At 34.4% G+C, this 1,153,433-nt stretch overlaps 2 protein-coding genes and 3 non-coding genes across 5 annotated transcripts; 4 read left to right on the top strand and 1 right to left on the bottom strand.

Moving 5' to 3' along the window:
* Positions 1-103,373: 103,373 nt before the first annotated feature.
* Positions 103,374-103,531, top strand: LOC126008122 (U1 spliceosomal RNA). The gene has a single exon (XR_007495514.1). It is a non-coding gene; the product is annotated as a U1 spliceosomal RNA (small nuclear RNA).
* An 88,147-nt stretch (positions 103,532-191,678) lies between these two features.
* ARHGAP18 (Rho GTPase activating protein 18) lies at positions 191,679-376,163 on the top strand. The gene is made up of 15 exons (XM_049771105.1): positions 191,679-191,843; positions 277,899-278,092; positions 282,008-282,243; positions 287,287-287,350; positions 298,647-298,825; positions 321,019-321,178; positions 325,008-325,099; positions 332,805-332,882; positions 347,305-347,464; positions 349,446-349,528; positions 355,334-355,540; positions 356,606-356,746; positions 370,456-370,580; positions 374,395-374,456; positions 375,800-376,163. Exons 1-15 carry the CDS (start codon positions 191,737-191,739, stop codon positions 375,889-375,891), a joined length of 1,980 nt encoding a protein of 659 aa, XP_049627062.1. The 5' UTR covers positions 191,679-191,736; the 3' UTR covers positions 375,892-376,163.
* Positions 376,164-442,095: 65,932 nt separating this feature from the next.
* Positions 442,096-442,211, top strand: LOC126008232 (U5 spliceosomal RNA). The gene has a single exon (XR_007495573.1). It is a non-coding gene; the product is annotated as a U5 spliceosomal RNA (small nuclear RNA).
* Positions 442,212-468,994: 26,783 nt separating this feature from the next.
* LAMA2 (laminin subunit alpha 2) lies at positions 468,995-1,129,679 on the bottom strand. The gene is made up of 65 exons (XM_049771159.1): positions 1,129,555-1,129,679; positions 984,661-984,831; positions 975,622-975,734; positions 934,985-935,227; positions 883,151-883,330; positions 879,084-879,173; positions 876,819-876,936; positions 871,087-871,265; positions 865,177-865,276; positions 863,471-863,631; positions 845,042-845,182; positions 842,967-843,140; positions 788,974-789,075; positions 787,213-787,424; positions 776,620-776,740; positions 770,575-770,688; positions 764,557-764,684; positions 757,191-757,277; positions 748,632-748,843; positions 745,514-745,620; positions 734,388-734,568; positions 730,399-730,535; positions 712,420-712,656; positions 710,210-710,353; positions 709,348-709,527; positions 709,055-709,243; positions 708,840-708,973; positions 704,215-704,332; positions 695,324-695,458; positions 684,922-685,046; positions 670,187-670,273; positions 666,011-666,204; positions 647,985-648,127; positions 637,525-637,623; positions 619,449-619,560; positions 613,391-613,553; positions 611,180-611,390; positions 602,506-602,622; positions 601,654-601,817; positions 600,133-600,271; positions 573,343-573,445; positions 560,778-560,894; positions 558,570-558,752; positions 556,733-556,738; positions 553,465-553,619; positions 545,479-545,622; positions 543,929-544,062; positions 541,135-541,294; positions 537,514-537,638; positions 534,146-534,308; positions 533,329-533,473; positions 521,153-521,291; positions 519,154-519,165; positions 515,582-515,702; positions 512,308-512,475; positions 506,197-506,345; positions 496,828-497,004; positions 496,431-496,599; positions 482,217-482,329; positions 481,714-481,903; positions 478,989-479,144; positions 476,894-477,047; positions 474,209-474,339; positions 471,479-471,701; positions 468,995-469,362 (listed from the first exon to the last, which is right to left on the bottom strand). Exons 1-65 carry the CDS (start codon positions 1,129,655-1,129,657, stop codon positions 469,205-469,207), a joined length of 9,360 nt encoding a protein of 3,119 aa, XP_049627116.1. The 5' UTR covers positions 1,129,658-1,129,679; the 3' UTR covers positions 468,995-469,204.
* On the top strand, positions 628,066-628,195 carry LOC126007740 (small nucleolar RNA SNORA22). Its single transcript, XR_007495229.1, has one exon. It is a non-coding gene; the product is annotated as a small nucleolar RNA SNORA22 (small nucleolar RNA).
* Positions 1,129,680-1,153,433: the final 23,754 nt, after the last annotated feature.

Here is a 1,153,433-nt window from a genome sequence, read left to right as displayed (position 1 = left end):
TGAAGGGCATCTTGGTTGTTTCCAGAGTGTGGCTATTGTAAATAGTGCTGCAATAAATACAGGTGTGAAGAAGGAAATTTTGTATTGAGTGTTTGAGTGCCTAGGGTACAACCCTAGAAGTGGTATAGCTGGATCAAATGGGAGTTCAATTTCCAGTTTTATTTTTTGAGGAATATCCATATTGTTTTCCAGAAGAGCTGGACTAGATGGCATTCCCACCAGCAGTGAATGAGAGTTTCTTTCTTTCCACATTCCTGCCAGCACTGATTGTTCATGTTCTTTATGATGTCTGTCAGTCTCTATGGTATGAGATGTTACCTCATTGTAGTTTTGATTTGCATCTCCCTGATGATCAGTTAAAAAATGTGGAGAATTTTTTCATGTGCCTTTTGGCCATTTGTATTTCTTCTTTGAGAAAGTGTCTGTTCATTTTTTTCTCCCCATTTTTGATGGGGTTATATGTTTTTCTCTTGTTCAGTTCGGTCTATATCTTGTATATCTTAGATATTAGCCCCTTATCTGATAGGTATTAGGTAAGTAGCTTCTCCCATTCTGTGGGTGGCTTTTATAACCTAGGCACTATGTCCTTTGAGGTGTAGAAGCTTATCAGTTAAATATAGTCCCATAATATTATGTATTTGTGCTTCAACTTGTTTGGAGAGTGCTGTTTCTTCCTTGAAGACACCTTTAGTTTCAATGTCCTGGAGTGTTTAACCTACGTGTTCTATATACCTTATGGTTTCAGGTCTGATATCAAGGTTTTTAAATCATTTGCATTTGATCCTTGTGCAAAGTGTTTGATAGAGATCTGAGTTTGTTTATTTGCAAATGGCTGACCAGTTATCCCAACATTACTTGTTGAAAGGGCTTTCTTTGCTCCATTTTGCATTTATTGCCCCTTTATTAAAGATTAATTGATTGTATAACTGGGGAGCATTCTCTGAATACCCTATAGTATTTCCACCCAATTGTGCATTACTATTTGTTATTTCCAAATTTCCAGTCTCGACCTATATGTTCTTTTCAAGTTACGAACCAGGGGGACTGACTTTCAAATCTTTCAAATGGTATTTACGCAGCTTATTTTGCTTATGTTTTAGCATACACTGGGTGAGATGTGCCCTACAGTCGACCTCCATTTATCCTTGATTCCCCATAAAATTTGATTTTATCCCTAGCTTATTAATTAGACAGTGATTTTACTTCATTAAAGAACAAATACAAAGTCAATGTCTCCAATATCTTTGTTATGTTCATGTTATAAATTTAAAATTTAGGGGCCAGGGAGATAGTATGGAGGTAGGGTATTTGCCTTGCATGCAGAAGGATGATGGTTGGAAGCCTGGCGTCCCAGATGGTCCCTCAAGCCTGCCAGGAGTGATTTCTGAGCGTAAAGCCAGGAGTAACCTCTGAGCACTGCCGTGTATGACCCAAAATCCAAAATAAACAAACAAACAAACAAAAATTAAATTTTAAGTTCCATAGATTAAATACACCAAAGATAATAAAATCTAGCTTCTAACACCCCATGAAAGTTTCTCACTGTATATCTTATTCGTCTTTACCTCTTCTTTACAACTGAATAATAAATTCCTAGAAAATGTATATCTTTGGGTCCGGAACAATAGCATAGCAGTAGGGCGTTTGCCTTGCAAGCGGCCCACCTGAGACAGAACCAGGTTCTGTTCCAGACATCCCATTTGGTCCCCTGAGCCTGCCAGCGAGACTTCTGAGCACAGAACCAGGAGTAACCCCTGAGCATCACTGGGTGTGGTCCCAAAACAAAACAAAAACAAAAAGAAAGAAATGGGTATCTTTGTACAACTATAAGTTATTACATGATTAATGTTATCAAAAGGATTGTATACGTGGGCCAGAGAGATAGTAAAAGGTTAGTAAAAGCTCAGCAGCTTGCCTCACAAGCAATTTAGCTGTGTTTAATCCCTGGGATGTCATATAGCCTCGAGCCTTCCTGGAGTGATCCCTGAATACAGAGCACTACTGGGTATTATCCCCAAATAAGGAAACAAACAAACAAAAACAAGTCACCACAGGGTAATCAGCCCTGAACACCACAGTTTATTACCTAAAACAAATAAATGAACAAAAGAGGATTGGACATGAATCCAAGATGAATAGAATTTTGGTTTTTTGATCCACTAGAAAAAAGCATGGAAAATTTTTACCCTGAGACCTTTTTGAAAAGCTGAAAAATGTTTACCACAATAAATAAAACAAAAATGAAATGATTTTACAATATAAGTTTTTCTCAAAAATCATTTAATGATGTGTTCAATGCTCATAAAGCAACTAAAGCTCATTTTGCATTGTGAAGGTAACTAAATTTGCATAAATCTGAGCCTGTCTTATGAAAAGGACGATAGCATAGTTTTATCTATCCCCCCAGCCCCATTCCTTAAAAAGTTGGTGCTTCTCTGCAGAATTTGCTAGATGCTGTATAAACAGTGTTCTATTTCTTCATTAAGTTACAATTTAGACCATTTTATTTTTTTTATTGTAATGATAATAAAAACAAAAGAATTTGGCAGAGATTTTTGTCCACCAAAGCACCATTAATTATTTTTCATGTTTTTTTGTTTGGGTAAAATCTCAAATGTATGTTGCCAAGAGGCCTTTTCTCCAGGACGTCCAAATCCATGTAAATTTCAGAGAAAATTTAATCCGTATGTTTCTGATTTATTCACTCCTAACTCATCATTTTGTTGTTTTCAAAAACAATTTTCTGTCCAAGAAAGCCTGGGGGCATTTAAAAAAATAATCTGTTTTTAGTCAAAAAAGTCTCTCCCCTCCTCACTTTGGAACAAGGAAGTTGTGCATTTTCAAGTATTAAGCATTGAACTTGAACTTTGCCTACCCCCATTTTATCTCTAACTTATTCTAAGAGGTAAGTTCCAATCAGAGTATAGACAATGTGGAATGACTGCACATTTTTGCCAGCAATTGCTTGGCTAGAACCAAGGCTGATGCAATCATCCTGCGTTGGCTGAACAAAGCCAAGTTCCCCCCTTAATCACCCTCAGCAACTCTAGTCTCAGGCGAACTTCCCTATGCTGAGTCATCTTCTAACAATGCTGTGCTCCTGGACCTAAAACTACCATTTTGCAAAAGATAGATGCTAAGGCATGTCTGATCCCTTTTGGAACCATCATGTTTGAAAGGGTGACTTTCTTTTAAGGATGTACTCTACATCAACCACAATGTTGTTTGTGTACTTTTTTAAGGCGCTTTTTAGGGGTCATTAAATTACATCATGGAGAACTTTAGGTTTCATACAGAAACCCCAAAATATGCCAGATGCGGGAACACATTAACAAGTAAATAACAAATACATGTTTATGCATTGGTTTCTAGTTAAAGCAATCTGGTTGGCATGTTCTCAAGGGACTTATTTGAATTTTAAATGGAACAGCGTCTCATTTAGATTTCTGCAAATATGCAGGGCATAGAAGCAATTTATATGTACACGAAACTCTTCACTGAAGCACCTGGGTACTTGACAATAATTAAAATACAAAGTAGACTTATTAACTTTTCCTTTTAACTTTTTTACCTTTTGGCTTCTTTGTGGAGAAGAAGAGGGAATTTCTAGCACAGATAATCAAGTTACATTAGAGGTCCTTTTTCTTCCTAACAGCTAATACCCCCAGAATTTTGTTTGCTTCTGCATTGCTGCTGTAGCTTCTTACAATAGCAATGCTCTGATTTTCCTTCTTATACACTTACTTGTCGATTTTCGGAACGATATGGTCAACTTTCAGTCCCTTTTATTACAACTGCCAGATACTAAACATTTATTTTTTAAAGCGAGCAATATAATTAAGAAAATAAATGATGGGGACCATAAAAATGATGAAAGGTGCAGTAAATCTGAGAGATCCATGTGTAGTTTCAACAATGATCTGAGTATGGATAGTTCCCATATTTATATTGTTGGCCCAGATCTACAGTACCTCTGCCATCATCATTAATTATTTTTGAGGCTATCATTTAAATCAGTGGTTCTCAAAAAAAATAGTACCCAGAATTTTAAACACTGGGCCCATCCATGCCCACTTAACCAGAAACTCTGAAAGATATTTGTAGGTCAGAAGCTACAGGTGATTCTTTTACTTACCGAGCCTTAAACTGGCATTGAAACTCAGTATGTTGAGACCAACAATTCACTTTTTATTTCATATTTTCTAAATTTCACTACATGTAGTCATTAAGTTCTTGTTTAGTTTTACATTTTTTTGCACTTTTTCCCTTTCAGTTATTCATCTATTCATCATTAGTACTCAGGCATAAGGTTCTTAATCATTTCTTATCTTTTAGTAACAAGGGTGTTTTAGGAATCTATATATTGCCGTAGCCTTATTCCTCACTCTAACAAAGTAGATCTTATTGGCTTATTCCCACTTCCTATTTTGTGTTTCTGGAATGGCTTTCCTCACTTACCAATCTAAATTCTCTTTGTACTGAAAATTCAATTGATTCTTTAAATTATTCTTTTAATAACCTTTTGTTCAATTTTTATTTTTTATGCTCTGATCATTAGGTTAAACTTGCCCCATTACTTGACTGTTTTGCTCTCTGGTATTATTGTAGGTTAATATAATATATATAATTTTCAACTCTTTTGATATCCTGCTATCATTTTTTTTCACTATGTACTACCTAATCTAGTAAACAGAAGCATGGTTACAAAGTGAGATATTGAACATACAAGTCCACATTTGCAATTATGTTAGTCCCATTATATGATCAATTTAGGGAGAATGAAAATCATTTTCTTACACTAATTTGAATATTTGTAACTACTCATTCACACTAACTTTTTTATTGTATGCTATTGTTATTTTATTGGTACTGTCCCTTACTCTGACTTTTCAAGTCACAAACTATTACTATTATTTCAAATACGAGTTTAAAAGAAAATCCACTGTTTTTAAACAAGAAAAGAAATAAGCAACTTTGATTAGTTTCCTAAAATAAAATAGAACATTTTTGTACATTTTTTTGATTTAGTGATAGTCTATCGTACACTTTATTTTACTTCCAAAATAGTAGTGTTGTGCCAGAGCTAGAAGGCTATGAAAAGGAGAAATGACTTAGGGAGAATCAGTAAAACAAAAAGGTATATAGTGCCTGCTTTTCAAAGCAAAGCCAAAACAAGAGGAGCAGAAAGCATTAATGTGTACTGGTTTCATTAAATTCTGGTAGTGGGAACAAAGAGATTTTACTACTTAGTTTTTATTTATTTTTTTACTACTATTTACTTTTTATAAAGATTTTATTTGATTAAAGCAGCACCTTTATCTTCATCTTACCATTTTACACTACATTTATTATTAAATATCACCTATGAAAAATATTTATTTATAAACTAGATTTTTAAAAGGCTTTAAAAACTTTTTAAATTTTTGTAAAAGTAAGTTTTACTTGAACTAATTTATGTCAAAAAATTTACGAAAATTAACATAAAATTATTTGCAGTTTTTACTTATCTACTTTGGAAGTTGCTATTTGTATAATTTAGCCTCAAATGTCTTTAACTCGTGAAGTTCTAGATCACTTACATGTGAGAAGTAATAAATGCATCTTATTTTCTGTCTAAGATGCAATATTTTCTAAACTCAGAAACATTCTTGTTTTACTTATTTTGGATTATTGATGGTATACCTGCATAATTTGCCTTTCTGAGATTTTGAAATCTCATAGTATTATTTTGAATACAGCACTATATTTTATTTATTTCTCAATATGCGACTTTAATATCTTGAAATTTCTTTATGTCTCTACACTCAAGGAAACAGCTGAGTTAGATTTTAACAAAGAACTTTAGATCCAAGATATAGTTACTGAAATTGTCAAGGGCACAACTGGAAACCCCCAAATGTGAAGTTTTCCATATTTTATTCCTTATCTTTCATAAGAAAGTGCTAAATGCAAATATATGTACATATGTAAGCATTTATATAGAGAGCTATATATGTAGTATGAACATACATATGTATTTCATCAATTGAATGGCTAAAATTTATATTCTACTCTCACAACAAAACACAGTAGTAGTTCAAAGAAAAGATAGTTATAGACACACACATAATCTTTTCCTAATGTGTTCTCTTGGTGACCTAATTTTTATAGCATCATTGTAGAAAAGTTGTAATTTTCAGTATTTTATACAGTGTAGTGGTTGCAATGAAATAAGCCTTGGCTTCTAATGTATTGTGCCAAATTTGTGAATGGATAGATTTTGGGTGATAATTTTGGAACTGAGTAATATCATTGGAATCTCATTCCAATAAAACACTGGGAATATATTGGAGGTTGAGAAAATAAAAAGATCTTTTGCTCTTCAATATACACAATGATTACCAGAAATCAATCCCTACTTTGTTAAAGAAAAAAAGTTTGATTCTGCTGTTAGAAACTGAGAGGCAAGAAATTTCAACTGTTAATCTACATTTACTGAGGGTCCCTTCATGTGCTCAAATCTGAATAGACAGGGGGAACTGTTACCAAGTTACTATTAGAAAAATTTTCGTTGTAAGAACTCACATTATAACAGACATGGGGTGACCAGGTACTAAAATAACTATGAAGGCATACTAATAAAAATATTTAAAGCATTATTAATATGCATTATAAAAATCAAATTTAGTAATGGTGAAGATTAGGCTTTTAATAAGCAGATGTTGTTTTCTCATGATGCATACTTGAAATATATAGTAATGGACTGTACTTCAACAAAAATTACTTTTCAAAACTGTATAGTAAAAGTATATTCAGAAGAACAAAAAAACCCTAAAAGCTAGCTCTAAGATTGCTAAAAAATATTCAAAAAAGCCATGTTATACTGTATGGATAAGGGGAGGTTGATTTTGCAGAATGTTCTCTAAACATTACATATTTTCTTTTTGTTATTATTGTTGTTGTTGTCTTTTTGGGCCACACTCGGTGTCGCTCAGGGGTTACTCCTGGTTATTAGCTCAGAAATCGCCCCTGGCTCGGGGAACCATATGGGACACCAGGGATCGAACCAAGGTCCGTCCTAGATCAGCTTCATGCTAGGCAAACACCCTACTGCTGTGCTATCGCTCTGGCCCCAAGTACATGTTTTCCAAAGAAGACACTGTAATAGGGAAATAACTCAAGGACTCATATATATTGCCATTTATAAGAGGATGGCAATCATCAGATGAGGGAAAGAGGCACAGAAAATGAAGGATTTCTTTTGGATCAATCCAGTACAATCCTGGCAGTTTTTGAAAACATTTCACTGTCAGATAAAATATATCATCTTAAACCATGAGAATTTTTCTGCTATCCCCCGAAAGCTACAGTTTTTAGATTGCTTTGCCATGATGCGAAAAATCCCCAATAATTCCTTTTTCCAGCAATCTGTGGCCCTTGTGAATGAATGAAAACAGAGATGACGGGTCATGCTTCAACATGAATGGCAGCGGTGGCCTTTTGAGACAATCTCAAACCCTGACTGAAAAACTCATGTTTCTGATTTAGATATAAGATAGTAATTACTCATACAGCCTAGGAAAATTTCTGGTCTCTCGCTACTTGTAGTTTTGACAATCAACTCATCGTTCAAACATGACTATAACTATAAATGGTATGAAAACTCAGTTGTGTAATAAGGATGCGGGGTTTGGCAGTCAGCAGTTTACACAAGCCTTACAAATGGCTTCTGTCTCGTTTGTGTGTGTGTGTGTGTGTGTGTGTGTGTGTGTGTGTGTGTGTGTGTGTGTGTGTGTAATCCAATCATCCTGTACTATTTCATCTCACACTTAGGTTTCAGGTGTAATTGAAATGCACAAGGTGACAATTTTTTTTTCTTCTTCTTGCAGACAATCTAAATAGGAGTCCCTGTTTACACCCTGTCTTTGATAGAGACTGTGCGCTTTGTCTTCCAGCTCAAAGTTGCTCTAAACAAGATGAAGAGAAGTTGCCTTCTTGCATTGCCTTTCAACTACCTAGCGCTGGTGTAAGCAAATTTTTCCAATAAAGGCCTTTTGCAGTAGCTCCTTGCTTTACTTTTGGCTAGGTACCATGCACAAAATGTTCTGCATCTGTGTAAGTAATGCCAGTAATATTCAGGAGTCCAGGCTCCAGAAAAAATGTTAAGGCATTTGAAGAATGGTGGTTTAGGATTTACCGTTTCACTCATAGGCAAGCTTTCTAATGTTAACACCTGCACTTCTGGTATTGTTTTCTGAAATGAAATGACAGTTTGTCCTCAGCTTTATTTTTCCAGAATGTATCTATAGCTTCTATTTTCCCAGCTTCCTAAGGATGTACAAGATTTTAAAGGCCAAGTATGGAAACATTTTAAGCCATAAGTTTGTTCTCCCACCCCAATCCCTTGAAGCTAGTGGTAATAGTTGTATTTAGTTTAGTATAAAAATACGGCTTTAAAAAGAAATCAGAACTCGTGAAGGAAGAAATTTTCAAAAGCCTCAAAAGCAGTTGTGTAAATTTATACAGACTTCAGGCCGAAAAGAGCCTTAAGGGAAAGGCAATGTGAAAATTCATGATTTTACTTTAAAATTCAATTGTGATTAAATTATGCAATATTTATTTCATAAAATATTGGTATATTTTTAAAAAAGATCATTGTTGCGCACGTTTCTTCAAGCTTTTTTTGCTAACACTGCTACCACTGAAACATTAAGTATTAAATGCTACACATGGCAGCAGCTGAGAAAAAATTTCTAGGTCATTTAAGACATTATTTCAAGAAGATTTTATTTTAATTTCTTTAAAGAGGATTTTAATCTGTTTATAATTTATGCATAGTTCTGGGATTGAGCTAGCAATAATAACTTTGCTGTAGCAATAACATTTAAAAGATAATGTCCTTTTCCATAAGTAGCTTACAGAAAGAATAGGAATGCTATATTTAGTCTGGACTCACTCACATACACAAACACACAAGATCCTTTGGGTAAAAGTATTCAGGTAATTGTTGGTCTTCTTCACTTTTTTATGTGGGGGAGGGTCCACATAAAAAAAAATAACCTGTCCTATCTCTTCAGCCCCTGTTCTTCACATTTGAAATTCCAGAACTTTTTGTCATAGCCTTAGAAAATTAGTCAAGCAGAGCGCATACTTAAAAGATGAGAATTGTTGAAAATTAAAAATTTATTCTTTTTAATTGTTAATAAAACCTCATTCTTTTTAATGAGTTAACTTGTCTTTAGTCCTTATTTATTGTCAATATCATCAGCATATGACTTACATATAATATACTCATAACTAGCAAAAGTGACCTTCTCCTGAAAAATTCCAAATTTCAACAAACAGTAATACAATGTGCCAGGCATTGGGCTAATTAAATCACCCCATCTCTACACTATAAGTGAGAGAAAAGCTGACTCAAGGAAAAGAGTCATAGCCAAAGGCCATTTAATTAATTTGCTGTCTGGGGAACTAGCGAAGGATCTGGGAAAAAAGCCCAGGTATGAGGACTGCTAAATTGTTGAAAATACAATGTATTGTTGTTCAGAACTCAGAACACAAATTTCACAGCTATGTTGAACTAATCTAAAATTATAATTGCAAAAATAAATGCCCTGTGTGAAAACATCAGAAGCACAATACATCCAATTATTTCCTCGTAGTTTTTTTTTTTTTTTTACTTAAACTGGAGAATTTCATTCATATAGAAACTTCTATAGGGAAACACAGTACACTAGATCCTGTGACCTCATAATTGAGAGAGCCATATCTCAGAAATTATCCAGGAATTAGCAAAAGAACCAAGGAGCAGACTTCACATGCAAAAGGAGAGGACAAGTTTTTAACTGTTGAGAACATTTAGTACTTAACACTAAAATACAAAACCCCAGTGGGATTTTATCTATAGAAGGAAATATAGAAAGCAACTGGTTAATATATACTTGCTAAAGAGGAGCACGAAAGGAAACCCCAGAGCATATGTTATCCCAGAATCTACATTTTTTAAATTAATTAAGTTCTTCTCACTAAAATAATGCTTTATTTTTCACCTATCGTTTCATGTATTATTGTTCAAAATACAGATTTTGAACACCTGCCAGGAACTAAGCAATATTGCTGTGGCTGGAAAATTAAGCATGATTAAATTAGTGTCTCTGTCTTTGAGATTTAGATATATGGGCTACTCCAAAAATAAGTGTACTAGAACATAATGTGACAAAACTGTAAGACCTGTAGTGATGCCAGGGATGCTAACTGAAATAAAGAGGGATTGGATCTATTCTAGAGTGGGGCAGAAAAGAAATATGATACATACAGATATTTGATCTTTCTAGAAGAGTAACTTTGTTCTAGACCAGGGGTCTCAAACTCGCAGCTCTCGGGCCGTCTGTAAAACATTTGTGGCCCGCGGCTGGCCTTCAAATATCGCAGTATTTGCGATTACTCGCTTACCGAATAATCACAAGAAAAATCGCATTAGTAAGAAAAAAACGCATTAAACATTTGCATACCTGGGCAGTTCCGTTCGGGGTATGCAAATGTTTAATGCAATTTTTTGCAAATTTTTTTCTTACTAATGCCATTTTTTATTGTGAATATTTGGTAAGCAAATAATCGCGAATACTTTGCACCTAGCTCAGACGTCATTTCTGCTACTTCTGCCCGCTGTTCCTTGCATTAGCGGAGGCCTAAGGGAGAGAAGGGAGAGAAGAGAGAAGTTTATTACAGAATTAGATTTTGTCATACCTTCATCATGACTTCATCAAAGTCTGCAGTCAAGAGAAAGATTGATGATGAGGACAGACAATTTCAGGAAAAGCGGTATTTCTTTGTTGAGCACGGGGCATCCCCACATGTCTTATTTGCTCAGAGAAAGTTGCAGTGCACAAGGAATACAACTTAAAACACCATTATTCAACTAAACATGCTGAGGAATGTGAAAAATATCAAGGAAATGAGAGAGCCAAGCGAGTTGCCAGTCTTAAAGCATGTCTAATGAGGCAATAAGATTTTTTCAAGAAAGCAACCAAAGAGAATGTTGCATCAGTCGAAGCTAGTTACATGGTTAGTGAGATGATTGCTAAGGCAGGGAAACCATTCACAGAAGGAGAGTTTGTTAAAAAATGCATGTTACAGGCTACAAGTATTATCTGTCCAGGAAAAAAAAGGTCAGTTTAGCAAAATCAGCCTTTCTGCCAACACTGTGGCAGAGCACATTTCTGTCAATTAATGTCAAGTGACATTTATCATCAACTGTGTGAGAAAGTCAAATGTTTTGATGCATACTCAGTTGCTCTTGATGAGGGCACAGATAACAGACACTGTGCAGCTCACAATTTATGTCTGTGGTGTTGATTGCAATTTTGAATTGACAGAGGAGCTACTCACAATAATTCTAGTGCATGGCCAGACCACCGCTAATGAGATATTTTAGCATCTGTGTGATGCCATTGAGAATGCAGGTTTGCCATGAGAGAGGTTTGTTGGAATAATAATCGATGGAGTGCCATCAGTGACAGGGAGGAAAAATGGACTGGTAGCACTTGTTCAAAAACAACTTGAAGAGGAGGGTGTAGAAAGGCCATTGCTCTTCACTGCATTATCCATCAGCAGGCCCTTTGCAGTAAATGTCTGCCATGTGACAATGTGATGTCTGTTGTTGTGAAATGCATCAACCAAATCAGATCCAGGGGCTTAAAGCACAGGAGGTTCCGTGCTTTTGTAGAGGAAATGGAGTCAGAATATAGAGATGTGCTCTATTTCATCGAGGTACATTGGCTCAGCAGGTGAATTGTCCTGAAAAGATTTTTTGAGTTGAGAGAAGTGAAAGCCTTCATGGACAAGGATAGGAATGCTGTTTCTGAGTTGAGTGATCACAAATGGCTCATAGACTTAGCTTTTCTTGTTGACATCACACATAAGCTGAATGTACTAAACAAGATGTTACAAGGACCGGGGCAGCTTATCAGTGCTACCTATGACAACGTGAGAGCATTCTCCACAAAACTTGCGTTATGGAAATCCCAGCTCTCTCAGACAAACCTTTGCCATTTCCCAGCATGCAAGGAATTTGCGGATGCAGGCAAACCATTCAGTGGTGAGAAATATGTTGATGTTATCTTTAAGCTAGAGAAGGAATTTGATCACAGATTTGCAGACTTCAAAAGGCACAGAACCACTTTCCAAATGTTTGTGGACCCCTTTTCCTTTGATGTGCAAGATGCCCCTCCTGTACTTCAAATGGAGCTCATTGACCTGCAACACAACTCTAATCTCAAAGCCAAATTCAGGGAGATTCGTGGAAAAGCAGATATGCATGGGCAATTTTTGAGAGAATTGCCCCCCAGCTTCCCTGAATTTTCCTGAATGTTCAAGCGTACCATGTGCCTTTTTGGGAGCACATATTTGTGTGAAAAGTTATTCTCCACATTGAACTTCAATAAGTCAAAGTACAGGTCTAGACTTAATGATGATCATCTTCAAGTCATACTGAGGGTCTCAACTGTTTCCTCTCTAACGCCAAATGTGATTCAGATTTGTGAGAAGTGCTGTCAAGTCTCTGGCAGCAAGGAATAGGCAAAAGATACCATGTTCAGAAGGACTGTTCATGATCTTCACTCAATGTTCTATTCATGTTCAGAAGAAATAATTAAAATTGTTAATAATGACGTTTGAGGACTTTTTTGTGTGAAATCCCTTATGCAGCCCTGCCTCACCTCGACTTTGCCTCCTGTGGCCCCCAGGTAAATTGAGTTTGAGACCCCTGTTCTAGACAGAGGAATCAGAAACATTTTATTTTGTAAAATCACATAACAGCTTCTAATTTGTATAGAACAGGAAGGTTATCACAAAAGAATTAGGCTCAGGTTTCATAGGGGAATTTTTCAAAATTTTCAAAGATTCTATACTTACAATGTAACTGAAATTATTTCTAAGTGTACAAAAGAAAGAAAAACTGCATGAGAGTTCTAGAAGAAATATTTAAATATTATAAATTTAAATAAATTAAATAAATTAAAATTAAACATAAATTTAAATATTATAAGGACAGCAGTAACAATAAACTGCATATTATTCTCTCTTAAGAATATGAAAGCAGGGCCCGGAGAGATAGCACAGCGGTGTTTGCCTTGCAAGCAGCCGATCCAGGACCAAAGGTGGTTGGTTCGAATCCCGGTGTCCCATATGGTCCCCCGTGCCTGCCAGGAGCTATTTCTGAGCAGACAGCCAGGAGTAACCCCTGAGCACTGCCGGGTGTGACCCAAAAACCAAAAAAAAAAAAAAAAAAAAGAATATGAAAGCAGAAACTTAGCATACTAGCAAACAGAAACCAAGAGTTCATCAGAAAAATAAAACTTTATGAGTAAATGATATTCCAAAAATGTAAGGATGGTTCAATATTAAGTGTCTATTAATAACATTTACCATTTTTATAAAATTTCAGTAATTATCACAAAAATACAAAAATGGCCTTTGACACAGATTCAACAGCACTGAAGACATAAGTGCTGATGTCACTGTATTTTAATGTGCCTGCCAAGGTGGCAGGCAGAAAAATAGGTGAGGATTTTTTAAGGGAGTGAGGTATAATGGAGTACAGAAGCACTGGTGATAGGAATTGATACTGGCATTGAGATTGGTGTGAAATATATACTTAATGCTCTTATTATCAATACTTTTGTAAACCATGGTTCTTTAAATGTTTTAAAAATGGCCTTTGAGGCCGGAGAGATAGCATGGAGGTAAGGGGTTTGCCTTGCATGCAGAAGAATGGTGGTTCAAATCCCGGCATCCCATATGGTTCCCCGAACCAGCTAGGAGCGATTTCTGAGTGTAGAACCTGAGCACTGCCAGGTGTGACCCAAACACCCCCCCCCAAAAAATGGCCTTTGACAATTGAAGAGCGTTTCTGATTAAAAACACCACTGAGTGCAATTAGATGTAACAAAAATAGTCAATGCACTACTATCAAAATTAAATTTCATTTTAAAATAAAACAGAAAAATAAATTCAACAGGAATTCTGTTGAATGCGATGAAAAATTAAAATAATTTTAAGAGAATTAAAACTGAATTTACATAAAGTTGGTAAATCTTGGTTTATAAGAACACAGTAAACATGATAAAACTGTTATTTATTAATATATTCATAATTCATTTTATTAGGATCATAATTCCAAAAAAATAAGAGGTATTTTATGGAATCACTTAAGTACATATTGAATTTTCCATGAAAGAAATAAGAGTAGTTCTACAAATCCTAAACGAGGGATAACTATATTAAACCTTACTATCAAGTTTCTGTAATTAAAAAAAATGTGAAGTTGACATATAAATACAGATTTATAAAAGAAAATAAAACCCCACTAATGGAAAAGTTGTATATTTAAATATGGTAATAAAAACATGATTTCATTGGGGAGCCAAATTGTTGCAGGAATCATGAAAGCATCAAAAAATGACCAGGATATGTCCTAGAGAGGCTTAGAACTGGGTTTTAAAGTAGTCTTGAATGTAGTAAATTTTCATTTCATTCCTGTCATCACATATGGTCTACTAAGCACCACCAGGAGCAAACCCTGAGCACAGAACCAGGAGTGACCCTCGAGCATTGTCAGGTGTGGCCCCCAAACAAACAAAAACTATAGAAACTTTGGTTCAAATTTAGATGAATCAAAAATTTTAAAAAGTAATGAAATGAAATTCTGCATTTTCTTTTTTCTTTTTTAGTTATCACTATCAGGAGGGAAATCTCTTTCCATTACATATAAAATAAACAGAGAACACCTGGGGTCGGAGAGATAGCATGGAGGTAAGGCGTTTGCCTTTCATGCAGGAGGTCATCGGTTCGAATCCCGACGTCCCATATGATCCCCCGTGCCTGCTAGGAGCAATTTCTGAGCCTGGAGCCAGGAATAACCCCTGAGCACTGCCGGGTGTGACCCAAAAAACCACAGAGAGAGAGAGAGAGAGAGAGAGAGAGAGAGAGAGAGAGAGAGAGAGAGAGAGAGAGAGAGAGAGAGAGAGAGAGAGAGAGAGAGAGAGAGAGAGAGAGAGAGAGAGAGAACACCTATGGAGCAAATTAAAATTTGGAATGAAACTTAAAATTATAGATCTACAGGTAATATATATAGAGCTTTCAGCATGTATCATAATTATAGATATAAAAGATAGATTAATGTTTTCTTTCATTCTTCTAATGAGGTGAAGGTGATTATCTTGCCCTTACATGGTACCTACATGTTTAAGATGAACTTATATTTCAAGATTAGAAATTTTTTATATGTAGAACTTATAGAAAACTTCAGAAGTTAAGGTCTGTGAAAAACATTTTAAAATACATGTCTGAACATATCTATTTATTTGCAGTCCATCATTTGCATTAGCAATTCAATGAACAAGATGATTTAACCCAAAGGGTTAAAATATCTACCACTTTTACTGAAAATAGTTCTCAGTAACTTGCTTACAATCATGTAAACAGTAATTGCTATAGACTAGGCCTTTCTCTTCCACAAACAACTTATAAAATGCAAGATAAATGAGCAAAAACGTCAATATTGTCACCACATAAAGACCAACACCACTGGCCTGGAGAGATAGCTCTAGCCTGGTGAGATAGCACAAAAGACTGGAGTGTATGATAAATCCAGGAGGTCTTGCCTTTATCCCTGGCACTGAGCATCAAGCAGGGAGCAGCCCCTGAAAAGAGTTGGGTGTGGTCCCCAACCAAAAATATTAAGTCAGCTAAAGATAACTAAGGCTTTTAAAAATTCCTTTTCAGAAATGCATTTTTCACTTCAGTCACACTACGTTTTTTTTTTAAAAAATAGAACCTAATTGATAAATACTAATTGACTATTAATAAACATATATTAAATTTCTTCTATTTATATTAGGATATTGATAAGTGAATAGACATTCACAACTCTTTATTCCCTAAGGAAAATATCATTTAATAAAACTCCCCAAAAAATATAAAATACCTTAAATAAAAATATCTCTGGTAACTTGATAGAACAATAGTTTTTATTGTTTTTAGTTTGCATTTCTTTAACATTAGTAAAACAAAAGATTATGATTGCATATTTCAGTTGAGAATTTGCCTCATGTTTATCTTGTTTTAGTGGAGGCATGCATTTTTCCCAGTTGTCTATCTAAGTTCTGCTTAATAATCATATCTGAGGAGAAAAATACACAAGGCAGGCTATTCATCACCCAAGTCCTTGGTAAGTCTTTGCACCAGATTATCTTAGAGTCTTAAAAAATTATTCCAGGGCCGAGCATAGTAAAATGGGTAAGGTGCTTACCTTTCACACAGATGACAGAGATCTGGTCTCTAGTATCACTTATGATCCCAAGCCCAGCCAGGAGTAATCACTGAGTACAGTGCCTGTAGTAAATAAACCCTGGGTGTCATATGGTGCAGGCCCCAAAGTGTACAGTAATATAAGGTATTTCTTAAGAGTTGAATACACACAGAACACTCAGGATGACACAAGTATGAAAAGTGTTGACCAACGTAAGTCTTCTTAACAGCCTGTATCTTTATGAAGCCCAATTATCTTTCTTTTGTGAAGTAGTTTTCCTTTTCTAAAGAAAACCATAAAGTTTATTTTCTGACTTGGAGCTAATAAACATGACATAAAATTGCAATTCTTCTAGTGACCAGTTTTGTGAAGAATAATTTTACTAAAAACATTCCCTTCATAAATAAAATAGTGATTATAACCCTAGCTCTGGGGCTTATTTTGAAGAAAACTAATTTATGCAACTATATTTTAAATAGTCATCTAACTGTTAGGTGTATTTGCTTATTATAATTGCTTATTGTGCAATAATTTTGTCTGCCTTACTTCTTTTGTAATTCCAGGAAATCTGAAACAGCTTTAGGCGTCATCACAGCACTTGATATTATCCACTGATCGATTACAATCTCATTGTACAGCGAAGATTGCTTTTATCTGGGGTGGTATATGGTGTGGCCTGTACTCTAGCCAGTCATCACAGATATTCCTTAAATAACTAGAGAGCAGGTTGAACGTTAGTCATGATTCTATCAATCTTAAAACCATAATGTGTTGTTCTATTCGAATTCATTGAGTATCTATTTTGGACCAGGAATCAGGTACTATAAATATATTGGTGAACATAACATTACACCCCTCTCTTTCCTAGTCCAGTCAGATACTATAAATAAATTGGTGAGCATAGCATAGCATCCCTTTCTTCTAGATATAATGAGAAGCATCATAGAACAATTCAATCCTGGATCTTTGAAAAAAATACCATGAAATAATTTGTGAAGGGAGTGAAGGCAGATGGTAGGAAGGACTGGGGTCAAAGCAATAGAGAAAATAGCAGAGCTGGCAAAGAACTGAGGCTCAAAACAATTTGTGACTTCCAGAAAGGCAGATGATCCATTTACTCAAGGCTAAATATTTCAAAGCTGCCATTACAGTCTGTGGAACTATATGAGGTGTCTTCTTTTGTTATTATATCATATAACATATATTATATATATATATATATATATATATACACATATACCTATGTATGTGTGTATATACTATGGGAGATATCTCCCGCCTTGCTATTTTATATATATAGTATGGGGTGTTTTTCTCCTAGCTACTAGGTAGAGTTAGCCCCTTTCTGACCTCCCTTAGAGAATTCAATAGAAAACTAAAAAGACCTTGTTGTGAAGATCAAATGTGCCAATTTGCAAAGTTTTGGCTAAATAAAAGTTTGTTGAAGCCACGCAACTTGAACTAGCTAGCCCTGCCCCCACTTAGAGGGGGAAATAAGGGAGGCATCAAGACCAAACTGATGCAAGACTACTAAGCAGTAGGTTAGATACAGAGGGGACCACATATTCTAGACGCCCTGGGGGTGAGGGAAGAGGAAATCGGAGGTAGGACAAAAACGGAGGAGTAGGGAGGACAATTTAGGGATGGGAATCCCCCCTGATTTTATGTAAATATATACCTAAAATATTATTGTCAACAATATGTAAGCCAATATGACCAAAATAAAAATTATATTATTAAAAAAAAAAGTTTGTTGAAGGCAATTATAAAAGTTAAATAGGAAGAAAATTTTCAGAGTGCTTTAAACAATACAGATTTTAAACAGTGCCCCTTACTTCAATCTGCAAGAATACAGATATTCATTAAATTTCCTTAAAAATTAAATATATAAAATTTTACATATGAATATATAAATTAAATTAAAATTTTTGCCATTTGAACACATTAAAACATTTTACAAAATCATAACAAAAATTTAAGTGATTATAATCAGTAGCATAATGAACTTTGCTTATTCATTAAGTGGCTCCATAATTTTTGGTTAAGTTCATGTTGTTTTATAAACATCTCCACCCTCTTTCACTTTTTTTGGTTTGGGGCCACACACACTACTGGGTTGGTCCTGGTCAGCTGCTTACAAGGCAAATGCCCTATAGCTGTGCTATCACTTTGGCCCATCTTTCACTTTTTAAAATATATATATTATTAATTAATATCTTATTTAAACACCTTGAATCCAATTTACAATTTAATTTCTTTTTTATTGTAATAGATTTAGTTTTTTATTTTTAATATCTTTATTTAAACACCTTGTTTACAAACATGATTGTGGTTGGTTTCAGTCATGTAAAGAACACCCACCTTCACCAGTGCAACATTCCCATAACCAATGTCCCTAATCTCCCTTCTCCCCACCTTAATCCGCCCCCATGCCCTAGGTAAGCTTTCTATTTCCTTCATTCATTCACATTGTTATATAGTTCTCAATGTAGTTATTTATCTAACTGCACTCACTACTCGATGTGGTGAGCTTCATGTAGTGGGCTGGAACATCTAGCCCTCTTCTCTTTTGTCTCTGAAAATTATTGCAAGAATAATTATAATAATTAATATTTATTATTATATAACAATAATATATGGGGCCGGAGAGATAGCATGGAAATAAGGCATTTACCTTGCATGCAGAAGGTCGGTGGTTCGAATCCCGGCATCCCATATGGTCCCCTGTGCCTGCCAGGGCGATTTCTGAGCATGGAGCTAGGAGTGACCCCTAAACACTGCCAGTTGTGACTCCCCCCACAAAATAAAAACAAACAAAAAATAATAATATATATTATATTATATTATACATGTACTGTTATAATATATAATAATTATTGCAAGAATAATTTTGTTGATTTGCTCAACAGTGATATGCTAGATCATTTTGTTTCAACCTTTGGAGGTTACAGGAGTCCAAGAATTTGTTCATTTCTTCTAGGTTCTCTTGTTTCCTGGCATAGTTTCAAAGTAATCTCTAATTATCCTTTGGATTTTTGTTGTGTCTGTAGTAATCTTCCCCTTTTCATTACTAATTTTGATTATTAAGTTTTTTTTTCTTTGTGAGTCTTTCTAGTGGTTTATTGGTTTTGTTTATTTTATCAAAGAAACAACTCTTGCTTTCTCTGATCTTTCAGATTGTTTTTTGCATTTAAAGTTAGTTAATTCAGTTCTGAGCTTTGTTATTTCCTCTGTCTGCCTATTTTTCGTTTATTTTGTGGATCTTTTTCTAATTTTAAGTTATGTCATTATTTATGTAGGTTCTTTCAGATGTTAATTTTTTCTCTATGTTGTTTGTAATTCACTTCTAATTTCAGTACATGATAATATGAGAAGGTAGTTGATATGATTTGTATCCTTTTGATTTTATGGAGGCATGTTTTATGGTCAATCTTGTAGAATGTCTCATGTACATTGGAGAAGAATGTGTATTCAGCTTTTTGGTGATGAAGAGCCCTATATATATATATCTACCAAGCCACTCTCTTGCCTTACTTCCTTCAGAGCCAGTGTATCCTTCTTAAATTTTAGCCTGGTTGACCTATTTAGGAGTGAAAGGATGGTAGTGAAATTTTTCATTATTATTGATATCATTCTTCAAATCTGTCAGCAATTGTTTTAAATATTTTTCTGGCATCTCATTGGCTGTATATATGTTTAGGAGTGTGATTTCTTTCTGTTGTACATATCTCTTAATTATTAAGAAAATCCATTTCTATCACATAACCTTTTATAAGCTTAAAGTCTGTGTTGTCTGATATTAGTATGGACCTTTTCAAGGGAGTCGTTTGCTTGTTCTCCAACTTTTAACTTAGAGTTTGTGTTAGCTCTGACTGTTCAGATATTTCTTATATGCAGCTTCAACATTTTGATCGATTTTTGTTGATCTATATACTTTAATTGGTGTATTTAAACCATTGATATTGAGATGAGAGAGATGATTTTCATGGGATTGAGTGTCATCTTATACAAGTTTGGTGTGTTTATTTGGTGTGCCTTGGCTTAGAATAAACACTTCAGCTCTTTTGTTTTTTTTAATTTTTATTTTGATCATAGTGGCTTACATATATTTCACATTAGTATTTTAGGTACATATTAACATTGAATCAGGGGAATACCCACCACCAAATTTGTCCTCCCCCCTTCCCCATTCCCTTTCTGAAACCCATATTCTCCACCATCACCCCACAGGCTGCTAGAGTAGGTGGTCCCCTCTTTGTCTAGCTTACTATCAGTGATCATACATCTGTTTGGTCCTGGTGCCCTCCCTTGTTTCTCCCTCTATTTGAAAGGCTAACCTAGATAAATCGAGTTATGTGGTTTTGTTTGAGGGAAAGAAAGGCAATAGAATGGGGTAAAGATTAAGCAAAATAAAATAAATAAAAAAAATAATTAAAAAAAATGCTGAAAATGGGCGGAGTCCTAGTGGCTATCAGCCTCAGTTTGAGAGAAGACATGAAAAAGAGAATTGAAACACCATAACAATACAAAAATAAATGTCAAATTAAATATCCAATGAGCCCTACAGCAATAAAGAGAAGCACCACACAATAGTCTCGGTTTTGAATTCAAATCATGCCAGAGTGCAAAAAGAAAGAGAAAGATAAGATAAAATATTATAAAATAAAAAAGGAGACATCAGCTTCAATATCTATACCAGAATAAAGATGTCAAAAAAAAAAAAAAAAAAAACAGTCAGGGCCCGGAGAGATAGCACAGCGGTGCTTGCCTTGCAATGCAGCTGATCCAGGACCAAAGGTGGTTGGTTCGAATCCTGGTGTCCCATATGGTCCCCCGTGCCTGCCAGGAGTTATTTCTGAGCAGACAGCCAGGAGTAACCCCTGAGCACCGCCAGATGTGGCCCAAAAAACAAAACAAAAAAAAAGAAAAAAAAGATAAAAGAAAAAAAAAAGTCAATAAATAAATATATATGTGGAAAAATTATTATTTTGTGCTTTTTTTTTGTCCTTTTTTTTCTTTTCCCCCCTGCATAGGCACAGTAATTATTGGGGATATTCTAGAGGAAATTCCCTTGGCCTAGGAGATACAGGGTTTCTCCATCCCTGAAGTATACTGTCATGGGATTAACTATAGACTCCTTGCATGATCATTTACTCTCCTCTCGGTGCTTTTGTGGTGTGTGGAAGACTTCTGCTTCGTCATGGATGGTAAAATCAGTCCTCTGTATCTAGAGATCTTGGTGACTGTCCAGCTCAAGGAATAGAGCTTATGATGAAGGCTTTCTTTGTGGTTCTAGCAGTTCTGCTTCTTCAGTGTCTTTTTAATTTCTCTTCTTTTAAAGTTGCTTTTGAGTCTGTAAAGTTTTTTTTTCTTTGTATTTTTTTGGCCCCATCCAGTGACGCTCAGGGGTTACTCCTGGCTATGTGCTCAGAAATCACTCCTGGCTTGGGATAGGGGACAAACCACGGTCTGTTCTGTGCTCATGCAAAGCAAAGGCCCTATCACTTGCGCCACTGCTCCGGCCCCGAGTCTATAAAGTTTCTGAGCTGTTTTTATCCATAAATCTGTGTTTCTTTCCTTCAAATCTGAATGAACTCTGGCTGGGTGAAGTATCCTTGGCAAAGCATTCATTTCATTGAGTTTTGTCACTATATCACACATTTGTCTTTGGGCCTTGAGAGTTGCTTGTGATAAATCTTCTGTAAATTTTAAGGATGCCTCTTTAAATATAAGTTCCCTTTTTGATCATAATGCTTTCAGTATTTTATTCCTATCTGCATTTTCATCATTGTGATTGTTATGTGCCTTGGAGTGCTTTTATTTGGATCTCTTTTAGCTGGTAGTATTTGGGCATCCAGTATGCAGCTGCAGTACTCTTTAGTTCTGGTAATTTTTTAATTATGATATATTTGACTATTGATTCTTCATTGGGTGTTATTCCTGGGTCTCCAGGGACCTCAATGATTCTTATGTTGTTTCTATTAAGTTTATAACAGAATTCTATTGCTGCCTGTTTACTTTCTTTGAGGATTTTTTCCAACATCTTCTGTTGTATGCAGTTGTTATGCAGCTGATCTTCTAGATCACTGATTATGTCCTCAGCCACTGTTACTCTGCTGGTGAAGCTTTCCAGTGAGGTTTTTTATTCACCTACTGTGTCCTGATATTTCTGTTTGAAGTTGTCTTATATCTACTCTCATATCCTTTTGAGTCTTCTGGGCAGTCTGTGTCATCATTTCTCTAAGTTTGTTGAACATTCGTAACATATCCTTTATAAATCCTGATCAGAAGTGTTATATAGGTGGCAGGTGTTGTTTGAGTCTTCAGAACTAGCTTCTTCGGTCACAGGGTGTGGTGGAGTTCTGAGTGATTTTCCATTTGTGAACTTTGATGTATAGTACTCTTATTAAGTGTTGTGGTACAGCTCCTTGACTGGAAGAAACGCGCAGCCGTAGAGTGAAACACAGTGGCTACACTCTTGCTGATCTCACACTCTGCTGAACTCAATCTGGTGATTCACCCCCCCCCCCCAAACTCTGCTCATAATGCACAGGCCGCTTGGTCTGGTTCATAAATCCTTACCCATAGGTTAATTCAAACTCTGGCTACTGGCAGCTACATTCTTGCTGGTCTCACACTCTGCTGAGCTCAAGCTGGGAATTTTTTTTTCTTTCACTTTTTTAAAGTTACAACTCTGACCCACATAATATTTCATATTATTTTACCTGCAATTATTTCTATTTGTTATCTTTAAAATTAAGGATACCCAATTAACCATAATATTTTATCACTTCTTTAATTATTAACAATATTTATTTTGTGGGGAGGGTTGGGTCAGCCACCTAACAATGCTTAGGAGATACTCTTAGTTTTGCACTCAAGAATTACTCCTGGTGGTGCTTGGGGGAGTACGGCAGAATTGAACTTGTGTTAACTTTGAACTTGCATGCAAAGCAAGCATCCAAACCACTGTACTATCTCTCTAGCACCTTAAAATAATTCTTAGTATTAAATAAGAAGTCAAAATGAACAAATGTGCCAAAAATGTTATAATATTTTAAGTTTATTTAATTCAGGATTCAATTTTATTGTCGGTTTCTTGGGCCACACCCAGTGACGCTCAGGGGTTACTCCTGGCTATGTGCTCAGAAATCACTCCTGGCTTGGGGGAACTTATGGGAAGCTGGGGTCAGTTGCATGCAGGCAAATGCCTGACGGCTGTGCTATCGCTTTGGCCCCAGGATTCAATTTTTTAAGAGAAGTAAAAATAGTTAAATTTCAAGTCCATTACAAATTCTGATTTTATGTTGGCTATTCCTAAAATGAAATTAGAATATTAATATAATGGAATTATATTATTAGTCATTTGGAGAGCATTATTGTTTTTTGTTTTGTTTTGTTTTATTTTGGCCACACCCGTTTGATGCTGAGGGGTTACTCCTGACTAAGCACTCAGAAATTGCTCCTGGCTTGGGGGGACCATATGGGATGCTGGGGATCAAACTGCGGTCCTTCCTTGGCTAGCACTTGCAAGGAAGACACCTTACCTCTAGCTCCACCTCACCAGCCCGAAAATAATGAGAACTTTGAATTCTTCTTCTTCTTTTTTGTTTGTTTTTTGGGCCAGACCCATTTCATTCTCAGGGATTACTCCTGGCTAAGTGCTCAGAAATTGCCCCTGGCTTGGGGGGATCATATGGAATGCTGGGGGATCGAACTACAGTCCTTCCTTGGCTAGCACTTGCAAGGCAGACACCTTACCTCTAGTGCCACCTCTCCGGCCTTTGGATAGCATTATTATGTGATTTACTTTAGCAATTCAAAACATTTTTCCTACTGACTTGACTCTGCTACTAAATAAGATATAACCTTGAACCATTCATTCAACCTATCCATGATTCAGTATCCATAACTTTTATAAAGTGTTAAACTGGAGTTAATTATTGAGCATGCTTTCATTTTCAAGCATAATATGGAGAAGGCAGGATAGCAAAAGGCAAAGTAAAACTCTAACTTCCAATAGATAAAGATTGTAGTTTTACAACAAATAAGCCACATGAGCTAGGATAAGTTTAACATCTATTTTCTTCAGTTTCCAAATCTATTTTGAATAACTCTGATCTGTTTGAGTAACTCATTTTTCATGTAACATAATTTTAAGTTTTGGAGAATATAGATAAATGAGAAAATGTGAGTCACAATGCTTGACTTAGTACTTCCTGCAAAAATAGTAAATATACTATAGACTATGTAGGGTTGGGAGATGAGGCTATAAGGAAAGGCATATTAGAGCTATACAATCTAATAAAGGTAGCCACTAGACAAGTGGCTGTGAAACTTCTGCCTATTCTGAACTGAAATGTGTTGTAAGTAAAATGTTCTGAGTTTTCTAAAATGCAGTATGAACATGTCATCCTTTCATCTGTGCAAAAGCCAAGATCGCTAACTACAGAAGACTGACTGGACGACTGTGACAACCATGGCTGGGCACAACCTATCCTGGGACCAATAATAAAGACCCTAGTCTAGGCTTTGGCCCATGACCTGTATACAACAACTAAAATCTCTAATACCAGAGGTCTGACTGAGACAACTGCAACTGAGCAGAACTTCTGGAAACATAATGAAAGACTCTATCCTAGGCTTTATCCTAGGATAGGTGCAAAAACAAGACCACCAACTACAGAAGACTGATTAAAACAATGATGGAACAGAACTTCTAGAACTGTAAAGAAAGACTCCATCCTAGGCTCCATCCTATGACCTGTGAAAATACAAAGATCTCTAATTACAGAGGCCTGATTTTATCATTCACAACTTAGCAGAAAGTTTCCAGACGCCACAAAAAGACCTAAGGGAGAGTAAAAGAGCATGTATGGAGTCTGTAGTTCTTCCCCCGACAGTATACTTCAAGGGCGGAGAAACCCTGTATTTCTTAGGCCAAGGGAATTTCTTTTGTAATCTCCCCCAATATTTACTGTGCCTATGCATAAAAGAAAGCACAAATTAATTTTTTGTTATTGTTGTTGTAGCTTTTTGTTTTTTGTTTTTGTATTTTGTTTTGTTTTTATCTCGGGACCATGGTTATTGCTTGGTAGTTGTCTTTATTGCTGTGGTGCTTTTCGGGGTTTATTTTTGTTTGATTTTTTTTGTATTGCTGTTATGTTTTACTTCCATTTTCCCTTTCTTCTATTAAATTTATATTTATTGCTTCTAGAAGGACTCCTCCCTTTTTTTGCTTGTTTGATTTTTGCCCACCCTTTATTTTCTTTTCTTCTAACAGAACCACATAACTTATTCTGCCTCACAAATTGAGGGAGAAATAATGGATAATACAAAGACCAAACAGTTGTATGAACATTGAGTAGAAATAAAAAATGATCATACTTAAACACCAAATCCAAAACCAATGACAACAGAATTGATACCCAATCTACAATAAGCTAGACACAGAGGGGACCACTTATACTAGCAGCCTGGAGGGGCAAAAGAAAGGGATATGAGATGCATGCTGGGAACAGGGGTAGAGGGAAGACAACATTGGCAGTGGGAATGCCCCTGATTCAATGTCAATATTACCTAAAATATTACTGTGAAAGATTTGTAATCCACTGTGGTCAAAATAAAAATTATTTTTCAAAATGCAGTATGAATAAACAATATCAATTATTTCATTAATAATCTTTAAGGCTAAGGTGATAGAGCAATGTAAGGACCATGCCTTTTATATGTAAAACCCTGGTCAATTACTAGCACTATAAAACATACACAAATAATAACAAATTTTAATATTTACTGCAGATTTAAATTATAAGTTCAATATTATATGTTAAATTTTCTAAAATTTATTTTCACTATTTCATTTTAATTAAATAGCTACTATAACATTTATAATTATGTGTGTTATACTATATTTCTATCAATTTTAGGACAGGCCATAAAATATAATTCCTATTATTTTGATTTGATTTTGCTTCTTCTTCCAGCTTTACAGAAAATATAATTGACTAGTTTTCTCCTTTTCCCCCTTTAACTCATTTCAATTTGCCTTTTTATTTACCTTAATTATTGCCCTAAATTCATTGATTATTATAGATTTTATGCATACAAGTTGCATAAACTTAAAGTATACAATTTGTTGATTTAACAGTTTATATAATTCAACAAACTTACTAATGCTGCATTAGTTAACATCTTTGTCATTTCACATAAGTATTTCTCTTAATATTTTTTCTACCTTGCAGTCCCTCACTAATCTACAGTGAGTGTTCTCAAACTATTCAGTACCCCACTGTTTATAGGAAGAAATTTATCATTCCTTTGTAATGCATAAACTTTCCTGCATGGGCTCAGTGATATACCCGACTGTAGGGTAACTACCTTACTTGTTTAAGGTCTGGGTTTGATCATCTTTACATATGCATACAAGTATGCACACACGTATCATGCCATCATAATGTGACCCCAATTCTTAAGCAGTTTTATTCAGTTCTTCCACCAACCTTAATCAAGGCATGCTTTTCGTAGTTATCATTTCATTTGCATTAAACAAATCCTAGCTCCATTTCAGACTCTTCATTAGTAGAATCGTTGAAAGTTACAGTGCATGCTTATGAGCCTAGCTTTATAATTCACCGTCAAACTCTAAAATATAATTCACGGTCAAACTGAAATAGTTATTTAACTTTTAGATGCTCAATGTTATTTCTAAAATAGTGGCAATAATCACTAGTAGCAACTATAACTAATAATATTAATAATAATCTCAGATTTTATGAGATTTTGATTAGATGATGCCCATATGGAGCCATAGATATAATAAACCCACAATAAATGCTATAGTTAAACATTATCATCTAGAGATATATTTCTTGTTTACCTCCTACCTCATAAGTCTCCCCCATAATCCTTTTTAATCTCCCTTGGATTTTTACAATATTCTGTACCCTTCTCAATTATGACCCTTTTATTTGAATCATAGTTATCTGTTTACTCATTCTTCTTTCCTCTAGATCAATGGTTCTCAAAATTTCTCTTAGATTTAGTATAACCAGAATTACCTACAAACTTGATAGAACTTGATAGACTTTCCCAGGATCTAGACCTATTGATACAGAAACACTGGATTTAGTCTCAGAATTTTTTTCAGATATGTTCAAACTAATCTGAGATGTTTATTGGAGAAACACTTCCAGAAGTGATCCTTATGACTGAGACTACATTCAATTACTCTTTCAGTCTCACTCAACTTGATGACAATTTGAAAGATGAAAAAATGGCCAAATAAATCTTGATGGTAGTGTAGGGTCATTGCAGGATATCCAGGAAGGGCATGCCATAATTTGACTCTGCAGGCTGAAAAGACTTTCAGAGTTGAGAAAAAGTTATAGGAAGTAAGTTAATTTTCTTGTAATACAAGGATTATTTTTTAAAATCTATATGTATAATTGAGGTAAAATTGATTATTAAAGCATACAAAATAATTTTACACACTTTCAAACATTTTTGGAAAATAGTATTAAAATATCATTGTATTATACTTAATTTTAACATCGCATAATTTTGTTGGGAAATATAAGTATAGCCATTGTAAAATGTATTCATAAATATTGTTGTGTATGTAAACATTTTATGGGATTATTATGTTACTGATCCTACCCTGATCGGTGATTGTGCCCTACCTTAGGGTGTGACCTGGCATTCTGCCCCCACCCTAGGGTGGTACCTGATTCTGCTTCCACCATTGGGTGGTATCTGATCCCACCATTCGGTGGTACCTGATTCTGGGGGATAAAAAAAAGGGCCTGTGGAAGGCGAGGGGCTTTTTGGCTGGAACTGATGCTGAGACATTGGACTTCAGTCTTCAATTAATATATTATCCCACAAATTATTATTTGAGGGGAATTTAAAGCTATACCTGGCAGTACTCAGAACTATTCCTGGTTCAAGCTTGGGTCAGCTGTGTGCAGGGCAAGCCCCTTAGTCTAGTAAAATATCTCTTGTTCTATTATTTCATTTTTAAGACAAATTTTAAGAGATGGGGAAATGACACAAAGGAATGGAGCACATAGACTAGCATGCAGCAGCCTGTAATTTGATTCCTAGCACTACATGGCCTCCAGAGAACTGCTCAGTAACTCCTGCACTCTGACCAAGCATTTCTCTAGGCTGAGTGTCAAAACCATCTGGTTTGAACTCATTAGCTGAGTTTCTATTGGAGTGACTGTAGAACTGTTAGAAAGATGTCTTCCTCAAAAGAGCAATTCCATATTTTAGGGTTTTTTATTTTATTTTATTTAAAGATAATGCATCATATAGTTGACAATAATACATTGGTTTCCAGATAAATGGAAACGTTATTTTTTTCTTTTTAAAAAATTTTGTTATTTAAACAACTTTATTACATACATGATTGTGTTTGGGTTTCAGTCATGTAAAGAACACCACCCATCACCAGTGCAACATTCCCATCACCAATGTCTCAAATCTCCCTCCTCCCCACAGAAACTTTATTTTTTAAAAATAGAAAGAACAAATAAAAAAATAAAAAGGAAGATAACAAATATAGTTTTAATTAATAAAAAGAATAAAGAAAAAGTACAGTGGCAAGCACATTTGTGAAAATTATCGTATCTCCAAGGTCATCATTAATACAATGGCAGAAGGCTTAGTAAGCTCTTGTTGTTAGCTGTCCACTCTGTTAAATTGGTGTGTTCCTATAGGAATGATAGCATCAAACAAATGAAGTTGTCCAGAAATTCAGAGCACTATTACTGATAATGGAGATTTTAGAGGTATTACTCAACTCCTGGAAGAAAGAAGATACTGGGGGTGGGTGGTACTCACACTCACTCCAAAAAACCCTGATGTTTGGTCATATTGGTGTCCTGAAGTTTCGTCAGATTGGGTGTCTCCTAAAGCAAGTGTAGTGATCAGATGAGGCAGGGCCATCCAGAAATGATTGTTCTCGGTGATAGAGGCAGCAGACATGGCTAGGGGTTTATCAATCTTGATTATTTTTTCAAAGAACCAAATTTGCTTTTATGGATCTTTCCCATTGTTTTTTGGGTTTCCACTTTATTAATTTCTGCTCTAAGCTTTGTTATTTCCTTCTGCTTACTTATTATGAGTTCATTTTGTTGATCATTTTCTAATTTATAAGCTGTGTTATTAAGCTATTTACATGGGACCCACTTTTTTTTTTTTTTTTTTTTTTTAGTTTTTGGGCCACATCCGGCTGTGCTCAGGGGTTACTCCTGCTCAGAAATAGCTCCTGGCAGGCACGGGTACCATATGGGACACTGGGATTCAAACCAACCACCTTAGGTCCTGGAGAGGCTGTTTGCAAGGCAAACACCGCTGTGCTATCTCTCTGAGCCCGGGACCCACTTTCTAATGTGTTCTTTGAACTTTAATTTTGAGCCTGTGTTTGTTCTGACTATTCAGATGAGTTTCTTTTAGGCATCAGAATATTGGATTCAGGTTTTGATCCATTTTGCCACTCTATGTCTCTTAACTGGTGCATTTAGCCCATTATATATTATAGTCTGTTGTCTGGACCATTACCCCCATTATTATGGTTCTGAGTGCCTCTTCCCCTTCAGTTATTGAGCAAAGAAAAATTAAGAGTTAAGCTAAAGTTTGTGGGGCTTGCACTAGCACCTAAGGCAGAGCAGAGCTGTTGACTTCCTCCTTCTTACTTGCCTTAACCAATGCTCCCCACTACAAAGTTAGTCTGGGCAAATTCTCTTGAAAGCCCTGCTAATATTTGGGCCAGACCTCTCTGGTTAACATCACTCCCATAACTCTGCCAGAGACCTCCAAACTTAGCCTCAGAGTCCAGCTCACTCTGTGCTGCCAGGTGGCTTCCTTGACACATTCCTATACCCTATAGAGAAAATCCCTCTGCCTGCATTTTGGGGAACTCCATTCTGTACAAGCATAAAATGAGAATGCTCTCGGGGCAACTTCCCTATTCCAGAACCACTTCTTTTAACACTTACACCTTAGTAAGGGGTGATCTTGTGGAGCATAACCAGAAACCCAAACAAACCACATAAGTCAAAGTTTAAGAAAGGGATCCTCAGAGTGACAGTTTGACCCACAACTTCCCCCATCCACAGTCTGGGTAAGAGGGTGCTCATTCTTTCTGGTCGTCCTGCAGTCACTGCATAGTCATGACCACAAACAGCAGAAACACAAGGATTATCTGCCTTCTACCCTGGTCCTGTGACCTGAGTCAGCTGGATCTATAGGGAGTCCTTATTCAGACTGTGCTTCTATCATGAAGAGAGAGGAGGTTTCTGCTTCTTCAATCCTGCAACTTAAATAGCTGTTGGGGTGGAGAGAACAGCATAAGGCCCTAACATTTAGTTGCCTTTCCTGCACTGGGTCAAACAGAGATGAAGAAATGCATCCCACACCTGGTGCTATTTTTTTTTTTACCTTTAACATTACCAAGGGAAGGCATAGTTTTGCTCCTTTCCTTATAACTCCTATCCTCTTTAAATGTCATTGCTAATAATTCTTGCTACTTTCCCCAGTCTGGAAAATATAGCATAGTATAATTTCCAATTGATGTCAATGACCTTAGCTCATTTATTCCTGTTGCCCTTCTTTGCCCTTATACCCCTGGAAGTTTTCCTGATGACCTTCCTGTTCCATATTTTCCCTAAAGATTTCACCACCTTAGAAGTTATTAAAAGGGAGTGTGGGGGCCAGCACGATAGCTTAACAGTAGGGCCTTTGCCTTGCATGTGACAGATCCAGGACGGACCTGGTTTGATCATGTGGCATTCCATATGATCACCTTAGCCAGGAGCGATTTCTGAGTGCATTGCCAGGAGTAACCCCTGAGTGTCAAAGGGTGTGGCCCAAAAAAACAAAAATGAAGTGGGGGGGTGTGGATGAAAGCCCATCTTCTGTTACTTCTTTAGGTTTGCAAAGGACTGTGGTCTCTACCTAAGAAGAGGTGAAATCTCATGCTACCTTAATTCATATGAGCAATTAACTGGTTCAGTACTGCAGCTTCAACACCTAAAGGGTGTCCCAGTGTATATTTTTGGGACCTAGGTAGCCTTGTTGGCAACTGAATTATTATCAGTTCTCTCCTAGAAAAGCCCCCAAATGCTTAGATATGGAGTAGAATGATGAGACCATACAAATAAATAAATTTTAAGACTTTAATCCATCTACCAACAAGGCCCCCACACTGGCCAGCCAGGGTCATCTTCCAAAGCTCGCTTTATGCATTTTGGTAATTCAGTTCAAGTATTGAAAAGTCTATTTTCTGTTTATATTTTTCAAATGTTCTTTATTCTCATATTTTTACCATTATGACTTTGGATATTTAGAATTATTTTGTTAAGTGAAAATAGAAACATTGACACTCAGGAAGTTTTTTTAGTGGTAGGTCTGAGTGGATGGGTTTACATAATAAACTATTTCCTGTGCAGATGTATAATATGCTTTCCTCTTCAGTCATGGATATTTTCTTGTGCGCTGTAATGAGTTTCATTTTTGTCTGTCTCCAATCAAAACAAAGCTCATCAACACTACTACTATTTAGTAGTTACTCATGGTCTATGTTTGTCAAATTCATTACCATCAACTCTGTGACAAAACTCAGGCTTTTTGTGCTTATGCATGTATTCTCTGCGGGTGTTTTGTAGAAATTTGTATGTGTCACCATCTTCTACACTGTATGCTACATGGTTCTGATCATGAACTACATGTTGCTCAATTAAGTGGGTTACTTTTCTTCAAACAACTCAATGAGAAGATTGAATATGAAAGGAGTATCTATTTACTAGTTTGTATATCTTTATAAAAGAGGAGGCAGTTTACAAAAATCATCCATTTTTTTAGTTTTATCTAAAAAAAATCACTTGTCATCTTTGAAAAGCAAAAATGTATTCCAATGTGAATGAATGTGAGTACAATGCAGAATTGTTCCTCTTACCACTCCAGAGGATGGTAATGGAAAGAGTGAAGTTATTATGTCCTGGCCTATTATTGAATCAAAACAGGTTTGAACTAGAAAGTAATTTAGAGATAATCCATATCCAATTTAAATATTACTTTCTGGCATAGGTTCTTACTAGTTTTCTGGCTCATATTAACAAAGTCTTAGAGGGTCTTACATCTCAATTATTTTAATTTGTCAGACCCCCAACAATAGAGTTATCAAGAGAAAAAGTAATATATTTTTAATGATGTAATGGGATGTCGATGTTGATGGGACAATATTTTTATAGAGTTGCTTTGCCTTACCACTTACTAATTTTGTACCTATAATTTAGGTTACCAACACTTTGCCTTTAAATATATTATGTATATTGACAAATAATTTCCAGAAGCTTAATATTTATACAATTTAATTTTATTGTGCCAGCAAAAGATTAGTCCCTTCCAATTTCAATATGCACATCAATATCAAAAATAATTATACAGATTTTGGCAATTGAAAGAATGTTATTCAGCATGCTTGCAGGCAAAACCCACTGAGGAAGCATCTGGTGCTCATATGGCCTTGCTTTTGAATGGGACTGAAGATGGAGGCCATGCCTGGAGTAATAAAGCACAGAGAATCATTAGGGTTCTCTGAGCATGGAATTTCAAGTGTTTGTAGTTCATATCAGCCAGAGGCAAAGAATTTGATGTAGTAGAACCCTGAAGCTCTAAAAAGTTGGTGACTGAGCAGCTACAAAGTTTGGACACAGTAAAAATGTGTGCTTTATAAACCTAGATTTTAAAATGGGAAGAATCTGTCATCTCTCACATATCAAACTAATGCCCAGAGAGATTATGTGCCTTGTCCAAGTTTATAATTAAGGACAGAGATAGAGGTCATGGGCACCTTACTGATAATATTGTGCATTAACAATGTATGTATGTCAAAACTATAAATGCTAACAATTCTGTAACTAGGTAACCTAACAACTATAATTATAATCTTAAAAATGAAATTATAAAAAATCATTGCGAATATAACTAAGTTATTGCTGTTCCAAGTCCATGTTTTACATCATTACATATGATATTTCATTGTCATATTCTCCCACTATATATGATGGAAGAGTCTTCCAAGATTACAGCTAAAATTTTATACACAAATAAAGCCACTTAGTGACATTGTTGATTTTCTTGGACAACAAAGGTAATAAAGATAAAAAGAGATTATTTGACTAAAATGTAAGCAGTTTTTTAATATACCATAAAGTGGGTAAATGTAATGACTTATCCTATTGTATGAGAAGTGATGTGCTAACGCTTCATGAACTCTTTTGAATCTTTTGCTCCAAAATGAACTTTCTCTATTTATGTTTTCAAGGTAAGAAGTTGTATTTCTTGGCATCATTTGGCTCAGCTCAAATCATAAAAATTATTAAATACAATATTTTAAATCTTTACCAATCAGTGACCTTAATACCTCCAAATGAAAATAAATCTTTTTCTATAAAAACTTTTTTTTATTTTTCTTTCTTTCTTTCTTTTTTTTACTTGGCCATATCTGGTGATGCTCAGGAATCGCTCTGAGTGGGCTTTAGGAACATACAGGATGCTGAAATAAAAAAAAATAAAAACCAACCAGGTCTTCTACATGCAAGGCAAGTCTTTTACCTACTGTAATATCTCTCCAACCTATTTTTAAAAAGCCTTACAAGAAAAACCAGGTCTTCATCTTAGCCATCTGCCTAAATTATTTCAAAAACTAGTGATGGGGCCGAAGTAGCGGTGCAAGCAGTAAGGTGTCTGCCTTGCCTGCGCTAGTCTAGGAGGGACCGAGATTCGATCCCTCAGTGTCCCATGTAGTTCCCCAAGTCAGGAGCGATTTCTGAGCACATAGCCAGGAGTAACTCCTGAGCATCACCGGGTGTGACCCAAACTCAAAAAAAAAATTAGTAAGGAGAAAAAAAGAAAAAAAATTAGTAAGAAAAGTGTCATAGACATTTTAAGTGATTCTTCCTAGGAGATGGACTATTAACATGGAATTCTATGTCTTAAGTGGAAGGTAATTATAATTCTTAAATGAGTGATATTTGGTGGTGTTATAGATCAATTTTCTTCAATACTTTTCAATAAAAAGAATTTCTTTATACATGTAGAAAATGATCATGAGATATGAGCTGAAAATAAATAGCATAAAGGTTACATAAAGTGTAATATTCAATTGTAAAATGAAGTTATATATATATATATATATATATATATATATATATATATCCATTTGAGAAATCTGAAAAAATATGCAACGAAAGGTTGTTTCCCAGCTGAGGCAACAAATTACTTTGATTTTTCTTCATTTACACTCCCACTGTTTTTTCTTCCCCAAATAATACAAACTGTTGCAAAGGAAAAATAAAAAGAACATAAAAAACATTAATTTTTGGGCTGGAGCAATAGCATAGTGGTATTTGCCTTGCACATAACTGAGCTAGGACGGACCATGGTTTGATACCCTACTGTCCCGTATGGTCACCCAAGCCAGGAGTGATTTCTGGGTGCATAGCCAAGAGTAATCCCTGAGCATCACTGGGTGTGGCCCAAAATAAATAAAAGAAACTTTAATTTGTTAAACATATATTATTTATTATAAATAAATAATAAGTTAATAGTCCATTATAAGTCTTATGTATATTACCTATACATACTGGATACATATTATACATACATTTTTTCAATATATTCACAGATATTTTGCTCCATAATTTAAAAAATATGATATATAAGTTTTGGGGTTTCTTTGGTTTTTGTTTTGCTTTTGTTTTTGGGTCACACCCGTAAGTGCTCAGGGGTTACTCATGGCTTTGCTCTAAGGAATTGCTCCTGGCAGGCACAGGGGACCATGTGGGATGCTAGGATTCGAACCACCATCCGTCTTGGATCAGCTGCGTGCAAGGTAAATGCCCTACTGCTATGCTATCTCTCTGGCCTCATATAAATTATTTTTATTAGAAAATAATACAGGTAGGGGCCAGAGCTATAGTACTTGCCTTGTATGCAGCCAACTCTAGTTCAATATCTGACACCTCATATAGTTCACAGAAATAAATCCAAAATCTAGGTAATAATAATAATCATAACAATAATAATTATAGTAATAATAATACAGAAAGATAATGAAAGCTTAAAAATATCTATATGTTGATGGAAAAAAAATAAAAATTAGTCTCAAACTTATTTTCTAAATTTAGCTATCCTGGGGCTACAGAGATAGCATAGTGGTAGTGCATTTGCCTTGCATGCAGCCGATCCAGGAAGGATGGTGGTTTGAATCCTGACATCCCATATAGTTCTCCATACCTGCCAGGAGTGGTTTCTGAGAGCAGAGCCAGGAGTAACCCCTGAGTGCTGTCGGGTGTGACCCAAAAACTAAACTAAACTAAAATATAAATAAATTTAGCTATCCTAACATTACATTAATTACATTAATTCTCCTTTTGTCTTTATAATAAATTGATGCATTTTTGACATTATTATTCTTTAGAAAATCAATGAAATTTATCTGAAACAATATGCAAATATGAAAATGACTAAACAAACCAAATTTCAAATATGAGTTATATAGGAAGCTTGGTTAACTGGAATTCTGAATTTATATTTAAAGCTTTTACTTTTTATTTTTATTTTGTTTTTGGTTTTTGGTTCACACCGGCAGCACTCAGGGGTTACTCCTGGCTCGATGCTCAGAAATCACTCCTGGAAGGCTCAGGGGACCATATGGGATGCCGGGATTTAAATCACGAACCTTCAGCATGAAAGGCAAACACCTTACCTTCATGCTATCTCTCCGGCCCCTATTTAAAGCTTTTAAACAACCTCCTCAAATAATAATTTAAATCAATTTTAATAAACAAATTATATGAAATGGTAAGAAACTGTCAATCTAATATGATATATGGGATCTAATATTCTATTAATTTTCTTATTGAAAGTAAGGCAACTCATTTTCTACCAACATTATTCACATATAGTAAGTCATAAGGAAGAGTTATTATGGCTTTTTTATGTTTGGAGCAGGGAGAGATACACACAGCTCAACTGTTATTTAATTCTTGTTGTTGGTTCACTATTAAGGATAGCACAGAGCTCTCCTTCCTGGGAGCCGGGAGTCTAGCAGGAGGAGGTTTGACAGGCCCCCGCCATGCGGGAGGCCTGCTTGACCAGGCCTAGTGGGGGTATGGGACTTGGGTAACCCCAGCACCCCTCTACCACCTTGCTCCATATCTCCAGGGCTTCCCCGGGCCACATGCCTGGGCAAGCCGGTGAGTTGGGTCCCTTGGTGGAGCTTGAAGGTACCCTAGGCCTTCCCCCATTATCCATGCAGCTCCTTAGGAGGGTCTGGGTGGGGCTCTGAACTTCTGGTCTCCCAGCTTCTTGAAGGATCTCTCCTTCCTGGGAGCCGGGAGTCTAGCAGGAGGAGGTTTGGCTGGCACTGGTATCTCTGTCCAGTCTATATTTTCAACCCGAGCGCACAAGAAACATTAATAGTACTCTCACAAGAAACATTAATAGTACTCTCACAAGAAACATTAATAGTACTCTCACAAGAAACATTAATAGTACTCACTATCATTGAATTATGTTTTTATGTATGCAGAATGTCCATTTTGTACTCTGCCCTTTTGCATACCCCTTCATAAGTTCATATTTCTCTTTAACTTCTTTAACTCCTATCATCATTACTCCTTTTTTACCCTTTCTAACTTAAGTACTGTTGAGTCCTAAGTCACAGACCAAAGTGGTGCCCTGGAGTTAACACCCACCCAACTATTTTAAAAGGCATAAAAAGGACACATATCTTTTCAACATTTTATGGGTGTTTTCTTTGACGGCTATAACTTTTGCTGAATACTTTCTTATACAGTGATGATCCCCCCCCCCCATGTTTTTTATCTTCTCTTTGTGAACTGCTCAATATGGAATTTGGTGTGAAAGAATCCCTCAGTTTAATACTTATGTTTGAACCAAGTCATGGGTCTTGTTGGAAATGTTCTTATGCCCCCATATATCTGATAGCACCACGTGGCTTTATATCTTGTTTGCGTAGGCACACTAACATGGGAAAATACTATACATACCAATAAGTTCTTATCTAATAGAAATGGGAACACACAAATCTTGTAGTGCAACGAGACCTTACACCCTGAACATTGACATAAAGACCTGGCACAGGCCTCAGAAGAATGGGCATTCTCCATTTACCCCTTGATCTACAGAAGACATTTACAAAACATCCAAGGTTGTATATAACATCACCCGGAGGCATTCCTGTACCAGGGAAGACCCTACAGCTGCTCTGACATCGATCTACTCAAAAGAGACACCCCTTAACACTGAGAAGACAACAAGAACAATGACCTGCTTACTGGACAGGGCTTGCTGTATTGCCCCTTAATGGTGAGTTTTGTCTATAACATCACCTGGAAGCAATCCTCTACCACGGAAGACCCTACCACTGCTTAGACATCGTCCTGCTCAAAGGAGACTTCCCTTAACACTGAGAAGACTTAACAACAACAACCTGCTTACAGGACAGGGCTTCCTGCATTGCTCTTTCATGGTGAGGTGAAACGAGAAGGCACTCCACATCATGACTTCAATGTAGGACATGCAGATTCCAGAATCTTTAATACAGAAACATGATACCAACAACAGAGACTGTGTGATAAGTGTGTTGGTGCTACGGACAATGTCTTGGATCGAACGATAACTTGCCTGAGGCCTAGAGCTGGTCTTATGCCAGGAAACTTCAGGGGTAGGATCTCTTTGTATTTAGGCCAAGGTTATTCCTTTCCATGCCTCTCATATTTTGGTGGGCCTATGCAAACAACAATTGCCACTCTAACACCGTTTTTACTGTGCTCCTTTGACTCTAATCCTTAAAACGCATCCACTTAAAATTTGAGGTTAACTTAAGCTAATATGTATGTACATGGAAATGTAAAAAATACTATGTCTCTAATGTTTAAGGAGTTATGTAAGTTTGATGGCTTTAGATTGCCTTGTGTGCTGTTAAGAAATATTATAATGTGCTACAATCTGGGAACTTGAGGGACAAAGTAATTGCACATGGATTCTGTTTTATTTATCTTAACTTTCTTTGGCTGAAAGTTCAAAGTTAAGATATCATCAAGGGGAATTCTCCTGAGAATTATGTTATGGGTGATTGTCCTTCCACTGTAACTTTACCTTATCCTCTTTCTTTGCATCTTTTGTTCTCATAATTCAAAATTAAAAAATTATAAAAAAAAAAAGGATAGCACAGAGACACAATTTTACTGGAGAAGGCTGTGATTTTAAACAGCAGAGGTGAGTAAAGAAACCCAGGATATCTGGCAGTTGACATTACCCCTTCCTATCACTAAACATTAATATTTATACAAAGATATTAATAAAGCCTCACTCTACTAAGACTTTACTTTTAAGGGATATGACTTTCTTGATCATGTGCTTAGGATCCGGTTGCTTGCCTATTTGACTAATTTTGTACTTCAGTATATCAGGTGTAGCAACATTATTGGAAAGTAACTCCAGTCAAAAAATGTTTTTATTACTTATATCTTTGCTTTGGATGTCAGGAGACAGTTACACTTAGCTTTAAGTTTAAAATCTTAGGGTTCAGAGCGATAGATAGCACAACGGTAGGATGTTTGCCTTGCATGCAGATGACCCAGGACTGAAATGGGTTTGATTCCCAGAGTCCCATATGGTCCCCTGAGCCAGGAGCAATTTCTGAGTACCTAGTTAGGAGTAACCCATTAGCGTCACAAAATGTGGCACAAAAAACAAAAATAAATAAATAAATAAATAAGAAAGAAAGTTATCCTATACATTTTCAGCTTAATAAAATATTACCACATTCTCCAGTTTATCTACAAGTAAATAGGCTGATTCTGAAGTTAAAATTCTACACCAGGTCTTTTCATTCTTAACCTAATAGTAACACTAGGTTATTCATATTCTCACTTTAAATTTTTATATGACTTTCTTTAAATCATGCTTTTTTCCCAGATAATAATTAACACATAATCTTTCCTTATCAGTAGATGTAAGTATATTTTATTCAAAACTAAAAATCAGTCCTTCTTAGTGGTTGCAAATTAACTTATAAAACCTGTATATACTGGTGAAAGAAGTGTGTGTGTGTTTTTAAAGGAGGCTCTGGTAGGATAAGGAATGAAAACAGGAAGCAAGATGTGGTATTAGGATGATTCAGCAGAAAAGTCAACTCACAGCTCTGACTTAAAAAGCTATGACAGGGACTGAAGTGATAGCTCAGTGGTAGGGCATTTTCCCTTGCACGTGACTGGCCCAGGACGAACCTGGGTTCAATCCCGGCATCTCATATGGCCCCCACAAAGCCAGGAGCAATTTCTGAGTGCATAACCAGGAACCAAAAAAAAAAAAAAGAAAAGAAAAAGCTATGACAAATTGAACAAACTGTATACCCATAGCATAGAACAAGAGGAAATATAAAATTCACATTCAACTTTTGAAACCTGTTGACAAATAGGATGGAAGAAACATGAGATCCTTAAAAAGATGCACCTGGGATGGGCAAGTGTCTTGCTTATTTAATAAGTATCTGTCTATCCCATTAGGCAATCACTGTTCTGCTATTTAGCGAATTATTTCCACAAAATAAGACACTGTAATTATTTAATTTACTGCCTTGAAAAATATGAAGTTTGTCTGTGACATTTACTGATTCCTGAATCATATGAACATATCAATCATTAATTGTGTTTTTAAGGAAAGTTGTGTCATTTTTTTTATAGAAAATAATTTCATTAAAGAGACTTTGGTGGTATATCACTCAACAAAGGATGTTCACTTTATGGATTTATTTTTGAAAAAAAAAGATTCAATTTTTGAAGTATAGCTATGAATTTATGCTACGTCAGTAGCTAGTTGTCCTTCATGTTGCTGTCACTACAACTAGTGAGCAAAATAATACCAGCAAGCAAAAATACTAAGTATGATGTTTGACCTATGTTGTTTTGTAAAAAAAAAGTTTTGTGTGAATATTGCTCTAAGATATCTATATAATAAAATCTAATCACTAGAGCTCCTCAGCCCTTGTCCCTCCTCTAATCAAGTTCTTCTACCTGTTCATTGGAGAGATTTTGATTAGCTATACCTTCCACTTCAAAAGTGCCTCAACATGTAGGTATTTCCTATTCTTCTTTCATATTCAATTTGTCATCAATTAATTGAAGATTAGAGATAGTTTACTTTAAATACCTTCCCTGAGAGAGAAATTGACTGAAGACTGGTGACTGAATTTTAGGAATTTCAGGTTTGAAATTCCCTGCATTTCAATATTGTACTCCCCAGTAATAGCTGTTTTAGCAAAAAATATATTGGGTTCTTCTAATTCCTAAATATCATATGTGAAGAAATTTTGGTTAGAATGTTTCCATTAGAATGGAAAATTATCAGAGAAATGATCAAACATATAATTATCAATTAATGAGTTTTATCCATCAGTTCAAATCTAGTACTTCCATTGCAACTTTTTTGTTTATTTTCCATTTTAATTAGTATCATCATAGGATCATGAGTGGTACAAATTACAAACTCAAAGTTATTATTTATTATCAATCTAAATCACTCCATCTTAGTATGAGTTTAAATTGATGAAAGAATCAGTTTCAACTTAAGAAAACACAACTTCCAAGTTAATTGTTATATCTCAGCACCATTGTCATTATATAAAGATGGTGTATTGGTCTGATTGCAATTTCTATCTTAGTATCTCTGAGTGCCACTGACTTCCTCAACTCAAACTTCCAGTTTTCCTTTGTGATTTTCATTTGCCTGGAAGACAGCAATGAACTGTTTCTATTAGGGGCCAGAGAAATAGCACAGCAGTAGGGCATTTGCCTTGCACATGGTGGATCCAGGACGGATCTGGTTTGATCCCCGTTGTCCCATATGGTCCCCTAGTGTGCATAGACAGTGGTAACTCATAAGCATCACCAGTATGGCCCCAAAACAAAATGAAACAAAACAAAACAAAACAAAAGGTCTTTGGATAATAGGATGACTATCTTTAAGCATAAGATAGGCAAAAGATTCTACACTCTGAAAAGTTACATGCTGATAACATTACACGTGGTATACAAAAATGTTTAACAAATTTTGACAAAGAGAATTTTTATTTAGAATGTATTAGTTCAGAGCTCTGGAGAGAGTGGATAAATGAAGATTCTGAATGGTGTTAATACCACCTCTACTTCTCACTTCAAATAGACTTTGTGAACTGATCTGGGAACTTGAAATTAATGCATGTCATATTCTTTATTTTTTTGTGTGTGTGGTTTTTGGGTCACACCCGGCAGTGCTCAGGGGTTTTTCCTGGCTCTGTGCTCAGAAATTGCTCCTGGCATGCACGGGGGACCATATGGGATGCCGGGATTCGAACCGATGACCTTCTGCATGAAAGGTAAATGCCTTACCTCCATGCTATCTCTCCGGCCCCGCATGTCATATTCTTAACAAGAGGCGATTGGACTGTGACTTAGCTATAACTTTGGGGTTTTATTACTTTTTAAATGTAAATAAAATTTCTTAATTATGTGTTTATAATTTTATCAAAGAAATTTTCCCTATGAGTAAAAATGTGTTGTTATTGTTATTTTAAGGTACCTGGTACAGTTTAGGACATTCTCCTGACCCTGTGCTCAGGAATTATTACTGGCAGTGCTCAGGGAATGTTATGAGGTACCAGATATGTTACTTACATTATATACATATAATTTGTGCATAATGTGGGGATTCAGGAATATTTTGGGAGCTAGAGAAAGATGCTTAAATTGCATGCAGCTGGCCATGATTTGAACCCTGGCACTATGTCCTATCTTGGATCTCATTAATTTTTTTCCCCTCAGCTATTGTCACTCTGCTGCTGATGTATTCTATTGATTTTTAAATTTCAACTATCATACTCCAGTTCTGTGACTCTGATTGTAATTTTTCTCATTTGAGCTTTCATATTTTCATGTACATCTACTATTCTTTGAGATCATTAAACATTCACATTCAAACATCTCTAAAATTATTGTGTGAAAGGTTATAGAGATTGTAGATGCTGATAGAGTCTTTTGGACTTTATTACCTTCACTCCCTCCTTAAGCTTGGCATGTTTTTATACAGATTTCCCATATGTCTGCTATTCCATATTCTAAATTTTCATAGTTATGTCCTTTAAGATCTCTCTTAGTGACTGCTTTATGATCTTGAGGAAACAAAAGAATACAAGAAAGTACATGATCATGAAGTGAAAATTTCATCTCAGAGACAAGAGACTGTTAGTGTCTTACATTGACTGAGTTTGTACAGACCCAGAGTTAATAGGTGTAACATGACAAATGTAAAAAAAAATTGTTATTATATATGTGCTTCTGAAATTATTGTGTCTTCATTTACTATTAGTGTGGAATAGAAGTCATGTTTGTAAATGTCACATAGCTGAAAGAAGCCAAAATTAAGCCTCTACTCAATCTTCTTTGTTCTCCCTGTATTATCCTCTTGTGAATGCATAGTATTTCAGTCTCAAAAGTTCTGTGATGGAGTTAGAATTTCCTGTCTGTCCTTGCCATTAACTAGTACATTGTGTGGGCAGGAGTTAGGGAAATGTAAATGTCAAAAATGGGTATGCAAGACAGTGTTAGTCAGTGCCTCTGACTAAGACCCCAAATAATTATTTGAGGTGGAAAAAATGTGAAAGCATTAGAGATCTTATTTTCTAACTTTTAAATGAGTCCAAATGACTATAGAAGAACGTAGAACAATATTCCTTATTCTGGGGCATTAAACAGAAGCCCTGGAGCAGTGACTTGGGGACAATGTTATAAAATCAGGACTGGTTTTATGTTTAAAGCCTCTGGAAAGAAAATTATGCTCATGATCCAGAGCTGCTGCCAGGCCTGCTCATCGACCAGTGCCATAGGTTTATCTGACTTGAAAGAAGAAAACCAGCAGCAAAAAGTCATGAATAAACAGTTCTGGCAGCTGATTGCACTGGGGTACCTTGGAAGTGGTGTGGGGCAAGTCTCTCACCCTGCAGAAGCCTCAGCAGCTATCCATACAGGCACACCAAACAAATGCCACCACCCAAAGACATTTCCAAAACCAACACTTTTGCGCCAATCACTGCAGAGACACATGATCATCACCAATCCCAGATTCTGTGACTGATATCTCTGAGGATTCCTTGGAGCAAGAGAAAGCTGCCTCCACACTACATTGCTCACCCCCAAGCCCTCTACCCCTGTCCCTCTGTATTCCAGAAGTACTTATGATCTACCACTGCTGCCTTATGAGCTCATTAACCCAGCTCTACAGTCCTGAACTGTGTGGCCACATCACATCTGGCTACCTCCAATTTTAATATTGGCATGCCAGTAGGAATAGACCAAATAAGATTTGACATTCTCAAATTAGCTACATAAGTTCAGGAAACAAAACCAACAACAAAATGCTCAAGTAGTAATGACGTTCAGACAATGCCATAATGACAATGACGTAAAAATTTTTACAAATTTATGGGACCAGAGAGATAGCACAATGGTAGAGCATATGCCTTGCATGCAACCGACCTGTGACAGACCGGGGTTTGATCCTCAGCTTTCCATATTGGCCCTAATGCCTGCCATGAGCGTTTTCTGAGCACAGAATCAGGAGTAACCCTTGAGTGCAACCAGGTGCGACCAAAAAAATAAAAAAATTTCACAAAATTTTTTAATCAAGTTATTTTTTGAGAATCCCATTATCATTTATTTGTAACAAGCAATAGTAAGTAAAATATTTGTATTTGCCAAGGGACAAGTTGGAAAAGTTTGGGAAGTTGAGAAACTGGAGACATGGTGGGGAATGTAATATTGGTGATAAAATTGGTACTGGAATGTTGAATGCCAGAAATAGCTGTATTATGAGCAACTCTGTAAACCATGACATTTAAAATAAAGAAATTTTTAATAAAGCATTTTCATTGGTTTATCTCTAGCGGCAGTGAAGAATATCCTATCATTGTGTACTTTCACCTGTATATTGGTGTCCTCAATGTGAAGTAGAAGTAGAAATCTTGGTTGTGTATTCCATTGATAGTGAAGGGTATGTTAGGGTTTATTGGGTATTGTGAATCTGTTCTCTGGAGCTTCAGGGTAGGGTCCTGACATCCCTCTTGGGTTGCCCCTGCCTGGTGCTTACTCCTTTGTGGCTCTCATCTGATAATGGAGGGTAGGAGATGCTCCTTGTAAGCTACAGCCAGGACTTCCTTGAGGCAGCTGAACTTACTTCTAAATCCTTTTTTGTTTTCTTTTCTTTTTTTAATCTTTATTTAAACACCTTGATTACAAATATGATTGTAGTTAGATTTCACTTTAAATTCTTTTAAGAAGACTGGAAAAATAATACAACAGGTAAGATGCTTACCTTGGGTGTCATTGACCGAGTTTGATTTCCTACACCATGTATGTTGCACTGAGAGCCCTGACAAGAATTTCTGTGTAGCTCCCAAATCAAAAATATCAAAAATAAAATAATCCAGAATTATAGGTAGGACCAATGAAATGAGAGCTTACCAGTATTTCTCCATTTATACAAACAGCAGAGATAGTTATAATTCTGGTATCTTTATTTTATTTACTATATTTAAATATTTATTTAAATACTTAGAAATATTTCTCAGGTTAGTGAGTAGATTTCTTTTATAATCCAAGGAAAAATACATTTTTAAATAACAAAAACAAATGGCAAGTCTGAGAACTAAAAGAAAAATTGAGAGTTGTGAATTCTTTGACATGTTCTTTGCTTTCATCATCTTTGAAATTTTGAGTTTTAAGAACTCCTTGCTATTAATTTGACAGACTCCTGCACTTTTCCCTGAAGGAAGTTTTGAATTTTAACAATTTATCAGTGCAGAATATATGCCTACTCTCCCTGAGCTGAACCTATAAACTACTTTGGTTCAAATGTTGTGTCAGTTTCAGAAATATTATTTTAGTCATGACAATTGTTCTTGTTCATACTTTCACTGATGAATTATTCATTATTGGTAGTTAACCAAACTTTCCTTTTATTACTTGCAGGAAATAGCTTATTTTTAATGATATGTGGAAGGCAGACTTTAGCATGCTGTTTATCTAAAGACAACTTTGCCTAACCAGATCTGCATAAGGTTTAATAGAATAATTAAATTAATTTGCTTCACTTACTATATTATTATATACATTGTCAAAGCTAAATTTTATTTTATTTTATTTGTTTATGCTTACTGTCAAGATTGCATTTATTTAGGATACTTGATAAGTGCAAGAAAAAAGGGGAATAGAAAGCAGAATTCTATTAAAATTTATGACTAAAATATTGCAAACTTTTAAAGAACAGTAGTCTCCAAAGTTTATTCCATTGAGCTTTAATTCTTAAGATTGCTAATGTGCCTTGCAATAAAAAAAATTGTACGATTTACATGGGTACCTTTGAGGAAATCTTGTAATAAATACAACATTTATTTCAGAGCTAATCAGAATCTTTAACATACCTTTTAAAAGAAGGCAAATTTAAGCACTATTTTACTTTACAAAACATTTCTCAGGGGCTGGAGTAGTGGTGCAGTGATAAGGCATTTGCATTGAATGTGGCTGACCTACGACAGGCCAGGGTTCAATTCTCCAGCGTCCCATATGGTCCCCCAAGCCGGGAGCAGCTTCTGAACGCATAGCCAGGAGTAACCCCTGAGCATCACCAGGTGCGGCTCAAAAATCAAACAAACAACCAAAACTTTCTCATACATATTTTTCAGGTACATACTTCAAAATGCTAATGTACATTGTGAACAGTATAGCATAAAAGTGAACAGATTCAGCATGACTCAATTTCCAGAAAAAAATTAGATTCTAATATTGTATAATGGTATTTTTAATGTCAGTATTCTTTAATAACTAAATTAATTTTAATATCTATTTTCTGTCAAAGATCTTCTAACTATAGTTCACTTAAAAATTTAAGATGTCTTTAATTTGCCTCAGGAACTTGTTAGAATGCAGATTTTAATTTAAGATGTCTGTGTTGGACCCTATCATTCTCTATGTCTAAAACTCATAGAAAATATCTATCTTCAGCTCCATAGACTACACTTTGAGAAACAAGAATTTCAATGGTTGAAAGAAATATTTTTTAATTCATAGAGGTATTTGGTTTCATTCCTATGCTTTTTTTTTGGTTTGTTTTTATTCTTTTTTTATTTCTATGCTCTAATAGTATAATTATTGAAGAAATGCTGAATGAATTACATCAAAGTATCGTGAATTAAATTTACATGATTCTTTAAAATTTTATAATATAGTTAAAATATATCAGGCATAGAGTAAATGCATATTATGATTATACAAATACATAAGCATAGGGAAAAGAAAGGAAAGTGATATTTTCTATATATATTTTCTCTATATATATTTTTTATATATTTGTATGTACAAATACATAAGCATAGGGAAAAGAAAGGAAAGTGATATATTCTATATATATTTTCTATATATATATTTCTCTCTATATATTTCTCTATTCTAGTCACCCATCAACTCATCGCATACATACACACCCACATGCTAACATTACTGATAAAGAAATAGAAACCAAAAACATCATCTCTGATTTTTTCATTATAATTTGTCTTTTAATATATATATATATATATATATATATATATATATATATATATTAAGACTTGCAATAAATACTAATCAATTTTTTGTCCCACTACAAACTACAGCTGTTCATCAGTTATTGGTGAGATAATTTAATATTCAGATGCACACACAAATGTAAAATTATAAGATGTGCCTGCTCTTTCTCATATTTATTTCTATTTTTTTAATTTTAATTTAATTTAATTTTTATTTTTTTGGTTTTAGGGTCACACCTGGCAGCGCTCAGGGGTTACTCCTGGCTTTATGCTCAGAGATCGCTCCTGACAGGCTCGGGGACCATATGGGATGCCAGGATTTGAACCACTATCCTTCTGCATGCAAGGCAAATGCCCTACCTCCATGCTATCTTTCCAGCCCCTCGTATTTATTTCTTATATTTATTTTGTATTTTGTCCATTACATTATTCTGTGAATTTACTCCAAAATATTTGTTTATTTAAGTATCAAAATCAATAACTGATCTAAATCATCAAGGGACTATAATTTCTGAATACTAAAGACTTTCATGAAGTCTTTTTATGAATAAAGGTAATAGGAAGCAGAAGAGTATATCAGAGGTTAAGATTTTTTTGAATATGGCTGAACATGGCCTTGCATAGTTCCACAGAGATGACATATGGCATCAGAGATAACTCTTGAATAAAGAGCCAGAAATAGTCCCAGAAAATTGCAGGGCGAATATTATATTCAATGGGAAAAAATTAAAAGCTTTCTTATAAGATCAGCACAAGACAATGTTGCCCACTCTCATCACTTCTATTCAATATAGTACTGTAAATAATTACCATAGAATTTAGGCAAAATAAAGCTATCAAGGACATCCAAATATAAAAGGAAGAAATCAAGCACTCACTATATGCAGATGACATGGACAATATTTTAATAATTTTAAACACTATAAAAAAAGCTTCTAAAAACAATAAATTTGCATAGTAAAAGGGACAGGAAACAAATGAATATGCTTGAATCACAGCTTTCCTATATACAAATAACAAAAGAGAATAAAGAGGTAGTTAAAAAGTAATCCTGTTCATAATTGTACCTCAGAAATCAAGTTTCTTGGAATCAACTTATCTAAGGAGATGAAAACCTATACCAAGAAAACTATATAACACTACTTTAAGAAATAAAAGAGGTCACAGGGAATGAGCACATCCCTATTTAAGTATTAATAGAATTAACATAAATAAATGACAATATTTCCAAGAGCATTATACAGATTTATGCAATCTCTATAGGAATACTAGTGACATTTTTCAAAGCAATAGATCAAACACTCCTAATTTTATATGGAAAAATAAAATTTCAGGAGTAGCCAATGAACTTGTTAGGAAAATGAAAAAGGGAGACATCATCTTCCTAAACTTCAAACTATTATACTACAAAACAATAGTTATTAAAACAGCATGGTAGTAGAATAAAGACAGACCCTCAGCTAAAAATAAATTGAATTCCTGAGACAGACCCTCAGGTATATGATTAAATAATATTGTGAAAGGACCGAAAATACAAATTGGAGCAAGAACGGCATTTTTAAAAAGTGATGTTAAAAAGCTGGAGAGATATGCAAAAGAATGCACTTTTAAATTTAAGGCACAAGAGTAAAAATATAAAAGATTAACTAGCCAGAATCTTGTAGAAACACAAGTGCCTGAGAATAGATGAGTAGATAAAGTAACTGGTACATCTATGCAATGTAATAATGCATAGCTATTAGGAAAAATGAAGTCATAAATTTCACTGATGGATGGATATGGAGAAAATATGCTGAGGGAAACGAGTCAGAGGGAGAGGATAGACATAGAATATCGTAATCATTTGGGGAATAAATAAGAAAGGTAATATGGGCGAACGGCGCTAGCCCCCTCCTGCCTGGTTTTCTCCACCTGCTTCAGGTAGGGAAGCCCCGCCCACCCACACCAACCGCGCCTAACACAACATATAGGTCTAGCCAGCTCAGACCTAACACCCAAATTTCTTAAATAATTAAGAGCCCATAAAATTGGAAGCAAAATACCAAACAAACAAGAAATACCTATATCAAACAAGGCAGGTGGCAAAAGCACGTTCCAATTGAAAGGCCCTGCAAACCAGGCAACACCAAGAATTGCAAAGAAATAATGGTAAACCAAGGAAGACACTAACATCTGGAGATATGGAAGAAAACACAAACACGTTTCCAAGTCCACCAAAATAAACAGACCCAAGAGATGAAGATCTGAAAACAGCCATGAAAAAAGAAATGTAAATCATGGTAAGTAAAATGAAAGAAGCACTAGCCAGCGAGTACAAGAAAACCATGGATGAAAAAAATCAACCAACTAAGAGAAGAACTGCTACAGAATATGAGAAATTCCGGGGCCGGGCGGTGGCGCTAGAGGTAAGGTGCCTTGCCTTACCTGCGCTAGCCTTGGACGGACGGCGGTTTGATCCCCCGGCATCCCATATGGTCCCCCAAGCCAGGAGCGACTTCTGAGCACTTAGCCAGGAGTAACCCCTGAGCGTCACCGGGTGTGGCCCAAAAACCAAAATAAAAAAAAAGTATATGAGAAATTCCATACAAATGGAATTTAAGGAAATAATAAATAATGTAAAAAGGTATACGAGCAGAATCTAACAGCTGGAAAAGCATATAGAACAACTCGAAGAAAAACTGCAATCAAAAATCGTCCAGGAAACCAACAAAAAAATAAAAGGCAACGCACTGGAAGAGAAAGTCCATTACTTAATAAACAAAGGCAAAAGAAATAATCTAAGAATTGTAGGTATACCAGAAGGGGAGGAAACAGGGAAAGGGGAAGAACAAGTGGTCAGGGAAATAATAGCAGAAAATTTTCCAACCCTCTGGAAAGAGACCTCGATGCAACTCCAGGAAGTAAAAAGAGTCCCTAATAAAATAGACCCTAATAAGCCAACACCAAGACATATAGTAATCCAAATGGCAAAAAAACAAAGAGAAAGATGAACTCTTAAAAGCCATAAGGGATAAAAAACCCTCAAATACAAAGGAAGGGGCATAAGAATCAAACCAGATCTCCCATTTGAAACAATTCAAGCAAGAAGACAGTGGAATGACATATTTAAATGACTGAATGAAAGAAATTTCCAACCTAGGGTCCAATACCCAGCAAAACTCTCATTCATATGGGAAGGAAGACTAAAAATATTCTCAAATAAAAATGATCTAGCTATATTTGCCCAAACAAAACCAATTTTAAATGACCTACTCAGAGACGAATTACACAATCCAAATCCCTGGTTGTAACAACAGCAACCCTACACAACACAACTACACAACAGCCCTCTCTGTCAATAATCTCCCTAAATGTTAATGGTCTAAACTCTCCCATTAAAAGACATATACTAGAAAACTGGATTAGAAAACATAAACCGGACTTCTGCTGCTTGCAAGAAACACATCTACTAATGCAGGACAGGCACAGACTTAGAATAAAAGGACAGAAATAAATTATTCAGGCCAATGGGAAACAAAAAAGAGCAGGGACAGCCATCCTAATAACAGACCAAATTGCATTCAACCTCAAGAAAGTGTTCAGAGACAAGGAAGGTCACTACATACTGATCAGGGGAACAATAGATCAAGAAGTACTAACCCTGGTAAATATTTATGCACCTAATGTAGAGTCAGCAAAATATGTGAGGCAATTACTCACAAACCTGAAGAAACACATGAAGGGAAATGTGATAGTAGTAGGGGATCTCAATACTCCACTATCACCACTGGATAGATCCCGCAGGCAGAAAAATAGCAAAGTCATAAGAGCCCTAAATGAAAAATTAGAAGATCTAGGGCTAGTAGACTTATATAGGGCCCTCCACCCCCAAAAAGCAGAATGCACATTCTTCTCAAGCCCACATGGAACCTTTTCCAGAATAGACCATACCTTAGAACATAAATCTAACTTATATAAAACCACAAGTGTAAGGATCATCAGAAGCACCCTATCAGATCACTATGCAACAGAGGTCAAAATTGATTGTAAGAAGAAACAATGAAGAAAATCAAACACCTGGAGATTAAACAACATGCTACTCTACAACAGTTGGATCAAAGAGCAACTCAAGGAAGAAACAAAAAGATTCCTTGAGACAAACGATAATGAAGAGACAACTTGTCAAAACTTGTAGGACACAGCAAAAGCAGTAATTAGGGGGGAACTCATAGCAATACAGGCTTATGTCAGAAAAGAGGAAAATAACAAAATCAACAATTTAAAGGATCACCTTAAGGAACTGGAACAATTGTAGCAAAGAAATCCAACACAACCAGAAGTCAAGAAATAATAAAAACCAGAGCAGAATTAAATAGCATAGAAACTAAGAAAACAATACAAAAAAATCAATGAGTCCAGGAGTTGTTTTTTGAAAAACTAAACAAGATAGACAAACCACTGGCAAGACTCACCAAAAAAAAAAATAGGGAAATCACCCAAATTAATAGGATCACAAATGAAAGGGGAGAGATTACAACAGAACCCCAAGAAATATGACATATCATGAGGTCATATTATGAACAACTATATTCAGTTAGGCTAGAGAACCCAGCAGAAATCAACAGATTCTTGGAAAAATACCAGCTACCAAGACTGGAATCTGAAGATCTAGAAAATCTAAACAGGCCAATCACTTCAGAGGAAATCGAAGATGTAGTTAAGAAACTCCCTAAGAACAAAAGTCCAGGTGAATTCTATCAAACATTCTGAGAAAACTTACTACCATTGATCCACAGGCTCTTCCAAACCATAGAAAAGACAGGAACCCTCCCCAACTCCTTTTATGAGGCTAATATCACACTCATTCCCAAAGACAGCAAGGACAGTACCAAGAAAGAAAACTATGGACCAATCTTCCTAATGAACATAGATGCAAAAATTCTTAACAAAATTTTAGCAAACCGAATCCAGCACTACATCAGAAAGGTTATACACCATGACCAAGTGGGTTTCATCCCAGGGATGCAAGGTTAGTTCAACATACAGAAATCAATCAACATTATACACCACATCAACAACCAGAAAAACAAAAACCATATGCTCATATCAAGCGATGCAGAGAAGGCGTTTGACAAAATTCAACACCCATTCATGTTGAAAACACTCAGCAAAATAGGGTTAGAAGGAACGTTTCTCAAGATAATTACAGCTATCTATGAAAAGTCCACAGCCAACATTATCCTTAATGGCAAAAAACTGAAAGCATTTCCACTAAGGTCAGGAACTAGGCAAGGCTGTCCACTCTCTCCACTCTTATTCAATATAATCTTAGAAGTCCTAGCAATAGCAATCCGACAAGAGAAGGGAATCAAAGGAATCCAAATTAGGAAAGAGGAACTCAAATTATCCCTCTTTACAGATGATATGATGATATATATAGAAAACCCTAAAGAGTCCAAAGTAAAACTTCTAAAAATAATTAACCAATACAGCAAAGTGGCTGGCTATAAAGTGAATACACAAAAGACAGTAGCATGTCTCTACACAAATACTAAAGTAGAGTAGAGAGAGATTAAGAATTCAATTCCATTTAAAATAGTAACAAAAACATTAAATACATAGGGATCAACCTTACAAGGGAAGTGAAGGACTTATACCAGGGAAACTTCAAAACACTTCAGAAAGAAATTGAAGAGGACCTAAGGAAATGGAAGAATATTTCATGCTCATGGGTAGGTAGAATCAATATAGTGAAAATGACCATCCTACCCAAACTCGTATATAGATTTAATGCAATCCCCATTCAAATTCAGACATCATTCTTTAAAGACTTAGAACAATCAATCATAAAATTTATCTGGAACCACAAAAGACCCAGGATAGCCAAACACATACTAAAAAACAAGAAGATGGGTGGCATCTCGCTACCTAACCTGAAGCTATACTATAAAGCCATAGTGATCAAAACAGCATGGTACTGGTACAAAGACAGAGCCTCAGACCAGTGGGTTAGAACAGAATTTTCAGACATAAGCCCCCAGACATATAGTCAACTAATATTTGACAAAAGAGTCATGCACTTGAAATGGGACAAAGAAAGTCTTTTCAACAAATGGTATTGGTACAACTGGAAAACCACCTGTAAGAAATTGAAAATTAACCCATACCTCACCCCATATACAAAAGTCAACTCAAAATGGATCAAAGACCTCGAAATCAGACCCAAAACCATAAAGTTTATTGAGAAAAAATAGGCGGGACACTCGAAGACCTATATATCAAAAAAGTCTTTGATAGATTGCCAATGGCAAGAACTTTAGCATCAAACATAAACAAATGGGACTACACCAAACAAAAAAGCTTCTGCATAGCAAAAGAAAGCACACTCAACACAAGAAAACAGTTAATTGAATGGGAAAAAATCTTTGCACTCAACATATCTGATAAAGGGCTGATATCCAGAATATACAAAGCACTCAGAAAGACAAGCTCCACAAAACAAAATAGAGCCATAGAAAAATGGGGAGATGAAATGAAAAGACACTTCACCGAAGATCAAAAGATGGCCAACGAACACATGAAAACCTGTTCACCTTCACTCATCATTAGAGAAAGCCAAATCAAGACAACAATGAGGTACCACCTTACATCAGTGAGGATGGCTCACATCAAAAGTAATAGAAACAATCTCTGTTGGCAGGGTTGTGGTATGAAAGGTACTCTCATCCACTGCTGGTGAGAATGCCCCCTAGTCCAACCCCTATGGAGAATAGTCTGGAGACTGTTCAAGGAACTCAGAATCAAGCTACCATTTGACTCAGCAATTGCTCTCCTGGGTATCTTTTCCCAAGCCGGAAGGACATTCATTGCAAAATATGTGTGCACCCCACTATTTATCACAGTACTCAGTATAATAGCCAAGTCTTGGAACCAACCTCGATGCCCAACAACAGATGAGTGGATCATTAAGATGTGGTATCTATACACAATGGAATACTACATGGTAGTAAGAAATGATTCAATCACAGACTTTGCAGCAACATGGAAGGACCTAGAACATATTATGTTAAACAAAGTAAGTCAGAAGATGAAAGATAAACACAGAATGATAGCACTATTTTGAAGCACCTAGAAACTACACCATATATACAACTAATATTTAAAGATCAAATAACAGGATTTAACAGGGTAGATACTCCAAACACTGTAATACCACACATATACTGGGAAGAAGTGCCCAAAACACATGAAAGAGGAACATCATAAACTCTCAACCACACATTAAACCATAAAGAAACCAGCAACTGCAGAAACAGCAACGTAGAGTGAACAGGTATGAAATCAGCCTGTTACTGCAAAGGCTCATAATAATTTCTTAGGGATCTTATACAAGGTTACAGGTAAAGAATACTATGGGAAATCACTGACTACAACCAAAGTATTTCAAAATAATAGGTGTTAATGCCTTAAGCTTAACATATTTAAAGTAACCTCTCAGCTTTTCTGCCCACAAGCGTTCTTGGATACAAAGGATGGACAACCTAAGATGGCATCTCAGAGCTAAGCCACACGAGATACCATACCCAGGTTGCGTTACAAAATTGTCTGGACAAAACTTTTTAACACACCTTTATCTCTAGGGCATACCTTCTTTTAGGACCTGAAGCCTGCGACCAGCTAGACCACCGAAGCAGCAACGGTGACCTGCAGGCTAATACTGCGGGGCCTACTTATCGAACATATTCAAGCAAAATGACATGTCCCCGCTCTTTTCACCTCTCTTCTTACTACTCCCTCTTTCTTTTCTTTTTTTCCCTATTTAATCTTATTTTCCCCTTTCTTCCTTCCTGCCCCTTCCAAATACTCTCCCCTATTCCCCTTCCAGGAATATGACTACCCCTTCACCCTCAATCCCATCCAGATTTTCCAATTTATTAAAACTCTTCACCCTCAGTTCTTAATCTATTAGGCATCAAGACTGACCTCCTACCCCAACGAACCAGTACCCAGTACCTGAGCGAAGGGACATCCACTCAAATCCACACCTCGTCCCCAGCAGGAAAAGACAACCAACAACCCTACTGACTCATTCTGTGTGGCTCTCCCTACCAATTTACCCTAACGTGGACTGTTGCTGGATACCGGACTTAGCCCTAAAAAAACTCCCAATGCAAGAACTTTACACAAGACCCCCCCCTCAAATCTTTTACCAATCTCAGGAAGGGCAGGGTGTGTGATGAAAAGGTGCCTGGGAACCCATACCCCACAAGAAAATCTCAAAAGGCAATGGGGAAACCTATACTTCCATCATAAGTATAAGACCTTTATAACACTACCTCTTTATTTTTATTTCATTTTACTTAAAATCATTTTTCACTATACATATGTGAGCAAATATATATTTTTTATTTCTATTTTTATGTTTTTTGGGTGTGTGACTTGTTTCTCTGTTCTTTTTACCCCCAAATGCACCGGCAATATAATAAAGCACCATTTCTTCCTGCAAAGGCACACTAAAGAAGGGGAAATCTCATGTATATAAACAAGCTCTTATCTATTAGGGATAAGAATTCATACTTATTTACAATACAGGGGAATCTCCCACCTTGAAAATATGTCATGTGGATCCATCTTAGACACCAGAACATTATACATCGACCATCCAGACTTGAATCCTGAACCCCAGACATAGAATCGACACAGTTCTTCACAACAGCTACAGGAACCAAAGCCCATCTGGGACATCCTGAATACTGCTCGATCTCCAACATGTGCCAGTTCTAATATGATATCCTGACAACGAGGAAATTGGGAACAAATGGACATAAGAACAGGTAATCCTACCTTATCAACTAATGATATAACAAAATCAGAAGACTTACCACACTATGGGCTTTGCAAAAGCCAATAACGTGATCTACAGATGACCGGCTGATAGAACCATGACCTGGCAGTATGTATTCTGGGACCAACAAAAAAGCCCTAGTCTAGGGTTTGGTCTATATCCTGCATAACAATCATGACCTCTAATTCCAGAGTCCTGATTGAGGCAATTGCAACTTAACGGGTCTTCTGGAAACATAATGAAAGATGATATCACAGGCTCCATCCAAGTTTCAGCGCAAGGGCCAAGACCACTAACTACAGAAGACATTAAATGACACAGATGTCATTAAAATGACATCGAGGAAACAGAACTTCTAAAATCACAAAGAAATTCTTCATCATAATTTCCACTCCTTGACCTGTGCACAGACTGAGACCTCTAGATTTAGAGGTCTATTTTTATCACCCAGATTGGAGCAGAAGTCAAAAACACCAAGGGGAGAGTAAATGAATGTGAAAGGAGTCTATAGATAATCCCATGACAATATATTTCAAGGGTAGAGAAACACTGTATCTCTTAGGCCAAGGGGATTTCTGTTTTGGATGATCCCAATGTTTACTGTGCCTATGGGGGATGGAAGAGACAAAAAACACTAAATAATCTTTTTTTTATTTTATTTTTTATTTTTTATCTAGTTTTTGTTGATTTCTTTGTTTTGGGGTAGATATTGAAGTAGTTGTCCATTTTTTAATTACATATTTACTTTTTCTTTCCTCTTTTCTCTTCTTCCTCTTTGCACTTTGTCATATTTCCTATCTCAAGACCATGGCAACTATGTGGTGCATATTTTTATTGCTGAAGTGCTCACTGGATATCTTATTTGATTCCTCTTTTTGAACTGTTGTGGTGTTTCATATTCTTCTTTTCCCCTTCGTCCCTCAAACCAAGGATAAGAGCCTCTAGAATGACTCTGCTCATAGTTGGCGTAGTCAATTTTTACCCCATTATATTAACTTTCTGTTCCTCAAACAAAACCACATAACTTGAACTTTCTAGTCCCGCCTCCCTATTAGAGGGGGCAGTAATGGAGGCACCAAGACCAAACAGTTATAAGACCATTAAGTAATAAACTAGACACAGAAGGGACCACGCATTCTAAAAGCCCCTGGGGGGGGGGGAGAGTGGAGGATATGGAAGGCAGAATGCGAGCGGTTATGGGAGGACAATTCAGTGGTGGGAATTCCCCTGATTCAATGTAAATATGTACCTGGAATATTACTGTGAACGATATGTAAGGCACTATAATTAAAATAAAAAATATATTTAAGAAAGGTAATATGGTAGGGTAATATGGTATGTAATAGTACATATTATTATGGTAATATGTATAGTAATAATATTCAGACAATAGAGATAAGGCTCAGGAGGACTAGTTGAAGCTTATCACAAAAATAGTAGGAGTGTAGTTAGGGCTGATAAGGAACCATGATAGTTGGAAATGATCATTCTGGACTAGAATTGGATACTAAAAAGAGATAAAGTGATAGGCATGGTATACCTCAGTAACAATATTGCAAACCACAGTGTCTAAAAGCGGGGGAGAACAGAGAGAGGTAAAAAAGAAAAGAGCAAGAGAGAGTAAAAAAAAAGAGAATAAAAATGCCTCAGAGGCGGGTAGGGGAAGGGCAGGAGGAAAGCTGGGACATTGTTGGCAAAAAATTGTGCACTGGGGATGGGTGTTGTATATTGTATGATTGAAACTTAATTACAAACAACTGTGTAACAGTGTAAAAACTTTGGTGTTTGAATACAGTTATTAATAAAAAGAAAAACAACTCAATGCTAAGAATAAAAAAGAATGGATTAAAACATTGATATTGCACCTGAAACCATAAGGTACACAGAGCAAAATGTAGGCAGAATTCTCCATAACATTGATGCAAAAGGCATTTTAAGGATGGAAACCACCGATCAATCAAGCAAGTGGAAGCAAGAATAAGCAAATAGAACTACGTTAAAGAAGCTTCTACATCTCAAATTAAATAATGACCAGTATACGAAGATTACCCATGGTATGGGAGAAATTATTCACCCAATCTTAAGAGGGGTCAATATATAAGATATGAAAGAAACGGGTTGTGTTTAACAAGAAAATAAAAACCTAACTTGGTCAAAAAAGGAGCAAAAAGATGAACAGAAAATTCTTTATAAAAGATATACCATTGGGCTGGAGCAACAGCACAGTAGTAGGGCATTTGCCTTGCACACGGCCAACCCAGGATGGACCCCAGTCCGATTCCTGGCATCCCATATGGTCCCCTGAGTCTGCCAGGAGCAATTTTTGACCACAAATCACGAGGAACCCCTGAGCACCACAGGGTGTGATCCAAAATCAAAACACACACATACATATATATGTATGTATATATAACAGAAAACACTTGAAAAATTTCTCTATATCATTAATCAACAAAAAATGCAAAACAAAACAACAAAGAGCTATCATTTGATACCAAAGACACATCAAAAAGGAACAAGAACAACCAATGCTGGTGTGGATACAGGGATAAAGGGACTCTTGCTCACTGCTGGTGGAAAATGTCGACTGATGCAGTATCTTTAGAAAACAATATGAATATTCTCATAAAAACTAGAAACTGAGCACCCATATGACCCAACATACTCCTTTTGGGAATAAAACCTAAAGGCCCAAGAACATAATGCAAAAAGGGAATCTGCACTCCTATGTTCATTACATCACTATATACAATAGTCAAATCTGGAAACAAATCAAGTGCCTGAGAACAGACAAATGAATAAACAATGGTATAGACTCACAGTGGAATACTATTTGGATGTTGGAAAAAAATAAAGTAATTAAATTGCTTATGCATGGATAGATTTAAAAAGTAGTATGCTAAGTGAAATTTGTCAGAAGGAGACAGATAAACATAGAATGATCATATGCATGCCGGAGCAATAGCACAGCAGATAGGGGATTTACCTTGTACAAGGCAAACACAGGTTTGATCCCAGGCATCCCATGTGGTTACCCGAGTCTGCCAGAATTAAATTCTGAATGCAAAGCCACTAATTACAGAAAACCAATTACAACAGCAGAGATCGGACAGAACTCTTAGAACCGTAATGAAAAACTCTCTCCTAGCCTTCATCCTGTCCTATGACCTACACAAATAACAAGATATCCAGCTACAAAGGTGGGATATAATCACCCACATCTGAGTGGAAAGTTTCCTGGCACCATTAAAAGACCTTGGGGGTGTGCAAATGAGTGAGTGTGGAGCCAGTAGTTGTTCCCATGGCCGTATGTTTAAAATGCGAAGAAACCCTGTATCTCTTAGCTCAGTGGTGGGCAACCTTTTTTTTCAAAAGCCAAATCTCGCCAAAACCACGAATGAAATTTATTTTGAGAGCCACATTTTTAAAACTGAAAATACATAGGATGGTACACTATTTTTAGTTTTAATACGTTTTTATTGAGAATATTCTGCATGCAAGTATCCACATAAGTTGGAAGGATACAAATAACACAACTAATAAAACAAAAACTTTAGAACAATATTATTTATCAATAACGTTAAATTCCATAAAATTTGCCTTACAATGTAGAGAAAATTAGATCCTGACAATGACTGACAAAGTCACAAACACTAATGTGAACATTGGCCTTGCATTTCCTTGAATAGTTTGAGTAAGTCAGGTTTGTATGTTGTTGTTTTTAATTTTAGGCACGATTCCAGGTTCTTGTTGATGAGACGATTTCTCAATTTACTCTTGATAAGATTCATGCTTGAAAATGATTGTTCGCATAAATATGTACACCCAAACAAGGAAAGAACAGCAAATGCTAGCTTTTTTAGTTGATTATATGAGTCAGGAATATTATTCCAGGTGTTAAAAATCAACATATCTTTCTTCTCCAGGTCTTTCAAAGCAGACCACTTGTGCTGTGAACTAAGTTCAGATTTGTGCTTCTCCAATCTTTCTAAATTAGCATAAAGAGGTTCAAATTTCGAGCTCTACAGTTCTTTGTTTTGTAAATCCAGAAATTGCATTTCAAAGTTGTCAATGTCTATATTAAAGGGAGAAAAAATTAATTCTATTACAGTGGCATCCAGAAGATTTTTAACAAAGGCCAACATCGCTTTGCTGTTCTGAAATCCTGAAACCTCTTGAGAAAAGCTTCCCTCATATTTAAAAGTGCTATTTTAAAATAGGTTATGTCAATATCAGAATTATTTTCTTGGTGATGTTTCAACAGGCTTGGAAAGTGAATCAAAGTTTCTCTGTCAAAATCTCGAGCAAAAATAGGTAATTTTTTTTCAAATGAAACAACTTCTTCTAACATCAAAAAACTTGTGTTTTCTTTCCCCTGTAGTTTATGATTAAGCTGATTTAGATGTGAAGTAACGTCCACCTTGAAATACAGTTTCTGAATCCACTGATTGTTAATTCTGGATAGTGAACACCCTTCTCAAGGAAAAATGCTCTGATTTCTGATAATAAGGAAGCATTTATGTTCTGAAACACGAAAGACTCGGTCTGTTCCACTTTAAATGCACAGTTTTTGTCTTCTGTTTTTCGTTGTTTTGTCTTTGTAGCCATGTCAAACAGAGCATCTATAAAAATGTTTCATTTTAAAATAAAGCCACCAACACCAAACCGGCATCCTTAATCACATAAAAGAAGTAATATTGGATGACACTCTGTTAGTTCATATTAATCCCCTCTCCATTCCCCCCCACCAACCCTTCCTTTTTCTGTGACAGAAATTGAGTACCCAGAGGCAGGCCAAGCCATTGCTACATCTACCGGATGACATGCTGCTGATTTAGAAGGCACAGTCTTCTTCTGAGGGCAGCAGACAGAGAGAGGATGCTGCCTCAATGCTGCACACCACACAGAAAGTCACGGGCACCCCCATACCACATGACCCGACTGGAGCTGTGTGGAGCCAGGGCTGCACACAGAGCGCTCACTGACAGCGGCTAGGATCAGAGTCCTGACTCCTGGAATGGCCACCCTGCAACCAGAAGAGCTTCATTAAAAAGTGTAAAGAGCCGCATATGGTTTGTTTGCCTTTATTTTTTCCTTTTTTCTTTCTTCCTTCTTCCCCAGATGGTACCAAGGCCAGACAGTTGAATGTTCATTTGGTGGAAATAAAAACTGATCAGATATAAATACTAAATCTAAAGTCAATGACAACAGAAACTATACCCAATCTACAACAAGCTGTACAAGGGGGGGAACAGTTGCACTAGCATTATGGGGGTAAAGGAGAGAGATGTGGGATGCATGCTGGGAAAAGGAGTGGAGGAAAGACAACACTGGTGGTGGGAATTCCCCTTACTTATTGTCACTATTTGCCTCAAATATTATTATGAGAGAATTGTAATTCACTTCGATCACAATAAAAATTAAAAAATAAAAAACTTCTTGATAGGGGCCGGAGCAGTGGTGCAAGCAGTAGGGCATTTGCCTTGCACGTGCTAACCTAGGATGGACTATGGTTTACTCCCCCCCCCCCCAGCATCCCATATGGTCCCCAGAGCTAGGAGTGATTTCTGAGAGTGTAGCAAGAAGTAACCCCTGAGCATCACCAGGTGTGGCCCAACAACCAAAACAAAACAAATTCTTGCTATAAACACACACACACACACACACACACACACACACACACACACACACACAGCAAGAGAGAGAGAGAAGAAAAATTTCTACCCCTGAGGCAGGCAGAGGGCAAAAGGGCAACTGAGCTTACAGTGAGAAATGTGTACTGGTGAAGGGTGTTGTACATTGTATGACTGAAACTCAATCATGAACAGCTTCATAATTGTGATGAAAACTGTGTTATAAACTTTGTAACCACAGTGTTTTTAGTAATAAAAAAAGACCTCTTTACGAAAACACCAAATAATGGTTTCTTAGATGTAGCACAGAATTCAATACTGATTGATGAGAAATGAAACTACAGAACAAACAGTGAATATATTGGCAACAAAACTTTCCATAAAGAAAATAACACTCATGGAATAAAATTACAGAAACAATAAAATGATCCAAATAAATTAGATAATTAAAAATACTTTGGTTGATTAAATATTTTAATATGAAGATAATTAAGTTCCAGTAGGAAATTAGAATAACAACTTTCCAGATTCAGAAGACCTTAATATCTTGTAATACTATAGTACAGCTAAATTAATGTGTTCATTTCCAATTTTAGGAATATGTCTGCTCAAGTTATTACTATTAAGCTAAACCTCTTAATTTTTCCCCTGATCATAATGGCTCTCTTTTTGACTCATTAATTACCATTATTTATTTAATGATATCACTTAACATAAAACTTTAAAACGTATTAGGTACATTTTTATTTGTAAATAATGTACATTAAACCACTACTCACTGAAGCACTCAATGCAATAGGTAAGAGTTGAAATCAACCTAAATGTCCAATAACATATGAGTGTATCATGAAGTTGTGACATGTATATACAATGGAATACTATATTGCTGTTAGGAATGATTCAGTTGTGTAATTAGCTGCAACATGGATGGAACTGGAAAATATGATGCCAAATGAAATAAGCCAGAAGAAAAATGATAAATACAGGATATCACCTATATATGGTATTTAGAAAAACCTCATTAAGAAATGCTGTGGTCTAAAATGGGGTTATCAAAAACACACTAGTCCCCACAGTATAGTGAGGAGAAGGAAATAAATTGAATAGAGAAGGAGAAAGACACATATGAAATGACAGAGGAGAGGGGACAAGGGGTCTCAGCTGCATTGGTGGTGTTAAGAAAGGACAAAACTAAATATCCTTGTATCTAATGAAAATAATTATTTATAAAAAAGAATAAATAGTATTTTATTATTATTGAAACATAATCCCAAAATTGAGGATTAATTTTTATGTAAATATCTAAATTCTATCTAGAGTTTTATTTAAAATGTATCCATGCTTCTCACCTTGCTTGCCTAAGTAATTTAATTGAGGGTTTTAAAACTGTTTGATGTCATGCAAAAATATATAAGTATATATATTATACATATATACCTACATAAGTATAAATATATGTGATGAGAGAATTTTTTTATTTTATTGAAAGCATTTTGATTTACAGAGTAATTCATAGTTGGCATAAAGTGACAGCGAATCAGGGTCATTTCACCACCCTGTCGACTTCTCTCTTCCACCAATGTTCCCAGCATGCATCCTATACGAACACCCTTAGATCTCTGCCTGACAGTGTAACAGGTCCATTTTAATTTTAGATTGTTATAGTGAGAGAATATATCTTTGATAAGTAGCCTAATACAAAATGAAGTAACTTGCTAACATTGGTATCTCATTACTTTAAAAAACCAAGTTGTAGGACTGGAGTGAAAGCACAGTGGGTAGGACATTTGCCTTGCATGTGGCCAACCTGAGTTCAATCAATGATATCCCATATGGTTCCCTGAACCTTCCGGGGTAATATCTGAACACAGAGCCAAGAGTAACCACTGAGAAACACTGGGTGTGGCCTAAAAAGCAAAAATTAAAAACAATATAAAAAAATCCAAAAACTTGAGTTGTTAGTTAAAGTTGGTTTTAAAATCATTCATAGATGTGGTTGTGCCCAAAGCTGTCACAGAAGAAATATGATTGTGTAATAAGAAAATACAATTATTCTATCTAGTTTAATTTTTTGTTAAGTAGAATTATTGTTATTAATAGAAATTTGGAAAGAAAATGTGGCAGGGAGATAGCAACAGAAATAGGGCAGCGGTACAGAAGAGCCTGAAGATGCCTAGAGCAACACATGCCTCAGCAACCAGAGCATAAAATTCCTAAAACCCCTGAGCCCAGCAAATGGCCAAGACACCTGGAGAAGGAGCAAAGGCAGATCACTAGATAGAATAATAAGCATTGAAGGAGATTGGGTTTTTTTTTTGGGGGGGTGGGGTGGGGGCGAAGGAAACAACAATGGCAGCTGATAAGCCTAGAGAATAGAGGATGAGCTGGAAGAAGCAATTGTGGCCTTGGTGTTCCCAGAGACAAAATGAGTATTGCCCTGAATTGGTCTTTCAGCAAAACAGGGAATTGTGGAACTTGGCATGAACCCATCAGTGTGGCAGAGCTAAGTCATGGACATTAGCACAGAGGGAAGAAGCAGGAGCCAGGCTGCAACAGGAGGGCACCAATTAAGCCATAACAGTAGCTGTGCTACTAGACTGCTAACACTGAGGTGTGGCCAGCAGCCAGAGCTGCCATTGCTAAGAGACTGTCTGGGAATGCCGCCCTTACTCTAAAGGCCAGGCTCTGAGAAGCAGGAAACTAAGTTGTCAGGTGGCCCAGACCCATCTGGTCAACGGACACAGGCATTAGCATTGAGGGAGCTAGCTAAACTTAAGCCCGACAGGAGGGCCCCACAGCAGCATGGCTGTGAAATGGACAACGAGGGCAGTGAGGCTGCAGTGAGGCCAATTTGCTTCATGGACTCACATTGCTCCTAGGGAAGGAACCCTCCCACAACACACAAAAACCTACCACACTCTGCAAAGGTCACAATGGGAAGATAATGCAGAACCTACTACACATAGTGAGTGAAGATGGGAGTTCTGAGGAGTTAACCTACGTCAGCCACCTACATACAGTAATCTCTTTGATAAAGACTTTAGAGAGGAAATGTGGAGGATGCTCAATGAACTTAAAGAAACCATGGAATGAATCAAACAAACAGAAAATAAGACTCAGAGGATATGAAAGTAGAAATGAGAAAACTTCAAACTGAAATAACAGCCCTGAAAAACTTGGTTGGTGAAATGAAAAACTCACTGGCAAGCCTCACAAACAGCCTAAAAGCTGCTGAAGACTGAATCAGTGAGATGGAAGATGAGCTTCATAACACTTAAAAACAACAGAAGAAATTGGAAAAGAGCTTTAAATAAAAGACCAGAATATAGAAACAATCCTCAAAATAAGTGAAAAGACTTTTGGGACAAATTCAACAGGAAAAACTTAAGAATCATTGGGGTCCTAGAGAGGCAGGAATAAACACCAATGAAGAAACAATAATCAAAGGCATCATTACTGAGAAGTTCCCAGAACTGAAGTGTTTACATCCACATCCTGAATGCCCTAAGAGTACCAGCTGAAAGAGACCCAAATACAAACATAAGAAGGCACATCATAGTCACAATGATGAAAAACTCTGATAGGGATAGAATACTAAAATTTGCAAGATCACAAGAAGATATTACAGAAGCATCCTTAAGATTTACAGCAGATTTTTCACAAGCAACCCTCCAGGTCCCAGAGGCAGTGGTGGGTTATAGTGAAAAAAAAATACATGAAATGAATGCTGCTCCAAGAATAGTTTATACAATTAGATTTTATACTAGTTCATACAACTAGATTTTATACTAGTTTATACAAACTAGATTTGAAGGAGAATATACTACTTATGAATAAATAAAAGCTCAGAAAATTTACATATTCAAAGTCAATCTAAAAGACCAACTGAGTTGTCTACTTTAAGACAGACAGGCCTCAAAAACACACCAAATTTTTACAAAATTATGGCACAAAACCCCAGGACAATAATAACTCTCAACATTAGAGTGACAAAATGGATCAGAAAAATGAATCCAGTTTGCTGCCTGCAAGAAACACATATGAATACATAGAGAAAAACAGAGTCAAATTCAAAGATTGGAAGATAATCCTTCAAGAAAACAATGCCCTTAAGAATGCTGGAATGGCCATACTAATATCAGATAACATAGAAATTAGGTTGATAAAGGCTATTAGAAACAGAGAGGGTCAATTCTTAATATTCAAGGAATATGTACATCAAGAAGAGATCATACTTACAAATATATATGTACCTAATGAGGGGCTAGTAAAATAATTAAAACAACTGCTAATAAACCTGAAGAAAAACATCAATAACAACACAATAATTGTGAGATACTTGATCACCACTCTGTTACCTCTTGATAGATCAACCAGGTTAAAACTTAACAAGGATATACTGGCTTTGAAGGAAGAAATGGAAGAGAGTAGCTCTTAGACATATATAAGGTGTTCTATCCCCCAAAAGCTGACTATACATTCTTCTCCAAAGCACATGGGGCATTCACCAAGTCACACCACATACTGAGCCATTAAAAATACCTCCATAAAATCAAGAGTAGAGAAATTGTATCACCTATCTTCTTAGAACATGATACACTGAAAATAAAAGTGAATTACAAACAGAATTGGAGAAATAATTGTAAAACTTGAAAAATAAACAGCTCACTACTGAACAACCAGTGGATTAGAGACTAAAGCAGGAAATCAAAAGATTTCTGGAAACAAATGAGAATGAAGATACAAATTATTAAAATTGTGGTACAGAGTAAAAGCAGTATTAGCAGGAAAATGTATAGCTGTACATATATCAGGAAGGAAGAAAGGACCTACATAAATAACAACAAAATTGGAAAATGATCAGCTAAGGAACCAAAGATAGGCAGGACAAAAGAAAAAAATAAAACAGAACAGAAATGACTGAACTAAATATCCAGAAAATTATCAAAAATACCAATGTAAGCAAAAGTTGATTCTTTGGAAAAATAAACACTATTAATAATTCACTAAAAAGGCTCATACAAAGTAAGAGAAAAGACTTAAACAGAATCAGAAATGAAAATGGAGATATTACTACAGATACTACAAAAATACAAAGAAAATCTGCAATAACTTTTAAAATGTTTCATCACAAAACAAGTGAACTTGGAAGAAATGAATACAGTTTGGGGCTCCCACAACATCCCAAGACTGATCCAGGATGATCTGGAATACCAGAATAGACATATCAAGAAATTGAAATGATATTTAAAAGGCTTCTGAAAAAACAAAAGCCCAGGCCTAGATGGATTTAAACCTTTATTTTATTTATTTATTTTGGTTTTTGGGCAACACCCGGCTTTGCTCAGGGGTTACTCCTGGCTGTCTGCTCAGAAATAGCTCCTGGCAGGCACGGGGGACCATATGGGACACCGGGATTCGAACCAACCACCTTAGGTCCTGGATCGGCTGCTTGCAAGGCAAACACCGCTGTGCTATCTCTCTGGGCCTGGATTTAAACCTTTAAAGAAGACCTACTGCTAATCCTTTTCTGGCTCTTCCAGGAAATTAAAGAAACAGCAACACTCCCAAATAGTTTCTAAGAAACTAACAACAACTTGTTATGAAAAATAAGCACCAACAAAAACAAAAGGGAAATTTCAAGCCAATATCTTTGATAAACATAGATGCATAGATCCTCACCAAAATACTAGCAAATAGAATTCAACAACTCGTTAAAAAGCTTGTACACCATAACTAAGGATTCATTCTAGCGAAGTTTAACATAGCAAGTCAATTAATATAATGCACCACATCACAAAAGAAAAATAAAATATCTTGTGATCTAATCAATACATGCAGACAAAGCATTTGACAACATCCAGTACCTGTTCACTATAAAAACTCTTAACAAGATAGTAATTAAAAGAATTTTTTTAATAGAGTCAAAACCATTTACACAAGCCCAGGGTAAACATTAAAATCACTGAGAACAACTTTCCTCTAAGATCTGGCATAAGACAGCATTGCTGCTTCTCTCCACTTGGATTTAATATATTATTAGAAGTACTTGCCATAGCAATTAAGGAAGGAAAATCTATCAAGGACATACAGATAGGAAAGGAAGAAATCAAGTGTTTGCTGTTTGCAGATGAGATAATAAAGTATCTCGAAAATTCTAAAGACTGCAAAAAGCTTCATCAAATAATAGACTTGTAATAGTAAAGTGGCAGGCTACAAGATTAATATGCAAAAATCCACAACTTTTCTATACATAAGTAAGAAAAATGAAGAAAGAGACATTAAAAGAACAATCCCATTCACAATTGTGCCTCAGAGTCAAGTACATTAGAATTAATTTAACTAAAAAGGTGAAAAGCCCAAAGAAAATAATAAAACACTGCTTTATGAAATGTAAGAGAACACAAATAAGTCAAGTCAAATACCCTGCTTGTGGATTGAAAGTGAAGTGGAAGCCTCATGCCCCAAATGAAGGGCATTTGAAAGACACAGTTCTGAAGCAAGTGCAGATGCAGGAAATAATCTACACTAGGTCAAGGTAATAAAACATATTGTGGAACACCCACATGCAAGTCTTGTACTCCTAAGAAGCAGACAGCTCAGAGGTAGAAAACTGAAACCGCAAGTGGCTTTTTTTCCCCCGAGACCTGGGGTCTTTATTAGCAAGCACCAGACCACACCCTGGGGTGGTTAATAGGTGGTCTAAGGCACCAATTCAAAGAATGCTTTTATCCAAACGTGTTTCCAACCAAGGAGTAATAAGATAATTTCTGCATAGAATGGAAGCCAGTTAATCCAACATCACCCCCTTTTTGAATTAATAGAAAAATGCAGAAATATAAGTTTAAACAAGTAATTTGCATCCCAAAGTTCTAAAAAGGCAGATGCATCTAACTAAAAGATAAAATGAGTGGCAATATTTTGCATAGGTGCAGCTTAAATTGGAAAAATAAAAATATAAAACTTTTGACCTAAAAACAGGGTATCCCTACCTATGAAGCATTATGCCATAAGACCAACTACAGGCTCCAGGCATATAATTTGTCTAACCCCCATTTTTTTCTCATAGTCCCATAAAAAATTCTCTATCACAGGCTGTTGCTGTCAGGCTTCAGTAATTAGAGATATTGATGTTAGCATATATCCTATGTTGAAATCAGGATGTCTTGAGGCATTTTCTAGTTTAGTCTCACCATTAAGTGGTGAACCACTGATTTCCAAGACATAGTCAGGGTGGAGTGTGAACACTCCACAGTAAACCGTGCCTGATAGAAAGATGAGACCCCAATGAAAAAGGCAAAATCTCTGAGCTGGTGGGCTGGAAGGGAGTTGGGCGATACAATAAAACATCTGAGCTGGTGAAATGAGAAAAGGTTGGGTGAGGGATGTAATATATTACTCTCTATTGCTTATGCAAATCGTGCCTCCAGAGGATCATGAAAAGAGCTATGTGTGCTTAAAAACAAACAAACAAACAAACAGAAAACAACCCAAAACATACAAACAAAAAAACAAACAAACAAAAAACCCAGCCTGTTGATTTTCCGGTCCAATACACTTCAAAAGCCTAGTGCTCTGGTGAACAGAATCTGGAGGCACTACTGAGTGTGGACCAAAAAACCAAAACCAAAACCAAACAAACAGAAAGAAATTTGAAGATATGTAAGGGGAAAGAGAGAGGAATGTTCAAGGCTTCTTCAGAATAGAAAAAACCTCCTATAGAAAATTTTAACAGCCCAAAATGATATAAAAATTGATATTTTATATTTTCATGCAAGATCATAAATTTCAACTTTTCCAATAATTATTCATTACAACCTACTTACTTTGGACTATATTTTATTAAATGTTCATGATAAATCAATACAAGAGGATTAAATCATCTTTGAAAACAAAGTTAACTCCCATCTAACTTTCTTCTTGAAGAAAAGGTCTACTTGAAGAAGGATCACTCTCCCCCATAGTAGCATAATCAAACAGAAAGAAACAAAAATACATTTCCAATAGTTTTCTTAAATGTTATCTGCACAAATAAATTGTTAATTTGCCAGTATTTTCAAATCTGGAATACAATTTAGTTATTTAAACTGGGCTCATAGCTTTAATATTATGTGTACCTTTTACATATTAACACTCAGATATTGTCACAGTACAACTATTCAAATAACAAAAGTAAGAAATTTTAAGGAAAAATTAATAAAATATATAATTTCATAATCTAGCTAGGAATAGTGTTCATGTATATATACATTTTTCAACATATTGAATTACATAACAGTTAAATTCTTTTATTAAAAACACTTAGTATTGGGGCCGGAGAGATAGCATGGAGGTAAGGCGTTTGCCTTTCATGCAGAAGGTCATCGGTTCAAATCCCGGCGTCCCATATGGTCCCCCGTGCCTGCCAGGAGCAATTTCTGAGCGTGAAGCCAGGAGTAACCCCTGAGCACTGCCGGGTGTGACCCAAAAACCACACACAAAAAAAAAAAAACACTTAGTATTAAATATACTGAACATTCCATTAATATATTTGTTTGTTTTTGAGTAATACATGGTGGTGCTCAGGGATTGTTCCTGGCTCTCCACTCAGGGATCACTCCTGATAGCGTTTGGTGTACAGGACATTAAAATCAGGTTGGATACATGCAAAGCAATCACCTTATTACTGTACTCTATATGCAGCCTCTACTAAAATATTTTAATGTTGATAATGGTTAATGTTAATAATTAATATGTTGTTAATGGTTATGTTTTCTAAAACAAATAAATTATAACATATTAGCCATTTCCTTATTACTGGCACTTAAGTTCTTTATAATTTTTCTCTTCCTTTTTTTCTTCCTCCTCCTTTTTCAAAAGAAAACTTTAATTTAGATGACTGGATTTGTTTTGGGATTACAGGTTCACATTTATAATAGGTATGTTAGCATACCACATTCACCATCAAATATACAATATCTTTCTCCCTTTAATTCCAAACCACCTTCTTTTTGGTTAACTTCATCTGGAGTAGTTTTTAACTACAAATACAGTACAAATACCACTGTTCACAGCATAATAATTAACCAAGCATGCATCCATTCTTTTAAGCAGACAGACATATTGGTAGGCCCGGAGGATATAATTAAAGATACTAGAAATATTCAAATGCACTATAGAAAAAGTTTCATATCTGGAATTGAACATATATCTCACTAGTTATTTGGAGTAGATATCTGGACATAAAGTACAAATAAAATTATGCCATTGGGGTTAAACGCATGGCTTTGTTCACTAATGAATAAACTCTAGTCTAGTTCAATACTGGTAGGAATGTTGACTTGTCTAATCTTTCTGTAAAACAATGTAAACAATCTATTGAACCTCCATTTGACTTACAGAAACTCTATTTCTTTGGAATATACCCCAAGGTCCCAAGAACAAAATGGCCAAAAGATATTTACATCCCCATGTTTCTTTCTTTCTTTTTTTTTTTTAATGCATAATTTTTTTTTATTTAAACACCTTGATTACATACATGATTGTGTTTGGGTTTCAGTCATAAAAGGAACACCACCCATCACCAGTGCAACATTCCCATCACCCAAGTCCCAAATCTCCCTCCTCCCCACCCAACCCCCGCCTGTACCCTAAACAGGCTCTACATTTCCCTCATACATTCTCAATATTAGGACAGTTCAAAATGTAGTTGTTTTTCTAACTAAACTCATCACTCTTTGTGGTGAGCTTCCTGAGGTGAGCTGGAACTTCCAGCTCTTTTCTCTTTTGTGTCTGAAAATTATTATTACCAGGGTGTCTTTCATTTTTCTTAAAACCCATAGATGAGTGAGACCATTCTGCGTTTTTCTCTCTCTCTCTGACTTATTTCACTCAGCATAATAGATTCCATGTACATCCATGTATAGGAAAATTTCATGACTTCATCTCTCCTGACAGCTGCATAATATTCCATTGTGTATATGTACCACAGTTTCTTTAGCCATTCGTCTGTTGAAGGGCATCTTGGTTGTTTCCAGAGTCTTGCTATGGTAAATAGAGCTGCAATGAATATAGGTGTAAGGAAGGGGTTTTTGTATTGTATTTTTGTGTTCCTAGGGTATATTCCTAGGAGTGGTATAGCTGGATCGTATGGGAGCTCGATTTCCAGTTTTTGGAGGAATCTCCATATCGCTTTCCATAAAGGTTGAACTAGACGGCATTCCCACCAGCAGTGGATAAGAGTTCCTTTCTCTCCACATCCCCGCCAACACTGTTTATTCTCATTCTTTGTGATGTGTGCCATTCTCTGGGGTGTGAGGTGGTATCTCATCGTTGTTTTGATTTGCATCTCCCTGATGATTAGTGATGTGGAACATTTTTTCATGTGTCTTTTGGCCATGTGTATTTCTTCTTTGTCAAAGTGTCTGTTCATTTCTTCTCCCCATTTTTTGATGGGGTTAGATGTTTTTTTCTTGTAAAGTTCTGTCAGTGCCTTGTATATTTTGGAGATTAGCCCCTTATCTGATGGGTATTGGGTGAATAGTTTCTCCCACTCAGTGGGTGGCTCTTGTATCCTGGGCACTATTTCCTTTGAGGTGCAGAAGCTTCTCAGCTTAATATATTCCCATCTGTTAATCTCTGCTTTCACTTGCTTGGAGAGTGCAGTTTCCTCCTTGAAGATGCCTGTAATGTCCTGTAGTGTTTTGCCTATGTGCTGTTCTATATATCTTATGGTTTTGGGGCTGATATCGAGGTCTTTAATCCATTTGGATTTTACCTTTGTACATGATGTTAGCTGGGGGTCTGAGTTTAATTTTTTGCAAGTGGCTATCCACTTGTGCCAACACCACTTGTTGAAGAGGCTTTCCCTGCTCCATTTAGGATTTCCTGCTCCTTTATCAAAAATTAGATGGTTGTATCTCTGGGGAACATTTTCTGAGTATTCAAGCCTATTCCACTGATCTGAGGACCTATCCTTATTCCAATACCATGCTGTTTTGATAACTGTTGCTTTGTAGTACAGTTTAAAGTTGGGGAAAGTAATTCCTCCCATATTCTTTTTCCCAATGATTGCTTTAGCTATTCGAGGGTGTTTATTGTTCCAAATGAATTTCAAAAGTGTCTGATCCACTTCTTTGAAGAATGTCATGGGTATCTTTAGAGGGATGGCATTAAATCTGTATAATGCCTTGGGGAGTATTGACATTTTGATGATGTTAATCCTGCCAATCCATGAGCAGGGTATGTGTTTCCATTTCCGTGTGTCCTCTCTTATTTCTTGGAGCAGAGTTTTATAGTTTTCTTTGTATAGGTCCTTCACATATTTAGTCAAGTTGATTCCAAGATATTTGAGTTTGTGTGGTACTATTGTGAATGGGGTTGTTTTCTTAATGTCCATTTCATCCTTATTACTATTGGTATATAGAAAGGCCATTGATTTTTGTGTGTTAATTTTGTAGCCTGCCACCTTGCTATATGAGTCTATTGTTTCTAGAAGCTTTTTGATAGAGTCTTTAGGGTTTTCTAAGTAGAGTATCATGTCTTCTGCAAACAGCGAGAGCTTGACTTCTTCCTTTCCTATCTGGATTCCCTTGATATCCTTTTCTTGCCTAATCGCTATAGCAAGTACTTCCAATGCTATGTTGAATAGGAGTGGTGAGAGAGGACAGCCTTGTCTTGTACCAGAATTTAGAGGGAAGGCTTTCAGTTTTTCTCCATTGAGGATAATATTTGCCACTGGCTTGTGGTAGATGACCTTCACTATATTGAGAAAGGTTCCCTCCATTCCCATCTTGCTGAGAGTTTTGATCAAGAATGGGTGTTGGACCTTATCAAATGCTTTCTCTGCATCTATTGATATGATCATGTGGTTTTTATTTTTCTTGTTATTGATGTTGTGTATTATGTTGATAGATTTACGGATGTTAAACCAGCCTTGCATTCCTGGGATGAAACCTACTTGATCGTAGTGGATGATCTTCTTAACGAGGCATTGAATCCTATTTGCCAGGATTTTGTTGAGGATCTTTGCATCTGCATTCATCAGTGATATTGGTCTGTAATTTTCTTTTTTGGTAGCGTCTCTGTCTGGTTTAGGTATCAAGGTGATGTTGGCTTCATAAAAGCTATTTGGAAGTGTTTCTGTTTGTTCAATTTCATGAAAGAGTCTTGCCAAGATTGGCAGTAGTTCCTCTTGGAAAGTTTGATAGAATTCATTAGTGAATCCATCTGGACCTGGGCTTTTGTTTTTCGGCAGACATTTGGTTACTGTTTTAATTTCATCAATGGTGATGGGGGTGTTTAGATATGCTACATCCTCTTCCTTCAACCGTGGAAGATTATAAGAGTCCAAGAATTTATCCATTTCTTCCAGGTTCTCATTTTTAGTGGCGTAGAGTTTTTCAAAGTAGTTTCTGATTACCCTTTGAATCTCTGTCATATCAGTAGTGATCTCTCCTTTTTCATTCCTGATACGAGTTATCAAGTTTCTCTCTCTCTCTTTCTTTGTTAGGTTTGCCAGTGGTCTATCAATCTTGTTTATTTTTTCAAAGAACCAACTTCTGCTTTCGTTGATCTTTTGGATTGTTTTTTGAGTTTCCACTTCGTTGATTTCTGCTCTCAGCTTTGTTATTTCCTTCTGTCTTCCTATTCTTGGGTCCTTTTGTTGAGCATTTTCTAGTTCTATTAGCTGTGTCATTAAGCTACTCAGGTAAGCTCCTTCTTCCTTCCTGATGTGTGCTTGCAAAGCTATAAATTTTCCTCTCAGTACTGCTTTTGCTGTGTCCCATAGGTTCTGAGAGTTTGTGTCTTTATTGTCATTTGTTTCCAGGAACCTTTTGATTTCCTCCTTGATTTCATCTCGGACCCACTGGTTATTGAGCATGAGGCTGTTTAACTTCCAGGTGTTAAAGTGTTTCTTCTGAGTCCCTTTGGAGTTCACAAATAATTTCAGAGCCTTGTGGTCAGCGAAGGTAGTCTGCAAAATTTCTATCCTCTTGATCTTATGGAGGTATGTTTTATGTGCCAGCATGTAGTCTATCCTGGAGAATGTCCCATGTACATTGGAGAAGAATGTGTATCCAGGTTTCTGGGGATGGAGTGTCCTATATATATCCACTAGGCCTCTTTCTTCCATTTCTCTCCTCAGGTCTAGTATATTCTTGTTGGGTTTCAGTCTGGTTGACCTGTCCAGTGTTGACAAAGCCGTGTTAAGGTCCCCCACAATTATTGTGTTGTTGTTGATATTATTTTTCAGATTTGTCAACAGTTGTATTAAATATTTTGCTGGCCCCTCATTCGGTGCATATATGTTTAGAAGAGTGAATTCTTCCTGCTCTACGTACCCCTTGATTAATATAAAATGTCCGTCTTTGTCCCTTACAACCTTCCTGAGTATAAAGTTTGCATTATCTGATATTAGTATGGCCACTCCAGCTTTTTTATGGGTGTTGTTTGCTTGGATAACTTTTCTCCAGCCTTTTATTTTGAGTCTATGTTTGTTCTGACTATTCAGGTGCGTTTCTTGTAGGCAGCAGAAGGTTGGATTGAGTTTTTTGATCCATTTAGCCACTCTGTGTCTCTTAACTGGTGCATTTAGTCCATTGACGTTGAGAGAAAGAATTGTCCTGGGATTTAATGCCATCTTTATTTCAAAATTTGGTGTGTCTTTTGGGTAGTCTTTTCTTAGATTAAGTCTTTCAGTTTTTCTCTTAAGACTGGTTTTGTGTCTGTGAAGTTTCTGAGCTGTTTTTTGTCTGTGAAACCATGTATTCTTCCATCAAACCGGAAAGTGAGTTTTGCTGGGTATAGTATTCTGGGTGAAGCATTCATTTCATTCAGTCTTGTCACAATATCCCACCACTGCTTTCTGGCATTGAGCGTTTCTGGTGACAGGTCTGCTGTAAATCTCAGGGAAGCTTGCTTGAACATGATTTCCCCTTTTGATCTTGCTGTTTTCAGAATTCTGTCTCTATCTGTGGGATTTGTCATTGTGACTAGGATGTGTCTTGGGGTGGTTTTTCTGGGGTCTCTTTTGGTTGGTACTCTTCGGGCATGCAGGATTTGATCACATATATTCTTTAGCTCTGGAAGTTTCTCTTTAATGATGTTCTTGACCATTGATTCTTCCTGGAAATTTTCTTCCTGGGTCTCTGGGACTCCAATGATTCTTAAGTTGTTTCTGTTGATCTTATCATAGACTTCTATTTTCGTCTGTTCCCATTCTTTGACTAATTTTTCCATTGTCTGCTCATTTGCTTTAAGTTTTTTGTCCAATCTCTCCTGCTGTATGGAATTGTTATGTATCTCATCTTCCACAGCACCAAGTCTATTCTCAGCTTCTGATACCCTGTCCCAGAGCTTATCCATTTTGTCATTCACTTCGTTTACTGACTTTTTCAGTCCTGTTAGTTGACATGTTATTTCAGTTTGGAGTTTTGTCATTTCTGCCTTCATATTTTCTTGGTTCTTATTAGTGTTCTGTTCAACTCGATCCATGGTTTCTTGGAGTCTGTTGAGCACCTTCCATATTGCTAGTCTAAAGTCCTTATCTGAGAGGTTGATTAGTTGTTCAGTCATTATCTGGTCCTCAGAATTGTCATCTTCATTCTCTATCTCTGATGCTGGCCTGCGTTGTTTCCCCATTGTCACACTTGTATTGTGGGTTTTTCTACGTGTTGTGGTGGTATTCATTGTCTATGTGATGTAGGCAGCACACTCCTCTGGCTCCTCCCTTTCTGGATGGGCTGACTTGCCTCTAAGGGAGGGGAGTCCTCCGTGGATGAAGCCTCACACCGGGTCAAATCTTAGGCCCGAGCATGCAACAGAGAAGACAGTCCAGAGAGAAATATTTGTTTCTGTGATATAGTGCCGTTCTTAGTGTGATTTTTCCTTCTTGTTGCAATGGAGTTCTTTCCTTAGAAAGAGTGCACGGCCGCGTAGCGAAGCAGAGCGGCCGTGCTCCGCTGGAGGCTCTTTTTGCCCCACTCGCAAGAGTTTCACGCAAGAGGACAGTAGACAGACATAGACAGGTCACACTCACAGTCTTTCACAGCTGAGCCCCACTGGGCCGGTGTACTTTTGTGGATTTTCCCCGCCTGGTGTCACACACAGGGAGCCAGCTTTTGCAAAGGTTAGCCGGTTTTTATGCTCTGAAGTCCCTCCCTGAAAATGGCGTCTGGGCGAGCGAGGTTTCTGGAGGCTCTTTTTGCCCCACTCGCAAGAGTTTCACGCAAGAGGACAGTAGACAGACATAGACAGGTCACACTCACAGTCTTTCACAGCTGAGCCCCACTGGGCCGGTGTACTTTTGTGGATTTTCCCCGCCTGGTGTCACACACAGGGAGCCAGCTTTTGCAAAGGTTAGCCGGTTTTTATGCTCTGAAGTCCCTCCCTGAAAATGGCGTCTGGGCGAGCGAGGTTTCTGGAGGCTCTTTTTGCCCCACTCGCAAGAGTTTCACGCAAGAGGACAGTAGACAGACATAGACAGGTCACACTCACAGTCTTTCACAGCTGAGCCCCACTGGGCCGGTGTACTTATGTGGATTTTCCCCGCCTGGTGTCACACACAGGGAGCCAGCTTTTGCAAAGGTTAGCCGGTTTTTATGCTCTGAAGTCCCTCCCTGAAAATGGCGTCTGGGCGAGCGAGGTTTCTGGAGGCTCTTTTTGCCCCACTCGCAAGAGTTTCACGCAAGAGGACAGTAGACAGACATAGACAGGTCACACTCACAGTCTTTCACAGCTGAGCCCCACTGGGCCGGTGTACTTTTGTGGATTTTCCCCGCCTGGTGTCACACACAGGGAGCCAGCTTTTGCAAAGGTTAGCCGGTTTTTATGCTCTGAAGTCCCTCCCTGAAAATGGCGTCTGGGCGAGCGAGGTTTCTGGAGGCTCTTTTTGCCCCACTCGCAAGAGTTTCACGCAAGAGGACAGTAGACAGACATAGACAGGTCACACTCACAGTCTTTCACAGCTGAGCCCCACTGGGCCGGTGTACTTTTGTGGATTTTCCCCGCCTGGTGTCACACACAGGGAGCCAGCTTTTGCAAAGGTTAGCCGGTTTTTATGCTCTGAAGTCCCTCCCTGAAAATGGCGTCTGGGCGAGCGAGGTTTCTGGAGGCTCTTTTTGCCCCACTCGCAAGAGTTTCACGCAAGAGGACAGTAGACAGACATAGACAGGTCACACTCACAGTCTTTCACAGCTGAGCCCCACTGGGCCGGTGTACTTTTGTGGATTTTCCCCGCCTGGTGTCACACACAGGGAGCCAGCTTTTGCAAAGGTTAGCCGGTTTTTATGCTCTGAAGTCCCTCCCTGAAAATGGCGTCTGGGCGAGCGAGGTTTCTGGAGGCTCTTTTTGCCCCACTCGCAAGAGTTTCACGCAAGAGGACAGTAGACAGACATAGACAGGTCACACTCACAGTCTTTCACAGCTGAGCCCCACTGGGCCGGTGTACTTTTGTGGATTTTCCCCGCCTGGTGTCACACACAGGGAGCCAGCTTTTGCAAAGGTTAGCCGGTTTTTATGCTCTGAAGTCCCTCCCTGAAAATGGCGTCTGGGCGAGCGAGGTTTCTGGAGGCTCTTTTTGCCCCACTCGCAAGAGTTTCACGCAAGAGGACAGTAGACAGACATAGACAGGTCACACTCACAGTCTTTCACAGCTGAGCCCCACTGGGCCGGTGTACTTTCGCGGATTTTCCCCGCCTGGTGTCACACACAGGGAGCCAGCTTTTGCAAAGGTTAGCCGGTTTTTATGCTCTCATCCCCATGTTTCTTACAGCACTATTTACAATAGTCAAAAATCTAGAAACAACCCAAGTATCTAAGAATATATGACTGGATAAAGAAACTATGATATATATGGTAAATAATAGTATTACCTGGACATAGAAAAAGAAAAAAGCATGTAATTTGCTGCTACATGGTGGGAATCGGAGAGTATCATGCTGACTGAAGTTTGTCAGAGAAAAAGACACACAGATAATCTTTTTTATATTCTGGATATAAAGAAACATAATGGTAGAATGTAAAATAAATCTACATGTCATATTCCAACTCTGTGTGGATGGGTCTGCAGCAGGGCAGCCACAAAGAACTAAGTTAGTCATAGGGAGAAAATTATGGAGTGAATTGTTTCTTGCCTTGTGATTTCTCTGGTTCGACCAAATGAAAAAACCTCTTTATTGACCAGTTAAAATTCAACTAGGAGAGAGGTTCAAGTGAGAGACAAAAGTTTCTATCCTGTGGACTTTTACAAGACAAAGAGGTTAGCGAAATGAAAGAGGAATTTGAGGAATGTCTTTGTTTTGGGAAAAAGCAAAGCGTAAACAGTAGAATAACAAATATTAAAACACTATGGAAACAAGGCACGTGAGAACTGGTATTCTGTAAAATATATGTCTCCTGAGGGTCTGGGGCAAAGGTAGGCAATCTGCGGCTCCCCATGCGGCCCCTTTGAAGCTTTGCTGAGATTCCTACAGCAGGGCCCATGGCAGAAGGGCCGGAAGCAGTATCACTTAAATATTTTAATTGGCTATTAATTTGCACAAATATATGTTTTACATTGTTAAGTGGAAAAGTTCTTTTTTTCTTCAGATGGACAGCTAACGGCATGATCCTGTAACATTAAGATAAAAAACAATGTATGGGTAAGTCATTTGCCTTGCCCATTCAAGGACCAATGGTAGTTCGAATCCCATATCCCATATGGTCTCCTGAGCCTGCCAGGTGCAATTTCTGAGCACAGAGCTAAGAGAAACCTCTGAGCGCTGCTGGTGTGACCTCAAAACAAAACAAAACAAAAGAGAAAAGAAGCAATGTATGCAGTGCTATATGGTTTTGCGGCCCCCAGGTTTACCCCCCCACCCCCCACCCCCGCTTTGGAAACGAATCCAAGTGGCTATTTATGTCTTAAAGGTTGCCAACCCCGGGGGAGGGTGGGGTGGGGGGCGAAGGAGAGGATTAAAGAAGAGGCAATGAATATGGTAGAACAGTGTAGCTGGGAGTAGGAGGTGGTATTGAAATGTGGTAAAGTGTTATGTATGAAACCCTACCAGCAGAAGTACTGTGAACCACAATTCAAAAACATACACTTTAAAATGTGTTCCTCATTAAGGTAGACTGCTGGGTGGGAGGCAAATGGGATGTGGGCAGTATTGGAGGAGCGGAGTGGAAACCGGTGAAGGGATGGATGTTGAAACATTGTATGCCCAAAAACTCTACCATGAAAGACTTCGTAACTTCATGATTACTAAATTTAAAAAAATCAATTACTCACAGAGTGAGGCACTAGAATGACCCTAGCACTAGTGAAGGGACCCAGGCACCAGGGGGCCTGAGCATCACTACCTCCTCTGGCCTTCATAATGAGCGACTGGCTGTCCCTGGATCTCCTGAGCACCGCCTGATAATTTCAAAAATAGAAAACAAAATAAAGCAAGTTAATTCATTTATAAAGTCAAACAGTGATGAATCAATGGATGTTAAATATAGAATTCACTGTGCCTTCGTATCACCAGAAAATGCCCCTCACTGTGATCTACTCAGAGCCTGTGCTAGATTGTCGCTGACTTGGGAAACCATTGCCCACAAAGATGGAAATAATACAAATCCCACTTTCTCAAAGGAAAGATATTAACGCAGGTGAAATGTCAATTGTATTTTCCTGTTATCACTAAATTGATGAGCTTTATAACAAGCTTCAATATCTTCATCTTTCTTATATCTGTGCTATCTAGTTCATTATGACGCTATTTATTCCTCTTTCAAAACGGAACTAAATGGTAATTTCCATGAAACTGCTTCAAGTATCTCTCTTTTTCAACTGAATTGAAATTAATTATTCATTCTGCACCACACTTTGATCTTACCTGTATTATAATGATTAACATATGACTAATGATGTGCTGTTTGTAAAGCATTTCCAAGTCCATCAACATAATTGATTTCACAACTCTAGGGAAGGAAACATTATTAACTGTTCCATTTCATGCTATAGAGTTAAAAACAGCTAGCAAACCTTCAGCTTTTAGTCTTAAGGGCCCATTGTTATATAATAGATTTAAAACTGAATGCAAATAAGGCCTTGGGATGTGATTCAAGGGTTCAATTCACTTCAACACCCACCTATTTGGCAACTGTAATCTAGATGGTAATGTACTGGTCCCTGACATCACCACCAAATACAATGTGTCTCCACCCATTACAATTATGTGTTTGTGTGTGTGTGAGTATGTGTGTGTGTGTATGTGTGTGTGTAAATGCATGTGCACTGTAAATAAAATGTGTGACCACTGTTGACACAGCTGAGTCTTCAAATACTGAAATCAAAATGTGTCTGGGGTTGGAGAGAGAGTACAGCAGTAGGGCGTTTGCCTTGCATGTGGCAGACTGAGGAGGGACCCAAGTTTGATTCCAGGCAACCTATATGGTCCCCAGAGCAAGCCAGAAACAATTTCTGAGGGCAAAGCCAAGAGTAACCCCTGAGTGCCACAGGCTGTGGCCTAAATAAAAACAAACAACAACAAAATTGTGTGAGCCCTGCTGACCACCTCTATTAAGTGTGAAAACCCTATTACACAGAAGCAAAGGGATACAAAGAAGAAAAATAAATAAATTTAGATAAATTATCAGTTTAATAATAATCCCCAAATCAGCATGATTCCCAGAGAAAAACAAGTCTAGTTTAATTCACAATGAGGGTAGCAAAAGTTCACTCAGGCAAGAATAGAATAAGAAATGACTATGATTTTAATACTGTATTTTAATGGTACTTGCTGATTGTTTATCACCCTAGGGCCAAAGCTATGCAAATATCCCAGTCTTTGCTTTTAAAGTACTTGCTAACTGTTCTTAATATAGTTGTTAATGGAAACTATGACTCTAGAGTCTGGAATGGAGGAGCAGAATTGTGCTCAATAGATGTTAGCTTATCCTCTTGTTTGTGGCTGTTGAGGTTAGCTTGCTACCTGGACATGCCGCAAATATGATTTTTATCATGATTCTTATTAAAGCAAGTAAAATATTTTCACTTAATCCTGATAGAGAATAAAAAAAAATTGATACCAAATATCTATCATTTGCAAAAATTAAAACATTTTAAACTAGTAAAAATGCAAATAAAAGAAATCTAACAATATACTTAAAGTAAAATAGCATAACCAAGTAGAATTATGTCAGGAAATCAAGGGTATTTTAAAAATAGAAATTTCATTTGTATGTTAACAAGTTTTACAAAAATATTATTTTTGCAAACTATATAATTATTTCCATTGATAATGTGGGAAGAGGTCCTCAAGATATGTAAATTAACACCCTGTCCTGACAAAAAAAAATACTGAATAAAATTGGAATTGTAAGATATGACTTAGCCATAGAAAATATGTCTTATTTATATGCAATCATGAATATATTCCTGGTTCTGCAAAAATAATAATAGTAATTATTAAATATTTTCTTAGTATGAGAAATTAATATTCTTTAGTCCAAAAATGTGCATCTAAATGGAAAGTGCAAAAGAAGAAAAATCAAAAGAAGTTTGTTTCAGTTTCTATCGCTATAAGCATTGTACAATATGTCTTATTTATATGCAATCATGAATATATTCCTGGTTCTGCAAAAATAATAATAGTAATTATTAAATATTTTCTTAGTATGAAAAATTAATATTCTTTAGTGCAAAAATGTGCATCTAAATGGAAAGTGCAAAAGAAGAAAAATCAAAAGAAGTTTGTTCCAGTTTCTATCGCTATAAGCATTGTACAATAAACAAAAGAAATCAGGAATATTACAAACTGGAAACTTAAAGTAAAATAATTTTTGTTTGTAAATATTATGATCTTTAACACGGAAAAATTCTAAAAATAATTGGTAAAACTCAACCAAACAATTCAGTAATAGAGTAAACCACACATCATTACATAAAACAATAGCAGTTATTATAAAAATGATGGAGAAGATGATGGTAGAGAAAAATCTCTTCTATTAACAATAAAGTAAATGAAAGAAAGTTCCTATACTTGGATTGTAAGGTTTAACATTTAATATATCAAACCTTGAGCCAGATATAAGCATAGCAGGTAGGTTGTTTTCTTGCTACAGCCAATTCAGGTTTGATCCCAGGCATCTCCTATCATCCTCAAGCACCACCAAAAATGATTCCTGAGCTTAGAGTAAGGAGTAAGACTTGAGCATCCCCAGTTATGGCTCTAAACCAAACTAATATAATCGGATCTTCAAACATTTTATAAAATTAATTTGATCCCAGTAATAATTATCTACAAATACCACATAATAAATAAGCATAAAGGATAGTGAAATATAAATATTATTTAAAATGCTATAGGGAAACAATTCCAGAAAATATTAAAACACATTATGAGGAGTAATTCCTGAGAGTAGAGCTGGGAGTAGCCCCTGAGCAACACTGAGTGTGGCATTAAAAACAAACAAAATAAAAATGAAACAAAACAAATAAAAAAACACACACTAAAAAGTCCCTCTAATTAAAATAGAATAATACTGGATTTCAATAGATTTATATAGCAAAATAGCAGACTACAAAAATTAACATGCAAATGTCCATGACCTTCTTATATAAAAATAATGATAGAAAAAAATAGACATTAAAAATATTCCATATATACTTCTGTTCTCCCAGCTTCTTGAAGGATCTCTCCTTCCTGGGAGCCGGGAGTCAAGCAGGAGGAGGTTTGGCAGGCCCACGCCATGCCGGAGGCCTGCTTGGCCAGGCCTAGGGGGGGTGCGGGATTTGGGTAACCCCAGCACCCCTCTGCCGCCTTGCTCCAGATCTCCAGGGCTTCCCCGGGCCACACCCCTGGGCAAGCTGGTGAGTTGGGTCCCTTGGTGGAGCTTGAAGGACCCTAGGCCTTCCCCCACTATCCATGCGGCTCCTTAGGGAGGGTCTGGGTGGGGCTCTGAACTTCTGTTCTCCCAGCTTCTTGAAGGATCTCTTCTTCCTGGGAGCCGGGAGTCAAGCAGGAGGAGGTTTGGCAGGCCCACGCCATGCCAGAGGCCTGCTTGGCCAGGCCTAAGGGGGGTGCGGGATTTGGGTAACCCCAGCACCCCTCTGCCGCCTTGCTCCAGATCTCCAGGGCTTCCCCGGGCCACACCCCTGGGCAAGCCGGTGAGTTGGGTCCCTTGGTGGAGCTTGAAGGACCCTAGGCCTTCCCCCACTATCCATGTGGCTCCTTAGGGAGGGTCTGGTTGGGGCTCTGAACTTCTGTTCTCCCAGCTTCTTGAAGGATCTCTCCTTCCTGGGAGCCGGGAGTCAAGCAGGAGGAGGTTTGGCAGGCCCACGCCATGCCGGAGGCCTGCTTGGCCAGGCCTAAGGGGGGTGCGGGATTTGGGTAACCCCAGCACCCCTCTGCCGCCTTGCTCCAGATCTCCAGGGCTTCCCCGGGCCACACCCCTGGGCAAGCCGGTGAGTTGGGTCCCTTGGTGGAGCTTGAAGGACCCTAGGCCTTCCCCCACTATCCATGTGGCTCCTTAGGGAGGGTCTGGTTGGGGCTCTGAACTTCTGTTCTCCCAGCTTCTTGAAGGATCTCTCCTTCCTGGGAGCCGGGAGTCAAGCAGGAGGAGGTTTGGCAGGCCCACGCCATGCCGGAGGCCTGCTTGGCCAGGCCTAAGGGGGGTGCGGGATTTGGGTAACCCCAGCACCCCTCTGCCGCCTTGCTCCAGATCTCCAGGGCTTCCCTGGGCCACACCCCTGGGCAAGCCGGTGAGTTGGGTCCCTTGGTGGAGCTTGAAGGACCCTAGGCCTTCCCCCACTATCCATGTGGCTCCTTAGGGAGGGTCTGGTTGGGGCTCTGAACTTCTGTTCTCCCAGCTTCTTGAAGGATCTCTCCTTCCTGGGAGCCGGGAGTCAAGCAGGAGGAGGTTTGGCAGGCCCACGCCATGCCGGAGGCCTGCTTGGCCAGGCCTAGAGGGGGTGCGGGATTTGGGTAACCCCAGCACCCCTCTGCCGCCTTGCTCCAGATCTCCAGGGCTTCCCTGGGCCACACCCCTGGGCAAGCCGGTGAGTTGGGTCCCTTGGTGGAGCTTGAAGGACCCTAGGCCTTCCCCCACTATCCATGTGGCTCCATAGGGAGGGTCTGGGTGGGGCTCTGAACTTCTGTTCTCCCAGCTTCTTGAAGGATCTCTCCTTCCTGGGAGCCGGGAGTCAAGCAGGAGGAGGTTTGGCAGGCCCACGCCATGCCGGAGGCCTGCTTGGCCAGGCCTAAGGGGGGTGCAGGATTTGGGTAACCCCAGCACCCCTCTGCCGCCTTGCTCCAGATCTCCAGGGCTTCCCTGGGCCACACCCCTGGGCAAGCCGGTGAGTTGGGTCCCTTGGTGGAGCTTGAAGGACCCTAGGCCTTCCCCCACTATCCATGTGGCTCCATAGGGAGGGTCTGGGTGGGGCTCTGAACTTCTGTTCTCCCAGCTTCTTGAAGGATCTCTCCTTCCTGGGAGCCGGGAGTCAAGCAGGAGGAGGTTTGGCAGGCCCACACCATGCCGGAGGCCTGCTTGGCCAGGCCTAGGGGGGGTGCGGGATTTCGGTAACCCCAGCACCCCTCTGCCGCCTTGCTCCAGATCTCCAGGGCTTCCCCGGGCCACACCCCTGGGCAAGCTGGTGAGTTGGGTCCCTTGGTGGAGCTTGAAGGACCCTAGGCCTTCCCCCACTATCCATGCGGCTCCTTAGGGAGGGTCTGGGTGGGGCTCTGAACTTCTGTTCTCCCAGCTTCTTGAAGGATCTCTTCTTCCTGGGAGCCGGGAGTCAAGCAGGAGGAGGTTTGGCAGGCCCACGCCATGCCGGAGGCCTGCTTGGCCAGGCCTAGAGGGGGTGCGGGATTTGGGTAACCCCAGCACCCCTCTGCTGCCTTGCTCCAGATATCCAGGGCTTCCCCGGGCCACACCCCTGGGCAAGCCGGTGAGTTGGGTCCCTTGGTGGAGCTTGAAGGACCCTAGGCCTTCCCCCACTATCCATGTGGCTCCTTAGGGAGGGTCTGGGTGGGGCTCTGAACTTCTGTTCTCCCAGCTTCTTGAAGGATCTCTCCTTCCTGGGAGCCGGGAGTCTAGCAGGAGGAGGTTTGGCTGGCACTGGTAATCTCTGTCCAGTCTACATTTTCAAAATCGCGCGGGTGCTATCGCCCCCGCGCGCACAAGAAACATTAATAGTACTCTCACAAGAAACATTAATAGTACTCACTATCATTGAAATATGTTTTTATGTATGCAGAATGTCCATTTTGTACTCTGCCCTTTTGCATACCCCTTCATAAGTTCATATTTCTCTTTAACTTCTTTAACTCCTATCATCATTACTCCTTTTTTACCCTTTCTAACTTAAGTACTCTTGAGTCCTAATTCACAGACCAAGGTGGTGCCCTAGAATTAACACCCACACAACTATTTTAAAAGGCATAAAAAGGACACATATCTTTTCAACATTTTATGGGTGTTTTCTTTGACGGCTATAACTTTTGCTAAATACTTATTTATACAGTGATGATCCCCCCCCATTTTTTTTATCTTCTCTTTGTGAACTGCTCAATATGGAATTTGGTGTGAAAGAATCCCTCAGTTTAATACTTATGTTTGAACCAAGTCATGGGTCTTGTTGGAAATGTTCTTATGCCCCCATATATCTGATAGCACCACGTGGCTTTATATCTTGTTTGCGTAGGCACACTGACATGGGAAAATACTATACATACCAATAAGTTCTTATCTAATAGAAATGGGAACACACAAATCTTGTAGTACAATGAGACCTTACACCCTGAACATTGACATAAAGACCTGGCACAGGCCTCAGAAGAATGGGCATTCTCCATTTACCCCTTGATCTACAGAAGACATTTACAAAACATCCAAGGTTGTATATAACATCACCCGGAGGCATTCCTGTACCAGGGACGACCCTACAGCTGCTCTGACATCGATCTACTCAAAAGAGACATCCCTTAACACTGAGAAGACAACAAGAACAATGACCTGTTTACTGGACAGGGCTTGCTGTATTGCCCCTTTATGGTGAGGTTTGTCTATAACATCACCTGGAAGCAATCCTCTACCACGGAAGACCCTACCACTGCTCAGACATCGTCCTGCTCAAAAGAGACTTCCTTTAACACTGAGAAGACTTAACAACAACAACAACAACCTGCTTATAGGACAGGGCTTCCTGCATTCCCCTTTCATGGTGAGGTGAAACGAGAAGGCACTCCTCATCATGACTTCAATGTAGGACATGCAGATTCCAGAATCTTTAATACAGAAACATGATACCAACAACAGAGACTGTGTGATAAGTGTGTTGGCGCTACGGACAATGTCTTGGAGCGAACGATAACTTTCCTGAGGCCTAGAGCTGGTCTTATGCCAGGAAACTTCAGGGGTAGGATCTCTTTGTATTTAGGCCAAGGCCATTCCTTTCCATGCGTCTCATATTTTGGTGGGCCTATGCAAACAACAATTGCCACTCTAACACCGTTTTTACTGTGCTCCTTTGACTCTAATCCTTAAAACACACCCACTTAAAATTTGAGATTAACTTAAGCTAATATGCATGTACATGTAAATGTAAAAAACACTATGCCTCTAATGTTTAAGGAGTTACGTAAGTTTGATGGCTTTAGATTGCCTTGTGTGCTGTTAAGAAATATTATAATGTGCTACAACCTGGGGACTTGAGGGAAAAAGTAATTGCACATGGATTCTGTTTTATTTATCTTAACTTTCTTTGGTGAAAATTCAAAGTTAAGATATCAGCAAGGGGACTTCTTCTGATAATTATGTTATGGGTGATTGTCCTTCCACTGTAACTTTACCTTATCCTCTTTCTTTGCATCTTTTGTTCTCATAATTCATAATAAAAAATTATAAAAAAAATATTCCATATATAATTGAATCCATTGACCATATGCAAGGTAAAGCATTCTGGAATTATTTCCCTTTAGCATTTTTGATTGCTATCTGTTATGCTTATTTATTATGTGATATTTGTCGATAAATTGTATGAGAAGAAATCAGAGTCATAAACACATATATTCACCTAAAATAATTAAAACAACTAATAGACCTGAAGAAAGACATCAATAACAATACAATAGTTATAGGAGACTTGATCACTGCTCTGTCACCTCTTGATGATCAACCATATTAAAACTTAACAAGGATATAGTGGCTTTGAAGGAAGAAATGGAAAAGAGTGTCTTAGTAGATATATATAGGGGTTTCCATCCCCCAAAAGCTGACTATACATTCTCCTCAAATGCACATGCACATGAGACATTCTCCAAGATAGACCACATGCTGGGTCATAAAACATATCTCCATAAAATCGAGTAGAGAAATTGTATCAACTATCTTCTCAGAACATGATACACTGAAAATAGAAATGATTACAAACAAAAATGGAGAAATAACTGTAAGAATTGGGAATAAAAAAGCTCACTACTGAACAAGTTGGTTAGCAACTATTTGAAGAAATTAAAAGATTCCTGGAAATAAATGAGTATGAAACTAGCATTATTAGAATTGTGGGATAGAGTAAAAGTGTTAGTAAGAAGAAATTTATAGCTGTGCAAGCATTCATCAGGAAAAAGGACCTACACAACTAACTTAATGGCTTAATAAATAGAAAATAATCAGCTAAAGGAACCAAAGTTGGGCAGAAAAAAGGAAAAATAAAAAATTAGAACAGAAATTAATGAACTGGATAACCAGAAAATAAAAAGTTGGTCCCTTAAAGAATAAACAATATTGATAAACCATTAAAAAGAGTCATAAAAAGTAAAAAAACTTAATAACAGAACATAAAAGAAAATAGGGATATTACTACAGATACTACAGAAATATAAAGGGTAATCAGTAATTACTTTGAGAATGTTTACACCATAAAACAAGCAAACTTGGAAGAAATGAGTAAATTTTTTGATTCCTACAGCCTCCTCAGGCTGACACAGGATGATCTGGAATACCTAAACAGATTTATTACTATCAAGGAAATTGAAATGGTAAGCAAAAGGCTTCTGGAAAACAAAAGCCCAGGTCCAGATTGATTCTACTAGTGAATAATTTTAAATCTTTAAAGAGGACCTACTGCCACTCTTTTCAGGCTCTTCCAGGAAATTAAGAAACAGAAACACTCCCAAACTGTGTCGAAGATAACAACACCTTGATATGAAAAGTAGACACTACAAGAAAAAAAAAAGGAAATTTTAGGCTGATATCTTTGATGAACATAGATGCATAGATCCTCAAAAAAAATAAAAAAAAAAACAGTAGCAAATAGAATTCAACAATTTATTAAGAAGCTTATACACCATGACCAAGTAGAATTCATTCCAGCAATGCAAGTATGGTTTTACATAGCCAGTCAGTCAATCTAATGGACCACTTCAACAAAAGAAAAATCAATCATCTTATGATCATATCTATATATGCAGAGAAAGCATTTGATAAGCTCCAACACCTGTTCGTGATAAAATCTCTTAACAAGATGGGAATTGAAGGCATTTTCAATATAGTTAAAACCATTTGCCACAGCCATGGGTAAATATTTTACTCATTGGGAAAAACTCAAAGCCTTTTCTCTAAGAATGGGCACATGAAAACATTACCACCTTTCATACCTTCTATTCAATATAGTACTGGAAGTACTTTCCACAGCAATTAGGGAAGAAAAGACTATCAAGGACAACCAGAATAAAAAAAAAATAAGAAGTCAAGTTCTCGCTGTTTGCAGATGACATGATACTGTATCTAGAAAATCCTAAAGACTCTACAAAAAACTTTTTCAAATAAAAGATTTGTATAGTAAAGTGGCAGGCTACAAAATTAACATGCAAAAATCCATGATTATTCTATATACAAATAATAAAAGAAGAAAGATATATTAAGAGAACAAACCCATTCACAATTGTGCCTCAGAAAATCAAATACATTGGAATCAATTTAACTAAAAAGGTGAAAGATCTAAACAAATAAAATGACAAAACTCCTTAGCACTGCTGGAAGTCATCCTAAGCACAGAACCTGGAATAAGCCCTGACATGTCAAGTATCACCCCCAAAACAATAATAATAAAAACAAAAGAGTCTCTAATGGCAATTATCATTTTAAGGGATTGTTGGTATTTTATATCTGATTTTTTTTTTTTTTTGGTTTTGGGGTCACACCCGGTGACGCTCAGGGGTTACTCCTGGCTATGCGCTCAGAATTCGCTCCTGGCTTGGGGGACCATATGAGACTCCAGGGGACCAAACCGCGGTCCGTTCTAGGCTAGCGCTGGCAAGGCAGACATCTTACCTCTAGCGCCACCACGCCCGCCCCTTTATATCTGATTTTTAACTTGGATTTGCATAAGCAAGGTCACAATCATAAAGATATGATTTTGTCTGTACTTTTTTTTTAAACTTTTTTTGTTTGTTTTTTTTGGGCCACACCCATTTGATTCTCAGGGGTTACTCCTGGCTATGTGCTCAAAAATTGCCCCTGGCTTGGTGGGACCATGTGGGACGCTGGGGGATCCAACCGTTCTTTGACTAGCTCTTGCAAGGTAGTCACCTTACCTCTAGCGCCACCTCACCAGCCCCTTGTCTGTACTTTTATATTAAGTAATTATATAAGGCAAGCCAAAATACTTTGTACAAACTTCCCCCATGTAAATGTTAAGCTAGAAATTTAGAAAGTTCTCTAAGCAGTATATCATTCCAGTTGCTTATTGAATTTTTCTAATTTAATAGCTACTAAAACAAAGCATTGGCATCTTTATGAGTTATCAAAAGATCCAAACTCATTGACTCCTAGCATTAGATAACAAAAAGGTAAGAATAAATGCACAGCAATAGTTCTCAGCTAAATTTTGATTTCTTAGGACCTAGGAAGGAAGTACCACAAGGTGTGGGTTGCCTGTTGTCTTATACTGATTCTTTCAATGTATGAACATTCTCTTGCATTTGGAAGATGCTTTGATAGCTCCATTCTACTACCAATTCATTCAATTTTTTAACTTCTTGTATTAACTTAAATAATCATGATTTACAAAGTTACTGATAATTGAGTTTAGTTCAACATTAATCTGATCACCATTGTCAACTCTATCTGTGCTCCCATACTCTGTCATTCCCCCCACCTCTCCCTCCCTATCCCTGTATAGTGCCCTCACCATGATAGGCACTTTACAAAGTTTGGTAGTTACAGCTTAGATAGCATGTTTTCAGTGTTGAGTATTGCTTTGGATATATAGGTATACCACTCGCTCATATCTGAATATATATCACCTTTATAACTGAAGCCCCGACTGTCCTATTATTTCCCTTTCTTATTTTCTTCTTTTCCTGCCTTGATTTCTTTCTTTCTCTGTCCTTCTCTATTGGTGACTTTGTTCTAAGATGTTAAATTCTAGTAACCTTTAAATGTTTGTCTCAGGATCCCCGAATTTTGTGACTTCTAGCTTTCAACATTTCTTTAGCACAGATTTTACCTTCGGCAATATAAGTCTTTCCTTCTCAGGGACTGGAGATATTGGTCAGAGGTAGTGCTTTGCATACCTGAGGCCTTGAGTCCAGTCCTAAAGAACTTCAAAATAAATATATGCATGCACACACATACAAGCACACACACAAATACACTACCTCTACCACCACCAAACAAAAGTTCATTTCTTATTAAAAATATTAGAGAAAAAGTCTCAGGCAAAAATACATTTTTTTCAAACCTCAAGGTTAGAACAACAGAGTACGGTAAGGGAACAGTAGCAGGGATCTGGAATCCAAATTTTTTTAATCTATGAAATAAAAAAAGAACAACACCTTGAGATGGTAAAAAACAGAAATCAAAAAACAAACAAACACACACACACACACACACACAAAAAAAAACACAATAAGACACACATAAAACTATTACCTCCCAAAAATTAAGGACCAGAGGCCAGAGAGATAGCACAGAGATAGGGCACTTGCCTGATATTCGGCCGATCCAGGACAGAGGGTGGTTTGAATCCTGGCATCCCCTATGGTCGTTGCCAGGAGCTATTTTTGAGCACAGAGCCAGGAGTAACCCCTAAGTGCTGCTGGGTGTGACCCAAAACCAAAAGCAAACAAAAAAATTAAGGACCAGAAAAAGCAATCACCCCCAAATTTGAAAGTTAGAGCACAAAAATACTTACACAAACAGAAGACATGATACCAGAAGACATTGAATAAGAAGGAATCTTGGAAAAACCAAAAAGCAAAGTACAATAGAAATTAAAGAACTAATTCCATTGGCCAGCTTCACCGCATATCTAAATCTAATTGAAGAATAATTCAGGAGAAAAAATTCCTGTACTACTCACAAGAAACTTAGCAATGAGACTTAAAAACAGTGTACTAAGAAAAAAAAGGAAAGAAAAAGAAGTAAATATCTTAGTGTGAGAAGTAATATTGAAAAATTAAAATCAGGAGATGACCTCCAATTTTTATGCTGCCAAACAAATTAAGAAGGAGAAAGAAGGGACCGGCGAGGTGGCACTAGAGGTAAGGTGTCTGCCTTGCAAGCACTAGCCAAGGAAGGACCGCAGTTCGATCCCCCGGCGTCCCATATGGTCCCCCCAAGCCAGGGGCGATTTCTGAGCGCTTAGCCAGGAGTAACTCCTGAGCATCAAACGGGTGTGGTCCGAAAAAAGAGAGAGAGAGAGAGAGAGAGAGAGAGAGAGAGAGAGAGAGAGAGAGAGAGAGAGAGAGAGAGAGAGAAATAGGAAAAGAAGGAGAAAGAAAATATCTATTATCACTGGTTCCCATTCGATTTCTTTGGCAGGCAGAAGAGAAAGAGAGAAAAAGAAATTGTGTGAATTAAAATAAAGCAAATTGTGTATGTGTCTTAGTATGTTTGGGTATGTACTAAAATAAAATACCAGTGGGTAAAACAGATGAGTCAAGTAAGGGCTGCAGTGCATGTTTTCTGAGAACCCACAGTCACCTCAAGGACCATGGGGAGTGACTTCTAATCACCAAACTGAGAGTGACCCCTTAACAACATTAGGTGATCCAAACCCTAAAATAAGTTAAGTAAATAAATAAAATGGGGAGAAGAAATATGGCCAGTGCCTTAAAGAAAAAAAAAAACACTTTTTCAGAATTTAATATGTTTTACTGCTCTAGAAAGTATACAGGGAATGTACTGAATAACAGCCCCCCCACCCCCCGCCACCTTCACCCCACAGGGTCGCATACAGGCTGTTATATAGACAGGCAAGTCTCAACAGGAAATAAGAATACATTAAAATAAACATTAAAGGCCAGAAATTATGATTCAGTGGGAGAGTCCCACCTTATGCTTTTGATCCCATGAATCACTCCCAGATCACTATAAGTGATCCCTGGCATAATAAGTGTTTGATCTTCAGAGCATTGCAACAAGTGTGCAAACTTTGGACCTCAGATAATAACAAGAAATGGTAGGAGAGTGAAGTAATCAAAGTCAAAGTATTTGTCTCTGACAGACAGTCTTTGTTTCTGCCTCAGTACAAAGGCCTAAAAGACAGACTGGACAAGAAAATGCATATTCTGAACTTCATGTCATTATATCTGATGCAAGCTTCATTTTATGTGTAAGAATATACAACTTATAAGTGAACAGTTCATTAAAAGTTTTTGGTTAGGAAGAAATTTGGCCTGATGGACATCAGTCTCTTGAGACAGTCAAGTCTTAGATGTACTTGAAATAGAATTGCAGAGCTTTTTTTTTTATTATTATTTTATAGATTTTCTTTACCACTAAAATTTAAAAAATAAAAGGCCTCTGGGCCTGTGTAAGGAACTCGTTTTACTTTCATCGATTCAGGTTTGATCCCTAGTATCGAATATAGTTCCTCAAGCATTTCTAGGAATGATCACTGAATATAGAGCCAAGAATAAGGCCTGAAAACAGCTCTATGCTAAAACAAATACAAACAAGTAATATCTCCTCAAATTCAGCTCTTCTTTTCTCTATCAAATGAGAGAGACAGAGATTAGAATTTTAACATGATAAAACCCCAATTTTTTATGTTGTCATCAAAGGCAACAAATATTATCCACCCCTTTCATAGGTCTCCTGGCCTGTTTACCAACTTGTTGGAATGCAAAAAGAATTGTCACATGTTTTGTTGGTTCTTCAGAGCCTGATCAAATAAATAAGCACTATATAGATTGATAAGGGAAATAAAAGGATTTATAAAAGACATGTCAACTTTCTATATCATGAGAAGAATTAAAAAATCAGAGTAATTCATTCATGTAAATTTAGGCCTATTTTTTAATTAATTAAAGCAGAAGAAGAATATGTGGATATGGCTCAGCAGTAAATCACACAAACACATCACTTGTGTTTGGCCCAGGGTTCAAGTTCTTACATAAAGAGAAGGAGGAAGAAGAGAAATAAGAAGAGGAGGAGGAAAGAGAATGGAATGATTTACTAGAAAGTTTATCAGAGAAGGCACCAAAAATGAAAGCTGTGGAAAGTTTAATTCTTCTTTTCCACTGAAAAAATAAGGGTTATTCAAAATTGTGTGGTATAATCAAAGCAGGGTCTCAAACAGTACAATAGAATTGAGCTCAGATACCTTTAGGTATGTAGACATTGAATCTATGCCAAATGAGCTGAGTACACAGTAGAACAAGGAAAGTTTCTTCATCAAATAATATTGGGAAAAATGAATCTCCACATGCAAAAATAATTAAATCGATCCCCTATGTCATTCCACAAACAAAAGTTAATTCAAAATTATTAAAAATATCATGTCAAATATCCAGAGATAATTCATATTTTAAACTTTTTACTTTGTAGGTGTCCAACTATGGTTTCATTTCTGGCACCACAAATGATTCTCAAGCACTGCTAGGAGTGACCTTTGAATAGCTATCTAAAAGTATCCTGAGCATCACTTGCTGTGGTCCAAATACCATCCCCAAATTTCCAAATTCACAGAATACACTGAGGAAAACATAGACATATTTCACCATGATATTGATCTGAAAGGTGTTTCTAATGACTTTATCCCATTAGAAAAGTAAACAAAAGAAAAAATAGTGCTATATCAAGCTAAAGAGTTTCTGCACTGCAAAAAATTTATGGCTAAAATAAAAATACACTTTTCCGAATGGAAGAAAATATACTTATCACACATGTGAAAAAGAACTAATATAAGGCACATGTGAAGTACATATAAAACTCAACAACAGAAAATAAACATCCCCAACAAAATATTGGAAGGAAAAATGAATAGAAACTTCCTCAATGAAGCTGTATCTATGGTTTCCACGGCATCAAAAAGTGTTATCACTATTAGGGAAATAAAAAGCAAAGTGACAATGAATTACCACCACACATACTAAGAATGGCCTTTATCAAATGGCCCAGAAACATTCTGGTGAATTGAGGAGAAAGGGAACCATCGTTCAAAATTTCATCTGATTCAGTTTCAATTGAAAAATTAAATTGCCCTAAATATTGAAAATAAAATTTCATATGATCTAGCAGCTCTGTTTCTTGGCATTTACCTCAAGAACAGAAGAACATTTGTAATGATAAATTCATACGTATGTTCACTGGATACAAAAAATTTATTTAAATGCAAGCTCAGTATTATATCCAAATATAAAAATAATACTAAAGCAAATTTGTCCAAAGTTTTGGGAAGGGTAATTTGGAAAAATATGTCAAAGTAAAACACATTCAAATTTAAATTTAGAAAGTACTGTTAGAAATTTTTCTTGCAGACATAATTATGAAAATAAAAGAAATGTATATGTGGTCAGTGCTATGAACTAAAGTATATTGATATAACCGAATAATACATAGGAATGACATTTCTAAAAGTAGATCAAAGTATATAGTCAGAAAAATATATCTTCACGATTAATTGTTGCAATTTTATTAAAAATGAGAAGCCAGGCATAAAACTGGATAGTTTCAGAAAGAATTGTATGTATGCTACCCCTTGTGCTCATTTTGAGTCAAGACACCTGAGAAAACATTAATTCACAAGATTAAGAAAAAACAACTATTTGAAGCTTTTCCTCTGGCATTTCCTATTATTGGTATGCATTACATGATTCTATAAGGAAAGGTCAGTAGTAACAATGTTCATAAGCACATGTCATATAGTTCTCAGAATTTAGTGCAATTTAATTTTATTCTCACATCTGAGATAACCATTGCTATATTATTAGACGAAAGAAGAATTGATACTTTTGAGGTTAACCTAATTGTTCAAAATCACAGAGCTATAAATAAAGATTAAATTGAGATCTACTAAGCCTAATTTCCAAACTAGTGGTCCTAATAGTGTCTTTGTTACTTTTAACCTTTTCTTCATACTATAATAAAGACTCAAATAAATAATACCATTGTATTTCACAGAGGAGAAAAAAATTCCTAAATGTCAAATTTGAAAGCAGTCTTGTCTCTAACGTGTTGTAAATCCAAACAGAAATTTACTTTATCAGAGTTCCCTAATTTTTGTAATTTAGAATGTTTAAAATGTAAAAAATAATTAGAAATTCTTAATGAGAAGCAGTAATCAAAATGATAACATGAATAGACACTTATATGAAAGACAATAAAAAGAAATAAAGAGGAAGGAAATGTAAATAGAGAGATTTAAAGAGGAATGAGAAAAAAATTATGAGGCTGAGTTAAAAACTCAGTATATATAGCTTTAAGAAAATGATTTATAAAAAGTAGAGTAGGCTATCAATTTTGACATTTTAAATTCTTTTCTACTACATGTTTAAAGAAATTCTCTATTTCTACTACAGATATAATGAGGCTGGGATTTTTGTGAATGAGAAAAAATATTGCTGTCATACCTACAAAGCTTTATTGCAATTGCTTCCACACACCATCACAACTATATATATATATATATATATATATATATATATATATATATATATATATATATATATATATAGTTTGTTTGTTTGTTTGTTTGTTTGTTTGTGGGGAATCACACTTGGCGACACTCAGGAGTTACTCCTGGCTCTGGACTTGGAAGTTGTTTCTGGCAGGCTCTGGGGACCATATATGTTGCCGGGATTCAAACAGGTGTCGGCCCTGTGTTGGCCGTGTGCAAGGCAAACATCTTACCACTGTGATATTGCTCTAGCCCCACAACTATATATATTTACAAAGAGACCAATAATAAAAATAAATAAGAAACTAATTACCATTCCAGGTTTTCACATAAACTAAAAACATTTTGTCCAGACCTCTTCCAGATAAAATTTAACTGATCCTGTTTTTGAAGACTCCTGATACGAACCACTCTTTTGTCATCAAGAGATCACCATACTTCATATATTCCATCAGATTTCTTTCACTGCCACTCTTGGAGTAATTTGTTTTTATTTTTCTTTTCAAATGACCCAAGTGGTTTTAAGAGTAGGTATGCAGTTTTCCAGAGTTTGGGAAGCAAATGAAGGAGCTCACAGGTGGTTGTATTGGGTCCTCACTGAATAATTGTTGACCTATCTCCAGTCATGCTAACAACTCATTAGCCTGTGCAAGAAATATAAATGGAGCTTCTAACAACATGTCATTGAACATTTAAACAGTAAATCAAGCATCAAATAGTTAAAATGTTTATGTTTCCCATCAAAACTTAACAATTTTAAAAGTTTATTATATAAAACATGTATTTTATGTAACTGAGGGATTTCAAGATGAACAATTTTGTTATTATTGTACAAGTTTGAGTGATTTCTTGATTGGGCTGATTTGAGTAATAATGGGATATACTCCATAATGTGTAAATTGTTACATTTTTATGTAACAGGGGCTTCAAAATAAAATGATTATTCCATTGAATTTATTTCTCTTGCCTTAATTTCAGGAAAAATACTAATTATGTTGTCATAATCAGATTTTTTCCTATAATTTGTGATATCCTAATAGTAGTGCCAAATCTAAGCACTATATTTATTTTTAATTGATTTAAATTTGAATTACTCAGCTGAATAATAACAAATTTAACTGTTAATAAAAGTTGTAATGCATATTTAAAAATAAGATAAAATGTTAGTTTAAAAATTATAAAAGAGGGATCGGAGAGATAGCATGGAGGTAAGCATTTGCCTTTCATGCAGAAAGATGTTGGTTCAAATCCCGGCATCCATATGGTCCCCCGTGCCTGCTAGGGGTGATTTCTGAGCATAGAGCCAGGAGTAACCCCTGAGCGCTGCAGGGCGTGACCCAAAAAAGAAATTCTAAAAGAACATCTAGCTTGGCATATTTTTATTATATAAATTTATAGGAAGGGATTTTACAAATAATTTTAAATTTTCACTTACATAAAATTTCTGATATTTTATTTGATTGTTCAAGTTGTAAATCTAATAAAATAATTTAGTTCATTTTTATGTTTTTTCTTTTTGATTTTGGGGCCATACCTTGTAATGCTGTGGGGTAACTCGCTGCTCTGCACTCAGAAATTACTCCTAGTGGTCCTTGGGGGACTATATGAGATGTTAGAGATGGAACTTGTGTCAGGCACATGCAAGTGTGCCTTGCCCAGTGTACTCTCTCTATTGCCCTTCTTTATGGTTTTGTTCAGTAATGTGATCTTTAACAAAAATTTGTAACATCTTCTTTGCAGATTTTATGTGGGTAGTTTTCTAATATAAACCTCACTTTTATAGTTTTGGTATTTAAAAACTTAAATGGTCTACCTTTTAGGACTGTTTCTTTCCTTATGCTTTTTAGCTTTTCTCCTGTGGTGCTGCTCTATTATGTGTTCTATTTCTCATATAATCTCAGCATGAGTCCAATATCAAAAAACCTAAAGAATTAAGCAGTAAAATATAATTATGTTCAAAGTCATTCAATAGGGCTGTATTTTTATGGATAAAGAAAGTTAAAAAGTTTTGCAAGGTTCTCCCCAGTGGTGTTGGGGGCTACCCAGTGGTGATACGGAAGCCATTAAGTACTAAGTGTTGAATTTGGTCACCAATGTATGCCTGGTTTCAGCTCTTTGAGTGATGTTCTAAATCTTAAATTTTTTTGTATATTTTTTAAAATGTGATGCTCTAAAAACATTCTTATTAGCACATAATTAAAGTGCAAGATCAACATATACTATTAATATAAAGCAATATAAAATTTTTGAAAGAAATCTAAATTAATTGATCCTGGCAAGATATCAGTAATTTTATGTTCGTAGGAATATGATTAAAATCTTTACAAATAGAAGTATTTAAAATAGATGCTCTAATAAAACATTCTACTAATTTTTATTGCCTCTTCAACTGTCAGTTCTTTCTCTTTTGCTTTTTTGAATGCTAGGCCACACCTAGTATTACTTGAGGGCTATTTATGACTTAGTTCTTGGGTACTTGGTGTGTAGGGGACCATGTGGTACCAGAGGTCAAACCAGGGCTCCTGCATACAAAGCATACACTATAGTCTTTTATATTGTGCACCCAGTCCCGTATCTGTCATTATTATATATTTTTGATGACTGATATTTGTCTGTATGTTACTTTATCTTTCTGTGTATCTAGTGAGATTTGAAGGAATGCTGAACATTATGAAATTTATATATCTAACTGTTGGATTTTGTTTTATTTTCTTCTGTTCTTTTGTTGTTGTTGCAGTTCCCTGAGATGGGCGGGGGGTAGACATAAACCTACTTGACTATGGAGCTCACCATGGGTTGCACATTTTGTTGCACTGCTCACACAGAGTTACTTGCCAAGGGACTGAGCACTTTAGATATAGAGCTTGCACACATTTGATCAGATGTTCCAGAAACTACAGTATTTTGCTGACAGGGCTCCCAAATTGTAGTTTTATAAAGATCTAACTCATCACATGTGGGCAGCAGCAACATCAGGGATAGAAACTCAAAAACTTTTTTTTTTGGCCAGCAGTGCTCAGGGTTTACTCCTGGCTCTTCACTCAGAAATCGCTCCTGGAAAACTCAGAGGACCCTATGGGATGTCAGAAATCGAACCCAGGTCCATTCTAGGTTGGCCATGTGCAAAGCAAACGCCCTACCGCTGCTGTGCTATCACTCTGATCACATCAAAGCCTTTTAATAGCAAAAAGTCTCCTTTTGCCACCGATTCATTTATAAAAAATAAAATAAATAAATTTATTTTGAATTGATTTATCTTTGAATTTTTCTTCTAGATTTTTAAAGTTGAGCCTAAAATAGAATTTTTTTATGAATTAATATTGCTCTATGTCTAAGGTATATTCCTCTAGTCTCATGTTTTCAATAAAATTTTCTCACTTTGACTTATGAATACTTAAATTCTGATTGAATGAGAGTTCTGGAAATCATTTGTATTATAGATTCCAGTAATTGTTCTTTCCTTGAAAGATAACTCCTTTGACTCTGGGACTTTTACTCTATGTAGAAGTTTAGTATTCCAAAAAAAAAAAGACTCAAAAATTATTAATATCTTTATGAAGATTTTTAGTGAGTACTCCATAAATTGTAAAACATTGTCTTTGATATTTAGCCTTTGTTTACTGAATTCAGCATGATTTCCAGACTTCATTCAGTTTTTCTATCAATACCACAGAGATGAATTATGGATGATTATAGGTTTAACATCCAAATTTCACTTCATATTTCATAGTCCTATGCTGAATAGTTTCTCCTTTCATATTCAGCTCTTTATATATTAATGACAGGAAGTAGCTTTATTCCCTCAGGGAAGAAGTAGAGTCTCACGTATTTTTTAGATTATTGTATTTCTTTGTATTCATGGTGTAAAAGTATATGTGAAAAACTGGAGTTTTGTTTGGCATATCAACCATTTAATATCTTTTACCAACTACCAATAAAGGTAATATATCTCCTTGGGGAGCAGATGGCAATGTGAATATCACAGGGAAAGTCTGTTAGATAATTTGGTCTGTGATTATTTAAGGTGAATGCTTCAAACATAACTGCTTTTCTGTACATTGGTTGGTCTGTGGACAAATGAAGAGGAAGAACAAATAGTGAAAATGCAAGAAATATATAGAGACCTGAGCAATAGCACAGTGGTAAATTGTTTGCAACACAGAGTGGACCCTGGTTCAAAGCCCGGCATCTCATATGGTCCCCCGAGAATGCTAGGAGCGACTTCTGAGTGCAGAGCCAGGAGTAACCCCTGAGCACCACTGGGTGTGACCAAAAGGAAAAAGAAAAAAAAAAAAGAAAATGTATAATCAGTTGTAGAATTTTTTGGTCAAGTAATATAAATACATTCTTAAGATCTTATTACATATTGCCCTTTGCTCTTTGGAAATGGCACTTGTGTATATTGCCACCAACCATAAATACATTTACTCATTTTCTTTTATTCTTGCCAAGATTGAATGAAATAATTTTTTTAAGAGTTGATGAATATTGAATAACCAGAAACACTACACCTTTAAGTTTTTATGCCAATTTCTTGCAGGAATCACAACATTTTAGTAACATGTTTTATTGAGAAGAATTCAGGTTATTTGCCCATTTATCCCAATAGAGCTATTTCTGTATTAACTACTTTCTTTAAAAGAAAATAAGTGCACAACTTCTAGAATTTTACACAGTTTATTGATATTGGTCTTTCAGTATTTGGAGGGGATTCTAATAAAACTTAGAGTATGTTTGGATCTCTCCTGGTGAATCTCCAAGGAGATTCTACAAGGACAGTGGTTCATTGCGAGGGTCAGAGGATGTGGTGCTGCTTACATTCTGTAGTTGAAGGGAAGCCACACTACGTGGGGAAAAGTTGCCAGGAATTGAATCACTGTCAGCTGTATGCTGGGCATGAAACTTACTTAGTTTTTGCCTATCTCCCTATCTCAGACATTTTAATCTTTTACTATAAGCCATTTGTTGGTTATATTGCATGCATATATGTATTTGTTTTGTTTTGTTTTGAGGCCACACCCGGTGACACTCGGGTGTTACTCTTGACTATGCACTCAGAAATAGCTCCTGGCTTGGGGGACCATATGGGATGCCAGGGGATCAAATCGCGGTCCATCCTAGATTAGATACTTGCAAGGCAAATGCCCTCCTGCTTGCACAACCACTTGGGCCCCTATATTGCATATATTTTTTTCTGACCTGAAGGTATTAAAATAACTATTAAATTGTTATAAAAATATTTTGAAGAATTTATAGATATTAGTAAATAAACTTTAATATAAAATTAGTTTCTGAAAATATGGTGGTAAGTGTAAATTTTAAATATTTTATGCAACTACAATTGATAAATAACAAAATTATTTTACCTATGCAACCATATTTATAATAAAATGAATGAAATTTTCAGAGGTCAGAATATGAAAATGAAGTATAAAGGTGATGATTAATGCTTGTATTCTCCTTGAAGGACATGTATGCCTAGAAAGCTAAATATCAATATATGATGAAATATGGACTATAAGGAACTTAAAGATAAGAAATTATAAATAATATATATATATTCAGGGATAGGTACTTAATTTTATCTAAAATATACTTAAATGACATGGAAAATTGTAAAGTTCTAGTTGAAAAAATACTTATTTGTTGTGGACTTTTTTTGGTTTGTTTTGGGTTGGTTTTTGTTTTGGGGGCCACACCCGGTGATGCTCAGGGGTTACTCCTGGCACTATGCTCAGAAATCGCTCCTGGCTTGAGGTACCATATGGGATGCTTGGGGATCAAATCCAGGTTTGTCCCAGGCTAGAGCAGGTAAGGCAGAGGCCTTACCGCTTGCACCACTGCTCTGGCCCCATTGTTGTAAACTTATAATCATGAATCTGACCAAGTCAGAGTTTTGTATTGCTATCATCTATGTAATGTTGTAACCATACACCAAAAATTAATATAAATTTTGGTTCTAGACTAGATTTAATTCAGGATTATCTAAAATATGATCATATAGAATGACTGTACATGAAGTCCCAGAAAGATAAGCCCCAAATCTAAGATTATAAAACACATATGGAAACTCTCCTACTTTACTTATCTTCAATGGTAAGTCATATGATTGGTCTAGACTATTACAAATTTTAGGCACATTTAAAAAGAAAAGCATGGGGCTGGAGCATAGCACAGCAAGGAAGGCCTTTACCTTGTATGCCACTGACCCTAGTTCAACCTCAGGCATCCCAGATGGTTCCCTGAGACCGGCAAGAGAACTCCCTGGGCACCACTGGGTGTGGCCCAAAAACCAAAAAAAAAAAATAAAATAAAAAGAAAGTCATGTATATATAAAGTAATATATAATATTTTTAAAAAGGAAACTGGAAAGATAACTCAAGTGTTAAGCACCTGTTTTATATGTCTTTGTCCTGATTTCAAATCCCTGATCAATAAATGGCCCCACTACTAGCTGCAATGATTCTGATGGCCCCACAGCATTTCTGGGTACTTAACAAACTTTATTTCCTGTTAAGCATCATTTGGAGAGACTGCCAGGTCTTTGAATATCAATAGGGAGACACAAAAAATAAGTATATTAAATGTCAGATAGAATTAAGATAAAAGATTAGAGATTTAATAATTTTACTGAGATTATCCTGAATAAAAAATAACAAAAAGAATAATGTAAAGAGAAGTGAACATACAAAAAGGATAAGAAAAAATTTTAACATAGCTATAACTGTAGCTTTATGAGAAAATATTGTAGGGACAAGAGAAGAAGCAAATTTTCTACAATATACATTAATCTCCATAATTTAATGAAGATATGTATCTAATTTTCAGAGATCAAAACAAAAGTACACCTGAGATAAACTATTTAAAACACCACCCCCAATTAAGCTTTATTGGGCCTGGATAGATAGTATGGAAGTTAGGGTGTTTACCTTGCATGAGACCTGCCTGGGTTTGATCACCAGCATCTCATATAGTACCCTAAGCCTGCCAGGAGTGATTCTGGAGTGCAGAGCTTAGAGTAACCACTAAGCATCACTGTGGATCACCCCCTAACACCCCAAATAATTAATTAAATGATACTTAGATGGCAAGGGAGACACCATGATTACAAAGGTGGTTTTCCCAGAGCAAGGCTAAGCCACTGCACTCTGGATGCGCTGACCCCTGCAATTTCCCCAAATGTGGGAAGCTTATAATTTGTGGTAGTGTAGGACTGTGTCTGTGCTCTTCCCTAAAAAAGAAATTAAGTAATGAAACACAAAAATAAATTTACTTGGGCTGGAGCAGTGGCACAAGTGGATGGACCACAGTTTGATCTTCGGCGTCCCATATGGTCCCCCAAGCCAGGAGCCATTTCTGAGCACCTAACCAGGAGTAACCTCTCAGCTGATGGGTGTGGCCCAAGTAAATAAATAAATAAATAAATAAATAAATAAATAAATAAATAAATAAATAAAATTTACTAAAAGCACTACTAGCAGCAAGAAAACCATGGAATAGCAAAATTCTCAGAAGAAAATATCTGAAAAGATAAATAAACCCAGAGAAACCATAATTCAAATGTATGGTCAAACTAAAGAGCTATTAGTGTCATTGAAGCTTGTAGAAGTGTATTGCTAATAAATATTGGTTAAATAAATTACTAAAGGAAATACTTAGGGAAAATAGTAATTGTAGAAAAAAAATAAAAGATTCACAACAGTTTTATATATTGTCAAGCCTTTTAAAAATGACTGAATATATAAATATATAATGAAGATACTTGCAATAATCAATTTGCAACTAAAATAAAAAATGAGGCTCTGGGGACATAACTCTATGATAGAGCCTTGAATATGTAAATCTCCCTTTCCTCAGTTTCTCTAGCAAAAGAAAATTGTTCAACTACAAGCTTTTAGTAAGATAATCACATTTTCTTTTTCTTTAATTTCTCCTTTGACCTATTGTTGCTCTTAATGTGTTTCATGACACTGACCCGTTTTTTTTACATTCATCCAAACATCTAGTTCATAATATTTTATATCAACACCCAATTAAATCTAGTTATTTTACTTTAAGATTTCTATATTACTTTCTAAATGTATAGCATAATTTAAATATAAATGCATAATTAAATTTATAAATATATGTGTATATTTCAGTCCATAGTACTATTCATATGTATATATATTTATCTATATGAACTGAAGTTGCATTCTGAAATCTCAATGTTTAATTCTTAATGTCTGATATCATGGTGTTTGAAGTTCAGGTCTTTTGAGAAGTGATCAAGTTTATACAGATGGAGTTAAGTGGGTGGATTCTTTGCTTTGTAGATTCTTTGTTTACTCTTTATTCTTTTATTTAATTTATTTTTGGTGTTTGGGCCACACCTAGAAATGTGTTGTGCTTATTCCTAGTTCTGAGCTCCTCTAACTACCACTCTTGGTGATACTCAGGGAACCATATGGATTGATGGGGAATGAAATTGTTGATTGTGTGCAAAAGAAGTGTCTTACTCCCTAAACTATCTCTTCAGCCCCACTTTCTCTCTTCATTGAATTAGAGCAAAACTAGAATTTGGTCAAGGCTAACTTCAAGTCAGTGTTAACTTTTAAGGTTAACCTTGGATTCGAGATCCATTCTACAAAGACCACAGGAGACAAACAGCACAGCAATAAGGCATGGGGTTACAGGGGTCGCCCCTGTAACGCAAGGAACCCTTACTGAGCTCTCAGGCTCCTTTAATAAAGTTACAGAGGCTTCAAACCATCACAGTTAACCTTCAAGTTGACTGGCTGTTTTCTAGGTTGTTTTCTTTTATGGCTAGATATCTAGAGTGGTTTATTGTGATTTGTGAGGCCCTGGTGTCTTCGTCAGCTGAAGTAGTAAAGGAGGGGCTCAGGGGACCACTAGGTACCCCTGACCTTGTCTGCCTGCAGGCTACTAGGTGTTCTTAGCTTATCTAGCTAGTAGTAAAGGAGAGGCTTGGACACCCACTGGACACCTGTGATCTTGTCTACCTGAAGGCCCCTAGGTGTTGCTAGTTTATCTCTTTCAGGTACATGACTTCAAAGCTCCTGAAACTGGCTGTTCTGACCTAATCTTTGATCCTTCGTACTAGAGCCTGTCATGGCTGTACTTAGGTTCACAGCAAAGCTAGGTTACAGTTGATTCTAAATGAAACTTGAGATCCTAACACCAGCTGACCTATTTGGTACCTAATTGTTGACTGAGTCTCCTGTTAGTTATTAGTCAAATACTTTGTTATAAAAGTCCAAAATAATACTCACATTCTATAATTTTTATTTCTCTGCAGAATCCTAAAAAAACACAGATGCCTTCCAGTTTTTTTCTATGATCTGAAAGAATTTATGTAACATTGAAGTTCTTTGTATTTCAAAAATTTGAAAGAACCATCGTTTGTTTATTTACATTCTCTTTGATTATATCCTAGGTTTCTTATACTGTTGTTTACTATTTGTTTATATCTATTCTGGGATCAACTATTTTAAAATTGTGAAAGTTATTTATTTCAGTCAGGGTTTTAAATTGTTGGCATAGTTTTGTGAAGTAGTCTCATAGCATTTCATTATTTTTATTCCACAGTGATGACTCCTATTGTTACTATATTTATCAATGTATGTAAAAGAGTGAGACTTTAAAACAATTTCAAATTGTTTTAGGCATAGAGATATGGTTAAAGTGGTAGAGCACATGCCTCCCCCTTATAAGATCTTGAATTTGACCCTTGGTACCACAAAAAATGTCAACTGCTTCTTCATTTCTGTTCTTTTACAGAAATGTTTGTGTAGGAATATGTATAGTGAGTGCTCAAAGCAGTGCTCAGAATATCTGGGCGCTATTCCTGAAGATATTTAACTTTGGTATGCAGATCATACCGTTCAGAATTCAGGCTCTGAGATTTATTGATGTTTGGGTCTAATGGTACGGGGTTACCAGAGTTATATCCAACAGTCTTGGAGAAAGGGAAGTCCTGAGTTCTATCATGTGGTGCTCTCTAATAGACATTGATGCTATAAACTTAGATCCATCTCCTTGGTCCCTGTGTTCTTGTTCTATTTTTGTGTGTGTGTATGTGTTTACCTTTAAGTCAGCCATACAGCTTACTTCTCACACTTTCTTCAGGGATCCCTAAAGACAGGCTCTGAGGATCATATGAGGTGAGGGGATCAAACAGCAAACCTAGGTGGGCAAGAACCCCTACCTACTATATTATATCTTTGACCCTGCTCTGTTGCTATGCTTAACATCATTGTTTTACCTATTTAACCAAGCATTAATAATAACATTAGTTTATGAAGTTAATTTATTCTCACACCAAATCCCTGCTGTCTTGGGTATGCTGGTTGCAGTTACATAATTTTTCTTCAAATTAAATATTGTAGTTTTGTTGCCACTACGCTATATAAAATGTTTTGGGTTTTGTTTTGTTTTTACTTTTGGGTCAAAATAAAAAAACATCCATTTAGAGATTATTTTTCCAATCCTATCTAGCAAAAAACTGTGACCACATAAGTATGTTTGAACCAATAGAACAATATAAAAGTTCAACCTCGATACCATTTCCTTCAGAGATAATTACTTATGTTCTATTTTCTTCCTTTCCTTTTTTATTGCTCTGGAACAAAGAGGTGCTGCTAAAGCCAGCAAAACACAGAATGTCTTTGTTCTAATGTTAAAGGTGACTCTTTTGGAAAAGTAAAGATGTCTTTATTTTGACACTGAATTGGATAAAGACACTAACCATAGATGATGATTTGCAAAATGTCCCCTTTTGGATGGACTAATAAGTGAAAGCTGCTTTTTTTTTTTTTTTACTTGAAGTCAAATTTCAGATTAAAACTTTTTTCTGCTGTCTATTATATGTACAAGGGTAACACTTTATGGAATGAGTAAGCAATAAAAAAGAAGAAACCAGTCCTTGAAAGAACATATGGAACAAAATCGACCCATGTCTATTACATTAAATAATTATATTTTTTGAACTATAGTATTTTTGGTTTTCATTGTTGTAGCAGCCAAGCTTATCTCAAACTACGACCCGCGGGCCACATATTGTATTTATTCCCATTTTGTTTCTTTACTTCTAAATAAGATATATGCAGTGTGCATAGAAATTTGTTCATAATTTTTGTTTTTACTATAATCTGGCCCTCCAACAGTCTGAAGGACAGTGAACTGGCCCCCTGTTTAAAACGTTTGAGGACCCCTGCTTTAGAACTTGGATATTTTGCTTTTAGATTTTTCATTGTAGATTAGGTAATATTGTTACAATATTAGCTTTTATCAAATTATTACATTTTCTCCAACACCAAATCCTAATACTACCACTGTCCTTATCTTACTTCTAGTTGTCTCACTTTGCTTCCTGTCCTGTATCTCAGCCTGGTGATCTCTTTTTTAATGTAAGACCAAGCATATTCTTCCTCATTTGATATCTTCTATTAGCTTGCTTTGCTTCTTTTAGACCTACCACAAATCAGTGAAATAATTTTATATTTTACTCCCCAGTCTGAACTATTTTATATAGCATGATGACCTCAATTTCCATTCCAATTTTAGCAATCTGCAAGATTTCATCTTTTCTTATAACTGCATAGTATTCCATTGTACATATACAAAGATATATATATATATTTGTTGTTATATATTTTAATATATATTAAAATTGTATTTTAATTTGGGTAATTTGGGTATTGTAATTTGTTTTTTAAAGGAAAGAAAATTATTTAATAATAATAAAATTAAAATCATCTAAGGAATTTTCTCATTGTATTAGGTGGGTATTGTAATTTATAATTTGGGTTTGTTTCTGTATGTTGTAATGTTGTATTTAGTTTTGTAATATACAGGTGTGCATATATCTTTTCAAATATATATACATATATAAGCAGGCTCAGAGAACCATATAGGATGCCAGGGATCAAACTCAGATTGGCTGCATGCAAGGCAAATGCCCTATCCGTTGTGCTATCACTCTGGCCCCTCAAATACATATTTTTTATATTCTTGGCTTAGATTACAAAAAGTAAAGATTACAGAGTCATATTAAAACTCTATCCTTAGATTTTGTTTGTTTGTTTGTTGGGGGGGGCACATGCAGCAGTGCTCAGGACATATCCTGACTGCTTTCAGAGACCAATCCCAGAAGGCTTGAGGGTCCATATGTGGTACTGGAAATCTAACCTGGATTTGGCCACAAGCAAGGCAAATAAATACCTTACCTAAAGTACTATCTCTTTGATCCTTATCTTTAGTTTTTTTTTATTTAGAAGTTTCCATGCTGTTTTCCACAGAGGTTGAAGAGGATGACATTCTTACCAATAGTGAAAGAGGGTGCTTTTTACATTGTATTTCATCATCACTGGTTTTGCCCATCTTCTCTATCTATGCACTGGTGTGAAATTTTTTATCTTAAATTTGATTTGCATTTCTATGATAATAAGTGATGTTGAACGTTTTGATTATCTCTTTTCCACATTTTGAAAGAGGGAGGAGTTGAATCATACTGGCAGTGCTCAGTGGTCACTTCTGATGGTTTTCAGAGGACCATTTTTCAGTCTGAGGATAGAACCTGAGTTGGCTGCATACACAGTAGACACATTATCTCCTATGATATCTCTTTTCTCTTTCCATTTTTTCATAGAGTTATTGGATTTTTTAAAGTTGATGAGGCCTGTGAGTGCTTTATAAATTTTTACTATTAGGCCTTTATCTGCTATATGTTACAAAATAATTTCTCCCATTTTCCCATTTGTAACTTAGTCTGAGTTTCTTTTGTGACACAAAACTTTTTTGATTTGATGCAGTCTCAATTGTTTTATTTCTGTTATGTTTACCAAGGAATCATATTATTTAAGGCATGTCTAAGATCCACATTTTGGATAGGTATGCCTATGTTTTCTTCAGCTTTATGAATTTTGGTAAAATTTCAAGGTTTTTAATTTACTTTGAATTAATATTTATGGTATAATATAGAGATCTAGTTTTATTTTCTGATATATTTTTAGATCCAGTTTCCCTAACACCACCATTTGTCAAATTGACTTCCTTTTTCCATTTTGTGCACTTAGCTGCTTTACTGAAGATTAACAGCTCATAATTTTTAGGTTTTATGTCACACTGGATTCTAAATTTATGGCTAATTTGTTTGGAATAAAGGTGTTTCTTTGGATGTGTTTTGTGTGTGTGTGTGTGTGTGTGTGTTTGTTTTGTTTTGGGGCCATATCTGGTAGTGCTCAGGGCTTATTTTATTCTAATTTTGTGCTCAGAGTTCACTCCAGGAAGTACTCAGAAAACCTAGTATTGTGCCGGGAATCAAACCAGTGTTGGGTACATGCAAGGCAAGTGCTTTATCCCCTATACTACCTATCCAATCCTGACTCTGCTTGTTGGAAAACACAAAATATAAGAAATGTGTGTGTGAAACTGCAAAAGGCAGAAATATTAAGCTTGAAAATCCATTTAGAGAATGTATATTTAAATGTATTACTTTTGGGGTATTTTGTAGTAGAAAATATAAGATAAAAACAGTCTGGCTATAGGACAATATCTGATATGGTTAAAGCAAATAGCCCAGGAAGGCCAGAAAGTCAGTACATAACAGAATAGAAATATAGAGCTACAAACACAAAGGAGCAAAGAAATACTTCAAAATTGCAGTGCTAAGATTTTCTTAGTAATTTCAGCATCTTCAATAACAAAAGAAAAATATTATAGAGGAATCTGCTTTCAAAAAAATAATTTGTGGTTTCTCAATGTAGCTTAGAAACCCAGAACCATATTTTCTCTGCTCATTGGAAATATTCAGGGCACTAAAAGCAGACGTATCTGACTGCTGGGTGATCAAATCATGCTAGGCATATGTTCTATCCAGTCTCTCTGACAAGAGACTGTCTAAAGACAAAGTAGAAGACCCAATTCAACCTTAAACAGATAATAGACTCATTGGCACATATTTCAAGAAGTCCAGAGAAAAAGAAAGTAAAAGTAATGAGATTAATTCAATGCTAGTCACCATAAAATCAGATTTCTTGCATTTCACAAGTTTACACTTCACTCTGTATGCATACTTGCTTTATAAAAGGCTGTGTTTTTCAAGATTAAAAAATGTTCCCCAGTAGTATAAAGGCTGCATGTTTCTTTGTTAAAATTGAAGGTATTTGTACATTTCCATGATTTTATTTATAAGGATAAATTTCTTGAAATCTATTGCTAACTTTCCTGTTTTATTTTCATGAGTTAAAACTGGGTCATATCGCCATTCTTTAACCAATGAATGACAAGGACAAGATATAATCATTAGATTAAACAGCAGTCAAAGAAAAACCAACTGCTCTTTAAGCCAAAGAGCTATTTTGGGAATTAATGGATAAGTCATCATAATTAAGGATCTATTAGGAGAAAGGTGGGAAGATTGCCCATTACTGTAATGGCAAAGTATTTTAAGAAAGTACTTTTAGGGGTGGTATAGAAAAAAGACTGAAGAATAAAGAGTTTAAAACAAAGTGGCTACTTGAAGAGCAATATAATGAATAGGGCCATGGGTAAGAATAATTTTTGCCTTGCATGAAGCAGACTTGGGTTTGATCCTCAACATCCTTGCTCCCCGAGCTTGAGTGCAGAGCCAGAAGTAACTCCTGATTACCTCTAGGTGTGGCCCCCAAAACAAAGCAAAACAACAAAAGAAAGAATAATCTAAGAAGTAAAAATAGGACGAATGAATTAAAAGGATATAAATATTAACCTTTTAAAGTGACAGGAAATGAAAATGATAGAAAAAATACAAGATTAGGAAATTCAAGAAAAGAGATTTATAGAGATTTCTATACAGAAAAGATTTTTAGAGAAGTTCAAACATTGATAGCCTAGGCTTTGGCATCAAGTTGACTTGAAACTTCCAAATAGTATATAAATTTATCAAGATAGTAACCACAAATTAACCACTGATAAACTTTGGCACCAAACAGCATAGAATTCACTCCCCATTACACCTAGTCACTAACTATATTATGTGTTTTCAAAACCTTGTTTTCACGAGTGGCAAATGATAATATTCTCAGTCCTTATCCATTACCAATTATTTTTGTGTGCTTGTTTGCTTTTAATGCCAGCAAACACATTATTATGTATTGTAACTTCAAAATAAAAAAATCATGATAAATGTTTCTAAATGATGTTTTTAGTGATAATTAAATATGATGTTTATAAAGTATCCAGCTATGCTTAGAGGAGAATTCAGAGCCAAAAACACCCAATAACTATGATTTTGTCATCAAAACTGAAGAATTCTTGGCTTCGATGATTAGACATTCTAGGTAACCTTTGAGCAAAAGATTCACAGCAATAATGACTAGCATGTACATACACAAATGTGGAAGATAGATGAGAGATGGTGAGAAATCTTTGCTAGTAAATAAAATGCTCAGGGCAGGGGCAAATGTGTCTCTTTTTCAGTATTGTATCAATTTCTATTTGAAACAGAGAAAATGGGATTATATATCATAAAATAATTTCACTCTGGTTATCTATATTAACCAGACCTGTGCAAATAGGTCAGCACCTGCCTTTCTAATATGAAATTCTTTTATTTGGTTTTATTAAAAGGTAAATTTTTCCTTCCGGAACCATTTCCTTTCAGATTCTAACTAGTCACCACAGTGAAAGAATTCCCTTGGGTGTGCTTGAATCTAATCCAAAAACTAGAGAAAATTAGTGTTGTGCAGATATGAATTATATAGAACAATTAAATGGATACGAAAGGCCACAATGTGTCTATTCTTAAGAAAATCACAGCTAGTAAGTAATTGGGCTTGATTTAGCTTAAAAGACACCTTAAAAAGTGGAGAGGGGAACAGAGAGGATCTAGGAAGAGCTCTGGACTCTGAAGTAATCAGGTAGCACCTGAGTCCTGCAAAATACTATAGCACCAATAAAAGCACACTAGTCCTAAGTGCCCTTAAATGTCAGAGGATGGAGGGGCTGGAGAGTCAAAACAGAGGGCAGGACTCTTGTCTTAGATATACCCTATCTGGGTTTAATTCCTAACAACTCATATAGCCCATGAGTATTGCCAGGAATAATTCCTGAGTGCAAAGCCAAGAGTAACCCCTGACCATTGTTGGTGTGATCCAAAGATAAAAGGGAAAAAATAATGTCAGATAATGGAAGCAGAGGAGGAAATAAAGATACCAACTTAAAACTGAGAAATTTTCTTGCCCAAGTGATTGGATTAATAGGCCAAGATTAAAGATGTAACTAACACCTGATTTGTAGCTGTTCCCTATTTTCTTTATGACTTTATAGGCTGGTTGGTTTTCAGCAAACAAGCAAGAGTTCATTTCAAAAGGGAAAACTTTTGGATTTTGCTTTCACAGACTTGGCAGAAATGAGTGGGTAGAATTATTTGAAAAACTAAACATTTTGGGTGCTTTGCATATAGCTGACTGGGTTTAACCCCAAATCCCATATAGTCCCTGAGCATTGCCAGGAGTGATTCATTTTTTTTTTGTGGGGAGCACACCCAGCAGTGCTCACCAATTACTTACTCCTGGCTCTGTACTCAGAAGTTACTCCTGGAGGCTTGGGGGACCATATGGGATGACAGGGAATTGAACCAAGATCTGCTGCATGCAAGACAAATGCCCTACCCATTGTGCTATTGCTCTGGTCCCTCCAGGAGTGAATCTTGAGTGCAGAGCAGCCAGAAGTAAGCACAAAGCACTTCCTAGTGTGTTACACACACACACACACACACACACACACACGCGCGCGCGCGAAGAAAAAGAGTCAATGTCTCTAGATTCAATAGTAGCAGAGAATACATACTCAGAATTTGGTTCATCTTGGTAAAAAATATCTTGGAGGGTTGGAAAGAAAGAAAAACTATTCACATAAATAGATAACATAGAAAACAGTTATATGTTTTTAATTTGGGGCCACACCCAACAGTGCTCAGGACTGACCCCTGGCAGTGCTCAGGGGACTACTTTTGGTGTCAGAAATTCCAACGAGGTTTGAACTCAACTAGGGCTAAACTCATTCAAGACAAGCACCTTAACTTCAGTGCTATCTCTCCAACCCAACAAGTTATATTTTCTAAGCCCAATTGTTGTGCATTTGAACCCTTGTATGACTAAAACTTACAGTAAATTCCTATGTTAAAATGCTTGGTCTGTCCCCAAAGTTCTAAGAGTCAGATTTTAGGGTCATATCAAATTCTAGAACTTCAGTCTTCTGTAAATGGCATTCACAGATGTCAGACCTTGAATTATTCTCATGCAGAAGGAACACTTCCTTTTCCAAACCTTCCCAAAGATTTGGGGTGACAATCATGCATAAACAACATTTCCAGCTGTCACCAAATTTGCCACCTGAAAACTTTGATTTCAAACTGTCATGATATAGACTTAAGATTTGTTTCAAAAACTGCAAATGACCTCCCCAAACTTTTGTGTTACCTAAGAAAATCATCTCTGGACAGACTTTGCTTATGTGAAGACAATGATATGATTTCTTAGACTTTCAAATCTAAGCAATCCGTATTAGATCTGGTGACAGCAGTATGCAAGGATTAACACTCTTTCACCGTGGACATCAAATGCTGGAGATCATAGGTAATTTAATTATGCAAGTTAAAGGACTAAGCACTACTGGTAAGATCCTAAACATCTCTACCAACCTATCAATCAAAACTATTTGCAATGTGTCCTTTTTCCCCTCCTTTCCTTTTCCTTTTCCCATCTTCCCCCTCCCCTGCAGGGGCTGGGAAGTTTATCTCTGTTCCAGAAATGCCCTTCTCGACTTCTCACCCTCTGTTCACTGATGAATCTCGCTTTCCCAAGTCAGGAAGAGAAGCCACCAGATGAAGGCCCTGGTGAGGGCCTCAGGGCAGCCGAGCATGCTCAGTAGCTGGGGTGGCTGTCAGCTCGCAGCAGGTTTGGGTTTGCACCATACAGATTAGCATTCGGCTCTGACTCTGGAGGCGGTCTGCCCTAGAAGATTCCCTAATTCCTGAAAAGCTGATCCCCTGCTCAGTACACGCGGTTTTAAGATCCTCAGCTGCAGCCGCTCCCCAGAAATCCACTAACTCGAGACGCTCCACTCATTCTCCTTGGTTTGGGGGCTGGTAGCAGCTGCTGGATGAGTGAGCAGAAACGACAGGCTTGTGGTTTAAGCGTGGAGGGTGTGGAAGAGCGAGCGACTTGGGTTCCGAGCTGAACCAGAGAGAGAAGGTGCATTGAGGAACCAAGTGGCCTGGGAAGGAGCAAATTAACGCGTCTTCTTTACTTCTTGTTACCATGGCATTCTCTGCTCTTGACCTGGTAGTACCGAAGCTGGTACAGTGCTTTCACCTCCGGTAAGGAGAGCACCTTTGCATGCATTTCTCTTTTCAATACTTTTATTAGCTCTAAAATCCACAGCCAGAAAGATCCTCAAACTATCCCTCGGGGTCTCACGTTGCAACTTTATTTCTGTAACGAAGAATGGGGCGGGTGCTTTTTGGAGTACTTAAAAAACAGTACTTCAGGTTCAAGTTGAAGAGAAAATACTGGTCTATAATCCTTGTTTTTCCTGACCCTGTTCTTATATGTTTAGTGAGGTTTATATTTCTAAAGATGGCTTAGGGTTATTATTTTTTTCTTTTAAAGATTCTTAAGATGGTAGGGAATCGTACTTCATGATATATAGGCAAATGAATACCATAAATTCTAGTCTTTTTCAGAAAATGATCGCTGTTACAGAAAAGAAATAATAATATTAAAATTAAAAAAAATTAACATCAACCTTCATTAGTCTTGAAACTGACCAGAGGAAATAGTAATACTATGGCTTGTGGTTATTTGTAAAAAGTTTCAATTCCCAGGGTAAAAGTTTAAAATTATATTTTAAGGGGCCAGAGAGATAGCATGGAGGTAAGGCGTTTGCCTTACATGCAGAAGGATGGTGGTTCGAATCCCAGCATCCCATATGGTCCCCTGAGCCTGCCAGGAGTGATATTTGAGGGTAGAGCCAGGAGTTATCTCTGAGCGCTGCCAGGTGTGAGCCCCAAAAATTAAAAACCAAAAAAAATTCATATTTTAAGGTGTTGAGTATGATAACTTCTTCACAAAAATATTAAAGTTCAAAAGAGGAAACCATTTCATATAGCTTAGTGGTTGCAGATTTATGTTTTTTGTGGAAACTTCCTCAGCTAACATCTTTAAATGGCTGTTTAAAGAAAAAAATGAGAGGAGGCTTTTGAACTATAAAACAAGAACATTCAAAAAAGTATTTAACTTTGTGCTGACAATGAAAAACTATCTAAAATGAAGTATAAAAGAGATACAGGTCCAGATTACTAGTAATTTGGTTGAAGATTGAAACAATTATTTTTCCAGTAAGGCAATAATGGATCTACTACCAGTATAGTGAACATATCTAATACCAGTATAGTGAACATTAGCCATTGGAATTAAATTGGGCAGAAACACTGTATTATTCTTATTTTGATATTAAATGTTTAATTTTTTAATATAAAGATAAACATCAAGTAATTAAAAATAGTAATTTTTCCTAAGACAGCATATGACTTTTTCTTATAAAAATAAACAATGAATACAAATCTTATAATGAGGGGTGAAAAAGAGAGATACTTGATATGGGAGTAAATATTTGAATGAAAAAGTTGCAATTTCTGCACAAATTATTATTTTTAAAGCCTACTTTAAGATATAATTTAGTGTTGTGATGCATTTCCTTGTGAGTTTATTTAACTAAGAACACATGAACTACAACTTTTAATAAAAAGAAAAAAAGTGTGAGAGAGATAACCATTTCTATTTCTAGATTATTCTATAGGGACTAGAACCCAAATGTATTCAGTCACCAAGCTTTATAGAAAGGATTAGTTTCTTAAATTTTCTTTACTAGCCTGGAAACCTGGAGATAAATATTTCTTTCCCCCCTCAGCTTTGCATCAGAAACACCCCAGTTTAAGAGTTCCCAGGTAACCTGTTGCAAGACAAAAGCTGCTCAGGGAACTCTTAATAGCTTGGTCTCTGACTTAAGCAGCTGAATATCCAGATTTCCAACTGCAAAGTTCTTTTGTACAATTAACATAAGAATTATCCTTTCCAGAATATTTCCAATAACCCAGGATTTCTGTGAAGAAAACTGTCTCCCAAGATTTTTCTTGTCTCTGCTTGTTCTTAGTCTCTTGGCTGTGCATTGGTGTTTCTGGGAGGTGATGAAATAACAATGATCACTTCTGTTTAGTTAGGCATAAAAACTTTCATGGCTAGAACCAGAATCAGTAGTCACCTGAAATGGAATTTTTACTGATCAAGTAAGATGTAAAATGTTTTTGTTTCTATCCATATTTGTATATTTCAATGTAGGTAGAGAGTTTTATTCTCTCATTTCCACCTGAGAGAATTATGAGTTGATGAGAGAAAATTATTCCAGTGCATATCATGTTATTCTGGTTTTTTTTTATTTTGAGGTGTATGTGTGTGTGTGTGTGTTGGTATCAACCCAAAGTATGTTAACTTGTCTCTTCAACATCAATTGAAAATAATTGAATTTTATAAACCCCCGTAGAATGAGTTGGCCTATGTAACAAATACATGAAAATAATGAATTTTATATTTTCCTTTTGCAATCAAATAGTGTCAAAATTTTAATCTTACCAAAAATGTTTTTTATCCTTTTACTCATTAAGAACTTATGAATGTTTTTATCCTATACTTAAAAAAATTTTATTTAAAGAAAATGCATTACATAGTTGACATAGCTGATCATAATACATTTGTTTCAAGATGCTGGAAAGCAAAGTTATTAAAAATATAAAGAACATAGAAAACCTAAAAAAATAAAATGGAAGAGAAGAATAAAGAAATAAAATAAAGTTCAATAGCAATTATATTTGTGAAAATTATTGTATCCCCAATAAAGTCATTAATACCATAGCAGAAGTTAGGTAACTGATACTATTTTTGATATAAATTCAAACAAGGTTTAAGATTGGGATATAGATTATTTGCAGTTTATTCTCTAAAGTAGTTTCAAAAGTCACATGAACAGGAACAAATTATAAATAATAATAAAATATTATCATTCAATCATTCAATCAGATTTTTCTATAGCAGTCAAAATATAGCATCAACTGTTATTTGTGCATTACGGAGATTACTATCTTGGCTGCTGATTGCCATTAATCTAACAACTGAATTTTCCTTTAAGGCAACCCTTAGTTTTGGTTTTAGAAATTTAAATAAGCAATAATTGCAGCAATTCAGAACTAGGAATAAACATTAACTGTAGTTTAGGAAAGAAGCCAGAATTGTCAAACTAGCTTTACTGTTGATAAAGACATATCCAAAATTCCAGGGTTTTTGTGTCTTCTTCAAGGATATACTTAGCTTTCAGCTCAGTCAGTAATTTTGAGGTTGTGTTTGTTAGAATTGAATTTGAGAGTACAGAGATGCACATAGGTTGGAGGATAAGCCGCCCAGAATTGTTTCTCTGAAAAATTGTTTTCTGCTTAGCCATGGGATGACAGTAGGTCAAGGTTGACTTCTCCAAATTGCAATCACAGTTGTAATCTGGGGCAGAGCAGCAGGTAGGGAGCTTGGCTTGCCTGTAGTTGACCCAAGTTCCTTTTGCTCTCCAGAACCCCAGATGATTCCCAGAGTCCTGAGAAGAGTGATCCCTGAACTCAGATCAAGGAGTAAGTCCTGAACACCACTGGGGTGACACAAAAACAAACAAATAAAAAATAGATATATTTTTTTTATACAAGATGAATGTGATTCTTGTTTAAAAGGAGACCTATCTTCTAGCTTGTGGTGGGAGAAAGTGGTTTGCATGGAGAAGCAAGTAATAAAGGCTATATAGAGAAGAAAGAAACAATAGTGTGTGACTTAAGAAATATAAAACTCACCTGAAAAGATAATATTAGATCTGGGATGAGAATCAAAGTCAGTCCAGATCATGTTCATGGTATCTTTGTAGTAACATAGAAAGTCGTATGAAAGAAAGGAGAACGATTTTGGGTTGTGGGAAGGATAAGCTGGAATTGCTGTAGAGGATGGAGGAAATTAAGTGGTAAATCTAAGATTGGAGAAGCCCAGGAGTCTCATATAGAGACTGAACTTTTCAAGTGCTAAGAATCCACTGGAGAATTTGATATTTTGACAAAGCACTTTGGCTGCTAGAGATTATACTGTAAGACTTTGAGGGCAAACTGGGAGATATGGGAAAATGCTGTTATTTAGAGATGATATTAACTGACAATTTAAGCTCCTGATGTAGCAGTGAAAAGGGAAACCAGCAATATTCTTTTGAATATTGTTTATATTAAAGAAGTTAATGTATTTTTTGTTGTCAAACACCTAGGAAAGAGAGACTGGAGAGATAATACAGGGTGTGAGGCATTTGTCTCGCATGCAGCTGACCCAGGTTCAATCCCGGCATCCCATAGTCTCCGAAACACCTCCAGGAGTAAGGTTTCTGAGTGCAAACCCAGAAGTAAACCCTGAGCACTGTAGCGTGTGACCAAAACCAAAACAATCTCATATTCTCTCCCCCCCCAAAAAATAGAAAAAATGCAGATAGGTCCTCAAAGATACTAAAACTTTCACTGCCCAAGATAAAACATTATAATACTTTGAATGTTGTTTCAATAAAAAATTTGCACCCCTCAGATGAAATATTTCACAATCTTACCACTTAATGTTCTGTATATGTTTGTTTGTTTGGGGGCCACCAGACAGCACTCAGATTACTCCTGGTTCTGTACCCAGAAATAACTACTGGCACTCTCTAGGAACAATATGATATTCTGGGGATCAAACTTAGGTTGGCTGGTGCAAGCAAAATCTCTTTTCTCTGTGTTATATGCTTTGATATCTTAATTTTGTAGGTCAAAGTTGCAGTAACTATTTACAAAACTCTTGAATAGAAAATATTAATTTTAGAAAACTGGCTTACTGAATAGACTAAGAAGACACCTCTCTAGGCTTCAATAGAATAAAATGTTTTCTTTCAGTCTGGATGAAAAAAAAAATAGTGCCACAGTTACTTCCGTTTTTTGTTTCTTTTAGTAAATTTTTCCAGCCTTAGATATTAAGATTTTAAATGACCTGTTATATATGTGTATATATATATATATTTTGTTTGTTTGTTTTCAATATACCCTACCTATAACCCAAATATGTAATACTTCAATTCCTGGGGGTTAGAAAATCTGCATTTGACCTTCTAATCATTTGTGTTAAATTATTTTTCACTATTCTTGTTTTCACATAAAGAATTAGACATTTACCTTTTTGGGGAATCTTTTTATTTGAGGTGCTGTGCAGTAAGTAGTTCCCAAACCTAAAGAATGCAAAAACAATATTAGTTTAAATTGGTAGATAAAATCAATTTTTGGTTTTGTTTTGTTTTTTATATTTTTTCTTTTGGGCTACACTCCACAGTGCTCAGGGGTTACTCCTGACTGCACTCAGAAATCACTCCTGTCAGGCTTAGGCTCAGGAGACCATTTGGAATACCAGGTATTGAACAAGGTCTGCCCCATGCAAGCCAAACATTCTATGCTATTTGATCCAGGCCCCAAATGGATCAAACCTTTATCTTTGTTGTTTTGTTTTGTGTTGTGTTGAGATCACACCCAGCAAGGATTCATCAGGAATGAATCCTGGCAGACCTCAGAGACCATATAAGGTACCAGGATCAATCATGTGCAAATACAGCCCTACCCCACTGTACTGCACTCTCTCTGGCCCAAAATTTTAAAATAATTGTTGTCATAAAGCTTCACCTTTCCAGTAGCACTTATCAATTCGTGACTAACTTGGCTTCCTTCGGGAAGTAGATATCTGAAATATCAAAGGAAGAATCTTGCAGTTTTCTCCTTATGGAATGTGCCCATTTTACTTTGTATCTGGTCTCAAAATTCATTTTATTAATTTTATGGCTGTGCCATTTCCTAATTATTAAAAATATCAGAATCTTAATTTGCATTTTATAACTTCCAGAGTGATTTCACATCTACTCTATTAAATGAACATTTGAGGCAGCCTTTTTTTCTTCTCCAAACAACCAAAATATAACATGTCAACAAGAAAATGAAATTTATCTTAGTATTTCAGATTGCTTCTGCTGCATTTTCTGTCTCAAGTAAGTCTTTTCTTTTCTAAAATCTTACAATTCAAAAAGGCGAGAACTTTCCTTCATTCTCTATTTCTCAATCTTATAGTAAATAGTATGTATTTAAGTCCTGAAAGGCCTCTCAAATCTCTTCTATTACACCTGTTATTCTATTGTTACCACCAACTTGCGTCTCTTACTAGGTCTGTTAACTCTTTACCTAATACACCATGACTTGTCCTTTATGCTTCATCCTGATACTTCATTTCTTCTTTTAGTTCCTGGGTTTTGTTGTTATTATTTGATTTTTAACTCTTGAGCTTAACAAGTTCCAATTTATATAGTGCATTTGGCTAGACTCTGACCTACTCAGAGAAGATACAACTAATTTTTACTTTATTTTTATATTAATTATTTTGTTCTTTTTTTTTCATTTTTTCATTCATTCTTTTGGTACTTTTCATTACTTCGCTATATGAGTTAACTATTTTGACCATCTTTTGGTTTCACTTTTTGGGAAGGAGGCAAACCAGAAATTACACCTGACTTTGTGTTCCATTCACTCCTGGTACGACTCAAGGGACCATATGAGATGCTGGAAATTAAAGCCAGGTTAGCCAGTGTCTAACTGTTGTACTATATATATCCATTACCCTCTTTAGGTTTCTTGAATGTGTGTTCCTGAGCATTTTCACCTGAAATCTCCACTTAAAATATCTTTTAATATTTTTAAAATAAACATATTCATTCCTGTAGGTCCAGACATTATCTGTTTCTTAGTTTTTTATTCAATGCTTGTTAGTCACTCTTGTTAAAACTCCAGAAAAATATTTTGAGGCATTAAAAACAAACCTCAGGAGGGTGGAAAGATAGCACAGTGGTAGGGCATTTGCCTTGCAAACAGCCAATTCAAGACAGACAGTGGTTCAAATGCTGGCATCCCATATTGGTCCCCTGTGCCTGTCAGGAGCGATTTCTGAGCACAGAGCCAGGAGTAACCCATGAGCAGTGTGACTCAAAAACAAAAACAAAACAAACAAAGAAATAAACAAAAACCCCTCAGAGGCTGGAGAGGTAGTTCAGTGGGTAGGGCATTTTCTCTTCTTGTGGATGACCTTGATTTGATCCTCAACATCCCATATGGTCTGAAGCAACACTAGGAGTAATTCCTGGGTGCAGTGACAAGAATAACCCCTGAACACAATGTGTATGGCCCCCATAACAAACCAAAAAAGCAATAATTAAAGTAATGCAGTTTATTGATTTTATTTGATTACATAATATCTGTGCCCTTATTTCAGGAGGTTGAGGTGAAAGGTACACCCCACCAATGCTTAAGTCTTACTCCTGGCTCTGTGTTGCTTATGGATCAATCCTGGTGGTGCTTGACTGGAATTCAATTCAGGGTTAGCTGGTCTAAGACAAATTCCTTAACCCATGTACTATTTCTTTAGTTCCTAATTATGTGCCTTCTATGTGCCAATAGTACATTAGTTCCTGAAGAAACAGGGGTAAGTAAAAATGCATATGTGACCTTCATGAATATAGAGTCCAAAGGCAATAATCTATAAGAGATATTACATAGGGTAAAGTAGAATGCTATTTGAGATCTTTTTTTTTGCAGCCCCCCCTCCAAAATCATTTTTACTTTATTTCTTATAGCATGTGTTGCTTCTTTAGACTAGCATCTTTCTTTAGTCCTGAGGTGTTACTTAACCAACTATTACATTTAATCCTAAAGCTGTGATCCAAGAACTGTGAACTAATGGACCAGATAGTGTATCTTCTTGCAATTATCATGTCTTCAACAATAAAATATCAGTTGTTTGTTAGCACATTTACATTCTAGGGTCCCTAATAGTCCTATTAAACCTCTCTCTTTTTTAAATCCTATATAGGAAATACTGTCTTTTTTGTTTCTTCTTGTTGTTGTTCTTGTTCTTCTTGTTCTTGTTCTTTTTCTGCTACCTCCAATTTTTCTTCCTCCTTTCTCTTTCTTTCTTTCTTTCTTTCTTTCTTTCTTTCTTTCTTTCTTTCTTTCTTTCTTTCTTTCTTTCTTTCTTTCTTTCTTTCTTTCTTTCTTTCTTTCTTTCTTTCTTTCTTTCTTTCTTTCAATACTTCCTCCTTCCTCCTCCTCTTTTTCCTCTTTCCTCTTCTCCTCCTCCTTTTTTCTCCTCTCTTCTCTCCTTCTTTCTATCTTTCTCTTTCTCTTTCCACTATAAGGCTAACTTCCAGCATTATTTAGGGGACCATGCCATGCTGAGGATGGAACCCAAGGTTCCAACATGCAAGATGTGCTCCAGCCCTTGATATCATAAAACTATAACCCATCTACCACGTAGGTCTAATACACATTTTGCAAATAAAGTTTCAATGGAAACTAGCCATATCTATTCACTAATGTAAATACCAAAATTGAGTGGCTATGACAAAAGTTATATGGGCTAAAACACTGTTTAGACTGTAAAAGCTGATCATTGCTCTAGGCAATGGAAAGAGCAAGCTGAAGACTGAGATCAGGGTGACAAAATATGATTGCCTAGGGACAAATTTAAAGTTGCAGCTGTTAGGGCATTTTATAGAGAAATATTTCTGTGATTTCTTTCTTTCTTTTTCTTTCTGTCTTTCTTTCTTTTTTCTTTTTCTCTCTTTCTTCTTTGCTTTATTTCTTTTTCTCTTTTTTTGATTGGTGTGTTGAAAATAGAAACTGTAAAAGAAAATTTCGTAAAAGATGTGGCCACTTTGTTTTAGTAATGTAAGATCAGTGCTTTGACTTATTCATTATTGTATTAGACTTGGAGCAGAATCATAAATAGGGGAACTTTATCATAGAGTAGAATCCTAAGGCGGGAAGAGTGATATTCCCCATCATTGTGGCCTATATGTCAGGGTAGTGACACAAAATCACTATTTCACAACAAGAAAGGTACTGCTTATGTAAATGGCTTGTATATTATACTTTGAGTACTATATTAACAATTATACTAAACCATTGTTACATACTAGGCTCAGCTGGAGTTACAAACAATATATTTTAAAGGATGGGGAGATAGGTCAAAAAACTGAAATGTATGCTTTGCATGCCACTGTTCCAGGTTCAGTCCTCAGTCTGACATGTTCCTTTAAACACTGCCAGGAGTGACAGAACCCTGAATGCACAATTAGGAATCACCTCTAACTTCTACTATCTATAAGCTAAAAGTAAAAACAACAATAATATACTTAAAAAGTTGAATATCCTTTGGTCTTCTCAAGACATACCTACTCAGAATGCTTAGGAGTTGTCTGCGTTTTTAGAAGATTGATTCTTCATAATATTTGCTTTAACTCTTCTGGTAGAACTATCATAAACTATCATATTCTGGTTGTTTTCATAGGGTCTAAGAGGTAATTCATCAGAAAGTATGCTTGCCTTTCAAGAATCTGAGTCCAGTTTAATACTTGGCACTGCATGTGGTTCTCTGAGCACTACTATGAGTGATCCCTGAGCACAAAACTAGGAGTAATCCCTGAAAACTGCTGGTGAGTCCCCTTCCCTAAAGAAAAAAGATGTATTGGGGCTGGAGTAGCGGTGCAAGCGGTAGGGCATCTGCCTTGCATGTGCTAATCTAGGACAGACCGTGGTTCGATCTCCCCATGTCCCATATGGTCCCTGAAGCCAGGAGAGATTTCTGAGTGCATAGTCAGGAGTAACCCCTGAGCATCACCGGGTGTGGTCCAAAAACCAAAAAATAACCAAAACACACACACACACACGCCCCCCAAAAAAAGAAATAAAAGAGAAAAGATGTATTGACAGTAAAAACAACAATTAAATATAAATTTTACTGCATTCTCTGTTTTATGTAAAACTACAAACTCTTTTTTTTTTTTTTTTTTTTTTTTTGGTTTTTGGGTCACACCCGGTGGTGCTCAGGGGTTACTCCTGGCTGTCTGCTCAGAAATAGCTCCTGGCAGGCACGGGGGAACATATGGGACACCGGGATTCTAACCAATCACCTTTGGTCCTGGATCAGCTGCTTGCAAGGCAAACGCTGCTGTGCTATCTCTCCGGGTCCCAAACTCTTAATGTTCATTGCATACATAACATATATTCATCAATGATGCAAATAAAATTGTAGTCCAAAGATACACTATGTTCAATTCAGTAATATTCTTTATTCTTAGCGAGTTTGACAAGCATTTTGAATTTGAGGTTTTGATCTATATAATTCATCCTAATTCTATGCCTAAAACATCCTTTTCTTCTTGAAAGTGGGTAAGGTTTTACTTTTCAGATAGGAACAGCTTGCCACCCCTTCTGAGGTTTTACCATAGCAAATTTAAATATATACATGCCTTCCAGAAATGATTAAAAATAATATAAAACATATTTTTACTATGGCTTTTCAACCTCTATCTGCAGTGAGAAAACATCTCTTAAGATTTGGATGAGTATTTTTTTAAATACTAAAAAGCTCCATTGTTCTGTGTGTGTATTTATGTTGAGATCTGGTTTGCTGGCTTTCACAATTTTAGCGTACAGTATGGCTATGTTCATTCTAATTTTGTTGATTGCTACTTGTACATTCTGAAGCTAAGTATTATGTCAGAATACAAATAAGGCAAAACAACTATGGAATAGTAAATGTAGAGAAACCAACTCTTTGGCACAGGGGCAATCAGGCATTATACTGTTGAACACAGTGTATATGAAGGGCAAGCATTTAGTCATGCTTCTAGTTTTCACATTTCTATTTTACTCATTGATTGATAGGAATAAATACCCAGATTTAGGTTTATAGATTCCCAAATTTATGCAACGATCTAGCTATCAACTTCTTAAACTACATAATTCTATTTTATGGAATCATGGTGATTGCTAACATGAAATGGCAGCATGTGAGTTTGACAAATAGCTTAACAAAAATAATGTTCTAAAGTATAGAAGAGATCATTTATTACATGCACATGGACTCATTCAAGGCTCAAGCTGGCTATCAAGTGAAAAATGTTCTTATGTTTTTTGCATTTCATTAGAGATTAGGAAAGATATTTAGCAGCTATTCTGAGTTAAATAGAAATGAAGACATAAAAGCCATGGCGATCATATTCTTAGTGCTTATGCCTTAGTCAGCTCCACAAAGAAGTATCTTTATGTTTTTTCATTAAAAACTTTATTTTGGGAGAATACACTCAGCTGTGTTCAGAGACTATTTCTGGCTCTGAGCTCAGGAGTGATCCTTGGAGTAATCAGAAAACTGTATATGGTGCAAAAGATTTGAACCAGGTTGAACAAATGCAAGACAAGAGCCTTAATCATTTTGCTATACCTTTAGCACAGTACTTTTATTCCAAGACTTTGGGTCTAGTGCACAACTGGTGGTGGCCATGCTCTTATAACAATGTTCAGGGAACCATGCCAAGCCATGGATCAACCTCAGGATTTCTGTAATCAAATAATTTACTCCAGTCTGTTGAGTCATCTCCACAACCTCTGAGGGTTAATAAGGTTCTAAAATTTAGTGGCACCCAGGAAAACCCCAAAGTAATGGAAATAATATTTTATTACATTCTGATTGTTTTCTTTTAAGCACACTCACTATAAGTAGCATTAAAGTATTTGAGTAGAATTATTGACTGATATAAAGACTCAATGATATATATAGATAAATAGAGATAAAGACTTAGATTAGTTCATCACTTTTTGCCCATTTAGACTTTGTTTCTCAGAAAGGTATATAGAATTCAGAGCAATAAAACAGTGGGAAGGACATTTGTTTTGCAATCAGCTGACCCAGTTTCAATCTCTGGCATCCCATATAGTCTCCTGAGCTAGTCAGGTGTTATCCCTGATGACAGGACCAGGAGTAAATTCTGAGCAACTGGGTATATCCCAAAAACAAAAACAAACAAAAAAATAGGAAAATAAAATTAAAAAAAGACCAGTAAGTATGTCCAGAAGTTTTTCTGTTAAGCAAAACAAAGTACTGCTTATTGATTTTTTTATTGCTTTTATGCATGCTGTTTAGACTAGTGGGAACCCAAACTAACTATGATTTTCATAAGTCCTAAACCTGATTCAATGCTCTACTGTAATTTTGAAATTATTAATATTTTTAACCAAGGCCCCACATTTATGTTTTGCCTTGGATATCATACTATTTATTCAGTCTTGTTCACAAGATCTTCAACTTATTTCCCTAAAGATTTCAGTGTTACATTTGATGCAAAATAAATGAATGTTGAATGGAGTGCTTTTCTTGTTCTGAGGTCAAAATGAAATTAGTGCTTTTGTTTTACTCAGAGGACTGGAGCAGGTCACTTAACACCAATCCAAAACTGTCTGCCCTTGTCTATCAAGAATGTTCTGATTATGATGACAAAGCTGTTAACTGAGTCAGGAGGAAATTGGCCATAGTGGTTGGAGAAGTGGAAATTACAAACAGCGAGGGGTAAGAAATCAAAGTTACCCAGACGTTGAAAGCAATTTTCTAACCACTGCCATGATTTCATTTGTCACCAAGTAACTAATTTGCATCAGGTACTAATTCCTAACACTATGATTCAGTGGAAGAAAAAGATAGATTTATTCTTGATGTCATAAAACTTGATTTTTGATGGGAAATATATATTTAATGAACATGCCAGAGCTAGAGTGATGTGAGCAGAATGCAAATAGCTTTGGGTGAAGGATTATGGACCTTATGGTTAGAGATATGGGGTATTCTCATTTTTTACTAAATGTAGATATTATACTAATATATTAATTGATCTAAGATCTATTACTGGAGTAGGTAGGTGGATCAAATGGTCAACTGCTGGCATAAGGGGCGGAGCAATAGAACAACGAGTAGGGCATTTGCCTTGCATTCAACTGACCTAAGTTACATCCCCGACATTCCATATGGTCCCTTGAGCCTGTCAGGAGTGATTTCTGAGTGGAGTCAAAGTAATCCCTTGTCAAACATAAGGTCAAACATAAACCAACCTTGAGTGGATGAGGCTCTCATTTTAATTCCCAATACAATGTGTCTCTCCTAGTACTACGCGTTCCCCAGAGCAATTTAGTTTGTGAGACCCAGTAAGAACAAAGAGATCAGTTTCCTTACTCACTATCAGATTCACATTCTGACCAGGTCACAGAATAGGCTGGAGTATATCAAACAGTTAATAATACCATTATGTACATCTAATACTGTATGAAGTATGTTAATTGATATTAAAAACTGATAATATTAATGTTTTTATGCTTTTTATTAATATTTTTAAAATAGCAGCTGACTTGAGGGCAATAAAGCAAGTAATATTTATTCCGTTAATATGTAGGTTGATTTCAGTCAGAGTTTAGATTTCCCTCTTGTTCTATGTGTATAGAAATAAAGAAATCAGGAGTGACTGATGAGTAATTAGAGCACTTTTTATATTATGGGGACTATTGCTCCCCCAATGGGGCTTTGGGAATCTGGGTCTACTCCCAGTTATACTCTGGCAGATAGTGTGGGCATGATGGTTTGGTCATCCTGCATGTGCTTGTAGGCAATCATTCCAGGCCACACCCTATATTGCTGGCTTGGGATACTAGCTTGAAGTGACAAAGGTGATAACTAAAACTTTGTGCATGTAGGTCATGTGCTCTCTCACTTGAGCTATCTCCCTGGCAAAGAGATTTCTTTTTTGTTTATTTGTTTGTATGTTTTGGGATCATACCTGGCATTGCTCAAGACTTCTGGTTCTGCAGTCAGGGATCACTCTTAGGCTTAGGGGACCATATGAGTGCCAGGGATCAAACCCAAGATTACTATTTGCAAGGCAGGCATCCTACCTGCTATATTATCTCTAGTCCCCCAACATTTTAATATGAAACTTTTATTATAGGTAAAGAATATTTAGAATTAAACAAGTGATTTTGATGATATAATCTAGTTTTCTTATAGATTTTATTAATGTAGGTTGTATTTGCAAAGTTAGATTCTGTGGAATTTTATTTTGTCTAGGGCTATAGAAGTTTTTAGATTCATTAAAATGACCAAATACTGAATTAGTATGTTATATATATATATGTACAAGAATAGCTTTTTAGGTCTTTTGAATTTTGAATTGAATAACAAGTTTAACATTTTATTTTTATTTTAATTGGTTTTATTTGAGGAATATACTCAGCTATGATTAGTGCTCTGGTGGCCAGAAATCAAATCCAAGGCCTTACAAATCCAAGGAAAGTGCTCATCCACTGAGATACATCCCCAGCCTGACAAATTAACCTCTGATTTTATTACTAATATGGATAATTTATAATATTAACAATATGCCATTAAATAATTTTTAAGTTAAAATAAATTATTTGGTTTACCAAACATATTAATGAAGTAAAAGCAACTTGCTTAAAATGTTATTTTTTTTTCACTATTTGGGGGCCATCTGGTCCATTTAATCACTCTAAGAAACATACTTTAATTAATTTATTTTATAATAGTTTTGCTTTTAAGTACAGTTGTCCTTTGAATAATGCTTTTTTGAACTGAGTAGGTATATTGATATGTGGATTATTTTTCTTTCTTTCTTCATTAATTTTCTTCTTTGGGCCACACTAAGTGGTGCTCATGGCTCACTCCTGTCTCTGTGCTCAGAATTCACTACTGGAGGAACTAGGGGGACCTTACGGGTTCCTGAAAATCAAACTTCAGCCAGCCATATAGGCAAACACCCTATTCTCTACACTGTATTTTTGTTCCCTATGTGATTTTTTTTCACAAAGTATATATTTCTATAAATAAGACACCATTTCAGCCATTTTTAAATGGAGAGGGCATTTAACATCATGATTATAAACTCCTGAGTTGGGGCCCTGGTTTGTTGTTTATTTAGTTTTTATACACACTAGCACTAAGTAAATTGCTTAATCTGCATAATAATCTCACTTTCCTTAAAATTATAGTCTTAGTAATTATATGACAACAAATAAGTACACAGCACAATCTGAGACCTAGGAAAAGCAGTCAAGAAATACTATTGCTTAAAGTAAAATAAAGCCTCCTAACAAATAGGTATTTTCAAGTCAATATGTACCTGGCAGGTCCATATTTAACATTGCATATGGCCCTCCAAGTACCACCAGGAATGATTCCTGAACATTTAACTAGGAATAAGCCCTGAGCACCATTGTGTGTGGTTCAACCCTTACTCCAAATAACGAATAAGCAAAAAAAAAAAAATATGTATTTGAAATCGGAACTATAGAAGTTTTTCTAGATTATTTCTGTTAAGGAAATCAACCTCCACTAAATAGTTGTCTTTTTCTTGAAAAATGTATTCAGTTATGAAATAGTTCTCTAGTATTGTAATTAGTACATGTGCCAAGTAAAGGAACTTTTATTTTAAATCAGGCTAATATTACAATAACAGAAATTACATAGTGCTTGCTGTATGCATGGCATTTAACAATATGTTTCTTACACATGTGTGTGCACAAACATCTTTAACACATGTACCTGCACACATAGCATGCTTCTCATATATGTGTGTATGCACATACACAACATAGAAGTGATCTTGGCTTCATGATGCCAATGTTTTGGATGTTACCAAAAAGATGTCAAAGGAAGTCTAACATCTTTCTTATTTGACTGACGGGTAGCAAAGTGAGGGTTGGAGCCACACCTGACAAGTCTGTAACCACTACTCTCACCTGTTAATTCCACTGTTCTGCATACATCACAGGAAGAACATTTTTCTAGAAAGAATATGCCAGTTTTTTTGCAAAACTGTGCCTGATTTGTGCCAATGGGTGCTGAGGCTCTAACCAACTATTAGCTTCAAGAACTCTTTTATAGGGACACTTGTACAGTATTAAAAATGGCTGCCATTATTGGACTATTTCTATGGATCATAAACTTTCCTAGGGACTTTGCACATTCCCTTTCACCCATCCCCTGCCCATAATAGCAGTCTTCTGAAATTGATGTGATGATGCCCTATTTTTACAGATGCTGGAGCTGAATCTTAGTGGAGTATGTAATGCTTCTCAAATCCCAGTTATTTATCTCTCCTCAAAGTCAATTTAATACTTATGTTTCTGGAAAAAATATTCTATATATTTCAGTTCTGTGTCACTGAAACTGCTAATAAGTGATACTGATTTTGAAATTAAGATAGGACAATATGAAAAATTTCCCCTCACTATTTAAGAATAAAAATTAAATCCAAAGCCTATTGTAATTGTCAGTATTTTTTCTTCAGAAAGCATTGAGTCTGCTTTATATGAAAAATTGGGGCAGTACTTTGGAATAGATGATCTCTTTTTAGACTTAAGGCTTTCATCTTCCCTGCCAGGATTAGACTTGAGTTAAATTTTCTCTAAGCACCACTAGGTGGAGCTTGAGAACAAAAGACATGGGAAACATTTCCAGGCTGGATTCAACCCTTATTTCGATTTGTAATAATAGAATTTATCATATGAAGTGAATAGTTGGTTTTTCAGGATACCGTTAACTTACATAAAGAACACCTGGCATGGTATTTTATGAAGATAAATGTCTGCTTTATTTCCAATTTAGAAAAATAATACTTGATACATCTAAGCAGAAAGCCGTTTTTTTTTGTTTGTTTGTTTTGTTTTCAGAGAATACTAACTGAACAGATTTCTAGGTGCCATTTCTATCAAGTGACTTTGTTTCTAACTGTCACAACAATTAGAATAAACTGTAATACTGAAAATAAAATATAGTCAAAGAATACTTTGATGAGTAAAAAAAAAACTGCTATGCTATCTTTGAACATTGTTATACCTTATCAGAATATAGACTTGTGATATAATTTTTTTTTTTTGGTTTTTGGGTCACACCCGGTGGTGCTCAGGGGTTACTCCTGGCTTTCTGCTCAGAAATAGCTCCTGGCAGGCACGGGGGACCATATGGGACACCGGGATTCGAACCAGCCACCTTTTGTCCTGGATCGGCTGCTTGCAAGGCAAACGCCACTGTACTATCTCTCCGGGCCCCTTGTGATATAATTTAAGGCACAAAGAAATAACCCAGGAGGTACACTTTTGTTCTCTAGTGGATTTGTTATAACACATAAATTTCCAGATTTGGGACTCTATTAATTTTATTTACATGTATCATCAGCAATCACACATATTTTTTCTAGTTCTCTTTTGATTATATATGCTTTACTTAGGATTTGCAGAGTATGATGAGTAAAGCACAAAGAAGAAACCAAATGAAAGAATTACAAGGATGAAGGCAATGAAGTATTCAAGAGCAGATGCTATATTGCAAGCCAGGACTATATATTTTTCACCTCATTTTCTAAATGTCTCTAAAGAAATAAAAAAAATAATGGTGCATAGGAACATCTGGTTAAGTCCTATAATTTCAAATAAAAACTTTGAAAGGGATCTATATACCAGCCTATGCTAATTTTTTAAAATAGCTTTTCAGAGAGAGGGCAAAAAAACATAAAAGGAATAGCTCCTAAGTATCTTTGTTCATCACAACTACAAGCAAGGCACTTGGAGTAAAGATAGGTTAATTGCTTTGAAACAAGTTTGAGTTGATTTATTGGGCATGTGCCATATACCCAACATTTGCTACTTATGTATATTATCTCATTAATAATACCAGTGAGATAATATAAATCTCAAAATTTTTATTAAAGGGTTTACTTATGGGGATTCTCTTAATATAATATATGCATGAAAAAATAGAGTTTTCTTTGAGTCATATCAGTGTAATATAGAGTTGGGATAAGTATAGTGTTTGACCAGGGCAGAGAAACTATAAAACTTGTTATTTTTAACTCATGTGCACTAGTAATATTATATGACATTGTACCTTTTTGCATAGGCACACTACAATGGGAAAATCTTATGTATAGAAAGAAGTTCTTACCTTAGAGGGATTATAACCAATAAATTTTATAGTGCAGGGGTGCTTTCCACCTTGAAAATTAGTCATGGGGACATGTCTTATGTCTCAATTGATCAGACTTCAACCATCCAACCCCAAACCCCGGATCCCAACCATAGAACTGGAAGTTTCCTGAACCAGCACCAGGAATCAAATTCCCCACCTGGGGAAGGCTCTAATACTGCTCTGGCACCATCTTGCTTCAGGGTAGGTTCATATGATACCCTAATAATGAGGAAACAACAACTTGTTCTAAGGGCAGGTTGCCCTACTTCACCACCTAAAAGTGAGAGGAAATAAGAAGACACGTTGACCCAGGATCTTGCAAAAACCAAGATCTCTAATTACAGAAGAATGACTACAACAACTATGACTGAGCAGAAATTTTTCTGGGACCAATAAGACTTTACCCTAGACTTCATCCTATGATCTGTGCAAAATCCAAGCTCTCTAATTACAGAAGACTGTCTTTGATAACCACAACTGAGCAGAACTTCTACTGGGACTATAAAGAAAGACCTTGCAGTTGAACACCCAACATGCCTGGAGCTTGTGGTCAGTCTTATGACAGTATGCTTCATGGGTGAAGCATACTAGGACCAAGGGAATTTCCTTTTTAATTTCCTCAACCTTTACTGCTCCTCTGCAAGCAAACAAACATAAAACAAAACAATTTTCCTCTTCTTTTTTTCCTTTTTTTTGGGGGGGTGGGGGTCACACCTGGCAGTGCTCAGGGGTTACTCCTGGTTCTATACTCAGAAATTGCTCCTGACAGGCTCAGGGGACCATATGAGATGTCAGGATTCGAACCACCATCCTTCTGCATGCAGGGCAAATGCTCTACCTCTATGCTCTCTCTCTGGCCCCATATTTTTCTTTCTTTTAATTTCATTTATATTTTCTAGATAGGGGCCTCTGCCTTTTTTTCATAGATTTTTAGAACTTGAATGATTTTGTTCTGCCTCATATTTCTATGTCTTCCTACAAATTGAGAAAAGAAAAAAAAAAAAAGCGGATGGGACCCAGGGGCCAAGTGGTCTCATGAGCACTGAGTAAAAAAAAAGTCAGATCTAAATACCCAAGCCAAAATCAATGAAAATAGAATCAAGAGACCAAACCATGGCAAGCTAAACAATAAATGGACCTGTTACATTAGTAGTCCAGGGCGTTAAAGGTAGAGGTATGGATTGAATGCTGAGAACTATGGTGAAGGGAGATCAACATTGGTGGTGGGAATGGCTCTAATTCATTGTCAATATATGCCTGTAATACAACTGTGAAAGACTTGTAGTTCACAGTGGTCTCAATAAAAAAAAGTGTTTGAAGGCCAGATCTATGCCGTATTATGAATTAATTAAAATTTTATTAGGTATCCTCTCATTTTTCCCCATTTTTCAGATTCACCTTTACTTTGGTGGTCCACTCTTTTCTAGAGAAATTTGGTTACTACAAGTAGTATTCCATTTTTTTTTTTATGTTATTCTCCTTCCTTCCTGTGGCTATTTTTGCAATGATGAAATCACATACACTGGGTCTAGTGTACTGGATAGTGTGTGTTTTGTTGTGGTTCTGAAAAATCTAAACAGCCTACATGATTGTAACTGGGTTTGTGAAGCAATGCTGGGGCTAAACCTTGTAGCTTCATCCAATTCAAACATGCTAGGCCTGTACTTTCTGTTGCTGTTGTCACGGGCCCACAGAATTTTTTGTTGTTTTTTTTTTCTTTTTGTAAATAACATAATAAATCAGCTAGGTCTTAATGTAAAAGCCAGATCAAGTAGACTTTTGAGTTTTAGGGTCTGCTTTCTTGGATTTGTGTGCAGTTCACTTCATTTAATTCCAAAAGTTTATTTAAATTCACATGGAAATGAATAACTTTATCGTAAATATCTTAATTCTCAGAAAGTCAAAAGAGCAGCATACATTGTATTGAAAAGTTCAGAAAGGAAAATGTTTTGCATTGACCCTCAAAACAGCCAGAAGACTTTTCCACCTTCCCACCTTCCCAGCTGATCTCATATCTAAGTACCCATCTTTTTTTTTTTTTTTTGTAACTTAGCTGAATGGTTAAAGATGACTAAGTAATGTTATTTTGACACAAGCTTAAATGAGGATTTGGAGAACAGGAGGTGGTTCATTGTGAACTAAGTCAGCTTCTTGACTAGGTAAAAAAGACAATCATGCCTTTAACCCTTGATGGTTTCAGATATCTCATCCATAAAGGGAGGCCTGAGTGAGGAGAGTCTTGTTGTACTTTAACATTTGTCCAAGTTGTAGCCTTCCAGGATCTTTTATGCTCCACACCTGAAAAGAGTAACCAAAAGTAGGGCATGCAATTTTAATCAAAGCCAAAAATTATTTCAGGGCAGTGTTGTTATAATTAATATTCAAGAGTTCTTAGAGCTACTTAGATGAAAGCTCAAAAGGAAAGATGATCATTGCTTCAAAAATTCAATGAGTAATTAATTTCAGATGACTAATGATCTTCCCCTGCACGCCTCTCTCTCCAGGAGCACAGGACTAGGACAGCAATAAAACTTGACTCGCATTCTTTCTGGCATGCCTAAGAGCCAGAGGAAATTTCAGTTGTGATTTAGCATGCGTAGTTTCAGATCCTTGTTAATTATTGTGAAATTGAATCTGCTTAATATCTAACAGTACTTCTAACCACATTTGTAATTCTAAGCAAACTTTTACACACTTGTCAACAGTGTCTAGTAACCACATGCTTCAATCCTCACAGATGTTGGTAGTACTCCATCTCGTCTATTCATTCAGTTCTGCATTTTTTTTTATAGCACCTGTAGGGTCTCAATTGTATGTGGAATCTAAGACTAAACAACATCCTAGAAACAAAAAAGATTGCTAGATGCCAGGGTGGGGATGGAGGTTGAAAGTAATTAGCAGGCACAAATTTCCAGGTAGAAGTTCTGTGAATGTCAGAGACTGTATGCTTTTAACAGTTAATAGTATTGTAGTGTATATATTTAAATGTTGCTCAGAGAGTATATCTTGAAAGTTCTAATCTCAAAAATAAAAATGTATGTGTAGGGAGGGACATTAATTACACTTACTATGGTACTTACTGTATGCACACATACACATTAAGTTGTATATCTCAAACTAATATAATATGTCATGATTGCTCCTCTGTATTATGGTTCAGTTATCTCCATTACCTCATTTTAGGAGTTTTGATTGTGTTTTCCTTTACTTTATCTACTCTTGTCAAGACCAAGATGTTCTGTGGATTAGTGGTTATGCTGGATCATGATAAATAAATTCACACTAATTTCAAGTAAAACCTTAAACTGGGTGGGCCTGAATAATAGGACATATGGTAGAGTGCTTCCCTTGCTGACCTGGATTTGAGCACCTGCACCACATTTGGTCCCCTGAACCCAAACGAGATAATGTTGCACTGGTGAAGAGGAGTGTTCTTTTGTACGACTGAATCCCAACTACAAACATGTTTGTAATCATGGTGCTTAAAGATATTATTTAAAAAAGAAAAGAAAAGAAAAAGCAAAAAAAAAGAAAGAAAAGAAAGAAAAGAAAAAAGAAACCTGAGCACTGCCAGGTGTAATACTTTCAACAAAGAAAACAAACTTTAAAATGGGTGGGGGAAGCAAAAAACATAATATAGAGATTAAAATGATTGTCTTGGATGTGTTTACAGCTGGCTGTGATTTGATCCTCGTCACCACTGAACACTGCTAGTGTGACCCACCATGCACTCCAACATCCTCCCCCCAAAAGAAGGAAGGAAGGAAGGAAGGGAGAAAGGGAGGGAAAGAGGGAGAAAAGGAGGAAGAAAAAGGAAGCAAGAAATCTTAAGATAGGAAAACTTTGGGTTGGATCAGTGGGCTGCAAAGTCAGTAATTGGTAGATGTTAAGGGATTTTAGACCTTTTTGTTCATATTTCTGCTCTTATCACTTATAAGGAAATGAAATCGTTTAGCACTTAGCAAAAAAAAAATCACTTGCCCATAGTCACATGAGAGGTTAGTGTTAAGAGTCAGGACTGGAATCCAGAGCTTGTGATTCCAAGTTCAAATATGTCCCTCCAAACTTCATTGATTTTTATAGTAACTGGATATAGAGGTTCTAGAAGGAGGTGCAGATTATCAGTGAACTCTGTCTTGAATTAATTGATTTCTTTGAGTTTGATTCTTTGATACTGTGAGACTTCAAGGGCTGGTTCTGTACATTAGAGTGTATAGCATCTGAATAATCTAATTATTACTTTGAAGAGAAAAGCTGTGTGGTATTATGCATATTTTCTTCCCAGTGAGAAATAGTTACATTTCTGATGGGCTTAGAATACAAACTCTCGACATTAATGCTAAATATAGTAATATTTTCTTGCGCTACATTGGTGTGTGTGTGTGTGTGTGTGTGTGTGTTCATATGCGTGTCAGTGAAAGTAAAGGCAAATAAATTATTGAGCGGATGAGAAGAGCCATGAAGCGCAGCGGGACAGATCAGTGTCTGTTAAGTCTCTTGCATAAGCAAAAGGCAACAGCTCTGTAAAAGCTCTCTAACTTCTGCGGCCAGAGTTTGAATGAGACAGGGAGTGTGTGGTGAACTCTAGTAGAGCAGACAGGGTAACTGCCCTCTGTAAAAAAAACTTTTTGTCTATAATTTTGCTTGTTTGGGGGCCATACCCTGAAATGCTCAGGGATTACTCCTGCCTCTGCACTCAGGAGTTACTTTTAGTGGTGCTCTGAAGACCGGATCGAACCTGGGGATCAAACCAGAGTCAATTCACTGCTAGGCTAACATCCTACCTACTTTACTAGCACTCCGGCCCCTAGGGTGAATAGCCCTTTTTATGGCATGAGTGGAATCTATTTTCACAGTGGAGTTAGAAAATTGGTGTCAGTCTATAGTAACTCAAAGAGCATGCATTTTGTTTGTGAGGTAGGGTGGGCAGGCAGGAGGGTTCTCATGCAGTGTTCCAGAGGCTGGGGCTACTTGTTGTGATACTCAACGATGGAGTGTTTTCTGAACCACCCAAAGGACTAAATCCGGAAGTACTGTGCTGCGCTGCTTCTGCCCAGCAGAGCTTGGGGTTTAACATGAAGTGGGCCTGTGGGGTGGGGGGTAAGATGATGATCCACTCAAGTCCTATATTTGCTAGGCATGTGCTCCAGTCCCCTGAGTCCCCCCTATGACCCCCATACTCTAATTTTTGTTTGTTTGTTTGTTTGCAGACTACACCTAGCAGTGCTCAGGACTTACTCCTGGCTTTGTCCTCAGGCTTCACTTCTGACAGGGCTCCAGATATCAAATGTGGTGTTAGGGATTGAATCAAGAATGACTATGTTCAAGGCACTGCATGCAAGCCTTACCTGCTATATAATCTCTCTGGTCTTAGATTACTACTCTAATACTCTATTACTCTCTGCTACTACTCTGATACTCTTAAATCCTGCAGAAAAGCAGATAATTTAAAACTGTAGCAAAATCAAAGGAATCCCTACAAGACTAACTTAATCTTATGGAATTGAATTGTAGCCTCATTTTTTTTTATTATTCATTGAACTGCAACCAAAAATGCAAGGATTTGCTTTTCTTTTTCTTTCTTACACATGTTGTCCCTGCTCTTCCCTGAAATGCAGTGGTTTCCAACTGTGTCTGAATTCCAGTTTTACCACTTAATATCTGTGTAAAATAAAGGCAAGTTAGGTAACTTCTGTGAGACTGAATCTTCTCTATATAGAAGTTAACTGTGAGTAAAGGATTTGATATGCTCCATATATGCAGATTCCCACTGCTGTTTTACAACATCTAATTAATAATTGAATTGTTAGAGTGAGACAGGTGGGTTGTTTTCTGTTTGTTTTAAAGCAGTACTGTGGAAAGGATTAAAATTTATTGGTAAAGGGAAACCATTCTAGAAAAAGTATTCAGTAATACAAAAATGTCTATTTTGTAAGATTTCCAAGAGCTTGCTTTGACAGAGTAATGAGTTAGAATACTTTTCTCTGATCCCGGATCTTATGAATTTGTATAACAATAATCATTATTTTTATAATTTGTTCCTCATTATAATTGATTTGAAACAAAATTAAAAGTGAAATATTTTAAAATCAATTAGAATGTCCTTAAAATAATTTTTCCATTATAGTACCGGGGAGTCTATTACTGGAACTTGAGGTCTTCTATCCTTGCAATTAGCACCTTTTAGGCTGTTGTTCCTGATCTATTTATTGGAAAGGCAAAAGACAATACATTTTTCTTTATAATTTGTGACAGGAATTGTTAAATTAAATACTAACCCAGCAGTGAATACTGAAAATCTGACATAAGGTGAGCTCACTTGGAATTCTGTCTGTAGGCTATAGGTATATGAAAGGCAATTATGTTTTTAATTTATTAAAACAGTGCAGTTACAGATGGAGGAAAAAAAGTGCGGCATTAAGTATAACATTGCCAACTAAGGCAAACCGGTGTCTAAAAAGGAAAAAAGAGAGAGAAAGACAGACAGAGAGAGAGAAAGAGAGAGACAGAGAGAGAGTCAGAGAGAGAGAAAAAAGAGAGAGACAGAGAGAGAGAGAGAGAAAGAGAGAGAGAGAGAGAGAGAGAGAGAGAGAGAGAGAGAGAGAGAGAGAGAGAGAGAGAGAGAGAGAGAGAGAGAACACAAAATGCCTGACCCAAAGGCAGGCAGTGGGGAGAGTAGGAGAGAAACCGGGAACACTGATGGTCATGGGTGAAATGTGGTATATATTATAAGACTGACTTAAGCATGAACAATTTTGTAGTCGTGGTGTTTAAATAAAAGGAAAAAAGTAGAAAAAAAGAAAAAGGCTCTGGATTCCCAGAAGAATGAAGATTTACATTATAAAGACTGAGTAGCAGAGGTAGATCAGTAAGCATAGCCTTTTATTATTTTTAGAGAAGATCAACAAAAATCAAAAGTAATTTTCATGCAATAGACTGCCCATTGATTATTTTTGTCCCCCTGAAATTACTCTCATAACTTTTTCTTTTAAATATTAAGAAATTACAAATTGTAAACAGCTTCATTTTTCTTGTGAATGTGTAAAATAATGCTAATTATAAAATATGCAACTCTAACTAAATGTATGAAAGTCTTGTAAATAAATGCAAAAGTTAACAAACAGTAATATTTTAAAAGACTTTCTAAGTCTCTTTATAATATTATTTATTGTATAATTTTTATACACAGTTCCTTTTATCTCTTGCTTCATAGCTACGTTCAAAACAAATTAATGCACAAACAAAAATCATTTTATAAAATATAAGAATCCTGTAATAGTAATGCTAAAAATACTTCCAATATGAGTTTAGATTTCTAGATTTGCATACATTTCACTCTTGCATTTTATAGTTGTCTTGCTCTTATATAATTCCACAGAATTTTTTTTTTTGGCAGTGTGTCATCATATCGGATTACTAAGGCATTCAACTGGTTTTTATAGAAGCAAATATTTTAGCTCATATTTTATTAGTTTAAAATACATACTTAAATTACTTTAAAAAATAAGTGCATATAGACTAAATAGCTTAAACATTTACACTATAAGTCAAAGAGTGGCAAACAAACTCTGCTCATAAATTTCAAACATGCTGCTCCTACCTGTGGATTATACATAAATTTGGGAACCCATTTACTTCCCAAAGTACTTGGTTTTTCTATCAAGACAGCACGTATTTGGTTTTTCCATAAACACAGCACCTATACATTCTTATATGTGTCTTGCTGTGATATATACAAAACTCTTTAAATTTATGATAATATAAAGAAAATAGATTTAGGGGCCAGAGCAATAATATAGAGAAAAGGCATTTGTCTTGCTGTGGCCAACCTAGGTTAGATCCCTAGCATCCCAGATGGTCCGCAATCCCCATTAGGCAGTATATCTAAGCCAGACTAGAAGTAATCCTTGAGCCCTACTGGATATGGCAAAAAAGAAAAAAGAAAAAAATAGGTAGTATTCACTTTATTTCAAATAATAATGATGCTCTGAAACTGGCTTCCAGTTTCCCTTTCTGTTTTAATGATACTTTATTTGATGTGTCATATATTATGTATATATCTACATTTCTTGCAAAATTTATATTTTCCTAACAATGTATGGTATTTGCTATTGTCTATTTTGAAACAATTCTTATTATCCAGCCTAAATGCTTGCAAGTAGTAAAAATATGCAAATATTTCTCTTCTCCCATCTCCCTCAATAGTTTGGAACATTGTTGAAGAAAACCATTATACCGATTACTTTATGGTCTATACTATTTTAAAATTACTATGAACATGGCAAGTCCAAGTTAAGAGGGTGTGTTTGGTCATTTTTAAGGATGGACTTTTGGCATAACAGGAATCAAGTTTGGGGGAAGTTGGCTAAGTTATGAGGGCTTGATAGGGGCAAGGTGCCAACTCTAAGAGATCAGAATGAGATGCCTTGAGGTAGAAAGTGAAATTTTTGTGGGTCACACCTAGTTATGTTCAGGGATATTCCTGGTTCAATACTTCAGAAATCTTTGGTTATGCTAAGGAGACTATAAATGAGCCTCTGTGACCTTCACAAATAAGGCAAGTTGCCTTTTATTCTATACTGTCTCTACCGCTCTAAACTCTGAGTTTACTCTGACACCAAGCCCTATAAAAAATAAACTACAAAATTGTACTTTAGTTTCAATTAAATTAATATGACATAAAATACTAAACATACTGCCTCCTTTTATGTAATAAAAATAAATACTGCTTTTTATTTGTATCTTTTACATTTTTTAAAATAAAATCTGAAAGTGTGAATAGAAAAATTTTGTGCCTTTCCCAAATTTTTTTTTATAATTTTGATTGAGACCAATGTGAATTACAAGTCTTTCAAAGTTATATTTAAGGTACATAGTGACAGTGAATCAGGGCAATTCCCACCACCAGCGTTGATCTTCTTCCACCCCTGTTCCCAGCATGCATCCCATAACCTCCAACCTTAGCCCATTGGACTGCTAGTGTAACACATCCCATTTGTGTATTGCTTGTTGTAGTTTGGGTCTCTTGATTCTATTGTCGTTGATTTTGGGTTGGGTAGTTAGGTCTGATCATTTTATAATTTCCTGTTAGTACTCATGAAACTGCTTTTTTCCCTGGTACCATTGATTTTTTTATTTGTAGGAAGACATAGAAATATGAAGCAGAACAAGATGATTCATGTTCCATGGTTCTGTTAAAAATTAAATAAAAAAAAAAAGAAAATAAAGCAGCAGGAGTCCCTGTCTAGAATCTATAAATATAATTTAAAAGAAGAAAAAACAAAAAGGAGAGAAAAGAAAAGAAAAAGGAGGGGGTAGTGTGGCAAGACTTTGTTGTTATTTTTTTCTTCTTTCTTTGTTTCTTTGTTTCTTTCGCTTTCTCCTTTCTTTCCTCCTTTCTTTCTTTCTTTCTTTCTTTCTTTCTTTCTTTCTTTCTTTCTTTCTTTCTTTCTTTCTTTCTTTCTTTCTTTCTTTCTTTCTTTCTTTCTTTCTTTCTTTCTTTCTTTCTTTCTTTCTTTCTTTCTTCCTTCCTTCCTTCCTTCCTTCCTTTCTTCCTTCCTTTCTTCCTTTGTTTATTTTTCTTCCTTCCTTTCTTCCTTTCTTCCTTGCTTCCTTGCTTGCTTGCTTGCTTGCTTGCTTCCTTGCTTGCTTGCTTCCTTCCTTCCTTCCTTCCTTCCTTCCTTCCTTCCTTCCTTCCTTCCTTCCTTCCTTCCTTCGTTTTGTTTTGTTTTGTTTTGATTTGGCCCACACCAGGCTATGCTCATGGATTACTCCTGGCTCTATGCTCAAAATTCGTTCCTGGTTCAAGGGACCATATTGGATGTAGGGGATGAAAACTGCATCATCCTGGGTCAGCTGCATTCAAGGCAAACACCCTATCAAAGTGCTACCACTCCGGCTGAAGTTTTTTTTTTTTTTTCTTTCTTTTCCCATAGGCACAATAAGTATTGGGGAAATTAGAAAGGAAATTCCCTTGTCTAAAAGATACAGAAATGTGCTCAGAAATCGCTCCTAGCTTGGGGGACCATACGGAACACCAGGGATCAAACTGTGGTCCATCTTGGATCAGCTGTGTGCAAGACAAACATTCTATGGCTACACCATCACTTAGGCCCCATAGATTGCATGATTTCTAAATCGAGTCCCCATGACATATGTTTAGGGTGGAAGGCGCTCTGTATGTTTTGTGGGTTCTTATACATAGTAGATAAGAACTTGTTTCTATATATAAAATTTCCCCATTTTAGTGTGCCTCTGCAAAATGGAATGATGCCATATTATATTGTTGGTGTATTTAGGGCTAAAAATGACAAGCTATACAGTCACTGTTCCCTGGTTTTGACCTGAGTTATATCCCAAGCAAGACTTTTCATCTTGAATTTCATACTGAGCAGAACCAAAACAAGCAAAAATAATTAAAAAAAAAAAGGATGCAGGCAGCTACCTTTACATTTGGAAATATACACACTAAGATGTATACCTATTAAGGAATTAAACATACAAAGAAAATATAGATATCCCCAGTAGGTCTTTTGATATAGTCTTGGTGGAAGGTGAGATCCAAGGCACAATTTTGTCCCATACTGTGGTCCCCCAGAGATTTTTTGTATAATGCTTTTAACTTGCTATGCTGCAACTAGCTTTAGAAAAGTGTCTTTTCAGGTTTGAAATTAAAACATTGCAATTATTTAGTAATTTTTTATCACTGATTATTTTAATTATATTACAGGTTATCTTTAAATTTTTATTTAAAAATTGTGATTTACAAATTTATTTGTATTTGATTTTTAGACATACATTGTTTCATATTATATGTTCCCTTATAAGAAAAACCGATAATATTTTATAAACCAATTTTAAAGCATTTTATTTTAAGAATAATGGAAAATAGAGTGTTTCCTTTCTTTATACCCATAAGTTATGTTTCTAGTGATAGATCTAGTTCAATGCAGTAGATTTTTTTCTCTTATAAATTCTGAGATTATGATTCAGATGCTAAAATAAACATGCAGATTTACTATAAGTCGCTGCACATTAATCCAAAAATACACCAGAAGTATTGTCCTATTTGAGAAAATTTATGAGTAGTAAATGCCTGGAGGAATCTATTACTACAAGCATTTTTCAAGGATCAAAGTATACTAGAAACCTTTTACTGGGACATCTTTTAGAAGAGGCTTATGAACCATGTGAAAATCTCTTTTATAAACAGTTCTCAGGTGGTATTTAGAATGTACTTTGTGATGAAAATAGTTAACTCACTTTATATTTACATGTGACCTATAAGTTGTCTTTAACAACTAAAATGATACTAATACAATGTCATTTGCAGTATTACTTTTTTCTCTCCACTTTAAAAAGATTTGATTATAATCTTTTCAGTAAATTTTAAAATTATTTTCATATCTTAGAACATTACAATAATGTTGAACTTGAAATTACTACAGCCCCTTACCAAAGTGCCCTAATAGTGCCATAGTCTTTTCCACTTTTCTATATTTTAAGACCTTTGTGTTTTCATTTCATAATAAAACATTTTTTGCTTTAAGAACTTTTCCCTTTCTTTTAATTTTCTTTTCTTTTTTTAATTCTGTCTTGTTTTGGGTTTCAACTTAGCTCATTTAAAAATTATTGATCTCTCAAAGAAATTAGTATAAAATTTGTAAGTAGTATAGTATTTTACTGTTTTTCCTTACCTCTTTTTAACTGACAGGAAAAAATTAATGTCAGTTAATTTTGTTCTCCCAAACTATTTTTAAATTGTGGTAAGAGAAGGAAAATATAAAGTGGGGAAAGATAAATAAATTTTTTAAATTTTGGGGCAAATTATACATAAAAAATAAAATTTACCACTTTAATAACTTACAATGACCAAATTCAGTATGCTAGCAAATGTATTTTTGCTTTTTTACTAGGTAAAAAGTAGATGTGGAGTCATTCAAAACAATGCTTTCAGGGAGAATTTCAACACTGTATATTAGTTGATGATAGTCATTTATTTTTATTTAAAAATTTATAAATTTATAAAATTAAATTAAAAAATGTTAAAAATTTAAAATCATACTGTAATTTTCTTTCCTCTTAACCAATATTTGTTAAGAATATCCTTTCTGCCAGGATGTTTTAGTAAAATATAGAAAGAAAGGGTCAGAGAAGTAGTTCAGGGGGTATTGTTTGACTTGGATTGGCTAAATCTAGTTCAGTCCCTGGCACTGTATACGGTCACCAAGCCCCAGTGTGAGTGATTCCTGAGTTCAGCTGAGCAGCTGAGGATGGTCCAACCAAAGAAAACCAAGAAAATTAAAAAATTTTACATCCCATGTAGGTACATCATAATTTAATGGAAGATCTAAGTTAGGTTGGCCTAAAATTCCCTAGCAGAGAAGTTTGGGCGGAACCATTTTTACTATAAAGAATGCTTAAGAATTCACCAGCTAGGGGACTGGGTGATAGCACAGCAGTAAGGCGTTTGCTGTGCACATTGCTGACCCAGGACAAACCTAGGTTCTATCTCCAGCATCCCATATCATTCCCTGAGCCTGCCAGGAGGGATTTCTGAGTGCAGATCCAGGAGTTACCTCTGAATTCCACTGGGTGTGGGGCCCCTCCCCACAAAAATTTACCAGCTAGGAGCTCACAGAAAACTGAATGTTCCTGCTGAGGAGAGAGGAGAGAGGCTGTGCCAAATGTGACATTGTAAGCAACCAGGGTGAATCAGAGATTGGTTATAAATTTGCCATTAGTGTATACTAATATGTCTAGAAAATATGGGGAGCTGAACTTTGAGATACGAAGGACAGTTTTGAGTGGCTGCTAAATGTATGTACTCATGGTTTTATGGTAGTCACACGAAGTGTTTGTTTTTTTTTTTTTACTTGAATCAAGAAAACTCAGGAAGAGAGCAGCTTGCACAGATAAATAAGTTTAGTACAAACAAGGATTTGTGAGTTGTTTTTTTAATTGTAGAGTTTAGGAGATAATTACTTCTTCAATGTGAATTTCAATTTTCCTTGGGAGAGAAGTGTCATGACCTGTTTCTTAATACACTAACTTCCCTTATCCCTCCTTGGGAAATGTTGCTGCTAGTTTTCGAATCTATTAGAATATTTCTCTTTAAATTTGAATCAGTTCACACTACATATTCTCCATAAGGTTATGGTTGTTTTATGTATTGATAATTTCTAAAATCTTGTGATAAAATTAAGACTTATGAAGTCAATACAAATCAGACTCAATATATTTTAATATTGTTAAAATATATTTCACAAATTTTGCTTGAATCCACATTCCCTTAATCATTGCAAAAGGTTGTGAATGATTACTTGTAATAGATAGCTTAATAGAATGAATGCACAGTTTGCTTGCAGAAAGTCTAACTAACGGCACCACGTGGTCCCTAAAGCTTCATGGGGAGTAACCCCTGAGCATGTTGCAAGAATAGGTTTCAAAGGGTGTATGGGTCTCCCCTTACTATCAAAAATGTTATGACTAAAATATACCCAACTTGAGATTCTTGCTTTGTCATCATTTTTGATTTTTGGAAGTGTGAGATGAATTGATAAGACTACTACTTCAGGGGCTGGAGAGATAGCATTGAAGTAAGGTGTTTGCCTTTCATGCAGGAGGACATCGGTTCGAATCCCGGTGTCCCATATGATCCATGCCTGCCAGGAGCAATTTCTGAGCCTGGAGCCAGGAATAACCCCTGAGCACTGCTGGGTGTGACCCAAAAACCACAAAAAAGAAAGAAAGAAAGAAAGAAGAAAGAAAGAAAGAAAGAAAGAAAGAAAGAAAGAAAGAAAGAAAGAAGAAAGAAAGAAAGAAAGAAAGAAAGAAGAAGAAAGAAAGAAAAGAGAAAGAAAGAAAGAAAGAAAGAAAGAAAGAAAGAAAGAAAGAAAGAAAGAAAGAAAGAAAGAAAGAAAGAAAGAAAGAAAGAAAGAAAGAAAGAAAGAAAGAAAGAAAGAAAGAAAGAAAGAAAGAAAGAAAAAGGAATACTACTTCAACATTAAAAGGTCCTGAAATTTATAGTTTATAAACTCCTTGTTAACTTAGACATAGTTCAGTAGTAGAACTAGTTATTTAGTCAGTTTAAAAAGAAAATATTCTTGGGAGCCGGAGAGATAGCATGGAGGTAAGGCGTTTGCCTTTCATGCAAAAGGATGGTGGTTTGAATTCCAGCATCCCATATGGTCCCCTGTGCCTGCCAGGGGTGATTTCTGAGCATAGAGCCAGTAGTAACCGCTGAGCAGTGCCAGGTGTGACCCAAAAACCAAAAAAAATTATATTGTTTAAGGCAGATATATAGGCAATTATTTTTCTTTATGCTTATTTGGAAGGCTTACAATGTATGACATGCACACTTGTTGCTTGAATATTAATAAAAATATTGAATTTTCATTGAAATTAGAAGTTCACAAAGTCTGTTTATGCATGTTTGCCATCCATAGTCTATTATGAGTTCTAGAGTTTACTCTGCTCAGCCATGTGGCTGACCCCAGTTTGAATCCTAACAAATATAAAATCCCTTGAGAACCTCTAAGAGTCACTCCTGAGCAGAGCTTCAATAATAGTCCCTGAATATTATTGGGTATGCTCCGAAAACCAAACATACTGACTGGAAACATTGTACAGCTGGTAGAGTGCTTTACTTACATCTACTGACACAGGTTAAATCCTCAACAAACTGAGCTCTTTCTGGAGTGAATCCTGTGCCCAGAGATAGGAGGTAACTCAGTTGCTGTCAGATGTGCCCCCTACCAAAACATAAACAAAAAATAAATTCTTTCAAAATAACGAACCAACCTTCTTGGAGGTGAGAAAACATCCTCCACACTATCAATATGGGACCCAGATCACTTACCTCTGCCACTGTCCTTCTCCCAAGTCCCTAAGCCAGAAGATCACCGGATCTGACATCTGTCTGCCCTCTGATCCCAGGTGCATCATACTGTGGGTGGAACCTGTTGTCCTGGAGTTGAAATCATATGCTCTAGCTTAACAACATAGGACCTAGGCTAGCTGTGCTGCTGCTCTCCTTCAAGTCCCTAAGCCTGAAAGTCACCAGTTCTGATGTCTCTCCTAAAATCATTCAGAAATTCTAGCATCCATTTGAATATCCTAATGCATGTCTCCTATTTCCAGACAGGTGGCTGTAGCACTAAATTTCTCTAAGTATACAGCCTAAAAACTCAGTTGAACTAACAGAATAATAGTTTTTTTAGCATATTCAAATAACCTTGAATGATTAGGAAAGAAACCTGAAATGTACATGTATTATTAGTCACTATTTGGTAGAAACAATTCAACAGATTACTTCTCAAGTAATGGGTATCTGAAAATACACTATTAAAATATAATAATGCAAAAAAAATAAAAAAGAAAGAAACTAAAGAGCTCAACTACAGTTGCAAATAGGAAGAGAAACCTAGGCAAATATTTAAGCCATTAAAACACTTCGATGATTGGTAAATATTTATAATTAATATTCAATGCATTGGAAACAAATCAAGGAGCACTAACCAGTGAAACTAAGAAATCAATAGATGAAAAATTTAACCAACTCAAAGAAGACCGCTTTCTAAAGATGAGAGAAATCATACTAATAGAATTGAAGAAGCTAAAGAATATACTAGCAAGCCATAATAGCATAATCACACAGCAGAAAACTGGATAGAAATCTTGAAGACAAATTATAAATATTGATAATGAAGTTGAAAAAAGAGAGACAAAAGGATGGAAGAAAATGTAAGATACTTAATGAACATAAACAAAAGGAATAATCTCTTTTATATGAATCTCTTATATGAATACCAGAAGGTGAACAAAAAGGAAAGGTGAAAAACAAATAATGGGAGAGATAATAACAAAGATTCCCCATTTACTGGAAAGATGCAACTGTACAAATTCAAGAGGCCAAAAGACTACCAAATAGACTCAAAGAGAACAACACCAAGACATACAGTAATCAAAATGGCAAAACAAAACAAAATAGAGGTAGACAGGCAGGCAGACAAACAGATTTTTAAAGCTATAAGGGAGAAGAAAATTTTAAATATAAAGGCAGTAACATAAGAATCACACCAGATCTCCCATAAGAAATTCTCCTATTAAAAGGCAAAGAGTGGAACACAGCGGGTAGGGTTTTTGCCTTGCAAACCTAAGACCAACTCAGTTTCAATTTTTGGCATCCCACATGGTCCCAGAGACTGCCAGGAGCAACTTCTGAGCACAGAGCCAACAGTAACCCCTGAGTGCTGCAAGGTGTGTTCCCAGAACAAAATAAAACAAAATGAAACAAACAAGAGACACAGTGTGTTGGATCAGGAACTGATTAGCTGCTTACATGAAACACATATAAAATCTCAGGATAGACACAGCTCAGAGTAAAAGGTAAAAAGTGCAAATTATACAAGCCACTGGAAAACAAACAAAAAATAGCTGGGACTTGATATACTTATATCAGAACAAAATTGTATTCAACCTCAAGAAAATAATTAGAGACATGGATTAATACTATTTATTGATCAGGAAAACATACACCAAGAAATATTAACTCTAATCAACATGTACTCACCAAATCTTGGGTCAGTCAAGTTTGTAAGGTTTTTACTCAGAAACCCAGAGAAGCACATGGCAGAAGTATGATAGTAGTGGGCGATTTTTTTTTTTTTTTTTTTGGTTTTTGGGCCACACCCGGTGATGCTCAGGGGTTACTCCTGGCTATGCGCTCAGAAGTCGCTCCTGGCTTGGGGGACCATATGGGACACCGGGGGATCGAACCACGGTCCGTCCTAGGCTAGCGCTGGCAAGGCAGGCACCTTACCTCTTGCGCCACCGCCCGGCCCCAGTAGTGGGCGATTTTAACATATCATTCTTATCACTTAATAGAGCCACTAGGCAAAATATCATTAAGGATAAGAGCCCTAAATAAGAAACTAGAAAATCTGGAACTAATGGATTTATACAGGGTCTTCCATCCTCAAAAGATTGAATACACATTCTTCTTTAGTGCACATGGAACAGTCTTTATGATAGATCACATTTCAGGACATAATTCTAACTTAAAAAAATTCACATACATAAGAATCATACCAAACATTTTATTAGACCACAATGCCACAGTAATAGAATTGATTATAAAAAGATGTGAGAAACTCTAACACTAGAAGACTGGACAACATAATGATTAATAACAGCTGGATAAAAGAAGAAATCAATAAAGAAATAAAAAAAGTTTCCTTGAGACGAATGATAATGAGGAAATGAATGACCAAAATTTGTGGTACACAGCAAAACAGTAATTAAGGGAAACTCATAGCAATATAATCCTGCATGAGGAAAGAAGAGACGATAAAATCACCAACCTAAAGAAACACCATAAAAATTTGGAAAACTAACAATAAAGAAAATCAAAAACTAGTAGAAGAAAAAGAAATAATAAAACCCAGAGAAGAAATCAACAATATAGAAGCTAAAAAAAAAAAATACAGGGGCTGGAGAGAGCACAATGGTAGGGTGTTTGCCTTGCATGCGGCCAAAACTGGACAGATGGTGGTTCAAATCCCAGCATCCCATATGGTCCCCCAAGCCAGCCAGGAGACATTTATGAGTGCAAAGTCAGGAGTACCCCTGAGCACCTCCTGGTATGACCCCACCTCCCCCCCATAAAAAGAAAAAAGACAAGTTTTCTGATCTATCCTAGAGACTGTTCATGTGCACTAAAGAAGAATGTGTATTCAGCCTTTTGAGGATAGAAGGACCTGTATAAATCCATTAGTTCCAGATTTTCTAGATTCTTATTTAGGGCTCTTATCCTTAATGATATTTTGCCTAGTGGCTCTATCAAGTGATAGATATCAAGTGATCAACCGTAGTTTGATTCAGGCATCCCGTATGGTCCCCCGAGCCAGGAGCAATTTCTGAGTGTATAGCCAGAGTAATCCCTGAGTGCCACTGGGTAGGTGGCCCAAAAACAGAAACGAAAACAAAAAGAAAGCAATACAAAAAATATCAATGAAATCAGGAGCTGTTTTTTCAAAAGAGTAAGCAAGATAGATAAACCATTGGTAAGAATCACAAGGAAAAAAGAAAGTGCTCAAATAAATCAGATCAGAAATGAAAGGAGGAGAATTTACAACAGAACCCCCAGAAATCCAAGACATATGAGATCTAATTATGAACAACTGTACCCTGTTAAGCTGTGAAAGAAATAGACAGATTTCTGAAAACACATAATCTGCCAACATTAAGTGAGGAGGAAGTAGATAGCCTAAACGGGCCAATTAAAAGCAAAGAAATTAAAACTAATTAAAAATGTCCCTAAGAATAAAAGTCCAGTGTTTATGGGTGAATTTTATCAAACATTCAGAGAATTACTGTTATTGATACTTAAACTTTTCCAAAATATCAGAGATAAGCATCCTCCCTAATACCCTTTATGAAACTAACATTATGCACATACCCAATGCTGACAGAGGTCCTTCCAAGAGAGAAAAGTATAAATCAATCTCACTGATACACATTGGTACAAAAATCCTGAACACAATCTTAGCAAAGGGAATCCACCAACAAAGTAAATCTCATGATCATGTGAGTTTCATAATGAGGATGCAAGGATGGTTCAATATATGTAAATCTATCAACATCATACAACATATCAATTAAGGGAAAGAGGTAAAATCATATGATCATATCAATTGATACAGAGAAAGCATTTGACAAGATGCAATATAGGAATGGAAGGAACTTTCCTCTACATAGTAACTATAATGAGTTATGTATAAAAAATCCTATAGCAAATATTTTTAAATGGTAAAAATCTAAAAAAATTTTCACTAAAGTCAGGCACAATGTAAAGATATCCATTATTTCCCTCATCATAGTAAAAATCCTAGCAATAGCAATCAGACCAGAGAAGAAAATCAAAGAGATCCAAATTTGAAAAGATAAAATCAAACTATCCATTTGTAAATGACATAAAGATAAACATTGAAGACCCTAAAGATTCTACCAAAAGAAAAGCTTTTAGAAACAATAAATCAATACTGCAAAATGGCTGGCTCCAAAGTCAATACATTGGTTACATTCCTTTATACAAATAATGAATCAGAGGAGAAAGGGATCAAAAAGTTTATCTCATGTAAAACAGTATAAAAGACTATCAACTAAATATCCCCGACAGAGTCAACAGCAATGAAATCATGACCCAAATTTTCACGACCAAAATAAAAAGGTGCCTGTAATGATGGCAGGCTGGAGCAGGGGAGGGGAGGGGAGTAGTATGATATGGACTCTGCAGCATTATTTTAATAGAGGGAGATTAACACTTGTGAGAACGGTGCTGAAGCATTGTATGTCTAAAACTTAACTATGAATAAATTTGTAAAGCCAACTCTACTTTTCAAAATCCAAGACCACATTTTATAAAACCTCAATAAATATATATTTGAATAGTATAATTAAAAAACCTAAATCAATCATATATAAATTGAATAACTGTAGAATTTTTAGCAAATTAAAAACACTCACTAAAATTGACTACCACACTAAGGACAATGCTCAACAAATTTCATAGTATTAAAATCCTATAGTGTTCTCCATCCATAGTAAAATAAATAGACATGAACAACAACAATAATAAAACCACTAAAAATGATTCTTTATGATTAGAAGCACTTTTTATTACTTGATTTAAACACCATAATTTGCAAAGGTGTTCATAATAAATTCTTTCTGTCATTCAATGTTCCTATACAAATCTCACCACCAGTAGGATTCCTACACCATTCATTGTTCCCAGTTTTCTCCCACCACTGCCTCAAAGATTGCCCCCTTTTAGTCACTAAGTAATTTATCTTATATTGCTTGTTGCAACTAAATGGCTAATGGAATTAGTAAAAAAATAATTCAGTAAAAGAAAATTTGTAAAACTTGTTATAAAACAGAGTCATTGAGTCATTGAGTCATTGTTGCTAGCTGAGTATTCTGTAATTGGTGCTTTTGTTTACTGAAATTGGTTGGCATCTATGCTCTTTTCCATTTAATTCAATGCGTGGCTACATTTGTGGCTGTGCATTTCAAGAATCCCAAGAATCTGTAGAAATGGGCCCAAAATTGACATGAGAGTAACCGTGATGTGTGTGTGACTGCTGGGGCTAAACCACCCCTATTCCAAGACTTCAGAGTTTTCAGCCTCCATATAGAATTACCTGGAGACATGTCTGTTAGGTCTCTGCACAGATTATTATGAAGCATGAGGTTGGCCCCTTGGCATGGCTATAGCTATAGGATCTAGATGTGGCTGCCAGAGCTTTGGTAGGATAGGGACTTAGCCTCCCCCATTTCCTAAAGCACCCCAGAATTTTCAACTGAAAGATTGGTGTTACGGTGAAATTTTATTCTTATGAAACTAGTGAATCTCTGGAGCTGGGCTGATGAACTGACATGGTGGTGTAGTTAGTGTGGCTTCTAGAAAATTAAAGTAGATCTTGGATTTAGTCCAAAAGAAGATAATATTTTATGCTGAATGATAATAGAAATACTTTATGTTCATTCATATTACTAAGGTCCAATTAAACCATTGGCCTATTTAGTGAGAAAGGTGTGGCTTTATATGTGCATAGTAGCATAAAAATCAGTATATTAATGAATTAAGAAAACAGTAAATGAAACTAGAAAAAAGATTAGCAAATTTTCCCTTAGAAAAGAAGAAAAAAACAGAATAGCAAATTAATAATGTGACAAATGAAATACAATAAAGAGCAGTTACATTACCTAAAGTATATTATTTTAAAAGATAAGTAAATAACTTATTAAAATTTAGAAAAGGAGATGGGCTAGGTGATAGTACAGCAGGCAGGATATTTACTTTGCACACAGCCAGCATTGGGTCAATCCCTGGCATCCCAGATTGTCCCTGGAATTCTCCAGGAGTGACCCTAAGTAAGGCTTGAGGAGTAAACTCTGAGTACTGCTAGGAGTCGCTCTTTACCAAAAATAGGAAAAGAAAGAAAGAAGGAACCAATAACAAATTAAAAAGCATCATATAGCAATAACTCCCCCCTTTCCTTTTTTTTTTTTTTTGTGTGGTTTTTGGGTCACACCCGGCAGTGCTCAGGGGTTATTCCTGGCTCCAGGCTCAGAAATTGTTCCTGGCAGGCACAGGGGACCATATGGGACGCCGGGATTCGAACCGATGACCTCCTGCATGAAAGGCAAACACCTTACCTCCATGCTATCTCTCCGGCCCCGCCCCCCCTTTCCTTTTTATGTGATTATTAGGCTTATAAGTCTTTGGTTGTGGCACTTGCTAGGGGGTCACATTTAGTTGTGGTGTCCACAAACACCTAACTGTAGTAAGTAAAAGTTATATTCTGTTGCAATGGTATGGATTCAAACAACAGAGGCACTGGAACCATGCTTGATGAAAGTAAGAGGCACAGATCGAACTCAATTATGAGGCAGGCATCTTTTGCCACTAATCCATACTCTCGGCATAAAGTTCTATGGCATAGCTCTTTTTTTCTTTTCATTCTTTTGTTTTTATTTCCCTTGGGGAAAGAGATCCTGGTGGTGCTGAGGGCTTATTTTTTGCTCTTTGCCCGGGAGTCATACTAGAATGCTTGGAAGATTCTATCTGATGATAGGGACTGAAGTAAGGTTGGCTAAGTGCAAGACAAGCTCCTTTATCCTTTATACTATCTTCAGGGTCTGAATAGAATTCTTATAGACACTTTAAAGACAACAGAATAGCATGAACAACTTTATACAAATGTAATTGAAAATTTAATTGAAATAAATTATGAGTAAATATAAATCTAACAAAGCTGACACAAATAAAATATAATTATCCTCTATTATCTTTTTTGGAGGTTGTGTTGGGTCATACCCAGTGATGCTCAGGAGTTACTCCTGGCTATGAGCTCAGAAATTGCCCTTGGCTTGGGAGACCATAAAGGATACTGGGGAATCGAACCAAGGTCCATCCTAGGTTAGTGCACGCTAGGCAGATGCCCTACCAATTGTGCCACTGCTCCAACCCAATACTATAATATCTTAAGAAAGATAAATATGTAAGTAAAGCCATTATACAGGATTGGAGAGAAAGTATAGATAGCTCTTGCCTTGCTGAGGCTGGCCAAAGTTTAATTCTTGGCTTCCCATTTGGTCCTTCAAACCTTCCATGAGTAAAGGAGTCAGGAGTTAGGAATAAATCCTAATTATAGCTAGGTGTGACCCAAAAGTCAAACAAAAAATTCTAAATTTTATATAAAGAATATCATTGGCATGCCCAGCTTTAATTTATAAATTTTCTACTTTAGAAATGTATGAGTATTTATCAAATTCCAAGGCAGTGGAAAAAGAGAAAACACTCAGCATTTTTTTTTAAATAAAATCAAAATAGCCTTGGCATCAAGCTCTGAAAAAGCTATTATAAGAAAATGGAATGATAATCAATTCTTTGCTTTTCTTTGTAGAATAGCCACTTAAGGGTGTGCAACAGTTTTCTATTGCAGCTGTAACAAATTACAACAAATTTAGTGACTTGAAACTGCAAATTTACCTTCCTGTTCTGTAAGAAATCAATGTGTTACTTGGGCTACTTTCCTTTCTCAAAACTCTAGAGGACAGTCATTGCCTCTTTCTAGAATCTATTCTCTAGCATTCTAATTTTATGATCCTTTTTCTTTATCTCAGAACTAACAACAGTAGACAATTTCATATCACCAGGAATTATTCTGGGGGCAGAAGAGAGAGTACAGAGTGTAAGATACTACTCACCAAACTACAGTTCCTGGCACCACATGCAGTTTCCTGATTCTCACCAGGAGAGATCTCTGAGCTCAGAGACCAGAGAAAGCTCTGAGAAACTTCATGTTTGCCTCCTCATTCTCAAACAACAATAGAGGATCTTTCTGTCTTTTCTTGTGTCTCCTTCTTTCTCTTTTATGTACCTTTAGTTTCAGTGGGTACACCAAGATATTCAAGGATACTCTCTCTGTCTTAAGATCAATCGATTAGTAACTATACTTTCCTTTGCAGATAAATTTTCTTTGCTTTGTAATAACATTTATAGGTTAAAAATTAGTATACACTAAAAGGAACTATAGATGTTAGATACAAAAGATGGGATCGTTTATCTTAAGGGTAAGGTCCAAACTAATCTTCATGACTTAGAGTCTGAATGTTATTTTGATAGATAATAGTATTTCTTAAAGAACTGTCTGCTTTATTGCATCTCATAAATCTCTTCTTCACTTTTTTTTAAATTTTATTTTGAGCAACACCAGGTGTTGTTCAGGGTTACTCTTGGATCTGTGCTCAGAGGGTCATATAGAATGCTGAAGATCTATCCTGGGTCTGCCCCATGCAAGGCAAGTGCCCCATTATACATTATTATTGCTCTGGCACCCTCTTCTTCACTCTTATAATAGGATTATTTTTGTTTATTTTTTCACTTTTTGCTTTAATTACTTATTTTCTACTTAAGAGTTTAACCAATCAGTATTTATTTTCATTGAAAGACTTATTTATTATTAAGTTTTTTAAATTTAATCACCGTGTTTAAAACTAATTTTATACAGTGGTTTAATTCATAGTATGTACATCAGCCTTCACCCACGCAATCTTCCCACTACCAATGTCTCCTCATTTCCCTCCCATACCCCAATCTCCTGCCTATCTCTCAGACTGGCATTCTGACTCTCTTCTTCACTATTGTTTTTTTTGTTGTTGTTGTTCTTTTTTTTGTTTGTTTGTTTTTGGGTCACACCCGGCAGTGCTCAGGGATTACTCCTGGCTGTCTGCTCAGAAATAGCTCCTGGCAGGCACGGGGGACCATATGGGACACCGGGATTCGAACCAACCACCTTTGGTTCTGGATCGGCTGCTTGCAAGGCAAACGCTGCTGTGCTATCTCTCCGGGCCCACTATTGTTGTTATGGTAGTTGTCACTGTGGTTAGTTCTCTAGCTGTACTCATTTCTCTTTGTGGCAAGCTTCATGTCATTAGCTGGTTCTCCTGGCATTCAGCTCTATTTTCTTTGAATATTATAGTGAAAGTTCAAAGTATCTTATTTGTCTTATATCCCGCAGATGAATGAGAATATTCTAGGTCTATCCCCTACTTCTGGCAAATATCACTCAGCATAAACACATTCATGTACATTATGTATAGGTAAATTTTATAACTTCAGTTTTTCTTTTTTTTTTTTTTTTGGACATTGTAAAATATATTTTTATTTTAGAAATCTGTCAACTTTGACTTTAAAATTAATATAAAAGTATTAAGCATTATATTAAAATATACTTATCAGCAACATACAGTCTCATACAGTCTCATTTTGTCAGGAAATAATTGATCCCTTTCCATTTTGGAATAATATATCAAGTTCGTTGCAGACAATATTCTGGCTTTTATTAGTTAAAATTGTTCATAATTGAGTTCCATCATACAATGTACCAATTTACACCACCCTTCATTCACTATTGCAGGTTCCCTGCAATATTGTTCCCAGATTTCCTCATCCCACCTCTAGGCAGACATTTTTCTTCTCTCTTTGTGATTCTCTCTCTTTCTCACTTACTCTATTTTTATTTCCTTCTACACATTATGATTTGCAGTTAATAAAGGGGTACCATGTAAGACACTTTATCCTTTCCCAACACTACTTGTTGTCCAGAGTGACCATTTCCAAAAAGACATTATTTTGGTTTTCCCTTCTCTACCCTAACTGTACTCTCTGGCTATTGGTAGCAAGCTTCCTATCATGGACTTATCCTCCTGGCCCTCATCAAATTGTTAACTCAAATAAAAACATAACCAAAGAGAGACTTTAATGGGGCCGGGAAGGTGGCGCTGGAGATAAGGTGTCTGCCTTGTAAGCGCTACCAAGGAACGGACCGCGGTTCGATCCCCCGGCGTCCCATATGGTCCCCCCAAGCCAGGGGCGATTTCTGAGCACATAGCCAGGAGTAACCCCTGAGCGTCAAACGGGTGTGGCCCAAAAACCAAAAAAAAAAAATAGCTAACATATATTAAAAACATAATATATTTCAGACTCTTCCCAAAATCATATCCTATACAAATTTTTATTTATTACAATTCTTGAGGTTAGCTTACTGTCATCTTACCAATAAGGAAATAAAAAACACTTTAAAAGTGGCCCCTTCATACATGATGTTAGCTGGGGGTCTAAGTTCAATTTTTTGCAAGTTGATAGCCAGTTGTGCCAACACCACTTGTTGAAGATGCTTTCTTTGCTCCATTTAGGATTTCTTACTCCGTTATCAAAAATTAGGTGATTGCATGTATGGGGAATATTCTCTGAGTATTCAAGTCTATTCCACTGATCTGAGGGCCTGTCTTTATTCCAATAACATGCTGTTCTGATAACTATTGCTGTGTAGTACAGTGTAAAGTTGGGGAAAGTAATTCCTCCCATATACTTTTTCCCAATAATTGCTTTACTTATTCTAGGGTGTTTATTGTTCCAAATGAATTTCAAAACTGCCTGATAAACTTCTTTGAAGAATGTCATGTGTATCTATAGAGGGAGTGCATTAAATCTGTACAATGCCTTGGGGAGTATTGCCATTTTAATGATGTTAATCCTGCCAATCCATGAACAGGATATGTGCTTCCATTTCCGCGTGTTTTTCTAACAGCTGCATAGTATTTCATTATATAAATGTACCACAGTTTCTTTAGCCACTCACTTGTTGTTGAGCACATGGGTTGTTGCCAGATTCTGGCTATTATAAGTAGTGCTGCAGTGAATATTGTGTGAGGAAAGCATTTTTATATTGTGCATTTTTGTTCCTAGGGTGTATCTCTAGGAGTTGTATAGCTGGATGATATGAGATCAATTAACTCAATTTCAAATTATATATTTGAGGAATATCCATGTTTTTTTCCATAAAGCCTGGACTAGATGGCATTCCCACCAGGAGTGAATAGTATTTTATTTTTCCCTGCATTCCATAGCACTGGTTGGTCTTATTCATTGTTATATGTGCCAGTCTCTAGTGTGAGATGATACCTCATTGTTTTGATTGGCATCTCCCTGATGATTAGTGATGTGGAGCATTTTTCATGTATGATTTGGCCATCTGTATTTCTTTTTTGAGGAAATGTTTGCTCATTTTTTTTCTCCCCATGTTTTGACAGGGTAAAATTATTTTTCTCTCTTCAAGTTTTGTTAGTATATCTTGGATATTAGTCCCTTATCAGATAGGTTTTGGTGAATAGTTTCTCCCATTCATGAGTGGCCTTTGTATCCTACTCACTTTTTTTGGAGGTGCAAAAGTTACTCAATACAATATAGTCCCATTTGTTTATCTCTGCTTCCACTTGTTTGGAGAATAATTTTTCTTCCTTGAAGATGCCTTTAGTCTAAATGTCATGGAATGTTTTGTCTACATTTTTTATATACCTTATGATTTCAGATCTTATATCAAGACCTTAAATCCATTTTTATTTTATCTTTGTGCATGGTGTTAGATGGAGGTCTGAGTTCGCTTTTTTTGCATGTGGCTGACCAGTTGTCCCAATACAACTGGTTGAAGAGGCTTTCCTTGCCCCACTTTGTGTTTTATTTCCATTTATCAAAGATTAATTGATTGCATGTCTGGGGAACAGTCTACAAATACTTATGTCTATTTCATTAATCCAAGTGTGTGTCTTTATTCCAATACCATGATGTTTTCATGACAATTGCTTTGTAGACAATTTAAAGTTGGGGGAAAATGATGATTCCTATATATTTTTGGGGGTAAGGGTTGCTTTAGCTATTCGTGGGTGTTTATTGTTCCAAATAAATTTGAGGAGTGTTTGATCTACTTCTTTGAAGAATGTTATGTGTAGCCTTAAAGGAATTGCATTAAATTTGTACTTTGGGGAGTATTGCCATTTAAATGATGTTAACCCTCACAATCCATGAACAGAGTATGGAGTCTTTAGGGTTTTCTAAGTATTGTATCATGTCATCTGAAAACAATGAAAGTTTGACTTCTTCGTTTCCTATGTGGATGCCCTTAATATCTTTTTCTTGACTAATTTCTATGGCGAGTACTTCCAGTACTATGTTGAATAGGAATGGAGAGAGAAGGCAGACTTGTCTTGTATCATATATTAGATAAAAGGCTTTTAGTTTATCTACATTGAGAATAATATTTGTCATTGATTGTGGTATATGATCTTGATTATATTAGGGAAAGTTTCTTCCATTCCCATCTTGTTGAGAGTTTTTAACATGAATGGATGTTGGACCTTATCAAATGCTTTCTCTCTATTTGTTGATATGATCATATGGTTTTATTTTTTTCTTTTCTTGGTATGGTATATTATGTTAATTGATTTATGCATATTAAACCATTCTTGCATCTCTAGAATGAAACTTACTTGGTCTTGGTGTATGACATTTTTGGTCAGGCATTGGATCCTATTTGCAAGGATTTTTTTTGAGGATCTTTGCATCTGCGTTCATCAGGGATTTTGGGATATAGTTTTCTTTTTCTGCAGCATCCAGCATCTCTGGTTTTGGGTGTATTTCTTTTTCTTCAGTTTCCTGAAAGAGCCAGAAAAAAATAGCCAGTAATTTATCTTGAAAGGTTTGAAAAAAATTGTTAGTGAATACATCTAGGACTGGGTTTTTATTTTAGGGAAGACTTTTGATTACCATTTTAATTTCCTCAATAATGATGGGTCTGTTTAGATATGCTAGATCATTCTAATTTAACTGTGAAATATTATCAGTCCAAGTATTTATCCATTTCTTCCAGGTTCTCATGTTTTGAGGCATAATGTTTCTCAAAGTAGTCTCTGATTACCCATTGAATCTCTGTAGTATCTGTAGTAATTTCCCCCTTTTCAATATAATCTGGTTTATTAACCTTTTCTCCCTTATGAGTTTTACTAGCGGTTTATCAATCTTGTTTATTTTTTTTAAAGAACCACCTTTTGATTTCATTGATCTTTCAGATTGTTGGTTTTTTTGGGGGGGGGGATTTGTACTTTATTGATTTCTGCTCAAAGCATTGTTATTTCCTTCTGCCTACATTTTGGTTCATTTTGTTGATAATTTTCTAATCTTATAGGCTGTGTCATTAAGCTATTTAGGCATTTAAGCCCCTTCTTCCTTCCTGATGTGTGTTTGAAAAATTATTAATTTTCTTCTTAGTATTGCTTTTGCTTTGTCCCACAAATTCTGATAATTGTGTCTTCATTTTTATTTGTTTCCAGGTATCTTTTAATTTCCTCTCTGATTTAATCTCTGACCCAATGGTTGTTCAGTTGTGAGCTGTTTAATATCAGGTGTTAAAGTTTTTCTTCTCTGTCCCTTTGTTGTTGACTTCTAATTTCAATGCACAGTGATATGAGAAGATAGTCTGTACAATTTCTATCCTTTGATTTAATGGAGATATGTTTTATGGGCCAGCATGTTGTCTATCCTGGAAAATGAACCATGTGCATTGGAGAAAAATGTGTATCCAGTTTTCTGGGGATGGAATTCCTATGTATAACTACTAGGCCACTTTCTTCCATTTCTCCTTTCAGAGCTAGTATATTTTTGTTGGGTTTCAGCCTGGTGACTTATCAAGGGGTGGCTTATCAAAGGGTTACTTATCAAGGGGTATCAGGGTAGTGTTGAGGTCTCCCACTATTATTGTGTTGATATTGATGTCTTCTTTCAGATTTGTCATCAATTGTATTATATTTTTTTCTGGTCCCTCAATGAGTACATATATGTTTCAGAGTGAGATTTCTTCCTGTTGTACATATCCCTTGACTTTTATGAAATGCCAATCTTTGTACTTTATAACTTTTCTAAGTCTAAAGTTTGTGTCATCTAATGACATGGCCATTCCAGCTTTATTTAAAGAGTTGTTTATGGGGCCGGGCGGTGGCGCTAAAGGTAAGGTGCCTGCCTTGCCAGCGCTGCCTTGGACGGACCGCGGTTCGATCCCCCGGTGTCCCATATGGTCCCCCAAGCCAGGAGCAACTTCTGAGCGCATAGCCAGGAGTAACCCCTGAGCGTTACCGGGTGTGGCCCCCCAAAAAAAAGAAAAAAAAAGAGTTGTTTATTTGGATGTTTTTCCTCCAACTTTTGATTTTGAGTCTATATTTGTTCTTACTATTCAGATGAGTTTCTTGTAGGCAGCAGAATATTGGATTCAGATTTTTGATCCATTTTGCCACTCTATATTTCTTAATTAGTACATTTAGTTTATTTACATTGAGAGAGATAATTGTCATGGGATTTAATGTCATCTTTTTGTAGGACTTGGTGTGTCTCTTGGTCTGTCTTGTTTTAAAGTAGACCTTTAGTTTTCCTTTTAAGGCTAGTTTTGAGTTTGTAAAGTTTCTGAGCTGTTCTTTACCCATGAAGCTATGTGTACTTCCTTCAAAGCTGAAAATGAGTTTGTTTGGGTGCAGTATTTTAGATAAAGCATTCATTTCACTGAGTTTTGTCACTATATCCCACCACTGCCTTCTGCCTTGAGGGTTTCTTGTGACAGGTCTGCTGTAAATCTTTTTTTTTTTTTTTTTGGTTTTTGGGCCACACCCGTTTGACGCTCAGGGGTTACTCCTGGCTAAGTGCTCAGAAATTGCCCCTGGCTTGGGGGGACCATATGGGACACCGGAGGATCAAACCGCGGTCCGTTCCTTGGCTAGCGCTTACAAGGCAGACACCTTATCTCTAGCGCCACCTTCCCGGCCCCCTGCTGTAAATCTTAAGGATGCTCCTTTGAATGTAATTTCTCTTTTTTGTTCTTGCTGTTTTCAGTATTCTATCTCTATCTGTGGGATTCATCATTGTGACTAGGATGTGTCTTGGGGTATTTTTCTTCAGGTCTCTTTTAGCTGGTATGCTTCAGGCATGCAGGATTCGGTTGTATGCAATATTTAGCTCTAAGGGTTTCTTTACAATGATGTCTTTGACTGTAGATTCTTCCTGGGTATTTTATTCCTGTGTCTCTAGTACTCCAATGATTCTTATGTTGTTTCTTTTGAGCTTATCAAAGACTTCTATTTTTGTCTGTTCACATTCTTTGAGGAATTATTCCATTGTCTGATTATTTGTTTTAAGGCTCTTTTACAATATCTTCTGTTTTATGGAGTTGTTATGCATCTCATCTTCCAGCTCATTGATTTGGTTTTCAGCTGCTGTTATGCTGTTGTAGACATTCCAGTGAGTTTTTCATTTTGCCTACCACATTGTTCAGTCCTGTTATTTTAGTTTGGAGTTTTCTCATTTTTATTTTCATATCTTCTTGGTTCCTATTGGTGGTTCATTCAGCTCAACCCATGCTTTCTTTGAGTTCTATTAATATTCTTCATATTTCTTTTCTTAATTGAGAGGTTTCTTTTATCTGAGAGGTTATATAAGTGGTTGTCACTTTAGGGACCATCAGAGCTGCCATCTTCATTCTCTACACATGGTGTTGGCCTGCATTGTTTCCCTATTGTCATGCTTGTATCATGTTTTTTTCTACATGTTGTGCTGTGGTTCATTGGCTAGAAGATGTGCACAGCAGCAAAGCTAAGTGGAGCAGCTGTGCTCCTGTGCCTCAGCCTTTCATGGACAAAGACAACTCACCTCTGCTGACATACCCTCAGATGTTCTCTGTTGTCATGCCCTTAGGAGCTGTTTTGAGTGGGGTGGTTTATGACTGCCTTACAGAGCAGAGGCTGTTCAAAATGTCTCCTGTGTGCCATTGTGCACAGCAGGAATCAACACCTTTTCCATTCTTTTAAGGTTGGTTTTGAGTCTGTAAAGTTCCTCAGCTATTATCTATCTGTGGGGCTGTGTATCTTTCCTTTAACTGAATGTAAGTCTGCCTGGGTGAAGTATGATTGGCAAAGCAGTCATTGAGTTTTGTCACTATAACCCACCACTGCCTTCAGGCCTTGCCGGTTGCTTGTGACAAATCTGCTATAAGCCTTAAGAATGCTCCCTTGTACATAATTTCCGTTTTTGATTTTGCTACCTTCAATATTTTATTCCTGTTTGTGGAATTCATCATTAAGACTAGGGTGTGCATAGGGTTCCTCCCCCGCCCCCCTTTGAATCTCTTTTAGCCAGTACTCTTTGGGCATGTGGTATCTTTAGCTCTGAGAAGGTTTGTTTGTTTGTTTCAATAATGTACTTGATTGTTGATTTTTTTTGTTTGTTTTTGGTTTTTGGGTCACACCCGGTGGTGCTCAGGGGTTACTACTGGCTGTCTGCTCAGAAATAGCTCCTGGCAGGCACCGGAGACCATATGGGACACCGGGATTCGAACCAACCACCATAGGTTCTGGATTGGCTGCTTACAAGGCAAACACCACTGTGCTATCTCTCCAGGCCCGACTGTTGATTTTTCAAGGAGATTTTCTTCCTGGTCTCTGGGACTTCACTGATTATTATGTTGTGTCTATTGAGTTTATAGCAGACTTCTATTTTATCTATTCACACTTTTCGAGTATTTTTTACATCATCTGATCATTTGTCTTAATGCTCTTTTCCAGCCTCTTCTATTGTATGGAGTTATTATGCATCTCATCTTCCAGCTCATTGTTTATGTCTTTAGCAGATGTTACTCTTTTGGTGAGGCTTTCCAGTAAGATTTTCGTTTTTTCTACCAAGTTTTTCAGTTTTGTTATATCAGTTTGAAATTTTCTTATTTCTACGTTCATGTTCTCTTGATTCGTATTTGTGGTTCATTTGATACATTCCATGGAGTTTTTGAGTTCCTCAAGCATCCCTCAAATTTCCTTTCTAAAGTATTTCTCAGAGTGGCTATGTAGGTGGCCAGTACTTGTTGGGCCTTTAGATTCATCACCTTCATTCTCTAAGCATGGAAGTGTTCTGCAATACTTTCCCAGTGTCCTTTGCAGTGTGTATTTTTCTACATGTTGTGTTGGTGTAGTTTAATTAGGGGTTAAGTGCAGCTATGGAGTGAAAAAAAGTTTCCTTAACCAAGGAAGAGCTTGCATGTGACTTTCAGCTTAGCATTGTTTTTTGGGGAGGGCACTCGCCCCTCTGTTTCTCAGGGCTTCTAGCAGCGTTGGCCTGTACTGGGGTTCCTGCTGCTTTTGTGTCTCTGAGGTAGGCAATGCCTGTGTTCCCTTGCCAAGCCTAGGAATAATTTCTAAATATTTCTTGGTGCTTGCTCCAACATCTAATTAATAAAAAATAAAAAATGCAAATAGGACAGAAATATGAGAATAAAAGCAAGTTAAGAGTCAAAGTCAAGTTACATCATTTATATTGAAGTGATAAAGTCATTTTTAGAGTAAAATATATATGCAGTATGGCCTTTCTATTAATATTTTAATATTTTACCACAACCTTAGTTTAATAGAAAAATATATAATCTAAAGACCAGGTTTGCCCTTCACGTGACTAACCGGGGTCTGATCGTAGACATCTCCTAAGCCTGCCAGAAGCAATTTCTGAGTGCAGAGCCAGGAATAACCCCTGAGCACTACTGGTGTACTCCCAGAAAAAAAGAAAAATATCTAAAATTTTTATATTTTAGAACATATTACTACAATAGATTCTACCAAAGTAAATTTTTGGTTTATTATACATATTCCTTAATATCTCATTAGCACTATAAAATGTTATCTAAACTCTCAAGTAATTAAATTAATGATAAAATTGGGTTAAAATATTAGTTCTTTTAAGGACAACAACTTGAATATAGATAGGAAGAAGTAAAGAATGTTCATAGAGTATACATTTCAAATTTTATGTTATAAAAGTTTATGGTCTAATTTTGAATCTATGTTATCATAATTAGGGACTATACTAATACAATAAATAAAATACAATAAATACAATATAATAAAATAATGTAAATAAAATACTAATACAATAAATAAAATACAATAAATACAATATAATAGAATAATATAAATAAAATACTAATACAATAAATAAAATGTAAATATAATATAGTATAAATGTCCTTATGACCTATATTTTAAATCATGTGTACTCTTATTCAATGAATCTGTCCATTTGATTTTACTTTGGAGCAATGTAAGAAAGATTCTAAGTAATTCCATTCATTATAGTTTTCCAATCTAGAGCAGTGCAGAATTCATTCTGTGCTCAGTACATATTTATATATTTGGGTTTATAGAATTGGAGTATATAAAACTTTAGGGATCATCCTCACTCTTGTTTTCGTGATGATGAAACAGTAATGCATTGAGATGATGGCATTTTACTGAAAAGGCATTTGGGGAGGCAGGTGTGTTTCACATTAGTGGTATCAGAACTGCATCTTCCACCTGAATATTTGGGCTCTTGTCTTTTGTTTTCACTATAGCAGACTTATAATTAGTTGTTAGATTTCAGTGTTAGATGTTACATCTAAATATGCATCTATATCTACAGATTTTAGACTTCAGTGAAAGGCAAAGTCACAGAGAGATTTTACCTTCCCCTTCTCAATTTTGGTTTTGGGTGAATATTTCTAATCCTTAGTTTCTTTGTAAAGTGTAATAATAATAAAACTACCTCGAATAGTGATTATAAGGGCTCAATTAAATAACATATGGGACCTACTGGATTAATCCAGTCACCATCTCTAGATTTTCATTTTTCTTGAAATAGGATACTAAAATTTTTGGTATTGTTTTATTTTGTTGTTAAGCTCAGACAGAATGATATACCTGTCCTGAAGTTATTGATAAATATTATGAATTTATTTAGGACAAAAGAGGTTATCAAAACTTGTAATTTTTTCTAAGGATGTACATGTATTGATCAGTATTTCTTTTTCTTATATATTTATTTAATTCTCCTATAGTTCTCATAGACTTAAAACATATCCTCTTATAAAAAGATTTAAGAAAAAAATACAACTACATTTTGAACTGTCCTAATAATGAGAATGTATGAGGGAAATGGAGAGCCTGTTTAGAGTACAGGTCGGGCGGGGAGGAGGGAGACTTGGGACATTGGTGATGGGAATGTTGCACTGGGGATGGGTGGTGTTCTTTACATGACTGAAACCCAAACAATCATGTATGTAATCAAGGTGTTTAAAGAAAAAAAAAAAAGAAAAAAATACATAAAGTTTTACAACATTAATGGTCCAAGACATTGAATAAAGAGAAGCAAAGAACATTTTCTTTTAGGTTTACTCAATGATGACCCTTAACCATGACCCTTAAACTTTATCATATATTTTTAATTCTGGGAAGGTTAATTTCCTGACCTGCCTATCTCATTACATATACAACAATACACATTCTTTTATAGGAGCTAATACTAATTATAACTAATACTACTACTACTACTACTAATAACAATTATAACTATATTGCCAACTTAACAACTTCATATAAATATAAAAAATGATGGCAATTTTTAATTTCTAATCATAATGGCAATTCCTCCTAAAACTTCCAAGTTTACTCTAACGATTTTGCATATTATTACTTCCAAAAGGATGTGCAAGGTGGGTTGCAATTTTCATCTTTCTAATGGACTCTGGATATATTGATCTCCAAATTAGCCTTCTTAATGAATGACCTACTAATTTCATAAGCTATGTTTAAAAACAAAATTCACATGCATCCTCAAAGTGAAGGTGCTTTCTGAGAAGTCTGGTTAATCTCAGCAGCTCACTTACAGAATTGTTGTTGTATGCCAGGGTCTTCTGGGCAACTGTATTTCCAAGAGAAAGTGAAGGATTTCAGAGGCAGATGGATTAGGTATGGACATAGCTCCCAATTTTCAAGAAAACTCACTTGAGAATAAAACAACAGCACACTTATCCAGGTTCTATTCTCCACTGTACAATATTGAATTACCATTGGTAGATTATCTCCATGTTTGTTCCTTATTTTTATTTTCAGCAGCAACAAATAGATGATAGTTGCTGAAAACTCAGCAAATTGCCTTTCTTGGTTATTTAACTGTGCAACATTTGACAAGTCATGTGGTCTCTATGTTTATGTTCTTGTTTGATATTAGGATAATTATGCACTTTTTATCGTTCACAAGCATTGATTTTAAAATATTTGTGCTTTGTGTGTGTGTGTGTGTGTAGGTGAGGCCTTTGGTTTGATGCTAGCACTGCAAATTAACAAACAAATGAACAAATAAATACACAGATTATAGAAGTAATCTTAATTATTATTAAGATTCATAATGATGTCTATTTTTAAGTAATAACTTAATTATTATTAAATTGCCTAAATTTAAACACTGATTCCTTCAGGTATGATGATTGAGATTTTAGGCAAATTCTTTGTCTTTGCATTGATGGAGAGATTAATCTTACCTGTTATCTCATTCTATTGTATGAAGATTAAGGTAGTTAATGTATAAAGTGCTGGAAAGTATGTCTGGGAACACAGTTATCACTCAAACATTGTCCATTGTTATTTTCAAAGGCAGTGCCTCCTAGGTGCAAAATCAAATGATAGCTTAAAAAGGAGTTGAATTTGGAAGCTTTCTTATCAGGGTCTGGCTCACAAGACTGGGAACTCTCTGAGACATGGATTCAGTGCATTTAACCTATGTTAAATGAACCCACAACATTATGGTTAAGGATAGGGTATGAAGATAAGTGCTTATAGATTGCTAAACAAAAGTACTCAGTCTTCTAATTACCTGAGAAAACACTGAGAGTTTGAAATTATTTTAATTTATTAAATTTTGTTATTTCTTTCTCCCACATACTTTTTATTGTATTCTCACTCCTTAACTAATAATTGTTAACTCTTATTGTTGAAGTTATTTATTTGAGTTGCTAGTACTCCTTCTGTGAAATATTATGTAGGCATTTTGACTCTATAGGTCTGCTTCTAAGACTCCACATTATCAGTTATTTGGTCCTGAAAATTTAAACAAAATATGTTAGAGAATAATCATAGAACAATGTAAAAAAGTTTTTTAGGCACTAAATAAAAGCTGATGTATGAGAACTGGGTGTTATTTTGTTGCCACTTTCTAATTGTGGAGTTTAAAATCAGTTATTAGTTTTCTCTTCTTTTAAATGATAGAATTGATATGTAAGTCAGTCATGAGTTTGGATTAATTTATGTAAGAATCTATCTGAAATATGTAGCATGGCCCATTTCCTTTCCAAGATAACTTGATGTTTCCCAAACTTGCTTTGGTAATAACGGAGAATTCATTTCTTGACATTGATTCAATTTCCAAGTTCTTTTTGCGCTTGAAGGGAGAGTTTGTCTTTTAGCCAGCAGGTGGCAACCAAATTAAAGCTAACAGTCCACAGTCTGATGGCTGAGGAAAATATATTACCTTTTTCATTTTAAAACTTTGATGGAAATGACATGTGGATGAGAAACATTTGTCATTTAAGTGGAGTCATCCTTGGCTATGGCATTTTTAACACTGGACCCTAGACTCAGAAAATTAATTTTTCTTTTTTTTTTTTTTTTTTTTTTTTGGTTTTTGGGCCACACCCGTTTTGACGCTCAGGGGTTACTCCTGGCTATGTGCTCAGAAATCGCCCCTGGCTTGGGGGGACCATATGGGACACCGGGGGATCGAACCGCGGTCCTTCCTTGGCTAGCGCTTGCAAGGCAGACACCTTACCTCCAGCGCCACCTACCCGGCCCCAGAAAATTAATTTTTCTAAGGCTGCTTTTGATTTTATTATCTGAGTATCATAGTAATACACCTTCTAGAGACTTGTCAGAAGAATCAGAGATTTATGCAACAATGAATTTAAAATAATAAATTTATTCATTTGATTTGTCAGTTTAAAAAGACTAAAGAGTAAAGTCATAAAAAGATATAAAATACTATTTCACCTATTTTTCTTTATTCCGATTTTATCTGAAAACAACATTTGTTTTTGCCTACAGTGAATTTGTATTTGATTTTCTAAAACATGACACATATTTTGGTTGAAGATATTTAAAAAGATAAGCAGGCCAGGGAGAGAATTTTCAGCTTACTTGTATGCAGCAGACACATATTAAATTCCAGACAGACTATATGGTCCCCTGAGTCCTGCCAGGATTGATCCTTGAGCTTAAAGCCAGGTGTAAGCACTACATACTACAAAATATAGTCCAAAAATTAAATCAAACATATATATGTGTATATATCTATATCTGTATCTATCTACCTACCTACTTAACTCTCTATCTGGGAACCCTTTGAAAGCACTGTAAGTTTTAATTATTTCAATCTATCAGTGTGAATTATAGCATTATCATCAAGTTTTATAAAGATTAAAGTAGATGAATTAAAGTTTTATTCATAATAAAGAAATATAATAGTTTATATTATCACTAAAATGTGAGAAGGGGATAGGAACTCATCTGACCTAATTACTCTTTTAGTTGTTAAATATGGAAAGTAAAGCACAGAAAAGTTAACTTGCATTGGGGCCAGAGAGAGAGCATGGAGGTAAGGTGTTTGCCTTGCATGCAGAAGGACGGTGGTTCAAATTCGGGCATTCCATATGGTCCCTAGAGCCTGCCAGGAGCGATTTCTGAGATTAGAGCCAGGAGTAACCCCTGAGTGCTGCTGGGTGTAACCAAAAAAAATTAACTTGCACACAGCCATAGAGGTAATGCATATGAACGTAACTTGATAAGTAGTGTCAAATGAGATCTTTGAAAGCCACTGGTATTTTAAACATTGATACATCTTAGATTAATCATTGGTCTGACAACAGGTACATATTATATAGCATGACTATTGAGGACAAACTGATTTTTTTTGTAGGGAGCCTTGGCAAAGTAGTGGTTATTGCCGATGCTATGGTGATTGCATTTATTTATTTATTTATCTTTTTATTCATTCATTTTGTAGGGCTGGAGATAAAACTAGGGCCTTATTCATGAGCATCATATGCTGTAGCTCTGAGTCATTTCCCTGGGCAAGTGATGAGTGTATTTAGAAGAGACTTCATTATCAATCTACTGTCATATAGTACATGAGGCTGCTCTGCTGGGAAATACAAGCAACTCCAAACTTTTCCAAAGCAAATCCATGCTTTATGCCACCACTTACGCATACAAAAACCATTCTTAGTAGCTATGGAACTTGGTATCTGTTCAGCATCCTCTAATGGTCAGAAGTAGCTATAATCACTACCAGCACTGCCCATGTTCCTAGTGACAGACTCAGTTAATCTTCCAACTTTAAGCTGATGCTACCTGGCAGCTTTCTTAAAGAGATTTGCAGGTTGTTTTTTTTTGTTTGTTTGTTTTGTTTTTATTAAATAAGGCCTTTCAGGGACAAGAAGGCCAAACTAACAAACACTTTCCCACTATTTACCTCACTACTTACTTCAGCTGGATATCCACTGTCTCTTCAGTTCAGATTTTTGTCTAAATGTTTTCTCTGACTTTATTAATTTGTGATTGTCACCATCATATCTGTATGAAATGCTAATGATAAAGTATGCTCCATTACATAGTTTGGGAAATTCAAGCAGTGATCCAATTGTAGACCTTTCATACTAGAGCTGAAGAGACTACATGTAATTCCAAGGGCAGAATACCCTTCAATTCCCAAATAAGAAGATTTATGAGAAATTTGTAGGCCATAAGCTCTTGTGTTACCACAATAACATCACCTTTCTTCTTTATGTCAGGACTTATACCTGGCAGAGACAACATATTGGTTATCTGGATTTCTCATTGGAAATATTCTAAACCAATCTGATACATAAATATTGGTGCTTCAAAGCTAGAAGCAAGGAGCTTAACATATTTCACTATGAACTTGAGCTTATTCAACAATAAGATCATTCTTTTCTGTCATGTCTTTTCCAGTTTCATAGTTATATCTGTTATATTTATTAAAATAATAGGTTTTAAATTCACCAACTTTTTTTAGAACTATTCATATGAAAAAATCACACTGGGATTTTAGGGGAGGAATTAAAATCTGGAACCCATTGGGATGTCTCAGATCTAAGTGGAAGGCCGATTTTCATGCCGTATTAGAGGTCCTCAACTCATACTAGGGGCTACTGCCTTGGAGTAATAACCTTCAGGAAAGAATCCCGAAGACAAGACTGTTTCTAGGCTAGATATGAGGCAAGGATACACAGAGGATGCTCTTGGCTCTGGAATAATTTTAAGTAGCTAAGTTAATCATGTGTCTAATGCACAAGATTTATAAGTAAAGGTCTCTTAAAAGTAGAAACTTGTAATTTATAATTAGGCTTAATTGCAGTTGTTGATTAGTGCCGCTACTGAGAGTTTAATGCTGTGCTGTAGAGGATAATGGACTTTGTGTTCTCTCTGTAATTTTTTATCATGTATTCTGAAGCTAGTGTGATGTGGTTCTGGTATCCTTTGGGAAATAAATACAAATATTTTTCTATGCAATTGCAAAATTCATGGTAAAGTTACTTTCCCTTCACTAGTGGTACAGGATTATAACAATAACTGATTCATAAGGATAGTCTTTCTCTTACGTAGGGCTCTACCAGGAGTGATCCCTTAGCTTAATGCCATGTGTAAGTCCTATATAATGCAAGATGTAGCCCCCAAATCAAATAAAACATATATATTTTAGTGGCTATGCTTAGACATTATTTTGAGTAGAGAGCTGGTTAGAACTATCTGCTTTTGAGAACCTTATAATCTGTAGAGTACTCTTATTAGGGTTGTGAGAAGAGTGTTGAATATAAGAAAAACAATTTAGTATAAGAAAATATGTTGTAGCAGGGTACCAGATACATTTAATGTGAACACACCTGAGAAATGATCGCTGTATGGCTTCAGTAGTTTAATCTTCTTAGAATATATTTAAAAGTGACCTAAGTTGGGGCTGGAGTTATAGCACAATGGTAGGGCATTTGACTTGCAGGAAGCCAATCTAGGACGAACCTTAGTCCTTGGTTAAATCCCGCCATTCCATATGGTCCCCCAAGCCAGGAGCAATTTCTGAGCACATAGCCAGGAGTAACCCCTGAACGTCACCGGCTGTAGCCCAAAAAGCAAAAAAAAAAAAAAAAAGTGATCTAGGTTAACAACTAACTAGTCCGTTCTGCAAGAATTAGAGTTTTCCCCTTATGAAATGCTAGCCTACGTATGTGTCAAAATGTTTTAATACTGGTATCCCTCTTATGGTAAGATAGGATGCTAAAATAAGCAAGTTAGAATATGTTGCATAGCTGATTTTGATCAAAGAAGAATTAGCTACCGGGAACCAATTTTTGTCTCATTGTCAGAGCCCAATTTTTGTCTTGTTAATTTGCTAAAATTTTTATAAACCCAAAATTTATTATATGAGATTCCAATGATTATAACTTTAACACAACAATATGAGAATTTTAATAGCTTAATTTTTTATTCGGGGGGTGTATAAAATGTGGGATTGTTTGAGCCAAACCTGTTGAAGTTAAGGGGCTACTTCTGATTCTGTTCTTGGGATAGGCATTTCTCCTGGTACAATTTAGCAGATATTGTGGTGCTAGGTGTTGAGCCAGTATTGGTAGCTAGCATTGCTAATGTCTTAGTCCTGGTGCTGTCTCTTTGGCGCTTACATATTTTTCTAAAAAGGAGAAGATTCATTCATAAAAGATACTATGATTGAAGTAAGGATCTATGATATTAATTAAAAAACCTAATACCTCTTAGGGCTCTATTAGCTATACAACTCTCCTAAGTCATGTGCCTCAAGCTCTCATTAATGATTCATGTATATATTAACCACCACAAATGTGGTTGAGATTGGACTATATGTGATATATATGTGATATATATGATAACATAATATTCCTCTTGAATTATTACATGGTGAATCTACCCTACATAATAGATTGCATTGTTAATTTTTCTTTGTTTGGAGTCCATGTCTGGCTGTGCTCAGGGCTTACTCCTGGCTCTGTGCTCAGGGATAATTTCTAGTGACACAGTTAGTGGGGCTCCATAGATAATGCTGGAGATTGAGCAAGTGTCTACACACCTGTACTATCTGGCCTTGCATTATTTATTTAAAATTGTTAGATCTCAGTCAAATTGAGCCATTTCTTCTTGTATCTATTGTTAACTGTTTAATATTTCTGGCTTTTAGTTTTTATGTTTATTAAACAGACACAAAAAATCTAGCAGAAATTAAATAGTATAGAGTAGTATAAAAGTGTATTTCATTTTCACATCAGGAAGTATTTGAACTTTAAATTTATTATTTAAAATCAAGCATTTTGCAAGTCATTTGATTTTCATTCATCAATATATTGTCCAATAATATATCACCTGGCATGGAGAAAGTATTTACTTGATAATGTGATGAGTAACCAAGGATCACATTTTCATAGAACATTAAACAAATAAGCTGGCGATATTTATACCAGGAATTACTTTGGTAGGAAAAAATGTCTTAATCCTTATATTAATCCAAGAATGAAGATTTAATAGAAAATTTCACAACAAATTTTATTGTTTTATGAATAAAAATCAACTATAAATGGAACAGGTAAATGACTTGTTGTTGAGAAATAAATGACTATGTTTTTATTTAAAATTGTCAAGCCATAATAAGTTCACTAGCTAGTTTAAAACTAAAAATCTTAAATATATTAGGCTGTGTCCTTTCCAAATGAACTCAGAAACTTTAATGGCTTCTGAAATATCCCCGTGCAGTCCTGAGAAATTCAGCAGGACTCACTTCTTGAAAATATTGAAGTGTCAGCTAGCGAACAGACAATTCCATTTTTCTAAGCACCTTCAAACTAAGTCAGAGACATAGTATATGTGAGATAAAAGGCAACTTCTGAAAGAATTCAGATCTGAGCATCTTTTAATTAAACCCTGCCCAGTTGCAAGGGTTTCTCTACAATTCCAGAAGAATATGCACCTTATTTTTTAATTTTTAACTTCTTTTAATATTTGGGTCACATTAGATAGTGCTCCAGGTTTTCTTCTGACTCTGTATTCAGGGATCACTCCTGGTAGGGCTTGGAAGACTATATGTTGTGCCAAGGAACAAATTCAGGACACTTGCATTCAAGGTAAGTACATTGTCTGCTGTACTGTTTCTCCAGCCCCACTATAAACTGAATAAACAACAGCTAAGAAACTTCATAGACTCAAATCCATCTTTATAAGAACTAAAGAGGCTATTTTCAGACAAGACAAATATCACAAAATACTTCTACAGAAAAAAAATACTTCTACAGAAAGATGATACAAAACTTTATGACAATAATATCTTTCAACATCAGTGGTCTATATTGCACAAATTAAAAGGTAATGAGTGGCAGGATAGATTAGAAAATTAAGACCAACATTCTGCTGCCTGCAAGAATCACACTTGAGTAAAGAAAACACAGACTCGAGGTCAAAGGTTGGAAGACAGTTCTTCAAGAAAACAACTCCCTCAAAAAAAGGCTGGTGTGAACATACTAATATCAGACAACATGGACTACAGGCTTAAAAAGGTTATGAGACAAAAGATAATTTTTCAGTGATTAAGGAATCTGTAAATCATGAAGAACTCACACTCTTAAACTTAAGGAGGGATCATCAAAATACTTAAAACAACTGTGAGAGGCTGAAGAGATAGCATGGAGGTAGGGTGTTTGCCTTGCTTATGGAAGGACGGTGGTTCGAATGCCAGCATCCCATATGGTCTCCTGAGCCTGCTGGGAGCGATTTCTGAGTGTAGAGCTAGAGCCAGAAGTAACCCCTGAGTGTTGCCAGTGTGCCCCCCCCAAATAAAAATATAACAACAGTTAATACACTTGAAGAAAGACACTGATAGCAACACAATTGTAGTTGGAGACTTAAACATCACTTTATCATCTCTTGATAGAGATCAATTAGAACTAAATCTCAGCAAATAATATTTGTTTAAAGGAATAAATATGAGAAGGGTTTAATGGACATATATAGGGTTTTAATTTCCCAAAAACCAAATAGACATTCTCCTTCAAGTGGGACTTTCTCCAAGATAGGCCACAAAATGTACTGCCACAAAGTCAAAAGGCTAGAAATTATGCCAATTATCTTCTCCACCATGTTACAGTGAAAATAAAAGTTAATTCCAAACAAAAATAGAAATAACTCAAATACCTGGAAAGTAAACAACTTACTAATGAAGTTCTGTGTGTCAGTGAAGAAATAAAAAGATATCTGACAACAAACAAGAATGAGGACACAAATGACCAGGTCGTATGGGACATAGCAAAAGTGGTATTAAGGAAAATAACTTTGCAAGCATTTATCATGAAGAAAGACTCCACACAAATAACTTGTCTGCACAGGTTATGAAATTAGAAAACTACTTAAAAAGGAAGTGTAAAGGAGGTAGGAGGAAAAAACTAATAAAACTTACTTAAAATAAGTGAATTTAATTTTAAAAAATTCCAAAAATTTAGTAGAACTTAGATCTGGTTCTCTGAAAAAATAAAGAAGTTAAATAAATCACTAGCAAGACTTAAAGAAACATAGAGAGATAATCCTATTATAATGAATCAGAAATAAAAAATGAGATATCACAACAAATACCACAGAAATTTAAAGGATTACCAGAGATTAAAAACAAATCTGCATGCCACTAAAGAAGAGAACCTATAAGAAATAGTTATGTTTATTAGCCTTCTATTACCTCCTATGTCTGAATCAAGGCTCACACTCATTAATTTGTAGGATATGAAGAAACTAAGAAAATAATTAATGCCCAAAGATAATGGAAATGAAGGACAAGAGAAGTGATCCTTAGTAGAGCGCTTCCCACCCTAGGACTAGGGAACAGGGAAGAGACCACCAATAAAAATGGTTGAGGGAAGTTGTCACTCTGAATGAAAACTGGGTGCTGAGAAGAGATAAACTGATATACATACATGATACTCTTTCAGTGAAAGTTTATATAGCATACCATAGTGCCTAAAAAACTAGAATTCTTACATATTTGACATATTTAAGAAACCTTTAAGAACTAAATTGACTTTTTGAAATTTAAAAAATATTTCACTACATTGTTCTATTTATGCATTCCATTGAGTCTAATATATATACCTGCTTAAATATTCTAAAATTGGGGTGCAATTTATAATTGATGATATCATAATATTATTTACAATAACTTCTAGCAATAATTTACAAAACAACGGCGAATTTTAAAGGGAATATGTTTCTTAGATTGCACACACGAACATACCTTAATGGTTTATATGCTAGATTGGCTGTGGATCAAATCATAAAGCATATGCCTTGTTTGTATGGAGCCTTGTCTTCAACCCTATAAATACTGTCTGTAGTGATCTTATTTGCCTTGTGTACCCACAGGGATGGACTAGAGAAAAAAAATAAATCATTTACTACTTTTTGACACAGAGTAGAATAATAGGAAAGCATAGCTTTTATGTCAAAGGAGTTGTATTGTGAATCCTGGTTCTGTGATATATATATTTTTTAATTCATCTGGGTATAGAGCTTGCCTTGACATTAATCTTTGCATTGTAGTGTTCTCATGTGTATGATGAAAAAAGAAATGTAAAGGGCTTTCCACTTAGAAATGTTCAATAAACAAATTCAGCAAATATCGTGTGTGTGTGTGTGTGTGTGTGTGTGTGCATGTGTGTGTGTTTGTGTGTATTTTCCTTTGACCTCCTATATCAGCTTATTTGTATCTTAGAAGTATTCTGTCAGGTACAGACATGTTATTTCCATTTTACAGGTTCAGAAATGGAGGCTTTGCAGAATGTGTGAGCGAAGAGAACTTCTTAGGAATTTTGGAGCTTTCAGTATTTTCCAGTGAGGCTCCTCATCTGTACTCACTGCCATTTTCCTTAAGCAACCTGAGTAAAACACACACACACACACACACACACACACACAGACACACACACACACACACACACACACACACACACAATAACTTAATAACACCATCAAACTATATCCGCTTCAGAAAGGATTTTACCTCTTGCCTTCATCCTGTAAACAAGGATGGGTCTCTATTTAAAGAAGAGGAAAGGGAAGAGGGAAAAGGATATTATATCACCTGTCCTTGCATTTTTGAGAACAGATGTTTTCCCCATTGTATTATTCATAGGAAATTGATTCAAGAGGGTATAAACCAATTGTTCAAAGATACTATGATCTCTATCAACTCATACTATTCTTTTGTTTAGATAAAAAATTATAAATCCAGACTGAAATATAAAGTTGGTATTAACATCTGAGTGTTACTTGCAAAACCAAAAGCAAGTTATTGGTGCTGCATTAGTAATGTTAGACCATAGTGCATATTAGACCTTCAGGCCTTACAGAGCCAGGTAGAAACATTTGTTGTAGATACTGCCAATTTACTTCATGTGTTCTCATATTTTCTTGAAAACTTCAATCACAAGATTTTTTGGTTCTAGTTTCATCATTTTTCTTTTTTTTTTTGGGGGGGGGAGGGTTTCGGGCCACACCCGTTTGGTGCTCAGGGGTTACTCCTGGCTAAGCGCTCAGAAATTGCCCCTGGCTTAGGGGGGGGGGGGCGAAACCATATGGCACAGGGGGGGGGGAGGGGGAATCGAACCGCTGTCGCGATCTTTCCTTGGCTAGCGCTTGCAAGGCAGGTACCTTACCTCTAGCACCACCTCGCCGGCCCCTAGTTTCATCATTTTTCCTATGTAGTAATCCCAGTTTTAATTAGATTGCAGATGGATCACACAATGAGAAGATAGTCCTATTTTAGCAATAAAACATCACACTTAAATGAACAGGTCATGATGCCTTTTATTTGAAGTTGCTTTAAGGTTTCTGAGTAAGGCTAGCTTGCTTCCTAACTGGGCCAACTGGGCAGCACAATTCAATGATCCTTCCTAAAGCTTTAGCAATTCTGCATTTAAAACTGGGGATTAAGAAAGAGAACATCTTTTAAAGGGTTTTGCAAGGCCTGAAACCCGATAGGTGCTCAATAAATTTATCTTTCTTATTCCTCTTTTCTCTTTCTGTTTAATCCTTGACTCTTGTTTAAAAATTTATTGTTTGGATAGGGCTTACTCCTGGCTGTGTAGCTGAGTCTTAGAGTACCATATGGGGTGCTGTGGATTGAACCTGGGTTGGGCTTGAGCAAGACAAATGCCCTGCTACAATCTTGCTCTGGGCCAAAACAGCTTCCTTTTTAATCCTCATCTACATTAGAAAACCTGGATGTCATTTTAGAACACTCTTTCCTGGGGCCAGAGCAATAGCACAGCAGGAGGGCATTTGCCCCCACCCAAAAGAATACTCTCTTTTTCTCTTCTTTTTTTTTAATGTTTGGGAGACTGCTGGAATTGCTCATAGGTTGTTCCTGTCTCTGTGCTCATGAGTGGTTTCTGGCAGTGCTCAGAGGACTACATATAGTGCCTGTCTGGGACTTGATCCAAGGTCAAGACCACTGCAGCTGCATATAAGGTAAATACCTTATATTCTGTATTATCTCTCTGCCCCCTTGGAACCCTTCCCATTCCCACTTTAATTCCATTATAAAGAGTGTTTTGGGGCCATTCTTTTTATAGCCAACACTGAAGGAATAAAGTCTAAAATGAAGTCTAGTCTTTCTTTACAACTTCTGACTGGAGCAAGAATGGTGGATTACATTTCAATGCACCAACTCACTTTCTCAGAAAGATGATGTCTTCCTTTTTACCCATAGAGCTTAGATTGAAGTTCAATGTACAATCCATGCCCATCAAGAAGGATGATGAAGTGTAGCTTGTACAAGAATGCTGCAAAGGTCAGTATATTGTCAAAGTAGCCCACGTTTTCAGGAAGAAATATGTCATCTCCACTGTTTGAGTTAAGCAGGAGATAGAGAATTTGCCCCAGCACAGTTATGTTCTCTAGTCTATAAAAGGACAAAAACTGTAAAAGGAGCCTTGAATGCTTAGCTAAATGTCACCAAGTAGAAAAGGAAAAAGAAGAAACAACTGAGCAGATAGATACAGGAATAAAGCAATCTTATATATACTTTAATTAAAAACTTCAGAATGAAAACATCTATTGCTAGAATATCTTTTATATGGAACTGCTAAGGAGCTCAGATTTGTCTACAATATGAAGAATAAGCTACTTTTTCTCCTATTCTTGTTTTTTCAGTTCTCTACTAGTTAATTTTTTTTTTTTTATTTTTGGGTCACACCCGGTAGTGCTCAGGGATTACTCCTGGCTCTATGCTCAAAAATCACTCCTGACAGGCTTAGGGGACCATATGGGATGCCAGGATTTGAACCATTGACCTACTGCATGCAAGGCAAATGCCTTTCTTCCATGCCATCTTTCCGGCCCCACTAGTTATTTTTTTTAGACCAACTGATAAGTTACAATATTACTCAATAGTTTTGGTTTTTCCACATAATTTGTGGAGTTTAGATAAACACTTATAAGGCATTAGAATCTCTTAAAAATAATTTTTTTAATTTTAGTTTAGATAATAGAGCTACAGTAGTCCCCAAGATTACAGCATTGATTACAAAGTTACTGTGAACATCCACCGTGGAAGTGTTCATGACCTCTTTCACACCCACCTTCATGTAACCTCCAGTAAAACACTGCTTTTCTCATACCTCCCACTGATATTTGTTAGTTAAGTTATGATTTCGGGGTATACTGTTAGCAAAATCATGAGACTCTCCACCTATGCCCCCCTTTTACTTCTAATCAATCCCTTTACTATTCATTGCCCCTCCCCCACTGGCCCTTACGCTTGTATTCTAATATCTAAAGATTATTATTGATTGCTATTAATTACACCCTTGATTTATTCCTTTTTGTACTACAGATTAGTGAGATCATTCTCTATCTTTTTTTAAAATTCTGCCATATTTTGTTTCACATAATGCTTTCCAATTCCATCCAAATTACTATAAACTGTTTAATTTTTTTTAGGGACTGCATAGTATTCTATTATATACTTATGCCATAACTTATTTATTCATGATTGGGCATTTGAATTGCTTCCATATCCTGGTTTTTGAACTGAGGGCAGTAATTAACATATGTGTGGATATATCTTTTTGAATTAATGTTTTTGTGTTTGGGGGATAGATATCTGAACATTAGATAAATGGAAACTCACTTTTATATTTTTAAGAAATTTCCATTTATTTGTCATAGACGATGGACCAGGTGAAATAAAGATTGCCAAGTAATTAAAAGAAGATATTCACACAATGCCTCAGATAAATAATTGACGTCTAAAATCTATAAAATATGTTTACATGCTTAGTACAAGAAACTCAGAAAAATGGGCTATGCTTATTATTATTGTATAGAGTCCTCTTTTAAAATTTTAAAAGACCATGTACTGACTTACTTTCCCCTCACATTTGGGGGGTGTTTATTTTTTGTACTTCACTATATAATAACTTTGTTATAAATATGCATGTAATTGCCCTTCTAACTGAAAGAAACTCTTGTGGGTTGCAATTCCTCTTATCCCTCAGGATTACTTATTCAAAGTGAACCAGGGATCATGTATTGGTTTCCTCCACCCCATGAGATACTAAAGTTGGGATTATGATCTATTGGAAAATTACTGTTCTCATTGTATTTCTACTGTATTTCTGGGGCACTCAGGAACTATTTGTTTTAATCTCTATTCTTTAGCATGGCCCCTGGCGATGCTCAGGGGACCATATGTGGTATCATTTATTTGAACCAGGGTTGGGTAAAGCAAGAGCCTTAATTCCTTTACCATCTCTCTGATATGGAGAATTAGTTGTTTTAGGGTAGACCTACTTTCTTCCTCAGATAATTCCTGCAGGCCTTGTTGGCGCTTAGCATCAGCTATTAGAACATTTGAGGAATTCCTTTTAAGGATATTTTTGTGCCTATAGTTTATATTAAGGCAATGAACCCTTTGAAAACACTTTTAAAAATGTTTGATGGCAAGACTGTCATGTTTTTTTTCTTTTTATATTCCTCTAATGTGTGCTTCCTTATAATAAACTGAATGCACTCTGAAAATCAGTCTCACTTAAATAGAATCTAGTCCTTGTGGCTCCTATCTTTTTCACTTTGTTTTCTCTAAATGATAGATTCATTTGTATATCACAGCTTGGTTTGATGATCTCAGCAAGGTAAAATCAGGATTACTTTGGGTGGGGCCGGTGAGGTGGCGCTAGAGGTAAGGTGTCTGCTTTGCAAGCGCTAGCCAAGGAAGGACAGCGATTCGATCCCCTGGCGTCCCATATGGTCCCCCCTAAGCCAGGGGCAATTTCTGAGCACTTAGCCAGGAGTAACCCCTGAGCATCAAATGGGTGTGGCTAGAAAAAAAAAGAGAGAGAGAATTACTTTGGGAAGGGACAGCTTGCCAGTAAGGAGAATTTTAATATATGTCTCATATTCATGACCCTAAAAGTAACTCTACTGCTTTAATTTGACTTCTCATAACTAATGGTGTTATCTATTTCTCAGAACATCACAGAGTGTAATTTAGAATATAAATTAGAAGTTATGCTCACCTTGTCGAAAAAAAGTTAAGAACAGTGTCTGTTTAAGAGGAAGAGGTAATGTGATATAATATGTTTGGAATTCTGAAGCATAATCTACCTTTGTTTGTCATATCAGGGGACTCTACTTCCTGCTTTCTTCTCTTTCATGCCAATTTGGGACAAAAGCTTTTTTTTTTTTTAAATGACTAGACCTAGTCTATAGTGTTGTGAACATTGTGGGTATTTGATGTATATGTAAATGTATTGAGACATGCTTGGAAGAATGATGACTGAAAGCTATTTTATTGCTTTTATTGTTACATATTAATTCTTACCTGCTGAAATGTGACATACCTATCTAATATTGAACATATAATTTCATCATTGGGAATGGAAAACTATATTTCTTACATACTTTTAAAGAAAAATACAGCTTTGAAATACAGTTAGTAGGAAAACAGGTTGATAGGAAATGATATATTTTTTACTCTATGGAGTGAAATTCAATTTGTTTCACTATTTGAATTGGAGAGAACTTTATGGGTTTTTTTTTTCAGAAGATGTATAGGAGAGAACAGTTAAACACATTATTTATGAGTTGTTTGTCAGAGCTAGACATTAGTTTTCACAGTAGACATGCTGATAAAACGAGAGACCTAGTTGAAGAAATATCTGAAGTTGAGCAGTTCATATTTGCAAGAGTGTATTGTGGTACTAGGATATGACACATTCCTAAAATCGTAGAGACACTAGTCTTATAACCATCTGTTTGATCAGTTGTTGCCTACATTTTTTAAAAAAATTTTCTTTTTTTCGAAGTAGCTGCTTCAATGAAACAAAGTACTTGGGCCATAGATAGAAAACTTTGGACAATCTTAATCCTTTAATTTGAGTCCATTTTAAATTTTTTAAAAATCCCACTATTCTTAGGATTAGAAATCTTCTTTAAGCCTTATCAGAAAATGGGGAGAAGAAATGGACAGACACTTTGACAAAGAAGAAATACAAATGGCCAAAAGACACATGAAAATATGCTCCACATCACTAGTCATCAGGGAGATGCAAATAAAAACAACTATGAGGTACCACCTCACACCACAGAGATTGGCACACATCACAAAGAATGAGAACAAGCAGTGCTGGCGGGGATGTGGAGAGAAAGGAACTCTTATCCACTGCTGGTGGAAATGCTGTCTAGTTCAACCTTTATGGAAAGCGATATGGAGATTCCTCCAAAAACTGGAAATCGAGCTCCCATACGATCCAGCTATACCACTCCTAGGAATATACCCTAGGAACACAAAAATACAATACAAAAATCCTTTCCTTACACCTATATTCATTGCAGCACTATTTACCATAGCAAGACTCTGGAAACAACCAAGTTACCCTTCAATAGACGAATGGCTAAAGAAACTGTGGTACATATACACAATGGAATATTATGCAGCTGTCAGGAGAGATGAAGTTATGAAATTTTCTTATACATGGATGTACATGGAATCTATTATGCTGAGTGAAATAAGTCAGAGAGAGAAAGATGCAGAATGGTTTCACTCATCTATGGGTTTTAAGAAAAATGAAAGACATTCTTGCAATAATAATTTTCAGACACAAAAGAGAGGAGGGCTGGAAATTACAGCTCACCTCATGAAGCTCACCCCAAATAGGGATGAGTTTAATTAGAGAAATAAGTACATAGTGAACTATCCTAACAATGAGAATGTATGAGAGAAATAGAAAGCCTGTCTAGAGTACAGGCGGGGGTAGGGTGGGGAGGAGGGAGATTTGGAACATTGGTGATGGGAATGTTGCACTGGTGATGGGTGGTGTCCTTTACATGACTGAAACCTAAACACAATCATGTATGTAATCAAGGTGTTTAAATAATATATGTATATTAAAAAAGAATATGCCACCCCGTCAAATCAATTATTAACACTAACTTTTTAGAATGCATCTACCTCAAAAACTCCCACTACTCTGTGTGTTTGTGTGTGTGCGTGCACATGTGTGTGCTCGCACTGTGGTTTTGGGGATAATACCTGGAAGAGCTTTGGTGGTTGTTGGAGGTGGCAATTCCTGGCTCTGGACTCAGAAATAACCTCTGCTCTTGCCAACTATATATGGTACCAGAGGTTCAACCACTGTGGTAAAAAACAAAGAAAGCTCCAGAATCTCTGTACTAATCTCTTCATTTATCACTTTTTCTGACCTTGTATTTCTAATTGCATGTGTTTGTAACACAGTCTTCCTTGTGTTTAGTCTTCAAAAGTAAACATAAGCAAAAAGTAGAGTAAATGATCTCTCTTTTCTTGGCACATCACTTATTTTTCTCTAGAGATGACAGAGATTTTTCCATGAAGAGAAATACAGTGATATTTCAGAGATCTTCCTCTTGTAGGGCCCTTTCAGAAGTTCTATTTCTAACAAATTTTGTGAGCCTCGAAGTCTAGAAACCTAAATACACTTTTGACTAATATGTTTTTTTTTTTTCAAATGTTTCTTTATACTCATAAGCAGAATTTCTTTGTGTCATTTGGGCAGAAAGTACTTTAGATATGATGATGACATATCAGACAATTGTGCAGACAATGCTATGCATCCCCAAGAACTCAACTTAAAAAATAAAGTTTTGGGGCTGGAGTGTAGCAAAGTGTTGGATCCCAGGCAGCCTCTATGGTCCTATTAACTGCCAGGAGTAATTCCTGAGCTCAGAGCCTGGAGTAATACCTGACCATAGAAGGATGTGACCACCCCCCAAACAAAAAAATTTTAAGAAGTTCTGATATCCCAGCAGAGGTACAATATGACCATGCCTGTAGGAATCACATTTATTTTAGTATCCCGTTTGGTTAAACAATTTAATTTTTTGTAGATTATTTAACTTCATTAATAATTTATGTGGGCATTTTGTAAATAAAAAAAATAGACAATTTAAGTTAGCTGTAACCTTTGAACTCAGGATTAATGGTCATGCAAAGCCAGGTTTACGTGACCTGTTTCTGCCAGTGACTAGCTGAGACACAGCATGTTCTTCTTAATAGAAGTAAAAATACTCCTTTTTTTTTTTGTTTGTTTGATTTTTGTTTTTTGTTTTTGGGTCACACCTGGCAGTGCTCTGGGGTTACTTCTAGTTCTGTGCTCAAAAATTACTCTTGGCAGGCACGGGAGACCATCTGGGATGCCAGGATTTGAACCACCCATTGGTCCTGGGTCAGCTGCTTGCAAGGCAAATGTCCTACCGCTGTGCTATCTCTCTGGCCCCTCTTTTTTTTTTAAGTAGAAATAATTCTAACAGCTATTTTTCAGGGGTGTGGGGTGATGAAAAATAATGGACCCTGTCTAGTAAAGAGAAAACACATACGCAACATTAATTATTATTAGTTTTTATTACTTAGTGGTGACAAACACACTTCATAAACATTTATTCGTTATTTTTGTTTTTGGACCATACACAGCTGTGCTCAAAAATTTTTACTCTAGGGGCTGAAGAGATAGCACAGAGGCGTTTGCCTTGCAAGCAGCAGACCCAGGACCTAAGGTGATTGGTTTGAATCCCTACCTCCTGTATGGTTGTCGGGAGCTATTTCTGAGCAGATAGCCAGGAGTAACCCCTTAGCACTGCCGGGTGTGGCCCAAAAACCAAAAGAAAATTTTTTTTTTTTTTACTCAGGGATTACTCTTGTTCAGGGGGCCAATTGGGGTGTCAGGGATTCAAACCCAATTCAACCACATGCAAGGCAAGTACACTACCCATTGTATTATCTCACTGACCTAAGAATGGTCTTTAATTGATGTTTGTCAAAAGCCTAAATTAATCTATGGTTGCAGCAGTTATAAATTATCCCAAACACGGTTAGTGTTTTCTGATTACAAAACAGTTAAGGCAATAACTTACAGAATTTTTTAGTGCTGTCTAGAGAGAGCAAAAAGGATTTTTCCTGGTTGTAACAGATACAGAATTAGTTCAGTGAATGTACTTTCCAGGAAGTAACTTTAAATTCTGCATAAAAAATATTTTCAGTTACAGTTCCCCAGTATAGAATTGGCTTGCTTGCAAACTCCAAAGATTACCATAGAATGGCCTGAAAAAAATATTTAGTAGGGGATGTTAGGAGCCTTTTCCCTTTTAATCAATGTTATCTTTTAAATTCAAGGTTATATGGCCTATGGAAAACTAACTTTCCAGTTGAAGGCTTATGCAAATTCCAATTATATTTTATTATAAATTGAGGGAGTTATTCTCAAGAATATTTATTGAGACATATTATTAAGTTGTTCATAATAGAGTTGTTTCAGGCCTACAATGTTCCACCAGCAATCCCACTACCAATGTTCCCTTCCTTCCACCAATATTCCAAGGTTCCCAGCCACCCCCCAAGTTTGCCCCATTTGCAGACATATAAAAAATGTATTTCATATAATTTGGTTCTATAAAACTCAAAGAAATGGCAAGTAGAAATATTAGGAAATAAATCAATAAAGATCAGTTTCTGATAACATGCTATATGTTTTTAACCATTCTTAATCTAGTAGAGGACAATCATATAAACCATTAATGAGTGCCATACTCAATGCCACATGGTAGAAAGTTTCTCTTTTCCTGTAAAGGGACTTTTATAATATTTCTTGAAGAACTGGTTTTAAGACTATAAATTTCTTAAACGGTTGCTTGTCCAAGAATCTGTATAATCCCTTCAAATATGAACGATAATCTATCTGAACTGAGTATTCTTAGTGAGGTATGCATTTCGTTGGTTTTTGTACTATGTCTTTCTTTATTTTTCTGGCTCAAAGAGTTTCATTTGCTATATCTTATGTATATATGTATACATATATATGAGTTTTATGTGCCATATATGTATGTATATAAATGTGTGTGAGCTTTCCTTTGTATGTAAGTTCTTTTCTCACCTTGTTGCTTTTAACATTTTCTGTTTGGATTTTGTCATTTTAAATATAATGTATTTGAAGTTTTCCAAATTGGTGTTATTTTCATTGTGACCCTCCAGGTCTCTTGGATTTCAGTAAATATAATTTTCAACTCTGGGAAGTTCTTATAGATTATTTCTTAAATTATCATTTTTTAAAATCACATTGCCTTTCTATTCTTTAGGGACTCCAATTGTTTTTTTTTGTTTTGTTTTGTTTTGTTTTTTGGTTTTTGGGCCACACCCATTGATGCTCAGGGATTACTCCTGGCTATGGGCTCAGAAATCGCTCCTGGCTGGGGTACCATATGGGACACCAGGGGATCAAACCATGGTCCGTCCTAGGCTAGCGCTGGCAAGGCAGACACTTTACCCCTTGCGCCACTGCACTGGCCCCTCCAATGATTCTTACATTGTTTTTCTTGAGCTCATTCCAATAGTCCTTTGGGGTGCTGTTTATTTCTTTTCAGAAAACTACCACTTTCTGCTCTTTCCTAGTAGTATTCTTTTCATTTTGAAGCTCTGCAATCTTTTGTTCAGCTTCTGTTAGTACTGTTCAGTGTCTATTGATTATTTTATATCAACTGTCATATTCTTCATTTCTGTAATTTCTGACTAATAGTATTTTTTATTTCGACTTTCATACTTTCTTGTGATTTGATGACTCTAGTATCCTTTTTTTAAACTAAATGACATCATGGTGTCATTAAGGACAGTGAGGATTTGTTGGTGCTTTTAATATTTTCAGTGATGTGGGCTTCTATATGCATCCTCTACTTTTAAGTGTTCTTAAAATCTGCTCAGAAATAGCTCCTGGCAGGCACGGGGGACCATATGGGACACCGGGATTCGAACCAACCACCTTTGATCCTGGATCAGCTGCTAGCAAGGCAAATGCCACTGTGCTATCTCTCCGGGCCCAAGTAAAGGTTTTAAGTGTTCTTGCTGTGGTGGAGGTGAGTCTTTGTTTAACTCTGCAAGAAGAGGGATTAAACTATTAATTGTTCTCTGTCTTCTATGCCCATCCTCAAGAATGACAAGAAGAATAACTGTGAGCAGTATGTAATTTTTTAAGTAGATCATGGCTATGTGCTTCAGGAATTGTTTTGTGGTCCATTAATATGGCACAGGTTGGGTGTGAAGTCTGTTGGGACATATCTGGTAGGGAGAGGCTATGCCTCTCTGCCAGAGTAGGCCCAGTGATGTCAGCAAGCTTTACCTGCGATAGTGGAACAACCAGAAGATGATCCTGTAAATTGAGTTAATTTCTCCAGTTGAAAGGTTAGTTTTGACATGTCCTTAGAGACATGGCATTATCTTTCTATCATCTTGTACTGTTTGAGTGTTTGCATTCTTCTTACATTCCCCCTTTTTTTTAAAAATATGTTTTGGCAGTGCTTGGGAGCTTCTTTCAACTTAGTCAGGGAGTGGTTCAATCTTGGAATAGCTCAGAAAATCATAAAGTGCTGTTGTCCAAGGGATGGAACCTGATCTTCCTCCTGCATGCAAAGTATGCACTCAGACTGTTGAGCTATCTCACCAGTCCATTAGTTCACTCCTTTTAAAGTGACATAATGAGATTGAGAAAAAAGTTGATAGATATGTTTATTCCACTGTAATTCTGGTACCCTGCAAGTATAATTTCATAGTATTAAATAGGTTCCTAAATCAAAATATGAGAAACTGGTTCATAAGCTCTGTGATACTACTGAACTGAACACAATAATGTTTTTTCATCATTTTTGAATATGGTTGTCAAATTGTCTGAGGCTGCTGCACTATTTCTACCCTATTTTTAACAACCTGTTTAGGTGCATAAATTACAGTTTCCTTTTGTTTCCTCTGTCATCTAGTATAGTATCTTAAAGGACCATATGATAGGGATTAAGCCTGGGTCTCATGTATGCTAAGCATATATACATTGTGGTCTATTGGGCTACTTCTCCTGCTCCAAAGATTTATTTTTTTCCCCAAGGAATTATTTTATTTCTGTTTTGGGATCATACCATTCAGTATTCAGAGCTTTATCCTGGCTTTGTGTTCAAGGACTCAGAGATCACTGTGTTTTGTTTGTTTGTTTGTTTGTTTTGCTTGTTTGTTTATTTCTTTGGGCCACATTCAGCAGTGTTCAGGGGTTACTCCTGGCTCTGAGCTCAGAAATTGCTCCTGGCAGGCTCGGGGACCAGATGGGATGCTGGAATTCTAACCTGGGTCTGCTCCTGGTCAACCACATGCAAGGCAAAGTCCCTACTCCTCTGCTATCACCCCAGCCTCAGGGATCATTGTTGTTTTTGGAAGACCATATGAAGATATACATATTGAGTCATTGGCCACATGCAAGTCATTGGCCTTACCTCATGTACAATCAGGAGAAATATTTTCAGGAAGAAATATAAATACTTTAATTGTATGAATAATTTATTAAGCTCATTGTAAATGATAAACTATAGTGAAGTTTTTGCAGTAAAGTGTAGTAAAATGAAGTTGAAAACGAATTTATAGTAATTATATCTATACTGATAATGAAGATAGACAATGAAAATTAAATTCAGAATATTTAGCACATAAATTAGAGTACTAAGGATAAAGGTTTTATATTCTACATAACTTGTACTTGTTTCTTTTACAAGATTATAAACAGCATGCTAGTTAAAAAGACTAAAATTCAACCTAGAATTCTGTTTAAATCCAGTTTATAGAGCAAGGAACAATTGTGTTATTGCAGACAAATTACTTTACCTGCCTTTGAACTTCTTTTATACTTGCAAAATGCAGACTATAATGAGACCCCTATGGTATGGTGTGTGTGTGTGTGTGTGTGTGTGTGTGTGTGTGTGTGTGTGTTTGTATTTCTGTCTGAGAGAAAGAGGGATTTGAACTCCAATGAATAACATAATAAATGTTAAATGCTTGTTACAGAAAGAGTCAGAGAATGAGGAACATGAAAATACAGGGCCCTTGGGCTCTCAAAACAATGTGATCTGGCCCTGGTACGTGATAGGGCAGACATCTACTTACTGGTTGCTGCTCACAGCCTATCTGCCTTTATTAGAATGGCCCCCGAATGACGTTATAAATATACAAATGATCCTTGGAAGTACTAAGATTTCCTAACTCTGGCCTACCATTTATCAAGTAGTCAGCAAACTAGTGTTTATTTTCTATTTGTTTAAAAATCTTAACTGTAACTTTTTTTTTTTTTTTTTTTTTTGGTTTTTGGTTTTTGGGTCACACACGGTGGCGCTCAGGGGTTACTTCTGGCTTTGCCTCAGAAATCGCTCCTCGAAGGCATGGAGTTCCAGATGGGATGCGGGGATTCAAACCACTGTCTGTCCTGAATTGGCTGCGTGCTAAGCAAACACTCTACTGTTGTGCTATCTCTCTGGCCCCTTAATTGTAACTTTTAAAAAAGAATTGGTAGATGTTTTTCTCTTGATGTAGAAGGGACCTTGATAAAAGCAATAGATAAAGTAGGCATTGTATTTTAAGTTGAAGAAGACATATTGGTAGGGGGATGGCTCAAGGGTCCCTGGGGCCACTTCTGGGCAACATTTAGTGGCTATTGGGGCCTGAAGGTTTAGAGTTGTAGAGGCAGTTGTAGGGAGAGTATCACTGGAGAAGGCACTTGGGGGCCACCATGTCTTATATAGGTATGCTGGGTGCCATGTGGTGCTGGGATTATTGCATGCAACACTTCATGCTACAGCCCATTGAGCTATCTTTCCAACTTGTTCACTCCCTACTACCTTCTGAATCAATGTTATGAGAGCCTTTTTTCTTCTTTTATATATATATATATATATATATGTAATTTTTATTTAAACACTGTATTACAAGGTTGTTCTTAATACAGGTATTTTTTCACAGATAAAGTTGTTCATGACTGACTTACAGTTACACAATGTACAACAACCTTTCCAGCACCTATGTCCCCAGTTTCCTCTTCCTCTTCTTCCTTCTCCTCCTCCTCTTCCACTTTCTTCTCCTCTTCCTCCTCCCCCTCGTGCTCCTCTTCCTCCTATCTTCCTCCTCCTTCTCTTCTTCTCCCCTCCTCCTCCCTTCTGCCCTAGGTGCATTAGCTTTTGCTAAAATTAATTTTAACCCTGAGCCTGAAGGGGTTAAAATGGCCATTCTCATGTTACATGAAGTAGCAGAAATTATCTGCTGGAAACAGGGTTTGGGAAGAAGGGGGAATGACTGTAGCAATTTGCTTTTCCTTTTTGTTTCTACAACCAAGACATTTGTATCTTGATGAGAGTCCACAACCTGAACAATAATCAGTGCAGAATAATTTTTATTTGGAGCCCACAAGCTCCCTCTTCTCTCTTTTCTCTTAATTAAAGTTAATTTATTTAAAGTGCATGTATCACAGTTGACATGTTTGAGTATCATACATTTGTTTTTAGGTAAATTAGAGCTAAACTTTTTTAGAGCTAATTTTTTAAGAAAAAATAAAAAAGAAAGAAAAATGGAAGAGGAAAAAAAGAATAGAGTGAGTAGCAAATTCGTGAAAATTATTGTATCTTCCATGAGGTCATTAACTCAGTATTAGAAAGTGTAGTAAATGCTTAATACTGCTATTACATTTGTTTCTGAACTTTCGCTGGCTTCAGATACACCTTGGAATCTAAATGGGTCTATTCCTCCTGGGATGACAATGCTAAACTTTTCTGTTTTTTTTTTTGTTTGTTTGTTTCATTTGTTTTGTTTTGCTTGGCCATGAATTCGCAGCACACTTAGGGATACTGTGTCTTTTGTGTGGCCTGTTTTCAGTTACAATTCTCCAGAAAACAAACAACCAAACAAAAACAAAATAAAAACAAGAAGTCAGCAGGAGGGTGCCTGCACTCACTCCAATAGAATTTCGGGTGATCCTCTTTCTCTAGCTTTTATTTCAAGCTGCTCAGTGAGGAATTGCGGGCTCGAAACAAGACTGAGTCACAGCTCTGCTCATTGGCCGGCGCGGCAGCCTTTGGGGAGGCCCCACCCCTCTAGGAATTACGGGCCTCGGGGGGCGGAGCTGCGTCATGCTAATGAGCCGAGTTGCCAGGCGAGCCAGGAACTTCATTCCCTTCTCTGTGTCGGGATCCCAGAAAGTATGCCCCTTCTGTCACCATGAACTGGCTTTCCAGTTCCCCGGGAGTCGTGCTGACTGCCTACCACCCCAGCAGCAAGGACCAGGCCGTAGGGGGGATCCCTGGCAAAGGGGAAGACACTTCCAGGTAAGCCCTGAACGTTCTAAAGCCTAGAACAAAACACAACCTCTTACCTGTTTCAGACAAAAAAAAAAAAAAAAAAAAAAAAAAAAGTGACAGGGAAGTTGGTGTGGGGAAGAAAGGGAAAAAACAACTAGACCTTGGAGGTAGCAGACTGCAAGGGATCTTAACCTCCTGCAGTTAGTTGCAAAAGCCTTTGGTTTGTCCTGGGGGTTTGTAGGTACTTTGTCCTATTGGGTTCGAGCCTGAAATAATCTATTGCTTTAATGCAATCTAGGGAGGAACTGGGTCTGCGACTAGTAGACTTGTTGCTTAGCAGGTGCATTTGCAAATGCTGAAAGATTAAATGACTGTGGAGGAACATTTCCTATGAGCTGGGTTTCTTGAATGGACTTGGGCTGGGCACAGCCGCTGGAGCTGCTTCTGGAAAACTGCCAGCAAGCTTGGGGGGAGCCGTTCCTATACAATCTGCTGTTGGAAGGTGTTTCTATCTTCTGTTGAAAGCACCCTCTTGGCAAAATGCCCCTTTGAAAGGCTGGCCTGGGGAGGTTTGTTTATTTATTTTTTTGTTGAGATGTGCATGTATGTTTTATTTATTTCGGCAGGGCTGGGGGCCCGGAATGAGAGAAGCACTTCGGAAAAGTTTATTCATTTATTTATTTGGGGAGTGATTGTGTCATTTCACTTTGCTGTCCAGGGAAATATGTCCAGGCTAATATTTAAATTGCTTTATAGGCAGAGAGGGTCAATGTTCTATATAGACCACTAAGGCGCAAAGAATACTTTTCTATCTGTGTACTTTGTTCTGTTTCTCTGAGGAGAACTTTTTCCTTCCGTTTATGACCTTCTTGCTAGCTGAGCATTTTTATCTCCAATCTTAGGTGTAAATTGTAAATAGGGTTCTTGAAGCTCAGAGAAAGGCTAATGCTAACTTAATAGAGTAAGGACTCACTAAGTTATCAGTAAGTTTATTTTCTCTTTGATGTTGACTGTGATAATAAAACCTTCTTTGTTCTTTTGTGACTTATGCTTATGCTTTAAGCAGAAATAATCACTTCTTTCATTTGTTTTAAAATATCCAGATGGGGGAGGGGAATTAAAAACCCATCAAAGAAATGGCTGTATTCTCTGCTTGATGCCCAGGCCAACTGCAGGGCCCCCTCTTAGAACAACCCCTTTGAATTCATTTCTTCCCAGATATAAAGCAGAGTTACTTCTTATACTTCACATGTTATCTTTATTATTTCCCTCTTGTATGCCACCCTGACTATTTTCTGTGTATTATAAGGCTTGTTCACCCATTTTTTTTCTGTTGAACACTAATATATTGGTCACGTCTGAGCAGACATTAGCACTATCTCCACACCATCTGTGAAACTCAGATGGCGCTGGAGTCTAAATCTCCAGAATCCATCCAACTTCACATACTGCCTTGTGTCTCTGGTGTGGCCTGATCATCACAGCTGAATCTTAGATCTTGATTGTGAGGCTGGAAAGAGTCAGTAAATTCAAACTACTACTATACTACACGTTTTTTTTTTCACCTTCAGGACTCAACCCTGATTATTAGTTAAGTTGTGGCCACTCTAACCTTTCAGGCCTTTGCCTGGGGCTAAGTATCTGGTTCTGGAGACCAGTTTTGGGACTTCTTGTGGGTGGCTAATACTTAAATGGATTGAGTGAATGAGGAGGAATGATCATTCTCATACTATGTTCAAGGGGAATCAAGAGGTACTAAGGCTGCTGGGAAGGAAACTGGCAACACACTGAGTATTGTGAAGTTTCATCTGTTGTCAAGTGTCTCCTTGCTACTAATGGTCAAATATCAACTTGTGATAAATTCCCAGCACTGGATTCAAATCCTCAAATCGGCCTACTTATTTTGGTTGGAGAAGACTACAGTTCTGGTTCTTGGATTGACAGAGAGGAAAGACAGGAAGGACAGAAGAGAGGAACAGTATATATACTTTTTTACTCTTAAGCAAAAAAATAATTGATCCTATAAACTTAGTCCTACTTGAACACCGTTTTTTGTTTGTTTGTTTTTTTGCCTAGAAGTGTTGAGATATTGTAATTGGGGTGGAAAGAAGATGTATGGAAGCTGGGGTGAGTGTGGGTTTAGCCTAGAAAGGATGTGAGACCATAAATCTGGATGAGTGGGTTTGGGCTGGTTTGGTCAACTAATAAGCTGATACATCAAGTATTGAGAAGCTGTTCAGAAGCTTAAGGTTACTGAATAAGAAGAAAGAGATAATATTCAGTGGGCAGGGTATTTGCCTTGCACTCAGCTTACCCAGGTTTGATCTCTAGTATCCTATATATCCAGATCTCTGCCAGAAGTAAGCCTCAAGCATAATCTGGTGTGGCCAACCACCCCTCAACAAACAAACAAACAAAAAACCTACAAAGACAAAACACACAATAAAAGAGGTTACTGGATGATGTCTATTTAAATAAAAACTCTTGAAAAGTCAAAAATCAAATTCTTTGACAAATTTCTTCCTTCCTTCTCAAATTAAATATCTAAAAAAAGCAAAGTTAGGCTTTATGTTCCCTACTATATTAAAGTTGTTGAGGCCTTAGGGATAGTTAATTGGTTAAATTCTGGTTCAATTAATACTAGCACCACATGGTTCCCTTGGCACCCCTGGGAGCTACTTCCTCTCTCAATTCTGACTCCTCCTATATGGTTCCACAAAGCAAAACAATAACAAAAAAGATCACTCAAGGGATGTCAGAGGTCTGACTCCCTAGTACAAAACTGAATACGCACAATTTTGCTTTTTCTAAATAGCATAATACATTGATGAACTGTTTAATTAACTGTTTAGTTTAATAAGTTAAAATTATAGGTGGCATCTGAAAGGTATAATGGATTTTAGGGATTAGGATAGTCAAATAGAATGTTTACTTAGCTTCGCCTTACTGAGTTACCTTTTTAATAATTAGTTTGGTATTTGGGGAGGCTGACAAAATAGAAATTTAATATTTTTGTTAATAATCTGTAAATCTAAAATGTTCTCCATCCCATCCTCCCTCTTTATCAGAACACATTCATTGGATTCTTGATTGAGGAATTCCTCCTCCCAGTTAGAACTTCACAAATATTTACAGTATCTTGTTTTTAATATTTTGGTCACATTTCCTCTATAAAATATTAAAATGTGAAAATAAGTGCTAATATTAGTTGTTCTGACCTACTTGTACATAGCCAAATGTTTTCAAAGAAAAGCATGTTTTGTGAGTTCTAAATTTGTAAGACTTTATTTGCTTGTCAATTTTTAAGCAGGTTTCTTAATATTTACTTTTGCAAAGAATACAGAGCATTGTCTGTTCTTAGTGTTGTTTCTTGAATTTCCCACCAATTTCTGAGGATTTTTGCTTCCTCCATTTCAGTTTTTACCAATATATTAAGCATACTGATATCTAAAGATCATTAGCAGAGCTATACTAAACAGTGGTGTTGGAGGAGGACAATGATATGATATGAAGGATTAAACTCAGGGTTGGAGCAGTCAGGCATGTAGCTCTAACTGGGATATCTAACTGACCACTTGTCAGACTTGTTTATTTAGTTTTAAATTTGGGGCAACATTCATCTATTCTAAGGGGACACTCCCTACTCAATGCTTAGGGGCTGCTCTTAGGAGTGCTCAGAGGACTACGTAGTGGAGTTAGGCCCATTAAACTATCTGACCTTTTCCCTCTAGTTGCCATGGATAATTTTTAAGTATTCTGTGGCTAAATACATGTCATTTATTATGTAAAGTCGTATTTTGTTGACTTTATTTGCCATTGACAATCAGAATCAACAGGCACTATATCATGGTGGCATAAACTTTGAAACTCTGGGGCTAATCTGCTTGGGTTAAATTTTGATTCTCCCACTCGATTTCGGTTTGACATTGAAGGAGTTATTTAAATCTCTGCTATAGTTGATTTCAAGCCCCCTTCCCTAAGATAATTAAGAGAATGTATCGGGCCTGGAGAGATAGCACAGTGGCGTTTGCCTTGCAAGCAGCCGATCCAGGACCAAAGGTGGTTGGTTCGAATCCCGGTGTCCCATATGGTCCCCTGTGCCTGCCAGGAGCTATTTCTGAGCAGACAGCCAGGAGTAGCCCCTGAGAACCGCCGGATGTGGCCCCAAAACAAACAAACAAACAAACAAAAGAGAATGTATCATGTGAGTTTTCTTAGAAAACAACATTTTAAACTGTGTGTCAGATAACACATTGTTCTCTTCAAAAGTACTTTAATAAGTTTTGATCCTGTGTTAAGCACATGGGTGTATTCCATTGGCTCAACTAAAAATGACATCACTGTAAAAAGGAACCATAATGTAGAAGTGAAGACTTTGAAATTTGGAAGACCTTGTTTTTTTGAGCACAGTGACATTTACAATTTGAACGAGTGACTGTCACTGTAGCAAGCACTGATAGAGCACCTTAATGTTTTTTATGGCAAGAAGGAGTATGGACTGTCCTCTTGTGGCAGCTGATCTGTTATTGTCTTTTTGTTTCTCATCACTCCTTGAAGAATTCTTCTTTTCGAGTGTGTCAATGATTGAGGACCGCTACCTTTTTATGCTTAGTTGACTTCTTTCAGATGTTTCAAGTTCTACCTATTTCAAGGTTCTGTATACTTATGTAGTAAACATAGACATTTGGTCACCCAGTCATCCCACATGTAATTAACTGAGCTCTTACTGTGTATCAGGAAGTGAGTTGAGTAAGAGCTGGGGCTATGGAAATCAAAACAGGCAGGGACCTATGAGGTGGATGAAGCCATGGAATAGAAGAGGAGAGCTGAACAGGTAGCCATTGTAGATCTATAGAAACATGACTTAGGGGAAGAGTTTCTAGGCAGTGAAGGGTAGGAGATATAAGTACTGAAGTAAGTCTAGAGTAAACTCTAACTTAGACTTAACATATAGATGGAGCAGCATGATGAGTGAATGGGAGTGAGTGAGAGTGAGGATAAGAAAATGGTTTGATTGATAACATCTGAGAGCAGTGTAGAACACTTGAGGAATTTAATATTTGTTTCAACTGAAATGGAAAGTCAAAGAGTAATGAAGGTTTTGGCTAAGGGAGAAAGGGAGTGTAAGTGAGTTTTTTTCAAGCTCCCTCTGTCTGTTTTGCTGACCATAGAAGTAGGGCTGATTCTCAGGAGGTTGAGGTAATAGTGGCTTTGGCCAAGGTTTCAGTTCTTTAGGAGAAGGTCAGTGGTGAAATACATTAAATATAGATTAGAGCCTTTAAGATTTCTTACTTTTTATTACATATGCACTGATGAGAGTTATAGAGTTATAGACTATCACATGATTTGACCTATGTACATTCATTTATAAAGATGAGAAAAACTTCTAGAGTAAGAAGGGAATGGATTGAAATTATCTACTCATTTTTTTTATTGGTTGTTTTGACTTTTGGGTCATACCTAGTGGTACTCCAGGGCTTCTCCTGGAGGTACTGAAGACCAAACTGGATATGTTCCAGTTCATTGAATGTTGAATATGGTTCCTGAACACTATCTATCTATCTATCTATCTATCTATCTATCTATCTATCTATCTATCTATCTATCTATCTATCTATCTATCTATCTATCTATCTATCATCTATCTGTCTCTCTGTCTGATTGTCTGCCTATATTTGTTTTGGACACACTGGGCAGTGCTCAGAGGATACTCCTGGCTCTGCATTCAGGAATTACTCCTAGCCAGCTTGAGGAGACCATATGCAATGATGAAGATTAAATCTGGGTGGGCCACATGTGAGTCAAATGCTCTACCTGCTGTACTATTTCATCAGCCCTAGAACCAAATTTTTAAGAAAAGCATTAAATGGATATAAACAATTTACTTGATTTGATCATAATAGCTTTTACAGGAATCTATAGCATATTAAAATATATGCTATTTTGTGAACAGTGTTTTCCATTGGAATTTGTGTGTTATCTAGAATTATATATGTTTTTATGTGAATTATAAGTGAATAGACATTTAGTTTTTTCCTAACTAGAGCTTTTAAAGCATTCTCATTTTAATTTTGTAGGAGTCAGTAACAAGCTGTACTCTTTTTATTGTTTGTTTTGTTTTTGGGCCATATCCCGAAGTGCTCAGAGGTTCCTTCTGCATGTCAGAAGTCACACACACCTGGCAGGTCTGGGTGACCATATGTGATGCTGGGGATTAAACCCGGGTCAGCCATGTGCAAGGCAAATGCCCAACTCGCGGTGCTATTGCTCTGGCTCCAACAAGCTGTCTATTAACCTGCCTATTTAGATAATTATTTTCTATATTATTGTAGTCTTTTATTAATGTCATAAGAATAATTATTAAATAACTAAATTTCTTTTCTGTATAGTTAAGTCCTATCCATACTTTTAACTTATTAATAGACACACCCAGAATTCCAGCTGGGCAGGTGTTACCTTTACTTGAAGTAATGTGATATTTGCCTTTTTATTGCTCTTATCTATGAGGCCTGTGATTTTTGTGAGTCTATTTAAGGTTATTTCCCCAGAACTTATGTTTAGTGCCTTTCAAGTATCTATCTTAATAAACCTGCTCCCTACCCCCACATTTGTATGAAATTTACCTAGTTTCCTCCAGCACATTTAGGTTTGCACTGCCCACTTTCTCTTTCTTATTAAGTGTTACTTGTGTTAATTTTCTTTTTTATTGTTGTTTTGTTTTTTGTGTTTGTGTTGTTTTTTTACTTGTTCGTTTTTACATTTTAAGAGTATTGCTGAAAAACCAGTTCACAAAACTGAATGCATTTAATGATGCATATGATTGTTACTGAATTTATAATAAGTGGGCCCTCATAATTTTTAACAAGTTCTCTCCCAATAAATTATTTTTCTCTTATGCTTTATTTTTTATTTTTGCTGTTAATATCAGTATTGTTGATACATAGGAAAAAGACTCAATATCCAAGAGACCAAGGCTGCCCTTGTTTGATATAGAAATTCCTTGTGCTAGTTGTTAGTGGATCTGGGAAGTCTTACTGCTTCTAGCTACCTTATCTTTCCAGAAATGAAAACTCTTTGAGATACCTCTCCTCTTGCCACTTCAGTGATGCCCCCAAGAGAGGTGACAACATAACTTGAGGCCTCCAATCTGTTGCTAGGTGGTGGGTGATATTGGACTGGGGGTCAGGGGACTGGCAGTGGAAGATGTTGACAGCATGGTCCCCTGGTTGATATGGGCAAAAGCAGTATGATGCTAAATCTTTCCTTACTTCTCCTTTGAATGACTTCTGTCCTATTTTGAACGATTCATTTCAAAAACATGCTCTGATATAGAATAATTCATTATAAAAGTTTTAGTCAGTGTTTTTATGTAATGGCTTCCTTTTTCTTTTGCCATGAACACAAACATAAATAAAAAGGCTTATTGTTTGAGAAGAATGGGGATGAGTAAAAGTACTGGGGAGCGGTTTTAGGACAGAGGGAATAGAAGAATTGTGAAGACACATTCTTTGAACTATATTACTGTGAATGGCCAAGTTTAGCTATATTTGCAAGAAAAAAAAACTGTGGAGACTGTTTTTTCTTGTTTTGGCTACACCCTGACAGTACTTGAGCTCTCTCTTTTGGGGGTGTAGGATTTAGGAGTTGGTGTAGGGGGATCTGGAGATAGAACATGGGTCAGCCATACAAGGCATTCATCTTCCCCTCTGGACTACCTCTTCAGCTCAACTATGGAGACTTTTGTGGTCATTTACTTATGATAAAGTCTTTTCCATAGCTAAATCCACTAGGAATCTGACTATGTTGAAAGAGAATCTGAAACATTATCTCATTTACACATGCTTTTTGGTATTTTCCTTTTGGCTGCAAAGAACATGCATATTTCCTTAGGGAAAATGAAGCTTATTGAATAATGAGGTCAGGGGGAAAGGAATCATTGCACTCTTTTTTTATCTTAACCATAGGCCTCATGGTTTTTGTGGTCTCTGAGACCTGTCGCCTTTTCTCATAATCTCATCATTCTGAGCTTTCAATGCCTCTTCATGGGTTCCCCAGCATTGCTCACTCTATGTTATTGTCTCATAAACTGACTCATCTCTTTGCATCTTTCAGATTTTCAAATGGAATTAGATTTACTTCATTAATCATTTTTAGCTGATACAGGCAGGTGATTTGAACATTTGGAACATTTGTAGAGAATCTGTTCTTGAGAAGGAAGAGTGCTTGTGGAAAGTGACATTATCACTAAGATTTGTGACTTTTGTCCATTTCTTTGTTTTCTCATCTGTAAAGTGCATAATAATGTTTTGTTTTACAAGTTTAATTATAATGGCCAATGATATTGCTTTTAAGAGTTTTCAAAAATTAGACTGACTGGAATTTTTATAAGTACTTTTCAAATGAGGATCTTATAATTTTCCTAGACAGTTGACTTAGCTAGAATTGACAGGCTGCATTTTTGATTTGGCTGCATATTATTTCTATGCCATACTTAATAGTGCTTAATGGTTACCCCTGGCAGTGCTCAGGGGATTATATGTAGTGCAGGAGATTGCACAGAGTTTGATTGTATGCGAGAGCAAGCACCTTAACCCCTGTGTATCTCTTTAGTCCTAATATGATGCACTTTTGATTCAATTTATATTTTACATTTGTGCTATGTGTTAAAATTCTTAAGATTCTTTAAGAATCTTGCTTTTAAAAAAAATCTTTATAAATGGGTTTCCTTACTAAAGTACCTGACAGGCAGGTAAACGTTTAAATGAATGAAACTACGAGAGGGATAAGGGTGTATGTGGTTGTACAAATGGACTTTGACGCTCGATTGTCTGGGTCAGAGTCCTGTTTAATAACTGTGTGACCTTAGACTAGTGATTAAATCACTGAGGCTCTCAAATTTTTCTTTTCCTTATTATGAAAATTGATTTTTGTTATGTTTAATTTCTATAACACACATAGAAGGGTAGTATAAAGTTCAATAATTTTCTATGAAGGTTTTAGACAGTCATATTTAGACAGTCATATTTTATACAGATATATCTTATCTGTTGATAAATACATTTGGAAATGATAGTAAAAAGCACTTTTAAAATTAATTTGTAAATGGTTCAGGAAAAGATGCTTGCTTGAATGCATGTCCAGTATATTTTTTTTCTTAAATTAACATTTTTGGAATAAGTTATCAAAATAACTTTCATGATTACTTTAATACATTTGAAGAACATTGAAAATGTGTGTTTCAATTTTTGTTTTTTGGCCACACTGGTTATTTCCAGGATTTACTTCTGGCTTTATGGTCAGAGATCACTTCTGGGGACCATATGAATTTCCAGGGATTGAACCAGGTCAGTTGTGTGCGAAACTAGTACCTTACCTACTGTACTGTATGTGGCCTCTAAAAATGTTTCTTATAGACTTTTTAGCTATTAGTTAATTGTTAATCTTAGGAAAATCTTTTGCATATTTTTTGTAGTTTAATTTAGACTGTTGTCAAATTATATCATTTGTTACTTTTAAAAAGATGTAGATTCATGTGTAGGACAAAAAATTTGATTGTGTTTATGAAAAGAGTTGAAACTGCTCTAAGTTATTTGACTTTTCTCAGGAAAAAGTTATAGTGTATCAATATAGCTAGAGCAAAATATTTGAAAAATATGTTTTTTACACTTTTTTTTACTTATCTCCTGGGCACTTTAATTGTGAAGTTGAAGTGTGTCAAGCAAGACAACTGTCTTTCCTGTTCATTTTATCCACTCCTCCCCATTCCCAGTTCCCTCATTTCTAGCAATAGATTTAGAAATACATTTTTCATACTCAAATGAAATCTCTCATTTAAACTGAGTTTTTCTATTTGTTGTTCTTTGCCATCCCTCGTGAATATAGATATAAAAGTGCACTTTTGATACTGCTTTCATTTGATCAGACTAAAGTACAGGTGCTTTCCAGGGTAAAATGGGAGTTTATACACTTTAGTGAGTGTGTTTATGTCTCTTAAAAGTTGTGTGTTTTATGATCAATCATTTACTTTTCCAATTTATTGTTTATTTTTGAAGATTTAGGAAGGCAAACTCAGAATATGACCCTCATTAAACATTATAGTTGTATAATATACTTAATTTAATAAGGTAATTCTGGCTCTGTGCTCAGAGATCATTTCTGATGATCCGTCAGGAACTGTAAGCTGTGCTGGGATCCCAATGAATTTAGCCACATACAAAGCAAATTCCTTAACCTCTGCCCTGTCTCTCTGGCCCAGCAACATGCTGCTTTAAAATTTGTCCTATAAGTAGGTATCACTTATGATTTTACTTCTCTATAGCTTATAGATAATTGAATGAAGAAATGTAAGGTATTAATTAAGGGGTTAACTCAGCCACTCTTGATTCCATAATATAGAAAGGAGGACAGAGGACAGAAATCAAATAATGTAGCCAGATGAAATAGGTGAGAAGTAATAGGGACAGGGATCAAGGGCCTCAGGTACATTAGTTGTGTAAGGGAATGTTGTAGTTATAAATTCAAACCACAGAGTTAATAATACTAAGCACATGAAATCCAAATCACAGGAATGAACTTAATATGTGCCTCTAAAGGAGTAGATTGGGGGATAATGTGAGGGGTGGGAGATAACATGATAACACTGATGAAGGGAAGTTCACACTGGTAATGAGACTGGTGCTGGAAGATAAATGCCTAAAATTCAGCTATGAATAATTTTGTAAGTAACAGTGTCTTAATAAAAAAATAAAGATTAAAAAATCAAAAGAAGGGCCAGAGGGATAGTATGGAGGTAGCAAGTTTGCCTTGCATGTAGAAGGACAGTGGTTTGAATCCCAGCATCCCATAGGGTCCCCCGACCCTGCCAGGAGTAATTTCTGAGTATAGAGCCAAGAGTAATCCCTGAGTGCTGCTGGGTGTGACCGAAAAACCAAAAACCAAAACAACAACAACAATAGCAAAAAAAAACCCAAAAAAACCCAAAACCCAAACCAAAATAATCAGAAGTAGGATATGCATATAATCTCTTTGGAATATAGAAAATACAAAACAAGGGAATTGACAGTATCAAACAATTACAAATTCTTGTTCTTGGATCACAAACTTAGATTACCAAGAAGTGGACTAATGGGTGAGGGAAATGAATAGACAGGAAAGTGATGATGGAGGGACAGTGTTGGAAGATCTTGGGTAATTTTATAGTAGTGAGGTGCAGTAACTTTATAAATTCTTACCATATAATTCACCCATATAATTATGTTACCAAGATATTTTTTTAAATATAAAATAACCCAAAACCCAAACTGGATCTGTATAAGACTGGGATGTAGCTTAATGAAAGGGCTCTTCTCTTGCATGTATGAGGTCTTGGGTTTGATCCTAAGTATAGTAAAATATTTTTTGTTTATTTTGTTTTTTGAGTTTTCATCCAGATTGATGATGTTCAGGGCTTACTTCTGCTCTGTGTTGAGAGATCACTCTTAGTAGTACCATATATAGTGCTGGGCAAAGCACATGAGTTGACCTCATGCATGCAAGGCAAGCACCCTACACTCCATACTATTGCTCCTGCAAAATATTTTTTTAAATTAAATAATTTTGGCCAGAGAAATAACTAAAGAATCTGGTTCACATTTTGCATACAGAAGGCCCAAGTTCAAATCCTGGTATCATAAGGTCTCCTGAGCAACACCATTTACAATTCCTGAATATATAACCCAGCGTAGCCTCTAAACACTGGTCACTGTGGGCCAAATACAAATTAAGCAAACAGAAAAACCAAAAATTGAAACTAAAATGTAACTGTATAACAAAATACTTGTGTTCACTCTAACAAAAATGATTTGGTGTTGCCCATCAATCAATTGTCACATGTTTATTGGGTGATTTAGCTACAGAGATCTTCAGTTTATCTCCAAATTGTAAAATATGTCAGAATTATCTATGTTTTAAGAAAAATAGGAATAAAATATTGCTTATGAATAAGAAAAATAAAAACTCCCTAATTGACATAAATATAGAATATCTTCAATTATTAGAAAACCTTAATGTATATTTTAATTAAGTAACTTAATAACTACTAAAAACTATTCATATAATTTAAAATAATGATTAAAGCATTTGCTGGGGACAGAACTTTAAAATAAAATATATATAACAATTCTTGAACTACTTTGCATTATAAGTAGATTCTAAAATAACCTTTTTTGAGACTTTGTATTTTTTAAGCAGTTTTTAAAAATTCTTAAAATTTTTTAAAATACTTTGTTGAATAGTTAAGATTTGGTTTGAATAAGAAAAGGTAAGTTGACTACTGAAAGTCAAAAGAAACTTTGGCTATTTATAGGTGGTCTAGAAACATGTAACTAGATCAAGTTATTCTATAATTAATGTTTTTTACTAGAGTTACTGAGTATGTGTCTGTTCATTTCCCTTTGATCCAAATAATGCAGTCAAAGCTGTGATCCATAGCTTTAGGTCAAGGTAGAAGAAAAATGGTCTAACACCTTTTTATTAAAGTGTTACTGATAGTTATTTTTTAATTATTAGAAACATGAATCAAGATGCACTAGTATTTCCAAGCTAGGTAGTTTTCAGCCATCCTATTTTATAGAGTAACCAAATAATGTTGGCATACTGGATGTTTTCTAATAGATGAAATTAATCCTTTGTTTTCCTGTTTTGAGAAAAATTTATATATGTAAGACTCTCTAGAGGCCTGACAGTTTATATAATAAATAGATCAAGTGGACCATTAGAGTGTATAGGACTCAGAAAAAAATATATAGTGTTGCAGAGAATTTCTAAAATACAGAGAGAATCAAAATAAGTTCTGTTTTCATGTTGACTTTGACCCGGGAACCCTTTATGACCCTTATCTGAAGTCACCCAACTTGGTGACTCAAAAATTACAAATCCTCTAAGGATTCTGGAGGGTCATAATCAAGTATATTTGGAGGGTCCATTATAAGATGGGCTGTGACTGACGTCTTTGGAGACTTCTTCACTTTCATATTTGATATCTGAGCTGTGTGTCATCTTCTCCTGACCACCACATGACTAGTTTGGTCTTCCTATCAACATGGCTGCATCAGAGGAGTCAAACTCCCTATATTCCAGCTAAGAGTTTAGTTCTAAGAAGTGTAGGTGGAAGCTCCTAGATTTCTTAGGCCTCACCTCTGAAGTTAATTCACTAAGGCATATTCTATTGACTAATTGATCAGAGGAACTTCACATTCAATAGCATGGAAAAATGGGCTTCATCTCTCAGAAAGGAAATAGCTGGTACATGAAAAGGCCATGTTTGGGATCAAGCTATTCTATGATCACTCCATCTTTGTGTCCATTCCAATCTACCTTTCCTGATTGTATTTTCTACTGACCATATATGTGAATCTCTGTTTCCTGAAATTTGCCTTTAGAATTCCCTATTATATAGTTTTAGTTTATGTGCATTTATTCCTCTTTTGTGCATTTTTGGGTGAGTTTTCTTCTAGAATTTCCCCTTCTCACCTCTCTCATTGCCTCCAAGGACATCACACATTTTAAGCAAGTGCTCTACTATAAACTCCATCCTCTACCTATTCTTTAAAATTATTTCCTTTAAATGAAGATACTAAATTTCCTTTATTCTAAGAACTAGGTAGGCTCAGTACCTTATTTATAAGAGGAATCAATTATATTTGAATATTTGATATCTTATAAGGTTTGTATTTTAATTATCTTTATTATAGTCTTTTTTCCTTACTAGTTCCAAAATATCTTCTTGACTCTTAAAAATGTTTTTCCAAAAAGAATCTAAATTTAAATTTTATTTCAGGCATGAATAGATTTTAATTTGAGGAGAATAAAGTACTGAGAAATGAGATACTCCTTGTAAAGGACATGTTTTATCTGATAGCTGCCAAAGGCTCTTGTTTGTTTGCATTCAGTGATATTTACTCTAAGGGACTATTGGACACAGATGTAGTATTTGGGAGCACTTAATTTTGAGATCACACACACATATATGTGTGTATATATATGTATATATATATATGAAAAACATCCCAGAGGCTATGTAAAAATTAACTGCCAATATTTGAGTTACTTGATTTTTTTTATTCCCAAGGCATTAGTTATATTAGCAGTTGCCCAATAATGATCAAGTCTTAACATATCTAAATAGCATTACTGTAGAATTTCCTTGCCTGTTTTGCAGCTTTGCTTTACTGTATCTATTACTAAACTGTCTTAGTTTCTTGCTACATTTCCTACAAAGCAAAGAGGAAGATAATTGACTAAGATACCCTCTGAACTCTGGGAGGAAAGCCTTAGTTACTTTAAATAATGCAATACGTTTTAAAAACTAGTGTCAAGATTATAGCATACTTGCTTTTATTTTTTAAAAATTTGAAGTTTTAAAATTTATATTTTGAGTTTAGAATCATAGCCATGGAGCTTAGGGCTTGTTTCTGGTTCAGTGCTCAGGAATAATTCTTGGTAGTGTTCAGGGACCATTTGGGGTGCCAGGGATTGAATCTGATTCAGCTATTGTGAGGAAAGTACCCGGCCTACTATATATCTCTCTGGCCCCAGAATATACTTGTCTTTTAAATTTATTTTTTGTTTTTGTATTATGAGCTGCAACTGGTGTTGTTCCAGGCTTACATTTATCTCTGTGCTCAGGGGATCACCCATGGTAGTACTGAAGAAATAGAAATATATATGGGTCAAAGATTCAAACCAGCTGCATGCAAGACAAGTGCCTTACACTACTGACTATATTTTTAGCCCACAAAACATGCTTCAGGGATATAGGTTGATGAATGAGTACATGTTTTACATGCATGGGTTCATTTTTCAGAATTCCCTAAACTAAACAACACAAAAGAGACCTCTCCAACACTATATTTAAAAATTTTTTATTTTATCTTCAGTTTAGAGCAGCCACTATTTTTGTGAGTGCCTGTTGCACAGTTTGAATTATTTGAATGTTTGAATTTGAATATCATATAAATTATCATCGCAATTTGAATATCATCATATAAATGATGCAAATTTTTCATTTTTCAAATCCCTTAATTCCAAAGAATACAGTCATTTAGAGAACTTCTTTGACAATTTTTGAAGTCTTTTAGGCAATTTTGAAAATGTTTGCCAATTTTCTTGTCCTTTCTATCTAGTGAAAATCACTTCATCCCCATTTTTCATGTAAAAGAAAGTGATACATCCACTTTGAGCTTAGTTTGAAGCCTGAAAATTTAAAGCAAAGACTAGCCTTGGTGTTCTTAAAAATAAAAGGCCTAAAGGGGCTGAAGTGATAGCGCAGCAGTAGGGCACTTGCCTTGCACGTGACTGACCCAGGACAGACCTCAGTTAGATCCCAGGCGTCTCATATAGTCCCCCAAGCCAGGAGTGATTCCTGAGTGCAGAGCCAGGTGTAACACCTGAGTATCACAGGGTGTTGTCCCAAACCCCAAAATAAATAATGAAAGGCCTATTCTAATAGATCCTTTCATATCTTAGTGGAGACCAATAGATGATTAATCTACTTTGGATTTTTTTTTTATAAGTCAATGAATTAGAACTGTTTTCTAAATTATATGTGGATTCCTATTACCAGGTATTCCTTTAAGAAGTGTTTGAAGTCTAATATTTTGGGGTAAACAAACTTACTGGTACTGTAGAGTTTCTTTTAGTGTAAAATAGGCTGCCATGTATTATAAAGTTTTAAAAGATTGTAACAAGGAATATATTTCAACTTATTTGACTAAGTAACTCCTTTTAAAAATAGTTATTCAGGGGCAGGAGTGATAGCATAGTGAGTAGGGCATTTACCTTGCAGGCAGATGACCCAGGTTCTATTCCTGGCATCCCATAACTTCCCCTGAGCCTGCCAGGAGTGATTTCTGAGCACAAAGCAAGAGTAACCACTAAGTGCTGCCAGGTGTGGCCCCCAAACCAAAAAATAGTATTCTGGAAAGCATTATTTGTGAGATTCCTATATCTCTGTCTCTTTGTAAGTGAAAAATTGTTAACATGTTATGTTCTGGCTGGCGATGTGTCTCAGTGGTAGGGAATGTGTTTGCTTTGCACTTTTAAGGTTCTGGACTCATTTTTTAGCATTGCAAAAAGCCATCGATCTTTTGGAAAAAGTAAATGTAACTTGAGCCTTTTATTTATTTATTTATTTATTTATTTACTTCTTTTTGTAGACTTGGTCAACATCATGATAGTAGTTATTTTGGATTATTTTTTTGTAGAAGAAGGAAGGGGAAAAGGAGGAGAGTAATTGGAGGAGGAAGAAGAAAATAGGAGGAATCATTGCTATTTTGTGGACTAGAATCCAGGCCCTGATACATGTAAAGCATGTGTAGCATCATTAGGCCTAATCCTATTCCCTCGTTTTAAATAGCCCTGCTGCTACTGCTCACTAAAATTTAGCTAATAAGTCTTACTATATAGAACCTTCCCTTAATGGATGTAATAATGTTTCTTTGAATTTTACTTATACATTTTTTGAGGTATTTGGGACTTTTCCTGTAGTATTCTATGGACAATCTTGGCTTTGTGCTCAGGTATGGCTACCAGCAATGTTGTGTCTGGACCATGCTGTGCCAGGGATCAAATTAGGTCCAGTCATGTGCAAGGCAAATGTCTTAACTCTGTATCATTTCTTTAATTCCTGTTTCTTGCTTTTTTAGTACACAAGTTTCATAGGACATGAGGAACTTAATGCAATTATTTGTAACTTATGCTTTTATGATATTTTAAAGACAAATGTAGGGGAATACTTTTTTATCTTAAGCATTTTCCATCCAACATGATGGTTTAGTATTTATATCTTAGAACTTTGCTTTGTGACTTTCAGAAAATGGGTTAAGGTTGTTTTTGACCAATATTTCTCAACCTTTATTTATTTAGTTTTTTGTTTTTGGGTCACACCCGGCAGCACTCAGGGGTTACTCCTGGCTCTTTGCTCAGAAATTGCTCCTGGCAGGCTCGGGGGACCATATCGGATGCCAGGATTTGAACCACCATCCTTCTGCATGCAAGGCAAACTACCTCCATACTATCTCTCCAGCTCCTTCTCAACCTTTTTTTAACAATGGTTGTCTTCAACCTTGTTTACCTTCCTTGGCCTCTCTGTCTTATCAGTTGACACCCAAGTCTTATGCCATGGTTCCCAATTTATGTAACTTTTACCTGTGATTCCCTTAGAATATCCAGAGATCCCACCACTTGAGGAACGGTGCATTTTTCTCATCTGGTAAATGTGTGGTATATTACTTTTCCAATTGCTGTTATGCAGAACCCTGGAATTCAGAAAGAATTACTGCCCTTAAATCAAAATTATCTTAATTCTACTAATCTTCATAACAGACAAACACGTAAGAGGTACTAGCCCCATCTTATGCTGGAAGGGATAAAAATTAGAGAGGAAGTGACTTTCCTGAGTACATAGTGCAGGGTTGAGATTGGGACCTGAGCTGTTGGTCAGCTGTTAGTTCTCCACTTTGGCTGTCATTCATGGAAATTACTGTCTGACATTTGTAAGTTGGCTGAAGTTTCAAGAAGTGTACACAAAGCTAGTAAAATTACAACAGGGAGTTTGACTTGTCAGGTAACTTATGTTTGTATTTATAATAATAAAATTCTTCTTTTTTTTTTTTTTTGCTATTGAGAGAAGGTTATGGCAATCTGGATTCCAATCAATTTATAGGTAGTAAAACAAGCACCCTGAGAAATCACCTTAACTGCTCTCAGGTACCACATACCAATTCTTGCAATGAAGTTGTAAATAGTTTTCTTAAATTCTGCCATTTAGCAAGAAATTTTGTGTGGCCTTGAGGTATCTCCTGGCATTTTGTGGTTAGCTATTCATGTAACTGGGTCAAGTTGTATCACCAAAGAAAAGTCAAATATTCATTGAGTTCTCTCCATGTTTGTATTCTTTAAAGTGAAATTTGTTTAAGCTTTATAAAGTAAAAATTATCTTTTTCTCTTAGACAGTGAAAGCTAATGTACAGGGAGTAACTGGTCGCAGATCAACACAGTGCAATATAGATCAGTTGCCTTTAGAATTCTGGTTTTTAATTCTTCTGAAAAATGGTGTCAGTGCTGTTACTACTACTATGCTTCTTCCTCAGCACATGTGTGCCTGGAGGAGAATATAACTGGGGCTTTTCTTAGAAAGGATGCCTTCTTCTGTGGCATATTTTCATCTGGATCTTTGATTGTGGTCCGCCTGCAAGAGCTAATGAGGAAGTTAAGTTTCCTGTAGATAAAGAAGAAAAAGGGACCTATCTTCTCTTTCCATTGCTTTTCAGTTTGTTTCTTTGTGCTTTTGGATCATACCTTGCTGTGTTCAGTACCACACCACGTCTGGGATCAAATCAGTCACTCTTCCATTTGAACCATTGCCTCAATCCACTTTGGTTTGCATTTATAAACTGGAGTCACTCTTCAAATGCATTGCAAATTTTCCAAAATTAGCATGACACACATACGGGATTTTTTTTTCCCCAAACAATCCCTCTGTCTCCTTCTACATCAACATGACTTGAGGTGATTGTATTTTTACCTAAAGGTTGAATATGGATCAGTTTTTTTATGTTTATAGATAATAAAATATGACCTAAAATAGGCTCAAATCTTTTCTATTTCTTGAGAAATTTGTTCTGAAATATGAATATGCAGGGTTTTCTAGTTGTGAAAGTTGAGGAATTCTTGTGGTGACTGAGGTAGAATTATTTAAAATATGTCAGGAGGAACCTGCAGGTAGGTCAACCCTTCACTGACCACAGACCCCAAAATCTCAAAATAAAATGATCTGTTGGACATTTCAAAGTGCCTTTGACGAAATTACTGAAGCTATTTAAGAAGGTGGTGAGGAAGAACTGGGTGGGTGGATAGCACATACTGTAACCATCTCTTAGTCTTAATTTTGTAGCAAATATATTTTCTGTGCTTATAGCTATTTTTTAATTTTTATTGATATCAATGTGAATTACAAGTCTTTCGCAGTTATATTTAAGATACATAGTGACATTGAATTAGGGCAATTCCCACCACCAGTGTCAATCTCCCTCTGCCACTGTTCCCAGCATGCCTCCATACCTCCACCATTAGCTCCCTAAACTGTTAGTGTAACAGATCCCTTTTGTATATAGATTATTGTTGCTTGGGTCTCTATTGTCACTATTGAATTGGGAATTAAGATCTGATCATGTTTTATTTCCACTCAATGCTCATGAAACCACTTTGCCCCTGGTACCATCCACATTTTCCCCCTCAATTTATAGGAATACATAAAATATGCAGTCAAACTAATTGATTCATGTTCTATGATTCTGTTAAGAATTTTAAAAAAAAGTGGGCAGGAAGCTTCTGTCTAAAAGCTATAAAGGCAAATTTAAAAGAAGAAAAAAAAAGAGAAAAATAAGGGGGTGCTTATGTGGAAAGTTGTTCTTTATTTGCATAGGCACAGTAAGAATTGGGGGAAATTAGAAAGGAAAAACCCTTGGCCTAAGAGATACAGGTGTCTCCATCGTTGAAGCATAATTTTATGGAACCAACTATAGGCTCTGGACATGTTTATTGTCAAACCCCAAGGTCTTTCTTTATGGTGCCAGGAAGCATTCTGCTCAGTTGTGGTTGTCAAAATCAGTCCTCTGTAATTAGAGATCTTGGTTTTTGCACAGATCCTAGGATGAAGTCTAGAATAGAGTCTTTCGTTATGGTCCCAGGAAAAGTTATGCTCTGTGGCAGTTGTAGTTGTTCTACTGTAATTAGTTATCTTGGATTTTGCACAGATCCTAGAATGCAGTATCTACTGATTTCATCTCATTTGTAGGTGATCAGGCAGGGCAAACTGCCCTTAGATCAAGTTTTTGCTGTATCCTCATCATCAGGGTGTTTTATGAACCTACCCTGGCAGAAGTTGGTGCCAGAGTGGTATTAGAGACTCCCTAGGGGGAGTTTTCTTTCTGGTGCTGCTGCAAGGAATTGTGCCAGTTCTAAGGTTGGGAGCTGGGGTTCAGGGTTGGACAGTCAATGTTTAATCACATGAGGTCTAAGTGAAGTCCCCATGACAAATGTTCAGGGTGGAAAGCTTATTATATTGTTGGTACATTTGGGGGTGAAAATGACAAACTAAACAATTTCTGTGTCCTGGTTTTGACCTGAGCTTTTATCCCAAGCAAGACTTTTCTTCTAGAATTTCTTACTAAATAGAACAAAACAAGCAAAAGAAAAAGATAAAAGGGATGAAGAGGTCACACTAAGAGTTATTAACTATTAAAGAAATAAACATACAAAGAAAATACAGATATTAAGTCTTTTAAGATTGTCATAGGAAGATAAGATCCAGGGCACATTTTTTTTTTGTCCCAGGGCACATTTTTTGTCCCACACTGTGATCTTAATTGAGTCTGAGAAATGGTTTGCATTAGTAAGGCAGTAAGGGATCAGGTAATTTCCTCAAGCTGGGAGTCCCTATGGAGCTGAATTCAGTAGCAAGCAACAGTCCACATTGAGGGGGTGGGTGTGAGAAAAAGGCTGCATAGAATGAGTCAGCAGGAGTAGTGGCTACAGCTTCTTGCCAGGGCAAGAGATGTGGGGATGAAAGGGTGTCCTTTCAGTTTGGGAGCTGAGTGGCATCTTATTGGGCCAGGGGACGGCCTTGGACCCTAAAGAATTAAGAACTGAGGGTAAAGAGGGATGAATAGGGAGAGATAATGTATTAGTAGGTGAGATGGGTAGAAGGAGTTTTGAATGTGGGTGGAGGAGGGATAATATGCTATATACAATATAGGCATAACATGTTTACAATACAGATTAGGCACACATAGAGGAGTCTACTGCACACACACTCATGATCACTTATAGACAAAAGAAATGAAATCTATTCATAGTTTGTAGTTGGAGGCCTGACCCTTATGATGTGGGTCTGAGCACTTGAAAAATAAATAAATTTAAGAAAGAATTAAAAAAATAAAAGCAGGCCAATACTTCAGAGGGAAAAGGTTTTTTCAATTTTTAGGCACTTCTTCAATGGTGGGGTGAAATTTGCTAAATGAAGCTTTTGGGGTTAGATCAGGGGTCTAAAATTCAATTTACCTGGGGGCCGCAGGAGGCAAAGTTGGAGTCAAGCAGGGCTGCATAGGGATTTCACAAAAAAGAGTCCTCAAACATCATATTAACAGTTTTAATTATTTCTTCTGAACATGAATAGAACATTGAATGAAGATCATCAACAGTTCTTCTGAATATGGCATCTTTTGCCTATTCCTTGCTGCCAGAGACTTGACAGCACTTCTCCTCACAAATCTGAACCACATTTGGCTTTAGAGAAGAAGCAGTTGAGACCCTCAGTATGGCTTGAAGATGATCATCATTAAGTCTAGACCTGTACTTTGACTTATTGAAGTTCAATGTGGAGAATAACTTTTCACACAGATATGTGCTCCCAAAAACGCACATTGTACACTTGAACATTTGGGAAAATTCAGGGAAGCTGGGGGGCAATTCTCTCAAAATTGCCCATGCATGTCTGCTTTTCCACTAATCTCCCTGAACTTGGCTTTGAGATCAGAGTTGCATTGCAGGTCAATGAGCTCCATTTGAAGCACAGGAGGGGCATCTTGCACATCAAAGGAAAGGGGTCCACAAAAATTTGGAAAGTGACTCTGTGCTTTTTGAAGTTTTCAAATCTGTGATCAAATTTCTTCTCTAGCTTAAAAATAGCATCAACTTATTTCTCACCACTGAATGGTATGCCTGCATCCACAAGCTCCTTGCATTGCTGGGAAATGGTAAAGGTTTGTCTGAGAGAGCTGGGATTTCCATAACACAAGTTTTGTGGAGAATGCTCTCACGTTGTCATAGGCAGCACTGATAAGCTGCCCTAGGCCTTGTAACATCTTGTTTAGTACATTCAGCTTATGTGTGATGTCAACAAGAAAAGCTAATTCCAGGAGCCATTTGTGATTACTCACCTCAGAAACAGCATTCCCATCCTTCTCCATGAAGGCTTTCACTTCTCTCAACTCAAAAAATCTTTTCAGGACATTTCCCCTTCTAAGACAAAGTACCTCAATGAAATAGAGCACATCTCTATATTCTGACTCCATTTCCTCTAAAAAAGTACAGAACCTCCTGTGCTTTCAGCCCCTGGATCTGATTTGGTTGATGCATTTCACAACAACAGACATCACATTGTCACACGGCAGGCATTTACTTGCAAAGGGCCTGCTGATGGATAATGCAGTAAAGAGCAATGGCCTTCTCTATACCATCCTCTTCAAGTTGTTTTTGAACAAGTGCCACCAGTCCATTATTTCTCCCTGTCATCAATGGCACTCCATCGGTTATTATTCCAACAAATCTCCTCCATGGCAAACCTGCATTCTCAATGGCATCACACAGATCCCGAAATATCTCATTAGTGGTGGTCTGGCCATGCATTGGAATTATTATGAACAGCTCCTCTGTCAATTCAAAATTGCAGTCAACACCACAGACATAAATTGTGAGCTGTGCAGTGTCTGTTATATCTGTGCCCTCGTCAAGAGCAACTGAGTATGCATCAAAATATTTGGCTTTCTCGTGTAGTTGATGATAAATATCACTTGACATGTCAGAAATGCGCTCTACCACAGTTTTGGCAGAAAGGCTGATTTTGCTAAACTGACCTTTCTTTTCTGGACAGATAATACGTGCAGCCTGTAACATGCATTTTTTAAAGAAGTTCTCCTTCTGTGAATGGTTTCCCTGCCTTAGCAATCATCTCACTAACCATGTAACTAGCTTCAACTGATGCAACATTCTCTTTGGTTGCTTTCTTGAAGAAATCTTATTGCCTCATTAGACATGCTTTAAGACTGGCAACCCACTTGGCTCTATCATTTCCTTGATATTTTGCACATTCCTCAGCATGTTTAGTTGAATAATGGTATTTCAAGTTGTATTCTTTGTGCACTGAAACTTTCTTTGAGCAAATAAGACATGTGGGGATGCCTCTGTGCTCAACAAAGAAATGCTGCATCTCCCACTTTTCCTGAAATTGTCTGTGCTCATCATCAATCTTTCTCTTCACTGCAGGCTTTGATGAAGTCATGATGAAGATATGATAAAATCTAATTCTGTAATAAATTTCACTCCCTTCTCTCCCTTAGGCCCCCGATAATGCAAGGGACAGAGAGCAGGAGCAGCGGAAATGATGTCTGTGCTAGGCGCAAAGTATTCGTGATTATTTGCTTAGTGAATATTCACAATAAAAAATTGCATTAGTAAGAAAAAAATCGCATTAAACATTTGCATTCCCCGAACAAAGCTGCTCAGGGTATGCGTATGTTTAATGCGATTTTTTCTTACTAATGTGATTTTTTATAAATACTGCAATATTTGAAGGCCGGCCGTGGGCCACAAATTGTTGTATGGAGGCACAAAACGGCCCACGGGCCTCTGGGTTATATTGCACATGGAGCATTTTAGGATAAATATAATTTTCAAGTCTAGAGTACTAAGCAATAAGGTAATGTGCACTATAAAAGGAGTCTACCCTATGTAGCATCATCCTCTGTGTCTTGTGCATTGAGATTCCTTTACTGAAAGGAAACTAATAGCATGGGCATTATGATATAATAGCATCATAGCTGAAATTGAAAAAGAAGAAAAGGGATAGAGAGATAGCACAAATGTTTGCCTTGCAAGCAGCCAGTCCAGGACAGATGGTGGTTTCAATCCTGGCATCCCATATGGTTCCCCATGCCTGCCAGGAGCTATTTTTGAGCACAGAGCCAGAAGTAACCCCTGAGCACCCCTGGGTGTGACCCATAAACCACACAAGAAAATTGAAGAAGAAACAAGGAGAGAAGGAAAAACAAAAAAGAAGTAAGAACAACAAAAGTATAATAATTTGCAAAAACATACTCAATGATTGGGCCTGTAACAAAAGTCTATGGTGTTCAAATGCCTATTTTAGTGGTCTCTATGGTTATAAGATTCAGGTCTCAGTAGTAAACATAATCAAAAGGAAATAGGTAACCTAGAGTATTTTGTTAAGATATTGTCAAAATGAGCCCTGTAATTTAAGTCTAATATGATAGAGCATTGAATTATGAAATTATGGTATCCAACCTATATCTCTAAGAACCTCTGTGGAAAAAGAAGTTGAAGAGTTATTTTTATAAATAATAAAATTAAGATACGGTATTTAAAAAAAAAAGACACAAATATATACTGATAATGAGCATTGAGGTGAAAGTCCCTGGCATCCAGTCTCATCTGTACCTGATTCTGTGGATTAAAACAGAACATTAATATAGGCCTTTGTAGTGAGCGGTTGATTGAACACCTGTTCAATCTAAACAGATATTTCTAGTGTTGCAGATTACTTTGTTGTATAGAAGAAAGTAAAGGCTTTGTGTTTCTCCTCTTTCGCTTGATTTGTTCCCTTTTCCTTGATACTCTGGCACCTTCGTTGTTCCAAGTATCTACTATTTTGACCATTGTGCTTCTTTGTGGAGTTATTCTTAATGGGACATTTCAGTGATATCATTCTGTACTTCTTCTGGCTTACTTCATTAACATAATATTTTCTAGTTCCATCCATGTTGCTGCAAATTGCATGATTGCATGATTTTTTACTGCTATTTAGTATTCCATTGTGCATATGTACCACATCCTTATGATTCACTCATCTGCTGTTGGACATCTAGGTTGATAAAAAGTCTTGACTATTGTACTGAGTACTGCTAAGAATAGTGGTGTGCATATGTACATACATACTTGTCTTTCTTTCCTGGGGGTAGATACCCAAGAGTGGGATTCTTGCTAGGTCATATTGGAGCTTAATTTTGAGTTAACTGCTTTCCATACTATTTTCCATAGTCCTGTTTGGACCAGACAGCATTTTCACCAGCAGTGGATGAGTGTTCCTTTCTTACCACATCCCCACTAACAGAGATTAGTCCCATTATTTTTGATATTACACCATCTCACTGGTGTAAAATGCTATCACATTGTTGTCTTAATTTGGATATCCCTAATGATAAGTTATGATGAACAATGTTTTCATGTGTCTCTTAGCCAGCTGTTGGTCTTATTCAGAGAAATGTCTATTCATTTCTTATCCCCATTTTTCAATGTTTTTTTTTTTTTTTAGGTTTTGTGGAGGTAACCTTTGTGAGTGCTTTGTATATCCAATATACCAAACCTTTATCTGATGTGTTGAGTGTAAAAATTTTTTCCCATTCCATTAGCTGTCTTCTAATTTTAGCCTTCTAATTTTGCCATGCAAAATCTTTTAGTTTGATGTAGTCCATTTATTTAGTTTAGATGCCATAACTCTTGCCATTGGCATTTTATCATCAAATACGTTTTTTGAGATATAAGTTTTGGTGTGTTCTGCCTATTTTTTCCTTAATGAATTCTATAGCTTTGGTTTGATATCAAGGTCTGTAGACCATTTTGAGTTGACTTTTGTGTAAGGTGTGAGGCATGGATCAATTTTTAATTTTTCACAGTTGTTTATCAAGTTGATCCAATACCATTTGTTGAAGAGACTGTCTCTGTTCTATTTTAAGTTCTTGGTACCTTTGTCAAATATTAGTTGACTGTATATTTGGGGGTGTGTCTTTGGATATTCTATTCTGACCCACTGGTCTGAGACTCTGTCTTTGTTCTAGTACCATGTTGTTTTGATCACTATGCTTTATTGTAAAGCTTCATGTTAGATAAAGAAATGCCACCTAGTTTCTTGTTTTTAAATATGGATTTGGCTAACCCATGTCTTTTGTGGTTCCACATGATCTTTATAATTGATCTAAGTTGTTAAGAAATAATGTCTGAATTTGGACAGGGATTGCACTGAATCTATATAGTAGTTAAGGTAAGATGGTCATTTTGATTATGTTGATTCTTTCTACCCATGAGCATCGGCTGTTCTTCAAATTCCTTAGGTCCTCTTTAATTTCTTTCTGACATGTTTTGAAGTTCTCATGGTATAGATCTTTCACGCCTTTTGTTATGTTGATTCCTACATACTTGATATTTTTATATACTATTTTAAAATGTATGGACTCATTTATTTTTCTCCTCTTCTTCATTATTTGTATAAAGGAGTGCTACTGTCTTTTGTGTATTGACTTTGAAGCTGGCCACTTTACTGTATTGGTTTATTGTTTCTAGGAGCTTTTCTGTAGATTTGTTGGGATTTTCTATGTATATTATATCATCTGCAAATAGAGATAGTTTGACTTCCTCTTTCCTTATTTGAATTCCTTTGATTTCCTTCTCTTGTCTGTTTGCTATTGCTAGAACTTCTAACACAATGTTGAATAAGAGTGGAGACAGTGAAGAGCTTTGCCTAGTGCCTGATCTGAGTTGAAATGCTCTCAGTTTTTCTCCATTAAGAAAAATGTGGCTGCAGTCTTCTTATAGATAGCTGTAACTATCTTGAGGAAGATTCCTTCTAACCCTATTTTGCTGAGTGTTTTTTTATCATGAGTGGATGTTGAATTTTGTTAAATGCCTTCTCTGCATTGATTGATATAATCATGTGTTTTTATCTTTCTTTTTGTTGATGTGGTATATGATGTTGATTAATTTGTGTATGTTGAACCATCTTTGCATGCGTGGGATCAAACCCACTTGGTAATGATGTATAAACTTTTTGATGTGTTGTTGGTTTTGGTTTGCTGAGATTTTGTTGAGTATTTTTGCATGCATGTTTATCAGTGAGATTGGTCTGTAGTTTTCTTCCTTGGTGGTATCTTTGTTCATTTTAGCCTCATAAAAGGAATTAGGGAGGATTTCTGTCTTTTGGATATATTGGAAGAGTCTGAGGATCAATGGTAGTAATGATTCTCTGAATATTTGATAGAATTTACGTGTAAAACCATCTGGTCCTGGACTTTTATTCTTTATTCTTGGGGAGTTTCTTAATTACTGTTTCAATTTACTTAAATGTGATTGGCCTGTTTAGGCTTTCTAGTTCCTCCTTATTAGATTTGGCAGATGATATTTTTTTCAGATTTTGTCCGTTTCTCCTGAATTTTCTAACTTAACTGAGTACAGTTGTTCATAGTAAGCCCTCATGATATCTGGGATTTCTTGAGGTTCTGTTGTAATTTCTCTCCTTTTATTTGTGCTTTGATTTATTTGGGTGTTTTTCCTTGTGAGTCTTGCCAGTGATTTGTCTATCTTGTTTATTCTTTCAAGAAACCAGCTCCTGGTTCCATTAATTCTTTGTATTGTTTTCTTTGTTTCTATATTGATTATTTCTGCTCTGGTTTTTATTATTTCTTTTCTTTTACCTGTGTTTGGATTCCTTGCTGCTGGTTTTCCAGATATGTAAGGTGTCCTTTAAGCTATTTTCTAAGAGATCAACTCACTGCAACTCTTAGTGGCATTTCCTCATTTTGAGCAAAATTGAAACTTGTCAGAAGGCTGAAGCTTAGGGATTGCCAATTTTAGTCTTAAACTTAGATCTGTTTCAAAATACTTGCTTTCCAAGTGACCGTGTCTCTGTATGGCAAATTCTTCTAAATGCCCACTGCCACAAATTACACACATCTTAGCAGAAATAGAATCTGTTTCCATTTGGAGCATCCTTGCTCTCCCAGGAGGCCATCCCTAGGCTTCTCTTCAGGAGTTTGTAGAGTGTTGTCTGCCAGCTTTCCTGTTTGTCTCCATTTTGTGCTTTTTGTTTTTGTTTTTGGACACCCATTTGATGCTCAGGGGTTACTCCTGGCTAAGTGCTCAGAAATTGCCCCTGGCTTGGAGGGACCATATGGGATGCCGGGGGATAGAACTGCGGTTCTTCCTTGGCTAGCGCTTGCAAGGCAGACACCTTACCACTAGTGCCACCTCGCCAGCCCAATTTTGTGCTTTTGTAATTTCCATGGTATACTTTCTTTTAAATTAAATAACATCTGAAATATGGATTCTCTTCCCCTTTGGTATTGTGCTTCCCCTTTGATGAATGCTCAATTTTTTTGTTTCTGTTTTTTTTTTTTTTTTTGCCAGCCACAGCAATGCTCAGGGGTTACTTCTGGCTCTGCAGTCAGTAATTACTCCTGGTGGGGCTTGAGATGCTGTGGATCAAGTCCAGATTGACTGTATGCTAGGCAAGATTCCTACCTGTTACAATATCATTCTGGCTCACAGTTCTTTTTTCTTTCTTGTGATGCTCACCAGCAGTCACCTCATTAGTTTGGGGCTCTTGTACACTGATTCTGGTATACTGAATACCACACTTTATTGCAAAACCAGAAATACAGAGATTCCTGGATTTGTGGGTGACATATGGCATGTAGGAAGATGCTGGAGATTGAATATGCACCTGCTTGGTCTCATGTTAGCAAGGAAGATGCTTTACCTTGAAACTTTCCCTAGACTCCACCTTGACATTCTCCCCTTACTCAGTACCTTAACTTTTTTTCATTTTTGGGGGGGTCACACCCAGCAGCACTCAGGGGTTACTCCTGGCTCTGTGCTCAGAAATCTCTCCTGGCAGGCTCAGGGGACCATATGGGATGTCGGAATTTGAACCACCATCCTTCTGCAGGCAAGGTAAACACCCTACCTCTGTGCTAACTCTCGGGCCCCTTCTTACTCAGTACCTAATGAAATGATGTGATCAGCTAAAATTTTCAAGTATGCAAATGCAGTGTGTAGACAACAGAGGCTGGAGGAAGATAGGAGTCTTCTGCTGCTGGGGGGTCTGGCCCAGGGAAAGTATCAGGAAAGGGGCCTGTTATGGCAAGCTTTACTCCCTGGACAGCCTGTGTCCTGAGGGGAAAGAAGAAAACACACATTTTGTGGAGTAAAACTAATGAGAAGTTCTGGTGGCTCAGTGCTTCTATGGACAGTGGACCCCAAAGTCTCAGTATAGGGGCAGATGGCAGCTCTGGGCTTCTAAGTCATGGACAGAAAAATGAGAGGCCTGAAAAAGGAGATAAAATTAAGGGTCATTTGCGTCTGCCATCCTTCAGAGGGGCTGTCCATAAAGTACTGATGTAGAGTAAAGCCAATCCATATGTCCTTCGTGGAATCTCCCCAGGGTATCAAAAGCCCTGGAAGCGATGGCTGTATCAGCCAAGGACGCTAGGAGGTCACTGGGGCTGGTTTGGAGTGCAGGTAGCGGATAGCAGGCAGAGTCTGTAACTGACAGATTTGGGGGGCTTGTAAACAAGCTTAAATTCTTAAAATTATTGTGAGTGGAGTTATCAGCTAGAGATTATTGTTTACTACCATTGTGGGGTAGTACATTTAAAATTTTTGTTTGCTTTCTGGGCTGGAGTGATGGCACAATGGTATGGTGGTTTGCCTTGCACGCAGCTGACCTAGGACTAAGGTTTGATTCCCCGGCTTCCCATATGATCCCCCAAGCCAGGAGTAACCCCTGAGCATCACCGGGTGTGGCCCAAAAAGCACAAGTAAATAGGGGTTACTCCTGGCTATGTGCTTAGAAATCGCTTCTGGCTTGGGGGACCATAAGGGACACGGGGTGGGAGTTGGGGGTTTGAACTACCTTACCCCTTGCACCACCGCTCCAGCCCAGATTTTTGTTTATTTTTGATCCTAAGCACTGTATCCTTTTTTCCTTTAAGTTTTTCATTTTTAGGCCATACTGGTGATGCTTATTCTTGGTCTCTGCTCAGGAATCACTCCTGGCCCTGCTGAGGAGACCAAATAAACTGTTAGGGATTAAACTTAGATTAACTGTATGCTTGGCAAGTGGCCTAGTCCTGTATTATTACTCTGATCCTTATTGTTGTGCAATTTATATTCCCTCACATATGTTTTCTTCCCAAGGAAATGACTGTTTATGTGTATCTTTTTACTTATTTATTTATTTTGTTTTTTGGGCCACACCCAGTGACACTCAGAGGTTACTCCTGGCTGGGTGCTCAGAAATCGCCCCTGGCTTGGGGGAACCATATGGAACTCCAGGGGATCGAACCCCAGTCTATCCTAGGTCAGCCACGTGCAAGGCAAACTCCCTACTACTGTGCCATGGCTTGGGCCCTTAAGTATATCTTTAAAAAAAAAAAAACTCAATAATAAGGTAAATTAAAAGAATTAGTTTTATAAAAGTTAAAGCTAAAACTTTTAACACAAAAGTTAAAGTTTTAAAGCTGGGAGGTAAATGTTCTTGCAATTTCTAGTTAAAATCCTAATCTAAGCATCTTGAAGCAAGTGTTGGAAGTAGGGATTTTATTAAGAAAAATTAGTCTACTCAGCAAAATGCTAAAGTGCAAAAGAGTCATTGTAGATTGAGGACCAGGGAAATAGCTTGAAGGGTTAGTGCACATTCTTTGCAGGCAGGAGGGCCAGACTGGATCTCATGTATTGCTAGAAGAAAGAAGGTTCTCGGCAAGGCTCTGGGAGTAGCTCCTGAGCAGCAAGCAAATGTGGACTTAAAAAGTAGAAAACTATTCATTGTAGACTGAGATGTTTTTCCATAGAGTTGACTTGAAGAATATTCAGATTACTTTATTATTCCCCCCCAGTCCATGTCTCTTAAAAGTGGGGTTCTATTTCCTTCTCAGGCCCCATGCTGATAAAAGCTGAGGTCAAAGTTTGTGCAGTTCATTATCAAGGACTAGGGCAGAGAAAGTGTTAATGGGGTGAGCTGCAGCTGATTTTTTTTTTTTTGTGATTTTCTTTGTTCCTTATTTTTGCTCATCTCATTTTTAATAGTGAACTGAGTTAATGATTGAATGGGCTATTAAATTGAAAAATTCATCAAAGAACAGCAAAATTTATCTCAAGTTCTAAGTGATTGAGTTGTAAAGCAATTGCTGCACTGTGTTTTTGCTTATCACTAGTATCTTTTCTCAATCATTCTACAAATTATCTTGAATAAGTGATGATAACTCATTGAAGTGAGTGTGCAATTTTAGTGATCTTAAGAAAACATTGAGATATTGTAAAAACACTGAAGATTTATTTCATCCATGAAATGTCCATGAATCTCCTAAGTTGTGACATGTTCTTATGCTTGTGAAATCATAATATGAATGTATTTCTCTTGGAAAGGAATATTAAATGCCATAAATCTGCATAATGATATATTATTGATATGCATCTTTTTCTGTACATGTATATTTTTAAAGAGAACATTTATAGTTACTATTTTATTTTTGTGTTACATCTTGGCTAGAAAGTAAATAAGGACAGGAATGGAGAGATAGTACAGGGGTTAGGAAACATGCCTTGCATATGGATGAACCTGGTTGAGTTCCCTGCATACCATGGTCCCTGAGCACTTCTGTGATTATACTGATAATCTTACTACTCACACTGCAGGATCAGACTAACAGTATATACTTGGACTTTTTCACTGAATCAATCTGCCTAGTTGGTCGAGAATTGCTGGGACTTGCCCTAAACCTCCTAAGCACCACTTGGAAGACTCCACTCCTTCTATTTTCCACAAAGTAAATAGAATATCATTAGTTAAGAGTAAACCTTTACATATTCTAAAACATACTTGTGAGTAATGTAAATACCTGCTATTTATCGAAATTTTCATCGTGCTTTATTATATTTGTAACATTAATCATTTTGCATTTGAAGATTTTTCTTTTAGGTCACACCCAGCAGTGCTCAGGGGTTACTCCTGGCTCTATGTTCAAAAATTGCTCCTGGCAGGCTTGGAGGACCATATGGGATGCCAGGATTTGAAACATCGTCCTTCTGCATGCAAGGCAAATGCCTTACCTCCATGCTATCTCTCCGGCCCCATGTATTTGAAGATTTTACATATTACATCTATTGAAGATGAATTTAGACTAGGTTGAAAATCTACTGCTTTAGCTTTGGCCACATAAGATAAAACCTGTTTTCTGTATTAATATTTCTATATTAAATATACCTGATATACATGATAGACATGTATACATGATAGACATGTAGTTAGTGCAGCAGTGAATTTTTCCATTTACATGGAATGTACCTCTCAGAACTACAGATACATATATAACTATATTAGTAATTTATAAACAAGTAACTTGTTTAATTTTTAGTTCTTGTTCCCATACTAGTCATTTTACATGCATATGAACATATGTGCTTACATGGACACGGAATTGTCAATATTGAAATGAATAAAATGTTAAAAATTGGACTCTTTAGCCAAAGCAATTGCTATATTTCCTTATTATTATATAATTTTAATGTAAATAAATGTGCTATTATTTGGAACAGAAAGTAACTGTTTTTGTTAAAATGAAATAACAAGCTGGGCTAAAGGATTCAACCTCACAGGGACAGTACAGACGTTTACTTTGCATGCTGTACACTTAATGATGGCTGATACTGTACTGCAGGGTTTTGAGCACTGCCAGGTATGGTCCAAACTTCATTGTGTACCCACCCTTCAAACAAAAAGAAAAGAAAGTACAGCCTTTATAGTTTTTGAATTCAGAATGACAACTTGAAGTCCAGGATGCCTGGACACACACACACACACACACACACACACACACACACACACGTATGTATACATAAATATATTTAATAGGGAATGCTGTTGTAGCAGATTTCTGTAACAAACAATTAGTAAAAGCTATGTTTTTAAGTGATGATTTAGGAAAATAGAATTATATCTATAAGTATACATTTCTTACACACTTCTGAAACTATGCCTAAATGATATTTCAGTGCTAAAAATGTTGAAGTGGATAATCATTCTTGAATCTCTCATCTTGAGATAGTCTGGTGATTGTCCAGAGCAGAAACATCATCTGTCCATTTCTTTATCATGAAGGAAGCAGCCATCTCCTTTTGAAAGAGCTATTACTCTTAACTGCTGGTTTGAACAGGTTCCTCCTTGTTATCGTTCACATTAGAGTTTTGCAAGCTTTTTCCCAGCTCATCATGTGCCTACAGCAGTTCAGGCTGAAGGAGTGAGCATTAGTGGTAGTAATTGTTTATTCCTCTGGAAATGTGTGACCAGATCCCTTGTTTCTATTTGTTCAGTACATTCTAGACAAGAGAATGAATGGTTACATACATTCCAGATGGTAAATAATTCCTTAGGCTCTACTTCAACTTAATCTGTGACTTTGAAACTCATAAGGAGATAGATTAACATATAAATTTTTTTTAACATTAGATACTAGTTAGGTGTGGTGTCTCTAATGAACTATGGAATTTTCAAGGCTGGAAACATTGTCACTGAAAGCAGTTACATTTGTTTTCACTTCCCAGTATAACAGTTGTCAATGATGAGATAGCTTTCAAAACAAGACAAAACAAAACTATGCCATGGTAACACTTTGCAGTTTGGACTGGTACTTTGTATTCTGTCTTGTGCTAGGTACACTTTCGAATTTTATCTAAGGATGATGAATTGTGGTACATTCCTGTAATCTAGGGCAGAATGTCACAACTGCTATAATAATGGTTTAAAACAAAAGTCACAAGCCCTGTTATAGGTATCTACAGAGATGGGGCATGTTGCTTTCACTTATGAATCAGAAAAAGTTTCAAGTTTTATCTTGTTGGAGTGGTTGGGTGGAATATCCCTTTGGGGACTGAAGGTAAATGAATTCTGAGCAGAGAGAATTTCAATTGTGAGTAAACTCTAAAAGGGATTTGATTTGACCAGAGAACACGATGTTTGAGAGAGAAAAGATGGTGAGAAGGACAGCTATATGCTTCAAATTTAATCTTGAATATTTGGAATTTCTACCAGTGTTCGGTGTGACCTGTTTCATTTTCAGAATACCTTTCTAACTATGACAATTGGGTATGCTTAACTGAAACCAATATCACGGAGTGAGCTCAGATTGGAGCCAAAATATGCCGTTAGGGCTAGAAAGAGAGTATAGTACGCAGGGTACTTACTTGCCTTGGATGAGGCAACATAATTTCATGAGCATCACTAGGAGTGAATCCTGAATACAGAGTCAGGAGTAACCCTTGATCATCACCAGGTGTGGCCTCAAAACTAAAAAGAAAAATGGATATGAATAAATTATGTAGGCCGGAGCTATAGCACAGTGGGTAGGGTGTTTGCCTTGCACAAGGCCAACCCAGGTTTAATTCCCAACATCCCATATATCCCTGAGCCTGCCAGGAGTAACTTTTGAGCACAAGACAAGAGTATCTCCTGAGGGCTGCCAGGTGTGGCACAAAAACCAAAAAAAAAAAAAAACCCAAAAAAACCAAAAAAACAAAGCTGTTATTTCTTGGAACTATCCTATATATTGTAAGCAGGTTATTAAATCTGCCTTTGTCCCAGTGTTTGTATGAGGGTTAAATGAGGTGAACCATAAAAACTATACAGGCTCATACACATGCAAATAACTGCAACAAAAGTCCTGATGAAAGTTCCCTGCTGAACTTTGCCTTCTGAGACTTTTTTCTATTGCCCTACTGAGAGTATAACTTTCAATAAGCTTTTGAAAAAAGATAGGATAAAATGATGAGAAGATAAGGAAATGGTCAATATAGTAAAGAAGTGTGAAGAAAGAACAGGCTTTGGTATGAAGTATAAATTCCTGACTGTCTATCTTCTGTGCTAAAATCTTTCTAGATTTTGTCTGTCTCCTTCCCATTCTCAGAAGAACTAATGAAAAAATGCCTACTTTTGTGGGATTCAAACATGGGTTCAAGAATCCTGATAGTTGCTTTTAATTACAAAACTCAGATTAGCAAACAGTGGAGGAAGGCAATGTGGGGGCTGGGCTGGGGGAGGACAGGGTAGACCAGAAGAAAATTAAGAGATTGGTAGAGGATCTTGGACACTTTGTGGTGGTGATGTATGGTATGGATAACTGTGCATCACAACTATAAACCTTAATAGTACCATAAATATGTTACTTTCACTATAGTAATTAAAAAAAATCAAAGAATCCTAGTGAATCCTTGTGGTACATATGTTAAGAGGTATGGCTTTTTTGAGTCAGATAGACAAAACAATATAACTATAATAGGGCTGACGTTTCAGCTATAAGCTCTGTCAATAAGTGTCCCCACTTTATCATGTTTTCTTGATTTGTAGCTTCAATCATTTGCAGTGATTCTGAAACCCATGAATTCAAGTCCTAAGCGTGGCTCCTAGAAGTTGAGTAGAATATTTCCTCTAACCATTTTTCCTCTTCAAATGAGAAAAGTTGCTATTAAATAATGTCTTTTTATGGAAATAAGTTAGTGAAAGTTGACACTTAACTCCTGATTTCTAAAAGAAATGTTATTTGGACAAAACAGGACATCTGTATAAATACTTCTCTGGTTACAAATCCAAGGGCTCTGGATATGCTTGGCCCATATTTCTCTGGAATTTCTAAATTGTTGCCTTTCAGTGTCCCAGAAAAGAGGTTGAATTTGAGAGAAGCTACAGGAGCCAAAGTGAATTCTGGACACGTTCCCTACACTTGTCATCTTACCGAAAAGGGAAACTTTTGGTTGACATATGATTGTGAGGAGGAAGGATAAAATCTACTTTCATGGAATGGATTTGGGGTCTGTGTTGGTCTTTCCAGACCAGATCTCCCTGTTTATCTTGTGGAAATGCTCAGAGAACCTCGTGGGAAAGGTTGAGAATCCACAAACTCAGAAGGAGATGAACAGTCTGGCCTGCAAAAGCAAATGACAGTATGACTAAGCAAGACTGTTGTGGGGGTTTGCCCTAAAGGGACTTAGCTTTCAGTTTGTGCTGACAGAAGGCACAAATGGGCACCAGGCTAGGAAATTATTTTTTTATCCAAGCTGGCAATATTTAGGGCTAGGTTATGAAAGGCATTTTTGCACTATGGATGATTCCTTATTACAGCCTATTGTAAAATGCACATTGATTTGATTTCTCTTTCTGCAGCCTTTTATAATGAGTCAACTTACTTTTGATTTTGAAAGTCATTGACAACATACTGGATTGTTGTTGAGTAAAGAAGTTTCCCTGTGTAAGGAAAACTTACAGGACTTGAGCAAGGAAGAACTGTCCATGTGTGTGTGTGTGTGTGTGTGTGTGTGTGTGTGTGTGTGGTGGGGGTTCCTGGAGGGAGGGCGGGTGTCCTTGTTGGCTGCTCACTCTTGGGACACTAATTTTTGCAGAACTTTAGTATCAACTACATTAATCAGCATTAGGTCAGAGGGAGATTTAAGAGGAAGTAGGAAAGAAAAAGCAGTTCTGTATTTTGAATAAGTAAAATTATTAAATAATATTCAGCATGTCTAGGCCCAATTTTTGGCTGTATTGACCCATAGTTTTTGAGAAATCTGGGATTGTGCATCATATCATTTTTGATGAAAAAATATATAATGGTCAACCTTTACTCTGGGCCCTTATTTGCTTCCTACTGTCTTATATGCCTTTTAGTGTTTTCCACATAAATATGAATTGATCTTGTATATTTTATAATGCAATGGTATAAGCACATTCATGGTCTTTTTTACAATTGAGGAAACCAAAGCTTAAAAATTCTTTTTTGTTGTCATGCTAGGAAAATATTTGAGTTTGATCTAAACCTTAGTAACCTGTTTTCTAGAGTTTGTTCTTTCTCTCTCTCTTTCATTTACTTTGATTTCTGCTATTAATAACTATTTCATTGACTTAATTCACTGTTTATACTGATCATGGCTAGTTGAGTTAAGAATAAAAGCAAGACAATAGGACTAGCGTGATAGTACTTTGGGTAGGGTGCTTTCTTTGTATTCGGCCAAGACAGATTTGATTCCTGCCATTTAGTATGATGCCCTGAGCACCATCAGAATTAATTCCTGCATGCTGAGCTAGGAGTAACCACTGAACATAACCAGGTATTATTAAAAAAAAAAAAAAAAGAACAGTAAGACAATAGAAACTAGGGCCATGAAAACTGTTCTATGATAGGAAGCTATCCACAGGGGATAGTGCAGTTAGGGCAGAGAAGGAACCGCTGTGACAATGATAGAAATAATCCCTCTGGACAATAACTGAGTGCTGAAAGGAGTTAAAGTGATATGTATGATACTATGTTAATGACAATATTGCAAACCACAATGCCTAAAAAAGTAAAAACGAGCGAGAAAAAAGTATCTACCAGAGAGGCAGGCTGGAAGCTGGGCACAGGAGGGAAATGGGACATTGGTGGTGAGAAATGTGCACTAGTGAAGGGATAGTTATTAGAATATTGTATGACAAAAACTTAATGATGAAGAGCTTTGTATCTGTATATCTCATGGTGGTTCAGTAAATAATAAAATACGATGTTAGTTTTTCCATTAAAAAAATAGTGACCATTTTTCGTTTTCAGCTTTCTTGTATCTTGGATCTACCCAATTTACTTTGGAAGACCCTTTTCTAGTTCTTGATGCCAGGAAGTGTTTAGCTTGATACTAAAAAAAAATAATCTTGTAAATTCTAGAAAATACAAGTCTTTCTAGAAAGACTTAAAAGATAGATGTCAGCAAAAATTTTCTTATTATGAATATTTTCAAGTTATCATTGGACATTTTAGTTAGGTGGTTTAATTTTGGGCTCAAATTTCTAAGTATATTTAATTTTTAAGTACGTTTAGTCTATTTCTTTTTGATATATCATAGAATCACTAGAGGACAGACCACTGTGATTCACCTTAACTTCTAGCATAGGTTAATGGTGGCCTGGAAATTTTACAGTGTACTGAAAGCTCCAAGATACTAAATGTTTTTGGTGTTATCCATGAAACTTAAGAAGCATCATGGATCTGGCTGGAGTGAAAACAGACCTAGCGTTGCATATGGTCAAACTGGGTTTAATCTCCTGCATCACAGCCCCTGAGCATTGCCTGGAGTAATCCCTGAGTGTAGAGCCAGTAGTAATCCCTGAGAACTGCTAGATATGACCTCCCCACCAAGAAGCCCCCAAGCCCCAAAGTACAAACAGAGAATTTTAATGTATTTATTTATGAAGTAGCAAAAAATCCCAACAAGATGGCATTCTCTTTTAAGAACATTTGGAGAAGTATATTGAAATGGAAATAAGATCATAAAGGTATATTGTCATGCCAGAGTTAGCATTGTTTGACCTTGATTTTTCCTCCATTTTCTTTTCTTCTGTTTTTATTCCTGAACTTTTACAAACCAGTTTGTTTTTTAACATGACTTTATTCTCCCAGTAAAATTGTAGCTCAAGTATAGAATACTGAATGCCTTGCCCATGCATTTTTTTTTTCTGGAGAAACCACAGATATGTGACTATTTATAATGCTAGCTATCTCATGCATCATTTCCTCTTCTGTCTTCCTTTGTGCCACTGTAAGTCCTGCTGCTGGCCTGTCTGATGTTGTCTCATGACATCTGAATCATCGCTGGCACCTATCTCCTCAGGCTTGTGCAGGAAACCCAAGATTGGGCTTTGTTCTTTTTTTCCCCTGAAATTTGTCCACTCTGTATTTCATTTTTTAATGGCCACTACCCAGATGTGCACTCAGCAGTCTATTGCTGGCACGGGCTGTCTCTTGGCCTCTAGAGTCTTTTTGCTTTTCAATCTTCACTTAGAAAAGTAATTTTCTCACAAGTCTTTTCTCAGCAAAAGAAAGCCTTTTCTTAGCAAAATTCTGCCATGATCGCTCTTCTACATTACTTCCTAGTTATCTCTATTACCTCATTTTAGGAGTTTTGATTGTGTCTTTCTTTACCTCATCTGCTCTAGGCTAGACCAAGATACTCTGGAGGCTTTTTGTTGCTAAATTGTTAGAGACAAATTAGGCTGGCCCTCGTGAAAATTGTGAAATACGGGAAGAATTTCCTTTTGCCAACTTCTAATCTACAATATATTTTGGGCGCATCAGGGTTTTCTCTCTTGTCATCTTTCATTAAATATTCTTGTTTCAGAATTCATACTTCAAATCAAATCTGAGAGAATTTATTGTTGATATATTGGTGATTTACATTTGAGTGTGCTAACATTTATTTTGTGATCAAATGTCTTTAATGAGGTGAAACTAGTGGAAGCAGATTTTTTTTTTAAGGATTGGAGTACATGCCTGACATGCGTAGGATTCCAAGCTTGTTTTGTCTTTGTTTCTTGTTTTTATACCACATCTGATTGTGTTCAAGTCTTACTCATGGCTCTGTGTTCAGGGATCACCTCGGGATACTAAATTGATCATGTGCTAGGAATGTATGTTACACTCTGTACTATCTCTCCAGCCCCACAGAGCCCCAAGTTTGATTTCCAGTACCATATGATCTCACTAACACTCTGGGGTTCCTCTTCTATGCTTCCATGGCAAACAAACATTTCCAAAATGATGAAAGCTGTGTTGATCCTTACCATGTAAAATAAAAAATATTCTTGAGTTTGTGATTCTGGGAATTGCTATTTTATTATTATTATTATTATTATTATTATTATTATTATCATTATTATTATTATTATTATTTATTTTGTTAGTGAAACAATGTAGTTTTTATTGAAAGAAATTTAGAGTAATGGGGAAAAGGAAAGAGAGATATGTTTTAGGAACACGAGATTCTCCAGAATGAAAAAAGCTTAGAAATAACTATTTTAAACCAGAGTAGTATTAAAATAAAAGGAGGGCTAGGAATGTGATCCACAGTATATGTTTTGCATATAGGAGGCCCAGGATCAATTCCTGTACCCCATGGTTCCCTAAATACTGTTGTAAATGATCCTTGATCACTAGGGGCCTGGAAATAACCTCTGAGCACTACTGGGTGTGGTTATAAAATCAAATTAAAGAACAAAGGAAGAAGCAGACAGGAGAGAAACATAATTTGATATAATTTATAAAACTATTGATAAAAATGAGTCAAATTTGTTTTACTTTGTTTTAAAATGCATCATGCATGTAATTTATAAAACATTCACTTCTGTTTTATTTTGTGAGCAAGTTATTTTTTCTTTCCAGTGATGTTCAGTTTTTGTTGTTTATATTTTGAATATATGCATTGAACACATTATCATTTTTAAAAATTCAAATTTTTTTTTAAATTTTGGGCTACACCCAGCATTGCACAGAGGCTGTCCCTAATTCTGTGCTCAGTGACAGTTGACAGTCTTTTGGGATCTATGCATAATGCTATGTACGGATCCAACAAAGGTTGACTTAGGCAAGTTTAGTGCCTTAACTCTTGTATTGTCTGTTTCTTGGATTGCCTGTCTCTGTCCATAGTCATGTTTTATCTATCCTTGAATTTCAACATCTAATCAATGCTAAGCTATGTAGAGTCCATGAATGATTGCTGACTAAATTATAGTATATATATATATAATATATATATAATTGTATATTTTTAGGGTTTTTTATTTTTACCAAAATAACATGTAATAATTTAACTTTTTAACACCTGTATCAGAAACTCATATTTATACAACTACCTACAGATAAAGGCACCTAGTTCATGTGTAGATTTTATTTGTAACCTATGTTGGTGGCAGCTATGGCTGATTCCTCTTATACTGCTGTTTGGCTCTTAGACTTGAGCTTTTACTTTGGGGATTGGGCCAGAAAAGGAACATAGCCTTAGGCCACATGGAAATGAGGCAAGCATCTGCAGCTTTCATATCAACTTTCTAGCTTTGCAAAGTGTAATTACGAATGGATTGTTTTATATTCCAAAGCTAGAGTTAGCTACCTCTTCTTTGCCCCTGGCATGCCTTCCTGTTTAGAGCAAAATTGTGTTTACCTTGGGTTAACTGGAGGTGTGATGTTAGGTGCAACGTTTTTTTCCCCTCCCAGATATTATGAGGATTGATTTAATGATGGCTTTCATACACTTCTTTAAAGGAAGTGACACTTCCCTTAAAATTTTCTGATTGTGTAATTACATTATGTGCTGTTGGCATATTTTTGTATCTGTGTTATAAATTTAATATATTGAAATGAATACTCAATGAGGTAGAGAGAGAATGGAAGAGAGAGAAAGATAGAGAGTGAGGCAATGATCACTGTACAGGAGAGGTATTGCATGATGATAAAGTCAATGAGAAACAATAGATTTATTATGTGCTACCTAGAACATCTGCTACATGAAGGCAAGCCAATAAATGAGGAAATGGAAGCAATCCTTTGCCTGTGAATTTGCTCATCATGCTCTTGGAAAACAAGAAGTTGAAAATCAATGTTTTATGTCTGTGGATTGTCCCTCAATGCTTGAATGATAGCTTGTTGATTTTATTATTCATTTTTCACTTTTTTGTTATTTTATTTTAAACCAAATGCAAATATGAAATAGATTGTTTTATTTCATTTATAGTAGCAGAAATATTAATGACTCTAATAAAATAGGGATACATTTATAATGGTATATACAAGGAATATAAAATATATGCCATTATAATAGTATAATGGTTCATACAAAACATTATTTTTTATTGTGTTGCTTGAGAAGCTAATGATTTAATTAATATACCAGTTCAAATTTGGAAGAAAGTAGATAGAGTGGTCAACAAGCAAGAACACATAAAGTTGATAGGGTAAACAACTCTACATTTGAAGACCTGCTCAGAGTACTGTTTCAGTCGGAGCTGAACACATTCTGGTTTGGTCAGTTTGACTTGTTTCTGCTGTGGGTGTTTTTGTTTTGTTTTGTTTTATTCTCAGGATTCCTATGTAGGTGCCACAGCCCAATAATGGCTCTTTAAGACTTATGGTCAGATTCTCCAGAATATGTGATTGTCATTTCATTTGGAAAAAGAGTCTTTGAAACTGTGATAAAGAGGCTGTTTATCTCAGATTATATAGTTGGGACCCAGTGCAACCACAGTTAACCTTATGAAAGACAGAGAGATTCACACATGTAGAGAAGGCATATTTTAAAATTGAGTCAACAAATTGAATCCCTAAAAGTTGTGGAGAAAGCAAAGGTTCTATTGACACTTGGGTTGCAATGAGACTTTGCAGCTTTCAATAATATGAGAGAACAAATTATCATTATTTGGAACCACAGAATTATAAGTCATTTCCAGCCACATAAATTAATATAGCAGTGAAGGCATTAAAATGACATGGCAAGTAACTTTGTCAGAAGAAGTATACCATCAAATTGCACTTTTAGAAAGAATTTCCTTTTGTTTTCTTGGGTATATAATGTATTTTAAAAACAAGTCTGGTATAGTTTATTTTAATTCTGATAATCAGATTCTTTCCAAAAGCAGCACTCTAATTGTACCACGTGTGCTTTTCTTTATTCCCAGCATGACTCTAAAGTTGGGATCATATTTTGCCTGCTTCTAATTGTATCCACATGGCTTGGCACATAGTAGGCGCTTGCTAAATATTTTGCAAATACATACATGATTAAATATGAATATTTTTTCTATTAGACAACAATATCCGTTCTTAGCTATCTTTTTTTCACTATTATAAATGCTCTTGCCAAAAAAAAATATCAGGTTGATGAGATATAAATAATGAATAGTAACTACAGTTTCCCTTTGGAATAATAACTGTCCAGATAACAGATGGTATTAGAATAGACTATAATATTAATTAGGATATTTTATTCAGTCTTTAGGATGAAAAGGCAAAATAGGACAACTCAAAATGTACATTTAAGATTTATTTTAAAATATACTTAAAAGTATATTTTTAGGATCTATGTAGATTAAAAACACAAATGTATTATCCCGTATTTACAGCATTTTACAGACGCAAATGATGATTAGCATAATGTTGGTGAGTCATTGATCTTTCGAAGATGGGATGGCTTTTAAAATTTAAGTGCAAATTTGGACTGGAGCGATAGCACAGTGGTGGGGCTTTTGCCTTACATGTGGCTGACCTAAGTTCGATCCCACATCCCATATGATCCCTCAGCCAGGAGTGATTTCTGACCTCATAGCAGTAGTGAATAACCCCTGAGCATCACTGGGTGTGGCCCAAAAACAGAAAACAAAACAAAATAAAACAACAACAACAACAACAACAACTTAAATGCATTGAAAGTGTCAAGTATTGGGGCCGGCGAGGTGGCGCTAGAGGTAAGGTGCTAGCCAAGGAAGGACCTCGGTTCGATCCCCTGGCATCCCATATGGTCCCCCCAAGCCAGGGGCAATTTTTGAGCGCTTAGCCAGGAGTAACCCCTGAGCATCAAACGGATGTGGCCCAAAAGAATAAAAAAGAAAAAGAAAAAGAAAATGTCAAGTATTAAAACAAAAAAAAAGTTTGTAGTAAAACTATTTTAAAATGCCAAAATAAAGTTTATTGCTAAGTTCTGAAACATTTCCTCTCATTTGAAATTAGTTTTCTAATTGTAAATATCTGCATTTTGTATTTAGGGAAATGTACTGTCTGAAAGGCTTAACTGAGGGCTAGAGCAATAGTATAGGCCTAGGGACTAAGGTGTTTGTTTTCTTTGCATATAGTTGACCTAAATTCAATTCCTGGCATCCAATCTGCTTCCCTAATTTCCGCCAGAAGTAATTCCTAAGTGCAGAGCCAGGAAAAAACTTTGAGAAAATATAAGAGAAAATCAAATGAAGAGAATGATTCTTTTTTGTTTCACAAACTTTTATCATTAAAATTCAAGCACATTGGAATGTTTAAAAATGGACAATGGCTAACCATAGCTCTTACATCTCAATTCACAGTTTAATATTAAAATGTTTAAACTTCTAAAGAATCAGGTACACTCCAGACTAATTAAACCCCAGTTCCCATAGCGTCAGAGTTATCTGTATTTTTTATTTTACTTAAATTTATATATCTTGGGTAACTCTAATGTGCCAATAAATATGAGAATCACTGCATTCACTGTATTTCACATTAAAGATAATAATGGTCTGATATACAATACAGATGAAACTTTACACAGTCTTTCACCATATGCCTTTTATAACTTATTTTGCTCCTTAACTTTTCTGTTGCTAAACTTCTACAAGGACAGTGATTTCTGTCTGCTTATTGCTGTATCCCTAGTGTCTAAAAGAGAGAGTGGCGCAGGTAAGAATCAATGCATATTTGTAGGTTGCCAGCTTAATCAGTGGTTCCTGCTTTTTACCAGCATCTGTTGGGCATAATATATATGTCCAAGTGAAGTCTTTACCTATATAGTTATTATTGAGCACAAACGCTGAATTTAGAAAAACATTAATTTTTATGAATTTAGGAAAATATTAATGAAACTATTGAATGATGCATTTAGATTCAAATATGTGTGCAGTGATATAGGGTGAAATTTTATTCTGTTTGTGGATGCCTGATACCTGTGGTTCAGTGAGGCACAGCTTCAAATAGTCACAGTTTGAAGGCTGCTCTAGCTTAGGTAAGGTAGTATTATCTTTTAGGGAGGAGATGGAGTTACACCTGTCTTTTCTTAGGAATTTCTTCTACCTCTGTGTTTATGGATCTCTTCATATTGTACCAAAATATTGAACTATGATTAGTCAAGGACAAAGCAAATGCCTTACCCCTATACTATTCATTCAGCTTTAAGTTAGTATTCTTCTATTTATGTAATCATCTTACTTGCAATAATCTTATTCCCATGCTAGGCTGGTTTTTGTGGAGAAAGTTATGCTGTGCAGGGGATTAAACTCGGTCCTACTTTGAACTCTGTCCCGTCCATCCTACTTTGATTCTTTACCTTTCACTTGTGGTTCCTTGCTTTCTTTCCCCTTTCATACATCAAAATTCTCACAGAGTGTGTGTGTGTGTGTGTGTGTGTGTGTGTGTGTGTGTGTGTGTGTGTGCATGTGCATGTATGTGTTGAAAGATCTTTATACCAGTTGAGTCACATCCTTGGTCTAACTTAGAGTTTTTGTGACAGTATCATTTCTGTGTGAGAAGCTTACATTTTGATTGGTGGTTGAAGTAATGACACCTGGCAGCAAAGTTATCTTTGAGATAAAGAAAATGTGATGATAGGAAGAAGTATCTTGTGAATAGTATAAAAGACAAGGAGATAGGAAATGTGTGCATGCAGGGAAAAAGCTAAGGAGCTTTCAATAGTCTGTTAGTATTGGAAGAAATATTTCCATCACTGTTAGATTGTGTTTGCACCAAATTCTCCAATCATCAACATTCGATTATAGAGAAGTTCCAGAAATTTAATAAATAGCTAATAGAAACATGGCTATACCTTAATTTTGTGCCATTGGGACTGGATATATATATATATATATATATATATATATATATATATGTCATTAGAAGACTATATCTATATGTCTATATGAGGCTCTGAGTTTACTATCTGACACACAAAACAAACAAAAACCCCAGTGTCGTTTCTTGAACCACAATTTTAAATTGTGCTTTTCAAGAGTTCACTAAAGTGGCTAAAAGTTGCTATGCAGAATTATCAATAAGTTAAATATGATATTTATGAATACCAAATTGAGGTAGTAAGGAAGAAAGCAGTCAATAAATATAAGCTATCTATTGACCTTTGTCACTAGTACACTAGTATACTTATAATCTCTTATAATTTACAGTTTTAGCTATAACTTTAAACATCTAGCATTGCCAATATAAAAATGCAAGGTATATTTTCTTACATATTTTCCTTTTTTTTTTTTTTGTTTTTTGTTTTTTGGGCCACACCTGGTGATGATCCTGGCTATGCACTCAGAAATCGCCCCTGGCTTGGGGACCATTTGGGACACCTGGCAATCGAATTGAGGTCCATCCTAGGTTATCACATGCAAAGCAAATGCCCTACCACCTGTGCCACTGCTCCTGCCCCTCCTTTTTCTAAAAAGAAAGAAAATAAGTAAGCAGTTTTCCATAGATTTTTTTTTAGGTGAAGTACTCTTTCTTAGGTCATTTTTGTGGATTAAATAATTATTTATAATATAACTACATATGACAATATAATATAATCAATAATATACATTTATATTTGGGGGGCATACCTGGCAGATTTCAGGAATCCCTTCTACTATATTCAGGATGCCAGGAATTGAACCCAAATCAACCACTTGCAAGGCAAGTGACCTACATGCTGTACTATTTCTTTGTTCCCTCAGGAATAATATTTAAGAATTGTTGATTTTTGTGTTTAAGGAACCATAAATGCCATTTGTTCTCTTTCTTTTTGCATAAGAGACAAAGTTTGGGAGAGAAATTAACCCATGGCTATTGGTGATGAAACCGTAAATGACTAATAAATGTTTAACAGTTGTTCAAATCAATTCACCTTTATCTGATGGTGGAAGGCATACAACTTGGTAATCTTTGTGTGACTATTATTAGGCACCTGCTACACACATAATTATTTTTGTATTTTTCAGGTATTTTATTTCTTGATTTATTTAATTAAAATTTTGTGGGGTTATTTTTTGGGGGGACCATATTAGTGATACGTAGAGTGTGTTTTTCAGGGGTTGCTCCTGGTGATACTTGAAGGACTACACAGTGTCAGGAATCAAACTCGGGCCTCTCACATACAATGTATGTGCAATAACAATCTACGCCACTCCCTGGCCATTTTTTGAGTATATTTAAGTATGTTATTAGATCAATAGGAAAACCTTAAGTCTTACTTAATACATCACCAGTGGCATAGTTCTAGTGGCGATGTTTTACTTGTACCTTCTCTGCAGTTTCTGAGGGGCCTACTTTATGGGTAATCAGAAAGCAGAAGAAATAGTCCTTCCCATTTTTATTTTGTAGAGATTGTTTACTTGTAGACAGACTTGTCACTCTTCCATTTTTATACCTGTGTCCAAAGTGAGGAAGATTGGCCTCATCTGCTTTCCCCATTCTCTCTCAATTTCTCCCCCATTCAATGGCCTCTTTTGGATTCCAGGACAGAATTTGACTCTCAACATATTATATCTTATGTCTAATTCTGATGACATTATTGAGTTATTAATTTGGTCGAGGAGGGAATTTATTTTACACTTTCCACAGCTACCCTTTAAGTGACTTCTGGACACTTACTGCTCAGTTCTTACAAGGAACTCAGGACAAACATGAACAGAATGTCCTGGAAACAGGCAGTGTCAGGTGGTTATTGACTCATTTTGAACTCCGGTGTGGACCTGAGCACTATTTGATTGACAACCCAGGGAAGTTGTCATAGGAACATCAGGAGGAGAATTGATTTCATGTGTCATCCAAGAAACAATGGATGAGAGAAAACAATTACATGTCTGTTTTGTTTTTCTTCTGAAATACTTTCTCACTGTGTCTTAGGGCTGTGTCTTTAATCATAGATATTTGTATTTGAAGTAGGGCAGTTGATTTAAGAAACACCACTGGGAGAAATGCAGGGTTTTAAAATTTAGTTTGTGGTAAATGCCTGTATGGATTTTTCCAATTACAATACCAAGATAAGTTGTGTGCTCTTAATGCTTGAACAGCCATTTCATGATGGATGTGGAAAATGAGTTCCAAGGTTATATAGCTGGTTAGTGTTAATACTGATTTAACTTTTATAAGTTACACATTGCCTCTTAATTGGAGGCAGGTGAGTGAAGAGGTGAGCCGCATGAATGAGCTGAAGATATGTCACCTGGTATCATATATCCTACACTCCTATTGCTAATATTAACTTTGGACAAATTAATTAACCGCTGTGTCATCCTGTTTCTCAGCTGACAAATCAATATAATCAGGTTATGAGGAACAAATGTGCAGACACTGAAAGTTCAGTAAAGGAAGCCACTGGGTGCATTATGGTAGTTATTCTGCTTCCTTTTGGCTATTTGGTTTCTATCAATTTTGTCAACTGTTTTCAAATGAAAAGTATAAGTAGCACTTTAAAAACCATGAATTATTATAGGCTCTGTCAGCTACATTCATTTAAAAATGAGCTGTTGTTATAAACCAAAGTAATTTATACTATAGATTTTTTATTAACTTTATTTAATCACCATGATTACAAACATGTTTAGGTTTTAGTTGGTTTTTAGTTATAAAAAAGAACAGCTCCCCGGGGTCGGAGAGATTGCACAGTGGTAAGGAGTTTGCCTTAGACATAAAAGGATGGTGGTTCAAATCCCGGCATCCCATATGGTCCCCTGAGCCTGCCAGGTGCGATTTCTGAGCATAGAGCCAGGAGTAACCCCTGGGCGCTGCCGAGTGTGACCCAGAAACAAACTAACAAACAAACAAAAAGAACAGCCCCCTTCACCAGTGCAACATTCCCACCACCAATGCCCTCCCCCATCTGCCTCTGCCCCCTCCCCCTGCCAGTATTTGAGACAGACATTCTATTTCTTCCACTAACTACCATTATCACGATAGTTTCAGTGTAGTTATTTCTCTAACTGAATTCAGCACTCTTTGTGGTAGTTTTTAAGAAATGCCTTTACCAATGAGTCAACTGTCTCTCAGAGGCTAACTGACTCTGTAATAACTCTGCAATTTTGAATGTGTCTTATTTGAATGTGTCTTATATATGTACCTGTATAGAGCACATGAATATTTTCTTCATGTTCTATATTGTTTATGTATCATCATTATCTTCTAATACTATGAAGTTTAAAAATGTAAATAGTCATTATTATGTTTACATTACCTACTCCCTTGAGTTACAAGGAAGTACACTGGATAAATGACATTCAAGATTGCATAGTTAATAACAGAGCCAGTCTGGCAATCTATGGCCTCATAGACTTTAAGTAATAAAAAGATGTTATAGATCTTCATGTGTTATTATTTGCCCTTCTAACATCATGTACAAGTTTGTTTCAATATAGTGTGGTTTTAATAATGAAAGTTTTACTGAATATTTATTATATTGATAAAAATATTTAATTGTTACTTTTTTAGACAGTTTATAACATACTTCAGTAAGGTTTATTTTCTAAATGTTAGGGAGATGATAAGCTTGAGGCAGAGTGGGGAAGAAGCTAAAAACAGATCCGCAACTAACACCTTTTTAAAGAGAGGAGTATGTATGTGTGTATGTATAACTTTGTGGAAATAGATTAAGAAAATGAAATTTGAGAGAGTTTCTTTGAAAACCTTCATCTATTTTGTCACTCATTTGAGTGGTTTGTGGGGAGAATATATGCTTTCCTTTTCATGTTTTAATTGTGCTTTAAAGTAGAGCATAGAATGACTTCAAAGGACAGACACTCTTCAAAGGACAGTGACATCGGTCTTTCAACTTTGGTGAAATACGTTTAGTACATTTAAGACCTAGGTCTTAAATGAGTTGATATACTACAAGTTGATTTTAGATTTTTAGATATTATGTGAAAAAGAAACCGTTGAAAATAATGGAAATAATTTAATTTGATTTTTTAATATGCTTACCATTGAAAAGGTGAGGGCTAAGAAATTGTAAGAAGACACACACACACACACACACACACACACACATATATCACAAGCTCTATGAGTTTATAAATTATTGCTGACTATTTAAGGGATCGCAATGCACACTTTAGAATTACAAAAGTTGGTTTCAGATTAAGTATGATTTTTTTATTTTATATGCATAGTTAGAACAACTTCTAAACAAATAGTTAGAAACGGAATTCTGTAAAACCTGAAAATCAGCTTAATTTGAAATATATTTATTTGGCTGTTCTGTTTAAGAGTCTTCTTTTTCGGCTTGAAAATATTATGTTGGAAAATAAGCTGAAGATGGCTTTTTATTCTGTTTCACAGATAGGTTTGACATAAAAAACCTCGGGATAAGCAAAAAGTCTAGGTATTTACATTAAAATTATATGACAAATGCAAACCTGTAGTAAATGAAAAATTTCAATTTTTAGGCATGGAAAGTATAATGCACACTAGAATCATCTAACACATATTTGAAAGCATATACATATGCTTATATATTATATATATGAAAGCATATTATATACATATATGTACACATATATGAAATAACATATTTTACATATAACATAAAAATTTATATAATGTATTATGTAATGATAATATATATATAATTTGGGTCCACACCTGGTAATTTCTTGCTCTGTGCTTAGAGATCACTCCTAATATTCTTAGGGCACTACTATACGAGGTGCTGAACTCAAGTGAACCGCATGTGAGGTAAATACCTGACCCAGTTTGAGCCTATTTTTTCAAAATAATGTAGTTTTCAGTTTTTGAAAGGTTTGCAGATATCAAGCTGCCCACTTTCATATTTGAGAGAAACAGGAGAAGGAGGGAAAAACCCAATTGCAACTTTGTCTCCAAATAACCAATTGCTTGGTCAGAGTCTTGGTTTCTCTTAGTCCTAGTTCTTTCATCTATTAAAAACAATCACTTGATGAAGTCATGTAAAGATATTTTTAATCAAAAAAGTCACTATTAATAATTTGAGAATTCAGATATCAATATGGATCAAGATCTTAAAAGCTTTACTGTAGATACGAACAGAAACCGGATTTTGAAGGAGATATAAAACTTCAGTTTTCAAAAAAAGTAATTACACTTCCTGGATGTATTACATGTAATTGGGTATGTGGTATTATAATTGGATATATGATTGCTTACTGGAATGGGCAGTCTTATAACTTATGAAATGATTATTACAAAAGCAAAATTCTTTATAAGTGTATTGAATCAGGGATTAGTTTACCTAGGTATATTTATTAAAAGGAAGTTTCAAGTAGGCAGAAAAACTAAATTGAATAGTATAGTAGCTGACAGCTATCAATTATTAAAGATCTGCTGAAAAATAAGTTTAAACTTTATATACTTCTCTGTAGCAAGAAGTAATAACAAAGATGAGAGTGAGGCATTGAATGTAGGTTTAGTTTACACATGACTGGCGTGTTGAATGAATGAGATGCAGAATAGAAGAACTGACAGTCCATTGGGTACTGGAAGGTTTTTGATAGTTGAAAGTTGGTGGTGGAAGAAAGAGAATGCTACATTATAGATCTTTGTGATCTGAGTTAATTAGGCTCAGGTTGTGACCATTTAAATAACATTTTATGAGTAGTGAAGGCAACTCAGAACTACATAATTAGGGAAGAATGATGTAGGATGTAGGGTCAGAGTCACACCAATGTTTAAATTCTAAGGATAATGATTGCATGGATATAGATAGAGGTGAAAAATCTGAGCCTGCAGTAGGAGAGAGAGGGGAGGGGAGAGGAGGTTTGTGTGTGTGTGAGAGTGTGTGTGTGTGTGTGTGTGTGTGAGAGAGAGAGAGAGAGAGAGAGAGAGAGAGAGAGAGAGAGAGAGAGGAGAGAGAGGAGAGAGAGGAGAGAGAGGAGAGAGAGGAGAGAGAGGAGAGAGGAGAGAGAGGAGAAAGAGGAAGAGAGGAGAGAGAGAGGAGAGAGGAGAGAGGAGAGAGGAGAGAGAGAGGAGAGAGGAGAGAGAGGAGAGAGGAGAGAGAGAGGAGAGAGAGAGAGGAGAGAGAGAGAGAAAGGGAGAGAGAGGGAGAGGGTGATGGTGAGGGAGAGAGAGGAGGGGAGAGGGGAGAGGGGAGAGAGATTATAAAACTTGCTTCTGAAACCAGCTGTGTAATCATTGGTTACCAGCTGTGTGTGTAATCACTTTAGTTCTCAGGGCCTCTGTGTTCTCAAAGGTGAACCAAGGGTTAAGAGATGAAATATCTCAGTGCTTCTCAGTAGGGGCAGTATTGCCCTCTAAAGAAATTTTGAAAATGAATGTAGTGAAATGAATGTAGTGAAATGAATGTAGTGAAAATAAATGTAGCAAAATCCAGTTGTGTTTTATGGCCAACATTTTTAAATATTTCCTTGGATTCTTCCTAGATTATCACTGATGCTGCTGACAATTCAAAGGATATTATGTAAAAATGTCTCATATTTGCTTATCTTAAGTCAAAAACTTTTAATGTCATGTCCCACATGTACTTTTGTTTCTTTATCTTTGCATCTGATGAGATTGTTTTCTGATCTTGTACTTGTTTTTCAAAGTAAACTTACTCCATAAGTAGGTAGAAACAGTTGACCATGTTAGTCTCTATTATTTGAGCATAGTTTGGAATTGGTTCATTTACTGAAACACATAATAGTTTACATTAGTTTTCTTTTTTTGTATTTGATAAAAGGTGTATCGGTACACAAACATAACTTATTCAAATGGTGTCTTGATCAGTAATCTAATTTTCACTTGATAAAATGAAAAATGATAAAATATTTATTAAATGAAAGGCAAATTTGTTAAGGTTGACTGTCACTTAACTCTAGGATATCCAAGAAATCTATCTGTAGACATTTCTAAAATACTATGATTCAGTGAATATAATTCACACATGGAGGTTTTCTGTATGGGGAAGTGTTAAATCCTGGCACCTTCATTTGGGAATTCAATTGAAGCTGAGAGTATTAGGTTGAGACTTAGTTAGCAGTCAACCACTTCTTGTGAACCCAAGAAAGTTTAAAGAATTGGGGCAATATTTAGAGAGAGAAGGGAAGAATGGGCAAGGCAGAGTTTCTGCTGCTATAGACAGATAAGATGAAGAGGTGAAGGTATGTTGATTTGACAGTAGATAGAAGAATGGGCAGAATATTCAAAATAAGATTTTTTTTCACTTTTCTCTTTCTTTTTATTTTTAGCTTTATCTAAATTACTTTTTGGGGGTGCCGGAGAGATAGCATGGATGTAAGGCATTTACCTTTCATGCAGAAGGTCAGTGGCTCAAAACCTGGCATCCCATATGGTCCCCCGAGCCTGCCAGGAGCGATTTCTGAGCATAGAGCCAGGAGTAACCCCTGAGCGCTGCCGGGTGTGACCCAAAAACCAAAAAAAAAAAAAAAAAAAAAAGAATATTTTATCTAAATTAAAAACAAATTTTTTTTAAATGTGAAGTAGATTTTGTAAAGGTTTCTCAAGTGCTGTAGCTATCAATGAAGGTACTGTCAATTTATTTTATTTTGCAGTTATGACATAGTACCATCATCTGCCAGGGGTATGAAGGTAATCTACCTGAATGCAGTAAAAACATTGATTAGAATTTTGTTGTTGACTATATGTTTTAATTTTTTGTTAAGCCACTATAATTTACAAAACTGTTGCTAATAGAGTTCAAGGCTTAACATGTTCCAAGGTCACATATACAACTAATGCCCATCTTTTTATTTTATAAGCAAGCTGTTGCTGTTTATACTTAAGAGTGTAGAATTCCTGTATATTCTACTTATGAGATTGCATAATACAGTAATACTTAAAAACAGTGACAGCTGACACCTGCCATTAAAGAAGATCTGAATATCATAATGACTCATTCTTTAAAATGTGTCAGCTTTTTATGTTTTTTTGCTTTTATTTTATTTTATTTTTGATTTTGGGTCATACCCGGCAGCACTCAGGGGTTACTCTTGGCTCTACACTCAAATCGCTCATGGCAGGCTCAGGGGACCATATGGGATGCCGGGATTCAAACCACCCTCCTTTTGGATGCAAGGAAAATGCCCTACCTCCATACTATCTCTCCAGCCCTATTGCTTTTATTTTTCTATAAAGTTGGTTTTAGACCAGAGAAATTTTGAATTTGATACCTGTCAATACTCATTGCCATTACAATTGAAAATTTGAGGGAATATGTTGGAAAGTTGAATTTACAAGGAATTTTAATGAAAATTATTTGTGTTTCTAGTATAGTATACTGGCTTTATATAAGCATAGATGCATCAAACAAATTAGATATGATGAGAGGATAGGTATGTAAGTTTATGTGAACTTGGAAAAATTGTTAATGTAACTTTATTTTTTAAATGTAGTAGAGATAGGGCATCCTGTTATGTAAGATAATGAATACATTTACATAACATTTGCAATATTTGTTTGCTCTAAAAAATACAGTTGATATTAAAAACACAAATTTAAAAACTTCCCCAAATTACCTATAAAAGTCAGTGCCTGAAATGGTTACTTTAATATTTTGCTGCATATTATTTTATTCATTTTTAATAACTCTTTAAAAATTGAATGTGAGACACAGTGACTGGAGCACTAAGGACAGGAAGACCCAAAAGAGATCTTAATGTCCAGTATGTACTAGAGCCACTGTGTGATTGCTTCATTTTTCTCCACTTAAGGCAATCAGTCCTTATGCTTTGTGATCCTTGTTTATTAAATATCTTCTCTCCAGTATTTTCCCTTTACTTAAATGATTTCCAATCCTCATAACAGCCATGAAAGGTTGATATAATTATGCAGTTTTATGAATAAGGGAAGAGGCAAGGGATGCATAGTACAGTTAGAGTTTGCCCTAGGTTCTACCTGTACCACATGGCAGGTTGTTGGATTTCATAGTCTGACTCCTGCACCAGACTTATGACAGGAATACTGTGATAATTGGGGATCACATCACTTACCGTAGTGGTCATAAGGGAAATCAGGGAGTCTGAGAAGCGAATCAGGTGGGAACTAAGATGAAGCTCTGGGACCTGAGTTTCTGGGTCTTGGAGGGCTCAGCAAGCTGTGCTGTTGGATGGATTCCAGTCTGAAAGGAAGGTACTGGAGGAAGGGCCTTAGACCAGATGTGGAGAAAACTGGGGCAGAGCTCACAGGGTCTGGAATAGCAAACTGAAATGCCTAAGATTTGATAAACAGGCAACTCTTGTTCTGATTGCTCTTCTTATTTACAAAGAGATTTTAAAGAGAAATTGGGAGATAAATAAAACAAATGAACTAATAAAACACGACCAATATACCTCTTAGACTGAGAAAAACTATGTTGGTTACTAGGGGAAAAGGGTGTGATGGGAGGAATGGATAGAAGTAGTCTATTTGGTTGGGAAATAGGCCCTAAAAATTTGGTGGTTGGTATGATGAGGTCTGTAAACTCCCACAACATAAACTATGTGCTGCATTAATGAAATTTACTTAGTACTGTAAACCAATGATAAGTCAACAACATTTTATTTGAAGAGAAAGAATATTAAGAATAGATCTCTAGAATCTACAGATAGAGCTATCTAGTATATTTAGATAAAGATATGGGTTAGGGACTTAAATTACTGAGAGAGCTATATTTGAACTTCTTATGTGCTCCACTGTGCAACATTAACCTTCAATAAAATAGGTTGTATTAAATAAATGATGGCTGAAAACAGTAGTTGACATAATGCCCTGGTCTGGAAAATGCAATTTCCTTTATCTCTAGAAATGGGTTATTTAGAGGAGAGAAAATGAATATATAAGCACGATCAAATATGCCTGTTAAATGATAATTTCCGAAGTGCAGAAGGAAATGAGTAGAAAACTCAAATACCTGTGTTATCTCTTAAGGAAGATTTGATTTCCCAAGTGACATTTGAAGTACAGATAAGAGTGATGTCTTAGTTTCTTTCCTTGGTTTCTGTGTTTACTGTTTTTGGTTTGTGTGGGAAGGATGTTATTAGAGTCACACTTGAAAGTGCTCAGGGGCAACTCCTGACTCTATGCTCATGCCAGAGATTAAACCTGGGTCAATCTCATGTAAGTAAAAGCAAAAACTCTCTGCTATCTCTTGTATCTCATTTTTTTTAGTGGATAAACATGTCCTTTCTTCACAGCTGATGTTTACTTGTCTTGTTTTTCTATTATTTCATTGTTTTCCCACCTCTCTTCTTTCTCGTTTTTTAATTATTTTGATCATCCTATTTATTTTCTTCTTTTTAAATATATAAATTTCTTTCTGCCAGTCCCTATCATTTTTGTTTGTTTATTTTTTTGGGGGGGGCACACCCTGTGACACTCAGGGGTTACTTCTGGTTATGCACTCAGAAATTGCTCCTGGCTATGCGTTCAGAAATCACTCCTGGCTTGGGGAACCTTATGGGATGCCAGGGTATTGAACCATGGTCAGTCCTAGGTCAGCCACGTGCAAGACAAATGCCTTACCACTCTGGCCCCTCCCTGTCCTTTTTTGACCAAAACCCAGGAAAAAAGTGTAAGTCTCTTGCCCTTGACCAGGAACCCTGCTGAAACCATTGAAGTATTGAAGTACTTGTCATTTTCTCTTTTCTCTTCACATATGTATTATATTCTGTTTCACAATCCTTATCTAATGATCAGAGCCAACACTGTGCAAACATCTCTATTTCAATAAATATTTCCCAAATGAGTTTATTATTCCCTGGAATAAGAAAAATCTTTTCATGGGAACTCATCCTTTCTAGATATCTCTGGATATAATATATCTTTCTTTTCTATAGACTTGGTTGATTTTTGACTAACTATTGTAATTAAAAATGATTTTACATATGCAAGTATTATGTGCAGGCAAACAGAACCTCTTTCTCCTGGCCCACTTATGGTTTAGTTTAGATCTATATATTCTCTCAAAGTATTATGAGATATCAGAGTTCTAGAAATGTCATTACAATTAAAAAAATACTGAGCAATTGTTCCCACAAGATGTGGCTATTATTTCATAGGAAAAATTTGTCCTTTTTACTTGGTAAAATTTGGATAGCAAGAAATTTTCTACTTTTAGACAATGTTTTATTTTTAATACAAAAGTAAAGGATTTTAAATGATGACTAAAATGTCTTGATAACATGAGTATTATAACTTGTAAATTCTTCAATATTATGGAAATTATGAAGTGTATTGTCAGCTATTACTTTCCCCAATATGTATATGGATTCTTTTTTAACAAAAGAATATTTGTTAGTAACTTTACTATTTTGCCCACCATATAAAACTATACTACACTCTAGATTTAAAGAAGGGATTAAGCATTGACAAAACACAAAATTGGCTTCTAACTGGTAGAGGAGGAAAGGATGTTGCTTTTTGTCAACAAAGAGTTACAGCCTCATTTTGTGCATTGAAATATACATATTCGAAATTATTAGTGAGCCAGGCAGTGTAATTTATCCATATATACATTTGTTTTTTAATATCTTTCCTGTGTAATCCCCAAAGTATCTGTGTCTATTGTGTATGGGTATGTATAATAAAGATATAAATCAGTTTAAAATGATGTGTCTTGAGGGGCCGGCGAGGTGGTGCTAGAGGTAAGGTGTCTACCTTGCAAGCACTAGCCAAGGAAAGGACCACGGTTTGATCCCCCGGCATCCCATATGGTCCCCCCCAAGCCAGGGGCAATTTCTGAGCACATAGCGAGGAATAACCCCTGAGCATCAAATGGGTGTGTCCCGAAAAACCAAAAAAAAAAAAAAGATGTGTCTTGAAAGAGAATTAACTTGAGATGGCAGGGAGCAGGCATTGAAATCAGATTGGAAGATTTCCCAGAACCAAATCTCCAGAAAGGGGCTACACTGCATGAAAAGAGATGGAGAAGTTCTTGGTGAGAAAAGTATACAAGCAAATTAGTAGATACTTCAGTGTTTGGAGATACAACAGTAGTGTGGTTGGATACCTGATATTCTTTTAGCCCCTCAGCATCAAAGCACTTATTCTGGCTTGAAGAATTTCTTACACACTGAGCTAGCTGCAAGGTTCTCAGAGACAAAATAGGGCAAATCTTGTGTTTTGGTGGAGTATACTTTCTCATCTGTGGCTGCACCATATCTTCTGGTCACTCCATGGCATGTTTGCAGACATCCTACTTTGCTGCTTGGTATTTTGGAACCTATCCAACAAACTACTAATAAAATTCATCTATGCCTAACATTTTGTGTAATCAAGCCAAATTCAAGTGTGAGGCACCAGTGGCACACTGGAATCACTGTGCTAATCAGAAAGATCCCTGCAACTTGGCAATTAAAATAGAATCTTATAGAAGTGTAAACTTCTAATTGGGCATTTTCTTTAATATCCACAATATTTTATGAAAATAAAGCATTCAACTCTTTCCCCTGTCTCCCCATTCTGAATAAAGGAAACTATTTAATCCCCACTCACACATGAAAAAAAATGGAGATTCAGAGGGTCTAAATATTTTATGCAAAATCATATAGATACTAAACAGATAGCCTGAGATCTGACTATTAATTTTTTAATATAGGCTGTGATTTTATGCTGTGCCTACACATCTTCGTAGGAGAGAATATTATAAATATTAATCACCTGTGTATATTTTTAGAGTATTTTATTAAGAAAGAACCCCTCTCCAAATATGGTAGAGAAAGAACTGGGTTCTCTTAATGGTCAAAAAAGCATTTAGCAGGCATAGACTCATTGACTAGACCATGAAATACAAGGACAAGTTCTATCACCCTGGTCCTGCTTTAGCATGTTGGCTGCTGATACCAAAACAGGAAGCATACTTGAAGGTAGCAATGGGTCATCAAATAATGTTTTTGTTTGATGCTACTTTATTATCACATTGATGGGGAAAAACATCATTTCCCTCTGGGATCACTATGTGGAGTTTGTACTTATTCCCCATTTCTATGTGGATTTTTCCCTGTACTCCATTTTTTTTTCACTTTCTGAAGATGTGCATGTTCGGATCTCTATCATCTCAATGTTATCTCAGACTGAGTGTGTGCATCTGTTTTTGTATGTTTGTGCATACATATATAAATGTGTGTGAGAGAAAAAGAGAGAAAGAAAAACTGGGAAAGATTCTACCCCTAAACTAAAGTAAATGGATTAGAAAATGAATTCATAAATACAAAAGATTGTTTAATATTAGAAGTGTTAGGGGAATCTTTATTTTAAAAGCTGGTGACGTTTTGTCTTGTTTAGATCAATTAACCAATGGTTAATTTAGTTTTCTTATGTATTTTTTATTTATTGTGGAAGTTTCCAAGAGCTTATATTTCACTTTATGTGTGGGTTTATTGTACACATATTTAGAAGAGAAGATTAGAGAGGGGTGCAGTTTTATCATGATGGCTCTGTCATGAGTTCTCTTGATTACATCATTAAACTTTCATAAATACTTGATATTTTGCCTAGAAAAATATTTACCCAAATATCTGCCTGACTCAGTCTTGTCTCCTCATACATCTCTCCCACTTAATTTAGTTTTCTGCTTTGTTTGACTCATCAAACAGGTCTTCTCTTCTTGTATCTGATAATATAATAATCTAAAAATTTAATAATCCTCACCCCCATTCCCTGAGCCCCCTTAGTTCATTTTTTTTATATTTTCATTACTTCACAGTTTATAAATATTTTTTAAAATTTTATCTGTGTCATGAAATGTAAGCATCAGAAAATAAAATCTAAAGAATCCCCACCTTTTATTTTATTTTTGTTTCTTTTGGGGGGGGTCACACCCAATGATGCTCTCCTGGCTATGGGCTCAGAAATCGCTCCTGGCTTGGGGGACCATAAGGGATGCTGGGGGATTGAACCACTGTCCAACCTAGGTTAGGTGCATACAAGGCAAACCCCTTACCACTGCGCCACCGCTCCAGTCCCAGAATTCTCACCTTTTAGATGTAGATGTCAGTAAAGTATTTTAGTGAATAGATTTCTCATATTCCCACCTTGTTATTCCCATAATAACTCTTTGGGGGAAATGCCTATATTTGTAAATGATTGTAGTAAGAGACAAAGTTTTTATTTTTCAGTCTGAACTGTCATGGTATGCATTCACCATGTCACATATTCAAGGCAATTGCTATATCACTGAACTATACTTTGTCCCATAAAGGATATTTTAAATGGGGAAACATCTTAAATACTGGTCCATCTTACCTGTTTTACAAATAAGGAAATTAGCAGGATCTGTCGAGGTTAAGTGACTTGATTAGAGGAATTCAATTTATTGATGGAATGATGAACAAATCAAAGCACTCTACTTAACACTAAATAAAGTCCTAACCTTTAAAAGCAACACTGCCTTTACTGTTTAATTAACTGCAACCTATTTTAAATCTGAATTTAGATATTAGCCATTTATAATGAGCCTGATATGGTGGGTCTTATTATTTTAATGCCGTGATATTAATGCAGTAAAGGAGAGACCACAAACCAGACATTCCTAGTGACCCAGAGATAACCCTCAGTTGACCCTGATGGAAACTAGCAAAGAGGAAATGCAAGTTTCTCTCACTTCATGAAAGTTCTGGTTATATAACTTCACTTTTAATGAAAGGGCGACTTTAGTACCTGTTTTTGGTAACCAAAAGATATCTGAATACTTCCCTTTTATGACAAATATGAAATGCAGCAATACTAATTAGTACCCATAGTGATAGCACACACCCAAAGTAGAATGCATAGCAGCACAGTTCTTTTTGTAGAAAGAACTTAATACAGATGTGTATTTATGGTAATTTTTCCTACTTGTACTATTAGTGTTGATTTAATAGATGACTTATTTATTATGATTATTTTGGGGTTGTTGGGACATTCAAACATTTTTTTTGGGGGGGTTATACCCAGCAGTGCTCAGGGGTTACTCCTGGCTCTCTGCTCAGAAATCGCTCCTGGCAGGCTCCAGGGACCATATGGGATGTTGGGATTCAAATAACTGTCCTTCTGCAAGCAAGGCAAACACCCTACGTCCATGCTATCTCCGGCCCCAAGGGACATTCAAACATTTTTGATAGAACAATAGTGATGCCTCTTCTCTTCAAGGCATTTCAGCATATAAAGGGTTTCAGAGAAACTACTATAACCTCAGGTAATAGATGGAAGCTGTCTTTGACCTGTTCAAATGGGCTAGGCCCTCCTAGCCTGTAGGCTCCCAATTCAATACTGCTGAAGTCTTTCTTACTAACAGCACTTTTTTTTTCCAGGGGAGTAACAGTTGGGATACCTTAAACTGTATATAAAGTAGGATAGTTCTGGCTAATTATTCTTTAGAATAGCCAAAAGATATGTGGGTTGGGCTGTCAAAGTTCACAGAAGGAAAATAATTACCAATGAAAGAGCATTTATCACCTTTTCCTTTATTACCCTGGTGATAAAATTGAAGAATAATGTGTTTTCTCTGTCATAATACCATCTGTCCTAATGGAAGGTTTTTGGTTATGTTATTTACTAACTGGGAATCAGGAAACATTCTTAGAGATTTGGTATCAACTATTAGCTACTTATGCCACATGTCACTGGGCAAATCATCCACTTTTTTTTTTCCTTTGCTTTGTTTACATTTGAATAATTAAGCCCAGACTTGATGGAACCTAGGAAACCAAGAATACAGAATATTTAAGCAGAATTTCTAAGCCTTGCTTCTTTAAAAAAAAAAAAGAGAAAGAAAGGAAGGAAGGAATGAAGGAAGGAAGGAATGAAGGAAGGAGGGAGGGAGGTAGGGAAGGAGGGAGGAAGGAAGGAATCTGTGTTGTCTGAGAAAGACAAGGACTGGATCATTTGTATTTTTGTATTTATTGCTTATCTCATTGAGTATACAGGTTATTAGGTGGGTTTACTGTTTCTCTAGTGAGTTAGCTGGAAAGTTCAGTTGGATTGAGAATAAACTGACTCAATTATCTCCAGGGTCATTCTGATTCTAAAGTTTGTCATAACTTGAAGTACCCTTTCTGAGGAGAGATTTCAAAGGTCTTTATCTTGTTGAAGTGAACAGCAGAAATTCTGGGGCTTATGCTTTTGTTGAATCTTGGTTTTCATGGTTTTGCTGATTTGTTTTTCTAAACTTCAGTTTCCTTATTTTGAAACGAGGTTGATAATGTTGACTACCTCAAAGTCTTGTTTATGCAGATCATTATTTTTGACAAATTACCAGGTCATATTTTCATTCTTTCTAAAATAGAAAGTCTGGTATGCATAATGCAATTTTAATTGAATTACACTTACATGTGAAACATACAGCATGAGAGTTTCCTGCTTCCTAGCATAAGAGATTTGGAAGCTGCTGACTTACCATTAGGAACAAAGATATATGAAAATTAAATGTTAGCAGGTTTGGCATGTCTCTTATTGTGTGGTTGGTACAAATTGATTAAAGCACAAAAGTTAAAAAATGTATCAGAGAAATGAATATAAGCTTAGGAATTCTAATGTTCACTAACGAGCTGACAAGGGTATGTGGTCAGGTAAATGAGCCCATGAACTCGTTTGCTGAGAAATATAAAGCAGGTTTGTACAGAGGATTTGATATCTTTTGAAGGAGACCCTCAGAAGCAGCTTGGCTGTGAAGAGAAGAGTTTGTTACATGAAGATGCATGATTAGCTTTCATGTGCTAATGAGCAGGGCATCTGTCCTGGAAGAACAGAAACATAACTCCACACCCATATTGGAGCATAATTTAAAGCAAAAGGAGAGTCATAGATGACTTACATTCATTTCAAAAGGAGATTCTGGGTATGTATCAAGTATTTGTTTGAGTAGCCTTGATAGACTCTTCAATATGGGCAGTACTTGTTTCTGAAAGAGCAGCATGTCCTTTGCTACACTTTCATCTTTGACCATATTTGTATTCATGTACACTATCTTCCGCATAAAAGCACAGCTTGATAGTCCAGCTCTTACTTCTATGACCAGCGGTAAGACCAAATAAAAAAAATCAAAGCTATTATATAGAATGATAAATATGCACAAAGTTTTTTTTAATCATTTGGCATCTAGCCAGAAGCATTTAGTGGGTTTTATGCTCGCTTACATACATCTGGGACAGGGCTGTTGGTTACAAGGTGGTGGCATTCTGGCTATACACATGGCAACACTGGACAGAGACACATTGTCACCTGGGAAACAGAGAACACAAAAGATTGTCTGGTGTCCTTGGAACGATGTCTAAATAGCAGCTGGAATCTGGAAAAAGAAATCTTTAGAAACACCATTCCAATGGGTGAGCTGCTGATACAAAGTGGTTGGGGTGGATTAGCAATGTTGAGTGAGATATTCTTTATCATATAGCATAGGTGAGGAGTGTTTGTAGGCAAAAGATGAACCTCAGTTTATTTCAAGTTAGCAGTTTAAATGGTAGACGTTCACAGATATAAATCTCTTTTTTGAGAATTTTTTTACTTGAGCCTTTCCCATTTATAGCTTAGAAGTCTGTGGTGCAGAAGGGAGAGGATCTGCTGAGGTAGAGCCTGGGGTAGTGCAACTAGACTCTTACAGACTCTGCCAATCTGATGTGATCTCCAGTTTTGCATTTTATTCTGTCACATATTGGATTCAGTTTTTATTTTGTTGGTTGGTTTTAGGCTGGATCTAGTGATGCATGGGGAATATTCCTGCGCTTGTGCTCAAGGCTTACTGTTGGCTGAGCCCTGTGCATCGTAAGTGATGGCTAGTATTGAACTGGAGTCAACTGCCTGCAAGTGCCCTCCTACCCATTATACTCTTTCTCTTTCTCTTTCTCTCTCATTCACTCACTCCCCTCAAATTATTTTTCTAAGTAAATAAATGTGTCATTTAAAATCTTAAATATCAAAAGAACTTAATGTAAGTTTACCTTAATCATGAATAGGTATTCTTTAGTTTTAAATTGGGATTATCATTGTGAATCTTTTTTTAAATTTTTGTTTCTCTATCTTTTGTATCCTTTTGTTTGTTTGTGGTTTAGGATTTAATTTAGTATTCTTAATGAGAGAGTCACTGCTTCCTTTTATGATGATACTTTTAATTCCTATCATGCCACCACCTCCTCTCTGTGCAGATGTTTTTAGCCTATTTAAATGTTTATATTTTTCGTTTTTGGTAAAGATCTTTTTGATTTCAGCAACTCATGTATATGCTGAAGATTCCTAAAATTGTTCTCCCTCTGGTCAGTAATTCTTTTTAATAAAGTGCATAAATCTGATTTGTATTTGCAAACATTTCCAGTTCTATTATTTTCCAGAATGTAGACATCACCTGGGAATCCTAATAAACAACAGATTGGAGGAATTAATCAGGTCTAGGGTGGGTCAGAAACTTTGCTTACTTGACAGTTTCGATGCCAGATGTCAGTACTGCTACTCCAGGAAATATAAATTTTATCTGAAGCATAAAGATAGATAAATGTATGAGACAGGTGTGCACTCTAGGGTGAACTGTAGGTGTGAACTGTGTGAACTTATCTCTAATGTATTTCTTAATTCAGTATGTCCAAAATAATGAGCCCATCATATTTTTGTTGTTGTTGTTGTTAAACTGCTTTGTGCTTTTTGATTTGACTTTTCTTTATCTTTTTGGGTTTTTGGGCTGCACTTGGCTGTGCTCAGGGATTACTCCTTGCCATGTCTTTAGGAGTCACATCTAGTGGGGTTCAGAAAATTATTTGTAATTTGTAATTTGTAATTTTTTGATTCTAAATGAGATAATCCTGTTTGAATGTGACCTCTCTCTTTTGTTACAATTCTGTGAATTTAGCTCTGTATCATCTCAGGAATTTTTTAGTACCATAGTTTCCAAGTTCTGGACTATTTCACTCTTTTGCTTCCTTCCTTCCTTCCTTCCTTCCTTCCTTCCTTCCTTCCTTCCTTCCTTCCTTCCTTCCTTCCTTCCTTCCTTCCTTCCTTCCTTCCTTCCTTCCTTCCTTCCTTCCTTCCTTCCATTTTCTTTTCCTTTCTTTTTCTTTTTTCCTCTTTCTTTGTTTTTGGACCACACCTAGTGTCACTCAGAAATAGCTTCTGGCAGGCTCAGGGGACCATATATGATGCCAGGGATTGAACCCAAGTTGTCTGTGTGCAAGGCAAAACTTTACTTATTGTGCTATTTCTCCAGCCCCCCGTTTTAAGTTTTTATTGTTAAAGTTTGGATGCCATAATATAATTGTTGCTGACTTTGGGTTTTGATATTTAGTTCTGTCCTTTTTAAAACCATAAATGCACTTGAGACCACTTGTCTCGTGGCCCCCATGATTTCAAATTTATGTTTCTCATCTTCCACCAATTTTCTTTCCTTCTTCTTGACTCTGGGGACAAGAGTCTTATAGACAATTCCTATTTAAAGAATTGCATTTCTTCAAGCTGTTATTCTAAATACTACATATAAGTGATATTCTGTATTTATCCTTCTCCTTCTATCTTACTTTATTTAATATAATATCTTCCAGTTCCATTCACATTGCAGCAAATTGCATCATTACTTACAGCTATGTAGTATTCCATTTTATATAGGTACTACATCTTCATGATCCACTCATCTGTTTTGTTGTTTGACATCTAGGTTGATTCTGATTTTGTATTGTATTGAGTGCTGCAATGAATAGTGGGGTGCATATATCCTTTTGGATTAAAGTTTTTCTGTCCTAGGGATGGATACCCAAAAGTGGGATTGCTGGGTTATATGACAGACCAATTCTTAGTTTATTTAAAACCCCTCCATACTGTTTTTAATAGGGGCGGGACCAGGCAGCATCTCCACCAGAAGTGGATGAGAGTTCTTTTCTCATCACATCCTTGCCAACAGAGATTGTTCCAATATTTTTAATATGTTTTATCCTTGCTGGTGTAACATATCTCATTGTTATCTTGATTTGGATTTCCCTGATGATAAGTAATGATGAACATTTTCTCCTCTGCCTGTTGGCAATCTGTTGTTCTTCCTCAGAGAAGTATCTGTTCACTGATGGAATGCCCTTTTTTGTTTTAAACTTTTATTGAGACCAATGTGAATTACAAGTCTTTTACAATTATATTTAAGGTACATAGTGTGAGTGAATTAGGGCAATTCTCACCACCAGTGATGACCTCCCTCCACTACTGTTCTCAGCATGCATCCCATACCTCCATCCTTAGCCCCTGGACTGCTAGTATAGCAGTTCCTTTTTGTGCATAGCTTGTTGTAGTTTGGGTCTCTTGATTCTATTGTCATGAGCTTTGAGTTGGGTATTTAAGACTGATTTTATTTTCACTCAATGCTATTGAGATTACTTTGCTCCTGATACCATTCACTTTTGTTTTCTTAGTTTGTAGGTAGACATAGAAATATGAGGTAGAACAAGATGATTCATGTTCTATGGTTCTGATTAAATTAAAAAAAAAAGAAAATGGAGAAAAAAAAACAGTGGGCAGGACTCCCTGTCTAGAAGCTATAAATATGAATTTAAAAAAGAAGAAGAAGGGGGCTGGTATGGCGAGGTTTCTTTATTTTACTATTTTTGTATAGGCACAGTAAGTATTGGGAAAATTAGAAATGACAGCCCCTTGGCCCAAGAGATACAGGATATTTCCTCCATTGAAGCATACTGTCATGAGCCCAACTATGAGCTCTGGATCTGTTCATTGTTGAACCCCCAAGTCTTTCTTTGTGTTTACAGGAAATATTCTGCTCAATTGTGGTTGTCAAAGTCAGTTCTCTGTAATTGGAGATCTTGGTTTTTGCACAGAATCTAGCACGAAATCTAGGATAGAGTCTTTATGGTTCCAGAATTTCTGCTCAGTCATGCTTGTTGTAGTCATCTTATTTAGTGATCTTGGTTTTTGCACTGATCAAAGGATGGAGTGTCTTCTGATATCATCTCACTCTTAGGTGATTGAGGTAGGGCAACCTGCCCTTAGATCAAGTTGTTGCTGTTTCCTCATTGACAGGATGTCGAAAGACCCTACTATAATACCAAAGAGGTATTAGGGACTCTCCCAGGGGAGTTTACTTCCTGGTGCTGCTGCTTAGAGCTGTGCCAGTTCTAAGGTTGGGATTTGGGATTTGGGGTGGATGGTCGATATTAGATCACATGAGGTCCAACTTGAATCCGATGGGATGCCTTATGAGTCATGTCTTACTTAGCAGAGTCCTACACAATCTTCAAGCTTCAGTTTCTATCACTGTTCTTTGAGATCACCTTTGGGCTTGTGACTTCCTTAATTTGTGCATCCAAGGCAATCACAGCTTTCAGTTTGCTTTGGCATTCATTGTTTAGATGTGTGTCTGCTACTTGCTTAATTCTAGTCCTCCTATGCTTTGAATAGATCTGTATTCTATACTTTAGCAAAATACTAAGTCAAGCAGTATTGAACTGGTATTTGTTGAGTTGGTTAAAAAAAACTACTCTCTTGACATACAAGTATTAACCCTTTTGCATATCAGAAAGCTGGAGGAAATACATTGATTGCTTCTACTGAGCTCTAAACAAGGAAAACGCCTACTACTTCATTCAGTCTACAGCTGTGTTTTCAATATAGTAGCCACCTGTGTGACCTGTACACTTACATTGTGACTAGTCTAAGTTGAGTGAGGATGCTAATGTGAGTTAAAAGATATTCAAGAACATAGCAGTAAAGCAAGTAAAATATACATTTAATAGTTTCATATTATTTTAGACCCATATAGTGAAACTGTGTTTAATATTTTGGATACTTTGGATTAAGTAAAAACATACTGATATAGTTATTTTGTTCTGTTTTATTTACCTTTAAAAGCAACTACTCACAAATTTTAAATTTGAGACTCTTTTATTTCAAACGAGTAACAGTGTCATAAAATAGCAACTAGTGTCATATTTAAAATAACTCAGCAAGGTTTCTGCCACCCCAATTGTCGTTCTAAAATTCTGTCATGATTGTAGTGATCAATTAATTGGAGTATTCATTAGAATTCAACCTATGCGAAGCTAGGGTCATCAAATTCAGTTAAAGTTGTATTATCTTTGAAATGATAAGTTTGTTTAAACTACAAGTATGTCTCAGAACTTCATCTCATGTCATTTGTATGTTGCTATCAACTATAAATAGAAAGGTCAAATGTTTATTATTTATCATGTTCTAGTGAACATTAAATACATTCACAATGAGAGATTTTAGTATAAAGCCTGTATTGTATGTTCTTAATAGAATTCATTTTACTTTTGTAAATTTAAAATCATATCTATTTTATCACTCAAATAGTCTGCTTAATTTAAGTGATTAATATTTAAATAAAATAAACATTAAAATTAATATTCAAATTTTAACTTAAGATATGTTTTTTTATAATTTCAAATAGAATCCCATTTCAGTTTTCTTTTAGTGTGTGTATGTGTGTGTGTGTGTGTGTGTGTGTGTGTGGTAAGAGGGTCAGTTGTCCCCTAAGCAGTGCATAGAGTTAATTAGGGCATCACTCCAGCTGGGCAGGAGGCCTTAATACAGGGCCTTCTCCTTCCCTTCAGTACTAGTGACCAACATGGCTACCTTTGCAGTCTGGGAGCTGCCATGAATAGAACGAGGGCTTTACTTATTTATACCCTGACCCCTGCACTAACTTGCTCTTGCCTCCATGTATTCTATAATGGATCTCCAGATAAAAACATTGTTGCTATGTTTGAGCAATTAAAAAAGGTATCCAGAGAGGCCAGTGACTATCACAATAGCCTTGAGAAAAATGAAACAAATATGTATAGAATTTACAGGTTAAATTTGTACTTTATAGTTGTAAAAATCAGTATAAACAAATTGAGTTCATTTTTTTTAATTTTATTGACACAAATGTGAATTACAAGTGTTTCACCGTTATATTTATGGTACATAATGACAATGAATTAGGGCAATTCCCACTACCAGTGTCAATCTCCCTCCACCCCTGTTCCCAGCATGCTTCCCTTACCTCTACCCTTAACCCACTGGACTGCTAGTGTATCAGGTCCCTTTTGTTTATAGCTTGTTCAGTTTGGGTCTCTTGATTCTATAGTCATTGACTTTGGTTTGGCTATTTATGTCTTGAGTTCATTTTTTATCATTTGAAGAGACTTAGGGTTCTATACTTCCTTTTGAAGGATAAATACACATATCTGACATTCTTACAAGATGAATAGGAGAGCTAGAAATAGGTTAGATTTTCTGTTTGCTGATAGAATAGTCTTTTTGAAACTTCCCTGTGATAATAACTAAGAAATATCCTGTTTAGAACAGTGCTATATCCTAGGAACAATGCCAGCAACAGATGTGAGAACTTCTTGGCAATAAAGGGACAGTGCATAAACTTTGATTCACGTAGACACAAATAAGTTTTGAACAGTAACCTAAAATTAGGGTTACATGAATGCTTATGGAGCCAATAAGTGCCATTCACTCTTTTCTCTTTTGCGCTCACTCTATCACTTATTGCAATCCACTGATTAGTGTTTAAAATGGCACAATGAATTATGCAAAAGCTGTTTCTTCAGGAGGGGCTCTCTTGCCGCCTAATGCTATGCAGATGGAAAGATCCTTTTTTAATCATTGTTCTCACAATACTTGGTAGCTTTTGAAGGAATAAGCACTCAGAAGTAGAAGTGAATCGCCTTCTACAGTAAATGAATTCCTTCTGTAGAGAGGAATTGAAATTTATTTATGATACAGATGTTTGCCCTGTGTTTGAATACTTATCTAAAATTCTTCTTAGACACAAAATGTCTCTCTAAATACTTGGGTTTTTAGATAGCTTGGCTGGAGAAATCCCTTATGTCCAGGTGGGTGTAATGTGTATTATTAAGTTTCTTTAGAAATGGTGACAAGTATTTTAAATGCCAGTTTAGTTCAATTATGAAAATATGCAAATAACTTTTCTCTCTGTGATCCTTAGTTATTACTGAAGAAGCTGAATTAGTTAGCATTCCCTAACTTTTATTAGCATAATATTAATGCAAATGATCACCAAAGGCTTTTAAAAAAGAAAGCAGAACCATGGAAAGCAATTAATAACAGTTGCCTTCTTCAATGAGGAAGAAAAAAAATTACCGATTAGCCTCTTTACTTTTGGTATCTATGCCAAGAACCACCCACATGGACCTAAAGAGGTACTTGTTCCTAAAATCAACATCAGCTTGAAGGTTTCACTTGTACAGCAAGAGTCAATCTGAAAAAGGAAGGCCCAAAGGGAAAATTTTAGAATGAAGATGATATGCTATTACCTATTGGTAGGCTTTCATAACTTAAATACTCAAATATTAAGAATTTCCACTTTAGGATTTACTACTGAGATACTGCTTTGTTAAATGTAGGAGGGACAAATAGAATAATGATAGTCATTGGCCCATTCACCAGACTGACTGAGATCTATTCCCATCAAAGTGGTAAATAAAAAAAAGAGAATGAGAGAGAGAGGGGGAGAGAGAGAGGGAGAGAGAGAGAGAGAAAGAGAGAGAGTGATTAATTCTTTATTTGCTCTGAGGAAATGGGCCTAAATTGGAAGGAAGTGAAGTTGAATCAAATAACAGGAAGAAGAAATTGTTGGCTCTAGATAGGACTTTATATAATGAGAATGGGGTATTGTAAGAAACTGGATTGCTTTTTCTACTTCCGCTTACTGTGCTATGATTTTTTTTGGCATTTTCTCCCCTGTGTCTGCATCTGTTTAACTGGAAGTGAGCACTATAGCACCTGGAGTCTGTGCCAGTTACAGAATATGCATCTGGAGCAAACATGTATTGTTATTTTCAAGCCTGTTTTTCTCCTCTATGAAAATATAGTCTCCTGGAGTTTAGAGGAGACATGAACATGTAATTTACAATAGTCAGTATTGGCTATTTATGTATATGAATCACAACTTAGTTATGTGGTTTATATTAAGGAACAGAACACAAACTGTAGCATCATTCCACAAAGACATTCAAATATTAGCTTCATACCACTCTGCTGTTTTTCTAATATTTTTATTATGTATAAATAGAAAACGTTTTTCATCATATGGATTAATTTCTTTGTTAAAACATAACTACACTGATCTTACGAAATACTGACTTTTGACCAATACTTTAGTGAAGGCTAAATCAATACATGTTGGCACTGCTGATTGGTGACACTTTCTTTTCAATTTTTATAATAATATCTTTATTTAAGTGCCATAATTACATGTTTTTGTAGTTGTATTTCATTTATAGAAAAGAACACCTTTCACCATAGGTGAGGAGGGAGATGAGGACTATTGGTGGTGGGAATAGTGACACTTTCAATTCAGAAAGCTATTAAACTAAAGAGTTAACATTTCTGTATTCAATCTTTTTTTCTTTTTAATGAAACTACATATTTTTTCTTTTTAATGAAACTATATATTTTTTCTGAAGCAATGAGCTTCAGCAAATGTCAGGTATCCTTTATGATGTGGGAGGTTTCATAGTTGGTTTTCAAAATACTATGTTAAAAAATAGAAGAAAGGAACGATAAAGATAAAAGAACAGAAACAGAAAATGGTTCTAAGTCTTGGATCTTTAAAGTATGGTATATCAGACAACCTATAAGACCTAGCCTGGTAAGATAATAAAGGGAATCCAACAAAGCTGCCATCATCTATCCTGGCTACCATGCCTTTGGTGCCTACCTCACAAATACTGCCTTCTGCTTGGGGGGCATTATATTCACTTAATTCGTTTGTCTGCTCTATTTATAATTTACTCAGATCTTCTTTGGTGTCAAGAGAATCTGCTCTCTATTGCATAGCCACTTACAATATTTTCTGCAACATTATCTTCTTAAGACAAGTCTTTCTTCTTTATTTCCTGGCTAAACAGATCATAGAATTCTGGCTAAAGATGGTATTCACAATCTTGTAGGTTTAAAATATGGGGCTCAGAAAGGTGATCCAGTAGCTAATTTTTTTTGAAAAAATAAATTATCTTTTATTGTTGTTGGTGTTTGGGCCACGCTCAGCAGCACTCAGGGGTTTCTCCTGGCTCGGGAATCACTCCTGGCAGGCTCAGGGGACCGTATTGGATATTGGAGATCGAACCTGGGTCATCCCAGGTCAGCCACATGGAAGGCAAATACCCTACCTTCCGTGCTATCACTCCAAGCCTCAAAATTCATCATTTTGACAGAAATAAGAATCCAAATAGAGTGATGGGGAAACAAGAGAAAAAGAGGCCTAGAAATGGAAAACCAGGGAGAAATGGGCAGGGGAGTGGTTTTTTACAAACAGCTATACTCAGGGCTTATTCTTGACTATATACTCAAGGACCTCTCCAGGTGATTCTTGGAAGATCATATTCCATGCGGTAGCTATATGTAAGACAAGTGATTTGACCCCTGTATTATCTCTCTGTGTCTTAGTATCAGCTTTATATAGGCTGTCAGTGGTCCTGGACTAAGTTGGGAGGGAACTTATAAGGACAATAACCCTTATTCCTTAGCCTGGACTGTTTTTTTCAAACATGGAAGCACATTTTTTTAACTAAGGTATCACACTGCTTTTAAAAAATAGAATTTTATTCCTTAAGTAACAAGTAATTTGTAGGTTAGCATATATTGATGATAAATTTGACTCTCAGGAATGGGATGAAAGGGTCTTAAACTAATTTAAACCAAATTAAATGAAGTTAGGGTCTTTAAAATCCAGTATAGTGGCTGGTTCGATAGCACAGTAGTAGGGTGTTTGCCTTGCGCGAAGCTGATCCAGGACTGACCTCAGTTTGATCCCTAATGTCTTATATGGTCCCCTGAGCCAAGAGCGATTTCTGAGCCACAGAGCCAGGAGTGATTTCTGAGCACAGAGCCAGGAGTGATTTCTGAGCACAGAGCCAGGAGTGATTTCTGAGCATAGAGCCAGGAGTAACCCCTGAGCCTCACAGGGTGTGGCCCAAAAAGCAAAGCAAGCAAACAAACAAACAAAATAAGTAAATGAAATCAGTATTTTATTATTTAGCCCCTTTAACATTTGATATGCCTATGGATCGTATTTACCAGAGCTCAGAGCAAAAATAGTTGCTGAATAATATTATAATGCTATTTAAAAAAAAACCTAGACTGCCTTCCTTCCTTCCTTCCTTCCTTCCTTCCTTCCTTCCTTCCTTCCTTCCTTCCTTCCTTCCTTCCTTCCTTCCTTCCTTCCTTCCTTCCTTCCTTCCTTCCTTCCTTCCTTTCTTCCTTCCTTCCTTCCTTCCTTCCTTCCTTCCTTTCTTCCTTCCTTCTTTACATTTTTCCCTTTCTTTCTCTTTATTTTCTTCTCTTATTCATTGCTCTCCCTCTACCCTTGCTCCTTTCTCATTGGCTCTATGTGCATCATTTCTGTCCCTACCAAAATCTGTGATTTTTACTAAAAATATTTATTTTTGCTTTGTTATTTCAGATATTAACATTTCTCATTCCTAAATCAGTGCTTATAATAGGAAGTTGTCTTTCATTTCTTAGGTTCTTCCAATATTTCAAAAATGTATCAATATTTCAAAAGTTACTTAAAATCATACTTGTCTTTTGTTGACTTGAACTTTAAAGCATATTTGAAAAGGATTTTCACAATTTCATTTTCAAAGAAAAAATTATTCTGTGCTATTCACATGCTCTGTTTCATAACTAACTGCTGAAGGCATTTAATAGAAAATATTATGTATAAATTGTTTCTAAACTTAGCTAAATTATTTGATTAGCTGGAAACTATTTTCCAGCCTTTTCTTTTTAGGTATTTGTTTCCTGTTTTTAATTGTGCTAATGTTACTATTCACTGACTTTACTTTGAAGTAATGTTTTAATATCCTTTTCATTTTTATCATAAACACAGATATCCAGTTACTTTTAACATTTTCTTCCAGTGTGTATATATGGCTTCCTTTTGACTAATGAAAGATTAACTTTATATACCTATTGCTCCACTGAGATCTGATGTAATCTTTGTTTCTTATTCTGAAAGATAATCACAGAGAATGAATATTAGTTTGAAAATAATGCCAACATTTATTCCACATTATGCTTTTGCAGTCACCTTTAATTATTATCAAAATACTTTAATCCAATTTTGCTTTGTATTTATATTTTTACCAGCAGAGAAAATTGATGTTAATATGTATGTAGTCATAGAATGATAAAGGGGTTCATCCACAGGAAATAAATAAAACCAATATTTTTATTCAAAATCGTATATCATTTTGTTAGTATCTATGTCATGACAGGGACTATGTATCGTTAGCAAACATTTTTTAATGCATTAAATGGAATGGAATGGATAAGTTTGTAATTTTTTTGCTTTGTTATCTATTACTCCATATCTACATCTTAGTCAACATTTGCCATATTTCCTGATTCCAGATATTTCTTTTTTTGGGGGGAGCACACCTGGTAACAATCAGGGTTTATTCCTGGCTATGCACTCAGAAATCGCTTCTGACTTGGGGGATTGAACCACGTTCCATCCTAGGTTAGCATATACAAGGCAAATACCCTACCACTTGTGCCACCACTCCTGCCCCTGATTCCAAATCTTGAAGTATATTATTAAATTTTATGTGGAACTTTTCTGTTGGTAAAAATGTTATTTTAGTAAACTGTAATTATGATATTTTTTACTAATAAAGTCAAACTGAAGTGCTTTTGATGATGAATTTAAGCATATTAAGAATGGGAATAAAAATAAAATAAAATAAATTTAAAAATATTAGGGAATGTAAGAAGATGTTTAATTTTGTCAGAAAGTAAAATGAAGCAGTTTGAAATTGAAAAGGTGAATATTTTAAAAACAATAAAATTTCGGAAGATAGTCCAGAGCAATAGTACATTGCTTGGTTAAGGCATCTACCTTACACATAGCCAATCTGGTTTGGTTTTCAGCACCACACATGATCACCTCTTTGATCACAGTGGCATAAATAATCCCTAAGTACCACCACCAAGTGTGGCCCAAATACCATTCCCCATCATCATCATCAAAAATAAAATAGGAAGAAAGATTAAAAAATGAGTATTGATGATTTCCTTTGTACCTCTGTGGTGAAACAAGAACCCAGCATAAAGTGGTTGTAATAAGAAAACTCTGGGAATGGTCATCCTTCATAATAAACTAAGGACTGTATATTAGGTAAAGCCAGGGTCATTTTGTGAAAAAAGATTAGGGAGAGAAAGAGGCTATGGAGGCAATTTTAAATTCCTGTCCTTAATTTGTATCAGTGATTATTTGAATTTAGAGAGACATGGAACTGAGTAGGTAAATGTAGCAAAGAGGAAGTGGAATTTTTATAGAGTAAGAATGTGCACCACAATAGAGCCTGAAGCAAATTTGAACCAATGCTAAAGCAGAGATTATACCACAAAACCCTATGCTAGAAATGGTCTTCACCACTAATCTATGAGGAACTGGAAAATTCTGTCTGAATCTAATGTTAGCATCACTTATTACTCAATTCACAATTAAGAGTAGAGTAGCTTATTTATACAAACATCTCTATAAGGTACCGAGCATATAGTAAGCATTCAACAGGTAGTCAAGGTTTATTTTAAAGATTGCGTTAAAAGAATTGAAGTTGGGAAGATGTATTTAGTAAACTATAAACCAGTGATTGTTTGTGACTTACTAATAGTATTTATAGTTTACGATGAGATTGGCCATTCCTTTGATATGTTTCTATTTACTCCTAAATATGCCTATTTTCTGTTGAAGCATGTAAAAGTTACAGAGACATAGAAAAGTACATAGTAATTAATTCTTAGGGTTTTCTTAATAACTAATTTACTATCTACTTTATACATCCTATCTTATTAATTTGTTGCTTTGTGTAATTAAATTATACATACCCCATAAAATGATGAGAAAATTATTATTTCAGAGGTACAAATAGTCATAATATCTGAATTCAGAAGCATCTTTTATGGCAAATAATTTGTTGAACACAGGGGTGTGGAGCAAGAAGAAACCCAAGATACCTGCTCAGAAAAAAGTACAGTTTAATGATAAAGACACAGCTATGAGCATCAGAGTTTAAAGTTTGACAATGAGGTGAGAAGCTGAAGAAGAAAGGAAATGACTTTCTTTATTCCAACCCCTTATAAAGAAAGATACCAAGATATGAAATTAAATAGTGACAACTAAACCATGCTACTGAATAAGCTGTGCTCAGAATGAAAAGTGGCTATGACATTAACTTTCTGGCAAGCTTTATCATTGGCCAGAACAAGGAAAGGAAAGAGTTTGGATATGTGCTGTTGTACGTACAGGGTACAATGTGAGAAGTTCAGAAACAATGATCTTATTTTGATTAAGAACCAGAGACCCCTTCCTTACACCTATATTCACTGCAGCACTATTTACCATAGCAAGACTCTGGAAACAACCAAGATACCCTTCAACAGACGAATGGCTAAAGAAACTGTGGTACATATACACAATGGAATATTATACAGCTGTCAGGAGAGATGAAGTCATGAAATTTTCCTATATATGGATGCACATGTAATCTATTATGCTGAGTGAAATAAGTCAGAGAGAGAGAGTGAGTCAGAAGAGAGAGAGAAATGCAGAATGGTCTCACTCATTTATGGGTTTTAAGAAAAATAAAAGACATTCTTGCAATGATAATTTTCAGACACAAAAGAGAGAAGAGCTGGAAGTTACAGCTCACCTCATGAAGCTCACCACAAAGAGTGATGAGTTTAGTTAGAGAAATAACTACATTTTGAACTATCCTAATAATGAGAACGTATGAGGGTTATAGAAAGCCTGTCTAGAGTACAGGCAGGGGTTAGGTTGGGAGGAGGGAGATTTGGGACATTGGTGATGGGAATGTTGCACTGGTGATGGGTGGTGTTCTTTACATGACTGAAACCCAAACACAATCATGTATGTAATCAAGGTGTTTAAATAAAATCTATAAAAAAATGAACAAGAGACCTCAAATAGGAAAGATATATAGTAATATATATCTAGTAATAGCTCATATTTCCCTCTTATGCTCCCTGGTCTGTATCTTAAAAGGGATTTATTCCATTTAAGTTTGCTACTTCTTGATTCTTCCACATTTCTTTTCTGTGATTACCTTTCTATAAGATCTGGAGTCGGTCCTTACCTATACCCCTGTTCTTTAAATAGTGTTCACATGTATCTTGTTTTTGTCTTAATTTTTTAATGTAAGAAAATAAGATCATGTGTTATTAAAAGACATCTCTTCTCAGTTTTGCTTTGGCAATATTATGTGAAAGATGATAATTAGGGGCCGGAGAGATAGCATGGAGGTAGAGCGTTTGCTTTCCATGCAGAAGGATGGTGGTTCTAATCCCGGCATCCCTTATGGTCCCCCAAGCCTGCGGGGGGCGATTTCTGAGCATAGAACCAGGAGCAACCCCTGAGCAAAGCCGGGCATGACCCCCCCCCCCCAAAAAAAGAAAGATGATAATTAGTATGCTTGCATGCTGTTTTGTTATCAAATTATAAAGACACTTTGCAGGATTACAAAGGCTAGAAGATGCTGAAAGACTTGTTGTTTTATTTTATTTAAAGAAAGCTAAAGAAAATTGGAATAAACATTATTTTTTACTTTCTAAATAAAGAAATAATATATGTACAGAAGTAAAGTTTAAGTTTTCTTGAAGTATATATAATTTTTACTTTATACATGGAATACATTATTCCTGCTCCTAACTCTATATAGTTTCAAAACCATAAAAATTGGGTTAAATAAAAGTGATTGGGAATCATTTCTTTCCTTGGATTCTGAAGGGTGCCTGGGTTGGGAAGAGGCCCAAGGGGTATTGCTTTCTAATCAAATTCTTACTGCCTTCAGACATTGTCAGTGTTCTTTCCTTCTGGATGTCAGAGTCACTTATAATAATTACTGCTTTCAGCTAAACAATAGTAGGCATTCACTTCCAAGGGGTAAAAATGAGTTGGGTCATTCATAGACTGCAGCTCTTCATAGTCATTCAAATTCTGTGTAGTCTGATGGACAGGGCCATTACAGAATATTAATAGCTTCACCATCTCTGATGGCAGTGATTGCCTCTGTATTATCCAGGCAGAAATAAAAGAAAAATCTACACATCAGAACACTTTAAAAAAAAAAAAAGAAAGAAAGAAAACCAATGTAATAGAATGGGAAAAGCAGAATGATTTTTTAAAACATTATTTTTTAAAAAAATATATAAGCTTTCATTTAATGAATACAATTAAAACAACAGAAAAATGGATATATATTTATGTAGCAGCATGATACAAACCATAAATTAGAAAATGCACTGAATTTCTGATGCATTTTCTAAAAGTATTTTATTGAATCTGTTACAATTTTAAGTAGCATGGTTTGATTGCCAAACGTTTTTTCTCCAGATAAATATTGTGTTAATTTAAATGTGCTAATCATATGGAATATACACCTGAAAGATGGGCACAACTGATGTGGAAAGAAAATATTCTAGACTAGTACACTATAATGACCATTGAGGAAGAAATGGGGATGGTAGTTTGGATTCTGCTCTAACTTTACTGGGTGATTATAGAAGATTTAACCTTGGGCCTTATTGGTTCATTTAGATAATTGTAGGATCATTTTAAATATTTTGGTTCAATAACATATTCATGATTTCTGCTATAATAAATAAATTATTTTAGGTAGAATTGAACAATTTTATATGCAGTATTTAAAAATAGAATTAAAATAAAATAAACTTTATTCTTCAGTCTTCCATTTGCCAATGTGGTCACTTCTTTTTATGTTATGCTCTGAAAAATATAAGTAATGAAACAAAATGTAGCTCCTTTAAAAAAGATTTCTGAAGTGTTAGGCACATAGAAATAATATAATCATCTGGGTTCTTCAGAAGCTGAAGAACTCATCAAATAGGCCTGAGATAATTGATAAAAAAAATAAACAAGGCTGGGGAAATAGTACAGTGGGTAAGGTGCTTTCTTTGCATTGGTTGATGTAGGTTAGATCCCAATTCATAGTCCTCTGACTATATTCAGAAATTACTCTGTCAGGAAGGACGGTGAATATATAACTATAATTAAGCCCTAAACATTACTGGCTGTGGACTAAACACAATATTCAACATAAAAATCCAAAAACAACAGTAGAAGTGAACAGGAATGTATTAATGACTTGTGTAAGTTAGAAGGACACTTTTTGTTTGTTTTTTGGTTCACACCCAGCAGCGCTCAGGGGTTGGTTGCTCCTGGCTCTACGCTCAGAAATCGCTCCTGACAGGCTTGGGGGACCATATGGGATGCCGGGATTTGAACCACCGACCTTCTGCATGCCAGGCAAAAATACACTACCTCCATGCTATCTCTCCAACCCCTAGAAGGGCTCTTAATGCATAACATTATGTGGTTTTATCTGCCTAAATCTTTAATGCAAAGGGCATTGGAAAGAGTATAATGTTAGTTAGGAAACTTAACCAAAAATGGCACAGGAAAACAAAAGCGTGCAGGTTTAAGCTCTGCTTTTTCCATAGATATCCCCAATCCATGTTTTTTGGGAGTCACACTTAGAGGAGATAGTAAAAAATAAGTTCCATTCAAAAACAATATCTGTTCCCTTCTTTCAGGGTCCGTCCCATTAAATTAGCTAACGATATATTTTAAAGTGATAAATTTCTCACTTTCCTAGGTAATCAGATAAAATATGACTAGCTAGGGAAATAATACAGCATGTAGGGTTTTTGCCTTGCATTTTATTGGCTCAGATTTGACCCCCAGCATGCTATATGGTCCCCTGAGCACAGCCAGGAACGATTCCAGTGCTAGGACCAGCAGTAAGCTCTGGAAACTACCAGGTGGGATCACTAACACAAAATTAAAATCTACAAAGAATTACTGTTGTTTCTAGTTAGCCTTGAAGTAGTGTTAGAAAAAGATATGGATTACAGAGGAGTATGAATGATTATTTTCAAATATACTTGTCAAAAGTAGAACCCGAGAGGGGCCAGAGCAATAGCTCAGTCATGGGGCATTTGCCTTGTACAGGGCAGACCCAGCACGGATCTGGGTTCGATTCCTGGTGTCCCATATTGTCCCTCGAGCCAGGAGTGATTTCTAAGCGCATAGCCAGAAGTAAGCCCTGAGCATCACCGGATGTGGCCCATAAACCAAGACAAAAAAAAAAAGTAGAACCTTAGAGACACACAAGTACTTCCTAGATCAGATAGATAAAAGCAAATGATGCAAGGCGTTGGCAAAGCAGGGGTTTGTAAATGGCACTTTTATTCTTTGTCATTATAGCATAAATTAAATATAGATGTATAATTGGAATAGGTCCCAGTTTTGATGAAAGGCTATAAAACTAAACTTAAATAAACAATGAAGTAGGTCAAGAGTCACTAGGAATCAGGTCTTTTTCTCTCAATAAGGCTTTCTGGAACTTTGCCCAGCGAGTCAAAAGTGCTTTTTCAGATCCATTAGGTGGTGTTTTGAAAAATCCTAGAACAGTGTTTTTCAAAGTATGGTCTGAGAATACCTACCTGGAGGTCTCAAGATCCTTTTAGGGGCCTACAAAAGCAAAACTTATTTTCATAATAACACTAAGACAGTATTGACCCTCTTCACTCTCCTTCCCTGAGGAGAATACAAGTAGAGTTTTCCCAGAGACTATTTGAAATGCCATATTGCATAAAATGGAATGCAAGAGAAGATGTGAGAATCCAGATGTTTTCTATTAAATTAGGCATTAAAGCTAGTTGCAAAAGTGTAAAAGAATAGTACTTATCTCACTGTATAATGTTTTGTGTGGAATATAATATTTCACTGTTTATGTTAAGATGTTTATTATCAAGTGAATTAGCATTTACAGGTTTCAGTTTTATACAATAATTATATATTTACATATAGATTTGTAGCTTATATATACACTATAACATGTAAACAAAATATAATTGGAAAATTTTGAACTTTTTAAAGTTAATTAAGGAGATTTATTATCAAAAGTTATATTTTTAATTTTTAAATTTTATTTTATTGAAACCATTGTGACCTAAAAAGTACTTCATAGTTGAGTGCAGAAATACAGTGAATCGGGGCTATTCCCACCACCAATTTCAACCTCCCTTCACCAATAGTCGCAGAGTGGATCCTAAACCACCATTCTTTGTTCCCAGGCCTGCCAGCATAAGAGGCTCATTTAAGTTTAGATGGTTAAAGTTTAGGTCTCTTGATTCTATTGTTGATTTTTGACTTGGATATCTGTTCTTTTTTTCCCTCCACTAATGCACCTGAGACCAGTTGGCCTCTGGCCCCATCCTTTCTTTTTTTCTTTCTTCTTAATTTTATATAAAACTGTAGAAATATGAGGTAAAGCAGAAGTAATCTGTGATCGAAAGTTCTATGAAAAAAAGGTGGGAGCCCCTATTTTAAAGAAAAAAAGGAAAACATAATAAAAATACATAAAAGGGAGTGGCAGTTTTTAATTTTTTTGCATAATGCTGGAAAAATTGGGAAAATAGAAAGGAAAACCTTTGGCCTAAAAACAGGGAGACCCTACCCATAAAGAATCCTGTCATAAGACCAACTATAGGTTCTGTGTATACTAAGTTATTTAATCTCAAAGTCTGTCTTCATGTGCCCAGTAATAGTTCTTCTCAATCACTGTTGCCACAGTCAAATTTCTGTAATTACAGATCTTGGTTTTTGCACAAATCCTATGTGTAAGTCAGGGTGTCATGAAGCATCTTATTCTTCATCTCCCCATTATGTGGTGATGCAGAGAAATCTGGCCTGAAAGCATGTTGTTGCTGTTTCCAAGTCATCAGGTATCATATGAACCTACTCTGGAGCCAAAAGTTTATGTTTTTGTTTTGTTTTGTTTTGTTTTGTTTTGGGGTCACTCCCAGCAGTGATCAGGGATTACTTCTGGCTCTATGCTCAGAAATTGCTACTGACAGACTCGGGGAATTATATGGGATGCCAGGATTCGAACCACCGTCCTTCTGCATGTAAGGCAAACCTTATTTTCATGCTCTCTCTGGCCCCCTAAAGTTTATGTTTTAAAAAAGGATGATTTACAACGTTTTTAATAGTTAAATTTTAGGCATATATTATTCTAATATTAAACTATCACCAGTGTCAATTTTCTTCCAGCAGTGTTTTCATGCTCCTTTCCCCACCTCCATTGGACAACTTTACAGGCACACCTCACAATTTGGTAGTTTAGATCTCATATATTTAGTATTGTTGAGTTTGTGATTTGAATACATAATTTGAATACATACACTCTCCCACATCACCAGTATACCTGAGGCCTCTGACCCCTGTTTTTCTATTATTTCCTCCCCTTCTCTGTCCTCTGTTCTATACTCTGGGGTCAAGGATGATCTAGGGACCTACCCTTTTACTATGTTACATTCCTCATTCAGTTCTTCTATATACTACAAAGTGAGATCATCCTGTGTTTGTCCTCCTTACTTCATTCGACATATTTCAGTTTCAACCAGGTTGCAACATATTGCATGATTTCATCATTCCTTGCAATTGCATTGTATTCCAGTCTGTATATGTGTGACATGTTCATAATCCATTCATCTGTCCTTGTATATCTAGGTTGATCTCATATCATAGCTGCTGTAACAAATGTTGCAATGAATGATGGGGTGCATATGTCTTTTTGAATGAATCCTTTTTGGAATTTGGGTAAATGCCAAAAAGTGGAATTAACTTAGAACATTCCATTCTGTTTTTCACAGGGTTTGAATCAGTCAACATTTCCACCAGTATATTCCCACCAACACAGATTTTTCCCACTCTTTTTGATATGTGCTGTTTTCACTAAGGAGTGTCTTAGAGGATAATTTCTTTTTTTTTCTTTAACACTCCTTTTTAAAATTTTCCAATTAGTGAAGGACAATGGTATCTCTATTAAACCATAGGAGGAGCAGTTGTGAGCAGTTGATAGTAATATAGATGTTAGTGATGCTACTAACTTGAATTTCCTCTTCATTTTTCTCTATGGTGATCTAGTAGAGTTTTTTATTTGATAACTGACCACAAACCAGTCATGGCTGTTGGTATTCTTTCCATTTTTTAGAGGTTAGGTAATGATTTTCCAAAACCAGAGAAAATGTTCAGGAGAGCTATAAACATTGAGTACTTTCGACTCAGCCATACATGTGTCTGTGTGATTATACTAGTATCATCAATATGGGGAAGAATCACTAGTGGGTAACTTGTAACTTGAAGACCACTGCATTGTGCAGACACAATACTTGTTAGGAACATATCATTTTAGAACTCTTTGAAAAATAACAGATATTGCTCATATCCAAATATTAATAAGTTTGAAATTCACTGACCATGTTTTTAAAAAAATTAAATGGGATAAAGGATACTTGGGAGGAGTTGCTTAGTGGCAGTTCAGACATGGACAGTGTAGTGTCTCAATGAGTTTCGGTAGAGAGTTCAGATGTTTAGTGGACCAAACCATGTAGATTTATGTAAGTACTCTATGATGTTAATGCAATGATGAAATCACCTTAGGAACATATCCCTTTGGTTAAAAAGGAATAATTGTATAATGCAACAAAGCCCACTTTCTATCAGTGGAGTGTGAAGGTAAGCAGCAAGATGAAAAGGAAAGACCATTTTATGAAGGCTTAGAAGAGTCTATATAGTGAAGGTTTGATGGGAAAGAGAATGACCATGAAAATAAAGTTTAGTTAGAACATGGTAGTGCCCAGGTTGAGACGTAGATTTTACAAATAGATAGAAAGTAACTTATGTTAAGAGAGCCATTTCTGGGACCGGAGAGATAGCATGGAGGTAGTGCATTTGCCTTGCATGCAGAAGGATGGTGGTTCAAATCCCGGCATCCCATATTGTCCCCCAAGCCTGCCAGGAGCGATTTCTGAGCACAGAGCCAGGAGTAACTCTGGGTGTGACCCAAAAACAAAAACAAAAAAAAGAACCATGTCTAACTTTGTGTAGTTGTTGTGCACCATGAGAAATGTAGTAATATGGGTTTTGTTTTTTATGAAGGATCATTCTAAAATTAGTACATAGGATCCAAGAAGGAAAGAACTCAAAACAGACTTTTATTTTTATTAATTTATTTTTATTAGAACAGCATTTCTTAATAAACTAGGTGGTAACATTAGTAGTTGTTTATGGTAGAAACTGTGTTTCATTTATATACCATGTAGATATTTGCTCTTTTGGAAATATAAAATATGTATGCACTGCATTTTATTATGCCTAGCAGATGTTGCTTTATATTAAGCCCAATTTGCTGAATTGGCATGTCATTGTATAATATACTCCTATAAACAAGAGGGGAAAGTAGTTAATTGGTCTTCTCCTAGGATACTTTTAAGAAAGTTCAGGCTTTCATGAAATAAAAGTATATTCAAAGCTAACTTGAGTGAAGAAATTTCATTTATATTTTTATAGAAAGTATAATTTTATACTATATAATATATAATATGCATTATAAACATAAAATATAAACAGATATTTATATATACATAAGTATATATTATACAAATTGTATTATGTATGTATATGAGTGTTATAAATTATAATTTACAATTTGATCTAGGAGATTAGTATATAATTAAATAGTTGCCTCTTTTCATCTCCCTATCTGCTAATATTTAAAAAGGAATATGTTTTTTGTAACATTTACTAGTAATCAAAAATTAAGTTGAAAAATATTTTTTCTATGCTATTATCTTCATGTTATCCCAATAAACCTATTCAGCATTTGGATGTTATTAAAGTGAAAGTATTAAGTTATTTTGTCAACACTTTACTATTATATTTTTGCTTTATAATAATTTTCAAATTGGGGGTTTATACGCAAGGCATAGTTATGTAACACTGGTGTGACTCAATCAATGCCTTTGCATTTATTCTGCACATGCTATTTTAATGGAAATTTACTGGAAATATCTTGCCAGAATAAACACATTCCTTTAAGAGTGAAAGACTTAATGTACTTTTAGTCCAACTGCACTTTTTTCCTATGAGCAGATAAGCCAAATTATTTGGCATTACTTATTATACATCACACATTCCAGAGTGTTTATTGTGGTTTCTATGGGGCTAAAGATTGTAGTATATAAGACTGAGGCAGACAACCTTATAATAAAGGATAAAACAAAAATAAAAGAGACTATATATTATACATAAAATAAATACGAATTGAAATCTGGGTGACATGATATTTATTAACTTTAGCTACCCTGGTAAAGCAGAACTAAGGTATGTGTCCCACAGTTGACCTGCTAATTGCAGAAATAAATCTATATATTTTTTCTCACTTCATTTTTCTTATGTATATTTTAAGACTGAGAATAATGGAAGTACTAAGAGAGAACACTGACTGTATGGGAGGCACTGGGAAGAGAGCAGAATCCCTGGATGATTATATAGGTTTAAATAGAATAGAATATAGATTATATAAATGTAAAATAGAATAGCATATAAATAGATTATATAAATGTATAAATAGATTAGAATATAAATAGATTATATAGGTATAAATAGAATACCTGTATAGAATCAAGGATGTGTTCCTTGATTTATGAGATGGGAAAGGCAAACAGTGGACAATAGAGTTTTAGGAAAGTAGTCTCACATTTAGATGTCTAGACTTTCTTGTCTCTAGTTCTAACACCCAACTTAACTCTAGTAGCTAGTACTCAGAATTGCTAGTGGGGGAGAGATTAGCTAGATCATTTCTCTGGATAACTGACTTTGATTTAAAAAATGCAGTCAAGGCAGAAAGAACCACCTTTCAAAGAATAAAATATCAATTGTTCTTTGACTTTTTCTAAGATTCAAAATGGAATTAAATTGCTGCCTACATTTCATTTCTATTGGTTACCCTTCACTCTTACAGTGTATTACTACTATTTAAATAATCAAATAAAAAGCCAAGTCAAATGTGAAATTGTTCACAAATACTATCAAATACTGAAGAGTTTCGCTGAATTTTTAAATACTTTGTAATATATGAAGTAAAATGAGTATTATGAAATATTTCCTGGAGATAACATTATTTCTTAGGAGATAAAGGAATAAATTTGATATTAGAAAGACAAAAAATACTAGCTTACTGAATTATTATATCATCTAAATTGTATTTTTAAAATATTGGGCATAAAGGGGAAGCACCATAACTAAAATTTTTGAGTAAGTAAATGTTCTCTCTATCTCAATATAAACAATAATATAATATAAATTTATTGTATCTGTTCTAGTTTGGTTCTTATAAAGTCCTTTAATTAAATTTTAGTAATAGGTAAGATATGAATTATAATGAAAAACTATAGTTAATGTCACAAATTACCTTTAATAAATCTATCATTTCTTTGTAGATATGTGACTATCAAGAGGTTTTCTTTAGTATTTTGAATTGTCCACAAATAAATTTTTATTATTTTAAAATGCATATAAGTGATGAATATTTATAGGTAAAGATTTTAAGTCATCTTCAATGATAATGTAAGAGTGAATTTAGTACCTTGTCTTTCTATTTGTATTTTGATTTTAAAAGTTAAACTGATTTCAACAGTAACATATTTTATTGCAGATATTTATTCAAAATTTATGGCAGATATTGCATGTTTGCATAAAAGCATTGGCTGAATTTGCTTTATAAATATAAGTCAGAAATATGAGCTCTCATATAAAATTTAATCTCAATTTAGTAAGCTCATAGTCTGTGTTCAAGATAATCTATTGTTTCCTCAGAAATTTGTAATTTAAAGTAATCAAATAAGTTAAGTGAAATGAACATGATTCTTTTTCTTCATTGTTCTCTTCTGTGAAGAATAAAGCCGTTCATTCTATAAGCCTATTATATAATTAATATCTCAAAAATCAAAAAAAGTATCTCATTGTCCTAAGGAGAACTAGGAATTTCCAATTTTTTAACCTCATTGTTTATTTTAGAAATTAGTCTTCTTAATCATGTATTAAAGTGAGCATTGTCTTTTGAATTTGTAGATGTAGATATGGCCAGCATTCTGTGAACCAAGAACTTACCAAAATTACGGGAAGATCTCCATGTGATCGATCAGCTTCTCTGGAATCCTTGAATGACATCTGTATGGACGACTATTGGACTGAAGTAGAAAACATCAAGCAATCTAATGAAAACAGACAAGATCAAGAACTGGTAGTTGTCAAAGAGCCTGATGGTAATAACTAAATAAACCTTTTTAAATGGATTTAAAAATTACTATTTATTATAGTTTAGATAACATAAGTCTTTAAGCTTGTTGTCAGACCAAGTTACTGTATATAAAATGATGAGAGGTGAATTTATAAAAAGGAAAAAGAAAATAAGAAACACAGGATAGTCAAAAAAGTTTAGTTACCTTTCAATTGGCCATTTTCTTCTTTGCGCAGATTGATGGATGCAGCTGCCAAACTTCAGTGACATGATTAAGTTTACTTAGTCTTCATATGGCTAAAATCTTGTTGGCTAAGCTAATTTAGGTACTTGGGGTTAAACTTGATTTTTGAAATCATTTTACTTCTATTTAAATTCCTTCTATGGTATCCTAGCAACATGGTTATTTGGCCTCTACAGATATAGATGAAGATAGAAAGTTCACTGTTTTGCAGTGATACTATTTTTCTATTGATTAACCTGGCTTTATGTACTAATTGACTAGACTATTCTATGCTATCTTTTATTTTCTGCTATAGTTTTGTCCTTTGTAAAGGCACTTTATATTTATTTATTGGGGCAGGAGGTTATGGGCTGTACCTGACAGTGCTACTCCTGGTAGTGCTTTGGGGATCATTTAGGGTGTGAGTAATTTAGGGTGTCAGAAATGGTATCAGCCATGTGCAAGGCAAGTGCAATAAACTCTGCACTATCTCTCTGGCCCCTGTAGTATTTTTAACAGCAGCCCTTAAAATAGTTGTGTGTACTTAATTTAGTTTCTAGTAAAGTCCTTTGTAGAAAAAAAAAGATATCAATAAACTTGTCCTTATGGAGGATTTTCAGACCTATTCTAGTGCTGGTTATTTTTCTAAGTAGCATATTTGATTGAATAGAATGATGAAGGTATAGTCAGATTACTTATGCATGAACAGTGAAACCTGGAATTAACATTTTTGCTTCTGAATTTATTCTTATATGTGGACAATAATTTCTCTCAAGACCTAAATAATGTATTTCCTACATATATTCTATTTACATTTATCCTTGTATTTCTTCTAGCAAACATAGTATCTACTACTGCACTTATATTATTGTATAAATATGGAAAAACGGGGCCAGAGCGATGGTGCAGTGGTAGGGTGTTTGCCTTGCACGTGACTGACCCAGTACAGACCACGGTTTGATCACCCGGCGTCCCATATGGTCCCCCAAGCCAGGAACAAGTTCTGAGCTCATAGCCAGGAATAACCCCTGAGTGTCACCAGGTGTGGCCCCTCCAAAGAAATAATATATGGAAAAACTCTGCTTTTCTCCTTTAGAAATTCAGAATTTTCCAATTTCTTAAATTTAAACACTTAATTCTTTTTTCTCAGTTTTGATTTGTTATGCGTTTTCTTTCTGTCTTAGTATTTATTTATGCCTTTATGTATAAGTTGGTAGAAATGCCCCAAACTGAGAAGTATAGTTGCAGTCTGATAGTTCCTTAAGTAGTAATCAAATGCTCAAGGATTATTTCCTAAGATTTAGGATTTAATTTTTTATTTTTGTTCTTTATTTTCTGCTTACTTTGGGCCACAAATCTCTCTATGCTCAGAGCTTTCTCTTGGCAGAACTCGGGGTACTGCATGTGGTGCTGAGGATCCCACCAAACCTGGATCAAATGCCTAAATCCATGTATCTTTCCAGCCCAGGATTGAGTTTTTAAAGCAGTCAAGTCTATATAAATAATATTTTATTTAGCTATATTATTATTTAAAATAACTTTAAAAATAAACCTTGTTGGGCCGGAGCAGTGGCACAAGAGTAAGGCATTTGCCTTGCACGTTAGCCTAGGATGAACTGCAGTTCGATCCCCCTGCATCCCATATGGTTCCCCCAAGCCAGGAGCGATTTCTGAGCACATAGCTAGGAGTAACCCCTGAATGTCACTGGGTATGGCCCCAAAACAAACAAACAAACAAACAAACAAAAAACAAACCTTGGTTTATTTAATAATAACACTTGTTTGGTTTAGGTTCTCTTGCATTTTTACTTTCTTATTCTTTCTCAAATATGTTACTTAATAAAGCCAAATTATTTGTATTAATTGCAGTACCTACTTTTTAAGAAATATTTTTTGGATTTTGGAACACATCCAAGAAGCTCAGGCATTATTCCTGGATCTACACTCAGGAATCACTCTTCGAAGTGCTTGAGGGATCTAACCTGGATCAGTAGCATGCAAGCCTAGTACCTTACCTGCTGTCCTCTTGCTCCAGCCTCTTCTCTTTTTGTCTCAGTGTTTTAATATGGAAGCAGTGTATCTATAGTCTTCTAAATAAGGAGAAAATAGTCTATAAACATGAACTTTCATAATAAGTACATATGTTGATGATGATTTTATAATTCTCTAAGATGGAAAAGAATGCTCAGATTTGTATACATAATGTGACTATTAAGAATTTATAATGTTTCTACATTCCCTTTTCTTTGAATGTAAATTGTTTTCTTTTACCTTTAAATGGGAAAATTGACAATATTATAATATTGTTTACTTTCCTTATTGAGTCAATAATTGGGTTTTTATTCTGGTAATTTAGTTTTACACATCGACCTTGTAGCTCCACTGCAATAACTTTTGTAATAATAATTGAATATGTTAGTAAACTGTTTATGGTGCCTGACATGAAAAATGCCAGAATTACATTATATTTCTTGAAAGCAAAGTTATAAAATCTTGATTTCTGCACTCAAGAATTTTTTTTTTTGACCACCATCAGGCGGTACTCACAGGTTACTCTTGGCTCAGCACTCAGAAATCGCCTGTGGGATGCTGGGAATTGACCCGGGTACATCCTGGGTTGGCCATGTGCAAGGCAAACATCCTGTGCTATTCCTCTGGCCTCCCTACACTGAGGTATTTTATACAGAGTAGAAGGATAAATAAGCAAGCCTTTCATTTCAGTCACCCATAAGGTGATACAAGCTATAACTGTGCTTTGCAAAGATTTTTCCATATAGTATTCTTATGTTTAAATATGTTGCTACTAGGACAGCATCTGTTCTTTAGTATATGGATGAGTAAGAGTTGGCTTAAGGCTAAGCAACTTGTTCCAAATGACCTGGTTCTCTGAGTGCAAAAAGGTATATGGACACAAGATTGTTGCATCACACAACATACTCTCTTATTTTCCTTTTTAAATTTAGTACTTGGAATGAAGTTATCCTCATTTTCTTATTTTCCTATATTTCACCTTTGCATTTTTCTTTGATTATGCCCTATCTACTTTACTATTTATTGCTTTGTGATTTTTTTAATCATTGCGATTCTTTATTAGTTAATGCAATTCTCTAATTTTTAGTTAATGCAATTTTTTGGAAGTTCATTTTTGTAATTTGTAAAAAAAAAAAGGAAACAAATCTGTTGACTAAAGGAATTAAAAAATTAATTTGATCTTGATTGGTTCCTGATGTCCAGATGTTCTTTACTTCTTTTCTGCACCTCATGTTAGCTTCAGTGAACAGAGATAAGTAGGCTTCCCCTCAGTTAGTGTTGGATACTGCAGTAGTATTGAACTCATGCCAAAAAACAGGACTTTAATGACTACCCCAGCATTGACTTCCTTCTGTAACTTGATGGAAGTAAGTTATCTTTTCATTGCTTGCTCATCTCTGGAAAGGGAACAGTATTATCTTTCCCTAGTTAATCTTCAGGGGAATTTTGAGGTTAATTACATGTGAAGCCATTTAAAATTTTTAATTGAGTATGTATGAAATAGATCTAAAATTTGATATCTTTGTGGCTGGAGTTTATGGCAGTTGTCCAAGTTTCTGATAATGATTCTCTGCACTGTGATTTGGTTGCAAAACAAGATATTCTTTAAGAATTTTTAAATAGCTTAAAAATGTGAAAGTTCTCCAAGTTAGTGACTTATGGACTATTTTTTCCTTATGGTCTTAGAAGGAGAACTGGAAGAAGAGTGGCTCAAAGAAGCTGGTTTGTACAATCTGTTTGGCGAGTCTGCTGGAGACCCTCAAGAAAGTATGGTGTTTTTATCTACTCTGACCCGGACCCAGGCAGCAGCTGTTCAGAAGCGGGTAGAAACTGTCTCTCAGACCTTGAGGAAAAAAAACAAACAGTACCAGATCCCTGATGTCAGAGACATATTTGCTCAACAGAGAGACTCAAAAGAAAATGTAAGGTGTAGTTTTTATTATTATTATTATTATTATTATTATTATTATTATTATTATTATTATTATTATTATGTTTAAGTAAAGGGATAATTGGCTAGAGTTAACCGAACTCAGTCATTGTAATTTAAATCATTCAAAAAAAATTTAATGAGCACTGACTGTGTCAGGTACTAAAGTCCCATGCTGGCCAAGGTCAGGAGGGATTTGATCCTTGTCTCTAGAAATTATACTGATGGGGCAGAAAATTAAAGGCTCAGTATGGTAATTCTTACATTAAGTGTCTTTATAATATTAGAAGTGATTTTGCCCTTCCAGTGACATAAACATTTTTTTGTATAGAAAAGTATATGGGAGGGGTTTTCTCCCACCTATGAACACTTAAAGATGTAGTTGTTTTTCCCTCTACTCATCAGGAGATCACTAAAAGTGGAATCCGAGGAAGCTAATTGCAACTGAATTACAAAGCGGCAGTTATGAGCCTGAAATAATTTCTCTGTTGTGTTTAGTTCATAGCATGGTACCTAGAAAATAAAAAATCGGAGCAAATATTTGTCAAGATAATTAATGTATTAATGGGAGCAGTTGGAATTTTGGTAGTGACTAAGAGCCTGGTGAAAGGATATCAAGGAAGGCATGACACAAGTAGGAGACCTTTGTGACCTCAAAACAGTGCTATTCAAAATAGCTGGATGAAGCTCTTTATTGTCAACAAGGACATAAAGGTCTTTCACAGAATATTAATACCATCTTTTGTCCTTCAGGAAAATTTTGCTACAGGAAAAAAAAATAGTGTTCTGAGGGTCAAAGTTGACAGTCTGACCTGTCCTTAGATGACACTTCGATTTAATGGCCTAGAAGACCCAGAGAGCACACAAAATAAACTTGAACTATAATTCAGTGATCATGACAACATTAATGATTCCTTCAACCCCTACTGAGCACTTAAAATTCTAACTACTTTCTATGCTTTATCTTGTTCAACCCTCATATCTCTCATGTGAGAAAAATATCATTTTCATTGTGGGCCAAAGTTTACAGTCTTTAGGTAGTTTGCTCAGTGTCCTAGAAGAGTAAACTCAAATTTGTTCAAGTTTATGCTTTTAACCACTCTGCACCCTCCTATAGTTGGATTTCCACACATCATTCTGATATGTAACTGAAAGGTTCTTTATGCTACAAAGAAAGAATAATAATGCTTTTTTAAGGGTCATTAAAGGAGGCTAGGGAATGAAAGAAATTTTTGCTTAATTAATCATTTGACTTTGTGGATGTGAGGTTTTTCCAACAAATACTTTTTTGTGTTTGTTTGTTTTGATTTTTTGGCTACACCCAGTGGTGCTCAGAGATTACTCCTGAATCTGAGCTCAGAAATCACTCCTGGTTTGGGGAACCATATGGGGTGCCTGGGAGCGAACCCAGGTTTGTCATGCACAGCTGCATGCAAGGCAAATGCTCTACTGCTGTGCTGCCACTCTGGCCCCACCAACAAATCCTTTGTAGTTGCAGATTTCCATGGTTAATTGTGGGTAAAATCTATTTTATTTTTGAGAGTGAACTGCTCTAGACAGATTTCTTGCCATTGTTAAAAGTTTTCTAACCACCTAGTGGTTATTTGGGATATTCATGGGAGTTGAATAACTGGACTAAGTTTCCAGCTGTATAGAAATCAATGTAAGGAAATACAGTAATATGACATTTCCTTTTCAATTAGAAAAACCTTTCTTAGGGAACTAAGAAAAAGTAAAAAGAAAGAGGAAGTAGAGCTGAGCCTTAACAAAATATTCACTGAGGAATTATTGCCAACCTTGGAAAGTATGCTGCTACTTGGTTGTAGAAAAAAACTTTTTTTAAGCAAATTTCTGGTATTGCATATATTACCTGTTTCTTATTCAAGGTAACTGGTGAATTTCATTATATGATGGAGTCATTAAGAGAGAAATATCACAAATAAAAATGGTTAGCCACAGATATATAGTACATGGGTTAAAGCACTTATTTTGCATTCAGTGGATGGACCATGGTTCATTCCCTGGTACCACATATGGTCCTTCATGCATCACCAGCAGTCACTTCTGTACACTATGTTAGCAATAACCCCCAGGTCTTTGTGTGATCCCAAAACTCAATAAAATAAAACAACAACATAAAACAATAAAATTGGTTTATTTACACTATGTGACTTTAACTGAAACACTATTACACATTAGAATTATACCCAGTTTTCACTTATATTCATTACAGTAATATATGTAAATAGTCAAAATCTGAAAACAATAATAAGTGACTGAATGAAAAAACCTTGGCATATGAACAATGGAATGCCACTCAGCTATAAAAAAAAAGATGAAATCATTCAGTTTGCTGCTACTTGCATGGATCTGGCAAATATCATGCTGTGTGAAGTTAGAAAGAGGGCAGCCAAAATATTTTTCATATGTGAGATATGAAGAAATGTAATAGAGGAATAACAAATGCCCAAAGGCAATAGAAACTAAAATCTGTCTTCAGTAGAAGATTGCTACAGGGAGGGGTGGGGAGAATAGGGGGTAGACTGGGATAGTATTGGAGGGAAATAAACACTCTGCCAGAGAGATTGACAATTTATCCATGGAATCCTATCATTGACAGTTTGTAAACCATGTGTCTAATAGTCCAGAAAAAAGTGCCATTAAAAATATATACCCATGCCTGCAATCAAACATCAGCCAGTCATTTTCACTTGCAGCTCTTCTGTTTTCAAATAAGTACAAATAAGTACATATGTACAAATAAGTACATACCTCCATTTTAAGGCCTTCATCATCAAGTCCTTGCTGACACAAGGAAGTATAGTATAGAAATTAACACCATCTGCACTGTCATTTTCAATTGCCAAGGAAAATGGTTTAACAACATGCTCCAAATGTGTTTCTATGTAAGATTAAACTCATTCACTGTGTTCAATCGAAGACTAGCCTTCTGTGGGCTGTGGCAGAGATTAAAAGGATGATGTTGCTTGGGAGGATGTGATGTATTACCTTTACTCCTACTTTTTAATTTATTTTTATTTATTTTTTATACTTTTTTATAGGTTGAATGGCCTCTATGTCTATGCCCCAGGGTTTTTCAAGTTGTTCATGGCCAACTTGTTTAGGTTATATATGAGGGTACAACAGGGTCCACTTTTATTTACGTAAATTTGAAATGCCATAAAAATTAAAAATACCAAGGGGAGAGTCAATGAACATGAAAGGAGTCTATAGATAATCCCATGACAATATATTCCAAGGGTAGAGATAAACCCTGTATCTCTTAGGCCAAGGGGATTCCCATTTCGGATGACCCAAATATTTACTGTGCCTATGCGGAGGGGAGGGGGGGTTTGGAGGGAAGAGCCAAAAACACTTTTTTATTTATTATTATTTTTTTAATCTAGTTTTTGTTGATTTTTTTGTTTTGGGGTAGATATTGAAGTAGTTGTCAACTTTTTAATTTATATATTTACTTTTTCTTTCTTCTTTTTTCTTCTTCCTCTTTGTGCCATATTTTCTATCTCAAGAGCATGGCAACTATGTGGTGCATATTTTTATGGCTGCAGTGCTCACTGGATATCTTATTTGATTCCACTTTTTGAACTGTTGTGGTGTTTCATCTTCTTCTTTTCCCCTTCGTCCCTCAAACCAAGGATGAGAGCCTTTAGAATGACTCTGCTCATAATCGGTGTAGTCGATTTTTACCTCATTATATTACTTTTCTCTTCCTCAAACAAAACCATATAACTTGAACTTTCTAGTCCCGCCTTCTAATTAGAGGGGGCAGTAATGGAGGCACCAAGGCCAAACAATTATAAGACCACTAAGTAATAAACTAGACACAAAAGGGACCATGCATTCTAGCAGCCCCTGGGGGGGATAGTGGAGGATATGGTAGGCAGAATGGGAGCGGATGTGGGAGGACAATTCGGTGGTGGGAATTCCCCTGATTCAATGTAAATATGTACCTGGGATATTACTGTGAACTATATGCAAGCCACTATAATTAAAATAAAATTTATATTAAAATTATTTTAACAATAATTTGGTCAAATAGCCTTTTGTGGTTGCTTAATCTAGACTCCTTTCTGCTCTCTGAATTCCTTCATTGAAAGGAGAAAGTGCTACCTGACCACATTCACTGCTAAGTGAGCTGGCCATTCTTTTACTGTGTTTATAATCTATTTCTTCAACTATTACTTCCCCAGCCCCTGATAGAAGAGCCTTTCCTTAACTGTACCCCTCTTACCTAGAAATTTAGGTTTAATCCATTTTACATTTATTGCCAGCTACTTTTCTATTTACTTAATTTTGGTTATTTCCTAAATGAAACTCCTCCTTTTTGGGGGGTTAACAGCATGAGATAGTAATTCATATGCCATCTAATTCAGCTATTTAATTCCATACTTCAGTGGTTTTTAGTAGATTCACAGATTCATAATCATCACCACAATCAATTTTAGCACATGTTCATCACCCCAATGGAAGCCTGCACCCATTACTAGTCAGTCTTGTTTTCTTCCCAGTCATCATTCTACATTTTTGTTTGTGATTTGCATGGACATTTCACAGAAAAAAATGCATAGAAGTGGCCTTTGTGGCTGGTTCCCTTTTTATTAGTAAAATGTCTAAAAGGTTTACTCATTTTGTGGCATATACCAAACCATTTTTTATTGCCATGAATATTCTATTGCATGACTAGAACATTTTATTTTTTTCCATTAATCATCTGATTATGTGAGTAGCTTTTAATAAGTTTCTCTTTATTCCTCCAAGTAAATAGCAATTCTTCAAGGCTGGAATACTGAGGTACATTTTTATATTCACTACAACTTGATATTGTGTTTTACAAGCAGTAGGTCATTAAATATTTGCTGAATGATTTTTTTCAAGATTACAACACATTTTTCTATAATTGTTGTTATTCTGAGTATGTTTTTTGTGCTATAAAGGTTAGTACTGGAATTATTTACAAAACTGTGTCTATAGTTATGCATTTGAGATGACTAAATATCTTGCTTTCTATCTTTAGGCTTCAGATGGCACTGAATTGCAGTCAGTCAGAACAAATGAAAATAAATACAAAGGAAAAGATGGTATGTTGGACCTGTTCTCTTGTATTTTCTCTTTTATTAGTATAGCAAACAGATGCAACCTTTCAAACTATTCACCTTCAAACTAACTGGGCACATTTTATTAAAATGCTAAAATGGGGCTGAGGATATAGTATAGGATTTAAGGCACTTGTCCTTAGCAGGGAGCCAGAAATAGCTCCTGAACACTACCAAATTGTAGCCCAAAATTATAGAATAAAATAAAAGTTTAAAAATAATATAAAAGAGGGGCTAGAGATATAATACAATGGCGTAAGACACTTGCACACAACCAACCCAGGTTCAATCTCTGGCATTTTATGTAATCCCTCAAAGATTGCCATGAGTAATTCCTAAGCACAGAACCAGTAATAACCCCTGAACACAGCTTGTTGTGACCTCCAAAGGAAAATATTTATACATCTGTATATATATATATATATATATATTTGAAGAAAATAAAGGGAAAAGAAAGTGTCCAAGTGGAAAATTAGAAAAGGCTAATCTTATTTCTTTGTATATACTTTTTAACATTTTTATTTCTATTTTTTGTGTCATAAGTATTAGTTTTACCTACATGTTTAGGTCTTATGTTGGAATATTTACCCATGTAATACAAATAAGAAGTCTTTGTAGCTGTTACTTGTTATTAATCTATTTTCCAGATGAGAGAATTGAGGTTCATATGTACGAATTTACTTTTGCACGACTGCATGTCTACTAAGAAGTGCCAGTGAATGTGGAACCCCATTCACAAATAAGAAATTACTCAAAAATAGATTGCTTTTCAGAAGATTTAGAAACAATTTTATGGGGTTGAAGCTATAGGTCAGCTGTTAGGACATTTGTTTTCCATGCAGTCAACCTGGATTTCAGCTCGTTTCCCATATATTCCCTGGAATTCTTCCAGGAATAGTCCCCAAACATAGGGCCAGCAGTAAGCTTTCAGTATTGAGAAGTGTGGCTCAAAGAGGCAAAAAAAAAAAAAAAGTTTAGAACAGTTGTTTTTTTTTATTTATTTTTTGTTTGTTTGTTTGGTTTTTGGGTCACACCTGGTGATGGTACTTAGGAGTTACTCCTGGCTCTGCACTCAGAAATCGCTCCTGGCAGGCACAGGGGACCATATGGGATGCCGAGATTCAAACCACCATCCGTCCTAGGTTAGCTGTGTGCAAGGCAAATGCCCTACCTCTGTGCTATCTCTCAGGCCCCAGTTTAGAACTGTTTTAAAGTACAAGTAAGATTTTTGTTTGACAATTTGATTGTCAAACTTTTGTATGTTTTTCTTATATCATGTTTTATCATTCTTTTATCATTGTTTTCCTTTTCTGTTATTTCAAAAAAATGGATTCAAAATTCAAGATGTAAATGAAAATAAACATTAAAACTTCAATATTATTTATTAAAAATAAGTCATATCTATTTAATCTGTTTACCTAAGGAAAGGTTATTGTATATTTGAGTTAAAAAATTGTAATCTCAGGGGCAGAGAGATAGTTTAAAGGGGTGGAACACATTTTTTGCTCCAGGTGGTAGCCCTTTAGTTTGATCCCAGGCACCACATGGTCCCCTAAGCATTGCTAGGGTTGACCTCTGTGAACTGTGCTTAGAGAAACAAGGATTGTTTGCCAGACTTTTTCACTTCAAATATAAACTTGGTCCAAGGAGATAAAGTAGAGCAGTAGAGCACATACCTAGCATACGTGACTATCTTAGTTCAATGTTCAGTACCCCTGAGCAACATTACCAGGAAAAGTTCTGATTAAAAAAAAAAAGAATAAAATAACCTGTGATACTATTTAACAAACTATAAAAAAAGATGGCCTGTGGCTACTAGATTCATGCTCAGAAACTTGTGCTTTTCTCTTGTTTATGTTCTTAGTCAATACCTGGAGTATTCATCCTTTATGTGGATGTATTTTCATTGAGAGTATTAGAGAAGGAAGTTTATATAAACTGTGTGGGGAAATGTTTTCAATTGTTAAAAAAAACAAGGGGCCGGAGAGATAGCATGGAGGTAAGGCGTTTGCCTTTCATGCAGGAGGTCATCGGTTCGAATCCCGGTGCCCCATATGGTCCCCCGTGCCTGCCAGGAGCTATTTCTGAGCAGAGAGCCAGGAGTAACCCCTGAGCACCGCCGGGTGTGGCCCAAAAAAAAAACAAAAAACAGGACTTAGTTCAGGACATCATGGGAATATGAAATATCTAATAATGCTACTTTTTCCTCTGTAATTCACAACTTCTTCCTCTACCTACTATATGTGTGTTTATCCCTATATATACAACAGAAATTTATATTTGCTTGTATATGTACATATATATTTATATATACATGTATGTACAGATCTATGTTTTCTTAAATATTTCCTTTTTAATATTCTGTGGAGATTTTTTAAGTGGCATGTTTTACCATAAGAGTGAATGACTGGGTGCTTTCCAAATCTATGCTCTAGCAAAAGTTGAAGTGGCATGCAAGCTGGAATGATCAGTCCTGTTTTGCTAGAAAGTTGGGTCATCAAGAGAGACAGATGAACCTTTTGTGCCAATGTCAATATGTTTTGGGCTTTGGGAAAAATTGACTAGCAATTGCTAAATGAATACTGAGGAAAACATTGTCCCTTTTTGATGTTTTTCTCCTTTGCCAGAAATGGTGATATAGGCTATATAAACAGAAGTTCTAGAAGATCCATTTGTTATATGAGTACTTTCCAGTGTGGCTTGCAGCAGGCAAGTAAAAGGTGACAATCTTAATGCCTGCTTTACATCTGCTTTTGCTGGAATGCTATGATGTGGGCATAGAGCCTCCAGAGTAGTAAGAATGCCATCCAAGTTACTGAGTATTGCTACTGCACCTGTTCTCAGTAATGCCATGCTCTTCCAGTAGCCAGTGAATTAACCAGTGTTACGCAAACATTGGAAGGTACAAAATGAAATGCATGACAATATTAGACTTCATAAATGGAGCTTCTATTTTGCACAAAATACAAACGCGTGGGTAATATAGCCCATTGTATATGTTTTATTTATACTTGGAATTTCAAAAATCCTTATTCTTAATAAAAAAGCTATCAAGTTTTTTTATTTTTTTAATTTTTTTATTTTTACATATTGTTGACAATATTATTTTAGGTGCATATTTACATAAAATCAAGGGGTATTCCCATCTCCAGATTGTCTTCCCTATACCTCCATTTTTGTCCTCCCTCCCATTTCCTCTTCCCTCACCCCCAGGGCGGCTAGATATCAAGTTTTAATGTGGAAAAGTTTGTTCCATTTCCAATAAATCAGTTAAGTATAAGTCATAGGTTTTGTTAAATTATATAACTGTATAAATGACCACATATCTTAAAAATGAATATTATTAATAATGCCTAATATCTTAATACTGATCATATAATGTCGGTGTCTATTTTCTTACTTTCTTTTGTATTTTATTGAGCAGGGGCAATTTCTTAAATGGCACTGATGATCCCTATGATATTTTAAATAATTCAGAAATAGAAGGAGTTTTATAAATTATTTGTGCCCCAATACTATTTTTCACTTTAAGAAAAGGAGCTATTAAACAATCTATATTACTTATGCTATCAAAATTTAATAAATAAAAGATTTATTTAGCATCTTCTGTTGACCATTTTTCTCTCTGAGAATAGATATTTATTTATGTATTTTTAAACTATAGACTTTTATTTTCTTTTAATTTGAGCACCATAATTACAAACAAGCTTGTAGTTGAGCCTCAAAGAAAGAACACCCCCTTTACCAGTGCAAATTCTCACCACCAGTGCCCCCTTATTCCCTCTTTCCCCACCCTCTGCCTATATCTGATATTGAGAATAGATATTTAATTCATTATTTTCATTATAATTTTTCTTATAGCAATAGCCCTCATTACTCCTGAAAGCTGTTTATCTTTTAATCAGCCTTAGCTTTACTTCCATTTGAATTTTATGTTCTAATATAATTAATTTAATTTTTGGTCATATTTTAAAGTAACTTCTTATAAAAATATGTTCTAACTTGATTATAATTTATTCAGTTTTAAACTTAGCACAGGGCATTTGCTGGTGTTTTTTGTAACTTTGACATGGAATGTTAAGGAAAAAAAGGAAATAGTATTATAATTCTTGGAGTAGGATAATTTACTCTATGGTGCTTTGCTTCTGTGAGGTCCAGGTTTCAATACTCACTCCATTCCCCATTTTGCCACCAAAGTGATCACCAACTATCATTTCTGGAAAGGTTCTTTTTTAAAAATTTGTCAATTTTTATTTTTGGAAGACGAATCTCTCAAGAGGTATTTCAGGCTTGGTAGTACTTTGGGATAGATACCTGGTTCAGTGGTATCTGATCAAATTCAGGGCCTTGCACATATATTCATGCCAAATTTGTGACTTTTCAGAAAGATGGATTTTAATGAAAGAAAACAGTTAAACTTTAATTCCTTTCAGAATGGTTTCCTAGATAAACAGCACACCTGGGAAAAGCTAAAACTGTTTTCACATCTAAGTTAATAATTTAAAATTTGCAAAAGGTTGAGTTATCCTAATTCAAAAATCCACAAAAGAAGGAATAAAGTAAAATAAAAGGGAGAAATAAAATAAATTAAAAGAAGGAAATAAAATAAAATAAAGATGTTTTCAATTTTAGCATTGACCTTGGCATGCTTTAACTTATTCTCTGAACTGTGTGGTACTAGGTGGACCAGAAGTATAACCTCTGGGCCCACTGTAAACGGAAATGTAGCACTTCTCATTCAAATATTAGTTCAGCATTAACAAAACATTTATTTAATCCATCATGGAACCTGTGATTGCTACCTAAACCCACAAAGCCCATCAGTTTATTGAATGAGTGACTCAGGCTTGGTTTATATTTGCTTTTTGTTACAATTAAAGTTGTGTTTCTTTAGATATTGTATATTTGGGGCCAGATTAATATTACATCTAAAGGGACATTTGTTTTGTCTATAATGCACCCAAGTCTCATCCCCAGCATCTCATAGGATTTCCCAAGCACTTGCAGGTGTGGCCCAGAAAATTTAAAACAACAGAAGTTAACTACATGACCGAAAGCACTTTTCTGAAGTCAACAGATGTTTTAATAGTATTTATATATTGATTGAGATTTTAAAGTTTCATCAGCTCCTATCACTTTGTCAAGTTAGAAGCATGTCAATGTGTTGTGCAATTTAATTTGCAATTTAGTGAATCTGATGACTAGAGTGAGAAAATAACAGGTATTCCTGTCCTTGATGCTAAGGTATGAGTTTGTTTAAAATCAATAGTGTACAAAATAAATTAGAAATATTTTCTTTAAGGCTTAATGCTTGTGTTTTTAGCAGAGTCTTTCAGAAACATTATCTTCTGGAGAATTAACAATAACAAATGTAAATCTATTAAACCCCAGAAATGTGGAATGGATTTTTATATTAATATTGAGAGTTAACTAGGTTGAAAGTTGTAGGAGCTTTTTTGTCTTTATAATTAGGTACAACTCCTGTTATTTCCTGTACCAGATGCCTCCTCTAGACTGGACTTCACGCCAATAAGTTTTTGGCATTAATCCTTAATTTAGAAATTTTACTATAGCAGTAGGTAACATTTCAGAAGGGAAATACAGAACATGTAAAAAAGCTAATTTAGGATTTGTGGCTCTGTGAGGAGATTGTGTGGTACATAGCAAGACTTTTTTTTTAATTTTAGCACAATTAAAAGAGTTATTCAGAGGTGAGTTTTAGACAAAAATTGTTTAAGCACTGATCTCACCATCAATATAAAAATTTTCCTCCACCAATTTTCCCATCCCAGATTTCCTTTCCTCTCTCTCTCCCCATCAGCCTGCCATCTTGTCAGTTTCCTTCATTTTTTTTCTGTTAAAGTTTGGATTTAATGATATCAGAACTGTTGACTTTGGTTTTGTTTTGGATATTTTCCTCTATGACTCCTTAACACCACTGATGCACCTGATTCCTGTTGACCCACTGACCCACTGACCCCTGCTCTTAGTGATCCCTCCCTCTCCTCTCTCATTTCCCTCCAATCTATTTCTTTCCTATTCCCCAAGGCTAAGGATGATTTCAACATACTAGCTTTAAATCATTGCATTCCCACATCTGGTTATTCTAAATAGTACATATGTGATGTCATCCTGTGTGTATTCTTCTGGCTTATTTCATTTTTTTTTTAGTTTCTTCAATTTACCAAAGTAAAGATGCTCATAGTAAGTTCTCATGATGCCTGGGTTTTCTGGAGGTTCTATGGTAATTTCTTTCCTTTTGTTTCTAATCCAATTTATTTGAGAACTTTCTTTTTTTTTCCTCTTGTGAATCTAGCCATGGTTTTTTTTTTTTCTTGTTTATTTTTTTCAAAGACAGTTCTTGGTTTCATTGATTATTTATTTTTATTACTTTCTTGTTTTCTATATCATTGATTTCCACTCTAGTTTTTATTTACGTTCTTCTGTTTCTCATTCTGTATTTATTTTTTGTTTGTTGTCCAGAGAGGTAAACTCAGCATTTAGATTATTGATTTTATTTTATTTTATTATTATTTTTTTTTTTTTTTGGCTCACACCCGGCAGCTCTCAGGAGTTACTCCTAGCTCTATGCTCAGAAATCGCTCCTGGCAGGCTCGGGGGACCATATGGGTTGCTGGTATTCAAACCACTGTTCTTCTGCATGAAAGACAAACACCTTACCTCCATGCTATATCTCCAGCCCCTGATTTCATCATTTTTACTTTCCTTATTGAGGCCTATCTTGCCTCGTAAATTTTGCTTTTGCTGTGTTCAATAGATTTTCATACCTTCTTTCTTCCTTATCAGTAGTCAACATTGTTTTATTTCTTCTTTCTATAAAAATATCTTTATTTAAACACCATGATTGCAAGTATGATTGTAGTTGGATATATATATATATATATATATATAACCATATATATTTATATATATTAAAAATACTTCCCTTCACCAGTACAACTTACCTTCCACCAATGCCCTCCATATCCCTCCTCTCCCATCCCTTGCCTGTATTCACAATGTGAATTCTATTTCTCTCATTCACTACCATTGTCATGGTAGTTGTCAGTGTAGTTATTTTTCTAACTGAACTCACCACTCTTTGTGGTAAGCTTCATATCATGGACTAGACCTTCCAGCCCTCATGATTCACCTGTTTAGCAACATTTAGTTTAGTTATCAGATTTCCTCCACATCTTTTTATGGTTGCTTTCTATCTTGAAGCTTTTGTGATCTAATATGATATGCTATGATCTAATATGATATCTAATATGGTATGCTTCTAATACTTATGAATTTTAAATGTAAGTTTAATTTATGTCCTAAAATGTTATCTATCCTGGATAATGTTCTATTAGCAATAAATAAGATTGTGTATTCTGCTTTTTGAAAATGGAAAGTCTTTTTAGTTCTTCATGTAGGGCTCTTGTTTCTTTATTGATATTCTGTCCAGTTGAATTATCAGTGGTGACAGTGACATATTGATGTCTACCACTCCTATTATTTTTACATGCAAATATATCTCTAGGTTTGTTAGAAGAAACCTTACAAACATTAGTGACCCAACATTTGTGTGTATATGTTGATTAGAGTTAATATTTCTTGATCTATTGCTCTCTTGATCAAAAAATAGTTTTCATCCTGTCTCTAATTTCCTTCTTTCATGCAATTTAATCTGATAAAATATGATTATTTCAGCTTTTACTTATTTGTTTTCCATTGGCTTGCATGATTGTTTTCTGCCTATTTAATCTGAACCTGTGATTGTCCTGTTTTTATTTATTTAATTATTTATTTTTGTTCGGAGGGCCACACCAAGAGGCACTTGTGTTACTCCTGGCTCTGCACTCAGAACTTAATTCCTAGCAGGCTTGGGGAACCATATAGGATGCAGAAGATCAAATCTGGGTTGACCACATGTAAGACAAATACTCTAGCTGCTGTGCTATCTCTCTGGCCCCTGTCCTGTTTTTAGATGTGTTTCCTGTAAGCAACAAATGGAATAATTTTGTTTTCTGATCCATCCTGCTACTCTGTGCCTTTTGATGGAGACTGTAGTCCATTGACATTTGGTATATTATTGATATAAAGAACTATGTTGTCATTTTCTTGCTTAAGGTGGTTGCTTCTACAATTGGCTATTTGTTTATATAGATGGCCTTATAGTAATATATTAAAATTTTGGTCATCACATATGCCATCAGTTCTTATTTATCAGAATGTTTTCATACCTGCCCACCTAAATGAGAGTTTTTCAAGGCTGTGGATTCTAGGTTTGGAAAGTTTATTTTATTCAATAATTTGAATAAGTCATTCCAGTTTTTTTTATGTACACTATTTCACATGGGAGTACTGTTGTAATTCTTATGGGACTTTCTTTAAATTTAAAATTTTTCTTTTCCCATTGCTTTAAAATTTTGGTCTCTGTCTCTTTGGTTCTTATCATTTTGATTACTATGTTTCTTGATACTTTGCTGCTTGAGTTTATATTATTTGATACATTTTTCTTCTCTAGAATTGTAGCTGCCTTCCTCCAGAAAATGAGAGGGGGGGGTCCTCAGCTATTATCTCTTCCATCACTCATTCTTCCCCTTTCCTTTTTCTTCACATTCTAGTATGCCTATAATTTGAAGATTATTATACTTGTCTTTGTTCATTAATAACCTAAATTTTCCTCCCATCTTCTGCTTTTCTTTTATTTTTATGCTTCATTTGGAAATTTGTCTTCAAGTTTGTGTATACATTTTTTCCCTTATGAGATTCTGTTGGTGAGTTGCTAGTATATTCTTTAGTTCCTTAAATTCTATTTGTAGGAATCTCCATATCGCTTTCCACAAAGGTTGGACTAGACAGCATTCCTACCACCAGTGAAAAAGAATTCCTTTCTCTCCACATCCCCACCAGCACTTATTGTTCTCATTCTTTGTGATGTGTGGCAATCTCTGTGGTGTGAGATGGTACCTTATAGTTGTTTTGATTTGCATCTCCTTGATGATTAGTAATGAGGAGCATTTTTTCATGTGTCTTTTGGCCATTTGTATTTCTTTTTTATCAAAGTGTCCATTTCTTCCCATTTTTTTTGATGGGATTAGATGTTTCTTCTCATAAAGTTCTGTCAGTGCCCTGCATATATTGGATATTAGCCTCTTATCTGATGGGTATTCAGTGAATAGTTTCTCCCACTCGGTGGGTGGCTCTTGTATTCTGGGCACTATTTTCTTTGAGGTGCAGAAGCTTCTCAGCTTAATGTATTCCCTTCTGTTTATCTCTGCTTCCACTTGTTTGGAAAGTGCAGTTTCCTCCTTGAAGATGCCTGTAGTCTCAATGTCATGGAGTGTTTTACCTACGTGTTATTCTATATACCTTATGGTATCAGGTCTGATATCAAGGTCTTCAATCCATTTGGATTTTACCTTAGTGCATGATGTTAACTGGGGGTCTATGTTCGCTTTTTTGCAAGTGGCTAACCAGTTCTGCCAATACCACTTGTTGAAGAAGTGATATGGAGATTGCTCCAAAAACTGGAAATTGAGCTCCCATTCAATCCAGCTATACCACTCCTAGGGATATACCCTAGAACACAAGAATACAATACAAAAATTCCTTCTTCACACCTATATTTACTGCAGCACTATTCACAATAGCCAGTCTCTGGAAACAACCAAGATGCCCTTCAACAGATGAATGACTAAAGAAACTGTGGTACATATACACAATGGAAGATTATGCAGCCATTAGGAGAAATGAAGTCATGAAATTTTCCTATACATGGATGTACATGGAATCTATCATGCTGAGTGAAATAAGTCAGAGGGAGAAAAATAGATGCAGAATAGTCTCACTCATCTATGGGTTTTGAGAAAAATGAAAGATATTTTTGCAAAAATTCTCAGAGCCAAAGAGAGGAGGGCTGGAACTTCCAGATCACTTCATGAAGCTCACTACAAAGCGTGGTGAGTGCAGTTAGAGAAATAACTACACTGAGAACTATCATAACCACGTGAATGAATGAGGAAACTGGAAAGGCTGACAGGAGTACATGTAGGGGTGGGGTGGGGTAGAGGGAGATTTGGGACATTGGTGGTGGGAATGTTGAACTAGTGATGGGGTGCTCTTTACATGACTGAATCCTAATCACAATCATGTTGTAATCAAGGTGTTTAAATAAAGATATTATTAAAAAATAAATAAAAGTTCTATTTGTAAGGAATATTGCATCCTCTCAAGTTATTTGATCTGGTTAAATTTCTCATCCAGTGATTTATTGCAGTCACTGGAAAGTGCGTGCTTAATTCCTATTACCATTAAAGTGACTGTTGATTTTTAGTCCTCATGAACCAGGTTCAATCACTTTGACGGGCTTGGAAACTTGCCTGGGTTTCTGCCCCATCTGTGACTGCAGCTCAGTTCCTTAGTTTTTCCATTGTTCTTCAAATTTTGTAAATGTTAATGGTAGAGATTTACATTTCCAATTACTTGTTTATACAAGAGGGTTACTAATAACACATATGCTGTTCAGATTATTTTCCTTACTATGAAGAATCATTTACGTATGACCAGGGAATAATAATCAACTAGTTATTCTGTTGAGTAAAATGAGTTTAAAGCTGATTACTGTCTGAGAAATAAGAGCCAACTACCTCCAATATAAGTAATGTATTTAGTAATATTTTTGTGTGAATGCTAGCTCGTGTGAAAAAGCATAGATTTAAGTTTAGAGAATAGACAGTCATAAATTGGGCCCAATCCTTAACCTAAGGCCAGATCTGACATGCAGGACAGAAGGGTGAGATTCACCAGGCTTGTGAGTGTATTTCTACTTAAGGATTCAGAGTAGGAAGTGGTAGGGTTAGGCTTCAAAGGGCACCCACTTAGATTTATATAGCTAGTTCTAAGAGAAATTACAACTATCCTCCTTCTCTTTTTGTTTTTAATCCCCAGTGTAAAATAACTTAACAGTTTGGTTTAATTCATTACTGTGGGGATTTTGCTAAATTTGGTAATGCATTGGAATTAAATCAAATCTAAGAATTACAGTTTCAGAAAAAGGAAGCAAAATTGAGCTATGGATTTCTACCCTTTTTTTTCTTCCTTCTGCAACCCACCAGTTGGGAACCCTACCTGCTTCCCACTTAGGAGGTTTCCTTTAGTATCCACTACTATTGAATAACCATAATCATTGCTTACTTTTTACAGGTCATTTCATAAAGATATGTGTATAATTGACCCATTAAAGTAAAAACAAATACAGTGTATGAATTATTATTTTCATTTTTTCCAGACCAAGCATCTAGCCTAGTGTTAGGTGAAAAGGAGCTGATTTCACCAGTGTCTGAGGAGGCACTCACCCCTGAAGCAGATATCAACCTAAATGTGTCATTTGCAGAACAAGCAGCCACTCAGAAAGAAAATTTCAAGGATAAGTCCCAGAAAAGCAATGGCAACAATGCCCAGTTATCTGTGAGTAGAACACTGTTCAGATATTACATGATATGAATGTGATTTTATTAGCTTTTAATTTTTTAAAGTTCAAATCTGTAGAGAAATTAAAGATTAATATAGCAAACACCCATACAATATTTGTGTATCTTATAACCTCTGTTTTTTCTTTAATCTGTGTGTATGTTATATTATAAGATATACTTTTTGTTGACAAAGGCATACATTGTAAAATTTAGTATATTTAATAACCTGAATGCTGAAGTTATATATTGAATAATTTTGATATATGGCAATATTAAATTTTCCAATTTTTTCCAGGATGGCACATTTCTTACTTCTTTCTTCAGTTCTTATCTGGAATTCAGACAAAGATTCATATAGTGGATTTGATTTTTTTTTTAATTTAGTGTCTTCCATCTGGATCTGGTCCCCTACTTTACCTTTTAATATTTGTGAGAAGTCTAATTCAAATTCGTCTGATCTTCATGACCAATTTCAAGATAAACATTTCTAGCTGGACTGCTGCATAACTGCATTAACAGGAGAGCAGTAATTGTTAAATTCATCCTTTATGGTGATGTGTAGTGGATTTATTTTTCAGGAAATATTAACTCAATCTTTTCTTATCATCCTATGTGCAGTTAACTACTAACTTTTGTTCTGGGAGATTAATTAAATATTCTGTCAATAACTAGGTGATTTCATCATGCATTTGGAATTCTCATCTTAAGAATAATTAAACAGAATATAAAGAATGACAATTTTATAATTATGGTATTCCTTTTACATTGACAAACTTCTGTAAATTTTACCCCCTCCCAATTTTGAAAACATTGCTATTGTCTGAGGCAACTTTCTTTATGCATTCACTATTTTAATATGCATTTTATTTATTTATTTTTGGTTTTGGGGCCACACCTGGCAGCTCTCAGGAGTTACTCCTGGCTCTACACTCAGAAATTGTTCTGGCTGGAATTCAAAACCAGGTCCTTTCCAGATCAGCACATGCAAGGCAAATGCCCTACCACTGTGCTATCTCTCCAGCCCCACATTCAATGTTTTCTTTTTTGTTTATTTGCTTATTTATTTGGGGGTCATACCTGGTGGCGCACAGGGGTTATTCCTGGCGCTGTGCTCAGAAATCGCTCCTGGCAGCCTCAGAGGATCACGTGGGATGTCGAGGATCAAACTTGGTCCATCCCGAATCGGTCACATGCAAGGCAAATGCCCTGCTGCTGTACTTTTGTTCCGGCCCCTGTTTTATTTCTTATTGTACATGCCTTCATCTTTTTACTTCATTGCTACAAAAGAAGCACCTTGTACTTTTCAAAATTGAGACTTGAAAGAATTTCTTTAAAAATGCCTTTGTCAAAGTGATGATAGAGTAGGTAGAACACTTACCTTGTATGTGACCAAACCTGGGTTTGATCCATGGCACCCTATATGGTCCCACAATCCCATTGTGAGTCACCTCTGGGTGCAGAACAAGGAGTAAGCCCCGAGAACCCTGGGTGTGGCCCCAAAACCCAAACCAAATCAAGCCCCAATCCCAAACTATAAAAACAAGAATCACGGTTCATTTCTCTTGATTATATTTTGAAGCAAGTGCAGAGAACTGAGTGTTTTAATAGCTACTTGTATTTAAACACTATTTTCTCACTTTTATGTATGCATTAGTTAAAAGAATAATTTGGGACCTCTACCAGCACTGACACTCAATGACCAACTCTAGTATTCACTACTTTATAGCTAGTTCTAAGTTATTCACACCCCCAGAGTGTTCTCTTGTCTAATTTTGTAATGTATTTGAGAATTGTCTTTTGTCAGCTCTTAATTATTTCAGAATTTATTTCAAGAAGAGGAGAATTAAAATCACATATGCATATTACTATTATACCTAAAAATATTAACAAATCTTAATCGCAAATAATCTATTAGTGTTTAAGTATTAAATTCCATTACCAATTTTATACTTTTAAAAAATGTTTTAAGTTGAATCAAAGCTAATACATTGGTCTCCTTTTCACCTCTTTTCTTGCTCTCTCTCTCTACATTTCCTTCTTCTGTCTCCCACCTCCTTTTTATTTCCTTTTTAAAAATTTTTTTTTACTTTTTAAATAGGGGCTCCTACCTTTTTCATAAAACCTTGGGGCATGGATTACTTTATTTTACCTCACATTTCTGCATTTTTCTATAAAATTAAGAAGAAAAGAATAAAGAAAGAATGGGGACCAGAAGCCAAGTGGTTTCAGGTACATTGGTGAAGGAAAAAAAGGATAAAACTAAATATCTAAGCCAAAGTCAACAATAGGAGAATCAAGAGTCCTAAACTTTAGCAATTTAAAATTAAATGGACCTGTTATAGTGGCAGGCTAGGGGACAAAGTGTGGTGGAATAGGTTTCACTCTGGGAACATTGGTGGGAGGAGGTCGACACTGGTGGTGGGGATTCACTGTATATCTGAAATTCAATGATCAAAGACTTTGTAGATCACAATGTTTTCAACAAAATAAAATTAAAAACAAATAAATACATCTATTAAGAAAAACACTTCTAAATAATGATCTCTTTACCATTCTTAAACTATATTAGTTTCCTAGATCTTTTACTTATGAACGATTCATATTTTTAGAGAAGATACCATCTATTCTTTTTTTTTTCGTTTTGGACCAAATATGGTGGTCCTCAAGGCTTATTATTCCACAACTCTGTGCTTAGGGACCACTCCTGGCAATGTACAGAGGGAGCATGTTCAGTCATAGGCATTATACCAGGTTTAGCAGTTTGCAAGACAAGTACCTTAATAACCTGTACTATCTCTCTGACACAAAATTTTTATTACTAATTTACTTATTATTTTAAAAAATGGTAAAACATAGTCAACATAGTTGACTATAATAAATTTTTCCAGAAAAGTGAAAACAAATTATTTTGAAAAGAACAAAAAGAAAAAAATAGGAAAAAAAGGCAAGATAGCAAATTAAGAAAAAAGTACAGTGACAAGAAAATTTGTGAAAATTACTGTAGATCCAATGAGTTTATTAAGACGTTGGCAAAAGGTAGAGCAAATTCTTGTTATCTAGCAGCATTCACTTATTTCATTTTTCTGAAGATTAAGTGACCTCAGCTACACATTGGCATATAAATGTGTGTAATCCTCTGGGATGATAGCATCAAACAAATAAATTTGTTGCATGGTCTAGGAATTCAAATCACTATAATTGATACTGAGACTTTTGTGGGGCATATTCTCAGCTATGAGCTCTCCCAGAAAGAGGAGAATGGGGGGGGGGCGTGCCCACACTTGCAAAAAAAAGCCAAGATGATATCAGCCCACACACTGGCACACCTGAAGAATGGTCATATTTATGTCTGCAGAGAATTGTAAAGGAGTGGTGAAGCTGAGCCATTAGGCAAAGCAATTATGTGTCATGAATGTGGCAGATGTGGCTTTAGCAAGACTAGGGTTTGGCCTTCCCTCTCTACCTGGGATTACCAGCCTCGAATGAGTTGCCTGTGTACCGATGATATTTCACTGTTTGATTTATATCTCTTTTAACAAAACAGTGAGTCTAGGGAACTGGCCCACTACAAAGATGATAACTGTGTTTGTGGGCATGGTTATGAATATAACTAATTTTAAATTAATTAATTTTATTTTATTATTTTTATATTATAATTTTTATTTTATTTTTTATATATTATATTTAAACACCTTGATTATATACATGATTGTGTTTGGGTTTCAGTCATGTAAAGAACACCACCCATCACCAGTGCAACTTTCCCATCACCAATGTCCCAAGTTTCCCTCCTCCCCACCCGACCCCCGCCTGTACTCTAGACAGGCTTTCCATTTCCCTCATACATTCTCATTATTAGGACAGTTCAAAATGTAGTTATTTCTCTAACTAAACTCATCACTCTTTGTGGTGAGCTTCCTGAGGTGAGCTGTAACTTCCAGCTCTTCTCTCTTTTGTGTCTGAAAATTATTATTGCAAGAATGTCTTTCATTTTTCTTAAAGCCCATAGATGAGTGAGACCATTCTGCGTTTTTTTCTTTCTCTGACTTATTTCATACAGCATAATAGATTCCGTGTACATCTGTGTATAGGAAAATTTTATGACTTCATCTCTCCTGACAGCTGTATAATATTCGATTGTGTATACGTACCGCAGTTTCTTTAGCCATTCGTCTGTTGAAGGGCATCTTGGTTGTTTCCAGAGTCTTGCTATGGTAAATAGTGCTGCAATGAATATAGGTATAAGGAAGGGGTTTTTGTATTGTATTTTTGTGTTCCTAGGGTATATTTCTAGGAGTGGTATAGCTGGATCATATGGGAGCTCGATTTCCAGTTTTTGGAGGAATCTCCATATCGCTTTCCATAAAGGTTGAACTAGACAGCATTCCCACCAGCAGTGGATAAGACTTCCTTTCTCTCCACATCCCCACCATCACTGTTTATTCTCATTCTTTGTGATGTGTGCCATTCTCTGTGGTGTGAGGTGGTATCTCATCATTGTTTTGATTTGCATCTCCCTGATGATTAATGATGTGGAGCATTTTTTCATGTGTCTTTTGGCCATTTGTATTTCTTCTTTGTCAAAGTGTCTGTTCATTTCTTCTCCCTATTTTTTGATGGGATTAGATGTTTTTTTTTCTTGTAAAGTTCTTTCAGTGCCTTGTATATTTTGGAGATTAGCCCCTTATCTGATGGGTATTGGGTGAATAGTTTCTCCCACTCAGTGAGTGGCTCTTGTATCCTGGGTGGTATTTCCTTTGAGATGCAGAAGCTTCTCAGCTTTATATATTCCCATCTGTTAATATCTCCTTTCACTTGCTTGGAGAGTGCAGTTTCCTTCTTAAAGATGCCTGTAGTCTCAATGTCCTGGAGTGTTTTGCATATGTGATGTTCTATATATCTTATGGTTTCAGATCTGATATCGAGGTCTTTCATCCATTTGGATTTTACCTTCATACATGATGTTAACTGGGGTCTAAGTTCAATTTTTTACAAGTGGATAGCCAGTTGTGCCAATACCACTTGTTGAAGAGGCTTTTTTTGCTCCATTTAGGATTTCTTGCTCCTTTATCAAAAATAGGTGATTTGATGTCTGGGAAACATTATCTGAGTATTCAAGCCTATTCCACTGATCTGAGGTCCTGTCTTAATTCCAATACCATGCTGTTTTGATAACTATTGCTTTGTAGTACAGTTTAAAGTTGGGGAAAGTAATTCCTCCCATATTCTTTTTCCCAATAATTGCTTTAGCTATTCAAGGGTGTTTATTGTTACAAATGAATTTCAAAAGTGCCTGATCCATTTCTTTGAAGAATGTCATGGGTATCTTTAGAGGGATCACATAAATCTGTATAATGCTTTGGGGAGTATTGCCATTTTAATGATGTTAATCCTGCCAGTCCATGAGCAGGGTATGTGTTTCCATTTCTGCGTGTCCTCTCTTATTTCTTGGAGCAGAGTTTTATAGTTTTCTTTGTATAGGTCCTTCACATTTTTAGTCAAGTTGAGTCCAAGATATTTGAGTTTGTGTGGCACTCTTGTGAATAGGGTTGTTTTCTTAATTTCCATTTCTTCCTTATTACTATTGGTGTATAGAAAGACCATTGATTTTTGTGTGTTAATTTTGTAGCCTGCCACTTTGCTATATGAGTCTATTGTTTCTAGAAGCTTTTTGGTAGAGTCTTTAGGGTATACTAAGTAGAGTATCATGTCATCTGCAAACAGCAAGAGCTTGACTTCTTCCTTTCCTATCTGGATTCTCTTGATATCTATTTCTTGCCTAATCCCTATAGCAAGTACTTCCAGTGCTATGTTGAACAGGAGTGATGAGAGAGGACAGCCTTGTCTTGTGCCAGAATTTAGAGGGAAGGCTTTTAGTTTTTCTCCATTGAGGATAATATTTGCCACTGGCTTGTGGTAGATGGCCTTAACTATATTGAGAAAGGTTCCTTCTATTCCCATCTTGCTGAGAGTTTTGATCAAGAATGGGTGTTGGACCTTATCAAATGCTTTCTCTGCTTCTATGGATATGATTATGTGATTTTTCTTTTTCTTGTTGTTGATGTTGTGTATTATGTTGATAGATTTACGAATATTAAACCATACTTGCATTCTTGGGATGAAACCTACTTGATCGTAGTGAACAATCTTCTTAATGAGGCATTGAATCTTATTTGCCAGGATTTTGTTGAGGATCTTTGCATGTGCATTCATCAGCGATATTGGTCTGTAATTTTCTTTTTTTTGTAGCATCTCTGTCTGGTTTAGGTATCAAAGTGATATTGGCTTCATAAAAGCTATTTGGAAGTGTTTCTATTTTTTTTATTTCATGAAAGAGTCTTGCCAGGATTGGTAGTAGTTCCTCTTGAAAGGTATGAAAGAATTCATTAGTGAATCCATCCTGGCCTGGGCTTTTGTTTTTGGGCAGACATTTGATTACCGTTTTAATTTCAATCATAGTGATGGGGTGTTTAGCTATGCTACATCCTCTTCCTTCAACCGTGGAAGATTATAAGAGTCTAAGAATTTATCCATTTCTTCCAGGTTCTCATTTTTAGTGGCATAGAGTTTCTCAATGTAGTTTCTGATTACCATTTGAATCTCTGCCATATCAGCAGTGATCACTCCTTTTTCATTCCTAATATGAGGTATCAAGTTTCTTTCTCTTTCTCTTTCTTTGTCAGTTTTGCCAGTGGTCTATCAATCTTGTTTATTTTTTCAAAGAACCAACTTCTGCTTTCGTTGATCTTTCGGGTTGTTTTTTGGGTTTCCACTTTATTGATTTCTGTTCTCAGCTTTGTTATTTCCTTCTGTCTCCCTATTTTTGGGTCCCTTTGTTGAGCACTTTCTAGTTCTATGAGCTGCGTCATTAAGCTACTCAGGTAAGCCCCTTCTTCCTTCCTGATGTGTGCTTGCAAAGCTATAAATTTTCCTCTCAGTACTGCTTTTGCTGTGTCCCATAATTACTGATATTTTGTGTCTTTATTATCATTTGTTTCCAGGAACCTTTTGATTTCCTCCTTGATTTTATCTCGGACCTACTGATTATTTAGTATGATGCTGTTTAACTTCCAAGTGTTAAAGTTTTTCTTCTGAGTCCCTTTGGAGTTCACAAATAATTTCAGAGCCTTGTGGTCAGCGAAGGTAGTCTGCAAAATTTCTATCCTCTTGATATTATGGAGGTATATTTTATGTGCCAGCATGTAGTCTGTCCTGGAGAATGTCCAAGGTACATTGGAGAAGATTGTGTATCCAGGTTTCTGGGGATGGAGTGTCCTATATATATCCACTAGGCCTCTTTCTTCCATTTCTCTTTTCAGGTCTAGTATATTGTTTTTGGGTTTCAGTCTGGTTGACCTATCCAGTGTTGACAAAGCCGTGTTGAGGTCCCCCACAATTATTGTGTTGTTATTGATATGATTTTTCAGATTTGTCAACAGTTGTATTAAATATTTTGCTGGCCCCTCATTTGGTGCATATATGTTTAGGAGACTGATTTCTTCTTGCTCTACATACCCCTTGATTAGAATAAAATGTCCATCTTTGTCCCTTCCTACCTTCCTGAGTATAAAGTTTGCATTATCTGATATTAGTATGGCCACTCCAGCTTTTTTATGGGTGTTGTTTGCTTGGATAATTTTTCTCCAGCCTTTTATTTTGAGTCTATGTTTGTTCTGACTATTCAGGTGTGTTTCTTGTAGGCAGCAGAAGGTTGGATTGAGTTTTTTGATCCATTTAGCCACTCTGTGTCTCTTAACTGGTGTATTTAGTCCATTGACATTGAGAGCAAGAATTGTCCTGGGATTTAATGCCATCTTTATATTAAAATTTGGTGTGTCTTTTGTTTAGTCTTTTCTTAAATTAGGTCTTTATGTTTTTCTCTTAAGACTGGTTTTGAGTCTATAAAGTTTCTGAGCTGTTTTTTTTCTGTGAAACCATGTATTCTTCTGTCAAACTGGAAAGTAAGTTTTGCTGGGTACAGTATTCTGGATGAAGCATTTATTAATTCAGTTTTGTCACAATATTCCACCACTACTTTCTGGCCTTGAGTGTTTCTGGTGACAGGTCTGTTGTAAATCTTAAGGATGCTTCCTTGAATGTAATTTCCGTTTTGATCTTGCTGTTTTCAGAATTCTGTCCCTATCTGCGGGATTCGTCATTGTGACTAGGATGTGTCTTGGGGTATTTTTTCTGGGGTCTCTTTTGGTTGGTACTCTTCGAGCATGCAGGATTTGATCACATATATTCTTTAGCTGTGGAAGTTTCTCTTTAATGATGTTCTTGACCGTTGATTCTTCCTGGAAATTTTCTTCCTGGGTCTCTAGGACTCCAATGATTCTTAAGTTGTTTCTGTTGAGCTTATCTTAGACTTCTATTTTCATCTGTTCCCATTCTTTCACTAATTTTTCCATTGTCTGCTCATTTGCTTTAAGTTTTTTTCCAATCTCTCCCACTGTATGGAATTGTTATTTATCTCCTCTTCCACAGCACTAATTCTATTCTCAGCTTTTGTTAGCCTGTCCCAGAGTTTATCGATTTTGTCATTCACTTCGTTTACTGAGTTTTCAGTTATTTTCATGTTATTTTAGTTTGGAGTTTTGTGATTTCTGTCTTCATAATTTCTTCGTTCTTGTTAGTGTTTTGTTCAACTTGATCCATGGTTTCTTTGAGTTCTTTGAGCATCTTCCTTATTGCTTGTCTAAAGTCCTTATCTGAGAGGTTGATGAGTTGGTTGGTCATTATCTGGTCATCAGAATTGTCTTCTTCATTCTCTATTTCTGATGCTGGCCTGTGTTATTTCCCCATTGTCACACTTGTATTGTGGGTTTTTCTACGTGTTGTGGTGGTATTCATTGGCTAAGTGATGTACACAGCCACACTCCTCTGGCTCCACCCTTTCTCCACCCTTTCTGGGTGGGTCGTCTTGCCTCAATGGAGGGGAGTCCTCGGTGGATGAAGCCTCTTACAGTATCAAATCTTAGGCCTGAGCACGCAGCAGAGAAGATAGTCCAGAGAGAAATGCTGGGCTTCAGTGATCCAGCACAGTTCTTAGTGTGATCTTTTCTTCTTGTTGTGATGGTGTTCTTTCCTTAGAAAGAGCGCAATGCCACGTAGCGAAGCGGAGTTTTCTGTAGCCTCATTTCGGCCCACTCCCAAGATTTTCACGTGATAGGACAGGAGAGAGACACACACAGGCAGCACTCACAATTTTTCACAGTTGGGCCCCACTGGGCAGGTATAGTTTTATAGATTTTTCCCAGCCTGATGTCACAAACAGGGGACCTGGCTTCTGCAAAGTACTGATTATAGCCAGTTTTCACATTATGAAGCAGTTCCTGATAATTCCCACTCTAGAATGAGCTTCTGGGAGAGCGAGTTTTCTGGAGCCTCTTTTCGGCCCACTCCCAAGAGTTTTTGCAACAGGACAGGAGACAGACACACATAGGCAGCACTCACAATTTTTCACAGTTGGGCCCCACTGGGCAGGCGTAGTTTCATCAAAGTATCTTATTTTCTGTGTGTTGCTCATTGCTTAAAGACTTTTCAGAGACCAGATATACATCTACATCTTCTTCCATGCTGAGAAAAGTGGTTCTCAGAAAATACCATGTACAATAATTGGAATGTTACATAATAAAGTGTCACAATTTAGACACAGCATTATCATAATAACAAATCTACATTACCATCAAAGTACAATTCCTATAAAGTGCTGCAAAGTTGTTTTTTTTTCTCTATTGTTTGTGTTCTTGGGATATGTCCTAAAAGAAATATAAAAATACCATTATTTTGTTTTTATTTCTTAGGATAGTTATTATCCTATGGGTAAGCTACCAATTGCATACCTGACTATATTAATTTGTTTTATTTCATTTTCAAGAGGATTTTTTTTCTTTAAAACAAATTTTATTTTGTTTTGAATTATCTGAGAGGCAAATCTAAGATCAAGCTGTATTAATCATATTTTTGGTTTTAAACCTTTTAACCTGATTTTTCCTCCTCTGGGTAAACTTGAAAAATATTGTTTATTCTTCTGTTTATTATTTATTCTTTTTAAATAACTGATAGCCTACTCTATCCACTTTTCTCCATTTTTTCAACTTTATGGTATATTCTGTTGTACAAAGAAATATTTTATTTTTCTTTTCTGTAGATACATTGTGGTGATGTATCATAATTTATTTACCAAGACTCTAATAGTAGAGATTTTATTTGTAGGTTTAATCAACTATTTTCTTAAGAGTCTGCCTTTAGGGCCAGAGAAATAGTACATCAGGTGTTGCTTTGTCCTTGGAAAAGGGCTGACCTGGGTTTGATCCCTGGAATGCCAGAGAAAGCACAGCCAGGTGTGGCTCCAAACAAACAAACAAACAAACAAAAAACAAGACTCTGCCTATAATCATTTTTATACCTAGTGGAGAAAGTGAAGAGTTTGCCTCATTTGTTCCGAAAGGTGATTCATGTGTTTAGAATAAGGTACCTATTATGGCAGATGGAAAGGATTTAAAGTGGAGGATGATAGAGACTAATCCATTAAAATTAGCATGTCACATTCAAAAGTACAATAAATATAAATTAATGTTCAATTGAGAGACTAAAATACAAAACTTTTTCTCTCATTTTATTCTGTGTTTAACAGTCTAAAATATTCTTTCTTCTTATTTAATTACCTTCATGTAGTGCTCTAGCTTAAAATGATTTTTCTAAATAACCCTTAAATCAAGGAGCCTTAATACATCCATTGGGATATAACTATATGGTTAATTTATTTTATGGTTTTGAAGGTATGTTCAAAAATATAAAATAATCTTTTTCTGGGGGGCCACACCTGTTTGACGCTCAGGGGTACTCTTACCTATGCGCTTAGAAATCACTCCTGGTTTGGGGGAACCGTGGGGATGCTGCAGGATCAAACTGTGGTCAGTCTTAGGCTAGCACTTGCAAGGCAGATGTGCCACCGCTTCAGCCCCTAAATTCATCTTTTAAGCTATCAAATTATATGCTGTAGCAATTATTGTAAAAATTGTCATGATTTTATTTATTCGGTGTTAATCTATACAACCATTAGTTTTGCTTTATGTCTGCTAGAAGAAAATGGTATGATGTAAACTTTCTATACTATTTATTTATTTTTGTTTTTTGGGTCACACATGGCAGCACTCAGGGGTCACTCCTGGCTCTATGCTCAGAAATTGCTCCTCTGAGTCAGGTGTCTAAGCAAGTCAAACTTTAGATTCCATTCCTACTTCATGCTTCCCTGCTTCTGTAAATAAATAATAGGTTTTTATGTAACACATTATTCTCCACTGACCTCATTTTATATTTACTTCTTTTTTTCTTATAACACTGAATAACCTTTGTTTATGCTTTATGTTTTCTCACAGTGGAATCAAATTTCTCCTCTTAAATTTGGAGATCAAATTTTATAATCTTGAATGCACTTCATTCAGTCTGAAAATTCGGCTACTACTTACTATGTTATTGTGCAACTATGGTATCTTTGATGTATGCTCCATAATTATTTTATTCATAAATTTCTATGGCATAGATACCATGATACTTACTTTTCACATAAGTGACTAGATTAGAAGCATAGCATGGATTGTGGGGTTTTTGAATGTAGAATTTTTTTTTCTGTAAGACCATTATGATTACACAGACACAGGTATGAATTTATGTGTCTTTTGAGGTACTGACAACTTCTAGAGCACATATTGAGGATGTTGTATAAATAAAATCCTCATTTTCTGAGTCTGTCACACACAGAAGAAATTTAACAGCTATTTCATTTTCCCTTGGAGACTGAAAACATTAAAGATTCATTCCAGACTTTTTAAGATCATAGCTTTGAAATGATAACTCTTGCAGAGCTTCTTAGATCTTAGGTCTTTTGAACTGTTTGTGAATTATCTTTAATATGAGTAGATTCATGTTTTATAACATTTTTGGTCGTCTAACAACACAGTGTTGTGCATACTGAAATACAAAAACTGGACAGTGAAGCCCAGAGTAGGAGCTTTTTAGAAAATAGAACATATAGGAGGTGGAAAGAAAGTAGAAGAAATGGTGTGTGGAACTGGCTGAGGTGACTGAACTAAGACAGGCCTAAACTTGTACATCATACAAAAGGTTGTGTCATTGTTCTCAATATTTTTGTTTGTGGATCATACCCAATGAATGCCCTTACTCTGCACACAGAAATTTTTCCTTGTAGGCTACGGGAACCATACAATATGCTAGGGATTGAAACAATGTAAGACAGGTGCAAGGCAAGTGCCTTATCTTCTGTATTATAGCTCTGGCCCCTCAATTTTTTTGTGGTTTTTGGGGTCACACCCAGCAGTGCTCAGGGGATACTCCTGGCTCCTTGCTCAGAAATTGCTCCTGGCAAGCACAGGGGACCATAGGATGCTGGGATTCGAATTGATGACCTTCTGCTTGAAAGGCAAATGCCTTAGCTCCATGCTATCTCTCCAGCCCCCCCCCCTCAATTATTTTAAAGGTTAAATTTTATGATTGATCTCCTTTAACAACTAAGAAAGTTAGAAGTCCATGAGTTTAAAAGTTTTCTAAAATTTTATTTATATAATAATTTATCTTCTGTAATTAACAATGAATGAGATATAATTGTATTATATCTTACACATTAAAAAACCTTAGGTAAAAAGCAAATTTTCTAGCAGGAAATAAAAAATGTAATCTGTGAAAATTGGGCAGATAGGAAAAGATTCTCTTACATTTGAAACTACAGTGATTTGAGGAGTGTAAAAAAAATGAAGCATATCATTACTGTTGCAATGCCTAAAGGGTCTCTGATATTGTAAGGCATGTAAATGAGAGGAACAGGCTGGGAGAGTCCTCTAATTACTGCATGGTATCATGTGAACACCAATGACCTATCTTTTTGAAAAAAAATTACTTCTTCCTTTCAAGCACATTTTTCAAATAGTAAAGGACTTTTCTTTTGCTGAAATTGCACTGCCTCCTCTTAGCCAAGTTACTGAACCATCCAGTCTATTAACTAAACAAAAAACGACAGGAAGCTTTATAAATATTTAAAGCTGCTGCAATGAATTAAACATTGGGATAAAGAACTCATCCCTTTCATTAAGCACAATGTTAAATAAATAAATAAATAAAACTCCTGACATAATATTGCTGGATAAATCCAATGTTTGATCTAGTAAAACCTCAGGTTTTTCTAAACATTTACCTTGGGTAATGCTTTAAATAATTAGATTACATGTGTTTGACTTACCAAACAAAAGCAACTGATTTTAATGAAACAATTTAGTGATAATATATATGTGTGTATATATTATATCTGTCTATATATGTAGTTGATGAATAGGCTGCTTCTGCTTTTCAGAAAACAAAGAAGCATGATGGAATTAGGTATGAGAGAAATGGAAAGAGTCTTATTGAATTTGAAAAGTTATGCTTAGGGAAATCACAGGAAATGGAAAAGTAATTGTAGCTGTACTTCTGGACTCAGATCTATGGTTTCCTCTTTTGTGTCTTGGTTTATCAAAGGTAACAGGCCTCTGGTATATTAGAGTTCCAAGGATGATTAAGTCATGGCTTCTCTTCTTGAGTAGCCCAAGAACTCCCTTCACAATCATTGACCTTGATTCCTCCCAACCTGCTGTAATAGTCATGGATAGTGGAGCAGAACAGAACTGGATGCTGCACCTAGGATTTGAAGATCCGAAGTTTTATCCTTACTGTGTCATTTGCTATGAACATATTGAAGCCTCTTTTCGGAGCCTCAATTTCCTCATCTAAAATATATTGTACTAACTCTAGTGAGATAATTTACAGAGTAGAATAAAAAACTATTAACTAGGTATTTTCTATATCATTCTATATTCTCATATTGTGGTAATATTTAGGAGTAAAGGCAAAACGATAAAATCCCCTGACTTTATTGAAAGATGAGTGCAAAATAGAGTAATAATATTACTTAACACTTTTTGATTATTTACCCTATTTCATTTATTCCTCACCTAAAACTGCTGTACCCATCTTATAGATGATATGGTAGAGATACAGAAGTGATATAATTTGCCAAAGGTCACATAATGAGTTATGTGTTTAATTTGTCGCCAGCAGTCTGGCTCACTCTACATTCTCAGCTCTCCTTATCTACCCCCAATCTAACCCCTATTTTACTACACCATTAACACATATTGGGAATTCACTTTAGCTACATATTAAATTATATTTATTGCTGTATATTTAACATTCTGACAGGGAAAAATCTATTATAGACTTACAGACTTCTTTTGTCCTATAATAAATACTCAGAATTATAGCAGAATATAGAAATAGATTATACAGGAAGTTCTTATAGAAGGCTTTCTCTTGTTTATTTATTGATTTTTTTTTTTTTTTGGTTTTTGGGTCACACCCGTTTGACGCTCAGGAGTTACTCCTCGCTATGCGCTCAGAAATCGCCCCTGGCTTGGGGGGACCAATTGGGACGCCGGGGATCGAACTGAGGTCCGTCCTATGCTAGCGCTTGCAAGGCAGACACCTTACCTCTAGCACTACCTTCCCGGCCCCAGAAGGCTTTCTCTTGTTAATGAATGAACTTGCCTAAAAGAATTACCAGCTCAGGTTTTAGGAATTACTGTTGGATAACTATTCTCAACTTATTTAGACTCTTAAAAGTCATTGAGGCTCTTTGCATTTGTGTTCATCATATTGGTCTGTAGTTTTCTTTTTTCGCAGCATCTCTGTCTGGTTTTGGTATCAGGGTGATGTTAGTTTCATAAAAACTATTTGGAAATGTTTATGTTTCTTCAATTTCCTGAGAGAGCCTGAAAAGAAAGATTGGTAGTAGTACTTGAAATGTTTAAAAAAAATTTTAGTGAATCCATCTGGGCCTGCGCTTTTGTTTTGGAGAAGAAGATGTTTGATTACCATTTTAATTTCCTCAGTAGTGATAGATCTGTTTAGATATATTAGATCATCCTGATTCAACCGTGGAATATTGTAAGAGTCCAAGAATTTGTCCATTTCTTCCAGATTCTCATGTTTTGTGGTATAGAGTTTCTCAAAGTAGTCTCTGATCACCCATTGAATCTCTGTAGTATCTGTAGTAATCTCCCCATTATTATTTCTAATCCAGTTTATTAAGTTTCTCTCTTTCTTTGTAATGTTTTGCTGATGGTTTATCAATCATGTTTATATTTACAAAAAACAACTGTTGCTTTCATTGACTTTCAGTTTTTTTTTTATTTTCACTATATTGATTTCTGCTCTAAGCTTTGTTTTTTCCTTCTGAATACCTATTTTTGGATTCTTTTGTTGATCATTTTTTAATTTTATAAGCTGTGTCATAATGCTATTTATGTAGACCCCTTCTTCCTTCCTTATGTGTGCTTGCAAATCTTGCAAATTTTTTTTATCAGTACTGCTTTAGTTGTGTCCCACAAATTTAGATAATTTGTGTCTTCATTTGCATTTGTTTCCAGGATCTATTTATATTTCCTCTCTGATTTCAATTCTGGTCCACTGGTTATTCAGTCATGAGCTGTTTAATTTCCAGATGTTAAAGTTTTTCTTTTATGTCCCTTTGTAGCTCACTTATAATTTCAGTGAATTGTGATCTGAGAAGGCAGTCTATACAATTTTTATCCTCTTTAATTTATGGAGGTATATTCTATGGGCCACCATGTGGTCTATCCTACAGAATGACCCTACAATCCTAGCAAATAGGCTCCAATGTATCATCAAAAAGATCATACACCATGACCAAGTAAGTTTTATTCCAGGAATGCAAGGATAATTTAACATATGTAAATCAATAAACATAATACATCATATCAAAAAGAAAAATAAAAACCATATGATCATATCAATAGATGCAGAGCAGGAATTCAACTGGGTTGAATTCATGACAAAAACTGAACAAGATGCAAATAGAAAAAAGATTTTCTCAATATAGAAAAGGCCATATACCACAAGCTAATAGCAAATATTATTTTCACTGGAGATAAACTAAAAGCTTATCCTTTAAAATCATGTACAAGACAAGGCTGTCCCCTCTTACCACTCCCACTATAGTATTGGAAGTAATCGCCATAGCTATTTGGCAATAAAAATATATCAAGGGCATCCAGATAGGAAAGGAAGATATCAAGCTCTCCCTATTTGCAGATGATATGATACTATATTTAGAAAACCCTAAAGACTCTATGGAAAATCTTCTAGAAACAATAGATTCATATAGCAAAGTGGCAGGCTATAAAATTAACATGCAAAAATCAATGGCCTTCTTATACACAAATAATGATAGAGAAGAAATGGACATTTTAAAATAATGCCATTCAAATTAGTGCCACAAACTTGTATACCTTGGAATCAATTTCACTAAAGAATTGAAGGACCTATACAAAGAAAACTATAAAACCCTGCTTGAGGAAATAAAAGAGGACACAAGAAAATGGAGATACATATGCTGCTCATGAATTAGTAGGATTAACATAATTTAAATTGTAATACTCCCCAAATCTTTGTACATATTTAATCCAATCCCTCTAAGGATACCCATGACATTCTTCAAAGAAGTGCATCAAACACTTCTGAAATTCATTTTGAACAATGAACACCCAAAAATAGCTAAAGCAACCCTTAGGAAAAAGAATGTGGAAGGTATCACCTTCTCCAACTTTAAATTGTATTTCAAAACAATAGTCATTAAACCAGCATGGTACTGGAATAAAGACAGACCCTCAGATCAGTGGAATACACTTGAGTATATAGAGAATGTTCCCCAAACATACAATCAATTACTCTTTGATATAGGATCACGAAACGCAAAATGGAGAAAGGAAAGCCTATTAGAAAAGAGGTGTTGAGACAATTGCTCAGCAACATGCAAAAAAGTGAACTTGGATCTCTATCTAACACCATGCACAATGGTCAAATCCAAATAGATTAAAGAGGTTCATTTCAGATTTGTAACTATACCTTATCTAGAAGAACATGTAGGTAAACATTCCCTGACATTGAGACTGAAATCTTCAAGGAGAAAACATCACTGTTCAAACAACGGGAAGCAGAGATAAACAAATGGGACTATATTAAGCTGAGAAGCTTCTGCACCTCAAAGGAAATAATGTCTAGAATACAAAGGCCACCCACAGAATGGGAGAAACTGTTCACCCAATATCCATCAAATAAGAGGCTAATAATATCTAAGATATACATGGTACTGACAGAACAAGAAAAAAAAAACATCTAACCTCAACAAAAAATGGGAGAAGAAATGAACAGTCATTTTCTCAAAGAAGAAACACAAATGAGCAAAAAAGCATATGAAAAATGCTCCACATCACTAATCATCAGGGAGGTGCAAATCAGAACAGCAATGAGTTATCATCCCACACCACAGATGCTGGCACACATCACAAAGAACAAGAACAATCAGTGTTGGCAGGGATATGGGAAGAAAGGAACTCTTATTCACTGCCTTTTGGAATGCCTTTTAGTCCAGCCTTTATGGAAAATATGGAGATTCCTCAAAAAACTGAAATTGAACTTCCATATGATCTAGCTATATCACTCCTAAAGATATACCCTAGGAACAGAAAAACACAATACAAAAATACCTTCTGCATATCTATATTCATTGCAGTGCTGTTTACAATAGCCAGAATTGAAAACAACCCAGATGACCAACAACATAAAAGTTGCTAAAGAAACTGTGGTACATATATACAATGAAATACTATGCCAGTTGTCAGCAAAAATGAAGTGATGAAATTTTCATATACATGATGGACATGGAAACTATTATGCTGAGTGATATAAATCAGAGGGAGAGAGATAGACGCAGAATAGTCTTACTCATCTATGGGATTTAAGAAAAATAAAAGACATTATTATAACGCCCAGAGACAATTGAGATGAGGGCTGGAAGGACTGGCCACAATATGAAGCTTACCACAAAGTGTGGTGTGTGCAGTTAGAGAAATAACTACCCTAACAATTATCATGACAATAGTAATGAGTGCAAGAAATAGAATGTCTGTCTCAAATACAGGCAAGGAGTGGGGGAGGAGGAAGATGGGGGACATTGGTGATGGGATTGTTACACTGATGAAAGGGTTTTTTTTTTTTTAAATAACAGACACCTAACTACAATAATGTTTGTAATTATGGTGCTTAAATAAAGATATTATTAACAAATGAAAAAATATCATCGAGGACTCAAAAAGCTATTATTTTATCAGAAAATTAAGAATACTCGTGAAGGGTTGAAAAGTTTAACCTCCATGATTTCTACTATATTAATGAAACCTTAGCTGTGTAATCATCTACCAAACATTTGCCATTTTTCTCCTTTTATTTAAATACAATTATTGCAAAGTTGTTCACGATTGAGTTGTCTTACATTGTTTACCACCCTTCTTCCATGCACATTTCCCCAGTATTTCTCCCCAACCAACCTTCCCATGCCTGCCTCAGGGGCAGTCATTTTACTATTTTAATTCTCTCTCTCTCTTTTTATTTTAGACACTGTGGTTTGTACTACTGTTAATAAAGGGTTACCATGTATATCACTTTAAAATCCAGTTATTGTCTAAAGTGGTCAGTTCCAACTTTCATTGTAATAATGGTTCCTTCTCTACACCAATTGCACTGCTCTACTACTTTTGGCAAGTTTCCTACCATGGACTAGTTCTCCTGGTCTTCATTTCTCGTCTCTGGATTTTTTTTTTCCATACTACCTTTTGTTTTTCTTATATCCCATAAATGGTGAGTTATTTTGTTTTTTTAGCGCCACCACACTGGCCCCACAAATAGTGAGTTATTCCATTTCTGTTCCCCTTTCCCTTGCTCATTTCACACAGCATAATCATCTCTATATTCATCCATGTACAAGAACTTTTATGACTTCATTTTTTTCTAACAACTGCATAGTATTCCGTTGTGTAGACTTACCACAGTTTATCCACTCATCTGTTCTTGGGCAATTGGGTTGTTTCTCATTTTTCTTCAAATTATATAAATATTTCGCCTTTAGTAATCTCTTTCTTTTCTTTCCTTTTTGTTTTTGTTTTTGGGCTACTTCTAGTGATGCTCAGGGGTTACTCCTGGCTCTGTGCTCAGAAATTGCTCCTGGCAGGCTCTAGGGACACATGGGATGCCAGGGATCAAACCTAAATCCATCTCAGTCATTCACATGCAAAGCAAACATCTTACCACTAAACTATTACTCTGGTCATGAAATTTCTTATTTATTTTATTTTATTTAAACACCTTGATTACATACATGATTGTGTTTGGGTTTCAGTCATGTAAAGAACACCACCCATCACCAGTGCAACATTCCTATCACCAAAGTCCCAAATCTCCCTCCTCCCCAACCAACCCCCGCCTGTACTCTAGACAGGCTTTCCATTTCCCTCATACATTCTCATTATTAGGACAGTTCAAAATGTAGTTATTTCTCTAACTAAACTCATCACTCTTTGTGGTGAGCTTCCTGTGGTGAGCTGGAACTTCCAGCTCTTCTCTCTTTTGTGTCTGAAAATTATTATTAGAATGTCTTTCATTTTTCTTAAAACCCATAGATGAGTGAGACTATTCTGCGTTTTTCTCTCTTTCTCTGACTTATTTCACTCAGCATAATAGATTCCGTGAACATCCATGTATAGGAAAATTTCATGACTTCATCTCTCCTGACAGCTGCATAATATTCCATTGTGTATATGTACCACAGTTTCTTTAGCCATTGTCTGTTGAAGGGCATCTTGGTTGTTTCCAGAGTCTTGCTATGGTAAATTGTGCTGCGATGAATATAGGTGCAAGGAAGAGCTTTTTGTATTGTATTTTTGTGTTCCTAGAGTATATTCCTAAGAGTGGTATAGCTGGATCGTATGGGAGCTCGATTTCCAGTTTTTGGAGGAATCTCCATATCACTTTCCATAAAGGTTGAACTAGACGGCATTCCCACCAGCAGTGGATAAGAGTTCCTTTCTCTCCACATCCCCGCCAGCACTGTTTATTCTCATTCTTTGTGATGTGTGCCATTCTCTGTGGTGTGAGGTGGTACCTCATAATTGTTTTTGGTATTGGGTGAATAGTTTCTCCCACTCAGTGGGTGGTTCTGTATCCTGGGCACTATTTCCTTTGAGGTGCAGAAGCTTCTCAGCTTAATATATTCCCATCTGTTAATCTCTGCTTTCACTTGCTTGGACAGTGCAGTTTCCTCCTTGAATATGCCTGTAGTCTCAATGTCCTGGAGTGTTTTGCCTATGTGTTGTTCTATATATCTTATGGATTTGGGAGGTCTTTAATATCGAGGTCTTTAATCCATTTGGATTTTACCTTCGTACATAATGTTAGCTGGGGGTCTAAGTGAAATTTCTTATTTTTTAAAATATTCATTGCATTTCTAAGATTTGCATTTTCAGGAAGGTTGCTATGATTAAACCAAGAAAGGTGCTGCATGAAGATATCTACAGAAATTATGAGATCATAAAATATTTTGAATAAATCATGACTGTTATAATGTGCCTTTGAAATATAAAGAATTTTGGGATGTTGAATCCAATGAATTTTTTACTGACCTGTATTCTTGAACTATAAATTATGTTTGGATTTAAGAACAGTTTTTCTCAATAACATACTAAAGCAGCAGGTGAAGAAACTTCTGTGTTATCTTGAGGTATTCATTATATTTAAGTATTTTAATTTAATTCATTTGGGTACAATGAATTGAGTATTCATTGGGTATTAAGTATATTTATTTAAAATTGAGAAAAAATTAAATGATTTATTTATAATAGTATAGTGATTATGAATTAATTTTATGACAAATAGCCATATTATCTACAAAAAATTAAATGTGGCATGGTTTTATTTTTTTAATAACTTCAGAAAAGTCAACAAGGGGCCAGAGCCATTGTATGGAGCAGTAAGGCCTATCTGCCTTGCCGCCACTAGCCTAGGACGGACCTCGGTTTGTTCTCCCGGCTTCCCATATGGTCCCCAAGCCGGGAATGATTTCTGAGCACATATCCAGGAGTAACCACTGAGCGTTACTGGATGTGGGCCCCCCCCCCAAAAAAAAGGAAAAAAATATGTCGGCTAGATACTTTAACTATACCTTAAGCCTATTCAGTAGTTGTATGTTTTGTGCTTTTGACTTTATAATCAAGAGAATACAAGTGAAATGATCTTATAAATTATTAAAAATGGTTTAGTATTGATTATTAAAGTAGTTTCGACAGGACTCAATTGGTGTCCCCTCTGGTTCCTTCAACAGTGATTTCAGTAATACATACATTAAAAAAGTAGAGGGAATATAGATACATTCTTGAGTATCTTTTGCCTTTAAGTGTGGAAGTGAAGTCTATATAAAATTTTGTACATATGATTTGTTGGTTGTCCTTTGAATTGTGCCTTTTCTTTATATGTTTCTTTTCTTTATACCACTCCCCCCACTTTATTTCCCTTGTCTAGTCTTTCCCTTTCTTTTATTTTACAGAAAAATGGACCAGCAATTGATGAATCCATAAAAATCTAATTAGAAGTTAGATGACTATCAGCCATCAGACTCTAAAATCCATGCTCCACACTCCCATATACTTTGCCATTGCCCAGTGCTACTATCTTCTATACATTATTTGGGTTCACATGACTAGTGAAAACATACTATATTTTTAGGGATATAGCTATAGATCAGTGACAGTATATATTTCTCATGTATTAGGCTCTGATTGATATTCAGATTCATATCGTTCTAGAATATAGCTAACAATTCTGAGGCACTCAAATATAGTTACTCTATTTACTCTTCTTTCATCCCTGACGCCCTTCCCTCATCTGACTTGTGCTTGATTTTTAATCCTCCTTGGTTTTTGGAAGTCTGTTAAAGTTCTTTCTTTTATAGGAGTTTGCTTGTTTGCCTTATCTTCTTAGACACTGGCCTTAAGAATCTGATTAACAGAGTCTGGTCCCACCGTTTGACTTTAAATATTGACTCCTGATATCCCTATAGTATGAGGATCATTAATGCTATAGTATTGTTTTTTGTTCTAACGGAAGAAGTTCTATTGTACCTTTTTTCTCCTGAGCTTTGCTTATTTTTATAGTTAAACTTTTTCAACTTTCATTGTCAAAGAAACGAATTACTGTACACATTTACTATTTACATTATTTCTATTTTAGAACTTGATAAAAGACAAAACTGGAACCACCAAGATTGGTGACCTCGCTCCCCAGGATATGAAGAAAGTTTGCCCTATAGTTCTGGTTGAACTGACTGCTCTCTGTGATGTCTTGGGTATTGAAATGAAGCAACAAAAAGCTGTGAAAATCAAAACTAAAGGTAAACTTTAGATTAAAAGCAGTTGGAATTACTTTTGTAACAAGGATGTTCTTTTGTTTCTATTTTTGAGAGTTTCTTCTTACTGTTTAACCAAAAACTAAAGTACAATTGAAGTTTAGAATCTAAAACATTGCTTTCTGGGCTAGAGAGAAAACACAATAGGCTGGGTGCATGCATTGCTTGTAGGAGAACCTGAGTTTGATCCCTAAAACTGCCAGAAATAGCTAATGAGCCCAGAGCCAGAAATAGCATCTCAACACTGCAAACTGTGCCCCTCAAATAAAATACTGCTTTAAAAAATTTAGAATTTGATAAAAATACACTTTATTGGACTAATAAAATGTCATAATAAATTATTTAACTATGATAATATTAAATTATGAATCAAGAAGTTTTAACTGAAATATTGCTTTTCTTAAAAACTCTTAACTTTTTAAAAATTGTATTTGGTATGTATTTTTATTTGCACAATCAGATCTTTAAAAATGACTTTATCAGTAGTGAATACTCATGCATATTCATTTTATGGGGAATACAGAGGGCATTGATATTTATCCTTATTCATTCATATTATTCTTTATTTTATATAAATGTAATATATATTTTATTAAGAAAATTATATTATGGCACACAATTGCACTTAATTATGCTCATCATAGATGGTCATAGTTTTTATTTTGTAAGCAGCTTGCTTTATTTATTATATAAATATAATTTAAACCTTTTTAAAATATACTAGAGAATAGACATTTCTTAAGTTTTATCTTTCCAAGATTTGATCAGTCCGGAAATTCAGATTACTTTCTGTTGAAGTTCTTTACTCTTTTGGCGTCTGTGTTCCCTTTTCTATTTATTTTTAACATTGAAGTTATCTGTTAAAGAGAAAATAAGAATGTGGATTATGAAGTTGCTATGGTAACATTAGCAAAGACAAACATCCACCTGATTTGAAGAGCAATTTCTCTGCAAGACTGAAGTATATGTTCCCTTCAGGCCCTTCCTTCCATGCAGGGCCCCTTGAGCCCTCATTCTGTGCTCAGTTTCTCTGCATTTTTATCTTTAAACTTGGGATGGTAAATTCTTGAATTAAATAGTATTTCTGGTTTTCCTCAAATTCTCTATGGATAATAAAGTTTCAGATCATATTTTAGAAACTTATAAGAAAGATTTTTCTAAATAAAGTTGAAATATTGTTTAATCTGTGACAATACACAAGACTTTAAAAGTGGGTAATGAATATGTTTTTATAATAATTTTTCCAATATGAAATTTTTTCAATGTGAAAGACATATTAAGGAATTTTTATTGATTATAACTGTTTTTGGCATGTGATGGTGTTTATGCCACACCCAACATTGCATAGGACTAATGCCATCTTTGTCCTTAGGACATAGGGGTCAAACTCAGGCCTCTCATATTCAAAGCATGAGCTCAGCATATTGAGCTATCTCTCTGTCTATATGCATATCACTATCAATAGTCTTTCTTTTATATATTTTGTATCTTACATAAGGTTCTTATAAACTAGATGCTTGGCATTTTTCATTATTTGGTCTTAATGCTCAAACTATGATTTTTATAAATTGTAACATTCTATTGAATGATCTCTGTTTGGTCTCATAATTTCTGATATCTTGTCATACACTATAAGACATTTTTTATGACAACAAATAAGTTACATCTACTTTGCTGGTATATGTCACATTTTATTGTTAACTATTCACTTAGTTATGAGTTATGGGCTTGACTGCTTGGTAGAAGTTATGTTTAAACCAGAATTAAGGCATTTGCTTTTGATTTAGAAAAATTATAAATAAATATCCCATCATTTCTTCTGAAGTTATTTATTCCCACATAAACAAAACTACACATTTGTATTTAGAAATGCAAAGTATCTACTTTGATTTGTTTGTGTTGGGCCACACCCAAAGGCACTCAGGGTTAACTCCTGGCTCTTCACTCAGAAATCACTCCTGGCAGGCTTGAGGGACCATATGGGATGCCGGAGATCAAATTTAGGTTGGTTGTGTGGAAGGCAAACATGCTACCAGCTGTGCTATCACTCCAGCCCTAGCCAAGTATCTACTTTTTTTAAATATTAGTATCTTCATTTAAACATCTTGATGACAAATATGATTGTAGTTGGGTTTCAGTCATGTAAAGAACACCCTTCTTCACCCGTGCAACATTCCCACCACCAATGTCCCAATCTCCCTCCTCCTACCCCACCCCCACCTGTATTCTAGACAGGCTTTCCACTTCCCTCATTCACCAAGTATCTACTTTTAAAAGAAAAATAAAAGAGAGTGAGAGTTAGTGAAGCAGAGACAGGCAGGGGGTGGGAGGTGGAAATGAAATGGTATACATTGATGGTGGGAAAGTTGCGCTGATGAAGGGCAGTGCACATTCTATGACTGAAACCTAACTGAACATTTCTGTAACTATGGTGCTTAAATACAGAAATTATTATTAACAAAGAAAATTATTTGTAGAAAAGATACTGATATTGGATAACTTCTCAGAAAGTATTTTACCATATGTAGAATATCAAGTATAACAAAAATTGTTTGCCTTTTTACCAAAACTTTTAATTTTATTATAGTTTATTTTGATGACTATTGCAGTCATTTGTCTTTCCTTTTTTTTGATTGTTATGTATGGAGGACCAGGAGTTTCCTACTGCATGTGTATACCTAAATGTCTAGACAATGTCATAACATTGCATTGAATCGTTTGATAAAAGCTGGGGATGAGGGGTGGAGGGATAGTTGGATTTCCTGAGGGGGGAAAGGGTAAGGTGTATGGAAGGGGTAGGGAGGGAGAAAAGAGAAAAATACATTAGAAAGAAAGAGAGAAGAGAAAGGATAGAAAGTAAAGAACAGAATAGAAAAGAAAAAAGTAAAAAGAAAGTGGTGAGAAGAGAGGAGAGAATAGCAAGGGAATGCTAGTTTGCTTGAATGTGTTCAGTGAATAGAGCATCTAGTTTGAGTCTGTATGTCGCTGTTACTGCTTCGATGGTCTGATTGGTCACGTGCTTGAAACCCTAAAAGCTATGCCATGTTTCTTATTTCAAGACCATGGTGTGTTTTTGGTTTGTTTGTTTGTTTTTGTTTGTCTTTTTTTGTTTTGTTTTTCGTCTATTTTTAGTGGTGCTTATCGATATAGCTGGAGTCCTCACTGGATAATTGACACTTTTTTTTGGTACTGGTGGAGTGTTTCACCTTCTTTTTCTCCTTCATCTCCCAAATCGATGATGAGAGCCTCTAGAAGGATTCCACCCATTTTTGGAGTATTAGACTCTTACCCCAGTTTATATATCTTCTCTTTTTCCAGCAAAACCACGCAACTTGAACTAGCTAGTCCTGCCTACAGTTAGAGGGGGAGATAAGGGAGGCATCAAGACCAAACAGGTGCAAGACTACTAAGTAGTGGGTTGGATACAGAGGGGACCACATATTCTAGCCGCCCTGGGGGTGAGGGAAGAGGAAATGGGAGGTAGGACAAAAATGGAGGTGTAGGGAGGACAATTTGGTGATGGGAATCCCCCTGATTTTATGTAAATATGTACCTAAAATGTTATTGTCAACAATATGTAAGACACTATGATCAAAATAAAAATAATATTAAAAAAAAAAAAAGCTGGGGATGTACCTCAGTGCTGCAGTGGATGCTTTGCTTAACTTAGCCCTAATTTCAATACATAACATTTAAAAGGAGAGAAAAAAGTTGGTTTTTTTTTTTTATTGGATGACTTTATTAGGATGCTCATGAGTTAACTAACATTTCATTGTTGATTAAAGTGAAGAAACTTTTTATTTTATTGTTTCAGATTCTGGCCTCTTTGGTGTTCCCTTGACAGTATTGTTAGAACAAGATCAGAAAAAAGTACCAGGAACTCGAATACCCTTAATATTTCAAAAAGTGAGTAGGTTTGAATGGGTCAAAACATAGAGAATATACTTGGACTATTAGTCCTTTTTTTTAATTCATGCTATTTTAATATAGTTTTCCAACTGGGGTAATCTTTTATTTTGTACTTTGATTTTGTATTCAGAAAACAAATTTGTTTCAAGAGCTCATAATTTTAATTTCATGGTGATGCTTTCTGTGTATTATGTAGCTGTGATTACCTGGCATCATTTTTCTGTCTTATATTATCTGGCTTTGTATAATTGAGATTTCAGTTCTATAATACATAGGAGTGAGAACTGCTTATAAATGTCTAGAGAATTGAATCCTCATGAATATTTCATGTCTGTATGTATTTCCCAAGCTTTTTTATATTTACAGTGAGGATGTCCAATTTAATTTAACAGTGCCTACTTCGAAAGGAGGCAGGGAAACGATAAAGTAGAATTAGCAACTGATTGCTAAACTATCGAGTCACTTTTGTAGTCAACACTCAATTATTCATAAAGGGATTAGCTATAGCAATAAAAAAATTTAGTCTAACCTCTGATCCTCATTGCTTAGAAATGGAATATATTTGCTAAAGAAACAGAATACCTAGGGATGAATCAGCTCATATAGTTTATAGACTACCCACGTTGTCTTGACTGAAGATTATTGGTTCCTGGTTTTTGAAAATTCTGAAAGAAGATAATAAGATCATGTTCTTTTTCTATGTGGTATGAGATGATACTTTATTATTGTTTTCGTTTGCATCTCCCTGATGATAAGTGATGTGAAACATTTTCCCATGTGCCTTTTGGCTATCTGTATTTCTTCTTTTAGAAAATTCTAAAATTCTTCTGTTCATTTCTTCTCCTCAAATTTTAATGGGGTTAGAATTTTTTCTTTTAAAGTGCTGCCAGTACCTTTTATATCTTAGAAATTAACTCTTTATCAGATTGGTATTGAGTGAATAATTTCTCCCATTAGTGTGTAGTACTTGTATCCTATTCACTGTTTCCTTTGAAGTGCAGAAGATTCTCAGTTTAATGAAATCTCATTTGTTTGTCTCTATTTCCAAATGCATGGACAGTGATTTTTTTCTCCTTAAAGATGCCTTTAGTTTTAATGTCATGGAGTATGCTGCTTACATTTTCCTTTATGTAACTTATGGTTTCAGGTATGATATCAAGATTCTTAATCCATTTTGATTTGACCTTTAAGTTCATTTTTTTGCATGTAGTTGACATTATGTCAACACTACTCATTGAATAGGCTTTCCTTGCTTCGCCTAATATTTCTTGTCTCTTTATCAAATATTAATTAGCTATATACCAAGGGGTCATTCACAGAAAACTCAATTTTATCCCATTGATCAGAGGGTCTCTGTTTGTTCCAATACCATGCTGTTTTAGTGACTATTGCTTTATAGTACAATTTAAAGTTAAGTAAAGTCATGCCTCCCATATTCTTTTTTCCAAGGATTGCTTTAGCTATTTGTGGGCACTTATTCAAAATTAATTTCAGGAGTGTTTGATCCACTTCTAACTAAATAGGTGAAATACCACAAAACTACCTCAAGAAATAAAGAGAACACAAGGAAATGAAAACTTATACCCTGTTAATGGATTGGGAGGACTAACATCAAAACTGCATACTTTTCCAAAGCATTGTATAGATTTAATGTAATCCCTCTTGGATATCCATGGTATATTTTAAAGAAGTGGATCAAACACTCCCTGGATTCATTTGCAACAATAAATGCTCTTTACCGTTGATAAATCTTTTTAACAACAAATGACCTTTTTCCTGTTGGTTGAAGCTTAATTACTTTCAAAAGTGTTCAAAATTTTTTAATTAGTGAACTAAAAACTGAATTAAGTATTCTCTCCAGATTAATAAAAAATAAATGAAAATGATTTGTATGAAATTTTTTAAAAATAATACTTTATTTAAACAACATGGTGACAAACATGATTGTAGTTGGTGTCAGTCATAAAAAGAACACCCCCTTCACAATGCAACATTCCCACCACCAATGCCCCTATCTGTCTCCTCCCCCACCCCCTGCCTGTATTTGAGAAAGGCATTTTACTTCATTACATTGTCATGGTTGTTGTTAGTGTAATTTCTCTAACTGCACTCACCACTCTTTGTGGTGAGCTTCATATCCTGACCTGGTCCTTCCGGCACTCATATCTGGGCATTATTACAATAATTACTATTATTTTTCTTAAAACCCAGAGATAAATGGGACTATTCTGTGTGACTCTTTCTCCCTCTGGCTTATTTCACTCAGCAAAACAGTTTTCATGTCCATCCATGTATAGGAAATTTTCATGACATCATCTCTCCTCACGGCTATGTAATATTCTATTATGTATATGCATCACAGTTTCTTTAGCTATTCATCTGTTGAAGGGCATGTTGGTTGTTTCCAGAGTCTGGCTATTGTAAACAGTGCTGCAAATAATTATAGGTGTGAGGAATGCATTTTAGTATTGCGTTTTTGTGTTCCTATAGTATATCGCTAGGGGTATAGCTGGATCATATGGGAACTAAATTTCCAGTGTTTTGAAGAATCTCCATATTGTTTTCCATAAAGATTGGACTAGATGGCATTCTCACCAGCAGTGAATGAGAATCCCTTTCTCCCCACATCCCCACCAGCACTTATTATTCTTGTTCTTTGCTATGTGTACCAATCTCTTTGGCATGACATGATATCTCATTGTTGTTTTGATTTGCATCTCCCTGATGATTAGTGATGCAGCACAGTTTTCATTGTCTTTTGGCCATTTGTAATTCTTTTTTGCCAGGGTTCAAATCGTGGTCTGGTCCATCTAAGGTTAGTGCCTTACTGCTCTGTGCCTTTACTCTGGCTCCATTTGTAATTCTTCTTTGAAAACTTCTCTTTTTATTTTTTCTTCCCATTTTTTGTTGGGTTAGATTTTTTTTTCTTATTAAGTTCTGTCAGTACCTTGTATATCTTAAATATTAGCCCCTTGTCTGATGGGTCTTAGGTGAATAATTCCTCCATTCTGTGGGTGGCTTTTGTATCCTAGACACTATTTTCTTTGAGGTGCAGAAGTTTCTCAGCTTAATATAGTACCATCTGTTTATCCCTGCTTCCACTTGTTTGGAGAGAGCTATTTCCTCCTAGAAGATGCCTTTAGTCTCAATGTCATGAATGATTTACCTATATGTTGTTCTATTTACTTTATGTTTTCAGGTCTGATATCAAGGTCTTTAATCCATTTGGATTTGACCTGTGTATGTGGTGTTAGATGGAGGTTGTTGTTCACTTTTTCGCAAGCCTGGTTGACCTATCAAGTGGTGAATGGCAGTAATGTGGTTGCCCACTATTATTGTGTTCCTATTGATAACTTCTTTCAGATTTATCAACAACTGTATTAAATAACTTGCTGATCCCTCATTGGGTGCATACATATTTATAAGTGTGATTTTTTTTCCTTTTGTACATATCCTTTGATTAGTACAAAATGTCCATCTCTGTTCTGTATAAATTTTCTGAGTCTAACATTTGTGTCATCTGATATTAATATAGCACTCCAGCTTTTTTAAGGTAGTTGTTTGCTTGGATGATTTTCTACATCTTTTGATTTTGAGTTTCTGTTTGTTCTGACTATTTAGGTATGTTTCTTTTAGGCAGAAGAATGTTGGATTCAGATTTTTGATCCATTTTACCTCTCTGTGTCTTTTAACTGGTGCATTTTAGTCCATTTACATTGAGAGAGAAAATTGTCATGGGATTCAGTGTCATCTTTGTGTAGAAGTTTGTTGTGTTTGTTGTTTGTCTCGTCTTAAAGTAGACTTTTCAGTTTTTTTAGGCTAGTTTTGCATCTGTAAACTTTCTGACCTGTTGTTTATCCATGAAGCTATGTATATTCTCTTCGAACTTGAAAGTAAGTCTGGCTGTGTGCAGTATTCTAGGTAAAGCATTCATTTCATTCAGTTTTGCCACTATATCCCACCACTGCCATCTGACCTTGAGGGTTTCTTTTGACAGGTCTGCTTTAAATTTTAAGGATGCTCCTTTGAATGTAATTTCTCCCTTATACCTTGCTGCCTTCAGCATTCTATACCTATTTGTGAGATTTGTCACTGTGACTCGGATGTGTCTTGGTATGCTTCTCCTTGGGTCTCTTTTAGCTGATAATCTTCAAGCATGCAGCATTTGGTTGCATGTACTCTTTAGCTCTGGGAGTTTCTCTGTAATGATGCCCTTGTTGATTCTTCCTGGGGATTTTCTTCCTTCATTTCTGGGTCTTTAATGATTCTTATGTTGTTTCTGATGAATTTACCAAAGACTTCTATTTTTATCTTTTCATCTATTTTCATACTCATTATTTTTGTATTTTTCCATTGTCTGATCATTTGCTTTACAGTTTTTTCCATACTCTTCTGCTGTATGGAGTTGTTTTGCATCTCATATTCTAGCTCACTGATTTTGTCCTCAGTTGCTGTTACTCTGTTGGAGAGGCTTTCCATTGAGGTTTTCATTTCATCTACTGAGTTTTTCAGTCCTGTTATTTCAATATGGAGTTTTCTATTTTCTCTCTTTGTAGTCTGTTCAGCTTAATTTATGCTTCCTTTGAGTTCTCTGAGTTCTTTGAGTTCTCTCCATGTTTCTTCTCTAAACTCCTTATCTGAAAGACTAAATATGTGATTGGGACTTTCAGGTCATCAAAGCTGCCATCTTCATTCTCTATGCATGGTATTGGCCTGCATTGTTTCCCCTTGTCATGCTTGTAGTGTGGTGTTTTTCTACTCATTATGGTGGGGTTCATTTGCTAGATGTACATGGCTTCTTCGTAGCCCAGGTCCTCTGCCTCCACCCTTTGTGGGTGGAATAGCTTACCTTTGAAGAACCATCCCCAGGGAATGATGGAAGGGGAAGATCAGGGACCAGGACTCAGGAGAATTGAGAAGGTAGTCCAGAATGGCTGCTTCCTGTTCTTCAGGTCCCACAGCAGCAACCAGCTCCATCTTTGTGGGTGGGACAGCTCTCCTCTGAAGAAGGGAATGATAGGCAGGGAGAATCAAGGACCAGGACACAGGAGAGTTTAAAAATAGTCCAGAATGTGATTCGTACAAGGTTTGTTATTAATCTTTAAGGGATTTTACCTTTCTCTATTTTTGAGACATATCTAATGAGGCATTTGGCAAAATTTATTTGATAAATGTGAATTATATTTACCATATTTTTTCTTAGAAGATAAATGGAATTCCTTCCAGGAGTATATATGATTCACTTTGTTTGAAAATATTATCAGAAAAAATAGGAAAAATAAAAAAATGTATTTTTAGTCTATGAAAAATTTCTGCCAAATTATCAAATTTAACTTTCATTGTCAAGCTAATCAAATCTAATATAATTCATGTAAAAGCAAATCCTTCTTCGTTTTTATTTATTTTTAACTCTTAACAATAAGATTTAGTTTGAGAAATGCTAAGGAAATTGTATAGTTCAGAATGATCTTTAAAATTAATTATAAATATTATTGAAATATATAAGTATTGTTTTTCTTTTCCACTTTATTTTGAAATTAAAAGGATAGGTTATTTTTATTTTAGTACATTGTAAAGAACTACCTAAAATATTATTTTAGTTTTAAAATAGAAAATAAATGGCATTACTTTAAAAATACTATCTAATAAATCTCAAGTATATGTTCATATTTAAATGTAGAGAACAGTAAAAGGTATTCAAATTTTTAAAATTATTCTTAGGAATATATTTGGTTACAGTTGATAGCTCTGTTGTGGTCCGGAGTCAAAGGATGAGACTACACAACTGAAACAAATTAAAACAAAGCTTTATTCTTTCAGCAAGCTACAAAGTGACCGATCAGATCCACTTCCTGCAGGAGTTGACCCTTGAAGGGGTCACAAGTCGGATTATTTCGGGCTGAAGCAGAAAGTCTTGAATTTTAGTTGATTGGCTGTTGTCTAGGGTATTTCATCATGTCCTTGTATGGATATATGTTCAGGGTAGTATATTATGGTTTATAGAGCATTGGAGTCTGCACCATTATTGTTGGGATAACACTATCCTTTAAATGTAAATTTAGCCTACTTTGCCTTAAATTAAAACATAACTTTGGTATGACAAAATGGAGTTCCTTCTGCTACAGGCTTCACAGTTCCTGTGCCTTTAAGGTAAGAGGCAAACAAATGCTGCTGAAAGCTATTTTGTTCCAGCAGCTAGCATATAATTTTATTTTTGTTGATAGGATAATTAAAACATTTATAAGATGAAATAAAATTGAAATTGCTTATGCATTGATGATATTTTACTTGATAAGATTTGCATTAAATATTGAATAATTCATACCCATCTATTAAAATAATTTGTGAATGTTTTCTGGACATTTTTTAGTGTAATTTATAAAATATTATTCTCAGGAAATATTAGAGTTGAAGTTTAAAAAATACATATGCTTTACTTGGAATAATCAAGGATGCTTCGCTTCAGCTAATAATAAATCGTTGGGAGAATTATGAAATTCCTCTATGCTTTATTCTTACCTCTTTCAGCATTAATATATTATTGGGCTGTAATCCAGGGACAGAAGAGTTGATGTCATTATAGAAAAATTGGCATTTCCTCTAGTTTCTATGTACTGCAAAATAAATGTATCTGATTTCAGAACATCTGGACAAAGGTCAAAGACCACATTTATGATGTCATGATTTAGTCCTAACAGGTGCTTTCATAAACAAAGCAAAAACATCAAGTATAGTTCACAGAACCTTTATTAAACATCAATAAGTTTAATATATTTTTATTGAAAATTTTACTTCTTTTGATATGCTAACATCTTTTTTCTGCTTAGGATGTGCAGAAAGTATCCTAGTAGGTTTGAAAATGGGTGGAGTAGGTCTGTGTTTTATAAAGTAGGCACAAAGGGAGAGTGGGTGGTAAAAAAGAGAACCCATATGATTTTAGAAATGACTTATAATCAGACTGAGAACAAGGAAATTGATTTCCTTAAAATAGCAGTGGTTCTCTAAAGCCTTTGTGTCCTGCCCAGAGAAAGCATATTCCACTTGGACAATCACTGCCAAGAACTATCCACTCTTTTATCTTCTTCTTCATCCCAGCAGTTTATCATTATAATTTATCCATGTTCCTTATTCAGGGTTTCTGCATTTTTGAAAGAAAATCTTTGTAATTTTTGTGTTTTTGAAGATAGATTGTAACATCTCTATGAGAAATGATGTAGAAACCTTATATAAGAGTTTTTTAATTTAAGCTTAAAGCTTAAAAATGGGAATTTGCAACTTTCTCTTGCCATTTCATAAATAATTTTTCTTTGTACAAGCTAAAAGATATGTATATGTATAAATACTAAATTTTCATATGATTTATTTGATTGAAGAATGTGCTTTTGTGGAAACAGGAGAAATCTATGGTCTTTGGTGCTTTTCAGTAAGGAACATCTTCATTTTCTGAAGTACCAAGGCTGTTGTGTGAAATTACATATTTTTGTCTCAGAGAAGAATGAGACTCAAAATCAACGTTTTCTACATCATAACTAAAATTTTGGACCAGGTTGGTTTGAAGGGCAGTTATAACATCACAAAGTTTTTTAAAATAGAGTTTGCATGTCACAAATTTTTTCCATTTATTTATATGTGAAACATGTGAAATTTGGAACTGTACCTGTCATGAATACTAACTTCAGAGTATTCTTTTGTTTATGCACAGCTGATTTCTCGGATTGAAGAAGGGGGTTTGGAAACTGAAGGCCTCTTAAGAATACCTGGAGCTGCCTTTAGGATCAAGGTAATTTCTGGATTCTTTTAATATGAACTTAATTTTGCAATTTACAAATTCACTTGTTCCTTCATACTTCTTGTTGATATAAAAGCTGATGAGATATAAAGAAATGAAAGATCAATATTTTGATTTTCATTTACTTTTTTTTACAATCTTTTCCAGTTTTGTGTGGGTTTGAATGTTTTTCAAAATCACCATATTTTGTGAAATTATGATACATAAAAAGGCAAATGATTTAGCCTCTCCAATGTGTAAGCATAAAATGGAAACCAAAGTATATAGGCAAAAGGCAAGCACAGTTCTCTGCTTATGTGTGACAAAAAATGAACACCATGAGTAAATGAATACCATGAATAAAAATATTAATAGGAGTTGTATTAAATTTTGTTAGACACCATGAAGAATAGCAATTGGGTTTTTTCTTTAAAGCAAGATGATAAATTTTATCAGGTAAACAGAGGAGACTAGATATTAGTTATGCCATACATCTTTAGTTTCTGGTTTTCTAATTTTTATCATAACACTGAATTACCAAATTGTTCTTAATACAGTCATTTCAGAATTAAATGTCCAATCTCAGCATCACTGTGATCTTCCCTTCACATTGTCCCAGATTCCCAACCACCATCATAGCCTGTCTCCATGCAGTCAAAAATTTACTTTATAATGAAATGTAGATCAACAAGAGTTAATTTTTTCTATAATTATCTTTATTTAAACACCGTGATTACAAACATGATTATAGTTGTATGATTACAGTCATGTAAAGAACACCCCCCTTCACCAGTGCAACATTCCCACCACCAATTTCCCAGATCTCCCTCCTCCCCACCCCACTACACCTGTACTCGAGACAGGCTTTCTACTTCCCTCATTCATTCACATTGTTATGATAGTTTTCAGTGTAGTCATCTCTCCAACTGCACTCATCACTCTATGTGATGAGATTCATGTCATGAGCTGCACCTACCAGACCTCATCTCTCTTGTCTCTGATATACTGTTAAAAATGTCTTTCATTTTTCTTAAAGCCCATAGATGAGTGGAACCATTCTGCGTCTTTCTCTCTCCCTCTGACTTACTTCACTCAGCATAATAGATTCCATGTACATCCATGTATAGGAAAATTTCATGACTTCATCTCTCCTGATGGCTGCATAGTATTCTATTGTGTATATGTACCACAGTTTCTTTAGCCACTCATCTGTTGAAGGGCATCTTGGTTGTTTCCAGAGTCTGGCTATTGTAAATAGCGCTGCAATGAATATAGGAGTAAGGAAGGGATTTTTGTATTGTATTTTTGTGTTCCTCGGGTATATTCCTAGGAGTGGTATAGCTGGATTGTATGGAAGCTCAATTTCCAGTTTGTGAAGGAATCTCCATATCGCTTTCCATAAAGGAACAAGAGTTAATTTTAAATTATTGTTACATCTCTCCATTTTATTACTGAAATCATCAATGGACTTAATAAACTGGTTGGTAGGTAGTGTTACTGTTTAGGCTGACTGAGCTTGTAATTCTCTTCTTTCTTTCTTTCTTTCTTTCTTTCTTTCTTTCTTTCTTTCTTTCTTTTTCTCTCTCTCTCTTTCTTTTTTCTTCTTTCTTTCCTTCTTTTTCTTTCATTGTTTCTTTCTTCTTCTTTCTTTCTTTTTCTTTCTTCCTTTCTTTGTTGTTTGTTTCTTTCTTTTTCTCTTTCTACTTTCTTTTCTTTCTTCTTTTTCTTTCTTTCTTTCTTTCTTTCTTTTCTTTCTTTCTTTTCTTTTCTTTCTTTTCTTTCTTTCTTTCTTTCTTTCTCTTTCTTTTCTTTCTTTCTTTCTTTCTTTCTTTCTTTCTTCTTTCTTTCTTTCTTTCTTTTCTTTCTTTCTTTCTTTCTTTCTTTCTTCTTTCTTTCTTTTTTTCTTTCTTTCTTTCTTTCTTTCTTTCTTTCTTTCTTTTTTCTTTCTTCTTTTTCTTTTCTTTCTTTCTTTCTTCCTCTCTCCTTCCTTCCTTCCTTCCTTCCTTCCTTCCTTCCTTCCTTCCTTCCTTCCTTCCTTCCTTCCTTCCTTCCTTCCTTCCTGCCTGCCTGCCTGCCTGCCTGCCTGCCTGCCTTCCTTCCTTCCTTCCTTCCTTCCTTCCTTCCTTCCTTCCTTCCTTCCTTCCTTCCTTCCTTCCTTCCTTCCTTCCTTCCTTCCTTCCTTCCTTTCTTCCATGGTGTTCAACTATTGTAGTTCATGCAGTAAGGGGATCCTGCCTGTCTTTAATTTTCTGAGAATGCCACAGAGCTATCAGCCCAAACTGGTCTACCTGGGAATTATCGGCAGCCTTATTTTTTTTCCAGCATGGTGAATGAACAGCACTGTTTTTCTTCTGGGAAGATGGTTGTGGGTGGAGAATTCTGGGTTGTTTAATGGTAGAGTAGGTGTGGGTAGTGGGGGAGTTTGACCTAATCCCATTCTGAAATTAAAGTCTCAAAATTTTCAATCCTGTAATTAGATCTCACTTGAGATGATTAGATGCTCAAACAATTGTATTTCATATGCAGAACAGGGCCATTTCTGTCTGAGGGTATAAGATGTGACATTGATTGCTGTGCTTCATGAAGAAAGGGCAATCTTATCCCCTATTTTTATGAGAATGTCAAAGAGGTATCACTCCAAATGGGCTACCAGGGAAATATTGGCAGCCACTGTACATACATGTTTAGTTTTTATAAATGCAACGTCAACTCTCTCTTCAACTTTTTTTTATTATATTGAAACCATTGTGGTTTACGAAGTCCTTCATAGTTGGATTTCAGATAGATAGTGAATTAGGGCCATTAACACCATCAGTGTCAATCTCCCTCCAGCAGTGTTTCCAGAGTGGATCCTATATCACCCTCTTTGCCCCAGCCTGCCAGTATAACAGGCCCATTTAAAGTTTAATTTGTTATAGTTTGGATCTTCAGATTCTATCATTGTTAACTTCGGCTTGGATACGTAGTTCTACCCTTTGTTTTTTTATTATCTTCACCAATTCACCTGAGACCACTTGACCCCTGACTCCCATCCTTTCATTTTTGTTTTTTTCTTCTTAATTTTATAGAAATAGGCAGAAATATGAGTGAACAAAAGTAATCCATGTCCCAAAGTTCTATGAAAAATATGGGAGTCACTATCTAAAAGATAAAAAACAAGGAGATGGCAGGGGCATTTTGTTTGTTTGTTTGTTTGTTTGCATTTTCAGGGTAATAGGTGGGGAAAATATAAAGGAAAAACCTTTGGCCTAAAAACTGAGTGACACTACCCATGAAGCTTTCTTCTATAAGACAGGTTCTATGCATACTAAGTTCTCTACCCCAAAAGTCTTTCTTCATGGTCTCAGGAAAAGTTCTCAACAACAGTTGTTGCAGTCAAGATTCTGAAATTAGAGATCTTGGTTTTGCACAGATTCTGTGCAAAAGATAGAAGTTTAATTCCTGATGCTGTTGCAGAATAGCAGAATACCATTATCAATTACAAAGATGAGACAAATGTTCAGAGTGAAAGACCACCCTGCAATATAAAATTCATGAGTTCCTATTCATATTAGATAAGAACTTTCTACACATAAGATATTCCTTATTTTATTGTGCCTATGCAAAAAAATGATACTCTGGTGATTATGGGGGGCAAAAATAGCAAGCTAAATAATACCTATAACCTGGTTCTAACATGAACTCAGAACCCAAGAGAAACTTATTTTCTAGAATTTCCTACTAAACAAATCCATAAAAGGGATGAGGCTTACTACAAAGACTGGTGAGTGCAGTTAGAGAAATAACTATATCAACAACTATCATGACAGTGGTGTGAGTGAGAGAAATATAATGCCTGATTCAAAGACAGGGGAGGAGGGAGTTGGGGGCATTGGTTGTGGGATGGTTTTACTGGTGAAGGGGTGAAAAAGTGTGTGTACATTTTTATGACTGAAACCTAACTGTAAACATGTTTGTAACCATGGTGCTTAAATAAAGATACTAATAATATATATCCACTTTAATAATCTGGGGAGAGAAAATTCAGAGTATAGCTTCAGCCTACAATATGGTCTTATGGAATCTCACAAATGGCTCCTAACAGTCATGGATCAGGAAATATCCTCAAACTGAGGGTCTCTCAATAACCAAATCTGATAACAAAGACCAGTCTATAGCTAAGGAAGGTGGGAGAAAAGGAGCAGCCAAGAGCACATAAGTAGCAGAGATGGTGGCAGCTTCTTCCTGGGCCGAAGCAATGTTGGAGGATGTTCTTTTGCTTTGGGATTCCATGTCCAACTGGTTTGCTTTCAGGAAAGGATATGGAAGCTCAAGACCCATTAGATGATGCTTTATGGTGTAGATTCCTTTTACAGTACTCATTAACTGGATTTCTTGGGTTATTGTGTGTGTGTGTGTGTGTGTGTGTGTGTGTGTGTGTGTGTGTGTGTGTGTTTTATCCATTTGAATGAATGTTTTTCTATCCTGGGGATAGATACGTGAAAGAGGGATTCTGGATTGTATGGTAGCTCAATTTTCAGTTTACTGAAAAAGCTCCATACTGTTATCCATATGGGTTGGACTGAGCAGCATTCCCACCAACAGTGGATGATAGTTTCTTTTTCATTAAATCTTGCTCACAGAGACTGTTCCCTGTATTTTTGATATATGCCATCATCACTGGTATAAGATGATATCTCATTATTGTCTTGATTTGGATATTCCTAATAAGTGATGATGAGAAATTTTTTTCACATGTTTGTTGGCCATCTGTTGGTCTTCCTCAGAGAAGTGTCTGTTCATTTCCTCTCCCATTATTGAAGTTTTTGGGTTTAATGGAGTTAACCTTTGTGTTTACTTTGTATATTCTAGATATCAAACATTTATCTCATGTGTTGAATGCAAAAAATTTCTCTGATTTCACTAGCTGTCTTCTCATTTTAGCCCATATTTCTTTTGCCATACATAAACTTTTTAGTTTGATATTGTAGTCCCATTTATTCAGATTTGATGCTATGTCTCTTGCATTGGCATTCTAATCATTGACTATTTCTTTGAGGTCTAACTCTTGGAGTGTTCTGCTATTTTTTGTTTTAGATTTTATCCAAATCATGTTTATTTAACCAGAATTTGAATAGATAATAAAAATTTAATTAAACAGATTGTTATTTTATTTTCTTTTGTGACATTAATCTCAAGCAAATATAAAATTATTTTATTAAAAAATACAGAGTGACATAATCTGCTGTTTTCATGTGTGATCTTAACTTTGGAAACTGTTAGTTAATTCAGAAATGTTCCTTATCTTTATATTTTTTATATCTTTATTTGAGCACCATGATTACAAGTATGTTTGTAGTTGGGTTTCAGTTATACTGCCTATGTATTCCTCAATGAATTTTATGGGTTTGAGTCACCTCCAGGTCTTTAATCCAATTTAAATTGACTTAGTGTAAGGTGTGAGATATGGTTCAATCATTATTTTTTACATGTGATTATCCAATTATTCCAGCACCATTTCTTGAAGAAACTGTCTTTATTCTATTTCACATTATTAGCTCCTTTGTCAAAGATTAATTGACCATATATTTGGGTTTTATTGTCATTGAATATTCTATTCTGAACCATTGGTCTGAAAACCTGTATTCCAGTACCATGCTGTTTTGATCACTGTGGCTTTGTAGTAGAGCTTCAAATTATGTAATGAATTGCCCCTCAGTTTCTTGTTTTTCAGTATGGATTTGGCTAGCCTAGTTCTTTTATGATTCCACAGAAAGTTTATAATTGATTATTCTAACTCCTGGAAGAATGTTGTCTAAATTTGAATAGGGATTGTATTGAATTTATATTATAGTTTAGGTAAGATGGTCATTTAAATGATATTTATTTTTCCAACCCAGGAGCATGGAATTTTCTTCCACTTCCTTAGGTCTTCTTTAATTTTTTCTTGTGTTTTGAATGTTTTATGGTATAGGTCTCTGACCTTTCTTGTTAGTTTGATTCCTAAGTACTTGATAGTTTTAGACACCAAAATGGTATAGACTCTTTGATCTCTTTCCCTCTGAGTCATTATTTGTATAAAGAAATGCAACTTTCTTTTGTGTCTTGATTTTGTCTCACTTTATTGGGGAATACCTATGACAAAATCACCAGTCAGTCAGTCATAGACTGACTGGATGTGAGTTTGAGATATGTTCTTATGATAATTACCTTTCTGTACAGAGAAAAATTCCCTTACAATCAGGTTATATAACTTTCCATGTCAGCAAGTATATAATTTCTTGGTTCACTTTTCATAACACTCACTAGCAGAATGTGGTGGCAAACTTGCAAGAGTGATAATCACATATGACTTTTTTGCGAGAATATTGAATATACTGTGTGGTTTACTTTGTTACAGATGGCTAAAAATACTATTCAACTAAATGTAAATTCAAAGGTCAATTGAGTAGACTTAACTATTTTAACTCCTAAATTTAGACTGTTGCCACATAGTAAAATTTGAAGCAGCTAGTTCTTTATAATAATAGGCAGAAAATGTTGTCTTTTTTCCTTCCTTTCATACCAGATTATTTTGTGTTATCCTACTCTCTTCCTGTTTCTCTCACTTTTTTCCTTTTTCCATCTTTCTCTTTCCCTCTCTAACATATCTGTATATCATCCCCTTATCCCTTTTACCCCCACTCTACTCTTCTTCCTTTCTTCACTCATCATGCTCTCTTGCCTCTCTTCACTTCTTCAATTTTTGTTCACCTTTATTAATTTTACCAGTTATAAAAAATAATTAGAACAGAGGATGAAGTTATTTAGAGGGGAAAATACAATAAATTTACCTTTCCTGAAATACAAAAGAGAATTTTTGGAAAGAAAAGCTTCAGGTAATAGAAAGTGGTGACATAAATTTGATGGATTTCTAACATATTAAGATTTATGCCACAGTGATAAATCACATGTAAAATGGTCATTATGAAAGTAAATTGATTTATTATTGATAATTTGTCTAGCAAATTTTTGAGTCCTTGAGGTAAATGAATTAGGTATTTCTAATTCTACTTTGGCTCAAACTGTTTTCTGCAGCTGGCAGGAGGATGGCTGTGTTACTTACTCCCTCTGCTTCTTAGACAGCTATATTGATGTATTTTCATGCTTCATTTGCTATAAGATTTGGTTTTCTATTTCCCAAGCTGACTCATCAGAGGTAGTCATTGCTTTAAATTCAGAGATGGGTCGAGTCATTTTGTTATATAATATACTAGGTAATTTAGAATTGATTTTTAGTGATTTATTGAATGAAATTCATTGTATCTAAGCTGTCTCACCCCACAAAAAGAAAATTCATTTAACTAAGATTTTGATTAAGCTTGTATTTTAATTTAAATTTTAAACATTTTTATTATGATATCTGGAATAAGTGTACTTTTCATGCATATGCCATTTCAATACCACACCATGAAACTGCTTCCCTCTACCAATCTTTTAGTGGCCCCTCCTAACCTTTCTTTTAAGTTTTATAGACAAATTTTGAAGTTCTCATGACTTTGAGCAGTTGTAGTTCCCTTACAATGTTTCTTTTTTATTTTATATGTGAGATATTTTTTAAAAATTTATTATTGGGGCCGGGCGGTGGCGCTGGAGGTAAGGTGCCTGCCTTGCCTGCGCTAGCCTAGGACGAACTGCGGTTCGATCCCCCGGCGTCCCATATGGTCCCCCAAGCCAGGAGTGACTTCTGAGCGCATAGCTAGGAGTAACCCCTGAGCGTCACCGGGTGTGGCCCAAAAACCAAAAAAAAAAAAAAAATTTATTATGGGTGTAGTGATACCTATAGATGTATGAAATTGAGATACCAATATATGTATAGATAAAAGAACAGAACACCTGAAAATTTATAGAATTTTAAATTAGTGATTATTTGGATAAAATACTTTCCCAAAAATTATATAATTTTTTGGGTTTTTTTGTTTGTTTGTTTTTGGGCCACACAAAAAACACTCAGGCAACCCCTGGTGCTCAGTAACTTAGGGGTCCATATGGGATGCTGGAGATCAAACTGGGGTCCATCCTGTGTCAGCTACATGCAGGGCAAATGCCCTACTGCTGTGCTACCACTCATTCCCAGATTTTTTGCTGATATATATTTAAAATTAATATCGTGACTATATATTTAAAAAATTACCTGAAATTGATAATTCCTACAAGTATTAAATTTGTTAATAGTGAAAAAAGTTTTAAAAAATTTAATTACTTTAGATTTTTCATTGTTGTTATTTTTTTGGGTCATACCTGGCAGTGCTCAGGGGTTACTCTTAGCTCTATACTCATAAAATGCTCCTGGCAGGCTCCGGGGACCGTATGGGATGCCAGGATTTGAACCACTATCCTGCATACAAGGCAAATGTCCTATCTCTCAGCACCCCTCACTTTAGATTTTTAAATTAATAAATAAAAACCATGATTACAGAAATGTTTGTAGTTGGGATAAGTAATAGAATGTACACCACTCTTCATTAGTGCAACTTTCCCGCCCCTTGTGTCCCCCATTTACCTCCCCCAGGCCCACTCCATGCTTTTCTCTGGAATAGGCATTCTGCTTCTGTCTCTCACTATTATTTTAATGGTAGTTATTAGTACAATTAGTGTTTTAACTGTACTTAACGCTCTTTGTAGCAAGCTTCATATTATATCATATCATGGGCTAGTCCTTCTGACCCTCATCTTTATTTTCTCTGGATATTATTACCATAGTGTTTTTTATTTTTTATATGCCACATATGAGTGAGATTATTCAATTAATTGTATATATGGGGGTCATTCTCTGATTACTCCAGTCTATTCTATTGATCTAAGGATCAGTCTTTATTCTATTTACCATGGTGTTTTAAATATTATTGCTTGTAGTAAAACTTTAAGTTGGGGAAAGTGATGCCTCCCATCTTCCTTTTGCTAAGGATTTTTTTAGCTATTTGTGGGCATTTATTGTTCCAAATGATTCTCAGGTGTGTTTGATCCACTTTTTTGAAAAAATGTCATGGTTATCTTTTGAGGGATTGCATTAAATATGTATAATTCTTTGGAGAATATTACCATTTTAATTATGTTAATACTCCCAATCCATGAACATGGTATATGTCTCCATTTACTTTTGTCCTATTTTATTTTTTTGGAAAAGCATTTTGTAGATTTCTTTGCATATGTCTTTCATCTTTTTACTTAAGTTGACTCCAAGGTATTTGAGTTTCTGAGACAAAATTGTGAAGGGGATTTTTTAAATGTCTGTTTGTTTCCTATCATTATTTGAATATAAGAAAGACATGGAATTTTGCATGTAAATTTTGTAGCTTGGCACTTTATTATACAAATATTTTGTTTCTAGAAGCATTTTGCGATAGTCTTTAGGATTTTTAAAATATTGTATCATGTCATCTGCAAACATTGAGAGCTCGATTTCTTTCTTTCCTATCTAGATGCTCTTGATATCTTTTTCTTTCTTTATTGCTTTGGCAAGCACTATATTGAATAGGACTTGCAAGAGGTGTGAACCTAGTTTTGTGCCAGATTTTAGAGAAAAAGCTCTCAGTTTTCCCCATTGAGTATATTTTTTGCCATGGCCTTGTGGTAAATTGCCTTAACTATATTGAGAAGAGTTCCTACCATTCCCATCTTGTTGAGAGTTTTTATCTCATGAATGGGTGTTGGAACTTCTCAAATGCTTTCTCTGCATATATTGATGTTTTTATATTTTCTTTTGTTTAATTGGTGTATTAATTTATTTGCATCTATTGACCCACCCTTGCATCTCTGGAATGAATACTACTTGTTTATAATGTATAACCTTCTTGATAAAGCACTGGATTCTATTTGCTAGAATTTTGTTGAGAAACTTTACATCTGTATTCATTAAGGATATTCACTTGAAATTCACTTTTTTGGAGTCAATTCTGTCTGTATTTGGAGTGTTTCTGTTATTTCAATTTCCTGGAAGAACCTGAAAAGGATTAGCAGAAAATCCTCTTGAAAGGTTTGAAATAATTTATTAGTGGATCTATCTTGTACCAGGACATTTGTTTATGGGAAGACTTCTGATGATCAATTTTTAACATCAGGTTTCAGAATAATTCAATAACATTCTTTCTTGGGATGTCCTTTATTTTAGTACATTCTAAAATGTTTTTAGTTTACTTTCTTGCATTTTTAGTAAGATTACCAATGCCTTTAATTTGAGTAGATTCTGAGATTCTTTTAGATTGCTTATTCAGAAGTCAAAATAAGATTACTAGCCACACAGGTCTGTATACACAACAAAATTTTCCTCCAATTTTGTCTAGTCACTTTTAAAGGGAGAGAGGGAAAATAAATTTCTTTTAGACATTTATTTACAGAGTTTTGCATAACACAGTTATTTCTAGCATTCAATATTCCAACATTAATCCCACCACCAGAGTAACATTCCCTCTATCCATGTCATTAGTTTCTCATCCTCTTCTAAGTCCCCCACTCCAAGTTGGTAGGTACAAATAATTTACTTAATATTGCTTGGTATAATTAAATGGTAGTAGGATTTTCAGTTAAAAGTTCATCAAAAGAAGAATTTTGAAAATCTCCATTTTTCTCAACGGGATCATTTTATCATTGTCTGAAGGTCTGCTAAGCGACATTTTGCTAGTTGAGCATTCTACTGTTGGGTTTGTTTGTTGAGTTTTTGTGGCTTTTATGATAAATTCACCTTAAACTTGGTATACTCATACTAAGAAAACAATATTTCAATTATGGCATGTTGCATGACTGCATAAGTATCTCTATAGTCCAAAATTTTAAGGATCTCTGGATCTGGGCTGATGAGCTTATATGGCGACAGTGATGTTCATGAGGCCCTCAGAAGGTATTTATTTTCTAGTTATTTATGCTAGTTGGAATAACTAATGCCAGAAAAGTTTGGATTGTGGGCATGGTTATTTGAACTTCTGGAAGTATAGAAGCTTATAAGAAGTTAACATGACCTGGCTTCAAACATCTTTAAAGATGTCACCCATAAAACTGAAATACTTGGACTTTTTTGGTGGGTATGAGTCTCTGCAGAGATTAGTGGAAAAGCAGTGAAGCTGGACATTGGTGTGACAGCGATTGTAGAGTGGGTATATTTATGCATCCCTAAGGAATTAAGAAAATTTTAAGGGTAAGAATATATTTTAACCTAAGAAAGAGAAATTATTTGGGTTTTTGTTTGTTTGGTTTTTTTTTTAGTTGTTGTTGTTGTTGTTTTGTTTGGTCACACCCAGCAGTGCCTCAGGGATACACCTGGCTCTACACTCAGAAATTCCTCCTGGCAGGTTCGGGGGACCATATAGGACACTGGGATTTGAACCATTGTCGTTCTGCATGCAAGGCAAACCTCCTACCTCCATGCTATCTCTCCAGCCCCAGGGAAATTATCTTTGTGTTAAAAAATATTAAGGCATGGCTATTTGGATATTATTAGAGGGCCTGAGTGATAGTATAGTGCAGGGGTGAGAACAAGTTTGACACAAAGAGCCAAAATTTTAAACTGTGAGAGTCAGAGAGCCACACTACTCAGTGACCTGCCAAGACAGACAAATAGTCACACAAAAGCATATAATTTTAACAATAATATATTAAACACATTGCATTTTGCCATTTTGAGTGAGGGCAAAAATCCTGCACTGATGGTGAGGGTGTGCTGCGTCCTCCACACTAAGAACTAACGGCAAGATGTGACCCAACATGTGCCACACTGGTCCTTGCTCGCTGGCCCATGCAGTTGTTTCCGAGAGATGGGAGCCGGGATGCCGCAGCCTGGGGGCGGGACTGCGCGAGGATATCTCTCCTCAGAGGTCCCTCCTCAGAAGCAGCAGAACAAAAGCCAAACTTGCCAAAGAGCCACAGTAGACAAAACAATGAGAAGAGGCAAAGAGCCACATTCATTTTGGCCGGGAGCCACATGCGGCTCGAGAGCTGCGTGTTCGCCAACCCTGGTAGCCAACCCTGGTATAGTGGGTAAGGCATTTGATTTGCACTTGGTCATCCAGAATCAGCCATCAGTGTCCCATATGGTACTCTGACCCTACCAGTAGTGATTCCTGAGTACAGACCTGGTAATAACTCCTGAGCAATACCAGATTGTGGCCCGAAAATAAAATATTGTAAGTATTTCTTAACTACATTAAAAGTAAAATATTAAAAAATCAGGAGCCGGAGAGCTAGCATGGAGGTAAGGCATTTGCCTTTCATGCAGAAGGTCATTGGCTCGATTCCTGTCATCCCATATCGTCCCCCCTGAGCCTGCCAGGAGCGATTTCTGAGCATGCAGCCAGGAGTAACCCCTGAGCGCTGCCAGGTGTGGCCCCAAAACAAAACAAAATAAATAAAAATCCATGAATATATAAAAAATCATCTGATCAGATATAGAGCACTGGATATAAATGAAACAATGCTTCATTATTGAAACCATGTAAAATCCCTTAGTATAATAGGAGTGAACATATCTTTATTAGTCTAGCAGAGTCAACTATAGTGCCAAGTTTTAGGATGTTTACATTGTCTTTTAAAGAAGCTCTTTTAATGCTTCTTGCAAAACTGTTTTTAAAGTTTTATGAAGTTACCAAGCTATTACCTGCTCATTAAGCTATGTGTCTTTTACTCAAATCTGAAAGGTGATCTAGCAAGATAAAGTATTCTTGGTGTTCATTTCGTTGAGTTTTTGTTCTATTTATTCAATTTCATCTGGCTCATAGACTCATTTTATAGATCTTCTGTGAATTTTAGGGAATATCCAGTGTAATTTTCTTTTTGTACTCTTTTTTTTTTTTTGGTTTTTGGGTCACACCTGGCAGTACTCAGGGGCCACTCCTAGCTCTATGCTCAGAAATTGCTCCCTGGCAGGTTCAGGGGACCATATGGGATGCCGGGATTCAAACCACCATCCTTCTGCATGCAAGGCAAATGCCTTACCTCCATGCTATCTCTCTGGCCCTCTCTTTTTGTACTTTGCTATTTTCAATATTTAATCTATCTTTTAGGGCTTTTGTTATTCTGAGTTTTATGTGTCTAAGAGTTTTTCTTGAGTCTGTGTTTTCACTAAGAATCTTTAGTCTTTTGTGTCTGGTTGCCTGTATTTAAAAAAAAAACTTGGAAAAAATTTACCTATGATTTCATTTTTTGAGGTGCCACACCTAGTGGCACTTAGGGATTATTCCTGTCTCTGGGCTCAGAAATTGGTCCTGCAGGATCAATTTGGGATGCTATGGATTAAATCTTGGTAGTTCCAGTTCAGCTGCATGCAAGGCAAACATCCTACTGCTGTGCTGTTACTCCAGCCCCTATCTATGATTTCTTTAACTATTTAATTTCCCTTCCTTTTATTCATAAGCTCTTATGATTATATTGTTTCTTTGACATCATCCAATAATTCTGATGTGTCGATCACTTATTTCAAAACAGTTTTTTCCATCTATTGTCTTCTAGAGGTTTCTTCTAACTCACCTAGGAGCTCCTTAATCTTTTCCTCAATTACTGCTATTCTGCTGCTGAAACCTTCTACTGAATTTTTCATATTACCCACCATATTCTTCATTTCTGCCACTTCAGGTTGTATTATTCTCATTTTCATTCATCTTTTTTTGTGATTTGCTCTTTATGCAATTGTTTCTTTGAATTCATTTAATGTTCTCCACATGGTGTTACTAAAGTCATTCTCTGAGAATTTTTAGAGCCTATTAATACTGTTAGAATCTTTGGTTATTATTTCTGCTTATTAAGCTTGATGGGCTTCTTCCTATCTTCCCCTTTGGATTTGCTGCTCTACTGCTATCCTGAGGTATAAATCTTAGTAGTTAGTTAATGCCTCCCCAATTTCCAGAATTGCTGAAGAATCATGCTCTTAGATCCTCTTTTCTTTACCTATTTGTCTTCAGCCAGTTACATGAATATAAATGTAAGCTGTAAGATTTTATGAGAAGAGCTGTGGCATGTGTGCATATGTGGCTGCAATTTTCAAGAAATGTAGAGATTAGCTAACTGATATGGCAGAAACCTTGTATATAGGCTGCTTGCACATAACTGGAAAAGGGGGGAGTATTGTTCCTATTCCAAAATATCATGTAGATGTAGGCCAAGATGTTATTCTTACCCGAGAGTTGGGGCAGCAAGCAGAAATTCAGGAGATGTGTAGCTAGGCCTGTTGGTATTTAACTAGGATTTTAAAAAATAATTCTTAATGTTTATTGGTACCCAGAAAAAATAAGTATTATTTAAAAATTTTTTGATGTGGTGAAATTTAGGCACAATTTTCCATTGGAAAAGTACACTTGGAGTAGTAGGTTATTCGTACTTTCAGGTGTCTCCTCTGAAGAAGAATCTCTGGCAAAATAGGAATTGTATCACTTTCTCAACAGGAAAAATATGCACTTTTCTGTTAGCTTTCTTTTTTTTTTTTGTCTTTCAGAATTTCTGCCAAGAACTGGAAGCAAAGTTTTATGAAGGGACTTTTAATTGGGAAAGTGTCAAGCAGCATGATGCAGCCAGCTTGCTGAAGCACTTCATTCGGGAGCTTCCTCAGCCACTACTTAGTGTTGAATATCTCAAAGCCTTCCAGAATGTCCAGAGTAAGTGTCATCCAGTCTTATGCTGGTGCCATCCAAATTAATATTCTTAATGACATTTTGCACCACAAACCTGATAACCAGCTATATTTAAAGGAACATCTTGATTTACTAATGTCAGTGGGCACTCAAGTGCCACACATTGTTTTTTTGTTTTTCTTTTATGTTCATAAATATGTCTCTGAGAGATAAATAATAGATTGTTCTCTCTAAAGAGAGATAATTAGATAGTCCTTAAATAATACAATATATTTTACTGTAGCAACCAGGGAACTTCACATATCTTTTATACTAACAATGAGTCACATATCTGATAAATTTTTCTTGCCAAGTGTTAAAAGCAACACTTACTAGAGAAGCTGTGGATTAACAGTTATCATGGAAACACAAAAAGATGTGGCAGAATCTGTGATTATGTCTTTAAAAATCTGAAACATGGAAGAAATCATTTGGCTGCCTTAATGGTGGAAGGCAACAAACTTATGCCTTGCCATTTTGTGGTCTTGGGTTGACTCCAAATGAATGCCTTGAATAGCTCTCAATTCTTGTCTAGTGAACACAGAGATCTAAAGAGGTTTTATATTGTCAAAATATTCATATTTATTTGGAGAATCTATTGAAGAAGGACAACTTCATTCTACTGTCCTGTCTTTAATTTCTAAATTTGGACACTGTTGAAAGTAAAACAGGGGCACAGTGAATGATAATGATAAATCATAAGATAATCCAAGACAGTTCTAAGGTTCTCTTACAGCATGTATTTTTGATATGCTTTTCTTGGGTCATTTTAAGTCATTACAGATTTTTAGGATTCATCCTCTACCCCTTTGATTTTTATTCTTGGCTCTAGGGGTAGATGGGACAGAAAAAAAAAAAGAAAAATCATTTGATACTGTTCCTGAGAGTTGTGTTTGGCTAAAATCATCAATATTATTTTAGTTTTGTTTTAAAGAATCTTAACTATATCAGCTTATGATTTACCAATCATCTAGAATGCTTTACTTACTGATTATTGTTTTTATTCCAAATAAGAAAATATGCTTCTTTAGAAAACTGTACTTTGATACCAACAGAAGAAATTTTGTAGCCAGGGCATAGTGCAAGAAAAAAAAAGGGAGAGGGCATTAAAAGTCAGATTTGATAGTCAGAACTGATGTATAAATAATTCTTGTTTATAAATAAACATAGGTTTGCTCTCTAAAAAAATAACAATACTCTAGGATCTAGCAGCATTAGCAACAGAATGTTCAGAATATAACTGCATTATAGAATTTCTAGGGTAGAGTGGAATCGTCACATTTTAATTTTGATTGTGTTTTAATGATTAAGTTCTGCTATTTTATTTATATTCCTTGGATATTGATTAACAGGGTGGATATTACTAAATACTGATGATTAGTGCTTAAATGGGAGAAAGGTTTCTGTCAATGAGTATGTGATAATAAGCTGCTACTTTGAGTTTTTATTACTGAGTTTTGAGTTTTCATTATATTTCACAAATATTTATTGCATACCTATTTTGTTCCTAGTTCTGTATTACATGTTTCTTTTGAGGCTGATAGACCCATACCCTGAGTTTGTTCACTCACCGTTAAAGGAAATGAACTTCATTGTCACAGATGCACCCTATCACCAAAACACTGGGGGTTCAATTTCTGTATCACTTTATAGGGGGAGTAATTATGACACGAAAGTTAAAATTATTTCCAAAGCACTGTTGTGTGTCTGCAAACATAAGGCCATGCGTCATATGATCACAGTTGGAAATGAACATTCTGAGAGAGAGGAAGTTCTAAAGCAGCAGCTGCTTCTCCGTCTTCCACACAAACACACTCGCAATAAGACACGCTGCTCAATCCTTGTGTGTTACATTTCTCTAAAATGCTTATGCCAAAATAACTTTTTCCTTAAATAACTGAAATAAGAAAGGAAGGTAAATTGTTCACTGAAAAATGGGTCTCAGAACTATTTAATCTATCCACAGAGCTTCCAACCAGGACACAACAACTGCAGGCCTTGAACCTTCTTGTCATTCTCCTGCCTGATGCAAACAGAGACACACTGAAGGTCAGCTTGATTCATTTACATTAAATAGCCCTTAAACTAAACAATATTTTATTATTTGTGGCAAAATATTGTGTGCTTATCATAGAAATGTTAGTAGACAACTTTGTAAAGAAAGTAATGTTTTTTAAGAGGGACAGATGGTAAAAATAAAAGATCTTTAATATTTAATATCTAATTATTAAGTTAGTAATGATATTAATAGGTGTCTTGTTTTCTTATTTGTTAAAGATATGTTTATTTAGGAGATAAGGAGAGAGAAAGAGAATTTTACACCCATAGTGGAAAGAGCCAGGTTCACAAATGAAGCAGATCTGTAATGCATTCTCAAGATGGAGAATATGCACCATAAAACAAAGAAAGTATATATCAGGCAGAGATGCAGTCACTTCCTAGAATGAGTAAATTCATCTTATTTTTACTAAAATATTTTTCTACCAAAAGCAGGTATCTGGATCTTATTGGTAATGGAAACAAGGATGATTTTTTCTTCTTTATTTCCCTATTTTTATACAATTTCCAAATTTTATTTAATGGACTCATTTACTACAGTTAAAAATGAATGTTGGGGCAGAGATATAATATAGCAGTTAAGGAATTTTCCTTGCATGCAGCCAACCTGAGTTCAATCCCTGGCATCACAATCCCTAAGCATTGTCAGGAATGAGTGCAAGTGATGGATAACCCTGGGTGTGTCCCCTCCCCCCAAAAATAAATGTTTTAAAAAAACCTAAACCTCATCAGACATATCCTACTGTTTTTCAAAGTTAAGATCATTTGTAGTTTAAGGCAGTAGTGTCTAAAATAAATCATAATGATTTCAAAATATTTGCTTAGTCAAGACACAAACCAGCTCAAAAATTTGTTATTTCTCTAAGGTATTTCTTATCTTGAGTTTTTGATTTATGTCATAATTTTAAAGTAATTTGGTATAATGATTGATTTAATGCCATTTATTTTAAGTGTAAAGGCTTTTATATTAATAAGTGAGATGTTACACATTGATATATTTTCTTTAACTAGAAACTTGTTGAATAGTTGAATTATTGTAAAGATTGAATAATAAACTTTTACAAAATAAAGAGGAAACTTAAAAAATTTAACTTAAAAACTTATATTAAGTCTTACATTTTAAATACAAGATAAAGGAGGAAGCTTTGCCCCATTCATCATCATCTACACTTTTTTCTATTTAAAATAAAGCATATTAAGAAAATGAAATACCTATTGGTAAATATTGAGCAAGTATTTTTGAGCCTCATTAGTTTGCTTGAACTGAAACTGGGTAATAGTTCTTTCATATCCATGGAATGAATCTTAGGACTCAACATTGCTAGGTGAGACAGGCATGAGCTTACAGAAATATAAACATTACATTCCTTCAAAAGAACTTACTAAGGTTATTCTGATCACTTATGTTCGGGGCGGGGAATAAAATACTTTTTGCTTCACAGTCAAATAATTAAAAGTGAAGCAGCAAATTGTCTTGTTTTGATGAGCTTTTGACATACAGGCCAACTCTAGCATCAATTCAGTTTAAACTTATATGACCAGGGCAATATGGCCTTAAAAGACAGCAAAGTGGAGACTACAGTTCAGAGTGTCCTCTATTTGCCAACAGTGCATTGGACAAAGTATTTTACAACTATCTAAAAATAGGAAGTACCATATTTTTTTACTTGATTAAAGAAACCTGTCTATAAGGTCACCGAGGTCACAAAGTTATCGATAGTCACATTTTAATTACAAATATGCGTGCATTAAAATAAAATCAGATGTTTGTTTGTTTGTTTTTGAACCACACCTGGTGACACTCAGGGATTACTCCTGGCTATGCGCTCAGAAATTGCTCCTGGCTTGGGGGACCATATGGGATACCAAAAATCAATCCCAGATCTGTCCTGAGTCAGCCATGTGCAAGGCAAATGCCCTACCACTGTGCTATCAATCTGATCCCAAAACCAGATGTTTGAAAGAGTAAATATTTGTTGCAATTACTTCTGGGTAAGGCTGATCTATCACTTACTCATTGTTGACTTGATCCTCTGAGTTCCAGAGACACTAAGAATTTTTTTTAAACTGTTTTATTTTAGAATAGTTAGGAGACCATAAGGTAAGGTGGAAAACATTATTTTATGTTTAAAAGTTGATTCAATGTCACTATGTACCTAAATATTACTGTGAAAGATTTGTAATCCACTTTGGTCAAAATAAAAATTATTAATAAAAAAACATTTTAGTAAATATCAAATAACTATAATAAAATATGGGGGAAAAAGCTGGAAAGTACAAACATGTAACTTAAGTTTCTATAAGTTTTTAGGCAGTTAGATTTCACTTTAATTAAGGTTTTAGACAAGAATTTATATATGAAAGATGAAAGTCATAAAATTTAGACCTATAAAAGAGAAGATAAAACCTATCACGGGGAATTTCAGGAACATAAACACATAACATTCCCTATATTTTTTCTGGTGTTAGTGTACTGCTGCCAGTTGCTAATTGGAGGAACAAGTTCTGACTATGACTTGTATGTTGTAGATTTTTTTTATATAGTTCATGGATGGCTTAGAGATACCATGCTAAATAGCACATTTTGACCAAAATCTATAATTGGTAGGTGTCAGTACCAAGATATATAAATGTATGGGGGGCAGGGGTGAAGACTCTAAGTCTAAAAGGTATTTTTTTTTGTTTTGTTTTTGTTTTTGTTTTTGTTTTTGGGCCTCACCACTTGACGCTCAGGGCTTACTCCTGGCTATTGCCTCAGAAATCGCCCCTGGCTTGGGGGGAACCATATGGGACGCCGGGGGATCGAACTGAGGTCCATCCTATGCTAGCGCTTGCAAGGCAGACACCTTACCTCTAGCGCCACCTTCCCGGCCCCCTAAATGGTATTTTTTAACTGTCCTAATATTATATATATAGGACAACTATCACACCTACTTTTGACATGGTAACAGATCAATGTTGATATTGGTTCTTGTTTATATTTTTTTTGTAATTTAGGACATTCATTTTTCATTAGACCTAGAAGGCTAAAATACCTATCTTCAAATCTTCCAAAAGAGTACACTTTAAATATCTGAGATGTCCAATGTTTAGATTTTGGAAAGTAAGCCTTTAGGTTCCATGCAGGCTGGTTGGTAACCGACCGAATTCAAACTGAGTTTTCATAGAGTTATGTGTTAATACTCACTGGTGATATTTAACTCACTGGTATAGGTTTTATATTTAAAAAGTAATTGGAAGATACTATGTTAAATGAATTTAAGTCAGAAGAAGGATGATAAATACTGAATGCTATCACTTATATGTGGTATTTAGAGTAATTGCATAAAGAAATGCATTGGTTTAAATGAGAGTTGTCTCGAATACTCTTGGCTACAGAAAATAGATAAGAGAAGGAAAGAAACTGAGTGGCGGAAGAAACATAAATATGAAATGATGGGGATAGGGACCAAGTGGTGATCCCAGAAGGGACAGAACTAAATATCTAATATTCCTTCTTTAAGAAGGGATAGAACTAGGGGCCTACACTAAAGCGCAGCATAGGGCGTTCACCTGTACGTGGCTGATCGAGGTCGTGGAAGATCCCAGGCATCCCATTTGGTCCCCCACGTCAGGAGCCATTTCTGAACGATTAGCCAGGAGTAAACCCTGGGCTTCCCTGGATGTGGCCCAAAAATCAAAGTGGGGGGGGACAGAACTAAATATTTAAGCCAAAGTCAACAACAATGAAATCATGAGACACAAACTCTAGCAATCGAAACTTAAAATGGGCCTATTATGCTGGCAGGCTGGGGTACAGAGGTCGTGGTATGGGAAGGGATGTATTCTAAAAACATTGGTAGAAATAGATCAACACTGATGTTGGGATTAGCTTTGAAACATTGTATGTCTGAAACACAACTATGAAAAACTTTGTAAATCACAATGATTTTAAAAAATATTAAAAAAAATAAAAATTTCCTTGAAAAAAGAAAATAATTTATGTTCAGCTGAAGAGAAAAATACATCTAAAGATTTTTGTAACAGTGGCTAACATTTTACAAATTTAGTATTTACAAATGCCAATATTGCTAGTATTTTGATAACCATATTTTGAATAACATTATGTTATAGTCGCATTACATTTGAAGTGACTTCTTACCTAATCTCTGTAATTTATATGTTTAAGTAGATATAAATTATAATTCTTGTCTTTAAAAAGATAAATAAAATTTTAAATTTATTTAGCTTTATTTTGTTATCTTTCTTAATTTTGGTCTAAGAAAATAATAAATATCTAAATAAAATTAAATATTTTTCACAGCTTATCAATGATTTGTTCTCCTTTGAGGAAACATTTTTCTTTTTTAGAATTTTAGGGTTAAATTACAGTTTAACTTTTTGGCACTGTGTTGAAAATTAATCTCTTCTCTTATTATTGAAAATAAATCTCTTCCTTAGATTCCTAACCTATGTCTTTGGTTTGTTTCTAATTGTTACAGTCTATCTAGCAGCTAAACTGTGTTCAAAATCTATCTGATAGTACTTTGAAGAATTCCTTCTCTTTTTTTCACTCACCACCTTGAAGTCTTCTGAGAATTTATGTCTTTTTCTTTTTCTACTGTAGTATAGTTTATTTGATGTTTTCAGGTAGGAATTTTAGACAAAACATGAAATAATGATTTTTCAATTAAAAAGCTAAAGTAGGGGGCCCGGAGAGATAGCACAGTGGTGCTTGCCCTTGCAAGCAGCCGATCCAGAACCTAAGGTGGTTGGTTCGAATCCCGATGTCCCATATTGTCCCCCGTGCCTGCCAGGAGCTATTTCTGAGCAGACAGCCAGGAGTAGCCCCTGAGCACCACCAGGTGTGACCCAAAACCAAAAAAAAAAAAAAAAAAAAAAAAGCTAAAGTAGGAAATACCTATGATGAAATGTTTTCCCTATCCTTTCCTAGCCACATGGCCTCTGTCATTCAGAGAGACTGTTTTCTCACCTGTAAAATGGGCATAATTATTATCACCAGTGAAGATTAAATGGGATTTCTCTGATAATTTGGAAAAATAATCTTATGTAAAGTAACATTGGTAACTTGTACTGTTATTATTTTTTTAGACTTAAGAAAGATGACAAAATAAAATTTAAAGACAAGCTTTCCAAGGGAAAGATGATCTGAACTTCTGTGGCTTTTGTGTGTGTAGAGGAAGATCAGAGGATACATGAGCTGGTGGCATTAGGGATAGGAAATGGGTAGCCTCCGTTTAGCATAATCTAGCCTGTGCTGATAAAAAGTTCCTTTTTATTCATTCACTTGTTTTAATTAAAATATTTGGTCTCTATTCTCCATTCCTCTCATCACAATCCCCATTCATTTCAGATTTCATGTCAGTCAGCTATTGAATTCTTCAACAAATGAAACTGAGGATGAATGAACCTTTAAAAAGGACTTAAAAAATCTTAGAGATAAATTTTATACAGTGCTTCTTGAAGCAAGTACATATTTGTGTGATATTTTAAGCTTCTTTTCAGCATTCCATGGTTCCAGTGGCTAGAGTAAAATTACTACACCATTCCTTCTCCCCCACTACGTCCTTCAGATGTGAGTCCTTTCAGTCTCATTCTCAAGAATCAGGGTTCTTTATAAAAACAAATTACCACCTGAGGGTGTTAACACAGTGGAGAAGCTTGACAATATATTTTGGCTGTGACTGTGTAGAGAAATCTGGTTATATATAATTTATTTTAAAGTTCTATATACTATAGTGCTTTAATCACCTAGTGTTTTATACATTAGTAACCTTAGAATCCTTTTTGTTTCAGGCTCTGCTTGAATTTCTTCAAAGAGTAATAGACAAGAGAGAGAAAAATAAGATGACAGTAACGAATGTGGCAATGGTCATGGCCCCCAATCTCTTCATGAGTCACACATTAGGATTAAAATCCACTGAACAGCAAGAATTTGGAATGGCAGCTGGGACAGCTAATGTCATGCACTTATTGATCAAACATCAACAAATTCTGTGGACAGTAAGTATATATACTTAAATGTTGTTAATAAGCGTTGATATCTAAGATCTGAAGTCTTTTTTTATTATTATATTCTCTTTAAAAAATAAGAATTGGTAGAAGTGATTTCAAATGATTAAAAATTAATGTTTGTTTGTATAACTCCAGTTTTTAAAATTCCTGTAGTGTTTCAGAGTTTCAGGTGCGTGATTTTTGAAGGAGGTGAGGATGTGGAGGTCGGACTATGGCTCAGTGCCAGAGCACCTTTTAAGTGTAAATCCCTAAATCTACTTCCTTCCGCCCCACCCCACCCCCAAAACACAAGCGAACAAAAAATATTTTGCCAACAGGATTTCTAAGAAAAAAAATTTTCTAGAGATAATTGCTAGGTTTTAGTTAGGTATTGTTTAGATGATTTTTTTCCCCTCATTTGATAATGGAGAGCTGAGTGGCTCATGTGTACTGAAGGCACTTACGATTAGTTGAGACTAGGCCAAAAACCACTATAGGGAATAAAAGTCACTATACTGATCCCTGATGTTATACTCGACAGTTTTTTATCTTTGTATATGTGACATGGGATGACATTGTGTTCTTGTACTTCACCTTATGTTATGCGATTTTTTTTAACTTGCTAATTTTTTTTATAATTTTTATTTTGATCATAGTGGCTTACATATTGTTGACAATAATATTTTAGGTAAATATTTACATAAAATCAGGGGGGATTCCTATCACCAAATTGTCCTCCCTACACCTCCGTTTTTGTCCTATCTCCCATAACTTCTTCCCTCACCCCCAGGGCTGCTAGAATATGTGGTCCTCTGTACCTATGTTATGCGATTTTTAACTTTCTTTTGGAGTGGTACATAGGTTTATCTACTTAACTGCACTTTACATCTAGAAAAACAAGATAAAACACTGCATTGGCTTACAGATGTATTGAATAATACCTACAAAATGGTTGAATCATCCTTTAGTCAAAGTATTTGTTTTTCATATTTAATTTGGAAATCATTCTTTAAGAAAAAATATATAATATGGTGCTTTATTTTTTCTCTCCAAACTTATTTTCACTCTTTGTAGATCCCCAAATTTATTCTTAACCAAGTGAGAAAACTAAACACAGAACACCAGAAAAAAGAGAAAAAAGCCAGGAAGAAATTGCTGAAGAAAATGGCTCACGATCGAGAAAAATATGAAAAGCAAGAGAAGAATACAAATGATGTAAGAAAAATGTGAAGATGTGTATTTATACAGATTTCTGAATAGTTTTTAATAGGAATGTAGTCAAGAAATTTAAGGGAATTTTTGAAACTACCATTTATAGATCTATAGTTCCTGGTATCACTAGTATAGTTCCTAGTATCACTAGGATAACTGTATTTTCTACTATTCTGAGAATCAGTGTTGATAATTTCTCAGGTATTCATGACTCAGCAAATGAGCTGTTAAGGGGGAACAAAGAAAGGGAACAAGATACTATTATGTCTCTACGCACCCTTAATACACATACATGTGCATGCACACAAACGCGCGCACACCACACACACACACACACACACACACACACACACACACACACACTTCAAATGCCCACTGAATGTTTGATGTATTTTGAGTTTTCTTATTTTTCCTTCAATTTTCTCATCTGTCAATGGGAGAAAAAGAACAAATAGACAAATAGGTCATTGTTTCTATTATGCTGAAGAATTTTCCTAGACTTCAATAAATACTTGAAGGTTTTTAATTTACAATTAGAAAAAAATTGCAAAGAATTATATTGCAAAGAAGAAACTCAAAATATTTTAATTAAAAAATCAATATCTAAAAATTGCTCTAAAAATCTCTTAAGAACTGAAATTCAAATAATGGAATATTCATGAAAATACAATTTTGAAGTAAGTTACAGTTGAAGACTGAGAAAAAGGGGTTTCTATTGTTCTATTCTCCCTGAATATCCCTGCAAGACATTCTATGCACACCCACCACTACCACCACCAGAACCACTATTGAGGATATTCAGTTACATGCTGACATCTTGTGGAATAATGTGGAAATGTAATGATTGGTCGATTTTTTTTATTTTATTTTATTTTTTTTTTGCGTTGGCCTACTTAGGGAACCAGTAAGTATCCATTATATATTGTTACTCACTGTATTTATATAACATATTGATTTGTAACTCTTATACTTAAAACATTTTCTTATCATTCATTTTTCAATAGTTTTGAAATAGCTCTAAAATATAAAACTTAACAAGGGATAATTGTGAATGGTGGTTTTATTTTTTTTTAGAAAAGTCTTGGAATCTTAATAGGTTAAAAAAGATTTTTTTGTGATGTCTTTTTAAATTTTATAGAAAAGGCATGCTTCAAAATTTTTGTTGATATATGAATATTTCCTTTCTCAAATTTTTCATAAGACTTACAGAGTATTAGTCTGTGTACAGACAATATCTTAGGAAGCTGAATTGTTGCCTTGATTTAAAAATGTTTAGTTTTGACAAACCTAAAAAGTATTCTTGCAGCTGAAACCCAAGTAATTTTTGGTCATTTACAGAAAAAAGCTGTTTCAGTTGAGATGCCAATAGTTTGTTTTAGTTTGATGGTCTGATTTAAAAATTATTTTTGTACTTGCTAGTTAGAAGTTATATTCTCATTTTAAAGCCTGAAATTTAAACCTGGATTTAAACCATTTTTCTCATGTATTAGCTGTGATTTTAATTTCTCAGGGTTGAATCTTTTGAAAAATCCAGCAGTTCATTTAACTAATAAAAAATTACTTGACAAGAACTACCTTGGTGGCAACAACCTATCCCCCACCCCTGCCTCGTTTTTTTTTGTTTTTTGTTTTTTGTTTTTTTTTATATTAAAAGAGAGATGGAGCTGGTGTTCAACTTTGAGAACTAGAAGAGGGACTAGAGAGAGAGGATCCTAGTGCTAAGGTGTTTGAGAGAAACCTGACCCGTGGGAGAGAAATTTATTTTGGGCATTGAAAAAGATTCAATAGGTTGAAGAGTTGAGATCTGTAAACTCACTGGTGGTTTTTTTTGTTTTTGTTTTTGTTTTTTTTGTTTTGTTTTCGGTCCACACCCGGCCGTGCTCAGGGTTTACTCCTGGCTGTCTGCTCAGAAATAGCTCCTGGCAGGCACGGGGGACCATATGGGACACTGGGATTCGAACTGACCACCTTTGGTCCTGGATCGGCTACTTGCAAGGCAAACGCCGCTGTGCTATCTTTCCGGGCCCCTCACTGGTGTTTTTTATGTAAGAAACTGAAAAACCAAATTAGCCTACAGAGAAAGCTTGCTTGTAGAGTAGTAGCCAATAGGTGATTTCTGGCTCAGAGTGGAGGTCCATTTGACCTATATATATATTTTTAACAATGCCATTTCAATCATTTGCCAACATTATTTTTCAAGTATCTATCATTGTTTGAAGGAAAATAAATATATACGCAAGCAAACTACAAAGCAACCAAGTACAAGATAATATCAAATATTGTGGCTATGTGGTGAGTCACTCATTAGTTTTCTCATTGCACTTCTACTGGTTGTTAGAATTTAACAGTGAAAAGACTTAATAAAATGTGGACTTCTATCTTGTCTAAATGGATATGGGAGCTTTCCTGTGACTCCGGGAAATTTCCTTGGGGTTACAGTTACCTGCATCTGAGTAGTAGCTGCTATCTTTGCCTGAGAACTTGTTATCTTTCTGTGAGCCATGCCCCCACTCTGTCTTGTTGGTTCTTATACACATCCTAATTATCTTGCATATGTAGCTCAAAATTAAAGCACATAGAACTTCCTAGGATGTCATATTCACTTATTTTAATGTCTTAGGTAGGTGTGTCTTTATTATGTGTGAGGCACTAATGTAGTCACTTTAAATATTTTACTGAACAAAAGTGATAATGAATGCTTTTGACTATATCACTTAGATTCTATAAATAAAAGAGATTAGAGCAGATTTTATAGTATCTTTTTATGTGATACATACTCTAAAATAATAATTTAAAAAAAAAGCAGAAGAATGTGCCTGGGGAATCTCTTGCTCTATTCAATTGATAGTCCAGAAATTCTACATTTTTTTTGAAACCCTGTGGTTTATAATGCTTTAATAATTATTTTTCATGCACATAATCCCAATACTGCACCCATCACCAGTATAGCCCTCTCTCTCCTAAGGTTTTCAAGTACGCTTCATCTGTCATTCTTCCCCACTCAATTGTATGGAGTGATTCTCCCATTCATTGCCTTTCTACCTTTGTGCTAGCTTTCTATGTATCTATACGTCCCACATATGAGAAAGGTTATTCTTTTTCTGTCCTTTTTCTTCTGTCTGATAATATCCTCTCATCTTATCGTGCAGCTACAAATTGCATAATTTTTTTCCTTTTTAGAACTTCATAAGATTTTAGTTTATCTATCTATCTATCTATCTATCTATCTATCTATCTATTTCCTTTTCATTTATTTATTTTTTGGTTTTTGGGTCACAACCCGGTGATGCTCAGGTGTTACTCCTGGCTATGTGCTCACATATCACTCCTGGTTTGAGGGACCATATGGGATGCTGGGGGATCAAACCGCAGTCCATCCTAGATTAGCTCATGCAAGGCAAACACCCTTCTGCTGCACCACCGCTCTGGCCCCCACAATTTCTTGATACATTCCTCTGTATTAGATGTTTGGATTTTTCCCCATATTTTCCTTATTCATTGTAAGTGTGGTGATGAACATAGATGTGCATATATTTTTTCAAATTGTTTTTTGAATTTTGTGGATAAATGCCAAGAAGTGAAATCACTGGATTATATAACAATTCTATTCCTATTTTTTTTTATTATTCTCGATTTCACTTTCCATGAAGGCTGAATCACTCACTGACTATAGAAAATCACAGTGACTATTGGAAATTAAACTATTAAGTTAAATTTTTTATTTCAGAGAAACTATGAAGAGGGCACTAAAATGAAGTTTACAAAGAACTTTACAAAACCTAGTAGACTTAATTGTTAGGAATTTGCATTTCTCCTGAGTGAGATGGGAGGTTATCAGGGAGGTTTTAGAAATGATCCATAAATCTGTTGTATCTTAAAAATTATTGTGTTGAGAATAGAATCTAAGGGAGCAGGAATAGAACAATAGGAAAGTCATGTTGCAATTCTGTCTTAATACAAGTTAGAGAGCATTGTAATAGTAGTACTGGAGGTGAAAAACTCAAATTCTAATCTCATTTGAGACTACAGCCATATGTATTTATTAGTGGAAATAATTTGACTTGTAAGAGAAGGAGAGAAGGGAATAATAACAAGTTTCTCGTCTGAGAAATCAAAAAAAATAGAATTGAAACTAGGTAGGTTAGACAACGATTTTAATCTGAGCCAGTTGAGTGTGAAGTTATCTATTAAGTATCTACATGAGAATGTTTCGAGACAGTTGAGGACAATTGGCCATGTGAGACGCATGAAGAGACAGGAACAAAAGAAGAAATCATTGGGCTCATGCCAGATAATTGATACAGGGATTTAGGCTTGCCTGGCATGCAGTAGACTTGGTCCCCTGAACACCTCCAGGAGTTGAACATAGCATCAGAAATCAGCTTTGAGCCTTATCAGATGTGGACCCCATTTTTCCCAAAAGGAGCCAGGCCTCTTTTCTTAGTAGGGTCTAGCTGAAAGATGGGCCCTCAAAAGTCACATAGTTACATTTTCACTTTAGATCAGTTGCTATAATGGCAGATAAAGCAAAGATTATAGGCTTGATTGGAGATTATACAGTGAATAGAAAAATTGGTAGAATATCTCTGAGGAGCAGTTGGCATATAACAAAAATCCCCAAAACTATCTTACTTCTTAGATTCAGAAATTCCTTCAAAGGAAATAATAAGATGAATATGTAAATTAGGCATACCTAAATTCATTACCATTTTCTTTATATGACTCAAATTAGAAGTGTCCCTCAATGATAGAGGTGATCAGTAAAATATATTAAGGCAAGTTAATATAATGAAATACCATGCCAATGTATAAGTATATATTGGAATCAAAAGATCTGATATGTTAAAGAAGAATTACAATCAGGCTGTAATCTGTGGCTGTATGCATGAGACAATAATTCTAAATGTCTATCAGAGGCTGGACATGATGCTAACAATTTAATTAACTTCATCCTATTTAATATTGGTTGTCTTTTAGTTGGATTATATTATTGTCTCATTTGTCACAGATCAGAAAAGTAAGGATCACCCTTCTTAAACCACTTAAGATTATCTTCATAGGAAGCGGCGCTAGAATTTGAAACCAAGTCTATATGATTTTAAATCTAAGTGTCTTTACCTTTATCCTCTATTTCCTCATAGACCACAGGAAACTGAGAAGAATATATACCCAAATTATGGCTTATGTTTAATAATATAAGGAATATGTATTGGGCCGTTATAAAAAGATAGTTTTTAAAACAAGCCCTGGTTGGAACCAAGGCCTCACAAAGAGAATAGAAAGCCCATATAGCTCACAAAATATGAAAACTGATTAAATTGTGGGAGTGTGGAAGAGGCAGGAACCTAGAATGGCTTGTGATTTTATCAAAGCCAACCTTATCATTGTGAAGCATCAAACAAAAGGAACAAAGCTTTGACAAAGTAGGCACTTTTGACAGAGTTGACATCTCTGTGTGACACTTGTCTGCTTACACCTTAAAATCACTTCAGCCAAGACTGAAGGCAAACATTTGAGTTCACCATGGAGATTACAGATAAAATTTAACTATAGTCTAGCCCAACTAAGCATCAATTCACTAACCAAAACCTTATGGATCATTCTTGAATTATTTATTTTTTAACTTAAACTATTTCTATTTAGAAACCTAAATGATTCCTTTATATATCCATATATATGTATATACATACACATCTGTATATATATACTTAACACGTGTGCATATATACACACATTTTTCTTCTGGTGATTTCTTCATTTGGATTATGACATGAAACTCCTTAATAACTCATTATTTCTGGCTTCTTGAATAAGAATTATTGTCTTCTTCTGTTACACAGAGTAGATCTATGAGGTAAGAACTTGAAAAGCCAAGACACCAGCATTCATAATGTAGGTCTTTGGAAGAGGAGCTTGTAAAAGAAAGTTAGAAATAATAAGAGAAACTTTAGTATTACTTGTTTTAGATGTCTGGGGAAAAATTAAAGTGAAAAAGTTTATCTAGTTGCGATAAGTACTACAAAAAAAGTCAAATAAAGAACTATTACTGGGTAAATATCCAGTGAATATTTTTTTTTTGGGCCACACCCAGCGGTGCTCAGGGGTTACTCCTGGCTGTCTGCTCAGAAATAGCTCCTGGCAGGCACGGGGGACCATAATGGACACCGGGATTCGAACCAACCACCTTTGGTCCTGGTTCAGCTGCTTGCAAGGCAAACACAGCTGTGCTATCTCTCCGGGCCCGAATATTTCATTTGTAAGATGGGTAGTTGCTTTCTACAAAGAAGTTTCAGAAAATGTGATGGAGGAATCCATATAGCTAGGGATTGAAGAGTAAAGATACAATGTTTTAGATCATAAAAATTCATTAATGTAACATTTTTTAAAACACTGTGAATGTTCTTAGTGTTAACTGTATAATCAGGCATTCGTGTTATTAAGACATGGTTGACTTGGCAAATTAATAACTTGAACTGGTTTGTAAGGGACATACTTTATTTAATAAGACAAAAATTTAATAATTACAACATATTAACTTGTGTACAGATCTGACTGTCTAAATTCTAATGGGACTCTGCTATTAATTTTATAGTAGAAAAAACATTTAATGGAAAAACATAATTGTAGACCATTAAAATTATGACTTTCTAATAGTCTGAAATTTTAATTTTTATTGATCACATATATACATGACATTACAGCAGAAGTAAATGGCCTAAGTACATAATCCTTGCTTTAGAATTAATGAGATAACAATCATGAATCATCTCATTGGGCTATTACTCTTTAAATTGAGATGTTCAGACTGGATTAACATTAAAAATGAAGTATGTAATAGTATATTAAAATAAATAAGATAAATGAAAACTAAAGATGACAGACTTTCTGAACCCAAAATAAGACTGAGCAGGTATGTTTATTGTAGTTATTCTTTCTCTGCATCATGTGGCATATAAATATATATATATTCTTATATTTTAATATTATAAAACTCATTTTTAGTAGGATTTTTCTTACATAAAATACAGAAAATAATATATGAACTCATATAAACCTTCAGCAATCTACATGTCTCCACACCATTTTTCCTTTTAACATTTTCAAGAAATTGTACTCCTCATTTTACCCATACTATCTAAGATTACATCTCTAGATCTAATAAAATCTTGATAGCTTTGATGAACATCTGGTTATGATTTACTGAGTCATGAAGGTCTTGAAATGCAGTGTTGACTAAGAATTATGTGTTATTTCTTCTGTCACCCACCTCATGCTTCTAAGGGGGAAGTAGTTCACTGTGAGTGTTGGCCCAGATTGGGGCTCTGTTAGATTCTGTGGAATAAAACAAGATGCTGATTACAACTACATCCTGGAGTAGAGAGAAAAAAAATTATATTCATTTGCTTAAATTTGGTGTTTACTTGGGATGATCTAGTGTCACACAGATTATAGATAGTCATATGATTTACTGAAAATCTATATTGATCCTTTACCAGTTTATGACATTGACCTATCATACAAAAAGTCTGATGCTTCCACCAGATGTGTGATTTGGCAGCTAAAAAGTGTACTTACTTAGGTTGTTTGTGATAAGCATTTAGTCACCACTTTATTTAGATGACATCTCTACTTTCATTTAATTTAATTTAACTCTGACTCAGAGTTATTGCAGGTATTATTTAAAGCCTCTGCTTTAGGTTGGAAATAGTGTCTGGATTTATTTAGGGAGCCCACATGGAAAATCAAATTAGAATAACAAATAAAAAATCTACTTTTTAAAATCTGATTTTTCTAATACCATAAAATATTGTATTTGGAAGTGATCAGGAGTTCAGTCGTTGTAATTAAATGCTTATTAACCTTGGGAGTAATTTAGGATCTTTTTTAAAAAAAATTCTGAAATTCTGAGTTTGTGGGAATTAAGCTTTTTGAATAATAAAAATCCTATTATGACCCAATTTTGCTCAGAACAAATGGCGCAAGATATTAGAGATTAGGTGATGAGCAAACCATTTTAGTTTAAAATACCTTGCTAAAACATCCTTATCTTATTTATTTTATAAAATTTGTGTTATATCTTGCTATTTCTGAGGGAGAAAGGTGTATTTCCAATTTGCTTTTGGGAAAAAATATATAGGATTTACTATAGTTACATAAAATGATTTTAACTTCAAATAGTACTTTAATAAAAAAAGTGATTACTGTCTTTTCAAATGTCTGGAATTACATTTCTAAACTCTAGAGTACATGAAAATATGAGCAAAGTTTATCTATAGTCTGAAAAATATTAAAATTTTTGATTAACAAATGTAAGAAATAGTCAGATTTTAATAAAGACTTTAGTTTAATATATAAAGCATGAGAACAATTAAGATAAATTTTCTCTGATAGCAATTTTTGCATGGATAAAAACTAACATTTTAAGTTGTTAAATCCTCTGTAGCTAAATTTTAATGATGTATTAAATAAAGAATGTTCTTCTCCAATATCGTATAAATTCAACTCACAGTGTAAAAAAAAAGACAAAAATATAGAGAATGATAAGGCTATAAGAATTCTAGTAGCCTTTTGAACTTCATCATAGTCAGCATGACTATGCTGTATAATTTCAAAGGCAAACAATTTGCAGTGATCAGCATTACTGTTAGTTTTAGTATATGGTACAGTATAGTCCTTTGGCTTACAAAATGTTCTGCACCATTTAATCCAGGGATATCTTCCCAGAAATAGTTTTAAAATTCCTCATTTTTAATTGTTCCTTCTCATTTCATCTCCAATATTAAAGGGCTTTGTGGATTCAAAGTGGGTCAGATCATCTATCTTTGTAGTGTTAGAATTTGGATAAAATTTTTCAATTTAGAAATAAGTATTTTGAGAATTATTCCTATTACCCTGACAAACACACAGAGTTATAGAACAGTTTTCTTAGTTACCAAGAAATGTGGTAAGAAAATCTAGAAAGATGCTATAACTGATCAAATAATAAACATTTCCCACGTACATTAATATATTTTTGTTCTTTTTTGCTATGATTAGGGATCAAATAGGTCTCATGTAGCAAGGCAAATGCTTTATACTGAGTCATACTTATTAGTCACCTGATATTCTATTTCTCTGTAAATTAAGAGGAGGAGTCTTAGAAAGTGTTTAATACTCATCAGTATTACAGAATTATACCCCCTGTTACTTTCAATAAGCTAACAAAAGTCATAATGTTGAATAAGCATTCAGTTGCCTCAAAATCTACTACATAGTTTCTTTGCTTCTCAATTTTATCTGAAGCAATCAGCTTTAATCCCTAATATCATACATATCTGAGAACTGCATTTTATCAACTGGTATGGACATACTCTCTAAAGTTTGTATGATCCCTGAATTCATTTATAATGCTTAGACTTATGATCATATTAGAGACCTTTGTATTTTTATAATGTGATTTTTTTAATAAAGGGGGACACAGTCCTTGGTGCTGGAGGGAGATCCCAGGAACACATGAACAATCTATCAAACATGGGTCTGATGATTGTTGCGAGTGGCCCTGTTTGGTGTTCATGTCTAGTGAGAGCAGCAAAGATGGGGAATTGACTGTGTCTTTAAATAGGGCGTCTTATGCTCCCTGCAGGAGCAAATGCCTGAGTTATCTTCTATAATATCTTTAATTCCCTTCTCATATTCCATTTTCCTCCCTACCTGTTCTCACCAGTACAAGGAATACCAGATGGTAGATAGAGACATTTTACTGCTCTTAGACCATTTTCATCCAATTTTTCTTAATTCTTACGGAAATGCATCTCCCTTTCTATCAAGAAAAGTGGCATCCTTAATTATATTCTATGTAAATATTACTTTAGCAAAAAATGTTTTTGAATGTTTTTTTTAAGCAGACACTGAAGAGTGTCTATTTGAATGTCTATCACTCAGATACATGACATGCACCTACAATATAGGTGTACACATTATATATTAGTTATTTTGGGGGTTGTGGGACCACACCTCACAATGTGGATTTCCTCCTAGCTCTGCACTCAGTAATCACATTTGGGGGATTCAGGGGAATCAGTTTTATCTGGGGATAAAACTGAGGTTGACTATGTTCAAGGCAAGTCTTTCTCATTGTACTCTAGTCCCACAAAGAATATTTAGTGGAAAGTTCAGTGGAGAGAGAAAATTTATTTGAATTTCTTTCTTTTTTTTAACTTTTTTTTCTGATGGAAGTTTCCATAAAGTTTCAATTGTATATGGCATGGAGAATATTTCAGAGGGGGGAGAAAAACATAAATGAATATAAGGAAAAACTTTTTATTAAGTTAATTTTGAAGGACCTTTTTCCAATCATTTATGTGCCACAAAGCCTAATGGGGGAAAGGCATCTTGTTTGTCTCCATAAACTTGAACTCTATATAATATATTAGTTTTATGGATAATTTTGCTTTAGCAACACAGTCACTGTGAAGTCTTAGGTAAATACTTAATCATATCCTCTTAATCCACTTTAAATGTCAGCAAAGATTTGCCTGTCCTTTTAATATTCTAGGACTGGACAAAGCATTAGTAAGGAAACAATTTACTTTACTAATACTTTAGCCAAAGAAAATTCATAGGTGGGATATTTGGTACCATAAATAGCACAAGAATTCCAAGCTTCTACAAAAGCATAAAGTATTTGGCTATCTGAGAAACCTACTCTGTCCTTAAAAATTATGCTTGCTATAATAAGAAAGATACGAACAATATCCAAATACCTCTGTTTTCTAGAAAGGATAGAGGAAGAATTATGGTCTTAAAGACAGAAATATTCTATTTCAGAATTTTTAATATAGTGGCTTACATATCATTGACGATAATATTTAGGTACATATTAACATAAAAACAGGGGAGTTCCCATTACCGAATTGTCCTCCCTCCACCTCCGTTCCAGTTCTACCTCCCATATCCTCCTCCCTCACCCTCAGGGCTGCTAGAATAAGTGGTCCCCTTTGTGCCTAACTTACTACTTAGAGGTCCTACACCTGTTTGGTCTTGGTACCTCCCTTATTTCCGGCTCTAATTGGGAGGTGGGACTAGATAGTTCAAGTTATGTGGTTTTTTTTTGAAGAAGAGAAAGGTACTAAACTGTGGAAAAATTTAAATACGCTGAAAATGGGCGGAGTTCTTCTGGAGACTCTCATCCTAGGTTTGAGAGAAGAAGGGAAAAAGGAGGGTGAAACACCACAACAGTACAAAAAGAAGTGTCAAGTAAAATATCCAGTGAGCACTCCAACAATAAAGATAAGCACCACATAAAGGCCAGGGTCTTGAGATAAAAAACATGGCAGAGCACATAAAGGAAGAAAAGAAAAGAAGAAAAAAAAAAACAAATATAAATGGAGACAACAACTTCAATAACCACACCAGAACAAATAAATCGACAAAAACTAGATAAATAACTAAAAAAGAAAATTGTTTTGTGCTTTTTTGCTTTCTTTTTCTTTTTTCTTCCCTCCCACACAGGCATATTTCAGCATTTTTTTTATTAGAGTTTTCATTAAGCATGTATGTGGTCAAACCACCTTCCATGAGTAGAGAGTTTCTGATTGTAACCATAAATATATAAATTAGAGGTGAAACCTGAATTAGAAATGCATGCAGAATAATAATGCCATGAGAAAAATTATTGATTTAATCACTACTTTGAAATTAAAAAAGGGACAACACTTGCACACAAAACTCCTCATATATTTTATTTTCTAAATAATTACAAAAGAATTATTTTCTAAATAGTTACAAAGGAAAATAGAATCTATCACAGATTGAGAGTAAAAGGTAAATTAGTCTTGTATCCAAGGAGTAATGTCGAAGTCTGAATAGACTAGGACTCCTGTCAATCTAAATGTTCTAACTATCAGAAGTTGATCATCTAAAGGGCCAAGAATGGAGACTACATGGTTTGATGGAGGAGAGGATTCTGGGTGAGGATTAGGATTGAAACATCCTTTGGGATCAGTTTGAAGAGAATATCCCTAGGACAAAGAAGTCAGTTGGACAAGAACAAAATTGGTCACCCAACAAGGAGGTTACATTGGGGTATTTTGCTTATCTTTGTTGTTGAAGTGTGTGGCTCTGTAATCTGTAACAGTGGAGAGCCAGGAGACAAAATTAGCTTTTATTTATTTATTTTTAATCTGAGCCACACCCAGCAGTATTGAGGGGTTCAGGGTGTCACATGTGATTCTGGGAATAGAACCCAGGTCAGCTGCATGCAAGGCAAATGCCTTGCTTTTGTACCATCTCTTTGACCTATCTCAAGTAGGTATTTTGAGGTTGGTGTCCCTGTAAGTGTAGTAGATTTCATAGACTTTGAAGGAACAGAGTTTTGGTCTTACACCAACACTGCTCCATCCTCAGTTTTACGTGGTGTCACTTCTTTATTAGTCCTATACTCATGTTTTTGAGAATCACTTTTTAAATAGTTGAGATCCATTTAATTTTTTATGCTGTATCATATGTTTATGTTTAATTATATGGCTCTAGCTTGATTTTTGCTGTGCTTTGAAAGGTAAACATACACATCCTGTGCCAGGGATATACAGTTCAAGGGTCAAGTGCATGCAATGAAAGTGTGAGTACTTGGGTTTCATAACTATAAACCCTGAAAATGGTCAAGAAATATAGTAGGACCTTCACATTAAAAACTGATACCTTAAGCACAAAAATAGCAATGTTTATTGGTACTGTACTAATAGTAATGCTGGTAGGACACTTTTTTGCATGCAGCCAATGCACCTCAATATCTTGTATCCCATATAGTTCTTCTAGCATCTCAATAATTAATTTCTGAATGCAGAATCAATATAACACCTGAGCATCACTGGTATGTGGTCCAAAAAACAATTTTTAAAATTTGTAATATTTACTGTGTAAGTAGACCTAGCAGAATGCTTGTACTCAATAGATTATAATAAAATCTATTATAATGTATTTATAATGTTTAAAGTTTACTAATCTTAAAATAATCTGTGCATGCTTTTTTGCTGTGGTTTAAAGCCATATGGCTATAAAAATAGAAAATTAATATTTGTTTTAGCAAAACCATTTAGAAATTGTGACTAACATATCAAATACTGTAACTAACATGTTGACATAATGATCAAAATCTTGAATTGATTTTTTTTTGAATTGCACTGGGATTACTATTCACATACAAAGGACTGAAACTGCTCATCTTAAATTTAGGCATATGATCCTAGTGTAAGCTCACAGATTTAGCACAAGTACATTAGGAACTCATTTTTTCTTGTTTGAATATCCTTAGCAAATAATATATTTTGTGGAATGTTATGAATTGAAGATTTTTAATGCATACATTGAAATAGCACATAAAGTAACTTCTTTCTGATTAAATTTCATAAATTGCTGCATGAAGACGCACCCTCTAGTAGATAATACTCAGAAATCAGCACTTAATATGGCAGTAATGGTTATTGCTGTCATTCTTTACATCTTTAAAAATAATTAAGCATTACTGCACAGGCATTATAAAGTTCCCCTATCACCATTAAGAGGATATTTGAGGTTTGATGTAATTTAGCAAATTGCATTATACAGTAGTTAAGGTTTTTATGTAGTGAAGTAAAATGCATAGTAGTTAAGCACACTTACCATATAATGCATTGTACAGAGTTACATGTTCCAGCTGCCGCCAGCTTTGTTCCAGTGTCATTATTGCTTTGCAGGCTGATGTTCCTCAGGGAGTAATTCGAGTGCAAGCTCCCCATCTTTCGAAAGTTTCCATGGCAATACAGCTAACTGAAGAACTAAAAGCCAGTGATGTACTTGCCAGATTTCTCAGCCAAGAAAGGTAGAGGCTTGTTTTGTTTTAATTATTTCATGGTATAACTCACTCTTTTTTCCTCCCCTCCTTATAATTTATTTTTTAAACTCCAAATCGTATAAAGTGCTTAACAATTTTCTTTTTCCTGGAGAAAATAGCAGGCCTAACAATCAGATTGGTGAGTAAATTGAGCTCATTTGACGTAGCTGGGATTCAGATTGGGCCTGGGTCAAGCAAGAGGCCTGACCCGCCTAATGTATCTGCAATGGACTCCAATAGACTCTCCAGAACTTGTTGATTGAGGATAATTGTTGTGTGGGAGCCATTTGGAAAATCACTAGATAGAATACACTGGGAATAAAACATAAAAGATTCAACTTCTTAAATAAAATACAATGAGTCAAAACACATGTTAGTTTTTTTTAAGGTAAGAAAAATTGAGAAGTTCATATGTTCCTCAAATTCTTGACATGAGCCCAAAGCACACTGTCCTTAGAGATGTCCAGTTCTTTATTAAGTGCTGCTAGTGTGGAAGAATAATTTTGAATTTTTTGAATTTTTACTTGGCATTCACTCTTTAATCATATTGGAATCCATGCTTTTGTATTGTCTTGAATTTTAGAGATTCAAACAGAGTGTTAGGTTTTCAATTTCCTCTTTTGAATTCTCATTTGTACCAATGTCATATTTTATAATGTGCTCCCTCTCATTTCTACTCATTGACATAAAGTAATTCAGATCTTTAAAAGGATAGGGAAATCAAGCTAAAAAGACAGTGCATGGGTTAAAGTGCTTTCCTTGCATTGACTAACTCATGCTCAGTCTTCAGCACTACTTATGTCCCCCTAAGCACCATCAGGAGTAATTCCTGAGCAGAGCTGGGAATAGCCTCAAAATCAAAGATAAACACTGAGAAAGAGAAAGAGAGAGAGAGAAAGAGAGAGAGAGAGAGAGAGAGACAGAGACAGAGACAGAGACAGAGACAGACAGAGACAGACAGAGACAGAGAGACAGAGACAGAGAGAGACAGAGACAGAGAGAGATCACAGGCAGTGTTACCTCAGGTTCTAAGTTCTGTTTCTTCTATAAACATTTGTCTTCTTATTCTGATGTTGTTTTCAGGAGCTTTGGTCTAATTTTTTGCCAATACCTCTCTTAATTTTAATACACTAGCATAAGTCTGCCTCTGCTCTGTTTAAGAACTCCTGTTAGGTGTTGGAAGATATTTAAGATATATTTTCTAGCATCTTCTCTTGGGGTTTATAAATTGGGAGAGGAGAAGAGTCTGTGCACAAAACAGATGGTGATGAAATAGAAGAGAGGCTTATTGATAATATCTGGGTTTTATTCAGTAAGCCAACATAAACTTGCCTCTCAACAACGTTTTGAAGTGCATTCCATCACTTCTGTTTTACTAATCAGGAAACTGACTTTTCAGGGCAACCATTTCTAAATCCTGGGTTTCTGTCATTGGAGATATGACCTGCACACTCCTCACACTGACTTGAGGGTCTCAGGAAAATCACAGATATGGAGGCCATTAGTGCAGATTCTGGGAACAGATGGCATTTAGGAAGGATTAAGTTTGGGAGCAGTTAGAGTTTCTCAGGCTTATGTCCTGGGAACTGTAGTCATTTCTCAGATGCCTGCTTCAAAAAATGTGTCTCTACTTCAGCAAAAATAATACACTTTTCTCTGCTCCTTGCTGTGCTTTAGAGCTATCATGTCTTGCCATTCCTCCTTCTAGGAATGACCTAACATCCTTCCCTGGAATTACCTGAAGATTTGACCAGACTTCAGATATAAGTTGCTCTTTCACCAGACAGAGTTATTTGAAACAATATTTACTTTTCAAGACCCATTTGCTCAGTATCTTCTGTATTTTTGGTCCTATACTTGCAGATATTAAAAATATGGACTGGGACATTGTATAAGTTGTTCATCTGTGATATAAGTATTTAGAGTAAGTATGACAGTATTGGGCATACGTTTAGAAAAAGCATCAGTTTTGACAAATGCCCTGAAGATATTTGAGTTTTCTTTTTGGGCTGCTTCTATTAAACAAGTATGTTTAGAGTGGTATACTTTCCTTCTCTTCTCTTCTCTTCTCTTCTCCCAATCTTTAATCCCTTGCCTTGTGTCTGGGGATGCTACAAAGAGATTAATCTGGGAACATATGTAGCTTTTCTTGTTTTATGGTATCCTAGTATTTCAAGATTCACATTTTTAAAAGTAGACTTTAGTAGAATTTATGTGATATCTTATAATGATTAGAAAAATGGCTATGATGCACATGGAATTATCTATTTGAGTTGTCTATTAGGTAATATTCTCAAGAAATGTTTATACACATCTTATCAACCCCATTTCTTTACCTCAATTTAATTTTCTTACTTTTCTGTGCTAGTTAGAAACCTTATTTTCTCCTTGACTTTCCCTATTGAACGCAATAAGGATATGAAAGACATAAAATAAAGGCACAAAACATTGAACATTCCATCTTCAGTCTTTGGTAATGACTTGCCTATTTTTAACTTATGAATCTATTAATTAGCACTATGTGAAATCTCGTATATATAAGGTCATCCAATAATGTTGCTATAAAGTAGAACAAGAACATAGATACTAGAAAAACAATCTGAGATCAGTATCAGAATAGATTATTTTTCTCCCAATTTCCCAAATTTTAAACTTGATTTTCATAGGATAAGTGACTTTTTTTAACTAATGATTTTTTACTAATGATTTATGTATTATTTACTCCATTACATATGTTTCTGCATACTAGTTTATGCATAAAATAATGATTATTTCATTTTAATAATAAAAATACCAGTTTGGAAACAAAGTGAACTGATTCTTGTTAGACTGTTAACTCAGTAGGTGGGTCTGAGAATATATATAGCCCTGAGTATCTGATTAAGGCCAGAGAACCAAATGAGTCATTAAATGGTTGAAAAGCTGTTCCTGTATTCTATTTTTAAAAATTATTTGATTATAAGCAAAGCCTAATTTTCCCAGTTCTAAACAATATGTTTTCCAGGTCTTTTCCATTAATCAGAAACCTTTCTGTGTGCATCTGAATTCACTATTGAGCATTCTTAGACCAAATTCTTGGCCTTGTTCTAGAGATTTTAAATGGAAATTGCTAGAATTCCAGAAATTTTAGTAGAGCTGCCAAATCCTTCACTTGTGGAATTTTGAAAAATCATTGACGTTTACCTTAATTTCATTGTTTGAAACTAATATGGGAATATTTTATTCTTTGAAGAATGTAAATGTGTAGACATTCACCTTCTAAAGTCCTCATTACAAGTGTTTACCTCTACTTTGAGCATCTGTATGCCCCATTATGTGAAAGTTTTCCACAAGAAGGGGTCTGTTCTTAATTTGTACTTTCAGCTTGTCTACTATGAGGCCTTATCTGTGCAGAATAGCAAGATAAGAATTTTATTGAATCAATTCAATGTATAAAGGCAGGCGGAAATACTTTCTCTATGAATTTCTATGATGCTTTTAGCCTTTAGGCAAAGGAATTAATACCTTTTTTTTTGGAAATTGAAATATAGTGTTACTTTTCTTTCTGCTTTTAAAACTTTATACTAATTGATCATTTTGCCTTAAGATATGTAGTTCCATTTGTTTCTTTTAATTTACAGGTATGGCATTTTAATTAGTTCCTGAGAATGTTTAGCAGATGGAAAAATATAAATGTATAGATAATTAAGTATGTTTAAGTTATGCATTTTTCATACAAGTCAGAATTCTCCAAGCACATTAAAGAAATTTACTTAAAAGCTGTTTGGTGATACAACTAATCAGTTTGTTTTATCTTTAATAGTGGAATTGCCCAGACACTCAAGAAAGGGGAAGTTTGTTTGTTTGAAATTGGAGGAAATATTGGTAAGTTATGTTTTTCTTTTTTTCTATTTTTATTTTATTTATTTTTATTTATTTTATTTTATTTTTTATTTTAATAAAAACTAAAATACTTGGAGACTATAGCAGTAATAGGGAGTAGGGTACTTGCCTTACATGCAACCAAACCAGGTTCCATCACTGGCATCCTATATGATCTGATCCCCTGTGCTCACCAGGAGTAATTCCTGAAGATAGTGACAGGAGTAACCTCTGAGCATTGCTGGAGATAGCCCCGAAACAAAACAAAAGATAAAATAAAATAAAATGGAACATACTATACTTAGTTGATATGCAGCCTGGTATTGTTTAGTGGTCTGATCTTCTTCTCAAGGTATTATTTGAACTTCTCCTATATAAATGTCCACCTTTGTTAAATTTCAAAAAATATTGTTCTTCCAAATAAGAATGAATAACTCCTAGAATTTATTTTTTATTTTTTATTTTTTTGCTTTTTGGGTCACACCTGGCAGTGTGCATGGGCTACTCCTGGCTCTACACTCAGAAATCGGCCTTGGCAGGCAAGGGGGACCATATGGGATGCCGGGATTTGAACCACAATCCTTCTGCATGCAAGGCAAATACCTTATCTCCATGCTATCTATTCGATCCCAACTCCTAGAATTTTTAACGAAATTATTCAAAGTGTCTTTCTTTTATAAATATTTTGGTAATATCTTAATAAAGGAAATAGCTATAGACCAGAGATTATTTATAACTAAGCTATATATAATCTACTAGACCAATATCAGATAATTTTAGTGAAAGGTTATTTTTTCCATATAGATTTCCTATTATTTAGTACTGTACATGTGCATACATATAGACACACATTAGTAACTTTAGAACTAGAAATAGTATAAGCAGATTACTTTTAAAAGCCTTATATTTTACTTGTTCATTTGTGATTATCAAAGGGCTATAATGACCTCTGTATTAACATTTAAAACAAAGAAATTGATTTTTAGGGATTGTTGGCAAAATTTATTAACACAAGGAATATATAGAATGTCAAGAATCAAACCTGGGTTGGCTATGCACAAGGCAAACACCCTGCCCACTGTTGCACCTTGTAATAAAGGTTAATAAGTTTTTAAAGAGCCATTTAAAAGTCCATAACAAAAAGTATTTTTAGTTTCTTTTATTAATCTGATACCTGTTTATTAAAGATAAGTACATTACTGTCTAATATTTGGTAAAGTCTTATAATTTTATGGATATGGGAACGAATGTGTACTATTTTAGGTCTAAGACAGGTCGTTAGACTTAAGTTTAATATAGCATCCCAGTCCTCCCATTATTTTAACTGACACAATATTTCTTTATAGGGGAACGCTGCCTGCATAATGACACTTATATGAAGGACTTGTATCAGCTCAACCCAAATGCTGAGTGGGTTATAAAGTCAAAGCCATCATAGAAGACATATTCTACAAATAACTAGAAGGACTATCTTAATATTTTCGGGGTCAAGAATTTAAATAAAAGGAACATCAGGACCTTTATTATTCAAACATTCCAGACTGTTGAGTAGAGATATTCTCAGGCTTTAAAATGTTGCAAGTTTGTGCTGCTGCCAGAATTGTCTTAATATTAATTATCAATATCATTATAAGAAAACAAACATCTCTGTGAAAAGAGGCAAGGGGCTTAATTAACTTCTAGGCTATTTTTTTATACTCTGAAGTAAGCCCAAATGTGGCAACTTTTTTTTTTATGTGAAAATACACTCTCTCTTTTTGTCCCAAAATCATTGTTTGGTAATATATATTTTCTCACCTTTCTCTTCTTCTTGCATCTGCCTTTACCTGATTAGGTTTTCTTTGAAACATAAAAAAAAAAAATCACACTAATAAATAATAAGTATGGCAGAATTGTGAAGTCAACGTATCTAAAAACAGACAAAATTCAACATTTTTCTTATCACTATCAAATATTTGTATCCATCTTTTTTGGATCATTTGCTCAAACAACAATTTCCTTTTTCTACTGTATCACATGTTTTCAGTTCATCTGATGTTTGTGCACAGAACTATAGCCATAGAAAACAGGCCTGTCAGAAACTGCCAATTAGAACTGAGACTGAATAATTGCACACAAAGAATAAATAAAATATATCCACGTGGAATAACTGGATTATGGAGAATAAGAGAGCAAAGCCAAATCACTTTACATATGCTAGACTCCTCAGATAAAATGTTACATCATACCTGTCATGTTAGTGATATCAAGATGCATTCTAAAATAATATAATAGTGATTAGAATGTACTCTATATAAAGGGGGTTATTTTTTTTTATTTGTACTCATAAAGAAGACTGCACGAAGAGTTATTCTTCTGGGTATGACGCAGTCATATAAACAAGCTTTTGTTTGTATACTTATTTTAAACAACCAGAGTCAATTTATTAAAGAGCCATGGAAAGTGCTATTCCCAGGGATTTAATGCATACACCATATTGTGACAAGATGCGCCTCTGTACTGAAATAAGAGGAATGAAGTGAGAGAGAAATGTTCAATATTTTATGAGTTTAGAGTGTAGTAAATAAAAGGTGATGTAAATGAAATGTTGCACACACTGTGTTTATGATACTTTTAGTAGTACTTTAGGAAAAATTACACATTTTCAGACATTCTTGATGTCACTCTAATTAGGAGCATTCTCACTAAAATGCTGTTAGAGAGAACATTCATAAATTTCAGCATATAATTACACGAGCAGCCTGTGAATATAATCACTTAAAAACTGTGGTGATTTGTGCCATTTCTATTTTATTTTAAAAATTTTATAATTAAATACACTTTTTTTTCTAAATCATTTTCTCTTGGAATTTTTACTTTTAGTCTTGTGTTCATGAGTGAGTTAAAGAGCCATATGGTTTGAGGGAAAAAAAAGTGGATGGGACTAGGGGCCAAGTGGTCTCATAAGCATTGAGTGGAATTTAAAAATGATCAGACTTAAATACTCAAACCAAAGTTAATGACAATAGTATCAAGAGACCCAAATTAAAATAAACTGTACACAAAAGGGACCTCTTACACTAGCAGTCGAGGGGGCTATGGGTGGAGGTAGGGGATGCATGCTAGGAATAGTGGCGGAGGGAGGTCAAAACAGGTGGTGGAAATCTCTCTAAATCACTGTCAGTATGTACCTTAAATATAACTGTGAAAGACTTGTAATTCAAAAAAAAAAGCAATTTTGTTTTGCTGCCAGTTATTTTGTCTCCTTCATTGCTCCTATTCATCCTGGGTCATAAATTGAGAGAATGTGAGGGAGATACAAACCTTCCTCTTCCTTCATTTCTCTGATATAAATTTTTGTTCCTCATTCTGGATGAACATATAATTTCCTGTATTGACAATAAATGCTCATTTGATAATTAGAAATATATTTATCACTTTAATGAAAAAAATCAACTCTGGAAAAGTAGACTGGGTTATAACTCAGTGGCGGGGCACTGGCTTTATATTTGTGAAGGCCCAGGTTTGAGCTCACAACGAAGCAAAGAACAAAATGGGACAAAATATATTATGTACTTAGAATAGTTTTGGGGTGTCCAACTTCAAGAAAAATATAAACTTTATGTGCCCATTTATTAACATAGAACAATATTGCAACTGGGAAATATGTGTATCTACACTCATAAAAGGGAGGAGATTAATAATATAAACAACTCTAAGTATCCTGGAATTAACTCATATACTTTCTCTAGTTATTTTTTTCTTGTGAACTTTAAATATTGATATACATTAGTTTTTTGTTCATTTATGTGGGAGGAAAGTTAGAAAATGTATACATGTATTTGTTTTTAGTCTCAATTATCTTTACTCTTAGGAAAATAATTGATAGGGCTGCGGATGAGACTGGAAGTACTGAGACTGGATAAGCCCCTGAGAATAGCAGGGTTTGGCCCCAAATTATTTTTTAAAAAAGAAAACAAAATCTTTTTTGTTGTTTTTGGGTCACATCCAGTGCCACTCAGTGGTTCCTCCTAGATCTATGCTCAGAAATCTCTCCTGGAAGGCTCGGGGATCATATGGGATGCCGGGATTCAAGCCACCGTCCTTTTGCATGCAAGGCAAATACCCTGCCTCCATGCTATATCCCCAACCCAGAAAACAAAAAAATTAAGGTGAAAATTACAAGAAAAAGATTATATTTGTTGTTACTTTTAAAAACTCTAAATTGTACTTTAGGTAACATGATTACAATAGTCTCAACATTTGTGGTTTTGATATACAAAATTTCTGTTTCCAAGAAGATGTTAAGGACAGCAAGTAGGCATATGAAAAAGTGCACATCATCCCTTGCTGTCATTTAAATGCCTCTCAAAATGACAATGTGATATTAACTTAGGAGTGAAAATGGCATATATGACAAAGACTGAAAGCAACTGTAATGGTAGGGATGTGGTGAAGAGTTGATATTTGTAGGAGACAGGTTGTCCTGTTAATATTGCAAAGAAGCTTATTCTTTTTCGAGAAATAGTCCTTTACTATTATCATGCCTTCTTTATAATTCTGAAGAATTCAGTACAGATTTTTTATTGGGGATCTTTAGAAAAAACAATGCGTCTTACTAACTTTGTGGGCTTTTGCGTTTTGGTCATTTAAACAATTGAACTTTCTACCACATTATCCTGATTTCTTACCTATTTACCAGTAGGTGGCAGTATTGGTCTGGGATTCCTTTGCATCATTAAAAGGTGCAGCTTTGTAAACTCGCGCATTCAAAGCAGTTGAAAGTGAAATGATGCACTGGTGAAGGGGGTGTTCCTTTTTATAACTGAAACCAACTACAAACATATTTGTAACAATGGTGCTTAAATAAATACATTATTTTTAAAAAGTGAACTGAACTTTATAGTTAAGTAGTGAAGACAGTGCCAGGCATCTGCAAGACAGGTAAGATTGCCCTGGTCTTTTTGATCACAGACTCTGAATATTGTACATCATAATTTAAGAATGCTATGTTAGTCTATTTTCTGCTTTTGTACTCAACATTTGAGTGTGGAGGAAAATAGGGTATTTTCTGAGACAAAAATGAGGCATTTGGTAAAATTTGTTTCAAATAGAAAGGTCATGACAAGAGGAAAAACAATGTGCCTAAATCTAATAAAGAAAATTGTGTGTGTGTGTGTGTGTGTGTGTGTGTGTGTGCTTCCAGTATATATTCAACAAAAACTTAATGTCACCTACATGTACTAGGCATGGTATACTCAAGATGTATTTTAAAAATTAACAAGAATCTCTGCTTTTATGCAGTTTACATTCTAGTGAGGGAAACCAGAAGTTAATTCAATAAAATAATAGATAAAATTATATCACATATTTAAAGATATAAGTACAATCAAATTGGGGGTAAGATGGTAAAGTAAATGAGATATAGAGTGGGAAAATATACTTATTGCTGGAAATAAGCTTTAATAGGAGAGCTCCGTTCAAATTTCAAAACTGAAAAAGTACTTGAAAAAACTTATCTTTTAGCTTTCTGGGAGAAACTTCTAGAGAGAGAAAATAAGTAAAAGAAGGACCCGAAGCAGGAACTGCCTGGGTTCCCATGGGTAGGCCAGAATACCTGCATGACTGGAGTTGAGTAAGGATTGGAGCCAGCCATAGAGCCATAGATAAGGCCTATGAGGTAATTTAATACCAGGGTAGAGAGAAGGGGTTTGGTCATAGATGACTTTGTGGTAGGCTGACTGTTTATTCTAACCAGAACATATTTTAGAGTGAACTACACTGTGGTAAGGGCATAGCTGTGGGTGACAAAAAAAGTTGTAAGATTCTGCATTTATGTGTGATATATGTATATAGAGTTTATACCCAGCCTTTGAATATTCTAGTCATGGGTGCTCTTAGTGCAATGGGGGTTTTAATTTGATGGACTCATTAAAGCCCTGGCTGAAGAAAATCACTGAGGCATCTTCCAGGCTGTTTCCCACCAAGGATTCCAAATAGCAGGTCTTTCATATTCATTTTAGCACATGTGTCTGCACGGGGTGGGGGGGTTTGAAGTTGCAGCCTCACGTTGCTGCGTAAATGCTATAAGCCTCTGGATCATCTTATAGGTCCCTTTATAATTATTCTTGAAGGTATGAGGGAAGAATGCATTTAGAATCAAGAATAACTGGGCATGAGTGATAGTACAGTGGGTGGAGTGTTTACCTGCATGCAACCAACTCAGTTTCAATTTCTGGCATTCCATATAGCCCCCCAAGTCCTGATAGGAGTGATTCCTTGATCACAGCTATATATGTCTTCCCACCTCAAAAATATCCTTTTTGTACATTCAAGAAGAAGGCTCTAATAATAGAAATAGGAAAAATAATGGTAAATCAGACAGACTTTCAGTAGTACATTGAGTAGGGTCCATATAATTTCTACAAATATATTGAAATTGAGGTGCTCATTCATTGTCCATGGGAAGTGCAAAGTAGTAAGTTTTATAAAAAGAAGATATAACTGAAAGTCAATCTTAACTTTGTAACTGTGTGATTAAATAAAAATTATTTAAAAAGAAAGAAAAAAAAGATTTGGAGAGAGATCTGGATGGAAGTTATTAAGCTTTGCTAGATATGGGAGGGCAAAGAGGCATGCCCAGTGATGCTCAGGGGCTACTCCTGGCTTGATGCTTTGGCATAGCTTCTGGCAATGCTGGGAAAGCACATGGTGCCAGGGATCTACCCCAACCCTCTCCTATGCAAAACAAGCATGCCAGTCCTTTGAGCTATCTCCCTAGCCTCCATCATGAGACTTTGAACTTTCAACTTTAATTATTAACTTACCGAAGAAATGAGTACTGATGTAACAGAAGAAATCTCCAAAAACTTTTCTTGGAGCTGCCAAATCTTAGAAGTTTGGGGGAAAAAGAAATAGGAAAGATACTGAACAGGAGTGACTTTTCAGATAACCAATATGATAAGATATGTCAAAAGTCATATGTTATATATTGCTTCCAGCTTAAGTGAGCTCAAGGATAAGATTTGGTTCTCTAGTTTAATCTACATTAGGTTTATTATTCATTTTGATAGAGTGATGGAATGAAAAATGGATTGTAAACTGGGCAATGAGATGATAGGAGAAGAATCAAAGAATATGAGTTTGGACAGTTCTTCTGAGGATACTATTGCCCAAGAGAACAGATAAACATTACAAGCAGGAGAGATTTTTTGTTTTGAACACAAAACAAATAATTTTGGAATTGAAGTCACTGATATTTACAGATGTGACATAGCTACTAGAACCAAATTCAACTAATGTGATCATTGGTAAGTAGTTTACTAGTGACTCTTTTTTACTTTTCATAAAGAGATTAAATGGAATCTTAATTTCTTAGGATGAATCCTTATGAGGGAGGGGCTTAGCCATAGCTTTGCCTTATAGTATTAATAAGCAGGTGTTCTTAGGAAAATTAACATTGTCAGATGTATGCTACCTCTCTCATTATATTTATTGATTTCAATGCCATATTACTCTTTACCTCCATATCAATGGGAAAAACTTTCCCATGGTGTCTGTGCTACTGAGAAAAATTAGAGAAGCATCATATTTTCACATGTCAGATGCACTCAGTGTTTTAAAAACTAGTAGTAAGAAACTGAGTAAGAAACTAGTTGTAAGAAATGCTACTCCTGCTTTTCAGATCAGAGGCACAAGAAGAAAAACTCACTTATATTTTTTTTCTGATCTTAGAGCCTTGATCCCTCAATGGATTGCCCTGTTCACCTGATGTTAGCTGTTCTGATGAGTTCATATTTCACTGTTTTCTTACAATGGATTCACGGTTTCTGAAATTCTGTGTTTAACACATAGAACAATAGACTTTCCCCTCCTATTCCAATAGGGTTCACTTCTTAGGATCTGAATTTAGTATCTAGTTGCTTCTTCATTTGGGACTAAAATATTGCATGAGGTAACTTGGCTCTGGTGGAAACGATTTTATAGGAAACATACGAACCCTCTTGCCCTTCCTGTAATCATTGGTTAAGCTCCTTAATATTTGTATGTATTATTTTCACATATAGCTGCAAACTGTCCAAGAGAAGGGGGTTGGCTCCAAGAAAAAGCCACTATGGTATTTCCAATGAAAGCTAATATACAGTGGTTCTGTCACAAGCAAGCTTTTTTTTATCTGGAAATTTCAAGTCTTGGTAGCTCAAAGGAGCTCAGATAAGCTTCAGAGTAAGCGGTTCCACTCTACACTCTTTATGCCTCTTTTGATGTTCACTCCTCCTTTTACCTTAGCAGCTCAGTTCTGTCTCGTGTTGCATCTCCAATAACCTTTACAAAATAACAGCTTTCATGTAATCTCAGCTTTAAGTCACCTTTCCCTGTAGCCAAGGCCAAAGTGAACAAGGAATTTCCCCTGGAGGGAAGTTCATAAGAAAGATACAGAAAGTAGTACAATTCTGAGAAGTCCATCATTTTAAACTTTCTCTCACCTGAGAGGTAGTTTTATGACAAATATAAAAAAAAGATAGTAATTATACAATTAATGTATGCAATTAAAACTCACATGATTGTGGGGGAATATTTCAGTTTTGTTTGTTTGTTTGTTTGTTTTTATATTACCCAGTTGTAGCTAGAAAGAATACTAGTGAAAATATAAAAAATTAACTATTGAGATACTAGACTTTATTTTTGTACAAGAATCTTGAAATATATAGAAGAATATGCTTCAGTAATTTTCATCTTTGTCTTCATATTTAAGATGGAGAAGGAATTAATTTTGTTAATATTACATTATTATGGAATTATTACACATTATTATTGTTAAATTATATCATTCTACATAATTAGATAATGTCTTCAAGTATATTAAATATACTAAATTCATTAGCATATTTATTATGGTAAATATTTGAAAAATTAAAACAAATAACATTCTCCATTTCTTTCTCTCCCTCCTTTATTTTCAAACACTTTTGTTCTTGTTTACTGAATATGACTTTGTTGTGATACATAAATTGATTAAATGATGCATTTGTGCAGGAAATGAAGATAGTATTGGTACTAATAATGCAGTGTATTTTAAGCAAGTGTACTCTTATGGGGGAGGTAAAATGGGAATAGCTAGTTGCAGATGTATATATATACATATATACATATATGTATATGTATTTATACATATATACATATATGTATATGCATATATACATATACATGTATATATACATGTAAATGTATATATATATAGTGAGAAAAATAAAGGATATTGGCTAGTGTGTAGTGGTTCCAAAAAAGCATTGGTATTTAAGTTTGAAAGTTAGGTAGAATACCAGGCTATACTAAGTCTAAAAGGATGAGATTCATAGTTAAGTTTATGGAAATGAAAAGAAAAAGGATAAGAAAAGGACTTAGAAATGCCTTGCAAGTGGAGCACCCTAATTTGAACCCCAGCGCTATTATGGTTACTCAAGCATCACCAGGAATAATCTCTGAGCACAGAGCACAAAGTAAGCTGTAAGCACAGCTGAGTATGGCCCAAACTGCTCACAACACCCTACCTCCCAAGAAAGAAAAAGTGGTATTAGTTTCACAGATTTGGAGGTCACAAAATCCTGTTGATTCTATTAGATGGAAGAAGATATCAAAGACTTCTCAGTAGATAATCTACAGCTGATGGGTTTTTATTCATAAGAGTTGAAAGTAAATGATTTGAGAGAATCTAATTTTTATACCAGATTTATTTACCCAGGTGCTTTGGCAATTTATTTTTCCATTTTTGAGAAATATTCCAGAAAACTTTTACTAACCCAAAGAATTTTTAAATTAATTTACTTTATTTAAAGAATATGTTTCACATAGTTGACATAGTTCATCAGAATGCATTTGTTTCCAGATAAGTGGGAGCAAAACTATTTTTAAAAAGAAAACAAAGAAAATAGAGGAAGTGATAAAAAAAATGAGAAAAGGAAGTACAGCAATAAGCAAATTTGTGAAAATTATTGTATCTCTAATAGGGTCAATAAGATTTTACAATTATGTTAAACTCTTGCTGAGCATATTGCCAGTTAGCTTTCTTTAGAAAAGTACTAATTTATGCTTTCATCAAAAAAGTGATGAGAGGGAATCTGATAACTTTCATTTCTTCTTACCATTACTTAATTTAACCCTTCAGGGGTAAAATAATATTATTTTGTTTAATTAGCTTTTTTGTGTAATCATGAAGTTACTCATGTTTAGCTTTATAAAAAATTTTTTTAATATAATTTTTATTTTGATCATAGTGGCTTACATATTGTTGACAATAATATTTTAGGTACATATTTACATAAAATCAGGGGGGATTCCCATCACCAAATTGTCCTCCCTACACCTCCGTTTTTGTCCTACCTCCCATATCCTCTTCCCTCACCCCCAGGGTTGCTAGAATATGTGGTCTCCTCTGTATCTAGCCTACTACTTAGTAGTCTTGCACCTATTTGGTCCTGGTGCCTCCCTTATTTCCCCCTCTAACTGGGGGGGGGGCAGGACTAGCTAGTTCAAGTTACGTGGTTTTGTTTGACATTTCTATTTGTACTGGTGGAATGTTTCACCTTTTTTCTCTCCTTCGTTTCTCAAACCAATGATGAGAGCCTCTAGAAGAATTCCGCTTATTTTCAGCGTATTAGACTTTTACCCCAGTTTTTTACTTTTCTCTCCTTCAAAGCTTTATAAAAAAATTTTAAATGTGGAGTGGCTGCAGGGGCCCGGAGCTGCTCCAACAGGGAAGCAGAGGCCCCGCGCCCGTGACCAGGGTGAGTGCGTTCCCCTAGGGTGCTCACACGTGGGCGACCTCCGCCGCCCCACTCCCCCCCCCCCCGAGTGGCTGCAGGGGCCCGGAGCTGCTCCAATAGGGAAGCAGAGGCCCCGCGCCCGTGTCCTGCCAGCGCCCAGGGTGAGTGCATTCCCCTAGGGTGTTCACACGTGGGCGACCTCCGCCGCCCCGCGCCCCCCCCCCCAAGTGGCTGCAGGGGCCCGGAGCTGCTCCAACTGGGGAGCAGAGACCCTGTGCTTGTGACCCGCCGGCGCCCAGGGTGAGTGCGTTCCCCTAGGGTGCTCAAACGTGGGCAACCTCTGCTGCCCCGCGCCCCCCCCCAGAGTGGCTGCAGGGGCCCAGAGCCGCTCCAACAGGGAAGCAGAGGCCCCGCGCCCGTGACCCGCCGGCACCCAGGGTGAGTGCGCTCCCCGTGTGGGCGACCTCCGCCGCCCCGCCCCCCCCCCCCCCGCCGAGTGGCTGCAGGGGCCAGGAGCTGCTCCAACTGGGGAGCAGGGACCCCTGCGCTACCCCGCCGGCGCCCAGGTTGAGTGCGTTCTACTGGAGCCCTTCCACGTGGGCACTCGGAGCGCACAGCCAACTTGTTGACACAGTGACCACACCACCCATCGCCTCACTCTCCAGGCCCCAGAGTTCACCCCACCTGACCCGAGCTTAGACAGAGGAGGGCATTCCCTAGTATTTAGTGGGCCAGAGCCACCTGCCCCACTGGGACAGGCTGGGACGAATAGACTGGATGAGCTTGGGCCTGCCCCCTGGACCTTTAGGCAACCTAGAGCAACCTAGTCCCAAGCCCCAGAGTGGACCTGAGACCCCCCCAAGGGCCGAGAGCAGCTAAGGGGAGGGCTTGACTGGGGGAATTTCTTCTACGGAAACTTGGAGGGAGCCAAGCTTCATTGACTCCCAGATAAGGGAGGGAACAGAGAGTTAGGCTCAACAGCGCCTGCAATCAGTGTGGCCAAGGGCGGAACTACACCTGCTGACAGGAATAAAGAGGAAGGCTGACTTTCAGGTACTAGAGGAGGGGAGAAAGAGCTAGACTCAACAGTGCCCTCCACCATTGAGGTCAGGAAAGGGCCAGTACTAGCTGCCAACAAAAGGGGAAAACAACTAATCAGGCCACATAAAGAGCACAGGAGGAACCAAACCCCAGCGAGTTCACCCAAAAGTTTCTCTAGAACCACCCTCAAGGAGGGAACCCACTCCCACACCACAGGGGATCAAAACAGGCGAAAAATAGAAGCACAGCACTCTAAAACACACCATTAAATACAAAGAAATATGCGTAAATCAAGGAGAACACTAATATCTGGAGATATGGTGACAAACCCTTGCAAGTTTCCAAGCCCACCTAAACGCACAGATCCACGTGAAGAAGACTTAAAAGCAGCCATGAAGAAGAAAATGCAAGAATTAATAAAAGATATGAGAGAAACCCTAGCTATCGAGTATAAGAAATCTATGGATGAGTGAATCAGCCAAATTAAAGAAGAAATGTTAAAGAACATGAGAGATTCCATACAAAAAGAAGTGAAGGAATTAAAAGACAAAGTAACAAGCCTTACAAGCAGAAACACAGAATTGGAGAAACACATTGAAGAACTCGAAGGAAAACTGCAAACAAAAAATGATCAAGGAACCAACAAAGAAATAAAAGGCAAAGCACTGGAAGGAAAAGTCCAGTATCTAATGAACAAGGACAAAAGAAACAATCTAAGAATTGTGGGTATACCAGAAGGAGAGGAAATAGGGAAAGGGGAAGAACAAGTAGTCAGAGAGATATTAGCGGAGAACTTCCCCACCCTCTGGAAGGAAACTGCAATGCCAATACAGGAAGTAAAAAGAGTTCCCAATAAGATAGACCCTAATAAACAAACACCAAGACACATGGTAATCCAATTGGCAAAAAACAAAGAGAAAGAGGAACTCCTTAAAGCAATAAGGAAGAAAAGAAACCTCAAGTACCAAGATAGGGACATAAGAATCAAACCAGATCTCCCATTCGAAATAATTCAAGCAAGAAGACAGTGGAATGACATATTTAAACGACTGAACGAAAGAAATTTCCAACCTAGGGTCCAATACCCAGCAAAACTTACATTCATATGGGAGGATAGACTAAAAACATTCTCAAACAAGAACGAATTTGAACTATTTGTGCAAACAAAACTGATCCTAAACGACTTACTCAAAGACGAATTACACAATCCAAACCCCCGATTGTAACAAAAACCACCCTACACAACACAACTACACAACAATCCTCTCTTTCAATAATCTCCCTAAATGTTAACGGACTAAACTCTCCAATTAAAAGACACATAGTAGAGAACTGGATTAGGAAAAATAAACCGGACTTCTGCTGTCTGCAAGAAACACACCTACATATGCAGGATAAGCACAGGCTTAGAATAAAAGGTTAGAAAGTAATTATTCAGGCCAATGGAAAACAAAAAAGAGCAGGGACAGCCATTCTTATATCAGACCAAATTGCATTCAACATCAAGAAAGTGATCAGAGACAAAGAGGGTCACTACTTACTGATCAGGGGAACATTAGATCAAGAAACACTAACCCTGGCAATATCTATGCACCTAATGTAGAGCCAGCAAAATATGTGAGGCAACTACTGGCAAACCTGGAGAAACACATGAAGGGAAATGTGATAATAGTAGGGGACCTCAATACTCCACTATCACCACTGGACAGATCCACCAAACAGAAAAATAGCAAAGAAATAAGAGCTCTGAATGAAAAATTAGAAGATTTAGGGCTAATAGACTTATATAGAGCCCTCCACCCCCAGAAGGCAGAATACACATTCTTCTCAAGCCCACATGGAACCTTCTCCAGAATAGACCATGTCTTAGGATACAAAGCCAACCTATATAAGACCACAAAGGTAAGGATTATTAGAAGCACCCTCTCAGATCACTATGCAACAGAGCTCAAAATTGAGGTCAAGAAAAAGCAATGGGACTTCTCCTGGCATCCCCTGACGGCTTGCCTCGGCTGAGGCGTGTCTCGCTGAGGCGTGTGTTTTCTGTTGGAGTTGTGGATTGTGCTGGTTTCTTTAGCTTGGCAGACATTTGGGGACTTCTCCTGGCATCCCCTGACGGCTTGCCTCGGCTGAGCATTAATCTCTTCAAGGTGTGTCTCACTGAGGCGTGTGTTTTCTGTTGGAGTTGTGGATTGTGCTGGTTTCTTTAGCTTGGCAGACATTTGGGGACTTTTCCTGGCATCCCCTGACGGCTTGCCTCGGCTGAGGTGAGTGTTTGGGGGCCGGAGCGTGGCCGCTGCGCTGCGCTTCGCGGCCGCGCACTCCACCTAGCCAATGAGTACCACCACAAAACACAGAAAAACCCACAGCGTAAGCGTGACAATGGGGAGACTACGCAGACCAACTTCAACCGTAGAGAATGAAGATGAAACTCTGATGACCCAACAATGACCAACTACCTAAGCAGTCTTTCAGAAATGGAGTTTAGAGACGAAATATGGAGGTTGCTAACAGATATCAAAGAAAGTATAAATCAGAACACTAATAAAAATCAAGAGAATATGAAGATAGAAATCAGAAAACTCCAAACTGAAATATCAGATCAGATAACAGGTCTGAAAAACTCAGTAGACAAATTGAAGAACATAATGGATGAGCTTTCCAACAGGTTAACAGCAGCTGAGGATAGAATTAGTGCTTTAGAAGACGAGATGCATAACAACTTTACACAGCAGAAGAGATTGGAAAAAAGCCTCAAATCAAATGATCAGACAATGGAAAATTTACTCAAAGAATATGAGAAGATGAAAATAGAAGTCTTTGATAAGCTCAACAGAAACAACTTCAGAATCATTGGAGTTCCAGAGACCCAAGAAGAAAATCTTCAGGAAGAATCAATGGTTAAGAACATCATCACAGAGAATCTACCAGAGCTAAAGAAAACATGTGACCAAATCCTGCATGCCCGAAGAGTACCAGCTAAAAAAGACCCCAGTAGAAACACCCCAAGACACATCCTAGTCACCATGATGAAACCCACTGATAGAGATAGAATACTGCAAGCAGCAAGATCGAAAAGGGAAATTACATTCCAGGGAGCATCTTTGAAATTTACAGCAGACCTGTCACCAGAAACACTCAAGGCCAGAAGGCAATGGTGGGACGTAGTGGCAAAACTCAATGAAATAAATGCTTCGCCAAGAATATTGCACCCAGCAAAACTAAGTTTCAGGTTTGACGGATGTATACACGGCTTCACAGATAAACAACAGCTCAAAATCTTTGCAGACTCAAAACCAGCCTTAAAAGAAAAACTGAAAGATCTACTCTAAAAACAAGACAGAACATAAAACACACCAAACTTCTACACAAAGATGGCAATAAATCCCATGACAATTATTTCTCTCAATGTCAATGGACTAAATGCACCAGGTAAGAGGCACAGAGTGGCGAAATGGATCAAAAAACTGAAGCCAACCTTCTGCTGTCTACAAGAAACACACCTGAATAGTCAGAATAAACATAGACTCAAAATCAAAGGCTGGAGGAAAATCATTCAAGCAAACAACACCCTTAAAAAAGCGGGGGTGGCCATACTAATATCAGATGACACAAACTTTATACTCAGAAAAGTTGTAAGAAACAAAGATGGATATTATGTACTAATCAAGGGATTTGTACAGCAAGAAGAAATCACTCTCCTAAACATATACGCACCGAATGAGGGTCCAGCAAAGTATTTAATACAATTGTTGACAAATCTGAAGAAGGATATCAATAATAACACAATAATTGTGGGAGACCTCAACACAGCCTTGTCAACACTTGATAGGTCAACCAAATGGAAACCCAACAAAAATATACTAGACCTGCAAAGAGAAATGGATGAAAGAGGCCTAGTAGATATATATAGGGCACTCTATCCTCAGAAACCTGGATACACATTCTTTTCCAATGTACATGGATCATTCTCCAGCATAGATCACGTGCTGGCACATAAAACATACCTCCATAAAATAAAAAAGATATACATTTTGCAGGCTGCCTTTGATGACCACAAGGCTCTGAAGTTAGATGTGAACTGCAAAGGGACACAGAAGAAAAAATTTAACACCTGGAAGTTAAACAGCCTCATACTCAATAACCAGTGGGTCCAAGATGAAATCAAGGAGGAAATCAAAAGGTTCCTGGAAACAAATGACAATCAAGACACAAACTATCAGAACTTATGGGACACAGCAAAAGCAGTACTGAGAGGAAAATTTATAGCTTTGCAAGCACACATCAGGAAGGAAGAAGGAGCTTACCTGAGTAGCTTAATGACACAGCTAATAGAACTAGAAAGTGCTCAACAAAAGGACCCAAAAATAGGGAGAGAGAAGGAAATAACAAAGCTGAGAGCAGAAATCAACGAAGTGGAAACCCAAAAAACAATCCGAAAGATCAATGAAAGCAGAAGTTGGTTCTTTGAAAAAATAAACAAGATTGATAGACCATTGGCAAAACTCACAAAGCAAAAGAAAGAGAGAAACTTGATAACGCGTATTAGAAATGAAAGGGGGAGATCACTACAGATACTGCAGAGATTCAAAGGGTATTCAGAGAATACTTTGAGAAACTCTATGCCACTAAATATGAGAACCTGGAAGAATTGGATAAATTTCTGAACTCATATAACCTTCCACGGTTGAATAAAGAAGAGGAAGCATATCTAAACACCCCCATCACTATTGAGGAAATTAAAACTGTAATCAAAAATTTACCCAAAAACAAAAGCCCAGGGCCTGATGGATTCACAAATGAATTCTTTCAAACCTTTCAAGAGGAACTACTACCAATTCTGGCCAGGCTCTTTTATGAAATCGAAAAAACAGGAATACTTCCAAATAGCTTTTATGAAGCCAACATCACCTTAATACCAAAACCTGATAGAGATGCTGCCAAAAAAGAAAATTACAGACCAATATCCCTGATGAACACAGATGCAAAGATCCTCAACAAAATCATGGCGAACAGGATCCAGTGCCTCATCAAGAAGATCATTTACTTTGATCAAGTAGGTTTCATCCCAGGAATGCAAGGATGGTTTAACATCCATAAATCTATCAATATAATACACAACATAAACAACAAAAAAAATAAAAATCACATGGTCATATCAATAGATGCAGAAAAAGCATTTGATAAGGTTCAAAACCCCTTATTGTATGTAAAACTCTCAGCAAGATAGGAATAAAATGAACCTTTCTCAATAATAGTCAAGCCATCTACCAGAAGCCAGTGGCAAATATTATCCTCAATGGAGAAAAACTAAAATCCTTTCCTCTAAATTCTGGTACAAGACAAGGCTGTCCTCTCTCACCACTCCTATTCAACATAGCACTGGAATACTTGCTATAGCGATTAGGCAAGAAAAAGATATCAAGGGAATCCAGATCGGAAAGGAAGAAGTCAAGCTCTCACTGTTTGCAGATGACATGATACTCTACTTAGAAAACCCTAAAGACTCTACCAAAAAGGCTTCTAGAAATAATAGATTTGTATAGCAAAAGTGGCAGGCTACATAATTAACACGACAAAAATCAATGGCCTTTTTATACACTAATAATGATAGGAAGAAATGGACATTAAGAGAACAATCCCATCACATTAGTTCCACACAGAACTCAAATATCTTGGAGTCAACCTGACTAAAGATGTGAAGGATCTATACAAAGAAAACTGCAAAACACTGCTCCAAGAAATAAAGGAGGACACGTCGAAATGAAACACATACCATGCTCATGGATTGGCAGATCAACATCATTAAAAGGCAAGTACTTCCAAAAGCATTGTACAGAATTTAACGCGATTCCTCTAAAGATACCCATGACAGTTTTCAAGAGAAGTGGATCAAATACTTCTGAAATTCATCTGGAACAACAAACAACCTCGAATAGCTAAAGCACCTCCTTGGGAAAAGGAATATGGAGGCATTACTTTCCCAATTTTAAGTTTTATTACAAAGGCAACAGTTACAAAAACAGCATGGTATTGGAATAAGAAACAGACCCTCAGATCAGTGGGAATAGTGCTTGAGGTACTCAGAGAAGGTTCCTCAGACATATAACCACCTTGGTTTTGATAAAGGAGCAAGAAATCCTAAGGATGCAGGGAAAGGCCTAATTCAACAAGTGGTGTTGGCATAACTGGTTAGCCACTTGCAAAAAAGCGAACTCAGACCCCACAGCTAACACCATGTACAAAGGTAAAATCCAAATGGAATAAAGACCTTGATATCAGAACTGAAACTATAAGGTATATAGAACAACATGTAGGTGAAACACCCAGGACATGAGACTAAAGGCATCTTTAAGGAGGGAGACGGCCACTTTCCAAGCAAGGTGGAAGCAGAGATAAACAGATGGGACTATATTAAGCTGAAAAGCTTCTGCATCTCAAAGGAAATAGTGCCCAGATACAAAGGCCACCCACCTGAGTGGAGAAATTATTCACCCAATACACATCAGATAAAGGGCTAATATCCAAAATTTACAAGGTATTGACAGTAACTATACAAGAAAAAAAACAACTAACCCCATCAAAAAATGGGGAGAAGTACATAACAACAGCTTTGAAAAAGAGAAAGGCAAATGGCCAAAGGCACATGAAAAGATGTTCAACATCACTAATCGTCAGGGGAGGATGCAATCAAAAACTACTTATGAGGTACCACCTCACGCCACTGAGATTGGCACACATCACAAAAAAGGAAAAGAAGCAGTGCTGGTGGGGATGTGGAGAGAAAGGAACTCTTTTTCACTGCTGGTGGGAATGCCGTCTAGTACAACCTTTATGGAAAGCGATATGGAGATTCCTTCACAAACTGGAAATTGAGCTTCCATACAATCCAGCTATACCACTCCTAGGAATATACCCAAGAAACACAAAAATACAATACAAAAATCCCTTCCTTACTCCTATATTCATTGCAGCGCTATTTACAATAGCCAGACTCTGGAAACAACCAAGATGCCCTTCAACAGATGAGTGGCTGAAGAAACTGTGGTACATATACACAATGGAATACTATGCAGCCATCAGGAGAGATGAAGTCATGAAATTTTCCAATACATGGATGTACATGGAATCTATTATGCTGAGTGAAGTAAGTCAGAGGGAGAGAGAAAGATGCAGAATGGTTTCACTCATCTATGGGCTTTAAGAAAAATGAAGGACATTTTTAACAGTATCTCAGAGACAGAGAGATGAGGGCTGGTAGGTGCAGCTCAGGACATGCAGCTCATCACATAGAGTGATGAGTGCAGTTGCAGAGATGACTACACTGAAAACTCATAAAATGTGAATGAATGAGGGGAAGTAGAAAGCCTGTCTCGAGTACAGTAGTAGGGGGGGGTGGGGGAGGGAGGAAGGATCTGGGAAATTGGTGGGTGGGAATGTTGCACCGGGTGAAGTGGGGTGCTCTTATACATGACTGTAATCATACATGATGGTCATGATTGTACATCACAGGTGTTTAAATAAAGATAAAAAAAAGAAAATGTCACTTATAATTTGTACTTAAAATATTAATGTCAACAATATGTAAGCTACTATGTTCAAAATAAAAATTATATAAAAATTGTTGATAGTTGGGTTTTGTTGTTTTTAACACCAAAAAAAAAAAAAAAAAAAGAAAGAAGCAATGGAGAAAAACTAATACTGAGATTAAACGACATGCTGCTCAACAACAGCTGGACCAAAGAACAACTCAAGGAAGAAAATAAAAAGATTCCTTGAGACAAATGACAATGAAGAGACAAGCATGTCAAAATTTATGGGACACAGCAAAAGCCAGTAATTAGGGGGAAACTCATAGCAATACAGGCCTATGTCAAAGAAACAGGAAAATAACAAACCAACAGTTTAAAAGAACACCTCAAAGAATTGGAACAACAGCAACAGAGAAATCAACACATCCAGGAAGGCAAGAATAATAAAAACCAGAGCAGAAATAAACAACATAGAAACTAAGAAAACCATACAAAAAATCAATGAGACCAGGAGTTGGTTTTTTCGAAAAAAATAAACAAGATAGACAAACCACTGGCAAAACTCACCAAAAAAAAGAGGGGAAAACACCCAAATCAGTAGGATCACAAAGGAAGAGGGGAGATATTACAACAGAACCCCAAGAAATACAACATATCATGAGATCATATTATGAACAACTATACTCAACTAGGCTAGAGAAACCCAGTAGAAATCGATAGATTCTTGGAAAAACACCCTCTTCCAAGACTGGAAAAGGAAGATCTGGAAATCCTAAAACAGACCAATCACCTCAGAGGAAAATTGAAGATGTAATTAAAAAACTCCCTAAGAACAAAAGCCCAGACCAGATGGATTACAGGTGAATTCTATCAAACATTTCAAGAAGAGTTATTACCACTTTTCCATAGGCTCTTCCAACCATAGAAAAAACAGGAATCCTCCCAACTCCTTTATGAGGCTAATATCATACTCATTCCCAAAGAAGGCAAAGACATCACCAAAAAAAAAAAAAAAACTACAGACCCATCTCACTAATGAACATAGATGCAAAGGATACTCAATAAAAATATTAGCAAACCGAATCCAGCACTTCATCAAAAAGATCATACATCACGATCAAGTGGGATTCATCCCAGGAATGCAAGGTTGGTTCAACATATGCAAATCAATCAACATTATACACAACATCAACAACATGAAGGACAAAAACCACATGATCATATCAATCGATGCAGAGAAGGCGTTTGACAAAATCCAACATCCTTTCATGTTAAAGACACTCAGCAAAATAGGGTTAGAAGGAACCTTCCTCAAGATAGTTACAGCCATATATGAAAAGCCTACAGCCAACATTATACTCAATGGTGAGAAACTAGAAGCATTCCCACTAAGATCAGGAACTAGGCAAGGCTGTCCACTCTCTCCACTCTTATTCAATATAACCTTAGAAGTCCTAGCAATAGCAATCCGACAAGAGAAGGAAATCAAAGGAATTCAAATTGGGAAAGAGGAACACAAGCTATCTCTTTTGCCGATGATAATGATGATATACATCGAAAACCCTAAAGAGTCCACAGTAAAACTCCTAGAAACAATTACCAATACAGCAAAGTGGCTGGTTACAAAGTCAATACACAAAAGACAGTAGCGTTTCTATATACAAACAATGAAGTTGAGGAGAGAGAGATTAAAAATATAATTCCATTTAAGATAGTTTCAAAAAATATCAAGTATCTAGGAATCAACCTTACAAGAGAAGTGAAAGACCTATACCAGGGAATCTTCAAAACACTTCAGAAAGAAATTGAAGACGATCTAAAGAAATGGAAGAACATCCCATGCTCATGGATAGGTAGAATTAACATAATCAAAATGACTATCCTACCCAAACTCCTATATAGATTTAATGCAATCCCTATCCAAATTCAGACATAATTCTTTAAAGAATTAGAACAATCATTCACAAAATTCATCTGGAACCCACAAAAAGACCCAGGATAGCCAAACAAATACTGAAAAACAAGAAGCTGGGAGGCATCACCTTACCTAACTTGAAACTATACTATAAAGCCATAGTAATCAAGACAGCATGGTACTGGAACAGAGACAGAACCTCAGACCAGTGGGTCGAACAGAATTTCCCAGGACATAAACCCCAGGTATATAGCCAACTAATATTTGATAAAAGAGGCAAGAATCTGAAGTGGAACAAGGAGAGCCTATTCAACAAATGGTGTTGGTACAACTGGAAAACCACATGTACGAAAGTGAAAATCAACCCATACCTTACTCCTTATACAAAAATCAACTCAAAATGGATCAAAGACCTTGAAATCAGACCCGAATCCATAAAGTTTATAGAGAATAAAATAGGCAGAACACTCGAAGACCTATATATCAAAAAGGTCTTTGAGAATAGAGCACCAATGGCAAGAACATTAGCGTCAAATATAAACAAATGGGACTACATCAAACTAAAAAGCTTCTGCATGGCAAAAGAAACCCTACTTAACGCAAGAAGACAGCTAACAGAATGGGAAAAAATCTTTTCACTCGACATATCAGATAAAGGGCTGATATCTAGAACATACAAAGCACTCAGAAAGCTGAGCCCCCCAAAACCAAACAAAGCTATAAAAAATGGGAAGATGAAATGAATAGACACTTCTCTGAGGAAGACAGAAGGATGGCCAACAAACACATGAAAACATGCTCACCTTCACTCATCAGGGAGATCCAAATCAAGACAAAAATGAGATATCACCTTACACCAGTGAGGATGGCTCACATCAAAAATAATGGAAAACAACCTTTGTTGGCGGGGGATGCGTAATGAAAGGAACTCTCATCCACTGGCTGGTGGGAATGCCCCCTAGTCCAACACCTATGGAGGAAAGTCTGGAGAGTGCTCAAAGAAACTCAGAATTGAGCTGCCATTTTGACCCAGCAATTGCTCTCCTAGGCATATACCCACAAGATGGAGGACATTCCATTCCAAAATACGTATGCACCCCACTATTTATTCGCAGCACTCTGTATAATAGCCAAATCTTGGAACCAACCTAGTATGTCCAACAACGGATGAATGGATCATTAAGATGTGTACATATACACAATGGAATATTACATGGCAGTTAGAGATGATACAATCACAGACTTTGCAGCAACGTGGATGGACCTAGATCATGTTATGTTAAATGAAGTAAGTCAGAAGACAAAAGATAAACATAGAATGGTAGCACTATTCTTAAACACCTAGAACATATATTTTACACACAACTAATACCTAACAATCATAACAACAGGGTTTTAACAGGGTAGAAACTCCGAACACTGTAATAGTCAACATATACGTGGGAGCAGTGTCCAAAATACATGAAAAAGGAACAACGCAAAACTCTTGACTGCACATTATACCACAAAGAAAACAGCAAACAACAGAAACAGCCACATAGAGAGAACAGGATGTAATCAGACTCCCCCACAACAAAAGCCCACATAATCCATTAGAGATCGTAAACAGGAACACAAGTATAGATAACACCACGGGAAATCACGGACTGCAATGGCAGCATACCATAACACTACGTTTTTAATTCCTTTACCTTGCTATATTTTAAATAACCTCTCAGCTTTTCTGTCCACAGGGCACCCTTAGATACAAAGGGCGGACAAACTAAGATGACAACTCGGGATACCACACGAGATACCATACCTTGATTGCACTAAGAGATGGCCACGAGAAAACGCTTTAACATACACTTTATCCCTAGGTTAAACCTTCTTTTAGGAATTGAAGTACGGGACCAGTCAGACCACCAAAGGCAGTACCTGCGACGTACAGATCTAAACTACAGCTCTAGTCATCGAACACATTCAACCAAACCAGCATTCCCTTGCTATCTCTCCTTTCTTCTCGCTACTTTTTTCTTTTTTTTTTCTCTTCTATTTTTCTCTTTACTTTTTCCCCTTTTCTCTTCTCCTTTCTTTTCACGGTATTTTCTCTTTTCTCTTCCTTCATACACCCTCCCATATACCTTCCCCCTTTCTCCCCCCCGGAAATCCAACTATCCCATCCACCCCTCAATCCATCAGATCTCCCACCATATTATACCTCTCCACCCTCAGTCCTTAATCTTTTAGTGCATCAAGATCGATTCCTACCCAACGAACCAGTACCAGCACCCAGGCGAGGGGACAACCCATGCCAATCCCACACCTCGTCTCCTGCCGAAAAGACAGCCAAACTTCCCTGTGACTCATGCTACGAGACCCTCCCTACCATCTCCCCTAATGTGGACTGTTTCCTGAAACCGACTTAGGTCCAATAGTATCCCCAATGCAAGACTCTGTCCATAGACTTCCCGTGCCGCAATATTTTTACCAATCTGAAGAAGGTCAGGGGGTGTGGATTGGAAGATGCCTGGGGAAACCCACACACCACAAAAAAGAAAAATTCCAAAAGACAACGGGGAAAAAACCGTACTTTCAACATAGCATAAGACCTGTTATACACCTCCTCTTTACCTGTTCTCTCCCCAAATGTAAAGTAGTCTTTTGTACCACTTTGGTCCTTTAAAAACTTCGCAAACTCATTTTATTTCTTTTTTTTTTAATGTTTGCCCTACATATACATTTGTGGGCACATACTCTTTATTTCCTTTTTTTAATTTTTTTTTATTTTATAATCGTTTTTTGGGGTATGTGACCTATTTCTGTTACCCACTCTGTCCAACCCAAATACACCGACAATATAATGGAGCACCACTTCCCTCTGCAAAGGCACACTAAATAAAGGGGAAATCTTACATATAAAAAAAAAAGAGCTCTTATCTACTAGAGATAGGAAACTCATAGTTGTTTACAATACAGGGTTATCTCCTACCTTGAAAATATGTCATGTGGAATCAACTTAGACCTCAGGTGATTAGATACCATTCAACCAGCCTTAAACCCTGGATTCCAGACATAGAAACGGCACAGCTCTTCACAACAGCTGCAAGAAACAAACTTCATCTGGGACAGCCTTATTACTGCAGGGTCAACAACAAGGGCCAGCTCTAACATGATGTCCCGACAATGAAGAAAATGTGAACAACTTGACCTTAGAGCAGTTTAGCCTACCTCACCAAGCTACGACAAGACAAAACCAGAAGACGGGCACCCTTTGGTAGGTCCAAAAGCCAAGATCGTGTTTCACAGATGACTGGATACGAGAACCACGACCAGACTGTATACATCTTGGGACCAATAAAAAAGCCCTAGTCTAGGGTTTGAACTAAGACCTGCACAATAAGCATGATCCCCAGTTCCAAAGGTCCAGCAGAGACAATTGTAATGGAAAGGGGCTTCTGGAAGCACAAAGAAAGACGCTATCCTAGATGCCATCCTAGGTTCAGGGCAAAGACCAAGATCACCAACCACAGAAGATAGATTAAAATGGTACTTGAGTGGTAACAGAACCTCTAGATTCACAAAGACTGACTTCACCATAAGTCCCACCTCAGGATCTGTACAGATACTGAGACCTCTAAACACAGAGCTCTGATTGTATCACCCTGGACAGAGCAGAAGTCTTCCACACACCAAAAAAAAAAAAAAAAAAAAAAAAAAAAAAAAAAACCCACCACCGGGAGAGTAATGATCCTGAGCAAAGACTAGAGCTGATTCCATGACAGTATACTCCAAGGACGGAGAAACCCCATATTGCACAGGGCAAGTGAATTCCTTTTCGAATGACCCCAATATTTACTGTGCCAGGGCAGGAGGAAAAAAAACAAAAATACAAAAAAACACAAAACCTTGGACATTTATATATATATATATATATATATATATATATATATATATATTACCTTCATTTTTTATTGTTATTATTATTTTTATTTACCTAGCTATTTTGGTCGATTTCTCTGTTTGGATGTGATTATTGAAATTGTTGTCCCCAATTATCCTTATTTTTTTTTCTCTTCCTTTCTTTTCTTTCGTTATGTGCTACGCCATGTTTCTTATTTCAAGACCATGGCGTGTTTTTTTGTTTGTTTTTTTGTTTGTTTTTGTTTTTTGTTTGTTTTGTTTTGTTTATCTGTCTTTCGTGGTGCTTATCGATATAGCTGGAGTCCTCACTGGATATTTGACACTTCTTTTGGTACTGGTGGAGTGTTTCACCTTCATTCTCTCATTCATTTCCCAAATCGATGATGAGAACCTCTAGAAGGATTCTGCCTATTTTCGGGGTATTAGACTTTTACCCCCAGTTTATTTATTTTCTCTTTTTCAGGCAAAACCACGCAACTTGAACTAGCTAGCCCTGCCCCCACTTAGAGGGGGAAATAAGGGAAGCGTCAAGACCAAATTGATGCAAGACTACTAAGTGGTAGGCTAGATACAGAGGGGACCACATGTTCTAGACGCCCTGGGGGTGAGGGAAGAGGAAATGGGAGGTAGGACAAAAACGGAGGTGTAAGGAGGACAATTTAGGGATGGGAATCCCCCCTGATTTTATGTAAATATATACCTAAAATATTATTGTCAACAATATGTAAGCCACTATGATCAAAATAAAAATTATATTATTAAAAAATTTTAAATGCATTTATAAAACAGAAAAACTATCTTTACACTCTTGACCTACTTGTCAGTTATAACAGCAATTATATACTGTTATTTACCATTAAAATTTAAAACTAGAGTACTTGTGCTTACCATGTTCTGTAAATGTTCTGTAAATAAATAATATAGCATAACGTCACAGCAAAGCACCTGACCTATAGAATTAAATATGTCAGCATTAACCTAATTTTTCCAGTGAAAAATATAGTTCCTAGTTTGGTATTAAATATATTGATTTATTAATATTAAAAGCTAACAAACTATTTTTAGACTGGGATCATACCTACCTAATTTTTTTTAAATTAATTGTTACTATAATTAACTACATAATTTTAACTATGCTTAACTCAGTTTTCTGGAACTATTCTCAGCTCCGTACTTGGTGGACCCAAACTTGGTAGTTTGCAGGACCATGTTGTGAAAGAAGGTTTCAAACCTGGGACTTCCCATTTGCAAATCATGGACTCCAGACCTTTGTCTATCTCCCTGATCTAATTTTGATTCTTTTTTAAAAGGAAATGTTTGAATCTCTTTCAAGTGACAGCCAGGAGTCTCAAGGACCCTACTGATGTTTCTCAGGCAACCCAGACAGCAGTTCAATGCAAGAGCCCAATGATGAACTATCATTAACCCCGCTGTGGTGTTGTGGATTACCTTACTACATAGCAGTGCTTTGGGTTACCAGTGATGTGGTTACAGTAATTGAACCCTGGTGATTAGCTTAGACTCTAACAGCTATAATATATTTTTGCCCTAAATTTTTGTTGTGATTGTTTTTGTGAGGGCCACACCTACCAGTACACAGGGTTTATTCCTGGCTCTGTAGTCAGAGATGATTCCTAGCAGGGTTTCAACCACATGCAATGACAAGGTTGAACTGCATGCAAGGTAAGGCCTTACCCTCTTATTTTCACTGGAGCACAGTGATTTTTCTTAAAATAATGCTACGTCTTCAAGGTGACTAGTTGGGATTAAATAAGACTGAAAAATACTTCAGTACAAATTTTTTTTGACGTTTGCCAACATTCCCATATGTTATTTGATAAGAAACAGCCCATATCAGAGAAACCACATTATGATGTCATCCTGTAAACTTCACCTTGTCCTTTAAGTTACTATAGGAAAATATCAGTTTTTTAAAATCTATGATTCTCAACAAAAGTTCTGGCCAATTATTATTTTTATCATAATACATTTGTTTCCAGATAAGTGAAAGCAAAGCTATTAAAAAAGAAAAAGGACCAAAAAAGCTTAAAAAAGGAAAGAAAGAATACAGTAGCAAACACATTTATGAAAATTATTGCCTCTCCAATGAAGTTATTAATACAAAGGCAGAAAGTGTAGCAACCTCTTGTCCATTGTGTTCAATTTGTGTATTCCTATAGGGATGACAGCATTAACCAAATGAAGTGGTCCAGGGACTCACAGCACTATTACTGATACTAGGTATTTTAGAGGCATATACCCAGCTGCCAGGGCTCCTGGAAGAAGAAAGATGGGAGCTGAGGTTGCCTGCACATACTCCAAGAAGTCCTGGCAATATTAGCCCCACAACTGGCTTACCTGAAGTTCAGTCAGATTCCTGAAGGGAGTTCTAGAGGGTCACTGATGAGGCAGGCCATCAGGAAAATAAAAATTGTGTGTTATAAAGGCAGAAGGCATGGATGGCTCTACCAGGGCAGGGACTTAGCCAATCCCTTCTGCTGCATAGGCCAGTGTACCCATGATCTTTCATGGCTCAGTTTACATCTCATGGGAGAAAAGATTGACTCTATGGAGCTGGCCCGGTTTAAATATGGAGCCTGCATTTTCTGGCCAGTTCTTAAACCTAGTTCCTGAAGAGTGTCTGATTTTCTTCTCTAAAATATAAGTCTATAGACAAAGAATGTTTACTCCTGAGAAAAACTGGATTTAAGACTTGTAAACTGACTGAGTATATAGAAAATAGGAGAAAAGTAAGCTGGACATACTTTATTATCTCTACCAATAATTTAGTTTCCTCTTTCCTGAGCAGTGTCTCTGTGTGGTGTACAGTGAATGAGCCATGTCAAACTGGTTGATTTTTTTGTTTTTTTTTCTTTTTTGTTTTCATTGTCTTCTTTCCTTCCTTCCTTCTTTCTTCTTTCTTTCTTCTTTCTTTCTTTCTTTCTTTCTTTCTTTCTTTCTTTCTTTCTTTCTTTCTTTCTTTCTTTCTTTCTTTCTTCTTTCTTTCTTTCTTTCTTTCTTTCTTTCTTTCTTTCTTTCTTTCTTTCTTTCTTTCTTTCTTTCTTTCTTTCTTTCTTTCTTTCTTTCTTTCTTTCTTTCTTTCTTTCTTTCTTTCTTTCTTTCTTTCTTTCTTTCTTTCTTTCTTTCTTTCTTTCTTTCTTTCTTTCTTTCTTTCTTTCATCTCTTCCTTCAGGTATTACTGTATGTATGATATTACTTAGGGAAGCATATATGGTGCCAGAAATCAAACTGGAATCCATCTTTCATACAAGGCATGCACCTCATCCCTTGTACTCGTGCCATATCTAATTGGAACATGTCTAATTGCTCAACTTAAACTTGACAATTCTGTTCTTCCAAGGAATTTAGAACTTATAATGAGCAACTTCTCACTAGTCTCAATACCCAGTTGGCATCGCCCTTGGGGCACTCACCCATAGAGTGAGTAGAGCAATGAAAGATTTTTCAAAAACCATGGTGAAGAGCTTGTAATTGGGTAGCTAGTGGAGGGCCATTGATATCTTTTTTCCATGTCAGTGCTATGCAATCAATCTTATCTAGTCTACCACAGATAACTAATATTTTTAGTGCTAAAAATTGATAAATTCCTCTTGTAACAATCTTTCCAAGAACCTGTTTTAATATACTTTCCTGAAATGAGACCAAAGTATTTTTTTCCATAGGATTAAATGAATTTATATCAGTCTGAGTTTTTGGTGTCTCAAAAGGAAGCATGATGATTTGGTGCCTCTCCTTTCCCTTCTTTTTAGAGAATCACTTTTTTTATCCTTAATTTATACTTTCACCATAGCGCTTGAAAAATCATTTTTTGTTTTCTTTTCTAGCTCTGTTAAATATATAAATTTTACTAGAAGGCTCCTAAATATAGGCTCTCAGCTTCAAAAATATTTAATGAGATGACTTTCTGCATTTGATTTGTTGGCAACAGCAGTCTTGTTATATTTAAGTGTTTCCTTTTTGTACTCTGACAATGCCCTCTGGAGTAGGCTGTAAACAGCTTCTTACATTTTTCACTTAAAATGTGTTAATGTGCCTGTGTTTTCACAGAAAGGGCAGCTGCAGTCCTTGAGAATCCAGCCAGTGTTCTCATTTATTCTCTTCCTTGTGTGCCAATTGGATTCCTGGTAGCATTCCAGATACTAGAAGATGAACTTCTTTTTGTGCATCAATACTGTCATTCTCTCTCCTTGGCTCAAGTCTTCCATTATTTTTGCTTTTGCTTAGTCTGCCTTTTACTAACATATTTCAACTGCCACTACTCCTTACTTTAATACTAACCATATAATTTGTATTTGGTAAAGGATACTTAATATTGACCCTACTATTCACTCTGTGTGTGTTTGCTTTTTGTTTCTGTGTTGCTTCTTTGCTTCAAGATTATATTTGCAGTTTTTGAAAGGCATTGTATTGATAAATATAACAAAAGCCTATAGCAATGAATTATATTAATAATAACTAACTAGCTTATGGGTATCCTGTGCCATGAACTGCTAGTATTTTAGAGCTATTTTTCCTCAGTACATTCCTCAGTACATTTCTATAATAATCTTGAGTTTGGACAAGAATAATTGGAATTTAGATTCTACATGGTTTTCCCAACAGCAAATCTAGCAATAAGAGAGCTTGGACCTTAACCCACTTGTTATATTGAAGTCTACACTCATTGTTTGAGGACAGTAATAATGAATTCCTAGAAGGTTCCTCATTATTCTTTTTTGTAATATTGAATCTTGGGTAGACAAATTTCTTAGTGGTGATTTCTTTTTCCCTGTTTCACTGCAATTGAAAAAACTAAAGTGTTTTCTTAGCTTGTAGTTACTTAACTCTTACCTCCTTAGCAAGAATTATCCACCAACTTACCAACATAATCAGATGGTGAAGATGGCAGCCCTTTATCCTACTATGATTATGTTAGTATTTTGTTGATTTTTAAATACTTCCTTTGGATACAATCAATACCTATCTCCATTTAGCCAATATCTTCATAATTTGTGTTAGGAACAGATTGCTGTGTTTGATTCAGAGTTACAATGTCAGTACCACACTGAGTTTGCAGTATTTCAGTGAAGCTGATAATAATATGACCTTTACAAACAGAAAACCAATACGCATGCCCTCTTACCCTTCCAGTATCTGTCCACATTATTGCCAAACTGTTATTTTATAATGCAATTCTGGGGGCTTATGAAATAACTCAATGAGATGGAGCACATGCTTTATATACTGTTTATCCTTTTTTAGTACCCAGTACCATATTGTCCAGGAGCTAGGCTGAGAGCAATTCTTTAGCACAGAGCAAGAAGTAGTACTGTATATCACAAGGATCTTGACCAAAAGTCATTTAATTAATTAATTTAAATTTATTTAAATTAAATTTGATCAAGACTCATTTACACAAATTATCTCAGTGACTATAATATTTAGAATTAAGTAAAAATGTTTAATATGATAAAGTAATTGCAATGTCTTATATCTGACCAGTTCTTGATCTCAAATTTCACCTTTTTTGTTGAAAAAGTTTTCTACACTTGTTTTTAATCTAACTATAATATATGTTCCAGCATTGTCTCCCAAGTATTTGAATAAAGCTTTATTTCCTGGTTAGCTGCCACTTATTGTGCTCGGCGTACTGGCAAATACTATTGTTTCACTCACAATTTTTTAGCTACTACTGTCTAGTGTGCCAAATCCTTGTATTATCAACCTATAACATATTCTCATACATATTGTAGGCTCAGCTACATTTCTACAAAATGACTATGCCCTAATCTCTACAAACTGTGAATATTAACTTAAAAGGCAAACATTTTTTGCAGATGTGATTAAATTTAGTGTCTTGAGGTAGAAATATTATCCTGGGTTATCTGGTTTGCTTGTTATTATAGCAATCATCTTTATAAAAGGAGACAAGAGATTGAAGCACTAGATATATGTATCAATAGGAACAAAATATTGGAGTAAAGAGAGGAATAGTCTGTGAGCCAAGGAACATAGAAGCCACTGGAAATAGAAATTACAAGGAAACAGAATCTTTATGAGCCCTTCACAAAATACATATCCCTGCAACACCTTGATTTTAAGCCACAGAAATATGGAATTGTAACAAAATAAATTTTTCTCTTACCTCAAATCTTATAGTAATTTTTTAAATCAAGTGCACTGCCCAAATTTTTAATTCAATGTATATGAATGAAAACTTAGAAAGAAACCTGAACTTCAGAAATCATACTGAATGGCATAAAGAAAACTATAATTAATAATAAACTTGAAATGACTATTATTAAAAGAATCATAAAATTATCAATGTACAGGGCTGAAGCGATAGCACAGAAAGGAGGGTGTTTGCCTTGCACACAGCTGACCAAGGTTTGATCCCCAGCGTCCTATCTGATCTCCAAGCCTGCCAGGCATAATTTCTAAGTGCAAAGCCAAAACTAATGTCTGAGTGCTACTGTGGGGCTCTAAAACAAACAAATAAAAATTTGTCAATATATACAAACACCAAGCATCAATAAAAAATACAGAAACAGAGGATGTTTTACATCAAAATAAATGAAACTATGAAATAATTTTAAACAGATGGTTAATATTTTTAAAAGATATTAAAAGATAGTACAACAGGAAATATGCTTTCCTTGCTTGTGGCCAAGCTGGGTTCAATTCCCAGCACAGCATATTAAAGCAAGAGGTATGCTAGTTCTGAGCACAGAACCAGAAATAAGCCTTGAACACAGCCAGGTGCGCATCCCTCTGTTTAATTACATATGAAATAAACATAAATAAAAATAAATAAAGAATTAATGCACAAAATATTGGTTCAATTTTGACAAAATTGAACCAAAAAGAAAAATGTAAGCTTGAAGAAAATGTTCTAATGACTCAAGTGAAATGAGAGCAAAAATTAAGACTTAAAAAAAATCTTGTGTCCTGTTTGGGAGACCCTCTGAAATACATCCCCGTCACAGAACTTATGACTCTACATCCATCCACGAGTCAGATGGTCAATTTGGTCATATAGTTAGGGGCAATTTTTCACTGGGAAGCTACTCTGCATTTATAATTTGTGAGGTGACATCTTGAAATCATAGGGCTCATCTCAACTGCCCAGATCCATTGAGAACATTCGCCTAAATGAAATCATAGCTGGTTTCCCAAAAGAAACAGCTCCTGGCAGGCACAGGGGACCATATGAGATGCCAGGATTTGAACCACTGTCCTCCTCATGCAAGGCAAACGTCCTGCCTCCATGATATCTCTCTGGCCCCAAAGGGGCCCTGAGATTGGTGCACATCACAAAGAATGAGAACAAACAGTGCTGGCGGGGATGTGGAGAGAAAGGAACTCTTATCCACTGCTGGTGGGAATGCCGTCTAGTCCAACCTCTATGGAAAGCGATATGGAGATTCCTCCAAAATTTGGAAATTGAGCTCCCATTCAACCCAGCTATTCCACTCCTAGGGATATACCCTGGGAACACAAGAATACAATACAAAAACCCCTTCCTCACACCTATGTTTATTGCAGCACTGTTCACAATAGCCAGGCTTTGGAAACAACCAAGATGCTCTTCAAAAGACGAATGGCTAAAGAAACTATGGTACATATACACAATGGAATATTATGCAGCCATCAGGAGAGATGAAGTCATGAAATTTTCCTATACATGGATGTACATGGAATCTATCATGCTGAGTGAAATAAGTCAGAGGGAAAGAGAGAGATGCAGAATAGTCTCACTCATCTATGGGTTTTAAGAAAAATAAAACTAATTTTTATAACAATCCTCAGAGACAATGAGAGGAGGGCTGGAACTTGCAGCTCACTGCATGAAGCTCACCACAAAGAGTGGTGAATACTCTATAGAAATAACTACACAGAGAACTACCATAATCATGTGAATGAATGAGGGAACTGGAAAGCCTGTCTGGAGTACAGGTGGGGGTGGGGTGGGATGGAGGGAGATTTGGGACCTTGGTGGTGGGAATGTTGCACTGGTGAAGGAGGGGTTCTTTACATGACTGAAACCTAATCACAATCATTTATGTAATGAAGATGTTTAAATAAAGAAAAAAATGAAAAAAAAGAATAAAAGCCCATTGACTGCATTTGATAGGAGGTACCAGAGAAAGTCCCACAAAAGAGGAGAGAGACCTATATCACAAGAACTTAAAAACACTTCAGAAAGAAAAAATAAAGAAGACCTAAGGAAGTGGAAGAACATTCCATGCTCATGGATTGGAAGAATCAACAACACCACAGAATGGGGTAAAAAATTCACCCAATAGTCATCAAGTAAGAAGCTAATATCTAAGATGTACAAGCTACTGACAGAATTTAGTGAGGAAACATAATCTAATCCCATCAAAAAATGGGGAGAAGAAATGGACAAACATTTTCTTAAAGAAGAAATACAAATGGCCAAAAGACACATGAAAAAATGCTCCACATCACTAACCATAAGGGAGGTGCAAATCCAAGAAACAATGAGGTACCATCTCACATTACTGAGACTGGCACACAGCAAAAAGAATAAGAACAAATAGTCCTGGCAGGGATGTTGGGAGAAAGGAGCACTCATTCACGGCTGGTGGGAATGCCATCTAGTGTAGCCTTTATTAAAATCAATATGAAGGGCCGGTGAGGTGGCGCTAGAGGTAAGGTGTCTAGCAAGCGCTAGACAAGGAAGGACCACGGTTCGATCCACCAGTGTCCCATATGGTACCCCCCAAGCCAAGGGCAATTTCTAAGCACTTAGCCAGGAGTAACCCCTGAGCATCAAACGGGCCCAAAAAACCAAAACAAACAAACAAAAAAAAAAACAATATGAAAATTTCTACAAAACAAAATTGAGAAGCTCCATCCTGTCTCTGCTAAGGTCAGCCAGGAGTACCCCCCCACAAGCCCTCCTCACCCCAACTTTGCGGACCCCATTTTGGTGGGTCTGGGAAGCAGGGAACCTAAGAGCAGGTTTTAAACTTGGACCTCATATAAGCGGCCTCTCCTACCATTGGCCTCACCACGACATAGCCCCCATTGGTTAGAAGCCCATACTTCTCCTGACCAGGAGAGATCAGTGGGATCTGTACCTACAAACTCTAGCCATAGGCCCACTATCCCACAAACTCCGCTGACACTTCAGTCTATACCAGAAAGTCCTAGGCAGACCAGGCCCTACTTCTTTCTCCCATAGAAAATATATAGCCCCCAAACCAAAAGAAAAACCCAACAAACCAGACTGTACATCTCAGCCATAGTTGGCTAACCTCACATACCTAGAATAAATAAACCCTAAAATAGGTCTACCTCTCACCACCTCCTACACAATTAAAAAGACCACTTTTTAAAAAACACCTAGAAACTCCAGCATCCCATTCATCCTATGCAAAGAACAATGGGAAGACTAAAGAAGACACCAGCAGCTGTGTATATGGAGAGAAATCCTAGCAGATTACCACGTCCTCCAAAATTCAGCAACTTCATAGATGAGGACATAAAATCAGCATTTAATGTCTTAGCAATGGAATTCAAAGAATCACTAACCAAAGAAATTAAGAAATCCATAGATGAACAATTCATCCAACTCATGGAAGAATTCTATCAGAAGATGAGAGTCTAGACAAATGAAGCTAAGGGAACTAAAAAACATGCTATGAAGCCACGTAAGCAAAATTACACATATAAAAAATTGCATGGATAATCTTGAAGACAAAATACAAGCCAGCAACAACAAAGAAGTCAATAGAGAAATGAGAGACAAAACATTGGAATAAAATGTAAAGAACTTGATGCACAAAGACAAAAAATATATATAATTTATAGAAATATCAGAAGCAGAGAAAAGGAAAAGGAGAAGAACAAGTAGTGAGGGAAATAAAAGCAGAGAATTTTCTCACTCTCTGGAAAGAGGCACCTGTACAAATCTAAGAGGTGAAAAGAGTTCTGAATAAAATAGACCTAATAAATCAACACCAAGACATATATTAACCAAATGGCAGAAACAAAGAGAGAGATGAGTTCTTTAATGTAATATTAAAGAAAAAAAACCTCAACTACAAAGGAAGGAATATAAGAATAAAACAAGATCTCCTGTTTCAAACAATTCAGGCAAGAAGACAATGGAATGACATATTTAAATTACTGAATGAAATAAACTTCCAACCTAGAGTCCACTACCAGGCAAAACTTTCATTTACATGGGAGGGAGGACTAAAAAAATTCTTTTTTTTTGTTTTGTTTGTTTGTTTTTTTGGGTCACACCGGCAGTACTCAGGGGTTCCTCCTGGCTCTATGCTCAGAAATCACTCTTAGCAGGCTTGGGGACCATATGCGATGCTGGGATTTGATCCACTGTCCTTCTGCATGCAAGGCAAGAATTCTACCTCCATGTTATCTTTCAGACCCCCCCAATAATTCTAAGACAAAGAAGAACTCACAATATTTGTGCTAAACAAACTGACTATAAATGAGCTACTCAGAGATTAATTACACAACCCAAACACCCAAGTTTAGTAGCAAAAACCACCTTACACAGTATAACAGCACAACAATCCTCTCTGCCAATAATATCCTTAAATGTCAATGGACTAAACTTCCCCAACGTAGAGTAGAATGCTGGATCAGAAAACAAAAACCGGATCTCGGCTGCCTGTAAGAAACACAACTAAAAAAATAGGTAGACAGAGAGTCTTAGAATAAAAGGATGAAAATCAATTATTCAAACCACTGGGAAAAAAAGCTGGGCAGCATACTTATATCTGACCAAATTACATTTAATCTTAAGAAAGTGCTCAAAAAAATTGCTCAGACACAAAGATGGCCACTACTTATTGATCATGGAAACATTAGACCAAGAAATACTAACTCTGATCAACATTTATGCACAAATGTAGAGCCGGCAATATATGAAAGGGATTTGTTCGCATATCTAGAGAAATATATAGAAGGAATAGGATAGTAGTAGGAGACTTCAACACACCATTATCACTAATAGACAGATTCAATAAGAAGAACACAAGCAAAAACATAAGAGCCCTAAATGAGAAACAAGATGAATTAGACAAAGGAGCTTATAGAGGGCCCTCCATTTTCTGAAAGTGGAATACACATTTCTCCCAAGTGCACATAGAACCTTCTCTAGAATAAACCATGCTTTAGGACACCAATCTATCTCAAATAATGTCATAAATATAAGATTTATACCAAGCATCTTATCAGACCACAATGCAACAGAGGTCAAAATTGATTTTAAAAAGATGTGGAAAAAAATCTTAACTCCTGGAGACTAAACATCATCTGCTCAACAACAGCTGGATTAAAGAGGACATCAAAGAAGAAATAAAAAGATTTCTTGAGACAAATGACAATAAAGAAACAAATTGTCAAAATCTATGGGACACAGCAAAAGCAGTAATTAGAAGAAACTCATAGCAATACAAACCTATGTCAGGAAAAAGGAAAATAACAAAATCAACAGCTTAAAGGGATACCTTAAGTATCTGGAACATCAACATCAAAGGAACCCTAACTCAGAAGAAAAGAAATAATAAAAACCAGAGCAGAAATAAATAACATAGAAACAAAGAAAGCAATGAGAACACAATTTTTTTTAAGAATAAACAAGATAGACAAATTGCTGCCAAGACTCACAAGGAAATAGGTTGGATCACAAATAAAACTAAGTTTGATAACAAATGATCATCAAATAAGTTGGATCACAAATAACAAGAAAGAGTTTACAACAAAACCTCAAGAAATACAACACATTATGAGAGCTTTTAATGAACAACTGTACTCAGTTAAGCTGGATAACCAGAAGAAATGGACAGATTCCTGGAAAAATATCATATCTTGAAATTTAAGAAGGAGGAAGTTGAAAGCCTTAATAGGATAACCACATGTAAGGAAATTGAAACAGTAATTAAGAAATTCCACAAGAATAATAGTCCAGGACCAGATGGTTTTACAGGTGAATTCTATCAGGGAATAATTACTACCAATGATACTTAGACTCTTCCAAAGCATGGAAAAGACAGGAATCTTCCCTAATTCCTTTATTAAGCTAATGTCATGCTCATTCCCAATGTTGAAAAGATACCACCAAGAAAGAAAACTACAGACCAATCTCACTATTCTCACTAATAAACATGGATTCAAAAATTCTAAACAAAATCTTAGCTAATTGAATTCAAGAACACATCAAAAAGATTATTTATCATGACCAAGTGGGTTTCATCCCAGGGATGCAAAGATGGTTCGACATATGCAAATAAATCAACATTATACACGACATAAACAAAAAGAAAGACAAAAATCACATGATCATATCAATCGACACAGAAAAGGCATTTGACAAAATCCAACACATCTTCACGATGAAAACACTCAGTAAAATTTGACTGGAAGGACTCTTCCTCAAAATAGTTACAGCTATTTATAAGAAGCCCACAGCCAACATTATCCTTCATGGCAAAAACTGAAAGGATTTACACTAAAGTCAGGCACTAGACAAGGCTGTCCAGTGTCTCCACTCTATTCAACATAGTATTAGAAGTCATAGCAATAGCAACCAGTCAAGAGAGGGAATCAGAGAAATTAAAATAGTGAAATAGGAAGTCAGAATGTCTCTATTTGTAGATGATATATAGAAAAAGTCCACAGAAAAACTCCTAGAAACAATAAACCAATACAGCAAAGTTAATCGGCTATAAAGTCAACACACAAAAGACAGTTGCATTCCTTTATGCAAATAACGAGGCAGAGGAAAAAGAGATTAAAGAGTCCATCTCATTTAAAATGGTATCTAAAAATATCAAATGGTTGTTGTCTCAAATATCCTTTGCCCAAGAGTATAGCGAAGAGAAGGAAAGAATGGAAAAGAAGAAACACAAATACTGTATGAAAAGATAGGGGGCCAGTGGCCAAGCAGTCTCAGATGCATTAGTAATGTTAAAAAAAAAATGACAGAACTAAATACATAAGCCAAAGACAACAACAATGGGACCAAGAGACCCAAAATTTAACAATCTAAACTTAAAATGGGCCTGTTTATACTGACAGGCTGTGGGGAGGTGGTGGTATGAGATGCACTTGGAGAACATTGGTGGAGGGAGGTGAATGTTGGTTGTGGGATTGGCCCTATTTCATTTAATGTCTGAAATCCAACTGAAGCCTTTATAAATCAGAATGGTTTGGAATAAAAGACCAAAAACACATTACTTTACTAGTGAAAACTATAAAGTTTTCAAATAACTATTGTCCAACTTTCTCAAACTCTATTAAAAATATAAATTTAAAGACAGATTATGATAAACTGAAAAGAATAGCACAACAAACAAACACACCACACACACACACACACACACACACACACACACACACACACACACCCTGCAAACTGATATCTCGGATGAGTGTAGATAAAAGTAAGGAACAAAATTAGTAGAAAATAGGGGCCAGAGAGATAGCATGAAGGTAAATCATTTGCCTTGCATGCAGAAGAACAGTGGTTCAAATCCTGGCATCTCATATGGTCCCCCATGCCTGCCAAGGGTGGTTTCTGAGCTTGGAGCCAAGAGTAAATCCTGAGCACTGCTGGGTGTGACCCAAAAACCAAAAAAAAAAAAAAAAAAAAAATTAGTCAAAATGTTAACAAAATTATGGGAAAAAAATCCAAGAACACATTATCAGACTCATACCACAACCAAGTGACTATATTCCAAGAATGCAATATATATATTTCAATTTATGCAAATTAACCATATTACATAACATCCATATAAAATATTAAATCATATTATTATATTAACAGATGCTGAGAATAAATTTAAAAAATACAATATTCATTTATTATAAACAAGGTGATGGCTTCAGGAAGCAGTGGCTGCTTTGAGTGGATACTGGTAATAGAGGTTGACCAGCTGCCTCTGGGTACCAGCGGATTTTGCCTTTTTATTTTTTTTAATGTGTGCCAGTTTTAGTAGTATGAGATCACATCACATTATGATAGAAAAAAAAATTTTAACATTTATGTGGAATTACAAAAAAAAAACAAAAAACAAAAAGTCAATGCAATCCTAATAGAAAAGAAGAAAAATAGTAGTATCACACTTTATAATTTTAGTTTAAGTGCAAAGCAATAATAATTAAAACAGCATGATACTGGAACAAAGCTAGAAAGAATGGCAAAGAAAATAAAAACTTTTAAAGAAGGGGCTGGAGCGATATCACAGCAGTAGACCCTTTGCCTTGCAAGCAGCTGACCCAGGACAGATCTCGGTTCAATGATCCCTAGAGCCCCATATTGTCCCTTGAGCCAGGAGCGATTTCTGAACTCATAGCCAGGGAGTAACCACTGAGCATCACTGGGTGTGGACCAAAAACTTAAACAAAAAAAGTCCTAAAGAAAATCTACACATAAATAGATCACAAATGAGTCAAAAGTAACAATAGAGAAAGAAAAAACCTTTTTAATAGAATTAGGGAAACTAAATAGCCATATAAGAAATGTAAAATCAGATCACTATTAATACCATATGTAAAATTCACTTTAATAATGATTGGAAGTGTTAGATATTACTTCTATAATAGTAAAATACACAAGAAGACATGGCAAATTGCCCACCATGGCAAATTCTCACCACCAGTGCCCCCCCTACTCCCTCTTTCCCCACCCTCTGCCAATATTTGAGACAGGCATTCCACTTCTCTCACTCAACAACATTGCTTTTTTTATGCTGAATTGTTTTCTTTCTTTATTCAGTTCACTAAATTACAATTTTTCAATATTGTTAATGATACAGTTTTATGAGTACAGCATTCCAACACCATAATGAACATTTCTTATGACCATTGTTTCAAAGTACACTCTCTCTCTCTCACACACAATACAGTCCTTAAATTTTCACTTCCATAGTAAGCCCAGTTCTGTAGACCAGTGTTTAGTTTCTTTTGCTTTTGGTCATTTGTCTTAGATTTACAATAAATTTGTGATTATATTATTTATTATATTATATTATATTATATTATATTATATTATATTATATTATATTATATTATATTATATTATATTATATTATATTATATTATATTATATTATATTATATTATATTATATTATATTATATTATATTATATTATATTATATTATATTATATTATATTATATTATATTATATTATATTATATTATATTATATCATGCATTGAAATTATTTCACATGCCTTCTGTCCCATGTACATATACATAACTTTCCCTTTTACTGATATCACTTGTAGAATGGTATGTATTTGTTACCAAGGATGAATTTGCAGTGGCATGTTCTTAATCATCCAGAATCTATAGTTTACATTATGTCTTAATCTTGGTATTGTACAATTAAATGCATTTAAAAATTTTAAAATGATGTAGCCATCATTATAATTTCAGGTAAATATTTTCATTATTCTTTTTTTTTTTTCTGGCCCTTCCAGCAAGCTTTGACTTCTTTTTTTTTTTTTTTTTTTGATATTTGCTTTAGCTTGAACTACAATGTATTAAATAATGCAATGTATTGTATATAATAATATATTGTATATACATTGTATTCCATTATTGAATAACAATATTTTTTTTCTTAACACCACCCATCACCAGTGCAACATTCCCATCACCAATGTCCCAAGTCTCCCTCCTCCCCACCCGACCCCCGCCTGTACTCTAAACAGGTTCTCAATTTCCCTCATACATTCTCATTATTAGGACAGTTCAAAATGTAGTTATTTATCCAACTAAACTCATCACTCTTTGTGATGAGCTTCCTGAGGTGAGCTGGAACTTCCAGCTCTTTTCTCCTTTGTGTCTGAAAGTTATTATTGCAAGAATGTCTTTCATTTTTCTTAAAACCCATAAATGTGTGAGACCATTCTGCGTTTTTCTCTCTCTCTCTGACTTATTTCACTCAGCATAATAGATTCCGTGTACATCCATGTATAGGAAAATTTCATGACTTCATCTCTCCTGACAGCTGCATAATATTCCATTGTGTATATGTACCACAGTTTCTTTAGCCATTCGTCCGTTGAAGGGCATCTTGGTTGTTTCCAGAGTCTTGCTATGGTAAATAGTGCTGCAATGAATATAGGTGTAAGGAAGGGGTTTTTGTATTGTATTTTTGTGTTCCTAGGGTATATTCCTAGGAGTGGTATAGCTGGATCGTATGGGAGCTCGATTTCCAGTTTTTGGAGGAATCTCCATATCGCTTTCCATAAAGGTTGAACTAGACGGCATTCCCACCAGCAGTGGATAAGAGTTCCTTTCTCCCCACATCCCCGCCAACACTGTTTATTCTCATTCTTTGTGATGTGTGCCATTCTCTGTGGTGTGAAGTGGTATCTCATCGTTGTTTTGATTTGCATCTCCCTGATGATTAGTGATGTGGAGCACTTTTTCATGTGTCTTTTGGCCATCTGTATTTCTTCTTTGTCAAAGTGTCTGTTCATTTCTTCTCCCCATTTTTGGATGGGATTAGATTTTTTTTTCTTGTAAAGTTCTGTCAGTGCCTTGTATATTTTGGAGATTAGCCCCTTATCTGATGGGTATTGGGTGAATAGTTTCTCCCACTCAGTGGGTGGCTCTTGTATCTTGGGCACTATTTCCTTTGAGGTGCAGAAGCTTCTCAGCTTAATATATTCCCATCTGTTAATTTCTGCTTTCACTTGCTTGGAGAGTGCAGTTTCTTCCTTGAAGATGCCTTTAGCCTCAATGTCCTGGAGTGTTTTACCTACGTATTGTTCTATATATCTTATGGTTTTGGGGCTGATATCGAGGTCTTTAATCCATTTGGATCTTACCTTCGTACATGATGTTAGCTGGGGGTCTAAGTTCAATATTTTGCAAGTGGCTAGCCAGTTGTGCCAACACCACTTGTTGAAGAGGCTTTCTTTGTTCCATTTAGGATTTTTTGCTCCTTTATCAAAAATTAGGTGATTGTATGTCTGGGGAACATTCTCTGAGTATTCAAGCTTATTCCACTGATCTGAGGGCCTGTCTTTATTCCAATACCATGCTGTTTTGATAACTATTGCTTTGTAGTAAAGTTTAAAGTTGGGGAAAGTAATTCCTCCCATATTCTTTTTCCCAATGATTGCTTTAGCTATTCGAGGGTGTTTATTGTTCCAAATAAATTTCAAAAGTGCCTGGTCCACTTCTTTGAAGAATGTCATGGGTATCTTTAGGGGGATCGCATTAAATCTGTACAGTGCTTTGGGGAGTATTGCCATTTTAATGATGTTAATCCTGCCAATCCATGAGCAGGGTATGTGCTTCCATTTCCGCGTGTCCTCTTTTATTTCTTGGAGCAGAGTTTTATAGTTTTCCTTGTATAGGTCCTTCACATTTTTAGTCAAGTTGATTCCAAGATATTTGAGTTTGTGTGACACTATAGTGAATGGAGTTGTTTTCTTAATGTCCATTTCTTCATTATTAGTATTGGTGTATAGAAAGGCCATTGATTTTTGTGTGTTAATTTTGTAGCCTGCCACCTTGCTATATGAGTCTATTGTTTCTAGAAGTTTTTTGGTAGAGTCTTTGGGGTATTCTAAGTAGAGTATCATGTCATCTGCAAACAGTGAGAGCTTGACTTCTTCCTTTCCTATCTGGATTCCCTTGATATCCTTTTCTTGCCTAATCGCTATAGCGAGTACTTCCAGTGCTATGTTGAATAAGAGTGGTGAGAGAGGACAGCCTTGTCTTGTGCCAGAATTTAGAGGAAAGGCTTTCAGTTTTTCTCCATTGAGGACAATATTTGCCTCTGGCTTGTGGTAGATGGCCTTAACTATATTGAGAAAGGTTCCTTCCATTCCCATCTTGCTGAGAGTTTTGATCAAGAATGGGTGTTGGACCTTGTCAAATGCTTTCTCTGCGTCGATTGATATGATCATGTGATTTTTATTTTTCTTGCTGTTGATGTTGTGTATTATGTTGATAGATTTACGGATGTTAAACCAGCCTTGCATTCCTGGAATGAAACCTACTTGATCGTAGTGGATGATCTTCTTAATGAGGCATTGAATCCTATTTGCCAGGATTTTGTTGAAGATCTTTGCATCTGCATTCATCAGCGATATTGGTCTGTAATTTTCTTTTTTCGTAGCATCTCTGTCTGGTTTAGGTATCAAGGTAATGTTGGCTTCATAAAAGCTATTTGGAAGTTTTCCTGTTTTTTCAATTTCATGAAAGAGTCTTGCCAGGATTGGTAGTAGTTCCTCTTGAAAGGTTTGAAAGAATTCATTAGTACATCCATCTGGGCCTGGGCTTTTGTTTTTGGGCAGACATTTGATTACTTTCTTAATTTCCTCAATAGTAATGGGTGTGTTTACATATGCTACATCCTCTTCATTCAATCGTGGAAGATTATAAGATTCCAAAAATTTATCCATTTCTTCCAGGTTTTCATTTTTAGTGGCATAGAGTTTCTCAAAGTAGTTTCTGATTACCCTTTGAATATCTACCAAATCAGTAGTGATCTCTCCTTTTTCATTCCTAATACGAGTTATCAAGTTTCTCTCTCTTTCTTTCTTTGTTAGTTTTGCCAGTGGTCTATCAATCTTGTTTATTTTTTCAAAGAACCAACTTCTGCTTTCGTTGATCTTTTGGATGGTTTTTCTGGTTTCCACTTCATTGATTTCTGCTCTCAGCTTTGTTATTTCCTTCTGCCTCCCTATTTTTGGCTCCTTTTGTTGAGCACTTTCTAATTCTATGAGCTGCGTCATTAAGCTATTCAGGTATGCCCCTTCTTCTTTCCTGATGTGTGCTTGCAAAGCTATAAATTTTCCTCTCAGTACTGCTTTTGCTGTGTCCCATAGGTTCTGATAATTTGTGTCTCCATTGTCATTTGTTTTCAGGAAGGTTTTGATTTCCTCTTTGATTTCATCTCGGACCCACTGATTATTCAGTATGAGGCTATTTAACTTCCAGGTGTTAAAATTTTTCTTCTGTGTCCCTTTGTAGTTTATATATAATTTCAGGGCTTTGTGGTCAGCAAAGGCAGCCTGCAAAATTTCTATCCTCTTGATATTATAGAGGTATGCTTTGTGTGCTAACATGTAGTCTATCCTAGAGAATGTCCCATGTACATTAGAGAAAAATGTGTATCCAGGCTTCTGGGTGTGGAGTGTCCTGTATATATCTACTAGGCCTCTTTCTTCCATTTCTCTCCTCAGGTCTAGTATATTCTTGTTGGGTTTCAGTCTGGTTGACCTGTCCAGTGTTGACAATGCCGTGTTGAGGTCTCCCACAATTATTGTGTTGTTATTGATATTATTTTTCAGATTTGTCAACAGTTGTATTAAATATTTTGCTGGCCCCTCATTTGGTGCATATATGTTTAGGAGGGTGATTTCTTCCTGCTGTACATATCCCTTGATTAATACAAAATGTCCATCTTTGTCCCTTACAACTTTCCTAAGTATAAAGTTTGCATCATCTGATATTAATATGGCCACTCCTGCTTTTTTTTGGGTGTTGTTTGCTTGGATGATTTTCCTCCAGCCTTTTATTTTGAGTCTATGTTTGTTCTGACTATTCAGGTGCGTTTCTTGTAGGCAGCAGAAGGTTGGATTGAGTTTTTTGATCCATTTAGCCACTCTGTGTCTCTTAACTGGTGCATTTAGTCCATTGACATTGAGAGAAAGAATTGTCCTGGGAGTTAGTGCCATCTTTATATTAAAGTTTGGTGTGTCTGTTGGTAAGCCTTGTCTTAAAGTATGCCGTTCAGTTTTTCTTTTAAGAATGGTTTTGAGTCTGTGAAGTTTTTGAGCTGTTGTTTGTCTGTGAAACTATGTATTGTTCCTTCAAACCTGAAAGTGAGTTTTGCTGGGTGCAGTATTCTAGGCGAAGCATTTATTTCATTGAGTTTTGTCACTATGTCCCACCACTGCCTTCTGGCCTTGAGTGTTTCTGGTGACAGGTCTGCAGTAAATCTCAAGGATGTTCCGTTGAATGTAATTTCTCTTTTCGATCTTGCTGCTTTCAGAATTCTGTCTCTATCTATGGGATTCGTCATTGTGACTAGGATGTGTCTTGGGATGTTTTTTCTGGGGTCTCTTTTAGTTGGCACTCTTCGGGCATGCAGGATTTGATCACATGTATTCATTATCTCTGGTAGTTTCTCTTTAATGATGTTCTTGACTGTTGATTCTTCCTGGAGATTTTCTTCCTGAGTCTCTGGGACTCCAATGATTCTTAAGTTGTTTCTGTTGAGCTTATCATAGACTTCTATTTTCATCTGTTCCCATTCTTTGAGTAATTTTTCCATTGTTTGATCATTTGCTTTGAGGCTTTTTTCCAATTTCTTCTGCTGTATGTAATTGTTATGTATCTCATCTTCCAGTGTACTGATTCTATCCTCAGCTGCTGTTAACCTGTGGGAAATCTCAAACATGTTTTTCTTCAATTCATCTACTGAGTTTCTCAGACCTGTTATTTGATCTGGAATTTCTGTTTGGAGTTTTCTCATTTCTATCTTCATATTCTCCTGATTCTTTTTAGTTTTATCTTCTATACTTTGTTTGAGTTCTTTGAACATGTTCCATATTGGAACTCTAAACTCCTTATCTGAGAGACTGACTAGGTGGTTGGTCATGTTCAAGTCATCAGAGTTGCCATCTTCATTCTCTATGTCTGGCACTGGCCTGTGTTGTTTCCCCATTGTCACACTAGTACTGCGTATTTTTCTACGTGTTGTGATTGTATTCATCGGCTAAATGCTGTGCACCGTCGTGAAGGGGAGCGGAGCAACTGTGCTCCTCTGGCTTCTCCCTTTCTGGGCGTGTCGACTCACCTCCACGGAAGGCTCACAGTAAGGCAGGCTGGCAGATGGGCCGCACCCAGGATGAAATCAGGCCAAAAATGCAGGACAGCAGAGTAGAGAGGCAGAAGTGTGCTGGCATCTGAGATCCAGCGAAGTTCAGTGGCTCCTCCCTTTCGGGGCGTGTCGACTCACCTCCATGGAAGGCTCACGGGAAGGCAGACTCCCCGGAAAGCTCACAGGAAGGCAGGCTGGCTGATGAGCCGCACCAAGGGTGAAATCAGGCCGAAAATGCAGGACAGCAGAGTAGAGAGGCAGAAGGGTGCTGGCATCTGAGATCCAGCGAAGTTCAGTGGCTCCTCCCTTTCTGGGCATATCGACTCACCTCCACGGAAGGCTCACGGGAAGGCAGACTCCCCGGAAAGTTCACAGGAAGGCAGGCTGGCTGATGAGCCGCACCAAGGGTGAAATCAGGCCGAAAATGCAGGACAGCAGAGTAGAGAGGCAGAAGGGTGCTGGCATCTAAGATCCAGCACAGTTCAGTGGCTCCTCCCTTTCGGGGCGTGTCGACTCACCTCCACGGAAGGCTCACGGGAAGGCAGACTCCCCGGAAAGCTCACAGTAAGGCAGGCTGGCTGATGAGCTGCACCAAGGGTGAAATCAGGCCGAAAATGCAGGACAGCGGAGTAGAGAGGCAGAAGGGTGCTGGCATCTGAGATCCAGTGAAGTTCAGTGGCTCTCATTATTCTTAAATAAAAGAAAAAACATTTGAAGGAATCTCCCAAAGATGGTGATTGGGCAAAGATCACTTCCAGTAATAGTCTGCCAGCTGAGCCAGCAGTTCAGAGCTGTAATCAAGAATGCAATGAACTTGGTCCCTGCTGTGCTATTGACCTCCAGAGATAAGTGGTGATCTGATGGCCATGTGTATACTGTATGGAACCCATGTTTGCTACATTTTAGGTGTATGCCCTAAACTCTATACTGTTTCTCTTGCCCATATCCTACAAACTATTTTTGTTCTGAACAACCATCTGACCACCCATCCACACACACACCCTGGAAACCTCCATGGAATGCGATATGGAGAGTCCTCCAAGAACTGGAAATTGAGCTCCCATTCTACCCAGCTATTCCACTCCTAGGGATATACCCTAGGAACACAATAATACAATACAAAAATCTCTTCCTCACACCTATATTTATTGCAGCACTATTCACAATAGCCAGGCTCTGGAAACAACCAAGATGCCCTTCAACAGACGAATGGCTAAAGAAACTGTGGTACATATACACAATGGAATATTATGTAGCTTTCAGGAGAGATGAAGTCATGAAATTTTCCTATACATGGATGTACATGGAATCTATCATGCTGAGTGAAATAAGTCAGAGGGAAAGAGAGAGATGCAGAATAGTCTCACTCATCTATGAGTTTTAAGAAAAATAAAAGTCATTTTGCAACAATCCTCAGAGACAATGAGAGGAGGGCTGGAACTTCCAGCTCACTCCATGAAGCTCACCATAAAGAGTGGTGAGTGCAGTTATAGAAATAACTACACTGATAGCTACTATAATCATGTGAATGAATGAGAGAACTGGAAAGCCTGTCTGGAGTACAGGTGGGGGTGGAGTGGGATGGAGGGAGATTTGGGACATTGGTGGTGGGAATGTTGCATTGGTGATGGGTAGTGTTCTTTACATGACTGAAACCAAATCACAATCATATTTGTAATCAAGATGTTTAAATAAATAAAAAAAGTTTAAAAAAAGAAAAGGTTTTCTATTATGTGATGCCAACTATATAACATTTTAGAAGATAACATTTTGAGTACTCATCAACATTGTAATGGTAGTTCCTAGGTAGTCAATAATGTTTTTTCTTTCTTTTTTCTTTTTCTTCCCCCTTTTTCTCCAGCATCTCATGTTTATTGGCACAGTTTCTCAAAGTAGTCTCTGATTATCCTTTGAATAGCTGTATTATCTGTAGTGGCCTCCTCCTTTTCTAATATGGTTTATTTAGTTTTTCTCCCTTTCGTTGTGAATTTTGCTAGTGGTTTATCATCTTGTCTATTTTTTTCAAGGAACCAACTTTTGCTTTTGTTGATCTTTAGGATTGTTTGTGTGTGTGTGTGTGTGTTTCCACTATATTAATTTCTGCTCTAAGCTTTGTTATTTCCTTCTGCCTACTAGTTTTGGGCTCAAAATTTTGTTAATCATTTTCTAATTTTATAAGCTGTGTCATTAAGCTATTTATGTAGGTCCCTTTTTCCTTCCTGATGTGTGTTGCAACTTTGATTTTGAGTCTGTTTGTTCTGACTATTCATTTTGTTTCTCATAAGCAGCAGAATGTTGTATTCAGCTTTTTGATCCATTTTTCCATTCTGTATCTCTTAACTGGTGCATTTGGCCCATTAACAATGAGAGAGATAAATGTAATGGGATTTAGGGCCCTCTTCGTGTGGAAGTTTGATGCATCTTTAGGCCTGTCTTGTTTTAAAGTAGACCTTTCAGTTTATCTTTTTTTTTTTCACATTATTTGGTGAACTTTATTAAAAAAGAAATCAACTTTTACATTCAAAGTGGATGAAATCTAAAAACTTTCTCAAAGGTTATTTAATACTAGAACCACTCTAATGAGCACTTGCTTTTTCAATGATCATTATTTCAATGCCATTTACATTTGAAAACGAGGATTGTCATCATTCCATGTAGTTTCAAAATAACAATGACAATCCCAAAAGGCTTCAAGAAGTCCATAATATAATTCAGTTTATCTTTTAAGGCTGGTTTTGAGTCTATAAAGTTTATGAGCTGCTGTTAATCTGTGAAGCTATGTATACTTCCTTCAAATCTGAAAGTGAGTCTAGCTGGGAACATTATTCTAGGCGAAGCATTCATTTCTTTGAGTTTTGTTACTATATCCCACCACTGCCTTCTGGCCTTGAGGGTTTCTTGTGACAGTTCTGCTGTAAATCTTAAAGATGATCCTTTGAATGTAATTTCCTTTTTTGATCTTGCTGCTTTTAGTATTCTATCCCTACCGATGGGTTTTGTTATTGTGACTAGGATGTGTCTTGTGGTGCTTTTCTTCAGTATATTCTTCTGGTATTCTTCGGGCATGCAGGATTTGTTTGGATGCAGTTTTAGCTCTGGAAATTTCTCTATAATGATGTCCTTGACTGCTGATTCTTCCTGGGGATTTTATTCTGGGTCTCTGGGACTCCAATGATTTTTTTGTTGTTTATATTGAATTTATTAAAGACTTCTATTTTCATCTGTTCACATTCTTTGAGGATTTTTTTCCATTGTCTGGTCATTTGCTTTAAGGTTCCTTTCCAATTGTTTCTGCTGTATGGAGTTGCTCTGCATCTCATCTTCTAGCTCACTGACTCTGTTCTCAGCTGCTGTTACTCTGTTGGAGTGGTTTTCCATTGAGATTTTAATTTCATCTACTGAGTTTTTCAGTTCTCTTATTTCAGTTTGGAGATTTCTGAGTTCTATCTTTGTGATCTGTTCAGCTCAAGCTATGCTTTCCTTGATTTCTGTGAGCATCCTCAATATTTCTACTCTGAACCCCTTACCTGAGGGGCTAACTAGGTGGCTGGTACTTTTCAGGTCATCTTCATTCTCTATGCATGGTGCTGTCCTGCATTGTTTCCCCATTCCCACGCTTGTTGTGTGGTTTTTACTATGTGTTGTAGTGGGGTTCATGGGCTAGATGTGAAGAAGAGCACCCACACTCCTCTGGCTCCACTCTATTGGGCAGAGACAGCTTACCTTGTGCTGAGTCCTAAAGAAGTTATGTTCACTGTCGTCTTCTTGGCTACCTCACGCAGGAAAGCAGGCAGGGAGCGAGGCAGCAGCCTTTTCTAATCAAAGTGCTTTTATGTGTGAATAGCTCTTCTGTCATTTGGTGTAACCCACTTCATTCTTATTTATTTTTTTTTATGACCACTGCATAACCATGAGCCACTAGGACGATGTGGAGGGAGGCTCGGCAGGAGTGATTGCAGAGCAGGGAGGGTGACCTGAGTTTGATACTTGCATACCCTTCCTGGGAGTTGTCCCTGAGCACGGAGCCAGAAACGAGGCCTGAACAGTGGCAGAGGAGTAACTCAGAAAAGTGAAGAAGGAAGGAAGGAAGGAAGGAAGGAAGAAAGGAAGGAAGGAAGGAAGGAAGGAAGGAAGGAAGGAAGGAAGGAAGGGAGGAAGGGAGGGAGGGAGGGAGAGAGGGAGGGAGGGAAAAGGGGATGGATGGATGGAGGGAGGGAAGGAAAAGAAAAGAAAGAAAAAGAAAGAAGGAAAGAAAGAAGAAAGAAAGAAAAAGAAAGAAAGAAATAGAAAGAAAGAAAGAATAAAAGAAAGAAGGAAGGAAAGAAAGAAAGAGAAAAAGAAAGAAAGAAAAAGAAAGAAAGAGAAAGAACAGTGGCCTGATTTTCTCATTCACAACCAAGAGGAAAGGTTCCTGACACCAAAAACAAAACAAAACAACAACAACAACAACAACAAAAAAAAACAGGAGCCAGTGGTTTTTCCCATGACAATATGCTTCAAGAGTGGAGAAACCCTGAATCTCTTAGGCCACGGAAATATCCTTCCTTCCCTGATACTTACTGTGCCTATACAAAAAAAAAAAAAAAAAAAAAAAAAAAAAAAAAAGGTGGGGTAACAACCAAACCCTGCCTCTCCAGCACTTTTGCACTTTTTCTGGTTTTGTTTTGTTTTTTGTTTGTTTTTTGATATTATTTTCCTTCTCTTTTTTCTTCCACTTTTTTCTTTCTTTTTCACTCTTGTGAATATTATTCGGTGATTTTTTTCTTTTTTCTTTTTTTTTAGTAGTTGATACCAATTTTTTTCTTCTCTTTTCCTTAACCTTTTTATCTCCATCAGAATAGCATAACTTGAATCATTCAGCCTCATAAATTGAGTGGGGGAAAGGATGATACCAGGACCAGTCATATGAACATGTAGTGTAAATAAAAAATGACCAGACTGGAACACCAAACAGAACAGATACCCAACCTACTACAAGCTGTAAAGTGGAGACCAGTTACACTAGTATTCTTGGGGGTAAAGGAGGGAGATATCAAAGACATGCTGGGAACAGGAGTGGAGGGAGGACAACATTGGTGGTGGGAATGCCCTTCATTCATTGTCACTATGTACCATAAATAATTTTGTGTAATGAACTTCAGTCACAATAAAAATTTAAAAAAAAAGAAGAAAGAAAGAAAGAAAGAAAGAAAGAAAGAAAGAAAGAAAGAAAGAAAGAAAGAAAGAAAGAAAGAAAGAAGGAAGGAAGGAAGGAAGGAAGGAAGGAAGGAAGGAAGGAAGGAAGGAAGGAAGGAAGGAAGGAAGAAAACGTTAGAAGAAAGAAAGGAAAAAGGTAGAAGAAAGAAAAAGGAAGTAGAAAGAAAGGAGAACCGAGCCTGCATTCTGGCTCCAGAGGCTCCTCAGAGTACCACAGCCCAAAGTCGCCTCAAACCCGGCTCTCCACCTGGCCTCAGCTGGGAGCAGCTAGAGATAACTGTTGCAAAAGACACCAAAGTAAAAATAATAAAATAGGACAACAAACACCAAATGAAAAAAAATAACAGGTTACAGAACAATAGAAATTACTTGCTTCCTGGGAGCCAGGAGTCTAGCAGGAGGAGGTTTGGCAGGCCCCCGCTATGCCGGAGGCCTGCTTGGCCAGGCCTAGGGGGGGTGCGGGACTTGGGTAACCCCAGCACCACTCTGCCGCCTTGCTCCAGATCTCCAGGGCATCCCCAGGCCACACCGCTGGGCAAGCCGGTGAGTTGGGTCCCTTGGTGGAGCTTGAAGGTACCCTAGGCCTTCCCCCACTATCCATGCGGCTCCTTTAGGGAGGGTCTGGGTGGGGCTCTGAACTTCTGGTCTCCCAGCTTCTTGAAGGATCTCTCCTTCCTGGGAGCCGGGAGTCTAGCAGGAGGAGGTTTGGCAGGCCCCCGCCATGCCAGAGGCCTGCTTGGCCAGGCCTAGGGGGGGTGCGGGACTTGGGTAACCCCAGCACCCCTCTGCCACCTTGCTCCAGATCTCCAGGGCTTCCCCGGGCCACACCCCTGGGCAAGCCGGTGAGTTGGGTCCCTTGGTGGAGCTTGAAGGTACCCTAGGCCTTCCCCCACTATCCATGCGGCTCCTTAGGGAGGGTCTGGGTGGGGCTCTGAACTTCTGGTCTCCCAGCTTCTTGAAGGATCTCTCCTTCCTGGGAGCCGGGAGTCTAGCAGGAGGAGGTTTGGCCGGCACTGATAATCTCTGTCCAGTCTACATTTTCAAAATCGCACGGGGGCTATTGCCCCCGCGCGCACAAGTAACATTAATAGTACTCTCACAAAAAACATTAATCGTACTCTCACAAGAAACATTAATAGTACTCTCACAAGAAACATTAATCGTACTCTCACGAGAAACATTAATAGTACTCTCACAAGAAACATTAATCGTACTCTCACAAGAAACATTAATAGTACTCACTATCATTGAATTATGTTTTTATGTATGCAGAATGTCCATTTTGTACTCTGCCCTTTTGCATACCCCTTCATAAGTTCATATTTCTCTTTAACTTCTTTAACTCCTATCATCATTACTTACCCTTTCTAACTTAAGTACTGTTGAGTCCTAAGTCACAGACCAAAGTGGTGCCCTAGAATTAACACCCACCCAACTATTTTAAAAGGCATAAAAAGGACACATATTTTTTCAACATTTTATGGGTGTTTTCTTTGATGGCTATAACTTTTGCTAAATACTTTCTTATACAGTGATGATCCCCCCCCATGTTTTTTATCTTCCCTTTGTGAACTGCTCAATATGGAATTTGGTGTGAAAGAATCCCTCAGTTTAATACTTATGTTTGAACCAAGTCATGGGTCTTGTTGGAAATGTTCTTATGCCCCCATATATCTGATAGCACCACGTGGCTTTATATCTTGTTTGCGTAGGCACACTAACATGGGAAAATACTACACATACCAATAAGTTCTTATCTAACAGAAATGAGAACACACAAATCTTGTAGTGCAATGAGACCTTACACCCTGAACATTGACATAAAGACCTGGCACAGGCCTCAGAAAAATGGGCATTCTCCATTTACCCCTTGATCTACAGAAGACATTTACAAAACATCCAAGGTTGTATATAACATCACCCGGAGGCATTCCTGTACCAGGGACGACCCTACAGCTGCTATGACATCGATCTATTCAAAAGAGACACCCCTTAACACTGAGAAGACAACAAGAACAATGACCTGCTTACTGGACAGGGCTTGCTGTATTGCCCCTTTATGGTGAGGTTTGTCTATAACATCACCTGGAAGCAATCCTCTACCACGGAAGACCCTACCACTGCTCAGACATCGTCCTGCTCAAAAGAGACTTCCCTTAACACTGAGAACACTTTACAACAACAACCTGCTTACAGGACAGGGCTTCCTGCATTGCCCTTTCATGGTGAGGTGAAACGAGAAGGCACTCCACATCATGACTTCAATGTAGGACATGCAGATTCCAGAATCTTTAATACAGAAACATGAGACCAACAACAGAGACTGTGTGATAAGTGTGTTGGTGCTACGGACAATGTCTTGGAGCAAACGATAACTTTCCTGAGGCCTAGAGCTGGTCTTATGCCAGGAAACTTCAGGGGTAGATCTCTTTGTATTTAGGCCAAGGTTATTCCTTTCCATGCCTCTCATATTTTGGTGGGCCTATGCAAACAACAATTGCCACTCTAACACCGTTTTTACTGTGCTCCTTTGACTCTAATCCTTAAAACGCACCCACTTAAAATTTGAGGTTAACTTAAGCTAATATGCATGTACATTGAAATGTAAAAAATACTATGCCTCTAACGTTTAAGGAGTTACGTAAGTTTGATGGCTTTAGATTGCCTTGTGTGCTGTTAAGAAATATTATAATGTGCTACAATTTGGGGACTTGAGGGACAAAGTAATTGCACATGGATTCTGTTTTATTTATCTTAGCTTTCTTTGGTGAAAGTTCAAAGTTAAGATATCAGCAAGGGGACTTCTGCTGATAATTATGTTATGGGTGATTGTCCTTCCACTGTAACTTTACCTTATCCTCTTTCTTTGCATCTTTTGTTCTCATAATTCAAAATAAAAAATTATATAAAAAAAAGAAAAGAAAAAACAAACAAAAAAAAGAAAAAGAAAAATAAAAGTGTGTTGGCACTACAGACAGTGTCTTGGATTGGACGATCTAGCTTGCCTGGAGCCTAGAGTTGGTCTTGTGCCAGGAAACTTCAGGGGTTGGGTCTCTTTGTATTTAGGCCAAGGTTACTTCTTTCCATGTACCTCATATTTTGGTGGGCCTACGCAAACAACAATTGCCACTTTAACACCATTTTTACTGTGCTCCTTTGACTCTAATCCTTAAAAAGAAGCCACTTAAAATTTGAGGTTAACTTAAGCTAATATGCATGTATATGGAAATGTGAAAAAATACTATGCCTGTAATGTTTAAGGAGTTACGTATGTCTTATGGCTTTAGATTGCCTTGTGTGCTGTTAAGAAATATTATAATGTGTTACAATCTGGGGACTTGAGGGACAAAGTAATTGTACATGGATTCTGTCTTATTTATCTTAATGTTCTTTGGCTGAAATTTCAAAGTTAAGATATTAGCAAGGGGACTTCTGACAATTATGTTATGGGTGATTGTCCTTCCACTGTAATTTTACCTTGTCCTCTTTCTTTGCATCTTTGTTCTCATTATGAAAAATAAAAAAATTAATTAAAAAAATTTAAAAAAAAAGAAATTACTTAAAAATATTTGGTATATATATATATATTTGGTTTATGGACCACATCCGGTGATTCTCAGATGTTACTCTTGGCTATGCACTCAGAAATCACTCCTGGCTTGGGGGACCATGTGGGATGCTGGGGATCAAACCGAGGTCCATCCTGGGTCAGCCATGTGCAAGTCAAACACACTACCACTGCTCTATTACTCCAGCCCCTGGGAGAATATATTTATAAATCATATATATTTTATTAGATCTTATGCAATTAAACTACAAATAAAAGTAACTCCATTTAAAAAGGATAAAATATTTAATAAACTGTTCTTCAAAGAAGACACATAGATGGTTCACATACAAATAAAAATTTATAAAATAAAACTCAGTACTGCTTATTACTAAAGAAAGGCAAATCAAAACCACAATGAATTATATTACCCTAGTGAGAAAGACCCTATAAAAAATGTTTGACAAGTGTTGGCAAGAAAGTGAAGAAAAATGGAACAATGGTACACAGCTGATAAGAATGCAAATTGGTGTATTCTCTATGAAAATCATTACAAATATTCTCTTAAAAATAGTAATATATGATCTAACAATAACACTGCTATTCATTAATCTGAAGAACATAAAGACAACAAATTAAAATGTTATTTGAAAGAGACTTAAAAAAATAACTTGAATGAAATTGTTTCATATAGGGACTAGAGGGGTAGTACAGGGATTAGGCATAGTCCTGCATGTGGCTAACCCAAATTCAATTCCTGGCACCACATGGTACCATGCTCATTCAGAGATTTTTTTTTAAATGGATCTCATTTTATTTTATTTTATTTTTTATTTTTATTTTTGGGCCACACCTGGTGACGCCCAGGGGCTATTTCTGGTTATGTGCTCAGAAATCGCCCCTTACTTAGGGAACCATATGGGAATCTGGGGGATCAAATTGTGGTCCATCCTAGGTACAAGGAAAATACTCTATCACCTGTGCTATTGCTCCAGCCCCATCATATATGGACTTTTATAATATCTCCACAGGCAATTCTTAAAAAGTAGGAAGAGTGGGAGATGGAGGCTGCAGCTGGACCTAGAAGATCCCACATGCCAGGATTACTGTTGCTCTTCTACTGGCATGGCTGGGAATCTGGGCAGACAGCTGGCCAAAGGCCCCCAGGACTGACCAGTTAGTACTGGAGACTGAGAGCCCCCCACGCCAGGCTGGCTTTCAAGGCCAGGTCTGGCATCTGAGCTCTGGGGAATGGGGAGGAGGAAAACTCCTCCCCCATGCTTTTTCATACTGGAGAGGGAGGCTGCAGCTGGACCCAGAAGATCCCACATCCCAGGATTCTTGCTCCTCTCCTCCGGGTATGGCTGGGAATCTGGGCAGACAGCTGGCCAATGGCCTCCTGGGCTGACCACTTAGTCCTTCTCTTTTTTCTTCCACTTTTCTCTTTTTTTTTTTCACTCTTGTGTTTATTATTTAGAGATTTATTTTTATTTTTTTTCCGCCATTTTCTTTTCTTTTTTCTCTCTCCTTTCTTTTCTTTTCTTTTTTTTTTTTTTTGGTAGTTGTCACCAAATTTTTCTCTCTCTTTTTTCTTATCCTTTTTTATCTCCAATGATGGTGGAATGGATGCTCAATCTACAACGAGCTGTAAAGTGGAGACCAGTTGCACTAGCATTCTGCGGGGTAAAGGAGGAAGATATGGGATGCATACTGGGAACAGGGGCAGAGGGAGGAGAGCACTGGTGGTGGGAATGCCCCTCATTTATTGTCACTATGTACCATAATGATGCAGTGAAAGATTTGTAATGCACTTTGGTCACAATAAAAATTAAAAAAGAAACTTAAAAAAGTAGGAAAAGTATAGCATGTAAAGAGAGAACCATCACCTCAGTCTATCAAATGTTAGAAGAGGATGACAATCATTCAATTTTATTCATGAATACTGTTGGCAAAATTGATAAGAATGAATCCATAGAATGACAGGGGATAATTTCAAGTGGAAGAAGGAAAAGAATAGATGAAAAGCATTTTATATTGAATTAATGTTTTAGTTGTGTAAAATTGGTTTTTAAAATTTTGAGAATTTCTAGGCTGGGGAGCACAAATGAAGATTTGGATGAAAATAGGCACTAAGAGCATAAAGGCTTACGACAGTTTTCTTTCTCACCTCACCCTATGCAGCTCTTCCATCTGACTGTTGTTCAATATATTTTTTGTATTCTTTGCAATAAATTAGTGATATAGTGAATGGGAAAGAATCAGAGCTGAAGATGTGACTTATTGGTGGAATACTTGCCTTACATGTATGAGTAATATAGCTCAGTGAGGACAACAGAATTTTATCTTCAGCACTACATAGTTCCTCAGGCACTACTTAAAGTGGGTCTCCCCTTCTTATCAGCCCACAAATTAATCCCCAGCACTCCAAAATTAGCATTAAAAACCTCTTAACACATGCAGAAAGCATCTAAGAATACCTATAATATAGAATATTAACAGACCAGAGAATTGGGATGAATAGAAAATAGAGAAAATTGTGTTTCTTTTGTTTCTAAAACATGAGAAAAATAATAGGATTCTTATTGATTGTAGAGACTATCCAAAAGAGAGAAATTTGATGCTGTAGGTGAGAGGTACCATCTATCAATAAAATAAGAAATAATAAAATTGAGGGTTCTGGTGTCTTTCTTTCCTACGTAAATGAAATAAAACCCAAGCTGACTAAGTGCAGATCCCAGGGTAACCCCTGAGCAATACCTGGTATGGACCAAAAACAAACAAATACAAAACCCAAGAAAATATAAGTCATCATCTTATTTTATAAATGAAATAAAAAAGGGCTAAAACTAGTGCCTCAAACTTGCCAACTAAAATATAGAACATGACGGAGAGATGGGAGTGGTAGAGGGTGAGGTGGTTTAATGATGTGATCCTGACAATGTTGGAGGGTAGCAGACAATCTGGGAGACGATGATGTATTGTAATATTGTGTACATGAGCCTCTATCATTGACAATACTTTAAAACACTGTAAGTTAAAATTTAAAAAGTAAATTAAAATATACTTTATTACAAATAAAGAAAAATTAAAAAAATTAATTGATCATAAATAGCTAACTAAGCTTTTTCTAACAATGTAACACTTAGCTATTCCTATCAAATAGTTTTCTTATTTTTTATCTCTCTGTGCTCTTCACAAACTGGAAAAATAAATAAGCATCAGAAAAACTAATAAGTGGAAAACTAAGGAGAAAATTATTGATGACAGATATTCATCCTATGCATCTACTGAACAGCAAAGTTCAGTAGCATACAATCATTTAATGATACCTTCTCCATTGATCAAATCTTTCCTTAGGGAACTTTCCATTTAAGTATATTTTTAAAATTTACTTTCTAGGCCACTCCCATAGGTTAGTCTTTTTGCAATCAGAAAGTTTTGCCTTTCAACATGTTTATTTCTGTTTATGTTGATGACTTCAAGAAGCACAATTCCTAACATCGCTCACTCCAGCTCTCTAATTCACTAGAACTAGATGGCCCATCCATCTTCCCTGTGGCCACAATCATCTTTCCTAACTCCTGAAATCCTTCCAATCTTGTCCCTGTTATTCATAGTATTTCAAGGCCAAAACCTCCTCTGCTTTCTGCCTCCAGGGCCACTTTTTCACTGTCCTTCTGAGAGGGAAACTGGATTCTCATCATAGCAAAACTCCCAGAATCAAAGCAGATATGCCCATGCTCCATGGCCAGTGCTGCTAGCTTTGTCTCTCCTGCTTGGAATAACGAAAGGAAAAATGGATGTGAATATCAAAAAAAATTATTCCACCCAATCTCTTTCCTCTCTACATTTATCATTCCATTTACTCAATGATTTTTATCATGACTTCCTAAAGGACTTATTTATTGATTATTTCAGTGTACATATAAGTTACATGCAATTTCTCTATACACACACAGTTCAATCGAGGGCATTCATGCCAGATTTTCTGTTTCTGAAGTTTGGTTCAAGTTTGAGCAGGGGCAAAGCATTGTGATCTGCCAGTGTACTGATGTAAAGATTCACAGTGAACCTAGCAATATGTCTCCAAATAGAGGCATTTCAACTTGGACTTATATCTATGTTTAAATCTGCCAGTTAATACAGTTGTTCCCAACCTTTCCTACAAATTATAATCACCCAAGTCACCAAAAAGCATACCTTTACATGATCCTGGTGTTCAAATTCAACTTAAAGTTGCATTGTATATGTATATGTATATGTATATGTGCATGTGACTGTGTGTTCCCTCTTCCACTTTCTAGTTTATTCTAATGTCTAAATTCACTGAGTTAGTGAGAAACATAACCTTGAGTTTTTTAAAAATGAGGGAGAAGCCTACCTCAGTGTTTCTCAAACTTGAAGTTACTTCAGTATTTCTTGGGAGATTTAAAGTAATCTTGATGTTCACGCCACATAAACAAAACTATATTCTTTGAAATGGGACCCAGTTATCATTGTGTCAGGAGCTCTTCTCTTTATCTAGTATTTAATGAAGGTTGAAAGCTATGGCTCTGATCCACAGATATCAGGTCAACTTGACCAGAGGACTGGTGAGTTATGCTATGAAGAAGAGCATATTTTCAGAAAATACAGAGGAAAAAACTAGATCTTAGAAAGAAGTACACTTACAAGCAAAAGCTGAATTCTTGTGACCTTCCCTTTGTTCACACACTCTTTATTCTATTTTCCATAATAGTAGAATTATTTTCCATAAGAAGGATAATTAAGAGGTTATTTCTCAGTGACTCTACTTAAAAGGAGAAGATTAAATTAACTGAGTGAACAGTGCAGTCAAAAAGAATTTATAAAAATTGACACTTGTACAAAAATGAGGGGCTGGAGCGGTGGCACAAGTGGTAGGGTGTTTGCTTTGCACATTCTAACCTAGAATAGGCCTCGGTTAGATTCCTCGACTTCCAAGCCAGTAGCAAATTCTGAGAGCACAGCCAGGAGTAACCCCTGAGCAACACTGCGTGTGGTCCAAAAATAAAGAAGGAAGGAAGGAAAGAAGGAAGGAAGGAAGGAAGGAAGGAAGGAAGGAAGGAAGGAAGGAAGGAAGGAAGGAAGGAAGGAAGGGAGGGAGGGAGGAAGGAAGGAAGGAAGGGAGGGAGGGAGGGAGGGAGGGAGGGAGGGAGGAAGGAAGGGAGGGAGGAAGGAAGGAAGGAAGGAAGGAAGGAAGGAAGGGAGGGAGGGAGGGAGGGAGGGAGAAAGAAAGGGAGGGAGGAAGGAAGGAAGGAAGGAAGGAAGGAAGGAAGGAAGGAAGGAAGGAAAAAAGAGAGAAAGAAAGAAAGAAAAAAGAAAGAAAGAAAGAAAGAAAGAAAGAAAGAAAGAAAGAAAGAAAGAAAGAAAGAAAGAAAGAAAGAAAGAAAGAAAGAAAGAAAGAAAGAAAGAAAGAAAGAAAGAAAGAAAGAAAGAAAGAAAGAAAGAAAGAAAGAAAGAAAGAAAAAGAAATTGACACTAGGGATGAGGGTTTTGTTGGCAAGTGAATAGGAGGAAGAACACATAGCCATACTTTGGAAAGATGAGCTCAAATGTTATTCAGAAAGTAAAAATGAGATGATGATTTGTCTGAAGTTTGTATAATAAATTTTTTGGGGGGGTCACACCTGGCTGCGTTCAGGGATTATTCCTGGCTCTGCCCTCAGAAATCACTCCTGGAAGGCTCAGGAGACCATATGGGATGCCGGGATTTGAAACCCTGTCTGTCATGGATAGGCTGTGTACAAGGCAAACACTCTACTAACACTGTGCTATCTCTCTCCCCCATGTATAATGAATTTAAAAGAAGAATCAGAGCAGAACTTTTTTCCTTCTTATCATTCTATAACAGCTACTCTTAAGTTCTCTATACTAAGACAATGGCATCTCTTCTCTTTAAGCCCCATATTATTAATTTAGGTTTTAACTTTTTTGTCTTCTGTTACCTTAGTGATAGTCTCTGCAACAATAGGGACCCATATATGTATTCCACATCGATGGTACACTTTGGATTTGTGTTAGAAAGTTGTCCTCTTTCCTTTGGGTGGACAAGCAACAAAAGGAGCCTGGTGTTCCCAAGGCTGATTGAAGAGGAGAGTTGCAGGAATAGAACAGACTTGAAAGTGAAATTTCTATTTCCAAGCACTGAGTAGGCCAAATGTTAGTTAGCATATATCTACTTTGACTTCAAGTACCAGATTTTACACCATTTTCTTGAATGAATATTTTTTATTAATAATTTTTATTTTGACCAAAGTGGATTACAAATCTTTCACAGTAGTATTTTAGGTACATAGTGACATTGAATCAGGGGCATTCCCACCACCAATGAACATATTTTAAATATAAATACACAGATCTGTATCATTTGCTGTTGTGAAATAAAAACCAGCCATATTTTTCTGCTTTTGGATAAATATCCACTGTTTAATTTGTATTTTATACCCAGGCTTCCTTTATTCGGTAAATTCTTTTTTAGTCGAGATTGAAATTACTTACATTATAAAATATAATTATAGCTTAGTTTTAGTTGATCCAAGAGAATGAAGGCAAGTAGAGAATCAGTGCAAAGAATAATGAATGTTTCTGAACTTATTTTAATGTCTAAGTTTTTTAGAGAATTCCATACTAGAATACATACAAGGGAATGTCAGTATGTTTCATTTATTTGTAGCCATCAAGGGAAATCAACTTATCATTCTACTGCTTTTGCACTAGAAAATTATGTATAAAGCACTAATTTATAGTGACATGGTTGAGATGGATTAGAGTGCCAAAATCAGACCAGTGTGGTTGTGATACTGTCCAGTGCAATTCAGAAATTTCTGACTGACTTTACATTATAAACACATTTATGTTCTTTTCTCAGCTTGATTTTTCTTAGGCTTTTATTACCATGGAAATTTGCAATATTGATCAAGTCAGAATTCTATTAAGGCATCTGTAAAAAAATAGTAAGTTGTGAATGTTTTAAAGACTAAGTTACAGGTATAAGCAACTTAAGTATTTTTTGTGTAGATGTTTAAATGTTTCTTCTTAATCCATTGCTTATGTCATAAATGGGTAGATATTTTAGGGAAACTCTGAAAAATAAACTAAACTTGAGGACCATAACAGGGACAGTAAGCAGGGACCTTGCCTTGCATCAAACCTGGGTTTGATCTCCAACACACTATATGATCCCTGGAACATTGTTGAGAGTTATCTTTAAGCACAAAGCCAGAGGAAAGCACTAATGGATATGGCCCAAAATGAAAAAAGCATGTTAAGTTTGAAACTTAATTTTAATATATTACTAGACCCAATGATTATAAGCCAGCCATAATCATCTGCAGATATCACTAGTCAAGATAGTGTGGAGGAGGGTGTTGGAAGGAAGAGTATGAGAGGTAGCATAAGCATGAGAGGTGGAAACAACAGGATAAAAGATACCTCTTCTTTCTGTGAAGCAACAAATATCACCTTTTTTCTTCCTTGCTGAGGAATTCTGTCAGTTTTCGTCCAAAAACTGGTAGGAAGCAGACTAAACAAATACATTTGAATAAAGTCTCACATAAAAATTAAAACGTAATAGGGTATGTCAATATTGAGGGATTAGCTACTCATAGCACAGAAAATAAGGTAACTATGGAAAAACAAATAAAGAGAGTAATATTCAACCCTGCATTGAGAGAGAACTCTCCATAAGATAGCCAAACCACCCTGGATGGTGTCACAGACCTTTCTGCAGAATTTAGGCCTGATTCTTAAGGCTTCTGAAGTTCAGAGTGGTTCTGCTCTGCTGGGCTCTTTCAAAACCTGGTATTCTAAACAAAGTGAACATCGTATAGGAGCTGTATCTCAGAGCTCAACAGACTTTGGGGACCTGGGAAGCTGTTGAAGAGGAAGAACCTGGCTCTAAGTGGGGTTGTGTAAGGAAGTCTTTCATAGCGGGCTACTGGACAGCATTCTTTCCTAAATAAATTGCCTGAAAAACTTGTTCTAGGATAACATGTGATTAGAGTTATTTTGCTGCCATTTCCCCTGGGGGAAAAAAAAAGTACTCGGGAATCTTTCAGAGGTAGAGACTACTACATTACTGGGGCGTGTGTGTGTGTGTGTGTGTGTGTGTGCGCGCGCGCGTTTGTCATGTAAATGGTCACATCATATTCTTTGTCAAAATGCCAACAAGCTGAGATATGGGGACCATTGAACCTCTGTCCCTCTGCTTTTTCAGGATCCTTCTCTGACTTTCAAATCAGCCTAGTTGGTAATAGATTTGCATGTTTCAGTTATTTTATTGCAGAACAAGAAAAAGTGGACATGGAGCTAAAGTGTAAAAGAATCAATATAAATTATAGGAATTTCTCCACCTCCCACCACCATCACCACCACCTTTCATTCCCAGAATCAGGGTGAACCTGTGCTCCTTGCTTTCTGGAGAAATTCTATTTAAACTAAAATGTTTAATACAAGGTGCCCTCTTTTGTACTTAATGCCTACTATGAGATTCAAAGTCTTTTAATGAAGAAAAGGACTTAGAGCACAGCTCAACATGCCCTGCACATAAAACAATTACAGCTTGGTGCCAGGTGTCATTACTTTGGACAAGCCCTCACAACAATACCCAGAGATTGATCTGAGACTCTAGTAGAGAACAGCAAGAAAGCAATTTAGAAAAGCAATAATAAAATGGATGGTGGCGGCCAAAGCCTATTCACAGGGAATTACCTTAAATATATTTGCCATTTTAGTTTTCTGGAGTGTTTCCTTTGTAATTACATGGAGGTCTCTAAGGAACTCTAGTTCCTTTATAAGCGCCTTCAAATTACATCTGTAGAAGACTAGGCAAATAGTTATTTAGGTCAGCACAGTTTTTGTATTTATTTATTTTCCACATCTGTTTCTTAACAAACAAAGCAAAAGGAAAAGCACTTACTCTTAACACAGGAAAACTGAAATTGTTTAAATAGTATCCTAGCAATTGAAATCCAATGAGAATATGTATATCTTTAGCTACTTGGGGAAGAAACCTCTTTGCTTAATTTGCTGATTTGTTCCTTTCTGAGCAAAATATCCGTCTTCTGCTACATGCATACAAAACAGTACAACTCTAGGAGGCACTACCCCATAATAAATCTGTGTGAAGATTTGTTCTGAGGTAGAACCTACAGCTTAGTCATTGAATCACTCAGTCATCCTAGGAAGGACAGTGAAGGTGAATGTCAGAGCTGCTAATAATTTCTTATGAATTGGGATTCTCTGCTCTGCACACTCTGATTGGCATGCCCAGCATCCAACCTTTCCTTTCTGAAGGGGCTGAAGAAAATAACCCAGAATTAAGGAAGAAGGAGCAATTTTCTCATGGCTTAGATGGAAGTTTGGCCAATATCTTTTATGAAATAAGATACACAAAGAAACTGGCCAAAGTAATGTACATAATATTGGACAAATCATTTTCTTTAGTACCTAAATTCATGAGGGATATGCAAGACAGAACCAAATGCAGGCAGCAATTTATAAGAAAGCCATAAGGAAGTCATTTTTTCATGATTTTTGATTCTTTAGTTATTTATCATTTCAATGATATCTCCTTCTTCACCCCATTAAAATATTGATTAAATACCAGAAGAAAATTAAGGTATATTTTCTTTAAAAGATTATATTTATATACTATGAAATAGTAGGCTATTTATATGCTATAAAAACAATAGTCAAGAAAAGGTTGGGAAATCTGGTGAAGACATGAAGAGTAAAGAGAGAAGTAAATTTATTTTTTCTTTTGCAGAGGAAGTAGCATCAGTTCCAGAGTTTAAATATAAATGTAGGAGATTTCAACATTTTTTGTGGAAGTCTTTAAACAGAAAAAGCAAGACTTCAGCACCTGTTAAAATAGTATCTAAAGAGATAATTTAGCAGAAACTATAGTGTCAGATTCCAAGATATAATCACTATCCCTCAAGAGAATTTCAAAGATGAGCAGTCTGGTACTATATATCTCAGCAGATCTAATTTTGCAAGGAATTATAGTATTTTTTTCAAAGCTTACTATATGCAAGTCTTTAAAAAGTATTTTATTAACATTATTATTTAGCATAGAAAGCTGAGAAAGCTTCAGGGACTAATAATTGGCTGAATTACTTTTAAGATTGCCTTGTAAAAATACTCCCAGGTTGATAGTGACCAAAGCCCATTACTATTGGACATTGGTGTAATTGCCCATTGTATTTATGTTTCCCCTAATCTCAAGCCTGAAACAGGAAGAATTTTCTGCCTTAGGAACCTTTTCTCTATGATCCTTGACTTTTCTATAATTGCTTTTTCTCGCTACCTTTAATTTTTGTTGTTTGTTGAAGTCCTGCTGTGCTATCATTAGATGTGCCATGAAATTCGATCACTTAGTGGAATTGGTTATTACATTCCTGGTACCATGGAGGATGTAGAAACCAGAAATGTGTTGAATCAGCTTCTCCTACTGAATAAGCTGCCCCCCCCCCCGCCCAAAGGGAGTTAGACTCATTGGGAGCTTGTAATAATCTAGGCCACTGGGGTGCCACTCCATAAATTAATCAACCTCATGATAAGCTTTTCTCTTGAGTTGCAATTTCCTTGGCTGCTAGTGGTGACTGTAATATCCAAAAAAAGAGAAAAAGTGGGGCAAGGATAGGGAAATAAAGAAACAAGATCAAGCCTGAAATAGTTTTAGGACAGCATTGCTGATTGTAAAACATGGTCTACTGAGTAAGTAATGTTAGATGTTTTATCCATTCATCCATCTGTTCATCCAGATGGTAGAAGAAATATTCGTTAAAAAAAAAACCAACATGAAAATTATGGAAAAAAAGTTCTAAGAGTAAATGTAAAAGGTCTGCATACAAGTGTAAAAATTGATTATACATTTGCAAAAATGGACACTCTACCTGAGAACATTTTACATATGTAAAAACTATAAGGCAATTTAAAAATCCAGCATTTTCAAATCAGCTCTTAAAAGTTAAAAAATAAAACACGCTGTTATCATGAAAACATTTACTCGATATTCTGCACTTACCTCAGACCATTTGGTTCAAAATAGCACACTGAAGCAGAAGTATTGTAGTTAGGAATTCTCAAGCTGAAAGTGGTCGTGACGATTTTAGAATGTAATATGAGCATTTTTAATGTGATATAAAATATATTTCTATAATATTAAATAAAAAGCTGATAATTTTTGAAACACATTTGAAGTACCTTTATTAAAAATGAGTGCTCAGCATATCATATACCAATAATTTTCTGTATGATCATTATTAGTTTAAATAGTATTAGAATTTTTTGATTTTTTTGATTTTTTAGGTTATACCCTGAGGTGCTCAGGGGTTACCTCTGTCTCTGCACTCAGAAATCTCTCTGGGAGGCACAAGGGACCATATGGAATGCCAAGATTAAAACCACCATCCGTCCTGAATTGGCTGCTTGCAAGGCAGACTTCCTATCGTTATGCTATCTCTCTGGCCCCCAATATTCAAATTTTTTCTTCAGTGAAATGAGTTATAGTTAAGAGAGATGTTAGGTTAAGAGCACTGCACAGGTATAAAGTATAAAATTCGTTCAGAAGGCTGATACAATGATTGAAGTTTTGGGATTTTAGCACCATTGAGCCTATTCTTATAGTTCATGGGAGCCCAATCATGTGGCCAGACTGAGTCTAGGTAGCTCTGCCAGGAGAATACTACTTCTATAATAGAGGAAGCTTTCTGTTTTTGCTTCTTTTTTACTTCCATTTTTGTGTTTAGACTAATCCTGGCCTGGTACTTGGCAATTGCTTCTATATATGCACAGATACCAAGTGATGCTAAAAGATTAAAACCAGACCTCCTAAAAGCAACGCCTGTGCTATAACCTGTTAAGCCATCTCTCCAACGTGGAACTATCTTTTAATACAAGGTGTTATAATTATGAAAAATAACAAATATACATTTGGGGGGTCCCAAACAATGCTAAGTGTGTCTGAGTGCCTAATCTAGAAAGTTTACTTGGTACCCCTTGGTTACAGCAGTAGTTGCAAGGTATTCAGGAGACCATGTAGTGCTAAGAAGTGAAACATTGGCCTGTCCATACCTGGTCTGCTTTCAAGCTCTTTGTGTTATTGCCCTGGACCCAGCATACCATTATTTTTTAAATTGAGTGCCTACTACAATATTGTATTCTATTTTGTAAGGAATTAGTGAACAATATCACTAACAAATCAGTGTATAACTGATTTTCTAGTTGATATTGATATCGACTATATAGAATATATATTTACATGTGCTATTAATTGTAACCTATGTTAAGCCATGGAAAGACAAAAAGTTCCCTCCAAACTTACTATTTAATGAATAATCAAATTTTCTAATATTGTTGTAATAGAAATTTATGCCTCTTGTCTTTAATATTGCCATTTTTAGTAATCACTATGGGTTTGAATTTTATTTTATTGAAACATTTTTATTTTCTTAGACTGAAATCATCTACAGTTTTCAGAGCTACACTTCTGAATCTATGGTTAGAAAAAAAATTTATCAGAGCTCAAGGGGAAAGAATAGGGTGAGAGAGACAAGAGATGAAGGACAGAGACACTACCAGAAAGAAGGTGGAGGTTTTGCTTTATTTCTCCCAGCATCTCAATGTGTGAACAATCACATCTGATGACAAAACTAAGGGACCATATGGAATATATAAAAGGGAAATGTCACTGGAAGCAAAACAAAAGCCCCCAATTATGAAAAGAAAAACCACTAAGCTCCAAGGAGATGGTTGAGTTCTGAGTAAGCCCCAAGAACAGGGTGACTGTAGGGAGGAAAAGGAGCATCAGGGGAGGTGTATAAAGAGAAATAGGGGTGTGTATATATTTATTTATTTTGCAATTTTCTTTTATTAAAAATATTTCCACAATCTGATTTTTCTTCTAATCACTTAAATCTTGCACCTTTTACCAAAGATTCCAATGTAGAGGAACTATTTTGAGTTTAGAACCAATTTTTTGAAGTATTGCTCTTTCAAGCCTCGAAAAATAATTAAATATATAAAAGCATTTTCTACAAAAATGATATTTTTCCTTTATGTCTGGATTATGTGGGAATATAGGCTGACCTTAACTTAAGCACTGTGGGGGAAAGAAATGGGGTCTCCCCTAGCAGGAACCTCCTCTCTGTCCTGAGATGTAGAAGAGAGCAGGTGGTTTCCCTACATGCTCACCCAAGGTGTGTGCAGTCAAAATTCTTCTCCTGGCATCAAAATTCAAGCAACTGGGAAGCCATAAGTATCTTTTGATTATCAATGACAAGTCCCAGAGAGCCTGGTATCCATAAAAGGAAGAATGGGTATTCTCCCAAGGACAGGGTGTAGTACTCACAAGTTGTCTAATTTTCACTAAATCCATGTAGGAGGGCCAACTGATGCAGGGGAGAAGACAGGAGCACAAGATGTGACCCTACCCACACACTCCCAACCCTGGTTTAAGGAATACCCTTCTCAAGCCCTTCTACTCTACTCAGGATCCTCACCAACAACTGACCAGAGATTCTAAATAGCTGGGGCAAAAGACAAGGGTTGCCCTTGACAGGAGGTTAAACCACTGGCCCCCAGGAAACCCTGCAGTTAGCTCCAGAAGGAAGGAACAAAGGCCCTCTTGTTAGCCTGTGGATAAAAAGTATGACACACACCCAGAGCAGAGAGATGTAGGAGGACAGGGCTAAGGCCCATTTGGTCTGTACCCTCTTGGCTAATTTCCAGACTGTTGGGAACAAGGATAATGAAGGAAAAAGGAGAGCACATTAGGGGTGGGGAAATTGATTCCTAGTTTGCAGACTAATGTCATTTCTCCAGTAGCACTCAGAGAGCAGCAGAAATGGGGCAGAGGCTTCTTTCAAATGGTGGCTACAGGGTTTCATGATATTTCTCAGAGAGAAACAAAGAAATGGGAATATAATAAACAGTTTTCCAGTTTTATAATGAAACGATTCTTCTATGGCCTCACTTGCACAATCCTCTTCCAGCAATATGCCCAAAGTATGCTAAGTAGGAATGTGTTTATATTGTGATATATTGATATGTAGTTTGCTGAATATTGTAAACTGTAATTGGCTAAGGCTCTTCTATATCCAATACACTAAACCTCTTCACACTTCACACTTTCTTTAATTTGGGCACTCATAGAAAGACTATATACATTTTTGTGAAAGTTGACTTGATCTATCTATCTATCTATCTATCTATCTATCTATCTATCTATCTATCTATCTATCTATCTATCTATCTATCTATCTATCTATCTATCATCTATCATCTATCTATCATCTATCTATCTATCTATCTATCTATCTATCTATCTATCTATCTATCTATCTATCTATCTATCTATATGAAAGGCGTTTGCCTTTCATGTAGCTGACCTGGAAAAGTCTTTTTGTTCAATCCTCCCAGAAGCAATTTTGGAGCACAGAGCCAGGAGTAATCCCTGAAAGCAGCCAGGTGTGGACAAACAATAACAAAAAACATTTTTTCATAAGCATATTAGTATTCTGTTTTCCAGAAATATTTCTAGCACCACTGTGCCAGAATTTCTGGCATATGTCACAGAATAGCAAGATCAGCAGCATTTAATACAAAAATGTCATGGAACCCAAGCCAATCAAACAGTAAGATAAACAAAAGAACAAAAGAAGGTTAATATATATTTGATCAGAAAGTGTTCTTATAGTAACATGCAAAGAACATGTTTGAAATTGTCCATGATTTTGAAAGTAGTCTTAAACACATATGCTACCAATGATGAGTTGTGGATTAAAATCGTTTTTGTTTTTGTTTTTTGGGCCATACCTGATGATGCTCCAGGGTCACTTTCAGCTATGAGCTCAGAAATCGGTCCTGGCTTGGCGGACCATATGGGATGCCTGGGATCGAACCAAGGTTTGTCCTGGGTCAGCTACGTGCAAGGCAAAAGCCCTTCTGCTGTGCTATAGCTCTGGGCCTAATGTACATTAAATTTTTAAGAGAGAAATATAAATAATAGGAACTGAGGAAGGAACGAGATACAAAGATCTTTTTATTTCTTCAGCTGAAAAAGCTCTTACAAAAATTGTCAAAGTATTGAACATAATATCTGTAATGGAGTACGAAAGAGTATTTCAAACGTTAAATCAAAGCCTTGTCGTTTTCTACAGTTTACTGTTTCTGTACCATTTTGTTTTGTTTTAATTGATAACTTTTATGATTTAGTTTTTGTTCATTCTAAAAATACAGCTGATTCAATGTTCAATTTTTAATTAATTTTTAATTAAGTTGATTTTCTATTTCAAATTTCAACTCTTTCCCAGCCTAGAGTTATCCTTGGAAAATAAAATGAGAATTTCCAATTTAAATTGAGTGAGATTTAAATGGAGATTAGGAGAACTTAGAAGAAACAATATTCAAAGAACTATGCTAATTTCCCCAGATTGCAAGAAGACTTAAGTCTTATATTTCAAAATGACTTTGATTTTAAACAGCATAAAGAGCATCAAAATCTTGCCTAATTACACTGTAGTAAAAATAGAGATTATCATAAACAAAGTAAACATCTTAAAAACTGCCAGAAAAAAAAATCAAAGAAAATGAGATGGTAATCAGGCTAAAAGTTGTCTTTGAGTCAATAATAGTTGACACAGGACAATAACATCAAGTGCTGAGGAAAGTATAACCTTTGAAATTTACACCCCAATTTACTATTTTATTCATGAAAAGAATACTTTTAAAGATTTAAAAAGAGTTTTATTCACTGGGTTATTTAATGGTTATTCTTCAACAAGAATTACATAGGAGGTGCAGAGAGATGGTACAATGTATGTAGACTGTCATGCACATGGTTGACCTGGGTTCTATTCCAGGTATCCTATAAAGTCCTCTAATTCCTCTGGAGTAATTACCTGTTTATAATCATGCTTTTACAATCTTTGTTTTCCTTTTATTTTTCAAATTATTTTTTCCTCCACCACTCTATAGAAACAGCTCTTTAAAGTCATCATACTGTCCACAAAAAGACTATCTTTATCTTGCATAATTGTATTCAACATTACCTGCATTGTTAATAACTTTCCATTCTATTTTTCCTAAAATCTCATTTTCCAGAAACCTTATACTAAGTCCCTCTCACTTTTCTTTATTGAAATGCCATCTTTATGTCCATACATGCAAGATATTTTTGATTTTTCAAACTATAGCTAAAAAGGTTTCCTAGAGAGCTCTTTCCTTATTTTTCCTACAGTTTACCCCAAAGTGATTCTCCGATTTTTTATGATTTCTGGATTTATATTTTATATTTTGCCTCCAAAATATACATATGTAATCAATAACATTCCTCTAAATATTAGATGCTTCTATCTGCCTATCTGACATATTCATTTCAATATCACACATCAAATTCAATAGGTTCCAAAAGAAACTAGTTATATACCTTATCCATTGTAGACATTTTTAGTCATTAGCATCATTTTATTTATCTTTTATTCTTTTTTGTTTAATCATTTTGCAATTTTTATAGACTATTTTATACCAAGTTTAAATGTATTGACAAGTTGGGCAGATATTCTAGAACTATCATGAAACCTCTTAAATTTCCTCCTCCTCACTCCCACTGTTAATACTTTCTCCTCCACACGGTTTTGTCTGTTATTAACAACTTGCATTAGTGTTGTATATGTAAATGTACACTTAAATCATTATTGGTAAATCAAATTAACTGAGATCAATAGGGTACATTAATGCTTATAGTTGTGTTATACTGAGTGAGCTTCTACAAGTGCATATGCCATAATTAGATAATACATAATGATATCTTAAAACCCCTCTATTCTCCATCTATTCACTCTTCCCTTCTTGGTCTTTGGCAAATACTATTATTACTACTGTTTCTATAGTTTTGCTTTTATAGAAATTAATATATTTTTGTGATATTCTACATAGTATTTCAAATTTGTTTCTTTCACTAAAAATGTAAGCTTCTTCATGTCTTTTTATTCTTGCAAGCTCATTTCTTTCTATCACTGAATAATACTCCATTGTGTAGATAACCACCATTTGACTATCTACTCATCTCTAAATACATCTTGGTTGAGGGCTGGACAGATAGTACAATGAATGGGTAAGACACTTGTTTTGTATGCACCTGACCTGAGTTAAATAGCCAGCAAGGCATATGATCCTATGAACCCCATCATAAATAATTCTTGAATGCAGAACCAGGAGTAAGGTCTTAGTTGATTTTAATTTTTGATAAATATACATAAAGCTGCTACAAATATTTTTGTGTAAGTTTGGAGGTAGATATAACTTTTTGGCACATGGGTCCTAGGTCCTAGGTCCTGGATTGATTATTCGAAAATGACTCATTTTAGGAAGATAACTCTGTCTCAGTGTCAGAAAACTATCTTTATCCATACAAGACAAAGTGGACTTGCTTGCTTTTAGTTAGCTTGGGGTGATTTGATTCTTCTGATAACTTTTGAGCAGGAATTTCATAGAGTTTTATAAAATATTTCTTTTGCCTAAAGTGGCTGAAGTAGACAATAACATCACTGGATGTACTGTTGCTTGAAACTTGCAGATGTGGTATCTGATAATGGGAGATCTTAAAAATATAGATCTAGATACTTGAAGCACATTCATGGATGGTGTTCTGATTTTTAATCTTTGTTAACATTTGATAACATTGTCAGAACTTTGAAAGCATATTAATTACAGGATTTCTGTTAGCCTATAGAATCTCAATTGATACTCTAATTATCTCTTCAAGTTTTCTTATTCTAAGATGATATAATCATCAATGTGCTCATTCAAATTAGAAATATAAAAGTTGGTCTCGAATTGTTTCCTTTCCTGCTCTTCTTGTCTTTAAATCCAACTGTTTTTTTTTAAGAACATTCTATTCTATTTCATAAACACACTTTAATCCAAGACACCATAGTCTTATTACAGGCACTACTACAAAATATGCTTATACTACTCTGTGCCCCTCCTATTTTGTCTCCAGAGAGGAGAAACTAAATCAATATTACCTTCCAACCCTACCTGCAACCTGTATCACCATGTATGATACAATCTTGCTACTGTTAAGTCCGGAACTCAGGATCCACCATCAAAAAGACCACCAGGTTGACAGGCAGTAATGTAAATGCAAAGGAGTTTATTACAGCATGCTAGGGCCCAACATCTAAAAAATTAGAATCCTGAGAATGATTCACAAGACAAGTTTAAAGGGTACCTAGGGTTCAGTCCAAGGGATTCTCACCTCTTGTTATTGATCTTTTTAAAATTATTGGTCCCTAGTGAAAGGTTGGGTTAGGATTGGTTGTGGTTCAAATGTAGCATCAGAAAGATGGTTGGGTGGGTTGCCTGGCCCCAAATCCAGCGTACAGTGTCATCTGTCCATTGCCATAGACCTAAGGTGCAGTTGTCATTTGGCCATCTGTCAGCAGCTGTTTAGCCTTATATGAATATATTTCCAGGCATTTACCTTTAGGTCTGGTTCCAGGAATTGACTGTTCTTTTGGGTCTAATCTTTATACATTCAAACTGCAGCCTATCATGGCTGCACTTAGTTTTGGTGCCTCACCGAAGTTACTCCTGACTTCATGCTCAGAACTCACTCCTGACAGGCTCAAGACATATGAAATGACAGTGACTGAACCCAGGTAGGCCCTAGGTCATCTGTGTGTAAGGCAAATGCCCCACTGCTATGTTATCACTACAGACCCCAGTGTTTCATCTTGAGAAAGAATTTGTTATAAATTAGAAGTCATGTGTGCATCTATATTCTTTTGTTTGAAATATGTTCTGATAGAGTGTCACTTCACCTATATCCAAGTGTTTTAACATGATTATCATTTTCTTATATTTTAGGTATTGGCATAAGGGTTATTTTCTCAGAAAAGCACCTATTTAAAAATTTTGAAATTTTGAAATTCCTGAAAATTTTGATTTCCATTCTTCCTTATAGTCTCTTGTGAGTTTCTTTTGTAACAATTATTTTATTTAAATTATTGATCTACTTAGATGTCTATCCCAAAAGAATAGAAGTTACACCAATTTTTGTCATCTAATTAACCTCATGTCTCAGCACCTAGGCAGAGCATAGAGTATTTGAATGAAGAGTATAAATTTATACATTGGAGTGTATCAAAAGGGAGTAATAAACTTTCCTTTTCCTTATTTTAAATACCAATATCCTTGATTTTAATATATAATTTATAAAAATAAGTATGTTTTAAATGAGAATGTTATATGAAGAGAAGTGAAAGAAGACAGAATGAGATGCATAAGAATCTAATTTATTATGGCACAAATATTATCTTAGTTTAAACTTAATTGGAAAATAACTTTTGAAAACCCTAATGTAATATCTAGAAAGCATAAACAAAACTTTCTAAAGGAGCCAGCCTAATTTTATTCTCTCATTGGGTCAACAGTATAGTTTAGTTTCTGTATAGCTGAGCATAGATTCAATGATTTAAGTGGATCTTCTTGCATAAGTTTAAAGTGTTTATCTCCCTCCTTGCTCCATTATTTCTGGCACAGAGCTCCAAATCATTGGAATTTTCCTAAGTGTAAGAGGCCTTTTGTTATGTTAATGGGATTCCAGGAAAGCACTTAAGCAAACTACAGTTAGGAACTAATTGTCAGGATACCTAGTTATTTGATAAGAAGAGTTTCCTTCCAGTCCCTCAGCTCCAGAAGGAGAGAATGGGTGGAGGTAGACTCAGTCATGGAAGGCTAATTGAATCTGCCATAAATGTGATGAAACCTTCATGAAATCAGAAGAAAGATGAAAGCTTCATAAAAAAAAAAAACAGAAGAAAGAATAGGCCTCACAGAGACTTTGTTAATGAATTGATGGAAATAGAGCATTCTATGTTCTTTTTTACTCAGGAATCAAGGTTAAATTTTATTTGGCTGTCCCCTGGTTCTGTCCTTTTTAAAAAAAAAAAAAACTAAACTAATAATCTGGTAAGAAAAGGTATTTTTTTTAATTTTGGGCATCACTACTGAAACAACAAGGCCCAGTGAAAGAATTGATGTGAAGTAGTCAGTCAGAAAAGAGGGGGATTGGGTGTGGGATGGGATGACAATGAGTCCTTAGAAATTAATAAAACTAAGGTGTGATTTAAGAAGTCACTTTGTCACTAGTGCTAAAGTAGCCCAAATGCATGGTAGTTGTAGTCAATTTTGAACACAAGAACTGAAGCCTGTTGGGACTATTGGTGATACCAGCTCTAGGTAAAGCAGGATCCCATCCAGAGAGGATGCTCCAGTAAGAACAAAAGCCTTGATAAAAGCATAGAGATTGACCACCAAAAGTACAAAGATTGTCCCCTTGGCAATAGCCTAGCAACAGACTTATCTACACATAGAAATTTACCATAAAAAGAAAGTTTGAGAGACAACCTATAAAAATATAAAGGCAAACTGCATGTTCCCCCCTTTTTTTTAAATTTTTGTTTTGACCATATTGGCTTACATATCTTTCACAGTAATATTTTAGGTACATATTAACATTGAATCAGGGGAAATCCCATCACAAAATTTGTCCTTCCTTCACCCCTGTTCCCAACTTGCATCCCATATCTCCCACCCTCCACTCCCTGCTTGCTAGAATAAGTGGTCTCCTCTGTGTCTTGCTTACTTAATGATCATAAATCTGTTTGGTCCTGGGGAGAAGGGGTTGCCTGTTACTCAATTTAGGATGTATAATTCCTTTCTTTTATTTTATTTGATGCTCTCAGCTTTTTTCGAAAAAAAAAGAAAAACCACATTCCTTCTTAAATAGGTTACTTTCTATCTCTCCTTTTCATAATCTCAAAATAATACTGTTTACTATTTATATCTTCCTAAAATTTCATTTTGTAAGGAACCTGTTGAGAACCAAGGGAAGGATTAGGATCAATTTTCCATTTCCTTAAACAAGCAATTCCTCATTTCAGCTGATGGACTAGAGGTCATTAAGAAATTGTTTGACTGGGATGAATTTCCATGCCTGTGGGTCTCAGACAAAATCTAATGATTCCTGAGCAGACCTAGTAGGATATAAATATCCATATTGGACAGGTGCTCATGACTGACCTCTCAATCTCTTTTCCTCCTGGGTAGAGAGAAAAGACTACTACCCTATTCTCATAAGTTACCTGAAACAGTTGGAACTCTTAAGAGCCCAGAGTTGGAGGATGAGACCACACAAATGAAGTAAATATGAACAAAACTTTAATTCTAATACCAACAGCCCCCAAAATGACCAGGTCAGAGTTCTCTCTTCTAAGAGATGAACTAACATTGCACAAGGTCATGAATAGGATTATATAGGAAGGTTCTAGCTTTTTGATGATCTTTAAAATGATTGCCTGTTGTTTAGAGGTACCTTTCTACTGCTGCCTTGTGTCCTTCCCCAATCGGGTACCTGGTTTGGCCAGGTAGCTTGGAGTGGTGTTAATGGAAATAGGCTTGAGGAAACCTAGCATGTGTGGCTTGCATCATGTGATCCTTGCAAAATGACATTCTTCCTTGTTCAGAACCTAAGAGAAGCCTGCCATGTGGCCTTTACAAAATGGTGTCCCTCTTTGTTCAGAACCCAGGACCCCACAGAACTTTCAATACATAGCCAATCAAGAGCATAGATTGTTCAAACAGTATCTAAAGGTGGCAGGTCTGGGTTAACATGGTTTGGGAACACAGTCTTTTTTTTGGGGGGGGGGGGAGGGGGTCACACTCGGCAGCGCTCAGGGGTTACTCCTGGCTTTACGCTCAGAAATCACTCCTGGCAGGCTCGGGGGACCTTATGGAATGCCGGGATTCCACCACCGACCTTCTGCATGCAACACAAACGCCTTTACCTTCATGCTATCTCTCCAGCCCCGGAATACAGTCTTTCTAACTTAGTTCTTAATCTTTAAAATATATTATTTCCAGATAGACTTGTTAGAATTAATGTAACTTGTAGAACACTCAGCTGTTGTAGGCAAATTTCTTAGTGATGAGAGGAAAAAGCCTACAGGCTCGAATTGGGTACAGAATTGTAGTTGTTGAGCAGCAGTGGATCAGAGAATTTTAAATACCCACTATGGATTTAAAGCCTTTCCTTGTATCCCTATAGAATTCTTTATTTCCTGAACATCATGTTCCCTGAATTTATGAAACAGCTTTAGGTGTTTCTATTCACTCAGTTTCTTTTCCTTCCAGGATCACTTCCATCTATCGGCCACTAAGGAATGTTAGATCAAGGTACATTTGTACTATCTGATATTTCCCATGACCAAGCTGATTGTATCGCAAGAGGTCAACACTCAATTCATACTCAAACAATCATGCTTTCTTTATAGGAAATGTGAAATTCGGGTAGAGAGCAACTAGTCTTTCTCTGTGGAATTCTTGAAAATGCCATTTGTAATAAGAAATTGTCTATTTACATGCATCCATAACAGGGATTTCCATCTGGAGAAGGGAGAAATTGAAGCAGCAACACAGTGGGAAGTAGAGAATGGAAGCATAATAGCTGCTGGGAACCTGATAGTTTTCAGTTCTTGATTGCAGGTCCTTATGAGATCTGGCTTCTAGTCATTGCTAGGATGCCACTTGAACAATTGATCAACCATTTGTAGACATAAAGTTCCCCTTCCTGAGACTTCATGAGACCCTCCCAACCAGATTTTTGGTGATTTTAAACCACTCATGATAAATCTGTTAGTTTCCAGGACGTTTTTCTCATATTTGATAAATTAGGTAGAGTAGAACTCAGATGCAATCACTAATTTAGTATAAAGAACATAGCTCAAAGTAAATGTATTTTTAGTAGAACAGATGGAAGAGATACATAGGAGGAATGTATAGAAGAAAAGAATGAAGCTTTCATGCTCCTTTTGGATGGCCTTTTACCCCAACTACTTAAATATTCATGTGCTTTCCAATACAGTAGCTTTCCAAAAGTTCTGACTGGAAATCTATGGAGTCTTTTTCACCGACATAATCCATGGCATTGATTAAACCCATCTTTTCTCTACTCTTGGTGGTATGTTAGTGGGATTCTGAGTAATAGCCCTTTAGATCCATGTTATTCCCCTGGCAATAATCCTCCACACATAGATATATCTCAAACATTCACCTTACTATCATAATCTGACATACCTTGATTATTCAACAGTCAGAAAATTTCAAGACCAAGTATGTATGAAAAATATGTCTTTTGGTTAACCATTTAGCTAATATAAATAATACAAAATATTACAAAATACAATACTAAATAATACAAAAATATTATTGTAAGTCACAATACCTCATATGATATACTTATATACCAAAGAAATTTGGTTACAATATGTGCAATTCAGGATTTCAAATTATTTGAGTAGATGCCCTTCAGCAGATGAATTACTAAAAAAACTGTGGTACGTATACACAATGAAATGTTATACAGCCATGAGGAGAGATGAAGTCATGAAATTTTCCTATACATGGATGTACATGGAATCTATTATGCTGAGTGAAATTAGTCCAAGGGAGAGAGATAGACACAGAATAGTCTCACTCATCTATGGGTTTTAAGAAAAATAAAATACATTATTGTAATAATGCCCAAAGACAATAGAGATGAGGACTGAAAGGTCCAGCTTATAATATGAAGCTCACCACAAAGAGTGATAAGTGCAGTTAGAGAAATAACTACACTAACAACTATTATGACAATGTTCATGAGTGAGAGAAGTAGAATGTTTATTTTGAATACAGGCAGAGGGTTGGGGAGGAGGGAGATGGGGAGCATTGATGGTAGGAATATTGCACTGGTGAAGGGGGGGGTTTAGTTTTTGGGCCACACCTGGTGACACTTAGGCTTAGGGGTTACTCCTGGCAATGCATTCAGAAATCACTACTGGCTTGGGGGACCATATGGGACACCAGGGGATCCAACCATGGTTCGTCCTAGGCTAGCACGGGCAAGGCAGACACTTTATCACTTGCACCACTGCTCTGGCCCTTGGGGGTGGGTGTTTTATATATATATATATATATATATATATATATATATATATATATATATATATATATATATATATATACACACACACACACTTCAAATATGTTTATAATCATGGTGCTTAAATAAAGATATTATTCAAATTAAAAATATTTGAATGGAGGTCAAAAATGATAACTTTTTCCATTCTTCTCAATGAATAACTCACTTTAAACTTAAATTTAATAATGCCATTTCCACTTTAAAATATACAAATAATATTGGACTTCTGCAAAGTATTAAATCCAAAGTAAATGTTTTTAAAATAAAATTCATTTTACAGGCTATCCTGGTTGGCTGACTTTAGGCAAATCACATAAATATTTCAAATTTTGGCTTTATACTTTTAAAAATTGAGATGGGAACAGTAGTGCAGTAAAGTATTATTGAGAAGATTAATAGGGAAATCATGTCAACCACATAACTGGCATGCTGCTCTACAAAAATCAAAGGTTATTAGTGAAAAACAACTCCAAAGTTGACTTTAACAACAAAATCACCTGATGCATGTAGCTTAAAAGGCCAAAATTTTAACAGACTTCAGATGGAGTTTTACATACCAAAGATAGAGAGAACACTTTTGTCTTTTGCAGTGTCAGCTTCATTCTCAAATCCCATTCTGGAGTCCCTTGACAGATCTGGGCTCTTTCTACTTAGGAGCAAATTGGATGCAATAGTCCCAGCTGCCACATTCTTATGCATATAATATGCTTTAGTTCAGGAGAGAGGTATATCTTTTCATATAGGCCTCAGAGAAAACTCATTGGTTTTGATTGGACTCCTTATCATCCCAGTCACTGTAAGAAGGACAAGATTGAATTCACTGATAAAACACTCAATCTTGTTTCTACAAGAGAAATAGTGAAAAATGTTATAAAGTCTTAAAACTAAAAAGAATCAATAGACTAGAGAGATCACACAGGCGATAAATTGCTTGCTTTGTATTGGTCAACCCCAATTCAATCTGGTGTCATCAGAGATTACTCCAGAGCACATAGTCAGAAAAATAATCTAAGCCCAATCTAGTGTATTCAAAATACTCTCACTCCTCTCCCCACACTATTCTACCTCTTGAAACCAAAAGGAAGCAATGGGCAAACATCTTTTATGAAAAAAACTCAATATACCTACTTTTATTTTTAAAGGATTAAAAAATACCTAAAACAGAATGCTCCATGTCAGTCAGAATATTTTATCATGTAAGTAATTTTATAATTGGTACTTAAACTTTTTTAAAATTATAGGTGATTTTATGTCTCTATCTGCTTTTGTAAATGGATCCTATTAAATATTTTATTCTTAATTGGTTGATATAAACATGTTTTTCTTTTTATTTTAGTAGAAATTCTACTCTTCTCATCTTTCAGGCAACGTGGGTTTGGCAATATTTCAATTCCAAGGAAATATTATCTTTATTTGAAAATACTGAATTGGATGGACTTAGTTTCTGTTATATTCCAGTTTAATTATTGTTTCAAGGTCTTTCTTCCCCAGCGACTTTTCTTTTTTGTCACCACATTATCTCAAAGATGAGCTTCTGGATTCAATTGAACCTCTTATAATCCAGCAGAGTAATAGCCATACAATTTTGAAATTTATTAAATAAGGCTTTTTATATAAAATACAGCTTATTTTCTAGTGTGGCTTAAGAATTCACTTACTAGTGGATTTCATTGGTTTAAAACCAATATTTTGCCTTGATACAATTCTTACCATTTTGTTATTCTAATCTCCCTGAAGGCATTCTTTCTTATTTTCACATTTAATCATGTTGTTATTTCTGATCCCCTCCATTTTGAAGTTAAAATTTTAACCTTAAAATAAAGAAATACTACATGTATAAACATGTTTCATATATAAACATTCAAAAATAAATATAAAATGCATCTATAATGATAATAAAGCTTATTTGTATATTTTCTATTCTAATAATTAAATTTTATGCTACTTTAATCATATACATTGCCTTCAAAAATCACAACTTCATGGTGAAGTTTCTTTCTAGTTTAACTTTGCTTTCTTTCCTCTTTCTTTTTCTTTCTTCCTTTCTTATGATTTGAAAGAACTAGACCAAACATCATGGATAGGCAAAGCCTACATAATCCATAGTCTTGAAACCAATTTCACAAGAAGTTATACAGAAGCTTTTCTTAAAAGGACAAACTTTCTAGAATGTGACATTAAGTATGCACTCATTCTTGGCACTTATGGTTACCTACTAATAGAGTAAGAAAGTCTAGATGAAATAAGTCTAGTTCTAGCTTACTTAGGGATTTATACCATTTCAATAATAAAAAATGTCTTACTTATATTGACTATTTTGTGTTTGAACATAAAATCTATCTACATTTATATATATTTTATTATGATATTTTACTTATTAATACAAAAACTTAGGTAGTATTTATAATATATTCTTAATATAAAACCAATGTTCCCTTCTTTAGAATAAAACACATTTTTATCTTTTTTCGTCTTATTTTTATTAGATTAAAATTTTCCTGTTTTTTTCTCTTAAATTTTTCCCAATTCTTTTAACTCAGTAAATTGTACATTTGTGGAATTTACTTATTTTATGCAATCTTTAAAAATGTGCTAGCAGAGAATTATTTTAGTGTTATTTTTTAGATTTATATACCTCTATAAAAGTTATAGTTTTTTGGGGGGGAAGTTGGGCCACACCCAGTGACGCTCAGGGGCTACTTCTGGCCATGTGCTCAGAAAGTGCTTCTGACTTGAGGGACCATATGGGAAGCTGGAGGATCGAACAGTGGTCCTTCCTAGGTTAGCATGTGCAAGGCAGATGCCCTACCGCTTACACCACTGCTCTGGCCCCTAAAATTATAGTTTTTGAAAAAGGTTTTTTTGTCAACTTTTCAGTGATATACAATTCTGTGGCATTTCAGAATATTAGCTTTATTTATGTATATGTGTATAGGTGTCACCCTCCATCATAAAAATGTATCTTTCCCATATGTAATATATAAAGGACAGTAATAAAAAAAACACAAATGCTCAAAGTAACTGTAACTCTAAGATTTTGCCTACAGAAATGAATTTACATGGGAAAGTATTCTTGGGATACTGAGGGAAACAAGCTCTCTAGGGACGGATATGATATTAAAATGTTGTGTGCATGGAAAATATGATTAAATTGTAAATCATGTCAATCATACTGCAATAAAAATGGTTAGGAGGAAAAAAAGGAAAGGAAAAGACAGCCTTACCACTGTAAGGATTGCAAACCACAGTAACTAAAATTGAAAATAAAAGAATAATAATGTGTGTGTTAAAAGTAACAGCATGATTAAATAATATATCCATATATTTATTGTCATGTGTCACTATTAAGAGTTTGATTTGTGAAAGTTTAGGCTATACTTCTATAAAGCAATGAAAAAAGTCAATAGAGTATTTGGCTCAAATAATTTTTCCTGACTCCTCCTTCCCCAAACAGGTGTGTGTGTGTGTGTGTGTGTGTGTGTGTTTAAACAAAAATTGAACTAGCAGGACAACATAATAATAAAAAGTAAAATAAAAGCTATTTATTTTTCTTGAGCTTTATTTTACATGGGTAATTTGATTTGCATAAGTAACATTTACTTCACAGAAATGTAGCTATGAAAATATAGATAGGGAATTAAGAAAATTCAGTCATAAATGAACAAAATATGTGACCTACACTTTGTTTTGATTTGTACAGGGCAAATTTAACTGACTCCTCTTTCTTTACTCCCCTGCAGAGTAATTGTTCTAAAAATGTTAACTGTGTCTACAAAACAAATATAATATGGTTGCATATCAAATATTTTATTTAACATGTTAATAAATGAATCAATAAAATATTAAACCTTGTATAAAGTACAATGAGGAGCTACACAATGCACAGATCACACAAAATATATATTAATTTTATAGAATGATTTATATTTAATTTTTTGGTCATATTTAGTTGTGCTCAGGACTTACTCCAGACTGAAATCAGGAATCATTCCTGAAGGGTTCATGAGACCATATGTGATGAAAAGAATTAAACCCTAGTTGGTCATGTGCAAGGTAAGCACACTACCCACTATACTAATTTTCTGGCACCACACAGAGAGACATTCATATATGATTTCTTAGCTGAAAAAAAATTGGTTACTTTAGGCATTTTCTCTTTCATTAGACAGAAATTATCTGTCAGACAAATATTTATAGAATACATTTTGCCTCAAGATTGTAAAATAAAAGTTGTAAAATAAAAGCCATAAGTTGTGAGACCATTTGATATGCTGAGTTTCTAACCCCTTAGGTGGACGGGTCTGAAGCAGCAGGGTAGCAGCAAAGAAGTAGTAAGTCACACCAGTCACGAGAGAGCATTGGAACCAGTCTGAGTGCCAAGCCCAAACTGATTTTTTTTTTTATTATACCAATACCCACCCACTAGGAGGCGGAAGATCGAGAGAGAGAGAGAGAGAGAGAGAGAGAGAGAGAGAGAGAGAGAGAGAGAGAGAGAGAGAGAGAGAGAGAGAGAGAGAGAGAGAGAGAGAGAGAGAGAGAGAGAGAGAGAGAGAGAGAGAGAGAGAGAGAGAGAGAGAGAGAGAGAGAGAGAGAGAGAGAGAGAGAGAGAGAGAGAGAAAGGGGGGAGGGGGAAAGAGGGAGGGGGAGGGGAGAGAGGGGGAGAGAGGGAAAGAAGTACCTATCTATTGTACTTTTACATATCAAAGAAAGACGTTTAAAAAAAGAGGAATCTGGTGGAACGTTTTTTATGGGGTTGGTAGCAGTGTGTCATCTTACAAGCATGGCCAGAGCGATAACACAGCAGGTAAGGTGTTTGCTTTGTACACGTACAACCTGGATTCAATCCTTCGTGTCCCATATAGTTCCTTGAACTTGCCAGAAATAATTTTAGAATGCAGATCCAGGCAATCTCTGAGCATCACTGGATGTGATCCAAAAAACCAAAAACTAAAAAAAGAAGTTTGTAAAATAGCTAATTAATGAAAATGTAGCACTGCACTGCAATACAGGAATAGGCAACACTTTCTTTAGTGTTTTCAAGTTCTAAATAAATATTTTAATGCCTGTACTCTTAATACTTTTAGAATTGGAATGTCGTAGCACTCTAGCTGAATTCTAGGGCTCATTTCTTAACTCTAGACTTGTACATCCACCTGTCCCTGGATGGTGCAACTAGTACCTAATATAACCTAATAATACCTAATTTAACTCAACATGCAAAAAAGAAATTGGCTTTTCTGTTATGTAAACTGTTCCACCTACATTCCCCAACTCTAGTTATTAAATGTGTTGTTCATATAACCAAAAGTTATCAATAAATTTTTTCTTTTCACACCACAAGATTCTTTTGGAAAATGTGATTCCATCCACACAATAAGATATATTTATTTCTTATTCCTTCTCTGCTACCATATCTTACATCATTAGTTATGTTCTCAAGAAGTCATGATTTCAAGAGATAGTAACTCTTCCAAAACCTTGATTTGCCCAAAAGTAAATAAATCATTTTTATGCCTTTAAAAGATATGAGCCAGTAGTCTAGAAAAAATATTCTCCTGAAAAATTAAAAAAGCATTGATTGAATAGAATATTATGTTGATACATATTATTAATATTACATATTATATTATATAATAGCACATATATATTATGTAATAATATATAATATACTGAATATAGCTATTTCAATATTCTATTGCTCATATTAAACAATACCTGCTTTTGGGGGGGTGGTCAGTTACTTCTGGCTCTGTTTTCAGAAGTTGCTCCTGGCAGGCTCAGGGACCATATGGGATGTCGATATTTAAACCAGGGTCCTTCCTGTGTTGGCCTCGTGCAAAGCAAACAATTTACTATTGTGTTATCACTCTGGCCCCAACAATACCCGCTTTTAAGCATGCTTTAAACATTATTTTCCTCCATTTTCTATGTCCTAGCTTATACATGATATTGTTTAAAATAATTTATCACTCTTAATTTTTTTCTCTTTTTTTTTTTTTTTTTTTTTTTTTGGTTTTTGGGTCACACCCGTCAGCGCTCAGGGGTTACTTCTGGCTCTACGCTCAGAAATCACTTCTGTCAAGCTCAGGGGACCATATGGATGCTGGGATTCAAACCGCCGTCCTTGTGCATGCAAGGCAAATGCCTTACCTCTATACTATCTCTCTGGCCTCTTATCACTCTTTTTAAAAGTATATTTTGGAAACCATTTTGATTTACAAAATTTTACATAGTTGTGTTTTAGAAAAACATTGTTACACAGCCAATCCACCATCTGTGTTGACCTTCTTCCATCAATGTTCCCAGAATGCAATGACCCTGGACCCAGCCTGCCAGCATAACAGGCCCTTTTATTTAAGTTTTTATTGTCAAAGTTTGGGTACCATGATTTAATTGTTCTTGACTTGCTTGGATATTTGGTTCTGCCCTTTTGCTGTTGTTGTTGTTGTTGTTGTTTTGGAGTCATGCAGGTATCAAGTGGCATGCAGGTATCAAGCCAGGGTCAGCCATATGCAAGGCAAATGTCCTACATGCTATGCTCTGTGCTACTACTTCTATCCTTTATTTATACGACCAATGCACCTGAGACCTCTTGACAACTACCTCCCCAATTTTTTCATTTATGTGTTTCTCCTGTTCCACTATTTCTTTCCATATCCTCACTATAATCTGGAGCTAAGAGTGTTCTAGACACACATTTCTTTTTTATCTTTTTACTTTTTGTTTTTTAGGTCATACCTGGCAGCGCTCAGGGGTTAATCCTGGCTCTATGCTCAGAAATTGCCCCTGGCAGGCACAGGGGACCATATGGGATCCCGAGATTCGAACCACCATCCTTCTGCATGAAAGGCAAACACATTACCTCCATGCTATCTCTCTGGCTCCGTGATACACATTTCTTTATAAAATTATTCTAAATACCCTATCTGAATGATTTCATCTGTATTTATCCTGCTTCTTTTGGCTTACTTCATTTAATATAATATCTTCCAGTTCTATCATGTTTTACCAAATTATATGATTGCATTGTTCCTTATAGCTATGTAGCATTTCATTGTATATTTGTACTATATCTTCATGATCAACACGTTTAATTTTGGACATCTAGGTTTATTCCAAGTTTTAATTATTGTACTGAGTGCTGCAATGAATAGCAGTTCACATAAATCCTTTTGAATCAGTGTTTTTCTGCCTGACTGATACATACCCCAAAACAATATTGCTGGGTCATATGGCAAATTGATACGTTGTTTACTAAGAATCCTCCATACTGCTTTCTATAAGGTTGGACAAGGCAGCATTCCTACTAGCAGTGAATGAGAATAACTTTCTCACCACAGCCCTGCCAACACAGATTATTCCCAGTATTTGATATGTGCCATTCATGCTAGTGTAAGATAATATCTCATTGTTATCCTGATTTGGATTTCCCTAATGATAAGTGATGATGAACATATTTACATGTATTTGTAGGATATCTGTTGATCTTCCTCAGAGAAGTGTCTATTCCTTTATTCTCCCTAGTTTTTTGGAGTGGGTTTAGGTTTTGTGGGTGAATTTTTGTGAATGTAGCTAATCACTTTAAGCCCCTTATCCTTTCTTCCCTAAACACAGAAGTATGCAGCCTGTTTTAATCCCTTCTTACATTCTATCTGATTGGCTGACACAGAATCCTCACCCTACTATTCCCTAAATATCCATTTCCCATCTACAACAAACTGAGTTCCTGAAGTGGCTGGTGGATGCTTCTTTTTGAGGACTCTACTCTCCTGGGTGTTGTGTATGCAAACATTTCCATGGGATTATTGTGTTACTGATCCTACCCTGATCTGTGTCACACCCTAGGGTGTGACCTGGCATTCTGCTCCCACCCTAGGGTGGTACCTGATTCTGATGTATAAAAGCAAATATCTGTGGAAGGCGGGGGCTTTTTTCTGGGGCTTTTGGCTCCAGCCTTATCCACGGAATAAAGCTGATATTTTCAGAAGCCTGACTGCCTGTAAGCTTTAGACCCACTGCATTCACCTCAGAACCACCGGCTGAACAGGGTGGCAGGCGCGTGTGGTCCGAGCTGGAGGAGAAAGACCTCATCCTCCATCCCTCCATCAGTCAACCACATCAAGGGCTGATTTACAACACTGGGATCTGACCACATCAGTGACTTCTACATGTTGGGATCTGACTTCATCAGTGTCATTTATAACTCACCTGTGACTTCTACATCTTGGAGTCTGACTTTACCAACATCATTTACAGTGAATACTTTATATATCCTAGATATCAATCCTTATTCTGATGTGTTAAGTGCAAAGTTTTTCTCCCATTTGGTTAGCTGTCTTCTAATTTCAGTTTGTGTTTCTTTTGCCATACAGAATTTTTTTAGTTTGATGTGTAGTCCCATTTATTCAGATTTGATTCTGTAGTCCTTGTCATTAACATCCTATCATAAAAGAATTCTTTGAGGTCTAAGTCTTGATGTGTTCTGTCTATGTTTTCCTCAATAAAGTTTATGGGTTTGGATCAAATCTCAAGGTCTTCAATCCATTTTGTATTGACTTTTGTGTAAGGTATGAAATATGGATCTATCTATGGTTTTGTAGTAGGAAGCTACATTAGAAATATAAGTAGTGAAAAAGCCTCAAATATTTAGAGGTCAGAAATTCCAAGAAAAGGTACAGAAAATAAACTTACGGGGTCTTGACACAAGTTATGGGAATGCCTACGCCATTTAGAGAGTACCCTAGGGTGGGAGACCTCATGTACAGTCTCCTATCTATTATCCTTCCCCGAAGAAGACAATCCCCAGATATTACCAACTAAAACTTCTTCATTCCTCACATCCCTTTTTGAAGTTGTATCTGTTTGTTATCTACTCTTCTTTCTATGGCCAATGTTTTCTGAACAATAAATATCCAATGGAAAGGAAGTCTCCCTCCATGCGACCCCCAGGACCTTTCCCGCAGGGTAGACTGAGGATCCGAAGTAATTCGTGGGTCACAAGCGGGATCCGACATAAAAAGGAAGAAAGAGGCTGGGAAAGAAATGAGCTCACGACAAGCTTGCTGATCAAGAACCAAAGTTTATTGAAAGGGGGCTAGCTTTTATGGCATGAGCAAAATACGGAAGTAACAGTCAGTACTTTTCCATGGCATTTATAGAAAAGTAGGGGGGTCGTGCAGGATGGACTTTCCAGTTTTACATTATCTTTATGGGGCACAAATATTCTTTCACAATGGTAGCTTAACAGAATGTGTGATCTTATCTTAGCAACTTGGGTGGTTTACTGGAACATCTTGTGACCTTTGCTAACTGAACTATATGGCTGTTCTTTCTTTTAGGTCCATGGGGGAAATGCCACAGTGGCCGCCTGTCATGTACACAGGCCTTATGTTTCAGGCATCAGAGACTTCATTTTGCTCTCTAGCTCTAACAGCCTCCAACACCTCCACACCTATTTTTCTGAGGGTTTTAATCATGAATGGGTATTGGATACTGTCAAATGCCTTCTCTGCATCAATTGATATGATCATATGATTTTTATCTTTTTTTTTTACTGATGTGGTAATATGATGTTGATAGATTTGCTTGTATTGGACCATCCTTGCATCCCCAGAATGAAACCCACTTGGCCATGATGTATAAATTTTTTTTGTTTTGGTTTTTAGGTCAAACCCTACAGCACTCAGGGGTTCCTCCTGGCTCTATGCTCAGAAATCACTCCTCGCAGGCTTGGGGAACCATATGGGATGCCTGGATTTGAACCAACCATTCTTCTGCAAGCAAGACAAAAGCCTTACTTCCATGCTATCTCTCCAGCCCAGAAGTATAATTTTTTGACGTGCTGTTGAATTCTGTTTCCTAATACTTTGTTAAAGATTTTTGCATCAATTTTTATCAGTGTGATTGGTCTGTAATTTTCTTTCTTAGGATCTCTCTCAGCTTTGGAAATGAGCATAATGTTAGCTTTATATTAGATATTTTAGAAAATTTCTATCTCTTTGATATTTTGGAAGAGTTTGAGGATCAAAGGTAGCTATTTTTCTCTGAATGTTTGATATAACTCATCCATAAATTCATTCTTGGGAAGATTCTTAATTACTATTTCAATGTCCTTTCTTGTATTTGACCTATTTAGACCATCTACTCCTCCTGATTCAGTTTTTGTAGATTATATTACATATTATAGAATAATATAACAATATTATTCTATATTATATGATATAATATTACATATTATATAATGATATTATATTTATATTATAAATATATTATATAATACATAATATATTTAAAATTTATATATTTATATAAAATATATAAATAATATATTATATAATATTATATATTATTATATTATTATTTTATATATTTTTCATATAATATATATGATATATTTTCTAGAAATATGTCCATTTCTTCTAGGTTCTCAAGTTTACAGAGTAACATTTGTTAATTATAAACTTTTTTGATGTCTTGATTTCTGCGGGTTCTGTTGTAATTTATCCCGTTTCATTTCTGATCTGATTCATTTGAGCACTTTTTCCTTTTTTCCTTATGAGCCTTACCAATGGTTTGTCTATCTTGTTTATTCTTCCAAAAAATCAGCTACTGGTTTCATTGATTCTTTGGACTTTTTTGTTTCTGTATCATTGATTTCTATTATTTATTTTATGCTGATTGTATTTAGGTTTCTTTATTGTTGGTTTTCCAGCTATTTAAGGCATGCATTTAGGATGTTGATTTTATTCTTTTAATTTTTCCTTATGTAGACCCGTATGGCTATGTGTTTTCCCTTAATTACTGCTTTTGCTGTGTCTTATAGATTTTGGTAATTTGCTTCTTCATTATCTTTAGTCTCAAGGAATTTTTTTCTTTGATTTTTTTAATTCATCTGTTATTGAGCAATATGTTGTTTAGTGCCCAGGTATTATGTTTTCTCCACACTCTTTATAATCATCCATCCTTGATCTCTCTGGCATTGTGGTCCTGTAGAATGCTTGGTGTTATTCTTATGTTTGTAAATTTTTGTAACTTAGACTTATGTCCTAAAATGTGATCTATCATTGAGGATGATCCATGAGCACTTGAGAAAAATGTACATTTAGCTTTTTTTTTTTTTTAGGATGAAAGACCCTGTGTAAATACATTAGCCACAGCTTTTCTAGTTTCTCATTTAGGTCTCTTAAGTCTTTACTAATGTTCTGCCTAGTGGATCTCTTCAGTGCTGAGAGTGGCATGTTGAAATCTTCCACTACATCACATTTCCATCCATATGTTTCTCTAGGTTTGTGAGTAAAAGCCTTACATATTTTGCTGACTCTATATTTGGTGCATATACATTGACCAAGAGTTAGTCTTGGTCTATTGTTCCCCTGATTAATAAGTAGTGTCCATCCTTGTCTCTAAGTACTTTCTTGAGGCTGAATGCAATTTGTTCTGATATACTTATAGATGACCCAGCTATTTTGTGCTTTCCAATAGTATTTATAATTGTTTTACATATTTTTACTCTGACTTTGAATCTATCTTGAAATTTTAAGTATATTTTCTGTATGCAGCAAATGGTTGGGTTTTGTTTTCCGATCCAATCCAATACCCTGTGTCTTTGATGGGAGGATTTAGTTCATTGATATTGAAGGAAACTATTGACAAACACAACTATTGTCATGCCATGGTATTGTGTAGAGTTATTGTTGTTACAATTGGGTATTTGGTTTAAATAAATGACCTTTCAGTAATTTATTTAGAGATAGTTTAGTTATTATGAATGTTGCAAGTTCTTTTTTGGTCTGAGAATGTTTTTATCCCTCCCTCCCATATAAATGAGAGTTTTTCTGGGAAGTGGACTCTAACATTTTTTTTTTTTCAGTAATTTTCATATGTCATTCCATCTTTATTTTTCTGCCTGGATCATTTCAAATGGGAGCTCTGGTTTGATTCTTATGTTCTTTCCTAAGGTTTTTCTTTTTTACTGCTTTAAGAATCTTTCTTTTTGTTTTTAGGAATAAGCATAAAATCTCTCTCACTAGGTAACTATTACAGTTGACAAAGAGTGAATCTGAGCAAACACCTTTCATGTCAGGTTGCTAAAAAAACAAATTTCACTGTCCACCGCAACATTGATTCTGTCTAACTCCTTGAGTTTAGGACACATTCTAATCTGTCAGGCAAATAACTGCAGCATATATACTGGTGTATTTCTCTTAGACTCAACATATGAAAAACAGATGAAAATGTTCCATCAACGAAAAGCAATATCTGGCACTGAAGAGATAATGCAGGCAATGCAAGTAATGCACTTGCTTTCACATAGTTGACATGGGCTCAATCTCTAGCACCCCATATGGTCCCCTAAACACTGCAAGGACATATTTCAAAATTTAGAGGCAGTAGTAAGCCTTGAGCAATGCTGTGTGTGGCTCTAAAACAAACAAATGAAAACCAAAAGTAAGACTACAAGCAATAATTTTTTCAAGTGGTAGTGAAAATGCAATATAATTTGTTCTTACAAAAATAATAACGTAACCAACATTTGTGTTGGCCATAGATATCAATTTTGTACACACACACAGACACAGACACACAAAACTCAGTAAATTTTATATAAAAATGGGGTTTTTAGGAGACAGAGTGGTGACACAAGCGGTAAGATAGGTCTGCCTTGCCGCTGCTAGCTTAGGAGGGACCTTGGTTTGATCCTCAGAGTCCCATATAGTCCCCAAGCCAGGAGTAATTTCTGAGCCCATAGACAGGGGTAATGCTTGAGTGTCACTGGGTGTGGACCAAAAAGCCAAAAATAAAAAAATTAAAATAAATAATACAAAATAATGAGGTTTTTACTTTGTCTTTTCCTTTGTTATTAAAAAAATAAATCTAGAAAAGTTTAATCCACAATGAAAAGACAGTGAAAAACAGATTAAAAGTTACATAAACAATAAGTAATATCTTTTTCAAAATAGTAGTAAAAGTAAAATGTATTTTTTCTTAAAAACACTGATTTACATTCTTCTTTTATGTTAATCATACGTATCAATTTTGTACACAAATAACTAAGAAATCACATAGACCCAAAGGTATTTAAATTGTAAATAAAAATCATCTTTTAAGCAAAACACTAGAGTTTTGTACTTGGGAAGAATAGGCTAAATGAAAGAAGAAAACGTTTATGATTTCTAAAACTACTAATTGAAGTTTTAAGTGTCTGGTAGTGTTTTGGTGATTGGGGGCTAAAGTCTGCTCTGTTCCTTATTTTTCTTTGCCAGTGGTGTTCACCATGGCAACTTCAATAAAACTCCCTCACAAATGTTTTTCTTCTGAAGTGCAAAGCACCTTCTTAAAGAAGCCAGCTGACAACCTGATAGAAGTGGGTGTTTGGAAAAGAAATAAAAAGCATTCTGCTTTCTTAGTGATCTCTGTGGGTGGTAGAAGGTAAGGGAATTCTTGAGGGAATTAAGTTATAAAAGTAAATATTTTATCTTGTTTTGGGGTAAAAATCTGATCTCAAGATAGAAAATTAATTAAAAATATACTAGAGAAACTTTTTTATTCCACAAATTATCCTTATTTATCAACTGATAATTTGGACAAAATTTGTCCATACAAAATTATGTAATTGCAGAAGATGACTTTTATATATTACAACTTTAGGTAACTTGATTCAGCAAATTCTATTAGGGTTCAGATACAATCTTCTAGGAAATATAATGGAAAAATTAATGTTGGACTTGGGCCTCATCAGAAAATTTCTCTCAGAAAACTCATCCTACAAAGTATAAAAAATATTCTGAAATTTATGTACCTAAAGCAATTTTAATAAAAATATAAAATTGAGGGGAACAATGGAGCAGCGGTAGGGTATTTGCCTTGCATGCAGCTGACCTAGAGTGGATTTGATCCCCCAGCATCCCATATGGTCCTCCTAGCCAGGAGCCATTTTTGAGCTCAGAGCCAGGAATAAAACTGAGCATCACTAGGTGTGACTTAAAAACCAAAAAACAACAAAAACAAAAACATACACACAAAACAAAAATTGAGAATCTCTGTATTTATTGGTCTCAAAGATCTCTTACTATTCTACCATCTAAGGTAAAAATCACCTCAATAGGATTTGACCTTTTTTTTTTTTTTTTTTTTTTTTTTTGGTTTTTGGGTTACACTCTGCAGCGCTCAGTGGTTACTCCTGGCTCTATGCTCAGAAATCGGTCCTGGCAGGCTCAGGGGATCATATGGGATGTCGGCATTTGAACCACCATCCTTTTGCATGCAAGGCAAAAGCCCTACCTCCAATTTATCTTTTCTGCCCCAGGATTTGACTCTTAAGAGAAATGCCAAGTATATTTAGTTTCGAAATTTTTATATATTTTTTCTTCATATAGGATTTATGAATTTAGCTTTTACTTTAAAAATATATCTTTATCTACTTATTAGTCAGAATAAGCACAAAAGTCATATCAGAGTTCAATGAAGAATGAGTGTTTTCACTTTTTAAACAACTTGGTTTCTAAGAATTTTGTTTTCTAAGATATTAATTAGACTCAGTGTTATGTATATTTTTAGAACAAGAAATGCAAATGACTAAACTTTGTTATTAAAGTGCTTCATTTTTTCTCTTTGTTTCTCAATCCTGATAGTGCCTTAGAATTGCCCACTAAGCTTTTTTACAAATTTCACGTCCAAGTTATATCCTAGATGGGATCAAAATTACTGGATCAGCTAACAGTGTTTTAAAACTTCTCAGGTGATTCAAAAATCGAGCCATAGTTGAGAATTACTTACCGAAGAATGATACTGTTTGGACAAATTACACTGAGTACTGGCCAACGATGAAATGCTCAGAATATGTTAGTTATCTCCTTGATTGAAAACAGCACTTTTCTTCTCCTGGAAAATAACATTGTCACAGAGCATGTCTCTTTTGCTAAAATTACCTTTATATGCTCTAATCTGTTTGTTCAAATTTCTGCATTAATCACTCAATATGTTGCATAGAAAATGGTAAAAAAAACCAATATTTTATGAGTTGATAAATAAAATCTTGGTCAATCTTCTGAGAGCCCTTTAAAGATAATTGAAATAGTGGGCAAAAGAAGAAAAAAATAAAAATGTTTTAGGAAATGTATTTGTGTTAGGCCAGATTACAACTCCAGGAACATTCAATAATTTATGCCTATGAGTCTAATTTATACTTCACCAGTAAATAAAAACACATTTTAGTATTATTCTTTTTCACATCAGAATAGATCATGATATTCGCTAAAATTTATAGCCCAAAATTTCAGTAATGTAGTATCAAATGTGTTCTTAGTTGTCATTCTGGAGCTTAGTTTTGGTATTTTCCCAAAGCCTTTAAATCATTATTAAACAAGAAAATTAAACAATTAGGAGCTCTGGCCTAAATCTGATCTATACTTTCTGCCTACAGCTTAAAATGGTATTCACTCTTATGACTAGTTAAACTGTCTAATAATGAAACTGGATCATGAAAATGATTTTCTAAAGCTTTCAAAAACATAGGAAATAAATCATCTGATTTTCTCCAATCAAATGTGATCCACCATTGTTTTTAGTGGCTTATGAAGAAAGACAAAAGCTGACACATGGAAAAGGATGATGTTGGTATTGACAGTATTTAGTAAAGAAAAAGTTCTTATCTCAAATTTTAGCGGAACTTTTCTTGAGATGATTCTGAACTCGGCTCTAAATTCAACAATTTGTCGTAAGTTGACGCATTCTTAAATACAACGCAAAACACATAATTATGTAGAATGAAATAACTACTTTAATAATCACTGACTTGAGAAAGAGCTTGAATAAAAATTCAGTCTTGAATCTCAATTAGCACCATCTGAATACAGAAATAGTTCATTATACATGCACAAATTAGTTTTAATAACACACATAAGTAAAATATATGTTTTCCTTGCATACACATGTTTTAAATGACACATCTTGGAATTTAATGTTTATTAGTTGACTGGGCATGATACAGGTTGAACACCGCTTAGTTCCAAGGCTTTGGTAAAATTGACCTCCAGAGGTTTGCCTGTGCCCTTTGTAAGCCTCAAAAATCGAATGCAACCACGGAACCGAACATTGGTGGTCAGGCCAAACTGCTTGAGGCCATCTGAAAAGCAAAAGAAAGGACTTTGTTATGATGTTGAGAGCTTTTTTTCAAATCAATGGTTAGCTTGAGATTAAATTAGAAGGATGCTTTATATAAAGTTGATGTCTTTGTTCTGAGTATTACTAAATATTAAACTTATAGTGATGTACCAACTTAATAAAAATGATAAAAAAAACTATGAAGAGAACCAGATTTGCATATTTTAAAGCATTAAAAAATGAACACAGTAGTGACAAAATCGTTACACTTTTTTGCCATGAAACAAAGCAACTGAGTAGTTTCCTAAGCACTTAAGATATGGCCTAATGTGGGGCTGTCGAGGTGGCGCTAGAGGTAAGGTGTCTTCCTTGCAAGCACTAGCCAAGGAAAGGACCACGGTTCTTAGCTAGGAGTAACCCCTGAGCATCAAACTGGTGTGGCCCGAAAAACCAAAAATAAATAAGATATGGCCTAATGTTATACTTTTATTATTTTGATTTAATTTTACTTTCTATAAATTATGTAAGCACTATGGTTACAAAATTGCTCATAATTAGTTTCATCATTGTACTTTTTCCACCACCAACGTGCCCATCACCCCCCCTCCTTCCTACCCAGCTTCCCTCCCACTCCACCTTGGGCAGGTATTTTACTTCTGTGATTATCTCTTTTACTGTCTCTTTCTCTGACTCTCTTTGTGTTAGTCTCTCTCTCTCTCTTTCTCTCTCTCTCTCTCTCTCTCTCTCTCTCTCTCTCTCTCTCTCTCTCTGTCTTTGTGTCTCTCTGTCTCTGTCTCTCTCTTTGTCTCTCTCACTATTTTTTGACACTGTGGTTTGCTATAATGCTTTTTTTCTTTCTTTTTATTTTTGGTTTTTGGGCCACACCTGGAAGTGCTCAGGGGTTACTCCTGGCTGTCTGCTCAGAAATAGCTCCTGGCAGGCACGGAGGACCATATGGGACACCGGGATTCGAACCAACCACTTTTGGTTCTGGATAGGCTGCTTGCAAGGCAAATGCCGCTGTGCTATCTCTCTGGGCCCTAATGCTTTCTTTTTTATCTTTTTTTTTGGGGGGGCACACCCATTTGATGCTCAGGGGTTACTCCTGGCTAAGTTCTCAGAAATTGCCCCTGGCTTGGGGGAACCATATGGGACGCGGGGGGATCGAACAGCAGTCCTTCTTTGGCTAGCGCTTGCAAGGCGCTTACCTCTAGCACCACTTCACCGGCCCCGCTATAATACTTTCATACATTATGAAAATAAATCACAAAAAATAAGTTGGTTGGTCTCTATCTTAGTAAGGAGACACTCTCAAGAAGTCTATTCATTGGCTGAGTAAGGGCCATTTTTTTCATTGTATCTTAAAATGTATCCTGATTAAAACTGAAGTAGGTCTTTGCAAAAATCCAGAAACAACTTATAAAAGGGGTACTCTAAATATACACTTGACATTGTTTATGAGGAGTTTTATAAAATAGGAGATGAATTATCTTGTAAAAATATGACAGTTCCAGGTGTTTTGTCTCTGTATCTTAGGCACTAAAAATCTATCCTCAAGAGTTGGGCAATTTGTTTATGGGCACTTTAGGTAACTGTGGTTTTCATACTATACTTAATGTGTTAGGAATTTTCAATTAAGATTTGCTGCTTTCGTTTCTTTGAAATAACTATATACACATATATACATTCAAGCATATAAATGTATATATATTATATAAACTTCTATAATAATCTAGGGGTTAATTAACCATGTTTAGCTCAATGATTTCCAGAACTTAAGTAAGTTTCCATAATATTTATGAGTCCTTTGGTATACTTGCCTAAAAAATTGGATTAACAACCTAACCTTGTTTGCTATAAAAGCCTCACATCTTTTATAAGCCAATTTCATTTCCTTTAGCCTCCATCTCTCCATTAATTATACTTTAGCGGCTCGACATAAAGATTTTAGTCCCGTATGTTTTCTATAAATAATGCTCTCATTTTACACATTGGGAGATGTTATTTATGGGAGTAGAATCTAAAGTTAGTGAGTACATTTAAGTATGCATTCTTCAACATATTTATAGAAATATAGATGTTTTGAAAACTACTAACATAATCAAGAAAAAGATCTTGCTGAGGTAGCTAATTCTCACCTGGGAACCCTCCAACAAACACAGGGTCATTTGTATCAGCTGACGTTGATCCTGGGTTTGGACTCTGGGCTTCCACCTGGTTCCCATCTACTGTCAGTTTAATGTAGTGTTTGATCTTGTTGACTGTGACTTTATGCCATTGCCCATCACACAAATGCCCTGGGATTCCAGCATCATAGACAGCAGTGAATCGGCCTGCCCCATTGTCCACATGAACCATAAGCTAGAAAGCAGTAAGAATAGGCACATATGATTTCATTGGAAAGGTATTCACATAGTAAAATCTCTGAGCTTTATAATTAAAATATCAACTGGAATAATGAGAAATAAATATAGAGTACAACACATTTTTTAATTATAAACTTGTAACTGAAACATAAATTTAATGACCAGGAATTATGAATTGTGTTCCTTGTTTTTGGACATTGTTGAGAGCAACGACAAGGTGTAAAGTTTCTTAATAATTCTACTTTCAGAAAATGCAGTAAGTCATTTGAAGATACCTACCAAAAATCAAGATAAGAATACATATGTCTAAAATTCTATTATTGACCTGTTTAGAATATGACAGTTCACTACAAACTTTATAAAAATTTAAAAGATGTTATTGGAAGCAATTCATTTATATAAATTACACATAAACTTTAAGTATATAAAATTAATGTAAGCTTTGATGTTTTAATTATATTTTTCTCTTTATGGATTTCATTTTATATATAGGATTGAGGTAACATAAATTACTTTTTTTCTCATCGAGCTTTATGTCAGAGGTGCCAAAGATTTTGAGCCAGAAGGTCAGTTAAATTTTTAGTACCAAAAACTTAAATGAGAAATTCTTGTTAAAATGAGAAAAATCTGGTTTTAGTTACATGAAACTGTTCTGAAATTTGAGACGACAAAAATTCTTCTGAAGCTGAAGAAAAAAAAAACATATTGAAGCACTAAAACATTAGTCAATCTGGCAATACATATGACAAGGTAAAATTAAAAGAAACAGAACTTTAGAAAACTAAGTATGCAAGCAAATAGGTGAAAAGCTTATAAGTGGTATTGTGATACAAATTTTTATTTTATTGAGCTTGCTACATTGGGTAAAAACTATAATATCCATTTTTTCATATAAACCAATGAGATTAAAAAGCCACTTGCATTGTAATGAAACATGTTACACAGTTAAATTGATAGTAACTGTAGTTTATAAGTAAGTGATAAAGCTTTTGTTCAAGTTGAATGGAATGTGTTTTGAAAATCTGGAAAAATATTAAGTGTTGCTTATTCCTTCCCCGTTTTGCTTCTGTGCTCTGGATCTTTTTATTTTCTTTGATGAGGCTTTAAAGAGCAGGAAGAAAGTGAAAAAAAAAAAAGCATTTTTCCCAAGAGAAAACTATATATGAGGCAGCAACAACTTATGAGTAGAAATGTAGACAGAATTCTGGTATGATCTATATTTAATAGCCAAATAGGAAGCATGTGAAATTTCTTGCTTTGTCTTTCTCTTTATATCTGCTTCCAATAATGCAGGATTTATACAAAGATGTCCCACTGCGGGTTGCTACTCATAGATAAGTAGGAACTAAAAAGGTTTCATAATTACATACATTAGTATTTGAATATAAATTGACCAAAAGACATATTTTAAAATATATATTCATTGTAATTATGTTCTTTTAAAATATCTTTTTTTTTTCTTTTTGGTTTTTGGGTTACACCCAATGGCGCTCAGGGGTTACTCCTGGCTCTTTGCTCAGAAATTGCTCTTGGCAGGCTCTGGGGACCATATGGGATACCAGTATTTGACTGTGGTCTGTCCTCTATTGGCTGTGTGCAAGGCAAACACCTTACCACTGTGCTATTGCTCCGGTTCCTCTTTCAAAATATTATATATTTATATATTGGTGTTTAAACCCATGGTACTTAGGAGCTACTACTGGCTCATACTAGAGCATAGGTGGATGTTTGCTCCCAGTGGTGCTTGAGGGATCATGTGGTATCAGGAAACTCACTAGTGTTGCCTGCATGGAAGTCAAGTATCTTCTCCTCTATACTGTCTCAGGCCCAGGTCTGTTCCTTTTTTGAAATGACTTCTATTTCAAATTTCAATTGAGGGGACTAGAGTGATAGTATAGTAGGTAGGGTGTTTGCTTTGCATGCAGCTGACTCAGGTTTGATTCCTGGTATCCCATAAATTCCCTAAGCCAGTCAAAAATAATTCCTGAGCACTGAAGTAGGAATAATCCCTGATTATCTTCAGATATGGGATCCCCCCTCCCCAATACAATTGAGAAATTAATGTGCTAGCTTGCTACTTTAATTTCTCAGTGGTTATTTTCCACTAATGATGTCAAGACTTTTGCTGAAGTCATGAAACAAAGACTGGTTTCAGACACTTCAATCTAAACCCATTCTCTTTTGCCCACTCCCTGCACTGGGATTGATAGTTTCAAAGACTGTGCATTCATAAAGAAGAGGAAAGTACAAAACTATTTGTATTTGTTTTTTGACAGTAAGTCAACACAGTTGACTTGCTATAGAACTAGCATATTTAGAATTTATATTTGTCTACTGAGTATTTTGAAAGCACACACCAATTGATATCATCCCCAAAGAAATAAAGTTATACAATTTAACTTTACTGTAGCAAAGAATACAGCAATAATTTATAATGGAATTTCTACATATAAACAACACAATAAGGAAGAGATTAGAAATATATGGACAGTTGATGCTCACCTTCTCATCTATCATTTCAATACCCATTCCATCCATTTTTTGACTGCTGATTCCTAGAAGAACTCCAGTGGTCCTAGTTGTACGGAATTCAAATTCTACAAGAAGTTCCAATCCCACTTTGAATCCACCAACTATAAAATAAAATATTTTTATTTTTTTTACAAAAAATAAAATAAAATTTTATTACAATGACTATAAAGTCATGTCTTTATTAGTCAATGACTTTACTAGATTTTATTTATAGGACCTATAACTTCCAGTTCCTTTTATAACATATAACACTGTATTATATAACACTATATTTACTGCTTATTTACTTGGATTTCTTTTTTTCTAAAATGAGAATTATGTGAGGACATATTGCTTTTTTGCTAACCCATTTATCTTTTAAAATATTTTATTATAGGCACCATAATTTACAAGAATGTTAATCCATCACTTTATCTTGTACCTACCAAAGTATCTGATACAAAGTAGAAATTTAATACATATAAATTTTAATCCATGAATGAGAAAATATATTTAAGATTTTCTCTAAGTACCTCATTGCTAGGAATACTTTTGTTAGAAGTCCTATTGTTTGGTTAAGTCAGGCATTTCAGTGATGATTCAGCAAAAAATTGCTAAAAGCAAATTTTCCAAATATATCATTAATAAAAAAGAAACTAAAGTACAATATTAAAGGGTGGGTTTATGGAATTTTAATTGATTTTCTTAATTTGACCATGTATATTCTCTATAAGTTTTATATTTATTTAATATTTTCAAGTATTTTAATATTTGTCTATTACAAAGAGGTAGATAGAGTAATTCATTAATATCAGGCTAGAATACATCAACTGCATAAAGTATTTGGGAAGAATTCACAGAAAATTTTTTCTTTGCACCCTATTTATTAGGCAAGAAATAAAAAATACATGTTACCGAAAACTGTCTCCAATGAATGATAGCACCTGTTATGTGAAAATATTATTGTATGCGAAATTTTATGAGTTTGTATGAATAAAGGTGGTAGGAATTTTGGACTAAAGGATAGAAGAAGCTACATTTTTTTAATATGATTTTTGTTTCTGAAAGGAAGCAATTTGAAGAGAAATAAAATAGGAAGTAGCTCTGCTGAAAACAGAGAGGGAGAAGAGGATGTAAATGCCCGATTTACTCAATCACTGCAAACTTTTGGGAGGTTGTCACATGTAGTTGTGCTCAGGAGTTACTCCATGCTCTGTGCTCAGGGATCACTTTGGGCAGTGCTTAGAGGATTATATGGATGCTGTAGATTGAACATGGGTCAGTGCTATACAAAGAAGTACCTTATCTATCAGATCTTCTTTAAATACTAGCTCAAATGTCAATTATTCTATAAAACTTATCCTAGTACCTCCAGCCACAATTAATCTTTATTATAAATACCAATAAAACATGGTTTATATGTCTTTTATTATTTTAAATCATTTTATTGGCCTTGGTGAATTTTGAGCACACATAACTTACCTATTAATAGTTTATTTTTAATAAATCTTTACTTAAGCACCGTGATTACAAACACATTTGTAGTTGGGTTTCAGCCATAAACAGAATACTCCCTTTCACCAGTGCAACATTCCCACACCAATGCCCTTCTCCTCCCCACCCCTGCCTGTATTTGCCACAGGCATTCTGCTTCTCTCATTCTTTAACATTGTCATGATAATTGTTAGCTGGCCACAAAGAGTGGTGAATAATAGTTTATTTTTAAAGGAAGAAATCACATCCTATATGTGTCTGTTCCCTGTGATTACTTCTACATGTTGTTTGTGATCATTGATTTAAAAAAATATTTAAAAAAAATAAACGGACATGTATAGGGGAATCATTAAATGTTCAATCTTAAAATTTATTAGTAACAACTTTTTATTATTCAAAAGTTGTTTTACAACTTTTTGCAAATTGTGTATTCACTACTTGTGTCCAAAACTAAACTGGATAAATGGGGTTGGAGAGACAGCACAGCGGTAGGGTGTTTGCCTTGCATGCAGCCAGTCCAGGGCAGATGGTAGTTTGAATCCTGTCATCCCATATGATCCCCCCTGCCTGTCAGGAGTGATTTCTGAGTGCAGAACCAGGAGTAACTCCTGAGCGCCACTAGGTATGACCAAAACAATGTACTGGATATATTCATACTTAAAGAAATTCAGAGTTTGATGCCAGCTATAATCATCATCAACAAGGATTATGTATCAGTACGTGTACATTGTGTGTGAGTGAGGGGGAGATAATAAATGGAATCTTGCAAGAAATTGAAGACAAACGAAAAATGGTATATCATTTTTAAAATGGTAAAATGAGAACACTAAAAAGCAGATATAATCCATAGCATACATGTGTATATAAATGTATAGTGTTTATAATATTCTATCGTACAAATGTTTTAACTTGCAGAATTGTATTTATTTTACAGCTATTAATCTTCAGAAGAAAGTGGAAATGTCTCATATTAACTTTGACTTTGTTTGACTGCTCTTCAGAATTATCTAAATTAGCTTTTAAGAGACAATATTTTGTTTCTTTAATATGTATTTTATTTTGGGGTTAAATAAAGGATTTTGATTTAGAATCCTAGGGAAATTTTATTTTTCTATATATATAAGCAGGAAGTTAAAACATGTACCTGCACAATATTCAACAGGAAGAAAATAATATCCTCACCTGCTTTTGCAAAACCTGTTCCATCAAAATATGCCCCTTTCTGAGCATTTGCAAAACATGTTCCCACATTGAAACTGGAGGTTGGCTGTTCAAGATCAACAGGGGCTTCTGCCATCTGAAGATTCCTGATGCAGCCATCAATGCTGTAGGTCACCTAAATATTCAAGTCATAAGAAATAAGTATTAGGAGCAGGAGTGATAGCATAGCAGATAAGGTGCTTGCCTTGCATGCAGCAGATCAGGGTTTGATCCTGCCATCCTGTATGGTCCATTGAGCCTGATAGGAGTAATTTCAGAGCTTAGAGCCAAGAGTAACTACTGAACACCACCTCATGTAGCCCAACAACCCCTGTCCCTCAAAAAAATATTATCAGGCTTTGTATGTGGAATGCAACCATCTGTAGGGTGATTCTATTTTACTTATTTATTTTATTTATGCATAACATCATTGGACTGTTTCATTAGGTTAGTGGTTTCCAGAAGCTGGTTTGTGAATTGGTGAAATGTTCAGGCATAAAATTGTTCAAAATGAATGGTCTATCATGGTGGCTATTAAGTGCTGGCCAGAGACTAGTGCTCAGACAAGAAACAATCCTTAGGTATACAGATTGAAAAACACTGCTCTAAGTTTTCCCTCAAACTGCCAGGTTCTAATGATCACTCTATCTTTGACAACATGAGTGTTGAAAGTTTTTTTGTTGTCCTTCTTAGTTAGGATTTCTGGGAATAAGGCATATACCAAGTACTGAGCTCTATGCCTCTGAGGGGAGCCACTGATTTGCCATAGCTGTGGATCAATAAACGTATCCTGGCCATCAAATTTTTATGTACCAGATTTCATGATTCTACTTATAGTTAAATAACCTTATCACATATACATTTTGTTTTTAATTATTTTTATATTTGAATGAATGAAATTCAGCTAGTTCTTTCTTTTGGAAGTATAATAAAGTGGACTTTTATGAAAAGGCACACAAATGCAACTTAAAATCTACATGAAGTGCTCAAAGTTCAGAGGCTGTAAAAATTAAATCACACTTTGCTTTATGATGTTTCATTTGGTTTTTCAAGGTAATCATTCTTTCCCACTTTTACTTCAACATCTAGAGTTGCTGAGGTTGTTGTATATTGAATAGTTACAAGGAAAAGCAAATTGACCAACCACAAAAGATGCCAAAGCTGATGTTTATAAATATAATGGATAAAAGACTGCTGAAGATCAAGATTATTTTATTATATGTTCTAATTTGAGTTATAGTCGTATCATTTTGTATTAAATATATTATATAAAATCTAGTCTAAAAATGCATTTTAAAGCAAGCAGGATGCATGGGCTAATAAAAAAGTATTTTGTCATTATTGATTTACAAAATTCTAAGAAGCTTACATTATTAATACAATATTATATCTGTATCTCTTCTACTTACTAAAGCTCTAGATCTGAAATAGTATACTTTTTAAAATGATCACTTTCCCTAACTGTCCAACACCATCTATATGCTTGGTCTTCTTCTAAGTAGTTTAAACATGTCACTTTATTTACTCTTCAAAACAACTTTTTATATATGACATTATTATTGTTATCATTGTTATCCTATTTTAAAAATCAAAGAACTTGGTTAAAAATGTTTAATAAGGGGGATTAAGTGATAGCATAGTGGTAGGTCAGTTGCATGCAACTGACCCAGGATGGACCTGGATTCGATTCCTGTCATCCCATATGGTTCCCTGAGCCAGGAGTGATTTCTGAGTGCATAGCCAGAAGTAACCCCTGAGTGTCAATGGGTGTGGCCCCCAAACAAACAAATAAACAAAAAGCCAAAAAGGTTTAAGTAGTTTTCTCAAGATTACACAGCCAATGAGTCATTGATCAGGTCTTTCAACCAAGGAAGTCTCTCTCCAGAGCCCCCATATTTTGTTTTTAGATATTGCTTTCTATAGTCACTTATACCTAGAAAGCCTTCTATTCTCCAGAAAACTATTTCTAATTATCTATATATGGTCATAAGTCAGTGACACTTAATAATCCCAAATGCCTATAAGGCCCAGGCATCATTGTGGCCAAAACAAACAAACAAACAAATTAGACACTTACTGGACCAATTCTTCGTGTGGTATAGTTAATGGGTAACCCACCAACATACAACATTCCTACAACATCCAGGATATCAGCTTTCTTGGGACTGATGGTTCTGTTAGAAGTACCATCTACATAGAGAATTCCTTCTTGCTTAACTCTTACAATCTTAACCTACAAAAGAAAAGGGTTTATAATACTAGTCACAGTAAAATTTCATTCATGCAGAGTATTACTTGCAGAATATACATACATTACATGCTGAGTATAAGACAGATTATATACAGCTTATATGCAGAGTATCAGACATCCTTTCTTGGAGACTATGGAGATAGCTCAAAGTGTTGGTGTGTGCTTTGCTAGCTAAAGAGATGGGTACAATTCTTAATACTACATAGTTCACTAAACACCAAGCAAGAAGCAGTCCCTGAATACTACTAGTGTGGCCTCAAAACAATTCAAACCAACTTACAAACAAAAAAAAAAGGCATTCAGGTATTAAGAGAAGCATAATAACTTAAAGAATGCTCACTATGGGATAATTCTATAATAAAAGTGAAAATACATCTATTTACAGAATATCTCAAATTGGCTATTTCAATATTACCACCCAGAAAGTCTTCCTGGATGAGTTTTATTGAATAAAGACATTTCTCTAGGCTGCTAAGTGAGCCATGTACCTGAGATAGGCATAATGTAAGAAACCTGGCAGGCTGAGAGGAATGGTATGAAGTAAGTTGCCTGCAAAATGCATGTCAGGTTTTAAAAAGTGCTTAATTTGATTGAGCAAAGTCTCATCTCCCCAACACAATTTTAGATATGCTCCAGCTTTCTGCCTATCAGGACCTTCCACAAAATTGCAGACAAGACAGCTCATCTAGGCTGCATTGCCATTTCTACAGCAGTTTATTAGAAAAAAGTCAAGGAGAAAGATGGAAAGCTGACTGATGTTGAAATTACTTACACCAGTGGGCTAACCTATCATCTGGAGAAAGCAAAAGAAGAGATGCAGAGAAGGGCTTGAACATGAAAAGCTTGTTTCATTTAAAAAGAAGGTGTGTGTAATATGTATTCTTTTAAAAGGCTGTAGTCCTATGATGGTTTGAAATGTACCACATCAGGATTAGGATAATTTGAGACCTCATTTTATGTTAAACTGCTAGTGTTGAAATTAAGCTTTTTATTAATATCTTTTTTATGTCTTTATTTAAGAACCATGAAATTACGTTTAAAAATATTAATGAAAAAATAACAATTAAGAAAAAGAGAGGTAGCTGAGCACATGCTTTATATAGAACACCTAGGTTTGATCTTTGACACCACCCTATCCTCAGAGTACTGCCAAAAGCATAGTGGTGTTAGGGGTACTGGCCTCAATTTAGCCCCAAATACAAAAAGTAAATAAATGAACTTGCTTTATCTACATGTGACATGTAATTGTTCTTGCTTAATCTCATTCCACTGGTGATACAACACTGTCTTCATCTTGATCTTGTTTTTTTTTCTAGACTGTTAGCTAGAGATGAGAACTAATTGTAATGAAAACTCCTTCATAAAAATTGATATTGTAAGTTATGAAATCACAAAAAACACAAGGATTCTATTTATTCTTTTCAAGAGAAAAAAATTGGTGGATTTTGTGTTTTCATTCTTTTTCCAGTCTTTGACTATCTAGTCAAGTATGGCAAGGTAGGCCAATAAAATGTTAATATATGTTTCAATACTTAATAAAACATGACTCTAATAATTAAACATTTTATGTGTTGTACCTATGGAAGTGTTATTTAATAAGCTACCATAGGTGCAGAGACAAATTCACATTTTTATTTTAATCTGGCAGTATATTATTTATTTACAGTTATGTTGAGGATGACAATAAGGTGGTTAATAAGCCTTCTGTGCTCATAATAGTAGTTTCTCAATGTAAGGCCAATGTTTAAAAAGTTGTTCCAAACTGCTGTGAATAGAAACGATACGCTAGAGATCTTAAAACATAATACAGCAGATTCCTAGACTCTTGATCTACACAGGATATATCTTAGATCTTATTAGAGTGCTGCCATTTTCTTGAATGTGTAAAGAAAAATATATTTTCATAGAGGCCTTTTTGGCTCCTTAAAAGTAAATATTACCTCAGAGTAAATATTATTTTTTTTAAAAAATTTATACAAATAGCTTGATTATGATCCATCTCTCTATTTCCATGATTCTTACTTAGCACATTGAAAATGTCTTTAATGGGCTGGAGAGATAGTACAGCAGCATTTGCCTTGCAAGCAGCTGATCCAGAACCTAAGGTGGTTGGTTTCAATCCCCGGTGTCCAATAGGGTCCCCCTGTGCCTGCCAGGAGCTATTTCTGAGCCGATAGCCAGGAGTAGCCCCTGAGCACCGACTGGTGTAGCCCCCTCCTCCCCCCCCCAAAAAAGTAAATGTCTTTAATTATCTGACCATGATCTGTGGAGAGATGTTTGAGACACACAGGCATATAACAAGGACAGAAGTTTGTGGTACTACAATGAGACACATTTTCATAGTCAAATATAAATTTATCTTGGAACCACATTTTCCAAGGTTGGATAGTTGCACATGGAACTTTCTATAATTTGAACTTTAGTCACATTTTGGTAGGACTTGAGTGAGCTTTTTTGAGGGGAAATTAATTCAATTGGCACCGGGGAAAATCAATGACCATCACCCAAGACCCCTCAGAGGCACTGCCAATATTCAGAGAGCTATTATTACCTTGTGCCACTGGCCATCATTGATTTTGGTGGGAATAAAGGTGTTAGTGTCACCACTTCCCAAGTCATAACTGAAGTAGGGCAATCCATTTCTCAGCTGAACAGTAGCAAAGTCAGCATGATTGATCCGAGCCATGTAAAACAGCAAGCCTGATTCAGCTTCAGTTCGCACTTCAAATTCAATCGTGAGTCTGTGAAATCAAAGCGTGCAATGTAAAACAGAAGAAGAAATTCTCATTCTAAGCGGTAGTGACATCTGATAACAAATGCATTTTCACAAAGGACAAAAGAAGCTCTGAGATAAGAACTTTTCATGTCTGCTGATTTCCTAAACTTCATTTCTCAAGCACAGTCACATATAGTCATTTTAGACTGTAATCTATCAATATAAAAAAGCTTACCTTACTAGTTAATAAAAATAATTGATTAAGTTTATTAATAAACTGTAAGTAGGCAGCACTTCCTTTGATCAATTCTTATATGTTATCTCATAACAATACATACTTGTTTTTCACTTTGGTGTCATCGAAAGCAATTGCAACGTGACTGTTTTTCGAAAGGCCAAACTGCTTGCTCCCATTCAAAAGCGCTGGTTCTGACTCTGCAGCACAAGGACCCTACAACACAGGGAAAGAAAAGGCATTGTGGAATTCAGTCTTTAGAAGGTAAATGTGACAGTCTGTTATTAGATTCACTTAATATTCTGGTAAAATTGTTTGTTTAAGGAAAACTCAGGCCTGAGGATGTGTGACTCAAGGGGTAGAGCTCATGCCTAGCATGTGTGAAGCTCTGAATTCTATTTCCCACATAACACTTCTCCTCCAGCATGAAAGAGGTAGACCTTGTCATCCTCAAGCACATGATGGGACCTAAAGCACTGCTTAGTGAAAAATACTCAACATCAGACCTAAACTGCATGCAAAAGCTTCTGTGGGGGAAAAAAAGTAAAGAAAAACAGAAAAGGGGCTGGAGCAATAGTATGGCAGGTAGAGTATTTGCCTTGCACACTAAAATCAACCCAAATTCAACCACCCACATTCCAGATGATCCTCCCAAGTGCCACCAAGAGTAATTCCTGGGAGCAGAGCCAAGAGTAGCTCCAGAGCACTACCAAGTTTGATCCACAATCAAAAAGCACAAAAAATAAATAAGCAAAACAAAAGAAGCAAAAGAAAAAAAAGAACCAAATAAAAAGCATCTCTTTTCACCTCTGTACTCTACTCCATAGTTGGATGTCGTATTCAATCTTCGAGAATGTGAATCAGTTTTCTGAAACCACACACTTGAATTGCCAAATGAATGTACTCAAAAACATTTATTGATTAATTCATGTTTTTATTATCCTCAAAGGAAAATATTGTCTCTATTTCTGAGAAAACTGAAATTTCCTGTTCATTTTTACTCTATTAGGAATGTGTTTCTTAGAAGATTGAACCGGGAAAATGACAAGATAGCCATGGGAGTTATAAGAAGAGAAAAATGATATTTTTACTTCCCCACCTCTTCTCTATCTCTCACTATATTACTTTTTCGTGAAAATTATCGGTCTAGTAGAAGACTGCCATGAATTTAGACTTTCAAGATGGTCTATCTAAACTTGCAAGTCAGCCCATTCAGGCCTTTAGCCAGTTGCTAGGCAACCCAGAACATTAAAAAAAAAGTAACCCATCATATGCCATTTCAACTGCCACTCTTCAAAGATCAACTTTCCAGGGTGCTTTTGAGGGAGAGCTAGGTGTGGGGTTGGCTTCAGACATGTTCCCTGTGCTGCCACTGGGTTTAGTGCTCTGCTGTCACCCTCTTGAAATGATTAATAACTTTTGAACAAGCATTTCCACTTTGCTTTGTGTCCTGCAAATTATGGAGCCAGCCCTGGCCACGTGGACACTATTTGGCTAGTCACGCAGGGGTGGCGAACAGGATTTTGACCCTCACTCAAAATGGCAAAATGCAATATGTGTTTAATAGATTATTGTTAAAATTAGATGCTTTTGTGCGAGTGTTTGTCAGTTTTGGCAGGTTACTGCATGGTGTGGCTCTCTGACTCTCACAGTTTAAAATTTTGGCTCTTGGTGTCGAACTTGTTCGCCACCCCCTGGCTAGTGGAACCCTTTGCTCAATAGATAATCAAGACTCATCAAATCGCTAAAAGCCACAATTTCTTTCCCTGTTCTCTATTTTCACAAAATAACTCTATGTTCAGGCTGCTTAGAAAGTCTTTCAGGACAGACAGTACATAAGAAAATAAATAACCTGCACACTCTCCACAATACATCTGTTTTTATGAACTGTATTTAATAGTTCTGAATAGGCCACTGGCCCAGTGAGACCTGACTCAGCTGAGGTATTCAAACTGCCCAAGGCAAGCTTTTGATTCAGAATGTTCCTCCCAAATAGTGTGCCTTAGAGATGACTCATAAGCACACAGGAAATTTTTACTTCATGGGGAAAGCCTTGCTGTCTTTTCTCTTGAGCTTAGCCAAATGGAACACTCTGCCACAGCAGGTAAAAAGGCTTTAAGTGTTTTTGAAATGCTATAAAATTGTTCTTCATGGAAGTATTTCCCTTCCTGCTTCCCAGGAGATGGTCAGTTGCAAAGAGCAGACTGTAGCTGAAATTCAGGCAAATATGCAAAAACCCAGTGGAGAGAACAAGAAAATGACATTTATTGGCACAGTTGAATGGTTTCTCTAGAAATCAACATGTAACACCATTTTTGTTACACTATCTAAAGGGGAAAAATAAGACCAATATGCAAAGGCTCAGTAGCTTAATTTCACAGTCTTCAAAGAAGCTATTAATAGAGTTCAGACAATTTATCAATCATTTTTTATGTCCCGTGTCTAGGATTATCAAAACAATCATAAGTAGTACACATTCTTGCTCTAAAATACTTATCATAATTCTATCTGCTGTAAGTCTATATGGGGTAGAATTTGGAAAACGCATTTTTAAACCTCTAGTTCTTAAAATGGAGACATTAGGAAGGTGAATGGATATTTTAGAGGGAAGAACAATGTGTATAGAATAAAAGGTCACCACTACTACATTATTTCCTTGTTATTTTTAGTATTGTTGTTACACTTTTACTTAGTACATAGCACTGCTAATATAGAAGAACTTTTCTAAGACTGTTTTACACAATTAAGACAGCTATTATAAAAATTAACACCTGTTGCAGTGGGATCTTTTGTTTTTCTATATTATGACTTTGGCCCGAATACCATCCTTGCTGGTAACCTGGACAGATTCATATTTCCAACATAGGTACTGAGTTAAACTGTAGGTTTGATGGCATTTACTATAGATTATTTCATTGATTTTATTTGTTTATTAACCACAACTGGCACTGTACAGGGCTTATTTGTGGTTCTGTACTCAAGTATCATTTCTGGCAGGCATGAGGGACCACAGAGGATGACAGAGATTGAATTCTATGTGCAAGCACATGCCCTACTATGATTCTAGCCTCCAACTATAGATTATTTTCAATGAAAATGCACCTGCATGGCTTTTTTTTCTATTCTAGATAATTTTTTTTAGCCAGAATGGGACATGGACTATGTATAAGTCCTTAAGATAAAATTCACCTTGAATTTAGGAAATAGGGTGCCCCAGAAGGGTGCCTATTGCAATTTGGCAACAGATGGAATGTAAAAAGCCAGGAACAAGCAGTGATTACAAAATCAAGAAATGTTCTTAGATTGGCTGATGTCAACAGGAAGCGATAAGAAACAGCTCCACTCTACAGGTAACCACAAATATAAAACTACTCTACTAAATTCATTGTTTTTTTTTTTAAAAACACACAAAGTGACTTGGAATGTGGTGTTGGTATTATGTGTGTGAGAAAGCATTATTAAGAGTATTGCAAAGCATATTAATTAAAAATAATTAAAAATGATAAACATTTAAAATAAGATAAAAAAAAACACCAGAGCCTACAGAGATAGAATAGCAGTAAGGGCAATTGCCTTGCAAGTGGCCTACACAGGATCAATTCTGTGTCATTTTTATGATCCACTAAGAACTGGTGGGTGGTTCCTGAGTGCAGTGCCATGAGTAACCCAAGTACTGAAGGGTATTGGCCTTCAAACAAACATGCAAAACAAACAAAAAAAAGACCCCAAACAAATCAAAACCAAGAAAATCACCCAAAGCGGTATTTACAGTCATGAGTATGCTATATATTAAGGATACTGGCTTAAGAAAACTGTTATCATTTTTCTTTATAAAATTGGTAGCTGTAAAAGGACAGAAAATCTGTCTAAGCAGACTTCTATATGTACTCTCTAAGAAGGTAAATGAGAAGACGATTTTCAAACTAATCCAATGATGTGTTTGGTGTAAGTCTTGGTCTTACCTATTACATGTCATTTAGATAGTATTGGAATTGTTTGCAATCACTTTATTCTGGATAAAATGAGCCTCACTCTACCTAGGCCAGGGGTCTCAAACTCGCGGCCCGCGGGCCGTTTGCGGCCCTCCGTACAGCATTTTGTGGCCCGCGGCTGGCCTTCAAATATCGCAGTATTCGCAATTATTCGCTTACCGAATAATCGCAATAAAAATCGCATTAGTAAGAAAAATATCGCATTAAACATTCGCATACTCCGGTATGTTTAATGTGATATTTTTCTTACTAATGCGATTTTTATTGCGATTATTCGGTAAGCGAAATCCCTTATGCGGCCCTGCCTCACCCCGACTTTGCCTCCTGCGGCCCCCAGGTAAATTGAGTTTGAGACCCCTGACTAGGTCATGTGTTGGAAGACATTTACTTAGCAGTTAAACTGATGGACTTTAACCTCCTCTTGCTTCTTCAAAGGATGGAGTACCTCACACTGTTGTTTAAGCATTTTTTCCCACATATATTTTAGAAGAATATGAGCCCAGTGATTTTCAAACCAATAAAACCTTCTTGCTTACCATCTAAGAGGAATAGCAAATCTTTAGCGAAGTTTAAGGATGTTTTGAAGAATGATCATTCTAACATGTATCTTCATAATTCCAGGTAAGTGAACTTGAGGAGAGCCATTGTTTTATGGAAGTGTATTTTACAGGAGCTATTTTGGAAACACTGATCTCGCTTTGTATGGGAACAACAATAAGGAAAAAAAAAAACCCACAATCTCAGTAGCCACTCATCAATCTCAACATGTTACAATCCTGCCACCTTGTGGGGATTCTTTAAAGTGCTTCTAATGCATATAGAGAAAACGTGATATGAAAGATGGCCTTGAGGCACTCTCACTTCTTATTCATCTCAGCTTGTCTGATGATAAATTATAGGTGATAGTTGGGGAGTCTCACGTATCAGGACACCTGTTGAAGTGGTGGAAAGAATTCAGAAGGAAGCTTGGCCTCCTAAAGCTAGGTTTAGGCTTATGAGTAATGAGCACAGTGGCTTCATGTGAAGAAAGAGCATCCTCTCCCTCACAATGAATGCCACTTGCTCAATTTTAGATCAGCATAAAGATGCAGCAATCTCCAACTGCTGACAATTTAGAAATGAGTGACTGGTCTCAGGCTAGCCCGTGGTTGGTACAAAGCAGAGATTAAAATTGCACATATCACAACAGGCACCTTTGTTCTTGAAAACACTCAAAGACAAATGATTATTAAAATGGCTTCATTTTCTTCTTTCATGCCAAATATGGAATCAAATCACATCTGAGAAGTTCATTCTGTTTTGTGTTGTTCTTTTTTTTAATGAATTAATACTAGTGGAACCTTTTCTTTAGTGAGCTCTCACTTTAATGTTCTAAAATAGCAAACTTCTACTTAAATTATTTATTAAAATTAAATTGTTAATTTTTAAAATACAACTTTGGGGAGGTAACCATTAGTAAACTATAATTTTCACAATAATTGCTAGATAAAGTTTTTTGCAATATTTAAAATGTATATAATACATAACATATAAGCTCATAACAGTATCTAATCAGTGTGTCCTTTAGCTTAGATTGTAATTCTTTTTTGCTGGTTTTTGTTTGTTTGTTTGTTTTGTTTTGGGGCCACACCTGGCTGCACTCAAGGGTTACTCCTGTTTCTGCACTCAGAATTCCCTCTTGGTAGGCTTCGGAGTCTATATGAGATGCTGGGGATTCAACCTGGGTCTGTCCCAGGTTGGCCATGTGCAAGGCAAATGCTCTATTGTTGTGCTATCTCTCCAGTCCCTAGACTGTAGTTTGTTAAACGTTTGTATTATAAATGCTAGATAGTTTTAGTTTGCTTTTGCTTTCTTGCTCTGCTCACTCTTGTCATCCTCTTCTCAAAGAAACTTGAGTACAGGGACTCAGCAAGGATACTTACATTAATCTTCTTAAGCTTTCATATTTTAAACTTGAAATACCATGATCATTTTTAAATGCAAGTCAAATAAATATGCATTCAATATCTTGCATATAAGTCCACATATATTCTGCCAGAACACTTGGTTTAAACACTACCCATACTTTCAAGGAAATTTTCAAAGTCTGACAGATTTCTATAATTCAGGAAGTCCCTACTTTTATTTATCCCATTCAACTGCCATGATCAATGAGAAATATCTAAAATATTATATGTAATATTATAAGTCTGTTTTCAGCTCTAAGTGAACTAAGGAATGACACTTAAGTACAAAATGAAGAGCACACTACTCTATGTTATAATATATGTAAAGTTCTCTATGATCTTTAAGTTCTTACAAGCATTAATAATAGGATTAACACAATCCCTTTCACAGGCCAGGGCATTATCAAACCACCCCGGAGTCTTATGAATATATTCCTAGTGTTCATGTTGATGGCTGGAGGGGTGTGATGGGCAGAAATAAGGACAATAAATTATAAAAAAAGAGAGATTATTTCTGTCAGTTGTGCTAGAGCAAACTAAAAAGTTGAACTTAATTCTTCAATGCAATGAACTTAATTCTTAATTCTTCAATGTATAACAGTAGAAGTTATGATTATAAAAGAAAAGAGTGAAGATTACAAAGAATGAAAAGCTCAAAAGAGGGCCCAGAGAGATAGCACAGCAGTGTTTGCCTTGCAAGCAGCCGATCCAGACCAAAGGTGGTTGGTTGGAATCCTGGTGTCCCATATGGTCCCCCGTGCCTGCCAGGAGCTATTTCTGAACAGACAGCCAGGAGTAACCCCTGAGCACTGCCAGGTGTGACCCAAAAACCAAAAAAAAAAAAAAAAAAAAAGGAAAGCTCAAAAGAGTATAATCACATCAGGTTGGTTTGTGTCACTGTTTAAAAATAAAATAATAATTCCATTTTTAATTCTTGCCTTTACATTAAAATTGTAAAAGATAACCACAGGAAGAATGGGGTGCTAGAAGGTTGTAAAATGTTATGCATGAAGTAATTTCTGTAATAGCACTGTAAACCATCAAGAAAGGGAAAAAGAAAGGAAGGAAGGAAAGAAGGAAGAAGATGAAAGAAAAATAGAGAAAAAGAAGAAAGAAAGAAAAAGAAGCAAAGAAAAGAGGGAAGGAAGAAAGAGAGAGAAGAGAGAAGAAAGGAAAGGTGGGAGGAAGGAAGAAGAAAAAAGGAAAGAAGAAATAAAAGAATAAAGCAATTTGTCATGGGGCAGGTAGAAGGATAGAGGGCAACTGGGGACACTAGTAAAGGATAGATAGGTTTTGAAACATTGTATGTCTGAAATGCAATCACAAATAACTTTGTAAATCATTGTGGCTCAATTAAAAATAGGAAAACATAAAATAGTTATTTCTATCAGTCATTATAGTACATAGTGCTTTGCCAACAATGTATGTTTCTTCCTTATCATGATTTTTGAAGTTATATTTCTTTTTATTTATTTACTTATTTATTTGTTTATTTATTTATTTATTTATTTATTTATTTTGGTGTTTCTTACTTTTCAATGAATTACATTTGTAACCTACCAGAATTCATGGAGTACAAATAGATGGATCAAGGAACTAAAAATAAGATGCGTGCACCATAGAATACCTGGATTAAAGTTTTTTTTTCTCAATTACCACATAGAAGAGAGAAAGGTGCACTCACCATGCCCCGTACTTTTAATTGGAAAAACATAGTTATAGCATAATTGAGTATGCCATAATGGTGGAAATACACAGCTTTCATTTTCCTATCAAAATAAAATGCTTTTAGAATATATTTTTATTTTAAATTGCTCTATTTACAAAATTGTTCATTATTGGGTTTCAGTACCCCATCCTTCATCAATGCTTCTTCTAGTCACCTGTCTTTCATTTTTCTCCTACTGTATCTCTGCTTTGCCTAGGCAGGTGATTTGCTTCTCTCTCTCTCTTTCTCTCTCTCTCTCTCTCTCTCTCTCTCTCTCTCTCTCTCTCTCTTTGTCACTCTGTCTCTCTCTCCCCCCCCCACTTCCTTTTTGACACCGTGGTTTTCACTATTGTTAATACGGTGCTTGCTTGTTAAGTTTCCCTACTTTCAGTATCGAGCTCTTCTCCAGAGTGATCAGTTCCAGCTATCATTATTCTAGTAGACCTTTCTCTACTATAGCTACACTCACTGCTCTTTGTGGCTTGCTTTCTACCCTGGGCTGGGTATTAGTACTATACTATCTCATGCTTTTCTTATATCTCACAAGTGAGTGAGCTTATCATTTCACTTCATGCCCATCCATGTATAGGAAAATTTCATGACTTCATTTTCCTAACAGCTGCATAGTATTCTATTGTGTAGATGTACCACTGCTTCTTTACCTACTCTTCTTTTGTTGGGCACTAGGGTTATTTCCATATTCTGGCTATTATAAATAGTGCTGCACTGAACATAGGAGTGCAGAGGACATTTTTGTATTGTTTTTTTTTGTGTTCCTGGGTATATCCCTAGGAGTGGTACTGCTGGATCATATGGAAGATCAATTTCTACCTTTTCAAGAAATGTCTATATTATCTTTAAAAGAGGCTGGACAATTCTGCATTCCCACCATCAGTAAATGAAAGTCATTTTCTTCCCACATCCACGCCAGTACTGGTTGATTTTTTTGTTTTTATTTGTTTTGTTTTCGTTTTGTGGGGTGTGCTAGTCTCTGTGATGTTAATGATATCTTGTTGTTTTGATTTGTATTTCTCAGATAATGAGTAATAAGCATTTTTATGTGCCCCTTGGCTATTTTTATTTCTTCTTTGAAAGAAATGTCTGTTCATTTCCCCATTTTTGATGGGGTTAGATATTTCTTTCTTGTAAATAAGTGCCTTCTATATCTTAGATATTAACTCCTTTTCTGATTATTGTTTGGTAAAAAGTTTCTCCCACTACGTGGGTAGCCTTTGTATTCTAGTCACTATTTCCTTTGAAGTGCAGAAGCTTCAAAGTTTAATGTAGTCCCATTCATTTATCTTTGCTTTCACTTGCTTGGTCAGTAGCGTTTCAACCTTGCAGATGCCTTTAGCTTCAATGTCATAGAGTGTTCTGCCTACATTTTCTTTATGTGCCTTATAGTTTCAGGTCTGATGTCTAGTTTTTTAATCCACTTGGGTTTTAACTTTGTGTATGGTATTAAGGAGAGATCCGAGTTAATTTTTTTTTGCATGTAGTTGACCAGTTTTCCCAGCACCTTGTCACACTTTGTATTTCTTGTTCCTTTAAAAATTAATTGATCATAAACCTATGGGTCCATCTTTAGATTTAAAGTCTGTTCTATCGATCTAAGGGTCTGTTTTTATTCTAATACCATGCCTTTTTTTTTTTTTAATAACTACTGCTTTTAGTACAGCTTAAAGTTGGGGAAAGTGATTCCTCCTATCTTTTACAATTTTTCTCCAAGGATTGCTTAGCTCTTCATGGATTTCTCCATATGAATTTCAGAACTGTCTGATCTTCTTTGAAAAATTTCATGGGAAAAGTCTTTAATTTATAATATAGCTGTTCTTACCACCTGATTTATTTCTTGCAAAGACTTTGATCTCTTACTTTTACTTTTTTTATTCCTCTTTTGGCTAAAAATGATGATCTCTAATTCATCTTTGTATTCAGGGGACTCTTAATATATATCTATTAAAGTACAGATACCCTTAAAATCAAATTACTACACGGACATGAAGATACACACACACACACAAACACTAAGAAAAGCTAATTAACAGAGACTATATTCCTCTTTTTATGATCTGAAATTCTAAAATACTATACCACTTTATATAGATGAAAATTCTAAAAAACATTTACTCTGATTATATATTCACTATAAATATGTGATCAAAATAAATGTAAGGCAAATATGGTAACTACTACACTACAGAACTTTTGTTTGTTTATTTGTTTTGGGGTCACATCTGGCAGTGCTCAGGGGTTACTCCTAGTTCTGTGCTCAGAAGTTGCTCTTGGCAGGCTCGGGGGACCATATGGGATGCCAGGTTTTAAACCACCAACTGTCCTGGTTTGGCTGTGTGCAAGGTAAATGCCCTAATACTGTGCTATCTCTCTGGCCCCTGAAACTCTTAAGGTTTGTATAAATATACAAGAGAAAAGAAGTTAGAAGTTTAAATATAGGTACTCTGGGGTTTGTTGCTACAAATAGGGTGTACAACCTTAGACTCTAGCATAAGTTCTAGGGCTTTCTTTCCTATTCTCAAAATTGAGTTGAAACATTAGGTCTCTCCTAACACTAATGTTTTATGATTCTTTTTAAACCAACCCAACTCTTCTCTGGCTTTTATCTTCTAAAGAAATGCTTTGTTTTGGAAAAGTTAAAATATCTACTGCTGAGAGAAAATAGAAACTTGAATTAGAACAGTGGGTTATGAGAAAACTTAAATGAATTAAAACCTACAATTCCAGATGGGCTGATATCTTTATTTTCAGAAAAGAGAGATGTAATTTCTAGAAACTACAGAGGGCTATGCTTCAAACTTTTTCTAAAACAAAGTCTGTGTCTGCATTTAGAAAAGAAAGGTGATCACTGGGGATCAGCAGGATTTCCCACTAATAAGCCATAGCAAAGTTCAACATGGACTAGCTGAGACAACTTACTTAAAAGGAATTTGAGAGATATAAAGGCTCTTGAAATTTAGCTGGTGGACTGTTGTACCTGAAAAGACCTAATGGTGTGATTTATTTGTTAAAAATATTAAAACAGTCTCAGGTGTATTAATAGAAATATAATAAAAAAAACTAGTGGGAGGAAGAAACCTCTGTTTGCTCAGCTGAGCACTATATTTGGATTACTACAGTCTATTATGTGTGCTAGGTTTTCAACAGGACATTTCAAACAAAATTATTAGTCAATGGAGATCTGGGAATTAGAAACTAGGTAACAAAAATATTAGAGATACAATTGTCAGTCTCAAAAAAGAGAAGACTACACACTACTTTTAAATCATTGAAATGTATGAGATTTTTATCTTATCACAGAGATAAGATATAAGATTACTGGATTTAAACAATGGAAACCAAATAATTGCGGAGTGGTTATAGGAAAAATATTTTGCCCCACTATAACAAATAATTATCTAATAGCCAATGCCTAAAATACATGTCAGTAAAATATCCAAGTAAAGGCTGCATGTCCATATTAAGTATCAAACAAAAGATTCACTTATTTAAATGGCAATTGAATGAGATGATCTCAAGAATGCCAGTGTCCAGTATAATTCAGAAATAAAATGAATTGCTTAAAATTTAAGATAAATAATAGATATTATCTTTATAGATAAATTATAAATTTATAAATTCACTTATAGAAAAATAGTCTTATATGTAGCCATTTTGGGTCAGAATCAAACCAGTTTAGTTAATCTGTAATGGTCTAATTTTGCACAATTTTAGTCATATTACATGCAAGAAAAAAGGAGGATCATTAGAACTTTGCTTTGTTGGGAGAAAAGCCCAGCATGAGAGTAGTATTGTGAAAGTGCTTAGGAAAGATCATCACAGCATGGAAGCACTTAGTTATGGGTTAGGAAGATACCAACTAGTTGAAAGACTCAATGTGACTGATAACCTTTTACTTGTTAACTGTTTGAACATAAATTAGTATTTTTAAAAATTTTTCTTGGTTTGTGAGCCATATTCAGTGACTTTGAATTTAGGAATCACTCCTGGCAGTCTTGTGAGACCATATGGGGTGTTGGAAATCAAACCTGGATTGGCAACCACCTTACCTGCTGTATTATTGCTTTCATTCTGAACATAATCTCTTTACTTAAGCAAGGCTAATCATGATTTCACTATTGTTAATTAAATTAAATTTAAATTAAACAATCAATAGCTTGTGGTGATAAAATGAAATAACCATAAATTTCTTGATAGTACTGGACATAATTATGTTATGTCCATAACTTATTCAATAAATTCAGAAACTCCTCACATTATGTGTACTACTTCTTCCCATTTTTAAAGATATTGCACATAAATTATCCTACATGATTAATTCAATAATCTCATGTGGTCTGCAAGTTAGTTCTAATATTCACATTTTGCAAAGAATAACATGAATCATAGATATTGCCAATGTTGTTGAAACATAATTAGTTAACTTCTCATTTTAGAAATGTTTCTAATGAAAAGAAGCAGACTGGCTTAGAGAACAACTAATTCCATCATGAAAATGAAAGAAGCAAGCCTAAAAGTTTTCAGAATCTTTACTTAGGAAAACAGGTTTTCTTCCAAGTGGCAAAAACAATGCTGTATTTTCAAGAGTATAGGGGGGTTTACCTTTTTTGATATACTAGCAATCAGAACATAAATTGGGACTGGAGAAAATAATTTAAACTATGTAATGAGAACCTAAAATTTATTCTTTATTTGGACTAATAATTGTTTTAAATGTATATTTAAAAGAATAAACAAAATGGCAAGATTGTTTGGTATTCTATATAGTTTATACTATTGAAAAGCTCAAAATCAAAATTGTACACAATAGGGAACTATATATAATTTATAATTTATTTATAAAGATAATATCTATCATATATCTTAAATAGGGTGATAGAACACATTGTACAGCTAGCAAAATGCAGGAATGAGGACCTGGATTGAATAGTATGTACCAGTAGGCTAATATTATTATCCTGTCATTTAATGGTTGGTAGTGTGTAAGTTGGACAGGCTGATGAATTTTTATCAACTCAATTAAAAATAAGAAGATGATATATATCTTTATAGAGCTATTATGAGAATTACATGTAATATTGAGTGAAACTATTTATCTGGTGGCTGACACCATAATAAGCACTTACCACTTATCATAATATAGTAGCCGTGACATTTATTAAGTGTGTAGTGTATGCCAGGTATTTAACAAACACTACATTTTATAGTCTTATAATAGTCTGACAAATGTGTTATTGATATCCTCTTTGCATAGATGAGGAAGCTGAGAAATAGGTTGTTTAAGTAGTTTTGCCAAATTTACCCAGATGACAGAACTTATACTTTAACCAAGGATATGCCAGAAGTATATGAACATTTTGTTTAAGTATGTGCATATATGCTTATAATAATATAATCACATTAGAGACATATATACATTATGCTTTAAAATATTATTGATTAGCACTTTTAAGAAATAAAACTAAATTTGGGACCAGAGAGATAGCTTGGAGGTAAGGAGTCTGCCTTCCATGCAGAAGGACAGTGGTTCGAATTCTGGCATCCCTTATGGCCCCCCGTGCCTGCCAGGGGTGATTTCTGAGCGTAGAGCCAGGAGTAACCCCTGATCGCTGCCGGGTGTGACCCAAAAAACAAAAAAAGAAAAGCTACATTTTATATTTGGGGCCGGAGAGATAACATGGAGGTAAGGCGTTTGCCTTTCATGCAGGTCATTGGTTAGAATCCTGACATCCCATATGGTCCCCCGCACCTGCCAGCGGCGATTTCTGAGCATAGAGGCAGGAGTAACCCCTGAGCGCTTCTGGGTGTGACCCAAAAACAAAAAATAAATTTATATAAAATATGAGATATAATACATAAACTATGAATAAACAGTATTGAAAATTGATATAGTTACTGTCTTAAAAATCTCTTGAAATGTTCATTTCTATAAAAGTGGCTACTTCTCTGCATTCTGATTTTTTTTTTTTTTTTTTTTTTTTTTTGGTTTTTGGGCCATACCCGTTTGACGCTCAGGGGTTACTCCTGGCTATGTGCTCAGAAATCGCCCCTGGCTTGGGGGGACCATATGGGACGCCGGGGAATCGAACCGCGGTCCTTCCTTGGCTAGCGCTTGCAAGGCAGACACCTTACCTCCAGCGCCACCTACCCGGCCTCATTCTGATTTTTTTTTTATCAAAACTACATACTATTTTATAAACAGGAAAATAAAAAAGAAACATGTTTATAAAAAGTACCAGAGAGATAGAATAGCAGTTTAAGTATATGTTTTTCATGTGGCCAACTCCAGTACAATATAAGGGACTTCATGATCTTCTGAGTATTATTTCATGGTGCTACACTGTAGGCCCCTTAGTGTTGTCAGAGTGATCCAGATGATGCCTGGCACCACAGGATCTGAGCATTCTCAAGTTAATGCATTAAAACAACAACCAAGTTGGCTGAGACTCATAGGATTATTAGGCCACCTGAGCACCACTTAGGAAACCTTCTACAGGAAAAAAATATCAAAAAAAGTCCTAAAGAAGAATAGGGTTTCACAGTCCAGTTTTTCTTCAGGAGTAGAAGTAAAGTGTTCTCAATATCTTGGAGAAAACGTCTTAAAGTGACCAGAATTGCAGAGTAAACATTATGAAGCAACAGATACAAATACTCACATGTACCAGAACTGGGGTGTCTGTAGGGAAGGCCGGAGTGGGAAGTGGCTGAGGCTTGATAAATAATTCAACTGGACCTACACCATCTTCATCAACAGGGGGTCTCTGCTGGGTGCAACGACCGATGTCTGCATTCTTGAAGGACACAGGCTGCGCAAAGTCCATGGGGCTAATGGAAAATAATAATGAAAAGAAAACTTCTCTTTTTAGTTTTCTTTTAGTTCATTGTTTTCATATAATTAATCAATTTCCCTTGTCATTATTTATAGGCCATTTTTTAGTTTTCGGTGTAACTTGAAGATTCTCATTTTTACTTATCCTCATGGTTTTGGATAATGATGCAATAGTGATTCATTAGTCACATAGATACAAAATTGTAGCAAGGAACTTCACTTACACTGAGTTAATGACAAGGTTCCAAATACACCCTTCAAAAGGAGGGATGTTTCTGAGAGGTGAAAGCTGAAATTCAGGCGGAGCACCCCCAACGAAAAGCTTTTTCACTTCAATGGCTTGTTCTATTGTCAAGTCTTGCATATGCCTTCTCTCTTCGTCCACTTGAACAGTAAAGACTCTGATGAAACATCAAATATTACAGTGTTTTAAAATGGAATTCCAATACATTTGGAAATCAAGCTCTTTTTCTTTACTTTTTGTGAGCCATGTCATAATTGGAAACTTTACAATTAAGCAACACATTATATCTCTCAGGATCTTGTCCCTCTCATTAACTTGGATCATGCCTTCCTTGTTAACTCTTCTCAAAAATTTACTGAAACAGGCAAATAGTGTAGCTGCAACATTAGCTTCTGGTGGAGTTAATGACTGGTTCACAGTCCAAAATATGAGACTGTAGAGAGAGTAGGCTTTTGTGTTGTCTAGTAATGTCTAATAGTATAAGGCTCAATGGGTTTAGCACAGCATGAGCTCACATTTTCATTTGCTCTTTACTTCTTGGTTAGTGCTAGCTACTATCTTCTTGCTAGGGGACAAACTGTACTCTGGAGAACTTACACTGAAGAAGTTAACAGCAAACACAGGACATTTTAGAAAGAATATGGCTACTGATTTTGAACAGATAACCAAGCAAGAACACCATGCAAATTATTTCTTGGAATAATTTTCCTTAGTGACTTGTTTCATTAATTTTTCTAATTTGTTTATGAGAGATAACTCACACACGACTAACTGAGGCCCTTAAACTACTTATTTAAAGTGCTTCTTGGATCTGAGGGCAATAAATGAAAATAATAAAAAGAAACAAAAATTTTTGATGATAAAACACTACATTTTTTCTGTTATTCCAGAGGCAGGTTTGGAGTGTCAGTTCTAAGAGTTAGCATAAGGCTATTAGTCATAAGTATTAGTCACTAGCTTGAGGACTTTGAAAGGATTACTGAAAACTCACTTCTTCTATGGAGAGAAAAACCAACATACTTATGTGAAAAACTTAATCCTAAGATACCATTTTACTTGGTCATTTAAGGAAGGAAAAAATGTAGAATTAGATTCAATGAACCATCTAAGCATGGAGGCAATGAGTAATCAGTCCAGTTTAGAATAAATCAGAAGAAAATAATAAAAAAAAAGTGATTTTGTTGTAACTCAAAATGAACAATGGATTCAAGAGGTAGGGGAGGGGATTTAATTTCAATGAACATAGGGAAAAGTGGAAAAGTAGGAATATATTCTACAATTCTGAAAAAATATATTCACAAAAATCCAGTGGTCCAACCTCATTACTAAGATTATTGTATGTTTAACAGGGCATTATCTCAATAAAATTAGTTAGATTGAGAAATACAATACCATATGATTCTTATATATAGAATAAAAAAGTGTGTTATTTTATTTTATTTTATTTTATTTTTTTTTTTGGTTTTTGTGCCAGCCTCGGTGACACTCAGGATTACTCCTGGCTATGCATTCAGAAATCACTCCTGGCTTGGGGGACCATATGGGATGTTGGGAATCTAACCGCGGTCCATTCTAGGTTAGAGTGTGCAAGGCAAACGCTCTACTGCTTGTGCCACTGCTCTAAATTCTAAAAAGGATTTTTAAAATAAATTCACAAATACTGAGAACTCACTGGTTAATTGTCAGGGTTATGGAATGGAAGAAAGGTGAAATAGAGATCAGTTGATACAAATTTCCAGTTATAAAATAAATAAAGCATGAGATGGAAAGTACAACACAGTGACCATAATAAATAATTCTGTATGTTATTTTGAATGTTGCTGAATATATCTGTAATGTTGTCATCATAGAAAAAATATTATAACAAAAGTAGCATGATTGATTTTGCTATATAACAAAATATTGAATCAAAATTACCAATGAGTTACCTATTACATATAGCTTTATCTGTGAATCATGGAATATTATTTATGTAATTGAAATAAATAATATTAGTACATTGAAAAATAATTTATGGTTTTATGAAACATTTAGAAAAATTTTTTTGATATAAGCAGATCACTAAGAGCCACCCCTTACTTTTTTATTATTGCAGTGAAAATGTGTAGAAAAAAAATATCATTTGAAGACCCACTGTATTTCCAACAGTAGAAAATATGAAGAGATATCACTGAGTTTTAATATTAGTAAGAGCATTGTTAGAAAACTTGCTGAATTTTGTTTATATTTCACATTCTAGGAATAGCAAAGTTAATCCATTTATTTAGTTCTTTGGTGAAGAGGATCATTAACAACATGTTCATTATGATTCTGGTGTGTGTTCTGTTTTCTAAGTATCTGTTTACAAGTCTACATTAAGGAATATTGGAGCAAAAAGCAGCACAAATAGTTATCTCTTTAGTATCATAGTAGTTTTATTATTTAATTATAATTTAAATTATTTGATTATTGTAATTTCATTATTAAAACTTTCTCTACTTACATTCTCTTTATTATTTAAAATATTGCTTTAAGTTTTTCTCTAAACCATTACATAATAGAATTGTATAATATTAAAAATGTTAACATTTGTGAATACACGACATTTGAAATTTATCTGAAAAAAATCTAAAAACAATGATTGCACATATTTTGAATGGTAAGAAAGAAATATTCAGGTCAAAATATCAATATTATAAATTATTATATAAATTAAGATATACTTATAAAATTTCTCATTCAACTTCATAGTTTTTTGTTTTTTGTTTGTTTGTTTGTTTTGGGTCACACCCAGCAGTGCTCTGGGGTTTTTCCTGGCTCTATGCTCAGAAATCGCTCCTGGCAGGCGCGGGGGACCATATGGGATGCCAGGATTCAAACCACCGTTTTTCTCCATGCTATCTCTCCAGCCCCAAGTTTTTAACTTAATTCTCTACCTCTATTGAGAAATATTGGCACAACTATGGTAATATACATGCTTATAAATGTAGACAAGGCTCTTATAGCTTACTGTTTCTATCCAGTTAGAACTCTTGACCACTTATGTGGTCTCCAGAAGGACTAGAAGGCAAAAAGACACAGAAGAAAGTGGTCACAGGAGTGTCATTGAATTAGATGTCTGTGTCTGAAGTGAGGTTTTAGGGAATCAGGGTTAGAAAGGAGGAAGAATGAAAAAGGGAATGAAGAGTGGCAGAGGGGGAGAAAAAGTAAATAAATACCCTATAAAATATAATGATTTTTTATATATTAAAGTCATTATATTAGACAGAATATTAGACAGATAAATGATATATGATTCTGATGGTCAGAAGTGTTGGGAGAAATTAAATAGACTATCACAGAGGGCCAGAGCAATAACACAGTGGGTTTGGCATTTGTTTTGCATGCAGTGACCCAGTTCAATCCTTGGTATCTCATATGGTCCCCTGAACCTGCCAGGAGTGACTTTTGAGTGCAGAGCCAGGAGTAACCCTTGAGCATAGTCAGATGTGCCCCCCCCAAAAAAAAAGACTATCATAATCTACATGAAGTACATAAATCTTTGAGAATACAAAGAAAGATTACAATAAATAATTGGTGAATAAAAATGAAGGTATTGAAGCTTGCCACATCTATGATTATATCAAGACTTTCATTTACTAAACATGTGATTTTGACCCAGCAGTTAATATTTACTCATCTGTGATAAAAGCATATACATACAGATCACACTTACAATTAGAATGATTGAAGTCCTGTTTTACACAGAGCATGTCAAGGAATGCTTATATAAAACATTTATTTTAAGTTAAAATTTTCTTATTTCTTTTATTCCTGACATCACTACCACAATTTACAGGGCAATATACCTGATATAATGAAAAGAAAAAGGAAAAGACAAATCTACAACTGGTAAAAGTCCTCATATAGCAAGGTGGCAGGCTACAAAATTAACACAGAAAAATCAATGGCCTTTCTATACACCAATAGTAATAAGGATGAAATGGACATTAAGAAAACAACCCCATTCACAATAGTGCCACACAAACTCAAATATCTTGGAATCAACTTGACTAATATGTGAAGGACCTATACAAGGAAAACTATAAAACTCTTCTCCAAGAAATAAGAGAGGACACACGGAAATGGAAACGCATACCCTGCTCATGGATTGGCAGGATTAACATCATCAAAATGGCAATACTCCCCAAGGCATTATACTGATTTAATGCCATCCCTCTAAAGATACCCATGACATTCTTCAAAGAAGTGGATCAGACACTTTTGAAATTCATTTGGAACAATAAACACCCTCGAATAGCTAAAACAATCATTGGGAAAAAGAATATGGGAGGAATTACTTTCCCCAACTTTAAACTGTACTACAAAGCAATAGTTATCAAAACAGCATGGTATTGGAATAAGGACAGGTACTCAGATCAGTGGAATAGGCTTGAATACTCAGAAAATGTTCCCCAGACATACAACCACCTAATTTTTGATAAAGGAGCAGGAAATCCTAAATGGAGCAGGGAAAGCCTCTTCAACAAGTGGTGTTGGCACAATTGGATAGCCACTTGCAAAACATTGAACTTAGACCCCCAGCTAACATCATGTACGAAGGTAAAATCCAAATGGATTAAAGACCTCGATATCAGCCCCAAAACCATAAGATATATAGAACAGCACATAGGCAAAACACTCCAGGACATTACAGGCATCTTCAAGGAGGAAACTGCACTCTCCAAGCAAGTGAAAGCAGAGATTAACAGATGGGAATATATTAAGCTGAGAAGCTTCTGCACCTCAAAGGAAATAGTGCCCAGGATACAAGAGCCACCCACTGAGTGGGAGAAACTATTCACCCAATACCCATCAGATAAGGGGCTAATCTCCAAAATATACAAGGCAGTGACAGAACTTTACAAGAAAAAAACATCTAACCCCATCAAAAAATGGGGAGAAGAAATGAACAGACACTTTGACAAAGAAGAAATACACATGGCCAAAAGACACATGAAAAAATGCTCCACATCACTAATCATCAGGGAGATGCAAATCAAAACAACGATGAGATACCACCTCACACCACAGAGAATGGCACACATCACAAAGAATGAGAATAAACAGTGTTGGCGGGGATGTGGAGAGAAAGGAACTCTTATCCACTGCTGTTGGGAATGCCGTCTAGTTCAACCTTTATGGAAAGCGATATGGAGATTCCTCCACTGGAAATCGAGCTCCCATATGATCCAGCTATACCACTCCTAGGAATATACCCTAGGAACAAAAAAATACAATACAAAAACCCCTACCTTACACCTATATTCATTGCAGCACTATTTACCATAGCAAGACTCTGGAAACAACCAAGATGCCCTTCAACAGACGAATGGCTAAAGAAACTGGGGTACATATACACAATGGAATATTATGCAGCTGTCAGGAGAGATGAAGTCATGAAATTTTCCTATACATGGATGTACACGGAATCTATTATGCTGAGTGAAATAAGTCAGAGAGAGAGAGAAAAACGCAGAATGGTCTCACTCATCTATGGGTTTTAAGAAAAATGAAAGACACCCTTGAAATAATAATTTTCAGACACAAAAGAGAAAAGAGCTGGAAGTTCCAACTCACCTCAGGAAGCTCACCACAAAGAGTGATGAGTTTAGTTAGGGAAATAACTACATTTTGAACTGCCCTAATAACGAGAATGTATGAGGAAAATGGAGAGCCTGTCTAGAGTACAGGCGGGGGTCGGGTGGGGAGAAGGGAGACTTGGGACATTGGTGATGGGAATGTTGCACTGGTGATGGGTGGTGTTCTTTACATGACTGAAATCCAAACACAATCATGTATGTAATTAAGGTGTTTAAATAAATTAAAAAAAAAGAAAAAAAATCCTCAGGAATGTACATCTAATTGACTACATTGCATTAATCACTTTGCACTTTTGAAAACTATGGCTATAACAGTCTTGAAAAAGAAGGGTTTCCTGTTTAAGCTGTAATAAATTTTCAGACTATGGATCATAATTCCTTCTGTGGCAGAATTTTACAGTTACTCTAATGGATTTGGGGTAGCTGTCTCAAATTAACCTGCAGCTTTCCTGACAATTCCTCGCTCTTTCTCCTTCTAAGAATCATAGCCCTTTTTTGTTGAGTTTCTAGAACCTTCTGTTACTATAGCCATCACTTCTATTAAATCCATAACCACTACCATATGGAATGCTCAAACTTCTGCTACCAGGATTGACCCCTTTCATGTTTCAACAATTTGATTGCTATTGAACACTATAATTTCCAAAATCATTATAGTTGTCACCACCACCATAGAGACCACCACCAAAATTTTCACCTTCATGGCACCTAACATATTCCTGTCACCTTGACCATATCTACCACCTTGGTTTCCATAGCCTGGACCTCTATTACCATAACCTCCTCTACTACTGTAACTAGGACCTCCACTATAGTTGCCACCACCATCACCAAATCTATTATACACATATTATATACATTATATAGAAATTATACACACCATCACCTTCTCTACTTCTGCTGCCACCATCTCCACCACCATACCCTCTTCTTCCACCAAAGGTTCCACCATGGCCAGTTTCCTCCACCACCTCCAAAATTACCTCCATGACCCATAAAGTTGCCAAATCCACCTCCATAACCTCTTGCATTTCAGCAGCCTGCATTTCTTACTTAGAAAGGGCCCTTTTCTCTTCACAAATATGCCTGTTGTTAATAGTGTGGTATTTCTGAACAACAATTTTATCAACTGTTTCATGATCATCAAACGTTACAAAAGCAAATCCTCTCTTTTTTTCACTCTGCCTGTCTTCCCTAACTTCTATGGTTTCAATTTTGCCATATTTTCAAGTAGTCTCTTAAATTTTATTCTTCTATGTTTGCTTTAATACCACTAACAAAAATTGTCTTCGCTGTTGGATAGGCACCAGTCTTTCCAGGCTCCTCTCTAGAAACAGTTCACTTTGGTTACACTACTCAACCATTAACCTTACATATTCAAGCACACATTACTGCATCCATCAACCTCTTCAATACATGAGTAAATCACAAAACCAAAGTGTCTGGAACATTTTGTTTGTGTTCTCTTATCTCCACACAATCTGCAAATGTTCCCCTTTTCTCTTAAACTATCATCTGTAGTTTCAAAACTCAAACTGCTGATAAACAGTTTTCTCAATTGCTCTGGTTCCTTCGGATCATTGGCCTTCATTTTTGAGACCAGACTCGCCTCTTCAAATTCGAGTTCAGTATCTATATAAAAGATTTTTTTAAAAAGTCTCTGGATGTTCTGAGGGCAATCTCTGATCAATCATTTGACTGTAGCACTTTAAGGATGGGTAGGTTTATTTATTGTTTTAACCTTAGAGTGCCTAATAAAACATTGGTAACAAATATGTTCTTGCTCTGCCATAGACTTCATAAATATGCTCTAACATGTTCGATACATTATCCTTTAATTAACAGTGAATGGCAAAATTGTTTGTGTATATGGCCAATTAACTGAATGACCAGTTTTTAGTGATGTACTCTTTACTGAGCTTAATCCAATAAAGGTTAGATTGATGGCCAACAGCTGTGAAGTTGGCATAATAAAATGTCCTTCTTAAAGAAACACCTGGTAAAAGGACACCTATGCACATAATAGCACAGCTGGGAGAATTAGAATTCTTTCACTACAGAACTGCATTTTTCAGATAGTTTTTTCATAATTGACAAGTTTCTCAAATATTGACATAATTTCTCAAACCTGTACTTGCTTACTGAAATTGTCTAAAGACTTTAAAATTATTTCCCACCCATATCTTCCCACATTTTGGAAAGACCAGACTTTATCCTAGAAGACTTATCAGGTCAGTATTCTATAGCATGTAATTTAGATTTAAATGAGAAAATTTAATTTCCATTTCTCACTGTGACCATGATTAAAATGTCTGATTATTAAATTATTAAAGTTTTGAGTTTCTCCAAGTATTTATCCATCATTTTTCTTCATCATGGTTTCTAAATATTTTAGAAGAAAGATACTCTGCAAGAATATTTAGTATTAATTCTGCTCACAATCTAATGCTGTATACAATAAAGATCCAAGGAAAGATTTATCATTTACTAGAAGAAAAGACATTCTCATTACTTTTCTAAGCAACCCATAGGTTATTCTTACAAGAGGAAAATATTTAAATGTTATTCTTTAATTATAGAATAGCTTTTACTTATTTGAGTATTGGCTATATTTATACTGTAACTGCATTTAACAAATGCTTTCTGAGTTTGGAGACTTCATAAAATCTTATTTCTAGTTTTCTTTGTTTTTGTGTTTTGATTTTTTTGTTTTATTTTTCACTAGATCTTTAGTGCAATAAACAAAGGAAATGAGTAAACTGCAGGTTTGGAGGTGTTAAAGTCTCTGGGCTTCTCTCTCTTTTTCTAATTGTTCTGCATTAATTACATCTCTGAGTTGGATTAAATAATATTTTGATGAAAGCATACAAATGACTTCCCAAGTATGAATTCTGTAAGTATAAAGTTCAACAATATCAAAATGTGACCAGAGGACAAAAGTGGAGGTTCACGGACCGTTTAGTGGTGCTCGGTGCACTGCCTATATCAATACAGTAGACACTAACAGCATGCTATCTTAACTGTGTTGCCTAAATTATAACTAAAAAAATTAAATCCTACAACATTTAGGGTAAACGAGAAAGTAGGATAGCTCATTGCCTTATGCAGCATTGGGAAGCACAGAGCTCAGTGAAGCTGGAAGGGGGTGGTTTGACATCCAGCAGTGAGTGGAGAAAGGCAGCCTCTTCTCACTGCTCTCCACTCTGTCCCTTACACAGCTGCTCTGCAGAAAGTCACACGGTTAGGAGGGGGTAGCATCCATGCATGTTCAGCAGGTCCTCCAGCTGCTGCCACCCTCTGGATCAGTAACAGGCTTCTAAGCAGCTGCCTTAAGTACTAGGGAACCTGAATGAAAAAGCAGCTGCCAAAGGCTGCTGGTTCCAGCTGAGCTATTCTGAGCCTCTCACTATGTGCATACATTATTTGGGAAGAGAATATTGAGATGGACAGAGGGAGGAGTCTTTCAACTCTATAGCTTCAAATAGGCGCTTGGGTTTCCCAAAGATGAAAAGAAGAGCTTCAGAGAATTAAAAATGTTAAGCAAAGGACTCCTAAGGGTCAAGGTAAATGGGTCTTCTGAAATAAAAATGTAAAGAGGGAATTAAGTTACCCCAGAGTTTTGCAATGCATTGTATATCCACACACACAAAGGTTCTGTCAGAGACTAAATGCTACCAAAAAGAAGTTCATGTTAGTTATGACAGTAAGTACTCTAGGGCTATTGTTACCCTTTGGTTCTCTCTACATGAACAGAATGTTCTCTCCCGTCGTGAAACAGACTTGGCTCTGGTTTGATGACAATTTTCCTCATTGTTCGTGCCCCTGTGGAGAGATGGACTTCCAGGCGGCCCTTGTTCAGGAATATCGCATAATAGGCCTGTAATGGCAAATGGTGATGCAAGATTAAAGAGCAGTCTAATTTATGACTTCACCTTAGTGTTTGCTTGACATAACTGCAGAATCCTTCTCTGAAATGTTACGATCATTTTCTAAAGAGTAGTTAAGACCATTTTCTAAAACAGAGTATTTAAAGTCACTGGAGAGATCTTTTAATCACTGACCATTTTCCGCTTGTTAGATCATGTTGAAGATGGATGTAATAATACAGCAGTCTCTGCAAAGCACATTTGTGTTACTAAAGGTAGCAGCTGTACTTGCATGAGGCTTCAACTTCCCCCAGGCCTTCAGGAAACAAAGCGTGTCAACAAAAATTCTGCTCCCTTGTATTTACAAATGGACAGCCAGCTTTTGGAAATCTGATCTGACACTCAATCTCTTGGCATTTTGAGTGTTTAGATTTCAGTTTGTTTTCTGAGCTGGTAGAACGGATCACTATCACCAACATGAAACTTGTCTCCTACATTTAGAAAGAAGGAAGACTTTTTTTTTTAATCCACAAACATGACTGCTTTCTTCTTGCTCCTGTTACTATAGAAACCAGTGTGGTTTTGAGATCAGATGATGAACCCTGGGGAGCTTGAATGCATCTTTCTCTCCAAATCTGATGCCATGCACATTCCCTTTCTTGTGGAACAGGGGGTTCCTGCTGCATTAGGCTCACATGTGTCTCCAGAATTGTGGAGGTTTCAATAAAAAGCCAGTGTTTCCAATTATTTAATAAGTCTTCAACACAGCAGAATATCTAAAACAAAATGTCCAAAGGACCTGCAGGATTTATGCTTAGAGTCCACTAAAAGGGTTACAGAAAATCACTCAGCTCATTAAAAAACTTTAGTTGATGGCTTGATGCTGCAACATCATTTTACAGAACAAAATCATGAATAATACTAGGGATATCAACATTGTGCAAAACAAATGCACATTTAACAAGCAACATTCTAACCACACAGTGGTTAGTGTGGTTAGTGTGACTAAAATAAATAACTTCTTTCAGATAATTATTTATGCTGAGACTTAAAACACCAAATCCTCATTAACAATGAGCATGTCATTTCTAATTTACTTTATAGCAGTATAGTTAATGATTTTTATTTTTGTTGTTTTAAAATAACCATGTTTTGTTTAAGAATACTACTGAAAGATGGTTATTCAAGATGGAGGAAACATTTGGCTCCAATTAGCATTGCTTAATTATTTGACAATAGTCAAGGAATAAATATCCATTTCTAGTAGAAATTTATTTCAGAGTACTTATCGGATCCTCTTGCACACACATATACATTTTTAGATATAACTTGTAATAACAATTTTGATTCATTTTTTTAAAAATTGTTTAAAAATACATTTTGAGATGTCAGGAGATGGTTTAGCAACCTGAGTTGGATTTCTTGTATAACATGGTTCCCAGGCATGCTGCATGCATTCCTGGAGATGTCCAGCACTGCCAGTGTGGCCTGGATATGCCTCAAACTACAGGGTCAGAAAAGTACCAAATCCTTGGGATTTTGCATTGAAATGCTACTTCAGCTGGCCAGATTTCAAGGCCTTTTGAAAACACGTCATAAGATACTCTCTTCCACCTGGCACCTTACAGCAATGTTTTAAAACTTACACACATATAACTATAAACAACTTGTTATCTAGTGTTACTTATATTAGAAATCCATGAAAATTGGATCACATAGTATGGAGTACATTTTTCTCCATTTCTTTTCAGTTTCTAATAATCATTCATACTATATATGTGATTAATTCTTTTTATTACTGCTTAATATCCCATTATATGAAAGTAAAATATTTTACTTCTCCAGTTGATAATTATTTGGTTATCTCTATCTTTGCTAATATTGAGAATAAAGTTAAGAATATTTAAAATACTACAAACCTCATTATGTATATATGGAGATGTTTGGGGCTATATATAGTAGAATTACAGACCAGAACAATGATTATTTTTTGTTGTTGTTATTTTCTGATAATAATTTCTTTAAGCACCATGGTTACAAAAATGTTCATAGTTGGATTCATAGTTGGGTATTCAAATGAATACCATCTTTCACCAGTGTAAAATTTTCCCTCCATCACTGTTCCCCATTTTATTCCTTCTCCACAACATCCCTCTTTGGTACAGGTATTTATTTCTTTCCCATTCTATCATTGTCATGGTAGTTGTCAGTGCAGTTATTTCTTATCTGGACTCACTATAAGTTTCATATCATGGATTGTTCCTTCCAGCCTGCATCTCCATTGTCTATAAATATTATTACAATACTCTCTTTTATTTTTCTTAAATCTGCAAATGAGTAAGATTATTCTATCTCTCTGCCTCTGTCTTATTTCACTCAGTATGATAGTCTCCATGTTCACTCACGTATAGACAAATTTCATGACTTCATTTTTCTTAACAATTGCATAGTTTCTACTGTGTAAATATAAATGGTTCTTTAGCCACTCACCTGTTGTAGAGCATCTGGTTTATTTCCAGATTTTGGCTATTGTAAATAGCACTGCAATGAACATAGGTGTGCAGGGGGCTCTTTTGTATTGCATTTTTGTGTTCCTAGGGTATATCTCTATGATTAGTATTGCTGGATCATAAGGAAACTCAATTTCCAGTTTTTAGAGGAATATCAATTTTGTTTTTCTGAAAGGTTAGACTAGACAGCATTCCAACCAGCAGTGTATGAGTGCACCTTTCCCCCTGTATTCCTGCCAGCACTGGTTATTTTTGTTCTTTGTGATATGTACTAGACTCTGTGGCACGAGATGATCTCTAATTGTTCTTTTGATAGTGATATGGAACATTTTTAACGTGTCGCTTGGCCACCTGAACAGACCTGAACAGTGTGACACATTGAACTTCACAAGTAACTTTTTCAAGATACTTGTTTTCCAGCGTGCAATGTGGTTATAAACATCTTTAAACTCTTTCCACCAGCAGTGATTACAGGTTCCCTTTGAAGTCATATTTTGCCAACACTTGGTAGTGCCATATTTCTTAATGTTAAATCAATTTAATGCGTGTAAAGTCGAGTGTAATCAGAAATTTTATTAGTCTCATCATCATTTTCCTTTACAAATGTTGTAAAACATTTAAAGTATGTTTCTTTTGTTAGTAAAGTTTTAAAAGTCTATAAATTTAATAAGGTTTTGTGTCTCACCTTCCCTGAAATGTATGATCAGATTTTTTTCCCATTGTTGAATGAATGTTTTTATTATCTTTATTAATTTTGCATGGCCACACATGGTAATGCTAGGTATTTATTCCTGGCTCTTCCTGGGGTATTTCCTGGTGTGTTCAGGGAACCAGATATGGTGTGGAGATTAGAAGCAGGTCAGATTTCAAGGCAAGTATCCTATAATCTTTACTTTAATCTTTAATCTCTACTGCCTCCTTATCTTTCTTGTTAAAGTTATTTTTATATTGAGAGCTACATTATTTGAGGTTACATATATTATAGGTTTCCAGACTATAGGTTTTCTTTCTGATGATGATCAGAAACATTTTATTTTACAAATACTGAGTTTATATCATAATTTTTTAACAAATATTAATTTTTACCAAGGTCAAAGGTTATTTTTTGTAATTTATTTAAAATTCTTGGTAGTTTTTATTTAAAAGTTAAGATTTATATTCTTTAGAAATTAATGTTTTGCCTCATATAAAGAATAAATCCAGCTTCATTTTTCCATATGAATCATAATTGACCCACAAATAAATATTTATTGTAAGGACTATGTTTTTCTCTAGCAATATGTAATGCTACCAATTGGCCAATACAAGACAATCTATACTTTTATATTCAATGCTTTCTATGCTGCTCTATTGGCACAAAGTTGTCTGAATTTCCATCATACTATACTGCTCAAAACTGCGAGTTCTACTGTACTGACATATGATAGAACAGTCCACCATATTACTCAATTATTTAAGAGATTTATTAGCCTTTAATACTTAATAAAAATTTAGAATAAACTTGTAATACTTCAGTGCAAAGATTAGATTATATAAGCTTAAATTTTAGGGTATATTGGTTTTTAACATAAAATCTTCTATGGTATTTAATACTCACTTATTGAAAACTACTTTAATATATTTCAATAAAATCTTAAATATTCTCCACTTTGGATTATTTATATATATGTAAAGGATAGCTGTTTTGTTATTTTTATTGTAAACCTATATCATTGATCTTATGCTATGTTAATTGTGTTATTATTATTAAATTGATGACACTTGATGCAAGCAATAACATTCATTATTTTTTAGGTTTGATTTATAGAACTAAATATGTTCTATGTTCTATTCTGTATATAAGATTATTTTATTACAATTAAATTTTTTTTTCTCCTATTACTCTTATTAAGTTAGGAGTGGACATTAATTTTTTAATTTAAATTTGGATCTAGTGAGATATCTTCTAATATTAAACCATTAAACCATTTCATTACTAAGATGATTCAAATTTTTCTTGGTTATTTAGCATTGTATTTTATTTGCTAATAATTTCTTTAATATTTATTTGAGTAATAGGGTTTATTATGAATATTATTTATTTATAAATTTGATATACCAACACAAGTTTTTTGTTTGTTTGTTTTTTGGGCCACACCTAGTGACACTCGGGGATTACTCCTGGCTATATGCTCAGAAATTGCTCCTGGCTTGGAGGACTATATGGGATACCGGGGGGATGGGGAGATTGAACCACAGTTCATCCTAAATTAGTCTGTGCAAGGCAAATGTCCTACTGCTTGTGCCACCGCTCTGGCCCCATCAACACAATTTTTAATATACAGATAATCAGAAGCAACATAACCTGGATGAATAAGGATGCCTGCATGTTTAAAGAGAAATTTATAAAATTTTATAATTTGGCCATGTTAGTTTAGGTAATTTCTATAAACTCTTTTACTTAGAAAAGCTTGATTAAATGAGAAAAAAATTTAAAGTCTGTGATCCGAAGTATTATAGGAATATCATGTATTAGATCCAGGTAACTAAAATAGAGGTGTTTTTTTTTTTTTATTTGTTTTGGATCACAGCCAGTATGCTTAGTAGCTATGCCAAGTTTCATATTTGGTGTTCATTTCTGGAAGTGCTTGAGAGAGGTGCTATTAGGGCTGTAACCCTGATCTCCTTTATGCACAACATTCAGTAATTTCATTGGGTTCTCTCTCACCCAATATAGCTTTTAAGAAAATGAAAATAATAGAAACATGATTATTATAGTTCACAGTCATAGAAATAAAATGTTACATAGATTTTTTGTTTTGTTTTATTTTGTGGGTCACACCCTGTGAAGCTCGGGGGTTACTCCTGGCTATGTGCTCAGAAATCGCTCCTGGCTTGGGGAACCATATGGGAGGATTGAACTGCGGTCTGTCCTAGGCTCCTTCAGCTCTGTGCCACCATTCCGGTCCCAACATAGAATTTTTTAATGGTCATTAGTGAAATTGAGCATCTACTATTGTGTCTTGTTGGTTGTGTTGTATTTGTTTACATCAAGTTCAAGTCAATTTTCTGCTCTTCTCTATATTTAGAGAGAGTGGAGTGGGTTAGACTCAATAGGATATATTATACTATGCAGTAAGTTTGAAACATTGGTGCCAACAGTTCTTTAAACTTAAGGGTACCAGATTGTATATATATATATAGAGGTAGTAATATATTAAATATAAAAAAATTAATATAGTTTAATATATTTTAATTTTATATTTTAAATGTGACTATACTAAGCTTATATGAAAAACAGTAAAAATACACATGTGGGTTTAACTAAAATTGACTAATTTGTAGTTTTAATGTGAGTCATCATGATGATATTTATAAAGAATAATGCAAATATATGAAACTTGAAAACAATCTAGTATCCTTATAATATCGTAGTTTCATGTAAATGTTAAGAAAAATACATTATTAACCAGTTTTTGTGTACCTGTCCTGTTTGCCTTCTTCTTCGCTTAGATGTCCCTCCACTCCCCAGCAGAATGATGCCAGATTCATTTCTGGTGCTGAAGGACAAGTTGATTTCTGTTCCTACATCAATTGGGACAGGGGATAATTCCACAAATCCCGGTTTTGGGAAGCTCACTGTGTAAACGTTCTGTGGATAAGAGAATAGAGGAGGAAAACATTAGACATCAGTGTTTAAATAAATTTCTCTATTTTACTCCATTCCCCAACACACTCAATACTGCAACAAAATACATTAAGTTAAGAAAGTATCAAAACCCAATTACATAGACAATTTAAGAACAATAGAAGATATACTATGTTCAGAAATAATCTTGAATCTTTTGAGTAGTTTGTGTCAAGATAAAAATTTAGACCTGGTTTTTAGTGTAGAAAGTTTTATTTGAAATTGAGACATTTATAGAAAAACTTATCTTGTATTTTGTTATCTTATATTTTCTTTCTCTTGTTAATTTTTTTACATACAGATTGATCTCTTTAAAATCCACCATTATTGTTTATATTTTTCAGAGTAATAATCCCATGCAGTGTCTATCCTTTCACAATGCTTCAGAATAGCATTATTACACAATGTATGAATACATGGTAGAATTTTTGTTTGTTTTTATTGGGCCACACCATGTGATGCTCAGGGGTTACTCCTAGCTATGTACTCAGAAATATCTCCTGGCTTTGGGGACCACATGGGACGCTGGGGATCGAACCGAGGTCTGTTCTGGGTCAGCTGCTTGCTGTTTGTGAGGCAAACTCCCCCACTGCTGTGCTATCTCTTCGGCCCCTACACTATAGAATTTTTAATGATATTAATATTCATATCAAATCCAAAATACTTGAATTATATTTTCACCTCAAAATAAAATTAACACCATTGTCCTCAGTAATATTAAAATTAAAGTGGTAAAATTTTAAATAGTAATAAATCAAAGGAAGAAAAATTCCCTTCTGTCCCTAAACTGTGTAGAGGATGTAGTTTTTAGTAGATTATTCCTGTATATAGCCATTTACTTTATCTTTTATAATTTTCCCCTCTTTCTAGCTCATATCTTTTTTTTATATTTATACTAAATCATGATAAGTAAGATTGCCCATATCTTTTTTTCTTTCTCTCAATACACACATATGGGAATAGTCATCAATACATATAGATCTCATCAACAGTCTTAATGAGAGGACTTAAGCATGATCAGCAATTGGGCAGTTGGATTGCCCAATGTAATCATTTAAATGCCCTATAATTTTCTGGAGTAAAAGCAATGCATCTTCTAATGCAGGATACTTGTTTTCTATAGCATTTTAGGTCCAGTTAAGTGACACTTGTAAAATCTATAATTTAATTTCTGTTCCAGTTTTTAAAGAAATAAGATTTGAGATTGTTCATATAAAATGACTGTAGATTTATCTATTAAGTCCATATCAAATTTCTAAATCATATTTTAGTTTCAAAATAATTCCTAGTTACTGAAAAGCACCATTACAGAACCATCACTTCTACACATATAGACTATATATTTTTTGGACAGTTTTATAACATGTCTATATTTTTTGTCATGTGGGTGAAAAGTAAGTTTTAGAAGACTTAATCACTCTGTTTAAAAAAATAAGGAAACTAGTAGAGATACAGATACTTAGCATTTCAATTTTAAAATTCAGATTTTCTACTTTTTTCCTTGTTCTAAAACTTCTGAGGGTATCTGCCTCAGGATATATATGAGTAATTTTAAGTTGAGGCTTGGAATTAATGAGTGATGACGCTCCAGAAAGTTGGGTTCTAGAAACTCTTTTAAAACCATAAATCAATGGTCGGTAGGTTTACTGTCTATTTTCTTCTTATTCGTCCTTCACTACCTTGTATACAATAGCAATGATTTAAAACAATATTGAAATATATGAACTATAACAAATAGCTGTATCAGGGCTGGAGTGATGGTGCAGTGGTAGTACATTTGCCTTATTCGCAGCTGACCCAGGTTCAATCCCTGGCGTCACATATTGTCCCCCGAGCCAGGAGCAATTTCTGAGCTCATAGCCAGGACTAACCCCTGAGTGTCCCTGGGTGTGGCCCAAAAGCCATAACCCCAAAACAAAGAGTCGTGTCATGTCAGGATAATGAAGAATTCATAAATTAATAAATTTAACTTTTATTAAAATCTTGACACATGCCTGGATACATAGTACCTGAATATGTCATCTATATCCCTCTTTGAGATGTGGACTTTGATACCCTAATGCTAGAATGTATAGCTTACTCTGCCTTTGGAGAAGCCAGTGTTCTCTTTTGAACTTGTTTCTCTCTTGCTCTCTCTTTCTCATTCGCTCTCTTTCTCTCTCCAATCTTCCTTTCCTCTCTTTTCCTTCCTCAAAAGAAAGCCTATTTGTGCCCCTTAAAAGTTTTGACCTGTACTTATAGTGCAAAAAGCAGAGCTGTGACCTGAGTTTTATTTTCTTCCATTAGTTCATTAACAACAATAAGTTAAGAAAAACCTGGAGTGGGGGCAGAATGATAGCACAGTGGTAGAATGTTTGCTTTGCATACGGTCTACCTGGGTTCGATCCTTGGCATCCTATATGGTCCCTAAACCTGTCAGGGACAAGTTCTGTGTAGCCTCTAAGTAGCCTCTGAGTACTACTGATTGTACCTTCCTATCCCCCCAAAAAATCTGAGAGTTTTGTGGGATTGCTTTGACAACAAAGAAAATATACTGAAGATACCTGATAATAAAGGGCTTTGAGTCCTGTTAAAAACATGACTTTAAGATGGTTCTTTGTCTTTGGTATTAAAAAATAAATTTGAGTCAGCTGTTGGCAAAATGTTGTATACTAATAATTACTGTGTGCAGTATTACTTTCTATTTGTATAAACTTAATAGATTCTAAAAATATAAAGGTTTCTAATAAAGATAACAACATACAATATTTAAAAAAAACAAATAAATCTAAAATATTAAAAAGCTAGAACAAGGTAATATAAGAAAAAGATAATCACAAAACGAATATTAAATATAAACATTATGAAGGACTAGTTAGGTGAGAAAGTAATTTAAAACTTAGAATATAAATATACATATTTATAAAACTCTTTTGAAGTGCTCAAAATTGCTTTGCTATTTATGCAAAACTAAGACTAGTATCAGTGGAAATTTAAAGCATATTCACAGGACAGTGGTCCCTCTAAGATAACCAAAATCAAATGAATTCTGATATAAGTGGTTTTAGGAAGTTATTAAAAACAGACCAACCTCCAGAGAGCATCCTTTGGTAATGCCCACATAATCAGGGCTACTGAGTATATTATATGGTGTTCTTGAAATTTCAATATCTTTGAGGCAGCCAGAATATTTTCTTAGATTTACTTCAGGTCTGTTGAACAGGAAAGAAACAATATTAAAAAAAGGCAATAGAGTGAATGCCCTTGACTACTAGAAGCAAGTTATAGGAAGCAGACTGCCACACACAGGCTGATAAATGTGTTTCAAGCTATGAATATGTGCACTCATTAGAAAGCATACTATACATTTCCTTTTTAAAAATGAGCTCACTAGCAGAACTTCAACACAAGGTAGAGGAACAAACTGACTTCTTACTGAATGCATTTGAAATTTGTTTCTTTTTCATTGGTGGAAAAATAGTATGTGATGGTATAGCACTATCAAACTAAATAACAAAACAGTTAAATTGAATCTTGTTTAGAGTTCAAGAAAAAACTATCTAAAAATAGACTAAATTGTGGGGGAGGGGGCATGGCAGAGCAATAACACAGCAGCAGGTAGGAAATTTGCCTTGAATGCTGCTGACCCAGGTTCAATCTCTGGTATTTCATATAGTCCCTCAAGCCTGCCAGGACTTTTTGCTGAACCAGTAGTAACACCTAAATGCATGTGGGTATAATCAAACCCCCCAAAAAACCTTCATTATTTTTGTCATTGAAGCTATTAGGAATGAAATTGTTAGTGGTTCAAGAAGATAGCATTCATTATATTTCTCTTTAAAGCACACATTATCATTTTCTTTTAACTGAAATAATGGCTAAAATATTGTTGGTAATTTAATGCTTAATATTTCATATAGGTATAAAATGATTTTTAAATGGTAGCTATACAATCCTTGACTGTTTAGTTTTATTTTGGTTTTGTTTAGGGGCCACAACTGGTGGTGCTTTGGGTTTAGTCCTGGCTCTATGATCAAGAATTACTTTTGGAAGGATTTGGGAGAATGTATGTGGTGTCATGAATTAAGCCTGGATTAGCAGTATGAAGGCAAGTGCCCTACCTTTTGAACTCTGACCCTGGAATGTTTACTTTTAAGTGATTATAAAATGGACCACATATATTGGTCCATAGGAATATTCAGTGGAGACAAGTTGTTGGGATGTTCATGAAAAGGACACAGATTTTGAGTAGTGCAGGGTTGCCCAGTAAAAAGTTTCATTGATGATGGAAATGTGCTTGCTCTATAGCATATAGAGCAATTATTATTGGACACTAACCAATATTGATACGTGGAGTATAGTTTGTATAAAACAATTGAATATTTGTTGTAGATAAACATGATTTAATTTTAAGTTAAATGTTTACTATGTCTAGTGCTTACCATATTGGATATTACAGGTCTATAGTGATAAAAAAGTAAGACTTTTTAAATTCTAGGATGTATCTGCAAAAGCTCTTTAGTAGATATACAAATATACTTATTAGTACAATAGCTGTCTTCCTCATTGTCAGATATTATCAGAATCTTCTTTCTTTTTTTTCTTAAGTCTTATTATAAAATGCATGGCACAAGGTAAAAACACAATTAGACCCTGGTCAGGTTAATCATATAATTTATTTTAGGTATTTTATATATTGGTTTATGTCTTATCCTTTCTCTGGGATTGTGTCATTTATTTTTTGGATAATTTTTCTTTCTAAGTTCTCTTACTTATGTCAGTCACTTATTTGGAGAGCATGATAAAGTAGAGGATAAATGATTTTGCTTAACTTTTTTTCTTGAATACACCAATGGAAATGAAAAAATTTCATTTGCAGTTTAAATGTTTATACATATGTAATATATATTTTTTACACTAAGCTTATTGATCAGGGGGCCATATAACATGATAAATGGAACCTTGTGCTCCATTATGCAAAGCACCACTCTGGCCCCTAGAACTACCCCTGGCTTCACATCTATATATTTTATGAGAAAATAGATTTATTAAAACATTTTAATCAATTGATTGATTTGGTATTGTGGCCACACCTGGTGGTGCTCAAGGCTTACCCCTGGCCTTGCACTTAAAGATCACTGCTGGTAGAGTTGAGGACCAATCATATCTAATGCTGGGGATTGAACCTGGGTTGAATGCATGGGTAGCCATAAAATAACATATCTACCTTACTATGTCTCTGGCCTTTATGACAATTGTAGAGGTTTTTCAATAATGCAAAGTATTACAATGAGGGGCCAGAGAGATAGCATGGAGGTATGGTGTTTGTCTTGCATGCAGAAGGTTGTTGGTTCAAATCCCAGTATTCCTATATGATCCCCTGAGCCTGCCAGGAGCAATTTTTGAACGCAGAGCCAGGAGTAACCCATGAGCACCGCTGCCGGGTGTGATACAAAAAACAAATTCCCCCCAAAAAGCATTACAATGAATTATACAGTTCTTTTTTCACTGAAATACAAAGAACTTTTTGAAAATATAATGATTTAGAAAGTCTAATACTATGATAATTCCAATAGTAGTAATCACATATGGTGATCAGAGTCCTAATGGAACTACAGGTCTCTGTTTCTTCTATTTGCCTCAAAGGCAAAATTGAGAAGCAATACAGTGTCATTCCAGAGTTTTATTACCATATATTTCCATGAAAGTCAGCCTTTATTTTAAGCCATCTGAGAAAATAGTATGAGTAGTCTCAGAACAGCATTGTTCTAAAACAACAGGAATATGTTTCCATACTTTTCTGTATTATATATATTTTTGATACTAAAAGTCTATTCATGAATTCCTTCAACTCATTTTCTTTCAGTTAATTACTCACAGAGAGGTGCTGAAATACTAAAATACTAGGTATTAGCTCTAGTCAGAGGTCTCCAGCCTTGCACACATTGAAAATGAGTCAGCCATTTATAGGAGCCGTTCACTCAATGGTTTTTTGAGTAATGCTTCTCTTTAACTAAAAATTTAGATAATCTTGAGAAGCTAGAAGACAATACAAATGCCCTTACCATTAATATAAATATTGAATATAGTAGTGTTTCAAATTTACTTTATCTGGATCAAAAGTTAATTCTAAATAAACATGGCGATAAATCAACAGCTTTGCCAAAAGATTACAGTGTTATATAAATGATTGCATATTTGAATGTTTGCATAAAGCAACAAGGCAGTAGTTAGCATTTGGGCGTACATATTTATCAGCAAACAGTATAGAACCAGGTAAGACAGAATCCAGGACCAATTCAAAAGACAGTGTAGTACCACAGTTCCATACTAGATTGTGCTGATAAATTTTAAAAGCAGTGTTTGGAATATATACTACTGTGTGCGTGTTAACCAATAGGCTATGTGCACAAGGTATTTAGCAAATAATCAGAGCAAATCTGTCATCACTACTAGTAAAAATAATCAAATAGTAACCCAATTGACAGCGAATGAGAGCATTTTTGTGAAAAAAGAGCAGCATGAGAATGATCCAGGATAAATGGCTGTTGAAGTCCACTATGATTTAAGCTGCATAAATGCTGCTCAGATTTTGCATCTGTCAAAAGCTGCATTTATTCGACCCATGCACTTGATGAAGACATGCAAGAATGTAAACTTTACCTTGCTTTCATACTAGGTTAAAGGAAAGAAAGAAAAACAATTTACTTATAATTGCATTTTATTTGATAAAACAATAGTTAATCACACATCTATTTTAAATCCCTTCAGAGAGGTCTACAGAAAGAAATATAAAAATATAAAAAAGACATGGCCTTGATCACACAAAAAAGGTAGAATTTATAGATGACGATTTCTTTCTCACATAATTTTACCCAAACATTTTTACTTTCATGTATAAATTTCAAGTACTAACCTATACCTATCTTGATGGGAAAATGTAAAATGTTATTTTGAAGAAATAAGATATATTATTTTCTCTCAAAAAGTTTGAACTTAAAAATAAAAGTTTTTACATTACTGAATCTGTTGGAAAGAGGTGAAAATTAATGCATTTCTAATTTAGTCATGCATAATCAAGAGAGTTATAACATATCCAAATATGTTTAAATAATTTGAAATAATGTATCAATTTTTGAAATATTATAATTATGAATGCTATACTCTGAAAGTAAGAAGAATTCTTAGTAACAAAGACTCACTAGACACTATCTTAGAAACAATATATAAACTCATATTAATGAAGTTCTAGTCAGAGGTAACCAGCCTTTAAAACCTTTGTAGTTAATTTCTGAAAACCACTTGTGGTAAAGACAAGTCCAAACAGGACCAAACATGACTATTTATAGATTAACTTATTATGGCTATATTTAGTTCTGAATTGATGCTTTAAAAACCTTATACCCTAACAACATCTGGATCTCTAGTATTTATAGGCTGCCTGAAACATAGAAAATTGTCAATAAATATCTGAATAAATACATAAATTTTTGAATAAAAACCATTTTCTCAAATTAAATACATTTGATTTGTAAAGATTATTTTTCTGACTGTATACTTTAATCTATATTCTTAACTTATATATATAAGTAAAGATAACTATTAAGACAACCTTCAATATAAAGATTATCAATTTATATTTTTGAAATATTAGTAATGGAATAGTCATTTGGTTAGGTATTTAGATACAGTGAAAGAGTAAACTTGAGTCTGTATAAATATATAAAGAAAGACTGAAGTTCTACTTTTCATTTTGGATACATGGACACAACTGGTCACCACATTTTTCAGTTTTCTAAGATTGTGCCAAACAGCATCTCTTTCCATAGTAAAAAAATAGATATGTACATATGTATAATATGTACTTTTGTACATATTGAAACTAATAAACAAAATAAAATTATTAAATATATTAAATATTAATTACTATGTATTTAATACATAGTAATTAATATAGTATGCATAGTATTTGTAAAAGTCTATAGTTTAAAGAAAATAATTTATCTCATTTTAATTAAATTATATTAATATCTATTGAACACAAATTTCTCTGCTGGTTTTATTTCTTATAATATTTTACTATTAAGAAATAAATTATCTCAGTAATATAGAATGATGAAAATATTTTTATAAATAACTGACATTATGAGCTAAGATAGCCTTCATTCTTCCATCAAAAATTTATAAAAAAATAACATTCACATGGGTTTAAGAATAACTAATGTAGTCTTATTATTAATCATAAGAAAATATTCAATATATTACTAACTTAAAGTTAAGCTGTAAAGTTCGGTATATTTTGAAACACTAATCTTCAGAACAATAAAAATGTTATTGCTATTGTCTCAAGTGTATGTATCAGGAAAACTACAACACAAGATCCATATTCAATCTAGTTTCCACCTTTAATTATTTTAATAATTGTGTCATCAGGTGAATTTAAAGGAAAGGGTGATTTCCATTCATATCTAAAAGATATTAAGTTAATCCTTTGATTTCTTGATTCGGGTGTTTTACCATGCCACATTATTTTTTTCATTAGATATTTCTGCAACTGAATATTATATGGAATTCCTCTTATAATTAAACTTCAACACTCTAGTGAACATAATGGCCATTTAATTAAAACTTAATCCATAGCTATAAACATATTCTAAATTACCTCAAGTTTCTCAATGTTGGCAAGCCACCAAAATATATTTTATCATCTGCTTTCAAGTCAAGACCAAAGTTGTTTCCTGGAGATGACGTTACAATAATCTCCTCCTGGTTAGTATCTATATCTACTATTGAAATGTTGGCTGTAAGGAGATAAAAAGTTTAAAATTTTACTTGAGCAACTCTTATCAATGTGTATCATAGCTTTTACTTTAAAATATATTTAAATTTTTCTTAAATTAATATTGACTTTTTCAAGTATTTGCATTATATACAGAAATTTAAAACTGCAGAATAGCATCAATAGAATGTATTGTTTATTTACAAAATGTATGGAATTTGCATGCTTAATACTAAAGTAATCAAATAAAGGTAAAAGTTTGAATGTATGTCAAAAATCCAGTTGGTATAGTCTTTTCTAATAGACATATGTGATTAGGAAATAAAATAATATAACTATTAAATACTGAGATAAATATATAACTAGAAATAAGATTATTAATTAGAAATATATTAAATCAATGCTGTACATTCTACACATTTGAGGGTAAACAGAACAAATTATATTTAGCTCATTTGCATAGTGGCTATATATAAAAGTTAAATATTTGTTTTGCTTGGTAATGGGATCCATGTCCATTGTAAATTAAATTCAGGGGATGTTTGAGTGTTACATGAAAGGTACAGTTCTCATATTTCATGTTTTTCTTTTTGCCATCTAAAGATATTTTTTTTAAATGATGTGGATAAGAGTTCAGAAAAAGGAAAAGGAAAATATATGTTTCTATTGGAATTGCTTGATTCATGAATTTTATGAAAATTCCCTTATCTCCTGGGAGGGTCTTCCTCCCTTCCTGGAGCAGGATTTTTAGCCGGCACGGGCTGGTCCCTGGCAGACCTCCACATGTGCCAGGGGCCTCTTGGCCCGGCCTAGGGTAGGGGGGTCACCCGACCCCCCCTTCTTCTTGCCTCCAGATCTCCAGGTGGGTTCCTGGGAGGAGCTGATGGGGCACCCTGGGTTTTCCCCACTCCCAGGCCGGCTCCAGAGGTTGGCTTAGGGGGTGGAGTTTGATCTGGGGGGTGGCAGATAGCTGCTCAGCTATACTCAGGCTGTCACTGGCAATTTCATACCAGTCTACATGTTGCAAACCGCATGGGGGCGCTACTCCTCCCAACCATCAGTACCCCAAATTTACCCTTCTTAACTTCAGTAACACACAGTTCTAATCTCTGACCAAAGACATACAGTGGATCTAACAATCCCAGAACTATTTAGAAGGACATACATTGAACACATATTGAACACATATATCTTTTGAATATTTTATGTGTATTTTCTTTAATAGCTGTAAATCTCTATATATTCTTCTACCATGATGTTTCTATCCACTTTTCATCTTGTCTTTTCTTTGTAAGCTGTTCAGTAAGGATTGTTGGTGGAACTGTCCCTCAGTTTGATGCTTATGATTGAACTATGTCATGGAAATTGCTGGTCTTGTTCCTATTGCCTCCAGATGTGCCGATAATGCTTCATGGCATATCCTTGTTTGCATAGACACATTAAAATGGGAAAACACTATACATACAGATAAGTTCTTATCTAATAAATCTCAGTACAATGTACCTTACACCCTGAACATTGATATAATGACGGCACAGGCCTCAGAAGAATGGGCATCCTCCATTCACGCCGGAACCAGGCAAGCTATCTACGAAACATCCAAGGTCTTTTATAGCCAACAGCTGGAAGCAGTCCTCTACCAGAAAAGACACTACCAAGGGTCTGAATCGACCTCCTAAAAAGAGACTTCTGTTTACACTGAGAAGACTTGACAACAACAATGACCTGCTCTACAGGACATGGTTCTCTCTAGTGCCCCTTAAGTGTGAGGTGAAACGAGAGGATGCTCTGCACCATCCTGACTGCAATATGGGATATGCAGACTCCAGGATCTTTAATACAGAAGCATGATACCAACAACAGAGACTATGTGAGGAATGGAGGTGTATTGCCACTACAGATGATGACTTGGATTGGACAAACTAGTTTGCCTGGAGCCTAGAGTCAGTCCTGTGCCAGGAAACTTCAGGGGTAGGGTCTCCTTGTATTTAGACCATAATTTTTCTTTCCATGTCCCTTATATTTTGGTGGGCCTATGCAAACAAATGCTACTCTAACACCATTTTTTACTATGTTCCCTTGACTCCAATCCTTAAGAAAAACAACCCACTAAAACTTTTGAGGTTAATTTAAACTAGTAAGCATGTGCATGGAACTAGAGAAATGTACTTTGCCCTCAATGTTTAAGGAGTTACATAAGTCTAATGTCTTTAGATTATATTGTGTGCTGCTAAGAAATAGTATGTACTACAACTGGGGATTTGAGGGACAAAGTAATTGTATTGTACATGGGTTCAGTTTTGTTTTTCTTAATGTTCTTTGGCTGAAAGTTCAAGACTGGGATATCATCGATGGGACTACCGAGAATTCTGTTTATGGGTGATTGTGCTTCCACTGTAACTTTACCCTGTCCTCTTTTTTTTGCATCTTTGTTGTCATAATTAAAATAATAAAAAAAATAAAAATAAATAAAAAAAGAAAATTCCCTTATCTCATAGATTCCTTTCCAAACCCATTTTTCATAAAAGTCAAGCTATGTTTTTCTCACCATATTCACTTAGACACAATTTGTAACTGCCTCATATAAATTTGAGTCCTTAGAGTGTATTAATGCATCAGTTCATTAATATGACTTTTTTTGGTTTATGGGCCACAACCAATGACGCTCAGGGGTTACTCCTGGCTATGCACTCAGAAAATGCTCCTGGCTTGGGGGACCATATGGAATGCCTGGAGGGGAGGGGGAATTGAATTGCTGTTTGTCCTAGGTAGCAAGGCAAATGCCCTACTGCTTGTGCCACTGCTTTGGTCCCTAATATGACAAATATTATCTCAAAATCTTTGCCTAATAGTTAAAATCTGAAAGTAGATGGTTAAGCCATTGGGTTATCAGGAAATTTCTAAATATTTATTATTAGGAAAGATATTTTTGATTGAAATAAACATAAAAAATAGAAAGTTAAACAAAGTAAAACCTATTATTGTACAACTACCCAGAATTTTACCACAATATTATATAAAGTAATGAATTCAGAGAAAGACATGGAGAAGTTAGGATTTTCCAAATATATTTGATCATGGATCATTATTTTCCTGTCTACCTCATCAGTTTTTAGAGCAATAATTTTTCAAAAGCTATGGGAAGCAACAAACTCCAAAATTTCTTGGTAATCTTTAGCCCTTCTGTCCTAAAAGGAAATTTATCTTTAATACAGCCAAATTATTTCTTTAGAAGTATAACTATAATAAAACCTAACAATGAAAAAAAATTCTAGCAAATCTTCAAATCCTTCATGCATATATTTTTTTTAAAAATTAACAACTGGTGATGGGTGGTGTTCTTTATATGACTAAAACCCAAACACAATAATGTATGTAATCAAGGTGTTTAAATAAAAAAAAAAGAAAAAAAATCTGCAATTTCATGTGCCAGATACATAAAAAAAATTAACAATGAGAATGACATAAAATGATTTCTATTAAAATATTTAGCAATCTTTAGTTCATTTTATAAAGATTTGAGTTATATGCACACATCCTTTTAGACAGGTACATTTAAAAAAAAAGATTTATAAGACAACTTTCAATAATTCCTTCATACATATTCCTTCTAGTCCAGACCAGCCAAGAATTTTTTTTATATAGAGCTGTTGAGTGTAACATAAAAATAGCCTCTTTATACTGTTTAGTGTATTTTAATGGTATTTGCAAAAATGAGATTCTGCTTCTCTATCACAGGGAAGGCAGTGACCGAAGGTACTCCTTATCCGTGAATGAATATATGCGTTTTTAGAAATCACTCTAAGCAAAACTGATCAAAGTGCAGCCACACAATTGAATTGAAACTTACTGGCCGAAGAGTTAATTTCAGCAGAGCAATTTAGGATGATGTATTTTTTACTGATTTGAAGGAAGAGTTTTTCTTTATCCCTCCTGAGTGATAGAAATGAAGTGGGCTTTGCAATGAAGTGCTAACATTTGCTTTTATTTCTTGATCCATTTCTTTCTCTAACAGAATAGCTATTAAGATTTCAGAGTTGATGAGTTTAGGCTTCATTTGTGGGTAAGCAGGGAAATAAAGGTCTTACTAAGCACTTAAACATGGAGAAGATGCTCAACAGTTTATAATCTATGCTGAGTTGTAGGTGAGTACTTTTATTTTTATAATTCATTTCTTCTCTCAGTGTGTCCATTAAAGATTGTAATGTTTCCACATCAATGCCTTTAAAAATATGGCAAATTTTTATTGGCAACTATGATTATATTGAGCTTTGAGGAAGATGGAGAATGACTTGTTAAGGAGAATATTTTTGTTTGATGGGGCAGTGCTTTTAAAAACAAATTAAGAATATTTCATGTAAAACACCTAAACTGGTCAATGATCCACAAAGTTGAAATCCCATTTGAATTTCTAACCAGATAGTGCTTGAATTATGAGCTTGATAAAATCTGCAGTGAAGTTTTATGTGTAAACCCAGTAGGCGGTTAACCTTTGTCTTGCTATGTTATCTATGAGGTTGGTATTTTATACTCCAACTTATTCTTTCTTTCTTGTCTAGGAAGATTCCTTGTTGGGCTGATTTTCATAATGGCAACCTCTCCAGCTTCTATCTTTCTAATATTTTCTAACCTAGAATTATTCCTGAGTCTTTTTTTTATTTTTAACCTTTCCAAAATATTGGTGTTTTTTTAATGTTCCCTAATATGGCACCTTATCAGATTTGCATCATTTTTGTAAACTCCAAGTTATTTCTCCTTATAAAATGTTGACAACTCCAAAACCTATATGCCTAAGCTTCACTTTTATCTAAAACTCAAGTCAACAGACACCATCAACTGTGAGGTAGCATCAACTTTTATAACTCCTCAGTGTTTTAAATATAAATATAATATAAATCAAAAACAAGTATCTCTTGCTATTACTGGTTGTCACTCCTGAATCTCTATTTGCTTTATTTGGCTGACCCTTATTCAGTCACTCAAACTAAATTTATCCTTTTATTTATTTCACATTATAAACAAATAATCTTATCTGTAAGGTTTTTTGTTAGTTTGTTTTTTTGACTACACCCAATGGTGCTCAGGCATTACTTCTGGCTCTGCATTCAGAAATCGCCCCTGATTTGGGGGACCATATGGGACGCCAGGGATTGAACCCAGATCCATCCTGGGTCAGCTGCATGCAAGGCAAATGCCCTATTGCTGTGCTATCACTCCAGCCCTTTATCTGCACATTTTTATTTTATTTTTGTTTTGAGGACATACCCAGCAGTAACAGAGGCTACTCATAGTGCATTGCTAGAAGTTATTCCTGATAGTATTTCCACGTAGGACCAAGAATCAAGTCCATGTGTAGTGCATGTAAAACATGCGTACTAGCACTTTGAGCTACCTTTCCAGCTCATATCTCTTCTACTTTTGAAAAGTAATTTTACCTATGTATAATTGGCACAGTGTATTTAAAGACTACAAGTTAACATGTTTTGAAATGTAGGCACTCATTAAATTATCACTTGATGGACACATCTCTCATCTCAAAAGTTTCCTTTGCCTCCTTGTCCTAATTCCTTCCTTCCCCTCTCTAGTTCTCATATCCACAGGTATCCCTTCTCATATTTCTGTGACTAAAGATGACCTATTTTCTTAGACAAATGTGTTCCTTTTTACTTCTTTCTTTTAAATATATCTAAATATTTTTCAGTTACTATATACCAATTGCATATACAATTACTAAATGTGTATTAAGTGTATTAATTTATTTATTTTGGTTTGGGGAACAAACCAGACAATAATCAGGGTTTTTTTTTTTTTTTTTTTGTGTTTGTTTGTTTTTTACTAGTTCTGCACTCATTACTCTTGGCAGGGCTCAGGGAAGCATGTGAAACTTGGAACTGAATCTGAGTCAAGCATGTTCAAGGCAAGTCATATTCACTATACTGTTTATTTGTCCTTTTTTTCTTTCTTTCTTTCTTTTTTTTTTTTTGGTTTTTCGGACCATATGGGACGCTGGGGGATCGATCAGCGGTCCTTTCCTTGGCTAGTGCTTGCAAGGCAGACACCTTACCTCTAGCGCCACCTCACCTGTGCCACATTCCCACTCAGGAGAAGAACACACCAAATAGTGTAGTGTCCTCCTGAAAAGGAATTAATTGCCAAAAAGGCCCGCTTAGAGTAGTCAAAATCACTTGACCCTTTGCGTGGAGGGTTTGGCAATAATTCATATATGTGGCTGTAACTATCTCTCTCTTTATTTTAAACCTTTATTAGAAATCAGGCCTTAGTAAATTCTTTCTAACTAGAACAGCAATCAAACAGCCAAAAGTCTCCCATTTAATAGCTCCCTGTAATTTTTGCTACCTTGGCGCCTAAATTCAGGCCTTTCCATAAACTTAGCTCATAATAAAGTAATTTTCATTTTTTCCCCAAAACTCTGAAGCATTCCTCACATTCCAACTCCCCTGTAATTACGTTTTTCTTCTGTTTTACCCAAAGCAAAGGGAACCCAAAACTAGCTGCTTTTTTCACCTTCAGTTTCAACTCTTTTATATGCTAATTTAAGCTAGAGTCCTTCATTCTTTTCCCAGCCTCTTTGATGTCCAAAATCTGCATCTGCCTTCCAAGTCTCTAACCTTTATAAGCTGCAAGCTTAAAAAATAAATTTGTCTCCGTTTCTGTAAACGAGAGTCCCCATACTATCTGTGTGGTTTCATTCATTTCTACAACATATTTTCCGTCGTTCGCCGTCCGTGCACCCACTCTCTCCCCGCGGATTTTTCCCGAAATTCCACGAAGGATCTGTTTGCAGGCGCTGGCGTCTTGCGAACAGGTTTGGCCCGCAACACACCTGCCCTAGTCCTTTTTTTTTTTTTTTTACCTCAGCATTTTTTAAATTTAAACACCCTGGTTACAAGATTGTTCATAATATAGTTTAATTTTTACAGATAAAGTTGCTCATGATTGAGTTACAGTCATAACATGGACAAAAACTTTCATCAGTGCACCTTTCCCACCACCAATGTCTCCATTCTCCTCTTACCCTCCTTGATGCCCTTTTCTCTTTCAACTCTTCAGTCCTTTCACATTTTTTAATATAAGGAATAACTGAAGTTTTCAAGACAGACTGAATTTTCTTTATTTACTTAAAAATTGCCAGCCTATATAAAACTATGTGGTGGGCAAAACTGAAGCCTGAGTCTTTGTCTATGTCTTTATAATATTTTATTAGTTGATTCACTTTCCAGGGATGTTGGAGAGCTTGGCCAGGATTAGGGTCACTCAGAAGAACAACCATTTAGAAACACTTAAATTTTGATGAGAACATTCATAACTAAGTCCAAGTGTGATAAATGTCACATCTGCCAGTATTAGTTTCACTATGGGTCTCTTTTTGTAGGAGCAGAGACTACACAGCCCCAGGAATATCTCAGTGCTGCCTCAGATTCTTAATAGACAAGGAAAAGAGGCAGATCTTCAGAGACTTGAATTGGAAGTCCTTAAGCAGCTGAGTCTGCTGGATCCCCATGTTCTTGGTCTTACTTTCATAAACTCTGCAGTGTTGAATGCAGTCACACCCTGAAGTCCTAACCATATCAGTGACCCTGATACCTGCTGCTTATAGTCATGCTCCTTAATCCAGGGAATTACTGCAAGATCCAGTATCACTCTACATTTGTATGCCTTGGAGAAGAGGCTAGTTGTTTTGATATTTGAGTATAATGGATAAAAGTGCTATGGGTGTTTGTTTTCATGAGTGAAAATTTAAGAGTGGAATGATTGGCTCTTGTGATAGGTATAAATTTAACAACCACCAATATATCTACCAATGTGGATATACCTTTTTTTTTTTTGGTTTTTGGGTCACACTCGGCTGTGCTCAGGGGTTACTCCTAGCTCTGCACTCAGTAATTACTCCTTATTTGCTTGGGGAAACATATGGAGAGCCAGAGATTGAGTCAGGTTGGCTGCATGCAAAGCAAATGCCCTACTCATTTTGTTATTTCTTGGCACTCATTTTACATTTTCACCAGCAATAAATAGTAAATAGTTTACCAGCAATAAATAGTTTCAATTGTGCTACATCCTTGGGCATGTTCTATCTTTAAAATTTTAGATAGTCAATAACTGCATAGCGAAGTCACTGTGTAAGTTTATTTATTTATCAATTTTTCTCCTTATTGTTCCATTATTAGTCCTGATTTGTCATTCTGGCTTCAATTTAGTCTACTGAAATAATTTTTCATAATTTTTCTCCTTTCCTTGATTATTTACTAAGCAATTGACTTTGTATTTTTGTTGTTGTTACTGTTATTGTTTACTTTATTATACTCTTTCAGTTAGGATTACCTGCCCTCAGGTTTTGTATTATCTTATTATATATAAAACATTGTTTTTTTCTTAAACAAAAATTATTAAAATGTGTTATTTTTGCCTCTTATTTGCTAATTCAAATATGACTACTTGCCTATTGATTTACACTGCTTTACTGGGATTCTTCTGAGACAACATAGAACTCAGCTTCTTTTCCAATAACCCAAATTTTGCCTATATTCAATAAGTATGTAACATTCTCTATTGCTAAAAACTAAAAAGAAATTAAGAAAACAGTAAAATAAAAAAATATATTTTTTCTTTAAAAGATTTAGCATCTACGTGGAGTATATCACAAAGATCTTCAATTTACAATGTATAATATTGTTCAACTCCACTGTCATTCTCCATTTTCAAGGTTATTGACTTATCTTTTATTCTCCTCACTCTTCACCTAGTTTACTGCAGACTGCAACAGCATCAAAAAATTGTCACAAATCTAACTTCCAAAATGCTCTTCAAGAAATTTTACTGAAGCATAAATCTGGTGGCATGACACCCTTGATCTATTAGTAATTCCCTGCAGCTTTGATGATAAAGTTGAAAAATATTCATTTAAATCACAGGGTATTTTAAGAACTTGTTTTGTATTTTTCTGGACTTATCTAATAATTTCATTCCAACATTTATCCCATTGCCTTTTGGATCAACTGGTTATTCACAGACCTATTTGTTATTCTCCGAGCATGTTCAGCACAATGCAATACTGGAAGAATGGAAGGATTCTGGTAATGAAAGAAAATTTTGGTAGTGAAAGAAATGTTGAATCAAAGAATGAAATGTTATTCTTAATCAATTAATATGTGCAATCTTTACTTGCAAATGTGTATTGTAGCTATTTTGTAGGTGGAAACAGTATTCCAATATATACAATTTTAATCCTTATATTTGTGACTTTGTGCAATTAGATTTATATCCTAAGTCATGGTCTATTCTAGAGAAGGTTCCATGTGCACTTGTGAAAAATGTATATTCAACTTTCTGAGGTTAGAGGGCCATGTATAAATCCATTAGTCCTAGTTCTTCTAGTTTCTCAGGTAGGGCTCTTATGTCTTTGCTAGTTTTCTGCCTAGTGGATCTGTCTAGTGGTGATAAAGGTGTGTTGAAGTCTCCTACTACTATCACATTTTCTTCCATATGTTTCTCTGGGTACGTGAGTAAATGCCTTATATAATTTGCTGGCTACATTTGGTGTATAAATGTTGATACCCCTGATCAATAAGTAGTGATCCTTTTTGTCTCTGAGCATTTTCTTGGGGTTGAATGTAATTTGGTCTGATATAAGTATGGCTGTCCCAGCTTTCTTTTTTCCAGTGGCTTGAATAATTAATTCCCCTCCTTCTATTCTAAGCCTGTGTCTATCCTGATCTTTTACATGTGTTTTCTGCAGGCAGAAGATATCCAGAGTTTGTTTTCTGAACCAACCCTCTACTCTGTGGCTTTTAATGAGGGAGTTTAGCCCAGTTTACATTTAAGGAGATTATTGACAGAGAGGGTTGTTGTGCTATTATATTGTGTAAGGTTTTTGGGTGTTGGATTGCTTAATTGATCTCTGGCTAGTTTATTTAGAGTCAGTTTGATTAGCACAAATATTGCGAGTTCCTTTTGGTCTGAGAATGTTTTTAGTCCTCCCTCCCATGTAAATGAGTTTTGCTGGGTGTGGACTCTAGGTTGGAAGTTTCAGTAGTTTAAAAATGTCATTCCACTGTCTTCTTGCCTGAACTGTTTCAAATGGGAGATATGATTTGATTTTTATGTTCTTTATTTTATAATTGAGGTTTTTTTTAGCACTTTAAAGAATTCATGTTTATCTTAATTTTTTTGCCATATGGAATACTATATGTCTTAGTGTTGATACAATAGGGTCTATTTTATTCAGAACTCTTTTCACGTCTTGGATTTATACAGGTGCCTTTTTCCAGAGGGTGGAAAAAAATTCTTCTATTATTTCCCTCACTACTTGTTCTTCCCCTTTCCCTATTTCATTCCCTTCTGGTATTCCTATAAGTCATAGATTATTTCTTTTGTCTTTGTTCATTAAGTACCTTATATTTTCTTCTAATATTTTATCTCTCTTTTCTTTGTTTATCTGACTTTGTTTTTACTGGTTTGCATTTTGTCTTCTAGTTCATGTGATTCTTTATGTGTGTAATTCTGTTACTCTGACTTGCTAGCATGTTTTTTAGCTCCTTGAGTTTAAATTTTATGGACTCTCTAATCTTCTGATAGAGCTCTTCTTTGAGTTGGATGAATTGCTCATCTATGGATTTATTAATTTCTTTGGTTAGTAATTCTTTGAATTCTATTGCTAAGACATTAAATGCTGATTTTATCGTCATCTATAAAGTTTGTTCTTTTTGGAGGACTTAGAAATTAGTTAGGATTTATCTCCATATCCCCAGCTGTTGATGTCTTTCTTAGTTTCCACATTGTTATTTGCATAGGGTGGTTTGGGGTGCTGTGTCAACAGCATAACCATGTTTTTCTACACACAATTTTAAAACAGAGATATTTCTCTAGAATTTCAGATCCCAAGGAAAAGTAGTTGGCAAAAGTGGTATTATGCTCTGTTCCCAGGTGCCATGTAATCTCTTTGACATGTCCAAAGCACTTCATTCAGCTCACGTCTCATGGCCTCATGACAATTAAACTTCCTTAGAGCTGATTTCTATATTAAGTTAAATGCCCCTCTTATCTGAGGCATTTCTAGCCATCTTTAACTGTATCTGTGTAGCAACTTGATTCCTGTCCCTTAATCATTAATTTACTTATTTATCTCCTATTAGGCTAATAGTTACTTGATGTAAAGAAATTGGTATAGATTATATTTATTTCTTACATAATTTTTGTCATTATTAAACAGAAATATATAACTTTCAGAAGTAACGTTACTTAAACTATATTTTCATAAAATGTTATACTGTTACAGTAAAAATTTATTAGCTTTAATGTTAATTAAGAAATATTAAAATTTTTGATGATATTGAAATTTAGTACAAATAATGAGACTTATAATTAACTAAGAAAACAGCATTTAGACTATATGTTTAAATAATATGCAGATATAAATAGAATTGAATTTGTGTCTTTTGAGATATTTTACATGTCTGTGTAACAACATAGACATGTATTGAATCTTTTTCTTTATGTAAGAAATGTCGTCTATAAGAAAAATATCAATTTATATTAAAAAGTATATTTTTATAAAAATATTACTGAGTACATTAAATATTGTTTTTTAAAAGTGTTTTGAAAATATTCCTTAACTACAAAATCATTTACATATATATAGACAAACTGGGGCACTTTAAAAGAGAAAAAAACTGTTGTCTTCAACTACTGATAGAAATTCTACCTATGAACTAGTCTAAGAAAAATACTTCAGAAAAATAAGAAAATAAAATCTTACAACATTTCAAATCAACTAGAGGATGTAATTTTACAAGTTTTAAGACAGTTTTATGCTTTCAAAATAAGTTCTTAAGTTTCAAAAGAAAATGATAGAGATTCATTTGGCTCTTCAATCAGTCATGTCTAACCTAAACCACCTATAATCTAAGCCACAGAAATGACTATCAATTTTTCACAGAATTTGTGAGTACCCAAAATTATAGCATCTTCCTCATGATTAGGTACATAGAAGCTTTAGATAGCATAATTAAGCATAGTGCTTTTAAACTATAAAACCTCACCTTGTTTTTGAGTTCTTGACATGGTGAATGATTTCCATTTCCCATCATTATGGTTTTGATTGCTGACAACAGAAGCCATTCCTGAACCCAGATCATAACTGACTTTTATGTGCCCATCAGCGAGCTCTACACTCATGAAATCCCTCTATTAATAGAATAAACATGCACAAGAGATTAGCTACATAGAGATATTTGGGTATTTACTTGCAGAGATTAGTAGGTTCTTATAGCTAAATTTCTAAATGTATTGCTCAGTAATTGCAAATCATTTTGCAAACAGAATTAATGTTACTATTTTGTGAATGCTCTTGGATATAATATTATGGTAGAGCTGGTCACAGCTAAATTTCTGGGAAGTATCCTTTTATCATAATAATGTAGTCTGATTCCTTAAATATATTTAGGAAAATACAAAGGTATATTCCCTGAAAAAAATTTACTAAGAAATACTAACATAGGACAAAAACTGAGTACATTTAAAAGTAACTTTTTAACTTAGGTGTCTAGAAATTTAAGAAATCATTTCTGCTGCAAGGGATTTTTTTTCTGGGTTATTCTCTTAAATGATAAGTAATATTAAAATATATCATAATAAACAAATGTATGCTTAAAGATAGAAATGAAAAAAATTTTAAAAAAAACCATAGAAACTTAATAGATACCATCTTTTATATAAGTAACTCACAAGTGTTCTAGTTATTCTTGACCTCTTTTTAAATAATAACATCATTTTACCATTAACATTTATATTAGAGTCCTATAGAAAAGAAGCAAACATATTTTGAATTGCAGAGTATCTGCTAGTGCACATTTTTACCAGGTCTCGTGTGGCAAGATATAATATCAGGGCACTTGAAGAAAATGTTCTGAACTTGAACATTACTGAGGAGATGTTTGGGTACCAGCGAATGGGTCGGCTGACCAGTGCGTAACCTTCTCCATCAAACTGAATAGTCCCTTCCCCATCTTCTACCTGAGGACTGAAAGCAGAGATATTTCATATAAATCAGATTGTGTCACCATTATTCAATGTATCAAATTGTCCTCAGAAATGAGATTGTATGTTATATATGGCATAAGCCTACTAAACTATATTTAAAGTCTTCTACTTCTCTAAGCCACTGCAACTCTTTTGTAAAATATATTTCCTATTTGTAGTTATTTAATTTGAATACAATGAGTTCCAAAATTGTTAATTGTAACAATTAATATTCAAACACTCATTCAAACACTGTATTAATCTATAACCTTTATCCCTGTTTACTTCTCTCTACCATTTTCTTAAGATTTCCTCTTGAATATCTTCCCCTTCATCTTCCTGTCCTGGTAAACTCAGTTCTGTAGACCTGTTCTCAACTTCTGTTTTTTTGTTTTTTGACGCTTATTATGTTTTTGATATTTTATATGTAATTGATCACTGAGTATCTGTCAGTCACTTTCTGGCCACTATGGTTCTGAAATATAAACTCCAGTTCTATCCATGTAGTGTGCTGCCACTCTTCAGGAACAAGCAACTGCCAAGTATGAATATGTGTTATCAACATTTATAATGCTTTATAGCTTGTTTAAGTGCTTTATATACATTAATATTGATTAAATACATAAGAATAGCATAAATTTTAGGCATTTGGGTGGTCAGAATCTACATTTGTATAACAAAAGACAGGAAGTGGGTGAAAGAGGTCAAAAGTACAAATATCCAACTATAGGAAAAATAATCTATAATAATCTACAGGTTTCTCACTCTGAATACTTTACCATCTTATCTTTTTTCTAAGACAGACTTGATTCTGACAATAAAAGATTCCCCTATCTAGTCATACCTTTGTTCATCTGTCTTTAAGAGAATGTAAGCTACTTGAGATTTACTAGAGACAATAGGTTGACCTTTATGACAAATAGAAACTAACCACTTGTGGACAAAAAGACAGTTCAATGGGTAAAGTGCCTGCTTTGTATACAGCTGACCTGAGTTTGATCCCAGCACCTCATGTGGATCCTGGAGCTCTCCCAGTAGTAAATCCTGTAGTAAGCTAGGGATGTCCCTCTCAAAAAAAAATAAATACCCAAAGCATTTAATATGCTTGCTTGTTCTAGCATTTGGTAACTATTTGTGGAATTAAGGACATTTTAGTATAACAGATTGCTTCACAGAGTCTAGTTAAGCAATATTGTTTGATAAGTGTTGTAAATGATTATAAATTAAATTATATATAATTTATAGTATTAACTTGAAGGCAAAGAAAACTATGAATGTTATAATAATGTTACAAAATTGTAAATGTCAAAAATACTATTTTCATGGAATATTAGTTCATGAGATAATGATAATATATAAGAATTACTTAGCTTGTGGAGGAACAAAACATATATTTTAACAAATTAAAGAAGGAAAAAGTTATTCTGCACCTTCCACAAACATATTTTTATAATTTTAGGTGATGTTTACAGATAACTTTAATGTAAATAAAATAATTTTCTAATATGAGTGAAAAATGTTAACTGCAAGTGTGAGGTACTAAAGCAGCTATGAACAGTATAACTGATAACAAATGAATTAATATTAAAATTTTTCTTTCCTATAAAAATTTTTTTTTTTTTTGGTTTTTGGGCCACACCCTGTGCCGCTCAGGGGTTACTCCTGGCTATGTGCTCAGAAGTTGCTCCTGGCTTCTTGGGGGACCATATGGGACACCGGGGGATCGAACCGCGGTCCGTCCTAGGCTAGCGCAGGCAAGGCAGGCACCTTACCTCCAGCGCCACCGCCCGGCCCTTTCCTATAAAAATTTATTCATTTTTGGTAATGCACTAACAATTGTGTTGCATGAAATGCAGTTATTTCCTATAGACGTTTGCCAAAAACTCAGAGGCTTCTATAAATGTTTTGAGTAGAAACCCCATAAGACTTGAAGATTATGAGAAGAGAAGTGAAAAGAAAGGCCATAATCAGACAGGTAAAAATTCTTTTATATAACACTATCATTGCTCAGCTGATAGTATTATAATGTATAATCCTCAAAAAAATTTAACAGCACATACATATATAACAAAATTCTTTAAGTTTTTTTTATTTAATTAGAACAATATGATTTGCAAAATTATCCATTGTTGAGTTTTAGGGATATTTAACATCAATACCACCACCATTGTCGATTCCTATCAGTAGTGCTCTTAGACTCCCTTATCCCTTGTCCTTCAACCAAGTTCCCATGATCCCTGTCTGCCACCTTTGCAGGCACATTAAAGTTTGGTGGCTTCTGCCTAGAGCTTATGTTTTCAGTGTTGTTTAGTCTGTGGTTTGGATCATTCCAACTCTTCCATATCCTTTATACCAAGCCCTATTACTTCCTTTCCTCATATTATTTTTTCCCTTGATTTATTTTATAGGATAAAATTATATTAGTCTGGAAATATGAAGGCTTTTTTCATAAAGAAATCTTAGCACCTAAATAACTAGCCAAGACTATGAAAGTTTTAATTATAATAGATTAAAACTATAACATTGTTATCTGGATAATTAATGTATACACACATATAGAAATGTTAAATCATTTGGCAATAGTAAGTTCTCATTTTTAAAGGGTAGAAATACCTTGCCAATATAGAAACATTTCCTTTTTAATCTCTTTAGAATATATAGTATAAAGTAACTCCTAGATATTCTCTATATGAATTTTAACTTCTGCATTTTATTTTTGTCATAAAGATTTTTCAACATAGTAGTTAGTGAGAAAGTAGTGAATTCTACCAAATATTTAAAGATATAAAATAACAGCCCTTAATAATCTTCAAGCTCTTCCTAAAATCATAGTTTCTAGATTGATTATTCCCAAATAATTTTTAATTAATATCTTTATTTAAAAACCTTGATTACAAATAAAATTGCAGTTGGGTTTCAGTCATGTAAAAAACACCCCACTTCACCAGTGCAACATTCCCATCACCAATGTCCCCCCAAAATATGAGTGTGATTCCCAAACTAAACATTGACACACAACCAAAACACTGTTGTGGCATTTTCTAAGGCCTTGTAAACAGCATGTCTATGGAGAGTGCCTTGAACTGTCTTTAATGTTCCATGACAAATCACTACTGAACCTAACCATCTAAAGCATGATTTATATCATGTGCAAACACACACAAGAAATTACTTGAAATGCACAGATCAAAATCCTGGCAACTCACCTAATAGTACATCCTTTACAGTCACCTTCTATTTCTCGGAAATTCCACAAACCTATGGGTTTGCTGTCAAAGTAGGTTTCTCCCATACAACCAGTGAATGTAATCACACGTACAGCATCAGGCTTCTGCAGGGAAATATGAAACTTGTTAGAATTTGGAATTCAACAAAAATATCTTAATGTTCTAAAGAGAGTTATTACCTTTAGGATCTAGAGTGACTATTTATTTTTCTACTATTCTGAGTTGTGCACATATTTATCTTTTAACCATATAAATTCCACAGTGACCTTGACGATTTTGGGCAATATCTGTTTATCATAATTTTAAATAAAACTTCTTTGCTCCTTACTTGAGCCTGTTTTCATCTGATTTTAATCATGTTGGTTATCCTTTATGTTACTCTAATTTTGATGGGAAAGGCTGAGCATCAAGTTAAAAGAAAAATTAAATGAGATTAAACTTAGTTATAATTTCAAATTCACTCCTGGCTCAGAAAAATGTTAATAAATGTTTCTATACCAATACATTTGTCATAGAATAGGGTACATACTCCCTACACAAAGGAAAAAAAGAAACTAATATACAGGCTATACAATGGTTTTAATTTTATTTTTATATCAAAGTAAGTTTTCAGAGAAGGAAAATAAAGGGAAAAGGTAAATTGTAAGAGATGTGATCCTACTAGGTTATTTTATTTCTATATATAGTGCAGGGTTTTATTATAAAATATAGGTTTAATAAATACTTTCTAGGGACTGGAGCGATAGCACCATAGTAGGACGTTTGCCTTGCATAAGGCCTCGGATCTATACCTGGAGTCCCAAATATGGTCCCCCAAGTCAGGAGTGATTTCTGATCTCATATCCAGAAGTAACTGCTGAACGTTGCTGGTGTGGCTCAAAAAACAAACAAATAAATAAATAAATACTTTCTGAATGTCTTTATAAAAGGGAATATATTTATATTTGTTATCTAATAAATTATTAAGTAGGGAGTTGAATGGATTATTTTAGAAGATGCTATCATTAGGCCCGTGTTTCTCACTCTTTATCTGACATTTACCCTTTTCCTTATGCAATTTTACCTGGAGCTTCCTTAAAATCTCCTGGAGCATAATATCCAATGTAGTTGAAAAATTGTTAACAATTATTAGCAATAAACTTGATGTTAATTGATTAATACTGTTTCTAACAAACACATTTTTGTTGCCTCTAACTCTAGCATATACTGCCAAAGTGAATAATGTTCATATTTTTCTGAATAATCCAGGGGAAAATAATTACACATGATTGTGTTTTAGAGAAAAAATAGAAAGTTGACTACTGAATAATTAAAAAATATGTATTTCCAATTTTTGTAGCTTGACTGCTATGGAGAAAGAAGGTGAGAGAGAACTGACATTTACACATCAGGATTTAAAAAAAAATGGATTTACTCTGTCATTTATTGGAGCCTCTTAATTTTCCAGAGGCTGAAGTACCTACTTATAAATTTTACTTGTTTCTCTTTCTTGTAATCTAAAGTGCTAGGAATATTTCCATAATTCTTTGAAACTAGCATATTCATTTTGCTTTTTGCTTTCAGCTTGTTTAGGTTCATTACTATTCTGGTGTGGCCAGAGCTTAAGAGCTCATGGCTAAAAATGATTAAGATTTCCTAAAAGTCATGTATGTCTGTTTTTTTTTTTTATTTTCTGACACAGGCCGAGAAATTTTTTTTTCTTGTTAATAATATCTGTATAACACTAAATTTTAATATAATTCTAGTAGTCTGTCATAAAATGATGCCGCTAGTCTCACTGTGGCACTGGAGAATGATGATTAAGTATGGAGACTCTTAAACATGCTAAATTGTGCCCAAATCATAAATTTGCAACAAACTTCTAGTAGCCTGGATACTAAATTCTATGTGACATGGTTTGCCTTTAACTTCTTTTATTCAGATTTCTCAATTAAATATAAATTGCTTACTGTTTTTGATTGTGAGAATCAATTTTAACTAATAAAATTACTTAGATATTAGCTAGCATACAGTAAGACTATGTAACTGATTTTAAAGTTTATTACTGTAATCTAAAATGTGAAAAGCAATTTGGTTATCTATCATGTCTATGGCTCTTTTACATCAAAACAACTAAAATCTAAGGGGCTAGATGACTTGAACTAGTAATATTTTAGCAAGTAATAAAGCAGAAACACAAGTTAAATTTGATTTCAAAAAATTTTTATGGTGTGCTGTGTTATCTCCAAATTTATGTTTTCAGAAAGGAGAGAAAGTTGGCATAAAGACTATGTGTTATTATATATCTTATGTACCTATGTGAAGTCAAAAAATGAGGATGATTTTAGTTTGTAGTTGTGTAACGAATTCTAGTACTTTACAGTCACATCTTGTACACAAAACAAATAAAACACTCGCTCTATATGAAGGTTCAGTTCTCATATATTTGGAGTCACTGTGGCTTTTCTTATATTCAGACTAATCTCATCCCAAGATGATTCTGACAAACCCAGGATTAACCATTATATTTTGTTGTGATCTTACATCTCACCCACAGGTCGTTTTTCAACACTTAATTGCATTCAATCAACAAAACCTTCTTTAAAATGCAGGCATTTTACGATTTGAAATGAGCAAGGACCTATCTTGAAGCAATTATGAATGTTAAGCACTTTATAATAATTAAAAGAGCAACTTGAAAACTTTTGCAATCAGATCATGGTTTGAAAGCTTCTATACTCTGTGATTTTTTCCAAGGTATTCATGAATCTTTAATTATATGTAAGTTTGAACTTTATAGTACTTCATTTATATCAATAAATCATAAATGATTCAAGAGATGGGTATACTTAAAATAATCACTATTAAATAACTAAAACAAGAGTATTAAAATGATGCCACAGATTAGAGCAAAATAATAGCTGTTTAAATAAATATACAAGGTCTTAAATATTAAAAATCTTCATATTGGATATTCAAATGAGAATTCGCTGGGACTAAGAAAGTAATCTAATTGGTATAAACATGTCTAGCATTTGCAAGATCCTGGCTTTAGTTCTTGCACCAAACAGCCTCATAGGTACTGTCAGGTGACAGATCTAACAGCTTTGCTATGATGTTACCACAAGCAGACCAAAGCAGAGTGCTATCAGGCCTGCTGTACTGGACAGGAATAACTGAGAGTGATGTTTGGCCTCCAACAATAATGCATATGGCAATTATTATAAAAATGTAGCATTAAAGTAACTACAATTTCTCCATTTTTTCCAGTTCTTTCATGGTGTGTATTGGAAGGCAATTTAAGAAAATATAAAAGTAATAATACATATATCACATTTCTGGTAACTTCAGTTTAAAAATGTAAAATATATTTGGGATAATTAAAGAAATTTACTGGGTAATTAGTTTCAAATATTTCAAGTTCATTAAATTACAACTACAAACATGTTTGTACTTAAATAAATTACTTAAAATTAAATAAATTTTTGTTAAACAAATTTTTAAAAAATAGTGACGAAATTTTTTCAGGACTTTATCATGTTTCTTCCCATGTCTTTATCACAATAACCCCATCAAGTGTTGGAGAATATATAATAAACAAAACATGGAAGAATATATTACCTTCAACTTTCCAGTCAAGCCACCAACGAAGAGCATTGCATTTGCATCTACATCTAGAATAGTGTATCCTGGAGGTGATGCTGAATAGTAAACACTGGGCAGAATGCTGGCTTTGGGTCCTTCCAGGGCTCTCACAGAAATGGTGCCATTTCTCCCAGTTCTTTCATGGTGTGTATTAGAAGGCAATTCAAGAAAATATAAAAGCAATGACACATGTATCACATTTATGGTAACTTTAGTTTTAAAATGTAAAATATATTTGGGATAATTTAAGAAATTTACTGGATAATTAGTTTTAAATACTTCAGGTTCATTAAATTACAAACCCAAATCCAGAACCTGATCTTTGCTGGATGTTTACTGTCAATTTTAACCAGAATCAATGAGCAACAGAATGGATGTGTCACTGATACGAAATGACACAGCAGAAATTAGTTGATGACATTGCTGTTAAATAAAAAGTTTGGCTTTACAAAACAATTTACTATTTACTATCAAATTCTACTTTTCAAGCTTATATTACTTCATTTCCCATTTGGCCTAACTTAATTCAGTAAGTGAAGTCCAAATGAGCTCCTCTTCTGAATTATAAACTGGAACACTTCTCCTAAATCCCTTATTATTTCTTGGATCCAGATTTGCTGAAGTAGTCTTCCTGGAACTCTGATTCTTTTGCTATTTAGCAATTCAGCTAACAGAGAGTATATAATATCTAGTCTTCAAAGTTAGGGTACACAATATGGGATTTTATTTTTCATTTTAATTAATAAAATTTTAAAAGTCACTTTACTTCATTTCATCTTTTTATTTAAAAGCACCTGATTTCCGGAAAATATTGTATATTAAAAAAACTTGTTTTATTTTGTCAAAACTTTAGTATGATATTCCTCTCCCTGCTTTCACTTTTTGTAATTATTTTATCTTTTGGGACACAGTATTAACTAATATAAGCAAAAAGAGTAAAATGAATTATGAAATCAGGTTTCTTTTTGAAACAGGATATAGTTCTGTAGAATTTTGCAATGTTCTTAATCTCAGTAAAGTACTCAATCCTTTCAATACTATTACTTGACATATATTTGATCTCTTTTGCCTGCACAAACATGATTAGATGCAAATACACATACTTCTTTACTAAAGATATTTAAAAGGAACACAAATTGCTTCCTATTAAGCTTTATTTTAAGCATTTTCTTGTGGAAAAATGCAAGTATACACACACACAAAACAAAACTTTATATGTGTATACATCACCTAAATTTCATAATTACCAAATCTTTTTCACATTTGTCTCTGTCAGATTCATCTCTAGTTCCAAGGTTTTAACTATAATTCTCACTGGAAGCTCTTTGAGTTATAATGTTAAGAATTTTTTAAAAAATTGATAGTAAATATTGAAGGCAGAAATGTTTCTTTTACAAAATCTATATACTGCAAGAAGTTAATTAAGTTTAAACTTCAAAGACATGATCAATCAACTTCTGATTAGTTTCCATTTTAAGTTGCATGGACCTAAACTATTATATACTCATGGCAGCAGTTAGACACAGTATATGTCTGTAAGCAAGGCTGCTCTGTTAACTACAGAGAGGGGAGTTGCACACTAAAGAGTTGTTAAAAACAGATTTAAAGTTTTGCTTCATAATGATAAGTGTCAGTCTAAGTACTTCAGCAATTTAAAAGAAATCAAATTTAAAAAATATAAACAGGGCCCGGAGAGATAGCACAGCGGTGTTTGCCTTGCAAGCAGCTGATCCAGGACCAAAGGTGGTTGGTTCGAATCCCGGTGTCCCATATGGTCCCCCGTGCCTGCCAGGAGCTATTTCTGAGCAGACAGCCAGGAGTAACCCCTGAGCACCACTGGGTGTGACCCAAAAACCAATATATATATATATATATATATTTATGTGTGTGTATATATACATGTGTGTGTATATATATATGTATATATGTGTGTATATGTATATATATACACATATATATAAACAAAATAAACAAATAAAAAAACTGTTCCTCAAACATTCTGTGAGACTAATAGCAGAGGAATCCAAAATGGGTAAGACACAATTTTATTTAATCTACTTTATTCAGATAAATTTTTTATTTTATTATTTTAATTTTTTGGATTCTGTGTCACACTCAGCAGTGCCCAGTATACTTCTGGCTCTATGCTCAGGGCTCACTCCTGATGGATCTCCCAACAATTTTTATTTGTTTTAAAGGTCCGCTAGCTATTAGCAGGAGCTATAAAGACAATATAACAGTGCAGCACCAGCCAGCCATCAAAGGGGGAACTTTAAATAAGACACTAATTGTGATTGGTTGCTGAGTTTATAAAACCTTTCCCAGGATCAACAGCTAGAAGAAACAGTTGGAGGAGTAGGAAAAGAGTTGGTTGGCAGTTATAAGAGAGAGTTGGAGGAGAAAAGGAGAGAAACTTGACAGTTGGAAGAGACAATTGGATGGTCCCAAATCCAGTTCTCTCTCCCTCTTTATCTCTCTTCAGGCCTAGGGGTTTGTTAGAGGCCGTTGTACTTCTCTAATAAATAAGACTGAGATATTTGTCAGAGTCTAGCCTGCAAGGCTCCATGGACTCCAGCAGCATGGGCCTATGTCCAGCAGTTCGGATCTGACAATTCATACACATTTATACAATATAAAATGCAAAATGTTACACATTTTTATATGTAGATGCCTGCCTACCTTTCATACATAGATATAGGAGTTCTCACAAAAGCTGAAAACTTAAAGTTATATCATTAACTAATCGCATAGTCTTTAAAGAATTAGTTACCTTGATGCTTCAATGCGGTACCAGTTTGAGTCATCAATAGTCAAATCTGGGTACTCTACACGTCCAACTCCAGATCCAACATCCCAAAGAAAGCTTACTTTGCCTTTACGCATTTCAATAGCTAAAAAGTCAATCTAGTTCATAAAAACATAAAACAGCATTTATATAGAGATGATAGCCATTTTGAAAGAAGCAGCAAACAGGGTTCTTCGAACATTTATCATTTAGAGTATGTGCAATATTTATAAGCTCACAATAAAAATTCTAAGTGATATATTATTATGATGTGACAAAATAAAGTTTTAATATTGAATCTTTAAAGAAATACAAAAGTACATTTTGTAGTGTTATACTCATTGAACAAATTCTAGTTTTGTTTAATTTTTGAGATAACGTCTTTTCACTCTAATACTTGTAATAGAGGCCAAACAAAAAATATATACATTAGTGTTTTGTTTTTGTGGGTTTTTTTTTTTTTTACCATGCTAACTACCATTCTGAGAACAAGACAATACATTTTTATCTAAAGTGACTCAATTTCTTTTCTCTTATTTTCTTTTTCTTTTTTTTCTTTTTTTTTTTTTCTTTTGGCTTTTGGGTAAGACCTGGCAGCGCTCAGGGGTTACTCCTGGCTCTACACTCAGAAATCGCCCCCAGCAGGCTCGGGAGACCATATGGAATGCCGGGATTCAAACCACTGTCCTGCATGCAAGGCAAATGCCTTAACTCCATGCTGTATCTCTGGCCCAGTGACTCAATTTTTTACTGAAATAGCAGATATTAACTTTTACTGTATTTTTTCTTAAAAAGTCTTAATTCCACGGGACTGGAGTGGTGGCACAAGCATAAGGCGTTTGCCTTGCATGCACTAACCTAGGACGGGCCGCGGTTCAATTCCCCAGATTCCCGTAAGGCCCCCCAAGCCAGGAGCGATTTCTGATCGCATAGCCAGGAATAACCCCTGAGCGTTACCAGATGTGGATCAAAAAACAAAAACAAAACAAATAAACCAAAAAAAAAAAAAGTCTTAATTCCTTTTGGAAGTTCTCTATGTATGAAAAGTTAATGATTCAAATGAAGGGAATTAAAAAATGTTGGGAGAACGTTATTGAACTGAACTATTCAGTTTGGGTCAGAAATCAATATAAATCAGAACTTTTCATTAGTAAGAAATTAACACAGAGTTTAATATTTTCATTTAACATGATCATTATAATTTCTGAGAGAAATATAAAAAATTTATCCTACAAGTCTTCTCAAATAACTAGATCTGAAATTTTAAAAACTCAAATTTAATGAGTGAAGCACACATTTAAAAAGTTGTGTCTAAACACTAAACACTGCATTTTTTTATTCGATTTTTGCCTTCTGACTTTATTTGGGAGTTCAAATTATTTTTGACATTTAATGCCATGTATTCTAAATCTAAAAGTCTACATCATAAAAATTTGAATCATTGCTATTAGATTCCATGCATTTTCCTCACAAGCAGGATTGACTTCTAAAGAGACTTACATCAGAGCAAATAAATAAAGAGTAATTAGACTTACAAATTTGGCACTCCCAAGATAAAAGAGAAGATTGTCAGCTACAGGTGTCTTTACATTGACAACAATATTATTGTAGCTTCCTTTCTTGATTTCAGGCTTGTATGTTCGAATGCAGTCACCTCCTGAAGACACTGATACTTTGATCTTCAAGAAAACAAGGTAGCAAGAACCAAAACTAAGTCTTTGAAAATTTGATGTAGTTTCCCCCAAACCACAATCCCATCTTTATCTCTTTTGAAGTTATTATTCTATCATTAGTCACATGTTCTTATGCAGACAGTATTATGCTCATTAATAAGGGCAAAGAAGAGCAGTTTTGCATAACATTTTGATAATGAACTGTTCATTGTCCCTAAGATCATATTGTTAGAAAGCTATATTTTGAAGCATTCAACAATAATGATTTGTATCTTTATTCCTTCTTCTTTTATGAATATAAAACTTTCAACAGATGATTTAATATGAAGTTAATTACAATTAGTTTTTAATTATTAATCTTAGCTACTTAATAAAATTTTATAAGTTAAAATTGATTTGGGTTTCACTAAGTAGAAAAATTTTTTTCCAGTGGAAATTTTCTATCCATCTACTCAATCACAATGAAATGAAACAGATTTTTCTGGGTATTCTCATAATACAAATATTAATTATTATACATAGTGAACATATTTTAGAATTAATTATTCCTTTTTATTAACTCACCAGGAAATGAAACAGAAATAACTTCCAGTGACTATCACTACTAATGTATTTAACAGCTCCCATTTCTTTAGACTAGTACTTAAAAAAATTACTAAAAATTGCTAAGAAATGACTTTTTTATGTGATTAGAACTGATATAGCTCATACCAATTTTCACTTAAATTTAGGAAGATTTTTTTCTTCACTACCAATGTACACTGGTTGATTATTTCCCTTTGAGTCAGGTGGACAATGAAATGGGCACTTGCAAAAGAGCAATGTAGATTTTTTTTTCTTTGTTTTTGTTTTTTTGGGCCACACCCGGCGGTGCTCAGGGGTTACTCCTGGTTCTCTGCTCAGAAATAGCTCCTGGCAGGCACGGGGGACCATATGGGACACCGGGATTCGAACCAACCACCTTTGGTCCTGGATCGGCTGCTTGCAAGGCAAACACCGCTGTGCTATCTCTCCGGGCCCGTAGATTTTTAAAGTTGGATAAAAGCTGTGAATTTGTTCAGTGGTAAATCTCAAAGTAGAGTGAAAAAGGTATAAAATTTCTCTAGATTGAGTACTGAAAGTGCTGAAAGTAGCTGAAAGTGCTAGAGCACTAGTTTTATATCAGAAGGTAAAAGCACAACACAGTTCCTTATGCTTTGCAGGAAACAGCAATTCCCAATCACTGAGTCAGAAACAGCTCAGAGCACTTCTGGGTTTGGCCCCCCAAATCACCAAAACCTCTCTATGCCTCTAACTCAAAATCTGGTCTCAGAAATTTCCTTGCCTCTCACTAACAGTTTATTTTTATTTCTTATTCCAATATTTAGGATGAGGGAGTTGGAGGCCAAATACAACAGTGCTCAGGGCTTACTCCTGGCTTTGTGCTTGAGATCGCTCCTGGTAGTGCTTGGGAGACCATATGGAATGCTGGGGATGAAACCCAGATCAACCACATATAAGGTAAGTGCCCATCTGTTGTACTATCTCTCCAGCCCCAATAATATTCTTTTAAGCACTTGATATTTCTATTATTCTTACACTTAGAAGAAAATCAATTACATATTAGTGTTAGCCTGAGGGAAATATTATAAAAACATAAAGGTATTTTCTAGTACTAAACCAATCTCCATTATGGTGATATAAAGAGACTTCTACAAGAATCAAATCAGGCAGTGGGTGGTATTAACACCCACCCACTGGATGTCAAATTAATTAAAATAAAACAAGAAACTGAGGAGCGGCATTCTGAAGTTGATATACATAAATTATATATGTTTGAGAATGTCTGGCAATAAAGCAGATCTACATTTCTTTTTTTTTTTGTTTTTGTTTTTGTTTTTGGGCCACACCCGGCATTGCTCTCAGCGATTACTCCTGGCTGTCTGCTCAGAACTAGCTTCTGGCATGCATGGGGGACCATATGGGACACCAGGATTCGAACCAACTGCCTTTGGTCCTGGATCAGCTGCTTGCAAGGTAAACGCCGCAGTGCTGTCTCTCCGGGCCCAGATTTACATTTCTTTTGTTTGTTTGTTTGTTTGTTTTTGGGCCACACGCAGTAACTCTCAGGGGTTATTTCTGGCTCGGTGCTCAGAAATTGCTCCTGGCTTGGTGGACTATATGGGAATCTGGGGGATAGAACTTCAGTCTGTCCTAGGTTAGCCATATGCAAGACAAATGCCCTACCGCTGTGCCACTACTCTGGCCTGAGATCTACATTTCTTACATCTTTTACAGAACCTTTCTAAGCAAAATATATATCATTGCTCCATGCTTAGGCTACTATTCAAATTGCATCTTTACACAAATTAGATTGTGTGCTAGAAAAAGAAACAAAACACTAATACACCTTAATAAAGAAAACTTTGTATTGTGAAATACATCTGATAATAACTAGGATGCTTACACTAAAATTGCTTTCCTTGGTGTGAAGGTGTGGAACTTAGCAACCAAGGAACATAGTATTGAAATGCAATGCCTTTCCCGGAGTGTTAGGTCTGTGTCCTAGGGAATATACTCTTCCTGGCTATGTGGTTTTAAGTCTATGAGTACATTCTTTGACCCAGAAAAAATTTTCTTTTGTATATAAAGTATTAAGACTAAGTGAATGTTAATAAATTTCAGGGAAAAAACACAAAGGTATGAACATTTTATTATTTTTTTATCTGGATGTTAATACCACAAAGCAGGTGTGCAGTGCAGGTTGCCGAGGATATCGCATAGAAGATGTCATCTATATAATTGGGTTGCTTGCAGGCTTAGAGATATAAAAGAATAAACTAACCAAAAAAAGATTCATAGTAGAAATCAATTAGGAAAAATACAGTTCTAAGTTGTTTTTAATGTTCAGTAAAAGTTGTTAGGTCTCATAAATTTTTTTTAAGAATTTTCCTTGTGAACCAAATATACAATAATGAATACCTTATAACTAAACAAATGTAAATTGAGGTATACTGTAAGTGTTATTGATATCATCAGAAGATCAAAGAGGAAAGCAAATTCTAAAAGAATTTATATATAGAAGAGAATAAAATTGAGTTTTCCCCGGAAGCAAATGGTATCCAAGTTTCTAGTGGATCAAGGGTAGCAGTCCAAAGTGATTCTGTGTTTTGTTGTGTGTTGTGTGTGTGTGTGTGTGTGTGTGTGTTTGTGTGTTGGGAGGGTTTACTTCAGAAATGCTTTATAGATTCTTAAGAGGAAAGGACAGGCTATGAGTCCAATGCATGATTTTGGCCACAGGATGAGTATCTGCTCTTGCTATGTCTATATTGACTAGAAAGATAGGAGCCATATTGTGTGACTTTTGTGCAGAGAAAAAGCACCTTCAAAGTTAAAAAAACACAGCATCAGTACTGATGCCTAATGTGACTGAAGAAACTCCCTCAGAGTATTTCAAACTAAAAGTGTTTAACATTAGTAGAAGTAACAATCAATCAACTTTATAGCATGATTTACAGATCTAAAATATGATTTTCTGAACAAAATAGTATTGTATACTCGCAATTACTCTTGCAAATTATCTTATTTTTCAAGTTTTATACAATTATATTAAAACCCCTGCTATTTTTATTCTGGATTTAAATATAGCTTCAGTAATTTAATGTTTTAATTAGTCTTAATAGTTAAAATAACTAATTTTTCTCTTTTGAAGATCTTGCCTTTTTGATTTTTAATTATAGTGATTGATTTCTCAACTAATTTAAGACAATTATATAAATATATAGTCTTTAAAATTTTTATTTTGCTTTATGAACCCAGTAGTGTTCAGGGATTACTCCTGGCTTTGAACTCAGAAATCACTTTTGGCATGAATTGAGGGACTACTATATGAGGTGTCAAGGATTGAAATTGAGTTGTCTGGATGCAAAAACATGCCTGGTATAATGTATTATATCTCTGGCATGTCTTTATAATTTTATGCAGAAGAAAATTCAAGTTGAATCTTTTTTTAAAAAGAGGCAAGATATTTCTGAAACCTCTTATTAGGATGTCTGTTTCTATCAGTTAATACTATATTTCATGTGAACTCTCATTTAGCCTTCTAAAGAAAAAAATTGCAAGCATTAGGCATCTCTAATAAAATATTGTTTACTTGTCACTTACCATGAACTAAATTATCATTTTAAATATCTTATTATTATATCTGCTGAAATTTTACCACATTATTTTTGTTCAGAAACTAGGTCATTCAATAAATATTTCAACTTCAGAGTTGACAAAAAGGAAGAATAGATGGCTAGATAAAGAAGCTATGGTACTTATACATAATGGATTAACACCTAGACATAAATGAAGATAAAGATAGATTTGTAAAGTATCATGTTAAGTCTGAAATGATTCAAAGAAAGAGAGAAAGACATAATATGTTACTCATAAGCAGGATATAAAGAAACATACCAGAGAGATAGCTAATACACCAAAGACCAGAGAACTGGTCTTTAGTAGGAAATTTGCCCTGGTGGGGGGTTGAGAAAGGGAGATATTTAAGGAAATAAACCATATGAGGGAAGAGTCATTCTGAATGAAAACTGGGTGCTTAAAGAAGGTAAAATGATATAGTTTCCCTAGAAGTGCCAATGATCCCTGATCCTAGAGCCAGGTAGTCCCTGAGTACAGCTGGGTGTGGCTCCAAAACCAGAACAAAGCCCTTACACCAAAACCACCTATGCAGCAAAATAATGTTTAAATATGTTTAACCTCCTTCAAAAAATAAGGCATTTGTTCTAATTTTCACTTCTAATGACAGTTAAAATTTATTTGAGAGGCATAGACAAGGGATATTTTTTTTCTGGCACTATATTGTACTTTTTCTTAATTTGTATTTTGAGACAGATTTCATAAACTTACATGCCAGAATTTTATATTTTAGCCCTGGGAAGAGAAAGCAGGCACAGCTGATGAATGTGTAAGTATATTTTTATATTTTACAATGAAGAAAGAATAAAAATGTCCAGATTTTCCCATTTTATGACTAAGTTAGAAAATCTGACTGTGTGTAATTCACTAGAGAATTTTTACAACTACTACTTCAAATTAAAATTGCAAAATATGAAAGTGATTTATCAGTCTTTTCTTTTGCCATTACCACTGCTACAGTTGGATTCCTTATTAGATTTTATTTTTTCTTTCAAGTTTCTCTCATCTTCTCTGGTAATTATTTTCCTATTCCTATACAGAAAACAAAGTTTTTATAGCCTTATATTTTGTAGTCAAGAACTTTCAGCTTGTCACTCTGATAATGTTAATGTTAGTTTTGTTGGTAGACCAAATAGCTTATTACCTTAAAATTAGATTTAGTCTTTTGATTTTACTAATTTAATTTTTATCAATTATCTTGGGAAATTGTAATTGTTAATTTCAAGAAACTACCTGAAACTTTCTTTCCTTGGCTCAAAAAAAATTCCTTTTCTTAGAAATCTTTTCCTTCATTCCCATGTTCCAAAATATATGTGGTACTAGTGGTAGGGAATGTTGAAGGACATACCCTTTAATGCTCAATGGCTATTCCTGGTTTTAGGAGTAAACTCTGGTAGTGTTTAGAGGAACATATGCTGTGTAGATCTCAAACCTGGCTTGGCCAAATGCAAGGCATGTTGCCCATTTTCATTCTAAGCAGATGACCATCTTGTAGCATGGCTTAAAGTTTTCCTCAAAGTCTTTGGGTCCCATTAGAAGAGATTTTTATTTTAGAACTTTATAGCATTTCCTGTTACCCAGAAATCTAGAACAATATTTCCATCTTCATATTATTTATATTAATGCCATTTTCCTATCTAAACATATAATATTTTTATGTGGCAGCACTTATTTATACCATTATATTTTAGGTATATGACATTATTTATAATTCTACATCTTTATGTACTTTAGCATGTTTATCATTAAAATACCAAATACAAAGTACCAAATTCCATCTATCATCAAATAATTTATTTTTTTTACCCTTTTTAAAAAATATTTTATTGAAACCATGTGATTTCCAGTCTTTCATAGTTGGATTTAAGACATACAATGAATCAGGGCTAATCTTACCACCAGTGTCATCCTCCCTCCACCTATGTTCCCAGAATGCATCCTACATCACCACTCTGCCTCTGCTCTGCCATTTAACAGACCCATTTTAACTTTAGATTGTTATACTTTGGGTCTTTTGATTCTATTGTTGACTTTGGCTTGGATATTTAGTTTTGTCCTTTTTTTTTTTAATCTCTGCCAATTCATCTGAGACCACTTGGCCCCTGGCCCCCATCATTTTCCCCTCCTTCCTTTTTTATTCTTTTAATGCCCATTTTCTTCTACATTATAAATTTGGAAAGTGTTAAAACTTCTTCAATCAACTTTATTATAAAGGAAATCATCAACTTAGATGTTTTGTTATACTGGCTAAATCTTAGACAAAACTCCAAATCACAGAATAATATCTGATTTAGTCTTGTCTGTTGTTTCATATACATTTATCATTTGTTATTGTACTATATTCATGATTTTAATATTATTAGTACATGTCTTCTTAGTCTACTTTTGGGGGTTACTCAGGAATTACTCCTGGCAATCCTTGGGCAGCAGATAAAATCCTGAAAAATAAACTTAGAATGGCTACAAGTTGGCTAATAAACTTTTACAGGTATTAGTCTTATTTGTTTCTGATATTAGGAGATACTATATATAAACTTTAGTAAACATTTTTCTATTTTTAAGGTATTTATAATTAGTCACAAATTTATTTTCAAGAGTTACCTTGAATGTATTGTCTTGGCATTATTTAGATGTATTAGATATATATATATGAAAAATGAAAAGAGGTGCTGGAGGTAAAGTATGAGTTATGTTTCTTGACATGAACAAAACTGTAGGTCAGCCATGTTCAATATCCTGCATTATATATGGTCTGCTGAGCCCCAACAGGAATGATTTCTGAGCAGAGAGCTAAGAATTCACACTTAACACCATGGCATATGGTCCAAACATAAAAGTAAAAGTAGAAAAATGATGCTAGTCAGGGAGCATATTCTCCATCATTTGAAAATGCATAATTTTTATAAAGTCAGAAAGATAAATTTTGTTATTCAATCTCCAAATTCATTCAGAAAATATAATTTCGAGAGAAGCATAAGTATCTAAAAAGATTTAATTTAAACTTAATAATATGACAATTTAACTTTTTCTTTTAAAGTAGTCCTGGGTTGTCTTAAGCAGTTTTTTTTAATTTTACATTTGCATTTAGCAATTCATTCATGGATAGTTGGAATGATGCCTTCTAGAAAGATCTACATTTATCCTAATGTCTTCTAATTACGTTAATAAAGAACAAATGTTTGAAGTAAAGTGTAGTCAATTCTTATTCTAATTTTTTCATCCTATAAGAAAATTATTTTATGTTATATACAAAACCAGATAAAACTACATGTAAAAAATAATAATTCTTTTGTTATTCCACAATAACCTTGTTCATTTTTACTATAATCCATCATGGTGGCCTTTTGAGACCAGTTACCCTCATCCATAAACATTAGTAAGATACCTATTCCCTTTATAATACTACTTTTACTACTCTGTTAAAAATAATACATAGAAATATTTCTATTTCTAAAACAGTAATTTATTATTCTTATGAGATACCTCCTAAAATTTTTGTGAAAAGTAAATCTAATTTTATCTTTTGCCCATTTCACCTCCTCACTTTGATACTAACTTCAAATAAAAGAAAGAAGTTCATAGAACATCAAACAGGACACAATGGTAAAGGTTTTGCTGTGGGAATAATATAAAACATAAAATGTGACTGATATTAAAATAAAAAGAACTTACAGAATTGGCTTGTTTCCGTGCTTGATTTATCAATTCCTTTATCTCAGAAATATTTTTCTTCAGATTATCTTCAAGTTCCTTAATGGGCTTGAATTTTTCTATCAGCCTATCAGCCTCTTGTTCTAGATTTTTCACAGTGGCATCTGCATCTTCAACTGCACAGAACAAGTTTGGCGTATATTACACATATACATCGCCTACACAGATACTTACAAACAGGCACACACATGCATGGAGATGAAAACAGCAGCATGATATACTAAATTATCAAAAACTTTCACATTATCCATTGACAAAAGAAAGACCATGACTGAAGTTTATGATAGTAACCCGGGATTTGTGAGTTATGACCCAAGCGGGTCAGAGGTAAAGATGTTAGAAGAAGAACCAAACACTTCAGCTTTATGATTAAGATGAAAGTTAGCATTGAAGACAGAGAATATGAAGTTAATTTAATGCTCAATTTTTATTTTGACCTAAAAACTCACCATTATAGACTTTAGTCATAAAATCAAAGAAATAATAGCATCTTTATAATGTCAACTTAATAAGTCAAGGCTGTACTTAAATCATGGGTCTCATACAAAATTGGTTTTCTTTCTTTTTCTACTGTATTTCTCTGCACCTCTTAGAGAAGCTATCAAAATGTCTTCTGAAAAAATCATTTCAATGTTAAACAACCCTCACTCTGGAGTTGTATGTTATACTTTAAATATTTTATACTGCAATTTGTTTGGGAAAAGTAATTTCTTACCCTGCTCTCTATTTTAGGGGAACCACATTAAGCTACCATTCTGTAGGTTTAAAAAATTTGATGGGGGTGGTGGCAGAGAGATAGCATGGAGGTAGGGCATTTGCCTTCCAAGCAGAAGGACAGTGGTTTGAATTCCTGCATCTCATATGGTCCCTCGAGCCTACCAGGAGTAATTTCTGAGCGAAGAGCCAGAAGTAACTCCTGAGCGCTGCCATGTGTGACCGAAAAACCAAAAATAAAAAAAGATTTTTTTTGAATATTGACTATTTTCAATGGAAATTAACCTTAAAACATTGAAGTTTATCACAAATGTATTTAATTTTAATGTGCTTTACTTAATAAGAAGGTAAATTACACGTGAAAATGATTATTCTATCTCTGTGATACTGTCAGTCTTGTCCAATCATGTTTTATTTTAATCTTCTGGAAAAATATATTTCGTTTTCTGTCATTATGACCCTGATGAAAAAGTGCAGTCATTTAAGGTCCAAGGCTATGTGCCCTGCTAGACTATGAGTGATCTGTTTTCTTTCTGGCAAACAATAGATCCCTTAGAACTAATCCTCAGGAATGAGTCAGATGTGTTCAATAGAAAGGAAGGGAAAAAAACTCACCTAAAAATTAGATTTTGAATTATTTTGACTTGTGCTCCAAAATATGAACTGTATTGTTAATAATGTTCACTGTTATTAACTTTAGTAGACTTGCTAGATCAAGAATTATTTTCTTTTTGGAATTTAGGTTAAGTTTACAGATCTTATTATGTAATTTTGAATACAATCAATATAAACAGAGCTACTCATTTTGGTTTACAGTTTAAAAACCTTTGCTCATTTCCCTTTACTCATGTGGCATCATTATGATAGTCTATAAATTATTCTAAAATAGAGAAAATTTACTTCTATTCAGATTTATAAGAGGAAGCAGATTAAGCAAAGATCACTTTTGCCTATAAAAATAATGAATACTTTTATTTCAGAACTTCCTAAATACTTTATTGTATCCCTGAAGATTTGTCCTCTTTTTCACTAACCCTCCCGTAAAGCTCCCTCCCGAGTTTAGGTAATAGGTGTGGGAATTATCTTCTTGAACTTCTAAAAGATGAATCCTTGGTTACTAAGTCTGATATTTCCTTGTAGCAGATTTTAACAACTTTCTGCCTTTGTTTTATAATTATTTGAGTAGATCTAAAAATCACATCTGAGGATAGATTTGTTTGTTTGATTTCTCATAGGAAAGTAATGGGCTTTAAAATCTAGTATTATATAATTTACCAAGTATTATTTTATGTGTTAAATTTACTTCTCTGTTTCATTATATTTCATCATCCTGATTTGCGCTTTATTTTTTAATACTGCCTGTGATCTATTTTCTAATTATTAGAATCTTGTTATCCCTTATATTTATCAAATGTATTATTGTCTCTCATCCATTTTTTTTATGTTTTGGGGAAGGATCAATTTTATTTAGTCTACCTAAAAATCATGATTATTTATTTCAATTCTTGTTTAGTGATGTAACTCATCATTTTCAACTAGTCAATATTTTATATTTTTGATATTAATTGGGATGTTTAAGAGAGGTTATTTTTATACAGCTATCAGAGGATGCTAATTTGTTAAGGTCTAACTTTCTTTCCTTTTTTTTTTTTCTTTTTGTTTTTTGGGCCACACCTGGTGATGCTCAGGGGTTACTCCTGGCTATGCGCTCAGAAATTGCTCCTGGCTTGTGGGACCATATGGGATGCTGGGGGATCAAACTGCGGTCCGTCCTAGGCTAGCATGTGCAAGGCACTGTTCCTGCCCCACAATCTAACTTCCTTAATTTAATTATATTATCCTAGGAATATAATTCTTAACAATTGAGAATATTTATTAATGGAAAAGGAGCAAATGGGTGAAAGTTGTAAAATAACAGTAATATAGCCTTAATATATACATACATACAAATACTACTGAAAAGAAGTAATTAAAAATTCTGTGTTCTTCATTATCAGATGTATCAATCTGTAATCTAGTTTTATACTTTTATATTTTTATCACATACATATTTTACCAATTATTCAAACACAATTAAAATATTTATATCATATACATCCACATACTTATTTTTTCTAAGACAATATTGCTATTTTCCATAAATTTGTTAAAACTTTAACTCTGGGAAGAAGCGGTGATGCAGTGGTAGGGCATTTGCCTTGCATGCGGCTAATCTAGGACGGACAGCGATTCGATCACCCAGTGTCCCATAGGGTCCCCCAAGCCTGGAGCGATTTCTGAGCACATGGCCAGGATTAACCCCTAAGAGTCACAGTGTGTGACCCAAAACCCAAAAAACAAACAAACGAAAAACCAAAAATCCAACAACAACAATAAATTCTATAACTCTGGAAATATATGCTGTAATATTCAAAGCTTTATGCAATAATGCTTTGATGACATGCAAAGCTGAAGCTTCTGTAACAGGCAAACAAGTTTAAAAATTCTAAAAGAATGAAAGTAAACATATACATACTTATTTCTGCAGGTAATTTCATATGGAAGAAAGACAAAAAGAAATTAGAAGTCATTAAGAACTATTTTTATAACTATTATAAAGTTGTACCTATAAAATTATATGCTTGTAACAGGTACTGATTACAAATGCACTCATTTTAAGACAAACTAATGTTATCAAGTAGACATACAAAAGCATGTTACTTAGGAGAAAAAATTTCATATTTAAAGTGTTTTCTGTTAAGTATTAAAAACAAAAGCCCAGGTAATATAGATAATCAAATATAAATAGAAGATAGACTCAAATAAATTAGTCTGAAATAGCCATTATCAACTGAGAGTCATTCTGAAACAGATATAAATGCACCTTAAATTTAAAAATAAACTTATTTTCATTTATTTTTGTGTAAAAAAGACTATCATTTCGAATGTATCTGAACTAGGGGCTTGAATAACTGCACAGTTTCTAGGATATTTGTCTTGCATTAGACAGACAAAGGTTCACTTTTTGGCATCCTATATGGTCTACTGAGCACTGCCAGAAGTGATTCCTGAATAGGGAGCCAGGAGTAACCTTTGAGTAGTGCTGGCCATGACCCAAAAACAAAAATATGAATTTATGTGATCCATTTAGTTAGAGGAAGAAGCTAATCATATCTTCTTCTATCCTTTTATTCCACATGCAGAAATGGCATGGACTAAACTTTCCTAAATCTAAAATGCATGACATACGTGTTTGCACTCTGTGCTTGTGAAGGATTCCTACAAATGATGTCTGTTATTTCATAGCATCATTAACATTTGATTTGAGTCTTGGATGTTCAAACCATGTTTTGCTTCTAGTCAAAAATCTTCTGTATCATAGAGCATAGAAAGTTAACAATTCTGTTTTTGTTTTGTACTTTGCAAATATTTTGTAAGTGAACATGTTAATATATAAATAGAGCTGGTCATTAGGAAGTAACCATGACCAAATATATTAAGCTTCTTCTTTGTTGACATGTTCTTACACTGATAATGTTTTATCACTTGAAAGAATGTAGCAATATACAATATATTAGTGGTGTTTGCTGTTTTAATGTAATTTAATGATTTTAATTTCCCAAATATTTTCTCAGTAAGTAATTATACAATATAATTTAGAAAATATAGAAAGAAGTATTAAATATTATTTTGATGACCTGGAGAAAGCATTTTAGTTTTCTTAAAATGTTAATTCTCATGATCACAATAAATAACAATGCTTTAAAATTTTTCATGCATTTCAAGATGACAGTATTTTAATATTATGTTGTAAGAGGTCTACTAATAAATATGCTACATGATTTCTATTTCAAAGCACACTATGAACTCTTAAGAAATTATTTTCTTCCAATAACAACATTATTTTCAATTATACCAAAAGTTTAAAAGCTACTAGTATCTCTTGGAGATAGAGAGAGCATTACAATGACTAGGAAGCTTGCCTGGCATGCAAGAAACATGGGTTCAATCCCAGTATCCCATATCATTCCCCAAGCACTGCCAAAATTAATTCCTGAGTGCAGATCCAGGAATATCCCTTAAGTATTTCCAGGTGTGGCACAAAAATGAAAAATATCTATCTGACATCCCTAAAACAAGCATCATTTACACCCTAAACATTTCTAATTCAGTCGAAATTGGAAATGATTTTGATGATATAATTTTGAAGGAAATAAACATGGAGTAGAGCTAGGATACTTGTATTTTAGTTCTGGATTTGCAAATCACTCAATTTCTAAACTCATTAAATGAAGGCAAGTTATCCCTATTTTCTTCACCTGATGCATTTATGATCTTGGGATACAAAATCAAAGTAAAAAAGGAAATCTTACTGTTTTTCAAGGGATCTTTGACCACAGCATTTGTTTTGGCTACACTATCAGCCAGTTGATTATAATTTTTCTTTAGGCCATCCAGATTCTGGTGAAGATCTCTTATCTGTACCAGTACATTCTTTGCTGTGTCATTAGCTTGTCTAGCTTTGTCCTTCACCTCTTGCAGTTTGTTGGCTGTGTCTGTAAACAGAAAGAAGTCATGATAAATAAAGCAAAGGGTATGAATCTGTAATTTTAGTCTCTGCTTCTCATTGAGGTTATGGCTGACTGGCTTCAGTGACACACATTCAACAGAGAAAGGTTGAACTTTGTTCCATTTAACTGCCACAAGTAAAGAGTAATTTTAACTAAACTAAATTTTCTTGGGGACCTTTGCTATATCTACTTGATTAGTTCATAAAAATAGCCAAATTATTAGTCTAAGAATATGTTGTGATTTACTGCTAAGCATATTAAAGAGAAATGGATCTTTTTGAGCCATATAGATTCATGAAAACTGATTTTAAGATTTAATCTATATTTATTGACTGGATAAGATAAATAAATTTCAGTTTTAAGATAAGGTATTTTAAGGTGATAACATGGTGTTTAGATATTAGTTTTCAATAATGAAAATTTTTATATGATGTCTTTTTTAAACTGAGAAGGTAATATGAAAATCTGGAAAGTTGGGGTAAAGTGATAATATAGCCATTAAGCCAATTGCCTTATATCTGATCAACCTGGGTACAATCCAGGGCATTCCATATAGTCTCTTAACATCAAGGAATATTTTTGAGTACAGAGTCAGGAATAACCCCAAATATCTCCAAATGTGACCTCCAAACAAAATAAAACTAGATCTAGAAAGTTTTTTGAGATCATGAGTAAAATTAATGAATGCTAGAAAGATAGTATGGTGTCTGAGGCACTTGCTTTGCCCAACAACCTGGAGTCTATCCTGAAATTGCCAAATATTGCTCTGAGCACTAATAAGATTGTTCACTGAGCAGAGCCAGTAGTAAGCACTGAGCCATATGTGGCCCCCAAATCAAGAAATTAAGAAGAAAAAAATCATTAAAAATTTACTATTTCATTTATTTAAAGTTTATTGACTCACTGTGAGGTACAAAATTAGTTATTTATGATTGAATTTCAGTCATACGATGTTCAAGCACCCATCCCTTCACTTGTGACCACCTTCCTAAAAATTTATTATTTCTTATATTGTGTAAACATATTTGTTTTCTTGATCAAAAGTTGTATGAAGAATGTGCATATTGATCATACTGACATATGTAGATTGCTGGTTAATTCCACAGACTCTGAAGGTCAACTGTGGGGTTCAAATTTCAGGCACCTTCCTGATACCAATACTTATCACTATTGTATGTCTCTTGTTAAAGTAGAATGATAATTATATTCACCTGAAAGGATTAGAATGCAAATTAGAAAATTGACATATGCATCTTGAAGGCACAGTTAACTAATGCTAGTATTGTGTTATTATACTTGCTACTAAACACAAAAATAAAAGCCTAGAAGAACCATCATTTCAGTTACTAAGGTAGAAAGAGAGTACAATAATGTTTGAACAGCATTTGAAAGCTAAACATTTGTTTTGCTTGTTACTTTAGGACCATACTATGTACAGGATCTACTGTACTCAGGAATTACTCCTGACTCTGAGTTCAGGGATCACTTCTAGAAATTGTGAGGGATTATATGGAGTATTAGGGATCAAACATAGATTGGCACCATGTAAAGCAAGCCCCTATAAAGCTGTACTATCACTCTGGCCCCAAAGCTGAACTATTTAATATCTGGACTTGACAAGATGTCTTGCAAGGCAGTTGACTCACCAATTACTTCATGTACCATAATAAATTACATTTTAGAAAATAGTATCTGTATGATTGTATTCTTTCCTGATAATAAAAAATTCTCTTGGTTGAAAAATGGATGAAAAATATAGTAATAAGATTCTCTATTGTCCTTTTTATATCATTTTTTAATGAATGTAAACTAATGTAACAAATGACCAAAAAGAAAACAAAACCAACATATATCTAATTAGTTTTTCATGCTCACAAAGATGAATTTAGAAATAAGAGATGTTTATAATCCCCTAAAAGTAGGACAAGTACAATGTTTGAAAAAATGGTACATGTTAAAACATTGATTTTTTTTTAATTTAGGTCAATTGGTACTCTTCTAAATCCTTACCACTTGGAATAGTGGATAGCTTTCCCACAGTGTCATTCAGAGCTTTCAGCAGATTTCCATTTCTAGCATCGGCATTTTCTAATCGAGTTGTTAAGCCATTCAGTTGGTGGTCATTTTCTGCAAAAAGAAAAAAAAAAGTGAATTAAATTATCCTCGTCATATTTGAGCTTATTCTTGCATGCATAATTCCAATAAATAGGTCCAATTAATTTAATCTACTAGCAATTATATTTTAGATGATCATGAGCATTATGTTTATAAGATAATTTGAATATTTAAAATGCTAAATATTTTTTCTTGTTTATACCTGGTATTTATCTCACTAATCTGAGAATTTATATGAAAAAAGGGATACTTTTTTATTGCATTTATAAAGATACCTTCTTAATTAAACTACATTTAATATTACAGATAGCACTTCCATTAGTTATGCACAATTAAAATTTTATTATAAAATGCACCATATTAACTACTAAAAATCTCCAGTGTGTTATTGTTAATGAGTGTAACTAACATTCAACAAACATCACTTGGTAATACTTAATGAAACAGAAATAAAAATAAAAGCAATCGAAGAAACAATGTCTAGCCTATTTCTGATAGATGGTCCTGTTGGGTAGGAACTGTGTGAAGTTGTATTCAGTCTGGTATGGACCAATACTGTGTCATCTGGATGGCACCAGTATGTCACCAGGTGGACTGAGTGGTTGATGAACATTTCTTGTTTTTCATTATGTCTGATCAGCAAAGAATTAAAACTCATACACAAAAATTCTGCATTAATGAGTTGTTCAGCGCAATCCAGGAAGACAGAAATAGGTAGGTCATAGGGATTGTAACTGAATCTGCTATGCCTAACTGATTGTTTCTGTAGTTTGACATAAATTTGGTGGTTACATTACACAAGGTGGGATTTTAAGTAAGATTTAGGTAAATGATTAACAAATGTGGATTATACACAAAGGCACCGAGGGGAGAGTAAATGAACATGCAAGGAGTCTAAGGTTATTCCCATGAAAGTATACTTAAAGGAGGAGAAACCCTGTAGCTTTTAGGCCAAGGAAATTCCCTCTCTAATGTCCCCAATATTTACTATGCCTATGCAGGAAAAAAAACCAGCACAAAATAATCTTCTTTTTATTTATTTATCTATTTATTTTATTTTTATTTCTTTGTTTGGGTTTGGATATTGAAGTTGTTGTCTCCAAATTTTCTCTTTTTTTTATTTCCTTTTTCCTTTTTGCACTCTGTTATGTCTTCATTTCAGGACCTTGGTTATTATGTAGTGCTTGTCTTTATTGCTGTAGTGCTCACTGGAGTTTTTTGATTTTTCTTATGTGTGATCTCCTTTTGTATGATTGTGGTGTTTCACTTCCTTTTCCCCTTTTCTCTCTCAAACAGGTTGAGAGCCTCTAAAAGCACTCTGCCCATTTTTGGCTTATTTGATTTTTACCCCATTTTATTGCTCTTCTTTTCTTCAAACAAAACCACATAACTTGAACTATCTAGTACTGCCTCTCAAGTAGAAGGGGAAAGAGTGGAGGTTATCAAGACCAAATATTGTATGATCACCAAGTTGTAAGCTAGACACAGAGGGAACCAATTATACTAGCAGCCCGGGGGGTTGAGGGTGGGGAATATGGGATGCAAGATGGGAACGGGGGTTGAGGGAAGACAACTTTGGTGATGGGAATTACCCTGACACAGTGTTAATATGTACCTAAAATATTACTGTAAAAGATATGTAAACCACTTTGGTCAAAATAAAAATTATATCAAAATAAAATGTAAAAAAAAAAACAAAAAATGTGGGTTATATAATTAAATTGCTTATATACACACAACTATCCTAATGCATACACAAACATCCACTAAGGAAATGGAGAAAAAGCAGAATATTAATGTGTTATAATGATTTAGTGAGTGGATGAACTAAGGAGGATATGAGGTAGGCTTTTTTGTGTAGTATTGGGTCAGAAAGATCCTATTCTTTGTCTTTCACTTTAATCAGCTGCTTTTCAGTAGCACTCCAAATCTATTGTTCTTTCCACATTTCAGCCATCTAGATATGGCCTCACTGCTATATTCTCATCTCATTGTCTGCCATTAAAATTACACCCCTAAGATTCTATCACTTGGAAGCCACTTAGGTTACATTTGTCAATATTCACAGGATGGTTATAGAGTTCTAGCAATCAAATTCCAGGTCTTACAAGGTATATATTCTACTTGAGACATAAATGGTCATTTTTTTCTAGAAAAAATAATATTTTATATAATGCCTTTAAATAGGCTTTCTACAGAATTTATGATTTCTTAAAAGCAAAATATTTAATAGTTAGTAAAATATATATGCAAATTTTACAGTTTCTTTCTGGTAGTTTTCAGCATTGTCTAAAACTTTGGTTAGTATTATACCTAAAATTAAGCAGTTTTAGAGCAGTTGACTTTTTTCAACAGCTGGTATATGAACTGGTACTAATTTACAGGTATAAATAGGTTGAAATATCACTGATTTAGAGTTTGGTGTAACAAGATAGAGTATAATAGTTGTAAGATATTTTATGCAAGAAAAAAATAAAGGACCAATATATTGATTTAACAATGTAAGTTTATGGATATTACTTAAATATAATTCAAAATGCAAATGTACATCAAATAAAGGGTTTATATTTTTTACATATTTTATAATGAACAGTGGAATTAAAAATGAAAATTGTAAAACTTTATCTTTCTACAATACATTTTACCTATTCAGGCTGATTAAATTTGATTGTTTCTTGAAAAGATTTTATACTTTATTAGATTATAACACATTTTCTTTGTTAGAATGTATATTAACTCTAAAGTTGCTTCAGAGAATTATAAGATGTAAGTAAAAATTAGAGACCAAATTACCATGAATGTTGTGAAAAAAGCAAATAATATATGGTTAGCTCCTCCTTCCCTCACCTTGTCTGACCAACAGTTATTAATAGGAATGGCTAGTAGCTGAAGCAGTATCATATTGCTTGCCAGTTGCTGTAAAATTCTTTCACTTAATCTTTATAATAACTTATATAACATGTATGTATATTACTTGTTTCAACTTAAAATGAGAACATTAAGGCTCACGACTTTGTCCATTTCCTAAGGTTACATGGCTATCAAATGTCTTTTATTTTATAAATTAATTTATTTTTTCTCCTTTTATTTAAACACTGTGTTTACAAAGTTCTTCATTATTTGTAGCAAACATATTAATTAATGAAAAATTCCATTTCCCATAATAGTTCTATAAATTGATTTATTAAACCACTATTATACTACAGTAATATAAACACATAATATTGCTTAAGGTGAATGTATTCAAATTCTAAGCCTAAAACCTGACATCATTGACAAATAAGCCATAAATGTTCCAGCAAAGCTTAGCTCTAAAACATTATTATTTCATTTCAGTCACTAAAGTAATATTTTCAATTCTAATCACTCCAAATATACTTTTTATGTAAATTAATACTTTCTTTGCAATAACAATCATCTTATGAAAACTTTTACTGTTTTTGTTTCTACACTAAAACAAAATCTCTCGGGCCTCAGCCTTTCAGTCGCGCAGCCCTGGAGGTGAGTGATGTTGTTTGGGTCCATGAGCTGTTCTGTATGGTCGTGAGCGCGGGTTGGCCTGGTATGGCCTCGCATCCCCTTGAGCTTTGCCCGCCCGGAGATCCGCTGTTCCCGCGGCCACAATGGAGGGGGTAAAGCAGCTCTTGGTGGCCCAAGGGACGGGCCCCTTGATTCGATGCCCATTCTGGTACCGCACGAGGCACAGGCCCCAAGGCCAGAGAAATCCCCCACAAGGCCCCAAAATTCTGAGCCTTCTGACCCCGTTAAAAAAGGTGCTTTACTTTTTCTAGGGCCCAGCAGTGGGTGTTCCCTTGTGGATTCTGGGCCTGACCCGGCCTGCGGTTGTAGCAAGACTGGGTTCTGGACCCACCTTGGGCCTGGGGAGTTCGCAGGGGTCTGCTGGGGTGCAGACCTGGTTCCATGTGCAGCACCATGGATTTGAAACTGATGTCATCACCCCCAACCTGACTAGACCACTACCAGGTACCAACACTCATCTGTTACTGAAAACCGTAAGAGAGGTATCAAGAGCAACCTTTTATTTAAGCGATGTGGGAGATCAACCTTGCGATCACTGATCTCAAGACCTTGGGTTGTCTCCAAGTTTAGATGCATTAAGAAAATGATGGGTGCAAATTTACCAAGCAGGAATCATAGGGCATAACAAAGTTCTTCCTAGTATTTCATTGCACTGAAACTCAGAAGTTAGCCAAATTTTGTTAAGAGAGAATCCAAGAGTGTGTTAACAAGTTTGTTTCCTGTCAAACCATCTACAACTGTCTTCCATTTTCCATTCTACAAATAAAAGTATTTAATACTCAAAAAAAAAAAAAACCAAAAAAATCTCTAGATAGATAATCAAGTTTGTATTTTTGGAAATAAAGAAAATGGGATTATAAAAATTAATTTTTTGTGAATTGACTGAGAATAGTAAAGGGCCTACTTAAAAAAATAATAACTTAGAAGTCATAAAATAAGAAAATGAAATGGTAACTTTTTAACTTTTGGTTTTTAATTTAATTTATTTAAAAAGTCAGTAAACATTCAAAATAACCTAGCAAGTAATATATTTATAAAAATGTAAAATATCAAAAGATAACACTTGGTTAAACTATTATTATAATAGCAAATACTGGCTAAGAAATCAGGCCAGATATTTGAAGAAAAATAGATATGAAGGATATTGTTATTATCTCTCAAGTAACAAAGCATACTTCTGATTCTTCACTTTCATTACTAGAAAATTAAAATTAAAATATTTTGAGTCCTGGGACTGGAGAGATAGCATGGAAGTAAGGTGTTTGCCTTTCATGCAGAAGGATGGTGGTTCGATTCCCAGCATCCCATATGGTCTCCCATGCCTGCCAGGGGTGATTTCTGAGCATAGAGCCAGGAGTAACCCCTGAGCGCTGCCGGGTGTGACCCAAAGACCAAAAACAACAACAAAAAAACAAACCCTTTTTTTGAGTCCATTCTAATTTAAATATTCCAATCATTTGTTTCTTATCTTTTCTTAATTTATCTCTCTGATGATATTTTTATCTATTTCCCCTTCCCCCCCCCCCCCCCCGAGGAAGCTTTTTGAATCACTCAAATTAAGACTAACTTGTAGCTTTGTGAAAAAAAATTAGGTAGGTACAATGTAAATATAATAAAATAATGCAGATTTCACAGTGAAAAAATCATAAGAATGTATCAATGAATATTTAAAAGAAGCTGATTTTAAATAAAGACATACATATAAGGGAGTATTTGTAGACAAAAGAATGAATGGGTGTTATTTGGTTTGAATTGCACTCTGAGCAAAGAAACAGAATGACTAAAAATAAATTCAACCTAATTCTGTATTTTCAGTTTGTAGAAAGAAAGGTAAAAACATCTCATATTATAATCTAAAGAGAATTATATTTTAGAACTACTTGTAACTTCTTCAGTTCTCATCCCCAGTAATTACAGACAAATTATATTCCCGGACTTTTCTCTAAATATCACATTCATCAATTCTAATAATCTACCTGCACACTTTTTTTTTAAAGCTTCAGTCTTCCCTGCTTGATCTTGTTAAAACTATTTGTAGAAAAAGGACCAGGAATGGGTTGGAGATGATTGGACTCATAAAGCAAAGGAAAGCTACAGTAGCACATGCAGTCACTGAACAAACTTACTTGACTCCATAATTTTTCTTGTTGCTAGTTAATTTATAGAGTACAAGATATAAAAATAAGTGAATATAATTGTATGTAGTGTCTACTGAGAACATGCATTTACTTGTACAAGCCATGTTCCTGGAATTTGGCTAAATATAGTTCAAATTTAATTAAGTTAGAACTTATAACATACTTTGGAATATTCCAAAACAAACTTTTTTCGAGTTGTTTATGTAATAGTGTCTTGTTTTATAGAATTTCAGTAATAAATGATAATGTTCATAGATCATTATAGTAACTAGAAAAAGTAGAATGAAAGTATTTTGGGGGATCAGTAAGAGAGAGGGGGCTGCAATGCATGATTTGTATGCAGGTGCCTGGCCTGGCATTCTAGCACCACATGGTCTCCTGACTACTGCCAGGAGTGATCCCAAAGCACAGAGCTGGGAATAGCCCCTTAGTAATGCTGAGTGTAATACTGAAAACAACCAAAAAATGTCACATTTTATCCACAGAAAATAAAAATAATACTTTATTTTATATATAAATTATAGAAATTATATGAAAGGACACATGAAATTATTTAGCACAGATCATTAGAAATTACAATCAAATTTTATGATTTTATTAACTTTTTATGTGTTTACTAATTTTAAAAATATTGAAAAGCCACATTTTAACTAAATGTTTTATATATTTTAATTATAATATCATATTTATATTTATACATACAATTTTTATTTTTTCTTAATATGACTAGGACATAAATAATATATTGAGACAACATTAGTCAAAATTGCAAAATTTGTGAAACTGCTATTAATTTTTATGGACTCAATAAAATAGAATATATTGTCAAATTATCTTATAGATAACATTTGCAATACATTTTTCAATATTATAGTACCATCATTTTTTATGATACCTACTTGTACAATCTTTTTTGTTTGTTTGTTTTTTGGGTAACACCCAGTGTTCAGGGGTACTCTTGGTTTTGCACTCAGAAATCTCCCCTGGCAGGCTCAGGGGACCACATAGCATGGCAGGAATTCAAATGGGTCCATCCACGGTTGGCTGCATGCAAGGCAACCGCCCTGTTGCTGTGCTATTGCATTGTGCCCTAATTCTACAATTTTTTAAAAAAATTAATATCTTTATTTAAACACCTTGATTACAAACATGATTGTGGTTGGGTTTCAGTCATGTAAAGAACACCTCCCCTTCACCAGTGCAACATTCCCATCACCAATGTCCCAAATCTCCCTTTGCCCCACCTCACCCTTGCCTGTACTCTAGACTGGCTTTCTACTTCCCTAATTCATTCACATTGCTATGAAAGTTCTCAATGTAGTTATATCTCTAACTGCACTCATCACTCTTTTTGGTGAGCTTCATGTACTGAGCTGTAAATTCCAGCCCTCCTCTCTTTTGTCTCTGAAAATTATTGCAAGAATGTCTTTCATATTTCTTAAAACCCATAAATGAGTGAGACTATTCTGCATCTATCTCTCTCCCTCTGACTTATTTCACTCAGCATAATAGATTTCATGTACATCCATGTATAGGAAAATTTCATAACTTCATCTCTCCTAATGGCTGCATAATATTCCATTGTATATATGTACCACAGTTTCTTTAGCCATTTATCTGTTTAAGTGCATCTTGGTTGTTTCCAGACTCTGGCTATTGTAAATAATGCTGCAATGAATATAGGTGTAAGGAAGGGATTTTTGTATTTTATTTTTGTGTTTTTAGGGTATATCCCTAGCAGTGTTATAGCTGGATCATATGGGAGCTCAATTTCTAGTTTTTGAAGGAATCTCCATATTGCTTTCCATAAAGATTGGACTAAGTGGCATTCCCACCAGCATTGGTAAGAGTTCCTTTCTCTCCACATCCCTGCCAGCACTACTTGTTCTCATTCTTTGTGATGTGTGCCAATCTCTGTGATGTGAGATGGTACCTGATAATTTTTTTGATTTGCATCTCCCTGATGATTTGGTGATGTGGAGCATTTTTTTATGTGTCTTTTGGCCATTTGTATTTCTTTTTTGTCAAAATGTCTGTCCATATCTTCTCCCCATTTTTTGATGAGATTAGATGTTTTTTTTTCTTGTAAAATTCTGTCAGTGCCTTATATATTTTGGATATTAGCCTCTTATCTGATGGGTATTGGGTGAATAGTTTCTCCCATTCAGTAGGTGGCTCTTGTATCCTGGGCAATGTTTTCTTTGAGGTACAGAAGCTTCTCAGCTTAATATATTCCCATCTGTTAATTTCTGCTTTCACTTGTTTGGAGAGTACAGTTTTCTCCTTAAAAATGCCTTTAGTCTCAATGTCATGGAGTGTTTTACCTATGTGTTGTTCTATATACCTTATGGTATCAGGTCTGTTATCAAGTCTTTAATCCATTTGTATTTTACTTTCATGATGTTAGCAGGGGGTCTAAATTCACTTTTTTGCAAGTGATTAGCCAGTTATGCCAACACCACTTGTTGAAGGGGCTCTCCTTGCTCCATTTAGAATTTCTTGCTCCTTTATCAAAAATTAGGTGATTGTATGTCTGGGAACATTCTCTGAATACTCAAGCCTATTCCACTGATCTGATGGTCTGTCTTTATTCCAATACCATGCTGTTTTGATAACTATTGCTTTGTAGTTCAATTTAAAGTTGAGGAAAGTAATGACTCCCATATTCCTTCCTATATTCCTTTTCCAAAGGATTGCTTTAGTTATTTGAGGGTGTTTATTGTTCCAAATGAATTTCATAAGTGTTTGGTTGTTGCTATTCATAATCTTGTAAAAATTAATATTTATCATGAAGAACTAGAATTGTCTATGAAAATATTGATTTACTTCCAGAGTAATATAGTTAGAAAACTCAAACTTAATTTCATCCATTTTTTTCCAAAATAAATTTTAGTCAATAAATTTTGTAATTCTTAGAACTTTATAAGAAAAGATATATTCAAGAAGTTGGCAATATGTGAATTCAAAAGGAATATATCTTTAATTATAAAAAACATCAAATAAAAATTAACTTCTATTTAATACACTGAATTAATATCATACTATTATAGTTGATTCTTTTCTTATCTAAGATAATAACAAAATATCTTACAGCTTAGAATTTATAAGTGTAGTATGTAAACAGTCTAGGAGATTTCCTAATATTTTCTAGTATTAGACTGAATGTTTGAAAGATAATAATATAAAAAACGATGATTAATTTACAAAAAGTGAATCTTGATTCTGTATGGTGACATCACTGCATACTGATTCAATGTTATCAGATTTCAGAATTTATTTTTACATTTCATGTGAGTGCCATACATTTTCCAGAATGTTATACTTTTTCTAATAGAACATTTAATCTAACATTGTAATGTTATTATTGTAAGTCTTTAGTATTCTTAGTATTCTAATATACCATTCTCTTCTTTATTCCATATTCTCTGCACATTCCACAAAACCCTCAACTAGGTATTTTATTGACAATCTCTTTTTTAAGAGCAGAACAGTATTCATTTTTCTAGAGTTATTAATTTATGTTCCCTTTCTATCATCAATTTGTTCCAAACTTCATATTCATCTGCAAGATGATTTTTATCTTCATAGACATTCAATCAATTCAATGTAGACTGGCTACAAATTGCAAATGTGCACACAAGGGCAAATTTACTTTTAACTTTAAAATGGATTCAAATATTAAAAAGAAAAACAAATTGTTCCTCGCAAAGTCAAACTCTCTTAAAGCAAGAACAACATAAAAATGGCAAGGAGTAGCACTAAGTCATTTATGACTAGAGCCCACAAACTAACTGGGTTGTACTGAATTGAACCAAGTAACAAATTAGAAATACTGAGGGTAATACTGGACTCGCCATTTTTATTCCTTCTAACTCCAGGCACCACAGAGAGAGAAATGACTAAATCTATGTTTTAATAGCTGCTGTCAAGAGTTTTGCACTGTAGGGCCTATTTCAGCAGTTCAGTTTGGTAATATATTGCACTTCCCTGATTAAGAGCAATTTTATAACTGGTGTAATTGACTACAAATCAGGAGAATGTCATAATGTAGCAAGAAAACATTCCCATCTCTGTCAGAGTCTTGGCTTGGATTTCTGGAGGAATTATTATTTGAATAGTTTGTAGATGTTCATTACTTTAAATAATGTACTACCTGGGTACAAAAAAGACATTTAAACTAATGAGCACTTTTGTCTCTTAACACTTTTCTACTATGTCTTTACTTAGATTTATTTTGCCAAGAAAATAAGATCCATAAAAAATGGAATTCTTTCTTAATGTTTATAATACCAGTAGGAGTACAGACATAGTGTGGAATACAAAGTTGGATGTATGAGAAAGTGACCTCAGATATAAATAAGAAATTATTAATATTTGTTTGTTTTTGACTCTTCCAAGAATCAAACCAAGATCCTCTCCATGTAAAGCAAGCATTCTGCCATTGAGCCATATTCCCAGTCCCATCAGTTATAACATTTACTCTGTTTTCTTTTTGTTTGTTTGTTCATTTGTTTGTTTGGGGGCCACCCCTGACAATACTCAGGGCTTACTCCAGTCAATACTCAAAGGACCATATGCAATGCTGAGGACAGAACCCAGTATTGCCACATCCAATATAAATCCTACCTATTTTATTATATACTCTAGTGCTTTAAGTGTAACATTTAAAGAGGTATCCCAAACAAAACAAAACACCCTTATTATTTTTAATCAGGAGAAAATCATTTCAAGGCTGTATTTTAGAAAAAGACAATTAAATGTAAAACTTCAATGATTAAAATTCAAAAATTTAAATTTAAAATGATCTGGCCCTATATGTGCATGATTCTGCCCATTGACCTCAACCTCATCACAGATCTGGGCAAGAATATTGGAGAAGAAAAAGTGACCACAGCAATAAATTCAGGTCAAATAGTTCAGTAGAAAAATGGACTTAGGTTCCTTATAGTTGATCCTATAAGCTATAATAAGAGCAATATCCTTCACGGAATTATGTAAATGGTGGTGTCATTGCCATCTGTAATAAAAATTCTAAAACTGCCAGAGTGACATCAATAATACAGAGATAACTTGTAAATCTATTATAAGCTTCTATTGAAGGCTAAAATATTATTAGTTTAAGTATGGCAAATAAATGATTATATACATACTTTTAAGGTTAATAATAAATAGTATATCCAATTTTTTTTCTACTAGAAGGGCATTAATTGGGCTGAAGAGATAGCACAGCATTAGGCTGTTTGCCTAACATGTGGCTGACCCAGGACAGACACAGGTTCAGTTCCCAGCATCTCATATGGTCCCCCGAACCTGTCAAGAGCAATTTCTGAGTGCAGAGTCAGGAGTAACCCCTGAACACCACCAGATTTGGCCCAAACAACAGCAGCATCAGCAACAACAACAATCACAGTAACAACAACAAAAGACATTTTTCTGAGGCTGGAGATACAATATGGAAGGTAAAGCACTTGCTTTATCTTCAACTGACCTGGCTTTAATAACTTATACTATATACCATATATAAAACTACACCTGAGTACCACCAGTTGTGATTACTGAATGCAGAACCAGGCTGTCTTGAGTACAGCCAGGTCTGGCATAAATCCTCTCAAAAGAAAGACTTTTCCAACTACACAGAGGTAAACACTATGATATTATAGAATAAAAATATAAAGTTCAGGGTGGGTATGCTCTTGTCTTCTATAAGCCAACTCAGATTCTATCACTGTCATCCCATAAAGTCCTCTGAGTATTTTCAGAATTATTGATGAGAGGTAGGAGTAAAATGTGCCTTTTCCATATATGTGTGTATAATAATATATATGAATACAATGAAAATATATTTCAAAAGGAAGTTCTGTGCATCTCTCCAAGAAGATAAAAATCTAAGTTTATAGTTAGGGTGGTTTGACAAATCTATGAAAAAAGGCTTGCAGAGAAAAATGGCATGTAATCTAAAGGAGCATTAATATATCTTGGCATAAGACAAAATTTGAGTTAAAACTTTAAGACTTGGCAAAAACAAAGTAAAAAGATATGCAATGAATGAAGCATTACAATGGAAAGAAGGAATAACATGTGAAGCATGAAGGTTTGAAACAGTAGTAGATTTTGGAAAAGCCATGAATTATATTTTTACTAAGTTTTAGGAGATGGAAGAAAGCCAGAAAAGGTAATAAATAAAACTGGGGACAGAAACAGCATACAATTCAAATGAGAAACAAGAGACACTTGAGTGAAATAATAAATATCAAAGCTTACCTAGAGAGCAGATCTACTGAATAATACATGTTTCAAAACTTAAAACCCACTATCTACCAGAGCATTTTATATACTTTGATCCTTGAATTAGGAATAAAATAAATGAAAAGTGTCCTTTCAAAGTGTGGGAACTTTTTAGGTTGGGTGGCCCTGTAACAAAATTGAAAGCTTCTCAAGGACATTTGTTAGGTAACTAACTCATGCCTTCATGACTTTCCTTTTCAAGTCAAAATAAAGTAGGGAATGGTGTTCTTAAAAACCTATCATAGTTTAATTTCAATGTTACTATATGTATAGGGGAAGTCCAGCTATGGAAATTAGATTTAAGATGTAAAGTTTTAACCAATACAAAATAAGATTCAAAAATATAGAATGAGATGTTTTGGTAAGATTATGTTCATTAAATCCATATAACAAAAATAATAAAAATGCTGCTTAAAATTATACTTCTTCCGTAGTATAGCAATTTACCATTACCATTTACCATTAAAGTCTGAATAGTAAAAAGATATCATACTGACCTTTCACATCATTTGCTAACTTCCTGGCTTGATTAAGAATTCCAAAACTTTTCTGAAGAGAAACTTTGGCATCTTCCTTTAATAAACCCTGAGGACCTGTTGCCTGTGGACATAAAATAAAAATGTCACATTTAAAATCATAGAGTTATGGAGTTAAGATATGTAGAAGGAAATATACAGGCAACATTTGCTCTCAGGAAAGCTTCTTGAACTATAGATGGTCATGATAAGTTATCAACAAACATTGGTAATAAAAGTGGAGATCAAAAGAAAAATAGTATAAGAGATGAAACAGAGTCCTCATATATTAAAACCTTCAAGAGGAAGGTAGATAACAAAATTCCATGGAGGAAAGTAAAAACCAGCAGTCATATTGTAGAAATTAAGGGATAAAGAAGTGGCTCACAGAATAAACAGATATTCTCAGTGTTGCCATGATATAAAACTGGCCAGTTTTTACCAAAATGTTGAAGAATGGTCAATCACATTTAGAATTATTAATCAAATTAAAAAGCACATTTATTGAATTTATTCCAAATAAATTTCACATAAATTTGAGAAAAGGAGGAGTCCATTTTTTGCCCTAAATTTTGAAAGGAGAGTAAATTTCTTTCTTTTATAGTATATTTCAGTCAACTTTTTTTTTGTTTTTGTTTTTGGGCCCACACCCAATTGTGCTCAGGAGTTACTCCTGGCTCTGCACTTAGAAATCTCTCCTGGTTTGGGGGACCATATGTGATGCTGGGATTGAACCCATGTCTGTAGTGGATCAACTGTGTTCAAGACAAACATCCTACCACTGTGCTACCACTCTGGCCCCTTGACCACACTGTTTAAGCATAATATTAAGAATGATTACAGAACTTGCTGTTGTTTAAAAAAATTATTTTAAGGTATTAAACCAAGAGCTTATATATAAATACTCATTTCCTTTTACATATATATTGATTTTGTAACATTGTACTATCAACTTAATGATAACTTTTGAAATATCTATTCAAACAAAAAGATACAAAATTCATTTTTATCTGAATAATGCAAAATGGGGAAATATTATGTGTACTTTAAATGTCTTTAACTCGGAACACAGAAAATGTTAGTCTTATACTTTCCTTTGGGAATTAGAGACAGTAGCATCACATATATATCACTTATTTTGAAGAGTATCAATGTAAATGGCTCTAATCTATTTCATTTTATTTTTTTGGCTCTAATCTATTGTACTATACTTAGATTCTATATTTTTTTCAAACTTACATTCTTCTCCCTTTGTTACAAGTTTTCTGAATCAAAACAGATTAGAGTCAGTAATTTACATAAAAAATACAAAGATATTCTAAATAGGCACAGACAACAAATTTAAGTCACAGCTGACAATCTTTCTGAATGAGGACAAAGAAAAGTTAAAGTCTAAAAAATTTTAAACATTTTGGAGTTCAAGTCACATTCTTATCTATTATCAATATAGTCAGTCTTATCAAAATTTACTCAATTATTAACAACTTTGTAACTGTGTACCATATGGTTATTCAGTTAAAAATGTTTTAATTAGGGCCGGAGTGGTGGTGAAAGCAGTTGGGCCTTTGCCTGCACACACCCTAACCTAGGATGGACCGTGGTTCAATCCCCTGGCATCCCATATGGTCCCCCCAAACAGGAGCGATTTCTGAGCTCATAACCAGGAGTAACCTCTGAGCGTTACTGGGTGTGACCCCAAAAATCCCCTAAAAGTTTTAATTAAAAATTAAACATTCTAATAGGTGTGTAAATCACTTTAAATTTTTTTCCATGTTACTAATATTATTGAACATTTTCCTCTTGTGCTATTTACCATCTTACTTGGTAAAGTGCTTCAATTTCTTGCTCCATTTTCTATTATTATTTGTTTTTATTGAGTCTTGAAAACTACTTAAGAGGAGCTGATTAAAATATTTTGTCAAATATATTACTTAAAAAGATTTTCTTCAAGCCTGTATTTTATCTTGCTAAATGTTTGAATTTGAAATAATGGTCTCATTGTTTTGCATTATATTCATGATGAATCATAGTATATAATTTTCTTTTACAAACAGAGCAATGTTTGCCTAATAGAATGGGCTGGGGAATGTTTTGTTTCTTTAATTACTGAATAACTTATTTCTTCCTTCATTATTTGGTGGAACTCACAAGTAAACTTATTTAAAAACAGTGTATATATATATATATTTGTATATTTGTATGATTACTTGAAAATAGAAAGTAAACTCTAAGGAACATAGTTATATTCAAGTTACTGATCAGTGAATTAATTTTGGTAGTTTGTGATTTTCAGAGGCCATGTCTGCTATATCTAGATTTCTAAATGTATTCACAAAATTATTCATGATTTTAATTATCTTCATTATCAATAGAAATGTAGTACATCATCTTATTTTGTAAATATATGGGAAACTGGTGACTAACTTAAATTTTCTCTTTAGTTATCAATAACCTTCTACTATGTTCTTGTACCTTTATCTAGCAATATAATTTAGCTTACTAATATATATGTTCATATAGATTTCAGCTGCTGATTATCCTTTCACACTTAAATATTGTCTTCTTCTGCTGCCAGCATCTTATTGTTTCTGTTTTTCATGAAGCCAATTCTTAGAATTTTATTCAATAATATCTCGTTCAGATATAAGAATAGCTCTGTATATATAAGTGACTAGAAAACAAAGTGGCAATAAGGGAAAGAAAGAAAGAAAAGTTACAAAAGTTTCATGTATTTATGGGAAACAAGAATTTTAGTCATACAAGACTGTAGAATTTATGAAGGGTATTATTCACAAATAAGATTGTTAGGTAAGATGGATTCAATTTATGCTTATATATCAGACTAACAAAAATGAAAATAAGCACTGTGTGGTTATTCAAAGTGTTTTTGTTTGTTTGTTTGTTTGTTTAGGGGTCACAGAGGAATTACTCTTATTACTATTATCTGTCTCTGTGCTCAGAAATTACTCCTGGCAGTACTAAAGGGACCATATGGAATTCTGAGCATCAAACATTGGTCTTCTGCATGCAAGGCAAAAGCCTTCTTGTGCTATTACTCCACTATCACTTCAGCCCCTGAAATAATTAATTTTTTTAAAATATGATTATAATTTTCATTAGGGACATTAATTAAAATCTATGTGAGAGAAAAAGAAAATAATCATTCGGTTGTTGTGATAGAAATAGTGAGATAAACATGACTTATAACCTCTGTGTGGAGAAATAAAATTGATGTTTGAGTCTAAGAGATATGGAGTAATAAAGCCACTCTAAATTTTTAAGAAGAATCTCAAATATAAAGAGTTAATACATACAAATATGTGTTATAAGCAGTAAGCCAGCAATCTAGGTTTAAATACAAGTTTTTTATATGATTAAGAATAAAATATTATAGATGAAAAAAAGTTTCAACTCATTGAAATCAGGAAAGATCCTTTTCAATACTGCTTAATAAGTCAGTGGAGCACATATCAGGACAGCTGATGAAGCAGCGTTTTCAACCTAATTATACTGCATACATATTCATAAGTATCATATCTGAGTTTTTGACCTGTGACTATAGCATTTATGAAATATAAATGAGGTTCTTAGAATTTTAAGATATTATGTTTCTTTCTCTTTAGATAATATGCTTTTTAAAATAAACTTACTTTTTCTTGGAATATATATCTATTTGTATATAAATACTATAGATACTTAACAATAATTTAAGTAGATTGACTATTATCTACATATTATTTGTATTAGTTAATATTGTATATAATTTGTTGTAACTTTAATGATTAATAAGAGAAAGATGCATAAAAAGGATTAATAAAGTCTATAATAATGTAACAGAGTGTTTGACCAGTAGTTAACTTTTAAAGTGTGCTTTTATTCATCTCATTGCTAAATATTCATAGTGACTCTTTTTAATAATCATGTCATTGATTAGTACATGAATACATTGATTTATCCAGGTGAAGTTTTTAATTCTCAAAATGGAAGGGTTGTGCCTTAACTAAAGAAACAATAGTGTAGAGAGGCAAATAGAAAATAGCTTGTAAAGAAAATGAGCACTGTCGAAATGATCACAGAAAGAATTTAGTTTCCAGAGAGGCTATATTAAATGGGAAGCTGAGACTGAAGTTAAGATTATAGGGCACAATTATACCACAGTGATTTTTACTAAAATGACGAACTTAAAAGTTAGTGGTGGGCCGGGCGGTGGCGCTAAAGGTAAGGTGCCTGCCTTGCCTGCGCTAACCTTGGACGGACCGCGGTTCGATCCCCCGGTGTCCCATATGGTCCCCCAAGCCAGGAGCAACTTCTGAGCACATAGCCAGGAGTAACCCCTGAGCGTTACTGGGTGTGGCCCAAAAACCAAAAAAAAAAAAAAAAAAGTTAGTGGTGAAATTATTATCTATCATTTTAAAAATTTAATAGTTAATGTTTTATTTGTTTTGGGTCCATAATTGGCTGTGCTTAGGGCTATTTGGCTCTGTGCTCACATATCACTCCAGGCAGATTCACGGGTTTACATATTCAATGCCAGGATTAAGCCTGGGTCTGCCCCATGCAAGGTATATGCACTACTTGGTATACTATTTCTTTGGTCCCATATATCAAGATTTTTATTTTTATATTTTTGCTGATTTTTAAAATGATATCTTCAGTTAAACACTGTGACTACAAACATGATTGCAGTTGGGTTTCAGTCATAAAAAGAACACCCCCTTCACAAATGCAACCTTCCCATCACTAATGCCTCCTCAAACATCTCTCTACCCCACTGCCTATATTCGAGACAGACTTTTTATTTCCCTCACTCACTGACATTGTTATGATAGTTCTCAGCGTAGCTGTTTCTCTAACTGCACTCACCATTCTTTGTTGTGAGTTACATATCTTGAGCTTGTCTTTCCGGCCTTCATCTCTGGGAATTATTTTAATGTCTTTTACTTTTCTTAAAATGTATAGCTGAGTGAGACTATTTTTTCTCTCTCTCTCTCTATCTCTGTCTTTGACTTATTTCATTCAGCATAATAGATTCCATGTACATCCCTGTATAGGAAAATTTCATGACTTTATCTTTCCTGACAGCTGCATAATATTTCATTGTGTATATGTACCATTGTTTTTTTAGCCATTCATCTGTTGAAGGGCATCTTGGTTGTTTCCAGAGTCTGGCTATTGGAAATAGTGCAGCAATGAATATAGGTATGAGGGAGGTATTTTTGTATTGCATTTTTTAGTTCCTGGGGTATAACCCTAGGAGTGGTATAGTTGGATCAAATGGGAGCTCAATTTCCAGTTTTTTTGAGGAATCTCCTTATTGTTTTTCATAAGGGCTTTTAAAATTTTAGTAACAGAAATCCATCTGCTCAGTTTATGGTCTACTCAATTGGCTTTTCTCTGTCTAGTTCTGTCATAGAAGACAATTCTTGTGGATTTACAAAGAAGAAAATGTGTCAAGATAATATGTAACCTATTACTTTATACTCAAAATATTTTAATAGAGTACAGCTTAAATATTTACATACATCTATCTATATTTTAATGTATTTCTTTATAATTTATTTCTCTATATATGTCTGTCTATATATGGACTGGCTAGCAGAAATTGTCTGAGTAATACTTTTACAAAGCATGAGAGAGAAAAGAGAGAGGAAAAGAGAGAGAGAGAAAGAGAGAGATACCAAAGATTAAATTTAGGTATGTATGCAAGACATACTCTTCACTATTGAACCCCATCCTAGGTCTTCATATCACAAAAAGAAGTAGGGAAAATTTGATTGTTGTTAAAAATAGGGGAGAAAAATTTTAGAAGTGGATAAATATGGTAAAATGATATAATCTATATGTTAAATGAAAAATTTTGAGAATATTAAAATGTACATGCTATGCTAATTGACATTTTAAACTGAAAGCTTGCAAAATTTGTGTTACAACTTACAGAGGAAACATAATATGAACAAGTTATACTATAAAAGTGATTGAGGTTGCTGTGATTGGGCATTTACATTTTCTTTTACTTTCATTATTATTGATGAGTCACCTGCTCTGATATTAGCTAGCCCTCAAGTAATAATGGGGTATCCTAACTAAAGAATTCTCTAATCTTTCTGTCTTTTTATGTAAAATAACTAGCCAAGTTAATTTTTTTATTATTAATCATTTCTATTTTGACCAAAGTGGATTACAAATCATTCAGAGTAGTGTTTTAGGTACATAGTGACATTAAATTAGGGGCATTCCCACCACCATTGTTGTCCTCCCTCCACCACTGTTCCCAGCATTTAAAAGCAAACCAACTGGGAAAGGTAGGGAAAAACTATGCTTTGGTAGCATGCTTTATATAGAAATAAATTTTACTTATTGTTAAACTTTTTGAGGGAGTCAATATAAGATCTCTCCTTCTAAAGTAAAACTTGTCAAACAAATATATAATTCTTTAGAATATGTTCTTACTCCTAAGGGTTACTATCTATCCAGTGACTATGAGAAAGATAATCTCAAGCTCACACCACCTCAAACTAGAAAGTATTAAAATAACCCCTTTGGGAATGATAGGGTTTTATAACTTTAGTATTCTCAAGCAAAATTCCACAGTGTCTTACTTAAATCTAGAAAAATGTTTCATCTTTTCATCAATGACTGCCAAAATAAATGGAATAAACCTTATCTAGTTATTTTAAGCACTCTTACTGCTATAAAACTAAAATGAATTTCTAGTTGGGTTCATCTTTTCAGGATAAAAACAAGCTACCTCTACATCTTTCCATGATCAGATTCTGACATATGAATAAAACTATTGCTATGAACCCACTGAGGAATTGAAATACTTCTCTGAATAAAAAAGAAAACCCTAACACTAAAAGCTAAATTATATGTCTGATAAATTTGACCTTCTTTTTAAAAGAAAGTGGCTGATAAAAGAAAATAAAAACATTTTTCTCTATCAGCATGTAAAGAAGGGAACAAAAGCTTATCAAATACATTACACATTGTTTTAGCATTGAGGTATGCCTATGGCTTTATGTAGTGAGGCAAGTTGTAGACAAGCTATTAAGCATAGATAGGTGGATATTATAAGAGGCCTAAATATGGGGAAAGTTTATGGATAATTATCTATTAAATTAGAAAACATTCTAAGAGAGATTAGAATTTTCCTTCTAGTTAATGCCTAGAATCAACTCGAACTTATAAGTTTACCTCTTGATTATACCACCTGTAGATGGAAATCCTAAATGATGCATCTGAGAACATCAGTACTTGAAGAAGATTAATTTGTTTTACTTTATTTAATAGGTATAATGGTGATGTAGGAGCATGGCATTGCTTAATAACCAAAGCATAGACTCAATAACACCGAAATCATAAAACTAAACCACAACCTACAAACTTTGGGTGGCAGAAGTGAGTGATTAGGGGCATGGAGACTCTAATGGAGGGAAGTTGATACAGGTGATGGGATTGTGTTTGGAATTTGATGTGTCTAAGAGTCATCTTTCAATTACTGTAAATCACAGCTCTTTAAGTAAAAATAACAAAAAGAAATGTTTTAATCTTAGTACTTCAAGATTCACAGTACTTATTTATTTATTTTGGTTTTAGGGCCACACTCTGGTAGTTTTCAGAGCTGACTTCTGCCTCTGCTCTCAAAGATAACTCCTTACAGGTCTCAAGAGACCTTGTGGAGTACTTGGAATATAACTCAACTCTATAGCATACAAAGCAGATGTTCTCTGGCTGTTCCACTCTTCTATGGCTCTAGACTTTATATAGTGTTTAAAAATGACTTACTGACTACAGAAATACAAAAAAGCTTGCTACCATATGACTTCATGTTACTATAATATGGTCTGAAAAGTCATTTAGAGAAAAATTTTAGGAACATAGCTAATAATATAAAAGCAGAAAACCAAATATAGAAAATTATAAAAGAGCAAATTAGACAAAAGTCAAAAATTTTATTAGCAACACATAATGTATAAACTATCACTGCTAGTTTGAATGTAACAAAATTATATTCATTTTTATTTAACGTGTATTTAATATTTTTGTATATTAAAGTTGACATAGGCATATTTACTATCTTATAACAATACAAAATTTATAAATATGTATCATAAACACTATAACTGCACCAATTAGCTATAAGAAATGAACTTTTGTATTAAAATTTTGAATATAAAATTAAGTGTAAATAAATCAAAAGCTCTAGTAACTCTATGAGTACAAAAATAAGCCAAAAAAGAAAATTGAAATTGAGTAGGGGACATTTCTTAAAAAGGTTATTTTCTTTACAGATACAGCTAAATACATACTGTACTATGAGTTCAACTTGGAGAGAGATTTTCTAATTAGCATTGCTACTTTTTCCTCTAAACTCAATTCAGACATTTCAGCTCAGCACTTGAATCTAGTTCTGATCAATTAAAAAATAATTCCTACTTTCATATATTAAGATAATTCCAATCTAGACAAAGTACAATATCATTTTATTTTATTCACTAGTCAATTTTTACGGTATCTGGAAGAATATAATTAATGTGTTAATTCTAAAATCCTAGAACTTCCTAATATTTCTGAATATCTAGTATTAGTGTTTGAAGATGGGAGGGAAAAGCTGTTTTACTAATTTTTTCTGCACACTAGCTACTAACCTATATGAAAATTATATTGTGTGTATAAAATATTCAGAGCATTTGCAATTATCTATATTTCTGTGCATTGTGGAATCTAGTGTCAGTTCAAATTTTAATTTTGAAGTAGTCTTTTGGAAAGGAATAAAATAAAATATCACAGTCTCCAAGCAGTAAAATCTAGGATGTTGACAAAGTATTGTTGGATTGACACAGGGTTGGAATTTAAAAATATCATGATAATTAAGGCATCATCTGTACCCTTTTACCTTCTGTACTCTTGCATTTCTCAGCCAGTAGGCATGCCTAGCTCACTCATGCATACAGATTTAGAGTTGTTTTCACAAGTAAGTACAATAGATGGTAGGAAAATAAAAGTCTGCTAAAAACTATGGTTTACTTATGTTAAAATTTGAGTTTCAGGCAAAAGACCATTATTTTTAGAAAACCAAATGACTAAATATAATGGAGTAACTGTAGCTGGGATACCAAAGAGAAAAAATAAATATGGTATAGAGAAGAGTGTAAGATTCTGAGCATAAAAAAGAGGACCATTCTCCAATCATACCAGCAGGGAGTTTGGACATTTACTTCCAATGTTTTGTTTGCATTTACTGTACTCCATCTTGCTAACAGGTTATAAACCAGAAAGAAAGTGAACACCGGGAAGCTACCCAGCGAGCCAGGGAGTGAGTAAGAAATGGCTGGATGTGGGGGTTTCCAGGCAGAGTGCTGATTGCTCTACCTGCAGAGTCTCCACCCAGCTGTGCTTCTTCTGAGGAAACTGAGCACCTGAAAGGAGCCCTGTCCTACCCTTCTCTGTCTTTCCTGAACTCTGGAAGCTCTCCTCAGAGCCCTGGGAAGCGAACCCCAAAGAAACTACATTTGGAAGCTACCCAGCGAGCCAGAAACTGAGCACCTGAAGGGAGCCCTGTCCTACTCTTCTCTGTCTTTCCTGAACTCTGGAAGCTCTCCTCAGAGCCCTGGGAAGCGAACCCCAAAGAAACTACATTCGGAAGCTACCCAGCGAGCCAGTGACTCTCCTCAGAGTCCTGGGAAGTGAACCCCATAAATACAGCATTCTGAAGCTGCCCAGCGAGCGAGTGAAAACTACGCCTGACCAGTGGGGCCCGACTGTGAAAAACTGTGAGTGCTGCCTGTGTGTGTCTCTCTGCTATCCTGTTGCATGAACCTCCTGAGAGTGGGCTGAAAAGAGGCTCCAGAAGGCACTTAGCTCCACTTCGCTACGCAGCCGTGCGCTCTTTCTAAAAAAAGAACACCATCACAAGAAGAAAAAAACCACACTAAGAACTGTGCTGGATCACAGAAGCAAGAATTTCTCTCCAGACTGTCCTCTCTGCTGCGTGCTCGGGCCAAAGATTTGATCCTGTGTGAGGCTTCATCCACGGAGGACTCCCCTACCTTGGAGGCAAGTCGGCCCATCCAGAAAGGGCGGAGCCAGAGAAGTGTGTTGCCTGCATCATATAACCAATGAATATCACCACAACACGTAGAAAAATCCACAATACAAGTGTGACAGTGGGGAAACAACGCAGGCCAGCATCAGACATAGAGAATGAAGATGACAATTCTGATGACCAGTTAACGACCAACCAACTAATCAATCTCTCAGATAAGGACTTTAGAGTAGCAATATGGAATATGCTCAAAGAACTAAAAGAAACCATGAATAGAGTAGAACAGAACACTAATAAGAATCAAGAAAATATGAAGACAGAAATCACAAAACTCCAAACTGAAATAACATGACAACTAACAGGCCTGAAAAAATCAGTAAATGAAGTGAATGACAAAATGGATAAGCTCTGGGACAGGGTATCAGAAGCTGAGAATAGACTTGGTGCTGTGGAAGATGAGACACATAACAATTCCATACAACAGGAGAGATTGAAAAAAAAACTTAAAGCAAATGAACAGACAATGAAAAAATTAGTCAAAGAATGGGAACAGATGAAAATAGAGGTCTATGATAAGATCAACAGAAACAACTTAAGAATCATTGGAGTCCCAGAGACCCAGGAAGAAAATTTCCAGGAAGAATCAACGGTCAAGAACATCATTAAAGAGAAACTCCCAGAGCTAAAGAATATATGTGATCAAATCCTGCATGCTCGAAGAGTACCAACCAAAAGAGACCCAAGAAAAACCACCCCAAGACACATCCTAGTCACAATGACAAATCCCACAGATAGAGACAGAATTCTGAAAACAGCAAGATCAAAAGGGGAAATTACATTCAAGCAAGCATCCTTGAGATTTACAGCAGACCTGTCACCAGAAATACTCAATGCCAGAAAGCAGTGGTGGGATATTGTGACAAGACTGAATGAAATGAATGCTTCACCTAGAATACTGTACCCAGCAAAACACACTTTCCGGTTTGACGGAAGAATACATGGTTTCATAGACAAAAAAAAGCTCAGAAACTTTACAGACTCAAAACTAGTCTTAAGAGAAAAACTGAAAGACCTAATCTAAGAAAAGACTAACAAAAAGACACACCAAATTTCGATATAAAGATGGCATTAAATCCCAGAACAATTCTTTCTCTCAACGTCAATGGACTAAGTGCACCAGTTAAGAGACACAGAGTGGCTAAATGGATCAAAAAACTCAATCCAACCTTCTGCTGCCTACAAGAAACGCACCTGAATAGTCAGAACAAACATAGACTCAAAATAAAAGGCTGGAGAAAACTTATCCAAGCAAACAACACCCATAAAAAAGCTGGAGTGGCAATACTAATATCAGATAATGCAAACTTTATACTCAGGAAGGTTGTAAGGGACAAAGATGGACCTTTTATATTAATCAAGGGGTATGTATAGCAGGAAGAAATAACTCTCCTAAACATATATGCACCAAATGAGGGGCCAGCAAAATATTTAAAACAACTGTTGACAAATCTGAAAAACAATATCAATAACAACACAATAATTGTGGGGGACCTCAACACTGCTTTGTCAACACTGGATAGGTCAACCAGACTGAAACCCAACAAGAATATACTAGACCTGAGGAGAGAAATGGAAGAAAGAGGCCTAGTGGATATATATAGGACACTCCATCCCCAGAAACCTGGATACACATTCTTCTCCAATGTACATGGGACATTCTCCAGGAGACTACATGCTGGCACATAAAACATACCTCCATAAGATCAAGAGGATAGAAATTTTGCTGACTACCTTCGCTGACCACAAGGCTCTGAAATTATTTGTGAATTCCAAAGGGACTCGGAAGAAAAACTTTAACACCTGGAAGTTAAACAGCCTCATACTCAATAACCAGTGGGTCCGAGATGAAATCAAGAAGGAAATCAAAAGGTTCCTGGAAACAAATGACAATAAAGACACAAACTATCAGAACTTATGGGACACAGCAAAAGCAGTACTGAGAGGAAAATTTATAGCTTTGCAAGCACACATCAGGAAGGAAGAAGGAGCTTACCTGAGTAGCTTAATGACACAGCTAATAGAACTAGATGGAGAAAAACTAAAAGCCTTCCCTCTAAATTCTGGCACAAGACAAGGCTGTCCTCTCTCACCACTCCTATTCAACATAGCACTGGAAGTACTTGCTATAGCGATTAGGCAAGAAAAAGATATCAAGGGAATCCAGATAGGAAAGGAAGAAGTCAAGCTCTCACTGTTTGCAGATGACATGATGCTCTACTTAGAAAACCCTAAAGACTCTACCAAAAAGCTTCTAGAAACAATAGACTCATATAGCAAGGTGGCAGGCTACAAAATTAACACACAAAAATCAATGGCCTTTCTATACACCAATAGTAATAAGGAAGAAATGGACATTAAGAAAACAACCCCATTCACAATAGTGCCACACAAACTCAAATATCTTGGAATCAACTTGACTAAAAATGTGAAGGACCTATACAAAGAAAACTATAAAACTCTGCTCCAAGAAATAAGAGAGGACACGCGGAAATGGAAACACATACCCTGCTCATGGATTGGCAGGATTAACATCATCAAAATGGCAATACTCCCCAAGGTGTTATACAGATTCAACGCTATCCCTCTAAAGATACCTATGACATTCTTCAAAGAAGTGGATCAGGCACTTTTGAAATTTGTTTGGAACAATAAACACCCTAGAATAGCTAAAGCAATCATTGGGAAAAAGAATATGGGAGGAATTACTTTCCCCAACTTTAAACTTTACTACAAAGCAATAGTTATCAAAACAGCATGGTATTGGAATAAGGACCGACCCTCAGATCAGTGGAATAGGCCTGAATACTCAGAAAATGTTCCCCAGACATACAATCACCTAATTTTTGATAAAGGAGCAGGAAATCCTAAATGGAGCAAGGAAAGCCTCTTCAACAAGTGGTGTTGGCACAACTGGCTAGCCACTTGCAAAAAATTGAACTTAGACCCCCAGCTAACATCATGTACGAAGGTAAAATCCAAATGGATTAAAGACCTCGATATCAGACCCCAAACCATAAGATATATAGAACAACACATAGGCAAAACTCTCCAGGACATTGAGACTACAGGCATCTTCAAGGAGGAAACTGCACTCTCCAAGCAAGTGAAATCAGAGATTAATAGATGGGAATATATTAAGTTGAGAAGCTTCTGCACCTCAAAGGAAATAGTGCCCAGGATACAAGAGCTCCCCACTGAGTGGGAGAAACTATTCACCCAATACCCATCAGACAAGGGGCTAATCTCCAAAATATACAAGGCACTGACAGAAACTTACAAGAAAAAAACATCTAATCCCATCAAAAAATGGGGAGAAGAAATGAACAGACACTTTGACAAAGAAGAAATACAAATGGCCAAAAGACACATGAAGAAATGCTCCACATCACTAATCATCAGGGAGATGCAAATCAAAACAACAATGAGATACCACCTCACACCACAGAGAATGGCACACATCACAAAGAATGAGAACAAACAGTGCTGGGATTGATGTGGAGAGAAAGGAACCCTTATCCACTGCTGGTGGGAATGCCGTCTAGTTCAACCTTTATGGAAAGCAATATAGAGATTCCTCCAAAAACTGGAAATCGAGCTCCCATACGACCCAGCTATACCACTCCTAGGAATATACCCTAAGAACACAAAAATACAATACAAAAATCCCTTCCTTACACCTATATTCATTGCAGCACTATTTACCATAGCGACTCTGGAAACAACCAAGATGTCCTTCAACAGACGAATGGCTAAAGAAACTGTGGTACATATACACAATGGAATATTATGCAGCTGTCAGGAGAGATGAAGTCATGAAATTTTCCTATACATGGATGTACACAGAATCTATTATGCTGAGTGAAATAAGTCAGAGAGAGAGAGAAAAATGCAGAATGGTCTCACTCATCTATGGGTTTTAAGAAAAAAGAAAGACATTCTTGCAATAATAAATTTCAGACACAAAAGAGAAAAGAGCTGGAAGTTCCAGCTCACCTCAGGAAGCTCACCACAAAGATTGATGAGTTTAGTTAGAGAAATAACTACATTTTGAACTGTCCTAATATTGAGAATGTATGAGGGAAATGTAGAGCCTGTTTAGGGTACAGGCGGGGGTTGGGTGGGGAGGAGGGAGATATGGGACTTGGGTGATGGGAATGTTGCACTGGTGATGGGTGGTGTTCCTTTTATGACTGAAACCCAAACACAATCATGTATGTAATCAAGGTGTTTAAATAAAAAAAAAAAGAAAGTGAACACCATCCTTTAAATCCAAACGGATTAAAGACCTCGATATCAGACCCGAAACCATAAGATATATAGAACAACACGTAGGCAAAACAGTCCAGGACATTGAGACTACAGGCATATTCAAGGAGGAAACTGCACTCTTCAAGTAAGTGAAAGCAGAAACAGATGGGAATATATTAAGCTGAGAAGCTTCTGCTCCTCAAAGGAAATAGCGCCCAAGATACAAAAGCCCCCCACTGAGAGAAACTATTCACCCAATACCAATCAGATAAAGGGCTAATCTCCAAAACATACAAGATACTGACAGAACTTTACAAGGAAAAACATCTAATTCCATCAAAAAATGGGGAGAAGAAAGGGACAGACACTTTGACAAAGAAGAAATACAAATGGTCAAAAGACACAGGAACAAATGCTCCACATCCACATCACTAATCATCAGGGAGATGCAAATCAAAACAACTATGAGGTACCACCTCACACCACAGAGATTGGCACACATCACAAAGAATGGTAACAAGCAGTGCTGGGATTGATGTGGAGAGAAAGGAACTCTTATCCACTGCTGGTGGGAATGCCGCCTAGTTCAACCTTTATGGAAAGCGATATGGAGATTCCTCCAAAAACTGGAAATCGAGCTCCCATAGGATCCAGCTATACCACTCTTAGGAATATACTCTAGGAACACAAAAATACAATACAAAAATCCCTTCCTTACTATTTACCATATCAAGACTCTGGAAACAACCAAGATGCCCTTCAACAGACGAATGGCTAAAGAAACTGTGGTACATATATACAATGAATATTATGCAGCTGTCAGGAGAGATGAAGTCATGAAATTTTCCTATACATGGATGTACATGGAATCTATTATGCTGAGCAAAATAAGTCAGAGAGAGAGAGAGAGAAAAACGCAGAATAGTCTCACTCATCTATGGGTTTTAAGAAAAATGAAAGACAATCTTGCAATAATAATTTTCAGACACAAAAGAGAGAAGGGCTGGAAGTTACAGCTCACCTCATGAAGCTCACCACAAACAGGGATGTGTTTTGTTAGAGAAATAACTACATTTCGAACTATCCTAATAATGAGAATGTATGAAAGAAATAGAAAGCCTGTCTAGAATACAGGCGGGGGTTGGGTGGGGAGCAGAAAGACTTGGGACATTGGTGATGGGAATGTTGCACTGGTGATGGGTGGTGTTCTTTACATTACTGAAACCCAAACAACACAATCATGTATGTAATCAAGGTGTTTAAATAAAAAATATATTAAAAAAAGAAAGTGAACACCATCTAAATAAAAAAGCTTGCCCATATAAACAATGAGAAGGTAAAAAAAAAAGGTGAGAGTCAGTTCTGATAATGAAAGTAGATACATTTGCTGCTAACTTTTTTGTGGCAGAGGATTCTTTTCCCATTTTATACAGAGCAACTGGTATCAGATCAAGTATCTTCCTTACCATGCATGCAATCAGAGGTAATCTTATAAGAAAATGAAAAAGTTAAAGAGAAAATACTTAACAATTATGATTTATCAGCACAATATAATTTATATGGAAGTTACAGTATGAAAGCTGAAAGGATAAAAATTAGAAAAAGGAAGGAAAAGGGAAAGAATGGGTGAAAATACAAATGTCTTCTTCTAGCAGTGAATGTACTTCATCATTGGTAGCATAAGAAATACAGCTCTACACACAGTTAGCTAAGGTGAAAGATAAAATATCCAGACATGGCAGTACATTTACAATAGGAGGGAGGAAAATGTGATGTGAAATACATAGCAAATTATAACTCATTTATCATGGCAGCAATAAAATAAACCATCCATGAATTAATGAATCATTTACAGCATACTGATAATAGTATAGGGATATTTGGATAAGAAATAATTGAAAGATTCAAAAGTGATTGTTACTGAGAATGGGTTTAGAGGGAATAAGAATCAGGTCAAAAGATTGATGGTTTGGATGATGTGTTTCCTCTTTTCTATTGAACAGAAATTACAATGTGCATGAATCATGATATAAAATAAAAAATCATAACTTCTGATTGGTATAGAACTTAAGAACTGTTTAATATTCAGATACCATTTAAATCTTTTTTATATTTGGAGACAAAATTTTTGAAGTTTTATTTTTTAACCTCTTTTTAAATTCATCTTTCATTTTAGTGTATTTAACCAGGAAATAATTTAGCATATATTCAGAAAAACTGAAGTTAACATAGGCACATGATCTATAATTTTATAGGGAAATTATTAATATTGTGCTACTTTTCCTGTATCTTTAATATACATAGGCATATATATATTTGATTTAGGTTAAAGTATCCTTGGATGTCTGTATTTTTTTATTAATTGTTCTACCATTTTGTTTTACTATTTATTCTACGGGTTTTTGCCAAGATTGTAGCAGAATTGTAACTGGAGATGCTTATTTTTTTAAAAAAATTATTTATTTTGTTTTGGGGCCAAACCCGGTGGTGCTCAGGGGTTACTCCTGGCTCTGTGCTGAGAAATCGCTCCTGGCAGGCTCATGATTAGGATGCTGGGAATTCAACTCGGGTCTGTTCTGGATTGGTGACATGAAAGGCAAATGCTCTACCACAGTGTTATCCCCTAATAATTGGGGATGTTTCTTTGTTATCTCTTCTTTGGAATGATTTGGTGAATAATTAAAATTTGATAGGCATTATTTTGATATAAGTAAATAACTAATTACTGATTCAATTTATTTAGCAATAAGACCTCTAAAGTTATTACTGTTTCCTTTCTTTTGTTTTTATTGGTGGTACTAGGGATTATGAGCATAGACCTGTGCTCATAAGGCACTGAGCCACAATCCCATCTGTACTATTTCTCTTTGAGAAAAATTTGGTATGGATTCATTACCTACTTAAATAGACACCAAGTGGGTATAACATTGCTCAGATACTTTAGTATGTCAATACTCTGGTTAGTTTGGGGCCACATCCAGTAGTATTCAGTGCTTACTGTGGTTCTGTACTCAGAGTCAATTATTTATTTTAACCTGAATCGTGTTATGTTTGTTTAAATCAATATGTTTAAATCTGTATAACTTTCTAATTTACTTTACTTTGCTTACTTTATTTTTTAATTTGGAGGTTAGACATTTGGGCCACACATTGCATTACTCAGGGGCTATTCTTAGTTTTGTGTTCAGAGATCACACCTGATCATATGCAGTGCAGAGACTGAACAGGCATTGGGCACATGGAAATCAAGTGCTTTAAAGTCCTAAAACTCTAGTTCTCAATATATTGGAATCAGAACATGTTCTTGGTGCTACAGGGACACTGAGATTTGCTGACTATTGTTCTGTGATATTAATACCCTTCCTTTTAATTTCACTATTGCATTTCTTTAATTTATTAAATGGAATTAATTATATAACTAGAATTCTCAAAGATCTTTAAGCTTTTTATGGTTGTTTTAAAAGATTTTGAATTATAACATCTCTTCTTGAGAATCATATTTTTAAGAGATATAGGGTAAAATCTTCCATTATTATGGAGATGTTTTTAATCCTTCTTCTGGTAAGCTTTATCATTTTTCCTTAATTTCTAATTATTATATTATAACAAAAGTAGTTTAATCTTCTTTAAAATGATTACTTATATTGTACATGATGATCTTTATATTAATAACCTTAAAATGAAACACTAATTGAATTGATATTAAAATTGGTATTCCATTTTCAAATAATTAGATATATATTGATGTATTCTTTCATCTTTCCAGTCTTTCCATATCCTAAGTTTTTGTGGTATTTTATGCAAATTGTAGATAGCTATGTTTGTTAAACACTTTAAATCCAAGTTAAAAATCATTGCACTCTAACAAGAAATTTTAGTTTTTATGGTCATGATAATATAACTTAAACTGAGAAAGATAATGTCATCCAATAGTCCATTCACTTATTAGTTTTTTTCAGTTTCATAGTTAAACAGAGGTGTATAACTACTTCTGATCAATACACAAGAGATAGCCCAGAGTAAAATGAGTATGTTTTCTGTTTGTTCTTTTTTTCTTTTACCTTCTTTTAAGACAACTTTCAAAGCTGCACGGTATAATTTGACTACAAGAAGGAGCAAATATTTCTGACATTCATGTTAAGCTGCTGAAATTTCTAATGTCATTTCAAAAGGCAGTGGTAAATACTTTGAGAACTGTATTAAGATTTATTTCTAGAATATTTGATTTATATTTACCATATTTTTCTTCTATTTTTCAATATTTTTACAGAGTTTTATGAAATTTTAGTCTACAAAGATACTTTTTATTTTTTTAAAATAGAATTTGTTGTGGTTATATTAATTTTATGATTGATTTACTAGACTCTGTCACCCAGTTTTGGGTTAAAACAATTCTAAATATTTCTGTGAATTTATTGCTTTTTTAGTTGTGGAGCCACCCAAATAGTACTTAGGGGCTTGGATGCCTTTCCTAGTAGAAATTTTCAAGAATGTGGCTCAAAATAAAATCCTGTGAGTGCTACCTTCACAGAGTGTGATGGGTTTTCAAGGCTAGTTTAATTGATGTTGGGGTTGGGTTGGGCAAGTGGTGCTAGGTATTGCATTAGATTTGACCATGTGCAGGGCTTTAACTTTAAACCCTATACTAACTCTATTGTCGCCATAAAGATATTACTTAGATGTGATTAACATTTAGATCAAGAGAGTTTGAGTAAAATAGGTTAGCTTTTTATAATGAGTTGAATCCAATCAAGTAAGATTTTTAGTTTTAAGAGGAAAGACAGTCCCCCTTACTTAGAAGAAATTTTGCTCCAACTACCTTTGAATTCAATAAGCAATATCAGCTCTACCCTTAGTCTCAAGCTGGCCAAACTATTCTGAAAAATTCAATTTCTAACCCTTGATTACAATACCAAATATCCTTACATTTTTTCTCTTTTTTTCTTCCCTCTTTCTCTTCTTTCATCACTCTATATCAGATGGATATAAATATATATGTATATACTATTAGATATACTGATATTCTGTATTCTCAAAGTTTATAGATATGTATACTTAAAAAATTTAAACAAGTTTTTTTTAATTGCCCCCACCCCCAAATCAAGGGCTTCAGAAAATATCAACTATAATAATCTGCTTTCATTTTAGGCTTTTTTCAGCTAATTTTTTTAATTGAACACATTTTGGTACTCACCACACTTTTCATGAATTCATACTTATATTGTTCATATTTACTACGTTTAGTTCATTTTTGACTCTTTAATAATAAATTTCCTTGATCTTGTTAAAATGCTCTACTTGGAAATACATTTTAGAAGTGATCTGATACATACATTCTCAGTCTTTGTTTCTATGAAACTATCTTCTCTTCTCTGGATGATAGTCTGAGTATTTCATTTTGAGTTGAGTGTCAATGTATGCACATATACAATACAGAAAGAGAAGCATTGTCTTTAGATTTCTAATATGACCTCTAAATTTTATTTCTTTGTAAATGACCTGCATTCATTGTCTTTTTAATTTATTTAAATAGTTTTCTTTTCTTTGTGGTTTATATGAATTACGGACATACTCTTTCCAAGGGTGAATTTAATTTGACTAATAATGAACTTCTTCATTTTTGAGAATCACTCCTTTTTACCAATACTTAGAATTTTCATTATTATTTATGCAACTACTATTACTCCTCATTCTCAGGCTTTTCAATTTTGGAATGCCTAAACATTTTATAGGAAACTTTTCTGTGTCTTAAAGACATGTGAGTCACAATGTGGAAGTCAGAACTAGTGATATAGGGGCCAGAGAGATAGCATGGAGGTAAGGTGTTTGCCTTGCATGCAGAAGGACAGTGGTTCGAATCTGGCATCACATATGGTCCCCCGAGGTTACCAGGTTTCTGGAACTCCTAACTTTAATAATCTATATTCTTTTTGATCCTCAAACTTATTTAATATTTTACAATGTTCATTGTGTTGTGGGTAATTTTTTCTACCCTTTTAATTAGCTAATTCTATTTTCATCTGGTTCTAATATGGTGTTTAGTGCTCCCATCCATTTTTATTTTAATTACTCTATTTTTGTTATATAAATTTATTTATTACTTTTAAAATGTCCATAAGGATTATTTAGTTTAGATTATTTAGTACAATCACTTTTTACATTATTTTTATTCATTCATTTAACATTTAAGTATCTTCAAACATTTCTCTTACATTATCTAATAATTTTAAACAAAAGTATTATATTAAGTTCTTTTTAAACCTTTATCTCGTTGAATATTTACTCAGCCCATTATCTATACACTATATAGTTTAATTCAGTACATGAACTTGTTTTTTATTTCTCTATGTGCTCTAGGGGTTTCAATAATCAGAACTATGTCTTATTTTACTCCTACTCAATTAACTTCTCAGCTTAGAAAATTTTATACCATATGGATGGCATAAATTGGAAGCAGAATTGTAAGTGACATTGTAAGCCATTGTAAGTGACACTTTTTTAAGTAGAGGAACAAAGTAAAAAACAAGTTCTATTAAAATATTATTGAACTAGATGCCATAAGTGTATGTTTAGGAGTACAATTCTCCTATAGTCTTATTATATATTTAATATTTTTACAGAAGAAAGAATCTCAGTACTCAAGCAAAATAGTAAGGATAACATGTTGTCATCTTACATAGGCTTAAAAATTTTAGTTCCTGGTTATTATAGTATTTATGCTTTAAATTTATTGAAGCACTAAGACAGCTGCTTTAGAGCATATCATTTTTTATGTTTAATGTTTTTTATCATTAAATTTTATTTCTTATTAAATTTGGGAACTTATATATAGTGTGTCTATATATCAATAACATCAAAATGAATTTAATTAAGTCAGGTTGCCATGATCTTTAGAAGACTCTGGCTTTCCATTTTAGTATCATTTCTTCTGATCAAGGCTTTTCTACCCAAAGTAAAAGAGTGTTTACAAAATCATGTTCATTCTTTTATACCTGTCTTTAGCTAAAGCAAAACAAGGCTTAATTTTTGCTTTCAATATATTTCAACATTTTTATTAAGTAATTATACCCTGATTAATCATTTAAATAATAAGAGTTTAGGTAATTATGATAAAATATCTAAGGTTTTAAACTTACTTCCCCAAATGTTTTTTTACCTGTTTTATACAATTTTTCTTACATTATTTTTTTGCTTACACAGCATGGTTGTTTAGTACTCATTATTGCTATGTCTATAAAAATTATATTACTTGCAACCATGTTCAATTTCTTTAACATATTATGTCATTTTTTTCAAAAATTACTTGGATAGAATATGCTGATCATTTTTTGTAATCGTGAGTCTAGGAATGATGGTTAATTGTAGTATACAGGAGTAATTTAAGTTAGGGAATTAATATGAAGATCACATTTTGTTCTAGACTTGAATAAAGTATAAAGTTCTTAATTTGGAGGTTGAAAAAAATGTAGAGTGGGTAGGTGCTGACCTTGCATGTGTTTGATTCCAGAAAGCATGTATTGTTCTCCAAACCCACCAGAATTTATTCTTGAGCACAGAATCAGGAGTAAACCCTCAACATCAGTGTGTATGCCCATTGCCAAATCTTCTTGATTTTAACTCTCCTTTATAGTGAAAAAATAAAATTAAGCAGATTTAGCTGAGAAAAGAGGTATTAAGATCTAGTGCTGACTATATTTATTTTGATATGTATGTGAATGCATACATATATATATGCATGTCTGTGTAGAAACAGGTAGAGGGAAAGGGAAAAGAGAAAGAGTGTTTCATATATCAGTGCATTGAATGAAGGATGAACAAATTTGAAAGAAGGGAAATATTTAGTTTCCCTGGGAAGTAAAAACATGATTTAATTTTTGTTTTGTTTTGTTTTTGGGCCACACCTGGCGGTGGGTGCTCAGGGGTTACTTCTGACTGTCTGCTCAGAAATAGCTCCTAGCAGGCACAGGGGACCATATGGGACACTGGGATTCGAACCAACCACCTTTGGTCCTGGATAGGCTGCTTGCAAGGCAAATGCCACTGTGCTATCTCTCTGGGCCCATGATTTAATTTTTTAATGTAAGATACTTAGTGAAGTTGAAGATTGTCTATATATTCTACTTTGAAGAATACAAGTAACATAAATTAAGAAAGAAAGAAATATCCTATTTCAGTAAAGGTAGAAGCATTTGATTGTTTCAGGGTTGTGAAAAAGCAGAATTTGGAATCTATATTTTATATTACACTTTAGTGTTTGTAGTTTAGATATGCAATATTAAGTGTACAACATATGAGTAGTTTCCAGTAGAAAATGGTAAGGACCTCATATATCAATGCTGCAGAATCTGCTTACTACCACTAGTTGACTTCTAAAAGTTCAATAGCATTTGAAATTCCTCACTTATTTCTAATACCTGATCTGGATGAGAATACAATTCAAGTTCACATTTAATCTGAAAACCAAAAATAATTATCTGCTTTTATGGATATGATGGCTATATGAACACATTAAATACATTATATCTAGAATAAAAATAATATATCAAATACTAATTTTGTAGAAATTGATATATATTCTTTACTTTGAACCAATGAGAGGTACAAAATATGATACTATATCAGATATTATTGTTAAGAAAAAAACATTTCAGAGTGTTGACCACCCAGTTGAAAGAAAAATGGTACTGATTTTTTATGCCTTTATTCATAAAATAAAATTTCACCTCAATTTTTAAAGTAATTTATCAAACAAGTAACTATTACTTTAATATGGGACTATTACAATACAAACAACTTGTATATAACTTACTTATTGTTTTCTGTTTTGAGGTTTGGGGTCATACCTTGTATGTACTCAGGGCTTATTAATGGATCTGTCTCTGGGATCACTTCTAGCTATATTCAGGGAACTATATATTGTTTGAGGTCAGCCAAGCTCATGCAAGACAAGAGCCCTCTGTCTTCTCTCACTTTTCATATTTTTCTTTCAATTTAATTCTTTACTATTGTGTTATATAAATAAATATATAAGCTAAAAGGTATATTTTATCTTTTGGAGGAACAAACATTTATTTTTTTTAAAGTTTTTATTTTCAAAGTCAATTTTCTTTTAAAATATCCTCAATTAAACTTTGAAGTAATCTGTACTATTTTAATAGTCTTAGATTTAATAAAGTTAGTATTTCATTTCAAAGAAACTAATTTATGAAGCAATGACAAATGAAATTATTCTTGATCTAAAACATTGTAAACAGTCACCAAAGATGTCAATAAGACTAATAGAATTGATTCATTTATTTATAAGGGCTGACTATTTGCTAGGCACTGATAGATGTTGCAAATGGTAATATATTAAAAACAGATTAGATAAAATAATGAATTTAGAAATGTAAGTATTTAAACTAAAAACATCTATCAGAAGACAGAGACTTTAGTTTAGATTCTAAGCATAAATCTGTTTTGAAAGAATAACTAACATAAAAAAGTTTCTGCAATGATTGTATCACTATGTTATATAGTTTGTTTTTATTCAGGGGATTCACCCAGAGAAGCTCTAGGACTTACTCCTGGTTTTGTGCTCAGGAGACCTCATGATAAACCTCAGTATCTTTCTGGTGGAACTTATTTTGAATATTAAATAAACAGAACATAAAGCACTAATACAACTCATTAAAGAGCAATCAAATTAATATTAATATGTGAAAAATATGAATATTAACATCATAAAATAAAGCTTTTAGAAAGTGCATAAATATTGCTAACATTTCTAAGATACAATGTGACATTTATGCCAATTGCTAAAGAAAAGAAAATATCCATGTTTCAATAACATCAATAACTTTTTTTAGTCCCTACTATAATGTATTTTTTTGCTTCTACATGTTAGCTAAATTATTACATTGAGGTAATTTAATTAAGGTATTGATTTTTTAATTAATATCTTTAAACACCTTGATGACAAACATGATTGTACTTTTTAATATTCCAATGAGAGAATCTGTGTGAAATTATAATGGTTCAGAAAAGTTAAGCTCATTGTGTGATTCAGATATATTTTTACCTAATGTCATATTACTATAGTTTATTATATAAATTATTAAGAAAATATTGCCCTAACTTTTTGAACAAATATTTGTTCCTGTTGAAGTTACTTATATAAAATAATGTGATTTTCTTAGAATTCCAAATTCTAAAATTTTATTCAAACTTATTGTTGGCAATGCATCAGACAAAGGGTTCTTTGATGGCCAAGATTTAGATAAATTAAGAAGTAAGTAGTTATTTTGATGTATGCCATTGTCACTGAAATGATATTGCATTGTCTTTATTTGCATTTCACTAATAAGTGATGAGAAATTTTTCATATGCCTGATAGCAATCCCTATATATTTTTGTGCTAGTATGTACTCAATTTTGAAAGGAGTCATTGACATTTTTAATTGTGGAGTTTTGTGAGTGATTTATAAATCTTGGATATTAGCCTTTACCTGATACATTTTATGCAAATATTTTTTCACATTTAGTAGGATGTCTTTTTATTTTAGAGGTTTTTTTATATTCTAAATATTTTTAGTGTGATATAGAACCATCCAATTTTTTTGGTGGGGCCACACTTAGTGATGCTCAGGGGTTACTCCTGGTTATGCGCTCAAAAATTGCTCCTGGCTCCAGGGACCATATGGGATATCAGGGATCCGAGGTCCGTCCTGTGCAGCAGTGTGAAAGGCAAATGCCCTACAGCAGTACCATTGCTCTGGCCCTGCCATTTAATAATTTTTATTGTTGATCTTTACTTCTGGAATTAGATTGTTGAAGATACGCCTGAGATCTATTTCCTGGAAATTTCTGCCCTTTATCTTTTATGTATTATGTTCTAATCTAGAAATCTTTAATCCATTCGGGTTAATTTTTAAGAATGATGTGATATAGTTAGTTTCATTCACTATTGGTAGAATATAATTTGATTCAATCTCTATGGAAAGCTCTATGTAGATTTCTCAAAATGGTATTAATAGTATTCCCCACAAAGTTAGAGAAATAAATACACTAACTACTATCAGGCAATGGTAGTGAGTGAGACAAATAGAATGTCTGTCTCAAATACAGGCAGGGGGTGGGGGAAGAAGGAGATGAAGGGCTTTGGTGGTGGGAAGGTTGCACTGGTGAAGGGTGTGTTCTTTTTATAACTGAAATTCAACTACAAACATGTTTGTAATCATGGTGCTTAAATAAATGTATTACATAAAAAGAACTAATATGATTCAGAAAATACCATTTCTTTTTTATTGGGGGGGGGCACACCCGGCGATGCTCAGGGGTTACTCCTGGCTGTCTGCTCAGAAATAGCTCCTGGCAGGCACGGGGGACCATATGGGACACCGGGATTCAAACCAACCACCTTTGGTCCTGGATCGGCTGCTTGCAAGGCAAACGCCGCTGTGCTATCTCTCCGGGCCCAGAAAATACCATTTCTTAGAATTTACCACTCAAACTCAAAAGCATCAATTTAAGATATTATATGCCCACCTTTGTTCCTTGTAGCACTTAGTATAATAGTAAAGATATGGAAACAACCCAAATATTTAACTACATATAAAAAGATTAAGAATCAGTGGCATGAAAACCTAATAGAATACTAAGAAGCTATAAGAAAAAAAGTAAAATTAAGTAATTTGCCAAAATGTACATGGATATAGATGGCATCGTAATGAGTGAAGTCTTTGAGAAGAGGACAAATATATAATTAGCATTTTCATATGAGGAAATAAATATACATAGTAAGGAAACAACAAATGATCAAAAGCAGAATAACAGAGTTGGTCTGCAGAGCTGAGTTTACTTTTGTGGGTGGGTAGGGGGGATCTTTGGGATATTGGTGGTGGGAAATGGGTAGTGTGGTGGTAGATATACCTATACATGAGACAATACCAGTATTGTAAATGATGGTGCACAATAAAAATGGAAAATATAAATTAAGAGTATATAAATAGCTTAGAAGTATATATTTTAATGCATTTTCTAAAATGAACAGTCCTTTATAAAACTTTGCCTACAACCAGCTTAAACAATAATTATTCAACTTTTCCCATAATTTGGAAAAATAGCAATGCATATCTGTTTAGAGTTGTATATGAGACTGCTATTTTTTGTTAGTTGGTACTACAGACATGCTAGATAGAGCTGAGATTTCAATCAGCACTGATAGATGACTGATAAAAGATCAATGCTTCCGGAACAGCCCATTTAGCATTTACTGTGGATTTTTAAAATTAAGTGTTTAGTAATAATTTAATTAAAAACAAAATTTGTTATTTACTAAAATTTTACAGAATTTATTTAAATTTGAAAAATTCCATTTAGAGTACATACTCAAATATTCTTTCTTTCACAATTAGCACTTAACACTATTTGTTTCTTACCAGTTTTGTCGCTTCATTTGCAAGATCTTTGGCTTCCAAGGCAAATTTCTCAGCTTCAGCAATATAGTCCTTAATATTGCTGTAAGCTTTGAAGGCTGCGGTGGCATTGAAGGATATGTTTTTAGCCTCATCAAGGATTCTGTTGGGATTATTCAGAATAAAGGACATTGGAGCAGACACTACTTAAACATAAGTCATGCAATTTATAGTAACCATGACTTTCAAATGAGCAAGGTCATTATAATTTAAAATTACAATGTTATTGACTTACTTGTATTATTTTATACCTTTAAATTTTATTTTATAATTCTTAATAATTTCACTATGAAGTATTACCAACACTTTTTAATGCCCATCACATTCTCCAAAAGCTTCTCTAATCATGTGTAGCATGCATGTGTAAGCAGTAAGATAATTTATTTATGCTACTTATGAAGCATGCTAAGGTTTCAAAACACGTGTATCACATTATTGCAATGCATTCCGCAAAATCTCTCTGGGGCAAATGCAGTTCTCAGTTAAGGATGAACGCATCTCTGAAGATTGAAAAGCTTGGTCACATGTCCCATACTCACAAATTAAGAAAAGGAAGTCTGCATCTGTTAATTTCTAGCTTATTGCTCCATCTCTACCCTTTCTGGTAAACTGGCAAAAGTTCGTTAAAGAATAAATTGAGAATGAATTTTGCCCAGGGTCTTCAAACATTAATATTTTCCTTTGTATGAATAAATATTAAGTATCAGAAGAGAACATTACACACATTGCTTATTACATGCATATTTACTTGAGAAAATTATTCTTGAGGATAACTGAACCTATAATTATTATGAAAATTAAAAATTATAGGGGGAGCATGCCAGTTTTACCTAGAAGGCTGTGTATGGCACAAGGACACCCTGTCATTTACCTCTCCCTTTTCTGTCCCACATCAGATCTCCAACTAAACTGAATTTTTATTTCACTACGGACTATGTTGTCTCCCTGGAATTTAAAAGAGAAAAAAATACTTAAAATTATATAAAACAAAAACAAAAAAAAATTATAAAGTCATATTTTAAAAGCCAATTTTTAACAAAAATGGTTTTGATTTCATAAAAATATAAAACTAAAAAGTGAAGTTGACTATGTTTATAAACTATTTAAAACCCTAATTAAGGCAACAACTTTGCTCTCGAAAGTATTTTTTACTTTTTTACTTATTTTTTTTTACTTATTTTAAAAAGAAAGTATTTTTCCTAAGTATAGCCAGAGCTTTGTTCATTCCCTCCCAAGTCATATTTGAATTTTCTTTTAATTCAGATTTTGATGGTTCTTGGACTGAGCTTTACTTAGACCTTCCTAATTAGGTTTTACCATAGAAAAATCATGCAGCCTGTATGCTGCATGTATATATGCTCATAATTATGTATACTCATAATTATAGAAATCAAGCTTTGAAAGCAATTTTCTACCATTTCTTCTAGTCAAAACTTTTGGACGAGTGTCAAATTACATAGATATTTCTAAAAACAAAAGACATACCTGTCAAGGATGGCAGATGAGTCATTCAGTTGAGCTGCATGGGTCTCAGCCTGGGACACCTTCTCAACAAGTTTCCTATCCTTTATATTTTTGGAGAGGTCATCTGTTTTACCTTTAATTTCTTTAGACATGGGTGGCAATTTTGTTTGAATGTCTTCAACATACTGATATATAAAGATGAGAAGAAGCTTTAAATGACTCAAATCTCCTCTCATTTACTAATTTCTCTATACGATATGATTATACATGCTTAGTTTCTAAATGTAACTTCAAGCTTAACAGCAAAGAAAAAGAAGCTACAGAACAAAAGATGTTATTAAACTAAAGAGATTAGGGAATAATGAGTCCATTTACAGCAAGAACCGAACAATCTTTGAATAAGTTCTATACAGAAGGTATAAATGCCTAAATAAAAATCATTAGAATTTTTAGACCATTTGCATTTTATTACCTCATCCCAATATCTATTTTATTAGTATATTAAAAGTATGCATTTCATATTTGATTTAAACTAAAGTTTAATGAATACCAAAACATATTAGTGTTTCCTAGGAACAAGAATTGCCTTTCACCATGGTAAAATAAAGTAGTTTATGTCCATATGTGTTACTCTTAATAGATCTTAACAGACTTTCATTTCTATTGTGACAGTAATGATAAGTTCTAGTTCTTAAATAGGTAGGCATGCTCACAAATAAATTAAAATAATAGGTACCTGTACAAAATATATTTGCTTATAATCTAAACATTTATTACTGACATCCATTTATTACTCATTGTTATGGATAATGACATAACCAGTCCATCTCATTATCATGCTTCCTTTAATTTTTGGTTTTATCAAATACTCACATCTATGACTGAGTTGATTTCATTTGCAAGATTGTTAGCTTTATCAAGTAGGTTACGACCTTCTTTTAAAGTGTCCTCAATTTGTTGTTTGCCACTTAAAATAGCCTCTTTCTTTGCCTGTAATAGGAGGATGAATAAAACATTAGAATGTACTTTGAGTAAAACTGACTTTGGCGAGCTGTTTGAATAAGGGCTTTGCAAACAGTGTGTCAGGTTGACAATGAAGCTGAAAGAAAATTAAAAACACCCAATCATATAATAACTATTTTCGTATAATTGTTTGTACAAACAATTTTCTCTTCCTGTTAGAAAAAACCGTCATTATCCATGAGAAAAATGCTATATGATGGTAGTTTAGAAATTAAAACTACTTTTAATGCAAGATGGACATCCATTTTTAACTATAACACATGTGTTGAATATACAACTGAACATGTGGTGATAGACTGAAATTACACTAAAATTAGATACTAAGTTTCAGATCTATTTCCAAATGAGTATTTTGTGACCAAAAATATAAGCATCTATATTCTTTAATTGGAGTACTGAAAAAAATGGAAAGAAAATGTATTTTTAAGAAATATAGGAAATCACTTTTCAGAAAAAATGAGATGAAAAAAACTATCAAAGAGAAGAATAAATTTAACAAACTAATTCCTAAGAAGAAAAGAGACTTTAATTATCTTTGTCTTTACCTTGTCTACAGTTCTACTGAATTTATTCCTTTGCACAGAAGAGTAAATAAATAAAGAAGAAATGTTATTTCTCCATTTGGAGAATAAATATTCGTTATTTCTCTGATTCATTCATAAACTCTCAATCATCATTTTTATTTAAATAAATTTTAACTTTAAGTTTCTGCCATTTATTTTTATATAAGTACAATACTAGCTTATAATTCATTTACATCTCATTATGTGTATTTTTTAAAACATTTTGATTTAAATTTATTCTTGATATTTTATGTTTATCATCTTTTAAATAAACAGAAAGTCAAGTAAATTAAGTGTTCTACTTAAATTCACATAGTATGATGTGATTAGAATCTGAACTCCAGTCCTTCAAATGCTTAAGCCTGGATATTAAAATGAGAAATCACATTTTGACATAAATCGCATTTCTAATTTTCACTGGGATTAAGCTCATTTCACACCCTACTTTCTGGAGTTTACCAACCTCATTAACATGTCAGGTACATACTTTTGTTGCTGCCTTTTGAGACTTTATACCTGAAGTTTCTTTAATAATGATTGCCCAAATCCTGATATTAAGTCAAATTCTCCACTTTCATCTCACAGTCATTTCTTAGACTATTTGTCTAAATATTCATCCTAATTCTAAATATTTTTTTTTTTTTTTTTTTTGGTTTTTGGGCCACACCCGGTGACGCTCAGGGGTTACTCCTGGCTATGCGCTCAGAAGTCGCTCCTGGCTTGGGGGACCATATGGGGCGCCGGAGGATCTAATCGCGGTCCGTCTCCTAGGCTAGCGCAGGTAAGGCAGGCACCTTACCTCGAGCGCCACCGCCCGGCCCCAATTCTAAATATTTTAATGTGTTTGTTTTTAAGTAAGTACTATAACCTTAACCTTACTTATTTTTAATAAGTATTTTTAGAGCAGAGTGGTTATAACTTAGGTTTAAGCAATAGCTTGACTGGGATTCCTGTTCTACCCAGTTGCCAGAGAAAAAAAAACACCTCATATGATATGCTTTTGTGTCATGTCCTTAGTCAAACTGTAGATCACTATTTATCTGAGAGTGTACCCAAAAATACAATCTCATAGTATTTTCAGAATCCACATATTAATAAAAATCACATGGCAGTGAAATGAATAGCAAAATTTTAGAAATAATGCTTTGAACCAGGGGTCCTCAAACATTTTAAAAAGGGGGCCAGTTCACTGTCCCTCAGACTATTGGAGGGTCTGACTATAGTAAAAACAAAACTTATGAACGAATTCTTATGCACACTGCATATATCTTATTTTGCAATGAAGAAACAAATCAGATACAAAAACAATATGTGGCCCGCGGGCCATAGTTTGAGGACGACTGCGACATGGAATATAGTAAATACAAGATAACTGTTAAGTCTCAGAATTACCATATTTTCATTTAAGTATTAATTTATTTTAATCCTAATCTATATAGAGTAGTTACAAATTAATATTATGAGGGGCCACACCTGGCAGTATTTAGGACTTAATTATGGATTTACATTCATGGCTCACTCTTGGCAAGCTCTGATGACTTTTTGTAGTACCAGGGATTAAACCTGGGTCAGCTGCATACATGGCAACCTTCTTACTTAACATAATATATACTTAAGAAATGATAAATCCGTAAAAGGGGAATTAATATGATACATAATATGTATTGAATGCAAGATCTTTGTCCCATTCTGTTAGCTCTATTTTAATTTTATCTTGTGTTTCTTTTGCCATAAAGAAACTTGTTAGTTTGATGTAGTCCCATTTATTCAGGTTTGATGCAATAAATCTTGCTATTGGAATCCTATCATTGAAGAATTTGTTAAAATATAAGTCTGGAGTGTTCTTGCTACATTTTCCCTCAATGTACTTTATGAATTTGGATCTGATTTCAATTTTTTTGACTTGTGCAAAATTTTAGATACGGATCAATCTTTAATTTATTAGAAGTGTTTATTCAATTGTTCCAACATCATTTCTTGAAGACACCATCTTCATTCCATTTCAAGTTTTTAGCTCCTTTGTCAAAGATTAGTTGCTCATATACTTGGGGATTTGCCATTTGATATTCTTTATTCTGACTCATCAGTCTGAAAGTCTGTCTTTTTTCTAGTACCAAGATGTTTTGATTACTATGACTTTGTAGTAGAGCTGCAAATTAGGTAATAACTACCAGTTTCTTGTCTTTCAATAATAGATTTGACTATCCTAGATATTTTATAGTTTGTAATTGCTTGTTCTAAATCATTGAAGAAAATTCAAAATTGAGCTGCCATATGGCCCAGAAATCCTTCTTTTGGGTATCTATTCCTAAGACAGAAAAATATCCATCCAAAAGGATGTATACACATCGCTAATCATTGGAGCACTCAGTACAATAGCTAAGACTTGGAATCAACCTTGATGTCTAACATCAGAAGGGTGGATCATGAAGATGTGGTACATATATATAATTGAATACTACTACATAACTGTAAGGAATGATGTATCAAGAAATTTGCAGCAACAGGAATGGAACTGGAATATATTGTATTAAGTGAAGAAGGCCAGATGAAGGAAAATACAGAATATCATTTATATGTTGTATTTAAAATAACTGCATGAAGAAACATAATGGTCTAAATGGGAATTGTCTCTGTGGCAATCACCTTAAGCACACACCCTGTTTTAACTTCCAGAGCACATGGTTTCCTAATACCCTTATTTGTCCTTCCTATACACAGAAGCACACACCCTGTTGTAATTCCCTTTTCATCCTATCCATTGGCTGACACAAAGTTCACACCATATTCTCCACCTTAATTTTCTAATATAAATAAATATCCCTTTTCCACCTACAATAAACTGAGTTACTCTCCTGAAGTGGTTGGTGGATGCTTCTTTGTGACTCCTCTATTTGCTTGAGATCTGACTTCATCAGTGACTTCTACATCTTGGGTTCTGACCTTACTGTCCTTATTTACAGTCTTGAACACTTTTGGCTCCAGGGTATAATAAAGAGAAAGAAAGAAATTGAGTGGAAGAGGAGAAACACAAATTTGGAAGAATGGAGCCAGGGCCAAGGCCAAGTGGTCTCAGGTGCATTGGTAGTGTTAAAAAGGACAGAACTAAATATCCAATCGAGGAGCCTGAGAGAGAGCATAGAGGTAGGGTGTTTGCCTTATATGCAGAAGGACGGTGGTTCGAATCCTGGCATTCTATATGGTCCAGGAGCGATTTCTGAGCTAGAGCCAGAAGTAACCCTTGAGCGCTGCCTGGTGTGACTCCAAAAAACTAAAAATAAATAAATATTTAATTGAAAGGCAACAACAATGAAATCAAGAAACCCATGTAAACTTAAAATGGGCCTGTCATACTGGCAGGCTGGGAGCCAAGGGGAGGTGATATGAGATGCACCTGGGAACATTGGTGGTGGGATGTTGACACTGCTGGTGGGATTGGCCTGATTTATTGTATGTCTGAAACCTGACTATGAAGGGCTTAGTAAATTACAATGGTTTCAGCAAAATTAAAAAATATATATAAATATATGACAGGAAGCACTGAATGTTAAGGAATACTCAAACATGTTTGGATATAATAATTGTTATAGTATGCCACAGTAGTAATAATGGTATTTTGCTTGAAAACTAATGCATTGGGGCTGGAGAGATAGCATGGAGTTAAGGCGTTTGCCTTGCATGCAGGATGGTGGTTCAAATCCCGGCATCTCATATGAGCCCCCGAGCCTGCCAGGGGCAATTTCTGAGCGTAGAGCCAGGAGTAGCCCCTGAGTGCTGCGGGGTGTGACCCCCCAAAAACAAAAAAACAATAAAAAAAGAAAACTAATGCTTAATACTAATATAACTGTACTTTTAACTCTAATTGGTTCCATAACTCTATAAGCTTAACATTTTTTTGTATAGAGGCTGTGTGTGCACATGTATGTATGTGAGTATATGTTTGTGTGTATATGTATGTTGGGAAAAAATATTAAGACCTGCAAAGACTATCTTCCTGTCTATCCACAATACTCTTTAGAGTTTATATAGTAATTCAACACAATCTCTTTGCAACACTTTCTTTTCTCTGGTCATTATTATTATAGATTTGAAGACATGCTGTTTTATGAATGTCCTGTGGCTTACTAAAATTACTGAGACTATCTTTGCCTATAATTCCTATCCTCCACCTTCCCATCATTACTGAAAATGGCTTACTAACCCCATATTCATTTTAGTATGCTGCATTTGAAACCTTCTGTTGTCTAGTTCCAAATGCAATTTCTTGATCCATCGTCTGCAGAAGACTTTTATGTAGCTATTGAATTAATTTCATTTCTACAATTGATATTTCCAAACATCACTTTACACGTTCAGAAATCAGTATTTGTGCTCATGGTATTCATGCTGTCTCTTTATTTCTATCAATCTCTCTCAATTTCTGCTAGATGTAATCATTACTTCTCTGAATAAATTTCATTAGTGTTCTAAATTCATGTTAATCACAAATTACATGTAGTAATTTATTGCTGAAATATCTTGGATTGCCTGTGAGTTCTATAATTTCAGGAGATATTCATATTTAATCTCAAAAACCCAAGATAAAAAAGAATGTTGATATACTAGGTAATTCACAAAGAATAAGATGTTATCAGAAACCCACTTTCTTAGCCTCTTATATCACACAGATTTTCTGTACAATATCAAATCTGCAGAAGACACTAGTAATTAATTTTAATTAATTCATTTTAATATTTCAATTGTTCTCAATTGCTTTTAGGATAAAAATGAAATTCTTATCTTCATCTCAAAATGCATTTCTTTTTTTGGTTGGGGGAGGGTCACACCCAGCAGTGCTCCTGGTTACTCCTGAATCCATGCTAAGAAATCACTCCTGGCAGGCTTGGGGGACCATATCAGATGCCAAGATTTGAACCAATGACCTTCTGCATGAAAGGCAAATGCCTTACTTCCATGCTATTTCTCTGGCCCCTCAAAATGCATTTATAATACAATCTAAAGACAAGAATCTATTTTCCGTTTTTGTCTTATTTTATCTCCACCCATTCCACATGACCAAATTCAGCCTGTGTAGTAATACTTCTAAAACTCTAAATTGTCCTTCTCCAAAATCTTATTTTTACCCCTCCATCCTTGTATCTTGACATGTTTATTCATGTTTTAATGCTACTTCCTGTTACTTTCATAATTTGGGCCTATTCTTTAGGACTTAGCACAAGTGTCCGATAATCTACAAAGCCTTTAATAAACTCATTAATGATTGGATGCCTTTATTTTGCTTATCTTCATGATAACTACTTTCTTGTGTAGAGCTATCTCTAAATTAAAGAAAAATTATTTAAATTGTATGTCACCCACTTCCCAATTCTGAGTTGATATATCTGGAGTATCACATTTTGGACAGTTTTCTGAACAATGTTAATAAATTGTTTTATTTTTCCAGACTGTTGCTAAATGACTTATTAATAAAAATCAATGTACACATACTTTAATGTTTTATATAATACACTGTAGACTTAAAATGATCTCAAAAAGAAAATAGTAATAAAATCATAAGGAAAGAAAATAAATTTATATTTTTTGGCCATACCCGGTGATGCTCAGGGGTTACCCTGGCTATGCACTCAGAAATCACTCCTGGCTTGGGGAACCATATGGGACACCAGGGGATTGAATAGTGATCCATCCTAGGCTAGCACATGCAAGGCAGATGCCTTACCACTTATGCCACCACTCCAGCCCCAACTGTCTCATTTTAAAGATTACCATTTGATAAAACCATTTGAGATGAGTTTACTTCCAGAAATTTAGGATTTTGTGTTTTTAAAGTAATAACATTTATGTTAGGTTTCCTAAAAAACAGAACATATTTTAGTGGTTTCTTAATTATCTACTATTATGGATTCAGGCACAATATGTGACAATATTCAACAATATTCACAGAGAAATCTAATGTGTTACATTTTTATGTGATCTAATGTGTTAGTTGTTATAAATCATATTAACTTAGAAAGTGTACTAGAATTTTGACCTTGGATCACCCCAGATCAGCTAACTCATACACTGAGTGACAGCCTGAGGAGCCCATGTGTATAACACTCTCCAGAATTATCTATTTTAGCCAGTTTAGCATCAGTCTAGGTAATCAACCTTAATTTGTCTTGTCAAACAATCTTAAATAAACTGTGACTTATGCATGCTAATTTTGTCTGTTTATTTTTAATAAGCCTTTAGTTTAGCATGACAAAATTAATGAAAATTTAAACAGAACCACTTAGAACTATAGTACTGAGAATATAAGTTTTTGGCAATTATTGAAGTCTATAATGAAGGCTTCTGGTTTTAAGCAAACTTAAAGGAAAAACTAGCTATGATCAAAACTGGAGTTCATCCTGGCTTAGCTACATGCAAGGCAAATACCCTACCACTGTGCTATTACTCTGGCCCCCCAAGACTGCTATTTTTTAATATTGCTAGTATGTTGGTAGATTGCAAATTGATAAGATTGCTATATCAGGGGTCGGAGTGGTGGCACAAAAATAGGGTAATTGCCTTGCAAGCAGCTGACCTAGGATGGACAGCTATTTGATCCCCCAGCATCCCAGATGGTCCCCCAAGCCAGTAGCAATTGCTGGGCCCAGAGCCAAAAGTATCCCCTGAGCATCACTGGGTGTGTACCCCCCCTCAAAAAAAAACCAAAACAAAGATGACTATATCAGCTATGGAAAATGTGAACCTCCTCCATCTACCAAAACAAATAGAACAACTCAGGAAAGGGACCCAGAAAATATACAAAATATACATTAAAATCAATTTATATATTTATTTCTTAACCTAAAAGGAAATAGAAAGAAAGGAGTGGGAGAAGTGTCAAATATCAGAAATAAAAAAAGAAATGAGTGGTAGAAGTATCAGATAATGTTTATTCAATTATCATTCCACAAATAATTTTGAAAGCATAAGTTATAAGAGACAATTTTAGGTACAACTGAAGGGGAAATTATATGGTAGAAGAGATAGTGTTCAGCTAGGTTTTTTTTTTTTTTTTTTACCATCTATGAGGTCAAATACTTTGGAAATGGAAAAGGCTTATAGTCTCTGGGGAGAAAGTTGTTGCTGAAATACTGATTATAGGTGTGTATTATTATAGTTTCTGAATTTATCCTTGGGGGAAAATCATCAGTTAGTTATGTTATGCATTCAGAAATAAAGAGAAAAAAATAAAAGAAGGAAAGCATAAAAAAGGAAAGAAGGTAAAAAAGAAAAGAAGGAAAAAACTAAAGAGGATAAAGAGGAAAGAAGAAATAAAGATAAATTTAAAATGAAAAATGATAAAGGAAGAATGTAATCTGTTTAAAATTTTAATATCATAACTGATAAAAGATAGAGGCTTCCCTCATAACTTGAGATAATAAGCTTTTTTAATCTATGAAGAATAGGAAAAATAACACCATTTATTCATGCTAGGTTAAAGTATCATTTGCATAAAATACATTGCTGAATAATGAACCAAATTTTTCACTTGCTCTGTTCTCTCAATCAGATCAATTTTTCACTTGCTCTGTACTCTCAATCAGATTCAATTTAAGTAAGTACTTATTTGATTTATGGTAGCCAGTGATCGAAACCATGGTCTAGTCATTTTAAACACATTAGTGTTTGAAGTTATCCTACAGTCTATGGAAGTGTTACATAGTTGGGTGTCTAAAGCATAAAGATTTTAATCAAGCTCGTACTTCTAGTTAGGCACAGCTGAATAAGGCCAAGATCTTCTGATACTCAATAAAGAGTACTTTCTACTTTTTCCCTTATTATACCCTCAACAGTTTGAATGGTATAAAGTGTTATTTCAGGGACAATAGTCGTTTATTTAAAAAGAGCATTATTGCTTCTTGAAGTATTAATAATTATGAATCAACTATCTAGCACAAGCCCTTTAATGAAAGGGCCTCAAGACTCACCTCCAGAGTAGTTCTGTTCTGTTGGTTTGCTGCTGATAAGCGACTTGCCTCTCTAATTTTGTCTGTGGCTATTCTCAATAGGTCCCGAGCATCATCAACTTTGTTTTGGTAGTCAGTGAGGTTCTTCTGGAGATTCTTCTCCATTTCTTCATTTTTTCCCCGAGGCTCTCCAAATAGCTTCCTCACTTTCTTCAAAAGGCCTTCTGCAGCTCTGCAAGAATCCCCAGATCAAATTGATGTAAGTTCTTGTCACTGTCTCTGCTATATTGTATTTAATTGAATTACAAAGATATACATTAAAAATGAAAAAATAAAAATTATTTAAAGCATATTAAATTAATGCTAAATTAAGTTCAAATGGCACTGAAAATTGGAAATGCCAAATTAAAATTAATTCAAAATAAACTCTTAAAATGTTAATAAAATAACATATTCCATTGGGAAGATTCTTGAAAGTCTCAAAATCTGACTGGCAAAATAAACAAATTTTGTAGCATTTTTGGCATTAATCCCATAAAATATTAAACTTCATACAATAAAATAATTCTCTGTTATTTTGAATAGGCCAAAATTGTGATCTTTAACTAAACATGGTGAATGGAACATGTATTATTGTCATACTAATATAATATAATTTTTATCTTTTTATAGCTAAGTAAGAAATATGGAAGTTTCCTCAGTTTAACAGCTAATTTAAATAATTTTGAATTCTTCAGAAAGGCTAAAAATGTTTGAAAAATAGGAATTCATTAACTACTATGTAATATACGCATTTGTTAAACTTTGACTGCTTGGCCTCATTTTCAAAGCTTCTGATTCAGTTGTTCTAGGATGCAGTTTAATGAATTTATCTTTTATTTCTTAGGTATTGCTGATTTAGTTAACTTCTTATATTTTATTTAAGTACTAAGAACACCATAACTTTGAAGTTAGCAGACTAGTGAGGCAAAACTATACTTTCAGTCTGTAGAACATTGATCCAAAAATTAGTAAAATCACTCTATCTCTTTTTGGATGACGGGAATGGCTTTTAGCAGTTGATAGGGTCAGTGGTTCAGAAAAATAGCCCAAAAGGCTGCTGTTTAGAACTTCTAGTAATGGATTGCCCAAGTTATCTGGCTACTCCACTGTCTTCAAAGCTTTACTTTAATGTTTTAAGTCCTCATAAAAGGCATGAACTTATCCTTTACTATATCTCAAGTTATAAAATTACTATTTATAATCTCATATCCACAGAACAAATTCAAAAGCATTTGGTATTGTTAAAAACTCTTATTTAGCATTTATAAAGATGATAAAATGTATAGGAGACTAAATTTATAAAAAATTCTATTGTTGTTGTTGTATTGAGGATGCAAACCTGGTGATGCTCAAAGTTTACTCTGAGCTCTGTATGCAGGAAGTATTCTTTTCTGGCAGTCCTTGGAGGACTATATGGAATATTGAGGATTGAACTCAGGTTGGCTACATGCAATGCAAATGTGCTAACTTCTGTAGTATCTCTTCAGCTTCTAGATTTATAATGGTATTAGGATCCAGCAAGACAGTCTAGTGTCTAAGGCATTAGTCTTAGACATATCCAATCCATGTTTCAAACCTGGTACCCTATGAAGTTCCCTAAACCCTGCCAGGTGTGATCCCTGAGCACAGAGCCAGGATTAAGCCCTGAGCATCACTTGGTATGGCCCCTAAACTAAAGAAAAAATAAACAGAAAAACTTGGTAGAGGTATTCACTTGCTGTGTACACATGTTAACCTGAGTTTGATCTTGAGCATCCCATATTTGAGTAATGCCAAAAGGAATCCCTGAGTGTAAAACTAAGATTAAGCCTTGAGCAAAGTAGGGTATTGCACCAACTTTATAATTACACATATAAACATATATATGACACATTTGCATAGGCATTTATTAAAGACAAAACTATTAAAAAGAAAAGCAAAGAACTTTGTTGAACAATTATCGAAACTTAAAAATCCCTAATTCATTGAATAAGACAATTAAATGTATAGATAGAGGGCACAAGAGACGACCAGTTATTTATACATAGCAAAAAAAATGCTTTAGATTCATTTTCTGAAAAAACTAAACTGAAAATTAATGAAAAAATAATTGGAAAAATATATTCTACTCATATGAAATGGAAAACTAAAAAAAATTGTAAAATGTTCAAAAACTGAGTTAATCAAGTGAAAATATAAATATCTACTCACACCAACTCATCCTCAGCATCTTCTTTTTGTGACTCTAGATTTTTCCTCCTCAGTTCTGCCATTATCCGATCAATCTCTTTTTGAAGTTCTTGAATATTTCTCTCAACGGCCTTGTCTTGAGTTCCTAGTGTTTCATTTAGTTTTACTGATTTCTCATTTACAGCTGTAGGGGGTAAAACAAGTTTTGCAAATTAGTAAATAAAATGCCACATGCAAACTGAGTGTTCAGCATTTGCTCTTCTCTTCAAATGAAATGTAGCTTGCCATGAGTGTCCCCACTGGGAAAATAAGATGTAGTTAAAATAACAATTCTTAAAAAAAAAACTGAAAAATGTGGCATATATTTCTCCACATCATTTTTTATTTGGTGCGGAGAATATAGTAATCAAAGCATAGTGTTTCTTTCTCAAAAGGAAAAATTTAAAATATAACTCAAGTACTCTTCAGATAAAAAACAATGAGATATTGGAAGCTGTAAATACTGGATCTGTACTGCTAAGATAGCCACATTCAGTCAATTTAAAAGAGCTGAAAATAGAAATATTACGAGTGATGGCATTTCTGTAAATGAACTCGCTTTTCACTTGCATGAAGCTCTGTTCATTTATTTTTTCTCAAATGAGTGAGGCAAGGAGTACTAGTCTAGGAACAAGGGTTATAGATTAGGGCTCAAAGATACCTCCCAGCAATAACATCCATCTTTAGAGTGTGTTTATTATGCATTAAATGGGGTTTCAACCAGGCTCTTCAGAAACTTAGGGTTCTCCAGGTGATTCAAATATTCTACAAATTATATCTATGCTGCCAAGAATTTATTTTATGGGTTGGTGTTCTGGGCGAGATTTCTTTTGAAAAGAAAAAAAGAAAAAGAATTCTATGTCAAATAAAACTGAAAAACTGGTTAATTGAAACCTCAGCACAATTCTATCATTTATTTTAGGTCAACTCTGTGAAGTATGTCCTATGGAATATTAATCTAAGTGAATTGGAGGGAAATAATTTCAGGGAGTCTTTTTTCTTCTAACTCTATTTTTTATACTACTTCCCCCACCAAAAAAAGGCTCTAGAATAAGGGCTCGCTTTGGTCAAAAGATGCTGCCTACCATTTAAGACTGAATGTTTAGACTTCTGTTAGACATAAAGAATCCTAAGAATCCACTTATATTATTGAAGAGAACTTTTGATTGACACTGCTCGGATCTCTTCCAAAATTGATAGAGCCCACGAAGCAGGATATATACACATAGTTGGAGCCATTTAAGCAGCCAAGAGGGTTATAACATGGTGAGTTAACATTACAATTTGAAATGTGGTCTTAAAAGCAGCAATGACATGACCTGGGGTATTTTTAGAAGTGCATAGTTTCAGAAATTATAACAAATCAGCTGAATGTCTAGTTTTGAGAGTTGGGGCTCTGTTCTTCATAATTGCCTAAACCCCATTTTATTAACTTCTGATGCACACTGGAGTTTGAGAGTTAACACCTCTGACACATAAGACACCGTAGGGTCTCTAGACTATGTCTAGTGTTGTCTAAGGATTATAATCTTCCTGAGATGAAAAAAGTGTTTCTACATGTAAGGCATCTGCTCAAGATTTGAGCTCTTAACCTGCCCTCTTTTCTTTATATACTACCTATTATTGAGATTATATAGTATTTATCTTTCTCCTTTCACTTATTTTGCTAAACAAAATCTACTCCAGATCCATTATGTTGTTGCAAAATGCAGGAGTTCATCTTTTATTATAGCTGGGCAATATTCTAATGTGTATTTAAACCACATAGATTCCCATTATTTATCTATGGGCACTTGGATAGTTGAAGATCTTGAATGTTGTGAATAGTGCTTCAATGAACATAGTGTGTGTATGTGTGTATTTGTGCATTTGAGCAGTGTATGAATATTTTTTTCAATTAGTATTTATGTGTTCTTAGGATAGATAAGGAGTGGACATGTGAATAGTGTATGAAAGGACATGTGTATAGTGTATGATAGTGATTAAATTTTATTCTTCTGTATGTCGCTAGTTTTCCCAATAAAATCTGCTTGAATGTCTTTTCTTACTCTTAATGTAGCTGCTTTTGTCATAAATGAGCTCTCCATGTTGAAGTGGATATCATAGTTGCCTGGCCTGTCCAAATGGAATTTATTGATTCTAAATGAATTTCACTAATTGTTTTATGTTCTGAGAATTGTTCTTGCCTAAATGCCAATGGTTAGATTTAATACTAATATTCATAATAATATTAAGATATACTCTAATTATCATTACATTTGAGTAGATTTTTTAAAACTGCAAACAGATGTTGAGCTCTTGACAAAAACTTTTCTGCATTTATTGAGATAAACATAATTTTATGGTTTTTATTATTTAATAATTGCTTTTTTATGTTAGGTGATACATGCACACCTAGAATATATCCATTTAGGTCATAAATTTTAATGTACTGTTGAATTCTATTTTGAAGATTTTGTTGAGGTTAATTGCATCTATTTTCAAAAGAGAAGCTGGTTTATAGTTTTCATTTTTGTGAAGCCTTTGTCTTCTTTTGGTGTTAGGATAATATTAGCCCCAAAGTAAATGGAAGAATTCCAATTTCTTCAATTTGGGGGAAAAGCTTGAAAGGATAAGTAAATATATCATCTTTGAAGGTTGATAGAACTTTGTATTAAAAACATCTGGATACATTTATGGTTTGTTTCAGGGGATACCTATTATTTTTTCAGTTCCTTACTTGTAATTGGATTGTTCAACTTTTTTATTTCTTTCTGAATAATTTTGGGGAGATTATTTGATTCTAAAAATAGGACTACATTTTATGTCTTTATATTAATGGCATAAATATGTTCATATAATTTCTTATTTTTAACTCTCCCTGTTTTAAAGACTAAATATTTAATGTGTTGTTAGTCTTTTATTTAAAGATACAACCTATCAATTCTGTTTTTTTTTTCTTTTTTTGGTTTTGGTTTTGGGGCCATACCCGGCGGTGCTCAGGGGTTATTCCTGGCTGTCTGCTAAGAAATAGCTCCTGGCAGGCACGGGGGACCATATGGGATACCGGGATTCGAACCAACCACCTTTGGTCCTGGATCGGCTGCTTGCAAGGCAAACGCCACTGTGCTATCTCTCCGGGCCCAATTCTGTTTGTTTTTAATATTAATATATTAGTTAGACAAAGAATAGATTTGCTTATAAATTCACTTATTTATTTCTACATTTCAGAGACTATAAAGTAGGTTTAAGGTACCTTTAAAACTATTTAATATTAAAATTAAATCAATAAATAAAAAAAGAAAAAAGTAAGTAAAGATGAATGCAAATGAGGGGAAACATTATTAGACATAAGGCCTAACATAAACATAAATGCAATGCAGTGGCTCACAAATATATTTACTTATAAACATTTTGTAGCCAAGATATAGCAAGTGGAAAAAGTAGGAATATGAAAGAGCCATATGACATCTGTAAACTACAAATAAGCCTATTCCTCAGGAGAACTAATATTTACTTTTATGCTGAAAATATAAATTTCAATGAATATGCTGATTAAGAATAAAAAATACTCCTGTGACTTGTAAAACAGGAAAGACTTCAGCACTTTTAAAGTCCTGTTTTATATCAAGACATTGACTAATGGGTTTATTTCTATTCACCATTAATTCTATTAGCCATGGAACAAAATGTAGTTTACTCATGACCCAATAAGGAATAATATAACAGTAAACTCCAGAAATTATGTGTAAGAATTTCCATGATTTATAGACATTGGTTACTTATAAATATGACATGATAAATAAGATACTATATATTTCTTTTCTGGGGGCGGGTGCTCAGGAGTTATTCCTGGCTATGTGCTCAGAAATTGCTCCTTGCTTAGAGACCATATGGGATGCTGGGTATCTAATCCAAGTCCATCCTGGGTCAGCTGTATGCAAAGCAAAATACCCTACTGCTGTGCTATCACTCCAGCATTAAGGTACTATATATTTCTAAAACTTAACTAAAATGAGCAAATGCCAGGCTGAAGCATTTACTTTTATATAGAAATATATTATCACCAATAAAACCTAAAAAATACTAATAGTATCTCTAATTATAATTTAGAGAGAAAAGTACTTGGGTATATTATATTATCAACTTAAAAGGTTTTTGTTTGTTTGTTTTTAGGCCTACCCAGAAGTGCTCAGTGGCTACTCGGAGCTCTGTGCTCAGGAATCATTATTGGTGAGCTTGGGGTTCCATATAGGATACCAGAGACAGAACCCAGGTTAGCTGTGTGCAAGGCAAATGCTTGCCTGCTGTACTCTCACTCAAGCCCTCAGCTTAATGTTTGGTAAATATTTTCCCTTTTAGCTTAAATTCTTTTAAAGCTGTCAATATTGTAGTATACATACACATATCAGGCAGGATTTAGTTGATACAATCACTTTTAAATTTACATGTAATTTTAAATTGAATTGGTTCTGCTGAGTTTTTTTCTTTTTTAAAGTAAAAGCGATGGCCATTGCTTTTGCTTGTACTGACTAGAAAGTAATAGCATTTACAATTATTTCAAGTTCAGAATCCATGTCAAATAAAAAAAGAATAGCCACACCGAGGCCTGAAACAATTTAGACAATAGTAAGAGACCTTAAGTGACACAAAAATAACACTTTTCTCTTGAAGACTGTGGGTGGTGAGTCAAACCTGGGCTAAATAGCATCTCTACTCTGACCTGAAAAGTGCTTTTGTGTGTTGTAAAAACCAGAAAATAAAGGGTTCTATGTAAAGAAGAAAGCAAGCAGTATTGATGTTTGAGTTTATTGAAAACAAGTATTAGCATTTGTTTGTTTGTTTAGTTTCTGAGATGGTAGTGAACTTTGGTCTCAGGAATGAAATACTTGCACTTGTGCTGCTAAATCACACACATAACCTTCAGCATTTATTCTTTCTTAACAATATTTTATGAAAATCATTTATAAAGAGTTCCTAGATTAGTTCTTTCAGGAATTCAGTTAAAGGGCAAACATTCATCTTGAATTTTAGTTGGTAGAGTGGGCATTTTCATCTAGTACTAATGGAAAATAAAACCTGTGAAGTCCCAACAATATCAGTTAGCAACAGATTGAGTCAATTTACATTTTTCTGGCATGGAACTTCTGTTTCAGATTCTGATTTGTTTTGCCTCAGATGAATCTACATATGCAAAGTTCATTGTTTCTTGTAAGGGGAGAACATTTGGGAGTTTCTGACTTCTTGGCCAATTATTCTTAAGAATCATCTGTCAGTATCTGCCTTAAAGTTTTGTTTTTATGTTTCAATTTATTGGTTATATTATAAAGGGTAATATATTAAATATATCTTAAATATAACATTATACAACAGTTATATTGTTTTATTTTCTAAAGCAAAAAGATAAAAATATTTTTCTACATTTTAACTATATATATGGTTATTTAAGAGCTAATAAGAATTTTTATTTCTTTAATCATTTTTTTGACATAGAAGAGCTTCAACTTTGATTCTCAATCATATGAATTAAGACTTAACTTGTAGAGAACTATAGATTCAATGTAGTATAGATTCTGGTTAAATTAGCAAATCCAAATTTGAGTCAGCCTATGTTTATTAAAACCCAGTGAGAATTAATTTTAAAGCCATTTTGAGAAATTAAAGTTAGCTTTAATGTGCTGATGTGCTGAGCACATAATTAGCTTTAAGTGTAAAATATTATTTATATTAGTTTGAATACAAACAAAAGCAAAGCATGTATACCCTAACCGTTCTTTAATCATAATAGCTAGTATCAAAAATTGGAATAATTATTCCTAAAGGAATAATTCAATTTACTGCCATTGTGCACTTATTATTACTAATTCACTGTGTTGTCATGAATTATACTAAGTTGTAGATTCTCAGTAGATAATATCCTTGATCTTGACCAAAACATTTAAAAATCCAACCTTCAAATTAGAAAGGTCATCTCTTCCTATAGAGTTTTCAGTCCTGAGCAATACTATTTTCTATTTTTCTTATGGGAGAAAAAATAATTAAAGTGTGACTTTTATATTACCTTCTGCATCCCGGAGAAGCTCTATTATAAATTCTCCTAGAGCTTTTGCTCTTGTGTTAGTCCTCTCAGCATCCTGTCCAGTTTGCTCACCATCTGCTGTCACTTTGGTAGCCTAATGATACCACATCAAGAAAAACATAATTAATAGCAATGAAGAAGCTACAACTAGGTAATCTTCTACTGCCTATAATTTCTTCCAATATTACTTTGGGCCAAATGCAATCGATGAATTATTGATCAGTTGTACTGGAAATGATGCCCCATGCTCAAATACACAATTAAACTTTATTACTTCTTTCATTAAATGGAAATCAGAGCTGTATTTGGTCTTTGTAAGCACCCTCTCCCTGTTATATAAAATGGCACAGGAGAAGCAATAAAGCACAGTTTAAAAATATCTCGAAGCTTTTGTTGCCAAATGTTCTTAATAGATTCCTCAGCCCCCACATATTGTAGGCTTTTTTTTTTCATATTTTATTTACTAAAAGAGTGTGGACTGTGGTAATGATCTGAAGGAAGGAGGCATGAGCAGTTTGTCTCAATAAATTTGATTCTATAGATTTCATTCAGATCAATATGTTAATTAAAAAACAGGAGGAAGAAATGCCTAACTCTCAAAAGAACTGAATACTTGTTTTACAAAACTCTAAAAATAACAGAAAAACGTTAAATAAGAAAAAAATGCTTTATACCTCTGACTTAGAGCCACACATAATTGAGAACAAAATAAAACAAAAACTCCATACAGACCCATATCTAAAGACTCCCCATGTAGTTTTAACTCAATTCATATGGAAAATGTCATTTGACACAATGGACTTCATTTAAAGTTTTCACAAGGTAGAAATGCATTATATAATATTTAATATATAATAAAATAATATATATTCTTCTAAATTCAAAAGTATGTATAGTATTGAAAGTTTTTTAAAATATCTTATTGGATTTAGAGCACTTTGAAGTAAGTTTAAATTTCATTTTTTTCTATGCATATACTAAAATTATGACTACTTTTCATGATACTGATATATATATAAATTTAACTGTAGATAACAAATGAGGAAATCATAAATTTCCTCAGCAAATTTGAATATGTTCCAAATTGGCAGAGTAATATCACTCGACAGTCTTATACCAAAGTGCCTGCATTCTAGACACGACCAAAGAATCTAATTTTTATTTATACACAAGTGAATTTTAACTAAAACTCAAAACAGATTACATATCTGTCCAGTGGAGAAAATGTAAAAGATACTATAGAAATTTTATTGAATCTTGCAATTTCCTGGGACAGTTAGAAGTTTTATCTATAAAATATTTAAGATTTTCTTAAAATAGATAAAAGGCTCAACTATTATAATAAACTTTCTCCATTTGCAAGTATAACCATCAGAGATAAAAGAATAAAAAGATAGACACCTATTGAAAGTCTTAGCATTCCTCTCAACAATGTTTAGTATATTTTCAATAATTTTCAGCATTATTAATAAATGTGTTAATGCTCTGGATAAACTCTTTTGTATCTTTGCTTTTATATTTTGGGTCACATCAAGTGCTGCTTGCTTGGAGGTTAGTCCCAGCTCTGTGCTCCAGCATCATTCCCACTTCCATCAGGGAAACATTATGGTACCAATGATTGAACCTGGACTTCTCTCATAAAATGCATACACTCAACCCTTGAAACTAGTTTTGTTGCCCAATATATTAAACGGTTATTTTTTTAATTGTCAGGACCACTAGCTTAACATCCAAAGTATCTTGATTCTTGATTGTTTTGTATATAGTCATATAGATAGATAGATAGATAGATAGATAGATAGATAGATAGATAGATAGATAGATAGATAGATAGATAGATAGATAGATAGATAGATAGATAGTCTGGATTTGACTATACTCCAGCACCTAATTCTAGTTTCACATAGCATAGAACTCTATAAAAAGAAATTTGTTGTACATAAAAATCACTTAAAATAGGTTATTTGGGGGAGGTGGCAAAGAATGGGAAAAGAACAGGGACTAAATCCAGGCCTTTATTACAGGCATGGCACATGTTCACTGCAGAGCCAAATACCTAGACTTTCACTTTCATTTTTGTTTTCGTTTTTGTTTTGGGGCCACCGGTGATGCTCAGAGATTACTCCTGGTTATGCACTCAAAAATCACTCCTGGCTCGATGCTGGGGATCAAATCTAGGTGTGTCCTGGGTCAGCTGTGTGCTATCACTCTGTCCTGAGTTTCACTTTCTTAACAATTAATATATTACCATACCAGTAGTTTTTTGTTTTGCCAAGATAGTTATTGTAAGTTAAACTTATTTTAAACTTAAAAATAACTTAAACCTGGGGCTGGAGAGATAGCATGGAGGTAAGGCGTTTGCCTTTCATGCAAGAGGTCATCGGTTCAAATCCCAGCGTCCCATATGGTCCCCCGTGCCTGCCAGGAGCAATTTCTGAGCATGGAGCCAGGAGTAACCCCTGAGCACTGCCGGGTGTGACCCAAAAAACACAAAGAAAAAAAAATAACTTAAACCTATTTTTTGCTTTAACAATATTTATCTATATTACTATAAGATTATATCATACAGATTCATACTACTGTTATTTATTAAGAGCTTGAAGCATCTAATTCAAAAAATAAATGTAAAATTATATATTTTTAATACTCCAACATGTCACAATATTTATGCCTTGATTTCTCTTCATTTAATTATTCAGTAATGTGTAAAAGTAATTAAGAACAGTTTAATACAGTGCCACTTATAGGTATACTTCAGTGTTAGGCATCAAAATTGTACATGTCTCATAAGAAACAAGTTTAAAAGGTTATCAGCAAAACACTGCGCAATCAGCCTTCCAGGTATTTTTTAAGTGAGTGAAATCTGATACACTTAATCCTTTCATATTTTGTTGGTTTTATTTGGAAGGAGTTTTTACCAACGTGTTTATTGTTTCATTTTCACTTGTCCTACATCAGTTTTTCATTTTAGTTAAAGTCCGGTTTAGTTCCTGGTAGTACTCAGAGGCTTCCCTTGACTCAGTGTTCAGAAACTGTTGATGGTAGTGCTTCGGTGACCATGTGGCATCAGGAATTCCATCAGGGTTTCTGCATATAAAGCCTCTATTCCAGCTTGCTGAGCCATCTCCTGGGCCCATCTATCTGTTTTCATTCAAACAGTATGTCTTCTAACATGGCCATTCCAAGGTACTTATCTAGGTTTATATATTTCTGCATTAGACCCTTGTCTTCACTGCACCAGACATAGTAGAGTCAGTTATTTACTGTCACATTATGAGTTATTGTGTACCTCTGTAACTGAAAGATGACAAGGAAATAGTTGTTTTATTTTGCTCATTTGTTTAAACCTTTTTCTTAGTATCATACTAAAATTAGTATATGAATTGAATGGAACTTTTTTGAAAACATCACTAAGCAGCTACTTTACAGTTCATCTTACTATATCTTTATGACCATCCTTCCCTCTTGACAACCTTTCTTTGAATATTACCAGAAAATGTTTTGGTTCATGTTATTGTTTATAACTTCTCTGCACTAATCCAAAAAATTGAGATTTAATTTCATATCGTCTATAAAATATCAGAAACCATTCTCTATTTCTTAGACTTTCAAAAATAACTGTCACTATCTACCTTAATCACAATAGTTGGTAATTGATTTGTTATGTATCTTTTCATATAGAATTTATCTCTCTTCTTAGGAGCTGAGCTATGTCATCTTAAAACATTTTTATTCTTCAAATGCTAGGCATAGTGCTGTCAAATTGCAGAAGTCAACGATGTTGGATGATTGGCAGATACAATTATAATCAAACCAACTTTATCTTCTAAATCCTGTTGGAAGAAGCAAATCTCTCCCCATATGCCTTCCTAATACCATTCAAAGTGGCCATATGTTTGGTACTATACTTGCCAGCAAATATAGAGGGTAGTTTTCTGGGCACTTTTTCCCTTCTCATAGGAAACAGCTCAAGAGCTTTAGTTGAGTGCTAGGAGACTAGCCAGATCTAAGACACTCCAGACTAAACAACACTGGATTTTTATCCCTAGCCCCATGATATTTAAAACAGGCCTGTGATTACTAAACTCTAAGTACCGTGGTGGTGGGAATAAAGATCAGAAATCATAGAAATCTTCAGGACTATCATAGTGCATATAAAAGGTGACATTTACTCTACAGACAAGTTTTCTGACATCAAAAGACATTGATACATGATATTAGTACTATAAAAGATGTGTAACTTGGACTCAACTGTATCCTGGATTAATAACTAAAAATCATATTACTAGGAATAGAAAGAGGTAAAGTTTATCCTGGTTTTATTCTCACTGGGTGTGTCCCAAAAACAGAACCAAAAACAAAAAGCATTTTCACCTATTGAAAGTGGTGATAATGATATCATTGTAAGAGCAAAATTCACAAATTCTGTTTTACCTAGGATAGGCTGTTGATAAAACTCTAGATGAATGCTAAATACTACTTGATAGGAACAATCTGTCTGTTTCAACTGGTCTCTTCTTTGAGCTCATGAAATTGCCTGTCCAAGCCTTAGCTGTCTTCCCTCCTATTATTATCCCGTGGGTATCATTTAAGAAATGTCTTCTCATTAATCCTGATATGTTGTAAAAAAAAAAAACCCTATTATTATTTAACTTCGATCTTTTGCTATTTTGAATAATTTTTCCTCTGTCTTATAGTCTTTTTGGTATTCCCTTATAAATGATTTTATGCATGAACTTATGTGTATCTCTCTTATTTTTGATGATCATTTTCTTACATTCAAGTTCACTCAATTACTTACTTACTATTTTCTTATTTTTACTCTTTTATTTTTTAAAGTATTTATGTCTAGGCAGCATGCATTACCATTAGGAACACATTAATTTACTTCTGAACAATGTGGCTGTTACTTTCTTCTTCAAGCAGTTCTCACTGTGCCTCTTGAAATCTGCACATAATTTTCTTGGTTGGATATTACTATGTCTCTTGTTTTCAATATTCTTTATGTTAAAAGAAGAATCTAATGGAGCAAATTAAACTACTGAATAGACAACACAGCTCAGATATATCCCACATTTTGTAACTGTTGATTTAAATGCTTTCTGCTGAAATTAAATTTTAGAACTAAAAATTATATGCTAGTTTAAATGTATGTCCTCAGAAATTAATCATTACTTAGAGTTAAGTGTTGTTGAAGGGGACCTGGGAAAGACATTAAGAAGAAAGACATTGGAAACAAAGAAATGGTCAGATACCCAATTTATGATGGAATGAAGAACTCCTATATAATTTTGAAAGTACCTTTGCTTTTATTTTAAAAATGTAATATAATAGATTATAAAACATTGTTGTTGTAAAATTTAAAATATAAATAAGTCAGTGTGAACAAGGTAATATTGATACATTTATACCTTTAAAAATGGTTATGATTCTGAAAGTACCTTATCTTAATTTAATATTTTAGTGGTAAAAATGAAAATCAACTTAAATTTATACATTAGAGTTTTGTTAATAACATTGAGTTTTCTTTTGAAAGAAATAAACATTTAACATGTTTATCAAATAAAAAAATCTGTTGGGGACTGACTTGTTTGAGGCCATTTTGCTGTTCTTTCTGCCATAGCCCAGCTTTTCACCTAAAAGCTATTTTGCAGTCTTGCTGTGAATTTTTTGAGCTAAAGAGAAAGGCATGCAGCTGCAAGATATAATTAGCTCTAGCCCGGAGGAGAGCAAAAGCTGCCTGGTACCGTTATCAGAAACTAGGCCTCACTCCTTAAGACCACATTCCGGAGTGAACTAGGCTATTATCAATAAGTGTATGCTACATTGTCTGTTCAAGATCACTGAGGCAGGCACATCTCGCACCACCTCCTGATAGTTAAGCAATTAGGAATGCAGCTGGAAGGTCACTAGAAATTTCCATGGAAACAGCACGTTCATCATAACTTGAAGGTCATCCAGCCCCCCTAGACCCACTGCCCACTTCCTTATTTAGAGAATGCCTAAATTTCTTTGTTCCTTGAAACCTGAAATATATCCTTGCCTTGTATGGGTCTTCGCGCCAAAAGTATGACTGACATCACCTTTGTACTGCCCCCTTCTCCTTCACTATATAAGAAGGAACTGTAGCCAATAAAGGTACCCTTGAACAGTGAGACGCTGCCTTGGGTCTTTATTATTAACCTCTTTCAGATTTTTTACAGGTGCGGTTGTCTGAGAAGCCTTTCCAGCTAATTCCTGCTGGCTGGGTTCCCCCTGGGGGGGGCTTCAGGACACCGCATTTTGGCGCCCAACGCTGGGCACGAAGACCACCGCCACACCCCGAACGACTACGGGTCGGCGAGTCCGGAGCTGTTTCATAAATCGCGGGAATTACCCCATCCGGGTAAGCGTTGAAACGAGTTAGCCTTAATCAAATATTTAAACTGCAGTTTTTTCAGTCGTTCTGATCACCGCCCCTGATTGGCTCTTGGGGCTTCGCCCGTTGGCTTCACTTCCATGGGTGTTTCGTTGAGTATTGAACTTGAATTCATTAAATATATACAGTCTGAGTTGAAAGCCAGACATATAGAGGTTACCAAAAAAGATATTTGTAATTTTTTAATGTTTGTTCATGATGTTTGCCAAAAATCTAGTGTTCCTGGCCTCCCTCTCGCTCTTACTCTGTCTCTCAGTTTCCTTCCTCTTCTGACCCTTCATCTTTACTTCTGCCACTGCACCCTCTGTGCAAAATCCTAAACAGCCCTTCACTTCCCTAGCTTCAGCTCCGTCCCTGTTTCACCACCCTCCCCTCCTTAGCCAGCAATTGCATCAATACAAAGCCTTTAATTGGAAAAGCCTCAAAGAGCCATTTCAAGCCGTAACCTCCTATGGCCCCCAAGCCCCTTACACGCTCTCCTGCTTAGAATCTAAAAGCTGAACTCTTTGTCTCTTGGGAAGTTAACTTTTTTTTTCCGCTGCAAAGCCCTTGCAGACAGGCAGGAATTCTGATCTCTAAGCTCGTATAGCTGGCCTCGCCTCTTTTCATACCTTAAAGGTACAGCACACACTTTCCAGGTCCCAGCTTGCCAACATGGCTCTTGCTGCCCTCTGTGCCTGGAAGTCGCTCCCCAGAGCCGGCATTCCAGCAGCTCCCCCACACCGGCAACAAACTGTTGCTGCTTTCTCCCTCCCCCCCCCCTTTTTCTGACTTAAGCTCCCAACTCACCACAATTACATCCATGGTCTCTCACCTCTCTAACAAACTTGATAATGCTCTTGGCTCAAAAACCAGCGCTACCTTTCCTGTCTTTCTCCCTAATGGAGAAAGTCTTCCCACCCCCCCCCTCCCCGCCTGCTCAGCAGCCTCCGCAGCTACCTTCTCAAACGCCTCCCACTGATCCCCCGCACCCCAGGGGAAAAATTCTAAATGCCCAAGACGCTCAGTCCCTAACCATGGCAGATTCCCTCCTCTCACCGCTCCCCCTCTTAAAGCTATAGATATGAAGCTACTTGGCCACATTAAAAATCTTAAACAAATCTTAAGCCTTCAAAAACAGGCTGCTTCTCTTAATTCACAAGTTTCTGCCCTTCAGGCTTTCCCCCGCCCTCCTAAATCTATAGCTGTCTGTCCTTTGCCCACTGAATTCCACGGCCAAGCCCCCCCTCTTGAGAATTCAAAGAAACAAACTATAAAAGTCAGGCTGAGTGCCATAAAACAGAAACTGCTGCAGTGCCTACAAAAAATTCTAAGGGCACAGTGAGTAGGATAATTACAAAGTATCATCTGCTAAGCCATAAAACCTTGCGATATCTACACTTTGCTGTTAAAACTTCTAAGCCTAATGTACCCTTTACTCAGTACATTTTCTCAAACCAATCCTCAGCCTCCTTCGGCCTCTTTCCTGCCAGCCTTGAAAAACAGCCAGCTCAGGCCCTGCCACTCCCACTTTAAGCCTTCCAATTCACCTTGAAATACCCAATCTTTGTTATTCAAAAAAAAAAAAAAAAATCTGAAAAGTGGCATCTCTTGCATATTCTCAAATCAATTAATAAAACCATAAACCCCATAGTACTTTTGCAACCCAAACTCCCCTCTTCGGTTGCCATTCCCTCTAATTCCAATAAATTAGTAATTAATCTTAAAAGATTGTTTTTTTTTTTTTTCTCTATATCTTTACACCCTGCTGACTGTAAATAATTTGCCTCTAGCCTTCCTGCTGTTAACTGTGCTGGCCCCTCCCCGAGTTATCAGTGAAAAACTCTGCTTCACCTTGTCAGCCCTACACTTCGTCAAATATGTGTTATTAGGTTTAGTGCATTAAGTGGTGTAAAGTAATTATTAAAACATTAAAAAGCAACAGGAAGATAAGGGCAATAAACTTTTTTTTTTCCATGCCTCTCAGAAAATTTTAGAGCAAGGTCATAATTCTGTCACTTTACAGATAACAAAATGTTGGTAAAAGAAAAACTTCTTTGTGTTTTAAAATCCAAACGAACACAAAAGTGTTAAATTTAAATCTTATATTTCTATTAAAAGTTTTATTTTAATTTTTAAAGTATTTACAAAATTATGTGAAAAATAATGTGGTTAGCCTTTTTAAACAATATAGTTAATTTAATGCACAGTGAACACCTAGGTGTGCTTTATAGTACCCTTAGTTTTAACTTTGTGCTACAGCAATGGTTGTTCTTTATTTCTGCATTAAAAGAACTATTATTTTAAGTGCATTCAAAATATCAGCACATTATACAAATCTGTATATTTGTGTCGCAGTGAAAATATAATATAAATGAAAAATATATTATATATAATTTTATAAGTAATATATAAAAGTAACTAAACTTTATAAGCAAATTAACTAGTATTAAATATAATTTTAGTCTTAAGTTCTAGGTGTGTAAATGCATCAGATGTCTTTAACTATATTTTATAATAATCTAAGCATTTAGTTAATTTGGTATATAATATTTTTTACAAATTATTCACTTAAAGTCTTCATAGTAAAAACAGTTGTTTGTTTTTTAAAAAATCAGTTTTTATACCTTTAATAATCATAGTTCATGCTATTGTGTTTAATCATAAAAATTTTAACACTTTATTGCAGCTGTCTTACTGTTCTACTGCAAAACCAATTTAAAGAAAACCTATTCATTTACAGCAAATCATTTCATACTTCCAAGTAGAGACTCCTTCTACAGTGCTCATTAACCATTTTACTTAATGTTTTAAACTTCAAATTAAAATTGTTTTAAAAATGTTTTGTGTTAAATCTAAACCTTAAAATTTATTTTCAGCAAAGTTCCACTCCATCTACATTAAGTACTTCTCAACACTAAAAAAGTTTTTCTACAAAATTTTTTTTCTCTTCTTCTCACAAACATGTTAGCTAAATATTTAAAAGCGCTTGTCAATTTTTTATAAATAAGTCTTAAATCAATCCTTTTGTCTGTTTATGTGTCTGTTGTGATGAATGAAAGTGGCCACAAGTGTAAAATGTTGTGTTTAGTGTTGTTTTGTTTTGTCTGTTTATTTGTTATCTCTACATTTTATAATAATACAATTTTTAAAGCCTTATCCATTTTTTAAATTTCAATTAATTTTTTCAACCTGGTTCAGTCTGGTCAGTTCACAGACTGGCATCTTACAACTAAAAATCATGTGTTAAAAATTATGTATTAAGCTAGCTTTGTCCTTCTAAGAACATGACGGAGGGTGTGGAGAATGGCAAACCCCAGATTTCTCAATGGCCATCGGGGATAACTTTTCCCTGGAGAATTTCTGGACTTTGCAGTCACCTGGCTTTCCTGCTATGTGTAAGTTCAAGCCTATAGAATATGTATTTATGGCTAAAAAATAGCATCCAGCTTTAACATAATAACTAGAAGTTTAAGAAAAATTCTTTATATTCAGTTTAAAAAAAAATTTTTTTTAATTAGCAATTGTTAATTATAAATTTTCTTTTATGCCAAAGTCTAACAGAGGTCAAATAGCATTCCCGTGGTATTCAAAAATAACTAGTGTAATGTAAATTGCTAATGTTTTCTGCAAATTCTTAATTTTTATATGAAGTAACCATTTTGCCTTCTGCCAAGCTGTTTTCTTATAAACCTCCTGCTAGACGCCCTGCTTCCTAGCCAATTACGTGACGTGTGCAACGAAACTATTATCATCTACAACTCTTCCTCTTCAAAACCCTATCTGTTAGCTCCCAATGGAACTTATTTTGCCTGTGCTTCTGGTCTTACTCCTTTTATCATTCGTTCTTCTTTCCTCCTTTCACACGATTACTGTATTCTTGTTATTCTCATTCCAAAAATCACCATTCACTCAAAACATATCTTTCCCTCTCCTGCCACCTCACCCTATTCCTATTCTTCTCAATCCCTTTCTCGACAACGCCGTGAGCCCTTCACCTCCGTTACACTTGCAGTGCTCCTTGCTGTTGGCGCTACTGGCGCTGGCACTGGTATCTACTCTCTTGTATCCTCTCAATCCAATTTCCGCACTCTTACTCAAGCAGTGGAACAAGACATTAATGAAATCAAAACTAGTCTGCAATTTCTCACAAATACTGTTAGTTCCCTTGCTGATGTTGTTCTCCAAAATCGTCGTGCTTTAGATTTTGCCCTTATGAAAGAGGGGGGAGTCTGTGTAGCCCTTAAGGAACAATGTTGTATTTTTAAAGACAAAACTGGTTTAGTTAGAGATAGCGTTCAACATATTGGCGATGGTATAAAAAATTTTGAAAAACATTTTGATGAAGAACAAGGCTGGTACCAGGATTGGTTTTTCTCTTCTCCTTGGTTCCACACAATCTTGTCCACCGTTGTGGGCCCTCTTATTAGCCTCATGCTGCTCTTTTCTCTTGGCCCATGAATTTTCCGCAAAATCACTGCCTTTATTAAGAACCAGGTAGATGAACAGACAAAAACCTCTATTCAGGTTAACTACCAGCGTCTAACCCCGCGTGACTCCTGTGAAAACTTGGCTTTAGTCACCAAGCCGCCTTTCCAGCCACTAAGTTTCCAGGAGATAGAGCGCATAGCTAACAAGCGGAGCTCGCTCCGGCACTTGTGCTCTCGGCTGTGGAGACACCTACGACGGGATTAGCAAGGTCCCAGTTAGGGCACGGCCCGAAAAGGCTACAGCGCATAATTCGGATCCCTGTGCACACCCACGGCGTTTGTAGCCACCTTTTAAATGCGGCTTTGGCCGTGTCCGACCTGGTCAAGCCTTGTAGCCTAAGACACGGTTCTACCACCCGCTCACGACTTTCCTTCTTTTATTAGAAGAGAAAGGGGGAGATGTTGGGGACTGACTTGTTTGAGGCCATTTTGCTGTTCTTTCTGCCATAGCCCAGCTTTTCACCTAAAAGCCATTTTGCAGTCTTGCTGTGAATTTTTTGAGCTAAAGAGAAAGGCATGCAGCTGCAAGATATAATTAGCTCTAGCCCGGAGGAGAGCAAAAGCTGCCTGGTACCGTTATCAGAAACTAGGCCTCACTCCTTAAGACCACATTCCGGAGTGAACTAGGCTATTATCAATAAGTGTATGCTACATTGTCTGTCAAGATCACTGAGGCAGGCACATCTCGCACCACCTCCTGATAGTTAAGCAATTAGGAATGCAGCTGGAAGGTCACTAGAAATTTCCATGGAAACAGCACGTTCATCATAACTTGAAGGTCATCCAGCCCCCCTAGACCCACTGCCCACTTCCTTATTTAGAGAATGCCTAAATTTCTTTGTTCCTTGAAACCTGAAATATATCCTTGCCTTGTATGGGTCTTCGCGCCAAAAGTATGACTGACATCACCTTTGTACTGCCCCCTTCTCCTTCACTATATAAGAAGGAACTGTAGCCAATAAAGGTACCCTTGAACAGTGAGACGCTGCCTTGGGTCTTTATTATTAACCTCTTTCAGATTTTTTACAGGTGTGGTTGCTCTTCTACTCAGCAAAATAGGAGTGCGGTTGTCTGAGAAGCCTTTCCAGCTAATTCCTGCTGGCCGGGTTCCCCCTGGGGGGGCTTCAGAACACCGCAAAAATCTATGACAGCATAAATCAATTTATAAATCAATTTATGCTTAATGTTAGCACAATTCAAATAAATTGGCTATTTTAAGTTTTTTCTACCTTTCATCTTAATGCTACTAATCTCTCCAAAATTTACCAGACATAATTTGAACAATGATTACAGGCATGATATTAATAATCATTGGTGAGAAAAGAGACATGATTACTGCCCTTATAGAATTTACATTAGTGATGCAAAGAAGTATTTGACTAATGATCATGAAAATAAAGTTATAAAGAAAAAACATAATTGTATTAGTTGTGTGATGAGTTTAGTCATACCAGAAAAGTTTCAGAGGCACATTTCACGCACTGAAGTTTGAAAGATTATTTAGAATTAACAGGATCTAACAAGACTTAAGAAGTAGTACATTAGGAATTAAAAAAATACATGGAAAAATAGCTCTGTGGAAAGTTTAATCAAATAAAAGAGGATACAACTGCCATACAGATGCCCAAAGAGTACAATTGTGCTAATTGTGACCAATATTACCAAGGATAAAAATATAAGCTTTTATCCTAATAACAGTGATAGTATGAGTGGGAAAAACTTACACATTAGAATTTATGATCAATCTGAAATGATAAAAGTGTATTCCAGTTACATAATGTTATTTTAAATAAACTATAAATTAGAAATGCCTCATTAAATTAATATAACCTCAAACAAAAGGTGATTGAAATAGAACAGAAGATGGCTTTCAATGATGCAGACTGTACACAGTTTAGTAATGCATAGTTTATAATGGTTTGGATAACATAATTGATTAAAGGTCAAAGAGTTTACAGAATGAAAATAAAAGTGGACTTAAGACTGTTTCCTTGGAAAATCAACTTCTAAAAAATAGTAGAAGAAATTGAGAAATTAAGAGACAAGCAGAATCAAAAAAAAGAATCAAAAGTGGAAACAGCTTCAAGGGAGTACAAGAAAAGTACTTTCCTTTTAATTCAACTTAACTTACTAGGTTGTGAATGAAAATATAGAACTATTGTGGAGTGAGAAGTGAATATAATAACTGTTTCCACATCTTTTAAAAAACTTAGCTATGAAGCCAAGGAGGGACTAAGGATATTAGTTAAAGAATATAATAGGACATGGACTTGTCTTAAAATACCTCAATATCTCACATTTACTGTTGGGCTGTACAAATATGTTAAATCTGGTTTCATATCTGAAGTACTATATTTAAATGAAAAAAGAAAAGACAACATATTAAAATAAAATATTTATGATTATGGGCTAGAGAGATAGCTCAGGTATTTAAAAGCTTGCCCTGCAAAACATGGCAACCTATGTTTGTTCCCAAGTACCAATAAGGTTCCCAAGCACCTTTAGAAGTGGTCATTAAACAAGAAGCTAAGAGTAAGTCCTGCACACCATCTGGTGTGGGATCCAAAATGAACAAATAAACAAAATAAAATTCAAAATATGTGATTATGTAATATTTTGCTCGTATGCACAAATGAACAAATTTTTCATAAAGACATATTCAGTGTTTACTTGGAGAAGAAATATTATTTAATTTATATACATCTATTATTTATTCAAAAATGAACACAAATTTTATAAGCAATTAACAGAGAGAGATATACCCAACTATTTTCACAAGTTTAAAAATATATAATTAACCAATTAATAAAACTAACCAAAAAAGTACAAAAGAAATCTAACTTTATCAGTAAATCTCTTTGCAGAAGGAAAGAAAAAAGTCATAAGGTGAATATATTCATAGGATTTTTCAAAAGACAAAATTTAGAGTCATTTAGAACTCTGAAATTTGTAGGATACCATTATGCACCTCAGACTAATCAGGTCACACATTTGTAGGAGGTAATTGACATCAGGTAATTCCAATGTGCAGTGTTAGGTTCTAGCTTAAAGTACATCATCCAGTATTGTACCTATGGATAATCTTAGTTGCACATTTTAGTCTATTAGCAAGTGCTTTATCATTCATGGGCATGAATCAATGTAACAGAGGTCTTCACTTGATACTGTTGAATATTCAGTCATTTATCCCTCTTGCTATGATTCCATTTATTTAAGTTTTCCTTTTGACAATCACACGGATGACCAATGCAGAAAAGCTAAGCTCACTTAAATATTTAAGTGATCTTAATATTGGTCAAATTCCGAATAGTAATTATAGGAAGGATAAGTTAGTGAGGATTTCATTTTTCTCATCCTAACTATGATTAAGGTCCTATTTGAGTTTAGGAGATTTTATATTTATTTATGTTTATCAATTTTTTGGCCCACACTCAGTGGTGCTCAGGGATCTTAACATACTTAGAGTAGTAGGGTTGAAACATGGAACAGGAGCATGCAAGGCAAGAACCTTATGTGCTATACAATTTCTCTTTTCTAATAGGTTAATTTTAGTTTATTTGTTTAGGGGACAACCATGACTACATTCTGGTATCACTCCTGATTCTGTGGCTCATGGATCACTCCTGGAGAAGCTTAAGGGATCTAAGTGGTGTCAAGTGATCTATCTCACTTGGCTTGATTACATGCAAAGTAAATAGCCTGTCCAGTGAACTATCTAGAATTCTGGTCTCTGTATGGTTATTTTTAACATATTACAAAAATATGAAAAGTAGACAGAGAAACATAGTATTAGACTATAGAAAGAGGGGAAAAGTATAACTTTCCTATGACATCATTTTGCAAATGCTACTTCAGTCTAGTCAAGGCTAACCTTAAACAATGAGATATGTTGATTGCATGGCTCTTAATAATGATGTTATAAAAATGGCACTTTACCACTTCTCACAGAAGCCTGTAAGTTTATTCCCATCATGATAAAAATCCTCTCTGAGGGACATCGTAAAAAATACATGAACTTGTCAAAGCTGTTATAAACATCAAACACCAAGGTATGTCTGAGGAAATGTCACAGTAGAGGAGTCTAGGAAAACTCTGACTAAATTATCATAATGTTATGGATAATATTGTGAAAAAATAAAAAGAATAAGTAAAAGCAAAATACATTATAGTAAAATAAACTATTTAGTAGAAACAAATATACTAGTAAAATCAATTGTGACAATGCAAAATACCAAGAGACTAATATAGAACAAAAAGTATATTTGTTAAGTGAGAAATCAGTCTAATCTTTACAGACTTTCTGAGAATCTACAATTATTTCAAAATAAAAACTTTGTTTAAAATATTATTGGAAATTCAAATTAGATGACAAACCACATGCAGAAAGCTACCTAAGACTGCAATTGTCATAGGCAGTTAGCAGAGGAAAAATCTAGATGACTTTGAGTGTGGTGATGAGTTATACTGAAACATCAAAGGCATTATCATAATAGAATAGAAATAATTTCTAAGTTAGATTTCAATAAAATAAAAAATACTTTTGCACCATGAAAGACACTCTGTAGACAACGAAAAGGTAAGTCATGGATGAGGGGAGAAATAATTGCAAAAGAAATTGGTGGTGGGAATGTTGCACTGGTGAAGGGGGGGTGTTCTTTACAAGACTGTAATCATACAACTATAATCATGTTTGTAATCACGGTGTTTAAATAAAGACAATTATAAAAAAAGAAATATCTAATAAAGGACTAAGCTATACACAGTATAATAATACTATTAAACCTGGTACTAATAAAATAAACACTACTGAAATTGAAAAAGTCATGTCTTAGCCTGCTTGAGATGCTATAACAAGACATTTTAAACTAGGTGACTGATTTTTCACAGAACTGAAAACTGGGAACACATGACCTCAGCTGATTTGGTATCTACCAAGAACCTGCTTTTTAATTCCTAGAAAACCTCTTTCTACTATGACCTCTCAGGAAGGGGAAAGACAAAAATGTTCTCTGATATTCTTTATTTATGGGCCTGGCTTGAATATACAACTACATATAAATTTTTACATTTATTTAATATAAAGCTTAATATAGGTATTAGCAGATGAAAGATACTAGTCACAATCTCTGTTCTCAAGGAGCTTTACAATTGTGCACATAGGTGTGTTTGACTAGTTGTGTGGAGGGTAATTGTAAAGACAATGTATGTAAATATATCATGAAGTCAAACAAAGGAATAAAAATGTATTTGAGAAATATATATAAATGGGATAATATAATTTGGCTAACAAGAGTTGAGGAAATGACATTTTATAGTTGTCATATCATTTATTTATCCATGTATACATTTAATTAAAATTTATGTAGGATCTTTCATATTCTAGGATAGGCTCTGTTTAGAAAGGCACACACTAGGAATGACAGCATCAACAAAACTGACAGAATTGTCCTCATGGAGCTGATTACAATAATGATCTGTTCCTCCTAGGGACAAATACTTCATCAGGAAAGTTAGATCTTTACTAGAACTAGGTTGATAGCCTTTCATTGTTCCAGCCTTCTCTTCCATATTAAATTTGTATCAGTAGACTATTTTTTAGAAGCTTAAATTACAAAGCAAAACTTATTAGAACATGTAATGTTCATATTCCTTGTCTTTACATATGCTCAGTCTCCCACTTCATCAACATCTTCGCCACACCTCAATTTGTTCCGTTTATTAAAATAAATAAAGCTAACTTGACACATTATTATCTTTCAACCTCAATGGTTTACTTTAGGGTCCAGGATGTTATATACACTTGGAAATGTTTTCAATATTTCTCAGTCATGATAGTGTCATAGAAATTTCCTAGCTTTAAAATGATTGTAGTTCACTTATTCATATCCCTAGACATTTGCATTTTCCAATTGAAATAACACAGGATGTATTGAAATAATAGTAGTTGAAATAATATAGGATGTATTTATTTTTATTTTGCCTTCTTTCAGTTAGTATATATTTAAGATTTTTGCGTACTTGTTTGAAGACCACACATAAAGCTGCTATTCTTTTAAAATAACTTATTTAGTTGTATTCTCACACAGGTGCGAAATTAACAAATATATGAGATAAATGTACACATTAATTAATTTTTAAGTACATTTAGTAAGACTATGTTATATGTTTGTTCTACACTCCTGTTATACAGTTTTGTAAGTATTTAGATGTTGTAACATCAGGTCACTGTTCAATATAGGTGCTCAGAAGTCCATTTGATTTCCTGTAGAAATTTTCCTAAACCTGCAGCAGGTTAATTAAAAAAATATTGACAGGTACCTGTGAGATTATGGAGAATGGGTCTTTACATTGGTCCCTAAGTTTAGTGATTGTGTTGCCATTACTAATTCATTTCACATTTATGGTCAGGTAGCTCTTCTTAAAAATATGGAGGGGAAAAAAGGAACTTCTGGCTCTTATTACTTTTTTTTTTTTTTTTTATTTATAGTGCTTACATAAACAAACTGCATCTTAAAAGGCCAGTTTTCTGTCTATGCATTCTTTGAGCACTAGATGGCGGACTTTATGTTGTTTTCTTCAGTCTCTACCAGAAAAAAAAAAAAAGTAAGAGCCTTAACTCTAGTGCATTTTCTTAAGTTTAAAACTCTATAAATTACTTAGAAAGTTTGATAAATGGACTTTACATTGTGACTTTTAAAGATATCTTGAGTGTTTTAAATCTTCGCAGTGAATAAAATTGCTTCCTTTGTGAAGGAATACTGATTTAGAATATATTTCTATACAAATGCAAAATCCTGTGAAGAAATAAGAGAGATGAGAAGAGGGTTTACAAGCTTTTTCATTTGTTTTTCTTTTTCCTTTTATTAAAGAGTCAAAGAAAATGTATTTGGTATTCGGAATTGACACACACTTTACTATAAATAATTTTTAAAGTATACTGTTATTTTGTTTTTTAAGAGATTGTCTTTGAAATTTCTTGTGTATCCCAAGCTTATTTTGCACTATTAAATTTTAAGGACTTTATTTGAGAAAATATTAATATAATAATACATGGATTTTATACAACATGAGAATTAGGAAGAAAAAATGTTTCATTTCAGAAATTTGAAAAGATTTCTTTCCTTAATAGGCTTGATCAATTTTAATAATTTTCACAATTTTGCCAACTTACCCTGGTCAGAAGCTCATTCATCTCTGTCACAAGTGTGTTCATATTACCCTCTGCCAACTGAATTAGCCTCTCTGGGGCTCGTTGAGGTGAGAGCAAATGCTAGAAAAAATTGATTTCATAAACATTTCAGTAAATAGCATCACAGTGAGCATGGGTTGAACATTTAATAAAATGCAGTCTTTCTTCAAATAACTTACCATTCTCATCTTTAGAAAAGAAAGAAAAATTAACTCTTTCAATTTTGCATTTATTCTTTAAGTGCCATATGCATTGGTGAAGCAAGTAACCTAAATTGGATTTATTTATTAAGAAATAACGTGTGGTGGATTGTGCTGGTTTCTTTGCTTGGCAGACACTTGGGGGCCTCCCCAGGCATCCCCTGACGGCTTGCCTCGGCTGAGGTGAGTGTTTGGGGGCCGGAGTTGCAGATCAGGCTGACTGCTGGACCCCTAGGCCCGGCAGACATTTTGGGACCTCCCCCAGCCTGCATCAACCTGGGAACTTTGACCTGATTCAGCATTAATCTCTTCAAGGCGTGTCTCGCTGGGGCTGTGAGTTTTCTGTTGGAGTTGTGGATTGTGCTGGTTTCTTTGCTTGGCAGACACTTGGGGGCCTCCCCAGGCATCCCCTGACGGCTTGCCTCGGCTGAGGTGAGTGTTTGGGGGCCGGAGTTGCAGATCAGGCTGACTGCTGGACCCCTAGGCCCGGCAGACATTTTGGGACCTCCCCCAGCCTGCATCAACCTGGGAACTTTGACCTGATTCAGCATTAATCTCTTCAAGGCGTGTCTCGCTGGGGCTGTGAGTTTTCTGTTGGAGTTGTGGATTGTGCTGGTTTCTTTGCTTGGCAGACACTTGGGGGCCTCCCCAGGCATCCCCTGACGGCTTGCCTCGGCTGAGGTGAGTGTTTGGGGGCCGGAGTTGCAGATCAGGCTGACTGCTGGACCCCTAGGCCCGGCAGACATTTTGGGACCTCCCCCAGCCTGCATCAACCTGGGAACTTTGACCTGATTCAGCATTAATCTCTTCAAGGCGTGTCTCGCTGGGGCTGTGAGTTTTCTGTTGGAGTTGTGGATTGTGCTGGTTTCTTTGCTTGGCAGACACTTGGGGGCCTCCCCAGGCATCCCCTGACGGCTTGCCTCGGCTGAGGTGAGTGTTTGGGGGCCGGAGTTGCAGATCAGGCTGACTGCTGGACCCCTAGGCCCGGCAGACATTTTGGGACCTCCCCCAGCCTGCATCAACCTGGGAACTTTGACCTGATTCAGCATTAATCTCTTCAAGGCGTGTCTCGCTGGGGCTGTGAGTTTTCTGTTGGAGTTGTGGATTGTGCTGGTTTCTTTGCTTGGCAGACACTTGGGGGCCTCCCCAGGCATCCCCTGACGGCTTGCCTCGGCTGAGGTGAGTGTTTGGGGGCCGGAGTTGCAGATCAGGCTGACTGCTGGACCCCTAGGCCCGGCAGACATTTTGGGACCTCCCCCAGCCTGCATCAACCTGGGAACTTTGACCTGATTCAGCATTAATCTCTTCAAGGCGTGTCTCGCTGGGGCTGTGAGTTTTCTGTTGGAGTTGTGGATTGTGCTGGTTTCTTTGCTTGGCAGACACTTGGGGGCCTCCCCAGGCATCCCCTGACGGCTTGCCTCGGCTGAGGTGAGTGTTTGGGGGCCGGAGCGCGGCCGCTCCGCTGCGCTTCGCGGCCGCGCACTCCACCTCGCCAATGAGTACCACCACAACACGTAGAAAAACCCACAGCGTAAGCGAGACAATGGGGAGACTACGCAGACCAACTTCAACCATAGAGAATGAAGATGGAAACTCTGATGACCCAACAACGACCAACTACCTAAGCAGTCTTTCAGAAATGGAGTTTAGAGACGAAATATGGAGGTTGCTATCAGATATCAAAGAAAGTATAAATCAGAGCACTAATAAAAATCAAGAGAATATGAAGACAGAAATCAGAAAACTCCAAACTGAAATATCAGATCAGATAACAGGTCTGAAAAACTCAATAGACGAATTGAAGAACATAATGGATGAGTTTTCCAACAGGTTAACAGCAGCTGAGGATAGAATTAGTGCTTTAGAAGATGAGATGCATAACAACTTTACACAGCAGAAGAGATTAGAAAAAAACCTCAAATCAAATGATCAGACAATGGAAAATTTACTCAAAGAATATGAGAAGATGAAAATAGAAGTCTTTGATAAGCTCAACAGAAACAACTTCAGAATCATTGGAGTTCCAGAGACCCAAGAAGAAAATCTTCAGGAAGAATCAATGGTTAAGAACATCATCACAGAGAAACTACCAGAGCTAAAGAAAACATGTGACCAAATCCTGCATGCCCGAAGAGTACCAGCTAAAAAAGACCCCAGTAGAAACACCCCAAGACACATCCTAGTCACCATGATGAAACCCACCGATAGAGATAGAATACTGCAAGCAGCAAGATCGAAAAGGGAAATTACATTCCACGGAGCATCCTTGAAATTTACAGCAGACCTGTCACCAGAAACACTCAAGGCCAGAAGGCAGTGGTGGGACGTAGTGGCAAAACTCAATGAAATAAATGCTTCGCCAAGAATATTGCACCCAGCAAAACTAAGTTTCAGGTTTGACGGATGTATACACGGCTTCACAGATAAACAACAGCTCAAAATCTTTGCAGACTCAAAACCAGCCTTAAAAGAAAAACTGAAAGATCTACTCTAAAAACAAGACAGAACAAAAAACACACCAAACTTCTACACAAAGATGGCAATAAATCCCATGACAATTATTTCTCTCAATGTCAATGGACTAAATGCACCAGTTAAGAGGCACAGAGTGGCGAAATGGATCAAAAAACTGAAGCCAACCTTCTGCTGTCTACAAGAAACACACCTGAATAGTCAGAATAAACATAGACTCAAAATCAAAGGCTGGAGGAAAATCATTCAAGCAAACAACACCCTTAAAAAAGCGGGGGTGGCCATACTAATATCAGATGACACAAACTTTATACTCAGAAAAATTGTAAGGGACAAAGATGGATATTATGTACTAATCAAGGGATTTGTACAGCAAGAAGAAATCACTCTCCTAAACATATACGCACCGAATGAGGGTCCAGCAAAGTATTTAATACAATTGTTGACAAATCTGAAGAAGGATATCAATAATAACACAATAATTGTGGGAGACCTCAACACAGGCTTGTCAACACTTGATAGGTCAACCAAATGGAAACCCAACAAAAATATACTAGACCTGCAAAAAGAAATGGATGAAAGAGGCCTAGTAGATATATATAGGGCACTCTATCCTCAGAAACCTGGATACACATTCTTTTCCAATGTACATGGATCATTCTCCAGGATAGATCATGTGCTGGCACATAAAACATACCTCCATAAAATAAAAAAGATAGACATTTTGCAGGCTGCCTTTGCTGACCACAAGGCTCTGAAGTTAGATGTGAACTGCAAAGGGACACAGAAGAAAAAATTTAACACCTGGAAGTTAAACAGCCTCATACTCAATAACCAGTGGGTCCGAGATGAAATCAAGGAGGAAATCAAAAGGTTCCTGGAAACAAATGACAATAAAGACACAAACTATCAGAACTTATGGGACACAGCAAAAGCAGTACTGAGAGGAAAATTTATAGCTTTGCAAGCACACATCAGGAAGGAAGAAGGAGCTTACCTGAGTAGCTTAATGACACAGCTAATAGAACTAGAAAGTGCTCAACAAAAGGACCCAAAAATAGGGAGACAGAAGGAAATAACAAAGCTGAGAGCAGAAATCAACGAAGTGGAAACCCAAAAAACAATCCGAAAGATCAACGAAAGCAGAAGTTGGTTCTTTGAAAAAATAAACAAGATTGATAGACCATTGGCAAAACTCACAAAGCAAAAGAAAGAGAGAAACTTGATAACGCGTATTAGAAATGAGAAGGGGGAGATCACTACAGATACTGCAGAGATTCAAAGGGTATTCAGAGAATACTTTGAGAAACTCTATGCCACTAAATATGAGAACCTGGAAGAAATGGATAAATTTCTGAACTCATATAACCTTCCACGGTTGAATAAAGAAGAGGTAGCATATCTAAACACCCCCATCACTATTGAGGAAATTAAAACTGTAATCAAAAATTTACCCAAAAACAAAAGCCCAGGCCCTGATGGATTCACGAATGAATTCTTTCAAACCTTTCAAGAGGAACTACTACCAATTCTGGCCAGGCTCTTTTATGAAATCGAAAAAACAGGAATACTTCCAAATAGCTTTTATGAAGCCAACATCACCTTAATACCAAAACCTGATAGAGATGCTGCCAAAAAAGAAAATTACAGACCAATATCCCTGATGAACACAGATGCAAAGATCCTCAACAAAATCCTGGCGAACAGGATCCAGTGCCTCATCAAGAAGATCATTCACTTTGATCAAGTAGGTTTCATCCCAGGAATGCAAGGATGGTTTAACATCCGTAAATCTATTAATATAATACACAACATAAACAACAACAAAAATAAAAATCACATGGTCATATCAATAGATGCAGAAAAAGCATTTGATAAGGTTCAACACCCATTCTTGATTAAAACTCTCAGCAAGATAGGAATAAAAGGAACCTTTCTCAATATAGTCAAAGCCATCTACCAGAAGCCAGTGGCAAATATTATCCTCAATGGAGAAAAACTAAAATCCTTTCCTCTAAATTCTGGTACAAGACAAGGCTGTCCTCTCTCACCACTCCTATTCAACATAGCACTGGAAGTACTTGCTATAGCGATTAGGCAAGAAAAAGATATCAAGGGAATTCAGATAGGAAAGGAAGAAGTCAAGCTCTCACTGTTTGCAGATGACATGATACTCTACTTAGAAAACCCTAAAGACTCTACCAAAAAGCTTCTAGAAATAATAGATTTGTATAGCAAAGTGGCAGGATACAAAATTAACACACAAAAATCAATGGCCTTTTTATACACGAATAATGATAGGGAAGAAATGGACATTAAGAGAACAATCCCATTCACATTAGTTCCACACAAACTCAAATATCTTGGAGTCAACCTGACTAAAGATGTGAAGGATCTATACAAAGAAAACTACAAAACACTGCTCCAAGAAATAAGAGAGGACACGCGGAAATGGAAACACATACCATGCTCATGGATTGGCAGGATCAACATCATTAAAATGGCAATACTTCCAAAAGCATTGTACAGATTTAACGCGATTCCTCTAAAGATACCCATGACATTTTTCAAAGAAGTGGATCAAATACTTCTGAAATTCATCTGGAACAACAAACAACCTCGAATAGCTAAAGCACTCCTTGGGAAAAGGAATATGGGAGGCATTACTTTCCCCAATTTTAAGTTGTATTACAAAGCAACAGTTATAAAAACAGCATGGTATTGGAATAAAAACAGACCCTCAGATCAGTGGAATAGGCTTGAGTACTCAGAGAAGGTTCCTCAGACATATAACCACCTTGTTTTTGATAAAGGAGCAAAAAATCCTAAATGGAGCAGGGAAAGCCTATTCAACAAGTGGTGTTGGCACAACTGGTTAACCACTTGCAAAAAAGCGAACTCAGACCCCCAGCTAACACCATATACAAAGGTAAAATCCAAATGGATTAAAGACCTTGATATCAGAACTGAAACTATAAGGTATATAGAACAACATGTAGGTGAAACACTCCAGGACATTGAGACTAAAGGCATCTTTAAGGAGGAGACAGCACTTTCCAAGCAAGTGGAAGCAGAGATAAACAGATGGGACTATATTAAGCTGAAAAGCTTCTGCATCTCAAAGGAAATAGCGCCCAGAATACAAAGGCCACCCACTGAGTGGGAGAAATTATTCACCCAATACACATCAGATAAAGGGCTAATATCCAAAATTTACAAGGTACTGACAGAACTATACAAGAAAAAAACAACTAACCCCATCAAAAAATGGGGAGAAGAAATGAACAGACACTTTGAAAAAGAAGAAAGGCAAATGGCCAAAAGGCACATGAAAAGATGTTCAACATCACTAATCGTCAGGGAGATGCAAATCAAAACTACTATGAGGTACCACCTCACGCCACTGAGATTGGCACACATCACAAGAAAGGAAAACAAGCAGTGCTGGCGGGGATGTGGAGAGAAAGGAACTCTTTTTCACTGCTGGTGGGAATGCCGTCTAGTACAACCTTTATGGAAAGCGATATGGAGATTCCTTCACAAACTGGAAATTGAGCTTCCATACGATCCAGCTATACCACTCCTAGGAATATACCCAAGAAACACAAAAATACAATACAAAAAACCCTTCCTTACTCCTATATTCATTGCAGCGCTATTTACAATAGCCAGACTCTGGAAACAACCAAGATGCCCTTCAACAGATGAGTGGCTGAAGAAACTGTGGTACATATACACAATGGAATACTATGCAGCCATCAGGAGAGATGAAGTCATGAAATTTTCCAATACATGGATGTACATGGAATCTATTATGCTGAGTGAAGTAAGTCAGAGGGAGAGAGAAAGACGCAGAATGGTTTCACTCATCTATGGGCTTTAAGAAAAATGAAGGACATTTTTAACAATATCTCAGAGACAAGAGAGATGAGGGCTGGTAGGTGCAGCTCAGGACATGCAGCTCATCACATAGAGTGATGAGTGCAGTTGCAGAGATGACTACACTGAAAACTATCATAAAATGTGAATGAATGAGGGAAGTAGAAAGCCTGTCTCGAGTACAGGTGTAGGGGGGTGGGGAGGAGGGAGATCTGGGAAATTGGTGGTGGGAATGTTACACCGGTGAAGGGGGGGTGCTCTTTACATGACTGTAATCATACAACTATAATCATGTTTGTAATCACGGTGTTTAAATAAAGATAAAAAATAAAAAATAAAAAAAAAAAAAAAAAAAAAAAAAAAAGAAATAACGTGTGCAATGTCTCCACTTTTATGTCATTAAATTAAATTTTATAAGAATAATATTAGGTGATATTCCATTTTGTGCCCTTAAAAAAATCTGACATCTGATTAGGATTAAATACTTCTCAATAGTATTGGCCTGCAAGGTCAGAGTCAAGATGAACAGGTCTGATTGAAGTTTCCATTTCAATCAACAGAAACACAATATACAGGTAACAAAGAAAACAAGAGCCCTTGACCCTGGACCCTGGCTGAACACTAACTGACCAACTTCAATATTGGTGAGAACAGACCTGCCTGGCACTCATAGTGATTTTATTCTCCTACTGAATGTAAACAATCACATGGAACACTTACATTAAACAGAGGTCACTTTGTGACAATGATGGATGAAACCAAGCATGACACTACTCCATAATTTTATCACAAAGCCTATAAATATATGGCCTTTAAGAAGGTTATGAAAATGCCAACAATTTTAATTTCTAGGTAATAACAGTGATTGCTGCCATTTTACGAATCACATCTGTTTTATATTCCCTTTATTCTTCCTTTCTTTAAGACACATTCACTGGAATATTGGACTATAGAATTGATATAATTTCCTAACAGCACCTAATGGAGTATAAAACCCAATGCCATAAAAATTACCTATCATGAATACAAACACCAAAAAAATGACTATAATATCTTCTTATTGAGACCCCCAACAACAAAGTCCCCTGCAGCGTGCGTGCAATGTCAGTTTTAATCAAGTTAATAATTATAGTGATGCTTTATCACTTGTGTATGTTCACATGATTTCTGGATGGATCTCAGGGAATTAATTTTCACAGTTAAAGGAAAATGGCCATATCCAATTATTATATGGATTATGAAAGAACAACCCAAATACTGAATCAAAAAAGGCTAGAATTTAAGGAAAATTAATGTCTCTGTATCTCCAACATCTTTAAGATTGAAGTTCCTTTGTTTAGTATACTGTTAGTGAAACCTCTTCCACAGTAAAATTTATCCTTAGCTTAAGTGTTAATTATTTTTTCTATTGAGATATTTTCTTTTCTAGCTATTTGTCTTTACCATGTTTGAGGATAATAACTGAGCAACATCTTCTTTATTACTACTCTTGATATTTTTGACTATCGAATCTCCAGAATAAACAAAAATTCTTCTGCCTTTCAAATTTGTCTTTCAAATTTGACTTTATATTAAATTGCCACCCTTCTCTTTCATTGTCCTACTTGACTTTCATGTCTGTCAGACAACTACTCTAAAACAAAATTTTGCTTCTGTTCATATGGCTTTTAGAATGAATGACAAGAAAATGTATGGGACGGATGTCAGAGGGCTCTGAGATTGTAGGTCCAAAAAGTTATAATCCCTCTATTTAACTCCCAGTTATACAATTCATATTCAAGAGATGTTATAATTCCAACTTAACTTCTCTATAACTCATTTTCACTTCAGAAAAAAAATGTAGATAACTGAGTTTTTTTAAGTCTTATTTTTTGACCTTCTATTAAAATTTAAATACAATATTTTCTGTAAAACTTTAGCAGTTAGCTAATACTGAGATAAATATTCATCAAAAATACTATTTTTTCTTTCATTACTATTGACTTTTTGTTCTGAAAAATATTGATTATAATATTTATCTCAGAGACTTTAGTCTTTATCGAACAACAGAAGAGTGTTTACTAGTTCCTTAGTAATAAAGACTAGATTTTTCTGCCAGATATTAATGATATTTATCTAATAATTTTAATGTCCAAATGCCTTGAATGTGTAAAACTCTGAGTTTGATCTTCAGACTTAGGTAAATCAATTTTTGTTCATTCTTTAAGTTTCAATAAGTTATACTCTCATTCATGTTCCTTGAATTCCTCCTACTTAGAAATTTTTATTATTGTATGCCATTTTTTATAAAGCTGTGGTGAATTTTTGTTTATTGTTTGATTATTATTAAATAATATTTTAATCCTATAGATTCTAAACTTCCTGAGGTTAGTGATAATACAGTAGAAGGAAATACATTTCTAGAAAACAAACTATTACAATGAAATACTCCAAAAATTGTCAAAATCTGATAATTGATTAATTATATGGAAGTAGTTACTTTTTGGTTTGTTTGTTTTTTTTTGTTTGTTTTGGGGCCACACCCAGCTGCTCTCAGGTTTAACTCCTGGCTGTGTACTCATAAATCTCTCCTGGCAGGCTCAGGGGACCATATAGGCTGTTGGAGATCAAATCTGGGTCAGTCCCAGGTTGGCAGCATGCAAGGCAAATGCCCTACCACTGTGCTATCCAGTCCCAAGTAATCACTTTTTTTTTTACATTTCTGCATAAGATGTAACCTTAATTTCCATAATATTCTCACCTATTACATTAATCACAGCAAACCATAAACAAACTTATAGTTTCTCAAATTAGGTTTTGTTGTATTACTTTCAAATGCGAGTTATCCAGTGCAAAAATAATTTTGTTTCCATTTTCATAATAAATTAAAATGTTGGGCCGGAGTAGTAGCACAGCGCTGTAGGGTGTTTGCCTTGTGCGAAGCTGACTCGGGTAGTTCACGGCGTCTCTTATGATCCCCCAACCCAGGAGCAATTTCTGAGCCCTTAGCCAGGAGTGACCCCTAAGCGTCACTGGGTCTGGCCCCCAAATAAACAAACAAACAATAAATTAAATTGTTGTACAAGTATTCCTAGATCATGGGACAGACACCTGAGACATGAATACAGCTATCAAAACTTATCTTCCATATTTGCATATGTGTTTGCTCCTCTGGCTGATTATGGCACATAAGTCATGTAGATTTGTCAAATATTTTCAGGACCTCTTGTAAGGGGATCTATACTTCATATTGTGAAAATCTGTATTTGATTATCATATGCCATGGCTAATGAAGGAGCCCGTGTGGAAGCACCAAAATACTCTTTTAGTAAGTAGCAATTTTTCTTTCCATGAAACTTATTTATTTTTCATATGAATGTTTTTAGTATGAATTTTATTTTTATTTTTTATTTTTTGCTTTCTTTGGTCATACCTAGTGAAGGTGAGGGGTTACCCATGACTACGCACTCAGAAATTGCTCCTGGCTTAAGGGACCATATGGGATGCCAGGGGATTGAACCGTGGTCTGTCCTAGGTTAGTGCATGCAAGGCAAACACCCTACCACTTGTGCTACCCTGCTGGCCCATGAATTTATTTTTAATGCATTGGTAAAGATTAATTTGTTTTAGTATTATAGAGTTACCAGTTCATATTTGACTTTATGTCTACACACATTTAAGCAACATAATAAAATTGATTTAAACCAAACAACAGAAGATGTGAGCATTTTTTTTCTTTATGAAAAAAACATATTATAGTTTTATATTAAAAATCTATTTAAAAATATTTGAATTTCTCAAATGATTGATATTTTTTTAAATAAGAAAAGCTTTCTACAAATGATATACACTACCCTTTGGGCAGCTTCTGTCATCTTTACCCTGACTCCTTCTGTGACTGCTTCAACTTACCTTTAATTCCTGAGTAACATTTTCAAGATTGTAGAGCATTTTATATGGAGCAGGCAGAGGGCCAGTGAGGTTGATGCTCATGGCCATCTGCTCTAGGCGAGACAAGTCAGTGAGAAGAAGGCCTGTGCATTCATCACCACAAACTGTGAAAAGAAATGACAACAAATGTTAATTTTAGAAGAGCATTCTACTCAAATATTCATAGGTTTCACATATAAAATATATCATGGTCAAAGTTTAATTCTTTAAAAGATAATGATTCTGATCTCAGATATTTAACACTTAAGAATGGGTAACAGTTGGAAAAAGAACCACAAAAGAGCAAGCATGCCATCTTCCAAAATTTGAAATTTTGGATGATAATGTGAATGGAAGAACCAACGAAAAGGAGCAAATGGATTTTAAGGAAACAAGTACAGAAATATTAAATTAGAGAAAAGAAACAAAATTATAACATGCAAATACTGCAGAAAATTTTTATATGAGAAATATTTAATTATGAATTATAGGGTAAAAAACATGTTTCCAAATCTTAAAATGCATACAACAGTTTTGTGCTATCATCATTTGCACCAGAGAGTATCTCCTAACAATTGGATCTTTCAACAATATGTAATATTTTTCTCAACATTATAACATTTTATCTGATGTCATTGCAAAAAATATTTAAAGAAATTGAAAGAAAGAACTTGTGTTTGTTTCTCATGAGGATGTTCCCCTGCTTACTTGCCAAATTTTCCTCTTTAGATTTTTTAGCCTATTAATATCCATGATTAGTGGAAGCCCCACAAATTTCTACATGATGATTAATCATATTTTTGTGGGTAAATAATTAGTAATTTCTAGATAAAAAATTATTTTTTAATATTTTAAAGTGCTAATGACCTAGCTCTGATGTTTTCAATGGTGGAAAGAAGTGTTATTTCAGTTTAGTGGCAGTGGAAAGGAACTGAGGGCAGAGTTGATGAAGAGAGAAAAAGTAATTGTCTCTATATTATGAAACTATTTTCATAATGTGACATTTATTCTAAAATTAAAATACATTAGTTATCTAGGGTGATCTAACAGTAATAATTTATTTAGAACATTTGTCTCTCCGATTTATTTGCATCACAAAATAATGATGTCTGTTCCTTTTGAAGATTCATAACTAACTAGTTATGCTATGGTTTCAAGTAGAGTTGCCATTTCCAGTATATAAAATCCACACAATATGTTCTTCAGATAAATGTATCAAAACTATCAAAACTAGAAGAGAAAAAAATACAGATTTGGAACAATATTGAATTATGTCCTCAATTAGCAAGAATTCACTTTGTTTTTTATAGAGCACTTTTCTGAGCTACCCAATGGGGAAAAAACCATTAATGGGAGCTTGAAAATAAAGAGAACTAGAACAGATGATAATTTCTGATAGGACAGGCTTAGAGCAATGTTACTATATCCCTTCGCCAGGATTGAACTGCTCCAGCAGCTTCAAAGAATCAACGCCTTGCAGATGATACTTACAATAATGATATATGCCTATGCCTGCAGAGGCATTGTGAGTTCCTGGAACCTTAAAAACGGAGGATAGGATGAGTCCTTAGAGGCAGAAGTGAAGTGTGAGCTCTATCTTTTCCTCCCAATGCCACATCCTACCCTTTCAGAGAGAAACGGCCCAGCTCCACAACTAAAATCAAACAATAAATGCACTTAGACCCTTTCAGGTGAGATGGAACCAAAAGGTTAAAAACTCTGTTGTTCCCTCCTCACCATCCAGAATGGAATTGAGTGAGCCTCCCTGCACTCACCCAGCACCTGAAAACCCAGAAGCTCCTGCCCTCAGTCTGATCTTCCAGGCAGAAAAATGTCCCTACTACTTCTGAAGCCCCAAAAGAAAATAATAGCCACTGATATGTTCCAGGTTGTCCATCACAGAATGATATTTCTGTTGAGGGAGCATATTTACCTTTTTGCATGAACTACTGATGCTCCCAGCCACATTTTACACCCTTCTCAGAAAGGGCCCAGCTATGAGATTTAACCTTATTTAACTTTAAGCCACCAAATTTGTTTCAGATCTATAAATCCTGTATCACTTGCCTTCACATGGCCATGTGATATCTAACTATTTTATAATAGTGTCAATCCAGTAGTATCACAGGATATCTGATGGAAAAGTTACATAATAGTCTTCCAACTTCAGAAACCTAAACAGTAACAGTAACTAAATTGTAAGAGTAACAAAAGGCTCTATAAGAACCAGCTCTATGCAGACTAGTAATTCCATAGACACTGTATTTATTATCTCAATGGAGAGATACAAAATAATTTTTTTATTTTTGGTTTTTGATTTTGGGGTCACACATGGCTGCACTCAGAGGCTACTCCTGACTCTGCACTCAGAAGTCAACCCTTGCAGGTTCAGGGAACCATATGGGATACCAGGGATCAAACTGGAGTTTGTCCTAAGTTGGCTGTGTACAAGGCAAACACTCTCCCATTGTGCTATCACTCCAGCCCCTATAACAATCATTTCAAACTGACCCTAAATGATCTAAGTTTTGATAATGCCAACTGCCTTTGTGATGTAAGTAACAGAATGAAGTAAATTTGTTTGTGCCTGCATGGAGGCATGCTATGATGGTGGGTGGGAATTTGTGACACTGGTGAAGATAAGATCACACTGGTGGTAGGATTGGTGTTTGAATATTTAGTGACTTAAATGATTGCATTATGAACAGTTTGGTAAATCATGGTATCCCAATAAAAGTTAGGATAAAATACAAAGAGTAAAAGGGGATTTTCCTCTGCATAGAGAAAAAGAAAAATACCTACGCTTCACACACCTTTCCATAATTCAATCTAAAGTTTTGATATAATTCAATAGATTTTTCTCTATAGGAAAACATTACAGAAAACACAAATATAAAATATAATTAAAATGACCTCCCAAACATTAGTGGATCTTATAATCATGGGAAAATATTCTGTGAGTATTGAAAAAAGGGAGTCTTTTTCTAAGAAGGTTTGGACAGATTCCGAGTTTCTGATTCATGAAGTAGTTGAGTTATTTGATTTTTTTCATTCTGTGAATGACCTTGTTCTTTCTCACCAACCTTCTGGAGATTACTGATATTGTGCCTTACAATGCATAATACAGGGCCAGGGAGTTATCTCAAGACACTAATATACGTGTTTTGCATTCAGAAAACCCAGATTCTATTGATCTTCAGAATTGCTTGGTCTCCTGAGTGTGAAGAAATGCACCATTGAGAACTACTAGATGTAGATGCTAAAACCAAGATAAATAATAGACCTAAATAAATACATACATAAATACATCTTTATTCCTACAAACATTGTTAGCCAGAACCTTCATTTCAGAAAGGTTCCCACATTCTCTAGGCACAAGTGTATTTGCAAAGCATTGTAATAGGCCAGTGGTTATCAATTTCAACTTCAAATAAGAATCTAATGAGGTTCATAACATACAGATATGTAGGTGTTTCTTGTTCCCAGCCCTAGAAAATGTTTGACATGTTGTGGGAAAGCCTTAGTAGAATCTTTTGAAGAAATTTAAAAATACTTTCTAAAATAAATTCCAGATGATTTTATCATGCAGCCAAGGTTTAGAGTCACTGGACCAGCTGATAAACTTTAGGGACATTTATTCCTAAAGGAAGCAAAGATTTTAAAGAAGTCATTTTGACTGCTACCTCCTCTAGCTATAATTCTTCTTCCACCTTTTTCTATGCAGCTACCAGGGCAAGTACTCAAGTGCTGTTTCTTTAATAGAACATTTTCACATAGTATATAATAGAACATTTTCACATTACTTCCCCAATAATCATGATTGCATTCCTTTATCTTGTGAGGTGTGTTTGGACCATCTTGATAATTATGCATGATTTCTCCTTCACCAGAGATGGAGAAAGAGAAGGAAAGGCTTCTCTTTCTTCCTGTTACCTCTGAGAAACAAGGAAAAAATATTTTACAGATGGTCAAGGAGTTAGAAGAGGATTGAGACATGGAAGAGGGAATGAGAACTGCTGAGAATAGAGGGAGAAACAGAAAATGGCTGAATAATACAACATTGTATGTGATAGAAAATAGGAAACAACACAAATGTCTGAAGGACAGGAAAATAGATAAAAATAATTGTTAGATAATTAAAATTGACTGATGAGTGGCTAGGATATGACTGCTGTGATTACCTGCAAAAGTTTATTCTATTTTAATCAAGAGAAGTTTATTGGAATGGAGAGATGAAGGTGTGGAACAAAACATTATCAAAAGGAGCAATGCAAACAGCTGTATTAACTGAGCTGATAAAGGCAATACTCATTTCTGAAGTGGATAAAAAGTAGTTCCTACTTATGGGTTGTTCTTCCCCTCCAAAAATGAATTTAATTTCCTCCTTCTTAAATTTGGTTGGCTTTAATAGCAATCTCTCTCTCTTTTTCTGGGGTGGGGACACACCCGGTTGTGCTTAGAGGTTACTTTTGACTCTGCACTCAGGGATCACTCCTGGCCTTGGAGACCATAGAGGATGCCAGGAATCGAACCCAGTCTGTCCCAGTTCAGCTGCATGTCAGGCAAATGCCTTAAAGGTGTGCTATTGATCCAGCCTTGTAATAGCAATCTTTGATCCACTAAACATGGCAGAACACCATCATGTGAGTGTTGACTCTAAATTTCAATGTGCTGGATTATTTTTGCTTTTGTTGTTTTGTTTTCTCTAACTTTGGAATCTTGCCATCTTGTTCAAGCGAACAAACAAACAAAAACATTAGTCTTGTTGAGGACTCTGGCAATATAAGGAACAGCATGCCCAGCTGTTGCTGCTAAGGCTTTAAAGGTAGAGAAGGTCATGGGGAACTCTAGAAAATGACAATAAGAAACTTCTCAGTGTAACCAAGCTCAAACCATATACCATGTCAAGAGAATGCATAGATTTGTTCAAGGGTTGAAAGGTTGATTGAGCAGAATTAGAAAAAAATATTTTGTAAATGTTTGCGAGTTTAATGCGTAATTTTAAACATGAATGTAGATCAAATTATTTCAAGTTGCAATTCATAGAATAAAAGTAGTAGTAGCGATGCTTAATATTGTTGAAAGTTATAAAGACTGTAGTCTTTCATTCTTACTGCATTCTAATTTATCACCATTTTAAATATTTCATTTCACTGTTAGTATGGGACAAATTTACCAGAATATAAACAAAGAATATACCTATATCCATTTCCCAGTTTTAAGACCCAAATAAACAATTATGTAATGTCTTTTCATTTGTATTTTTCAGCACAATATATCTTCAGAAAACCTGTGATTGGTCTTTCTCTAATTTATCCATAACTTATAAGACTATTTCCTAAAAAATTAGTAATTTCATTAAAAATTAGTATGACTAGAGCCTCCTTCTTAGTGTTTCCAGACATTTCCAGGAAAACTAAGGGTTTTTACTTTGCACAAAACTAAGTCAGCAAATGCAATTTAGAACTAGATCAGACATACTATAGATCGGATACCACAAAGCAACATGGTAAACTAGAATACTATGAAACATGTAAATACTTATTTTTACTTCCCCTTAATCTATCATCCACCTCTATGTTTTGGTTATGAATCTACACTTGTTGAAATAAAAATGTTTTAAGTTTATTTTTAAAGAATATATATATTCTATTTTATATCTTTGTACCAAATGCCTATAATTATCATGTCTTACCATTACTGTATTTAGTTTGAGTAGACAAAGTGCAATCTCAACTCCATAAGTTAAAGACAAACTTTATAGTATGTATATAGTATTTATTAATATCTTTCCAACTGGTCTCATGAGACTCAAATATGATAGCCATGGAGATATTTTAGATATTTCTCTACAGATTCAGTTCAGGTAGTTGTAAGATAAATACTTCATGTAATAGTTTATATTTTATTCTAATGTAATATTTATATTACATTATATACATAATATAATATTTATATCATAATATAATTTTTACCATATCTTTTTGTTGTTATCTGAGTCACACCTTGTGGTATTTAGGTCTTACTCCTGGCGTTTTATTGGTGACCATTCCTGGTGGTACTCAGGAGATTATATGAGGGAATTGAACCAGGGTTATTAAGTTGAAAGGCAAAAGTGCAATATCTCTTGTACTCTCTCTAGACCTCTCATAAACTACAAAAATCTGAAATATCTGGTGACAAACGTTATAAACTGAAGAGATTTTTAAATCATATTTAATTTTCTATGAGAGAACATTTAAAATATGTAGAGACATGAAATATTCACATAATGTAAATAATTGTTCTCAAACAAGGATATTATTATTCTCAAACAAGGGTGAAATATTTAGCATAAATTAGTACTTATAATCTGGAGCTCCAAAGAAGAAACCATTTTTTTCAGATTTGAGCAACAGAGTTATATAAAAAAGAGACTCTAAAGTACATAGGAGCAAATACAAGTATTTTAAGATTATCATATTTTATAGGACTAAATGTTTCTGAGACTTTACCTATAAAAATGTCAAGATAAATTTGTGTCTAATATTAATATCATGTAGTATTAAATTCTGAACATTATATCAGGGCATATGAAAAGGGTAAATCATGTAGCTTATACTACAGATATTTTTGTTAGCAATTAGTACAAAATACTGCATTTCTACTGGAGTCCCATATGCATAATAACTACTGACTTACTAGCTTAGAAAATTCACACACTATATCCAAACCAAATAAACTGAAGTGGAAATGAGTGCATAGAGAATTTATTAGTCAATAGGCTGAAGCTATTAACTGTCTTTGGTAAATATTCATGTATTTCATGCTCTACGAAAGTATGGATTTGATATGCATTTCCAATAAGATACAAAATTTTTCTGTTAAAGTTCTTATTTGGTTCTAATCTTTTAAGATATTTTTTAATAATCCTCTGAGTATAGTTTTTGTTTTATATCTACCTTAGACAGCAAATGTTTAGATGTAATATATTTAGTATTTATTAAAAAATCCAATTATTCTATAGTATTTTTAAAAATCTTCCTAAAATGTATTTTCATAATTATTTTTTCTTTGATTGCTATTTATTTAAATAAAGAAAGACATTCTATCTGCTGTACATATGCTGCCAACAGACTCTTGCCTACCACAAAGAACACCAGGAAGGACTCAGCACAAACATATATTGAATCATTGACAAGCAAGGGATAAGAGAGCTCACAGATCAGTAAGAGAAGAATGTCCTCACAAAAAAAGAAAACTCAGTTTGAACACGAATATGCAATCAGGCATCTATTTCTAACTTCACACATCAAACCAGGCACAGAAAAGGAATGAGGGAACTCATTTGTACTGATGGTTAAAGACAAAAGACAGGTAAAAACAATCTCCTCCTGCACTGAATATCTAAAGCAGACACCACAAAGTTTTTTAAGCAACCTTGTAAATATTTCAAAAAGGCTGAAATGAAGAATCAGAAAAAAAGAAGGATGAGGAATGAAATGAGGGATGAGAAGCAAACATCACAATGAAGTTGATTGAAATGAAGAAATCAATAGAGTATCAAGACTAATAGAAGCTATGAGAAAGAGAAATTATTGAACTAAAGATTACCGTAGCTGAACTGTAAAATGCGATAAAGTTACAGAAGCTGAAGTTGGAATAAATAAACATAAAAAGAGAGAGGAAACAATCAGAAAAGAACACAAAATAATGGCAAAGTAAATGAAGATAAGATTTCTATGAAAGATTAGCAGGAAAAAGAATATTTATATCATTCAAAATTCTAAAAGAAAAACAAAAGGACATAATTCTTAGTTTGAATAATTGCCCAAAGTAATCCTAACCGAAAAAGATATTCATATTCAGTAAGCTTAAAAAGTTGTGAAACAAAATAAATTCAAAGAAACACACAAGATACACTATAGTTAAGCATATTATCAGGGAAATAAAATTTTAAATATAACTAAAGAGAGCTGTTATATATTATACAACACATATGATGTTGTATTATAATACAATGTATTATGTAAGAGAATACACATATTGTTCACCAGAGTTCCAAAGAAAAGTTCCAGAGGTCAGAAGGGAATAATATAATATGACACAACATTGAGTGGAAAGGATATTCAATATAAAAAATATATTATAGATTCAAAGGAGTAACAAAACTTTCCAAACAAATAATTGTTAAAGAAAACATGGTCATTAAACCAGTCCAGCAAGAAATACTGATGGATCTTTAATGGGGTAAAGAACCCCATTCAGAAAGAATAGGATACTTAATAAAACAAAATATGATAAAGAAGGAAATACATACTGGAATTTCCAAAATGATTTTGAGATTTAATTTATTTAATTTTTAAATGGTCTCAAAGTTAATCACTTTAGATAATAAGCTTCATAATGACCCTAGTACAAAAGTATTCAGAAGAAACTAATAGAAGAGACAAATGGAACTGATCACTACACAAAAACAGAAATGAAAGTACAAATAAAATAAGAGAACACCAGAAACAAATTAGAATAAAAATTCAATAAATACATTTACAATTTTTATAAATATCCATGATCTGAATTATCAATCAGAAGACACAGCGTAGCTATATGGATTGAGAAACAGAATCTAAACTTTTTCTTACAGGAGCTCCCCTTGAACTTTTATGATAAACACTGGTTCAAAGAAAAAGTTTCAAAAAACAATTATATGAGTGTATGGTGGTATAAGAAATGTATAAAAAGCTTCATTTGATCAAACAAAAATTTAAAACTGAAGATAATAATAATTGAGATAAATCTTATACACACCATATGAAGTGTTATCAAATAATATATAAAACTATTATTGAGCTAAGGAGGTGTGTCTTTTGACACTTTCAATATTAGTCAGATTAACTCCGGGTAAAATTATCATGAAAACAAAAACGCTATTTAAAATGAAGAGCTGGGAAAGCTAAGCTTTTTATATCATAAGAGAGGAAACATATAAGATCAATTCAAGTAAGATATAGTTCTTTGAAAGCATAAAAATTATTGACATACTACAATTTAAGTAAGAGATAGTTCTATGAAAGCACAAAAATTATTGCTATACTATCGCTCAAGAATCTTCCCAGTACAATTTATTCTAAGGATGCAGATTGTTCAAGAAACAAATCAGTTAATATATAATATAAACAGGAAAATAAAATCACATATCATTTAATGCAGAGAAAGTTTTTTTTTTTTTACATTTGGCCTCTATGATAGAAATTCATTGCAAAATAGAAATAGAGGCAATGATTTTCAACATATAAATGCCATAAATAACATTTCTGCAGCTAAAATTGTACTCGATAATGAAAGCTAAAAATGACCTCTTTAATTTCAGGCACAAGGTAAGGATATTAACTGTTATTTAACACATTTTAGGTTCTAAGCATAGCAATTAATAAAAATTGAAAGAGTTCAAATTGGAAGAGAAGTTAAACTATCAATATGTCATCAGATATAGATGACATAAGTTAGATAGTAAAACCAAAATTAAAAATATAACTATTTAAAACAAGGAACAAATACAGTAATTTTCAGGTTTAAGGTCAATTTTTAAAAACAAGTAGCATCTCTTTGAAAATAATGAACAAGAAAAATATTTTATAAGATCCTATTTGCATTTTTATAAAAATAACTAAGTACTAATAAGTCAACTTAATAAGGAGACAAAATACTCACACAGTGTAAATTTTAATTTACTATTGAACTAAATCAAGACATAGGAAACAGAAAAACATTCTTGGCTGGTAGAAATTAACACTATTAAAATGATCATTCTAGGGGTCGGCAAGGTGGCGCTAGATGTAAGGTGTCTGCTTTGCAAGCCTAGCCAAGGAAGGACCGTGGTTCAATCCCCCAGCTTCCCATATGATCCCCCCAAGTCAGCGGGCAATTTCTGAGCAGGAGTAACCCCTGAGTATCAAACGGGTGTGGCCGAAAAACCAAAAAAAAAAAAAAAAGAAAAAATTATCATTCTACCAGAAAGCACTCATATTCAACATGATTCCTATTAAAATTCTAGTAGTATATTTCAAGGTTTAAGATAATTGTTAAGAAAATTTATATATAACATAAAAAAACCAAATAATCTAAGAAATCTTGAGTAGAAAGAAGATAGAAGACATCAAGTTTACTTACTTTATATTCTAAAAATAAATTAATAAAAAACAGTGTGGTATTGTAACTAAAGGAGGAACTTCTCAGAATAAATCAACAGAATTCTGGGTCCAGAAATTAAGGAATTAAGAATGTCAGTTATTTATGATAAGATAGTTACAGCTTTACAGCTAAGAAATTTTGTATAAAAAAGAAGAAACCAGGAAAATAATTAAGTTAAACCATTATATTACACACAAAGTTAAATTGAAATGTATCAAACTGATTTGTTAGCTCTAAGCCAAAAAGTACACTAAGCAAATCAAAGGCAAAAATTTTCATGATATTGACATTTAAGACTTGATTTGATCAAGTCTTAAGGCAGGGAAAACACAAGCAAAAACAAATCACTAGAATTAAAATCAAACAAAAATTCTTCTTCAAAGAAAGCTATATAAATAAAATTAGTAATAACAAAATTTCTTCTGGAAAGAAATGATAAAAGAATTGATACCTTTAAATACTTGAACTGCTATATAAATTGCCTTAAAATAAAAAAAGACATCCCATTAAATGAGAGTAAATATCTATTCATTACACATCTAAAAAGCTAATATTTTAGATAGATAACTCACAAAATTCAACAACAAAATAACAAGCAATTCAAAAATTGGGATATGATATGAACATATACTTCTAAGTAGACAATATATATGGACAATAGATATGTGTATTGTTTATTATTAAATTTTCAGGGAACTTCTATTCAAAATTCCAATGATCTCTTGCTTCAGGCCAGCTAATAAAGGCATACATATATATAGATATATAGGTATAGAAATTCTAGAAATAATTACTGTTGGGGATTTAGAGAAAAAGTAACCTCCATTCACCATTGGTTGGGATGTAAACTGGAATAGTATAGGGATTTCTTAAAATATTGACTATAGAAGTGCTAAATATTCTAGTCATCCCTGCTCTCAGTTTCTATACAGAGAATAAAACAGTTCAAAAAGTTATAATTAAAAATATATTTATTGTAGCACTATTTAAATAACCCAAATTTAGAATAAACCAAGTTTTCATTTTAGATGAATAAAGACATGGTATATATATATTTCATGTAACATTACTTGCTGTGTTTAAGTGCGTCCATTGAAGCATGCTTCCTTGAACCAGGAAGAGATACCAGGAAGTACCAAACAATTGCCTATTTCAGGATTATGTTTATACTACTTTTCTTTTTTTTTTTTTTTTTTTTTTTGGTTTTTTTTTTTTTTTTTTGGGGCCACACCCTGTGACGCTCAGGGGTTACTCCTGGCTATGCGCTCAGAAGTTGCTCCTGGCTTCTTGGGGGACCATATGGGACGCCGGGGGATCGAACCACGGTCCATCCTAGGCTAGCGCAGGCAAGGCAGGCACCTTACCTCCAGCGCCACCTCCCGGCCCCTATACTACTTTTCTTATAAGACTTCTAATTTAAGATCAAATTATTTTCCTGTTTCTCAAGTTCCATTAACTGACGAGAATATAGTTTACTTTAAAAATAATGCTTGGTGAGTGCAGTTATAGAAATAACTACACTGAGAACTACCATAATCATGTGAATGAATGAGGGAACTGGAAAGCCTGTCTAGAGTACAGGTGGGGGTGCGGTGGGATGGAGGGAGATTTGGGACATTGGTGGTGGGAATGTTACACTGGTGAAGCGGGGTGTTCTTTACATGACTGAAACTTAATCACAATCATATTTGTAATCAAGATGTTTAAATAAAGAAAAAAATAAATAAAATAATGCTTGGTTATAAACAGTGTCCACAGATGTCAGTTTTCTTTACATCTCAATTTAAATAATTAAATGAACACCTTTTTATTGTGATATATATATAAATCAATATTTTTCAAATTTAAAAAATTATCTAGAATCTGACTGATATTTTCTGTTTTGTGATATTATTAATGTAATTATTAGATGATAAAAAAACACAAAGAATCTTGTGTTAAAACCTTAGGAGAGATAGCAAACAGAGGGACTAGAAGTTGCTTTTATAGACAACTCTCTGGAGACTTATTGAATAATTTATTGTGTACTAGAGATTGTGGGAAGGTACAGAAATTACACTGGAGTTTGAGAAGGAATAGTACTTGGACATTTAGTGGGACAGACAGAAACTAGCAATTGAGGAGCAAGGATGGAGGATGATCCTGATCCAATAATCAAACCTACTGGTAATTAAATATGTAGAGGATGACGTTTTAAAATTCATCTTTTATTCTAGAAAGTCTTATTTTCTTTATAATTTTTAAAATACAATTCATAACTTGTACTTGTTTATATCCATAGGGAGCAATGTTGATCATTAATTGTCGTATTTTATTGTAAGACTAGAACAGTTTTCAATAACTAATATATAAGGACATAGGCATTATTGTGATGAAATGCTTTTTGACAACTAGCAATTGGCTTGCATGTGTCTTTGCAGATCTTTTCTAGATGAGATAAAACTTCAAATTGCAATTTTAGCACGGAGCTGAAGGCTGTGCATTTTATCGAGTTAACATGAATTATCACATTTAACTAGGCTTCCGTCAGGTTACAACTTAAAACAAATAAATAAACTGCATAACCACTTTTATGACATTAAGAGCTAAACTTTATCTTAAATGTTATATTTTATATAGTCTCTATAAGTAATACAATTGATTTATTTGTATTTCATATGCTATAAATATAGGAGGCATCAATATATTTATTAGAACCTATTTAGAATCCTAAGAAATAACAACTTGCCAGAGCTACTAATTTTCATTTCTGTTACTTAGGAGTATACTATGGTTTATTATGTTACTCATAATCTATTTTAAGCATTAAGTTGTTCTATATAAAATTCTCATCTGTAGAAAATAAAATATAAAAAACACAAATGCTGTGCTTCATAACACAAAACATGCCTAGTCAATAATGGTTTACTTGCTCACTCTCAAACTTCAAGAGGGCAGGTAGTTATACTTATTTTACAAAATGTCATGTAAATTATCAAGGTTAAAATAGGAGGTTAGATTTTTGCTAGCCTATAATATTAAAGAGAAGTTCTGATTTTGAACATCCAATGACTCATTTGTTTAGAATCCATGAACAGATGGAATTGAGGAATATATTGGTTAAATGGCCCAACTTGTCCCCATTAAAAATAATAAAAGGCCATCAAAGAAGCATATTTTATATATTTAAGCTTAGTCATTTATCTTTAGCTAGGTTATGTAATTTTTTAGAAATGTATAGAAATAAAACTCTACTTTAAAACTCCTGATGAATGAGAATATCATAACTATTAAATATTCTAAATATAAATGATAGATTCTCAATAATCAGGAGGGAAAGCACTACTTATGAGCATTAAACATATTTAACTTTTCTTTTTTATTATCCATTCTAATTTTTACTTTTCATTAACATAACATATATGTTCTAAATTCAAAAAAGTAAATTAATTAAAACTGAATTGACATTAAACATAGGAACAACCATTTTGTTTCCTAGTTCTTTCATTGACAGCCAGCATACAAACTAATATTATGATGCTAGGAACAAAAAAGACTAATTGTGCTGAAGTACTACCAAAAAAGTACATACTGGTCTGCAATGATATCTTAATTTAAAAATAAAGTTAAAAAAGTAAGTTCAGGGGCTCGAGAGATAGATAGTACAGTGGGTAGGGGTTTGCTTTGCACATGGCTGACTATTTCAACTCCAGTTTCCCATACGGTTCTCCAAGCTGCCAAAAGTAATTTCTGACCGCAGAACTAAAAGTAATCCCTAAGCACTGCCATATGTGGCCTAAAAGACAAAAATGAAAAACAAAACAAACAAAACAAAAACAAATAAAAATATAACAAGTTCAACTTTGCAAGACGAATCTAGGTTCCACTGAAAGGTAGTAATCCTTACCTGGTTATTTAAGAAACCTGAATTCAGTATTATCATATGGTGAAGAAAATAATGTAAAGGAATGTGGAAAGCATTAAGTAAAGAAATATTATATAATGTACTTTATAGTGTTTTTAGTTCTCAATTATTAGTTGTCAACACAGGTGAGCCTTTAAATATTATTATGAAGCATGTGCAGTGAAAGAGGTTTTCAGCAACACTTTGAATTGAAAGAGCTTTACACTGCTTAGGAATACACTGGCTACTTGGTGGGATGGACACACCTGATTTATGGTAATATTAGCTCATTCACTAGGGAAAAATCTGGTGTTAATATATTTCCTACTAAGAATATAGATAATTTGGGTTTATTCCTCATAAAATTACTAGAAATTCCATAATTAATAGTATTATAATCTATGTTGAATTAAATAGGATCTAATAAAATATAAATTAGTGTACTGGAAATTGTCTATTGAAGCAGCAAAATTTTAAATGAATTCTTTAATTCTCTTAAGAGTCAAAGAGATTACAGAAAGCTTTCATCATATCTATATTTATTCAGTGTTGCTTAATTAGTGTAGCAGTTTCAGATCATGTGTTAAATATATCAAAAGTCTAATCTAACTTTACAGTAAACAGACAGGTTCTTTCTGATAGTGTAACTCACTTGATAAAATTCAATATTGGTTATTATTATTTAGAGTGAAATTATGTATTTAAAGTTATATTTTATATTATTAAATCAAAATAAGACTATGATGTGCATTGACTAAAGACAACCAAGAGAACAAATTTCCAGAGTACATACTACTACTAAAACAGCAGAGAAAAATACTATTTTCACAGTCAGTATCATATAAAACCAGAACAAGAGATGCATCTTTGTCTGCACATATATTTCTTGCTGACAAAGTAACCTCTACCCACTCCTATGTACAGTTCTTATAAAATTCTACTATGATCATAAGTGATAAAACAGTCTCTCCAGATAAAACTTGCCAGAATTCATTCTGTAATCTCTTACTCTAATATAAATTTAGGATATAGTTAAATTCTAAAAAGAAAAAAAAAATGATAAGTCCGAGTTGGAGCCTCACTTGTTTTATGATCTCATCTCGAAACTCAGAGTAGAAAGTAAGTGATGGACACATCGATCATAGCAAACAAGACATATTTGTGTACAACAGGAGAAAATTTAAAATATGAAAAAAGGAGAAATATCTAGACATATTCTGTGTAACAATTTTTATAGTTGATCCAGTGAAGGGAAAAGAGAAAACATGCCTAAAAGTAAGTGCAACCCCACCAAAGTTTAAAAGCAGAATGATTAATACATAATTTATAAAACAAAAATATCTATTAAAATACATTCTATTGGAGCACATGTTGGCATGCAAGAAGCACTGTGTTTACTCCTCTACAAAGCATGCTCCTTCCTCTTTTTCCCTCAGTAACCCTGTGGCTTTTGACAATTCTGGGCCCAAGCCTCACTCTATCTCTGGGCCAAGCACTAAATCAGCTTACATCTTTAGTAATGCTGCCAGAGAACAGTAGGTCCCGATCCCAGAGCCCTCATCTCAAATTTTTGCTCTATCTATCTATCTATCTATCTATCTATCTATCTATCTATCTATCTATCTATCTATCTATCTATCTATCTATCTATCTATCTATCTATCTATCTATCTATCTATCTATCTCTCTCTCTCTCTCTATCTATCTATCTATCTATCTATCTATCATCTATCTATCTATCTATCTATCTATCTATCTATCTATCTATCTATCTATCTATCTATCTATCTATCTCTCTCTCTCTCTATCTATCTATCTATCTAACTATCTATCTACTATCTATCTACCTATCTATCTACCTACTCATCTATCTATCCATCTATCTATCTATCTATCTATCTATCTATCTATCTATCTATCTATCTATCTATCTATCTATCTATCTATCTATCTATCTATCTATCATCTATCTACTCTATATATGCATATATAGTTATATATATTGTTATATATGTCATTAAGAGAATCAGAATTGAGGTTCACTATAGTTGAGGAGCAGATAGACAGTATTTTGTTTTGGTTTGGTTTGTTTGGGGGGTCACACCCAGCAGAGCTCAGGGGCTACTCCTGGCTCTTTGCTCAGAAATTGCCCCCGGCAGGCTCACCATATGGGATGTTGGGATTCGATCCACCGTCTCTCTGCATGCAAAGCAAACACCTTACTGCTGTGCTGTCTCTCTGGACCCAGACAGTATTTTTTTTTCAGGGGGTTGCGTATTGGGGCCACACCCAGTGGCACTATGGGTTATGACTCTACACTCAAAAATCACTCGGGGGACTATATGAGATACTGAGGATTGAGCTGAGTCCATCCTGGGTCAGCCTTGTGCAAAGCAAATGCCCTATTGCTGTGTTATAGCTCTGGCCTTGATAATATCTTTTAGTTTGTGGTCAGACTTGGCAGTGGAGAGACCATATGGGATGCTGGGTATGGAAGCTGGGTCGGCCATGTGCAAGACAAAAATACCTTACCCGCTGTACTTTTGACAGTATCTTTTACTACAAATGTTTGGAAAATAACCCTGGATCCTATCTGTGCTCAGGGATCATTCTTGTTGGTTCTCCATGGTTCATATGAGTGAAGCACAAAGGACCAAATAAGGATCAGCTACATGCAAGATAAGTGCTTTAACCCTACAATTTTTTTGTTTTTTTTTTTTTGTTTTTGTTTGTTTGTTTGTTTTGAGCCATACCTGGCAGCGCTCAGGGATTTACTCCTGGCTCTGCACTCAGAAATTGTTCCTGGCATACTCGGGAGACCATATGAGATGCTGGGGATCAAACCTGGGTTGCTCCTGGGTAGGTAGCAAGCAAGGCAAAAGCCCTATCACTGTGCTATCTCTCCAGCCCGTACAAAGGGTTATTCTAATTAAAAATGTAATTAGTAGATAGACAAACAAAAGATACTAAAACTAGAAATGCTGACATGCATTAATTTATTTATGTAAGTAGATATTGAAGTTCAAATTATTGTAATTTTTAGCATCATTTTGCTAGAGAGGATTAGATTACTAATTTAAATTTCATGAAGAATGAAAATGTTGGGGCCACAGAACTAGTTCAAAATCCATATGCTTAACATGTAACAGGCCTTGGTTCAATTCTAGCACAGTTTAGTTCTCTGAGCACTGTCAGGAGTGAACATGGAACAGTAATCAGGCTGTAGTTCTGAACTGAGGTTAATAATTTCTCCCTCCCAAAATCATACAAGTTTCTTACTAAATATATAAACCAATTAAGATTTAAATTCTAAGAATTACGTTTAACTTTAATGTCTTTTTAATAAGGCATTACGGAACATAGCAGAAATTATGAAAATAATAATGATAATAATAAATCAAAGACATGTTGTCTTTATTGTAAAAATGAATAAAAATCTTGGGTTCACAATCATTTCCTCTAGGTCTGCAATTCAAGAAAAGTTATAAAGCAGCAAGCCCCACTCTTATTTTGTTTTCTATAAAAGCTAGAAAAAGAAAAGGCAGTTGTAACTCAAAGTTTAAAGTATCTGTCTAGCAGGCTACAAATTCAGGCAGATTCTAAAAAATTTAATAAACCCTGCTCTTTAATCTGTCACAAAGGCAATGCCAACTTTAGGCAAAACTGCAAACCCTGAGATGGACAAAATAAAATGAAAAACGCCTCCAGGAGCTTTGTTGTAGGTCTTCAATGAACTGACTGAAACATGCTGAGGATTTTCTCAGCTGTTCTTGGCTCAGCAGGATGGAGACAAAAACAGCAGGCAGACAGCAGAAGGTGGATAGATAGTGTCAGAAAGAATGAAGAGTAGTACTAGCTACGGTTCAAAAAGAAAATAAAATAAGGCAGTCTTACTGGAAATGAGACAGAGCTATAGACCCATGGCCCCAACTAATAATAAAGTTAGTATACGTACAAATACACTCCATGCCTTCACGTGCATGCCAGTGCTCGCAGCCATCACACTTCTTCCCTGTGGCTCCAGGTCTGCATGTGCAGAACCCTGTGACAAGGTCACAGGGGACAGGTAGAGAGCCATAGGGGTCACACTCACATTCTTGACAGGAGCCTCCAGGGCTGCGTGGGCTACCGGTATAGCCAGAGGCACACCTGGATTTAGATAGTAACAAAGCAAGGAAAATGGATTATAAGTCATGTCTGTATGTCGTTATAATGTGTATTGGCCTGAATGAAGCAGAACTGACACTTAAGAGTGTATGTATCAGGAGTAGAAGACGTTTCTTCAAAGAAAGAGCCAATCGATAAATATTTCATGTTTATAAATCACGGACAAGTCAAAACCATATGATGACAATTAAATGTAAATTGGGAGTTGACAATATTAAAATATAATACTACTAATAATTGAATTAAATTATTTTGCTATACTAACCTACTAGTATTTAACTTCTAAAGAATAGAACTTTTTTTTAGTTATGTAATTTACATAACTTGAATTCAAACTTGGTGCTTCCTGTTGTCAAATCAATCATAAATGTTGCCTGAAACAACCATTCTCAGCTGGTGTGCCATATGGACTAAGGCAATGAGCCAGATTTTGGAAACCATCTCCTTCCTATCTCTTCTCTAAATAATAAGCTTTAATTTCAAAATCCTCCTTTTAAAAATTAGAGATGAGTAAAATTGTACTGACTTCTGGGCTTTCCTAGACTCATCTACTTTAGAGATCAAGAAAACTAATTCAGCTCATTAATTTTACTAATGAGCAAAAGAATCAAGTTAAGTGACATTAAAACAACCCAGATTTTCAATTTAATTATATTGATATTTCTTTTTGCTACATCTTTCTCCAGATATATTTTCCAATATATCTGGAAAAGCAGATACATGTTCTGCATATATGTAAATAATGCAATTTGAAAAATTATAAATTAAATGTAACTGGACAAATGTAAAATTCAATATTTTATTGACTCCTAACACCCACACAATAAAACTTTATCAGTTGATAGTAAAAGCATATGACAATAAGCTCAAGAATCACTCTTGACAGGCTTGGGGGACCATATGTGGTGCCAGGAATCAAACCCAGGTCAGCTATCTGCAATCACTTTAGTACCACCTTATTTTAATTTAAAGATACTTCCTTTCTTTCATTAGGATTATGATAAGGAAAAAAATAAGGAAGTCAACATAAATATAGCCAATACTCAATAGTTTTGTTTAAGATACAAGAAAAAAGGAAGTAGAACTATAAATAAAGTTTTGATTATTGGCTAGGTAATTTGAGATAATTAATGGTGAAATAGGCGGTAGAAATTTTCACTGTTAATATTGAAATTAATTTATCCTCTGCTGGTAAGAGATATCAAAGTAAGAATACAATCTTCAAAATTAGACTTTTGTAAATTTATAACTTTTTATGGTTATGAGATTTTAATGTAATATTACAAATGCATGATAAAGGTATTTAGATAAGTAAACTCAAATTGTTTCTTGACATTGCAAGTATGATAATTCTATTATAGAAGATTCAGATTGATTACACAGTTATTACAGAGTAATATTGAAAAAGTATGGAAAGGGTTTATGCGTAACAGCGACATTCATGATAGTTAAGCTGTTTTAGACCTCAGCTGATGAGTTTGGGCAGGTAGTAAGGTGATTTAAATGATTTAAGAAGCTCTCATATTTGGAAAAAATTTATTTGGAAGGTTATCATAAAGATTGAAGCAAGACCTTTGCTTCAATTTATCTGAATAAAAACAAATTTTCAGGGAAGTATAATTTGATCATGTATATTAGACATGATAAATGGAAAGCTGTAAATACACATAAAAAACAATTCAAATCACTCACATTAAATAGTGCATAACTTTACTAATCTATAAGCAATATGAACTGTCAACTCTCATTGATTATACATTAATGAGTACTTTGAAATACATTTTCTCTAATCAGTTTGCCTTAAGACAATAATTGTCATTTCAATGCACATTTTATACATGCTTTTGTAGATAGTGATTTCAATTTATAAATGCTATCAAACATTATTTATTAAATTACTTCCTATAATTTTTTTGTGTACAGAAATGCTGTTAGTCATCATCCTTCTGGTATTTACAAGGGCATGAAATGAAAAATTGTCAAATCACAAATAACCCAGGCACACTGTTGGAATTTAAAAGCATACACTACTAAATGATGTGTACATCTCTAAAAATAAAGGAAGTATTTTTGAATTTTAAACTGGTTTAATTTATCAAATTGATTAAAGTTACTTTGTCATATAATTTGTGAATTACTATTATATATTTGAAAATTATGTATACTGTGTTTAGAGTTGCTACATATTGAATCATTTGGAAACATATTTGATAAACTTACAGAAACTTTGTTGGTTTATAGAACTTTCAGAGTACTAGAGAAACACAGAACAGCATGTAGGGAATTTACTTTGCCTTGTAGCCAACTTACATGCATTCCCTTATACCCCAATTGGCTCCCTGAGCACCACAGGGTCCTGATATTAGAGCAAAGGTAAACACTAAACAATATTGAGTATGACTCAAAACAGAAAAAAAGAACATTATTTAATTATTTTATTATTAAAGCTAATTAATAAAGTCATTGCTAGTTATATTCAAAGAATATTCTTATATGAATGGTGATAACATTAATATTGGTTCATGTATGTATGAACATACATAAAATAAGGCAGGATTTCAATTACAACAAAAGTGTTAGCTAAGTTGAACACAGAAAAGAAAGGATCCACATAATGGTTTAATTCTGGATGATGTCCTGATGTTTCTTGGCCTGATTTCAGTAAAATTCTGGAGCTTACATTATATCTCCAAATCTGTTTTCTTTGAGTAAATTTAGTTGGACTTTGTATCCCAATGATAGTAAGTCATTGTCTAAGGACTACTAAAGGATGGTGCTTAAATGGTTGAGTCATCTTGTTCCTATTATTAGAAAAGATTTCAAAAACCCTATTTTCTCAATTCTTGTATTCTTAAGATAGAATAGACAAATCATCAGCTAATCTGATGTTATGGATCTGGTTTGAAGAACATCTGGCTATGAGGATATGAAACAAACAAGATCATGTTATTAATCCTTTAGAAGACTGGACAGACACTTATTGTCATGACTACCTGTAGATATGGTATAGGCAGTAAATGATGGTATAATTATCCAAATATCCCTTTGAAAGAATAAATATTTTTTATTTTTGTGAGAGTGAGTCTTGTTTATGGATATTTGTGAAAGTTTTATACTGCTATAAATTATGTTATAATTATCATGAGTATAGTGTTAAATTTGGTTATTAATTAATTTTAAAAGTAAGTTTTCTTTTTTCCTTAGAATAAAATTAAAAACAAAATTTGGAGGGTTTTTTGGTTAGTTTTTGGGCCATATCCGGCAGCACTCAGGGGCTTTCTGGCTCTACGCTCAGAAATCACTCCTGGCAGGCTTGGGGGACCATATGGGATGCCGGGATTCGATCCACCATCCTTCAGCATACAAGGCACATGCCCTACCTCCACGCTATCTCTCTGGTCCCACCAAAAAAACAAATTTAAATGATGGTTATAAGTTTGACTATCTGTGGAAATAATCTTATAGAACATATAACTCTAGAATGTTTTATAATTAAAAGTGATAATTTTATTAAGCTTTATAATAATTTATAAAATTATTATAATTTTACTAGGTAGTTTGAGATGTCTGCAGGGGTTGAACTTATGTCAGTTGCATGCAAAGTAAATGCCTTACCCACTGTACTGTTTCTCTGGCCTGAAATACATATGATTAGTTTGTTCTTCTATAATTATATATTTATCCATATTTGTATCTATTTAAAATATACATATATATGTAAAATATACTTTATATGAAGACATGTACATAAAACAAATTATTGTAAAATTATTTAAATTTTTGAGAAAGTCTAAATATAAAATATAAAGTACATAACAACTTTCTCTGAGAAAGATTAGAAATATAAAAATAGTATCAAAGAATATAATAACTAACAAAGTAAATAAAGATAGAAATTCTTATATCTTTATGCTTTATTATATGTTCTCTATTGTATCATTGTTCTATTAAAGTGACTTCATACCTTTCACAGTATTGGCCTTCATATCCTCTAGGGCATTCTGTACAGCGGTAATCATCCAGGCCTTGCATGACACATGAAGGACTGAAACTGAAAAAGAAAAGAACAATCAAAGAAAAAAAAAAGTATTTTAAAAATTGTGTCCATTTCATACATTTAAACTATTGTATGAATTTAAATAAGTCGATTATTTCCTAGAATGCTGGAACTCATTTGTGATCTTAGTAGTATTAGTATATTTATTATATTTTTAATTTAAGATTATTTTAAATATTTGAGTTAACTATTAAGAAACCTAATTTATATCAATGTTAATGTTTATCATTTTTCATACAAAGTGAAACATACATCTACCACCACTATCATAGTTTCCAAACCTTCCAGTACAGTCCCCAAACCAATGCTATTTCATCCTGCCCTCATTATGGCCTGCTTGGTGACTTCAATTATTTTGCCAGAGTACAGAGATAAGTTTTCACTGGATACTATCTATTTGCTCTCTTTTATGTTATACACCCCATAAATATTTCCCTTTCAATGGTAGTACAAAAAAAAGCACTAATAAAAGCCAACAAATACATTTTTGATAAAATGATGTTGAATTTGTGAAAATTTTAAATATTGGTAGTTCTATAGTAAAAAACTAAATGTTTTCAGTTTTAAGCAAATCAAAAAAATCTGACTAGATTTTGTGCATATTTATATGATAGTCAAACTGATATCTTGACTGAATATACTGACTATATTTCAGGGAATATAAAGAAGCATAAAAGATGTGATTGTTTTTGAAAATTCACCCCAAATTGCTTTGGATGACATTTCAACACATAAAGTATAAATAAAAGTTTTACTTAAAATTTAAAAGTGCCTTTTTAATTTATATATGAATTTCAAACAAGATTTTACTTCAAACAAAATAATTCAATGTAATTCAATGTAAGGAAATAGTTAAAACTTTCTACACATGAATAAATGATATTTGCTGATAACTTTGTAAGTGGTCTTAGACACCAGTGTTACTCTAGTATTTCAGATAATTTTACCTTAAAAATGACAAAAATTTTAAATTAAATTATATTAACATGTAAATTTCAAATATTACATCACATGTTAAAAAGATATGCATTCCCAAAAAGCAGGATATTTTGCATTATAAACAAAAATCTATAATTATTGTAAAATAATAATGTTACAAATGACAATTTTTTTTCTGATTGGTCTTTTAAACAAAGCAATGCTAATAGGTCAAGGTCATCATTTTATCCGTCAAGTTTATTAGAATTCTATTTTATCCATCTAATGTACTCAATCAATAGTACATTAATGAGCAATGAACTCTACCCTTTACAAAATGTGTTCAATTTGATTTATTATTCACAAACTCATTTTTCAACAAATTAACATTTATCATCACGAAAATAGAACCACAAATATCTGATTGACATATTTTTGCAAGTTTATAGCTTTTTAATTAATTCTTGATTCTAAATACTTTTGTATATGTGCTCACACATGACACACACAGACATGTACTTAGAAATAAATTTTAGATATTTTAAGTGAAACTCTTCAAAGCCAGTACAGTTACATTCCTTATAGTAAAATATCTTTTAGAGGAATATAAAATCTTTAATAGTTGTAGAAATACTCTTGGTTTAGAATTTTATTATAGATTTTAAGTTTTTTTCTATCATGTTAAAGTTTTTTTTCTTCTATCATATAAAAGGGCTTTTGATGGAAGAATTAGGAATCACATGTATTTGAAGCCAGAGTTTATTCTTTTTACTTATAACTTTCTCACTAGTTCTGTTCTTAGTATCTACTTAAAATGGTACTTTAAATATCAGTTAAAAATCATAATGCTTCTTTTTTTGGTGACCAGCTCTCGCAGTTCCTTATGATTGGTAAGTGAAGACATACTTCAACAAAATTTCCATGATTTACAGAGCCTGCTTTTCCAGGATTTCTCCTGTGGACATTATAAAGAGAACAGGCTTCCTTAATACCATCCCCTTTTGGTTTTTGTGGGACTTGTTTATGGGGGTAGGAGTTACATCTAGCAGTACTCAGGGGAAAATTTAGAATTGCTTGCTGTCCATTTGATTCTACTTACAATGAATCTCACTGGGCATTCCTTTACAATCTACCTTGCTGAATTTACCACATGGCCTTGATTCCTTACTGCATTTCCAAGTGCAATCTCTCTGTTGCAGTCCACTTTGTCCTCTCTTTCTCATACATGGTCTTACTCATTCTTAAAGATTTGATATACCATATGTACACTCAGATGTCTAAAACTGAGTTTCTTCATTACAAGAATATCACTTATATTTCTATCATTTTCTCCAATCTCAGTTAAATGGCCATTTGTCAAAACCCAAAGTCAACTTGTTTCTTTGTTTCTCTCGCATATTTCACTATTTTGTTTCAAGCCACCTCTTCCATGGGAAGATTTTGCTTTTACTACATTTAGTTACCCAATACTGTCCTGTTACCCTTCCTCTTACATACTCTACTTTAGCAATCCTCGGCCCTTGCAGTTTGTCAAGCATGAATAAAGCATAGGCCTAGGTCCACAAAATGTCTTGCTTTTCCAGCTGCTTGGGCTTTTTATTTTACCCACCTAGTCATATGGTTGTCTTTATTTTTTCCTTCAGAATTCTGCAGCAGGAGACTTCTCTTTTTGTTAATGTATACAACAACCAGCAGTTACAATAGATTTTTTTATTTTAAATTCACTTTGGATATTTTTAATTGCCTAGCAGTATTTATTATATGACATTGCATACCTATTTATGTGTTTTGCAACAATAGAATTTAATTTCTTAGTAAGAGTATATCTATAATGTGTACTTATTATTTGACATATGTTGTGAAAGAACACCCACCAGCTGTTAATTAACACATCTACTGACTTAAATTAAGTTCTAGTCTTTTAGAAAGTTTAGATTGTAAAGTATTAACAATGTGTCACTATACTCAGGCATTATTCAAATCTAAATTCCACTTTTAGAAGCCTCTCCAGAATTCCCAACTAACCATTCCCTGGTTACTACCATTCTACACTCTGTTTTCATGTGAGTTTTTTTTTTAATTGTTAAATGTAAATAAAATCATGGTTTGTTGGTCTTGCAAAGTTTTTGAGAAAATTTGAAAACATGAGGAAATTGGAACTTGACATTATTGAGAAAGAGAGGAAAGGACACTGAAACTGAAAAGGTAATAAGCTTACAGAGGGTTTGTAATTCTCTACAAAATATTTAACCTCATCCTGGGTAGGCAGAGAAAAACCAGAGGGTACGTGAGCTATCACAATGGTGAAGAGTTTACTGTATTTTTGATAAAAAGAGATCATAAATTTGAGATACTACATGAAATGAACCAGTGATCCCTAATCACACCTTTTCAATTGACAGGTTGAAGTCACTGCAGAGAAAGTCATTAATCATTTTCCTTTAGAATTTGTTTTCATATCTCAGTAAGAAGTGCCTATTATCTTTGCTTTGACTAGGTTTTTTGCTTTAAATTTTAATCCTGTCTTTGTTTTGGTAATTAGCCAAATATGGTCCAATATTAGGTGGATATATTAGTGACTCATGAAATGAGTATTGGGGTTGGCTATTTTTCATTCTATGTTATATTCATTTCATTTTTAAGTTAACTTTATTATAATGTTAATTTGAGGGGGTCTAAATAATTAAAATTGGTTGATATGTGCAAAAACCATACAAACAGTACAGCAGGTAGTATCTTTTCATTCTTTGAATGATCTGGATTCAAACTCTGACATCAAATATGGTCCCCTGAGTATGGTCAGGAATAATTACAGCTGAGTACAGAGCTAGGAAGAATCCCTGAACAGCATCAGTTAGGGGTCGCAAATAAAATAAAACAAAACAAATATCAATACGTATGTATACCACATTGTTTACTATTAATACAAGAGAATGGCATATGTAGTATATATTTAGGTATTTACAAATAAATTTTCTCTTGTAATCATCTTAGATATAAGTATATTTCTAATGATATGATTTTATATTGAATAAAATTTTAATGTCTATATAATTTATATAACAAAAATAATCCAAATGAGCATTCTCTTTTTGATCTTGTAACTAAATAATACCCATTATCATTTTGGAAATATCTTAAGCTGAAAATTGATATCTTGAAAACTAATATCTCTTTAACTATTATCACAATGTTCAGTTTCATCTTGTGCCCCGGGAAATAATTTTGTGTTTGCCTCAACTGTAGCTGTGCTAGATGCTATGTGCAATTTTGCTAGAAAATATGAGCCACCACTGAAGTGCCCACTGAAATATCTGGCAAACCTTGGATATAAGGTATCGCCAAGTCTCCCCCAAAGGACAGTACCAGAAACCTCAGCACAGGCATTACAAATAAGACCAAATATTATACACAGGTCAAGCTTACTGGACCTGTGCTGACAGAAATGGTCAATCTTTAAAATCCCTCATCTATAGACCATGAGATAGACTGCTTTCTTCCCTGGGCCCCATTACCCTGCTTCTCTCTGTTGGAATGTACTTTTTTAGGCCACAACCAATCTGACAGTGTTTAGGAGACCATGTGGTGGTAAAGATGAAACTGGACATCCTGCATGCAAAGCATTCCTTCAGCCTAATGCACAGGTTCTGTTTTTGCTGAGCCTTTTATAATAATGTCCCATGCTTAGTCAACATGTATCTTATATAAATCTTTAAGAATAAATAAATAGCCGGGCTGGAGAGATAGCATGGAGGTAAAGTGTTTGCCAAGCATGCAGAAAGACTGTGGTTAGAATCCCGGCATCCCTTATGGTCTCCCGAGCTTGCCAGGAGCAATTTCTGAGCTTAGAGCCAGGAGTGACGCCTGAGCGCTGCCAAGTGTGACCCAAAAACAAAAACAAACCAAAATAAATAAATAAATAAATAAATAAATAAATAAATAAATAGCTTTCGCAGCAGGCCACTATCCTCAGAGCCAGCACGGAATCTTCTCTCAACTGAGGATGGGGAAGCTTCGGGTGCGGGGGGGGGGGGGGGCGGGGGGGGGAGACAACAGATTCCCAGAACTAAGCCCTCCAACAGACTATAGGCAGTCTCCCCACTGTAGCCCAGCTTAGGCAGAATGAATCAAAAACTGATTTAAAAATAAATCCTCTATACACAACTTAACCTATGAAGCCTTTCCAGTCTAGTTCACTCTCACCAACCATGATTGGCCTAAGAGGGGCAAAAATAAAAATAACGTTACATCAGACTTGCCAGCTTTACACATATTTTTCCTTCTCTTCTTTTCTTTATTATTTTCATTATGTGTTCTGTCCCATGTCACCTGGGTCAAGTTTAAAAGTAATCCATGGATCAATCCTTTGTAGCTACCGATGTATGGTTATGAGTGCATGTGTTCACCATACAGTCGTCTGTTTAATGTCTGTCTATAATAGATAAATCTATGTTGTATAGCATTCTCCCCCCAATCATAGGTAACTCCTTCTTCATCCCTTTGCTCCCCACCTTACAAACCCTTTTTTAGTCCTCTATGTTATTTCTTCACTTTAACCTTTTTCACCTTCAGTATTTAATTTCTCATGAAGCAGAACATTTTCCCCATCCAGCCAGATGCCAACCAACTCCCAAAGTGGAATGATAGATTCTCAACATGAAAAGAAACCCACACTCATTCACTATTAATTTGCTCTCAGCGGCCCCTCTTCCTTCACTTCCCTTCACCTCCCTTCATGATGAACTTTTGCTTACTACCAGATTCAGGGGCTGAGAATTCCCCCGCTTGAGAATACTTCCTGATACTCACGGAAGCCATCTTCCCTATACTCCACAAAACCAAATCACAGGCTGAAGCTGAACTTCTGATCGTACCCCTTTGCCGCCTATTTTAAAAGACTTAAAGAGAACATACAAATCTCCTTTGAATATTTCTTTAGATACATTCATTTAATAGGCCTAACCATTATTGATTATCTTCTTATGGAATGGCAATTCCCGACACCCTCAGAATTTGGTTAGTATGGCATTCTAGAAGACATGTCTTTGTTAAGAGGTCAGGTAAGAAAAAGGTTATGGAGATTGTTGGTCTCAATACGTTGGCCCCCACATGCACCAGTAATACCTTGTGGCATTGTTCATTTTTGCATAGGCCCATTAAAATCGGAGAAGTTTACATATACAAACAAATTCTTATCTAAAAGATATAGGAACACATTTTTTTTTTTCGGTTTTTGGGCACACCCGGTAACGCTCAGGGGTTACTCCTGGCTATGCGCTCAGAAGTTGCTCCTGGCTTGGGGGACCATATGGGACACCAGGGGATCGAACCGCGGTCCGTCCAAGGCTAGCGCAGGCAAGGCAGGCACACCTTACCTTTAGCACCACCGCCCGGCCCCATAGGAACACATTTTATACTGCAGGGAGATCTTACATCCTGACCACTTGGCATAATGGCTTGGCTTAGACTTCTGTTTATTGGACATGGACCATTCACTCCTGAACCATGGATACCATCTACAGAAACAAACAGTGTCTCCTACACCATCACTAGGAATAAAAACTCTACCAAGGAAGGCCCTGCTACTGCCATGGTGCTGACTTACTCCAAAGACAGTTCTTATGACACCCTGGCAAGCTAGGAACAGCAATAAATGGCTTTCAGGGCAGAATTCTCTCCAATGCTACCTAATGGTGAGACGAAACCAGAAGATGCTACACACCTCCTGGAATTTGACATAGAACCTGTACAGAAATGAGGATCTATATATAGCTACAGAAACCTGACAGCAACAACTGTGATGGTGAAGAGCTGTTTCCAGGACCAAAGAGAATGACAAAGGGGTTGGACAACATAGTATACCTGAAGCCTGAAGCTGGTCTTATGCCAAAATACCTCAGGGGTATTTTTTAGGCCAATTTCGTCCATATTTTGCTGTGCCAATGCAAAGAGCCATAACTGTCACAAAGACACATCATTTTTATTCTATCTCATATATTTAAAGAAAGAGCCTTCTAAATCTTCTTTTGTATTAATGACTTTATTAATGATATAATTTTCACGAATATAATTCTAACATACTTTCTTCTTTTTCCAATCCTTTTTAATTTTTTTAGATTTTTTATTTCTTTTTATTTTTTAATAACTGTGCTTTCCGTCATCCTGAAACAAATGTATTGTGATCTGTTATGTCAACTATGTGATACAATAAATACATTTAGATAAAATGAATAAACAAAAATAGTCCCACTTTTGACCCTGGGATGGATTGATTTCTAACACAGATACCAAGATTCTTGAGAAGAGCAGCCTTCAGCACTCATGCATCATTGCCCTTATCTGTTTGGGATATGGAAGCAATCTGGTTTTGATTCTATGTCTTCCAAAACTATTTGTGCTTTTGCTAATATTTCTCTTTTGGATTCTCTAATATATGTGATCTTTACCCTCCCTTCTTTGCATGTGTGCCTTTTAAGTAACAATATCTTGCAAAATCTTACCTGACTCTTAACTCATTTTATTAACATATCTCTTCCCTCATATGTTCCACCAATTTTCATTTCCTGCAGCAATTTGCTTATTTCTAGTCAGACAGCTACTCATATCAATCTGAACCTATTTAAAACATAAATTGTCTTTTGCAGCAGCTCTCTGATGGTTTTATTTCAAAACTAATAGCAGCACCATATTGAAAGTCAATCTGAGTAAAAAAAACCTTTGGCTTCAACTCCTGTCTCGTACTCATAGCTAATTACTTATCAGATCTATGGAGGTGTGTGGAACAATTTCCTCGCACACATCCCTTGTGTCCATTCTTGTTATTATTACCTACTTTCAAGATCTAATTATATTTTACCTAAGCTAATGCAATAACTTTTAAATCAGTCTTTACACTTTTAAATTTTACCTATTTCAATTATTTATGCCCAACTCAATTATATTCCTAAAATAGGACTAAAATATTAAACTCACAAAAAATAAAAATGAAGATTTTATAACATAAAAATAAATAGCAATTTCTTGGTTTACCTTTAAAGATTTTTATACAATAAGCTTTCATTATTTTTATTATTTAATACATAATTTATAAAATACTTTTTATCATTATATTTAGTAATTATATCCTCTGTTTTCCGTTTCCTAAATTTTAGCTCATATAATTTCTTAATATTTTCACTGGTAAAAGTATTTTAAACTGCTCTTCTAAATCTACTACAAATAAAAGTAATTGTTGTTTTTTTGTTTTGTGTTTTAGGCCACACTAACTTTGCCCTGGGTTTACTTTTGGCTCATTACTCTGGGTAGTGCTCAGGAGACATATGTGGTGCAGGGATCAAATGTGGATCAGCATATCAGCTACATGCAAAGCAAGTTCTTTATCTGCTGTGCTATTTCTACAGCTTAAGAAAAGTAATTATTCTACTGTGTTTTTAAAAGTGTTGAAACATGATGAGACTTAATTAAAAGTCATTGCATTATGTTAGGCAGAAGATAGATCTTTAAGGTTGGTAAAAGTAATAAGGAAAAAGACAGGGAATGATCATGAGAAACCTCCCAACCCAGGAATAATATTTCTTTTGCCTTTCATTTTCCCATCTTTAAGCTAACCAACTTCTCATAAGACACTTACCATATTTTCTGGCATATAAGACAACTTTTTAACCCATGAAAATCTTCTTATAAGTCAGGGGTCGACTTAAAAGCTTGTATACAGCATGCTGAAACTTACTCCAGCTTCAGGGATGAGTGATCCGCCCCCCTTTAACCAGCTGCATCCCATCCAGCTGTCAGGCATCATCACTCAGTCCTCTGCTTATCCTGATTCATCTTTCAGGGCAGACAAAGGAACTGAGTTACCGAGCGCTTATCCCATCCAGCCGCCCAGTGACATCACTGGTATGTGGCTTTCCGGTGCTCAGTCCTTTGCTTGTCCTGATTTATCTTTCAGGGCACATAGAGGAGTTGAGTTACCGAGTACCACATCTCATCCAGCTGCTGGGTATGCGGCTTTCAGGTGCTGAGTCCTCCTTCAGCTTTTATGGAACACAGAGGAGGCACTCTGTCTCCCTCTCGCTGTCCTCTTAATCACTGCACTGTTCTTGAAGAAGCCCCCTCTCCCTGCTCTCAATCTAGATCAAAATTAAAAATCACAGTCACTCACTACAAATGACAAATGTAAAATGATTGTTGGTACTTCAAAGTCTAATTTTATTAAACATATTCTGTTAACCTTTGAGGGTTCTACTCTTTTTTCCCTTATGGTTTTTAATTTCCATTTGGTGTACGTTAAAAGAGAGGTAGTCTTATATGGTAAATATAGCTCAAACCCTATATTTTAACAAGAAAAGTAGGGGTTCATCTCATATGTGCAGTTGTCTTATTTGCTGGGAAATATGGTATTTTATTATGATCTTAAAGAGATACTATGTTTTCTTTTATATTCAGTAGTTTTTTTTGAACTTCAGATAACTGGGTAAAAATTAAAATAAAAAATAAGCCCTTAGTAATATGGATAGTTACATATGACAACTAAGCTAAGATATACCATGTACAGAGGAAAGTCTCTTCAATAAATGAGGCTGGTAAAAAAAAACAACTATATATTTAGATGCAGAAAAATGTAGGCATAAATTTTAACAAAATAGATTACAGCTTTAGACTTTAAGATCTGAGTTGATAAATTATGTTGAAGAAAGCAGAGACAAAATACTCTCACTCCTCTCTCTCTATATATGCGCATATATGTGCATATATATACATATATGTTTTTGGGTCACACCCAGTGGCACTGAGGGGTTATTCCTGGGAGGCTCGGGAGACCACATGGGATGTCGGGATTCAAACCACAGCCCATCATAGATCTGCTGCATGCAAGGCAAATGCCCTACACCTGTGCTATCTCTCCAGCACCACAAAAACAGTATTTTGAAAAGATATAAACACATTTTAGTCCCCTATAAGCTATATAAAATAGGTAAGAACTAGAAAAAGAAATTTAAATGCTCAATGCCAGATGAGTAGATGAAAATGTGGTCTGTATACATATGGATTATTAATAAAACATAAGAAATGAACTGTTTGATTTTGTTCAAAACTGGATAGAATAATATGGTATCATACTAAACAAAGTCACTAAAAGATATAAAAATAGAAATTATTTTATTTATATGTTATATGTAAAGAAATAAGACAATATAATAGAAAATTTCCAAACAAATCAAATTCTTAGATGCTAACTATAGAATTGATCAAAAATTACAGAAGTTGGTAGTGGGGTACAACAATGGAACATGGGTTAAAATGGTCCTATTGGTTAAAAAAGAGAAGTGACATTTTGGTGTGGTGTGGCTTGATAATATTTAAACTGAAATATATGAATATTTATATTGTTGTAAAGTAATGTTCTTCAATAAAATAAATTGAAAGTAAATGTTATTTGGTTATAATCATATCAAACGTTATCAATTGATCAGTGAATGTTTCTAACCCAGATGTTTTAATTTTAGTAAACAATAAAATACATAACAGTCTTTGGTTAAAATTTGGATTTCCAATAGGATTATGGAATGAAAAAGATAAATAATAATTTTAGATAGCTAAAAAGGTGCTTAAAACAACAATATAATATCCTTTATGCTCATAATATTCATATGCCATTTATGTGAAAATTTACAATTGATATCCTACAAAAGTCCTACAATTCTGACCAGTGAAAAAGAGCTTTTAGAACAAATAAGGACAATTTTTCACAATGCAAAGAAAGCCAAAAATAGGGGCAGAATGATAATATAGTGGATAGAGCATTTGCCTTCACATGGTCAACACAGGTTCAATCCTCAATATCCTATAAGGTTTTTTTGAGCCTGCCAGAAGTGATTTCTGAGCATAGAGTCAGGAGTAACTCCTAAGCGCTGCTGGATGTGGCCCAATGCAAACCCTCAACAAAAAGCCAAAATAATTATTTGTATATGGCCCGTATCTGAGTTACCTTGTGTTTATAATGTACTCAATATGAAAGGTGACCTAATTATAATACTGAATAAAATTCCATAAATTCTTTCCAAAATGTAAATTATTAAGAAATATATTAAAGTAAAATAGAAACTGGGGTTCATAAATAACTTAACAAAAACTGTAGGTAATTTTTTGGGTGGAGTCTGAAGCTTCAGCAGGCAACACGTCATGGCAACGTTCCATGCTGTAGGCTTTTTGGCCAAGATAAGGTGAAGATGCAGCCTTGGCTGTCCCCCACAGCCTTCTCTCTCCTTCCTGCCGTCCCCAGGGTTATTCCTGGACACCTGCTCAGGGTCCCAGCAAGTGGGTTCCGGCCAGGTGCAATTTAAAAGAGACCCCAGGCTTCCTTGTTCCTGCAATGGGCTGGGAGGGGACTGGTGAACTTTCAACTTCCAGCAATTAGGAAGCAAACGCCTCTTAGGGAGTCGGAAGCTTCAGCAGGCAACAAGGAGAAGACATGGCTCCATGTGTTCTTGGCTTGTCCAAATCACAGACCAAAGTGGTGTCTCGGAAACACCCCCACCCCCCTTGACTATTTCTAAAACATAAAAGGGACACATATATCTCCTTTGTATATCTCAGATGTATTCCCTTAACATCTATAACTCTTTTTGAATATCCTCATATAGTGACAGTTTTGCCCACTGGATTTGTTATTTGATTGTTTGATTTCCCCCCTTTGAGATCTGTTTTATAAGCAATACTGGTAGAAGAGTACCTCTGTATAGATTTCATGTTTAAAATCTTTCTTTCTTTCTTTCCCTTCCTTCCTTCTCTCTTTCTTTCTTTCTTTCTTTCTTTCTTTCTTTCTTTCTTTCCCTTCCTTCCTACTTTCCTTCCTTCCTTTCTTTCTTTCCCTTCCTTTCTTTCTTCCTTCCTTTCTTTCTTTCCCTTCCTTCCTTTCTTTCTTTCCCTTCCTTCCTTCTTTCCTTTCTTCCTTCCTTCCTTTCTTTCTTTCTTTCTTTCTTTCTTTCTTTCTTTCTTTCTTTCTTTCTTTCTTTCTTTCTTTCTTTCTTTCTTTCTTTCTTTCTTTCTTTCTTTCTTTCTTTCTTTCTTTCTTTCTTTCTTTCTTTCTTTCTTTCTTTCTTTCTTTCTTCCTTCCTTCCTTCCTTCCTTCTTTCCTTCCTTCCTTCCTTCCTTCCTTCCTTCCTTCCTTCCTTCCTTCCTTCCTTCCTTCCTTCCTTCCTTCCTTCCTTCCTTCTTTCTTTCTTTCTTTCTTTCTTTCTTTCTTTCTTTCTTTCTTTCTTTCTTTTTCTTTCTTTCTTTATTCCTTCTTTCTTTCCTTTCCTTTCTTTCTTTCTTCCTTGCCTTGCCTTGCCTTGCCTTGCCTTGCCTTGCCTTGCCTTGCCTTGCCTTGCCTTGCCTTGCCTTGCCTTGCCTTGCCTTGCCTTGCCTTGCCTTGCCTTGCCTTGCCTTGCCTTGCCTTGCCTTGCCTTGCCTTGCCTTGCCTTGCCTTGCCTTGCCTTGCCTTGCCTTGCCTTGCCTTGCCTTGCCTTGCCTTGCCTTGCCTTGCCTTGCCTTGCCTTGCCTTGCCTTGCCTTGCCTTGCCTTGCCTTGCCTTGCCTTGCCTTGCCTTGCCTTGCCTTGCCTTGCCTTGCCTTGCCTTGCCTTGCCTTGCCTTGCCTTGCCTTGCCTTGCCTTGCCTTGCCTTGCCTTGCCTTGCCTTGCCTTGCCTTGCCTTGCCTTGCCTTGCCTTGCCTTGCCTTGCCTTGCCTTGCCTTGCCTTGCCTTGCCTTGCCTTGCCTTGCCTTGCCTTGCCTTGCCTTGCCTTGCCTTGCCTTGCCTTGCCTTGCCTTGCCTTGCCTTGCCTTGCCTTGCCTTGCCTTGCCTTGCCTTGCCTTGCCTTGCCTTGCCTTGCCTTGCCTTGCCTTGCCTTGCCTTGCCTTGCCTTGCCTTGCCTTGCCTTGCCTTGCCTTGCCTTGCCTTGCCTTGCCTTGCCTTGCCTTGCCTTGCCTTGCCTTGCCTTGCCTTGCCTTGCCTTTCCTTTCCTTTCCTTTCCTTTCCTTTCTTCGTCGGGCCCCAGATGCAACAACAATATCTTGTGGCATTGCTTCTCTTTTGCATAGGCAAATTAAAATGGGATAATAATACATATGCAAACAAGTTCTTATCTAATAGAGATGGGAACACAAATTTGGTAATGTAATTAGGCCTTTTACCCTGAACATTGGCATAATGATTTGGCTCAGGCCTCAGAAGAATGGGCATCGCCCACACACACCTGAACAATGAATACCATCTATGGAACCAACCACAATTGTCTATAACATTACCAGGATCCAAGCCTCTACCAGGAAAGACCTACCACTGCTTTGGCATTCACTTACTCCAAAGAGTGCTCCAAACACCCAGACGACTCAGCAACAGTCTGCATGCAGGGCAGATCGCTCCGTATTTAATGTTATGCTGAAACTAGAGGATGCTCCACAGCAGCCTGACATCGATGAAAGAAATACACAGAATCCAGAGTCTTTAAATATAAGAATCTGATACCAACAATAGCTAAAGTGTGAAAAAGTTTCACCGGGACCATGGAGAATGACTTGGGTTGGTCGGACTGGTATGCCTGGTACCTAGAGTCGGAAAAATGCCAATAAACTTCTGGGTTGAGGCCTTTTTTAATTCAGGTCAAGGATTTTTTTCCATTTTCCCTATTTTTCTGGACCTACGCAAACAACAGAGATTGCCACTATCACACCTTTACTATATATTTTTACTCTTATCCTTTAAGGAAAAAAAATACAACTTACTGAACTTAAAAACAAATAACTATAGTAGAATGCCTGTCTCGAATACAGGCAGGGGATGGGAAGGGGGAGGGGTAATGTTACACTAGTGAAGGGGGGGTGTTCTTGTTATGACTGTAACCCAACTATGATCATGTTACTTAAATAAAAATATATATTTCAAAAAAAAAAGTGTAGGTAGGCAGCAGAGCTGAAGAATGGTATTGTAAGTATAGTAAAGTGCTTGCTTTACATGCAGCTGACCCAGATTCAATTCCCGGCACCATATAGGGTCCCCAGATCCCCACTATATATGAGTGAGCCCTGAACACTTCTGTATGTGACCCAAACTAAAAGAAAAAGTGCAGAATGTCTTAGGAGAAGGTAAATTCAATGCTTTTCATCAATACATAAACCAATGTCAAATTTTCAGACAGCACTAAGTAAAATATTCTTGCTTTCTTTCCCTTTTATGGCTTTGTTTCCATGGTACCAATCTCAGACTATCTTAACAAAAAAGGGACTAGAATTCTAGTAAACACTAGCATATTTTGAAACATAGCAATAAGTTACTGGCCCTAACAACACCATATTTTTACATTACTAAATATATAAATTAATGTAAACAGTCATAAAGCATCATAATATACACCCAAACAGATATTGATGGCTAAATTTATGGAAATATTATCTGAAAACACTAGACCTTTGTAACCATTTTAAAAAATTATGCATGTTGTAAACATCATTTATTTCATAAATATGTTCATATGCTTTATAATTAAGAAGTATTATTTACATAGCATAGAGTTGCAAAGGAAAAATGAACCCTAGAATAAATTTTGTCTGGTCTTTTATTGTTTTTATATTATTAAAAATGCTCATCTTAAATTGAGTTTTTCTCTGTATGAGAAATCAAAGAAAGCAGATGTGCTACACAGATGGTATTACTTATTGGTAAATGTCATTATTTTTCATACTTACTTGTTGCTGGGAGAAATCAGAGGGCAAGCGCATTGCTGACAGTCATTTGGCAATCCTTTCACAATTCCATAGTATCCAAGAGAACATCGCTCACAGAAGTCACCTGCAGTGTTATGTTGGCAGTTCTGTAGAGAAAAGAGGAAACAATTGTGTTTAAAATTGAGTGAGAGGATGAAATTTATCATACAATTCCTTGTTTTTGATGTGTGTTTCACACACACTAATACTCAGTGACAGATCTCTTTATGAAATGCTTTGGTATTATAATTTAACACGTTAAATTATGCATGCTATAAAATTTGTCATCTTAAGCAATTTTACATGTACAGTAGCATCAAATACTTTCAAATTGTTGTGCAACCATTATGAAAATCTATGTCTAGGATTATTAATTTCCAAGGTAAACCCTCATAGATATTCAACAACTCCTATATTTCTTTTTCTGAGTATTTGACAAATAGCATTCACTTTTATTTCCTTATAAATTTGAAGCATGTGTCAAATTTTTCTTTCTTTATGTCTTTGGGCCACACCCAGCAGTTCTCAGGGCTTATTGTTGGCTATGTGTTCAGTGGTCACTCCTGGTGGGTTTGGGGACTTATGGAGTGCCAGGGAATCAACCTAGACTAGCTTATACAAGGTAAGCACTCTACCTTCTGTAAGGTCTCAGACTTTTCTTTTAAAGACTAAATAATATTGCTTTATAGGCATGTCATATTTTGTTTTTTGTTTTTTGAAATTTTTTTGGTTTTTTGGGCCACACCCATTTGATGCTCAGGGGCTACTCCTGGCTAAGCGCTCAGAAATCTCCCCTGGCTTTGGGGGACCATATGGAATGCCGGGGGATCGATCTGTGGTCCTTCCTTGGCTAGCGCTTACCTCTAGCACCACCTCACCGGCCCCGTCATATTTTGTTTATACTTTTCTTTTGGTCACACCCGGTGATGCTCAGGGGTTACTCCTGGTTATGTGCTCAGAAATCGCTCCTAGTTTTTTTTGGGGGGGCATATTGGACGCTGGAGTTAGAACCCAGGTTCTTCCTGGGTCAGCCATGTACAAGGCAAATCCCTACGACTGCTCTATAATGCCGGCCCCTGTTTATGCATTATTTTATCAAAACACATAATTTTTACATTTTGGCTATTTTTAAGCTAATATATATTTAGATACACAAATAAAATTATCCTGTATATGTATATGGATTTGTTCCAAGCCACTCTTCTTTTGTATACTAAAATCCTTCAGTGCTCAATATCCTTTCATAATATGGTGAGGTATTTTATATATATACGATTTTAGGCAGTCTGGTTTAAAATATGTTTATGGTATGTTTTTATGCATAATACATTCTAGCATCACATACCACCCTAGAGAGCCAAGTTATCTCCACTATTTCCCCAAAGTCCACCCACTTTCATACAACACTCCTTTGTTAAGTCCCCTCACCCACCAATCACATATTTCTGACTGCAGTTTCTGTTAAATTTGGGCATTTTTTTTCTGCCACTGTTTCTCTATTCCCCTCATAGAAAAGTGGTCATTCAATGTCCCTCTTTTTATAACTACATTTAGCATGATAGTCTTCAGATTCATCTACTAGCAAAACATTGCATGATTTTATTAATTTTTTTGGGGGGTACATCTGGCATTGCTCAGGGATTATTCTAGCTTTGCTCTCAGAAATCATTCTTTGCTGTGCTTGGGGAACTAAATAGGGTGCTGTAGACCAAACCTAGACCAGCCATTTGCAAGACAAGCACTATACCTGCTATAATATAGCACTGCCCTACCAATTTCATCTTGTTGTTAAAGCCAAGTAGTATTTTACTGTGCATATATACCACAGTTTCTTTATACAGTCACCTATTTTTGGTCATTGATAGTTTCCAGATTTTAGCTATTGTGAATAGTGCTGCAATGAATGTAAGGAGGAAAGTGTTTTAAAGTTTGAGGTTCTTTGTACTCTTTTTTGTTTTTTTTGTGATTCTTGGGGTAAATGCCAAGAAATGATATTGCTTGGTTATATGGAAGCTCAAGTCCTAATTTTTGAGGTATCATTATTGCTTTCCAAAAATAATGGGTTATTTGTAAATCACACAAGAAGGCATTCATGTTTATATATGTGTGTATGTGTGTGTAGTGCAGGGCACACTGGCAATGCTTAGGTTTTACTCCTGACTTGCGCTCAGGGGTCACCCCTGTTGAAGCTCTGGGTATTCCAAATGGGGTGACTGGGATTGAATTTAATCAGCCATGTACAAGACAATTGTCGTATCCACAGTACAATCTCTCCAGACAAGTCTGAATTTTTTAAAGAAAAACTTTCATTTGAAAAACGTTGCTGCAGCTACACTAACAAGAAAAAGGTTCTGTTCACTTTTACTTACATCAATTTCTACATAAACTCTTACACTTAGCTTGGACACAGACTTTACAAATTTCTAAAATGTATTCATAACTAGTCATTTTTATTTCTTTACTACTGGGTGCTAGTACAATTCTTGCTTCATGCCCATTAGTAGCTTCCTGAGAGCAAAGTAAGATGTAAAGCATCTGGTTTTAGAAGTTAAAAAAGAAGTAAAATGTCAGTCTACTTATTGTAGTAATTATATTATTCCAATGATTATTATTAAACGTTGAAGGCTATTTATAAATATTGAAAACCCAATGAGATACGAAAATTTGTAAATAATTTGTTTTTCATGTGTGCATAATTACAATTAGATAATTTGCTTTAGGATACTTGTGTAAGAAAATGTGATTGTTTTCAAAATAGGAATAAAGCAGTACAACAGTTAAAATTCTCACAAAGTAGAAGTATAATTGACACAGTAATTATTCATGCAATAAGGATTTAGTAAGAGCATAAGAGACAAATTAAGAAGAATCAACTAGGGAAAAAAGACAAAATACTAATTTTATTACAAGTTATGGAAACAAATAGAAAATTAGAAACATGGTTTTTAAGAATGCAATATATACACATATATATTGCATATTATTTTTGGGGTCACACCTGGTGGTGCTCATGGCTTACTCCTGGCTCTGCACTCAGAAATTGCCACTGGCAGGCTCAGGAAGGACCAACCATATGGTATGCTGGTAATGGAACCACTGTTTCCTGGGTTGGCTGCTTGCAAGACAAACACCCTACCACTGTGTTAATGCTCCAGCACCAGAATGCAATATTGACTTTTTTTTTTCCAATAGAAATGTGATACTTCGGGAGTTGATGAAAAGAAACTAGAGAAACTTTAGTTTGATTTTTTATGGCATGATTTGAGTAGATCGCAAATGTAGCTTTTTATAAACTATATCCATGATGATTTGAGAATAGAAGAATTCAGTAATAACAGGTTATATGCCAGATGAATATCAATGTCTGCATCAACTTACTGATAGCCACAAAGCAACCTGTAAGGATTCATAATGAACTTGGAAAGCATTCAAAATGCAGGCATTTTGTTTGTTTATTTGTTTTTTGGGGGCACACTGGTGGTATTTAGGGATTACTTCTAGCTTTGCACTCAGAAATCACTCCTGGAGGGCTCAGGGGTTCATATGGTCCTCTGAGCACTGCCATGAGTGATCAATGAGCACAGAACCAAAAAGAATACCAGAACATTACTGAGTGACCTAACTCTCAGCCCCAATAAATATATTTTTTTAAAAAATTGATTCAGGTTTATAAAAATGACGGGATCTTTTATTTATTCAATCCATCAAGTACACAATTGTTTTCATATATCTTCTAATGGTTTAACAATAATTTCTATTGCCCAATTATACTAAAGTATTGGTGAAGTAATGGATGTTCACATTAAATATTTCTAAAGTTACGTCCTCAACTTAATTTTTTCTTATGTTTTCTCACACTCAGCTGTAGTCATTCTTTACAAAAGACTTGTCATCTTGCCTCCATTGCTACCACTGACTTAATATTTATTTTTATTCTCAAAAGTTAGATATTTTATTACTGTCTCTCCCTTTTCATAGTACACATTCTTCTATCTGGGTGGTCTATTGACAATAAATTAGAGTATTTTTTCAATCTTAAAAGGAAATCTCAACACTCTTAACAATTTCCATCTTACTTAAAATAAGTTTTATAAATCATTGTAAATATTTTTAATTCACTCATCATTTATTCACTATTAGAGATATTTTAGGATTTCACATTCTAAACAAAATTCAAGAATGTTCATTAACTGCTGCTAATGTTTTTATGCCATTAGTTTTCTGATAATTTGTCTTTTTTTAGATATTAATCCTTTTATGTATAACATTATTTTGAATTTTCTTTATCTTTATGCTTTACCTTTACTTTTCTTTTTCATGCTTCATAATGAACACTTCCTTTTTATTCTATTTAGAGATATTCATGCACTTAATTCTAACTTAAGTATCGTAATTTTTTCCTGCCATGCTTTGGTGGTGGTTTCATCAATTACAATGACTTTAGTATTTAAGTATGTGTCAAAGCTCTAATTTTTAATATTTATATCTAATAATTTTGTACTTTATTTCTAGTTGATTCTTTAACAGATCTCACTAAATTTATAGAGTATTTTAATTAAAAATGTCAAATATTAAGACATTTAAAAATTTGTTATTAGTGTATCTGTTTCCTGCTTCATTTATATCACAATCTTCTGCTTAAATTATTTGGGCTAACTTTCCAGTGGTCATTTTTAACCAAACCATCGTATTCCATCATTTGTGAAATTTAATTTTGTTATTTATTTGCTATTAATATTTTTATATTCATATGCCATCTTTTATCTGGTTTATTTTAACAAACATTAGTGTAAGATACTACTTTAAAATTTTCTCATCCAGTCATTTCTTCATATTGACAAGAGTATTCACTTTATAGAATATTTCAAACCATGCCACTTACTACTTTCTATTGAAGGTTACACTAGCTCACCATTATCTTTATACTAAATAACAAACTCTCTAGTATAAAGTCCTTTTATTGTTTTGCAAATTCTGACCCTTCCGACTATACTTTTAGAATAACTTACTAAACTGCATGTATTCTGAGAGTACAAATTGTTCTCTTACTCCTTGAGATACTATATATGAAAGTCACTTGTTTTTTTAATGTTTTTTCCTCTTTTTCCTGGTTTGTATCAAATGTCCTAAAGCGTAGCAGAGTGGCTACATTGTGCTATTTATACTTAACTGAATAGATGCACATTTCTCTGAAGATCAGGTGAAAATTTAATTCTAATAAATTTATGCACAGGTAGTTAATTAGACAAAACAATTAGCTGTATTTTTTATTATTTTAAATAGCATAATGTTCTTAGTCAATCAAAATAAGTATTAAATTTTATGATTCTTTAGTCATTTTACAGTAGCAATAGTATAGTATAATCATAATATCAATATTATAATTTAACATGGTATTAAATTGCAAGAAAAGTGTTATCTGGGTCAAGGTTGTCATGTATTGTCATTATAAGAATAAATATGTTCTAAAATACACATGACTAGTTCAAGGATAACTATATCAGTTTGATTTTGTAAAATAAAAGCATTATATGAGGAATTATTTTATAAGACTAATGTAATAATGATTGAGCATGATTAAACAAAATGAACATTATTTAAAAATAGATTTAAAACTTGGCTTGTTTCCCTAATATCTATGTCCTTTTTTTTAGGACATGCAAGACTTATAACCATCTCTAGATTGCCATTATTTCACAGTGCTGCCGACATACTAAAGTGGTAAAATGAATCAAATGTGTTGGCTAGGTGCAAAAGCTCAACCCATGAATCATAATGATGCTTTGCGACTTATGGACATCGGCTTTTCTATCTATTTAGAAATAGTGTCCATAGGAGCTGGAGCAGTGGCACAGCAGTAGGGCATTTGCCTTGCACACATCTGACTAGGACAGACCTCGGTTGGATCCTCTGGCGTCCCATTTGGTCCCCCAAGCCAGGAGCGATTTCTGAGTGCATAATCAGGAGTAAGCCCTGAGAGTCCTTTGTTAGTACATACAAGGCTGATGTCCTACTGTTTGTACCACTACTCTGGCCCCACAACTATAGTTCTTGAATATTGTAAATACTTACAATAGTTTTTGTGAATGAATAAACAATTTTAAAATAATTCATTTTAACATTATCTTGATTGATTCTTATAGTTCCACCTTTCATACATTTTTGTGGAATAGGCATAGCCCTGGAGTATTACTGACTCTGCACTCATGAATTACTCCGGGCAGTGCATGGGGGGGGCATATAAAATGCCATTGTTCAAATTGGTGTTAGTTACATGCAAGGTAAATATCTTACCACCTATACTAACTCCCCAGCCATTAATTTTCAGAATTTTAAATTCTGTACCATTTCTAGGACATTAAGCAATACCATTGTGGCATCTATTTGTTAACTATCGTTCAAGTCAATGATAAAAATTTCTAATTTGACAGGGTTAAACATAAAGCCATGCCTTATTGATCGGGACATCTCTAAAGCAATTTCAAGATCACATCACTCAGCAACTTCTATACTCATCAAACATGTTAAATAACTACAACAGGAATAGTTTATGAGGATATCATGAAATAATCTGTCAAACTCATACTTAGGTATAGCAAAGTTTGAAATAAAGGTCTGATTACCAATTATTAGAAAAGGAGGAATGATCATTTATGTGTCATCCTCTTTACTTAAAAACATAAGGAATGTATCTATAATGGTCATGGTACATACTTAGGATTGAATACATAATAGTTACTGTTAATTTTCCTTAATTTAAGGTACAATGTTAAGCTTGATATTAACTAGAATTCATAAGTATCAGATATCATTATGCATATGTCTATTTAAATACATACATATATAAGTACATATATGCATTACATGTAATTGATCTCATACTGTAGTATGAAATGAATTTTTTGGTTGATGTAAATTGGGAGAGTTGAAACTCAGCAGTGCTCAGAAATCACTCCTAGAAGCACTCAGAGGATTAACTATTCAGTACTAGATCAAACCTGAGACCTGAGATTGTATAGCATTCATTCCAGCCCTAGTGCTATTTCCCCAGTTACACTAGCCTCTTATTTCTAAAGAGAACTTTTAACATTTTATAAAGCTGAAAGATATCAGTTAAGTAAGCAATCCTTAAATTCTATTGGGGATAAAGATCAAGATTTCTTTTAAAATTTTTTCTTAACACCATGGTTTCTAAGTTGTTAATGATTGAGTTTCGGTCTCACAATGTACACCACCCTTCACCTGTGCACCACCACTGTCCCCCCCCCCCATTTCCCGCCTACCCTCTACCTGCCTGCCTCTGTCTCTGGGGCAGACAAGTTTAGTTCTCTCTCTCTCTCTCTCTCTCTCTCTCTCTCTCTCTCTCTCTCTCTCTCTCTCTCTCTCTCTCTCTCTCTCTCTATCTATCTCTATCTCTCTCTGTCTCTCTCTCTGTCTCTCTCTCTGTCTCTCTGTCTCTGTATCTCTCTCTGTCCATCTCTCTCTCTTTGTCTCTCTCTCTCTGTCTCTTCCCTCCTCCCTATTTTTTTCAGACACTGTGGTTTAAGGGTATTGTGCCTACACTTTATCTTTGTTCAGCATCCAGGTTTTATCCAGCATGATTAATTCCAACTATTATTGTCTTAGTTGTCCCTTGTCTACACTAACTGCACTACTCCACTAATTATGGGAAGCATATGACCATGGACTGGTCCTTCTTGTCCTCATCTCTATTGTCTCTAGATATTATTACCATACTAATTTTTCTTTTATCTCACAAAAATTAAGTTTTCTTACACTTTACTTTTCTTTGTAAAACCTAGACTAGCATTTCACTGCTTATCATTCTGCCATAAATTTACTATTTTAGTGATTTTTCAAATATTTTTCAAATAGAGCTCTTAATTGCATCACAGATCCTATCACTATTATGGAATATAATGCATCTTGGCATTCTAAATCAAAATCATTTAATTACCTAAGAGTGGTTTTATTATCTCACATAATACATAGGTAGTATTCCTGTAGAAGACATGAAATCTGATTTTAAAAATTAAATTCATCTTTTAAGGTTAGTTAAATTATATCAGCATTGATTTTCAGAGTTAAATATATGCTAATAATGTATAATTTGGTAAGATTATTAGATTAAATAAAATAAATAAATAACATAAAATAGGTTAAATAAAATAAAAGTTGCAAAATACTTTATAATTATGAATATATTTCCATAAGATGGGGCTAATAATTTACTGAAGATGCATATATATGGATATATATGTGCCTATGCTTATATACACACATCTAGGCCACATTCAGTGAGGTATAAAGTTTATTCCTAATCTTGGGACCATATCTGGCAGTCTCAAGGAATCATCTGTGTTTCATTTATCAAACTTGGATCAATGCAAGGCAAGAGCCCTACTTGCTGTAGTATCACTCCCCCAGCCCCTAATTGCAAGTACTGATGATACTTCATTCAATAGGTAAAGGCAATGATGAGATCTATGTTTTTTTTATTTTAAAATAAAAATTTAATAGATTTAAAATAATATTTTCACAAACTCTGAATTTGAAAAAAGTAATTCATGCTAATGATAATAATAAATCAATATTTTCAAAAAGAAATATAGGAAAAATAACATTGACCCTGGGGGCATTTTCTTGGTTATGAAAAAAATCTGTCCAGATAAATATAGTATTTATAAATACTATATTACATATACATGCTGAAATCCTCTCTCTATGAATGTGTTTATATATGTGTGTGTGTTGATTAGACTTAATTATCTCAACTTCTCTTTCTCCTGACATAAAGTTCAGTATCACATAGGTATTATTCTCCTTTTCAAATAAAATGTTTCTTAAGGGGCAACAGTTTTGAAGCTGATAGCAATGAAATACCTAGGGGAGAATTTATTGACATTTTTAATAAAGCAAATACTTTCTTGTGTTAGTAAGAATCATGAAAAGAATAGTTACAATGTCTGTGGGTTTTATTTAACAATTGAAATACAAAGTCTGTAGTTTTTTAAAGTTATTTTTCTGATTCACATATTTCTTTTGAAGAAAGTTATAAAATTTATTTAAAAAGATATGAGGATAAAAAGAACAATTAGAGGTAATTTATTTATGTTTTGTTTAATTATCATGTTATTAGTTCTTAGAATGAAAATTTTAGATATATACTTGACATTGATTATCTTTACTTTCACCACTATTTTTTCATTATTTCTAATTCTTACCATTTGTTAAGCTTTTATGTAATTCTTTAATCAGGTATTTCATTAAATATTTAGAAAAAACTATGTAGGGAGTGTTATGAATATTTTCATTCTATATATGCATTTGCAAAGAACCCATCATTGCTAGATAAATTGGTAAGGTTCATGCAGACCATAAAGAATGGAACCAGAATTAAAATAGCCTGACAACAGCCATGTTAATTACTATTAACAAATGTTAATTAACATGTTAATTACTACTACCAAATATTAAAAAGTGTACTAACATTGTGAAGGATATAATATTAAACAGTTAGCTATTTTAAAGTATAAATCAGTTAGCTTTTTTTCCACTTAGAAATAAAGCAAGAAAAAAAGAAAGAAGAAAGAAGGAAGGAAGGAAGGAAGGAAGGAAGGAAGGAAGGAAGGAAGGAAGGAAGGAAGGAAGGAAGGAAGGAAGGAAGGAAGGAAGGAAGGAAGGAAGGGGGAAGAAAGGAAGGAAGGAAGGAAGGAAGGAAGGAAGGAAGGAAGGAAGGAAGGAAGGAAGGAAGGAAGGAAGGAAGGAAGGAAGGAAGGAAGGAAGGAACTTTCTTCCATTCCAGAAGAAGGAAGAAGGAAGGTAGGAAGGAAAGGAATCAAGTATAGATGAAAAAAGAATAAAGCAGCAGAAATCAAAAGCATAATTGTAGCCAAAAGACAGTTTCTTGGGGGTGAAGTTTAAGAGGTAGAGCAAGTATCTTGCATGTGGGGTGTCCTGATGATATGATGTATTTATAATATTATTTATAACAATATAAATATATAATAAATATAAATAATATAAATAAATATGTTTCATATAAATAATTTCTAATATATTTATACTAATACAGCTAGTGTTTTGGTTGAAACTTATATAGTGCTTATTTTTAACTACTGTTGTTTAATTTTTATAATTTTCAAAAGTATTTTAATAATATTAAATTTATTAAGAATTACTTTTTAAATTATTTTAATTTTTATAATAAAATGTATTTTAAGAGGATCAGAAAAACCTGACTTTTTACTTATATCCTTTGTTATTCATCTAAGATTCTGTTAATATACTTCTTGTGAACAACAGTTTTCCTCACTATTCTATCTTAGAATAGTTATAGAGAAAGAGCACATGGACTATGTTCAACAGCAGTAAATGTAAATACCTGGCAGATGGAAGTTTCAGGGTCACACATATTACTGTGTCCATTACACTGACAAGGAACACAGGTACCCAAGGTTGGTCCAGGGGTGTGACCACCAAGCTCAGGGCGCCTTCGATAATATCCTGGCATGCAGGTCTGAAAGAAAAGAAACCAGTTAGGACAACCCGGTTGAAAATCAAGCTTTGTCAATATGAGAGTTCTTGTTGGTTAGGATAATTTACTTATTTGCTCTTTAATACTAAAGATAACATCACTTACCAACACAGGAGACAATTTTAATACTAATGTATATTTTCTGACTGATCCTTAGAATATAGCAACAGTTTGAAATTATCAGACTTTAGCAAAAAAAGAAAAGGAAAATTTTTATTTGCATACATAATTAGTAAAACAAGATGATGCTAGTTATTTTTGTTATTTTTTTAGTTTTCTTTTTCTTTTTTTGTTTTTGTTTTGTTTTGTTTTTTTGTTTTTTTTTTTTTTTTTTTTTTGGTTTTTGGGCCACACACAGCAGTGCTCAGGGGTTTCTCCTGGCTGTCTGCTCAGAAATAGCTCCTGGCAGGCACGGGGGACCATATGGGACACCGGGATTCGAACCAACCACCTTTGGTCCTGGATTGGCTACTTGCAAGGCAAACGCCGCTGTGCTATCTCTCCGGGCCCTATTTTTTTTTAGTTTTTATTGACTTATTTCTGGTTTATAATATCATGGAATTTCAAGGTTTGTCTTTATAAGTCAGTATGCATGTAAAATAATTTTTTAAAAATAAAACTATATGGACTAATGAATTATAATGTCCTAGGAAACCTAAAGTCTACTTCTGCTCTACTAGATAAATAAGTGAAAAATGTCCAACAAAGTTCATGAAAAAATAAATTTAAAAATTATGGTTGTATTATTTTAGTATAATTATTTAAAGACGTGAAGGTAAAAATTTCAGCAATATAACTGTACATGTCATGGTGATATTTAATATTATATCACCAATAGAGTTTATATTTTTATTCACAATATAAATAGGAGAGCAAACAAAATTGCAGACAATTTTGGCATGCAAAATCAGTAATTCCATCTTTATTCAGGTTTATTATGTATATATAAAAACAAAACTGACTTTTGGGAAGTAATGGCACAGCTCCCCAGAGAGAATAAGTATTTACTCATTCCTCATAGCATACAAAGCTGCTGCACTTATTAAGCAGCATTTTATTGTCAAGTAAAAGGTATGAGTTAATTTTTCCAACGCCATTAAGAATACAGAAGAATATAGTGCTATTATACCATATGTAGGGCTATATATAATATTGGGCTATTATACCATCTTGGCTATGGAGAATATTTTCTCACAGGTTGTCTTACTCCTATTGATAAAAAGAAAATAATGTAAGTAGGAAACAAGCAGAAGCAATAATTAAGAAAGCCTGTGTAGACTACAGGCAGGGTTGGGGTGGGGAGGAAGGAGAATTGGAACCTTGGTGATGGGAATGCTGCACTGGTGATGTGGGGGGTGTTCTTTACATGACAGAAACTCAACCACAATCATATTTGTAATCAAGGTGTGTAAATTAAAAAATAATTAATATAGAAAAAGAAAAAAAAGTATTTTTTGCCTGCTAAGGGCTGACAGGATGGAGGAGCAACTTGGTGAAGAGAAACTCAAACTGGTGGTGGAATTAGAGTTGACATGTTGAATCTCTGAAATGCCTATGCTTTGAATGAATTTTTTTAATCACTGTTTAAAGTGCAATTGGAAAATTTATCAATAAAATACTTTCTCATTTAATCGCTGTTACCTAGTTAAAAAATAGATGTACTAAATTATTTACTTCATTTTGTTCTGGATTATGAAATCCAGAATTAAACGTGCATATATTTCTGTAGAAAGAGAAAGAATTCAATAATGCTCTTAGATAATTTTGATTTGAATAATGTGAAAGTTCCTCAAATAAGTGCTTAATTAAAACTGCTTTTTATCACAGTCTATGACAGCATAGTGAAATATAATATTGGCCCAGTGTTCAGAAAAGTAATAAAAAATCAAGAATTATATTAAAATATTTTATCTCATTTATCATAGAAGTTAGCTAATAATATTTTAATAATTTTATTCAGATAATTTAAATCAATGTTTATTTGTCCATGGTTGTCATAGAAGGCCTGAAAGTTATGGTTGAGGAATTAATGTATAGATTAATAAAGTAACAACTACTAAAATATTTTATAGTGCAGGGTGCTTCCATTACTTAGTAATCTGACCACTATAAAATTAACTTTATATGTGAATTTAATCTTTATGTCTGTAGGATAGTTTTCATGCAATGGTATTTTGGCTTGAACTGTGTTTATGTGTATGTGAATATAAAGCTTCACAAACTGAAATCGAATTCTACTTACAAACACAATATTAAAGCATGTATTTAAAAACATAACTTCTCATTGAGGATACATGATATTAAATATTTAATATTACAGACTGAATTAGGAAGGTATTACAAGTAAGGTTTACTATAATAGACACCCATTCTCCTACTATTATGTCAGAGTTTCTGTGTGTGTGTGTGTGTGTGTGTGTGTGTGTGTGTGTGTGTGTGTGTGTGTTTTGGTTTGGTTTTGGTTTTTGGACCACACTTTAATAGTGCTCAGGGGTAACTCCTGGCTCTGCATTCAGAAATTTTTCCCTTGGTAGGTTTTGGAGAACCATATGGGATACAGGGGATTAAATGCAGGTCAGCTGCATGCAAGGCAAATGCCCTACCTGCTGTACCTTTCTTTGGCCCCATGTGCCATTTTCTTTAAAGAAAATATAAAACCAGTGCTCATGGGTATCCAGTACTTAGTCCAAAATGAATTTTGTGGATAATAACTAGACTGTACAAAGTGTCTGAAGCACTTCAACCATTAGAATCTTATCCCCAAAGATTTTAATTTAATCAGTGGAGAGTAGAATCAAGGTTGTATTCAAACTTCTAGTGTTTGTTTTGAAATCTCTATTAAGCTATTGAATTGAGTGACTGGCATTACTTCCGATTTTTTGCAGAGAATATGTAGCTTTTAAAAGGCAACCAGACTCAGGTGCTGGGACACAATTGAATATGAAAATGTTGATTTTACAGTTAGTTGGTTAGGGTAAAGGGCAAGTTGGTTAATGTAAAAAGATTATTTCTTCATTTTTCAAATTAATTGATTTGGATCATTTCTGGGTTTTATTATTCTAACACTTTTGATTAATTTTCCTCAATAAATTAAATTTCTATGAATACTGAGAGAGATTCCAACAACACAGAGTTTGAACCTCAAATACATTTTTTTTAGTTAACAGGACATATTATTACTCTCCTGTCATTTCCTTTTTAACATTTTTTATATTTTTTTCCAGTTATTAAATATTTTTATTCTCAGTAAACTGGGGGAAATTCATAAGTAAATTATGTTTAGTTAGGAACATAAAATATAGATAATAGTTGTTATAGTTCTGTCTAAAGTTCTGGAACTAAATAAAAAATTAAAGAAATCAAATATCATCTGTTCAAATTTCACTTCCCCCTTTTTTCTAACTCAAATGTTTTCAAAATTAATGTTTTTCTTGTCTAAAAATGATTCATAGCTGCTTTTTCTTCTTCACTTCCATCTTTATTTATTTTCATAATAGTAGGCCATCAAAATGGTGAATAAAATTTTACAAAAATAAGGAAGGTTAAGAAAAGTGGTTGTGATGCTTAAATAATTTTAAAAAAAGGGCAGGGATGTGAGGCAAAGAGAATAAAAGTCAACATTTTCCAGGTGCACTAACACAACATTACTTCTTTGCTTCTCAGAGTTAAACAGTAAAAATAGACAGTACTGTTGCCAATAAAAATGCTCTCTCTTAATAGCATTGAGGTAGGGCCTTTGCCTTGCATGCAGGGGGACTGTGGTTCAAATCCCAGCATCCCATATAGTCTCCAAGCCTGCCAGGTATGATTTCTAAATGAGGAGCCAGGAGTAACCCCTGAGCACTGTTGGGTGTGACCCAAAAACCAAAACAACAACAACAACAAAATGCTCTTCTATCTTTATATAGTTTCTTTAGCAGGGAATCCGGAATTTAATGATCTAATTACATATTATTTTATGTAGGTTTTGACCACTCTTAGCCTCACTTTCTTTAACTAAACCTTGAGACTTAAAAATCATAATGACATACATCATCAAACTAGGTTTGTTTATTTCAGAAAGAATTTAGGCTTTCTGAAAAAGACTAATTCAGTTATATTTAAAATTATTTTTATTACCTAGCTGTATGATTCTTAACAGAATTCTTAGTTTGCTTGGATTTTCATTTCCTGTCAATAATCCTGGATTAAAATAATGGTCAACAACATTAGTATAAATGTTTTAAATAAAAAGATTAATGTTTTAATATATAGTAGGATGTAGTAGGCATTCAATTAACAAATATAGTTTGTCTTTTAACAATATATTTCTTTGAGAATTTAATTACATCATGAATGGCTTACTGCTTGGTATGTAGTAGATCAGCATTGACTTATTGAGTTGCATTGGCACTTATAGCTCAATTTATTTTTAAAGTATAGCCATTGATGGTTAAAAAAAAAGGGCAACTTGATTATACTGCATCATTATGGGAAACAAAATAATAATGAATGTCAGTTATGGGTTGTTTGTTTGTTTGTTTGGTCCATACCCAGTGATGCTCAGGGGTTACTCCTGATTGTGCACTCAGAAATCACTCCTGCCTTGGGGACCATATGAGATACCAGGGGATCTAATGCAGTCTGTCCTAGGTTAGAGTGGGCAAGGCAAACCCCTTACCACTTGCACCACCACTCTGGCCTCAGGTCAGTTACTTTTTTTAATACTTTTACATGTATAATATAAAATCTTTGGGTCTTCAAGTATAATCTTGAGAGGGCTGCATATGTAGAAATTATTTTTTTGCAATTCATTGAGTTTTACAAGGTTTTGTTTTACAAGATTTTTAAGTTTTACACATTAATTTAAGTCTTAAACTTTTTTTTTAATTCAGAAGTTACTGCTTTTGAACACTAACCCATCTTATACTAGGCATTTAGTTGTGAGCTTAGAGACTTAAATAATCATAATATGGCCTAATGATGAGTTGAAAATTTCTATAGTTTAATTAAGATAACTATCTATTTAATGCTTTCTCCTTTTGCAAATATCTGAACCTGAGTTTATGTAAAAATATTTTAAAATAACTGTAAAGAGAACATTCAGTTAAATATTATCATAAATTAATGGTTCTCACACCAACAAACATATTAAGAAAATTGTATGCTTTATTTGACTTTGAAATGTAATTTGGTTTATATTTCAAACATAAAATATAATAAATGGGCTTTCAGTGATCAAAGCTATAATGTCACAACACTCTAAGTAAAATTTTTGTTTTATTTTTCTTTACCTGACGACTAGAACTTGTCTGCATAGCCAGTCCATAGACAGGCAGTTAAGTAGTTACAATCACTGCAGTAGGGGCCAGAGCAATAGCACTATGGTAGGACGTTTGCCTTGCACACAGCCAACTCGAATAGACCTGGGTTCAATTCCTAGCAACCCATATGCCACCTGAGCCTGCCAGGAGCTATTTCTGAGTGCAGAGTCAAGAGTAAGCCCTGAGCAACGCCGAGTGTGATCCCAAAACCAAAATAAATAAATAAATAAATAAATAAATAAATAAATAAATAAATAATTACTGCGGTAGACCAATATTTTTCAAACAATTTTTTGAGGGGGCATATCCAGAGGTGCACAAGACTTTCACCTAACTGTTCTCAAAGACTCATTCCTGATGTGGCTTGGGGCACCATATAGGGTGTCAGATATTGAACCCAGATCAGCTGTATGAAAAGCAAGCAGCCTACCACACTATACGATCTGCCCCATGATTTTCAACCACTTACACTTGTTCATGGATGGGCAATTGAAGATTTGCTTTAAGAAACAGGAAAAGCTAAGTACTACCACAGTTTGTTATATTTCTACTGAAAACTAACAATTTCATTTACTTGCATCCACATTTAGGATAAAAAAAAGGAAATGAATGGTCTGTAAATGCAGATGTTTCTATAACTGTCTACAGAACATGAAACATTTGGTGAAAAAGGAATTGCTTTGTGTATTCATGACCCAAAGCATGTGTTACCAGAATGCGATGTATTATTTTACAACTGTCCTTAGTTCTTGCTTTGATTATTAAATTTTATGCTTGGGTAATTATACTACAGAATCAAGATGAATTATAAATAAGATGTGTAAGGGATTAGATTGTGGAGAACACCTCAGTACTTTTTTATAAGAGATAAGCTTTATCCCTATAATCTCTCTACTAAAATATTATTATAATTATTGTCAGTAAATCATAACTTAAGTGATATTCACAGGGTATAAATGAATATAGAAATGTCATGATCTGTTGTGCACATTTCAGTTTTTTCTTTATTTTATTTATGTTTGATATTATTTGTGCTAATTTATATAAATGGAAAATTAGGAAAATTAATCGGGAAGCCTGTTTTAGAATATATTAAAAACTATTAATTATAGGAGGTCCATGTAAACATATAAACTCTAAAACAGAATGTAGGCATTTAAATAGTTTTCTGCCCAGCTCGATGCTCAGAAATAGTCCCTGGCAGGCACGGGGGACCATATGGGATGCCGGGATTCAAACCACCATCCTTCTGCATGAAAGGCAAACGTCTTACCTCCATGCTATCTCTTCGGCCCCGAAAAAAACCCAATTTCTAATTTTATATACTGATAAATAGATAACTATATGAAAGCTAAAATTAATACAAATATTCATTAAAATAATAATTTTTTCTAAAATCAAACACTAAAAATCTTTGTCTCACATTTTATATCTATTGTGCTCAATCAGAAAATAGAATAATTTTATTTGTCGTATCTTTACATATGCACTACATGAGTTATATACATTTGAGTGAGTACTTCATATAATTTATATAAAGAGAAGAATGAATATACATATGTATTTATATATAAGTTAAGAACTATAGTTAAAGTGAGATTGCTTGATTATTTATTCTACCAAAATATATGTACTTAAACAATATTTTTCTTTAGAGTTGCCATGAATATGCAGAGTTGTAAAGTTATTATAAGGATATTTTACAAAGTATTTATAATTATTCTTATGAAATTGATTCATGAACCATGTGGCAAAATTAATAGCAATTTATTTTACAAAGAAGCTTCACATATATTTTTCACTAAAATTAACTCCTATTTTGGTTGTATCGCTATAGAAACAACCTATCCAACTAGTAGAACTAGATATAATCACAAGCCAAAATTTATCTTGATTTTATAATAACATGCTACCTCTCAAGAGATACATACTAATTATATTTAAGTTGCACTGAAATGTTGACTTGAAAACACCAGACAGTTCATATTCCATAATTAATAGAGCTTCTTAAATCCTATTTTAAAATGCATAAATTATTAATATAGACATGGATATATAATTTATGATTTTGTTATCAGAATTTTAACTATATCAACTGACATTGACTACTACCATAACCATGGTATCTGCTTCTGAGTCTAATATACTTAGTATTAGTCCACAGGGAGTGAATATATTAAAATATTGAACAAGTATGCTTCAATTCATCTGATTAATGAATTCTTGATGTACGAGAGTATAAGTTTATGAAGGTTTCACCTGAGTAAGCTGTTAGATATTTTACTGTGAAGAAAGCTCAGGCCTATAGGGGAGAAGTTTGACGATAGCTACTGAAGGACTTGGGAATTTTTCAGCTGAAGCTGAAAGTCATAACCTGTGCCAGCATCAATTTTAGTATGTGATAAAGAATAGATTCAAACACAGCTCAACTTCTGATACATTCCACTCATACTTCTCCTAGTCTCCCCTCAATAGTATTTAAGATTTATGTAAATTAAGTAGCCTTCCAGAAGATGAGGATTTTGAAAAGTCTCAAGTTCTCCAGAGAATAAAACTCACTAGTTCTTAAGGAAATAAAAAAAACTATATCAGAAAATAAAGAAAATAAAAATGTCTCAAAGTTAAATACAGTTTTTTTTATATAGAGGTCTTTAAAAACTCTGTATTTGGATCTATAGAGACAGTGCATGTGTGAATGTGGCAGACCTGAGTTGGATCTCTCATTATAAATGTGGTCCTCCAAATCCTGACAGGAGTAATCCCTGACAATAGAAACAGGATTAAGCCCTGAATTGTACGAGAATGGTACCCAAAACAAATAAGCAAACAAACAAAAAAATCTATGCTGATACTGAGTACCTGATTTTTTTCTATGTCTTACATAAAAAAGTTTTCAAAATCTGACATAGTTTTATCATTGCATTGTAAATTTTATTGTTGCAATGTAATATATCTAACTGTTCATTGTTGATGTCAAAGAAATGTCATATCTAAAAAACATAGGTCTTGTGAAGATAACCTTTTATTTTGTTTATTCAGTGTTTTAGATTTTTATAATCTTAATATACATCAACTACGTCCATTCAGTTGTGATACCTACTTTAAGTTATAGTGGCACGATGATCTTTTTTGTTTTGCTTTGTTTTGCCTTTGTTTTTGTTTCGGGCCACACATGCTCAGGAATTACTCCTGGCTATGCTTGAGGTATCATATAAAATGCCAGGTATTGTACCTGGGTCAGCCACATGCAACATGGCTGTATTGTCACTGTATTGACATAATTAGGCATGACTATACACATGAAGATAAAATTTAAAAAAAAAAGATGAGTGTATATGAAAACAAAACTATTTATAGTGAAGATAATTCTGGGAGAATTTACAGGCTGCAGGTTAATGAAGCTGAACATAACCAGATGAGGAAGAGTTAGCTTACCTCACAGGACAAGCCAGAATAGCCTGGAGGACAATCACAGTTTTCTATCAAGTGAGCTGCTGGTGTCACTGCTGTTATTTGTCCTTCTTCAGCTACCTCCATGGAAATTTCAGAAATCCTGAAAGAAGAGCATATACTTAAATTAACTACACAGTAAACAATGCTACCTGATGCCCTTCTTGTCAATACGATTCAAGCCTATTCTATTGTTCTTTGACACAACCAAATTCCAGAACCCAAATTAAGTATCTTATTACTGCAAGGTTACATCCTTCAAGGTTGAAAATGCACATTAGGAAAATACTCACATATATCATAAGTAGTTTTGTAAATTAAATGCAGATGTTCTGTTGATAGTTATTATGAATGATTTGCGCCCCTGCCCTCTGTTAAAAATGTGAGTGGCTTTAAGTAGAACATGGTCAATTAATTAGATATTTACTTTCTTTCAACTTCCCTGGCAGAATATCCCTTAGGATATCCACTAAGAAAACAGTTTTTTTAATTTGCAACTCCAATTTCTTCCTCATGAGTCTCTCTGAATGCCCTTTTTATAACTTTAAAAAATAACTTAGCAAGTGATTGAGCAAAATCTAGTAATATTAAAGTATTTCTGGTGATAAAAGTATTTCAAATTACCTTTTTATTAACTTTATTAATTAAACTCTCCAAATAATGGTATCACTATCCCTAGTGGTGGAATGAACTTTATTATTAAAAGTATTCAGAATTGAAATATTAACTTAAAATATATTTTAAAATTAAACTCAAACTACATAAGCTCAAACTACTTAATAACCGGCTAACCAGCCACATAAAATACTCTGCAAATAAACTTTTAAATGAGACAATAAATAGATTTGCTTTAATGAAAGTTATATCTGCTTATGGAATTTGAATCATAAACTTTATAACTTTATGCTTTATCGAAATGGTATTATAAATGTGTGCTATGGTTTTGATAGCACACTCTGAATATCAGCAAGCTTTTAGGAAGTATATGCTCAGTTAACATTTAGATTTTACACTCTCCTAATTAGGTCACCAAGAGTGTTTGTGTACTGTGATCAAACCTCCTCATTCCTAGAAAGAATAATTACACTTTATGAACCTTGAATAATCTGTGAGCCTAAGAATTCAATATGGTGTCTGTTGAAAGCTCATATTCACTGACCACACCATTTTGTACTTTGCTTTCTTTTCTTTTGTAGCCACATCTGGCAGTGTTTAGATTTTCCTTTGGGCTCAATGCTCAGGATGAGTCCTGGAGGTGTTTGGGGAACCATATGTAGCACCAGAGATTGAACTTGTGTCAGCTACAGTCAAGGTGAGTGACTTAAACTCTCTTCTAGCTCCACAATCCTATCACTTAGTATTTTATAAGACTCACAAATTCATGTACACAATGCAGTAGTAATTGTTTTAAAACCAAATAAAAGAAGCAACGAGCAATGCATATTTATATAATTGTCTCCCTTTATTATTATTACAAATTTTATTATTTATTAAAATTTTGGTTTTGGTGATGCACCTAGCAATGCTTAGGGTTTACTCAATGCTCTGCACTCAGAAATTACTCCTGTCTGGTTTGGGGGATCATTTAGGGTGCCAACGACTATAATCAGGTCTATTGCATGTGAGACAAATGCCCTACACATTGAAATATTGTTCCAGGCCCCCAGCCCTTTTTTAAAATTAGAAAACAACAACTTTGCCTCAAAAGGGTTTTGCCAAACTCATTTATATTTAAAAATCTTTATTGATGGTATTCAAATAAATATAAGAAAATATAAAACCAAAGAGAAAATTGAAAAATTTAGCACTGACTAAAGCATAAACCCTGAATTTCACATGTGTGTAATAACTCAAGCTTTCTGTTTCTGAGATAAGTTGAAATTGTAACTCAATAAACACAGACATTTATATCTTATTGACGCTATGGTATTTTTCAGTACATATTGTTTGTTTGTTTGGGCCATATCTGGCAGTGCTCAGGGGCATGTAGCCCCAGAGATTAATCCCAGGGCTTTTCAATTTAATGTAAGTTCTGTAGTTCTCTGAACTTTCTCTCCAGCCTCTAATATATAATAGTTTACTTTTAACACACATTTCATTGATTTAGAAAATGGAAACTAACCTACTGTTTCATTTTTTCTGATACTAGCAAGAATAAGACAAATATAAAATATTTGTTGTAAAGTTTAAAAACTGTCTTTTATTCCAAAGGATATCATTATTAGAGAAACAAGATGGAAATAGAAATGAACTTATGAGGCAAAAATTATGGTAGGAAATTTTAGTGATAAAGAGGCAATGAAATATAATGAAAAATGCATTTCCAGATTGTGTCTCAGTTCTACTAACAAAATATCCTGTGTACTCTTTTATTACCATATAGAACACAATGTAAAATAAATTTATTTGTGTGAGTACAAAAAGTCACCTTATGTACGAACCTATTCAGTCTTCTAAGACTGATTTACATTTGCTATAAAATAATTAGCAATATAGTTCACATTTTGATTTTGGTACATACTTTTTTTGCATTTCACGTAAAAGCAATATCCTGTTATCAGTGAGATATATGTAAAGGAAACCAAATAAATAAATATTTAAGTAATTTTTGGTTCCAGAAATTTTTTTCTCTACTACAAAGAAAATAATTGTCCTATGTTAATCAAAGAACAAACAATCGATATATGATATTTTTATATTCAAGAGAAATTGCACGATATTTTTGCTTTGTTTTCTTAAATTGGGTGACTAATTTAAGATAAGAAATATGTTCACACACCTAATAACTCCATATTCTTACAGATTTTTTTTTACTTTGGACCACACTCAGGAATGCTCAGGGATTAACTCCTGGGTATGTGCTCAGAAATCACTCCTGGCTTTGGGGAACAATGTGGGATGCTGGGGATCGAACCCAGGTCTGCCCTGGGACAGCTGCATGCAAGGCAAATGCCCTACCACTGCACTATTGCTTCAGTCCTATATTATTAATATTTTAACAGAAAACTGACATACCAGTTGCATGGAACCCAAGTCAAAGATCTATTTTCTATTCAATTACTAATTTTATCTTATTAGGTAGGATATTTTCTAAGTCTCCCAAACATGCCAATATGTCCTCAGGATGAAGTTTCCTAGCCTTTCTATTATTTGTTTTCACTTTGTTTTATAATTTTATTTACTTATTTATTTTAGTTACACCTAGCTGTGCTAAGTTTTATGTTCAGGAGTGACTCCTGGTGGTCCAAAGGAATGTACTTATCTTCTTTGTTAATTACATACAAGAGAATTACCTTATCCAAATTATTCTGTCCAACATTCTCCTATCATCTTTAATGCATTCATTGATTCTTACTACATTTTACCCCTTGGTTTGTAAACAAGCTTATTTTGCTCTTAAATAACCATCTCTTGGTTATTGATACTATCTTAATTCCCCTTTATAATATTGTGTTCATGGGGAAATTTTTATTAATAATTAATAATACAATATATTAATAATATGTTATTAAATTGACTGAATCAATTCATTCTTCAAATACTTTGAGACTATTATTTGTACTATAACTCCATTAAAAAGATCACTAGTTATGGTTACCCAGAGGAATGTCAACAATGTGGAGCTAAGTGTCAGTTTTAGAAAGCCTCATTTTAACTGGTCTCTCTGGATCATGTAAAGACAGTGAACACTTCCTTAAAATAGTTTCACCATTTGACATCTGTGATTTTACACATATTCCAGTTATATTCCCTGTGTTCTGTTCATTAAAGTGGATTGTTGATGCAAGAGAAATAGTACAGGTCAAGAGTTTGCCTTCTAGATGGACAATCCAGGTTTAATCACTAATCCCCTATATGAGGCTCTGAGCCCTATATGGAGTGATCTCAGACCAAGCCCTGAACAATACCAGATAAGATTCTGAAACCAAACAATAAAATTTGAGTTCACAATCTTATAACATAATCATGGTTAGAAACATGACAATATTGAGAATATCCATGTCTGCATGATACTTTACCTGTTGTGCCAGTTTCTCTTTATAGTCGGTATAAAAGATCTACATAAAAATTAATTATCTTTGCTCTACAGAACATCTTACCCAAAAGCCTGACTTTCATCTAAAACTCAGTATGTTAACAATTAATTTAGGATTTTCTCCATTAAACTGGCTTCTCATTCTATACTTTCAGAAAGGAATGTAAGTAAGTTCTACCAAGTGACCTGGAAAGATATCGATGCCATGGCTGACTTACTATTTTTCCACAATACTTCCAAACTAACTACTTCCCAATGTTTCTGGTCTGATATGACCTTACTGATTCCCAATAGTATTAAGAATAATATAAGGGGCCGGAGAGATAGCACAGCTGTAGGGCATTGGCCTTGCAAGCAGCTGATTCAGGAAGGACAGTGGTTCAAATATCTGCATCCCATATGGCTCCCCCCACCCCCCGTGCCTGCCAGTGACAATTTCTGAGCCCAGAGCCAGGAGTAACCCCTGCGAGCCGCTGGGTATGAACCCCCCAAAAAAGAATTTTAGACAATTATTATTATTAATAATAATATTGAATAATAAATATTAAATTACATATTTTCTATTGTAACTTACCTGCTTTGCCTTATGACATTTCCATAAGTAGCCTTTATAAGAATATAGTGAATATCATACAGTGTGTCTAAGAAGTGTTCACGGCTTACAGTTCTACTGATTCGGGGATCATCCCCATAGTACTTCCATTCTTTCTGTTGAGAAGAAATGTATCACTGTGAGAAAACTATTGCAAAACCATTAGCATCCTTGTACCTAAAACTTAATAGCCTTACCTCTGTCATTTCAATTTCATGCCTTGTCAATTGACCATTTAGAGGAGCAGGCATATGCCTGACGATTATTCTAGCATGACTAGGAGTCCCTCCTCTAATGATCACTTGAGGGTTGTATGTAGAGAAACCGGTCTCTTCCCGAGCCTCAAAATAAATTGTGTACTTGAGTTTACCACCATAAGCCATTAACTGAAAAATAAAATAAAGAATTATGAGTTGGACAAATCTCTAAGTGGCATGCTTCCAATTTTTTTTAACCTTGTTCTCAAATGACTTTAAGACTCTTTCCTTACCTTTCTTCCTTCAAATTGCTCTGGAAGTTTCCAATAAAATGGCTCCAAATGAAGATCTTGTCTCACGAATTTCATTTCTGCCACGATCTCTGGGTGTTGAAAAGCAATGCCTTTGGTAGTTGTGTGCTGCAGCCCCTCATCCACCAGGGGGAGAATGGTCTGCTCAGGGGTCAGGGTTACCTTTATAGAATCAAATCACAGCAGGAGGTTGATTTCACCTCTGGGCTACATGGCTATGACCACCTTCTGGGCACTCTCTCAAAGCTTTCTCACTTGAGTATAGAACTGGTACTTATGGTAAGCATGCAGTAACAGAGTAATAATCTTTATGACTTGTCTGCATAGTAAAAACACATCTATAAAAACTGTAGCCATTATACTAATGAAATGAATAAGAATTCAGAGAAAGAAAGAAAAGTCAAAGGATAAATAAGCAAGTTTCAGTCTTCAATATTGATGATGACCTAAGGATGTTTGAAATAAATGTGCAACAAGTTCTGTTTTCACTGCTTCATTAGCACAGATCAATAGGCATGCACTGGCACTCTCGCTCTCACTCTTTAGAAGGCAGCTTCTTCCCATCCCCAAGCATACTTCCCTTATAATTTTGTTTTTCGTTTTTGCTTGGCATCTATTTCTTTATCAATGACAAATGGACTATTTTTTAAGAAAGAATGATAAGGCATAAACTCCAGCTGTCTAATGGTATATGATCTCTACATGATCTCCAAATGTTCATAGGGGAAAAAGTTTTGCTACATAATGTTGTCTTTCTTGCTCCTATCTCTCAGTGCCTAGCTAAAAGACATCACAGCAGGAACTCACATTAGAACATTACATGGCTCAGCAGTTCCTTACTCACCCATGTACGGATCAGTCCTTTTGCTTCGGAGCACTGAGTAGTAACACCGAAGCAATAGCAATTGCTGCAGCCAAGTGGATTCTTGGCGTTGAGTCCAAATTTGCCAGACTGACACTTATCACAGTTCACACCTTCCACATTCACCTGAAGAAAAACAAAAGTCTCTCCAAATCCATAATAGTGATGCAATGAGAAAAAAACTCAAGAACAATTAACAAGGGCATAAAACTTTGAAGATTAAAGAAAAATATGTTAAAGATTAGACTCATATGACAGATGGCATAGGTAGCTGGTTTGATTATTCCTAAAATGCTTTATATATATATTTACAAACATGCACATCAAAGAAGATATTATATATTATATTTTAAACATCTGATGCTCATTTTATGCAATTCTTATATAAAGAGATAAAAGAATCACGAGAATGTCAAAAGCAATATAAAAATGTTTATTTCTAGAAAATGTTATTCAAAATTATATAAGAAAATAGGATGTGAAATACCCATTTATCCACAGTGCCATTATAAAACAGAATAAAAACATGCCTATACATAAATATAATCCAAAATTATAATTCAGTGTCACAATTTTGATGGAATCCCTGAATGGCAGAGCTATAAGGCAAAGAGTATTTTAAAAGCCTACCATCCAGACTTCATCCACATGTTTCCTATATTCTACTTGCATGAATTTTTCTTAGAAAAATTTTACCCTAGAATTGATTTCCCAGAAATATCAAGAATAGAAAAAACTTCTTATTCTCTTTAATTGGCTTTTTTTCTACATCATTTAACAATATTAATGAGGACTAAAATTTTCACATAGCTGCTCTTTGTAATGTCAGTGTTTGTATGTGATGGAATTTTACAGAACTTTTATCACATCGCAGTAAATAGTTTTTCAGTGTTCAGTGATTGCAGATTAATTTGAGAAATGTTTTTTTATAAGTCTAATTACTTAGCTGTGTTTTTTTCTCTGATGATGTTAAAGAGAAGTCTCTTTTCCTTTTTTATATAATCCTTATATAAACAATGGTGATATGTAAATACAGTTTTATCATTTTCATTAAAAATGCATCACTTCTACAAAATGGGGAAATGTAGAGGTTGGGCTGTAAACAAGTTCTTAAAAAGAAATTTTATCACTATGTCAATGAACAAGTGTAAGTAAAAACTGTGGTAATGAGTTTAGTTTAATTAAATAGTAATGACACTAAATGATATTAAAATTAAGAAATGGTCACAAAGAGAAAGGAACATCTTTGCATGAGACCAATACAGGCTAAATATCTGGCATCAAATGGTTCCTAAGCATAAAGAATGACTAGGTGTTGTCCTGGATATCTCTGAGAATGGAGCATAGTCAACCCCAGAACTGTAGGACCTATTCTTAGGAAACTCACCTTATTATACTGACTGTGCATCTAGCAGAGATTTGCAGAGACATGCGAAAAATCCCCTTGTAATGTTTTTGGGAGGACTTTTACGTCAAATGAAAGAAAGGAAGGAAGGAAGGAAGGAAGGAAGGAAGGAAGGAAGGAAGGAAGGAAGGAAGGAAGGAAGGAAGGAAGGAAGGAAGGAAGGAAGGAAGGAAGGAAGGAAGGAAGGAAGGAAGGAAGGAAGGAAGGAAGGAAGGGAGGGAGGGAGGGAGGGAGGGAGGGAGGAAGGGAGGGAGGGAGGGAGGGAGGAAGGGAGGGAGGAGAGAGGAAGAAAGGGAGGAAGGAGAGAGGAAGAAAGGGAGGGAGGGAGGAAGAAAGAAAGGAAAGAAAGAAAGAAAGAAAGAAAGAAAGAAAGAAAGAGAAAGAAAGAAAGAAAGAAAGAAAAGAAAGAAAGAAAGAAGAGACAGAGAGAGAGAGAAAGAAAGAAAGAAAGAAAGAAAGAAAGAAAGAAAGAAAGAAAGAAAGAAAGAAAGAAAGAAAGAAAGAAAGAAAGAAAGAAAGAAAGAAAGAAAGAAAGAAAGAAAGAAAGAAAGAAAGAAAGAGAGAGAAAGAGAGAGAAAGAAGAAAGAAGAAAGAAAGAAAGAAAGAAAGAAAGAAAGAAAGAAAGAAAGAAAGAAAGAAAGAAAGAAAGAAAGAAAGAAAGAAAGAAAGAAAGAAAGAAAGAAAGAAAGAAAGAAAGAAAGAAAGAAAGAAAGAAAGAAAGAGAAAGAAAGAAATGAAAAGAGAATTAAGGGAGATGTTTTTCTTCCTTTATTTTAGGAGCACATACCTTACAAGTACACTGCCCAGTCTTATCACTACAGAAGCACTGTTTAGTCTCTGAATCGCAGGTCAAATCATCAGTCCCTGGAAGGAAGCAATCACAGGGAGTGCAGTGTGGGAAGTTCCAGTGGCCTCGGCTACACTCTGAACATTTTGCACCTGAAAATTTGGTATGACAGTTGCACTGGCCTGTATTTATATTACACTGGAAATCCAGAGATCCCTCTATGCTGCAGTTACAAGCCTATGGAAGAGATTAAAGAGCAATGATTAACAATATTATATGGAAGACTTTTTAAAAGTTTAATTCTTTTAAACTTTCCATACTCCCACTATAAGTCTATTAATCATGAGTCTATTATGTCTTACTATTCTAATATAGTCACTTGAAAAATAACATGTATATAACGTTAAACTGTCTTCCTTCACTGAGAAAAAAATATATGCAGCTAGAAATCATAATACTGTTAAGTAAGAAAATATGCATATTTTTAATTATTTTTGTTTTATTTTGTGTTGGTGGCCCACAAATAGTGTGCTTGGTGGTTGCATATAACATTGTGCTCAGAGAATCACTTCTTGTGGGCTTGGCAGGACCATATGAGGTAGGAAAGATCAAACCTGTTTCAGCTGTGTGCAAAACGAGTGCTCTTTCTGTGTACTATTACTCCTGCCCCAGAAATATATATATAAAAGGAAAGAGAAATTAGATGGCATTGTTCTTCCAATACTTTGTTTTAAAGATTACATTTTATACAGTCATTTAACATTTTGTATAGCTTTTTAAGTGATTAGTGGCATACTTCATAGTAGATATAGATAGATGAATACACAAAAGCATATTAAGTAATAAATATAATATTATAAAAGTTTAGTACTATAAGAACATAAAAATAGCAAATGAGATGTATGTAAACTGGAAATGATACTTATAAGAAGTGGCATCTAGAATGTTGGTTTTGACATTTATTTTTGTAGAAAACCTTGATTCTTATCTCTGCTGGTTACCTTTTTGTTTGTTTGTTTGTTTGTTTTTGTTTGTTTTCTAGCCACACTCCTTTGATGCTCAGGGGTTACTCCTGGCTAAGCGCTCAGAAATTGCCCCTGGCTTGGGGGGACCATATGGGATGCGGTCGCGGCCTTCCTTGGCTAGCGCTTGCAAGGCAGACACCTTACCTCTAGCGCCACCTCACTGGCCCCACTGGTCACCTTTTATCTCCTTTCTGCAAATACATAGTAATTTTCTCCTTATGTAATTCAAAACTTTGCTCATTTTTTTCAAGTTTGAGTCATTTTCCATAGTTTAACTGAATATGGTGAATTGCTTCCATTTGAAAATATTGTTTTTGACTCAATGCTATTTCTATTTATTTATTTATTTATTTATTTATTTATTTATTTATTTTTGGGTTTTGGGTCACACCCGGCAGTGCTCAGGGATTACTCCTAGCTCCACGCTCAGAAATGGCTCCTGGCAGGCACAGAGGAATACATGGGATGCTGGGATTTGAACCAATGGCCTTCTGCATGAAAGGCAAACGCCTTACCTCCATGCTATTTCTCAGACCCCTCAATGCTATTTCTTAAATTAAAAAAAATACTTTGTTTAGCTCATTAGTCTTCTGCAGATTGTCTAGATTACTTAGTGACTTTGTTATTCCATATAAAACTCATAGTGTCCTAATACCCTCTGTTTAATTTTTATATTTCTTACATTTACTATCAATGATATAGCTCCCATTTCAAATAAGTGAAGGTCCTAGTCATGTAGCTCAAGTCAAACATTTTAATTAAACTATCATAGTGGAGGGGATCTTTTAAATGATCTTCTTGTTCATTTTACTATTGTTCAAATTCTGCTGATCTGTGTAGAGTTTGAAGTTATATTCTTTTTTTTTTATTTATTTTTGATCATAGTGGCTTACATATTGTTGACAATGATATTTTAGGTACATATTTACATAAAATCAGGGGGAATTCCCATCACCAAATTGTCCTCCCTACACCTCCGTTTTTGTCCTACCACCCATATCCTCTTCCCTCACCCCCAGGGTAGCTAGGATGTGTGGTCTCCTCTGTATCTAGCCTACTGCATAGTAGTCTTGCACCTGTTTGGTCCTGGTGTCTCCCTTGTTTCCCCCTCTAATTGGGGGGGCAGGACTAGCTAGTTCAAGTTACGTGGTTTTGTTTGAAGGAGAGAAAAGTAATAAACTGGGGTAAAAGTCTAATACGCCGAAAATAAGTGGAATTCTTCCAGAGGTTTTCAACATCGGTTTGAGAAATGAAGGAGAGAAAAAAGGTGAAACATTCCACCAGTACAAAAAGAAGTGTCAAATATCCCGTGAGGACTCCAACAATGAGCACAAGCACCAAAAAAAAAAAAAAAAAGAAAAAAAAAACAAACAAAAAAAACAAAAACAAAAAAAATAAAAACCCCACAAAAACAAACACAAAACAAAACAAAACAAGCAAACAAACAAACAAAAAAATGTCATGGTCTTGATATAGGAAACATGGCATAGCATACAAAGGAAGAACAGAAAGGAAGAGAAAGAATAAGTATAACTGGGGACAACTTCAATTATCACACCCAAACAGAGAAATTGACCAAAAATAGATGGGTAAATAAAAATAATAATAATAAATGAAAATAAAATAATATATATAAAAAAATAATGATTTGTGCTTTTTTTTTTTTTCCCTCCTGCCCAGGCACAGTAAATATTGGGGTCATTCGAAAAGGAATTCACTTGGCCTAAGAGATATGGGGTTTCTCCGCCCTTGGAGTGTATTGTCATGGGATCAACTATAGACTCTGTTCAGGATCATTTACTCTCCTGGTGGTGCTTTTGTGGTGTTTGTAAGACCTCTGCTCTGTCCTGGGTGATACTATCAGGCCTCTGTGACTAGGGATCTCAGTATCTGCACAGATCCTGCGGTAGGAGTTATGATGAAGTCAGTCTTTGTGGTTCTAGAAGTTCTGTTCCATCAGTGTCATTTTAATTCATCTTCTGTGGTTGGTGATCTTGGTCTTTGCACTGAAGCTAGGATGGCACCTAGGACAGTGTCTTTCTTTGTGCTTCCAGAAGCCCCATTCCATTACAATGGTCTCTGCCAGACCTTTGAAACTGGGGATCATGTTCATTGTGCAGATCGTAGTTCAAACCCTAGGTTAGGGCTTTTTTATTGGTCCCAGGCTGTATACAGTCTGGTCATGGTTCTAGCAGCAGTCATCTGTAACTCGAAATCTTGGCTTTTGGGCCTTCCAAAGGGTGACAAGTCTTCTGATTTTGTCTTGTCGTTAGCTAGAAAGGTAGGATAACCTTCACTTAGGTCAAGTTGTTCCCATTTTCTTCGTTGTCAGGATGTCATATTAGAGCTGGCATTTGTTGGTGGCCTCGCAGTATTGCGGCTGTCCCGGGTGGGATTTGTTTCCTGTAGCAGTTGTGAAGAACTGTGCCGTTCCTGTGTCTGGGATCCAGGGTTCAAGGCTGGATTGATGGTATCTAAACACCTGAGGTCTAAGTTAATTCCACATGACATATTTTCAAGGTAGGAGATATCCCTCTATTGTAAACAACTATGAGTTCCTATCTCTAATAGATAAGAGCTCTCTTTTTTTTTGATATATATATATATTTATGTAAGAATCCCCCTTTATTTTAGTGTGCCTTTGCAGGGGGAAATGGTGCTACCTTATATTGTTGGTGTATTTGGGGGTGGTCAAAAGGGGAAAACAGAAACAGGTTACATACCCAAAAAAAAGATGAAAAAATAATAAATAGAAAAAAAAAGGTATCAAAAATGTATGTGCTTACATATGTATATGTAGGCCAGATTTTTTTTTAAATGAGGTAGCAAAGTATTTAAAGGGCCAAAGTGATGCATATGACTATCTTACATTTGGGGAAAAGCAGGTAAAGAGGTGGTGTGATACAGTTCTTATGCTTATGTTGGAAATACAGGTTTTCCCATTGTCTTTTGGGTTTTTCTTGTGGTGTGTGGGTCCCCAGTCATCTTTCCATCCCATCCCCAGATCTTCTTCAGAGTGGCAAAAGATTTGTGGCAGGGAGGTCCTGGAAGGGTTCTTGCATTGAGGATACTTTTAGACCTAAGTCCGGTTTCAGGTAACAGTCCACGTTAGGGGGAGTTGGTGGGGAGGGCCGCGCCACATGGATCCGCAGGGGAGTTGGCTGCCTTTTCTTGCAGGAGACGAGGTGTGGGTTTGACTGGGTGTCCTCTCGACTGGGTGCTGGGTAATGGTTCGTTGGGGTAGGAGGTCAATCTTGATGCCTAATAGATTAAGGACTGAGGGAGGAGAGTTTTAATATGGCGGGAGGTCTGTATGGGATTGAGGGGTGAAGGGATAGTTGGATTTCCAAAGGGGGAAAAGGGGAAGGTATATGGAAGGGGTAGGAAGGGAGAAAAGAGAAAATACTTTAGAAGGAAAGGGAGAAGATAAAAGGAAAAAAGTAAAGAGAAGAGTAGAAAAGAGAGAGAAAAAGAAAAAAAAAAGAAGAGAAGAAAAAAAAAGAAGATAGAAAATAAAAAAGAAAGTAGTGAGAAGAGAGGAGAGAATAGCAGGGGAATGCTAGTTTGCCTGAATTTGTTCACAGAATAGAGCGTGTAGTTTAAGTCTGTACGTCTCAGTTACTGCTTTGGTGGTCTGACTGGTCACGTGCTTCAGTTCCTAAAAGAAGGTGTAACCTAGGGATAAAATTTCTGCTCTTGTTTTAAATAGCTCATGTCCCTGGTGAATGTAATAAAAAATGGCATGTGAATCTCTATAATGTTGGTTAGGGTCTTGACATGAATAGAATTCAGAGCTGCTTTGCTAGTAATTGATTTGCTGCTTCTGAACTTTGAATTCGCTCTTTGCTATCTTTTGTGATATTATAGTTAATAACGTTAGACATTCCCATCTGCCCAAGTAGCAGGAAAAAGGTAGATTTAGTCAATATAGAACTATATAACAATTCAGTAAGATATCGTATTGGGAAGACTGATATTTTTCTGAGTTCCGATTCTTCATTACCGTCCTTATGTTTATTTCATCTTTTTTTTTTTTAGATGAGAACCGAGGTAAGAATTTCAAATGTACCCACAAGTTCATTGTCCCTGCTCAACTTTCTGAGTGGGTAGGTCATAATGCTTTCGTCATGATAGATAGTGGAATCATGCCTATATCCTTTAACAGTATTATTAAACCAGTTCTTGACTGCAAATACTGAAAAGACTGTTTGTTTGTTTGTTTGTTTGTTTTGGGTCATACCCGGTGGCACTCAGAGGCTATTCCTGGCTCTGCGATCAGAGATCCCTCCTGACAGGCACCGGGTACCATATGGGATGCCAGGATTCGAACCACCATCTGTCCTGAATCAGCTGCTTGCAAGGAAAACACTCTACTGCTATGCTATCTTTCCAGCCCTACTAACAAGATTTTTTTTATCATTATTGTGATTGTTTCTGTTTTACCACATGTGGGTTGTGTTTCCTCTGATAGTTACACTTCCATTTTGCTTTGAATAATAGCTTTGCTGGCAGAAATTTCTTTTCCTAATCAAGGCTTATTTTATTGCTGCGGATTAGTGGCATTCCTTCATTCCTTCTCGTTCATAATTGCTGATATTCTTCTATTTATTAGTAACTAAACCACGTCAAGCCAAACAGTACATCTTTATATTTTCCATTCAAATAATTGTTGTTCCCTCAGATGCCCTGTGTGAGCCCCAATCTGACACCTAAGTGGGTAACACCTCTTTGTGTTTCTTATTTTTAGTAGATACATTTTTTTCTGTGAACTGCTTCAATTTTGGAATTGTTCTGTTTTCTGATAACTATAGTTTTATGGCCGAGTCTAGTGTATAATAATGTACCAAATACCAAGATCCAAGTCTCACTGCATTTTTTGTTGTTGTTTTTTGGGTCACACCCGGTGGCACTCAGGGTTTACTCCTGGCAGGCATGGGAGACATTATGGGATGCCTGGATTTGAACCACAGTTCATCCTTCATGGATCGGCTGCATGCTAGTCAAAACTCCCTACTGCTGTGCTATCTGTCTGGCCCCAAGATCCAAGTCTGGCTGCATTTTGCTTTGTATTTCTTATCTTTATTGCTCAAATTAAGGCATATATTGAACACTAGTGTGGATATTCTTGATTCTGCTCCTGTCAACAGCAGTTGGTATATGAGACTATTTTTTCTTGGATGTAATATAAAAACTCCAACATGTATCCTAGAATTTTATATTGATATTAAAATAAAAATAAAATCAAAATTAAATTAAAACTTAAAATAATATAAAAATAAAATTTATATTTATATTTATATTAAAATAATCATGACTTTTTATTGATTCTTAATAAATTTGTTTGTTTCTTTTCTGTATCTGGTGATTCTCAGGGATTATTCCTTGCTACTCAGAAATCACTGTTGACAGTCTTGGGGACTATATGGGATGCTGGGGATAGAACCATGGTCTGCTGTGTGCAAGGCCTACCCACTATACTGTCGCTCCAGCCCCAATGATTACAATTTTTGTGGTTTAATTACTCATTAGCAAAATGAGCTATATTATGGTAAAATGATAAAATTACTATAAAAGTTATTTTCAACAAACATATCAAAGCAGTGATTACTTATCAAGTTACAAACATAATCATGGATAGCATCAAGGTATAATATACACCACTGCCATCACTTCAAGTAACTATTTCTTATAAGATATTATAATAGAATACAATTATAAAATAAAGATTATTGACTTTCTTATTTTTATACTCCTTAAACTCAAAATAAGCATAATAAAAAAGAAAGTCATGAGTTTAAAGAAAATGTAATTGCACAATACATTTTTTAATATTTTGTGATATATTATCTTCAAAATAAGAAATAGCTTATATATTTTATTTTATTTTATTTTTATTTATTTTTGGTTTGGGGGCCACACCTGGTGATGCTCATAGGTTACTCCTGTCTCTGCATGCAAAAATTGCTCCTGACTTGGAGGACCATATGGGATTCTGGGGATTGAACCAAGATCCATCCTGGGCCAGCTGCATCCAAGGCAAACACCCTATTGCTGTGCTATCACTCTGGCCCACATTTTTTTTAAATAAAACCAAATAAGTATAAAATTGAGGCATAGTTGGATCAGTGTCCTATTTGTGGCTTTTGAGTGTATTTTGAATTCAGGTCAGGAAGCCCAAGATCTCCAAGCAATTGTCCGTAGTCCCACAAGTCTTCAACTCTTTACACCTTATCATAAACATACAGAAACATCTAAATGAAGTCGTTCAGCCATACAACATATAAGAAATACTTTCAGTTACAAAGTAATAATGGAAAAGCAATACAAAATCCCATCACAATTAGTGAGTAAAGATGGTATCCCTGAAGACCCTATCATTCTTCACAAGCTATATAAACTCTCTGATAAGGACTTCAGAGAGAAAATGTTGAGGATGTTCAAGGAACTCAAAGAAATCATAGTCTAGACAGTCAATAAGATTCCAGAGGATATAAGAGCAGAAATGAAAGAAACTTCAAACATAAATTACAGAATTTAAAAACTTCACAGATGAAATTAACAAAATCACTGGAAAGCAAATTAGCAGATGATGAGGACAGGACCAGTAAATTCACAGGTAAGGTGAGCTACATAAAACATCCAGACAAAAGTAGAAAATAAAAAAAGCCTGAAACTAAACAAAGAGCTGACAAGAGAAATTTAGGATAAATTCAACAGGGAAAAAATAAGGGTAAACATGGTTCCAGAGGTCCAGGAAGTAAATTTCTATAAAGAAGCAATAGTCAAAGATATCATCATTGTTGAGAAGTTTTCATAGATGGAGAGTGCATGTACCCACATCCTGGAGAACCAAAGAATATCAGCTATCAAGCATCTTATAATCAGAATGATAAAAACTATAGATATAAATGCTGAAAATAGCAATATTAAAGAAGAAAATCACATACAAATGAGCATCCATTCATTTATAGCACAGAAATAAGACAAAGTAATATGCATGTTACAGTTTCAGTAACAATATTTCAAAACATAGTAATTAAAAAAATGAAAGAGAGGAAAAGTGTCTGCCATAGAAGCAAGCAGAGTGAGGGCAGGAGGAACTGGAGATTTTGGTGGCAGGAAATGTGTATTGATGAGGGATGCTGTACATTGTATGACCAAAATTCAATCATGAGCAACTTTAACTGTGTATATCTCACAGTGATTCAATGAATTTATTTTTAAAATAATAAAAATATCTTTAGCACATTTACTAAAGAAAAAGCAGTGGACCACATATAATGGTGGGAAATAATGAAAAAAAAAACTCAATGGAACTAATATCTCATCAAGAACGTTGAGCCAGTAAGACTCTCATTCAGATCTGAAGAAACAAAACACAACTTCCAAGATAAAGAACAGCTCAGTAATTTCTTGACACAAAACCATCTTTAAAAGAAGAATTAACTTGGCTATTTTAAGAAAAGACAAATCCCACAAATGCATTAAATTCCTTTGAATGGCAAAAAAATTATTCTCTGCATGAGAATAATCTCCTTCAATACCAATGGGCTGAATGTACAAATTAAGAGATATGGATTGGCAGGATTATTTGGAATACTGACTTCAACATTATGCTCCCTTCAATAAATACATTTCAATAATAGAGCAAGCACAGACTCAAAGCCAAGATTAGAAAAAATCTTCCAAACAAAGAACTCTTCAAAAATTTGCAATGGTTATACCAGTATCTGATGATGTAGGCATCATGCTAAAAAGCTGATAAGGGACAGTGAAGATAACTTCTTATCAATTAAGGAATGTGTACATCAGAAAAAATACATACTCCTAAAATATATTTATATTATTAGGACTAGCAAAATACTTAAGATAGCAGCTAATAGGCTTTAATAATGACAATAGCAATACAACAGTAGTTGAATTCTTCAGCACTGCTCTGTCAACTCTTGATGTATATATATATATATATATATATATATATATATATATATATATATTAGACATATATATTAGACAAAAGCATAGCAAATAGATAATGTGATGGAGAAATGGAAGAGAAGTGTATAGTATATAGTATAGATACATATATAGCATATGTATATATGTATATATATGGACCTTTTCATAATCGAAAGGCCAGATCCATGTCAGGATGCAAAACATACCTCACAGTGTCAAGGTGATAAAAAATCATACAAACTATCCTTTTAGACTATGAAGCTTTGAAAATAGAAGTTATAGAGGCTGGAGAGAGAGTACAGCGATAGGGCATTTGCCTTGCATGCAGTCGACCTGGGATGGACCTGGGTTTCATTCCTGGCATTTCATGGTCCCTCAAGCCTGCCAGGAGTGATTTCTGAGCACAGAGCCCAGTGTAACCCCTGAGCACTGCTGGGTGTGACCCCAAAACTAAAACAAAATAGAAGTTATCATAAAACTTAATAAATAGAGAAACAACCCAAACACCTGGAAATTAACAGCTCAACATTGAATACACAGTGGGTCAGAGAGGAAATTAAAGAATTCAAAAGATTCCCAGAAACAAATGAGAATGAGAACATAGGCTACCCAAAGTTGAGGGACACAGAAAAAGCTGCAGTAAGAGCAAAGTGTATAGCTCTACAAGCATTCATCACGAAACAAGGAAAGGCCTATTAAGTAACCTGATTGCTTAGTTTAAGAACTTGAAAAACTGACAAAAAGAGCCCAAAGGAGGCAGAAAGAAGGGAATAATAAAAATTAAGACAGAAATTACTGAATTGAAATCCAATATAACAATCCAAAAGATTACTAAAACCAAGGTCTGATTTATTTAAAAAAATAAACAAGATAGGGACTGGCAAGGTGGCGCTAAAGGTAAGGTGTCTGCTGTGCAAGCACTAGCCAAGGAAAGATCAGGACCGCGGTTCGATTCCCGGGCGTCATATCTGGTCCCCCCAAGCCAAGGGCAATTTCTGAGCGCTTAAACAGGAGTAACCCCTGAGCATCAAACGGGTGTGGCCCGAAAAACCAAAATAAATAAATAAACAAGATTAATAAATTACTAAAAAGATTCAAAAAGAAAGAGAACCCCAATAAACCAAATTAGAAATAAATGGATATGTCACAGCAGGCAGCACAGAAATTTAAAGGACTATTAGAGACTACTTTAATAATTTTTATGTCATGAAATGAAGAAATTGATAAATTGAAGAAATAGATACCTATAACCTTCAAATGCTGAATTAAAATGATTTGGAATACCTGATTAGACCTATCAGACCAATGGGGATTGAAATGGTAAACAAAAAGTCTTCCCAAAACAAAAGCCCAGGAACAGACTGATTCACTGTTTAATTCTTTCAAATTTTTGAAGAGAAACCTTTTTGGCCCTTCCAGAAAACTGATGAAACAAAAACACTCTTAAAGATTTATATGAAGAAAACATACAAACATTCTAAAAGCAAACAGGGACACTATAAAAAAAGATAAAAAGAATTAGAAGCCAGTATACTTGACAAGCACAGATGGAAAGATCCTCAACAAAATACTATCAAAAAAAAATCCAACAATCATAAAAAAAATCAAACATTAACATGAAGTAGGATTTTCTCAGGCATTCAAGGATGATTTAATATATGCAATCAACATAAAACATCATGTCAACAAAAGAAAATATAAAATTGATCAGATAGACACAAAGAACACATTTGCTGAGCTCTAGCATCTTTTCATGAAGAAAAAATCTCTCAACAAAAAGAATTGATGAAATTGTCCTCAAATAGTCAAAATCATTTATTACAAGCTCACAGAAAACATTTTACTGAATGGAAAAAACAAAAAAACTTTTCTCTAATATTAGGGAATAAAATATGGCTGCTTAGTCATGGCAATTCAATTCACTATAGTACTAGAAATATTAGCCATAGCAGGTTGGAAAGAAAATAGAAAAAGTCAATTTCTCACTATTTTCAGATAACATAGTGCTATACTTAGAAAATTCTTAAGAATATACAAAAACTTTCTAGAAACAATAGATTTGCAATAATAATAATTTGTATAGTGACAGGCATCAAATTAATCTGAAAATTTATGATTTTTCTATATGCAATAATGCAAATAAAAATACCGCTCACATTTTTGCCTCAGAAAATTAAGTACTTCAGAATTAACCTAAATAAAGAGGTTAAAGTTCTATCCCAAGAAAACTCTAGAACACTTCGTCAAGAAGTATAAGAGGACATGGAAACACATTTCATGATCATTGACTGGAAGAATTAACAACAATATAATCGTAATATTTCCCAAAGCTTTGCAAAGATTCTGTGAAGTCCTTATAAGAATCACCATAAAAATTCAAATAAAATCCTGAAATTTATATGAGATAATAAATCTTCACAAATAGCTAAAGAATAGCTTTAGCAATCTTTGTGAAAAAGAAGATGGGATACATAATTTTCCCCAACTTCAAACTCTGCTACAAAATGTAAGTAATTAAACTATATAGTATTGGAAGAAAGATAATACCCTCAAATCAATGAACTAGTTTGACAATCCTGAGACAAACCCTCAGATATTTGAATAGTTAATCTTCATAATGTAACAAAAAGTATGAAATGGAGCAAGGAATACCCTATAAGATGTGGCATTCTTAAAACTGGGCAACTATGTTCCACAAAAAGAACTCAGACCTCTAACATAATGCACAAAAGTCAAATCAAAGTTTATTAAAGACCTTGATATCAGGGGCTGGAGAGATAGCACAGCAGTAGGGTATTTGCCTTGCATGCAGCCAATCAAGGATGGATAGTGATTCAAATCCCAACATCCCATATGGTCCCTCAAGTCTGCTAAAAGTGATTTCTGAGCACAGAGCCAGGAGTAATTAATCCCTGAGCATTGCCAGGTTGATCAAAAACAAACAAATAAATAACAAAACAACAACAAAAAACCCTTGATATCAGACCTAAATTACTGAAATCCATAGGAAAAAAACATATGAAGAATTCTCCATGACATTAGAGCAAAAGGCATGTTCAAGGATGAAAAATCACTGATCAAGAAGTGGAAGCAGGGCCCGGAGAGATAGCACAGTGGCGTTTGCCTTGCAAGCAGCTGATCCAGGACCAAAGGTGGTTGGTTCGAATCCCGGTGTCCCATATGGTCCCCCGTGCCTGCCAGGAGCTATTTCTGAGCAGACAGCCAGGAGTAACCCCTGAGCATCGCCGAGTGTGGCCCAAAAACCAAAAAAAAAAAAAAAAAAAAAAAAGAAGTGGAAGCAAAGATAAACAAACAGGACTATATTAAACAACAAGCTTCTGCAACCCAAGGCAACAATATCCAGGATACTAGGATTGCCCATGGAATGGGAGAGATTATTTACCCAACACCTGTGTGGTTAAATCTGTTTAGAAAGACTTAATATCCAATATGCATGACACAGCTAGTGATTAACAAGAAAAAAATATATCCAACTCCATCAAAAATTGGGGAGAAGAGGGGCTGGAATGGTGGTGTGGAGTGGTAAGGCATCTGCCTTGCCGTGCCAGTCTAGGAAGGACCACGGTTTGATCCCCCAGCATCCCACATAGTCCCCCAAGTCAGGAGCGATTTCTGAGTGTATAGCCAGGAGTAACCCCTGAGCGTCACTGGGTGTGGCCCAAAAAACCAAAAATAAATAAATAAATAAATAAAATAAAATAAATTGGAGAGAAGTGATAAACAGTAACTACCTCAAAAAAGAAATACAAATGCCAAAAGGCATATGAAAAAATACTCTATATATTTTTTTTTCATTTTCTCCATTTTTCTGGACCTCTGCAAACATTGGCGATTGCCACTATCACACCTTTACTATATTTTTTTTACTCTTATCCTTTAAGGAAAAAAAATACAACTTACTGAAATTAAAAACAAATTACTGTAGTAGAATGCCTGTCTCGAATACAGGCAGGGGATGGGAAGGGGGGAGGGGGTAATGTTGCACTGGTGAAGGGGGGTGTTCTGGTTATGACTGTAACCCAAATATGATCATGTTACTTAAATAAAAAATATATTCAATAAAAATACTCTATATATCATAAATCATCAGGGATCTTCAAGTTATAACGACAATGAGATATCATCTCACGCCACAGAAACTGGTACACATCAATACGCACATGAACAATCAATTTTGGCATGGTTTAAGGTATAAAAAGAGTTTTTATTTACTATTGGTGGGATATTGAGTAGTCCAGCATTTTGGGAAAACAATACGGACACTCGTCAAGAAAACTACAAACTGAGCAGATATGACCTAGATATACTACTTCTGAAATATACCCTAGTGGCCTCCCAAAAATGCAGAAAAGACATCTGTACCCCTACATTCACTGCAGCATTATTCACAATAACCAGAATCTGGGGAAGAAAAGTACCCAAGAACAGATAAATAGGTTAAAAAACAATGGAGAATAAAAATAGAAGAGTATTCAATTTTACATAATAAACATTACACAGCATTTAATAAAAACAAAGATGTGAAATTTGCTTATACATGGATAGATGTGGAAACTTTATATATATATATATCATATATATATGATATATATATATATCAACGTTAGAGGAAAAGACATAGAATGACTGCACTCATATGCAGGATATAAAAATAGTATGAAAATACTCTAAGGACAATAGAAACGAGGATCAGGTGGATTCATCCATGATCAGAAATTTTTCACAAATGAAAGAAGAGTTTCTTAAGATATTGAAGGTACCATTATGATATTAATTTAAAGTGATCTCTCAAGACCAGAACTGAGTGATTAAAGGAAGTAAAGTGGTATGCATGATACCTTTTCAAAAACATTTTTCTAAACTAAAGTGCCTAAAAGAAAAAAAACGGGGAAACAATAGAGAGATGAAAAGTTACTTCTATAGACACAGGCACGGGGGTAGGAGGGAAATTGGGGAAATTGGTGGTGGGAAGTGTACACTGCTTAGGAATGGATGTTGGAACATTGTATGACTGAAACCCAATCACCCACAACTTTGCGACTGTATCTCACAGTGATTTGATTTAAAAAAAGAGTTTTAATAAATAAGGAACTGAGCCGGAGTGATTGCACAGTGGTTAGGGCTTTTGCATTGCACATGGTCAATCTGATTTTGATCCCTGACATTCCATATGGTATTCTGAGCCTGGAGCCTGCCAGGAGTACTATCTGAGCAGAGCCTGGAATAACCCTTGAATGCTTTTGGGTGTGGTCAAAAGTAAAAAAGAAAAAGAAAAAAAGAGGAACTAATTCATTGAGTCCAGATGACATTACAAATAGACTTTATGAACTTTTCAAATAAGTAAATTATAGTAGAGAATAAATGAGATCATTATCTATGTGTTTGGATAGCTCCATAGCCAACATCAAACGTAAATCATAATTAAATGTTATGTTTGTTTATTATTAGAGGATTTATGCACTATTTGCCTGGCTGTAAAAATTGGCAGGATTTGTATTCTACTTTATTAAAAGCTCAGATGATGTCTGTCCTCATACCTCAGCACAGAGAAATTATCCATGACACAAAGAAAAGAAAGCTATAAATCTCAAATCACTTTCCATTTAGATTATCGTCATTCAAGTGTTTTAAATAGTATACAACTACTCATGCTCTCATAAATATGTATAAGACATTTATAACAGTTGTAATTATTCATAATTATAAAATATCCATTTGGAAAGTTAGGTTTCAACAGGGGTTCATAACAACTAAAAATATTAATCACCTTCAATCAACTTAATATTTATTTGATGTTGCATAAATATAAAATCAAATACCTATATATTTTTTCCAGGTGGTTTTGAGTCCATTATAATATATAACTTGAAGAAGTGCACCAATTTTAATTCAGAGTTTTCATTAGAACTTGCCCACATTATAGGATTTTTGAGTAGAATGAAACCCTCCTGAATTTTTTAGTAGCATATTCATGAATTAAAAAACATGGGCAAAATTTGGACACAAAATTAAAAGAATAATAGACATGAAAGTTTTATCTTATTAATACTAATCAAAAACCTTTTAAATTCAAGAAATGTTTGCTTTGTTTTTATTTTAAAAAGAAACACAAGTTCTATGGTTCTTTAAAATTAGACTGTTGATATTAGAAAAATTAGTTCTTCATTCACTTTTAATTTTCTCATTAAAGAAATGACACAAGTCATTTATGATTAGAGAACTAAACTTTCTAATTAATACCTTTGTGTTCCATGCTATTTTTTCCACAAAAAAACAGTGCATTCTAATTAAGTGTATTCATGTATTTAATTGTATTTGTAAAGAAAGTCTACATTTGTGCTAATTTATTGGATTAATGTGCGTATCTTTATAGAAAGTTCCTATGGAATCAAAGAGGTTACACTTAGTCATCATTTCTAGTATTCTTTAACTCAATTTGATCTATTTGAATCACTTTCATTAACTTAAACAATAGCCTTATACTACTCTGCAGTTTAAGGACACAGTTCAGTCATAATCTTAGTTGACTTCTGTGTTACACTGGGTATTATATAAATATTTCATTTTTATATAATTTGTAATTCTTTGTATCCTAGTTATATGGCTTATTACTCTTAAGTTGACGTAAGTCCAAAACAAACAAACAAACAAAAAGAAATACCCATTTTTCAAATATTCAACAATAAAAACAAATGATTATGATTTCCTGGATTAAAAAACACATTAGGTTAAACTTAAGACAGTTTGTTGACTAAAATACAGTGAAAGTTAAACTAAGTAACTATAACTGGCTGCATATAAAATTAGAGAGTAGACTTTGGAAATGTTTAGGAATATAAACCCTAAAAGAAGTAAGTTACACAAGAATTCTAGTTATATGCAGAAAGATCTTTAGGTTTTTTTGTTTTGTTTTTTTTTTGAGAGCTGATGAAATTAGATTAGTGGCATAAAGAATCAGTATCACAAAAATAAAGGGTGACATTGCTTATTCTTTTAAGTTTGCTCTAGCGGTAAATGACATTTTATCTCCTCTTTTCAAAAAATTAAAAAATATTAAGGATGGGGCCGGGCGGTGGCGCTAAAGGTAAGGTGCCTGCCTTGCCTGCGCTAGCCTTGGACAGACCACGGTTCGATTCCCCGGTGTCCCATATGGTCCCCCAAGCCAGGAGCAACTTCTGAGCACATAGCCAGGGGTAACCCCTGAGCGTTACCGGGTGTGGCCCAAATACCCCCCCCAAAAAATTAAGGACAAGGAATATTAATAAAATAATTAGGAATTATATAATGATAGAGTAATCCATTTCTCAAAATGACAGAATAATCATAAAGTCTACTACCTAATTTAGTCATTCTAAAATTTATAGCAAAACCTGAGATAATTGAAAAAATAAATAGAATATCTAAAGTATACTTCAAAGCTTTATATAGAGAATATGTATGTATAAACATTGTTAGAGTACTTGAGTTCATAATAGGTAAAGAATATTTATAACTCACTCCTAAGGGAAAAAGTGAATAAAAATTCTGTACACATTAATCAAAAATAATATATAAACTAATAAACTGTTATGTGCATTGAATTAAAATATATATTACTGATTGAATGGCTAAAATTAATAAGCTAGTATCCCAAGTCTATTCTTGTGAATGTAGAAGGAATGTTTGTCTTCATTCATAATTTTATTTTGTAAATTAATATTCATAAAATTATTCACAAATTATCAAGATAAAAATCATACAAATGCACATCAAGTGATAAGTAAGTCATATAATATAATATTATTAAAAAGCTTAAATAACTCAAAAGAAAATGAATAATATACAAGGTTTGAATCACAAAGGTAAATTTAATTTTAAATAAAAGAAGACTGAGCAAAAGTAATCTAAAAAGTCAAACAAAAATTGATCACCATGAATTTAAATCATATAAATTTTTAGAAATAGCCAAGGAGCAGAACAGTGTTTGCACAACTATAATCATTGTTTTAAGTTTTTCATTTTAAGTGGGTAAATTCTATTTTATCCATTAACTGCAAAAAAAAAAAAACTGATGTAAAACTCAACATAAATTTAATGTCCTGTACTTGCTCATTCTTTAATTTGCTCTAGCTGTAAATGACATGTCATCTACTCTTTGCAAAAAATAAAAATTAAAAACTTAAAAAATAAGGCCCAGGTCTCATCTGTAAGTCTCCTACATCCTACCTTTTAAGATTAACCAAGACCATATAAATGCAAGAATTCTATAGCCTACAACCTTATTGGATGAACATATTTATATGTTCAAGCCACACCTGGGTATGTTCAGGGCTTATTTTTGGCTCTGCACTCCTAATGATCCCCGGGAACACTAGAGGGGTGCCTGAGAATTAAACCCAGGCAACTGTTCTACCTAGTAGACTATTGCTCCAGCCCCTTCTAGAGAGAGATTTGTAAGTCCACTTTTTTGTTATGTCTCACCAATATTTCTGCAACAATCTTTTAAGTTTATTTCCATGCAGATATTGAGCCTGGCCTTTCCAATTTTTGTATTAATGGAACAAAGGAAGATCTTTTCAAGTTAAGGTCTAATAATGTATCTCTGCAGATCCTTCTAAATTTCTTCCTGTCAATATAAACCAGGTTTAATTTGGTCCAATTCCTACATAATTTTAGAAAATTACTTTAGTAAGTTTCTCATTTCTTTTTACCTTGCAGATATATTCTACTGTGTGTAATGTTATAGGTAGTCCTTAATATATCTGGTTTTATTATAGACTTTCTTCTTTTTTTTGCCAGACATCATAAAACAGCATAAATGTGTACTTGGTTCAATTTTCCTACAAGTAGAAAACTGATCAATATTTGCAACCACACTACCGTGATAGCCTTATATTGTTTTGTAATGTAATTCCTGATTTGAAATAGCTAACTATATAGCAATGACAGTACAAAAACCTTAAAAATTACCAGTTAAATAATACCATTCACTCACCTTACAGCCAGTGATAATACTGTGGCCCCAGGTATTAGGTGCACATTTAGAACATTTCTCTCCAATGGTATTGGGAGGGCAGATGCACTGACCAGTCTTTGGGTCACAATTATTACCCAGATGGGAACAGTCACAAGCTTCATGGGTAAAAGGAGAAAAGAAAAAAATATTGATATTAAGTATTAAGATTTTTATTAGTGTTATTTTATTTTTCATACTATGTTTGAAACCACTGAATTTGAAAAATTACCCTTATATCATTTGTATATTTAAATACTCTATTTCACAGAGGTGTTGTTCAATCTTTTTGTTCATGAAGAGCGAACTGGCTACTTTTTACTTTTTATTCGTGAAGAGAACAACTGGTTTTCAATTTCCATATTGATTTATTGTTTTGTAACTTTTATCATGTTAGTTTTGATGTATTTAAAGTTCATAATTTTCTGCTTTGTATATGTAATAATTTTTTTCCTGGAGAAATAGAGAATGAAGGAGAGAGAGAGAGAGAGAGAGAGAGAGAGAGAGAGAGAGAGAGAGAGAGAGAGGAGAGAGAAGAACATTGTCTGCCATAGAGGCAGGCAGGAGGAGGGCAGATGGGACACTGGGGCATGGTGGTGGGAAATGTGCACTGCTGATGGCTGTTGGGCATTATATGGCTGAAACTCAATCACGAACAACTTTGTAAACGTGTATCTTATAGTGATTCATTTAAGGAATGTATTTATAATAAAAAACAAAATTTCCAATTTTTGAAGATTAATTTGTAATAAAAACCATTGGTCAGACTAAGCTTTTTAAAATCAGTCTGTTAGGGAAATCTTTTTTTACAGTTGAATTATAAATAAATTTAGATATGTAAAATGGGTACACAATCACCCTGAACAATTGAAAATGTGTACATAACATTTGACCACCAAATCCTAGCTACTGTTTTGTTATTGTTCTTTTTTGTGGGACAGAAACACAAAGTAGTGTTCCTCAGGGCTTTTTGTTGTTGTCGTTGTTGATTTTTTGGTTTTGTTTTGTTTTGTTTTTAGTTTTTGGGCCACAGCCGGCGTTGCTCAGGGGTTACTCCTGGCTGTCTGCTCAGAAATAGCTCCTGGCAGGCATGGGGGACCATATGGGACACCGGGATTCGAACCAACCACCTTTGGTCCTGTATTGGCTGCTTGCAAGGCAAACACCACTGTGCTATCTCTTCGGGCCCCTCCCCAGGGCTTACTTTTGACTGTTTTGAATGTTTCCTGACATTGTTCAAGAGACCAATGTGGTACCAGAGACTGAACAATGTCGGGCTTATGCAAAGTAAGCTCCTTACACCTGCTGTATTTTTCCAGACTGCTGCTAAATGACTTACCAATAAACATAAATTTACACATACTTTAATGTTATAGACTTAAAACAAGCTCAAGAAAAAATATTAATAAAAATTATAAGGAAAAAATAAATTTGTGTTTATTGATAAAATAAGTCAAATAAACTGATATAGTTCAAACCATATTATTAAAACATTAATTATACAGACACATAACACACAATATTAAAGTTGTTTAGCAACTGTCTTATTTCATTTCTTTTGGGGGGCAGGAGTACACCTAGTAGCGATCAAAGTTAACTCCTGGTTCTGCTGGCAGTGCTTAGGAATCTCCTGATCACTGCTGGCAGTGCTTAGGAAAGAAGATTACCTAAGAGGTTCTAATAAACTGCATGCAAGGCAAGAATATTATCCACTTACTCTCTCCAGCCATGCCTTATAAAAAGGCATTTTATAACATCTATTTTGGGATAAGTTCACATACATTTCACTTATCAAAAAACACAGAAAGAAGATTTAAGACCTTCGGTGCCATTGGTATCAAGAAATTGACAATAAGAAATGCGTGTCACTATTAGCCACAGTTGACAGTTATTGAGTATGTTTTTAAAGCATCCATATCACAGAAGAGTACTTAGATTTAAATTGAAGCCTTGATAGTCTAAGAAACTTTTAATTGATCAGAAGACATGTAAATCATTTGCCAGAACAAATTTAGGATATCTGATGAAGTTCATTATTTTTGTTTTGTTTTGGGGACACATCTGGTGGTGCAGGGTGGTTACCACAGTCAAGTGCTCCTGAGTGCTTCTAGTAGTTCTCAGAGCCTTGTGGAGCTGAAAATCAAACGCAGGCCTCCTACCTGCGAAGCATGCATCCAGTTTGTTACATATTTTTCCAGCATGAAGTCATTTTTTAATGTTTTAAGTGATCATAATTATCATTGCTCACAACATTCTATGCCAAGTATAAAAGTTGTCCAGAATACATTACTTGATATAAGTTAGAGTCAAATAGGGTTTAAAATATCTTTTTTATTATTGCTGTTACTGTTCATTTCAATCTAAATATTTTATAAATGTTATTGGGGGGAATCAACATTATTTATAAATGTACATGTTGAAAAAATCTTAGGACAGCTTAAAAATTACATGTAAATTGAAAGTATTAATAGCTTTTCAATAGAATTATAATGCTGAATACGAAGATGACTTGAGTAATTAGTTTTCCCCGTATGTATAATAGAATGTTCACTGCAACAGATAATGTTAAACAGAAATAATGCTAACAGCAATGATAAACACTTGCAGAGAATTTAAGTGGCATATTTTATTTTAAAAAATTTTGTATCATTAACTCAACCAGCTCTTTAAAGAACCCAGTGAAGCAAGACCAGTTCACACAGTGAAGGTCACATAAATTGTTACTTAAACAGTTGTAGGATTTTTGGAGTAAGTGAAGCTTTCAACTACAATGTTGACCTGTCTGTTTTGTGCTTGATTTCTGTTTTTCTTTTCTAGGTCAGGAAGCTACAAATCTGCATTTAAAGATGTTATGGTATTACATAATTTTAAATAATGTTGTATAATGTCTGGTATAGGATGCTTGAATATATCTCCAGTATAGGACCACAGAAACAAAAAGTTCCCTTGATATTTATTATTTAATGTTAAACAAAAGTGTTTGATAGATTAATCTAAAGATCATAGCATATTTTAAAATATAGTTTGCTTATTATGATAAAACTGTATAATAAAAGTAGTTAGGAATATCTGATAATTGACTTTTATAATAATTCAATTCCTGTCACTTTTCACATAAATTTCTTACAGCATTCAATAGTAAAGTCTTAAAATTTCATAATGTATTAAGGTGAAAAGAGTATAGAAAAATTGTTTATTTAGTTTCGGTAGACTTAGAAAACAAAAACAATACTGAACAGTGATTTTTGGAATGAGAATAAATTCCAATTTAACACACTACTCAAAACATTCAATATTTACTTTCATTAGTAGTGCTAGCTTTCATATTTGATTAAATCATTACTTTTGAAAGGCTGGTATATATATTCATATATATATGAATGAATATATATATATGAATATATATGAGAGAACTGATCATTATCAGAATGTCTTGCATTTACTATGAACTAACAATTATTGATAGCAAATTTGTTTCTTCATCAGGACATCACATATTTCAAGATACTTAATAGATAGATGTAAATATTTCATTTTTATACTAAAAAAATATTAGCTTCCCTGTTATTTGAACTAATTACACAATAGTCTAACTCTGTTAGACTGGCTGTCAGGTTTAAACTAAAATACCATTGACACCAGAATATTTGTGAATATATGACTTAATCCATAGAAGCCTTTGAGTGTGTGGTTCAATAGAGGTCACAGAGAAAAGACACAGCAAATTTGGGATCTGCTGATGAAATTTCCTGCGTACTTGCAGGCCGAAATATTTATAGAAAATTCTTTCAAATGCAAATACTTAATTTATTAGTTTATTTCAAATTCTAAAGCTTTACTTACTTGATTAAACATGATATGTCATAGCAAGATGCCTTTCCTATAATCTTTGGGAATGCCAAAACCAAAAAACTGTTGCATAAGTCAAACCTCATAAGAGAACAAATATCAGGGATGTTTTGTTTACTGACCTGTGCAACCTCCTTCTTGGAACTTGAAATAGCCATGAGCACAGCGGTCACATTTCTTTCCTGTGACTCCAGGCTGGCACCAACACTGACCATTTTCTTCACAATCAAATGATTTAGAACCAAAGGAATTGCAATTGCAGGGAAGGCAGCCCCTTCCTGATTGTAGGCCGAAGGTTTTAGGCTGGCATAGGAAGAGAAAGTGTTAATATAAATCAATTAACTCATAATGGATAAAAACACACAATGCAAACATGATTAGGAGGGAAAGAAAGTCTTGGAATTAGCAAGGTTTTTCAATGGTAATATGACAACTAGCTTGTCACACAAACTATTGGACATTTTTCATGGTATCCAAATAGAAATAATTAATTTGAAGTTTCATCAGGATCAATAGTAGATTAGGGCACTAATTAAGTGCCATTTTTACCATCCTTTTCAACAAACTGCCAACAATGTGAGAATATGCTATGGGGTGAGAGTACTATTTTAATTGAAATTAAAATTTACTTTATTATTAATATAATTACTTTCAGATTATGAACTATTTACAAATGGTAAAATACTTTCATATTGTATTTGTGCAACCACAAAGCAAAATAAATTATTTTCCCTCTAATAATCACATTTTTGTCATCTACCCATAAGTACTATTTTTAAAGTAAGGTTATTTATTTGTTTATTTATTGTATTTTGTTATTTTTGGGATCACACCCAGAGGTGCTCAGGGGTTACTCCTGGCTCTGCACTCAGAAATCGCTCCTGGATGGCTCAGGGGATCATATGGGGTGCCAGGATTTGAACGCACCATTGGTCCTGTATCAGCTGCATGCAAGGCAAAAGCCCTAATGCTCTGTGCTATCTCCTTGGCCCCCGTAATTTTCATTATTCTAAGTAGTATTCAAAAATTCTAAAAGAAAATACTGATGATATTAAAAATTGTTTTGTTTTTTAAATGTAAAATGTTTGAGTTTTATAAACATTTAAATTATTTCATTTAATAATATGACTTTTAGTTCAGATTTCATTAAATGATTAAGAGATTTCTAACAATGTAACTTTTAAATTAAAATCAAGTTATTTGAAGAAATATAAACTTATATTTCATTTTTAAAAGGGCTTCAATGTAAAATTCTGGGTACTTTGAGATATTATTAGAAATCAGAGAAACGTTAAACAGGAGTATTTCCATTGCAACATTATTTATTCACTTATTTTTTATTTTTTGTTCACCTATTTACTTATATTTTTATGTTTGAGGAAATGTTTAATGCAATTTTGATGCATTTAAGCTATAAGATGATATGCAATCATTTAAATTAGGGCTTAAAGCAGTTTTAATTATGTTAATGCACATTCTTAAGAAATGACATTATGTTATAAAGTATAAAGTTATATGAACACTATGACATAACATTGCTCAGACACTCACAAAGAAAAATATATATAGGGGAATTAAAGACTAGAACATGATATTTTTCAAAAATATCTAAACCATGTGTTACTGTTGCATTCATTTTATTTCCAAATTTGTCTTGGCTTGGAAAAATGAATTATATTGCTAAACTTTATAGTCATGATTTTCTGAAAATTAATATAGTATATATTCATATGATGTATAAATATACAGAAATTATGTAAAATTTAAAATCAAAGTTATCAACAAAAGTTCAAAATTTTATTATGGAGTAACTTGAAGGAAAGTTTCTAATTCTCTTTCGAAATATTCAAGTAATCCATTTTAATTTAGAGTATTTTTAGTGAAGTAAAATAGTTTTTATCAAAATTAATTTACTTAGAGTAATGTGATGGGAGAGAGACACTGAACACAAACTTCTAGAAAGGAAAAATGCTAATAATTCATTTTAAAGGTTAAGTTATATCCAAATGCTACCCAATTTTAGTAATAAAATTTTAATAAAAGAAATTTAATGAGAGTTAATAAAACTTGATGTTCAAAATTTAATTTCAGACACTAGGGGAAAGAACCTTGAAGCAACAACCTTAAGGTGCAAACATCCTAGTCAGCAATTGAAATTAATAAGGTAAAATAAATATGGAAAAAGTGCATGTGTAGTCTCAGTGGCAAATCCAATGGGCTCCAAAAATCATTTTCTCATCTGGAATAATAATAACACCTGAGACTACATATTGTCCTTACTATGTCCCAAGAGCTGTTTTAAAGCCTTTAACAAATATGAATTAATTTGATCTTTATGACAATCATTGGTGATGTTTTTATCATCATCACCTTTCCCAAATAACTAATGAAACTGAAGTACAGAGAGATCAATTAATTGGCTTAAAGTCATCATATAACAAGAAGTAAGGTTTCCATATCAGCCTGTGGCCTTGAGAATCTTTGCCCTTAACTCACACATACTGTGTAGAAAAAAATGGTTTCAAGAACAGTACTACTGCTGAAGTGGTAGGAAAATGCATGAATTAGGGTAGAGTTACTTTTATAATTATAGTTGATGATGATTTGGATGAGCTCCTGTCTTTTACTGCAAAGAGATGATTGTTTTTGATATCACTTTGAAGTATAATTATTGAAAATGTTGGTAATAATAGTAATAGTATATCACATTTACCTGTGATCTGTGTGCCTTCTCACTACATCTGGAATCACCCCAGAGGTACTTAAACACATTCCTCTCTAGAAGAGCCTACAATTGCAGTGTCATTGACCTGCATTTTCACACTTTTGGGTCTGCATACACTTCCTACTTATCCCCATCAATGACTGATTACCATAGAGTGCTAAACTCTGAATATTTAATTCACTCTGATGTGCAGATTTGGCTGGGGTAATTTCTATTGGCCAAAGCAAGATATAAAATGTGGGCAGCATGCAGTAAATGAAGCTTTTCTACTCCATTTTTACCCCTTTCCTTTCACATAAATCTGTATTGCAGGAGTTGCCCCTAGGCATACTATAATCTCCGTTTTAATTCTTCCCTAATAACACAGCATTTCTTTTAAAGAGCAAACAGACGTAAATCCTAGGAAGTGGATCCTACTATGAATAAAGAAGCTGAATTACAGAACTATTTTAAAAACTCTTTTACAATTAGGAAGTAGTGAGGCTGAGAATTTGATCTGAGGCAGTTGGATATCAGAAGTAATCTTCAGAAAAATGTCAATTAAGAGCCAAGAAATCAAGCCACTTTTTTTTCCCTCTTCTTTCATCTTTACCATTTTTTTCACTCTCACCTTCCATTCATACCTTCAATACAGTTACTGGCCCTATTCTTACACTGGCAACTCTTGTTATTCTGTGCTGCAATTTACCCACTTAACTGACCTTTCCCTCTCTTCATTCTTGCTCCTTACTTCCAGCATTGTTTCTAGAATCTTTTTCTTTTCTTCTTTTATTTTTTTACCTTATGAGAAGATGGATCAATTTCTATTTTTAATAGAAAATATATACTACCTTGATTTTTATGTGTTGTGCATTTATAATGTATGAAAATATTTCCTTTGCTCATGTTATAGATGAGTAACATGATATTGAAATAAATTCACTACTTGTGATGAATTGTCAACCAATGAACTGAGTTTTCTTGGCAAATAAATCACTTTATTGTATATTTTCCTTTATTTGTTCATTTATAAAATAGAAGTTTGTTCCAATTTATGCCTCAGGTCCTTCACACTTAAAGTCATATAAAAGTTACTATACATGAGAACTTTTGTTGTTTTCTACATCCCTATATTTATAAAAAAAATTCTGGAACTATGAATTTAAATATACTCCCTTTTTGTTTTATTTGACTTTTGGGGGGTCATACCTGAGCATGTTTGGGATCATTTTGCTGGATTCAAGGTGCAACATGGTGCCAGGGAAAGGTCCCTGGCTCCTATAGGCAAAGCATGATCTCCAGACCTCTGTGTTTTACCTTGGCCCCGAATATACTTCATAAGGTATAAAGAGAGCTTATTTTTAAAAGGCAAATCTTCATTCAGGCAGAATGGTTTAATATTGGCTTTTTCATTTTACACACTTAGCAATCACTATTCGGTAAAATGCCACCAGGGAAGGTCATCACTTCACACTGAACACAACATGCAAATGCACAAGTCATGCAGGGCCTCTTGGATTACCGGAGCTGCAGGCCGGTAGGCACCACGAGGGCACCCGCTGGAGGTGGTGAAACCCCACCTCAAGGAAGACCCTAGAACCTGCTGTATTTTCCGTGACTGCTCCTTCTGTTGGTGTAGCTGCCTGTGGAGGTGACACTGTTTCCCTAGGAAGCCTGATTTACAGATACATCTTCCTGTAATGTCACACTGTGGTGAGACAGAGCCACGGGCACTGCAGTCACATAACACACAGAATTGTGTCTCTGAGTTCCACCACATATTGGGCTTTAGAAGTGAAGAGAAGAAAACAGAACAACAACAAAAAGAGCATACAATGTTATTTAGAGATAGAAACAAATGAAATGTTCACATTTCTTACAGAAAGACCAGTTAGAAATCTGAGAGAGCTTCTGTCTGCTTATACAAGGATCTCACGATAAGGTGCTGCTCAGGCTTTGTGGTGTCTGAGACCATCATGTCACCCCATTATATTATCTAGGTCTGCTCAATGGAGCGGCAAGGCTGCATCGTTCAAGGGTCAAATCAAGGTAGACTACAAATGCCTGAACCTCTGGACTATCTCTATATCCCCTTTCTATTCTTAGCCCCCATCTCAAATATATTAATGTAAAAGAGGTAATGTAAATCCATCCAAGCTCTTGGGGAAATTGCAAGATATTCACCTTACTGAAGAGAGGGCTGTATGTTCAAGGACAGAGAGCAGTGTATTTGCATTTGTATTTGTTTCTGGCTAGCTAAAGGATGTGTATAAAATAATAAAACTGTCTTCTTAAAACTTGTGCTGAATAGGGTACTCATAGGAACTGACATTTTTTCATTATTGAATTACAAAGTTACAAAGAGATTTATGATTCAGTTTCAGGCATACATTATCCCAACACCAATACTTTCTCTGGGGTCTAGTTTCCTCCACAAATGTCCCTGATTTTTTTCCTGCCCCACAACATACCTCTGTGACAAATACTTTTCTTCTCCCCCATTGTCCCTTCCTTCATGTTTATCCCCTAATCCTGTGACAAGCTTCTAACTGAATATCAATTATCCTGCTGAATGTTTTTAATCACCACTAGTTGTTCTTCTCTATGAATACCAGTCTCTGTGGTATGGGGTGATGTCTCACTTATTTTTATTTTTCTGGTAACTAGTGAAAATGAGTACTTTTCATATGTCTTTGGTCATTTTTATCTCTTCTTTTAGGATGGTCTTGTTTATCTTTCCATTTTCGATAGAGTTGGATGTTTTTGTCATGCAGAGATTTACCAGTTATTTATATAACTTGAATATTAATCCTTTGTTCAATGATTGGTGAACAAATGATTTTTCCCAGTCTGTACATTGTCTTTGTATTTTGGTCATCATTTCCTTGAAGTGCTGAAGTTTACTAATTTAATGTAGTCCCAATTGTTTATTTTTGCTTGAACAAAGAGAAGCATTTTTTCCCTTAAAGATCTAGATTCAATCTCATGAAGAGTTCTATATTTTTCTCTATGTATTTTAACAATTAAGACCCCATATCTAGATCTTAATCCATTTCGATCTAATTTTTGTGCCTGGCGTTAAAAAGAGTTCTGAGGGGTTTTGTTTGTTTATTGTCTTTGTATTTGACAAGTCAATTATTACCACTTGTTGAAGAAGCTTTCTTAGTCCACTTGTTTTTTCTCCTTTATTTAAGATTATCTGGCCATATATATGAGAGTCTGTCTCTCTGTTTTCTATTCTATTCTGTTGATCTGAGGATCTACATTATCCCATACCAGGCTGTGTTAATTACTCTCATTTTTTAATTTGAAGTTGGGGAAAGTAATGCCTCCCACCTAAGGAAAAACAAGGTTTGCTTTATATATTGGGAAGGGGTATTTTCCATGTGAATTTAGGAATGTTTGATCTATTTCTTGAAAAATATCATGGATAGTCTAATAATAACAGCATTGATTATGTAAAGTGTTTTAGGAGTATTGCCATTTTAATTAGTATAAACTTAATTATATTATATATTACATTAATTATATTAATCCTCTCAAACTATGATCAGGATATGTGTTTCTGTTTACTTATGCCCTCTTTTATTTCTTGAAGTAGTGTTTTTTTTTGAAGTAGTGTTTTACAGTTTTCTTTGTATGAGTCTTTCACACCTCTTTAGTCAGGTTACTTAGTTAGCCTAATTTATTTGACAGATATTTCCAATACTAATTTGAATACAAATACTGAGAGAAAGAACCCTTTTTTTGTGCCTAATCTTAAGGGGAAGTCTTTCATTAATTAATTTCTCCTGGGCCGGAGAGATAGCATGGAGGTTAGGCATAGAGGTAAGGTTGCCTTGCATATGCAGCAGGAAGGTAGGTGGTTTGAATCCCAGTATCTCATATGGTTCCTGTGCCTGCCAGGAGCAATTTCTGAGCATAGAGCCAGGAGTAACCCTGAGCGCTGCAGGGTGTGACCCCAAAAAATCAAAAAACAAAAAATTAATTGCTTCTCTAAGTTTTAGATTAGTTTAATTTTAGGCTCCTTTTATCAGTTGTTTTCCAGTTTCTTGGGCTGTGATGTCATGGTACTTATACATTTTAAGGCCTTTTCTTCCTTCTTACTCCTGGTAGACTCAGGGGAGCATCTGATATGCTGGAATTCGAACAACAGTCCTTATGCATGCAAGGCAAATGACCTACTTCCATGCTATCTCTTTAGCCTCTATATTAATAGTATTTTTTTGCTGATCCCTGGTCATGTACGTGATTGTATAGGAGTTTGAGTTTTTTCTTCTGGTCTTTGAGAAATAAGCTTCTTTATCTCATAATGTTTTTAATGCTGAGAACAATATTGTCTAATAGCTAGTATGGCCACCTAGTTATGCAGTTGGTTGCTTGATTTTTATTTTGTTTTGTTTTGTTTTGGTTTTGGGGGATTTTTTTTGGTTTTTGTTTATTTATTTATTTTTTTTTTTTGGTTTTAGGGCCACACCAGGCAGTGCTCAGGGGTTACTCCTGGCTGTCTGCTCAGAAATAGCTCATGGCAGGCACAGGGGACCATATGGGACACCGGGATGCGAACCAACCACCTTTGGTTCTGGATAAGCTGCTTGCAAGGCAAACACCACTGTGCTATCTCTCCGGGCCCAAGTTGTTTGCTTGAAATATTGTTTTCTACCCTTTGATTTTTGAATTTGTTTGTGCTTACTGTTCAGAAATGTTTCCTGTAATCATCAGAAGGTTGGATGGAGTTTTTTAATCCACCCTGCCTCTCTGTATCTCTTAATTAGTGCATTAAGATAGTTTATAATGATTGAAATTATTATTATGTAGTTTTGTACCACCTTTCTGTAGAAATATGGCATGTTTATTACAGTTGTCTTAAAGTAACTCTTTAAGTTCTTATTGTAGAGATTGTTTTGCACCTATGAATTTATTGAGCTGTTGCTTATCCATATAGCTGTGTATAACTTCTTCAATTCTGAAACTATGTCTAGATAAAATATTCTTTATAAGGTATTAATTTCATTCAGTTATTCACTATATCTCCCAACTGTTTCTGGCTGGAGGTTTTTGTATGATAATCTTCTACTCTTATTGATGCTCCTTATAATTTTTATCATTGTTTTCCTTCTCTATGGTTTTTTAATTTTTTATTTAAACAACTTTATTACATACATGATTGTGTTTGGGTTTCAGTCATGTAAAGAACACCACCCATCACCAGTGCAACATTCCCATAATCAATGTCCCAAATCTCCCTCCTCCCCACCCGACCCCCACCTGTACTCTAGACAGGCTTTCTATTTCCCTCGTACATTCTCATTATTAGGATAGTTCAAAATGTAGTTATTTCTCTAACTAAACTCATCCCTGTTTCTGGTGAGCTTCATGAGGTGAGCTGTAACTTCCAGCTCTTTTCTCTTTTGTGTCTGAAAGTTATTATTGCAAGAATGTCTTTCATTTTTCTTAAAACCCATAGATGAGTGAGACCATTCTGTGTCTTTCTCTCTCTCTCTCTCTCTCTCTCTCTCTCTCTCTCTCTCTCTCTCTCTCTTTCTCTGACTTATTTCACTCAGCATAATAGATTCCATGTACATCCATGTATAGGAAAATTTCATGACTTCATCTCTCCTGACAGCTGCATAATATTCCATTGTGTATATGTACCACAGTTTCTTTAGCCATTCATCTGTTGAAGGATATCTTGGTTGTTTCCAGAGTCTTGCTATGATAAATAGTGCTGCAATGAATATAGGTGTAAGGAAGGGATTTTTGTATTGTATTTTTGTGTTCCTGGTTTATTTTCCTAGGAGTGGTATAGCTGGGTCATATGGGAGCTCGATTTCCAGTTTTTGGAGGAATCTCCATATTGCTTTCCATAAAGGTTGAACTAGACAGCATTCCCACCAGCAGTGGATAAGAGTTCCTTTTTCTCCACATCCCCGCCAACACTGCTTGTTCTCATTCTTTGTGATGTGTGCCAATCTCTGGGGTGTGAGGTGGTACCTCATAGTTGTTTTGATTTGCATCTCCCTGATGATTAGTGATGTGGAGCATTTTTTCATGTGTCTTTTGGCCATTTGTTTTCCTTCTTTGTCAAAGTGTCTGTCCATTTCTTCTCCCCATATTTTGATGGGATTAGATTTTTTTTTGTAAATTTCTATCAGTGCCTTGTATATTTTGGAGATTAGCCCTTTATCTGATGGGTATTGAGTGAATAGTTTCTCCCCCTCAGTGGGGGGCTCTTGTATCCTGGGCACTATTTCTATTGAGGTGCAGAAGCTTCGCAGTGTAATATATTCCCATCTGTTAATCTCTGCTTTCACTTGCTTGGAGAGTGCAGTTTCCTCTTTGAAGATGCCTTTAGTCTCAATGTCCTGGAGTGTTTTGCCTATGTGTTGTTCTATATACCTTATGGTTTCGAGTCTGATATCGAGGTCCTTCATCCATTTGGATTTAACCTTCGTACATAATGTTAGCTGGGGGTCTAAGTTCAATTTTTTGCAAGTGGCTAGCCAGTTTTGCCAATACCACTTGTTGAAGAGGCTTTCTTTGCTCCATTTAGGATTTCTTACTCCTTTATCAAAAATTAGGTGATAGTATGTCTGGGGAACATTTTCTGAGTATTCAAGCCTATTCCACTGTTCTGAGGGCCTGAGGCTCCAGGAAAGGTGAGCCATCCGCAGATGAGCCACACACAGCAGCACAGAAGACAGGCATATAGGGGTTCTTGCATCTGAGTTCTAGCAGAGTTCAGCAGCTCCTCCTTTCTGGGCTTGTAAACTCACCTCCAGGGAAGGCTCCAGGGAAGGTGAGCCATCTGCAGATGAGCCACACACAGGATGAAATCAGGCTGAAAATAGAGCACAGCATAGAAGACAGGCAGATAGGGGTGCTGGCATCTGAGTTCCAGCAGAGTTCCTCAATTCTGTCTCTCACTCTGAAGCAGGCAGGGTCACTGGCAGGAACACTGATGAAATCCAGTCTCAGGCAGCTGGAAACCGCATGGCCCAAGATGGCTTCTTTGCCCTTCTGACTCCCAGCAAAAACCAGCAGGAATCAGTGTGTGTACCTTCCAACCCCCTCTAAAGCAGGCAGGATCACCAGCAAGAACGCTGATGAAATCCAGTCTCAGGCAGTTAAAAACAGCATGACCCAAGATGGCTTCTGCACCCTTCTGACTCCCAGCAGAAACCAGCAGGAATCAGTGTGTGTATGTCCCGACCCACCTCTGAAGCAGGCAGGAACGCTGATGAAATCCAGTCTCAGGCAGCTGGAAACTGCATGGCCCAAGATGGCTCCTGCGCCCTTCTGTATGGTTTTTATCAATCTGATTCAGATGCATCTTGGAATATTTTTATTTGTATTTTTAGTTTGTACCCCTTGAACTTCTTGGATATGAGTGCATGAGTCTCCAGTTTGGAGAATTTTGCAATGATATCTTTAACTCTTGCTTCTTCATCAGGGTTTCCTTCTTGTCCTTCTCATACCCTGATGATTCTTATATTGTTACAATTTGAATTAATTGTAGCATTTTCTTTTCTAACTTTCATTTATTTTTAGAGCTTCCCTCCCCCCCCATCTTCTGATGTTTTCTGGATGTTTTCTGTACCTCATCCTGCAGTTCACTGATTTTTGTATTTAACTATTGCTAATCTGCTGCTGAGACTTTTTATTTCACCTACAGAATTCTTTAATTCTGTAATTTTTATTAGTTTTTTTCATTAGCTTTTTATTTTACCCAAGAATTCTTTAATTCTGTAATTTCTCATTGTTGTTCTCTCATTTTTACTCTTATATCCTCCTGTGTTTTATGGTCATCTGTTCTATTATTTCTTTGAACTCATTAAACATAGTCAACATTTCCTCTCTAATAAAACCTTATGAGATAGTTCATAAACTGTTCATGACTGAGTCTTCAATGCTACCATATTCATTGCTTCCTCATGTAACTTTGGCACCTAAATTTTTTGGGGGTGGGGAGATGCTGTGGAGATAGGTGACTAGAGTAAGATTATTAGTATATTTTCTCAGTGAGATATGATGAAGTGAAAGATTATGTACCTACATGTACAGCCCTATGTTTGAGACTGGTGTAAAAGGTGAACTTTTAAATGCAGCCTCCTGCCTTTGACTTGTGGGCCTGAGAGGTGAGGCTTTCCAGGGCCTAGCCAATGCCTTTAAGACCTAACTATGCTGGCCTTAATGCTTGTTGGAGGTCCTGATATGAGAACAAAATGGCCAGGGTCTGAGTACAGCTCCTTAAATTTGAGTTCGGAGATCAGACTGGACTCAGTTTTAAATAATAGACTTAAAAAAAAGAGCTTACTAAAAAAAAAGGTGTGGCTTTTTATTCTGACAAAAATGTAAATCTAATGAAAGAATATCTATATCTCATAGACTGTGATCATACTATATCCTTGTATACAAAAGAATTTGCTCTATTTAACATACAACTAGATAATTCTAGACTATTTAACACTAGAGAATATGACATTGAGGCTTATCAGAGCTTTTAAGGAGAGAGAAATTCACTGGTCAGTTCCTGCTCCTTACCTTACATTCATCACAACGCCATCCTTTTACATTGGGTTTGCATTCACATTGTCCTGTCTTAGTGTTGCATATATCAGAGAGGGAGCCATTGGCATTGCATTGACAAGCTGTTAAAAAATGAGCTTAATGTTAAAAATAAAAGTATCAAAAGTTAAAATTTTATGTGGAATTATGTCAAACTAAATCACTTTTTTACAGCAAAAGAAATGTTCAACAGAATAAGGCAGCCTACTAAATGAGAAAGAATGTTTTCAAATCACACATATCTCATAAAAGGTGCTAAATCCAGAGTATTTAAGAACACATACAGCTCAATAGAAAATAAATAAAGGGTATATGTTAAAAGTCAATTTTAATGAAGACATACAGAAGCTAAAAAGATGTTCATTACAAATTAACAAGGAAATGCAAATCAAATCACAATGAGATATTACTTCACACATGCTATATGACTATTATAAAAAACACAAGTTAGGGACAAAGAAGGCAGAAAGAAATTGTAAGCTTATATGTTATTCTACAAAACAGTATGGATAGTCTTAGAGTAAAAAATCTACCATACAGCACATAATTCTTATTTTGAATTTTTATTCAAATTAGAAAAAACAACATTAATATAAGTATATAAGCACTCTAATGTTCATCGTTTAATATTATTTTAAAGACAAGATATGGGAACATCATAAATATTCATTAGTGGATATATACATATTAGTTTATTATTAGTTTTCATCTATATAAATAAGATAATTTTTGCCAGAGAGATAGTACAGTTGGTAAGACATTTGCCTCTCAATCCACCAACTTGGGATCTCATTACTCTATATGGTCCCCTTGCACTGCCAGAAGTGATCCCAGAACGCACAGACAAAAGAAAACCCCAAACACCACTGAATGTGACCAAAAAATAAATAAAATTCTTGCCATTGATGACACTCTATCTAGTGAAATAAGTCAGACTGAGTGAAAAAAATTTTGTATGAACACAATTATATATAGAATCTATAAATTAATAGAAACAAAGTGCTAACTCAGATATAGAGAACATATTGGAAACAATCGAAGGCAAGCAGTATGAAAATGGAATAGAAAAATAAGAAGATGTAAATATTCAGTCCATGAGTGAAAAATATAATGATGGTTTATCAATTTTATTATATATTTTGTAGCTGCTAGTGGACCTGAAAATTTTCTATGACAAAATAATTCTAAGTATCAATATGTATATTCCAAATATGTCTGTGAAATAGAAATATGTATGTGAAATAGGCTTATTTTAAAGATTATTTACAATTATAAAAGTATTGAATAAATAGATGTTGAGTACTCAAATGCTGACTATTTAATCTAATTTCTTACTGTTGCAAGTTAAGTTTTTGTGCCATAAATATATTTTAATCAATTATTCTTTATTTTGTTGGAGGCACACCAGTTGTTCACAGGATTTACTCATAGCTCTGTACTCATGTATCACTACTGGCAGTGCTCTATGGTAGGGCACATATGGTGTTGGAGATAGTACCCTGGTCTGCCCTATTCTAAATAAGAAGCCACCGATGTAGTTACCAAATGTAGGAACACCCCAAGATCTCAGCAAGTGGATAGACAGGACATGGATATTGTATACTTTCCATGTATCTTTGTATACTTTCTTTGTACCCTTAAGTCTCTGTAAAAAATTGTCATCTTTAAAAAAAAAAACTGATAGTGGGACCAGAGCGATAGCACAATGGTAGGGTGTTTGCCTTGCACGCAGCTGACCCAGCTTGGACCTGGGTTTGGTTTCCATATGGTCCCCCAAGCTAGGAGTGATTTCTGAGCACATAGCCAGGAATAACCTCTGAGCATCATTGGGTGTGGTCCCAAAACCAAAAACAAAAAATAAAAACAAGAAAACTGATATTTAATAAGATAAAATATCTTGCCAAAAATTACAGCTCTGAATCATACAGATATTTTTAAACAGGAGATGCTCTTAAATTTCTTATAACTCTACACAGATGCTGAGAAACTATTGACTCAAGATATACCTAAACCTGCAAAAAAGTTTTGCATCAAATGATAGCCAATTCAAAAGTTATTTTAAAATACACAATTATTCCAACAAGTGAGTTATTTTAGATTGAATAAGTTTATTTAATAATTTTAAAAGATGTTACCCATTTCTAAACATGCAAGGAAAAATGAGCATTCCTTATTGAAATGCGGGTTCTCAGATGTTTATAGTTGACAAGATAACAGAAACTATGTAAAATTTTTATGTCCTGACACCAAAGTGAGTGATTAGATAAAGTCTTCTAAGATGGTGATTAGAAGTGATATATTTGGCTGGTATCATGCCTGCTCTGCTTGGCCTAAATACTTTCCCAGCAGATGGAGCTGGCAATGGCAACTAATATTTAGCAATTTATAGTTAACATGATCTTAGGTTCTCAAGCTTTAGCAATAATATCATCTTTGCATTATATACCAATGACAATATAAAGTGTCTGAAAATTCCATGCAATACTGAATAATATAGCTAAGGAGGCAAAGATGAGGGAAGTAGTACACCAACTAAAATAGATCAAGTCCTGCAATCACTGGTTTGGGAAATAAAAGATGAAAACTACTAGTAGTCTAAATGTGAAAGATATTCACTTGACAATTTGAAATGGCAGAATGGACACTATAAAATGCAAGTTTATTAATGCAGGAATGTATTGTTTACTATGGAAGCTAGAAGATTAATATCTATGGGAAGGTACTAATAGGATAAATATATATATTTCAAAAGAAAAAATATTAAAATTTATAAAAACCATAAAGGATAAATAATGAATTTAGATTTTACAAGTTCTTACTTCTAATTATAAATGTAAGTTTGTTGTAAAATGTTCATTCCAAACAAACAGAAATATATATGCATCATTAAAAAATGTCTATAATGCAGAATTTTCAAAGTATATACTCAGTGCAAAACATATTTCGAAATGTTCTGACTGTGTGTGCAGGCTGCATCTATCATACATGTATTTCACATCATTTCCCCCTCCCCAGTCCCCACTCAGGAACTCATCAGCTACTTTGAGATGCAATACATCAATTCTGTCATGAGCATCAATAGTTCAAGACTTACGCTGACAGTTCTTTGCATCAACTGCATCTCCAAAATATCCATCAGCACAACGCTCACAGTACTGGCCTGTTGTACCTGGCTTACATATCAGACAGGAGCCAGACAAGCTGTCACAGCTGCCAGGGATGGAGAAGTCAAGGTTGTCATTGCATTGGCAAGGCTGACATGATCCTCCAGGTACTGAAGGTTGTCCAAAATAGCCTTCTGCACACCTAAGGTGAAGAATTACATCAGTAAGTATTTGGCAGGGATTCATTAAACCCATCAGCAGCAATATTTATATATTTTTCACACTACTCCTATTCATGATCATGTGTTCTCCTTTTAAGATCTCCTCTTCTCAAATGCCAGGTGATTAAAAAAACTGTTTTTCTATGACAGTGCAAATACAAGATGAAATCCTGCCATCTACACCAGTAATTAGATTTTAGCCAGGATTAAAAAAAAAAATCTTGTTACAGGCACTAAAGACAAGACGAAGCAAAATAATGAAACTGCTGCTGACACTCTAGAGGAATCCAGGTGCATATTGGAAAACCTTTGTAGTACAACATATCACACATGTTTCTATTCATTTGGTTGTTTTCTGTACAAATATATAAGGCTTACATTTTTATATTGTGGCAGCAAGAACTTCTTTGGAGGAAACAGACTCAAAGAAATTTAGTTGTGAGAATTCAACGTTTATTAAATAGAAAAGTGACTATCCTTGCAATTTGGATAAGACTAAGTGTATCTTCATTTATAATGAGTTTCTCTGTGTTTACATATCAATCAGAGGCAGCTTTATTAAAATTCTCTCCTGAAAACAGCTATACATGCAGTATAGGGCAACATATCATAGGTGATGCTTAATTGTTTACATGACTCATTATCAGACTCAATACTTTATAAATATCTAAATACAATTTTTCCTATTATTGTGAAAAGTAACATATTGTTGCTTGTTTCTAAGACATAGCCAAGAAGATTTCTTAAATTTCAATACCAATTTTTTCTCTACCCACTTGCTATGATTAAATATGACTTGTTACAGATGCACAGACATGTATCTATAGGCAGCATTTATTATTACTAAACTTTCTCCTCTCCTTCAGCCATATTTTGGTGCTTCTTACTATGACACACTGACCAAGGGAGAATTGAGGTTAGGTATCTACAGATTTAAGGTAATTTTTGTTCTGTTATCTTCTTCACCTTGTCAAAATGAAAAGGCTTTTGCCTCAAGAGTCAAACATGCATGACTAGAAAAACAATACGGGGCAACATAATTTCAATTTTACATTTTATGATTCTCTATTGACAGGTATTCAGTTCACTTTGCAGATAACCACTTTATATTATTTGAATTAGATGTGATTTAAGTCTCTTTAAGGTTTTTTTATGAAAATTCTAATCAAGAGGCCAAATCATTAATTGGATAAATTCTAAGTTTTCTGAATATTTTAGGTATCATAATACTCATAGAACTAACCAGTGATCATGAATTTTATATTAAGTTTGCTTCATTTTTTTTCTTTTATGTTTTTTTTGTTCTTGGGCCACACACTGTGTATGTGGAGTAAGCTTGGAGCTTACTCCTAACACTCAGGGATCATTGTTGGTGGTGCATGAGGGACAAGATGGGGCACTAGGAACAGAAATCAGGTTGGCCATGTTCAGGTCAAGTGACCAGCCATGGTAGGAAGTTTGCCACAAATAGAAGGGGAGTGCAGTTAGAGCAGAAGGATCTATTATGACAATGAATAGTCGAAAATGATCATTCTGGACAAGAATGGGATACTAAAAGGAGATAAAGTGAATTGTATGGTACCCTTTTAGTAACAACATTGCAAGACACAGTATCTAAAAAGGAAAAAAAAGAGAGGACAAAAGAGAAACTAGGGATATTGGTGACTGGAAATGTGCACTGGTAAAGGATTGATGTTGGATAATGCAAACCTCAATCATGAACAATTTTATAACTGTTATCTCATGGTAATTCAATTTAATGCTTTTATTTTTTTTTTAAAGAGTCACTCCAGGTAGAAGTTGGAAGTTTATTTGTGCTACCAGTGTTGGAACTTGATTTAGCTGAATGCAAGGCAAGTGTCCTACCCATGTAATATCACTCTAGCTTCAAGAAAAATAAGTACATTTTTAAACAAAGAATATTGAAAAAACTGAATTTTCCTAGCTAGAAGTTAATATGCTTTTATGTTCAATAACCTGTCTTATTTTAAATATTCTTTTCTAGAATAAATTATCTCTATATATTTATAGATACATGTTCATATTTTCTCCCTTACATTTTCTTAACTATTTTAATAGTTTTTATTGATTTATTTTCATTTTATTTTTTCGGTTCTTTTGTCTTTTAATTTTTTTTATTTTTAATTATGAGAACAATGATGCAAAGAGAAGAAGGTGAGGTTACAGTGGAAGGACAATCGCCCATAAACAGAGTTCTCAAAAGAAATTCCCTTGCTGATGCCTAAATATTGAACTTACAGTCAAAGTACATAAAGAAAAATAAGGCAGAACCCATGTACAACTACTTTGTCCACAAGTCCCCCAATTGTAGTACACTATAACATTTCTTAGCAGTACACAAAGCAATCTAAAGCCATGAGATTTATGTGACTCCTTAAACATTGAAGGCATAGTATTTTTTTATATTTTCATGCACATGCATATTAGTTTAAGTTAACATCTAAAGTTTAAGGTTTTTTTTTAAAGATTAGAGTCAAAAGAGCACAGTAAAAACAGTGTTAGAGTAGCAAATATTGTTTGTGTAGGCCCACCAAAATATGGGGGACATGAAAAGGAAAAGCCTTGGTCTAAATACAAGGAGACCCTACTCCTGAAGTTCCTGGCATAAGACCAATTCTAGGCTCCAGGCAAACTAGTTTTCTTAATTTAATAATTTAATTATCTTTAATTTTATTTAACTAAATTTTACAATTGTAGGTTTTTCCTATTTTATATAAGCTACATTAGCAAAATATTAAGAAAGGCTTGTTAATGGCAGGGAAGGCAGTATTGTTACCATCATAGGATATAAGCATAAAACAAAAAATAAAGCAATATATATATAAGGTAACAGAACTGAAAAAAAATATTTTGTATTCATATAAATGACTGTTTTCATATTCATATCAAATTATTCATAGAGATCATATTTATTTGTTCTGGATAAGAATATTCTTGAGTCTCAAATTCTTGACTTATGAGTTTTGTGCTCTGAACAAAAGGAGATAGAGTCAGAAGGTATATGAGTTATATGCTCCTCCTGCTCTTACAAAGGTCTAGGCTTTTATTGCCAAGACTAGAAAAAAAGAAAAAGAGGCAGTATTTTCCAGGGTGAAAAGAGAATGTCTTGGAGAAGCAAGAGAAATTAAAAAGAACATGGAAGAAGAAAATGAGATAAATGCGGTTCTACTGGAGAGTTAGTTCCATTCACAGTAAGTTATTGTTTCAGCAATTTAGCTCACTTCATGATGAAAGACATTTCAAAAGCTTGTTACAAATTCTCCCTGTGGGCTTCATAGAATCATGGTAAACTTAATGGAATAAATGGTTCCTTTAATACCAGTCTTGTCCCTAGATGAACAATATATATTACAACTCTTCTCTATGTATTAAGAGGACAAAGGCAAGAGTTACTTTACAATTAGCAAATTCAGCATTGTCATTAACAGAAAAGGATCTCCAAGCTGTAGAGATATAATTGTATATTGTATACGACAAAATTTTTTTCAAACATGATTTTATACAAAGGACATTTTACCTTAATTTGCAGGAAGATACCAAGATTACAATTAGGTAACCTTACTTAATCCTTAACCAATGACGAATGATAAGCAAGAACAGTACATTCTTGCATGGCCATCCAGGCAATGTTCCCTCTGCCTAGACGACTTAACCTAGTCTGGTTTTATAATTTACTTCTGTCATCCATAAAGTCTTATTTAATACTAATCTAAATTGGTTGTCACCCTCTTTTTGTTTCCAAAATATCATTTGCATTATTTTGGTAGTTAATCACTACTTTTTACAATAATGTGTTTATTTCCTGTAAACTATATGTCTAAGGAGTATGTCTCATAATACTCATATTATACAAATTTAATACAAAATAATCTAGGAGAAAAATTCCTGAAAATTGCTAAGAAACTTTATTTTAAAAGAATTCTTGCAAGAAGAGAGAACAGTAGTCCAAGAGAAAGCATATCCTGTTCCCCCATACAGCCCTTCTTCCAGGTTATTTTTTAATTGATTAATTGAATTACAACAATTTATATAAATTAAGTAATAAGTTATAAAATTATTCATGATTAAGTTATAGGGTTACAAAGTTTGAGAATATTCCTTTATCAGTGTCTACTTACTTCCACCAATGTCCTCAAATTCCTTACTTCCACCAATGTCCTCAAATTCCTACCCACCCCACAACCTACCTCTAAGGCACTTTTTCCTTCCCTTTTTTTCCCCTATTAGTAATGGGATAGTTCATTTTACTCACAATTTAATAGAAACTTCATCAAGCTTATACCTCAAAACATATAGAAAACAATGGAAGTTATGCACTTTCCTATTCAGTTAACATGCTCCTGAAATCATGCTGTACATGTAATAATAATTTTAGTCCAATGTCTTTTTTTTTTCCTTTTAAACAGAGTACAACTATGCCTAAAAATTCAGCTGGTCAGTAAGTATATGTAAAGCAAGAAAAGCCCATATACCAATAATATAAGTACCCAGAGGCAATAGTGCAGTGTTCAAATATATTTTGAGAATTATCTTAAAGAACATTATTAAATCAGTGATATACAAAGTCACTCTTAATACAGTTCATAATACAGGCATTCAAGATTCTAACACCAATCCTCCACTTGTGTGCTTTCCTTTCACCATTGTCCCCATCCTCATCAAAAAGCAAGCACAAAAAATATTTACTATATATTATTTGTCTGAAGAAAACTTAGAGAAGTGAAAAATGCAATTTTTCAGAAAATAAACTAATGAAAATAAATTAGTGATAATTCTTATATATTATATACAATATATTCATATTAGAAAATATGAATATTAAATATGTATATAAATAAAATAATCTTATTCACTTTCATAAAGCTTAAAACTATAAATGTTTTCCTGGATCCCAAACAATTCTCAGATTCTAACTAGTACTCTTTATGTAATAGAAAACATATTAATAATATGTATCTATAGCCTTATTTGGGGTCACTTTACGTACTCAGAGTACTCCTGGCTCTGTGCTCAGGAAATACTTGTTCAGAGCAAACATCAATTTTTCTATAGTATCTCTACATCTTCTAACATTTTCTTGTTCATAAGTTTTACGCAGTCCATTGACTTAAGCAGAAAGAATGCCTTGAGTTACATAACCAAGTGAAGGAATTAACAGGCAGCAAATGAAACACTTGGAAATATTTTATATTTGGGATTTTTAAATGTCATAATTTTTATGAATGTGTCAACTCTTCCTATGAGTCATTTACAATATAGAATTACTATAGTTGGGAAGACAAAGAAGTCATGAGATCAGACACAATGAACTGTCCCAATGTACAATGAAAGGAGCATATATTTTCTGCACTTTCATTATAATGTAAACCTTGTGGAGAAATTTACTAGATTTAAAGACAAAGGTCATCATGATGAGACAAAGAATGAATTGTTCAAAAAATGTTGGCACTATCAGATGAATCCTTATTGCTAACATGCGTTAAAAACATACAAAATAACTCATATAAACTTAAATATATCCAGAAACTCAGTAACACATAACATCACTTACTCAATACATACTTAGAATCTTGGTTCTAAGTAATCCCAATGAAACTTTGATTCAAGTATGAGAAATAGTGATGAGTAAAAGAAGCAACAAGTTGGGCCCGGAGAGATAGCACAGCGGCGTTTGCCTTGCAAACAGCCGATCCAGGACCAAAGGTGGTTGGTTCGAATCCCGGTGTCCCATATGGTCCCCTGTGCCTGCCAGGAGCTATTTCTGAGCAGACAACCAGGAGTAACCTCTGAGCAACGCCGGGTGTGGCCCAAAAAACCAAAAAAAAAAAAAAAAAGAAGCAACAAGTTGATTGAGATTACTTTTCTAAGCTTTGAAAGTACTTATCTATTGAGTATTTGTACATAAAATAGAAAATAAATTGTGATAAAATATTTAACTATTAATTCTTTTTCACCTCTGTGGTTGTCTGAGATGCATTCTTGTTATATAATGAAATCTGAAGGACTTGGGGTCAGATAAGATTATCAAATGCTGAGCAAAACAAATTGAACATGTTTTTTCACTTTAGGACATGCCAGAACTTTTAACATGTTAATATAACTTCCAAAACTGAAGTGATCACAGAAATCTACTTCAGGAATTATTTTGGTTTGGGAAATACTGCCTTAGTTTCAGATACTGATTGGATGTAAGATGATGTACATAAATTGATCATACAAGTAGTTTTTTCAGAATTTTTTGATTACAAGATGTTCAGTTTAGCAAGAATCTTTCTGACTTACCTCTTAATCTTGCTACTTTGTGCATTAACTAAACATCTCCAATTTTTTTTCTAGGTGTAGGAGTGATAGTACATTAGGTAAGGCATTTGCCTTGCCACATTGCTAACACTAGTTGGATAGAGGTAACCCCCTATGGCTCGCTGAGCTTTCCAGAAGCCCACTTATTTTCTGAGCACAGAACCAGAAGTAAGCTATGAGCACCTCAGTGTGCCTGCACCCCCCCCCAAATTTTTTTTATTTTGAATCCAGTTAGTTGATTTTTTGACTTGTAAATACAGAGATATGCCAAGTTAAATATTTCTGAAAATGCTAATTGAAATACTTTTTGGAAAATAAATGAAATATTCCTTTTTTATGATGGGTAACTTAAGGTATTTTATTGAATTGAATATAGGACGTACCACTTGCTAAATTTCATATTCAGATTTTCATTTTCTTTTCATATTAATAAAGATTTTTAATAGTTCATCAAGCTTCCTGTCAGGTATTTATTTCCTTGGAGATTTTTATGATCCACATTAGAATTCTCTCCAGAATACACCTAACCATTCTGAACCATATTAAAGATGTGAATGGCTTGAGGGCAAGGATCAGAGACTGTATCTGTTTGTAGCCTAATACTAGGCCAAACATGTGGCAGTTGCTAAACACATTTTCGTAAAATAAAATGTAGGATCTTAAATTGTCAATGGTTCAGCAACTCTTGTCTAGCATATTTACAGAACAATACAGAGCAGGAAGCAAAAACAATATAAATACATCAGAGACTATGTTCACCTAGATAAGTGAATGCAATGGACTTGTGTGACAGAACAGCTGTCATTGTCTAGTTACTAAAAATAAAAAAAAGTTACCCATTATGAGTGCAGGTTAGACAGTTGATGCAAATCTGTCCTGACAATGATATGTTTTCTTTCTATTAAGTTATATGCATGTGCCCTAGTATTGTTTTTTATTTTTTTGTTTAACAGTTAAAGACCTCCAATTTCTACTCGGCAGTTAAATCCTTCTTACTTCAGTTCTGTTCTTCCGTGACTAATTTACAGATGCTGTCATAGTCACAAATAGTACTTGTTGCTGCTAGTATCTGTCATTGGCACTTTGTTCACAGACTACTAGCTAGCTGCTGCCTAAATTTTCTCTGGGTGATTGCCTCCTGCTTCATTAACTTTATTCACCTTGGTGGAGACAGGGGTTATGACTGCCAAGAGACCAGGAAAGGAGAGGTCGAAATAGCCCTCTGCAGAGTGAGTCTTGTGATGATGGCAAAGCAATTTACTTCCTCTGATGTCCCTTCCCACGCATGGGGGGAGCAAGGGGAAGATGACTTTTTTTCCAGTTGAAATCAGAGAAAGATTACAGTGTTTGTCAATAAAAAAAAACCCCAGTATATACTAGAACTGAAATACAGAGAAACTTTTTCATCAAGATGATTTAAAGAGGAAAAATGATCACACAAACTATACAAAGATATATTTATGGCTCCACTGAAATTACTGAAATGTGAAGTAAACTCAACAGGAACTAAATACAGGCTTAGGAATTATTAGAAGAAGATATAAATCATGGTTATAAATTATACTGTGTTTCTGTGTTCAATATATACTTGAGGTAAATTATGGACCACTCACCGAACTATGAACTACATATTCAAGCCACATTTTAGGACAGAAAGCTAATTATGAAATATAAATAATGACAATGTAGACAGTAAAATCCATCTTAAAGTGCATGAATTTCCATGAACAATACTTTCTAGAAAGACTGTGGGTTAATGCTTAATCTTTTAAGATTAAAACATCAATCAAATATTCTCAATATGAATGGAGATTTATAGAACAATTTAAAGAGAATAAATAAACTATAAAATATAATGCATTTGTTTGACAAGTGTGGTGAGAAATTTTATTTCACTTCACTATGTAAAGGTGGCTTTCCTGTGTTAGTGCAAAGGATGATAGTGCCTGTGGTTTTATAATTCCCAAGACAGAAATCATTTTGAAAGACAGTACAGTATGAGCTTACCTCTCGCAGCGTGGTCCTGTATAACCAGCAGGGCATTTATCACAGACCAATCCAAGATTGCGGTCTAAATGACACGTCGGGCTAAAGCTGGGATGATGTTGTTGGGGAAAAAAACAGAGAAAAGGAAGAAGTAACACAAATCATTAGCAGTTTATTTTCATTTTTCTTTCTTTAGTACTTCTATAACCTTACAGGCTGGACATTTCTTTCTTCCAAATAAATTGGGATCTGGCCAATTGAGGGTGAAATGACATTGCTATTTCTGCAGACATGAATATAGGCCAGTGGAGAGCAGTATGTCTGTGACACGTTTTTTAACTGACTTTTGACTGTTCTGTGCTCATGATCATCAATAACAAATGTAACTGTTATCCCTACAGTTGCTTTATAATGATTTCCAAAGCTGGGCAAAACAGATTCTTGTATTCTTTCTATTTAGCCAAATTATTCTGATCTTGAACCAGGTCATAAATCTATTAGAGAGCTTGGAAAATTGAGTACACGCATCAGAGTTATTGGTGATTGGAATGGTGAGTAGTGGCAGGGGTTATCCTACTCCCAGTTGTGTGTTATATTTGTAAATAAGCTCATAGCCTTCTGCCTATACATAAATAAACATATATATATATGTATGTATATATGTTTATGAGTATTCTCTTTATATACATGGGATTCCTTACAAATATTTCAGAAGAGATCAAGCACTTCTACTGAATTTAAATTTATAGTAAAGCTAAATCACTCTGCCTTCTGATATGTTTCCAAGTTGATGTTATTTTGCACATATTTTCAATTTAAATATGAACTGATTTAAACATCTAGTGAGGAAACAGAAGAAAGTTATCACAATAGTCAGCTTCTGATACATTCAAATCCACCATACTTCTTTGTCTAGTGAGACTCTTCCCATGAATGACTTCTGACCCTAATGTTGATGCAGTGTTTCTCTGAAGAGTCATCAACCATTACAAATTGTGAGTTCCACCACTTTATTATTTTAAAAACAAATATGCCCCCAATTAATCTTCTTCCAGTTATGTTTTCGCTAAATAGATTTATTTTCTATTATATGTGACAGGACAATTCAGCAGAGGTTTTCTTGATGGCTAATAAATTAGAGAGAGAACAACAAATTAGATACTGCAAGTCCTGATCTTGTTCAGCGCCTGACAGTTGCACAACCTGGGAACACTTTTAGAAATTCGTGCAAATCAGAATGTGGCTATTATTTCTGGAAAAAAAATTCTTCTGGATGAATTCATTATAATCTTGCAAAGATTTTATAATAATTCTTATTTTCAGTAGTAGCAAACTATTATAACCAAGTAGTGCTAACGTTTTGAAGCACTTGAGCTCAAGGGAAAGTCTTTTACTTTGTAAAAGTAAAGGAGAAAATCTGTTCTGGGGTAACTTAAACTTACAAATGTTATGCAGATTAGATATATCATTTTTAGGTATTTTATTGCCTGCCACAATCAGCAGAACTAAGAAAAATACAACAATCATTTTGAGAGCAGAGCTGCCTTGAGGGATCAGTTTGTGGTTCACTATTTATTAATCAAAAAGAACTCACTGTTGATGTTTTGTTTGCAGGAGTGATTGATGATACTGGAGACAAAGAAATATAAAAATGAAATAACAAAATTTTAACCATCCTCACTCTATGATTGATATAATTTTCAGATACAAAAGAAAGGGAAGATTTTCAATAAATTTTTAGGATAAATATGTCCTTGTCTTAATTTTATCATTCCCAACAAAATCTATGGAGAAACTGACTTTAACTGGAAGCTCCAGTTTTTCTGCCCATCTGGGTCTACAGTGGCTGAAAGAAAATAATATCAATTATTTTTTTAAATCTTAAGTTAATTTATTATAAGGTATATCAAAGTTGACTTTTAATTAGATGTTCTTCTCTATAATAGCTTCAATCTACCTATAAGAATTAAATTCCTTAAAAAAATGGGTGGGGGTTGAATGTTGGACGACACCTGACTATGCTCAGGATTTAGCATTTGTATTCAGGGATTACTCATTGTGGTACACAGAGGACTGTATTCAGTGCTTGAAATAAAACCTGGGTATGTCTTTATTCAAGATTTGTGTACCTTACCTTATATTATCCCTATAGGTCCAGAATTAAGGGCTTTTAAATTTTTAATAACATGGGATAGACACCTAGTGCTGTGGATAAAGTGCTTGCCTCAAATACAGCCTACTGGCTTTGAGACTAAATATCACACATGGCCCTCTGAACACTACTATGAGTGAACCCTGACCACAATGCCAGGAGTATGACTGAATTTGCTTGCATCCCTCAAGAAAGGGTAAAAGTAAAATTTTAGTGATTTTAATACTTGACATGCTACATCAAAAGAAATCATCTCACGAAATGCTTCTATGTTTCTGTTTCAACGTTTTAAAATACAGAGGATTTATTCCCTCATTGTTGTAATTAAAGTCATGAATACAAATATTCAAGAACAAGAATAAAATTGAATAAAAATAAACCAATTTTAAAATGTCTATAAATTTAGATTGACAAATACAATAAATTAGCATTAATTCTAGTCAATTTATGAAGCAAATTGTTTTTTGACAGAAGGTGGAGGCTTTAAGATCATTATTAGCTTCAAATGATTCCAAAATTCTGTCACTTAATTTCACTGGCATGTATTAGTTGGCCAGCCAAGAGAGTGTTCTATTTTTTATTCCATGACACAGAAGACACAAGAGATCCAAGAATAGCAGGCATCTTCTGCATATAATGGATGGAAAAGAATCTATAGTTAGAATAAAGAGTATAGACCTGAGGATGGAAAGGTTGTTCTTAAATGCTGATCATAGAGTTTCCCCTTTAAATTATATATATTTCTATTTTATATGTCTCTAAACTCTAGTTTTTCATTCCACAAAACAAGATATTACCTACTAAAACCATTGGTATAGGCAAATTATGGAGCAAATACTTAACACAGTGTCACACTAAATTATAGTAGCAATTAAATAATAATTTACAATTTTACCAATTAATTTGTCAACTTCTTAATATTTACAAAATTTGAGGTATGTTTATTTTACACAATGATTTTCCTAAATGTTATGGTATTTTGTTATTTTTTAAATAACTAGTACTGGGGGCCGGAGTGGTAGCACATTGGTAGGGTGTTTGCCTTGAACGTTGCGAACCCAGGATGAACATGGGTTCGATCCCCACATTCCATATGGTCTCCTGAGCCTGCCAGAAACAATTTCTGAGCACAGAAGCAGGAGTAACCCCTGAGGGCCACTGAGTGTAGCCTAAAACAACAACAACAACAACAATGAAAACCCAACCTAGTTATATGCTTTATCTTTCTCTTCTATTTTACATCTGAGTTAGTATAAGTGATGCCAAATTCAAGACCACATTTTTACTGTGAACAATCAATTTGCCTATTACATTGTTTTACTATTATTATTATTTAATATTTCTTTTCTTTAATTCAATTGTTTTCTCATTACTTTAGAAGAAGCAAAGAGAGATGGTTCAGAATATATAGACTGTAATATTGCTTTTGCCACAAGCAAATTGTGTGTTCAACATCAAGGTATTACATCTCTGGAGTTTAGTATTCCATCTTATATATAAAACTAGATAAATAAATCAGAATAAGTCACATGAATATAAAACTTTATGAAAGAAATTCACCTAAAAATATAATGCAAACTAACATTTCTAAAGGACTATTAATTTGCTTTCTAAAATTTTTCTTTTGAACATAAAATTTTATACATGTAAGTGTTCTAAAACATATGATGTCTTGTGTGTGCATATGTGTGTGTTTAGGCTGTGTAAATACCAGAAATACTCAAGGGTTAGTCCAGACTCTGTACTCAGAAGTACTCTTAACAGTGATTGGGGAACTATATGGGATGGTAGGGATCATAACAGTAATGACCATATGAAAGGCAAATGTACTATCTGCTGTACTAACTTCATCCCACACACTATTATTTCTAAAGAACTATTATTTTGTTTTTTTCCTTAAATTCACCTAGCATGTACTTCATTTTGTAAGTATAACTTTTAAGAAAAATAATTGAAAGGAACAACATTAATGAGACCAAAAATCAGCTGTAGAAATGTTTTGTTGTTTTCAAAGTCTAAGATTTTCCATCCCTGATATAAACAAACAGTAGTACTTTCAATTATGCTTGTTAATGGAATTTATTGAAGACCTACCCTTTATCTAGACTTATGCCAATATGATATTAAATCTTATTACAAAATGATAAATCTATAGTGATTTAAGTTGTATGTATCAATCATATACATGTGAAAGGTTCAAGGCAGAAAATGAAGTGTATTTTATGACATAATTAATCTCTAAATTGTGTGGTAGCAAATTATTAAATATGAAGCATTTGAAATATATTTTCTCTAGAGAAAAATTCAATAGCTGATTATAATCTATAGTTAGTTTATATATCAGAAAGATGAGAAGGCCAAGCAAATGGTGGTCACCGTAAATAGCTGATAAAGTTGATATATATGTATAGTTTAATATTATATGCTTGTCTGTATTCATACATCATAATAATTATACCAATCTATCTCTATCTCCCTACACATTTGATTTATTTAGCAATATTATCTAAGAAATTTGGAGTCCAAATGCTTGTGATCTGTAAGATTTATAGCCAGGATTAAATAGATAAATCACCGAGGCAAAACTATCACTAAGTCTTATACTTTGAGATGAAGGTTGCAGCAACCTTTAGCTGATATTTTTTTCTGAGTTAACTGTTAAAGGTCAAACCCCATATTCTGAATTATATATGAATATTCCACTTAATTTCTAATTCAGATGACAGTAATAATTTTTAAGATTTAAGATTTTTCCCTGTCTTTAATTTATACCATTATTTAATGATTTTAAGACCCTACAATGTATAAGGAAAAATAAATTTACTCATCAAATAATTTGAACTTTATAAGTGTTCAATGCTATTTGAATTTTAAAATAAGCACAACTAAATGCAAACTTTCAGATTTAAAAGATAAATGTACTAGCATCATCTCTTTCTATTCATAAAAATGACACATTTAAATTGAATGAAAATTGTCAATTATTTAATTCTCAACTCTACAGATTCTATTATTGTTTGTTGATTTAAAAACCATCTAATGTAAGTAAAGGATCTTAGTATTGAAGAATTACATAGCATAACTGATATTATTGTTGAGGCAACTCTATTTAAAAATCATAATTATTTATTTATTAATTTTACGAAATTAAAATTTCTCACTTTAAGAAATATAATTGTTAGACAAAGTGAGCTCAATAAACATTTTGTCACTGAAGTATAATGTCCTAATGGATGCTGGCTTTATTTTTCTTTCAGGAATTCAATTAGTACCCATTATTTTAGTATAAGCATGTTAGACCAGAAAAGGAGAGGCCACAAGTATTTCAATACTGATGCAGTTAGACTTCTCTCCCATTTAACTATTCAGCATTTAAAGTAACATTGATAAAACTTGAGGATAAATCTCTAAGACCTACCTAGGCAATCAATTACATAATTAAAACAATTGGTCCAGAAACTATCACAGCACTAAACATGGTCTGCTGGGACAGAAATGTACTTTGTCTTTTTGCAGCAAACCTGGGCTTGATTCCCAACACTGCATAGAGTCTCCCCCAGCATATTTAGGATTGATTCCTGAGTTCAGAACCAAGAATAAGCCCTGACCAATACCAATTATGACACAAAAACAAAACAGAGGATGGCTTGTTGAACTGACAGCTATATTTAAGTCTGATATCTTATTGAGGGTGTAATATAAATAAATAACAAGATGTGACCCTTCTACTTTTCCCAATGAAAAAATTTTAGAACAACAAATACAAGCATTTCAGTGAATCATGGAGAATTCAATTCAGCAACACTTAATGTGTAGGTTCTTTGTTACATGATATGTAACATGTAATTACATATGTTCAGCATGTGATTGTATCTATATTGTATGTCACATGTACACTAGAGGACAATAGTAAAGTGTGTTATGGCCAATATTTGGCTAATAAATCATTGAGAATAATTGTAATTTGTAATGTATGTCCATTATTTTATAATAGATCTCCCTTTTTCCTTCTTCCCTAATGTTTGTTGCCTTAGAATTTTGAGATTTGTTCCCTGAAGTTTCATGTCTAAACTCTCAAAAAAAAGTAAATGATCACTCACTCACATATAAAATGCATTCCATTCAATTAATTTTGTTATCACCTAAGATGTGATATGTTTTTTTTAAAGAATTCTTCAACATAGGTTAGAGACGACTCATATAGACTTTAAGTTTGCAAATTGATCAATTGAAATCTCATGACCCTGAGGAAGTTACTTAATAGTTTTTGGTCTTAGCCATATTCAGCTACTATATTATGTACATTTTACATTTTAACTTATTTTATTTTCAAAAATGTCCTGTTATAGGTTTCTTTCACTATAAATATAACACACTATGATATAAAAAAATTACATAACTTCCTCAGATTCACAAAGCTATAACATGTAAAATTCAGCATCTTTAATTGGATCACATAATTGGAAATATAAATATTTGATGCAAAATAAGGTAGTTACTATAATATTTAAAAGTTCAAATTATTTCTAACATAATACTTATCATTGTAACAGCTTTAATAGGATCTACAACAAAGTCATGGTATCATGGCAACATAAGACACCATGTTATAACTCTGTTACTTAAATATCAGAAAAATTCATGTCTTATTTTACCATTTTGAGGACTTTGTGACTTTCCAAAGATTAATAAATAATGTGTCTCTGATAGCTGAATGCGTTTTAGAATTACTGCTATTTTTTTTTTTTTTTGGCTTTTGGGTCACACCCGGCTGCGCTCAGGGATCACTCCTGACTCTATGCTCAGAAATAACTCCTGGCAGGCTCAGGGGAGCAAATGGGATGCCGGGATTTGAACCACCATCCTTCTGCATGCAAGGCAAACACCCTACCTCCATGTATCTCTCTGGCCCCTGAATTACTGCTATTTTTATTAGAGTATTCAAGGTGTATATGTGCTTGCTTCTATATTTTTTTATAATATATGTTCCTTGCAACTTGCTTAAGTTGTATTTGAATTGAACCTTATTAATTCAAATGGTAAAATTATGCTTAATAGTATAAAGCATAAATGACATTTTCTTTCATGTTTTATATTTAAAAATCTCAATCATAGGCCAACAAATCCAAAAATGTATACCTATTTATGTGATACAGGACAAAGCTAACATTCTATGTAAAAATGCACATGTAGAACCAGAAGACAAAATCATTACAAGCAATAGTTTTTACTCACTTATTGGATGGGATATTGAGTGGACAGGCACAGGGCTGACAGTCTTCAGAAGTTCCTTTAGTGGAATCACCATAGAAACCAGGAAGACATTGATTGCAATATGGGCCAGTTGTGTGATCTTTACAGTTCTGAGGGAAAAAAATTAGAATTCATTATTTTGGTCTCAAGTATTAAGATATTATCAAGAACAGTCTACAATTTATCCTCTGTCAAAAGAAATAACTACACACTAAATGATCATAATTTTACCTGGGAAACAGGATTCAAAATTAATTTAAAATCTAGTTCTTTTTTCTTTTTTGCTGTTGTTGCTTTGTTTTTGTTTTTTTGTTTTGTTTTGTTACCTTTTTCTTCTTTTTTCCCTTCCTTCTTCTAAATTGATTTTTATAACACCTAGACAGACTCCTCCCAAATATTTTTTTCTTTTCCTTTTTATATTAAACAGAATCACATAACTTGAATCATTCAGCCTCATAATTTGAGGGAAGAAAAGGATGGTACCAGGACCAGACAGTCATATGAACATGTAGTGGAAATAAAAAATAATCAGACTTGAACACCAAACCCAAAGTCAACGACAACAGAATCGATACCCAATCTACAAGATGTAAAGTGGGGACCAGTTACACTAGCATTCTGGGGGATAAAACAGGGAGATATGGGATGCATTCTGGGAACGGGGTGGAGGGAGGACAACACTGGTAGTGGGAATGCCCCCTCATTCATTGTCACTATGTACTTAAATATTACTGTGAAAGATTTGTAATTCACTTTAGTCACAATAAAAATTTAAAAATAAACTAATATATAATTATATTTCAGTATGTATATTGATATATATTAAAAAAGGATTGAAATTAAATACGTTTTTATTATACAATCCTGTTTCAGGCCAAGACAATGAGATACAACAGATAAGGTATTTGGAGGTACCTTATGCATGTCAAATTGGGTTTGACTCTTAGAGTCCCTGAAGCACCATCAGGAATAAAACCTGGTAGTTTTACCAAACAATCTGAGTATCCTATAAATAAACCTTCCCAATCCTAGAATAAACAAAAGTAAATTTTTTTCAAAGTTTAACTTTTTCTTAGACATGTACATGTGATAATTTTATGTGTATATTTCTAGATTTTCATAATATATTACTGGAAATTTTAGTTGGTTCCAGATGAATATTGTTGATCAAGTTAAAATAACTAATTTAATGACTATTTTGGGTCTCAGTTGGCCAATTACAAATAATATTCATACTATGATCTATGAAGCATTTACTCAACTTATATTTAAGTGCATATATAAAATTATGTAAAAATATAATGATATGCAGTAAAACCCCAAGATACCTAGTGCCTTCATTCAATCCTTTCTAAAAGAATTAAAATTATATTTTTATACCATTAGAATTTTTGTTTTATCTTGTTTAGTTGGTTGATTTGAGGGAGGGCAATGTCTAGTGGTGTTCAAAGATTATATATTCCTGGGTCTGCATTCAGGAACCACTCATTGTGGTCTTTAGGGGAACAATATGTAGTTTTGAGATAAAAGCCAGGTTGGGCACATTCAAGGCAAGCAACTTACCTACTGAACTAATTTTTTAATCCCAGTAACTAGTATTTTATAAATGTTCTATTGAATAATAAACATATTAAAGTTAAATTAATTTATTCTGTGATTTTTTTTCAGTAAAGAACATTAACCAATCCATCTATGTTTACAAAATTTATCTAGATTGGTACGGAAATCAACAATTGAATCAACTTAGAAAAGGAATTCCCCATAATGCTTTCAAGAGCACAATTTTATTATTTTACTTTTGGTTTTGTCTTTGAGTCCTACTCAGCGTAAGCTAGTGTAGGGCTCAGGGCTTACTCCTGGTTTACTTCTGGTACAGGTATCTCTTGATAGTTTCAGTGGACCAAAGGATGTACAGGGGTCAAGCCCAGGTCAGGCGCCAAACTATCTCTCAAGTAGCTTATTGCATTTTATTTGTATTATATGAACACTCTCAGATGTTATAGACAAATGTATTTAATTAAAATAAGTCAAGCACCGGGGTGGCAGGAAGAAAGTTGATATGGGAAGATCATATATCAGCATGTTTTGATTTCTGAGTTTAATTTTGACAATGCATGGATCCTGAGTGCTGAGGGATTTAGCACTGATGGTCTCCATGTACCACTGCCTGAGCACACTGCCATCTAAGATCAGAAATGGCTTCAACCCTGGCGCTTACTAAGGGAATGTCTCATTTCTCCTACCACCACAGGATATGGCCCCAATTTAAAGATACTCTACATATACATTTGATTTTGTTGTTTTGTTTTCAGATCACATTTCTCAATGCTCTTTGGTTTTTCTTGACTCTGTACTCAGGAATCGCTCCTAGTAGAGCTTGGGGACCCTAGGGATTTCTATTGGCTACATATAAAGCAAATGCCACTCTCACTGTATGATCTTTCCAGCTCCATATCTACATATATGTTATGAATTAAATAGATTTTTATTTCTAAAGCATATAAATAATATTTTATATGTTTAACATGTTCATGAGAGCCAGGAAAATAAATCTTCTTTTTGTCATCAATAATCAAATATATAGAGGAGGGTACTAAGCTATCAATTCACTGTAACTATTAAATATGAATTTAATCTTCTGAATGACTAGTAGAGTAGCCAATATAATTTAATTATTATTTTGAACTATATTTATTCTAATATAACTCTAACATGCAAATTTAATTGCATTTAATAATTATATTTATTACAAAATGTGTAATACATATGTATTTTTCTTTTTTAAGTATCTTAAATTATACATAGGCAGAGGAATATATTGTTATTGAATACAAGAGATTAAGATTATAATTCAATGATTTGATGCTCTTTAACTTACATTCTGTAAGGTGAGAGTACGAAAACCTATGATTTATTAAGTTTCATATTCTAAAATTTCCTGTTAGCTTTCTCAATTATAAGTGATTAGATAAGTATTTACTGGCCAGTGATACTTCAAAATAGATTTTCTTTAATTTATATGAAATGCTTTCTCAAATTAATTTAGCAACACTATTTCAAAGACAGAATAAAGTTTAACCTCAGTATGCACAATTGTCTAAATAATAGCATATTGAATGGAATGTGCAAAATAGCATCAGTTTGGAGAAAGATGATTGCCTTTGATTTGAACATCACATTCATTTATTTACATTTTCAACCTCAACTAAAATGGGTATTATAAAGTATTTGTTTAATATTTTTGCTTATTTTAATATGACATAATAAAAATAATATCTTCAAAGGTGAGAACTTCACAAACTAAGACTACTAAATAATTATGCTTTAATCATGTTGAAAATAGTGCCATTACATCTTAAAGTTTTGCATAAATCAAAATACTGTTAATTACTTACTTTCATAAAAAAATAACATTTAGTGTTTTATTGTGTTTTGTAAAGTCATCTTATTTAATTTTCTCTTAATAAAAATAATAAAATTAATTTGAAATATCAAGCGTTTCTTTTATTATGACTATATAAAATGTTATTTATTAGAACTCAAATCCTTTCTAAGATAAAAGGTTTGTCCTAACAGATTGACATTTTTACAGGTGTTCTACTAAAAATCACATTTTCCAACTGTTTGTTCACATCGTATCACAAACACAATAAGAAAATAAGAGTATGCAATATTCCCACACTGCCAGTTTTCTTTGAGTTAAAATTACCATTTTGTGCAGATATACACTATAGAGATGTATGAATTTTGATCAGATATCAAAATATTTAAATTTTAATTTTAATCAGATTTCAAGACAGAAACAAACTTATAAGTGGTTTACTATAAGTTATATACTTAATGCTTAAGAATATTAGAAATAAAAGAAAGAATATTGGTCAGATAAATAGTAAGAATATTCTTAATATATTGCATTCATTTTTATTTTTATTCTCTGAGTATCTCATCAGACTAACAATTGATATTTCCATTTAGTTATCAATAGTATTTCAAGACACTTGAAATTTTTCTGAAATAAATTATCTCCAATTATAATGAAAATACCAGAAATCATCACATTATGTCTTTACCATTGACTACATTTCTTTCCTCATATCCTTTTTGTCAAAATTACACTGAATGAAACTCTCATTGTAAATAAATGGCTTCTATTTTAGGATATCATATAACATTGAAATAAAAAATGATTGTACTTATTCCTAATCAATTCACCATGAAATATTACTATTAGAAACATTGTAAATTTGGTGTTAGAAATATTTTCCCCTAGGTTTAAATAAACAAAGTTCTGTCAAATTGGGACTAGACATTTCCCATAGCAAATTGTAAATTATTTAGAGGTAACTTAATATGTTTCCCAAGGTACATTTTAAAAGACTTATTATATAATTAAAATGAAAATCACTTAGTCTTTCCATCATAAAAATGCCACTTGAAAAATCTACTGATCTACAAATTAAGGCTAACATGCTTTATAGTGCGATGCAATTAAACAAAATCTTTTACAGAGAAAATAAAAAGAGCATCAATAAACCCAAATGCCAAATTACAATAAAACAAAAGCTCTGAATTTTCATTTCAGATTGTTCCCAGAAGCTTTTAAGAAGGAAAAAATGGGGGGTGGGTGGAGGAAATATACACAGGAGAAAGATAACATTAAGAAATATAGATAACAGAGCCTGCCTTAAATTGTACAGGGAAATATGAGTATGATATCCTTCTAAATTGGCACTGTTTCAAATTGTGTTTCTGCAAGACTAATGAAATGAGAAATGTTGTTTCAAGCTTCATGCTATGTCAGACAATATATAGCTAATGTGCCCTTGAGTTAATCAGAACAGTCTATTCAGGGTAATTCCTCAATCCAAAGGTATGATGGAAAATACGTTAAGTGTTTTTTCTCTAAAAGAGCACTGAAGTGCGAAAGAAAAAAACTTTTTGTTTGTTTGTTTTTGGGTCATATCCAGTGGCACTCAGAGGTTAGTCCTCTATCTGTGCTCAGAAATTGCTCCTGGCAGGCTTAGTGACCATTTGGGATGACAGCAATCAAATGCAGTTTGGCGGCATGCAAGGCAAACGCCCTACCTGCTGTGCTATCGGTCCGGCCCCTTTATTTATTTGTTTGTTTGTTTTTAACATTTCTGACAAATATTTCTAATAAGTAATCTACTGCAAATGTTTATTATTTTAACTACCTAGATTTTATATATAGTTTTATATTTAAACATTTAATTACTTATGGATTGGTGTCTGCTTCTTTCCCTGTGTTTTTTTTTTTTACTAGGAGGTCATATATATGGTTGCAGGGCTCTTGAAATTAGGTGTATATCTCATCAGTAATAAGAAACTTTCATAATGCTCATGCACAGAGCTATCTGTTTTAGGCCAGAGGGTACACACGTGTGGCTCTGACTGGGTAGGTTAGAGTGTGCTGTGCATTTGGGACATTATCAAGAATTGAATTTGGCCTCAAGTCTGCAAGGTAAGAACTCTGCCAAAGAAATCCCTTGGTCCTCCTAAATGTTAAAAAATTAGAAGGAAAAAAACATGCAATTTATCCTCATTTTTAATGTGAAAATATGGAAGCCTGGCTATTAAAATAGCTATATTTATATTTTCATACCATTGAGATACAAATCATCTCCTGCTCTAGATTTATTCTACTTATAGAGGCAATATATAAATTGATAGAAGGAAGCTAACCATATGGACTCATAGAAGATATGTATTCTAGTTATTAGTTTTGTTTTATTATAATATCTCTGATATTAATGCAGTTAATAAACTAATAAGAATAAGCACTTCCTAATACATGCTTGTTAGGAAGACTGCATAGGAAAGAGCAATTTTCAGCTTCTAGACAGTTCAGAATAAAGACATCTGTCAAATCTTTCTTAACTAGTATGTAAGGTAAAGTCCCAAAGGCAGTAATTGAATTGCAGGGTCTAATGAGCTGATTCCAGCCATGTCAATCAGTATCCCCAATGAGGAAACACTTACCATACATTTGCCAGTGATATCATCACAGGACTCTGCATGACCAAAGCACTGACAGGGTTCACAGATGCCGCCAAAAATAGTGCCATTCACTCTTCTGTGCCTAGGCCAACAAGACTGAAAGATAGAGCTTCATGTCAGTTGATTTTTCTTTTAATTCATCTTTTCTATTGTTAAGATAAAGGATATCCAGGTTGTAAATTCAGCTAATGTGATTGTCAAAGTGTAACCATTATTGAAACATTGCTACAGGGATAGTCCTTCTAACACTGGGATTTCATACTGACCTTAGTGGCAGGTATGAGATTAGAGGAAGCATTAGCTTGGTGTCTTTTCTGAAATGGTAAAATAGAGCAGAGATATAAGGAATTGAAATGTGACAGTTTCAAAGTAAAAAGCACAGACAAGAAAATAGAAAGAAAAGATATTGGGCGTTAAAAAGGAGATAGCATAAAAGGATTCCTTAGAAAAACTTAACCTTAGAGAACACCTCATGTAGTCCCAAGCATCTGGTCTTTTTGGAACATGATACCCATTTTACATACTGTCTGCCCTTAACTCCTTCACTTTCGAAAAATCTTCACGGTTATTTGGAAAAAAGGCAATGCCCTATTTTATATTTTATCATACACTGTTGATTTCCACATAATATATAATTCATATCTCCCAAACAAAGCTTTCTGTAGCCTATTGTGCTTTCTCAAATTTACACAAAATACATTATGACTTATTTACAATATCCTCTTGATGTATTATTTTATGGCATTATTCTCAAGATCTTATAAATATTTATTATTCCATTTTTAAATGTAAAATTATAAAGAAAAACAGATTAAAGTGATTAAAAATAATATTTTTAATAAATAATATCAACAGACTAATGTCACCCTTAGTTAAATTTTCTTTCTGTAAGGTTTATTATAAACCAGAAGGGATACAAAATAAGAGTGAAGTAAATATGACTGTCCTATAAGAGCTTATGATCTCCCTCCAGATATAATTGCATTTTATGGATTATTTACTATATTGCTGAATAGTTAAATGCAACATAATATAACATGAAAAGATTTTTCCAGTTGAAAGGAAATAGAAAAAAACTGAAGTAATAAAACATACAGAATTGTGTTGTTTGTTGTTGGAAATATTCATCCTGCCTCAGGTTATAAAGTCTGTGAAATTTGAACATTGATAACAAATACATAAAAGGATGTGCTGATACTTCACATCTGAGAGGAAAGCAAAAGCAATTTTCCTCTTAATTTAAGCAATAAAAAAGAGAGGTGTCAATCTTCTCCCTTTCTAATAATTTAGCAACATTAAAATTGCTGTCATTTATTGTAGAATGTTGTTTCTGTAATATGTCTTTCTAAAAATTGGAAAAGCTACTTTTCCAGAAGGTAAAAATTAAGAATGTTGATAATAAATGGGAAACTAATGTAGTTTTACTTATAAATATTTATGTAATCTTTATTAATAGTTTTTTTGGTTGTTTTTTTTTGTTTTGTTTTGTTTTGGGGCCACACCATTGATGCTCAGGGGTTACTCTTGGCTAGGCGCTCAGAAATTACTCCTGGCCTGGGGGGACCATATGGGACTCCGTGGGATCAAATCCCGGACTATCCTATGCTAGCACTTGCAAACAGACACCTAACCTCTATGGGCACAGCTCTGGCCTCTTTATTAATAGTTTTAAAGTTCCTCAAGCATATTCTTTCCACATCATATTCAAAATTCCCCAATTCCTTAGTTCTTTAACTTAGCCAGTGATTCTATATGATAGAAAGCCATTGGCATTTATGTTTTTACTATCATGTCCACAAGCAATTATTTCTCTCTATCTTCCATATACACAGAGTTGTGTGACTAGAAGGATTTTCCCTTCCATAATATATACCACAATATCACAATATCTTCTCTTCCCCACATCCCAGTGTGTGTTGGATGTATGAATAAAATTTTTTCTGATGGATTAATAACATCATCTTAATAAAATCTAGTATTTCCATAAAAATAAAATGAAAACGGCAAATGTTAATTCTTTAATATTTCACTACATTCCAGTTACCTACTTCCTTTTTTTTAATTAAAAATACTACATAAGGAACCAGAGATAGTATGGAGGTAGGGTGTTTGCCTTGAATGCAAAAGGACAGTGGTTCAAATCCTGGCATTCCATATGGTCCCCCGAGCCTGCCAGGAGTGATTTCTGAGCGTAGAGCTAGGAGTAACCCCTGAGCACTACTGGGTGTGACCCTAAAACCCAAAAAAAAAAAACAAAACAAAACAAAACATAATCTTCCTCCCCTGTTCTTTTTCCTGTTTTTTTTTTTATTCAAATGATTGTGCTTTCACAACCACTGAATTAAAATAATTCTTGTCTACGTTAGCAATTTCTAGATAACAAAATCCATTGGATTATATGAACTTTTCTTTTAACATGTTGAAGTCATCTCTCAACTCTTCCAAGACAACCTTTTTCACATTTCTAACCAATAATGTATTTGTCATCTCGGCTTTTACCTTATTGCTTATTGTCAAGAATCCCTTGAGTCTCAATCAATTTTCTTGGTTCCATTACATTGCCCTAACTAAACTCATTCAATATTATAGTTGCTGATGTCTTCCAAAGCATTTTGCTCCAGACTAGATATTTTTATTTCATCAACATCATATACAAACTTTCTATAGGTGTTTACTTTTCACAGTTTCTGCAAACCCAATATTTCTAAAATATATTGTTGGATTTTATCCTCCCTATCAACCATGTATCTCTCTCCCTGACTTTCCCAGTTGGTGACTCCATAATCAATTTTACTCCAAGTGAGTTATCTATGTGCTAACCTAAAATATATTTCTTTCAACCTTTCCTTAGCATGTAGTTCCCCCCTCTCTATGGAATAATAGTTTATATATATATATATATATATATATATATGCATATATGTGTGTGTGTGGTTCATAATATACATATATAATCCTATGCTAATCCTTAATATTTTACTTCGTTTTATTTTTTGGTTTTGGATCACACACCGAACAATGCTTAGAGCTTTCCTAGCTTAGTACTCAGGAATTATTCTTGGGGTTGCTTTGGGAATCACATGGGAAAGCAAAGATCAAGCCTGGGTTGGCTTTATGTAAGAAAATTTCCCTCCCTACTGTACTATTGTTCTGCAACCTGCTCCCCAACATTATCTTAACATAACCATGATCATTACAATATTCTACCACAATAACATTAACCATACCATAAAATGTTTTTTTTTTAAGTTTTGGTCTGTTTGGAGACACTCAGCTACTTATCAGATCTTGCTCCTGGCCCTATGCTTAGAGATATTTCTGGCACCAATTGGGAAACTATCTGCACATACTTACTGTACCTGATCCATTGAACTATCTTTCCAGCTGTATATTGCTTTTCATACAGTATTCAGGCTAATATTTTTAGAAAATATAACTAAGATTATCATCTTACTCATCTTAAAACTTCTTATGATGCCTAGTCCACTTAAAATAAATCTCAAGGGGACAGAGATGATACAATTGTGTTTTTCTTGACTATGGCTAATCTAGATTCAATACCTAGTACTGCACATGGTTCCCTGAGCCCACCAGTAGTTATCCCTGAGTGCAGAGTCATGAGCAATCCCTGAGTATGACTAGTTGTGTCCTGAAAACAAAAACAAAATTTAAATTATCATTATTAATGGAACACTTTTATGATCTGGTTTCTCCAATCACATATCTGTGTCACTCTGCACTTTGCTTCATAAGCTCTAACCATTCCTGCCAAGTTTTGGGTCAATGTAAATCTCCAAACTTTTTCCAGTTTCACATCACTCTTTATATAGCTGACTCTCTGGTTCAATACTCAACTTAGATATTACCACAACAGGAAAATTTTCCAGCCAATATTTTATAAATAGTCCTTCTCATCTAAATTTTCTATGCCCTTTCTCAGAACCTTAATCAAATCATGCTATTTAACTTCTTCATGGATTTATTACAATTATTTAAATTTACTATCTGTCATACTGTCTATCAGTACTATGATATTTTAGGGCAGGGACCATTTATATACGAGTCATCATTCTGTCATTTATATCTAGATTTTTGATTATATCAAAATCCATGAATATTTATTGAAATAGTGAATGAAAATAAGAGAAAATGATTTTATAATGAACTCCTTTGATCTGGTGGAATTTATATGGTATCAGTTTTAAAGGTAAAATAATTGGCCTTGTGAAATTATTGAAAATAAAATGAAGTAGGAATAGATAATAATCTGAGAACAGAAATTTTAGCAAAGAAACGAGAAATTATTAGAGTATCATAAAAATAAATCAGCCCAAACAGTAGAGTTCTAGGATTCATTATCACCTGATTAAACTAAATTCTCCAGTGAACTTTAAAAATAACTTCATTCGTCAAACAGCTATGTGAAAGACATGGTTTTTATTAGCTATCTTCTGTATCTTTATTCTAACTCTTCACATATGCTTGCATATTTTTATTATCTAATTGTTAACATCAATTAGCATCCAATTTAAGACTTTTTCACTACAGACTATTTTTTGTGACATCACTGCTCACTGGAATGAAATTATCTCTGACAGATTACTGCATTTATGTTCTATGCCACTTACTTACTCTCTAATTATATAGTCCTATGATTCAATTTTTCATTTCAGGTATTTAATAGCTCCCTAAACACATTGCTAGCTCTTTAAGATCAGGGCATATTATGTAATCTTCCTCAAAATCATATCATTGTTCAGAGCAGAATTTGCCAAATATTGTCAATAAATTTTTGAACAAAAAGAAAAGTGTGAGCCAAAAGCATAACTAATTAAATAATTCTAATATTTAGACAATTTAATATTCAATGGGCATTTAGACATTTTATAAAAGTAATGAATACTGAGAACAACTAATGTGGGCAAGTATCAAAGGCAAAAAGAAAACAAGGTATTAATTATTCCAATTTTGAAATGGGAATTTAAAGATTCAAAGAGTCCTTTGATTTGAAATACATCTAGAATTTAAAAAAAATCATGCTTTATCAAATACACTATGAACTTTACATGTAAAATTAAAATTGGGTTGATAGATCTAATTCCATTTCATCCTCATTTTTATCTTCTTTCTGTGAAGCGTGGAAAAGCAAGTATTTCAATGAATCACATTAGGTTTTATTTTTAGAAAAGTAAGTTAGCCCAGTGGAAGGAAGCATATTTTCACAAATATAATTTTATGTCCTGCAAAACCTCTGATCGTATGCATTACTTTAAAATACAAGCAAACTGACAAAGCAATTCCTGGAATATTTCTATAAATGGCATAATGGACAGCATGCTGAAGTGGAACATCTTGATACACTCAAATAATTCCTTGAAGGAATCATTTATACAGAATTTAAACTCCTACTTATCTACAAACTGTGCCTCTATGAAAAAAATGCAGTTTACTTTTTAAAAATCAGCTCTCAAACTATCTGTGAAAAATACATAGATGTAAATCGAAGTTTTTATCTTAAAATGAATGCAGATTAATGTAAGAAATATTAATTTTACTATAAACATATAGTAAAACAACAATATGTAAAAACCTTTAGATGATAAACATATCTAGAGATTTTAAGGAATTATATTCAATAAATGTTCTCGTATATGATGTTTTTGTTTATGGTATTTTACAGATTTTTGTTTATGGTATTTGTATATAGCAATTGGTTATGATTTGGTATTCTTAAAAATAAAGCAGAAAAGGGGGCTGGAGAGATAGCATGGAGGTAAGGCATTTGCCTTTCATGCAGAAGGACGGTGGTTCAAATCCCAGCATCCCATATGGCACCCAAGCCTGCCAGGAGCGTTTTCTGAGGATAGAGCCAGGAATAACCCCTGAGCGCTGCTGGGTGTGACCCAAAAATCAAAAATAAATAAATAAATAAATAAATAATAAAGCAGAAAAGAGTAAAATAAATAAAAATGCAAGCATTTTTGGAGGAATATACACTACACGAAGGATGTCATTTTACAAACTTACTTCACAAGAAGAACCAGTATATCCTGTTGGACACTGACAGACTTCCACAGCTACTGCAGTCTTTCCACTAGGAAACTGAACAGGATAGGTGACAGCAGATTCCAGGCCAACAGAACTCAAGCTGGGGTGAAAAATAGAAGAGAAGCTAAGTAAATAGACTCCGGTTTTACAAAGTTGTAGAACTGCAATATGAAACTAATATTGGCAAATTATCTATGTGGAAAGGAAAATTCTACTAATTCATTACATTAGGTAAAGTCTTCTCAGTTATACATGTTCACAATCACCATCACAACCAAGGACTGAAGAATTATCAGCATATTCCTACGCATATGGTATGCTTTAGATGTAAGATTTGATTTATTATGCTTTTTATTTATTTTGTTTTCAAGGTCTAACCCAGTATTGCTCAGACTTACTCCTGGCTCTAAATTCAGGGATTACCTCTGATCAGGCTCAGAGGATTAACTCCAGAATGGCTGAGTGCAGGCAACAGTCCTACTCCTTGTAATTTTGTGCTGACCCGTGTTTGGATTTTTATTTTTAGAGACAAAGTTTAAAGTCATTAAACTTAAGGGATTATAATAAAATATATACATAACTTATATTTTAAGATATAAGCTATAGAAACATAAATAGTAATATAAATAATCACAACATTTAATGCAAGCCACTCAATTGAAAGAATAAGACGTGGGGATTTTCTTTTTTTTTTTTTCACAATCCTGTAATAGTAAAAAATGTAAAACTTTCTCAAATAGCCAGTTGAATTGGTTAGAATTATTTCTTTATTTTAAATTTGCTATTCCTAAATTAAATTCACTACTCTTAGATGTTTGATATCTATATGTTTTATTTGTTATTTCTACACTATTTATTGATTTTAAAAGGAAATGTTATTTCCAGAGAAAGAAAAGTTATTTCCAGCATATTAAAAAGGCTGTTTTAAAGTAGCATATTTGTTTATTATATATATGTGTATATAATATAATGTATGCATATATGTGTATACAGAAATATATGCACATGTTTCCTTTCAAAAGTATTCAAGTTTCCAGGTCCGGAGAGATAGCATGAAGGAAAGGCATTTGCCTTTCATGCAGAAGGTCATTGGTTCAAATCCCGGCATCCCATATTGTTCCCTGAGCCTGCCAAGAGCGATTTCTGAGCATAGAGCCAGGAGTAACCCCTAAGTACTGCCAGGTGTGACCCCCCCAAAAAAATGAAACAAAACAAAAATGTATTCAAGTTTCTGATACATTACTGATATAAATAAATGTGATCGTTGCCTTATTGTTTTTTACTCTTTCTAGGTCTCCTTATTTTTTGTTTGTTTCAATTTGTTTTCCAGGTCTACATGTGGCGTACTCAGAATTTATTCCTGGTTACTCAGGGATAATTTCTGATGGGACTCTAGGGACCATATAAAGTATCAGAGACTGACTCCAGGTTGTGCACATGCAAGGCTAGCATCCTACCTAAGGTACTATTTGCTCTGGTCCTACGCCTCAATTATTGTATCTGTCGAATGAAAAAAAATGAGTGAATATAGCATAATTTTAGAAATATATTAAAATCAAATAAAGAATGTAACACTATTGCTATAACTTATAAAAGTCATTTTAAATATCTATTCACTGAAATACTCTCATTAACTATTGAAGTAAGAAATAAAACAAGAAATTTAATTTTGCATTTTTAATTAATATCTTTATTTAAACACCTTGATTACAAACATGATTGTGTTTGAGTTTCAGTCATGTAAAGAACACCCTTCTTCCCAGTGCAACATTCCCATCACCAATTTAATTTTGCATTTAAATTTTGCATTCAAAATTTAGCTTTCACTATTTTATTTTTTAAATAAAACTTGAATAGAGCAAAGTAAAAATTAAATGACTTATTTATTCATAAAAATAATTATTGTTTTCATAAATAAATATAGGCCTTAGAACACATAATATTCTATCCTTTAACCATAGAAAACATATAACCAATTATTAAAATTTAAGGTGCTATCTCAAGAGTGGTATAAGTTTTTTATTGATTGCAGTTCCCGTTAGTAAAGAGATTGTCAGATTTTGGAATCTATGCTACATTTAAGCCAGAGAATAAAGAAAATAGGCTAGTAATATATTTTCAAAAGTGATGATTATTCATCAATATATAAGTTGTTCAGGGGCCGGCGCGGTGGCGCTAGAGGTAAGGTGTCTGCCTTGCCAGCGCTAGCCTAGGACGGACCGCGGTTTGATCCCCCGGCGTCCCATATGGTCCCTTAAGCCAGGAGCAACTTCTGAGCGCATAGCCAGGAGTAACCCCTGAGCATCACCAGGTGTGGCCCAAAAAAGCAAAACAAAACAACAACAACAACAATAATATATATATATATATATATATAATATATATATATAGTTCAGAACAAATTTCTAAAATCTTAGCTGCTTTTACTAATACTTGACTAATCCTAATAATTTACTAGTAGTCTGATATATGTATTTCATACATGAACAAAAATATATGAAAGGAAGATCATCCTGAAACTGTAGAGAAAATGAGTAATTGGATGAGACTGATTGAGTTTTAGTTAGATTCCTTAAAAGACATGTTGGTTACCTTCATCTGTTAATTCATGTAAATTTTGGGGGTTATTTGATCCAAACCCAACAGTGTTCAGGATTTACTCCTGGTTCTATGCTCAGGGATTACTCCCGGCAGAGTTTTTATAGGTGCCAGGTGTCAAACCAAGGTTGAACAACTGCAAAGCAATCGCCCTATTTGCTGGCCCCAATGTAACAATAATTTTGAATGCTCTCTTTTCTTAGGATATAATTTAGAATACTTGGCAGAAGATCCTGAACTAGGACACAATCATTAAACAAATCATTGATTTAAATTGTTCATCTTGATGACTAGCAAGATAGTATAAGGAATAAGGAACAGGCCTTTCTGGTGGTCAAACTGGGCTCAATCCCAAGAACCCCGTATGATCCCCTGGTTCCACCAGAAGAAATCCATGAACACAGAGCCTGGGATAAGCCTGATTATTACTAGGTGCGGCCTAAAAATCAATAAAAAATAGTGTTTGTTTTGCATAGATGCTTTTGGAAAATCTCAAAATCGTCTTTATTTTTCCCCACAAAGCATATGATTCATGATGATATTTTTAATTAGGCAAAATTATACAATTTAAAATTTTAAAGTTTTTATTTAGAATATTCATAATAGTATCCAATTATTCTCTCTTTTTAATTCCTAACATTTTTATAAGCTTAACCAAAAACCTTATATATTTAGCAGTTGATATTCTTATTTATATAGACCACTCTCCAGAAAACTATGTATCTATTTTGACTTCATAAATTTACCTATTTAGGTTATATCATATATTTTATATCATATATTTTTAATTCTATATACATTACATTTTTATATTTGTGTCTAGATTTTCTGTTATTATTTTTCGAGGATCAGTTATTTATCAGTATTTAATCTGTTTCTATGGCTAAGGAATCTACAATTTTATAAATATGCTACATTTTGTTTGTCCATTCACTTGATGTATATTTGACTAGTTTTACCTATTGAATAGTATAAATAGTGTTTCAATGAACATACTTATGCAACTATTTTGTAAGTTTCTGGCTTTAATTTGTTAAGGGAATTTTTAGACTGGGCTATTCTTAGGACAACATAGGATTGGGAAGGTAGTAGGCCAACGATAGTACTTTTTATGTTGCTAGTGGTTTAGAGCTTTTTTTATTTCTCAAAATAAAGGCTTGATTGTGTTCTCTCTATATATAATTTGAGATATTAATACATGCTCATACACTTTTGTTGAAAGGATTAATAGAAAATGGGTGAGAATAAGACCAAATATTTACATAGGTAACAAGTTAAAAAATGTGGGGGAGGAGGGAGATGGGAGCATTGGTGGTGGGAATGTTGCACTGGTGAAGGGGGGTGTCCTTTTTATGACTGAAAGCCAGCCTGCAAACATATTTGTAACATTGGTACTTAAATAAATATATCATTTTTTAAAAAGCAGTTATTTTAGTTAAATATACTTATTAATAAAGAAATTCTAAATTGTGTGATTTGTATTTCACATAATAAAATAATTAAAAGATAACTTACTAGTTTGATTAAAAATGGATACAAAATAAATTGAGCAATATTATAATTATATAATTATATTTGTACATTTTATATTTTGTCAATTTGTCAATATTATAATTATATAATTATATTATATTATATATATATATTATATAATTGGACAAATTGAGGGAACTCATGTGGATGTACTGGAACATCTAATTGCAATTATTGAACTGACACAAGATAAACACATTCTGAAAACTTTAATTTTAAAATGTAATAATTTTGATATGTTTGTTAATTATGATGTAAAAGATTGTTATGATTTATTAAATAAAAGGTTTGTATACTTTCTGAGGATTTTCAGTATTAATATATTTGATAAGATAAACATACAGAAAACTTGTTAGATTTCAATAAAGATGAGAGCAATTGACTACTTCAGAGAATAATTTATAATATAACATAGGCAAAACAAAATATGTTCAATGAAAAGCCAAATTTCATTAGTGCTTTGAACAACAGATGTTCCTCTCCTTAATCTATGTAACCATTTTTATTTCAACATTACAACATCCTCTCTAGCAATATTTTACATTAGTATTCACTGAACAGTTCCAATGATCATTAGGTTCTGCTATTTGTTAAATGAGATTTTAATGCATTTAACAGTTTTAAGTGTTACTCATGAAGATGGCTAAAGTTTTACTTTTCTTTTTTCCTTTCTATATGGTCATTTTCTTTTCTTGATACCAGGCTGAATTCATTTAAATAATTTACATAGGAGAAAACATACTAAGCTTGGAAATGCATAAAATATTAACAGTTTATCAACTAAATCAATACTTAAGTTAACTAGTTCTCAAATTTATGACTTACTAGGTGTCAATATTAAATCATAAATGATGAGAATATAATTATATAACATATCCAAAACATTGGAATGATACCAGAAACATTATTTTGATAATGACTTGGACTATTCTCAGTATTTTGTTTTACTATATTTTCCCCAAAAACTATATTATGTATCATTAGATATAAAGTTATTACCTTAAAACTCTGGAAAATATTTTTCATTATTTCCATGCCAAATATCTAGTTAATACTATTAAAATGTGTTACTTGAGGCTGTTCATAAAGGAAATATTTTATTTCTGTTCAAAATTCATTTTTATCTTAGTTTTGCCAAACTTAACTTAGAACTCTCTTTAACTTCAATTTTGGCGAATTTATACAAGTATTTCTGAATTCAAAGAACTAAATGCCTTTGCATTCATTTCTAAAATTAGCAATTATATATTAGTCTAGGTTAACATCTGATGGGTCATCTGGAAAAAGGTAGACATTTTCTTCTAGCATTTTAAATTTTAAATCAAGTAATTGGCAGAATCAGATACTATTGTAGCTATTCATTAAAAATATAGAGTAAATGCAAATCAAGCCTCATCCTCTCAACAGCACTATCTGTTTATGCTGAGCACAATCCTATTACTTATTATTCTTTATTACATGTATATATTCATTTTAAAGTAGACTGCTATCTTTGAATTTATGATTATACATATTTTTATTCACTGTGCTTAGCTTAAAAGATTTGCTTTAATCTGCTCACTGAATGTGACCCTTCCTTTAGAAATTCTGATAAGGGTATTAATTGATATCATATTAAATATCAATGAGCCCAAAGCAGCAAACATATTTTATTTGCTTTTACAAAAATAGAATCTGAGATCCAGAGGTAAAATGTGACTTGACCAAATTAATGTGTTTTGCAAATGACGCTGTGCAGATTCAAACTCAGTGTGACTACAAATCTGATGTTTATCTTGTTACCTTACATTGCCTCCCATTATGCTGAATAATATGTCACTTGTTTCAGGTACATCATTTTCTTAACTTTCAATCTTGAAGTTGATTTTTGCATTTTATAGAAGAGATTACTGATAGTTATAAAGACATAAATATTGATAGTCTTAAAAATCTAATATTTCTAGAATAGATTTAGAAGTTAATATGAAGAAAACTTGTGAGTATATAAGCACGCAGCAACTATGATTAACAACCTGAATCCAAATCAGTTGCATACATCTTTTTTAAGTCACCTATCAGTATAATTTCTCAATATCTCATAGTGTTGTTATTATATCATTAAATTACACTTCTTTCTTGGCTTTTTCATGTTTGGGACATACTTATCTTTGCTCAGAGCTCATTCCTGGCTCTGGCTGAGGCATCACACCAAGTGGTTCTGAGAACCATATGCCTTTCTGGGGATCAAACTAAGGGCAGTCATGTGCAAGGCGAGTGGCTGAAACTGTTCTACTTTCTTAGAACTGTGTATGTTTTGTATAAAAAAAATTGGAAACATACTATGCCCATACTAATACTGTTTTTATAATCCTCCAAAAACTTTATTGTTTATAATAATTATTCTAGATTATTGTATAAAATCCATTCGAAATACCGTGGAAACATCTTTTCTTGAAGAATCAGTATTTATTTTCAAGCAATAAAGAATTGTGAAATGCATCATAATCGAATCATGGTAGAATTAGTCATACTGTGTTTAACAAACAACTCCAAATTCCTGGTGCCTTAATGGAAGCTAAAGTTTACTGAGGTGAATTTCCCTAGAGGCCTTTTACACTCTGATACTAGCACCTGAAAGTTTCATACTGGAACTTCAACAATTCTTGGAAAAGGTAAAAATGATTAAATTATTTCTGATCACATCATCAGTAAAACTAAGTCATCTGAGTAACTTTATTTCAAGGGATGTAGATTTGCATATTCCTAAGGGAAGTGATTGTAAATTTGACGAATTGCTCTAAACTCTCTTCTGAAGTGATAATGGAATTTTTTTTACTGGTGTTTAAGCAACACTCAATAATTCTGTTTATTAAATATCAAAGATGTCATTAAGCTTAAGGTTTGACAAATCTGAAAGAAAAACATCTGCAGTTAGGTGGGTGTTTATTTCTTTTATATTCGGAAATGGAGAATAAAAGTTTGTCTTCATATTTATCAAAGAGGACAATGAGAAATAAATTAACTTATTGTACATGTCTTTCAGTTACTGGGAAATAAATGAAATGAAAGGTGCAAATGGAAGCAAAGATAAACAAATGGAATTAAACTGAGGAGCTTCTGCACTTCGTGGAAAATAGTGACAAAGGCTACCCATGAAATGGGATAAACTATTAACTCAATACCCACAAATAAGGGGTTAATATCTGTATATAAAGGCATTGATTGAACTTTTGTTTGAAGAAAATCATGTAACCCCATAAAAAATGGGAAGAAAAAATGAACAGACACTTCCTCCACAAAGTAATACAAATGGCCAAAAAGCTCATGAAAATATGTTTCACATCACTAATCATCAGGGAGATGCAAATCAAATTAATAATGAGATATCATCTTACACAACAAAGACTAGCACACATCACACACACACACACACACACACACACACAAAACAAGAACAACCAGTGCTGGCATTGATGCATGGAGAAAGGGACTCTCATTCATGGATGCTGGTGGGAATGCAGACTGATCCAGCGTTTTGGAAAAGATATGGACATTCCACAAAAAGCTAGAGCTTCCATATGATTGAGCAATATCCTAGGAATATACTCCTGGGGATATACCCCAGCAACATAAAAACAAAATACAAGAATGCTCTCTGCACTCCTATGTTGAGCACAACACAATTTATGTGTGTGTGTGTGTGTGTGTGTGAGAGAGAGAGAGAGAGAGAGAGAGAGAGAGAGAGAGAGAGAGAGAGAGAGAGAGAGAGAGAAGCAATTTGCCTGCTTTTGAGATAGGCAGGGTAGAGATGAAGGGAACTGGAGACATGGAGACATCAGTGGCAGGAAAGGTGCACTGGGGAGGATGGTGTACAATGTATGACTGAAACCCAAAATGAGCAATTTTGTTACCATGGTATTTAAATAAAGCAATTTTAAAAAGTGTAATGGATTTGCAAATGATGGTAAATGCTTTATTCTAGATTTTTTTTTGAGTCTTAGGTACTTCAGAAAAAAAAATGTTCTTCCTAGAAATGCAGCAAATGAGATAAAAAATGCTTACCATTTTTGTGCTGATTTTTCGTTAGCAAATGTTTTTGCAGGTGTCTAATTCATTCTTATTGTGACCTTTAGAAATTGACAAAGCAATTGTCCTTCTCTTTGTTTTACAAATGAGGTGATTAAAATCTAGAAGTCAAAGCTATGCTTATATTATCATTATAAACTAGCCAAGTTAAAAGCAAAAGTCAAAATTCTGATCTGCAGCCCAATTCTTTTTTTCACTCTTTAATTCCACCTAAATACCTAAGTGGAAGAACTGTAGTTCGTTTACTAAGACAACTATCAGTAGAAGTAAATCCCCCTGAAATAAATCTAAACATAAATTTTTGTTGCAATAGCTTCAAGTTACTTGTGCTGGCACACTAACTGAATAGCAGGTTGGAAGCCTACTGTGCAAGACAAGTTGAAATCAATTTAAGTGTTGGTTTATAGGTGACTCCATCAGATCATAGACGAGATATAAATGAAATATAACAAGTTTGCTAACTCAGGATTCCTGCTGACTTTCACTTCACCTGAAATGAGTAGAAATTCAAATATGACTTTAATTTTTATTTCTTGAGCTCGAATTTTAGATAATAGAGGCAGCAGAAAGCAGCCACCTACTTGGTAGCTCCTGTTTTGTTGTCAAGAAACTTCATTGAGAGCATGTCGTTTATTGGTGCATAGGAAAATTTCAGAAGCCTTGAATGAAACTGATGGGTTTTAAGAAGGGTAAACTCGGAGATTATCTAATATCAATCAGAAGGAAATGCCTTTGGACTAACTACCCTGAGAAGCAATGTTGACAAAAAATAAGCCCCCTAGCCACTTTTTGTCAATTGGAATGTCATTCATTCTGAAAGCCAGAGGACTCATCTCTTTCTAATGCTTAAACATCATGACAATCCATTTCCTAAATGAGGAAAGACATAATTAATTCCTTAGTGCTGCTTCCCATCTTCATAGCATTTTAACCCAGCTTTTAGCAGAATTGCCTATGCAAAAGCAGTACATTGTTTAGCAATGTTTCTGTTGTTATATTTGCAATTCCCTCTTTTGAGAGATGATAATGAGGATTTCATTTAGTTGAAATACTAGAAGTGAAAGACAAGCTCGGCCAAGCAAGCAAATGATTAGGAGTGGGAGGAACCAATATAATTTATTTTAAAATGCCCTCTTGTCAAACCAGTATAGGAAGTGTTCCATTTGGGTATACTATATTTTCAAATTGGAGTCAGATTTGAGTTTCTAAATTAATCAAATTTAGAAGGAAGTTGCTAAGATATCTACTGGGTTTTACACAAACAAAGGAGAAAGAAAAAGACGTCTTCAGATGCAACTACAATTTTGTCAAACAAATATGCCATTGTTTTTGATAATGAAAGATCAGCTTGCAGTCAACCACACAAGAGTATGTTGAGTTTGCTTGACAGGGAGCTCTCTCTTTAAGAAAAAAAATGAAAATCAAAAAAGGGACTAACCTTTGTGAACATTCAAAGTAATGACCAATTTACAAAATTATTACATAATTTTTATACATAGTAGAAAAGGTAAACTCTAACATCTCCACTTTATACTTGAAGAAATTGTTTCCACAAGGACCAATCATTTGTCAAAGATTGCCCATATAATGAGCAATGATGCTTATTGAGTTCCTAGTTAGTTTGGCTCCAGAGCTGATACTTTTCCTTACATTATGTTTTTTTTTTAGTTTAACTGTTTTAAAAAAGAGACATAGTAGTATTTAAATTAATACCTATCCTTCTTATTGCAAGTTAAATATGCACCAGTTAATGTGATAATTTTTGATAAATGCGTTGTTAAGAAATTTTGTCATTTGCAGACCTAATAGAAAATAATGGCATAAACCTATATGGTAAACTTTACTACCCACATTGGTTACATGTGTAGCCTTTTGGGACCACTGTTGCATATATGTATTTTATTGTTGGCAAAGTATTGTTATGACCTGTGACATTTTTGAATTAGAAACCAATTTAAGAAAGAAAATAGTTTGTAATATGATTTGGTATATGGATACCCTGGACTTAATATTATTTTAGTTTTCTATCCCTGAGTCATCATAAAAGAAACTTTATTTTCCAATAAAGTACTACTCAACATTGAGACCATTTTTTGTTTGTTATGACAGAGCTATGAAAAAAAATTCATTTCTAATAAATGACTAAAACAAATTCACCTTAGGTATTGAGCTTCTTAAAGTTTTAAAATAGAGACTTTCTCATAGGAACCTTTTTTAAACCAACAACACTTTCATGTAAATGCATAAATGATATATTTTAATATGTATCTTCTTTAATGCAGCAAAGCCCAGTAACATGCTTGTCATTCTTGTAGCATTTTCCTGCTTTTCCCAAGGTAAATATGAAAACATGTGAGATGTAGTTCTTGAGCTTACCTGAAGATGGCATCCATCCCAAGGCTGTATGTGATTTGTATGAGAAGCCTCTTTAAATTTGCAAGCACTGTCATAAATTCTTTTCTACTGACTGGGGAATTTGTACCATGAATGGTAAATAATTCTTGTTTAAGTGGAAATACATTAGTAAGTTCTTCAGATGGTTGCAGATATACCTCATCTTGAACTGTGCTGATTCTCAAGTTATTTCCCTAAAGGAAGAAAAGATAGATAGAAACTGTAGAATGACATATAAGGACGAGATGATCATATTTTCATTCTCTACTTTATGCCAAATTATGTTACATAATATTTTAATTTCAGGTGTGTTTTTCCTGTCATTTAGCATATTTTTGGCATATTTGGAAAGCAGGAAAGTCAATTTAAATATTAACTTTAACCAGAGGCATTGCAAAATATGTGTTCTGGTTGTGCACGATTTTGCTTTTCTGATTATCTAAACTATTTCAAACATCATACTTTCATGTGATAAAGTATCTTAGTTTTACACAAGGACATAAAATGATAAATTTCGGGGCCAGAGAGATAGCACAGCAGTAGGGCGTTTGCCTTGCATGCAGAAGGACAGCGGTTCGAATCCCAGCATCTCATATAGTCCCCTGAGCCTGCTAGGGACAATTTCTGAGAGCAAAGCAGGAGTAGCCCCTGAGCGCTGCCAAATGTGATCCAAAACTTAATAAAAAATGATAAATTTCAAGTATGTTGTTTTATGGTTGGTATGAGATATAAAAGCAAGATGTTAGGATATCTAGAATAGTGTATTATTCTGAACAATTTTTCTACATGGGAAGACAACAATAATAAGCAAAAGTGCATGATTCAAAGATATATTATAAGATAATTCAACCAAAATAGTGTATAATGATTATCTTTGACATTTAGTCAATCCTTATTAATTTATACTTAATTTATAATAATATATTTATAACATATACCTATATAGCATTTTATATTCATAGACACTCTCATCTCAAATTAATTCCAAGGCATATTTCTATTTTTAAACATGTACACACACAAGCATAAAATATCTATAAGCTCCAGGATAACTATACTAACATTGGTAATATTTATTTTAGGGGAATATGATCAATTCACATGCATGATAATGAGCAACAGAATTTGGTCCTGAGTCAACATCTACTTACTTTCAATATAAAACTTTCCTGTGAATATGATTGTGAGGAAAGTTTATGTATTGTGAAAGCAAGAATTTGAGAAAGGGTGCCTGAGGGTCTAGTGAATTGATTATACTTTTCTGCTATCATTTTGGAGTTGCTTCTGGCCCAACAAATCCTAAAATCTAATTTCTTCCAAAATCTATTATTTTTCAATTAAGAAGTTTGAAGTCACATGAATAACTTTTTGCTCGTTTTTGGTTTATATATAAAAAAGAAATTGCTAATAAATTTACTTGGAAATAAGAGAAGCTAGGGTAGCAGCTATGTAAATCAACAGCATAGCAAATATTTTTATCTTGCTACATTCTTAACATCTGGTCATTAAGTTTTTAATTTAAATTTCCAGTCTGTTTTAAAGGGCTTTATCACAGAGGAATTTAGTTTTTTAAACATGTCTCAGAGAGAAGCATAAAACTGATTAGAAAGAAAATTTTCAAGAAACAAGACTTTCTTATGATGATGATCTAAAATTTAATGTCAAAACAATAAGAAAGGAATAACCTCAAATAGCACAAGAATGTAAGGAAGTTGAACATAACTGATATGCCCTGCATGCTACCTCTAGGATAATCCTAAACTGGAGTCTGTGTTCTGAATCTTCTTCCTCTTCTTCAAAATCATATGATGTAGTAAATGTCAAAAATCCTCCAGCTGCTGTAATCTATAAGAGAAAAGATGCATAATCATTATAGGGCAAGGAACAGGTTATTAAGACACACTTTATTTTTTAAACTATTTTATTGTCCTAGAGGGATGGATTTTGAAAATAGAACATAGTGGTATAGACATTTCTTTTGAAGTAACCCTTAGATGAACTTTACCTATCCACGGAGATCCTGAAACAAATAAAAATTCACGTATTATTTCCCCCAGTATTGTAATCTTGTTGAAACAGGTTAGGTTCTATGAAACTAATCACAGAATTAGTATACAGCATGAGCTTTACAATTTCAAAACAAAAAAGGAAGGATCTTTGTCAAAACTGGGGGATTTCCACCCATTCCTAAAGGTCACCCTCTTTCTGAGTCTGAATGTTTCTCACAAAGACATCATTTTATTTGACAGACTATTCAACTGTTGGACAAAGAACAACAAAAGAGGAACAGCAAGTTACATAGTAAAAAAATTCAGTCAAAACACCCAGAGAAGATAGACTTTTTCTATGAGGTCAATTATGCTTAGTTTGAATGAATATTATTATCCTCTTTTATTAAGCAAAATTCTCTTATTCCAGTATGTACACCAAGCCCCCTACCATATAGGCTAAGGTTTTCATCCTCTGACACTGGTAGTAACCTTGTAGAAAGGAAAAAAAATGACAAAAATCAGAAAGGCAAGATCATTTATAGGACAGGAATCAACACTAGAGCTGAGTGACAGATTCAATGCAAATGTTATAGTCCTTTTTAAAAATATTCCACTCCAGCATTATAAATAAAGACATTTATAAATCAAAGCTGATGATTTGTATTCTGCAGTTTCCTCCAAGCTGACAAGTAGAGACCAGCTTTGCAGCCTTGACTCTCTGTGGCCTCACACAGCCGACCTGACCACAAAGCAATTCCTCCTGATGCATGGAATGGAGGAGGAGGAACCTGTATTCCTCTCAGCATTGAGCCATAGGGAATGGCACATTGCTCACGATGGGCTGATTAAACAGGGTTTTAGATTGCAACTCACAATGCCTTCGAAGAGCTCATTACATGGAGCTCTATAAGGATCTGAAATTCAGAAAACTTTTATTCCCCTGCTCCACTGAGAAATAGCCTTAATGTCTTTTCATATATAAAAATAATAAATATCTGCCTGGACTAGAGCACTTGGCATTATTGTGAGTAATGAGGGGTGAATCTACATAAAAGGTTTCTGGTTCTATTAAATAAGCAACCAAAACTTCAAATAGTATGCTTGCTCAAATCAGCTAGCTATTTTCTCAATGAAAGGACTCTATAATAAAAGCAACAGAAAATAATTTTTATGCATTTCAGATTTACCTGAAGTATTTAGAATTTTCTAAATTAAAAAGGTATTTACTAAGAGATGAGGATTAGATTTGAGGATATGAGGGTAGATCTACAAGGATAAGAATATTTAGCATCTGAATATTTTGATTATTAATATTTAGAATTCATGTCACACTTATCTGGACTATATTTCTGTAAGATTTATTCAAATAAAAGTTTTAGAGTAATTTAAGGTAATGTTCATTAAGACATTTGCTAAGGTAATATTAAATTATGTAAGTTGTGCTACAAAGTTACCATATGTATAAAAATATAAGGAATTTTTAGATTAAGTTTACAGTTTACAAAAAAAAAACAACAACAAGAAAACAGTGTGTCTTTTTCCCCCTGGTAGGGTATTTTTTATGAAACATTAATATTAATAGTTTTCTAAATCAAAGTGCCAAAAATAATTGTTTAATGACAGTGAGCCTAATTTAGAATCAAGCTTTTAAGACATTATGCAAAATTTTAAAATAATTGATTTGTTGCAATATTTGGTTTATTAAACTAACATATTTAAACAGTTATAAAGTCACATCACAAATATAAAATAACAACAATGATTAAAAATGGAAAAAGGGATAAATGATAAATATCAACTGAAAGAAGACATGCAGGTAAATAATACTATAACATATAAATAACATGTAAAATAAGTAGAATTAATTCAACCTATTCTCCTGAGATTTGGTTATAAGTAATAAAAATAAAAATATTTTAATTTATATTTTTATAACTCATTTTAAATGTTTTCTTTATATATTTGACATCTCAAGAACTAGTTTTTTGATTACCTAACAACTTTCACATTTTACTTCCAAACTAAGATAACTAAAATGACACAAAATGCTACCATCAATTTTTTTCTCCAGCCAAAGTGTATACATTTCTGTTATAGGATCATTGTCTTTTTTGTCTACCCTAGAGCTATATATTTATGTATAAAATATATTTATTTTTATGGAATTATTTAAGTAACTTTTAAAAGTTTTTTAAAAGTTATGTACTCAATAATTGAAGGATTGTATCCCAAGCAACATTAATTTTTTTCTTCATTAATTTCTTTGCCTCTCTTTATCTCTTCAACTCCATAAAGTAACTTATTTTAATAAACACTAAAATAAAGTATTTATTGCTTTTGTTTCTAGTTTATGTTTCTTCTCCCAAAAGCACATATCATTGTGTGAGAGATTTTATAGTGGTCTAATTTTCAAAAACATACTCTGAGGATTATTGTTTCTTGAGTAAAAAATTTTAAGACATGGATGCATAAACCAGTCTTTTGTATAGTACTGAAAGAAGAATGTTGTTTGCCATCCCCTCATCAATATTCCAAATTTCAACTTACTTCAACCCCTTTGTTTTCCAACTCTCCTTAAAATTTCTTCAAATTTTGCTTATTACATCAGATAAATTGGAAATTGAGTTTCCATTGAGCAATTGATTTAATTGCTCTGTTGATACTATCCATGGCTATTTTTTAGTTTCATTATTTTTCTTTTATACATATACCTTTCCTTTTTAACTTTATCATTTTTGATGTTTAAGTTTTTCTTTATAACACATGCAGCAAACACTAAAATATGTTTTGTATCATTTCATTAATTTTTAAAGTATATTTTAGGGATGTTTTCTCCATAAATGATATTCTCAGGCTCTATGCTCCAGGGTCAATTTTGGTGGTGTTCAGAAGAGCATATAGTGCTGGAGATTAAGGCGGGATCTTTCAAATTTCTATCATATGATGACACTTTGAATTTTTTCTCCCACATTTTTGGGGGTAATTTTTATAGTACTAAATATTGATTTGGGAATAAAATTTTATTTTTAACATATATGTTACCAAGCTATACTTACACCCTAAATTCCATCCTTTGGAACACTCCTTGCTTTGGGTTCTTTTGCCACTGTGATAACTTCATTTCTTCTATCAGAGATCACAGTTGTTTGTTTTCTTGTTGTTTTTTTTTGGGGGGGTATTGTCTATATTCTGGTTTGCTTCTCTAAAATTTTATGAGTTATGATATCTTTTGCTTCAATTTTATGTAACAAGTAAAAATTGTTAAGATCCCTGATTCCTTCTGACACTGTCTTCTAATACTCCTTTCCCTGTCCTGATAACTGTGTCAATATTCTATATACAATAAATGAGGGTCTTCAAAAGTCTCATCTCCTTAAAGCATTTCTTTTTTCTTGTCTTTGCTTTCCTTCCTTAATGGGTTGTGCTATATTTCTAAATGGTTCCTAATCTACATCATTCATCATGTGCTGTGACCCATAATGGATGGGTCACACTTGCTCATGATGCAGTAGCAATACTAGAGATTGGGAGTCTTATTTAGTATCTCACAGTACTGGAAGCTAAAAACCTCAGAGCAAGAGATCAGCTTGGATATTTTCTTTTTCCTTTTCTTTTTTTTTGTTTTGTTTTTGTTTTTGTTTTTTGAGCCACACCCGTTTGATGCTCAGGGGTTATTCCTGGCTAAGTGCTCAGAAATCGCCCCTCTTGGGGGGACCATATAGGATTCCCAGGGATTGAACTGCGTTCCTTCCTTGGCTAGTGCTTGCAAGGCAGACACCTTACCTCTAGCGCCACCTCACCGAACCCTGGATGTTTTCTTGAATGACCAACCTCTTATGTTGTAAATATATACTTTCTTTCTGTTATTATATCATTTCTTATTTCATCTTCTTATTGTGATCTGGATCATATTATATCAGGGCCCACACTAATTTTATCATTTAAACTGAATTGATTCTTTAAACATTTTTTATCTCTAATCACAGTTACATTATAAATTTCTGACTTTAGGTTATGAATATTTAGGAAATAACAATGCAGCCCTTAACAGTCTTATGCGAAAATATTATTCAATACGTCTCAAACATATTACATACCAAAGTGAATCACATTATTTAACACTTCCTAGGAAACAAAGCATTTAATTTCAATTTATATTACTTCTCCATTCTTGCTGAAAAAATATTTTTTAATTTAATCAAAATATTTATTGTTGCACTTTCTTAATAAAGATTCTCCAGTGACCCTGGATCTATAATATAGTTCAAACTTCGATGAATCACTTCAGTACCCTCAAGGATCTATTTAAGCTCTTGTTCACAAACTCAGCAGAGGTGCCCTGCAGCAATGCAGCAATTTAAAAAGGTGCCTTGGGAGACTGTTCACATTTGAAGGAAATACAGTAATATAATTTACTGGACACCACACAAATAGCTGGAGATAGTTCAGAATTGTAGAGCACAATTTTGTTTCTTTTAAGGAATCTCAAAAAGTTTAAGCTATGCTTATTTGCACTGTAAGTTAATTACATCTTTGCTAAGTAATTTTTTCAGAGTAAACTGTGACAGAAAGTAATTGTTGAAAAAAAAGTATGCTAAACATAAAATAAAGAGAGGAATAAGATGTTTTGATAAGTTTTACTCCATAGTCAAACAAATCCAGTTTTAAGTAAATGTGGAAGTTTATTTAAAAAATACAATATTTTTGATCCATTAGTGTCTATAAAATGATGCTAAATTGGCAAAATGTAAAATATTTATTACCTTTGTTGGCATTGTAGCATAATTCAGTTGTTTTTAAAGTCACTATGATAAAAATATGAGAATAATAAAAGTAAAAAAAACTGAGGTTGAAGACTTCAGTCTTTTTTATATTTATTCTTTTAGTTAGATAGCTAAAGTCAATTTTCCTACTAAAAATTCCTATTCCTACAATTCTCTAATACATTATATGCTGCTTCATTACTTAATGTATGGTTTGTATACAATTAATTAAAATAATGAGAGAGAAATAGTTTTTGGTAGTGATTCTGTCTACTGACTTCTTGATGGCAACCACAACAAATGAGAGCTAAAGGGATTCTAGGGCAGATAGAACAGTATCAATGCATTCAATTTTATTTTATTTCATTAAAATAAAATTCTAAAATTATGTAGTGTGATAACAAGTGATTTGCTCTCCACATATTTTAAAGTTTTACAGTTTCAGATTTTATAGACTCAATTTTTTTTAATTATATTTTTGAGATTTCCAAATTAGTCCTTCTGGGGAACAGCACTGATTTCTGTAATTTTCCAGAGTACTAAAAGTACAACCCATAGAACATTTCATTTTCTCCTGCTATTTAGGAACTAAAGAGTTGTCATTCTATTGACTAGAGAAATATGGCTTTCCACAGGTAGAGATAAGTGCAATTTTAGCTTGCTTTGAGGCAATTTTTATATTTACTGGATGGATTAGACTATATTTACCAGAGTTGTGTCCCCTACCAATACGAATAGAAAGTGAATTTAGTAAAACAAATTCATTCCATAAGGTTTCTCAAGGACCTAGTCTTTGACCTTTATCTATCACTATTCAGTAAAATTCTCTTCAGGGAGCATCACATATCCAGTTGACAAAACACTGCAAGGAAATGGAGCAGCATCCATTCAACCCTCGATGCTTTTTGTGCTCTTTTACTCTCCTGATCCTCAAACTCACCCCATTAAGAAAAAAACAACACAAGTAACTGTTTCCCATGAGCACCAATTTTAATTCTACCTTCAGGTTAAAGGAACAGCTTGTTTGCAAGTAGCATTAGAGTTACTGTGCAATATATAACCTAATGTCACACATAATAATGTAGTGTGCATGCAGCATATTGCATTAAAGATTTAATGAGGCAGGGAAGTTTTCTTTCACAAATAGAAAAGGTTAAATGTAATTCATAAACCTAAGCTTTAAGAAAGAAAGCATTTAGTATTAGGCTGCTTGGCTTTTAACTTTTGGCTTTATATTCTTTCTCACTCTCCCTCCTCTCTTTTATATCTTTTCCTATGTTTCAAGTAATTCAGATGGAGATGTAGGGTAAGAGATTCAGGAGAAAATTCTTTGCATAAATCAAGCCCAATGTATTTGGATATCATAATCATCATCTTATTTCACTAAATGGTATGAGGAATATTATTTTCTTTGTTTGCCAGGAGAGACATAATACAATCAAATGAGGAAAAAATTGTAATTTTGAATATGATAAACAATACATATATCAATTTTAATTGAGTATCATGAACAGAAAGAAATAATCTTTTTAGACACTCTTGGTACACTGACGTCAATATCCTTAAATTCTTAAAAATCTATCCCACCAATTAAATGATATATACATGCCTCTGTTCATGGACTATATTTTAACAAAGGTATTATTATACTTCAATCTTGTAGTCTTCTGTATATTTATAACATTGAAATAAGAGCATTTTTTCCTCCCTTTCAAAGCTTGATAATCATTGAAATTAAAACAGATATAAAAAAGGTTAAAATGAGACCCAGCATGTTTTTATAAAAAATCTTAAAGTCATATCACTATGAGTGCATCAAAAACAGATATATTGTTGTGTCAAGAAACAATACATTCTAAAAATGTTGGTTTGGAGGATATTAGAGTGACTGGTTACAAAGTGGAGGGAGGGAGTCAGGGAGGGAGAGAAGGAAGAAGAAAGGTAGGAAGAAAGGAAAGAAGGAAGGGAGGGAGGGGAAAGAAAAAGAGGAAGGAAGGAAGGAAGGAAGGAAGGAAGGAAGGAAGGAAGGAAGGAAGGAAGGAAGGAAGGAAGGAAGGAAGGAAGGAAGGAAGGAAGGAAGGAAGGAAGGAAGGAAGGAAGGAATGGAGGGAGGGTGGGAGCAAGGAAGGGAGGGAGGGAGAGAGAGGGAGGGAGAAAAAATGGTTTATTAATTCTGAAAGGGAATGATCTAACGTATTTAAAAAAGAAAATCTTGAGCAAGTTTGCTGGCTGTCATCATTCCTATCCACCATTGATTCCTCTCTGCCTCATGTCACCCCATCTTTCTTTCCCTTTTCATCCCTCCCTTTATCCCTTCTTTTCATATTCTTTCTTTTGCTCTCACTTTTCCTCTCTATTTCTATCACACTCTGCTTTTTCTTACTTTTGATATTTTTGCATATTTTATAGCATTTACTTTTATTTCCCATAAACATATATCTGTTACACTGGCTTCAGTGATAATATGATTTTGGAATTTGTTATTTAAATATGAACCCTTGAACTATTTTAGCCAAATACATTCCTTTGGATTTGATGTCATCTACATTCAAAAATAAATATTGAAAGTAGAGATGAAAAGCAGAATGTGAGCCTAGAACAAAAAAATTATAATAGACCAGAAATACTTCAGCAAAATAATAATTAACCAATCAACGCCCTTGCCTTCTCAATAATTTTTTCCTTTCCATCGTTTAATACAAGTTTCAAATTCTCACAAGTTAATTCTTAGCCAATATGTCATACAAAGTTTCATAGGAATAGTATGTTTTTGTTTTTCCTTTGTTGTTTTTTTTTTTATGTTTTGTTTCATATCTGAATCACACCTGCCATGCTTAAGCATTACTCCTGGCCCTCCACTTGAGGAAAAACTGGTGGGGTCTGGAGAACAGAGGGGAAGACAAGGGTTCGGAGATTACACCCAGGTTGGCTATGTGCAAGATAGCCTCCATACACATCACTCTGGCTTTATTATTAATAATGTTTATTTAAAGTAGCATTATCTATTTTGAATTACTGGGAGAAAACAAAAGTATTTGTCAGAGATATCTATACACCTAAGGGAACTGAGAAGAAAATTTATGATGCCCACACATATTTTCCTTAAATTATTTGCTTAATTTCCTTAATCGCATCAATCTGTGTTCATTATAAGCCACCATTATTTTACATAAAAATATAGACTTATATTTATACTTCCCCTGTGTTCAGTTTTAAATCAAAGCAAATAAAATTAACAGTTTGATTAGGTAAAAAGCTTTTGTATATAGAACAATTATTGTTTCTAGTAGAACAGTAAGTCAAAAAAAAAGAGTTCAAATTTTAAAATAGACAACTTGAATAAGTCTTCAACTTTACATATTTTCTTAGGACACTAAATTGTAAACACTTTAAGAACAGATTTTTAGCCACTACATATAAGATGAAGACACTGAACTATATCATTTAGGATAAAGTAGTATGTAGTTTTTTTCTAAATTTCTGATTTAGGGAATTGCCCCTTGTACACAACAAATATTTTTTTAAAAGTGAAATACTGAAATATCAACAGATATGTGTATATGGTAGTAGCCAAATTCTCCAAATTCTCCAAGTGGCCTTCTGGGGTCAGGCCCAGAATCAAAAGCAAAGTATATTCAACAGCTGTTTGTCTTTTGTTTATTATGTTTGACTATTTTTATGTTGACTATTATTTTATTTTGACTATTATTATTATGTTGACTATTTTATTAGTGATTTTGTTGTGGGTTGAATTACTCTATTTGTAAATATACAGTGTATGCATGTAAATATACATATGCTATACTACTACATATAGATACAATAAAGTAAACCATAATTTATGACTTTATATATATACAAAGTTCTTTGTTAATTCAGGTCTTTCATTTTATTTAAATTTTGTTTTATTGAAACCATTATTTACAAAGTTCTTCATAGTTGGGCTTCAGACATGCAATGAATCAGGACCAATTTAGCATCAGTGTCCACCTCTTTCAATCAATGCTTCCAGGTGCATCTCACACCCCCACCCCTGCTTCCTAGCATGCCAGTGCCCATTTTAAGTTTAGATTTAAGTTCAGAAATAATCATTTTATTAAATAACTAAATAAAAATAAAACAAAATCTGGTGGAAAATTCAGAACTGAAAAAGTATTGCCATTTTCTGTTTCACAGAAAATTCTACCTTGTTCACTATTTAGGAATTCTGTTTTATAAGAACATTCATTGTTGGGGCCAGAGCAGTGGCTCAAGCAGTAGAGTGTTTGCTTTGTGCGTGCTGACCTAGGACAGACTACAATTTGATTCCTCACATCCCATATGGTCGGTCCCCAAAGCCAGGAGCGATTTCTTAACATAAAGCCAGGAGTAACCCCTGAGTGTCACCAGGTGTGCCCCAAAACTAAAAACAAACAAACAAAACAAAACATTCATTATATTGAATGAAAGACTTTCTCACTTATTGCAAATGTCATTATAATAGTTCTACTGACTATAGGAAATTCTCAGTGCTTTTGCATTTACAACACAACATGTGCCTGGAAGGTCATATGCTTAACTGAATTCAAATATTTTATGTTACACTATTTAAGTAGATTTTATTTTGTAATAACAAGAATAACAACCAGGATAGTGAAATCCAGAATGCTAGACTTGGAATAATATTGCAAAGTGGTACCAACTTGATCTATCACTATTTCTTAATTTCTCTCTTTATTTACTTATTAAGTATACACACCATCTTCATTATAGCAATAAAATTTAATTGTAAAATTGCCAAGAAAGTGTTATCAGATGTCCAGTGGAATTTAAGTCACAGTCCATAAGAGAGTCAACAGACTAAACAAAATATATTCAAGTATCTTCTCATAGAAGATATTTAGTAATGTCATATGAATTTTAAATATTTAGAGATGTCATGTAAATTATCTGCCATGCTTATTAAATAGGAGTCAGTTATAAATCACAAAAATTCAAGATAAATGTTGAGACATATTTTGATACCATTTTAGGTTTTAGTTCTACCTTTAAATGAGTCAGGGTAGTTATATAGGTTTTTCAAGTCTCAATTTTCATAAAACAAATGGAATTATACTTATCTTAGAAGTTTTACTGAAAATGAAATGAGAACAAAAACATAATTCTTCAAGCGATATCAATTACATAGTATATATTAAATAAATATTGAGTCTTCTATTTTAGTATAGTTTTAAAAACCATAACACTAAAACCTTATTTGACACAATGTTTATTTTATCATTCTAAATGCACTTTAGATTCTTAGGGGTTCTGGGAGAGATCACAATATGGCAGATTTCATATCCTATGAAATCATGTTTTAATGATTTACTAATGGTACTCTGCATAGCATCTTAGAGATTTAACTGCTGCATTAAAGCCTGGGAATTTGAAACAAATTCAATGTTATATAATTTCAAAGTATTAGATAGAGAAAATCTGCAACACTGAGACAATTTTTGCTATCTCTAATAAATGTCATTAAGTAATGACTAAATAATATATTTATGATTTTTCATATTCTTATCTTCATCAGCCAAACACAGAAAATATATTTTATATATATTCAGTAACTCGAATTTACTAGAGGAATTTATGAGGCTGCTGACTGACAAACCACAAAACGTGTATGTGATTAAGTAGTGAATCTTTAGCATTTGGAACATTTGATCTGCAGTTTTAAGGGAAAATCAATATTTAAGTAATTATAGACTTAAATAGAAATCAATATTTAAGTCTAAGTGATACTTAGATGTTTACACACAAAATATAATCACACAACTTTATTTTGCACTAGTTTCTATATCCTGGGATGCTAGCATAAACTACAGCACCTACTAATAAGTAATTTATAAATGACAGAATACTTTCCATACACTCTGATGCATTGGCAAACAGCATGTCTCCTCTGTTGAGAAGACACCTAGAATATAGATGAAATGAATTGATGCTTCCTCTGAAATCACTGCTAGTCAATGTATGTGTTTGTCAGAATCATGTAACACAAAAGTTGACAAATTAGAGTTTGTCCAAAAAAGGTGAGACCAAGGTGTTGATGGCTCTAAAGGCTGAACAAGTGTCTGGAATGTGATGTAAACAGTTAACCTTAAATAAAGAGTACATAAGGAAAACACATCATCCTAAATCAAATGTGTGAAAATCTATTTTGTACATTGCAAGAGAACTTATTTTGTAGCCCAGAAATAGAACCAATCTAAGAAACTGAAAATGCTATTTCAGTTTTGGATTCAGGATAGTAATTAAACTCAAGTGTGTAGGACTGTTAAAAATGGAATGATTTGTGTCATGTAGAATCGATATATTTAAGGATTGCGAGTAGAGGTGCTTCTATGCAAATGAGGAGGAAGAAACATTAACTGTGCTGAGAGGTTGGGTTACTACTGCTCTCTCACTGGCAACTTGCCATTCAAACATGCTAAGTTTTACATCATATTCATTTATAGTTGGTAAGTTAAATAGTAAGAGAAAAAGTTTCAATTTGCATTTCAGTAACAAGATTGTAATTAAATTTATATTTGCTATGTTTTATGATTTTAGAGAAATTTTTAAGTAGAATTTCATTAAGAGAAATTTAATTGTACAGAGAAATTTACTTGTACAGAGAAACAGATGGCACGTAGACACAGAAAAAATAAAATTTCTAGAACTAGACTTCTGTGATTCAAAATCATCTCTTTCATGTATAAGTTATGAGTGGTGAGTAAATTTCTTAAACTCTCTTTTCTTTCATTCATTTTCTGGAACACAGATGACAGCAGTAAGGGTTGGATAATGTACTTACAATTCAATTAAACAATTGAAAGTAGTACTTGACACTTTATATATGTTTAATAAAGGTTAACTGCTAGTCATTACTCTTATTATTGCTCCCATTGTATAAAATGTTATACAAAATTTTCTGTCTAGAGCTAGGATTCCCAATTAACATACAATTAAAACTAGTCAGGATTATGTACTTTTAAAAAATAAAATAAAATATTGTTACTTTTTTGACTAGATATAAGTTATATGAATATATGTTATATATGAAAAGAAAGGGGCCTCTTATTGAGTCATGTATAATCAAGCTAACATTTGCATATTATCTTAGATTTTCAGTTTTAAGTTAAAGGTCTTTTTAATGAATCCCCCAGTAACCTCACAATGAAGTTTTATCATAATAATATATTTGTTGTTGCTATTAAATGCTACTTAAAAAACTGCAGTAGAAGTTATCGCATACTCTGTCATACTTATATTTTAGTAATACAAAACCATTTTTAATTTACATTGATTGAAAATATTCTTCCCATTGATTTAAAATATGACTGTCTCTCTATTCCTCTCTCCTCTTGAACACACACACACAATGATTAAAAATAAAACAAGTATCACAATTTCTGCCTCTAAATTCCTGGTGTTCTGCCATCAACTAAAAGACCCAGGCTTACTCATCTCACTCTAACCCCTTTATTCTGAAAACCACCACAGTTGGATATAAAAGTTAATGTTGCTTTTTATTGCAAGTGAGATATATGCATATATCTCTATATGTCATATGTTCAATTATCTTAATGTATTTATTTGGTGTTTATAAATCAATCAGTGGGTGCTTTAAAATTAAGACAAATCCACTCTTCAATGTGTAATCATTAAACTCCTGTGCGACTTTAGGCAGATTAATTTTATTCTGAAGTAAAACTGTCTTTCTAAATTACAATATAAATGTTCAATGCTTATTTTAAAGTTTTAAAAAGGAAATCATAACAAATCAATATTGCATATATATGCTGGCAAATATAATTAATTTTTAATTGTCTGGAGTCTTGTTTAACTTCAAAATTTACTTTGAATTTATTAATGATTTGTACCTATATAGAAAGTAACAATGAAAGTTAGCAAAAATGAAAATAGGTACTAAGAAACAAAAGAAAAGTTTTACCAAAATAGGAGCTGGAGTGGTGGTGCAAAGCGGTAAGGCCTTTGCCTTGCACATGCTAAATTAGGATGGACCGCGGTTTGATCCCCAAGCATCCCGTATGGTCCCCCAAACCAGGAGCGATTTCTGAGTGCATAGCCAGGAGTAACCCCTGAGCGTCACCAGGTGTAGCCCAAAAACAAAAAGAAATTTTTTTTACTAAAATACTTTCCTTTCTCCCTTATTTGTGACATAACAAAGACAAAATTATTTAAGATGTTCTCTTGGTGGAGCTGGCAATGTGTCTGAGCAGTAAATATAAACTTTGCAAGCATGAGACCTGGGTTAAATCCTTAGTACCATAAAAAAAGAACTCTATTGGTATAATGTTTAGGAAAAGAAATATTTTAACACATTTGCTAATATGTATAAAATCTATGAGATAATTTTGAAAATATACTTAATTATACATGAAATTTATGACTAGAAATGTATTCAATGGTAAGAAAGCAAGCATTACAGAATGCATAATTTTCCTCAGAAATATATTTCTTATGATCTCACACTATCCATCTGCTATTGATCTAATTCCAAAACTTAAAAGATATTGTTTATTATGTATTTGAAGTTGATTCTGGTTAGTTATAGATGAAGAGGGGAAAGAATAAACTCTAGTAGATCTGAGACTGCTGAAGCTTATTAGATTCCTCCCTCCCACTGACATACTTTCTGGAACACTTTGTTCACTTACTTTTCCCAACTATTACTATATAAACCACTAATCCTAGTTTAAGAGGAAAGTAGTTTGGGACAAATCTACCATCTTCTCGGTTGTTAGCACTTGAATAAACTTTTTTTCTTGCACCAACTCTTATATTGAATATTGTATTATATGTGCTAAACATAAAAACTACAGTTTGTATTAATATTATACATTCACAAGATGGGTATTTCTAGAAAAAATATCACTCATTAGATCTATGAATAGTGGAATGAATGTTAGTTAAAATATTAAAAATAGATCTATTAATAATAATAACTATGGGGCTGGAGAAATAGCATAGTGGTAGGGCATTTGCATTGCAATCATCCACTCCAGGACAGATGGTGGTTTGAATACCTTCATCCCATATGGTCCCTTATGCCTGCCAGGAGCAATTTCTGAGCATAGAGCAGGAGTAACCATGAGCATTGCTGGGTGTGACCGAAAAACCAAATAATAATAATAATAACAACAACTATGAAGAAGACAAATATTCTGTAAGATGACACTATATATGAACTCATGTAATGCTCAAAACAATGTGCACATGGGCTAATATTATAGATATATCATTATTGTTACAATCATTGTTAAAAGTGAGAAAACTGAGTCCAAAAAAATATTCAATGCTAGAACATATAATCATGAACAACAAAGTATAAAATAAAATACACAAATTACAGCAAAAACACATCATGTTCAACAAAAAACAACTACTATAAAACTATATACTTATATTAAAGAATACCTTTATCAATATAAAGTCATATCACATTAACAAAAACATAATGTACTTTTAAAATATGTGTAATTTATGAAAAGGATGATAAATGATAATACATACATATATGTGCTTAACATATGTATAAATTTGTTTATAATACATGTGTATCTATGTAGACTAATATATTCTTCTGAAGGAGAATAGGTAAATAAAAATGGTCATTGTTGACCAATTAAAAAGTATAGTGAATAAAAATATATTTTAAAATATAATAAAATACCAAGAATACACAAAGAAAATAATTAGAAAACATGGGTTTTAGACAATCCTATTCAAACTGGGAATGTAATTTTAAAAATATCTATTTCTAGGGGCCAAGATATAGCACAGTGGTAGGGCATTTGCCTTACATGAGGCTGACCCAGGACAGACTTCGTTCAATCCCCAGCATCCCATATGTTCCCCCAACCAGAAGCGATTTCTAGGCACATAGCCAGGAGTAAACCCTAAGCATCAATGGTTGTGGCCCAAGCACCTAAATAAAAATACAAAAAAAATCTATTTTCTGATGAGTGGATCAAGATAAGTTACATATATATAACAGAGTACTATGTAACTGTAATGAATGATGCAATCATACACTTTTCTGCAACATATATGGAACTAGAAGATACCATGTTAAACAAAATAATCAGAAGAAGAAAAATAAGTCCAGGAGAATAAAACTTATAGGTAATACTTAGAATAACTGCATGATGGTATGTAAAGATTTAAATGTGGGGGTTATCTAGAACATTCTTAGCACGAGAGAAAAGTAAGGAAAAGAAAAAAAATAGAGTGGAGGAGAAAGAAAAATTTAAAATAATGAGAATATAAGTCAAAAGGATTCCTGTGCACTAGTAATATTGAGAGAGAACAGAAATAAATATCCAAACCAGGATTTATGTTGAAATTATGGGACCCAAACTTTAACAACCAAACTTAAAAAACAAAACTATCATGATGGCAGTCTGGGATGGTTGGGTGGTGGAATGGGATGGACTCTGGGTATATTGATGAAGTTAACACTTAGGTGTGATTGGTGTTGAAACATTGTATGTCTAAAACTTGACTATGAATAACTATAAATATAATGCATAAATTAAAATGTTTATGATAAAAAATAAAATATCTGTTTTCTAGGATAAAAATCAAAACTAAATTATATAATATTGAAATAAAATAATTGGGGGCCGGGCAGTGGCGCTAGAGCTAAGGTGCCTGCCTTGCCTGCGTTAGCCTAGGACGGACCGCAGTTCGATCCCCCCGTGTCCCATATGGTCCCCCAAGAAGCCAGGAGCAACTTCTGAGCGCATAGCCAGGAGTAACCCCTGAGCGTCACAGGGTGTGGCCCAAAAACCAAAAAAAAAAAAAAAAAGAAATAAAATAATTGACCTACTCTCTCCAGTTCTTCACAAAAGTAAGACTTTGAATAAATATTTCACAATTTTGATGCTCGTTTTACTGTTTTATGTTGAGATTTATATGAAGTAATATTTACTAACATCTTCAAGACTACACATATGTAACTTTGATTTGATGAATCTTTAGTTCTTGAGTTTCAAAAGAGAAAGAAAGATAAAAGACCTCACTTAGTTGTGTTATGAGAAGCAAAGAAAGGGCACGAACAAAACCAAATGAAAACACGCCATTGAATTCAGAGTGCAGAACTGAGGTCACCAAAAGCGGGAATGATATTCATACTTTGGACTTATCTACAGTATTGTGGCAAATATCTTAAATTTATAAAATTGTACCCTAATACATATCTAGAATCCAAATATTACTTCAATAAAATGACAATAGAAATATGACGTCTATCAAGGAATATGGGTTCAATTAAGATGATGAACTATTGCTTCAATAGAATAATGCTGCATGCATTAGTTTACTACTAATATATATTTTTATCATATAATTTATTTCAGCACCATGCTTACAAACATGTTCATAATTGGGTTTAAGCCATAAAATGCACACACCTCTTCACCAGTGCAACTTTCCTGCTACCAATGTCCCCATTTCCCTCTTTCTTCATCCTTTTTATGTCTTTGAGACAAGCATTATATTTCTCTCTCTATCATTGTCATGGTAGTTGTTAGTGTAGTTATTTCTCTAAGTGCACTTACCATTCTTTGTGATAAGTTTCATATCATGGGCTGGTCCTTCTGACTACTAATATATTTTGGATACTACTTTATGCCTTTAAAAATATATGCTACCTTACTGCAACTACCACAAAAGAACCAAAATCTTTCTAATTTATATTGTTATAATGATACTAAAAGAGACTCACCAAGAACTTTAGATTCTATAACATTGATTAAAAGTAGATCTCACAGGGGAATTCTAATAGAAAGCCAAACCAAATTGTACTCCAAACCAAAATCAAAGACAGAAAATAAATAACAAAACTTCAAAATAAAGTTGAGCATTTTTTATCAACTATAAGTTTGTGATTTTTCCACCAAGTTCTCCAAATCCTCTAAACTAAAGATTTCTTTAAAACAAAAGTAGTACAAACAGTACTCTTAACTTCTTTTTTTCTTAAAAAAAAAAAAATCCTTTCTATACAAAGGCAGACAGACCCTCAGGACACTCCAAAGTTCTTGACAGGAGTTCAAAGTTGGAGAAAAATAAAGGCAGTTCTATCAATCACAACATTAAACACTCAATCTCTCTCTCTCTCTCTCTCTCTCTCTCTCTCTCTCTCTCTCTCTCTCTCTCTCTCTCTCAAGAGCACAAATATTTATGCAGCTTTGTACACTTATTTTCTTCATGCACTTTCACACGAGTGCAGAAATGGGGAGAGGTCAAACTTTCCAATTTCTCTGTTTTGTTTTAAATATATTGCACTTAATTTTGTTGTATGTATTCATTTAAAAGACTTTTTGAAGATTAAAAGATGTTTTGTTATTTTTCTCCTTACAGTCCTCACTGAGCAACCCTCCTACACAGACCAGCCGTTTTTCTAAAAGATGGCAAGTAATTTAACATCATAAATACCAAATCACATCTCAAGGTCAAAGTCAAATGCTTTTATGTCTCATTAAATTTAAGGCTCCTCATCAATTTTTTTTATTAATCTAGTATTTAAATGTTGGAAGGCAGAAAAATGCTGGAACTTGTGTGACTCAGTTAAGACTGAAGACTAACTCAACTACCAATAATCAATATCAAACATTTCCAGTTAGATATGCCATGAGTTATATACTTTATAAGTGGCAACAGTAAAATTCCCTAGGCTTTAAAAGAAAAGGGAAAATTACTATTCTTTTTAATAACAATTTTTCCACCTGCAGAAAAGAAGAAAAATATCTATGTTAGATAATTATTCAAATCTTTTTTTCTTTTTGATTTTTGGGCAACTACTGGTGATGCTCTGGGGTTACTCCTGGCTATGTGCTCAGAAATCGCTCATGGCTTGAGGGACCATATGGGATGCCAGGAGGTCAAACCATGGTCAGTCCTGGATCAGCAGCATGCAAGGCAAATGCCCTACTGCTGCGCCATTGCTCTGGCCTCAATTATTCATATCTTAATATAAAAATACTAATCTTTATCTTTCTCTAAAAACAACTTAGGTCACTCGTGAATTTCCTGGAAAATATGTATTTAATTTTAAAATATTTGATATTTTTAGAGAGTCATTATAAGTGAATAATGAAGAAAACCTACACAAACCACTCTTTTTTTTTAAATATAATTTTTATTTTGATCATAGTGGTTTACATATGTTGACAATAATATTTAGGTACATATTTACATTAAATCCGGGGGGATTCCCATCACCAATTTGTCCTCCCTACACCTCCGTTTTTGTTCTACCTCCCATATGCTCTTCCCTCACCCCCAGGGCTGCCAGAATATGTGGTCCCCTCTGTACCTAGCCTACTACTTAGTAGTCTTGCACCTTGCACCTGTTTGGTCCTGGTGCTTCCCTTATTTCCCCCTCTAACTGGGGGGCAGGACTAGCTAGTTCAAGTTACGTGGTTTTGTTTGAAGAAGAGAAAAGTAATAAACTGGGTTAAAAGTCTAATACGCCGAAAATAAGCGGAATTCTTCTAGAGGCTCTCATCATCGGTTTGAGAGACGAAAGAGAAAAAGGTGAAACACTCCACCAGTACAAAAAGAAGTGTCAAATATCCAGTGAGGACTCCAACAATAACGATAAGCACCACAAAAAAAAAAAACAAAAAAAAAAAAAAACGCCACGGTCTTGAGATAAGAAACATGGCAGAGCACATAAAGAAAGGAAAGAAACGGAGAGAAAACAAAAAGTATAAATGGGGCAACAGCTTCAATAACCACACCAAAACAAAGAAATTGACCAGAAATAGATAGGTAAATAAAAATAATAATAATAAATGAAGATAAAAAATAATATATAAAAATAAACATTGTTTTGTGCTTTTTGCTTTTTTTTTCCCTCCTGCCCTGGCACAGTAAATATTGGGGTCATTTGAAAAGGAATTCACTTGGTCTAAGAGATATGGGGTTTCTCTGCCCTTGGAGTATATTGTCATGGGATCAACTATAGACTCTGTTCAGGATCATTTACTCTCCCGGTGGTGCTTTTGTGTTGTTTGGAAGACTTCTGCTCCGTCCTAGGTGATACAGTCAGACCTCTGTATCTAGCGATCTCAGTATCTGCATAGTTCCAAGGGTGGGACTTATGATGAAGTCAGTCTTTGTGGTTCGAGAAGATCTGTTCCCTCAGAGTCATTTTAATTCATCTTCTGTGGTTGGTGGTCTTGGTCTTTGCACTAAACCTAGGATGGCACCTAGGATAGTGTCTTTGTGACAAACCACTCTTTTAATATACTCTTAGTAAATTATAAACAAACAAGGGTATGGTAACTTTAAAAAACCTTATATCAAAAAAAACCTTTATCACTTCGTAATCTATAGCAACAAGTTGGAATATTTGCATGAAAAGTCACTTCTATTGATACTTGGCCTACCTCTGCAAGGCCGAGGGTTCAGTTTTCAAATCCAGCATTGCTGCAGGATGCAATATCTATCCCTGTCACTTCTGGACAATAGGAGAGAATAACTCATACAGTGCCAGCAATCAAACTTGAGACCTCCACATAAGAGGCATGTGCTTCAACACTGTTAGCCATTTCCCTGGTTTATTCAGAAATATGTCTACAATAGTTATGAAGAATTTGGTTGAAAGATTGAATTGATCCTATTTCTTTTACTCACCCAAAGACTTTCAATTGATTTTAATTCCAAAGCACTTGTTTTACCTCTAAGAAACTATGGAGAAAGATAAAGTACATATTTATATATTTACATATACTTAAGAATAAATTTATTGATGGCAAGATAATTTTATTTTTTTGGATTTTGGACCACTCCTGGCAGCACTCAGGGATCACTCCTGTTCTGTGTGCAGAACTCACACACTTGGCAGGCTCCAAGGACTTTATGGAATACCTAGGATCAAACTTGGGTCAGCTGCATTCAAGGCAAACACCCTATCCACTATGCTATCATTCCAGCCCCTAGATGCCAAAGATTATACTTCTTAATTTTTTAAAATTCTATGCCTACATGGATCCACACAGATTCTTATATTTTAAAGATGACATAGTTTGTATTGTTTTAAATATAACAATTTTTAAATATTTATCTCAAGGAACATCACTGGTATCTTTAAATATTCTCTTGAATCTGAAAGTATTTAACCATGTATATTGTATTATTACTCTATGGTAAAATGACTTATTGTACTTTTACTTTGCTTTCTGGAGATATATTCTATTAGAACCTTGAAATGTCTTTGACTGGAGCACAACTATCCTGATGTTACTATGCTTTGAGAAAGCTCATGTTACTGAATAAGTCAGGCGTGGTGAGTCTAGTGGACCATTTTAAATATTCCATCTTTTGAATTATTGCATTGGCAGTATTAGACATGTTTATGAAGCAGCCTCTGAGCAATTAATTCACACACTATTCAAATCTGCCCAGCTGAAAACCAAGATACTTTGAAACAAAGATTAGAAATCCCTTTAATGCCCTGTTTAATTTACATGTCTTTGAAATCTGTGACATATTAAAAGATATGTTTTATATGTGAATTTTGAAATGGTTTCTCACTCAATGATAGATAATTGGAAAATTCTTAAATATCTCTTTTTTCATTATGCATTAAGTAAACGGGTTAATTTTATAATCCAACTACCATCAGACAAAAATTTATGTTGGTATTTTCTTTTGAAAAATTAATTACTTGGTGAGGGTGATATATATGCCATTGCTTGGATCTGCTTCTAGATTTGTGCTCTGGCTTTACTATTGTGAGTGATTTGCTGTGAAGGACATATGTGCTGTTGGGGATCAAAATGGGTTCAGGTACATGTAAGACAAATGTCCTAAACTAATAGACTATCTCTCTGGTCCAGTCACTATTACTGTGATCTTTTTTTTGTGAAATAAAGTCACTTCTCTCTTCATAGATTATTTGTTATAAGTACAAATAGAGTGTGTACTACTACTTTGGTGGTCACTAAACATTTTTCATCCTGAATCAAGTACTTGCCTTGCACAAGTGCAATCCTGGTTTAATCCTAGGTAACTCATTGAGTCTACTGAGCTCTGCTAGGATTGCTCAATGAGTGCAGAGCTAGAAGAAAGCCCTGAGGTTTTTAGGTATGGCCCCAAATCAAAACAAAACAAAAAGCTTCATCCAAAGTTTCACTAAAATGTATTGAATATATAATACATGGTTAGAATAAAAGTATATATATTTTCCATTCACAGTGGTCAAAATCTGGAAACAACTTAAGTGTCCAAGAACAGTTGACAATAAAAAAAGCTATGGTGCATACATACAAGAATACTACTTGCCTATATAAAAACGATGAAGTCCTGAAATTTGCTGATTTATGTATGCATCTAAAGAATATATGCTCAGTGACATGAAACAGAGAAAGAGAGCAACAGACACAAAATGATCTCACTCATATATAGAATATAGAGAAACAGTAGAAAAATAGCTAATGGCCAAGAGTAGGAAAACTGATCCTTAGTAGGAAGCTTGTTACTTTGAAGGGAGAGGGAGATAGATCAGGGAAGGGACCGTTACAATGATAGAAGAAAATGGTCACTCAGGATGTAGAGAGGAAGTAAAATAATATTTATAAAATATTATCAGTAATAGTATTGTAAACTACAGTACATAAAATAAAAACAGAAAAGTGGTCATTACACAGAGTCAGGCTAGTGTCTGGGAGGGAAACTGGAAATAGTAAGTGAAGGGATTGGTGAAGGGATTGATGTTGGAAAATTCTACACCTGAAATTCAATAATTGATAACTACGTAATTCATGGTGGTTCAAATGATTTTTAAATTTATTTATATCAAATTTATGGAAATTAATATAGTAAAACAATATGCTTTATTTGCTGATCATTGGTCATAAAAATATTGCAGCACTATATATATTTTAGCTCAGATTTTTAAATTCACAACTTGACTTATTTCTCCCTTTTCACTCCTGTATCTCTGATTTTATAAAAAAATTTAAGAATATTTATAAAATACTACTTTGTGCCTTCTGCATAACTCACAGTTTATTTTAAAATACTTTCATGAATTATACACATAATTATAGTTAAATTAATGTAGTTAAAGTCATTCTTAAATTATAATTGATCTTAAATTATAAATGATCCCTTAAAATTATTACTCTTTTTTTAAATTTTTTTTGGCTTTTGGGTCACACCTGGAGGCATGTAGGGTTTAGTCCCGGCTCTGTGCTCAGAAATCTATCCTGGTAGGCACGGGGAACCATATTTGAACCAATGTCAGCTGCTTGCAAGGCAAACACTCTACCACTGTGCTATCTCTCTGGTCCCTAATACTCTAAATTTACAATGACTATAGTGTTATTGGAGAAAGTAAATGGACATTATTATAGTCTTAATTTTTTTAAACATATATGTGTGGACTCTAGGGTACTATGTGTTAAAATGCTGTTTTCTTTAAAATACTATACTATATTGTACTAAAAAACTACTATAATGTAAACTGTAGATGATGATGTATAAAATAAAAAATTAATGTATATGTGCATTAATGCATGTGGCCTATCATGAGAGTAATGTTTAGCAAGATTCTATTGTTATATACCTTATAATAATTATTACTACTACTATTATTATTATTATTATTATTATTATTATTATTATTGTGTTTGGGTCAAACCTGGTGACATTCAGGATTACTCCTGTTCTGCACTCAGGAGAAATTACTCCTGGCAGGCTCAGGGACTCTATGAGATGCAAAAGATCCAATCTGGTTTGACTGCATGCAAGGCAAATGCTTTACCCACTGTGTTATTACTCTGGCAGTCATTATATGCATTTTTTTTAATTTTAATTTTTTTTATTTTTAATTATGAGAACAAGGATGCAAAGAAAGAGGACAAGGTAAAGTTACAGTGGAAGGACAATACATAACATAATTCTCAGAAGTCCCCTTGCTGATATCCCAACTTTGAAATTTCATCCAAAGAACATTAAGATTGTAACACACTATAATATTTCTTAATAGCACACAAGGCAATCTAAAGCCATAAAACTTACATAACTCCTTAAACATTACAGGCATAGCATTTTTTTTACATTTCCATATTCATGCATATTAGCTTAAGTTACCCTCAAATCTTAACTGGGTTCTTTTTAAGGATTAGAGTCAAAGGAGCACAGCAAAAATGGTGTTAGAGTGGCAATTGTTGTTTGCATAGGCCCACCAAAATATGAGGGACATGGAAAGAAATAACCTTGGCCTAAATACAAAAAGACCCAACCCCTGAAGGTTCCTGGCACAAGACCAACTCTAGGCTCCAGGCAAGCTAGATCGTCCAATCCAAGACATTGTCTGTAGTGCCAACACACTTATATTTTTCACAGTCTCTGTTGTTGGTATCAAGCTTCTATATTAACGATCCTGGTATCTGTCTATCCAACATCAATCCAAGACATTGTCTGTAGTGCCAACACACTTATATTTTTACACAGTCTCTGTTGTTGGCATCAAGCTTCTGTATTAAAGATCCTGGTATCTGTATATCCAACATTGAAGTCAGGATGTGGAGCGTCCTCAGGTTTCACCTCACAATCAAAGAGCATATTTTATTCTAATTGACTTAGAAAGACATATTTTCAAAAAATATCTATCTTGTTTCCTTCTATTAAAAAGAAAGTGAAGCAGTAAAGTCTACTACCACTTCAATTATTTTATATGTATCAGTGAAAAAATTCCAAAACTGTCAAGCAATACAATTTTCATCATTCGACTCTAAGAAGAAATTTATAATATATTCTAATAGCTTTTAGTTACAAAAAAGAAAAAGTGAAGAGACCAAATGATAATTTCATAAATATTAAGATAAATTTTGGATAATTTCTAATAAATAAATAAATACTTCTATAAAACATATACTAAAATACTATCTCCATATTAAATCATGTTTTCTATTTATTTAAAAAATAAGTTCAAGATAAAATAACTAAAAACAGAGCAAGCAAGGAATTTCACTTTATAAAAAGTATAATTAATTTTGACAATATTCTTTGAATCACTAACAGTTTAAAATAAGAAAAGAATAATCCAGTAAAGTGGCCTTTATGCAAAGTACTTCGTATAATATGTTCCTAAAAATTAATGTCATTAGACATTGTTAGAATTAAACTAAGCTTTCATAGAAGAGCTTGGCCAGGATTGGTAGTAGTTCCTCTTGAAAGGTTTGAAAGAATTCATTCGTGAATCCATCAGGGCCTGGGCTTTTGTTTTTGGGTAAATTTTTGATTACAGTTTTAATTTCCTAAATAGTGATGGGGATGTTTAGATATGCTACCTCTTCTTTATTCAACCATGGAAGGTTATATGAGTTCAGAAATTTATCCATTTCTTCCAGGTTCTCATATTTAGTGGCATAGAGTTTCTCAAAGTATTCTCTGAATACCCTTTGAATCTCTGCAGTATCTGTAGTGATCTCCCCCTTTTCATTTCTAATACACGTTATCAAGTTTCTCTCTCTCTTTTGCTTTGTGAGTTTTGCCAATGGTCTATCAATCTTGTTTATTTTTTCAAAGAACCAACTTCTGCTTTCGTTGATCTTTCAGATTGTTTTTTGGGTTTCCACTTCATTGATTTCTGCTCTCAGCTTTGTTATTTCCTTCTGTCTCCCTATTTTTGTGTCCTTTTGTTGAGCACTAGTTCTATTAGCTTTGTCATTAAGCTACTCAGGTAAGCTCCTTCTTCCTTCCTGATGTGTGCTTGCAAAGGTATAAATTTTTCTCTCAGTACTGCTTTTGCTGTGTCCCATAAGTTCTGATAGTTTGTGTCTTTATTGTCATTTGTTTCCAGGAACCTTTTGATTTCCTCCTTGATTTCATCTCAGACCCACTGGTTATTCAGTATGAGGCTGTTTAACTTCCAGGTGTTAAATTTTTTCTTCTGTGTCCCTTTGCAGTTCACATCTAACTTCAGTGCCTTGTGGTCAGCAAAGGTAGCCTGCAAAATGTCTATCTTTTTTATTTTATGGAGGTATGTTTTATGTGCCAGCACGTGATCTATCCTGGAGAATGATCCATGTACATTGGAAAAGAATGTGTATCCAGGTTTCTGAGGATGGAGTGCCCTATATATATCTACTAGGCCTCTTTCTTCCATTTCTCTTTTCAGGTCTAGTATATTTTTGTTGGGTTTCCATTTGGTTGACCTATCAAGTATATTACAAAGCAATAGTTATAAAAGCAGCATGGTATTGGAATAAAGACAGACCCTCAGATTAGTGGAATAGGCTTGAGTACTCAGAGAAGGTTCCTCAGACATATAACCACCTCGTTTTTGATAAAGGAGCAAGAAATCCTAAATGGAGCAGGGAAAGCCTATTCAACAAGTGGTGTTGGCACAACTGGTTAGCCACTTGCAAAAAAGCGAACTCAGACCCCCAGCTAACACCGTGTACAAAGGTAAAATCCAAATGGATTAAAGACCTTGATATCAGAACTGAAACTATAAGGTATATAGAACAACATGTAGGTGAAACACTCCAGGACATTGAGACTAAAGGCATCTTTAAGGAGGAGACAGCACTTTCCAAGCAAGTGGAAGCAGAGATAAACAGATGGGACTATATTAAGCTGAGAAGCTTCTATATCTCAAAAGAAATAGTGCCCAGAATACAAAGGCCACCCACTGAGTGGAAGAAATTATTCACGCAATACTCATCAGATAAAGGGCTAATATCCAAAATTTACAGGGTACTGACAGAACTATACAAGAAAAAAAACAACTAACCCCATCAAAAAATGGGGAGAAGAAATGAACAGACACTTTAAAAAAGAAGAAAGGCAAATGGCCAAAAGGCACATGAAAAGATGTTCAACATCACTAATCGTCAGGGAGATGCAAATCAAAACTACTATGAGGTACCACCTCACGCCACTGAGATTGGCACACATCACAAAAAAGGGAAACAAGCAGTGCTGGCGGGGATGTGGGAGAAAGGAACTCTTTTTCACTGCTGGTGGGAATGCCGTCTAGTACAACCTTTATGGAAAGCGATATGGAGATTCCTTCACAAACTGGAAATTGAGCTTCCATACGATCCAGCTATACCACTCCTAGGAATATACCCAAGGAACACAAAAATACAATACAAAAATCCCTTCCTTACTCCTATATTCATTGCAGCACTATTTACCATAGCCAGACTCTGGAAACAACCAAGATGCCCTTCAACAGATGAGTGGCTGAAGAAACTGTGGTACATATACACAATGGAATACTATGCAGCCATCAGTAGAGATGAAGTCATGAAATTTTCCTATACATGGATGTACATGGAATCTATTATGCTGAGTGAAGTAAGTCAGAGGGAGAGAGAAAGACGCAGAATGGTTTCACTCATCTATGGGCTTTAAGAAAAATGAAGGACATTTTTAACAGTATCTCAGAGACAAGAGAGATGAGGGCTGGTAGGTGCAGCTCAGGACATGAAGCTCATCACATAGAGTGATGAGTGCAGTTGCAGAGATGACTACACTGAGAACTATCATAACAATGTGAATGAATGAGGGAAGTAGAAAGCCTGTCTCGAGTACAGGTGTAGGGGGGTGGGGAGGAGGGAGATCTGGGAAATTGGTGGTGGGAATGTTGCACCGGTGAAGAGGGGTGTTCTTTACATGACTGTAATCATACAACTATAATCATGTTTGTAATCATGGTGTTTAAATAAAGATAAAAAAATTAAAAAAAACTAAGCTGATAAAAACTAAAGAATTGTTAATGTGTATCATAATCATTAGGAAAACACATTAATTATGTTATTAACTTTTCACAGTATCTTATTTGATTCATCTGACATTCAAGACAGGTTTCTTATTTTTCTGGATCAACTAAAACTCTCCTATTACTGGTTATTATCACATAGCTCAACAAACATTTTTACATATGTCCTGGTGTTAAGCTGGACCCTGTCAAAACAAGTATAATTTTTTTCCTTTTTTTGGTTTTTGGGCCACATCCAGTGACACTCAGGGGTTATTCCTGGCTATGCGCTCAGAAGTCACTCCTGGCTTAGGGGACCACATGGGATGCCATCGTACCGCGGTCTGTCCTAGGCTAGCGCTGGCAAGGCAGACACCTTACCTAGAGCGCCACCATGCTGGCCCCAACAAGTATAATTTTTAAAATATAGCAAATAAAATCATGTATTTCTATTTTTTAGCAATTTATATATATATTTATTTGTTTTTCTTGATAGCAAGCTAGAATAACAGAAAAGACTGGTAACTTTTTAATGGATGGAAAACGTGTTCTTTTTTTCTTTTAAAAGCTTGCTTTTTATCTATTTGAGAATATAAGCAAGTTTATCAAAGTGAGGGTGGGAATATTATCACTAAGTAATCTTTTCTTGTTTTGTTTGTTTGTTTGTTTTTGGGCCACACCCGGTGACGCTCAGGGGTTACTCCTGGCTATGCAATCAGAAATTGCTCCTGGCTTGGGGGACCATATGGGACGCTGAGGGATAGAACCGCAGTCCATCTTAGGCTAGCATGGGCATGCCCTGCCACCACTCCGGCCCCTATCACTAAATAATCTTAAACTCAAAGCAAAACAAAATAACTATAGATATTCCAGTAGAATAATAATTGCTATAAGTAAAATTTTTAGTTCAGTTAATCACTAGTTTAAAAAACTAAAATTATGTTTTTAGTAAGACAAAATTCATTCCCAGATGTCCTAGAAGAGAATTTTTCCTTGCTCACACAGATTGAGTGCAGATTTCAATTTTTATGAGTATAGAACAGAGGTCTATGTTCTTATAGACAGTCAGCCAATGCCTATTTCAAGTTTTTAAAAACTTCCATTTGTAGGTTTTGGAAAATATTTCAAAGCAATTCTGATGGGCAAAGTCTGGTGTTTCAATATCATCTCCCTCCATTGTTACATTATTCTGACCTCTTTTTTCTGGTTAGTTTCAACGTCAAGATCTTTGCAATTGAATTGGGCTTTAGATAATCCAAGATCATTTCCCCAGCTGGAAGTATTTTAAATTTTATCACAATTTGAAAAGACTCTGTTGTTGTTGTTTTGCTATGTAAAGTTGCATATTTTGAGGGTTAAGACATGACCATAAATTGGAGGTGCTATTTATCATCCTATCACAACAGAAAGAAATTCCTCTTGAGAGTTCACATCACCATCACTGCAAATAGGCACAGAATTTCAATTTGAATCCAATTCTAAGATAATAGTAAAACAATAAAAATGATCCCATAGCACCTAAGGAGTGGCCATCACGGCTTCTATCTTTGAAAAGCCAGTGCAGTTTCACATCCTTGGGACTCAGTATTTTTTTTTTAATTTTAGTATGTTTTCTTTTTTTTTTCATCTTTTTTCCCTTTATTTAAACATCTTGATTACATATATGATTGTGATTAGGTTTCAATCATGTAAAGAACACCCCCTTCACCAGTGCAACATTCCCACCACCAATGTCCCAAATCTCCCTCCATCCCACCCCCACCTGTACTCCAGACAGGCTTTCCAGTTCCCTCATTCATTCACATGATTATGGTAGTTCTCTGGGTAGTTATGTCTATAACTGCACTCACCACTCTTTGTGGTGAGCTTCATGGAGTGAACTGGAAGTTCCAGCCCTCCTCTCATTGTCTCTGAGAATTGTTGCAAAAATTACTTTTATTTTTCTTAAAACCCATAGATGAGTGAGACTATTCTGTATCTCTCTCTCTCTCTCTCTCTCTCTCTCTCTCTCTCTCTCTCTCTCTCTCTCTCTCTCTCTCTCTCTCTCCCTCTCCCTCTGACTTATTTCACTCAGCATGATAGATTCCATGTATATCCATGTATAGGAAAATTTCATGACTTCATCTCTCCTGATGGCTGCATAATATTCATTGTGTATATGTACCACAGTTTCTTTAACCATTTGTCTTTAGCCATTGAAGGGCATCTTGGTTGTTTCCAGAGCCTGGCTATTGTGAATAGTGCTGCAATAAATATAGGTGTGAGGAAGGGGGTTTTGTATTGTATTCTTGTGTTCTTAGTGTATATCCCTAGGAGTGGAATAGCTGGGTCAAATGAGAGCTCAATTTCCAGATTATGGAGGAATCTCTATATTGCTTTCCATAGAGGTTGGACTAGACAGCATTCCCACCAGCAGTGGATAAGAGTTCCTTTCTCTCCACATCCCCACAAGCACTGATTTTTCTCATTCTTTGTGATGTATATCCAAAATATACAGGGCACTGACAGAACTTTACAAGAAAAAACATCTAATACCATCAAAAAATGGGGAGAAGAAATGAACAGACTCTTTGATAAAAAAAAAAAAAAGAAATACAAATGGCCAAAAGGCACATGAAAAAATGCTCCTCGTCACTACTCATCAGGGAGATGCAAATCAAAACAACAATGAGATACCATCTCACACCACAGAGATTGGGACTCAGTATTGAAACACCAGGCCCAGTTGTTCAAATATCACCAGGAGTGGTCCCCAAGTCCCCTAAATCATTGCTTGGAAGGCTTCCAAAATGAACATTTGGGGAAATAAATCTAAGACAAAAGAAAATTTCACAGAATTTATTCTAAGGTACAGGAAGGTAGCACAGTTATTTTGAGAGGGTTCCTCATGCTGTGCTTAGGGTACCTGGAGGTCATTCCCAGCAACAAGGCTCAGAGACCACCAGCACTGCACCTGGTAGAGCTCAAGGTATCATTCATTACCAGGTATCAAGCACAAAGTCTCTATGTTGTCAAGGAGGTGCTTCTATCCATAGTTCCTCAAATAGGGTTTGCAGTTTTTAAGAAGCAATAGGAGTTAACACATTAAATCATAACACCCAGAAAAGGAAGCTTATATTGAAAATTCTGACAGGTTTCTAACAGGACGGCAGCCCTAGCAGACACAGTTATAATAAGAGCATATACTTTTTCAATATATCTAATGTTACTGTTCTGAGTTTCAAGCAGGCAGAAACTGCAAGCTCCTTAGAATAGAAATCATGTCAAAAATAAGAAGTTTCAACGACAAAATATATTCAGCAAAACTTAGTGACTTTCCTAAGCCTACCACACAGACTCACAAATTAGAGCCATACTGTCCATGCACTCAATGATGATAATATTCTGCCAAACAAGAAAATATTCTCTTTCTCTCTACAACTATGTTTTTCAGGTTACTGAACTTAAAAGAGATAACATAGTATAAAGTAGTTTCAATTAGGGTGGCCTAAGTGAGCACTATTATTTCTGTGTGACTTTTCTGCCATGTATTTATAGTTCCATATACTGTATTGAGAAAGTCCTCCTAAATACAGTTTAGAAGATAATTATTCATTTCTGAGTATGTGTCACTAACGTCTGACAGCGTGCCATTTCAGAATTTGAATAATCATGCTAAGCAGTTGAATCATTTTACATTTTACATTTCCCTGGTTTATTCAGAAATATGTCTACAATAGTCATTTTACATTTAAGTCACACTACTAAATAAGACATTTAAGTTATACTAAACTATTTAAGAATATATAAGTTCCACTATCTTTCATTTTCAATAAAAGGTCTTCATTTTAGGCATTGATGTAAAAAGAAAGGGGAATGGGGCCAGAGATATAGCACAGCTGAAGGGCATTTGCCTTCCATGCAGCTGATGTAGGACGGACCTTGGACCTTGGTTGGATCCAGAGGAGTCCCATAAATGGTCCCCAGAGCCAGTAGCTATTTTTGAGAGAATTGCCAGGAGTAACCCCGAGTGTCACCAGGTGTGGCCCCAAAAGACAAAAAGCCACAAAAAGGGGGGGGGGAGAAAGGGAAAGGAATTATATAAGTAGTTTAAAGAAATTAAAGATTAAAGAAGAGTGTTGATGGGACACTCTATAGCTCTGTCTTAGCAGTCTGAAGATACTATTTTCGATGCATTGGATAAAAGTGAACAATTATGATACTGTAAAACTTTTTATTCTCAAACTAATAAGAACATCCAGTTACCTTTTCTACATAATGAAGATAAGATAATTCTTCAGAGAATTACGAAAATTCAGTAAAATATTGCAAATAAAATAGTGGACACTATGTCAGGCTGGTATGTGAACACCCAGTTTTATTCAAATATACCCTAGCACTCTGTAAATTTAGTGCTTTATATTACTAAGACATTTATGACATAAGATAACTACTTAAGAGGTTGTAAATCTCTACATCTTTTAAAAATGCTGTGAGCACTTTTAAGAGACTGCATTGTATCTGATTTGGGCAAGATTGTCATTTTAACAATATTAATCCTAGTAATCCAGGAATGTGGAATTTTCTCGAGTTCTCTTAATTATTCTTTTATTTACACTCTATATTTTCTGTGTATAAGACCTATTTTGTCAATATCATTACTAGGTTCTAGATTTGCTGAGGCACAACTGAGAATGGGAAAAATTTTCTATAATTCTAAAAATGTTTGTAAACTTGAGAAATATCAGGAATAAAATAATAAGTACAATTCTTAAATTATCTAATTGTTTTTATTTGTTTGTTTGGTTGATTTTGGGTCACAGCTGACTTGCTCAGGAACTATTCCTGGCAGAGCAAAAGGAACCATATGGGCTTCTGGGAATGAATCTAGATCTGCCCTGTAAAGGAAACACCTTGTAGTATGCTGTACTATCTCTCCAGTCCCATAAATTTCCTAGATGTTAATAACAAATTTTTCATCAACTTTCTCTTGGAAAAATTAATTAAATGTGTTTTTATTATTTTAGAACTTGCCATACAACTTATTATTTTACTAAATATTTAAAGATCTATTTTAATACTTTATTTATTTTAATCCTGGTTTTTTTGTTTGCTTGTTTGGTTTTTGTTTTTTGGGGGGACCACACCCGTTTGATGCTCAGGGGTTACTCCTGGCTAAGCACTCAGAAATTGCCCCTGGCTTGGGGGGACCATATGGGACACCAAGGGAGCAAACCCCAGTCCTTCCTTGGCTAACGCTTGCAGGGCAGACACCTTACCTCTAGCGCCACCTTTTCGGCCCCTAATCCTAGTTTTAAGGGTTTTACAGTTTCAGAAATGCCTAGTAATGTTTAAGAAATTTTTATTATTTATTTTATTTTTCATTTTAGTCTCAGACAAATTAGTCTATATAAAGTGTGGCTAATAATTTTTCTTATAAGAATTTGTTGCATTAAACATTATCGAAAAATTGTGTCATTTAAAATATTTAGTAGTAAAATTCAAAACACATCAAAACATAAATAGGTTATATTCAAGCTTTTAAGAAGAAATATATAAATTTATTTTCTAGTTCCAAAGTACAGAAAAAAAAGTTTGTGGTTTATTAACATATATTTGAGTCACAAAATGATAGAAACTTTCTTTCAAAATTGTCTCCATATAATAAAAGCTGCAACAGAATTAATTTTATACTCATTGGCCCAGTTCTTGTCAGGTTTAATATTGCCATTACTTTCACTTCATTTTGTTCCTGCAAAAATGCACTTATATAGAATGATGGTAAACATTAATATTTTCTTATTCTTGTACTTGCTTTGTTAGTACAATTTCAATGTTATTCTTTGAAGGGCTGTAGTAAACATTTATATTTATTTGTTGATTATTTGTTACTATATGAAATGATAGAACTCGTAAATCAACTTAAAGTAAAATTAAAGCACAAATTTTGTAATGTATCAGTTATAGAACAAGTGAGTTTACTAATATAAATCTCTCACCTTGTAAATGTTCATGTTACCCTTTTCTAGGCATACTGAGCATGTTTTTCCATTAGATGAATCATCTAGTGCCAATTCATATACTTATAACTAAGACATTTTCATTCTCTTCATTTCTATATTAAGTCAGAGATATATAGAGAAGTGCTAGTCTTTCATTTGCATATACACTTTTTAGTGCCAATCAAAAAACACAATATTAAAAGTGTTTTTATTTTTTATTTCTAGGTTAAATAATAATATAGAGAGACATCTTATTTTATTTCCATAACTCTTCTATGAATCATGTACTTTATGAGTTCTTTAACAATTATATTTATATTTTATCCATAAAATTTGGCAACATATTTTAGGAAGACATATAGACGTAACACAATATAAAAATCACCAAACATTCTTAAATTAATTATTGGCAAATTTTTTTTACAATCACATGCTTATCATTGTACTATCATTAAGACATATACATTTGTATATGCATATACATATATCTTACACATAACATAAAATGTTTGATATATTTCACAAATACTTAACAATAATTTATATTTTATTAAAAGATTGTGTTTATCTTAATTAATATATACAAATTAAAATAGCATATTTCCGTATTACTTTATATTGCATATGTTTTAAAAGCATGCTATATTTAGATTATGTATTTTCTCTTTTGGATCACCATAACTTTATTTTTCTAAGATGTAATGACAATTTTATAATGTCAAGACATCATAATACAATACATATTTAGGATGTAGAGAATCATAATAATTATTTGGAAAATGGTACTAAAAATTGATAAAAATCCTGCTTATTTTGTTTTGATTTTGGGAAGACCCACATATGGCCATGTTCAAATATTATTTCTGCATAGGTGACCTTATGCAGTGCCAGTATTAAACCCATGTGAGTTGAATGAGAGGCTAATGCCTTAACATAAAATATTTTGTCAGTCTTAGAAAAGCCTCATTTTAACTTGAAGCATATTTCTATTTTATATATATATGTATATATATATGACATTTCACCTAGAAATTTTAAAAACTAAGTATGTTTTAGTCAGTTTATAAGAAAAAGATTTTCTAATTTGTGCCAGTGACAATATAATACATCTTTGCTCCGGATTTGTATAATTCAACAAAATACAGTGAACATTATTGGATGGCTGTCATATTTCAGGATAATAGGGAGAGTTAAGACCACCACAAGATGAATCAAATACTGATTCTCCCTTTACAAAGTTTTAAGTTGAGAGATACTCTGTCTCCAAATGTTTTGTTTACATGATAAAAATAAGATATTTCAAATAAGAGATACTAAAAAATGTAGCATATGCTTGTGGTTTTGATGTACCATATTAACTTGCCACAATTTCTAAGCTGCCTTGACCCTAGAGTATAAGGAGATGAAGGACATAGAAGGAAAGAGATTGAAGGCGAGGGGTGGGGGGGAGGATGTGAACTCTGAACTCTTGGGTAATGGTGGAGCAGGAGTCAGAGGCCTTGGTTATACTAGTGATGTGGGAGAGTATCCAATGCGTAGATTCAATTACACTAACAACATGAATTTTAAGTACAACCACAGAATTTGCAATGTGTATGTTGAAATAGTGGGAGTTGGGAGAGTGGGTTGCAGGAGGTGTTGAGAAAGACCATGGGAACACTGATGGAGGAAAGTTGATGTATGTATGTGGTGAGATTGCTGTTGGAATAGTATATGTCTAAAACTCAATTATCAATGACTTTGCACATTATAATTGTTCAAATAATTAAAAAATAAGAATGTTCCCAAAGCTATTGTAATAGCTGAGGATACTGTCTTCATCAAGTATTTGAGTATTTTAAATTTTGACTAATTACTCCAGCTTCACCACATACAAAATGATGATGTTATAACCACAATTGTGTTTTTGATACAAAAGATAAATAAATAAAACAAGCATTTTGAATTCTAGTATCTAGAGATGTGATCTGAGAAATTTAGGCTTTGGGGTAGTTCTGTTATCTTTAAGTAGTCTACTGTTCTGTAAATTTTTTTTTAAGTTAAGCAAAACTTTATTCTTCTAGCACAAGCCCCATACTGAACAATTAGGGCTGTCTCCCAGAGAAGTGAATTGGGGGGGGGGAGGCTTGTGAGTCAAACTGTCATCCCCAGGATTCCTTCCAACCTGACTTACATGATTTATCTCCTGCTACTGAAGTGTTAAAAAAGAAGTGGTACTGACATGGGTTCAGGTCTTGGGATAGGGAATTTTCCCTGAAAGCATTCTCATTTTATGTCTATTCTGTACAATTTTTAAGAAGAAAAGAGAAAAGGACATTTCATATTTCTGTTGCATTTACATAAAATCTTCTGAAATACAAATTACTGGCTATGGGCCCATTTATTTTTCTCCAGGGATTCTGAAAAACACTTTGTAAAATTTTGCATAATCTATTTGTCTTTGTGCTTTAGAACTGTCTCTCTAAATTTTAGCTGCTGAATGGCCCCAAGCCTATAAAAGAGGAAACTGTCTATGAATGACAGTCTAAAATAGATTATTTCCAATAGGTTCTCAAAAACTGATATTTATTTAAATCCATCTTTATATTTCACTATAAAACTATCTTAAATATTACCAAGTTGTTTTAAAACATTTTGCTTCAAAGGATGAAGCATTTCATGTTTTGATAAGAGTTATTTAAAAGAGGGGATATTTTAGTTTATTATCAAATTGGTAATATGATCTCCACTGATATGAACATATTCATAGAAGATTCCTGAGGTAATGTTTCATTCAGTACTACTATGGTGGTCTTATAGGATTTAAAGTAAAGATTGAATTTATTTCTGGAAGAATAGATAATTTTTAGAAAAATGCCAAAGATTCACTAAATAACTGGGTATTTTTCTGTCCTTACACAATTAGCAAAAAATACAAACACAATAGATAGAAACTGATTATAAAAATAAAATCTTGAAACTTTGAGAAGCAAAGAGAAATAATAGTTTAGACTTAATAAATACATATTTTGATTTCAAAGCATATATTTTGTATTTAAGTAAATGTAAACATTTAAGAACAAAATAATTAGCTCATAAACTTTCCTCCCTAAGATAGTTTTAAAACAAAGGCCTTAATAAGTGTTTAGGTATAATACTTATTTCTGATAATACTATTCTTTTCCAAGTAGTGTTAATTTTAAAGTATGTTCTAACTCTACAAAACAAACCATGCCCCATAAATAGTATAAAAGCTATACTTTAATTTACTGTTTTATTATTAATAATATATACTGTATTAAAATGAAATAATTTCTATTAATAATGAAAATATATTCCACACATTTCTTTATGACTCAATATGAAACAGCACTTTTCAAGATAGTTACCTCTTGTTCGATGTATATTAGCATATATACTGAAAAATCCTTGTATTTAACTATTAATATCTACTTATAAAACAGCACTATTCATCATAGGTTATAGGAAAGTAGATTCCTACTTAATGCAAAGCAGCTCAGAACTATTCAGCTAAATATCCTAATACCAAGAAGCAATACTTATAATTTTAGGAATGACTTAATATAAGAAAGTTCCAGAATGTTATCTAAGTTGCCAATATATGAAAGTATATTTTCTCTAAGAATATGGTTCTATTTTCTAACAAATAAAGAAATAAACAAAGAGTAGTTTATATAAAATAGTCAATAATTATTTTATCTCTATAATGGTATTTATTTCATCAAATGTAGACACAAGTAATCACAGGAGAAGCACATGGGATAGAGTGTGAAAAACATTTGATAGAAGACTGCTCATATTCTTTCCAATTCTGAAATTCTTTGTTTCTATGTGAATACCAAAAAAGATTTCAACTTCCCTGTGAGTCACAGAGAACAAGATATTTACCCAAACAATGCTGCTTAGTTTCATAAACTTGAGTCTTTGAAAAAAAAATTGGCAAATAATTTCAACTGTCTGCCTGGCTAAAAATAAAAATGACCCCCACATGATCCAGAATTAGTTTTTTTAAAATATTTTAAAAATTCAGAAAGGCACTTTAAAAAAAATTCCAAATACCAAGTACTCTTTCTTCTTTTGTAATTTTTTTCTTTATTTAATAAGACCTATATTTCCTCTTACTCAACTTCCGTAAAACATAAATACTCATTCTGTGTATATATTTATATTTTTCAACAAGAACTAATTATATTCCTAATATGTCCAGAGTAATCAGCTGGTAAAAAAATATATATAAAGAAAATTCACTTGAATCTAGCATTCCATAGTTTGGAAAGGAACACTAGTGTATGCTCTATAGTTGGACATATTTGTAAAGAAATTAAGGAAAGCCTAACTTAACCAGTGCTGCATATTGGTGGAGAATAAAATCAGAAATGTTTTCTATAGAGGATAGACTTTGCCTTGCAATTGAAAGGATGGATGAACATAAGACATATAGGAATATAATAGAATAAAATCCAGACAAAAGAAAATTTATGAGATAATTAGATAATGTGAAAGATATATATGTGTATATATATTTAATCTATAAGAGAGAGAACGAGAGATTGTATTTTAATTGAATAAAACATGGAATTTCATCCTGAGTTACATGTTTAGGATGTCATAAAGTTTTTATTTTATATGACAATGGAATTTTCGTGAGATTATGGGACAACCAAATTTGAGTTTTATAAAGACAGCTCTCCATCAGGTATATGCATATAAAGTAGGTTAAGTAGACTAATGTTAAAATAAATCCTAGGTGGTTTCTGTTGTAATTGAGGTAAGAAATTATGTGAGGTAAGCAACAACAGTTCCATTACTTGAATTATTTAGTTGATATCATGGAGTCATGCTACTCTATTTTGTAGAGTTCTGCCACTGCTAGGCCAGGTCAGTTGACCAAAGGATTCTATTCAGTGACATAATTAGTTCATTTTAAATCGCCAAAAACTGCTACTTCATCTATCTGCCCATTTCACATCAAGTTTCTTCAAAAACTATGGTTTCTTTCAAAGAACCCACAGGTGGGACTGTAATATTATCAGAACTAACTGCTAACTCTGTTCCCTGGTAAGTCTCTGCCATTCACTATATTCAATATTCTGCCTCTACTATAATCTGCAGCTGCCCTGTTATCCTCTTGAACTACTTTTGTAATTGTTTGAAAAATAGATTGGAGCTAAAACATTATTTTAGCAACCCTCTCTCTCTCCTACTTTCATATATGAAGAATTGAGGTCAAATAAAGCTAGGGATCTTGCCTATGTTTATTGTCACTTGAGAGAATTAATATTTCTATTGATTATTGTTTCTGCTTGATGGTATATAGCACAGTTCAAATGGTGAAATAGTGAACACTTTCATGGAGAGCCTGACCCTAGAGTTGAAGTGACTTCTTACTTAAATGCAATATTTCGGTTATCTCAATGTCTTATCCTCTTTTGATATAGCCCCTAGGAACTAAAGAGAATAGGGAGGGTGAAAATATAAAGAACAGCTCCAGAGTTAAAAAAAATCTGGAAGGGCTCAGGATATGTCCCTAGGTTATACAAAAGATAAGCTTTTCAAACATTCCTAGTTTCTTTGTTGGTTTAATATTACAGAAAGCTCACTCTTCTGTCTAGCAAAAAGAGTAAAAAAAAAAGAAGGGTTTCTGGGTTTCCCCGGCCTTTTTTTCTATGTGTGAAGGTTCCACTGCTAAAATCCGAGCCTAGTCTGAAGCAGAGGCACTGCAAGGATTAAGTAAAACAAAACAGTTTAAGGGAGAAAAGTAGGGAGCATGGGGTGAGGGTAAGGGGACTTCCAGTCTGGATAATTTAGAGCCTCCCAATATCCTTCCCTTAAGATCTTTATTGACCAGGCTCAATCTACTAGGTGAGGAGGGACTGATAGAATTAACAAACAAAAGAAACTATCTAATGCTAATCAAGTTTAAGATGGGTCTTTACCTCTCAAAGGGGCGGGTGAAGGAAAGAGAAAGCTAGGTAGGGCAAAGTCTCTGGGGAAGCAAGAAGTGGGCACTGTTGTGTTTAGTCTCACTATGGATATCCCATTCTTCCGTTTTCCAACTCTTCCTTTCTTTTCCTAAAATAATATCGAAGTCTCTACTTAAATCTGCCAAATCACCTCTGTTCCTCTGGTGTCAATCTTGACTGCCTGTGGACATACACCTGAGCATGCTGAGAGCAGGCTATAACAATTTAAGGTATTAATGAAAGTGCTTTTTAGACTTCACCCTAAAAGAAAAATGGTTGCTTTGCTGAGCTAATTTTATTCCTGTGTGAATGTGTGTGTGTTATATGTGTATGTTTGATGAATAAATAGATTTGAATTGGTTCAGAGATGTGTGGCTAAGAAAGTGTTAGGTTACTTATTTTTATATTGACAAACCTGGTGGATAGGAGGTCAATAAATGTATTTAAATTAAGGTATATTACAGGATTTTGGTTCATTTTTGTATTGAGTTTTAGCAAAATTAAGTCTCTGGAATCATGTAGAATAATTGATCAGTCGTACTTTCTTCATTATTTTATTTGTTTTTATAATATATCAACTGTGCTCAGAACTTCACTTTGTGCTCTGGGTCATTTTGGATGGTGCTTAGGGAGGTGGCCATATTCAGTGCCAGAGATCAAATAAATTTCAGTCATGTGCAAGGCAAGTGCTTACAACAGTTACATAACCTTGAAAAAAGCCCTCAATGGCCCGTGAAAACTTTTTCTTGAGCATTAGTTAATGTTCTATTTTATTAAAAAGAAATTATTTCCAGAAAATTCAGGCTACTGATTAACTCAAACCTAGTGCCAAATAAAAACTGGAGAAAAGACATTTATTTACTTAATGAGCAGAAAACCTCTTGATATATTTGAGTTATAAGAAAGTGGTGGTCCTAAGACATAGAGAGTTATTTTTGAATTCGAAATAACCTCAAAATTAAATACACATGAGCAAATTTTCCCTGATATATTTTCTTTCTTGTATGTCTAATATTTTTTACCTTCCTCCCTCCCTTTCTTCTTTTCTTCCCCTTTATCTTCTTTCCTTTCCTCTCTTCTTTCCTTCCTTCTTTCTTCTTTTCATTTTTCTTCCTTCTTTCATGTTTCCCATCCTTTTTTCCTTCCATGTTTTCTTCTTCCTACCCTCTCTACTTCTCTACCTCTCTCCCTTTTTTCCTTCCTTCAGTGTTTTCTTCCTTCTTTCTTTCCCTTCTTCCTTTCTTCCTTCCATCTTTTTACCTTCCTTCATTCTTTTCTTCCTTCCTTTCTTCCTTCTTTCCTTCTTGTTCCTTTATTTTTTCCCTTTTTCAGTATCTGTGAGGATTATTTTTTCTAAAAGATCAGTGAAATCATCTCTGATTTCAAATTAAACCCAGTTGGAGAACTTAATATTAAGAAATAGCAAATGGCAATTATTTATCAGGCACTGTTTTGAGTGATGTGTTCGTGTTAACTCATTTAATCCTCAAAATAACTCTGAAAATTCAGAATTGATATTGTCTAAATTACACATGGGTAAATAATATAAAAAAATTAATTAAGTGTGCTTAACAGTACTACATGTAAAAGAATCACACAGCTATTTTGTGCCAAAGCTTGGAAACACACACACACACACACACAATTCCCTCCCTGATAAATAATGCTGGGAGCAAGTATAATTTCAGATCTGTTTTTAAAAAAATTCTCCAAACAAGTTCCAAGAAAAAGTGGCACCTGGATTATGATTCATCACAGTTACCTTACTTAGAGGCAACTCTATGCTTTTTAATACCAATCCATGATTTTTGTCTCACCTTTGTGACAAATCCAAGGCTATGATGCCAAGTACCCTGCTCAATCATCTGAAATAAAAATCTACCTTGAAATAATCGAACCTTCCCCCTAAAACTTATGAGTATTTCCCTTGATCTTCATCTTCTGACCATTAGTTTGCGATCCTATCAAGGTGTCTGCTACAGTACTTTATTGTGGTAATTTTATGAATTTAGTTTTGCTTGGTAAACAGTTTTTATTTTCCAGAAATGTATTTGGAAAGTTGGCAGCTGACATCTATCTACTATTAAGAATTAGAAGGCTATATATTTTTGTAAACATGATAAATGATCTTTTCACTTCTAATTCTCTTATATCGAAAAACAATACACCTTCAGAGCAAGGAAATATCAAACTCCAGTAACTACCTAAAGAATTTTTAACATTTTGTTTAAAAAGAAAGCCAAAAAAACTAAAGTCTTCAGATATTTATGAGTTTTAAACTGTCAACTTTTATATAATTTACCTACAAATATACCCCAACCTGACCCAATATAAGCAAAATTTAAGCTTAAATTAATTTCAAAACTATACTTATATAAATATTACATGTATCTTTTGTGTGAGAAACTAATTTTATTTGAACAGGAGATACAGACAAATGGAAAATTTAAACATTGAAAACAATAAACTAAACCACAAAAACAATGAAAGCCAAAACCTAGATTAGAAAGATGCAGCAGAAGGGATTCTTCTTCCTAATAAAAGGAATTTCATCCGGTAAATATCTTGGATGTGGAGACAAAAATGCATGAGGAGCTACTATTTTATTGAAAATAGCTGTAAATATATTCATCCAAGTAAAACAATCATCTGTGTCTAGTCATGCATGCTGTCTTCTACAGTGGCTGTCACTGCTGCCGATGTGAAGTTGAGAGGTAATGGCCTCATGATTCACAGAAACTGCTGAAGTGTGTACTCAGGCTCAGTTGGAGAGATGGGTTCATTTATCATCATAATAAACTATTACCATCGATAGGTCACAACTCATTGAAGAGACAGTCAGCCTAATTGGCTCAATTCCGTTAGCATCCGAAGTGCCTCTAAGAGATAAGCACTCTTTTGCAGGTAATTTTCAATCACCCAACAAGCTAACTGTTTAATAATTCATCACATTTCTCATTGGGGCCTTATCACAGAACTCTCTTTTCCATGAGGAAAATGCTTGATTTTAACAACCTGAAATATTCAGATCCAACTATAGAGGGAGAACTTCAGAAAGAATGGTAAGAAAGCACATGCTTGGATCAAGAACTGCTGTTGGAGGAAATGAAAAGAAGAAAAAGATCTCCGGAAGATATGTCAGTTATATGTATTCTCAGTAGATCCTGGTAACTGTAGCAGAATTCCCTGAAACAACACACTGATGGAAATGTGTTACAGTGGGCTTGATAAATAACACACTTGGTAGGGCACTTGCATTGTAATTAAATAAATATGCTAAAAATTTAGCTTGAAGGGTTGAACCATTCAATATTTAGGAAGGGAATACATCAAAGAAACATTTTTTATAAGTGACAAATTGTGAACAAATTTACTTTTGTAACATACTAAAGTTAAAATCTATTCTAATTAAAGTTTACTATATTATAACCCTGACAATATTATGTTTCTGAGTGAGATAATCTCTCAGGCAAAAAAAAAATTACAATATTATCTAAATACCTAAGAAGTGACCATAACGTTGGGAACATATTTTCTTTCTCCACTTATACTTAGACAGATGTTAGTCATATTTATATTATTTGTATATTATTATTCTGTGTATATTAATCACCTAATTTCTACTAGTCAATATCAGCATACAAAAATATTTTCTTATTTTTAGTAAGTTTAATTACTTTATTGAATGTTTGTACCAAAGGTAATTTAATTGATATTTAATTTATAGACATTGGGGGATTTACTTAAAAGTTCTCTGGATTTTGATCTGGCTCTGAGCTCAGGGATCACTCCTAGTGGAGCTGAAGACCATATAGGTCAGCTATATGACAGGTTAGTGGGATTGGAAAAAGTCTGTGCAAAATATGGTAGTGCTCAGAAGCTACTCTTAGTTTTGTGCTCAGTACACCATGCATAGTGACAGGGATTGAAGCAATATGTATTTGAAGTGTCTTTATCCATATGCTGTATCTCTAGACGGGGTGAAGACTTTTAAGTTGGTTTCCTTGGACTAAAAACATAGCAGTATTTTTCATTTCTGTGTTATCTTATTTACTTAACTACACAGTTGATTTTTTTTTTTTAATTTTGGAGACACACCAACCTGTACTCACAGCTTACTCCTGACTCTGTGCTCTGTGACCACTCCTGGCAATGCTCAGGGGATCATCTGCAGTGTCATGTATCAAGTGGGAATCAGCTGCATGCAATTTTAGCCCTTGTACTATCTCTTCGGTCCAATAAATAATCCTTAACAGTAATATTAAAAGACAGGATTCAAAATTAAATGGAGAAGAAATCTTTTGAGAAAGGTGTTCAAAATCGAGATTGTTTTACTTTTCCTCTCTGTCTCTTTATTAAGTGTATCCAGGTTAAAGGTCGGCAATATCTGTTTTCAATGAGGACCTCAGATGAGAGGCCTGAGTACCACACCAGAAAGACTATTGTTGCTATGGATTGAACTTCATATTAGGCATGTACAAGCCAACCATCTTCCTTTGTACTATAATTCATCCCTTTACATCTAACAACTTGTATTATTTTTCTCTGTCTTCTACTACTGACACACTAATCTACATTAGTTATGGGACTGACATATCATAGACAAAAAAGGCCAGCTTATTGGAGTTTTGTTTCACAATGACATGGACTAGGTATAGGATAAGGTGAGTTTTTAGTTCTCTTTAATTTAACTCACTGAATATTAAGTACAAGTAAAATAAAGTTAAAATATATTAAAGAATTCTTTACTAAGGTTTGATTGAGAATGAAGAAAGTTTAAAGGGTTGAAACAAGACTAGATGTGGTTAACAACAAAAAATATTTGATCCTTTAAATTGATGCCGTTTTTTTTCTTTCTTTAGTTTTGAAAAATCAATAGGATTATGAAAAGAAGACATCTTTGATGTTCTTATGGTTTTCTTTAGGACAAGTTCAGAGACTATTTCACCAAAGATATATCAGATCCTAGTTTGTGTTGTTTTAACATTCATTAGCCATTGTGTTTAGTCAAGGCCTAAAGCAATCACTATTTTGAGGTCTTATATTAGGTGGTATTCAGTGGAAAAAAACATTAATTTACTTTTTCTTTATGATAGATTTTTTTAAGAAATAAATGTCTATGTAGTTTCTTTAAAGAAATTTCTATTTTTCTTAACACAGATTTGTTGGTGAAAAGGCATATCAATTTTTATGTATTTTATTTTACCTATTTTAAAAGATCTTTCTGTATAATAAAAGATTTTAAATTGACACTTTCTGTTTATTGTTAATTTTTTCCTTTATGCTTTCAAATATTTCTCTATTAAATTTTGCCTGTATCACATATAATAATATTTCCTTTCTAACTTCTGTTCTCTTGTAAATGAAATATCTTTATTTTAATATTTACTTTATTTAAGCACCATGGTTAAAAATTGTTCATAATTGAATTTTAGTCATATACTTCACCAGTGCACTTTTCTCACCACCAATGTCCTCAATTTTCCTCCCAATCACCTGCCTGCCTTTCTCTGTACATGTAGGCATTTTGCTTTTCTCTCTCTTCCTGTTCCTTTTGAACACTATGGTTTACACTATTATTTTTAATTTAATTTTATCAAAACCATTGTGATTTACAAAGTCCTTCATTGATGGGTTTCAAAAATACAATGAATCATGGTCAATCCCACCCACCACCAGTGTGTACTTCACTTCACCAATGTTCTCCAAATGCATCCCATATCACCACCACCGCTGTCCCCCTAGCATGCTAGTATAGCTGGCCTGTTTTAACTTTAAATTGTAAATGTTTGGGTCTCGATTCCATTGTTGTTTCCTTTGCCTTAGATATTAAGTTCTGCCCTTTGTTAACACTATCAATGTACCTGAGATGCCTTGATCCTTGGCCCCCATCCTTTCATATTTGTATATCTCCCTTTCCATTCAGTTTCTTTCTTTCTCCTCACTCTAGTCTGGGGCCATAGGTGTTCAAGACAATTCCCATTTCTTGAGAATTCATGAGAGCTTTTTATGAACAACTGTATTCTGTTAAGCTAGAGAAGATAGAAGAAATGGACAGATTTCTGGAAAAATATAATCTCCCAAAACTTAAGGAAAAGGAGGCAGAAAGCGTAAACAGACCAATTACAAGTAAGAAAATTGAAGCAGTAGTTAAGAAACTCTCCAAGAATAAAAGTCCATGACCAGACAAAGTTTGGGGTAAGTTTTATCTAACATTCAGAGAAGAGTTATTATCATCGATCCTTAGACTCTTCCAAAATATTTAAGAGATGGGAATCATTCTCAATACCTTCTATAAAGCTAACATCATGCTTATTCTCAAAATTGACAAAGATACCACCACAAAAGATAATGAAAGATCAATCAAACTGATGAACATGGATTTAAAAAATCCTTAATAAAATCTTAGCAAACTGAATCAAAAAACACATGAAAAAGATTATCCATCATGACCAAGTAGGTACATCTAAGCGATGCAAAGATAGTTCAATATTTGCAAATCAATCAACATCATACACCACATCAGTAAAAGAAAGGATAAAAGTCATGTGATCATTTCAATTGATGCAGAGAGAATTTGACAAAATCCAACACCATTCATGATTAAAACCCTCAGTAAAATAGGTATAAAAGGAACCTACCTTCCTCAAGATTGTAACAGTTATCTAACAGCTCCACAGCTGACAGACAAACATTCTTAATCATTCAGTGTCAAGAATCAAATCCCGGGGCCGGGCGGTGGCGCTAGAGGTAAGGTGCCTGCCTTGCCTGCGCTAGCCTTGGATGGACTGCGGTTCGATCCCCCGGTGTCCCATATGGTCCCCCAAGCCAGGAGCGACCTCTGAGCGCATAGCCAGGAGTAACCCCTGAGCGTCACGGGTGTGGCCCCCCCCAAAAAAACAAAAACAAACAAACAAACAAACAAAAAAAGAATCAAATCCCAATCTCTCCTACTCATATGTAATTATGCTATATGTAAATATGACATATTCCTGAGATTAATGTGTTATATGTTAATTAAAACTCTAATATACTACATAGCTGAAATTCAATCAATGCTTAGAATTTGTAATGTATTAAGCATATAATAAATCATTTATATAAAAAGTTTCTATACAGTGGGGCTGCAGTGATAGCATAGTGATAGGGCATTTGACTTGAATGCCGCAGATCCAGGTGAACCTATATTCTATTTCCTGAATCTCATCTGGTCCCCCAATTTGCCACAGACAAATTCTGAGTGCAGAACCATGAGTAACTCCTGAGCACCACTGGGTATGGCCCAAACACAAAAAATGTTTCTCTATAAAAATTTCTTTTTTTTTGGGGGGGGGTCACACCCGGCATTGTTCAGGGGTTATTCCTGGCTCCAGGCTCAGAAATTGCTCCTGGCAGGCACAGGGGACCATATGGGACGCCGGGATTCGAACCGATGACCACCTGCATGAAAGGCAAACGCCTTACCTCCATGCTATCTCTCCGGCCCCTCTATAAAAATTTCTATATCTCAAAGTATTTAATTAAAATACATTTCCATATTTACTTTAATTATTTTATTTTCTTTGGATGTTTGCTTTGCCTGCAGATTTATTTCTAGATACTTTAATTATTAATATTATAAATGACCCAGGGTCAAGGCTCTGCTAAAAAATAGAATAAGCAATTTAATGGTGAGCATAATTTCCTAGATACCTGTTGATTTATAATTATGCATACACTTAAGTTCCCTAAAATGTTACAGTCCAATTACTTTGTCAACAGATTTTAAAAAATTGTTTACTGAAGACCATTGTATAAAAATACAGATAAATTTTATGGAATGTATGTATAACTTAATATTGAGTTACTAATAAATAAGTAGTAAACACAATAAGTTTATGTTCATCATAAACTTATTTTTACTCAGCAAGGTTTTCATAAAACTGATTTTCTTTTAATTTAACATTGGTAAAAGTTAACCAGTAAACAAAATATAGCTTGTCTTTTGTTTGTTTGGTTGGTTTTTGTTGTTGTTGTTGTTGTTGTTTTGAGCCACACCTGATGACACTCAGGGTTACTCCTGGCTCTGCGCTCAGAAATCTGTCCTGGCTTGGGAGTCCATATGGGATGCCTTAGGATCAAACCGCGGTTCATCCTAGGCTACTATGCATAAGGCAGACGCCTTACCACTTGCGCCAGTGCTCTGGTCCCACAACTTGTGTTTTTTAATTGACAAATTTGGGTAGCCACACCAAGTAATGTACAGATCTTTCTCCTGACTCTGCTTTAATTAATTGCTCCTGGTGGTGGATAGGAGCTACACGGAGTGCCAAAGATTGAGCTGAGTTTTACCACATTCAAGGCAATTGCCCTACCTGCATTCTACCTAGTATCCTTCTAGCCTACACCTGATAAATTGTTTTACTACTAATCAATCACTTTGATATTCATGTGATTCCAGTTTACTTTGCCTTCCTTAAATAAGTTTTATTAATTTTCATTGTGCTAGAAATATATTCATTTTATAGTCAATTTAGTGTATGTAAAATTTTCATTATTTTGCAGTTCTATGTGCAATGTTTACAACAGCTTTTATATTTGTAAAATTATTTATGTGGATCTTTAATCTCTTATTCATTTATTCTTGCCATACATTAAGAATTCTTTTCAAAACAATTTTAGGGATTCTAATCTCTATTAATATTGAATTCATGTTTGAGTGTCTGTTTATTTGTTCTGGATAACTGTTCATTTGCCAGGGATCACTCCTGGCAGGCTCAGACTCAGCGAACCTGGGAGCTAGGGTTTAAAACTCACACATGAGCTATATGCAAGGCAAGTGTTTTGCCACTCTCTGACCCCTAATATTTGTATCTTATTTCACCAATTATAACATAAAAATTCATATAAATATTTCCTTTCTTATGACTTTTTTGAAAGATCTGTCCAAAATAACAAATATCACTATTCAGAACTAAACATCTTATGAAAATTTAATACATTTAATTGAATAAAAATGAATCTCTGCCTTTTAGTTTTACAACAATTTTATTAGCTGATGACCTAGGTTATTTATCTTAACACATATAAAAACAGAAATTCACAAGTATACTGAATGTTTAAGATATTTTTATGCATAATACATATAATTATTGCTTCTCATTTCCTTAGGAAGAAGTTTCATTCAACATACCCCTCTATTATATTAGTTTAGTTGGTAAACATAAACTCAATTCAAGCTGAAATGACCTAGTAAATATTTAAATTTTACCTACAAAGTTGCTTAAAAGACTATTGCTTTATCTAGCACATCTTTGATCAACTTTGAAAATTAATCTTTGTCCTTACTGTTATTTATTTTAAGGCATGATGAATGAAATCATGTATACAGGTATGAAAATATTTTTGACTATTTGAAAATATTGGATTTATTATATCAGTAATATATAAATTTTAATACGAAGCTATTTAAAAAGCACTATGATAAGATTAGCGATGATTGATATATATTGATACATGAATTGCAATCCTGGAATGTAGACAAATACTGATTTTTAGACAGTATTATAACTATAAATAATAAAGGAATATTGATTTTTAACTCTTTAGTAAATAATTCTGTTATAAAAATAATTTTATTTTGGTTCAAGCAGTTATTCTTACTGGTACTGCTTTACTGAAAAATAATTTTGATGACATTTGATAAAAAATTTGATTAGTGTCATAAAACCAGTTGCTATTTTTTATTTACTTTTATATTGTGTCTTTCATTTACATATGTCATTGTGAAATATTAATATATTTAATCCAAATCTTTAATAAAAAATTTAGGAATGGAAAGAGGGTTTAGCTTTCACATTTGATTTATTTTTAGTTCAGGAGTCACTCCTTGCTCTTTGCTCAGGAATCACTACTGGTGGTGTTCAGGGAAGGGATGCTGAATATCAAACTTTATGCATAGCTTTATGCATAAACTGCTGTTTTATTTCTCTGGTACCTACATTTGAAAATATTTGAACGAAGAGGATAAAATACTTCACTTACATTTGGTCAACCAGATTCAATTTTCAGCACCTCATTTGGTCCCCAGAGTATTGCCAGGGGTGATCCCTAAGTACAGAATCAGGAGTTAGTCCTGGGAGGAAATGTTGGCGGGAAGGAGGGAGAAAGGAAGGAAAGAGAAGGAAGGAAGGAAGGAAGAAGGAAGGAAGGAAGGAAGGAAGGAAGGAAGGAAGGAAGGAAGGAAGGAAGGAAGGAAGGAAGGAAGGAAGGAAGGAAGGAAGGAAGGAAGGAAGGAAGGAAGGAAGGAAGGAAGAAGGAGAAGAAGGAAGAAAGGAAGGAAGGAAGAAAGGAAGGAAGGAAGGAAGAAAGGAAGAAAGGAAGGAAGAAAGGAAGAAAGAAAGAAAGGAAGAAGGAAAGGAAGAAAGAAGGAGAAAGGAAGAAAGAAAAGAAAGAAAGAAAGAAAAAAAAGAAAGAAAGAAAGAAGAAAAAAGAAAGAAAGAAAGAAAGAAAAAGAAAGAAAGAAAAGAAAGAAAGAAAGAAAGAAAAGAAAGAAAGAAAGAAAGAAGAAAGAAAGAAAAAGAAAGAAAGAAAGAAAGAAAGAAGAGAAGAGAAAGAGAAGAGAAAGGAAGAAAGAAAGAAAGGAAGAAAAAGAAAGAAAGAAAGAAAGAAAAGAAGAAAGAAAGAAGAAAGAAAGAAAGAAAGAAGAAAGAAAGAAAAGATAAAGAAAGAAGAAAGAGAAAGAAAGAAAAGAAAGAAAGAAAGGAAAAGAAAGGAAGAAAGAAAGAAGAAAGAAAAGAAAGAAAAAGAAAGACAGAAGAAAGAAAATGAAAAATAAAAGATTTTGAGTAATGCAGTCAACAAGCCCAAATTGTTGATAAAATGAGGCTATGCTATGCTTATTAAAGATTGAAATCAATGTTCAAATTTCATATAAATTCCAATTTGACATCATCTGAGCAACTTTATCAAAACTTCTTTGCTTTTATTACACATCGAACAATTAATTACGAAATATTTTCTGTGATTTATTTTTGTCACAAATACCCTGTCCTGTGAAACCTACACATCAATCGTTTTTTTCTAAATCTACTGCTTCAGTTTTGGATTGAGAGGTAGAATTGAAAGTCAAGCAAGCACAACGAAGAATTACCAGATAATGCTTTCAAAAGACAGATGCTATTTTGTCAGCAGCCTCTCATAATGTGCATCTTACACTAAGCTACAGTATTCTTGGCAGCACCATGAGACAATTTAAAAGCTTATCTCTGTTAAGAAATAGGAAAAAAAAAAGCATAGTGTTGTAGTAAATAACAATTTTTTGAAGAGTAAATCACATGCAATTAATTTAATAACTCTCAGACAGAATTTCAGACCTTAATGGTAATGTAGAAATAGAGCACAATCCAAGATGATTCTCAGGGCACATTGTCAAAGAGAATTGCTTTTAGAAGTTGCACTATTTAAGACCACAGGGGAAACTTTAAGTAAATGACTATTTCAATGTTCTCATAGTACTTCGTTTACCAAAGTAGTAAATTATGCCAGTCTGAAATACCCAAACTATTTCTGAATAGCTGGACCCTGTAGCTTACCAGCAGGACTCAGTTTTCTAGCTCTTTCCATTCCTGCTTAGTTTCTCCTTTCAACAAATGCTCTAAGTCCAAACATCAATACTTGCAAGCATTTTAAAAATAAAATGCCTCCAATTGTAGCACTGTGGGTGCCTAACTTGATTGTCTTTATCTAGAATAAAGTAGAATATTTACCAGTTAATTATGCCAACTATCCACTCATATATTAGAATTTTATTTTCAAAACTGCTATTGAGATATTAACTCAAAGTTGAGATCATAAAAAAATAGAAGACTATGGGGCTAGAGAGATAGCCTGAGGTAGGGTATTTGCCTTGCATGCAGAAGGACAGTGGTTTAAATCCCGGCATCCCATATTGTTCTCCGAGCCTACCAGGAGCGATTTCTGAGCGTAGTGCCAGGAGTAACCCCTGAGCAATACCGGGTGTGACCCAAACCCCCCCCAAAAAAAGGAAGAAAAAAATAGAAAAAATAGAAGACTAATATAATAACATGATGATATTTTTAGATTTTGTTTACAACATATTTGTTTAAGCATTTCTGTATACCTCAGTATTCTAAAATGGACCTGTAGTCAGACAAAAAAAATTTTGTCACACCGGTGGTACTCAGGGGTTACTCCTGGCTCTGTGCTCAGAAATCACCACTGGCAGGCATGGGGGACCATATGGGATGCCAGGATTCGAACCACCATCCATCCTGAGTTGGCTACATGCAAGAAAACACCCTGCCACTGTGTTATCTCTCTGGCCCCAATCAAAATGTTTTTAAGGTACAAAAGCATTTCTTTACAAAATTAGACACTGTCCTTGAATTCTTTTTAGTATCAGGTAGAATTGTATTAGTGTCATATATCCTTTCTGAGGATAATTAATTATTTATGGATGAAGTATAATGATATCTGAAAACTTCATTATAATATAGAATATTCACAATGATAAAGAGTTCTAATATAAGCATCTTCAGGTAAATTGGTTACATAAATATTTAGGAAAAGTTAATAGCATTTATAAATATTTTTGAAAACAATTAACAATGTTAACATTGTTAATGTTAATGTTAACATTAGCATATGAAAGGCAATGACTAGCCTCCTAGTCAGGGATGTAAATGAAATTCAGTATCTAAGCAGATGCACTAATATTTTGATATGCTATTTCTCAGATTCTGGTAATGGCTCTGATTCTAACAGCATTTACTGGTAAAGAATTTAGACTTAACTATTTAGAAAAGTGGCTTTATTAAATTTACAAACAAGGCCTTAAATTTTCTATTTTCCTAGCAATATATTATCAACCAAGCTAAGTATGTCATCATCACAATAATTTATGTGATGTGACTTGACAGTTAAGATGTACTCTGGTAATTTGTGAGAGTTTGCAGTATTATTTTAGTATAAAATATTTATATGGTTCAATTATTAAGAAAATTATCTCATTCGTACTAAAATATCTGACAGTAAACCATGGAAGTCTTCCTGGTTGCATTAAAAAAGTCTTCCATATTCAAACAATTTGCACACCCTGCTACTATTATTTTGTTCACTTCAGTGAAACTGAAGTACAGGCATGCATAGTTTTTTGATGTGAAAATGATCTGATGGAAATTATGAAGTGGCTCGATGTGGGTGGCTTTAAGAAACAGTTCATTCAGGATAAGGGAAGTTATCATTAGGAACCAACAACTACAAAGAGGATGTTCAAATTATTTTCTCTGATGCTATTTCATGGCTCACTTACTTGCTTGCCTTCTGTCAGTTTGGTTTTCAGCCAAGATAAAGAAAAATCATATGATAGGCAAGAAAATTCTAAGGTATCTAGAAACACTTTCACTATCTAAAGAACAATGAAAACCTTTGAAAATATTTAAATTTTTACAAAGTGCTCTCTCAATCTGACTTGAGAATCACGGGGTGCAGCACTAGAGACACTTGAAAACTCTTGTGTTTGGTACTGGAGCCTCCAGTACTTGCCAGCGCAGATAAAAACAAAACAAAACAAAACAAAAAACTCCAGCACCACAGGAACAGAAACAACATCATATCCTTGGAACTTTGCACTGAACTGATTACCAAATATGCCAAGAATCACCAAATCTAAGCAGTCTTTGGGAGCTGCCAACATCTCTTTATTTACAATAAGTTAAAATAAACAAAGGTAAAAGAAAGCAGATTAGTATAATCTTTTTTGTGTATTTTGTTTTTCTTCCTAAGAGACAAGAGGATTTTGTTCACCAATACTCAAATAGTATGAAAGAGAACCATTGACAAGCACTGCATTTTTTATGCTTAGTCATTGACAGTGTCTTAAAAATTAAGGCTATAGTCTTAAAGAAAAATATAGAAAGAATTAAGATGATAAAATATTTTTTATAAACTAACATATTTTGGGGCAGGAGCGATAGCACAGTGGTAGGGCATTTGCCTTGCATGCTACTAACCCTGGACAGACCAGGATTTGATCCTGGCATCCCATACGTCCCCCCCAAGCCTGCCAAAAGTGACTTTTGAGTGCAGAGCCAGGAGTAACCCCTGATAGCCTCCAGGTATGACAAAAATAAGTAATTAAATAAACTAACATATTTTGGTATAATTTTAAATTAAATTATAAAAAACTAATAAGCCATTAACTTTTTCATAATAAGCAAGAAAATCACTCATGTCACAAATAATTATACCAGATATTGTTTCCAATAAATTGTTGACAAATATAAAATAAAATTCTAAACACCAAGTATCCTATCCATAGAGAGTCAATTCACAACAAAGAAACAAAAACATCAAATTTATTTTTTGTTGTTTGTTTTTAGGCCTCTCCCATTGATGCTCAGTGGGTACTACTGTTCTGTGTTCAGCATTTAATCCTAGTGAGGCTAAGGGATCATGTAGGATCCTGGGAGGCCCTCAATTTCTGAGATTTTTTTATATGTATTTTATATATATTATATATGTTATATATAGATCTCTGTTTTTTGTGTGTGGCAATATGACTTTGCATAAATATGTCATTTAAATTTGGCATTTATTTTTTTTTATTCACTTGGGGGGTTGTACCTGGTTGTGCTTAGTTTGGAATTACTCCTGTCAGATTTCAGAATACCATTGTATCTTTAAATTCTGGGGATCTAACCCAGGTTGGTTGCATAAAAGAAAACACTATACCTATGATATTATCTCGTTTGCACTTAGCATTTCTTTAAAGATGTTTGTCTTTTTGAGCTTTGGAACATAATACCAGTATAAGAGTCATAAGAAACACTCATTTATTTATTAATAGAAACCTCTGAGGAAATCATCAGTATCTACTACTATAGATATCTCTAGAGAAATAGCTATTGAAGTAAAGACAAGTTTCTTCCAGTGTTAGTCATTTATCTAACAAAAATCTCATGGAAATTTTATTAATTTATTCCCATACTACCAAGCTATGTAAAGCTGTGAGAGCCTACCTGTACATGTCATGAGACACATATTTGTTTTATGCATACCTCTTTCATAGAAAATAGTAGACATGTCCAACTGAGTTTAATTTGGTTCTTTATGGAACTTATTTATAATAGAGCTATATATGATTATAAAAGGAATATACAGATGAAATTTGTGTGTATATATGTTTCTGATTGTATGTTTCATCAAAAGCGAAATAACACACATTGCTTAATTTGTCAATTAAAGCAAAACTGCAAGGAGCAAGCACTGTATGGACTTACTCTGTTTCCTAAGTATGGAACTGGAGCACTCCAGAAGAAGTTCTCTGGCAGGGTGTTTTTAACTTCACTGCTACTAATGCTAATCTCCTGAGGTGGAATGAGGTCATCCTGCTCGGGTGTCACTCGAATTTGGCCTGAGATGTCAGTCAGGAACCAGCCATTCATATCTTGTATCTTTGAAAAACAGAATAATTATTATTTAGGGGGAATATTTTAATGCTTCTTTCTTATTACTAGTAGTTTTCCTTTTTATTACAATGAAAATATAAAATTAAAATATATGTAATATGTTTCATTAAATTTACATGCATTCATTATAGGTAATCATTTTTTCTTGTTGTTCCTACAAGTCTGCATGGAACACTATAATTATCTGTATAATTGACCCAAAAATTTTGTGAATTTATAATTCAAAAAATAAAAATGTATTAAAAACAGAAATTCCTTCAAAATATTTTTGAATATAGGGCTAGAGAGATAGGGCGATACATAAAGAACTTGGGTTCTTTCTCTAACACTATTTACAGACCATTGACACACACTCAGGTATAATCCCTGAATATAAACCAAGGATTAAACCAGCACATCCAATTATGGCTCAAAAACCAATAAAAAAGATTTAATTGGTTATAATGCCATATAATATAAAATAATGAGATTTTGAATTCAATGTTTTTCTTGCTACATGTAATTTCCTTTGCTATAAAAATATTTATAAAGACATCTCTTATGCATTTATAAAACAGAGGAGAAAAGAAAGACAAAAGTGCCTAAAGTGTTTTATTTTTTCTGTGTGTACTAAATTCTCACCTATTTAAATTCTAACTATAAACCAAGGACATCAAAGTCTACCAGCCTTTTGGTCTGATCACCATTCAAAATATAATACTCAATTCTTTCCAAAGGATCAGAAATGCTCTAGGGATTTAAACTTTACATCTTTGATTGAGAAAAGGAATTAAAGAAGGACTTAAAGAATTTAGAATGGTTTGATTTTCTACTTCCATATTCCAGTCAGGGAAGATATAAACGTATATATAAAATTTCAGCAAATAAGGATAAAACACTGGATAGTAAAGTTTTCTGTTTATAGGGACCCACTATACATGTATAATTATGTTGGTTTGTATTTACATATGTATGTATGTATATGTATTTGCTACCATTATATGATAGGTAGCAGAATGATAATGATATTAAAATATTATGAGATATTTTTCTTTGTATAGTATTAACTTGCTGTTAATTTCTGTGACAAATCTACTCAAAAGATATACGAAGCTTAGCATTTACTCTAGAATTACAAAATTATTTTGAAAAGATACATAAACTCAGATCCATCACAGTAATTAAAATAATATCCAGGATGCAAAGGAATCAATGTTCAATAACAGATGGGTGAATAATGAATGCATGGTATATATGTGCAATGGCATACCATGCAGCTGTTAGAAAATATGAAATAATACAGTTCGTAATAGAATTAGATGATGTTGTATTAAGCAAAGAAAGATAGAAGGAGAAGGAAAAAGACCAGTTTATCTCACTCATCCTTGGTCAATAGAGGAACAAATAATATTGTTTAAAAATAAACAATATTGAATAAAGGAAAACCCTTGGCTTGGATTACAAAACTGATTAACTTCTAGTGAGTGTAGTGGTGGGTTTCATGGTCACTTTTGGTGCCATTTAACCTGTAATTACATTTAAAAACATTTTAAAGGTAAAAATATGACAAATAAAGTCGATAAATTCTTCAATAACTATTCAATGTTAAGAAGCCACGTGATTGGTGATAGGATTTAAGTAGCAAAATGAATGTTTCACAAGCATGAGTCTTGGAGGTAGATTTCACATGACGTAGAATATATAAAGGCAAATCTACTTGTTTTAAGCAGTTTCAATAGACTTTGTTACAAATATAATCTTAAAGCCTTTAATCAAAGATACACATACCATGTTTAAGAGAAAATACAATTATTTTATGATAATTTTGAGTTTCCATAAACATAATTTATTTAAAAATAGCACAGAAGCACATAGAGAAGCATACAGACATAGAAGACATTTCTTACATTGTCATAGGTCCAGTAGGAACTCTGGCATATATTCGAAACTCCTGAACAGAAACACTCATCACACCCTTTAGGATTATCCTCTTGCAAGTTAAAGAAGCCGAGTTTGCAGCGACTACAGTCTCCTCCTTCAACATTTTCCTGCACAGAGAAATGTGTTAAAAACAGGAGTGGTCTTTAGAATTAAGAATTGCCTTTTTTAACTAAAATAAATATTTAATATATTAGTTGTATTTAAAATGAACCATATTTAAATAATAATCATATTTAAAATATGCTCAAAAGTCCTTTAAATGCTACTTGTTAGCCAAACAAAAAATAAAACAAAGTAGCTGTTCTAAATGCTCTAACCTATAACTTTCTATTTGCTGAATATGTCATTCTTATTACATAATAACCAAAGCAATCATTTAAAGAAAAAGGGGTCATATTTTTATTGTTGAAATATTTCACCTTAGAACACAAGACATACTGACAAATTAAAGTGATAAAACTAATATACGGAGATAATAAAACATTGATAATATAACATAAAACACTTAAATACATTTAAAATACATTTGCAGAAAGTATAAGGAAATAACATGTTGTAAAACTGTCATAGCATTTTAAAGATGAGAATAAACAGATGGAAAAATTTCCCAGGTTAATTTTTAAAGTGCTTCTTATAAAATAGGTACAAGGAGAGTTAATCATTTTGTGACATTATGAAGAAAACACATCATTCTCACTCAGTAATTGATATCCAAATTGACAATAACTTATAGTCCATTACAGAGAAAAATTGTTTACATAAGGACCTATCCTATGGACACAGATAAGGAATAACTAAAAGATAAAAACTGGGAGGGGTGCAATCTTCATTTAAATAATGTTTTGCTGTTTGTTTCTGTTTGTTTTTGTGTTTTTTTTTTTTTTTAGGTTTTTGGGCCAAACCCAGCGGCGCTTAGGGATTACTCCTGGCTATCTGCTTAGAAATAGCTTCTGGCAGGCGTGGGGGGGGGGGGTCATATGGGATGCGGGAATTCGAAACAACCACCTTAGGTCGTGGATCGGCTGCTTGCAAGGCAAATGCTGCTCTGCTATCTCTCCAGCCCCTTAAATAATGTTTAATTATGGTTCACATAATTAACCTCTGCTCCCAGGAAATATTCCCAACATTTCCCACACATGTTTTTGTTACAAATTTTCTCTCCTGGTTAAACTATCTTATTATTTATTACAAAGTTTTATTTTCCTTATGAAATTACCTTCCCTCAATTTTCTCTCTACAGAACTTTTTTAAGTTTCCTCTATAAACCATATAAAGAAAAGCATTGCTGTTTCTTTTTCTCTATTACTATTACACTTTGTCTCCAAACATAACACAATGTAGTAAATAGTAGAAAATGTGCCTTTATCATCTTTACAGTACCAGAATAGGACAGTTTCTGGCCCTACATCAAGCATTAGTATAATAAAAAAAACATATTAAGTTTAAAGGAGTTTTGTGATGGCCATTCTTTTGCACAAAAAAATGCTCTGCACAGAGTAGATGCTTCTAAACTATTACATAAGTCAATATTATGTATTAATTAGGGAAGATGAAATAAAAGATATAGAAAAAAACAAGATAGAAAAAACAGAGGAAGAGAAATTTGTAGGAATATATATATATATATATATATATATATATATATATATATATATAATTAAGGAAGAGAGAGAGAGAGGACGAAAGAGACTCTTTCCTTGCATGTGGCAGAGCAGAATGGAATCTCTGGTAATATATGGTCCCCAAGTTATGGCATGTGTGAACTCTGAGTGCAGAATGAGCACTACAACTATACAAAAAATGATAATGATAATGGATATACATAAAGAGGTTCTTCCTAAAAGACCTTGGATATCCAAAACCATATTGAAAACTAAGAAATGGGGAAACATATTATTACTTAATTTGAAGCTCTACTATAAAGTAATAGTGATCAAAACAGCATGGTATTGGAACAAAGACAGGCTTTCAGCCAATGGGTCACAATAGAATATCCAGTGACAAACCCCTAAGTATAAAGGCTACTAATCTTTGACAATGGAGCAAAGAACTTGAAATATAATAAAGACAGTCTCTTCAACAAATGGTATTGGAACAATTGGATAAGCTTATTTAAGAAACTAAATATGGATCTATATCTCATACCTTGCACAAAAGTAAATTCAGAATGGTTTAAAGGCCTTGAGTTAGACCCAAATCCATAATATTCATTAAATAAAAAATAAATAGAACACTTCAAGACTTAGACCTCAAAGAAGTATTTGATGTAGGATGCCAATGGCAAGGACTATCACATCAAATCTGAATAAACAGACTACATCAAACTAAAATGTTTGTGTATGGCAAAAGAAACATAGGCTAAAATTAGAAGACAGCTGACTTAATGTGAGAAAATATTTGCATTCAACACATCAGATAATGGGTTTGATATCTAAAATATGCAAAGTACTCACAAAGGTTAAACTCCACAAAACCTAAAAACCCATCAGAAAGTGGGAAGAGAAAATGAACTGACACTTCTCTGAGGAAGACCAAGAGAGGGTCAACAGACAGATAAAAAATTGCTCATCATCACTTATCATTAGAGAAATCCAAATCAAAACAATGAGATATCATCTTACACCAGTGAGGATGTCACACATCAAAAATATTGAAAACATGGGCCCGGAGAGATAGCACAGCCATGTTTGCCTTGCAAGCAGCCAATCCAGGACCTAAGGTGGTTGGTTCAAATCCCGGTGTCCCATATGGTCCCCCTTGCGTGCCAGGAGCTATTTCTGAGCAGACAGCCAGGAGTAACCCCTGAGCATCGCCAGGTGTGGCCCAAAAACCAAAAAAAAAATATTGAAAACAATTTCTGTTGGCGAGAATGTGGAGAGAAAGGAACTATTATTCACAGCTGCCTGGTCTAACCCCTTTGGAAAAATGTACAGAGGGTTTTCAGTAAACTCAAAATTGAGCTGCCATATGACCCAGCAATCCCTCTTCTAAGTATCTATCCCCAGAATAGAAAAACATTCATCCAAAAGGATGTATGCACACTGCTATTATTGCAGCACTCAGTGCAATAGCCAAGACTTGGAATTAACCCAGATGTCCAATAACAGACGAATGGATCATGAAGATATGGTATATATATATATATATATATATATATATATATATATATATATATATATATATACACACACACACACACACACACACAAAGGTATACTACATAGCTATAAGGAATGATGCAATCATGCAATTTGCAGCAACATGAATGGAACTTGAAGGTGTTATGCTAAATGAAATAACCCAGAATAAAAAGATAAAAACAGGATGATATCAATTATATGTGGTATTTAGAATAATTGCACAAGCACCCCAATTGTCTAAATGGGAGTTGTCTTGAACACGTTTGTTCCCAGAATAAAGTGAGGAGAAGAAAAGAAATTGAGTGGAAGAATAGAAACACAAATGTGAAAGAATAGGGGCAAAAAATTAAGTGATCTGAGATGCATTGGTAATACCAAAAATGGACAGAACTAAATATCCAAGCCAAAGGCAACAACAGTGGAATCATGAGGCCTAAACTTTAACTATCTAAATTTAAAATGGGCCCATTACATTGGCAGGCTGGGGAGAAAGGGTGGTATAGGATGCAATTGAAAACAGTGGTTAAGGGATATAGATACTGGTCATGGGATTGGCCATTATTGTATGTCTGAAACCAACTATGAAGGATTTTGTAAGATCACAATGGTTTAAATAATTTTTTAAAAGAGAGGTTCTGTTTTCACGAGAGATATGTATTGAGATGAATGTTTGACTTTCAAATTCCATTTAATAATGCAATTTCTTTTAGGGAGGTAAAAATTTAAGCAAAAGAGTTTCTCTTCTTTCTTTTTTTTTTTTTTTTTTTTTTTTTTTTTTTTTTTTTTTTTGGTTTTTGGGCCACACCCGGTAATGCACAGGGGTTACTCCTGGCTATGTGCTCAGAAGTTGCTCCTGGCTTGGGGGACCATATGGGATGCCGGGGGATCGAACCGCGGTCCGTCCAAGGCTAGCGCAGGCAAGGCAGGCACCTTACCTTTAGCGCCACCGCCCGGACCCGTCTTCTTTCTTTTTTTAATATAATTTTTATTTTAATTATAGTGGCTTACATATCGTTCACAGTAATGTCAAATGTTATCAGGTTGATATATATAAATCCATTGAATTGTCACTGATATTCTTCTAGTCTTTTTTGGGTCAAATTTAAATATTTTTAGATAGCAGGTGCCAGCAGAACTAATCAAATTAATTTTAGAGCTAAAATGATAAATAAATTGCAAAGCTCTGAAGCTGAGAACACCTTATGAGTAGAACATAAGCAGAAATATGAAGCACATCTATAATTATTTTAGCTTATAATATTGAGGACAGGGTAACATGGTTTGTACACTATGTATTCTATGCTTAATCAAATCAATTTTCCATTTATTTTAATTTGCATGTTCTATTTGTACATTTTTTAGCTTTAGATGGAGTTCAGCAATTAGAAATTCTCAGACATTAGTTGCATTTTCATTAACTCTATTTTAATATGACAATATTCCCTAGAAAATGTATGATTACATAAATGCAGTATTCAACTTGAATTAATAACCTATAATATAATATCTAAAGATTAAACATTATGAAGTGATAGTATCAAACAATGGCCTACCCTTGATCTTCTCTGTTACAAAATGATTAGATTAATAAACAGTGAGGGAGGGATAGACAGGAATAAATTTTTGACCAGAAGTGACAGTGACAGAGGAGAGGGTCCTGAGCACTTTAGTAGTGGTTGAGTTCAGTAACTGTTACATAAATACCATAAATTTTAACACTATTACAATGATATTATCTTAGCTACAGTAAACTTTTTATAAAGAATTATAAATATTAGAAAAATTAGTGAATTAAGTCTCTAAAATGTCAATTTTTAGTTTTTGGAAAAGGTCATCATTCACAGTTAATAATGATGTAGAGTGAAATATGATAAGTGTATTTAAAATTTAATTATGGAATACAGAAGATGAATACTAACTTTTATGAAGACTTAATAAGCTCTATAAAAGTAGTAGAATTGAGTTGCAATAGCCAAGCAATAGCTTATATTCCAACCTAAAATATATTTTCTGCCTTTTGTCTTATGCCCTCTTTTTACGTTCTTTTTTCCTTGTTCTTTTTTTAAGACATTTCTCTGCACCTCTGTCTCTGTCTGTCTGTCTCTCCCACCTAATACACACACCCCAAAACACAACCACACAACCACACACACATATACACACACACACACACACACACACACACACACTGGGAAGTGCTTTATCAAGTTGACTTCTGATTTTATAGATACTGTACATTAGACAAAGGTCAGATACAAAAGTATCCTATAGGTAAGCAAGTGACTAATTCAAAATGGAGGGATTGACCTCAAAACTTAGTTATTTCCTGGTTGACAATATACTTTAAATGTGATGGCACATATTGTTGCTATGACACATTAAGCCCTATCAGTGTGAGTCTAGTGGGAAAGATTAAGTATAAGTTTGCACTTGGTATTTCTCTTGAGATGAATCACTAAAAACCTTTGTTTTTATTGAGTTTAACCCATATTCTTTTACTGAAATAAACTACATCCATTCATGTAATATTCTTTCTATTCTAAGCCCTTCAGGCAAATTGTTGAAAATAAGGATGGTTTTTACGTCCTCAACAAAACATGATAATGATGATAACATGTCTACATCTATAAAAATCTGTTCGTCAGGTGGCAGTTTTTGTATGTGTAATATAACTAATCTTTGAGTTCAAATACTATAGACCCTTTCATAGATTCTCTAGCTTCACGTCATTCATTTTCCTATGCTCAACTCATGTTGACCCTATTCACAAAAATAATCTACAAAATATTCGCATAAACTTTACATAATATTTTTACAGCATGTCATAAAAATATTGCAATGTGACAAATTGAAGGTTTTATGTTATCATACTTCTTTGTTTGTTTGTTTTTGGACCATACCAGGTGACGCTCAGGGGTTACTTTTGGCTATGTGCTCAGAAATCGCTCCTGGCTTGGGGGACCATATGGGACACCAGGGATCGAACCAAGGTCCATCCTGGGTCAGCCATGTGCAAGAAAAACACCCTGTCACTCCAGCCCCATGATATCATACTTTTTTTTTTGTTTTTGTTTTTTTGTTTTTGGGCCACACCCGGCGGCACTCAGGGGTTACTCCTGGCTGTCTGCTCAGAAATAGCTCCTGGCAGGCACGGGGGACCATATGGGACACCGGGATTCGAACCAACCACCTTTGGTCCTGGATCGGCTGCTTGCAAGGCAAACGCCACTGTGCTATCTCTCCGGGCCCGATATCATACTTTTAACTATCATGACCACACCTTTTCTTTAGTGAGTGAGTTCTTAAGCAAATTGAGCTATTGCCATTTAATTTAAAAGATCTACCATAGGTTCTTATTTATCTCATTCTCTACTATGGATGAATGTCAATTTATGAAGTCAATTTAATGGAATATATGTTTGATGTTTTATATGTATATATATTTGGATTCATTAAACTGTTTTCTTGACCTAGTCTCAACAGCTCTATAATTAATTGTTGTAATCTTTCTTTTTCTCCAACATAATTTAAGAAAATAATTTATCTAAATACATTGATTATTTCTTATTAAAATTACATTTGAAATATTCCTTAGAACAAAATAGTGACTACTAGAGAATATCCCAGTTTTATATTTAATAGTTAGTAAATAACTTGGTGTAGTACTATCTAAGCACAGAAGCATTATTATAGGAACCCATCACATCTGCGAATAAAAAAATATATAGTTTCAGGGCCGAGTGGTGGCACAAGCTGTAAGTCTTCTGTCTTGTGCGTGCTAGCCTAGGAAGGACCGCAGTTAGATCCCCTGGTGATCCATTTGGTCCTCCAAGCCAGGAGCAGTTTTTGAGCTCATATTAGGGGTAACCCCTGAGTGTTAGCAGCTCTGGCCAAAAAACAAAAACAAATAAAGAAACTATATATATATATATATATATATATATATATATGAAGAGAGAGAGAGTGTTTGATTTCTTATGGTCTATAGTTTGTTACTTTATAGGCCTAATAAAATGATTTAACCATTATAGATTCCTAGGTATATAGTTCCTATACAAAAACATTCCCGGCATCCCAGATGGTCCCCTCAGCCTGCCTGGAACTATTTCTGAGTATAGAACCAGGAGTAACCCCTGAGCGCTGCCGGGTGTGACCCAAACAAACAAACAAACAGACAAAAAACCCACAAAAACATTATAAACCACTGTTATCAATGAAGCAATCTGTAATTGTGTTCTTCTTTGCTTGTTTTGGGACCACAAATCCAGGGTGCTCAAGAGTCACTACTGGCAGTGCTCAGGGAAGCACAAACAGTGCTGAAGTTTCCGTTTAGGTACATCTGGAGTTAGCCGACACAAACTCTCTGTCTCACAGATTGTATTTTTGTTATGAATGGCATAGATATTTTTAATTCTCTGTTTAAGAATAAACAATATGCGTATGGGTTCTTTTTATTAATTTATTTTGTAATCAATATCAAATTATCAATAAATATTCTGCAACCTTCATTTATCCTCTACTATTATGTTTTCATGCATCATATAATAGCTGATTTTTATGCTAAATCTTTTTTTTTTTTGGGCCACACCCGTTTGACGCTCAGGGGTTACTCCTGGCTATGTGCTCAGAAATTGCCCCTGGTTTGGGGGGACCATATGGGACGCCGGGGGATCGAACCGCAGTCCGTTCCTTGGCTAGCGCTTGTAAGGCAGACACCTTACCTCTAGCGCCACCTTCCCGGCCCCTTATGCTAAATCTTAAATTATCCTATGCCAGAAGGTAAATGACCTCCTGATAACTTTAGTCCTGCAAGTACTTTTAGCAGAGAAAGGGAGTGAATAATTATAACACAGGGCAGAATGAAGTCATTGCCCTCAGAAAGGTAATGAGTAATTGCTCTAAATCTAAAACTTGTCTCAACATCGTACTTATACATCACCATAAAGGAAAAAAAGAAAAATTTATAGGATATAGAGAAAAAAGTATACTTTACAAGGATTTATGAAAAGCTAAAATGAATAGCATGTTGTCAGAGAAACAACAGAGTTTATCAGGTACATGCCTAATATGTAGCGGACCCCTGCTCGATCCCTGGTAGTGCATGTTTACTGATATTATCAAGGGCAGCCCTAGAGCAACCCCAGGCTACTCTGAGAACCAGGAGTGAATTTGGTGATGCGAGGCACTGTAGGATATGAGCGCAACTATATCATCAGGTCTTAGCAGAAACAGTTAGGCCAAGTCAAAGAGAACTGTTGACCCCTAGCCCAGAGCCCACTTGCAGGCCCTAGTTGCAAAAATGCTGCAAAAAATTCTTTCTCCTTTCTGGTTCAAATTATTCCAAATGTAAAATTTATATTCTGAACACCATGTTAGGTAAATCATATAGACAATCAGTTATAGCACATATTGTATGCCTTTCTTCATATTTATATTACCAGGGTCATCCAGGGCTTAGATCACACTTTATTCGTGACCAATAACTAACTCAGTTTCTTTCTTTCTTTCTTTATTTCTTTTTTTTTTGCTTTTTTCGGGTCATACCCCTTGTAGATTGCTCCAGGGGCTACCCCTGGCTCTGTGCTTGGAAAATTACTCCTGGCTTGATGGACCATATGGGGACGAGGGGGAATCTAATCAGCAGTCCATCTTAGGGATAGCGTTTTTGATTGTAGAAGGGCAAACGCCCTATTGCTTGAGCCACCAGCTTGGCCCCTCAGTTTCTTAAGCACATATCTGAATAAATAAACCTGTATTTTATCTCGAAATAAAGAGGTTTGTAACATTCCGATCTAGTTCTATATTATCAGTATGAGATTTTTTTTTCTTTTTTATTATATTGATCAACATTAAGCTGTTATTAATTAATGTAACGCATCAATATTCATAAACCATTTAGACCATTTTTATCTAAACAAATAAGGTCTAATATTTTCTCTCTTTCAGCCTACCTACCCCCCTGGACAACTGTTGCCTATTGCAGTAAATTCATATTAACATGTATTTATTTGGATGCATTACTATGTTAATTAAAATATTTAATATTCATCTTTTATAACTAAGCAAATTTGAGAAAAATGTACAGAATTCTGTAGAATTTAAGGTCTTAAGATTAATTTTAATCTGTATTAATCTTCTTTGTAATATTCCCTTTTACTATTTCTTGTTTGCTTAAAACAAATATTTTTTCTTTTATAAGTCATTACTATGATTAGCTGTAGTATTAAAAACAATACAGTAATTAACCACTGTAAATTATCTTTCCATTGATTCTCATCTGTCATCATAAAAAAAGAGTTTAGTTGACGTAGTCCTAGGGGACCTTAGCCAGTTCTTCATTCACAAATCACTTGGAAGGTCCCTTAGCCATTTTTTTATTTTAGTCTCTCACCACTAATATTTTAATATATGGATATATATATGATTTACCCAGGTGCATGATATAAATATGCCTATATGTGTATTATAGGAAATTTTTCCCTGATCAAATAACCATTTTCATCTCCATAGGGGGAACATTTTCAGTTGACCATTAACTTTAATATTATCCAATGACCGTGTGCCTACTCAACAAAAATTCCTGTAACCATTGTTCTTTTATTATACTGTAGTAGTTAGTAATTTCCATTCAAAGCATTTCTGAATTAAAAAAAAAAACCTTCTTCGGTGTTATGTCTTTTAAATTCAGAAGCTGTTGTGTGACATCAATTTTCTTTGTGCTATAGTTTCCTCAGTACAGTTTCTCTCTAGAGAAATAAAAGCCTCAATAGTTCCTCTGTACTCTTTCTCATGAAGCAGCTTTTTTATAAATTAGGTACAACTTCAGCAGTACATGTTTAACTGTGATTGTTAGTCAATTGGGAATACCATTGACAAAGCTACTGGGAAAATTTCCAGTGACATTTAAGTCATTTTTTTGTGATAATTGCTTTAGAAGTTTTGCAGTCATGTTTGATTTTTTTAAGGGTGTTTGTAGTCAATTATAGATGTTTTTTTCTGCTCTGGGCTTCATTTGACTGAATCCAAGCATTAAAAGATGCAAAGAAAGGAGAGATAATTAGCTAATTAGCATCATTTGTTGAATATTTATTCTTTAAATGTACTACTTTGAGGCTAAGTATAAATAGTGGGGTTATAAAGAGAGAGAAAGATGAAGAGAAATAGAAATTAATTTGTGCTTTTAACTAACTTACTTAGCTTTTAATATTTAAACAATTGTCATAATATTTCAAGCTGTAACTATATCTTTTTATATGAAAAATCATACATCTGTAATTTATATTCAGGGTCAAATATATAAATTACTGCAATGGTTTTCAACTTCCTGTCTGAGCTCTGCTGTCAGAACCAGTGCTAGTCTGCAAGAATTGCCTGCCAGTCAGTGAAAAAGTTATTGTCACTTAACTGCGAATGATTTCCAACCACTAATCTGAGCATCAGTGCCAGTCCACAAGAATGGAAAGGATGAAAATAAGTATATTAAAAGTCTTTATGTCGAAATGCCCCAGGTTCATGCCTAACAAGTTAATGATGGTGGTTATTCATATATCTAAGTGGAAAGGAGACAATTCAAAACCAATTAAAAATGTCAGCAAACACAAAAAGATCCTAATAGGGGAAAATAAAAGAAATCTATGTCCTTAGAAAAAAACAATATGAATAAACAAAAATTCTGGTAGCTGCTTATGGTTATATATGCAACTTATGCAGGTTTTACTTATGTTTATGCAGACTTCAGTGTTATAATTATTCCTATGGATTACATGGCAAGAAATATCTGACATAATTTCATATATGAAGAGATTTAAAATATTTTAGAAACACATTTCACAATGTTTTAGTTTCTTTCTGTTTTATGCATGAATCATTGTTATTTCTTATTGTTCAATGAAGAAGCAAGCATACAGGATACATGACATCTAATACTGAGACATTAAATATGCTTGCAGGTTGTGAAAAGTTCATAAAAATAAAAAACTGGTTTCAAGTGATTTTGTCAGACAATAGCTTACATTGGGGGAATCCAAGAAGCTTTGCTGGAAAAGTGAAGGCACAGCTGAGTCTTGAAAAACATCTAAGTCAGCAATGTGTTAATAATTTGAATAGAATTTGTAAAATTCCAGAAATAGAACCTGATAACTGAAGAAATCTAAGCAAGACGAGAATAGAGTGACTGACACTCAAGAACATTTTGAAGAAATAAACTCAAGTCTGGTAGGTCAGAAAGGATTTAATAAAAAATGCAATAAAATTGTGAAGCGAAGTAATATGAAGATGCAAACTTAGGTTTTAATCTCATTAAGTTACTTTGATATAAAAATTATGATAAAAACAAAAGTGTGTGTTCCTAATATAGCTAAGATCAATTTATGTCATTTACCAGTACTTGCTATCCTACTGAGATAGAATAGATATTATAGCAATAGACTTCAAAAGAGCTAATTTCTAGTATTTCTAGTATATGTGTTTACATTATAGAACAGTGCTTCCATTCAATAGATTTGACAGAATTTAGAGATCATATTGCCTCTCATAAGTAACAAGAAGTGACAGAAGTTTAAAAATGTTTAACATTGCATGATGAAATCTCATGAATATCTGTCTTGAGTCACCATGGTGTTTATCTTTTGATAAAGACATGTAACAGCCTTATATGAAAAGATGATAGTTGATAAAGAATATTATTTCCCTCTTTTTAGATAGAAATTATTTCCCCAATTAAATAAATTTAAAATTGGAGTTGCTTGAAAGTAACAGAAAGTACATATACTATTTTTCAAAACTCACACACTAATGTACAATAAAGTCATATTTTCCATGCAGGCTGTATACTTTTGTCTATTTTTTTTTCATACTCTGCTGTGTTCAGGTTAAACTTCTGGTAGGTTCCAGTACCATAAGGGATTAAACCTGTGTTTATTGAGTAGAAGATAAGTGTCCTATCTATCTTTTCATTCCCATGCAAATATTTTTAAAGGGATATTTGAATTTTCACTTAACTTGCACTCTTTCTCTTTCCTTCCTTTAGTTAAATATTATTCTAAAACTATTATAAATCATATAACTTGATTTTTCTTTACATATATGTATATTTACGAAACAACTTTTGTATATTTTTTAACTTTACCTGAAGTTTTGAATATTTATACATGTGGATCTATGTCAGTCACTGGAACTAATTATTGTGTCAGGTTAAATTAGCATATCATAATAATTTTATTGACTTATATTCATATTTACATTACTTCCATAATAAAATTAGATTTATGGTAATACTTTTGAATATTTATCAGTACTTATTCAGTTTTAATGGTAAGAGTATAGAGTGAAGTTGCTAGCTAACTGATTAACATCTTCAATGAAAATAGATAATGCTTTATTCTATTCGACATTTCAGTATTATTCTAACAATGGTATACATTTGTTTCATCAAATTTTCACCTGCACTTGATTATCAGTGGTGATTCTTTTAAACTGCCTTTTATTTTCTACAATAATCTATTTTATGTCATTTACTTTCATTTTGTTTCTTGTCTGTGTTAAAGGTTCAGACCTGACACTAGTATCTTAGCTTCTTACTAATTTTACTTATTAAATAGCATTTAAACCTATGCTATATTTAGTAATAAATTCACACATCTATTTCAAATAGTGTTTTGAGAAACAATGTAATTTATGCATAAATAAATGTCAGTCAACATTTAAATCGTATCCATATTTTATTAGGACACAGATCTAAGAGATCATAAGAGAGTATAGTACATTGTGTTACACTTAATATATTACAATTTACACATTACAAATGTAATATGCAAATAATTAATAAATTCTAAAATTATTTATCTTTATGAAACATTGTCTTGCAATATTATAGTCTAAAATTGAGTTATTGAATCTTATCATATATTAATTAATTAATTTACTCTACTACATAAAATATTACATAGTTATTGGATAACTTTAATCAAAATAAAGTTAGATCAATTTAAAAATATGTTTAATAATAAAACTGATACATATGGGGCTGCAGCGGTGGTGCAGCGGTAAGGCGTTTGCCTTGCACACATCTGACCTAAGATTGATCACAGTTTGATCCCCCGACATTTCAAGCCAGAAGTTATTTCTGAGTGCATAGCCAGGAGTAACCCCTGAGCATCACTGGGTGTAGCCCAAAATCCAAAAAAAAAAACAAAAAAAAACAACAAAAACAAAAACAAAACCCTAAAACAAAATATTAATTTTTTTTGGTTTTTGGGCCACACCCTGTGGTGCTCAGGGGTTACTCCTGGCTGTCTGCTCAGAAATAGCTCCTGGCAGGCACAGGGGACCATATGGGACACCGGGATTCGAACCAACCACCTTTGGTCCTGGATCGGCTGCTTGCAAGGCAAACGCCACTGTGCTATCTCTCCGGGCCCACAAAATATTAATTTTAAAATTAAATTTGACAGAATGGATAATAAAAAATAATTGGTATGTATTGGAAGCCTTTTTATTTTTTATATTTTTAATTAATATCTTTATTTAAACACCTTGATTTCAAACATGATTTAGTTCTTTTACCTATTATTTTTATGCAAAGCTAAACGTTTATCCATTCTTTAGATATTAATGATATTCAAGCTAGGTATGTTTGGAGGTCTTTTGCAGGCTCACTTTATACATCATGCCTCTCACTACAGCCAATTAAATTTCCATGGCTAATCTACTGGTCCTATTATGGACATTCTTTAAGATGTGAGTCTTTGATTTATTCTTGCTGTTTTTATGCTTCTCTCAGTTTTTGATCATTTTGATCAATTGATCACTTGATCAATTGCCATATTAATTTTTATTCATTGATTGGTTTTTGACCACATCCAGCGGTGCTCAGGGGTTACTCCTAGATCAGCACTCAGAAATCGCCCCTCACAATAGTATCCAAACAAAAGAAATATAAGCATTTGCATATCAAGGTACATTATAACTAATATGGGGCTAGAGAGATAGCACAGCAGTAGGGAATTTGCCTAACATGCAACAGACTGACTGAGGAGGGACCTTGTTAGATTTTCAGAATCCTTATAGTTCCCCAGCCTGTGAGGGGCGATTTCTGAGTGCTGATCTAGGAGTAACCCCTGAGCAAATGCCTCACCTGCTATACTGCTGTTCCAATTCCTATAAATATCTTAAAATAAACAGCTAAATTTTTTACCAATTATAAAATGCTATAGTAAAAAAGCTCTAGGTATAAATCAAGAGGCCTAATTATGTAGTTTTTAAATATATTGGGAAGAATCTTATTTAACACTGAATTTTTAATGCTCAAACATAAAATGTCTATTTTATATTTGTATTCCTTCATTTTTCGTGAAAATATTTGTAATATTTTGTGTATAAATCTAATCCTTTATAAAGTAAAAAAAATTACACTGCACTTCATCAGTGCAATCTTCACACTACGAATGCCCCCATTTCCCTCATCTCCCACCTCCCGCCAGACTTTAAAACAGGTATTCTATTTCTTTCACTCACTACAATTATCATGATAGTTGTTAGTGTAGTTATTTCTCTAACTGCGCTCACCAATCTTTGTGGTAAGCTTCATTACATGGGCTGGTCCTTTCAAACCTCATCTCTATTGTCACTGGGTATTATTTCCAGACTATCTTTTATTTTTCTTAAATCCCACAGATGAGTGAGACTATTCTGTGTTTATCTCTTGCCCTCTGACTCATTACATTCAGCCTAATAGTTTCCATGTCCATGTATAGGAAAATTTCATGACTTCATTGTTCCTGACTGCTGCATAGTGTACTATTGTGTGTATTTACCACAGTTTCTATAGCCACTCATCTGTTGTCTCTAGATTCTGACTATTGTAAATAGAGCCGAAATAAACATAGGCGTGCAGAGGGTACTATTTGTTTTAAATAAGAAAGGTTTTTTTTTTTTTTTACTTTTCTGACTTTTACTTCTTCTTGTGAGTCCTTAGGACCTATTAATTGAAGCTTTGATTGCTGCCCTATATAGCTCATTTGCTATCTCCATTGTCTCCATTTTTTAATTTCTTTTTCTTCTTTCTTTCTTTCTTTCTTTCTTTCTTTCTTTCTTTCTTTCTTTCTTTCTTTCTTTCTTTCTTTCTTTCTTTCTTTCTTTCCTTTCTTTCTTTCTCTCTCTCTCTCTCTCTTTCTTTCTTTCTTTCCCTCCCTCCCTCCCTCTCTCTTTCTCTCTCTCTCTTTCTTTCTTTCTTTCTTTCTTTCTTTCTTCTTCTTTCTTCTTTCTTTCTTTCTTTCTTCTTCTTTCTTCTCTTTCTTTCTTCTTTCTTTCTTTCTTTCTTTCTTTCTTTCTTTCTTTCTTCTCTTCTTTCTTTCTTTCTTTCTTCTTTCTCTTTCTTCTTTCTTCTTTCTTTCTTTCTTTCTTTCTTTACTTTCTTTCTTTCTATCTTTCTTTCTTTCTTTACTTTCTTCTTTCTTTCTTTCTTTCTTTCTTTCTTTCTTTCTTCTTTCTTTCTCTCTCTTCTCTTTCTTTCTTTCTTTCCCTCCCTCCCTCCCCTCTCTCTTTCTCTCTCTTTCTTTCTTTCTTTTCCCTCCCTCCCTCCCTCTCTCTTTCTCTCTCTTTCTTTCTTTCTTTCTTTCTTTCTTTCTTTCTTTCTTTCTTTCTTTCTTTCTTCTTTCTTTCTTTCTTTCTTTCTTTCTTTCTTTCTTTCTTTCTTTCTTTCTTTCTTTCTTTCTTTCTTTCTTTCTTTCTTTCTTTCTTTCTTTCCTTTCTTTCTTTCTTTCTTTCTCTCTCTCTCTCTCTCTTTCTTTCTTTCTTTCCCTCCCTCCCTCCCTCTCTCTTTCTCTCTCTTTCTTTCTTTCTTTCCCTCCCTCCCTCCCTCTCTCTTTCTCTCTCTTTCTTTCTTTCTTTCTTTCTTTCTTTCTTTCTTTCTTTCTTTCTTTCTTTCTTTCTTTCTTTCTTTCTTTCTTTCTTTCTTTCTTTCTTTCTTTCTTTCTTTCTTTCTTTCTTTCTTTCTTCTGTGCATATTTAGGTTTGAATGTGGGGCTTATCTAGGAGTGGACTTGACTGTAACCAAGACTTCAAGGTCACTAGTGCCAATAGTAATAGGGCTGTCTTGGTTTTGCAGATCTTTGCCTGGTGAAACTTTTGCAAGCATAGTTGAGAGGAAACTAGGGCCAATGTCCTAGCTAGTGAAAGAATACACAGATTCTTTGGACTGAAAGAAAGGGGCAAATGTGCTGAGCAAAGGCTGACAGGAGACCACAGAAAAAGGTTGTATTCCCTTGAGAAGTACTTTTTAGGAGTACCATTGTGCAGTCTGTACACATAGATTTGCTTTGCTTAATAGCAATCAAATGTAAAGTGGCTGGAGTCAAATCTATTTGCCTTAGAAATTCAGTCTTCATTGTGGTTATATTTTGGTGGTGAGGTTTCATTCTAGGAATTGTCTTTTTCCCCAATAAAATAGATATTCTCTTATTTGTCCCTTACTATAGAAACTTGAATTATCAAAATTTCAGATCAGATGAATTGAATATTAATCTAAGTTTGTGGCAAAACTTTGTTAATGGAGAAGGAAGTAAATACAAATTCTCATTTGTCAGCCTGGGCCCTGTTCCTTCCAAACTGCAATTCTGATGCTTCAAAAACTTGCATTCTCTTTATGAAGTTCTTCACTGCTGTTTATTATTATTATTATGTTTTGTATATATAGACACCAAACATCTCAGTAGGAGGCATTTTTCTTGTTAGAATTAGAATCATTCTTGGTACAGTTTTGGAGAATAAAGGAGCTCAAGGAGCTTTCTCTGGAGCTCTGCTAATGGCTAAAGCTTTCTTGTGCTAGAATATCTCACTATAGTTGCACACACAAACAAACACAAAGAATAAAATGGGGCTTGCCTCCCTTGCATGTTTGTTATTCTTCCCTTATAAACACCAGGTAGATAAAAATGTTCTATCCCCAAATCTCCCAGTTTGATTTCCTATATTCTAGACCCTTGGGAAATTTCTGTTCCATTTTCTGTTCAGCTTTGTCTGTCCTTTATTTAAAAATGTTATAGAGGATAAAGAATAGAGATTTTTGTGAAGCTTTGGAAAAGAAATAAAGCACAAAGAAAGTATATTTTGGTAAATATTAGAGATGTACTAAGAGCCGGTGAGGGCTGATAGCCCCAAAAGAAAAAGTAACAAGGGGGTAGGGAAATTAAAATACATGATTACTCAATCTTGGTATGCTAGGAGAAGTGTATAATTATAATTTTTAATTTTAGATAATATGAGAAGGTAGTAAACCTTCTGTTCATTTTAGGTTGTTTGATTTTTTCTTTTTAGATAAATTTCCTGGCTCTATGTACAATAATCACTTCTGCAAAGCTCTGTGGCACCAGGGATGGGACCAGGATAAAGCACAAACAAGGCAAGAGCTTTCCTGTTACACTATCTATCTCTCTGCTCTCTGTTTCTTTTTTGTTTTGCAGCCACACTTGGCAATACCTGGGTGCTACTGGTGCTTAGAAGTCATATCTGGGGTGGAGAGATAGGATAGTGAATAAGGCACTTGCCTTGCACTCTGCTGACCTGGAGATCAATACCTGATATTCAAACGATGCCATAAGTGTTCTCCTGAGTACAGACCCAGAAATACGCTCAGAAATAAGTTCCCTGAGTGCAGTTCCAAGAAAAAGTATAACTGAATGATGCCACAAAACCAAAACCAAAACCAAAAACAAAACAAATAAAACAGAACAAAAAATAGAAAAAAAGAAAAAAGGAAAAATACCCATTCCTGGTGGTTTTCAGGGAATCGTAAGTATATAGAATTGATCCTGGGTCTCATGCGTGCAAAATTTTAACCTTAGCTAATTAAGTTATCTTTATGGCCCCTAGATCTAGAAAATTTACCATGTCTGCACATAACAACAATTTGCTGTGCATTATTCTTCTCTTCATTAATGTACACAAGATGTTTATTGTTTCAGTAGACTAAGGTACCTAAATTATGCTTAATACAGCTCTCACCTATTAGTTAACTATTATAATATTTAACTTGATCTTCAGACATTTTTGTTCGAATACATATATGCTTAATATTAATATTAGTGATTTATTTGTTTGTTCTTGTTTAATGCTTCTAGCTGCTTGCACATATGACAACTATAAACACATTGAATAGATTATAGATGTTTACAAATGTTGTTGCAATTGCCTTATACCTGCTGATAAAAGAAAAGTCAAGAACAATGAAAGTGGGGTAAACTAGAGGAAAAGCTGTACCTTGCAATTACAGGGTCCAACACAAGGATCTTCATTTGTGCTTCCTTCACCACTGCAGTTACATGGTTGGCAGTCTGGGTAACCAGTGTATCCTCTTGCACACCGTTCACAGCTCACCCCTCCAAAGCCAGGTTTGCAATGGCAGGACCCAGGTGGCAGACCTAAAAAAAGATAAAGTTTAATCAATATTTAGAAAAAACATAATTTAGTTTCCAAAACATTCAGATGTGTGAACCTAACAAGTAATTATGATATTTTAAAAAATTAGATTACTGGTGCATATCAAAATAGAAAAACTAAAATAAGAAAGTGTAAGTCTACTTAGAAACTAGCTATTATTTTTAACATATCATCTTCTATGTTTTCTATGACACATAAGATCTATTTACCAGAACTAAGACTATAAAAAAAGCATAGCAGGGGCCAGAGAGATAGCATGGAGGTAGGGTGTTTGCCTTGCATGCAGTAGGATGGTGGTTCAAATCCCGGCATTCCATATGGTTCCCCAAGCCTTTCAGTAACGATTTCTGAGCATAGAGCCAGGAGTAAGTCCTGAGCGATGCCAGTGTGACCCAAAAACAAACAAACAAAACAAAAAAAACAAACAAAAAACATAACAATGATCAAGCAGTGATTTTCATAACTGTAATAACAGTAAAATAAGCAGTAATATGTATATATCCTCTGCTACTGTTGCCCTCAAACTATAATATGAAAAATGGGAATAAAAACATACTAGTCAAAATAAAAATTTAGCAACCTCTGATTGTGCACTAAAAAATTACTCTTAACGGGGCTAAAGAAACATTATGGGTTGTAAGGAATCAAACACAGACCAATTGAGTGTAAAGCAACTATCATATCCTCTGTACTATCTCTCCGGCCCAGAATTTAGACCCATAAAGATCCAAAAAATGTTCCTAAATGTTTTACCTCAAGGACCTATTCATTGATTACTTAAAGTTTGGGTTTATCATAAATTATTAATTTCAATTTTAAAAGAAAATATCTTAATGCAGTTTAGCTTCTATTCCTTCAATATGATGACTATTACTTTTAGCTATATGTATTTATTTCAAGGTTATTTTTTATTACTGACTAGATGTAAGTAAATGATTTGCTTTATTCCCACTGATGCAGGCACATCTTGTAATTAATGTTTCCATTTCACGTTAAAAATGATGGAAGCTGCAAAATAATCTTAATAACAAGATGAAAAACATATACACTTAAATATTATTGGCCTTAAGATATAGATATATATATTTTAACAGATATGTAAAAATACATTTAAAACGGAATTGGATGTATGTTAGAAAAAAGAACACTGAGGAAATGAGTTTGGAAGTGTAAACTCTGGAGGAGGTGTGGTGTTGGAATGTGGTATGCATGGAACCTTATCATTACAATACTCTAAATCATGGTATCTAAAATAAAAAAGTTTCAAATCCATGTGTATAGTAAATGTGTATATATAAAAATATGTGTTTAAATCTCACAAAAAGTGATTAAATTTAAAAATGTAGCAAGTGATTAAATTTAAAAATGTAGCATATGTATATTAATATATTTATAATTTATGGCCTGTAAATCTTTAAGAAATATAACAATTACATAAATTTACCACAAATATTCTCCCCCAAATAGTGATATTTAAATTATAGTTATTTTTTATTTAAACAATAGTCCTGGGCAATTGCTCTCACCTTGTTTAGCTTGCTTTATGTCCTTAACACAAACTTTATTTAAGGAACCAATTGAATCACAATTGCAGGGTTGGCAAGGTCTTGGATAATTTGGTGATACCTACCAAAAATATTAAAATGTCATTAATCAAAGTTAATAAAACATATTTTTCAATTTTGCAAATTTACAGACAGATCACTTTAAATAACACTTGTAGTAAATTGTGTTAGTGCTATAAATATTATCTTAATATATTTTATTTCTGAAGTTTATTTCTTCTAAATGGCACCAAGATAAGGGGACAGTACAGTAAAGTCAAATATTTGTTACCTCAACTCAACAATTACCAAAATTTTATCATGTAAGTTTAACTCTTTTGTGGGGGTGGTTTTTGGCCACACCCAGTGACACTCAGGGGTTACTCATGGCTATGTGCTCAGAAATCACTCCTGACTTGGGGAACATATGGGAGAGTGGGGGATCGAACCAGGGTCCATCCTAGGCTAGAGCGTGCAAGGCAGATGACTTAACCGCTTTTGCCACCGCTTAAGCTCTATCATTTAAGTTTATCACATTTATTCTATTCTAAATTTTTAAAGAAACATAATTAAAATGTTTTAATCCCATATAATTCAGTATAAATATGTTTCTTTTTCTTCATCACTTAACAAATAAAAATACCATATTTAATATATTATTTTATATGCAATAATAAAAGACTTTCTTTAGTGTTTTAGTAAAACAATACAATATTAATGATTATCAGAAAATTTTATTTTCCAGGGACACTATTTAACTGACCATTATATGATTAAATTCAAATTTATATTGGATGGCAGAGTAATAATATAGTAATAATATAGCATGTAGGGTGCTTGTCAGGCCTGTGGCCAACCCAGGATCCCTGATGTATCATGATACCCCATATGGTCTGCAGCTGAGTAGGACCAGGAGTAATCCCTCAGCACAAAGTTAAAAATAATTACTGAGCACTGCCATGTATGGCTCAAAATATTTATATTTGGTAATTAAAATATATTAAATATGTAAATTAAAGCCCAATTTTCTAAAAATCAGCATAATTTGAGAAGATACCATTCTTAAAAACAATTACAAAAATTAAAGGCTATTAGAGATAGATGTTAAGGCACTTCCTTTGCATGATGCCTACCTAAGTGTAATCCCCAGGATTTATACAGTCCCTGAAACACTGCCAGCACTGATCTTTGAGCACAAAGCAAGAAATAAGCCCTGAGTATAGCTCAAATCCTCCTTTCTAAAAAAACAAAAAAAACAAACAAAAAAAAAAAACTATTGCTCATATCCTAGATTAACCATCTCATTTTTTATTCTTATTTTTTATTCTTTTGGGGAACACACTTGGTAGCACTTAGCACTCCTGGCTCTGTAGTCATAAATTACTCCTGGTTATCTGTTTGTCTCATACCACTGGGATAAGAGGATTGAACCAGGTGAATACTGTGAGGCAAGTACCCTAACCACTGACCTATTGCCCCAACCTTTAGCTATGTATTAGTTATGAGGTCCTACAAAATCTTAACCTCAGAAAATATTCAATTATATGATCTCATTGGCAAAGAAAATATATCTAACATAAAAAAGGGTCAGATTAAACTGAAAAGCTTCTGTACTTCAAATGATAATAAAAATTGAAATTTAAATGTTTTGTTTTATAAAACTAAAATTTAAACTTAAATTTTTCTCCCAAGCTTTAAGAATTGACAAAAAAATATTTGCATAACATTTACCAAAGGGCTCAGAGCCACGCTATGTACACAAGTAGCTCAACAGTAAGAAAAAGTGAGATATCTCCCACCAGAAAGAATTTTCTATAAGAAAAAATAGTAAGGGGCTGGAGAGGTAGTGTAAAAGTGGTAAGAATTCTGTCTTGCATGTCCTACCCTACGATTGACCTTGCTTTGATTCCCTGGCATCCCATATGGTCCCCCAAGCCAGGAGCAATTTCTGAGTGCATAGCCAGGAGTAACCCCTGAACATCACTGGGTGTGGCAAAAAAAAAGTAGTAAAAGTAATAAACATTGGTGCAGATGTATTAAAGATAAAACTCCCACTGCTGGGAAATTTTTTAATTAATTCAGTTTTGAAAATAATGTGTTGGAGACCTCTCAAAACTTCAGTTCTATCCAGCAACTCTACTACTGGATAACTAGGGTGTATAACTTGAATATAGGCTACCTAGATTTGATCTACCAGAGCACCAAATATAATTCTCTAAGTCCAATGAGTGATTCATAAGCATAGAATTAGGTTATCTATGTAAGCAAGAAAAAAGTTTAAAAATGCATGCACAGAAATATGAATGTCAGCATTATTTAAAATAGCCAAGATACAGAAACAACCCAGGTACCTGGTGACATAGAATAAAACAAAATCACATATGTGTATACATGTATTCACATACAATGGAATACTACACAGCTATATGAAAAGATGAACTCTTTGCTGTTGTACAAGGATACAACTGATAGGATATTAAAGTGAACTAAGTCACAATTGGAAAAACATATGTTAGGTAATATCATACACAAATGAATATAAAGAAGCAAATCAAGGGAACAGGCAAATATATACAATAATTTCATAGAATTCAACCGCAAAAGGAAAGAAGAGGAACATGTGGCTATATTAGCAATTAGGGAGATACTGGAACTTTCAATATTGGTACTCCCCAGAAACCTAAGAGTAGTAGGGAACCCATTGAATGTGAGAAGTGATAGTCCTGAAAATTCTACAATTATGTCCTACTCAATGGCAAAATATTATGCATCCCTTTAAATTGAAATCAAAGATGTTTGATTTCACCATTTTAAGTTATCATTAGCAGATAAATTGCAATGGCAGAAATGAACATCAATATATAAAACACCATGAGTCCTCATATGCATGCTTTTAGATAATCAAGTTTAAACATTCAGAAATAATTTATGAACTTGGTGAGTATATGAAATGTATTTATAACAAAATTTATGCATGCTTAATATAATACAAAAGGAACATATCGAGGAAGAAAATCAATAAAATAATATAAAGTTGCTATACTGAAAAACTGTTATAAATAAATAATAAAATATTAAGAAGTGAGAAATATACTATATTTCTTATCTAAAAGATTTAATATTTTTAAGTTTAGTTTTCCCCATATTAGTTTTTATATTCTAATATATTTCTATATTCTATAGCAATCATTACTAACATAATGACATGTTTGTCACTGACAAGCCAATTCTAAAGTTTGTATAGAAATGCATGGAATTATTTATAGACAAAATGATCTCCAAAAGGATAATAAATATAATGCGTGTTTTTAATTCAAGACAGTAAATCTAACCAAGATTTACTATTAACTTAATAATAGGATGGACAAATACTTCTATAGATATGAAAGGGAAACCCAGAAATTGACAAAAATTGATTTACTTGATCAAGTGGTCTAAAAAAATGCCTCAATGGGCCAGAGCTGTGCTGCAAAAAGTGGGGCATTTGTATTGTACTAGTTAAACTAGGACGTACTTCAGCTCAATCCCCAGGTGTCCCATATGGTCCCCAAATCCAGGAATGATTTCTGAGAGCATAGCAATGAGTAGCCCCTGAGCATCACTGAGTGTGACCCAAAAAGCAAAATAAATAAATAAATAATAAAATAAGATAAAAATAAAAAAATGCCTCAAAGTTAGAGAGATTCAGGGATTAAAGTATAGGTCTTTTTTAAAATAGCCTGTTTGATCTCTGGGTTATCTCGGGAGGTCCCCAAACATGAGACACAGTACCACAGAGCCCAAGCAGCACTTAATTTGATCCTCTCACTGAATAGCAGGTTTTATTTCTAAGAATTGCTGTGAATATTGTTGTTCATTGTGATGTATACAAGAATAATCCGTGCTGGTGGGAATATGGAGAAAAAGGAACTCTTATTCACTGCTGGCGGGAATGCTGTCTAGTCCAGCCTTTATGGAAAACAATATGGAGTTTCCTAAAAAAAAAAAAAAAAAAAAAACTGGAAATTGAGCTCCCATATGATCCAGCTATACCACTTAGGGATATAGCCAAGGAACATTAAATATAATTCAAAAATCCCTTCCTCACACCAATATTCATTGCAGCGTTATTTAGATTAGCCAGACTCTGGAAACAATCAAGATGCTCTTCAACAGATGAAAAGCTAAAGAGACTGTGCTACATATACACAAGGGAACATTATGCAGCCACCAGGAGAGATGAAGTCATGAAAATTTTCTATGTGATGTTCATGGAATCTATTATGCTGAGTGAAATAAGTCAGAGGAAGAGATATAAATGCAGAATAGTCTCATTCATCCACGGGTTTTAAGAAAAATTAAAGACATCATTGTTATAATGCCAGGAGACAATAGAGATGAAGGCCGAAAGAACCGGTTCACAATATGAAGCTCACCACAAAGAGTGGTGAGTGCAGTTTGGGAAATAACTACATTAACAACTATCATGACAATCTTGATAAGTGAGAGAAGTAAAATACCTGTCTCAAATACTGGCAGGGGTTGGGAAGTAGGTAGTGGGGACATTGCTGATGGGAGTGTTGCACTGGTGAAGGGGGGTGTTCTGTTTATGACTGAAACCCAACTACAACAATCATGCTTGTAATCATGATGCTTAAATAAAGTTTTATATGAGAGGAAAAAATAGAATTTCAGGGAGAAATAAAAGGATTGCTGTGAGGGGTCTTGAGCATCCTAAACACTACTTGAGTTCCCCTCTTCACCCCTGAAAATTTAGAGGAATCAAAGAAAGCATTGTTAAAAATATGTCAAGCTACAAATATTTATTTGAAATTAACACATTCTTAAACATTAAAAATGTTTCTATTAACAACAACAGAAAACACACTAGTTGCACTTAAACAGAAACTTCACATAGGAATATATAAAATAGTCTACATAACTCAAAAGAAAATAAATACTGAGGACAAATCTAGCACAGAAGTTAAAGCACCTGCGTTACATACTTCTGATTCCAATTAATTTCCAAGTGCTGCAAATGGTCCCTTGATCACTTTTAGGAGCGATTCCAGAGCCAGGAGTAAGGCCAGGACATCACCAAGTCTTCCTCTCCCTTCCCATCAAAGAAAAGTAACTTCTAATGAGATCTTTTATAAATTAATATTAATTACCTGCTATAGTACCAATGATGGAAATGAATAGTGACTGCTAAATACTCACTATCCCAATTATATACACACACCCACTAGAATAACTAATTCAAGAATATGGTCAATATCAGACAGAGAAGATTAGGAAAAACTAAAAACTAGAATCTACAAATTTTGAGGAGTTCCAAACATGTTCTTTAGCTAATTGGCAACATGTCAACAGTCACAGAATTTATATGTAAATTATTGTCACAAAGTAAAACATGACCACAAACAGACATGCTAGTTGTTTTGTAGGAATCAACCCAAAATTAAAGATTATTTAAATATCTACCAAGTGGAGAATATATTAATAAGTGTGATATATTCATGCTAAGAAACACTATTCCAGTATTTTTTTAAAGAACTATTGACGTGTACAAAATTGACAAATCTTAAAATGGTAAGTGAAAGAAGAAACCAACTGTACAGACTTTATGATTTCATCTTTAAGAAGTCACTAAAGGGCAAAAGTAATTTATATTGTAAATTTCAGAACAGTTTGCCTGAGGGTTGAGATTAACTGGAATTAAGCCACAATAGAACTTTCTAGAGAGATGGAAATGTTATATATCACATTCTCAATATATTTGTCACTTTCAATTATAAAACATTCCTAATCACCTTATAGAATTTGAAGCTTATCAAAATTTTCTCCCCTTATAATACATCTTTGCCATCAAAAGCAAAAATAACACTGCATGAAAGAAAATGTATACTTTACCCCTTTCGGTCTGAAGAAACCATCAATGCAAGTCTCACAGTTAATTCCAGCAGTATTTTGGGTGCAATTTATGCACACGCCACCTCCTATGTATTTTCCATGTATATTTAAACTCAGATTTCTTCTGGCAACATCTTCATCATAATAGCATTCATCAGTTTTCCCATGACAATTGCATGCTGCAGTAGGGTAACATGAATTCATAAATATTAATTGGAAGTTTCACGTATGTTTACGTTTCATTTTTCTGTTACATAACACACTTATTACGATGTGAAAAATAACATTGTATTGACATCGTTATGTAAATTGTACACTTTTCTAGAAAGCATTTGGATTTATGTGTGTATTAAAATTTATTATTTAGTGGAATGTGCAATACTTAATTTGAATAATATACTATTTATTAATCAGACACAATTAATTAATTAATACAATTAATAATATTTTATTTATTTTATAAAATTAAATTTCTGCATTTGTCACCAATAATTTCCTAATATGTCAAAATAAATATTAAACTCTGGCACTGTGGAATAATAAGTTTTAAACAAAGTATTCAAAATATGTGAAAGGAATAATTACTATAGTAAAATTTCTACATTCATTTCTTTGGACAAAAGCATTTACAATATATGTAGTTCTTTACTTTCACTATGAATAACAACTGAAACATATCTTTTTATATATTCTGTTCTGCTTGATTTGTATGTAATTAATTTATCTAATTTTTGCTCTCAGAAAACCTTATGAATTTTATATTACCAATGACTTCTTTTAATGTACAGGATATCTCATAATGCCAAGAGAAGCATTTTATTCCTGGAGAAGTAAATGAATCAGTATTGTAAACTCCTGTCAATTCAGACCCTGCAGTATACTTAGATAATCTCTGCTACAATGGGATGTAATAATGTATTATCTGATGAGACGAGTAAAATGCATTATAATGAGTCCTAACAAATGAGAGTTGGTTTTCTTAGTGGCCGGATTCATGTTTTTTGCTCCAGTTTGAGATTTATATGTCCTTTTCATTACTTAGTGACCATACAATGTGAATAGTATCTTAGTTTTTCTATGGCTCTACATATATATAATACAAAATGATCAATTGATCATTTAATATCAGTTAATGTCAGGTAAAGACACTTAAAATCAATATATGATCAATCAGGTAAATTAACATAATGATTTATACATAAGTTCTTAATAATTTTAATTATTATAATTATTTTAATTATTAATAATTTTTCTTCTTATCTCAGTCCTCTTTGTCTTTCTATTCTCTTCTACTTTTCACACCTTTAATGAGTGTAAATTTTAAAAAAGAGTATACTTTACTTTTTGATGTGAAGTACAAAAATATATTTTACAAAGAGTTTCTTTCCTCAAATAAAGTTTCTTATATTCTTTGTAATTGTTTACACCTACACACACCTCTCAATTTCTTTTTTATTCCACAGAAGAGAGAGGTGCAAATTTTATATACTGTTACCAATAAAAGCATTATATTCTCCTTACTTCAGGATGAATACATCAGTAGGTTAAATTCCTGAAAGCATGATTTATATTCAAAGTCAAGCATGAAAATTTTAATTTAACTTGAAAAGTGTACCACAAAAATTGTCTGTTTATTTCCCTTTATAGAAAAAAATAATAAAATAATCTCACAGTCTCATGAACATTGTATATTAAAAACTAACTTTAGGGGCCAGAGCAGAGGTTCGGAGCAGTAAGGTGTTTGCCTTGCATGCATCTGACCTAGGACAGACCTAGGTTCGATTCCCCTTGTGGTCCCCCAAGCCAGGAGTGATTTCTGATCACATAGCTAGGAGTAACCCCTGAGCATCACCAGGTGTGTCCCCCCTAAAAAGAAAACCAAAAAACTTTAACTTTAATACATGTACGTGGTAAGGCAACTATTATAGATTAGAATAATAATAAATGCTCATATAAAATATATTATAATTTTGAGGCTGGAGTGGTGGCGCAGTCATTAGGGCATTTGCCTTGCTTGCACTAACCTAGGACGAACCACGGTGCCATCTCGGGCCTCCCATATGGTCCCCCAAACTAGGGACGATTTTTGAGCACGTAGCCATGAGTAACCCCTGAGCGTCACCGGGTGTGACACAAAAACAATAAAACAAAATAAAAAATACTATAATTTTAATTTACACCCCTTTTATTTAATTATAAATTTGATAATGAATTATTTTTATAATTAATATATTTTATACAATTTTTATTTATTAATTTTGATCTGTATAATTTGTTTACTGATTTTTTCCATTGTTATATAAGAACTGTTAATAGAATAAGATTGTATTTTTTTATGTTTATTGCAAATACTTCACCTAGTGTGTTGACTTTTGTTTTAATATAGTATTTGATATGAATATAGTATGTAATATAGTATTTCAAACTCAATTCTAAGGAACAAATAATAAATACAAATCAATAGACACATAAGCAATTTTATCTCTATAACAATGCATAAATATTCTTTAAGATATTGTAAAAATATACTGCAGGAAACAGTCAAGATTTTTGCTGCCCCAGAAGGAAATAAAAAGGAATACAGAGTTTTTCTTGCACTACTTATAATTAATATTGCTGACAGTATTATGACTGAGCTAATGTTGGTAATATAATAATGCTTCAGTAGTGGGCCTCTCAAATTCCATGTAGTAGTTCTCTGTCTATATAGTCCATTCTACTGTTTAGAGGGGCCCAGCCTGGGCCAGACAGGTAGCTCAAAAGGCTGTAGTTAATGCTTTGTTTTTTATTTGTTTGTTTGTGGTTTGGGGTCACACAAATCTGTGCATGATAACTCCTGGCTCTGAACACAGGAATCACTCCTGAAAGACTCAAGGGACCATATGAGATACCTGAAATTAAATGCTGGGCAGCTACATCCACTACTCTATTACTACTCTATTACTCCAGCCCCAAGCAGATGCTTTGTTTGCAGAAGGTTCAGTTTCAATTTATAGCTTCACAACATGGTATTCCAAGTACCTCCTGGAATGACTCTCAAGCTCTGAGCCAGGGTGTGTGTTTGAGTGACCTTCAAGCACATGGCTCTTGAGTACAACCAGGAGTGGACCCCAAATAAAATAAAACAAATAGCAACAACAAAATATAACTAAATAATGACGTTGTGCATTCATAGGCCTCTGTGTATTGACTTAGGAGATATGTACAAAACGTGCTTTCAGACAAAACAGTTTCTGCTCCATGCACATTTTTTTCTATTTCTGCAACTGTCCATGACACATGATATGAAACTGTCTTTAATAAAATATAAGCAATGGAATAAATATTCTTGCTTTTCAAAGACATACCCTCTTCAAATAAGCTTGACTGATGAAAATCCAAATTAAACTCAAAGGAATTAGAAGTGATTATTCATTTTATAGAGGGATTTGTCATGTTACAGGAGGATTTTTCTAAATATTAAGATGATTAGAGAACAATTCAAGTGGAAAAAGTTACAGAAGCTGACAGAATAAGTACATTGCCAAAAAGCACAGTTTTTTTTAATAAAAGGCTTTATGTTTAAGATGCCATCCTTAATTTGTGAGTATTAAAAACTCTTAATTGTAATTTGAAATCACAAACTCTCCTTTATCCTATAAAAGCATATAAATTAATGTATAATTTAAATGTTAAATTTATATAGTAGCATATGTAAAACTTTCTACATTGCATATTTCATGCATGTTGATAAAATTTGATCTAATTTCTTATTCCTCACTGATACACATATACACAAATTAAAGAGTCATAAAATATTTTTCAGATCCACTCAACATGGCCTAATTAAAATTTGTGACAGACTGCAGAGGCAACAGAAAGAACCCCTACCCTCAGATGCTACTCATATTTGTGATTACTGATGTTTCCTTAAAAGAGAAATTTAATTAAAATTTAAAGAAGATTCAATCAGTTCTCCATGGTTAGCAGTGAACACAAATTAATTCTTTGTAATGAATGTCTTCTATCCTTGTAAAACTTGAAGAAATGAGGCTAGAGAATATTTTATAAAAGCCATGGTTTGGCATCCAATGCAAATCTACCCATAGTGGTGGTGGTTGTGGGTATTCCTCCAGATGTGTCTCAGCGACGTTGAATAATTTCTAAATAAAATTATTTCAGAAGCAAGCAGATACATATACAAAGGACAAAAGAGTTGAGTAGCAAGGCTGAAGGTACACATTAAATGGATATTATATTCAGAACCTTATACTGCTCAGAAAAACTACTTTGTTTTGGAGTGACCTGAGGGTTTTTTTTTTAATACTTTTAAAATCTCGGGATTTTAAATGAAATTTTAATCATTTAATAGTCTAATGTTTAACACACATAAGTCATACCTTTGGAGACAGAATCATTCTCATTCATGCTTGGGGCTCCCTTTTGGCTCTATACTGAAGGATTACTCCTGGAAGTTCTCAGAGGATCATAAACAGTTCTGCTTTGGCCACATGCAAGGCAGGCACCTTAATCTATCTCTCTGAATCCACATGTTTAATTAGTAGATATATAAAGCTGATCTAATTACAAATAACTACTAAAATTACTACCAACTACCAATTTTAAAAACAATATATATTGAATTAAAAGTAAATGTGGCTAGGGTAATTTAGTGAAATAATAATGATTAAGTTCAATTGAACTGGGTCTGTGGTCTTTGAGTATATACTGTAGCACAATTTTTTTGATTTCAGGTCTCATTTTGGCCTCAACAGGTTTTCAGAAACTCGAATTTCTCTAATCTTCATTGCCATGCTGGGCCAGATGGCAATATGAGGCTATAATGTCATCTGCTACACTTTCTGGGTATTAACACAGGAAAAATGGACATTGAGATTATACTCAAAGTTATAATATGAAAGTATAAATGAGTTGTTGTTGGCACAGTGTTGCACAGTACTTTAATTATTTCTCACCGTGAATATTTTATTATCACTATCCAGCAATTGCTAGTGTTCATGTTGATGATTGGCAATAATGCCATTTCTAATATAATGCCTTTAATTGCAACTAAGAAATGGCACATATTACATACAACGGCTTCTTATTTAAATACACTTTCTTTTCCTACAAATGTGGTCTCATGCTGTTTCTGTCATCAATTTTCCTTCATTTTTTGTTCTTTTCCAACAACTGCCTTCCAACTATCACTATTTAACAAGTTATATGAGTTATAAACTGGTGCTAAGAAACAAAATACAATTTCTTGCTTTGAGGTTCTCTTTATTTCTTAGGTGATGGAATTTAACAAATTATTTTATAAATATAGACCTGAATATAGGGTCAAGTAAGGGGCTTAAAATAAAGCTAGTTGAAGAATGTGGAACTTTATAAGTTTCAGAATTAATTTTATAAACAAACATATTTATAAATTTAGGTCACATAAATAAATGATTGATTAATTATTATTTACATTTCTATATGTATTATATATGTGTGCTATGTCAAAGGTTGAGTTTTACTATATTGACAATAAATGTATATTGTGCTTTTATTTATTTCTCAATATCTTCATAAATTCATAATGTTTTGTAAAATTTACCCGGCTTATAAAAAAAGTTTATTAAGTAAAATAACTGAAAAGAAATAATTAACTGTAGGCTGGGATAAGATAAATAAGATCATCTAATGTAATATGACTGTGTTCCAAAAAATAAAAAATCATTCATGCCTTTGTCCTGTACAGAACATACCTTCACATTCAGTTTTAGTTAGGAAAGTTCCAGCTCGCCAAGGTTTTTGATGAAATCCAGGACAACACTGATCACAGCTATCACCACATGTATTATGCTCACATTCACAGCGAGATTTCTAGGTAAAAAGTAGGGATAAGTACACTTTTAGTATGTTAGAATAACAAATTAGGGATCTTTCCTAAAAAAAGTAGATTAAAGAAGAGAAGAGAATGTATTTTAACGACACATTGCTATGGAGCAGAAGCAGCTCCTCTTCAGCCAGGTGAGGAGTAGTATATTGGATCAACAGCAGCTTAGGGAGTTCCTAACTGGTGTTAGAATCACCAGAGTCAGGTTTGGAAGATTTCAGAAGTTTAGCTGTGAGTGGAATTAAAGAGGATATATTTCCTCTGATATGTGCCTGAAAACAGTAAGACTTCTGAATTGGATTTATTAATTTTAAGGCTTTCCTTAAAACACTATGAAAATTTGACCTAGGGAAATTCATGTAATTGGATCAAATGTCTCCAAGAGGATTGAATTCTTATTCTGTTAAAGTTCTAAGTACAGTCTTGATTCATGATATGTAATTGGCTCACAGGCTTCCTTGGCTCTTAAAATGTGAAAAACACTGCCTGATAGATATCATAAAACCTCACCACAATACTTCCTGGAAAATAAATCAGGATATTAAAATCTCATAGGAAGTAATATTATGATGTGTTACTTAAAGATCTAGGTTTGACACTCTTACTATGTACCTTAAATATAACTGTGAAAGACTTGTAATTAAAAAAAAATCTAGGTTTGAAAAAAATCTGATCTGTAATGTAGTTTTTGTGAAGAAAGTTTAGATAAATTGATGTATAAGCTTTTTTTTCTGTTTAAATATTTACATATTTTATTTTTTTAATATATAAATCTTTATTTAAGCACCATGATTACAAGCATGTTCATAGTTGGGTTTTAATCATAAACAGAATACCCCCTTTTCATAAGTGCAACATTCCCACTTTTACTGGGACCACAGAGAAAGATTTTGGGGTTAGAAAACTTAGTATGCTAAGAGCCTAGAGTTGGTCTTTCTGTACTCAGGCCAAAAATTTTTCCTTTGTATTTTCACCAACTTTTGTTGTACCTATGCAAAAACAACAAAAAAAAATATACTTCCACACACATCTCCCTTTTTCTTTTGTTTTCTGTTTTTTTTTAATTTCTTATCCTTTAAATAGGGTCTCCCACCTTTTACATAGAACCTTGGGACACATATTTCAGTATTCTTGTATAAAAATAAGAAGAAAGGAATAAAGAAAGGCTGGCAGACAGGGACCAAGTGGTCTCAGATGCATTGATGAAGTAAAAAAAAAGAAAAACAGAACAAAATATCCAAGCCAAAGACAATGACAATAGAATCAAGAGATCTAAACTTGAACAACCTAAACTTAAATGGGCCTGTTATACTGGCAGGCCCGGGGGTAAAGGGTGATGGTATAGGTTGCTCTCTATTTCATTGGTGGAGGGAGGTTGACACTGGTGGTGGAAATGGCCCTGACTCGCTGTACATATGAAATTCAACTATGATGGACTCTATAGATCACAATGGTTTTAATAAATAAAAATTTAAAAAGATAAATAGATTTTATATGCATAGGTAATTATATTAATTGATCTGAATACTGAATACATTGCTTCTATATATCTGTAATAGATGCTATTGTATTTATCAGTTATTTTATGACATAAAAAGTCCATGAATTTTTTCAGATTATTCATGTACACATAGTACAAGGCTATTTTGGACACCGAAGTGCTCCAAAGATTTCAATACATACTAAATACTCTATTCAACCCTACGCCTCATGGCTCTGCTGGACCTCAGCACCCTGATCTATGACAACTTAATTTACTTTCACAAACATTTTTTATTTGTTTGCATTAATTTTTTTTTTGAAAAATTTTAAAAGAAATGGTCGGATTGATTGATGGCAGGCATTCTCCAAAGCTAAATCATGTTGAAGGCTGTCAGAGCTAGAGAGGTTTCAAAATAGATAGATGAGTTTGGAGCCTTAAAAAAAAAAATCCTTTTTTGATACTGTGATGGCTGGCCTCAAAGCCTATCATTCTAACTGCCAGCTCCATTTCACCCTGGCATGGCTTTCTGTCACAACATCTAAGTGGGGACCTGACACCCATTCATGACAGAAGCTCTGTCAGAAGAGTCACCGAGGAAGCATTTTACAGTTTGGGGTTCATTTTTCTGAAGTGTCCTATAAATATACATACATTTGTTGCTGGATCAAGTGGACAAGCCCTGGCATGACCATAGCAGATGCACATCCCTCCAACTGAAATATCCTTGACGGAGTAGTAATACTGGAAAAGGCAATTCAAAGAAAAATACTGTTAAGATGATTATAATGCAAAGGAAACTAAAAAAGAATAATGAGGGAAACACTTAATTAAAGTCATACTTTCTGCTTTTATTTTTAGTTTGAAGCACATATGTCTGTCCCTAGAATAACTGTGTTCTCATAAAAGGGATAGAGTATGCTCTTGCACTATAATGTCCAAATAAAAATGCTTATAATTTATTAATTAGATAGAAATACTGGAAATTCCTTTCCATAGATAGTTCAAAGTTTATCCTAAAGTATCTGTTCCCAAGAGAAGTAAAAATGGAAAGCTGGAGGCAAAGAGAAGAATTTTTCACAGAAATTGTTTGTATAGCTTATTAAAAGAATGAGTCTGTATGGTACTCAGATATTAGTACTGTTTTACTTGATGTATTTGGATAGAATCAATAAATCAGTAATTTTTCTGCTAATAAAAAATTCTTAAGGAAGAAGGAAATAAAAATAAGTTGAAGATTGATTTATGAGTAAAGTAGGAGTAAACTAATGTGTGATATCATTGGTTATTTATTTTTATGCTAGAAATTCCTTGAAATTTTCCTCATATTTGAAGTTAACATAGGCTTCTAGTTATTTAACTTTATTTTAAAAATTACTTATAGAACTGGATTTTATTTTCATTTCAGGTAACTACTTCTTATTGTCATATCAAATATAATTAACTATCTCAGTAGTAGTTTTATCTAATCATTTATATAAAAGATGCAAAACTTATATACAGAAATGTAAAATAAATTTTAGTTTTTTTACTAGATATTTTATTTTTACTATTTTGTTTATTGGAATTTTAAAAAATGTTGTTGTCTCAAGTATCTTTTAAGATTTGTTTCACATTATCTTCCATGATGAACTTCAAAGAAAATGCAACTTGCTAGGAGGTTTAGGTAATGTCAATGTCTAACTTTCATCAACTTCATTGCTGAATAATATATAAACAATATGGATACTTACACAGAAAAACATATCATTTTATAGATAATTTTAAAATTTAAAAATTGTGTTAATACAAACACAATTCTTTACTTTTTAATCATAAGAAGTAGCTGAAACTCAGTAATTTGTTTTATATTTTAAATTTAAACAGTGTTTGCTAAATAATCATTAGATATTTTATGTTGGATTTTATTGCATCACTTTAAAGGCTCTTGTACAATGATATACATATTAGATGTGTACCCTAGTCTGACTCTTCAAAAGAGAATAAAAAGAACACATTTGTTTTCATTTATTTTTGGCTTTAATAGATATATTGTCAGGAAGATTAAATTTCAATTCAGTATTTCTCAGTTTATATTTTTAAAGTCATGCCAAAAGTGTAACTAAAAGTAACTTTTTAGAAAGTGGAAAACCTAAATGTTGCTGCAAAAATGATTCTTTCTAAAAAAATTACACAATTTTAAAATATAATATTTATAAAGTTATTTCACATTTGAAAAAATGAGAGACATTATGCCATCTTGCACATATTATAAGGGGGATATATAATATTACATAATATAAAATTATATAACATAAAAACTATTTTATGATAATAAATATATGTAGGAATACTGAGTAAACAAAAGGGAAAATATGTGTGATATTCATATATTATGAAAAGTACTATTCTTCAATATTTAGTCTTCAGGGTTAACCTCTCAGCAATGATCTAGTTGCAATATTATAACCTTAGTAGTCATTCTGGAATTGAATGTACAATATTAATTTCTCATTATTTAAAATCTTTCATTCACCTCCACTTCTAAAAGCATCTATGTCATACCCTCACAAATTCTATTTAAGCACTGAAAAACAATACTCTTAATTTCTATTTTCTAATATTTACTAAAAGCATGGTAACACAGTGAAATATATTATACACTTTGGTCAAAATAAAAATTATTATATAAAAATCAATTTTTCTACACCAATGTTTTCTAAACTAACTTATTATTCATTAATATAGCATAAGACAATTAGTTGATTGGAAAAATGGTTCATTGTATGGCAAAATCAATAACTTTGGAACTCAGATATTCCTGATTAATAAACACCAGGTTTAAAATGTAATGTAATTTGTAATGTAATGTGCATATTTATATATATATATGTGATATTATAGATATGCCATGATGTCAGTTGTTTTGGTTTCCCAACAGTATTCAAATAATGCAAAAGAATTTTCAGGAAATTTTTGTACAACCCATTGGGTTTTACAAGGTTAAAAAAAATGGGATGTAGTGATTCCACATCCCTGCAGTTTATACAATTTTCCAGACATCCTTTGGATGTTTAGATATGATCAGGGATTCTCCAGCAATACTGGGGGGTGAGGGAGCATGTGGTTCCTACAATCGATAGAAGTGGTGACATGAGCATGGAAAGCATGTATTTATTTATGTCCTACTTCTCTAGATCCAAAATATGCTTTTTCAGTATTGTAACCAAAATATTTCAAAACCCCCAAAGTTCCATTGTAAGTGCCCAAGCTCAGCAAAATGGTTATCTAAAGTGAAAAAAACTAATTTAGACCCCAAAAGATTAGGAGTTAGATATTATAAACTCCATTTTATAAAAGAAAGTTACATTTTAGAAATTTTTCAATGTTTGATTAAAACAAACACAGATTAGCAGACAATTCCTAAAATTAGAAATAACAATTGCCAAAAGGCACATAAAAATGCTCTACATAATTAATCATCATGGAGATTAAAATAAAAATAACAATGATATATCATTTCACTCCATAGATACTGGTACATACCAAAAATAAAAAGACCACCCTCAGATGCAAGGAGAAAAAGGACTCTCACTGCTGATGGAGTGTAGATTGATTCAGCCTTTTTGAAAATAATATGAACATTCCTCAAAAAAATTAGTAATTGAGCTCCTGAATGACTCAGCAATACAGTTTCTGGGAATAATCTCTAGGAACTCACAATACAATGCAGAACACAAATCTGCACTCTTATGTTCATTGCAGCAGTATTAAGAGCCAGAATCTGAAGTTATCAATTATGTTAGAACAGATGAATAGATAGGGAAATGGTATAGATCTATCTACACAATGGAATACTATGCAGCTGTTACTAAAATTAAGTCATAATTTTTTTATATATGAACAGACATGAAGACTATTATGTTGAGTGAAATGAGTCGGAGGAAGAGGGATATACATAGGATGATTGCACTAATTTGTGGGATATAAAAAGTAGCACAGTAATAATATCCAATATCCTTAGTAAGAATATTGCTGTTAGAGCAGAGGACTACAATTGGGGCGGAAGATACCACTATCACAGTGACCGTGGGAAATGGTCATTGTAGAAAAGAACAGGATACTGAAAGGAGATAAAGTCATATTATCACTTTACAGTAATAATATTGCAAAACAGTGTCTAAAAGAAAAAAAAGATTGTGTATGTGTGTAGAAGAGAAAGAGAGAGAATGCATCCATCCAATAGAGATAGAAAGGGGGAAGAACAAGGGAGAACTGGGGACTAGAATAGATGAGTATTGGACATTTTTTGACTACAAATCTATTATGAACAACTTTTTAATTATATCTCTTAATGATTCAATAAAACTATTTTAATAATGCTTGATTAAAATGCATCTACTATGTGACAAATTTTGAATTTAAAGAATAATCTTTTTACTATACATGTGAAAGATTGAAATATATATTTTAAAGGATTTATTAGACTACTCAAGAATATGAACCTGCCGGAGAGATAGCATAGAGGCGTTTGCCTTGCAAGCAGCCAATCCAGGACCTAAGGTGGTTGGTTCAAAACCCAGCATCTATATGGTGGTCCCCCGTGCCTGCCAGGAGCTATTTCTGAGCAGATAGCCAGGAGTAACCCGTGAGCGATGCCGGGTGTGGCCCAACCCCCGCCCCCAAATGAACCTAATGTTCACAGTATTCGATATGATCTAATATGATTCATCGTAACTTACCCTCCGTGTGACAATGGGGTCAATTTCTTTCGGGTCTTTGTGAGCAAGCATCATCAAATCAGCATTCAAGGTGCGGATCCTCTGAAATCTCAAGCGAATGTAACGAGCAGAAGTAAATTCTAGCAGTTCAGGAGAAGGGTCATCAGCACTTGGTCTCCCATTAATCAAAGAGATGTGAATCTATAGAATGTAAAAATAATGTAATGATTAATTTACAAAAATTAAGTATATAATATTTGACATTTTAAATAGAAGAAAATTCCCTTACTTGAAATTAGTTATGTGAATTCTAGTTCATATTTATTCACTGGGATGAAATAAAGTAATTCAGGACTTTTAATGAATATGTACAGGCATATTTGCTTATATTTGCTTATATTTCAGTTGTTCTTCATACACTGAAATGACCATTTCTAAGGTATGACCTCTAGTTCTTATTTCTAAATTTTACTATATGCTCCTTAAACACTTTTCCAAAATATATTGTATTCTAAAATTACTTAAAATTTTGATAAAATGTAGGAAGTCAAAATATGTTGCTTGAAAAAGTTACAAATATATTTTTAAAATACAAAAGAAACTTAAAATAATTTGAAATTTAAAATTATAATATGCATATTACCTCAAAATATAAAATACAAAACAGGCATAAAACATGGAAGATTAGACAATTCTAAAACCATATTCAGAAACCTAACAAGGTGTTTTTATTGTCAGTCATGAGAAATTTAAAGAATAAGAATATTAAATTTCAATAAGAATATGTCTTGTTTTATGAAAAAAATCACCTATTATAATATTACACTATATTAAAAACTAAATTTATTGGTGCTATGTGGTGTACCCCAAGACCCACCCATATCTGGGAGGAGTTTTGGGAACCGGATAATAGGTGTAACTACCTGCAAGACCTCCCATTTCTGGGAGGGGTCTGGAAAAGGATAGATAAACCTCTGAGCCAGGGGATTCGGCCCTTTTGCCTTTTTGCCGTTTCTCTCTTGGCCCGGCTTGGCTTCCTGGCTTTTGGATCTTTGGGCCGCATGAAGCCCAAAGGGAAGATGGCTAACAGGAGATAAGATGCAGGGCTAGCAAAATATAGCTGAATGCTTAAAAGGTTGACATAGGCCACACACCTGTGGTGGCTAGGGCATAAATAAAGATGATTCTTCCTGAAGCCTGCGTGTGAGTGAGTCTTGATTACGCCGATCACCTGGGCCTGGAACCCGCCAGCTGGATGGGGAATGAAGCCACGTGGCTGGGGCCTAAGCACAAAGGCCTCCGTCCACCGCCATCCAGCACCATCGTTAATTATTTCATGCTACAAATGGCGCTCCGAACTTTGACCTGAATCCTGGACCCAACAAAACAGCGAAAATGGTAATATTTCTGCTCTTTTGTTTCATTTTGGCTCTTTTCGGGTGCACTGAGCCCAAAACACTGGGCCACGTGGAGCCATGTTCAAATATGGCCGTTACCCCTTCTAGGGTAAAAAGGGCAATTAAAAGAGAAGAGGTGGAAGCTTGCATCACCTCCAGCCCAGGCCCAGGCCCAGAACTAAAACTTTGTTACAAAAACCAAAAACCTGGGCCTCTTCAAAAACTTATTAAAAGTCTAAATTGGAAACGAAGGAGAAAAAAGACTGTATTTAAAGTGGACTGATTTTCTGAAAATTACCTTTGGCTTGAATTTGGATTTCGACTTTGGAAATTTCGAACTGAACTTTTAGTTTAAATCACTTGGAACTCTGAACTTCCAAAGTGCTCCCAGAGGGGAAAAAAGGCAGCGATGAAGCCCCTGCAGCAAAAAGCTCCAAGCGGCAAGCTCCAAGCAGCTCGGCTCGGCTGGGATCTCGGCTGGAATCGGCTTGGCTGGGCTCAGTTTGGCCCGAAAAAGCGAAAAACCTGGAATCCTCGCTCCAGATCACAAACCGGCAGCGGAGCCTGAAACTACGGAAGAAAGCCACGTGGTAAGATCAGCGTGGGACAAAACATCTGAACTTTAAAAGTTTACAGAAGCCACGTGGTGAGATCAGCGTGGAACAAACCAGCATCTAAAATCTAAAAATTTACAAAAGCCACATGGTGAAATCAACATGGTGAGATCAGCGTGGGACAAATTAATCATTTAAACTGTGATTTTAGGTGTAGAAACTAAGCAAATAGTCATATATTTCACTCATAGTTGGTAATGGGATAAGTTTTAGCTAGTTAGTGGTTAAAAAATAAAAATAAAGGAAGGTAAAACAGCTTAGCCCAACTAAAACATCTAATTTCTAACCACCTGCATCTTTGTCTTAAGTCATTTTCTTTATAATTTAAATGTGTTTTGTTGTCTTTCAGAGTTAATATTTTCAATTGCAAAATGTTTTACTGTGTATTTTAATGTACTTAGCCTGTTTTTAAAATGTATGTTATGCATGTATGCTGAAGTACTTGTGTATAGAAAAAATATAGGAACAGTGAAGTTCCCCCAATATAGTTTAAAAATATAGGAACATGAAAGTTCCGAAATAGTGCTTGGTAAAAAAGCATTAATAGAATTTTAGGTTACAGGTGTAAAGTATATTTTGCAAATGATATGTTTTTGAAAAGGGCTGGTATATTAATTTTCACTTTATTACGTTGGCGCATGAAAATATTTAAAAAAGGGGGAAATGTGGTGTACCCCAAGACCCACCCATATCTGGGAGGAGTTTTGGGAACCGGATAATAGGTGTAACTACCTGCAAGACCTCCCATTTCTGGGAGGGGTCTGGAAAAGGATAGATAAACCTCTGAGCCAGGGGATTCGGCCCTTTTGCCTTTTTGCCGTTTCTCTCTTGGCCCGGCTTGGCTTCCTGGCTTTTGGATCTTTGGGCCGCATGAAGCCCAAAGGGAAGATGGCTAACAGGAGATAAGATGCAGGGCTAGCAAAATATAGCTGAATGCTTAAAAGGTTGACATAGGCCACACACCTGTGGTGGCTAGGGCATAAATAAAGATGATTCTTCCTGAAGCCTGCGTGTGAGTGAGTCTTGATTACGCCGATCACCTGGGCCTGGAACCCGCCAGCTGGATGGGGAATGAAGCCACGTGGCTGGGGCCTAAGCACAAAGGCCTCCGTCCACCGCCATCCAGCACCATCGTTAATTATTTCATGCTACAGTGCTATTTTTAGGAAAACAAGTTATCACAATTGATACTAGAAAAAGTAAAATTTGTTTTGTTTTTTTTTTTTTTGGTTTTTCGGGCCACACCCGTTAGATGCTCAGGGGTTAGTCCTGGCTACGCGCTCAGAAATTGCCCCTGGCTTGGGGGTACCATATGGGACGCCGGGGGATCGAACCGTGGTTCTTTCCTTGGCTAGTGCTTGTAAGGCAGACACCTTACCTCTAGCGCCACCTCGCCAGCCCCTTTTTTTTTTGTTTTTTGTTTTTTGTTTTTTTTTTGAAAAAGTAAAATTTGAATCATACTATTTCTCTTGAAAAATATGAAGAAATTTTGTCCAATTGTTCACTATCATAAAATTTAAAAAAGACTTATTATTTGGGATGTTATATTATTAAAAATTACATCCTATCATAGATGAATGAATACATAATACATAAGGAACTCATAAATAAACAAGAACAGTGATCTATAATGCAACACAAAATATTAAAAAGAAAAAGGTTATTACTCAATGAAAGATAATTAGCTGACAATTTTTTTATAATATCATGAACCTCACTGAAAATAAAACTGTTGTTTAAAAAATAATGATAAACATTTCTAACTTTTCTAGTTGCCAAATCATATTGACTGGTAATATTGGTAATAATTTCTAAGGAGGTAGTCTGTATTAGATACTTACAGAAGTTAGACTGAAAAAGGACAAAAAACTTATGAAAGTGACTTTAGATATAGCTAGCAAAATTTAAAATGCATAGAATTTTGATCTAAAAATGCACTTCTGGGAAATTACCCTAGAGATATCATGTATATGTAATAGCAAAAAATCTGGAAACAACCTAACATTCATCAATGTGAGTCTGATTAAAGTATTCATCTTTGTCTTTAACTGTTTCATTAAAAAATAAAAAATTAAATATATTTGAGAAAGATATAGTTACTTACTTTCTCATATTTTGTAACTATATTAGTACTCAACAATTAATTAAGCAAATCATTAAAAGAAACTGACATTGAGCAGTCTTTGAACTGAACACACATAGGCTTGTGTGCCCAAAACTAGGGGGATACAGAGGCAGGAATATAGAAAGAAAGAAGTTCTGGGCAAGACTGGAGCTCTTCAGGAACATAACAGTCTCTGTATTCATAGGATGCTGTTACTTAAGTCCTCCCTTTGGAATTTCATCTACATCTGAAGATGATATATCATGTGGGTTAATTATGTTTTTTAACAGAATAGGCAATGATATGTGTTTTCATTCTTAACATTCTGCATTTAGATAACCCCTGAGAGCATTTTAAAAACTGACTGTTAATAAACCACTAGACTCCCTAGAGAAATGAATGCAGCAAATTCTGAGAACAGAAACGAATCAATGTCAAAAAAATAGACACAATACGATAAAATTTTAACTTTGTCCTACTAAATAATAATTTCATATAAATAAATAATTTTATATAACTTAGTTGAGTATAAGAGAATGTAAGAGTTCCTAAAATAATGAATCAAAAAAGACCCTTAGTCTAATGAAGACTTTTTCAACTGGGTGCTGAGAGCCCCTAAGTGGACCTTGAGATTACATAAACAAGGGATCCATAATAGGAGACAAGGAGAAAATCAGTAAGACTGGGAATGAATTACAAGAAGGAAACAAGATTTGAAGAGGGTTAGAGTCAGAAAAAACTTGAAAAACACGTTAATGTAAACATTTCCAAGAAAGTAAAGCATTTCTTTTGTACTAAAGTGCTGGTATTTTGTGGGTGAGCCAGAAATAGGGTTTACAATGAAATTATCTTAATTACATTAAAATGGTGTCAAGTAAAGGTTAAGAAAGGCTAATAAAAATTAGCTTCCGATGGAGATACATTTTGGTATCCAAAAATTTGACAGAGACCATGGCTTCATGCATAAAATTTTGTTTCGTCATGCTCTCACTATGACTGCCATTAAACTGCTAAGAAGAAAAAGAAGAAAGATCATTAAATGCCCAAGATTAAAGTTTCAGAATATTATCAATATTTTCTTGGTGTCAATATTCTGATAATTTATCTATTTTGCTATATATGGAATCGGGAAGCTCCTCACTTAAACAGATAGTTTTATCTTTTTAAATAGCATAGATGCTCTCCTTTAGGATCATAAAACAAGCATATGATAGCTACATATAGGATTCAGCAAAAGAACATGTCATCAAAAGTTTTGGTATTTTCATCAAAATACTCTGCCAAGAGATCTTGCGAGTATATTAGTCCCAAGCTGCTTCCAGGATATAAACCAGACAGCTGCTTGTCTATGTTGTGTGCAGTTTCCTTCATCTTCATCTCATCTAATTCTTTCTTATTCCCCATTTTCCATCAAAATAAATCAAAATATCTGAGGATCCAGGGTTCAGATCCCTGATGGGGTGCCAGATGAAGATAAATCTTCAAACCCCAATCCACAGGGGATTGGATAGGTGGGTCTGGAAACAAAGACAACTCAGGAAATAATCTACATGAAGCTGGGGAAATAAAAAACATGTCTAGGAACTTCAAACCACAAGCAAACAGCAGAAATCTGAGACAGTCTTTATTGGGAAGAGTAGTACTATCCTCATGGATAGAGTACAGGTTGGGGTAGAAAGCCTGTCCAGAGGTTCTTCCCACCCAGTTGGGACAAACACATGTAAAGAAGACATCCCTGAGTAGGGTGAATATTGGTTACTCCAACAACTCCTGTTTGTGTTTTCACTAAATGTAGAAATATAAGATAAGCTAGAACTCTAGCACCTGCTGCACCAAGTAATATCCACTAGAGAATTGAGCTTACTTCCTGCTCTCTGTGAAGTGACAACTGGAGGGTTTCTATCTTCAGAAAGACGAAAAGCCTGGCATAGTCTTGCTGTGAGGGTGTGGGAAATCTGTGGCATTCTAGTGTTTCCTGAACTGATTTCTATTGCAGGCATGTTGCTGGGTGTATGTTCATGCTGTCATTAGAAATCATTTCAGGTGAAAATATCAACCTTATTTACAACCTCAGTTTTGGGTTTTTCTATTCATTTTCTTCTCTTTAAAATTAATCTAACAGAGGATATGGTGGAGAATCATATGCAGAATATATTTATGACCAAAGGTCTAAATAATTATTTATATCCTTTCAAAGAATTGTTTTTAATGGTACAAGCATATTATAAAGGTCATGATTCCTTTGCAGATAGATAAAAGCCTCTGTGATTTAGAGGCATTTTTTTATTTTACACTGACACTATTTAAAAAGGCTTATGCCACAAATACTTAGACTTGTAATATGACTATTTCATATCATTATGTGTTTTATTTCTGCTACTACATCTACTTTAGGTTGTTGGGTGAGTTTTATTTTCAATATTATCAACAATGATATAATTGTTGAGTGAAAAAAGTCTATGAGAATGAAGCCTATTACTATTAATACATATCAGAAAATTTAAAAAGATTAATGAAAATGGTTGGAGTTGAATGCTTTAAAATTTCAGATAAGAGCTGGAGTGATACACTGAAAAAGGTACTTTTCTACTACATCTCACCTGGGTTTGATCCCTGGTACTACAGATGGTCATCCAAGCTACCTAGAAGTGATTTCCTAAGCACAGAACAGAGTTAGCCCTGAACAGCACTAAGAGTACCCTTGCCCACCAAAAAAGGGAAAAATAAAATATCATTTAATATACCAGTCTATTGTAGCAAAACTTGAAACTTTGTAGAAAGAGCAATATAACTCAGAGATGATAGATGATACTATTATTAGATGCAATCTGAATAGTTTAAATTTATGGAAATCTCTTAAATGTGTTTCTAATAAGTTTTTTCAGAGAGGGAGAATAATATTAAAATTACTAAAATAAACAGCCTAATAAATTTAACTGTCTTTTATGAATATTTGGAGAAATTGAGTGAATCATGATACCTATGACAACAGTGGGCCCATAAAGAATATAGGTATCAAGGCTATGTTGGTCAGATACAAGACAAGACCCTGTACTCTTTATTTAGCCCTGCCATTATGTTGTTAGCAGAGGAGAAAGGGGTCATGGAGTCAGTAGAACCTTTGACATCTATGTTCTTGCTCTCTCCAGAGTTCTTCATTATTTTAAACATTAGAATAGTTCTTAGTAAGGTCATCAGTATCATTCCTATAATACTAACTAAAGTGACCAAATTGCATTTTTCACATCTAATTAGCAAGACACTAAAAAAAAAAAAAGGGGATCACTCCTTTGCATCCAGGACTACATTCTATCTTCATTTTCTTCTTATTTTCTAACTTCCTATTTGCAATCTCCCTCATACAACTATTTCAACTCCTTACCTCTAATATTGAATCAATAGTTATTCAGCCTTTGATTCTTTCTTGTATTCTGCCCCCAATTACTCATTGATTGCATACAAAGCCCACTGGTTTAAATACCATCTTAAATTATGTTTTCCGCAATACTTTCTCTAGTTCTGGCATATCTTCTGTAGGTTAGAATGTTTAATGCAACTGCACCGTTGATATGTTTGCTTGACCATGTTATAGGTATTTCATCCTAAATCCATGCTACTCATATCCACTGAGTTCCCTTTAGCACTAAATAATTCTAATTTCTCTTCTGCTTATGGCCAACAACTTAGAGGCAAACAAAAAAGGCTTTTATTTCTTTCCACATACAACTTTCTCATATATCTTGTTGATTTCAAAATCTATCTCCACCAAACACTTTTTGCCAACTCTTACCAAAGTATCTATGTACAGCATTCACCATACTTCTTCTAGACCCAACAAATAGATTCATTTAGTCCTTTCTTCTACTACTCATTTCTCCCTGAGGTCTGTTTTTAAATCAATAAGGTATTTCTTTTACAATATACAACTTTTCAGATCATTTTTCTCTTAGAGTCTCCACTGCTTTTCTATTTAATTACCAATAAACTCACAATTTTATTTTCTTAGAAAAAAGCAACTGTGACATCCTATATTATTCCAATAGCAGAAAACAATGAGTTTTCAAGGTTCTTTTTGATATAATAATCTCATTCACCTCATTCAGCCAAGTCTTGACCAAGACTGCTTTCTTTTTTTTTTTTGTTTTTGGGCCACACCCGGCATGCTCAGGGGTTACTCCTGGCTGTCTGCTCAGAAATAGCTCCTGGCAGGCACGGGGGACCACATGGGACACCGGGATTCGAACCAACCACCTTTGGTCCTGGATTGGCTGCTTGCAAGGCAAACACCGCTGTGCTATCTCTCCGGGCCCCAAGACTGCTTTCTTGATTAAGACATACAAAATAAATTTTTTACCTTAGGGCTTCTGCTCTTGGGGTTCACTCTCCTAAATTGCTATCACAATGTTACTTTAGACTTAACATTGAAAAGTTCATCCTGCAACTTGCTGTCTATACTGGCTTCATTTTCTCCATAGTAATTTTTTTAACATACCACAGATATGGTTCACTTATTTTCCTTATTGATTATTTCTGTCCATGTACAAGACTGGGTTGGAAACTGTCTTTAAGCCAATGGGTCACTGGACATTTATAAAACCATTTGCAGGCATTAGAATACAGACAGGAAGGCAATGAGCAAACAATAAAAAACATATGTGTCTGCCTCATTGCATAACAGGGCCAGATTACATTATTCCGTAGAGAATTAAGTCCCCCTGCTAGAATTTAAGTCTCAAAACATGAGGATTTTTTATTGTTTTGTTCACTGATATAATCTGCAGTTTATATAAGATTATTAAAAATATAATGCCAAATACAGGTTTTTATCAACTAAATTTATGTAATCCCTAAGTATTTATTAAATTCAACTAGCTTTCTACTTAAAATAAAATTTCAATACATAATTATTCATACTTTTTATATACAATAAAGCTCCAAGTCTGCTATTTCCACCAAATAAAATTAAATTCAGTAATCTTTTTATAATTTTCTACTCAAGCATTTCAGTTAAGTTGATTTAGAGCAAATTAGAAAAGTAACAGCTTTGGACCATAATTTTCTTACTTCTAGAGTGATTACATTTGTTAATATTAAACATTAGTTACTTGATTTTTTATTACATTAAAGTTTCATTGTGAGTGGTTTTTTATTTGAGAACACAAAAGTATTTGTGAAATCATATTATATTATATTTCTGCCTGGTATTTAAACATTGTATTGACTATAATATTGACATCCTTGATTTAATTTTGTTGACCAGAGAAAAGTCAATCTCTCTCATTGTTTAGTTTCTTCTTTTGGAAAATCATGTTCTGCCTATTAAATTTATCTTTATCAATACTTTTCACTTTTGTCACATAAATGAACTACCATTTTAAAATAAACTTCCTTTATATATCAAAAAATTTACTATAGTGTTCAAAAACTTTTAAAATCAACATAGTATCTTAATGTCTTTAAAACTGGACATGTAAGTTTAAGAAATTAATCCAAAAGATATTAACTAATTAAAAAATGTTGACAGTGTGTAATTGATAAAAACAGCTAATAAGGGGCCAGAGTGGTGGCACATAGCCATAAGGCATCTGCCTTGCATGCTAAGCCTAGGACAGACCTCGGTTCGATCCCCGGGGTCTCATATGGTCCCCCAAGCCAAGAGCGATTTCTGAGCACATAGCCAGGAGTAACCCCTGAGCATCACTGGTGTGGCCGAAAAACAAGAAATGTAAGCATTTTTAAATAGAGATTTCTATAGAAAGTATGTTATGGCCATACTGAGAAAATGTGAAATTGTAGAATCAACATTTTGCATTTCCTTATTTCCTCATTATACCAGGCACACTTTAGCTAGTTTTTCATTTTTATTTATTCCATATTTTCTTTACTCCAACTAATTGGCATTGTATTATTAATTCAAATAATATGCATATCCAGAAAATAAAGTATTCTCAAAGACATATACACATGTTTAAACATGGATTTTGTTCGTTTGTTTTAGTTTTGGGGTCACACTTCGTGATGTTCAGGATTTATTCCATGTAAGAATTGGGGAGTCATATGTGATGCTGGGATTCGACTTTGGTTTGCTGCAATAATATATCTCCAGTCCTCTTAAACAGATATTGTTATTTTCTTTTATTAATGTCTTTATATAAACACCTTGATTAAAAATATGATTGTAGTTGGGTTTCAGTCATGTAAAGAACACCAGATTTTGTTATTTTATTTAACACTGTGGTTACAAAGTTGTTCATCATCGAGTTTCAGTTATACAATGTATGCACCCTTCACCAGTGCCCATTTCCCATCACTAATTTCCCAAACTAACTGCTGTCTCCTATCTCTAAGGCCACCATTTCGCTTTTTTCTCCTTCATTTTCTCTCTCTTTCTCTCACACTACCCCTTCCTCTTTCTCATTTTGCAGTAGGGATTTTTTTTCTTCAAAAGTATATTTAATGCAGGGAATTTTCCTGGCAGAAAGATGTACCAGCTTCTGCTACTAAGTTCTAACAGAAAAAGATGGCCAACAACTCTTCCCAGGTAGTCTGGTCATATTGAAAACTATGGTCTTCTCTGGAGAGATAGCACAGCATTAGGGCATGCAGTAAACCTAGGACAGACCCGGATTCAATACCTGGCATCCATATTATCCTCTGAGCCTGCCAGGAGCAATTTCTGAGAGCAGAGTCAAGAGTAACTCCTGAGTGCCACAGGGTGTGGCCCAAAAACTGATCAAACAATCAATCAATAAATCAACAGCTAAAGAATAAAAGAAGACTATTGCCTTCTCAGAATGGGTAGAGTCATATTCCTCTTTCTTCTACAGGCACATTAGTTCACAGCCACACCCAACACCCTCCAACAGAAATGACCCAGCTCCCAGATTGAATTCAAATAATAAAAGCAGTTGAAACTATTTAACTGGGACTAGACTGTGACTGGAAACTGAGGTATTCTTGAAGTGCAGTTAAGCGAAGATCCATACATACTCCTCTCAGTAATGAAAACTCAGTAGTCTCCACTCATACCTGCCATTTTCCCAGCAGAAAAAAATGGCCCAGCTGCACAACTAAGCTCAAGAAAATTAAGGTCCTATACACTTTTCAGGTATTCTGGTCTGGGCTGAAAACTTGGGGCCATTCTCTGAATGAAAGTGGGAAGATTCCCCTTTCTGACTGAACATACAGCAGTCCACAGCATCCCCAAACACTCTCCTACAGAAAAGATTCACAATTTAATATTATCGAAAGGGCACGCCAAATTTATCCTGTACCACCCAGGTGCAAGTGGCCACACAGCACCTCAAAATGTTATTGTATTATCATCCCAGTAGGATCACCGATATTCTAATGGGAAAATTTTGTATGAAAGACCAAAAATCTTAGTGAGCCTAAATTATAACAAGGAAGTTCTCAATTCAAACCATAGCCCAGTAAATTATTAAACAATGACTTTAGTAACACCATTGAGAGATAAAACAATTATTACAAATTGAATCTTATTATCTAAGTCTTGATAATTTCATTTGCCATTGTTATTTTTAAGAGTTCAATAAAATTTTTTATTTAAGCACCATAATTACAAATATATTTGTAGTTGGGTTTCAGTCATAAAAAGAATGCCCTTCCCTCTTCACTAGTGCAACATTCCCACCACCTACCCCTCCTGTCTGCCCCCCCCCAACTCCCTGCCTGTATTCGAGACAAACATTCTATCTTCATAACAAAAAAATGAGGTAAATTTTTTTGTGTCTGCAAGGGTGCAGCCTAGGGTGGTAGGTTAGAAACTTGTGAAAGAATATCATACAGGCTGAGGGATTTGTGTTTTCACATTTAATGCTTGACACAACTGTATTGTGAGCAGCCTGCTAAATCATGGTTTTATAACAAAAGTTATAAAATAAACTAATTAATACAGCAGTATTTTCTGTTCTATGAAACTTCCCAGCATATAGAAAGATAGGCTAAGAAAAAAAAAGAAAGATAGGCTAAGCTTTTTTGTAAGATCACATATAGAAGCAACATAACAGCTGCTTTAGAAGTTTAGTTTTTCTCAGACTCAAAATTGCTATGGCCTTTCTTTCAAAGAATATCTGGGTGTCCACTTGCTTTCTACAGATCAGAGAAATACAGCATCATACTTATTTTTAAGCCCCTTCTTCAAGATGAACTTAGGTTATTTCATCTGAAACATGTTTAGAGAGTTTGTATGTAATCCATCGCAATTGAAAGGATGATGTTGGTATATTTTCTCCTGGTCATGATATACAAACCAAATAACTCAGTTCCTAAATTTTTAGAAGAGAAAATAAAATACAAATCATACACATTTATCTCAAAATGATCTTGGTTCACAACATTATATTTTATATCTACTTTATATTTGTATTTCAACGAATAATAAAAAGTACTCCAAATAAAAAAATTCATTTATCATTTGTGTTTTTCTTTCCTCAGTTAAAGTATAAAATGTTTGCATGAATAAAGCAGAGTTGTCAGAATAGATTGTTTTTCAGTCTCTTATGGGAGCTCCTCATCTAAATCATATCAAATGAAGATGTTATTAAAATCTTTGAGCTATCAAGCAAAGAGCTTAGTGGAATATAGACATCAACAATTCACAAATAGTAAAGGAGATTAATAACTTTAGAGGTGATGTGAAGGAGTAGTTACCAGAAGAAATATTCTTATCACTACTTAAAGTTATTTATCTTTATATATTTTTCTTTCTTTCATCTCCCTTCTCTCTTCTTTTTTCTTTCTCTTTCCCACCTTCACTTTCTTTCCTCACTTCTTTTCATTCATCCATACCAGTAGAGATTTTTCTGATAAATAGAAGCAAAGTTCTACAGTGAACAAAACCAGAATAAGAACATATCTAAAAGATATAGTTAAAATTCAGTCCCTAAAGAAATGCATAAATAAAAATAAAAATAAGGGCCGAAGAGATAGCATGGAGGTAAGGCATTTGACTTGCATGCAGAAGGACGGTGGTTCGAATTCCAGCATCCCATATGGTCCCCTGTGCCTTCCTGGGTCTATTTCTGAGCATAGAGCCAAGCATAACCCCTGAGCACTGCCAGGTGTGACCCAAAAACCAATAAAATAAAATAAAAATAAAAACTGTCACACAAAAAATCGTCACTCAGAAAAGAATCAATAATCCCTAAATTCTGCCATCTAGTCCAACCTTTCTAGAAAATAGTATGGATATTCCTTACAAACTGGAAATTGAGCTCCCAATATGATCCACTTGTAGGGATATAACCAAGGACCAAAACACACAATACAGCAATGTCTTCTACACTCCTATATCCAGAGCAGCACTATTTACAATAACCAAAATCTGGAAACCACCCAGATGCCCAATAACAGATGATTGGCTAAAGAAAGTGTGGGCCACTCTGGAATATTATGTAGCTGGTAGGAAAAAAATGAAGTCAAAAAAATTGCCTATGCATGAATAGATATGGATACTATTATGTTGAGTGAAATAAATCAGAGAAATAAATTTAAATAAAGAATAGCCTCATGCATTTGTGTGATTTAAGAAAAAATAAAAGACAATATGGTATTAATACTCCAGAGACAATAGAGATAAGTGCCAGAAAGACCAGACAATGCTATGAAGCTTACCATAAAGAGTAGTAAGTGCAGTTAGAGAATTAACTACATAAACAACTACCATGCCAATGATAAAGAGAGAAATACAATGTCTGTCTCGAAGACAAGCAGAAAATGGGGGAAGAGGAAAATGGGGGACACTGGTGGTGGGAAAGTATTGGTGAAGGTTGGTGAGCATTTTATGGTTGAAACCCAATTACAAACATGTTTGCAACTACTGTGCTTAAATAAATTATTTTCATCAAAAGAAAAATAACTGCAAAGGACTAGAAACAAAAAAATCCCTAAATTCCTATGAAATCATAATACATTGAATTAATTGTGGCAGTTATAAGTTTGTTTGTTTGTTTTTTTCAGCCACACCCGGTAGCACTCAGGGGATACTCCTGGCTATGTGCTCAGAAATCGTTCCTGGCTTGGGGGGACCATATGAGACGCCAAGAGATGAAACCACAGTCCGTCCTAGCTAGGGCCACCACTCCGGGCCCCTATTATTTAAGTATTTTAGTAAGTAAAAACGCATTCATATTATTACTAGAAATGCTAATTTACATTATATGGTAAATTATATCAAGTAGAAAATAATGCCTCAATTTATAGAAAGAAATGGTAAAGTATTAAGTAATTATTAACACAAGTATCTGTAAAGCTATCATGCTCTTTCTTAGTGCAGAGAATCATTAGAGAAACCTTCAAATAGGGGGAAAGACAACTGAAAGTACAATGACATACGTTTCTAGGACAAAACAATCAGTACACTTGAGAGACATGTGATAATAGTATAAAGAAAAACTTAAGCAACATTTTCCTGTTTTGCCTTTTATTCCTTTTGAGGAAACACTTGTTTAAAATTAAAATAAAATCTTGGAGCAAGAGGTCAAAAACCATGCCAGCTTTTTTGTCATTGAATTGGGTCAAAACCTTCATGCATACTTGAAAGAGAAATTCAGGTTTTCATTCTATTTCTCTTACTTAAGAGAGAAATTGTGGGACCAAAGTGATAGCTCTGCAGATAGGCCATTTGCCATGCATGCAACTGACCCGGGGTTTGGTCCCCAGCATCCCATATGGTCCCCTAGTATGCCTGGAGTAAATTCTGAGTAAAAAAAAAAAAAAGGGAAAAAAATTCATGTAAACCGTTTATATAAAAGCTATTTTTAATGAAAGATAATTCATGTAATCTGAACAGAATAATGTCTAACCCTTGTGGAGAAAATATGTTAGTTGGTTAAGCAAGAGTTTAGTAAGCTTTATAGTAGTAACCTATTATCAACCTAGTGAGCTTCACACAGAATAAACAATAATAAGAAGTTCCCAATCATTTTATTGATTCTGGAAATACTAAAGTGATTGAACTTCAGTAGAAAATGTTTTATCAAAAGAACATGACATGTGACAGCAATAGGCCTTTTTATGTTCATACAGATGTTAAGAGAACTATCAGAAAAATTCCCATTTTAATGGTAGAGTGATAGATAATACTGCAGGTAGGATGCTTGTCTTGTATGCAATCTACCCAGGTTTAATTCCCAGCATCCCATATGCTTTCCACACATTCCCTTCAGGAGTGCAGAGTAAGGAATAATCCCTGGGCATTGCCAGGTGTAGCCAAAATAAAAATAACAACAACAACAACAACAACAGCAAAAAGAAAATTTCCATTTCCTCCCTGCCCACTCTCTTCAGTTCTGTATAGGGGCTACTGCACTAAATATTGATCTATATTCTCATGTTCTGACATGGTGATGGCTTTTCCGGCTAAGAAAAAAAGTTTGCCAGAAAAAGGGGATAGAATTACTGACATCTGGGTCGTAGTTTAAATAGTTTGCAAGAGATTAAAATATTAATAGTAAAATTATGTAACCTGGGAGGAGATAGATAATCTTAATGCCTGAATTTTCATCAAAACTTGTACTATAACCCAAGTTATATCTGTGATATATACAGATGTGAGTTTACTTAATAATGTCAAAGTTTTAGGAAAGTGTTTAATTGAGGAAGTTTGATATTAATCTTACATAAATATCAAACAAAAGTAGTATCAAAAAGAAGTAAAAAGATAGGATTCATGTCAATATGATTACACGTTCAGATTCTGTACAGAGTTGGATCATAATCATTTATTTACTAGATTTTCAGGATGTTGGCTCTGCATACCTCTGACATCTGTCCAACACCAGCAGCTCTCTAGTCCCATCAAAGAAATACTGCACCAAGGGACCTCTCCTCCCACACAACCAGAAGAATAAGTTTTCTGTAAATTTACCAAGTACACGGTGTTCTTGTTTCTTTGCTGGACTCACACTAATAAGTGACCACAGGAAGCTGCAAGGCCGTGCCCTCAGAAAAGCTCAGATACAGCTTGTGTTGTTGGTTAGCTGGCAGGGGTTGGGGACATGCTGAAACCAGAGCCTCATTTTTTGCAATAACTCATGCATAGTAGTGAATATTTGGAAACAGTAAAACTTGAGAAAATGAATAAACAACTGATTAAAGGTAATTGATGATTATTGTAAATTATTTTTCTCAGGTGGGTTTTGTTTCATAACATTCCCTTTCTATTTTCCTCCTGAAAAACACAGCATGAATGAAAGGTAAAGGGAATACAACATTTAATCAATCATCCAGGGACCAGGGCTGAATTGCTTTCTGTTATACATTTGTTGCCAAGTTCACAGAATCAAGTTTGTTTTCAATTATTTGTAATATGCTTTCCCAGAAGAACTTATAATAGGCTGCTTAGGCACTGTTCCTTTTTTTATTAATGACAAAAATACAACTGTTTCTTCTTAGCAAAAAAAAAAAAAAGAAAGAAAAGAAAAGAAAAAGAGTTAAATTGGGAAAATTGTTATGAATGTTACTGTTGGACTTAACAGTTTTTGGTTTGCTGGTTTTCATTCTAAACTGGCTCCAACAAAAATAATGTCAGTAAGTTTATTTTGTTTTCTCTTCCCACTAGATATCTTTATATATGCACTTTTCCAAATAACAAAAATAAAAACTAGCATAAATTATTTTTAGAGATCTTTAAAATAATGAAATTACAAAATCTTTAAATTAGCAAGTATCCTGACTGCTAGTTACATTACAGTCATATGTCTATAAAATGTGTTTGTTGAGAAAATTAACATTATAATATTAGGAGATATATACTGTCCAGCTTAGAATATTTTCAGTTTTTCAATTTCTAATGCTCTCTTCCTTGCATAAACTCCAGTTTCCCATTTTCTCCAGTTTCCCACCACTACTTTGTCATCTTCATAAACTTTCATTCTGATGAGGTATTATCTAAAGGCAGTTATAAAATTTTTTTCAATATTGTATGGTTAGGTAGAACAGTATTTTAATTATCAAAAGAATTAGGAAATATTCATATACATAAGCTTATTATTTAAAAGGAAAAGGACACTGGCACTTAATTGTCTAAACTTAATCATCTTACTTCATCTTGAAGACAAAGACCATGAACCAAAAATCATCTTTATACAAAAAGAGTTGGGATATATAACTCTAGTTAGATGTCTTGAAAAAATCTTATATCTAAACTGGCATCACTATGAAATAGAGTGTATTTTTAGGTTTTCTGAAAATAAGGTCAATATTACTCTTTTTTTTCAGTACTAATATTTCACCTTTTCAGCTTTAATACTTTTTCCTTAGTATCTTTAAACTCTTCCACAAAAATAATTTCATGAACTACCTATCCTCAAAGAATGCACTCCAGCTAAAATAATCTACTCTCTTAACTGATAGATTAATACCTGTGCTTCTTTGTCTTAGTCTTTAAAAAATGTTATTTAAAAAAATAAAGCATAACTTTCTATTTTAATTACCACCTATTTTGCTCTTAATTTCTTGTCTAATATAATCTACCCCATATTTTTTTTCAAAGGTATATTTAAGAAATAGCATGATTTTGTTGATAAATATAAGCATTATTTTTTAAAAAAGTGATCAATTTATATAATAAACAAAAAAGAAAACATACACTACTAATAATTCCATTTCTTGAAATAAAAATAGAAATATGTATGCAGGTCAGCCAAGTGAAAAATTTTTAAGTAAGACTCTAGTATTTGTAGCTTTGAGTTATGCTAGCCTTTAAAACCAATAATTATTTTAGCATATTCTTTCTCTAAATATGATTGTCTTTTCTTAGCTATTTTAATACTTTTCTGTTATTTTTTTATTTCTAAAATGCTTATTTAGGAAGAAGATAAAAATATTAAAAAGTCAATTGTTAGTGGAACAAATAAAATATATGACAAAAACTAAGCTATACTATGAAGCTGTACTGATAGTATACAGCAGGTGTAGAATGTTTGCCTTCAATATGAATGATTCAGTTTGATCCCCAGAATACCATATAGTCCTCTGAATCTGCCAGGAATGATCCCTGAACACAGTCAGGAGTTTGCCATGAGCACAGCTATCTGTGGCCCAAAACTCAAAAAAAAAAAGGTAAATAAAAGTTACATTTGAGGGTCCGGAGAGATAGCACAGCGGTGTTTGCCTTGCAAGCAGCAGATCCAGAACCAAAGGTGGTTGGTTCGAATCCCAGTGTCCCATATGGTCCCCCGTGCCTGCCAGGAGCTATTTCTGAGTAGACAGCCAGGAGTAACCCCTGAGCATCACCAAGTGTGGCCCAAAAACCAAAAAAATAAATAAATAAAAGTTACATTTGAAATAGAAAGTTCAAGCTGGACATAGAGGAATGTACAGATGGCAGAATCTGTCCACATATTTCCTTCAATGTCCTGAATACCAGGATTCTTTTCAGCTTCAGTGTTCTTTACAAACTAATATCAGAGGAAAACTTATAAAATATTAAATATTTGAGAAAAATAAGAACAAAATACAGTTTGTTTTAGAAGTCTTTTTACTCTAAAATAAAATCTATCTAAAGCACTTACTCAAAATAAAGACAACATGTCAATGTCAGATTTAAAAAAGGTAAGTTAAAAGTGTATAGACAAGTTGCAATATACTTAATCTTAAAATATAACTTATAACTCTGCATGCTGTTTTAGTCATTAATATATTAAAGCACACATGGTAAGTCTTTTCCAACACATGAGTCTACTGTAAATTTTTATATTTATAAAGTAACTTGTTCTCTTTTCACATAATTAAACAGAGCATGATAGTGTATTTTTCTTGTATTTAACTTTGAGAAGAAAAACAATTATAGGTTATCTAAAATGTCCTAGCTTGTGGAATAGGTCGTGTTTGTATTTCAATGAACATCTGTTAACAAAATAAAATGCTAATTATGATTAACCATTTTATGACATTAAATAACAAGATGGTAATAAACATTCATGGCTAACTCTATTTTTGAGCTTCAGCCAGATGTATAGAATCAAATAAGATACCACCTTAGATTTATGCAAAAATTAATTATTTCTTGAGTTTTGACACATTACAGTAGAGAAGATTAATGTGAATAAAATTTTAGTTGCTTATTTCTCTCAATATTTAATATTCTACTAAAAAGCTTTTTAAAATATTATAAATTAAATTTTATTTCATATGCATACTCAAACATACAGAGAAAAGTTTTGTTTTTGTTTTATAAAGTAGTCCTTAAACTCAGAGCCCATTGTTAATATCTTTATTTTGAGATGAACTGTTGTGAGAATGGAGAGATAGCTCAGAGAACAAAACAGTTGTAAGCATTCAGCTTCTAATCCTAACACTTATAGACCCTAACCCCAAGGTGTAGGTATGTATATTATGTATGCTTCCAAGCACTTTCACATTGGCCATGGTAGCCCCCACAATGCTGCTAGACTCAATATCTATATATAAAACATTAGATGGAAGTGGTAGGAAAGTCATCCTTAAAAATGTACTATTGTGATTATTTTTGTAGTTATAATATTTAAGATTTGATATGATAATTTTAATGTCAAATTCAAGAAATAATTTTTTTTTTTGGTTTTTAGGTCGTAATTGGCGGTGCTCAAGGGTTATTCCTGGCTTTGCTTTGCACACAGAAATCGCTCCTGGCAGGCACAGGGGACCATATAAAATGCCAGGATTCAAACCACTGTCTGTCCTGGATTGGCTGTGTGCCTAGCAAATGCCCTACCACTGTGCTATTTCTCCAGACCTTAAATACAAGCCTTCTTATTTTTCTTTAGTGAAAATTTTAAAACTTATGGTAAAATTTATTCAACTTTTTTCTATATGGCCTGATCTCCTTTTTTCATTGTACTTAATAACATTTTCATTTTTTCTAAAAATCAGATAGAATACACAAATAAATTACACAAATATCTAAGTACACCTTTAGCAGAGATTATTTTCATATTCCTCAACAATGAGAATGGATAACACAGTGAATTATTGTTTTGTCCAATATTGTGGTTTACACTTTTATATTTTTACTTTTAACTCATATTTCTGACCTGGAAAGGTTAAATTGCCCAGGGACTTAGTTCTAAGATGACCTCTCTTCCAGGTCTTTCTATACTTTTGTACTTCCTAGTTAATCTCAACAGATTCAGGTTTAAATTTTAGATTTAATATCTAAGCAGTTTTTATCATCTGAACTCTAGAATATGATACTCTTATCTATTGTGTCATACCATAATGACTAACAGGAAATTATAGTTTAAGATAGCCAAAGCTAAAACTTATATTTTCTCACTTGGACTTTTTACTGTTCTTCCCTAAATCACTTCATCTCAACTCAGTTCTCCCAGTTGCTCAGATCAAAACTCACCCTCAGCTCCTCTCATTTTCCCACTACTCATGAAAAATTAAATAGCAATTCTTTCTGGCACATATACTCTTTCAGGAAATACTATTGGCTGCACTTGAAAAGTATTTAGCTATTAAAATTCTTTTAACTGCATTTACTGTATCCACTTTGTTCCAACCCCTTTCATAACACCACAATCTACTGCAAAATCTTCTTAGCTACCTTCTTATTTCCACCTCCCTTATTATGCTCTAAAATTCATCCAACACAGCCACAGATATTGAGAAAAAAGAATAATGAATGCTAATGTGCATGGTGTTTGTGGGTGTTGAAACTTCAAAATTATATTGTGGTAAATGTACAATATCTGTAAATATATCAAATGCTATTGAATTATATATATTTAGTTCTTAAATTGTCACATTTGAAACATCTTTTAAAATAGAACATTTCTTTTTCTTAAAAAAATATGTTGAAAGTTTTGATCTCTTACTTATTTTCAAGATAACAAGCTTGTTCACTTATGTAAAAGGATTATAATATACAGCATGAGAACAATAGTTTTATAATTCTATGGGATACATAAAGATATAAATTTAGATGTAGATATGGATATAGATATGTAAAGTTGTTCAGAGCAGAGTTTAAAAGAATCTGTTAAGGACTGGAAAGATAATATAGTGGACTAGATACTTATCAAGGCCAGATTCTATCCCCCAGGCTCTGCATATTATTATCCTTTGATCCCTGCCAGGAATGATCCCTGAGCACAGAGCCAGGAGTAAGTGCTATGCACAGTCAAGTATGGTACAAAATAAAATGTTTGCATAAAACACAAGTACACAAAAATTTGTTCATAGACATGTGTGGTATTACCTAGACCAGTTATGACGATAATTTTTAAATACAAAATTTTGTTGATATCTAAACTTTTGATAACTTTAATATGCCAATAATATTTAATTATCAAAAATATAAAACTAGCCAGACACAAACTCGAGTTTCTGGGAGAATATGTGAGACTTCTACAAAGGCTAAAAGGACTTTATTACTTAAGAGAAAGGAGGGGACACATCATTAGCATATCTTGGGCCAGTTCCTGAGCCTCTCATTCTACTGAGATATAAGGGGCCTCTGACATCGCTTCTTCAAAGTGTCATGCTACAGACAAAAAAATCTGAGCATAAGAAATCTAAATATTTCATGGTGGATAATAAGTGTATTTATTCCTTATTGGGGCTGGGGAAGAGATACCATCTATATTTTTCAAAGATGTAAAAAATCTTGTTCTTTGCTTCAGAGGATGCAGTAACCAAATTGTTCACTCTATCAATATCTTTATGAATTGATTTTAGACTCAAGCTTTAGGCTTTCAACTATTAAACCACATATAATTATTATTTTTATATTTTTGGTTTTTAGGTCACACCCGGCAGCGCTCAGGGATTACTCCTGTTTCTAGTCGCTCCTGGCAGGTTTGGGGGACCACATGGGATGCCAGGATTCGAACCACCATCCGTCCTGGATTGGCTCTGTGCAAGGCAAATGCCCCACCATTATCTCTCCAGCCTCAACACCTATAATTCTTAACTCAAGAAGCTATCTTTTAAATAAATGGTTTGAATGACTTGGGAAAATAGGAATTAAGCTGATATTAAAATTTAAGTTTATCTTATTATACTATTGGTGTTAAGAGGTGATACTATATTTCTTGTTTAGCAGATGAGAAAACAAGCTAGGAAAAAAGTCACATAAAATGCCCAAGGCCAAAAGAAAAATTTAGAAGTCCCTGAGCCAGGAATCATATCCAATAGCAAGAGGTGAGCTGGATTTTGTCTGTCCCAGTGGCACACACTCTGCCACAAACTTGTCTACAGCACTTGTATCCAGAAAAGCTGTGCATGGCTCAGTTCTCACAGTAAAACACAAGTTACAATGATCTCAGAACCATTTATTGAATAAATAGGTAGAATAGTTCATATATAATCCTGCTCTTTTGTGTTCTGTTTAGACCTATCAGTAATTCCATAGATTTCCAAAATCTTAGATATTTTTTAATTGTATTTATTTTTTTTTTGTTTTTCGGGCCACACCCGTTTGATGCTCAGGGGTTACTCCTGGCTAAGTGCTCAAAAATTGCCCCTGGCTTGGGGGACCATATGGGACATCAGGGGATCAAACCACGGTCGCGATCTTTCCTTGGCTAGCGCTTGCAAGGCAGACACCTTACCTTTAGCGCCACCTCGCCTGCCCCATAAATCTTAGATTTTTAAAGCTGAATAGCATATTATCCTGAATGTTACTTTTGGTCCAAAAATATTAATACAGCTATTTATGTAATAATTAGCACAATTCTATATTGGCATTCCACAGAATGACACCCAGAAGCCACAGGAAGAAAGCTGTAATCTATATTTGCATGACGAATAAATATTAAGCAAATAGGGAATAAATTCTGTAGGACATTTTCAAAAGTGACATTGTAGATAGTGTGTGTGTGTGTGTGTGTGTATATATATATATATATATATATATATATATATATATATATATATGTTTAGGACCACACCCAGAAATGATCAGGATTTATATCTGGTTCTGCACTCATAAATTAATCCTGAAGGTTCTCAGGAGACCATTTGAGTAGCTAAGGATTGAAGCTGGCCCCAAAGCATATTTTTTGAACATTTTCCTAGGATATACCATATAGGTTTATATAGCAACATGTTTATATAAAGTCAAGATGGTTTAGGAAACTTACAAGTAGAGATTAATTGCAATACCTGATTATAAATTTTAGAAGACTAAAGCAGCACTTGTGTTTTTTACACATAAATTTAAGGATTAAATGTAATTTCACAATAAACATTATAATAATGAGCAATAATTACAAATTATTTTCCCCATGCTGGTTTAATCAGTGAAGCAGCAAATAAGATACCTTTCTTTTATCTCAACTGAAGCGATTCCTCAGGAATATGATTTGAGATTTTAAGCAACTCATAAATCTTTAGTAGTTCAATGCCTCAGAAAATTGACTCTGGTTCATTTTAATTATAATTTCAAACTATATTATTTACAATTTGTGCTGCCTTATAATTTTCTCAAGCCAAATACTTTTCATAATTTTAAAGACTCTCAATCTAATTTTCTTAAACCCACTTATAACAGTATTTAAGACCTAATTCTGAGTTGCTGAAGGATCTTAATTTAAATTTTTTTTTATTTTCTAAAGCCCACAATTTCCAGATTTGAGATTTATTGTTAACAACTCCCTCCAATTTTCATTCTTCTGTTATCAAGAAACATTGCCAGTTCTACAGTATAAAATTCAAGGGTATAATTGTAATATCAGATATAGCATCAAAAACACATAGAAGATAGGAATAGAAAGAACTATAATAGGAAGTAGTTACTCTGTAGGATGACAAGATACATTAAAAATTCAAATTAAATTAAAATACATGGTGAACAATAACATCAAAGAGGCTTGTAATAAAAATGGAAAGTGTATTTGCAGAAGTCTCTGAGATCTTCAGAAAAGTAGCGAATAAATTTATTAAACTGGTGGATAATTATATTCAACATCCTAGTTTACAGTCATCTCAAAATAAAACAATAATAGTGAAGAGGCTAACTCACTTGCTTTAACAAGTGACCTGTAAGTAATTATTTCTGAAAATACATCTCAGGGCTAGCACCAATGAGGGACAGTGGCAAGGAAATCTTTCTCTTGAGCTCAGTAGGAATATCTAACTAATATGCATTCCCACGCAGTATTACCACACCACATAGTTTGTGCAATTTTGTTTCAAAAATTGTTAATTATTTCATCACTCAAAATTCTTTTTTATAAGTACAACAGAAAGAGAATACTGATTTATGTGACCTAAAAATACCCTTTTTGTAGATTAGCATTTTTTTTTAAATTTAAGGAAATCTACAAACAGTCTGAGAAGGTATTAGGTATATTTGAACTCAATTGTTCACTTCTACATTTTTGTATATTTGGGGCTTTTATTCTTATTCATAGTAAAGTCAGTAGCAATGGATTCTATAAATTTTTGAGGATAATGATGTCCCTGAATATTTATGAGAATAATTGAAAGAGACACAAAATAATCTTAGATAGATCACTCTATAAAGAATAACTCTTTAAACGATTACCAGTAATGGCAAAAAATAAGGTCATTCATGGAGAAAAACTTGACTTCAAAAGTCATATAAGTCATGTCAAAGCTCAGATGATTTCTAATATGTTAATTATACCTATTAGTAAACTTTCTGAAACTACTTCATGTGTCTTGGTTTTAAATTTTAATCCCATAACATCCCATCATTTATAATATAATTAAACATTTTAAACTTAGTGCAAGCCTCATAAAATTGAAAAGATCGCAATTGTATGACATATATTACCATAGTTCCATCATAGCAATTTTTTTTGGTTGGTTTGGTTTGGTTTGCTTTATGGGTCACACCCAGTGGCACTCAGGAGATACTCCTGGCAGGGTCAGGGGACTATATGGGATGCTTGGAATCAAACCTGGGTCCTTCCTGAGATGGCCATGTGCAAGGCAAATGCCCTACTGCTCTACTATCTCTTTGACCCCACCATGGCAGATTTTATGTATGAGGATGATTAATGAAAATAACTGATTTGCTTTATTTGAGTTTGATTTTTTGTTTTTTAAATTTTCACAAATTATTGCATTTTAGATTTTTCAAATTGTGTTTAAATAAACAAAATATTTAAAATAAAATATAAATATTTGCCTTACTATGATAATACCTCAAATATATAAGGAGATAATTGATTTATGTGTGTATGTATATATATAAAGAGAGAATAGATTTATAATATTTAAATGCTGTCCTTTGAATTTTTTGAATCCAGCGAAGATACATGTGTGAAACTCAGATTGGAATTCAGTAAATTCTACTTTGACAACTTTAATAATGCTTTCAACATATTTTTGTCTTGTGAACCTAACAGTTTCATAATTATATATTTATAACATAACTATATAGGTACTAATAATTATATATGTATTTCATGAATTGGTCAGTTCAGAGATTAAGTTAAAGCAATATAAGCAATAGATAATTTTCTACTTATTAAAGCTATATTGAAGCTGCAGAAATAGTTCAATTGGCTAGTTTAACTGGCATATATTCTGAATGCAGATTTGTGTTGATGTGTGTTCAATTCCTGGAACTACACAGTACTCCAATTACAGTTTGATGAAAATTAAAATATTGACTTATGACTTGACTTGAGAACTTTGAGCCCCCAAAATGAAAATACACTATATATACATATGTCTGTATTCCCTAGACAGAGATATTTTTTTCTCTTTACTCAAGTTTCATCAGCATATATTTTAATAAATGTGGGAACTGGAATAAACTAACAAGTCTAAAACTAAGCAAGAATGAACTGACTTTAAAGAAAAAAATAGAAAAAGGGGAGTTAGTAGATATATAGAGGACTTTTCATCTCCTAAATGCCAAATACACATTATTTTCTGTGCAATGAATATATTCTTCAAATTAGACCATGTTCTGAATCACAAAACATACCTCCATAAAATCAAGAGGCTAGAAATTCTATCAACTATCTTCTCAGATCAAGATGTATGAAAATATGTTATTTATACAAGCAGAAATGTAACATAACACTTGGAAATTAAACACCTGGATATTAACACCTGGAATTAAACTGTTCCCTACTAAACAAATCAATGGATATAGACTAAATCAAAAAATTCCTTGAAACAAATGAAAATGAAGACACAAATTATCTAAATTTGTGGGAAGAAAAAATGTGATATTAAAAAGATATTTTATAGCTTTCTAGCATTCATCATAAAACAAGAAATTGCCTGTGTAAAAATGGCAAATCCTAAGAAATTTTAAAAGGACAAGTAAAATGAGCCAAAGGAATTTAGGGGAACGAAAATAATAAAAATTAGAAATAAATGTAATAACTAGAAAACAAAAAATAATCAAAATGCCATTAAAAGCAAGAATTGGTTCTTTGAAAAAATAAAAAATACATATTGAAGAGAGAACCCTAATAAACCAAATCAGAAATGAAAGGGGAAATTTCACAACAGACAATACAGAAATTCAAAGGATAATCAGAGATTACAATGACAATCTTTATAAAACAAAACAAGAAAATTTAAAGAAAATTGATAAATTGGATTCCAATATCCTCACAAGGTTGAAACAAGATGATTTGGAATATTTGAACAGACCTATCACAGTTGGACAAAATTGAAATGGCAATTATGAGCCTTACCAAAACAAAAACCTGGGCCCAGATGGATTCACTAGTGAGTTCTTCTAGAACTTTATAGAGAACCTACTGCCAATTATTTTAAAATACTTTCAGGTAAAGAGAGAGACAGAGACAGAGACAGAGAGACAGAGAGACACAAAGAGAGAATTATAAACTGACATCCTAGATGATATCAAGATTCTCAACAAAACACTAGCAAATAGAATCCTAAAGTACATCAAAAATATATACCATAACCAAGGATTCATCCCAGGGATGCACGAATGGTTTAACTTACACAAATCAAATATCATAAAAAAACAATACCATTAATAGAAAAATATAAGTCATATCATATAAATAATTTGACAATCCATTTATGATAAAAATGGAAATTCTCATAATGTGATGATAATTGAAGTTTCCTCAATATAGTAGAAAAACATTTACCACAAGTCCACAGAAAACATTGAACTCAAGAAAAGCTAAAATCCTTACTTCTAAGATATGATGCAAGAGAAGGTTGCCCAATCTCACTGCTTCTATGTAATATACTACTGGAAGTGCTTACCATAGAAATTAGGTATGTAAAGTATATCTAGGGCATTACATAGGAAAAAAAAGAGGTCAAAAACTCACTATTTGTGTCTTGCATGATACTGTAATTAGAAAATTTGAAATCCTCTACAAAATGCTTCTAGAAATGATAGATTTGTTTAGTAAAGTGGAAGACTGCAAACTTGTTTTACAAAAATAATTTATTTTTCTATATCCAAACCAAAAAGAGAATAAAGAGGTATAAAAAATCAAGTATCTTGAAATGAAATAACTAAAAAGATGAAAGAACTAAACAAAGAAAACTACAAATCAGTACTTCAAAAATTAAAAGAGGACATGAGGAAATGGAATTATATCAACCCTGCTGATGGATTGGGAGGACTAATATCATTAAAATGGCAATACTGCCCAAAGGCTTGAACATATTTAATGCAATCCTATAAGGATAGCCACAATCTATTTCAAATAAATAGATGAAACAGTTCTTAAATTTATAATAAACTATAAACTTCTTCAATAGTTGATGCTGGGGAAACTGCCCAAACACATGCAAAAAGGTAAACAGATCTTAGAGGGAAATGTAACACTCCATGATATTGAAACTAAAACATCAAACTGAAACATGAAATAAACAGCTTTGACCAAGCAAGCAGAAGTAAAGAGAGGCATATGGGAGTATATTAAACTAAGTAGTTTCTTCTTTCTTTTTCTTTTTTTTTTTTTCCTTTTTTTGGTTTTTGGGCCACACTCGGTGAGACTCAGGGGTTAATCCTGGCTATTCGCTCAGAAATCTCTCCTGGCTTAGACTTTATGAGGTGATGGGGATTGAACCCAGGTCTGTCCTGGGCAGATGTGTGCAAGGCAAACACCCTAGCGCTGTGCTATTGCTCCAGGCGCCAAAACTAAGTAGTTTCTGAACCTCAAAGAAAATGGTGACTAAGACACTAAGACTACTCACAGATTGGGAGAAACTATTTATCCAATATCTATCTAATAAGGGGTTAAAATCTACGATATACATATGGCACTCGTAGAATTTAATGAGAAAAAATTATCTAACCCCATCAAAATCTGGGAAGAAGAAATAAACAAAGACTTCCTCAAAGAAGAAATAAAGATAGCAAAAAGGTATGTGAAAAAATGCACTACATCATTAATTACTAAGGAGATGCAAATTAAAACAACAGTGTGAAATTGTCTTTTATCACAGAGACTGAAATACATCAAAAAGAACAATGGTTATCGAAAAAGAATAATTGATGTGATGTGAGGAGGAAAGGACTCATTCATTGTTGATGGGAATGTCAGCTGGTCCAAACCTTTTAACATTTTGGAAAACATTATAAGCATTTCTCCAAAAAAAAAAACCTATAAATTGAGCTCTTGTATGACCCAGATATATTACTTCTGGCCATATACCCTAAATATATAATGCAGAAAAGGCACTGCATTCCTATGTTCACTGCATCACTATTTACAGTAGCCAGAATCTGGAAACAACCAAAGTTTTTGTGAACAGATAGTAAATAAATAAACAGTGATACATATACAAGTGGAATACTGTTCAGCTACTGGAATAAATGAAGTCATGAAATTTGACTATATATGAATATATAGGAAGAGTATCACGCTGAGTGTATTGTATCAGAGGGAAAGGGATAGACATAGAATAATATATGTGGTGAGACAATTCTGCGTCTTTCTTTCTCTCTCTGACTTATTTCACTCAGCATAGTAGATTCCATATCCATCCCTATAGGAAAATTTCATGACTTCATCTATCCTGATTGCTGCATAATACTCCATTGTGTATATGTACCACAGTTTCGTTAGCCATTCTTCTGTTGAAGGGTATCTTGGTTGTTTCCAGAGTCTTGCTGTGGTAAATAGTGCTGCAATGAACATAGGTGTAAGGAAGAGATTTTTGTATTGTATTTTTGTGTTCCTAGGGTATATTCCTAGGAGTGGTATAGCTGGATCCTATGGGAGCTCCATTTCCAGTTTTTGGAGGAATCTCCATATAGCTTTCCATAAAGGTTGAACTAGATGGCATTCCCACCAGCAGTGGATAAGTGTTCCTTTCTCTCCACATCCCTGCCAACACTGCTGGTTCTCATCCTTTGTGATGTGTGCCAATCTCTGTGGTGTGAGGTGATACCTCATAATTGTTTTGATTTGCATCTCCCTGATAATTAGTGATCTTGAAAGACATTCTTGCAATAATTTTCAGAGACAAAAGAGAGGAGGGCTGGAAGTTACAGCCCACTTCATGAACCTCGCCATAAAGAATGATGAGTTTAGTTAGAGAAATAACTAAATTGCGAACTATCCTAACAATGAGAATGTATGAGGAAAATAGAAAGCCTGTCTAGAGTACAGGCAGGGTGGGGTGGGGAGGAGGAATATTTGGGACATTGGTGGTGGGAATGTTACACTGGTGATGGGAAGGAGGTGTCCTCTTAAATGACTGAAACCCAACCACAATCATGTTTGTAACCAAGGTGTTTAAATAAAATATTATTAAAGAAAAAAAAGATAGTAAAATGTTTTATAAATTAAAAAAAAGAAGAATATATGTGGGGTGTATAAAAATGATGGTTTGGTAATAATATCCCCAAAATAGAGATAAGGTCCAGGAATAGGCCAAGCTTGCCACAAAGAGGAGGTGAATTATGTTAACGCAGAGAAGAGACTACTATAACAATGATAGTTGGAAATGATCATTATGGACAATATCAGTTGCTGAAATATGGTAGAATGATACTCCTTCAGTAATAATATTGCAAAGCACTGTCTAAAAGAAAAAATTACAGAAGGCAGAGAATGAAAAAAGAAAAATAGCTGTCATAGAAGCAGGCAGGGCGATGGCAAGAGGGAAACAGGGAACACTGGTTGCTGAAAATGTGCACTGGTGAAGGGTGAGTGTTGAATTTTGTATGATTGAAACTCAATCATGAACAACTATGTAACTATATGCCAGGTGACTCAACCAAATTTCTTTTGTTTTTGGACCAACCAGGTGACGCTCAGGGGTTACTCCTGGCTAAGCGCCCAGAAATCACACCTGGCTTGGTGGACCATATGGAACCAAGGTCCGTCCTGGGTCAGCCATGTGCAAGGCAAACGCCCTACCCCTGTGCTACTGCTCCAGTCCTCAACTAAAGTTTGTTATTAAAAAATAACAACAATAAACTAAATAATGTGAGGATAGTATACCATGTAAAGCATTGCTTTGCATGTAGCCAACTTGGATTCATCCCTGGTACCTTTTATAGTTCCCTGCACTTTGCCAGAAGTGAAACAAGTTAAGACCCAGCTCTGGCTCCAAAACAAAATCGTACAACAAAACAAAAGTAATATATCCTTGATCTGCTGATTCATTTTAGCAAATTTATAGATAGTCTAGTCATGGAAGAAAAATATTATAGAAGATTTTTATTATAGCATTGTTTATAATAAGTAAGAAAAGGAAACAGGGACCAGAGTGATAGCACAGCAGCTAGGAGTTTGCCTTCCCTCAAGCCAAACTGGGATCATTCCTAGCATCCCATATGGTCCCTGAGCCTACAAGGAGTAATTTCTGAGAAAAAGATAAAGAAAAAAGAAATAGTTTATAAGGTCATTATTAAATAAATACATGATAAAATGAATCTTTTTGTTGTTTGGGGGCTATACCTGTTGATGCTCAGGATTTACTCTTGGCTCTGCACCAAGAATTTCTTTGTTGGGTTCAAGGGAACTTATAGAATGCCAGGGAACAAATCTGGGTCAGGTGCATGCAAGGCAAGTGCTTGTCTTGTACTTGCTGTATTATCTAGCTATCCTAATAGTGAAACAAATCTTAGGGGCTTAAAGACTGCTCTGTCCTAGAACACCTGGCTTATAGACATGAACCAATGAGTTCAATCACCAGTATTACCCCCACATACTGAGTATAATTCTAGAAATCCCTTTATGAAGATTCCCTGATCTGAAACAAAATGTGCCTGCCATATCTGGTGCACCATAGTCAAGTTATAAGCACTGCAACCAAGAATCTGTAATCCACTAGCCATTGCAAAACAAAAGAAATAGGGAAATAAATAAACACTAAATTAGGACACTTAATATCAAAGGACTATATTATAGTGAAACAAAACCAATGTCAATATACCAATCCTAGAAGAGTCTACTGTATGAGTTAAATTTAATTATAAATATCACATAGAGAGAGTAGAGCTGAGTATAGGACAATTTTATTTGTAAAATCAGTAGTACATGACACATTTCTATACATATTTTAATAATTTAATTAAGAAATAACTGAGGACACAAATTTGTTAATAGATGGCAGTTAAAAAATAGGGAGATGACAAGGCTCTCCTCTTTTTCATCTTTGCCAGTTGATCAGAGTGCAACTATACTTATACGAATGCTTCATAAAATTTTTTGCTATTTACCTTATAATAGGTGTTTATAATGCTAAAATACTTAGAAAATTAATAATTTCACACTTGACAAATTTTTGACTAGGTGTGTCACTTCTGAATATCACCCAGAAAGAGTACGAACCATCAGAATTATTGCTGAACCTGACTTCTCTGTTTCTTTTTTTCAATAATGTGGTGAAAATCAGTAACACATCCTTCAGAACTATCGAAGAGTCTCATCAGCTTTTTATTCTTAGAGAGATTTGATTTATATAATCTGCATAGATTCTAGCCATCTAAGATTTCCTCAAGGATAAAAATCAGTGTGACTGAGTGCAGATTTATAAGAGATGAAATTCCAACTTTCAATACCATGAAATTGGGCTGTAGATGAGCTACTTGTCTTTTAAACTGAACTAAAATAACCTGGTACAGTTTCTACACTAAATGAATATGTATATCTCACCTCTGGCAAATATGGGTGAGTTTTATACTTAAATAATGCACATACAGAATTTTGTTTGGGATCATGTCAAAACTGGATGGTTCAGGGAGCAGAAATTTTAAATGGTTTTAAAAATGAAAATTGAAACAAGATGATTGAATTTCTACAAGGGCACATATAAGAACCCAGGAAAAGAAGAAGGTTGCAGAGAGTGTGGACAGTAGAATTAAGAATTAAACCCCTTTTTCATTTTATTCTTTTTTTTATCAAATATACTTTATCTTAAGCCTACAAACATTCATGTAAAAAACGCTCTCTTTCCCACCCTGATGGCAGGGATTAGGTTAATCTCTCAATTTGGCTATTTCAGGGTTTAATATACTTTGTGCTTTCTTCATTTTAGATTGCTGAACACAATACAATTCTCTACATAGTGAGATAGATACTGTGTAGATCTTCACAGTGACATTATTTCATGGATAAAGCAAACAAACATAAGCAATTTTTCCCTTGTCACTGTTCTTGCCCATTGACGTCTCCATTTTTTGAGTTTGCAGATGGAACAAACACATTTGGTCAACTATCCCCTTCAGAAAAAAAAAAAGCCCTCAAAACTCACCATCTCACACCAAAATCTCCTTTGTTTTTTTTAAAGTAAATAAACAACAACAAAATTTTTCTTTCTCACAACTGAACCAGAGGTTAATATTGCCCTTAGTTGTTCTATCAATGTCCAGGATGCTGAAGAACAGGGATGTGAAAATATCAGTTTGGTAGTATACACAGTCCAATATAAATTCATAAACAGTATGGTATGTTCATAATTTTGGCTGTATAGGCTCTTCAGTTTTTTTCCATATATTGAATTTTTATTAAATTTGTTAATGTTACAGAGTTCTTGCGCTGCCAAACCATGCCTTTAATTTCTTGAGTAGAAACGTGTCTGATCCAAGTTTAATGCCTGCCACTACAGTTTTTTTCTTTTTCCTTTTGGCGGGGTGGGGGGGGGGAGCCACACCTGGCCGCTCTCAAGTGTTACTCCTGACTCTGCACTAAAAAATCACTCCTGGCGATTTCTCAGTCTCAGGGGACCATATGGGATGCTGGAGATCGAACCCGGGCCTGCCCTGGGTCGGCAAAGTGCAAGGCATCACTCAGATCCGATAAAAAATACTTTTTAAAAATTCCTGTTTTCCTTTTATACATGAACAGTTTAATTTTATATCTTGCCCCCATAAAGCAGTGATCAGAGCTATCTGCCATCTTAGCTGGGTTCCTGAGGACCATAATAATGTCAGTTGAAGGAGCATGGCACTGTCATCATCATGCTGCGCCTCACCAACATTAGCTGGCACATAGAAGTCTGAATTGTAGAGAAAAGAAACCGGGTGTCTCTCCTCAGATGTCAAGAAAACAGTCTTGTGGAAGAACCACTCTGCCTGTCACAGAGCAGTACCTTTGTGCAGGCAGTGGAAGTGCCACTTCCCACTGGGTCCATTAGAGTTCCTGACGTTAGACAGGCCTGGGAGGGAAGTTCTGTCAGGGTGGGCACTCAAGCACAGGTTTGGGGCCTTTTTCTTTTGTTAGTTGATTGGTTGTTTTTTGTTTGTTTGTTTGTTTGTTTTTTGTTGTTGTTGTTGTTCTTGATTGGTTGTTTTGGCCGGGGTGGGCCACACCGGCCGTGCTCAATGGTTACTCATGGCTCTGCGCTCAGAAATTGCTCCTAGCAGGCTTGGGGGACCATATGGGATGCCAGGTATTGAACCCGGTCCGACTTAGATCAGCTCCGTGCAAGGCAAATGCCCTACTTCTGTGTTATCGCTCCAGCCCTATATTTGTTTTGCTGAGACCTACCAAGAGTGAATCCTCAGCATTAATGGATATGGCCCAAATAGCAACAAAAAATCCCTCTTTTATTAGACAATGGTAATAAATTTATTTCATCACTTCATGCATTAATCCTTCTAGTTATAACTAGTATTGATCTAGTATTATTGAGTACCATCCCTGAAAAATACAGGAAAAATTATGATAAACTAAACCATCAGCAAATCTTTAACTTCTTTACAGTAGAACAAGGGCATAAGAGAATATATTTAAGAATAATGCTGGGTCTTAAGGATAATGTGTGAAATTCAAATGATTAAATCTCTTCTTTGAAACTGTTAATTCATGTTTTTTTAAAAATAGTCTTTTAATTGCAAAGTCTGTAACTGAAGAATAGTCTCTTAATCTGTAATTGCAAAATGAATTTTTTAACAACAATATCAAAAATCACACAACTAAATGAATGAAGAACTCTCATATTAATTGCTTTGTTCTTCAGTACTGTAGTTCTTAACAGTACTCAGGAGATTTAAGAACTATTAGAGGGTTTCAGACATCAACGGCAAAACCCCTTCACCAGTGCAACATTCCCATCACCAATGCCCCCTTTGTTTATGTATGAAACCCAACTGCGGTGCTTAAATAAATAAAGATTTTATATATTAAAAAATAAAATATAAAATATAAAAAGGAAGAGGAAAGAGGTGAGATGTATAGGTGAAGCATGAAATTTTGTTGCTATAAGTTATTTATGTATAGATACTGTAATCATATAGGCATATGAATATTATATATTTATCAAAATGTGTGGAAAAATTTTTGTGTGGAAATATTAACAGAAAGAGTAAACCCTCAAGTCATAAAGAAGAAAGAAGAAAGAAAGGAAGGAAGGAAGAAAGGAAGGAAGGAAAGAAGGAAGGAAGGAAGGAAGGAAGGAAGGAAGGAAGGAAGGAAGGAAGGAAGGAAGGAAGGAAGGAAGGAAGGAAGGAAGGAAGGAAGGGAAGAAAAATTATTGGGAGTGACTTCTATACTAGGAATAAAAGGCACTGTGGATTTCTGCTAGGAAAAAAAAAAAAAAAGAAATAAGAACTCTTAGAGGAGCCAGAATGATAGCACCATCAGTATGGTGTTTGCCTCTCATGTTTCCGGTTCTATTCCTGGCATTCCATATGGTCCCCAGAGCCTGCCAGGAGTGATTTCTGAGCGCAGAGCTAGGAATAATCCCTGAGTGCTGCCTGATGTGGCTCCAAAACACTAACAACAACAACAACAATAACAATAACAACTATTAGAGCTGTATTCAAAACCTCCCGTACATCATTTTACATAACTCAATGTTACAATGTTTTGTCTCTTCAAGTGAATAATGGGTGAAATGAGTATGTAAAAGACATTTAGAGTTAAGATGGGAAAATAAGTTACAAAAAAAAAAGTAATAGACCCCAAGAATTAAAAATGTTCTGAACATTTTATTTATGAAAATAAATATTTTTTATTCCTGCTACCATGTCAGTTAAGACAGATTTTCAATATTTAAAGCATTGTTTAAAATTTCCAGTTACTTTGCAAGCATTTTATAGGCTGTGCACAGATGCTTAGAAAGAAGTTTTTTGTTTTTGTTTTTTTTTTTATAAAAATGTACTCCATTGTGTTTATCCAGTTTGATTCAATTCTTTATTTTTTTACTAAAAGATAAACTTTTTGAAAGACTAGATCCAGAGGTAGCTCTCAAAAGCTTTGTATAAATGATTAGTTAGCTGAATTATATAACTAAAATCTCAAGGATATCAATAAATAAAAGAAATTATTCATTTTCATTGTGGAATGAGTTTCAGTAAAAATAACTAGCATCAAGTCCCTAATTTTTGTTATATAGATATATATTTGTAATATATATTGGGACTACACTCAGAGGTGCTCAGGGTTGCTCTTCGTTCTTTTCTCAAGAATCACTGTTGGCAGGGCTCTGGGGCTATATGGGGTCCTGAAGGTCGAACTCAGGTCAAATAAAATAATATCACCGTTCCCCATTCAAACTCCTTCTTTATTATCAAACCATTCCTGCTGTGATAAAAGTTGGCAGAAGGGAAACAGACTAGTGGGACTTTGTATTAAATATGCTTTGTATTTCCTGAGGAATTTTAGGGGTTGTTATACTCACTTAACCATGTCTCTCTTTTGAAATGAATAAACAGCAGCTGGGAAAATACATCTCTTATAGAAACACACTATATGCATCAAACAAATAAAAAAAATCTCAATTCCAGATGTTAACATAAAATTGTCCAGATGCATCCAAATGAGAATCCAGAACACCAGGGGCAAAGGAATTTGAAACAGGAAATTAACTTCAAAATAGAAAACTGCATTGGAAATAGCAGTTTGGTAGAATGTTCTCATCCTTCTAAGGAGCAGCAGGTTGCTACTCTGTTTTTTAAGAGAAAACTTTTTTCTAAAAAAATACAAAAAATCTCATGTTTTGCATTTGGGAGGCCTGGGGTTGACTTTTAGAACCACATGCTCCCACAGACACTGCCGGATTTGATTCCCAAATATAAAACTAGGAGTAACCATTTAGCCAAAATAGTCAAAATCCTACAAAAATATGAAATAAGATTTGAGAAGTAAAAGATTCCAGAGAAGAATTCAAGATCCCTGCATATCCAAATAACTTTTTCTTATTAATACTCTTCTATAAATGTTTACATTTATTTATAGGTTAATAGGTTTCATATTGACCTGGGACTTTGGTGTAACTTTAGCACATATATGAATGACACATGCAAATAGTACAAAATAGTACAAAAGACCTTACCTTTCGATCACAAATTTTATAGATATTTGAAAGTTGGCTGATTCATTGATCAGGAGAATAAAACTAAATAAGTTAAGTTCCACTTTTGACTCCAAAGATGTGTAAGAGCTTACACGTATACTTATTTGATACCAAATGAGGAATGAGAAAACACAACATAATAATTAATCATGATCTCCTTTTTCATAAAACTCAGTAGGTTTTAATTAGGCCTTGTATACAGAATACCTTTCCATTTACTGGGCCTGTAAAAAATATCAATAAAAAAGGTGGATAATTTTTTCTAAATTATTTCAGATAAGATATATAGATAATTTATAAAATCAAATATCGAAAGCTACTTTCACCTCATCTGCATACTTGTTAGCCCATTTAAAAGCAAACAATTGTCTTTCTATCCTGATCTCTTAACATTGCTCCTTTTTTTCAGTAGTTTTCCTAAGGGCAATCATAGCTATGATCTTATAATTAGAAATTAGCAAAAATTTCATTGAGTTTTGAGTCTTTCGTTGTTCTTTAACCTTACAATCTTTTCATAGGATGACTTGTTTACTTCTGTTTCTGCAGCTGTGAGTTCTGGACAGAGTGGTGAGATGTTTTTCAAAATAATCCCAAACCTGCTTTTCCAATTAGAAAAAATCAAAGTAATGTTTGGTTTGGCATACACTTTACTATTTTCTCTTGGTCTAATTATTCAAAATATTTTCAATTATGGTTTATAGTCTCATATTTTGATGTACGTGTATATACAAAAATGTTTTTATTTTATATGCTTTTAAGTTCAGAGTCTAAAATTACTGATACTTTTATTTTAACAACTTTTAATGTTTAGAATAATCAGTATCACTAAGCAAAGTTTAGAATAATCAGTATCACTGGAATCATCTATCCTTTACATTTTTAAATAAAAATTTCATTTGATTAACAATGATCTCTTCTAGTTTCGGAAATTAGTGTTGGGCACTGAGTGTTTTGGTTTTTTTCAGGCACTGGCATAAAAATGCCCCAAACAACCTCTTCTTTTAGTCTTAATATAGAGCCTTGGCTCTCTTCTCTAGGTTGAATCCTATATTCTAGTGAGCTCTGGCAAATTTTATCAGAGCATCTCTATAAATATGAAGGGTAAAAAAAAAATAGCACATTGGCCATAATCCATTCCCCTTAAATTCGCTACTATCTTCATAATTTGGATTCTTTAGAATGCATTTTCCATTTTTCTGTCCAAGTTACAAACCATTTTTATGGTCACAAAGATTTGGTTGAGTGCATGATCCTTTGTTGTGTGTCCCCCCCATCCCTTGTGCTTTCATATTTAAATTGTCCACTTAAGTTTATGGGCTTATTAGCAAGTATTATATCCTTACTGGAATTAGCAGGTAGAAATTAGGAAACATTGCCCAGAGAATAAAGGGAAAATGCACCCTCTAGCAATTTATGTAGTATTGCAAACCAAATTGAAATAAATGAAGATTAAATTAATGAATTAAATAAAACACTGCAATTCTAGTAACAGGAACTTCAGCCTTAAAAGTAAACACATATGGCATGAACTTTTTTGGAAAAAAACTAAAACAAGGCCTTTTTTTTATAAAGCAAAGCAAAAACAAAAAAAAAATAGCAATGAGCAATGATTTCATTCCTATGATGATAAAGATCCTTTATTTTTATGTTAGCTAGCAAGCATCTGGCTATAATTTTTATACAGGAAAATAATTCTGTCCTCCGAACGTGTTTTGATAACATGTTTCTTCTAGGCAACATGTTTTTTCTAAGTGTAAAATTGAATTTTCTCAGTTATGGTTGAAATGAAAAACTTATATACAACCACGCCTGTATAAATAGTCTTTCTACTCAAGTTATTCAAGTATGTAATAATAATATGAATGATGAAAATAATCAGGGTGAGTGAAAGAAATTGTTATAAACACAATTTTTTTATCTACTACTTCTCCACCATTTTCTGTGACAAAATACTGTTCTTGGACAGGCCATGGATTTTTCTCTTCCCCTTTGTCTCTATTTCTGCTTCAGATACCTCTCTTCTACTTCTGTCCACTCAGTCTTAACTACCCTCCAAATAACAAATTGTATTTTGTATTAGCAGCACTTAAATTTTTTTTTGATTTATCTAATATATTGACTTTTTTTTCTTTTTTTTTTTTACAATATATTGTACTGACCTATTTTTCTTTTTTTTTTTTTACAATGAAAACTTTTTATTCTATTCTAATTTATATTTTGGGAGAACTTACATATTTTGGAGAATTTTTATATTTTTATATTAACATAATTTTTATTTTGATCATAGTGGCTTACATATTGTTGACAATAATATTTTAGGTACATATTTACATATATTGACTTATTTCTTCTGAAGCTGACATGGTGTTTACTACCTAGATAGTACTATGTATTTGCTAATTTTCAAAAACAAACTGTTGATGAATACTAATAAATACATAAAAATCTAACAATAATATCCACTCATTCTGGAGTTGACTTAATCTAGCCCAACTATGGTTTCATTGCCATATTTTCCGAGTTAAGCAAATATTCTTAGCAAAGGTGATTAATGGGTTAGGTTGTCATTGCATTTAATTCAACTCCAAGTTTATTGTGTTATAATGTAAATGGACATAACATAAAAAATTGAAAGGACAAATATTTTTCTCCACTAAAAAAAAGAACCAATGCAAAGATAAAAGAAAATAGTTAAGTCATATTATAATTGTTTTATCAGAAAGCAATAATTTTATAGCATAATCCTCAGGAATTGTGTATGATGATAATTCATACTTATCAAAATTTTTTTGAAAAGTTCTTAAGTTGGATATACTATTTTAAAAAAATTGAGGGCCCCATTGGTGCTACTAAGGGTAGAGAGCTTGTCTTATCTGGGCTGACCATATTTTGATCCATGGTATCTGAAGCTCCAAGAGTGTCTGATCCCTGAGGACAGATCTACTTGGATTTTTCCCAAAAACAAACAAACAAATAAAAAGAGAAATAGAATGTCTGACACAGATGCAAGTAGATGAGAGAGCAGGAGGACAAGAGGGAAACTGGAAACATTGGTGGGAATAATGTGCACTGGTGAAGGCTGTTGTGCATGTCAGACTGACACTCAACCAGAAACAACTTTGTAACTGTGAAAAAGTAGCTATTACGAACAAAAATTTTTTGCTTTTAGGGTCACACTTGGAGGTGCTCAGGGTTACTCCTGGCTCGGCACTCAGAAATCGATCAGGGCAGGCTCAAGGGACCATATGGAATGCCGGGAATCAAACTGGGTTCTGTCCTGTGTCGGCTGTGTGCAAGGCAAATGCCCTACCATTGTGCTATCACTCTGGCCCATGAACAACATTTAAGCCATGGTGTTTAAGTAATTTTTAAAAATATAAAAAAGAAGAAATAGTTTTATATAAATATATATAATACATATCTAAGAAGGTAGCAGCCAAAGTTCCTCCAGAAAGTACACAACTTGACCTAAGTGAAGGTTATCCTACCTTTCTAGCTAACGACAAGACAAAATCAGAAGACTTGTCACCCTTTGGAAGGCCCAAAAGCCAAGATCGCGAGTTACAGATGACTGCTGCTAGAACCATGACCAGACTGTATACAGCCTGGGACCAATAAAAAAGCCCTAACCTAGGGTGTGAACTACGATCTGCACAATGAACATGATTCCCAGCTCCAAAGGTCTGGCAGAGACCATTGTAACGGAATGGGGCATCTGGAAGCACAAAGAAAGACACTGTCCTAGCTTCAGTGCAAAGACCAAGATCACCAACCACAGAAGATGAATTAAAATGACACTGATGGAACAGAACTTCTAGAACCACAAAGACTGACTTCATCATAACTCCCACCGCAGGATCTGTGCAGATACTGAGATCCCTAGACACAGAGGCCTGATAGTATCACCCAGGACAGAACAGAGGTCTTACAAACACCACAAAAGCACCACCGGGAGAGTAAATGATCCTGAACAGAGTCTATAGTTGATCCCATGACAATACACTCCAAGGGCGGAGAAACCCCATATCTCTTAGGCCAAGTGAATTCCTTTTCAAATGACCCCAATATTTACAGTGCCGGGGCAGGAGGGAAAAAAACAAAAAGCACAAAACATCATTTATTTATATATATATATATTATTTTATTTTCATTTATTATTATTATTTTTACTTACCTATCTATTTTTGGTCAATTTCTCTGTTTGGGTGTGATAATTGAAGTTGTCCCCAGTTATACTTATTCTTTCTCTTCCTTTCTGTTCTTCCTTTGTATGCTATGCCATGTTTCTTATATCAAGACCATGGCATTTTTTTGTTTGTTTGTTTGCTTGTTTTGTTTTGTTGTGTGTTTCTTTTTGTGGTGTTTTTTGTTTTTTGTTTTTTGTTTTTTTTGGTGCTTGTGTTTATTGTTGGAGTCCTCACGGGATATTTGACACTTCTTTTTGTACTGGTGGAATATTTCACCTTTTTTCTCTCCTTCGTTTCTCAAACCGATGTTGAGAGCCTCTGGAAGAATTCCGCTTATTTTCGGCGTATTAGACTTTTACCCCAGTTTATTACTTTTCTCTCCTTCAAACAAAACCATGTAACTTGAACTAGCTAGTCCTGCCCCCCCCAATTAGAGGGGGAAACAAGGGAGACACCAGGACCAAACAGGTGCAAGACTACTATGCAGTAGGCTACATACAGAGGAGACCACATATCCTAGCTACCCTGGGGGTGAGGGAAGAGGATATGGGTGGTAGGACAAAAACGGAGGTGTAGGGAGGACAATTTGGTGATGGGAATCCCCCCTGATTTTATGTAAATATGTACCTAAAATATCATTGTCAACAATATGTAAGCCACTATGATCAAAATAAAAAATAAATAAATAAAAAGAAAAAGAAAAAAAAAAGAAAAAAAAGTACAGTCGTAAATCCTGATACAATTAGCAATCTACACTTGATTTGCAGCCCATGTAAGAACTGTCATTGTAAAACCATAGACATATATTATATATTCAATGAGCTATAATAACTTATTTCCCAAATGTGTTTCTAGTAATCAAAACACCTTTAGATTTTACACAGTGTATGATACCTGATATGGTGCTTAAACATTTGCATGAAAATTATATTTCTATTCTGTATAAGAAAATTTAAAAAATGAATTCTGACTCCTGTTTAACATAATATTCACCATATTATTATCACAGAAATAGAGACCTTCACTAAAGAACAGAGAAGTGATTGTTTCAATGATTGTTTTTCTTAAAAGCTTTTTTAAAATAATATAAACATTAGTATTATGTTTAAAAATTAAACTTTGGGGGGTAATTTATATTCATGCATTGACTTACATTAGTTTAAATTACTACAATATGCTATTGACTAAAAATTCAATTATTTGTAATTCAGTGTGTCATAGACTAATAATATCCTTAGTTTGAGACAGTACTTATTCATTAATAAGAAAACATAGTTCTTATTACTAAATAAAACTGAAGAGCAAATTTTCACAAGGGAAGATAATTTTCTAGCTTGTAATCTTGTCAAAATTGCCATTCTCTTATGCTGAATGAATATCCTAGGACTTTCATACACATGATTAGAATTTAAATGGTCTTACATGATTCCTAGATAACAGCATTCAGTAAAATTACTCATATTTACATAGTTCCAATGAAAAAATTTTCTGTTGTACAAAACAATACATGTCCTGAGGATAAAATGCTGCACAGTAGATTTCCCTCCAGTTTTTATTTCATAGCAGGGAACCTGGTAAAGCAGCTCTTTATATCCTTTTAAGTTTGCTTATAAAATGTAATCATAAACATTTCTCTCCTAGGTTACTTGTCTCAAGGACTTTTGATGATGGCTTTAGTGTTGAAATAGTTTCCTTAAGGATCAGAAGCTATTTTAGTGGTCTAGAAATTCTTTGTTGTATTTTCATGTACAATCTGAAAGAAAGGTAATAATAGTACATTATTTTTCCTAGTGAAACTGATTAACTTAGAGATCCTCAAGTTTTTTTCCTAGTAGATGGTTTTTACTAGAGATGGTGGCAGGCACTTAATTATCCACAGAGTGTCACACAACACTTGTGAGCAAGGTAAATACAGTTTAGAAGACTGGAGCTTAGGCTCAGTTTATTAAGTGAAATCATTCTGAGAGCTGCTATCAGAAGATATGAATAGAACCTGGACTAAAGATCAATGTTGAACACTTATAGCTATATAAATACAAGCATACAACTTTACTATCATCAGCAAAATAAAAATTGATTGAGAGTGAGCTTTAGTGAGTGTCTCTAAGTTTTTGAGGAGGCCCAGATGTGTGTGTATGGCAAAGGCTTTGCAACAGATTAAACTCTATGCACAAAATGTCTATTACCATTATTATTAATAGGAAAATGATGAACCAACTATTTTCTTCTTATACAAGGGATTCCACTGTAAATGGAAAGCACAATTCTTATAATAATAATAATAATGCATGGGGAAATGGCAAAATTATTGAATCAGCAATGAACCAGCTAAAATGTTATGGGTTTTTTTAGACTCAAACTGAATTTTAATAGACACAAGAAAGTTTTAATATTCACAAATGTTTTCTGTAATAAATATTTTATTGAAATAATTTGTTTTCATGAGTGCCAAAGAAATTGTACAGCAATTTAAGCACTTGTCTTACATGAGGCTGTTCTGATTTTAGTTGCCAGTATCTCTTATGGTCCTAAATATATCTAAGTGTGATTTCTGAAAACAGAGCCAGGTGTAACCCCTGAACCCACCACATATGGTGGTGTTCAAACAACAAAAACACACAGAAAGGACCATTTTCTTTCTTTCTTTCTTTCCAGAAACTGGGAGATTTGTGTAAAGAACTCATCCATGAATAATAAAACATAACTCTTTAAAAAGCAAATATTATATTATTATATTAACTGTGACTCTTTGTAGGTCAGTGACAAAGTAAAGATGAGAAATCTCAGTTTCAAAAAAGAAAAAAATAGGCATGAGTGGATGGCACAGTGGGGAGGGCATTTGCCTTTTAGATGGCTGAGGTAGGTTCAATACCCAGAATTCCATATAATATCCCTAGAACTCCCAGGAGTAATTTCTGAGCCCAAAGCCAGAAGTAACACCTGAGCATCACTGGGTGTGTCCTGAAAACAAAAACTAAAAAAAAAGGACAAAAAGTAACATAATGGACAAAAATTATTATCATTTTAATTCTAAGACATTTAAAGCTGAACCATCCATATGAACCCCAGTTTGACAATATAACTATTGTGTACTCTCAGTCTCCTCTTTTATAATCTATTTATAATTCAAAGTTAACTTATTCAACTGAAACCTACCCTAATATTTAGACCATTCAAATAAACTATTTTCTAACTTCTCATATCAATAAATACAGTTAGCCTCTGTCTTTGCTATTAGTTAGAATAACTTTTCTGCAGCCACATTGATACTACCACATTGAGGGTAGGATGCTGGCCATGCAAGTGGCAAACCCATGTCAGAATCCCCAGAATCCAATATATTCCCTTGAGCTTACCATGAGTGATTCCAAAATGCAGAGCTAGAGAAACCTCTAAGCATAACATTTTGCTCAAAAATCAAAATAATTATTAGAAAAAAAGAATAACTGCCTAAATATCTAATGTGTTATTTTCCAGAGTTGGAAATAATTGAAAAAAATCATAACAATAATCTGACATGTAAGAATATTTCAAACATTAGGTATTCTTTTATAATGTAGAGATCTTTCAGAACCTTTCAGACACTGAATTAAAACTCTATTCACAGTGATATCTTCTACATAACTCCTAGCACTGCCCATCAACATACAAGATAAACCTATTATAGGAAGAACAACTGTTCAAAAAACAGTCTTAAGTGATGCTTTCAATAAGCTGCGGTATGTTGTGTAGTATTTTTTAATATTATCTTTGGAAAGTGATAGTACTTTGAGTAATAGTAATTATTGAAGTTGACTTCCTATAGCATTGTCAGTGAGGCCTGCTTAAAAGACTATTCTAACCAAAATTTTTGATTTGGCTGTCCTCTCAGTCTTTTGCTTCACACTCTGAAATTACCTTGTTGAGATGATCTGGATCATGTTCTGGAAGAAATGCAAAGAATCTCCACTGAGCCCTCTCTTCGTAATCATGAAAAAATATTGTTTCCTTATAAAAGTATTTAAAAATCTGCCTGAAAGTCTCCCTCTATCACAGACTAGATCACAGGGACAGGGTTATACATCATTATTATAAATGTATACATTATTATATACATTTATATTATTATATCAATCAATATATTATATAATATACATTATATTATATAAGTAAGTAATTGTAATATATAATCTTTTATATGTTATATAATGCACTCTATATATTTATCATACTATTATACATCATCAACTCATTGACACACTGAAAATTTTATAATTTCCTAATTCAAAGGAAACGTCTCTTTTTCCCATTGGGTGAAAATCTAGGAACTAATTCTTTCCTTGTCATATTTTAACTTAATTTTCTAAGAGACTTGGTGAATACCCTTCTGGTGAAGACAAATGAACTGACCTATTACAGGCAAGATGGCATGAAGAGTATTGAAGGGGAAGCATTTAGAGTAGAAGTAAAGTGTGGGGGGAGGGAGTAACTGGAAGAGAATAAAAACTGAAAAAATAAATGCGGAGGTGATGTGTTTAAACTGAAGCCTAACTACAAACATGTTGTAATCATGGTGCTTAAATAAAGATATTATTTAAAAAATATGATAAGTAAATAAATGCAGACAGCTAGAAAACTATCACAAATATTTTTCAATGTTTATTTGGATAGAGGGAGGTACTAAAGTTTGAATACATAAGACAAAGTTGATATTTAGGGATTCTTTAATTAAAGAATTAAGGATTTATATATTATATAACGATATTTTAAATTATCTAAAATTTCATACATTTTGGGGGTTGTGAGAAAAACTCAGTGTTTTGGAATACCTCTCCTACAAGCATACAGAACTTTGTTTATCCCAGTGACCCATATGTCAGAAGCATGATTGTAGCAATTCCTTGGCTTGAGTTTGGCAGATACACTCTCTTTGATTTCTGGCTATACCACTATCAGGTAGTACATAAACACCATAACAAATAAAATGGGTTTAGGAAGATAGTATAGTGTGTAGGATGCTTTGTCTTGCATTTGCTTTCCCATATGATGCCCTAATTTCAGTTAGCAGTGATCTCTGATCACATTCCCTGACTAACACCATAGCACCTCCAAATATAGACCCAAACAGCAACAAAAAATCCCTGTAATCCCTGATGATAATAATAAATAAAAAGCTGTACAAGAACTCATCTTCTTAAAAGCTCCTCACGTACCCCTGGCAGTTAATACACTTGTAATGTTCAGGAACATCAGAACTAAAGGAATAAAAGATTAGGTGAGCACTAATGGCTGAGTATGCAAGATCTGCAAATTATGTGTAACTCTTATTAGTACCACAAGTAAATGTGCAAGCTCTATAACCAGAGATGTGTATGTGAACCCTAGTCTTTAAAACAACATCAACAGTAATAAAAGAAATAATGAATACAATAAACTTCTAAATTAATTTCAAAATAAAAAGATGGGTTGGAGAGGTAGAGCAGAAGTAGGGTGTTCGCCTTGCATACAGCTGCCCCAGGATGAATGTGGGTTCAATCCCCAGCATCCCATATGGTCCCCTGAGCCAAGAACAATTTCTGAGTGTAGAGCCAGGAGTAACCCCTGAGCACCACCTGGTGTGGCCACAAAAATAAAAGTATATAAAAGATATATTTTCACTTGAAATATAGTATTTCAATATATTCTAAAAGTTTTGTCTGTCTTTAAAATTCTCTAGACAATTGACAATTTAATAAATCTTAGGCTCTGAACATTTTGTGTTAATATTAAACTATTTTCGATTCATTTTATAATATTTTATAATATTACTGCTTAATTAGTAAACTTTGACTAAAGCATGTTTATTTTTAATATCTTAATTTGTGGATTAATATTTATTATTTTACTATATTTCTGATAAATATTTAAAGATAAAAATAACATTTGATTGAATAACAGTGAGGCAAGATATATATATATATATTTGAAGTCAAAGTGGATAGACATAACTATACAAAACATGATATTATCTAGAAATAAAAGGAAATGATGCATGCAAACATTTATACTAATTATATAATGATAATGTTGTCTCATCATTGCTGTCTTCTTTGTCCTAGCCCAGTAACCTCATGAAATCATAAGCACTCAACAAATGCAAAGTAAGGAATATGTTGCAAAAAGCCTAAAAATGCATAAAAGTCATCATGAAAAACATGGAAAATTAAGAAACTGTCACAGGCAAACAAGGGAGAGAGAGAGAGAGCTAAATGAATGTGTTTACTTACAGGTAGGTAAGACAAGTTGTGCAAATTGGTTATACAGTGAGTAATTTAGATTTATTTTTAATCTAAACTGTAAAGGAGAAAGAATTGAGAAAACTATATTGCAGAGCTATTGAGTGAGATACTTACTAAACTGTGAAAGACATCACTGCTCATACCAAAGAAAATTCACATAAACCCAGAACAGTCATTATATAAATTGTATTTAAATTTTGGGCAATACTGGGAATTATCTATCCTGCATGACTATGGTATTTGCTAATTACTAGTAGCTAAAGAGCTTGTAATGTAGTTGTATAAGTAAAAAACTAAAATTATATTGTCTGTTAACCATTACACTATCAGTATAGATTTGGAATATCATAGCAAAACTACTAAAAATTAATGGCAAAGATGAAAATCTAAAAATAAATGAGAAAACATAAAGAGCAAAATTATTTAATCTTGCATAAGCAATAGAAATAAAACTAATAAAATATAGCAAATGAAATGAACTGCAGACCCACAATTTTATTCTTAGTGAAAATATCTCCAAAATGTTGGTGAATTCTCTGTGTGCCTAATTTAACTCATTTAAGACGAATTTGTTTATTGGCTTTGAAACTTTGAAGATGTTTGGACTTGTTATTGGTTTCTTTTTATTCTAAGAAGTAAACTAAAAGTTTAACTCTGTATGGGGGTCATCACTTTCTTTACACATTTCTTTTTAATTTTGCTTGTGGCCACACCCAGTGGTGCTCAGAGGCTAATCCTGGCTCTACACTGAAAAGTCACTCTTGGTACTTGGGGGATCAAATGCAATGACAGGGATTTAACACAAGTCTACTGCATGTAAAATGAATGTCCTACACACTGTACTATGTTTCTACCCTTCTTTATACACTTCTATTTAACAATTTATTATCACATTTCATTTACTAGTTGTGTATCTTACTTAAATTTTGACTCAAATCTCTGGGAAGTTTGGGGACATCAACATCTAAACATTTATAATAACAAATCAGCTTGCTTCCAATCTATATAATGTTAAGACTAAAATTAATTGATACTAATATTCATTTAAATCTTTATTCAACAAAAATAAAAACAAAGATTCAAATATATAGATGCTGTATTGAATATGACTATAAAAACTTTATTAACTTAAAATAAAATGATTTTAAGACAATATCAAACTAATTTGTTTTTAAAGAAAATCAGTTTCAGACATTGACTCCACAAACTCCACAAAGATTCCACCCATGACTAGATCTGAGGTTTTCTAATCCTTTGCCTAATATTCTATATCATATATAGAATTAGACATTTTTGTACTTCTACTGGATCCAGTTTTTTTCTGTTACCAACCATTTACCATTTTAACAATTATAAAATTTTTAAAACTTAATTTCTTGTCTTTACTATAATAAGAGAAACATTACCAGGAATATATTTTCTTACCTTTATTACTGGTTGAGCAGAGTGTCTTGGAGAATATTAGCTATCTTGGACTTATACTCAAAAGTAATATATATCAAAGACTAACCTATAAAAAGAAGGTAATATCCTAGAAGAGCCATGAATTTAATTCTTAAATATATTATTCTACTTCAAATACTCTAAATTTGTTCTTTATCTCACCATGTTTACTTGCCCTATGAAAAGAACTGGATTTAGAGAAACATGTCACATGAGTAAATATTTAATAGTCACTATCATGGATAGGTTTCAGACCATATCAAGGAGTTTATAAACCACATCTGATACAAATATTTCTCTACTGGTTTCATGTTGAGCAGGTAATGGAATAGAGAACTCCCAAGAATATAAAGAAAACATGCTTTGAATATTTTTGAGAAAGACTGTGGATTTTAACAGAAGATATGTTTTGTATTATCTGGGTATAAAACAAATATAAATGCACTGTTTTTAATGGCAAAGAAAACATATATAAATATTAATTAATTAATGCTAGGTAAATAGTGGATCCAGGAGAAAATGATCAAAATTTCTACTTAAATAAATTCTCCCTATACTCCATCCCTAGTTCCATTCCCTCAGACCAATCACACCAGAAATTGAAAGCCTTTGGGCACAAAGTAGATTGAACAGCTGTCTGACTTACTGCAGTTGACTCCTTGTCATTTGGCTGATTGAGATCTCTACTAAGAGCAATATGTTTAAGATTTTTTTACCATTATTTTTTGCAGAGAATCTGAAATATATGAGAGGAGAGGTATGCATTCATAGAAAGATGACAGCCAAAGGGGATGTGATAGTTTTGTCAAAAAGCTAACTTTTCTCAGAAGTGTTTAAAGAAATAACCTAATATTGACTGTGGAGGGCATGACAGAATAAAAATATGGTTTTTCTGGCAATACAAAAATAAAAGATGGTATTCATGTCAAATGTATGGGCTAGTGAGAAGAGAGTATAAATCATGATATACAAAATCACCTATGACAAAAGAAACTGCTATATATATATATATATATAACAGAAATACAGATTAGATAAATAGTAACTAGAAAATCCAAGACTCAGTAGGCAAAATTTAGATAATTGAGAGACTAATAATATCAAAAACAAAACACTATTAATTATGATTATTGTCATTTCTAGCATAGCAATTCTTACAGAACAATTAATGCATATGTCATCATTTCCCCAAAGGTTTTAAAAAATCATTTTTAAACTTTTCAAAATCAAAATTACTGTAATTTGTAGAAGAAATTAAGGCACAGAAAATTTATGTGGCTGGCGCAACATCACTCAACCAGTAACAGGTAATCTATGTTTTGAATTCCTTCAACAAATGTTTCAACATTCCTGATAACAGGTTTAAGAATATTTCAGAGAATCAAAATATGTTTGAATTAATTTCTATGAAAACTTGGTTCTTTTGTACCCATCTTCAGAACAGTGTATATGTAGTTCTGGAACCTTCTTTAAGGTCTCACAAGTTTTCCAATTAACAGAAGTCTTCATTGTCAGAAAATTCTTTTTATGTGTAAAATTAATCTTTTTCTTACTTAAATACATTTCCTCTTTTCTGATCTTTATTGGAGATTGGAGACACATCATAGTCCAAGACAGTTAACATTTTAATCACCCTGGATTTTCCATTTTTATTTAATAACTCATTTAAATGTACTTTCACTAAATCCTCTTTTAAAATCCCTCTAACAGTACTTTTGATATTTTCAAGTCTTCTTATAGTCATATTTTGCTATTTTAAAAGTACTTAAGTAGGTGCTGTGCACCTACAAGTGGCAGGCCCAGGGCTGCAAACTCTACTAGGTACATGGAGGTCAGCCAGGCCACACAGCCAGGTCTGAAATCTGGCACCAGCAACCATGTCAAATAATATGCAACACATAGAAAGCTGGCTCAGGGTAACAACCAGATGCATTCTCCAAGCCAAAAACTCAACTAAAATTATAGTGGAACAGGTGGAAGAGTCAGCCAGCCACAAAATCATACCCTTCCTGAAAATTCCATATAGAACACAATATCTCCTGGGGCCAGCACAATAAAAACAGAATTTGTAGTAACAAATTATGATGTATAGCTTCAATAGGGAGCAAAAAGAGCATCAACCAGCTGGTCCAGCCAAAGAGCTCCCTAAAGATGGAGGGTCAAAAACAGTGAACTAGAGAAACTCACTCTCAGTATCCAATAAAAACAATGAAGAAGCAATACAGTACTACTGAGCAAAGATTGTGATCTTAAAGTCTCAACTGGCACTAACTAGATATATAGACTCTCAGATAAAAACTTTAATGTGGAAATTAGAGGATGTGTAATAATCTCAAGGAAGCAATGGGACATATAGCCAAAAAATACAAGATGAAAGCAGAAATGAGAAAACTATAAGCAGAAATGACAGCACAAAAGAATATGGAAAGTTAAATGAAAATCACTGGAAGGCCTCAGCAGCAGAGTAATGGAAGCTAGTCTTTTCAGTAATTAGTGAGTTCCCAGCGAAATTCAGAAAACCTCCATACAACAACAGAAAATGGAAGCAAGCATCAAAATAATGAATAATATACAAGAAAAGTCTGGGATTAATTCCAGATAAACAAAAGACTCATTGGATTCCTTGGGACCCAGGAAAGCAATTCTGATTAATTTATGTGTAAAAAAAACATTTGTCAAAAAAGAAAATCATCATTGAGAAGGTTCCAAAGTTGAAGAGAAAACACACTAGATTCATGAGGCTCAAGGGGTGTCATCTAAGAAACACAATGAAAACTCTCCAAATACACTATAATTGTAATGACAAATGCAAGAGATAGAGTATATCGAAAGTAGCAAAATCAAAGGCAATAGAAACAGAGTAGGAGATTTAGTGGCTAGAAGAAAGCTTGCTATGGAGAGAGTGTGAAGGAATTTATTTTGGAAAGAGAACAGTTAGGTGGAATGGAGAAAGAAGTGTTGCCAGTGTGGCAGAGGCATGCTGGAGAGAGTTGGCAGGAAACAAGGAACTTTGGTGTAGGGTAGTGGACACTCATAAAGGAATCAGTATTCTTAACACTTTACACTTGAATGTCAACTATTAATATCTTTGAAACTTTGTAATTCACAGTGATTTGGTAAAAGTAAATAAATGATTTATGATGAGTTTTCTGATCTTACCTCTCCATTTTCTAACGGGTGTATCTTGGAGTAAAATGAAGTGCAGATGACCTCATCGTCTTTTGCATAGGAGGGTGGTCCAGTGCGGGGTTGGATATTGTAGAGGAGTAGGCACTCTGAGTCTGTCATAGCATGATATTGCCATGGCTTATACTCAATATCATCTATTGAACGTTCTAAAATCCAGTTTCCAGGCCGAGGAGAGTTAGCTGCTTTCACAATCACATATGCAATCTGGAACACCTGGAAAAAGAAAAGGCAAGAATACCATAGCTTTAAATTACCGAATAGTCTCATTATTTTATATCAATTATTAGAAATTGTATTAGAGTCTGTTCAAATTTTATTCTATAACTCATTTTGTTCTCTAAAATTATTTCATCCATATGTTTATGTCTTGCTAAATTGACATTTTATTTTGACAGCTATGGATTAAAATAAAATTTATTTTTAATTCAAATTTGAATTCAACAATTCAGTGAAATTTTACCCATCATTGTTTAATTTTACCTACTTTTAAAGTATTCATTATAATCATAACCGTCTAAAACATTAATTATATGTTCACACACTTTACTAGCAATTAAAATATATGAGGCATGATTATTACTTTTGTATATAAATAATGATAGTTTAGAAAATGAACTTACAGTTATATCAAACTTGAAAAAAGTATTTATGCTTACAGACAGAGTTTACAGACAGAGATTTGTTAAAATTTTAATGCTAACGTTTTATTATCTTGGGAAGATTTCCCCTCATTTTTTTATAGTAAGTTAAAGTGCTTACTGAACTATACTTTAGTTTAAATAACATATATTTGCAAAATGTCTGGCAATGAATTTGGTACTGAGAACTCAGTAATGACATTTACATCCAAAAAAAAAAACAAAGAAGCTCAAATACATGCAGATAGCTGATTAAAACTGTAATGTTGTAAAATAATTTATTTACCTTCTAAATGAGATAAGTATGTAAATCAAATCTGTGTAGAAAATAAAAGTCACCAAAATAATACAAATCAACAGAGTGACCAAAGAAATGTGGTAATCTTCTATTTAAAAACTACATTAAATTGAAAGATGCAAAGATATGATTGAGATATTTTGTAACAATGCAAAAGTAATCCTTTATTAATGCTGTTCAACGTGTAAAAGAAAACTGTACAAAAATTATTGAATGACATTTATATGCTAAGCCCTAGGTAGAACACAGATGTAAGATATTTTTAATTACAGCCAGATCATCCTTTGATTGAAAATACATTGCAACAATGAGACCAAAAATAAACTAATAATAAAGCAAACTATGTCTTTTTTCAATAAGTCCTGTAAAACTTGGAGGCTTTCCGAGTTCTAAGTTCTGTGTTATTAGAGTCACTGAAGGGTAGAACAGGAAGGACAAATCAGTTAAATATGTTTCATGCTTTTGTTGGGCCTCAAAGGAAATACTTAAAAGAATGTTCCAGAAATAAATTTTAACTGGACCATAGTTTTGACATAAACCTTTATCAACACATGAATATGATCTGTAGTATACTCTAAAAGCACATGTTTTATCCCCTCAACCCCTATCACTGTAAAGTCTAAGAGATTGACTATAAAATGTATATAGAAGTTTGGCAACAAAGAAGAAATGCAAGTGACTTAAATGAAGGTCTTTGACATCTTTACTAGAAAATGATGATGAGAGAAAAATCAATAGCCATCAAATAATCCAAAGTAGATCTGATTATTTCTTTTTAGAAAAGTGTGTTAAAATCAGTGCTTAAAATACTAAAATACTTCTATTTCTGTTGGCAAATCACTGCTGCTAAAACTTCCTAAATACTTCCTCCATTCTGACCATCTGGTTAACCTCAGCATACCAAGGAACAAACAGCCAAAGCATTTGTTGAGAAAAGTCTGGGCTTTGACAGTTCTGTTGTATTAGATGACTCCAGATGAAACATATTAGGCATTTACTTATCAAAAAAAAAAAGGCAGAAAAGTATAACTATAGTACACATATCTATGTATCACACATAATTATTTAGTATTTTAGATGATTTCAAAAAGCATATTCATAAGCATACTTAAGCTCTTACCTCTGATAAACAAGAGCCAGTGCAAAATGGAGAATTAAAGTTTTTGAGCTTCCCAGAACTCTTAATTCCCAAATGCAAGAGTTAATAACATTAGAGTTTATCATCTTGATATAGATATCTATTATCCTCAATATGCCTAGGATTCTCAACCAATGTCACTACTATGAATATGAACTTCTTTCTTTCCCATCACACATGTCATCATTTTATAAATTATGTATTCTACAATCAAAGATTTCATTATTCAATATTGTATATTAACTTGGTTTTGTTTTTTTCTATTGTATTGTATAAGTAATTGCCTCAAAAATATTTTAATCATTTTAAAAATAAGATACACAGAAAACAAAATAAGTTATCAGATAAAGCACAAAATATATGTGATATGGTTATCCTTAACAAGCATTATGCAAAATATTTTTACTTCTTATCTTTCTTATATCCATTATTTCTGATTTACGTATCATGGAATCTATTTTTGATACTTTATATTTAAAAAATTAATGTATAAAGCTTTTATGGAGAAATTCCTGAATATAGTAAATCTATAATATATAATATTAGCTTAAATATAGCTTAATCTGATCAAACAGCAACAATAGAATCTATGACATATGTGAAACACTCCATTCCGTATTTTTACTAGCAAAATATTTGTGGCTAAGTCTATAATATTATAGAGTATAAATAAATGAAATTTTGAATTATTAAGTACCAGCAGTTATTTCTTTATATTTTATTTTACATATGAGATATATAATAGGGGTCATCGATTTTTATTATAACAAATTTATTTTTATTTATTTTAATTATTTTTAATGTTTAATTATTTAAATTATTTTAAATTTATTTTGTCATTATAAAAATAGTCAAAATCATTGCTATATGCTTTCATGTTACTTCATTTGCATACACTGATTCTGATTTTTATAGCTTGAAGATACATCAAATCTAATATATTATGTCTTGAAAATATTAAGATATATACTTGATTGTCTTAATATATTCCTATGAATTGTGAAAATTGATTATTCTTTACACTCAGTTTCCCATGATGAAAGAAATAATTAATATAAAGTACTCCACATATTTGGGTGTGGGTGATCTATTAAAATATTTTGAATGAGTACTTTTATATGTACTTCTGTATATATACTTTTTATATGTTTATAATAAAAATAAAATAGAAATGAAAATCATACTTAGAAATATAAGAAAAGTAAAGATTTATTGAGGTTCTTGATAAATAACTCTGCTCTGAAAGAAATTACAGGAAGAATAAAATTCTCTTGGAACAACAATGTGTATTTATGACTTAGAAGCTTCTATGCTGACTCTGAAATAATTGATAAAATCCATGGGAAAAAAGTTATGCTAGAAACCCTGCAGTCTCTTTTGTAATTTAATATTATAGGCAAAATAAGGGACATGGAAAAGCATTCATTACCTTAGAGACTATTCGAAGAGTCTATTTTCAAAATAATATCCTTCTTTCATTTATTTTCTATGGATTCTTTCACATTTTATGTGAGATTAATTAAATGAGCTGGCATGTCATATTTTGAATAAACTTTCAAAATGGTATAAAATAACATTATTATAAACATAATGAATAGTAGAAGTATTCTGTGGACCTAACAGAGAATGATAGTAAAAAATTTAACTGATTTTTCCAAGACTTAATAATTGTAAATACCCTACCAGAATAATTTTCTAAATTTTCTAATGTATCTTTTTAGCTTTCATTTATCATGTCTTATATTTTAATTATAATTTTTTTAAATTAGTAATTATAAAGCCTGCTTTCCACTTGAATAAAATTCTATCTTCAGGTATACAATAAAAAAGCAAATATTATATTATAATAAGCACAGATGCTTTTCAGGGCCGGCAAGGTGGCACTAGAGGTAAGGTATCTGCCTTGCAAGCGCTAGCCAAGGAAAGATCGTGACCACAGTTTGATCCCCTGGTGTCCCATATGGTTCTCCCAAGCCAGGGGAAATTTCTGAGTCCTTAGCCAGGAGTAACCCCTGAGCTTCAAATGGGTGTGGCCCGAAAAACCGAGGGGAAAAAAAAAAAGACCTTTTATTTCTTCTGCTATTGAAAACATTTTAGAAGTCTAGTGCTTAAGTAAAATTCAAAATACCTTTTGAAATAAAAATTGAAGTTAAATTTTTTGCCAAATTTAAGAGAAATTTCACACATTTGTATGCCATTTAATTAACATCAAATAATTTCTTCCTTAACATACCACTGAGTTTTTTTCTATAATAAATAAAATATTAAACTTTATAATAGTAAAAGATAATAGACAAAAAACATCTTTGGGTAGTAACCTTCAGTCTCAAAATTATAATATATATAATGATAATCTCTTGTTTTTTCCTCATATTGTCTGAGAAAATCATATATGTTGGATATTATTTAATTGTCCAATGTGTAATGGCCAATATGTACTAATATTGAGTAAAAGGAAGAAAATTCATGAATTGAAGTGAGCAAGTCAGCAACTGAAGTTATGGGGTTGGGACTGAATGAATAACTTAACCCATTTTTAATTCATTTGAAATAGATCGACTACCAGATTGGTTTATAATATATAGTTTGCTGAGTTTGCCTGTTTGTTTTTAACAGCACATTTTCTTCTGTGAATCACTCACTATTATTCAGGGTTTAAAGAATCATTGATGTATGAAAATCTAAAGAAATAGGGACCGGAGAGATCGTTTGCCTTGCATGCAGCAACTCAGGACACACCCAAGTTCAAACCCTGGCATCCCATTTGGTCCCATGAGCCAGCCAGGAGCAATTTCTGAGCACAGAGCCAGGAGTAACCCTGAGATCTGTCCAGTGTGACCCAAAAACCAAAGTAAATAAATAAAAATATTAAAATAAATAAAGCAATACATAGCCATTTACCTCCAAGTGAAAGCAGAAATTAACAGATGGGAATATATTAAGCTGAGAAGCTTCTGCACCTTAAAGGAAATAGTGCCCAGGATACAAGAGCCACCCACTGAGTGGGAGAAACTATTCACCCAATACCCATTAGATAAGGGGCTAATCTCTAAAATATACAAGGCACTGACAGAAATTTACAAGAAAAAAAACATCTAATCCCATCAAAAAATGGGGAGAAGAAATGAACAGACACTTTGACAAAGAAGAAATACAAATGGCCAAAAGACACATGAAAAAATGCTCCACATCACTAATCATCAGGGAGATGCAAATCAAAACAACAATGAGATACCACCTCACACCACAGAGAATGGCACACATCACAAAGAATGAGAACAAACAGTGTTGGCGGGGATGTGGAGAGAAAGGAAACCTTATCCACTGCTAGTGGGAATGCAGCCTAGTTCAACCTTTATGGAAAGCAATATGGAGATTCCTCCAAAAACTGGAAATGGAGCTCCCATATGATCCAGCTATACCATTCCTAGGACTATACCCTAAGAACACAAAAATACAATACAAAAAACCCCTTCCTTATACCTATATTCATTGCAGCATTATTTACCATAACAAGACTCTGGAAACAACCAAAATACCCTCACCACATTAATGGCTAAAGAAATTGTGGTACATATACACAATAGAATATTATGCAGCTGTCAGGAGAGATGAAGTCATGAAATTTTCCTATACACGGATGTACACATAATCTATTATGCTGAGTGAAATAAGTCAGAGAGAGAGAGAAAAACGCAGAATGGTCTCACTCATCTATGGGTTTTAAGAAAAATGAAAGACATTCTTGCACTAATAATTTTCAGACACAAAAGAGAAAAGAGCTGGAAGTTCCAGCTCACCTCAGGAAGCTCACCACAAAGAGTGATGAGTTTAGTTAGAGAAATAACTACATTTTGAACTGTCCTAATAATGAGAATGTATGAGGGAAATGCAGAGCCTGTTTAGAGTACAGGCGGGGGTCGGTTGGGGAGGAGGGAGACTTGGGACATTGGTGATGGGAATGTTGCACTGGTGATGGGTGGTATTCTTTACATGACTGAAATCCTAACACAATCATGGATGTAATCAAGGTGTTTAAATAAAAAATGCATAATTTTCATTTGCTGTAACATGGAACTAGAGGATATGTTGAGTGAAGTTTGTCAGAAGGAAAGGTATAGATAGATACAGAGTGATCTTCCTCAGATGTACAACTTAAAGATACCCAGCAATGGAGCAATAAAGGGCTAAAGCCAACACAACAAAATGGGAGAGTTGATTCATAGAATTGGGTTGATAGGGATGAAGAGTGATGGTTGAAAGAGAGGGGCTTTCGGGACTTTGGGGGAAGGAATATGGGTGATATGAGTAGTGTTGAAATTTTGTGTACATATAACCATCATTAATAGTATTTTAACTAATAATACTTCAAAGATATAAAATAAAAATATAAAATAAAAACAAAACAAAAAAAAAAAGATATCAGCAATGGGACTACTGAGAATTCTGTTTATGGGTGATTGTCCTTCCACTGTAACTTTACCTTGTCCTCTTTCCTTGCATCTTTGTTCTCATAATTAAAAATAAAAAAATTAATTAAAAAATTTAATGAGTATATTGAGAGCAGAGACTGGGATATATAACATCGCCAATCAGCAGGCACTCCCAAATTATAAAGTCAGGGCCAGAGCAATCAGTGAGTTTGGCATTTAGGCAACATGAGTAAAATTTGGGCATCTTATATGCCGCCCTGATCACTGTCAGGAGTAATTTCTGAGTGCTGAGCCAGGAGTAACCCTTGAGCATTATTGGATGTAGCCCCCTCAACTGAAAAACAAACATAATTTTAAAAGTATAGTCATCCTGGATTGGACAAACTAGTTTCCCTGGAGCCTAGAATTGGTCTTATGTCAGGAAACTTCAGAGGTAGGGTATCCTTGTATTTAGGCCAAGGCTTTTCCTTTCCATGTTGTTCATACTTTGGTGGGCCTATGAAAATGATAATTGCCACTCTAACACCGTTTTTACTGTGCTCCTTTGACTCTAAACCTTAAAAAAAATCCCACTTAAACTTTTGAGGTTAACTTAAACTAATATGAATGTGCATGGAAATGTAAAAACCTACTATGTCTTCAAGTTTAAGGAGTTACATAAATTTTATGGCTTTAAATTGCTTTGTGTACCTCTAAGAAATTTTATAAAGTACTGCAATCTGGGATCTTGAGGGACAAAGTAATTGTACATGCGTTCTCTTTTTTATCTTTCTTTGATTGTAAATTTAAAATTAAAATAAGGTGTCAGCAGGGGGATTTCTTCTGAGAACTCTGTTTTTGGGTGATTGTCCTTTCACTGTAACTTTACCTTGTCCTCTTTCTTTGCATCATTGTTCACATAATTAAAAATTAAAAAATTAATAAAAAGTATAGTCATCACACTATGTGGTTCTCTCCATATAAAATATCTTAAATTGTTTTATACGAGTGAATATTTGTTACCTTATTATTCACCAAGATCTAGATTGCTTTCTAGGGGACTTCCCCAAGGGGTTTTTCTTAGGAGAATGATTTCCCACAGAGTAATGAGTTTTAGAAACTCTATTAACACTTTTGAACACCACTACACCATTAAGAAAAATAGGCCAAACTATGAATCTGACAAATAATAGGCCACAGAATTTTTGTTTTCTACAGACCAATTCTCAGTAAAATAAAAAATATTAATAAATAATAAAAAGATTAATAAAAAGGCCAGTCTTTTTTGTTTTGTTTGGGGGCCACACCTAATGATGTTTTGGGGTTACTCCTGGTAGCATACTCATAAGTTACTGCCAAAAGTGCATGAGATCATATGAATGACAGGGATCAAACCCAGGTCAGCCACAGGTCAAGATATTGTACTCGCTTCGGTCCTAATAAAAACCACTTTATAAAGAAAATGACAATTCATATCACAGGACTAAGCTTAAATGCTTTCTTTCATTTGCTCTTTTTTTAAATATCTAAAGAGAATGTCATATGGTCTACTCTCTAATCCTTGTTGATCTCTGCCTCTTCCATGTTGTTAACTTCAATTAAAAATCACTCTTCCACTAAATAAAATTGCTTAATTTCAAAAAAAAATATGTAAAAAGTAATACCTTACCTTTGCTCTAATATAGATTTGGACATTTTCACAAACTGTCCCCAGAATAGTCCAACAGTACCTCACAGTGACAATTCTTACTTGACAGAGGAATAGGAAATGAGGCCTGATGCTGAATGCAGAAATTCATTGAAAGTATCTACACAATAGAGGTTTATATTCATGGCCTACACCCTCCAAACCACCTATCACAATATACTTACACACCAGCAAAATTTTCTGAGCAATAGCAGATAAAACTGTATTCTAATGTTAAAATTTGTCTAAAATGGTCAACATACAGAAATTTTATATTATATCATCAAATTTATGGTTTTTTTTTTTTTTTTGGTTTTTCGGGCCACACCGTTTGATGCTCAGGGGTTACTCCTGGCTACGCGCTCAGAAATTGCCCCTGGCTTGGGGGGGACCATATGGGACGCCAGGGGATCGAACCGCAGTCCTTCCTTGGCTAGCGCTTGCAAGGCAGACACCTTACCTCTAGCAACACCTCACCGGCCTACATGTTTTATATCAGTCAAATACTCCAGTAATATAAGTATATGACTGATACTTTATAAGCTAAGAAACTCAGTGTGGGTTATCCTCTTAAAATGCAAGTACATGATTGGTTGTACTACTTCAATTCCAAGAAACTTAATTTGTAAATTGGATTATTTGTCACTTTTTTTGGTGGGTTCTGATGAAAGGAGGCACTCTTGGTTGTGCTCAGGATATTCCTGGCTCAGTACTCCAGAGTGGCCCCCAAGAAGCGCTTAGGGAACATTTATAGTGCCAGGGATTAAACTAGAGTCCCATTACATTGCAAAATAAGATCCTTGCCCCTGTATTCTCATTCTCTCTTTCTCTCATATTCTCCCTCTCTTTCTCTCTAGTCCTAAATTGTTACTTTCTAAATTTTCAGTCTCCTAGAAATTTACAACCACTTCAATAAATAGACTGGTATGGAGATAGAGGCTAAAAAATTAAGCCCTTGGTCCTCCCATACTTCCTTTATTCATCTGTAATAATTTCATACATTGAAATGATTTATAATTTTTATTCAGTACAATATGCAATACATATAATACCTTCCTCTAAGTATATACTACAATTGCTGAGGAATGAACTGAGGTGAGTTAATGTGCCATATCAAGTCAGGATAAGAGGCTCTCATGGTGCTAAAGAAACAGAAATGCTCACTCTTAATTAAATTAGCCTTTTTCATCTGTTTACATTAAAATATGTGAAGTTTATAATTTTGAAAATGATTTATTCTATCACTCTGGTATTTCTACAAAACAATAACTGAATGAGTAAATGATAATTCTCAAGATAAAAATGTTCACTTATTTGTTGAAATTGTTTTTAAAAGTATTTTTAATCAGTGCCTAACTTCTCATGGGAATGCATTTTCAAGCTCTATTACATTCACAGAAATAAAATATCACTCTCTAGTTCTGAAAAATAGCAAGAGTTATTTCAACTAACTCATTTTCTATAAATAGAAAACAATTTCCTTTTAAAAATCAGGGGCAATATGGGATGCATGCTGGGAACAGAGGTGGAGAGAGGACAACATTGGTGGTGGCAATGTCCCTGATTCAATGACACTATGTACCTGAAATACTACTGTGAATGATTTGTAATTCACTTTGATCAAAATAAAAATTATTAATATATTAAAAAAACATACATGTCATTTACGACAGCATTAGTCCCCATTTAAATGAATGGTGACTAGCAGGATTATTTAAGAAATAAGAAACAAGTTTGAACTATAAAAACTTACTAAAGGCTTCTCTTTCTTATATTTTATATTCTTGAAATAAATATGAAAAAACGTTACATTATTAAAAATATGAATAAAGAGGAAAACCCAGGAATTTTCTTCTTTAAAGTTGAACAATGATCAAGTTATTTTGAAAGAATTAGCATAAAAAAGAAAGGGGAACTGAGGTAGAACAGTGAAGAGAGGGATCTGATATTAAATGAACTAGAAATGTATAGACATCCACAGCTATACAGAATACCTCTATTTACATTTAGTGTACATGCTACCAATGGTTAGTAATTTCACTCCAGAAATGAAATGCCTGGAATATTCTATAGAATAATACATATGCACAGCACTATCTATAAAGTAGCCATGCCTCCAAAATACAAACTTGAACCAGAGTGAGGCTTTAAGCTTAATTATTAGTTTTCTGGAAATGTAATTCATGTGACCACTGATGAACTTAATTTGCCAAATCCAGAATATAACAATCTCTACTTCTAAAAGTATATTGCAAGGAAATAAAAGTTAATGAGGTTATAGGCTAAGAATGGTTTAAGAGGGTCTTGAGAGATAATATAGCAGGGTGGGTGCTGGCCTTGCACTCATATCACCTGGTCTGGACATACCACTTGGCCTCAGAAGTTCACCAGCAATATTCCCTAAGTGTAGAACCAGAGCAAACACTGAGCACCAATGAAGAAAGAGAGAGAGAGGGATAGTTTTGTGTGTGTGTGTGTGTGTGTGTGTGTGTGTGTGTGTGTGTGTGTGTGTGTGTGTGTGTGTGTGTGTGTGTGAGAGAGAGAGAGAGAGAGAGAGAAATAGAGAAAGAGAGAGACTTAAATATTATTAAACAATTGCAATTTGTAGCTTTGGGTGCATTAGATTCAATCAAGGGTTTTAAAATGTGAAAATTTTATGACTTTTTATATAAATCGTATGTACTTACTAATGTTAAGAATATTTATATAGAGAGAGTGGTAATAGTTCCTCTTACAAAAGATGCTTATCTTTCAAGAGAGAGATATCCATCTGAAAGAGAATCCTATTGTATAATTCATTGATGCCCTACCTTGAAATAATGACTTTAACATGGCTTGTTATATATTTTTAAAAGGTCACAATTTTACCCCAAAAAAAAAAAAAGAGTGGAGAAATGGTGCAGGGGTAATGTTCATATCTGCCAGGCACCTTATCCTGGCTCTAAGTCCAGCATCGGTGAGTAGGCTCTTAAGCACATCTGGATGTCATAGGTATCCCTGAAATTTCTGGGCCTTGGCACTGAACTGCCTGATCTATTTGGCTGAGAATATTAGGTTTCTTGTGAACCCCAAAGCTTACTACTTATCCTCAACGATATAGAGTTAAATGATAAAAGAAAATGTGTGTGTAATTTGATTCCAAATACTTGAAGATGACTATATAATGGAAATTGAGAGTGGTATCAATAAAAGAAGCTGAATTCTAAGTAGATTCTTATATGTAGATGCAATGTATATCTGGATACATTAAATTCTCTATATTTTTTAAGGAGAAAATACTCAACATCAGAATAAAAATATACCATATTTAAAACATAATCATTTTCCACATAATAATTTTAATAGCACTGGTAATTTAGTGTTTGTTCTTTAAGAGCAAATATTTAATGTAATTTTTATTATTTCAATCAATTGTTAACTCTACACTGTAACTGTACTACATTGTGAGCTCAAAAATATGTCATAATAATTAACTCAAATTAATTATCAAAGATAAAAGTAGTTACTGACCCAAAAGTCATCAAAAATTTAGTCTAGCTCAAAAAGAACTAGTAACATGAGCAAATGGAATACAAATTGGAATGAATAGAGTTCTTCACAACTTACTAATCCATTTAGTAATGCATGCTTCATTAAGTTGCTATCATTTTTTAAACAATGTTAGCCTCAGGTAAAGCTCAGGCATGCTTTTTCATTCTCTGTAGCACTGCCATGACAACTCTTCTTTACTAAAATATTTCTCTCTCATTTGGAACAATCTGTTATTTCAATAATGACCTGTGTCCTGGGAACAAGCTATTGGCACAGCATGGCTTGCACACTAGTTACTGGTAAAAGAGCAGGTAGGCTGAGTTTCACAATGAACATGACAGTCCTTTTAATAAAGACATCACAAGAGCACATCAGTTGGCTTGGCTTGAATCACAGACGATCAGAATGTGACAGTTTAAAGAAGGCCTTCTAAAATTTATTCACCTAGGAGAAATATCAGATACTGCCTTTGTTTTTGTGCTGCTATAGTTACCAACAAAACCCAAGTATTTTCCAATTTATGCCATTGCAGACATGAATTAACACTCCAGTTCAAAGCATTTGGGGAATAACAGCATAGATTTGTAGTGATGAAAGAGTTGAAATTTAATGTTAACAGTGTAAAATAACAAATCAAAATACAATAACATCTTTAGATCTTGGTTTGTGAACTCTTTCAAGAGATCATATTCACTTAAGATATTCAGTTTTAGCTATTATCGATGAAATGGAATCCATTATTTTTGTGCTTATAAAGTATGTTTCCTGCTTTTCTCAAGGAACATTCTTGTTTTTTTTGTTTTGTTTTGTGTTTATTTTTGTTTTGATTTATTTGGTTTTTGGGGTGCCACACCTGGTGGTGCTCAGGGGAAACTCCTGATTCTGCACTCAGAAATCACTCCTGGCAGGCTCAGAGGACCATATGGGATGCTGGGGATCGAACGTGGGTCCATCCCTGGTAAGCCATGTGCAAGGCAAATGCCCTACCACTGTGCTATTGCTCTGGTCCCTTTAGGAACATTATTAATAGTTATAAAGTCCTCTCTTGCTTTACATTTCACTTTGCAAATCCTTCAATCTCTTCCCTATTTAAGTACCTTTAACCTATATATAACCCTTACTTACCACACTTCAAATTTTATAAAAAGACTCCATTGACCTGGTTAGAAAATTCAAGGTTTTCTTCAGCCTTGATCGCTTAAATCTACAGTTTTTAACTATTCTATTACCCAATTTCATAAAAAAAATCTTTCTCTTTGTAAAATGATAAAATTAATTATTTTAATAGTTTTGGCCCCAAAACAAGTAAGAGAGAGACAGGGAGGCAGAGAGAAAGAGAGAGAGAGTGACAGAAAGAGAGAGGGAGAGAGAGAGAAGAGAGAGAAAGGGAAAGAAAGTAGCTAGGAGATGGTGAACAGAAAATTGATCACACTGTGATTTCCATATTCTAATTCTGAAAGGCTTATTTCCTAAATTGACAAAAGGGACTTTCCAAATTGATAAACACTTTTCATGGGAAGATAATCCAATTAAATCACAAGGATCCTAAAAATTATAGAAGGAAACAAGAGAGCAATGTGACAGAATATGAGAAAGACTCAACTGATAGAGAAAAATTATCCTTAGATGTGTGAGATTCATGGTAAGCATATACACTACTGAACTGTAATATTTTATGTGTGCAATTTTAAATACTAAATAATTTGATACACTTCCCATAAATAGTAAACAAAACTTATTCACTTTTGTTTAACTTTACTAATTGTGTAATAATATCTCTCATTTCTATGTCAACTAATAGTTTATATTTTCCAAAACTTATTTTATTTAAACTTGGATCACACATTGCTGAGCTCAGATCTTACTCCTGTTATTGTGACCAGGGATAATTTGTAGCAGGACTTGAGTGACCATATACTGAATATAAAAATTTAATCAAACTAGGGTCAACTGCTTTTGAGGTGTCTTAGTACTCACTCTCTGTCACTTTAAATATTAATTTCTAGCCTACCGATCTTCTGATATGTCACAATTTATTTTAAAATAATCATTATGACAATTTAATTTGCTTTTAAAGATGATCTGCACATTTATCTATTGTTTTATCAGAGCCACGTTTTAATGGCTATCAATAAAAATTACAGATTTTATTAATATCTTTTGATGCATGTTCATGTAACAAATTATTTTTTTAATTCAAATGAATAGGTGATCAAAAAATTGGATGCCACAGTCATATGATTTAACGTGATCACTTTTAGTATATTTTCAATTTTACCTAAAGAATAACCATAATTAACCATCATTCAATGTTAATAAATCAATATGGACATATATGCACATCTAATAGTTTTTCTTTTAAAATAAATAAATAAATATAAAGAGCATTGCACCAAGTTTTGTAAAATGACTTTTACCCCAAAATTTTAATAGGTGACCTCACCTGACAGGACTGTAAAAAGTGTAAGTGAATTCTATATCAGACAAAACATTTAGAAAATTAAAAAGACAAAGAGCCTGCCATCATTATCAATGTAATTTAAAAATAAGGTGAGGAGATGACACTCCTCCTTTTTTCTATATATAACTATATAGACATTTTCTACAGATAGGATGACATAATGTTATGACAAATATCACTAAAAGACTCCCTTTTTGAAGGACTTAGGATAAGTTCTTAAAATAATAATTGAGCAAATTCTAAATTTTTTACATTCTGCTTAGATTTTTCCTGACTTCCTTTGAGTTTGAAACTTTTCAAACAATAGTATAATTTTGGGGATGTAAAATCAAAAGAATATTTAAAAAGCATGAAAGGGCTGACTGAAGGAATATTGACTTTATATAAATCTATATCAGACAGAACATTTCGAGGCTTTCCATTTTTGCCTAAACTGCAACAAAGTGCTTTACTTAGTTAGATAGACTGACGACTCAGAACTTCTTGTAGCCATAATTGATTTCACTAGAGAAAAAAAACCATTTACTTTATTTTACTCTACCTCTAATGAAAAACAGAAAAAAAAAATCAATTAGAATGCTTGCTTCAGAAAGCAAACGTAGTTTAAAAAAAAAAAGCATTAAGCAAAAAGCTCCCACCCTGAACATGTATTATGTAGACCAAACAGATTCCATGTGATCAATCAGCGACCATCTAGCCCAGAACTCCAGATCCCAGACATAGAACAGACATAGTTCCCTGCAACAGCATCAGGAACCAAACTCCCCCCGGGAAATTCCTAATACCACTCTGACACCAACTTACACCAGTTTTGATATGACATCCTAACAACAAAGAAAGCAAGATCTTGATCTAAGAGTGGGTTGCCCTATCTTAGCACCTAGCGGCAAGATGAAATCAGGAGACAAGTCATCCTTTGCTTTGTGCAAAAACCAAGATCGCTAACTACAGAAGACTGACTTTGACAAACATGACTGTGCAGAACTTATCGTGGGACCAATAAGAAAGATCCTAGCTTAGGCTTCGACCTATGGTTTGACTTTAATAACTGTGACTGAGCAGAACTTTTGGAATAATAATGAAAGACTCCATCCGAGGTTTTGTTCTAGGATCTGAGCAAAATCTAAGACCACTAATTACAGAAGACTGGTTACAACAGTGATGGAACAGAACTCCTAGAACTGTAAAGAAAGTCTTTATCCTAACCTTTGTCCTATGAACTGTACAAATTCCAAGATTTCTAGCTACAGAGGCCTGATTTTATCATCCACAACTGAGCAGAAAATTTCCTGGCACCATAAAAAGATCTTGGGGTGTGAAAATGAGCGTATATGGAGCCAGTAGTTGTTCCCATGGCGGTATGCTTCAAGGGCAGAGAAACCCTGTATCTCTTAGGCCAAGGGAATTCCCTTTCTAATTTCTTCAGTATTTACTGTGCCTATAAAGAAAAATAAAAGCACAAAGCCATGCCACATCTGCCCTCTTCCTTCGTTTTGTATTTTTCTCTTTCTTTTTATTTATTTTTTTCTATTTTTCTACTTTTTTCCTTTTTATTATTTTTATTTTCTTTCATTCTCATGGTTATTATATGATGGTGATTTTTTTTAGTAGCTCGGTGCTTTTTTGTAGTTGCTGGGTTTTCTTTTAGTTGTTTGTTTGTTTTTCTCCTTTTTTCCCTTTCTTCTTTTAAATTGATATTTATATTCTCCCAGGTTTTTTTCTTTTTTATCCCAACAGAACCACATAACTTGACTCATCTTATTCTGCCTCATGAATTGAGGGGGGGGGGAATGAAGGGGACCAGGAACAAACAGTCATATGAACATTGAGTGGAAGTAAAAAATGACCAGACTCAAACACCAAACCCAAAGTCAAGGACAACAGAATTGATACTCAATCTACAACACAGAGGAGAGCAATTACACTAGAAGTTGGGGGCAAATGAGAGAGATATGGGATAAGTGCTGGGAACAGGGGTGGAAGGAGGACAACACTAGTGGTGGGAATGGCCCTGATTCATTGTCACTATGTACCTTAACTATTACTGTGAAAAATTTATAATTCACTTTGGTCACAATAAAAATTATTTAAAAAAGAAAAAGCAAAAAACACCCATTCAACTAAATAGAGTTTGAAAGTCATAAAAAAAAAGTCATAGCCATAATTGTTCAGTAAAAGAACATGTGGTTTTGAATATTTTTGTTGTTTTACCATTTCTGGCAAGCATAAACTCAGCTTTTTATAAGACTGCTGTATATAAAACATTTTCTCTAGAAAACATTACATGCCTTTTCAGCTGAAAATATGACAAAATTTTGTCATTGAATTCTAATTCTGAAATTGCTATTCAATAAAACAGCTGAATGTTTCCATTGCTTACACACAAATATTAAAGAAAGTACATTTGGAAAAACAGAAATAGTATTTCATTAATATTGAGTCAATCTCTGTCTCACTGTGACACCCAAGCCAGAAAATTGTATCAAGAAACTGAAGAGATCACAGACAAGGATACAATGCATACCTGACATGTGTGAGGCCCAAAATTTTATACCTAGTATATTTCCTACCACTGATGGCCATAGAATCTTCAGACGATATAGCTTGGACGATCTAGCTTGCCTGGAGCCTAGAGTTGGTCTTATGTCAGGAAACTTCACGGGTCAGGTCTCTTTGTATTTAGGCCAAGGTTATTCCTTTCCATGTCCCTCATATTTTGGTGGGCCTATGCAAACAACAATTGCCACTCTAACACCATTTTTACTGTGCTCCTTTGACTCTAATCCTTAAAAAAAAACAAACACTTAAAATTTGAGGTTAACTTAAGCTAATATGCATGTACATGGAAATGTAGAAAAATACTATGTCTGTAATGTTTAAGGAGTTACATAAGTTTTATGGCTTTAGATTGCCTTGTGTGCTGTTAAGAAATATTATAATATGTTACAATCTGTGGACTTGAGGGACAAAGTAATTGTACATGGATTCTGTCTTATTTATCTTAATGTTCTTTGGCTGAAATTTCAAAGTTAAGATATCAGCAAGGGGACTTCTGAGAATTATGTTATGGGTGATCGTCCTTCCACTGTAACTTAACCTTGTCCTCTTTCTTTGCATCTTTGTTCTCATAGTTAAAAATTAAAAATTAAAAAAAAAAGAATCTTCAGAATATTGCTGTTGCAGGAATTCAAATTGGTCTGACTGAGAGTTACTGTCAGAGAGATCCAAGTAGCATAACTGAGGAAACCTTTATTTCAAAAGCCTACATGATCTTTAAGGTTCTTGAAAAGTTTCAGTGCTATTACTCAATAGCAAATAGAAAAACAAATATCATTAAAAGAAAATTCTAACATTGTAAATTTAGTGGAATAGAAATGCAGATCAATGGAACATAAATTGAGAGTCTAGAAATAAATCACAAATATATGGACAGTTAACATATGAAAAAGGACTTGTGACCATACAGTGGAGAAGTAGGACTAAAATAGGGGTTGGAGAAACCTGGATACCCATAATTACTGATGAGAGGAGGGGAGGGGAGGAACTAGATGAGAGGAGACAGGAATGAAGGGAAACGAGGGGAGGGGAAAGAAAGGGAAGGAAGGAGATGGGAAGAGAGGGAAGGAGAAAGGAGAGGAAGGAAAGAGAAGGGAGAGAAAGGGAAGGGAAGTTAGAGTAGGGACAGGACAGACGGGAAAGCAAGGCAAGAGTAGAGAGGTGAAGGGAAGAGAGGAAGGGGAGAGAGGTAAAGGTAAGGGAGGCAGGAAATAAGGGAGAGAAAGGGAAAATAATGGAAGGGGATGGAAAGAAGGGGAAGGAAAATAAAGGAAAGGAAATGGAAGAATGGGTTAAAAAACAATAAATATTAAACTATATCATTATTTCACACTGCACCCAATATTGATTAAAATGATCTCGAAGTCATAAAGTTTAGAAGAAGATATAAAAGATATACACCTTGACAATGTTCTCAGAGATTTCTTTATGAATTTGCTTCCATCAACAAGAAAAACAGAAAACAAACAGGGATGAACCAAATTAAAAAGCTATCCTCTGGTATGAGAAACTACCACAGAGCCAATAAATGCAATATACTGAACTGAAATAAACATTTCTCAGTCAAGATGAGCAAAACAAAAGGGTAAAATGACTAATATATATATATATATCACCCACAACTGAACAACAAAGAGAAACAGGCAACTTGATTTTTTAAATGTGAAAGGGATGGAAGACCTTAACAGGTATTACAGTTGACAATGTATATGTATCCACCTGATTTGATCCCTGGCATCCCACAGTCCCTGAACAGTTGTCAGGTGCAGTTGGGGGAGCCCTGAGTATCACTGCGGTGTTAAGAAGTAATCATTAGTTTCACAAAGCTAAACAATGCCAGGTATGTTTGGATCCTCACTTTTTTAATCAAATACCTCACAGGTTGAAAATCACCAGGACAAGCTGACAGGTCTTAAGAGCGTAGAATAAACCCCAGGTAACAAAATTTTAAAATAAAACTTTAAAAACCTTGGCATATCTGAGGAGATCTTCTCCTGAGATGTGCAGATAACAAACATGGTCCTGAAAACTACTCAATACAATTTACAGTTACAGGAATAAAATAAATTTCAAAATTATAAAAATAACATGGTTTATTAAAATGTCTTTATTAAAATAAACAACTCAGGAAGGATGGAGAATAAAAGAATTATAACACTATTGGAGTAACAGTATATTGGTGGGACCATAAATCTGTGGAAATCATAATGGAGATAGCTTAAAAATAAAAAAATAGAAGCCAGGAGATGGTACATCAGCTAAGGTTCATGTGAAGCATGCACACACATAGGTTCAATTTCCAGCATTACATAATACCTTAGCATCATTATGAATAGCTTAGAGTCACTATCTTAGTGTATGGCTTTGGAGATCTACCCCACTATCTGAATCAGGGTAACCTGGGTATTATCAGCAATACAGAGTCCAAGTAATATCACATGGGCCTGTGTGTATATCTGACAGTTAAATTGGCAGAGAATCACTGAATGGGCTAGTGGACCACCTAGGCACAACTTGGAAGGACTGCCTTTCTCACAAAATTAAAAATACAAATATCATATAACCCATAACTTCCATTATTTTATTTATTTTTTGCTTGTTTATGTGTTGATAAAATTATTTTAAAATGTACAAAAATAAAAATTTGTGAAAATTATTGTATCCCACAATGAGGTCATTAAGTCATTAGCTGAAGACTTACTAAAATATTTTTACTAGCTTATTTTTCTGTTATTCGTCTTGTTTCTGAATAATAGGTGACTTTGAATCCACATAAATATCTACATTGATATGTTCCTACTGGGATGACAGTATTACCACAGAGTTACCACATTGTCTAGGAATTCTAAGGTCAGTGGGTGAGATTGAGGCATTTATGGGGTATTGTTTTGTCTGCCAGGTCTTCTGGAAGTATAAGAAGTTGGGGGGGGTACACAAATTCATTCTAAAATAGTCCTGGTGATGTCAGCCCAAATATTGGCATACTTAGAGTTTTGGTCAGTTTGGAGTCTCTGCAAAGATCAATGATTAAAATGGTGAAACAGAGACATTGTCAAAGAGGCAGTTGTGGATGGCAGATGCGGCTAGTAAGATTTAGGCAGGATTGAGATCTGAATAGTCTCTACCTCTGAGATTTTCAGTTTTAAGCTCACAGTGTACCTGTTGTATAGGACCATATGGGTGTTAAAAATTGAATCCAATTTGGCCAATTTGGCCACATAGAAGGCAAGATACTCTAGTATCACTCTGGCCACACCAGCTTTTTATCCCAGAATTTATGCTTGTAGTAAGAATAAGAAAAGCATTGCAAGTAGTGACCATTAAAGGCAGGTAAATGAAACTAATTACTGAATGACTACTTTTTATATTTTGTGTGTAAGAGATTTTATTCATTGTTTATCTGAACAGCATAAAACACTATCATGCATCATTGTAGGAAAAAGTGAAAGAAAGCATAGTGAATATTAAGATTTTAATGTCATCTTTTATTTGCATCTAAGTCATAAATTTTAAAATTATAACTCAAGCCAATGTAAGGTCATGATTTGAATTGTAAATATTTCTTGATAAGAACATTTTAGACATGAATCAAATGCTTAAAGTAAAAGATATGCTGCTGGATTAACTTCAGGCAGTTTTTGCAGCCTAAACATAAATGAAATTAGTATGAATAGAATACATTTAGTACGAATAGAATACATTCTCAGCAATCTCTTTGAGCATTAAAAGAGAATATTCCACTGGGTAATGGGGTGGTTCATTCATTTAGAAGTATGAGGACAGCTATGTAAGCAGTTAAAGTCACTATGATTAATTTACCTCCGCTTTCTAAAATAACCATGATAGATTGTAATATGTTATACTTCCATACACATTATAAAGATCGACATAAATTTATTAACTTATTCAAATATTGGTTTATTCTGCAAACATTAAAATTTAAAACATTAAAAACATTATAATAGTGTCAACCTTAGGTATGTATATAAATTCATTGGTGAAGGTAACATATTTGTTATCTAATAAGAATTTTTACAAGAAAAGTAGAAAATATATCAACAGTGTGTTAGACCCAACATGCAAACTGTGAATATTCATTCCAAAATTATTGTTCAATGATACCATGTTGAAAGCTTGATACTGTATTTGAAGTCATGAATACAAGATTTGCACCATGACTATTACCTAACAGAATACTTTGGAGAGTAAGTTGTGTAACATTTGCAAATATCTGTGTAACAAACAATATAAATAATGATATATTTTAATAGTAGTTTCTATAATAGAAGGTGATAGAAAATAACTGTATAAGAAGCAGAAACCATAATTTCATTTAAACAGAAACCTTAGTGACACAGGAATGAAGCTATGCCAAGAACTCACAAAAGGGTATTTAAAGTAGTGGAAATAGCAAGTGTAATGAGCCTCATGCAGAAATGAACTTGGTTTATGTTAAGGTCAATTTGCTGTAATAAAATAGAAATAATGGATTGTGTGAACTAATATCGCTGAAGCATATCGGGCCAGATTAAGAACACAGTAAAAATATATAACAAAGAGTGTAGATTTGGGCCCGGAGAGATAGCACAGCAGCATTTGCCTTGCAAGCAGCCGATCCCGGACCAATGGTGGTTGATTCAAATCCCGGTGTCCCATATGGTCCCCCGTGCCTGCCAGGAGCTATTTCTGAGCAGACAGCCAGGAGTAACCCCTGTGCACCGCCGGGTGTGACCCAAAAACAAACAAAAAATAAAAATAAAAAAGAGTGTAGACTTGATCTATGCTTTTCAAAATCCACTGGATTATTTGAAATGGGTGATATAATGGTAACATTGTTACAAAAGTGTTAGCACTTATGGTACTAATGTGCAAAGTTACTACATTACGTGACTGATTTATGGCGAATACACAGATAATAGGCAGAAAGCTACAACAGCAATCTCATTGAGACATGATATCTATACTAATTGGGGTAGCAACGGGACAAGAAATGACCAGATTTGGAATATATGTAGTAGAGTGAGTTGAAGAACTTGAATAAGGAACTTGAAGAGAGACTGAAAATAAAGGAGAAGATTCAGAAGTTTTATTCATTTATTTTCCTGAACAAAAAATTAAGAGAACTGCTATTATTGACATGAACCATGGTTGGATGAAGTAAATAATGGAGACTTTCTTTAAGTTTTTGGGACACATCCAGTAGCGCTCAGAATTCTGTACTTAGTAATTACTTCTGTCTATGCCAGGGATCCATGTGGAATACCGAAGATCATACTAGGGTCTGCAACATACAAGACAAAAGCCTACCATCTGTACTGTCACTCCAGCCATTTACCTAGACTTCAATTTTGAATGTTAATAATTTGTGATGCTCCATTAAACAGTCAAGTGGAACTTCTAGTTGTAATTTGAATACAGTGTATTGTATAATAAACTGCCAAACTAGTACAAGTTCACAGTCTTTCTATGATTAAATTTTCCATCAGGACAGTGAAATTATTAATACATTACTGTCATAAAGTTGTGGGGATTATAAAGTACAATGCATATTAAAAATCGTGGCATTATTTTTACTGAGATATTATAGTGAACCTATTATGTAATTTTAATAATAATAAAAGAATTGTGTTATTAGCAGGAATATATATATATTCTACGTTTTAACTAAAATAGAAGATTCTAGCTGAAAGAGACAGAGAAATCATACTCATGAATAAATATCTTCAAATTAGTAGTCAAGTTTACATGATTCCTAACTCTTATCTACTTTTCTTTCTCCTGACAGCGGTCACCTGGTTTGGCTTCTTTGGGCTGAGTTGGATTTTCTTTTATAATTTTAAAAAGGAAAGATTGCAGAAAGGTTATTGTAAATCCAATGGTAAAATAAATTTTCAAATTTATTTAATTATTGATAGAGTTTTATTACTTTGGTATGAAAGGTCAAATTGCTTGTTCCAATGATATTTTTCAGATAACATAAAGTCCCTAAATTGTTCTAAGTGTTCTGCTTCACTTGCATTTCATCAACAGGATTCCCCAACTCTAAGGTCTGGAAAAAACATAAAATCATATGCAAATTGATTTGTAAACAACTAAATGTCAAAGACTATATAATTATATGAGGAAATGTTTATAATGTAATATACAAATTAACAAAACACATTTAAAATAGACATAAAACTTTATCTACAGCTTGTTACCAGCTTAAATGAATGTATTTATATGTTTGTGTACATCTTAGTGTATATATTTTAGGTCTCCCAAGCAGAGTTCTGGGAATTCAGCAGACACTCCTGGAAATATCTGTCTAACCACATAGTACAGCAGGCTGGATGTCAGAGCTCAAGGACACAGTGAAACTTAGAGCCTTGGTGTTTGGTGTCTGCCATAGTGTTGGTGCTTAGACATACTCAGAGGTGCTTGGATAGCTGGGGTTACATCTAGTCAGTGTTGGGGAGGTTGTAATGGTGGGAAGAAAACCATACAACCTCTATCTTCGTTGTTATCTCCCAGGTAGTCCAGAGTTGCCTAACCTTAATGACAATAGTGTTCTTTATTTAAAAATTATTTAAAGAAGGACAGAGTGATATATAGTGGATAGGGAATTTGCCTTGCATGTGGCCAAGCTAGATTTAATCCCCAGCGGGTCCCTTGAGCCCACCAGGAGTTATTCCTGAGTCCAGACCAAGAGAAATCCCTGAGCACTAAAGGCATGATCTATCTATCTATCTATCTATCTATCTATCTATCTATCTATCTATCTATCTATCTATCTATCTATCTACATACATATATAAAACCTAATGAGAAAAATCAATCTTTACATCTATTGTATTTACCACACAATTATCATTACCACCACAACACACTGAATCTCTTTTTAAGTAGTAGTGGTATACTTAAAAGTAAAAGATTGTGGGGGCAGGAGTGGGGGCACAGTGGTAGGGTGTTTGCCTTGCATACAGCTGACCAAGGATGGATGGCAGTTTGATCCTCACACGTCCTATATGGTCCCCAAAGCCAGGAGCGATTTTTGAGTGCATATTCAGGAGTAACCCCTGAGTATCACCAGGTGTGGCCCCAAAACCAAAACTATAAATAAATAAGTAAATAAACAAATAAATAGTTTCATATACTCTCCATACTTTCCCTTTTTTGAAAATATATAGTCTTAAAATCTATGTGATTATGTGAGAAAATGCCATATTTTTGTTAATAAATCTAATAAAAACCTCAAGGTTGTGTTTGAAAAATAATCAATAGGGAAGGGCCAAAATATAAAATCTATCTCAAGAATAATATTTGAAAATACTAATTATAAACTGAATAAGACAATACAATAAAAATATTACTAAATATATAAGGGAAATGTTCAATAAAATGTACTTTTAGATAGGCATATGGTTCAAATTAATACAGAAATTGGACATTGTAATTGAAATAAAAGAATTTGAATAGTTGATGTAATCAGTAAACAAACAGGAACAAAGATTATTATCATCATGTAATAGACAAAAGCGTCAAATTAAAAATAAGAGATTTCTTTTAATTATTTAGAGTATCAACTATAAACTCATTCCTCAAATATTGTTTTCAGGTCAGGCTGCATTTTCTTAAATGTTGATGGAGGGCTCTTAATGAAGTAGTAATAATTATTTTTGTTTTAGTTCCACATCTGATGTAACTCAGGCATTACACCTGGCTCTGCACTTAGAAATTACTCCTGGCTGGCTAGGTTACACTATGGGAGACCTGAGTTAAACTCAGATTGGCCAAGGCAAACACACTTCACCCTGTACTATCTCTCCAGCTGTAATATGTTACATTTTAACTTTATTATATATTTAAAATACTCAAAGAACCAAAAGGTAAGCCAAAGAGATTAATTCTTCAATTCATGCTATAAAATAAAAATAATTTATACAGACTTAGAGACAGGAAATTAAGTGATTTTATAAAAAGCACAAAAAGTACATTGAAGATAGGCTTAATTAGTAATTATGCCATTTATTCAATAGCAACTTCCAGAACATTTATTATATGCCAGCTGCGTCCACTTAGCTGTTAGAAAAGTAATAAAAATTAGTAAATAAATTGCCAAGAAATCTTATGTTTCTCTATATTTCAAACATATATTATGCAATTAAGAATTTAATCTAAACACTCAATCTAATTTTAAGTATAAAATATAGTCAAGCATATCACTATAGACTTAGAATATTGTGACTGCACAATTAATAGATGGTTCTAAACAATCAAGATTTTGAGAAACTCTGAAACCAGGAAGAACTAGTTTTGAATTTAATTATGACAAAATAGATTTTCAAACATCATTGGCAGGGCCAGATCAATAGTACAGTGAATAGGTTATTGTTTGCCTTATTAACGGTCAACCCAGGTTAAATCTCACATCCCCCAGCACTTCCAGGAGTAATTCATGAGTAGATAGATGTAACCCCTGAGCACCACTGAATATGTGCACAAAGCATACAAATATTAGCAGTGAATACATAAAATAAGTGTCTTTGTTTTAAATATGAAAACCTTATATATTACATAGTGTGATATTTTTATATTATAAAACACCAAAATATAAAAATAAAGATTTGCTAACCATATTGTTCTTTGAGCTACCATTGTCCTTGTAGTCTTAAAATATTTTTGTAACTTGAGCAAAATGCTTGTATTTGCTTGTTTTGAGACCTCCAGATTTTACATATGTAATTTATACTGATATTATTTGTAACTGGATATGGTCTAAAATTCTATTTTCAGAGCAATATAAATTATCTCATAATTTATTATAGCACTATGAAATACAATCTGAACCATTACCACATTCCACCCATTAGGATGATGAGTACAAAACATAGAAGATATTTGTGTATTTGTTTATAAAATATAGCTTATGTGGAAAATAATGACAGTTCTTTAAAGTTACCATAACAATCAAGCAATTTAACTTCTGGTAAAAATATCAACAAAAATAGAAACAGATTCTATATAGCTATTAATTCACCTATGTTCACAGCTGAATTATTTTTAATAACCAAAAAGTGGGCACAGCTCAAGTGTCTGTGGATTGCCAAATATGCAAATAAATATGTTACATTACCTACAATGGAATATCATTCAACCTTAGGAATAAATTATAGCACATAGGGCACCCTACCTGTAATTTTTTCTGTTATAATGCTAAATAAAATAAGCCAGATATAGCAAAAAAGATATTGTAAGAAACCCCCTCATATATATATAAAATAGATACAGAGACACCAAACAAAATAGTGGTTGCCATGTATTCAAAGAGTTGATAATACAAAGTACCCCTGTAGGTCTTCTAAAACCACCAGGAGTAATACCTAAGCTCTGCTAGGTTTGGCTTATCAGAAAACGAAATTTATGAAAGGATTTTAAATGCATCGTTTTTGTGCTTCATGTATTATGCAAAACTGATAACCCTAGACAGACTGATTCCTGCCTAGGATAGCACTTACTTTGGTGAGTTTTATTTTAGATAATAATTTCAGCAATCTTAGACCTTCCAGAATGTTCTAAGTTTAATTTTTTTGTTTGTTTTAACCCAATGCTTCTTAAATAGTAAAGGGGGGGCGTGTTTGACCTCAGCAAACACTGTCATAACAAGCTAAGCCCCGTGTTTATGTCTCTGTATGTCTCTGGAGCTGAGAATTGCTGTGTCCTGCTTCAAAACCCGCTTCCAAACCCGCTTCCAAAAGCTATGCATTGCAAAATGTGCTCATTGTAGCCATTAATCCAGACATCACCTCTGATTAAACAATCAGCTCAAATTATTTTATAAATTTTTGTTTTGCAGGTAAAAGGTTTTTTTATACATGCAGGGGGAGAAGCGAAAAATGTTTTCTTCTTCCTAGGGGGGCATGACAGAAAATAATTGAGAAGCACTGTTTTAACCCATCAAAATATCCAATAATGAGTATATCTTTTAATAAAGTATTAATTTAGACCATTTATTAAATTTATAATGTAAAATTCTTATTGGATAAAACACTCATATTTTTTCTAAAAACTTTGTAAAGTCTAACTACATATCTGTCTGCTTTTACTATCACCAACATAGTGCAAGTTATCAACCTTTGTATAATATATAATGATTTTCTAATTTTCACTCAAGATTTCATTGGACAAATCAATGGGTTCACAGAGGCTCAAAGTAAAAGGTAAATGTGAGCACTGTCTGCTACATCCCCCAATGAACAAATCCTGAGTTCTAGGAAGTCAGGAAATTTAAAAAGGTTCTAATTGCCTAAGGGAGGGTTTTGTAAAAGCTGTCTGCTACAATAGGAACTTTTTCAAAGCAGTCTGTACTCACAGGGAGGACATTTGAAAAAGTAGCACCTATAAGAAAAGATGCTTGAAAAAAATAACCTGTACTCACAGGCATTCAGGCCCTGAAAAACCTTGTTTGCCTTGTCCATGTGGTGTTCAGTAATAAAGAGGGTGAAGCATAAATATTAATTGAGACATGACATTCTAAAGATTACTCAGATTTAACATTTACATGGATTCAAATAATATTTATCTAAAAATTATTACTCACTTCTCTAGAACTTCTCTTACAAATTACTCAGATAAATAAAGATACCTTATGAGGAACATTTGCGTAGATTCTACTACTTTTATTGAGTCTTACAGAAAAATTACTCACCCTCAATCTAGCTTTGTACTTAACCTATGTGCAGTCATATTAAGGGTTAACATTAGGTCCCAGTTCATTATGCATAAAATCAAAACAATGCTGATTGACCTTGTTACTGAGAAACTGATAACAAGAAGTGACTTTAAAAGTGAGACTATCCTGGTCAGAAGGGTGCAGAAGCCATCTTGGGTCATGCTGTTTTCAGCTGCCTGAGACTGGATTTCATCAGCACTCCTACCGGTGATCCTGCCTACTTCAGAGGTGGGTCAGGATGTACACACACTGATTCCTGCTGATTTCTGCCGGGAGTCAGAATGGCGCAGAAGCCATCATGGGCCACGCGATTTCAGCTGCCAAGACTGGATTTCACCAGTGTTCCTGCTGGTGATCCTGCCTGCTTCAGAGCTGCCTGAGACTGGATTTCATCTGCATTCCTGCCAGCGATCCTGCCTGTTTCAGAGGTGGGTCGGGACATACACACACTGATTCCTGCTGGTTGTTGCCAGGAATCAGAAGGGTGCAGAAGCCATCTTCGGTCATGCTGTTTTCAGCTGACTGAGACTGGATTTCATCAGCGTTCCTGCCGGTGATCCTGCCTGCTTCAGAGGTGAATGTCAATTTTCTGGGTGACTCTGGAGACCACAGTGAAGATTTTGGAGGCTTCAAGCTCTTTCACCTTTGTCAGTAAGAGGATGGGAAGCCCCAACCATCTGAGGGGATTACCCATTTCAGAGTAGGATTAAAGTTCTAAAGGATTTCTGGGAACTGAGAGGCCAGCACCCCTATCTGCCTGTCTTATGTGCTGTGTTGATTTTTCGGCCTGATTTCAGACCTTTGTATGGCTCATCTGCAGATGGCTCACCTTCCCTGGAGCCTTCCCTGGAGGTGAATTTACATGCCCAGAAAGGGGAAGCCACTGAACTCTACTGGAAATCAGATGCCAGCACCCCTATCTCCCTGTCTTCTGTGCTGTGCTGCATTTTTGGCCCGATTTCATCCTGTATGTGGCTCATCTGCGCACAGCTCGCCTTCCCTGGAGCCTTCCCTGGAGATGAGTTTACACGCCCAGAAAGGGAAGAGCCAGAGAAGTGCGGCCGCTCCACTTTTCTTCATGGCTGTGCACATTATTTAGCCAATGAATACAATCACAACATGTAGAAAAACCCACAATAAAAGTGTGGCAATGGGGAAACAACACAGGCCAGCGCCAGACATAGAGAATGACGATGGCAACTCTGATGACTTGAACATGACCAACCAACTAGTCAGTCTCTCAGATAAGGAGTTTAAAGTCGCAATATGGAAGATGTTCAAAGAACTCAAAGAAAGTATAGAAGAGAACACTAATAAGAATCAAGAGAATATGAAGAGAGAAATCAAAAAACTCGAAACTGAAATTTCAGGTCAAATATCAGGTGTGAAAAACTCAGTAGATGAATTAAAAAAAACATGGCTGAGCTTTCCCATGGGTTAACAGCAGCTGAGGATAGAATTAGTACATTGGAAGACAAGATAAATAATAGTTCCATACAGCAGAAGAAATTGGAAAAAAGCCTTAAAGCAAATTATCAAACAATGGAAAAGTTACTCAAAGAATGGGAACAGATGAAAATAAAAGTCTATGATAAGATCAACAGAAACAACTTAAGAATCATCGGAGTCCCAGAGATCTAGAAAGAAAATCTCCAGGAAGAATCAACGGTCAAGAACATTATTAAAGAGAAACTACCAGAGCTAAAGAATATATGCGATCAAATCCTGCATGCCCAAAGAGTACCAACTAAAAGAGACCCCAGAAAAAACACCCCAAGACACATCCCAGTCACAATGACGAATCTCACAGATAGAGACAGAATTCTGAAAGCAGCAAGATCGAAAAGGGAAATTACATTTAAGGGAACATCCTTGAGATTTACTGCAGACCTGTAACCGAAAACACTCAAGGCCAGAAGGCAGTGGTGGGACATAGTGACAAAACTCAATAAAATAAATGCTTTGCTAGAATATTGCACCCACCAAAACTCAATTTCAGGTTTGAAGGAACAATACATCGTTTCATAGACAAACAACAGCTTAGAAACTTTACAGACTCAAAACCATTCTTAAAAGAAAAACTGAAAGGCCTATTTTATGATAAGACTGGCCAACAGACAAACCAAATTTCAATATAAAGATGGCACTAACTCCCAAGACAATTCTTTCTCTCAATGATAATGGACTAAATGCACCAGTTAAGAGAAATAGAGTGGCTAAATGGATCAAAAAATCAATCCAACCTTCTGCTGCCTACAAGAAATACACATGAATAGTCAGAACAAACATAGACTCAAAATAAAAGGCTGGAGGAAAATCATCCAAGCAAATAACACCCATAAAAAAGCTGGAGTGGCCATACTAATATCAGATAATGCAAACTTTATACTTAGGAAAGTTGTAAGGGACAAAGATGGACATTTTTTATTAATCAAGGGATACGTACAGCAGGAAGAAATCACTCTCCTAAACACATATGCACCGAATGAGGGGCCAGCAAAATATTTAATACAATTGTTGACAAATCTGAAAAATAATATTAATAACAACACAATAATTGTGGGAGACCTCAACATGGCATTGTCAACACTTGACAGGTCAATCAGACTGAAACCCAACAAGAATATACTAGACCTGAAAAGAAAAATGGAAGAAAGAGGCCTAGTAGATATATACAGGACACTCTACCCCCAGAAGCCTGGATATACATTCTTCTCTAATGTACATGGGACATTCTCCAGGATAGACTACATTCTAGCACATAAAACATAACTCCATAATATCAAGAGGATAAAAATTTTGCAGGATACCTCTGCTGACCACAAGTCCCTGAAATTATATGTGAACTACAAAGAAACACAGAAGAAAACTTTAATACCTGGAAGTTAAACAGCCTAATACTGAATAAACAGTGGGTCCGAGATGAAATCAAAGAAGAAATCAAAACTTTCCTAAAAACAAATGACAATGGAGACACAAACTATCAGAAACTAGGGACACAGCAAAAGCAGTACTAAGAGAAAAATTTATGGCTTTGTAAGCACACATCAGGAAGGAAGAAGGGGCCTACCTGAAATAGCTTAATGACACAGCTCATAGAATTAGAAAGTGCTCAACAAAAGGTCCCAAAAATAGGGAGACAGAAGGAAATAACAAAGCTGAGAGCAGAAATCAATGAAGTGGAAACACGAAAAACAATCCAAAAGATCAACGAAAGCAGAAGTTGTTTCTTTGAAAAAATAAACAATATTGATAGACCACAGGCAAAACTACCAAAGAAAGAGAGAGTGAGAAAGAGAAAGAAAGAGAGAGAGAAACTTGATAACTCGTATTAGGAATGAAAAAGAAGAAATCACTACTGATATGGTAGAGATCCAAAGGGTAATCAGAAACTACTTTGAGAAACTGTATGCCACTAAAAATGAAAACCTGGAAGAAATGGATAAATTTTTGGACTCTTACAATCTTCCATAGTTGAATGAAGAGGATGTAGAATATCTAAACACACCCATCACTTTTGAGGAAATTAAGACAGTAATAAAATGTCTGCCCCAAAACAAAAACCCTGGCCCAGATTGATTTACTAATGAATTCTTTCAAACCTTTCAAGAGTAACTGATACCAATCCTGGCAAGATTCTTTCATGAAATTGAAAAAACAGGAACATTTCCAAATAGCTTTTATGAAGCCAACATCAGCTTGATACCTAAACCAGACAGAGATGCTACAAAAAAAGAAAATTACAGATCAATATTGCTGATGAATACAGATGCAAAGATCCTCAACAAAATCCTTGCAAATAGGATCCAATGCCTCATTAAGAAGATCACCCACTACGAGCAAGTAGTTTTCATCCCAGGAATGCAAGTCTAGATTAACATCCATAAATCAATCAACATAATACACAACATCAACAACAAGAAAAATAAAAATCACATGGTCATATCAATAGATACAGAGAAAGTATTTGATAAGGTCCAACACCCATTCTTGATCAAAACCCTCAGCAAAATGGGAATGGAAGGCACTTTTCTCAATATAGTTAGGGCCATCTACCACAAGCCAGAGGCAAATATTGTCCTCAATGGAGAAAAACTGAAAGCCTTTCCTCTAAATTCTGGCACAAGACAAGGCTGTCCTCTTTCACTATTCCTATTCAACATAGCACTGGAAGTACTTGCTATAGTGATTAGGCAAGAAAAAGATATCAAGGAAATCCAGATAGAAAAGGAAGAAGTCAAGCTCTCGCTGTTTGCAGAAGACATGATACTCTACTTAGAAAACCCTAAAGACTCTATCAAAAAGCTTCTAGAAACAATAGACTCATATAGCAAGGTGGCAGGCTACAAAATTAACACACAAATATCAATGGCCTTTCTATACACCAATAGTAATAAGGAAGAAATGGACATTAAGCAAACAATCCCATTCACAATAGTGCCACACAAACTCAAATATCTTGGAATCAACTTGACTAAAAATGTGAAGGACCTATACAAAGAACACTATAAAACTCTACTCCAAGAAATAAGAGAGGACATGTGGAAATGGAAGCACATACCCTGCTCATGGATTGGCAGGATTAACATCATTAAAATGGCAATACTCCCCAAAGCAGGAGTCCTCAAACTTTTTAAATAGGGTGCCAGTTCACTGTCCTTCAGACTGTTGGAGGGCCAGATTATTGTAAAAACAAAAATTCTGAACAAATTTCTATGCATACTGCATATATCTTATTTAGAAGTGAAGAAACAAAATGGAAATAAATACAAAATGTGGCCCGCAGGCCATAGTTTGAAGACCCCTGCCCCAAAGCATTGTACAGATTTAATGAGATCCCTCTAAAGATACCCATGACATTCTTCAAAGAAGTAGATCAGGTACGTTTGAAATTCATTTGGAACAATAAACACCCTAGAATAGCTAAATCATTGGGAAAAAGAATATGGGAGGAATTACTTTCCCCAAGTTTAAACTTTACTACAAAGCAATAGTTATCAAAACAGCATGGTATTGGAATAAGGACAGGCCCTCAGATCAGTGGAATAGGCTTGAATACTCAGAGAATGTTCCCCAGACATACAATCACCTAATTTTTGATAAAGGAGCAAGAAATCCTAAATGGAGCAGGGAAAGCCTTTTCAACAAGTGGTGTTGGCACAACTGGCTAGCCACTTGCAAAAAATTGAACTTAGACCCCCAGCTAACATCATGTACGAAGGTTAAATCCAAATGGATGAAAGACCTTGATATCAGACCCAACACCATAAGATATATAGAACAACACATAGGTAAAACACTCCAGGACATTGAGACTAAAGGCATCTTCAGGGAGGAAACTGCACTCTCCAAGCAAGTGAAAGCAGAAATTAACAGATGGGAATATATTAAACTGAGAAGCTTCTGCACCTCAAAAGAAATAGCACCCAGGATACAAGAGCCCCCCACTGAGTGGGAGAAACTATTCACCCAATACCCATCAGACAATGGACTAATCTCCAAAATATACAAGACACTGACACAAATTTACAAGGAAAAAAACATCTAATCCCATCAAAAAATGGGGAGAAGAAATGAACAGACACTTTGACAAAGAAGAAATACAAATGGCCAAAAGACACATGAAGAAATGCTCCACATCACTAATCATCAGGGAGATGCAAATCAAAACAACTATGAGATACCACCTCACACCCCAGAGATTGGCACACATCACAAAGAATGAGAACAAGCAGTGTTGGCGGGGATGTGGAGAGAAAGGAACTCTTATCCACTGCTGGTGGGAATGACGACTAGTTCAACCTTTATGGAAAGCAATATAGAGATTCCTCCAAACACTGGAAATTTAGCTCCCATACGACCCAGCTATACCACTCCTATGAATATACCCTAGGAACACAAAAATACAATACAAAAAATCCCTTCCTTACACCTATATTCATTGCAGCACTATTTACCATAGCACGACTCTGGAAACAGACAAGATACTCTTCCACAGATGAATGGCTAAAGAAACAGTGGTACATATACACAATAGAATATTAAGCAGCTGTCAGGAGAGATGAAGTCATGAAATTTTCCTATATATGGATGTACATGGAATCTATTATGCTGAGTGAAATAAGTCAGAGAGAGAGAGAAAGACGCAGAATGGTCTCACTCATCTATGGGTTTTAAGAAAAATGAAAGATATTCTTGCAATAATAACTTTCAGACACAAAAAAGAAAAGAACTGGAAGTTACAGCTCACCTCTTGAAGCTCTCCACAAACAGGGATGAGTTTAGTTAGAGAAATAACTACGTTTTGAACTATCCTAATAATGAGATTTGTACAAGGGAAATAGAAAGCCTGTCTAGAGTACAGGCTGGACTTGGGTGTGGAGGAGGGAGATTTGGGACATTGGTGATGGGAATGTTGCACTGGTGATGGTGGTGTTCTTTACATGACTGAAACCCAAACACAATCATGTATGTAATAAAGTTGTTTAAATAAAAAAATGTATCAAGAAAAGTGAAACTATCCTGTGTCTGAAATATGCCTTGAACAATTTGCTCCTGTGCCTTTTTTTTTTTGGTAAATTAGCTTTATGATTTGTCAAGAAATTGAGTATAAATATTCCACCTTTTTGCTTTGAATAAACAGAACAGAGCCTGAACCCAATTTGACTCCTTGGCCTCCTTTTCCCATTCTCCAGCCCCCACGATTCCATGTGTCATGACCAATTGGTCTGTGACAGCTGTCATAGTCTCACAGTATAAAAAATATATACATTTGAATTAGTGTTATTTTGAGATGTGTGTTAGTCAGAAATTGAGCATTGTGTGCCACAGAAATATGGAGCCCTTAGATTCTGCTGCCAAGAGATTATCTTACTTCTAAAAACAGGAAGGTTCAAGAGAAAAATTTTCATGCAAAAATTAATTCAAAAGAACAAAAATATAAACAGGTATTTTAGAAGTTGCACATAGCTAAAAGGGTAAAATCCAAAGTAAGTGTTTAACCATGCTGGAAAAGAAAAATCTTTTTTTTAACAATCTTGGCTTCTTCTAGAATAATTCAAAATTAACTAAATGAAGTTTACAGTCACTTAGTTTCCTCAAATCTTAATTATTTTCATCCAAAAATAGTCTGATGTTTTTACACTTTCGGTCATTTATGAAGCTTAAAGGCATATACTTATCATAAAGCCTAAGATAACTATTTAGTAAACACCATTATTTTATATTAATAATTTTTATACATGCATGGCTTTAAGGTGTCCTTGTTATAAAACTCTTTTTTATAACTAAAACTCAACTTAAAACATGTTTGTAATCATATGCTTAAATAAAAATATTATTTTTTCTATCTTTATTTAAATACCGTGATTACAAATATGATTGCAATTGTATGATTTCAGTCATGTAAAGAACAGCCCCCTTCACCAGTGCAACATTCCCACCACCAATGTCCCAGATCTCCCTCCTTCCCACCCCACCCACATCTGTACTCAAGACAGGCTTTCTACTTCCCTCATTTTTTCACATTGTTAGGATAGTCCTCAATGAAGAAAAATCTTAATATCAGGTACATAACTAAGAACTTTAATGTGTTTTAATGATTAAATGAAGAAGTCTGAAATCTATTTTTAATATTTTAATTAGAGTAATATTGCATCATTCGTTTACAAGCCTCCTACTTTAAACCACAGGCCTTCATACTTAAGGCTCCAAGCCTTTAGTTGCAGGAGGTATTGTATGTGGACTAAGTGTTAAATTCTCAAGTTGTGGCAAATATATAAAAATAGCAGATTATAACCCCATTTTCATGATCATTGCATTTATAAATGTAATCTTGTTTATTCATCCTTTAATATGATATATTATTACTTAAGTAATATATTTTATCACAAAATAAAGCAGGAAAATGGATCACAAATTGGGAGGGTATTGTAATATTAAATAGAATTATAAGGAGAGTTTAAGAATTTCTTGCTGGGAGAGTAACACTTAAATAAAGCCCAAATGTGAGGAAAACACTACAGAAAGAAGAAAGAGCAAGGACAAAGATTCTGAGCCAGGAGGCTCCCACTTCTTGAAGACCAGTGAGAGAGTAAACTGGAGCAACTGGAGGGGAAGATAAAATTAGAGATAAGAAGACAGACAAGGCAAGTCCTGTGTACTGAGATTCTTGTTCCATTGAGTGTAAGGAATTTTCTGAAGAGCTGCAATGATATGATCTAATTTTGTACTAAGTTCAATGTGAATGACATTCTGAGAGTAGACTGAAGGAGAAACAATTACATGTAATGTTCTGCACAATAAAGACAAGTCACCTTTATTAATGATTAAAAGGTCAGCAGAGATACATTTAAGGGGAGAAAATATTCTTTTTTAATTAACTACAAATTTTATTTGTGACATTGAATCAATGATCTAAAAACACTAAAGCAAGTAAAGAACTGATATTTTAATTATATTCTACTATTTTAAGAAAGATGTATTCAGGTAAAAAGCATTTTGTACATGAAGATTATAATTATAATTATAATTCTATGAGACTTTGTTTTACATGTATTCATTTAGCAATGACCTAAAATATACCAAGAGGGGGGAAATACTAGTGATTTAAAAAGTGGCTATAGATTTTCTGATAGGTTGCTGCTAAATGTTCAGCCCTATGATGGACAGAAGCAGCAAGAAATCTCAGGGTTAGAGCAAGAGTACATCAGGTAAAGCAATTGCCTTGCACACACTAGACCAGGGGTTCAACCCCCAGTACCCATATATTTCCCTTGAGCCCTATTAGGTACAAAGACAGAAGTAAATCCTGAACATTCTGAACTACATGGTAAACCCTCTCAAAAAAAAAAAAAAAAAAAAAAAAAAAACAACCTACAAACCAGCAACAGTAAGAGGTCTCTTTTTTTTAGAACTCGTAGTTTGGTGCAAATAGATAATAAAACCTGTTTGATTCCTGACACAATATGACCTTCCAAGTATTGCCTGTTGTAGTGCTGGAGGCCTCCAATCACAGCAAAGGCTACCTAACAGCTCAGGACCCAAGCAGTACCATATACTCAGGCATTATCATTGAACTCTAGTTCAGTTAGTCAAGTATCATGGGGAGTGGCCTCAGGGTATTGGCAAATATGAGCTCTTTGATTAAGGACACCACTACAAAATAGAACTCACAATCTACAGGAACCACATAGTAATAAACAATAGCTCAACATGTCATAGGCTAATGCTTTTGAGGGGATTTCTCTACAGAAAAAAATCTATACATAAAATAGACTTTGTTGAAAAATATATTAAACCTGGGCTGCTTTAAGTCATATGAAGTGTTTTGAAGTGACTGGAAGTGATTACAGGTCACCATATGAATGGCATCATTTTGCCAATGAATGTAAAGTTTTTTAATACATTCTATATTTATTACTTATCCCCACTATTAGATAATTATACATTAAATTAATAGGTATATAGATTAATATATAAAATATATAATATATAAGAATATATAAATAATCCTATCTCTTGAAATTAATATTTTAATTATTTTTATTATTAAATAAATCTCCATTTTATTCTAAACAGTATATGCAATAATTTTCTCTAAGCTATAGAACAACAGAATCCCTTAATATAAAGGAGAGTGAAAATAAAGTATGAAAAAAATTATAATAGCCTCCCTGAAAGATTAAAAACTTGATCACCTCTTTTTTTAATTAAAAACATGAATTATTAAAATAATGTTTTGAATTTTATGATTTATTATCATAGAAAATTTCTGTCACTATAGTAATGTAAAATTCTAGGAAACTTTTCTTCCATGCTATTCACATGGATTTTGAAGTAATGGCAATAATTGCATAGTAGAGTTCATTCAATCTCCCTTTTAGACATAACTTTCATTTAAAATTATTAACATATTTTACTAAAACTCTTTATATAATGCTAATTAAAATATATAAAGAAAAGAAAAAGGTCTGAAGAGAAAGTATGGGGATTAAGGTTCTTAGTTTAGATAGAGTTAGCACCAATCCAATCTCTAAAACTGCATAGAATTTCCTAAGCATCTTGAAAAGTGATCCCTAAGTGCAGAGCATGTAAGTGCTTAGTATCCTCAGGTGTGACCCAAAAAACAATTATTTAATAAAGAGAAAAGGCATAAGTTGATGTCTGTAGTTATAAAATCATAATTCTTGTTCAATGTATTTTCTAGTTCTTGGATATTTAGTACAAAGTGAATTGTTTTCTGAAAGTAAATTGTTTGTGGAGGTACCTAAATGTGCAAATATCTATTTTATAACATATCTGCATAATATGAACGACTTTAACTTCAATATTGGCAAATACTGATCTCCATTCTGGTCAACTAAGAAACAGAATCTGAACTGTATATAGTATCAGTAATTACCTATCTTGGCCTTCTCCCTTATAATAACCTCACATAACCTTGTTGCTCTATTTCCATTGGACCAGGCAAGAGTGGCTAAGCATTTTTCTTATCTGATTCCAGAGGAGAGAAAGAAAAGCTGAGTCAAAGAGGTCAACTAAGTTCAAATGACTCAACTTTTATCATCTAGGCAAGTAAATAAGTTTTTGTGTTAGAAATAATAATAGAATATTAGAATATTTTTTCTAAATTACATTTTATTTAAAAGCTTAATTTGGGCGATGGTAATTCTTTATAAAGTCAGTTTCACCTGCATATATAAAAAAGTGTAAAAAAAAAAGGGAACCAATTTCAAACACAAATTCCAAATAATAATTTTCTGCAACTATAAGATGTTACTTCAATTAATACCCAAGTTTAATTTGACAATCAACTGTCACAATTTACACATTTCTAAATAATAAAAGGTGATTTACTCTTGTGCCCTGATGTTATACAGAACCTGCTCAGAAAACATACCAGGAAAATTCTGTCTTTTTAAAATTTAAAATGGTATTCACATTTTACATAAAGTAATATTAATCCATATTTTAAGTCCTTTTTAATTCTAACGAATCAAAAAGCCAGGTAGGTTCTCATTAAATTCTCATATGCCACTAAGGTTATAGTTGTCTATTAGAAATAAAAGACAAAATTTCAAAATTTATTGATAAAGATAGCTTGCTTTTCAATTTTTGATTAAAACACATTTCCTGTTTGTGAATTGTAATTATTAATACTATCAAAATAACAATCTTGCCTAAAGTTCCTAACAGATTTATGCAGAACATATAAAAATATCCATGATATTTCTTAAGCACATAGAAATATGCTGTTGAACTTACCCCCACAATTCTGCTTGTTTCCCCAAAACAATCTTTAAGGAAATATAGGAAGCTTCTCCTTCACCAATTTTAATTTGTACTATAAGATATAGGTTTGGTAACTATAGCTCAATAGTGCAGTTAAATATAAATCTCAGAATTGAGAGCCAAGAAATATATTCTCAGGTATCTGGAAAGTTAATGTTTGCAAAACAAGAAAAAAGTATAGAGTAAGGAAAACTCTTCAACAAATGGTGTTGGGATAATTGGTTGGTCACATACAAATAAAAGATTTTAGATATCTCTCTCTCTCTCTCTCTCTCTCTCTCTCTCTCTCTCTCTCTCGTGTGTGTGTGTGTGTGTTTGTGTGTGTGTTTGTGTCACACTCGGCAGCGCTCAGGGGTTACTCCTGGCTCTACACTCAGAAATTGCTCCTGGCAGACTCGGGGGCTGGGGGAGAACCATATGGGATGCTGGGATTTGAACCATTGTCCTTCTGCATGCAAGGCAAACACCCTACCTCCATGCTATCTCTCCTGCCCCAATTTCAGATCTCTTTTTAACAGCATGAACAAAAGTCATTAGATTAAAGACCTGAATCCATAATTATATTAAGGTAAATAGAAATAACACTTCATAACATTGAATCTAGAAATAGTTTGAATGAGTCAATGTCATTAGCCTATCTAATGAAATCAAAGATAAACCAATGGGGATACATCAAACTGAAGAGTTTCTGCACCACAAAATAAATAATGATGAAGCTAGATAGTAGAGCAATTATCTTGCATACGTTGACCTGGGGATATGTGCAGCTCCAAATATGGACCCTGAGCTCACTAAAGTGATTTCTGAGCAGAGTCAGAACTAAGACCTGAGTACTACTGGATTTGATCCCCATCCAAATTATGACTTGGATAAAAAAATATAAATACCTCACAGACTAGGAGAAAATATTTGTCCACCATTCACCTGGCAAAGGATTGACATCTAAGATATATAAAGCACTAGAAGAATTTTATGAGAAGAAAAAAAAATCTCATCAAAAAATGGTGGTGAAGAAATAAATAAAGACTTGCTCAGAGAAGGCATAGAGATGACCAAAGATATATTTTTTAAAAATTCTCTATATTACTTATAAGAAAAATGCAAATCAAAACAATGATATCTTACAACAGTGAAATTGGCACACATTACAAAGAACAAAAACAACTGTAGGCATGGATGAGTAGGAAATGTGTATCTCACCTACTTCTGATGTTCATGTCAATTGGTCCGATCTTTTGAGAAACAACATAGATCCTTTTCATAAAATTAGCAATTGATCTTCCATATAATCCTACAATTTCTCCTTTTGGCATTTATTTTAATTGCCCCAAATTTTTCTATGTCACAAAACTATTCACAATAGACAAATTCTGGAAACAACCCATGTCCAAAAATGATGATTTTTTAAAGAAATGACAAAACATATATATACATATATATGCTATATATGTAAATATATACATATATATACAATAGACTACTACTTGCTATAAAAATACAAAATCATGTGATATGCTGTGCTTGTGGATGCATAAAGATAGTATCATGCTGAGTGAATTTAGTTAGATGAAGGATAAGTATATAATGAATTTCTCATAGCTGGAATACAAAGAAAAATTAAAGAAACATCAAATACCCAAAGACAACAGAAAATAAGAACTACTCTATAATATGCAGTATATAATGGTAAGCAGGGGATATAAGAACAGAATAGAAGCTGGGGACATTGGGACAATAGTTGAGGGGAAATGACACTAGTGAAAAGTGGAGTTAGAATGACTTATTAATGAATTCCTGGCATTATCAATTCTGTAAATCATGGTGCCTAAAGTAAAAACTTTTATTAAGAAGAAAACTTAAAAAAAAATAGAGAAGCACTATACCTGTTTCAAGTCCAGCGTAATTGTCACATAATGGTATTCAATTCCATTCTTAATACTGGGGCTCTGCCACCAAGTGTTCTTTCCATCAATAGCATTTGTAATTGGATGTCTCTCTATTGAATTGACAGCATTGTAGGAAAAGAGGAGACAAAATAATAAAATTAATTTCTAGCTGTTTCTTTAAACAAAACTAAAGGTTAGAATAAATATTAATGCAATCCTAAAATATAAGTTACACTGTATAAGAAGAGAGCAATTGATATCTTCAAAATAATTTACTTAATGTTGTCTTTTTATAGCACTCTCAAAGTAATGAGAAACAGTTAAATGCTTAGGTTATAAGAACAGAAACTTATTGACATTTGGCCATCCAGTCAAATGGACAAATTTAAAGATAACTACATAAGTTAGGTGTGAACAAATGATATTGAAACCTAATAGATGTGTCAATCATTCTAAAAAGCAAATTCTCTAAAGCTGGAGGTAACACTTGTATGCCATCAACTTCGTTAACTTAAATTCATGAAGCATGCTCAAATGGTACTTGAAAATTTGCCCTTTTGACATACATTATACTAAGACATGGGCAGTATAATGTGTATCTGATTTTTTAATTTTATTTTATTGAAACCATTGTGATGTTTTAATACAAAATGCTGTCAAATTCTAAGTACCTATTCTATAGTCTTTTAATACTATTCAAGAATATTATCAAATATACTCTATTCTTCCCATCTAGCATTGTCCTATCCCATAAATACTAAATAAATAAATAAAGGAATATGAAAAACAATAACAACAAGAAAAGGCATGGCAAATTAAACTCCACGCCACCATCAAAGCTTGGAGTTTCCCTTACTTTTGCTCCAAAGATCTGAGAGCAAGGCCTATTCTCAGTCCTACTCTGAAATTAAAAGAAAAATAGTAAAATGGAAAAAGGAGGTGTAGATAACCATTGAAGTCCTCTGTCATAATTCTCTTTCCCTTGTTTACTCTGTTTTTTTAAGTTCTGTTCCATTTTCCTCATCTAAGCAGCCCTAGCTATGCACTGGTGAGAACAGCATGAGTAGTAGTTGATGGAAGTAGTCTCTATTCTACTTCACAGCTTCAGTAATGATACTCAACTTTCTAAGATCACTTTCACTTGGAGATCTGCCCATTTTCCCATAGAATATAAACAAAATAAATGTTAGAAGTTAAGGTTCCCTGTTACTCTTCCATATTTTAGCTGTTCATATTTTTGGGAGAGATACTTGAAACAAATGGCCTAACAATCATTTTAAAAGTTAACAATTTTATTCATAATTGGAGGAAGCTAGATTTTGTCTGCTATCTGAAGCTAATGTTCCTATAAAATTTTTTATAATCAGTAATAGTGACTCAAGGATCTGGAGATCTGGTGCTGCATAGACCCTGCAATAATAGGAACCATCAAGGTTACTAGAGTAGTGTCCAAAGGAGCTTCCAAGATTATACTTTGTAATAATCAGGAGATCATGTGTTATGGACAATTAAACAATAGACAGAATCATAAAGTATGCAACCCTAATACATCTTTCTGGTCCCATCATTTATTTTCATTAATTTTTTTGTTTCCAAACCAACAAATAACTTTCAAAATTATACCAAATACAAAAATCTAAAATAGAATTAACCCCTGGTAAAGAATCAACTTGACTCTGATAAATGCAAATTCTGATTTTGGCTTGATTGTTTGTTGTTTGCTGTCACAACATGCAGTACTCAAGACTTACTCTTGGGGCTCCTGGGACAATGCCAATAATCCAATTCAAGTGGTACACATGTAAGATAAGCACCCTTTCCCTTATATTAAATCTTACTCCAATTAATGCACAGTAAGTACAAAGAAGTTCTTGTAACTATAATTTGGTGGGGTCACTATGTTTCCTTAGGGTGAATACTATTATTCTAATGGCTGTGGCTAAACACAAAAACTGAGAACTAATTTTACATTTTGCTTTTTGTCATAAAAGCAAAAATTTTGGGGCCAGAGCAATAGCACAGTTGTAGAGTGTTTGCCTTGCACAAGGCTAACCTAGGACAGACCTGGGTTCAACCCCTGGCATTCCATATGGTCTTCCAATCCAGGAACAATTTCTCAGCACATAGCCAGGAATAAACCCTGAGGATCACCAGGTGTGCCCCCAAAACATACAACCCCCCAAAAAATGCGAATTTCTCTGAATTTCATGTGATTAGCATAACAGGTATAATTGTAGGCTTTGAGAAAACAAAGTTTAACACAAACTTCTCAAAGTGTGTGATATTTTTCCCAATAAATCTGTCAGTACCTTGTATATTTTCGAAATTAGCTCCTTATCTGAGAAGAAATGAACAGACACTCAAAGTAGAAATATAATGGCCAAAAGACACATGAAAAAATGCTCCACATCACTAATCATCAGGGAGATGCAAATCAAAACAACGATGAGGTACCATCTCACGCCACAGACTGGCACACATCACAAAGAATAAGAACAATCAGTGCTGGTGGGATGTGGAGAGAAAGGAACTCCATTCATTGCTGGTTGGAATGCCATCTAGTCCAGCCTTTATGGAAGACCACATTTTTATGGAAACCAATAAACTGGAAATTTAGCTCCCATATGACCCAGCTATACCACTTCTAGGGATATACTCTAAGAACATAAAAATACAATTCAAAAATCCCTTCCTCAGGGCTGGAGAGATAGTATGGAGGTAAGGCACTTGCTTTTCATGCAGAAGGTCATTGGTTTGAATCCCTGCATCCCATATGGTCCCCCAAGCCTGCCAGGAGCGATTTCTAGCATGGAGCCAGAAATAACCCTGATTGCTGCTGGGTGTGACCAAAAAAAAAAAAAAAAAACCAAAAATTCCTTCCTCACACCTACATTCATTGCAGTGCTATTTACAATAGCCAGACTCTGAAAATAACCAAAATGTCCTTCAAAAAAATGAATGGCTAAAGAAGCAGGGGGAACCAGCTGTTTGACAGATAGAGCAGGAAGGTGAAATTGACCAGGCCACACAGGCAGAACTCTAGCAACCAGTCTGCCATTACGGTGCAGGGACAGGCACAATCGGAGGGGAACCATGTTGTCTGACAGGTAGAGGGGAGGGGGATATTGACACAGGCCTGAACCTTCACCTTCTGACAGGTGAAGGGAGAGAAGAAATCTTGCTGTGGTTGGGCAAGTGGGAAGGGACTTGAGGGAGGAGTCTTGAGGGTGGGGCCAAACCTCAGCAACTGCAGTCATCATGCCCACTTATAGTCAGACTTCGGAGAAAGGACCCAGCCCCATGAACATATGTCATGTGGTCCTAACTTACACTCCATGTGATTAAACAGTGACCATCCAACCCGGAACCCTAGATCTCAGACATAGAACTGATACAGTTCTCCACAACAGCTCCAGGAATCAAACTCTCAGGCACATTTTTAATACTGCTCTGACACCAACAAGCACCAGTTTTGATATGACGTCCTGACAATAAGAGCAGGTTGTTTTACCTCACTACCTAACAATAAGGTGAAATCAGAAGACTTGTCATCCTTTGATTTGTGCAAAAGCCAAGATTACTAACTACAGAAAACTGACTGTGACAACCATGACTGGGCAGAATCTATTCTGGGACAATGAAAAAAAAAAAAAACCCTAGTCTAGGTTTTGACCTACGACCTATACAACAACTAAGATCTCTAATTCCAGAGTTCTGCCTGAGACAATTGCAACTGAGCAGAAATTCTGGAAACATACTGAAAAACTCTATCCTAGGCTTTGTCTTAGGAGCAGTGCAAAAACAAAGACCACCAACTAAAGAAGCCTGATTAAAACAACGGTGATGGAATAGAACTTTTAGAACCATAAAGAAAGACTCCATCCTAGGATACATCCTATGACCTGTGCAAATACCAAGATCTCTAGTTACAGAGGCCTGATTTTATCATCCACAACTGAGTGGAAAGTTTCCAGACATCACAAAAGGATCTAGGGGAGAGAATAATGTATGAGCATTATGAGCATGTATGGAGCCTGTAGTTATTCCCATGACAGTATACTTAAGGGCAGAAAAACCCTGTATCTCTTAGGCCAAGGGAATTTCCTTTCTAATCTCTCCAATATTTACTGTGGCTATGCAAAAAAAATCATCAATTAATTTTTGTTGTTTTTGTTGCTTGTTTTTCTTTTTTTGTGCTTTGTTTTGTTTTTATCTCAGGACTGAGGTTATTGTTTGGTTGTTGTCTTTATTGCTGTGATGCTTATTGCTATGATGCTTTTTGGGTTTTATTTTTTTATTTTTTGTATTGTTGTTATGTTTTTCTTCCTTTTTTCCCTTTCTTCACATAAATTGATATTTATAGACTCTACAAGGACTACTCTTTTTTTTTTTGCTTGTTTTATTTTGCCCCCCCCTTTTTTCTTTCCTTCTAACAGAACCACATAACTTGAACGATTTGTTCTGCATCACAAATTGAAGGAGAATTAATGGAGGGCACCAAGACCAAACAGTCATATAAACATCAAGTAGAAATAAAAAATGATCAAACTTAAACACCAAATCCAAAGCCAAAGACAACAGAATCGATACCCAATCTACAACAAGTTAGCCACAGAGGGGACCACTTATACTAACAGACCGGGGTGCAAAGAAAGGGGATATGGGAACAGGATGGAGGAAGAACAACATTGGTGGTGGAAATGCTCCTGATTCAATGTCATTATGTACCTAAAATATTACTGTAAAAGATTTGTAATCCACTTTGGTCAAAATAAAAAGAAAAAAGAAAAGAAAAGAAAGTGGTTCATATAAACAATGGAATACTATGCAGCCATCAGGAGAGATGAAGTCATGAAATTTCCTATATATGGATGTACATGGAATCTATCATGCTGAGTGAAATAAATCAGAGGGAGAGAGATAGACACAGAATAGTCTCATTAATCTATGGTTTTTAAGAAAAATTGAAGACATTATTGTAATAATGCCCAGAGACAATAGAGATTAGTGCCAGAAGGACTGGCTCACAATATGAAGATCACAACAAAGAGTAGTGAGTGCAGTAAGGGAAATGATTACACTAACAACAGTCATGACAATGTTAATGAGTGAGAGAAGTAGAATGCCTGTCTCAAATACAGGCAGGGGGTAGGAAAGAGGGAGGGGGACATTTGTGGTGGGAATTTTCACTGGTGAAGAGGGGTGTTCTGTTTATGACTGAAACTCAACTACAATCATGCTGTAATCATGGTGCTTAAAGATTTTATATAAAAAAGTGTGTGATAGCTTTACCTGTACCACAAATAATACACACAATATACCACTCTAAGGAACAGTCTTAGACTACGAATTTAGTAAATAATTAACTTAGTCATGCATTCTGATTGTGATACATCAGGACAATATTTAGTAAATCAAGAGTTTAAATAGAAGGATCTATATTCTTCCTGGCTTCATTTTTCTTATTTAATTGACCATAAATAAATCACTTGATATTCTTAAAATAGGATAACAAAACCTAGCCCACAATAGTGGATCTCAGATTCTTAACCTTCTGAATAAAATGTCACTTTTTTTGTTTTTTATTTTTTGTTTTGTTTTGTTTTCTCCACACTGAGAAATGCTCAGGTTTACCTCTTACTCTCAGTCAGGTCAGAGGTCACTCCTGGCAAAGTTAGGAGGATCAAAAAAGGTACCAGGGATTAAACTCAGGTCAGTTGCATGTAAGGATGTACCATATATACTGTACTACTGCTCTGACACCCTCAATTAAAAACTCAGTTTTAAAAATTGTATGAGAATATGTTGCAAAATTTATATGAAATGTCTAATTCTTCATATTTCCAAGTAACAGAAACCTCCAATCTATTTTATTGTCATTTAATAAGTCATTACTAGTACTTTTTAAAATGAAGGAAATGAAATCCAATAAAATTTTATAATGCCATAAGATTAAATCAATTTATTATAAATTGAATTTATTTTATTTAAAAACAAATTTCAGCGACTAGCACAGTGGTAGAGGTTTGCCTTGCACCTGGCTGACCCAGGATAGACCATAGTTCAATCCCCCGGCGTCCCATATGGTCCCCCAAGCCAGAAGTGACTTCTGAGCGCATAGCCAGGAGTAATCCCTGTGTGTCATGGGTGTGGCCCATAACACCAAAAAAAAAAAATTACACATCTGTTAACGCCATACATACATATAAATATATATATAAATACATATATACATATAAATATGTATATTTATAAAGTCAAACTGAAGTTTATAAAATATTTAAAGGATTATAAGAACCAAGCAAAATTAAATTCTTCAATATGATATAGTTTGATAATAATCAAAAGTGATCACCTAAAAGATGTATTTAAAAGTGATTTTCCATATAAATAGATCACTATATATTATTAACAAAATATAGCTCATTGATAAACAAATTTTATTGTTTTAAAAATCTGATTATAGAGGCTACATAGCTACAATAATGGGCAATGTATTTGCTGTGCATCCACTGAACCAGTTTTGATCCACAGTACCCATTGTTTCCACTAAGTAAGTACTGTCAAGTATAGGTCTTCACAAAAAAAATTTTAATTAAGCAGCTATATATTTATTATGTTTGCATTTCAAATACTTGTGAACATTTTGTCTATATTCATTTTTTAAAAATACTTAATACTTATGTCAGACTTATTTATGCCGTATGAGTACAGCAGGGGAAAATTATGTATTATAAATTACTTCCTTCAGTTTGTTTGATGGAATTTGTTTTGCACCATTTTCTTTAGTAGTTTAGTAAAATAAGACATTCTTTTTAATAATGAAAAGAAAAATTGCTGAATATATTTAATAATTAGCACTATTTAACTTGTTCAGTTGAAGCAATAAAAGGTGTTAGGCCTTTAAATAAAAGCAACTACCAGAAGCATAATTAAATATCAAATAAATGCCCGTGGTGGTATTAGTTGGTACTGAAATTGGCACATTAGAAGTAGAGCTATAAATGAAATATTACTGGCACTGCTCCTGAAGAAAAACAAATATCACAACAATAATTTCCTACACATCCTCCTGATTCTCCTTTATGGATTGTGGATCTAATATGTGATATAAAAATATAAACAACTGCATTTCCAAAATAGATTTGTGGCTCTTTGGTAAATATGAGAGAAGCAGTCTAATTGGAAATTTTGATATCTGCCATCTGGGGTCAAATTGATATAAGAATTAGTCACGAAAAATAAGACTGAGAGTTGAATCAACAATTAACCACATAGTCCCTATTATGAAGGTTTAATTATAATTAATTTTCAAATTAATTGTTGGCATACTCCCCTTATTTAAAAGGAGATAGAAATGTATAACATCAACAACAGAGATAGCTATGCAAGTCAATCCAAAGGCTAACTGCATTAGAAAATTGGCAAAGAAATTGATGAAGTAAAACTTTAAAACTGCTAGTTTTTAATTGGAAGGCACAATCTATTAACAGCCAAGATGTTCAAGTTTCTTTTTCTGTGTTAGATAATTAAGTATAGACCTTCTAGCTTTATTTTCATTATCAGCTGAGTTTGTAAAATTTTATCATCTGTTAATTCAATTTTTGCTAAAATAACTTTTGCTACAATATTATCCTTACAGCAATATTATTCTAAAATTTGAGTTGCTAAGCAGGATAACAAAACTGCTAACAAAATTAATCCCACAAAATTAATTTAGACTGTAAGTTTTCAAAATGCTAAGAAAATAAAAATGGATAAATTCAAAGCATTCCTGTACAAAATTTTCTTTACTTAAAAATTTTTTGCTTCAATATGAAAATATATGGTGTTATTTTTTACTGACAGAAGATATTCTATATATCTAAGGGTATACTGAAAAACTTAAGAGAGTTATCAAAAGTGTTTTATATAGAATGGCTAGAATTTCTTAGAGATTTTTAATAAAGCTTTGACACTTAAAAAAAAGGATACTAGAAAGGGAAGTGATGGTGGCCTTCTTGTGATTAAATTTGTCAAAGGTATCTTACTTATTTTTCTAATCAAAAGTTTCCAGTCCAATATTTTCTACTCCAATCATATTTTTCCTTTGCAATAATTATTTATCATTATCCCAAGCAATCAGCTTTGTAGTACCCGATTATGTCTACTCAGCTTCTAGAAACTTTTCTTGCTACTTACATTAATATCAATGCATTCTCAGAAATGCTATATAGTAGATACTATTGCTATATTCCCTAATGCATTTAAAGAACATAGAATCATCAATATATTATGTCACTTTTTCCTCTACCTTGTTTCACTGTCTTTATAAAAAAAAACAAAATATGGGCAAATAGTTGTTTCTTTTCATTTTATCCTTTATGAATTCTCATATTACTCTCAGTTTGGTTCATCGAATTTAGCAAGTAGGCCATGCATGGAACCTTTAACATAAAATACTCTGCTTCTGAATTTCCATTCTATTTAAATACATTCATAGTCTGATTTTGTCTTTGCACCCAACTGACCTTTACCCTCCAATTCTTGGCATTATTAGTCCAACCTTTCTAATTACATTTTTGTTCCCTCACAAGTAAGATTTTTTCCGTCTTTTCTTATCTTTATTTTTGGCATTCTTTCTCTCCTATTATGTCTTTTTCCCTCATATTTGACATGATTTTCATATACCATATCGTAGTCCTGATTTTACTGTACATTACTGTTACACATATTTTGTTACTTGGTATGATTTGGTAGCAATTTATGTGATTTGGGAATACTCAAAATTTTTTCATGTAATTGAATTTAATTACTCTTGATTTAAGATATTGTGTCTTATACAATATTTCATAGGAGCTTTCTAATTTGTGTTAGTAAGAAACCCAGATCATGCTTGTCATATAACATAGCAGGTTTATAAAGAATCTCACAGCAGAAGAAAAGTCCAGGAACTTTTAGGCATCACAAATCTTTTACATGAATACAACTTGCCCTCAAAATATTTCAATTGTAGACTCTCCCCACTGCCATAGAAATGAATATTTAAATACATACGGTTAAGATTGCTGCTATTTTGATTGCAGATTCGACACTGGGGATCCCTCACAGGCTGCCCAGGTACATGCTCTACTAATTTGCAATACATTTCAGGTCCTTTTTCTCCACATGTTGCATTTGTAGTGATGAGAGCAGTAGAAGCAAGATTTAGGACAGCAGGGAACAAACCTGAAAAATAAAGACAAATGAAGGTATATGAGCTGAAAACAACATGGCATTAAAATATTTTAATATTTTAATTTTAATTTTAATATTTTAATTTTTAATATTTTTATTTCAATTGATTGAAAATGAAATATACAAAAACATGTGTGATCAAAGAAAGTTGTTTTCTTTCCTTTTAATTTTTAACCTCTAATAATTAGTAGTTAAATTCTTGTATTAAAAAAACAAGACTTTGAAAAATAAACAGGGTACTCCCAAGCAATACTCAGAGGCCCAGGGTACATCAGATTCAATTAGTGACAGTACAATGCAACTAACACAGCCAGGTAGTTTAGTTCTTTGGTTTGGCAATGTGGCTCTTTTTTCCAGTGGTATTAGGGGTCCCAGAGCTACCCCATAATTACTCAGGGGTCACAAGAACTATACCCACTGATGACTGGAATGGCATGCAGTGCTAAGATCTTATCAGGATCCTGTGCTAATGAGCTCTTTGACCCTGATCTCTGAGCTCTCTACTTAACACTCAAATATATAAATTAATAAAATTGTAAAAGTTGCTGCTTACAGATCCTAATGGTTTGTGTATCTTCCATTTTAGCCAATTTATATCTTGTAGTAAATTCTAAAAATATTACCACAACTAATACATCTAGGCTTTTCATGGTCCTTTTTAATGATTCAATTGTCATTAAGTCATAAACAGTTGTTGTAACACTACATACAAAAGTCATAATACCGGGGCCGAAGAGATAGCATGGAGGTAAGGCGTTTGCCTTTCATGCAGGAGATCATCAGTTTGAATCCCGGCGTCCCATATGGTCCCCTGTGCCTGCCAGGAGCAATTTCTGAGCCTGGAGCCAGGAATAACCCCTGAGCACTGCCGGGTGTGACCCAAAAACCACAAAAAAAAAAAAAAAAAAAAAAAGTCATAATACCATTCCTGCTACTATACAATCATTTTATACAGCAATATCATTAGAAACAATTAGTCATAGTACTTATTATAATTTTACAAATATTACTTTTTAGATACATTAAAGTTTAGCCTGGCTTAGACACAATTACAGAGGCCCATTTCTCTGAAAGACAATAGAAGGCCTATTTGTATGAATAAATAACTCAGGTGTGAATTCTGCTTCAAGTCTAGTAATTGAATTTTATAGGACACTTTCAATGACAATATAATAAATTCACTTATCAAAACTGATTATATTTGTTATAAAAGTCAAAGTTTAGAGAAAGTATATTTGAGATTATAGGTGATTTGCAGCAGTTAGAGAAAACACAGTTACAATCTATGTAGTCTCTCTGTTCCACATACATACCAACTAGATCTATGTCAACATAAAACACACAAAAAGTCTTTTACATGTTTACATAAATTTTAAAATTTATAAACATAGACACATATATCCCAATCCTAATGTTTTACTGAGATCTTAGATTTTGTTGAAATTTGTTTTGTCTTGTTTTGTTTTGTGCAATATCCAGTTGGACACATAGCTTATTTCTGGCTCTGCACTCATTGATCACTCCTGGCTGGTTTGGGAGACTATGTGGAATAACTAGAACTGAATACAGGTTGGCTGCAAGCAAGACAAGTACCCTATATGCTGTACTATTTCTCTCACCTGATTCCAGATTTTTGAGCCATAAGTATTTTCTGTTTTATCTTCACAATTTAGCACAGTTGGATACCAAGTAGCATCCAATATATATGCAATTTTAAAAAAGCTGAATAACTGTTCTGAATCATCTACATAAAAATTATATCAACAACAGTAATGGGTATTTATAATGGAAGGCAATTTTTCACCAATGACTTCTAACACTATCTGCATGAAATAATGTGAAACATATGATAGTTTTAGTGAACTAAAAACTACTTATCCTATATTTTCTTTTCTTTTCTTTCTTTTTTTTTTTTTTTTTTTTTTGGTTTTTAGGTCATACCCAGCAGCACTCAGGGGTTACTCCTGGCTCTGTGCTCAGAATTCTTGCTCCTGGCAGGCTCTGGGGACCATATGGGATGCCGGAATTTGAACCACCGTTCTTCTGCATGCAAGGCAAATGCCCTGCCTCCATGCTATCTCTCTGGCTCCTATCCTATATTTTCTTAAGAAGTTCAGTGATTTGCTGAGAATTACAACTGACAAATCACAATATTGTATGGTAAACCCAAAAGAAGTTGTTTTGAATTTGGGTAAAGTACTGGTGTTCAGGCATGATGTCCCAAGTTAAATGCCCAGAATTGTAAATAAAAGTATAGAAACAATAACTGTAAAATTGAGCTTCTAGTGTAATTACTCTCTCAAAAATTTAGAGTTAAACGATAAGATCAGGCAAAACCTTAAATCTCTTTTCAGGCATCTGTCAGGGCTGCCCTAAAACTTTGTGTCAGTCTTCTGCTTCTGTCTCCTTTTTGCAAACTCACCACTTTGTAAAGCTCTCTCTAACTCTTCTATTCTAATCCAGTTTTACTCTATTAACCCACCAGCTTATGCTTTTCTCCAGTTAATAGTTAAATTAGATTTCAAATTTTTTTCTCTCCTCATCAGGCTTTCTGAAATTATTATTTTTTGGAATCCAATGATGATCTCATTAAATCTTTGAGATAATTATCCCACTTTCCTTACTATCTCTATGACTTCCACCTAATGAAATACCCTATAAATATGAATTCAGGTTGGTAAAACATCTAGAATTAAATATGAAGCTTTATCTGTGTGTCATTCATTATTTTTTGAATGTCTTCTCTGTGGTTGTCTTCTGTTATTCATTATTATTTGTTTAACCAGATAATTATTCTTTCATGAAAGATTTTTTGAAGAAATATTATAGCAAAATCCAGTAAAAATTTAGGAATAAAAATTCTGTTAATATGAGCTCATTTTGGAAAATGATCTTGCTATAAGTCTAGAAGAGAAAAAACAAAGGAACAAAACACAAACATATCAAAAAATTAAATAGAAGATTATGGATAAATATGCAGTGAATGCCAGATCCCTTTCATTTGCAGTTATTTTTTATTTTTTTATTATTATTACTATTTTTGATTTTTGGGTCACACCTGGCAGAGCTCAGGGGTTATTCCAGGCTCTATGCTCAGAAATTGCTCCTAGCAGGCTTGGGGGACCATATGGGATGCCAGGATTCAAACCAACAACCTTCTGCTTGCAAGGCAAACACCTTACCTCCATGCTATCTCTCTGGCCCCTATTTGCAGTTATTTTTTTATTTCTTAGATAAGGTAGAGAGACACGAAAACAAATATTACACTTATATAGTATATATAAAAATGCATATCTAACCAACTGCTTCTTTGTCATTGCCAATAATTTCATTTAGTAAAATTTTCTCCAGAATTTCACTTTTTAATTTTTCTTATAACTAATACGCTGCTGGCAAAGAAAATAGGATAAAACTTTATTTTTTATTGGTTTTCAAGAAGTAAAAAAATAAAAAAGACCTTAACACAAAGTTAATTTACTCAGACAAAAGTGATCTCAAAGGGTCAATATGTTTTAAACTACCCCAGACACTGTCAGCTTTATTCTGTGGTCTTTTTCTACTCTGTCACCTCTGAAGGTCCTAACTGATCTTGGGTATATTATAGGTATGAGTAAGACTCCATATGCGTAGTTTGGGATCTGTCCTGTGGGAATTGACTTGAATTAAATAGACCTTTCCTTTGTCAAATATGAGTAATATCAGGATATGACCAGATGGAAAAGATGGATAACAAGAGCTATTTGAGTACATAATATACTCCTAAAAATATCAATTAAATTTTTCCCATTTTTCTGACAAAATTTAATAAATATAATGTGGACAAAAAGATATAGAGATAAATGGATTATAAACTACCATTGATCAGGAGATATAGCTTATTCATTTTACATTATTTTTTGTACCTATAATCCCACATTTAGATTTTATTTTTTCACATTATTTCTTAAAACATACTCTAGACAATATAAGTAATTTTGCACCAATTTATGAATTGGCATTATTGCAAACTAAAATTTTAACTCAACTCACAAGATTAATGTTCATATTACAGGAGGAAGAACCAAAGCCCAGGACTCAGTAAAGCTTTTAAGTATTTAATAAAATATTCTATAATGAAATAAAAAGTATTTAATAAAATACAATATTTAGGGTCAATAACACTTAATAGCATTTATTTTATAAAACCACCAACCATTTTATCTAAACCTTTTATACATGAACTAAACTTATTAATAATAACAACATTTATTATCTTCTAGTTCTTTCAATTAATTTGCTTCTGTTACCTTTATTGTTATGTGTTCAAATTAACTTTTTAAACTTTAATTGTAATGCTTAGTAAAAAGGAAAAGTTGTTTTTTAAACTTTTTCAGTTATTTTGTTTTTTTAATAAGTAAAGTGTACTTGTTGGGAAAGGTCTGAGATTAGTTTAATTTATCAATATCTAAGTTTGAATATTTAACAGCTTTTAATAGAGATGGAAGTTTATTTCTTTATATATCAAGTGTATTAAAATTTAGCCATTTGTTCTCATTAAAAAGTAGCAACACTTATTCTGATATTTGTTATGGGTTATTTTCTAAACATTATTTTAACATTTTGAAAGTAAAATACTGCAAAAAATTAATGAGTATTAAATATTTATATTATTAATAATGTTAACTATTTTACTAATATTAAGTATTTGATATTAGTAATATTAATTAGTTAATTTACAAATATATTAACTATTTTAGTGCACATATATTTATCGTATCGTCTCTCTTTTTCTTTATTTTTGGGCCACATCCGGTGATGCTCAGGGGTTACTCCTGGCTATGCGCTCAGAAATTGCTCCTGCTTGGGGGACCCAAGGGACGCTGGGGATAGAATCCAGGTCCCTCTGGGTCAGCCGCATGCAAGGCAAACGCCCTATCGCTCCAGCCCCACATTTATGGTCTCTTAATTCAAAGGTGAAATAAAATTAAAGACCAAAAAATCAGAGATCATTATGGCTATAATGATGATTGACATGTTTTTATGAAAAGTATCTAAATTCAATTAATTTTGCTTTAAGGCTAAATAAATTATATCTAAACAAAAAATAAAATAATATTTATTTCTGTGTATTTTATTAAAGATTATAATGTATACTATATTTCAAATAATATAATATATTATATAATATATGCTGATTTATAATATACATATTTAATAACTAGACAGCATAGAAAAATCTCTCAACCACATGAAAATTATAAATTCTGCTATAAAATGGTAAAAATTTATTAAACCTTTACTTTCTTACTTGAATGTTTTGAATAATAAACGGGTTTTATTTTGAAATTATGAAGAAAGGGACAGAGAAGATAAGAGAGAAAGTAAAAATCAAAAGAAAACACAGGTGTTTCCAAAGGTAGAGAGAGACCCAGAACACAACTTAGCATGAAAGTTGGAAATGACATACCCCAAGATATGCATATGGGCTCTGTGTTCATGGGCATAAGAAGCCTAGGTGCCTTAGTTGGATTTTTGTCCCTATTTACTTCCACTATTAATGTGGTGTTTTCATCTAAGTTAATGTGATTTTGATTACCTGAATTCTAAAAATTCTATTTTGAAGCAGCAGATACATTTTTAGAAATCTAGATGTGGGATCAGAACAACAGTACAAAGGAGAGGGCATTTGTCTTACAGGTGGTTGACCCAGGTGATATTTGGAATCCCCTGTGGTCCACTAAGTACCACCAAACTGACTCCTTATTAGGACACTGGGGCTAACACCTGAGCATCCCTAGGTATAGCCCCAAACCCAAAAATTAAAAAATAAAATAAAACCTCATTAAGTTAAAAACAGATCTTCTATATGATTCTACTTTACCCCAAGAACACAAAACATATGAACTCATAGAATGACCATACAGCAGGTAGAGCATTTGCCTTGCACATGACTGATCCCAAGTACCCCATATGGTCCCCCAAGCATCACCAGGAGTGATCCCCATAAACCCAGAGCCAGGAGCAAGCCCTGAGTACCTGCCAGGTGTGCCTACCCCCACCCCTCCAAAAATTTTATACAGACACAAATTTATAAAGATATAAAATTTTAAAGAGCTTATGAAGCAGTTTGGTAATAGAGCACTTAGGTTTCACCCACAACACTATATGAAAAAGCTGATTTTTCATAAATAATTACAAATGTTGAAAAAATATTTTTACAACATCTAAAGACTATGTGAAAAAACTCAAAATAGATAAGGCAAATTGATGTATATGCCTGAAAGAAAAACACTGAATGAGCTGTAAAAGGTAGATAAAATTTAAGTAAAAACTTGTATTTTTACTATCATGAAGTATGGCACCCTTAGTAGTCTATATATGATTCCATCTCTTTTCATCTGCCACCTCTCCAGGGAAATTTCCTTCCAGAAATTTAAATCTGAGCTTGTCACTTTCTTGCTTAAAGATTTCTGAGAGCTTGATAAATTTCATGCCAAACATCTTAGAAATGGTCTTGAGTGATTGCTTGTACTACAACAGCCAATCTAATTTGTAATCTAAATATTTACTTAGGTTTCTAACTACTTCTCTAAAGATCACTTTTTGTAGTTAATTTCATGATTTTCTACACATCCAGGATATTGATAACTTCCTACTTAGAAATGTTATCAACAGATTTGAAAATTTTTGACATAAACTCTTGCCCTTTCTCCATATAATGTGCTTCTTTGTTACAAGCTCACCTGTTCATCTTTCATGACATAGAATATTTCATGCTCTGTAAAACCTTTCTGAGTATTATTCAATATTTTTCCTTTCTTTACTTAGTGATAACTTAGTTGATATTTTGTAATACTAAGATATGTAAAATTAATGTGTCATATGATCTACTTAGTGATATAATGTCTTAGTGTAACTCATATTTAAATTTATTAAACAAGAATAAATACACGTACTTATATAAACTTTCTGGGAAGAAATAAAACAAGCAAAAACCCTAAAAGTAGTCACATCCAAAGTTTATTAAGAATGTAAAAATCTCCTTGAGAACTTCAGATAGATAAGCCAAATAATTCAATGAAATAGAAGCTGCTTGAAAAGGATACTAGACCTTTTTCATCTGTCACTATACAACATATAATATTTGCTTCTCTACCTGAAAAAGTGTACTTAGGATAGATAGTACCTTTTCTCATGCCTTGAAAGTGAAAGTAGGGGAGATCTTTCTATCACCTCCTTCTAACACTCAGGTAAAATACACAGAATTTCAACCTAGAGTTCAGAATTTTGAGCACGACAAGTAGATGACGAGAGAGAAACAAGGAAGAGATCACTATGGTCATAAACATCATAGTCTCAGAAGGAAGTAGGTTGCGTGATTTAACATTAATAGATTCTGACTAGACTATCATTAATTGACTCTGACTAGATTATATAAATAACAAATTTTTATAAAATTAAGAAGGGGAGGAAGAAAGTCTGGTGGCAAAGGGCCAAGTGGTCTCAGATACATTGGTGGAGAACTACATATCCAAACCAAAGTTAACAACAATGGATAAGAGACCCAAACAATAACAATCTAAACTGAAAGTGGGCCTGTTATACTGGCAGGCTAGGGAGAAGAGGGGACGATATGGGGTGCACTTGGGGAACACTAATGAAGGGAGGTAGACACTGGTGGTGGAATAGGCCCTGATTCAATGTATGTCTGAAACCCAACTATGAAGGACTTTGTAAATCACAATGCCTTCAATAAAATTAATTCATTTAAAATTAATTTTAAAAAGAGTGGCCTTAATGTCCTCTAAGTCTGTCTTTAAAATTTTTAATAGTTATGGAAGCGATGTGAAATACTTCAAATATATTTCATACTTAATGTAAAAGGTAATGGTGATTTCTGCTACACATGATCAAGAACAAAATGAATGTAAAGGTCATACAGCATGTGCACAGAGGCCCCACAAATCCCCACAAACAGAAATATACATAGAAAGATAGGAACATGAATGGAAAGTAACTATGTTGTGATAAAATAGAGAGCTGTGTAGATAGTTATTTCCTTTAAAATTTTAGCATATAACATGGAGGAAGAATAGTCTGATGGTTAACACATCTATTCAAAATCACACTATCAAGATAAGGGCCTGATTATTATATAATCATTACCAGAAGAATCATAGTAGAACTTTAAAATTCTTTTTTACAGCATATTTTGTCTTATTTTTACCCATGCTTTTCATTTTGACTAACACTGTGTTCAATTTCTTAAACTATTATTTTTAAATGACCATATCATGACCACCACTGTGTTCATGATAATATATCATTTTTAAATAGCAACTATTTAGCTCATTTTTTATATGGCAAGCTTGGGCCACACCTGACAGTGCTATGGGATTGCTCCTGACGCTGCATTCAGGAACTACTCCTGGCAGTGCTTGAGCATCTATTTGGGTTTGCCAATATTGAACACAGATTATTCATGTGAAATGTAAACACACTGTCCACTGTTCTACAACTTTGGCCCTTAACGCTTGACTTTAAAGAATATTTTCAATGCAATTTTTTAAGAAAAAATTCTAAGTACATATTTTATCAGTTTAAATACTTGACTAAGTGTTTTGGAGTAAGCTATCTTTATTCTCTGTGTCTAACCTATTTATTAATAGTCTTATACCCATATATAGATAGTTCAATATCAGAACATAGATATCAAGCTCTCAAATGACATTTCTTACAGTGATATTTAGAGTTGTACAGTGGAGGAAAAGTCATCTACTTTATTAGTGAGTTCTTATCAGTTCTTATATTAAATTTTTTTATATTTTCTAAAGACTATTACATTGCTTATAACGATACACTATATGTCTACTTCTCCTTCAATCTTCCCCTCTTTCATCCTTGTCTTGGAAAGCAAGTTCTTGTTCTTGCCAAGCACCTATTACCATACAAAAAATTATAAAAGAACTGTTTGAATGTTATTAACTTTCCAATTCAATCTTTTAGGTTGTGGAGCATTTTAAAAAATATACTCATGATTGCAAACCGAGCTATTTGAAAATGATTCCATATTTGAAAGACAAAAAAGAACCTGCCAAATTAAAATGTTCTAAATGTCAGGAACAAAAAGGAGATATTTGTCTGTTGCAATCCTGAGCTATGTGGGTGTGTAGGAGCACACTAGTATAAAATAAAAATGGGACAAAACAAAATGTTGCTGAAGAGAATGATTTCCAGCTGTGCACTGCTGGAAGTAACTTAATGGTCTTGATCCACCATGCAGATGAAGAGTTTTACAGAACTAGAAAATCAGTCCAATTTGAACTAATAGCTGTACAGACACAACAATACTTGTAAACTGGGGAAAAATAACATTGAATCCAGTTGTTCACAGGAAAAAATAAACCAAGGAGAACACGTACTACATTCCTAACTCATGTTTCCTAAGTTTAAAAATCATCCTATGCTGTTGCTTAGTTATGCCCTTTCAGCTTCCAAAATAAAAATGTATTTCTGGAATCTTCTGGGCTGGTTGGTCTTTTCTTTTTTAAACAGAAAAAGTAGTACAAGTTCCTCTGAAAATGAAATTTAAACTTGTTTACTATGTTCCTTTCAAACTGATTATATTAAAAATTTAAGAATTTTCATTATCACCAGAAACAAAATTAAAGAAGATATACTCACATACTCCAGTGGATTTTACTTTAGAATGCCAATATTTATATTTACTCTACCTAGCAGGTATTCACACTAAACAAGCACTATCAAGGATACTGTAAACCCAATGCCACTCATTCACTTGGTAATATCTTATTTAATTCTTTGATCAAATACACCATTAGTCACATTAAGAAATATTACACTCATGATTCTTTAATGACCTCAAAGTTAAACACAAATAACAAAATACCTGCCAATACAACATGCATTTCCTATAAGTACATTAATAGATTAGCACATCATGAACATAATAGATGTTTTTAAAAAGGAGATCAAAATTTCAAAATGGAGTCAGCTGTTTAGGGCCATGTTTTTTAAGCAAAATTAAATACTAAACTACATCAAATTCAACCCATTCCATGAAAAAAAAAATCAGTCGCTCAAGAACCCTAAGTCAATATCTGCAAGCTGATCTTTATGAAGATACCTTTTCTCCAGAAAAGATTTCAGTTTGAAATACACTTTTTATAGAGGTTTTGGAAATTTTCACTTGCTCAATGAAAGCTCTATTCCATTTAGGAGTTGTTTAATAAAGCCTAATCAATCTTCAAATTTATCCTGGTGAATTTGGATCACCTCCCTATTTTTTAAATGCTGTGGATAAAATGGAGTTTCACAATGCAAAGCAAGAACTCTGAATTTTTATTAAATACAATGATTAACCATGGTTTCAAAGAAAATATTTCTAGGGCCAAACAATAGCACAGTGGGTAGGATGTTCACCTTGCACATGGCTGACTCAGTTCAAGTCCCAATATCCCATATGGTTTCCTGAGAAAGAAGGAAAATAAAAAGAAAGAAAGGAGAAAGAAAAGAAAGAAAGAAAGAAAGAAAGAAAGAAAGAAAGAAAGAAAGAAAGAAAGAAAGAAAGAAAGAAAGAAAGAAAGAAAGAAAGAAAGAAAGAAAGAAAGAAAGAGAAAGAAAGAAAGAAAGAAAGAAAGAAAGAAAGAAAGAAAGAAAGAAAGAAAGAAAGAAAGAGAGAGAAAGAAAGAAAAAGAAAGAAAGAGAAAAGAAAGAGCGAGAGAGAAAGAAAGAAAAAGAAAGAAAGAGAAAGAAAGAAACAAACAAAGAAAAAGGAAGGAAGGAACAATGAAAAACAAAGAAAAAAGAAGGAAGGAAGGAAGGAAGGAAGGAAGGAAGGAAGGAAGGAAGGAAGGAAGGAAGGAAGGAAGGAAGGAAGGAAGGAAGGAAGGAAGGAAGGAAGGAAGGAAGGAAGGAAGGACGGAAAAAAGAAAAGCTTCCATTTGAACTACTGAAAATACTTTTGAAACAACTCTACCTTAAAATCAAGTAGATCACACTATTTCTGATGCAATAATAATAATAATAACTTTTAGCCTACTTTTATTATATTTGATCTTTTACTATCACTTTGGGCACATTTAATGTTCTTACAATTTACAAGAAAATATCACCTATTATCCATTTAAGACTTAAATATATAAATTATTATTTTATATTCCAATTATAGAAGTGTTCAGAATAACTTTTAAGATTTTTAAAATCATGTGATAAAAATAATTATAATCACATGGGCACTTATTTATAATGTACTAGCATAAAATTAGCCAAAATATTCATTGAGGGGGTGACAGTAGGGATAAATAGACTGTTTCTATGCTTCTTCCAATCTCATTTCATCAATATAAGCAGAACATATGCTTGGTATCAGCTCTCTTCTGCCTAGTTTCCAAAACTGTGCCTATAAACTAGATGTCTCTTTGGCAGCTCTATCTGCAAACCCAAAATGGGAAGTGAGAAAGCAAAGTAGAGGAATGAAAAACAGTGTCAAATTACTGAATGTGAAATTTCAAGCCTAAATTTGTAATTACCCTAAAACAGAGGTGATTGCAATGCAGAAACAATTTTTATAAAAGCTTTTTGCCTGCTATTAACAATTCAAGATAATAGCATGTGATAAATCTCTAAACTAATATTTATTCTAAGAACATGACTACATATTTGTAACTCTCATACAAATATATCAGAAGAAGCACTTGTAAGCTTTGATGACTACAATGGCAAGAAAGAATGCTATTTCCCCTGGGCCCTGTACTGTAACTAATGCTAGACTGTTTCTTATCTCTAATGATAAAACAAACATTTAAAATACATACTGTTCTACATCATGTTCCCCTACTTAAGAGAGAAAATCTCAGTTCATTTACTTTACCTTTTTATATTTTTTAATCTATATTAGAATTCTATAGAACTTGATCATGGATTTTTATTTCCTTCTCATCTCCAGATTATGTTCTTATCTAATTTGTGTACCATCTGCAAAGTCAAACACTTTCATGTTCCATCTCCAGGTCATATATCTTTATGAAGCTCAGATCTACTTGGTTTGGTTTGATGCTTCCATGGAGAAGGTTCAGGATCATCTCAATTACAGTGTCCCCAAAGCAGAAATCATAAATTCCACAGACTTGCATCAATGCCATTTCTTTTATTACACATAAATACATCTAACTACCATACATTCTACTACTTCATCGTTCTCTACACATTATTTAATGCTACTTCAATGTTCCCTTCGTTCAACAACACATTTTACTTTAACAACCCACAGTTTCCCACAGAGAATTTGGGCTGTCATTGTTGATGCTATCCCTATCAGCATAGACTCTTCTAACTCCAAAATTAATTTCAGATCCATCTGCTTCTTTCCAGTATCACTGCCAAAACTTGAAGCCAAGTCACGAGCATTTTTAACATCTGGACTTCAGCAACCATCTCTTAACTGAAGTCCTTATTACTATTTGCCTCTTTTTTTTTTTAATCCATTTTTAACATCGATTCTTTTAAAATGCCCATCTGAAGATGTTTTTCAATTTCAATGAATTATAATTGGATAAAATTCAAAGTTATTTTACTGAGTTGCAATTTCTTCTCATCACATTCAAAGAATACTTCATTCCATTTCTGGAACAAGGCTCTGTTTTCCCTTCTTTAGAACTTCACCTGGAAACTCCTGTCCCTTAACTTTCTTTCACTGCTGCTGTTTTCCTCTTTCGGAAGTGTTGGTCTTTTGAGTCTTATTTCTCCCAAAATATTCATAATTTTTCTCAAGAGTACAGCATTACAATCCTTATTCTAACCTTTTCCAGAGTAATGTCACTCCAATGTGTTTCTGATTATTTATATATTTTATCTCCTTGTCTCAAAAAAATTCCATGATAAGGAAAACACTTTTTGTTTGTTTATCATATCAATATGATCAAGTCTGACCAAGACTAGACATATAAATATGCTCAAAAATGTTTTCCAGGATCATGTGTGGCTTAGGTGCATGGTACCTGACTACATGCTGCTTGCATCTCTCCTTTTGAGATGTGTGCTTTCTACTTTCATGCTGGTTATCTACCAGAGCTCTATCCCTCTTCCCCTTCCTTAGTAGCTCCAAATAAAATCTGTTTTTACTTCAAATAAATAAAAACTCTCCAATGAAAAATACATTTTGGGATTTAGGATATAAATTGTGTACCTGTTCCAATTAAGTAGTAAGCTTCTTTTCATTAATTATTTTATTTTATTTTATTTTTGGTATTGGGACTATACCAGTGGTGTTCAGAGCATACTCCTAGTTATTTCTTAAGAGATCACTCCTGGGCAATGCCTAAGAAGGAGGGGGGTGCAATAAGTTGCACTGGGGAAAAATATCAGGTTGGCCACTTGTAATGCTAGCACTCTAGCCTCTGTTCTATTCTCCAGCATCATATTAAAAAATATTGTAAAATGTATACAGGAGCGAGAGTGATAAAACAGCAATAGAAAATTTGCTTTATATATAGCTGATCTGGTAATAAGCCTTGAGTAACCCTGGGTGTGGCCCCAATAATTCAAAACACATACGATAAAGCAACATAAACTCAATAACAAAAATTTATATTTAAACTTTGATGTCTTCTCAGTGACATAACAATTCAGATAATATACCTATATCAAGAGCTAAAAATCAAAAGTTTAACATTTTTATTGTGTTAACTATCATCCTATACCCAAATTGTTCACCTTTGAACAGCTTCTTTTTTCAATTTTGAAAATAAAATTATCTTTTTTGTTATGGATCATTTGAATTCTCTTTGGGATTAGGTTGATTGATTGATAAGTCAGCAGTGGGAGTAAATACGATATTTTTCACTATATAGTCCATGCTCACAAGTCCAGATCCCTTCCCCACCAATATAACCTAGTTTTGAAAGGGAAAGTGTATGACTCTATTAAATATAGTATCAATAAATAACCATTGGGTTGCTTCTGGGGTTTTTGTGATTATATTATTTCCCTCAAATTGCACCAGGTCATAGTCTGATACACAGGGTGAGGAATTAGAATGAGGGTTGCATAAAAAAGTACTTCCCAGCTGACTCAAGCATCAAATTCTGTTTTATGCTTTAAATGTAAATTCTTTGCAGTTTCAGTTATCTATGAAAATACTTGTTTTATAGACATTTTTTTGAAGTGAGTTTTGACAGTGTTTATAGCAAAACACTTTGTTCTCTAGCAGCTGTTGGAACACACATATAAACATGCAGGAAAAATCATAAATATTCTGTTTGCTCTTGTAAATGCATAAAGTGAAAAATCAGTCTTTTATAGTTATTTAGTCTAGTACTGTTATTAGTAGTGTTTATTTACCAGGTACATAAAAACATAGGTATTGTATTTTTGTCTATAATTAATTTTTTATTTTGACTAATGTACTATGTCCGTAAACATTAAGTTTCTTGAAGGATTATGTGAGAGTCCATAGTTTTTTAAATATTTTATTATCGAAGAAAATTAGTATCATAGATAGCAAGTATTCACTAAACATTCAATAAAATAGTGAATTCATTAATGGAGATTTGGTGAAGTGCTTCATGACAATGATACTAAAGGCATCTTCAAAGAGGAAACATCACTGTCCAAGCAAGTGGAAGAAAGATAAACAAATGGGACTAGATTAAACAGAGAAGCTTCTGCACGTCAAAGGAAACAGTGACTAGGATACAAAGGCTACCCACATAAGCAGGAAACTATTCACCCAATGTCTATCTGATATGGGGCTGATATCCAAGGTATACAAAATACTGACAGAACTTAATAAAAAGAAAAATTCTAACCCTATCAAAAATGGAGAAAGAAATGAACAAACATTTCCTCTAAGAAGAAATACAGATGGCCAAAAGGCACACGAAAAACTGTTCCACTAATCATTAGGGAGATGCAGATCAAAACAACAATGGGGTATTATCTCACACCACAGAGTCTGGCACAAATCACAAAGAACATAAACAGCTTGGCATGGATGCAGAGAGAAAGAAACTCATTCATTGCTGGTGGGAATGCTATCTAGGCCAGTCGTTCTGGAGAACAATATGGATATTTCTCAAAAATAAAAGAAAATTGCTCCCATATGAACCAGCAATACCACTCCTAAACATATACCCTAGGACAGTGGTCGGCAACCTGCGGCTCGGGAGCCACATGTGGCTCTTTAAACTTTTAATTTGGCTCTTCTGTGTGCCAGGCAGCCACTCCATGAGTCAGGACTCTTCTCCTAGCCTCTGTCAGTGCGCGCCCTGTGTGCAGCCCCAGTGCAGGCTCCAAAAGTGTAAGATGATACCCATTATCAACCCTAAACAAAGGTGTTCCCCCAAAGTCATCCTTTCTTAAACCACTTCCTTTGATATGTAAAAGTCCACTGAATATGTACTTTTGTCTCTCTTTTTTGTTTGTTTGTTTTTTTCCTTTATTTAAACATCTTGATTACATATATGATTGTGATTAGGTTTCAGTCATGTAAAGAACACCCCCTTCACCAGTGCAACATTCCCACCATCAATGTCCCAAATCTCCCTCCATCCCACCCCACCTGTACTCCAGACAGGCTTTCCAGTTCCCTCATTCATGCACATGATTATGGCAGTCCTCTGTGTAGTTATTTCTATAACTGCACTCACCACTCTTTGACGTGAGCTTCATGAAGTGAGCTGGAAGTTTCAGCCCTCCTCTCATTGTCTCTGAGGATTGCTGCAAAAATGACTTTTATTTTTCTTAAAACCTATAGATGATTGAGACTATTCTGCGTCTCTCTCTCTCCCTCTAACTTATTTCACTCAGCATGATAGATTCCATGTACATCCATGTATAGGAAAATTTCACGACTTCATTTCTCCTGACGGCTGCCTAATATTCCATTATGTATATTTACCACAGTTTCTTTAGCCATTCGTCTGTTGAAGGGCATCTTGGTTGTCTCCAAAACCTGGCTATTGTGATTAGTGCTGCAAGAAATATAGGTGTGAGGAAGGGGTTTTTGTGTTGTATTCTTGTGTTCTTAGGGTATATCCCTAGGAGTGGAATAGCTGGGTCGAATGGAAGCTCAATTTCCAGATTTTGGAGAAATCTCCATATTGCTTTCCATAGAGGTTGGACTAAATGGCATTCCCACCAGCAGTGGATAAGAGTTCCTTTCTCTCCATATCCCTGCCAGCACTGATTGTTCTCAATCTCTGTGGTGTGAGATGGTATCTCTTCATTGTTTTGATTTGCATCTCCCTGATGATTAGTGATGTGGAACATTTTTTCATGTGCCTCTTGGCCATTAGTATTTCTTTTTAATCAAAGCGTCTGTTCATTTCTTCTCCCCATTTTTTGATGAAATTAGATGTTTTTCTTTTTTTTTGTAAAGTTCTGTCAGTGACCTGTATATTTTGGAAATTAGTCTCTTATCTGATGGGTATTGGGTGAATAGTTTCTCCCACTCGGTGGGTGGCTCTTGTATCCTGGGCACTATTTCTTTTTAGGTGCAGAAGCTTCTGAGCATAATGTATTCCCATCTGTTGTTCTCTGCTTCCACTTGTTTGGAAAGTGCAGTTTCCTCCTTGAAGATGCCTTTAGTCTCAATGTCATGGAGTGTTTTACCGACGTGCTGTTCTATATACCTATGGTATCAGGTCTGATATCAAGGTCTTTAATCCATTTGGATTTTACCTTCGTGCATGATGTTAATGGGGGGGGGTCTATGTTTGCTTTTTTGCAAGTGGCTAACCAGTTCTGCCATCACTACTTTTTGAAGAGGTTTTCCCTGCTCCACTTAGGATTTCTTGCTCCTTTGTCAAAAATTACGTGATTGTATGTTTGGGGAACATTGTCTGAGAACTCAAGCCTATTCCACTGATCTGAGGGTCTGTCTTTATTCCAATACCATGCTGTTTTGATAACTATTGCTTTATAGTACAGTTTGAAGTTGGGGAAAGTAATGCCTCCCATTTTCCTTTTCCCTAGGAGTGCTTTAGCTATTTGAGGGTGTTTATTGTTCCAGATGAACTTCATAAGTGTTTAATTCATTTCTTTGAAGAATGTCATGGGTATTTTTAAGGGGATCACATTAAATCTGTATAATGCTTTGGGGAGTATTGCCATTTTAATGATGTTAATCCTGCCAATCCATGAGCAGGGTATGTGTTTCCATTTCCATGTGTCCTCTCTTATTTCTTGGAGCAGGGCTTTATAGTTTTCTTTGTATAGGTCCTTCACATCTTTGGTAAAGTTGACTCCAAGATATTTGAGTTTGTGTGGCACTAATGTGAATGGGATTGCTTTCTTTATTTCCTTCTCTTCCCTATCATTATTGGTGTATAAAAAGGCCATTAATTTCTGTGTGTTGTCTCTCTCTCTTGACCTGAAGCCTCCTGGTATTGGGAATTGGTTTTAATAAAAAAAGAGGCTCGAGGCAGAGAGTACAAGGTAAAAGGCCATGGCTACTTGATTTATTATTTCTTTCCTGCTACCCTGCTTCTTCAGACAAGGTCGGTGGTGTTTAGAAATACAGTGCCTTAAATGATCTTAAAACACATTTTATTTTGCACAAGAGTGGGTATCTTCCATGAAGGGATCTCAACCCAGCGTTTTCTTTTTCATGGATTCTCATGTTCAGAGTACTCATGATTAAAGTTGTGAGCTAATGCCCTTAAATGTTGTTTTTATATTGATTATGATTTTCTGCATGATATAAGTGCCAATCAGAAATTTTTGCAAGAGTGGAAACATTTCAACATCTCCTTCTCAGACACAACTATCCCAGAATCAGATTCTTTTTTGAACACATCCATCTTATGTCTCACTGTAAAAACTACTTGTGAAACTCCACTGCAGAGAAATATTAAATTCATAGAGAAAATAAATAATGTCTGCCAAATACACAAGCTTAGCTACCCATTCCTTGTCCAACTGGGGCTGTACAAAGTCAGAGTTCTGCTCTCACAGGAACTGCACTATTTCTTCCCTCTTGCCAACATGGCGAGAGAGCACCCTTCCCCTGAACAGCCACTTCACTTCTTCATGGAGAAGATGCTAGTAGTGGGCATCCATATTCTCACCCAGGGTGGTGAATAGCCTGGATTTGATCACAATTGTTAATTTCACTAATTATCTTTACTGTGTCATCTGTAACAGAGTTTAGTTCAGCAGGGAGTTTTTTTTTTTTTTTATCCAGTCTATCATACAATGAGTGGATACAATTTACGAGTGTGCAACTTCTGTTTCTTGTGACTACACAAAAACACTGAGCCATGCACAGTGCATCATTTGTATATACATCAACACATCTGAGTATTATTCTGAGTAAAATGATTCAGAAGGAGAGGTGTTGACACACAATAATCATTTGTGGGATATAAGAATAATAAATGGCAATATGGTAATAATATCTAGAGAAAATAGGGATGAGGAACAGGAGGACAAGTCCATGATAGGAAGCTTGCCATAAAAAGTGATAAATTTAGTTAGAATAGAGAAAGGTATATTATGACATTGATAGTTGAAACATATCACTTTGACAAGAACTGGATGTTTAAAATGGATAAGCGACATTCATGGTGCCCTTTAATTAACAATATTGCAAACCACAGTGTCATATAGGAAATTTTGAAAACCTCAGTGTCATAAAGGGAAAGAGAGATAGAGAGAAAAAAGCAAAATGCCTGCCCCTGACATAGGCAGAAGAGGGTGAAGGTGAAGGAAACAAGGGACATTGGTGGTGGGGAAAGTGCACTGGTGAAGGGTGGTGTACATTCTATGTCTGAAACTGAAGTATGAATAATTTTGTAACAAATATGCTTAAATAAGAAATTATTTTTAAATTGTAATCAGGATCCTATCATAATTTCCTTTATGATATATCCTATGCCTTTAGCAAAGTGACATTTTTGTTTTTGTGTGTATTTTAGTTTGGTTTCTTGCAGCACACAAGCAGTGGTTCTCAAACTATGGCCCGCGGGCCACATATTGTATTAGTATCTTTTTTGTTTCTTCATTGCAAAATAAGATATATGCAGTGTGCATAAGAATTCATTCATAAGTTTTGTTTTTACTATAGTCAGATCCTCCAATGGTCTGAGGGACAGTGAACTGGCCCCCTGTTTAAAAAGTTTGAGGACCCCTGCGTGACTAAAGTGTCAATAATTTTTTTTTCCTTTCAGTGAAATCACTACTTTTCTCTGGAACACTGTCCTTGCTTTTAAAGATTGTTAAAATGTTTTTATCTTTTATCTGTTTCATCTACATATTGTAGGGTTTCAAATTTTCAGCACATTTTGGTTATCAAGAGGAAACGTTTTGAAACGTTTTGCTTCCTTATTATCAGAAATCAAAGCATTTTTCCTCGAGAAGGGTGTTCACTATCCAGAATTAACAAAAGTGTATTTCATGGTGGATATTACTTCACATCTAAATCAGCTTAACATAAACTACAGGGGAAAAGAAACACAATTTTTTCGATGTTAGAAGAAGTTATTTCGTTTGAAAACAAATTATCTGTTTTTGCTCAAGGTTTTGACAGAGAAACTTTGATTCACCTTCCAAGCCTGTTGAAACATCACCAAGCAAGTAATTCCGATATTGACATTACCTATTTTAAAACAGCACTTTTAAATATGAGGAAAGTTTTTCTCAAGAGGTTTCAGGATTTCAAAAACAACAAAGCGATGTTGGCCCTTGTTAAAAAAAAAAAAAAACTTCTGGATGCCACTGTAACAGATTTAAATTTTTCTCCCTTTAATATCGACATTGGCAACTTTGAAATGCAATTTCTGGATTTAAGAAACAAAGAACTGTGGAGCTCGATATTTTAATGTCTTTGTGCTAATTTAGAAAGATTGGAGAAAGACAAATGTGAACTTAGTTTACAGCACAAGTGGTCTGCTTTGAAAGACCTGGAGAAGGATGATATGTTGATTTTTAACACCTGAAATAGTATTCCTGACTCATATAATTAACTAAAAAAGCTAGCGTTTGCTGTTCTTTTCTTGTTCGGGTCTACATATTTATGCGAACAATTATTTTCAAGCATGAATCTTATCAAGAGTAAATTGAGAAATCGTCTCGTTGATGAGAACCTGGAATCGTGCCTAAAATTAAAAACAACATACCAACCTGACTTACTCAAACTATCCAAGGAAATGCAAGGCCAATGTTCACAATACTGTTTGTGACTGTGTCAGTCATTGTCAGGATGTAATTTTCTCTATATCGTAAGGCAAATTTTATGGAATTTAATATTATTGATAAGTAATATCGTTCTAAAGTTTTTGTTTTATTAGTTGTGTTATTTGTATCCTCCCGACCTGTGTGGATACTTGCATGCAGAATATTCTCAATAAAAACTTACTGAAACTAAAAACAGTGTACAATCCTATGTATTTTAGGTTTTAAAAATGTGGCTCTCGGGGCTGGAAGAGATAGCATGGAGTAAGGCATTTGCCTTTCATGCAGAAGATCGGTGGCTCGAATCCTGGCATCCCATATGGTCCCCTGAGCCTGCCAGGAGCGATTTCTGAGCATATAGCCAGGAGTAACCCCTGAGTGCTGCCAAAAACAAACAAACAAACAAATAACAAAAAATGTAGCTCTCAAAATAAATTTCAATCGTGGTTTTGGCGAGATTTGACTCAATTGAAAAAACAAAAAAGGTTGCCAACCACTGCCCTAGGATCACAAAAACACAATACAAAAATGTCCTTTGACTCCTATGTTCATTGTTGTACTATTTACAATAGCCAGAATCTGGTGCCCGAGAGTAGATGAGTGTCTAAAGAAACTGTAGGACATCTACACAATGTAATACTATGCAGCTGTTAGGAAAATTGAAATTATTATATTTCCTATATATGGGTGGACATGGAGATTATTATTCTGAGTGAAATAAGTCAGAGGGAGAGGGACAGACATAGAATAGTCTCACTCATGTGTGATATAAGAGAAATAAAAGACCATATAATAATATTATCCAGGGATAATAAAGATGAGGACCAGAAGGACCAGCCCATGATATGAAGCTTACCACAAAAAGTGGTGAGCACAGAGAAATAAGTGTACTGACAATTACCATGACAATAGTAGTGAGAGAGAGAAGTAAATTGCCTATTCCAAAGACAGACAGGGGGTTCGGGAAGAGGAAAATTGGGAAAATTGGTGGTGGAAAAGTTACATTGGTGAAGGATGGTGTACATTTGATAAATAAATCCCAACTACAAGCATTTCTGTAACTATGGTGCTTAAGTAAAAAGCTATTAAAGAAAATATTTAGTGAAATGCTGGTCTTATCAAGTATAACTTATTGAAATTCTGTGTAAAGAAATATACATGTTCTAGATTTATATAATGCAAGTAAAATCAAAACACATGGTCCTGGGGCAAAAAAGGACATTAGGGCACATCCTGGTACCTTATAAGCCTCCCAAATATTGCAGAATGGACCTGTTGATCCCAACCATTATACCCTAATAGTAGTGACCATTGGCTCCAATCGCACAGGAAGTGATACACAGGCACCCTGGACATAAGTTCCATCTATAAACACCATCAACAAAACAAAACTCTTTGTTTCTGGGTACTTACTGCTAAAATTTGAGTAATATAAATTATTGATGGCTATCAACATGTAATATCTACTTTACAAAGACAGGTCTGAATATTCAAATACCAAAACTTAGATAATCTGATTTTATAAAGTTATTTTAGTTATCTCTGTGTTTTCCTAAAAGTATATGTTATAAAGAACAAGCAACATTTGTTTGATTTTGTGGATAAAATAATAGAATATGGTAATGACATAATTTCCTAAATACAATTTTGTTTACTCATAACCAACCTCAGTTCTTTCATTACATTCACAATTGTCCACTGAATTCCTCCAACAATACAGGTAGTCGGCTAGTAACTATACTTGAAAGAACCACACAAACCTTTACACTTTCAAAACATGAATAAAATTGTATGATAGAATTTCTGCATCTGCTTTCTTAGGTTACTTTCATACTGAAAATTGTATATAAAGAATGAAAACTAAGGGGTAAAGAGTGGATTATAAGAAAACTTGTAATGATAGGTGAGTCTATCCAGAGGTCAAACCCAGAATGTGAACTACAGTTGAGATTAATACAGATATGGAGAATGGAGATTTAGCTAATCTTTGCAATATATACCATTAAACCCATGAAAGGATTTGTAACTCAGTTTAGAGATAAGGATATTAAAGAAGAAGGTCTTAGATAAAGGATCTAATTTTGAGTCATCTCTTTTAAAGAGAAGAATCATTTTACTATCTGTATATTAGAGTTAGTGGCAATCTTTAGCAAGCAGACAGATTTGAAATTTTGGTAGGAATAAGAAGTTTCAAATGTTGTTTTCTAATAATGGTCAAAGAAAGTACTCAAAACTTTGCTAAATCAACTTATGATAGTCAAAACTTAAGAATGTCCAAAAATCTACTAAAAGATGCTATCAAAGTCATTTAAATCTGCTTTCTGAAAATCATTTCCAAAAAATCGTCTTTGTTTAATTATGCCCTTCAATTTTTCTCATAAAAGATATATTGAGTAGCATTTTGGGTTTTTTTTTTAAACTATAAGGAGGCATAAAAATATAACTAACACCAACTCTGCATATTTTTTTGTTTTTTTTTTAACTCTATATTTTTAAGTAAATTTTGCTACCTTCAAATTTTGTAAATCTATTTAGACTTCTTTCAGAATATGCACTATAAAAGTATTCCCAGATTTTTGGAAAGTGTTACTGGACTACTAGCAGTCTGGAGGGCAAATGAGGGAGATATGGGATGCATGCTGGGAAAAGGGGTGGAGGGAGGACAACACTGGTGGTGGGAATCCCCCTGATTCATTGTTACTATATACCTTAAATATTACTGTGAAAGATTCGGAAAATTATTTTTAAAAAAGAGTGCTACTGGAATCAATAAAATTGGAACCGTAATTTAGCTATCCAAGTTTAAAGTTACTTAGTACTCATGTAGAAGTCAAGTTGACAGAAGAAAAGTTGTTAGATTCTAGGAATTAATGCCACTGAGAATGAAAACATTTAGTAATGATGCATTAAAACATTGTTAGAGTATCAAACTTACTCTAAGTATGAACATCAAAATGTGACATTCTTTGTTAAAATATTGATTAAGGATCCATGATTTACAAAGTTATTCAGACTTGGGTTTTAGACATACCATGTTGCTGCAGCAATCAACCACTAGTGTCTACTATCCTCTACCAGAATTCTAAGATTTTCCTACCTGGTAACCTCTCATCCTCATCACATGACTAAAACATTGACAACACTTTTTGTTTAGATGTTGAACTTTGGGTCTCTTGCCTAAAATGTTTCATAAAATGGACCTGTATCATTTTTAGTTAGACACTTATGGATGTTTTCTCTTTCAAAAGTATTTATTTTTTACTAAATTCTTTCCACTTTTTGGTTTAGATATGCCCTCACACATGATGCACTTTTATTTATACTCTCTAGTATTTGTTTTAATTATATAGTAGTTAGAGTACTTCATTGCTGATGTATAATGAGCTCTCATGTCACTATGGTATCACAGGCTATTTTTTCTCCATATAGTAGTTAGAGTACTTCATTGCTGATGTATAATGAGCTCTCATGTCACTATGGTATCACAGGCTATTTTTTCTCCACACTTGTTTAATTTCATCATCATGATTTAGTGTCATGAGGTTTTTGCCTCAAGAAAATTATTCTAGTTTTAGATAAAATTTCTGATTTGAGTCTGTTCATTTCTCTAGCTTATTATCCTTCTTATAGTTTTATCCATTTTTATGTATCTGATTCATTTAACAATATTAAATTATGTATAGATAAAATCTTGGTAGTTTTAGGAAATCAGCAATGATATATTTTAGGAATACACTCATGTCAAAACAACCATAGGAGATTCTATTTATCTTATTGATACTGAATTTCATGATAGTCAACTGTAGGTTTCTGATTTGAAGTCATTTAGAGAAAAAAATGCCAAGAGGCAATTATTAAAAATAATAATAAAATTTTGCTTATACTAATAACTTAAATAAACACAAAGATTAAACTCAAGGACCATATAAATTTTCTGCACCTCCAAGATTTATGTAAACTCTACACAGTTGTTATTGAATACATTTATATTCAGTACAGATTTATTGACTTTCAAAAACTGTAAACACTAACTGGTCCAATTATGTTGAAGCAAGATATTTAAATAACATTTTTATAATACTATAAATTTGTTTGGCTACCACAACACACCTGATAATGTCTTGTTTTGAGATATATATATTTTGCCTAGCCTGTCAGGAAAAAGCAGACATTTAAATCACATTCATGAAACTAATAGATGAATTTGTACTTAAAAATTTCTATACACTTAAAATATTTGTTTAAACTTTGCTGAAAACTTATTTAATAATAATAGCTTAATGTAATGCTGGAGTAAAAAATATTCAAGAACATTGGATAAATAATTTTATTAATTCACAAATACAGTATAAACAACTGGTTTCTAGTATGTATTAGAAAAGCTTTTACTGCAAAGAAAAATACAGTTTGCAATCTAAAATACTGCTTTGTGTATCTTTGTATTATTCAGCTGTGAGACATATCTTCCGCTTTCAAATCTTCTACTAATCCTTTTATTCATGTTTTTCAAATATGCCTAAATTCCCATTATTATTAAAATAATTTAATGTACTCCTGTTCTTTAGTGTCAGATTAAGCTTCACAGAATTACACTTTGTTCATATTATTGCCACACCTCAGACTCAACATTCTCACTTGTCTATTCAAAAAAAAAGTAATTTTGCATCCAGATTATTTTGTATACCCTATAATTTTACTTGAATTTACTTTTCTTACCTAAATTTATCTCCTAGGAACCTCAATTAAAATTTCATGTTCTAATCAAATAAATTTCTTATCTCCTTTTTAAAAATTCTGCCAGTACTCACTTCACAGACATGGTATTCATTTTCTACCCAAACTAGTCTTTATGTATCTATATTTAGCATTTCCTTTACCACCATGTAAAATCCATCCTATTGATAAAAATTCCCATACTTTCCTATTTTTCATAATTAATTTATATATATATATATCAGATTTAATTTTTACTCATTTATCTTCTGTGTAGTTGAATTGCTGATATTATAACAAATACATATTTGATTTGAATCAAATAAATGCCCAGTAAGTGCTAGTAATGTTTCAAAGTCCTTTTGGAACACATCACAAACATACACATGTATGTATGTGAACACTTCAAATATAAAAGCAAATCAGTTGCTTGGTGACATTTTCTATAAGTAAACATCAGATTAAAGCATATTATATAAATCATATGCTTATTTATTTATTCAACAAATACTTATGTACAAGACAAAGCCATTCATGGACTAGCCTCTGTGGAATGACTAGTTTATTTAATTCTTTTATATTTATAATCTTATACAAAATATTTTTAAATCAACAAGCTACAATTCTGTTATTATAGGTATCATTTATTTTGCAGCTATTCATAAGAGATATTGCTATAATAGAGGTTATTATTACTGAACAAAATATATGTATTACTTATCATATTTTAATAGAATACTAGATTTCCTTTCTATTTTAGTCAACACTACCTAGGATTTTTTTTCTTTGAAAAAATGTTCAAAATCTGCTATGGTTGAATAGAAAAACTAAGGCCTGAGCAGATGGCTGTCAAAACACCATAGACTGCATACCATGGCTGCGAACTTACACACAAAAATATGCAATGTAGTACACAGTAGATTTTTTCCATGTAAATGTCAAGGGACATCTGGCTTGAAAACTGCAAAATCAATTTGATGCTATTCTATATTTGCTCTGTCTTCCACGAATATTAAATTATATCAGCATCTGCTAGATTACTGACAGGAAAGTCTGTGTCCCTAGAACTCTTTCAAACCGGAGTGTTTAACTTTTCAACATCAGAAAACAGCTGGAGGCTGAAAATTTCACTCACATCAAGCATATTGAATACATATTGCATATAGCACATTAATTGAGATTTTTTAAAAATTAATTTTTTAAGTCTGAAAGAGTTAATACAGTCCCACTCACAATACATTTTCTTCCTTCTAACAAAGCCCATATAAATGCCAATTGTGTGTAAATAATTTTATTTTGAAAATTTCTAAGTTTGTACTTACTATTTTCATCTTCGCTAATAGACTAACATCAATTTTATAGCCATTGCGTAAATGTCTTGATCCAAAACATTTAACACTGTGCTACTTGAAACATGATAGTATATTTGTATAAATTAATCTATCACAAAATTGAACTGAGAATTCAATATTATACACAAGGAAAAACCGTGCATAAATTTGAGCAAAGAAAAAGGTTTTATATGATGCTATTTTATATATGGTCAAAATCATGATACAAGGTAGGTAATTGATATCATGGTTGTAATTTTATAAATTTTCACATCATACTTAAAATAGAATTCATTAATACAATTGAAGTAAACATCTCTGCAGAGAAAATAAGAGAACATGTTACTGAGGGCAAATTAATAATCAGACTACAACACAAATTCATAAAAAGAAATGGCATAGATGGCGAGTAAAATTGTGCGTGAGTATGTGTGCAGGTGTTCTCATACCAAATACTATATTATACAAGTATATTTTTGACTGAATCTGACTATTTTGCATAGCAATGTAGGAAAATGATTCTGAACCGAAAAAATGAAAGTACTTTGTTCCACTAAAAAGAAATTGCTGTAAATTTTCTTATGGCTCCATAGTGTAGTCTGTGTGTTTCAAATTTAATTTCCTTAAATGAGAAATCTGCCACAGGTATATTTTATTTCTCATCATTCTGATCACAGAATTCACATCACTGCTGCTCAGAGGCTATGAAGTTTCCCATTTTCCATTTTAAAAATGCATGGATTTATACATCATACCAAAAAAAAGCAAAACTGATTTCTTGATTTAATTTTTTTCAATTTAATCCTAGTTCTCATATGACTGGCCTTCTTAGTTATAATTTCTCTTTGACCTATGAGCAAAGTTGCATATGAAAAACAGTAAGCATAGGTATATTATGCAAATTATAGTATTTTCTGTAAAATATGATTATTTTCCATTAAAATCTATGGTATGTTTTAAGTTCTTAAATAGTAAACATATATTTGTATCTAGTTTTTAATTTTTAATGAAAATGTCCTTTGGTTAAAGTAGAATGACAATCATGGGGAAGCTTTATTCTTATATATATATATATATGGCCTATCTCACTCAGTGTGCTACCTATACCCATTCCTAAACATTTCTTCCCTTTTTTTCTCTAGTAATCTCCATAGTTTACACTGAGAATAGGAGTTAGTTTTTTCTGATTTTCTGTCACTTTTCATGCTCCGTGAGAAAGAGAGAGAAACCATGTGGTAATTATCTTTCCCTTTTTTCCATATCTTTCTTGGCACAATCATTCAAAATCTCTTTATTTTGACTCCATAGACATGATTTTTCTATTTTAATTGCAAAATGGTGACATGGTGTATAGATACAACTTAGTTATTCAGTGATCTGTGGATGAGCATTTAGGATTATTCTGGTTTGGTTTTGATTTTGTTTTATATTTTAATAACTTTGCTGTAACTACTGAGATGCAAATGTCCATTGGACTGAAAGTTCCTTATCTTTTAAATAAATGACTAGAAGTAGTATTACCAGATCATATAGTGTTTCTTTTTATTTTCAAAAATAAATCTTCAGCGATCAGTAGGGCATTTGCCATTCATGCTCCCATATGGTCCCCCAAGCCAGGAGCGATTTCTGAGCACATAAACAGAAGTAACTCCTGAGCATAACCAAAAATAAATAAATAAATCTTCATATTGCTTCCCTTAGAGATTGCAATAATTTATAATTCCTAATCAATTGTGTATCAGGTTTTCTTTTTTCTTTCCTTCACATTTTTGCAAACACTATAAATCCAGTTTTCTAATAGAGCTGTGAGATGATACTGGAATAGAATGAGGAATGGATTTGAATTTAGCCCCTACATGTAAACAAGACTATTCCCTACTCAGTCTCTCTCTGTCTTTCTCACTCACTCACTCACTCACTCACTCACTCACTCACTCACTCACTCACTCACTATCTTCTCTTTGTGTGTGTCTTTCACTCATATCACATATATCCCATCAAGGCAAAGATTAATTCCAAGCCCTGGTGCTGTCACAAGATTAACTATCCTACACATCTCACAATCATCCAACAGCTCCGCCATTTCTTAATTTAAAACTTAAAAATAAAAGAAATGATATGATGAAGGAATAATACAATAATAATAAGTTAAGTGTGGTTAGAATGTGGATTTATATGTGGATGCAAATTTAAATGTAAATGTTTAAATAAAAAATATTCCATTTATATTCTCATATATTTGTAAGTCATGGTCTCAAATCCTGAAAACAAAAACAGTAAATTAAAACACATTATCATGGAGTACAATTTTTTTTTGCTAACTTAAAGATTCTATGTATTTAATGTATGTATTCTAAATTATTTTAAATTTTAAATTATTTTCCTTTTGTAACATATTTTCCTATGAATAAAAATTTGGATAAATTATTTTATTTATAAAACTATTTGTATTACTTTTTAAAAATAAATATCAAGCCATGACTATTTCTGCAAATGATATTAAAGTATGATAATTTTTGTTAGGGTATCTATTATTGACTTTATAATTCTTTCAAAATAAAAATAGATTGACATTGTGTGTCAAGTGTTATTTTTGCTAAATCTGTTGTCTCAAGGTAATTAAAGTAGAATTTCTTTTTTGGTTTGTTTTTTGAGGGAGGTCACACCTGGTGGTGCTCAGATGATACTCCTAGATCTGCCCTTGGAAATCACTTCTGTCATGCTCGGGGAATATATGAGATGCTAGGGATTGAATTTAGGTTAGCTCCATATAAGCCAATTGCTATGCTACTGTTTAGACCCAAAGTACAATTTCTTAAATATCAAGAAAATTTTGCAACTAACAATAAATAGATCATATGCATATCATTGGACATGATTTAGAGTAAATGAGACTTATTAGTATAGTTTTATATACACAAAAGAATGATAATGATAATATCTTCTGAGTTTCATGAACATAAGAATTGTAGAATTGTAGAATAAGAAATTATTCAGTATTATAACATTCCTTTTGATTAAAACAACTGAATCTCAGCATTTATATACTATAAAATGCTATCATAAATCTTCCTAAAATACATACTCTAATTTACTACAGTAAACTTTTGAAGTTGATATATAAAGTTTATATAAATATTTTTATATTTATAATTTTATATGTGTAGATTTTAATCTACACTAAAAATCAACAAAGAAGTAGATATCCAGAACAAATTATTTAATCAATAAAAGAACAGCTAAAACAACATAGCCATTACCACAAAGTAATTTCTTGTAGGAGAGATTTTTACAGATATGGTTTATTATTTTCTGCTATTTCCATTCTAATACTATTTTAAACATTGGGAAACTCTCCAGTGGTTGAAATTTTCTAGAACCTTAAAGTCTATAGCTGTTTCATATGCCTTATGGCCAATTTTTTGGTTCATGGCCTACTTAAAACCACATTATGATGAGTCTTTATCCATTGGAAACAGAAGTAGGTAGAATCCTAAATTAGTCCTCATTCCTTTGTAAAACCTGTAGTCCCTAAAGAAATAACATATATTTAAGTAGAGAAACACAGTAAGCTTTCTACCATGGCTATTTATTACACTCTTGTTTTCTTATCCTCAAGTTCTTATCAGGGCAGCACACACTTGCAATTACAAAAAAAAAAAAGTCATTTACAGTTTTTGCCTGGAAAAATAACTCCTAGTTCATGCAGGAGTTATTCAAAGGGATGGTCAGGATATTATTTTTTCTAACTTGTCCCCCTAAATCTGCTGCTAATTCTATGAATGCAAAAAAAAAAACTAGACTAAATGTGTATGTCTGTTGCCAGTGGAAAAAATTAAAAGCAGAGAGCTTCTTAAGCTCTTGAATATTTGTATTTCCAGAATTATGTGCATTTTCTGCATACTTTTAAGAAATAAACAGTGATTTATTTATCTAATTATACCTATCTATAATTTACTTGATGTAAAAAATAAAATTTTTGCATCTGAATAATATTCCTTCTAAAATCATTTGACTTTTATGAAAAATGAAAGAACATCAGGATATAGGGCCAGGGAATGTATTCATATGGTATCTTAGGTAGTTTAACTTTACAAGGGTTTGATGCCCAGCATTACAACAACAACAATCAAACATAAGCGTAGTAAATACATGGATAAAATATTTTGATCTAAATAACTAATATATTTTCAGATACCAATGCTTTTCTCAGTGAAAGTGATACTGTTGATTTTATCAACCTAGAGCTCTATGTAACTAAGTAAATTATAACTCAAAATTGAAAATGATTTATAAAGCAATAAAGATATCTGAAAAGTGTCAACACCATAAGGCAAAATTTACAAACTCAGAAATATGAATAGAAGCTCATGCTAAACATATCTCAATACATAGACAATAATAGTTTACCTCTACAAGGACTTTCACATCTCAAACTCTCTGTCTTCTCATTCAACTTTCTCACAAAAATTTCCAGACCTGTTTTGGAACCAGAAGTAATGTTCTGGGTTTTGATGAGTTGACACCTGCCATCTCATATCTCAGCAGATCACATTTAGTATATCTTAGACTTTCTGTTGGCTAAGTCAACCTTCCACAACACATACCCATAATTCTACCAGCTGCTTCTTGTACCATAAACTACATGGTCAGACCACAGCTTTACTGATCACTAGTCCACATCATAAACTTATATCTTCTGTCTCTGGATGAAGAAAAACATTTATTTCTAAGCCTTAGAGACCCTGGCTAGACAAACTATAAAGATTCAACCTCAAAATAAAGAAAACTTGGTGAAGAAGCTCACAGAAGCCCACAAAATTCATTGTTACAGTAATAGCAATAAATACTCCAGCAGTATCAGGCAGCTTTATGTACTTTCTGAAAATGAGTTGAGTAAAACTGTTTTATATGTACATAAAGAGTTTTAAGAAATAATGGTATAAGTAGTCAAAACATAAAAAAACACGTGTAGCAATAATCAAACTTTTAATTCAAGAATACGATAGGTCATGCTAAAAATAAGTTGATAAAATATCTGACTAGTAAAATAACAGCAGCTGAGAAAAAATATTTTTGATCTCAGGGCTACAGAGACAGCACAATGGGTAGGGCATTTGCCTTCTATGTAGCCTACCTGGATTGGGTCCCTGGTATCCCATATGGTCCCAGAGCCCATCAGGAGTAATTTCTAGTACAGAGTACTCAACACTAAAAACATTATATCTAAGTGCAACAACTAGGTATGTAGGTGGAAATGAAAAAATAGAGTATGGGAGCAGAAAGGGGATGATGGAGTATGGTGGTAGAAGTTGACATTGATAATGAATTATATACCTAAAACTTAACTATCAATAACTTTGTAAATTAAAATTCTTTACTTACATAAAATGTTTTTAAATTATGGGCCAGAGCAGTGGCACAAGTGGTAGGGCAGTTGCCAGAAGAAGAAAGAAAGAAAGAAAGAAAGAAAGAAAGAAGGAAAGAAAGGAAGGAATAATGAAAGAAAGGAAGGAAGGAAGATAGAAAGAAAGAAATAAATAAAGAAAGAAAGAAGAAAGAAAGAAAGAAAGAAAGAAAGAAAGAAAGAGAGGAAGAAAGAGAAGAAGGGAGGAAGGAAGGAAGAGAAAGAAAGAAGAAAGAAAGAAAGAAAGAAAGAAAGAAAGAAAGAAAGAAGAAAGAAAGAAAGAAAGAAAGAAAGAAAGAAAGAAAGAAAGAAAGAAAGAAAGAAAGAAAAAAAGAAAGAAAGAAAGAAAGAAAGAAAGAAAGAAAGAAAGAAAGAAAGAAAGAAAGAAAGAAAGAAAGAAAGAAAGAAAGAAAGAAAGAAAGAAAGAAAGAAAGAAAAAGAAAGGTAGGTGATATGGAGATTCCTCCAAAAACTGGAAATTGAACTCCCATACAATCCAGATATACCACTCCTAGGGATATACCTTAGGAACATAAAAATTCAATACAGAAATCCCTTCCTCACACCTATATTCATTGCAGCGCTATTTACAATAGCCAGACTCTGGAAACATCCAAGATGCCCCTCAACAGATGAATGGCTAAAGAAACGGTGGTACATATACACAATGCACAATGGAATATTATGTAGCCATCAGGAAAGATGAAGTCACGAAATTTTCCTATGCCTGCATGTACATGGAATCTATTATGCTAAGTGAAATAAGTCAGATGGAGAGAGATAGACACAGAATAGTCTCCCTCATCTATGGGTTTTAAGAAAAATAAAAGACATTTTTGCAATAATTCTCAGAGACAATGAGAGGGGGACTGGAAGTTTCAGCTCATGATATGAAGCTCATCACAAAAGAGTGGTGAGTGCAGTTAGAGAAATAACTACAGAGATAACTATCATAACACTGTGAATGAATGAGGGAAGTAGAAAGCCTATCTAGAGTACAGGTGGGGATGGGCTGAAGAGGAGGGAGATTTGGGACATTGATGATGGAATTGTTGCACTGGTGAAAGGGGCTTTTCTTTACATGACTGAAACTCAAATACAATCATATTTGTAATTAAGTTGTTTAAATAAAGATATTAACAAAAAGATGATAAATGATTAACAGGTCACTTCAAGGGTTATTTTGAACCTCAAACTTTCTTCAACACAAAATTTTCTATAAACTTTTCTCAGATTTGGTTTTACAAAGATAATAATAAATGATGTATTGAATTGATTTAATCAATAAATCTTCAAATCCTTCTAAGTACTTTTCAAATTATTTTATTTTTTGAAACATATTTATTTATAGAATGCCACTATTATTTCACATCCATTTTTATTTCAAATAACAAAAAGATTTTACATTGTGCAGTATATCTCTTGTATTCCAATTCCAATAATTGATTTTATATAAACATATATCTGTTTATGTACTTTATATTTTTTCTTCATAAAAGTAAAATAAAAATTTTAAACTGCTAAAACACTTTAACATGTTTAATTTAATAATTAAAATATATATCAGGGAAAAAATGCTGCTCTTGGATATATTTAGATCTACATACAAGATATAAAGAAAGTTACACTTGCTTTATCTTTCTTGTTACCACCTCTTTTTACCATTTAAAAAAACTTACATGACTGATGTTATTGTATAAAAATTTCAATGCTGCTACACATACCCACCCACCAGAGTGCCAATTCCCAAGGCACCTAGCCATTATATCAAGATCTTCCCCTAACTGTATCTACACTCAGATAACAGTTCCTATTGACTTGATCTCAGAACTAATTTTTTCAGGATTATCCAATTCCTAGGTTTGTTTTATTATAGTACAAAAATGAGTACATTTTCTGATATTTATCTTTTTCTTTCAAACTCTCTTCACTTAGCATGACTTCATCCAATTTCACACAAGTTGTAGCAAATTGCCATGTCTCATATTTTATCAGAGTTGAATAATATTCCTCTGTATGTATCTATACATGTAAAATATTTATATGTAAATATAGATCATAATTAATTTTTATACTCATCTATTGTTCAGCATTTGGGTATTTTGAGATCTTGGCTTTTGACTGTATCGTTTAATTTATCTGTGTGCTTCAGGTAACCACCAAGGAGAATTGAAGGATCAAATGGCAGTTCTATTTTAATTTTTGAGAAGGGTTCTAATAATATTTTTAACTGAGATAAGGCATAAAGATACCATTTTTTAATGGTCACCCTTCTCTTTACTACTGTAAATGAGATAATGGTTTTAGGAAAATCATCAATTTCTAAAGCAGAAAACAATTCTTGTTCATTAAGTTTCTCAGAAAACATGTGTATAATCATGTATTATCATCCATAACAGTAAAAGCCTGGCATATGGCATGCATTTTACTATTATGATGCAACACAGAATATTATGAGAACAACTTAAATAACATACATTTTAATAACAAAATTTTATTAGACATATATGATCAATATTAGTTGTCAAATTTCAAGCATGTTTACACAAATATTCTATTTTCTATAATGAATTGAGTGGCAAGGAAAGAATCTGTGGATTTATACATGTACTAGCTTGCTGAATCAATCACACTATTATGATTTCTAACTTGAAAACCAGAACAGACATGCTTATTATATAAAAACATAATGCCTCATAGAATAAAATGAAAGATGTTTTGCTGAAGATTGAAGTAAATTTTTATTTCAATAAAACTAATTATAAACCAAAAGATCATAATATAATTTTATAATAGCTAAACTTTCTTACAATAAAAGTATTTAAAAATTATTTACCAAAATTATTTTCATTTTAATCCTTTGAGTGGTATATAAGTTAAAAATGGACAGCATATTTGTGCATAATGAAGTTGCTAAATTGCTTACTTAGCACATTTTACTCTTTACACACTCCTGTCTTGAACACTCACACATAAGTTTACATATTTGAGTATCTCTAGAGAAGAATTAATGTAATATTTTAATTCCATGAGTATTTTCCTTCTTTTGAAGTCAATTAATATGTCACATTTTATATAGTAACATAATCAATTATGTTTATTAATCTCCTGAGTAGTTCAGAAAATTTTAGTTTTTGAAATAATTCAAAAAAACATTTTATATAGTAACATAGTATATTATATATTATATGCACCATAAAATATGCATAGGCATTACACAAGACATGGCAGATGACACTACATAGGGAGACAAAACTTATAGTGCTCACTATCATATTACTTAGTACTCTAATACTCTCATCCTAAAGTTATTATTTATTATTATCTATTACTTCTATCCTAAAATGATCCAGCCACAATCTAACCCTGAAAGCTTCATTTAGCAAAGTTCACCCCTGTCAATGATGGAGTGCCTAGAAATTGGAAAACCTTCCCACTCTGAGACGCTGACCCAATTTTCTTTTTCTTTCTCTTATTTTTTCTCTATTTTTCCTCTCCTCTTTTATTTCATTTTTTTCTCTTCTTTCTCTCCCAATCTATATTTTAGCTATTTATCTATCTTTTTTTGGGGGGGGCACACCCTGCGGTGCTCAGGGGTTACTCCTGGCTGTCTGCTCAGAAATAGCTCCTGGCAGGCACGGGGGATCATATGGGACACCGGGATTCGAACCAACCACCTTTGGTCCTGGATCGGCTGCTTGCAAGGCAAACGCCGCTGTGCTATCTCTCCGGGCCCTTATCTATCTTTTCTAATGCAATTATTTCTTAAGCATTTAGACCCATCCTATGAGGGTCAGGGCTCCAACAACAACTTATGAAAAGATCTTTAATGTCTGTCTATAAGTGGTCATGAGTTTGTGTACAGTGGACTCTTCTTTGTCTGCCCAACCTTCACTGTAAACAATCCATGCCTATACTGTACATAGCCGCTCTTATATATTATCCCCCATCCCACCCTTCAGAACTCCTTATATCCTTTCACCCCCCCCATGCTGTTCCATTATGCCTCCCTATTTATCCTCTTTACCCTTAGTTCTTAACACATTAGGTACCTAGACAGACTTTTAGCCCCAATAAGCCACCACCCAGCTCCCAGAGCAAAAGGACACTCTCTCAGTCCCACATCCCTAGCAAGAAGCTACAACTACCACTCCTGCATACTCATCTCTGTGGCACTTCTCTGTCTCTGTCTCTGTCTCTGTCTCTCTGTCTCTGTCTGTCTCTGTCTGTCTCTGTCTCTCTCTGTCTCTGTCCCTGTCTCTCTCTCTCTCTCTCTCTCTCTCTCTCTCTCTCTCTCTCTCTCTCTCTCTCTCTCTCTCTCTCTCTCACACACACACACACACACACACACACACACACCCTAAATGTGGAATGTTGCATGCTACTGGATTCAACTCCAGAAGGAACCTCAGCTCAAGGACACTACCTGATCCCTTATTGCTGCAAACCATTTCTCAAAGTCAACAAGACCACGGTGTGGGATGAAAATGAGCCTGCAGTAGTTATTACATCTGGTTTCATTTGTTCAACATTAGCTTTGAAAACTCACAAGGATGTTGTGTGTACAGATATTTGTGTTTTTTTTTTTTGCTGTTGTGCAGTATACAATATATGACAAATAACCCTAAATATCTATCCAAGCTAATATTGAAGTTCTTGGTTACTTCCAGCTTTAAATACAGGGATCAACACTGGCACACTTTAGAGAGCCAAATATGTGATGGGAGAATCAAGTCAAAGTTGCCACAAGCAAGACAAACACTTTAACTACTGAAGTTGTAACTCCTTCACTCCCTAACCCCTAAAAATATTTTTATCTTATCTAAGCCATAGAGAATAATTTTTATTTTTTGATATTCAGATATCATTTTTGTTCTGCTGTGTATGATAAATTATTTTTATTAGTTTTATTGCTAACATTTTTGTAAGATGATAGCTTAAAATGTCATTTAGTTAGATGTTTCTGTGAAATTCAGTATTTCAACCACAAAGAGCAACAATCATTTTTTTTGTTGTTGTTAGACAGTGGATACCATGCCAAAGACAAGACTGGTTCTTCTAAACAAACTGAAAGAAAGCCTCCTGCTGATTGAAGTACAGACAAGCGTGCTAGTTTCTCAGTTGGATGCAAGCTTATACAGTGCACATCGCAGTTCTTACAATTTCCAATCCAAATTTCTACTACAGTCAAGAACTAGAATACTAAATACAAATGGCAATTTTAAATTGCACAGGTTTTCAAATGTAAACAAGCTTGAGGTTCATAAAAGCATTGCAAGTAAAATAAAAGCTCCATTTTTATGCATCATTCTTAATACTTTTCAAACACCACATGAAAGAAATCTTTGATTAGAAACAATGATGAATACTGTAAATTAAAGGAAATGCCTCCATCAACAATCATCTCTCCAAAGACATAAAATAACTTTAAAATGCTGATGTCTTACAATAAGAAATATCCTTTAAAATTAGTTAGAAATTTGTCAATAAAATAATAATTTAAGATATTTTCAATTTATATGGTATTTTAAGTGTTTATGGTCTTCATAAAGAAATATCTGTAGATGCTATTAAGAAAAAGACAGACTTTAATGTATTTGTATGTGAATTACATGATAAACTATACAGAGAGGCAAAGACAGATTGAGGTGCCACTTATTTCCTTCTCTTTAGGTTTCCTATGTGACACAATCCTTTCTTGTTTTTCTTACTATATTCTTTAATCACTAGATTTTAGATTGAATGCAAAACCAGTAATATAAAATTTTTCAAGCTATAATATTCCATATATAATATTCAAAAAAGATTTACCCTTCAAAGTAATTATCACTCTTGAAATCCACAAGACTCCAATTTTATCTGTTTTCTTCAGATTTTGTATTTAAAGAATAAGTTATTTTCTGGATACCAAATAACATATTCTAAAATATGAGTTTTATAATAGCCTTATTATGGTCATTTATAATACTTCCAAGAAGAGATGTAATTTAAAAGACTTTAATAAATTAGCATATAACTATGTAAAAAGTAAATGTATATTTCAGCACTTTTCTATTTATTTCCAAAAATGTTATTACATATAAATATGTAATTGCATATCAATTCTAAAGTTGTCTAAATCTACATCAAAGAAACAAAAACAGTGGTAAAGTATAACTAATTTTAAAAAATATATTATTTTGTTGCCTTTTAATAATTAAACAATCAAAATGCATAACTAACTTTATTAATGAAACATATACTAGTTGTGAACCATAACCTTGATGAAATAAAATAATACAATATATTCTGATTCCTTAGTGAGTAAACATATTTTGCATAGTATTATTTCTCTAGGACAAAATCCTATTATTTATAATTAACTATAATAATTTAGATGATCATAAAATTCATGATGATGCTTCCAGTGGAGAGTCAAGAAAGAAGAAATATTAAGAATAAAAGACAGTCTGCATAATATACAAAATATGTGTCCATTTTATCCATGAAAAATCTATTACATAGACAATTATAAAGATGTTAATATTTTCAATTCCATAGTGGTCTTGAACAGACAGAGTGGTGACAGTAATGTTTGGGATTACTTCAAATGAGATAAATTTAGTCATACACTAACTGTATTTAATTAAAAAATAAACCATAAAAATGATGATGAGTTACAAAACTAAGTAAAGTATCTGCATTAAAATATAGCTAATGTATTTCAGATGTGTTTGCTGACGATAATAAAATATATTCCTTATGTCTATGGATGATAAATTTAAAAATTACAATATTATTTTTTGTTTGCAGAAAGACAAGCCATAGTATATGATTGAGTAAAATAACTAAAATTAATCCTCATAGTTTGCAGTTGAGCCCAGCCAGGAGGGAGCAAAGGATAAATATATAAAGTAGTCAACTAATTGTAGCTCCTTTTTTAAATAATTTTTCTAAATTCAACTACTTTAATTATTTTCTTGCTTTTAATTTCTTGTGTTCCAGGTAAAATTTGGAACACAAGAAAAGGACCATAGTTTCCTGGATATTATATCCACCCAATTACCAGTTAAAATAAATTAGTTGGTATGTATAACAAAACTACAATCAAAAATTGGTTTTAAAATGAAATTACATTTACTGAAAAGATTTCTTATTGAAACGTAAATTTCTGATATTTTTTGTTGTTGTTGTCATTTTAATTTTTTTTATTTAAACACCTTGATTACATACATGATTGTGTTTGGGTTTCAGTCATAAAAGGAACACCACCCATCAACAGTGCAACATTCCCATCACCCAAGTCCCAAATCTCCCTCCTCCCCACCCAACCCCCGCCTGTACTCTAAACAGGCTCTACATTTCCCTCATACATTCTAAATATTAGGACAGTTCAAAATGTAGTTATTTCTCTAACTAAACTCATCACTCTTTGTGGTGAGCTTCCTGAGGTGAGCTGGAACTTCCAGCTTTTTTCTCTTTTGTGTCTGAAATTTATTATTGCAAGAATGTCTTTCATTTTTCTTAAAACCCATAGATGAGTGAGACCATTCTGCGTTTTTCTCTCTCTCTCTGACTTATTTCACTCAGCATAATAGATTCTGTGTACATCCATGTATAGGAAAATTTCATGACTTCATCTCTCCTGACAGCTGCATAATATTCCATTGTGTATATGTACCCCAGTTTCTTTAGCCATTCGTCTGTTGAAGGGCATCTTGGTTGTTTCCAGAGTCTTGCTATGGTAAATAGTGCTGCAATGAATATAGGTGTAAGGAAGGGATTTTTGTATTGTATTTTTGTGTTCTTAGGGTATATTCCTAGGAGTGGTATAGCTGGATCCTATGGGAGCTCCATTTCCCGTTTTTGGAGGAATCTCCATATTGCTTTCCATAAAGGTTGAACTAGATGGCATTCCCACCAGCAGTGGATAAGGGTTCCTTTCTCTCCACATCCCCGCCAGCACTGTTGGTTCTCATTCTTTGTGATGTGTGCCATTCTCTGTGGTGTGAGGTGGTATCTCATTGTTGTTTTGATTTGCATCTCCCTGATGATTAGTGATGTGGAGCATTTCTTCATGTGTCTTTTGGCCATTTGTATTTCTTCTTTGTCAAAGTGTCTGTTCATTTCTTCTCCACATTTTTTGATGGGATTAGATGTTTTTTTCTTGTAAAGTTCTGTCAGTGCCTTGTATATTTTGGAGATTAGCCCCTTGTCTGAAGGGTATTGGGTGAATAAATTCTCCCACTCAGTGGGTGGCTCTTGTATCCTGGGCACTATTTCCTTTGAGGTGCAGAAGCTTCTCAACTTAATATATTCCCATCTGTTAATCTCTGTTTTCACTTGCTTGGAGAGTGCAGTTTCCTCCTTGAAGATGCCTGTAGTCTCAATGTCCTGGAGAGTTTTGCCTATGTGTTGTTCTATATATCTTATGGTTTGGGGTCTGATATCGAGGTCTTTAATCCATTTGGATTTTACCTTCGTACATGATGTTAGCTGGGGGTCTAAGTTCAATTTTTTGCAAGTGGCTAGCCAGTTGTGCCAACACCACTTGTTGAAGAGGCTTTCCTTGCTCCATTTAGGATTTCCTGCTCCTTTATCAAAAATTAGGTGATTGTATGTCTGGGGAACATTTTCTGAGTATTCAAGCCTATTCCGCTGATCTGAGGGTCTGTCCTTATTCCAATACCATGCTGTTTTGATAACTATTGCTTTGTAGTAAAGTTTAAAGTTGGGGAAAGTAATTCCTCCCATATTCTTTTTCCCAATGATTGCTTTAGCTATTCTAGGGTGTTTATTGTTCCAAACAAATTTCAAAAGTGCCTGATCCACTTCTTTGAAGAATGTCATAGGTATCTTTAGAGGGATAGCGTTGAATCTGTATAACGCCTTGGGGAGTATTGCCATTTTGATGATGTTAATCCTGCCAATCCATGAGCAGGGTATGTGTTTCCATTTCTGCGTGTCCTCTCTTATTTCTTGGAGCAGAGTTTTATAGTTTTCTTTGTATAGGTCCTTCACATTTTTAGTCAAGTTGATTCCAAGATATTTGAGTTTGTGTGGCACTATTGTGAATGGGGTTGTTTTCTTAATGTCCATTTCTTCCTTATTACTATTGGTGTATAGAAAGGCCATTGATTTTTGTGTGTTAATTTTGTAGCCTGCCACCTTGCTATATGAGTCTATTGTTTCTAGAAGCTTTTTGGTAGAGTCTTTAGGGTTTTCTAAGTAGAGCATCATGTCATCTGCAAACAGTGAGAGCTTGACTTCTTCCTTTCCTATCTGGATTCCCTTGATATCTTTTTCTTGCCTAATCGCTATAGCAAGTACTTCCAGTGCTATGTTGAATAGGAGTGGTGAGAGAGGACAGCCTTGTCTTGTGCCAGAATTTAGAGGGAAGGCTTTTAGTTTTTCTCCATTGAGGATAATATTTGCCACTGGCTTGTGGTAGATGGCCTTAACTATATTGAGAAAGGTTCCCTCCATTCCCATCTTGCTGAGAGTTTTGATCAAGAATGGGTGTTGGACCTTGTCAAATGCTTTCTCTGCATCTATTGATATAATCATTTGGTTTTTATTTTTCTTGTTGTTGATGTTGTGTATTATGTTGATAGACTTACGGATGTTAAACCATCCTTGCATTCCTGGGATGAAACCTACTTGATCGTAGTGGATGATCTTCTTAATGAGGTACTGAATCCTATTTGCCAGGATTTTGTTGAGGATCTTTGCATCTGCATTCATCAGCAATATTGGTCTGTAATTTTCTTTTTTCGTAGCATCTCTGTCTGGTTTAGGTATTAGGGTGATGTTGGCTTCATAAAAGCTGTTTGGGAGTGTTTCTGTTTGTTCAATTTCATGAAAGAGTCTTGCCAGGATTGGTAGTAGTTCCTCTTGGAAAGTTTGAAAGAATTCATTAGTGAATCGATCTGGGCCTGGGCTTTTGTTTTTGGGCAGACTTTTGATTACCATTTTTATTTCATCAATGGTGATGGGGGTGTTTAGATATGCTACATCCTCTTCCTTCAACCGTGGAAGATTATAAGAGTTCAAGAATTTATCCATTTCTTCCAGGTTCTCATTTTTAGTGGCATAGACTTTTTCAAAGTAGTTTCTGATTACCCTTTGAATCTCTGTCATATCAGTAGTGATCTCTCCTTTTTCATTCCTAATACGAGTTATCAAGTTTCTCTCTCTCTCTTTCTTTGTTAGGTTTGCCAGTGGTCTATCAATCTTGTTTATTTTTTCGAAGAACCAACTTCTGCTTTCGTTGATCTTTCGGATTGTTTTTTGGGTTTCCACTTCGTTGATTTCTGCTCTCAGCTTTGTTATTTCCTTCTGTCTTCCTATTTTTGGGTCCTTTTGTTGAGTACTTTCTAGTTCTATTAGCTGTGTCATTAAGCTACTCAGGTAAGCTCCTTCTTCCTTCTGATGTGTGCTTGCAAAGCTATAAATTTTCCTCTCAGTACTGCTTTTGCTGTGTCCCATAAGTTCTGAGAGTTTGTGTCTTTATTGTCATTTGTTTCCAGGAACCTTTTGATTTCCTTCTTGATTTCATCTCGGACCCACTGTTTATTGAGTATGAGGCTGTTTAACTTCGAGGTGTTAAAGTTTTTCTTCTGAGTCCCTTTGGAATTCACAAATAATTTCGGAGCCTTGTGGTCAGCGAAGGTACTCTGCAAAATTTCTATCCTCTTGATATTATGGATGTATGTTTTATGTGTCAGCATGTAGTCTATCCTGGAGAATGTCCCATGTACATTGGAGAAGAATGTGTATCCAGGTTTCTGGGGATGGAGTGTCCTATATATATCCACTAGACCTCTTTCTTCCATTTCTCTCCTCAGGTCTAGAATATTCTTGTTGGGTTTCAGTCTGGTTGACCTATCCAGTGTTGACAAAGCAGTGTTGAGGTCCCCCACAATTATTGTGTTGTTATTGATATTGTTTTTCAGATTTATCAACAGTTGTTTTAAATAGTTTTGCTGGCCCCTCATTTGGTGCATATATGTTTAGGAGAGTTATTTCTTCCTGCTCTACATACCCCTTGATTAATATAAAATGTCCATCTTTGTCCCTTACAACCTTCCTGAGTATAAAGTTTGCATTATCTGATATTAGTATGGCCACTCCAGCTTTTTTATGGGTGTTGTTTGCTTGGATAACTTTTCTCCAGCTTTTTATTTTGAGTCTATGTTTGTTCTGACTATTTAGGTGCGTTTCTTGTAGGCAGGAGAAGGTTGGATTGAGTTTTTTGATCCATTTAGCCACTCTGTGTCTCTTAACTGGTGCATTTAGTCCATTGACGTTGAGAGAAAGAATTGTCCTGGGATTTAATGCCATATTTATATCGAAATTTGGTGTGTCTTTTGGTTAGTCTTGTTTTAAATTAGGTCTTTCAGTTTTTCTAAGACTGGTTTTGAGTCTGTAAAGTTTCTGAGCTGTTTTTTGTCTGTGAAACCATGTATTCTTCCGTCAAACCAGAAAGTGAGTTTTGCTGGGTACTGTATTATAGGTGAAGCATTCATTTCATTCAGTCTTGTCACAATATCCCACCACTGCTTTCTTGCATTGAGTGTTTCTGGTGACAGGTCTGCTGTAAATCTCAAGGATGCTTACTTGAATGTAATTTCCCCTTTTGATCTTGCTGTTTTCAGAATTCTGTCTCTATCTGTGGGATTTGTCATTGTGACTAGGATGTGTCTTGGGGTGGTTTTTCTTGGGTCTCTTTTGGTTGGTACTCTTCGAGCATGCAGGATTTGATCACATATATTCTTTAGCTCTGGGAGTTTCTCTTTAATGATGTTCTTGACCGTTGATTCTTCCTGGAAATTTTCTTCCTGGGTCTCTGGGACTCCAATGATTCTTAAGTTGTTTCTGTTGATCTTATCATAGACCTCTATTTTCATCTGTTCTTATTCTTTGACTAATTTTTCCATTGTCTGTTCATTTGTTTTAAGTTTTTTTTCCAATCTCTCCTGTTGTATGGAATTGTTTTGTATCTCATCTTCCACAGCACCAAGTCTATTCTCAGCTTCTGATACCCTGTCCCAGAGCTTATCCATTTTGTCATTCACTTCGTTTACTGATTTTTTCAGGCCTTTTAGTTGACCTGTTATTTCAGTTTGGAGTTTTGTGATTTCTGTCTTCATATTTTCTTGATTCTTATTAGTATTCTGTTCTACTCTATTCATGGTTTCTTTTAGTTCTTTGAGCATATTCCATATTGCTACTCTAAAGTCCTTATCTGAGAGATTGATTAGTTGGTTGGTCGTTAACTGGTCATCAGAATTGTCATCTTCATTCTCTATGTCTGATGCTGGCCTGCGTTGTTTCCCCATTGTCACACTTGTATTGTGGATTTTTCTACGTGTTGTGGTGGTATTCATTGGTTATATGATGCAGGCAACACACTTCTCTGGCTCCGCCCTTTCTGGATGGGCCGACTTGCCTCCAAGGTAGGGGAGTCCTCCGTGGATGAAGCCTCACACAGGATCAAATCTTAGGCCCGAGCACGCAGCAGAGAAGACAGTCTGGAGAGAAATTCTTGCTTCTGTGATCCAGCACAGTTCTTAGTGTGGTTTTTTTCTTCTTGTGATGGTGTTCTTTTTTTAGAAAGAGCCCACAGCTGCGTAGCGAAGTGGAGCTAAGTGCCTTCTGGAGCCTCTTTTCAGCCCACTCTCAGGAGGTTCACGCAACAGGATAGCAGAGAGACACACACAGGCAGAACTCACAGTTTTTCACAGTCGGGCCCCACTGGTCAGGCGTAGTTTTTACTCGCTCGCTGGGCAGCTTCAGAATGCTGTATTTTTGGGGTGCACTTCCCAGGACTCTGAGGAGAGTCACTGGCTCGCTGGGTAGCTTCCGAATGTAGTTTCTTTGGGGTTCGCTTCCCAGGGCTCTGAGGAGAGCTTCCAGAGTTCAGGAAAGACAGAGAAGAGTAGGACAGGGCTCCCTTCGGGTGCTCAGTTTCTGGCTCGCTGGGTAGCTTCCAAATGTAGTTTCTTTGGGGTTCGCTTCCCAGGGCTCTGAGGAGAGCTTCCAGAGTTCAGGAAAGACAGAGAAGGGTAGGACAGGGCTCCCTTCAGGTGCTCAGTTTCCTCAGTAGAAGCACAGCCGGGTGGAGACTCTGCAGGTAGAGCAATCAGCACTCTGCCTGGAAACCCCCACATCCAGCCATTTCTTACTCACTCCCTGGCTCGCTGGGTAGCTTCCAAATATAGTTTCTTTGGGGTTCGCTTCCCAGGGCTCTGAGGAGAGCTTCCAGAGTTCAGGAAAGACAGAGAAGGGTAGGACAGGGCTCCCTTCAGGTGCTCAGTTTCCTCAGAAGAAGCACAGCCGGGTGGAGACTCTGCAGGTAGAGCAATCAGCACTCTGCCTGGAAACCCCCACATCTAGCCATTTCTTACTCACTCCTAAATTTCTGATATTAATATCACTGGAAAACTAAGCACTCTCAAAAGTTCAAGCATAAATTCTGTTAAGGTCTTTCTTCATATAGTCTTGAGCACATTATAGTCATCTTCAGTGGTTGAAAAGACTCAGTGAAGAATTAAGTCAGCTGGGCACAAAATCAGAGTAGTTCCTCTACTTAAGATATGACTAACCTAATTACATATATATACCTGAAAAGAAACCAGGATAAATAACAGTAATATCATAAATGTACTAAGGGAATGATGTTGAGCACAAGCTTCTAAATAAAATAACCAGCAGATTTCTTTTTTCCATATAAGGAGAATATGGAGAAATACTAACACTCTTATCACACCACCTCATTGCCCCAACACCTTTAACAAAACATGTTTATGTTACAAATCAATGGTGACTGTCAGTTATGCCACCAAAATGATGTATGTAGTTGACTGCACTTACTCTTCAGAATGGTGAAGGCTCTATTAGCAAAAGATTTTTTTTTAAAAAGGAGAAATGTAGAATGAACAAGAGAATGTGCAAAGTAAAATAAACAAGATGGATTCTTCTTCACATAAAAAATGAAATAAAGACAAATTTTATTTTTTGTGTCAGGATATGAATATGGAAGGACACATCTTGACACAAAGAACATGGATAAGTATGTATGACTAAAGATATAAGGTACTGAAATATAATATCAAATATAATTTTATTTAAATTCTGTTTAAGTGCAGACCATTCAATTCCTCAATAGATTAAATATAAAATGTTCAAGGTTTACCTTAGGAGAAAAAGTTAAATTTTATACAATGGGAATAATAAAGTTTAAAAGAATGCAATGTCATAAAATTATAAAGTAAATAACTATATTTCTCTTTATCTTTTCCTTTTGAAGATTTCTTCCCAAGTTACCTCTCTGTGACATACCATAAAATACATAGAAGAAAAAAGTTAATTCAAAGACCAGAATCACTTTTTCTTTTTCAAATAGGAGAAAGACATATTGAAAATTTTTTCTCCATTGAGGATAATATTTGCCACTGGCTTGTGGTAGATGGTCTTAACTATATTGAGAAAGGTTCCTTCCATTCCCATCTTGCTGAGAGTTTTGATCAAGAATGGGTGTTGGACCTTATCAAATGCTTTTTCTGCATCTATTGATATGATCATGTGGTTTTTATTTTTCTTGTTGTTGATGTTGTGTATTATGTTGATAGACTTACGGATGTTAAACCATCCTTGCATTCCTGGGATGAAACCTTCTTGATCGTAGTGGATGATCTTCTTAATGAGGTATTGAATCCTATTTGCCAGGATTTTGTTGAGGATCTTTACATCTGCATTCATCAGCGATATTGGTCTGTAATTTTCTTTTTTCGTAGCATCTCTGTCTGGTTTAGGTATCAGGATGATGTTGGCTTCATAAAAGCTATTTGGGAGTGTTTCCGTTTGTTCAATATCGTGAAAGAGTCTTGCCAGGATTGGTAGTAGATCCTCTTGGAAAGTTTGAAAGAATTCATTAGTGAATCGATCTGGGCCTGGGCTTTTGTTTTTGGGCAGACTTTTGATTACCATTTTTATTTCATCAATGGTGATGGGGGTGTTTAGATATGCTACATCCCATCAAAAAATGGGGAGAAGAAATGAACAGACACTTTGACAAAGAAGAAATACAAATGGCCAAAAGACACATGAAGAAATGCTCCACATCACTAATCATCAGGGAGATGCAAATCAAAACAACTATGAGATACCACCTCACACCACAGAGAATGGCACACATCACAAAGAATGAGAACAAACAGTGCTGGCGGGGATGTGGAGAGAAAGGAACCCTTATCCACTGCTGGTGGGAATGCCATCTAGTTCAACCTTTATGGAAAGCAATATGGAGATTCCTCCAAAAACGGGAAATGGAGCTCCCATAGGATCCAGCTATACCACTCCTAGGAATATACCCTAAGAACACAAAAATACAATACAAAAATCCCTTCCTTACACCTATATTCATTGCAGCACTATTTACCATAGCAAGACTCTGGAAACAACCAAGATGCCCTTCAACAGACGAATGGCTAAAGAAACTGGGGTACATATACACAATGGAATATTATGCAGCTGTCAGGAGAGATGAAGTCATGAAATTTTCCTATACATGGATGTACACAGAATCTATTATGCTGAGTGAAATAAGTCAGAGAGAGAGAGAAAAACGCAGAATGGTCTCACTCATCTATGGGTTTTAAGAAAAATGAAAGACATTCTTGCAATAATAAATTTCAGACACAAAAGAGAAAAGAGCTGGAAGTTCCAGCTCATCTCAGGAAGCTCACCACAAAGAGTGATGAGTTTAGTTAGAGAAATAACTACATTTTGAACTGTCCTAATATTGAGAATGTATGAGGGAAATGCAGAGCCTGTTTAGAGTACAGGTGGGGGTCGGGTGGGGAGGAGGGAGATTTGGGACATGGGTGATGGGAATGTTGCACTGGTGATGGGTGGTGTTCCTTTTATGACTGAAACCCAAACACAATCATGTATGTAATCAAGGTGTTTAAATAAAAAAAAATATCTAGCAACAAAAAAAAGAGAAAATTTTTAAATCTTTTCCCAGAGCAGAGAATTTTCCAGATGAATAAAAACTGATTTTCTCAAACCATTATTTATAGGAGTATGAATAATTGCAAAATTCTTTCAAAATTTTAATCAAAGATGTAACCTCCTTTTTAACTGAACCAGGGAAGAAAAAAAAATGTAACGAAACATTGTATTCTCTGAGAGGTGGTATGGTGAGATATATGCACACAACCCTATCATTAACAGCATTATAAACTACAATTTAAACAAGTTAAAGAAAGGAAGGAAGTGTATCTTCAATTTAGGTACATTTACTCTATATCTACGATAAAATTATTCTGGTTTCAGAAACCGTATAACTAGTCGTTACTCAAATTCAAAAAGTGAAATTGGTCTCAAGATAGGTGCAGTATCTAATCTACCACTTCAAAACAACAAAAACAACAACAGATTTTACTATGTCAATAGCCATTTTCAAATGTTATTTATTGTCACAGTATTCTAGACAAAAAAAAAACCCTGCAATAATCTCCGGTAGGTGCTATCAAATAACATGGAAAATTTATCCATAAGCTAGAATCAATTTCATCAGCTTCTTTGTTACCAACAATGGGAGTATTTTAAGTCTTATGACTTAAATAGCCTTCAGAACCAGAGGTGGGCCCAGTATTTCACCATATCATCAAGAAAGCACAGTCTCTCTCATAACTGTCCACCAGCATCATAGTTTTTTGAGTTGCAATGTATTAAACTTAAAGGAAAGATCATCTGAAGTCAGAACAGTTGGGTGGCAACAGGAAATTATCTTGTATATGTAAAAGACTCACTGTGTACATCATATTTTTTAGTTTAAAATTTTACAATGCTTATTTACAACATGAATATCTATTCAGGCATTTTTCTCTTTTTTTTTTTGGAGGGGGGCACACCAGATGATGCTTGGTGATCATTCCTGACTCATTGCTTAAAACTTGCTCCTGTTATGAGTCAAGGACCATGTGATACAGAGGATCAAACCTGAACTTCCTAAAACTTCGGCAAACTATGCACCACAAAGCCCACTAAACTATTTCTCCAGATCTGAGTTTTTTCTTTTTGTCATACTGTACTAAATATAACATTTCTCCATAGTTGTTTTACTACATTTAACATACATAGTTGAGAAGCCAATAAAGGTAAAATATTTTATACCATTACTTCTCAAAAAATTATTTTATCACTTCTCTGAAGTTTCTATTCTAATCCTAGATTTGGGGTTTAATCCACTGAGACTTTTTAAAATATCTATTTAATAACTATTAAAAGACTAAGTAGAATAGTTGTCAAAATATTTAAAAAAAATCACAACACTCTGCTTTTTAAAATTCTGGTCCATAATTCTAAAATCTGTGGAGCAAAATATAATTTCTAATGCTTACTTGAAAAATTATTGGGTGGGAGAAAAATAGTTCATTTCCAAAATATGGTGCAAGAATTAAATAGCATTTTCTATACTGTGCACATCAATGTCTTCTACTAAAACATACTCACTCTTCATAGAGAAACAAAGTAAAGAATCATTTCCATTTTATTATCAGATAACATCACAATGGGATGAAATCTTTCTTAACTACATTAGACTAGCTAATATGTTTAATATAAATCATAATATTAACTTATTAGAAAGTTATTATTATTATATTATTAACTTATTAGAAAGTATTGCACAAGTTATTTTTTACAAAATCAGTCATTTCTATCTAGTTCTTTGGACTATATATATCAAAGAAAATTCTTTGAGTACACTGTACTAAACACACTAAAATATTGGGTATAATATGCATTTGTAATCAATAGAATGCTAATTTTATTCTTTATGAATCATATGAGAAATTTTCCAGGTTAATTAATTCTCTATAAATCATTTAGAAAAGTGATCTCTCATTTTACTAGCATTCCTTTAAGATAAAAAGCCTAATTATTGCACCATTTCAGCTAAGCATAAAAAAATTACAAGTTTAGCTATTCTTGATCATATATGTGTGTCATCACCTTTATTTGTGGAAATATTTTTGCATCTTTGTTTTTAAAGAAATTAAGCAATTAGCAAAACAAAGAGTTTGATGGTATACTCAGCAAAATAGATTTTATAATGTAATTTGGGGTTCTTGTAGACATGGTTAAATACCAATAAGCCAATTAGTAACTACTGATAATATAGGAATAGCAACATTTCTATTCTACCAGAGTTAGGATTGAGTTGAATAATATATGTAAAGCAAAAACAATGATGGATCGGCTATCTTTTCTGTGGCTTTATGCTCTTAATTATAGCATTGCAAGGAAACAAACATATTTTACTGTCACAAACTTGAAATATTTTTTAAAATTCAGCAGACTTATATTACCTTGTACCTCAAAGGAGTAATCTTAAGATCAAAAAGATGGACAGCAACACTTATGCCAGTGAATGCACACAGGGTTTCTACAAGCTTTGGCACAAAGATTAATTCCAGGCTCTGAGGCAACATCTGTATCCCATAGTGCAGCTAATGATACCATATGCAAAGGCAAATTAAGCATGTTGTCATCGTCTTCCATTATTTTAGTGCTAAACTACCCTGTGTTGTATATCTTATATTGGTTCTATTCTTTCAAATTGTATAGCTACTAATGGTAAAGAAAGTTTCTGAAGGATGTATTTCATTAGATTTAAAACTGCCCATAAACTCTGACAACTCATGTCAGTGTTGCGGCTGGGATGCCAATAAAGCCTACACACCATAGCAAGTTGCATGATATGCCAGCAGCATCTCCATCACCTGATGAATCAACTGTGCACCAGAGACAAACTAATCAACACAGACCATTTTACTGATAATACGCTTGTGTTCCTGTATTACAGGAAAGCAATTTAGGCATACTTGATGTCTAAAAGTTCTGAGGGGAAAAAAATGGCAGTCTAAGAAAAGAAAAAGCAGACTTTTAATATTTAGAAAACTCCATCAGAAAACTACTAGCCAAACATTTTTCTTTTATTAAATTTTTCACTAGTAAGTAGAATAATTGAGTAATTACTCATGCTAGTACATATTTCATTTGCCACAGGCCAGTTTAATTGTTTCTATATCTGACTCAAGTCACAGGGATCATGCCTTTTTTTTTTTTTTTTTTTTTTTTGGTTTTTGGGTCACACCCAGCTTTTGCTCAGGGGTTACTTCTGGCTCTGCACTCAGAAATTGCCCCTGGCAGGCACGGGGGACCATATGGGATGCCAGGATTTGAACCACCGTCCTTTTGCATGGAAGGCAAATGCCCTACCTCCATGGTATCTCTCCAGCCCCAGGGATCATGCATTTAATTGAGGTTCACATGGGGAAAGTGCTCGTTTTAATATTTTAGTACCACGAATGTTTTTTTTTAAAGAATGTTACTTCGGCAAGTTAATAGCATTTAGAATTCCCAATTAACATTTACCCAATACTGTGAAGTAAAGTGTAATGGTACTCTCTCAAAGGATTGTTTAGAATTCTTTATAATCCAATCTTTTTCAAGTAATCTCCTTAGTTTCCCTATATCAAGTCATCATAATTTAAGTAAAATATTGCTCTGCCAGTTGCACTTTATTGATGTTCTTGATGTTTATAGCCAAACTGTTTCCTCTAAGTCCCTATGCAAAGCCAATCAACTCCACGAGAGCAAACATTTACATGTTCAGGGCAATAGCCTGTGATTAATAACAGAAGAATCAGGACTCCTGCAGCTCAAAGTGATGGCTGCTAGGGATTAGGGCTAATCAGTAATCAGGATGGTTTCAGTAAATTCTTAAAAGATGGATACACACTTTCTAATCAAATGGCATAAAGTTTATGAGAAAAAAAAAGCATAATGTGAATATTTATAAAAAATACATGCAACTTTACCCACAATAACTGCAAAGAGTAGTATCACAGCAGTATATCAATAAGGAAATAGCAAACATTGGATTGGATATATGAGCAATAATAAAATGATTAGGCCTTTAAAAATTTTTATATTAATTTTGTATTAGAGATCATGGATATTTAGGAGAATATTGAGTAGAAATTATATGAGAAAAAAAGAGAAACAGAAACAGAAGATTGCCATTGTAGAAGCCGTTCAGTTATTAAGGGAAGAAATATTTAGTCTAAAAGACACATTGACCCTATCATTAGAAGTACATGATTTAAAAAAAAATCATCAGAGCAATGGCTGAGTGAATGGCAATGACAAAAAAGGTTCCATGGTGTGACTTGTGGCTTCTAGTATAGAGACATCTGTAAATGGAACTATCCTTTGAGAATAAGAAAGCTGAGAAGGGGCAGGAGCAGTGATGCAAGCAATAAGGAATAGGGAATTTGCCTTGCAATTGCTAACCTAGGAGGACTGTGGTTCAATCCCCCAGTGTCCCATATGGTCCCCCAAGCCAGGAGCGATTACTGACTGAGCTCATAGCCAGGAGTATCCCCTGAGCTTCATCGGGTGTGGCCCAAAAAGCAAAAAAAAAAAAAAAAAAAAAAAAAAATGAGAAGGAAATAAGAGCTCACGCTACATAGAACCCAACATATAATAAAAAACACAAGAGTAAGAAAATTTAAGTTGGGGCCGGAGAGATAACATGGAGGTAAGGCGTTTGCCTTTCATACAGAAGGACGGTGGTTCGAATCCCATATGGTCCCCTGTGCCTGCCAGGGGCGATTTCTGAGCCTAGAGCGAGGAGTAACCCCTGAGCACTGCCGGGTGTGACCCAAACAAAAAAAATTAAGTTAAAAATAGTCAATATATCACTAATTTATTCCTAAACTCATATTGATACAACTAGTAGTAACTTAGCTTTATAAAAAATGCCTCAATTTTTCACACTAAAATCCATAAAAATAAAAAGAGAGATAACAGAGGGACTAAAGTGCACTCTTTACCATGTAGTAAGAACTAGTTCAAGCCCTAGCACCAATTAATAAAATATGTTGAAGCATCACTAATATTTTAAATATTTAAATTTTGACAATAATTGGAAATTATCAAAATAATTAGATATTATAAAATAACTTTTATTATAAATATATATAATAAAGGAATCTTTACTTTTATCTATCTGGCCCCAATAACAGCTATTTCAACACACTCTTCAAAATTACACCTAATTTTCAAAGATGAAACTAAATAGATTAAATAAAGTTGGGGTAACATAAAATATACAAGTAATGAACAAAAAGCACTATAATGAATTAAAATTGAACTTACCCTACTATACAAGTATGTGGCACAACCATAGGGTGATATACTGAAAATATCTTCATTCATAAATTGCAGCTATTTATCTAACTGGAAAAGGTTAATAAAATGGCCTATACTCCAAATTTTTGAAATTCTTTGTGAAATGAAAGCCCTTTATACTTTTGAACTATTCGTTTGCCCTTCTCACAAAGTTGTAGGTATTTAATGATTCCATAGAAATTATTAATCCTTCCTTTTTATTGGGGCCATCAATTTTTAGCACATTCAGCATACACTCCATTATACATTACTCTTTAAAACTCTTGTTATAAATATCTAATTGTTTGACTTGTGGAATCTGACATTGATATTTCTTAAATTTGGATTCACAATACTACACCAATTCGCAAGGCTAATAATCCCACTTAAAGTCATGCTGCCACTTTCTTAAACACCATATTGTTCAAAAAGCCCCAAAAGATTAAGCTTTAATTTAGATATACATAGTTCAGAGTTTCAATCTCACTGTTGTAAACATCTCCTAATCTTCTGTGCCAATTAATTTTACTAATTATAGTAAGGAAAACCGGGTAGAATTAAAGATCAAATCCTTTTATTTTCATCTTCCTTTGTTTTTGAATGATACAAAATGTCCTTGAGCCTCACAAGAAATGGCCACTTCTAGCTAGATGCTTGGGGTCTCTTCTAGAATTTCTTGAGGTACTATACTACTGGAAACCAAATATGTGCCTGCAGAAGAAAGCATGTGCTTAGCTCACTGAGAAATAGCTTTCCCCAACAATTCCTTTCTTCTGAAAATTTGTTTTTTATGCTATAGAGCCAGTAAAACAAATAATAATTCTTGGTGGGGCTGGCAGGACATCAAAAGGGTTGCCAAGTATGGAATTCAGGTTAGAACATTCAAAGGAACTATCTTGCTGATTGTACTATGGCTCTCACCCTTCTTCTGCAGATTTATTGTTTTAGAAACATTGCTGCAGGAAACAAAAACAGAGACTGTTTTCTTTCATATAACAAAATTTGACATAACAATGTATATTAGACCATATTAATTTCACCAAAACGTATGAAGGATGTAGGAAAGCATCTTTCATGTATATAAGGAACAATTCAAATAAAATACAGAAAAGAAATATACAACCAGCCTATAATGAATACATTCTCAACATAAGATGCATAAAATCTAACGTATATAAGTAAATTAGAACACAAATTTCCCAACCTCTTTTGAGTTGCTTAGCAACACGGGAGCACCAGGAAATCAGTGTCAAAACAACATAACAAGAATATGTGGGAATTGTTCATTCATAGTGAAGTCAGAACCTATCTATTTTTCAATCAAACTTTTGAGGATATTTTTCCATTTTAACTCATCAGTAACATTACTATAGGAAAAGGAGGTTGCCATTAATTTTATTTCAGCTTTCTAATCAGAATATTTGGTTTTTGAACTTCAATATGTGTATATAAATATGGTTGTTGGTTTAAATAAATAATCCACAGCACATTCTGCTGGGATTGGGTGATTTATTTCAGAGTAAGATTTTGCAATACAGATGGTTCTCATTGACATGTAGAAAAATAAACAGCACCAATAAGTATTTATCATAGGATATTGAAAATATTTTACATGAAAAAGATTGATTATTTTAAATGAAAGTTCCATTATTTTGTAAGACAAATTTGTACATAACTGAGGTTAGGAATTTACTGTGACATTATCTCAACTTTAGTTATATCTTTCTCTTCATAACAATAGATTAAGAAATAGAATACAGGAGAAGTAACTATAGCAAATTTGTCATTAAGAAGTGAAATAAAAAGGACAAAGCATAAGGGAAAACTAAAATGTCATTGTGCAGAATTTATAGTTTGCTTCTTTATATCTTAGATAATCAAGAATTCAACTCATCATTTTCCCCAGACATAATGAATTTAATCGAATAATATAAAATAAAAACATTTTATTCAAATTTAAATGTGAAGTTGATTCTACTGATGACCTACGGGGTTGGGAGAGAAGAGCTGAGAGCTGCACATTCAGAACTGCCCTACGACTGTAGACATGCCCATGACCCATCTTCACTGCCTCTCCATTCATCTCTGCGGAGACTTCTAGCTGCCTCACACTCCAAATCTAATGGTTTTGTGACTGACACCTCCAGGCACCCTTGGAGCCAGGCCAGTCCTTCTCCCCTGCCCTTTGTACTTCTAAAAGTCTCTGGCAGCCACGTCCACAATCCAGAGCTTTCCACCATACCAGCACAATTTGCCAACACCTTATACTCATCTAACTCTCAAAAGAGGGACCCAATAGCAGGAAAAACTCATGGGCGTACTGCCTCACAGCTGATCACCCTGGGGTCCTTGTCAGGGTCCCTACAAACCACCTGTCACCATCAGCTCAGCTCTGCAAGCCTCAAATTTGTGCAATACATTGTTTTTAATATGTTTTCCCAGTAGTAATACACAAAAATTGATGGAAAATTATCACATAGGCCACATAACCTCAACAGACAGAATCAACAACAGAACACTCTACTGACAATGTACAGTTTAGTTAGACTTTCAGACTATGTCATAAGACCCATTTGAGATATGCCAATATTCACAAATTTTCTTTTAATGTAGTTTTTTTCTATAATTCTACTACCATTAATTGTACTAAGCAATATTAAGAAAATTATTGGTACCTACCAAGGGGAAGGATTCAGGGAGGTTGGAAAATTAATGACCAGGGTGGAGGTAATGCTACATTATTGGTTGGGGGATTTATGTTGAATATTGAATGCCAGAAATAATTGCAGTATTCACTACTCTGTAAACCAGTGTCTAAAATGAAGAAATTTACTTAAAAAATAAGTAAGTGAAAAAATAAATTTAAATGTAAAAACCTGTTAGTGTATGTTTGTGCATGTATGTGTGTGTGACTAGCTTTCTTTTCTTAGGAACATGTGAAAACTACATATTAATATCACAAACTGAAAAAAGAAAAAGAAAAAAGTGTTTTTAATCACAAATTATAATTTTCTGCCTTGCCTTTTGCAAACATTTTGTAATTTACAACATTTCTTAATGTGAGGTTACATTTCACATTAATGAATTAATTAGATTAATTAATCTAATACAGAATAAGAAATGTGAAGGTCAGAAAAGAAATAATAAGAAATGTCTTCAAAGTTCAATGAATTATGACATTCTTGATATATATTGATATATATTCTTGATATATATATGGAGAGAGAGAGAGTGAGAGAGAGCGCAAATCTCCAACTACTTAATTGTCCTAAAAGATTAGCAGTTGAACTATTCTTGGGTACCAGTTGATGTTATAAAATAAAAATCTTATTACTACATAAAGTTAATATAAGGTACCAATTAATATACTAGTACACTATAAAGTCTGCATAAAGTAGTAATTTGGGCTTAGTCAGTAGCTGTTGATGACTAGAGAATACAAATTTCTTCCCTAAAATTAATATATAATTACACTTATATGAGGAACCTAAAGCAGCCAAGTTCATGAGGAATATTAAATAAATGAGTATAAGTTGCTGGAGGAAGAAATGGTACTCATATTGAATAGATAGTTTCTGCTTAAAATGTTAAAATATAATTCTAGAAATGGATAATGGTGATTATACAACTGTGTGAATACTTTCCTGAATTTATAATTTTTAAGTTTTAAAGTATTTATTTCATTAATGCACCATGACATACAAAGTTATTCATATTTAAGAACATAGACTGTTTCTGCACTGATCCTGCTATTTACCATGTCACTCTCCACCAGTGTTCCCAAGTTCTTTCTACAATTATGCCAACCCGAGCCTGTCATCTTGACAGGCACATTTTCAAGTTTGGGTATTAATTTTGGGCCTCATGATTTTGGTGTGTTTAACTCTATTGTTTTGATATTTAGCTCTATCATTCCTTAACACCATCAATGTATTTGAATCTTCTTGATCCCTGATCTGTTACTTCTCTTTTATATTTTTTTGTCTCCAACTCCCAGCTCCCTATCACTCAATTCCTCTCTTCTCCTCCCTTTTTCTGGGACCAAGAGTTATCTGGGCCAGTGGTCGGCAAGCCAGGGCTTCTGAGCCACCTGCGGTTCTTTACACTTTTTTTTTTATTTAAACACCTTGATTACATACATGATTGTGTTTGGGTTTCAGTCATGTAAAGAACACCACCCATCACCAGTGCAACATTCCCATCACCAATGTCCCAAGTCTTTATACTTTTTAATGCGGCTCTTCTGTGTGCGGTCAGCCGCTCCAGGAGTCAGGACTCTGCTCCTAGCCTCTGTCAGTGCACGCCCTGTGTGGTTCTCAAAATAAATTTCAATCTTAGTTTTGGCGAGATTTGGCTCAGTTGAAGAAAAAAAAGATTGCCCACCACTGATAGGAAAACCCCCTTTAAACCACTGCATTTTCTCATCCAGTTACTCTAAGTCTAACACTTATAAGTGACATCCTATAATTTAGCCTTTTTATTTATTACTTCATTTAACATAATATCTTCCAGTTCCATCCATGTTATAGCAAATTTCATGATTTCATCATTACTTATATATACACAGTATTCCATGTGTATATGTACCACATTTTCATGATCTGTTTATCTATTGTTGAAAATCAGGGGTCCTGAAACTTTTAAAACAGGGCACCAGTTCACTGTCCTTCAGACTGTTGGAGGGCCAGATTATAGTAAAAACAAAAATTATGAACAAATTTCTATGCACACTGCATATATCTTATTTAGAAGTGAAGAAACAAAATGGGAATAAATACAATATGTGGCCCAGGGCCATAGTTTGAAAACCCCTGACCAGATTCAATGAAAATTTTAGGTATTGTACTGAACATGGCAGTGAATAATGGTATGCATACGTCCTTTTGAATAGATATTTTTGTCCTGGGTGTAGATGTCCAAGAGTAAAATTTCTGGGACATATGGCAGCAGCACAATTTTAAGTTTACCAAATCCACCACACTCTTTTAAATAGATATTGAACCAGACAGCATTCCCATCAGCAGTATGACACATAACAAAAATATTGGGAGCAATCTATATTGGTGGGGATGTGGCAAAAAAAGTTTTTTGTTATTTTTATTTTTTGTTTTTAATGGGAAGAATAAGGAAAATGGAATTATTTCAGGTTTAGGAAACTGTACCTATGGGTCAATGATATTGCATCAATTTGTTTTACCTGACCTGGGAGATGAAAATTTTACCACATTTGTTATGAGCAGAAAGTACCACATTGATTACATTTCTTAGGAAGATGAAAACCATGACTGGCCCAGGTATTAGGTGTCAATGGACTTACAACAAGCACTCTACTTGGGGACTGTTCTTTTTCTATTTTTAAGGATTTGTGAATGTGCAGTTTAAAAGCTGGAAATAATTTAGAAATAAATATACTAGAAATATTTAGAACTAATGGTAAAAATAATACATTTATGTTATTTATAAAAAAACATATTTTTATTCTTCAATGTTGTAAATTGTACTCCACACCTTTGAGATTTCTCATGTGTATATGGAACTGAAAGAATGGTAGCTTCATTAAATTAATAAATTATACCAAGGACTCAATGATTATAAAAGTATTTTAAATAATTGATCATATCAATTCATATTAACTGTTCTATACTAAATACTACAACAGTCAAAAATTAAATTAATGTGATGTAACCATAAAACAGTGGCATATTTATGGAACATAAATACAAATTACTATACTACGGATATATTTTTCAAGTGAATACTCAAATAAAACTACTTAGAGTATTTTGAGTTTATAAGAATATATAAACATACAGTTATCAGTAATACATAATTCATAAAGATTTTATCTCAAATGATTAGTTTACCTAAATAGATCTTTATTCATTTAGTGATATATCTGTAATGATAGAATTCTTATATCCCAAAACAGATTTATATTCAATCAAAAGTTTTACCAAAAGCATATTTTGAGGCAAGAGCAATAGTACAAAGGGTAACACATTTGCCTTGCATGTGGCCAACCAAATTTAATCTCTGGCATCCATAAGCCCACCAAGAATGATTCCTAAGCACCAATGGGTATGGACCAAAAAAATAAATAAATAAATAAATAAAAGAAGGAGAAGGTAGAAATAGTTCTTTTGAAGTGAGGCTTTTACTTCATTGGCCAATACCAAATGCAGTTGCTTTATCTTTAATTTATTCTGGAGAATTCTAAAGTAGTTTTTATGTGATGCTACAAATATGAAAGTATTTTACTCCAAAATATTTATAAAGCAAATATATTTTTGTCTTACTAATCAACATTAAAAATAATTGACTTAAAATTTACATTTTAAGGGGCTGGAGTGATAGCATAGCGTTAGGGCGTTTGCCTTGCATACTGCCAACCCAGGATGGACCCAGGTTCAATCCCTAGCATCCCATATGGTCTTGTGAGTCTACCAGGAGCGATATATGAGGGTAGCGCCAAGAGTAAACCCTCAGAGCCCCAGATGTGACCCAAAAACTAAAACAAACAAACAAACAAAAAAGCACACTAAATTTACGTAGCTTTCTAGAATCAATTTAAAGTGTCACATATTTCAAGACTGCTTAGCAGTTTTATAAACAAAAGTGGAAGGAAAATGGACAATGTCCGTTGATACAAGTTTTAATCTGTAACACAATCATTGTCAGAAACAAAATCAAGAAAGAAAATCTAGAAGAATAAGTAAACTTTGCAGCCTGGTAGTTATCATAGGACATAAATTAGATTTTAAAAATCACAAAAAAGGCCAGTCTGAGTGCAGTGGTGTTTACAATTAATTGATCACAGCCAGTTACAGATTTCTTCTGGGCTTAGCCATGGCGTGGAATTGGTGAGGCATCTGCCTTGAAGGAGCTAGCGTAGGCCGGACCCCGGTTCGATCTCCTGGCATCCCACATGGGACAAGCCAAAAGCCACAAGCCAAAAGAGAATTCTGAGCGCATAGCCAGGAGTAACCCCTGAGCGTCACCAGGTGTGACCCAAAATCAAACAAACAAACAATGGGGCCGGCGAAGTGGCACTAGAGGTAAGGTGTCTGCCTTGCAAGCGCTAGCCAAGGAAGGACCACGGTTCTATCCCCCGTCGTCCCATATGGTCCCCACAAGCCAGGGGCAATTTCTGAGCCCTTAGCCAGGAGTAACCCCTGAGCATCAAACGGGTGTGGCCTGAAAAAACAAAAACAAAACAAACAAAAAAAATCACAAAAAAGAAAGTGATTCCCCCCCCCCCGGGATGGAATATACTGTTTACTACCTAAATTCCAAAAAAACTGTATTCTTTGAATCAAAATATACCCTATGTAATAATTTCTATTTTTGTACACTGATTAGATTGTTATCTATGGAGAATAAAATATTAAAATGGAATTGTCCTTTTACAAAAGATAACTTTAATTTTTAAAAGCTGCATTTTGACTTAATAGTATAGCTCTTTCAACCTCTAAATATAAAATCTATATGAGTTAAAAGTTTATGCACACTAAGAAATATACAATTTTGTATAATTTATATAGTGAGAAATCATCATCTGTAACTCAATTAAAATATTTGGGCTCCATGTGTTAGATAACAGACACACATGAAAATGTTTCTAATTTCTTTCAGAAAACAAAGAACTCTGATTAAGCAAAGATGAAAAAGCCAAGTGGCCTATTTAAACAGAGAAACAAAACAAAACACAAAGTAGTTTTTTACCATAGACTTGCATTAAAAGAAACAGATGAATATTTCATTACTTTATCACAAGGAAGTCCACTTCTTCCCAAACACAGAACACTACAGGGTGCTGTTACCTCTAGCTGTGAATCCAAAGCTACCATTTGCAGAATCAATTAGGATGTTGAATCAGCAACTTGTTGGAAGCTAGGCAGCAGGCTAGACTCTAAATGCATATTCATATCTAAAGATGTATATTTTCTTTGATATACACTTATAGATGTTACATAGCATGCCATTTGTTGTTGTCTTAGGCTAAAATCGCCTCCTAGTAAGCCATAAATAATCAATAATTAAAATAATTGCTCCCTTCAGGGAAACAACAGATAATATAAATGAAAATATTTTTTGTTTTCTGAAGTAATATAGTCTGAGAAACTGAACAACTGTAAAAGTAAAATATGTGTTTATGTTAATAAAAACATTAAAAATTCTCCTGAAACAAAGCTACATAAGTTATCCAGTGTGGGTACCAAAGATTTTTTTTTAAATAGATGCAATAAATATCAAAAAGTATATATAAATAATGTATATTTATGATTATCTTTAATATTATTTGGAAAATAATCTACAAGGCTGTCTTTCTAAATATCAAAAATGCAGATATAAAATAAAAATCATAAAGTCACAGTTTATGAACACCTACTATGTAGCCACTTCTTCAGAAATATTTTCTCTAATCCTTATGATGGTTCTATAAGGCAGAATATTAAAAGGAATGAGGGAAAATATTTTTGCTTTTTCCTAGACCTATTAGAATAAGTATGTCAAAATTTTCAGCACAAAATTCAAGGTCTTTACTAGATAAAAGGAAGTCTAATGCTATCTTGTAAAGTGATTATTTTTTAAATGAGCATTTGATTACCACTTATGATTTCATTTATTCAAATATATTGAAGCTCACAAAATTTAGAATTATTACTTTCCCTCTTAAACTGTTCTGATTTCCACTCAACCCAAAATATTTTATATTTATAACTTAATAATTTTAAGAAGAAATGCTTCACATAAACATCATCTCCTACAAATATAATTGCTACAGCTTTGAAAGATAGAACTAAATTTTTTCAGTTACTTTAAAAATAAAAGTTCATAAATATTACAGTCCCATAATTAAACATATCCATAAAATCTTAAGAGTATATATTTGTTAAACAACATACCACCACACAGAACGTTTTCATGAAGGCCAATGAAACTTCGCTGTTATAGAACCTCAATATGCAGTACTTTATAATTTTGTTCTCTTCACTTAGTAGTCTAAGAAAAGATAATTTCCTTTTATAGTGTATCTTATTAATTTGAATTGAATCTAATAGACTTATTTAATGAATAATTTTACCCTGAAGAAATTTCTGGGTTTTCTAAATCGAATGCTTCAGTTTTAATTTATTTAGCTCTCCTCAGATTAAGTTTATTACCAAATAACAAAAAATAAATGTGAAGATGCAAATTTCTCTCTCTTTCATGTTTTCAAATGTTTAAAGAAAAATAAAATGTTCCTAAATTAGTCCAAATTCTTAAAACTTATGAGAATTGCAGGAACTATTTTACTGTGCAGATTACTTCTTCAATCATTCACAGACTGGGTCTTCTTTTTACTCCTGTGCTCTTGGCACCCATGATAGCATGATTGGTTCCTCTTGTCTTAATTCTATCTGGTGTGGAAAAAAATTGTGAATTATGGGGAGTTTTCTCTATGTAGTTATTTTAGAAAGTATACAAATAAGGAATGTTTGAGTATCACTGAACAATGATTTGAAATAATCATTGCTTTTAAAAAGTAGGAATGCCCTTGATTCAATGTCACTATGTACCTAAAAAATTACTGTGAAAGATTTGTAATCCACTTTGGTAAAATAAAAATTAAAAAAAAAAGTGACAAAACTGAGTTGGGGGAAATATAGATTAGAAGGAAGAGACAATGGGGACCTGTGAGGAGCAAAGTGGGTACACTGGTGATGGGTGTGGTGTTGGGATTATGCACCTGAAAAACCTTTACTAACAATGTTGTAAATCACAGTACCATAATCAATTAAAGAATAATTAATTTCTTATCTTTTAGGAATGAAAAGTCAATTTAGTAGGTAAGAAGTTTGCCTTGCAAGCACCTAACTTAAGTTCAGTACTTAGCATTACAAATGGTCCCTTGAGCATAGCCAGAAGTGACCATTGGACACAGAGCCAAGAGTAAGCCCTGAGCAAAGACAGGTGAGGTGCCCAGAGCCAATTTTTTTTTAAATCTATGTCTTTTAGAGATAAGTATTACAAAGTTGCATATCACAGAACCTTGATACAATATTTGTGGTGTGCTTCAAATAATCCAGGGGGAGTACAGGAGCTCTAAAATAGGTTGTAGGTGACCAAAAAATAAATAAACAATTAAATAAATAAACAAACAAACAAACAGCCATAGGAAGTGAGTATGGTCATTGAAATGACTACTTTATTTTCTTTATACTTCTCTACCATTCCAGATATTTTTCAATTTCCTTATTAGCATTTTCATTACTAAAGGATCAGTATCATATAATTATGCTATAAACTCTTGTCATTATAGTGTTTGCCATTTTGCTAGCATTTCTAGATGTGAAAGGAGTAAATATTCTTACTGGGTAAAAGCCATTTCCCTCCCCCAAATTAGGCAACATTTTGCTCTGCTCTTTACTTCTTTCCCATAAAACATCTACCACTCCAACATCAAAAGTCCATATTTTTTTTGTGTGTCATAAGCAGTAAAGAGGTTAAAAAATTGTATGGTAGTTTGAAGTATTTGGGCTAGTAACATCACTGCAAACCTTAACTAATTCTTATTTTAAAAAAGTCCCCTTCAAAATCTATACAAGCAAAAAAAAAAACAAAAAAAAATCTATACAAGCAACATACATTTCTTCATACAGACCCATTCCACATTCAGATCCATGCACACCAAAGGCATAAATTGAAAAAGAGTGAAGCAATTTCTGAAGAGATTTTTTTAAGCTATACTTATGAGACAACAAATTTTTTATATAAAGTGAGTACAATATATAATCTTTGAATATAAAACAAATGTAATCTATTTTAAACCTACCAACTAATTACAACTAAATTGTAGATCAATTCAGAAGACCTAGAAAGTGCTAGTTTCTAATAAACTTTGAAATATTTATGATTTTCTTTTATTTACTGTCTTGAGACAATGCAGTTAAGTGATTCCCAAGGTATATCTTGGAGGCTAATATTTGTTTTATAATACAAATTCAGCTGAGGGTACTCCCCAAGGAAAACAAGAAATGGAATCAAATTGAACTTAACAATGACTGTCACCATCCAATGTGATGCTATTGAGATTAAATTACAAAAAAATTCAGATGAAAACCAGTAAAATTGGAAAGAAATATCTCCCTTTCCTATTGAAAAACAGTCACTTATATTTTCATTTCCACAAACTTTGTTTCTTCCTAGAAAAATGAATTTTAGTAGAGAAATGCATAAGTCAATATGCAGAATTTGAAGGACATGGCTTTTTTAGGAGCACCCAGAAAGTTAAACATTGACAATTTTTTGAACAAAGAAAATGAGAATTTTAGACTAAAAGAGAAGCACAGGAAATTTGTACATGAAAACTTATCTCTACTATTTCCTCATCTAAATGTATTTAAGTAGAAAGTTAAATATAAATTAAAGTTAAATTAAAGATAAAGTTCTGTTTTCAAATAGATTTTATAATAAGAAGCATTGGTTAAATTGGTTATACATAGTGAATACAGCACAGCAAGAATTTGAGCTGCTGATGCACAAGAGAAAGATCATGCCAAACTAAAGATAAGCACTTGCTAGTGGTTTGAATTATAATAGCATCACAGAAAGAAACAAAATGAAACAAAATGATATGCCATAGTTGAATCATATCTAGGGAAATTAGAATTGTAAAAAGTGAGGGTAAAAAGGCTATAATGTGTGAATGTTTAAATTATATTCTATGAAATGCAATTGTGTGGCAGAGCTGCTCATTTTATCTTTGGTGTGATGTAATGTGAATACAAGACAAGGTGGATAGGTTATAAGACTCTTAATTTTATAATATGTATTAAAATAAGATCATTACAATTTGCATTGTGTGAGCTCCCTCTTCTAGCCTGTATTCATACTTGATCATATGTTCAAAAAGATATGTCTTTCTTTCTTGTCTCGCTGTCTCTGCTTTTGCCACTATGGAGAAACCTGAGTTCTCTCTTGAACACATCTTTTTTCTCCCCCTAACATCTTCCTATGTGTTTCAATAAAAATTATTTTGATTCACAAAAAATAAAATTAAAATTTACATCATGTTTATAAAATATATAAAATACTTCATCCATGGTCTAATTCTAATCTGAAAACTTCAATTTCACAAATTGACAGAAATTACAATGAAGTTTTTTTTAATCTTCACTCCCTCTACTCATTTCAGATCATTACCATATCTTGTCTAACCTATAAAAGCATTTTTCTAAGTTGATTTCTTATTCAAAATTTTCTTCTGCCAATGGTATAGGTTCAAACTCATTCTTTTCAAAGTGATTCATGAAAATCAGCAAAACAGGTTCTACACTAAAGGCTATTTAGAAATTTAAAAAAAGTAAATATAAAAAACAGAATTATTAACACTGTACTCCTCTTTATTCTTTTCTGTTTTGCGTTTTCACTATTCTTTAACAGTTAAGTGAATTCTAACCACATTGCCTACCTAATCATATAGATGATAAAAAGCATCATCTATAATGATAAAAATATCTCAAGCCTGTTAACATGCACTCTTTATCTCGGGGTGAACATATTTTCATAGGAATAGTCAGGAATGTCTGAATAGCCAATGAAAGAATCTTAATATTAGTATTAATTAGTAAAGGAAATGATATCAACAATTATATGCTATTTTCATGAGTAAAATTGAAAAATTAATCTTTAAATTATTGACATTTGTTCAATATAATATTGCTTTTAAAATATCTCTACCTATATATATTGAAGTAAAATTGCAAGCAGTAGCAAAGTATTCTTAAGCAATATAAAAACTAAAAAACATGTGCTAAAGACGTTATATTTATGCATAATATGTATGCACGTGTACTTTAATGGAGGAAGATGATGACAAATCCATAATAGAGTTTGATTATGAGAGACAGATTTGTATCTCAGTTCAAAAGTATCTACTTTGCAGGCATAAAGTCAGTTTAATTCCAAGCAGCACCCTACTTGCCAAAGGAGATCCTGTTGTAATTCCTTGGTACTTCATCAAAGTGAGAAATATTCAGCACAGCACAAATCAGTTCTTGGGTACTGCAACCAGGTATTTTGGGCACTTGCAAGCACTACAACCAAGTGGTTTTAACCACAACCTCATACATATATTACCTAGGCCAGCAGAAGGTAAAGAGAGGGAAAGGGAAGGGAGGGGAGGAGAAGAGAAAGGAGAGGGAAGGAGAGCAGAGGTGAGGGGAGGGTAAAGAAAAATAGCAACAGTTGGACAGTGGTAAAGGGTTTTGAAACTTTGTGGCCGAAAGAGGCAGTAAATATGTAAACAAAAACCTTAAAGTAGCATTATTATAACCATGGCATCTAATCTATAATAAGTTAAATGACAAACATTTTAAATACCACAGAATAAAATAGACTTAGGATAGTGGGACTAATTATATTTTGTTTTAATTATTTAGTAAGAAAAAAAGATAAAAATGAAAAATTGCTATAATTTTTTTTATCTTTTTTGACTTTGGCTTTGGCTTCACACCCAATGATGATCTAGAGATACTCCTGGCTCTTCATTCAGGAATTATTTCTGGCAATGCTTGGGGGATCATATGCTGATCAAACCTGAGTTGGCTGCATGCATGGCAAGAGCCCTATGTTCTATACTTACTTCAACACCAAGAGTGGTAATTTCTTAAAGAAAGAATATGGGAAGATAAAAAAAAAAAGAAAGAATATGGGTATTTGCATTATTATTACTGTTGTCCCCTTAGTTTAAAGCACTTTCAGTATAAAAGAATACATAAGGAAAGAAGATATAATTGCTCTTTTCAGAAACAATGCACAGAAATAAGGAAGTAAGTAAACAATTTGAATCTATATTCAAGCAACCCATATACTCATGAGAAGAGGGAAAAGATTGCCTAATTCATGGAGAACTGCAGAATAGTTATAATTTGTACTCATGAGAAGAGGGAAAAGATTGCCTAATTCATGGAGAACTGCAGAATAGTTATAATTTGTACCAGATATAAAGAGAAAAGGTTATAAATTGGTAGCTGAGGCTTGGTTTCTGTTTTAAAATCAATAAGAATAATTTTTCTGTAGATACTCTGTAACAGAGAAATGATATTTCGATGGACTTGAAGTCATTTTAACTGTCTCTATGTGTAGATAGTGAAAAACTTATGCTCACCAGAATTTGAACTTGATCTTGATTGTGGTCAGCTATAAATTAATTAAAATGTAGGCAAATACATTACTGCAGAAATATTAAATAATGTGATCTTACAATCGAAGCTGCTTAAAAAGATGACCACCTGTATTTAGAAAACAAAATGAAGATAAGAAGGATGTAGATAATGGAATAAAAATAATAGTAATATTAATAGTAATATCTCGGGAATTTTTACCTATCTCATATTCTATATACTCTCTGTGTTCATATATTGCACTCAGTTTTTTATTCATTTCTAAAAATTATTTTTGTATATAAAGTTAGAGAACAGTCCAAGTAGCTGCCTAGTTTACCCAAGCCCATTTGCTGAAGAGGTTCTCTTTATTTTATGGCTCTCTATCTTCTGTCCTAGTTAAATATATATATATATATATATATATATATATATATATATATATATATATATCACTAATACATTTATTTCTGAACTTTTGATCCTATTTATTCCATAGGCATATACTTATTCAAGTTACATCTAATTTTAATTGCTATTATTTTGTAATACAGTTTTATTTTATATGTTTTTTGCTTTATTGTTATTTGGCCTTGCAACTCCATCCAGCAATGTTCAGGGCTTTCTCTGGCTCTATGCTCAGGGATCATTCACAGTAGTACTCTGGGGACCCTACTTGGGATTAAAGATAGAACCAGGTTGGTAGCATGCAAGGCAAGTGCCTAACCCCCTGCATGTCTCCTGCTCCTTGTACTATATATAGTGTAACCACACCCACCATTCTTCCGGTGTAATCTTACCTGCTAATAGGTCCGCCCATTTCTGGGAGAGGTCTTGGAAGGTTATAAAAGGTTTTGCCTAAGGGGCAAAGAGGAATTTACCTAGATGGAGGTCAGAGGAGAGATTGAATGGAAGCTAAGACACAGGGCAAACTAAGAATGGCACGGGCTTAAATAAGTTTATGATATAGGCCACACGTGATGGCCAGGGCAAATAAAACTGATATTTCCTGATGCCTGTCTCTGGATGAGTTTTCTACCCGCCGTGACCACCAGAGCTTGCAGAACCGCCGGCTGATGGAATTGGAGCCATGTAGCCTGGGACTGCAGAGAAAGGTCCCTCCATCCATCCATATCCATCCAGCACCATAATTAATTATTTTAATCAACACTATAGTTTGAAGTCAAATAACATTATTTCTCCTCTCCTGAGAATTGGTATAGTGATGCTTTTTAATACCTCATATAAACTCTGATACACATATTTTCTTACAAGCATCAAGCATCATGGGACCATTTATTATTTATATTGTTTTTAGTAGAGTGAACATTTTTATTAAAATTCTCCTTATTTAGGTATATGTCTTTCTATCTCTCAGTTGTATGTTCTGTCTCTTAACAGTCTTGTACTTTGTATTATACATCTAATTTGTCAAATGTATTTTATTCTTTGGAGAAATTTGTAAATGGTGTTTCTTTTTAATTTCATCTTCTCATTATTTGAAAAAATAATCCTATTATTTTTGTATATTAATTTTATAATAAGTCACATTATTTTGTTAGACTTGTTACGTTTAGTGGCTTTTCAGTGATGTCTTTATATGTACACACACATATATATGAGTGCATATTATCTGCAAATAAAGATATGTACATTTCCTCTTTTTGGCCTGAATTACTTTTATGTTACTGTATAATTGTTCTTGCTAAAAACTCTAGTACTAAATTAATGAAAAATAGTAATAGTGGAGAGTTATATCTTGTTCCTGAGCTTAAAAATAAAAGCTTTTTGTTTTTACTGTTGATTGTGTTGTTCTGTGTAACACATTCCTGAATATCTTGATTACAAGAAACAGTACACTATTTTTTTATGATCTATTGTAATTGGGCAAAACTTGATAGAGAGTTTCACTAACTAAGCAAACATTATTTAAGCCCTCATTGTATGAAGCACTGTTTTAGACCCATAGAAAATAGAGCAAAAGGGGGGGGGGGTGTCTAAATCATTTCAAACAAGTTAGAGAAAACATCAAACAAATATGGACATCAGGGTCAGGGGCCGGCGAGGTGGCGCTAGAGGTAAGGTGTCTGCCTTGCAAGCGCTAGCCAAGGAAAGATCACGACTGTGGTTCGATCCCTTGATGTCCCATGTGGTCCCCCCAAGCCTGGGGCAATTTCTGAGCGCTTAGCCAGGAGTAACCCCTAAGCATCAAATGGGCGTGGCCTGAAAAACCAAAACAACAACAACAACAAATATGGACAGCAAAACATAAAATTGACTGTGACCATTTACATTGTTTTCCAAGTATTTTTCCTGGTTCTTTCTGAGGATACAAATGAGATTTCTGAGTGATTGGTGATATTCACAATATAAGAAAAATGAGTATGTATTACTTTGAGTCAAGTACTTATTTGCTCCAAAGTTCTTTCCTTCTACTGTAGCCACCAGCAGCATTGAGGTACTAACCTCTCCATTAATGATTATAATTAATAGAATTTTATATTAAATGTGATGTACATGGACATGTATTATTGATTTAAAAATAGTAGATTAGAGCCAGAGAGATAGTACAGTGGTAAGGCATTTGCCTTAGACGCAGAAGGACAGTGGTTCGAATCCCAGCATCCCATATGGTTCCCAGAGCCTGCCAGGAGTGCTGGGTGTGACCCCAAAACGAAAAAATAAATAAATAAATAATAAAAAACAAAAATAGTAGATTTGCTATCCACTGAGAAAGTGGTCATTATGAATAATAAATATGTTCTTTAAATTGTACTGTGTTTTGTTTGTTTATACAGTGAACTGTGAGATTTTTTTACAAGAATTTTACTAACAGAGCACTTTTGCAAAGAACCTTTATTGACTCATAAAAGTAAATCCATGACTCTAAGCAAGAAATAAATGCATATTTTCAAAGCCTTTTTAGCTTTCCAGATTCAGCTGAATGCTTTCTTGACTCTAAACCATCCTAGAGCACTAACACTAAGTTCAATATTGGTAAGTGAAGAACATGCTATCTGTGGATTCTGTCTATCCCACAAGTATTGTTTTATAATACGCTTTGTTCCTCCAAGACAGTTGAAGCATGCTTTGAATAAGTTCACTTTTTGAGAGATTTTTTTTCCCAAGAAACCCTTTTAACTTTTATTAGCTCTCATTCTCTCTAGTAATCCAGATTCAGATCCTTTATTTTGCCTTTTATGCTCTTCCTCATGGCTGATGAACTACTCTTCTGCTGTCTTTTTATGACAGGATTTCAAAGGAAAATCAAAGACTTCCATTTTTTTGCTTAGCCCAATTTTTAGTAACATACATTGACATTGACTATACTTCATTAAGGTCCCCCAAAAATCACTGTATTGGTTTGATGCAAACACTTGGATATGATGCAATAACTTTAGGATTTATCTAGTAAGGGATTTGTTCTAGTAAAACAAGGTTTACTAAAACACTTTTTGACATACTCATAAATGCTCTTGCCTTAATATATAATTAAATGGCTGCAGAAATTTATAAATTGTCTTCCTCATTGTCAAGTAAGTTTTTCACCTTTCTGACTTATATATAAACTAATAAATGTAAAATAATCTTTAAGCCCTATATGATCATGTCCTGACCTCAAGTCATTCTTTCCTGTTACTCATTGGACTCCAGCCTTAATGCCAGTTTTAGTTCTTTATATATTATTTACATATTCTTTACAAAGTATACAAGGAAGACATCTGTATAGCTCTAAACCCATAGTTAGTCTTCTGCCTTACCAGTTTGCTTTCCTAACTTAATCTCATTTTTTTGAGATTCGGTTTCTCTGAGAATTGTCTTCTGATGTCCATTGATCTCAAAAATCATATCATATTTTGAGAGCTTGTCTTATATTATATCTTACACATTGTATTGTACATTGAAAGCATTGTACCTTGTCTCATGCTGAATTATACTTATGTTAAAAAGTCTGTTGTTTGTTCATTATCTATAGATCTGGCCATAAAAATTAGTCAGATAAAGATTCCTAAGAGAATTATTGGATTGCTGAGATAAAGTTTCAATCATTCATAAACAGCTCCAACATTCATTACAAATATTTCTTGGTAATATTTTTCAGGACCTGTTATGAATCTCATGGCTCCTTCGTTTATTGTCAGTTTTCTAGCCAATAAAATTGGTGGGTGCCCAGGTTATTTATTCTATTGCAGGCTTGCTTCAACACATTCATCTTCCATTATAGAGTCATTCAGAAAATGATTTTCTTAATGGCTTCTCTTAAAAGAGAAGTTTTCTTTAAAATAAACTCAGAGTGCTGAAGTTACTTAGCTAATATGTACACATTTTGGTTTCATTTAAAAGTAAAACATTGATTTTGCAATACTACCTATCTAGGAAGGGAATGAATAAAAATATCATGAAATTGTTGCAATACATTTTCTTCTGCTATAAAACTATTTATCAAAATCATTGATAGAACTAGAGAGGTTGAAAAGAAATTAGTTTTGTGAAATAAGAACATATTCAGAAAATACATGTCTCAACAGAAACTTAATTCACATAAAAATGTACATACAATCATCTCTGAAGCAATAGACATTGAAAGCAGCACAGAAGCTAATGAATCAGAATTTATTCTAAGTAAAATATAGCTCCTAAATTTTAATAATTGCTCCCTACTTAAAAAAACAAGAAGACATTTGAGAAAGACTGATAGTAGATAATGTTGCTACCTGAAATTCTTTCGAATCAAAGTTCTTTCAATCTTCCAGTACAGTGATCATAAAAAACATGATAATAAGCCAGAAAATGCATTTGTCACAGATATAACCAGAATAAAATACACCTATGAACATATACAAATAGAAAAAACTATTCACATATATATTGTCTTTTATTCTATAGTAATGCATGGTAGTCATACTAGGAATCCAACTTATCAGGAATAGAATAAATCTGTCCATATATTGACATTGTGTCATATGGGTTACTATATAAATGAGTTTCCTAAGTAGTAAATTTGTAGTATATCTTGCAATATAAAACCTTGAATCTAAATGTCTCTGAATTCCTAGTGGTTTTTATGTACTAAAATGATACTTGTGATTTGAAAGTCCCAGACAAATTCTTCAAAATGCCAAGAGATTTCATGTTTCACACTTCTCATTAATAAGGAACCACAGTAAACATAGTCAAAAATATGGGGGTGGGGGAAAATTACTTATTCTACTGTCATAATGTTTTTCTCAAAGGGAAAAAAAAACACTAAAAGCAGAGATTACTCTCAAGTCAAGTTTCCCTTTGTCTTTCTTAATGGTGTCTCTCACAGAGATCCTGCTACATTGTTCACTCTATAAACAGTTCCAGGCCAATAGCTTCTATTCCCCTAAGATCAAATGATTTTCTGTGAGATTTCCCAAATCATGATCATTAGTGAGAATCCTCTCCTGAGCTTGAAATATTCAACTGTTCCTTTGTCAAAAATTAGGTGATTGTATGTCTGGGGAACCTCTTCAACAAGTGGTGCTGGCAGAACTGGTTAGCCACTTGCAAAAAAGCAAACATAGACCCCCCCAGTTAAAATCATGTATGAAGGTAAAATCAAAATGGATTAAAGACCTTGATATGATATGACCTGATATCATAAGGTATATAGAACAACACGTAGGTAAAACACTCCAAAACATTGAGACTAACGGCATCTTCAAGGAGGAAACTGCATTTTCCAAACAAGTGGAAGCAGAGATAAACAGATGGGAATATACATTAAGCTGAGAAGCTTCTGCACCTCAAAAGAAATAGTGCCCAGGATACAAGAGCCGCTCACCGAGTGGGAGAAACTATTCACCCAATACCCATCAGATAAGGGGCTAATATCCAAAAAATACAGGGCACTGACAGAACTTTACAAGAAAAAAAAAAAACATCTAATCCCATCAAAAAATGGGGAGAAGAAATGAACAGACACTTTGATAAAAAAAAAAAATGGCCAAAAGACACATGAAAAAATGCTCCATATCACTAATCATCAGGGAGTTGCATATCAAAACAACAATGAGATACTATCTCACACCACAGAGATTGGCACACATCACAAAGAATGAGAACAATCAGTGCTGGCGGGGATGTGGAGAGAAAGGAACTCTTATCCACTGCTAGTGAGAATGCAGTCTAGTCCAACCTCTATGGAAAGCGATATGGAAATTCCTCCAAAATCTGGAAATTGAGCTCACATTCAACCCAGCTATTCCACTCCTAGGGATATACCCTAGAAACACAAGAATACAATACAAAAACCCCTTCCTCACACCTATATTTATTGCAGCACTATTCACAATAGCCAGGCTCTGGAAACAACCAAGATGCCCTTCAACAGACAAATGACTAAAGAAACTGTGGTACTTATACACAATGGAATATTATGCAGCTATCAGGAGAGATGAAGTCATGAAATTTTCCTATACATGGATGTACATGGAATCTATCATGCTGAGTGAAATAAGTCAGAGGAAGAGAGAGAGACACAGAATAGTCTCACTCATCTATGGGTTTTAAGAAAAATAAAAGTCATCTTAGCAACAATCCTCAGAGACAATGAGAGGAGGGCTGGAACTTCCAGCTCACTTCATGAAGCTCACCACAAAGAGTGGTGAGTGCAGTTATAGGAATAACTACACTGAGAACTACCATAATCATGTGAATAAATGAGGAAACTGGAAAGCCTGTCTAGAGTACAGGTGGGGGTGGGGTGGGATGGAAGGAGATTTGGGACATTGGTGGTAGGAATGTTGCACTGGTGAGGGGGTGGTGTCCTTTAAATGACTGAAACCTAATCACATCGTATTTGTAATCAAGATGTTTAAATAAAGAAAAAAATCAATAAAAAATAAAAAATTGGGGCCGGTGCGTTGGCGGTAGAGGTTGGGTGCCTGCCTTGCCTGCACTAGCCTAGGACCGACCATGGTTCAATCCCCCAGCATCCCATAGGGTCCCCCAAGCCAGGAGCGACTTTTGAGCGCATAGCCAGGAGTAACCCCTGAGCGTCACCTGGTGTGGCCCAAAAACCAAAATAAATAAATAAATAAATAAAAGAAAAAAAAAGAAGAAATATTCAACTGTTGCTTGACTCTAATATGTTTGTATCTGTCATGCAATGGAAATCAAAGGAAAAATTATAAAGTCCCAAAAGATTTTATACGGGTTAAAGGAGATGATCCTATCACTATACATTCTCCCTTGTGAAATTTCCTAAATATAACCTAATTGCATGGATAATATGTAGCATCTCAGGACATGAATAACATGGATATTCAGTCATTTATAGTGAATTACTGCCTTAAATTTTCAATGAATCAGGGTAAATCCCAGAGTGTATCCCAACCACCACCTTTTGTCCTATAGCCTGACAATAGATGAGCCAATTTAAAATTCAGATTGTTCGAGTTTGGTGTCTTGATTTCATAGTTTATTTTGACTTGGATATTTAGTTCTGTCTTTTTTTAATCTCCAATGCACCTAAGACTGCTTAGCCCCTGGCCCCCATCCTTATATATGAGGACTTTGTAAATCACAATGATTTCAATAAAAATAATAAAATAAATAAAAAAATATCAAATAAAAAGAAATCTGAGTATTATGTTTGATCCATTTTCAACTTCTACATCTAATCAGATACCAAATCAAAGTCCTTTCATGTCCAAAAATTTTTATAAGTTCTTTCTGATCAAACTATCTCCATTGCCATCATCCAAGTGCTGGTCATTTTCCCTGAAATAATCTTTTACCTCAATAGTCTCCAAATGATTTTTCTTAGCCAGGCCATCTGGTTCATTTCCCACCAAACCATCAATAGACTGCTCTGAAATTCTGTTTATCTTGTTAAGTGGGTATCAATGGAGTACCCTCAATTGAGGGAAAGACCAGCTGACATACTGTGCACAGCTGGCTAGGGTCTAACTACTGATCTTGATTGGGTAGGGGTTATTATTATATGTTTATGATATTTCAATGGCACATTGGGTAAGAATTAATGCAAGCAATTTAAAAAAACAATTGGGTGTAGAAATGCATTTATTTGAAATGTGATTTTTCATATATGTCAAAAGGCAAAATTTTGGCACTGCTAATGCAGAGGCACAGTCCTAAGGTTCCCGACAACAATAATACCACAAGGAAAGAAGTGTATTTATTCTTATGGTGGCTAATATTTATATTATATTAAATCATTTTAGTTATATATTAATGGGAACAGGTACAGTGATCACCCTATACTTCATTTGTGCCTGCCTAATACAGTATGAGTCTAGTTTTTAGTAGACCTAACAGTTTTAAAACCCTTCACTAGATTGAAAAATCAACTTTTATATTTTTCTTCTTGCCTCCTCTTACTCAGTCCTTTATCTTAAAATGCATAAGACAAAACCTTGTAGATCTTAAGTTAGTATTATAGTAAAATTTTTTTAAATATGTGAGTAAAAAATATACCTAAAATGATAAAACTATTCTTATGCCAAACATACTATTATAATTCCAGTATTTTCATCAGCAATGGAGTTTGCATCATTTTGAACAAATAAAGATGAAAGTACTGGGACTAAGGCAATAGCACAGCTGGTAGGGAACTTTCCTTGAAATCAGTGAACACAGGTTTTATCCTGAGAACCCCATAAGGTTCACAATCCTGCCAAGAATGAGTCCTTAGTAGCGAATCAGAAGTAAGTACCAACTAAGCACTGCAATGTGTAACATCCAAAAAAGCAAAGAAAGAGGAAAAATAAGTACCTAGCACATGCTTGAAAGAAAAGCAAAAAGAAACAAAGAAGGAACAGCCCAGGAAACAGAAATGCTCTTCTGGGACACAGGCTTAAGTATCTGCCTTGTCAATTAAAGGTTCAGTCAATTAAAGCACAGTTCCCAGTGCTACTGATGTACTCTGCAGTTCCTGCTACTCTGCTATCTGAGATCCCCTGTGCCAAAGTGATTTTTTGTAACACTGACAGACAATTGGGTGAGAACTAAAACTACGTTCAACTCTAGGAAAACACTGAACTAGAATGATGTGGGAGCTTGCTCTTTAAACCTGAGTTCTTCTTTGAACATGTATCTTATTTGGTTGCCTCTAGTTTCTTTGCTTGCTTATTTCCTCCCTAGAGAAGCCCTTGTTCTCTCTTGAACACATTTCTCCTCTTTCTCTCCACTCATATCTTTCTGTACAAGTATTTTAATAAAAAAATGTCTTTCATCACATATAAAAATAATGTGCGAGCATTATATTCATGATTGAGAACAATATGGAGTATCTTATGAGTGCCACAGGACCCCTAATGAACACTATAAAGGAATGTGCACAGGTATCTCAATAAAGAAAGTACAGATCCCCAAAAACCATGGGTACATTCAATGCAACTCAAGTTCTGAGAGCTGATTGTGTTACTATTCCCTAAAGAGCATTATATCTTAAAACAATGTGTGGGACCAGAAAAGGTTTTGTATTTTTTATTTATGGTACACGCTTATCATATGCCTGACTTCCATACCAGAAGGACTCTTGTGCACTACTGGATGTGGCCACAGTAGTCCTAGATTCTGATGAACCTGAGAAAAACTGCTTCCTTACAAGGTGCACTGAACTGTGGTTGGCCAAGTATTATAAACAATTATAAACAATTGTGCCTATATCCCTTGAACACTGCTTTAATTCCCCCTCACCCAAAAATATGCACTTTGCAAAGTGATATGTGTACAGCCCCTGGTATTTACAAAAAATATTAATGGAGTGTGAAAAAATGGAGAATTGGAGAAAATCAATAAGGAAAAATTTTAAAAGGATTAAAAGATGTATTTTATATAAAGTTGTTCTTTTGAAGGCAATAAGAAGCAAGGGATGTTAAACTTCATCATAATTAATGTCTTTCAAGAGTGAATCTGTATTTAGACAAAATAAAATTAAGATTACTACAAAGTGATTGAAACAAAGATTCTATCTCAAATGAGATCAAATGACCTGGACTCTTTAACATCACATCCAGTTTATTATGAAGTCTAGAACATCCTACAGTGACTTTTATTTATTCATGTAAAAAATCCTTCCACTATTAGAGCAACAATTGCTAAATTATTAATCATGAAAACTATTTTCCTTGCTATTCACTAATAGTAGAAACTTCTTTCAATAAACAAATTTCTTAATTTGCAATTTTCTGGCTCTCCACATATTTTCAAGCATATTTCATTCTATAGTTTCCATTCAGTTGAAATGTTCTATCTTAAAAATTAAAGGATACTGGGGCCAGAGAAATAGCACAACGCTAGGGAATTTGCCTTAAATGTGGCCATCCCAGAAAAGACCTGGTTTCAATTTGCAGCATCCCAGAGAGTCTCCCAAGCCTGCTAGGAGAGATTTCTGAGCTCAGAGCCAGAAGTAACCCCTGAGCGCCACCGGGTGTGGCCGAAAACCAAACAAACAAACAAAACTTAAAGGAAACTAGGAAGAAGAAACAGATGTATTACCCCTGCCCTTTCGAAGTCAACCCATGCACAACTGATACTTGGTCAATGACCCAACTTCACTACTCAACTATAGATTTCTGCAGACATCAAACAGACCAGAATCCAAGTATGCAGCATTTGTGCTGACATCATCAGGGTATTTTTAAAGTGAGTGCAGGCACTCTTTCCCTCCCTCTGACTTCTCATATTTCTGGAAGGCCTGGCAGCCAAAAACATACCGCACAAAAGCCACAGCTTCAGCAACAGTGCTTAAAATTACTAGATCATGAAAATTCCAGGTTTATTTTTTAATACTTTCATCCAGTAGGAACATACCAATTTAGATGTCAACATTTATTTCAAGTCACCTAATGTTTAGAAACAAAAGAAATAACTGAAAGATGAGCAAGCTACAAGAGCTTAGTAAACAAGACAGTGACTTAATGACCTTATTGCTCGCTACAATAATTTTCACATTTTTCTTGTTGATGTATTCTTTTTTCTTTGTTTCATTCTTCCTTTCTTTTCTTTATATAAAGCAATATAACACCTTATCTTTAAGTAAAGAAATTTATACTAAAAAAATAAAGGATTTAAAACAAAAAGATGCTAATATTTTATGTGAAAATGATAAGTATTTAAATTATATTCTAAATATCTTTACTAAAGTTATATTAATATAACTATATTTTTTAGAAATGGATTTTAAAGATGTTCCTAAGATCTATAAACTATCTTTCCTAGTATCATTGTTAAAATTTAGAATTGTGTTTCTTTTCAATTATAATTTGAAGGAGATATTTTGGGTCACAACATTTCAAAAATGGCTCACTCCGGTGTTGTGCAACTAGAAGTTGGCCCAAGGCAGCTCATTCACCTCACCCTGGTTCCAGCCTTTTCATTAGCACCCAGAGAAGAATCTGCACTGCTATTAAATAACCTGTGTGTGAAAACAAATATGACTATGTGTAGTGAAGTAATAAATACCATTCACTGAACATGCATTATGTATTAGACAATGTGCTGGGTGCTTCATGTGGAATTCTGCATTTCACAATAAAACATGAGTAGGCATGATTCACCACATATTTCAGATGAACTCTGAGTCTGAGTGTGGATCCATGACTCACAAAGTCATTTATCATTTTTTATCATTTGGGCCATATCTGGTGATGCTCATGGATTAGTCATGGCTCTATGCTCAGGAATCTAGCAGTGCTTGAGGGACTATATAGGATGCAGGAAATCAAACGTGAGTTTCCTACATATAAGGAAAAAGCTCTATTAACTGCATGATTATTTCTGCTAATACACAAAACACAATGTGCAAGGGCAGGGTCTATAGCTCTCTCTGATCTCTCTAATGTTCTAATCACATATCCTCTATGCATCTATACACAATCACCTACCCACTAAGCATATTGTGTAGAACTTTTGCTAAATGTGGTTCCAAAGCAGAGTCATTGCTTATAAATGCTGGAAGGAACAATATCCAGTGTTAATAAAGAATTCTAGATTAGAAATATTGACAAACCTGTACAAATAAATATTGTCTCTTTCATTTAATAGTCTAGGAGGCAAACACGTCTCTAGATAGGAAATGACGCCATGTTCAGGACATTTGACCTAAGTGCCTCAGCTGCAGCCATGGCTATATGCTAATGACAGAGCTACACTATGTCAGGCAAAGGAATTGCTCTCTTTGAATAACAGCCACCTCATTCAGGAATACACGGCAAGTCACACACTCACTTGGAGCACTCTACACTCCTGGTAACCAATGGCTAAAAGAATACAATATAAAATATTAGTCTGCTGTTCTAAGGAAGAAACAAGCCCTTCTATAATGAAATTCTGCAAAAGATACTGCACTTATTAGTAGAGAATGCACGTATAAGAAATCCTCTGTCCGGTTTCATTCCCACTCTTTATTGCTTCTTGTACTCTGAGATGCTCCCCCAGGACATGATGGCTAACCTTTTTGAGCCCAAGTGCACAAACTGCCGCACAAAATCAAAGAATTTTCCTCAAAGTGCCAGCACATCAATTAAACCTTAATAACGAGATTGTAGTATCTAAAAACTATGCGGCGCACGCCACATATCTTAATTGTGGACCTTCCCATGTGCCAGCTGCAAGGCCTTCATGTGCCACAGCTGCCACTCGTGCCATAGTTTTGCCATCACGAAATCCTATACCATGTAAAAAAGTACTTTGACTTCAATGTTTAAGGAGTTACATAAGTTTTATGGCTTTAGATTGCTTTGTGTATTGCTAAGAAATATTATGTATTACAATCTGGGGACTTGAGGGACAAAATAATTGTACATGGGTTCTGTTTTTTTTTCTTAATGTTCTTTGGCTGAAAATTCAAAGTTAAGATATCAGCAATGGGACTACTGAGAATTCTGTTTACGGGTGATTGCCCTTCCACTGTAACTTTACCTTGTCCTATTTCTTTGTATCTTTCTTCTCATAATTAAAAACAAAAAATAAAAAAAGAAATATTAAAAAATTAGAAGCTTTCTTAAGGCATGTACCCTTCTTTATTTATACCTATATCAATAAACATGTAAATATATAATCATTACCCACAGGAAAAAAAACAATATAAAATCATCAATATGATGCCAAGGTGTAAATAGAGACAAAATGTTTCCTCTTCATAAGAAATAAATTGTTTCCTTCCATTTTATTTTCTCTTTTCAAAGTCAAATTCAAAAACACAATTGAGACAAGGCTTTTGCTGATTTGTAAAGATCATAAACACCAACTACTTGAGTGAAGTAAAAGATGAAACAGAGCAGGAAAATAGAATACATGAGATGTGAAAGAATAATTATTTTACCTTCCTATCTCTCCACATGTTAACCATAAAATTCTACCATATTCGATGGATATGGGAAAGAAGGTTAACCCATCACCGGAAACACGTTAACTATCAATAGTCCTGGCCATATGCAACATGCAGAGTAAATTGTGCCTTCTGGTTCAATAGAAGAGAATCAGCTTAGTTATAAGTCATTCAATCAATAACGGTATAATAAAATTTACAGACATAGCATCCTACCAAAGTTAGAGAACCATATTGTTGGAGTAAGATGAAATATCATTTTCAAAATACATATTCTAATTGATTTTGTTCTCTCACCTAGATTAAAAATTTTATCCCCACATAACTCATTTGCTTCTACCTTATGATCTTTGAATTTCTTTGTCCAATTGTAACTTCTCAGAGCTCTCACAGCTGGAAAGTTCTTCCACTGGTTTCTACTAACAAATCTCTTATTTAAACAAGCCCTTTCCTGACCACCCAGTCAGGATGACTTCTGGCTTACGAATAATCCCAATGACCTAGTTTGTTTTCTTTTCTCTCTCTATCAGTATCTAAAACTAATTTATTGACTTATTTGTTCGCTGTCTATTGAATTATCATGTGGTTGCTCGTTTTCTCTAAATGTAGAGCATCACAAGAGCAGAACTTGCACAATCATGCTTTCCCAATTCATGAAATGCAACTTGCAAATATTTCATAAATATCAGTATGGGCTGGAGAGAATTCATATGGCTGAATAAATAGTTTGCATGCAGAAGACCAAGATTTAGTCTCTGAAACCATTTAATTCCCTTCATGACACAGCCCAGGTTAGATCTTGACCACAATTATGTGCATCCCTCCAGCCACCCCCTAATGAATGGATTAATGAATAAAATTAATATATTTAGAGATAGAACCATTACATTTAGGGCACTAGTGATGTAAAATATTTTTGTCATCAAAAATATCTCCCAAAACAACCAATCAGCTTCTCACCAAATTAGCAATAAAGTTTCCTTTATTTATACTTATTTTATATTTATAAATATATAATATATAACATATTTTATATATTAATATATAAATATTTATATTGATGTCTTTTGTTTGATTGAATAAACTTTCATTTGTAGAAAAAACACTGAAATGAATGAGAAATAAACTTGACTCACAATTTGAGTTAGGGAAAAATAATATAGGTGGGGTCAGAGTGAAAGCACAGTGGTAGGATCTTTGCCTTGTAAGCAGCTGATCCAGGGTGGACCTGGGTTTGATCCCCAGCGTTTCATATAGTCCTCCAAGCCAGGAGCAATTTCTGAGTGCAGAGCCAGGAGTAACCTCTGAGTGTCAAGAGGTGTGCCCCCCCAAAATGACAAAAAAAATAATAATATAGGCATGTGAGGGTCTAATCCTTAAGTAATGATAAAACTGAGGCTGGAAATCTTATGCATTAGAGAAAAATAAGATGCAACATGTTCAAATATCTCCCACTAAGCACTAAATTGTGTATTTTCCTGGGGAGAAAAAAAAGTGGCTTTTTCCTTAGAAGCCAATGCAAACTTGATGTTTCTGATTGCAAAAGAGTTCCCTATATTCTTTAAATATGTTTTAAGCAGTACATCTAGGATGAAATTTAATCAACTCTAGATTGAAAAGGAAAGACAGCTTTCCTATGTATATTACTTTTCATTATCACAAATACTTTCTGTGTTGAGTTTATCTCTGCTCTTTGTAAAGAACAAAGAATCAACAATTTGAAAAAGTAAAGTTTATTTTTTAACAAATAGATCTGCTCTTCACCTTAATTTACCAAATTTTAAAATGTGAATGAATAGAAAATTCTTATAAATATACAGCATTGAGACAACAATTGAATCATTTATCAAAATAATATTTTTAATCTGTTCAATTAAATGTGTACATCTTAAAAAGTGCTGCCATCCCATATGGTCCAGCGAACTGCAAGGAGTAATTTCTGAGAGCAGATCCAGGCATCGTTTGGTGTGACCCACTGTTCTCTCACCCAAAAATTGCTGCCTCATTCTCTGTGGACTTGGCCAGGATAATCCCTTGGGTACAAATTATTTTTCTTTTGTTCATAAGTTATTGTTTTATTTTATTTCTTTGTGGTAAAGGACATGTGTTTTAACTAAGAATATTAGAAATCATATCATTTTCATAGAAGTTAAACATTGAATAAGTTATTTTTCCTACAAACAATTTTGCTCATAGACTCAATTGTTCTTAAGAAATTGTTTACATTTATAGTATTTTAAATTTATAAGTGTTTAAAGTTATGATTTAAATATAATAGATTTAAACTTCTAATTATATATAATACATAAAGTAATCACATTTTTAAATCTAGGACAATATTTGAGGACAGTTGTTGAGCAAACTAAAAGCAAAGCAAAGCATTTAAAATTTTAGATACCCAACTGAAAAAAAAAATACCCAGCTGAACTCAGTGTGAAGACCTACTAATCACAAATGTAATTTTATAAAATATTGTCTGGAGGACAGAGAGATAGCTTAAAAGGCTGGAGAAGAGCCAGTGATGTGAGAGGTCCCCAGTTTAGTCACAGGCACTACATGTACTGCCTAAAAAGTACAAAATGTTGTCCTATAACTGGAAATAAATGGCTGGTCCCTGCCATTGTACCACTAGACCCAGCATTGAACAGTGTGTTTTGGTTGGCTTAAAATCATAGGAGAGGAGAGAGGACCTTCAGAATAAGAAAGATAGTGTAAGGGAGGGAGGGAGCATGAGTATTACTCTGACTTTATGTTTATAAAAAGTTATTCATGGCCAAAATTATAGCACAGTTCTAGGGTGTTTGCCTCGCACTCTGCTAATATGTGTCAGACCCGGGTTTGATCCCCAGCATCCCATATGCCACCCCCTAAGTCTGTTGGGAGCAATTTCTGAGCACAGAGCTGGGAGTATCCTCTAAATGCTACCAGGTATATCCTAAAAACAAATGAACCAAAAAAAAAGTGATTCAAACAAAAATTTCATTTTTTATTACTTTACCTATATCAATTTTATAGACATTAATTTGCTATGTATTTGAAGATAGATAATTTTTAAGTATTTTAAAAACTTGGTCTCCAGGCTGATTATTCTAAAGAATAAGCTTTATTTCAATAGAAAAGAGGAAGTAAAATAAAAAGTTTCTCAATTTTATCATTATTGCCTCTCAAAGTAATAAAGAAAAATAACTTCAGGTGGAATTAATATTGCTCTTCTAAGTAAGAATGATATTTGAAAATATTTCAATGAATCATTTTAAATATTATCATATAACTCACCAGGTGATACTTTTAAACAATTTATGTACAATTTTTAAATGCTATAAACATAATGTCACTTGTATCAGTTGTTTGTTAAATTGACTTTAAAAGCTTAACTTCTCTAAGCTGAAATAATAAAATGAATTATTCAAATAAACAAGAAACCAAATGAAAATATAAAAATCAACAAATTCCATTTTCTCTCATAGTGTAAGCTATTACAATAATTAAACTAAGAGAAGAGCTTGGTTGCCAATGATTTTATCAAATCTGATTCATATCTCTAGGCCAATTTTATTTTATATATAATAGTGTTTGTATCTTCCAAAATAAAAAGAAATCTATAAACAAGTTTTCAGTATCATAGAAAAGAAAAATAAAATATTACTGGGATCGGTCAAATGGAGCAAAATATTTCACTCAGGACAAAAATCTCCACCTTGTTTTATTTATTCTTCTAATAAGTAGTCAGCTCAGTACTTCTTACTTGAAATTTATTTGACTATATATAGTAAGATTAATAAATCCTCAAAAGTATTTTTCTTACAATTTAAAGGACCTTTACCACACAACATACCATTCTCTGTACCTGCCTGTCCTATTGCTGTACTTCATTTTATGATGCCCCTCATATAATTGTTCATGAGGGGACTCCTCTTAGACACTTTTGAAATAAGAAAGCATCTGTACTTTTATGTTACAGGTTTATTATGATAGATTGTCTTGCCAGAGAACTAGAAAGTACCAAGCCAGTTTATAAAATCTGTTAATAAATACAGTTCTCACACTAAAGTTGTCTCATTTACTGAGCAACCCAAACTGAAACGGCATATATTCAATATCCTAAATAAAATCAGAAATGTCCAATTGCATGAGATGTGGGTGTATAATAAAAGTTAACATTTTCCTTTTTATTCTTAGACTTAAATTAATATGGCTGTAATTAAAAAGCATATTATGGGGGGGGTTAGGCAATATCTGTAAAACACTAAGGTTGCATTTTAAATATATTTTAAAAATAAGATTTAGATGGGATTTTTTGTTTATTTTATTTTTGTTCTTGTTTTTTCTTCTCTTATCCTTTCTTTTTTCTTATATTCCAACAGACCATATTACTGGAATTATATTGTTCACCCTCATAATTTGAGGGAGATAAATGGATGGCACCAAGACTAGACAGTCATATGAACATTTAAAGGAAATTAAAAGCGAACAGACTTAAAAACACCAAATCCAAAGTTAACAACAACAGAATCAATACCCAATCTACAATAAGCTGTACAAGTGGGGAACACTTGTTACACTAGCACTGCGGGGACAAAGGAGGGAGATAGGGGATGCATGCTGTAAACAGGGGTAGAGGGAAGACAACACTGGTGGTGGGAATACCCCTCATTCATTGTCACTGTGTCTTAAATATTACTATAAAAAATTTGTAATTTACTTTGACCACAATAAAACTTTATTTAAAAAATTTAGGTTGTAGGGGCTGGGCGGTGGCACTAAAGGTAAGGTGCCTGCCTTGCCTGCGCTATCCTTGGACGGACCGCGGTTCGATCCCCCGGTGTCCCATATGGTCCCCCAAGCCAGGAGCAACTTCTGAGCGCATAGCCAGGAGTAACCCCTGAGTGTTACCGGGTGTGGCCCAAAAACCAAAAAAAAAAAAAAAATTTAGGTTGTAATATGTGATTTGAAAGCCAATGATAAACTACTTAGATTCAACTATTCTTCAATATATTTCCCTATAGTAAAATTTGAATATATATTCAAAATACTGTAGAAATTCTGTGCATGATGAATATAGTTAAAGTCAAATATGATGACAGCTGTGTCCAATGTAATATCTTGTCCTATAAAATTATACCAACATTAAGTGAGGTAAATTGTATTTGACAACATATCCCAAGCACAATATAATGAACCTTCAAACTTTAATTAGAACCTACCAGAAAGAAAAATATACAACTTCACTAAAATGCTGTCTGTGTAAGAAAATAATTTAGTTGGAAAGCACTGTAAATTCAATATTGTTGTCTACCTATCAAGCATTCCTATCCCATGTCAAAAATTATAGAAAGTATAGATTCTTTTGAGAAGCCTAGAGATCACTCTCATTTTATAAGACACAAGGTATTAAAAACTTAATTGATAAACTTCAGATCTCAAAAGTTATGTCTCTAGCCTTTTCTTTTTCCTTCCAATTACTCTAAATAAAGGGATTATTATTAAGTGCATTGAATGACACTATTTATGAAAGATAAACAGAATATTCAAAGCTCAAAATGAAAAAAATTGACATCCTGGGATGTCACTAATAGACCATATAAAATATATGCATTATTTTTTAAATTAACTAAGAATAATTGTGAATGCATGTCCCCCAAATGGATTTTCTCTGTAGAGAAAAATCTAGACTATTCAGATGTTAAATGTCCCAGTGCTTCACATAGACAGCATTTCAATAATGATTTGTCAGCCAAAATTTAATGTCTTACCTTTTTTACATTCTCACCTTGACAATTTTTATTCGTTAATTTGAAAAATTTGGGCAACAGAGAAAGCAAATCTAGAAGTGTCAAAATAATAGGCTCAAATTATTTATAAACTGATATAACAATTTACTTTGCTAATTTTTTAAGAAAATATTTTACTTCTCCAATTTTTTTCATTCATTGTATTTTATATATTTACAATATTGTCCCAGGTATATAAAATCATACCAACACCAAGACCCTCCACCCTGATACCCATTTCTCTTTACCATTGCCCCAGGGTCATCCACCCATCACAAACTCACCAATCCAAACATACTAATGTCAATCTGTTAACCAGTTCTCAGGTACTGTTAATGTTGGCTACTTCTCTTCTTACTACAGATTTTTTTTTTTTTTTTTGGTTTTTGGGCCACACCCGGTGATGCTCAGGGGTTACTCCTGGCTATGCGCTCAGAAGTCGCTCCTGGCTTGGGGGACCATATGGGACGCCGGGGGATCGAACCGCGGTCCGTCCGAGGCTAGCGCAGACAAGGCAGGCACCTTACCATTAGCGCCACCACCCGGCCCCTCCCTTACTACAGATTTTATTATTTCATATATGAGAAAGACCGGTCTGCATCTTTCTCTCCTTCTGACTACTTCATTCAGCATGATACCATAAAGTTTCATCCAAATAGTAGTAAGCTGCATGATTTCACCTTCAATTATTGCTGAATAATATTATTTTGTACATCTATACCCTGATTTATTTATATGGTCATCTTTTCTTGACTATTTTAGCTGTTTTAATATTTTGGCTAATGTGCAACGGTTAAAATACAATTTTTGAATAGAGTTTTTTGGAATAGATGCTCATAAGTGTAATTGCTGGGTCTTATGGAAGTTCTATTCTTGGATTTGAGAAGCCTCTATATTGTTTCTGAAAAGGTCTAGTCAACCAACAGTGGATGAGGTCATCTTTGACCCTACATCCATGGCAGCACTGGTTGTTTTGATTCTCTGTAAGCTTAATGCAAAGCTTAATGCAAGCTTTAATGCACCAAGCTCACTGGTGTGAAGTGATAGTTCACTGATGTTTAGATTTTCATTTCTCTGATGATGCAGAGCATTTTTCATATACCTCTTGACCATCAGTTTGTCTTCTTTAAGAAAATTTCTATTGAAATCTACTCCTCATTTTTGACTTTTTAGAAAATATTTACCAGTACTTTATATGGCTTGGAAAATAACTTATCTTTTAAATGGACTGTGACTCTTTGCTTTTATTTTAAGCCAAATGAAGAGATAGGTTGTTTTGAGGTTTCAAATTGGTTCTCTGAAAGAGAGCTTTCTATTATTTTGATTTAAGGTGTTATAATAGTAAACCAAGTCTGACTGTAAAATGCTCAGTGAATTTAACATACCAGAGGGTTTAAAGACCTGCAGAAGTGAAGGAACACATTAATCTTGCTTAGTTCTTTTATTTGTTTTGAATCTCTGAGAGATAGTCACAAAGTTGTTCATACCTGAGTTTTAATTATACAATGTCCAATACCCATCCCCCAGTATACATTTCCTGCCACTAATGTCCCCAATTTGCTTAAAACCCTTCCTCCTAGGGCAGACATTTTCTTCCTCTTTATCTTTCTGTCTATAGACACACACATACACACACACAATCCTTGTCTTCTCTTTCCCTTCCCCTTTGTCCTTTTTAAACAGTACAATTACTAAAGGGGTATGATGCATTATCACTTCACCTCATTTAATTGCTGGGTTCTTGTTCAAAATGGAAGTTCCCAATTATTACTGTCATAATGGTCCTTTGTCCTAACAGCACTCACTCACTTTTTGTGGCAAGCTTTTTACCCTAGAGAAGTTCTCCTGGTCCTCATATCTATTGTATTTGGGTATTATTTCCATACTATTTTAAATCCAACAAATCAGTATGATCATTCTATACTTATTACTTTTCCTCTGTCTCATTTCACCAGCATAATACTCTCCATATACATCCATGTATAAGTAGATTTCATGACTTCATTTTTCCTAGTATTCCATTGCATAGATGTACCATATTATGCATTCATCTATTCTTAGACACTGCTTGTTTCTAGATTCTGGTAATAGTGAATTGTCTGTAACAAACATAGAAGTTCAAAGGGATTTTTTGTAACAAAATTTTGGTTCCCTAGGGTATATTCCAAGGATCAGTATTACTGGGTCATATGGCAGTTCAACTTCTAATTTTTTAAGGAATCTCCACATTGTTATTCAAAAGGAATGGACCAGGCAACATTCCCACTAGCACTGAATGAGAGTTTTCTCTGAGTTCACGCCAGCACTGGTTATTTTTGTTCTTAATGTCTGCCAGTCTTTGTGATGTGAGATGACATCTCATTGTAGCTTTGATTTGCCTTTCCCTGATGAATAGTTATGTGGAGCATTTTTCTATGTGTCTTTTAGCCTTTTGCATTTCTTTTTGAGGAAATTTCTGTTCATTGTTTCTACTCAATTTTAATAAGGTTAGATTTTTTTTTCTTGTTAAGCTTACCAAGGCTTATATATATCTTAGGTATTAACCCATTGGGTTGGATAATGAGTGAACAGTTTCTCCCATTTTACGGACAATCTTTGTATCTGGACCTTCATTTCCTTTGAAGTACGGAAGCTTCTTAGATTAATATAATTCTATTTATCTTTGATTCTACTTGTTTAGTAAGTGGTGCTTCATCCTTAAAAAATACCTTTAGCTTCAATGTCACTTCAGAGAGTTCTGCCTATGTTTTCTTCTATATACCTATGATTTCAGGTCTGATATCAAGGCCTTTAATCCATCCAGCATATCCAGATAGGAAGGGAAGAATTCAAGTTCTCACTATTTACAGAAGATATTAGCATAATCAGAAAACCTGAAAGCTCCACAAAAAAATGCTTGTAGAAAAAAAAGTTCTCTACAGTAAAGCAGCAGACTACAAAATGAATATGCTAAAGTCTTTGTCTTTCCTATATGCAAATAATGAAGGTAAAGAAACAGACATTAAAAAAGCAATTGAATTCATAATTATGCCTCAGAAAATCAAGTACTTTGAAATCACCCTAATTAAAGACTTGAAAAACCTATACAAAATGAAAACTACAAAGCACAACTTCAATAAATAAGAGAGGACATGAGAAAATGGAGCACATCCCCTGCTCATGGGGAGGATTAACATCACTAAAATGGCAATACTGCCTAAAGAATGTACAAATTCAGTGTGTTTTTTATACTGAGGCACAGGACATTTTTCATTGTTATATTACTCTACACAAAAAGTGAGCTTTAAAAAGTGACATGTATGTCACCCCTTCACTAACATTAATGCAAACCATAGTGTCAAAAAAAAAGAGAGAGAGAAATAAAATGTTTGTTCCAGAGGCAGGTGGGAAAGGGTGGGTGGGAAGGAAACTGGGGACACTGGTGGGAGGAAATGTGTACTGTACTACAGACCAAAGTTTCTAAAAGTATAGAAAGGGAAAAGAAGAAAAGAGAGGAAAACTTTATGCCGCAAAAACCAGAGGGTAATAGGGTATCAGAGAAGGTTAGAGGGAAACTGGGACATGCACAGTTGTGTGGGAAATGCACACTCATAAAGGTTGTTGTACATTATGTGACTGTAACTCAGTCATGAACAACTTTATTTATATGGAGAAAAAGTTGTATTATGAACAACCTCATAACCACAGTGCTTAAATTTAAAAAATGAAAATAAAAACAATTAAAGCAGAACCATTGAAATAACTTCCATTGTTTCTATCTCAGATGTTAGCTAAATAAATAAGTACATATAATTAAAAAATTAATTTTGTTTATGATTTATTTTTAATAATCTTAAGACTCAGAAATCCAATCACAGAGATAGTGAAGCTATAGAACGAGTTAATTATATTTGTTATTTGTCTTCATAAAAGCATGTTAAAAGAATTTTTACTTTAAATACTACCTAACTTCTAATGGAATACTTAATGTAGTTTTTCTAAATTTCCATTATTCTTGTCTCTATATAAATAAGTCATGTAATTGAAAAATGTAAGGTAACCTGATTCTCCTTTGTATTAATATAATATTCATAGAATTAAACAGTTTAATAGAATTAGCATGAAATTTTTAATATGGAATTTGATTGTAAGTGCAAATAGGGCTCAATCAGAGACTTTCAAAGCTCAAAATGGAAGTCATATAATATTCTGTTTGTGTTTTACATTAAATTACCAATAACTGAACTTTAGTTCAAGATGGTTTCAAACATACATTTAATTCCCACTTAACCTATAAAATCTTCTAAATTTAGAATTAAATAATAAAGTCTGTAACTAATAGATTACTTGCAGCAGATGTTAACAGAAGAGAAGTGGAAACTACTTAACAGATGATGGAAAGAAAGCAGTAAAATGAGAATTAGGCCTGAGTAGAGAAATTGAGATGAAGGTGTATTTGCCAGAAGGGTGGAAGAAACCATGGTGAAAAAAGAGTATTTGTCTTTGCTAAGACCCATAGTATCTGATCTTTAAAACATATTATTTATAGAGTAAAGCTTGAGATGGAAAAAAAATACCTCCTTTGAAAGACAAGTTACACTGTCATAGGTAGTTGCCAATCCCAGTGGATCTAACTTCTGCCTGATAGCTGAACTGACAGGAAACCAGTGATTTACTCTGAGGATTAAATAAACCAGAACATTTTAATCTCCTCATAATGAACATTAAAGGTAATGGTGGGGATTCATATTGAAAACAGGAAAATATTTACACAGTGAATACTATTGGATATGACCATTCTAATTCTTAACTTTTATTCCAGTTCAATAGAAATACTAATGGGAGGGAGTTGAAAAATAGCTGTTACCAAAAATAGTATTAATGTAAGGTGTTTTGGAGTTTCCCAATTAAATTACACTTAACAATACTTTCAAAAGTTTCTGACAAAACTACATTTCTTTAACCCACAAATCTCATAATCTTAGTCTTTCAGATATTGGAGTAGCAATATATATTTCAGCTCTATAATGAAAACAAAATAAAACATAGGAAAGCATAAAATTAGCTAGTTTTAGCTAGTTAATGTGCTTAGAGATGCAAAAGAGAGATAATATATTGGATAGGATTTTTTTACTTGCAAGTAGGTCAAGTAAGAGTTAATATGTGATTCAATATATGGTAATCCAAGTCCCTCAAAGAGTGAGCTCTGAGCACAAGACTAGGAACATATATGTGTGTACATATATAGGTATATGAGCATATATATATATATATAAATGCCTGTATATACGGGTATATATTTACACATATATGTATATGTTCACTTATAACATATTTATATGCTCAGAATTCTAGACAAATGAATGGTATTCATTATACAAATGTATGGCAAATTAATTTTAATTACATTAAGAGAATGAGTTATAAAAAGTAAAATTGTGTTAATAATAATGTTATAAAATGAAAGTAAGGGAGTTCTTGTCATGTATAAAAATAAAATAATCAAAATATTAGAAAAAGATGAAAATTTTGATTTATTATTAACAAATAATAGTTCTGGCCTCCAATTTGGGAATCAGAAAAGCATTCACTAACTAATAACTTTTTATTTCTGAATATATCACATACATTCCTGGTGCTAGGAATATATTGGTGAGAGAGATTATATATAATACACATAAATATATACGCATAGCTATATCAAGAGATAAAGGTATAAATCAAAGTTTTCCTAATGCAGAGATAATCTATGAAATTTATTTGGACATGTTATGTAAAAATTTTTAAAGGAATACATAATTCTAGAGAATATGAGCTGCTACAAAACTAAATAAAATTTAATAATGGAAAGTTCTCAGAGAGAACTTTTTCAAACATTTTTCAAAGAATGGAAGATTTTGCCATGCTAACACAATGGGGAGAAAGATTCCAAAGAACCTGTCAACAAAAGCCTGAAGTGCAAACACATTTGTGCAAACAAGTGTAGAAATGGTGCCAGGGCAGCTGTGTCATATAACTGAAATTAGGGCAACCAGGAAGCAAAGTTCAAATTTCATTCTTTCATTTGTTTATATTTTATTTAATTTTTAACTTTTGGCCATATCCAGTAGTACCCAGCCAGCAATGATCAGGGATTACTCCTAGTTCTTTATTCAGGGATCACTCCTGGTGGATCTCCAGGAATCATATGGACTTTGAGAGATAGAATCCATGTCAGTGGCATACAACTAAAGCACCCTTCCCACTGTACTCTCACTCCCTTCAGCCCCAAGACTTCAAATTCCTGAGAAAAAAAATTGTATACCCAATAACATTTTAAAAGAAGAAAAATTGGGACATTTTCAAACAGTAATTTGTAAAAATATCTATATTTATTCACTTTCTAGGGTCTTTATGGGATATTTCTAGTTACAAAAATATGAAAGGTAAATATGGAAGTTTCAGGACATTGTTTTGAAATAAAATCAACTAATATATTTTCAGGTTAAATATATTGAGAAGTTTGCATTCAATTCTGTGAAAGGGGATTAAATAATTTTTTAAAGAGTATAATTACATTGATACATTATAAGGCAATTAAGTCCAGAAAAAGGAAAAAGCATAGTGTACTACAGTGTTCCACTGTAATATTTATATAGTTTTAATTTTACTAATAATAAATATGTATTTGAAATATAAATATGATGAACAATAAAGGAGACATTTATATAAATTGGATAAGAAGGGTCTGCTTTGTAATAGGAAATTAAGAAAATATGTGGATTTAAAAGTCAAGATAAATTTTTTTTAGTTAATACTTAAATTTTTGAGGTTGGTTAAAAGCTAAAGACTTGGCTAATAGATTTACCATCTCTTGGAGTGAAGGGAGAATAGGAAAATCCAAAGCTTGTTAATTGGTTTCTGTTATAAAATTACTTTTCTTTTCACAGGAATTCTTTAGAAAACATTATACCAAATGGAAATACATACAACCTCTTATACTTATAAAAAAAGAACTTATAAGGGAAATACAAAGATGCTAATTAAATGACATTGATATTTCTATGTTATAGATTTTTATTTTTGGTTTTGGGGCCACATCCAGTGACACTCAGGGATTACTCCTGGCTATGCACTCAGAAATCGCTCCTGGTTTGGGGAACCTTATGGGACTCTGGAGGGACTGCAGTTTGCCCTAGGTCAGTGCATGCAAGGCAAATGCCCTACTGCCTGCACCACTGTTAAGCCCCATATAGTATTATAAAAATTTATTATAAAATTTATGACTAAGATAAAATACAAATACTATTACAAAGGACTAAAAATTTCTATAGTCACAAATAAAACCACATAAAAAAGTTTAAAACAAACAAACAAATGAAAAATCATAATTGGTTCCCATTGAGAGAATAAAAGTTGAGATAGAGGTCACAGCAGGCTATAATGATACATGCACGATTCAATTCCTCAATGATACAAAACCATGTATAATTAGAAACTTGTCATGTCTTTTTCTATTTTCAAATAATGAAAAAATGCATGATATATAAGTGTGGTTTTTATTTTGTTTTTTTTTTGGGGGGGGTCACACCCAGCAGCACTCAACGGTTACTTCTGGCTCTATGCTCAGAAATCGCCCCAGCAGGCACAGGGGACCATATGGAATGCAAGGATTCGAAACACCGTCCTTCTGCATGGAAAGCAAATGCCTTACCTTTATGCTATCTCTCCGGCCCCATAAAAGTGGTTTTATAAGAATTTTTACTTTTAAAATTCATATTAAATTTTTTTATTTTCTGGAACTTGAATAGAACCTGAGGTTATTACATGAAGTCAGAAGTACAAATAACAGATGATCTGTCTCATTTATGAAGTTTAAAGAAACAAAGGAAGAGAATATCCAGTGGCCAATGAAAATAAACCTTGAGATCTGGCCAACAAAATTGAGGCTGTCCAGATAGAATTGGGGAATGTTGAGAAGGAAGAAATCTAAAGATAGCTGTGGAGAGATATTGCCACTAGTAGTGGGTGTGGTTACTAAAACATGCCTAAAAATACATGCTTAGACAAAAACATTTATGCCTAAAGTAATTGTGATACTATTATAAATAAATTAATTTATTTTGCATCTTAAAGCTAAGAAGGTTTACTAACATTATTTTGGAAATCAAAGAAAGATATTCACTTCAGATAAAGAGAAGTTGCTGAAAATGTAAGACCACAATACAAGAATAACGATGTGTTTCATAAAGTTCTTTGTAGTAAATATTTTTTTAAAAAATGTCATTTTATCTTATTTTATCTTATATTGGTATTGTTTGTTAGTCCAACCTCGTTGGTTTTAAGATTTACCCCTGAGTCAGATCTCAGGGATTATATCACTATTGGACAGCTTGGAGATCATATGGCATGCCAGAGATTGAACCTTGGCCCATCACATTAAAGACAAGCAAAATAGATGCTATACTATCTCTCCAGCCTCCAAAATAAGCTATATTAATTCTTTTTTTTTTGTTTTGTTTTTGGGCCACACCTGGCGATGCTCAGGGGTTACTCCTGGCTGTCTGCTCAGAAATAGCACGGGGGACCATATGGGACACCGGGATTCGAACCAACCACCTTTGGTCCTGGATCGGCTGCTTGCAAGGCAAACACCGCTGTGCTATCTCTCCGGGCCCGCTATATTAATTCTTGCCAAGGAAAAGATTGAATTACTTATTTGTAATTAAAGAAAATAACATAAATATAAATTTTAAGTATGATCAAAATAAACCTGTTGATAGTTGTATAATGGTGAAAAAAGAAAAATTTGGAAAGAAATTTGTCCACAAATTATTTAAGCATTGATAGGCTGATAGAATTTTTTTAAATTCATTTGACAATTTTATAAAACCATTTGATAACTTTGAAATAAAGTCAGACTCAGAAAATAAAAATAAGTACATGGGGCCAGAGAGGTGGCACAGCAGTAGGGCAGTTGCCTTGCACACAGCTGACCTAGGACAGACCGCGGTTAGATCTCCCAGTGTTCCATATGGTCCCTCAAGCCAGGAGCAATTTCTGAGCACACAGCCAAGTATAACCCTGAGCGTCATTGGGTGTGGCCCAAAAATCAAAACAAAACAAAACACAGTAAATGATAAATTGAAAAATCAAATAATTATGTTTGCCATTTTATTTTCAAATTTTAAAGTGTATGTATGATGCTAATATTAAACCCAGCTGTAGTATGCATGTAATGCAAACTTTGTCACATTCCTAGCCATTTGCTTTTAAATTTGACATCTATGTATAATTTTCAACAATTATGCCATCTCTATATATACCATCACTATACAATCACTATAACATAGTGACACTCTCTACACAATCACTAATTAATAAAGCAAATTTGGGGGCTATTTTAGACATGTTCAAATGATAGCTCTCAAATGTAGCCTCATTGAAATTATTTTATAGTAGTCGTTCTCTATCAACTTATTGGTAAAATGAGGATAGGAATAATTCCTGTCTCAATGAAAATGTAAATGAATGAATTTTACATAAATATGGTATTTATCTGGTGATAATCATCTTGCTTTTAGAAAATCCAGTGATTGTTAGAATGAGTTTTTATTCTTCTTTACTATGTTAGTGGAGTGTGGGTGATGCTGACACATTTCAATAATAATTTGAGTACTTGTATTTCCTTGCAAAAAGTGATTCTTAACTAGAACTTTCTTATTTAATCAATTTACATAGACTTAACTAGCTAGTAAATCATAATTCTTCTACTGACTCACTGAACAATTCCTATTAATATTGCTGAAATTTTAAGTCAGGTGACCAAAGTAATGTTAAAGAAATGTAAGTTGGAACATCTCATAAAATACAGATTTTGATGACAGAATATTTCTATGCATTAAACCAAAAGATTGTTTTAAATGCTTTTAAATAAATTTTCTCTGATCACCTTATAATTGTTTATTCAAATTTGCTCTATCTGGCTATACACTTGAGAACAACAGAGTTTTACTGTAGTATAGATTTATCTCTTAGGGCATATCAGAACTGAGAATAAAATTAAATCAAGAAATAAGTTATGTAAAATGTCAACAAACTCCCCTTCAATAAAACAACCTTTGGTGTCTAAGAAATATTAAATAAATTCTAAGATGACAACTGCTAGCAATCTTCTGCTGATGCAGACTTTAAAAGAGCTATAAAAACTAGAAACTTCTTTCACTAAGACACAAAGAATTTCCAGAGCTTTCAATTTCTTCCTGAAATAATACAGGATAAAAAAACAAATCCTAATTTAAATATTCATGTCTTCACTTTACTTAATGGTATGCTACTGTGACTGTGCGTATTGTGTTTTAATGCCCTGTGATGGTTCTTCCTGTTTTATAACTTCTAAAATAAGAATTCTGTCAAGAGTAACATTGTAAAGCATCATTATAAAGTCTGTATTTTCTTCCTTTGAAAATTTGTTCTACTAATAATGACCATACACTGTCACTCAAACTAAGAAACTTCAATAGGCAGCCTACATTTTTTTAAATTAGGAAATAATCCACTAGTCGAAGATCCAAACTTCAAGACACATGTATAACATCAAACAATTTTTATCTCACATCTCTGTTGAATTGAAGTAAAAGAGACAAAACAAGACATTTAGCACAATATCCAAAAAAATCTTCAGGCTATAATTTTGTCCCTGAACTTTCTGAAGATCAAGAAAAATCAGTTGGGATTCAAAACATAAAAGATACTGTCAATAGAATACATGAAAATAATGCAAATGTACCTAACGGGTTTGTCATATTGAGTAGAAACACCTGAGAAATGAACTTATTTTCGATTTGCTCTCAGGAGAGTAAAGGAGAATAAAGTTCATCTCTTTTTTAAAAAGCATACCCAAATTATATTTTTACTATGTAAAATAATAGAAAGCAATATTTTCTACAAAAGTATCATAGGATTTAATAATCTGACAATGGTCTTTTTCTCTTTCCTTTCCACCTATAATCACTACATTTGAATGTACAAAATTTCACATTAACATAAACATTCATATATACATATTTCCATGCACTAGTGGAGCATATTAAGACGTGGGATAAGATATATGTGATAACAAGAGGCACATCTAAGAGAATGAACCATTGTTACTACATAGGCTGCTAAAATATGTTAGAATGCAACAGTCAATAAACAATGAAGCTTATTCCAATTTTCTTTACAAAATTGTATTTCCTGGGGCAGGAGCAGTGGTGCTAACTGTAAGGCTTCTGCCTTGCCTGTGCTAACCTTGGCCGGACCACGGTTAGATCCCCCGGCATCCCATATGGTCCCCTAAACCAGGAGCCTTTTCTGAGCACAAAGCCAGGAATAACCCCTGAGTGTCACCTAATGTGGCCCTAAAATTAAAAAAAAAATGTATTTCCTTAAAAAGGAATATATTGGGACATCTACACCTGGCCAGTTCCATATATTTACAATGTTCTTAAAAGAGATGTATTCCAAGGGGTAAAAATTATGAACACACTGGTCACTCAACTGAAATCTGATAATCTCAGGAGATGTGCCAAATTCCTGTCCTGCTGAAGCCACACCTGCTCCATCAATCCATCACTAGCAATCGACCCTTTGCTAATGACCCTGCCTCACCACTCTCTATGGGGCTCTGTGGAGGCACCAATCTACTTAAAGCTCCAGATATGAATGTATTTGGACTGATATCATCAGAGCCTTTTTGTAGTGAGTGCAGGTAACTCTCTTCCTACTTCCAGAAGCCCTGGCAGATGAAAACAAACCCCACAAAAGCCTAAGTATTAGCACAGTGCTTTTAATTTTTGGAACACAAGGCTGTGTTTGGAACAGCACAACTCCATTTTTGTTTAATAATGTCATCCTCATAGAAACACAACAATTTAGAGGCCAATGTTTCTCTGAAGCCGCCTAATGTTCAGAAACAAATGAAGTAATAATGGTTTACTATTAACAAGAGCCTACTGAATTTCCTGACTATGACTTAATGACCTCATTTGAGATACAATAATTATCACAACTTTGCTTGTTGCTGTACTGTATATTATTCCTTTTCCTTCTTTTACTTTCTTTTCTTTCTTTTTTTTGGTAAAAAAATTTTTCCCACTTTCCTGGAGACAAACTTATTATGATCAGCTATATCAACTATGTGATATATGCCCTTTATTTTTCTTTGACATAATATATGGGAAAGTTCTGCATCAGAATAGAGAGAACAGACCATGGTCCTGATAATCCAAACCAAAATCTCATAGATTGGGTCCATCCCACATTACAATGTCAGGGGGTCAAAGTACGCAAATTGCTCTAAAGGTGACTTTATAACACACAGTCTTAGATCATGATACAAAATCATAATCTCAAGACATGAATTCCTACAAGGGGTCTTGAGAAAAGAACCGTTAGACCTCAGATATATGCTTTTTAAATAAAGTAAATTATTTTTAAATAGATATATTGAAATCCAGTCTACAGACAAGCTACTTCCTTTTAAAGCTAAAAAATGTACATTTTTCTGATTAATATACAAATTATAATAGAGACCAGGCAGAATGATAGAACAGTCAGTAAGGTTCTTGTCTTACATTGGCCAACTCAGGTTTAATTCCCACATCATCCCTTGTATACTACTAGGAGTAATTCCTGAGTGCAAGTCAGGAGGAACAACTGGGCATAACCATGTATGCCCCCCCCCCAAAAAAAAACAAGGAAAAAAGTGATAATAATAGAATTTTGCAACAACAACAACAAAAAAAAAAAACAACAAGAAACTAAGTTGTTTCAACAGAAAATTACTTTATGTAGAGTATATAGTTGTTCCAATACAAATTATCATTTTCTAGCTATGGAGTTCTTATAAAAAATATCACATGTCTAATGTTACTCAAGAAAATTTAACTCAAGCTGGACATGACCCTGAAGCCTATAAATCCACAATTGAATTAAACCCAGGCAGGGTTAACAGAAATAAATGAAAACCTTAAGATTAAGAGTGATCTCTCTCTTGAGATATACACCACTTAATTTTGTAATTACTATTGGCCTATTTATGCACCTTATGGACAGAGGCCAAATTAAAATAAATATGGATGAAAGTTGAGAGGAGAGATCAAAGAGCTCTGATGAACTGATTGCAACCCTCAGTGAAGGGTGGTTGTCAGGTCGCATTTTTACTCACTATACAAATTAACAAAAATTCAATAAAGATTAAATTTTATTTCAATTACTCAATTCTAAAAATGTAACATAAAAAATATGCTCATATAATTCTATAAATAAGTAATGTGACAGTACATAAACTGTAATAATTTTAATAATTATTATATTGTGACTTTTAAACAATAGATTGATCCTGCTTCTTTTATAAAAGTTATATCCAGTTTTCTAGGATAAAATTCAACTGTTAGAACCATTTTACAAATATCTATAAAGCTCCTTAGAGATATTCAAACTTTGCTAAATTCAGCAACATTTTTATGGCATCTATTTTTCTCAATAAACTGAAATCTTCAAGTGCTGAAATTATCACAACACTTTAGATTTTGGCTATCTAACAAGTGTTTTTGATGGTTGATATTCAACCATAATAATTTATGGAAATAGTTTAATTGTTCTAAACATTATTTAACAAAATTTAACATGAATTTTTATTTTTTATTAATATCTTTATTTAAACACCTTGATTACAAATATGATTGTAGTTGGGTTTCAGTCATGTAAAGAACACCCCCTTCACCAGTGCAACATTCTCACCACCAATGTCCCAAATCTCCCTTCTCCCCACTCCACCCCCACCTGTACTCTAGACAGGCTTTGCACTTCCCTCATTCATTCACATTGTTATGATAGTTCTGTGTAGTTATTTAACATGAATTTTTATATTGTTAGAATTCAATGGATAAAAGAAGCATACTTAATATATTTAAAATTTTTAATTATATTCATAACAGTTTAGGACTTTAATGACTTTTATAAAGCACTTTTACACTTGATGTTTTAAAATAAAAATTTATTTATTTAAATTTAAAATTCTTGTATTTACTAACAAACAGAAAAAAATAAGGCTTTGTTACAATGGAAATCCAAAATGAATAAGCAACGTTTTTTAAGTAAGCTGAGTTAAATTCAATACCAAAATCTTTAGAATAATTAGAAGCCTTTTCTTTATAAAGGAAAGAATGATGATAACACTAAGATAGAAAACACCAATAGAATATAACCTACAGTCTTTGCGTTGGGATTTGCATTGTCAGATTCCAGTAAATTATTTTGTAAATCACATTCCAAATTATACTTCAATGTATTTGCTTTAAAATCACTCTTTTAGCATGTAGAAGCTCAATTCCAGTCTTTTGAGGAATCTCCATGTAGTTTTCCATAAAGGTTGGACTAAACAGCATTTCCACCAGCAGTAAATGAGAGTTCCTTTCTCCCTCATCTCCACCAGCACCAATATTATTCAGCTATACCGCTCCTAGTGATATAACCTAGGAACACAAAAATACTATACAAAAATGCCTTCTGCACACCTATATTCATTGCAATGTTATTTACAATAGCCAAAATCTGGAAACAACCCAGATGCCTGACAACAGATGAGTGGCAAAAGAAACTGTGGTACATCTATACAATTAAATTCTATGCAGCCATCTGGAAGAATGAAGTCATGAAATTTTCCTATACATGAATGGACATGAAACTATTATGCTGAGTGAAATAAGTCAGAGGGAGAGAGATAGACATAGAATAGCCTCACTCATCTGTGGGATTTAAGAAAAATATAGGATATTATTAGAATAATATCCAGAGACAATAGAGATGAGGGCTGGAAGGCCCACTGTAGAAGTTTATCATAAAGAATGGGGAATTCATTTTGAGAAACAATCACACTAGCAACTATCATGAAAATGGTAGTGAGTGAAAGAAATACAATGCTTCTCTAATACAGGCAGGGGTTGGGGAGGACAAGAAGGAGGCCATTGGTGGTGGGAAGGTTGCAGGTGAAGGAAGTGTGTTTTTTTTTATAACTGAAACCCAACTACAAACATGTTTGTAATCATGATGCTTAAATAAAGATATTTTTTAAAAGGATTTTACTCTAAAAATTTTAAAAAAGTAAAATCACTCCTTAAATTGTGTTATAAATGCTTTTAATTTTGTGCATTTTTATAAAGGAGATATCTTCTAAAATATTTTCTTCCTAGTAGTAATTAATTTTTTAATTTCAAATGATGCCATTTCTCCTCTAATATAACCATTATTATAGTTACCAATAATTGAGGATTTGCCTGTACCAGATACTCCATAAGTCACTTCCACCTGTCACACTTTTCGACAATCTTGTAAAGAAGCGATCACAATTTTATAGATTAAAAAATAAAAAAATTAAATCCAATTGTTTAAGGTCAAAGAGTAAGAGGAGGGGGGAAGCACAATTCAAATTCAAAGCGATGTGATTCTGGAGATAATGTTTTTTACTAGTTCTATGAAAATGACCATCTGTCTATTTTCACACAGATCAAAATAAAGTCACTTTATTGCTTAAAGTTTACTGAATCTAAAGTAGTATACTGCTCAATCTTTTTCCTTTTATAAAATAATTATCTTCAAAAATGATAACATTTCAATAGTTAAGGTCCATGGATACCTTTTCAAAGTATGATACCATTTGGTTGTTTCAGGTCAACTAAATAACAGTATGTCAAATTTAGGCATTCTTTGTTAGTTTCAGGGACTGAAGTAAGTACACACATATTAAAATGTATGAATGTAACCATGTATGTATATATACCTCACATTCAGACATGTGCGAGTAGGGTATAAAAACATACATGACTACAATAATATATTTTATATCTATGTTTATATATTTATATATCTGCATTATCTCTGCAAGGATAGATGGAGTGTTCAGCAATATAACATAATTCTTACAATATTCCCATGAGGTTGATATTGTTACTGTCATCCCTTTACCAGCAAAGCAAAAAAAATTATACATACTCAAGCTATTAAATAAAAGCTTATATTCAATCTCAGAATTGAATTTTCCCAGGAAAATAAAGCTATGGATCCCACTAGAACAGTATCTGACAGTAGCACTATTCAAATCATTGATTATCTAAGGATTGAATAATAATAGATCATAAAACTCAGATCAAAAAACAATCTCAAATTTCACCCAATCCCCTAAATGAGTCACAACTCGGCCTGAATCCTTGCCCACAAACATTCTATTTCCTGTTAGTTTCTATAGGTTTCATTATGGCAAACTGTTTCAGAATGATATTCCTTGAGGCTCAAAAAACAGGGATAAAGGAGGTTTCTTTGTAGGTGGCAAACCTGTATTCCACCCCCAGTGTCCTACATGGGCTGCAGAGTCCTTCCATAGACCTGAGTACAGAGCCAAGGAAACATTCCAAATACTGTTGAGCATGCCACTCCCCACTCCCCATTCCAAATAAATAGAAGAGAAAAGGAGAAATGAAGAAAAGGGAAGGAGGGGAAAATAAAGAAGAAAGAATAAATAAAGAATAGACTTTCCAGAACTCAGTTTTCTTGGTTGATCAATGTTCTTGACCCCACCTTCCCTGGTGTCTGCTTTCTGGATTTCTAATTTCAAAATTTCTCTTCTGACTACAATATCATGCATCCATTTCATAATGTATCCCATATTCAAGAGTGCAACAAATTTGTATTATGTTATATGTTGTTTTGTTTTTTGGTTTGTGGTTTTGATTTTGTTTCTCTCATTTAAGTTGTATTTTGTTTTTCTAATATAAAATTTATATCCCTAGAGGTTAAATGATTATGTCTAGATACTCTCAGAGTAATATACAGCACAATTTAATTACTTGAACAAAAATATTATATTAATTTTAGTCCCCAATACTATACAAGACTTGCAATAAAATATTTCAGAAATATCCAGTAAAAGTGACAATATCTCACATTTTGTTTTGTTTAGCAGCCTAAAATCCTAAAATATACCTTTAAAACTTTTAATTTTCTACAAACCAGTTCATCTTTAACACTAGGTGGTAAATGTTATGTTGTCATGTAAAATGTATGACCTAACGATAAAAATGTGATAGCTTTTAGTGAAATTGTGCATTTTAAGCAGATCTACAAATTTTAATGACTCTAAAATAAGAAATTATGAGGAGTGTATATAAAATGAGACTAGAAATGATGGCCATATTTAAATTACTGAATATATCCTGTAGTGTTTTTTCATTCCTTTATTTATATCTAGGTATATCCACCTAAATATAAACATGTGGCAGAACAAAATAAAGATATTCTTCACACACTCAGCAAACTTGCCCCTTCCATTTTTCTCCCTCCATCTTACCATCCTTACTTCAAAATAGTTTTTCCCATTTTAATATTTTTGTTCTTTTTACCCTTTCCTGTTAGTTATATGGCATTATGTGACTTCCACAGATTTAATTTTTCCAGTGATTCTAAAAAGATTTTGCTGTGGTTCACTGTTAGAGAGAATAAGTTCTTTTGGCTAAGAATAAAACAAGGAGTAGAGAGGAAATTACTGTTCTACTTCAAATCCAGCTCTTACACTAAAACAGAGTGACGTGACCGTGAGATGTCAGTAACCCTCTCGGCCTTGTCCTCATCTTTTTAACGATATGTGAAAACCTATTTCATGAGGTTGTCAGGAGAATTAAATAAAATTAACCATTAACTTCTCAAAATATCAAAATATTTTACCATACTTATCCCATATTTAGATGGTGTACAATGAACTAGAAAATAACAAACATGACATTTCTGTAATTTCATAGTTTCACACTAATGTTCAGAGAAAGGTATATCATCTGGAATAAGTGAAGCATAGTTGACATTTTATGCATGTGGCAGGAGGAAGTGCAGAAGTGAAGGTGGAATGGCTTGGAACAAAAGCACATTCTATTACAGATTAATGAATGAACTGAACATATCTATTTATAAATAGGCTATAGTTTTGCCTGTGAAGAAAAAATAAAAATTCTTTAAAAATGCCAGTCAAAGTTCATGGTAGTAAAACCTTCTGGTAACTGGGAAATAGCTACAAATCTATTCAATAGTCTCTCATGAAATCTTGTTACCTACTTTCTTTTGATTTCTTAGACTTTCACAGGCCTTAACTCACTCCCACCCTACTCTCTCCACTGGCACTTAATGGCCAGTATCCTTAATTTAAAGTCGTTTTAGTCTACATATATGATCTCCTTATAATTGCACTCATGCTTCTGCATGACATTGCCCCCTGTCTTTTCCTATGGTCTCAGAAGAGGTTTTATTTTTCCTTTTCTATCCTATCTAATCCTATATCTGCTTTTCAAATCTGTCATTTTTATATCTCTAAAAATATATTATGCTATTTATTTCTTCTTTTGAAGAAATACCCTCAACAATTTCTTATATAGAGATTGTAAAATTATTTATTATACCCCTTCATAATATTAAAACTTTTCTCAAGTCAGCACCCCTTAAACTCATCATAGTTTTTTTTCTTCATAATTGTAATGCTTGCTTTTGGGGGGCCATACCCATTGATGCTCAGGGGTTACTCCTGGCTATATGCTCAAAAATCACTCCTGGGTTGGGGGACCATATGGGACACCGGGGAATCAAACTGGGTCAGCATCATGTAAAGCAAATGCCCTACTGCTGCGCCATCGCTCTGGCCATGTATGACTTGCTTATTTGTTACATCAAACTCAGTTTTTCTAATTTTTAATCTAAAAGAATTACATGTTTACTATTAGGAAAAACATAATATATTATATATAATACTCAAACAAAATATTGCTTTTAAGGACAGAAACATAGCACAGCGATAAAAGTATATGCTTATATGCATGCAACTACATAGGTCCCCAAGCATCACTTGGGACCACCTGGGAAGCTCCCAAACAATGAATAGTATGGCCCTAGAGTCCACCAGCACTGGTGAAATGGCTGGCTAATTCCCAAGAGCACAAAGCCCAGGTGGCACTGTATCTCATATATGTATATGTGTGTATACATATATAAACAGTATTATTGAATTAGTAGTACTTTGAGGGGCTAGATTGTGGTAAGGCTCTTGTTTTTAGTGAACCTAGATCAGCTTACTGATACCCCAGGACTAAGCTCTATACAAGCACATTGTATGGCCCAAAAAAATTTATAAAAAAATTCTTGAATTGAGTAATAGATAGAATTTGTCCTTTTTTATTATAGAGACAATATTCAGCAATGCTTGGAGACCATGAGTCCATAGCTAGTGATTCTCTCAGAGCCATGCAATGTTAGGGAACAACTCAGAAATAAAACATGTAACATTGTTCTCTACCACTTAAGTTATTACCCTGAAGCTGCAATTTTTTAACCTAATATTTATTTTACTCCTATTGACATATTTTATTTCTATTGCTGCATCATATTACCACATACTTAAAAACTATAAAAGCTATATGCGTTAATGACAGAAAGATGACTCAAATGGCTTATCTATGTCACTGCACGCATTCCATAGCACAATGCCCTCTACCTACACCATAGAGCCTAGAATAGCCAGCAAGCATGAGTGGACATGTTCAAAACAATACAACATATACTTACTACAGTTACTGTGGCCTAATTTAGATTACTTTTTGTTCAGGGTCTTTCAAGGTAGCAATCCATGTGTTGACCCAGATTTACTACCAGCTGCAGTTCTTGGAGACTTAGGTTCATTCTTAGTGACTGACTCTCTCTCTCTCTCTCTCTCTCAAAACATGGCTATTTGTTTTTACAAAGCCAGCACAAGAATTTCTCTGCTCTCTAAATGTAGTTATGAGAGCTCACTTGAGGGGTTCAGACCAACATAGTGTAATCTCTCTTTTGATTACTCAAAATAATCTTTTTGAAATTGAATTTTAATCTGTCCCTTCTATGTTGTCCTGAAATGTAACCTAATCATAGAATTGATATCCCATCATATCTGCTAGTCCCATTCTTATTCAATGAGAAAGTAGTTTGATAAGACATGATTTTCCAGAATCGTGACATTTCAAGCTATCTTAGATAGTGAGAGTTCTTGATGGCTATACAAATATTGTAGTTACACAAAATGTTATTTACAGAAATGCAGATCTCTCACATAAAAACAAGCCGTAAGTAAAAATTACCACCTTAAATATTTAATTTGCAAATAGGCTATTGAAATTTACATGGTATTTTGTAAAAAAAAAAAAAAACTAGCTAGAATTTAGGATTTACATTCAAGCAATAATATTGCTATTCTTGATTAAATACATAGCCCAAATATTGGCATCTGGATAACATGACAGAAAGAGTATGTAATAAGAACAGCTGTTTTATCATGTTCTGCTACATTAGTGCGGTATGAATCAAAAGGATTAGCAGAAAAACTGGTTGGTCAGTTTTATTGCAGATAGACTTATTAAAACTTCCAGAAATTAAAATTTTGCAGTAGCAAAAACATTTTAATAAAAATATTATTTTACATAGGTTCAAATATTCAAAATTTTAACAAAAGGTTAGGTCACTGAATAAAAAGATAGAATTTCATATAATAAAATGCATTTTAATAAAAATAATTTAAGTTAAGCATGCTTCATCTTCATACAAGAATGTTCATATTCATACTTCATATTTATAGATAAATGCTTATATTCATACTTCATATTCATACAGTGCTCCAGGCAGTGTCGAGGAAACATTCAGTAACAGGTTTTAAGCCTGGTTTTTTGGGGCCTGCGCAGTAGCACAGTAGATAAAAATAAACTTTCATTTCTAACATACAGGACTGATAAATTTTTTATTCTTCTTGAAAATGATATTGACACATGCACAAACTTTTACTACTGAATTTCAATATGTCAATTAATGGTTTTAAAAATTAAATAAATTAATCCTTTATTCAGTGTATCTATTTGTCCATTGTTTTCTTTCACACTAAACAAAACTAGAATAAATATTTTTTCTCTAGCTTTCAGTAAATTTTAAGTGAGCGATAGCTTAAATATAGGAATGAATGATTTTAAGTACTACTATAGACTCAAATTCATTTAAAATCCCTTGATTAACAGTCTTTGTCAATAAAGTCTTTTCCAGCTTTTCTATATTCAGTAAAAACATAATCAAAATATAATAGTTGGATATGGGTAAATAACTACAGAAGTCATGTCTATGAACAAAGCATAACGACCAGAACTTGATTAAGTATGGCTGTGAAAACAGAAGTCAAGAGAAGGTCACATTCTTTGTGTTTCAGTTTTTTGATAAGCTTTTCATCATATATTTTGGAACTGTTTTCTGAGATTTCTTTAATGAGCTTCTTTTATGCTGCTCTTTTTTGGTGGACCACTTTAAAAACAACTTAATTTAGACAGCATTTTCCATAGTTGTTTGTTGCAAAACAGTTCTTAAGATGGCCTTGGATGGTGGATGGAGGCCTTTGTTCTTAGGCCCCACATGTGGCTCCATCCCCCATTAACCAGCGGGTCTGGATCCAGGAAAGCAACGGGTATTGAACTCACTCAAAGGCAGGCTTCCAGAGAGATAACATCTTTATTCCCTGGCCAACAGATGTGGCTGCTAACCATTTACACATTCAGCCCTGCATTCTCACTTCTCCCTCAGCCATAGCTCTCCATCCAGGTAAATGCCAATTCCTCTCCATCCTGGCCAAAGACCAAAAAGGCCAAAAGACCTTAATCCTCTCTGGTCAAAGACTTATCTAACCTTTCCAAGACTCCTCCCAGGAATGGGCGGGGTCTTGCAGGTAAGATCAAGTTACCTGCTTAGAATGGGGTGGGGGGGTATATATACTGTTACACACTTATAGTAGAGTTTTCCATGTTTGTATTATGCATGAAATTTTCTTTCAGATCTGCTCTGCTCTGCCATTAAACAATTTTTTTTCTTTTTCTTTTGCTCTATTTTGGATCCTTTCCAACAAATATTTTTGGTATGAGTGAGTGTTATGGCCATATTTTTTGTGAAGTCTGTATGTGTATGTCTTGTTCAGTGTCTGTTTTGCATATAGTTCCCTTTTTCCTAAATTTATTTTCCCCAATTTAGTCTTCCTTATTTTTCCTTCTCTCTTCCTAGTCCTTAACAGTTAATTTTCAGGATTCCCTTCACATGTGCAACTCATCTCCTTCACCCACAACTACAAGCCTCCTGATTTGGCCTGAGGAAGAAATCCGTGACTGTTGGAGTTTTGTACCATGTTTGTTCTAAACTTGTTGGAAATGAAGCCACCTGGAATTTGTGTCACAATGTAACCCCAGAGAAAAGATCCATGGATAAGACCCACAGTCTCTGGATCCCAATTAAACTGTGCTATCTGAAATTCTGGTTTTCTATCCATATACACAGTGCTATTGTTTACCATTTCTACAATGGCTACTCCAAGATAGCACGGATCCCAAAGGAAACGCAGAAGCCCAACCAACTCATGATGGCTTTAACATGCTTTTCCAGTCCCATCAAGTGTTTTTTGCCGGTCTTTTCAGAGTTCTAGACCCCTCATCTTTACAGATTGGTATTAGTCTCTGTAGAAATTTCACCTTTTGTATTTTTCTTATAATTGTAATCCTTTGAATTTATTTGGCACTCCACTTCTTTTGACTATAGTAATTAATGTTTTTCTATTTTAGTTTTTAATCTTAGGAATTGATGTTGTATTACATTAAGGTTTTGCTTTCTTGACTTTAGGTTAGTGGGTTAGATATTGTTGTCTATAATTTCCTAAATCATGTTTTCGTCTGTTCTCAGGGTTTTTTGGGTGGGTGCATCATAGGTGAAATACTAGGTTTATAGGAGGTTCCATCGATTTTGGATAGGCCCTCAAGTTGTTTATTTACACAGGGAGGGTCTCTGCCTTAAACATTTTGTTTTGATTTGTGACTTAAGCTCCCATCTATAAATAATCAACCATATTGGTACATCAATTTCAGACATCATATGGACTTCAGCCTGGATTAAGAACTTGGGTTAAGTTCAGAAGCCTATTGATCATCATTGCAGTGGCCCCCCTCTGTACAGGGGGTATATGCTTCTTCCTCCAAAATAAGGGCCTAATTCAATGCCTTCAAAGATGGGCTTTCTGGTCTACCTGGACTAGAATGGAAAATGGGTTGGAGAGATAGCATGGAGATAAGGCATTTGCCTTTCATGTAGAAGTAGCCTAGAAACAACTGGGCTATTTCTGGTCAGAGAATGTAGGGCAGTTGTAGCTCTCAAAAAGAGGTAACCTCTTTCCCTTGTGAGTATGCCCCGGAGGTATTAGCTAGAACCAAGCTATCTTTTGGGAAGTAATTGGAGCATTATTTTCCTTTGGAGCTTGGTAGAGGAACAAAAGCATTTTCCCAGCAACCCCTTTTCTATTATTGCCTAAAGAAAAACCTTCTCACTCAATGGACCATAAAGTCTCATGCTTATCCATGTCATTATGGGGGGGGGGGGTTATTTGATACATAATAAAAAAACTACACATCTTTCATTATTTTATTTATTTATTTATTTTTGCTTTTTGGGTCATACCCGGCAGCGCTCAGGGGTTACTCCTGGCTCTCTGCTCAGAAATCACTCCTGGCAGACTTGGGGGACCATATGGGATGCCAGGGTTCAAACCATTGACCTTCTGCATGAAAGACAAACACCTTACCTCCATGCTATCTCTCCGGCCCCTCATTATTATTTTTAAATATTCTAGAGTGATAGTAGAATAGGTACGGCATTTTCCTTGCAATAGATCATGGCAGGTTCAAAATTTTGCACTGAGCAGTGCCAGGAGTAATCCCTGAGCATTGTCAGGCATGGCCCAAAAATCAAATGAAAAATATAGATCTACAATCTATACCCATTCATTCTATGATTATCTGGTTATATTTTAGGATGTGGCTTTGTTTGCTTTAGCTATGGAACTAAACAAAATATAATATTCATTAACTATTGCATTATCTAATTATTTCTTTTTTAATATCCATTTGTTCTAACAAATATTTATTAGATACCCATCAATTCAAAATAATTGGCCCAGGCACTAAAAATTTATCAGAAAGAAAAGGAGCAAGAGAGTCAGAGGCAGAGGCAGAGAATTAATGAAACAGAAAGTTCTTGGTGGATTTTAGGGATACAGAAGTAACAGTGCAAACAAAAAGGATGGGGTCGTTGAGCTTTCTGCTTCAGGCACCAGAGGTCCTTAATTAAGATTAAGACCATCCCAGTATACAATGCATTTGGCAATTTAGAAAGCAGAGCTGTTATTCTGATACCTATTATGTTTTGCCTCACTTTTACTCCTCCTTCCTTACATTGTAGTATATAAGAAATCAAAAATAGGTATATACAAATGAATAAATGCAAAAACACGAGTAGGAAGAAAAAATCTTAAAAGGATATTCCTCTGAATGTCATAAATTGTAAACTTTATTGCTCAATGCCATGAATTGTCCATATTTCCAATGCTGATCTATACTCATCTGAGTAGGCAGATGTGTTGGTGAAAGGCTCAGCTTCCTGTGCTAGAGGGAAAAAGTATTTGAATGCCAGCTTCTCCATATGCTCTCAGTGACATTTCTGCTTTGCAACCTCTCCAAGTATTTCATCATCCCACATGAACCCACAAAACCTTCTCATAATGGTAGTGAAGATAAAGAGACATAGCCCAAGTAATCAACCCTGTAAGAATCTCATAAAGCCAGTTATTATTATCCCAAATATTTATTGCGTGGCATGCATTTCTCTAACAACTTTCCCCCTTTTATTTGAGCATCGCCAATCAATGAATATATACTCATATTATTATGATCATTTTTCAAACATTATATACATGAGACTTAAGAAAGAATATTCTATTGACCTGCCTAAAGACTTACTTCTTACTGTGTTAAACCTTTGGCTAAATCAGAGGGTCTGCTAGAAGAATCAGAAACTTTAACTCCAAGAGATTCTGGATTCCCATTAGGATCTAGGAGACCCTTGCCTGACAAGTGGAAGCTTCTCTGGGAGACTGCAACCGCTTAAGTACCATTTTCTGTACTACCATTTCACAACTCATATTGATTTATCCTAGTCCTCAGTTACTCCTATTCATATTCAGAACAAATTTAAAAATTAATCATCTATTCATATTTTTCTGTGATGCATGTAAGTCCCTGACATAAGCCCCTGAATTATAGTTTTATCCCACTCTTGGTATTCGCTTTAGTAACAGCTTAAGGCCTGAGTATCAGAAAGCTCTCAGTAAATACTTGTTGAGTGATTGATTCTCAGACTCCAAGAAAATATAGCTAAAAAAAATCACCTACAGAGATATGCATAAGTAAGGCAATATATACTAAAATTTCACATCAGCATAAGTGCTGTCAATGATACAAAGCCCCACTTTTAAGAATATTATGAAAGAAGCCCCACTCCTGTAATATGTCAAAGTACTAATGTTTCTTTAGGATATTTTTGTCAAGATTTCTTTTTATAAAATATAAATGCTTATTTACATTTAATTGTGTTGAGTAAAAAATATTTTTCCACTTAATATATTATTGTTAAAACAATGTAGATATCAATGTTTATTGGCTTGGGTCCCTGAGTTACTCATAAATAAAAGATTGGTCTACATACATCAGTTGGAAAAACCATGAAATAAAAATGATGTTTTTAAAAATAAAGTAATACACTATAGTGTAAATAATAACAAATGTATAGCAACAATCTTCTTAAACATTTGAAAAGTCACAGCTCGAAAAGAATGGATCTCTATAGCAATTTTTACTATTTAAAAATTAGACTCATAATATGCTCAGAACTTGTAGTTGGTCTTACAACAGGATGCTTTCTGGGTAGGGTCTCCCTGTTTTCAGGCCAAAGGTTTATTCTTTCTATTTTTCCCATCTTTTTCTGAGCCTATGCAAAAAAGAGAGAGAGAAGAGAAAGAGAAAAAAAAAAACCTGCCACACACACACACAAACACGCACACACACACACACACACACACACAAACACACACACACACACACACCACCACCACCACCACCACCACCACCACCACCACCACCACCACCACACCCTTTTCTTTTCTTTTCTTTTTTCTTAGTTTTTTAATAGGGGCTCCTGCATTTTTTCATAGAATGTTGGGACATGGGTTACTTTGTTTTACCACAGATTTCTGCATTTTTCTATAAAACTAAGAAATGAATTTAAAAAAAAGCTGGGGCCAGGGGCTAAGTGGTCTCAGATGTATTGGTGTGACCCCTAGTGGTACTCAGGGTACCGTGCAGAGGATCTGATGGGTTGATAGCAAGCGCCATCCTTATTTTCTGTACTATCTCTCTGGTCCCATTTGTCCTCCTTTAATAAAACTATTTCATTTAAAAAAAAAAGTGGAGTAAATGCTCAGTGGTTTTATACACAGAAAGGCAGTTGAAATAAACTAATTTGAAGACCACAATGATGATGATGAAAGAGTAAGAAATGTCTCAGTTGTATTTTATAAAGATTATCGATGAATATGAAGAATCCTTAGAGAAGAAAGAGAATTGAAATATGCAAATCAGTTAAAATATTAGGGAGAAAATGTAATATGAATAAACAAAAAAATCTAAAGTCTCAGTAAATTAAACAAAGAAACTTTTATTTCTCCCTTTGCTTCAGTGCTTCACACTCAGCATCAATCTGGGAGGTCACTGTCTCTATTGTAAACTGTTGCTTTTATAAAGGACTTAATCTAGAAGTAATACGTACCACATTTCCTTGACCACAACTATGCAGACTTTAGAAGATTAGCAAGCTCATCGTTTTTTGACCTTTCTATGGCTAATGTAGCCGGGACCCCTCAGAGACTACTGAGAGTGCCGTTTTAGCAGGGCCGACTCCCAGGCCCGCCAAACGGAGCCCTTGTAAAGAGGCCTTTTGTGGGCGGAGAACCCCCTCCCCACTAGGCGAGAGGGAGATGAGCGCCTGTTTGAGCAAGCACCCGCCCACCTCCTGTGGTCTCCCAGGCCACATAAGTCACATCCCTCTAAGTCACCTAAATCACGTTGCCCTGGTCACACTGGTCATGTCTGCAGACTTGACATGCTGCATGTATACCTAGCCAGTAAGGCCTTCCCATTTTCTTTGAGCTTTCTACACAGTTAAATTGTGTAACTGTTTAAAAACCCCTGTTCCTTGGTAAAGTCATCTCACTGCAGTGGCTTCAGAAGAGCTTTCTTTGTACACCTCCAACTCCTGCTTTCCACTCTCTTTCTAGGCTGGCCTGAGCAAGGTCCGGAACTTGCCCAGGATCTAACACACCCCAGCATACATCGTTTATATATCTTCAACAGGCTAAGAGCAAGAGTAGAAGATAAGCAAATTCATACCTAGCTTGTGGCCAGAGATAGAATAACTATAAATATCTAGGAATAGACTCAGTGAATAATAGTTCAATACCAAAAAGTGATCTTACTTTACAAAGTTTCACATTCTTGAAAGAAAATTTAATGACAATGAAATAATACAGACAAAATTTCCAATGTTCATAAAGATGAAACGCTAGCAATTTTCATACCAAAATTGATGGTGGTTATGAATTTTAAATCTTTTACAATTCTTGTATTATTAAAACCAGAGTTTTTATCTCACTACTAGAAGGTTGGTATGTAAATAAATGTGAAGGCTTCTAATTTTCACTGGATAATTAAAAGTATAATCATAAAGATGAATATATAATATTATACCAATTTTGCAAGGTTTAAAATAAGAATTTTCAAAAAAATAAAATAAAATAAGAATTTTCCCTTTTTAAGTATGTGCAGGAAAAAAGAATTTTTAACAAAGAAATTATGACTTAAACATTGATTAGTGTGATATATTTCCTTTTTTGTCTATGCATGTATTGCTTAGTAGACACTTTTTCATTTACTCTTATTATGAAGTCAAATACATTAAGTGAAACACACTAGATTTCAAAATGTTATGGTTTATGAATAGATATTGAAATGAATTTATTGTGTTTTATCTGGTATTTAAAATAAGAATTTAGATCAGAGACTTACTCTTTAAGCCTGTGTTTACTTTGAACATGTATCTCACTTGCTGTCTCTGTTTCTTTGCTTGCTTATTTCCATTCTGGAGAAGCCTTAAAAGCATTTCCCATCTTCCTTTATTCAGACATATTTCAAAGTAAACTTCATTTAATTAAAAAAAATAGCTTGTTCATTTAAAAAAAAAATAGAGCAAAATCATCAAGTGCTCAGGATGCCCAAAGTTTAAGTATTACTCGAAACTTTGTAGTTTTGTTTTGTTTTGGGCCACATCATACAATGTTCACAACTTACTCTGGCTGCTAAACTCAGGGATCATTCCTGATGGAATTCACAGGACAATAAAGTATGTTGGGGATAGAACCCGTTCTATGCAAGGAAAACACCTGTTGTAGACTTAGACATGTTTATATGTTAAATGTTGTGTGATATAATTTCTAGTTAACTAATTTTATCCCTAAAAGAATATATAATGTGTAAAGAATAATAACAACTAAGTTTTTAGATTGATAGAAATGCTTGATTTGGTGGAATTACTAATAAAAATAACTAATTAAAATCACATAATAAAACATAATTCATCTATGAGCTATAAATCTAGTAGGAACTGGTGTTTGAGGTGCATTGGACATTAATGATTCAGTTTTAGACAAAATGATGAAATTTATGTGTCATAATGGTTCTTTTACTCTATACTCTTACTTTTTCCAACTTATACAGAAAAACTACAAACAATTCCAGCTTCCACTATTTCTCTGTTATTAAGGAAGTCCATCAGGAAGAGAAACAGCTCAGCTAGTATCTGATATCACAAGATGTATCTGTCATGGACATGGCAAGACTGAATAATAATCTTAAAATATTAGGCTCCTGAGATTTAGTAGTTCATATCTTATCAATAATAGACATAGCTAAACAGTTTAATCTAATATTAATGTGATTACTATAGCAGATAAATAATTATCCCATTAGAAGGATTGAGAGTAAGATTAAAAACTAAAACTCTAAGAATAACATATAATTAAATCTTAAATAATTATTTCTGATCATGATGTCATTTCTGTCTATTCATACAAAATTTATTGGCTATTCTGCCTTTATTACTTTTAAGAATCAAATTAGTTTAATTGTTTTTTCATAAAAATTATCAAAAAATGAGTATCTTAAAACTAAAAAAAAATTGATTCACTCTTAATTCTAGATACTACACGTCCAAAGTAAAAGTCTGAGAAGATATTATTACTTCTAGATGCTGTTAAATATTCCTTAGTTCATACATCCCTTCCTTTGGAAGATGGTAGAAAATCCCTGGAAATTCTTGGCATTTATATGCATCACTCTACTTTTGACCTTTCACTTCAGCTTCTTCTTCCTGCATATCTTTTCTTTTATAAAGACAACAACCATGTTGAAAAGAACCAACAAGTTCCCATCTTACCTTTTTACAGATCACACCTGTAAAAACCCTCAAAATTAAGGCCACATACATAGTAAAGGGAGGGAGAATTAAAATTTCTTTTTGGAAGAAACAATTCAGCCCAAACCAGTAACTGGCAAACAATAGTTCAGAATAATAGCTTACAGTTTTCTACTTTCATCTTCTGAAATGAATTCTACAAATCACATCTAAATAGCATTTATTTTAGTCACCATTTCAGAACTATTTTGTTGTTTAACCTAACTTTTACCAAGTTTTTAAAAAAGGGAGATTATCTTGGTCCAACACTTCCACAAATTCAAGCATAATTACTTCCTGCACTTACTGAAAATTATGGTACTATATAAGATGCTCTAATAAGTTTGCACACTGCAGGCAAAATATAATGGGTTCAGGCTTTTCAAGTGCTCCTGCTAAGATAAGTGGGAGCAGCAGTGCAGAGACTGGATTAGATGATCAAAAATGGAATGCTGTGGTCCATCCAAATTGTTAGTTCAAAGCTTCCTAGTATTTTTCTCCATTTGTTCTTTTCTTAATACTCAAGAATGTTTCTGATATTCTTTTCTCTGACTTCCCTCCTCTCCTTTCTTGCTGCAGTGATTCAAATTCTATCAACATCTTTCTTACTACAAAAAAAGTCAAGAGCAGTTGTCAAGGAGTCCATTTACACTTAAATTAATTTTGTCCCACAAATCCATTCAACGCATACATATATTTTTAGTCATACATAGGTAATAATAAAGATTTATGAAGCCCTGGGGATATAATGGTGAATAAACTGAGAATTATGTCTGTTATAACTAACACTCTAAAAAGAAACATATAAATAATATAGAAACATTACATGAGGAAAAGAGTTTGTTTGGAATGTACAAAAAAGGAGCAAAAAAGAAAATCAGATTGATCTAGAAATAATAATGTGCTTCCAGGAGGAAGAATTTGAATGTAAACAGGACAAACTGGCATAAATCATTCAATATTACAGATGTGTATTCCAGAAACTGACTACATAGTACATCATGAACCAAGTTCAGAACTGAGAGATTCCATAAATCCATAAGGTGGATACAGTTTAGATTATTATTTAAAAAGTGGTGAGATGTGAAACTAAAGAGAAATGTGAGACCAAATCATATAATACCTTATAAATAAGAGAATCATATAATTCATACAACTCAGGTCACGACTGTGAATAAAAAGGGCACCTTTAATAATTAGGTTAGGACAGCAGGCATAAACCAGGACTATCATAAATTGAGATGCATAGCTCTATGACTTATAAATCAAGTAAAGAGTTTTGATCTCATACTGAGTTCAATCGGATGCCATCAAAGCATTGCATAGAGAGAGGAGTGGCTCAATACTATTGTATTTTATATAGCTTACTCTATCTAAAGTATAACAAATAAATTGGAGAGGGCAAAATTGGAAGCAGGAAAATTCATTCAAAGACTGCTGTGATGACTTCTAGTTGTAAAATGATGGCAGCCTGGGTCACTGTAATGACTGTAAAACTGTAAGGAAATTGATAAAGTAATATTATATTGAACTTTATAAAATTGTTACTTTTCAACATTTTACCATAAAAGATATTTCATCAGATACAACTAATAAGATTTTATGAAATAGAATTTATTGAACTCTTGGTAAGTGGATACTAAACAAATTGGGGGCTTGACACAATAATATGTTCTGGTTTCCTCACATGTAACCAATAATGACTACATCTTAGAATAGAAAGTTTTTCTTGTTCTATAAATCAAAAATTGGGAAATATGCAAGGAAGAAAATAATGAATATAAATTCATAATTTTTGGTTCTAAATCTAAAGAATTTAGGTGAGTGCAGTGGGGTATTAGAAAATAGATACAAATTTTTCTTTAATGACCAAATTTCTTCATAGTCTACCACACTAACCTTTAAGCTAGAATAGCTTCTTTTTGTTTCTTTTTTTTTAATGTTTCTTTTTTTTATTTAACCAACTTTATTACATACATGATTGTATTTGGGTTTCATTCATGTAAAGAACACCACCCATCACCAGTGTAACATTCCCATCACCAATGTCCAAAATCTCCCTCCTCCCAACCCAACCCCTGCCTGTACTCTAGAAAGGCTATCTATTTCCCTCATACATTCTCATTATTAGGATGGTTCAAAACGTAGTTATTTCTCTAACTAAACTCATCCCTGTTTGCGGTGAGCTTCATGAGGTGAGCTGTAACTTCCAGCTTTTTTCTCTTTTGTGCCTGAAAATTATTATTGTAAAAATGTCTTTCACTTTTCTTAAAACCCATAGATGAGTGAGACCATTCTGCGTTTCTCTCTCTCTCTCTCTCTCTCTCTCTCTCTCTCTCTCTCTCTCTCTCTCTCTCTCTCTCTCTCTCTCTAACTTATTTCACTCAGCATAATATATTCCATGTACATCCATGTATAGGAGAATTTGTTTCTTTTTTAAATATATTTTATTTAAAAATGTTGATTACATACATGATTGTGTTTGGGTTTCAGTCATGTAAAGAACACCTTGAACGCTAAGGAAAGACATAATTAGTAAGAGTAAAAGAACAGTGTCCACACAGTTCAGAGACTAAGTATATATACTTAGTCAAATTACAGAGGTTTGCCACTAAATGTAACCTTGGGTGAGTCACATACTATATTTCCAAGTTCTTCATCTACAAAATTAATGTATTAATATTTATTATATGATTATTGGTGAGCACTATTGTTACTGACATTGATCTTACATTAAATTTTAAAACTTAGAACAGTGAAAATTACTATCTCTGGTGTTAGAGAGATAGAACAGGAGGTAAATTTGGGATAATTTTAATGACAAACCCAGTTAGACCACTGGCACCATATACAGAAATGTCACCAAAAATAGCAGCAGTAGTGATCCTGAGCACAGCATCAGAAGTGTCAGAAATAAGCCCTGAATATCACCAGATGTGGCTCAAAAAGAGAGAAAGAAAATTAAAATGCAAATTCTTAATTTTTAGATGCATGCATCAGTAGAAATAATCAAAGGGGAAAGGTCTGAACAATAAATAATTGCCAAGAGAGTTAAAAAGTTCTTAGAGGCAGAAGCAAATGCCATTGTTACCTTATTGTTAAGGAAACTATATGAGATTTAATTAAATAGAGATCACCAAAACAAATAAAGTACATTAATAATATGAAAATAAAAGACAAGAAAAATTTATTACACATAAAATTATTTTAATAAAATAAAATTTTATTGCATACAAATTATTTTAATAAAGGTTTTGAGGGGCCAGAGCAGTGGCACAAGTGGTAGGCACTAGCCTAGGATGGACCACGATTTGACCCTGGAGTCCCATTTGGTCCCCCAAGCCAGGAGCAATTTCTGAGTGATAGCCAGGAGTAACCCCTGAGCATCAACGGGTGTGGCCCAAAAACAACAACAACAAAAAAGGTTTTGATGGAAATAAAATTTTATAGAGAACAGCTGGTATTAATGTCAAGTTCTTCTCATTTCCTTCACCTAGACTGATAAAATTTTATATAAATCCTGAAGCAAGTAAGGGTTTCATCTTTTCCAGCAGAAGCTAATAAAAAATAGGGCAATAAAATAATTATCTCTTACACATAGAAAATGGCCCAAAAGTTATGGAAGGTTTGTTTTATTTTGCTTTACAAATCTATAAAACAATATACCAATGTTGCTGTGGAATAATGGGAAATTTTTCATCTTTAGGGGAGGGACATTTTATAGTTTCTACTTTAATAATAATAAACATATTTACATTTTTATCATCAGTATTTTTATTTTGTTAAGTTTTTATTAAAACACATTTTCAAAAGTTATTCATAATTGGATTTATACATGCTATGTTTCAGCAACAATCCCACCACCAGTGTCTTCCAAGAAAGAAAGAAAAAGAAAGTAGAAGCAAAGTAAGTAGAAGCAAAGAAAGAAAGAAAGAAAGAAAGAAAGAAAGAAAGAAAGAAAGAAAGAAAGAAGGAAGGAAGGAAGGAAGGAAGGAAGGAAGGAAGGAAGGAAGGAAGGAAGGAAGGAAGGAAGGAAGGAAGGAAGGAAGGAAGGAAGGAAGGAAGGAAGGAAGGAAGGAAGGAAGGAAGGAAGGAAGGAAGGAAGGAAGGAAGGAAGGAAGGAAGGAAGAAAGAAAGAAAGAAAGAAAGAAAGAAAGAAAGAAAGAAAGAAAGAAAGAAAGAAAGAAAGAAAGAAAGAAAGAAAGAAAGAAAGAAAGAAAGAAAGAAAGAAAGAAAGAAAGAAAGAAAGAAAGAAAGAAAGAGAAGGAAAGAGAAAGAAGAAATAAAAAGGGAAGAAAGGAAGGAAGGAGGGATGGAGGAAGGACATTAGGTAAGATTATAGAAGAGTAAATGAATTCTAAGTTTTGACTTCACAAACCTACACTATAAGATCCAATCCTATCATACTCTTGGATTTACAAAATTAATTATTATTTAAAAAGAAATTTGACAAAATGGTTACACATTTTCAACTTTACATGAAAAGGAGTTGGAAGTCAACCATCCTAAAATTCATGGGTTGATCAGATTCATGATTAACACTATGCACCTACTTCAATTTGTGCACTATTTCCTAAGCATCTACTTGTCTCATGTATAAATATCACACCATTAGGAAAAGATGTTGAAGGTGAATCCAAACATATTTTAACTTGAAAAGCAAAAACTGAATACATAAAAAAGTTAAGGGAAGGAAAATTATAAATGCCAACTGGGAATTTGGGAGTTATTTCCACTTGTATGGACCAAAATCTAAAACAAAACAAAAGACATGCCATTATTTTATTGAAGCATAATCAGAATAGTGAGATTCTTTGAAATTTTATTATTGACATGCTTAATTATAAGTGCACTGCACAGTACATTTTACAAGTAATATCATAGTTAATCTTATCTGTTAATAAACTGGAGCTCAGTGATTCAAATACCAATAAGTTAAGTTGCCCAAACTGGTATCTACACTTGTGTTCCTTGATTTTCATGTTTATTTTGAAAGACCTATGAAGTCATTACATAAAAATTTATTTTTAAAAACATCCTATAACTCTAAGAACCTTCCACTCCTGTAACCAAATAGTCTTTTGGTTACCTGTCTATTATGCTACCCACTTAGGATCATGAAACTACTATTGAAAAAAGAAAAAAATAGTAGGTTTATAATCATCAAGGGAGATGGATGGTCACAAACTAGCAGCAATAAAAACAGCATGGAATTAAAGAATAATTCAGTGTAGCCAATAACAGATAGCTGATCAGACACTAGAGATATACAATGAAGCATCATAGAAATTTCAGTGAAATCCCAGTGAAAATTATTATTTACCCAATTGAAAGAACTGTGTCCAAGTAGCTATATAATATATCATATATTGCAAATAAGATTGGTCAAGTTTCCTCATTTATTGATAAACTTTGTCAAATGATCAAGCTTTCATTATTAGTCTGTGAAGAACTATCATAGTTTTCACTACAACTATTCAAATAAAGACTTCAATGTTATCCAGTAGCCTCAGAGGTCCATTTATTTAAACTGCAAATAACTGGCAGACTATCTACTTGCATAAACATCATTCTAAATTGTGATACAATTCTTGTCAGACAATGTATTTCACACTGTTTAAGTAATATTCCCATTGAGTAGAGTTATATAAGACACTGCCAAGTTTACCTGCAGAGAAACACACTATAATCGTGTTCACACAGCGTGAAGGCATTTATCATTATTCAAATAGAGAAGAAAAGAAAAGGTTCCGATGTTTCTGACATTATAACTGGCTTGTGGTAAACTGCTTTTAAGCAGTATTCAGTGGGCTGTTCTTATCCTACACAATTGAAACTGTTTACTCCACTATTTCACAAAATACAAAGAAGTGCAGAAGTATTCTGAGTAGAATTTCCCATCACTTTTCAAAGTCAAACACAAACTAATTTAAAAAAGCATACATGCAATTAAACGAGAGGAAGTATGCATGTGACCATATATGTGTGTGTGTTTTTAAGAAAAGCAATATTTTTGTTTTCCTTTCTTATTCATTTAAGTATCTGGTTGGAATATTTACAAAATATTTTGGCAGAGGCAAATATATGTTGGTTTTCAGCACTTGGCCAAACAATGAGTACACAGCCATGATATTTAGGAAAAATTCCAAGAAAAGCAAAGTATTAAAAATTAAAATAACTGTTTTCCTACATAACTTTATCCTTATTACCCAACAGAGCCAAGCATCAAATAGGTCCAAGTACAGCAATTAATAAATGCATCTAGCTAATTATTCTTAGTGTTTTATTATTCAAAATCGATCATGTAAACTAAGTTACATTTTGTTAAAAATCATTATTGTCTTTAGTAAAGTAAAAAGCTGCAAAAGTATTTTTGGCTTTATACTAAATTTAAAATTCTAAATATTCTGTATAATATAACATCCAATAAGTTTTAAGATAACCTTTTAGACATTTTAAATTAAAGCCTATTTGGCAAATAGCAATAAATCAAATAATTATCAATACGATTTAATAACTCATGTACTTTAGAAAATTTGTGATCATCAGGTTTAAATGTAAGAACTATGTTATCATTTCATGGGATATTATTATTAATTATTATTATTTCATGGGGCCCATGAAACCTGATTGATTCTTTTGTAGGTGGCACATCTTTTCTTTTCATTACTTTTTTATAATTTCTTTTTTTAAACACCATGGTTACAAACATTATTAAGTAAATTTCAGTCATAAAATGCAAACCCCTTTCACCAATGCAACTTTTCAATTGTAACAAAGTTAAAACAAATTCCTCTTTTGATGAGAGCATAGCTATGTCAAAGCTAGGTGTGTTTGTAACAAGGATGTACTGACAATGAGAGTTGTGTTAAAATTGAAGAATTATGTGCATACATATTTTAAAGATCATTACACAGTTAAATAATACAAGTAAATTCTTATTAAAGATAGTGTTTATTTTAAACTCATGTCACATTTTGTTTGCTAATTTAACATCCACATCTTTAAAAAAGAATTGGTTATTAAAGTTCGAAATCAAAGAAACTTAAATACTATTTAAGCAGCCTTTTTACAGAAGTCCATTAATACAATCATTTGTTTGAAATATCAAATTAATATAACATTCTCAAACCATGTTGTACTTGAGATTTGTGGCAATAAAACAATAGACTAAAACCTTGAACTGCACAAAACTATTTTAAAAATAGAAATGAAATTCTTTCCTCTGTTATCATATTTGGGTTAGAAATTATTATGATCACAAACTTGAAGAAAAAAGGTGAGTGACCTCACTTTTTTTCTTCAAGTTTGTGATCATAATAATTTTGTTTTCTTTTCAAATTTTCTCCTTTCCATTTTCCCACAATTATTTTATTTTTAATATTTATTTATTTGTTTATTTTCCTGTCCTTTTCTTTTATGCTGTGTTTGTGATGAATGTGATTTCACGAATTTGGTCACAGTGCTCCTTACATGCCAGAGTGTGATGTTCACTGAGGTTGGTACACTTTTTTTTGTGGTGATTGCACAAGCTTTGACTGCAATGCACACTAACGTATGATCCACATGCTTCACTGAAATGTCAGCTATATCTCACAGTAAGGCTACTGGTGATGCACTTGGGCATGTGAGTTGACATCAAAAATCCAATTCCTAGCCTTACACTTACAAGTTGGGCACACTACTTCAAAACTATTAAAAGGGCCCTGTCTAAACTTCTATTTTGTTTGTTTGTTTTGTGGTAGATGTTGTTGTAGGTGTTACTTTGAGAGACTGCTCTACTAATTAGGGCCTTACCACTGCCAAACTACATGTACACATCCCAAACCTCCATTTTATTTTTGCTCTACATCTGCTATATATTTTTCCTCTCAATACAAGAGGAAAACTACATTTATTGCACAAATACTATTCATAGAAGATGGGTAAGACAGGCTGTGTTATTAAAATCACATATAGTATATATAATGGACGAATGTTCTACTGCACACAAATCTCAATCATAAACTCATTTTAGATGAACTATGTGTGAGGTAATTTTATGACATAAAATATGTTTATGTCTAATGTATTTGAATGTATTTTATAATTTGTAAGCACCTCTAACATAACCTAAGAGCTTTTCTCTTATTTCTTTGTTACAGAAGTTATAGAATTAAATTAAACATGCCCACAAATCATATTTCAGAGATAGAGGTGTAAGTTCCAGTTGTTATGTTGCTATAATTAAAAAGTGTACGATTTAAAAGAGACTATTGTATTAAATCATCTCTAATAATGAGTCTCCATCCCTCAGGTTACCTAAGCATGCTTGGGAGCCCTTCCCCCCAAAAATAATAAATAAAACTAAATTATTAGTTTATCTCAATTCCTGATATAATTAGCTAGCATAAATACATAAAAATACATAAATACATAAAAATGTTTATCAGATTGAAAATCACAACAAAAAAAGCCTAGAAAGAATAAAAATAATCTTTTCTCTTCAAAAATTATCTTAATTAAATAAAAAGTAGAACAGTTAAATAAATTATTATAATTGGTAGAACCAATGATGCAGTGATTTTTGGATAAAGTATCAAATTTGAAACTACTATAGATATAAAAGTTAAAACATAAAAAAACACTTCCCATTGCTTAAAAATGCACGTAAATTGATGACCTTTTTCCCACAGCTTCCAGACTTGATCAAAGTCAAAGACTATTCTGTATTTTTAGTAACCTACTAAAATTGACCTTTAGTTTTTATAATCCCTCAAAGTGAATTCATTTTCAAATTTTAATTTTGAAATTAAAGAGCTACCTTTCTCTCATCACAAACTAACCTTTGTCTTTGCTAATAAGAAAACCTAAAGTTAATCCTTTCTTTACCAGACCATCAACCCTATTTTACTTACCTGTCCCTCTGATGAACCATATTCTATAATCTTCATGTCCTCTCCTGACCTCTTCATTTCCTCATCTGCCCATCAAAATTCTTTTCTATTAGACTCAGCTACATTCCATCTCCTCTGTAAAAATTGCCCTAACTCAGAGATGGCAATCCTTCCAATTCTCCTAATTAACTTCAAGATAAACCTCTTCACATACTACCTTAATCTCAGAATACATATGTATTTATTTTCTCTATAATATAAATATGGAGGAATTTATTTTTTGCTCGTTTTTATACAATCACTATAGAAAATCTTTGCACACAAAATATTGTCACTTAATCAACAAACTGAAATCTTTTTACTTCATTATTATAATATTGTGTTATTCATTACATATCACATGAATAATAATGATTTTAAAAGCATATCAAAATTAAAATTAATATCAACTGGTTTTAAATTAATATCATGTTTTTTATTTATTTATTTAAATGAATATCAATAGCCTGCTTTAAAGTTGGACAGAATATTTACTATGCATGTGTTCTCCTGGAGAGTTTTCTAGAAATATTACATAGGACAAAAAACCACTACAATTTTTCCATATAGAGGAAGATTTTTATCTTCATTTTTTTAATTTTATAAATTAAAAAAGAAAAAATAAAGGAGTAAAGAACAAACAATCATGTTATTATCCTTAATCCTTTGGCTTGACAAACCTTGATATTGTCAGAATTAAGTAAACAATGAAAGGTTAAAAGCATGCCTTTGGTTTGGCAAAATAATTTGCAAAAAGCATTTTGAAAAACAATATGCCCAAGACTTTTAAAATTAGACATGTTATCTGAGAAAGTTTACTTCTAGATAAATATAAGATATAAAATATTTAAGTATAGAAAACCTGTACATTTCTTACATCTCACAAATTTATTCATGACTGCCAAGCACTGAAAACAATTTATTGTCGCCAATAAATGTAAGATTATAAACTGAAAAAGGGCCAGAGATATTGGATAGGGCATTTGCATTGCATACAGCTGACCTAGGTTTGATCCCCAGCACCCCATATAATCAGTCTCCCAACTCTGCCAGGAATAATCCCTGAGTATAAAAGCAGGAAAAAGCCTTGAATACATTCAGGTGTGGGACAAATAAATAGACAAATAAATAAATATAGTGAAATACATCATATATTAGAAAGCTTTAACAACTAAGCATCAATTAACATAAAAGTGTAGGTGATTTTAGAGACATTAATCTGAACTTTATAGACATAATTTTTATAGACAGTAATCTGAATAAAACACAGGAAATTTAAAAATATACATACAACGGAGTACAGGATTAAGATGTGGATGGTTGTTGCTGCCTGATATCTGCTCTATATCAGACACTAGGTGGCCCTCCAAGCACCACATTGGCTATTTGACCCAGTACAAAAGGGCCTGAGCAGCACCTGATCTTGAACCCTTATGAGATTCTCGGGGCTTCCTGAGTACTGTTTGAAAGGCTCCCTCCACCTGCACAAAACAATAATTAATAATTCATATAAAGAAAATTCTAGAACAGATAAACTAGTTCAATAAAATGGTGGGCTGTGTAGGAGACTGCAAAGAACCAACATGGTCTTTCTGAGGAGAGAGAAATGTTCTATTTCTTGTTTAGAGTGAACATGTTAGCTGAGTCTACGTGTTTGATGTCACTGATCTATATCAATCTACGCATGAGTTATATTATCTGTAAACTATACATCAAAAAGAGATTCAAAGAGGATATTGTGCGTTTTATCATAGAGTAAATATCTGTGCCTAAAAAAAACTTTCCTCAGCAATATAATGATAACCTGAGTAATAAACAAGCTCAGAGAAATCAGAAATGGTTGAAAGAGAACAAACAAGAGACTTATGACTTACATCTTCAATAGTATAAAAAATGGTTAAATCTTGTGAGGTTTAAATAAATGAGGTTAAAATTAATTTACAAATTATTTTTGAAAAAATAATCTGAAGGGGCCAGAGCAATAGTATGGCTGGTAGGGCATTTTCCTTGAACACAGCCAACCTGAGTTTAATCCCAGGTCTCCTGGACACCTTGCAGGAGTTAATTTTAGTGCAGAGCCAGAAAGAAGTTATAAGTACCACCATGTGTGGGCCAAAACAAAGGGAAAAAATGATATTTCTACCTATAAATACCTAATTGGCCAAAATAAATATTGCTAAAAAAAAAAAATAAAACAACTGCAGTAGGGGCCGGAGGGATAGCACAGCAGTAGGGCATTTGCCTTGCAAGCAGCGATCCAGGATGGATGGGGTTCAAATCCCCGCATCCCATATGGTCCTCCGTGTCTGCCAGGAACAATTTCTGAGAGCAGAGACCAAGAGTAACCCTGAGTGATGCCGGTGTGACCCAAAAACCAACCAACCAAAACAGTAGTAGGGGCAAAGCAATAGCACAGAGGTAGGGCGTTTGCCTTGCACACTGCTGACCCAGGACGGATCTAGATTCGATCCCCAGCGTCCCATGTGGTCCCTCGAGCCAGGAGCAATTTCTCTATGCATAGCCAGGAGTAAATCCTGAGAGTCACCTTGTGTGGTTCAAAAAACAAAAATTAATTAATTAAGCAATTAAAAAACAGCAGTCACTGAACTGCATTCTTTCAGCCAGAACTCTAAAGAATGGCTACATAGAGACAAATTTGAAAATAACAATTTTTATATCTATATTTATTTATTACTCGGTCTGTTTTATTTATACTACAGTAAAGTATGACCAGAATATAACTCATAGATTAAAAAGATTTTGGAAGTTAAACTATTTCTAAACTTTTTATCATTATTTCATTGTGTACTTGTCAACTAACTCCCAATTTAAAATATATAAATCTGATGTTTTTTGTATGTGTGGGTGTTTGTGTATTTTTTTCTTGCTCTTTTGTCCTTTTTATGCTTGTCTTTCATAGTTGCTGGGTTTTTTTTGTTTGTTTGTTCTTTATTTGCTTTTTTTTGTATTTTTGTTGTGATGGCTTCATTTTTTTCTTTCTTTTTTCTCTTTTTCTCTTGTGCTGTTTGTTTTGTTGCCTTTTCCCCCTTTTCCTTTTTTCTTCTAAATTCATATTTATAAAACCTATACAATTTCTTCTAGTTTTTTTTCTTTATTTTCTTCTTCCCCTTTTCATTTTGTATACTTCCAATAGAACCACATTACTAAAATCATCTTGCTCAGCCTCATAATTTGAAGGGGGAGAATGGACAGTACCAGAACTAGACAGTCATATGAACATTTAGTGGAAATAAAAAAATGATCAGACTTGGACAACGAACCCAAAAACAATAACAGAATTAATAGCCAATCTACAACAAGCTGTACAAGTGGGGATCATTTACACTAGCATCCTGGGTGGTAAAGAAGAGAGAAGTGGGACAAATGCTGGGAAAAGGGATGGAAGGAGGACAACACTGGTGGTGGGAATGCCCCTTATTCATTGTCACTGTGTACCTTAAATATTACTGTGAAAGATTTGTAACTCACTTTGGATACAATAAAAATTAAATATATATGCATATATATAAATCTGGCCCTATATATAGTATAGTGGGTTGACTGTGTACTGTGCATACAAGCAACTTTGGTTTTATCCCAAGCATCTCATATAGACCCCTGAGTACCAGCAGGAGTAATTCCTGACTGCAGAGCCAGTTGTCCCTGAGTATTGCCAATAGTGGCCCAAAACCCCCACTAAAAATATGAAAGTATGTCTTGTTTAATTCCCCCCTAAAAATATGAAAGTGTGTTTTGTTTAATTTTACTCATTTTTCCATCAGTTAAATTTAGATATAACCAAAAATAAGCCACATCCAACTTGGTAAAGTGACATTATTCTCTTAACTCCCACACATAATACAAGAAAGCTAATCTTAAACAGATGTCTTTTTATTTAACTAAATTAACAATGCTTATTATATTCTGGCTTCCAGATGTTGCACAACATATTTTATGCTAATATGTCTGGTTTTGGACCTGGCAATAATACTAAGGATCTCAGTGAGAAATCTAGCCTTCATACATTCTTATCTCAGGAGACAGAGACAAAGGAAAATGAATTACTAAATTAATTTACTATGGAATCTATACTTATTAAGGCTGTTCTCAAGGGCTAATCTGTTACTGTAACAAACAGGATATCCCACACCAAACTGAAGAACTAAGAGTGTGGGCAGCATGATGAAATAAAAAATTCTCTTGAAGTAGTTATTGACTCTGACTTTTCCTTTCAGACAGGAAAGAGCAGAAAAAATTTAAAAGCGAGAGAGAATAATTATGTCAGAGTTTAACAACAACCAAGTAGATGACCTTGATTAAAATATCTCTTCATCAAAGTGGAGAGTTTAAAATTCAGTCAAGGAAATGGTGGCTCTTACATCTTTAAGACTATTCGATGACAATTTTTTTCTTGAGTCTGGTGTTGGAAGAACCTCTCTGAGTTAAAACAAATAAAACTTTAAAAATATAAAGCAGTGGTTGTATTCCTATTTCTGAGACCTTCTATGGATAAAGAGTCACAGAGGTTCCTCTCAGATTTATTTGGACCACCACCCCCATTACAGAAAATGAATCACTCAGTTGCCTCCTGTAAATCTACCTTCTTTAAGTAAACAAGTTGAAAGGTTCTCAAGTTCTACCCAAGGCGATTACTATACAAGAACTCAAATTTTACTTCAGGGCTCTTACATAATATATAAAATAACAACCAAAAAAAGTATTTCAAAAGAAAGCTCTAATTGCAGTTTAATTATAATAGATGCTTACCAGACTTATTGTTTGATAAAGTTCCCATAAATACACTATAAACATTTATACATTGTTTTTCATTTTATGTAATAGTTGTAGACTATGACATTTTCAAATAATTTCAAAAATAAAAAGTAACCATAAAATCAAATAATAATGCTAAAACAGTACTCTTCTATACAACTATGTAAATTAATAGTAGTTTCTTTGAGTCATAATTCAGATCATATATAGTGTGTTTTAATTCAGTGTATAAAATATGTACAAATTATATGACAAAATAAATATTCTATTAGAGAAATCTAAAAGCATAATGTTCAATGAAATGTAATCTATCCAGATTGAAATAAGAAAAGGAATAAACACCTGAATCATCCTAAGTATGGATATTGGAATAGAAATAATAATAAACACTAAAAAGCTCCTAATAAATAAAATTGTTGAGCCAGATGGTTTTACCAATAGATTTTTCCCAACAATGTTCTATATGTTCTATTAATTTCTATATTCAGTGTATATAAAGCCTAGGGCCCATACATACAAAGGCAGATACCACTGACCATATCTCCAGGACCAAAATAAGAAAAAAAGTGTGAACCTATTTTCATGTTACCTCTAAAAAAGCTCAACAGAGAATGAATACTCCTAAATAGTTTCTATAAGTCAAACAACTAACATTAGTTAGTTGCAAACATTCCTGATTGCAAAACGAAAAAAGAAGCCAATGATTTAGTACAGAGATTAAGGTCTTGCAAGTGTCTAAACAATATCAGAGGATATTCCATCATCAAAAATATAGCTGTAGGGGACAGAGCAGTGGCGCAAGCGGTAAGGCATCTGTTTTGCGTGAGCTAGCCTAGGACAGACAGCAGTTCAATCCCCTGGCATCCCATATGGTCCCCCAAGACAGGAGCAATTTCTAAGTGCATAGCCAGGAGTAATCTTTGAGAGTCACCATGTGTGGCCAAAAAAACAATATATGCAAGTCAGCCAATATGATACACTTACACAAATACAAGAAAAAAAAGTTATATACCAATATATGTGCAGAAAACATTTGTCAGAAAACATTGACAATATTCACTTAAAATGCAAAATGAAAATAGAAGGAATAAAGCTAATTATGATAATAGTTATTTACTAAACCGACAACTAATCCTTTTCTCAATGGTTAAAGTCAAAACTTTTATTTAAAATCAAGAACAAGGAAAAGCCAGTTACTCTATTTTTTAATGTCTGAGGTGTTAAAGTAATTAGATAACACAAAATAAACACAGATTGGAAGAAAAAAATGGAACTAGCATTAGTTACAGATGATATGATTAGATTGAGAAAATAATAAATATTTTCACTGCAAATTGGCCAGGGATACAAACTTTACATATGCATGAAATAAAGTTCTAGCCCCAGAAACATAATCACGGAGTACAAAGTATAGCCCTAGTGGTCCTGAAGCACAGTATACATATGGACATACACATACATACATACACATAATATATGTACAGGACTAATCATAAGTAGCACTGCATTGCCTGACCTAGGTATTGACCAACTCACCGCTTTATTGAAATGGGGCCAGGAGATGCTCTTGCAATGAGCATATATAATAGAGTCAATTAATGGGTGGAGTAAAACAAAATTTGTTGCAATCCTATATAACAACAAAAAATGATACACATAAATTAAGGTGTACCACACTTACAACTGCATCCAAAAAAATCAGTAACTATGATTAAATTTAACAAAGTGAAAGATACATAGAACAGAAAACACAAGATGTTAAAAACAAACAAATTCAAAAAAAAAAAGATTATATTAGATACCTTATCCAAAAGGACATACAGAAAAACAGGTATACAAAAATTTTTCATTATCCCTGATTGGTAGTAAAATGAACATTAAGTTCACAAAGATGGGGCCCGAGAGATAGAATATCAGTAGGGCATTTGCCTTGTATGCAGCTGACCCAGGACTGACAGTGGTTCAAATCCCAGAATCCCATATAATCCCCCGAGCCTGCCAGGAATAATTTCTGAGCACAGAGCCAGGAATGACCCAAAAATAAAAATAATGATGATTATAATAATAATAATAATAATAATAATTTCACAATTAAAGAGCTGGAGAGATAGCACAGAAGGTAGGGTACTTGCCTTGCACAAGGTGGACCCAAGTTGGATCATTGGCTCCCATATCATCCCCCAAGCACCACAGAAATAAATTGTGAGTATAAACCCAGAGCACCAATAGGTGCCCCTCCGCCCTGGTGCAAAAAAATAAAGACCACAATATATCATTTCATACTTGTAAGACTGGCTGACCCCAAAAGCAGCAATCAGAACATGTTTGAGTGTGGGTGGAGTGGAAGGAGCCCTCCTGCATCATGGCTATGAATGTAAGTATGAGCAACCATTTTGGAAAAGGATATAAAGATTCCATTTGAAGTTAAATATAGATCTGCCTTATGATCTAGGAATTCCATTTTTGGTTAACTCTCAAAGAATACAAAAATAATTTAGTTACTATTGTTATAACTAGAATATGGAAACAATTGGAGTGTCTGAGCACAGATGGCAGGATAAAAAATTAAAATATTTTTTAAATTTAAAGTTGGAAATTTGTCACAGCAAAACATAGTTTTATAAAAATATGTAAGACAAAAACGATACAAGGAAAAATTAGTATTAGATGATGGCATTCATGCATGAAACACTATTGGAGAAAATTTATAAACAAATAAAATAATTAATAAATGGGGTATTAATAGTTGAATATTTTCTGAAAAAGAGAGTAGACAGGGCTAGGTAATAAAGTGGGAATACAAAAATAAAGTAAAATAGTTCTATGGCATAAGTTCTATAAGTTAATAAGATAAAAAGCATAGTTCTCACTATAGAAAAATTAAGTGTATCATGAGATAAAATAAAAGGTATGAAGATCAAAGGAATCGGTCCACTTGCCTTGCATAAGGATGACCCAGATTTGATTCCAATTATAATATCATCTCAGAGTACCTCCAGGAGTGAACTCTGAGCATTGCCAAAAGTGTCCCACAAACCAATAAAAATAAAGCAAAATAAAAAGAATAAAACAAAACTTAAACTAATAATTTCCTTGACCAAACTGCTATTTATTAGATAATTTTTATATTTCATTTGTATGGCACATGTAACAACTCTGAAAACTATAAATAAATAAATAAATAAATAAAGCAAAATAAAAAGAATAAAACAAAACTTAAACTAATAATTTCCTTGACCAAACTTGCTATTTATTAGATAATTTTTATATTTCATTTGTATGGCACATGTAACAACTCTGAAAACAATGTTCTGAGATAGAATTAAATAGTATATTCTCAAATTTAGATGAAAGTTTTTATTTCAAAACAAAAATTACCTACTAAACTCTCATGCTATAATTTTTGTAACATGCTAATACTGAAAAGACATTTTTCTTATATATTAGAAAGAAACGTTTAATTTTTGTAAGTTTATACTGGATATGACTGAAACTTTTAGAATAATTAAAATACCTAGATGTTTTTGTCTACAATTTTCTTAAAATTTAATATTACTGTGTTTATAAAATCCAGTTTTCCTAGAGATTTGCTGATAAATGAATTAATAAAAAAAGCTTTACATTTTTCTTTTATTTTTAGTAACGCATTAGATTCAATACATAGTAGGAAAACTTTAGAAAAGTACCACAATACAAATTGGCAGAATATTTTCTATTAACCTTCATTAATAAAGAATGCAAATAAAAGGTCTATAAAGAGATTTTTCTACTTTGTGTTTTGTCTTTCCAGTAAAGAACATCTTGAAATTAACTTCCATTTTGTCATTCTGTGCCAAGTAGATGACAACAAGGACATATGTTTTATAGACTGAAAATAATAATAAATTTTATAGAGTATTATGTGCCATATTTTTAAACACATGACATTTATTAAAATATACTATCTTCAAATAATAATAATAATAAATAATAATTTAAATATACATTTAAAATCTATAATTAAATATTATTAAAATGTGATATCATACTTTAAATATTACATGTGAAGTATTACTAACATTTCCATCCTGTTGCCTGTTTAAATCACTTCTCACATTGAACTACTAACATAACAATTACCTAATTATAGAAACTTGTGTTTCTTTCTATCTCTGTTTCTAACTGGCTGTGTGACCTTGACAGAATTCTTCTTCAATCTCTCTTCATCTCCATAAAATGATTGTCATATACAGTGTCTCAAAATCTATTCAAAGAAACTTTTTTTAAAAAGGGTTATGTCATGATAGCAAAAATCATTTTTAAGATTTATAATCAGTGCTAAGAAGAAAGCAAAAGAGATATTTATTGATTGCCAAATATTTTCACACAGGAAAGTTAGTAAGTTCAAAACTGTTGATTCAGATTTTTGCTCTTAATTTAAAAAAAAAATGGTGGTAAAAATCAAGAATTTAGTAAGTGTAGTTATCTCCCCAGTCCACATATTCTAGGTTATCTCCAAAGCAGAATATGCATCAAAATGAAAAGCATTAATAGGCATATGTTAATAAGAGTATTTATTGTAGGCTGAGCTTTATTTCACAATAGAAAATACTACTACATATATTCCAATAAAGCTGAATTTATGCATCTATGCTTTGACTTTTATAGAGCTTCTAACAAATGCTCCTTGTTTTTTAAACTCCTCACACAAAACTGGAAAGGCTCTCTCCTCCTCTTTCCTCCTCTCTCTCCTCCCTCTCTCCCTCTCTCTTCTCTTCACTCCTCTCTCCCTCTCTCCCTCTCTCTCCCTCTCTTTCTCTCTCTCTCTCTTTCTCTCTCTCTTTCTCCTCTCTCATATCACTGTGGCCCTATTCTGTGGTCTTAATCACATATCAAGGAAACTAAGCTTTTGTACAAATTATATTGCTAGATTAAATTTTATTATTTTATACTGGCTTTCTAAAACTAAATTCTAACAATTTTTAAAAGTAAATCAAATGGCAACTATTCAACAACTTTGCATGCCGGTTTAAGTAATGCATCTTCATATTTAAAATATAAATTATACTCTTGAAAACTATAGATTTGCTAATTTATTCTTTCATAATGTCTAGTGAATGTGCAATAGCAAATTACAATCGTACTATAATTCAGAAATAAAAATGATGCTTTTATACTTTCTAATAAACAGATTCTAAAATTATAAAAGGTATGACATTTTATTATTCATAGACTCAGGAGTAGGAACATACTCTAATTTCTAACTCTAAAACAGGGTTCCTCAAACTTTTTAAACAGGGGGCCAGTGCACTGTCCTTCAGACAATTGGAGGGCCTGACTATAGTAAAAACAAAACTTATGAACAAATTCTTATGCACACACTTCATATATATTATTTTGCAATGAAGAAACAAAACAGATACAAATACAATATGTGGCCCGCGGGCCATAGTTTGAGGACCACTGCTATAACTAGGATTAAAATTTTTGTTTGTTCTTGAAAAATGTGAGGCAACTTTTTCTTCTGTAAAATGTGGACAACTATATTAACTTACTAAGAAATTCTTATTACCTTAGAAATGGATTTGTAGCTATTCAAAGTGTACTAGATGCTATTACAAGATTTAAAGTACTGGATTTAATGCTGTTAAATAAAGGGCTTTTTAGTTCATAAGAGACAGGTTGGTCTGGGAGTTAAATCAGAGAACCATTCCAAAGAGACATTACTAGCATTGCATAAGATGCCTTTCCTAGGGCCCGGAGAGATAGCACAGTGGTGTTTGCCTTGCAAGCAGCCGATTCAGGACCAAAGGTGGTTGGTTCGAATCCCGGTGTCCCATATGGTCCCCCGTGCCTGCCAGGAGCTATTTCTGAGCAGACAGCCAGGAGTAACTCCTGAGCACCGCTGGGTGTGGCCCAAAAACAAAAAAAAAAAAAAAACAAAAAAAAAATGCCTTTCCTAGCAATCAGATGCAAAATAACTCCTCAGGCCTTCATCATTTAGACTGCATATAGACCATCATATTATTTTAATTAAATATGGCTTGTCATAGAACTCCAGTTTTATTAGTAACAGGACAGTAATAGACTACCTTCTGATAGTTTTCTAAATAAAAACTAAAGCAAAATAAAGCTTTCCACTTAAAATCCCATTTGAAATAATAGGAGGAAGTAGTTTTTACTGATTATGTATACATTGACAAGTAAACATTATCATTGACAAGCAAACATCTAGCTTTAGTTTACAATTTAAGTTTAGATTGTATGCCAAATACATGTTTAGAAAATAATTCTCAGTGACGATTACTAGAAGGATCTGTGATTTTGCCCTACTTTCCTAAAAGTTATATTTCCTAGAAAAAGCTTGTATACTTATATTTGTTCACAAGCAGGCCACTAAGAAAAAAAATGTAATTTTTTCATCTAAATTTTGTGCTAAATGATAGAATTTAGTCAAGTCAAAATTACATTATTTGACTTCAAACGTTTCTGTAAGACTCACTGTGATCCTTTGAAAAGTTACTAGAACTGAAACAAAATAATTTTGATTTTAAGAATAGGTAACATTTCAAAATTTATTCTATAAAAGAAATCATCATGTCAATAAGTCTTTGTGTGATTTTCCTGATAATAGTGCTTAAATTTTAGCTCTATATTGAAAGGAATATGAAAAATAGTTCCAAGGAACCCACATATACATGTTGAATAGAATGAGAATAACTTCTTTTTGCCTTATCATATACTTTAGTTGAAATTACTTTAAGACATTTGTGGAATATTTCTAAATACATTGAGTACAAAATAAAAGATTATATAGAAATGACCAGCATATATATTGTTTTGACAACTGGTAGACTTTTAATTGTTCAACACTAAGCTGTCAAAGAAAATAGGTTTGACAGCTCTCATTTGTATTTCTCAATAAAACTATTGAGAAGGAATATAAAGCCACTTTAAATTGCTCTACAATAGAAACTTTGTACAAGAGACAAATATAAATTAATCCCACATTTAAGCTAGTCTGTTATATTTGAGGTTGCTTAAGAAAAGAAATACTAATTTTGTGTTATTCGTTTAAATAACTTTAAATAACTATTGACACTTCACCTACTTACATGAAAAGGCAAACTTTTAGAGTTTGAGGGCAACACAGAACATTGATGGGAGACTCTATGTGGTATAAGGATAAAACCTTATCTGTCATGTGTAAGGCAATTCTCTCTTGAATAACTTAAAGGGCAGACTTTATAATTATCCTATCTCTCATTACTTCTTTAACCATCCCACTGTCTTCCAGCTTCACAGCCTTATGAATCTGTTACCTGTGCCTAGAGTGTTCATTTGCCTGTCAACCACTGACTCAAGTACGATTTTCACAGTGTGGTCTACCTTTCAACACTATATAAAATAGCAGCCAACCTCTCTCAATTCTAGAACTCCTAATAACTCTTCACTCTGGCATCTTAATAAACACCACATTGTATCCAACATTATTGTTATGATACTCAGCTATTATAAATTAATAATATTTCTTTATCCCCATTTCTACCCCACTCGAACAAACTCTGTAAGAATAGGTACATTTTTTGCTCTGTTTTACTCACTGAACAATTTTCATTCACAAACCTTATTCTAATATGTTAAAAATTTCAATATTTGTATCCACTACAAACTGAACATTATCATGAGTCACTTACTATTGATTCACTTATTATTATTACAAACTATCAATATCAATATTATCTCTGTCATCATTATAGTCATTATCCTCACATCACTTACCCTGTTTGGAAACTTCTATCCATAGTCCATCCACGTAATAATGGCCTCTTTGGTACTTAAATAAGTACTTGGATTAAGTATACATTTGATATATCTTGAACTCTATGATTTAAAAAGCCAGCAACTCTTTCTTGACCCTACTAGATCTGAGTTCCACTTCTCTTACTGTAGTCCAGAACTTTGGTCAAAGAATTCTAAAGGAGGGACCCAAGCGATAGGACAGCAGTAAGGCGTTTGCCTTGCACGCAGCCAACACAGGACAGACACAGTTCGAATCCCGGGATCCCATATGGACCCCCGAGCCTACCAGGATGACTTCTGAGCATAGAGCCAGGAGTAACTCCTGAGCACTGCTGGATGTGACCCAAAAACAAAAAAACAAACAAACAAAAAAACATAGAAAAGATGAGAACTTATGTAAGTTTAAGTAAGTTGTTTTGCAGCTCACTGATAATTCCACTTAAATTAAAAGAAAGAACAGTGAATCAATCTGAAGTCCAAGTTGAAATGATCAGCCCATCTGTTATTCAATAAAGAATAGGTGTTTAGTCAATATGTGACTATGAAAAATAGTGGCAATTAGCTGCTTGAAAATGAGAAAATTCTATAATTTGAAATCAATCCCAAAGATATGTGTACATGTTATGTGTGTGATTGCTATAGTAATACAATTATAAGGTGAAATCATTAGAGACTTTTTACTTATTAGAAAAGATCATTGAGATTACATGTCTGCCTAGCTGAGCCACAAAATGATCTTAGCAACAGAAGGTTCCACAAGTTTTTATGTAAATTTTATTGCCTAATGACTTCTTTATACTCATTAAACTGGAGTGCTCTGCCTCTTTTTAGTCTTCCTTACAATGTGAATTGTTGACATTCAAAATTTCAACAACAAAAAAAAAGAAATTTATCTTCCAATGTTATAATATCCTTCCCATTATATATAGATTTACAATTTTTACAGAAATCACTTTGGTAGAACTTTTGGAAAGTTTTAAAGTAACTAGATCTAAATGACAAACTGAAGATTTTTAGTGTAACACTATTTAAGGAACCAAGAATTCACAAAGTACATGCATTTAAAAAAAAATAATCCTAGCAAGTCTTGGTATTGATTCAGTTCAGTTCATTATTTTACATAAATTTCTAGGATAGAACATTTTAAGAATAAGTTAAAAAATCGCACTCAATTTTGATATATGAGATATATGAGATTATATAACTTTTGATAGTTTATCATACTTACTACAATAGTCATTGTTTAATGGTCTTGGTCACTCAATTTATCAGTTCTGAACTAATTTTACATTTATAGAGAAAATCTTAATTAATTTTACTTATAATTTGTGAAATAAACATAAACTTACAAATATATCAAAAAAAAATCCTTCCCCAAACTCACACAACTTAACTGCAGATTCAAAGTCACATTAAATACTCTTGAAAGTAGTCAGATAGGGACTGGCGAGGTGGCGCTAGAGGTAAGGTGTCTGCTTTGCAAGCGCTACAAGCCAGGGGCAATTTCTGAGCGCTTAGCCAGGAGAAAGGAAGGAAGGAAGGAAGGAAGGAAGGAAGGAAGGAAGGAAGGAAGGAAGGAAGGAAGGAAGGAAGGAAGGAAGGAAGGAAGGAAGGAGAAGGAAGGAAGGAAGGAAGGAAGGAAGGAAGGAAGGAAGGAAGGAAGGAAGGAAGGAAGGAAGGAAGGAAGGAAGGAAGAAGGAAGGAAGAAAGAAAGAAAGAAAGAAAGAAAGAAAGAAAGAAAAAAAAAAGAAAGAAAGAGAAAGAAAGAAAGAAAGAAAGAAAGAAAGAAAGAGAAAGAAAGAAAGAAAGAAAGAAAGAAGAAAGAAAGAAAGAAAGAAAGAAAGAAAGAAAGAAAGAAGAAAGAAAGAAAGAAAGAAAGAAAGAAAGAAAGAAGAAAAAGAAGAAAGAAAGAAAGAGAAAGAAAGAAAGAAAGAAAGAAAGAAGTCAGGTAGGAGCCAGAGCACTTTCCCTGCAAGCTGCAAGCCTAGCTTTAATTTCAGGCATCCAAAATAATCATATGGCTCCTCAAGACTCCCCAGGAATTCCTAAGTGCAGCCAGGAGTAACTTCTGAGCATCACTGGATTTGACCAAAGAATGTTATCAAATAAATTAAAAAGTAAGCTTACATTCATCACATAAGGTATTTTACAATTTTGTGACTGATATGATATGGCTTATACATATTAATTTTTAATATACAAAATCTTTATTAAAGCACCATGATTACAAGCATGATTGTAGTTGAATTTCAGTCATAAACCTATCACCCCCCTTCACTAGTGCAACATTCCCACCACCAATGCCCTCCTCTCCTTCCCAACCGTTGCCTGAATTTGAGAAAGGCGCTCTTCTCTCACTCATTAAGATTGTCATGATAGTTGTTAGTGTAGTTATTTCCCTCACTGCACCACTATTCTTTGTGGTGAGTTTCATTATGTGAGTCAGTCCTTCCAGCCCTCATCTCTATTGTCTCTGGGGATTATTACAATAATGTCCTTAATTTTTCTTAAAACCCATATATGACTGAGACTATTCTGTGTCTATCTCTCTCCCTCTGACTTATTTCACTCAGCATAATAGATTCCATGTACAACCACATATAGGAAAATTTCATGACTTCATGTCTCCCCAATGGCTGCATAGTATTCCATTGTGAATATGTACCACAGTTTCTTTAGCCATTCATTTGTTGAAGGGCATCTTGGTTGTTTCCAGAATCTGGCTATTGTAAATAGCACTGATCTTTTTACCACATACTCCCTGAGTTGAAACCCATATTCTCCACATAGTTTCATTTTGGCTTCCTTCAAGATGATTAAGTTTTCACTCATGTAGTATGAAATGGATGTAAACCTTTTCTTTCTTGTTTATATTTTTTCTTTCCTTTCTTCTTCCTTTCTTTCCTTTATTTTTTCTTTCTTTTCTTCTTTCTTTTCTTTCTTCTTTATTTTTAAATTAATATTTTATTTAAACACCTTGATTATAAATATGATTCTAGTTGGGTTTCAGTCATGTAAAGAATACCCCCCTTCACCAGTGCAAGAATCCCACCACCAATGTCCCAAATTTTCCTCCTCCCCTCCTCCAACCCCCTCCTGTACTCTAGACAGGCTTTCTACTTCCCTCATTCATTCACATTGTTAGGATAGTTCTGAGTGTAGTTAGTTCTCTAACTGCACTCATCACTCTTTGTGGTGAACTTCATGTTGTGAGCTGGACCTTCCAGCCCTTCTCTCTTTGTCTCTGAGAATTATTGCAAGAATGTCTTTTATTTTTCTTAAAACCCATAGATGAGTGAGACTATTCTGCATCTATCTCTCTCCCTCTGACTTATTTCACTCAGCATTACAGATTCCATGTATATCCATGTATAGGAAAATTTCATAACTTCATCTCTCCTGACGGCTACAGAATATTCCATTTTGTATATGTACCACAGTTTCTTTAGCCATTCATCTATTGAATGGCATCTTGGTTGTTTCCAGAGTCTGGCTATTGTAAATAACTCTACAATAAATATAGGCGTGAGGAAGGTATTTTTGTATTATATTTTTATGTTCCTAGGGTGTATCCCTAGGAATGAAATAGCTGGGTCATATGGGAGCTCAATTTTCAGTTTTTGGAGCAATCTCCATAACCTTACAATTTGCTCTTGCCAAAAGTGTACTAAGATTGCCTATTTATATCTTAAATTTAAATATCCGATATGATCTAAAGTGCACACTTCATGCATCTAATGTTCACTTCACATATTTATAAGAATTCAAGATTTAAATACAGGTTTGCATGCCAAAAAATTTTAATGTACAACCTTGAACTTCAAAGAGGACCATAGACTTGATGAGTCTTAGTTCTCTGTACAACCATTTTATCTTAAATCATTGATCACAAATTGCACATCCTGTCACTCTGTGGGCATTTCTAAATTTTTTGTAACACAACTGATTATTTCTATTCAATTCTGAATAGAGTGCTGTTTAAAAGAGTAGAGCCCCCATTTTATTCCTCCTTGCTATATTCTCTAAGTTTAAACTTTATTTAGAAAGGATTTTTCCCATTGTTTTTCAAATAACAAACTTTCAAAAAAATCTTTACTGGAATAGTCATCGTCTGAAAATATATTTGGATCTTCTCCTTTGCGCTTATATCCATTTGTCAATAAAGAACCCAAAAATATTTTTAACTAACTCATCTGAATCCATGAGTTGTTTTTGTTTGTTTTTCTTTTTTTGTAGGTGCTGACTGACAGGCACAATGTATACCTGTATTAAACTTTCTTTGTCATTTTTGTATTCACTTTTATATAATAAAGGATACATCAAATTTTTAGAAAATGGCCCATGAAATTATTTTAATATCTATATACAAACAACAAAATCTACCCTACTTAGATTACATTCTTGATCAAGACAATAAAGATCTTTTAACTTCCTAAATCTCTCATTGGTGTGATTGAACCTTAAATTAAATTTGTATAACTTATAGTTGTGTTATAAACTTGAATTTTATAGTTTTCATTGTCTTTACTAAGACAAATCAAACAAAAATGTCTTTCCAGTTTGGCCCTGATTTATTAGGTAATGCTAGTGACACTATTTTCAGACAACTTCACTTTACATACCATTACATTTTCATTTCCATTTTTATTCACAAGAATATCAAGAAAAGTTGTAATCTACTGCCTTGTTGAAACACAGAATCACATTGACTTTCTCATTTTACTACTTTTTAGTATTAATATAGTTAAAGAAATTCATTATTGCTAAATAATGTCAGTCATACCACAATTGAACATACTACTAAACTACATACAACTCCAAAGAAAAAAGTTTGAAAAAAAATAATATGAATAAATTTCTAATTCTGTTGCAATATTTAACATAGTTGTTTCATGTTAACATTCTTAATAAATTGGTTGCATGCTCTAAAGAAAAACAAAACTTGTTCTGCAAAATGAAGGGTTGGTCAAAAAGTTGAGTGTCAGTATAATCAAAAAATTGCTGAATATAGTCAAGAAAACACTTCTTTAGTCAACATGTGAAACCAATGCTCTTCACTGAGAGGTTGGTTTATAACTTGACAATATTGAAGAAGAAATACAGCTTCTCAAGTAAAGGAAATTAATTCTTGGAAGCAAAAGAAAGTAACTTTAGTTTAAAAATAATAAAAGTACTTTTAGTTATTAAAATTAATTTTTGATGGCTATAGGAATTTATAAAAAGTATGGTGCTTGCCTTGCACACAGATAACTTAGGAAGGTTTAACCCCTGGCACTCCATATGGTCCCCGAAGTCCTTCTGTAATGATCTCTGAGTGCAAAGCCAGGAGTAAGTCCTGAGCGTAGCTTGATATGGCAAACAATCAATTACATAAACTTAAGTCACAGCTATTCCAATTATTGAAATTTGCTCAAAAAGAATTACAATAGATAAAGATTAGATAATAAGTAAATATATGAAATGCCTTTCAATTGTTGAAGTTCTATAAAACTTAAAGTATTACAAAATTTAAAACAAACCCATTTTATAAATAATTTTAATATTAATGTCTTAAAACATTTGTGACCATCTCTATAACAACATTATAAATAAAGCAAAATATAAAACTATATATATAAGGAAAAGAAATAGTATATAATAGATGTTTTGCATGAAATAACTTTTAGAGGAGCAGAGGGCCAAGTAGGGTATTTGTCTTGCACTTGCAGTCGACCCAGGTTGGATTCCAAGTGCCCCATCAGGTCCTGGTCCCCTAAACCTTCCAGAATATTCCCTGAGTGCAAAGTCAGGAGTAGAACCTGAGCATTGCTAGTTGTAGCTCAAAAAGCAAACTAGAAATGAATATTTATTAAAAGCTAGTAGCATTCTGTGATCTCTCCATGGAATGACAATATAGACTCCCTTCATCATTCACCCAATCTTATGCTTGGACCCTTAGACACCAGAGACAATTTGAGAGGGGTAGGAGAAAGGGAGAGGGAGACAGAAAGAAAGGAAGAGTAGTAATGAAGAGGGGCATATCTTAGGGCAGAGAAGTGAAAGAGCAAGCATCAGGGCAATTCTCAGAAACATTCACAAGTTTTTGAGTTTCTGCTCCTTTCCCAGTGAACAATGAACAGAAAGACTTGAGTTCCTGACTTCATTCTCTCATCCTCGTGGCCTTACTTCACTAAAATACTGTGTTCATTAAAATATATGTGGCCCCAGGGAGATAGCATATACCCAGCCCATGCAAATTCTTGAGTTTGATCCCCAGTCCCACATAGCCCCTTCAGCATATGTCCTAATGGTCCCCAAGCACTAATGGCTACCAGAGCTGAGCTCTGCACAGTGACCTTTATAAAAAATTAATTTAGATTAATTTTATAGTGGTATTTTTAAAAATCAGCTGCCAGGAATGTTCTCCAAATCACTGCTTCATAAATTCTATTAATTAAGTCATACTGATCCCATGTTATCTTTCAGAGAAGAAGAAAAAAATAGAAGAAAAAAGTTAGATGGTAAATTTAAGGTCATTTTATTCTCAGAATTTTAATCAAAGAGTTATTACTATTGAAGAAGCTTGGGGTATTTACTACCCCCCCCCCATTTAAAATAAGAGTACTGTTAGACATGATTCCTTATAAGAAGAAAAGGTAAAAGAATTTAGACATTGCTTAAATGGTTAATCAGTTAACTGAAAGAAAAAGTACATTTCAAAACTTTGACATAATCGGCCTCATCACAATTTTCTAGTGCCACATGCCTTCAGAATTTGTATTCTTAAAGTAAATATTTGGTAGTTGAAACCAAATCTTACATATATATAATCTTATATGTATTAGATATCAATACATATAGATACATGCTTTACATGCTTTCCAATGTACCAAAAATGTTGGTTGAAATAACGCACTATAAATTATGTTTTAAAATGCTGCACATGTGCTCCTTTTAAAATTCATGATCATAAAGCAACCTTCAAAGACTCCCAAGAGTCAGAAGGATATGCATATAAACATTAAGACTCTCTGAAGAGGATAATTTGGGTTACATTAAATACAACTGTTTTCCAGCATCCCCTGAAGTGTATATTTGGTCACTGTGGTCTTAATTAAAACACAGATGACACAGAAGTCTCTTCTGTGTTTAAGCAAGAGGAGATTATTTTACTCTAATAAAATACTTCTGACAGGGCGCGGGCAGAGAAAAGTTAAGACTGAGGAAGTTCTTCCCCTGAAAGAAAAATACCTTTTGAGTTTGCAAACCGTTACAATTAGAAAACAAAGCTACCCTCCATAAAGTTCCATGAAGAACCACAGTTTAGAAAACCTTCCTCTGCCAGGATAGAATTTGATTGAGTGGTGGGGGGGGTCCCCCAACTCTTTCAGTGCCTTCTGGTAAAATGTTGGAGATCAGTTTGCAGTATCTACTACTGCTCTACTACTGCTCCCAACTTTTCTCAACAATAAATATACAATGAAAATGCTTTCTAATTCTTATTTCGGGAGAAATTAGTGGGGAAGGGAAGGACCCCCCCGCCCCACTACCACCAATTGGGGAATAGTGATGAGTAGCATCCAGCTTAGTGCTTCTCCCCACTGGCACAGCCCAAAAGCTGTCCCAGGCAGAATCTAAGGAATAGGCGCGCGACCTCCTATCCAGATAAAAGATGCGATCCAACATCCGTGCCTCAACTGTACCTCTTTGCTGGTGCTTCTGGAAGAGCCCCCTCTGCAGCGCCTCGCCGCCCCCGAGGCCTCCGCTCAGGAGCCAGGCCAGGAGGACCCCAGCAGCTCCTGGCATTGCTGTGGCCCCGATCCGTTGCACTTCTCGAGAGCCCGGAGGAGACGCTGCTGCCTTGGCCCCCTGGTCCTGGCTTTTGAGCCGAGCGAGCAGCAGCAGCTGCTGGGGAAGAGGAGGAGACAGGCTTTGGGTCAGCCGCAGAGAGTGCAGAGAGAAAGAGGACACTTCCCTGCCCGCCCCCTTCCAGCCTCTCCCCAGACAAGCGTCCAGGATCAGGCCCGTTAGGATTCCTCAGTTTGGAAGGCCTTTCAAAAAGTCCCTCCTTCTAGGAAGGAGTCTTTCCTTTCTTCTTTTAGCTGAACTTTTCAGTTCACCAAAGAAAGCACGTTGCAAGTTGTTAAAGCCCTACACATGGAAAACGTTAATCATGAGAAAGCTGCATCCTAGGAACTTGACCAAGCTGGGTCAACTAAAACTGTTTTCCCAGTTTTGTGTTTCCAGGTGACCCTTAGAGATTGGTTCCAAATTCCAGGAGGACTGCTGAGATCCCTGCAAGGAAGTCCCAGAAAATAGCCCCAGGGAGAACTCTGCAAATCAGGCCCAGGACTTAGCTGCTTGATGAGTTGGTGGCATAGTAACAAAGAAAAGGCAAAATACAACAAACTCCATTGAGCCTCTGTTCTGTTTTTTTTTGTTGTTGTTGTTGTTGTTCTGTTTTTTTTTTTTGGGGGGGGGTGGTTTCTGTTCTGTTCGTGACAGAAACAAAAGTTAAAAATTAAGGACTTCAGTTGTCTTGTAACAGACATTTAAATTGCCTCCTAACCAGACTGCAAGTTTTTGTCTGCATCAGTCGCTGTTTCTTCCCTTTAACACAGCAGAACATATGCAGGTTTTTTTCTGCCATCCCAGGTTCATCCCAGGTTTAATGACTCAGTTACCTGAGTGTAGCCCCAAAACAAAAGTAAACAACAAAACAACCGTTTCTTACCAATTTTGTGTTTACTTTTTTATTGTCTTCGAAAGTGATTTTCAAATAGTTTGAGACAACTACATGCTGTGTTTTGTAAGATTTTCAAAATGATATAGTTAGAGATTAAAGGGGGACAGCTAGCAACTGTGAGTGCACAGTGTTAATTATACAGATGGTGGGGGACTTCTCATCTAGCCACCAGGCACTCAAGTCAATGCACAATTTTACATTGTAGTTGAAAACTAAGTTGTCTGTTTCACACAGATGAAACATAATTGTGCGTGTATTATATTTCAAGGATGTTTTCCTCCTATAGAAACTGAAGAAACTTATATTTTTTCAGATTGGAGGAGCCTCTCAAGTTATAGTCAGGAACCCTAGGGATTCTAAAGAATATCCACCCAGTGGTTCAGTGATATGGTACTGCTTGGACCCTCAATGTCACAAATCAGCTGGGCCACCCTGGACAGACTGTAGGTGTCTAGCATCACAGCCAGCATGTTCCGGGGCTTCTAAGACTAGAACCCAATGCATAATAATCTGCAAACCGTGTAGTTTTTGGGATGGGATCTAACTTAGAATAGAATTATTCTTACCCCAGTACAGCCTCCAAGTTTTTTAGACATACCTTAACCCCTCTACTCTCTTCAAGGTTCTCCTTTGTTTTGGGATCTTATCAAAAATTATTTGCCATACAGAACCTGGCATCATTGAGAGCAATTTTGCCCATGATATTGTTTCTAAGATATAAATACCTAATAACTCACTTCCCACATTTAGGTACTGGTTTCTGCTTTAATTTACTGCTATAATAAAAAGCTTCGATATATCGAAATACATGTTCTATATAATTTTTCTTTTTTCTAAAGACACTTAATTTTTAAAATATGTTAAAATATTTTTAATGTGATTGAATATCTGAATGATATCAAACCACTGGCTTAGTGGTACTGAAGAGAATGAGAACTCCTTTGTAGTATCTGTCTTTTCTAGTTTTTGATGCTATCACTTTATATTCCATCAATAATATTATGAGTTTTAGATGCTCACCTTTACTATGTTTGATCTTATTTAATTTTAGTGACTATAATAGTTTTACAGTGTCTAAATTCCACCATTTGTACTTTCTTGAGAATGCTTAACAGGAATTTCTCTTATTTCTTTTGTAAAAAAAAATATAGAAGAGTCCACGTGATATCATAGCAAGTAGTGTATTTGCTTTGCACATGGCTGGCATGGATTAAATGCTCAAAATCATATGTAGAGCTCTTAATCTCATCAAGTGATTCTTGAATGTAAAGAGGAGAGTAAGCAAGCCCTAAGCACCATTGGGTATGCCAAAAACTGTTTTTGTTGTTGTTTTTCCTTTTTGTAAATATTTAATATTTTAATAATTTTTAAATAATTTATTAAATCATCGTGATTACAAAATTGTTCATACTTGAATTTTGAGTCATTGAACTTACACCACCCTTCACCAGTGCACTTTGCACAAACAACTCTCCCCTTTCTCTGGGGCAGACATTTGCTTCTCTTTCTCTATAGATAGATAGATAGATAGATAGATAGATAGATAGATAGATAGATAGATAGATAGATAGATAGATAGATAGATATAGATATTTCTATATATTATATATTTAATATATAATATTAATATTATACAGATATATTGATATTTATGTTTATATGTTTAATATTTATAATAATTATTATTATATTGATATTTAATATATTTATGTACATTATATATTTCATTATTTATATATATTGCTATTTCTCTCTTTTTCCTTTTTGATAGAGGTATGCACTATTGTTAATTAAAAGGTATCATACATGTTACTTTATCACCTTACACACCCAGTCTTGTCCAAAGTGATAACTATCCAACTATTCCAACTATTATTGTTATAATGGACCTTTCTCTACTCTAACTGCACCCAACACTCTTTGTGGCAAGCTTCCTATCATGGATTGGTCCTCCTGTCCCTCATCTTTATTTTGTTGCATTAAGCCCTTAGGATGGACTTGGATGGTGGATGGAGATGGAGGCCTTTGTTTTTAGACCTCGGCCACGTGGCTCTGCAACCCCCTTCAGCCGGAGGGTCTGAAGGTTCATGAGAGCGGCGGGTAGAAATCTCACTCACAGTCAGGCTTCAGGAAGTATCAGCTTTATTCATACCCTATCCACCACATGTGTGGCCTATATCATAACCAATTAAGCACTCAGCCATTCTTAGCCAGCCCTCTGTCTTAACTCCTTTCAGCCATCTTCCCTTTGACCTCCAAGCTGGCAAAAGACCAAAAGACCCTAATCCCCTGGATCAAAGGCCTTATCTTACCTTTCCAAGACCAACCCCAGGAAAAGGCGGGGTCTTGAAGGTAAAGATACACGCAATATCCGATTCCCAAGAGCCCTCCCAGGAATGGGTGGGTCTCAGGTAGATACACTTAAATTCAGGATGGAGTTACACTATTTCTCTAAATATTATTAATACACTGACTGGTTCTATATCTGAGATCTAGAGTTCAGGGTTGGATGGTCACTATCTAATTGTTTAGAGTCTAAGTTAGGACCACATGACATATGGTCAAGGTAGGAGGTGCCCTTGTATTGTAAAATGTGTGAGTTCTCATCCCTAGTAGATAAGAGCTTGTTTCTATATGTAAAATTTCCTCCATTTTAGTATGCCTTTGCAAAAAAGAAATGGTGCTATCTTATATTGATGGTGCATTTGGGGGTGAGAGTGTCAGGCTCCATCAACTCTGTGCCCTGGTTTTGACCTAAACTTTAATCCCAGGCGAGACTTTTTCTTGTAGGGTTTTGTACCCAGCAGAGCCAAAACACCAAAATAGGCGAAGTTAAGAAAGAGAAGAAAACAAAATCAGGTCCAAATATATATGTATAAATATACAATCACACACACACACACACACACACATATATATATATATATATATATATATATATATATATATATATATATATATATATAAAGGAAAAATAAATAAAAATGAGTTTAAAAAAGTAATTAAGGGAACCAAGTGTTGCAGGAGACTAACTTTCATTTGGAGATAAACAGGTTAAGAGATAGTATTATATCCCCCCCCCCCCCCGCCCCATGCTTTTACATACTGGAGAGGGAGGCTGCAGCTGGACCCAGAAGATCCACATCCCAGGATTCCTGCTTCTCTCCTCCGGGTATGGCTGGGAATCTGGGCAGACAGCTGGCCAATGGCCTCCTGGGCTGACCACTTAGTCCAGGAGACCGAGACTCTCCCATGCCAGACTGGTCTTCAGGTCCAGGTCTGGCAACTGGGCTCTGGGGGAATTGGGGGAGGAGGGAAACTCCAATCCCATGCTTTTTCAAACTGGAGAGGAAGACTGCAGCTGGACCCAGAAGATCCCACATGCCAGGATTCCTGCCCCTCTCCTACGGGTATGGCTGGAAATCTGGGCAGACAGCTGGTCAATGGCTTCCTGGGATGACCACTTAGTCCAGGAGACAGAGACTCTCCCATGCCAAACTGGTCTTCAGGGCCAGGTCTGGCAACTGGGCTCTGGGGGGAGGGGGGAGGAGGGAAACTCCTCCCGTATTCATACTGTAACCCCTGCAACGCTGTCTTTTCTTACCAATACTCATTTTTATAACTTTGTGGGCACATTTGCACCCATGCAACAAATATACTTTTTAAATATTATCTAAAAATGTTCTTCATCTAGACGGTTCCTAGGAAAGAAAAAGGAATGCCAAAGATTTGGATGATAACATTCAAATAGATCTTTAAAGTCATTCTTTATGTTGGACGTGACTTTCTGTACTGACTCCAAGCCAAAATCACAAAATATATATATATAGCCCCTGTCATGTATTGCCTCTCCCCTACCCCCGTGTCTCTTCTATCCTCTCATCTCCCAATCCTTATCCATTTACTTCCCCTAATTTAACCCTCTTTACCCTCAGTTCCTAACTCGGTAGGCACCAAGATTGACCTCCTGCCCCAACAGACCACCTTCCAGCTCCTCAGTGAAAGACACCCTCTGGGTCCTCATTCTCATGCCTCGGCAAAGAACTACAACCAGCACACCTGCTGACTCATGCTTGATGGCCCCTCTCACCCCCACCAAATCATAGACTGTTGCACAATACAGGAATCAGCCTCAGCAAAACCCCCAGCTAAAAGACACTATATGGTCTCGTAATGCAGCAAAGCATCTCTCAAACTCAATTCCAAGGGGCCTGTGAATCGAAAAGTACCTTGGATTTTACTCCCCACAAGAATATATCAAAAGACCTAATTGAGAGTCTTATATTGCTTACGGAAGCTCAATACCTGTATAACAATACATCTTAAGATGTGTATTTCTAAATATACACGTAGCCTCATCTACCACTTGTTTTATTCGAATACCTTTTCTTTTTAACTCAGTTTTATTTATTTGTTGTATTTTAATATATACATTTTTTCTCTATTCTTACCATTTTTGTGCTGCTTGATACAAAAAGCCTTGACTGGGATAAAAGCTCAGAACAAAACCAGACAACAGAGACTGTGTGTGCAGCCTATCATCCTTACCCAGAATAGCACCAGCAACACAGTATGACACCATACATTTTTGTATGGGCACAGTAAAAAAAAGGGGGGAAACCATAGACACAGAAACATGATCTTATCTTCTAGGGATAAGAATTCACTTTTTATTAGCAGAAGGGTGCCTCCCATGCTGAACATGTGTCATGTGGATACAATGCAGTCCCCAGGAGATTGGACAGTTTTAGTCCAATCCCAAACCACAGATCCCCGAGGTAGAAATGATACAGCTCCAGGCAACACCACCAGGAACTAAGCTCCATTGGGAGATTTATAACACTGCTCTGGCACCAACTTGTGCCAGTTTTGATATGACAACGAGGAAAGGAAAACTTGACCTAAGACCAGGTTGTCCTATCACATCACTTAACACTAAATGGAATCAGAAGAGATATCATCCTTTGAACTGTGAAAAATAAGAGCACTAACAACAGAAAACTGACTTTGACAACCGTGACTGAACAGAACCTACCTTGGGACTAATAAGGAAAACCCCACCCTAGGCTGTAGCCCAGGACACATAAAACAACAACAACAACAACAGCAAGATGTCTTATTGCAGAGGTCCAACTTGGACAACAGAGACTGAGCAGAACCTTTGGATCCATAATATCCTAGGCTTCGGCTTAGGGACTGAACGAAAACAGGGAGCAAGTGTTACAGAAGACTGAACACAACAACGATGGATAGGAATCTCTAGAACCTAGAGATTCTATCCTAGACCCTGACCTATAACCTGCGCAAATACTAAGATTGCTAGCTACAGTGGCTTGATTTTCTCACACAAAAACGAGAGGAAACTTTCCTGGCATCACAAAAAAGCCTTTGGGATGGGGTAATAAGTATATAGGGAGCCAGCGGTTGGTCCCATGATGGTATGCTTCAAGAATGGAGAAACCCTGAATCTCTTAGGCCGTGGGGGGAATGCCAAACACTGCCACTCCAGCACCCATACTTTCTCTTGTTTTGTTTTGATTTGTTAGTTTTTCACTTTATTTTCCCTCTCTTTTTTCTTCCATTTTTCTCTTTCTATTTCACTCTTGTGGTTATTATTTAGAGATTTATTTTTATTTTTATTTGCCCAGTCCATTTTTTTCTTTTTTCTTCCATTTTTCTTTTCTTTTTATTTTTAATTTTTATTGTGACCAAAGTGCACTACAAATCTTTCACTGCGTCATTTATAGTACATAGTGATAATGAATGAGGGGCATTCCCACCACCAGTGCTGTCCTCCCTCCACCCCTGTTCCCAGTATTCATCCCATATCTCCGTCCTTTACCACCCCTCCCCAGAATGCTAGTGCAACTGGTCTCCACTTTACAGCTTGTTTTAGATTGAGCATCTATTCCACCGTCATTGGAGATAAAAAGGATAAGAAAATGGGGAGAAAAAATTTGATTACAACTACCAAAAAAAGAAAGAAGAGAGAGAAAAAAAAAGAAAAATGGAAGGAAAAAGGAAAAAAAAATGGACCTGGCAAATAAAAATAAAAATAAATCTCTAAATAATAACCACAAGAGTGAAATAGAAAGAGAAAAGTGGAAGAAAAAAGAGAGGGAAAATAAAGTGAAAAACTAACAAATCAAAACAAAACAAGAAAAAGTATGGGTGCTAGAGTGGCAGGGTTTGGCGTTCCCCCCACTTTTTTTTTTTTTTTTTTTGCATAGGCACAGTGAGCCTTGGGGAAGAAAGGGAATTCCCGTGGCCTAAGAGAATCAGGGTTTCTCCATTCTTGAAGCATACCATCATGGGATCTACCCCTGGCTCCCTATATACTCATTACCCCATCCCAAAGGCTTTTTTGTGATGCCAGGAAAGTTTCCTCTCGTTTTTGTGTGAGAAAATCAAGCCACTGTAGCTAGCGATCTTGGTATTTGCACAGGTTATAGGTCAGGGTCTAGGATAGAATCTCTAGGTTCTAGAGGTTCCTATCCATCGTTGTCGTTGTGTTCAGTCTTCTGTAACACTTGCTCCCTGTTTTCGTTCAGTCCCTAAGCCGAAGCCTAGGATATTATGGATCCAAAGGTTCTGCTCAGTCTCTGTTGTCCAAGTTGGACCTCTGCAATAAGACATCTTGTTGTTGTTGTTGTTGTTGTTGTTTTATGTGTCCTGGGCTACAGCCTAGGGTAGGGTTTTTCTTATTAGTCCCAAGGTAGGCTCTGTTCAGTCACGGTTTTCAAAGTCAGTTTTCTGTTGTTAGTGCTCTTATTTTTCACAGTTCAAAGGACGATATCTCTTCTGATTTCCATTTAGTGTTAGGTGATGTGATAGGACAGCCTGGTCTTAGGTCAAGTTTTCCTTTTCTCATGGTCATATCAAAACTGGCAGAAGTTGGTGCCAGAGTAATGTTATAAATCTCCCAATGGAGCTTAGTTCCTGGTGGTGTTCCATTTTTCTTTTTTTTTCTCTCTCTCTCTCTCTTCCTTCTTTTTTGGTAGTTGTCACCAAATTTTTTTCTCCCCTTTTTCTTATCCTTTTTATCTCCAATGACAGTGGAATAGATGCTCAATCTACAACAAGCTGTAAAGTGGTGACCAGTTGCACTAGCATTCTGGGGGATAAAGGAGGGTGATATGGGATGAATACTGGGAACAGAGGTGAAGGGAGGACAGCACTGGTGGTGGGAATGCTCCTCATTCATTGTCACTATGTACCATAAATGATGCAGTGAAAGATTTGTAATGCACTTTGGTCACAATAAAAATTAAAAAAAAAAATAAAACTATGTCGCTGGTCAGTTGGAACTCAGGGAACTCAAGGCCCAGTGGCTGAGGGGACAGTGGCTGAGGGGACATTCTTCAGTTCCACAGTAAGAGGGGGATGAGGAGAAGTCTTCGGGACACTCAGAAAAGATTGCACTAGTGTCTATAAACCCCAAGTCACAAAGTCAGAACCTTCAAGTGGCAGTAGCCAGCTCAGGGCAGCAAAGAAATACTTGTCTGAAAACGGGGCCCAGTGTAAAGGCTGTTTCTACGTCCTCTTCTCCTCTCTTCTAAAAATAAAAAATATATATATTGTTTTAAAAAGAGATAGTATTATAAACTTATAAAGGAAATATAGGCTTCCCCATTGTCTTTTGGGATGTTCTTGTGTGGGGAGGTAGAATACAGGGCTGATTTTCATCACACACCCTGGTCTTGTTGAACTTGGGAAGTGATTTGCGGCAGAAAGGGCTTTGGTAGAGTTCTTGCAACTGGAGGTCCTTCTGGAGCTGGTTCCAGTATCAAGCAACAATCCATATTTGGGGGAGGGGGTGAGAAGAAGGGCTGAAGAGCATGAGGAAGCAGGAGTGTTGGTTATATTTTCTTGCTGGGGGCTGAGATATGGGGCTAAATGGGTGTCCCTCCACTTGGGAGTTGGGTGACAGCTTGTTGGGCAAGAGGTCAGTCTTGATACCTAATGGATGAAGAACTGAGGGTATCGATTGTTAATAAGATGGGATATCAGATTGGGATGGGGGGTGAAGGGATAGAAGAATTTCTGAGGAGGAGGATTAGGGGTATTTTATAGGAGGGGCTATATACACTATAGATACCGATTTTGCTTTGTTCCACAAGTTTGATAATCCGTGTCTTCATTCTTATTTGTTTACAGGATCTTTTGTTTTCTTCTTTGATTTCCTCTATTACCCATTGTGTGTTCAATAGTGAACTGTTTAATTTCCAGTTGTTAAAGTTATTTCTTCATATTTGTCTGCAGTTAACGTCTAGTATCAGTGCATCATGGACTGAGAAGATATTGGAATCTATTTTTATCCTCAATTTTATGGAGGTATGTTTTATGCTAAGCATGTGGTCTATCTTAAATAATGTACTATGATTTGGAGAAAATGTGTACCCAGCTTTCTGAGGCTGAAGAGATTTATGTATATTTGCACTAGGGGCATAAATATTTAGGAATGTGATTTATTCCTGATGTCCGTATCTCTTGATTATTTTTAAAATGTCCATATCAGCTTCATCTCAAATCCCACCTTTGAGGTTCACGAGATAGCTCAGTGTGCTGGAGTACATACTTTGCACTTGAGAGAATAATGTTCTATCCCTAGCACTTTATGGGTCCTCTGGACAGAGTTGGGAGTAGCCCTTGAGCACCACTGGTTGTAGCCCCCAAAGCAATTAAAAATATCAAACCAGGGCCAAAGCAATAGTACAGTGAATAGGCCCTTTGCATGTGACCAACCCTGGTTCAATCCCTAGCACCCTATATGATCCCCCAAGCTTCTACAGGAGTGATCCCTGAGCTCAAAGCCAGCAATAAGTCCTCTAAAAGCTACATGTGACCCCCAAACAAACCAAACAAACCATGTATTTGCTATCAACATACAAAATAGAAAAAAAAAAAGAAATGTCCAAATCTGTCCCTTATAACCTTTTTAAACTTAAAGTCTGTGTGTCATCTGATATGAGTATGGCCACCCTAAAAATTTTAAGGGTTTTATTTTTGTTTGTTTGTTTTTTGCTTGAATGATTGGTCTCTAACCTTTGATTTTGAGTATATGTTTGTTCTGGCTATTTAGATGTGTTTCTTGTAGGCAGCAAAATATTGGATTCAACATTTTGATCAATTTTGCCACTCTGTCTCTTAACAGGTGTATTTACTCCATTGACATTGAAAGATATGATTGTCATGGAATTTAGTGTCATCTTTTTGTAGGAGTTTGCTGTGTTTGTTGCACCTGCCGTTCCTTAAGACCCTTAAGTTATTCTTTTATGATTAGTTTAGAACCTGTGAAGTTTCTGAGATGTCTTTATCTGTAAAGCTGTTTATCCTTACTTCAATCCTCAATAAAAGTCAACCTGATATCTGAATTGTCCTAATAATGAGAATGTATGAGGGAAATGGAGAGCCTGTTTAGAGTACAGGTGGGGGTCGGGTGGGGAGGAGGGAGACTTGGGACATTGGTGATGGGAATGTTGCACTGGTGATGGTGGTGTTCTTTACATGACTGAAACCCAAACACAATCATGTATGTAATCAAGGTGTTTAAATAAAATAATAAAAAAGAATATAAATATATTAAATATATAAATATAAAAAAGTCAACCTGAGTTGTGTATTTTGAGGAAGTATTTATTTCATTGAGTTTTTTTTTATTCACTCTATCCCTCCTCTGTCTTCAGTTGGATGGTTAATTGTGATAAATCTTGTGTAAATCTCAAGAATGATTCTTTGTATAATTTTCCCCTTTGATCTTACTGTTTTCATTCAGTTTGTTCCTTTTTTTAAAATTCTTTGAACATCCCCCACATTTCTTCTTTTTAGTACTTATTGGAGAGGCTATATAGGGGCCAGTACTTTTCAGGTCTTCAGAGCTACTATGTTCATTCTCTAAGCATGGTGGAGTTCTTTGTTGTTTCCCTATTTGTACCTTTGTAGTGTCACATTTTTTGTACATTGTGTGAGGCCATTGGCTAGAAGAAATATGTGGCTTTGGAGCAGAATGATCACATGGTTTCTTTTTACCCATCTAGTTTTATGTCCCTTCCTGGACACAGTCAATGCTTACCTGTGGAGCCTGTCCCCTCGTGAGTAAAACAATGGAACAGATCCCAAAAGATTTTATGTATTTATTTATTGTTGTTGTTTGTTTGTTTGTTTTTTGGGTCCCACCCTGCAACACTCAGGGGTTACTCCTGGCTCCATGCTCAGAAATTGTTCCTGGCAGGCTCAGGGGATCATATGGGATGCCGGGATTCGAACCACAGTCCTTCTGAATGCAAGGCTATCTCTCCGGCCCCACAAAAAGATACCTTTACATCTGTTTAGATAATTTGTTTATTCTTCTAATTTGTCATTTTATTATGCTGTATGACTTAAATATATATTCTGCAGAAAATTTACTTGACAAATATCCTTATTATAATGCCTTTTGTTCTCACTCTGTGACTTAACTTTGCAATGTGTTAACTGGTTTTCCAAAGGAAGTGTTTAATTCTGATAAGGTCAAATTATTAAAATTTTTAACAAAATTTTTTTCTTTTTTTTTTGTTTTATAATTTTTATTTTGACCATAGTGGCTTACATATTGTTGACAATAATATTTAAGTACATATTAACATAATATCAGGGGGATTCCCATCACTGAATTATCCACCCTATACCTCCGTTCCCATCCTACCTCCCCTATCCTCCTCCCTCACCCCTGGGGCTGCTAGAATACATGGTCCCCTCTGAGCCAAGCTTACTATTTAGTGGTCCTACACCTGTTTTGGTCTTGGTACCTCCCTTGTTTTCTCCTCTAATTGGGAGGTGGGACTAAATAGTTCAAGTTATGTGGTTTTGTTTGAAGAAGAGAAAAATGATAAACTGGGATAAAAATCAAATATGCCAAAAATGGGTGGAGTCCTTCGAGGCTCTCATCATCAGTTTGAACGACAAAGAGAGAAAGAAGGTGAAACACCCCAACAGTACACAAAGAAGTGTCAAATAAAATATCCCGTGAGCACTCCAACAATAAAGATAAGCACTGCATAAAAGCCATGGTCTTGAGATAAAAAGCATGGCAGAGCACCTAAAGAAAGAAAAGAACAGAAGAAAAAAATTAAAAAAATAAATATAAATGGAGACAACAACTTCAATAACCATACCAAAATGAAGAAATCAACAAAACCTAGATAAAAGTAAAAGAAAAATTGTGTTGTGCTTTTTTTTCCCTCCTGCACAGGCACAGTAAATATTGGGGTCATTTGGAAAGGAATTCCCTTAGCCTAAGAGATACAGGATTTCTCTACCCTTGGAGTATATTGTCATGGGATTAACTATAGACTCTGTTTAGGTTCATTTAGTCTTCCCTCGGTGCTTTCATGGTGTTTGGAAGACTTCTGCTTCGTCCTGGGTGATAAAATCAGATCTCTGTATCTAGATATCTCAGTATCTGCAGAGGTCAAGGGGTAGAATTTACGATGAAGCCTTTATCTGTGGTTTTAGAAGATCTGTTTCCTCAGTGTTATTTTAATATGTCTTCTGTGGTTGGTGGTCTTGGTCTTTGCGCTGATCCTAAGATGGAGCCTAGGATAGTGTCTTTCGTTATGTTTCCAGAAGACCCAATCTGTTGCAATTGTCTCAGACAGATCCTTGGAACTGGAGATTATGGTTGTTGTGCAGGTCGTAGCTCAAACCCTAGACTAGGGCTTGGTCACAGGATACATACAGTCTGGTCATGGTTCTATCAGCCAGTCATCTGTAAAACATGATCTTGGCTTTTGGAGAGACCAAAGGGTGATAAGTCTTCTGATTTTGTCTTATCATCAGCTGGAGGGGTAGGATAACTTGCTCTTAGGTCAAGTTGTTCCCATTTTCCTCATCAGGAAATCATATTAGAGCTGGTACTTGTTGGTGTCTGAGCAGTATTAAGGATGTCCCAGATGGGATTTGTTTCCCGTAGCTGTCGTGAAGAACTGTGTCGTTTCTATGTCTGGGATCCAGGGTTCAAGGCTGGGTGAATGGTGTCTAATCACCTGGGGTCTAAGTTGGGTCCACATGACACATTTTCAAGGTAGGAGATGTCCCTCTACTGTAAACAAGTATGAGTTCTTATCCCCAGTAGATAAGAGCTTGTTTTTATACATAAGATTTCCCCCTTTTCTTTAGTGTGTCTTTGCAGGGGGAAATGGTGTTACATTATATTGCTGGTGCATTTGGGGGTGGAAAAAGAAGAAAACGGAAATAGGTCACATACCCAAAAAAAGATAAAAATAGAAATAAAAATATATGTGCTCACACACATATATACAAAAGAAACAAAGATTTTAAAAAGTGAAGTAACAAAGTAATTAAAGGAACAAAATGATGCTATAGAGTAGGAGACTATCTTACATTTGGGGAAAAGCAGGTAAAGTGATAGTGCAATACAGGACATACTTATGATGGAAGTATAGGTTTCCCCATTGTCATTTGAGATTTTCTTGTGGTGTGTGGGTTCCCAGGTGCCTTTTCATTACACCCTGAACTTCTTGAGGTTGGCAAAAGTTTTGTGGCAGGGAGGTCTTGGGAAGAGTTCTTGCTTTGGGGATACTTTTAGAGCTGAGTCTGGTTTCAAGTAACAATCCACGCTAGGTAGAGTTGGTAAGGAGTGCCGCGCAGCTTGAGTCAGCAGGGGAGTTGGTTGCCTTTTCTTGCTGGGGATGAGGTGTGGGTTTAACTGCGTGTCCCTTCAGTTGGGTGCTGGGTACTGGTTTGTCGGGGTAGGAGGTCAATCTTGATGCCTTGATTAAGAACTGAGGGTGGGGCCCGGAGAGATAGCTCAGCGGTGTTTGCATTGCAAATAGCCGATCCAGGACCAAAGGTGGTTGGTTCGAATCCCGGTGTCCCATATGGTCCCCCGTGCCTGCCAGGAGCTGTTTCTGAGCAGACAGCCAGGAGTAACCCCTGAGCAACGCCGGGTGTGGCCCAAAAAACCAAAAAAAAAAAAAAAAAAGAACTGAGGGTGAAGAGTTTTAATAAGGTGGAAATGTGGATGGGATTAAGGAATGAAGGGATAGTTGGATTTCCAAAGGGGGGGAAGGGGAAAGTATATGGAAGGGGAAGGAAGGAAGAAAAGAGAAAACACATTATAAAGTAAAAGAGAAGAAGAAGAAAGAAAGAAGAAAGAAAGAAAGAAAGAAAGAAAGAAAGAAAGAAAGAAAGAAAAAGAAAGAAAGAAAGAAGAAAGAAAGAAAGAAAGAAAGAAAGAAAGAAAGAAAGAAAGAAAGAAAGAAAGAGAAGAGAGAGAGAGAGAGAGAGAGAGAGAGAGAGAGAGAGAAAGAAAGAAGAAAGAAAGAAAGAAAGAAAGAAAGAAAGAAAGAAAGAAAGAAAGAAAGAAGAAGAAAGAAAGAAGAAGAGAAAGAAAGAGAGAGAAAGAAAAGAAAGAAAGAAAGAAAGAAAGAAAGAAAGAAAGAAAGAAAGAAAGAAAAAGAAAGAAAGAAGAAAGAAATATAGAAAGAAAGAAAAAGAAAGAAAGAAAGAAAGAAAGAAAGAAGAAAGAAAGAAAGAAAGAAAGAAAGAAAGAAAGAAAGAAAGAAAGAAGAAAAAAAAGAAAGTAGTGAGAAGAGAGGAGGAAAGGGCAAGGGAATGCTAGTTTGCTTGAATGTGTTCGATAAGTAAGTCCTGTACAATGAGTCTATAGGTCACAGTTGCTACTTTAGTGTTCTGGCTGGTCATGTGTTTCAAGTCCTAAAAGAAGGTATAACCTAGAGATGAAGTGTATGTTAAAGAGTTTTCTCGGGGAATTCTCATAGTGCAAGCTGGGTATGGTATCTCATGTGACTGGGCCCCAAAGTGCCATTTTGGTTTGGCCACCCTTTGTATCCAAAAACGCCTGTGGACAGAAAAACTGAGAGGTTATTTTAAATATATTAAGATTAAGGCATTAAAACATATTGTTATGAGATGTTTCCGTTGAAGTCAGTGAATTCCCGTGGTATTCTTTACCTGTAATTCTGTATAAGATCCCTAAGGGATTATTATGTGCCTTTGTAGTAGAAGGGTGATTACATACCTGTTCTCTCTATGCTGCTGTTTCTGGTGTTGCTGGTTTCTTTGTGATATAATGTGTAGTCAAGAGTTTGTATTGTTCTTCTTTCATGTGTTTTGGGCACTGTTCCTCGGAGTATGTTGACTGTTACAGTGTTTGGAGTTTCTACCCTGTTAAACCCTGTTATTTGATTGTTGAGTATTAGTTGTATATAAGGTGTATGTTCAAGGTGCTTCAGAATAGTGCTATCATTCTGTGTTTAGCTTTCGTCTATGTTCTAGGTCTATCCACATTGCTGCACAGTCCATGATTGTATCATTTCTGGCTGCCATGTTGTATTCCATTGTGTATAGATACCACATCTTAATGATGCACTCATCTGTTGTTGGACATCGAGGCTGAATCCAAGACTTGGTTATTATACTGAGTGCTGTGATAAAAAGTGGGGTGCACACATACTTTGGGATGTATGTCCTTTGAACTTGGTGGTAGATACCTAGGAGAGCAATTGCTGGGTCAAAAGGCAGCTCAATTCTGAGTTACTTGAGCACTCTCCAGATTGTTCTCCATTGGGATTGGACTAAGGGTCATTCCCACCAGCAGTGGATGAGAATGACTTTCATACCACATCCCCACCAACAGAGGCAGTTCCCATTATTTTTTATGTGAGCCATTCTCACTTGTGTAAGGTGGTACCTCATTGTTGCTTTGATTTGGATTTCTCTGATGATGAGTGAAGATAAGCATGTTTTCATGTGTTCGTTGGCTATCTTTTGGTCTTCTTCCGGAAAGTGTTTATTCATTTCATCTTCCCATTTTTATGGCTTTATTTGGTTTTGGGGGCTCAGCTTTCTGAGTGTTTTGTATATTCTGGATATCAGACCTTTATCTTATATGTTGGGTGAAAAGATATTTCCCAGTCAGTTAACTGTCTTCTTGTGTTAAGTAGGGTTTCTTTTGCCATGCAGAAGCTTTATAGTTTGATGTAGTCCCATTTGTTTATGTTTGACCTAAAGTTCTTGCCATTGATGCTCCATCCTCGAAGACCTTTTTGTTATATAGGTCTTCGAGTGTTCTACCTATTTTATTCTCTATAAACTTTATAGATTCGGGTCTAATTCCAAGGTCCTTGATCCATTTTGAGTTGATTTGTGTATAAGGAGTGAGGTATGGGTCAATTTTGAATTTCTTACATGTGGTTTTCCTCTTGTACCAATACCATTTTTTGAAAAGACTTTCTTTTTTCCATTTCAAGTTCTTGGCTCTTTTGTCAAATATTTATTGACTGTATATCTGGGGGTTTATGTCTGGAAATTTTGTTCTAACCCACTGGTCTGAGGCTCTGTCCTTGCACCTTGCTGTTTTGATCACTATGGCTTTATAGTATAGCTTCAGGTTAGGTAGCAAGATGCCACCCAGCTTCTTGTTTTTAAATATGTGTTTGGCTATACTGGTCTTTTGTGATTCCAGATGAATTTTTGATTGATTGTTCTAATTCTTTAATGAATGATGTCTAAATTTGGATCGGGATTGCATTAAATCTATATAAAAGTTTTGGTAGGATAGTCATATTGACTATTTTGATTCTACCTACCCATGAGCATGGGATATTCTTCCATTTCCTTAGATCCTCTTCACTTTCTTAGGTGCCTTATATTTTTTTGATACTATTTTAAATGGAGTTGTATTTTGATATCTTTCTCCTCAACTTCATTATTTATGTAGAGAAACGCTACTGTCTTTTGTGTATTGACTTTTTAGCCAGCCACTTTGCTGTATTGGTTAATTATTTCTAAGAGTTTTACTGTGGACTCTTTAGGGTTTTCAATGTATATCATTATATTGTCTGCAAAAAGAGATAGTTTGAGTTCCTCTTTCCCAATTTGAATTCCTTTGATACCTGTCTCTTGTCGGATTGCTATTGCTAGGACTTCTAAGATTATATTGAATAAGAGTGGAGAGAGTCGACAACCTTGCCTAGTTCCTGAGTTTAGTGGAAATGCTTCTAGTTTTTCACCATTAAGGATAATGTTGGCTGTGGGCTTTTTTATAGATAGCTGCAACTATCTTTAGAAAGTTTCCTTGTAACCCTATTTTGCTGAGTGTTTTCAGCATGAAAGGGTGCTGGATTTTGTCAAACAGCTTCTCTGCATCGACTGATATGATCATGTGTTTTTTGTCTTTCTTGTTGTTGATTTGATGTATGATGTTGATTGATTTGCGTATGTTGAACCAACCTTGCATTCCTGGGATGAAACCTACTTGGTCATGATACATGATCTTTTTGATAAAGTGCTGGATTCGGTTTGCTAAAATTTTGTTTAGAATCTTTGCACCTATGTTCATTAGAGAGATTGGTCTGTAGTTTTCTTTCTTGGTGGTATCTTTGCAGTCTTTGGGAATGAGTATGATATTAGCCTCATAAAAGAAGTTGGGGAGGATTCCTGTTTCTTTGATTGTTTGAAAGAGCCTATAGAAAAGTGGTAGTAAGTCTTCTCGGAATGTTTGATATAATTCGCCTGTAAATCCGTCTGGATCTGGACTTTTGTTCTTAGGGAGTTTCTTAATTACATCTTCAATTTCCTCTGAAGTGATTAGTTTGTTTAGGCTTTTTAGGTCTTCCTTATCTACTCTCGGAAGATGGTATTTTTTCAGGAATCTGTCGATTTCTACTCGGTTCTCTAGCCTAATTGAGTATAGTTGTTCATAATATGATCTCATGATATGTTGTATTTCTTGGAGTTCTGTTGTAATCTCTCCCCTTTCATTTGTGATCCTACTGATTTGGGTATTTTCCCTCTTTTTTTGGTGAGTTTTGCGAGTGGTTTTTCTATCTTGTTTATTTTTCAAAAAAAAAAAAAAACAACTCCTGGTCTCATTGTTTTTTTTTATTTTTTCTGTTTTCTTTATTTCTATGTTGTTTATTTCTGCTCTGATTTTTATTACTTCTTGTCTTCTGGTTGTGGTTAAATTTCTTTGCTGCTGTTACTCCAATTCCTTGAGGTGATCCTTCAAACTGTTGGTTTTGTCATTTTCCTTTTTCTTGACATAGGCCTATATTGCTATGAGTTTCCCCCTGATTATTGCTTTTGCTATGTCCCAAAGATTTTGACAGGTTGTCTCTTTATTATCATTTGTCTCAAGGAATCTTTTTATTCCCTCCTTGATTTGCTCTTTGATCCAGCTGTTTTTGAGCAGCATGTTGTTTAATCTCCAGGTATCAGTTTTTCTTCACTGCTTCTTCTTGTAGTCAATTTTGACCTCTGTTGCATAGTGATCTGATAGGGTGCTTCTAATGTTTCTTACATTTGTGATCTTATGTAGGTTAGATTTGTATCCTAGGACATGGTCTATTCTGGAGAAGGTTCCATGTGGGCTTGAGAATAATGTGTATTCTTTTTTCTGGAGATGGAGAGTCCTATAAAAGTCTATTAACCCTAGATCTTCTAATTTTTCATTTAGGGCTCTTATGTTTTTGCTGTTTTTCTGTTTGGTGTATCTGTTTAGTGGTGATAGTGGAGTATTGAGGTCTCCTATAATTATCACATTTCCCTTCATGTGTTTCACCAGGTTTGCAAGCAGTTGCCTCACATATTTTGCTGGCTCTACATTAGGTGCATAAATATTGACCAGGGTTAGTACTTCTTGATCTAGTTGTTCCCCTGAACCAAGTGTCCCTCTTTGTCCCTGATCACTTTTTTGAGGTTGAATGGAATTTGGTCTGATATAATAATGGCTGTCCCTGCTTTTTTTTGTTTTCTATTAGCCTGAATAATGAATTTCCAGCCTTTTATTCTAAGTCTGTGTTTGTCCTGTAGTTGTAGTTGTGTTTCTTGCAGGCAGCAGAAGTCTGGTTTATGTTTTCTTATCCAGTTCTCTACTATGTGCCTCTTAATGGGAGAGTTTAGGCCGTTAATATTTAGTGAAATTATTGACAGAGAGGACTGTTGTGCAGTTGTGTTGTGTAGGGTGGTTGTTACAATCGGGGGTTTGGATTGTGTAGTTCATCTCTGAGTAGGTCGTTTAAGATCGATTTTGTTTGCTCAAATAATGCAAGATCATTTTTGTTTGAGAATGTTTTTAGTCTGCCCTCTATATGAATGAGAGTTTTGCTGGATATTGGACCCTAGGTTGGAAATTTCTTTTATTCAGGCATTTAAATATGTTGCTCCACTGTCTTCTTGCTTGAATTATTTCAAATGGGAGATCTGGTTTTATTCTTATGACCCTTCCTTTGTACTTGAGGTTTTTTTCTCCCTTATTGCTTAAGGCGATCATCTTTCTCTTTGTTTTTTAGCCATTTGGATTACTATATGTCTTGGTGTTGGTTCATTAGGGTCTATTTTATTAGGGACTCTCTTCCCTTCCTGGATTTGCACTGAAGTTTATTTCCAGAGGGTGGGAAAGTTCTCTGATATTATTTCTCTGACTATTTGTTCTTCCCCTTTCCCTATTTCCTCACCTTCTGGTATACCCACAATTCTTAGGTTATTTCTTTTGTCCTTGTTCACTAGATACTGGACTTTTCCTCCCAGTGCTTTGCCTTTTATTTTTTTATTGAAAGAATTTATTCAAGAGACAAAATTGATTAACATGAGGTAAACTAACATAACATAATATAGTAACATAACATAACATATAATTGATATAATAATAATACATGTAAGACAAAGAAAGTTTTTAATTAAAAAGACAAATTTTTCCATAATGGCTTACATATCTGTCACAGTAGTATTTTAGGTACATGTTAACATTGAATCAGGAGAATACCCATCACCAAATATGTCCTCCCCCCATCCCAGTTCCCTTTCTACAACCCATATACCCCACCATCACCCCCCGGGCTGCTAGAGTAGGTGGATCTCTCTTTGTCTGGCTTACTATTAGTGACCACATATCTGTTTGGTCTGGAACCCTCCCTTGTTTTCCCCTCTATTTAAGAGGTAGAGCTAGATAAATCGAGGTATGTGGTTTTATTTTAAGGAAAGAAAGGCAGTAGATTGGGGTACAAAATAAGAGAAAAAAATAAAAAAGAAGTCAAAAGTCAAATATGCTGAAAATGGGTGGAGTCCCTCTAGAGGCTTCCAACCTCAGTTTGAGAGAGGATGTGAAAAAGGTAATTGAATCACCACAACAATACAGAAAGAAATATCGAATTAAATAACCAGTGAGCACTACAGCATTAAAAAGACAAGCACCACACAATAGTCTCGGTTCTGAAATCAAATCATACTCAAGTGCAAAAAGAAAGAGAAAGACAAGACAAAATGAAATAAAATAATATTGGAGACATCAACCTTAATCTCCACACCAATATAAAGTGCTTTGCCTTTTATTTCTTTGTTGGTTTCTTGGTCGTTTTTTGTTTGCAGTTTTCCTTCGAGTTCTTCAATGTGCTCTCCAATTGTGTGTTTCTGCTCGTAAGGCTTGTTACATTATCTTTTAATTCCTTCAATTCCTTTTGGATGGAATCTCTCATGTTCTTTAACATTTCTTCTTTAATGGGGCTGATTTGTTCATTCACATATTTTTTATACTCAGTGGCTAGTGTTTCTTTCATTTCCTTTATCAATTCTTACATTTTCTTTTTCATGGCTGCTTCCCAATGATCTGTGCATTTTGGTGGACTTGGAAACTTGCCAGAGTTTGTCTCTGTATCTCCAGATGTTAGGGTTCTCCTTGATTTACTCATATTTCTTTACATTTATTGGTCTGTCTTGGAGTGCAGTGCTTTCTAAATTCAGCCTGTTTTGGCCCCTTGTGGCTTGGGGATGGGTCCCCTCCCTGAGCGTGGTTCTAGAGGGGTCTGTTGGGTGAGGTTGCTGAGGTTTGGCTCCTCGTGTGATCTCTGGTGGGGCCTGATCAGTTGTTCTTCCCTTTTGATGTCAGCTATTGCAGTTCCGCTCCTGGCCACAGTGGTGGGGGCACTGTTGAGCCTAGCTCCCTCGCCCCTCCTCTCCTACCTGAGAGTCGTCAGTGCCCCTTCCTTCATTGGGCCTGGTTAATTCCTGCCAGCCAGTGCAGTTCCGCTCCTGGCCACAATGGTGGAGGGCGCTGTTGAGCCTAGGTCCCTGCTCTCTCTCCCCGGTCTGGGAGTCAGCGGAGCTTTGCCCCCTCTGGGTCTCAGCTAAAGAAATTCCCTCAATCAGACCCCCGGCAGCTTCCACCTGCTGCACCAGGTAGATCACGTGCAGGGGACACCCGGGGTGGTTGCTCCCTTACCTGTGTCTGGGCCTGTGTGTGGGTCCGGGATGTGCACAGGGAGTGCCCTGGTGTTCGCTCCCCCACTGGCTCCAGGCCCAGAGCTTGGTCCCTCACCAGCTTCTGGGCTGGCCTGTGAGTTCAGCATACCGGGTCTGGGGCAGACGCAGGGGGTACCTGGGGAGCTTGGTCGCTCACTGGCTTCCAGGCAGGCCTGTGAGTCTGGTGCACAGGGTCTGAGTCGGGCACAGGTGGTACCTGGGGAGAAAATTTTTAACAACTTTTTGACTACAACATTTGAAATTATCTCAGTATATCTTTTATAACTTTTTATGTTTAGTGTTAAGTAAAAGATTAGGTGAAGATTCTTTGGTGTGCAGAAGCCCATTCATTCTATTATTATTGTTGAGAAAGATTTTTTATTCAACAAATGTTTTTCAGAAGTCAAGTGACCAAGTTTATGTATTTTTTAATTTCTGTTTTCACTGATATATATTTGTCTATCAGTTTCCAAGGGGAGTGATTGTTTTCAATACCTTTACAGACACTAAACTCCACAGATGCTTTAATTATTTTAATAAAATGGCATTGTTTTTATAGGTAACATATTTATATATGTATAACTTCACATTCACATATAGAAAATCACCTCTATCTCATTATAATACTATTGGATGGTGCTGGAGTGATAGTGTAGGGTATTTGCCTTGCACGTGGCTGACCCAAAATGGACCTAGGTTTGATCCCTGGTGTCCCATATGATCCTCAAAGCCAGAAGCGATTTCTGAGTACATAGCCAGGAGTAACCCCTAAGCATCACCAGGGGTGGCCCAACAAACAACAAAAAAATACTAATGAATGTAAGTGGTATGCAAATATTTCTTATAGTGTATTCATTAAGGAATAAGAGCAAGAATAATGTATGTAAATGTTTATTACAGATGCAACCATGCTTTGCCTAATTTATACAATGTTAAGCCATCTATTATTGAATCCATTGATACAGAATCCATAGGTACAGAAAACTCACTATATACTATATATACACACATATTTTTGAGAAATTGGGCTATACTGAGTGGCACTCAGAGGTTACTCCTAGCTCTGCTCTCAGAAATTACTCCTGGCAGGCTCAGGAGACAATACTCCTGGCAGATTCAGGGGACCATTTGATGTGCCAAGGACACAAGGCAAATAGACTACCCACTGTGCAATAGTTCTAGACCCTATACACCATTTTATTGACATAACTTTATATTGAGCCTTAAAAATGGATATTATTTGCCTTATAACTTTAAATGTTATTTTATGTTCATTTTGTTTTTTGTTTGGGGGCCACACCCGACAGTGCTTAAGGTTTATTCCTGGCTCTGAACTCAGAAAGTACACCAGGCAGGCTTTGGGGACCATATGAGATATCAGTGACCGAATCCACATTAGTTGTGTGCAAGACAAATGCCCTAACTATTATGCTATTATTCTAGTCCCTGTAATGTTATTTTAGTATAATTGATGTCTAACATATTATAAATCATAATCTAATTTTACAATAAAATTAAAATAAACAAAAGAAAACATATTGACCATTCTAGAAATTTTTCATATTTATATAAATTTAAATTTTACTGTTTCAGGATCCATAGCACTGGTCTTGTAAAATTTGTCAGGCCAGGTAAATAGTATAATAGGTAAGGTTTTGCCTTGTATGCAGTTGACACCAGTTTGATCCTTGAAATGATAAAGGTTCTCCTAAGGATGTTTAAATACAAAGTGAATAGACCCAGAGAACTGCCAGGTGTGGCACCAAAATAAAATAATTAAAATCTTCTTTTTTAAATACAGAATCTGTTGATTCTATGTAGAAAAAAGTATAGTAAGGAATTTGATATTTAGATTGACTCTTTAAACTGATTTTCTGAAATTTACATTTTAGCAATATTAAAGATAATATATAAATCATATAGAAACTTGAATCCATGTTTACATTTAAATATTTAATATACTAAACAGAATTTGGTACATTTACATCTACCTGTGCTTATCATACTTCCTAACATTTGCTTCTAAATTTTTTATGATTTAAGGTGCTATTAACATTATTGATGATTTAACTTTTTAATTGGATTATATCAATCTTTTAAATATATTAAAAAATCACTTCAGATTACAGGGAGTTATTTATTATTAGAGATTTCATACACAAATCATATAAGCTACAAGTTACATGATACAGTTCTACATATAGAATACAGTTATACTTCTTTGCACCTCTGAAATTTATGTGATTTTTTATACTTTTTCTTGTTCTGGTGCACTGGCTATGAACTCAGTAAAAAGTTGGTAGAAGCAAATAGAGCAGACACTTTTGTTTTGTTTCTAATCAGAAGGAAAAAGCGTTCATTGACCCCATGGCAAAGGCTATATGTTTCGTATTTATTGGTTATGATGTAAGGAAACTTTTCTTCATTTGCTAAGAGTTCTTGTGACAAAATAGAATTCATTTGGGCAACTGATATTTACTCATAATGTTCTTTTTATTTGTTCGAAGGCTATACCCAGTGATGCTTAGGGCTTACTCCTGGTTTCATGCCGGCCATGTTCAATGGATCATATGTGAT

The sequence above is a fragment of the Suncus etruscus genome, chromosome 4 (genome assembly GCF_024139225.1).
Source record: "Suncus etruscus isolate mSunEtr1 chromosome 4, mSunEtr1.pri.cur, whole genome shotgun sequence".
Classification (NCBI taxonomy): domain Eukaryota; kingdom Metazoa; phylum Chordata; class Mammalia; order Eulipotyphla; family Soricidae; genus Suncus; species Suncus etruscus.
Note: the sequence above shows the minus strand (reverse complement) of the source record. Positions and strands in the feature narration are given on the sequence as shown.

Excerpts from the sequence above, each read along its gene's own strand:
- ARHGAP18 (XM_049771105.1), top strand. The coding sequence starts at position 191,737 with ATGAACTGGCTTTCCAGTTCCCCGGGAGTCGTGCTGACTGCCTACCAC. Across the intron at positions 282,244-287,286 it reads AGAGAGACTCAAAAGAAAAT|GCTTCAGATGGCACTGAATT; the intron begins GTAAGGTGTAGT and ends TTCTATCTTTAG. Across the intron at positions 356,747-370,455 it reads AAGAGAAGAATACAAATGAT|GCTGATGTTCCTCAGGGAGT; the intron begins GTAAGAAAAATG and ends ATTGCTTTGCAG.
- LAMA2 (XM_049771159.1), bottom strand. The coding sequence starts at position 1,129,657 with ATGCCAGGAGCTGCTGGGGTCCTCCTGGCCTGGCTCCTGAGCGGAGGC. Across the intron at positions 709,528-710,209 it reads AAGGACTGATCCGTACATGG|GTAACCCTGACCCCTGAGCA; the intron begins GTGAGTAAGGAA and ends GATTCTATAAAG. Across the intron at positions 512,476-515,581 it reads CCAAAGGATGCTCTCTGGAG|AACGTTTACACAGTGAGCTT; the intron begins GTTGGTCTGTTT and ends TCTTATCCACAG.